At 43.1% G+C, this 1,153,433-nt stretch overlaps 4 protein-coding genes across 14 annotated transcripts; 2 read left to right on the forward strand and 2 right to left on the reverse strand.

Moving 5' to 3' along the window:
• Nucleotides 1–115,052: 115,052 nt before the first annotated feature.
• Nucleotides 115,053–162,176, forward strand: ctnnb1 (catenin (cadherin-associated protein), beta 1). 2 transcript variants are annotated; one of them, XM_068054421.1, is made up of 16 exons: nucleotides 115,053–115,333; nucleotides 149,464–149,518; nucleotides 151,554–151,781; nucleotides 152,087–152,340; nucleotides 152,600–152,838; nucleotides 153,204–153,405; nucleotides 153,482–153,626; nucleotides 153,708–153,811; nucleotides 155,525–155,863; nucleotides 157,076–157,234; nucleotides 157,325–157,444; nucleotides 158,217–158,367; nucleotides 159,028–159,149; nucleotides 159,377–159,437; nucleotides 161,051–161,277; nucleotides 161,437–162,176. In XM_068054421.1, the coding sequence occupies exons 2-15, from the start codon at nucleotides 149,506–149,508 to the stop codon at nucleotides 161,257–161,259; spliced, it is 2,346 nt and encodes a 781-aa protein (XP_067910522.1). In that variant the 5' UTR covers nucleotides 115,053–115,333; nucleotides 149,464–149,505; the 3' UTR covers nucleotides 161,260–161,277; nucleotides 161,437–162,176. The 2 variants fall into 2 exon arrangements, with proteins under 2 accessions (XP_067910522.1, XP_067910521.1); XM_068054420.1 differs by having other exon boundaries at nucleotides 115,053–115,296.
• A 19,672-nt stretch (nucleotides 162,177–181,848) lies between these two features.
• On the reverse strand, nucleotides 181,849–630,202 carry ulk4 (unc-51 like kinase 4). Of its 9 annotated transcripts, none has more exons than XM_068054423.1 (38): nucleotides 630,121–630,188; nucleotides 627,662–627,845; nucleotides 627,216–627,373; nucleotides 624,457–624,556; nucleotides 623,179–623,318; nucleotides 620,689–620,851; nucleotides 618,748–618,849; nucleotides 616,505–616,588; nucleotides 614,769–614,844; nucleotides 613,080–613,178; nucleotides 605,762–605,883; nucleotides 604,286–604,355; nucleotides 601,966–602,059; nucleotides 587,038–587,115; nucleotides 583,215–583,275; nucleotides 576,132–576,313; nucleotides 567,821–567,867; nucleotides 537,200–537,278; nucleotides 492,090–492,197; nucleotides 487,276–487,359; nucleotides 474,743–474,904; nucleotides 472,688–472,870; nucleotides 468,475–468,602; nucleotides 452,891–453,024; nucleotides 428,713–428,834; nucleotides 419,929–419,985; nucleotides 411,162–411,213; nucleotides 409,984–410,078; nucleotides 378,322–378,373; nucleotides 378,058–378,202; nucleotides 370,528–370,620; nucleotides 320,829–320,877; nucleotides 280,205–280,310; nucleotides 259,422–259,588; nucleotides 251,767–251,865; nucleotides 249,765–249,950; nucleotides 188,088–188,176; nucleotides 181,849–182,658 (listed from the first exon to the last, which is right to left on the reverse strand). In XM_068054423.1, exons 3-38 carry the CDS (start codon nucleotides 627,351–627,353, stop codon nucleotides 182,598–182,600), a joined length of 3,807 nt encoding a protein of 1,268 aa, XP_067910524.1. In that variant the 5' UTR covers nucleotides 627,354–627,373; nucleotides 627,662–627,845; nucleotides 630,121–630,188; the 3' UTR covers nucleotides 181,849–182,597. The 9 variants fall into 9 exon arrangements, with proteins under 9 accessions (XP_067910524.1, XP_067910523.1, XP_067910525.1 ...); XM_068054422.1 differs by having other exon boundaries at nucleotides 630,091–630,181; XM_068054424.1 differs by lacking the exon at nucleotides 630,121–630,188 and adding an exon at nucleotides 629,941–629,994.
• Nucleotides 630,203–636,378: 6,176 nt separating this feature from the next.
• Nucleotides 636,379–851,529, forward strand: trak1a (trafficking protein, kinesin binding 1a). Its single transcript, XM_068054432.1, has 18 exons — nucleotides 636,379–637,003; nucleotides 704,437–704,528; nucleotides 714,169–714,467; nucleotides 739,828–740,022; nucleotides 803,521–803,597; nucleotides 812,870–812,986; nucleotides 817,735–817,835; nucleotides 818,327–818,435; nucleotides 819,344–819,422; nucleotides 821,539–821,669; nucleotides 823,335–823,409; nucleotides 825,776–825,913; nucleotides 828,250–828,326; nucleotides 830,995–831,234; nucleotides 835,048–835,367; nucleotides 838,206–838,532; nucleotides 842,407–842,509; nucleotides 849,466–851,529. The coding sequence occupies exons 2-18, from the start codon at nucleotides 704,524–704,526 to the stop codon at nucleotides 850,271–850,273; spliced, it is 3,201 nt and encodes a 1,066-aa protein (XP_067910533.1). The 5' UTR covers nucleotides 636,379–637,003; nucleotides 704,437–704,523; the 3' UTR covers nucleotides 850,274–851,529.
• Nucleotides 851,530–872,696: 21,167 nt separating this feature from the next.
• LOC137379184 (cholecystokinin-like) lies at nucleotides 872,697–883,002 on the reverse strand. Of its 2 annotated transcripts, none has more exons than XM_068049902.1 (3): nucleotides 882,869–883,002; nucleotides 878,814–879,080; nucleotides 872,697–873,097 (listed from the first exon to the last, which is right to left on the reverse strand). In XM_068049902.1, the coding sequence occupies exons 2-3, from the start codon at nucleotides 879,076–879,078 to the stop codon at nucleotides 872,961–872,963; spliced, it is 402 nt and encodes a 133-aa protein (XP_067906003.1). In that variant the 5' UTR covers nucleotides 879,079–879,080; nucleotides 882,869–883,002; the 3' UTR covers nucleotides 872,697–872,960. The 2 variants fall into 2 exon arrangements, with proteins under 2 accessions (XP_067906003.1, XP_067906007.1); XM_068049906.1 differs by having other exon boundaries at nucleotides 878,835–879,080; nucleotides 882,869–882,996.
• Nucleotides 883,003–1,153,433: the final 270,431 nt, after the last annotated feature.

Below are 1,153,433 nucleotides of genomic sequence, written 5' to 3' on the forward strand. Positions count from 1 at the left end.
TAATGCAGCAAGATGTTTAATGACCTCACAAGGTTGGTCTAGGTAAGGAATAGCGAAAGAATGAACAAACTTGAATTTATAGCGTGCCTGTCACAACCTCAGGATTTTGCAAAACACTTTACAGCTAATGATGTTGAAGTACAGCGGCCAATTGGCACACAGCAAGCTCCCACAAACAGCAATGTGTTAATGACCTAATAATCATGGGACAGGATGTCAGAAATGCTCCATCCATCAATATCGGCGACCACGGTCTGGAAGTGGTTCAAGAGTTCACCTACCTAGGCTCAACTATCACCAGTAACCTGTCTCTCGATGCAGAAATCAACAAGCGCATGGGAAAGGCTTCCACTGCTATGTCCAGACTGGTCAAGAGAGTGTGGGAAAATGGCGCACTGACATGGAACACAAAAGTCCGAGTGTATCAAGCCTGTGTCCTCAGTACCTTGCTGTACGGCAGCGAGGCCTGGACAACGTATGTCAGCCAAGAGCGACGTCTCAATTCATTCCATCTTCGCTGTCTCCAGAGAATACTTGGCATCAGGTGGCAGGACCGTATCTCCAACACAGAAGTCCTCGAGGCGGCCAACATACCCAGCATATACACCCTACTGAGCCAGCGTCGCTTGAGATGGCTTGGCCATGTGAGCCGCATGGAAGATGGCAGGATCCCCAAGGACACATTGTACAGTGAGCCCGCCACTGGTATCAGACCCACCGGCCGTCCATGTCTCCGCTTTAAAGACGTCTGCAAACGCGACATGAAGTCCTGTGACATTGATCACAAGTCGTGGGAGTCAGTTGCCAGTAATCATCAGAGCTGGCGGGCAGCCATAAAGGCGGGGCTAAAGAGTGGCGAGTCGAAGAGACTTAGCAGTTGGCAGGAAAAAAGACAAGCGCAAGGGGAGAGCCAACTGCGTAACAGCCCTGTCAACCAATTTTATCTGCAGCACCTGTGGAAGAGTCTGTCACTCTAGAATTGGCCTTTATAGCCACTCCAGGCGCTGCTTCACAAACCACTGACCACCTCCAGGCACTTACCCATTGTCTCTCGAGACAAGGAGGCCAAAGAAGAAGAATCTGTTTTAGTGATGTTGATTGAGGGATAAACATCGGTCAGGGCACTGGGGATAACTCTCCTGCTCTTCTTCAACATAGTGCGATGGATCTTTTATGCACCCCTGAGAGGGCAGATGGGGCCTTGGTTTAACATCTCATCTGAAAGATGGCACCTCTGAAAGTTTGGCACTCCCTCTGCACTGCTCACTATATACATTCGGATAAAGGTATTCTTTACTTCCTTCCTTCATTAGCCAGTGGCACAGCTAGGCCTGTGTCCTGCACCAGAGGGCTATAAGAATTGGCAATGGATGTGCCTACTTCTTTAAGGCCCTCTCCTACGACAGCAACTGAGTGAGTTTCAGATGTTGAACAGACACGTCTTGACAATGCAAGTTAACGACAACCAGAATTGATGTGGGTGTCGTTGTCTTCATCAGGGACAACAGCTTGACTGATATGAGACTTACCTCCATTCTTGAAGGCCGCAGATGGAATCATCACAGCCAGCCACCTCGCAATGTCGCTTCACTCGATGAGCATCTTGGAGAGGTAGTAGATTGGGGCCTTGGTAGTAAGGTAGTCGGCACAAAGGATGTAAGAAATTCTTGACATTAGAACCTAGGAAACTATTGGAAGATTTTGGCGAACTTTACTGTAGAAATTAAAAATAGGCTTAAGACATCCAATCTGGACTGTTTAGTTGGCTTGGATGGTGGCATGTGAAAGGGTGGCTTCTGTATTATGGAAGCAAGGCATCAAAAATCCATTGAATTCAGGTCTTTGCGAGCCAGTGGATAGGAGGGGGAAATTTACTCAGTTTTTCAACTTCTTTGAAGTGGAAGGACCCATTTATAAGTTGCTGCCTTCTTCCTCTGTGTGCAAACAGATGCTTCTCTAGTTTCGTCTCCTCCCCTCCCTGTGCATTTTCCTCCCTCTTCATCATGATCATCATCTTCGACAGTTGCAGGAAGTACTGATCCTTTCAACATGCTTTTATGATGCAGAACGCAGCTGCCTAGCCCACCATTCTATAATTCCCTCTGCCTCTTCACCTCCCTCTCCTCCTTCAAGTCGCACCTTTGACTAAACTTTTGGCTACCCCCTCTTAACCTTTGCTTTCTGGCATGGCTTATGTTTTTCCTTACTCTTCAATGAGGTGCCTTGTGACATTGATCTGTGTTAAATGCGCGATATAAATGCAAGCTATTGTTACTTACAGCAGTGGGTCTATTAATAAAATAAAATGTTTGAACTCACATGGTAGCAATCACTGTTAGCAATGTTCTTGCTCTACAGGTGCCGCTAATGACTTTGGAAATTTTGCCTGCAAATTGGTTGAATCACAAATGCAGAACAGCAGCAGCAGCAGTGCTTATAAGGAATGAAGAGATGTCCCTTGTTAGCAGTTCATGAATACCTTGCCATGGGAGGATGCTTAATGGAATTGACCATCTGCTGTACACAATAACATTGTGCTGTAGAGCTTTGCACAGTCTTATAAAGAACAATATTTAGAAGCTTCTTGTAATGGGATAAAGCAACAAGGTGATTAATGGCATAGTAAAGGTGGGATGCTGATGTTTTTATAATCTTATGGTACTTGTCGCAGGGGTTCTCTGCTGGTTGGGAGTGTCAATTCGAGACTCACTAACACAACATAGAAGTGAAGTCAGTAGACAAATAATTCTTAGTGTGTGCGGAAGTTGATGAACAACACTCAAATACCACAGGACATTTTCTGTAATAGTGTGTGTTACAACCAGGTGAGAAAGGTGTCCAGGGGTCTTTTACTGTCTTCACCTGGTCTTGGAACAGGGTTTAATTTTTAAACACACTGTGTTTTGAGCTCCCCCTTGGTGTTTCCTTGTTCACCACTTTCCAATTATAAGGCAAAGAAATGAGCATAAATAGGCTTTATAAGATTTAAAGAAGAAAAATGAAATTTATTAAACCTTAAACTTAAACTCTAATTCGGTTAATGCCTACGCATGCCTGCTGCACCCTACGCTAGCATGCATACGTGAAAAGCACATGCAAATAGGCACAGAAAAGAGAAGATAAATCAAATGGAGAGGTTTGAGGCAATCTCTGAAGAAGGGTTTTTACTGTGCTTCAAACTCACTGTAGTCCTTGATTGTAGGTAGTCTTGATTTTCGTCGGGGCCCAGTATTCTTCTTAAACCTTGTTCACTGTAGGAGACTTTTCTCTCTTGGGATTTATGTGTCTTCAATGGGTCTTCAGTTCCATGAGAAAGAGATGGGAGCAGACAGTAGAGAGGTCTTTTAGTACAGGAGTAAAGAGCTTTCTGAGTTTCAAGCACTCTGTGGCAAGTTCAAATTCAAACAGCAAGTTAGTCATGTGACTAAACTGGTCTGACCAGCTCTTCTGTGTATTGGAGAAGCAGGGACTGGGTCCTTTGTTCCAACACTATCTGCTACTATTCAAAAAAAGTCTTTCCAGTGAGTGGCCTGGCAATTCCTTGTGATAGGCCCTCTTTTCTTCCCAGCACAAATTTTAAGTTTTAATGTTGATTGGTGAAATAATGTGTGCCTCATTCTTGGAGGTGGGGGCCTGCATGACAGTGTGAAATTGCCGTGGCTCAGTTGGTAGCTCTCTTGCCTACTGATTCAAAAGGATGTGAGCTGAAGTCCCAATCCAGGACTCAAGCACAAAGATCTAGGCTGACACTCCCAATGCAGGATTGTTGGAGGTGCTCACTTTTGGATGAGATGTTGTCACAAGAGTTTTATTTCTTTAAAAAAAACCTAAGAGGTCTGCCTGTGTGCCTTTAAGTGAGAAAAAAAAACTTTCTGTGAATGCTGAATGCTGACTTGATGTTTGAAGTACGGACTGGAAAACTTGTATCCAAGCAACAGGAAGATTTATGACTATCTTATGACTTGGTTGTTGAAAGTAAAGGTCTGCTCGGGCATGAAATTGAAACCTGACCCGGGCCAGATTCAACCGCATCCAACCCAAACCTGACCCGGGCCCAAGTCCTTTGATTTTTTCCCGCACTTGACCTGACCTGACCCGACTACCATAATAAAGTTAATTTTGAAGATTACTTGCCTCCCTGAGCAAGGCAGCACTGTGTCCACGTCCAGCCTGACCCGACCTGAGCCCAACTGCCAGACCCAGAAGAGAGACCTGACCCGACCTGAGCCCGACGCATGTCGTCAGGTCTGGTCGGGTTCATTAATTTCACCTGGAGATTTTGAGTGGCATTCGACTATCCGACTCTGGGACACCTCACCGTTCTGGGAATATCCTACCAGATTGTGACAACCAACTTTTTTAAATTAATTCCTAAGAAACCATTGCAACTTAAAACAACCTTTTAAAACTGGTTAACCGTTGGTTTTTGAATGTATATGTGTACATGAGGGTTAGGAAGAATAAGAAGTTATAAAATATTTGCATACATATAGATTCATCTCATTATCAGTTAAAACTTGGTTTATTAATAAATAGTTAATTTTGTTATTGTTTAAAGAAACCTGGTTTGGTGTGCTTTATTCTGGGGGATAAATAAAGTGTTTAATTTGGCTAATTTCCAGTAGATGGAAAACTTTACTAATATGCTGTGACCTGTGGAGTAGTGGGACTTAATTAACAGTACATTACTCTCGCCTTTGTCGTAACAATATTAATCCGAGGCCTGGTCAGCACTCTCAAGTGAATGTAAAAGATGGTGTGGCATTGTTTCTAAGAAGAACAGGGGAGATATCCTTGGTGCCCTGGACAATATTTATCTCCCAAGCAACATCATTAAAACAGGTTATCTGGTCATTATCACATTTCTGTTAGTGGGAGCTTGCTTTGTGCAATTGGCAGCTGCATTTCCTACATTACAACAGTGACTACACTTCAAAAGTACTTCATTGGCTGTAAAGAGACACCCTGAATGGTGCTATATAAATACAAGTCTTTATTACTTTGATTTTTTGCCCCCAGGCCTCAGTCTCCATGGTGCCAACTTCCTGACTCAGCCTTGTCACTGTGCAAAGGTACCTGTTCTCCATCCAGTACTTAGCGACAGGGGGGACGGCACATCTGAGCAGGAGTTGTAAATGGTTGTTCCTGTCCAAATGGAGATTTGTCGACTGACATTTTCAAAGGCCTGCGTCACAGGTCATCCCTCGACCCTTTAGGCTGTCGGTATGCTGGTCAGATCTGGGCGAGAGAAAGAAAAGAGAGGACCCAGTGATTTTTAAAATGTTTAAATTATTCCCATCAATGCTGGACCATTGTGAAACATAAAAGGGAACAGCTTTCAACCCACAGCTTTGAAGACAGCAAGAATTCACTAGTGACACCGTACATTCCTTTCACAGACAAAATTTCAAAACAAATTTATGTGATTTAATCTAGTAGAATTGGGAAAATGTTTGGAATGACGGTAACGATCAACAATATTAACTCAGATGGCTGACCATTTAAATATATGAAAGCTTTTTTTTAGGAGTAACATGGATGAGAAGAGGTTACTGATGTTGTTTGTATCCTGTCATTTTCTACATTACAACAGTGACTGCAATTTATAGTACTTCATTGGCTGTAAAGCACTTTGGGATCTCCTGTGGTTGTGAAAGGTGCTACAGAAATGCCAGTCTTTCTTTCTTCCTCCTCTCCTTCAGATTTTGACTCCAAGCTGGGGAATGGTTCCACAGATAGCATTCCCCTTTTGGCACCTTGTGAATCCCTGTCTGCTATTTGTGTGCAAAAGGTATCCCAGTATTCAGGAGTGGAAGTCCTGGCCCATTTCTCCTCTCCTGATGCGGATGTGGCACCAGTTTTAGCGATGCTAGTGGGGATTTTTTTTTAATTCATTCATGGGATGTGGGCATCGCTGACTAGGTCAGCATTTATTACCCATCCCTAATTGCCTTTGAGAAGGTGGTGGTGAGCTGCCTCATTGAACCTTGGGGTATAGGTACACCCACAGTGCTGTTTGGAAGGGAGTTCCAGGATTTGACCCAGCGACAGTGAAGGAACGGCAGTATAGTTCCAAGTCAGGATGGTGTGTGGCTTGGAGGAGAACTTGCAGTGGTGTTCCCATGCATCTGCTGCCCTTGTCCTTCTAGTTGGTAGAGGTCACGGGTTTGGGAAGTGCAGTCTAAGGAGCCTTGGTGCCTTGCTGCAGTGCATCTTGTATATGGTACACACTGCTGCCACTGTGCGTCGGTGGTGGAGGGAATGTATGTTTGTGGATGGGCTGCCAATCAAGCAGGCTGCTTTGTCCTGGATGGTGTCGAGCTTCTTGAATGTTGTTGGAGCTGCACCCATCCAAGCAAGTGGAGAGTATTCCAGCACACTCCTGACTTGTGCCTTGTAGATGATGGACAGGCTTTGGGGAGTCAGGAGGTGAGTTACTCACCACAGGATTCCTAGCCTCTGACCTGCTTTTGTAGCCATGGTATTTATATATCAGCTAGTTTTCAATGGAAATGAAATTCAGGCCGTTTCTATAACAGGCGACTAAACTGCAATGGCTGTTTCATGCCCAGTCATCAATTGAAAATCTACCCCAATGTGTTCACAGAATGGTTACAGCACAGAAGGAGGCCATTCAGCCCATTGTGTCTGTGCAGCTCTCTGCAAGAGCAACTCAGCTAGTCCCACTCCCCAGCCTTCTCCTCGTGGCCCTGCATTTTTCCTCTCTTTAGGAGAGAAAAGAGAGGGCAAAAAGTGTGTGATTAAGTCTTATTTGGCAAAGTTAATGAGACTGACGGTGTAAGGAGTTATAAATAATTCCCTGCAAATGCATTAAAGTGAATCATAATCAATCCCAGTAGTTTCACAAATCACAGCAATCCAGTATGCAGCAAACATTCACGGCAAATTTATGACCAGGCTTTTTTCAATAACAGAAAAGGTTTTAACTCAAAGCTTTAGCAGCTCTATGATTCCCACTGGTTCAGCTGGCACTGCAGCACTGAAACAAATGGTGATATTACAGTCATAAAACCACTGAAATACATATGTACAGCAGGAGGCCAATCAGCCCCTCGAGCCTGTTCCTCCATTCAATGAGTAGATGGCTGTCCTGTGACCTATATCCTTGGAGCAGCTTTATTAGTTTTAATTATAAAGACTAAAATTAACATTGCAAACAATTTTAAACAAGAAATATTATGTTTTAAACATTTTAATTCTACATGCCACTACTTCCACTTTTCCTCTTCTATTTTCATTAGTTCAACTTAACTTTTACTTCCTATGTATTCAATATTTTGTAAGTTGATAAATTCATCTTCCTCTTCGATGTCCTAGTCCCCATTAAAACCATTACTGACACTTAACCCGGCCATTCCACCTGGTATGGCCCTCATCTCTGCTCCTCAAGTCCAAGGGACACAGACTTGAAAGGATATGGAGAACAACTGGTTTAGCCATTCACTGCCAGATCTGTCTGGACCACATAAAGCACTATCGGTCCTGCTCTTGTTTGCTAAAACAGCTCACTATTCCAGGATCGTCCTGGAATGCAAAGATAACACCCCATTTCTTTTCTCTACTGCAAGCCATCTTCTTAAATTCCTCTCCCCTGTCCCCCACCCTCAGCCCCAGCAATAAGTGCAAGGAGCTCCTGGACATCACCAAGATTGAGACCAACCATTCAGACACCTCTGCCACTTCCCTCCCTTCCCCCCAGACCACCAGTCTGAACTTGTTCAAAGGTTCTCCCCGGCCCTAACCCTGAACTCGCATCTTTCTTTAGTTTCTCTTCTATCTCCGCTCATGCCCTCTCTGAGCTCATCTTGTCCATGAGACCCACCCCCTGCTCTCTCAACCCTAGTCTCACTAAACTGCTGACAACCCAACTCCATTTTCCGGCTCCCATGTTAGCTGATAGTTAACAGTTCTCTCTCCTCGGGTTCTGTCTCTCGCCTTCAAATCTGCCGTCACCACCCTTCTCCTCCACAAAACCAACCTTTGACCCCTCCATCCTTGTAAACTATTGTCTCATCTCCAACCTCCCTTTTCTGTGCAAAGTCCTTCAATGTGTTGTCACCTCCCAAATCCGTGCCCATCTTTCCCGGAACTCTATGTTTGAATCCCTCCAATCAGGTGTCTGCTCCTGCCATGTCATTTTTGTACTGGTACTAAGGTTTTCATGAGCTTATTTGCCAATTATTCATTTTTATTTGTTCCCAGTAACATTACTGTCATTGTTGGGTTTCCCAATGGGAATGCCCCATGTGAGATGTTTGGAAGAAGAGGGTGTACCAATGGATAGCAGGTATATTAGTGTGCTTGAAAAGGTGCCCTTTGTCTACAGATCAGGATCTTCACAGCCATATCTAAACAAAAATAGCCAAACCTGTTTTTTGTAGATAGTTAGTGTAGGTGGAGTTCCTCTCCCCAATGCTCCTTTCCCCAAAACAGTAAATCTTGAAAAATTGGGAACAAATCTCACATTTCTATTTGAGTCTGTCTAAAACTTACATCTAGCCAGTTGGGTCTAAATTGCACCCGTATTAGAAAACCTAGGCTAATAGATGTTAGGACAAGGACAATCCCACCCTATTGTCCCAATTTTGAGAAAGTAGCAAAAATGGGGTTGCTCCAGGCAGTGTAGAAAGTTCATTAGTGCTGGTAGCTCAGAGGATGGGCCCTGCTGAATTTTCAATGGGATTTCCTCTCCTAATTTGAAACGGCGACTGGCACACAGAAGGCAAGCCGAGCCCAGAGAACTTAGCCAGTAACGCATTTGTCTGGGAAGTAGTAGCAGATATTAAAAGGCTGCAGCTCACCATTAAAGAGGAAGTTGGGACGAAAACTGAACTAATTGTCCACAATGGCACAGCAGATACATGTGGACAACACAGTTCCCTATGACTGGAAAGAACTTGAGGTCCTGAGGCGCAGCAAAGGACAGTGGCCCCTCTTTGAGCTAAACACTGCCATCCAGTAAAAGTACAGGTGCAAGCTGCACAGAGGAAGTTCACTGACTAGCTCACTCAGGTCCCTCATACAACAGAAATAAGGAAGATGTGTACAGGTAATCAGGAGAAAGGTGAAGGTAAGTGTGTGTTCATCAAGGTGAGGGTAGGTATAAGGGGCCCATCAAGCATGGCACTCCTCAACAGCTAAAGATGAAAAATGGGCTCTAACCTCCTCAGACTGATTCCCCTAGTTTTCTCCTGTAAAGAAAGGGGTATTGTGACCTACCAAATAATAAAGACATAGGAGCTGTTTCCTGTGTGATGGCCTTTGATGTGAACAATGATGTTCAATCCATAGAATGGTTACAGCACAGAAGGAGGCCAATTAGCCCGTCAAGCCGTGCCAGGACCCTGCAGGAGTAATTTATCTAGTTCCACTCTCCTGCCCTTTCCCTGTATTCCTGCAAATTCATTTCCCTTTCAGATGCCTATCCAATTCCCTTTTGAAAGCCACAGTTGAATCTGCCTCCGCCACATTCTCAGGCAGTGCATTCCAGATCCTAACCACTTGCTGCCTAAAAAAAGTTTTTCCTCAGGCCGCCTTGGATTCTTTTGCCGATCACTTTAAATCTGTGTGCTCTGGTTCTCAAGCCTTCCGCCCATGAGAACAGTTTCTCTCCACCTACTCTGTCTAGACCCCTCACAGTTCTGAACACCTCTATCAAATCTCCTCTCAGTCTTCTCTTCCCTGAGAACAACCCCAGCTTCTCCAAGTTGTTTCTCCAACCCCAGTTTCTGTAGATCAAATCCCACCTGAACATTCATTGAGCACAAACCCTTTTTGGCCATGCAATCATGGGGTTGATATGAGGAGTCTTGACCCTCACATGGGTGTTAATCTTTGATATCTTTACTGGATAAAAACTCTGTGTCCTTTTCCAGCTGATGCCTTCTTTCCACAGAGAAAATGGGGTAAGTGATACCCCCACTACAAACACTGAGACTACGAATTTCCTCTTACCTCTCACCCTCAACCCCCACTCGCACAGTGCCAGTCAGATGGAGCACACCCAAAGTGAGTTCAAATTGACCTGACCCCTATCTGTAGTTCAGATTATTTCAATCAGCCAGTGTACACCAGGACAGACCCAATCCTTTGCAGGGTAGTATGCCTGGAAATGAAAGCAGGATTCCTGCTCTGGAAAGACTTGCATCGCCACTCATGGCTACTGGCAAGCTGAAAACAGTAGCCAGAATGCCTTCAGCCCTGAAGGCGGTGTTGCTTAACTTCTAGAGAAAGATTCTTATCTTTTCCCCAGCTCCTTCTTCCTAGCTGCCCCTTCTCAGATTCAAGCAGGGTGATGCACAGTGCAGGGTTAAAAGGCCTGTTCTCCTTGATACCACTCCATGATGGGCTTCCATGTCATGCTGCAATCAACATGTGCACAGCAAGGTTGCACAAACAGTGAAACCTGCACATTTTAACTTGAACAAGGCCTCTGTTGGGGGCGGAACTTCGCCTGCAGTTGCAGGATTTGGTGTAGGACAATGTTCCCTGTAAGCTGCACGAGTGCACGGCCTCGCAGCAATGCAGAATGAGCACACAGTGCAACATCTGGGCCGTGTACAGCCAATGCTCCCTTTGCCCACGTGTGCAGCGATCTTAAAGGGACAGTGCTGCACAACAAACAGGCTGCACACGACAAAGAATAATTAGAGGGAGTGTTGCTGTGGCACCTAATTTTGAAATAGACCTTTTATAAATGAGGCTTGTACATGTCTGCAATCAACGAGGCAAAATGCAGTGTGCAGCCAATTAAGTGTGCGGGCTTGTGCATCTGGTTTAATGTTGTGTGCATGGCCTTGTTTATTCTTATATTGTAATAGTACACAATTAGAAGCAGAATACAGTGCTGAGATTTTAGCAGCATAAACAAGTTATACCGTCTCTGAATGTGCTGGCCCACCTGCAATGCAATTTCATTGAATGCTGAACTGTGCTATTAAAGTAACCCATCATTTTACCATCATTACCCTATGAAGCAAAAATAAATCCTATACATGAAAACAACAGAAATAACTGGGAAATGAAATATTTATGATGCTGAAATATCTAGTTTTGAAAAACAAGCTGAATCGCATAATTGATTTCTCTGAATAAATTAAAATATTGCAATATTAAGAACAATCTAAATACAAAATAGAAAGTGTAGATGAGTGATACATGCAGTTGCTTCGTTTGTGCTGCTGTTAATCTACTGGTACTTGATCAGACCTAATGCAGATAAGTAGATTTATATTTATAAACGCTCAAGGCCAGGCAGGAAACATTACAATGCTGTTTTAATGAGATGTCATGACTCACAGATATCACTAACGACTGTCTGCAGGAGCTCTTCCAGTCCGTTGGCAATATTTAGCTGGAGAACGTGTTAGTTTTTACAGCTAGTAATGGTGGATAGGTGTAGGAGAAATTGTCAGCTTCCTTGAATGCAAGGAGAGGCTCTGAAGAATAAGAAGGGTGTATCAATGGTACCCCCTGTGATCAAAACTGAATTTTGTGTCTTTCACACAAGCCCCCATGCATACTTCTCCAGTCTTTCAGAAAGTAAACTGAAACACTGAGTCAGGCAAGGTCAGATATGAATTGTTAAGCTGCCTTATTTTACAGATAGCATGTGCAATTACTTCTCTCAATCTCACTACTCTGCTTGAAAAATGGGAACAAAATGATAAGCCACATATCCTGTCCCATTTGTGATCCGAATTGCTTGTGTTTGGCAATAATTTTCTTTCTGGACAGCATTCTGTTGCAAAATCTGATTTCCAACATTGTGGCTTCCAGCTCTAAGTATCTTCCCTTGCATTAAACTGGCCTATCAGTTTAATATCGCATCCAAAATATAGCACCTCCGATAGTGCAGCACTCCTTCAGTACTGCAGCAGAGTGTCAGCCTAGAATTTGTGCACAAGTCTCTAGAGCAGGACTTAAACCCAGAACCTTCTGATTCACAAATGAGTGCTTCCACTGAACCAAGACTGCCACCTGACCACTTGGCTAAGTATTTGTGAAACCTTACTGCAGCCTTCAGGAGAGGAAGGAGAGGAAGAAAATTGGTGAGGAAAAAACAGAAATAAACTTTGGGACATTAGTGCCTTTACAGACTAGGTTCAACCATCACCACTTGCTCGCTCACGCCCATCGGCTCCTAGTCCAACAACAACTGAATTTTTAAATTCTCATCCTTGTCTTCGATGGCCTCACCTCTCCCTATCTCCGCCAGCCCGAGAACCCTCTGAGATCTCTGCGCTGCTCCAGTTCTGGCCTCTCGCACATCCCTGACTTTTAATCACTCTGCTATTAAAGGCCATACCTTCAGATGCCTAGGCCCAAAATTCTGAAACTCCCTCACTAAATCTCTCCACCTCTCTACCTCTCTCTCCTCCTTTAAGACACTCTTTGAAAACTCAGCTCATTGATCAAGCTTTTAGTCATCTGCCCTAATATCTCCTTATGTGTATTTTGTTTGATAACGCTCCCATGAAGCACCTTGGGATGTTTTATCATGCTATGCTTCCCCTGCTCCCTCGGGTCTTTGACAGTAGCCTCCTACTGCCCAACATCCCAATCCCACCCACCATCCAGCCAGGTTTTGGCCATGAGTATGAATACAATCATGTAAATGAGTCCTGGGAATTAAAATCTCCTGGGCCTCATGCTCAGTAGTGGGCGAGCTGGACAGTTTGTCACACTCCTCAGTCCCCACATGCAGCCTGAGTTAAAATTGGGCCTCAGAACTCATTAATGCAAATGAAGAAGCATTGAATAACAAATTTTATCTTGTCAATCCTTTGGATACTTTTCCATTCTCTCTTGTGGTGCCTTTATACAATGTTGCATCTTTTCTTTTGTATTGTTCATTGCTTAAATATTAATGCTACATTTAATAACAATTAGAAACACTACCAAGCATATCACAGCAGTGTGAAGATTAAAATAGAATGCTTTTTAAAAGTTACAAGTTCCTTCCTCGAGCTGCACATTTGTTCTACGTGAGAAATCAGCTTGTTAAAAGCAGCGGAAACAGACAGATGGATAGAGAACATCATCCAAACGCTTAAATTGGCAATTAAAAAATATACTTAAACCATTACAGCAGAATAAATATCAAAATCACTCCTATACAGTAAAACCTTGCTTTGGGCAGGTGCAGCACGAATGTTGGGAAGGTAATGATCAATTCGAGCAAACTTATTCGTCTGAAACCCCCCAAAATGGAGATTTATATAATGTTCTAAGACATTTAATTGGTTGTCGTGACAGCCAGAAAATAAGGTTGTTAATTATGAGGGGCCAATCTGTGTTGTAACTGCAGTTAAAAGTGACAAAATGCAATGACTTAGAATTTAGAATTGCTGACTTCTTTATTCTCTTGCACCAGATTTAACAGTTGTTCTGGCCAGGTGAGGAGGGGGTCTCAGGCTCCCCTCTTACCCTTCCTCTTATTTGATCGCAACAGAGTTTATTCCTTTTAAACAGTGTTAGAATATAAGAACTAGGAGCAGGGGTAGGCACATCAGCCCCTTGAGCCTGCTCCGCCATTCAATACGATCATGGCTGATCTCATCTCGGCCTCAACTCCACTTTCCTGCCCGTTCTCCATAACCCTTCAACACATTACTAATTAAAAATCTGTCTATCTCCTCCCTAAATTTACCTAATGTCCTGGCATCCACCCCACTCTGGGGTAGTGAATTCGACTGATTCACAATCCTTTGAGAGAAGTAATTTCTCCTCATCTCTGTTTTAAATCTGCTACCCCTTATCCTAAAACAATGACCTTGCATTCTAGATTGCCCCACAAGAGGAAACATCCTCTCTATGTCTACTTTGTCAATCCCCTTAATCATCTTCTATACCTCAATTAGATCTCCTCTCATTCTTCTAACAAAGTGATTCCTGACAACACGGCCGGCCACTGATGTCATCAGGCTGTGCCAAGGTGCGCACATGTGCAGACGTGCTCCTGCTCTCTGTGCGTGCGCTGCATTCCAACTTGCCAGGACGGGTTAGCGCATGCACTGATGACATCATCGCGTGACGTGTGCATCTTCGGGCATCGCGCTGGCCGGCCTCTGCGCATGCGCTTTACGCGTACGGCAATGCAACGCTAACGGGTATTCACCCGTGTGTCAAGCTCCGCTCCCCGCCTCGCTGCTCCACTCTCTCCGGCTGCTCCGCTCCCACCCCTCCCCCCCCCGCCAGTCCCGTCCCGTCCCAGGCCCACTCCGCTCCCTCCCCCTTCACTGACCCGCTCCACTCCCCCCCCCCCCCTTCAACGGCCCGCTCCGCTCACCCCCCAACGGTCCCGACCCTTGCCCCGGCACGCTCCGCTCCACGCCCCCCCACCCCACCCCAGTCCCCGGCCCGCTCCCCCTCTCCGCTCCGCTCACCCCTGCCCCGCTCCCCCACGCACAGCTCCCCCCCGCCCCGCTCCACGCCCCCCTCACCCCACCCCAGTCCCCGGCCCGCTCCTCCTCTCCGCTCCGCTCACCCCTGCCCCGCTCCCCCACGCACCGCTCCCCCCCGCCCCGCTCCCCCCCGCCCCTCTCCCCCACGCACCGCTCTCCCCTGCCCCACTCCCACCCCGGCCCCGGCCCCGGCCCGCTCGCTCACTCGCTTTCTCCCTTTCTCCCTCCTGCCATTGTGTGCTGCCATGTGTTTAGGTCAGGTTGCCTTCGTGTGATTATTTGAGCAGCGCCATCTTTAGTCCTGGCATCTGCCTGAAGTCACTGACTGTGACGTTTTAGCAGCACATGCTGCATTTGCACATGTGCCACTGCAGTGCCACCTAGTGGTAGCGTTGTCAGCAAACGCATCCTTCTTCTAAATCCCAGAGGATAAACTGCTCAATCTCTCTTCATAAAACAAGCCCCCCATCTCTGGAATCAATCTAGTTAACCTCCTCTGAACTACCTCCAATGCAACTACATCCTTTCTCAAGTAAGGGGACCAAAACTGTACACAATACTCAAGGTGCCGTCTCACCAATGCCTTGCACAGTTGCAGCAACACTTCCCTACTTTTATACAATATTCGTTTAGCAATAAATGCCAAAATTCCATTTGCCTTCCTTATCACCTGCTGTACCTGCAAACTAGTTTTCTGCGATTCATGCACGAGGACACCCAGATCCCTCTGCACCGAAGCACTCTGAAGTTTCTCTCCATTTAGATAATAAGTTGCCTTTCTATTCTTCTGACCAAAATGGATAACCTCACACTTATCCACGTTAAAATCCATCTGCTAAATTTTGGCCCATTTATCTAATTTATCCATAGCCATTTGTAGATTTCTTATTTCTTTATTGCAACTTACTGTCCCACCTGTTTTAGTGTCATCTGCAAATTTGGCTATAGTACCTTCTATTTCTGCATCCAAGTCATTTATATAGATTGTAAATAGTTGGGGCCCGAGGACTCAACCCTGTGGCACCCCACTAGTTACACCTTGCCAGCCAGAAAAAGACCCATTTATCCCGACTCTCTGTTTTCTGTTGGTTAGCCAATCCTCTATCCAAGCTAATAAATTGCCCCTAACCCCATTTATTTTATTTTTTATTTAGAGATACAGCACTGAAACAGGCCCTTCGGCCCACCGAGTCTGTGCCGACCATCAACCACCCATTTATACTAATCCTACACTCCTACCACATCCCCTATATTCCCCTACCACCTAACTATACTAGGGGCAATTTATAATGGCCAATTTACCTATCAACCTGCAAGTCTTTGGCTGTGGGAGGAAACCGGAGCACCCGGCGAAAACCCACGCGATCACAGGGAGAACTTGCAAACTCCGCACAGGCAGTACCCAGAATCGAACCCGGGTCGCTGGAGCTGTGAGGCTGCGGTGCTAACCACTGAGCCGCCCCATGTGAACTTACCTTGTGCATTAACCTTTTGTGCGGCACCTTATCAAATGCCTTCTGGAAGTCCAGATAAACTACATCTACAGGATCCCCATTATCCACTTTGCGTTGTGCTGACCACCTCTGTGAGTGTTTTACCTTTTACCTTTACTGTGATAGAGAAAGAACCAATTGACCAGGTTTTCTTGAGTTTAAACAAGAGGTAGCCTCGATTTAAAAATAATAAAAAAAATACGCTACACATTCACACACACATTCACATGAGAATCACCACACACACAAATAGATTACAAAGGGAAAAATAGATCTGGTGGTTGGATTAAAGTCCAGAATAAATGAGTGCACAGTCTGTGAAGTGGGTGATCCGGTAGTCCTCAGCTGAAGCTGTATTCTTGAAGTCCTCGCTGGTCAAAGTGCACTTAGTGGTTGGCCTGCTTTACTCAGGGTTTTCTTAAAGGCAGAATTGTAGTTGGCTCTCTTCCCTTGGTCACTGGCTGTAGCAGTCTATAGCCTTGGAGGGTCCACATTCGCAGATGGTTTTCAAACTTGATGATTTCTGGGGTGAGAAAAAGAAAGAAAAAGGGAAGCTCGCAGCCTTTTCTGCTGTTGCACACTCAGTTACTGCTTGTCTTCTTGTCCACAGGAAACAAAACCAACTTCCCCCTGAGATGGACAGATAGTCACATGGCTGCTTCAGGTTTTCTGGAAACTTCTAATGAAATTCAAGGTTAGGAATTGGCATAACATGCCCCAGGATGCCAATTTACACTTGGAGGGGAATTGCTCTTTCAAAGTCAATATGTTAGGATTGCCTTGACTGTTGTGCTAATGAAACAATTTTACGTAATTAATCACTTAGTGCAAGCCATTGTTCTGAGTCCATACTGCTCAAACCTCTGGCTCCGGGTAGATCTTTTGAATATGAAAAAGTATTTCAGGTGCAAACTGCAGTGGCCATCTTGGCTGCTAGTTTTTTTAAAAGTTACTGTAGGACTTTTTCCCATTAAAAGTCTAATGTAGGTTTCCAACCAATTAAACTAATCTTTAAAATTCATTCATGGGATGTGGGCATTGCTGGCTAGGCCAGCATTTATCGCCCATCTCTAATTGCCCTTGAACTGAGTGGCTCACTAGGCCATTTCAGAGGGCATTTAAGCATCAACTACATTGCTGCGGGTCTGGAGTCACATGTAGGCCAGACCAGGTAAGGACAGCAGATTTCCTTCCCAAAAGAACATTCATGAACCAGATGGGTTTTTACGACAATTGACAATGGTTTCATGGTCGCCAATAGACTAGCTTTTTTTAAAATTGCAGATTGATTAACTGAATTCAAATTTTACCATCTGCTGTGGTAGGATTTGAACCCATGGCCCCAGAGAACTAGCCTGGACCTCTGGATTGCTAGCCCAGTGACATTACCACCACACCACCACCTCCCCATCTCCATTACCAGCTCCTGCTGTCCCTGAGAAAATGTGGCAGTTAAAATCAAAATTTGATAAACTTAATGCTAAGACTGGAGGGCTGTAAAGTGCTGAGTAGAGAAGCTGTTCCTTGGGCTCGCGTTGAACTTCACGGGAACAGTAGGCACTCTTCATGACCACCAGATGTCTCAAAACACTTTACAGCCAATGAAATACTTTTGAAGTGCAGTCACTGTTATGATGTAAGTAATGCAGGAGCCAATTTACACACAGCAAGCTCCCACAAACAGCAATGTGTTAATAACCAGATAATCTGTTTTTTGTGATGTTGATTGATAAATACTGGCCAGAAGGACACCCCAGCTCTTCTTTGAAATAGTGCCATGGGATCTTTTAAATCCACCCAAACAGGCAGCTGGGACCTCAGTTTAATATCTCATCTGAAAGACAGCACAGCATTCCCTCTACTGCACTGGAGTGCCAGGCTTGATTTTTGTGCTTAATCACTGGTGGGACTTAAACCCAGACAAGAGTGCTTCCAACTGAGCCACAGTTAAAATTAAGGACAGTGAGGTCAGAAGGGAATGGAGAATCAAAGTGGCAAGTGACCAAACTCGAGATCATGCTTGCAGACTAAATGGAAGTGTTCAGCAAAGCAATCACCCAATCTGCATTTGGTTTTCCCAATGTAGACGTTAGGTAAAACCAATGAGGTAGATGAGCCCATTCATCCAGTGGAGAATGTCACTGATTAGCTCTGAAGAGTGGAATTGCTGACTGTTGTTCCCCTTCCTTAGCCCAGTGATGTTGAGGCCATTTGTAATACCTTTACTGCAAAAGTTTGGAATTTATCCTGTTTTGAGTTTCCTCAGTGCTGCTACGTGCTGTATTGTGTCACAGTGGCCATCAGTTCCATGTAGTTGGTGTGTGCTGCCCCTCTCTCATAATGATATTACCCTCCCCACACAATTAGTAACTGACTACTGGAAAATGCCACAGTCAGCATACAGAGTAAGTACAATATTAACAGGATGTAGGATGGGTGAGGCGTACTGAGTTTTGGAATTGGCCAGATGGCCCACAGAGTCATTTCCACTACTGTATTTTCCTGAATTCCTAAACTTAACCTGAAAACAGCTCCATTGCATTGTCCTGCATTTGCCTTTATTGCAAGGGGTTGCTGTATAAGAGTAAGGAAGACTTGTTGCTATTATATAGGGCTTTGATGAGACCACACCTGGAGTGCTGTGTACGGTATTGGTCTCCCTATCCAAGGAAAGATATACCTGCCCTAGTGAGGGTGCAATGAAGGTTCACTGGATTGATTCCTGGGATGGGAGGGCTGTCTGATGAGGAGGAATTGAGTAGAATGGGCCTATATTCTCTAGCGTTTAGAAGAATGAGAGGTGATCTCATTGAAACGTACAAACTTCTTAGAGGTCTTCACAGGGTGGATGCTGAGAGGCTGTTTCCCCTAGCTGGAGAATCTAGAACTAGGGGTCATAGTCTCATGATAAAGGCCATTTAGAACTGAGATGATGAGAAATTTCTTGATCGAGGGTCTCTATCCCAGAGAATGATCGGTGCTCCATCATTGAGTATATTCAAAACTGAGATAGATAGAACTTATTTTGCCACTAAGGGAATCAAGGGATATGGGGCTAGGGTGGAAAGTGGTGTTGAGATAGATTAGCCATGATTGAATGGCAGAGCAGATTCCATGGGCTGTATGGTCTACACCTGCTCCTATTTCTTATGATCATTCCAACATGCAGTTCCACTAGGCTGTCTCACCATGCTGCCAACCATCCACTCCAACACACTGCCCCACCCAGTCCTTCACGCTACAGATCCAATCAAGCCATCAGTGGCCTGCTAGGCCATCCCGTGGCACTGCTCCACAGTTCTACCGCACCATGACATGCCACTCAGTCATCCCACCCCAGTGCGTTGTACATTGCCACCGCAACACACAGCCTCATGAGCTTCCCACCAGACTATTCCTAAATGCTGCCCCACTGGACCAACACACTACCCGACTGTTCAACGTGCTGTCTCACCAGCAATGTTCCACAACATTTGTTTTGTGTGAGGTAGAATCCTTCCCTGAACTTGTTGCCTGTAATTTGTTTTAATGATTGTCTAGCTGAGTGATTTCACTGCTGGATAAGAACTGAAGCTCCCTCTACTCTGCCCCAACCATGTGCCTCAGTCCAAAACTCACACGAGCACTAGTGTTCCATTTGCCACATCAAACCCTTCTTAGGCCTGTCCAGCTGACTTAGTCAGTTTGTGCTAATATTGAGGTTGTCTCTGTAGCATTTCCATGTCCACTAGGAACTGGGTCCTTAGAACCAACAGACAGAGGAAGCTCATCCCATTATTCCAGGCTGCATTTGAACCCATAATCCCAGAGGTTGAAGGCCAATATCTAACTCACTGCCATTCCAAGTATCTTGGGCTATCTTAAAGTTAATTTTTTGTGAGATGAAAGATTATCTTCTGCTTAGCATTTGTTAGATGAACCAGCACTATGAAATGGTAAGATAGGATAGCCCTGTCTTCATCCTTAAATTTATTATAGTGTTTACGGAGAATTGTTAAGCTTGTATTTTGCTTAAGTTTATCTATTCCTTTGGTGAGAAAGAATTGATGTAAAAAGGCTTGGCAATATTGTAGATTTAAACCATATACATTCACCATGTTCTGTGGGTGATTCTTGTTGTAGCTGCAATCCCAGAAAATCTGCTTCTGACATGGCGCTATTTAAATGGATACCGTGATTCATCCTGTATGATATACAGTACATCCAGTACATTGCAGCCAATGTTATTCCCGTGTAAGATAAGAGCTTCTCACAGAAAATAAACCATGCGTGAATTTCGTGATGGAACACACTGTGTAACATTCACTGTATTCAAAAACAGACAACCCCAATATAATACCCTAGCCTGGTATGAAAAAGAGGTTGTAGCCACATTTATACCAGAGATGCTTTTTTGTGGTAATATAAACCTTTATTAATTTTGTACAAGGAAGAAACATTTTACTTTCATACTTGGATTAACTAGTCGATGGAAAAGAAACAGGCCATTCGTCCCAACAGAACCAGAACATTTATGCTCCATACGAGCCTCCTCCCACCTTTCGTTATCTTACCCTGTCAGCATATCCTTCTTATTCCTTAAATGTAGCTATGCTTTTTTTATTTGTTTCATGGAATGTGGGCATTGCTGGCTAGGCCAGCATTTGTTGGCCATCCCTCATTGTCCTTGAGAAGGTTGTGTTGAGCCACCTTCTTGAACCTCTGCAGTCCATGTGGTGCGGGTACATCTACAGTGCTGTTTGGAAGGAGTTCCAGGATTTTGATCCAGTGACAGTAAAAGAACGACGATATATTTCTAAGTCAGGATGGTGTGCGGCTTGGAGGTGTTCCCATGCATCTGCTGCCCTTGTCCTTCTAGGTAGTAGAGGCCGCGGGTTTGGAATGTACTGTTGAAGGAGGTGTGATGAGTTGCTGCAGTGCATTGTGTGTCGGCGGTGGAGGGAGTAACTGTTTAAGGTGATGGTTGGGGTGCTGATCAAGCGGGCTGCTTTGTCCTGGATGGTGTTGAGCTTCCTGAGTGTTGTTGGAGCCACACTCATCCAGGCAAGTGGAGGGTATTCCATCACATTCCAGATTTGTGCCTTGTAGATAGTGGACAGGGGAGTCATGAGGTGGGTTACTCACTGAGAATTCCCAAGCTCAATTCTCAAAGGTTATTGCAGAAAATAAAAGCTGATGGTGTGGGGGGTAACATATTGGCCTGAATAGAAGATTAGCTAGATAACAGGAAATAGAGAGCAGGCATAAATGGGTCATTTTATGGTTGGCAAGATGTAGTAAGTGGTGTGCCACAGGGATCTGAGCTGGGGCCTCAACTTTATACAATTTATATAAATGACTTAGATGAAGGGTCCGAAGGTATGGTTGCTAAATTTGCTGATAACACAAAGATAGGTAGGAAAGTAACTTGTGAAGAGGACATAAGGGGGCTACAAAGGGATATAGATAGGTTAAATGAGTGAGCAAATACCTGGCAAATGGAATATAATGTGGGAAAGTGTGAAATTGTCCACTGTAGCAGGAAGAATAAAAAATAAGCATATTATCTAAATGGTGAGAGATTGCAGAGCTCTGAGATGCAGAGGGATCTGGGTGTCCTAGTGCATGAATCATAATAGGTTAGTATGCAGGTACAGCACGTAATTAGGAAAGCTAATAGAATGATATCGTTTATCGTAGAGGGGATTTGAATACAAAAGTAGGGGGGGTTATGCTTCAGCTATACAGGGCATTGGTGAGACCACATCTGGAGTACTGTGTACAGTATTGGTCTCCTTATTTAAGGAAGGATGTAAATGCGTTGGAGGCAGTTCAGAGAAGGTCTACTCGACTAATACCTGGAATGGGCGGGCTGTCTTACGAGGAAAGGTTGGACAGGCTAGGCTTGTATCCGCTGGAATTTAGAAGAGTAAGAGGCGACTTGATTGAAACATATATGATCATATATAGCATCTGAAAGAGCTTAACAGTCAATTAAATACTTTTGACATGTAACCAGTGTTATAATGTGGGAAACACAGCAATTTGTGCAAAGCAATGTGATAGTGACTAGATAATCTGCTCTTTTAATGATGTTGTTTGAGGGATAAACATTGGGCCACAATGCTGAGCAGAGATTTCCTGCTCTTTAAGTAATACCATAGGATCTTTTATGCCCACTTGAGAGGGTATATGGGGCCTCAGTTTAATATCTCATCTGAAAGGCAGCACATCAGACAATGCAGCACTCTCTCAGTCTGGAGTATCAGCCTAGATTTTGTGTTCAAATCATTGGAGTGGGACTTGAATCCACAACCATCTGACTCTCTAGTAAGAATGCTACCCACTGAGCCATTGCCAATAGTTCAAGCTACATCTCCTGTGTAACTACTTGTTTCCTTATTACAGAGCCGTTCACAAGTTGTCAGCTTTCGGGGTTCTGTTTTGAAGCTGTTGGGTAGCTTATGCTAGTTTTCTAGGTGGTATGTATGGGAGTTCAGAACACTTGGCAGAGTTTTATTTTTGAGTAAATTGCTATTATCTCCCATTTAACTGCATAACTTGTTCAACTGAGTGAGATTGTAACCACACAGCACTCCATTAGAGGGGCCCTACGGCACTTCCTGGGACAATGAAATGTTTCTCCAGCTCTTAAGGGAGCCATAAAACACGTAAAGAAAGGTAATTAATATCCTTTGGGATTGATTACCGTGCTAAGTTCTGGGCACTGTCCAAAGGTTTTAATGAAAGGTAAGGTAGCTGTCAGCTAGTGAGCGTTCCCTGGAGGCTTTGTGGGAGTAATACATGAAATTAATGGGGCAGCCTGGGAACTCACCCAGGCATTCCCCCCACTCACATAGTTGGGGGAGGGGTTTGGGTGCAGGCCTTGCTGTATCTCATCTCCCAACTGGAATTTATGGCATTACACAGGGAATAATGATTGTTCTATCCCATATTCCAGGTCCTGCAGCGTGCAATCTCCATCCTCTCTGGCTCCATGAATTTCAGACCTTTAGTGCCACTGGGTTATCCAACCATGTGTGCTGCAAGTTCCCCTCCAAGCCATACACCATCCTGACTTGGAACTATATCGCCGTTCCTTCACTGTCGCTGGATCAAAATCCTGGAACTCCCACCTTAACAGCACTGTGGGTGGACCTGCACCAGATGGGTTGCAGCGGTTCAAGAAGGCAGCTCACCACCACCTTCTCAAGGGCAATTAGGGATGGACAACAAATGCTGGCCTTGCCAGCGATGCCCACATCCCATGAAATGAATTTTAAAAAAGGAGTCACAGCCAATCAGGTCCTCAACCAAGGTTTACATATTAGCACTTTCCAGTCAGGGTCATGGGATAGCTTTCAGGAGAAAGTGCCCTAACTCATTTTTTATTTCCAACCCCCTGTGATTCTATGGCCCTATTGTTGCCCATGCTGAGGTCTCTCAGCTCAACAATGAGCAGGGATTGAACACCTGATCTTTCTGTTCTCCATTACTCAGTAGTGCTTTGGCTGGTTCAGTTAGCAGCTGTGCCATCAGAAGTCCCTATTTATGTACATATTTAATGGATTTTGCTTACATGGGAAGTAGTGACAAAATATTTGCGTGATTGCAATCTCACACAGTTGAACGTATTATTCAATTTATTTTACAGTGCCGTAGGCGGTAGAGTTCTTTATTCACAAATAAACTCCTAAAGTATTCTGATCTACCTATATGTCATGTTGAAAATTAGCAAAAACTGATCAACATGTTCAAAGATCCTGCCACAGGCTATCAAAAGCTAACATTTCCAAGCGGGGCAGGAGAGTTGGGGTAAACTGTGAAATCTGCCTAACTCCACCCCACACACCGCAAATGCACCCACCGCCATTTTGTACACTGGCAGATATCGTGGCGCCTGAAAGTCTTGCCATGGAGAGTCCAGGATGCTTATCAATGTATTTGAATGGGGATCTCACCGTGCAATTGGAAGCCTGATTTGAAATTCACTGCTGCTGCGTGATTGAATCTCCCCGGGGTTGGGAAACTCAGCAGGGAAAGGGAGGTGAGGGCAGAGATACAAGATGCTAATGAGGCCATACCATTATGATCGACAGGACATCCTCAGGCCTTGCCGGGTTTCTTGGCCCCACCCATACCCTCCCTGCCTCCTGGTAAGCATCAGGACCCTCAAGTACATGTCAAGTAGTTGCACAGGCTTTGTAGCTTAAATGGTAGGTGTACAGAACATTCCTTCAAATGTGTTGAGGGAAAGAAGTATAAGCGCATGAAAGCCTGATGGAGAAAGTCAAACATTGAAGGTGCACAGTGGGTGGGGTGTTTGTAGGGGGGCTTGAGATATACTTTGCTGGAAATAATTAGAAGTTTTATATAAACAATGATGCATTCTGATTAATTGTGAACTTCTACAGTTCACAATTAATAGATTTTAATATTAAAAAAATTAAAAATTGATTTTTTTTTCAGGACATCATTTACCCGAAAGTTACCTCAATAATCATTCTTCTGCACCTAACTGCTGATCACCCCCAGTTCACAAAGGCACTGCCCCGTCCAGATGCAGTTCTCATAGAGACTGTACCTCAACCAACTCCCAATCCTTCTTCAACTCTTCCAGTTCCTTCTAGTAATCTTCTCCATTTTCCTTTTCAATTCAACCTCACACTCTATTTCCCCTCCAACTCTGTTAAGCTGGTACCCTTCTTGCCCTCCCCAGTTCACATTGGTGCTCTTGCCCTATTCATCCCATTATTTAAGCTGGCACTCTTCCTCCCCATTTCTTTTCCATTAATGCTGGCACTCTTGTTCCTCCTTACCCTGAAGTATCACATTTTATTTCTCCCCTCTGCCCCCCTAAAACTGCACCTCATTCCTAAAGGCCTGCTCGGGTCTGCAAATGAGACCTGAGCCGAGCCCAACAGAACCTCATCCGACCCCCAGCCCAACCCGGCCTGAGTGCTTCCATTTTTTCCCGGGCTCGACCCGACCAGACCTGACCATCAGTTAACTTATCTTCCGTTTTTTACTGTGTTCCTTGTCTGCACAAGCTTAAAATAACTGTAGCAAAGCCACCTTTAAAGTCCAAAAAGTAAATTAACATTAAAGTTACTTACCTGAGGTGGTGATAGTGTGTGTCTGATCCAGCCCGACCCGAGCCCGAATGCCGGACCCGGAAGTGCGACCTGACCCAACCCGACACATGTCATCGGGTCCCATCAGGTTCGGGTCGGGTAGACGGCCTTTACTCATTCCCACTCCCTTTCAATACAATCCATGTCTCCTTCCCTCTTTGTTTCCCCCTTTCATTCATTGCTATCCATTTACCTCTCCATCATCCCCATTGCCATTTATTTCTCCCTTCTCTCTATTGCTGTTCATTTTGTCCCCCTGCATTCCCCCACACTCTCTCCTTCATTAGCATCCATTATCCCATTCATTGTGATTCATCCTCCCCCACTTAATTATTTCCACCCATTCCCCACTTTCATTTTGGATGCCATATGTTGACAATGTGGAGACTGATTGTCTGTGTTACACACAGATGGTTGGCTTGTATGAACACCTGTTACTGTATTGTATAGAAATCCAGCTTGTAACAACGCTAGATATTTTCCCCACTGGTAGAAGTGTCACTGCTTCTTCTTTATCCAGTGCATTTTAGGTCAGCGCTCCACTGTGACCAGCTTGCAGTGATGTGCAGTAACTGAGTTATACAGCTACAGTATAAGACGTTGCAATGAAACTTGAATCAGTAAAACACCAGGAAAAAAAATCAATTTTCTTATGTTTTACAGAAGAAGCTAGTGGGCTCTCCAATTGGAGCTTTGTATAACTGATTTTATCAGCCTGTGTACTGTTTGACAGCAATTACCAGGTCATTTGGGACTTAGGGTTAGCACTGGGCTGTGTCTTGTTAGTACAACTCACTAATGAATACAGTTAAGGCACTTTTAGATTTGAGTAGTGCTCCTGAGGGAGCAGTGCTCCAATGGAGAGGTCCATGTGCTGGCATCTCCAACATGCCTGTTTTTCCTTTTCAAATGAAGGCCAGTTGAGAATGGGAAACCCGTGTTTGATTTCTAAAAGCCAACGTGTAATCTGGCTCTGTGCATTTAGAGGTGAGCGTGAGCTGACGGCCAATAGGCAGCATGGAAGACCCAAAAGGAAGAAAGCCTTGCATTTATATAGCACCTTTCACAACCTCAGGACATCCCCAAAATGCTTTACAGCCAATGAGGTACTTTTGAAATGTAGTTACCATTGTGATGTAGCAAATACAGCAGCCAATTTGCACACAGCAAACTCCCACAAACAGCAATGTGATAATGACCAGATAATCTGTTTTTAGTGATGTTGATTGAGGAATAAACATTGACCGGGACACCAGGGTAACTCTTCTGCTCTTTTTTAACATAGTGTCACGAGATCTATTGCATCTATGTGAGAGGACAGTCAGGGCCTGAGTTTAATGCTTCATCCAAAAGACAGCACCTCTGACAGTGAAGCACTCCCTCAGTGCTGCATTGTAAGTGTTGATTTTTGTGTTTAAGCTTCAGGAGCAGAACTTGAATCAACAACCTTCTGACTCAGAAGTGAGAATGCTACCCACTGAGCCAAATCTGACATACAAGAGCTACATGCACAGAAAAGGGGAAAAATTGCCAGAATTGCCAGATCTTTCAGAAAAAGTTCATCATCAAACCAAGGATTCTGTGAGGCGTTTACTATTAAGGAATTGAATGGTGGGTTCCTTCAACTGCTGTAATTCAAAATCAAGCCAGACAGACCATGAGCGCACCAGGTCCGCATCCACTGATCAGCACTGAGTTATTTGCTCTCAGTTAGGGCCACAGTAGGGACACTGTACTCTTAGGTTAACAATGTGAAAAATCATCCTGAGTGCCCCCTCCTTGTTACTTGGAAGTGAAGCCACTTTTAGTACACACACACAAACACTGGCCATGTTGCACACAGCAAGATCCAACAAATCTCAGCCTCTCAGGACGAGTAGTGGGCTACATCACCAGGATTCCTCTTTCTGATTGCTGGACAGGGAGTCCTGATGTAAGTCTGCAACCGAGGCCAGAACTGGTCAGGGTTGTCATGCCAACCACATTTGTTAGCCTGCCAGTGCTCACTGGTAAGAATTGCATGTGTGTAATGGCAGCTTGGGCACGGCATCAGAAGGAAACATGCTAGGTGGAATCTTCCCGGCTCTGCGGAAGAGGGTTTGGAGGTGGGATCAGTAGCAAAATTTGAAAATTGTGCGTTGGGTCGGCTCCCCGAGCAATCTTGCCGGAGGCGGGTCAACATGACAGTGGCTACCTGCCGGGCAGCAGTGTATAATGATTCGGCCAATTAAGGGACAAATTGGAAGCAAGTTGATGATGATGCTGGGATCTTCCTGGCGTTGAACCCTGCTGAGTTGGGAAACCTGCAGCAGCTGAGAGGTGGCCTCCTGGTGGCAGGCCAGCGGGCCATTAGGGCCTCTGTGAATGCACTGCAAAAGTACAAAGACTGCACCCTCAAGCATAACCCTTCCTGTGGAGGGGTTTCCCCTCCATACTGATGGCCCGATGAGCTGTGGGTCTTCCGTTTCTTCAAATATTATTCATGCTTCTGAGGGCACCTCCATTTTGAGGCACCCTCGGGCTCCCCTTGCTGCCTCAGCAGCGTTCACCTTTACCAGTGGAGCTGCCGTCACTCTGTTGCTGAAGGCCCTCCTATTAAGCCTCCCGCCTTGGGAACCCACTCGCTGTCCGAAATTGAACTGCAAATGCTGAGGTAGCCTCTTAATTGGCTGCCTCCCAGAAGATTCCAAATGTCGGCACACCTCTGACCCGTACGGGTCGGGACACAAAATGGTCCTGACACCTGAAATGTTTCAAAGGGCAGAAGATTTCGCCCACAGTATCCCAGTAAGGGACTCAATGCCATCAAGGGAGGGAGAGAGAGAGAAAATGAGAGGAAATCATAGGAAATAGAACAACATTTTTTTAAGTAAGGGAAGGGCAATAACTCTCGCTCCTCCCGCCCCTCACTGGATGCTTAATGAGCAGCAGCTCCAGACTGGTGATATTTTTACACTGAAGGAATGGTGTACACGGTACTGTCTAATATAAGGAAAGGCACCTCTGCAGCCCACCCAAGTATCACTGATCAATATTTTCAAGTGTATACTTTTTAGATGTGTTTTCTCAGCTCTGGCTTCAATGGGCAACACTTTCACCATTGAGTTAGCCGATTGTGGGTTCAAGACCCACTCCAGAGCAGACTTATGCACAAAAATCTAGATTGACGCTCCAGTGCAGTACTGAGAGAGTGCTGCACTGTCTGAGGTGTTGTCTTTCAGATGAAACCTTAAACTGAGTCCCCTCTCAGGTGAATGTAAGAGATCTCATGATGTTACGTTGATTGAAGAGGAGTGGGGAAGATGTCTCTGGTATTCTGGCCAATGTTTACTCCTCACTCAACATAACTAAAAAAAAAGACGCTATAGAAATTCAAGTCTTTCTTGCTTTTTTCTCCCTTCTTGCATTTAATTGGAAAGTGTGAGAAAATTGAGGAGAAATGCAGAAGGGAACCAGTCTGAGTTTTCACTTTGGTTATCAACGTTACAAAGGGAACTGTGACTTTTGGGGTTTTCCATGAAGGATGTAACTTGAAAACAATCAAATATTCTTTAATTTCCCTTACGTTTGCCAATCGCACCTGTTTCTATCCCCTCTTCCCAGTTTGTGCACTTTCTACTCCCTCCTAAACTGATTAATTTAGACTCAAAATGCTACTTTTTATTCTAATTTGGATAAAACTGAGATTTAGTAAAATATTATCATTGAAGATAACATCAACAACTGCTAGGGTTGAAAATTACATTCATAGAATCATATAGAATTGTATAGAATCATTGAATGAAACAGCACAGAAGGAGGCCATTCAGCCCATCATGCCTGTACCAGCTCTTTGAAAGAACGATTCAATTAGTCCCACTGCCCTGCTTTTTCCCTGTAGCCATGCAAATTTTTCCCCTTAAAGTCTTTATCCGGTTCCCTTTTGAAAATTACTCTTGAATCTGCTTCCATTAGCCTTTCAGGCAGCACATTCCAGGTTACAACAGCTCGTTGTGAAATTTTCTTTTCCATGATGACTCTAATACATTTGCCAATTATCTGAAATCTGTGTTCTCTTGGTTACCCAACTCTTCTGCTGCCTGAAATTCTTTCTTCTTTTGGGCCTCCTTATCTCGAGAGACAATGGGTAAGCGCCTGGAGGTGGTCAGTGGTTTGTGAAGCAGCGCCTGGAGTGGCTATAAAGGCCAATTCTAGAGTGACAGGCTCTTCCACAGGTGCTGCAGAGAAATTTGTTTGTCGGGGCTGTTGCACAGTTGGCTCTCCCCTTGCACCTCTGTCTTTTTTCCTGCCAACTACTAAGTCTCTTCGACTCGCCACATTTTAGCCCCGTCTTTATGGCTGCCCGCCAGCTCTGGCGAACGCTGGCAACTGACTCCCACGACTTGTGATCAATGTCACAGGATTTTATGTCGCGTTTGCAGACGTCTTTAAAGCGGAGACGTGGACGGCCGGTGGGTCTGATACCAGTGGCGACCTCGCTGTACAATGTGTCTTTGGGGATCCTGCCATCTTCCATGCGGCTCACATGGCCAAGCCATCTCAAGCGCCGCTGACTCAGTAGGGTGTACAAGCTGGGGATGTTGGCCGCCTCGAGGACTTCTGTGTTGGAGATACGGTCCTGCCACCTGATGCCAAGGATTCTCCGGAGGCGGCGAAGATGGAATGAATTGAGACGTCGTTCTTGGCTGACATATGTTGTCCAGGCCTCGCTGCCGTAGAGCAAGGTACTGAGGACACAGGCCTGATATACTCGGACTTTTGTGTTCCGTGTCAGTGCACCATTTTCCCACACTCTCTTGGCCAGTCGGGACATAGCAGTATAAGCCTTTCCCATGCGCTTGTTGATTTCTGCATCTAGAGACAGGTTACTGGTGATAGTTGAGCCTAGGTAGGTGAACTCTTGAACCACTTCCAGAGCGTGGTCGCCAATATTGATGGATGGAGCATTTCTGACGTCCTGCCCCATGATGTACGTTTTCTTGAGGCTGATGGTTAGGCCAAATTCATTGCAGGCAGCCGCCAACCTGTCGATGAGACTCTGCAGGCACTCTTCAGTGTGAGATGTTAAAGCAGCATCGTCAGCAAAGAGGAGTTCCCTGATGAGGACTTTCCATACTTTGGACTTCGCTCTTAGATGGGCAAGGTTGAACAACCTGCCCCCTGATCTTGTGTGGAGGAAAATTCCTTCTTCAGAGGACTTGAACGCATGTGAGAGCAGCAGGGAGAAGATAATCCCAAAAAGTGTGGGTGCGAGAACACAACCCTGTTTCACGCCACTCAGGATAGGAAAGGGCTCTGATGAGGAGCCACCATGTTGAATTGTGCCTTTCATATGGTCATGGAATGAGGTGGTGATACTTAGTAGCTTTGGTGGGCATCCGATCTTTTCTAGTAGTCTGAAGAGACCACGTCTGCTGACGAGGTCAAAGGCTTTCATGAGATCAATGAAAGCAATGCAGAGGGACATCTGTTGTTCATGGCATTTCTCCTGTATCTGACGAAGGGAGAACAGAATGTCAACGGTCGATCTCTCTGCACGAAAGCCACACTGTGCCTCAGGGTAGACGCGCTCGGCCAGCTTCTAGAGCCTATTCAGAGCGACTCGAGCAAAGACTTTCCCCACTATGCTGAGCAGGGAGATTCCACGGTAGTTGTTGCAGTCACCGCGGTCACCTTTGTTTTTATAGAGGGTGATGATATTGGCATCGCGCATGTCCTGGGGTACTGCTCCCTCGTCCCAGCACAGGCATAGCAGTTCATGTAGTGCTGGGAGTATAGCAGGCTTGGCACTCTTGATTATTTCAGGGGTAATGCTGTCCTTCCCAGGGGCTTTTCCGCTGGCTAGAGAATCAGTGGCATCACTGAGTTCTGATTTGGTTGGCTGTATGTCCAGCTCCTCCATGACATGACTGGTAGAGGCTGGGCTGCATTGAGGGCAGTCTCAGTGACAGCAATAGTTCCTCTGTATTTACTATATCTTATGCTTCAGCAACAAAATAAAACTCCCCCATAGCTTCGGTGCACGGCTGCTTATTAAGTTTGAACTGCATCCAAGTTTTGTTCACTTTATCTGATGAGGTTATCATTATGAAGTTGTTTAATCAGTCAGTGTAAGTCTTTCTTTTGTTAGCAGCTCACTCTCATAACACGGCAAGACATGACCAGAGGTGATGTCGTGCTGTTCACTGTTCTGGGCAGAGGCACAATGTATGCAACAACCCACATAGTGATCTTTCTTAACTTCAAATCACTGGTGCCTAGCAAGAACACAGGGTCCATTAATGACCTCTTTAGATCCAGTCCCATGACCCAGCCAGTTTCATTGGTTGTCTGAAAACTTTCAACAAGGGGAACAGTTCCTGCAATTACAGAGCAGTCAATATGTCTGAGTTGTGAGATTTTCGAGTTGTGAGTTACACACACATACCTGAAGTGTTGCTCAGGCTAACAACATAAATATATTTATGAGCTCCCTTCATGGTCTAGTGGGTTAAAGTACTGCCTGGCCTGTTTTACAGACTAGACGGTCCCTGTTTTCACTCCTGGTCTGTGCTACGTTCGCTGATCTCAGACCGTGCATAATTGGGGCCTTGTTGGGAAGAGGAAAATTCAGCTGGAGATCCCTCTCCTGATTCCTATCCAGGGACTTCTACTGGAAAGTAAATGACCTCTTGCCTGGCAGAAGCTGGACAAGGTAGGAAGTTAAAATAAGGACAGTGATTTACCCTCGCTTGGATCTCACTGCTTTCCCATGGGACTGGATGTGTTGTTTTAAGTGGGTGAATAGGAAGGCAATGAGGCCTTGTCTCAAATATACAGTAGAGCTCAAATGAGGTTTTGAGAACCCAACTTTAAGCCTGAGTCCTGAAGGGACGAGCAGTATTGCCTTCCCCGCCAGGCACCAGCAGCTGCATTTAGAGCCAGAAGATAACCAGGAAAACAAATGGTTTTAGTTAATTTTCTGTTTCCCTGTGGGCCTGATGGAGCAGGAGTGCTCCTCCAGGTGTCACAAGGAAACCTTAGGCCTCCTTTAACCTGACTATCGTCACATCATTCAAAATCAATATTACCTATATAGTGCCTACACTGGAATAGATCGGAATGGAACCAGTAAAGTGCAATGGTACGAACGTGATGCGTCAAAGAGAGACAGTGGAATGGTTGACAATGTTGAAGCCAGTGAAGAGGTTGAGGAAGACATGAAAGTTTATTTGGCCCCAATACATTTGGTGACTTTGGCTAAGAGGTTTAGGTCCTTGGCAGGAAAAGGCAGCTTGGAAATTTGGCAGTGGGGGCGATCCCAATTACTGGAAGGCAGGTGGAAACAGTTCCAGAGATTGGGAGAGGTTGACGATATTGATGAGCATGTGGCTGAGAAGAGAGGTTTAGGTCATTAATGATTGTGTCGAAAGGGTGTTGAGGGAGCAGGCTTTGCTGAAGGACAGGCTTTGATTAGAGGCAGAGATGAAGATTGGGGAGAAACTGCAAATTAAAAGGGAACGGGGCTAGGTTGGGAGGAGAGCTGGGAGTGGGAGAGCCACAGGAGGAGAAGAGTCACCAGAGACAGATGAGTGAGACAAAGAAGTCCACAAGTTCCTTCTGTGCTACAGGTGGGAATGGAGGTTCTGCAGCAGAGGGACCTGAGAAAGACATTGGTAATAAAAAGGTATCTGGGACTCTTCTAGCCTTCTAAGATAATCCTGGAGTAACAGGCGGGTGAAATATATGTTTCAACAGCTACACCTTAAAGATTCAGCCTTGAAAATGTCTGTCAGTCATTCTTTTTGTGACTTTATAATTGAGTAGAGCTCCTCTGTTGGTAGCAGGGAACAAGATTATTGAACAGGCCATTGAAACCATCAATCAATCATTGCTAAGTGAAAAGAGAAATTACGTTCAACTATTCTAATCCCAGTAGCTATCCAGCAAGCCAACTCCGTGCATACAGCCCACATGATTTACCATTCCATGTAAACATTTGTGTGCCAATGGACTTTAAGAAGATCACAATCAAGAAACACAACATTCTGGTTTAAATAAACCAGCTTTGTCCAGAATATTTTGAGCTGCTCATTCAGCAAACCTGTCAGTTAAAAGCTAGGATTCTGTCCTGCTTTTAAAAAGACATCAGTTGTAAAAATAGGGAAGAGATGCACGAGAGCAGATTTGGAGGAAAAGTGTGTGCGGCTGAGGCTATAAGGCTGGAGGAGGTCACTGAGATATGGAGGGTTTGCAGTCATGAAGGGATTTAAACACATGGTTGAATTATAAAACAGGTTTTGGGAGACCGGGAGCCATTGTAGGCTGACAAGAACAGGAGCAATGGGTGTGACTGGGACAGGATGTAGGATGGGATATAAAGGACTTTATAAACCTGACGTTGTCTTTAAGTCCCTCATAGGCTCGCTTCACCTGACCTCTCCAACCTCCTCCAGACCTTTGTATCATTCACCCTTCCAATTATGGTCTCCTGAGTCTTTCCAGCTCCCTATGCCTTCCCATTGATAGCAAAACCTTCAGTCATTTCATCCCCGCTCTCTGGAATTTTCTCCCTAAGTCTCTCCACCTTGCTACATTCCTATACACCTTCAAAGATCTCCTTAAAACCTACCTTATGAACTGTGCCTCTAGCCACCTCCTGTTTATCCTCCTGCTCCTGTGTGGGTTTGACATCGACCGCTGAATATTTTGCTATTTTAAAGGTGCTATAGAAATGTAAGTTGTTGTTGGTTTGATTTCCTTTTCCTCCTTTTAGTATCTTCAGCTCCATAATGCGTAATATCTCCCAACAAGAAGGTAGGCAAAAGGACTTCACCCTGAATTTTATATCTAATAACCAGGTAGACAAGGGCAATGTGGAGTGACTCTCCAACTTTCCCTTTCCAGATTGGGCAAAGTACTAGTCAGTGCTCACCACCGCGGTGTGACTGCACAGTGGAGATCATTATCTCACAGTGTGAACAATCAGAGGCATAAATCCACAGTTTACCATTGCAAGGCACAGCACGAGCAGCTCCAACATGCTGTGTCACTGTGTCAGATCCAGACTTCTTTCTACTCATTCCAAATACACACCTTTTCATACGCAGCACTCTTTGCTTTAGCTTTTAAGTTTTTGCTCCAAGGTAAGATGCTTAAACTAATCACTTATTGATTAATACTGAAACTTATAAACCCTGTAATTAAAGGTAAAATCCAATATTCGCTTATTTTAGTGCTTTAAAGGGACACGTCTAGATTCTGATCTACAGTCTTATTTTGAAATCTCCTAGCTTCTTCAATGGTTAAGACAGTCAGAAGAAGAGTGATACAGACCAGAAAGATATGCACGTTTTAACACTGGTTTGATCCTAGCTGGGCTGATGGAAGGAGTGTTACAATTAGTTTCAATGCCCACGGAATAGCAAGGGAAGAATCAACCAGGGCTGCTCCCTACGCAGTCACTCCCGCTGAAACGTGTACATGTATTAATGTTGGATGAGGATGGAATCAGGCTCGCCGGTGATGCCTTCTTGAAGAGGGCGGCACAGTGGCACAGTGGTTAGCACCGCAGCCTCACAGCTCCAGCGACCCGGGTTCAGTTCTGGGTACTGCCTGTGCAGAGTTTGCAAGTTCTCCCTGTGACCGCGTGAGTTTTCGCCGGGTACTCCGGTTTCCTCCCACCGCCAAAGACATGCAGGTGATAGGTAAATTGGTCATCGTAAATTGCCCCTAGTGTAGGTAGGTGGTAGGGAATATGAGATTACTGACTGGGTTAGTATAAATGGGTGGTTCTTGGTCAGCACAGACTCAGTGGGCCGAAGGGCCTGTTTCAGTGTTGTATCTCTAAATAAATAAATAAAAATAAAGGTCAATGCAAAGGAAAACCATGGGGCTGGATTTTGTAGTCACGCCACCGGGAGCGATGGCGGGCACCAAATATGGCAGCTGGCCCACAGGTGACCCATGCAGCTGCGCCGCCGTGATTATGCAGCAGGGGCGACATTGGCGATGTCGTGAACAGCGTCACCTGATACTGGCGCAGGGGCTGGCGCCAGCTTTAAAAGTCTGCCAGCCCTGCAAACAGTGCATCCAAATGCAGAGTTGCCCCTTCCCCCCTTTATCTGTACACACAATGCAGATTTGACCTTTTCCCCATCTTGGTGGTGCCAGTTTCTCATGGACGGGAAAGTGAAGGTGCCCGAGTGCTGCACCTCGAGCTCAAGATTGGGAACAGATGGTAATGTCGCAGCAAATTACAAATGGATGCAAAGAGGTCCCAACCATATTTAAAGTACGGTGCCATTGCACAGCGGCGGAGATGCCTCCACACAGCTTCACCGGCCCCGGGAAGATCAGAACCGGCAATCCCGGCGTCAGGTTCCGTGGAGGCCGTTGCTGCTCCAATTCTCCAGCCCCTCCCACCATGAACCCTGACATCAGGAGCAGAACAAGATCCAGCCCCATGTGTGGGAGGGGTATCTGATCCAATATCCCCTATTTAAACCTACTGCCCAAGTTGAAAGTTCCACCCTGAATGTCCAGGTTCACTTAAGAAATGGGCACTTGAGTGAGATTTGTACCCCAGTAAGAGGCAGCACACGGGAGAAAATCGACAGAAACTCGAGAAATTGGCATTGTCCTCCATAAAGCCAAGACGGTTAAGGAGAGGTTTGATAGAGGTCTTCAAAATTTTGAAGGTTTTTGATAGAGTTGTGTCATGAAAACTCTATATGCCAAATGGGAAATATTAATTTCATCGGTTGGAACCTTGCATTAGACTTTTACTGGAATGTCATACAAGTAACTTGAAAAAAAAGTAAACTGGCAGCCAAGGTGGCCACTGTAATTTACATTTGAAACACCAAAAGATTAGACTGGAGACGACACGCTTGACTCAATCTAGCCTGAACAATGGGGTGCTCTGAGTGATTAAATTACCTGGAATGGCCTTATCAGCATGGTCGTCAGCGGGCCATCTACACCCATTGACTTTGAAAGAGCCAACCCCCTCCAAGTGTGACTGGACAGCTTGAGGTATAGTGCCTTGAAACCAGGGAAGATTCCAGAAAGAACTCATTAAAACAACTAAGGGGCTTGATGGTGTTATGTGACTGCCTGCGTAGATCTGGAGAGACTGTAAGCTTTGTCACACAGAAAGTAGATGAGTAACTGAAAAGCCATCAATGAAGTAGGTCTCTCTCTCTCTCTCTCACCTGGACGTAACTGTAGATAGAGAGAAACTGTTTCCAATGGCAGAATGATCGGTAACCAGAGGATGCAGATTTAATAATTGGCAAAAGAACAAGAGGTGAAATGAGGAAAAGAAATTTCACACAGCGAGTTGTTCTGATCTGGAATTCACTGCCTGAAAGGGCGGTGGAAGTAGATTCAATAATAACTTTCAAAGGGGAATTGGATAAATACTTGAAAAGGAAAGACTTGCAAGGCTATGAGGAAAGAGCAGGGCAGTAGGACTAATTGCATAGCTCTTTCAAAGAGCTGGCAGAGGCACAATGGCCGAATGGCCTCTTTCTGTGATGTATCATGCTATGATTCTATGAAAAGGGAGGGAAAAATAAAATCTCAGCAAAAATATTTTCATTCTGAACTGTTGCTACTTCATTTTATATATAGCCCTTGAATTAGTACGTTTTTAAGTGCAATGAATTTGTCAACTGGCAATTCCTAATTCCCTCTTTAAAATACCAGTGGGATGAAAGGGCAACATAATGATATCAGTAGTATAGCAGTTGAAGCTCTTGCTTTACAATATTAAATTAATGATATGTCACCAGTGCCAAGCTGCCAGTTACACAGCTTCAATACGAAGGAGGCAAATCCCTTGTGGATAGTGAAGGCAATTATTCCGATTGTCACTCTAATGACCCAATGGGTACTGATGGAATACTGGGTGGTGGTGACCTAATGAACTGGCATCATTTCAGCAGGATGGCAAATACATACACAGCAGGTAATGCAGATGCATGCTCAGTTGGCTTGATTGGCACTCCATCTACCACCTTTAACATTCATGTCCTCCAGCACTTAGCTTGCACTGTGTACCATCAACAGGATGCACTGCAGCAACTCGACAAGGGTTCTACAACAGCACCTCCCAAATTTGCGATCGCTACCACCTAGAAAGCACAAGGGCATCAGATGCATGGGAACACCACCGCCTCTAAATTCCCCTCCAAGCCGCGCATCATCCTGACTCGGAAATATATTACCATTCCTTCACTGTCGCTGGGTCAAAATCCTGGAACCCGCCCTCTAACAGTACCTACAAGGACTGCAGTGGTTCAAGAAGGCGGCTCACCACCACCTTCTAAAGGGTAATTAGGGATGGGTGGGCAATAAATACTGGCCTTGCCAGCGATGCTCACATCCCATGAATGAATAAATAATTAAAATAAAAGTACTCCTGATTTCTTAGCCAATAGCAAGGAGCCCTGCATGGATTTGTTCTCTTTACATGAACGTCGTGTGGTCAGTGGGGGAGACCCAGGAATCTGACACCAGCAGCACACTGACTCTGAAATTCCACAGTGGTTCTCCTGGTCTCCCAAAATAACTCTAGTAAAAGAAAGACTTGCATTTATATAGTGTCTTTCATGACCTCAGGACATCCCTAAGTGTTTTACAGCCAATGAAGTACTTTTTGAAGTGTAGTCACTGTTGTAATGTAGGAAACGCGGCAGTCAATTTGCACACAGTAAGCTCCCACAAACAGCAATGTGATAATAACCAGATATTTTGTTTTTAGTGATGTTATAATTACAGTGTAAATATTGGGCAGGACACTGGGGATAACTTCCTTGGTCTTCTTTGAAGAAGTGCCATGGGTTCTTTTACACCCTCCTGAGAGGGCTGACGGGGCCTTGTTTTAACGTCTGATCTGAAAGTTGTGATAGACTCGGGGAACCCCCCAGAGAAACATGGTAAACAACCATTTATGTTATTTCTCTGGGGTTTCTCCACTCTTCCACTGAAGTTATGATGTGAGACTGGGATAAGTGATTTGCAGAACAACTATTTATATAAAATCCTAATGACAGCTGTGCTGCTATAGGGGGTGATGTGCAGCAGGAATCCCAACTGTTGCTATTATCTGGTTACCTTTATAAGCATTACAAACACCACATAGAGCTTCCCTACTAGCTGAGTGGGTAGGTGCACCATGTGGAATGGTGCTAATCCACAAAGACCTGGAAGGTTCAAGGTTAAATTTCTGTTCTGGCCTCAACTAGCAGATCTCATGCTTTTAATGACAGGGTTTACAAGTTCAGTGTTGATAGGGTCGGGGGTCGTGGCGGGGCGGTAGGCAGGGGCTATAAAAATCCCTCCGGGAGAGGCCCACCACGGCCTCGACGTCGGGAAGGCTCGGCCCCATATTGCCAGTGGCAGCAAGGCCTTGTGGCCCCCATACCCCCAGCGCTCAGCGGCAGGATCAAAATTTAAATATGTGAATTTATTAAAAAATAATGAATTAAATACTTAGCCATTCCCGCCGTCGGTCCTGGTGCAATATTTGTGCCGGTGGCCGGCACTCCCGCGCCTTTGGATACCCGTTTGGAGATCCGATGCAAGACACTAGTGAGGAGGGGGGAGCAATTAAGTTTTCAGGGCAGGGGGGGGTTGGGGGACCGGGGTCAAACATTTCTGATTGGTCTAGGGGGTGGTGGGAAGGGATAAAGTTTACAGTTTATGAACTTTGTTGGGGGTAGGTCGGGAGCGCAAGGTAAGTTTTTTTGTGGGGGGGGGGCGAGGGCAAGTAATGAATTTGGTGGTCATTGGGGGGTTGGGAGAGGGTCGGAATAACGTAATTTAATTATTTAAAGTCTTTTTCTTTAAACCTTTAAATTAAATGGAAGGGCCGGAAGCCCTTTAAAAATGGCGTCTACGCCTGCGCAGTGACACCTGATGTCACTTCTGGGGATGGACCACCCACATCCTCCACATCATCAGGGGGAGCGGTCTGCCCCGGCCATTTAAATGAGCTGCTGTGTTTACTATCGCGGCGGCCCCATGACGAGCAGTGTGCGCGGGGCATACCACCATAGTTGACGTCCGCCATCGACATGTAAAATTCAGCCCCCTCGGGCGCTGGGGAAACAAAAAATGTAAGAGCTTCTGTGTTATTATAGCCAAGGGTTGAGCAGTAGCCAGTGCTTCTTCAAAAGGGAGAGGGGAAAATCAGAGGGGGGTTCAGTCTCTGTCACTTGCATGCTGCTTCTGGTGTCTGGCCAGAGGCCAAGGAACAGGGTGCTTTGTTGTGCTCTTGGCCAGATATAGAGTGATGCATGGAGTTGAAGATATTAAAGAGGGGAAGCAAGTGAAATTCCAATAAAATGTATTTATTTTTAGCCCCATTGAAGTGTTTCAAGTTTCAGTCCCAACAATATGTAACATTTTGAATGTGACTACAAAGTGATGAGAGTTGTCAGTTTTCCGATGGAGGGCTGTAATTTGACAAAAGTCTCCAAGGAACAACAGATTTATTGCAGCAGGTAATGTACATTCATAGCAATGATTTCTAACACTGGGCAGGGTTTCCCCTGGGCATTGGGCATAGTGAAACCATTCTTTATAAAAATGATTTGGCATCACTTACTACCCTGAGGAAACCTTCTCCTCCACTGTAAGTTAGTGATCTCAGCTATGTTGTTGTGGGGATGTGGTAGAGTGGTGAGTTGGTCATTTAGGTCCTAAATGTTGTTATCGTTTGGTTACTTATTCCTTAAAAACACAACCCAGAGCTCCTCTGCTCCACTGTGTAAATGCACCGACATGTCTGATCCTAAACTATACAGACAATGAAGCACCCTACTCTTGATTTACAATCTGCACTCATTTGACAGATCTCATTGGGATTAGTGTTGAGAGGTGGTGGGGGGGGGGGGTTGTGCGCGGGGTGGGGGGGTTGGTGGGGGTGGAAATATCAGCAAGGGTTCTCACTTTTGATGGCTGTCTAGTGACCTGTGCTGAAACATGTCACCAAGTGAGCACAGGATAAGGCTCAAAGTAATGATTCCCATCACCAAATAATTTGCTGCCACTCACTGTCTGAGTCAGATGTGAATGGTCACATGGTTGAGATATCAGAGGGTTGCCACTCCCTATGGAAGCATATACTGGAACCATCAAGAGGGGAGGGGAGAAAATGGGCTTGAGGGACCTTTGGATGACCACCGTCATGGTCAAGCTTTTGTAATTGTTATGAAAATGCTTCCCTTTTTTACTTTTTTTTTTGAGGACCTGTGTTAAAACTGAAAAGATTCAATGGATGTGTTTTTTTTTTACAAAGTTCAGTGAAAGGACACTCGAGGTGTTGTTTGAAAACAACCTGTGCTGGAAATCACATGCTTTAAGCTCATTAAACAACAGAAACCTTGGTGACCTGGGGAAGATGTTTACAGAGAAGCCACATGTCAAGATTTATGGAGGTCAGGAGGTTGACCTTTTGTTAGGGTTTGGATATTGTTTTCAGTTCAGTTGGGATGTGAACTGTTTTGAAGAAAGTTGGTGTTTTGCCTGCCAAGGAAAAAGAAACCACCCAGCTTCAATGTAGATCTGGAAATGTCATGATCAAAATGGTGTGCATTGTTCTAAGTGTACTTTACTTTTGGTACTACTGACCACCTCCAGGCACTTACCCATTGTCTCGCGAGACAAGGAGGCCAAAGTCGAAGAAGAAGAAGAACTTTACTTTTGTATTATACTATGTAATAGCATGAAATTTGACACCGTGAAATTCTGCAGGGATTCTATCATCTACTGTCATTAGAAGATCAATGGAAAAGCAAGGGAATTATATAGAATGATAGAATGCAGAGGAGGCCATTTGGCCCATCATATCCCTGCTGGCTCTTTGAAAGAGTTTACAATTAGACCCACTGCTCTGCTCTTTCCCCAATGCCTTGCGATTTTCTCCCCTTTAAATATATATCCAATTCTCTTTTGAAAGTTCTACTGAATCTGCTTCCATCACCCTTTCAGATAGTGTGTTGCTGATTATAATTACTCACCTATGTAACAAGCCTTAAATATGGCCCCTGTGGCTCTATGACACTGCAGAGTTGGCTGGCCACCCTGCGGTGCTGGAACTCCAAACACAGCCCTCCAACCTGGGGCGGCACAGTGACGCAGTGGTTAGCACCGCAGCCTCACAGTTCCAGCGACCTGGGTTCAGTTCTGGGTACTGCCTGTGCGGCGTTTGTAAGTTCTCCCTGTGTCTGCGTGGGTTTCCGCCGGGTGCTCCGGTTTCCTCCCACCTCCAAAGACTTGCAGGTTGATAGGTAAATTGACCATTGTAAATTGCCCCTAGTGCAGGTAGGTGGTAGGAGAATGGTGGGGTTAATGTAGGATTAGTATAAATGGGTAGTTGTTGGTTGGCACAGGCTCAGTGGGCCGAAGGGCCTGTTTCAGTGCTGTATCTCTAAATAAAAAAATAAAAAACCTCCTGATGCGAATGAGGCCCAGTCCTTTTTTTATTATTTCCAAAATATACTTTATTCATAAAAATCTGTAAAAATTACATTCCCAAACAGTTTAAAACAGCATCAAGTCAAAAAATACAAACAGTGCAAAGGTGATCAGTTTCCTTCTATATAATCATGAGTTGCCTCACAACCCTTCCATTTCATTGTCATGCCATATACCTTTTTACATTTACAGCACACATAATTTCTCCGATACAGTTCGAGGGGTTTCCCATGGATCCAGCCCCTCAGCTCAGCTTGGTGGGGAGACCTTACACAGTGGTCTTTCCCCATTGAGCCTTTGCTGCGACTGCCCCAAGCTTTAGTGCGTCCCTCAGCACGTAGTCCTGGACCTTGGAATGTGCCAGTCTGCAACATTCGGTGGTGGACAACTCTTTGCGCTGGAAGACCAGCAAGTTTCGGGCAGACCAAAGGGCGTCTTTCACCGAATTGATAGTCCTCCAGCAGCAGTTGATGTGTGTCTCGGTGTGCGTCCCTGGGAACAGCCCGTAGAGCACAGACTCCTGTGTGACAGAGTTGCTTGGGATGAACCTCGACAAAAACCACTGCATCTCTTTCCACACCTGCTTTGCAAAGACACATTCCAGGAGGAGGTGGGCGACCGTCTCTTCCCCACCACAGCCACCGCGGGGGCATTGCGTGGAGGGGGCGAGACTTCGGGCGTGCATGAAGGATCTGACGGGGAGGGCCCTTCTCACCACCAGACAAGCTACATCTTGGTGCTTGTTTGAAAGTTCTGGTGATGAGGCATTCCGCCAAATAACTTTGACGGTCTGCTCGGGGAACCATCCGACAGGATCCCCCGTCTCCTTTTCCCGTAGGGCCTTGAGGACATTCCGTGCAGACCACTGCCTGATGGATCGGTGGTCAAAGGTGTTTTCCCGCAGAAACTGCTCCACGAAGGATAGGTGGTACGGCACGGTCCAACTGCATGGAGCGTTCCGTGGCAATGTGACCAGGCCCATCCTTCGCAACACCGGGGACAGATAGAACCTCAGCACGTAGTGACACTTGGAGTTTGCGTACTGGAGATCTACACACAGCTTGAAGCAGCCGCACACGAAGGTGGTCATCAGGATGAGGGCCACATTGGGTACATGTTTCCCGCCCTTGTCCAGAGGTTTGAACATCGTGTCCCTCCGGACCCGGTCCATTTTAGATCCCCAGATGAAGCGGAAAATGGCTCGGGTGACTGCCACAGCGCAGGAGTGGGGTATGGGCCAGACCTGCGCCACGTACAGCAACAACGTGAGCGCCTCGCACCTGATGACCAGGTTCTTACCCATAATGGAGAGAGATCGCTGCCCCCACATGCTCAACTTTTGTTGTACCTTGGCTACTCGCTCCTCCCAGGTTTTGGTGCACGCCCTGGCCCTTCAGAACCATATCCCCAGCACCTTCAGGCCCAGTCCGCAGGCTAGGGCCACCAGGTGGCAGATTGTAACACCATCAGTTCAGATCACATATGAGCAGAGTCTGTGCACCAGATCCTCACATTAACGTGACTCCCTTACACTGATGGCAGAATCGCTGAGTAAGTTCTGATTGACTGAACAGTTTAACAGACTCTTCATAGTATTGCTTAGGACCACAAAAGTACAGGTCACAGTTCTGCCACTGGGACAGGGTTTATCAATGTGAACATGCTTTTCTGAGAACTCAACTGAGTAAGCTGCACTGAATGGACTGGTTAGATCTGCTTTGTTGACTGGGAAAGCAGGCTTTAAATCCTAATTTGAGCTCCTTTTATAATCAATTCAGTAAGTGCTCCTGGCACCTGAATGATGGGTCTTGCTCAGCTAGTGCCAAACCAGAAAGCAAACCAGCAAGAACTCTGCTTCCCTCTCCACAGATGCTGCCAGACCTGCTGAGTATTTCCAGCATTTCTTGTTTTTATTCCAGAAAGTAAACTTGCCAGATTCTCTAAGGCTGCCTGTTTCAAATGTCCTGTTTACGTTCCATGTCACAACATTTTTTTGCATCTGGCAAATTAACTTTGAGGTTGCTACACTGGCATAAGTCATTTGCAATGTGGAAAAAGGGCTAAGGAGACAGGGCCTTTCCTTGCCCTGCCCCTGTATGTACAGCAGGAGCATGCAGCAGACTGGTTGGCATCCTTCGATCTACAAAATATAATGGACACACAGCAAACAATCCATTTCAGTGGGGTGTCTTCTCTTGGTGCACTTTTGCTGATGGCTGTGAAGGACAATCCTTGAGAGGCAGGTTCTGCCACAAGTTCTGCACATGAAGCTGCCACGTGATGCTGTGAGTTGTTGTTTTCAGTGTTGGTGCCTGTTGCCAAGCTGCTGTAGCCACTGGTCATCATGTCATAGAGAGATACAGCACTGAAACAGGCCCTTCAGCCCACTGAGTCTGTGCTGACCAACAACCACCCATTTATACAAATCCTACATTAATCCCATATTCCCTACCATTCTCCTACCCACACGAGGGGCAATTTACAATGGCCAATTTATCTATCAACCTGCAAATCTTTGGCTGTGGGAGGAAACTGGAGCACCCAGCAGGAACCCACGCAGGCACAGGGAGAACTTGCAAACTCCGCACAGGCAGTACCCAGAACTGAACCCAGGTCACTGGAGCTGTGAGGCTGCGGTTCTAACCACTGCGCCACTGTGCCGCCCCTAGTGGTAGTGCACACCAGTCCACAGGATGTGTTGCCATTTCCCTCTTTCGCCAGCAAGTGACTCCCAGGTCAGTGGCAGCAGTGTGTACCATCTACAAGATGCACTGCAGCAACGCACCAAGGCTCCTTCCAAACCCGCGACCTCTACCACCTAGAAGGACAAGAGCAGCAGATGCATGGGAACATCACCACCTGCAAGTTCCCCTCCAAGTCACACACCACCCTGACTTAGAACTATATCGCCATTCCTTCACTGTCACTGGGTCAAAATCCTGGAACTTCCTTCCTAACAGCACTGTGGGTATACCGACCTCACATGGACTGCAGCAGTTCAAGAAGGCAGCTCACCACCACCTTCTCAAGGGCAATTAGGGATGGGCAATAAATGCTGGCATAGCCAGTGACACCCACTTCCCATGAATGAATTAAAAAAAAAGGTGCAATAGTCAACATTTAGGGCCTTGATGTCAGGCTTGCAAGCATCCTCAAAGTGGAGCTTTGAGCGCCCCACTGGCCATCTGGCCCCAGCTACCTCACTATACAGAAGGTCCTTGGGTATACAACCGTTTTCCATCCTGTGGACGTGTTTCATCCACTGAACCCACCTCGGTTTGATTAGTGCCAACACACTTGGGAGCAGGAGTGTGTGGCAGAAGGAACTGCGAAATAGGCTAGGGCATAGATGTTAGGTCCCAGACTACCCTGGCAGTTTCTCCCAAGCCGTTTCAGGGCAGAGTCTCCATTCACTCCAAACAAGGCCACTGGGATAAGAGTTGACAAGGCCAGGGGCATGAGTTCCAGGCTGGACATTTCCTTATCCCCAGCCTGGTGGAAGAGCGGTACATCAGTTTGGCCGGTCAGAGCGGGCACACTGACCCGCATGGCATCCGAAATGGCGCCCACCCTGGAGTCACCACCTACAGCCCCCAAAATATTGGTAACATTTTTGAAGATTTAAATGGGGGAAGTTGATTGCCAGAGCCTGGAAATGATCCTGCTCCAGCATCCAGCTGCAGATTGGGCTCATGATGCTTCCTCAACAGTAGGATTAAAATCAGGTGACTCTGCAGGGTCAATGCGAGAGATGGGCACATCCTGGGACATACACCAAGTCCACAGATTTTTGGGCCAGTAGAATTTAAAGGATGAGATCTGAACTCATCCAAAATCCATCAGCTTACACAGAGTTAAAGTTTTGAAAGAGCCTTTCCCACAAAAAAATTCAGCTGAGGAAGTTCTGCTGATGTGCTGAATGACTGAAAAGTTTAACAGCATTGACTGGAAACAAATTGGGGTTATAATTGCCTGTGATGTGAATGGAAGTGGTTGACCCTGAAAATATCTGAAAGGTTTAACAATACAGTTGAGGCATTCTTTACAGAACTACTGACGATCTCATTTTAAACTGCTTTCTTCATCAAATGCACCACGTGTACATAACCTAACCAAGTAAGAATAAAATCCTACTCTCCAAACTTAATTATTTTTCCTAGGAGTTCACAGAAGAGTACTTGAGAACCGTGTAAAAATAAATTGTGTCCAGCTGTATATTTTACAAGCTTATTTAGAAATATGTCTGAGAATCTTGCTGCATCAGCTTTGTATAAGAAATGAAAGATCAGCAAGTACAATTTTTTAAAAATACATTAATATTTATCACACTATCATGCTAGGCCCCCACCTGCCAAGAATGAGGCACATTAATTTTGTCATGAACATTGATTTTAAACTGTTACTGGCATGAAGAAAGGACTTGTTAAACAGATCAGCTATGGCTGGAAAAGACATTTGCATATTAATAGACAGTGTTTGGAAGGACAAAGCAGCCATTCCCTGACACATTCAACCCACAATGGACTTTTGATCACCAGATGTTGTAGGTGGGGGAGTTCGCATTCCAGGTTGACTGCTAAGATGGCCGAATACACAAACAGACATGGTCAAACCAGCTAGTCACATGACTAACTTGCTGGGCAACCTGAGTTTTTTGAATTTATACAAACAGTTTGGGCAGAAAGCTCTTTGCTCCTGGACTGAGAAGATCTCTCCTGTCTGCTCCCATCTTTGTCTCACAAGCCTCTGAATCCACTGAAGAGAGAAAAGTATCCTACAGCGAACAAGGTTTAAGAAGAATGCTGGGCCCCAATGAAAAGCAAGATCTACCTACAATCAAGGACTCTACACTGAGCTCGAAGAACCATAACAACAACTCTTCAGATATTGCCTCAAACATTTCCACTTTATTTTTCTTCCGCTCTTTTCTGTCTCTATTTGCATGTGTGTATCGCGTGTGCATGCTAGCGTGGGGAGCATCGTGTATCCGTAGGTGTTAACCAAATTAAAGTTTAAGTTTAAGTTTAATAAATTTCACCTTTTCTTCTTTAAACCTAAGAAAGCCTGTTTGTGTTGGTTTCTTTGCCTAATAATTAGAAAGCGGTGAACAAGGATTCACCAAGTGGGAGCTAAAAACACGGTGTGTTTAAAATTAAACCCTGTTACAGTAAGACCAGATGAAGGCTGAGAGGGAACCCTAGACCCCTTTCTCACCGTGTCGTAAGGACACATTTGCAATGAAAACCAGTGGAAATATAGCAGCCCTATTTCAAAAGGTACAACATCACACTAACAAAGTGACACCGAACAGCCGCAACTGATTTTCCTGGACAGCAACAAATAAAAAAATGCAAATAAGCCACAGGGGCATGACTTCTGCCAGAAGTGCAACAGGGCAGGACTTTTGAGTGCATGGGCATTGACCTCTATGTAGAGCAGGGAAGTTACTGGTGTCCCAGCCAATATGTATCCCTCTATAGACATCATTGAAAAACAAATTATCTGTTGACTATTCCAACGCACTCCTGGCAGGCCTCCCATGTTCTACCCTCCATAAACTTGAGGTCGTCCAAAATGTTAATCTGTTAATTATGTATCAATGGTTTGAGTACATGCAGATGAAGGGTATTAATTGGTGTCTTAGTTGAGCACTTATAAGCAGACACTCACTGAGACTGGTGAAGGGTTTGAGTGAGGAGCTACATGTTTGTAATCCTTTTACTCTGTACAATAAATTTTAAACTGAGTAAATATAGGCTCCAGCATTATCCTTCCATAACAAGCTTTCTAGTGATTAACACAAAACTCTGCAGCTTGCAGCCAAACTCACACCAAGTCCCATTCACCCATCAACTTGTTCTCGCTCACCTACCTTAGCTCTCAATTCTCATCCTTGTTTTCAAATCCATCCATGGCCTCATCCCTCTCTATCTCTATAATCACCTCCAGCCCTGAACCTGCCGAGGGATCTGCGCTCCTGCAGTTCTGGCCTCCTGAGCTATCCCGATTTTAATTGCTCCACCAATGGAGTACCTCTTGCAGGCAGTTGGGGGAATCCCTCAGTCTTGGCTAATGCCAACGTCCACCTAATCTCTCCAGACCCGGGTTAAATGAAAGACTGATTTATATTTATATGGCGCTTTAGCACATCTCTCCGAAATATCTCAAAGCACTTCAAATGCAATCAAATATAGTTGGTTATTGTTCTCTAGATCGATAGAGCAGCTAATATGCACACAGCAACATCCCACTATCAGCCAAAGGATACATTCATCCTTTTTCGGTGATCAGTTGAGGGAGAATTGTTTGCCAAGACACCAGGTAAGCTTCTGCTCATCAAATGGTGCCATGGGATCTTTAACATCCACCTGGGCCATTTTACCAGGTAGTTTAATATCTTATCTGAAGGACACGTCCACTGTGTTGCCTCAGTACTATATTAAAGTGACAATTTAGGATTGAGAGCCACAATATTCTGATTCAGTGATAAAACAAAGAAAGACTTGGGACTAAAAGGATAGAACAGGGTACTTTCTAAATGGTGAAAAATTACAAACAGTGGTGGTTCAAAGAGATATGGGGTCCAGGTACATATATCACTAAAATGTCATGAACGGGTACAGAAAATAATCAAAAAGACTAAAGGCATGCTGGCCTTTCTATCTAGGACACAAGGGGTTAGAAATCATGCTACAGCTATAGAAAGCCCTGGTTAGACCCCACCTGGAGTTACTGTGAGCAGCTTGGGGCATCACACTTTAGGAAGGATATATTGGCTTTGGAGGGAGTGCAGTGTAGATTTACTGGAATGATACCTGGACTCCAAGGGTTAAATGACGAGGAGCGATGACACAAACGAGGGTTGTATTCCCTGGAATTTAGGAGGTTGAGGGATGATTTGATTGAAATTTTCAAGATATTTCGGGGAACATATAAGGTAGATAGAGAGAAACTATTTCCACTGTTTGGGGAGTCTAAGATAAGGGGGCATTGTCTAAAAAAATTAGGGCCGGGCCTTTCAGGAGTGAAATTAGGAAACACTTCGACATGCAAAAGATGATAGAAGTTTGGAACTCTCTTCCACAAATGGCAATTGATACGAGATCAACTGTTAATTTTAAATCTGAGATTGATAGATTTATGTTAATCAGAGGTATTAAGGGATTATGGGGCAAAGGTGGGTATTTGGAGTTAGATCACAGATCAGCCATGATCTCATTGAATGGGGGGACAAGTGCAAAGGGCTGAAAGGCCTCCTCCTGTTCCTCCGACTTGTATTTTTATAGGGCCTTTAACAATCTCAGTACATCCCAAAGCAATTTACAGCCAATTAAATACTTTTGGAGTGTAATGTCAGAAACAGCAGGGTCCCACAAACAGTAATATTGTAATCAGATTTTTTATTGATGTTGAAGAGTAAATATTGGCAAAGACACCACAGGGAGCTCCCCTTCCAATAACACTACGGGATCTTTACATCCACTTGAGCGAGCAGACAGAGACTCAGTTTAACATCACGTCTGAAATATGGCACTTCTGAAAGTGCAGCACCCCCTCAGTTGTCCCTCGAAATGTCAATTTAGCTCTTGTGCTCCAGTCTCCTGAGGGGGACTTAAACCTAGACCCTACGTGACTCAGGGACAAGAGTGCTAACACTAAGCCACAGCTGACATGGTGCAAAATGCAATAAGCTTACACAGACAGTGGATTGCGTCCCTATGGGGGCAAGAGAGTGCACTTTCCAGAGCCTTTTCAAATTGGTCAATTGGATTGGAGATTTCTTCAGGTTTTTGCTGTTAAATCTGGTTTTCATTAACGGTTGACAGATTCATAGACCCCATTTTACCTGGGTTTACAAATCTGCTGCTGTTCTACAGACACAGATTGAGCAGGATAAACATAGGACAGGCTCCTAGAATCAGACTTAAAAGATCAAAAATATGAATAGGTCAATACGAAAGTCAGCTTATTTCATGCAGACAGAAACTCTTGTCCGTGTGGATTTCTGGTAACTTGGAGGTGAAAGCTAAAAATTCACCTTTCTTGTGGGGCCCACTCTGTTCTAATTAGTGTTATGATGTTTCTTTTTGCTTGGTGTTATGATGCTTGACTTTCTGCCAATCTTTTGTAATTGTTTAAATGTTTTCCCTCCTAAGAACTGACTGGCGTTAGGAACATGGTGAGCTCCCTCGCATGTGCTTATACAATCTGGCATTTGATAAGGTCAGCAAGTGTACTTGCTTTTGGCATTCGGTGCAGAAGCCAACACTATGTGTTGCAGCAGCTCTGTCCAGACGTAGAAATTTAATGTTGTGTTAATGCCATAGCATTTGACATGAGTCAGTTCTGAGCCATTGTCTGGCAGCCTAAAAAAACAGATAACCTGGAACTCGGCCACACAGACCACAGAGGTTCCAGGTTCAAGCTGTGGTATGTGCTGCTAGCTTGATTTCAGTTGGGATAATGGTTGGCTTGGTTTGTCCCTGGGCTAGGGAGGAGGGAGAGACAGAAAATCTATCAAGATTCCTGCTGGTCAGTAACCCCTGCTAGACAGTGGGCGGCACAGTGGCGCAGTGGTTAGCACCGCAGCCTCTCAGCTCCAGCGACCCGGGTTCAATTCTGGGTACTGCCTGTGTGGAGTTTGCAAGTTCTCCCTGTGACTGCGTGGGTTTCCTCCGGGTTCTCCGGTTTCCTCCCACATGCCAAAGACTTGCAAGTTGATAGGTAAATTGGCCATTATAAATTGCCCCTAGTATAGGTAGGTGGTAGGGAATTATAGGGACGGGTGGGGATGTGGTAGGAATATGGAATTAGTGTAGGATTAGTATAAATGGGTGGTTGATGGTCAGCACAGACGCGGTGGGCCGAAGGGCCTGTTTCAGTGCTGTATCTCTATAATAAAAAAAGTACATGCGTGCGAATGCCAGGCTCAAGCTCTGCTGTGATAACCCTGGGATGGAATAGCCTGTTGATAATAGGTTCACGTAGAGGAATGGCTACACTAGGAGAGATATCAGATTGCTGTCAGGCTCAGGTCTTATCCTCAGCTATCCACCTCCATGACAGATTGTTCCATTCTGGTCAAAGTGTCTACTGTATTATCATGCTCAATTATTAGTGTGTGGTTAGGTCAGTTCTAGCTTAAATAGTGGAGTCCCATTAGCTTGCTGAGTCCTGTATTGGATTATGCTCTGGCACCTACTTGTCTCTGGTGCTGTATCAGCTGTTTGTTGGCTTTAATAGAGTGCTGAAAATGCAAGCATTTGTTTTTGAATGCCAGCAATAGTCTCACAGACACTACAATCTTTTCAGGCTGTTATATACCAGCAGATTGACAGTTTCTCTTTGTTCGCAGTTTATGCCACTTTTGGCTACTCATTCAGCTGTGTTGGGATCTGGCCTTTTGGAGCTCCCTGCCCAGCTCTCTCTACCTTGCCATCGCTCTGCAATTTTCAAAAGCCTCCTCAAAATGCTCTTCTTTGTCTTTGCCTCTGGCTACCCCATTACAACAGTGACTACACTTCAGGAGCACATCATTGGCTGTGAAGCAGGCCCGTGGGTGATGGGGGAATGGGATCTGTTGCGAGTTCAGATACGGGCAGCAGAGTTTTGGATGAGTTCTAATTTATGGAGGGTGGACGATGGGAGGCTGGCCAGGAGAGCGTTGGAATAGTCAGGTCTGGAGGTAACAAAGGACTGGATAAGGGTTTGAGCAGCAGATGGGCTGAGGCAGGGGTGAAGACAAGTGATCTTATGGAGGTGGAAGTAGACTGTCTTGATGGTGGAGCGGATATGAATCAGAAGTTCATCTAGGGGTCAAATTCATTCATTTATATATTTGTTTGGGGCAGAAGTGACAATACAAATCATCTTCCCTCAGGTTTCCCTCTTCGCAAGAACAATTTCTCCAAAAAAGTTGAACAAATCAATGCTGTCATATCAACACATTCAGGTCCAGTGTTTCTGTCAGCGTGATCTATTCCATTTCTCCAGCAGTGTCATCTTTCCACATTGGAATATGTCCCAGTGAGCTCCCTTCCAAGGGATTGTATTGTGCACGACTGCTATGCAAATAGTTACTCTTTTATGATGGTTAGCACCCCCTTCCCAACAATCTTCATTTTGGGGGGTGGTGTTGGGTGGTGGCAGCGGTGGGTAGTGGGCGGAGGGGTGTCAACTTCAGAAAGCCTAACTTGTCCAATGAATTGAAGAATGCAGTTCTTCCAGGCGTGCGGGAATTTCTCCCTGAAAACATGCGTCCATGCCCTGGCATTATTTGCCACCTTTGCATACTACAACAATAACAACTTGCATTATTGGGTACAATAGCATAGTGGTTATGTTACTGGACTAGTAATCTGTTAGGTGCCAGTTTAAATCCCAGCTGGTGAATTTAAATTCAGTTAATTAAATAAATCTGACAAAAAAGAAGTTAGTCTCAGTAATGATAGCCATGAATCGACCAGATTCACGAACATCCTTTAGGGAAGGAAATCTGCCGTCTTTATCCGGTCTGGCCTGTATGTGACTCCAGACCCACAGCAATGTGGTTGACTCTTAACTGCCCTCTGAAGTGGCCTAGCAAGTCACTCAGTTCTCATCACCATCTTCTCAAGGAACAGGCAGTTCCATGGCAAGGTAATCTTTGTACCTGACACACACTGACACTGCATATGATTTGATACATGTCTGCTACTTTGCCTAATTTACAACCGACTTATCATAAGGTTCAGTTTTCCAGATTACAACCTGAAGAAGTCATACTGGCATTTAAGGGGTAGCTTTTTGACTTTCATGCTTTTCTCCCACAAGATTCAGCATTCCAGAAGATGTGTTAAACCAAGGCCACATCTGTTTGTTCAGGTGGGTGCTGAAGATCATGTGGCACTATTTGAAGAAGAGCAGAGGAATTTTTCCAGAGTCCTGGCCAACATTCTTCCCTCAATAGGTCATTTATCATAATTACTGTTCATGCCACCTCCATCTGTGTTCTTAAATATTAGCTTTCTGCTCTCCTTATTCCAGTAAATATTCTCTCTCCTAATATTAAAGCATTTGGGGATAATGAATTTTCAATGAACAGTGCTGCCAAACCAAAGACAGTGCTCTAGTTTTATTATGGTATCCAAGGAGCCACACTGAATCAACTTTGGGAGAAGATACTGTAGAAACGTAATGGAATCATTACCTTTGTGATGGCTTCTGGCAGACTCAGGACTCATAGTATTTCTCTCAAGCATCCTTTTCCCCAAGATCAGCAATTTTCCTAAGTGTGGATTCAGTCTTTCTGTCATAGTCTGCCTCCTTGATTGATCCTACTTTCCAATTTCCCAGCTCTGCTACCTGTTCCTGCTAAAACCCTCATCCATGCCTTTGTTACCTTGGTTATTGCAATGCCCTCCGGCTAGCCTTGTTGATGTTGTTGATCCACGTCTTTTGCATCTGAGTGCCAGTGGTTTCGACTGCACATAACAAAAAGTTTTGCATTTATATAGCACCTTTCACAACTTCAGCATGTCTCAAATCACCTTACAGTCAATGTAGTACTTTTGAAGTGTAGTCACTGTTGTAATGTCGGAATATTATCTCGTCCAACTTACAAAACGGCTTTCTTTCTTTTGTTGGATTGTTGTCTCTGTTAGATGCAAATGTTAAGAAATGGATGTGAAGACATCGTCGGTGGGCTTTCACTACTGCAAGCTTCATGTGTGGACTGCGGGTGAGTGCAGGAGCCACAGCTGCTACCTTGTACTCCATGGCTGATAAAATGCAAGATGCACAGTCTGCTATATTGCCTGTCCTCGGTCCTGCGGAATCAGTCATAGAGTCTTTGCCACAAGGGTTACCACGGGGCTCTCTGTAGAAGAGCTAGGAATGTTTATTAACACAGCTGGCTGTGCGCCTGCACAGTGGTTCAGTACATGCACGTGGTCATATGAGGGGTCTCCCTATATGGCCATTATCCATGTGAAATAACAAACTATCCTTTGAATAGATTCGCTCCTGCATGGAAACAGCAATGATTCAGGGTGCGCTTGTGTCTAAACGCTAGCCACGAGCTTGCTATGAAAGATGTGGTTGTTCTGTCAGTTTGAGTTAGGGGCCATCTGAATCATCGCTCCAAATAAAGCCCAGCAGCTTTACTTCAGCATGATTGCAGCCAGCAAGTATGAGAAGAAATGAAGGACGGTGGGCAGAGGCAGCACAGGGGAGCCTCCGTGTCACAACAGAGCACAATATGGGATCAGAGGATTGATGGATATTAAAGACAAGAAATCAGGAGTAATGGGACAGATACGTCAAGTGGTTTGCCACAAGGAGGAAAAGCACCAGGTGTATTCCCCCATGCCATTCCAGGGAAAATCCGAAACATTGTAAATTGTCCAGTGTACCCCATTTATGACTTCATTGGAGAGGAACTTCATGGTTTTACAGTAGGGGATGTGTACAAAAAAATCTACTCCAAGGCTTTGAGTAGTTTCATAAAATCAGACAGAGGAGGACTGTTAGATATTTAAGTACAGATTAAACTCTTCACTTTAGAACTTTGTTTTTAGAATATAGAGGCAATTCAAAACCATAACGGCCCAATCCGGATGTCACTCATTTTGAGTGGCAATTGCTTATTTTACTTTAGAAATGTAATGGATATGTCAGTTGGGGTTCAGTTGGTAGCATTCTCACTTCTTGGGCTGAATTTTACTGGCCCCTCAATGCCGTGGGTTGTGGCGGGGTGGGGGGAGCCGGTAAAATTTTGCGGGGACAGGCCCACCTCAACCCATGACATCGAGAAGGGCCCGCCGCATATTACCGACGGCAGGGGGACCTCAGTGCAGTCACCCCCCACCCCACCCTGCCTGGCGGCAGGCCCTTCATCTAAATATTCAAATATTTTGAGATGCTAATAAACTTAACTGCAGGTGACGGACGTCCCACGCCGATTCTACCGTCTCCGAATGCAGCTTGCGTGCCTTTGGAACTCCGTATGGAGTTCCGAGGCGAGAACCTGATGGGGTGGTGGTGGGAGGGGAAATAAAATTTTCAGGGCAGGAGGGGTGGAGGAGCGGGGAAAACATTTTCCATTGACTGTGGGGATGGTGGGAAGGCATTGAAGGGCAAAGAGAGCAAAGTTTGGAGTTTAATGGTCATGACTGTCAAGAATGGTTTCTGTGGTGAAGAGGGAAATAACTTCATTGTGTGATCATTGGAGGGGGGTGCAGGGTGGAAGTGGCGCTTTGATGTAAAATGAACTGTTTTTATTAAAAGTTAAAGTCCTGGTCCCTTTAAAAATTTAAATCTCTGCTAAGGGCTTAAAGCCCTTTAAAGATGGCGCCGCACCTGTGCAGTGGCGCCGGACACCATTGCCAGGGACGCGACAGCCGCTCCGCCCCCTCTATTTAAATCAGCCCCCGCGCGTAATGTCACGGGGGCTCCTCGGCAGCACTTCCGTGTTGGGAGGCCGCCGAGTTGAAAGCGCGCTGCCGAGGGGCCCCTTGAGTCACAAAGTTGTGGCTTCACAACTTTGTTGTGGTCGGCACAGACTCGGTGGGCCGAAGGGCCTGTTTCAGTGCTGTATCTCTAAAACTAACTCCAGAGACTTGAGCACTAAAACCTAGGCTGACACTACATTACAGTTTTGAGGGACTGCTGCACTGTCAAAGATGCTTTCTTTCAGGTGAGGTGATAAACCAAGTCCCCTCTCAGGTGGATGTAAATGCTGCTGTGGCACTGTATCAAAGAAGAACAGAAGACCTATCACCAGTGTCCTGGTCAATATTTATCCCTCAATCAACATCACAAAAAACGATCATTATTGTTATTGCTGTTTGTGGGACATTGCTGTATACAAATTGGCTGCTGTGTTTCCAACAGTGACTACATTTTAAGAAGTACTTCATTGGCTGTAAATATTTTGGGATGTCATAGAATCATTGCAAGTTTACGGCACAGAAAGAGGCCACTTGGCCCACCATGTCTGTGCCAGCCGAAAAACGATCCACCCAGTCTAATCCCACCTTCTAATTCCATATGCCTTCTTAACAAGTTTATTGACCTGTCCTGCTACTTTCAGGGGACATTCAATGTGGACATTCAATCCAAGGTCCCTCACTTCCTTTACACTTCTCAGTGTTTTCCCATTAATCTTGTATTCCTATGTCCTGAGATTGTGAAAGGTGCTAAACCTTTCTTTCTATTTTGAGGTATGACACCCTTTCAATAAACAATGCTCCTTGTTTTAAGTGGCTTTCTGTGCTATTCATGTGAACTGTATATGGCACCTCTCTCATTTCCTTGATACTGACAGCTCTGTCCTCCTTGAATGACAGCAATTGACTATTTGGTTTATCTACAGGTGTACTCCAGAGACAGCTGTCACTGCAAAACCTCAATGTTACAAGTTGGCACAGCAACCAAGATTGATTAGCTGTGTTACTCCTCATGAATGGGTGGAATCAGGGTGCATGGGAATTTTTTTTCATTTGTTTGTTGTGGGATGAGGGCATCACTGGCTAGGTCAGCATTTATTGCCCATCCCTAATTACCCTTGAACTAAGTGGCTTACGAGGCCATTTTAAGAGACAACCACATTGTGTGTCTGGAGTCACATGTAGGCCAGACCAGGTAAGGACAGCAAATTTCCTTCCCTAAAGGACATTAGTGAACCAGACGGATTTTTACAACAATCAGTAATGGTTTCAAGGTCACCATTAGACTCGCTTTTTAATTCCCACATTTGTTAATTCAAATTTCACCATCTGCCGTGGTGGAATTTGAACTAATGTCCCCAGAGCAGTAGCCAGGGTCTCTGGGTTACTAGTCCACTGACATTACCACTATGCCACCACCCCCGAACACGTATCAACATAGGAGATGTTACTGTGCTCATAATGCACATAATCCACCTTTCCAGTGAGTGCAGTCAACAGTGCAGAAACGTCCTAGCAGAAAGAGATAGCATCTTCATTACAATATTAAAATGGAAATTAGATGATAGATTCAGATTTCTTTGTTATTTCTTAGCTGCTGCACCAGATCTGGAGTCATTCATCAATATGCCCATGTACAATGGTCATCTAGGATTGTTAGGCAGCAGTTGAATTTGCAAGTGAATATTTATGGGCCCAGAAGAGGCTTTGTAAGGTGTGTTTTTTAACCATTCTTTTTGCCCACTAAGTTGCTGAGCAGGCTCCGTGACTTGGAATATGTCTATCAATTTTGGAAAGCAGAAGAGGAGAAGCAATGGAGGTCCGCCAGTCAGGAGAGGAGAACTATGCTCACACATTATTACCATACAAACTGCAAACACAGGCAGATGTATACTTACCTGAGGACTTGGGGCCTAGAGGGCTGAAGGCAAGGCTGCCAGTGGTGGGGTAAAATGGAGTGCGTACGCACAAGCGGCCAAAGTTGGAGGAATAGCGAATTGAGAGGTGGGCTTGTAGAGACGGAGGGATTACAGAAATAGGGAGAAGGAAGTCGAAGATGATATCTTTAAAAGAAGATTTGTACAATATGCCTTTCACAACTACAACCTCCCAAAGTGCTTTGCAGCCAATGAAGTACTTTCTGAAGTGTAGTCACTGTTGTAATGTAGGAAATGCAGCAGCCAATATGCGCACAGAAAGATCCCACAAACAACAATGTGTTAATGACCAGTTAATCTGTTTTAGTGATGCTGGTTGAGGTATAAATATTGGCCAGGGCACCAGTGAGAATACCCTTGCTCTTCTTTGAAATAGCGGACATGGTATCTTTTACATCCACCTGAGAGGGCAGATGGGACCTGGGTCTCTTCAGAAAGACGGCACCTCCATCCTCCCCCAGTACTGCACTGGAGTATCAGCCTCAATATTTGTGCTCAAGTCTGTAAAGTGGGACTTGAACCCAGGGCCTACTGAAATAAAAACAGAAAGTGCTGGAAATACTCAGCAGGTCAGGCAGCATCTGTGGAAAGAAAAGCAGAGTTAACGTTTCAGGTCTGTGACCTTTCATCAGAACTGGCAAAGGTTAGAAATGTAAAAGGTTTTAAGCAAGTGAAGCGGGGATGGGGGTGGGGGTGGGGGTGTTGGGGACGGAGGGCAGGGAAGAGAACGAAAGGGAAGGATGTGTGATAGGGCATCGGGCAAGAGAGATTAACTGACAAGGAGGTCATGGGGCAAAGGCAAAGGGAGTGTGTTAATGGTGTGGTGAAAAACAAAGCATTAGCATGGCCTTCTGAATTAGGTGGCAAGGCAATGGATTGCCTTGAAACAGGAGTCAGATGCTGCTCCAATTCATTATTACCTCTGGACTCCCCGGGAAGTCACAGAAGGCCAGTCAGCCTCGGAAAGAAAGATATAGGTTTCAGATGGAACTGTTCATCAGAGAAGCTGAGGAAAGGTTGTGAAGAAGAATTACGCCGAAAATGCTAGCTTATCCTTTTCCTTCTGCTGCTGCTGATCAACGTGTTTGGCCTATCCGACATTTATTTGATTCTATTTACAGTTATTGCCTGTCAGAAAGCCTACTAACTGTGCTGGAATGAAGCAGGGTTAGGGTGCAAAGGGTTAACCTCGCAGACTAATCACAGCTTACTATCTCTCACAAAGCAGAGTTTCACTTTGGGCATGCACATTACTTCCAAATAGATAATTAGTGTGTGCATTTTGTGGTTGTCATGGAAAAAGGCTTTGTGCTGTAAATTCATCTTTCTGGTGAAGAAGTTTAGTCTCAGACATGTCTGCAGCTGCACAGAAACTAACAATAGATACTCAATCACCGCCCCCCACCGCCACACCCCCACCCACACCCTGAATCATAGACTCTGCCCTTAGGCACCAGCAAATTCTTTCACAGAAGTTTCTGTAGACATCCATTAGCTCTTCAACTCTGTATGTGTGTGTGTTACCATCTGTGACTCACTATTGTACTTCATGTCTGAACATGCTTAAAATTGATAGTGTAGATTAAGGCATAATTAGTAGTACATGAAGAAATTTACATAGGGAATAATTAATACATATAAGTGATTACAAGGCAATGATCTAATTGAGGCAGTCAGATGGTTTATATATAGAATAATAAATAGCCAAAAGTAATTATAAGACAGTGACCTAATTGAGAGGTTCAGATAGTTTCTATGAATATAGAATAATATCCTGGTCAATATTCTTTCTTCTATAGACACCAGAAAAAAACAGAATTACTGGTCATTCATGTCATTGTTGTTTCTGGGATCTTGCTCTAGGTAAATTGGCTGCTGCATTTGCCAATGTAACAGTGCTCACACTTCAAAGTTACTCGTTATATATGAAACGCTTCAAGGTGCTCTGAAAGACTTGATAAGTCGTTGTACTAATGTAAGTCTTTCTTTGATGCAAACCTGGGAGTAATTAAAGGACATTAACCTCATCAAGGCTTCAGACGGTTTATGTATATATATATGGAATAATTGGAGGGAATTTATGACATTAATCTAATTGAGGACTTCAGATGATATTATAAACCACACGAGTAAAAGCCTATAATTTAAAAAGTTTTATAAAAATGATAGATTTCCCAGTTCTTGCCAACAATTTTATGATCAATATTCACAGTAAAACAGGCACCTCAAGTTCATAGGGATGACATTTGAGTCAATTATTGCCACCAGTGGGAAAATCATGTATACAATTATGAGGAGCCTAGATAGATTGGATAGGAAGGTCGTATTTCCCTTAGCAGAGAGGTCAATAACCAGGGAGCATAGATTTAAAGTAATTCACAGCAGGATTAGAGGGAAATTGAGATTTTCTTTCACCCCGAGGGTGGTGGGGATCTGGAACTCACTAACTGAAAGGGTAATTAAGGCAGAAACCCTCACCGCTTTCAAAAAAAATCTTGGATATGCACTTGAGGTACCATAACCTGCAGGGCTACGGACCTAGAGCTGGAACGTGGGATTAGACTGGCTTGCTCTTCTTTTTGGCCGGCACAGACATGATGGGCCAAATGGGCTCCTTTGTGCTGTAAATATTCTTATGTTTCTATGGCAGTAGCCTATAACCACGTTATTGAAGTGCAGTGAATCGGCACCAAAGAAGCAAGAATTGCGGTGCAAGCACTGCCGGGGCGGATGAACAGTTAATGAGCAGAATTTGTATGGCCAACTTTCTCCTGCCCCTTTTTACTGGTGGTGAGCCATGCTGAAATGTGGTGCCATCTATATTAGTAACTCTTTAGTACTTAGTGCAAGTGGTCATTCAAACTTAAGCCTAGATAGTAAAACAAATCTATTAGTTATTCAATCAGCTCTCGAATCATGGTAAGGAGACCACCCAATGGTCTTCTGCCCAAAGCATTACTAAATTACGACTATGTTACTCTTCAGCTGCTTGAGTGAGGAAAGGGTGAAAATAAATTAAGGAAAGAAAGACTTGCATGACCACCATACATCCCAAAGCACTTTATAGCCGATAAAGTACTTTTTTGAAGTGTGTTTACCGTTGTAATGTAGGAAATGAAGCAGTTAATTTGCACAAAGAAGCTCCCACAATGTAATAATGACCAGGTCATCTGTTTTTGTGATGTTGACTGATAGATAAGCATTGACCAGGGATAACTCCCCTGCTCTCCTTTGAAATAGCACCATGGCATCTTTGATGTCCACCTGAGAGGGAAGACAAGGACTCAGGTTAATGTCTCATCTGAAAGACTGCACCTCTGACAGTGCAGCATTCCCTCAGTACTGCATTGGAGTATCCACCTAGATTATTGTGCTCAAGTGCTGCAGTGGGACTTGAACACACAACCTTCTGGCTCTGAGGAAAGAGGGCTACCAACAGAGCAGCGGCTGCCTGGTGGCATCCCCATAGGGCTTGATCCTGTTCTCTCCCATTGTCCACACTTCCTACTTCTCCTGGGTAGCACAAAGGGGCAAGAAGCTTACCCCTTCCCTAGCCTTGGATACCAGGCTCATTGGTAGCTTCTCACTGAGGTCAGCCACCTTCCTGAGATTACCTGACTCAATACATACCAAGAATTCTAACTGGAACCTCTCTGGTCTAATAATGCATCCCATTGTGGATTTAACCACAGCCCCTTTGATGGAACCTTCCCAATTTGCTGGGCTTATCTTCTGGGGAGCACAAGATGGTAACATCACAGTCTCTTCCTTTTGTCTATTTTACTCAGTGTCATGACTGCTGTCAAGACAGCAAAGGCCTCACTCACGTGCATTTGTAACTTAATTAAAAAGCAGTAAGGGGGAACAATTTCATGCCAAGTGGTAGCTGCCTTTATCCTCAATCCTCAGCACCGAAGAACCTGTTTAAGGAGCAACGTAGTAGGTGCTTTTTCACTCCTTCATTGCGAGGCAGAGTAGAGGAAGTGATAGTGATCAGAGGAAGAGACAGGTCTGGAAAACACATGGGAATGCATCTGCCACGGCTGGCGGCGGTGGGGGATGGGATGTACAAAAAGAAGTAAAATATGTTAAATAATGAGGGTAGAGACAAAGAAGAAAGAAAGACGGCAAATGAAATTGTACATGAGAAAAGAGCCAGAGATGTAATAAAAGGTATTGAATCAGGTGCATAAGGGATGAAACAGGCTCGGATCTTTTTGAAGCCTGAAATTGAGAGGAATAAACTGAAGCTCAGGTTACTTTGGCTCAGGGCCAGCTCCAGCTTCAAAATGCCAGTGAGGCCACTGCGAGAAAGCTGCTGGATCTTCACAGCTGCCTCTGTTCATCGCTTGCCAATGGATTTTCCAGCCCAGTGGTTTGGCATGAGATCCCGGTGCTTTAACCATGACAGGAGCAGAATAGGTGCGATATGTTAGACTTGACAGCTCTGAAGACAATTCAGCCTTTCCACTCCCAGCGAGGAGGAGGAGAAATTCTTTACAGCTGATGTGTGACATTCCTGCCCCTCCCACATCATCAAATCTGGGTATGGGATGGTCCAATTAGTGTCAAATTATGGGCTACTGTTCTCCCAGTTAACTTACTTGGTTAAGACCCAGCTGAAATAAAAACAGAAAATGCTGGAAACGTTCAGCAGGTCAGGCAGCATCAGTGGAAACAGAAACAGAGTTAACGTTTCAGGTTAATGACCCTTCATCAGAACTGGCAAAAAGGTCATCGACCTAAAACGTTTCTCTCTCCACAGATGCTGCCTGACCTTCGACGTATTTCCAGCATTTTCTGTTTTTATTTCAGATTTCCAGTTTCCGAAGTTATTTGTCTTTGGGACCAAGCTGATTTCAGTCAAAAACCTTAACAGCCATCTGATTTAAAGTTATGTAAAGCAGCAAATTTCCATTTGGTATGAATATGCAACTGGTTTACAGTTCGATTCCCTATGTGAAGGTGCGGAACTAGTTACTCTGATCATAAATGACTTCCCACTTTGTATTGAACATTTCAAGCACTTTTACCATATAAGTTCGACTCTCTGCTGAAAAGGAGGCATATACCGCCCATGCACAAATCTTTCCTATTGATGTTTAAAAAGAACTTGGATTTATATAACGCCTTTTCAAAATCTCAGGGCATCCAAAAGCATTTCACAGGAAGTGAAGTGCTTTTTTCAAAAAATATTTTGTCTACGTTATGATGAGGAAATGAAACAGGTAGGTTTGAAAAATTTTATTTTAGTTTTCCCTGTGGGCCAAGAGGGAATGCCGTGCTCTTCTGGGCCTCACCATGAAGCCCCGATTCTCCCTTGTCTTGGGCTCCCCTTCACCCCCTCTCGCTCCACTCCCCACCTCCCCCAGAAAGCACCCCATCCATCACTCCACCATCGTAGCCAGAAAGCTCTCCCAAATTCCCTCCACAGCCCCTTGTCCCTGCAACCGAGGACTGTTCCCATAGGGTCCCCGACTGATGCCTCCTGTCGGCGATCTCCCACTCTCGCCTGCTGGACTGACAATGGGATCTGGCAGAACTCCTCGGAGATTTATTCAAATGGGGCCTGGCTGTTAAGATTGGCCGGGTCTCCCAGTTCCCGGACTCCCCGGGTTCACCGTCCATTTCGGAGATCAGGGGCACCGTTCCCGGCCCCACGTTAAAATCGGGGCTCATCTGTTAAGATTTAATTGAAGATTTGATGCCAGTTAAAGAGACTCATAAAAATATGCATCACTGATGCCACTTGCTAAAAGGTATAAAAGCAGGCAAAGGCGGCAAAACAACAACAACTTACATATTTATTTAGCCTTTAACGCAGTGAAACATCCCAAAGGCTCATGTTGATTTAAAAGAAAGGCTTGCATTTATATAGTGTCTTTCATGACCATGGGACCTCCCTAATTGCTTTACAGTCAACGAAACACTCCTTTGAAGGGTAATCACTATTGTAATGTAGGAAACTTGGCAGGCAATTTGAGCACAGCAAGCTCCCACAAGCAACAATGCAATAACAAGCAGATAATCTGTTTTTGTGATTTTGCTTGAGGGACAAATATTGATCAGGACACTGGGATTAACTCCCCCACTCGTCTTTTAAATAATTTAGGGACATTCTTAAAGCAGTCAAGAGAAGTGGAGCGGTTTAAGGAGGAAATTTCAGAGTTTAGGGCCTAGGAAGCTGAAGGCACATCTGCCAATGATGGAACAATGAAAATCAGGGATGTGCAACAGGCCGGAATTAGAGGAGCGCAGATATCTTGGAGTTTATAGGGTTGGAGGACGTTACTGAGATAGGGAGGAACAAGGCTGTTGAGGCATTGGAACACAAGGGTGAGAATTTTAAATCTGAGGCATTGCTGGACCAGGAGCCAATGCAGGCCAACGAGCATGGGGGGAGATGGGTGAATGGGGCTTGGTGTGGGTTAGGATCCAGGCAGCAGAGTTTTGGATGAGCTGAAATTTAGGAAGGATGCAAAGGGGTGGGGGTGGGGGTGGGGGGGGTGGGGGGGGGGGGGGGGTGTGGGGAAGCCGTCCAGGAGATCATGAGAATAATCCAGTCTAGAGGTAACAAAAACATGGATGAGGGCTTCAGCAGCCGATAGGCTGAGGCAGGGACGGAGTCAGGTGACGTTACAGAGGTGGAAATAGGCAGTCTGAGTAATGCTGTGGACATGTGGTCGGAAGCTTCTCTTGGGGGTCACCTATGATGTCAAGGTTGCAAAAAGTCCGATTCACCCTCAGACAGTTGCCAGGGAGCTGAATGGTGTTGGAGGCTAAGGGACGGAGTTTGTGGTGGGAACCGAAGGCAATGGCTTCGATCTTCCCAATATTTAATGGGAGGGAATTTCTGCTCATCCAAGTGGAAGCTGGAAAAGCACCAAGGGAAAAAGGAATAGAAGGATATGGTGATGGGGTGAGATGAAGAGGGATGGGAGGAGGTTTAAACCCCAGCATGGACCTGTTGGGATGAATGGCCTGTTTCTGTGCTGTACATTCTATGTAAACTATCCCTGTATTGAAAGATCAATCCTATTACTTCACGTGACACAACAATAAATTTGGGAAGTTGTCCCTGCAAAAGAGGTTGCCCATAGATTTCCTGCCAGCTGAAAGGTCTGGGCAGGGATGCATTCAAGGCATTCCATGCTGGACTTTGAACAGGCCCTAGTTCCATTAGATCTCCATTCCCTTTTCTTGTAATATTTGATGCCAGATGGAAATGAGGGACAGACACTTCTCATGTTGTGACACAGACATGCATTCCCAAGGAAGCAGGAATGTGACCTTGTCCCAGGCTGACAAATCTCACATACCAGCTGTAAAGTACCCCTCTACTATCACTTACTCCCTCCAGTCCCACTTCCTTTTTCTTCCATTCTTTCCTGGGACGTGGGTGTCACTGTCAAGGCCAGCATTTGTTGCTCAAACCTAATTCCCCTTGATAACTGAATGGCTTGCTAGGCCATTTCAGATGGCAGTTGAGGGTCAACCACATTGCTGTAGACCAGACCAGGTAAGGACAGCAGATTTCCTTCCCTAAAAGGCATGAGTGAACCCTATGGGTTTTTACGACATCATCACAGAGACAGATTTTTATTAATCAATTGAATTTACATTCCACCAGCAGCCATGGTAGAATTTGAACCCATGTCACCAGGGCATTAGCTTGGACCTCCGGATTACTAGTTTAGTGACATTACCACTCTGCCAACATTTCCCCCTTACTATGTCACCACCATATCCCCGTGTTGATCATTCTTTTGAGCTGGTGAGCAGGACACCCACAGGAAGGAAATGGGGTCCCCGTTGTAAATGTGCAGACCAGGTTGATGATGTCTTCGGGATCAGGTCAGCAAGATTAATGAGAGGCCTGAGCAGGAGATTGGGCAGTAGAGGGACAGTGTGAGCTCCCCTGTCAGGCAAAACCTGAAACCAGATCCTGGGCCCGAAGAGGTCCAGGAGGTAAATTTTAAATGTATTTTTCAGGTTATTTGTGGATCGGGCAGGGCAGGACTGCTCATCCAGGCCTCCCCACAAAGCCTTGGGCCTCCCTTGTTACCTCGGACTGCCCCGCCAGCCCTGCGATCGGGGCCAGATCTCCCCCTCAACCCCCATTAACTGTCCATAGTTCCTGCTCTCACCTGTCGGTCAGGCTGTCAATGCAGTTGGTTGTCGGGAGGGAGTCTGCAGAAGAATATTTAAGGGGATTATTTAGAGGTGTTAAAAATCATGAGGGGTCTGGAGAGAGTAGATAGGGAGAAACTGTTCCCATTGGCGGAAGGGTCAGCGATTTACAGTGATTGGCAAAGAACCACAGGCAACATGAGGAAACACTTTTTCCACAGCGAGTTGTTTTTTTCATTCATTCATCGGATGTGGGCGTTGCTGGCCAGGCCAGCATTTATTGCCCATCCCTAATTGCCCTTGAGAAGGTGGTGGTGAGCTGCCTTCTTGAACCGCTGCAGTCCATGTGGGGTAGGTACACCCACAGTGCTGTTAGGAAGGGAGTTCCAGGATTTTGACCCAGTGACAGTGAAGGAACAGCGATATAGTTCCAAGTCAGGATGGTGTGTGACTTGGACGGGAACTTGCAGGCGGTGGTGTTCCCATGCATTTGCTGCCCTTGTCCTTCTAGTTGGTAGAGGTCGCAGGTTTGGAAGGTGCTGTCTAAGGAGCCTTGGTGCGTTGCTGCAGTGCATCTTGTAGATGGTACATACTGCTGCCACTGTGCATCGGTGGTGGAGGGAATGAATGTTTGTAAATGGGGTGCCAATCAAGTGGGCTGCTTTGTCCTGAATGGTGTCAAGCTTCTTGAGTGTTGTTGGAGCTGCACCCATCCAAGCAAGTGGAGAGTATTCCATCACACTCCTGACTTGTGCCTTGTAGATGGGGGACAGGCTTTGGGGAGTCAGGAGGTGAGTTACTCGCCGCAGGATTGCTAGCCTGTGACCTGCTCTTGTAGCCACGGTATTTATATGGTGACTCCAGTTCAGTTTCAGGTCAATGGTAGCCCCTAGGATGTTGATAGTGGGGGTTTCAGTGATGGAAATGCCATTGAAAGTCAAGGGGAGATGGTTAGATTCTCTTGTTGGAGATGGTCATTGCCTGACACTTGTGTGATGCGAATGTTACTTGCCACTTTTCAGCCCAAGCCTGGATATTGTCCAAATCTTGCTGCATTTCTACACAGACTGCTTCAGTATCTGAGGAGTCACGAATTGTGCAATCATCAGCGAACATCCTCACTTTTGACCTTATGATTGAAGGAAGGTCATTAATGAAGCAGCTGAAGATGGTTGAGCCTAGGACACAACCCTGAGGAACTCCTGCAGTGATGTCCTGGAGCTCAGATGATTGACCTCCAACAACCACAAACATCTTCCTTTGCGCTAGGTATGACTCCAACAAGCGGAGGATTGTCCCCCTGATTCCCATTGACCTCAGTTTTGCTAGGACTCCTTGACGCCATACTCGGTCAAGTGCTGCCTTGATGTCAAGGGCAGTCACTCTCACCTCACCTCCTGAGTTCAGCTGTTTTGTCCATGTTTGAACCAAGGCTGTAATGAGGTCAGGAGCTGCGTGGCCCTGGCGGAACCCAAACTGAGCAGATTATTGCAATGCAAGTGCCGCTTGATGGCACTGTTGATGACACCTTCCATCACTTTACTGATGATTGAGAGTAGGCTGATGGGGCGGTAATTGGCCGGGTTGGATTTGTCCTGCTTTTTGTGTACAGGACATACCTGGGCAATTTTCCACATTGCAGAGTAGATGCCAGTGTTGTAGCTGTACTGGAACAGCGTGGCTAGGGGGGTGGCAAGTTCTGGAGCACAGGTCTTCAGTACTATTGCCGGAATATTGTCAGGGCCCATAGCCTTTGCAGTATCCAGTGCCTTCAGTCATTTCTTCATATCACGCGGAGTGAATCGAATTGGCTGAAGTCTGGCAGCAGTGATGCTGGGGACTTCAGGAGGAGGCCAAGATAGATCATCAACTTGGCACTCCTGGCCGAAGATTGTTGCAAATGCCTTATCTTTCGCACTGATGGGCTGGGCTCCCCCATCATTGAGGATGGGGATATTTGTGGAGCCACCTCCTCCAGTTAGTTGTTTAATTGACCACCACCATTCACGACTGGATGTGGCAGGACTGCAGAGCTTAGATCTGATTGTTGGTTATGGGATCACTTATCTCTGACTATCACATGCTGCTTACGCAGTTTGGCATGCAGATAGTCCTATGTTGTAGCTTCACCAGGTTGACACCTCAATTTGAGATATGCCTGGTGCTGCTCCTGGCAGGCTCTCCTGCACTCTTCATTGAATCAGGGTTGGTCTCCTGGTTTGATGGTAATGGTAGAGTGGGGAACATGATGGGCCATGAGGTTACAGATTGTGGTTAAGTACAATTTTGCTGCTGATGATGGCCACAGCGCCTCATGGATGCCCAGTTTTGCATTGCTAGATCTGTTTGAAATCTATCCTATTTAGCACAGTGGTAGTGCCACACAACACGAAGGAGGGTATCCTCAATGTGAAGGTGGGACTTCGTCTCCACAATGACTGTGCGGTGGTCACGCCTACCAATACTGTCATGGACAGATGCATCTGCGGCAGGCAGATTGGTGAGGACAAGGTCAAGTATGTTTTCCCCTATTGTTGGTTCCCTCACTACCTGCTGCATACCCAGTCTAGCAGATATGTCCTTTAGGACTCGGCCAGCTTGGTCAGTAGTGGTGCTACCGAGCCACTCTTGGTGATGGACATTGAAGTCCCCCACCCAGAGTACATTCTGTGCCCTTGCCACCCTCAGTGCTTCCTCCAAGTGCTGTTCAACATGGAGGAGTACTGACTCATCAGCTGAGGGAGGGTGGTAGGTGGTAATCAGCAGGAGGTTTCCTTGTCCATGTTTGACCTGATGCCATGAGACTTCATGGGGTCCGGAGTCGATGTTGAGGACTCCCAGGGCAACTCCCTCCCTACTGTATACCACTGTGCCACCACCTCTGCTGGGTCTGTCCTGCCAGTGGGACAGGACATACCCGGGGATGGTGATGGCAGAGTCTGGGACATTGTCTGTCATGTATGATTCCGTGAGTATGACTATGTCAGGCTGTTGCTTGACTAGACTGTGGGACAGCTCTCCCAACTTTGGCACAAGCCCCCAGATGTTAGTAAGGAGGACTTTGCAGGGTTGACAGGGTTGGGTTTTCCGTTGTCGTTTCCGGTGCCTAGGTTGATGCTGGGTGGTCCGTCCGGTTTCATTCCTTTTTATTGACTTCATAGTGGTTAGATACAACTGAGTGGCTTGCTAGGCCATTTCAGAGGGCATGTAAGAGTCAACCACATTGCTGTGGGTCTGGAGTCACATGTAGGCCAGACCAGGTAAGGACAGCAGATTTCCTTCCCTAAAGGACATTAGTGAACCAGATGGGTTTTTGTTTTACAACAATCGACAATGGTTTCATGGACATCATTAGACTAGCTTTTTAATTCCAGATTTATTAATTGAATCCAAATTCCACTTTCTGCTGTGGTGGGGATTTGAACCCATGTCCCCAGAGCAATACCCTGGGTCTCTGGATTACTAGTCCAGTGACAATACCACTACGCCACCGCCTATGCATTCTGGATCTGGAATGCACTGCCTGAGAGTGTGGTGGAGGCAGATTCAATCGTGGCTTTCAAAAGGGAATTGGATAATTATCTGAAGAGAAAAAATTCTGCAGGGCTGCGGGGAAAAAGTGGGGGAGTAGGACTAGCTGGGTTGCTCTTGCAAAGAGCTGGTACGAACATGACGGGCCGAATGGCCTCCTGTGCTGTAACTGTTCTATGATTCTATTCTATGAGGCCCTGCCATTACGATTGGCAGGTTCTCCGTGCCCTTGGCCTTGCTGTGGATTCTGCACTTTACTGCGCACTCTCCCCACCTCCCTGTTGACACTGGGTCCACAGTTTCTATCAGGAATCATTGGATAACAATCAGGACTGGATGTTCCAGTGGATTTTTCCACTTCTTAGTCCAAAGGCATCAGGGCATTTGTGCCCCCTCCCCCACCCACGCCCTTTGACAGTTTCAGTCCTTCAGCTCGGGTTGTGTAGCACAAATCTAGGGCTGAGGTTGGGACCTTTCCATTTTGGATGACTCAGTTCCGTAAACACCAGTCTACATACGAATCCAAGCCTCATTTCACCTTCTCACTTATTTCCATTCTTCCTTCAGCCTCCTCCCTTTCTCTCTGATTCCCTCAGGGGCACAATTTGTTTTTTGTTTCAAAAATATAACTTATTTCATAAAATCTGTTAAGGTATATTCAGTACACTCCAAATGTCACAATTCAGATAATATATTAAAGATCATACAGCGTGTTATATTTATATATAAGCAAAACACTATGCTAAAATATTTTCCACATACACTCAGCCCGAGAGATTTTACCCTGTTTCCAGCCCTTAGTGTACAACGGCAGGAGCATCCTGTTCTGTAACCTTTCTTCATTGAGCCTTTGTGGTGGTTGACCCCCATTCAGTGCATCCAGCATGTAATCCTGGACCTTGGAATGTACCAGTCCACAAAACTGACTTGATGGTCCTCCAGCAACAAATAATATTTGTCTCGCTGTGTACTCCTGGCAACAGCCCGTAGAGCACAGAGTCCCATGTTAGGGAGCTGCTCGGGATGAACTTCAACAAAAACCACTGCATCTCTCTCCAGGCCTTCTTTGTGTTTATGCATTCCGGACAAACAGAAGAAATAGGAGTTGGAGGAGGTCATTTGGCCCTTCGAGCCTGCTCTGCCATTCAACAAGATGGTGGCTGATCTTCTACCTCATCTCCACCTTCCTGCACCATATCGCTTAATTCCCTTGGTATCCAAAAATCTATTAATCTCTGTCTTGAATAACTCAACTAAGCATCCACAGCTCTCTGGGGTAGAGAATTCCAAAGATTCACAACCCTTCGACTGAGGACATTTCTCCTCATCTCAGTCCTAAATGGCCAACCCCTTATCCTGAGGCTTTGCCACCATGTTCTAGATTCCCCAGCCAGGGGAAACATTTTCTCAGCATCTACCCTGTCAAGCTCCTTACGAATTTTATATGTTTCAGTGAGATCACCTCTCATTCTTCTAAACACCAGGGTATATAGGCCTAGTCTACTCAATCTCCTATAGGACAATCTCCTCATTCCAGGAACCAGTCTAGTGAAACTTCATCGCATTCCCTCGAGGGTAAGTATATCCTTCCTTAGGTAAGGAAACCAAAACTGCACACAGTACTCCAGGTGCAGCCTCACCAATGCCTTGTATAATTGTAGTAAGACTTCTTTACTCATATACTCCAGAAGGAGATGGGCGACGGTCTCTTCCCCACCACAGCCACTCGAGGACAAGTGCGGCAGCACTGAGATGCGGGGTGTGCACAAAGAATCTGATGACGATGGCTCTTCACACCACCAGCCAAGCTACATCTTGGTTCTTGTTTGAAAGTTCTGGCTATGATTATTGACTACAATCCAGTACCGCACCCAACTGATAATTCTTCATGTGTGGGCCTAGATGTGTTTTTTGACACACCCTGTCAAACTTGCTGCTAATTCTGCCCTCTTGTGCATCCCTGATTTTAATTGCTCCATCATTGGTGGCCGTGCCTTCAGTTGCCAAGGACCCAAGCTCAGGAATACCCTCCCTATACTTCTCCACCTCTCTACCTCGCTTTCCTCCTTTTAAGATACTCCTTAAAACCTACCTATTTGACCAAGCTTTTGATCATCTGACCTAACATGGCTCGGTGCCATACTTTGTTTTATAATGCTCCTGTAAAGTGCTTCGGAACGTTTTATTGTTAAAGGTGCTACATAAATATAAGTTGTTATTGCTACTATGCCAGAATTCTTTTTTCAAATGAATGCAGTTCCGTGGGTCCTGCTGACCGCCGTGACAATATTCCTCGTGCGGGCTTCTACTGAAGACGTTTTGTGTCTGGGTGCATATTTGTGAAATTAGCCCTTTTATATTTGTCTACTCTAAGATAGAATTGTTTTTTTCATCAGTCCGGATACACAATATCACCCCTTATCTAGTGCTCTCAGTTCCAATTATAGTTCAGAGTTTCTTTGATGTGAAAGTTTTTAAAGTGCCTCCTGGAGTTGCAAGTAATAGCATGTGACACAGGATAAAGTGTATTACTGATTTTATGACTTCAGCCCTGAAGGTGTATTGGATCACATGACCGGAGCTACAGTGTTGCTTTATTGGCACTACTACTGTTTTCCCCACAATAGATTACAGGAAAATTCACTGCTATATATCAAACATCTCTTTCCTTTCATAAATTGAGCTTGGTTTGATAGCTCTGTGAACGCAAGAAGATGATTTTGTGAGCACAGTGGCTGCTTTGTACTCAGAAAATTATGAGAAAGCAGCTGGGATCTGCTTTTCCTTTCTTTTTAAAGAAATACAGGAGATTGCCTGTGTTTTCTCTCCCTCTCATTAACAATCCACTAATGAAACCACGGGATGTGCAGCGTTGAATTGCGTGAAGTCTGAGAACGTGATTTTGTTAACAGCTCATTAATTAGAGACAAAAACAAGCATTATCGTCTTTTTTTTTGCCCAAGAGGAAATTCAGGGGGCTCCAGATTTACACAATTTCCTGCTTCGACTTGACATGCACTTTTGTGCAAAGTTTAGAAGGGATCTTTTCTAAATTTAAAATTTGAGTGCTGCACCTTTGGAAGTGCCGTCTTTAGGATGAGACGCTAATTTATGGACTTGAAAGATCCCATCTTGAAGGAGAGCAGGGCAGTTCTCCCTGGTGTCCTGGCCAATATTTATCCCTCAATCAACATCACTAAAAACAAATTATCTGGTCGTTAACTCATTGCTGTTTGTGGGAGCTTGCTGTGCGCAAATTGGCTGCTGCTATATTTCAGAAATACTTCGTTGGCTGTGAAGTGCTTTGGGACGTCCTCAGATTGTGAGAGGCGTCATATAAATGCAAGTGTTTCTTTCTTTGGATGATCTGACAAGTGTTAAGAAGTGAGTGCGGCTGAGCTGTGCAAAAAAACAGCAACAGTAAATGTTTCACCAGCAGGGACTCTCCATTGTTTTCCCTTTGCTGGATGACTCTGGGAAAGATTAAATCACGGTGCCCAAATTAAGCCGTGCAGATATGCTTTAACGTTACAGCTCAACAAAGGTTTCTTTGATTTTCTCGCTAGGTAAATACACGACTGGTGTCGTGCTGAGGCCCCGGAGAAGGAAACGCTCAGGTTCAGTTCTTGATCAGAGTAAGCTGATCTTCACCCAGGGATGTTACAATAGTCTCGGTGTCTGCTGAGAAAAGTCAGGCTGGAGCACGATCCTGGTAAACGTGCATGCATGTCAGGTGAGGACAGAGTCGGGGTTTGCTATGATGTTGACAAAGCTCAAGCTTGTAGAAGGGGCAGTTGGGTGAGGCAGTAATCTGATGATGCAACAGCAGCCTGTAATCAGCACTCTGTGAGGTGCCACAAGGTTATCACCAGCTGCTGTTAACACTATTGAAAGACAATAGGGAGATAAAGAGAGTGAGGGAAAAGAAAGAATAAGGGCGGACTTTTTGCCCCATGTGGGAGCAAGAGCAAAAGCAGGTGGGCGAGTAATTTAGCACCGCCGACCGGCTTGCCGTTTTGTCTGCACCGTCCCACTCCCGAGCCATTTTTCTGGAGACTGGTTTGGGGCCGGAACAGCTACCCACACGCAAGTAGGCCGCTTGTTAATAATTTCAAGGCCAATTATCAAAGGCCGACTGGAATTTTTCATTCAGCCTTCAGGCTCCCCCGGCTCGGCAACAGGCCAGCTACCTGGAGGCAGCCTCTCGCTCCAGGATGCTTTCCCTCCCCCACACCCCCTCGGCATACCTGGCAACAGCCTCAAGGTGGAGGCTCCGTCTCTCTCCCTGACCTGCAATGGGAGGCTGCAGCTCCTTCCGTGCTGGAGGACCTCCTATTGGCCTTAATTGGACGGCAAGCTCGCCCTCTGGCCACTGATTGGCCAATCCTGCCAAAGCTGCTGCCAATGTAGGGTCAGGACCCCCATTTGACCCCAATGCCAGCGTCCCGACCCAAAGTGCAAAATCCTGCCCTAAATGTTTGTGCTTGTGCAAAGTTATCTCTAACCCATAAATTTCACTGAACTGCCGAGGGCAGGATTGGGAAGTAAATAGTTTGAAATACCACTTCAAGCCCCTTACTTCCTCCTCTAATCTACTCAGTCAGCAGAACAGAGTATCACAGCCTTGCAATTGCCGGAAACATGAAACAGAAACAGACTCCAATGATTGTTAAGGGCGATTTTTCTTTTGCTGTCAGACAGAATCACGACACAAAAATGTTTAGCATACATTTGCAACTTCATAAGCCACGACAATCAAATCGTAGAATTTCAAGTTAAAATGTTTTGTGAGTGCACTGGTTACCCAGAGAGCAGTTTCCAAGGCTTGTGGTTATGCTCGGTGATATACAACAATCAATCAGTCACAGGGAGCAAAAAATATAAATATATTAGAAGACGGCCAATTAGTTGTAAATCAGAATTTCTGAAAATATAAACTACTGTTAAGAATGACTCAATGGCAAAAAGAGGGCAAGACCAATCCCAGCATGTTAGAATGCTGAGAGGCTTAGAACATAAGAAATGGGAGCTGGAGGAGGCCATTCGGCCCCTCGAGCCTGCTCCACCATTCAACAAGATCATGGCTGATCTTCTACCTCAACTCCACCTTCCTGCACTATCCCCAGATCCCTTCATTCCCTTCATAGCCAAAAATCTGTCAACTTCTATCCTTGTTATGTTAAATGACCAAGCATCCACAGCTCTCTGGGTTAGAGAAGTCCAAAGAAATTTCTCCTTATCTCAGTTCTAAACGGCTCACCCCTTATTCTGAGACTGTGACCCCGTGTTCTAGATTCCCCAGTCAGGGGAAACATAGACCAGGATTTTGCGGGGGCAGCGGGGCTCCCAGAAATGGTCCAAAAAGGTAGGGAAACCCCGCCTTTGCCTTTTGCACCCCCGCCCCCAGTGTGATCCTCCATTGTTCCGGAGTCAAAGCTTCTGGCACCAGAATCTTGTCCCTTTAAAGACGGGGATCCCACCTCCAAGAGCTGCTGGCCAATCAGAGGGCTGGTTAGATCCCAGCAGCAGCAGGAAGAGGCCCTTAAGTTGCCGTTAATAGGCCATTTAAGGGCCTCAATTGGCCTCTGGGCAGGAAGGACGTTGGCGGCCTATCCCACCTCTGGCAAAATCACTTGGCGACAGACCCTCTGCCCCCTGCCACCCATCATGATTCTATGAGCCCCATCACCTCTGACCCCACCTCAGAGAGGCCCATAAAATCCACCCCATTTTATCAGCATTTACTCTATCAAGCCCCTGAAGTATTTTATATGTTTCAATGCGATCACCTCTCATTCTTCTAAACTCCAGTGAATATGGACATAGTCTACTCAATCTCTCCTCATAGGACAATCCCATCATCCCAGGAACTAGTCTCATGAACCGTCGTTGCACTCCCTCGATGGGAAGTATGTCTTTCCTTAGGTAAGGAGATTAAAACTGCACGGGGTGCTCTAGGTGTGGCCTCACCAATGTACTTAGAGGAAATGGATGTGAGTTGAAGGACACTGACTTAGTATTAAACACCTTTTGTGAAATTAGAGAGCAAATTCACAACTAAAATGGAAACGCAGTAGACAGAGTGAGCCATGCTGAATGAAGATTGCTTGTGTGCAGGTGTCAGGTGAGGATGGTAGCAGGTTTGGCTGTGATGCTCCCCACAGCCTACGGTCAAATAGACTGCAGGTTCAAGCATGAATACTAGACATTTAATCATGAAGTGTCAGCTTGGCTCAGTTGGCTGCACTTTAGCCTCTATGTCAGAAGGTTGAGGGTTTAAACCCCATTCCAAAGACTTGAATGTTAGTTTAGATTGAGACTTTATCCAGGACAGAGAAGTTGGTATATTGTCTTTTGTCAGCTGTCCACAAAAATCTAGGCTGATACTTCGGTGCACTGCTGAGGGAGTGTTGCACTGTTGGACATGCCATCTTTCAAATAAATTTTTAAACTGAGGCCCCAGGTGAACGTAAAAGATCCCATGGCACTATTTTGAAGAAGAGTGGGGGAGTTACCAAGGTGTCCTGGTCAATATATATCCCTTAATCAACATCATTAAACAAATAGATTATCTGGTCATTATCACATTGCTGTTTATGAGATCTTGCTGTGCACAAATTGGCTGCCGCGTTTCCTACATTACAACAGTGACTGCACTTCAAAAATATTTCGTTGGCGTAAAGCGCTTTGGGACATCATGAGGTCGTGTAAGGCGCTATATCAATGAAAGTCTTTTAAAATTTTATCTGTTCAGGTGGATATTGCTCCTCATGGTCAAATCAACATTCGTCTCTCAACCCTCAGCACCAGAACAGATTAACTGGTCATTCATTTCACTCCTGTTGTTGGACCGTATTGACTGCAAATTGACTCCTGTGTTTGCCTGAGTCACATCAGTGATTGTACTTCCCAATTTAAAGGCTGTGAAGAGCCTTGAGATGTCTTGAGAGCATAAAAGGTGCTGCATCAATTCTTGTCTTTTTCTTTCACTTGAATGAAGTGCAGAGGTTGATCACATTGAACCCTGAATTGCTTTTATTTTGGTTTCTGATATGCAACTCCCATGTGGTAACCTCAGTCTCTGGAAGTTAACTGGTGGAATTCAGTATTTTATTTTATCTGGTCTTCTTGCTTGCTGTCCTTATTGACTCCTGCGAGTTTGGTGCGGGTGTGAGAGACCTGTGCGCCAGAAATTGGCAAAACAAACACTGCAATGACCAATATAAATACAGCAATGCTACAGCGCAAAGAAAAGAAACTGGAGGTGAAAAGGATGAATTCAGAATACCTCGAGGAACTAATGAAAGACTCAAACAAAGATAAGAACTGACACTTACAGGGCACTTTAGCACATCACTGAGGATGTCCCAAATCACTTCACATTTAATGAATTATTTCTGGGGGTCCCTCACTGTTGTTTTGTCTGGGCAGACATTTTGCACACAGAGGGTGATGCGATGCATTACCAGTTAATCGGTTTCTGGTGGCGTCCCGAGGGATAAAACTAGGCCAAGATACCGATAGAATGTCTTACTGTTGTCTTTTTCTTGAATAGTGCCATGGGATCTTTAACATCCACTTGAACAGACAACCAGGATTTTCTGAGGGTTTGTGTTTATAACTGAGGTACAAGTTAACAAACATAGAATTCCTTTAAATAAACACAAATGAACTCCACAATGGTCAAATGTAATTTCTCACCTCAATAACAAATGAAAAACTCATATCTATTTACCGAATATCAAACACATCTCCTGAGTTTTACAGTTCATTGTGTACTTTGCAACACAATCACTATAATGTAAGCAGCACAGTGACCATTTCACACATTTTTACATCCCCTTACAGCAGTGGATGAAAAATCAATTCACCTCTTTTTGGTGGTATTGTAGAATCTTCAATGATCAGAAAGATCCCACTTTGATATCTCATCTGAAGATGACACCTCCAGCAGCACAGAGCTCTCTCAATTCTGCACCGAAGCGTCAGCCTAAGTTATGCAATTCTATGCAATTTGCTCTACTGAGAAAGATTTTTACACTCATACAGAGAGATGACCCAATAGAGGTCTTTAAAATTATGAAGGGGTTCGACAGCATAGGCCTTTGAGAAGATGGGGTGTATTTTGCAGTAAGCGTGCTGATCCCGGCATCGGGATGAATTCTGGCTCAGGAACCCGGAACAGCATAGCGCTATCTGCTCATTTAAAGAGCACTCTGCATAATCATTTCATGGCACTCCGACCTCCCGCTGTGCTCTCGCCTCCTGTGAGGAGATGAGCTGCAGACACAGCGGGGGCGCCGTGTGCCTCTGGCAAATTGTCAGGGCCCAAGGAAAATGCTGGTTAATTGGTGCTATAACAACAACAATCTAAATTTATATAGCGCCTTTAACGTAATAAAACATCCCAAGGCACTTTAATGGAGCGTTCTTCTTTGGCCTCCTTGTCTCGAGAGACAATGGGTAAGCGCCTGGAGGTGGTCAGTGGTTTGTGAAGCAGCGCCTCAAGTGGCTATAAAGGCCAATTCTAGAGTGACAGACTCTTCCACAGGTGCTACACATAAAATTGGTTGTCGGGGCTGTTACACAGTTGGCTCTCTCCTTTAGCTTCTGTCTTTTTTCCTGCCAACTGCTAAGTCCCTTCGACTCGCCACACTTTAGCCCCGCCTTTATGGCTGCCCGCCAGCTCTGGCGATCGCTGACAACTGACTCCCACGACTTGTGATCAATGTCACAGGACTTCATGTCGCATTTGCAGACATCTTTAAAGTGGAGACATGGACGGCTGGTGGGTCTGTTACCAATAGCTCGCTGAACAATGTGTCCTTGGGGATCCTGCCATCTTCCATGCGGCTCACATGGCCAAGCCATCTCAAGCGCCGCTGGCTCAGTAGGGTGTATATGCTGGGGATGTTGGCTGCTTGGAGGACTTCTGTGTTGGAAATACGGTCCTGCCACCTGATGCCAAGGATTCTCCGGAGGCAGCGAAGATGGAATGAATTGAGATGGCGCTCTTGGCTGACATACATTGTCCAGCCCTCGCTGCCGTAGAGCGAGGTACTGAGGACACAGGCTTGATACACTTGGACTTTTGTGTTCCGTGTCAGTGCGCCATTTTCCCACACTCTCTTGGCCAGTCTGGACATAGCAGTGGAAGCCTTTCCCATGCTGATTTCTGCATCGAGAGACAGGTTACTGATGATAGTAGGTGAACTCTTGAACCACTTCCAGAGCGTGGTCACTGATATTGATGGATGGAGCATTTCTGATGGCCTGTCCCATGATGTTCGTTTTCTTGAGGCTGATGGCTAGGCCAAATTCATTGCAGGCAGCCGCAATCCTGTCGATGAGTCTCTGCAGACACTCTTCAGTGTGAGATGTTAATGCAGCATCGTCAGCAAAGAGGAGTTCCCTGATGAGGACTTTCCATACTTTGGTCTTCGCTCTTAGACGGGCAAGGCTGAACAACCTGCCACCTGATCTTGTGTGGAGGAAAATTCCTTCTTCTGAAGACTTATAAACCAAAATACGACACAAGCCACGAAAGGAGATTTTAGGTCAGATGACCAAAAGTTTGGTCAAAGAGGTAGGTTTTGAGGAATGTCTTAAAGGAGGAAAGCGAGGTAGAGAGGCGGAGAGGTGTTGGGAGGGTATTTCAGAGCTAGGGGCCGAGGCAACTGAAGGTGTGGCCACCAATGGTGGAGCAATTAAAATCAGGAATGCTCAAAGGGCCGGAATTAGAGGAGTGCAGATATCTTGGAGGTTTGTAGGGCTGGAAGAGATTACAGAGATAGAGAAGGGTGAGGCCATGGAGGGATTTGAAAACAAGGATGAGAATCTTAAAATCAAGATTTTTCTTGACTGGGAGTCAATGTAGGCCAAGTTGTATTAGTCAAGTCTAGAGGGCATGAATGAGGGTTTCAGCAGTAGATGAGCTGAGACAGGGGGCAAAGTCAGGCAATGTTACGGAGGTGGAAATAGGCAGTCTTAGTGATGGAGTGAATATGAGGTCGGAAGCTCATCGCAGGGTCAAATGTGACACCAAGCTTGCTAACAGACTGGCTCAATCACAGACTGTTGTCCACAATACCGTCATAATTCAGAGTGCAAAAATTATTGCATGAAATATTCTGCTTATCTCAGCTTTTCCAACATGCCTGATCGATTCTACGTTTTTTCGTTTTCTTCACGTTCACAATTCTCATGAGAAATATAAATTGGTAGAAAGTTCCATGTTTAAATCTCAAGTGTGGTATTTGAATTGAAAGAAAACTTTCAGATATTCCCAGAAATGTTCCCACTTGATTCTCTCTGCACTCCCCCATCCCCCTCGCTCTCATTGGGTGATCTACACTGCTATTGCTGAAGTGGCAGTTTGCATTGCATGGTTTTGCTGGCATGTTTGTGAATGTGCAGTAAATGGACTGGAATCAATCACTGCTTTGCTCTTGGTGTTCATTAGGTTGGTTATAGAGGACAGGGAAGGAGGAGAACAGGACCGGTTGAGTCAGGAGTTGCTCTGTTGGGCTGCGTCCTGTAAAGCCACACTGAAGCGCACAAAATTCTCAGATGGTCGCATTCAGCCCAATGGGGTCGAGCACTGCTGGTTTACATATGAATAGAAGAAGGCCATTCGTCCCTTTGTGTCTGTTCTGCCATTCAATGACATCATGGCTGATCTGTATCCAAACTCCGTCCAACAACTTTGGCTCAAATCCCTTCATACCCTTGGCTGGCAAAAATCTATCAATCTCAGATTTACAATTTACTGCTTTTTGTCAAGAGAGTTGCACACTTCTACTACCTTTTGTGTGAAGAAGTGTTTTCTAACTTCTATGCTATGGGGGTAGATCCTGACTTTGCTCAGTTGCATAAAACAAGTGGCCTGTTTTACATCTTTCCTGAGTTTTATTTCCATTGAGGTCATATTAAAACATAAAAAATAGGAGCTGGAGGAAGCCATTCGGCCCTTCGTGCCCACTCTACCATTCAACAAGATCATGGCTGAACTTCTACCTTCCCACACTATCCTCTGATCCCTTAATTCCCTTAGTACCCAAAAACCTATCAACCTCTGTCTTAAATATACTCAACAATTGAGCATCCACAGCTCTCTGGGGTAGAGAATTCCAAAGCTCCACAACCCTTTAAGAGAAGAAATTTCTCTTCATCTCAGTACTAAATGGCCGACCCCTTATTCTGAGACTGTGACCCAGTGTTCTAGACTCCCCAACCAGGGGAAACATTTTCTCAGCATCTACCCTGTCAAGCCCCTTAAGACTATTATATGTTTCAATGAGACCACATCTTATTCTTCTAAACTCCGGGGGATATAGGCCTCGTCGACTCAATCTCTCCTCATTGGACAATGCCCTCGTCATTGGATGAGTTTTATCAGTTGCTTACCCTTTGAAATGCAGCAAACACTGAGGCTGACAGACCTCTGACAAGAGAGCACTCGCTAATGATTTGGAAATATGGTAACCGTCTGCTCATCTCTATGTAAAACAAGCTTTTAGATGTGAACATTTGACCTTTAAGAACCCCCACTACTTCTTGTAGAGATGATAAATAGCTTCTTTAACATCTGATTACAGAATAGTAATCAAATAGGCTTGCAGCCATCGCTGATTCCCAATTTAACTGTATTGAATGTGACAGTAAAGGCAACTTCCTCCCTCTGGTGTAGAGCTTAAGTTAATATGGATAGAGTAAAGGAGTCCATAAACTCCTTAAAGAGTGCTGTGATAATACATAAACCAAATTACTGATACATATCAACCAATCATTGATAAATTGGCTTAATTGCCTTGGAGGATTTATTTTCTGTTGCTCTTGATTAACTTTATTTACATTTATAAAATTAAAGCCAATCAAACTGCCTTTCAGTGGACCAGAACTTTAGTTAAATATTCTGAGTGGCAGCTTTAGAAGTTAATGTAATTTTTACTTACTTTTAAAAAAGAATCTACAAATTGATTTATACAGCAGTGCTGTTTCTTTGACACATTAATTTGAAAAGGGCTACCATGAACAATTTAGGTCTCATTGTTTTTCCCCATTTCTTTGATAGCTTTGAATGCCGCAAAGAGCAACTATAAGTCAACCTACAATGTTATTCCCGATGTCCACAGCACACTCCAGTCCTCGTGATGCAAATTAAGAGGTTCAAGACTCCTTCTAGGATTGAAGCACATAGAATTTAAGGACCGAAACAGGTCATTCGGCCCATCGGAACTATGCCAGTGTTTATGCTCCACATGAGCCTCCTCCCACCCTACTTTATCTATCTTTAGGAATATATCCTTTTATTCCACATGTACATATCTAGCTTACTCTTAAATACATTCGTGCGATTCACCTCAAGCACTCATCAAGTTCCACATTCTAACCACTCTCTGGGTAAAGAGGTTTCTCCTGAATTCACTATTGGATTTATTAGTGACTATCTTATATTTATGGCCCCGGGTTCTGCACTTCCCCACAAGTGGAAACATCAGAGGGAATTTTGACAGCTCCTTGGAGGTGGGGAGGCCGGGAAAATCTTTGAAAAAGTGCATATGGCTGCTTCCCAATGGTTTCCCATGTCTGGCAGCTTTTTCCACGGCCATGCTGCATCCCTGGACAACAACCCACCAAGCAGCAACAGGAACCCAATTAAAGCCATTTTTTCCAACGCACTCCTGGCGGGTCTCCCACATTCCACTCTCCGTAAATGTGAGGTCATCCAAAACACTGCTTCCCGTGTCTTAACTCACGCAATGTCCCACTCCCCCATCACCCCTGTGCTCACGGACCTATATTGGCCCCTGGTCAAGCAATGTCTTGTTTTTAAAATTCTCATCCTTGTTTTCAAATCCCTCCATGTCCTCGCCCCTCCCTATCTCTGTAATCTCCTCCAGTCCCACAACCCTTCGAGATATCTGCACTCCTCTAATTCTGGCCTCTTGAGCATCACAATTTTAATCACTCCACCATTGGTGGCTATGCCTTCAGTTGCCTAGGCCCTAAGCTCTGGAATACCCTCCCTATGCCTCTCTGCTCTCCACCTCTCCACCTCACTTTCCTCTTTTAAGACACTCCTTAAGACCTACTTCTTTGACTAAGCTTTTGGTCATCTGCTCTAACATCTCCTTTTGTGGCTCAATGTCATACTTTGTTTTGTAATGTTCCTGTGAAGTGCCTTGGGATGTTTTATTATGTTAAAAGCGCGATATAGATATAAATTGTTGTTGTTGTGTATTTCTGATCTATCTGCTGATTGCAGAGAGGTGGTGATCACGTCAGTTTACATGAAATGTCATTGTGAGCAAAGGAAAGATATGTCAGTGTGAGAAATGTTTCTCCGATAAACATGGAAATGTTCTTTTCTAAGAGTGTTGTTGGATGCAGTGTTTAATCCCAGTGTTAGCTAATCCAAATTTTAATCACTTGTGGCCCATTCACTAACTGCGTATAAGAATCCAACTCTCCACTCCCCAATCCCCACTCCCACAACTGCTCCAAAATGTTGAACATCTCTGCCGCTGGATTTTTGCCTCTTCCAGGAGATTACATGGCTTGTGGTGGGCTGGCGAGTTCATATAGTGTGATCCAGAAGGCACATGTGGGACACATTGGATGCACCAGGGCGTTGTTTCCTGCCTGACGTCGTTCATATGTTTGTAAACTATACAGACCAGAGATAATTCCCCCACTCCTGGATAAGCACCTGAAAAAAAATTGTAAGGCTACAGGAAAAGGGCCAGGGAGTGGGACTAGCTGTATTGCTCTTGTAGAGAGCCAGTACAGACATGGCAGGCCAATGGTCTCTTTCTGTGTCTATGATTCTATATGTTGCCAGCAGTATTGTCAATGCGATAAATAACTAGTCACCAGCACTGTATCCCAAATAAGGCTTGAATCCTCCAAGGCCTCATAACTCCCGATCTCTGTAACCTCTTCCAGCCCTACAACCCTTCCAGATCTCAGCATCTAATCTGTGCTGTTCAAATTACAAAAGGCCAAATTACATTTCTACCCACCCCCCCCATCTCTAGTTCAAAGCTGATCCAAGAACACTTGTAACCACTTTATTTTTTTGATGTCTCTCCACTGAGTTTGGTCCCCACAACACTGATCGTTAGACCAAAAACCCAGTGGAAAACATAGCCCAGGAAGCTTCCACGTTTGGTTTAGTCTAACTCTTTTATATAAATGTCAATTAGAATGACAACATCATCAACAAGTTAGCAAAGGTATTCCTCCTTTAAAGGGGCACAACTAGTAATCTGCTAATTATAGATAAATTAAAAACATATCTAATTCAAGTAAAATGTAGTTGTCCATGTCTGTTGTGCTCTCCAGTCCCTCCGCTGCCTGCTAGTCATGGAAGGCCTCAAGCGTCCGGGCAGACTCAGCGTGCTCCCTCTTCAGGGATACCCAGACATGAACATGGCTGTGGAAGAGAGACAGGCAGTCAGAATTAGCAACCTCCTTGAGCACGCACTGCCTGAACCTGTGGATGGTCACCTTGGCTGACTCTTAAACTATTCAGTGTTAAATTGGGAACAGGATTGCTGCAATTGGTTCAGTGACTGTGGATTAGAGAGGGAAAGAAATCAGCTGGTAAATACCCCTGCTGACAAATGCATTTGAGTGGGTGTCACGAAAGGGCAGGGTTGGGTTTGATTATGGTGTCTGCCAAGGTCCAAATGCCCTCTGACACCAACCTTCCAGACTATTAAATGCAGAATAAAGAGTTAGAGTGTCAGGGCGGCACAGTGGCGCAGTGGTTAGCACCGCAGCCTCACAGCTCCAGGGACCAGGGTTCGATTCCGGGTACTGCCTGTGTGGAGTTTGCAAGTTCTCCCTGTGTCTGCGTGGGTTTTCTCCGGGTGCTCCGGTTTCCTCCCACAGCCAAAAGACTTTCAGGTTGATAGGTAAATTGGCCATTATAAATTGTCACTAGTATAGGTAGGTGGTAAGGGAATATAGGGACAGGTGAGGATGTGGTAGGAATATGGGATTAGTGTAGGATTAGTATAAATGGGTGGTTAATGGTCGGTGGGCCGAAGCCTGTTTCAGTGCTGTATCTCTAAAAAAAAAATCTAAATCTATATCTCAGTGGGTAGCACTCTTATCTTGACGAGCGAAGGGTGTGGGTTCAAATCTAACTTCAGAACAAAAGAAATCCAGGTTGACACTCAAGTGAGGGAGTGCTTTGCTGTCTTTTCAATGAGATGTTAAACCAAGACCTTGTCTGCCCTCTCAGATAGACTTAACATTGTGTGGTCATTATTACACTGCTGTTTCTGGGAGCTTGCTGTGTATAAATTGGCTGCCATGTTTCCTACATTACAACAGTGACTACACTGCAAAAGCACTTCATTGGCAGTAAAGTTCTTTGGGATCTCTGGTGGTCATGAAAAGCCCGATATAAATACAAGTCTTTTTTTTGTTTTAAGAATGGTTGAAGTTCCAGAAGGCCACTAGCAGACAGCAAAGAACCTTCAAGGATGGAGGGAAAAATCTAAAGGTAATGATTTCCTCTAATTTTCTGCCCTTGCTGCCATACAATGACTTGGCAGCTCTGAAGTAAGAAAGGAAATAGGAGTCAGGTGAGGGGGGGCAGAGATAACTGGGAAATTAAAAGAAATATTCTTTCCTTTCTTTCTTTCTTTTGGGCCTCCTTATCTCGAGAGACAATGGATACGCGCCTGGAGGTGGTCAAAAGAAATATACACCAGCAATAAGAAGTGAGATATTCACTTTTGTTCGATTGATCTTTTCCAGACAGGCTGTGATATAACATGTCAGTTATTTTTCCCTTCTGGTGCTTTTGAACAGCAGTAATTTCTTTGAGTTGCACCATTACAGAATAGTGTTAGTGTCATAAATCAGCCAATCCCCATCATTATCCCGAGACATGATCAAAGGCAATTTAATTAGATGTTGCACTGCTTTGTGATGCCTGCCAAGCTCAAATAGCCAGAACTTGACCTTCTAGGTTCAAACATAAGGAATGACCACTAAGGTGAGCTACCCAGGGCGGGAGACAGAAAAATATTCCATGATGAGTCACCAGTTCCAGAAGTGGAAAATAAGCAATACACAATGAACACAAAAATAAGAAAAAAATTTACATTAAGGCAAAAGCAAAATATTTTGGATGCTGGAAATCTGAAATAAAATCTGAAAATTTCTGGAAATGCTCAGCAGGTCAGGCAGCATCTTTGGAGAGAGAAACAAAGTTAATGGCCGGAATTCTACGTTGGGCGGGAGGTCCCGTCCGCCAGCCAAAAGTTGGGGTGAGCCTGCCTCCACCAGGCCTGGGAGCCAGGCTATGATTTTACGTGGCCCAGGACCTTAATTGGCCTCAGGCAGGACTTCCACCCCTCTGAGGCAGGAGGTCCCACCTCCAGCCTACTGGCCAACCAGCGGGCCGGCAGCTCTTAGTCCCAGCAGTGACACCAGGAGCGGTGGTCACTGCTGGACTGCACCCGGCCGGAAGAGGGAAGCTGGCCCGGGCAAAAAGGATAGTGTACGGGAGGCGGGGTGGGGGAGATGGGGGGGAATGTAGTGCAGTGGGGTGGTTGGGCTGTGGGGGGGCACTCCGTGGGACACAGAGTTCCCAATCAGGTTTTACTAAGCGGCCTCCTGGGGGTCCTGACCCTGAGCCGCCCGCCCACTGCTGGTAATATATCAGTGGGAGGAGGCTCTTAAGGGCCTTAATTCGCTTGGGGCGGGCGGGCCGTTTCTCACGGCCGCCGCCCCTCATAAAAGTGCAGCAGGAGCAGGAAGGCGATGGGAATGCCACCCCCCACCCCACACACACCACCCCCCCCCCCCTCCCCACCGCCTCCCACTCAATTTTATGACTCCTCCCACCTCCATACTGCTCCTGCGGGGGAGTGTAAAATTCCAGCCAATGTTTCAGGTCAGTGACCTTTCATCAGAACTGCAAGAAGTTGGAGACGTAATAGGTTTTATACAGGTACAGAGGCAGGGAAAGCGGGGAGGGGGAAGAACAAAAGTGAAGGTGTGTGATGGGGTGGAAAGCAGGAGAGATTAAATGACAAAAGGGATGGTGGTGAAAGGCAACAACAGGGAGAACCTAAGCTCTGGAATTGCCTCCATAAACCTCTCTGGCTCTCTAACCCTCTCTCCTCCTTTAAGACACTTCTTAAAACCTACCTCTTTGACCAAGCTTTTGGCCATCAGCCCTAATATCTCCTTATGTGGCTCGGTGTCAAATTTTGTTTAATAACACTCCTCTGATGGTTTTACTTCTTTTAAGGTGCTATGCAAATGCAGTTGTTGTTGTTTTGATGGGACAAGTAAAGAAACAAAAGATGAGTCTAGAGGAGCTGTAAGTGACAATGGCAGAACCATTAACAGCATCTGCTGTCCGAGAAATGTTTTAAAATTGATCAGCAATACAATACAGACAGTGAAAGCAGTACAATTTCCCGTTCAGTGCTGTTAAGTATTTAGATAAATGGTGCTGGACAGGGAATGGGACTTTCTGAAATGTTTACAGCATTAAATTGCTCCGGGGTTAATTAAGGACATATTTATCAGAAACCACGATTGGGATGTGTCCCTCGTATATTACTCAGTCTCCTCTATCAGTGCAGCAAACACAGGAAATGATCCCCCAATTAGCCTTAGTATTTAACATCACTAAAACATTGGCCTATGTGTTTATATTCAGAATACGGAACAAAGATTAACTGCCTGTCTAAGGTGGTGAGTGATGAGGTCACGGCTGTTGATGAAGACAGAAACTCCTCGTGCTGTGTGATGCCAGGTGTAACCTGGTTGTAAACACTTTGTGTCAAACACATATTTGATAATTATTGATCTGTTAGATGCACTGAACCAGGCTGAGGTCCACATTCTGCCCTTTTGCAGAACAAAAATGTCCCTGTATTTCCACCCTCTTCCCCACAGTTGCTGCTTCACGTTAGGGTCTGGTTCCAAAGACACCAGTCACCTTCCAGGAATGCACTCAAATGGATGTACTTCATGTGTGACCCCAGACAGCGTGTGCTGACAGGTTATTCAACCATGGGGGTATCCTGTACTCCCCATCCTTGACTTTCACAGAAGCATATTTTCCAGCACAAGTAACTGGATAGTGATCAGAAATGGGAGCCCTGGCTAATTTTTCCCCTTTATAATCTGCAACAACAACAACTTGTATTTTTATAGCGCCTTTATCATAATAAGACATCCCGTCCCATGGTGCTTCACAGGAGAGGTTTAGGGAGGGAATTCCAGAGCTTAGGACCTAGGCAGCTGAAGGCACGGCCATCAATGGTGGAGCAATTAACAATGGGGTTGCTTAAGAGGCCAGAATTAGGGGAGCATAGATATGTCAGAGGGTTGTGGAGCTGGAGGAGATTACTGAGCTGGGGGGGACGAGGATATGTAGGCATTTGAAAACAAGGATGAGAATTTTTAAACTGAGGTATTGCTTAACCCAGAGCCAATGTAGGTCAGCGAGCACAGGTGTGATGGGTGAACTTGATTTGGTGCGAGTTAGACAGACAGCAGAGTTTTGGATAGAATGTGGGAGGTTGACCAGGAATATACTAGAATAGTCAGGTCTGGGTGAGGCATGGATGGCGTGGATAATCTAGAGATGGTCTACATGGTTCAGTCCCACACCATGCATTTAAACATTGAGCCATCAGGGAGTGCGTTTCCACTAGTTCTTCTTTTCTCTCTTCATCCTCACCTGAAGAGGCTGATTTTTGCTGGACTATGGCTCCATTGGTGCCAGGCAACCTTCAGTACCTTGTGCTTCATACTTGAGCCGAAACAGCAAGGGGCTGAAAATGAACCACCCTTCTGGAGCAATCCTACTGTTAGTCCGAAAGAAAAGGCCAGAAACAGGACCAAGATCTGGATGGTCCAGGTTCTGACCCATCCCTGGCAGCTTACAAGTGGCCTCTGCCATCCCCAAACTAAGTCTACCATGTCAGCAGTGGTGGGTGCAGTGGTGGGGGAAGGCACAGGTGGGGTGTGTATGGAGGAGGGGACCACCAGATTAGGGGTTTTCTTGGCCCCAGCCTCAGAATCCATCAGTCAGTCAATATACCCATGAGTAAGAGGAGTATTGACCTACTTGTCGATGAGACTGAAGCCCACTTGGAGGCTAGACATGGTTCATTGGGTGGCACCCCTCACCCATCCCGCATAGATTTAATTAATAGTTTTTTAAAAAATGTTGGCCCTTTATAAAGGGGCTGATGGTGCACGTGGTGCATGTTTCAGGAGTGAGAAATGTGGCTGATTTAGTGTCTTACTGGTCCAAGGACAAAAGGACCAATAACAGTTACACTGCCACTGTGGCTGAGGTCAGGTAACTTAGTGCAAACCAGCAGTTTTCTTGGTCTCTCTGAATGAAACAGACTATTCAGACCCAACTTGCAGAGACTTTCATGCACCTACTTGCAACTACATTGAGTTTGCCCAAACTGATATTACCAGAAATTCTCACAGTCTCAGGTTGGGCTGCATCTTAACCCAAGGATATAGGAAAGAAAGATTTGCATTTATATAGCACCTTTCACAATCTCATGACTTTGCAAAGTATTTTACAGCCAGTGAAGTACTTTTGAAGCATCAACACGTTGCAATGTAGAGATATGCAGCAGCCAATTTGTGTACAGCAAGCTCCCACAAACAACACCGAGATATTTGATGACATAATCTATTTTTTAGTGATATTGGTTGAGGGATACATATTGGCCAGACTACCCTGCTCTTCTACAAATAGTGTCATGGGATCTTTTACATACACTTAAGAAGGCAGACTGGGCCTCAGTTTACAATCACGTTTTCAAAAGGTGGCACCTCCGACAGTGCAGCACTCCTTCAGTACTGCATTGAAGTGTCAGCCTGGATCATGTGCTCATGACTCTGAAGTGGGCTGTGAACTCACTATCATTAAGCTCAGCTGCAAGAGCGCGACCATCTGATCCATGGCTGATACGTAGAAGCATTTGTGTTTTGCAAGCAAAGTGTGCAATATTTACACAAGTACAACAAATCACAAAAGGAGATATTAGCCTGCTCCAGGAACCATCGCTAAGGAGTCACCTCGGTGCCAGTTGTCAACTGCCAGTTGCCATCCGTTGCTTGTCAAATCAGATGCTTTCCTCTTCAGTTAGTGATGACTATGACACTACGTGTCAGCAAACGAATATCTTGCTTGCTGGGCACTTTGGACCATCTTACACTTCTGAGATTTCCTGTTCTGCCTTGGAAGTGCCCTGCTGACAAAGGGCAGGGTTTGCATCACAGGCACAGTTTCTAACATCACTCTTCATTTTCAACCTCTTTCCACACTTCACTGAAATACTTAACACATGAGGAGAAGCAGCACGGACCTCTGTTGTATCAGTAGGGATTCTACACTATGTAGCTAGATTACATTTTTTTGTGTGAAAGGAAATCAATTGTCAAGATAATCTGGGATTCAGCCACCCTTTATCATTGAATATCAATTGTACGGATGGAGGGTATTAATTGAGGTTTCACTTGAGCACATATAAAGACACACTTAGTGAAACTGTGGTGTGATTGCGTTAGGAGGTGTCTGCTTGTAATGTTTCACTCTGTAAATAAATGTTAGACTGAGTAATTATTGGCTCCAGTCCTGTCCTACACCAAAATAAAAGCAAAATACTGCGGATGCTGGAAATCTGAAATAAAAACAAGAAATGCTGGAACCACTCAGCAGGTCTGGCAGCATCTGTGGAAAGAGAAGCAGAGTTAACGTATCGGGTCAGTGACCCTTCTTCGGAACTCCGGGTTACTGACCCGAAACGTTAACTCTGCTTCTCTTTCCACAGATGCTGCCAGACCTGCTGAGTGGTTCCAGCATTTCTTGTTTTTATTCCTGTCCTACACCAACTGGCTTTCTGGAATATAACACTCTTCCCCATATTTAAATATATTTTTGAAGTTAGAACCTATATTTTTATTCTTGTGAGTTTTCTTCCCTCTCCTGAAGGTCTTGACTTAATCCTGGGGTATAGTTCTGTAGGTAGTTGTCACTCCTTGTTACCTAATCCAAGTGGCCATGCACGAGATTTCGCAGTAAATGTTAACAGTCTGCCCTACTGTTGGGAAGAGACATTCCAGCTGAGGCTGTTATTTTAATGACATGGTGTCAGCTAAGCCTCAGTGGTAGTATGTTCACCTCTGTGTCAGAATGTTGAGGTTCAAGTCCCACTGGTGCTGTCATGCAGTGCTGAGGGAGTGCTGTACTGGCAGAGATGCCATCTTTTGGACCTTGATGAAGAGTGGGGGAGTTCACCCCAGTACCCTGGCCACTCCTTATCCCTCAAACAACATCATTAAAACAGATTCTTCTTTTTTCTTTTTCTTTTGGGCCTCCGTATCTCGAGAGACAATGGATACGCGCCTGGAGGTGGTCAGTGGTTTGTGATGCAGCGCCTGGAGTGGCTATAAAGGCCAATTCTAGAGTGACAGGCTCTTCCACAGGTGCTGCAGAGAAATTTGTTTGTCGGGGCTGTTGCACAGTTGGCTCTCCCCTTGCACCTCTGTCTTTTTTCCTGCCAACTACTAAGTCTCTTCGACTCGCCACATTTTAGCCCCGTCTTTATGGCTGCCCGCCAGCTCTGGCGAACGCTGGCAACTGACTCCCACGACTTGTGATCAATGTCACAGGATTTCATGTCGCGTTTGCAGACGTCTTTAAAGCGGAGACATGGACGGCCGGTGGGTCTGATACCAGTGGCGAGCTCGCTGTACAATGTGTCTTTGGGGATCCTGCCATCTTCCATGCGGCTCACATGGCCAAGCCATCTCAAGCGCTGCTGACTCAGTAGTGTGTACAAGCTGGGGATGTTGGCCGCCTCGAGGACTTCTGTGTTGGAGATACGGTCCTGCCACCTGATGCCAAGTATTCTCCGGAGGCAGCGAAGATGGAATGAATTGAGATGTCGCTCTTGGCTGGCATACGTTGTCCAGGCCTCGCTGCCATAGAGCAAGGTACTGAGGACACAGGCCTGATACACTCGGACTTTTGTGTTCCGTGTCAGTGCGCCATTTTCACACACTCTCTTGGCAAGTCTGGACATAGCAGTGGAAGCCTTACCCCAGTACCCTGGCCACTCCTTATCCCTCAAACAACATCATTAAAACAGATTATCTGGTCATTATCACACTGTGGGAGCTTGCTCTGTGTGAATTGGCAACTGTGTTTCCTATATTACGACAGTGACTACACTTCAAAAAGTACTTTGTTAGGAAAACACAATATGCCAAATGAGAAATATTAATTCATTGGTTCGAAACTTACAATAAACGTTTAATGCTAAAATATCCTATAGTTAACTTTAAAAAAACTGACAACCAAGATGGGCACTACAATTTGCATCTGAAATACTTCACATTCCAGCATATTGAATTGGAGACACGAGTCTAACAAGAAGCCCAGCCAGGACAATGCTTTGGCTAACTGAGTAGATGATCCAGATCACCCTCGTTAGTGGGACATTCAAAGCCATAGAATCACAGAATGGTTACAGCACAGAAGGAGGCCATTCAGCCCATCGTGTCTGTGCCAGGTCTCTGCAAGTGCAACTCACCTAGTCCCACTTCCCCCCCTTTTCCCTGTAGCCCTGCAAATTTTTCTCTTCAGATAATTATCCATTTCTCTTTCATCTTGAGGCATTCATGAATGGACATGTCCCTCCAGAGGGTGAACACTGACAATACCACTTGAAAGAGGTTTTGCACTTTAGAGTTTGGACCTCATTAAAAACAAAGGGGATTGAGAGAACCATGTGACCGTCTCCCCAGGTTGTGTAAAACTTGGAGTTTTGTTACACACAAGAGAAAAGCAGCAACTAAGACTACAGCAGCAAAAAAGGCTGAATGTCTCCCTTGCACTTTCCCTCTATCTCTCTCCAGAAAACATCAAGTTTGAAAACTGTCTGCGACCGTGGACCCTCCAAGCCTACAGACTGCTGCAGCCAGAGACCAGAAGAAGAGAGCCACCTACAAGACTGCCTCCAAGAAAACCCTGAGCCAAGCGGGCCAACCACAAAGTGCACTTTGACCAGGCAAAGACTTCAAGAATATAACTCTAGCCAGAAGACAAATGAATCATCCAACCTCAGACTGTGTATTTAACTTTTATTTATTCTGGATTTTAGTCCAACCAAAAAACCTACTTACCACTCTGTAATCTATTCGTATGTGTGTGATCCTCCTGTGAATGTGTGCATGAATGCGTAGCATGTTTTGTATTATTTTTAAATCGGGTTTAGGTTGTTGAGTACAATAAACTTACCTCTTTACTTGTTTAAACGCAAGAAAACCTGTCCGATTGGTTCTTTCACGATCACGTTAAAGGTAAAAGGTAAAACACTCCCTGAGGTGGTAAGCACAACCACTGTTTAAAAATGGAATAAACTAAAGGCCATTAGGATCTCAATCAATGCAGTTTATAGATGGCCAGTAAGAGGACAATGACTAAAATTATATAATAGCAAGGATCTGGGTTTGAATAAAACTTCATGCACTTATTTTAAATAAGTCCCATTGATTTTTATTCATAACATATTGACGCTGACTGGACTAATGGGATGAATGTCTCATTCCGCTGTAGGTAGTAAAGTTTCTATGAGATACTTTCAAGCTCAGGTCAGTTCTTAGTAGATAAGAGTCTACGGGACAAATCTTCAAGATGGGCGACAGAGCTAAACATGGCAACTACAGACCCATTAGCCAGGCTCCAGGATCGGAAAACTAATGGAATCAATAATCAGAAGCACAATGGATAAGTGCCTGTTTGAAAATAATCTAATAAATGACAGCTTGCATGGCTCTGTCAATGGTAAATAATAGACATCCAAAAGGCTTTTGGATATCGAGGGACTACTCCAGTTGCTTGCATACATAATGGATCTGGAGTCACAGTCACAATACAAAGCAGTTAAATTCTCAGAAGGTACATCAACAACAGCTTGCGTTTGTATTAAAGCAAGGCTATCCGACCCGAACCCGACCAGACCCGACGACATGTGTCGGGTTCGGGTCGGGCTGGACGTGAACAGTGCTGCCTTGCTCTGGGAAGTAATCTTCAAATGAACATTCAGGATGTCAAGGTGGAAAACGTGCAGTCCGGACTCCACACTCTGCAGCAAAGCCTGCCTACCCGACCAAACCCAACTACACATGTCGGGTTGGGGTTGGGGCGGGCATTTAAAAAATTTAAAGGACTCAGGCCCGGGTCGGGTTTTAATTTCATACCCGAGCCAGGCTTTAGTTTTTGTCGTACCTTTAACTTAGGAAAGCACCCAGACACTTCACAGAGGCCAATGAAATCAATTTCATTTAAACCACAATAACTCATTCATTGATTAAAACTAATTGCCCCATCACACACCTTCCCTTTTATTCTCTTCCCCAGCAAACCCCCCCTCCCCCACTTGTTTCAAACCTAATTCTTTTCTAACCTTTGCAGTTCTATATTATATTTAGAGATACAGCACTGAAGCAGGCCCTTCAGCCACCAAGTCTATGCCAACCATCAACCACCCATTTATACTAATCCTACATTAATCCCATATTCCTACCACCTACCTACACTAGGGGCAATTTACAATGGCCAATTTACCTATCAACCTGCAAGTCTTTGGCTGTAGGAGGAAACCAGAGCACCCAGCAGAAACCCACATAGTCACAGGGAAAACTTGCAAACTCCACACGGGCAGTACCCCAGAACTGAATCCAGGTCACCGGAGCTGTGAGGCTGCAGTGCTAACCACTGCGCCACTGTGCCACCTGATGGAAGATCACAGACCTGAAACATTAACTCTGCTTCTTTCCCCACAGATGCTGCCTGACCTGATGAGTATTTGCAACACTTTCTGTTTTTATTATATAAGGACATAAGAAACTGGAGCTCGAGCCATATGGTCCCTTGAGCCTCTTCTGACATTCAATAAGATCGTGACTGATCTCAACTCTACTTTCCCCATATCCTTGGATTACCTTTGTGTCCAAAAATCGATCGATTTCAGTCTTGAATATCCAAATAATTGAGAATCCACAGCTCTCCGGGGGTGGAGAATTTCAAAGGTTCCCAAAGCTCTGAGTGAGGAAATTTCACCTCATCTCAGTCTTAAGTGGCCGCCCCTTATCCTGAGACTATGACCCCTAGTTCTAGACTCTCCAGTCAGGGAAACAGTCTCTTGGCATTTACCCTGTCAAGGTGTCTATAAACGTTTTGTACTTTTCAATGAGATCACCTCAATTCTTCTAAATTCCAGAGAACATAGGCCCATTCTAAATTACAACAGTAACTACACCTCAAAGTACTTCATTGGCTTTAAAAGCTCTTTGAGATATCTGGTGGCCATGAAAGGCGCTATATAAATGCCAGTCTTTCTTTTTTCTACTCAATTTCTCCTCATGGGACAGCCCTGTCATCCCAGGAACTATTCTAGTGTAACTTTGTTGCACCCCCTCTAAGGCAAGTATATTCTTCTTGAGGAAAGGAAACTTGGATTCAATATTTTGGCAGAGCCGTAACAGTGAACAGCAGCAATACCTTTGTCAGATGTTTGGTTCGGCCCTGTTCTTTATTTTCCCCCATGTGGGCCATTTTGTGATGTGTACGTGTATCCTTTCTTTTCATTTTTTGCTTTTTTACAATCTCAGTCAAGTATATGATCTGATGCTGTGGGTTACGATAAATAGATGTCGTTCCCTCTCGCTCCTGCAGAGCTACGGGCGAAGACGATCACTCCTGGTCCCACCTTCCCTTCTTTTGTCAAAACAACCGACTTGCAGGCAGCCTGCTTTCCCCAAACAGTAGCTTTTTTGCCTCTTTGTAGATCGACACCACTTTGTTATCACAACACATTTAACAGATTTGCTCAGCTAGCCATGTTATGATAGAGAAAAGGCCCCGATGTTTTGGCTGGGCACTTCTGGACTTCCTACATCACAAGTGCTTGCCGATTGTGTGCAGTGAAGGGCCGTCTTTATTACAATTTTGAGTGCTGACGTCAATGTCAACATTACGAATGCTTCACATCTTGAATTGCTTCAGTAAATAATAGGAAAACATTGAGAGCCTTGCTTTAATATAGCATTGATTGATCTGCAGTAGCAGATAAATGCTCCTTCAGTCAGAAAGTAAATTGAAAAACAGCCTCCACAGGAAGTTAACCCGTAAATAATGGCTCAGATTTTGCTCAAGGCATACCTCGTTTTTGACCTTTCCCCTCATCCTGAAGCTCAACTCACTTTTTGCTGTGCAAGTTGCTGGGCGTTTAAGCTGATAACATCCCAGTGAAGGCAACAGGGCATCTGGGACCTTGGTGAACAAGTGTCAACTGTGACTCAGTTGGTAGCACCCTCGCCTGTAAGTCAGGATTCAAATCCCATGTCAGAGATATGAGCATAAATATCTAGGCTAATACTACAGTGCAGTACTGTGGGAATGCTGCATTGTCAGAGGTGCTCTCTTGCAGATGAGACATTATAGAGTTATTATGGCACAGATGAAGGCCATTTTATTTTTTATTTAGCGATACAGCACTGAAACAGGCCCTTCGGCCCACTGAGTCTGTGCCGACCATCAACCACCCATTTATACTAATCCTACACTAATTCCATATTCCTACCACATCCCCACATTTCCCTACCACCTACCTATACTAGGGGCAATTTATAATGGCCAATTTACCTATCAACCTGCAAGTCTTTGGCATGTGGGAGGAAACCGGAGCACCCGGAGGAAACCCACGCAGACACAGGGAGAACTTGCCAACTCCACACAGGCAGTACCCAGAATTGAACCCGGGTCGCTGGAGCTGTGAGGCTGCGGTGCTAACCACTGCGCCGCCCCAATTCAGCCCATTGAGGCCATACCGGCTGTCTGTAGAGCAATCCAGTCGGTCCCATTCCCCTTGCTCTACCCCATAGCCCTGCAATTTGATTTCTCTTAAGCGCCCATCCAATTTTCTTTCGAAATCATTCATCCTCTCCGCGTCCACCAACATCTAGGCAGCGAGTTCCGGGTCATTAAAACAAGGCCCGCGTCTGTTCTTTCAGGTGAATGTAAAAAAATCCCATGGCGCTATTTCAAAGAAGATCAGGGAAGTTATCCCTGGTATCCAGGCCAATATTTATCCTAAAACCAACATCACTAAAAACAGATTATCTGATCATTATCACATTGCTGTTTATGAACAGTTTGCTGTGCAAATTGCCTCCTGTGCTTCCTACATTACAACAGTGTCGCCACTTCAAAAATACTTCATTGGCTTTTCTATTGTGGTAACAATGGCAATTAAAGTAATGTAGTAACCTTATAAAAAGGTTCATATTAATTTCTAAGGTTAAAAGATACCTTTAGATACCATAATTTTACATGAAAATTATTCTTGTACCACAGTATTTTTGTGGATCAATATGAAGTTGATAATGTATTCATTTGAACTAATATGAGGTGAGGTCATCAAGGCAGCATGTGACTGACTGTGCCATCAAGGAGCCCTAGCAAAATTGAAGTCAATTGGAATCAGGGGGAAAACTCTCAACTGGTTGGAGTCATACCTAGTACGAAGGAAGATGGTTGTGGTTGTTGGAGGCCCAGGATATTGCTGCAGGACTTCCTCAGAGTAGTGTCCTAGGCCCAACCATCTTCAACTGCTTCATCAATGACCTGCTCTCCAACATAAGTCAGAAGTGGGGATGTTCGCTGATGATTGCACAATGTTCAACATCATTCGCCTCTCCTCAGATAATGAAGCAGTCCATGTCCGCATGCAGCAACATTCAGGCTTGGACTGATAAGTAGCAAGTAACATTCATGCCACACATGTGCCAGGCAATGACCATCTCCAGTAAAAGAAAACATAACCATCTCCCCTTGTGGTCAACAGCATTGCCATCACTGAATGCCCCACCATCAACATCCTGGGGGTCACCATCGGCCAGAAACTTAACTGGACCAGCCACATGAATACTGTGGCAACAATTCTGTAATGAGTAACCCATCCCTTGACTCCCCAAAGCCTGTCCACTGTCTACAAATCATAAGTCAGGAGTGTGATGGAATACTCTTCACTTGCCTGGATGAGTGCAGCTCCAACAACGCTCAAGAAACTCGACACCATCCAGGACAAAGTAGCCCATTTGATTGGCACCCCATCTACCACCTTAAACCTTCACTCTCTCTACCAAGTGATGCACAATATGCACTGCAGCAACTCACCAAGGTTCCTTCGACAGCACCTTCCAAACCTGCGAACTCTACCACCTTGAAGGAAAAGGGCAGCAAATACATGGGACCGCCATCACCTGCAAGTTCCCCTTCAAGCCACACATCATCCTGACTTGGAACTATATTGCCGTTCCTTCACTGTTACTGGGTCAAAAAATCTGGAAATCCCTCCCTAACAGCACTATGGGTGTACCCACACCACATGGACTGCAGCGGTTCAAGTAAGCAGCTCACCACCACCTTCTTAATGGCAATTAGGGATGGGCAACAAATGCTGGCTTTGCCAGTGATGCTCACATCCCATGAACAGATTAACTAATGTCTCTTCCAAATCAAACTGCTTTAAAATAATAAGGACATACTTAAATTTGCTACAAATTTTCAGACATCACACTAAACAATCAATATCGAATCCAGAAATAAAGGAAGAATTTGTAATTATATTGCAACTTTCACAACATCAGGGCACCCCAAAACACATTACAGGCAATAAAGCACTTTTGAAGTGTAGTCACTGTTGTAATGTGGAAACGGGACAGCCAATTTCCACACAACAAGCTCCCACAAACAGCAATGTGATAATGATTAGATAATCTGTCGAGGGATAAATATGGGCCAGGAGTCCAGTGAGAACTCCCCTGTTTTTCTTCAAAATATTCAATATGATTTTTTACGTCCACCTGAGAGGTCAGATTGGACCTCAGTTTAACAACTCATCTGAAAGACAGCACCTCTGACAGTGCAGCACTCCTTTAGTACTGCACCGGAGTGACAGTGCAGATTTTTATGTTCAAGTACTGGACTTTCCATTTGGGGACGGGGCCCCTGATGCCAAGATCACGTCCAGGTTTCCAAGTCCAAATGGAATGGTTGTGACATGCCCGCAGAGAGAGAGGCACCCTGTGAAGACCAGGTTAAAAAGTTTGATTTAAAAACGGACAGCTGCCAGGTCGTGATTGTGGAGAGGCAACCCCTCCATTGGACGTCCAGTAACCGGACCTGTGGCCCAATGGCCATAGCGGGTCCTGACTGGGTGGGGGGGGGGGTTCCCTAACAGGATGAAGCCTCTTCTCACTGGCCGTGTTTCAGCTGCAGCGTGGAGTCTGCCTGCTGGCTGGAAAATTCCAGTCGACGTGGGAGAGGGGACGTAATAGGCCCCTTAATTACCTCAATTGACTACCCGCCAGTTGTGGGCATATATCCGCTCCACTCTGGCCTGGCCTTCTCAAATATGGCTCGGGGGCAGGATGGTGCTGGCAAATTGGCACGCTGGCGCGAAATTCCAGTCCTTCTCACCTCCGGTCCTGCCACCATTAACCTTTGAAAATCCTGCCCCTAGTCTCTGGAGTGGGATTTTGACCTTCTGACTCAGAGATGAAAGTACAACTAACTTGAGCTAAGGCTTTGTCAATTCCTTAATTCACTTCATTCCAAACGAGAACTCTCATCTTTCTACTATGAAGTTCTCCTGGGTTTGCAAAACAAGAGATCAATGGGGACGAGACATCATCACAGCATTGTGTTAGTAACTTAATGCCATCCAGCCAACTGTAAAATTAAATCTCAAGAGAAAAGCTCTCATGGCGCTGTTTGATGCTGCTACCTTCAACAACTGAGACGAGAAGGTCCCATGTTCAGTCCTTGGTTTGAGCTGTGTTGGCTAATCTCAGCTCGGGTGAAAGTTGAGCTGTTACAATTAGCTTTAGCTCCCCTTACCTTGAGTTCTTCATCGCTATTCAGTAACCCCTGGCTGTAGAGTTGGCAAAATTGGATGTTGGGTGAGGACACAGTTGAGTAGACTGTTGTCAATCACAATCTGGGCTCAGTGGTGCCTCTGATACATTATTCCAGCCGTCAATGGCATTATGAGTGAAGGGAAGAAAATTCGAGAGGGGCTGAGGACATTAAAATGTCCTAAGTGATCTCTTTTAGTTTGAATCATTCTGATGTGAACTTCATGTGATCTCTACAGGGCTGTAGTATAAGCATTGAGCTTATGGCAATGATCGCAAAAGAGGTGATTACACATTTGTTTGTAAGTTCACCTCTGATTCACTAAAACAGAAAGTCTCTTATAGAGCTGACAAGAGTAATTTCTATTGAGGTTATTGCTTATTTGAAAAGATGGACCACACCTAAACAACCTCCATTCTTGCTGTGTACAGAACATAAGCTCTGCCAAAAGCTCTATTTACATGCTTTCTTGGATAATTTATGTGACATGTTTGAACTTATGCACCTTAAAAGAACTTAGAAAGGAATGCCCTGATGTACCATCATGGTAAATTAACCACACACATTATGAAGATCCCAGATTCAGTCTCTGGGTCTGTGCTAGGTTAGGTTGAGTTGGACTACTGCATTTAGCTTCAGTGACATAGGGAGGGAAGAACCTCAGATAGATTTCTGTTTCTGATTACTTTCTGATCTGGAAAGTTTGCATGTGTCTAGGCACTAGTGTCTGTGTGCTTTATAGAGCCTCAATGTCCGTAATTTCCCCAGCCTCAGTCTTCCTCCCACCTAGCTGGGATGAATCAAGGGGTGGGCATCGTGTCCATTAGGGTCCTCAGGCCAGGGTCATGAGATGGAAGTTAATTGCCTGCCCGCCACTGAATGCGGCCGGGAGTCTGACAAATGTCCAAGGCAGGGTCCCCCACCACCCCCCACCCCCACCACAGTTTTCTAGTCTGTCTTCGTGACCCCCGCTGCCAGAATTAAATCCAGCCCCCCCTCCCCCACCCCACATTTCAGGTCAATGACCTTTCATCAGAACAGAGCTTTGCATGTTGGGAATGCTGAAATTGAAAATGTACCCCAAAATCAGCGACTGTTTTATTTTTTATTCGTTCATGGGATGTGGGTGTCACTGGCAAGGCCAGCATTTATTGCCTATCTCTAATCATTCTTGATAAGGTGGCGGTGAGCCATCTCCTTGAACTGCTGCGGGCACGGATACTTAGACAGTGCTGTTAGGGATAGAATTCCAGGATTTTGACCCAGCGACAGTGTAGGAACGGCGATATAGTTCCAAGTCAGGATGGTATGTGACTTGGAGGGGAACTTGCAGGTGGTGGTATACATATGCTCCTGCAGCCCTTGTCCTTCTAGGCGGTAGAGGTCACAGGTTTGAGAGGTATTGCTGAAGGAGCCTTAGCGAATTGCTACCGTGCATTTTGTTATTTTTGTTATTGTCACTGGGACTTTGACAATAGTAGGACTTGGCACATCCAGCAGAAAATGCAGAAACTTTGTTCACCAAAGAAGCATTTCCTAAAGAGTGCAGTACACAGAGTCCTTCCTTCTTATCACTCTGCTTCAACTTTCTAGGTCAGGCAGCAGGGAATCTAGCATGGTCCAATCAGAAAGTGCAACGGCCCTCGACATGCAATTATCAGCAAAGAGTTCAGGCATTTGATATGTCATTAGTTTACTCGCCAACTCACTGTGAGCTGTTTCCAGCACTCCTTCAACCAACACCCCTTTACATTCCAATTTACTTACCTCATGGTTTTAATCTTCACAGAAGATTTCACAAAAGGTTCATGACTAAACAGAAGCAATATTTATCGTCCCAGAAATGTTGTGCGACCTTAATCTTTATGCATGCATTTCTTGCCTGAAGCTCCCATATCTCCTCCCAAGGAGTGTAGCTCAACCCACGCGGCCTATTCTTACTTAGGGATTTTCCCTGCCGGTTTCTGCACCTTGCCGTCAGGGTCAAATGGGAGTCAGAAGACCGCACTATGTGAGAAATAGTCACCCTGCTGTGATTTTCCCCAAATTGACCAATTACTGGCCCGCTGTTCAATTGCCTGCAGCAGTAGTAGATTCGCCAACTTTAAGGGCATTTAAGTGGTCATTGGATAGACATATGGATGAAAATGGAATAATGTAGGTCAGATGGTTTCACAGGTCGGCGCAACATCGAGGGTCGAAGGGCCTGTACTGCGCTGTAATGTTCTAATTTTAATTCTAATTCTAATTCTAATTCAATTAAGGATGGCGGCAGGCTCTCAAAGCTGGAGGGTCAGTAGGAGGCCCTCCAGCACTGAAGAAACAACTGACTGCCTTGTCAGGTAGGAGAAAGAGAGGGTGTCCCAAAATGGAAACACTCTCTCTCATAACTTTTTTTGAAACTTTAAAATAAAAAAAAAAATGCCCTGAGCAGCCAGGCCACCATTGTGGAGGAGGAGCCCCTCACAGGGTGGCTTGCAGCTGCAGCTGAAGCCAGGCAGGCGGGCAGTGCCTCTAAGCCTGGCTGGATTGCTGGCCCTCCAGTTTGCCATTGGGAGGCCGCCTCCAGACAACTGCCTCGTTCCTGACATGTAGGGAGGCCTGGAGGCTGACTGGGAAATTCCAGACTGCCTCTGGCGATAGGCCTCAACATGAATGGTGAGAAAATCATGGCAAGGCCTGTAACTGCTCAGTTGGCTACCCACAGCTTGCGGGCGGGTAGCCCTGCTGCACCCCCTAACCTACCTCCAGAAAAATGGCCTAGGGATGGGACGGAGCCAGCAAACCAGTACGCCAGCCGGCAGTGTGTATTTACACGGCCGCCCACCTCCATGCTTGCTCAGAGTGTGCAGTGGTGTGGAGTGAAGATGAAAAGCTTCTATCAGAACAGGACTAAAAGTTTCCCCATATCTTACTCCAATGATTGGTAACTAGTGTGGCCACTGATTTCCATTGACATTTTTTTAATTACACAAGTTTCCAGGGTTTTAAATAGTGTTTTGGGAATCACAGCTTCCCTGTTGGCAGCACAGTCAGAAAATAACGAATACAATGTAAAGCCTTGCCATGATTTTCTCACCATTCATGAGGGAGGGTCAAATGGAGGCCAAGCACAGGACAGCCAAACTTCTCATCTGTCTCCCTGCTTACCTGGAGTCAGTTGGCAGGAATTTCCTTGTGGGTCGGGGAAGGGGTGGGGTCGTTCTCCCAATTGACAGCTGTGACTTCGACGGAGGATCAGCAGATGATCAGCAGAAACCCCGTTTGCCAAATTTCCCCTGGAGTTACGCCAGCCGATCGGGACAGCCCCTCCAAGAAGATGCTCGGTGAGCAAATCATTATTAACCTTAACCTTCCGTGATGTTATCATGCAAGCAATTGACCGCATTCAGGTTTGCTGTTGGGAATGCCATTTCAGTTACTGGAGTTCAAGGGTTAAATTATGAGGTGAGATCACACAAACTGCAGTCGTATTCTATAGAATTTACACGGTTCAAGGGTTGATTTGATCAAAGCTTTCCAGTTATTAAGGGGAACTGATAGGGTAGCCAGTGAGAAACTATTTATACAGGTTGGAGAGTCTAGGACTAGGGGACACAGGCTAAAAATTAGAGCCAGACCTTTCAGGAGTGAAATCAGGAAACACTTCTTCACACAAAGGGTGGTCGACTTTTGGAACTCTCTTCCGCAATTGGCAATTGATACTAGATCATTTGTTAATTTTAAATCTGAGAGTGATAGATTTTTGTGAGCTAAAAATATTAAGGGATTATGGAACAATGGTAGGTAAATGTAGTTAGGTCACAGTTCAACCATGATCTCATTGAATGATGGAACAGGCTCGAGGGGTTGAATGACCCGCTCCTTATCCTATGTTCTGATGTTGAAAGTATGCTTGTAACACATACAAGACAGCAAAATTCACCCTACATTAGCCAGATGCTAAAATGTTCACGCTTTAAGCTAAAAAATTCTGATGTTAGGGAGGCAGAAAGAAAGCATGATGGGATCGTCACCTATCAAACAGCACACATCCGTTTCCATCTGGACTTCCATCCTTGCTTCCCTTGCTTGTAATGTGAGGGGATTCTGGGGAATTTACACACACACTTTGGATTGATGCAGTAAGCCTCTAACAGTGGAGCTGAGGCAAAGGTACTGCCTGACACCCCAAAAGCACTGGAGATTCACAGCTGAAGATAAGCCAATGATTTAGCATTGGAGGTCCTTCTGCATGAGGCACATGCCCAAAGGTCTGTCTGTAACTGCAGAGCATCCTCACCAGAAGAATGTTGAGCCTAATACCTGGGAGAAGGTCACCAAAATCATTCATTCAGTGTCTAGTGTCTAGAACCTGGATACACACAAGGAAAATAGTGACAAATTTGAAGAGAACTGCAAAGGTAAAGCAACCCAAAAGTGCCCTATACTAAGTAGCTGGGCCACCAACAGTTTCCTTTGAACCCGTTACCCCTGTACTGTTGTGTCATGCAAGTCCATCTACCCGACCATGTGGAAGATTCCTCCAGTATGTCTCATATCATAAAACACAGGACAAATGCAGCCTGGCTAATTATGCTCCCCACCCCGTGGCCCCACCAGCAGCCTTCTCCTAGTCACCAGTAAAGTGATGGAAGGAGTCGCCAATAGCATCATGAAGTGACTCCTACTCATCAATAATCTCCTCACTGATGCTCAGTTCATATTAGTCCAGAACCACTCAGTTCTAAACCTCATTATAGTCTCAATCGAGACCTGGACACAATAGATGAATGCCAGGGAAGAGATGAGAGTAACACTTTATTTGACCTTTTCCCAGTGTGTTTCAGTCAGGAGTGAGGCCAGATGGGGAGACTATGTTTTGCACCACTTGATTGAGTGCACGTAGACAGGAGATTTCATCAAAGATACTCAGCCAAATGTGTTCTGGCTGGCACAAGGTTCTTCCTGGCCGCACTCCTGGTTCTGCAAAGTCTTCTTAATCTGTATCTGTGTCTTTTTATAACCTTGGCTGTAAATAATCCCACTCTTCCTTCATGGTCAAGCCTCTTTGCAGGGCAAATTTGTGTGACATGCATCAAATGAGAATGATCTTGGAGGCAGCCTTGCATTTCTGTAGCACTTTTCATGATGTCAGGACGTTCCAAAGTGCTTTCCAGCCAATGAAGTATTTTTGAAGTGTAGTCACTGTTATAATGCAGGCAATGCGTAGCCAATTAGCACACAGCAAGCTCCCACAAACAGCAATGTGATAATGACTGGATAATCCGTTTTTGGTGATGTTTATTGAGGGATAAATATTGACCAGGACACCGGGGAGAACTCCCCTGCTCTTCTTTGCAATAAGTGGCGTGGGATTTTTTTTTTACATCTACTTGAGAGGGCAGCTGGGTCCTCAGTTTAACATCTCATCCAAAATGTTAAGGAAAGCATTAGGTCAGGTTTTAATCAGCAGAATACATGGCAGCACAATATAATCTCATTGAGCATGCAAGCTATATTGCAACATACATATTGCAGCCAGGCATGGTATTCAATTTCAAACTGGGATCCCAGTGCAATCAGCTGGACAAAGAAAGCTGGCAAGGAACTCAAGCAACAGGAACAAAAATGCAAAGATAACAAAGCAAGGAAACAACCATATTTTACCCACCTTCCATCAGCAACAGAGACAAGATTAATGCTTAGCACAACTTTTCCAGGACGCAGTGCTGTTTTTGTTAACTCATGTTTGGTCAGCTTACTCTAAGACCACTGGAATAAAAATGAACAATGCACAGCAATTCCTTTAAAATATTCTTGCTTTCTGTTAAACTGAAATACAATTTAGTGAAACAACGAAGTCCCCTGTTTGCTTAGTTGGTAAGGCCAGAGTGTGACTGAGGTAGGTACAAATCACAGTCTAAGCTGAGTTAGCTCTCAGCCAAGGTGGCCATGGGGGGGGGGGGGGGGGCATGGGGGAAGGTGTTGTTTCAATTGGCCTCAGCGTCTTTTGGCTAGGGAGAAGGGAAATTAGCCGTGATTCCAGCTCCTTATTGCTATCCAGAGATCACTGCTGGAAAGTTTGTGCCTGAGTAGACATGAAGTAACTACAGGACAGGGTCTGTCAGCTCAGATCGGTTCCTCTGTGAGGGCTACCAGAGCTGAATAGACTCCCAATGCTGTTGGAAGTCGCACATGAGTAATGGCCCCTTGGAGAAGGTATGGGAGGGCAATCAACCCCTGTAAAAGAGAAGAACAAGAAGAGAAGCAGAAAGGAATGAGGCAGTAGTGTTAAAGAGAAAAGGGGGTAGAGTCAGGAGCACATATCGAAAACTTGCACAGCATTTTTCCATTCCTGCACAAAGAATGTTGAAGTGGAAAATCACCCCTTATATGCTCACGCACCACGATGGACCGTGATAGGGATTAACATCCAAAATTCAACCAGAATATTTATATATTTCCAATTTCCTCCCCGCTTGCTCTGAAGGTATGGCCTTGTACTGGACTGCAGTTCCACAAGCACTGGATCTCACCCAAACATCCAACATTCACACCTATAACTGATGTGCACAGCATCCCATATTGCAGGACCCAAGACTGTCAGCACATAAAGCCAGTGCACACAAGGATAGATTTTGACCTTGTGCATTTTCCGTTCAGGAGAGCGATAAGGTGGTGCACAGATTTGTTTTTACCCATTTGGGCAGTTTGAGCAAAGAAAAGGAATGAGGGCAGAGCATTTATTGGGACTGGTGGGCAGTAAAGCAAAAGAAGGGAAAGGGAGGAATAATAACTTCTTTGAAAAATAAAGTTGTCTTATTTTAATATAGTTTGAGATGTCAACCACAAATAAACTTGTCTCTTTAATAAATGCAGATAATGCAGCATTCCAAAGCAAGCAGCAATGTGCCACAAGTTCTCATTCCATTTAAGCTATGTTCCTGCAAGTTCGATTTTGATGCGGCACTGTATTTTTCTCTAAGTCGGTGGGGGGGGGGGGGGGAAGGGAAGGGAAAGGAAGAGAGCATGTCGCTAAAACTTAAGGAAGCCAAACTGCTGGGCTCCCTTTATATCAAGCAGGAGAGCAGCGGGGTCTCTCCCCAGTCCAGCTTTCTCCCGTCATGAGCTGAACCCTTTCATGTATTCTCACTCAGGGCAGACAAACCATGCCTAAATCTGTTCCTGCTGAGCCAAGTCCGCACGATTCCACAAGCTATTTCCCCCCCCTTACATCCAAGATCTTAATCTTCTGATAATAGCTTGAAAAAAAGAACGGTCCAGAGAAATACCATGAGTTACCTACTGGTAGAAAGTCTTTTTGAAGAACAGAATTGTATTACACTTTACACCACAAAATGCAAAGTGATAAGGAGATGCTTTAAAACAAATGTTCCAGCAACAATGCTGAAACAATCTCACCAGCTTGCTGATTGTTTTTTAATGATTTGATTTCATGGTCTTTATGTCTGCTAAGTACCATTCATCTTTCTCTAAATCTCTTGTGGGAGTTTTCTCACTTACTAGTTCCATTTTATATCAGAGCATCATATCACACCTAAAAGGATATCAGATCTGCTTTCAGCTGGCAACAGAGCAGGACACATCACAATTAGCTATGATTTTCCCATATATATCAGCAGAGGCAGCTTTTGCCTTCCAAAATTCATCTCAGCTATTGTACAGCTGTAACTACCGAAAAGAAACTCAAAATAAAACAGGACACTATGAATTTGGCTGCGGTATGTCATTAATAAAATTATAATGATATTTAGACACATTAAATATCGGGTTATAATGTTCAAAGGGCAAACTCCTGTCGCGAATTAATCTATTTTACCACTTTAATTAGCTTATTACTCCTATCTGGATTGCAGCTGCCAGTTCACCCACTCCAAAAAGCACTTATTAATCTGCATTGTCTGCAGCAGGTTATATTTTCTAGAGGGAAAAAAAACTTGTAGTGTTTTTTTTTGTTCCTTTTGTTTCATTTTATGTGAACATACACAAAAAAATGTTCACTCAAAGAGACCGACAGTGAAGTGGCCCAGCATTTAAATTCCCTTTATTCGATAAATGTGTTTTCTCTTGCTGATTTCAACAGTGAGGGTGAAAGAACATTCAAACAAAGATGGCGCAGGTTGCATTTGTACGAGCGAATGTTATTCTAATATGCGCAGAGGGAAGATGGCGAAGGTTTGGGGAGGGGAGACGAGTGGGGAAAGAGCAAAAGAATGGTTCAGTTTTCACAATATAATGGAAAAAGGCATACAAGGCTAGGTTTTCATTGTTGATAATACATATACACAGATGAATTCTGTCTTTCGTTTGTTCATGGTTTTCACTCTGCACAGCAGGGATGTTCTTAAGAACTTGCCCTCTGCGTAATTTCTCTAAATAGAAGCCACAGACCCAGTGAGATGTGATTATATTCAGATCAGCCGTCCTCTCCGTACGAAAGTGTTATAATTTGAATCGATGAATGAATCGTACATTTTCATTGCCGGGGATTTATAAATACGCATTTATTACTATTTCACTGGCTTGAGAAAATGCTGGGCACCTTCGTTGTTCAAAATACATTTTGTGATTGACAAGAACGTGTCTACTGCCTGCAGTCTCCGCAGTAGCTCACCATGTTGCCTGCTGACCAGAAGATCAAAAATTATCGATTTCATGCAACTGCGTGTTCTGGATACGTAAGTGAGCTTTAAATTTGGATCGACCTGGAAAACACAAACGATACATTTTGCAAAACCGATAAATTGTGTGATTGCTATTGCATTTTAGGTGATTTTCCTTTTCTCCCCCACATTTTGTGATTTGAAATATTGGTTCTGATTATTGAAGTATTTTGTCGCAGTCCACATCTGCAGTCCCAGAATCCTTTGTGGATCTAATCTTACTTGCAAGTAGAACGTCTTCAACCTTTTCAAGGATTAAGGACTCAAACCATTTCAAAATATCGGAGACGGACATTAACAACTTAAAATTACAGCATTTCGCTTCGTATTCGGTGACAACCCAAAAATTTTTTTAAAAGCAATGGAGCATGAAACTTGCCCGCTTTTCTTCTGTTACTTGTTCAAAGACGCATTACCCCCCTTATTATTTTGCTTTGTCAACTCACTTGATACGCTAATTTTTGGTTTTATTTCAAATATGTGGCGCATACAGTGTCGTAATCACTTGCACTGGTCTGTAAGTCATTTCTGAAATATTATATATGCTTACACTGCCTTTTCCAAGGCTGTTCTTGGTTATCTAAATAAAGGCGTTGGTCATCTGCTGCAGTCATCTTCTTTGTGTAAAGTTGATAGTATTTTGCCCAATGACGGCTTTGCAGCTTTCAGGACTTGCCAGTTACATTTTTCACAACTTTCAAAACACTGTTTCTTTGTAAATTTGCAATATTTACTATAATGATGTTGAATTCTAGAAACACCAAGTGTGTTTTAATTCACACAACACCTGATTGGGGTAAAATAAACACTGAATAGCATTTTTGCAGTGTTGCGATGTACTAATACTACCAGGTTCAAAGAGTTAAATAGAACGTTGTGGGGATTTTATTAATAATCTTGATGTGAAGGTCAAAACGCCAGCAATTCAAAGACTTTCTATAAACATTTATGCACATAGAGTTCTTACGGAAATCTGTGGCAAAAATATTGTTTGACAATGCTTAATGATATAAACTCCCTTTGCGCTTGAAATGAAGGAATGTTTATGCTTTTTAGGAATAAAAGGATTTTTGTACCATAAGAGAACCCCAGGGGTAGATTTTTAAATGACTTAAGAAATACTTAAAACTTTGCATTTGCCTGTGTCAGTGCAGCTTGTACAACTGTGGTTATTGTGTAATTTGTGAATGACGTTTGATCATTCATCTACTACTCGTGTTTAGTGGTAGTTGTGGTCATTTAATAGCAACTAATGGGTATGCGTATAATGTATGTGATTATATAGGTGTGAGCACGTATGCGTATTTATCAATACAATATGATATATGGTATGAAAATGGATAGTTTATTTATTTTGGCTTGTCGAACGTATTTATACAGATGTTTATGTAAAATCCATATGAATATGTTTATTCCATACGCCTATGAATCTATGCTACCATGCTGAGTATAAGTAGCCACTTCAAGGAATAAACAGAGGTGAAGAAAACCTTTTTTTAAATCCTAAATAACATTAAGCAGTTCAAAACTATTAATATCCAACCCAGTTTCATTATGCAACCTAGGCTGGCATTTTTTCTTGCCAACTTTCCTAATTTTGAATAAATATGTTAGTTCCTATTTTCTTATTTTGCCCTTGTCAGCACATTTTAATACTTTTCATTAATTGTAAGCTGCCTTTGTCTTTCTTGAAAATATTTTTTGAACACACCTTCTGTCTATGTATACGTTTAAGACTCTGTCATGCCCCTTCATACATAGCACCAAAATAATGTAAGCTTTATATTTTATTTTAAACGTTAGTCTAGCCAAAGGTATTTGTCACACGTATTTTTTTATCCGTGTTACAAAGGCACTCTTTCCAAATGTGAGAATTATTTAAGTTATAGAATATATATGAGAAGCCTGATATCACTTTGAACCTTTTGGCAAAAGACCGGAGCAGGAATGTAGTTTGAATAAAACAAAGACAGGATCAGAGAGCTTTTCTTTTGTGTGGATTGTGTATTCGATTCATAATGCAGTGGTCTAAGAAACACTTTAGATGTTTGAAAATAGACCTATTTAACTAAAGAATACTAGTGTCCTTGGAGATTTCTTTTACACTGCAATAGGGGTGGGGTTGCAATGTTAATGTGAGTTAATATAAAAAATACAGTTTTTGATATTAACTAAGACAGAAGCATGTGTTTTTTTGTAAAGTGCTTAATAGAGTATTAGCAACGCAAACAAAAGGGTCAAATCTATGCTAATTGTTTTCAACTTGAGAGTAAAATCTCCTCAGTGTGCTGTCTGTAGAGAAATCATAAAGGCACATTTACAATTTCACCACAAATATCAAAGAACAGAAATACTTCCCTTGGATGGTTTCAGATAGTATGCTCTTGAAAAAGCACACACTATGTATTTCTGTACAAGGTACAATCCCAATATTTGGAGAGTTAATATACTGTCATGGCAGTTATTAATAAGTACGGTGATTTAAAATAAATTAAACAGTTGAATGATTTAAATGTATACGTTATTATCTCAGTCGTCAGTACAAAGTCAAGTTAAAACCGAATTGATACATACCTAATTATCCTGGTTCAGAATTGCACTGTACTTGAACAGAATTTACCCAAACTGAATGTGAAATGGAGGAATTATCAGTTTTGTAATAATTATATTTCACCGTGTTTAATTTCTTTATTGAGAATTGAAGGCCAGAAATTCCAATACAAAACATTTCACAGCATTAACCTAAATTAATGACTGCAATAAGCAATTAATTTGACCCAATAATACAATATCTTAATGTAAAATTCAATCGTTCTTTGTGAGCCATGGAAGAAACAGTGTTGATAGGGGTATGTTATTTAGCTTGTCTTTTGTAGAGTTATAAACAATGTTATTACAGTTGAAGAGTTCTGATTACATGATTGATAATTGTGCATTTACTTTCACAACAAAGGACTGTAACATGAACTCTTTTGCATAACTCTAAAATGACATGATGCAACTTTGAAACTGATAAGTTACCAGGGAGCTTACACATTCCATCAATGAAAATTCTGTATATGGGCACAATACATATATGTATTTCCATTGGTTTATGTTTAAATCACATCCTAGTCAAGGCACAAACTATTGAAATTCCTTGTGTATCAATAATCCTATTTCCAGATAAACTATGTTACTCTGATTCACACAGTTCCAGTGTGAGAAAACAGAATGCTTGGAAAAACTATTTTAGAAATGTCAGTTTATTTCATAACTGATGCAACTCCCTCATAATAATGTAGAAACATCTTGGCAGGAAAATAAGTATCCTTTTACAGCTTCGGTTGTTCAGCATTCTGACTCATTATTGTGCTCACTTTGGATCAAATCTGTTTTGTTTGATGCAGTTTGATAATTATCAATAGTTTTACAAGAATAATCACTGGCACAATTCACATGATTAATGGATCCTCTCTTCCCATGCCCTCCCATTCTACAGGTGCTAGAGAAGCTCATAATAATAAAAACATTCTATTCTTAATTATGAGAAAACAATTCTCAGGTTCAAATAAGAAGAATTATATAGCACATTATCGCAGCCTCAGGATGTCTCAATGTGTTTCAAAATCAATTGACCATGTTTGTTAGAACATCCAAATTACTTGAGCGTTGATCTTGCAATTTGGACTAACATATGACCCCATGAGGTCTTCTACTAACCATGGTTGAACTAGGGTTGCTGTAGTATGGATTATGCTATGGGAAATCTGCAAATTGCCTTTTGGTGCCATTGTCCAATTTCTTCTCCAAGGCTGTTTGTGCACCTGCCGATCATGAGGATCAATTGCATGAGATTTCCAGCTACACTTGTTCTTGATCACAGTCTCTTACGTTGCTCAAAGTTTAAAGGTTTCTGTTCTGAAGAAATGTTTGCGCATTGTGAATTCTATGAAAGGAGGGTTCTATGGTTGGAAGTAATTTAATACATTGGACCTTCTAGGCATTGAATCGCATAGATCCTTCACCATTCAAAATGATTTAACAACAACAACTTGTATTTATATAGCACCTTTAACATAGTAAAACATCCCAAGGTGCTTCACAGGAACATTATGGAACACAATTTGACACCGAGCTACATAAGGAGATATTAGGTCAGATAACCAAAAGCTTGGTCAAAGAGGTAGGTTTTAAGGAGCATTTTAAAGGAAGAATGGGAGGAAGGGAGGCGGAGAGGTGTAGGGAAGGTATTCCAGAGCTGAAGGCACGACCACCAATGGTGCAATGATTAAAATTGGGAATGCTCAAGAGGCCAGAATTAGTATATCACATCATATTAAAAGAGGTAACTGCTATGAAAAAATTAAATCCATGTTTATGTATAGAAAAACATGAAGTACTAGGTGACAGTAGAATTGTACCATGAAGTGGCTGGATATGGATTTACTCCTGCAGTATCTCAGGTGTTGAGTTGCAGATCTTGACGATGCTTTCATCAGGCAGTGCCAAACATTTCCCTAAGAAAAGAAATATCAGAGGGCTAGTGACATTGTACTGCTATTACACATCTCCTAATACCTGGATTAAAGAATGGATTGGCAATGGCCTGGGAACAGATATCCAGCACACCCAGAGAAAGTGAGTAACATTGGAAAAACTGCAGGACAGTAAAAGGGGAAAATGGGTGAAAGAGAAGGAAATAAAATATAAACTGAAAAAAAAATACATTGTGTGTCAATGGATTTCAGGCTGTCATTCAACCTAATTGGAAACCAAACCATGGAGATTAATTTTCATGGCTTTTGAGTGGGAGCTGCGTTCAATGGGAGCATAGATCAGAGATTCAATGTTCCCGCCTTGTCTCTGTCCGACACACTCTTCAAGTGGGAAATGTTGCTGGGTACACAAAATCATGCAATTACTCCTGTGGGGCGGCACAGTGGCGCAGTGGTTAGCACCGCAGCCTCACAGCTCCAGCAACCCGGGTTCAATTCTGGGTACTGCCTGTGTGGAGTTTGCAAGTTCTCCCTGTGTCTGCGTGGGTTCCCTCTGGGTGCTCTGGTTTCCTCCCACATGCCAAAGACTTGCAGGTTATTAGGTAAATTGGCCATTAGAAATTGCCCCTAGTATAGGTAGGTGGTAGGAAAATATAGGGACAGGTGGGGATGTGGTAGGAATATGGACTTAGTGTAGGATTAGTATAAATGGGTGGTTGATGGTCGGCACAGACTCGGTGGGCCGAAGGGCCTGTTTCAGTGCTGTATCTCTAAAAAAAAATGTCACCTCTAAATTGAATTACTGCCTCATAAACTACTACCAGCCATTCAGCACCTTCCATGTTTGCAGTCTGCTGTACAATGATGATTACATGTGATGGAGAAGATTATAGGTTTCTGTTTATAAAATCAAGTTGTAGTTAATCAAGAGAACAATTGTTTATTCGATATGTAGTGAATTTGTGATATGAAGAAGCTGAGTACACAGTTCAATAACTTTGATTGCTTTATTATTGAAAATTATGTGGATTTTTTTTTTGTTCGCCAGCTGGCATATATTCAAAAGTATGCACTAGTGTACAAGTTAATTCTTCAACCCTTATAATTAACCTCTTGTTACTTTGACCTGCCAGACATTCTTCTTTCCTTCACTGAGTTAATATTTCTTAATTGCTTTTACAACATAGCATTTCAATTTAATCAGAAGTGAAATTTTCTTCGAGGGAGCTTGCTGTGGGCAAATTGGCTGCCATGTTTGCTAAAATGCAACAGTGACCACATCTCACAAGTATTTCATTGGCTGTGAAGTTTCGGATGTCCTGAAGATCTGAATGGCTTCTGAATATAATTGTATATAAGACTTTCCATTACTAATCCATAAGACGTTATTTTCATAAATGCTAAATGATTATAAATCTTGCATAGAAACATAGGAGCAGTAGGCCATTCAGCCCTTCGAGCCTGTTCCGCTATTCTAGATCATGGCTGATCGTCTACTTCAACACTATATTCCCGCACTATCCCCATATCCCTTGATGTCATTAACAACTAGAAATCTATCGATCTCTGTCTCGAATTTACTCAGTGACTGAGCTTCCACCACCCTCTGGGGCAGAGAATTCCAAAGATTCACCACCCTCTGAGTGAAGAAGTTCCTCCTCATCTCAGTCCTTTATTCTGAGATTGTGTCCCCTGGTTCTGGATCCCACAGCCAGGGGAAGCATACTTTCTGCATCTACTCTGGCTAACCCTTTAAGAATTTTGTAAGTTTCTATGAGATCACCTCTCAATCTTCTAAACTCCAGAGAATACAGGCCCAGTCTCCTCAATCTCTTCTCATCGGACAACCCATCCCAGGAATCAGTCTGGTTACATATTTCATCAGCTCATCTTCATCTTCGGCCTCCTTGTCTCGAGAGACAATGGGTGGTCAGTGGTTTGCGAAGCAGCGCCTGGAGTGGCTAGAAAGGCCAATTCTAGAGTAACAGACTCTTCCATAGGTGCTGCAGATAAAATTGCTTGTCAGGGCTGTTACACAGTTGGCTCTCTCCTTACACTTCTGTCTTTTTTCTTGCCAACAGCTAAGTCTCTTCGACTCGCCACTCTTTAGCCCTGCCTTTATGGCTGTCGTCCAGCTCTGGCGATCACTGGCAACTGACTCCCACGACTTGTGGTCAACGTCACAGGACTTTGTGTCGCGTTTGCAGACGTCTTTAAAGCGGAGACATGGATGGCTTGCATATTTAGAGCTCAAATATTACATATGGGGCCCCCATTTCAGGGTTAGTCTGGTAATTTTTAATTAACTAACTTTTATAAAACTGTACTGATGAACGGTAGACTACCTAAATGACCATTGCTGGAAGTTTGGTTTTAATCAGCCTGAGTCAGGAATTCCATGTGAGAAGTACATGAAAGTAGAAAATAAATTTGTAAATAAAGGATCACATTGTCCTATCCTTAAAAAAAAAATCAGTTTTGTTTTCATTGATCAAATCAGGCTGTGGCTTTAAGTCATTTTGCACACTGGAAATGTTTTGCCATGTATGCTGCAGTATTCTTCCTTTGTGTAAGATGCCTGAAAGTGAACTTAGTACACGACTATTTCTGTGCATTTAAGTGACTTCTGAGTGAGCTGGCAGGACAATAGGGCTTTATGTTTCCCATCGAAAATGCAACCATGAAACTATCAAGCTATCCCAAAATGGTGCGGGCTTCATTTTTTTTGCGTAACTCCACAATCCTTATCGTCCGTGATGTTTACAAGGCAGTGTAAACTCAAGTCTTTGAAGTTCAGTGTTTACTTTAGAACTAACTCAATTGCGGAGAATAAAACTTTATGGAAAGGGGAGGGGGGAGTTGGAAGAAACAAAAAGACTGAATGCAACATTCTTCTTGAAAAAAAATACAAGCAAAACAGGAGCAAAAAAAGATGCAAATAACCGAAAGGATTTTCCACCCTGTTGTGCACAGGCTGGAGTTGCAAAGTTGCGGAGCCCAGCGCGAGCACCACCGATCCCAGTCCACAAGGTGTTGTAGCCGCGGCACTCAGCCGGTATCACTCCGCGGAGCGCCGGGCCTTGGGAGGGGGGAAAGTGGGAGGAGAAAGGGGGGGGGGTGTTGCGGAGACAGGGAAAGCTAGACATTCTGGTCAGACAGACAACAAACTCAACGTAACTCCGAGCTGTGTATTTAAAAATCGATCTTGAATTGAGTTTTTAGCGCTGTGTTGTGTATAAAAATGGATGGGGAAGGTTTATTTACTTTCCTCTCTCCTTGCCACCCCTCCTCCCAGGTGTTGGTTGGAGAGCGGCGCACTATTTGCCGCTGGCGGAGGTGCACCCCCGCGCGGCCGCCTCTTTAAGGGCGGCGCTGCTGCTTGTCGCCATTTTGATTGGTGTCGCTGGCGGTGGTGGTGCTGGTGCTGGGAGAGAGGGAGAGATACGGAGCGGTAGCCGGGGAGAGAGACGGTGCTGCCACTGCCAGACCCGACGGCCAAAGGAGAGGGGGGGGAAAGGCATAAAAATTAAAAAGTAGACTGAGTTTTCTCCCCTTAATCCTCACCCCGGGCGAAGAAGATCCGGAGCGGTCGCTGCTCCCGACTTTGGAGCCCGTCCTTCACCGGCGGTGAGTGAGAGTGAGCCCGCCTTCTCGGCCGGTGGATGTGAGTTGGAGTCTCGCTCAGGGGTTTGGGGGAAAGGGGGAGGATCTCGCTCCGGGATCCCCCTCTCAGGATTGAACTTGATTCACTCGTGAGCAACGTGGCAGAGAGACTGGGGGGAGGGGCGGGTATTTACCCGTCTGTATTGGGGGGAGGGGCGGGTATTTACCCGTCTGTATTGGGGGGAGGGGCGGGTATTTACCCGTCTGTATTGGGGGGAGGGGCGGGTATTTACCCGTCTTTATTGGGGGGAGGGGCGGGTATTTACCCGTCTGTATTGGGGGGAGGGGCGGGTATTTACCCGTCTGTATTGGGGGGAGGGGCGGGTATTTACCCGTCTGTATTGTGGGAGTGGGAATTTACCCGGGCTGTGTTGGGGAGTGGGATTTTACCCGGGAAGTGGGAATTTACCTGGGCTGTGTTGGTTTTTTTTCAACCCGGGCTGTGTTGGGGAGTGGGAATTTACCCGGGCTGTGTTGGGGAGTGGGAATTTACCCGGGCTGTGTTGGGGAGTGGGAATTTACCCGGGCTGTGTTGGGGAGTGGGAATTTACCCGGGCTGTGTTGGGGAGTGGGAATTTACCCGGGCTGTGTTGGGGAGTGGGAATTTACCCGGGCTGTGTTGGGGAGTGGGAATTTACCCGGGCTGTGTTGGGGAGTGGGAATTTACCCGGGCTGTGTTGGGGAGTGGGAATTTACCCGGGCTGTGTTGGGGAGTGGGAATTTACCCGGGCTGTGTTGGGGAGTGGGAATTTACCCGGGCTGTGTTGGGGAGTGGGAATTTACCCGGGCTGTGTTGGGGAGTGGGAATTTACCCGGGCTGTGTTGGTTTTTTTTTAACCCGGGCTGTGTTGGTTTTTTTTTAACCCGGGCTGTGTTGGGGAGTGGGAATTTACCTGGGCTGTGTTGGTTTTTTTTTTAACCCGGGCTGTGTTGGGGAGTGGGAATTTACCCGGGCTGTGTTGGGGAGTGGGAATTTACCCGGGCTGTGTTGGGGAGTGGGAATTTACCCGGGCTGTGTTGGGGAGTGGGAATTTACCCGGGCTGTGTTGGGGAGTGGGAATTTACCCGGGCTGTGTTGTTTTTTTTTAACCCGGGCTGTGTTGGGGAGTGGTTTTTTTTTAACCCGGGCTGTGTTGGGTTTTTTTTAACCCGGGCTGTGTTGGGGAGTGGGAATTTACCCGGGCTGTGTTGGGGAGTGGGAATTTACCCGGGCTGTGTTGGGGAGTGGGGATTTACCCGGGCTGTGTTGGGGAGTGGGGATTTACCCGGGCTGTGTTGGGGAGTGGGGATTTACCCGGGCTGTGTTGGGGAGTGGGGATTTACCCGGGCTGTGTTGGGGAGTGGGGATTTACCCGGGCTGTGTTGGGGAGTGGGGATTTACCCGGGCTGTGTTGGGGAGTGGGGATTTACCCGGGCTGTGTTGGGGAGTGGGAATTTACCCGGGCTGTGTTGGGGAGTGGGAATTTACCCGGGCTGTGTTGGGGCGTGGGAATTTACCCGGGCGGTGTTGGGGCGTGGGAATTTACCCGGGCGGTGTTGGGGCGTGGGAATTTACCCGGGCGGTGTTGGGGCGTGGGAATTTACCCGGGCGGTGTTGGGGCGTGGGAATTTACCCGGGCGGTGTTGGGGCGTGGGAATTTACCCGGGCGGTGTTGGGGCGTGGGAATTTACCCGGGCGGTGTTGGGGCGTGGGAATTTACCCGGGCGGTGTTGGGGCGTGGGAATTTACCCGGGCGGTGTTGGGGCGTGGGAATTTACCCGGGCGGTGTTGGGGCGTGGGAATTTACCCGGGCTGTGTTGGTTTTTTTTTTAACCCGGGCGGTGTTGGGGAGTGGGAATTTACCCGGGCTGTGTTGTGGGTGGGTGTTTACCCGGGCTGTGGCAGGGTATAGGAGGTGGGTATTTACCTGGGCTGCGGCAGTGGGAGGTTTGGCTATTTATCCGCGTGTAGTGGGGTATTTGCCCAGTGGTTGGGTGGGCGGATTACGCCCAGGTTGCAAGCAGTAGTGCCGGGATATTGCTGGGTGATGGGGTTTAATACTAGAGTGGGTTTGTTTTTTGGCTTGTTGCGGGTGGAGCAGAGGTGGAAGCCGCCAGCTATCAGGGACACCACCATGGAGTTCAGCAGGGGAATGGGTATATATACCTGAGAGTACAGGAATTGATTTATTCCTAGGGTCTTAAGTGGGCTGGAGTTCAAAATGAAAATTGGTGCAATGAGACAAAACTTTGAGTCTGGCTCATAAAGAATCAAATGAGTAGAGTCATTGAGGTTTTTTTTGAGATTTTCACTAACGGAAGAAATGGTTTGAGTGGTAGACTAGTAGAGAGATTTATATTTTGATATATGGTTTAAGCGGAGGGTGAGTAAAGAGGTTACCTATCGTGAAAGAGAAAGGAGCAAATAAGCCAGTGTGAATTCAGCTTCAAATGCATAAATCAGTTTTGGCTGGGGTCCAAGCCACATTTCATGTACATAAGCAAGAATAAACTTTTAAAGTATCTATTTTGGTATTAGTTTTTTTCCAAGATTAATTCATTCTTGTGATATGGGGTTTCTTGTCGTCTCAGATTCTATATTCTGAGGGTGTCTTTTGCCGAGAGTAAATGGAAGTTTAATTTGGCTATGTTTGCAACAATTATGGATTGTTTTATGTCTAATTTTACTATCTAGCGTCTTCCTTAAATTGTCTACATTTGTAGAAGTTGGTTTAAATGTGATGGGGAAATCCAGTGTCTGTTGTATTTCAAGTTTGTTTAAATCATGGGTCTCAGAATCAATAGTTATGAATTTACAATACTCCGTACATGAGAAATTTGTTTCTGAATGTTTGTATGTTTTGCGAGTTTGTGTTTCTTTATTTTAAAAGGTATTGATTATGGTTGCAAATGGAAAGGAGGGGCATGTGGAGGCCTGAGTGAGCCCTGTGACTGTTCATGAACTTTAAATGGGACTTTGTTTTCGTGCTTTGCAGTTGAATGGAGGGAAAGCATGAGCGACAGTAACACAGTTTGGCTTAAATTTGGATCTGCATATAATTTAATAAAACATGGAACGATTTGAGCCAAATGTTTGTGTGGCAGTGACAAATTTTTTTTATTGCAGTACTGTTTATATATTGGCTGTATTATAGTTTGCAAGTCTTCTGGAAAATGGATGCAATCACAGAATTCAATCCCTGAGATTAAATTCCAGCATCCCATAATAAAAATGAAATTTGCCTTTAGTTGCAAAAGATCAGTGGTCGTGATTTGAGATTTTCTGATTATTTTAAGTATATGGTGTTGTATGGAGTTCACTTTAAACAATTAGTTAAACTTAAAAGCTGTTTATTCTGGTAGAGTTTCTATACTGGTACCTCTATTTTAATGTATTTTAGAGTCTTGTATGCTACTTCTGTAGAAAGTTATTGGTAGCTAATTTCATTTATGTTTACTACCAGACTATTAATTATAAATGTATTGCAGAATTTAATGAATTTTTAATGTATACTGTTATGTTTAGGGACACTGGCTGAGTTGTTTGTACTTATGCCTGATTAATTGAAAGAATATATTATGGATGGTGCTTATTAATGTGTATTAGCCTAATCAAGTTCTTTTGGCACAAATAGATCACCTGTAGTGATTGGGATCTGTGCACGATTGTGTAATGTTTGACACCATTGGATTTTCTGTTACACTTTTTTTTTTAAAAAGGCCAGTATGAGATGCAGAGGAATTGGATGGTAGAAACCTTTAACACAAGTACAGCCCTTTGGTCGCTACCCTGAGTTGCAGTTTGACGCATGTTGACTTCTATTGCTTGTAATTTACAACCGTGTTTTGGTTGTCCTGGATTTTCAACTGAATGAAGGAGAGCTTCCAGTCACAGTATATAATCTAAGTAGTTATGCTATCCAAAATCAGCTGTAGTGTTATCAAAGTTGTGAAGGTTGTTGAAACTGATTGTATATTATTGATAATTAGTGTTCTTTTCCAATTGTAGTTTGTCTGAAGATGTGCTGTACTGATTTTCTTTTGGTGTATTTTGTACAGTTTTGAAAATTGCATTTAATTGTGACATGCTTCGTCCATGCTAACAAATGAAGTTTGGACAGTATAAAGAAATTTTTAAGATGTTATGTTAGCATTTGTATTCTGATATCCCCTTATCTCTCCTTTCCTGAACACTGGCTGCCGTTGGACTACAGTTCGATGGCTGCTGTTCAATGCTGTAACATGGTGATTCTAAACAATGGGGGGAGCAGAGAAGGATCTGACAGTGCAGCTTGACCCTCCCTTTGCATATCTTTGTTGGATAGCAGGTGGGAGTCCTGAACTCTGTTTTTTTTGCTTCCTAGTGAATGGTGTTGAGAGTAGCATTCAAGTTTAACTATTTTTGAATGGAAAGTGGGACCTTTTTGATCTGTGTGGCTTTGTACCACATCATGTAGTGTATTTTCCACTAGCATGTGAGCATTTGACAAATCTACTGTAGATTCAAAATATTTCTAGTCTACATAAAAGCATTGTTCGATTATACAAAATGAATAACATTCTCAACTTTGTGTTCTTCACTCTGGCTTTACCAGTTGTTTTGTAGCAGAGTTTAATGTTTTTTGCCAGTTCTTGCTGAAATACAAAGGTTATAGGAGCTCTGTTAAATGCAGAGGAAATAGTTGGCATACTGGAGTTCAGTTAGTGATTAACCACACCCGTTGTTTTTCACAAAATCTCTAGCCATCTTTTGATAAGTCTCGGTCTAAAGTAGCAAATGGCTTTGGGGAAGGGCAAAGTTAGGGGTGGAAGGGAGTTGAGGAAAAAGTCTTGTGTGTATTAAGTATGTTTATGTCAATCACTTAATTCTTGCACCTAACCAGGCAGTCTGAGACTGCTAAAGCAAATAATTCATTTTTACTTTATTGGAAACTTAAGATTCTAGCCTGGTGTCAAATAGACCTGACTCTTTGCGGATTTATTTAGCCAGTATGAAATCTGTTCAGTCAGCAGGTTCCCTGTTATAAATGCTAGAAGGTAAAAGAGTTTAACTTGGTTTGAAGATGGGAATTATAATTTGGTCAGACAGACGATTTTGCTTATCTTACTAGTGGTTTTCAAAATGTAACACAAAAAATGTATAATCTAGACTGAGACTCCAGTGTTGTACTTGGGGTACTGCATTTTTCTGAACTATCTACCTTTGGCGGAAATGTTAAAACGATGCCCATTTGCCTGTTCCTATGGTTGAGGTGGATGGTAGATCCCAGAATATTTCCTCATCCAAACATTACTGGATGTAGATTAACTGACCATTCTGATAATTACTGTTGATGTAGTCTTGCTGCGTGCCAACTGACTGCTATATACATCTACATAAAGAACAAGCAAACTTGTGTGCTATAAGCAAAGAAAAACTGAAGATGCTGAAAATAGAAAACAAAATACTGGGAATGCTCAATTCAGTAAGCATTTGTGGAGAGAACAGACAAGATGTTTCAGGTTTGGATCCTTTATCCAAACTCTTGACCTCAAACTTAAACATGAGTCTGTCTTTTCTCTGCAGAGATGCTGAGTATTTATACCATTTACTGTTTGTTTTTCTATTTATACAGCTCCTTTCATTTCTTCGTAATGTCCCAAATACTTGCAGCCAATCATTCTTTTGAAATGTGAGGCCACATAGTTGTTGGAAAATAATTCACTGAATTATTTTGAGATATTTGGGAAATATAATGGGAGCTGTATAAATAAAAGTATTTGAATTTGATCTATGCTGTGCCAGCACAAATGACCAACATTTGTTAGATGGTTCTGTGATGGTTTTGAGCAGGATTCCATTTTGAGACAATAGACTGTAAATGGTTTGCAGGTTAATTGTGTGTTGCTTGTTTAATATAACCCATTCTAGTTTTCTTTCATAATGGGAAGGAAACTTGTTTACCTGTGCCAGCAATGTACAATATGGTACGTAGCTGCTAAAATATGGCAGTTATGTGGAATATTTTAATGTGAATCTGGATTATTGGGCTGAAAATTGGTGTTATAAATCAAATGGAAAGCAAAGTTACTTCAACTATACAGCCAGTCCAGCATCTAAAAAAGTTAGTGTGGCTTTGCCTTTGTTAGAATGATGGTCCTGTTCTAAGTGAACATACCTAAAACATTAGCCCATTTCCTTGTTGGAAGCTGATGAACCAGTATTCTGAGCATTTACAGTTTTCTTTATCTGCTATGTATTTGTGATGTGTATATATGTCAGAATTAATTACTTGAACAAATTGAACCATTGGCTTAGTTTTCAGGAGCCTTGTGTAGTGGTGTGTGAACAGGATGGCTGAATATTTTACTTGTACGTGGAGCAGCAATTCAGAGAAAATAGACTTTGGAATAAGCTGAACTTTGTGATCCTTTGCAGTGCTCCCCTTTGTCTCCCCTGATATGTTGGAGAAACTGTAAGAATGGGTCTTCACTTCAGGATTAATTTCAATCCTAGTAAACTTTACTTCTCGTTAAGCAACTGAAAAGAAGGCATTATAATGAAATGATAGATTGCAGGTAGTCCAATATTTACTAAATTGATTTTCCTGCGTAACTTTTTAAAAAAAATATAGAATTGGGCTCTGAGCTGCATTTTGTAGTCTGAGCTGCCTTGCAGTAGAGTTTTAATAGATTTCAAATTCATCTGTGACTGCTTTCAAAGTTCATTTTAATAATGGTTTCCTGCTTTGCAATGTATAAAAAGCTGCAAAGTTAGTCTCTGTACAATGTCTGCTTTATTTAAAAGAATTTTTAAACTCGTGCCAACACCAGCAAAAGATTGTCTTTAAAGTTGTAGTTCTAAAAATGCAATCAGTATGGCATATTGGAAGGAATGCAACTGTAGAGCGGTTAGGGTGAGGTGTGTAGAGACTGCTGGTCCTTTGAAGTTTGCCAAATGAATTCCATATGTGTAAAGGAGTAATGACAGCTAGCTTTGGACGGTGGTGCAAATAGTCGGATACCAAACCTTTTTATATTTGCAGTACATCGTAATTACTTTGTAGGGGCTGGGGAACCCAAAATGAATAGCTTGAAGGTGCTCTAAAGACTGTAGTGTTACAGTAGGATGTTGGTTCTTGTCTGCTGGCTCACGAGGTGTTGCTGAAGGAGACATGGTTGGTTGGACAGGTATTGGAAAGTTACAGGTTGTGCTCAACCACAAAAAAACACATGCCTGTTAACTCTAAATGCCCAGAAGCTCAAATATAATTAATGAAGGCACCTTTGGGATCTTTTGGGCCTCCTTATCTCGAGAGACAATGGATACGCGCCTGGAGGTGGTCAGTGGTTTGTGAAGCAGCGCCTGGAGTGGCTATAAAGGCCAATTCTGGAGTGACAGGCTCTTCCACAGGTGCTGCAGAGAAATTTGTTTGTTGGGGCTGTTGCACAGTTGGCTCTCCCCTTGCGCCTCTGTCTTTTTTCCTGCCAACTACTAAGTCTCTTCGACTCGCCACAATTTAGCCCTGTCTTTATGGCTGCCCGCCAGCTCTGGCGAATGCTGGCAACTGACTCCCACGACTTGTGATCAATGTCACACGATTTCATGTCGCGTTTGCAGACGTCTTTATAACGGAGACATGGACGGCCGGTGGGTCTGATACCAGTGGCGAGCTCGCTGTACAATGTGTCTTTGGGGATCCTGCCATCTTCCATGCGGCTCACATGGCCAAGCCATCTCAAGCGCCGCTGACTCAGTAGTGTGTATAAGCTGGGGATGTTGGCCGCTTCAAGGACTTCTGTGTTGGAGATATAGTCCTGCCACCTGATGCCAAGTATTCTCCGAAGGCAGCGAAGATGGAATGAATTGAGACGTCGCTCTTGGCTGGCATACGTTGTCCAGGCCTCGCTGCCGTAGAGCAAGGTACTGAGGACACAGGCCTGATACACTCGGACTTTTGTGTTCCGTGTCAGTGCGCCATTTTCCCACACTCTCTTGGCCAGTCTGAACATAGCAGTGGAAGCCTTACCCATGCGCTTGTTGATTTCTGCATCTAGAGACAGGTTACTGGTGATAGTTGAGCCTAGGTAGGTGAACTCTTGAACCACTTCCAGAGCGTGGTCGCCAATATTGATGGATGGAGCATTTCTGACATCCTGCCCCATGATGTTCGTTTTCTTGAGGCTGATGGTTAGGCCAAATTCATTGCAGGCAGACGCAAACCTGTCGATGAGACTCTGCAGGCATTCTTCAGTGTGAGATGTTAAAGCAGCATCGTCAGCAAAGAGGAGTTCTCTGATGAGGACTTTCCGTACTTTGGACTTCGCTCTTAGACGGGCAAGGTTGAACAACCTGCCCCCTGATCTTGTGTGGAGGAAAATTCCTTCTTCAGAGGATTTGAACGCATGTGAAAGCAGCAGGGAGAAGAAAATCCCAAAAAGTGTGGGTGCGAGAACACAGCCCTGTTTCACACCACTCAGGATAGGAAAGGGCTCTGATGAGGAGCCACCATGTTGAATTGTGCCTTTCATATTGTCATGGAATGAGGTGATGATACTTAGTAGCTTTGGTGGACATCCGATCTTTTCTAGTAGTCTGAAGAGACCACGTCTGCTGACGAGGTCAAAGGCTTTGGTGAGATCAATGAAAGCAATGTAGAGGGGCATCTGTTGTTCACGGCATTTCTCCTGTATCTGACGAAGGGAGAACAGCATGTCAATAGTCGATCTCTCTGCACGAAAGCCACACTGTGCCTCAGGGTAGACGCGCTCGGCCAGCTTCTGGAGCCTGTTCAGAGCGACTCGAGCAAAGACTTTCCCCACTATGCTGAGCAGGGAGATTCCACGGTAGTTGTTGCAGTCACCGCGGTCACCTTTGTTTTTATAGAGGGTGATGATGTTGGCATCGCGCATGTCCTGGGGTACTGCTCCCTCGTCCCAGCACAGGCATAGCAGTTCATGTAGTGCTGAGAGTATAGCAGGCTTGGCACTCTTGATTATTTCAGGGGTAATGCTGTCCTTCCCAGGGGCTTTTCCGCTGGCTAGGGAATCAATGGCATCACTGAGTTCCGATTTGGTTGGCTGTATGTCCAGCTCATCCATGACTGGTAGAGGCTGGGCTGCATTGAGGGCAGTCTCAGTGACAGCATTCTCCCTGGAGTACAGTTCTAGGTAGTGCTCAACCCAGCGGTCCATCTGTTTGCGTTGGTCAGTGATTATGTCCCCCGATTTAGATTTGAGGGGGGTGATCTTCTTGATGGTTGGTCCAAGAGCTCTCTTCATGCCATCATACATTCCTCTGATGTTTCCGGTGTCTGAGGCCAGCTGAATATGACTGCATAGGTGTTGCCAGTAGTCGTTTGCGCAACGCCTAGCTGTTCTTTGTGCAGTACTTCTGGCTGCTTTAAGTGCTGCGGATGTTAAATCGCTGGGGGCTTTCTTGTAGTTCAAAAGTGCAATGCGCTTAGCGGCTATGACAGGTTCCAGCTCTTCATTATGAGATTGAAACCAGTCTGCATTTCTCTTCGCACTTTTGCCGTAGGTGGTCAAAGCTGACTCATAGATGGCGTCTCTGATGTGGGCCCACTTGGTCTCAGCATCCCCTGTGGGAGTGTTTTGAAGGGCTGTTACAAGTGAATTTAGAAATTTTTGTAACAGCTGTGGGTGAGAAATTCTGCTCGTGTTGATGCGCGGGTGGCCCTTCTGCTTGGAATGATGCAACTTCTTTGGTCTGAGTCTAACCTTGCTGCACACCAGGGAGTGGTCGGTGTCGCAGTCCGCACTGTGGAAGCTGCGTGTGATTTGAACACTGTTTAAGGCGGCTCGCCTTGTGACAATGAGGTCTAGCTGGTGCCAACGACGTGATCTTGGGTGCCTCCATGAAACCTGGTGACAGGGTTTAGTGTGAAAGAACGAGTTGGTGATGCAGAGGTTATGATAGGTACACAACTCAAGCAGTCTCTGCCCGTTCTCATTCATCCTTCCAACGCCATAGCGCCCAAGGCAGGAGGGCCATGAGTCATGGTCGGCCCCAACCCTGGCATTAAAGTCCCCCAGCAGGAATAGGTGTTCGGTGTTGGGGATGCTGCTAATGATGTTATGGAGTTGTTCATAGAACTGGTCTTTAGCTTCAGGTGCGGAACAGAGTGTTGGAGCATAGATGCTGAGTAGGTGTACTGGACCAGAGGTGGTGAGCAGTCGGATGGACAGTATGCGTTCCGAGCCATTTGAGGGAGGCTCTATCATGCTGAGCAAGGAGTTTCTGATGGCGAAGCCCACTCCATGCTGTCTTGGTTCTTCAGGATCCCTGCCCTGCCAGAAGAAGGTGTAGTCTTGCTCTGCTAGAGAGCCACTCGCGGGGAGGCGAGTCTCCTGAAGTGCTGCAATGTCCACATTGAGTCTACTGAGCTCGTTGTTAATGATGGCGGTCTTCCGAGAATCGTTGATTTGTGTAAGGTCTTCCGACAGGCCAGGACACATAGTTCTGACGTTCCAGCTTGCAAAGCGAAGGGCTGGTACCTTCTTTCCTTTTTTCATGTTGTTTGGTGCGGTGTATCAGTCCACCTTTCGGGCAATGACCCTGAGCTCCAAGCACCCATTGAAGCAGGCAGACTGTGGCGGGACAGAACCTTATTGACCGGGGGCTGCCCGGTTTGAGGCGGGCGGTAGCTGTCCAGTGAGGTGCAATGACCTCTCCCACCGACAAAGGCAACCCGTGGCGCCCAGTTTCTACGCCAATTTATCTGGACTTATAACCCGTAACTGCTGCCTTCCGTGTTGTTTCAGTCGCTGTGAGGCATCTATGGAGTGACCTCTCCATGGCGCATGCCTGGGCAAATTTATGGAGGTTGAGAGTTGCCCAGTCGTCAAAACCCCCCTCTCGGCCTTTCTGGTGGGGTCCAAAGGAGTGCAGGACACGACGTTTGGCACCAGTATGGCTGCAGGAACTGCCGGAAACATGCCAAAGGTGACACATGACCGCCTACGGGGTTCCGCTCCGGATTTTCTGTTAGGGTTTACTCCCTTAGCCTTGGTCTCTCCCGAGACGCCCACAAGGCAGTGGGGTTGTTGGGGCCCCTACACAGGTGTAGGATGGTGCCGGTGGGAGGAGGGGATGCAAGGGGGAGGGGTAGAGGGAGGGGGTGGGGGGGGGTGCAGGGGAAGGGGGTGCGGGGTGAAGATGGTGCGAGGGGGGGGCGGGCTGGGACGGGGTTGTGAGGGGGTGAGCTGAGAGGGTGGAGCAGGGAAGGGGACGGGGGTGGGGGTGGGGTGGAAGGGGGGTAAAGGGGGGAGAGGGGGGGTGGAATCTGGTGCAGGTAATAAGCCATTTCCTCAGTGCCCACCATCGACGTCCGGAAAGCTCATCCACGTCCTTCGGGAGGTGAAGCATCATTTGGCAGACTTAGAGGTGATTACATTTGCTAAGGGTTTTTTTTTTGCAGTGGTTTAAATAAAGGCATGCAGCATTGCCGACAGTGCGCTGCAGATGCTCTCCGAGCCATCTCCCGCGGGCGCTTTGAAGTTGCGGCCGGGGGGGCCGTTCGTGGATGTTTTGGGTGTTCGGAGCACCTTTTCACAGGACTTCTCTCGGGTCCCGCAGCTCCTTCTTCACCTCAATGGACTTACCGCATGCCGTGGCTGCAGACACTCTGGACTGTGAAGACAGCAGGATCGGAGATTAAAGTATCGGCAGCTGTTCTCGTCAGTTTCATCCGGATCAATTTCATTGAGAAAACAAAGAGCCGGTGTGGCTGGGGGAGGGCAGTGGGCCCAGGTAACATACACTAAACTAACTGTTAACTTTTAGATAGGGCTAAAATGAACTGATTTAAAGAGCCAGGGGAATTTAAACAGTTTAAGAGGGCAGATTGGGGGAGAAAACGTTAGGGATGGGAGCAGATGGCCATGGATAGAGTTGAACAGCAAGGGAGCTTCCTAGGGAGCTTCCAGCCCAGGAGCCATCTTGGAACATTGGCCACCTTTGGGATACTCTTAACAGATGTGACTTATTAAATTGATCAATACACATAGAATGATGCAGTACAGGACAGATGCTATTTGGCCCATTTTGGTTGTGCTGGCCCTTTGTTAATCTTTTAGTCTTTTCCTTGACTATGCAGTGCCTCAGATCAATGTATTAAAAAGATTACCCTGATTGGCATTCAAGGGTGCCTGTACTTTTAAGAATTTCCTCCTGCGCCATTGGCAGGCAGGTGACTTGCTCTGGGTGTCCAAGCCTGTGTCTTAGTCCCTGCTGCATACTATGGAACCAGCTATCAAGGACTGTAAAGTTTAAATTCATGTTTCCAGTAATTTGCTGCCAGTGCTAATGGCTTTTGGTTATTCTGATTTTAGAATTTAACACCTGTGAGGAAACTGAAATGAAAATAGCCCTTTCCAAGTGTTTAGGACGTCAAAATTCAGTCAGGCAACCAGAAAGTAAATGTTTCAGTGCAAGTAGAACCAAGTTTTCTGGGATATGAGGGCCACATGTGGTTTTTGGGTAGTAGGTTGGACATTTTTGTTAGCACTTCTGTTACTCTGAAATTGGCTGTTGGATGGTATGCCATAATGTTACTTCCTGTGCAGAGCAGTGGCCTTTTGGCTTCTCCATGGTTTCAGGGAGTAGTGATGGGGGGAGAGAGAGGAGGTGCAAAGTGAACATCTATCTGGTTCTATAAAAACTTGTCTTATCAGTGTTACTCTTGACAGATAATTGAGATTTTTTTTCCAGTAAAGCTGAAAATCTCCCTACGGATGATTGCAGGCATGATAGGTACCCATGCCTCTGTTTAATTTGACTGCTTAAATATGATTGAAATGTTTTGGTTCCTTTTTTGTGGGAAGTGAGGACAATGTCAGCACTTCTGAAGGAGCTGGCTAAGGTCAAACTTACTTCATGGGAATGTGCCAAACTGTAGTGCACAGTTTCTCGGGAATCAATTTCTGGTTCAGTGGGTAGACTAATTTCTGGGTGGTGACTGGTTGCAGTGCTAATTTGTAATAAATATAACTACCATGTTAGAACATGTTTGACTTTCTGTGCTAAAGGTCAACTGGTGGGGGGGTGGGGGGTAAGCAGTAATTTTTTGTTCAGCTGCGTACTTGGAATCAGGATGTCACCACTACTGAGATTACGGCATGTTTGTTTTGGCAATCCAGTGAACACTTCCAGGTCATCTCTAACCTGGCAGATGCACTGCAAAGATAACAGAATAACATTCCCATTAGACACAACTTTTCTATTTCCTGCTAGCCATGTTGCACCCGAGTTGAATAAATGGCAAATTGAATGTTTTGTGCTTTGGGCCCCGTATTCACAAGTCTGGCTATTCTTCCTGCTCAAGAAGAACACCTAAAGTAGGGAGAAAGAGAAAGTATCATCCAGACTGATGATCAAGTCCAGGTCTCAATTAAAAGACAATTGAACCATCCAGTCATGCTAAAAAGGTTACCTACATAATTAAAATGCAACAGGTTGAGTGTAAAATATTTTCCATCCATCTCGAGTTTTTAGCAGTAGATTGTAGGTAATTACTGTATTTTGTAGTGCAACTACTTTCATTAATAGGCACTTACTGCATAGTAAAACATCCCAAGGTGCTTCACAGGAATGAGTCCGATGCAGAGAGACACTTGTATTTATATAGCGCCTTTAATTTAAGATGAGCATATCAGACAAAATTTGACACCAGACCACACAAGGAGACAGTGTAGATGACCAAAAACCTGGTCAAAGAGGTGGTTTTAAGGAGTATCTTAAAGGAAGAAAGTGGGGTAGAGAGGAGGAGAGATATAGGGAGGGAATTCCTGAGTTTAGGGCCTTGGCAGCTGAAAGGCTTGCTGATGGTGGAGTGATTAAAAGTGGGGATGCGCAAGAGGTCAGAATTGGAGGAGTGCAGATACCTGAAGGTGGTAGGGCTGGAGCTGTTTAGAGATGGTGAGGGGTGAGGCCCTGGAGTAACTTGAAAACAAGGGTGAGAATTTTCAAATTGAGACGTTGCTTAAGCAGGAGCCAACGTAGGTCGGTGGATACAGGGTGGATGGATGAACGGTATTTGGTGCGCATGAGGACAAGGGCAGCAAAGATTTGGATGATCTCAAGTTTACAAAGGGTAGAATGTGGGAGGCCGGCCAAGAGTGTTGGAATAGTCAAGTCTGGAGGTAATTGGCATGGCTGAAGCATATGGAATCAGGCGATGTTGCGGAGGTGAAAGTAGGTGGTCTTGTTGGTGGAGGTATGTGGTCGGAAACTCATCTCTGGATCGGATATGGCACCGAGGTTGTGAGCAAGGAGTTATTGGCACAGCTGACAAAAAACTTGGTCAAAGGCAGGTTTGAAACAATGTCTTAAGGGAGCAAAGGCTGTGTTGCGGAGAGGGGGCCTAGACAGCTGAAAGCATGGCTACCAATGGTGGAGCGATTAAAATTGGGGATGTGCAAGAGACCAGAATTGTCGGAGGGTTGTGGAGCTAGAGGAGGTTAGAGATAGAAGACTTGTAATGGTACTTGTGATCTTTTCTTTGTGTTTAACCTGACATTTGTTTACAATCCTTTGCACACAGTGGATCTGCTATGCTGATGGCTCAGTTGAGAAGTGAGACCAGTAAAGTCCAGCTTTTAATTATGGTCTATGCTGAGTTAGCGGGCATAGCCGGCAGTCCACCCCCAGGCCAAGTAACAGAAAAATCATCCAGACTTTCCTGCTCATATTGCTGCTAGAATTGTGTGTGTGGTTATTAAGTGAGGACATGATCACTCATATAAGTGATACAACCTGTAAGCTCTCTGGGTTGATGTGTAAAGAGTGGCCACTTGGGCCAGTTGCTGGGAGGCTAGAGTGTTCAAAGAATCATGCACAGGATGAACAAATGCCTTCAGGAGGCAAAGGAAATTGTTTGGAAGTAAGATGCTTTCAAATTATTGAAATCTTGTGATGGCTGATTTCTTGCATTGAAGAAAATGGCTTTTTAACCGAGAAAGCTGTATTTTAGTCTGGCGTAATGAGACCTGACTTGAAGAATCCTGGATGCATGAGCAACTAGAATTCTGGCCTCTCTACTCCTGAGTCTTAAAACTGAGTAGCTCTAACCATAATCAGTTTGGAGAAGGAAGAAAGGAAATGGATGAGAACTTGGAGGGAAGAGCTGTTCAGTTCACAAACCTGAACCATGACATCCAGATTCATTTATATGGCTTTGTAAATCCTTTCGCGGATTTTTTTTTTTTCTCCTTTAGTGTTTTGTTTTACCTTTGATGTCCTTTTTGCGGTTATTCTATACCGTCCCGTATCCCTAACTGAGGCAATATACAGCTTGTTAATGACTCCAATTTTATTGGGTGTTTGCTTTTGCGTTGTAGCAATAATAGTTAATTTTAGAAAATCAGATTGGAACTTGGGGTTTGTGGCAGTCTGCCTCACGTTGTTTAGCATAATTAAGTCTTGCACTTAAGGTACAAGTCTAAAACTAGTATTTGTTTAGACTAACATGGACTCAACCGTACCAACTTGTAGACAGCTCTACATTGTGCTGTGGCCTTGCAAGTTAAATGACTGTTGAGCCTGCACTGAAAATTTTATTTTTTTTAGAAACAAGTTTGTGTTCTGAAAGAAATTATGCCACTCTTTCAAAATTAAGCTACCAGTCAGGCAATGTTGCATTTGATTCAAGAGCAGAATTGGTTGGAAGCTCTCATTGTGATATTGGTGTGTTAGGGCATTTTTGCACCTGAAATAAGTGAGCCATTCTGGCACATTTGGAAACTGTAAAGATTTCTGCAGATTGCTATTATAGATAGGTGATGCAATTTAAAAAAAAAAACAATTCTCAGCTTCGGGTGACTTTCTTTTCCCCTCTAAATCAGAATGTAGTTGTATTCTAGGGTTATCAAACAATTAAAAATAATTGAATCTTGATTAAAAATTTTTAATCCATAGATCTTGTTTTAAATGGCATTTTTAATTGCATTTGTTGCATGCATGTCTTTATTACTGATTTTTATTGTATGGATTTCAAGAAAAACTCATAAATTATTTGTGCAGATTGCATCTATGATACTGGAACTCGGTTTGATTGTAGATGCAAGTAACCATCTTTGTATCCAATGAACTCAGTTTAAAAAAAGCTTTCCATTTAAAGTCCTTCACTTTTAGTGCTTCGCTCCATAAATATCAAGTTTGCCATTACCATGTTTCTTTTGGTTGATTTCTGTTGAAGATGGCTCTCTACCCTGCTTTGCCATATCCAACCTCTCTGCTCCACCCACCTCGCATCTTTGAATACCCAACCAGGAAGGACACCACCCTCTCAACTTGTACCCCATCTCTCCCGGTTACCCCTGGCTAACGGGGAGATAAAAATTGAGGCTATCGTCGGTTCCTGCACCATCTGCCACCGAGGGATTAGATGGCTGGGAAGCAGTAGTGAAGAGGGCTGGAAAGAAAGGATTAATTAACAGGTAAAATCAAACAATTTTATATTCATTTGGAAACAAAGATAGGTAGCGTTTTTAGGTTGGTAGTAGAAACCTGTCTCTCGATGCAGAAATCAACAAGCGCATGGGAAAGCTTCCACTGCTATGTCCAGACTGGCAAGAGAGTGTGGGAAAATGGCGCACTGACACGGAACACAAAAGTCCGAGTGTATCAAGCCTGTGTCCTCAGTACCTTGCTGTACGGCAGCGAGGCCTGGACAACAGATGTCAGCCAAGAGCGACGTCTCAATTCATTCCATCTTCGCTGCCTCCGGAGAATCCTTGGCATCAGGTGGCAGGACCGTATCTCCAACACAGAAGTCCTCGAGGCGGCCAACATCCTCAGCATATACACCCTACTGAACCAGCGACGCTTGAGATGGCTTGGCCATGTGAGCCACATGGAAGATGGCAGGATCCCCAAGGCATATTGTACAACAAGCTCGTCACTGGTATCAGACCCACCGGCCGTCCATGTCTCCGCTTTAAAGATGTCTGCAAATGCGACATGAAGTCCTGTGTACCCATTGTCTCTCGAGACAAGGAGGCCAAAGAAGAGTAGAAAACAAAGTTTTGAACAACAGAGCTTTTTGTAACCCATTATTTTGCAAGCCCTAATTTATTCCCTAAATGCAATAATCAGCCTTAGTTTTGCTTTCATAAAGCCATTCAGTAGCCATAGACCTAATGACACAATTTCTGTAAGTTTAAATCTAAAATGCACATTAATGGTAGATGTCAGCTGTATTTGCTATGATTAAGTCGACTTCTGCCAAGCCTATTTGTCAAAGACGCTTGTTTCTGTGGGTTTTGCATTGGCCAGTGTGTTCAGATGCAGTCTGTTTGAATTGAAAAGTTTTCCAAAATTCTTAAGTTAAATGACCTAAAATGAAACTTAGCTGGTACTGTTTTTTTTGTCAGAGTTCATCTTTGGGTCACTGGGGCCCTAGTTGGGCTTGCTTTGGCATGACTGAGCTGCTAGCATAGTAATGTGATTCAGATTAATTACAGTAGGATAATTGGTTTTCTGTAACTTGATTGGCTAAATTTGTGGACTGCACGGCACTTTTTGACATGGTTTTGAAATATTTGCTCAAGCAACAAAGAACCTTGGAAGAAGTACAGTCTGTGTTGGTCTGGATTTTCATTTATTGCTACGGTAGCTTTTTGACTATCGTAGCACGATTCTGGAGATGATGTAGGAAGTGAGCTGATAAGCAGGAAAAAAACTTTTGTCGTTGGGCGAGTTATACTCCTACTGTTGTAGAACAATGTTCATATCTGGTAATAGCCTGAATTTATATTTGTGGGTTTTCCCTTCGTAGCTGTGTTGTAATCTGAAGGGGATACTATAAATTGTAATAATGCTCAATTCTGACTGGTATTGTGTATAATTTTGCTGTCGCTACTGACTGTTTGATTCAGGAAAGTGAGTGGACGTGTAACTCGGGAGCTCCTGTGTTCTCCCTCCTTTCCTGAGGAAGTTGACTAATCTGGGCTTGGAACTATTCTGCATGCAGCTCTCTTGTCATTTCCTTTTGTGTGAGCCTACAGGGTGAATTTCCAACCTTTCCACTTGTGATTGTTCAGTACAGAAAGAGTAGGAGTATTTGCAGCAAATATTTGGCAAAGTTAACTCTGTACTGTGGTGATTTTCTTTGCTATTAGTGAAGCCCATGGTACTAGAACAGTGTTTAACATATTCAGTAAGGCATAATTTTATCTGGGAATTTAGTTTGGAAATTGTAAGCTTTTCATCTTTTATATAATTTAAATACGTAACTCCTACTCCTGTGTGCAGCTATGACTAAGGCCTACTAAACAGGCAGTGATTTTGAATGACTGACTAACTTGTCTCTGTTGAAATGAAATCTGTAAATTGGTCTTGGCATGAGTGACTCATATGGGTGTGGAGGGATTTTGTGCAGCAGAATTTGCATCTGTTCAAAATGAAACCAGACACCTCGTTTCAAAACTGGAGGATCCAAACCTGATCACCTTTTAAGAGCCAAGTGGAGAGAAATGTCCCAGGGCTACAATGAATGAGGCCTTTGACAAGGTCCTGCATGGTAGGCTGGTCCAGAAGGTTCGAACACATGGGATCCAGGGTGAGCTAGCAAATAGGATGCAAAATTGGTTTGGTGATAGGAAGCAGAGGTTGGTAGTGGAGGGTGGTTTTTCAGATTGGAGGCCGGTGACCAGTGGTGTGCTGCAGGGATCGGTACTGGGCCCTCTGTTTCATATATATTAATGACTTGGATGTGAATGTAGGGGGCATGATTAGTAAGTTTGCAGATGACACCAAAATTGGTGGTATAGTGGACAGTGAAGAAGGTTGTCTAAGGTTACAACAGGATATAGATCAACTGGGTGGGTGGGCAAGGGAGTGGCAAATGGAATTTAACGCAGACAAGTGTGAAGTGATGCATTTTGGGAAGTTAAACCAGGGCAGGACATATACAGTGAATGGCAGGGCCCTGGGAAGTGTTGTTGAGCAGAGACACCTTGGGATGCAAGTACATAGTTCCCTGAAAGTGGCAACACAGGTAGACAGTGTGGGGAAGAAGGCTTTTGGCATGCTTGCCTTCATCAGCCGAGGCATTAAGTACAAGGGGGACATAGATTTAAGGTGAGAGGGAGGAGGTTTAAAGGGGATCAAAGTGGTACATTTTACACACAAAGAATAGAGGGTATCTGGAATGAGCTGTCTGAGGAGGTGGTGGAGCCAGGACCAGTAGCGACATTTAAGAGGCATTTGGACAGGTACTTGAATGAGCAAGGTATAGTGGGATATGGAATTCTGCAGGCAGGTGGGATTAGTATAGATGGGCATTATGGTCGGCATGGACGCGGTGGGCTGAAGGGCCTGTTTCTATGCTGTATGACCCAATGACTGGCTGTATCAGCAGAGATGGTGGAATAATGGCAGTTGGTATAAACCGTGTTCTTGCATTGAAGTAATTGTGATTTCTCATCTACATCCGGTGACATCCTCAGAAAACGCAGATCAGTTTCCACATGTACGCTGATACCATCCATCTCTATCTCATCGCTACCTTTCTGGGCTCTTCCACTATCCTTAAATTGTCAGACTGCTTGTCTAACATCCAGTACCAGACAAACAGAAATTTCCTCCCAACTAAGTATAGAGTACACTGAAGCTGTTGACTTCAGTCCCCCCCACAAATTGTTTCCTAGCTACCAACACCACCACAGTGGCAACTGTAAGCAGCTGAACCAGATTGTTTGCAACCTTGGTGTCAAACTTAACCTCTATGATCTTCTGACCACATGTCCACGCCATCACTTAGCACCTATTTCCGCCTCCATAAGATTGCCCAACTCCAATCAGCCTCAGCTCATCTACGGAAATCCTTATCCATGCCTGTTACATTTGGACTCGATTCCACCAAACTCCTGGCTGTTCTTCCAAATTCTACGCTCCATAAAACCTGATACAAATGGCAACCCCAGTTGTAGGCAGGAATTCGCCCTACGATGACATGGTTTCAGAAGCTCTAAAGCAAATGCTAGCCTTGCAAACGAGGTGTCATCCTGCACCACTGGCAAAGGCAGACTTTGCCTTTCCAGAATCTGCTTGTTCATCAAAAGTGCAGCAGATGATCTCGTCTGACTTCACCAAAGTTGGAAGGCTGCATTCCCATGATCGCTTGTAGATGAATTATGCTAATCAATCTAAATCAGCTGCCAATCATAAAACTTGAAGTTATTCAAATCTCTGTTGCCTGTGTCCTAACTCAAAAGTTTCACTCGTTACCCCTGTGCTTGCTGACCTGCATTGGCTCCTGGTTAAGCAACTCGTTTGTTTTCAAATCCCGCCATGACCTCAACCCCCTCTCTATCTCTCTCATCTCCTCCAGCCCTTCAAATTCAATCCCTCTGCTCCTCCAATTTTCACCTTTTGAGTATCCCTCCACCATTATCAGCCATGCCTTCAGCTGCCAAGGCCTAAGCTCTGGAATTCTCTCCCTAAACCCCTCTCTCTCTTCCAAATCTGCTACTTGGACCAGGTTTTTGGTCATCTGCCCTAATATCTCTGACTCTGCCAAATTTTGTTTTATACCCTCCCATGTAGGGCCTAGGAACGTTTTATGAAGTTAAAGATGTTATATAAAAAGTTGTGATACTGAGGTCAACATGATTACTGATGTTGAAATTTAGTTCTGAGCCTGTGGTTATGAACGTGAGCACAGAAAAACAACACTCACCTCTGAGGAGCTTGCAGTATTTTTAAGTTACTTCAAATATTTGTGTATGGACGACCATCTTTAGGAAGCCAAATGCATGCTGGCAGTTTTGGTGGGGTGGGTTTGGGGAAGGGACACTAAATAGGGAGTGTAAGGAAATGTTATTGAGGTTTGTTGAGTTATAGTGGTCTGCTTTTTTGTGAATGATGGTTTAGTGTTTCATGTGCAATTAAATTACCAGTTGACTTGAGATGTTTGTAAAATGTCAAACGAGAAAGCATCCTTTTGAAGCTTTGCTTGATCTCCAAAAGGAAGGTCAAGAAACAAATCTTCTGGTCTAACTGTTTTAATTGCTTTAAAGCTGACTGGAACATTAAATTAATATGGTGCTGAACCAAGATAGATGTGCATAGTCATTGTCGTCTTGAAAGTATAGATTTGCCACAAGGAGCATGTAGTAAGCGGCAAGCAAAAGAAAAATTGTGCTCAAGTAGCATAGAAATTCAGGTTATTAGCTGCTGTTTTTCAAATTGCATCTTGATTTCACAAGTGGGGTTTCTTGGAAATAATGTACTGTCTTTTAGAGCTTGTAATACTGAGCAATGCTAAGCAGGAATTATTGGTATAATTACTGGTTTATACTGCGTTAGCTGCTCTTGGAGTGACACTTGGAGCACCGCAGTTGACTTCAGTATCTCCGGTATCAGGAGGACTGAAGTTGACCAGTAATGCTGCTGAAAGATGCAAATTATGTATGTTGGGAGAAGACGGGGTTGGTCTTGGCTGTGATTTTTCCGACAGTTGAAAAGCTGCCAGCACTTGCTGTCTGGACTTGTAAGAATGGTTGCTTTTGTAAGGTATCAGAGTTCCAAACACCTGTGGAACTGTACCTCAGCATGAATCAGAAGAAGAAAAATACAGATAGGTAGGATTATGTAATTGAATCTCTCTTCTGCAATAAAAACAAAATGCTGAAATATCTAGGTCTGGCAGCATCTGTGGTGAGAGAAAAACAGGTGACGTTTCAGGTTGACCTTTTATTCACTCCACAGATGCTGCCAGACCTGGATTTCCAGTATTTTCTGTTTGTTTCAGATTTCCAGCATCTGCAGTATTTTGTTTGTCTTCTGCAATCCTGGCAATTATCTTTTTGGTGGTACAGATTTTCTATGGACTCATGAGATGTAGAAGCTAGAATTCATGCTTTCACCTATTCTGTCTGAAGAAATCTGTTTTAGCTGCTTGACAGCATTTGTGAGTTTGAAGAATAATGGGCATTTTAAATGGTTTCTTCTGATTCAGTCACTACTACTTAATTTGAACTCTCACTTTTCTGTGGTTTTGACATGGCCAATAATTCATTTAATGCTGGTAAAATACATGCCCATGCTTTAGTCTGCCACTGTGCATCAATCTATTGGGCTCTTTACACCTCGGCTAATCTTTCTTCCTGTGGTCTGTGGTAGGAAGTCTCTTGTGTCTCTATTGCATCCTGTGTCGGTGAGCTAAATCAGTTGTGTGGTTGAAGTCGAGAGTTCAGTCAGTGCTTTGTAGGAACTGAAAGCAGAAATTGCTTTGTAATTTTTTTGCTTTGGAGGTGAGCTACTTGGCAGAGTTCCTGAATCTTGAATAACAGTGACAAATTTAAAGTTGATTCTGAGCTCAAACTGCTGTGGGGCAATGTGGTTTCAAGTCCCCCTTACTCCTTTTGCATGCATCATTTATTTCCATTCCTTTTGTCTTTGATTTAAAGACCTTGTTATTGCGATCATCCCAAGTCACACACGATGTTCTTTCTGTCTCTCAGCTTGTATACTGTGACTATCTCTGACTTCAGCCATGTTAATTTCCCTTTCTTATTTCAGTTTTGATATTCTCCCTTAACACCACCCTACAGCTCCCATTATCCTTGCCTTTTGCCACTGGGAAAATTTTCTCTTCGGCTTTCACCAACTCATACTCCTCCCAACTCATACTCCTCCCAACTCAGTTTTCTCTGCCCTGACCTGTCAGACTACAACTGTACATAATTGTCCCATTAAACAGGTCTTTACTCTGCTTTTCACATCAAGTTGTGGTCCAACCTAGTTCTTAACCATAGCACAGTTTTCCCACCTTTTGTATTCTTAAGCCAGAAGATCATGGACTTGGAGTGCATCTGGTATCCACTACCAAGAGTGAGGCCATGTACTTGGGGGTATCCTTTTTTTCATTTGTTCATGGGATGTGAACGGGATAGCATTTCTTGCCCATCCCTGAATTCAGAGGGCAGTTAAGAGTCAACCGCATTGTTGTAGGTCTGGAGTCACATGTAGGCCAGCCCAGGTAAGAAAGGCAGATTTCCTTCCTTAAAGGACATTAGTGAACCAGATGGGTTTTTTCTGACAATGGATGGTAGTTTCATGGTCACCATTACTGAGACTAGCTTTCAATTCCAGATTTTTAAATCAGTTAATTGAGTTTATTAATTAAATGAATTTAAATTCCATCAGCTACCATGGTGGAATTTGAACCTGTGTTGAACCCAGAGTATTAACTTGGGTTTCTGGATTACTAGACCAGTGACATTACCACTATGCCATTGTCTCTATCCTTCAATCTTGCCCCTCCTCCCACCTCACAGCCCCATACTTATCCGAAACGCAATATTGTTTGCAGCTTTTATCCATTCCCTAAGCTCAGATCCAACACCTTGGTCCCTTGATTCGTTTTCACCCAAATCCTGGTTGTGCAATTACAATTCCTGTGTTGTTGCTGCATTCCCTCTGATATTATCCCTCTTCCATTTAAAATGGTCATCAGCTTCTCAAAAGCCCAGCTGTCCCTCCAATTACACACCATCTCTAATCAACCCTTCTTGTCCATAGGTCCTTGGAGTATGAGTGAGTCACCTCTTAGCTGCAGGTTCATCTCTCCCACAAGTTCCTGTTCAAATCTCTCTTATCTGGTTTCTGCTGTGCCCTCAAGACACACTTGCCGACAATATCCTTTGACCCTGAGAAGGCTGAAGCTGTTGTTTCGATCCCTGCCAAAAAAACTGCACACTCATTTCTCACTTCATCCTGGCTGCTCTGAACCAGGCTGCAGGTAACTTTGGAGCCCTGTTCAACTTGGAACCGAATTCCTAATCATTACCACATTACCCAATGGTCAATGAATCACTACTTCATATCTTGACGTCCATGTTCTCCTTCCTGGTTTCCTGATTCCCACTCTCCTTGAACTCAGTTAGGAACATAGGAGCAGGAGTACGCCATTCAGCCCATTGAGCCTGCCCCGCCATTCAATATGATCATGGTTGATCATCCAGTTCAATGCCTTTTTCCCACACTATCCCCGTATCCCTTTTATGTCATTGGTATTTGGAAATCTGTCAATCTTAAAACATACTCAATGACTGAGCATCCACAGTGCTCTGGGGTAGAAAATTCCAAAGATTCACAACCCTCTGAGTGACGAAATGTCGCCTCATCTTGGTCCCAAGTAGCTACCCCTTACTTTGAAATTGTGTCCCCTGGTTCTAGACACTTCAGCCAGGGGAAACATTTTACTTGCATCTGTCCTGTCCATTCCTTTAAGTATTTTGTATGTTTCAATGAGATTACCCCTCATTCTTCGAAACTCTAGAGAATACACGCCTAGTTTACCCAATCTCTCTTCATAGGACAGTCCCGTCATCTTGGGAGCAAGTCTGGTGAGCCTTCGTTGCGTTCCCTCGATGGTGGTAATATCCTCCCTAAGGTAAGGGGGCCAAAACTGCACACACTACTCCAGGTGCGTTCCAACCAAAGTTCTATACAATTGAAGCAAGACTTCGCTACTCCTGTATTCAACTTCTCTTGCGATAAAGGCTAACATACCTAATGCCTTCAGAATTGCCTGCTGCACTTGCAGGTTAGCTTTCAGTGACTTGCTGACAAGGACACCCAGGTCCCTTTGTACATTTACACTTTCTAATCTCTTACCATCTAAGAAATACTCTGTACATCTGTTGCTCCTACCAAAATGAATAACCTCTCATTTTTCCGCATATTCTATCTGCCTTGTTCTTGCCCACACAAAGTCTGTCCAAATCCCCCCCTTGAAGCCGCTTTGCATCTTCAACACACACTCCCATGGCTTTCAGTTATCTAAAACTCTGCCTTGCCCCATCAATCGCAACAAATTATTTAGTGTCTTTAATGTCATAAAATGTCCCAAGGTGCACAGAGGCATTGAGACAAAATTTGACACTGAACCACATGAGATATTAGGTCAGATGATCATAAGCTTGGTCAGAGGGAGATTTTAAGGAGTGTCTTAAAGGAGGTAAGCAAGGTAGTGGGGCAGAGGTTTATGGAAGGAATTTCAGAGGTTAGGCGTGGCCACCAATGGTGAAGTGATTAAAATCAGGGATGCTCAAGAGGCCGGAATTAGAGGAGCAGAGGTATTTGAGGCTTATGGGGCTGGGGGAGATTAGGAGGGGCCGGGCTATGGAGGAATTTGGAAATAATTGAGAATTTTCAAACCGGTAGCCAGTATAAGTCAGTGAGTACAGGGGTGATTGTTGAATAGCATTTGGTGCGAGTTAGGACGCAGGCAGCAAGGTTTTGAATGGCAATTATACGGAGGGTTCAGTGTGGGAATCCGGCCAGGAGTGCGTTGGAATAGTGAAGTCTGGAGGTAACAAAGAAATGGATGAGGATTTCAGCGGCAGGGTGGAGACGGGCCATGTTATGGAGGTGGAAATATGCAGTCTTAGTGACAACGTGGATATGTCGTTGAAAGTTCATCTTGTCGTCAGATATGACACCAGGGTTGCGAACAGTCTCCCCCATTCTGCTGATGTACACTGCGCCCCTGAGCTGCTGCCAACCACCACCTCTCTTCCCTCGCCTCCCCCCAACCCCCCCCCCCCCCCCAGTCCTTGCATCAAAATTTCTCCAAAGCTTTTCATGTGCTATCTCTGCTATAGTATGTCATTCTCTACCCCACCTTTGGTAAGGTTTTCAGTTGCCTTGATCTTAGTCTTTGGAACACCTTTCCTGAAGTTTTCTGCCTTTGCCTCCCAGTCCATCATTAAAAGACTTCACAAAATGCATCTCTTGGACCAAGCGTTTAGTTTAGTTTAGAGATACAGCACTGAAACAGGCCCTTCGGCCCACCGAGTCTGTGCCGACCATCAACCACCCATTTATACTAATCCTACACTAATTCCATATTCCTACCACATCCCCACCTGTCCCTATATTTCCCTACCACCTACCTATACTAGGGGCAATTTATAATGGCCAATTAACCTATCAACCTGCAAGTCTTTGGCATGTGGGAGGAAACCGGAGCACCCGGAGGAAACCCACGCAGACACAGGGAGAACTTGCAAACTCCACACAGGCAGTACCCAGAATTGAACCCGGGTCGCTGGAGCTGAGAGGCTGCGGTGCTAAACACTGCGCCACTGTTGACTGCTCTTTATTTTCTCTCCACACACCTCTGGGTACTATCTACATTAAAGGTGCTATATAAATTCACATTTAGTTTAAAATGTGAAGAAACACTGTCCAGTTTTTAGGCAGTGTCAGAACCTGATGTTTATTGAGACAGAGCTCTAATTTCCTTCCCTTCTGAAGGATTTGGTCACTTTTGGGGTAATATGTAAACCTGCTTAAGACTTGGAAGTACCCAGGTTTATGCTGAGTGGTGTCCAAGAGTAGTTGTTCTGTAATATTTGGCCAAGAATGTTGGCATATTGACCTGATCCTGACAATTATAATGTCAGGCAAGACTTGCTGAATAGTAATTTGGGTGGAAACAGTGATGTTTTCAGTGTTAATACAACTCAGTATGGACATTGAAGTCAATTATAGCACACTATAATGCTACCCTATTCAGATCAGTTGACTACACAGACCGAGGACCTTTCTATTCTGTAGGTGATGTTGCATTTAGTGCTTCTGTAGCTTGGGTCATGGGAGAGCGAAGTCAGCGTCGACGTGGCTAAAATCAGTGCTCCTAGCTAGATTGTCAAAATGTAGAGCCATGAAAATGCACATTGGGAGTTGGCTGCATTTGCACAGGTGTAACGAAATATACAAGCAGTTTAAAAGGAGAAGTTTTGACATGAGACATTCTGGTCCCATGTCCTTTAAATCCAGAAAACTTATTCTCTGTCTAGTCCCTGAAGGATCTCATTGTTTCATAATTAAGTTTTAACAGTGCCAGGTTGATTTGTGAGGCTGGTGTCAGGCTGCTGGTCTATGTGTTAGTTAAAATGTGGTGTGAAATGATGGGCCTCCAGGACATCCTTGTTAATCACTATTTAATGTGTTCCTTTGTCCTACTCAGTCAGACATCAGCAAATGCCATGCTTAATGAATATTTGCATTCATTTCCTATTGAGCTTTTTTTGGAATTTTAACTCCTACCCTTCTGATATGTCTTGGCTTGTTAAGTATTCATCTGTTCTGCATAAAAAGCAGAGTTGCAGAAGTTGGTGTGTTTACCTTAACCTGCACTTGTTTCCTGAATGTGTACAGCTGATTGTAAGAGAATGGAAAGGATGCAATAAAAACAAACAAAAACAGAAACCAGGGCGGCACAGTGGCGCAGTGGTTAGCACTGCAGCCTCACAGCTCCAGCGACCCGAGTTCAATTCTGGGTACTACCTGTGTGGAGTTTGCAAGTTTTCCCTGTGTCTGCGTGGGTTTCCTCCGGGTGCTCCGGTTTCCTCCCACATACCAAAGACTTGCAGGTTGGTAGGTAAATTGGCCATTAGCAATTGCCCCAGTATAGGTAGGTGGTAGGGAAATATAGGGACAGGTGGGGATGTGGTAGGAATATGGAATTAGTGTAGGATTAGTATAAATGGTTGGTTGATGGTCGGCACAGACTCGGTGGGCCGAAGGGCCTGTTTCGGTGCTGTATCTCTAAACTAAACTAAGGACTGTGACCCTGACTCCCTTCTGCAGTCTTATCTGTACCCAGGTGGACATGGAGAGGATGTGGTGTCCACTTGAGGCCTTCAGTGACTGGTGGGCGCTGCAAGGAATGGAGTTCCTTGTAGATTCCAGTAACATGATTTTGTTGTAAGTTTCCTTTTGTTTTGTTTATTTTGTGGTTAAATTTCTTGATTTAGTTGCGACCCTTTATATAAAAATGGGGGGCCACATGTAAATAGGGTTTTCTGTTTGTTACTGGCAACCCAGTGCAATCTATTGGATTGTTTAGAAAAAGGTATCTGGAAGAGAAGATAAGTTAACTGCAGTTGTTTTTTTTTGGGAGACCAATGCTGTAAAATTTAAGCTGCTTTTACATTGCAATTTGGGTTTCAGTAGGGCAAGCTAATTGAGACACTCATACTTAGCTTTGTAACTAGTGGATCTTCTGTCATGTTGCCTTTACAGTAAGTTGAAATCTGGAACTCCCTTCCCCAAAAATACTGTTGAGGCTACGTCATTTGAAAATTTCAGAACTCATTGAGATTTTGTTCTACAAGGGTATTAGAAGTTATGGAACCAAGGTGGGTAGATAAAGTTGCGATACAGATCAGCCATGGTGAAATAGATTCATGGGGCTGACTGGCCACCTTTTGTTCCTATGTAAACTTCAGAATATACTGTTTCTGATGCTCTTGTTTTTCTGCTTTTGTCCCCTTCCTCCTCTTCAATCTCATGACCCCACCCTCATTGCCCTTACTCTAAAATGTTGTAGTGGCTTTAATCTCTGTCTTGACACCCCTTGGTCTTCTGCCTTCTCTTCATTGGTTTCCCAGTTCCGTGGTATGAAACCAGTGGTTTGGTATTGAAAGCCCATACTGTGTAAATGGTGTTTACACTGTATAATAGCTTTTTGACAGCTGACCTGGTTTCCAACTTAGTGATGGAACCTGAGGCAAAGGCAGTCGATCTGAAAAACGGGGCAAAAGGGAAAAACTAAGTAGGCACCTACCTTGGGAATCATATACCAGAAGATTAAAAACTTTAAACTTCTGGATGGAATTTCGAATCTAGGTGTAAGTAACAAGGGAGAAAACATCCACTGTCTATTAAGTATAATGAAATAGTGCCATAGCACTACCTAAAGGGTAATTCTGCTTGCTTTACAATTTAAAACCAACTCGTGTAAGTGAAATAGCATGACATGAGCTTAGAAAACTTAGAGAAGGTTACATTTTGATATGTAGCTGTTTCTCCTGTGAACAGCTCCACTGAAGATCATAATCTTTTGACCAGTGAGCTTGAGTACGATAATTTGACTGTCAGCATCACCGAAAGAAATAGGAAAGGTTTGAGTGACATGACAGTCATGTCATCAACTGAAATGTGCTGTTGCCATGGATTTACTCATTCCAATAAAATCGGTGTCAGCCAAAATAACCTAGTGGGAAAATGAGTCTTCCTCTCTGCTGTTGAAACATTCTAGCAGCTTCACCTTGATGTGGCTGCTTGCTGTGGGAGTTGGCATATGGACAGCAATATGGAAATGCCTCTGCTTTCTGTGGGCGGCGCAGTGGTTAGCACCGCAGCCTCACAGCTCCAGGGACCCGGGTGCAATTCTGGGTACTGCCTGTGCGGAGTTTGCAAGTTCTCCCTGTGACCGCGTGGGTTTTCGCCGGGTGCTCCGGTTTCCTCCCACCGCCAAAGACTTGCAGGTGATAGGTAAATTGGCCATTGTAAATTGCCCCTAGTGTAGGTAGGTGGTAGGGAATATGGGATTACTGTAGGGTTAGTATAAATGGGTGGTTCTTGGTCTGCACAGACTCGGTGGGCCGAAGGGCCTGTTTCAGTGCTGTATCTCTAAACTAAATAAAAATTAATACCTCATGGCTGGTCACTTTTCAATTTAGGGTGGTAGTGTTTCTGCCTATTGATATTAAAATACTGGAAGTATGGATTAAGGTTTAAGATGAGTTGATTTAATTGGAGTCCCATTCTCAACAGAAGAGTTTGGCTTGCTCTCTTAACACTCTCTCATTCTCTAGTCCCAAAACAACTTACATTTATACAGTACTTTAACTTAGGGAAACATATCAAGACACTACACGGCAACATTATTACATCAAATGTGACAATCCCATGAGATAATAGGGCAGGCGACCAAAAGCCTGGTCAAAGGACTACGTTTTACGAAGTGTCTTAAAGGAGGCAAGAGAGGTGAGGGGGAATTCCAGAGCTTTGGGCCTAGGCAGTTGAAGGCACAACCATCAGTGGTGGAGTGATTAAAATGCAGGATGTTCGAGGCCAAAGTTGGAGGAGTGCAGATATCTTGGAGGGTTGTAGGGCTGGACGAGATTAGAAATGGGGGCAGGTGAGGCCGTAGAGGGATTTGAATGCGAGGGTGAGAAATTTAATATCAAGTTATTGGCTAACTGGGGGCACAGGTCAGTAATAACAGGAGTGATGATGAACAGGACTTGGTGCAAGTTAGGACAAGGGCAGCAGACCTTTGAATGACCTAAGGTCTATGGAGGGTAGAACGTGGGAGGCTGATCAGGAGTACAATGGAATAGTTAAATCTAGGGGTGGTAAAAACATTGATGAGGCTTTCAGCAGCACGAGTTGAGGCAGAGCCAGGTGATGGAGAAGTGCAGGTAGATGGTCTTGGAGATGGTGTGGAATTGTGGTCAGAAGCTTATCTTGGGGTCAGATATGACACCAAGGTTGTAAACAGTCTGGATCAGCATCAGAAAGTAGCCGAGCAGAGGGATGGAGTCGGTGTCCAAAGAATGGAGTTTGTGACGAGGACCAAAGACAATGACTACTTCCAGTATTTAGTTGCAGGAAAATTCTGCTGGAAATGCACAGCAGACCTGGCATGTTGCAGTTACTGCATGTGACCACCTTCCTCAATGAATGAGTTAGAGTTAATGCCAATTGAATATAGATCAGAAAGCTTTCTCACTGGTTTGGTGGGCAAATATGTAATGTCTTACTGAGCAATTTTAGAACTAGGAGGTATCTATTGTTTCCTAGTTTCTACTTATCAGATTGAAACTGGCAGCATCCCTAGCCCTACTGTTGTCAGGACCAGATAAAAGGAAAATCAGTGAGGTTTCTATTTTGGATCACCACTCATTGAATCTTGCTGAAAAGAGTGCTCGAGGTGCCTCTCTCTCTCTATAGTCTGCTAACATTTGCTGTGAAGGCTCGTGAAAAGCAGTTGCTTAGACAAAATAGTGGTTGATGGGGAGATTGATATCTCCATAGGCACCAGCAGTTTCAAAAGAGATAAAGGAAACTTGGGGGTGGAGGGTGTGAAAGCAGCTCAGTATGTGACTCATGCCTATTGATAAATCTTAAAATCATGTTGCCTACTTATGTTTATGTTTAGAGATACAGCACTGAAACAGGCCCTTCGGCTCACCGAGTCTGTGCCGACCATCAACCACCCATTTATACTAATCCTACACTAATCCCATATTCCTACCACGTCCCCACCTGTCCCTATATTTCCCTACCACCTACCTATACTAGTGGCAATTTATAATGGCCAATTTACCTACCAACCTGCAAGTCTTTTGGCTTGTGGGAGGAAACCGGAGCACCCGGAGAAAACCCACGCAGACACAGGGAGAACTTGCAAACTCCACACAGGCAGTACCCAGAATTGAAGCCAGGTCGCTGGAGCTGTGGTTCTTTGATTTAAGTACAGTGCCCACCATTCACACGGTCCCTGGTAATAGGTCAGCCACCAATATTGGGCAAATGCTGCAGACCATTTGCCGTTGACCATAGGTGCATCTTAAACCCTGTTGAGTGCACCGGTTATTCTGGGCAGTGCAAGTAGCTATTTGCACCTTGTTAAAGTGCACTTGCCATCAGTGAGTCCCAACCCCTCCCCACCCCACTTCATGGCCTCTAGAGTTCCTGCCACCGCTGTGAGCCTGTTGTTCCGGCTTGCTGAGCTGGACACCTTCCAGCTCAGTTGTAAAATTTACGTGACAGTCTGGCTGCCTCTTAAATGGATCCAGGTCTTTCATCTTTTAAAAAAAAATATTAAGATATAGCGGACTTATCGTCCTGTGCATTGTTTCAAACTCTGGAGTGTAGCAGTTGTTATACTGGTAAATAATGACATCCTGGGAGGAGGTGCATCTATTGAAACAGCTGGTGCCAAGTTGCTTCAGCTGTTCTGTTAGTGGTCTGGTGTTTGTTGAAGGGGAAGCATGAATTTTGTTTTATTGAGAATTGACGTTGTGAAGAGGTATGTTTATGACTAAACTGCTTGATGTTTTCATCAGAATTTTGATTGTGCTTCAACGACTCATTAACAGATGGATGTCTTTCACAGGATTAAGTCATGAAGTAAAGCAGGGTGCTTCTCTAGAAAGGATGGCTGTGTCACTACAGTGATAACTTTTGCCAGTTATGGCAAAACTAATTATCATGTATATGGTAGGATCACAGCAACTGTCAACAGTCAAGTCATGGTGATGGAGTTTGACCACATTTCTAGCAGTGACCAGTCAAAAACTTGTGTGACTGCCTTCAGTTGTATCGTTCTTTGTTTTGCAAAAGAAACATCATAATGCAGTGCCTCTGAACTTGAAACCTGAGATTGGAATTATTTAAATGGTGGGTTTATATTCTGATGCTCATGCTGTATTTGTTTCACCATGGTACAGATTGGTAATGGAAGTAGGCAGGTAAAGCTACTATAAATTTCCCCAAAAGAAAAATTGAATTCTTGGGATGTTTATCATTAACCAGTTTGTACTGATGGTGCACTCTGGACTTGAATGGAGCTAATCTTTTGTTCAAATTTCCTTCCTACCCCAAAAAACTCCTTGATTGGATTTTATTTGCACTGGTGACATGAGCTAGCTTAATCTGCCCTTGGGTGTCCAAGGCAATTAGAGGCATGATAACTAGAAGTTAGTGCAAGTTCAGTAGCAACAATGTCATGATTTTTATTAAGTTTTGTTTTGAATAATGCAGGGCAAAATTTTAGTAAATCTGATTGATTTTATCTGAAATTTTAGTTTAACAATTTTCTCGACAATCTTTCGGGATAACTAACATCAGGCAACCTTCATACTTACTGTATTAGAACTAAGCTAAGTACTACCATTCCTGTTAATTAGCAGGTTTGCATAGAATGTCTGCTGGTGTGACTAGATAGAAGTTGCCAATGGAAAATGCACCCGAAACTGAATCCTAATGGTGTATTTATATAGAAAGACCGTTTCCATTGCTGGTCCCGAATCCAGTGGGTGTCGCAGTTATCCTGTTAATATATTGTGCTGGATTTTACGGCATTGGGATCTATTGAAGATATTTTTTGCCATTCAGCAGTGTGCTTGTACCTTGGCAGTTGGGGTAGGGTAGGGGGAGAATGAGAAAATGAAGATTTGTACACCCATTGGGAGTAAAAATAGCTTTTCTGCCTGTGTGAGATAGGCACGAGCCACTTAGTCCATTTGCAGCCATTTTTATGGCTATTCCTAGCTTTGATTTGATCTGTGACTTTTGTCAGAATGTTCAACTGCAATTATTTATTTTTCTCAATCTATTTATTGCTGTCATCTTATGTTGGAGGTACAGCTGGAATACATGTACTTTAGTTTTGTCACCCTCGTGATTGTATGTTACCTATACCCTGAATTTACAAATTTTAATATAAATGTAATTTTGATTAACATGGGTAGGAGAGGCGTTATCCATAAATTGTTTATGCATTAGAGCAAGACCAGGCAACACTGGTTTTCAGTTGTTTGAAGGCCAAATAGCAAATGATATAGTACATATCAGTAAATGTGGGATCCATCAGTGCTGGCTGACTAGTTTAGCACTTTGCTAGAAGTTCATCAATTGGTTCTTGGGTCTGTTGTATATTTCAGTTGCCATGTCGGACTCTAGGACTGTATTGTTTCAAAACTTTGCTTCAGTTTGAGACTGAGTTCCCCCCCACCCCCCCATCCCCCACCACCAAAGAACATACCATGTGTAACCTAGAGTTTTTTTAAATTCATGCTAGATTAATTAAGATGTACATTTAACAATGTACAATATATGCTGCAGTTTATGGTAGCTTTAAAGAACTTAACCTTCAAACTCACATTATTGTAGTTTAGTAGGGTCATATAAAGGGAATTTTTGAGTCTTATGAGGCTCCATTTTCAGAGCTGAAAATAAGATGGTGACATGCATCATGTCAGTAATCTTAAATTTGGTATTTTGCCCAAAGTAGACCGTGGAATTGGCAGGAGTTTTTATATACTTTATAATAGTTCAAAATTCAAATCTTCAAAATATAATTTGAGGCACACAGCATGTGCAATGCTAATGCAACTTTATATAAATGAGTATAATATATAAAAGTGAACAATATCTCTTTGAAATATTCCTCAGTTATACTTTAATAAGAGAAAAAGGTGGTGATATGGAATAGTAGCCTAAAGTGATTTAGCGTCTCCACTCATCATTGATCTGTTTGTATACTGCAAGAATCCTAGCTGTGCTGACAATTGAGATTTTAGTGTTTAATGCTATCTTTGTTGTCTTCTCTGGTTTAGGTATTGGAGATTAAACGACTGTTGAGGCTGAATTGAAAAGAAATGACTACCTCAGGTACAAAATTTCTTAAGTACCATTCCCTCAGCAATTCGTCTGACCCTAGATGTTTAGCATATTTCCCTAGGTCTTGACACATCCAGATGAAAGCAAATTGAGATTTATATATTTATATTACTATACATGAAGTGAACATTTCTATTTTTGCTTAATGTACCCTCTGGTGAGTACTTGATAATTAGGTTGAGCTGGAAACTAATTCAGCCTCGACTGTTAGTGTTATGTGCTTCCTAGGAAATTGGGTCAGATTGTAGGCAGAAATGCTGCTTCAGTCTGTGCACCCCACTCACATTTTAGATTTAGAGATACAGCACTGAAACAGGCCCTTCGGCCCACTTAGTCTGTGTCGACCATTAATCACCCATTTATACTAATCCTACACTAATCCCATATTCCTACCACATCCTCACCTGTCCCTATATTCCCCTACCACCTACCTATACTTGTGGCAATTTATAATGGCCAATTCACCTGTCAACCTGCAAGTCTTTTGGCTGTGGGAGGAAACCGGAGCCCCGGGAGGAAACCCACGCAGACACAGGGAGAACTTGCAAACTCCACACAGGCAGTACCCAGAATTGAAGCCGGGTCGCTGGAGCTGTGAGGCTGTGGTGCTAACCAATATCAGAATACTGATATTGTCAAAGTAACAGATGCTACACAATTAAAATTTTACTCAAACGTTAAAACATTTGTGTTCATTTCATTATTTTGAAGTATTGATCTGGGCACATACTTGCAATCTTTTCAAACCATTAGTCTGTGGAGAGGAATCTGGGCGAGTAGATTCATTGACTTTTTACAGTGCTTTACCTATTCATGGAATTACTAAGTGAATCCACTTGGGAAAACATCACAATGTAATGTAGTCAGTTTGCCTTCAATTAGATGCTTAGCTACTGGTGTCCCTTGTAGTGCCAGCTTTAGTGACACTATTTGAAGATTTGGAAGCGGTTTTTCCAGAGAAAGTGGTGTGGATGGGCTTAACATTATGAATACAGCAGTTTAATCTCGTTCCAATTTCACATTTAATGTGGGAAAATATCCCAAGGAAATTCAAAGAACCAATATTGGAGAAAATTTTTGCCAAAGGTGGGTGTTAAGGGAGGAGAGGGACCAAGACACTGAAGGCATGACTGCCAGTGGTGGGGCAGTGGAAGGGAGTGTGTGTACAAAAGGCCATGGACAGTTTGTAGATGGGGATTTAGAGCTCTGGAGAAGATTGTGCAAATAGCAAGGGTCAAGGTTATTGGGTTGAGAATTTTAAATTGGAGCTGCAGGGCAGTGGGAGCTTCCAGCCACCAAAGTGAGAGGGGTAATGGGTAAGCATTGCATACAGCAGTTTTGGGTGAGCTTAAAAGTTTACATTGGGTGGAAAACAGGCTGTCGAGAGCATTGGAATAGTCAAGCCTGAAAGTGATAAAAGCATGGATGATTGTTCAGCGGCTGATAGGCGAAGCAGCGTTGGTAAACGATGTGGATTTGGAAGTAGGCAATCTTTGCAATAGAACATATGGGTTTGGAAGTTCTGATCGGGGGTGAATAGGATGCAGAGCTTGCAAGCAGTATGGGGTTCAGCTCCATTGACGGGGGTTAATTTGCTAGCAAATGGTTGGGGCAAAAGATTGATGGCTTCAATTTTCCTAGTATTGAGCTGGAGGGAATTGTGCCTTACCTAAGACAAGCAGTGAAGCAGAACTACATGTCATCATTGTACATGTGGCAGCTCACTTTGTACTTATAGATAATGTTGCCAAGGGGCAGCATATAGGCAAGCAAGAGGATGTGGCCAAATGGTGGGGAGGGGGGGGGGGGGGTGTGGTTTGGTGGTGAGAAAGGTGGGTACTGGAGACAATAGTAGAGGAAGGTGTAAAAGGGACCATTGCTTGAGCTACTTTGATCAGACAGGCAAGAACCAGAGACTGCATGCTGTTGAAATTAATGCATCTTAAAAGCTTGATTTCTGTATTTGTTTTTCAACCCCCCTTCCTAAACCCCCCCCCCTCCCCCTGCCAAAACCCCGGGGCAACAGCTGATTTGATGGAACTGGACATGGCCATGGAGCCAGATCGTAAAGCCCAGGTCAGTCACTGGCAGCAGCAGTCATACTTGGATTCAGGTATTCACTCTGGAGCCACGACTACAGCCCCTTCACTGAGTGGGAAGGGCAACCCAGAAGAGGAAGAAGTGGATACCAGTCAAGTACTATACGAGTGGGAGCAAGGTTTCTCTCAGTCCTTCACACCAGAGCAAGTGACTGGTAAGTTTGATTTCTAAATGCTTTTAAAATTTTACTTCAACTGTTTATTAACTCTGTATTTGGGCTCCAGTAGTAATGTTAGTTATTTGTGCTGCAGAATCTCCATGATGCTGGTTGATTTTTTTTCCCTCTAGTTTTATGTATGTAGAGGAATGACTCCACCGTTGATGCTTTTCATTCACTACTAGTCTTAAAAATGGTCTTGAATACAGTAACATTCATGGATACATGATACATCATGGATTCTTATTTCTACATTTGGCTTGCATCATTTCTTTCCTGATTATTTTATCCTTTTTGATTAGATATTGATGGACAATATGCTATGACGAGAGCCCAGCGGGTTCGTGCTGCCATGTTTCCTGAAACACTGGATGAAGGCATGCAGATCCCGTCAACACAATTTGATGCTGCTCACCCAACCAATGTGCAGCGCTTGGCTGAACCTTCACAGATGCTGAAGCATGCTGTTGTTAACCTAATCAACTATCAGGATGATGCGGAGCTGGCTACCCGTGCTATCCCAGAATTAACAAAACTGTTGAATGATGAGGACCAGGTAGAGGAACTTTTATAACAAAATGGTTGCTGAGGCTCAAAACATGTCATAGTAACAAGGTTTATCAGTTTAAATAATTAGCAGGTCTTTGCACAACCATTGAAGCAATTTTACATCTGAGGTTAATGCTGCTACTATTTTGTCAACTTCCATAATGGACTATAATGAAAATGCAAAACTTAAACCTTAAGCTCTCCAGGCCTGATTTTACTGTGTGTATACTGACTTTTCTTTCCACCCCTGCCCACCTCTGTTTTAGGTTGTAGTAAACAAAGCTGCTGTGATGGTTCATCAACTGTCAAAAAAAGAAGCCTCTCGCCACGCCATTATGCGTTCTCCTCAGATGGTATCTGCTATTGTCCGTACCATGCAGAATACCAATGATGTGGAGACTGCACGTTGCACTGCTGGAACTCTACATAACCTGTCTCACCATCGTGAGGGCTTGCTGGCTATCTTCAAATCTGGAGGCATCCCTGCCCTGGTGAAAATGCTTGGGTGGGTATTAAGACTTGGGCACGTGTCTTTTTATATTGAATGTTTCTACTGTTTTAGTCCTTGGTTTATTAGTGTTCCTCATGGGTGATGGTTCTAAATGTGTTAACTACTACACTGTAATTCTGAGCTATGGGAATGGTGGGACGCTGGTTTGTGCCAGAGATTCTCCACACGATAATAGGCCAAGTGTTTACTGCTTTATGATGGGTTGAGCCTTCACTAGAAGACTTGAAAAGACAAATATATTTTTAAGATGTTTTCAAATGCTTTTATTAGTTGAATCCAGAAGATTTTCTTCACACTTATTTCCAGCATTTAATTAGTGTATGTTTAATAGACTGAAACATTTTCATATCATTTTGTAGCTCTCCAGTGGATTCTGTTCTGTTCTATGCCATAACAACCCTTCACAACCTGTTGCTGCACCAGGAAGGAGCCAAGATGGCAGTGCGTCTGGCTGGTGGGTTGCAGAAAATGGTTGCCTTGCTAAACAAGACCAATGTCAAATTTCTGGCCATCACAACAGATTGCCTTCAGATATTGGCATATGGCAACCAAGAGAGCAAAGTAAGTGATTTAATTAAATAAAACCTTGCAACCAGCTGTGACCTCAATTGTACTAAAAGCATTGTTTGTTCTGTAGTTGATCATTCTGGCGAGTGGAGGGCCCCAGGCACTCGTGAACATCATGAGGACCTATACTTATGAGAAATTGTTGTGGACCACCAGCCGTGTACTCAAAGTGCTGTCTGTTTGCTCCAGTAACAAACCTGCAATTGTGGAAGCTGGTGAGTGCTTGACCCTTTGTGGCATTGGGCCTTTTGACTTCAGGCAGGTGGACAACTTCTAAACATTCCACTCCTTTTCAGGTGGTATGCAGGCTCTTGGACTGCATCTTACAGACCCAAGTCAGCGACTTGTTCAGAACTGTCTCTGGACCCTGAGAAATCTGTCAGATGCTGCTACTAAGCAGGTAACTATTCGTTAACTTTAGTGTAGGGATGAGGGAAGGAAATAAATTAAACATGAGAATTCACTGTTACATGTCGATTATGTAGCCACATAGCATTTCTTTAAACTGAACAAGTCAGCGTGGTTTTACGAAAGGGAAAATCTTTCGTTTTGAGGATGTAACTAGTAGGGTAGATAAAGGGGAACCAATAGATGTATTATACTTGGATTTCCAAAAGGCATTTGATAAGGAGCCACACAAAGATTAATAGGTAAGATAAAAGCTCATGGAGTTGGGGGTAATATATTAGAATGGCTAGAAGATTGGTTAACAGACAGGAAGCAAAGTGGGAATAAACAGGGCATTTTCAAGTTGGCAGGCTGTGACTAATGGAGTGCTGCAAGGATCAACTATTGACAATCTATATTAATGACTTAGACGAGACTGAGAGTAATGTATCTTGAGTTTGCTGACGATACAAGGGTAGGTGGAAAGGTAAGCTGTGGGGAGGAGACAGGCTGCAAAGAGATATAGACAGGTTAAGTGAGTAGGCAACAAGATGGCAGATGGAGTATAATGTGGGGGAGTGTGAAGTTATTCAGTTCGGCCGTAAATAGAAAAGCAGAATATTTTTTGAAGGTGTGAAACTTTTAAATGTTGATTGTTCAGAGAGACTTGGGTGTGCTCTTACAAGGAACGCAGAAAGTTACATGAGCATGCGGGTTGCAGCAAGCAATTAGGAAGGCAAATAGCATGTTCGCCTTTATTGCAAGGGGACTGGAATACAGGAATAAAGAAGCCTTGGTACAATTATATAGGGCTTTGAGACCACAGCTGGAATACTGTATGCAGTTTTGGTCTCCATATTTAAGGAAGGATAGTCTTGCATTGGAAGTGGTACAATGAAAATTCACTAGATTGGTCCTTGGGACAACACTCTCATCCCATGAAGGGCTGAGTAAATTGGGTCTATATTCTCTGGAATTTAGAAGGATGAGAGGTGATCTCATTGAAACGTACAAGATTCTGAAGGCGCTGGTTAGGGTAGATCTGAGAGATTGTTTCTGTTGGTTAGGTAATATCCCAGTACACATTTTCTGTTCAGCTCAAGGTATTGAATGGTATGAAAAACTGATGGACTGTCATTCTAAAACATGGGCACAGTCTTAGCATAAGGGGCTGATCATTTAGGACTGAGATGAGGAGAAAATACTTCACTGAAAAGGGCTGTGAATCTTTGGAATTCTCTACCCCAGAGGTTTGTAGATGCTTTGTCGTTGAATACATTTAAGGCTGGGATAGACAGATTGTTGGTGCCTTGGAATCGAGGGATCTGGGGAGCAGATAGAAAAGTGGAGCTGAAACCCAAAGATCAGCCACGATCATCAATGGCAGAGCAGGCTCGATGGGCCACATGGTCTTCTCCCGCCCCTATTTCTTGTGAACAGTTAACTGCTTTTAAAAAAAGGCTGTGTGTAAATGCATTTTTTTGCACAAGCGATCACATTTCTAAACTGTTGTCCAGGGCAAATTTGGCAGTGGATTGGTTATGCTGTTCAGAGCATTAAAACCACATAATTGAACTGGTTGGTTGGATTGGGGATCGTATGTAAAGAAACTGGCTTTAGTATGTTGGCATCTGCTGTTTGGATCAGTTTTGTTTATTTTATATAATAAATGCAATGAGAATCCTGTTAAATTATTTTTGGCATTTTTTAATACTCTTTGTTTTAGGAGGGAATGGAAGGTCTCCTAGGAACTCTTGTCCAGCTCCTGGGATCAGATGATATTAATGTTGTGACATGTGCAGCAGGTATCCTTTCTAACCTGACATGTAATAACTACAAGAACAAGATGATGGTCTGCCAGGTTGGTGGTATTGAGGCCTTGGTGCGCACTGTCCTCAGGGCTGGTGACAGAGAAGATATCACTGAACCTGCCATTTGTGCTCTTCGTCATTTGACAAGCAGGCATCAAGATGCAGAGATGGCCCAAAACGCTGTACGTCTTCACTATGGGTTGCCTGTAGTGGTTAAACTGCTGCACCCTCCATCTCATTGGCCTCTGATTAAGGTAATATCCCAGTACACTTTTTCTGTTCAGCTCACGGTATTCAGTGATATGAAAAACTGATGGACTGTCATTCTTAATTGATGTTTGCTGCATCTTCAGCAATCCCCCAACCCCTTTCTGCCCCCTTCAAAAAAAAACTTAATTTTTGTAGTTTGGAACTTTTCCACCTCTAAAACCACAGTCAGTAGATATGCAAATTCTTTTGCCCCTTGTCCCTCCCACGGCAAGTATTGGGGTAACTGTTGCTGGGTTGTAGCAGACTTTGTCAAACTTTCCGATAATTGCTTTTCACTTGTAAGGACTCCTAAGTATCAGATTATCTGATCAGCAAAGGAGTTTGTAACAGGCTGATTATTTCCTTACAGCAGAGTAGTTCATTAGGAATCCTAATGGTAGTCCTAAGCCTTTAAGCATCTCCCTAGCCTGCCGATCCTGAAGCTAACTATAGGGCCCCTCCACCTCCCAGCAAAAAAAGAATTAGGTGACCATGGATTGAAAGCTGGGCTTTCCTGCCTGGTTCAGTACATTTACTGAAAGGGTTAGATAAACAGTTATATAGAAAATGTTTTTCATTACAGAAAGATTTCACATTTCTAGCCATCTTTAAAATCTGATTTTATTGCCAAAAATTGCATTGCAACTTCAAACGTATCTTTGGCTGAGATTCTTCAGAATGTAGTGCCCATGATATATGGGAGACTAGTTTCCATCATGTGTTCCATAATAAAAGTTAGAAGTTTCCGATTATTGCAATCCACAGCAATGTTCTCTGTAAACTGCACTGCCAGGCTGTCATGCAGCAACCTGAAACTCAGCGCAGGCTGCGCACAAGTTGGCCTCTTAAAATTACTGTGCGTGTGCGGCCACTCAAAAAAAAACTGAAGGAGCCACGCGCTCAATAAAAAAAAAAAAAATTTGAGGGAACGTTGATCCACAGCCATGAAATTTAGAAGAAAATTTCAGCTGTGCCAGGAAATAATACTGCTGTACCTAAGTGTCTTTGGAGACATTCTTAAAATGATAGTGTTCTTGTATTAATTTTTTAAATTCGTTCATCAGGCTTGTGTGTGTCATTGGCATAGTCAACATTTGTTGTCCATCCCTAATTGGCCGTGAGAATATTGAAGCATTTATAAGACTATCAATCTTGAGCGCACACTTAACCATGTTGGTGAATTTAATGGCTTCTGTGGCTTGGTTTTTATTTTTAAGGCTACTGTTGGTCTCATCCGTAATCTGGCCTTGTGTCCAGCTAACCATGCCCCACTTCGTGAACAAGGTGCCATTCCAAGATTGGTTCAACTATTGGTTAGAGCACACCAAGACACCCAGCGCCGCACATCAATGGGAGGTACACAGCAGCAGTTTGTGGTAAGCTTAGTCTGGAATATGTTTAACTGTATATACCACAAAATATAGTAGAATCTACATGTAAAATCTGCCCTGGCTTTTGTCTGGTAGGAGGGAGTGCGAATGGAGGAGATTGTGGAAGGCTGCACTGGGGCCCTTCATATTCTTGCACGTGATGTTCACAACAGGATTGTTATTAGAGGACTTAATACCATTCCATTGTTTGTCCAGGTAACTTTGTTTTGTATGTTTTCTTCCTTGTCCTACTCTCCATTGATCATGAGTCAACAGATGGTGATGCTGTCTGGCACTTTGCCTATGTGGCTATTATAGTATTCATATGTGAGCTTCTGAGGTGGGGTATGACATGAGCAGGTGGTAAAGAACAAGCTGAGCTCAACCAGTGAGGATTGTGCAACTCCTTCAGTGCCCTTTTTCCATTAAGTATTGCTGCAGAGCAATCAGGAGTTGAGTACTTTGGCCATTACATCCCCTTTCCTAACCCATGTTGCCTGACTTCAATTAATTCAACATAGACTCAAATTGAACCCATGACTTTTCTGGTCTGTATGGCTCAGCCATGTACAAACTTGCTGAATCTTTGGCCAGCTGACATGTCTGTCTCATGTTAAACAGATTTCGCTTCAATTTTGTGACAAATTGTAATTGTCTGACGGTACTCTGATACAGACAGGAAAAGACCGGTTGTCCAATCAAGCCTGTCCCAAATGTCCATGAGGCATCTATGTGTCATGAGACCCAATGTTCCTTCCCACCAGCAGTCATGTAATGTAAGGTGATCAAAGCAATTTTGTATCTGTGACCATGAGGAACTTAACCCAATCAGTGACCCACTTGGTAATTGGTGATATGTATTTGGAAAATGGCAACTAAAAATGCATGCAAATTAGAATCGAACTTTTATTACAGTGTTCGGTACAATGGAGCTTTCTCATAAAATGTAAAACCCCCTTGGGCTTAGTTTAAAGCTTTTGTCTTGTAGCTACTATACTCTCCGATTGAGAATATCCAACGAGTTGCTGCTGGTGTACTCTGTGAATTGGCTCAGGATAAAGAAGCAGCTGAAGCTATTGAGGCTGAAGGAGCCACAGCTCCTCTGACAGAACTGCTGCACTCTAGAAACGAAGGTGTCGGTGAGTATTGTGAAATGGCAAACTTGGTTTGTGGGGAAATGATTAATGAGACTGGAAACTTGGCATTTGATGTCTGTACAAAGCCTGTCTGAGAAGGAAAGAATGAAACCTGTTGAGTCCATCTAACATGACTACTTTGTACTTGGTGTGTTCAAAAGCACCAAGAATTCCACAAATTCAATATGAATTTATGAAGTGGTGGGGAGAAGCAGTGTTCCTAGATGAACTATATCAGCCTTCAGGCCATTTAATCTGACTAATGCCAATTTGAGCACAGTGCAGTGTGGCTATCAGTAGACTAAGCCTGTAACCGCACTGAATTAAAATTCTGGATGGTGGACTTCACAAATCTAAGACATACCAACATAAAAGCTGGAAATGCAAATCAGGTCTGACAGCATCTGTGGAGGGAGATAAACAGTTAATGTTTCGGGTCAAAGACCTTCCATCAGAACCTGTGTATTTGTTTTTATAGTCCAAATTGGCTGTCTGTTTACTTTTACTACACAAGATGTACATTATCCCTGATTTCTTTGTGTTGAAGATTGTTCCCAAGAGTGTGTGTGGGTCAAGAATTTGGAACTGATACTTGGGGCTTGTGTTGACTGTCAAATGGGAAAAAATATATATCATAATGAAGTCCAACTTGTGTTTATATAGCAACCTATGCTGCAGCAGTATTGTTCCGTATGTCTGAAGACAAACCACAGGATTATAAAAAACGCCTGTCCGTTGAGCTTACAAGCTCACTGTTTAGAACCGAGCCTATGACATGGAATGAGGTAAGCTTAGAGGGATGTGCTGCGTGTACACGAGATCTAGTGCTTATTTTCCTGAAGAATATTTAGCTTCATTGTATTAAAATATTTCAACTGAAAGTTATTATCTTGTGTATTAATTTTTAAGATTTTCCCATCGTGTGCTGTAGGAGAGTGTGCATAGAAATGCTTGGGGAGGGATGTCTGAAATGGCAAATATAACTGGCTTTTTCAAAACTTGCTCTGAACAGGCAGGAGATCTCGGAATTGACATCGGAGGCCAAGGTGAACCTCTTGGATACCGTACAGATGGTACGTCTACTTTATTCTAGCTTTTGGTTTCTTTGTATAGTTTGGCTCCAGAAAGAATATCTAGAGATGTTGGTATTTAAAAAGCTTAGAGAAATGGAATTGAGAAAATTGCTATAGGTCCAGTTGCTATGAGATGCCCGAATGTCTCAAATCTAGCTGAGCTAGAAATTCTTCTTTCCCTTCTCCTCCTGAAGTGATTCTGTATGTAATTCATGTGGCCTGTAGTTCAGCATGGAAGATGATCCTGGCACCACACTCAGTGTAAAAATTAAAAGTGTTGCTGTGCCTTGGAAACAGATGCAGATCAAGATCTGAGGATAACTTCTTGAGACTTCACCCCAATGCAGAGCCTTGCTAGTGTGCTAAGAGATTACAGATACAACATTGTAGTTTGGTGTTTCTACTTGGCACTTGCCACTAGCAAAGTTGTGTCCTGGGAGTGGAGCTATAGAAAATTGACAATTTTGCAGCACCTAGCACTTAAATGCAGGATGTTGTATAATTTGTGTTTTACAGTATTTAAATGGACAGCAAAATTATGCTGCTAGAATAATCACTATGCACGTGAAATTTAAAATAGTATTTTGGCTTTGCTTTAACAAGACAAGTTTTTTTTTTAAATAACCTTTTTAGATATTGTAGCCAGCTTTGGTCAGTATTGCCAGATCCCAGAAGATTTGTGATCCATTCCAGTAGGCTGTGGCATTACCTTTTAATGTACTAAATTGTGGGAGATGGGAGCCAAATTGGACAAATGCTCTGGAGTAGGAGATCAAAGGAAAACAGTTTTAAATCATTGACAGGGCAGAGACTGAACAGTGACTGCCCATTTGTCAGCTGAACTCAATCAAGGGGAGGCAGATGAAAAGAGAAACTAGAGAGCACTTGTGAAAGGAAAATCGGGGTACGGATAATCTCATCAGAATATAAATGGAGTAATTTAGGTTAACTGAAATTTGAAGTAATTTTTTTAATTAAAGGTGCAAGGGAAGTACTTAATTTTGGAAATGACATACTGTGTTCATGAGGGATAGATGGTTTTGTCTGTTGAAAAATACTGATTTTTTTCAAATGGTTTTAATCTTCATAAATATGGATTCCTAACCCCTTATTAAATCTGCAATGTCTGGAATTTGAATGGAAACTAATATGGTTTTGGGGTTTCGGAAGTGACTATAAACTGCATGAAGTTAGTGACTTGAACTAAGGAACTTGACTTTTTCAACAATTCTTGGGATTAGCATGAGTTTTCAAATTTATATTTGAGTAATTATCGGTCTTTGAATATATCACCATGCATGCCTACCCTGTGTATAACTCATGGTTTATTGAATCACTGGTATGTTGCTGACAACAATGTGCTTTGTGTCTGTGCAGCCACTTCAGAAAAGAAAAGGCCACTCTGTTTAAACAATGCAGTAATGAAAGTAGCCTTGGCCTTTCATGCTTTTTAACTTGGCAGAGCTGCTAGAAGCTGGAGGATATGAAATGTGTTCTCACTTTGATAGTCGCTGTTTTTTATTGGCTCTCATTTGTTCTCATACTTTTATTCTCCCTTCTACCCTCTTAACCCATTTCTCTTTTTGCTTGCCCTACCATTATTGTGAATATAGATCCCAGCTTTCGTTCTTACCATCCAGGCGGATATGGACAGGACACCATGGGTATTGACCCGATGATGGAGCATGATATGACTGGTCACCACCCTGGTGCTGAGTACCCGGTTGATGGGCTGCCAGACCTTGGACACGCCCAGGATTTGATGGATGGGCTTCCCCCAGGTGACAGTAATCAGCTGGCCTGGTTTGATACAGACTTGTAAATACAATCTGCGTAATAGGTATGGGCATCATTTAAAAGGTTGAAGAATTGTTAATTATATTAACTAACTTTGCACCATTGCTACACCATTACGATTTCAGCTTGCATCTTTAGACAGAATTTGACTAAATTGATAATTTAATAATCTTTTGACTTTTGTGTTTTTTTCTTTCTGCAGTTGTACTGTCTGAATGGACTTGCATTGTGATTGGCCTGTAGAATTGCTGAGAGGGCTCGAGGGGTGGGCTAGTATCTCAAAGTGCCTGACACTAACAAAAAGCTGAGTTTCCTATGGGAAATTCATGTTCTGGTCCTTTTGGTCAAGGAGTATCAGAGAATGGATTTGGAAATGGTTGCCTACTTTTGAATGCTCAAGATTGGATCACACGATGGAACTTACTAAAAACTCTAGCCTTGCCTGTCAACTTTTTTTATTTTTTTTAAATCTCTGTAATGGTACTGATGTAGCTTGCTTTGAAGTAGAATAGACCAGTAAATGATATTCCTTTTATCATAGTATTGTAGTGTTAAGTTATAGTGGTAATGTTATAGCCGTTCCTGATTTTTAATAAGTAATTGTGTAGAGCACTAATTCATAATAGATTTAATTGTATTCTGAAGTGTAACACTGTGTAGCTTTTGTATAAAAAAAAATGTGAAATTAGAAGAAAGTCCACTTGCAGTTACTTTTAATACGCTGAGAAATGCAAGCTGGTGAAATGAAACGTGTTTGATCAATATTGCTTCATCCTAGGGATTTCTTTTGGAGGGCTAAGTAGAACTGTCATTTCTGCAATGGTTGTAATAGTCTGAGAAGACACTCCTCCACCCCTCCCCCAAAAGCTATTGTATCCTGCAACGCAGATGCTTCATGGAAATATGCGGTTGTAGAAACAGAATTAAACTGGACTTATTTCATTTTTGTGTAAGTGACTTAATTACTAGAGCACCAATATTAAGTTTATATGTAGTTTGAGGAATTTTGTCTTCTCTTACATAATTTCAAGTATGTATAAGTTGATTGAATAAAAAATGGTTGGAAATCCCCATAATTGAAAGGATGCTTCATTCATGCACAGTCACCCTGTTTAAAAGGGTACTAAATACGTGGCATATGCTTTGGTAAACATTCTTTTAGGTATATTCATAATTGTTACATTAAAATTCATTTTTTACTTCAGAATTGTTAATGACAGCTTTTTTATACAAAATACATGCAACTCCTTTTTATCAAGTCAATTGTATTGTCAATAATGGCAGCATTAGTCACGTAGATAGTAGGTCTTGGCATTGAGTGTGCTGACCTCCATTTGGATGGGTCAGGTAATGAAAGCATAGTATTTCAGTTCTTGACTAGAAAGGCATGTGTGTTGATATCTGCTAAGGATCAGAACAATTGTGATGCCTTAATGCAGGAGTCTCCAAGCTTTGTTTTTATGGGTTGCGTAGGGGTGACTGAAGCCATGTGGGGCACATAGGGTTTAAATCCATGTTTCCAAAAGTTGACCTGTATCAAGTTGCTGATCCTAATTGATTTTGGTAATCAGTGAGAACAGCTAAGAACACCTTTTCAAATCGTCAGAACCATTAAATTTAAACAAACTGAGTAAGATGGGCAACTCAATCCTATTCCTGTACTCTGGCTGAAGAGTCTGCCAATGTGAAAAAGACTCTGGATATGCTATAGGATTGTGATATCCATAGAATTGTGTACCTTCCCAAAGAATCTGTGGCTTTTGCATAGGGAGGGAAAATGAGAAGCACTGATGCCTTGGTTTGTAATTGTCTGTCGGCAGCAGCACTAGAATTGGGCTTTCGCTGCAGTGCATGGGGGAGGTGAAGAAGGTTGTGTAGAGTTGCCATGTTCACAACTGTTTGGCTTCCTACCCTCCCTAGTGATTTGGGCTGAGCCATGAAGGATGGTTACATAGTCTGCACTTCAGGTATAACTAGTAGATTGGATACAGAAATATCTAAAATGTTACCTTCTGAATTTAATGAAAAGGTATAAATTTATGAATGGTGATGAGTAGATGGAGAACTTGGTGCACCACTGGACTTTACGTTGAGGGTGGATCCAGCAGGACATCCCTCCCAATTGCTACTGGTTTCTGTACCTGTACCTGACTGAATACAAAACTATTCCAAGTGAAAGGTGTTGCAGGAGTCGAATACAGGGCAAAATCTAGTTCTGTCCAGGAACAATGAAAGCTTCCGTCAAAAACACTCATCAGTCTGTGCCACACTCTTGCCTGTTATCCACATGGTATGAAACAAACCGGACTAGGTTATAAAACTTGCAGAAATGTTGTCTTGCAGTCAACGTGTTAGCAATTTTATAATAAGGAAATTATGTAAAGACTTAAAATCCTGTTAGTTTGAAGTTGACTCCATCTGCGTAACAGTTGCTTTTATTTAAGCACACGAGTTAATGGACAGTTTTTGAGCAGTGGTTTACAAGGAACAGTTCAGAATTACAATATTCTGATCCATGAACCTTTTGCACCCTCACCTTGAACCTCTACACTGAGGGCCAAACCCTAACAGTGATACCCCAAAAATTGCAGGAAATTCCATCCAATCATGGGCCCAGCATATGCATGTACAGTCCCAGAGATGGTCTTGTAACCCTTACCTTTGTTAGCTTTTTGGAAAGCTGTCCTTGTTTTTGCAGTTAATGAAGACCTTGATAATAGACCATTCTAGTGCGAAAGAAATCCTAACATAAATTGCATTCTCTTTACTAATTCTAATAAAGGAGAGATAAAACTGCAATTCAGCAAACTTAAGCTTTGCTAGATTGTAATTTGATGCTAATAACTGAAAAATAGTGATTATATTTGGTTCTATTACAACAAATAAGCTCTGTGCACGTTCCTAGAATCACAGAAGATAGATGAGATAATGCAGACAATTTCCATCCTGCACCTCCCAGAAGGCCCAGCCAGTCTGCACCAACTCTTTGAGTAACAATCCAGTTAGCCCCACTCTTTCCCCATATCCCTACAATTTTTTTTTCTCCCAAGTATTTATCCAACTCCTAAAGAGGTCTTCAATGCAACTGTAAAATTGAACGCAAGTTCAAAAGCAGACAGTAGTTTAGCAAAAAGCTTAGGGTTATTTAACTCCAATGTCTAATCCCTCTACTCTCGAGCCTATATTCTTACAATGTGATAGTAGCTGATATAGAATGGCCAATCTGCTTCAATAAAGATAGATAACCTAATAAATGCATGAAATTCCCCATCTTTTTACCCTTTCATCAGTTGCTTTGATGACCACTTGCATTTATACAGCACCTTTGGTAGTAAAATGTCCTGAGGTGCTTTACAGGATTGTTATCCAACAAAATTTGACAGAGCCTCATAAGGAGATACAAGAACAGGCAACCAAAAGCTTAGAGGTAGGTTTAATGGCAAGTCTTGATAGATGTGGGGGTAGGGGGTAAATAATTCATTGTTATGGAATTTATAACAAGTGACCTATGTTTGTGGTAGGAATGAGGGGCTCAGACAAGTTGCCCAAAATTGCAAGGAACAGTAAGATGCATAGTAATTGTGCTGCAGTGCCAGAGGAACACAAACATTGAAAATTTATGGCACAGAAGGCGGCCAATTGGGCTATTGTCTGTGCCAGCCATGAGAGTGATCATGCCTCACAAGTTCCCATGAAAAACCATCAACCTGAAAATATTAACTCTTTCTAGTGTTGCAAATGCTGCCTGACTTGGTATTTCCAGCATTTTCTCTGGGTGTTAAAAATGAATTAAGGCCTTGGAGAGTCTGTATCACAATTCAAGCATAAACGAACTGTCATAACCAAGATAAGGGTTAAATTAATATGGTTTAGGATGAGCTGAGAATATTGCTACCCTGATGCAGTTCAACAGTACACAATTGGAAAAACCAATATATATGTTGCAAAATCCAGAGTGTTGTTTGCTGCATCTGCCACCCAAACTCCAGTGTATGGCCATTGTTAACATGAGTATCTATTATATCTTGTGAAAGATAGTCATAGAACTGAATTTTCTGAAATGTCTTAAGTTCTGCTGCCAACAGCAAAAGTGGGAGCTGCCAGCCAGCGCGATTGGTATTTTGCAAGCAATAGACATTGAGGATGATGGCCTGCCTCCCAGAGCCACTGGCCCAATCAGAGAGCCTGCAGCTTCTGCAGGCAGTCACCACTCCTGAGGTTGCAAGGTGGAGAAGATACCTCTGTGGTGGGGCACTCTGAAAGATCAGATGAGTCTCTGAGCAAGCTGGCAACAGGCAGATAAATACCCTGAGGATTGTGGGTGGGCCTTAGCTGCAGGGGTGGCCATTGCCACCAGGGCTCAATAGGCCATGGATGGCAATTAAGGAGGGCCCTCCCCAGGAACCTGCTGGGGGTGCTGCTAGGGTTTACCTGGCAGTCTCCCCAAGCAGCAACGGGCCCTTCTAATGTGGTAAAACGCTGGTCTGGGCAGGAAGTGGCCACTTAAGCAGCTCAATTGGGCACCTGATGGACAGCAGTGCCATTGAGGTTCCTGCCATCGGGCTCACCTTTCCCTGCTATAATTATTCAGCCTATAAGAGTCATAACGGCACCATAGGCAGCTATTTGGCCCTTCAAGTCCATGCTGCTCTCTGCAGAGCAACTGTGTCAGTCCCATTCTCATAGCCCTGCAATTTATTTCTCTCGTGTCCATCCTGTTTCCTTTTGAAATCATCAATCGTCTACACTTCCATCACCCTCATCAGCAGCAAGTTCCAGGTCAGTACCACTTGCTGCATAAAAAAAAAATCTTGCACACATCCCCCTGCATTTCTTGCTCAAAACCTTAAATCTGTCACCCCCCCGACCTTGTATAATCAGCTAATGGGAACAGGTCATCCTTGTCTACATTATCTAAACCTGTCATAATATGCACCTCTATTAAATCTCCCCTCCAACTCCTTTGCTCCAAAGAGAACAACCCCAGCTTCTCCAATCTAACCTTGTAGCTAAAATCTCACAACTATGGAACCATTCTGGTAAATCTCCTCTGCATCCTCTTGAGGATACTCACAAAAAGATGTCATGTCACCATGATACTGTCCTTAAGATCTACGTGGAACAATGGATAGGATCAGTCCTCATGACCTCAGGATGTCTCCACTTTACAGCCAGTGAAATTGGACACCATCAGGGGAGATAGTGGTAATGAATTGAACTAGTAATCAAGAGGTGCAGGCTAATGCCCTGGGGACATGGGTTCAAATCCCACCACAGCAGCTGGTGGAATTTAAATTCAATTAATTATTCTGGAATTGAAAGCTAATCTTGGTTTAGTGGCACCATTACTATCATTGATTGTCATAAAAACCCATCTGGTTCACTAATGTCCGCTAGGGACGGAAATCTGCTGTGCTTACCTGGTCTGGCCTACATGTGACTCCCGATCCACAACAAAGTGGTTGACTCTTAACTGCCCTCTGAAATGGCCTGGTAAGCCACTCAAGGATGGACATATCAAGGGTAGAGCATAAAATGGTACATTGACCTTTTGTGCCCGTGTTAGCTCTTTAAAAAGGCTATCCAATTCATCTCACTGCCCTGCTCTTTCCTCTTCAAGTATTGAAAGTTATTATTGAGTCAATTCCACTACCCTTCAGTACATTTCAGATCATTAGAACCTGCTACATCAAAAAATTCCTCTCACCTCTGGTTCTTTTGTCAGTCATCTTAACTCTGTGTCTTCTGGTTACTGACACTTCTACTACAAACAATTTATTTACTCTTACTAAATACCTTCCTGATTTTGAACACTTAAGCAAATGTCCTAACCTCTGCTCTAGAAACAACCACCAGTCTCTCAAAGTAACAAGTCCCTCATTCCTGGTAGCATTCTAGTAAATCTGCACCCTCTTAAAATCCAAAGTGTGGTGCCCAGAATTGGACACAGTACTCCAGCTGGAGCCTAACCAATGATTTATAAAGGTTTTAGCATAATGTTCTGGCAATGTTACCCTGTGCCCGTCTATTAAACCAACGATCTGGTATGTTATTTTAAACTGCCTTCTTATCTTGGCTATAACTGTCTTCAGTTTCTAAATCAAGCTGCTGAGAAATACACACATCTAAACCTAAAGGTGTGTATATGTTTGAATTCTATGGCAGTGCCTTAGAGATTAGATGCAGGTTAGTGGAGTCCCCCAAGCAGATAGTGGTAGTGCTGAAGATGGCCGGCCAGCACCATCCTTGCCCGTTCAGCATTGGTTATCTGAACCAGAAGGGAGTCTATCCCTCCAAAGCTCTATGTGGAGCCAAGCTGGATGGGATCAAACATCAATAGTTCCCTGCAACTGATCTGGTCTATGTAGGCGATGTCTGAATCTCGCACAGCGGCTAGATTTTGTCACTCAACTTCTGTTTTCCATGGCTCCTGATCACTCAACTACCTCTCCTGGCCCCTTTGTTCAGGTGCCAGACTTTTAAAACCACTATGCACTATGATTACTTCCTTGCTTCAAAAAGCCCTCTCTCGACCCTTCCATCATTGAAATCTACCACTTGAACTTCAACCTTCCATTCTCTTGAATACACTTTCCTCTGTCTTCTTAAATTTAAAACTCCCTGTTTGAATCTGATGAGATTCTATCCTGCTCAGCACCATTATTGCCTTGGCCAAATGAATGACATCATGTGCTTGTGAGAATGGTGCATTGCTTTGACCTCTCACACAGTGCTTTATGCCATCCTCCATTGTTCATCCCTATTGGATTGCACTTCTTCCTGTCTGGAAACAGCCAATACATCTCAGCCCCAGCACAGTTAACTCTCCTCCATTTCCCTCCATCCTGCCAGGATCTATCCTGGTCACTTATTCAGGTTCAGCCAACTTCTCTGAAACATTGGTATAGTCATGATCTCGAAGTTGAGCTTAAAACCCAAATTCTATCTGCCATTAAGTCATCTTTACATCCGTCTCCACAACATTGCCTGCCTCCTTCCTTATTCCCCCACACTGCTGCCAAAACCCTTATCTTTATCTGTGTTTTTGTCACCTCTAGTCTTGATTTCTTTCTCTGTCCTCTTGGTCACCCTCCCAACCTCCACATCTGTAAAACCCATACCAGTACAAAACTTAGCTACCCAAATCCTTTCCTATTTCCCATCATCTTCACCCTTGTTGATCTAAACTAGCTCCCTATTCCTCAATGCATTTAATTTTAAATCCTTGTCCTTATATTTAACTAGCTCCACAGCCTTACCCTGCTGTAGCTCTGCAACCTTCTCGAGCCTTATATCTCTTCCTGTACCCTTCCAATCTCTAGCCTTTTGTAAGACTCCCAAAAGTGTCGAGTAGATGGATGAAGATTGCATGACAAAATGCTGGCTCAACCTGTCCCACGCTTAACATTTTCCTGCACCAAGCCCTTGTGCAACCATACAGCTCTTACGATGAACTTCATAATTAAGCAGGGCAGAATCGAGCGGCACCTCGACTGATGCTTTGCCACAGCCAAGTCTTCCAAAGCCTTCACAGATTGAACCTCTGTAATATAAAATACGATCATTTACCAAAATCCAGGACATATGGCAGCCATAAAGGACCATTTATACTCTAGCAAATACAGCAGTACAGCAACATTAGGCAGCTGTGTCATGTGATTCAAGGGGAGATGATGACCAATGATTCAATCACCTGTTTGATACATGTGTGAGCAGCACAAGAGTTGACAATGCCCTGCTTGCTGGGAATAACCTATTATGACAACAACTAAGGACAGTTCCAATGTTGCAACTTGGCTGTAAGTGGCAAAATTCTGCATTGGGCTCCCTGTGAATCATAACCAAGCTGAGACAGTTAACCTTGGCCATTGGCATGTAGGTATCCCTAGATCTTCATATATGATCTAATGCCTACTGATCTGCCCTCAACTTTCTATTCATAAGGGAACGCAAGACAAGACAATCTGCTCTGATAATTTCAGCCCTTGAAGCTCTGGTATCATTCTGTGCTGCACACCCTCCAAGGCCAATATATCCTTCGTGAGCTTTGGTGCCTATAACTGAAGTCCAGGCATATGATTTCCAGATTCCAATTGCTTCCCTTTCTTAAATAATGGGGTGCATGAGCCACTCTCCAATCCATGGGCCCAACCTAAACCGCATTGAATTACTGAATGTAAGAGCCAGAGGCTTACAGGACCTTCTCCCATTTCCTAAGCCCCCTGGGAAGAATGGCATTGGGTCCTGCAGCAGTATCAACATTAAATGCATTAATTTTAACAAGCCATTTCAGAGAACCACAGAATTATACAGCGCAGGAGGCCATTCAGCCTGTTGAGCCTGTGCTGGCTCTTTGGAAGAGTTATCCAATTAATTACACTCTGCTATTCCTTCCCCCATAGCCCTACAAAAATATTTCCCTTCAAGTAATTATCGAATTCCCTTTTGAAAGTTACTAATGAATCGGCTTCCACCACCTTTCAGGCAGTGCATTCCAAGTAAAAAAGAGTTTCTTCATGTTGCCTCTGGTTCTATTGCCATACAACCATAGAAAGGTGACAGCACAGAAAGAGGCCATTCAGCCCATCATGTCTGCACTGGCTGAAAAAACTAACTGCCCAATCTAATCCCACCTTCCAGCACCTGGTCCATAGCCTAGCAGGTTACAGCACTTCAGGTGCATGTCCAGGTACCTTTTAAATGAGCTGAGGATTTCTACCTCCACCACCCATCAATCACCTTAAATCTATGTCCTCTGGTTATCAACCCTTCTGCCATTGGAAGCAGTTTCTTCTTATTTACTCTATCAAAAGTGTTCATGATTTTGAACACCTCTATCGAATCTCTCTGGGCTGCAAGGAGAATAATGCCAGCTTCTTTTTAGATTAGATTAGAGATACAGCACTGAAACAGGCCCTTCGGCCCACCGAGTCTGTGCCGAACATCAACCACCCATTTATACTAATCCTACACTAATCCCATATTCCCAACAAACATCCCCACCTGTCCTTATATTTCCCTACCACCTACCTATACTGGTGACAATTTATAATGGCCAATTTACCTATCAACCTGCAAGTCTTTTGGCTTGTGGGAGGAAACCGGAGCACCCGGAGGAAACCCACGCAGACACAGGGAGAACTTGCAAACTCCACACAGGCAGTACCCGGAATCGAACCCGGGTCCCTGGAGCTGTGAGGCTGCGGTGCTAACCACTGCGCCACTGTGCCGCCCTTTAGTCTCTCCATTTAACACATTATCCCTGGTGCCATTTGAGTAAACCTCCTCTGCACCCTCTCCAAGGCCTTGGCATCCTTCCTAAAGTGTGATGCCCAGAATTGGGCACAATACTCCAACTGAGGCCTAAGCAGTGGTTTCTATGTTTCTGCTTATGAAGTAACTTATATTCTATAATATTGGGACTGTGGCATTGTCTTCAGAAATGAAAACTAATGCAAAGTATCTATTTGAATCACCTGCTTTTATCTTTATTTTTAATAACTAACTTCTGAGGAATCCCTCAAAGGACCAATGCGGTCCTTGATTGTTTTGATTTTTAACTGAAAGCCATCACACTGCAGTTGATCAGTATCCTGTTTTAATGCCATTTTAGCACTCCTATTACTGGTTTCAGTTATCTTCAGCTCTTTTTTTTTTAGTACTTATCCCTACTTTACTGACAATATTTTGTGCATAGTGAAATACTTTTGTTGAGGTTAAATTCTCTACAAACATCCCTACTTAGGCATCACTTTACCACGCACTTTTTTAAAAATTAAAACAAGGAATGTCTAAAGTTTCCACGTCCTTCAATGTTGATTTAAAACAAAGTCCATTTTTCTGTATCACCTTAGAACCCAAAAATATATTCCAATGTATTGTCCCCAAACTTTCTGAGGAAGAACAAATGTCTTGAAATTATGTACTAAAGTTAAACGACAAACACTATTAAGTGGCAATTAAAATATAATTATAAAATGATTACAATTGCCCAGGTGCTCCACCAGGTAAAAATAACCTATTAAGTTCTCTCTGATACTTTTCCTAACACACTGAAGAAGAACTCAATAACAAGGCCAAAAAAGAACACAGTATTCCCCCCTTTGCATCTGACTGCACCACATTGAACCACTTAATGAAAATTACCCCTTGATAACAATGTTATACAATATTGCTCTTCAAAATTGTTCATTAAGTTCCCTGTCCTACTCCATCTGTTATCCTTGAGGACAGGAACAGATGGCTAAACCTATATCAACAATAACCTGTATTTATATAGTGCCTTTAACATCATAAAACATCCCAAGATGCTTTATAGGAGTGTAATAAAACAAAATTTGAGACCAAGCCACATAAGGGCAGCTTGGTCAAAGAGGTAGGTTTTAAGGAACGTCTTAAAGGAAGAAACATAGGTAGAGAGGCAGGGAGGGAATTCCAGAGCTTAGGACCTTGGCAGCTGTACCTTCAGCTGCCAATGGTGGAGCAAATAAAATTGAGGATAGAAACATAGAAAATAGAAGCAGGAGTAGGCCATTTGGCCCTTCGAGCCTGCTCCGCCATTCATTATGATCATGGCTGATCATCCAACTCAGTAGCCTGTTCCAGCTTTCGCCCCATACCCTTTGATCCCTTTAGACTCAAGAGCTATATCTAACACCTTTTTGAAAACATTCAGTGTTTTGGTCTCAACTGCTTTCTGTGGTAGCAAATTCCACAGGCTCACCATTCTCTGGGTGAAGAAATTTCTCCTCATCTCATGAAAGGTTTAACCCATATCCTTAGGCTATGACTCCTGGTTCTAGACTCCCTCACCATCGGGAACATCCTTTCTGCATCTACCCTGTCAAATCCTGTTAGAATTTTATAGGTTTCTCTGAGATCCCCCCTCACACTTCTGAACTCCAGCGAATATAATCCTAACCGACTCAATCTCTCCTCATATATCAGTCCCGCCATCCCAGGAATCAGTCTGGTAAACCTTCGCTGCGCTCCCTCTATAGCAAGAACATCTTTCCTCAGATAAGGAGACCACAACTGCACACAATATTCCAGATGTGGCCTCACCAAGGCCCAGTATAACTGCAGCAAGACATCCCTGCTTCTGTACTCGAATCCTCTCGCTATGAAGGCCAACATACCATTTGCCTTTTTTACTACCTGTTGCACCTGCATGCTTACCTTTAGTGACTGGTGTACGAGAACACCCAGTTCTCGCTGCATATTCCTCTCTCAGTTTATAGCCGTTCAGATAATAATCTGCCTTCCTGTTTTTGCTACCAAAGTGGATAACCTCACATTTATCCACATTATACTGCATCTGCCATGCATTAGCCCACTCACTCAACTTGTCCAAATCACCTTGAAGCCTCTGCATCCTCTTCACAACTCACCCTCCCACCCAGTTTTGTGTTATCTGCAAATTTGGAGATACTACATTTAGTTCCCTCATCTAAATCATTAATGTATATTGTGAATAGCTGGGGTCCTAGCACCGATCCCTGCGGTACTCCACTAGTCACTGCCTGCCATTCGGAAAAAGACCCATTTATCCCTACTCTTTGTTTCCTGTCCGCCAACCAATTTTCTGTCCATCGCAATACACTACCCCCAATCCCATGCGCTTTAATTTTACATGCTAATCTCTTATGTGGGACTTTGTCAAAAGCCTTCTGAAAGTCCAAATAAACCACACCCACTGGCTGTCCCTCATCAACTCTACCAGTTGCATCCTCGAAGAATTCTAGTAGATTTGTCAAGCATGATTTCCCTTTCATAAATCCATGCTGACTCTGTCCAATTCTACCACTGTTCTCCAAGTGCTCTGCTATAAAATCTTTGATAATGGACTCTAGAATTTTCCCCACTACCAACATCAGGCTGACTGGTCTATAATTCCCTGCTTTCTCTCTACCTCCCTTTTTAAATAGTGGGGTTACATTAGCTACCCTCCAATCTGTAGGAACTGTTCCAGAGTCTATAGAATCTTGGAAGATGATCACCAATGCATCCACTATTTCTAGGGCCACTTCCTTAAATACTCTGGGATGCATACCATCAGGCCCTGGGGATTTATCGACCTTCAATCCCATCAATTTCCCCAACACCATTTCTCTACTAATACTAATTTCTTTCAATTCCTCTCTCTCACTAAGCCCTGTGTTCCCCAACATTTCTGGTATGATATTTGTGTCCTCCTTTGTGAAGACAGAACCAAAGTATGCATTTAGTTGGTCAGCCATTTCTTTATTCCCCTGTTACTGAATGTAAGGGACCTACATTTGTCTTCACCAATCTTTTTCTCTTCACATACCTATAGAAACTTTTACAGTCAGTTTTTAAGTTCCCCGCAAGCTTGATCTCATACTCTATTTTCCCCTTCTTAATCAATCCCTTGGTCCTCCTTTGCCGAATTCTAACCTGCTCCCAATCCTCAGGTCTGTTGTTTTTCTTGGCAAATTTATATGCCTTTTCCTTGGATCTAATGCTATCTCTAATTTCCCTTGTAAGCCATGGTTTGGCTACCTTTCCCGTTTTACTTTTGCGCCAGATAGGGATAAACCATTGTTGCAGTTCATCCATGCGCTCTTTAAATGTTTGCCATTGCCTATCCACTGTCATCCCTTTAAGTAACATTTCCCAATCTGTCATAGCCAACTCGCACCTCATACCTTCGTAGTTTCCTTTACTAAGATTCAGGACCCTTGTCTCAGAATCAACTACGTCACTCTCATTACACAATACCCAGTCTAGGGTGGCCTGTTCTCTAGTTGGTTCCTCAACGTATTGGTCCAGAAAACCATCCCATATACACTCCAAGAATTCCTCCTCTACTGTATTGTGACTAATTTGATTTGCCCAATCTATATGCAGATTAAAATCACCCATAATTACAGATGTTCCTTTATCGCATGCATCTCTAATTTCCTGCTCAAGAGGCCAGAATTAGAGGAGCGCAGATACCTCGGAGGGTTGTGGGGCTGGATGAGATGACAGAGATAGGAAAGGGCAAGGCCATGGAGGGATTTGAAAATAAGCATGAGAATTTTAAAATTAAGATGTCGTTTGACCAAGAGCAGACATAGGTCAGTGAGCACAGGGGTGATAGTTGAACGGGACATGGTGCGAGTTAGGACATGGACAGCAGAGTTTTGGATGATGATTATGATTATGGAGGATAGAATGTGGGAGGCCGGCTAGAAGTGCTTTGGAAAAGTCAAGTTGGGAGGTAACAAAGGCATGGATGAGGGATTCAGCAGCAGATGAGCTGAGGCAGGGGCAAAGTCAGGTGATGTTAGAGTTGGAAACACACGGTCTTAGTGATGATGTGGATATGTGGTCAGAAGCTCATCTCGAGATCAAATATGACACCAAGGTTGTGAACAGTTCAACCTCAGACAGTTGCCGGGAGCAAGTTGGAATTGGTAGCTCGGCAATGGAGTTTGTAGTGGGGACTGAAGACAAAACAATAAAACAGTAGTTTGGCTTTAGCTGGTGTAGTGTGTTCAATTCTGGGCACCACCCTTTCGGAAGGATGTGTAGGCTTTGTAGAGAGTACAGAAGAGGTTTACGAGGGTTTCAGGAATGGGGGATTACAATTATGTGGATGGACTGGAGAAATTGGGGTTGTTCTTAAAGCAGGGGAGGCTAAGAGGAGATTTGATAGAGCTGATAAAAATCACAAATCCAATTTAGATAGAATAAATACAGAGAAATTGTTTCCAATGACTGAAGGGTCAATAACCAGAGGTATAGATTTAAGGCAAATTTTTTAAAAGTGCTGGAAATACTCAGATCAGGCAGAATTCTTCTGATGAAAGGTTACAGACCTGAAACGTGAACTTTGCTTCTCTCTCTACAGTATTTCCAGCACTTTGTTTTTTTTCTGATTTCCAGCATCTGCAGTACTTTGCTTTTATTATAGATTTAAGGTGATTGGCAAAAGAAGCAGGGGCAACATGAAGAAAAGCGTTATAACAAAACGAGTGGTTAGGATTTGGAATGCACTGTCTGATAGGGCGGTGAAAACAGATTCAATATTCGCTTTCAAAAGGGAATGAGATAAATATTTGAAGAAAACAATTGCAGGGATATGGGGAAATGGTCAAGGAGGGGGAATAACTGGATGGCTCTTCGAAAGATCCAACACAGAGTCAATGGGACGAATCAGCTCCTTCTGTGCTGTACTGTTCTATGATTCTATGTCAAGGGGTCAAATTTGAGTTAAGGCAATGCTCTAGCTGCTCAAACTATTTCAGCTCCCTCCTCTTGCTCCTTGACAGACAAATGCACATCCAATTTTTGGTACCCAACTATTTTCACAGAATCTTGTGAAACCTTTCCAGTTCTGATTCATTGCCAGTATCCAAACGGGATTCAGAGTTAGCAATTATGTCTAAATTCTCAGTGGATGCACATGTATGTTATTCCTGCAATTTATCTGTAATACTTCTGTAGCGTTAGAATAAAAGCATTTTTAGGAATTTCTTGAATTAATTATTTGGATCCCCCTATGTAAACTAACTTGATCCCTGTAATTTAAGTAGTTACTAATACTATCTGCTATCCTACATTCCCCGGTCCCAGTGAACTACACATTATGATATTCCTGATTCTAATTAGTTTAAATACTTCATAAAGGCACTGTCTACATTCTGAGCCAGTCTGCTAGCCCCCAGTCTATCAGATGACTCTCACCCTCTGAAAAATTGACCCTCCTCAGCAAACAGCCTCTGGTTATTTACAAACACACACTTTCCTCTTGAGTTCATCTTGAGCCAATAATTGAAACCAATGATCATGCTATTCCTTTCCAGCAAATCTTCCAATTACTGTCAACAATCCAGAGACCACTAATTTATCTCCTTTCTCCTTAAATTTGATTATTCCCCTGCAATTGTACTATTAAGACAGATTTCTTATTCATTTGCACCAATGTGTCAAGCAATTATAATTCCCTTAATTTTTCCCCTTATCAAACTATCTAACATACATCCTTAATCCTAACTCTCAAAAATCACTTAATTGTCCTAATGAAATTTCTAACCTCTGAAAACAGATGCGAGGAAATTTGTGCTGCCTGCAGTTTCATATGATTGCTGTGTGCAGCCAGCTCTACCTGGGCTGCTCGGTGGCTTCACGCATCAGCAGGGGGCCTGATATCGGGAGTGGCTAGCGCTAATTAAAGGCAGCCTACATCTCTTAAAGGGGAGGTGTGTTGTGGCTGCAAGAAATTGGAGGGGGGAGGGAGGAATCATATAAAAGCTGCTTCAGTGCTCTGATACGTTCAGCAATGGCAGCTATTCAACTATGACAGTCATATCACCCAAACATATTGCATGACACTCACTAACACACTTCCCTCTTTCTTGCAGGTGAAGGTGGCATATAACAGCAGACAGCAGAAACGAACTGGAGGGGACAAGCTCACCTGTATGTTTCAACAACCATGGAGGAGACAGTACTGGCCATCATGGGAAGGGCATCACTGAGGTCGTGGCCACTGGTGAAGCTGAAATGATTGACGATGAGGTATCTGCTTACCTACTCCTCCTCCTCTCATCCCATTTCCCCCTCTCTCCTCAACAATGTTCACTCTAAGCTACGCAGCCCAAAAGTTCCCTGCAGGCTGTCTGCAAGTCGGCTCCTATAAGTTACTGTTACTGCGCAAAAACATTTAAAGGGGACATGCACTTAAGTAAACTGTCCGCGTACTCCAAAAAAAATTAGAGGGTACATTGCTTTTCAATCTCTTCTGACTTAGAAGCTGAAGATGGTGTCAGCACACATTTCTCCTCTTACCTCACAATTCAACCCTGGTCCCTTTTCATTTCAGATACACAAGAACTGGAACCTTCCCAGTCAGTAGAGGAAGAGGACTGAAGATTAAGAGACACTATCACTTGATCTTGCCCTCAAAGCCACTACCTCAGATACTTTTTAAAAATTCTTTCATGAGATGTGAGCATCACTGGCAAGGCCAGCATTTATTGCCCATCCCTAATTGCTCCTGAGAAGGTGGTGGTGACCTGTTTTCTTGAACCTCTGCAGTCCATGTAGGGTAGGTACACCCACAGTGCTGTTAGGGAGGGAGTTCCAGGATTTTGACCCAGCAACAATGAAGGAATGGCGATATAGTTCCAAGTCAGTATAGTGTGTGACTTGGAGGGGAACTTGCAGGTGGTGGTGTTCCCATGCCTCTGCTGCCCTTGTTCTACTAGTGTCCTTCTAGGTGGTAGAGGTCGCAAATTTGGAAAGTGGCTTGGTGAGTTGCTGCAGTGTATCTTGTATACGGTACACACTGCTGCCACTGTGCAGCGGTGGTGGACAGACTGAATGCTTAAGGTGATGAGTGGGGTGCTGATCAAACAGGCTGCTTTGTCCTGGATAGTATCAAGCTTCTTGAGTGTTGGAGCTGCACTCATCCAAGCAAGGGGAAAGTATTCCAGCACACTCCTGACTTGTGCCATGTGTGGACAGGGTCTGGGGAGTCAGGAGGTGAGTTACTCGCATTGATACTGCATGTATTTTAGAGACTAGGCTAGAGGAGGGACACCAAGCACAGGTGCACAGGAGCCAGGACAGAGGGCAAGGATAGCACAGGTGTCAGCTCATCGGAGGTGAGATTGCAGCCTAGTTTTGTTGCAGAAGACTCAAATGAGGACTTTGATGGGCCAGACTGCAGAAGGCGGCTGTTGAATGTACATAACCAAATGCTTGGCACACTGGAAAGCCTGCCAGAAAGCCTGTGCTCAATGCCAAGGAGCATGGTGGTCTCCAGTGCCAACCTGGCACAGGGCTTTGCGCAGAGCTTAGAGCTCATCCTTTCCAACATGGAAGAGGCAGCCCCCTCCATCAGCATATCTGTGGAAAACATCATGATGCAGTGTCTGGTGGCTGATGTCACAGCCTCTAGTGCAGCCCATCAGCTTCCATCAAAGGTCTGAGTGCTGCACTAGAAGCTCAGACAGCTGCCATCATGGCTTTGGATACCATTTTGCAAAGGGGCTTCCAGACTATCACAGACATCAATCTGTTTTTCAAGAGATCAGTGAAGCGAAGACTTCGCAAGCATTGTTTCTCACTGAAGTTGAGGTAAGGGAATTGCTCCCTAAAGACCCTTGTCAGATATGGCTCCCTGCTAAAAGCCGTTCTCCCCCTCCTCCTAACAGCTTGTCCTGCTCTTTGTGGCCTCTCATCATTTTCTCAGTGATGCTTAATTCCAAGAGGAAGGTCACCCATGTCAGGAAGCAACTTCTTTCAGCATAAGCTTATAAATCAACAAAAAAGTACTTCAGCACCAGTCATACCACTCCCTGTAGACGACTGAAACTTTAGGCAAGTACAGGAATGCATACAATTGCATCAGCAGTCAGAAGAAATAATCCAGCAACCAACCTGTAGGTAGCTGATTATCCTTTTAAATAGTGTTGGTGAGGGGGTCTACATACCGTTTAATGTCATGTTCAGCTGTGCGAGGTTAAGATAGGGCTTAGGCTGGAGCGTAGAGCTCGAAAATGGCAGCACTGGGGTCAAATTTGTGTTGCACATGGGTTGAAGACGTAATCTGCCTGCTCAGTATGCTGCAGGCAGTCACTAGGTATACACTTGCAAACCCCTTTATCATGATGGCGTCCAGCACACTTCCTGTTAGAAGCGCACGTGCTAAAGCCTGGCTACCTGACCTGAACCCGACCAAAACCAACTACATGTGTCGGGTTTGGGTGGGGTCAGGTCTATATTCTGTGTCCAGCATTCGGGCCTGGGTCAGGTTGAGCTGGACTACTGTTTTGTTTTGTATTGTTTTCTTTTTAATTTACGTTTTGATGTGATTTTTTTTCTGTTTCAATAAAATGTTTGAAATTTTTGGGTCGGGCATGAAAAAGAATTAAAGGTCGTGGGCTCCAGTCAGGTTCGGGCTGGCTGTGGTTGGGTCAGGCCCAGGTCAGGTTTTAATTTTATACCCAAGCAAGCCTTTAGTGCACACTATTATCAAGCATTAGGAGGCCATGTAGTGCCTAAAAAAAGGGGTGCTACAGAGCCCAATTTCTCCTCAATAATTTTCATGCTCATACAGTAAAGACAAACATTTACCCACTTATCTTTTAATACACCTTCTACAATAGTTCTTCCACGAACAGCAGACTGGAATATAAATAACAGGTAGTAGTGCCTCCAGGTTAGCAGAAACACATTTAATGAGATGCTCATCTAAAGTTTCTCTGGAGGCAACAGGGTTGGCAGAAGTGCAGCCCAAAACGTTTTTTGCTTCTGGGAAGATTAAAGTCTCAGATCGCCCTTACAATCCAACAATGTTGTTTTCACATTGCTGTCCTTTATTGACCTTCCCTAGAGATTAGTGAAGTTCCATGACCAGAAAAGGAAAGTTGCAATCATGAATTAAAATTTGCATGTTTAAACTGTTTCATTATTGCCATTGCTGCTGTGGAATCTATCCACACTGTACATGGGGAGGACTTCATACCATTGGTAACACACATTGGGCTGTCAAGAAGAGATTCTGTAACAAAAAGGACATAAAATATGTCTGTGCAGTTGGTATTGCTGTTTATATAAAGCATAATAAAGTCAACTGTAACTGCTGTATGTTCCGTGTACAGAAGTGTGACTAATATCAACAATTTGCATTTATATAGCATCTCTAACATAGTAAAACCTCCCAAAGTGCATCACAGGAGCGTTATAAAACAAATTTGACACCAAGCCACAGGAGGAGATATTAGGAGAGATGACCAAAAGCATGGACAAAGAAGTAGGTTTTAAGGGGCATCTCAGAGGAGGGGAGAGGTCTAGAGAGATGAAGAGGTTTAAGGAGGGAATTCCAGAGTTTAGGGCCTCGGCAGCTGAAAGTAGGCTGCCAATGGTGGAGTGATTAAAATCGGGAATGCGCGAGGTCAGAATTTGGAAAGCGCAAAGATCTCAGAGGATTCTAGAGCTGGAGGAGATAGGGAGGGTCGAGGCCATGGGGGAATTTGTAAACTAGAATGAAAATTTTTAAATTGAGGTGTTGGCAGACCAAGAGCCAATGTAGATCAGCTAACACAGGAGTGATGGTTGAATGGGACTTGGTGCATGTTAGGATACGGGCAGCAGAGTTTTGGATGAGCTCAAGCTTATGCAGGGTGGAAGATGGGAGACCGGCCAGGTGAGCATTGCAATAGCCAAGTCTGGAGGCAACAGAGGTGTGGATGAGGGTTTCAGCAGCAGATAAGCTGAGGCAGGGGCAGAGTCAGGCAATGTTACCACTAAAAAGTAAACACAATTTCAAAGCAAAAAAGATGATTCGCATTCGGTACTGAAGAGAGCTTTCAACAACTTCACCAACCTACCCTATCAATTTTCAGCAAAATAACCTTATGTGGTAAAGTATTGCACTGCCTGAGGAAACAGGATACATCACATATTCCGAAGAAGGGTCACTGACCCGAAACGTTAACTCTGCTTCTCTTTCCACAGATGCTGCCAGACCTGCTGAGTGAATCCAGCATTTCTTGTTTTTGTTTCAGATTTCCAGCATCCGCAGTATTTTGCTTTTACATCACATATTCACCAGTTCTGAAGAAGGGTCACTGACTTGAAACGTTAACTCTGCTTCTCTTTCCACAGATGCTGCCAGACCTGCTGAGTATTTCCAGCATTTCTTGTTTTTAATTTCAGATTTCCAGCATCTGCAGTATTTTGCTTTTATTATATCACATATTAATCAGCCACAATAGCCAGAGTTTCCACAAGTTATACTTCCAGCAATTGCAATTTAATGGTGTTAATTGAGTAATTATATCATTAACAGTTCACTCAATCTAAACTCCTTGACCACCATCAATAAGACACCTCATATCAATTGCACTCTGTTCCCTGCACCATCAACTCGTTATCTTGCTGGCTATTCAGTGCTGATTCAGGCTTTCAGTTTCTGGCTTCACTTTTGTTTCCTAGTTTGATTGGCTTACTAAGTCAAAGCACAATGTTCAATTGGCCTAAAAATAGGTCATGGAAGCTAGTTTATAAGCCAATCAGTGACTGATTCAAAACAGAATGGTGGAGCCGCAGCAAATTGATGCCAACCTTATAATGTCATAAAAGGTCAAAGAATAGTTTATTATATAGGAATTAAATAATGTAAGAATGAGGGCAGGCAAAGAAAGATAGGTAGGCAGGAGTATTTTTCTTGCCAATTTTCTTCCTTCTCCAGGGGGTACTGTGTCCTTGAGGAGGGCGGAGTTCTGTGGAACCAGCCGTCCTCCAGTATCTTTCCCCCATGGCTTGGCAGCATTTCTGGTGGGTGGCATCATAGCTGAGCTTGGTCCTGTTTTCCTGTTTTCATCTGGTGCCAGCACAAGCACAGCATGGGTCACTGGATAATGAGCAGGAGTGAGATCCCTCGCTGATGTTCCCCCTCTCCCTTACCCAGCCTGGGTACCCCGGGACCAGCTGTAGCATCCACCTGCCCCAGGGGGTTCAGACAGCTCCAGGACAAACCAGTTCAGTATGGCTCAACATATCACTGTGCCAGTGAGGGAAGCAAAAGTAAAGATTTTTAATAGATTTTATTTAAAACTGAGTATCAATAGCATAAGATACAATGGCAATGTCCCCAAAACACATATATCCTCCTGACTTATTATTACTGGATTTGTTTCGGTGATACAGCATGAGTAGAAAACTTGATAAAATCGCTGGCCTCGGGAGTGAGCAGAGGATTCCTTGGAGCTGCCAGGACTCAACAAGCAATAAAATGTCTGCTTGAGACGGTGTAATTCTACAGCAATTGTTAAATAGCGGAATCACAGTAAAGCAGTTTAAAAATGATAAAGCCACTGTGATTATCTTAAAATTATCATTTTATTCATTTTTACAGAGTTATTAACTCTAGACTGTTCACAGAAGTACAGTGAAGAGCAATATTTTTCTAAACATCCAGAGAGTGAGGATCCACCCCAAGTTGTGCAGAGAGAAATTCACAGGTCCAAAGTGTCATAAATAATAGGAAAAATACACTACCAGAGTAGAAATGTCTTCAAAGTACAGGCTTAGAGCATCAGAGACCTACTGAGGAATACATAGGAAACACTGAATTCTATCATCATCATACTAAAACTATGTCATTTTAAAGGTGGTGAAAAGATTCTTTTTACCTGTTGTAAAGCAATGACTTTTTAAAATTATTTTTGCTGCTGTTTCTTTCTTTCCAATTTTGCAGCAGTTTGCTTGAAGGATTTGCTCTTGAATCAAGCCTTTCTTGTGCTCAAAGAAAACCAGTCAACATAAAGGTCAATGGACAAAACCCATTCCTCTTCAGTCCTAAGTGACAGTGCATAGTTGCGAGTTGTGGTCACTTCGTGTTCACTACCCAATGAGTTTCAGGATTTCCGAGGCCAAGGATGCAATGGCAATATCAGCATGGGAGCTGGAAGATACAGACAAAATACTGTAAATAACCGGAATAAATTCTACAGCCCTCACGACAGAATCAATAGATGTTTGGATAACTGCAAAGAAAAATTAAATGATTGAGTTGTAAGCTGTGAGGAGAACGCAAAGAGGCTGCAAAGGGATAAAGACAGGATCAGTCAGAATATAATGTGGAGAGGTGTGAAGTTATCCACTTTGGAAGGAAAAATAGAAAAGCTAAACATTTTTGAATTGCTGACAGACTGGGAAATGTTGGTATTTAGAGTTGGTATTTAACAGAAAGTTAAGATGCAGGTAACAAGGTAACAGCAAGAAATTAGGAAAGCAAATCATATCTTAGCCTTTAATACAAAAGCATTGAAGTACAAAAGTGAAGAAGTCTTACTGCATTTGTATAGGGCCTTAGTGAGAACATATCTGGAGTCTTGTGTACAGTTTTTGTCTCCTGATCTAAGAAAGATATACTAACCTTGATGGGAACAAAGGTTCACTAGACTGATTCTTGGGATGAGGGGATTGTTCTATGAGGAAAGAATGAGTAGACTGGGCCTATATTCCCTGGAATTTAGAAGAATCAGAGGCGATTCACTGAAACATATAACATTCTAAAGGGGCTCAAAAGGATAGATGCTGGGAGGATGTTTCTCCTGGCTAGAACTAGGAGTCATCATCTCAGAATAAGGGGTCAGTCATTTAGGACTGAGATGAAGGGAAACTTCTTCACGCAAAGGGTTGTGGATCTTTGGAATTCTCTGCCCTGTGGATGCTCAGTTGCTCAATATATTCAAGGCAGAGACTGATAGATTTTTGGATACTAAGGGAATTAAGGGATATGGGCTAGTACAGGTAGGTGGAATTGAGGTAGCTGATCGGCTACAATTGTACTGAGTGGAGGAGCAGGCTCAAAGAGCCGAATGGCCTACTCCTGCTCCTATTTCTTATGAGTTTGTAAGATTGCGGCACTGCCATATCTAGTACCCTTTGCACTCAGCCCGCAACCTCAATCGGCTTAGTTCCTCTCTTCAAGTGACTGGCTCCAACCACGGTTCACATCCATGGATGCTAGAAGCCATCAGGTGCCCTGTCTATGTGACATTCTGCACTTGTGAGCCTAGAAGATGAATTGATAGGCTATTCAACTGTGAGAGAATCATAGCCAACATCAGTCCTGTCCTTGCCTGATCCTCACACTGGCACAGTTTCTGGAAAGGGTTGCTGTGTATCCATCGGGAGTCTGAACCTCATCTATGTTATCCTCTACCAAGCTCAAGGGCCTTTATGACCAGTTGCACTGCCACTGTTGCCACAGTAGTCGTGATCAGCTAACTGAGCCCTATGGATCTTCCACTGCACTGGGAGATGGATTTAGCCCCCACTAAAAATAGAGTGAAATAATGCTAATTTTTAAACAAAATCACTCTCACGCCTGATTTATTCCATTCACAAGCAAGACCATCATTCAAACCCACTCATAATTTATTAGGTCTTAGAAGTTAAATCAGCTGGGTAATTGCATTACTTCCCATTGTGCATTCTCCATCTTTATGAAGCTGCTTTGCTTTCAGGAACATTTGTTTTTCAACAGCAGTTCCCCTGTTTTTATCAAGAAGATCTTATACCATTCTGCATTTATGCAAGAGGGCAAAGCTGTACAACAATATCAAATTCATGGAAGATAAAGAAATCTTTCTGAGCTCTGTCAGACCTTTTAAAGCATTTAGGTTGCCATCTGAGACATTGCTATAGTGTTGCAGTAATGAAGCAGCATGGTCAGCTATGCAATTACGGTTGGCGAGCAGTCACTAGCTTCACATATACTGCATATCTCCAGCAGGCAGGTAGGGCATACACCCTCCTTATTTATTGTCACCACAGTGAAAATGAAGAATTGGCAAGTTATGGTCACAACTCATTAGTGTTCAGTACAGCAGAATAAGAGAATGATTCTTTTGTGGGTTTGGGCTAAGGAAGCAGAAGTGTGTTTGCCATTGGATAAGGTACAATAATGAATAATAATGAATCCAGACCTGAACTAAGTTGGACCACTGAGGGAAGGGAGAAAAACACCTGTCTAGGTTTTCATGTCTCATCAATATCCGTGCCTCCTGGTGCAAACTGCATGTTGGCTGGGGACAGGATTGGGTACAATTTGTGATCCCCTCTATCGTTAAATGACTGGCAACACTCCTGGCTACTTGGACAAGGTATCAGAGAGCTAACAATGCCTGTGGAACTGTATCCCAATACAGATCTAGATGGCTTAATTTGTCTATGGAAAACATCACTGTATTGGAATGATGTCAATCTCTGATACTACTTGGTCTCATGGCCCAACTCCAGTTTGCAGGTCTCAGTTTAATTCATGAGAATAACCCTCAAAATAAGAACCTTCACCTGTTCTATTCATTTCCTGTGAGACCAGGCAGTGGTCCTTTGCTGTGTCACTTTTGCACTGTATTTTCACCTATCTTGCATTTTTGAATGTAAGTTTTGAAATGTTTTCTCTCAAATGCAGCTATTATGCAGCTAATAACAACTGCAGTATAAACCTGACAGATTCTCTACAGAAGACCTGTTTATATCAGTTGATGTAAACACTCTACTGATACCCATATAAATGTAGCTTTAGTAAGCCAAATCTAAGCTAACTGTATTTTGATATACCAGGCAGTGAATAACAATGGCATCCTACCATTCTGAGAAAGAAAATACCACAATGTATACTCATGAGGAAAGGGCCAACCGACCTAAAAAAAACTGTACTATTGGCATTTCAAGCACCTACGATTCTATAAACTTGAGCTTTGCTGCCCGTATCCTAACTCGCACAAGTCCTGTTCACCCATTACCATTGTGTTCACTGGCTGGCTCCTGGTGCGGCAACACCTCAATTCAATTTTAAGATTCTTATCCTCCTTTTCAAATCCCTCCATGGCCTCACCCCCTCTCTATCTCTGTAATATCCTCCAACACTACAACCCTCCGAGATCTCTGCGCTCCTCCAATTCTGGCCTCTTGAGCATCTGCGATATAAATCGCTCCATTATTGGTGGCCGTGCTTACAGCTACAAAGATCCAAAGCTCCAGAGTTCTCTCCCTAAACCTCTCCATCTCTCTCTCCTTCTTTAAGATGCTCCTTAAAACCTACCTTTTTGACCAAGCTTTTAGTCATTTCTCCTAATATTTATGTGGCTCAGTGTCAGGGTTAGATAACTCTCCTGTGATGAACCTTGGGACATTACTGGCGCTATGTAAATACAAGTTGTTGCTGCTGAAACAAAGGAGCCAAAGCTGACCTGTAAAGGTGGCCAATTGATGCACAAACCCCAGTCTCCACATAGTCTGCACTGAATAAGCACCAAACATAAAAGTGCCTTTTGAGGCAAAAAGATGCCAACAGTGGAGGAAAACAAAAATGCCTCGAATTCAATCTCAGCCACGGAAGTGTGGATTTAGAGGCTAAGCATGCCTTGTTTTTATTAAAAATGGGCTTTGCTACCTCTCTTCCTAGTTATGTGCAATGTACTACTCTAGCACTGCATTACCCAATTGAAAGGCTTCTCCTAGTGCTGCCCTTGAAGGTCCTTTACCTTATATTGTTTGGACCCTTGGGGAGTGATGCTCAAATGGCCTCCATTTGTATTGTATTGCTTTCCTTGTGCTACTACTCTTACTGCTTTAAGGGTCTTTTGGAGGCTGATTCTTGGGACAGAGAGACGTCATGGTTAAATTGCATGTTCTGTCAAGACACATGCAGAGAAGGTGGGCCTGGAATTTAGGTGGAGCAAAATAAGACCATGGCACAAGCATGCAGACATAAAGAGCTAGATGCATGCGACTAGTGGCAGGGCAGGAAGCACCTAATTCAACAGAAGATTGCAAAGCCTACACAAACCTGCAAGCTGTTTTAACTCTAGAGATTGACTTCTTTATATTTACAATGGTCATCAACAGCAGGAGACCTGCACATTTGCCACTGATAGCACTGTTACGACCAGGTGAGAAAGGGGTCTAGGGTTCCCTGTCAGCCTTCACCTGGTCCTACCATAACAGCATTTACTTTTTAACACACCGTTTTTTAAGTTCCCCCTTGTTCACTAACTTCCAATTATAAGGCAAAGAAACTATCCAAACAGCTTTTCTTAGGTTTAAAGAAAAAAGGTTGAACTTTATTAAACTTAAACTCTAATTTGGTTAACGCCTACGGATATGCAATACGCCCACGCTCGCATGCATACGCGATACACACATGCAGATACAGAAAAGAGCAGAAGAAGTAAAGTGGAAAAGTTTCAGGCAATATTTGAAGATGGTTTTGGTTACTGCTCTTCGAGCTCGCTGTAAAGTCCTTGATTGTAGGGAAGTCTTACTTTTCACTGGGGCCCAGTATTCTTCTTAAACCTTGTTCGATGTAGGAGACTTTTCTCTCTTGAAGTTCATGTATCCTCAGTGGTTTGGAGTTCCATGAGAAAGAGATGGGACCAGACAGACAGGAGAGGTTGTCTCACTCCAGGAGCAAACAGTCTTTCTTCCATTCAAACTCTTTGTACAACTCAGAAAAACCCAGGTTGCCAAGTAGGTTAGTCATGTGACTAGCTGGTCTGACCACATCTGTTTGTGGATTCTCTTGTCTTAGCCGACCCTGGAATGTCTCTTCTTACACACAATACCTGGTACTTAAGGTCCATTGTGGGTTAAATTGGAGCAGGGAATAGCCCCTTTGAACCTCCAAGCACTGTCTGTTCGTATGGAACTGTTTTTTCTAGCCACATTAACAACATTTCCTCACTCCAGCAATAGTTTAAAATCAATGTTCATATGACAAAATTAATATGCCTCATTCTTGGCAGGTGGGGGGGTCTACATGACAGCACTCACTCAAGTTAAGAGTGCCTAGAAGTGTACATTAAATAGTGGATGAGAGGAAGTTAGGCTAATTCACTCCTCTCTTTTCTTGTCCTCCTTCTGCGAAGTCGTTCAACTTTTGAGGCGCAACTGAGAACTCATTATGCAATGAATTTCTGTTTGTTAAGCATATAAACATTATTATGCCAACAGCATCCTTTGTGGGTTAAAAGTTATTTTCATGCACTCCTGGTACTTCAAAAACTTACCATTGCTTTTGGGGATATAAAAGGTAAACTCAAAAGAAGCAGACAGTAAGCTAGTACCTGGCTGTAAATGAAAGCAACAACTTTCAGAATCTTTCATCATGCAGCCCAACCCTGGCTTACACCAACAATTGATCAAAGCCTGTCCCAGGAAAAAAGCTGGAGGCTTTCAGAGGCTGGTTCAAATGCAGTCTTAATCCAGTAGGGAAGCACAGTAACATGATAGGTCTGTGGGTATTTGGTATATATATTAAAAAAAAGTTAGATGCTCAATCAAAGGCTTGGAAATTCCTTTAGGCCCGAGGGTTCTCACCTGGCAGCTTGAGCCAGCCTTTGTAGGCTTTCAATGAGAATGTCTCCTTCATTCTTGAGGCTTCCTGCATGTTTCTCATTACAGTTTACCTGACAAAAAAAAGGAAAACAATATTTGTCAGTATGAATGGGGAGCTTGGACATTCTGATAATTGCTGATTTGAGATCCATTCAAATGCATTGTGCAAAGAACATTTAAGGCCTAAAATTGTTGGGATCCCACTCCAGTCCCTAGAATTACAACAAGGTGGGGACCTTCCCGAATTATTTTAATGCTTTGAATAGGTGGTCCACACTGGGCAAGCTCAACAGAGTTAGTGTGTAAAGGGTAACACATTTGTAAGTGCGCTAAATCCCTTCTCCTCCTGCGGGAAGCAAAGGGGCTACAGTCAGAAGTTAATCGATTCCTCAGTCTTTTTATATCTGGAAGCATGGAAACCCATGCTTCATAGAATAGTACAACATAGAGAGAGGCCACATTTGCTCTCAGCAGGCATATCTTTCACTGGGCCAGACCTCCAGGAGTAGCCCGGGAATGTTTCCAAACAGCTGGCTGCAGAATGTGCCCAGTTCTCTTAGCATGACAGAATGATAGACTTGTGACTATGCAGATCTGTGATAATGCTGCTGGAGTAAGGGAGCCAGTTTGCTTAACGTAATCTTGGTGAGTTGGTCCTATGTCATTTCATGCCAAGACAGCCCTCTGCAGAAGTGAAGCTTGGCATAACTGCAAAGACTCAAACTGAACCTAAAAAGGAAGGCAATGGCCTTGGACATTGGTTTCCTGAAGCTACATGCACTATAACTCTGAAGATACCAGCGCCCATGTTTACACAGGAAAACTTGATGTCACCTTTAAAATAACCCCCAAATGTACAGTTTTCTGCACTTCACTCCCAAGAGTCCGAAACAATGTAGACGAGACCAAGAAGTAATTTAATTTGGTCATGGAAAGACCCAAATGGGAAGAGAACAATTGCACACCTCTGACAAATCTGTACTGCGAACTGAAAGTAAAACACAGTTAAGTAAAAATAGCTCCCACCAGAGTTCACAATAGTCAATGTGTAACAGCATGGTAACATGAAAGCAGCCAAGTGTTTATAGTAGCAGCTGAGTCTTAATGACAAGCCTACATGCCTCTGATATAAGAGGAGAGTGCTCACGATGTCTATGTGAAAAAACTACCAGATCAAAACCTTTCCAATTTCAGAGCTTCAGTGTTGAAAGTGTTGAATGTGATCTTGTTTGCAAAGTCATGCTGCCTCTTTTTAAATTGCATCACTGGATGGACACATGGCCTCAACCTGAGGTCCCAGTTTATATTACATTAGTAGCAGAGTCTCATATCTCTTCAGACGCAGCCCATAATCTAGGTTTAATACAACCTGTGTCGATGGATTGAAGGTAGGCCCTACATTTATACTGTTGGGCAGCTCCAGAGAAGTATTAAAAGTAATTTTGCACTTGTGCACCCCAACATTTTGGGATGGGACAGTAGAGATAGGAGTCAAGGAGCTTTTAGGCAAACACTGGCCTGTTTGGAGGAATTTAAATTGCGAATCCACTGCCAGCTTGTATTGTTATATGGATTACTGTGCCAGATGACTCCTAATCGGGATCCATTGCACATGATATTGAACTCAAGCTCTGATTATTTATGGGACTTCAGGGGCTGATATGATGTAAGAACTGCTCAAGGCAGACAACAATGGGAATGCAGCAGTGCCCTGGCATAGTTCGTACCAGTCTCTCTCCCAACCTCAAAAACAAAATTAAAATCTTACAGGGACAGCAGAAAAAAGCAGAGGTCATATTAATGCCCAAGACTCCATCCAAAATATGAGCACTGGAGATGTATAAACTTATACTTGCTTAATAGTTGCAACGGGAAGAAACCAGGAACACCAGGTAAATCCCAGTTTCCTTTTGAAGCATTAGGCATTAAATACCCAACTTTCCCAGTGTGCTGACAAAAGGTCACCAACTTGAAATGTTAACTGTTTTTCTCTCCACAGATGCTGCCTGATCTGCTGAGTGTTTCCAGCATTCTCAGTTTTAAAACAATTGTCTTCGCAGTGTTGTCAGACTATTGAACAATGTCAAACACGTCTAGTTACCTATAAAAGGAGGTTAATTCTGGGCAAATGCATCCATCACAAATACTATTTAAGTACTACATAAATGGAATGTTCTAGCACATTCCATGTCTAATAATTATATTCAAATTAAAGTGGTAACGATCCAGAATGCAACATTACACAGAATCACTTAACATATTCCCCATTGTTACTTGCAGGGAGTTTAATCTGCAATGGACTGACATGCTTAATCCAGTGCCAAACACCTGGTTTAGAAATGGACGGATAGACTCTTGTTAGGGGGAGGTTTGTTTCTTCTCAGTTCTTATCTGTAATAAGGAAGCTGGATGACTTCTATCTCCTCTAAGTAGAAGTGAGCAGATTTTCATTTATAATCAACATTTAAAAAGGCATCAACTTCATGAAAAATGTTTGGCCAATCTTTTGTTGTTTATTCCCATGTACATGCTTAGTATTGAAGTAAATGTCACCTGTGCATAGCTACTGACGATGCTGCATTAACATCTCACACTGAAGAGTGTCTGTAGAGACTCGTCGATAGGATTGCGGCTGCCTGCAACAAATTTGGTCTAACCATCAGCCTCAAGAAAACGAACATCATGGGACAGGACGTCAGAAATGCTCCATCCATCAATATTGGTACCACGCTCTGGAAGTGGTTCAAGAGTTCACCTACCTTGGCTCAACTATCACCAGTAACCTGTCTCTAGATGCAGAAATCAACAAGCGCATGGGAAAGGCTTCCACTGCTATGTCCAGACTGGCCAAGAGAGTGTGGGGAAATGGCGCACTGACACGGAACACAAAAGTCCGAGTGTATCAAGCCTGTGTCCTCAGTACCTTGCTCTACGGCAGCGAGGCCTGGACAATGTATGTCAGCCAAGAGCGACGTCTCAATTCATTCCATCTTCGCTGCCTCCGGAGAATCCTTGGCATCAGGTGGCAGGACCGTATCTCCAACACAGAAGTCCTCAAGGTGGCCAACATCCCCAGCTTATACACACTACTGAGCCAGCGGCTCTTGAGATGGCTTGGCCATGTGAGCCGCATGGAAGATGGCAGGATCCCCAAGGACACATTGTACAGCGAGCTCGTCACTGGTATCAGACCCACCGGCCGTCCATGTCTCCGCTTTAAAGATGTCTGCAAACGCGACATGAAGTCCTCTGACATTGATCACAAGTCGTGGGAGTCAGTTGCCAGCGATCGCCAGAGCTGGCGGGCAGCCATAAAGGCGGGGCTAAAGTGTGGCGAGTCAAAGAGACTTAGCAGTTGGCAGGAAAAAAGACAGAAGCGCAAGGGGAGAGCCAACTGTGTAACAGCCCCGACAACCAATTTTATCTGCTGCACCTGTGGAAGAGTCTGTCACTCTAGAATTGGCCTTTATAGCCACTCCAGGCGCTGCTTCACAAACCACTGACCACCTCCAGGCGCTTACCCATTGTCTCTCGAGATAAGGAGGCCAAAGAAGAAGAAGAAGAAAATGTCACCTGTGCATAGTTACTGCAATAGAAATCTTTACCAGAACAAAAAGATTTGCTCAGGCATTTTTCGTGGGAGGACACTGCCCCTTTAACTCACAGTCTGCATGTAGATGTGCCAATCCCCTTTCTTCATTGTCAGTCTTCTCTTCTTCCCTCTCCTGAGGATTTACTTTCTCCCCATCTTGTGCAACTGTCAATTTCCTTGTGAACAACACAAAGAATTGTTGTTAAGCTAATTAACATGTGGTCTGGTGAGCTGGGGTGCATCAGTCCACCGTCATCCTCTCCTTATCAGAGGAGGTCCAAACGGCTGCCGGGTAGCGATCAGAAGCAGGAACCTTGACTAATTGTCTCCTTTCTTAACCTATAGGCAGAGTTCAATTGTGTCACTGTGTGGCTGAGATCAGCCACTGAACACAGAATGGGGATCAAGTCTGGATCTTTCTACTCAGTTTGGTTTCTGCTTCACTGAGTATCCTCAACCATAAGGAATCAGGGGCGCTAGTGCAAGATCTTTTATTTGCATTACATACGTGGTTTTGTTGTACAGTTGCTACGTGAGCTATGACGACAATAGTTTTTTTTTCATTGTTTTTATTCGTTTCGTGGGATGTGGGCGTCACTGGCAAGGCTAAAATTTATTGCCCATCCCTAACTCCCTTTGAGAAGGTGGTGGTGAGCCACCACTGCAGTCCATGTGGTGAAGGTACATCCACAGCGCTGTTAGAAAGGGAGTTCCAGGATTTTGACTCAGCCACAGTGAAGCAGCGACAATATAAATCCGAGTGAGGATGGTATGTGACTTAGAGAGGAATTTACAGGTGGTTGTTGCTGAGCTTTTGATCTAATTTCTGCTCATTCTTTGCTTCAGCCGTTACTTCCTTTCTCTATTTGAAACCTGCCGATGCTGTAGCAGGATGTTTTAAAGTTAGAATTACACTTCCTGGGGAGGATTAGTATTTGGGAATATTACCTTTTGATCTCCAAATCCAGGTTTACGTGAAATTCCAACTTGTCTTTACTCTGTTTTTGGCAGTGAAACTTATACGACACATGCTCAGCCATCTTAGTATTGTAATGTACAACATTGGCCAGAACACCAGAGGTAACTCCCCTGCTCTGCTTTGAAGTAATGTCATGGGATCTTTTACTCCACCTGAGGGGGCAGGTGGGGCCTCAGTTTTAACGTCTCATCCGAAAGATGGCACCTCTGACAGTGCAGCACTCCCTCAGTACTGCACTGGTGCCTCAGCCTGGATTTTGGTGCTCAAGTCTCTGGAGTGCCGCTTGAACCTACAACCTTCTGACTCAGATGCGACAGTGCTACCCACTGAGCCACGGTACTGAGGGAGTGCTGCAAAATTGGAAGTGCTGCCATTTGGAGAAGGTGTTAAATTGAGGCCTCATCTGCCCTCTCAGGAACATGTAAAAAAAATCCCAGGCCATTTTTCAAAAGAGAGTTCTCGGAGTGTCCTGGCTAACCCGTAACACTCAACCAAAATCACAAACAGATTATCTGGTCATTTGCTGTTTGTGGGACCTTGCTGTGTGTAAATTGGCTGTTGCGTTTCCCTACAGTACAACTGTAACTACACTTAAAAGTATCTCACTAGCCATGAAGTGCCTTGGGATGTCCTGAGGTCATGAAAATTCTTTGTTTCTTCTACAAGAGTTAGATTTTCAGAATAGATGAATGAGCACTTTTTTTCCCTCCAGATCTGGGTGAGCATGGGGGCAGATGACATTTTATACCTAAACTGGTTTCACTTAAGCATTTCAGCACCATGACTAGATCCCTTCGCCGGTCATTTAATTTAATTTATGATTGACAGGAACAGATTCTTGAGCGTCTTCATATGGTTTTTCTCTAATGGCTAGGAATCTGGCTCCAGACAGCTTTTGGCATGACAATGAAACCCTGGCAGCTGTCCGCAATGCAATGCCGTTTTATAGCTACAAGTGGCTCAAATAATCTTGTACTGCGGTAACCTGCAGTGTGATCGCACAAACAAAACCCCTTCTCGTGAACAGCAGTTGTTAACTGTTTCCCTGGTGACCCCATCATGCATTCTCAGCCAAGCACCTAATCTGGTGAATAAAAGGAAGTGATAACCCTGAAGTGTGAAAACCTTTGCTCTCACAACGGCTGTTTAATAAACTAGGCTACCAGTTCAACAGATGTTTAGCATAGTAGTAACAGCATCCATTTTTGAGTGATCTATCTTCGTCAGGTTTACAGAATATTAGTAAATAGTTAACTCAGGTTGATGTTATAATTCTAAATTGGAGTACTAATAAGATGCTTTTTGTGGAGGGCTTTTGTAATCAGCTTGCACACAAATAAGCAGCTAGAATTTTAGAAGCACTGATTCTTTGAATATCTGTTTTTGATTTCACTGAATCAGTTACACAGAGGAAATCTTCTTCCCTAATTGTAAAAACATTAACTGGTGGTTGGGTGTGCAGGGGAAGGCAGTCTACGATTTTGCAAGAGGCAAAACCAAATGCACTGTAGTCATTTCTATAACATTGTTGGAGATTCATTTCAGAGCTACAGCCTTCATACCTTGTTTTTTCAATGAGAATTGGATCCTTGGGATTTTGAAAGAAGAATTTGGAAGCTGACTTCTGGCTTGATCACCGAAAATTACTTTTCCTAGAAGCAGAATATTTTCATTTGGTTCCATTGCCAGCACTTCAGAGTGAACCTTCAAATTAAAGGGGTTCTATTGCTTCAACGGTGAATGATCTGACTCTTGGAATAGTGGGGCTCTGAAAACTCCAGTCTTGCATTCCCTATTTGTCGCTGAGTAACTATGTACTCCGGCACAGCAAATATTCCAGTGAATCTAGATTTCCTCACTTCTAACTGCCCCCAAGCATGATGCCTGCTGATCAAATGTGCCACTGAGAAATCGGCTGGGGGATAGGATGGGGCATGGTTGTAATGCTTTCCATGGCTGGACAAGCATGCTGAAATTTAACATTTAGGGCTGAAATTTATGAATGTGCTGCAGATTGCGGCGGCATGATCTGATCTCAGCGATCTTCCCACGTGGATGCGCCGTTGCTGAGCCCCTGCGATATTTCGCATGGGGGCTCATTTAAATGGAGGGGGCAGAGCGGCCACCGCCGATGACGTAGAGGAGGCAGCTGCTCCGTTCCCGGCAACAGCATCCGGCGCCACCACCCAGGCGCTGCCGCCATTTTTAAAGGACTTCAAGCCCTTCAGGTAAATTTAAATGTTTAAAGGTCCCGCCACACTAATAATAGAAATACATTTTTTTCAAACTTTGCATCTCCTCTCCCACCCCCTCAATGAGTTCTCAATAAAAAAAATTACCTATACCCTCAGAAAACCAATTTTTTAAATGACAAACTTTAACCTCCCACCTTCAGTATACTTGAGCCTCAACCCCTTCCCATCATCCCCCCAACCAACTGGAGTGGTTTTCCCCGCTCCCACACCCCTCACGACCTGAAGATATCACCAAATGGAGTTCCGAAGGCTCGGAAGTTCCGACCAGCGGCCAGAATGTTGGTGTGGGACATCCGCTGGAATAAAGTTGGCTCATTTGAATGTTTTATCATACCAGAAATGTTGGGGAACACAGGGCTTAGTGAGAGAGAGGAACTGAAAGAAAGTACTAGTAGAGAAATGGTGTTGGGGAAATTGATGAGATTGAAGGCCGATAAATCCCCAGGGCCTGATGGTATACATCCCAGAGTACTTAAGGAAGTGGCCATAGAAATAGTGGGTGCATTGCTGGTCATCTTCCAAGATTCTATAGACTCTGGAACAGTTCCTACAGATTGGAGGGTAGCTAAAGGGAGGTAGAGAGAAAGCAGGGAATTATAGACCTGTCAGCCTGACGTTGGTAGTGGGGAAAATTCTAGAGTCCAGTATCAAAGATTTTATAGCAGAGCACTTAGAGAACAGTGGTAGAATCGGGCAGAGTCAGCATGGATTTATGGAAGGGAAATCTTGCGTAACAAATCTACTAGAATTCTTCGAGGATGTAACTAGTAGAGTTGATGAGGGGGAGCCATTGGATGTGGTTTATTTGAACTTTCAGAAGGCTTTCGACAAAGTCCCACATAAGAGATCAGCATGTAAAATTAAAGCGCATGGGATTGGGGGTGGTGTATTGCGATGGATAGAAAATTGGTTGGTAGACAGGAAACAAAGAGTAGGGATAAATGGGTCTTTTTCCGAATGGCAGGCAGTGACTAGTGGGGTACCGCAGGGATCGGTGCTAGGACCCCAGCTATTCACAATATACATTAATGATTTAGATGAGGGAACTAAATGTAGTATCTCCAAATTTGCAGATGACACAAAACTGGGTGGGAGGGTGAGTTGTGAGGAGGATGCAGAGAGGTTTCAGGGTGATTTGGACAAGTTGAGTGAGTGGGCTAATGCATGGCAGATGCAGTATAATGTGGATAAATGTGAGGTTATCCACTTTGGCAGCAAAAACAGGAAGGCAGATTATTATCTGAACGGCTATAAACTGAGAGAGGGGAATATGCAGCGAGACCGAGGTGTTCTCGTACACCAGTCGCTGAAGGTAAGCATGCAGATGCAACAGGGGGTAAAAAAGACAAATGGTATGTTGGCCTTCATAGCGAGAGGATTGGAATACAGGAGCGGGAATGTCTTGCTGCAATTATACAGGGCCTTGGTGAGGCCACACCTGGAATATTGTGTGCAGTTTTGGTCTCCTTATCTGAGGAAGGATGTTCTTGTTATAGTGGGAGTGCAGCGAAGGTTTACCAGACTGATTCCTGGGATGGTGGGACTGACGTATGAGGAGAGATTGAATTGGTTGGGATTATATTCGCTGGAGTTCAGAAGAGTGAGGGGGAAATCTCATAGAAACCTATAAAATTCTAACAGGTCTTGACAGGGTAGATGTAGAAAGGATGTTCCCGATGGTGGAGGAGTCCAGAACCAGGGGTCATAGTCTAAGGATATGGGTTAAACCTTTCATGAGATGAGGAGAAATTACTTCACCCAGAGAGTGGTGAACCTGTGGAATTCGCTACCACAGAAAGCAGTTGAGGCCAAAACATTGTATGTTTTCAAAAAGGAGTTAGATATAACTCTTGGGTCTAAAGGGATCAAAGGGTATTGGGCGAAAGCCGGAACAGGCTACAGAGTTGGAGGATTAGCCATGATCATAATGAATGGCGCAGCAGGCTCGAAGGGCCGAACGGCCTACTCCTGCTTCTATTTTCTATGTTTCTATGTTTTTAAATATAATTTTAGTACTGAAATGAAGGCCTCGTTTCCAGCGGTAAATTGCGGTGGGGCCTTCTCAGGGTCGGGGATCACGGCAGCCGTCTCCCAGAAGAATTTTCCAGGCCCCCCCACCCGCAACGACCTCTGACGCCAGAGGCCTCGTAAAATTCAACCCTTAGACTCACACATGAAACCACTTGGGCACGCTACTCAAGAGCTGCAGTTGTCTGTGAAACTCTTTCGCAACATAAATCAACACCTTTAGGAGAGGAAAGGAGTGGGGGGTGGAAAGACTTCAGAGAAATTAAAATAAAAATGCTCATCTTCCTGCCGTTTATGTCGATTGATAACATGTCCAAACAGCATAATGCCCGGAGAAAGCACAGTCGCCTCAATACTGAGTGTTGCTGACTTGTGCCAAAAACACCTAAAGGTGGGAAATTGCCATTTACTTTTAACTTAAGCAACTGCATGACAGCAATTAAGTTATCCAGCTGAGGAACTATAATGGGGAGGAACTGTACTTAAAATCTTACTTATGGAGCAATTATTTTCTTTTTAAAGTACCTTGATGACAGAAATAGGCAGGACCTTTTCTTAAAAAATGTCATGATTAGTTCATTTTTTTACTATTTGAATATTACAGCAGTATTCTGAGGAACTTAATAAAACTCCACAGGGCTTTCAGTTCTCAAAAAGTAGCATTTTATTAATAACATCCCAACTTTAGTGTCCATTTGTCCTTCAGAATTGCATTTTAATATGGGGTGGAATTTCTTAGCAAAAATAACGAGGAGGCACAGTGGTGCAGTGGGAGGCACTGCAGCCTCACAGCTCCAGCGACCCGGATTCGGTTCTGGGTACTGCCTGTGCGGAATTTGCAAGTTCTCCCTGTGACTGTGTGGGTTTCCGCTGGGTGCTCTGGTTTCCTCCCACAGCCAAAGACTTGTAGGTTGATAGGTAAATTGGCCATTGTAAATTCCCCTAGTGTAGGTAGGTGGTAGGAGAATGGTGGGGATGTAGTAGGGAATATGGGATTAATGTAGGATTAGTATAAATGGGTGGTTGTTGGTTGGCACAGACTCGGTGGGCTGAAGGGCCTGTTTCAGTGCTGTATCTCTCTATGACTAACTTTAAATGATATTTTCACAGTTTGATTTAGATATCCAGGCACTGTTCTTGTACTTTAGCTTTTAATCAAAGATAAATAAAATCAAAGAAATCAGAAAGAATTAACATTCGACACCGCAACCGCTCCCCCTAAGCTCCACCCGCCTCCAACCACTGCCTTCCCAAGCCAGGCACAGAATAAAACAGCACTTTGAGCATCAAGGCCAACAGATGAAAAGTGACACACTGTACTAATACATCTTATTTATTATTTGGTTGTAAACTGGACTCACTTTTAAGCTAATACCATTGTGTCTGACACCTCTGAAAACTGTTGATTTATATCAGTTGAAGTTATCAGCTAATAACTGGCTGAGCCAATAGATCTCTACCAGGACCATGCTGAACAAGAGTGGCAAAATATATGGGGTTCCTGTTGTAGGCGACCACCATCCAACCTGTGCACTGTACGTAACCTGGTATGTGGGGAAAGTAGTGTGCGCGGCTAAAAGTGGTAAATAAGTCCACAGCAGGGACATAGGATATGTGATGCAGAGGCCTGCTCAGGTCGGGAAAAAGGAACCCGACCCGAACTCGACCAAACCACAGTGAGCCCGAGTCCCTTTGATTTAGCCCTGGGCCTGAACCAACCTGAGCCCACCCCAACTCGTGAATGTTATCGTTTATCGCGAGGGGAATTGAATACAAAAGCTATACAGGGCATTGGTGAGGCCACATCTGGAGTACTGTGTACAGTACTGGTCTCCTTATTTAAGGAAGGATGTAAATACGTTGGAGGCAGTACAGAGAAGGTTTACTGGACTAATACCTGGAATGAGCGGGCTGTCATATCAGGAAAGGATGGACAGGCTAGGCTTGTATCCGCTGGAATTTAGAAGAGTAAGAGGCGACCTGACTGAAACATACAAGATCCTGAGGGGTCTTGACAGGGTGGATGTGGAAAGGATGTTTCCCCTTGTGGGAGAATCTAGAACTAGGGGTCACTGTTTAAAAATAAGGGATTGCCCATTTAAGACAGAGATGAGGAGAAATTTCTCCTCTCAGAGGATCGTGAGTCTTTGGAATTCTCTTCCTCAAAAGGCAGTGGAAGCAGAGTCCTTGAATATTTTTAAGGCAGAGGTAGATAGATTCTGGATAAGCAAGGGGATGGAAGGTTATCGGAGTGGGGGTAGGTGAAAATGTGTTGTAATCAGTTCAGCCATGAACTTATTGAATGGCGGAGCAGGCTTGAAGGGCCAAGTGGCCTACTCCTGCTCTTAATTTGTATGTATGTATGACCCGGGCCCAACCTGACCATCCCTTTACTTACCTTCCCGACACCGAACCTGCAACGCATGCATGATGACGTCATAGTGACGTCACTCGCTCACTGTACAGGCTCAGTTTCGTCCTGGACTCCCAGTTCAGGTAAATTTTTTCATTTCAATACTTATTGGCAGAGCACTTACCGTGTGTGTCCGGCCCAACCCGACCTGACTCGACCTGGACTCGGCCCGACCAGACCCGACCCGAGCCCGAAAGCCAAACCCTGAAGATGGGCCCGATCCAACCCGAACCTGACACATGTCATCGGGTCCCGTTGGGTTCGGGTCGGGTAGCAGGCCTCTAATGTGATGAGACAGCAATGTGGTGTAACTGAACTGCTGAAGGGGAACTGCGAGGTCTGATGAATGTATGTCTAACTTACTGCTAAATTTGTAACAGATGCGGCATGTGGGCTGGTTGCTTGGAGACCGGGGATCAGCGGAGTGAAGTTATCAGACAAGGGCTGGAGAACAGAGAACTAGCTATGCAATGTGGTCAAAACTTGAGGGATGAGGCTACCAAAAATAAGCAGAGGTCAAAACCGGTGAAAGGTTGACTGACTGTGGCTGATGTAGTGCACCAGCGGCTTTAGCAACAGCTGACCGACCAATCACTGGACATCGGGTAGTCAGGTCCAGCCTATCCCAAGCTGATCACGCAGGTAGCATGCATGGAATAGGGTATAAGAAAGTGTGTTCCGAAGTGCTGGCTAGCTAGCTCAGGACTCAGTAGTCTGATCAACTACTTGGAGAATCGGAAGGGGAGGACTGATCATCTGCTCCGTTCCGACTCTCGGAAGTAAGTAAGCTAGCTTACGTGGACGCGTGAGTATAATCTCTGTTAAAGATAAGATTTTGAAACGCTGAATAAACGTGCTATGTGTGAACAATAATTTGGTAGTCTTGAGTCGTTGATACCCAGAGTAAATCTCCAGACCAGCAGTGGGATTAGACTATACTGTACTGAATGGGATGCCCGTGTTTTATGCTGCCCTGGCGGATCTGCTCCACAAAAGGCTGCCTGATGTGGAAACTGACAAGAACTTTCTGAATGATGATCACTAACAAATGAAATCAAATTTTTTAAATTCTTACTATGAAAAATTATGTGAGTGGGTTTTACAGCTATGGTGAATGGAGCAATGAAAATGAGAAAATTGTCTAGCTCAGTATATAGCTGGGCCAAAATACAGTAGCTTATCTTTCTTACAAATTTTTCACTGACACTTTGTACAAAAATGACTACATTCTATTAATAGAATGCTTTAATTACTGTTCTTTGCAGTAGCACTGATCATTTTTGATCCTATCTCAAGCAATATGCCAAATAAAATGAAACATTTTCAGGTTTCAAATTAATTGCTAGAGTCAGATCACTGAGACGTGGACAGCTGAGCCATTTTTGACATGAATATGAATAGTGGCTGCACATTTCCCATCATTCAAAGAATTATAGAAATTTATAGCACAGAGGAAAGCCATCACTTAAGATGGAGATGAGGAGGAATTTCTTCTCTCAGGGGGTAGTTAATATTTGGAATTCCCTTCCCCAGAGAGCAGTGGAGGCTGGGTCATTGAATATATTGAAGGCTGAGTTAGACAGATTTTTGATCTACAATGGAGTCAAGGGTTATGGCGGTGGGGGGCAGACAGGAAAGTGGAGTTAAGGCCGCAATCAAATCAGCCATGAAATTACTGAATGGTGGAGCAGGCTTGAGGGGCCGAATGGCCTACTCCTGCTCCTATTTCTTATGTTATGTTGATTCAGCCCATTGCACCCATGCTGGCTCTCTGAGGGAGCTATCCACCTAGGCACATTCCTCCAGGTCTTCAGCCCAATTCCATTTCACAAAACACAGCATCGATTATGATGCTTTATGTACCACTTCCCCCAACATAGAAACAGGGGGGAAAGATCTTGGACTAAAAGCTCACCAAGTTTATCTAGTGAGGACCTGAGTCATAAAAGACCAGGAAGATTGAAGCTGCATTCAACTGGGACAGGAAAACGAGTGCAAGAATTAGCTTTGGCATGCCTAGGATGAGGAAAGGAAGACTGGCCTGGGTTCTAGTTCCTGATTGATATTCTGTGTGGTATGGGCTATGTGTGGGTGTCAGGTGAGGACAAGACTGTGATGCCCTCATTCTGACACTGGTTCCCATATGAATGAAGCCAACTTTGGTAATGTACTATAGTATCTGTGGCACCACCCCAGGAAAGGAGAGGAAAATTGGCAGTTATTTTTTGTATATTGAAAGGAACTCGCTGTACTACGTACAGCCAGCTCGTCACTGCTATCAGACCCAGCGGCCGTCCATGTCTCCGCTTTAAAGACGTCTGCAAATATGACATGAAGTCCTGTGACATTGACCACAAGTCGTGGGAGTCAGTTGCCCGTGATCCTGGTGGACAGCCATTAAGAAGGGGCTAAAGAGTGGCGAGTCAAAGAGACTTAGCAGTCGGCAGGAAAAAAGACAGAAGTGCAAAGAGAGAGCCAACTGTGTAACAGCCCCGACAACCAATTTTATCTGCAGTGCCCGTGGAAGAGTCTGTCACTCTAGAATTGGTCTTTATAGCCACTCCAGGCGCTGCTTCACAAACCACTGACCACCTCCAGGTGCTTACCCATTGTCTCTTGAGACAAGGAGGCCAAAGAGAAGGGAATTAAAAGGAAGCAGAAGCAGATGAATTAGACCCAGTGAGCTAGACCCAGTGCAAGAATGGATTAAAGCAGTAGCCTTCGGGGAAACCAAACAACCTTATTATTATTCTATATTCTTTCACCAGAGGAATAGCGTTCCTTTAATATAAACTACAATTGCACTTGAGATGGGAAACATTTTCCTTTGCAAATTTAAACAGGAACTATCCATTCCCACGGTCACATAAATAAATCAATTTAAAAAGCAGCAGTCATTCCCAGCTCTTTCTACCCTGCCCATAACCAATACTATCCATTGTTTTGTGTTATCCCATGCAATACATTTCTTTGAAATGCTATCTCCCAAGAGCTCATTTATATCACATACCGCACTCTGAAACGTGTTCAAAGAGAGGCCATTCAAATAACTGGTATATACTTTTGACTATCTGTGTATAACAATATTTGTTAATTACTTTTGAAGATCTGTGCTGTTTAATTAATCTGCTAATGAAGATTTTTTTGTGCTTCTCACATGGTGATTGAAACCAGGATTAAAGTCTATTTTCTGCTGTACTCTCGCTTTGAACACCTCCAACTACAATTTAAATTAATAACAAAACAGTAAAGATGAAAGACTGAGGTCAGAAACCTTGAAGCAAAAAGGGATATGACCGTTTAAACTGTGGCGGCTTATCAGATGATGTCATGCTTTTCTCCATGCAAACACGTGCAGAAGATAAGATCTAGCAGACCTGGCACATTCCACAGAATGAACCAACACATGCTCCTGGCTGCAATTATATTCACTGAAAAGAAATTAGCGTTGATGCTAAATCAAGCTCTTTGTCAACCAGCACTTCCCTCCTCAATTTTTAATTAATTCCATACCCTTTCCACAGAAGAATTCTATGATGCTGACACCATGCATCAACCTTGAAATAAAAACAGCAAGTGCTGGAAATACTCAGCAGGTCAGGCAGCATCTGTGGAGAGAGAAACAGAGTTAACTTTTCAGGTCAGTGGCACATTCACACACACACACACAGGTTCTGATGAAAGGTCACAGACCTGAAATGACACACACACACACACACCCGAAATGTTAACTCTGTTTCTCTCTCCATAGATGCTGCCTGACCTGCTATTTCCAGCACTTGCTGTTTTTATTTCAGATTTCCAGAATCTGCAATATTTTGCTTTTATATGCATCAACCTTGGTTCAGTTGGTAGCATTCTTGCCTCTGAGTCAGAAGGTTTGTGGGTTCAAGTCCCACTCCAGGACTTGAGCACAAAAATCAAAATCTGACACACCAGAATGAACCAACAAGTGCTCCTGGCTGCAATTATATTCACTGAAAAGAAATTAGCGTTGATACTAAATCAAGCTTTTTGTAAACCAGCACTTCCCTCCTCAATTTTTAATTAATTTCATACCCTTTCCACAGAAGAATTCTATGATGTTGACACCATGCACTGAGGGAGTGCTGCACTGTTGCCGCTGTTCGGATGACACATTAAGCTGAGCCCTTGTCAGGTGGATATAAAAGATTCCATGTCACGATTTTGAAGAGGAGCAGGAGTTATACTCAATGTCCTGGCCAATACTTACCCCTCAAATAACATTACAAAACAGATTACCTGGTCATTATTGTGGGAGCTTGCTGTGTGCAAATTGGCCACTGCATTTCTTACATTACAAGTGACTACGCTTCAAAAGTACTTCATTGCTTGTAAAGTACTGTGGGACTTGAGGTCGTGAAAGGTGCTATATAAGGGCAAATCTTTAAAACATGAAAAATGTTCAAAGACATAAAAAGGAAGCACCACTAATGGCACAAGTTAATCCAGTGAGCATCTTCCTTAGACACTCCAGGAAGGTCCCAGGCCTGTGCTGAGTAAACTAACGTCACCCAAACAGGGGCACTGCAATTGGCAGTGCCATCCACTGAGTAGGGCTGGGAAAATCAGCCAGGGTCTCCGCTCCTGCTCAGTATCCTGCCGTCCTCCATCAAAGTGCACGTAAGCTGATGTGGCTGTTGGGGAAGAAGAAAACTTAGACCCAGCTGTAACGTCTCTCACAGCTAAATATTCTGCTGCCACTCGTTCTGGTGATTCACACCTGGCAATGTGCAGAGGGCCAACTGGTGCTTGTGGAACGAATGCCTTTGGGAGAGGCAGACACAGGAGAAAAATGACAAGGAGTAAAAAAGAGACAAAAATAAGTTTGAAAGTAAACGCGCCACAAAGTGTTGCCACGCTCACAAAGGGAACACTGATGGAATATGAAATGAACTGGAGGAATTATGAAATAAAAGTAAACTGTTGAACTGCACGACAAATGGACAAATTTATGCCACAGACAAAATGGAGTAGAAGTCAGGTGATCCCTCCTGTACTGTCAATAAACATGTCTGCTTGTTGAAGATGAAACCCATTATCCACATCTGAATTAGCTTTGGGGGAATCACATTGAAATGTAAAACAATCCATTCCATGCAAACCAGTCCTATCTTCAGGAATGCAGCTGACAAAGACTGTTGTAGACAGACTGACTCTGTAGCCAAGACTAAAATAATAGGTGTGAAGTAGCACCTATTCATCAGAATGGACTGCATTCATGGAACAATGGATCCTGGAACATTGTATGAATCACCCCAGGGGAGATAGCCCTTCGTTACCTGACTGACACTCCATCCTGACAAGTTTCTAACTTAAAAGGTATCTCTCTGGAGAGAGGGTGGGAGAACAGCAGATCAGCCAAAGAAGGTCTTTTCCAGCAGAACATCTGTGAGACTGTTCCAGCCAAGCAGGAGCGCTCTACTGACTACATCTTTTTAGTACTGCAGCAGAGAATTTGCAAGGTGACTTTGGGACTCCCCATCTGTGAAAGTGAACCAGGAATTTCCCCATTGACTTCGGATAGCAGCTTAACCACAAGGAGCCTGCAACACTTAATTCTTTTCAAGACAACAAACATTCAGGCCTGCACCGATGAAAGATTTCCTCCCAAAAAGCGTCTAAAGGTTTACATAAAACTACAAACTCTTTTACTACAATTGGACACTAACTGCATGCTACTCTCTAACTTTTCTTTGTGTGTGTGTGAATGCATGAACAGGAGAAGTTGTGAACATTTTTTGCTTATTGTGTAAAATAAAAATGTATCCATTTTTAAATGTGAGAAAACCTGTCTATTTATTTGACCCTTAAAAACACTTAGTGACTAAAACACTTTTTAAACAATACCTGTGATCAGTTGAGAGGTGAAAAGTGGAAGTCACCCACACCACTTCTCCCGTCTGTAACAGTGTGATACAGAGATATACAACAACAACTTGTATATATAAGGCGCCTTAACATAGTAACATGTTACAAGGCGCATACAGGAGCATTATAAAACAAAATTTGACACCAAGCTATAGAAAGAGATATTCAGGCAATGACCAAACATTTGGTCAAAAAGGTAGGTTTGATGCAATATTTTAAAGGAGGAGAGACTGGTAGAGAGGTTTAGGGTGGGAATTTCAGAGCTTAGGGCCTAGGCAGCGAATGGCGTGGCTACCTGGTAGAATGATTAAAATTGAGAGGTGCAAGAGGGCAGAATTGGAGGAGGGCAGAGATCTTGGAAGGTTGTAGGGATGGTGGAGGTTACAGAGATAGGGAGGGATAGGCATTGGAGGGAATTGAAAACAAGGATGAGAATTTTAAAATTGAGGTGTTGCTGGAATGGAACCCAATATAGATCAACGAACATAGGGGACAATGGGTGAACAGGACACAAATCAGGAAGGGCAGAGGTTTTGACTCCTGACTTGTCATGATGTAGCTGATCTCAGCTGGGAACTTGGCTTCTGCATCTCTTGAGTTAGCTGGGGGTAGAATCAGCGTTCCCGCTCCTGAGCGCTTTTGCTGACCTATTTTTTTGTTCCTGGATCCAGAAGTGGTGAAACCCATTGCAGTGTCCCTCCCAGCTCAGATTAGGTAACATAACACACCTGGTTTGCATGGGACAGCCACCCAAAGGATAAATGTGCCAACCAAAGAGAGCTGAGTAATGCAAACGTATAGCTCTGACTGGGTATTTATTTATGTTTTGCCAACCTTTGCAATTATTTGCTGTTTTTTGTACTATGTCATCGGAAAAGGGGTATCTGGACTGTAGCACTGTTGTCTGTGAGGGGAGCTTCCCTTTGGTACTGTTGTCAAATTCAAACTGCACTCTGTGACAATCTATGAATACAAGATACTTATAATAGCCGAGACACAGGCCTTTTCACATCCTCTACAATACTCTGCTGTGCAAGGCTTTACTGTGTCGGCTGGAAACGTATAAACATTCAAACATAAATAGACTGCAGGCTGATATATAGAACAGAACTCCTCTGTGAGTGCAACTATCATCTCTGTAACCTCTTGCATGCATGTCCCCCAATGACTGCTTAGATCATTAACACAACACAGGGCAGGGGGTCAAATCTGAGTGTTTCCGGTCCGTGGCACGGTGCACCAGATCAGATGGTGTATTAACCCACTACAATAACAACTTGCACTTATAAAGCACTTTTTGATGTAGTAAAATGACCCAAGGCTTTTAATTAATCTAATTTGACTAATTCTTAATCTAAGTACATTTTCATTAAATTCCGCTCATTCTCACTTAAGTTGTCTCCTTTGTACAGCATGCTTATATTTACAGAATTTTGATCTACTGTCTGGCACAAGCTCAAGTTATAAAGTCAAGACCGGTTTCAGCTTATTTGCCAGCACTTTTGTACTGATATCATGCCTTTTGCTGCAGAGCACGATATTTCCCACTTCAGACATCACTCTACTATACAAAGGAGGCAAACTTCACATCTTTGATCTTGGTTGGGACTTGCTTTGCTTGGGGCCCAGTAGCAGCTGTTGGAGGTGTGGAAAATGTGCAGCTGCTTCCTATAAGCACAAGGTGCACTGGTGGGAGGTTGGTGAATGAGGAAAAGGGAGGCCTTTGTCATGCATCCCAGCATCAGTGTAAAACAGCCTGCTGGAATTTGTAGTTCACAGGGGAATAAAAAGAGTGAATTCGTGTGAGCAGGAATTGTGAGCAATCAATACGCATGGAATTGCATGGAATTGGCACAGTTAAAGCTGAGAAGCATCAAGGACAAGAGAAAATTGCTTCACAAGAAAATTTTACTTGCATCAGGAAGAAAGGGTTACAAGCAGAAAGTGAGTGGAAAAAGCAACAGGAAGAGGGAACTATGAGAAAGAGAAAAAAATGACCAGCCTCATAGATACAGGTTAAAAGGTGTTGGGACTCCAAAATATAAAATCTGAACTCCAGTATATTTTTATTTTACAAACTTTACCCTATTTTCCCCATCTCTCCTGAATATGGTCGGAGAACAGGCAATGATGGAGAAATTCAATTTGCTGCTCTGCATCTGAGAAGTGGTGGCCAGGAGCTGAACATCGTGGTGGGGTGGGAGGGGTGGGCAGGGGGTTGATACCTCAGCTCCCTCATTGGTGTGCAAGGCCTACCCGATACTATATTCGGGCAGCCCTGCAAATGAGTGAGCAGCCAGCCCACCTGAGACGGACATAAAGCTGTGGCACAATGCAAATCAGGGTTCTTAGCTGCGTGCAGGACCCCAAAACAAAATTCAGGTGAAATTGGGTGGTGCTTGCAATGAGCAAGCTCTGATAAGTTGTACAAGGTCTTGGGCAGCCTAATCAGCGGTCCCTAAAGGGAATGCTGGAGGCCGCGCAAAAAACGGCCACAAAACTGTTCCAAAGTTATATTTTATGCACCCCCTGGCTCTACAAAAATGCCACATGTCACTGCTGGCACAGGCACGCCCTCCCTTGGCTTCAACCACCTCCCACCACCATGTCCCATCAGTGTCGAGGTAATGAGTGTTGGCATGGTATTCAATTGTGGAATGTATCACACTGAGCCTGATCCTGTTCTCACCTAAGATTTATACAAGTATCTTTCTAGCGGATCAGGATTGGGAATGCTGGCTGATCTATTTCCCTCCTTCCCAAGTCTTGGAGCAATGAGACCCCCAACCACTGCCTCAATTCAGATCAAGAAACTCAGCGAAGAGTGGGAAACAAATCAGGGGTCTTCAGATCTACTTGGCTTAGCAGTACAACAGGTAGCCCCCTATCCCATAGTTCTATCAGGAGAGCTACGAACCACAGTGTTGACTGGGATTTATATTTGGGCATCCCTAAAACATCATGGGCATTGAAGCAATGCCTGAAAAGATTGTGAAGAGTGGGTTGAGTACAGATTTGCAGCAGCTGATACTGGAGCAGAGCTACAAATGGGAAGAGTGTGTGCCTATTTGTACCTGAAAATTACAAAGAGGGCCCTACAACTGGGGTAGAATATGGAGTTTGCATATTTATGCAGCGTGCTGCCATGAACAGGCAGGCATGCTGCCAGCCCATTAACAGGTTTGCTGAAAAATTGGGCATTAGAGGTACCACTCCCCTCTGATCACCCCGCCCCCCCCCCCCCCACCCCACATCCATTTTCAACTGTCGTCTGCCTGTTTTTTCAGGTAACAAACATAGCACCTCATAGAAGAGAGCAAAATTGTCAGGGAGAAGGGGAGAAGAGGGATGTCCCTTACTACAATGTGCATTCACAGGTTCATCAAAGACTGACATGGAGAACATCAGACAAGCGATCTGTGACAGTGAGGATCAAGATGGGACTGTACTTTGTGAAGAAAGGCAGAAAAAAATGGGGAGAATACAAAAAAAATTAACAGTGAAGAAAATATTACAGATGTGTGATGTTGAGAAATTTTGTTGGTTTACAGTAAATGGACGAATAGGCCTGTTTTGAACTTTCTTGATCTCTACTGCTGTAAATGTCAAAACAATCTCTGGGCATATTTGTGAAGAGAGTGAAATATAGGTAGGGCTTTAGTACAAAAATGTCTGGAATGGCTCCCCAGAGAAAAGATACAGCATGCTGTAAATATTCTTTAAAAAATCAAAACCTCTAAAACCCTTTGATTGCAGATAACCTTTTAGTTGCTTGGTTACTTCACCATCATCTGAAGCCCCCTCTAATCAATCACGTAAGTGATCTACTATCAAATCAATGAATCACACGGCAAGAGGCAATGTGTTCCTTTGTAAAAATACCTTTCACAGTTAACACTACATCTAAGCAAGAGAGTCAACTCAACAACTCTTTTATTTTGGTAAACAGTTATATTTTTGGAAAGTGTTTTCCTGGTTTTTCACCCCCCTCATCCTCAGTGTCAGTTGATCTCTGCTGCTCACCTGCATGGCCACCTTTCATGTGTGAGCCCCAAGAGTGAGTGCTGGCAGCTTATTGGACCATGGAATACATCACAGATGAGCCCATCCTGCCATCTCACCCCACATTAGCTAGTGCCATACAGCTCAGAAATCAAACAAAACACCTTCTGATTCAGTTAAGTGCTGCCATTATCAACCGAGTCAATGGAAATCAAGGCCAAACTGTGGGAGATGGAAGTCAATGTCAGCATATGTCAGGTTTTAATTTAAATTTTGATAAAAGTGGTAATTATACTTTAAATGGGGAAAACATAAGAAATAGGAGCAGGAGTAAGCCAATAATGTCCCTCATGCCTGCTCCATCATTTAATAAGATCATGGCTGAACTCTTACGTCAACGCCACCTTCCCACCCTATTCCCATATCCCTTGATTCCCTTCTCTTTGGTTATCTCTTGTCCCAACTCACTTTACTTGCTTAAAAACTATTACATTTCTAATATTTGCCAGTTCTGATGAAGGATCACTAACCTGAAATGTTAAATTTGCTTCTCTCTCCACAGATGCCAGACCTGCTGAGTATTTCCAGCATTTCTTGTTTTTATTTCAGATTTCCAGCATCTGCAGTATTTTGCTTTTATTATCCCTTGATTCCCTTAGTGCCCAAAATCTATCGATTTGAATCTAATTTACTCAACCACTGAGCATCCACAGCCCTCAGGGTAAAGAATTCCAAAGATTCACAACCCTCTGAGACAAGAGGCTTCTCCAGAACTCAGTCCTAAATGGCCAACCCCTCATCCAGAGCTAATGACCCATAGTTCTAAAAGCTTTGGGCAGGGGAAACAGCCTCTCAGAATCTACCCTGTCAAGCCTTCTAAGAATATTCCACAATTCAATGAGATCAACTCTCATTCTCTAAAGTCCAGGCCCATTCTATTCAATCTCTCCTCATAGGACAGCCCTTTCAGTTGGGTTGGGCAATGTGGAAGAGCAGGGAGCATTGTTAGATTACAAGTTCACAAGACTTTAAAAGACCTCAAATGTGTAAAAAAGCTAGTGGAATACTACAGGTATAGGATATAAAAGCTGAGATGTAACTCTAAATCAATATAAAACCTTAGAATAAGACCATAGTTGGGGTATCATGCAGATTCATTATAATGCTGCCTGGTAAGAGAATGCACAAAGGCAAAGAAAGATTTTTGTTAGAACAGATGAGCTCCATAGTAATTGGATAGCAGTGCTTAAAATTATAGACACAAGATTAAATACAAGAAATTTAGGACAGAGAGCAGGAGGAACCTTTTTACACAGAGGGTTGTGAGGCTATGGAATACACCACCAAGATTAGTGATTGAAGCGGAGACCATGGGAGCATTCAAGAATAGGTTAGACAGGAGGTTGAAGGCAAGGTGAATAAAGGAATATGGGAACAGGGTGGGCAAATGGGATTAGGACTACGGCTCAGGTGGAGGATTAGCACTGACAGACTGGTTGGGCCAAACAGCCTGACCCCGACTTGGAATTTCTATGCAAAGTTAAAGCGAATGCACATGGTTTTTGATGCAGAATTAGAAATGCCTTATGGAAGTGCCATTAACTGGAGATGTGAGATTGCCTCACTGTTCTTATCACTCTCGAAATATAAAGGAGTGTTCTCATAGCATTGAAGATCCATGTCTCGTGTTGCTATTAGATTATCGGCCTCCTGTACTGTGCCATTAAAATGCCAGAGCTGGGTTTCTGTGTCTGCAAACTTTGAAAAGTGCCACTTTCTATTTTGGCCTCCAATGGAGTCACAAACGGTGGTGTCAGAAGATGGACATAAATTGAGGGCAGCATTCTGGTAGCATAAGGTAAAGGGGGTACTGGGGGACTGAGACTGATATTTGTATGGTATTAGTGTGTAAGAAACAATTCTGACAATAGCTGGAAGTTGCATTTATTTTGTAAACAATGCTAGTGCTCCTATCCATTTAATACTTAGTAATGGCAATAACACAGCTAACATCAGTTTGAATTTATATTCTGTCTACATTGTTATTAGAAAAGAAATTGTGAGTTTAAGGCAGTTGTGATTTGATGAGGAAAATAGCAAAAATACAAAACAAACATTCAAAGGAGAAGGAAAGGGGCAACATATGTAATGCAATGTAAAAAAAAACATGTAAAACATTCTCCCACTCCATATAGACCGTACTGTTAAATGGGAGAAACTTTGAAAAATAATAGCATCTAGTCACACAAAACTATCTTGGTCAGGTGCTTATTCTTATCACTGCAAGAAAAATCCCACCAACACACAAATGATCGAATGAAAGTGGGAACCTATGATCTAAATGTTAAGGTCAGATTACAGTCATGCTTGTTTTTAACTGTCAGATTGAGAAAAGAGTGGCTGGCAAAGCATGAAAGTGTTAAGTATTCATTATTCCCGGCATGCTTTTCTGCTGTCTGGGCTCTTATTGATTTGTCATAGGCATGTTTTTAAAGAGGAGCAATGGTGATCATCCTGCATGCAGTTCGAACCTGATTAAATGCCGGCCGAGCGTGTTTAGATCCACTGAGTCTGTACTTGCTATTATATCGAGTTTAGTGGGGAGATAGGGCAGCACGTCTGCTATGCGCCCAAATAAAACAATATAAAAGTAACTTATGTCCATTGTAGAAGTGTGTCCTATCCTGGAATAGATGTGTTGGTCAGCAGTGTAAGAGCTGTTTTAGTCAGAGAGATTGCCTGGTATTTGTCTCTTAAAACCATCAGCTTATGGTGCTCGCCATTTTTAACTGTTCTGAAAAAGCTGGGATAATGGGAAATATCTTGATCACCAATGAGTGTAAAGGTTTATTAAAAATGGTTTCATAAAGAACCTTGCATTGAGTAAATGTTGCCATCAGCCTTAGTATTTATGTTTAATAATGAACAGGAAATGTGCCAGTTATTCTGTGCATGGTGTTGAGAAAGTCTTGAGAGCCAACTTTGCTAAACCAGTAGATGATTCAATAATTTGGACCCTTGACCTCTTGCCCAACTCGCAGTTTAACTTAAACTAATTTTCTGGATTTATCTTTTCCACATGGTTTTAATCTGACGTACAATCATGTCTCAGACATTTCCCTTCAAAAACAACAGGAACCAGTAACATTTAGGTAGAGCCTTTTAACAAAGAAAAATCTCCCAAGGTGCTTCACAGAGATGTAAAGAAGGAAGTTAGAAAAAACCTTGTGTTTATACAGCATTTTCACAACCACCTCACATCCCAAAGTGCTTAAATAAAAACAGAAAATGGTGGCATCATGCTGGAGGTGGCCGAAATGGCAGAGGATAATCCATAGAATAGGGAGACTGGTGGGGTGGAAGGTGAGGACAAGGGGAACCCTATCATGGTTCTGGGAGGGAGCGAGGGAGGGGAAGGGGTGTGAGCAGAAGTGCGGGAAATGGGATGGACATGGTGAAGGGGGGAATCCTTGGTTGATGAAAAGGACATATCAGAAGCACTGGTATGGAAGGCTGCATCATCAGAACAGATGCAATGGAGACGGAGAAACTGGAAGAATGGAATGGAGTCCTTACAGGAAGCAGGGTGTGAGGAAGTGTAGTCGAGGTAGCCGAGACAGTCAGTGGGCTTATAGTGAATACTGGTTGATAGCCTATCCCCAGTAATGGAGACAGAGAAGTTGAGAGAGGGAAGGGAAGAGTTGGAGATAGACCACGAGAAGGTGAGAGAAGGGTGGAAATTGGAAGCAAAGTTAATGCAATTTTCCAGTTCAGAGCGAGAGCAGGAAATGACACCAATAGTGTCATCAATGTACCGGAAAAAGAGGCAAGGGAGGGGGCCCAAGTTGGACTGGAACAAGGAATGTTCCACATATCCCACAAAAAGACAGGCACTATTTTCTCTAACACTTAATTAGTTTAAATGATTCTCAGTTGTTGCCTCAATATTACTCTGTCCCTACTTAGTTTAGGTGCAGTCTGTCATTTCTGTATCTGTTTGTTTAGAAAACTATCCTCAGTTACAATGAACATTACATTGTTGTTTTTGCATAATGTTAACAGCCATTCATTTATATCCTCAATGAATTCTGCTTCTTTACTAAACACTGTAAGTATATTGGAGAACATTATCTTGCCTCGCTGACTTTTGATGTTTAAGACAATGCAATTGACTTTTAAGGCCCCTATATTATTATGCTCTACGTTACCTCTACCTGGATGACCACTATTGGATCTCTTTATGTCCCCTTCAATATCCCTTCTATCCTTCCCCAATATGCCCTATTTGAGCTCCAATTGGTATTGTCTTTGCAATACACATTAACAGGATATTACAAAAATAAGGTACTCTAGTCACAAAGTTTGAAATTAAGTAAAAATTAACTTGTGGCACAAACTTAAATGAAGAACAGCGAGGGAGACAAGGAAGCCTGAGATTACATCAATAAACAGATTGGCGCTCCAGTTGGTACTGTCTTTGTAACACTGTCCAATTTCCTGAGCAAGCAGTCCCCTATTACTGCAGTAAAAACAAAAAATGCTGGAAATACTCAGCAGGTCAGGCAGCATCTGTGGAGAAACAGTTCATGTTTCAGGTCTGTGCAGATCTCCATGTCTTGCACAGTGCATCTCTATTCAAGCTATCTTCACTTTTTTAAAACTTTGGTCTGTATCCTTCTGCATTATTGTACAATACCAGGAATTTGTTAGTTGATAGAACTTCTTTGGTAGATTTAGAGACCTCCTTGCCATTATTTGCTGCATCATTGGTCCTTCATTCCAGTTTATATGCCAGGAGTCAATTTTTACTTTGTTTCATACTGTGAACAGCTTTGAAACTGAAGTACCTTGTTTTAATAATATCCTACTCATTGTAATCATCTGTAGTCTGCCTAAGGCAGGTTCTGGTTCAATGCTCCCCCCTCCAAACCACTCTTGTCAGTTTTGCAGATGACAAAGCTTTGGTAGTAAGTACTATGAATAGATTAGTAGTTGGTAGTTTGCCTGAATACTGCACCAAATAGCCTGTAACCATAATAAAATAAAGAAAAAGTGCACAAGCTATCAAAATACACATTAGGTAAACTAATATCTTCTTAATAAACTCCCTAAAAAAGACTTCACTAGTGAAAGTTCTGGATGAAGTTAACATTCAAAACTTGTGAAATTTGCATCAGATTTCAAAGTAGCTAAACCTGTCCATAATTCAATTAAGTGCAGTCGAGTCCAGATAAATATAAACCTAATCCAATAAAAAAACAAAATACTGTCACAGTACTTGACTAACAATTCATGGGGGAGAAATCCAACCTTGTTTTCACCCATATTTTGGAAGGAGGGATAAGTTGGCTGGGATCTCTGCCTGTGCCTGTAAGATGGCCAAAAGCTCTGTTCCAGCCTTGATACTACTCATACACAACCCTCCCCCCACCACCTACACCTCCCCCCACCCCGCCCTTAACAACAATGTCCATGACATCCTTTTCCACTGGGGAACGTATGTAGATTGACCTGTGCCCTCCTCCTCTCCTCCAATGCTCCCTGGTTTTATGTGCCAATTTACCTGCAAGAAAAATGGCACTGTGTCCATCTGCTATTGGTAGTCCAGTGAGATGCTCTGAGGATGTGAATGTCAGGATAGAATAATATATGTGAAAAATAGCACAGGGTATGAAGAAGGGAGGGAAGTACTTGTGAGGACAGCAGCAGGTGCAGAATTTAACAGTAGCAACAACTTGCCAATAATATAGTACCTATATGGCACATATAGTGAAGTGTCCCAATGCACTTCACAGGAGCATTATCAAAAAGATTTGACACCGAGCCACATATTAGGACAGGTTGGTCAAAGAGGTAGGTTTTAAAGAAGCATCTTAAAGAAGTAAAGACAGGCAGAGAGGCTTAGGAAGGGAATTCCAGAGCTTAGGGTCTTAGCAGCTGAAGGCACAACTGCCAATGGTGCAGCGATTGCAATCATGGATGCTCAAGAGGCCAGAATTGGAGGAGCACGGATATCTAGGAGGGTTGGGGGCTGGAGGAGATTACAGAGATAGGGAATGGCAAGGCCATGTAAGGATTTGAAAACGAGGATGAGAATTTTAAAATCGAGATATTGGGCGGCACAGTGGCGCAGTGGTTAGCGCCACAGCCTCATAGCTCCAGCGACCCGGGTCCAATTCTGGGTACTGCCTGTGTGGAGTTTGCAAATTCTCCCTGTGACCGTGTGGGTTTTCGCCGGGTGCTCTGGTTTCCTCCCACAGCCAAAGACTTGCAGGTTGATAGGTAAATTGGCCGTTAGAAATTGCCCCTAGTATAGGTAGGGGAATTGAGGGAAGGTGGGGATGTGGTAGGAATATAGGATTAATGTAGGATTAGTATAAAATGGGTAGTTGATGGTTGGCACAGACTCAGTGGGCCGAAGGGCCTGTTTCAGTGCTGTATCTTGAAATAAATAAATATTGATGGACTGGGGGCCAATGTATGGGTGAATGGGGATTGATGGGAGTTAAGATGTGGGTAGCAGAGTTTTAAATGAGCTTAAGTTTATGGAATAAAAACAGGAAGTGCTGTAAATACTCAGCAGTTCAGAGCAGCATCTGTGGAGAGAGAAACAGAGGTAACATTTCAGGTCTGTGACCTTTCATCTGAACAAGTTTATGGAGGGTGGATGATTGGTGGTTGGCTAGGAGGGTACTGGAATAGTCAAGTCTAGAGATAACAAAAGCATGGATAAAGGTTTCAGCAGCAGAAGGTGGAGTGAAATGTGCTGCAGTAATTGGAGGAGATTAAGGGGAAGCAAGGAGGGAAGGGTTTTGAGTGCTGGGGCTAGAGGTGGTGCGGGGCTAATGCAGAAAGTAATGAGAGTTAGAAATCTTACCTTAGAACGCTTTGTCAGGTCATTAAATTTCTTTCTGCACTGCAGCCTGGTCGTGGGTGCAATGCTTCTTCCTTTGACCCATTCTGCCACCTCTGCCCACTAGTGTCAGGATGTTTGTCTGGACATCCTTCTGCTGCTGAATGGAAACAGGACCTCCCTCCTTCTGCTGACCTCCTCCACTAACACTCCCAGCAGAATGCTGGAAAGTTGGGAGGTACTTACTGTTTTATCTGTGACTGCCATGTTAACCGTTCCAACTGCAAATGAGTTGAATGCAGCCAAAATGCACCTCCCCTTTATGAGATGCTAGCAGCCTTTAAATGGCATTAATGACAGCAGATTTCCCTGCCCACATTAGGCAAGCTGCCAATGAACAGTGCAAGTAATGCTGGCAGCTTGGCAATTTTAATCAAATGAGGCATGAGACCAATTTGGCTTGTGCCTGTCACACATGTGATTGGGCACAGGAATAATCACTCTGCTAATTTCCAGACCAACGATGGGCCTTAACCAATTTCTCTCCCCTCTGTTCTTTGGCAAGACAGCATTGTCTTCATCAGTTTTGATCTATACCTGTTTTAATTATCCCGCAAGCACCATAACACACTTGGCTTTTGTCTCCCAGCTTATGCCCTATGTGGCTTTGCTAAGAAGCTTGTATTACACCTACCGTCTGAAAAATTAATTCCACATATTTTTACAGATGACAGATTCCACGATTATTTTAATTAATCTCTTCTCTTATATGATATTCAAGATGTCAAAGAAAGCATTCATTATTACTTCAGCTGAACTAGACTCCAAATCCAGCCCCCAGAGGTGACTGAACAGTCTTCTAACAGTTGGCAACCTGCAATCTATAATAAATGAATGTACTTTGTTATACTAGTAGGCTACCAGACCGTGCCTTTAGAACCTTGGTGTCTCTGATTAACAGCTATTGTTTAAAACATCAGAAGACAATTGCTGTGTGTTCTGTTACTCTCAGGCAGTTTTCAGGTAAAACCAAGGTCTGCCGAGTTGAATTAACTTCAACAACAGAAGCAGTCACTTTGCAGAATAACACAATTGCCCAATTTTCAGATAATGGAGAAAATGATAATGATTAGACAATGTGTAAGCTAGCCTGTGCCTGCAGTAAGACAACTGGTCTGGGCCGATCTTCTGATGAGAACCACCTCCCCACCACCACGCCTCCCCTCCCCCAATTCCTCTTATTCTGAGTAGCAGGAAAAGCTTAGCTGGAAACTTTGGTCGGGTCTCATGGCATCCAGTTGCACTTAAAGAGCAGCAGATAGCCAGTAGAGGGGAAATTATGGTGTGGACAGAAAAGACAGTGACCATATAATGGCCCACAGCAAACATGGGAACAACACTGCTTCCTCTGATGCCGAGTAGCTGGAGATCTTGTTACAGATGTGCATCAAAGGCAGTCGGCACTATTTGGGCCTATCTTCCAGTTAAAGCACAGGTGAAAACTGCAAGTAAGGAGATTGCTGTTTGAGTACAAGCAATTACCCATCTGCCTGAGTCATAGAGTTATACAGCACAGAAACAGGCCCTTCGGCTCATCATGTCTGAGCCGGCCATCAAGCACCTATCTATTCTAATCCCATTTTCCAGCACTTGGCATGTAACCTTGTATGCAATGGTATTTCAAGTGCTCATCTAAATACTTCTTAAATGTTGTGAAGATTTCAGCCTCTACCACCCCTTCAGGTAGTGTGTTCCAGATTCCCACCACCCTCTGGGTGAAAAAAAAATCCTCAAATCCCCTCTAAACCATCTGCCCCTTACCTTAAATCTATGTCCCCTAGTTATTGACACCTTCGCTAAGGGAAAAAGTTTCTTCCTATCTACTCTATCTGTGCCTCTCATAATTTTGTATACCTCAATTAGGTCCCCCCTCAGCCTTCTCTGCTCTAAGAAAAACAACCCTAACCTATCCAGTTTCTCTTCATAGCTGAAATGCTCCAGCCCAGGCAACATCCTGGTGAATCTCCTCTGCACCCTTTCCAGTGCAATCACATTCTTCCTATAGTGTGGCGACCAGAACTGTACACAGTACACCAGGTGTGGCCTAACTAGCATTTTATACTGCTCCATCATAACCTCCCTGCTCTTATATTCTATGCCTTGACTAATAAAGGCAAGTATCCCTATGCCTTCCTAACCACCTTACCTACCTGTGTTGCTGCCTTCAGTGATCTATGGACAAGTACACCAAGGTCCCTCTGACCCTCTGTGCTTCCTAGGGTCCTACCACCCATTGTATATTCCCTTGCCTTGTTAGTCCTCCCAAAATGCTTCACCTCACACTTCTCAGGATTAAATTCCATTTGCCACTGCTCTGCCCATCTTACCAGCCCGTCTATATTGTCCTGTAATCTAAGGCTTTCCTCCTCACTATTTACAACACCACCAATTTTCGTGTCATCTGAGAACTTACTGGTCATACCTCCGACATTCACGTCTAAATCATTAATGTACACTACAAACAGCAAGGGTCCCAGCACCGATCCCTGTGGTACACCACTGGTCACAGGCTTCCAATTGTAAAAACAACCCTCGACCATCACCCTCTTCCTCCTGCCACTAAGCCAATTTTGAATCCAATTTGCCAAATTGCCCTGGATCCCATGGGCTCTTACCTTCTTAACCAATCTCCCATGTGGGACCTTATCAAAAGCCTTACTGAAGTCCATGTAGGCTACATCAATTGCTTTACCCTCATCTACACATCTAATCACCTCCTTGAAAAAGTCAATGAAGTTTGTTAGGCATGATCTCCCCCTGACAAAGCCATGCTGACGATCCTTGATTAATCCCTCCAAATGAGGAAGTACGTTTGCTAATGTCAAGGCAGTGACAAGTTTGCTCCTCACCACTGCACATATTCTTTGTGGACCCAATCAAGAAAAGCAAAAGCACAAGATGGGGAGGTCCAGAATCAGAGAGATTTGGATGTCCTTGTACACAAAAGTTAACATGCAGGTACAGTATGCAATTAGGAAGGCAAATAGTATGTTATACTCCAACCCTCTTGCAATAGAGGCTAAGAGTAAGGAAGTCCTGCTGTAATTATGTAGGGTTTTGATGAAACCTTACCTGAAGTACTGCGTAATGTTTTGGTCTGCTAACTTAAGGAAGGATATATTTGCCTTAGTGGGGGTGCAATGAAGGTTCAATAAATTGATTTCTGGGATATGAGGGCTGTCCTGTGAGGAGAGATTGGGTAGAATGGGCCTGTATTTTCTCTGGAGTTTAGAAGAATGAGAGGCTATCTCATTGAAACGTATAAAATTCTTAAGGGGCTTGGCATGGTCAATGCTGAGAGGTTGTTTCCTCCTGGCTAGAGAGTCTAGAATGAGGGGTCATGATCTCAGGCTAAGGGGTCTGAAATGAGGAGAAATTTCTTTGCTCAGAGGGTTGTGAGTCTTTGGAATTCTCTACCTGAGAGGGATATGGCTGCTTTGACACTGAGTATATTCAAGATTGAGATCAATAGAATTTTGGGCACTAAAGGAATCAAAGAATAGGGAAGGAAAGTGAAGTTGAGGTAGAAGAGCAGTCATGATCTTACTGAATAGCGGGGCAGGCTCGAAGAGCCTTGTAGCCTACTCCTGCTCTTATTTTCTATGCTCATATGCCCACACTTTCCGAGATGTGTGATGTGGGTCAGTGAATAGATGCTCAGGCTTTCAGCTCAAACTCCTCCTTTGCTGTTAGGAGATTTCTCATTGAGGCAGCAGCCATGATTAGCCCTCATCTCCTAACACCCATTCCCCAGAGTTTCTTCTCCTTTCAAAAATGGCACCACTGTGGACTACTTCTTACATCATTTGCATTCAATTAAGTCTCTTACCCGACCGACCAGCTGCAGGTGAGTGATCATCTACTGGTGTTTGTCCAATTACAACGAGTGTCCTAAGGCCTTCTTAAAGGGAGCTACAGGGTTCGTCGGGAATTGATTTATGATTGCCTTCTGGAAAATAGTCACTGCCATCATAATATTTTTGTGGCCGGAAACAATCTGAATGTTAATCAGGTGCAAAACAGTCCTTTGCACATTGGCCATACAGTTGACATGAGAGATCCTGACAGCCCTATGGTTGTCGTCTGTGACAATTTACACTGGAGGGAAGGCTAATACTCAATGTGTAAGCTCTGTGTCATGTCCAGCTGATGCCTCCTTTCCACAGGGAATGTAATGAAGGAGTTGCCTCTTGTAAACACAGCATTTATCACCTCCTTGTTACATGTGTGTATTACTCCTGAGTGCCGTGTAAAGATGTGACAACATGACTGCTTCATATCATTGCGATATGCAGCAACATAAAATATTGAAAGATAACTGTTGAAGCAAAAAAATCCCCCCAAAAATCAAAAATAGCACTTAATGGCAAAACAAGCTAATGCACAGGTCAGAATACTATAACATTAACCAGAAAACACAAAAAAGTCAATTCCAGATGAACCCTGTAGCTACCTTTAAGAAGGCCTTAGGACACTCATTGTAATTGGACAAACACCATTGGATAATCCCTCACCTGCAGCTGGTTGGTTGGGCAAGGGACTAAATTGAATGCAAATAATGTCCATGCTTATCAGCAGCATCATCTCATTTGCATGCAGAAAATCATCCGTCGGAAAATTAGGTGCTTGCGGCTCTGATGCCCACATAATCTTGGAAAAGTTAGCTCAATAAGTCAAATAGGGAAGATAGCACAAGTGAACAGGAGTGCCACAAATCACTTACAAATAAACTCCAGCAGGCTTTGTAATGGTCATTTAACAATGATATGAAAATAAATCCAACAACCCTTCAGGGTATTTGGTTTAGTGAACAAACAACACATGTTGCCTTCTGTCTAGACGTTGTGTACTTTTTCCACCAGAGTTGGAACTGTGTGGCCAGTTGTTCTTGTTTATATTAATGGAGACACACTGCGCTAAGCACATCGACAAACTAACTCTTTCCATTTCAGTCCTCTTGTGCTTGATGCCAATCAATGTTGTAGTTTAAGGAACAGATTGACAGTAACAAGCTGGCCTGTGATTATCACCAAAACCTCAAGAATGCAATGTCTGACTCACTCTTGCCGGCTGTTGTTGGACTGTTCTACCAATCTCATTACGAGCTCATTGTTGCAGTCTCTGTGCTTGAAAAGGTAGCCTCGTGCTTCAAGTTCGCATACAATTCTGGAATTTTTTTAAAAACATATTTAAAATTGAGCAATTCCACTGCATATTATCACCCAATGAAGCACCGAAATCATCTTGAAGGGCAAGAATAACTCCTTTTCTGTTTTGTTCAACCTCCTTCCCCAACTTCTCCATCCTCACTTCTAATGCCAACAACAACTCGCACCTACATAGTGCCTTTAAAGTAATAAAACGTCCCAAGCCACTTCACAGGAGTGTACTCAGACTAACTGTGAAGGCTTCATGGATTTCTGTGTATTCAAGATTGAGACTAGTCTCAATTTATCCTAAAAATATCCTACCCCATCAAGTGTATTTCAAAGAGGAGCAAAGAATTATCCCCAGTGATCTGATTATCTGACCTTTGTCACATTGCTGATGTGGTTGTTTGCTGTGCGCAAATTGGCTGCCACGTTTCCTACATTACAACAGTGACTGCATTTCAAAAGTAATTCATTGGCTGTAACGTACTTTGGGATGTCCTGTGGTTGTGAATGGCGCTATATGAATTCAAGTCTTTGTTTCTATCTCTTCCACTCCCAATCCTCAATGGCATCTCCATGTCATGTGCCTACCCCTTTCCCCAAACAATAGTAGCAATTTTAGCAGACAATATACTATAGATTGTGCACAAGATTTATTTTGTAGGGTGGGGGAGGGGGAATCTGGGGGAAAGCCCAAATAAATCTTCATATTTCAGTTGTGGCATTTTCTAACATTTTTGAGTAGCGCTTTTGATACATACACAAATATTTTATGATAGATATACTGCTACACAAACACATCTTACATTTACAAAACACAAAACAGTGTTTCTTGCTGGATCAGTGAGTTTATCTGGTGAGTAGCTGAGCCAGGAAGGCCTGCCAACTGCAGTCAACCCATCAGCCTGTAGCCAGCATACCAATACCAGGAGACAGCCAACCACCACCAGCCAAAACCCATCAACCATCAGAAGCCAGTGAGCCATTTCTAGCAGACAACTACCGGAGACCACCATCTGTGATGAGGTCGAGAAGGATGAAGCTGGATACTGTCACAGTCACAGAGTGCCATGGGTGACTTTGATTACAGCTGTTTCAGAGTTATGGCTGTGTTTGAAACCTGACTTGGAGAGGTTCAAACATGGAGTTGTGGGAAAGATGGACATGGATTTGGGAGGTGACAATACGTTAAAGGACTTGCAAAAACAGAGGGGTCAAGGATGGGTTTTCTGAGGAGGGCACGTTGATGGCAGTTTGAACAAGGCGGAGATAGTACGAAGGAGAGGAGACCAATTACAATGTCTGATTACAACTTACACCTCCTGATAAATATTAATTTTCATTGTCCCAATTTGTAATGTCATTGGAGCAAAAGGAAATATTACTTGTTTGAGTTATCACATTGCTACCACACTGCCTGTACAAGTTCAACCAGTAACCATAAAACATTCAAAATCTCCTCACCGTCTTTATTGTATGCTTGATTACCATGACCTTAAAATATGTCAAATCTTCTCGCCATCTTTGAAAACGTTTCCTCACCTTCTAAATCACAGCACAAAAATACACCGAAACTTCTAAGGCCTCACATGAACAGGAATAACACTGCTAGAAATGAACCACAAATGCAAACATTTCCCAAACACAACTGAAGAACAAAGAGTGATAATGGCCACACTAACTATAAATTACGTCTGCTGGGAGCATGCTCCAAGGGCAAAATATCCTTGTTCACTCCCAATCCTTTGAACCTTTAAGTTCTAATCCTCTCCCTATCAGGTGGGCGGCGCAGTGGGCGGCACAGTGGCGCAGTGGTTAGCACCGCAGCCTCACAGCTCCAGCGACCCGGGTTCAATTCTGGGTACTGCCTGTGTGGAGTTTGCAAGTTCTCCCTGTGTCTGCGTGGGTTTTCTCCGGGTGCTCCGGTTTCCTCCCACATGCCAAAGACTTGCAGGTTGATAGGTTAACTGGCCATTATAAATTGCCCCTAGTATAGGTAGGTGGTAGGGAAATATAGGGACAGGTGGGGATGTGGTAGGAATATGGGATTAGTGTAGGATTAGTATAAATGGGTGGTTGATGGTCGGCACAGACTCGGTGGGCCGAAGGGCCTGTTTCAGTGCTGTATCTCTAAACTAAACAAAAACTAAGCTGTAAGGGTCCTAATTGGGGAAAGTACAGAAAATCCACAAATCTGTCTCTTCCAATGGGCAGCCACACTTACAGGGAGTGTGGGTCGGGGAATCAACAACATGGTGTTGTTACCCTAGCTCCAACATGTAGTCCTTTTATGTGCAACTTCTCATAGGACCTGAGGAATCAGTCAATTTACCCCAATAAGCTTGAACAGTTTTAGTGGATACAAGATGCCACCATAAGACTGCCTATAATTTGCTAACAGTTGGCAAAGTCACTTTGTTCCGAAGAAGAGTCACTGACCCGAAACGTTAACTCTGCTTCTCTTTCCACAGATGCTGCCAGACGTGCTGAGTGGTTCCAGCATTTCTTGTTTTTATTATTATTTGGGAGGTCACAACGTTGGCAGGTATAGGAAATACCACATAAACGCAGAATGGAATCCTGCTGTACGATTGAGGCAGCTTTCTGTGTTACACGTGACATAGGATTGCTTGGTGCTGAGTCTGAAAGTATTCCATTCCCTTGTGCTAACATCCTTCATGTTGTTAAGACCAGGTGAGAAAGGTGTCTAACGGTCTGTTACTATCTTCACCTGGTCTTATTGTAACACGGTTTAATTTTAAACACGCTGTGTTTTGAGTTCCCCCTTTGTGAATCCTTGTTCACAACTTTCAAATTATAAGGGAAAGAAATGAGCACAAACAGGTTTTCTTTGGTTTAAAGAAGAAAGATGAAATTTATTAAACCTTAAACTCTAATATGGTTCACGCCTGCGGATAGACGATGCGCCCACACGATACACACATGCAATTAGGGACAGAAAAGAGAAGGAGAACAGTTTGAGGCAATCTCTTGTTACTGTGCTTCGAGCTTGCTGTAGTCCTTGATTGAAGGTATGGTCTTGCGTTTCATGGGGGCCCAGTGTTCCTTCTAAACTTTGTTCACGTAGGAGGCTTTTTCTCTTTTTGAGTTTACGTGTCTTCAATGGTTTCCAAAGCTGGTGGGAGTGAGATAAGGGCAGACAGGAGAGAGGGCTTTTCAAACCAGAAGCCAAGATCTTTCCGAGTTCAAATTCTGTTTCTCCAGGTTAAAACTCACCTAGTTGGCCAGCAGGTAGTCATGTGACTGACTGGTTTGACCAGGTCTCCTCTGTGTATTTGGGCAGGGACTGGTTCGTTTGTTTCAATACTGTCTGGTACTGTGCAAATATCCTTCCAGACAGGGCTTGCAATTTTAAGTTTTAATGTTCATGCGGCAAAATCATGCATACCTCAGTCTTGGCAGGCGGGGGGTTTGCCTGGCAACGTGGAGAACCTCAAAAATGTAACCAACTAAGTTAGCAGTCTCTTTGCAACAGTGGTATCATCTAAGCTAATTTGCTGAGGCCCCTAGCAAGGATGAGTGTGGTACTAATGGGGCAGGCAGATGTGTTAATAATGCAACTGACTAGTAGCTCTTCTGTGAAAAGAAAATTCAAAACAAGACCAACTTTAAAAGCCTTAGTCCAAGATGGCATGGTGGCACTGCGTGTTAAGCTGTTTCAATATCATGTAGGACCCAGACTAGTGGCATTGACAAGGCCCAAATTGAATGATTCGTAAGGCCAGCTGTTGCGAAGATGTGGTAAAAGAACAAGGTCTCTGATGACTGGCAAATCTGGTAAGCTCACGTTGGGCTGCTGCGGACTGCACGCTGGAATTAGTGGCACTTACATAGCACTTAATGCAATAGAATAGCAGCTTTTGAAGGCTAACACCAAATACCGTGTGGCTGAGACAAAGGATGAATCCTCACTCTGTTCCACTTCATTCCCAAACTGAGCTGTAATGCGTGGCGAGGCATGAGGCAGCATGGGAACACCCCTCCAAGCTACACACCATCCTGACTTGGAAATATATTGCCGTTCCTTCACTGTTGCTGGATCAAAATCCTGGAATTCCCTCCCTAATAGCACCGTGGGTACCTGTATCAGATGGACTTGTTACGTTCATGGAGGGAACAGTGATTAAATATGGAATGAATTGGAGGAATTACAAAATAAAAGTACACTGTTGAACTAAGCTAGAAGAAAATAGGCACTTTGTTACCCGGCAACGTGGAAAGAGAGATCAGGTGATCCCCTCCCCTTCTGCCAATCAACGTTTGGTCTGTTGAAGACGGGACCATTAATAACATCTGGAATTGCCTTGAGGAGGTACATTGACATATAAAACAGCCCATTCCATGCTAACGACTCCTATCATCAAAAATTGGGCTAGCAAAGATTTTGCAGACAGACTGACTCTGAAGCCAAGGCCAAGATAAAAGGTGTGAAATAACATCTATTTATCAAAATGGACCACATTCAGATGTCATTATGTAACAATGCTCCTTACATCCTGGGACACTGTATGAACACCCCAGAGGAGAGCATATTGAGTCACCTGACTAAAATCAAAACCTGATAAGTTTTTACCCTAAAAGAAGTAACTTCTCTGAGAGAGGGTGCGAGGTAAAAAGTCATTCCAGCCAGAGAAGCTGTGAGATCGATCCAGCTAAGCAATAAGTCCTGCTAGCGCCATCTTTAAACTACCGAGGCAGAGAGATTGCAAGGTGACCTTGAAAATTCCCCATCTCAGAAATTGAACCAGACCTTCCACCACCAACTTTGGACTGAGTTTTAACCAAAGGAGTCTGTGATACTTCATCAATTCCAAGACAAGGAACATTCAGGCCTGCAAAGCTGTTAAAATTTCCTCCCGGGAAACCAAGAAGGTTTTAAAGTGAACTCTCTTTACAACAATCAGACTCTAATTGCATGCTACCCTCTACTTTCTATCTTTTCTTGTATGTGTGAATGCGTGAATAAGTGAGGTTGCAAAGATTTTTGGGTATTATTTAATAGTTAACTTTCTTTTTTTAAACCTACAAGAGAACCTGTCGTTTGCCTGTTTATTTGACCCTTAAACACTCAGGGACCGTCATGCAAGCCCCCATCTGCCAAGAAGGAAGCACGTTGATTTTGTCATATGAACATTGATTTTGAACTGTTGCTGGACCGAGAAAATGACTTGTTGAACAGATCAGCCGTGGCTGGAAAAAATATTTGCATATTAACAGATGGTGCTTGTGTAGACAAAGGACCATTCCCTGACACATTCAACCAACAATGGATGTTAATCACCGGACAGTGAGGGGGTGGGGAAACGCATTCCAGGGCCTTCTGGGGTGATGCAATCCACAGGGGCCAGGACTGGTTGGAACAGCTGGTCACATGACTAACTGGCTATTCCAGGGTTTTTTGAACTAGCCACAGAGAGTTTGACCTGGGAAAGACTGTTTGCTCCTGGACTGAGAAGATCTCTCCTGTCCGTTCCCATCTCTTTCTCTGAATCCACTGAAACCACATGAACCTCAAGAGAGAAAAATCTCCTACAACGAACAAGGTTTAAGAAGAATACTGGGCCCCAACGAAAAGCAAGATCTACCTACAATCAAGGACACTACAGTGAGCTCGAAGAACCGTAACAAAAACTCTTCAGATATTGCCTCAAACGTTTCTACTTTATTTTTTCTTCTGCTCTTTTCTGTCTCTATTTGCATGTGTGTATCACGTAAGCATGCTAGCATGGGCGTGTCGTGTATCTGTAGACGTCAACCGAATTAAAGTTTTAACTTTAATAAATTTAAACTTTTCTTCTTTAAAACTAAGAAAGCCTGTTTGTGCTGGTTTCTTTGCCTTATAATTGGAAAGTAGTGAACAAGGATTCACCAAGGGGGAGCTGAAAACACAGTGTGTTTAAAATAAAACCCTGTTACGGTAAGACCAGGTGAAGGCTGAGAGGAACCGCTAGACACCTTTCTCACCTGGTCGTAAACAGAGACTAAAACACAATTTTTAAGACACTGCTGTCAGTTGAGAGGTGAAAAGTGGAAGCCATCCACAACAGACTGTAAGTGGTTCAAGAAGGCAGCTCACCACCACCTTCTCAAGGGCAATTAGGGATGGGCAACAAATGCTGGCTTTGCCAGCGATGCTCACATCCCATGAAACAAATAAAAAAAGGAGTTGTGCTGTCATCCAACCAGGAACAGAAAAAATGGAAAGGAAAATTCACACGGGACGGCTCCAGCATTTTCTAGTGGATGGGTACAAGGGCATTTTTTGTTGCCACCTTCTCAGATGGAAGGTGTCAGGTTAACCAGAGAAAAGGGGGAGAAAAATTACAAAAAAAGGAGGAAAAAATATTGCATGGAGATACAAAGTTAAAAAATCCTTACTCTGTATAATACCATGGCCACCAGTACTGCATTAAATATTGTTCAGCACAGTGACACTGTTCAGCTGAATTATTCATGAAGGCAACATTTTCCCTTCTCTGTAAGATATTCTCTAGTTACTAGGAGTTCATGTAAGGTCACATGCTAAAATGAATGTGTCCCTTGGCCACTATATTTAGCATAAGAGATGGGAGGTGGAATGGAATAGTGTTTGTTAAATGTGCAGTAACACATTAGTACTCCACAGGGACTCAGGAGAGGAAGATTAGCTCCACTCACAAGGCTTCAGCATAGCAAAGCTGACCATGGGTCAGCTCTTATCACTAATCTGCTGTCTGTGTAAGTCGTTTTTGATAAGTATGAATACAACTTTCTCTTCCAATCGATACGAAGAGCCTGCAGAATGAGATTCTTTAAAAGCTGCTCCACTGCTAATTCCTTAGTGGGTTCACTTATTAACTGGAAATGCAATTGGATATTAAAAGAAAGCTCCTCAGTGACTACATAGTAAAAACCTAAGACTGCTGTGAAATAAATTAACACTAACAATATGACTGGAGGTGGACTAGAGCAAGCTGTCCATTCTTCCATAGAAATGCAACATTGCAAACCCGCAATTAGAAATATATACTGATCACAGGATGTAACCAACAACAGCATAGAATCTATGCAGAAAGTGTTCCCAGATAGGAAGAATGACAAGGAGTTTGAAGGACTCTGTGTTACAACTGAGGAAATCAGGCAATGTTGTGAACCAAGATGGCAGTGTAGAAATTTTTGAATCCTGGAGATTTGCAACTTGAACGTATATATCTTTTCTGAAAATACCAGATTTTTTGCTGTAATTTGTGTAAAAGGTTTTTTTTCATCCAGCTATTTGATTTGGAGCATCATTAGAAAGTTTATGCTCATTTGACATCCATACATATACTTTCAGGAGAGGTGAGAACACTGGAGGGGAAACAAATCCTGAAAGATATCTTTTAGGTTTTTGTGGGCTTGCCATATATTCTTAATTCAAAGTCAATTAATTCAAATTATCTGATAATTCCTTTAAAAAAATCCATAAATTACCACTTTGCTTACTACTGCTTAATTCAAATTATAGAATAATTGAAATTTCTCCCCGAAACTCCCCGACTTGAAAATATCAGGTGTAGACTGTGTGGCAGGGGTGCCCAGTCATTTGAAGCTGAGCCCAGGATACTCGTGTTAAAACCAGTGAGTGGGCTGCATGATCACACAGAAACGAAAGCTGTGACACACGTAAAATTCATATACAGTATCGCCCACACCCAAAAATTGAACCCTCGCTACAAACAAAAAGCCAGACATCCTGTACTCAAATAGTAAGATCTCAATGCACAAAACAAGGCAGACCCCTGTATGCAGCTAAGCCAGACCCTCTTCCTCCTCCATGCCAAAGAAACAAGATACAAAAGCACCATATGCACAAAATGAGTGACCTCATAACAAAAAAGTGACTCCTGCACACACAAGAATCCCAACCCCTCGCTCAAAAAACATTTAAGCATGTCCCTACTTTACCTGTCCTCAATCCCATCCTCCAGAGCATGAAAACTGGCAAGGTGCAATCTCAGCTCTTTAAATGTCCTGGGCTGGTAGTTTGATTGATGCAAAAATCTCTCGTTAGCACACGGAACTGAACTTGCAGGCCTACAGGAGTTCCAGGTTTGACACCCTCCACCCCCCCATCATTCCTTGTGCTTCTAGGCTGGAGTGCATTTCAGTGCCCATGGTCTAGGCAGAAGAAACAACTGACCAGGTTTCTGCTGCTGTTTGCTACCCAGTGGGCCTCTGCTGGAAAATGCATGGGTGGCCGAGGTGTGTGAAGCCTTCTATGGTCTAATATTCTGCCAACATTCTCTGTTTAGCGAATGGTCACTTGGGAGACATCCTGCCCATGGAGCTATACACCAGCAAAGGAGGGGGTGGGGAGAGGAAATTAGAAAAAGAGGAAAGTAATTCATTATTATAAATGGAACCTTAGTTATTTTGTTGATAAATACATCAAGGAGTTCATTTGTATTGCTGGTTCCATGACTTGTTTCAAAAACCACTAAATATTTTCAAATTTATCATAAGGAAAAGCACTGTAATGTGGCAGAAAAGGAGGACATGAATGAGAAGGGCTGAAAATTGGCAACATGAAAAACTCTACGATTATTATATTTAAGATAGTTAACATTTACAGCGTGCCACAGTCCTAAAAGATGCATTAGGGATGATCCTCAGGCTCAGCTTTAAGGGGCAAAGTTATTAATACAATGCAATTCTTCTTCAGCCTCTCCTCAACAACCAGGGTGCTAAAGTACCTATCCATGGTTGCAGTACATCTTACATGGCAACAACTCCATATAGATCTGTACCTGGATTATTATGCCAGCAGATCTCCATGCCCAAGGTCTGCAAACGATGGCATGTAGTAGATACTCAATACAGCCAAAGATCAGGGATCCAGAATCAACTAGAAGTCCAGCAGAACCATACATGTTTACAACACCGAAGGAGACTATTTGGCCCATTGCGTCTGTGTTGTTTCATTGCTAGAACAATCCAAAACGAATCCTGCTGCCAATTTCACTCCCCAGAGCCCTTTTCTTTCAACAACAACTTTCATTTATATCGTACCTTTAAAATACTAAAATGCCCAAGGCGTTTCACAGGAGCAATAGCAGACACAATCTGACACTGGGCCACATCGGGCGATATTAGGACAGGTGACCAAAAGTTTGGCCAAAGCTGCAGGCTTTAAAGAATTAAGGAAAGAGAGACAGGTAGAGAGATGGAAAGGTTTAGGGGAGAAAATGCACAGTTTAGGGCATTGGCAGTTGAAGGGACAGCCGCCAATGGTGGAGTGATTAAAATTGGGGATGCACAAGAGGCCAGAATTGGAGGAGCGCAGAGATCTCAGAGGATGGTAGAGCTGAATGAATTACAAAGACAGAGAGGAGCAAGGCCATGGAGGGATTTGAAAACATGGATGAAAATTTTAAAATTGAGGCACTGTGATTGGGAGCCAATGTAGGTAAGTAAGCACATGGGTGGTGGGTGAATGGGACCTGCTGTGAGTTGTGGATGAGCTCAAGTTCATGGATGGTAGAAGGCTGGTCAGGACAGCACTGGAATATTCAGGTCTCGAGATAACAAAAGGTATAGATGAGGGTTTCTGCAGCATATGAATAGAGGTATGGCCAGAGATTGGTGATGTAATGGAGGTGGAAGTAGATGGTCTTGATGATAGAGTGGATATGGGGTCAGAAGCTCAGCTCAAGACTATGGCTTCAGTCTTCCCAATATTTAACTGGAGGAAATTTCTGCGGATTCAATACTGGATGTCGAACAAGCAGTGTGACAAATCAGAGGCAATGGAGGAATCAAGAGAGATGGTGATGAGGTAGTTGTCAGCTTACAGTTTGTGTGTTTTCAGATGATGTCACTGATGGGCAGCATGCAGATGAGAAATAGGAAGGACCAAAGATAGATCCATGCAGGACTCCAGAGGTGCGGAGAGGAAAAGAAACCATTGCAAGTGGCAAATTTATGCAGCATTGAGCACAAAGCAGCATACGTGCTCAGGGTTATACTGCAAAACCCTTCCAAAACGGTCCGGGCAGCAGAAGTGCTGCTCAAGCTTGCTAATTGCTTGTTCAATGATGTTTCTTGTGGTGGCATGGCATTCATTGTAGGCCAGCTTCATAGCTTTGTCCAAGTTCCTGACAGCAGTCATGAGTCAAGTACAGAGAGGATATCCCTTGTCACTCAATAGCGAGCCTGTAACTTGACTACCTGGTTGGAATAAAGGCAGCACGGAAGACTGGCACAAAATGAAACAGTCATGACTGCTGCCAAAATACTGGGCACAGATCTGCATGATGTACTACCTATGGTTGCAAACTAGCTGCACGTTGAGGGAGTGGAATCCTTTATGATTGATAAAGATGCCGGGCTGGTGCTGGGGATCACACAAGGCAATGTGGATGCAGTCTATGGCACCTTGTACATGAAATCCTGAGGAAGCCTGGCATACAGATGAAGCCTAGTGCTCTCATGTTCTGCTTTGCGTTGTCCATGGGGAAAGGATTGCAGGTGTTCCCCTTGGCCTAGAGTCTCGGTGACCTCCATGATATAGCAGTGGACTGTGAACTTGGAGGTGCCACTCATGTCACCTGTTGCTGCCTAAAAGTGGCCCGTGGCATAAAAGATGTGGGCCATGGGAACCTTGACAGCCTCGAGTTGTTGAGCGAGTTCAGGACATGATGAATCAGGCGCCGGGACATAAGAAAATTGGAAAAGTCCTGCAAGAGGCACAGGGCCACAATTTAAATGACTTATTCATAGCTTTACATAGTGCTGGCATGTGGTCCTGACACCAACATAGAAGCCCAATCCAATATGGTGGGCAGTGCACTTCCAGTTGGAAATATGAGTGCACTTTTGCCTGCCATATTGGAGGTTTAGATGCTTGTTTAGAACATGAAAACAGATGTAGTGCCGTTCAATTTCCAGGCTTATTATGGCTTTAAGGTCCACTTGATTGACACCCCATCTATCACCTTAAACACTTACTCCCTCCATCGTGGCTGCAATGTGTATCATCTACTAAAGTATTGCAGCAGCTCGCCGAGACTTCTTTGACAGCACCTCACAAACCAGCGTCAAAATCATGGAACTCCCTACCTAACAACACGTTGGGAGCACTTTCACTACACAGATTGCAGAGGTTCAAGGCGGGAGCTCTCTACCGCCTTCTTTTGGCAACTGGGGATTGGCAATAAATGCTGGGGCCTTGCCAGTGATGCCCACATCCCGTGAATGAATACATTTTAAAAAAAAGTCCTTTCTACAATGGCATTCTGACTATGAATTTGTAGAAATTTATCATTACCTTTTAACTCTCATCTGCCACGCCCCTATTTATAAAATCCAAAATGAAAATGACCTTTTTTGATGGTTTCATTGACCTGTATTCTCACTTTCAAGGATTCATGTATTTGAATTCCTCCGTCTCTGTCCCTTCATAAGCTTCCAATATCTTTCCATTGAGTGTATCATGCCTTTTCTTATTTTTCCTCTTAAACTCCATCATCCCACGCTTCTATGCATTAAATGGCATCTACAACCTCTCTATACATTCTGCTAACCTGGCTATGTCCTCCTGATGACCTCGTCGTTGTTTGCGAAGGAACCCAATTTTGTGTCATCAGCAGATTTCAAGTTCAAACCATCGTTACATACTGCCTCCTTTAATGAAGGTGACAGTAATAGAGAAAAAAAGTACATTTTACTGAAAGTGAGCAATAAGAAGGGAAGACAAGAGTAACCTGAATTACGAGAAGCTAATTTCACAAACATACATTAGCAATTGATGAGACTAATGCATAAATAGCAATCTTATCCTTAATGCTTAAAATGCTGATGTAATTTTTTTTAACATCTTCATAGCTCTTCCATGTTCAACAATGGCTGGTTCAGAAGAGACAGCATTTGTTCTGTTAACCTACCTAAGATATATTTCAAGACAGCTACTCAAAAAAGAGGCATCACTCGATCAGCTTCGGATCAAACGGCTTCCACAGAAAATTCCAGGGAGTAAAAAAAAATGCGATAAGCGTATTACTAAAATTTACTTACAATTTTCTATTCTGCGATGCATAAAATAAAGTTCCATGACATTTTAAACACAAAAACAAAACTTTTTCCATTGCCTTGCAAAAGCTCCTGTTCCATGACAAACTCACATTTTGTGAATTAAAAGACCTGAATTTATATATTGCCTTATCATGTCTCTTAGTAATGTCCCAAAGTGCTTCACATACAATTAATTAAAGTCCAGCCATTGATGTAATGTAAAGAAATGTGGGAACAATTCTGCATACAGCAAGATCCCATGAACAGCAATAGGATGAATGGCCAGTTAATCTGTTTCAGGTGATGGTACTTGGGCTCATTCAAAACTCTGCTATTTATATCTTAACTTGGACCAAGCCCCGTCCAGCCACCTCCCCTGGACTCACTGTCCAATGTTGGCTCCAGTCCAGCAATGCCTTGATTTTAAAATTCTCATCCCTGTTTTCAAATCCCTCCACAGCCTCACCCCTCCCTAACTGCAACCTCCTCCATCCAGACAATTTTCCGAGATCTGTGTGCTCCTTCAATTCTGTCCTCTGGTGCATGCTGGATTTTAAATGCTCCACCATTGGTGGCCGTACCTTCAACTGGCTAGATGCCAAGCTCTGGAAATCCCTCCTTTAAACCTCTCCAACTCTCGCGCCTCTTTTATGACACTCTTTAAAACCTACAGCTTTGACCTGTCTTAATATCTCCTTATGTGGTTCAGTGTCAAATTTTGCTTGGAAATTGCTCCGGTGAAGTTTCACTATTTTAAAGGCACTATATAAATGCAAGCTGTTGATGTTGGATTTGGGGAAGAAATGCCAGGGCACGGGGAAAACATTCTGAATGAGCACCATAAAATCCACCTGAACAGTTGGAAAGGAGTTCAGTTTACTGTCTTGTGCATATTTTATTTAATTTCTCCAGGTCTAGGAGAAGACCTGCTTACTTACTTTCTTATTCAGGAAATGGTGTCTTGACCCAGAGATCCAAAAAGGAGGCAAGAAAAATAAAAACGTAAAAAGCGCATTTTTTCCCTGTTTTTAAAGATGACTTATGGTTTCCCATCTCCCCTATCTTAAGAACGTTACTTGGTATCATCAGTGTGCACACTGCTCTTCAAAATTTAAATTTAACATAGTTCAACGAATTCCACCTACTGTCATCTCTTTTCAGATAAAACCCTCTGTACATGCACACTTGGTCATTTACTTGTCACACTGCTCCAATCTCAGTGTTCTAGCTCCCTAGAATTCAAATGTAACCAAGAAGAACTTGGCAAAATTGCTGCAGCAGTCATTGGAAAAAAGTGAGTGACTTGCTTCATGGTGGCTTTATAGCAAAGTGAAGGATGACTACTATCATATTGCAGTTGAACCTGGGATTTGCATTTTTATTGACTTTTTTTATTCAATCATGGACGTCGGCATCACTGGCAGACCAACATTTATTGCCCATCCCTAATTGCCCTTGAGGTGGTTGTGAACCGCCTTCTTGAACTGCTGCAGTCCATGTGATGTTGGTACACCCACAGCGCTGTTAGGGAGGGAGTTCTAAGATTTTGACCCCACGACAGTGAAGGAATGGCAATATATTTCCAAGTCAGGATGGTGTGTGACTTGGAGGGGAACTTGCAGATGATGATGTTCCCATGCCCCTGTTGCCTTTGTCCTTCTGGGTGGTAGAGAATATGGGTTTGGGAGGTGCTGTTGAAAGAGCCTTGGCGAATTGCTGCAATGCATCTTGTAGATGGTACACACTGTTGCCACTGTGTGCTGGTGGTGGAGGCAGCGAATGTTTAAGGTGGTGGATAGGGTGTCAATAAAGCAGGCTGCATTGTGGATGTTGTGGAGCTTCTTGAGTGCTGTTGGAGCTGCACTCATCCAGGCAAGTGGAGAATATTCCATCACACTCCTGACTTGTGCCATGTAGCTGATAGAAAGACTTTGGCAAGTCAGGAGGTGAGTTACTCACTGCAGAACTCTCAGCCTCTAACCTGCTCTTGTACCCCACTACTTATGTAGCTCATCCAGTTAAGTTCCTAGTCAATGGTAGCCCCCAGAATGTTGATGGTGGGCAATTCATGATGGTAATCTCATTGATTAACAAGGAAAGATGGTTAGACTTTCTCTTGTTGGAGACGGTCATTGTCTGGCATTTGTGTGATGCAAATGTTACTTGCCACTTATCAACCTAAGCCCGAATGTTGTCCAGATCTTGCTGCAATCAGGCACAGACTGCTTCGTGATCTGAGGAGTTGTGAATGGAACTGAACACTGTGCAATCATCAGTGGACATCCACTTCTGACCTTATGATGGAGGGAAGGTCATTGATGAAGCAGCTGAAAACGGATTGGTCTAGGCCACTACCCTGATGAACTCCTGCAGCGATGTCCTGGGGCTGAGATGATTGGTCTCCAAAACACAACCACCTTCCTTTGTGCTGGTATGATTCCAGTCAATGGAGACTTTTCCCTGATTCCCATTGACTTCAAATTCACTAGGGCTCCTTGACACCAGACTTGGTCAAATGCTGCCTCGATGTGAAGGGCAGTCACTTGCACCTCACTTTCACTCACTCTGTACACTTATTTTTACTGCTTTCCTGTCTCTGCTTTTTCCCCTCCCTCAGCTGGCAAGCACCACATAGTCTTTCCCAGGTTGTGCCACTGCTTAAATCAAGAGCACTGTAATGAATTTTGCCAAATAGAGAAGCTTTGCAGAGCAGAAGGATTTCCATTAATTTGTTTTTGTTATCATCATCTTTCCCCAAAATAGGGGGCTCTGTGAGTGTGAGTTGTGCTATTTTATAGTCAATGTGGGAATCAGGAATGCTCAATTTGGCCTTGTTTCTGTCACATCAGCCTCAAAGCAACCCTAAAAGAGGCTTCAGTCCACCAGATCATTGGCCACTAATTCTGCTAGATATGAACATAATTCTCCTGACAGAATTTGTGGAAACATTTTGTCACTGGGTTTATCTCTAAACTTAAATCTTACAATCAACAGTGGGAACAGGCAAGTGTTGAAGCATATTTGTCACCAATTTCCAAACACAGTCTGTTTAGTCCTACAAGACGGATGATGCTCCTTTCATCGCCTCCTCTCCTAAAGAAGCATTACACAAAAGTGACAGCTTTTACACAGGAACGTGTAGCAAAGCTGGAGCTCAAGTCTTTAGCTTCTCTGACTACAGCAGCTGAGAATGTGTGTGAGAAAATTTCCTCCTTGGTAGAGGCATTGGGCTGACATTTCATCTTTAAAGTTTCCAGTGCAGAAATTGGTAAGAAGCTCTGTACTGGGCGTGTATGCTGGGAATTCTGGCATATGTCCCCATGATTTTGCACCCATTAATTTTAATGGAGAAAATATAACGGGGCAGCATGCCCAGTTTTCTGAGTTCGACTCCAAAGTGCATTTTAAAAAAAATATGTGTCAACACAGTGGCGCAGTGGTTAGCACCGCAGCCTCACAGCTCCAGCAACCCGGGTTCAATTCTGGGTACTGCCTGTGTGGAATTTGCAAGTTCTCCCTGTGTCTGCGTGGGTTTTCTCTGGGTGCTCCGGTTTCCTCCCACATGCCAAAGACTTGCAGGTTGATAGGTTAATTGGCCATTATAAATTGCCCCTAGTATAGGTAGGTGGTAGGGAAATTTAGGGACAGGTGGGGATGTGGTAGGAATATGGGATTAGTGTAGGATTAGTATAAATGGGTGGTTGATGGTCGGCACAGACTCGTTGGGCCGAAGGGCCTGTTTCAGTGCTGTATCTCTAAACTAAACTAAACTTAGGCTTGTTGGTCGCACTCTTGCCTAAGTCAGAAGGTTCAGGCCTCGTTCCAGAGATTTCAGCACACATTCTAGGGATGAGACTTCAGTGCAGTACAAAGGGAGTGCCGCACTGTCATTGGCGCTGTCTTTTATACGAGATAGTAAACCGGTAGCGAGGCCTGGACAACGTATGTCAGCCAACAGCGACGTCTCAATTCATTCCATCTTCGCTGCCTCCAGAGAATCCTTGGCATCAGGTGGCAGGACTGTAGCTCCAACACAGAAGTCCTCGAGGCGGCCAACATCCCCAGCTTATACACCCTACTGAGTCAGCGGCGCTTGACATGGCTTGGCCATGTGAGCCGCATGGAAGATGGCAGGATCCCCAAGGACACATTGTACAGCGAGCTAGTCACTGGTATCAGACCCACCGGCCGTCCATGTCTCCGCTTTAAAGACGTCTGCAAACGCGACATGAAGTCCTGTGACATTGATTACAAGTCGTGGGAGTCAGTTGCCAGCGATCGCCAGAGCTGGCGGGCAGCCATATAGGCGGGGCTAAAGTGTGGCGAATCGAAGAGACTTATCAGTTGGCAGGAAAAAAGACAAAAGCGCAAGGGGAGAGCCAACTGCGAAACAGCCCTGACAACCAATTTTATCTGCAGCACCTGTGGAAGAGTCTGTCACTCTAGTATTGGCCTTTATAGCCACTCCAGGCGCTGCTCCACAAACCACTGACCACCTCCAGGCGCTTACCCATTGTCTCTCGAGACAAGGAGGCCAAAGAAGAAGAAGTAGTAAACCAGTGTCTGCCTGTTCAGGTGGAAACAAAAAGTCCCAAGGCACTATTTGAAGTAGAGCTGCCGAGTTCTCCTGGTGTCCAGGCCAACATTCCTCCCTCAACCAGCAGATGAAAAACAGATTAACTGGTCATGCATCTCATTGCTGTTCATGGGACCTTGCTATGTGAAATTCGGCTGCTGTCTTTCCCTACATTACAATGGGGACTACACTTCAAAAGTACCGAAAAATCCTGAGCATATGAAAGGTGTTGGCATAACTTTTTAAAGTAAATACAGAGCATAAGATTAGAATTTAGATGTAAAGTTTGCTAATACTGGTAATCCTTTTCCAACTGTAATGCCTGAACTTGAGGGACAAGAGTCTACTGTTGTAGGCTTTAGTCAATGTTGGTGCAATTTCTTTTCTTCCCTGGTTCTCCTCTCTGACGTGGCTTCCCACCGAACACATTCTTCCACACTGGACAATGGGACTGTTCAGGTGACAGATCTCACACAAACCATCAGGAATGCTATCTCATCAGTCAGCAGAGGATATGATTAAAGTATTCAATTAAGGCAACCAAATTACAAGTTAGGTCAGGATGAGAATGGCCATTGACCTAATCTAACTCATCCATCCAAAAAGGAACCTACCTTGCCTCCTATTACAGTACCTGACTGTTACTTAAGTAATTTCAAGGTTCTTGCTTTCATTAATTGGCCCAAATTCCACATACTAATGGTTCTTTGTGTGAATACTCTTCAACTTGCTAATTTCAACCTCTGCTCTCTTGTTCTCCTGCCACAGTTTAATTTGATGTAGTATTCAGGATTTACATTTTATTATCTAGCATGAAGTCTACTTTAATCATCTCCTTTCAAGTTTACAATTTTCCAATCTTTCCTCATAACTCATTCCACTGGCAATAACAAACAGTCTTATTGCTCTTCTCTCCACTGGCTTCAGGGCTTGAATTATTGCTATTTAGGGAGCGGAGCTGTTTAGAAGTTCATGTCCTTCAGATATAACAGCAGATGTAGTGCTTAACCTGTCTAATCACCCCGCTATGTGTCACAGTGACTAGAACTGGGCACAGCACTTCAGGTGTGATCTAGAGAATGTACAGTTTAAGCAGGAGTTCCTCAGACTTCTACTGTACTACTTTGGTCATATAGTTCAGTATTCCTGTTGCTTGCTACTGTGCAGTGATTGTACATATTAAATGCCAAGTTTGCTCAACTTCCTAGAGGATGTAAAGAACACTTCCTCCCTAAATAGTGATAACCTAGGTAAAATTAACAAAGTCAGCATAAATGAAATTGCAGTACTAGATGGGATAAAATGAAATGAATACTAAGATAGTATTTAATTATTCCTGATTATAAAGAGAGGCATTGACTGTCAGTGCAAAGGTGTCAGAGAACACTGAGGAGGTCATAATAATATATATAAAAAAGCAAAATACTGCAGATGCTAGAAATCTGAAATAAAAACAAGAAATGCTGGAAATACTCAGCAGGTCTGGCAGCATCTGTGGAGACAGAAGAATAGTTAATGTTTCAGGTCAGTGACCCTTCATCGGAACTGAGGAGGTCATGGTGGATCTGACACAGGCTCACAATGCCCATAGTCAAAAAGGGTGACAAAACAAACTTATTGAACATATGCTAATACTGAATTAAATTATGGAATAAATTATTGGAAACGAATTGCAAAATCTCCACTTAATTAAGTAGCAACCAGCAGGGATGCAGAAGTGGAATATCCTGCTCAACAACCTCCTTGACCTTTTTTTAAGTAAACGACATCCCCGTAGTATTCCAAAAGCAGATAATGCTATCTCCAACAAATGAACAGCCCAACCTGAGCTTTAATTACACCATCATTGTGAAGTCAAGCAACAACAACATTGACCAGAAATTTAGTGGACAAGTCATCTTAACAATGTGACTACCAGAGCAGGACAGAGGCTGGATATTCTTCAATGAGTGGCTCAACACTTGTCTAGATGGATGCTGCTGCAAAGATATTCAGGAAGCTCATCTTCATCTAGAAAAAAATCAGTCTGTCCATCTGGCATGCCAGCCACTGCAAAGAATATCCACCCCCACTGCAGCAGCAGTACACTGTTAATGTATAAAGTACTATCTACAGGATTCACTACAACAACTCGCCATGCTTACTTCGAAAGCAACTCCCAACCACTGAAAAGAACAAAAATGGCAATAAGATGGGAACACCATCATCACCAAATTCCTTTTGAAGGCACATGCCATCCTAACTTGGACATCTGTCACCATTCCTACCTACATTGTTGTTAGGCCAAAAACCTGGAATTCAGTGCCTATTGGGAGCACAACCACTAGAACAACATGAAGTCATTGGAGAATAATTTTGGGAGGAGTGCAAAACCAACATTCCACCCGATTCTGTAAGTTTCCTGCCCACCGAGTTAGGTTAAAATTACCCCCGTGAATAAGAGGGAGGGAGGAGGAGACATTTTAGTCACTCAGAATGACAATGATATTTTTTTACTTATTTTGTCACCACCCTTGGTATAAATGCCTTTCACCAAAAACTGTCCAACAGCAGAAGAGCACAAACCCTGCAAATAATGAGGCTTTTTTTTCCAAAAGCAAATCTGTCCAATTAATCTGGTTCCCAGTAAATGTATAATTAGGTGTTGCAAATTAAACTTTATTTTAAGTGAAGCAAACAGCTTGAAATTTCTGCTTTCTGGTGTGGTAGAACTTCATGCACAAGTGCTGATTGCACTCTTCGTACCTGTGTATATTATATTTACACAGACATTAACCTGCTTAAAATATACAGGCTCACACATGAATAAAATCAATGCACACAGGAATTTGGTACAAGCACATGTTTGTACATGAACTTCACAATGAGTTTTAACCTGTGTTTTTCTTAAACAGGAAATATTTTCATTAGTTCTGATCAAAGGTCACAGACCTGAAACATTATCTCTGTTTCTCTCTCCACAGATGCTGCCAGACCTGCTGTGTATTTTCAGGACTTTTTGTTTTTATTTCAGATTTGCAGCATCTGCAGTAATTTGCTTTTATTTTAACGTTTTCATTAAAATGAAGCAATCAAAATGCATTATTATGCAGAATGGGTTTTTGATGACTTTACAATCCAACTATTATCCATCTGCTAAAGGTCATGGTAAGGTATATGACTGAGACTGTGTGCAGTTTGCTTCAATTAAGTGTAAATATTTCATGACATCCAGTTAAGGAGTATTATAACTTTAGTGTCGAGCATTTCTGAAAGCTGTTGCTTTACTGTAAATGTTTTAGTACTTATTAAAAATGTATTATAACTTTCATAATGTATTAACTGTACATTTCAGATGTCTCAAATTGCAAAGCATTACAGGATCTTCTGCAAGTGCACTGTTACAAGAAATTATTTTAATCTTTGACATTTGGATGCAAATTTTCCTCATTTGTAAATGCTATTCAAATTCTTGATTCTTATGCAGTGGTGCTGTGGCAAAGTGTATAAGGCATTATAAATTGGATTGTTAATAAGAAAAAGGAAACTTACATTAATCCTCTTAGTGCTCCAATAAACTACGCTAACCCTGAAACTCCTGCTTCGGCTGACGCTAGTTAATGCAGCTTGTGGGGGATCACCCTTAAGTTCTTCTTGGTCTGTTGATCTCAGCTACTCACTGGGCCATTGGAGGAAAAGCGTCCCTCATTTTTTTAAAATTATAGTGATTATCTAGCCAGCCAGTTGTCTGAGACAGGACATCCCATTTTGAAATATACACTAATGAATACTGCAAATAAAACCTACACTGCATTTCCTTTGGAGCCTCAGAAAGTGTTGGTTAGATAATGCTTTGTAATTATTTCTGAGCTTGATGGTGTGATGGCTTAGGGTTGCATAGCAACACAATAGGTAAAGAAATCTTAATATCAGGTACCATGTTCTACCCAAGCACTTAGCCACAAAGTCCAGAAAATGTCATATATTTATTTGACTCATTAAGTGAAAAGCAACTCTTGGCAGAAGGTGTATTGTAATGTATTCCCAGAATTGTGGCAATTTACTGCTTCCAAGCATTCTTTAATAATTTGATGTTCTATTGATTATATGTACAGAGCCTTTTATAAATACTTGTTCACCTATCTCCTTAACCCAAATCTTTGCCTGACTATAACCTGCTTGCACTCTCTCTCCACTGCTCTAAAAAATACCTTCCAACTCCTTCATAAGTGCCCTCTTTAACTTTCAAACCCCCATCAGCTGATCCTCCATCATTGCCTCCAGTACATTTACTCTGCAACTGTTTTGATTTGCTTTTCAAAGTCCTTGTCTCCACAAGATTGTCTCCTAGATTTACTATCCGCACTGTTACTCCGGTATAGTCCCCTTCATGCACTCAAATCTGTAGGATATAGCTCAGAGTACACTGCCAGATCTGGCTTAATCCCTTACTGCTCCATAACTGTTGCCAAATATTTCTATTAAGCCAGAATTATCTTGGACAACAACAGCAAACCTAAACTCCACTATAAGCCATCACCTACAAACTCTGTCCTCCACCCTGACTTTGGTACTAAAAGGATGAATTTCTTTAAATTCAAAAATTAAACACAAAATAAGCAAGGGAACACACAATGAACGGGAGGATATTGAGAGGGGTAGAAGAAATGAGAGACCTTGGAGTGCATGTCCACAGGTCCCGGAAGGTGACAGGACAGGTAGATAGAGTGGTGAAGAGGGCACTTGGAATGCTTTCCTTTATTGGCCGACGTATAGAATACAAAAGCAGGGATTCAATGCTGGAACTGCATAAAATGCTGGTTAGGCCACAGCTGGAGTACTGCATATAATTCTGGTCACCACATTGCAGGAAGGACATAATTACTTTGGAGAGAGTACAGAGGAGATTTAGAAGAATGTTACCAGTGCTTGAAAGTTGCAGCTATGAGGAAAGATTGAATAGGCTAGGGTTGTTTTCCTTAGAACAGAGGAGGCTGAGGGGTGACATAATTGAGGTGTACAAAATTATGAGGGGCCTAGATAGAGCAGACAGGAAGGACCTGTTTCCCATAGTGGAGAGGTCAGTTACCAGGGGGCACAGATTTAAGGTGACTGGTAGAAGGATTAGAGGGGACATGAGGGAAAACATTTTCACCCAGAAGGTGGTGGGTGTCTGGAATTCACTGCCAGGAATGGTGGTGAAGGCAGAAACCCTCAACTCTTTTAAAAGGTACCTGTACATCCACCTGAGGTGCTGTAACATGCAAGGCTACGGACCGGATGCTGGAAGGTGGGATTAGATTGGGCGGCTAGTTTTTTTGCCCGGCGCAGACTAAAGGCCTGCTCAGGTCGGGAAAAAGAATCAACTCGAACCCGACGAAACCACTGCGGACTCGAGCCCAACCCAGCCCAAGTCCCTCCGATTTTGCCCCGAGCCCGACCTCGAACCGACCATCTCTTTACTTACCTTTGGATTCGGAACCTCCAGGAATCTGCAGCGCATGCGTGATGACGTCACAGTGATGTCACTCGCTCACTGTGCAGACTCAGTTTCATCCCGGACTCCCAGCTCAGGTAAGTTTTAAAATTTTAATACTTACCAGCAGAGCACCTACCATATGTGTCAGACCTGACTCGACCCGGCCTGACCCGACCCGACCTCGAAAGCCGGATCTGGAAGATGGGCCTGACCCGGCCCGAACTCAACACATGTCGTTGGGTCCTGTCGGGTTTGGGTCGGGTAGCAGGCCTTTAGCACAGACACGATGGACTGAATGGCCTCCTTCTGTGCCATAATTTTTCTACAGTTCTATGGTTCTGTATCATTCGAGGTAAGATTTCTACTTTCCTTTGTGGCGCCAAGAGGAGCAGGGATGCTCCTGCAGGTCCCACAGAGAAAGCTTAGATGCCCTCTCCTCCATTTCTCTACTGTGGGACCTCCTGGAATCCCTGGCCACCTCACTTACCCGAGTGCCAGCAAGTGGACAAGAGCCACCCAAAATCCCACAGACCGGCAACCACTTTCGCACAGGAAGTCAGCTGATGCATGGACATTGCTGCAGGAGTTCCTAAGGGTAGTGTCCAAGGCCCAACCATCTTCAGCTGCTTCATCAAAGACCTTCCCTCCATCATAACGTCAGAAGTATGGATGTTCGCTGATGATTGCACGATGTTCAGTATTATTCGCAACTCTTCAGATACTGATGCAGTCCGGGTCCAGAAGCAGCAAGACCTGGACAACATTCAAGCTTGGGCTGATAAGTGGCGAGTAACAGTTGTGCCACACAAGTGCCAGGCAATGACCATCTCCAACAAGAGAGAATCCAACCATCTCCCCTTGACATTCAACGCCATTACCATTGCCAAGTCCCCCACTATCAACATTCTGGGGTTACCATTGATCAGAAACTGAACTGCAGCAACCACATAAATACTGTGACTACAAAAGCAAGTCAGAGATTGGGAATTCTGTGGCGAGTAACTCACCTCCTGACTTTCCAAAGCCTTTCCAGCAGCTGCATGGCAGAAGTTAAGAGCGTGATGGAATACTTTCCACTTGCCTGGATGAGTGCAGCTCCAACAACACTCAAGAAGCTCAACAATATCCAGGACAATGCAGCTTGCTTGATCGGCAGGCCATCTACCACCTTAAACATTCACTCCCTTCACCACCGACACACAGTGGCAGCTGTGTATACCATATACAAGGTGCACTGCAGCAACTCAGCAAGACTCCTTCAACAACACCTTCCAAATCCACGACCTCTACCACCTAGAAGGACAAGAGCAGCAGACGCATGGGAACTGTCAGCAGATTTCCAGCGGGAAATGGTTAGTTTCAGTTAGAATCCTGCCTGCCCACATCAAAATGAGGTAACGGTGAGTTTAACTGTTTGGCCACATTAACATTTTTTTTTTATTGGTTTCATGGGATGTGGGCGTCGCTGGCAAAGCCAGCATTTGTCGCCCATCCCTAATTGCCCCATCTGCAAGTTCCCCTCCAAGCCACACACCATCCTGACTTGGCAATATATCGCCATTCCTTCACTGTCGCTGGATCCTGGAACTCCCTTCCGAACAGCAGTGTGGGTATACCCACAGCAGATGGACGATAGTGGTTGAAGAAGGCAGCTCACTACCACCTTCTCAAGGGCAATTAGGGATGGGCAGCAAATGCTGGCTTTGCCAGCGAGGCCCACATCCCATGAAACCAATAAAAAAAAAATGTTAATGTGGCCAAACAGTTAAACTCACCGTTACCTCATTCTGATGCGGGCAGGCAGGAATCTAACTAAAACCAACCGTTTCCCGCTGGAAATCCGCTGACAGTTAAAGTCCCCCACCCCCCTTGTTTATCCTCTCAAAATGTATTACCTCTCATTTATCCAATTTAAATTGCATCTACCAATTGGCTGCCCATTTTGTTAAGTTGTCTACATTGTCCAAAAATCTTTTACAGTCCTTGCTGTTTACCAAACCTACATTTGCTTTGTTAGAAAACTTTAAAATTGTGTTTCCTATTACCCAAATCATCTATACATATTACATACTGAGGACAGAAGTACTGACCCATGAGGGTTGATTTTAACTGATTGCGCAACTGATTGACGGGGGTGGGGGGGGGGGGGGGGGGAAGGTGTGGTCCATTTTGAGGGCGGGGCCTTGTTATAGTGTCACCGGTGGGCTGGCACACTCCTGCTCCTCCTAACCTTACAAAAATATTTAACACTTAGCTTTTTGGGCCTCTTCTGTTGTATCGCCAGGCAATGCTCCCTCTAAGCTGTGCGGCAACCCAAAAGTTCCCGCGTTGGCCGCACACAAGTCGGCCCCTTTAAGTTGCCGGTGTGCGGCTGCACAAAAAAATTTAAAGGGCCCACTCACTAAAAAAAAAAATTAGAGGGTACGTTGCCACTAGGTTTCACTGAACAGACCATTCATATTGCTCAGTAGGTTATTAAAATTGCATCGGGTCCTGGGTACATTACTGGACCCCAATTTGCCGTGATTAAATGAAGCTCCTAATGTTGTGGAGCGTCACCAATTGCTCCTCCAGTACACTTCACTTTTGCTTGACCTTGATCTGAACTGTCTGTCCTGCAACCACTCAAGACTGCATTTTTCTATCACCAGCTTTCACCCAATTTATCCCTCAGAGATACTGAAACCTTAATCCATGCCTTCACCACCTTGAAGATTGGAAAGTCTGGTTGTCAGCCTCCCTGCTTCCAATAACTTCAACTAATCCAGAAATGTATGATCTATGCCCGTTCCCTCACAAAGTTACATATGCCCATCGACTTACTAACTTCCACTAGCTTCCCAGTGAATTGTCTTCAGATTCTTTCATGGCCTCACTCCATGCTTTTTGAGTGATCATCTCCAGTCTAAAGTCCCACCCACATCCTTCACTCCTCTTACTTTGTATAATTACTAGGTGCCCAGTCCCACACTCAACCAACAGAAGCTAATCCATCAGACACTGCCTTGGCTGGACTGTCTCCCAAAACTGCTGCACCTTGCCCCCTCCTTCCTGGTTTCTTAAAAGCCCCTAACTTTGACCATGCCTTTAATTCCCCCTCTAAATTCATTCCTTGTAATTTTTCCCTTACCTGCTTACTGTCCACTTTTACCCTCATTCTTAATGTTCTGAAATGTTTGTGCTATGTAAGAGTACTTTACAAGTGTGAGTAGTTATGCAAAGGTACTTATTGGGAGTACTGTAGTCCTAACTCTTTGAACCATGGTTTTACAACTTTAGGTCGCTTAGTGGTTCAACAGCTGTTCCCATGCTTGTAGACTTGTGTCCTCTACAGTTCAAAAGCTGTACTCATTTCTTATAGTCTGACCTTGCAGAGGTGCAACATGAGTGCTAACACTTCCATAATCTGCACACTGGATTTAAAGCTGTCTTATACAATGCTAGTCAACTCTCTACAAAGTAGTAGATATTATTACAAAGTCCAGAGATGTACAAACTTTGTTATTTACAAATAGATAGTAATATCAAGAACAACTAACAGCAAATGCTAAATCTATATTACAGGTATATGTTACCCTTAGGAAGAATGGACTTTTGATTTAAGTTAAAGTGGTTATTCAGATTGCACAGCAAATTTTACTCATATTGACTCCAGTTCAAGCCTTAAAACCCACTGAGAACTTCATCACCAACAGCTTGTGACAGAACCCCATTTACTGTCTCAAAGTTTCTGCTTTTAATCTCTTACGTATCATTGAAGTGGTTTGATCAGATGAGAGATTTCACAAAACAAATCAAATAATCCAATTAAACAGAGCGAGCAAAATAAAAAGCTTAATATCAACTGTGTGACATGAAGACTTTGGATATCTGCATCAAGCATACATGTTTTTAGAATGAAATAAATTAGTTCTTTAGATCTGTTAATTAAATCAACAGAACAATCAAATCTAAAAACAAAGACATTACATGAACATTAAAGTCAAAGAAGCATTCAAAACTCTCGTCATAAATGGTCTTTCTCACATAATTTGTGTCCACAGAATGTACAGAGCGTAAAGGGAAACGAATGGGTTGGATTATCAATTCTCCTTTAAGTTCTGAAACTGCATCTTTGTGACAGTTTCATTAGTTTTTTCATGTCTATAATGAGCACCATTTTACTTTTCCCTGAAATTTTCTCTCCTCTCCTGAAGGCCCATACTGGGAAATTGTAATCTGGGAGCCGGCAACCCTCTCTTATCCTCACTGGAGGAGCAATTTATCACCTAAGATGAGGCAGTAAGTGTTGCCAAACTATTCAATAATTGCGGGGTGGGGGGGTGCGGGAACATCATAGCCAATCCCAATCATTATGTTCACACAGACATACTTCCTAACTAAGAAAAAGTGAAGAAAGTGCAAATCTGTTGGTCAGAATTTTCCAAGGGCTCTCTAGATTCAGGAATTGTGCCTTTAAATTGGAAACTTGCAAATGCCACTGCATTATTTGAGAAGGGAGGGAAGGGGAAACTAGGGAACTGCAGGCCCATCAGTTTAACACCACCTGTGGGGAAGTAACTGGAATGTATCATTAGAGACAGAGGCTGGGATTTTACTGAGCTCCCGACATTGGGCTCCATGGTGGTGGCGGAAGGTCATTCCGGCAGAGGTCCACCATGGAGCCCGACACTGAGAGTGCTGGGCCCGATCTTTCCGGCGGCAGCGAGGCTCCGTAGCAGCCCCCCTACTGCTGCGTGACGGGACATGGATTAACATATTTAAATTAATGAAATGAATACATTTAAGTAAAGTCAACAGTGATCTTACAGTCAGGTCACGATCTTCCGAGTGGCGGCTGGCACTCATGCACCTTCATCATGGTGGGGAAGGGGGGGAATTATGATCTTTAGTGCAGTGATGGTGGGGGGAACCTGACTCTAATGCAAATTACTAGTGTAGGGGAGTCCTCTGCACTTTGAACGGTTTGGTGGGGGGAAAGGGCAAGTGTTGAATGGGGGGCGGGGGGGGAGGGCAAATGTTGAATTTAATTGTTATTGGGGAGGAGGGGCAATGGATTTATTGGCGGTACAATTGGGGGGGGGGGGGGCGGGAGTTAGCCCTTTAAAAATTTAAACGACCCGGCAGGGCTGGCTGCCCTTTAGAAATGGCGCCAATGCCTTTGCACAGGGCCCAGCTGGATCAACCTGGGCCACCACGAGGAAGATTGCAGCGCGCAGCCCGCATGCGCGGGCCACCATTTGTTTCAAGAAAATCCAACCCAGAGTGACTCAGCACGTTCACAAATATTTACTGAGCAAAGAGTGTCAACACAGATTTGTGAAGGGTAGGTCATGTCTGATTAATCTAGCTGAATTGCTTGAGATCACTAGCATGGTGGATAGGGAAGTGTCTATGGATGCTATCTATATGGACTTCCAGAAGGCATTTGATAAGGTTGCACTCAAAGAATTAGCAGCAAAAATGGGAGCATATGGAATTGGAGGCAACCTTGTGATGTGGGTTGGTAATTGATTGGTATGCAGGAAAGAGCGAGTAGGGAGAAAGGCAATGTTCCTTGACTTGTGAGATGTTTCCAGTGGTGTTTCCTAAGGATCTGAACTGGGGCCTCAACTATTAAACTTGCATGAAGGAAGAGAGAGCTGCATCTCCAAGTTTGGGGACACAGTAAGTTGTATAATGTTCAGTGTTCTTACCCATTTCACAAAATCATTCTGCCATTGCTGGCTGCCAGATTTCCCTGCTCCCCTCAATCAGCAAGAGTTAGTAGATTGTAGGTTGAGAAAAAAATCCCTCTCTTCCTCTTGTAAACACTATAGTCTAAAGCTTCTGTGAACTCTATCGAGGGATTGGAATAACAGCAGGTGGGGCTTCAGCTCACCATTTTCTGCCACCCTGTGATCCAGTCCCAAATCTCTTGGGGCCATTTAAAAATGAACAGTGATGCCCATATCTGTAAAGGCACCAACCCCCCCACTGCAGCTGGGAACTAAGGGAGCCTGTGGCTCAGATTAGGCTGAAGGGAGAAGTACCAATGCCTTTAATTGCTCCTGGAAGGTCTCTCTGACTTTACCTGTTAGGGCCTTCACTAGGCCCATAACAGGAGCTGCAGCTGCCCTCAGCAGACATTAGTCTCACTGGGCCTATCATGGGCAAGCAAAACAAACAGGAAGAGCCGGCTGGCTCTGTTCCTTTATATTTTCAGCATACATTTTAGCTGTTTGTTCAAGGTGTCATTCAGATTGGCTAAAGGTCAATAATATGTTTAAACAAACAAGAAACCGTAAATGTCAGTGTGCCAGCTTCTCTGTTAACTGCATTAATAGTTGTTTGAAACTTTTACTCACCAGCCTTTTGATGACTCTAAGTAGAAGTTTCTGATGTTTTGGATCCCTTCTACAGTTTAGTGCTTCTGCAAAACAGTCCATGTTTTCTTGGGATAGGCTATCTTGGTTTTCACCACCATACAGCTGAACCATGAGTGATAGAGAATGCAATGAACTCTCGTGCACATCTGGATCGTCACTGGAGAGCTAGAGATTAACAGGCACTGGTTATAAAAATAGGTAAGTTGCACCTACAACGTATCTTGAATCTGAGATAGTGCATTCTTCAGTTTCTTCCAGATCAAAGAATCCTGTTTCAAAATTCATTAACCCGCTCTTCTCAAAACATACATACAAATTAGGTCACTTGAAACTTTTTCCTCTAGTGCTCCTGCCAAAACTTCACATCTCTCTTTAACTCAATACCAAACAGTCCTGCTTCTGCACTGGATAACATTAGCAGATTGAATACCCTTAAAAGTTGTAGGCACATATCTGAAAACCTTAAACAAATGGAGGAAGGAGAATGTGCTTCACACAATATCAGACAGGGTTGCTAAAGCAGATTCCCTACACATCCTGTTAGCCACAGTTGTGTGACCTAGGCTGGCCAGGGATAAATTTAGAAGATATTCCCTCACTTTTATTTAGAAAAAAAATCATCCACAGTTTTACAGCAATGACTATTACATTCATAGCACCTGGTTAGAAGATTTGGACATCATCCTGTGTGCTACTGAACCCATAGACCAGAACGTTTGTCAAATTAATTGCTGGTCTATGCTGAAGTCAGGCACAGCACGGATCACGAATTATAATTGGCTTCAGCACCTCCAGAACTAGGAATAGGGAAAAAAAATCAGCCAAGTTTTCTACTTGACCACTATTAAATGCCCATGTGATTGATGTGGACAGGATTGGGCCTGCCTGTGTTGTTCCCCTCACCACCGCACCCCACCCCCCCCCCCCCCCCCCCCCACCCCACAATTGTCTTCTAACAGTCATTGGAGCAGAATTACTGTTTCTGTGCTTAGGCTTAAAGCATCACACAGGTGGAGTACAGATAGGAAAACCGGGCAGAGAGTGGCGTACACCACCGAGGCAGCCTGCACGATTTACCACCTATTACTTAAAATGGCATGTAAATGCTACACCCAATTATCCTATTTGTGTTCTACCATTATGTTACTCTATGCCCAAGCAGTGACGAAAAAAATTCCCCCTCCTTCCCCAACCCTGTCAAGATACTCAAATGAAAAATGACCATTTGGGTAAGGAACAGGGGCCTGCCACTATCTGTATAGCAATACCTGACTGCGAGTCACTGCATTCAGGAGACAAGGAGAGAAAAGAGAAGCTGGAAAGAAACTGTTGTGTATTGATATTTCTGTTAAAAACTTATCTATTAGTTTCAAGAGGTGCCATGTGGACAAATTGAACACCTCATTACTACCCTACGCAAGGCGAAGAGAATGATCTCATCTGAACCTGTTCCAACTGGAGTTGTAGCTCTGATAAATGATATGTATACATAAATATAAAAAAATTATTGTTGAGTTAGCGATGTAGAAGCCTAGAGGCCAGCAGGATGATGATAGGAATCGTAGACCTTTTCACATTGTTTTTTCTTGCTTGGATACAGTGAGGGCTGCTAGGAGTGATACCAAAGCTGTGCTGGAATACTTTTTCGGAGTATGTTGCAATGTCAACTCTGTACTGAACCAACATGCTCTTGTGGGTTTTTTTTGTACTGTCTATAGACTAGTGGAAACTTTTGGAAATTCAGAACTAATATTGGGCTTACCTTTAGTTTTAAACGTTATTTTAATTGAGCAATTTTGAGAAACAATCTTTTAATGTTATTTAAAACTGCTTTTTTAAAACTAATTTATCTGAAGTCTAATTTGAGAATACTCTACCAATAAATATTTCTGTTCGCTCTACCTGTGAAGTTCAACTCAGCATCACAGCAAACAAGCAAACCCCAACGTTCGCTCATTCCAGAAATGAAATGAATTCTTACCAGCTGAATAAGCAGGCTAATTAAGTCTGTCAGGGGTTTATTGATAAGCAGAAGTTCCTCAGCAGCCTGAGTGTCCCCTCCTGTGCCTGATTTCTGAGCCTTAATGAGAAAACAGAAATGAAAAGGAATCTTGCAGCGTGTGCTCTTTTGAGATACAAATGAGTCCCAGCAGGTGGTGAAAAATGTCAGTGGAAGATAGCGAAAAAAAACACTTCATACCATTTTCTGTATGGGTAAAATGTTTCCATCCATAATTATCTAACTGTTAATTTATGGTGTTTTACTGACATTTATATTGCAACATAATCATGCTTATGGCATTTCCCTTGACAATCAAATTTTACAAACAGTAATTGGTTAACTATTTGATAACTGGAGCAGGATTTGAGTCTGGTACACACAGGTTCACAAGCACTCATTTATAACTAAGGCAAGTAAACTAAAGATCCCATGTGTACTGACAGTTTTAGCGCAGAAAAAATTAAAATCAAATTAGAACCAAATACCACCAAACTGAAATGGCCTAGCAAGCCACTCAGTTCAAGGGCAATTAGGGATGGGGAACAAATGCTGGCCTTGCCCGTGATGCCCACATCCCATGAAATAATAAAAAGAAAAATTTTCAGGTACTTCAACACAATAGATTTCGTCACTTGTTTTTGAAGGTGATATGTCTGCAGGAATTTCTTGTGAGAGTCAGAAGTTCATTATTGTAAAAGAACCTGCTACAGCATTCCTGAGGGCCGCTGCTATGTACGATTGTCCTTTTCCTGTCTCCCATTCTCCTTCCCATTCTCCCTGTACTTAGTAGCAAAGGAACAGGAATAGGCTATTCAGCCCCTTGAGTCTGCTCTGCTATTCAATAAATCATGCTGATCTGCATCTTAACTTCATCAACCCACTTTTTTTTAAACATATCCCTTTAGATTCTTATCTATCAAAAACTGATCAATCACCATTTGATACTTTCAATCGACCCCCAGCCTGCACAACTTTTTGGGGAAGAGAGTTCCAGATTTCCACTACCCTTTGTTTAGCATTTTCCCTGAATGTGCTAGCTCTAATTTTAAGCTTACAGCCCCTTGCTCTGGACTCCCCCACACCAGAAGTAGTAAGGCTGCTCCCAGCAAGGCATTGGATGGATTGAATTTATTACAATGAGGCCTGAATGAGATAGGTTAGGAAGATCCAGGATGAGAAAGCCAGTTGATGAAGGATAGAACTGGAGTCAATCTTTACATACTTTTATATTTACTTACAGAGTTACACATTACAAGCATAGACCTTCAAATCCAACAACCACAATTTTAGTCTATGTCTATTTATAGGGGCTCAATGAATCCCAAGTTAATGCCCACTATGTGTGCGTACAACTAAACACAATTAATATATAATTAACACAGGAGACATGCATATCAGTCAGCAAAGGACTAGGTTAGATGTCAGGAGGTGTTTTCTTTTGCAAGGGGTCACTGACTTTTGGATCAAGTTATTGGCAGCTTGATCAGTGAGTGTGGATTTGTTGCAAGCATTCAAAAGGGAGCTGCACAAGTTCCTGGCTGAGATTGACATCACGGTGTATAAAAGGTAGGTGGGGTATTAGGTGATGTGTCTCATGGCCATTTTGGTGTCCTGGAACTTGTTTCAATCACCTTTTGGGTCAGATGGGAATTTCCCAACTTTTTTTTCCCCCGACATTGGCATGGGGGTTTTCTCTTTTTTTGACATTTCCCAGGTGAATATGCGGCTGCTGATTGGAGGGGAGCACTGGGGCTCATGATGCTCAGTTGCACCATGACTATGTGCGGCAGGCTCAATGGACCAGCTGATCTTTTCCCGTTCATTATGGGTATATGCTTGTCTGTTCGAGCTCTGGTCAGTTTTGGGTACCACATTATATAGACAAGGTAACAAAGCTGTAGACAGCATTCAGCCACTAGGATGATGCCAGGGATGGGAAACTATAGTCATGACAAGAGATTTGAGCGACTGGGACTACTTCCACTGGAACAGAGAAGGCTTAGAGGTGTTCAAAATTGCATGAAATGTTTTGATCGAGTGAAGATTATTTCCGCTGGTTGGGGAATCAATGATGGGTGGCTGGGGGAGTGGTTGTCAATTTAAAATGATTGAGAGAGTGAGCACAGAGGTTAGGAGAAATTTCTTGGAGCATGGAATGATTTGCCATACAGAGTAGCTGAAGCATGGAACAATGTACCTTTTAAGAAAAAATGGGATAAATATTTCAAACGGAAGATGATACAGGACTATGGAGAGAGAACAGGGCAATGGGATTTGTCTTGAACTTCTGTAGCGAAGAGTATGCATGCACACGATGGGTGACTGGCCTCCTTCGTCCTATAAACTTCAATGGTTTTAGGTCCCTAATTCTTCCCTAATGTGCAATGGTTTTCCATGTGCATCGCCATCTTGGATTGCACTCAACCCTCATGTCAACAATTTGGCTCTTCTGAGCAGTGACTATAGTTACGTCCCACTCACCATTTCCATGAAACAATACAGCTTTTAATGATTTTTGTGGGATCAGCTCATCAAATACATTTGTTACAAAGTATTTTTCTGAGCTGTTTTTGCTCATAAGCACACAGTGAAGCAACCATTCTCTTTTGTGTAAAAAGACGAGGGAAAGTGGATTTTCTTTCAGCAGTTGTAATGCACGCAAATGTTAAAGATTGTTTAAGGACAACGTAAGTTCTGTGGAGTCAACTTAAAAGTAGTAGGGTGGCATAAATACTCCCACTATGTCCATTGTAATATATGTATTTAGAGAGAGTCACTCACACAGACTGCCATAAAAATAGCCTTAGGCCCCCAGGCAGCGTTTGCATGTCTCATGTAAATATTCACTTGTTTCCGTCTGCACACCTGTGTGAGCCACAGGCTATGTAAGACAGCTGTAGTATTAAGAAAACAGCCAATGATGCATGACTTGTGGATTCCAACAACTTACTCCACAAAAGAAACTAGGCTCACATAATTTCTTGGATTTTAATTAAGTACTTCTTTGATACCTGCATTTTTAATATTGCAGAACCGATTGTAACATGGGTAAGAGTATTAAATGAGTCCTTGATTAATGATTCTTTTATAAAAAAGACATTAAAGTGAAGCCCATCATTTGGGCTGGAAGTGATGATTTTTTAAAATTAGTATTGAGTGCAGGAGGAAATACCCTTAGTTTAATCAGTGGTGAGGAAATCTAGGAGTACTGTGGGTATTAAAAAGGTCCCATAGCCTCTCTATCCCTTTTGTTATAGTTCCACAAGCCTTCTATTCCAGATCATTGTTTCTTTGTACAAGTATCTTTAAATATCTCCTTTAACTAAGATCCAGCCTTGATAGATGCCACTACTTGCCCAGCTATTACACAAAATCAGCAAACCAACAAGCACATATGTCCTCAGTTAAATCATTCATCGTTTGGTTGAGCCGTTGTCTGCCAGCTCGGGTGAGCATGAGAGATCCTATGACACCTTTTGAAGAGCAAGAAATTCTGTCAGTATCCTGGCCAACAATGCAACCTCAACCAGCTGTGCCAAAAAAACAGGTTATCGAGTGATTGATTCAGTTGTTAATTGAGGGAGTTTGCAGTGTGCAAATTTAGCTGTTGAGTTTGACTATTTAATGACAACTATGACTGCACTTCATAAAGTAATCCATTGGCTGGAAAGTGTTTTGGGACATCCTGAGGAATGTACTGTGATAGTGCGCCTTGTTGGTCATCTAAGGCAGTGTACTCAAGAGATATAAGACATGGGGTTGTGTTATGTGATTCTATCCACAGCAATTTCTTTACTTCACTGTGGCCACTTGAGGGGATTTGCTTTCCCATAGAGGAGGGAGAAGTAAATTAGAGAAACTAATATGCACCTCGCAGCAGTCAACTCAAGAGTGGCAAAGGCAGGGAGACCAGGAAACTGGCACAAGCCTTTGAGAAGAAGGAAACCTTAAGATGGACAAGGAGGTAACATACAAAGTACAAAAAAATGATGACCCTATCTGTAGAGCAGCTATTATATTAAAGTACATGTATAACAAGACTGTACTGGATTAACAAGCACAAACTATTCCTAAGGATGTGAAGGCCTTAGAAAGAGCGCAGAAAATATTTACTAGGTTGGTTCCAGGGATGAAGGACTTCAGTTACGTGGATAGATTGGAGAAGCTAGGTTTGTTCTCCTTATAGCAGAGAAGTTGAAAGGAGATTTGATAGAGGTGTTCAAAATCATAAGGGGTCTATACAGAGTAGAAAGAGAGAAAGTGATCCCATTGATGGAAGGGTCTAGAACCAGCGGACACAGATTTAAGGTGATTGATAAAAGAACCAAAGGCGATATGAGGAAGAACTTTTTTATGCATGAAAGGTGGTTGAGGTAGATTTAATCATGGCTTTCAAAAGGGAATTAGATAAGTACTTGAAAAGAAAACATTGCAGGACCATGGGTAATGGGCGGGGGATTGGGTCAAGCTGATTCCTCTTGCAGAGAACTGGCATGGACTCGATGTGTCGAATGGCCTCCTTCTGGGCTGTAACCATTCTAGATTCTTTGAGGCAATCCAATTTAGTTGGATCTGTGCTACCATTCTTGGTAATCCATCACTGCTCTGTACATTTAAAACATCCTTCTATAGTGTTTGAGGGGCAAATAATGTGCAAGTCGGAAATTTGTTACAAGCCAGAATTTTATTTGATAGGACAAGAATAGTGTGTTAATTAAGAAAAATTTGAATCACCGTAGGAAGAAAACCTGTGAAGATTTCAGTTCATCATGTCCCAGTTAAAACAAATGTGTTCAAGTGGCAGACTGCTGCAGCCTCAAGGACTGCAACAGTACACTGTTGATCTGATCTTTCAGCAGTTTAAATAGAGGCACACAGAAAGCTGCCTTTGCCATACTCCAAAATGCCATAAGTACCCTTTTATACCACTGCTAATCAAGTTCCAAACATTACAGTATAACTGGACAAGAAAATGAATCCAACCATTTCATCTGTTAGTTTTTTCTAAATGAAACATAAATATTGGCCTTAAATCTCCTTAGGGGTTGTGCTGATTGCCACCATAAACTCGGTGGGAGAACAGAAGAAATGGTGCAAATGGCCCTTTTCAATCATTTACGGCAGTTATGGTGGGAGATTAGAACAATGCCCGTGGAAATTCAGGAGCACAGCATTTACATTAGATACTTGCATTGGTAGAATTCACTTGCAGTTTGTACTTATATTAGTTTAATTTCTAATGAATGCAATTCTGAAGGGGGGAAAATAACAAGCATTATGAGTCCATCACACATCGTCTGCTCCTGGATGCAACTTTCTGCTCAAAGTCAGCAGATGCAATGGAATATGACAGTGCCACTTATCACAGCTGGAAAGTTACTGCCTGAGGAATGTGTGACAGTATAGCATTCTCAGATAATGACAACAATACACCATATGGTGCTGCATTATTACTGGGCTAGACATAAGGTGAACTGGATTGCAAGTATTTGGCTTAAGAGAATGAGAGATATTCCCGACATTTCTTCCTGCAACATTTCTGATTTTGTTTCTTTTGATGTAGCATTGGAGATTCTGAATTTACAGTTACAAGATATGGCATGATTATAGGGCAATATCCTGTACAGAGTTTTTAGCATTCACTTGATGTTAAAATGCAAGATACTCCAGCTTCTGGAGCATATCTACTTTTTAATTTTATTGTTTTGGTTTTTATTTCTATAAACAACAAACTTTTCATGATATAAATCTTCAGTTTGTTGGGCAGTCTTGGCCATCATTCTTAGCTAGCCTCAGGATACAATCATCTGATTCATCCATCCTATCGCTATCTCCATGGATAGCACAGGTTTTATGTTGACCATGAAATCTTCCTGTTACTTTGTCAACTTCAGCAAGGTCGATTGCCATGGTCTTTGCCGCCAATAATTCAGTTGCTGGCACAGAGTGTTCATGAAGCTTAAATAACAATGCAATCCCTAGTGCCATTCTTCATGCTGCTGCTTATTCAGCTGTTATACGAGGATATCTTTAAAATATTTTTTTCCCTGATTTTCTTCCTTTATCTCTTTGGGGCGGCACAGTGGCGCAGTGGTTAGCACTGCAGCCTCACAGCTCCAGGGACCCGGGTTCGATTCCGGGTACTGCCTGTGTGGAGTTTGCAAGTTCTCCCTGTGTCTGTGTGGGTTTTCTCCGGGTGCTCCAGTTTCCTCCCACAAGCCAAAAGACTTGCAGGTTGATAGGTAAATTGGCCATTATAAATTGTCACTAGTATAGGTAGGTGGTAGGGAAATATAGGAACAGGTGGGGATGTTTGGTAGGAATATGGGATTAGTGTAGGATTAGTATAAATGGGTGGTTGATGGTCGGCACAGACTCGGTGGGCCGAAGGGCCTGTTTCAGTGCTGTATCTCTAATCTAATCTAATCTAGTATGTTTCCATGGATGGTGGAGGCCCACTAGTATCTTTCCCAACTCGTTATTCTCCATGTTTAAGCCTAGGCTATAAGTGTTGGCAGGCTTTTTTACATTGAAATTCACCATAACTTGCCCTGTTGGACCCCACCAGGAGATTGAGGAATGGCATTAAACTATACCAATGCATATCTGCACTCAAGTACAGTGACAACGAGGGTTGTGATTCTTAATGCCTGATTTGACAGCATCAATGTACCTTGCATATACCCTGGCCTATATATAAGAACATTAGAAACAGGAGCAGGAGTAGGCCATACAGTCCCTTGTGCCTTCTCTAACATTCAATAAGAGCTGAGCTTCTATCTTAACTTTATTTTGCTGCCTTATTCCCTTTGTGCCCAAACATCTACTGATCTTACTGATCTCAGTTTTCAATATAATCAACAATGGAGCATCCACAATCCTTTGAGGTAAAGAATTCCAAAGATTCACACACCTCTGAGTGAAGACATTTCTCATCTCAGTCCTAAATAGCTGACCCCTTATCCTGAGACTATGAGCCCTAGTTCTAGACTCTCCAGTCAGGGGAAACAGCCTCTCAGTCTACCTCATCAAGCTCTAAGATTTTTAAAAAATGAAATCATCTTTCATTCTTCTAAATGCCAGAGAATATAGGCCCATTTTATTCAATCACTCCTCATAGGACAATCCTGTCATCCCAGGAATCAATCAATCAATACTCCCCCTCATTGACTGTCTTTGAACATGCAGACATAGTGGTACAGATGGACACTCACAAAGAAACTTAGACATAGAAAACGCCATCCATTTTGTGTTTAGATGCCAAAGATTTACTCAGAATGCAGTGAACCTGTGCTCTTTGCTGTTAAAACCAGACAATTCTGGTGGGTAATTTGGCCTATATTTGTGATTATAATCAAAGTTCTTCTCTCCTGGAAGTGTTGGCTCTTCCTGTTAGCCTTCAACTTTGATTCAAACCAGGAATTCTGGAGAAGATAGTGAATGGAATAATGTAAAAAAACAGAAGCTAAGTTAGACTAGGCATCTCTTTCCCATTTGCCAATGAGCAGGGAGCAGAGTGCCCACCCACTTTATTTGCCAAGAAGACCTAAGAAGCAGACAAAAAGTACTAAAGGAGAGAAAAATACAAACTAGAAATCCAGCTAAAAAATTGACCACTTCAGGCCTCACCTTACCTGTAAAGCAGAGCGGACAACAGTGGATGTATGCTTCAGCATATTGTGTAAAATATCAATTAGAGGAAACAGCAGATTGCTAGTGGTCTTCATGCTGCTTTTATCATCCATTTCGAAGTAGATGGCCGTGGTTTCAATAAATAAGTTACGGACAGAATCAACAAGGCCTGTGGGGGTGGAAAAAGAACAGAAATCAGCTGTGTTGACTCAACACAAACTATTCAGTACTAACTTTCATACACACTACAATAGAGCTGACTCGCTATGTACGTTAATTAGCGCATGTGTTAATTGTGTATTGTTTTGTAGTTCTGTGTCCCTGTTCCAGCCAAATCCATGCTAATAGCTGTGCTTGGGAGTAAATAGATACAAAAAATGTATGTTAATGTGTTACTGGTGGTTTTTGCTTATGAAGTATTTGTCACAGTGAAAAAAAGGATTTCTCTTTAAATTTCTAAATTTACATTTCTAAAACTTTATTTGCTTTGTCTTTTTTGAAATTGGGGTTTCCAAGTACATAACATCCATCTTTTATAAACTTATTGTACATCTTCCTCCTAAGGCAGTCCCTCGGGACCGAAGATGACTTGCTTCCACTCTGGTTCATTGCATTCTAACATGGCTAATGAGTCCGATATGCAAACCACAGGCTCTACCACATATGGGACAGATGTTGTTTGAAGAGTTGGATAGGCTAGCTACTTGGGGGCCTGGGGGAGCTGCTGTGTGCTCCTTCTGCTGCCAGGACTTGGCTTCCACATGCTCCTGTTGAAATCTCATGAGGTGCTCGGTACCTTCCCGAATGCATCTTCTCCACTTTGAGCAGTTGAGGGACAGGCACTCCCATGAGTCGATGGGTATGTTGGATTGCTTCACGATTACTTTTGAGAATGACCCTAAAGTGTTTCCTTTACTCTTTTGCAAGTCTTTTGCGACGAAACTCAGAGTACAGCAGTTGCTTCGGGAGTCTCATGTCAGCCTTGTGAGTGACATGGCCCGCCCAGCAAAGCTGGTTTTAGGTGATTAGCACCTCGATGCTGGGAATATTGGCATATAGGTGTACATTCAGACACACAGCTCGTACATATATCGGAACAGAAGACTCATGTGCAGTATAAAGACCAGCACAGAGTAGTTCTGTGCTGTATATTCCATGTAAAGAGATATACACATATTTCAGGTTTCTTACTATGACTATGCATGTGGGACTCGTTAGGTCTGTAATGGAGGTCCTCCAAATCAGTAGTCTTATTAGTTAGTCATTGTTCATTATGGCCAGTGGATGAATTGCTGTACTGGGGGATGGGTACTTTGTATTGAGTGATCCTCCAAGAATAACCTTGAGTGCCTGATATTTCACCAGTTCTAGGCGGAGGCTATACAATTGGCATGTGTCTCATCCATGTTTATTGCGTGAGTGGGGTGAGGGGATGGTGATTCATTTCACAATTCACCATAGGGAGTGTTGCAACCACTTGCAACTAGTAGCTACAGTTGTGCCAGCATGATCATTGTGTTTAGTAGGCAGGCCCAGCTGACACTAATCTGAGTCATCTAGAAACGCAAGACCGGTCAAGTTCTTAGTGGTGTCCTAGACAGCTTTCCAGAATAAGTGGAGGCGGGTGCCCTTCAAGTCTTGACTTCTAATGGAGTAAGTGTTGACATCTGCTCAAAGCTGGTGTCACAACAGTAGAAGAAATGGGAAAGTGCGGAGCATGATCCAAAACAATAAAATTACTCTGTGGGGCATTGGGGAAGTTCAGCTGGATGCATAGAGCAGCATGCAAAGCACAGTAAGGCCCTGATAAGAAAGTGCTCCGTGTGCCAAGGACATACTTGTGGCTGTATAAGATATGCATTACCACAGGTGTCAAGACCTTCAGTCATGTGGTACAGCACATGGGCATTTGATTCAGTTAAAATCTGATTTCTGCATTATGTACTAGGGATCAGCATGTTAATAACGGAAGCACTGACATTTACTAAACCTACTGATATTCAACCTGTCATTAGCGCATGCATGACTGAATTTCATTTTTCCATATCATACAGGGATGCGAATTGGAGACCTAAAAAGATGCCTGAGCCCGGCTCCAGAGATATGAACACATAATCCAGATTGGCACGTCACCGAGATGCCATCCTTCAGATGAGCCATTAACCAATACCACCAAAAAATAGATTATCTGGTCATTCATCTCAATGTTTCTTGTGGAACCCTTGGTATGTGCAAATTGGCTGCAGTGTTTACTTATAAAACAGCAGAGATTTCACTTCAAAAGCCATTTACTGGCTGTGAAGCACTTAGTGAAAGCATGAGGATGTGAAAGATGCCATATGAATGCATTTTTTCCCTAAATAGATGCTCTTGCAGTTTATGATGTGTCAAAATGACTTTGCTAACTGATAGCCATTGCTAGTTCAGGAGAATTAGCATACATCTCCTTTCCATTATCTACATTGAAAAATAACACATTTACAAATACAATATCCTGAAGACATGTAATTGGGTTTATAAGATATCCCCAATACAATAGGCATTAATTAACTGCATTGGAAATAAAGAATATGTTGGAAGTACATCAACATCTGCAAAGAGGAAAAGTAGGTTACTATATTGTGTAGAAAGCCTTCATCAGAACCAGTGATGGGTCTCTGCCCAAAAAAAACTATTTCTGCTTTGTATTTCAGCAATTTTCTACATTAAAAAAAAATTATTTCCAGCATTTACTGTATTTTTCTCCTTTTAAATGGTATTTTATTTCTTATTTTAAAGAAGCGGTTCAGTAGCATTATTGTTGTGTTCATTGGAATGCATTTGATCACACAGAAAAGGTACAAAAATGGTGCAGATTATGAAAAAAAGGGAAAATTAGCCCTCAATTAAAGGAGTCACAGGCTGCCAAATGGAATTTGCATCCCAACATATTTGAGAGCTTGATTCAAGGCAGCATTTTTATCCCAATAACAACTTGCATTTTAAATTGTACCTGTTATGATCAGGTGAGGAAGGGTCAAAAGGCTCCCCTCTTTTCCCTCTCCTTGTTTGACCACAACAGGCTTATTTCATCATAAGAAGTAGGAGGAGGAGTAGGCCGTCTGGCCCCTCGAGCCTGCTCCGCCATTCAATAAGATCATGGCTGATCTTTTCTTTTTTAAATGGATATACTTGCCAATTCAGTGAGTGTTTAACTGTTTACGCACCATGATCATAAAAAGAGCCAACTGGACAGGTTTTCTCGAGTTTAACAAAGAAAGAGGTTATTTTATTGTACTTAAACCAATCCAAATAAAATAATAAAAATATGCTCCAACTTTCACACACACTCACAAAACAGGTTACAGAGTGGAGAAGGATAGATTGGTCAAATAGTCCAGAGAAATAAAGAGGGTACATAGTCTGTGGAGGTTGGAGACGCAGCTGGCTTCAGGCTGAATTCGGTGGTCCTGAGGCTTCTGAACAAAGAACAAAGAACAGTACAGCACAGGAACAGGCCATTCGGCCCTCCAAGCCTGCGCCGATCTTGATGCCTGTCGAAACTAAAACCTTCTGTACTTCCGGGGACCGTTTCCCTCTATTCCCATCCTATTCGTGTATTTGTCAAGATGCCTCTTAAACGTCGCTATCGTACCTGCTTCCACCACCTCCCCCGGCAGCAAGTTCCATGCACTCACCACCCTCTGTGTAAACAACTTGCCTCGCACATCCCCACTAAACTTTGCCCCTCGCACCTTAAACCTATGTCCCCTAGTAACTGACTCTTTCACCCTGGGAAAAAGCTTCTGACTATCCACTCTGTCCATGCCACTCATAACTTTGTAAACCTGTATCATGTCATCCCTCCACCTCCGTCGTTCCAGTGATAACAATCCGAGTTTATCCAACCTCTCCTCATAGCTAATGCCCTCCAGACCAGGCAACATCCTGGTAAACCTCCTCTATACCCTCTCCAAAGCCTCTACGTCCTTCTGGTAGTGTGGTGACCAGAACTGCACGCAATATGGCCTAACTAAGGTTCTGTACAGCTGCAGCATGACTTGCCAATTTTTATACTCTATGCCCCGACCGATGAAGGCAAGCATGCCATATGCCTTCTTGACTACCTTATCCACCTGCGTTGCCACGTTCAGTGACCTGTAGACCTGTACACCCAGATCTCTCTGCCTATCAATACTCCTAAGGGTTCTGACATTTACTGTATACTTCCCACCTGCCTTAGATCTTCCAAAATGCATTACCTCACACTTGTCCGGATTAAACTCCATCTGCCACTTCTCCGCCCAAGTCTCCAACCAACCTATATCCTGCTGCATCCTCTGACAATCCTCATCACTATCCGCAACTCCACCAACCTTTGTGTCGTCCGCAAACTTACTAATCAGACCAGCTACATTTTCCTCCAAATCATTTATATATAATACAAACAGCAAAGGTCCCAGCACTGATCCCTGCAGAACACCGCTAGTCACAGCCCTCCATTCAGAAAAGCATCCTTCCACTGCTACCCTCTGTCTTCTATGATTGAGCCAGTTCTGTATCCATCTTGCCAGCTCACCTCTGATCCCGTGTGACTTCACTTTTTGTACCAGTCTGCCATGAGGGACCTTGTCAAAGGCTTTACTGAAGTCCATATAGACAACATCCACTGCCCTTCCTTCATCAATCATCATCGTCACTTCCTCAAAAAACTCAATCAAGTTAGTGAGACATGACCTCCCCTTCACTAAACCATGCTGCCTCTCGCTAATAAGTTCATTTGTTTCCAAATGGGAGTAAATCCTGTCCCGAAGAATCCTCTCTAATAATTTCCCTACCACTGACGTAATGCTCACCGGCCTATAATTTCCTGGATTATCCTTGCCACCCTTCTTAAACAAAGGAACAACATTGGCTATTCTCCAGTTCTCTGGGACCTCACCTGTAGCCAATGAGGATACAAAGATTTCTGTCAAGGCCCCAGCAATTTCTTCTCCTGCCTCCCTCAGTATTCTGGGTAGATCCCATCAGGCCCTGGGGACTTATCTACCTTAATGCTTTGCAAGACGCCCAACACCTCCTTTTTGATAACGACATAACCCAGACTATCTACACTCCCTTCCCTAGACTCATCATCCACCAAGTCCTTCTCTTTGGTGAATACTGATGCAAAGTACTCATTTAGTACCTCGCCCATTTCCTCTGGCTCCACACATAGATTCCCTCCTCTGTCCTTGAGTGGGCCAACCCTTTCCCTGGTTACCCTCTTGCTCTTTATATATGTATAAAAAGCCTTGGGATTCTCCTTAATCCTGTTTGCCAATGACTTTTCATGACCCCTTTTAGCCCTCCTGACTCCTTGCTTAAGTTCCTTCCTACTTTCTTTATATTCCTCAAGGGCTTCGTCTGTTCCCAGCCTTCTAGCCCTTACGAATGCTTCCTTTTTCTTTTTGACTAGGCTCACAATATCCCGCGTGATCCAAGGTTCCCGAAACTTGCCAAACTTATCCTTCTTCCTCACAGGAACATGCCGGTCCTGGATTCTAATCAACTGACGTTTGAAAGACTTCCACATGTCAGATGTTGATTTACCCTCAAACAGCCGCCCCCAATCTAAATTCTTCAGTTCCTGCCTAATATTGTTATAATTAGCCTTCCCCCAATTTAGCACCTTCACCCGAGGACTACTCTTATCCTTACCTACAAGTACCTTAAAACTTACGGAATTATGGTCACTGTTCCCGAAATGCTCACCTACTGAGACTTCAACCACTTGGCTGGGCTCATTCCCCAATACCAGGTCCAATACGGCCCCTTCCCCAGTTGGACTATCTACATATTGTTTCAAGAAGCCCTCCTGCATGCTCCTTACAAATTCTGCCCCATCCAAGTCCCTAGCACTAAGTGAGTCCCAATCAATATAGGGGAAGTTAAAATCACCCACCACTACAACCCTGTTACCTTTACATCTTTCCAAAATCTGTCTACATATCTGCTCCTCTACCTCCCGCTGGCTGTTGGGAGGCCTGTAGTAAACCCCCAACATCGTGACTGCACCCTTCCTATTCTGGTTTTGAGATATGAACGGCTGATTCAGTGGTTCTCCGGGAGGTAGCAATGCAGCCGATTTCCTTCAAGGGGGCCTCTGTTTGGTCTTTCCGGAACCTTCTCAAAACTCTGTAGCACCACCCTGAGGCATAAGTCATTAAGCACAGTGAACATCGATTGGTGAACAGACTAACACAATGAAACACGGATCAATTAAACCACTGAACGCTACATCTTCAGCAGGGGATATGCCTCGGTGGTTACAGTCAGCAGGCAGAGTTCAAAACTTGCAAGGTTTGAGTGGTTCATCTCCACCAGTTTAATATTCAGGTTTCCAGCTGGCGGATTAAAAAAATCATCATTTGACACAGTATGTTTTCATGACACACCTTTAATGTAGGAAAATGTCTCAAGACAGTTCACAGGAATGTTATCAAACAGAATTTGCCACCTAGTTACAATGGAATATTAGTGCTGATGGCCAAAAGCTTGGTTAAAGAGGTAGGTTTTAAGGTGCATTTTAAAGGAGGGAAGAGAGGAGAGGCAGCAAAGTTTAGGATGGGAATTCCAGAGCTTAGGGCCTTGGCAGCTGAAGGTACGGCCACCAACGGTGAAGCAATTGAAATCGGAGATGCGCAAGATGCAAGAATTGGAGGAGAGCAGATATCTTAGAGGGCTGTAGCACTAGAGGAGATTACAGAGATGGGAGGGTGAGGCCATAGAGGAATTTGAAAACAAGGATAAGAATTTTAAAATTGAGTTGTTACTGAACCGGCAGCCAATGTAAATCCCAAATAGATATATAACGGTAACAATTTGATTAAACTGTGCCCTTGCGGTTTTGGATTTCACCTGAAGTTCCTTAGCTATTGCTGCCTTGTCAAACAAAAATTCTAAGTATTACCAGTCATGTATGGAGAAGATTTGAGGGAAAGCTCTTATCTGTTCATTATTAGAAATATTCACTATTTCCCCATAATAACGATCAATTCACCATGCCCTTTATGTGTGCTAATGAATAGTAAGCCACCAACTAATTTAAAGAATTATAATGAAACAGTATATCAAAACAAACATCAGCAATGAATCCATAATTGTGAAACGATTAACCCAATCACATAGCAATTAAAATGACTAAAAATATTCATACTATAAAACTGCAGTTGATAGAGCACTTACAACTATAACAATCTACAACCCCTTGAAAAGAAAAATAATGTAATGATGTTATCACCCAAAGGAAAATTTCAGTGCACTTGTCGTCTGAACTTAAAATAACCTCATTATTACAGTAGGAATATTTTTCACTTTTACCATACATCCTATCGTGTATGCATTGAGAGACATCTTTGTGGATAGCTGGAATGCTGGGAACACCAGCCCATTAGAATTGTGCAGTGAAGGTCAACAGTGGAAGTGAGAATATTGGGAAAAACAACAAATAGCATTGCAGATATTACATTCTGTAGAACACAGACTGAACCAATGCCAGCTTCAAAGCTGTTTGATGGCAGGAAACAAAATAAGTTGATTGGTTATAAATACAAGGAGCTGTTCACCTAAAGCAGTGGTAAATTGGTTTCCCTATCAGGTTCCAAATCAACAAGTCCCTGTGTTCATTTACTCTTGACGACAACACTAGAACTTTGACAATAAAATAAAAACTATTAATTTTCATTTACTCAAAGAATATTAGGAGTAATTTTGTGAAATTGTTCTCCTCACAGGCAGCTTCGCTCACATTCTGGGAATCATTAAAATTAAGGGATAAAAATTGTGGGAGGTGTGCAATTTCATAAAATTACTGTATTATAGTTTGACATCAGTTTTTTTGCATGTTCTCTACATTCAAATTTGAAGTGATCAATAGTTTCTGTGGCTGCTGCTGTGGAATTACAGCAAGTGTATTTTGAAAGTTGCAAGCGGACTGCAGTGGTTCAAGACGGTAGCTCACCACCACCTTCTCCAGGGCAATTAGGGATGGGTAATAAATGCTGGCCTTGCCAGCGATGCCCACATCCCATGAGCAAATACAAAAAATTTTATGAATATCACAATTGTGAAAAGGTAAAAATCATAAAGGTTTGGAGTACAGATTGAAAATGCCAAGGTGATAGAGTCAATGCATAAAGAAAAAGAAATGGCTAAAGGATGATTCAACAGTAAAAAAAATGGAAGTAGAGCAAAAAGCACTTGTGTAGTCCAATAACATCAGAAACAATAAAGAAGTTAAGTAGAGTAGAGGCTGCAAATCATAGACGAGTACAGCACAGAAGGAGGCCATTCAGCTTATTGAGTCTTCACCAGTCCTTTTGAAATGCAATCCAGTTAGTCCCGCCCCCCGGCTCATTCCCCATATCCCTGTAATTTGTCCTCCTTCAATTATTTATCAAATTCCAAAAGAGGTGCAAAATAAGTGTTTGATAAAATTAAGAAGCTTTTTTATGCAACTGTAAAATCAAGTTTGTGATAAAAAGTAGAATGTTTGATGACTAACAATGTAGAGGTGTGAGAACTGGACTTCAAAAGATGAGTTATGATCCTACAGAAGTTGTAAAGTAGCTGAACAAGAATAATGATTAGCGAGAGGGTCATTGAACGAGCAAAAGAAACAAGAGAAGTGATGAAGTTGATTATGATTTAAAGGTGAGTATAGAAAAATTCTTTACACAGCTGTGCTCTGTTACAATCTACTGCTGAATCAGAGTCTATAAACTATTTTATGAGGGCTTTACATAGTTTTTTGAAAATGAAAAATATGAAAGGAGGGAGGAGAAAAGTGGGATTAGACCAAGTCGGTCATGTGAAGAAAAACCCCAGCACAGATTTGCACTGTACAGTAATATTCATATTGTGGACACATGTTATTTAGGGGTCACAAGAACTTATTAGCATTACAGTCTGGAAAGGTTAAATGGTCATAGATCAACAGGCAGGCAAAGAAGACCATGATTAGATGAAGTGAAAAAAGGAGCAAGGGTAAAATCAGGGGCTGATAAATTCATCTGTGCAAAGACCAGAAAATATGGCTTGCATTGATCACCAACCATCAGAATGGAGAAAGCATGTAGCAAAAGAGAAATATTTTACCACCTGTAGTTTCTTAAGGAGTCAGCCATCTCCTAATTGAACTCAAATGTTTTGCACAGTGTCTCAGGAAAACTGGGGTAATTGTAACCTCCCACACCCCCAACAAAATGGGTAGGTTGGGTGGGATTTAAAAAATTTTAAAATCTCCAGCCCAAACCCAACCTGCCTTTAACCTGCCACTTCCAGTTTTAACAGAGGACGGATGGGGTGAGCGACCAACCCACACCTAGGATGCAGGCTGCTCATTTAAATATTTTAATGAGGCAGCATGCCACTCTTCCAGCTTTAATGCTGGATGGCCAGGTTTCCTGGATATTGCCTCCCTGCAGTTGCCAGGTTTTCCAAAGACTGCCACATGGAAGAGTTAAGTGTGTTTACAACACTGCTTGTGGGCCAGGAGGAGGAGGTGTTCTTCACCCCTGCACCCCAAGCTAACCTGTTTTCTCCTCTCACAATCACCAACTGACCACCACCAACCCCCATCCTGATAACCCATCTCTACCCTCAGCCTCTCTCTAACACCAACCACCACCCACCCCCCCCACCCCACTGTACCGCTGATACCCTCCTGACCCTCCAAACCATAGTTTACCCAACACCATTGCCACCCCACCCCGATCTCCCGAGTCTCAAAATGGAGACTCTCTGAATGTCCTAAATCTTTGGCAGCCTTTCTTAAATGATTGGCATAGCCTCGCCACACAGGTTCCCAGACCTAGCTAACTTGTATGCGGTGAATAAATCCACAATATCCAGGATGGAGTCTCTGCTAATGTTAGGAATTCTCCAGGATACGATGTCTTAAATTGGAAGTCATACTGGAACCGTTGAGCGATATATGGCAATTCGGACTAACGTTAACAGTAACAACACAGGAACAACCCCATCCCCTCCCCATCCCAATGAATTTCTTCCTTGCCATTTTCTTCCTTGTTTTCCCTCCCTAAAAAGTTTTCCCATTAGTGCCTGATGCAAAAATTCAAATTCCAAATGGTACCCAGTTAATATGCAGCTCTTAAACCCTCAAATGTTTCACATCTTGCAAAGTTCACATGCGGCATTGGGCATCAGGATTGTTAAATGTATGGACATTATGAAAACCCATAATACTTTAAAAAATTCTTTCATGGGATGTGGATATCACTGGCTAGGCCAGCATTGGTTGCCCATCCACAAATGCCCTTCAGAAGGTGGTGATGAGCTGCCTTCTTGAATTGCTGCAGTCCACATGGGGTAGGTACACCCACAGTGCTGTTAGGAAGGGAGTTCCAGGTTTTTGACCCAGCAATAGTGAAGGAACGGCGATAATGTTTCAAGTCAGCCTGCACTGTCAAAAGTTAAAAACAGCCAACGGAAATGCAGAAGCAATGCAATTGTGCAAATGTTCAGCTAAATAAGAAAAACACGGTATACCTAAAAGTAGATGTGCTAATGAGATGCTTCTTCATCCAAAAATTCTGAAAATTTTAAAGACGTTTTCCCAGCTGTAGCTTCTGGATCAATTTGCCTCCAATGAATGTAAGCTGGGTTGGGTTTCGACAGTTATTTTGATGCTTAAAGCAACCTTATGTTAGACTGTATTATTCCGTGCTCTATAATTACAAACTCAATAACAGTTCTTCTTTACCAGTGCTTGTAGTGAGGCAGCACTCTGATAAAGTCAGACCTGTTTTAGCAAATAATATTACTAGGGACACTGAATTATCAGCACAGGGGTAGTCCTGGGACCTGTAACAACCAGGAAGGAGACGAAGGCCCAACAGTTCTAGGATGGGATCTCAGGGTCTTGTAGTATTTTGAAGTGGGGGTGTTGGGAAGGGGTGGAGAAGAGGGAGAATGGGAGGGTTCTTGGATCAGGGAGTATTTGGAATGGTTTAGCGGTCTGTCAGCACTGAGAAGGAATCCTGGGATCCAGGAGCAATAAGGAGATGGGTATCCAGCTGATCACGTGACTAGCCTGCTTGGCAATCTGGGTTTGTCTGAATTGTACAAACAGTTTGAACCCAGAGTGTTTGTTTGCTCCTGGTCAGAAAAGACTTCTCCTGGCTGGCTCGCCACAGCCTCTCCTGTCCATTCCCAACTCTTTCTCACTGTACTCCAAATCCACTGAAGACACATGAACCCCAAAAGAGAAAAGTCTCCTACAGCAAAAAAGATTTAAGAATAATACTTGGCCCCAACGAAAAGCAAGATCTACCTACAATCAAGGACTCTACAGTGAGCTTGAAGATCCGTAACAAAAACCCTCTTCAGAGATTGCCTCAAACTTTTCCACTTTATTTCTTCTGCTCTGTTCTGTCTCTATCTGCATGTGTGTATCACGTATGCATGCTAGCGTGGGCGCGTCGTGCATCCGTAGGCTTTGACCGAATTAGAATTTAATTTAAGTTTAATTTTCTTCTTTAAACCTAAGAAAGCCTGTTTGTGCTGGTTTCTTTTCCTTATAATCGGAAAACAGTGAACAAGGATTCACCAAGGGAGAGCTAAAAACACGGTGTGTTTAAAATAAAACCTTGTTACGTTAAGACCAGGTGAAGGCTAAGAGGGAACCCTAGACCCCTTTCTCACCAGGTCGTAACATGATTATACAAAGAACTTCAGTATTAAATATTAATCAAAGGGTAACATTATATTATGACAACTGCAAGTTAATCTGTGCTTACATACGACTTTCAAAATAAAATAGATACTTCAAACTCTAAGAACAGCAGCTACCTGTGCTGCTTTTAATCTTTGTTCCTTTATTTCACCTAAAAATAAGTAGTGTTGTTCTCCCTGATACAGGTGCTACATCTGAGTGTTTAGATATTTAATTCTTCCCACAATGCTCACTAAATAATTTAGCACCTGAATCCCAATCTCATGCATTTTTATATAACGATCTCCAAGCAATATAGTCATCAAAACCAGACAGCACAGCAGGACTGAAAATAAATCAATACTCTCATCTACAGCATATTGCACTAACCAGACAGGAAACAGTAGTGAGATATGACTGTTCCACTCGTTAAGTATGAAGAGGATATGCTAAGGCTATGGCTGCAGCACATTTGCAAAGTTCAGTCTTTATGCTGAAAGTAGACTCCAAGGATGGAGTTATATGCTAAGTATCACAATTGCTGGTTTCAGATGCTTGTATAAATTACTCTCATGGCTCACAAAGCGACTTGAAAATCTCTCTCCCTACCACCTTGCACCTTTTTACGAGATATCCATTATTCTGTATGCAATAAGCAGGGTGAATGAATCTGAATGACTCAAACTATTCAGTAGGAGTGTTCAGCACAATGAAAATCAAAGAGTACATGACTGATATCTCCTCCTCATCTTCTCCTGGACACCCTATAGATTTATTTTACAACATCTTAACCATTGATGTGGTGAACAGGGCCAAATTACAGATGTCAGGAACGGACGTGTAATCGATCCCCATCCATCAGTCAACTGCTGAATGGTTAGCAAACTGGTCAGTAAATTCAATACAAACGGAACCTCAAGAAAGCAGCTACGAGAAAAACAAATGAATTCATTCACTGCTGAAACTGGTGTTTGGCTTCATTCCAAAGGAAATTTTCTGATTCTCAGAAGACTCTAGATTGCAACTTCATTGCAGCTGTGCATATTGGATGTGGGATGAACAGTAGCAAGTGAGCTCATAATGCCATGTGCAGTTAATGAGTTAAATTACAATGAGTTTTTTGTTCTTGCAATATAATATATACTGGACAGTACATTGCTTATTTCTTTTCTTTCTTTCCATCCCCCATTTCTTCCCCTCCTCTCCTGAAGGCACTGTTTCATAATAAGGCACTGACACGGGCTCTATATGGTTCCAAAGGTGTTGGCAACCATCCAATACCTCGTTTAATTGGCAACTCTAAGGCTGCATTTACACTACATTAATGTCAGTGCTAAGTGGTTTCACTGGGACATAAACATAAGATAGCTACTAACAGATCAAATAAAGAAATTACGAGGACTTTCTTTACACAATCGAGCAGTGAAAACTCTGTGCCACTGGCAGTGGTTGAAGCAAATAGCAATGCTGCATTTAAGGGGAGGCTTGATGCATACATAAGGGAGTAGGAAACAGAGGGAGGGTTGGAAGAGGCAATTAAAGGGGAAAGGAAGCTCAAGTGGAATATCGGCATAGACCAGTTGGGCCGAATGACCTGTTTCTGTGCTGTAGTTTTTATGTAATGATTCACTTTGTTGTCTTCAGCATAGGACGAATAGGGATGGATGTATCCCTATCAATGCATAAAGGAAACACTTGCTCAAAAGAGGGAAATATCCGTTAAATATCTGCAAAATTACTTGGGATTTTCAAAGTGTTAAAATTGATCAATAAGCAACATAACACAGTTCATTGTCATACACAAACCTCTATTTGACAGAACTACTCTAGCTTCCCAATAAGAATTTTTAGCGCAATAGTATATTAATATTCGACACAAGTGTCCAACTTGCTGTTATACATTTTCAGAAATAGCCCACAAAGGGCCTATTGTCAGAGCTGCAGTACAGACAGAAGCAAGTAACAGCAAACTGCTATCTTCAAAGTGCCTACAGAGTTAGGAATATAAAGAAATAGCTTCTATTTGCTTCAGCTGTGAATTTCGTTTTTGCAGTGTCGCTCCACCACTTGAAAATCCAGCCTGGACATTGGTTTCAGGTTACAGTCAATGCAATTACACAAGAGAAATGTGTCTAACCAGTATGTGTAAGAAAGTTATCTGGTACTAAACAACAAAGGAATTCAACATCAAAACAATGCTGAAGAAAGAACTGTATTTTGTAGCTTGTTTCCAAATTGTGAATTAAAGCCTGTGCCATGATTTTGTGAAGTGACTAATCTTTCTAATGCATAAGAGCATTAGGACATATGAACTTACAAAATAACAGCAGTTGGAGGCCATTCAGCCCCTCAAGCCTGCTCTGCCATTGAATACGATCATGGCTGATCTTCTATTTGAACTCCACTTTCCCGCTCGATCCCCCACACAGTTGAATATTTCAAGTTAAGGTTTTTTTTTCCTGCAGACGATTTAGAGCAGATTTGTTTCTGTATTTTGTTTCATTCCACAATTTTCTCCCCACCAACATGTATCTTACATTCATACCATTCTGTTCAGTCAGAAGAGCTAAACTCAGTTTGCAGAATGAAAACAAATACTGCTCCACTGTCAGCCCACTACGACATCTGATTAAAAGAGGCACTTATATCTCCCTTCCGTTCCTAAGGGAGCATAATCAAGGCTGGAAAATCTGTCTTGTAGAGAAAGCCTTAGTGTGAGTGACACTTAGGGCTGGATTTTAAGGAGCACTTGACATTGGGATCCATGGCAGGGTGGGGGGGGGGGGGGGGGGAAGAGGGTGTGCCGGGGGGTGGGGAAGGGCCTGAAGATGGCCACAGTTGAGGCCTGCCACGGACCTCGATGCCAGCAGGGCCCGGCCTGATATTACCAGCTGCAGTGAGGCCTCGTGGCAGCACCCCGCCCCCGCCCCCAACTCGGCTTCAGGACCGCAATTTAAATAAATTAAAATGTGAATTAATTAATCTCAGATCACCTCCATAAGTCCCGCCGCGATCTTCAGCCCAGCAGTCGGCACTACTATGCCTTCGATCCCCATCCAGGTAAATGAAGCGCAACACTGGTAGGGGGTGGGGAGGTAGGTTTATCAGTGCGGAAGGGGGGTCAAATTAGCGTCATGGGTGTAGGGGATGGTGGGAAGGGTTGTAGTTGAAAGTTTGTGCAGTTTAGGGGGAGGAAGGTCAGACAGTAAAGGTAAGTGTTTTGGGGGGAAGGGCAAATAATTAATTTAAGTGTTATTGGGAGGGTGGGAGAGGGGCAAAAGTGATGTATTTATTTATTTTAATTCCATTTCCCTTTAAATATTTAAAGTTCCTGGTAGGGCTGACAACCCTTTAGAAAAGTGTCAGCAGCCATTGCTGGTGACACATTACTACTTACTTTTACTGACAGTCATGTATTTACATGTAACTTACAAATTAACAGCTAAATACAGCTCTCAGGTGATCTTACCCCACTCTTGCTCCGCTACCTGCCATCAAAAGGGGGCCCACAGTGCAAAGGTCCAGAAACCTAGAAGGGGAACTCGAAAGGGGTAGAAGCGCCATGAAGATTGGAAGGAAGGCCCCCAGTGCAGGCCTTAATAAATAGTGAGAAAGTCTCGGGCTGACTGGAGGGAGAGGAGGGGGCTACAAATCTCCGTCTCTCCCTCACTCTTTATCTATATTTGGGGAGCTCAAGGACTTTGTTGCTGCTTCCTGGGGCCTACTGTCACTTTCTGTATGGCAATCCGGGAAGCAGTGGTAACAGGGGTGGTAAGAAGGTAAATCCACTGGGGATCTCGGCCCTGCCTCCATTTGAACACGGAAGGCAGAGAAGGACTGGCTACTGGTGGTTCAGACGTGGGAAATTCTGGTCGGAGTTGCCAAGTGGTAGTAAACACCAGCACTTGAATTTTCCACAATTCCACTCATTTTAAGAGCCTTAGTGAAGGAGATATTCCTCACCATCAACATCCTGGGAGGTGGAGGGCATTGAGAAGTACGCAACTGGACCAGCCACATGAATGCTGTGGCTAATACAGCAGGTCAAAGGCTAGGCATTCTGCAGAGTGGCTCACATCCTGACTTCCCAAAGCCCTTCCACCAATGACAAGGCACAACTCAGGATTATGATGGAATAGGTGCAGCTGCAACAATACTCAAGAAGCTTATCACCATCCAGCACAAAGCTGTCTGTTTGATCAGGACCAGCTTAAACCTCCACTCCCTCCATTACTGGTATACTGTGGCTGAAGTGTGTCCTATCTACAGCATGCACTTCAGCAAGTCGCTAAGGCTTCTTCAGCAGCACCTCCCAAACCTGTAAACTCCACTGCATAGAAAGACAAGAGTAGCAAGGTGTATGGAAACAACATCACCTTCAAGATCCCCTCCAACTCACACACTCTATCCTGACTTGGGCCCATCTCGTCATTCCTTCATTGCTGCTGTATTCAAATCGTGGTATTCCCAAAAAAAAGAGGGTGTATGATGCATGTCAGGTGAATTCTTCAAGCAGGAACCAGGCCAAATACAATAAGTTGAGCAGAAATGAAGAGGAAAATGAGACTGGCAAAGAGAGAATATGAGAATAAAATGGCAGTAAACATAAAAGGGAATCCAAAAATCTTCTGCTAGCATGCAAATAGTAAGCAGGTAGCAAGAGGTGGGGTGGGACCTATTAGCGAAAGTGTGATATATGCTTAGAGGCACAGGACAAGGCTAGAATACTTAATGAGTACTTTGTATCAGTGTTTACTAAGGAAGAGGATGCTGATAAAATATTGGTAGAAGCGGAGATGGTAGAGGTAATGGATGGGGTGAAAATTGATATGAAGCATATAATGGAAAGGCTGGCTATGTTTAAAGTGGATAAGTCATTTGGTCCTGAGGGTTTGCATCCCAGGTTCCTAAAGGAAGTGGGAGTGGAGATAGTGGAAGGGCTTTCTATAATCTTCCAATCTTCCCTAGATTCCTGGGTAGGTGCCAGAGAATCGGAGAGTGGCAAATGTGAAACCATTATTCAAGAAAGAGGTAAGGATATTCCTAGTAACTACAGACTGGTCAGTTTAACATCTGTGATGGGAAAAGTTTTAGAAACAATTATCAGGAAAAAAATCAACAGGCACTTGGAGAGGTTTGAGTTAAATAAGGAGAGCCAGCATGGATTTGTAAAATAAAAGCAAAATACTGTGGATGCTGGAAATCTGAAATAAAAACAGAAACTGCTGGAAATACTCAGCAGGTCTGGCAGCATCTGTGGAGGAAGAAGCAGAGTTAATGTTTCAGGTCAGTGACCTTTCATCAGAACTGGCAAAGGTTAGAAATGTAATAGGTTTTAAGCAAATAAAGTGGGGATGGGAGAAAAAAAAGAGAATAAAAGGGAAGGTGTGTGATAGGACAGAGGGCTGGAGAGATTAAATGACAAGGAGGTCAAAGAACAAAGCCAAAGAAAGTGTGCTAATGGTGTGGTGAAAGTCAAAGCACTAGTGCAGAGGAAATGTTAATAACAGAATAATGAGCAGCCCTAGTCAAAAGCACAAACATGAAAAAAAAACAGTAGGCAGACACATGGTAAAGAAACAAAAAAAAAGGAACAAATAAAATAAAATAAAAATAAAAAAGGGCCAGTCATGCTCTGAAATTATTGAACTCAATGTTCAGTCTGGCAGGCTGTAGCGTGCCTAATCGGTAAATGAGATGCTGTTCCTCGAGCTTGCGTTGATGTTCACTGGAACACTGCAGCAATCCCAGGACAGAGATGTGGGCATGAGAGCAGGGGGTTGTGTTGAAATGGCAAGCCACCGGAAGCTCGGGGTCATGTTTTCGGACTGAGCAGAGGTGTTCCAGAAAGTGGTCACCCAATCTGTCTTTGGTCTCCCCAGTGTAGAGATTGCTTGCAAAAGGCAGAACATGTTTGACAAATTGATTTTTTTGATGAAGGAACAGACAAGACCGACGAAGGGAAAGCAATGGATGTTGTCTGTATGGATTTAAAGAAAACAAAAGTCTGATAACAAAATTGAGGCTCATGGAATAGGAGAGTCAGTGTAGGCTTGGATAAAAAATTGGGTTCAAGACAGAAAACAGTGAGTTGTAAGTGGCTATTTTTCAGACTGGAGAATGGTACACAGTGCTGTTCCCCAAGGGTCAGTACTAGGAACAATGTTTTTTTTGATATGTATAAATGACTTGTATACAGGAATACAGACTAAAATTTCAAAATTTGCCAATGATACCAAACATTGAGGTGTGGCAGACAGTGAGGATGATACAAACTGCCACAACAGGACATAGACACAGGCTAGCAGAATGGGCAGACAAGTGGCAGATGGAATTTAATACAGACAAGTGTGAAGTTATGCATTTTGGCAGAAGGGATAGGGAAAGGCAAAATAGACTTCATGGCACAGTTCTAAAGTGTGTACAGGGACAGAGGGACCTGGGGTTCGTGTGCACAGATCTTTGAAGGTGGCAGGACATATTGAGAGAGTGGTTGGAAAAGCATATGGGATCTGGGGCTTCATAAATAGAGGCATAGAGTACAAAAGCAGGGAAGTTATGCTAAACCTTCATAAAGCTCTGGTTAGGCCACAACTAGAGTATTGTGCCTCATTCTGGTCACCACATTTTAGGAAGGATGTGAGGGTTCTTGAGAGGGTGCAGAGGAGACTTACCAGAATGGTTCCATGGATGAGAGATTTTAGCTACAAAGTTAGATTGGAGAAGCTGGGGTTGTTCTCCTTGGAGCAAAGAAGATTGAGGGGAGATTTGATAGAGTTGTAGAAGATTAAGACAGATATAGATAAGGTAGACAAAGAAAAGCTGTTCTTAATAACTCATGGTACAAGGATTAGGAGACACGGATTTAAGGTTTTGGGCAAGAGATGCAGCGGGTATGTGAGGAAGTATTTTTTTTTACACAGTGAGTGGTGATGACCTGGAACTCGCTGCTTATGAGGGTGGTAGAAGCAGAGACAATGAATGATTTCAAAAGGAAATTGGATGAGCACTTGACAGAAATAAACTTGCAGGGCTGAAGTGAGACAACAGGGGAATGGGACTGATTGGATTGCTCTATAGTGAGCCGGCATGGACTGAACGTGCGACATAGTCTCCTTCTGCGCCGTTATGACTCTTAACAGTACAGTGAGAGTACCTTCACCACAAGGACTGCAGTGGTTTAAGGTGGCTCACCACCACCTTCTCAAGGGCAACTGGAGATGGGTAATAAATACTGACCATACCCAATCTTGAGAATCACTTTAAAAAGTGAGCTGAGCTAATTTAGTCAGTAATCTACACTGATTCGAGACGGAGGTTAGCATTTTACTTTGCTTGCTGTCTCTTAAACTTAGACAAAAGGGGATGCTGAGTTTCCTGTGATGGTAGGGGGAACCTGGGTAGGTGGGGATGAAAAATCGGCCAAGGAGCTGCTCTGCCACCTCCTCATGTTTCAACAGCACTTCTGGTATTGCTCACCAGAATTGAGGTTAGATGCATGTGTTTTACACTGTTTGTGCTGCATTGGGTGCAAGGCATGCTGGTACTTCCCTGGTATCCAGCACCGCTATTGGCCCCACAAAGCGACCAATTGCATCGGGGAAACCAGCACGGCAGTCAGCTGGCAAGATTAAAAATATTTTGCTCGTTTGCTCATGCATTGCAGCAAGGTGCAACAGGGATGTTCCCTGTCCCCACCCCACCTGAGGCACGTGCTGCCTTGGCACTGTAAATGGTGCCAGTGCCTGGCCGGAATATTTCAATACCCTTGATGCGGGGAAATGGGCCTGGGTTGAGGGTGCAGGAAAGGAGTAGGTGGAGGCCCTGGGGAGCTCTCTCCTCAGAAGGACCATCGAAAATTTCCAATGCAGGAACTCTGAACAATCACAGCAGTGATGGCTTGCACTTTAAACATTTCTCTGCCTAGGCCAAGCATAAATTGAAACATATAGACAAATTACAGACATATCCTGGGATCCATGATTTTAATATTCTGAGGCAAGCAAGTATACTGCACTCCTGGGAACCACCTGTACACTACAACGTAAGCACATGGAGGGCAACTGTATTGAGGCCGATGACACAAAACAAAGTGAACAGGCTACAGTTCCTTCAGCCATTGCATTGCCCAGGGTCTCATAATTTCTTAATCCCTTCCTCCCAATCCTCAATCTGCAATCGCGCACATCCCCTTTCCCTTCCACCTTTAACCTGAACCTGGCTGCCTCCTACTTTCAAGAATCAGCCTCCTGACTTACAGGCCCCCTTGAATCCATTCGCAATTCCTATGCAGGCTTCATTTCTGTCACTGTCCTTTCTGAAGAATTCCCCCTTACTCCACAAAAGATGTCTTCCCACCCTCAACTTGACCTTGCCTTAGTGTTCTTCCCTGCTCTAACCTCAGCTCCTACTCTACATTCCAACCCTGTACTTTGCTGCACATTCCTATCCCTCCTGTCATTTTATAAATATATAATAGACATAATCAAAAACATAACTTCAAAGAAAAATAGATGTAATCACAAGTTATGTTGTTGTGGGGTAAGTATATCATTTAAGTAGATATTTACAGGTTGCTAAACGTTAATATAAATGTAATTTTGTGCAAATTATATTTTGAAGTAATACACAGATTCATGGAATCAGTATACTTACCCTATATAGATGTATAGAAAAACAAATTCAAAAATAAACTACAAACAAATAATTAGGCATAACAGATTTTTAATATTGCATTTAAATGTTAAAATTAATTTATTAATGCACAGGATGTAGTGATGACAATACTAACGATAATTGCACTTGGCTCAAATGGGTTAAAATTTTAGTTGGATGACAGCTTAATTTTACATGAGGTCAGAAAAGTACAATAATTGTTTTTGACACAATCCATTTATCAATTATCCAAAATGTAATCAACCAGAACATTTGGACTTTTGTTTTTAGAAAGAACAAACCTGCTTATGAAAATCCAAGTTCTAAATATATTTTTTGAATAGAATAGTTAAATCTGAATTTGTGAAATTGAATAAGAGTTTTCAAGTTAAAGCTAAACAGGTTTTGTAATACAAAAAGATAAAAAATGCATACCTTGCTTGTAAAGCATTTTCATGTCGGCATCTTTATTGGCAACTAGGTTGGCTACAAGTAATACCACGCTTTGCATGGCAGTGCCTAATACATTGTCCTGCTGCTCCTGTGAATCAGATAAACAAGTTGATTGCTAAAAGCAAAAAAGTATATAAATGCAACCGACAGAGCATGACAACAAAAAGCTTACATTGATACTTAGAGAATAATGTTCTGGCAGTAATGGAATACAAACATGTTTGGTGTGTGTATGCAGCATGACATGCCAGGGTCATCAACAGCATGCACTGACCAAGCTGCCACCAACTTATCCACAGATGCCGATACATCTAACTGGCAATGACCAGTGGGAAGTATCTTCACAGGGTCTGTTTCAACACATAGCCAAATGCAGAGCTTCAAGGACAACCGCGTAAGGCTGGCATGTCTAGCTATACTAACTGTAAGCTGTGGCCCAAAACTTGGCTGCACTTCCTTGCCATAGTGTAATGCCGATCCCTATGTGGAGAATGCTGTAGAGCAGCAGAGAGGGTGGCCTGCCTTGCAACTGCCTCATGCAGCAGCAATTCCACTTCATCAATGATTAAACATGCTCGGTTTTTTTTAATTTCCAAAATATACTTTATTCATAAAAAATCTGTAAAAATTACATTCCCAAACAGTTTAAAACAGCATCAAGTCAAAAAATACAAACAGTGCAAAGATGATCAGTTTCCTTCAATACAATCATGAGTTGCCTCACAACCCTTCCATTTCATTGTCATGCCATATACATTTTTACATTTACAGCACACAAAATTTTCCCGATACAGTTCGAGGGGTTTCCCATGGATCCAGCCCCTCAGTTCAGCTTGGTGGGGGGACCTTACACTGTGGTCTTTCCCCATTGAGCCTTTGCTGCGGCTGCCTCAAGCTTTAGTGCGTCCCTCAGCACGTAGTCCTGGACCTTGGAATGTGCCAGTCTGCAACATTCGGTGGTGGACAACACTTTGCGCCGGAAGACCAGCAAGTTTCGGGCAGACCAAAGGGCGTCTTTCACCGAATTGATAGTCCTCCAGCAGCAGTTGATGTTTGTCTCGGTGTGCGTCCCTGGGAACAGCCCGTAGAGCACAGACTCCTGTGTTGCAGAGCTGCTTGGGATGAACCTCGACAAAAACCACTGCATCTCTTTCCACACCTGCTTTGCGAAGACACATTCCAGGAGGAGGTGGGCGACCGTCTCTTCCTCACCACAGCCACCGCGGGGGCATTGTGCGGAGGGGGCGAGACTTCGGGCGTGCATGAAGGATCTGACGGGGAGGGCCCTTCTCACCACCAGCCAAGCTACGTCTTGGTGCTTGTTTGAAAGTTCTGGTGATGAGGCATTCCGCCAAATGACTTTGACGGTCTGCTCGGGGAACCATCCGACAGGATCCACCGTCTCCTTTTCCCGTAGGGCCTTGAGGACATTCCGTGCAGACCACTGCCTGATGGGACGGTGGTCAAAGGTGTTTTCCCCCAGAAACTGCTCCACGAAGGATTGGTGGTACGGCACAGCCCAACTGCATGGAGCGATCCACGGCAATGTGACCAGGCCCATCCTTCGCAACACCGGGGACAGATAGAACCTCAGCACGTAGTGACACTTGGAGTTTGCGTACTGGAGGTCTACACACAGCTTGATGCAGCCGCACACGAAGGTGGTCATCAGGATGAGGGCCACATTGGGTACATTTTTCCCGCTCTTGTCCAGAGATTTGAACATCGTGTCCCTCCGGACCCGGTCCATTTTAGATCCCCAGATGAAGCGGAAAATGGCTCGGGTGACTGCCACGGCGCAGGAGTGGGGTATGGGCCAGACCTGCGCCACGTACAGCAACAACGTGAGCGCCTCGCACCTGATGACCAGGTTCTTACCCACAATGGAAAGAGATCGCTGTCCCCACATGCTCAACTTTTGTTGTACCTTGGCTACTCGCTCCTCCCAGGTTTTGGTGCACGCCCCGGCCGTTCCGAACCATATCCCCAGCACCTTCAGGTAATCTGACCTGACGGTGAAGGGGACAAAGGATCGGTCAGCCCAGTTCCCAAAGAACATGGCCTCGCTCTTGCTGTGGTTAACTTTGGCTCCCGAGGCCAGTTCGAACTGGTCGCAGATGCTCATCAGTCTGCACACGGACAGCGGATCCGAGCAGAAGACGGCGACGTCATCCATGTACAGGGAAGTTTTAACCTGAGTCCCTCCGCTGCCTGGGATTGTCACCCCTCTTATGCTCGCATCCTTCCTAATAGACTCAGCAAAGGGTTCAATACAGCAAACAAGACTGGGGAGAGAGGACAGCCCTGTCTGACTCTAGATTTGATCGGGAAACTTTCCGATTCCCACTCATTGATTGAGATTGCGCTACTGATGTTTGTGTAGAGCAGTTGGATCCAATTGCAGATTCCCTCCCCAAACCCCATTTTGGAAAGCACGTCCATCATGTAGGTGTGCAATATCCTGTCAAAAGTCTTCTCCTGGTCCAGGCTGATGAGGCAGGTGTCCACCCTCCTGTCCTGTACGTAGGCGATCGTATCCCTGAGTAGCGCGAGACTATCAGGGCTCTTTCTGCCGGGTACAGTACAAATCTGATCGGGGTGGATCACCAACTCCAGAGCAGATTTGACTCGACTGGCTATGACTTTGGACAGAATCTTGTACTCAACATTAAGCAGTGAGATGGGCCGCCAATTTCTGATTTCTGCCCTCTCCCCCTTCCGCTTGTAAATGAGGGTGATGATGCCTTTCCTCATGGATTCTGACATGCTGCCGTCCAGGAGCATACTCTCATATACTTCCAGCAGGTCCGGGCCGACCCAGTCCCACAGGGCCGAGTACAACTCGACCGGTAAGCCATCGCTTCCGGGAGTTTTACTCGTCTCGAAGGACTCGGCCTTTGTCAGCTCGTCCAGAGTTAGCGGCTTGTCCAGTCTCTCCCTCCTGCTGTCATCTAAGACCTCTGTGATAGATGACAGGAAAGACTGGGAGGCTCTGCTGTCTGTGGGCTTCGCGTCATACAGCCCAGCATAAAAGGATTTGCTGATCCTTAGTATGTCGGACTGCGAAGACGTTACCGAGCCATCTTCTTCCTTCAGGCTGCTGATAACAGAGCTCTCTCTGTGTACCTTTTGGAAGAAGTAACGCGAGCACGTCTCATCCTGCTCGATGGAGCGAACTCTGGACCGGAAGATGATCTTGGAGGTCTCCTTGGCAAAGAGCGAGGCCTGCTGGCTCTTCACCTCTTGGAGGTCCTCCTTGACCTCGACCCCCATTGACTGCAACCGGAGCAGATTTTGCATACTTTTCTGGAGTCGGGACATTTCCCTCTGTCTCTCTCTCGCCCTCTGAACACCTTTGTGGATGAAGAACCTCTTGATGTTCTCCTTAATCGCTTCCCACCAGTGAACTGGAGACTCAAAGAGGGGTTTCACGGTCCTCCAACCTTTGTAATCCCTTTTGAGTTCCTCAACGTTCTCTGGGGTCAGCAGTGTAGCATTGAGCTTCCACGTCCCTCTGCCAACCCGCTGGTCGTCCTGTAAGTGACAGTCGGCCAGTAAGAGGCAGTGGTCGGAGAAGAACACCGGCTTGACGCTCGGTTGCTCAGCTACTTGCTTGGGGGGTGGACAGGGAGATTATCCACGCCCCTTGAATTTCCTTGACATTTATTTTTTGCCCAACACTTCTTAGTCATCCTCTCTTCCTTCAACCTTGGTAAAGGCTGCTAATAGGCTTCTGAATCCTTCCAAAAGCTTTCAGAATTTGTATCCCTCTATTCGAACATTTCTCTTTAATTGCCTACTTCCTCTTAAATTTCACTTGCATGTAATTTTCCACTCCCACTATTAGTGTACTTTCTGGACTCATCGAAATCTGCATGAATCATTGCAAATGAACTAAGCGTGAATAAGTGGATGCAAACAGCATACTTCTATTTGAAAATGTCCAAAAACTCCACTGGTCACTTGTGTCTAAAGCATGCCAATACTGCAAAATCTAGGCCGATTATAATGTATTTAGGGAAGAGAGTAGTAACTAATTACTCAGGGTTGAAAGTCATTACTTTCAAAAAAATATACATTGTAATTTTAAACCTTTATATTTTTAAGATCTGTAATGATATGCCTCTATGCACACCTTATGCTAAAGTTAAAAAATCTGGAGCCTGACAGCCTACAGGCATGCTACACAACTTATTAATGTGCTAAGCCAGAGAATCAGAGGACGTGGATCTAGGCTTACAATTTCTCACTTGGAGAATTCTTGGTCCCAAGTGGGCCATTGGGGAAAATTGTTAAGTGGAGAGCCAGGTGTAGGGGTGCTTCTCCATCGAGAGGGAGGGACCAGAAAATTGCAGAATGGGTCAATCCTGCTTATTTTTACATCGCAATGACTCTTCTGATTACAGACAGCTGCACTGGTAAACCCTTGGGAAGCATCTATCTGTTCTTTCAGCCAGATAATGGCGAATGACAGAAAAACAATCACCCCAAAAAACAGGGCAACAAAAGTAACTTGCATTTATATAGTGCCTTTAACGTGGGAAAACATCCCAAGCGCTTCCCAGAAGCATTATCAGACAAAACTTGACAGAGTGCAATAAGGAGATATTAGGACAGGTGACTAAAAGCTTGGTCAAAGAGTTGGGTTGTAAGTAGAGTTTTAAAGGAGAGAGAGATGTAGAGAGGAAAAGAAGTTTAGAGAGGGAATTTCAGAGCTTAAGTGGCTGAAGTTATGGTGCCAATGGTGGAACAAAAGGTGTGGGGATTCACGAGAGGCCAAAATTAGGAGGAATATAAAGTTCTCAGAAGGTTGTTGGGCTGGAGAAGCTTACAGAGATAGGGAAAGGCAAGGCCATAGAGGGATTTGAATACAAAGATGAGAATTTAAAATTTGAGACATTGGTGGAAAGGGAGCCAATGCAAATTAGCGAGCACAAAGATGATGGGTGAACAGAAGTTAGTGTGGGTTAGGATATGGGCAGCAGTCTAGTGGATGAGACCAAGGGTATATGGAGGGTCCAATGGCTCCAGAAATGTCTCAGTGGGTATTTACACTGTCTAGTGAGGCACTGAGGTACACAGACCAGAAAGGGTCTGTCTTCTTTGGTCTGTGCTGACTTGGCAAATCTGAGGTGGCGCCGCAATGAGAGTAGTAAGATTAGTTGTGGAGTCCCTGTGCTGGGGTAAACACAGTCAGTCAGAATACTGTCGCCTGCATGATATGCAGCGATTCTTGCTGGAGTGTGCGCGTTACTAGTGATGGTCAAATAGCCGATCAACACTCACTGTTTAGATTCAGATATTAAGAATGGACACTATAGGGAGATACTGGGGGGAGTCCTTGGTGCTGTAGCAAAGCGTGATTGTGTCTCTTCAGGAGAGAAGGGGAATTTTTTTAAAATGGATTATCTATATAAATTAAAAATCTTACATCTATGTGCATTGACTGTCTCCAGAACCTGATTACTTATGCTTTTATCACATTTTTCAACCAGGTTTTGCAATGATAAATTCCTTAGTCTACATTTATATTGGGGTTTTCTGTGTCATGTTGTAATTGTCCTCTCCCAACAGTGGTGGTTCTGTGGCACCATAGTTTAGCATCTCCCAACTCCTCTATGGAGAGACCTTTATATTCAAATTAACTCTACTCCTCTGCTTCCCAAATTCTAAAAACACAGAAAAAAATCTAAGACTTCAAAATGGGGACTGAATTATGACTGCGTGGCCTGGTTCCATTATCTTATGCCTTTTAGTTGCAATTTATAAACACAGGCACAGACCAACTGCGCTGAATGTCCTGTTTCTGTACATTCTATGTAATTCTATGCAATACACTTGATTTTCGCTCCTCACGTACAACACCACAGGACAACTGGCAAAGTTTTTACAACATGCAACTTTAAATAGTTTCTCATAGTTTAACAGTGATCTTTTATTTGTGCTTGTTATATAAACAAGTATGTTCAGAATTCCTTACGAATACACATGATTTAACAGTAAACTTTCATTCTATGCCATCCAATAAGCTTACCAAAAATGCACACATGAGTTATTAAGCCAGGGACACCGATGTGTGAGTAGTGCAATGAGCAGTTTCGGTAAAACATTGCTTCTACTGTGAATGATAATTAAACTTGGAATTACCATCTTCCCCTTGTTTGTGTGTGGGTTTGGTTTGCTCATTAAAATGTATTGCCTCCAGCACTCAGACTCTCATTGTATACAAATGAATAACAAATACACTCAATGTTGAATAATTAGTTATTTGTGAACAACTAGTTGTTCTCCTGTGGCATTGCTCACAAAGGAAATGAAAAAGAAGCATTGGTATTACATAGCATTTAAAGCACAGAAACAGGCCATTTAGCCCAGCTGGTGCATGCCTGTGTTTATGCTCCACACAAGCCTCCTCCCACCCTTCTTCATCTAACCCTATCAACATATCCTTGTATTCCTTTCTCCCTCATGTGCTTATCTCGCTTCCTCTTAATTACAATTCTGCTATTCACCTCAAAACTCCTTTTGGTAGCAAGTTACAGCTTCTAACCACTCTCTGGGTAAAGAAGTTTTTCCTGAATTCTCTAATAAATCCAATAGCGACCATCTTATATTGTATTTTAGTTTGTTCAGTTTGTTTCTACTGTGCCCACCCACTGTGTTTTTGTTCATGTTTGTGCTTGTGGCTGTTCAGTTTTCAGTCCATTAACATCCTAACTGTACTAATGCTTTGTTTTTCAGCACAGCGCAGTGGTTAGCACCACAGCCTCACAGCTCCAGCAACCCGGGTTCGATTCCGGGTACTGCCTGTGCGGAGTTTACAAGTTCTCCCTGTGTCTACGTGGGTTTCCGCCGGGTGCTCCGGTTTCCTCCCACAGCCAAAGACTTGCTGGTTGTTCCATGATCTTCCAGTCAGCTATTCTGTGACTTTGTTCTAGCAGCACCTCTTTTGTTACCTCTTGCCCCACCCCCACTTTACTTGCTTAAAATCTTTTACATTTGTTATATCTGCCAGTTCTGAAGAAGGGTCACTGACCTGAAATATTAACTCTGCTTTTCTCTCCACAGATGCTGCCAGACCTGCTGAGTATTTCCAGCGTTTCTTGTTTTTATTTTATATTTATGGCCCCTACTTTTGGTCATCCCGACAAGCGGAAACATCTTTTCCACATCGACCCTATCAAACCCTTTCATAATCTTAAAGGCCTTTTGTTTTATCTGAATCATTTAGACAACTTCTCCCCAATCCATAGAAAATGATTTGAATCAAATATCTGAAGTCAAATTAGAACTAAGCTGAAAGGGTCAAAAAGGAATTTTTCCAAGGCCGCCCCCCCCCCCCGCCCCCCCAAATCTACAATGATTCAAACATCTGCAGCATCTTCGCCAGCTTCAAGAAGTGAGAGTGACTGCCCTTGACATCAAGGCAGCATTTGACCGAGTATGGCATCAAGGAGCCCTAGCAAAACTGAAGTCAATGGGAATCAGGACGAAAACTCTCCACTGGTTGGAATCATACCTCGCGCAAAGGAAGATGGTTGTGGTTGTTGGAGGTCAATTATCTGAGCTCCAGGACATCCCTGCAGAGGTTCCTCAGGGTAGTGTCCTAGGCCCAACCATCTTCAGCAGCTTCATCTATGACCCTCCTTCAATCATAAGGTCAGAAGTGGGGATGTTCGCTGATGATTGCACAATGTTCAGCACTATTCACGACTCCTCAGATACTGAAGCAGCCCACGCACATATACAGCAAGACCCGGACAACATCCAGGCTTGGGCTGATAAGTGGCAAGTAACATTTGTGCCACACAAGTGCTAGGCAATGACAATCTCCAACAAGAGAGAATCTAACCATCTCCCCTTCATATTCAATGGCATTACCATCGCTGAATCCCACACTATCAACATCCTAGAGGCTACCACTGACCAGAAACTGAACTGGAGTAGCCATATAAATACAGTGGCTACAAGAGCAGGTCAGAGGCTAGGAATCCTGCGGCGAGTAACTCACCTCCTGACTCCCCAAAGCCTGTCCCCCATCTACAAGGCAGAAGTCAGGAGTGTGATGGAATTCTCTCCACTTACCTGAATGGGTGCAGCTCCAACAACACTCAAGAAGCTCGACACCATTCAGGACAAAGCAGCCCGCTTGATTGGCAACCCATGCATAAACATTCACTCCCTGCACCACTAACGCACAGTAGCAGCAGTGTGTACCATCTACAAGATGCACTGCAACAAGGCACCAAGGCTCCTCAGACAGCACCTTCCAAACCCACGACCTCTACCAACTAGAAGGACAAGGGCAGCAGATACATGGGACCGCCACCACCTGCAAGTTCCCCTCCAAGTCACACATCATCCTGACTTGGAACTATATCGCCGTTCCTTCACTGTCACTGGTTCAAAATCCTGGAACTTCCTTCCTAACAGCACTGTGGGTATACCTACCTCACATGGACTGCAGCAGTTCAAGAAGGCAGCTCACCACCACCTTCTCAATGACAATTAGGGATGGGCAATAAATGCTGGCCTAGCCAGCGATGCCCACATCCCATGAATGAATTTTTAAAAAAAATTACTTTGCGTCACTGTTGGGGTGGGGGAAGATAGAAAAAACAGAGGCAAGAAGAAAACCTTCCCAAAATCCAAATTATTCTGAAGCTGCATCAATCCACAATATTTCTTTGCCCACTGGTGAACGTTTAAAATTTTTTTATTTGTTCACAGGATAAGGGTGTCACCAGCATGGCCAGCATTTATTCCCACGACTGATTGTCCTTGAGAAAGTGATGGTGAGATTTATTGTTCCAAAAATATACTTTATTCATAAAATTTGTAAAAGTACATTGCATAACAGTTCAAATTTAACATCACATAAAGTGCTATACAGATCAGTTTCTTTCAATACAGTACATGAGGTGCCTCACTACACTTGCCATTGCATGTTATATTTACAATGTACATTTACATTTCATGTCAAGCATTCTCTGGCGCATACAGCCTGAGGGGGTTTACACGGTTTCCAGTCCCTTGGTATTTTTTTTCCCCCAAAATATACTTTATTCATAAAAATCTGTAAAAAATACATTACAAAACTATTCCAAGTTGATATTCCAGCAAGTGCAAAAGAAATCAGTTTCCTTCGATACAGAACGTGAGTTGCCTCACAACCCTTCCATTCCATTTTACCTGCCATGTACATTTGCATTACACAGCAAAACCATATTTTGGTGCATACAGCCCGAGGGGTTTTACGCAGGTTCCAGCCCCTCGGTTCACTATGGCGGGAGGACCTTACGCAGTGACCTTTCCCCATTGAGCCTGTGCGGCGGCTGCCCCAAGCTTTAGTGTATCCCTCAGCACATAGGCCTCAACCCTGGAATGTGCCAGTCTGCAATACTCGGTCGTGGACAACTCTTTGCTCTGGAAGATCAGCAAGTTTCGGGCAGACCAAAGAGGACTTTCACCGAGTTGATGGTCCTCCAGCAGCATTCCCTCAGTATACTTTTTTTCCCCCAAAAATATACTTTATTCATAAAAATCTGTAAAAAAAAAATACATTACAAAACAGTTCAAAACAGCACCAAGTTGACATTCCAGAAAGTGCAAAGGAAATCAGTTTTCTTCAATACAGGAGTGAGTTGCCTCAACCCTGCCATTCCATTTTACATACAATGTACATTTTACAGCATAACCATATTTTGTGCATCCAGCCCGAGGAATTTTCCACGGGTCCAGTCCCTCGGTTCACTATGGCGGGATGACCTTACACAGTGGTCTTTCCCCACTGAGCCTTTGTGGCGGCTGCCTCAAGCTTTAGTGCGTCCCTCAGCACATAGTCCTGGACCTGGAATGTGCCAGTCTGCAATACTCGGTCGTGGACAACTCTTTGCGCTGCAAGACCGGCAAGTTTCGGGCAGACCAAAGAGCGTCTTTCACCGAATTGATGGTCCTCCAGCAGCAGTTGATGTTTATCTCTGTGTGCGTTCCTCGGAACAGCCCTGGGAACTGACTTCTGTGTTACAGAACTGCTTTAGATGAACTTCGACAAAGACCACTGCATCTCTTTCCACACCTGCTTTGCAAAGGCACATTCCAGAAGGAGGTGGGCAACAGTCTCTTCCCCACCACAGTCACCTCGAGGGCAGCGTGCGGAGGCGATGAGATTCCGGGCGTGCAAGAAGGAGCTGATGGGGAGGGCCCTTCACACCACCAGCCAAGCAACGTCTTGGTGCTTGTTTGAAAGTTCTGGTGATGAGGCATTCTGCCAAATGACTTTGGCAGTCTGCTCGGGGAACCATCCGACAGGATCCACCATCTTCTTTTCCCGTAGGGCCTTGAGGACATTCCTTGCAGACCACTGCCTGATGGATTGGTGGTCTGCACAATCTTTTCCATGAAGGATAGGTGATACGGCATGGTCCAACTGATGGAGCGTTCCATGGCAATGTGACCAGACCCATCCTTTGCAACACTGGGGACAGATAGAACCTCAGCATGTAGTGACACTTGGTGTTTGCGTACTGGGGCTCTATGCACAGCCACACACGGAGGTGGTCATCAGGATGAGGGTGACATTGGGTACATTTTTTACGCCTTTATCCAGATCGTGTCCCACTGGACCTGGTCCATTTTGCATCTCCAGATAAAGCAGAAAATGGCTCAGGTGATCGCCACGGCACAGGAGTGGGGTATGGGCCAGACCTGCGCCACATGCAGCAACAACGTGAGCGCCTTACACCTGATAACCATGTTCTTACCCATAATGGAGAGAGAACACTGCTCCCACATGCTCAGTTTATAGAGTACCCTGGCTACTCGCTCCTTCCAGGTTTCGGTGCTCGCCCCGGCCCTTCCGAACCATATCCCCAGCATCTTCAGGTAGTCTGATCTGATGGTGAAGGGGACAAGGGATCGGTCGGCCCAGGTCCCAAAGAACATGGCCTCGCTTTTGCTGTGATTTACTTTGGCTCCCGAGATCAGTTCAAACTGGTCACAGATGTTCATCAGTCTGCGAACGGACTGTAGATCCGAGCAGAAGACGGCGACATCGTCCATGTACAGGGAGGCTTTGACTTGAGTGCCTCCGCTGCCTGGGATTGTCATTCCTCTAATGCTTGCGCCTGCATTCTTCCTAATGGACTCAGCAAAGGGTTCAATACAGCAAACAAACAAGACAGGGGAGAGGACAGCCCTGTCTGACTCCAGATTTGATCAGGAAACTTTCTGATTCCCACCCATTGATTGAGACTACACTACTGATGTTTGTGTAGAGCAGTTTGATCCAATTGCGGATTCCTTCCCCAAACTCCATTTTGGAGAGCACGTCCATCATGTATGTGTGTGATATCCTGTCAAAAGCCTTCTCCTGGTCCAAGCTGATGAGGCAGGTGTCCACCACCCTGTCCTGTACATCGGCGATCGTATCCCTGAGTAGCGTGAGACTATCAGAAATCTTCTGGCCAGGTACAGTACAGGTCTGGTCGGCGTGAATCACCAACTCCAGAGCAGACTTGACCCGACTGGCGATGACTTTGGACAGAATCTTGTAGTCTACATTAAGCAGTGAAATGGGCTGCCAATTTCTGATTTCTGCACTCTCCCCCTTCCGCTTGTAGATGAGGGTGATGATGCCTTTCCTCTTGGATTCTGACATGCTGCCGGCCAGAAGCATACTCTCGTATACTTCCAGCAGCTCTGGGCCCATCCAGTCCCACAGAGTCGAATACAACTCAACCGGTAAGCCGTCGCTTCTGGGAGTTTTACTCGTCTCGAAGGACCTGACGGCCTTTGTCAGCTCGTCCAGAGTTAGCAGTTTGTCCAGACTCTCCCGCATGCTGTCATCTAAGACCTCCGTGATAGATGACAGGAAGGACTGGGAGGCCTGTGACAAATTATTATTAGTCATAAGAGCTTCTGGCTTTCTGGGAGACTTGAGGACTCTAATAAGTACATAATTGGAAGAAACGGTCAAGTGGCTACCAGTGACTATTCATGTTGTTGCTAAGGCCCAATTGTATCACCAGAAAGAACACTCATTTAACTCTTTTTTTAAAATATAGATAAGCAGACAAATCTCCTCAGCACAAACAAATTTTAATTGCTCACTTTATGAAATAAGGTTGAATAAAACAGCCTCAAAAGCTAGAGCCAAAACTTAAATTTAAATTCTTTGGTTATATGAAATTTCTCTTCAATCCTTTGTCACTTGTTCATTTTACACACAGTTCTTAACTGAAACTACTGTTATGTGCAAGTAATAGGTTACTTGGAAGTCTTCTTTGGCCTCCTTGTCTCGAGAGACAATGGGTAAGCGCCTGGAGGTGGTCAGTGGTTTGTGAAGCAGCGCCTGGAGTGGCTATAAAGGCCAATATTAGAGTGACAGACACTTACACAGGTGCTGCAGAAAAAACTGTTTGTCGGGGCTGTTACACAGTTGGCTCTCCCCTTGCGCTTCTGTCTTTTTTCCTGCCAACTGCTAAGTCTCTTCGACTCGCCACTCTTTAGCACCGCCTTTATGACTCTCACGACTTGTGATCAATGTCACAGGACTTCATGTCGCGTTTGCAGACGTCTTTAAAGCGGAGACATGGACAACCGGTGGGTCTGATACCAGTGGCGAGCTCGCTGTACAATGTGTCTTTGGGGATCCTGCCATCTTCCATGCGGCTCACATGGCCAAGCCATCTCAAGCGCCGCTGACTCAGTAGTGTGTATAAGCTGGGGATGTTGGCCGCCTCGAGGACTTCTGTGTTGGAGATACGGTCCTGCCACCTGATGCCAAGGATTGTCTGGAGGCAACGAAGATGGAATGAATTGAGATGTCGCTCTTGGCTGACATACGTTGTCCAGGCCTCGCTGCCATAGAGCAAGGTACTGAGGACATAGGCTTGATACACTCGGACCTTTGTGTTCTGTGTCAGTGCGCCATTTTCCCACACTCACTTGGCCAGTCTGGACATAGTAGTAGAAGCCTTTCCCATGCACTTGTTGATTTCTGCATCGAGAGACAGGTTACTGGTGATAGTTGAGCCTAGGTAGGTGAACTCTTGAACCACATCCAGAGCGTGGCCGCCGATATTGATGGATGGAGCATTTCTGACGTCCTGTCCCATGATGTTCGTTTTCTTGAGGCTGATGGTTCGGCCAAATTCGTTGCAGGCAGCCGCAAACTTGTCGATGAGACTCTGCAGAGACTCCTCAGTGTGAGATGTTAAAGCAGCATAGTCAGCAAAGAGGAGTTCCCTGATGAGGACTTTCTGTACTTTGGTCTTCGCTCTTAGACGGCCAAGGTTGAACAACCTGCCCCCTGATCTTGTGTGGATGAAAATTCCTTCTTCTGAAAACTTGAACGCATGTGAGGGCAGCAGGGAGAAGAAAATCCCAAACAGTGTGGGTGCGAGAACACAGCCCTGTTTCACGCCACTCAGGATAGGAAAGGGCTCTGAGGAGGTCCTGCTATGCTGAATTGTGCCTTTCATATTGTCATGGAATGAGGTGATGATACTTAGTAGCTTTGGTGGACATCCGATCTTTTCTAGTAGTCTGAAGAGACCACGTCTGCTGACAAGGTCAAAGGCTTTGGTGAGATCAATGAAAGCAACGTAGAGGGGCATCTGTTGTTCGCGGCATTTCTCTTGTATCTGACAAAGGGAGAGCAGCATGTCAATGGTCGATCTCTTTGCACGAAAGCCACACTGTGCCTCAGGGTAGACGCGCTCGGCCAGCTTCTGGAGCCTGTTTAAAGCGACTCAAGGAAAGACTTTCCCCACTATGCTGAGCAGGGAGATTCCGCAGTAGTTGTTGCAGTCACCGCGGTCACCTTTGATTTTATAGAGGTGATGATATTGGCATCACGCATGTCCTGAGGTACTGTTCCCTCGTCCTAGCACAGGCAAAGCAGTTCATGGAGTGCTGAGAGTATAGCAGGCTTGGCATTCTTGATTATTTCAGGGGTAATGCCGTCCTTCCATTGAAATTCATGCAAATGAAAAAGCTCACAAAAACATCTGCCCCCATTGTTGTGCAAGAACGAGGTGTGAACAGTGCTGTAATCAAACAGGTGACAATCTCTTTCTAATTCGCTTTTGTCTTCTCTTTCAAACAAAAAGGCACATAAAATATGCAGCCTTCAATTATTAAACAAATTAGCTTTGAGCACGACAGATGCGACAAAAGTGAACTGTTTATATTAACATAAAAATTGAGTGTTTGAAATCCTTTTATCACCTATCCAGTATATTAATAACTCTTTGTATGCATGGCCAAGGCTGCTTCTTTAAATTTTTGGTACCTACTAGATTTCATAGTCTGATATTTCCATTATTTTGAACTTTAGCGATAGGGATCTAATAAAAATATGAAGTTTGATCATTTTGGATTGTCCTTCATTTATAGACATATTGTAATCAAAACAAACAAAAGTTGCAGTGATCATGATTGAATACTTACGATGAAAAGATTAGATTAGATTAGAGATACAGCACTGAAACAGGCCCTTCGGCCCACCGAGTCTGTGCCGACCATCAACCACCCATTTATACTAATCCTACACTAATCCCATATTCCTACCAAACATCCCCACCTGTCCCTATATTGCCCTACCACCTACCTATACTAGTGACAATTTATAATGGCCAATTTACCTATCAACCTGCAAGTCTTTTGGCTTGTGGGAGGAAACCGGAGCACCCGGAGAAAACCCACGCAGACACAGGGAGAACTTGCAAACTCCACACAGGCAGTACCCGGAATGATTTCTTGTTTGCCTCTTGTTAAATTAGAGCTCCAGTGGATTTTGCTATTAGTTCAGCTATTTCAATCATATTGAGGTTCCAATTATATACTCAATTATTCATCTCAAACGACTGTTTGGACCAGGGTTTTACTAATTTAGTTTTTAAAAAAAAACTTTAATGTTTAATAGAGTGAAACCTGTAAATTACAGACACCTAAAGGGATTGGCATCAACATTTCTTTTCTTGCAGGTGTCCTTATTTTCATAATAGTCATTGTAGGCATGGTAATATTTTCCACGATGGTCTTGAAGGACCAACTAGGACTATGATCAGCACCTAATGCTAAACATCCCCCTCCTGCACAGCAGCATTCAGCCTTGTTTACATCACAGTTTTGCAGTCTAAATTCCTGTTCCATGTCAAAACACTGTCACTTGGAGCATAGGGTAACTTCAGTAATGAACTGTGTTTCTCAGGCCTACCAACTGTATTGGGGCAGTTACAGGACATGCAAAGGGGAAATGAAGTGACAGGTTGTGCCAGTATATTGCAGCTTCCAAAGGCAAGTCTTAGAACAACAAATTGCATTCATATAGTGCTTTTAACATAGTAAAACATCCCAAGGCAGTTCACAGGAGCGTTATCAAACAAAATGTGACACTGAGCCACACAAGGAAATATTAGGGCAGATGACCAAAAGCTTGGTCAAAGAGGTAGGTTTTAAGGAGTATCTTAAAGGAGGAGGCAGAGTTAGATAGATTTAGATTTAAAGCCTTGGCAACTGAAAGCTGCTAATGGTGCAATGATTAAAATAGAGGATGCCCAAGAGGCCAAAGTTGGAAGAGTGAAGATGTCTTAGAGGGTTCTAGAGTTGGAGGAGGTAACAGGGATTGGGAGGGGCAAGGCCATGGAGGGATTTGAAAACAAGGATGAGAATTTTAAAATGGCTGCATTTGCTGACAATGGAACCACTAGGTGGCACAGTACTTGGCACATGCACAAATGCAGCCTCATCAGCAGAAACGTCACTGTGTGCGACATCTCAGGCAACTGCCAGGAATAAAAATTGTGCTGCTCAATTTGATACAAAAAATGAATTAAACCTAAACCCACCTCACCCCTCAATGGCTGCGATCGCTGCCTCCACACCCCTCTCTCGCGATCATCACTTCTGTTCCCCCCTCCCTTCTGCGATCGCCGCCTCAATCGCGGCATTCAGTTTCCCAGTCCCTCCCTCGATCACCACTTCTCTTCCCTGCTCCCTCCCCCTGTTCCCTCCCGCGCCCGCCTTCTCACCGCTCTATCCCGCCATTCCCTCCCATGCCCGCTGTTGCCTCCTGCTGCTCGCTCCCCACCTCACCGCCTGGAGAGGTAGCGGGGTGTGGGGGCGAGGGGGGCGGTGTGGTGGTGTAGCAAGCAGGGTGCTAGGTGTTAGCGGCAAGACAGGAAGCGATAGGCAGGATGGAGCAGCGAAGAGTTGGGAGCAGACTGAAGCAGGCAGATGCGGGACAGAACGGCAGGAGGGAGTGGGGATGAGAAGCAGCAATTGAGGCGCCGATTGCGGGAGAGTGCAGGGTACTGTTGGAGGGGATGGAGGCAGCGCTCGCGGCCATTAAGGGGTGAAGCAACACTCGGACGTCATTGGGCCCGACATCACTGTGTGTTGATGTTGATGCACACACGTGCAGACCCATATTGGCAAGTAGGCAATTGTTCAGATGCACTGATGATGTCGGGTGACTGCTCTGCGCATGCTCTGCATTGTCAGGAAACACTCCGTTTTAAAATTGAGGTGATGCCAGACTGGAAGCCAATGTAGGTCAGCACAGGGTTATGGGTGAACGGGACTTGGCGCAAGTTAGGATACGGGCAGCAAAGTTTGGGATGAGCTCAAGTTTATGGAGGGTGGATGATGTGAGGCTGGCCAAGAGGATGTTGGAATAGTCAAGTCTAGAGGTAACAAAGGTATGGATGAGGATATCAGCAGAAAATGAGCTGAGAAATGGGCAGTGTCAGGTACAGTTATGGAGGTGAACGTAGCTGGTCTTTGTAATGGCATGGAGATGTGATTTGAAGCTCATCTCCTATCAAGTTTAACACAAACTTTAGAACACTGGATCACAGCAGTACTGAAGGTGGCCATTTGACCCACGGGGCTTGAGCTGGCACTATGAAACAGCAATCCAATTAGTCTAATTTGCACAGACCTGCAAATTTTGCCCCTTCAACTATTTATCCAATTCTCTTTTGAAAGTTACTACGGAGTCTGCCTCCATACTCTTTCAGGCAGTGCTTTCCAGATCGTAAGAATTCACTGTGTTCCATGAAATGCCAACCCATTTAAACATATGGGACTGTGTTTATTTTTTCAGATAGGCATACTTTAAAATAGGTGATATTTTTAAACTGAGATGACTTTACTCCTAATAAGTGGCACTTGGCAGCTTTATAATAGCTCTGTGGAGGTGGAGTTTCCTCCTTTTCCTGTTCAAGGTATAATGGCTGCATTAAACACTTAAAATACAGCCATAACTTTGATTTTAAAAAAACAGAAACTTTAATATTTTTATTCTGAGTGAAAACACATCTTTATGAAAGCATACTTCTGGTGTCTTTCAATGTTACCACATTCATTACACTGTGAAACTTAAGGCATATTACTAAATGTTTTCATGATGCTATGCCCCTTTTGCTGGCCTGTGCAGGTTGTTCGGCAAACTATTAACTCTTTAAAGACGATACCACATCTATTACTAGAACAACATACATAGTTGCTATAACAACAGACAATGCTATAAATATAGATGGTTTAATACTTTGTCCTCAATACAATCTGGCATTAGTTAAAGAAAATATACTAGCTCATCATTAGAGCACTTTCTGGGTAGAAGAAATGCATTGCTTATGGTTCCATCTCGAATGTAAAAATTCTCTGAAACAGCCTGGTCATCACATGGCTTTTCCTATCACACGCTTAGTATATAGATTCACATAAAGACTTTTATTTACGCAAAGCAAAACACTGCTATCTAAAAAAAAACTAAAGCCGAGATCACTAAAATAAAATCAAGTACATGGCCTAGAAATTGGATCGTGCCAAAAAGCAGGTCATCAGATAGTACCAATGCGAGCAGCACGCAATATCCACGTTGGACATGGGATGACAGTTTACATGTATAGAGGGACTGAGAAGTTTCTTTTCTAAAGCAAGAGGCAATAATGGCAGTTTTGAAAGGGGTAATGGTGGGACACTCTCAAGTGGAGGGAACGATTTACAAATGTCATCTCATGTAAGGTCACGGAAGGAAAGTTGGGTGGCTAGTAGTTTGGTGGAACGATGCCAAGGGAGTTGGAAATGGCTCTCAAGGGGAAAAAAATGAGCTCAGATAGGGGAAATAGGAGAGAAAGTAGTAAAGATGGAGGTTCAGGCCTGGGACTGGTAGTCTCATCGGACAAACCTTGGTGGGCAAGCAGCGGGGAAACAATCAACAGAGATAGCTGTCAAAATGGTTTCAATGTTAGTGACAAATGACAAAGAGATCCTCATGTAGAATTTTGGAGATGATTGGCAGGGGTGAAAAGGTTGTTAGTGGAGAAGAGAAGCCAGGAATTATCACTCAATGGGATGATCCTGAAGTTGAGTGATTTTAGTAGGTGAGATTGCGGCCCGGCTGATGTGGGCCCAGCCAAATCTGTACTGCTTGGACTGGTGGGACTGAATGAGGGCACAAAAGATTTTACTGGGGACAAGGGCACCAAAGATAGACATGAAGCAGTGGCTGAGCAGAGCAATGACTATTGTGGCAAATGTAGGGCCAAAGGCAAGGGAGTTGGAAGATAGAAAGTGCAGTTGTAAGCAATTTAGTGGAGAACTTTTTTCAGGGATCCACAGAATAAATATGGCAGGGGGTAGGAATATGTGGGTGGAGAGGGATACGAGGAAGTGGCCGAGATGAATTTGGGAGATGGCATGGTCTTGATCACATAAATATGGATAGGAGAACTTATATGGAAGGAGAGTTTGAGGAGGACAGGTGGTCAGTGAGTTCAAAGGACAGAGGCAATGGGAGCTGACATGAAGATTTAAATCATCAATGATGAGGAGTCGCTTAGTGCAGTGTCTGAGGGAGGAAAGGAAGGAGAAGAAAATGGTGAAAAACCAGGTATGTAGCTTAGAGTGGTGTGGCAAGCAATGTAAATTTTACATGAGAAGGGTGGAACAAGGTGAAGTGTTTGAAGATACCAAAGCTGATGTAAGTTGCACTTAATATAATAAAACTGGATGAGAGCCTGAACGAGCAAGAATACTTCAAAGTTGTTGCTCATGTTAGCACTTCAGCTAAAGCAAATGGTCTGGAAGCTGATAGCATTTCCAGATTGTTGTGGAACATCTTGAATGGTTGCATTATCTATAAGCAAAACTCAAGCCCACATTGACCCAAGGTAGAATTACCTCTGGAATCTATTTTATAACCCAAGTTGATGATTCAACAAAATCTGGAGATCTCGCTAATAGTATTACATAATATTTACAGAATAGAAACAGGCCATTCAGCACAGCTGGTCTGTACTATTTAAGCTCCACAGAAGCCTCCTCCCGCCCCACTTCACCTCACCCTATTAGCTCGGATGTCCACCAAAGCTACTAAGTATCATCACCTCATTCCATGACAATATGAAAGGCACAATTCAGCATAGCAGCGCCTCTTCAGACACCTTTCCTATCCTGAGTGGCGTGAAACAGGGCTGCGTTCTCGTACCTACACTGTTTGGGATCTTCTTCTCCCTGCTGCTCTCACATGCGTTCAGGTCTTCAGAAGAAGGAATTTTTCTCCACACAAGATCAGGAGGCAGGTTGTTCAACCTTGCCCGTCTTAGAGCGAAGACCAAAGTCTGGAAGGTCCTCATTAGGGAACTCCTCTTTGCTGACGATGCTGTATTAACATCCAACACAGAAGAGTGTCTGCAGAGTCTCATCGACAGGATTGCGGCTGCCTGCAACAAATTTGGCCTAACCATCAGCCTCAAGAAAATGAACATCATGGGACAGGACGTCAGAAATGCTCCATCCATCAATATTGGCGACCACGCTCTGGAAGCGGTTCAAGAGTTCACCTACCTAGGCTCAACTATCACCAGTAACCTGTCTCTAGATGCAGAAATCAACAAGCGCATGGGAAAGGTGTCCGCTGCTATGTCCAGACTGGCCAAGAGAGTGTGGGAAAATGGCGCACTGACACGAAAGTCTGAGTGTTTCAAGCCTGTGTCCTCAGTACCTTGCTCTACAGCAGTGAGGCCTGGACAACATATGCCAGCCAAGAGCGACATCTCAATTCATTCCATCTTCGCTGCCTCCAGAGAATCCTTGGCATCAGGTGGCAGGACCGTATCTCCAACGCAGAAGTACTCGAGGCGGCCAACATCCCCAGCTTATACACCCTACTGAGCCAGCGGCGCCTGAGATGGTTTGGCCATGTGAGCCACATGGAAGATGGCAGGATCCCCAAGGACACATTGTACAGCGAGCTCGTCACTGGTATCAGAACCACCGGCCGTCCATGTCTCTGCTTTAAAGACATCTGCAAACGCGACATGAAGTTCTGTGACATTGACCAGAAGTCGTGGGAGTCAGTTGCCCGTGATCGACAGAGCTGGCGGACAGCCATAAAGGCAGGGCTAAAGAGTGGCGAGTCGAAGAGATTTAGCTGTTGGCAGGAAAAAAGACAGAGGCGCAGGGAGAGGGCCAACTGTGTAACAGCCCCGACAACCAATTTTATCTGCAGCTCCTGTGGAAGAGTCTGTCACTCTAGAATTGGCCTTTATAGCCACTCCAGGCGCTGCTCTACAAACCACTGACCATCTCCAGGCGCTTACCCATTGTCTCTCGAGACAAGGAGGCCAAAGAGAGGAAGAGAGGAAGGGAGATTAATTAATTGGTAATTTATGGAATGGGATTATTAATTAGCAATCTATGGAAGTAGGATTAATTAATAGATAATCTGTGGAAATGCGATTAATTGATAATCAGTGGATGTGATTGATTAATTGGTAATCATGTCTGAAAACTCAACAGTGTCTGTGGAGACAGTAAGACCCTGATTTTAACTACCCTCCATTTAGTGGAAGCCGGGGCGGGGCGGGGGGGCAGTAAAACGAGGGGAGCGATTTACCCCCCCATACCACCCCCCCGCCCCCCCCCACCCAATCCTGCTGCCTTCCAAACTGATCTGAATATTAACCCACTCTTTTCAGCAGTGGAGTTGGAACCCTTGGCAAGATGGCAGGGTCTTAGTTAACTCACATCATTGGGGACTGATCAGCTATTTTTGTTCGAGGCCTGAGCGGATGAGCAGTGATGGTTTTTCCCCATCATGACAAGAATTGCCAAAAGGGGAATCGTGGGCTAGAGGCCCAGGCAGTTATGTTTTTCATTTTTTCTTTAAGGTTTCCTGTGGTCCAGGCTGCAGCCTCCCACCTGTGATCTTCTACTCCCACCTTCCATCCAGGTAGTGTTTGATTAGATTTGGGCGGGACTTCAATTAAGCTACTGTCGTTAAGATCAACGTACCTGAATGTGCTTCCCGCCCTGGACCTTGCATGCATCATACCCATCCTCCCCCCTCCCTTTAATATCAGCAACAAATATTCTCATGGAGGGTCAATATAACCTAGTGCACATCTGGTAAAAATGGCGAGTGCCAGCTAGTTCTGTGGATCATAAACCATCATTCATTATAGCCTCATGGAAGGCTTATGTATGATGTTGGAAGGTAAAGACAATATAAAGTCTTCAAAACATCAAACAAGCTCAGTCCTAGTGAGTTCCCAATTCTAAAGTTAGAATTAATCATCAGTATTTAGAGGATAACTGAAGTAGTATTGTCTCTACGAAAGAGCTATGAAAATGTTATTACTGTAACATGAAATGAAGATAAATTTACTTGTGCACTCCAAGACAGCAGGGGAAAAAAATCAAAGCACTTAACTGTGCATAAAAATTGCACTCGAGACACAAATCAAGTTTAAACAATATTTCTATAAAGAGGATTGTGATCAAATAGCTTATCCCTAGGCGAGGCTGACAGGTGAAGATAAATGGAAAAAGATTGCTTTTGCTTGAACCTATGTTTGCACTGTTTAACCTTTTGTGATGTTCTGGCAACAAATGCAGTGAATAAAGTGGCTTGAACAGACACTAACCGAGTATTGTGCCCTAAATTGTAGAAGATGATCTGTTATGTTACTGTTGAAAAGAGCATCAGTGTTTCCTGTGGGATTTTTTTTGCTAAATTAATTTACACTGTATATTTTTCCAGCGTAGTCTCAGCAACACTTAAAATAGGTATGGTCAAGTTCAGAAGGAAACAATTTGTGAAATACTGTCTATTATATATAGGGTGGCAGATGGCTAAGAGTATGTTGTTAGGTAGTATCACACTGAGGGAATTATATCATTAGTTTTCAATCTGGGGTCCAATGTGACCTGCAAAGTCATTACTGGCTTGTGCTTCTAGGCCTGGTATGCCATGTGTATCACAAACATGTGCCTCAAGAGTTCTATATTTTTCTGCATTTGCTGATTTATTAGTACACTATTTCTTTTGCCGTGTCCCAATAAAACAGATCGTTTTTGCAATAACAGCACTGCTTTCCTTTGGGTACTGGACACACTCTTTGAGGTTAGGACAGGGGATCCCTGGGAGTGCATTAATATTTGCAGAGGCTCCCTACAGAGAAACATGTGAAAACTACTGCTTCAGATAATAGCTGAAATAAAAAGAAGCAAAGCTCAAACAGTTTATTTGCCTCATCTGAGCTCTGAGCTGTGTTAATGCCTCAAAACACAGTTGTAAATGTTTGTTTGAGGACATATTAATAATAAGTTTCTCATAGGGAGAAGTTCAAGTGTAATGGAGTTGAAAGGTAATTACTAGTTTATGAACATAAGAAATAGGAGCAGGAGTAGACCAAATGGCTCCTCAAGCCTGCTCTGTCATTCAATACCATTATGGCTGATCTTCTGCCTCCACATCACTTTCCTGCCCATTCCCCATATTCCTTGATTCCCCGAGAATGAATAAATGATTTTACCAACGTACCACAGGACTTAAAGATATTGTACTATGGACTCAAGTTTGTGTTATAGCATCTTATTTTGCTGATTGATGTAAATTGAATTCTCTCTATTCCCCTCTTAAAAGCATTAACTCCTTTCTGGGTACAATTCCAAAAGGCCAGTCACTCACTTGTGTATTGTCAAATGAATATTGTTCATATGTGAGCCTTAATAGTAAGTGCAGACAGGTTATTTGATTGCATGTCCCTACATGTATGCACACTCCCTATTATATTATTACACTGATTACTATTAGGTCGTGATTACGTTGTTGAAGGCAAATTGTGTTTGACAACTTGATTGAGTTTCTTGATGAAGTTACAAAGAGTGTTGATGAGGGCCTTGTGGCTGATGTTTTGAAATATGGACTTTAGAAAGGCATTTGACAAAGTATTACAAAATAGATTTGTCAGAAAAATTCACATAAGACCGAAAACTCAAAAGTATAAGTAAACAATGAGGAGGATAGTAACAGACTTCAGGAGGACATAGACTGTGGAGTGGACAGACACATGGCAGATGAAGTTCAATCTAGAAAAATGTTAGGTAAAACATTTTGGTAGGAAGAATGAGGAGAGAAAATACAAAACAACAGCTTATATTGATATAGCATCTTTAATATAATAAAACATCCCAAGACGCTTCACAAGAGCATTATAAAACAAAATATGACTCCAAGCCACATAAGGAGATATTTGGTCAGATGACCAAAAAAGCTTGGTCAAAGAGGTAGGTTTAAGGAGTGTCTTCAAACAGAGTCAGTGTAGGGAGGGAATTTCAGAGCCTGGGGCTTAGGCAACTGAAGGCACAGACAAAAATGGTTGAGTGATTAAAATTGGGGATCCTGAAGAGACCACAATTAGATGAACGCAGTTATCTGAGGGTTGTGGAGCTGGAGGAGATTACAGAAGTAGGGAGGAAAGAGGCCATGGAGGGATTTGAAAACAAGGATAAGAATTTTAAAATCAAGATGTTGCTTGACCGGGAGCCCATATAAGTCAGCGAGCACAGGGGTGATAGGTGAACAGGACGTGGTGCGCGTTAAGACACAAGCAGCAGAGTTTCGGATGATCTCCTGTTTATGGAGGGCAGAATATGGGAGACTAGCCAGGAGTGCATTGGAATAGTCAAGTCTAGAGGTAACAAAGGCAGGAATGAGAGTTTCAGCAGCAGATGAGCTGAGACGGGGCGAAGTCAGGCAATGATACAAGCTAAATGGTAGGATTTTAAAGAGGGTGCAAGAAGTGAGACACCTGTGAGCGCTTATGCACAAATCTTTGAAGACAGCATGGCAGATTAACAAAGCAGTTAATAAAACATATGGAATTCTGGGCGTTATAAATAGAGACATAGGGCTGAATTTTACCAGCCCTCCAACGTCAGGCGTGATGGTTGGGGGGCCCCGTAAATTCTTCTGGTACAGGCCCGCCACGACCCCTGACGCCGGGAAGGCCCCGCTGCATTTTACTGGTGGTGGCGAGGCCCCGGTGCGGCTCACCCCCCAACCTCCGCCCGTCGCCTGGCAGCGGAGCCTTAATTTTCATACATAAATGTATTGTAATGTATTCAAATAAACTTACCTTGTCCCGACGGCTGCCCCACACTAATATTCTGGCTCATGGCTGGAAGTCCCGTGCCTTCGGATCTCTGTCTGGTGATCCGAGGCATGACACTGGTGTGGGGGGAGAGAGGGAAATTCTCAGGGTGGGGGGGGGGGTTGGAGTGGGGAAAACTATTGTAATTGGTTGTGGGGATGATGGGCAGGGGTTGAGGGTCAAAGCATCTGACATTAGGGGAGAAAGTTCAAGAATTCAAAAGGTGTTTTTTTGGGTGGATATGTCACTGTAATAAATGAGGACTCATGGGGGGGGGGGGGTGCGGTGGGAGAGGGGAATCTAAGTTGGAATAAAATTGTTCAGCAGGTTGCAGTGAAGCAGGTCCTTTAAAAATTGAAATGAGATGAAGGGCCTGAGGCCCTTTAAAAATGGCACCGACACCAGCGCGGTGATGCTGGATGTCGTTGCCCAGGACGAAGTGGCAGTGCCCTTTACATCATTGGGGACGGCCGCTACGCACCCTCCACTTAAATGAGCCCCCGTGCAAAATATTGTGCGGGCTCAGTGACGGGCGATCCGCACAGGCGGACCGCTGACTTCAAAGCATGCCGCAACGATTTGTGGCGCGCTCGCAAAATTCAGGCCATAGAGTACAGAAGCCAGGAAGTTACATTAAACATTTATAAAACACTAGTTCGGCACCAGTTGGAGTATTATGTTCAATTCTGGACACCCCACTTTCCAAAAGATGTGAAGACATTGGAGAGGGTACAGACCAAAGTTTTCAAGATATTAAGGGGAACAAATAGGGTAGTTAGAGAGAAACTATTTCTGCTTTTGGGGAGTCTAGGGCTGGGGGCATAGTCTAAAAATTAAAGCTAGACCTTTCAGGGGTGAAACTAGGAAACAATTCTACACAAAGCGTGGTAGAAGTTTGGAACTCTCTTCTGCAAACAATTAGTGCTAGATCAATTGATAATTTTAAAACTGTTAGATTTTTATTAACCAATGGTATTAAGGGATATGGGGCAAAAGCAGGTATTTTAAGTGAGATTGCAGGGCAGCCATGAACACAACGAGGGGCTAAATGATCTACTTCAGTTCCTATGTTCCTCAGAGATTTACTAGATTGGTTCCAAGAATGATGGATTAGTTACATGGACAGACTGGAGAAGTCGGGTTGTTGTTCTTACAACAGAGATGGCTAAGAGGAGATTTGATAGAGGTGCTTAAAATCATGAAGGGTTTAAATAGCATAAATAAAAACTGTTTCCAAAGGCTGAAAGGTTGATAACCAGAGATTTAAGGCAGCAAAAGAATTGGATGTGACATGAAGCGAGTGGTTAGGATTTGGAATGCGCTGCCTGATAAGTGGTGGATACAGATTCAATTGTGTCTTCAAATTGATTACTTGAAGGAGAAAACTTGCAGGGCTAGGGATAACCGCAAAGGAGTGGGACTAATTCAATAGCTCTACCAAAGAGACAACACAGGTACAATGGGCCAAACAGCCCCCATTGTGTGTCATATCATTCTAGAATTCCATGCTCACTCATGGGAGCCCTAGCAGACTTTATTAGCTTGATAATCCAGGGCTACTGAGATAAATACAGCATTCATACCAGTATACACAGTTGAGATCAGTTACCACAGCGCAATTTGTTGGTGGAACCCTTGACCTATCTGGTCTGCAAGGAACAGCAACTCATTGTATAAACTCACGAGAGCAGTGGGGAGGAGTGCCTCATTGCCCATATCTAATAGAGGGGAAAATTAACCAGGTTCCACACTCCTGATTAGCTATTCAGCAATCCCTGGTGGAACTATGCATATCATGTGAGATTAGAGCCTGGCTTGAATATCATGATTCTGCAGTCAAATCATCTTAAATACCTGTATAGAATCACACATGAAATGTGAAATCTTACTCCCGACAGTCAATACCTTCAACAGAACAGGAGTTCGGAGTTAAAATTGATAGCAAAATAATTTCTGTTTTATATTTTTTGTCACTGACAGCATGATGCTTTTGCTCAGCTATTATACTTGAATATAAGGAATGAGTGAACTGTCATCCAACCAGATATAAAATGTGCTATAAAAACTATTCTGTTGAAACTATTTCTGATGAAAGGTCACAGACCTGCAACGTTAACTCTGCTTCTCTCTCCACAGATGCTGCCTGACCTGCTGAGTATTTCCAGCACTTTATGTTTTTATTTCAGATTTCCAGCATCTGCGGTATTTTGCTTTTATAAAATGTGAAAAGTTGCCTAGAGGGGTCTAATTTCCAAGCACTAGGATTTTTGATGGGGGTAGCAAACCAAAAGTGGGATATCTAGAGTCAACTGATGCAAAATCATGGTATCTGGTGCTCAATGCCAATGTGGAACATGCATCTTCTATTTTACAGAAAAATATACGATAAGGATCATTAGACTTGAACTCTTCAGCCTTTTAGGCACCCCTTCTCAAGCTTGTCCTTTTTAATAATTTTAAATCAGCGTTCCATGTAAATGCCAATATGTAGTAAAAAGAAAAGTTCATTTCCATAGGCACACATTACTTGTAATGTGATTTTTGTTCGGCCTAAGCCAGTGTTGTCAAACGTGCAGCCAGTGGAACAGTTCCAGCTGGCTCACAGTGTGCAGCACTGAATCTTAGAATAGGACATGACTCTCCCAGGCTGTTAAAAGCAGCATTTTCTATTTCATGCTGCAGCATTGGGTGGGGAAGCAGGATATCAGGACTTGAGGGTGGGAGTTCAGAAAATGTTGACTTGGGGGGGGGTGATGAGGGTGACTGGGGACAGGGGTCTCAGGGAAAGGGTGATGGGGGGTCAGAGATGGGGGCTCAGGGGAAAGAATTGAGATTAGGGAATGGGGGTTAGGAGATTGGGGCTTGGGCATTGGGAGGGAAGGAGACTGCGGTATGGGTGCGTGGGGAGAGGGAGTCTGGGGTATAATAGGTGTGTGGGGAGGGGGAGTCTGGGGTATAGGTGTGCGGGAAGGGGGAAGAATGGGCCCAGCATTTTCTGCAGCGCCAGGAGCAGCAGCAGCATGGTGAGTGGGTGCAACGCTGAGAGAGGAGCAGCTACTAAAGGATGAGTGAAGCATGACGACTTCACTGTAGGTAAATAGTGAAAGATCATTTCTAGCGGGTGAATAGTGAACCACAGGGACGAAGACTGATAATTTTCACTCCGCATGGGGAGCTGCTTTGATTTCACATCTCAAGCTCCAATACATTGAGAAGTAAAATGTAGCAGGGCTGAGTACTGGTCGACAACTGCCCACAATGTTGCTGTATAGCTGGGAGAGCACACCTACTGCTCCACACTCCACAGAACGGTAAGTAAAAAAAAATTCCTTACCTTTTCCTTTTAAGGACTGCTACATGATTGGAAAATCTAGTTGGAGCATGCGTGGCACATGTTCCACCTCGTTTTTCACACTTTTACAGACAGGTCCTGAAATAGGACTTTTTTGTAAAATGCAGGTTTAAACTGATCCAACGTTGATTTCAGGCAGGTATGCCTAAAGTCAGCAAGGACCAGTTTTTGTAAAATGGGATTTAATCTGCCGCCGTGCAAATTAAGAGCAAGAAATTGATGGTGTGCCCTGTTTAGGCCCAAAAACAGGAAAACACAAACACATTTCTAGACCCAATGTATCCTAATAACATGCTGAATGTGGTCAGGTGCCAGGATGGGCATCAGGCCAACCATGCAAATTTGAGTTTGACACCCCTAATCGAGGCTGTTCTAACACTTTTTGAAGTGGTCCTCTAGTAGTCTTGGACAGAGTTCCTGTGCAATGTGCCCTGTTTTCTGCACATCTATCAATGTGCACTTGTACAACTGTTTAAAAGATGCAAGGTGCTAACTTCTAGCCTTTGTGACCTTGCCCGTCTGTGGTGGAAAGCCCAGATAAACCAGTGGGCAGAAAGTTACAGCAGTGGGCTGTATTGGTGACTGGGCATTTATTTCAGCTTGGCTCTGGGAAACATCTCAGAGGAGGTCTTGGAGCCTTTGAAGGCAGCAATGCTGCCTCAGTTAACTTACAGACCAGGGCTTCTGGTGTTACAGAAGATGATTGCACCATTATGGGTAGCATAGCCCTTTAAGTGTTAATTCAGACTCTAAGCAAGTCTGAGACATTACAGCACATCTGTGCAACCCCTCTTTCCTTTACTGTTTACCTAGTTGGTCAAACATTGCATATTTTGGATAATCTAAGCGTCAGATGTCATCTCTATGTACTCTGCGGAACTCTTAAAAATTGGTCAACAAGTTTACTAATAATATGCTACAATGTTATTAAAATAGTTCACCCTTGATATATTAGGGGTAATTTCACAAGTCCTCACTGCTGGGATGTATCAGAAATTCAAGTGCATACTGCCTGTGAGTTTCCACTCAGTAAGTAGAAAACCAAACTACTGGCTTGCACAGATGGTCGAGCACTTAGTCTAGAAATGGTGACTGGCATGGCAGGACAAGGCCATTTGCATTGTTGCTTTGGATTGAATGCAGTTTTCGGTGTAGCTCAGACTCGTACATGTCACTATTGTACATTCAGAATATTTATTCAATGATAAAAACAAACACAGAATATTTAACATGGGTTTAACTGAATGTTAGGTGAACACCCTGACATACACAGTTTTTGCAAATCTCCTAACCCCTATCAGTGGTTTTGGCACCCTATCAACAATTGCTATGATCAAGAACGGCGACCAAAGCTTCAAAGCATACAGATAAAGCTTTAGTGTTCAATCTCCTGGCTCATGCTCACAATTGTTTATTTATCCACCAAAGCATACCAGCAATCACCCATCATCACTTACGGTCTCAGCTGCTTCAGGCCAAGTGCACTGTCTAGCGTGGCATTGCGCCATACATAGACAAAGCTGCAGAGCCAATCGCTGGTTCATCCTGAGTCAGCTAACCTCAGCTATGGTAGTACATAGAAACACACGAACAACAGTAAGCCTTTCCAGCCCATCGAGCCTGTTGCTCCATTGGATTAGATTACATGCAATAACTGACCATTATAGCCCTGGGCTGGGGAAGGGATTAAATGCCAAGATCCCCACTCCTAATCACTATCCAGAGACCGCTCCTTAAAGGTGACATTGAATGAGGACAGGGTTATGTTTAATGCTACATTTCCCACCGCTGGCTATCCTGCTGACATTAACAGCCTTACTTCACGTATTAAGAATGGCTGCTTGGTCAATATATTTTATGTCTGTCAACGCCTTACAAGTACCTCAGCATGAAGTTAATTTTCTCACTGCAATATTTTAGCACACTGCTTGACAAGTACATGTTAAATCCCAGTTTCTCTATTTCAATGTTGTCCAATATTGTTGTTAGCCACATGCAGTTCTGTTGTGGCGAATTGTATTTTTGATCAGTAAATAGAAAAATGAGTAATAGGCACTGTTGTTGGGCATGTGGTCTCAATGTCACGGCGGATGCTTGTGTACTTTAAGTTTTTGTGCGTTTGTTGGCAAAGTGGTGAGCCAAAAAGCAAAGTATGCTTTTTGATTGGTGTGAGTGCTTCACTTCCTGACTGGTAGAATAAAGATTTGCATTTATATAGCACCTTTCATGTCTTCAGGATGTCCCAAAGTCAATGAAGTACTTTTGAAGCATGGTCACTGTTGTAACGTAGGAAATGCGGCAGCCAATTTGTGCACAGCAAGCTCCCACAAACAGCAATGAGAAAAATGACCAGATAATCTGTGTTATATAATGTTTATTGAGGGATAAGTATTGCCCAGAACACCAGGTAACTCCCCTGCTCTTCTTCAAAATAGTACCATGCTATCTTTTACGTCCACCTGAGAAAGCGGACAGGGCCTCGGTTTAAACATTTCAGCCAAAAGACAGCACCTCCAACAGTGCAGCACTTCCTCAGTACTGCACTGTTCTGTCAGCCTAGATTTTTGTGCTTAAATCCTGGAATGGGACTTGAACCCACAATCTTCTGACTCTCAATGGTGGCAGACATTTGTAAAGTAAATATATCTGTGAGCTATGTTTACCTGTTGTGTGTGAGTACGTGCAAGACATTTTCTATTAAAATTAGTGCATGTGACTAGAACTGTGCCACCACAGGCACACATATGGATAGTCAGCAATTTCTGTTGGCCAGCACTGCTCTACTTTAATCCAAATCACTAACTCATATAAAATAAATGGTGTTAAAGCAGCACACAGAGGAAATTAAACTCATGACACATTACCTTCAGGAAGGGAAAATTTAAAAAGGCACATACAATCTCAGCCATCATTTCTCTGACAAAGACCTGCCCATTTATTTAATTAAAAATGGAATAGCCCTTTTTGGAATACAAACTGCAAAACCGTCCCAGATATAGATCTATGGAAACTGAAAATAATCTGTATTACGTCCAGAAGCAAGTTGTTTTACACGCTCTCCACGCTATTTGTAATGTGGGCATTAAATTCATGAAAATCTGTTTGAAAAAATTTTTTCATGGGATGTGGGTGTTGCTGGCAAGGCCAGCATTTGTTGCCCATCCGTAATTGCCCTTGGCAACTAGGCCATTTCAGAGGGCAGTTAAGAGTCAACAACCACATGACTGTGGGTCTGGATTCACATGTAGGCAGTGAACCAGATTGGTTTTTATGACAATCGATGATAGTTTCATGGCACCATAACTGAGTCGAGCTTTCAATTCCAGATTTTTTAATTAATTAATTGAATTTAAATTCCACCAGCTGCCATGGTCGGATATGAACCTGTGTCCCCAGGGCATTAATCTGGACCTCTGGATTACTAGCTCAGTGACAATACCACTACGCCATGTTATCTAACCACACAGTAGCAATATATTGGATGGCTATGTAGTTTAATACCATTATACTACGTATATTAATATGCATTCTTACATTTCCTAATAGACTTTCTGTGCAGCACGTCATCCATAACATATATAAAATGGAAAACCTCCTAATCTGAATGCACAATGATAGGACTGAATAATTAATCTGAAAGGAGATTTGTATATACTGTACATACAGTTTAAATCAACAGCTTTCAGACTGCATGTTTCCTTGAAACTTAAACCATTACTGTATTATACTTTGCTTAAAAATTAGATTGTAAAAAGCTGACTTGACAAGCCTTTTACAATGGACATGAATTCCTATGGGGAACATCTTATTCCCAAACTAATTTACATTCACGCTCCATATAGACCAGCAGTATTCATTTTACAATGATGTACTTGCCAACTTAAGGTCAATATTATAAATTCAAAATTGACTACTGTACCTTGTTATATCTGGGAGTATGGGCTGAATTAAAAATCAGACGATTCAACCAAGAAATTATTTTAAAATTTAATATAATTAAAAAATATATGGTATTAAACAACCATAGTAATAAAAACATAGAAAAGACAGGTATTAGAACCATGTCCTCTTGTAAACGTCACAGGAAATATACTTTTCAAATCAGATTAGAAGTTTTTTTTAATGATTTATTTTCAAGCAGTTTTACATTCCTCCATTTTTTTCTGCCATCCTCCAGTCTTCCTAGCCTGCGGTTAAGAAAGCAGGCAACATTGGTCTGGAATCCAGCTAATGCTGCTTTGAACTGGCCACAAAGAGGCAGGCAAGAGTGCCCACACAGTATTCACGAAATTTCTTTCTGCCTGGTTTCTGCTTGGCAGTTAGTCACAGGAGCACTACTTCTTGGTATGGGAAAGTTAAATCTCTGTCCTTGACTACTGCTTCATCCAGTTGCAATGTGTTGGGTTCTGCACCACAGTACCTCTGAAGTGCTGGGGATAGATTTTCTGCTCCTGGCTAAGTGAAGCTGGCAATAGCTAGCTGCTGGTGCAAAAGAGCCAAGAGTCCTTTTCTAGGGTTATTTTATTTCCATAATTATCCTGAGTTCCCTGTAGAGCAGCTTTGGCCTGAGCAGGGAGCCAGCCTGACGCGGGTACTGCATTGCAGTTGAGATGAAAAGAAATGCAGCACCTTCATGAGAAGTAGCTGTGAGAGAGAATTATCTATTTTTTAAAATTGCCTTTAGAAATGTTCGCAACCCAAATGAACTAGTTGGTACCCTTTGTCAATAATGGGCAGAGGAGGCAAAAATAAAGTGAAATAAAGAACTAGCATTTATATGGCCCCTTTTAATACCTCAGGACATCCTCAAAGCACTTTATGCAAACGGATGACTTCTAAATGGAGCTGCTTTTTGCAAACAAGTGCAACAGCCAACTTGCACACAGGTCCCAGAAACAGAAATCATATGAATGGCAAGTTAATCAACGTTGGTGGTGTTGATTGAGGGATACATTCTGGCCAGGTCATAGGAAATACTCCCAGAGGACACCAATTTAAGGTGAATGGCAAAAGAGCCAATGGTGACATGAGAAAAAAACTTTTTTATGCAACAGTAGGATCTGGAATGCACTACCTGAGAGTGTGGTGGAGGCAAAAATAATCAGGGCTTTCTAAAGGGAATTGGATAAGCACCTGAAGAGAAAAGAATTTGCAGGGCTACAGGGAAAATGGTTCATGGGACAAGCCGAGTTGCTCTTGCAGAGAGCCAGCATGGACAGGACAGGCCGAATGGTGCCATTCTATAAAATCTTGGAAAAAGGCACTCTGGAAAGCCTGTCTAATCAAAGCAAAAAGTAGTAAGGAGAATGAAGCAGCAGACCTTCTCCAAGTTCTTGAAGTTATCATCCTTTTCTTGCATCATTCCCTCTGTCATGTAAACACTATATGCCGAAGGGGAAATATTAATTTCATCAGTTGGAACCTTACATTAGGCTTTTAATGAAAAAATCCTTCAAGTAACTTTAAAAAAAACTGGCAGCTAAAATGGCCACTGCAATTTACATTCGAAACACCAAAAGATTAAAGTGGAGAGGAAAGGTTTCACCCAGCTTAGCCAGAACAATGGTTGGCTCTCAGTGATTGAATTACGTAGAATGGCCTTATCAGCACAGCTGTCAGGGCCATCTACACCCATTGACTTTGAAAGAGCCAACCCCCAACAAATGTGACTGGACATCTTGAGGCATGTATTACCTTGAATCGCAGAGAAGATTCCAGAAAAAACCTCATTAAAAAACAAAGGGGCTTGAGTCATGTGACTGCCTGCACCGCTCTGGAGAAACTGTAAGCTTTGTCACACAGACAGCAGAGAACAGTAACTAAAAACCATCAACGAAGCAGGCGCTCTCTCTCTCTCTCTCCCCAGAAAGCATCAAGAGAAGATCCAGCTGTGACTGGGAACCCCCTCAAGCCTACAAACAGCAACCAGGGGATGAGAACCAACCCCCTCTTCTGCCTTCAGGAGCCCGAGCAAAGCAAGCCCACCACCATGCATGTGGCCAAGCGAGGACCTCAGGAATACAATTTCAGCTGAGGACTACTGGACTCACAAACTGTATTTAAATTCCACTTATTCAAGACTTTAATCCAACCACTATGTTTGTTTTACCGCTGTGATCTATTTGTGCATGCGTGACTCTCGTGTGAATGTGTGCATGAATGTGTAGCGTATTTACTTTTAGTACTTTTAACCCAGGTTAGAGTGTTAAGTGTAATAAACTTGCATCTTTCTTGTTTCAACTCAAGAAAACCTGTCGGATTGGTTCTTTTGCAATTACATTAGAGGAACAGGAGCAAGCGCTCACTGAGGTGGTAAGTTCAACCACTGTGTTAAAAAAGGATAAACCCTGTTGCGTCAACAAGTGAAGGGGCGAAAGAGGAGCCTGAGAACCTCCCCTCCTCACCTGGCTGTAACACCTCACTCACCCACTTCCACAGAAGCATCTGCACAACCTCTCCGAATCTCATACATGAGCGAGGTAAATTTTTGTTTTCACTGCCCCTGATGCAGAGCATTGTCTGAATTTAAAATTAATGGATGGAATATTGGCAACTGAAAAAATCCAGTGCCTTCTCCTGCTGCTACAATTTTCCAATAGAAAAGGTGTGAAATTGGTTGCCCTGTTAAACAAGGCTTCAGTGACCTGTGGTATGTAGTGCTGCATTTCAGATTGGCTAATTTGACACGTCTCACTTGTGACATCTTGAAATGAGCAATTACAAAACAGCTCAAAGGGTACAGATTTGTCTTTACATAGAATATACAGCTCAGAAATAGGTTATTCGGCTCAACCAGTCCTTGCCAGTGTTTATGTTCCACGTCTTCAGCTGTAGCGTAGTTATCCCTGAGCTGAGCTTCCCACCCAGTACCCTCTCCATCACAGATACTACCTACTGTCACCTCTTCAATATTGCTTGCCTCCACCCTACCTCCTGTGCTTCTGAACCCTCATACGCGCCTTTTTCATTTGGAATACTCCAAAGTGGACGTCCCATCCGCCACTCTGCACAAACTCCACCTTAACTAAAACAATTCCATACCAAGTTCTACTTGCCCTTCACCATGTCTTTGCTGGTCCACCCTGTCTTCCCATTCACCTTCCATGCTTCACTCCTCCTGTCCTGAATAACTCTCACCCAAAATTCACTGTTCACCTGGCTCTGGCATTCTGTATATCCGCACATGAGTGCCCCCATTCCCCACCCCCCCACGCCCCACCAACGTGGTCCCATCATTGGCAGTATGGCCTTCAGCTACTTCAGTTCCACTCTCTGGAATCCTTTCCTAAACTCCTTTGCTTCTTCAACCCGCTTTCCGACATAAAACTCACCCTTTTGACAAGCCTTTGCAGCCCTACTCATCTTTCCTTGGTAGGTTCAGTATCTGTTTCCATCATGCCTATCTGAAAAATACCCTGCGACATTTTCTATGTTAAAGGCACTACATATGTGCACGTTGTTGTCCAGCCAGTGAGACACATCAGAAAATCAACCCTATTACTCCTCCTATTAAACCCACCTTCCATCTGTAGGTAGTTAAATTACCTTGCAGTGGCTGTTTCTTCAGCTCCAACTCCACTGAAAATAAGGAAATGTGGACGATGCTGAGAATCAGGTCATAACAGCAAAACATATTTAAGCTTCAGAAGTGTTATAAATATTGAAAGAAAACTTTTTGTTTTTGTATCAAGTCTGAATTATAAATAACTAGACTGATGGGTGGTGGAAAAGGAGGAAGTGCTTCCCGATGAGCCTATAATCATAAAGTCAAAGCTTTGCAAGACCATTTTGTGAATTATCACAAAGTCATGGATATTCCATCAAGAAATATAACAGATTTTTAGTTTGAAATCTGTGCAAAGAATTATGCTAATCTGTTTCAAAATTCATTGAAGTGTAGTCACAGTTTGTTCTGCACAATCACTCTGATTAGTATAATGTGTAACACGTTCAAACAAGAAAGGGTGACGAAATAGTAGATAGCAGAAAAACACACAGGGCCCATTCAGTTTCTCATTCATTATCAACACCAGTGTGTGTTATGATCAAGGACTGAACTCTGCACATGTTATAAAGTAAATCTTCATTTCGTAGTGTGCATCTAATGCCACTCCCACTCCTAAGCAACATTGGTTTCATAAGGTGCTTTTCTCATTCAGTTATAGTATGATCAGCTTATAAAAACCTACTATGGAATGAGTGACAAAGAGTACAGTCAAGTTCATTTACTACTTCATATTTTATGAAAACTATGGAAGAACCTTATGATAACAAACTATTTTTATTACAAACCTTTCATTATAACAAGCTTTTTCCAAGGTCCCATCGGAAATGTAATATAGTGAAAGGACTATTTTGCCTCCTCTGAGCCTGTGATAATGCTTATTATATCCTTATATCCCTGTAATCTGCAAAGTCTCAGATAAGAGTTTCTTGTAATTTTGTATCTGACATCAAGATCCTCAGTAGCTGTGTCGCATGCACACTGATCAGTACAAACTGCTGCTTTAATCATCTTGGTGATGCTTGCAATTTTCCCACAAATAGCAAAAAATATAAACAGATTATCAGAGGACTCAATACAGATTATGCACAAAATCCCACTGATCTGAAGTCTGTGGTGCATGAGTGATGGAATCATTGAGGTATATACAAGCCCAAAACCAACCTGGGATCCCACATAACTTTGTAAATTCATCCCTTCACTATCTGACATTTTACACAGAAAACCACAAGCTGATGGCTCTGACTAATTATCACATTCCCTAAGTAACAGGTAAATACTTTAGTCTGTAGTGTTACAGCAAGAAAACATTCCATCCACGTTTTCCTCTTAACAACCTCAGTCAGACCTGGCAGCACTCAACTGTAGGTTCCTTCTCCTGGTGTTCTCCCATGATTTGGATCCTGTCAGTCAGTGCAGTTCATACATAATAGGGGCAATAACTTCAATGCATGATAAGAGCACAAGTCTTTTAAATGAGGGAGGGGAATGCATGCTTTTGTGACTAAAATAATATCGTCTCCATGCTCTGTACCCAATGCATTCTAAGTAGTTGCAGTAAGTATATGATGCTGAGTCGAGTTTTATTTGACCGTGATAATGATCAGTTCTACAGTACACTCATTACTACCACCATACAGATTTTTGGGTTTAATAGTTTACAGCAAGTTTATTTCCTGCAATCAGAAATGCTCATTCTCATTTCTATTAAAAAAAACCTTCCCCAGGGACTGAACTATACAACTGGCTGTCCAACAGCTACGAGACACAAGTATTAGTACAGATGAAGATTGCTTTTCATATTGTAGTCAAGTTCGTTAAGACATCATTAAAGTCCCATTCTGCAGTGACATGCACAAGTAAAAGCCTGTGAAACAGAAATGCCATTCACCCAGTCAAGATCTCCATTACACACACTAATGAGGCAGAGAACAGGCACAAACCCAGTCTCATTCTCCTGGGGCTTTGCACTAAATGCAGACAACACAGAGGATGGTATTAGAGCTATCCTTTTTTTAAAGAAAGAGAGTGGAATATAATCCAGGTCTCCTGTGTTTTCACAGACTTCATTGTTATCGATCAAAATGCTGTTGTTTGCTTTTAGCTGTGTGCTCCTAAAATGCCATATACATACAAATACTGTTGCTGGTGTGTGTTACGAATGCACAATAGCTCCGTGTCTGAATTCTTGGTGCTTACAGGAAAACAGTATCAAAATGGTCACGTTTTTAATTGCTTTAAATGCTATTAATCCTTGGACTGAATAATATCAAAGTATGAAAAGCAACTAAAAGCTATTTCCTAATTTACTCCAGCAATGTCACCACAATCCTTTATTCTCTAGTTCGAAGTTGTGCACACTGATAACTGGCCTTTTACATTAGCCCAGTATCAGTATAAAAATAGATATAAACTGAACGAAACTCCCCATAACTTGCATCTCTCTCTCCCTCTTTATATATAAATAAAAATATTTCAAATAAAAAGCAAAGATACTCTAGTGTGATTTGCAAAACAGCAATCTAAACTGGGGCTATGATTACACAGTTATAACATAACCTTTGCTCTTGTTCTCTATGAATCATCCTGTGATCACCGATTTACATTGACCCAATGCCTTGAATTTTAAAATTCTCATCCTCTTGGTTAAATCCCTTCATATCCTTGCCCCATCTCTCTCTGTAAGCTCCTACAGATCTATAATCCTCCAAGAACTCTGCATTCTTGTGCATCCCCATTCCCTTTATCCCACTATTGGGAGCCATGTCTTCAGCCATCAGAGATCTAGAATTCACTCTCTAAATCTCTCCGCCTCACCACCTCATGCTCCTCCTTTAAGACCCTTCTTAAAATCCCCTGCTTTGACCAAGCTTTCTGTCATCCCTACTTTGGCCCGGCATCCATTTTTATCTAATTATGCCTCATGGTACTCTTGCAGTACATTTTTCTGCACTGAAGGTGCTATGTAAGTGCAAGTTGTTCTTATGATTGATGTTCCCTCTCACATTAGAGTAATTGTATTGGTGCACAAAATCCATTTGCTGTCCTAATGCATCCAAGGGAACACTTGATCCAAAACAGCAGCAGGATTTTGGGAACCTGATGTCCACAATGTTTGACAAAAGTTGTAAATGAAAGTTTAGTTGTCTGCTACCCAAGATGCTGCAAAAGATTTTTGCAGATCAGGACTTATTTCCTGCCCGTTCTCTCTGTCTCTCTCCTGAATGTGTTGACTCCTTGTTTGGGTTGGATTCCACAGGTGCAGGCACCCTCCAATACCTTGCCCAAGCTAGCATTACTGTTGCGTGAGCCTTAACAGCAAGTGTTGCCATGTTCTTTGAACACAAGGTCCTCACAGCTAAGCTCAATCTTGTCTGCATGTGCACACTTCCACCAAGGACCATTTGATAGCACCACAAACTTTCCCTATCCATCGTTAATCAGGGAGCACTGTGGCCAAATTGTTGCACCATTGACACTGGGGAGATCTTGGCACAGGATGGAGAGAAAACCAGGGACCTTTTGATCTGCACTGTTTAGCTACCAAGTAGATAAGCTGGGTAAGCCCATCGAGTAAGCTGAATCCTTTTTAACACAATGAAACTTGTATTATAAGTATTCTTCGACGTCTGCCAGATGCCATTCATAAGAGTACACAGAATAATTTTTCACTCACATCCAGCTTTTCCTCCTGAAAATTCAGTCATCAATTGAATGAAAATAGACATTTATTTTTAAAATCATAACGTAGTTCCATTTGCCAATGTACATTATTAACCCCTTAAAGTGCTGTATACAGCTCTGTGACAATGGAGGAAATAGGAATGTTCACGTCACAAAATGGCCAACTTATTGCACACGTACTTGGCTTGTGTGCTAGAAGTCAAATGCCCTCATTACTAGTCATTAACTCACAGCTATGAGACATTCATTTTGCGACCTTTGCTTCTTCATTGTAACAATGCAGTAATTGTGCAGATTGGATTTCCATTTAGAAAATTTTTAAAGCACCATTCTGTTTGATGTAACAGAACATCTCCAACAATTCTGTGAATCCATGTAATGCACTGTACAGCATGAAGCTATGCAGGCCAGAAGGTACCAGTTTCAATCCTGGTTTATACTGAGCTAGCTGACTTTAGTGGTACAGTCAGCTCCAATGCCCCTAAACCGAGGGGAGGGGAATAATCAGCCAGGGTTCCTACTTCTTATTGTTTTTCAGTGACACCTATTGAAAAATGTGTGTGGACTGGATTATATTGGGTTGAGTTATGATATTCTGCAGTTAAGACTCACAGATGAAGAACTGCAACTTGGATGAGGTACCAAATGGCAAGTGAAACTGTGCTCCAGCAAGAGCTGCTGCTTCCAGATGTGGAGAACAGACAAGGTGGTTAAATTAGGTGAATCACTGTTATGTTCTTCGCTATCAACCAAAATTTGAAGTTTCAAGATTACTGTAACAACATACAACTTTGCATAAATTCAGCACAAAATGTAAAGAAAAAAATAAATTGTTACACTAATACTTTTTACCCAGTGACAGAGCATGAACTATTATCAAGGCATAAAAATTAAAAATTAATTTATTTCTTTGTAGACTTTATTTGCCAGCAAGAGCTCCTTCTGAGCAGACTGAATCCTGCTCTCTTACCAAATTGCACTTTGTTTAATGCTCACAATTTCCTTTCTGTCTCTTTTCTCTCTCTTTCTCAGAAAACAGTTTTTTGTTCCCTCCCTTTGATTCTCTTTCGATATATGATTTGACTCTAATTCATCCTGCTTCAATTCTTAAATAAATGAATAAGGAGATACACTGTTTGTCCTGCTGTTTACCAAGCTCCCAGTTGCCCCTTTTCCCTTGCCATGCCATTATCAATTCACACAAAGTTTTTTCGAGCTGAAGGGTGCAGGGAAAAAGTCCAGCTAATGGGGCATGTCATGAGACGCCTTGCTCCAGGAAGATCTGACCCATTATGTTATAGTTCCTGCATCACTCGTGGTAAAGCATTCCACAGTTCTTATAACACTGTGTGAAAAAGATTTTTCTAACTTTTGCCTTTGCTCTTCTAGTAATCTTTAGTCTATTCACGTTTGTTACTGATTAGAAAGACTGTTTCATCATGCATTCAGAATCTTCAATAATTTCAGAAACATCTGTTAAATATTGGATAATTCCACAAGCCAGGCCAAAAGTGGTTGAATGATGATAAAGTGGCTTCTGTGGGCTAACAAAAGAGGAATGGAATACATTTAAGGGTTTAAAGAGGGGGGGAACCCTTCATGCTTGGTACTCACCAAAATGATCTGGAAAAGAATGGGTACAACCTGGCTTTCTTCAATTAATCTGAAAATGCAAATTATTAGCATCACGTTAATTACAACACAGCCATATTTTCATTTTTCATTAAAAGCTGCAATATTATTGTTGATACTGATGCATAAATGAATAACTAAGTATGACTGACTGTGCTGCCAAGATCTATAGGTTACTGATCCACAACACTGACCCCTGACTAATGCAGTTTGTAATTGAGCCTCCATATACCTAATAAATGCGAGCAATGTCAGAGTTTATTGGAAATGACTCACTGCCTGTCTTACTGATCAAAGCTAGAAACTCAAAATATACTTGAATACTTTACAAGGGATGGGAATAAATAATAACAGAACGAATAAAAGGTCATGAATTGTAAATTAGGTAAAAACCTACATTTTGTACTTTGTAGCCATTTTCCAAAAAGTGTGCAGATGTTAATCCAACAAGAGATTTGCAACTTCATTTACCAACATCATCAAAACAAATCTGGTTATTTTAATCATTGCCGTTTGTGGGACCTTGCTGTGTGGACACTGCCCACAAAATAACACTGCCTATATTTCAAAAGTAATTTATTGGCTGTAAAATTCTTTGGAACGTCCAGAGTTTGTGAAAAATGCTACACGATTGCAAGTACTTTCGTTTTTCATAATGTAGAGTTCTGAAAGGTCCAAATTTTTAAACGCTCTTTGTAACCTGCAACTTATGGCATTCACATCAGGAGATGATAAAAACCCTCTATGCTAAAGAAGTGGTAAGCCATAATTGCATTCACTAAAGAATCAGACTCCAAACAACCTAGTTTTAGCTTTTTTTTAAAAATCGGTTGATTTTCGTCCTTTTCCAGAAGGTGCTGAATCACGCTCACTGATTTGAGTCACTGGCCACGATCCAGTTTCCACTTCATCTATTTTCCAAGTGCTAACACAGACAGTGAGTGCTGGCATGTAGCATTGCCAGCAAGGGTTACAGGATACTTAGCAGGAGAGGGAACCTCAGTGGAGTTTTACATTCTCTAGCCTAGGGACAATATGGCACTTTTCACAATCTCAGGAGGCCCTAAAGCACTTTACAGCCAATTAAGTACTTTTCTGAAGAGCAGCCACTGCTGTAATGTAGGAAACATGGCAGACAATTTGCACACAGCCAGCTCCCACAAATAACAATGCAATAATGGCTAGACAATACGTTTTAGTGATGTCAGTTGAGGGATAAATATTGGCCAGGGGACTGGGAAGAACTCCCCGCTCCTCTTCAAATAGTATCATGGAACTTTTTATGTGGTACAGTCCTTAAAAGGCTGTGACTGTGAACTCAGTACAGACCAGGCATCAAGTAACTGATCGGTTTCATTATACCCAGAGTATTAATTTATTTCAAATAAATACAAAATTATTTGCAAAGTTGCTTTAAGAAAACACAATCCCAGCAAAAGAAAGTAGTCATTTCGCAATAATAACCCATGGAGTAGATCTTAGATGGGGGATTCAGTTTCAAAACTGGGCTAGATACGACATCCTTTCAAACACCTAATCCAGAACATACAAAAGTAATTTGATACATAAACAGACACTCATTGTCTGTAGGGTCTAGAGTTCTCCAAGGCATATCTCTCAAGATAAGCTTCAGGTTACAAAGTATATTATCTTTAGAAACAGAATGGTTTAGAACAGGCCAGCTGTAACCTTATTTTATCACTTTTTCTCCATGGTCCACAGTGGTAGTCAGTAGCACTTTTTCAAAATGAAAAATTATTGAGCTTTGGGGTTCCCTGCTTACTTAATTCCAATATCTTATTTTGCTTTTGCGTTTACCACTTTGCTGACTTGAGTTCGACCAAGAAATGTATTTTTGGAATTAAGCTCTTATTTCAGCTTTTAGTATTGTCCAATTTAGAAAACTACAGACTATTACGCTTTTTAAAAAAAAACATAGCATAGAAAAATTGGTCACTACAGTGGGCTTTAAGATTCAACTGCATATTGTGGGACTGGAGTCACGTTTAGGGATGACATCTCTTCTCTGAAGGACATTCATGCACCCTACTGTGGTCAACTTTTCAACTGGCACTCCACAAATTTCCAGATTTATTTAATTGAATTTCACAATTTACCATAGTGCGATTTGCACTTCTAATCTCTGGGTTACAAATCTCATACCATAACCATTACACTATCGTATCAATCATGTAACCATGTTGAAAATACAAATACTATTATTGAATAAAAAAGAAAGACTTGGCATTTATATAGCGCCTTTTACGACTACCAGAGGTCTGAAAGTGCTTTACAGCCAATGAAGTACTTTTGAAGTGTCATCACTTTTGCAATGCAGGAACTGTGGCAGCCAGTATTCACACAGCAAACAGCAATGTGATAATGAGATTTTTTTTTTTGTACTGTTGATTGAGGGATAAATATTGGCCAGGATATCGTGAACAACACCCCTGCTCTTCTTCAAAATAGTGTCCTGGGATCTTTTACATCCACCTGAAAGGGCAGATGGGGTCTCCGTTTAATATTGCATCCAAAAGACGACACCTTTAACAGTGCAGTACTGAGGGAGTGTCTGCCTTGATTTTTGTGCTCAAGCTGAACCTGGACCCTTGTGACTCAGAGGTAAGAATTCTACTAACTGAGCCACAGCTGACACTTTGACTACGATTGACAATTACTGTCCAATCCTGACTTCATTATCTTTGGCTGGCCATAGGCAACCGTGCCTTCAACTACCAAGGGCCCATGCTCTGGAGCATTTCCCGCCAATACTCCTCTGTCTCCACATCCCTCCAATCTTTCAAGACAGTCCTTAAAGTCCATCTCTATGTCCTTCACCAAGTTTTCATTCAACCCTTATAACCTCTCTCTCAGTCTCAGGATCTATCTTTTCTCCGCATGCCTCTATGAAGTGCCTTGGGATGTAGTTTCTCATGTTAAAGAGAGCTAAATACATTTTGTTGATTGCGTCTTGAATTGAGATCTTGGGATAGTACAATGTCAACAATGCCTCGGTTTCTGTCTTGCAACAAGTGCAGCAAAATTGATGAAACTGTCCAAAAATAACAAGAAATACTGGAAATACTCAGCAGGTCTGGCAGCATCTGTGGAGAGCGAAGCAGAGTTAACGTTTCAGGTCAGTGACCCTTTATCAGAACTGGCAAATGTTAGAAATGTAATAGGTTTTAAGCAAATAAAATGGGGGTGGGGCAGGAGATAACAAAGGGCAAGGTGCTGATAGGACAGAGGCTCACAGAGAATAATTGACCAGAAGGTCATGGAGCAAAGGTAAACAGTGTGTTGAAAGACAAAACGTTAGTGCAGAGAGGGTGTTACTTGACAGAAAAATGAACAGCCTGGCCCAAAGCACGAACATGAAAAAAAACAGCGGGTAGGCATATGGTGAAAAAATGAATGATGAAACAAACTAAAATAAAACAAATAAAAACAATAAATAATAAAAAAGAAAAAATAACTAAAAATAAAAAAGGGGGGCCCGTCATGTTCTGAAATTATTGAACTCAATGTTCAGTCCGGCAGGCTGTAGTGTGCCTAATCCGTAAATGAGATGCTGTTCCTCGAGCTTGCATTGATATTCACTGGAACACTGCAGCAATCCCAGGACAGATAAGTGGGCATGAGAGCAGGGGGGTGTGTTGAAATGGCAAGCAACTGGAAGCTCGGAGTCAGTCTTTCAGATTGAGAGGAGATGTTCTGCGAAGCAGTCACCCAATCTGCATTTGGTCTCCCCAATGTAGAGGAGACCACGTTGTGTGCAGCGAGTACAGTATACTAAATTGAAAGAAGTACAAGTAAATCGCTGCTTCACCTGAACGGAGTGTTTGGGGCCTTGGATAATGAGGAGAGAGGAGGTAAAAAGGCAGGTGTTACACCTCCTGCGATTGCATGGGACGGCGCCGTAGGAAGGGGACGAGGTGTCAGGGGTAATGGAGGAGTGGACCAGGGTGTCGTGGAGGGAATGATCCCTTCGGAATGCTGACAGGAGAGGGGAGGGGAAGATGCATTTGGTAGTGGCATCACCCTGGACGTGGCGGAAATGGTGGAGGATGATCCTTTGGACGTGGTGGCTGGTGGGGTGGAAAGTGAGGACAAGGGGAACCCTGTCGCGGTTCTGGGAGGGAGAGGAAGGTGGTGAGGGTAGAAGTGTGGGAAATGGGCAGGACACGGTCAAGGGCCCTGTCAACCACAGTGGGGGGTGGTGGGGGGGGGGGGGGAATCCTCGATTGAGGAAAAAGGAAGACATATCAAAGGCGCTGTCGTGGAAGGTAGCATCATCAGAGCAGATGCGTCGGAGACGGAGAAACTGGGAGAATGGAATGGAGTCCTTACAGAAGGCAGGGTGTGAAGAAGTGTAGTCGAGGTAGCTATGGGAGTTGGTGGGCTTATAATGAATATTAGTAGACAGCCTTTCCTCAGAGATGGAGACACAGAAGTCGAGGAAGGGAAGGGAAGTGTCGGAGATGGACCGTGTAAAGGTGAGAGAAGCGTGGAAATTGGAAGCAAAATTCATCAAGTTTTCTAGTTCGGGGCGGGAGCAGGAAATGGCACTGATACAATCATCAATGTGCCGGAAAAAGAGTTAAGGGAGGGGGCCTGAGTAGGACTGGAAGAAGGAATGTTCGACATATCCCACAAAAAGACAGGCATAACTAGGACCCATGAGGGTACCCAGAGCAACCCCTTTTACTTGAAGGAAGTGTGTGGAGTTGAAGGAGAAGTTGTTCAATGTGAGAACAAGTTCAGCCAGGCGGAGGAGGGTGGTGGTGGATGGGTCTCTGTTCAAGGAAGAAGCGGAGAGCCCTCAAACCATCCTAGTGGGGGATGCAGGTGTATCGAGATTGGATGACCATAGTGGTGGAGGCAGCTGGGGCCAGGAAACTGGAAATTGTCAAAATGATGTAGGGCGTCGGAAAGATCACGGATGTAGGTGGGAAGAGACTGGGCCAGGGGAGAAAAGATAGAGTCAAGATAGGAAGAAATAAGTTCAGTGAGGCAGGAACAAGCTGAAACAATGGGTGTGCCAGGACAGTCCTGTTTGTGGATTTTAGGAAGGAGGTAGAAGCGGGCTGTCCGGGGTTGCGGGACTATGAGATTGGAAGCTGTAGAGGGAAGATCTCCAGATGAGATGAGGTCAGTGACAGTCCTGTGGACAGTAGCTGGATGTTTGGTGGTGGGGTCATGGTCCAGTGGGAAGTAGGAAGATGTGTCTGAGAGTTGGCGCTGAGCCTCTGCGCCAGACAACAACAGCACCACCATTGTACAAAGAACAAAGAAAATTACAGTACAGGAACAGGCCCTTCGGCCCTCCAAGCCTGCGCCGATCCAGATCCTCTATCTAAACATGTCGCCTATTTTCTAAGGGTCTGTATTTCTTTGCTTCCCGCCCATTCATGTATCGGTCTAGATACATCTTAAAAGACGTTATCGTGCCCGCGTCTACCACCTCCGCTGGCAACGCGTTCCAGGCATCCACCACCCTCTGCGTAAAGAACTTTCCACGCATATCCCCCCCTAAACTTTTCCCCTCTCACTTTGAACTCGTGACCCCTAGTAATTGAATCCCCCACGCTGGGAAAAAGCTTCTTGCTATCCACCCTGTCTATACCTCTCATGATTTTGTCCACCTCAATCAGGTCCCCCCTCAACCTCCGTCTTTCTAATGAAAATAATCCTAATCTACTCAACCTGTCTGCAGGTTTGATGACAATGTCGGGGTTAGACCTGAGAGAACGGAGTGCAGCAAGTTCAGAGGGGGACAGGTTAGAGTGAGTGAGGGGGGCAGAGAAATTGAGACGGCCGATGTCTCACCGACAGTTTTCAATGAAAAGATCAAGAGCGGGTAAGAGGCCAGAGGGAGGGGTCCAGGTGGAGGGAGAATGCTGGAGGTGGGTGAATGGGTCTGCTGGTTGGGGGGAGGACTCGTCGTCAAAGAAGTGAGCCTGGAGGCGAAAGAAGAAGAGCTCAAAGTCATGCCGAGCGCAAAGTTCATTGAGGTGGGAGCGTAAGGGGATAAAACTGAGTCCTTTGCTGAGTACAGAACATTCAGCATCAGAGTGGGGAAGGTCAGAGGGTATAGTGAATACACGGCAAGGGGTCAGATCAGAAGGGGTGGGGTCAGAGGGAGGTGAAGGGCAAGAAGGATCTGGAGGGACATTCGTCCCCATCAGCTGCTGGAGCTTGCGTTCCTTAACACCCGAAAGGAAGAAAAAAGTTTTTATTAATGTGTCGGATAAGACGAAGGATGAAATGAAACTGCAGAGTAGAACAGCTTTGAGAGAAGGTGAGGCGGTGCTTCTGGAGAGAGAGGTTCAGCATGTACACGTGGCAGCGCATAGCACTGAGTGTGAATCTCAGGATGTGGCGAGAACAGCAGTCAGAGGAACGTTGTATTTCTTGGCGATACCTGTAATCCTGGGTGGATTCAAAACATGAAGGATGAAACTTCAGTTGGAATCCACGTGGAATAAGTTGGAGCCGGAGAGAGTCACTGAGGAAGGAGATGTAGCTGTGAAAACGAGTTTTGGTTGACACTTTATCCAAAAATAACATTAGGCAACTTATGGCAGATGGTGAATAATGTAGGGAAGTGTGAAGTTATTCACTTTGGTCATAAGAATAGAAAAGCAGAATATTTTTTAAAAGGTGCGAAACTTGTAAGTGTTGCTGTTCCAGGATGTGCTCGTAAGAAGGGTCACTGACCCGAAACTTTAACTCTGCTTCTCTTTCCACCAGACCTGCTGAGTGGTTCCAGCATTTCTTGTTTTTATTTCAGATTTCCAGCATCCGCAGTATTTTGCTTTTATTTTACAAAAGAAAATTAGCCTTGCAGGTACAACAAGCAATTGGGAAGGCAAATGGCATGTTGGCCTTGACTAGAAAGGGATTGGAGTACTAAAACAAAGATGTTTTGCTACAAATGTACAGGATTTTGGTGAGATCACATCTGGGGTACAGTGTGCAGTTTTGGTCTCCACATTTAAGAAAGGATATACTTGCATTAGAGGTGGTAGAACAAAGATTCACTAAATGGGTCTCTGCGATGAGAGGCGATCTCATTGAAACGTACAAGATTCTGAAGGGGCTGGATAGGGTAGACGCAGAGAGATTGTTTCTGCAGGTAGGGGAATCTAAAACAAGGGGGTACAGTTTCAGGATAAGGGGCTGATCATTTAGGACTGAGATGAGGAGAATTACTTCACTCAAAGGGTTGTGAATCTTTGGAATTCTCTACCCCAGAGGGTTGTGGATGCTCCATCGTTGAATACATTTCAGGTTGGGATAGACAGATTTTTGGTCTCTCAGGGAATCAAGGGATATGGGAAGCGAGCCGGAAAGTGGAATTGAAGCCTAAGATCAACCATGATCATACTGAATGGTGGAGCAGGCTCAACGGACCATATGGTCTACTCCTGCTCCTATTTCTTGTATTCTTGTTCTTATTGGAATTGTGGAAGTGCCTTTATAAAATATCGTTACATTTGAAAGCTGCATGCCCACCAAAACATCAGGATTATCTGACAAAGGAAACCTCCTGTCAGCTCTCATTCACCACTTCATTATTTTACACCTCTAAGAAATCAGCAGCAGTGCTACAATCTGCAGTTTGACTCTGCCACACCCTCGTAGCCAGCAGAGATGTTGCTGATGGCAGGGCTGCAAGGAAAAAAAAGCTTGCAATTAATAGCACCCATCACATTCTCAAATATGGCAGATAATTTGTATTCAGTTACGTCCCACAATAGCAACAAAACAAATGACCAGGTTACGGCGGTATTGGTTGAAGGATGAATATTGGGTAAGAGACCAAGAGAAATCTCCTTGCTGCTGTATTTCAAATAGTGCCACATGATCTTTAACGTCCAGCTGAATGGGCAGACAGTGCTTCGGTTAATGTCTAACCTGAAAGAAAGGATTTCCAACATTATAAGCACTCCCTCAGACCTGGATTATGTCCCCAAGTTTCTTGAGTGCTATCATTAAAACAAAGTACTACATGCCAGGCAAATAATGCACCAGATCACCAGCAGAGACATATGATTAATGCAATCACCTCTATCATTGTGTCATTCTCCAGCAGCAATTGCTCCTCTCACCTCTACTGTATTTGACATAGTGTTTAAGAGCTTAAAGTTCTGTAGTCGGAGCACCATGTTGGGTCATTAGTATATGTCCTGGTAAAATTGTAGAATATGGGTTTGACCTCCATTTTTCTTTGAGTTATCACCTTCTGCTCCAAATTGGGTGGGCACAAGGCATTAACAAAATAATGTATACCTAAGTAAAAAAGCCTGTTCACCCATGCATATAAGCAAACTGGGACTCTGGGTGCATGCACACATCAGTTTGAAAAACATGCAACAACTAAAAACTGGACTTTTTCAGTTTTTCTTTCAATTCTCCAAAGGCACCACTTAATGAGACTATCCACAGATTTAAGGCAATTGGCAAAAGAACTAGAGGACATGAGGAATGCATTTTTTATGCAGCGAGTCATGATATGGAATGTACTGCCTGAAAGGGTGGTAGAAGCAGATTCAATAATAACTTTCAAAAAGGCCCTTCCGGGAGCGAAGAGCAGTCCAGGCACACCGGAGTTTGAAAAAAAATGTCAACAGTGACATTGCAGGAAGGCTGCAAGGTGATTGGTTGGTGAGTAATTGTTGTTAGTGCCTGGAAATAGCTTTAAAAAAATCAGGGGAAAGTTCTTTTTTTAAACCGACCTTATAAGAGATAAGGTTAGTAGTAGTAAAGTATGTTTTTTTAAATTAGTGTAATTTATTGAGGACTTTAGATTATAGTGGGTAGTGTTTGGAGTAGAACAAGGCCCCTAGCGTAATTAGTATTTTTTAATTAGAGGGAGTAACTAAGTAATCTAAAGGTAAGTCATGGCAGGAGAGCTCACACCCGTGATATGTTCCTCCTACGCTATGTGGGAAACCAGGGACGCTTCCAGTGTCCCTGCCGACCATGTGTGCAGAAAGTGTATCCATCTGCAGCTACTGGCTACCCACATTACGGAGCTGGAGCTGTGGGTGTATTCACTGTGGAGCATCCGCGATGCTGAGGACGTCGTGGATAGCACGTTTAGCGAGGTGGTCTCACTGCAGATAATGGCTGCACAGGCAAAAAAAGGGATGGGTGGCCACCAGGCTGAGTAGTAGGCGCAGGCAGGTAGTACAGGAGTCCCGTTTGGCCACCCCCTCTCTAGCAGATATACCGCTTTGGATACTGTTGGGGGGAGGGGGGGGGGGGAAAGAGGTGGATGGCCTCCCAGTGGAAAGCAGCAACAGCCAAGTTCGTGGCACCACGGATGGCTCTGCTGCACAGCAGGGGGGAAAAAGACTGGGAGAGCCACAGTGATAGGAGATTTAATTGTCAGGGGAACAGACAGACGTTTCTGTGGCCGCAAATAGGACAGTATGTTGCCTCCCTGGTGTTAGGGTCAACGTGGTATATGTCGGTACCAACGACATAGATAGAAAAAGGAATTAGGTCCTACAAGATGAATTTAAGGAGTTAGGAGCTAAATTAAAAAGCAAGACCTCAAAGGTAGTAATCTCAGGATTACTTCCTGTGCTACATGTTAGTGAGTATAGCAAGAGGAGAATAGACCAGATGAATGCGTGGCTGGAGAAATGATGCAGGAGGGAGGGATTTAGATTCCTGGGACATTGGGACCGGTTCTGGGGAAGGTGGGACCTGTACAAGCAGGACGGGTTAGACCCAGGCAGGACCGGAACCGATGTCCTCGTGGGGCGTTTGCTAGTGCTGTTGGAGAGGATTTAAACTAGAATTGCAGGGGGATGGGAACTTGAGCGGGGAGACTGAGGAGGAGGAAACAAGGATAGAAACGAAAGACAGGAAACAAAAAGGCAAAATAGAAATTAAAGGCAAGAAACAAATAGGACCATAGTGCAAAATAATGCTATGATGACTAAGAATGTTAAATAGACCAGCCTAAAGGGATTGTGTCTCAATGCGCGGAGTATTCGCAATGAGGTAGGTGAATTAACCGCGCAAATAGATCTAAATGGATACAATATAGTTGCAATTACAGAGACATGGCTGCAGGGTAACCAAGGATAAGAACTGAACATCCAAGGGTATTCAATATTTAGGAAGAATCATAGAATCATAGAGAGATACAGCACTGAAACAGGCCCTTCGGCCCACCGAGTCTCTGCCGACCATCCACCACCCATTTATACTAATCCTACATTAATCCCATATTCCCTACCACATCCCCACAATTCTCCTACCGCCTACCTACACTAGGGGCAATTTACAATGGCCAATTTACCTATCAACCTGCAAGTCTTTGACATGTGGGAGGAAACCGGAGCACCCGGCGGAACCCACGCGGTCACTGGGAGAACTTGCAAACTCCACACAGGCAGTACCCAGAACCGAACCCGGGTCGCTGGAACTGAGGCTGCGGTGCTAACCACTGCGCCACTCTTAATGAAGGACAGGCAAAAAGGGAAAGGAGGTGGAGTAGCATTGTTAGTAAAAAAGGAAATCAATACAATAGTGAGGAAGGATATTAGCTCAGAGAATCCTGATGTGGAATCTGTATGGGTGGAGCTAAGAAACACAAAGGGGCAGAAAATGTTGGTTGTGCGGGGGGGGGGTTGTATATAGACCGCCGAACAGCTGTGGTGATGTAGAGGATGGCATTAAACAGGAAATTAGAGATGCATGCAATAAGGGTGCAACTGTAATTATGGGTGACTTTAATCTATACATAGATTGGACAAACTAAGTTAGCAATAATACTATAGAGGAGGAATTCCTGGAGTGCGTATGTGATGGTTTTTTGGACCAATATGTTGAGGAACCAACTAGATAACAGGCCATCCTAGACTGGGTATTGTGTAATGAGAAAGGATTAGTTAACAATCTTGTTGTACGGGGTCCCTTGGGGAAGAGCGACCATAACATGATAGAATTCTTCATTAAGATTGAGAACGAGAGAGTTGATTCCAAGACTAGGGTCCTGAATCTAAGTAAAGGAAACTATGAAGGTATGAGGCATGAGTTGGCTATGATAGATTGGGGAATGTTACTTAAAGGGTTGACAGTGGATAGGCAATGGCTAGCATTTAAAGAGCACATGGATGAATTACAACAATTGTTCATTCCTGTCTGGCGCAAAAATAAAACAGGAAGGGTGGCTCAACTGTGGCTTAAAAAAGAAATTAGGGATAGTATTAGATTCAAGGAGGAGAAATATAAAATGGCTAGAACAAGCAGCAAACCTGAGGATTGGGAGCAGTTTTTAATTCAGCAAAGGAGGACAAAGGGATTGATTAAAAACGGGAAAATAGAGTATGAGAGTAAGCTTGCAGAGAACATAAAGACTGACTAAAAGCTTCTATGGATATGTGGAGAAAAAGATTAGTAAAGACAAATGTGGGTCCCTTACAGTCAGAAACGGGGGAATTTATAATGGGGAACAAAGAAATGGCTGACCAATTAAATACATACTTTGGTTCTGTCTTCACAAAGGAGGACACAAGTTACCTCCCAGAAATGTTGAGGAACATAGGGTCTAGTGAGAAGGAGGAACTGTATGAAATCAGTATTAGTAGGGAAATGGTGTTAGGGAAATTGATGGGATTGAAGGCTAATAAATCCCCAGGGCCTGATAATCTACATCCCAGACTACTTAAGGAAGTGGCCCTAGAAATAGTAGATGTATTGCTGGCCATTTTTCAAAATTCTATAGACTCTGGAACAGTTCCAATGGATTGGAGGGTAGCTAATGTAACCCCACTATTTAAAAAAAGGAGGTAGAGAGAAAACATCAGTAGTGGGGAAAATGCTAGAGTCCATTATAAAGATGTAATAGCAGAGCACTAGGAAAACAATGACAGGATTGGACAAAGTCAACATGGATTTACGAAAGGGAAATCATGCTTGACAAATCTACTGGAATTATTTGAGGATGTAACTAGTAGAAACAAATAAAGGAGAACCAGTGGATGTAGTGTATTTGGACTTTGAGAAGGCTTTCGATAAGGTCCCACATACGAGATTAGCGTGCAAAATTAAAGCACATGGGATTGGGGGTAAGGTACTGACATGGATAGAGAACTGGTTGGCAGACAGAAAACAAAGAGTAGGAATAAATGGGTTTTTTCCCCGAGCAACTAGTGGCGTACTGCAGGGATCTGTGCTAGGACCCCAGCTATTCACAGTATATATTAATGATATAGATGAGGGAATTAAATGTAATATATCCAAGTTTGCAGATGACACAAAGCTGGGTGGGAGTGTGAGCTGTGAGGAGGATGCAGAGAAGCTCCAATGTGATTTGGACATGTTGACTGAATGGGCAAATACATGGCAGATGCAGTATAATGTGGATAAATGTGAGGTTATCCACTTTGGTGGCAAGAACAGAAAGGCAGAGTATTATCTGAACAGTGATAAATTGGGAAAGGGGGAGGTGCAGCGAGACCTGGGTGCCCTTGTGTACCAGTCGCTGAAAGTAAGCATGCAGGTGCAGCAGGCAGTTAAGAAGGCAAATGATATGTTGGCTTTCATAGTGAGAGGATTCGAGTACAGGAGGAAGGATGTCTTGCTGCAATTATACAAGGCCTTGGTGAGACCATATCTGGAGTGTTGTGTGCAGTTTTGGTCTCCTTATCTGAGGAAGGATGTTCTTGCTATGGAGGGAGTGCAGCGAAGGTTCACCAGATTCATTCCTGGGATGGCAGGGCTAACGCATGAAGAGAGATTGGGTTGATTAGGCTTGTATTCGCTAGAGTTTAGAAGAATGAGGGGATCTCACAGAAACCTACAAAATTCTAACAGGACTGGACAGACTAGATGCAGGAAGGATGTTCCCGATGGTGGGGGTCACAGTCTAAGGATAAGGGGTAAGCCATTTAGGACTGAGATGAGATTTCTTCACCCAGAGAGTGGTGAATCTGTGGAATTCTCTACCATGGAAAGCAGTTGAGGCCAAATCATTAAATATATTCAAGAAAGAGTTAAATATAGTTCTTAGGGCTAATGGGATCAAGGGATACGGGGAGAAAGTGGTAACAGGTTACTGAGTTTGGATGATCAGCCATTATCGTATTGAATGGCAGAGCAGGCTCGAAGGGCCGAATGGCCTACTCCTGCTCCTATTTTTCTATGTTTCTATGGATAAATACTTGAAGGGGAAAAAAATACAGGGCTACGAGGAAAGCCCTGGGGAGTGGAACTAATTGGAAAGCCTGACTAAAGCACTGGCACAGGCATGATAGGCCAAATGCCTCATTCTGTGCTGCATCATTTTATGATTGGATTCAAAATTGGACACGTAGTCACCTTAATCTTATAATTCAGGTACCCCCTGGTGGCTGGTTCAACAGCTGCATCAGTGGAGTCCTGGGAGCAGCTCACCTGAATGCTTTTTACAACTAAGAGCACAAGAGTGACATCAGTAAAGGGAGAAAAACTATGGGGGAAATTAAATCAAAAATACATTTATATACATTGGAAATCATTGGGAATTGGTCAAATCAGAAGTTTATATTACTTAGAATATTAGGTTTCCAAGTTTATTCTTTAACATTGAAACTGTGGCAAACACTGTGATAAATAGAGCTACGCTAGATAAATAGAGTCATTATGACACAGAAGGAGACCATTCGGCCCACTGAGTCCATGCCAGCTCTCTGTAGAGGAATCCAGTCAGTCTCATTCCCCCGTTTCCCTGTAACCCTGCAAGTTTATTTTCCTCAAGGGCCCATCCAATTTTCTTTTGAAATCTTTGATCGTCTCTGCTTCCACCACCCTCGTAGGCAAGGAATTCCAGGTCATTGTCACTCGCAGCTTATGTACTTGGCGAGACTCAGACATCAGTGGCATTCAAAGCAGCTGGATGCAAACGTGAAAACATTATACTATTTGAATAGGAGATTCAGTGGACTGAATGGTCTTTTTTCATCCCTGACTTTTCTTGTATTCTTAGATTATTCTTGCATTTACAATAATAAAGCTGTAAACGGATCCAACTCCAAACCAAGTGAAAGGTTGATTTATCAAAGTTATACTAAACCACCGACTTTTGGAGGAGCATAGACTCTGGTCCAGCTTTCTCTTCCCCAGAAAGCAGTGAAGACTGGGTCACTGAATTTATTCAAGACTGAGTTAGATAGATTTTTGATAGACAAGGGAGTGAAGGGTAATGGGGGGGGTGGGGGGGGGCAGACAGGAAAGTGGAGTTGAGACCACAACTAGATTAGCCATGATCTTATCAAATGGTGGCGGCACTTCCACCCTGACGTGACGGCATTTTCATTTACATCTGTTAAATACTATCTAGCATGTATTGGAAGTGTGGCACTCACGTGCCTTCAGTTTCGTTTCTTTAAAAAGTTGGTGTCACTGAAGTGAGAGTCCTCAGTGCCTCGAGAGGGTAAGTAACTTTACTGGTGTTATCTAGCGGAAGTGGATGGGTGGTTTGTTTGTGAAGCAGGATGAGAGAACTTGGCAAGTGGATTGTTTATTGGGGGGGGTGGGGGGGTGCAGGGAGAACTCTGCAAGTAGCTTGTCTGTAAAGTGGGGGGTGGGGTGGAGGAACCCGGGGTACTGCTTACAGAGAACAAAAACATTTTTAAACAACATAGGAGTGAAGCTTCAGGAAGATATTGATAAAAGCACACTAGTGCAAATATAGAGCTGGCAGTCTTTTGACACTGTGACCAATGTCACCGTTGCCACCACATGAATGGGGGGGGGGCGCGTCATTATGTTAAATGGTTGCCCACTGCGTAATCACACCAGCGTGGCCACTGACGTCACAGGCAGGACTGCTGGCATTTTGCACACCCGCCACGTCACCTGGCAACGGGATAACAAAATTCAGCCCTGAAACTCATGAAAAATAAACAAAGATTTGATCATGACGTCCTTTGTAATTGGATTTACGACGGTTCACAGCTCAGTAGAAAATACAATACACAAATCAGACAGCTCTGAGTAAAGGACAGTGATTTACCTTATGGTAACAGACTCGCCTCAATTATGTAGAATTGACTTTAAACACTGGTAATAGACCAGTTTGTCTTTTTCACAAGATGCAACAAGATATCACAAATTGAAGGATACCAAGAGCTCTGGAATGTGCAACATACGTGATAAATGACTCACCAGCTCATTCCATTCATAGCACAAAGCATTTCAGTCATCTGCTGAATATAATAGTAACTCACTACAGTTCAGGACGCTCAGCTGAAAGAAACAGCTGTAAGTCCATTCTTTCAGTGAACTTCAGAAACTAGGGAGGGAGAAGAAAACACAGAATCCAAAATAAGTTTGGTTGAGTTTCTTACAAATACCCGACTGCAACTAGCTTACCAAGGGTTATGCACGGATCAGCATACCTGAATAATCAGGAAGTAAGGGAAACGGTTGGATGAGAATTTTATCCTTGGATCAGGCAAATGTTTATCTGGAGGTGACTGCACACTCGAGGGTAAATCCTGAGGATTTAAAGGGCCTCTCCCTGGAAACAGCATCTCTGATGGTTGCATATTTAAGCTGAAGAATTGTTTCTATTTTATCTATGTTCCACGGGAGATCGGTCATGCCTTATCTTGCTTGTGTTTTTAACTTCATGGTCATTGAAGCTGCTTCTCCATATATTTTGTAAATTAATTGTGCAGTACTCCGTAAGGGAACAATATTCAATAACTTATATTTATATAGCACCTTTAAGGTAATGAAACGTCCCAAGATATTTTACAGGAGCATTATAAAGTATGACACCGAACCACAAAAGGAGATATTAGGTCAGATGACCAAAAGCTTGGTCAAAGCAGTAGGTTTTAAGGAGTGTTTTAAAGGAGGAAAGCAAGGTGGAAAGGTGTAGGGAGGGTATTCCAGAACTTGGGGCCCTGGCAACTGAAGGTGCAGCCACCAATGGTGGGGTGATTAAAATCAGGGATGCACAAAAGGCCAGAATTAGAGGAGCACAGATATCTTGGAGGGTTGTGGTATGGGAGGAGATTACAGAGATAAGGAGGGGTGAAGCCATGGAGAAATTTAAAAACAAGGATGAGAATTTTAAATTTTAGGGGAATGGGACCTGCTGAGAGTTAAGACACAGGCAGCAGAGTTTTGGATGACCTCAAGTTCACAGAGAGTAGAGTGTGGAAGACCAGCCAGGAGTGCATTGGAATAGTCAAGTCGAGAGGGAACAAAGCATGAATGAGGGTTTCAGCAGCAGATGAGCTGAGACAGGGGTGAAGTCAGGCGATGTTACAAAGATGGAAATAGGGGGTCTTAGTGATGGTATGTATATGACGTTGGAAACTTATCTCAGGGTCATTCCTAAAATAATGTTATTGGTAACAGGATAATGTGATTGTACCAACAAGAATGGCTTTTACACTGACTGTTACTTTCGGGTAATCAAGTGCACAGTACCACTTGATAACATTTCAGTGACTAGATTAAAATCATGGCTCCTCTGTGATGTCAACATACAAGAAATTCACAGCCGTACATCAATATAGTCCAACACTGAGTGCCCATAAACATATTAGTGAAAGAAAGACTATTCCTGCCAAATCAATGCATACATTGTGGCCCAAAAATTGGGGGATTGCTCATCTTGGGCACTCAGTGGTGGGTCGGGACATGGAGGGCATATTTGGTGACGTCTGACGTGCCCCTGATATTGGGCCTCAGGCCACGTTGTTGCAGAGCTGGCGTGGTGCTACAACTAATTGGCAAAGAGTAGACAGGACTGGACAAAAATTGGGATGCTACTAGTGTTGCAGTGACACAGGTAAGTGGGTCTTGTCCAGAAAGTGGGGGGCGGGTGGCAGTGCGAGGCAACATGGGGCTGGAGATCAGGGTGGTCCGGGGGAGAGAGATTTGTAGGTCGCAGGGGCTGGGAGTGGTGGAGATCAGGAGATTCCCCCAGCTCCACATCAAAGTAAGTTAGTTACCTTCCTTGTTGCAGGTGCTCTGTAGGGCTGGCTTCCCCGAGTGCAGCCTGCAACTGTGCCGGCTGGCTTGGGGTAAGTCAATGTTGGAGAGAGGACCTCAAGCAGGTGTTAGGCTGCTTATTTGCATATGCAAAGGGGCTTACAGCTGATTCAGATGTGTTAGTGTTTGACAAATTTCATTAATTTCATTAGAGTTCTTTGAGGATATAACAAGCAGAGTGGATAAAGGGGAACCAGTAGATGTAGAGTATTTGGATTTTCAGAAGGCATTCGATAAGGTGCCACATAAAAGGTTATTGCACAAAATAAGAGCTCAGGGTATTGAGGGTAATGTGTTGGCATTGATTGAGGATTGGCTAACACACAGAAGGCAGAGATTAATGGGTCTTTTTCAGGTTGGAAAGCCATAACTAGTGGGGTGCCACAAGGATTGGTCCTAGGGCCTCAACTATTTACTATCTATTTTAATGACTTGGAGGAAGGGACAGAGTATAGTGTATCCAAATTTGCTGACGATACAAAAATAGGTGAGAAGGCATGTTGTGATGAGGACACAAAGAATCTGCAAAGGGATAGGTTAAGCGAGTGGGCAAAAACTTGGCAGATGGAGTCAATGTGGGAAAGTGTGAGGTCATCCACTTTGGTAGGAAGAACCAAAAGGCAGATTATCATTTAGATGGAGAAAGACTACAAAATACTGCAGTACAAAAGGATCTGGGTGTTCTTGTGCATGAAACACAAAAAGTTAGCATGTAGGTGCAGCAAGTAATTAGGAAGGCAAATGGAATTTTGGCCTTTATTGCCAGGGGGTTAAGAGTTTAAAAATAGGGAAGTCTTGTTACAACTGCACAGGGTAATGGTGAGGCCACACCTGGAGTACTGTGTACAGTTTTGGTCCCCGTATTTAACAAAGGATATACTAGCATTGGAGGCAGTTCAGAAAAGGTTCACCAGGCTGAGTCCTGGGATGAAGGGGTTTGTCTTATCAAGAACGGCTGAATGGGTTAGGCCTTTATTCATTGGAGTTTAAAAGAATGAGAGGTGATCTGATTGAAACATATAACATTCTAAGGGGGCTTGACAGGGTAATGTTGAGAATAGGTTTCCACTGGTGGGGGAATCTTGAACAAAGGAACATAGTTACAGAATAAGGGGTCACACAGTGAAAACTGAGATGTGAAGGAATTTCTTCTGTCAGAGGGTGGTGAATCTCTGGAATTCTCTGCCTCAGAGAGTTGTGGAAGCTAGGTCACTAAATGTATTTAAGGAGGAGGTAGATAGACTTTTGAAATCTCGGGGAGTCGAGGGTTATCTGGAGCAGGCCCAAAAGAGGAGTTGAGGCCTGGGACATATCAGCCATGATCTTATTGAATGGTGGGGCAGGCTTGAGCGGCTGAATGGCCTACTCCTGCTCCTATTTCTTATGTTCTTAAAGGTTGCCTATTGTCTTTATGGTGGGAAGTGCACTTCTAGTCAGAAGTGTGCACACATTTCCTGCCTGCGATTTTGGGACCTTAGTAGGCCATATAGTATGGAGGGTAGGCGGTGGCGTAGTGGTATTATCACTGGATTAGTAACCCAGAGAACCAGAGTATTTCTCTGGGGACAGGGGTTCGAATCCCACCACAGCAGAAGGTGGAATTTGAATTCAATTAATAAATCTGGAATTGACCATTGTCGATTGTTGTAAAAACCCACCAGGTTCACTAATGTCCTTTAGGGAAGGAAATCTGCTGTCCTTACCTGGTCTGGCCTACATGTGACTCCAGACCCACCTCAATGTGGTTAACTCTTACATGCCCTCTGAAATGGCGCAGCAAGCCACTCAGTTGTACCTAACCGCTACAAAGTCAATAAAAAGGAATGAAACCGGACAGACCACCCGACATCGACCTAGGCACCGGAAACGACAACGGCAAACCCAGCCCTGTCGACCCTGCAAACTTGTCCTTACTAACATCTGGGGGCTTGTGCGAAAGTTGGGAGAGCAACAGCCTGACATAGTCATACTCACGGAATCATACCTTACAGACAATGTCCCAGACACTGCCATCACCATCCCCGGGTATGTCCTGTCCCACTGGCAGGACAGACCCACCAGAGGTGGTGGCACAGTGGTATACAGCAGGGAGGGAGTTGCCCTGGGAGTCCTCAACATCGACTCTGGACCCCATGAAGTCTCATGGCATCAGGTCAAACATGGGCAAGGTAACCTCCTACTGATTACCACCTACCGTCCTCCCTCAGCTGATGACTCAGTACTCCTCCATGTTGAACACCACTTGGAGGAAGCACTGAGGGTGTCAAGGGCACAAAATGTACTCTGGGTGGGGGACTTGAAAGTCCATCACCAAGAGTGGCTCGGTAGCACCACTACTGACCGAGCTGGCCGAGTCCTAAAGGGCATAGCTGCAGACTGGGTCTGCGGTGGGGGAACCAACACGAGGGAAGAACATACTTGACCTCGTCCTCACCAATCTGCCTGCCGCAGATGCTTCTGTCCATGACAGTATTGGTAGGAGTGACCACCGCACAGTCCTTGTGGGGACGAAGTCCCGCCTTCACATTAAGGATACCGTCCATCGTGTTGTGCGGCATTATCACCGTGCTAAATGGGATAGATTTTGAACAGATCTAGCAATGCAAAACTGGGCATCCATGAGGTGCTGTGGGCCATCAGCAGCAGCAGAATTGTACTCAACCACAATCTGTAACCTCATGGCCCGGCATATCCCCCACTCTACCATTACCATCAAGCCAGGAGACCAACCCTGGTTCAATGAAGAGTGCAGGAGGGCATGCCAGGAACAGCACCAGGCATACCTCAAAATGAGGTGTCAACCTGGTGAAGCTACAACTCAGGACTACTTGCATGCCAAACTGCGTAAGCAGCATGCGATAGACAGAGCTAAGCGATCCCATAACCAACGGATCAGATCTAAGCTCTGCAGTCCTGCCACATCCAACCATGAATGGTGGTGGACAATTAAACAACTAACTGGAGGAGGTGGCTCCACAAATATCCCCATCCTCAATGATGGGGGAGCCCAGCACATCAGTGCAAAAGATAAGGCTGAAGCTTTTGCAACAATCTTCAGCCAGAAGTGCCAAGTTGATGATCCATCTCGGCCTCCTCCTGAAGTCCCCAGCATCACAGATGCCAGACTTCAGTCAATTTGATTCACTCCGCGTGATATCAAGAAACGACTGAAGACACTGGATACTGCAAAAGATATGGGCCCTGACAATATTCCGGCAATAGTACTGAAGACCTGTGCTCCAGAACTTGCCGCACCCCTAGCCAAGCTGTTCCAGTACAGCTACAACACTGGCATCTACCCTGCAATGTGGAAAATTGCCCAGGTATGTCCTGTACACAAAAAGCAGGACAAGTCCAACCCGGCCAACTACCGCCCCATCAGTCTACTCTCAATCATCAGTAAAGTGATGGAAGGTGTCATCAACAGTGCCATCAAGCGGCACTTGCTTAGCAATAACCTGCTCAGTGACGCTCAGTTTGGGTTCCGCCAGGGCCACTCAGCTCCTGACCTCATTACAGCCTTGGTTCAAACATGGCCAAAGAGCTGAACTCAAGAGGTGAGGTGAGAGTGACTGCCCTTGACATCAAGGCAGCATTTGACCGAGTGTGGCATCAAGGAGCCTTAGCAAAACTGAGGTCAATGGGAATCAGGGGGAAAACCCTCCGCTGGCTGGAGTCATACCTAGCACAAATGAAGAGGGTTGTGGTTGTTGGAGGTCAATCATCTGAGCTCCAGGACATCACTGCAGGATTTCTTCAGGGTAGTGTCCTAGGCCCAACCATCTTCAGCTGCTTCATCAATGACCTTCCTTCAATCATAAGGTCAGAAGTGGGGATGTTCGCTGATGATTGCACAATGTTCAGCACCATTCGCAACTCCTCAGATACTGAAGCAGTCCGTGTAGAAATGCAGCAAGACCAGGACATTATCCAGGCTTGGGCTGATAAGTGGCAAGTAACATTTGCGCCACACAAGTGCCAGGCAATGACCATCTCCAACAAGAGAGAATCTAACCATCTCCCCTTGACATTCAACGGCATTACCATCGCTGAATCCCCCACTATCAACATCCTAGGGGCTACCATTGACCAGAAACTGAACTGGAGTAGCCATATAAATACCGTGGCTACAACAGCAGGTCAGAGGCTAGGAATCCTGAGGCGAGTAACTCACCTCCTGACTCCCCAAAGCCTGTCCACCATCTACAAGGCACAAGTCAGGAGTGTGATGGAATACTCTCCACTTGCCTGGATGGGTGCAGCTCCAACAACACTCAAGAAGCTCGACACCATTCAGGACAAAGCAACCTGCTTGATTGGCACCCCATCGACAAACATTCACTCCCTCCACCACCGATACACAGTGGCAGCAGTGTGTACCATCTACAAGATGCACTGCAGCAATGCACCAAGGCTCCTTAGACAGCAGCTTCCAAACCCGTGACCTCTACCAACTGGAAGGACAAGGGCAGCAAATGCATGGGAACACCACCACCTGCAAGTTCCCCTCCAAGTCACACACCATCCTGACTTGGAACTATATCGCCGTTCGTTCACTGTCGCTGGGTCAAAACCTGGAACTCCCTTCCTAACAGCACTGTGGGTGTACCTAACCCACATGGACTGCAGTGGTTCAAGAAGGCAGCTCACCACCACCTTCTCAAAGGCAATTAGGGATGGGCAATAAATGCTGGACTGGCCAGCGACGCCTACATCCCATGAATGAATAAAAAAAAAATTGTAGTATGACTGTGTTTTAAAAACAGTGATTTTTAATGTGGTGTAAAGATGGAGTCAGAAGAACCATGTGACCTCACATCAACTCTACTTAAGGAAAAGAATCTTGGTTACCTGGCCAACAAAGAACCCAGATCAAAGACTCTTTTGAAAAGTAGAATGCAATGTTGTGAGATCTGAAGAACAATAGGTTTCACCCTCCCAGATCATAAACAAGGAGCCAATGGCTCTGAAAATGTATATGCAAGTTGCAATTGCTAATACCTGGAAATAAAGGAAAGGCCCAGGTGGTTCTGCTGTAGCCAGACTTCTGATCTCAGCATATTGGAAAAACAAATGACTATTGGACTATTTTGGATAAATTCCACAGGTTTGGAAAAGTCTACAGGCTGTAAGGAAAACCAGAAGACAAAGACCAGTGGTAACACCTCAGGACAGAGAGAGAGGGAGTACCTACTCTCTGAACACTGACACAGCGAAAGGCTACAAAGACTTGAACCTAATTTGAAAGTTGAGGTTTGAGGAGAAGAAAAAACCAACAAGATAACCAGAGATAATCTTATTCACGGATGTCCAGGTCGAAAGTACTCAGAAGAAGTGAGTGAAGAGTATGTTGACTTTGAGAAGGACTAGGAGATCCAATCCATTGCAACTGGGAGTTTGAGACTTTTAGTTACAAGGATACCACTTCAATGAGGACTGTGTGACATAGAAATGTGGGGGTTTTCAAGTCTTTTTAATAAGTGAAGGAAAATACCTTGCTCTGTAATTTGGAGTATTAATTACTTACAAAGTACTGTTTATTTGGTGATGATTTTTAGTTTAGCTTTTTTATAATGAAAGTCTTAAAATGTGAAATCTTGTTGTGTAACTCTTTAAATTGGTCTGGGGAGTTCATATCTTGTGCTTTAAAGTTAATGGTCTCACTGAGGTTGTAACAGGACCTGAAATATGTGCATTAAGTGGCCAAATTGCCTGGCCTATAATATTTTAAAAATACTATAGGGCTGTATTGCAAAAGACAGCTGAATTCAATCAATTTATTCTTTCAGTTCTCTCCTCCCATCTCCTGCCCTCACCAGTGGCTGATCCAGTGTTCACCCAACAACCAGACGTGCCTTTTTCCCCCATTAGCAGTCAACATGTAGCTCTCTCCCTCCTCAGCTTAGGGCACTGAAGTCAACTGCAATAAATCCTGTACTGTCCCAGTTGAGAGCAGCTAACTAGGTCCAGACTCTGGAATGTGCATGGGACCCTCTTGCTTTGCATAGCTCAATACCAAAGCAGTCAGTGCATTCACAGCCTGCGCTACTAGAGCAGTCTGATTGAATTTGATGTTTAAGTTGGAGTATATTGATGGTGACTATTTTTTCCCCTGTAAAAGTAAACAAAGAAGTCACTTCATAGCTGTTTCTGCTTCATGTTATTGATAACAAGTAAACCACTGATAACACTGTTAATTAAGAGCATGAGTGACACTTATTTTTAAAGAGAGATTAACCTCAGTATTTTTCTGCTCCTGATTATGTTTTCTGTACCACTACTGCAATATTTCAATTTTTTGATGCTGACAGTACAAAGAAAACAAATAAATGTTTAAATTACAAATGATCACTTCAGAAACAGTGATCCAGGAATTCATAATCCAGAAGCATGCCAGGAAGAAATTTACATTACACACAGTAACTGCTATTCCTTTGTCACATGCAACGAAAATAAAACTCATTATTGATGCAAAAAAAATTCCATTTATTTAGTACCTTTTCTCAAAACAGTTCACAACGATTTTTTGAAGTACAACAACAACTTGCATTTAGATAGCACCTTTAATGTAGTAAAACATCTCAACGCACTTCACAAGAGTGTTATCCAACAAAATTTGACACCCAGCCACATAAAGAGGAATTATGACAGGTGACTAGGTCAGTTTTAAGGAACTTCTTAAAGGCGTAAGAGGTGGACAGGTTTAGGGAGGGAGGTGCCGTTACTGTTACGTAAGCAAATCATATAAACCTGGCTTTCTGTCACAATAAAAACTCACAATGGTCTGTCTACCTGTTCATGCAACAAGTTCACGTGTACATGTTACAGTTTTAAAACTTTTTCTTCCCATCAATGTTCTCTTCTGTCCAAAGGTGTTTTTCTTATCATCTCAGAGGCAAGATTAGATAGACATTAATGTTGACTGGTTAAACAAGAATATTGCCATTTTTTGGGTTTTGGTCCGAACAACAGACTAGTATATAAACAAATATTTCTTTTGAGCAAGAAATTCCTAATATAACAGGCCCTTGAATTGCTGTGCTATCAGGCTCTTTGGTATTAACAGTAAATCTTCTGTGCCATCTAATTAAACAAACAGCTTTGGAGCATCGAATTTTGGTGATTAAATCTCTTTTGAGTAATCATTATTATTGACTGGCTATTCCATTTACTTTACGTCTAATCTAGCATTCCAACTGGATGTCAGATTACCAATTTTTCCATAAAATTACTGCCATGCCACTGATGGGTGAAGGTGTCTGACACTACTTGACTTCAAAGGATCTGTCAGCCATTTAATCTCTGGAACTCTGACAGAATGCTTTATCCTGCTTAAGTCTCACCAACATAAATATTGCAAAGGTTAGATCCCACATATTATCTAGCCTAAACATTTTATCATTGCTTCTCTTACAAGCAACCTTTCAGAACATGTTATTGAAAATCACCCACACAGGAAAAGTATCAGAGAAAATGGATACTTCCATGATTTTGCCCAGCTTGAGTTGGAGGGTATGATGTTTTAGAACTTGGGCCCGCCAATAACAACTACTCATCCACTCACAGAAGAGTTAGAGATGGCTGTCCGCAACAGAATTTCCCTCTCTCTTGCTGCTGTCTCATACCCCTAACCCCTATTCAACAAGGTGCTTTTCCCTCTCTTGTCCCTGCCTCAACAAAGTCTCTCTCACCCTCTCCCCTTCCACATTTCAATAAGGTTTCCAAATAATAGGGTCTCTTTTTCTGCTTAAAGGTGCATCTGTCCATTACCTCCAATTAGCACTGCTCAAAAAGGACTTTCTCCTAACCCTGAATACTCTCCTCCAACAGTACAAGAATAAAATGCTGTTATGTTTCCTGGGTTACTGAAGTTTTTAAAAAATTAATTCATGGGATGTGGGCATTGATGGTAATTTATTGCCCATCCCTAACTGCCCTCGAGAAGGCGGTGACGAGCTGCTTTCTTGAACCACTGCAGTGTGAAGATACTCCCACAGTGTAGTTGGGGAGAGAGTTCCAGGATTCTGATCCAGCGACGATGAAAGAATGTCAATAAATTTCCAAGTCAGGATGGAATGCGACTTGGAGGGGAACTTGCAGATGGTGGCGTTCCCATGTGCCTGCTGGCTTTGTCCTTCCAGGTAGTAGAGGTCATGGTTTTGGGAGGTGCTGTCGAAGAGCCTTGGTGAGTTACTGCAGTGCATCTTGTGGCTAATACACATAGACCATGTTGTTCTGGTGATGGAGACAGTGATTGCATAAGGTGGTAAATGGAGTGTTGATCAAGTAAATGAATTCATCATTGCAGATGAACTTCTGGATGTGGATACCTGTCCTTGCTCTTGGTCCCCAAATATTTCAGATTTAAAATGCTCATCCTCATGTTTAAATCCCTTTATAGCCTTGCCCCTCCCTATTTGTGTAATCTCCTCAAGCCCAATAAAATCCTCCCACTCCCACCAGAACTCACCGCTCACCAGACTCTGGCCATAGTGCATCACCTCCTCCTTTCACCCCAACAGTGGTAGCCGTGCCTTTACCTGCATGTGACCCACTCTCTGGTATTCCTTTCCCAAACATCTCTAATTCTTCAACTCCTTGCAGATCTTCCTTAAAACCCAACTCTTCAACCAAGTTTTTGTTCACCTTCTCCAATATCTCCTTCTTTTGATCATCATGCATTTATTTCTGATTTCTTTCTACATTAAAGGCACTATATACATGCAAGTTGGTGTTCTCAAGGTTCTTCTCAAATGGGTCAACCAGTAATCAGCTTGCTTATTTCCCGCAGTCTGCGGACATGTATTTCAGGGAGAAATGCCCAACCACATCCCACCCTAATTAGTTTCTGCTTACAGGCAAAAGCACCAAAGGCCTGTTATTGAATCGTGGATGGATCTTCCATATACTGGCTTTTCTTTCCCCATCACAGATAAAGAGAGGCTCTTTTTCAGCTACAGTGAACTGAAATCAATTTTTAAGACAAATTCATTGCAGCTATTTGGATACCTTCCTTTTTGATGCAGGTCAGAAGTGGGGATGTTCACTGATGATTGCAAAATGATCAGCACCATTCGCGACTCCTCAGATACTGAAGCAGTTTGTGTAGAAATGCAACAAGACCTGGGCAATATTCAGGCTTGAGCTGATAAGTGACAAGTAACATTCGTGCCACACAAGTGCCAGGCAATGACCATCTCCAACAAGAGAGAATCTAAGCATCTCCCCTTGACGTTCAATGGCATTACCATCGCTGAATCCCCACTATCAACATCTTGGGGATTACCATTGACCAGAAACTGAACTGGAGTAGCCATATAAATACCGTGGCTACAACAGCAGGTCAGAGGCTAGGAATCCTACAGCAACGAACTCACCTCCTGGCTCCCCAATGACTGTCCACCATCTACAAGGCACAAGTCAGGAGTGTGATGGAATACTCTCCCCTTGCCTGGATGGGTGCAGCTCCAACAACGCTCAAGAAGCTTGACACAATCCAGGACAAAGCAGCCCGCTTGATTGGCACCCCATCCACAAACATTCACTCCCTCCACAACCAACGCACAGTGGCAGCAGTGTATATCATATACCAGATGCATTGCAGCACCTTCCAAACCCGCGACCTCTAACATCTAGAAGGACAAGAGCAGCAGATGCATGGGAACACCACCACCTGCAAGTTCCCCTCCAAGCCACACACCGTCCTGACTTGGAACTATATCGCCGTCTCTTCACTGTCGCTGGGTCAAAATCCTGGAACTCCATTCCTAACAGCACTGTGGGTATACCTACCCCACATGGACTGCAGCGGTTCAAGAAGGCAGCTCACCACCACCTTCTCGGGCAATTAGGGATGGGCAATAAATGCTGGCCTCACCAGCGACACCCACATCCCATGAATGAATAAATTTTTTAAAAAGCGACTCATCAGAATGATTCCTGAAAGGAAGGAACTGATGAGAATCTGAGTAAATATCAGTTACATTCCTTGGAGATGAGAAGGATCTGATTGAGGTGTTTAAAATAAGGAGGAATTGATGTGATAATTTGAGAACTCACAACAAGAAATTACAATCTTAGAATTTGAGCTAAGCTGGTTGAAAGTGAGTCCAGATAAAAAATTCTTAATTCAAAGGTTTGCAAAAATGTGAATTTCACTGGTCCAGTAGGCCACAGATACAAAGTCAATGATGTGTTTAAAGGCAGATTGATTAGAATGATTTAGCTTTGGAAACCATTCGGTCCATTGTGCCTATGCCAGCTCCATGAAAGAGCTTTCCAATTAGTCTCATTTCCCTTCCCTTTCATTATAGCCTTGCAAATTTTCCACATTCAATTATTCATCCAATTCCCTTTTGAAAGTTGTTATTGAATTTGCTTCCATCACAACTCGCTGCATAAATTAAGATTCTCATCTCTGTTAAATGGGGCTAATAATCCATACAGATACAGAATTTCATAAAGAATGTTACACAGAAGCTGGAAGGATTACATATCCACAAGGCTCATGGGAATACAGGAAACACAGGAATACGAGTAGGCTATACAGCCCCTTGAGCCTGTTCCACCATTCCATTCGATCATGGTTGATTGTAGCTCAACTCTATATTCTCGAGGCTGCGTTTGTTGACAACGCAACCACTATGTGGCGCTGTAGTAGCACATAGACAAATGCAGCCTGTTCCACTGAAACGTCACTATCTGCGACGTTCAGGCAGCTGCCAGGATTAAAGATGGCACTGCTCACTTTATCACAGAAAAACAACTTCAACCCATGACAGCACACAATGAACATGTGTGATACTTGGATAACGTTACGTTGTTTAGAGTCTCATCAGAAAGACAGCGCCTCTGACACTGCTGCACACCCTCCATAATTCTGTGAGGTTTCAGTGCCATGCCGCTCTCCGGCTGCTCACTCCCCACTTCCCCCACACCACCCCCATCCTGCTCTCTGTCTGCTAACTCCATGCTTCCCCCCTCCCCATCCCGCTCTCCAGCTGCTAGCTCCCTTCCCCCCTGCCCCATCCCATTCTCAGACTGCTTGCTTCCCGCTTCCCCCACCCCCATCCCTCCAGATACTATCTCTGGGCCGCGGGCTGCGCCGCTTCCCTCCTGTTGGCCACTCGCTCCTACATCGCCCCATTACCCCTCGCGGCCCGCCTTGCTTCTCTGAGTGGTGCGGTGGGGACCCATCGAAGTTTGGAGCAAGTGGCTGAGAGGAGGGAAGTGGTGCGGCCCATGGTCTAGAGCTAGTGTTTAGAGGGATGGGGGTGGGTAAGCGGGAAGCGAGCAGCCGGAGAGCGCAGTGGCGGGGTGGGGTGAAGGAAAGCGAGAGGTGAGCGGCCGGGGGCGGGGGAGAAGCGGGCAGAGAGCGGCCTGAAGTGAGAGGCTGGGTTGGGGGGTGCGGGGAGAGAGCGTTTTCCTGTGCATGCGCCAGTTAGTCCTGGCAAGACGTAGGCTGCGCATGTGCAGCATCTCAGAGCGCAGGAGACCGTTTGCGCATGTGCGCTGCTTGGAGCGCACTGATGACGTCAGTGGGCCGCTGCATTGTCAGGAGTTACTTTGTATTCTCTATAGCCTTTGCTCCATATCTCTTGATACCCTGACCATACAAAAATCCATCGAACCTGATCTTAAAAATATTAGAAAAAAGGGGTGGATTTCTTTGCTGTTTTTGGTCATACTTAGTGAACAGAAATGGAACAGGAAAATTTTATAACACGGGAATATGATGGAATCCATTTCTGGCCTTTTTCCACCTTTAAACCACTTCCTCCAAATTTTCTGGTTGAGCCTTCTGCTCGCCAAATCGGAGCTGGTCTTACTTGCACATGTCAAAGTGAGAGCCAGTAGCATAGCAGCTCCGAGGTTCCTGGGTTTACACTGACTGCACTCTGGGTAACTTGGACTGGGTTATATGAAACATAGCAGCCACTGAGATCAGCAGATACAGACAAAACTGCAGAGCTTGTGACACAGAAGAGTCAGGAGATTTCCAAATACAGATTTCTGCAGCTGGGAAGTGCTTCTTAAAGTGGTGTTTTACTTTTCTGCTTGGACATCTGCACTTGCTTCTGACTGCTTCGGACCACTGGCAGATTTGTGGACCCTCACCCCTTTATCCAGTCAAGGTTTCTCAAGTAAAATAAAAGCAAAATACTGCGGATGCTGAAAATCTGAAATAAAAACAGGAAGTGCTGGAAATACTCAGCTGATCTGACAGCATCTGTGCAGAGAGAAACAGAGTTGACATTTCGAGTCAGATATAACTCTTCATCAGAAGTCATGGCACTTGCCATGAGTATACTCTTGCATGCCATTATCATGGAGGAGGAACAGGACCACAGGAATAGTGCAAAGCAGTATTTACTGCAAGAAGCATCATGACATGTCATCACTGAAGCCTTCGCTTCTGTGACACAAGGTCTACCTTTGACTCCACAGCCTTACCTCCTCCTCAAATAAAGGGACAGTCCTTCAAACCACATGACCCAACCACATGACAACTCATCAGTCCTCAGAAGATTACAGGCAGTTCAAGCTGCTTGCACCCGTCTTACAAGTTCTTTACATCAATGTGCAGAACCAGGAAATCTGCAAGTAAATCTCTGTGGGTTATTGGTGGCCACACTTTTTTTTCCATTTCAAGGAAATTCTAGATGAAGTATCTTCTAGGATATGGAGAAAGGTCAGGAAACTGTATTAAGAAAAATTCTGGACGTCGTTTTCACTTTCATCAGTTAGGCAGTAAACTGGCAGAGTGCATTCCCCACCCATTATGAACTCATCTAATTTGAATCTTACTGAAATCAATGGAATGAAACTCAAGAGGAGTTCTGTAACAGATAAATGATCCATCCTGCCAATTCAGTACCCCGCCGAAGGTGAAAATTACCCCCTCTGAGCTGCACTGTTAATAAAAATAGTCAAGTAGATTTAATAGGCCGAATAGCCTCCTTCCTATGTTATAGCTTTGAGGATGGAGAAACGTCTGTCTTTAGTAACATTTGGCATTGCACTGTATGATTTTTCTAAAATTCTTCAGTAACTGAAAGAATAAGTGCAAAGTATTAGTAAAAACTTAAAATCAAATATTTGAACATGCTATTCTTAGCATTAAGTATGCAAGCCCCATACTAAAGCTGATTCTCATTGGTGTTACAAATTCCCTCATTCTTCCCCAAACTTCTTCAATCTCATTTAAACACACAAAAATTCTTGGCAACAGGGCACTCAGTCTGTCAAGGCTATTTTCTGTACCAGGGATAGACCATATCTCATCCAATGACTTGGGTAGACCACTATTATCACTAGAACAGTCTGAATAGCCTGTGTTTTTTTTTAGTAACAAGTGTTTCTTTGACATCACCCATTACTTTCATATTATGAATCAAAGATACACAGAAGTAGAAACAGAGCAGTACTGGCACCACACTGTCTACTCATTATTTGATTAGCTGCATTTGTTCATACAGAAGACTCATTGTAATTTTCTGCACTAAAATCATTTCTTTAAAGCTCCTATTAATCTGGATGCCAGACATGGCAGTTTCAGTTTGCTTTCTCAAAAGACTGTTTTATATTGCTGCTGAGGCTCCAAGAGAGTAGCCTTTGAGCTTTGAGTACTCCTGACCATTTCTATTGCACTTGTTACTAGACTTGTTGAGGAACAACAGAAAGATCACAAAGCAAAACACAGATAATGGAGGCCATTCAGCCTATCTAACTCCTTCCTTAGACTAATCAATATCTCACCACACCAGGTAACTCTCAAATTATTCCAGAGATTTGTCCTTCCTTCGTCCCCTTATCTTAGGAAGGGGATTCTTGCCATAGAGGGAGTGCAACGGAGGTTCCCCAGACTTGTGCTCTGGATGGCGCGACTATCCTATGAAGGGAGATTGGGGAAACTAGGCTTGTATTCTCTAGCGTTTCGAAGAATGAGAGGTGATCTCATTGAAACCTACAAAATACTTAAAGGGGTTGACAGCGTAGATGCAGCTAAGATGTTTCCCCTGGTTGGGGAGTCTAGAACCAGGGGACACAATTTCAAAATAAGGGGGAAGCCACTTTGGACCAAGATGAGAAGAAATTTCTTTACTCAGAGGGTTATGAAACTTTGGAATTCTCTACCCCAGAGGGCTGTGGATGCTCAGTCATTGAGTATGTTTAAAGCAGAGATTGACAGATTTCTAAATACAAATGACGTAAGGGGATATGAGGATAGTGTAGGGAAAAGGCATTGAAGTGGATGATCAGCCATGATCGTATTGAATGGTGGGGCAGGCTCGATGGGCTGAATTGCCTTCTCCTGCTCCTATGTACCTATGTTCCACATAATGAACATGATTCTTGGCATCAAGTCTTCTTTCTATTTTGCTCCTATAATCCCGTGCACTCAGTTTAACTTGCAATCGTCTCCATATTTACCAATTCTATTCCATTTAGCATCTTATTTACCTCTAAAATCTGCTCTCATTTCAAGGAAAGAGTCATTCATGAGACCAATGAAAAGTTGCCATTGGAGGTGTGACATTTACCTCCTTTATGCTGCACTGCCATTAGCATGAATATTGTGTGTCTGCCACCTATGGCATGCAACAAATATAATAGTTCCCTGAAAAGACGTGGCATGACAGGGTTGCCCTTGGAAGCAAGATTGCATGGTAGTTTGTGATCTTATTTGATGAAAACGTCAGCCACCGTGATATATTAAATGCCTCTAATTGATGTTATTTTCTAACGCCCAACCTCATGCTCTCCTTAGACCAGGACTGACTGCAGCTGTGAGGGCAGTGAAACTGCCCTAGGTCTCCAGAAATGTAACTGTGATTTAGCCATGAGACAAAGTGCTACAGTGGCCCAATAATAACTCTCTTCCACTTGGCATGCAGAGCAATATGCCCAACGTAACAGGACAAGCTATTATGGACATCAACCCATCTCCCACCACTTGTGTTCGTGCTCCAACATCCTGTATCACCTTACCACATCCACAAATTGTATTTAAATAGATACAAATCATATTTTCTTACCTTTAAGGTATTTATTTTCCTGGTGTTTTCCTTTGACAAGGTAATGGACTTCACATGACCTGATAGTGTTGGAACTTGCACTTCTGCTTTGAAATTCCCTTCCAAAATGTTATTGCTACTTCTTAGGAAAATGTATTTAAGATACGTCACATTACTATACACAGTGTTGTTGACTGTAGAGGTACCATCATGGATAGTCAGAACAGTTATGTTCATGTTTGTTAGATATTGTAAAATTTTATTGAAACATGTTGGCACCGAGTACACTGAGTGTAACAATTTTGGATCCATCTGACAAAAATTATCTAGAGTAAGGGCAGGGTGGCAGGCTGGGGCAGGACATGTCTCTTCTAAATTCTGCCATGCAATGCAATTAAATTCCCTCTGTGCCCATTCACGTGCACATTTAGGCTGCCACTTCAACCTAAACCCATTACTTCTGCCTCTTTATTTTTTTCTCTTGGCCTCTCTTGGGTACTTCTCTCTGGTCATCTTCCCTTGCTGAGCACCCTAATCTCTGCCTTAACCTATCATTACCCCTCTTATGCCTTCCAAACCTCCTGACGTCATTGCAAACTTGAATCCCCTTGGATACGCTATCAACTTCTCTCTAGGCCTCAATGGCATTCTCTGATGAGTCTATCAATGCCCCTCACAGCCTTGTTACCAAGTTTGTCATCCACCTCTTTTGATAAACTTCTTGCCAAGCGTACCCATTAGGGGGTTCATCCTATTAATCTCTTTCCCATCCTGCTCAACTCATCCAGTGCTACTCCTTTGCATTCTGCTGGTGGATTAATCACCGCTTCTCTTCCCAATTTCCTCCTAAATGTTCATTCACTTGTGAATAAAGCTCTTGAAATCCATGACTGAATGGATTGCGGGTGATTGCATTGGCATCTTGAGCTTTAACCAAGACTTGGCTCATAAGTGACACTTCCCCTCCCTGCATTCCACCACCAGCCTTGCTCAAACTGCTGCAGTAGTGATGTTGCCTTATCACATCACAACTTGGGTTTCTTCCCCCATACTTCTGTCACATTACCTTGTTCCACCTCTTTCACCACTCTATTGTTGTCAACCACCCCTCAAGCCCCATCCCATGTTTCTCACTGAGATATCTTCCCCCTCTCAATCTCTGCAACCAGCGACTCCTTATTCTCAATGATTTCAATCTTCATCTTGGCTCCTACTGCTCTTTCTCTTTTGAATTTACTGACCTCCTGTCCTCCCTAAACCTCTTGCACCATATAAACTCTCCTACTTTATCAGTCCCAGCCCATTAACCTCATCTCTCTTCCTCTCTCTAGTATCATGCTCTCTATCCCATGCAAGGCCATCTCACACCACTTCTTCTTTGTAGCCTTCACCATCCATGCGCTCCTACCTCCTTCACACCCGACTTCCTTCTGCACAGTCCATGGAAAAAACTCTCCACCACTTTATTTACAATTGCACTTTCAAACTCTCAACTGTTGAACCTTTGGCGTTCCATTCACCACAATACTTCTGCGTTTTTTTAGTTTTCTCAACCACTCCTTCCTTTCGAGCTTTAATGCCACTACACCCAGTAAAATAAGTTCTCTCTTCAGTCCCATTGGTTCCCCCAGAATAGCTCCTATTTTTGCTTCAAGTCTTTAGGGCGCAGATTTGAGAGTACCTGGGGCACAACTGGTTTAGCCATCCAGTGTCTGGACCATGTCAAGTACTATTGAGATTCACTCTAATCTGCTAAAATCACACACTACTTATTTATTTTTATTTAGAGATACAGCACTGAAACAGGTCCTTCGGCCCACCGAGACAGTGCTGACCATCAACCACCCATTTATACTAATCCTACATTAATCCCATATTCCTATCACATCCCCACCTTCCCTCAATTCTCCTACCACCTACCTACACTAGGGGCAATTTACAATGGCCAATTTACCTATCAACCTGCAAGTCTTTGGCTGTGGGAGGAAACCGGAGCATCCGGTGAAAACCCATGCGGTCACAGGGAGAACTTGCAAACTTCGCACAGGCAGTACCCAGAATCGAACCCGGGTCGCTGGAGCTGTGAGGCTGCGGTGCTAACCACTGCGCCGCCCCTAATTTATAGAATCATTCTCTCAAATCATTCTGGAGAGCAGCAGTAAAACCATGTTTTTCTCCACTACCTTAAACGCCTCTCCCCTTCACTCTCACCTCCAACAACCGTGATGAGCTCATAGGCTTCTTTGTCACTCAGGTTGAGACTATTCATTCAGATACCTCTCCCCACCCCCAAACCCCACCAAACCAAACCTCCCCTGGGCACTCCAAACCTTCATCTTGAACTGCGTCTCCCTCTAGTTTTTCTCCCATCTCCTCTCATTCCCTCTCAGTTCATCGCATCCATGAGACCATCTCCTGCTCCCATGATCCAATTGCCATTAAACTGCTGACCACCCTTCTAGCCTCCCATGCCAGCTGATATAGTACATGGTTCCCTCTCCGGTACTGGACTCCCCCCATTTGAAAACCAACATCACCACTCCCTTCTTAAAATCAATCCCAATTGTCTTTAGAAACCATCACCCCATCTCCATTCTCCCTTTAGTCATCGACATCCTTGAATGTACTGTCATCCTCATATATCTGCCCCCACCTTTCCTGCAATTGTTTGAATCTGTCTAAACAGGTTTCCCTATGACATCCTCTGTGATGTGCTATATTATTCTTCTTCAATGACTGTGTAGCCTTAACAGGGTCAAGTGCATCACCCCCCATCCGTGTCTCTCCACCACTGTATAAGCTGTGGGACTGCCGAACTTGGTTCAACTCTTGCCCATCTGACTGTAGCCAAAGCATATGGAACAATGGCTTCTCTTCCTGGTCCTGCATCAATATATCTGGAGTCCCCAAAAGATCTTGCTACACACCAACCACACCCAAAGCCTTCCTCATCTACATGCTGTTCCTTTGTGCCAGGTTTTGCAAGTATGGTGCTTGGCCATCTCTAGTTTTGGATGAGCTGCATATTTCCTTCAGTTAAACAATGGGAGGATCAAAGCGATTGTCTTTTCCCCCTCCCCTTTGCCATCATTTCCACTTTCCTCCCTGCCCATTGCCTCAGGTTAACCAGGTACCCCAACCCATCAGCCCTGTGCTTGCTGACCTACATTGGCTTCTGAATTTACTGACCTCTTTTCCTTCCCTATATATCTCTGCACCTCTTCACCTCTTTCCCCTCCTTTAAGACCCCCCTCTTTGACAAAGCTTTTACTCATCCTTCCTAATATCCCCTTCTTTGGTTTGGTGTTAATTTTTGTCTAATTATGCTTCCATGAAGCACCATGGGATAATTTTCTACATTAAAGGCACTATATAAATGCACATTGTCATTGTATTGTGGTTGTCAAAAATATTACATATAATTAGAGCTAAACAACATTCTGTTTGTATTCGAGAATCAACTGCAAACTGGATAAATTACTGTTTAATCTTGTGTCTTTGCAGCATCTTCATACTTGCATTTCAATTTTTGGATGTAATGAAGCGGCCTGCAAACTGATACAACAAATAAGAGTTTATAGACTGATATCAGATTGGGGGGCGGGGGAGGGGGAAGAATTTATATACTCGCTGTGATCTGTATTCTAGTTAAAATGCTTTGGCTACAGTCAGATGGGCAAGAGTTGAACGAAGTTAAGGCAGTCCCACAGCTCATAGTGGTGGAGAGACACTGATGGAGGGTGATGCAGTCGACTATGTTAAGGCTACACAGTCATTGAAGAAGAAGAATATAGCACATCACAAAGAATGGCATAGGGAAACCTGAATAGACAGATTCAAACAATTGCAGGAAAGGTGGGCATAGATATATGAGGATGACAGTACATTCAGTAAATTTACTGGAAGTCAGCTCCAAGGAAATTCAAATAATATAAGCAAAAATGCCAAATGGCAAATTCAGACACTGATTGGAAGCACAGCTGTCTTCTCAACATTATAAAGTAATGTAAGAGTTGGCAATACACAACACATTGCACACATAACTGAATGCAAACACAATACAGTGTTCCTGAACTAATTTCTCATGTTTTAACAGTCAAGAAGGGAAGTTCATCAAGTTCAAAAGTGCTTCTGTAAATTAGCCTTTACATTTTTGGTATACCTGATGCCAAATGTCAGAGGACTGAGTTTTGAAGAAAGGTTAAACAGACTGGGCCTAAAAATCTGGCCATGCAACGTCTGTCATTGGGTGCTAAATGCCCTACTAAGTCACCAATATGGCAGGCAGGAAGCGCACACATATTTCTGGCCAGTGGTGCGCTGACAGCAGCCATAATGGGAAAAGAAAAATGTATCATACAATGCCCACACCTAACACAGGTGTTAGCACCTTTGCATATGCATATAAGGGATCTCACACCTATTTGAGGTTCTCACTGCAAAAGTGATTTGCGCTGAGGCAGCCAATGCCATCTGCACTCAATAAACCTTGGGTCTCTGAATGGACAGGGGGCATTCTGAAGGGGGAGGATGAACAGCCAGAGGTTGTGGTACACATCGGTATCAATGACATAGGCAGGAAGAGTGATGAGGTCCTGCAGGAGGAGTTTAGGGAGTTAGGTAGTAAGTTAAAAAACAGGACCTCGAGGGTTGTAATCTCTGGATTACTCCCTGTGCCACGTGCCAGTGAGGCTAGAAATAGGAAGATAGTGCAGCTAAACACGTGGCTGAACAGCTGGTGTAGAAGGGAGGGTTTCAGATATCTGGACCATTGGGCTCTCTTCAGGGACAGATGGGACCTGTACAAGAAGGACGGGTTGCATCTAAACTGGAAGGGCACTAATATCCTGGCTGCAAGGTTTGCTAGCGTCACTCGGGAGGGTTTAAACTAGTGTGGCAGGGAGGTGGGAACCAGAGCAGTAGGACAGCCAGTGAAATAAATGAGGAGGACATAGTTAATAAGGCCAGTAGGACTAAGAGGAAGAGCAGGCAAGGAGATGTTGCTGAGCACAGCGGGACTGGTGGTCTGAAGTGCATTTGTTTCAATGCGAGAAGTATAACAGGTAAGGCAGATGAACTTAAGAGCTTGGATTAGTACTTGGAAATATGATGTTGTTGCTATTACAGAGACTTGGTTGACTTGGAAGGGCAGGATTGGCAGCTAAATGTTCCAGGATTTAGAAGCTTCAGGCGGGATAGAGGGGGATGTAAAAGGGGTGGGGGAGTTGCATTACTGGTTAAGGAGAATATCACAGCTGTACTGCGGGAGGACACCTCAGAGGGGTCATGCAGCGAGGCAATATGGGTGGAGCTCAGGAATAGGAAGGGTGCAGTCACGATGTTGGGGGTTTACTACAGGCCTCCCAACAGCCAGCGGGAGGTAGAGGAGCAGATATGTAGACAGATTTTGGAAAGATGTAAAGGTAACAGGGTTGTGGTGGTGGGTGATTTTAACTTCCTCAATATTGACGGGGACTCACTTAGTGCTAGAGGCTTGGATGGGGCAGAATTTGTGAGGAGCATCCAGGAGGGCTTCTTGAAACAGTATGTAGATAGTCCAACTAGGGATGGGGCCATTCTGGACCTGGTATTGGGGAATGGGCCTGGCCAGGTGGTCGAAGTTTCAGTGGGGGAGCATTTCGGGAGCAGTGACCATAATTCCATAAGTTTTAAGGTACTTGTGGATAAGGATAAGAGTAGTCCTCGGGTGAAGGTGCTAAATTGGGGGAAGGCTAATTATAACAATATTAGGCAGGAACTGAAGAGTTTAGATTGGGGGCGGCTGTTTGAGGGTAAATCAACATCTGACATGTGGGAGTCTTTCAAACGTCAGCTGATTAGAATCCAGGACCAGCATGTTCCTGTGAGGAAGAAAGACAAGTTTGGCAAGTTTCGGGAACCTTGGATAACACGGGATATTGTGAGCCTAGTCAAAAAGAAAAAGGAAGCATTTGTAAGGGCTGGAAGGCTAGCAACAGATGAAGCACTTGAGGAATACAAAGATAGTAGGAAGGAACTTAAGCAAGGAGTTAGGAGGGCTAAAAGGGGTCATGAAAAATCATTGGCAAACAGGATTAAGGAAAATCCCAAGGCTTTTTATACATATATAAAGAGCAAAAGGGTAACCAGAGAAAGGGTTGGCCCACTCAAGGACAGAGATGGGAATCTATGTGTGGAGCCAGAGGAAATGGGCGAGGTGCTAAATGAGTACTTTGCATCAGTATTCACCAAAGAGAAGGACTTGGTGGATGATAAGCCTAGGGAAGGGAGTGCAGATAGTCTCAGTCCTCTCATTATCAAAAAGGAGGTGGTGTTGGGTGTCTTGCAAAGCATTAAGGTAGATAAGTCCCCAGGGCCTGATGGGATCTACCCTAGAATACTGAGGGAGGCAAGGGAAGAAATTGCTGGGGCCTTGACAGAAATCTTTGCATCCTCATTGGCTACAGGTGAGGTCCCAGAGGACTGGAGAATAGCCACTGTTGTTCCTTTGTTTAAGAAGGGTGGCAAGGATAATCCAGGAAATTATAGGCCGGTGAGCCTTACGTCAGTGGCAGGGAAATTATTAGAGAGGATTCTTCGGGACAGGATTTACTCCCATTTGGAAACAAACAAACTTATTAGCGAGAGACAGCATGGTTTTGTGAAGGAGTTGAGGTCAAAAAGCAAACGTGATCTTATTGAATGGCAGAATAAGCTCGAGGGGCCGCATGGCCTGTTTCTATTTAATATGTTCTTAAATATGACTCTGCAAGTTAAATTAAGGGAATCCTTTAGATGTAGTATGTATGAATGTATGGAAGGCTTGTTCAAAAATTAAGACATGTAGTATAGACGGAGGTATAGCAACATGGATGGAAAATTGACTGGGAGTTTTATATATAGTTGTAGATATTTTTAAAAAACTTCTGGTATGTGTATGGTTGTTCTTCTGTTTAAGAAGGGTAGCAAGGATAATCCAGAAAATTATAGGCCGGTGAGCCTTATGTCAGTGGTAGGGAAATTATTAGAGAGGATTCTTCGGGACAGGATTTACTCCCATTTGGAAACAAACAAAATTATTAGCGAGAGACAGCATGGTTTTGTGAAAGGGAGGTCGTGTCTCACTAATTTGATCGTGTTTTTTGAGGAAGTGACAAAAATGATTGATGAAGGAAGGGCAGTGGATGTTATCTATATGGACTTCAGTAAAGCCTTTGACAAGGTCCCTCATGGCAGACTGGTACAAAAGGTGAAGTCACAAGGGATCAGAGGTGAGCTGGCAAGATGGATACAGAACTGGCTCTGTCATAGAAGACAGAGGGTAGCAGTGGAAGGGTGCTTTTCTGAATGGAGGGATGTGACTAGTGATGCTCCGCAGGGATCAGTGCTGGGACCGTTGCTCTGTGTAGTATATATAAATGATTTGGAGGAAAATGTAGCTGGTCTGATTAGTAAGTTTGTGGACGACACAAAGGTTGGTGGAGTTGCGGACAGTGATGAGGATTGTCAGAGGATACAGCAGGATATAGATCGGCTGGAGACTTGGGCGGAGAAATGGCAGATGGAGTTTAATCTGGACAAATGTGAGGTAATGCATTTTGGAAGGTCTAATGCAGGTGGGAAGTATACAGTAAATGGCAGAACCCTTAGGAGTATTGACAGGCAGAGAGATCTGGGCGTACAGGTCCACAGGTCACTGAAAGTGGCAACGCAGGTGGATAAGGTAGTCAAGAAGGCATACGGCATGCTTGCCTTCATCGGTCGGGGCATAGAGTATAAAAATTGGCAAGTCCTGTTGCAGCTGTACAGAACCTTAGTTAGGCCACACTTAGAATATTGCATGCAATTCTAGTCACCACACTACCAGAAGGACGTGGAGGCTTTGGAGAGGGTACAGAAGAGGTTTACCAGGATGTTGCCTGGTCTGGAGGGCATTAGCTATGAGGAGAGGTTGGAAAAACTCGGATTGTTTTCACTTGAACGACGGAGGTGGAGGGGCGACATGATAGAGGTTTACAAAGTTATGAGCGGCATGGACAGAGTGGATAGTCAGAAGCTTTTTCCCAGGGTGGAAGAGTCAGTTTCTCGGGGACATAGGTTTAAGTTGCGAGGGGCAACGTTTAGAGGGGATGTGCGAGGCAAATTTTTTACACAGAGGGTGGTGAGTGCGTGGAACTTGCTGCCAGGTGAGGTGGTGGAAGCAGATACGATAGCGACGTTTAAGAGACATCTTGACAAATATATGAATAGGAAGGGAATAGAGGGATATGGGCCCCGGAAGTGCAGAAGGTGTTAGTTTAGGCAGGCATCAAGATCAGCGCAGGCTTGGAGGGCCGAATGGCCTGTTCCTGTGCTGTACTGTTCTTTGTTTGTTCTTTGGGGCCGCCTATTATCAAAAAGGTCAGTTTTACCTGAATGTGTAGTCTCCTGATGCCACATTTAAAGAACACAGGCTGCTGTTCCCATCTCCCCAGCCTCTGATCTCCTGATCCTCATCTCTCACTTACCCAATGGCTGCAGCAACATTGGCAGCAGTTTGAACTTCATTACACTCGCTGGCTTTTGGCGCTGTACCAGCTTGATGTTAATGAGGCTTCAAAGTCAAATATTGGGGGCACCTCAGGACTCAATATTTAGGCACAGGGATCTGACCTTGCCTCCCCACCATGTGCCTGAATTTCTACCCCATGTATTCTGCAACCTTCTAAGGAATCAGATGAGAGGGGAACATTTCAAGGTACACAAGTTACTAAAAAGAACAGTAAAGGTCAACATGGAGAACAATTTTCAATTAAGCCATGACAAGATGTCAGAAGTACAAATTAGTAAAAGGCAAGTTCTGGACTGAAGTCAGGAAGTGACTTGCAAACAGTGATTAGTATTGGGATGGTCCTCCAAGTAGGAAGACAGTTGAGGTGAAAACTCTTGAATCATTTCGAAGAAAGTTGGATACTATAATAGGAGTACTTTGCATTTTTATGGAAGGTTGAATTAGATGGACCCAGTGACCTCCCCCAACCCTTCATCTGGTCATGCATTCCCCCACCTGCCAAGAATTAGGAATATTAATTTCGCTACATAGACATTAAATTTCAAACTGTTGCTGGGAAGAAGAGAAGGTCTGTTACAAGGGTTGCCAGGCCCCTGGCTGGAAAGACATTTTTGCATATTAACAGACAGTGCTTGTAGACAAAGGAGCTATTGCTTGCGCCAATTCAATCCACAAACAGACGTGGTCAGATCAGTTAGTCACATGACTAATTTGCTGTTGTAGAGTTTTGAACTGAGAGCCTACAGAAAGCAGAATGCTCCTGGATTGAAAGACATCTCCTGGCTGGCTCGCCACAGCCTGTCCTGTCTGCTCCCATCTCTTTCTCACTGAACTCCAAAACCCACTGAAGACAGATGAACCCCAAGAGAGAAAAGTCTCCGACAGTGAACAAGGTTTAAGAAGAATACTAGGCCCCAACAAAAAGCATGATCTACCTACAATCAAGGACTCGACAGTGAACTCGAAGAACCATAACAACTCCTCTTCAGATATTGCCTCAAACCTTTCCACTTTATTTTTCTTCTGCTCTTTTCTGTCTCTATTTGCATGTGTGTATCGCATATGCATATTAGCGTGGGCACATCATGTATCCGTAGGTGTCAACCGAATTAGAGTTTAAGTTTAAGTTTATTAAAATTTCACCTTTCTTCTTTAAATCTCAGAAAGCCTGTTTGTGCTCGTTTCTTTGCCTTATAACTGGAAAGCAGTGAACAAGGATTCACCAAGGGGGAGCTAAAAACACAGTGTGTTTTCAAATAAAACCCTGTTACAGTAAGACCAGGTGAAGGCTGAAAGGGAACCCTAAAGCTCTTTCTCACCTGGTCGTAACAATCTATACTTTACTTGGCGATAGTTCCACTGATGGCAACCTTGGCAACACCAGTGTTTAGCTGAATGCAAAGACCAGGCAGTGACAGGTTTCATTCCGGCCTATGATTAGCCTGGGTGGCAAAAATGATACAATTGACATTTGGGCTCCAAGGCTAGGAATGGGAAAATTCTATCCATTTTTCATCCTGGGAACGATGCAAGTATGTACATTGGGTGAGTTCAGGAGTGGGCTTGATCAAGATGCCTCCCACAATGAATGGCCGGACAACACTTAGTCCACATGGATCCACAGGGGTCAATATACATATTTGATCTATGCCTTATTAATTTGCACTATATAGAATTTTTAATTCAAGTAAAATATGTTATAGAAAATTCACATCATACCCAGCATGACTCCCAAAAACCTGGTTTTAAATGTTCGATTTGATACCGAAAGCAACATATTTTCGAAGTCCATCTACATTTGTCTAAAAATACAGCCAATTCTTTATAAATAGCAGTAATTGCCATTGTTCACATGCCTCACATACCTTGGGTAGGCTTTCCAAACCAAATAGGAGAAATTATCCAGAGTACGTGTCCCTTTTAGAGACTTCGGCCTAGATTTCCTGCTGCATTCCACCAGTTCCCTGCCCACGTTTGCACAGGTCCAATTTCCAGCAGCTGGTGAATTATCTCACCTATCTGTACTCAGTCAAAAACATGCCAAAGAACAAAGAAAATTACAGCACAGGAACAGGCCCTTCGGCCCTCCAAGCCTGCGCCGATCCAGATCCTCTATCTAAACATGTCGCCTATTGTCTAAGAGTCTGTATCTCTTTGCTTCCTGCCCATTCATGTATCTGTCTAGATACATCTTAAAAGACGCTATCGTGCCCGCGTCTACCAACTCCGCTGGCAACGCGTTCCAGGCACCCACCACCCTCTGCGTAAAGAACTTTCCACGCATATCCCCCCTAAACTTTTCCTCTCTCACTTTGAACTCGTGACCCCTAGTAATTGAATCCCCCACTCTGGGAAAAAGCTTCTTGCTATCCACCCTGTCTATACCTCTCATGATTTTGTACACCTCAATCAGGTCCCCCCTCAACCTCCGTCTTTCTAATGAAAATAATCCTAATCTACTCAACCTCTCTTCATAGCTAGCGCCCTCCAGACCAGGCAACATCCTGGTGAACCTCCTCTGCACCCTCTCCAAAGCATCTACATCCTTTTGGTAATGTGGCGACCAGAATTGCACGCAGTATTCCAAATGTGGCCGAACCAAAGTCTTATACAACTGTAACATGACCTGCCAACCCTTGTACTCAATACCCCGTCCGATGAAGGAAAGCATGCCGTATGCCTTCTTGACCACTCTATTGACCTGCGTTGCCATCTTCAGGGAACAATGGACCTGAACACCCAAATCTCTCTGTACATAAATTTTCCCCAGGACTTTTCCATTTACTGTATAGTTCACTCTTGAATTGGATCTTCCAAAATGCATCACCTCGCATTTGCCCTGATTGAACTCCATCTGCCATTTCTCTGCCCAACTCTCCAATCTATCCATATTCTGCTGTATTCTCTGACAGTCCCCTTCACTATCTGCTACTCCACCAATCTTAGTGTCGTCTGCAAACTTGCTAATCAGACCACCTATACGTTCCTCCAAAACATTTATGTATATCACAAACAACAGTGGTCCCAGCACGGATCCCTGTGGAACACCACTGGTCAAACGTCTCCATTTTGAGAAACTCCCTTCCACTGCTACTCTCTGTCTCCTGTTGCCAGGCCAGTTCTTTATCCATCTAGCTAGTACACCCTGGACCCCATGCGACTTCACTTTCTCCATCAGCCTACCATGGGGAACCTTATCAAACGCCTTACTGAAGTCCATGTATATGACATCTACAGCCCTTCCCTCATCAATCAACTTTGTCACTTCCTCAAAGAATTCTATTAAGTTGGTAAGACATGACCTTCCCTGCACAAAACCATATTGCCGATCACTGATAAGCCCATTTTCTTCCAAATGGGAATAGATCCTATCCCTCAGTATCTTCTCCAGCAGCTTCCCTACCACTGACGTCAGGCTCACCGGCCTATAATTACCTGGATTATCCATGCAACCCTTCTTAAACAAGGGGACAACATTACCAATTCTCCAGTCCTCCGGGACCTCACCCGTGTTTAAGGATGCTGCAAAGATATCTGTTAAGGCCCCAGCTATTTCCTCTCTTGCTTCCCTCAGTAACCTGGGATAGATCCCATCCGGACCTGGGGACTTGTCCACCTTAATGCCTTTTAGAATACCCAACACTTACTCTCTCCTTATGCCGACTTGACCTAGAGTAATCAAACATCTGTCCCTAACCTCAACATCCGTCATGTCCCTCTCCTCGGTGAATACCGATGCAAAGTACTCGTTTAGAATCTCACCCATTTTCTCAGACTCCACGCATAACTTTCCTCCTTTGTCCTTGAGTGGGCCAATCCTTTCTCTAGTTACCCTCTTGCTCCTTGTATATGAATAAAAGGCTTTGGGATTTTCCTTAACCCTGTTGGCTAAAAATATTTCATGACCCCTTTTAGCCCTCTTAATTCCTCGTTTCAGATTGGTCCTACATTCCCGATATTCTTTCAAAGCTTCGTCTTTCTTCAGCCTCCTAGACCTTATGTATGCTTCCTTTTTCCTCTTAGCTAGTCTCACAATTTCACCTGTCATCCATGGTACCCTAATCTTGCCATTTCTATCCCTCATTTTCACAGGAACATGTCTCTCCTGCACGCTAATCAACCTCTCTTTAAAAGCCTCCCACATATCAAATATGGATTTACCTTCAAACAGCTGCTCCCAATCTACATTCCCCAGCTCCTGCTGAATTTTGGTATAGTTGGCCTTCCCCCAATTTAGCACTCTTCCTTTAGGACCACTCTCGTCTTTGTCCATGAGAGTAAAGAGAGCCACTATGATCTTTTCTTAGGCATTCCCTCGAGATTGAGGATGACTTGCTTCCATCGTTTCAATGGATTCTGAGATGGCTGATAAGCCCAATGTGTGATCTGCAGATACTGCCACATGAGGGAAAGGTGGTGCTTCAAGGGTCAGGTATATGTATAGTTTGGAGGTTTTGTGCTCCCCCCCACCCCGAAACCTCGACTTCGCTTCTGCATGTTCCCAAAGTCTCTCAAGGTGTACAATTTCTCCATCTCGGGCAAACCCCCACGAGTCGACAGGGCTGTTTGATTTCTTCAGGGATGCCTTGAGGACATCTCTAAAGCATTTCCGCTCTCCTCCTGTCTTCCTTAAACCCCCTCTGATCCTTGAAAATAATCCCAAGTATTTCAAATCACTCCTCATAACTATGGTTTCCGATTCCTGACACCATTCTGCTGAGCCTATGTTGAACATTCTCTATGACTTTCATATCCTTCCAATAACACAGTACCCAAAATTGCACACTGTAACTCTAAGTATGGCCTAACTAATTGTCTTATACAAGTTCCACATTACTTCTTTACTCTCGTACCCTGTGTCCTATTAAATAAAATCACAAAAACCATTAGACATTTTTTTTTAAATGCTTTTATCTACCTGTACTTTCACTTTCAAGCAATTGTATTTGAATTCCTAGGTCTCTGTTCAACCAGACTCTTAGTGTCTTTCCATGAAGTGTATACTTCCATTCTGTGTTTTCATCTTTCAAAATGTATTGCCTCATCCTTATCATTATTAAATTACATCCACCTGTCCTTTCTGTTAACCTGTCTTTATCGTTATGAAGTCTTAGTTAGTCCTTCTCACTCTTAGCTAAACTATATCATATACAAAGAACAAAGAACAGTGCAGCACAGGAACAGGCCATTCGGCCCTCCAAGCCTGCGCCGAACATGATGCCTGCCTAAACTAAAACCTTCTGCACTTCCGGGGTCCATATCCCTCTATACCCATCCTATTCATGTATTTGTCAAGATGCCTCTTAAATGTTGCTATCGTACCTGCTTCCACCACCTCCGCCGGCAGCAAGTTCCACGCACTCACCACCCTCTGTGTAAAGAACTTGCCTCGCACATCCCCTCTAAACTTTGCCCCTCGCACCTTAAACCTATGTCCCCTAGTAACTGACTCTTCCACCCTGGAAAAAAGCTTCTGACTATCCACTCTGTCCATGCCACTCATAACTTTGTAAACCTGTATCATGTCGCCCCTCCACCTCCGTCGTTCCAGTGAAAACAATCCGAGTTTATCCAACCTCTCCTCATAGCTAATGCCCTACAGACCAGGCAACATCCTGGTAAACCTCTTCTGTACCCTCTCCAAAGCCTCCAGGTCCTTCTGGTAGTGTGGCGACCAGAATTGCACGCAATATTCTAAGTGTGATCTAACTAAAGTTCTGTACAGCTGCAGCATGACTTGCCAATTTTTATACTCTATGCCCCGACCGATGAAGGCAAGCATGCCGTATGCCTTCTTGACTACCTTATCCACCTGCGTTGCTACTTTCAGTGACCTGTGGACCTGTACGCCCAGATCTCTCTGCCTGTCAATACTCCTAAGGGTTCTGCCATTTACTGTATACTTCCCACCTGCATTAGACCTTCCAAAATGCATTACCTCACATTTGTCCAGATTAAACTCCATCTGCCATTTCTCCGCCCAAGTCTCCAGCCGATCTATATCCTGCTGTATCCTCTGACAATCCTCATCACTGTCCGCAACTCCACCAACCTTTGTGTCGTCCACAAACTTACTAATCAGACCAGCTACATTTTCCTCCAAATCATTTATATATACTACACAGAGCAAAGGTCCCAGCACTGATCCCTGCGGAACATCACTAGTCACATCCCTCCATTCAGAAAAGCACCCTTCCACTGCTACCCTCTGTCTTCTATGACAGAGCCAGTTCTGTATCCATCTTGCCAGCTCACCTCTGATCCCTTGTGACTTCACCTTTTGTACCAGTCTGCCATGAGGGACCTTGTCAAAGGCTTTACTGAAGTCCATATAGATAACATCCACTGCCCTTCCTTCATCAATCATTTTTGTCACTTCCTCAAAAAACTCGATCAAATTAGTGAGACACGACCTCCCTTTCACAAAACCATGCTGTCTCTCGCTAATAATTTTGTTTGTTTCCAAATGGGAGTAAATCCTGTCCCGAAGAATCCTCTCTAATAATTTCCCTACCACTGACATAAGGCTCACCGGCCTATAATTTTCTGGATTATCCTTGCTACCCTTCTTAAACAGAAGAACAACCATACACATACCAGAAGTTTTTTAAAAATATCTACAACTATATATAAAACTCCCAGTCAATTTTCCATCCATGTTGCTATACCTCCGTCTATACTACATGTCTTAATTTTTGAACAAGCCTTCCATACATTCATACATACTACATCTAAAGGATTCCCTTAATTTAACTTGCAGAGTCATATTTAAGAACATATTAAATAGAAACAGGCCATGCGGCCCCTCGAGCTTATTCTGCCATTCAATAAGATCACGTTTGCTCTTTGACCTCAACTCCACTTGAAGTAATTGTGTTATTTAGTTCTTTAATATAAATTATTCTCCAATATAAAGCATAATGCCATGGTTTGGTCTTAGAATACTCAATCCAGTTTTGGTCACCTCAAATGGTGGGTAGCATGGAGGCCCTGGAAAAGGTTCAGAAGAGGGACACTAGTTTGGATCTAGTTTAAATGCCCCAGTTATCACAAGCGGCTTGGTGATCTATATCTTTTTACTTCAGAAAAGTGTAAAGTTTAAGGAGATTTGATTGAGGCATTTAAAATAATAAAAGGGCTATTCCTTGCCTGTGTGGATAGAGTTTTGCACAAAATTAGGTTAGATATCAGGAGGTTTTCCTTATCTTCAGCATCATTGACCTCTGGAACGTGTTGCTGGAAATCCAGCACCTGTACACTGACATGCCTGCACGTACACACACTTGTCTTGTGTCTGGGATACCTTCTGTCCATCACACTTCAGGCATTACGTCAGTATACATGCAAATTTGTACATTACACAAGTGGCTAAAATAAATAAAATCTCACTCCTACACTGCCAACTCAGTTTGTACTGCTCTTAAGTCTTGCCTCCTTTGTTATGACAAGCATATAACTTTTTGACATTGTACTTCTAAGGTAAGAGAAGCAGGTGGAGCTCTAAGCTCTCAACAATCCACCATCTGAGGCTGATCTTTTAGGCATGTGCTATTTGACTTTGCTACCACCCTCTTTCCCTTTAAAACCTATAACACTTTTCTCATACCTTCAGTCTCTTCTTAGTCTTTGTGCACACTCCTCTTTGCCTTGCAAAGTGCTCTAAAATTTTCTTCTATGTGAGGGGTACTATCTACTACAATATGTAATGAATTCTTGTGACTAATTGCTCAACTTTTAAAAAAAAATTTTACACTGCTTTTTGCACAGATTTTACCTTTATATTTCAAAACTAAAAGCATCTAAAAAAGACCTTGTACCATACTTTAGTCGTTATATAATTTTTACCAGAACTCGGAATTCAACTTCTGGCAGTGGTTTACAGCTGCTCAATACATACTCGGAGGTTCCCAGATGATCACTAGCTAATAGAAATTAATCTCACTATGGAATCACAACCAAGCCTGATTTGTGCAGTGGCACTCCCTTCCCCTACTTGACCTCCTAGCGAGAGATGACTTTCATGTAGCAAAGGGAACAGAGATAGAAGAAAAATAATCAACCTGCAAAAATCCTTTTCATAATTCTAGTGCAGCCTATAATTTTTTAAACTGTTGCCGAAACTCCATCACAATGAAGCTTTGCACTTGGTCAACAGTGCACTTGACCCTATGGTACACTGATAAATCACTGGATTAGTATTTACCACTGTTGCATAGAAACATGTGACCTAATTCAAAGGAGACTCTCAAACTATTCTGGGTCAGACATAAAACTGCACTAAGTTTTGATTTACAGGAACTCAACCAAACACGTAGAATTTGTGATTGTGACATTGTTCACTTTCAATTTTAAACATAAATGTTTGATTCTTACTCTTTAATTTCAGATCATAATAGAGTATTTTCATGATCTTAAGAAAAATGTAAGCTGATAAGGTCATTTACATTTTCTGGTCTCATAAAAATCCTTTCCTGCAACAAAAAATCTGCCAATATTGAACACTTAGTGTCATGAGAGAGAAGCATAACAAACATGGAATACACAATTGGTTAAAACAGAGTTCCGGACAAGAGCTACCAGCTCCTAATGAGACTTTTACTAAAATTTTCCTGTTTTTGTACAGCTTTAAACATTTTCCTGTGTACTATGATGTGCTAAAGAGTAAATGATCCCTATAGAGTTGTGTTCCTTTTTGACAAAAGTTGTTACGTGCCAGTCAGTGTTTAGATAAGAATTTGTCTGGTTGCAAAGTTCAGAAATGTTGTAAATGTATTAATGTAGATTTCCTCTATTCAATACTTCTAGTGAAACAGCAAACAGGAAATATTCACAAAAGCAAAATACTGCGGATGCTGGAAGTCTGAAAAAACAACAGAAAATGCTGGAAATACTCAGCAGTTCAGGCAGCATCTGTGGAGAGAGAAACAGTTTATATTTTAGGTCAACGACCTATCAGATGAAAGGTTAGCTGAAATATTAACTCCGTTTCTCTTCTGTTTCTCTCTCTGCAGATGCTGTCGCACCCGCTGAGGAAATATTCACAAATACGTTTATGATGGGTTACATATAGTGACCAGAAGAATTGTTTACCCCATTATTATTTTTAATAAGAGTATACCTGATGAAAACTGGACTATGATCAGTCAGGGTGATGAGCAACTTCAAAGCATAGAGTGGCACTGGATCAGGCTCCATCAAGATCTGGTCATAACTGAAATTAAAAAAAAAATCTTAAGCAGCTTGGAAATCAGCATTTTCTTCCTCTCCAGGTAGCCACTAGTCACTTAACGCTAAGAGGGTGCACTGGGCATCTGCTTGCAATCTCCCTGTGAAGCTTCAATGTGCTGTAGTGAAGATAGTGGTGGCTCAGCAGGCTTGAAGTATGATTTACTTCACAATTTTCTTTCTCGAAGTTGGATCTGTCCAAAAGCAAAGCGATTCCAATTATTCTCTGATAACCAACGAGGCTTTGCTCTCCTATACCAGTGAGGCATTTCACAAATGATGGCCCCTCAACATTTCCAGGAAGGTCAATGATCACCCATGCTAGCTCCTGATGTCCAGTGTTACAGGTAGGACCTTTGAGTGCGCTGTTCAATGACCACATCTGGAACAGAGCACTCAGGAGGCCCGTGAGTAATATCAGACTGGCACAAATAGCCCATTATCTGCCTAGACAGTTCATGTGGAGAAGTACTGGATTTATCTGGGATCAAGAAACCAGTTTTAGACACTGTCCATTTCCCAGTCAGCACAGAAGCCCAATAGCATGATTGGGATTGCTTTATACTTTATAACACTACTATTAAATTATTTGTAGTAATATATTAGGCTGCAGATGTACTACTGATGAGAATTGTTATCTGTGGGAAATACAGCAATCAATGATTTGCACTTTGCCTGCTAGGACAGACTTCACTCCATTCAATTTTAAGAAGGGCAGCTATACTTCAGCCAGGTGGACCTAATGCGACAGGAAGACATGACAAATGTGTATTAATTATGAACAACATTTTCACATTTAGTGATATATGTTTCATTACATCTGGTGATTTGTGTGGTGGATCCCAGGCTGGCTTGCAGCCCTGTACTTCCTCCTGATGGGTGCAGCCTTTGATAACCCTATCTGTGTTGTCACCAATGTCACTTTTTCCTAACTACCAGGAGACAAATACCAACAAGTGGAGAATCCTTGATCTCATTTTCTCTTACTCTGTGGAGAACTGTTAACATTAGCTCAGTGCCTTTCCAAGCAGTACAGGAGAACTCGGGTACCCATCATAGTTGGAGGTTGAGTCTATGGCTCTGATATTACTTTTCCTAGTACTTGAAGAATGCTAATTTTCCAGGTGCTACAGACAGGAAAGATGAGAGGGGGGACTTATTCATCGAGGCAGTACTGGGTTTGTCAATACAACAGGCAGAGGGCTGCCATGATAATAAAGTAGCAGGGGTGATTGCTGACTGTCCTACTACATTTTCATTGTGGTCTTGTCTGAGGGGTGCCCATTTCCAATAGAGTGCCCGGAAGCTGGCTGTGTGCCTTGTACCTGGACCCCCTCAGATTCCAGGGTTAGAGGGGGCCATGCAGCAAGACAAAGGAAAACACAAAGCTAATTGCTACCGTTTCTTTTTCAGGCCCCTGCCTGACGTTATGGCCTGCAGGTCTTCTGGCTACATCGCTTCTGTTTCCGCCCTCTCTCCTGATGCAAGGCTCTGTCTCGGTATACAACCAGGTCATGCTAAATATGGATGCTCTGAGGCCTGGATAGGCAGATCACACTTAGGGTGCACTTTGCCTGGCCAAAACCCAGGTATGGAGTGATGGAAGAGCTGGAGTAACAGGGCCAATATCTCTGCACTCCATGGCACCACACTTCAGCGTTGCAAACCACAATGCCACTGTGCAACACCCACCAATATTTCTTGATTTCCAGTTGGAAAACGTACATAGACGTTAAATTCATTAGTCTGTTCAACTAAGTCTCTTCTTTTTATCATTAGAAAAACGAAAAAGTTAGGAACAGTTTCATACTTGATTGTGACGACGTCAAACACTCACAACATGGTTTTCTTGTAATTCAAGAGTGATATGCATTACTGGTCAATGTGCCATGATCCTGAACAGCAGGTATTTTTTTTTTTTGCTGCATCCTTTACACTTTTGCTTCTGGAAATGAAATTAAACATAACTGACATTAATTTGACAAATTCCTGCTGATGGTGGTACTGTGGGAATCGAGCTGAGACAGCTCAAAGGTATTTACTATTGACCCTTTAACAGTTGTCAAGAAAAACAGACCCTTAATTTCAACAATAAAAACAGAAAATGCCAGAAATACTCAGCAGGTCTGGCAGCATCAGTGGAGAAAGAAACAGAGTTAACAGTTCAGGTCCATGACCTTTCACTGGAACTGGGAAAAATTAGAAATGTAATGGGTTTTAAGTAGGTGAAAGGAGGGAAGGTGGGAAAAGACCAAAATGAAAGCTCTGAGATAGGGTGGAGGGCAAGAAAGATTAAATGAAAAATGGTTTCCTGGTGCAAGGCCAAAAGGAGTGGTAATGGGACAAGTAAAGAAACAAAAGATATGTCTAGAGGAAGTATGAATGGCACGATCCTTAATAGTTGCCATCCAAAAGCAAAGAAAAGGAAATAAGTGAAACAAGAGAAAAAAATAAAACCAACAAAGATAAATGAAACAAAATAGGGGCAGAGCAAGCTCAAGGAACAGCACCTCATCTTTCGACTGGGCACTTTACAGCCTTCTGGACTCAACATTGAGAAGAAAAGCACCACATTTCCTTAATTTCAGTAGCTGCACTAGGTCCAAGCCAAGTTCCCAAGGAGTCCATCCTACTCCTCTGAACCACAATGGCTCAGGGCTATGAGTGCAGGAGCTACTCCATTGAGAGTGTGGCCAACCTCATGGAAAGTCATATGAGGCAGCATTTGGAGTGCATGCAGTAACTGTGCACTGACGTACACAGGTTGCATGACACACTGTGTAGTCTCAACTGGTCAGTGGCGCTGATGGCTTACAGATGTTTGGAAGGGATGCCAGCTGTGCCCCAGCTCGTGCCCCCCTCCAGCCATTTGTAGCGCCCACCAAGGACTGAGGATGTCACAGAGGAGAATGAGGATGTCTTTATCATCCTTGGCTCCTCTGGCGTTGGGAGCCTCTGTGCTGCAGGGCCAAGTGAGGGAGGCTGCACCAGCAATGATGCAGGTGCAGCAGCCTCTGGAGATGCTCCCACGAGCACTTCCATGACAAGGAAGACCGCCACATGAACCTCAGCCAAATGCTGAGGCAAGTGAGCAGACTGCCTCCAAAACTACAGGGGGACCATCGAGTAAAAGTGTCTGGGGTGTCTTCTTGCTGTATCTGTGCACTGTTTCCCTTTCTGAGCACTATATAAATAATGACACCTGAAGCCACACTCCTTTTATAGATGGCGGGACAAGAAAAGAGGTACGGAGTGGTGAAGGAGATCAGGGGTACCTTAGTGTTTGAGACTATGCCTTCAATGGACATGCTAGCACAGGTACCTCAGAGTAACTGCTATATAATGAACGGGAGGGCACAGATTTAAGGGAATTGGCAAAAGAAGCAAAAGCAACACGAGGAAAAGCGTTTTCATGCAGCGAGTGGTTAAGGTCTGGAATGCACTACCAGAGAGTGGGATGGCAGCAGGTTCAACTGAGGCATTCAAAAGGGAATTAGATAGTTACCAGAAAAGGAAGAATGTACAAAGTTATGGGGAGAAGGTGGGGGAGGGGGGGGGGTTGGTGGTGGAATGGCAGTTAAGTGAATTGCCCACTCAGAGAGCCGGTGCAGGCACGATGGATCGAATGTCCTCCTTCTGTGCTGTAACAATTCTGTGATTCATTCTGGGTCAAAGGGGCTCAGTTGAAATGTTCCTGAATCAAATGATCCCTGACATTCATGCCATCCTGACGAGACGGTTGCACCCTGTGCCATGCCCAGCCACCTCCCTGTCCAGCCGCAGCACCTCGGTGTTTTGCATTCTCCCCCTCCTTGTTCTCCACCTCTCCCACCACCTCCTTCGATGAGCTAGTCGAGGCACTGAAAACAATTCTTGAGAAGCGCGATGGCCTGCTCAATGGTTGCCCTGGTGAGCAGATGGCATTGGTTGTGTTGCCTCTGTGCCTCTGTCTGGGGCTCTCGAAGAGGCGCGCGTAGCCATCTCTTCAAGGGATATCCCTTGTCCTCGAAGATTCATCCACAGACCGTCGGGGGTGGAATGAAAAGCTGCAGCAGCCTGGACTGGCGGAGGATGAAGGAGTCATGGCAACTGCCAGGAAAGTAACTGCACACATAGAGGAAGCTCTTGTTGTGGTCACAGACCAGCTGAATGTTGAGGGAGTGGAAGCCATTCCTGTTGATGAATCTCACTGGCCGGTCACTGGGTACCTTGATGGCCACATGGGTGAAATCAATGATACCCTGCCCCTGGGGGAATCCAGCGATGGCAGTGAAACCCACTGCCCTCTGTGCCTGCGAGATCTCATCTGTCGTGAAATGAGTGTACTGTCCAGTCCTGGCAAACAAAGCATCAGTGGTCTGCAAGATGCAGCAGTGTGCAGTCATTTGCGAGATGCTACCAAGGTCCGCAGCTGATCCTTGGAAGAAGTCAGAAGCAAAGATGCCCAAGGCCACAATGACTCTGATGGCTACTGGCAGGGCATGTGACCAGTGCTGCAAGGTGTGAGGTCTTTGGCAATGAGGGCACAGATGTCTGAGACCATCTGCCCTGGAGAGTCACAATCTTCTGTGGCACTGGTTCTTGGTCATCTCCAGGTAGTTCCAGGTTCATTGGTAGATCCTATGCTGAGTGTACGGCATCCATGTCCTTCCTGCCCCATGTCTCTCTCCCCAGCCCTCTGAGGCCCGGGGCTCCACCCTTCCTGCAGAGAGTGTTTCCCCTCATTGCCACTAGGCCCAAAATCTAGGAGTCATACACCCAATGCCAGTTAACACCTTCCTTGTGGTCAGCCGGCCACCCAGTGGTCCTTGGCAGCCTTGCCCCCTGCTGTTCTGCCCCTGCAGTGCCAGGACGGTGACAACATCCTGCACTGCCCGAGCACTTACTGCCCACTTTCCCTGCCACCTGTGCTACACCAAGAGCACCTGTTTGTCAATGGGAGAGTCCTCCTCTGCGCTCTTCACCCTTTTATGAGTCCGAGGTAATTACCAAGAGCAGTTCTGACCAGCTCCCCACTCTGTACATGCCTCCCTTCACCTGGTCTGCCCTGAGCTCTTCAATCTTAATTGGCCTTAATTGGGGATTGGGCAGATTGCGATGCCACCCTCCCCTCGCCCTGGTGAACATGGCCAGCATTGAGAACGAAGTCAGGAAACCGGCGCACCAGCTGGCGCAGATATTTCCAGGCTCTGTTTGCCTCCGTTCCCACTCCTGGCGGGACCTGAAAATTCAGCTCTTGGTCTAGCACAAGTCAATGCTTGTAGGAGGGGAAAAAGAGATAATACTGTCAGCCATGGCTCAGTTGGTCCCATGACACTATTCGAAGAAGAGCAAGGGAGTTCTCATCAGTGATCTGCAAGATGCAGTAGTGTGCAGTCATTTGCAAGATGCTACCAAGGTTCGCAGCTGATCCTTGGAAGGAGCCAGAAGCAATGATGCTCAAGGCCACAGTGACTTTGACGGTTACTGGCAGTACAGTAGCTACGCTTTCTTCAGAATCTTCTCTGTAAACAAAAGTAATGATCAGTTTTAGCTGCTGAGTTTGTATACCATCTTGTATACCAATAATAACTCTGTTTAGTTCCTCCTACCTCTTTCATTACAATTTTGCATATTTGCTCCAAGTAATTGGATAAAGTAAACTGGCCAATATTTAACCTTCAACCAACATCACTACAACAGATTATCTGGTCATTATCACATTGCTGTTTGTGGGACCTTGCTGTGCGCAAATTAGCTTCTGCATTTCCTACATTACACTTTAAGAAGTACTTCATTGGCTGTAAAGCACTTTGGGACATTCTTAAGTCATGAAAGACATTATATAAATGTTCCTCCTTTCCTTTTAATCCTCACAAAGAAAAGCAGACGATTTGTAAAAAAAGTAGTGAATTTCAGAAATAATTGGGCTACCGGGCTTGTCAGCAGCATTTTAGCTGGTGCTCAAAACTTTATGTAAGGAAATGCCGAATACAATAGGTCTGTATATGTGTGGTATAAAACAGGCCATTAAGTTTCTTTCTGGTAACAAAATACATATTTAATATGTTAGAAAATTAATCAAATTTATCAATTTAATCGAAACATGCTTGCAATATATTTCTGATCCAGATTGAAAAATATTAACTGATAAGTAGAACTGTAAAGTAAATACTTAGGTCAGTGCAAAGAATACAGTGTGTCGATTGTAGCTGCAAAGGCTCCAAGTGCTTTAAAATATTTTTCCCTCCATTTCCTCTTCCTATTTGAAATTGCCAACTCATGGTGGGAGAAAGCTATATCCAAATTCCAAAGCACATCACTGCATAACAAACAAGAGTGGGCATGCGGCCTGGTTTTCGCTCTGTTTAGCTAGGGTTACTGAAACTAACTGTAGTATCTGTCTCCACGTGGGTTAGCCATTGCAACGCAGGCTGCGGATTGAATCTCTATCACACAAGGCACGGCATTCACTCACTAAGTCTTGGAGGAAAAGTCTGTTATTTTTCTGAAGGAGCTTTTGCTTAAATAAAGAACTTATGCAGGTAGATGCTTTATCAATTTTTTCAATATGTCCTGAAGTGCTTTACAGTAAATGGATTACTTTTGAAGTGTCAACACTATGATGTAGGCAAATGAGACCATCAATATGCATATAGCAACATCACACAAACAGCAAATGAATGAATGTCTGGACAATCTGTTTGGTCAAGGACACCAGAAACACTCCCTACTCGTCATATAGCGCTGGCAGATGGGGCCATAGGTTAATGACACATCTGAAGCTATGTAGCATTCCCTCAGTACTGCACTGCATTACCAGCCTAGATTATGTGCCTAATTGTGAAATGGGTCTTAAATACTCAATCTTCTGACTCAGAGGAAAGAATGGCATGAACACAGCCAAGCTTATTAAGACTCCATCAGATGTTTGGTTTGAGGGCTATAGTTCTGATCTATGCAGTGATCGAGTCAAGTTAGGAACACAATGTTTCCTTTTGCAGCGATTTCCCAACCTATGCTGGAATTTAAAGGTTTCTCACAACCAGCCAAGGTACTACTTAAAAACTGCACCTCCTACTGTTTTCAATCCACCATTCTGAGACGCAAAGAATTTCTCCATAATTCATGCCAGCAGACCAGCATGGTGGGGAGGAAGATTCCTGTTTATACCTATATATTGACAAGAATATAGTTCAAGTGAGTTGATAATATTCTTCTATTAAAAATAAAGGAACATTTGTTATAAAAAGCTTTGCCCTTAAACTGTTCTTCTCCCAACTTTAAAGAAAAGTCACAGGAACCTGAAGCTTCTATTTCATAGCTTGAATCTTTGATGATTCTAAAATACAACATTCGAAGTAAGAGTCTTTTTATAATTTCAATACATGGAGCACTTAGTATGATTAGATAAGCTAAATTCCAAAATGGAGCATTCACTTACTGAGGGAGCAGTGATTCCCGGATGAGGGTCAGTAATTTGCTGTTTGTAGCAAGATTTTCCCCTTTCTCTCCCAACACAACCTCATGGTTTGCCACGAGAGATGTGGTTTCTGACAGTAACCGCAAACTGAAGATCCGCCATTCCACTTAAAAGACATATACAAACATGAAAGAGTTAACATTTTTCTACAAAACAAAAACTGAAAGGCAGAGTTGATGGAAATTTTAATCACTGTTGAGTTTCTTCTTTTCTGGCAATCCTTACCATTCTGACTAAGCACCAGGGAAACCAAGGGTGGGAGAATGCAGTCAACAATCTGAAAATCAGAAATAAGCAGAGATTAAAGGAAAATGTGTGGCCATTTTGACCATTATTAATTCAAAAGCAGCATTTACTAAAATGCAGTATATTACACACATTTGTATTTACTTTGATGTGTCTTTTTTGGACAATTCTCATCACCATTTGTTCCTCTTCTCCTTGAAGGTGCTGCCTTTTGCTGGGATGCGATTTCACAGACAGGTGGCACCCTCTCCCAGGTGGTCATTCTTAATGTGTGACCTTGCACAGTGAGTGTCAGAAGTTACTGTGTGTGGGGGTACCTCACAACTGAGCATGCTCCTGACCTCTTAGACAGATGTACACACAAACACCTTCCAACTGGACAGCCATTAGGAATGACTGACATATCCCCTCCTCACTCCATAGCTGAGGGAGTCAAGACCACTTCCAGCATCCTACTGGCACCCAGCCGAGATAGAAAAAACAGAAATAAGAGGAGTAGGCCATTCGGCCCTTCGAGCCTGCTCCGCCATTCAAGACGATCATGGCTGATCATCCAAACTCAGTAACCTGTTCCCGCTTTCTCCCCGTATCCCTCAATCGCATTAGCCCTAAGAACTATATCTAACTCTTTCTTGGATATATTTAATAATTTGGCTTCAACTGCTTTCCGTGGTAGAAATCTGGTAGCTGTTATGAAAGTGCTTCTATTTAAACATTTTTTTTTTTTTAAAGAGTACTCATAGTTGAAGATTGTGGAGATGGATTCATCTGGGACTGAAGCGATTCCATAGATGCTGGACTTTGTCTTTTGTTAAAAACAGGTCACTGGAAGGACATGAACTTTCTGTTTAAAAATATTTATTGCATGTCACATGTCTTAAGCTACATAAACAACAGAAGCCTTGGTGATTAGGGGGGAGTTGTTTATAGAGAAATGACAGGTCAAGATTTATGGTGGTCAAGAGTTGGTTTCGTTTTGGAATATTGTTTTCAGTCAGTTGGGTTTGTAGCCTGCTGGAATGCCAAGCTCATCTTTTCTTCACCTCTCTGCAAAATCCAGTGTGTGATAGCTGAAACGCCTGATGCCGCAATTCTCCTGGAAAGGCTGCGAGACTAATCCTCGATGTCACGTGAAAAGAACTGCTCCAAAAATATTCGAGAGACAGCTGTCGACGCGTATTTGGGATGCCAGAAACAAGGGACAACTGATATCATTACATATCTTCTCCTTTTCCTTCAAGAATTAACAAGTATTTGGCCAAAGTATTTTTTTTTGTAAAAAATCTCTGAAAACATCTTTATTTTGTCTTTCAGTGGGGTGGAGAGAGAGTGTGTGTGTGTGTGTGTCTAAGAGTGTGGGGCTAATTTTAAAAGGGAACTTTCATATTTCAATCTGTATGTTAATGCTTTGCTGGATAGGTTTTATAAATAAAATTAATAATTTTATTGTTCATTTAAGATACCTGTTTGGTGGATTTTATTCTGAAATATAAATAGAGTATATAACTGGACATATTGGTAACTGGATAAACATTTAAATATATGTTGTGACCTGTGAAGAAGTGGAACTAGAGAAAGACAGTGCACTCCTCCCGTCTCGGTCATAACATAGCATGTTGATTTGCAACATGCCGCCCAGATGTAAAACTGGGCACTGTAGCTCCCCTACTTGTGCTATTTTTATTTCCACCGAGTTCGATGCAATGCCATTTTCAAACCTGGGCGGCAGGATGAAAAGCTACCCCTCTGTTCTTTCAGTGGGAGCATTGCATTCATTTCAAACAGAAGAAAGAGCTATGCCATCAACTTACTTGATTGCAAAGTCTTATCATGCTATCTTATACGCATTTTCTTTGATACTGTGTCAATTTTCCTTCAGCAAAATCAACATCAGACTAAAATACTGGAATGGCTTATGTTCACAGGAAAAGGGGAGGTAGGAAGACAAAGCCTTATCAACCCTAAGAGCAGTTCCTACAAATTACTGGAAAACATTTGTGTCACTGGTCATTGTTAGGCTTTAAATAGTGGTTCAATTTGTAAAACATGTTGCAAATAAAATAATTAGCATAAACAATGTTGGTGGCTCGGTGAAGAAAAATTTAGCGTTTTTGCTTGTATACAGTGCTGCAGAGAAATAACATTTTAATATATTCTAGAAAAAAATTATCAGATGGGCCACCCAGTGTAAACATGACACAGCAGAGAGGATAACCTTCAACCTTTTTCCTCCTAGACTTCTTCCCAGTAATTGTGGCTCTCTCTTTTACCTCTCTTTCTCACTTCGCTCCCATCTATACAATGCTGTACTACTTTTTTTGTGTTTCATCCCATCAGTTTACATTTTGCTGACTGACAGATTCAGTGTTAACAAGACTCTTTGATCAGCAGTAATACTTTGAAGTTGGTGCCATTTATCAGAGAGGCCCAATCCATTCTGCAACTCTCATTAAAGAGTACACCAATGGGGAGAGACTTTCGTCTAACCAAATCACCGTGGGGAACTGAGAGAAGCCAACAAAGGAGGATGGATTTTGATTATACGGCAAAGGAAAGATTGAGCTGGATCAAAAGTAAATACAATTGGATAGATTTGGTTAGTTTAGGTACACAAGGGAACAGTTTAAGAACTTTGTTTAAATAAAGCCCATGGAAGCTGTCTGAAGCCACAAGCACAGTGTACCTTACAATGCAGGTAAAAAAGCTACCCATTTCAAAGCACTTTGAATAATGAAACACAATCCCCCAGGTCATTTAATATAGTATGTAACCTTTGCATAATCGCCTGCCTCAGTTACTAAGAATCCAGCAGGCTGATTGGGACTTTTCTCATCAACAACTTGTATTTATATAGCGCCTTTAATGTATTAAAACACCCCAGTTGCTTCATAAGAGTGTAATCAGACCAATAGTTACACTGAGTCAAAGAATATCCATTAGGATAGATTACCAAACATTTGGCCAAAAAGGTAGATTCTAAGGGAGATAGAGAGGTGTGAGGCCATCAAAGGACTTGAACCAGGAAGAGAATTTTAAATTAGTAGCATTGGTGGAACAGGAGCCAATGCAGATCAACAGTGGGTGAACGGGACCTGATGCGTGTTAGGATACGGACAGCAGAGATTTGGATGAGCACAAGTTTACAGAGGGTGAAAGATGGGTGTCCAGCCAGGGGAACATTGGAATAGTTGAGTCTTAACTAAGCCAAATCAAATTACATTTGTGATTTGCCCAAAGCATTTTGAGCTATCTTGAAATTATCAGCTATCTTAAAATTGTTTGCATCTTAAAGATAGTCAGATTTAGCTGTGTGGCTGTTAATCATCAGGCAGCCTGTTTTAGCATTGGGAGTTCGAGCTGAGAGTTTTCACATGATTATCCATCATTAACAATAAAACTCCATAATTTGTCAACACGGTATATGCCACCTTCCCCTGTTGTGCAGCTAGTAATATTAACGAGCTGTGGAGCCATACAATCCAAGAAGGTTCCAAGTTTGATGTTTGGCTTTAATATCATTTGGGCTCAATAGTTTGTTTCAGCAACCCAGAAGGAAAATAACCCAGGGTTCCTGTTCTTAGTTGCCATCCAGTGACCCCTGGAGAACATGCTGTGTGGACATTGGTTGAGAATGGGATTAGGCTTGAGTATCAATTCCTCCTATCTGTCCGTCCTCCACCAAAATTGAATGGTCTGGCAACACACATTACTCTTCCTGTGGGAACAAAGGCAGTCAGATGAGGAAACAGTGGAACCATACCGCATCAGGAGTCAATGTGGCCGACAAAGCAGGGGAGAAAACTGGCACAAATGATGCATGTTGCAATCAAATTCTTCAACCTGTTGTCAGACACGTTTTACCGATTTATTTTATAATTGTTCTGAGTTTTAAAATTCCTCAATTTTGTTTGAATTCAGAGCCTAGTCCTCTCATTTTCAGTTTAATATCTTTAAAAGGTGTATAAAATTCAACAACGGCAGAAATAGCACAATAAATAAACTGGCTACAGCAATTCACTGTTCAACATCTGAACATTTCTTAGTTAATGACAAGAAAGTATTGGGATTGGCCTGCTTTGTTGAATAACTTCAATGAAAATAAGTTTTTTAAAATTTATTCATTCATGGGATGTGGGCGTCGCTGGCCAGGCCAGCATTTATTGCCCACCCCTAATTGCCCTAACTGAGTGGCTTGCTAGGCCATTTCAGAGGGCATGTAAGAGTCAACCACATTACTGTGGGTCTGGAGTCACATGTAGGCCAGACCAGGTAAGGACAGCAGATTTCCTTCCCTAAAGGACATTAGTGAACCAGATGGGTTTTTACAACCAATCGACAATGGTTTCATGGCCATTAGACTAGCCTTTTAATTCCAGATTTATTAACTGAATTCAAATTCCACCTTCTGCTGTGGTGGGATTTGAACCCATGTCCCCAGAGCAATACCCTGGGTCTCTGGGTTACTAGTCCAGTGACAATACCACTACGCCACCACCTCCCCAGGAACTTGGAAACTCTATCCTCCTCCAAGGTGAGATACTACAATACCATCATACACTCCAAAAAGCAACAATCCATAGAACAAAACAAAGTTGTTACAGCCAAGGCTGAGATATGAATGGCTGTGATCTAAATCTGTGATTTTTGGGCTGTGAAACTTGCACACTTATTGCTACAATAATATATTTCTGCAAATTGCAACAGATTTTTTAAAGTATATTTGGAAGAATCCAATACTACACACAGCAACCATTAATTTCACATGAGCAAGCATTTTGCAAGCCCAGTAGAGGTGACAGCATTTACTAATGGACATCAGTGTCACTCATACGCACGTTATGCTGTTTATGGAAGTGTCAGGAAAAACCCAATGTGCCAAATGAGAAATATTTAATGTCATTGGTCGGAAACTTACATTAGACTTTTAATGGGGAAAAAACCCTACAGTAACTTTTTAACAAACTAGCAGCCAAGATGGCCTCTGCAATTTACATTTGAAAAACCAGGAGATTGAACTGGAGACAAGAAGTCTAACAAGAAGCTCAGCCAGAACAATGCTTTGGCTAACTGAGTAGATTAGCAAGATCACTCTCGTTAGCGAGACATTCCAAACCATCTCAAGGCATTTATAAATGGAAACGCCCTTCCAGGAGATAAACAGTGCCAACCCCACCTAAGAGAAGTGTTGGGTTTTAAACTTTGGACCTCATTAAAACAAAGGGGAGTGAGAGAACCATGTGACCATCTGCTCATCTCTGAAGAAACTGGAAGTTTTGTTATACAGACAAGTAGACAGAAAGTAACTGAGTAGACAGTAGCTGAGAAGACTGCTGCTCCCATCTCTCTCTCCCCCTAGAAAACATCAAGTGAAAACAGTCTGCGACTGGGGGACCCTCCAAGTCTACAAACTGCTACAGCCAGCGACAAGGGGAAGAGAGCCAACTGCAATTCTGCCTTCAAGAACCTTCAGCAAAGCAGACCAACCAAAGTGCATTTTGATCAGCAAGGACTTCAAGAATACAGCTTCAGCTGAGGACTACTTGATTTACAGACTGTATTTAAGTTGCACTTATTCTGGACTTTAATCCAACCACCAAATCTATTTTCCCTCCTGTAATCTATTTGTGTGTGTGAGATTCTCGTGAGCATGCATGAGTGTGTAGCGTATTTTTAAATCGGGTTAGAGTGTTAAGAATAATAAATTTACCTCTTTCTTGTTTAAACTCAAGAAAAGCTGTCTGATTGGTTCTTTTGCAATCACAGTAAAGGAAAAAGAAAAAGATAAATCACTCATGGAGGCGGTCAGCACAATCACTGTTTAAAAGGAATAAACCCTGTTGCTGTCAAATAAGAGGGGGGCCTGAAACCCTGGCCGTAACAAAAGTGATTCTGACTGTGACCATACTCGATGGGAATTCTTGTGGAACAGGAGTTCACACAGTAGCTGGAATCACTTCCATTAACAGTAGCACTCCAGTAGGAGAAGTAAATGGATAGCAATCAATGGCAGAGGAAAGCAAAAATGAATGGCAATGACAGAAAATGGGAAGGTAAAATAGGTGGCAATGAAGGGCAAAGGGAAAGGGGAAAATTAATGACAAATATAGGAAAAGGAAATGAGTAGAATTAGAACATTAAAAGGGGCAGGGAAGGGTGGAAATGGATAACAATAAAATGGAGCAGGAAGGGGAAAATGAACAGAAATGAAAGGGAAAAGGGAGGGAGAAATAAAAAATGGATAGCAGAAGGGAAACTTTGGGTGGAGAAAGAATGAGTGCCAGCATTCACTGAATGGGAGAAAAATTTGGTTTGAAGGCAAGAGTAGAAAGAGTGCCAATTTCAATTGGAGGAAGAGAAGAATAATGGCAACTTTAAATGGAGAGTGGAAGATGAGTACCAGTTTGCACTGGGTTGAATGAGGTGGGGGAGGGGGAAGGGGTGGAGGAAGAATAACAGGTTGAACTGAAGGAGGAACAGACTGCCAGTATGAAGGGATTGAGTTGGAGGAGAAGAGTATTCCTGTGAAAGGATGGGGAGTGGATGAAGGACAGTGTGAACTAGGCTTGAAGGGTACAATGCCTGGTGAGCTGGCGTGGGGATTGGATGTGAGGAGAATAACTATTGAAGTAACTTTTGGGGAAGTGGCTGTGTGGTTGAAAATTCAAATGTGGCTTTGTTTTATTTAAGATTAAAAACTGTTATGTTATCAATTGTTAAGTCTAAAATTAATGTGTGTGCAATATTATTACAAAAATTCAATATTTTCCAAGGCAGCATGACCATTGATATAGAAATACAGCAGCCAATGCTAATTCATTGTGACCTTTATCTTCTTAGGTGGCCCTGGTGGTCGCCTGAAATAAGCACAGGTCTCATTTCAATATTGAAATGATGGTCCAGTGTCTCTTTCAGGCACCATTTGTTAAATTCCTTAAGATTCGTTGAAATCCACCAAGCTCTGCCTGACTCCCTCAACACCAGACATGTTGGTTGCTGCCAGCACCAGCAGCTCACTGTTATTAAAATAAAGTCTGAGGCCAATTTACTATTGAGCCTCAGTCCTGCCAGTTTGGGCGCTTAATACATGCCATCAGTTACAAACCCAAAGGCATGCCACAACGAATTTTGACCCCAACAAATGAATTATGAGTAAAGGAAGGCCTTTTATACTGATGAAGATAGCAGTGATTATAGACACAGACTAATGGGCAGATTTTAACTATTGGGCCACTGACTGGCAAAGTGCACCAACCTGCTGCCTGATAGTGCCAATGGGACTAGGCATCATTGCCATATGGCTTATGGGCCCTGCTGACCTGGAGGCTGATGCTGCTGGCATCAAGGTAGGTCAATGAGGCTGGGGGCAGGTTTGGCGGGGGCGGGGTCGCTAGTGGTCAGTGAATTGTTCACTAAAGAGGCAGAAATAGATGTGGCAATGGCCCACATTATTTTTGTAGAGCCCAGGGAAGGACCTCTGCCCCTCTTGGCCCCAGAAAAAATAATTTAAAACACATCTTTTTGATTTTCCTTCAGGCGCACTCTGTCCAGTTATATCCCAAAATGGCAATTGGGATGTCATATGTGTCATAGGACCACGATTTGCAAAGTAAAAGGGCTCAAGGGTTCAATCAGGTGAGTCCTCTGACTGTTCAGCAGTCGACCCTTCCGAGGATGATGTAGGCTAGATTGGGAGTGCGACAGTGGCTTCTCATTGCCACTGCCCCATTCCCCCCCGCAACGCCTAAGCGAGTGAACAGTATTTGTTCCCTTGAGTGGAAATCTCCTTTCACAAATGTATTTTCACTTGATGAATACCTAACCACTGTTGTTGACTCAAATGTTTCAAATTTCTCCTCTGCCTTGTGCTTTGCTTCTAATTTTAAAGGAGGTGTGTAAGTGTAAGCAGAGACAGAGATCATGCAGGAACATTGTTTTAACACCAGTGTTATGCCAGCACTGATGACTCTTAACACATAAAACGTACCTCAAACAACGCAACATGAAGAGATAACTGGTGGAAGTACTGGAGTCAGAAGGGCATCCTCCTACATACATTACGGTCAGGCCTCCACATTCAGCCAGCATTTCTGATTAAAGGTCACAGACCTGAAACGTTAACTCTGCCTCTCTCTCCACAGATGCTGCCAGACCTGCTGAGTGTTTCCAGCAATTTTTGTTTTTATTTCAACCATTATGGATAGTAGTTGAGGAGATCGCATGGATCATGTCCAAGCTTGTAATCCCAGAGGAATGCTCTCCTCAGACAGGAGAGCCACTGGCCCTGCAAATACCAGGTTAGTGCAGCTACCAATACAACCCACAATAAGGTGCTTTCGCCCATTGTAGTAAAGTGCAGTTTTCCCCACCATAAACATGTGACTGAAACACTTGTGAGACACTACCTAACCAGAGCTGTATGTGGTACAAACTACCAACTGATCCACTACAAATTCAAATTTCAAATACAATAAATGGATTAAGCTCTCGGGGTAAAATAATTATTGGAAAATCTAAGTTATTGAAATATAAGCAAACAGAGTAAAATTAAAAAGACTTTTTAAAATGGATTTTTAAAAAGGGAGAAAAAACATTGTCACAGCACATTATTTAGCATTAAATTTCCTTAGAGGGCTTAAACATGTTCAATATTCTGGAGTTTCAGTACTAATTAGAAGATAACCCAGTTATTCCCAAGTGTCACTGCATCCTTTGTAAACACAGCTTTAGCTAAAAGCCAGAGGTACTTTGGCGAGAGAAAAGTTGAGAGAGCACAAACTTCATTATCGTGTAAATTACCATCAATAATTTCACTTGTCTCCTGATTCTTATGCAAAACCAGTATTTTTTGATTATGTTCCAGTAGCTGTCTTTGCTCCAACAGTAAATGAGCGGAATTCTCAGGAGGTCAAAGGGTTGCTTTGAGAGATGATTATTTTGGCAGCAAGCCAAAAGCCATGCATCATGAAACCTACAGGGAGATGACCTAAATGAATACGGTTGGGCTGACTGTTTTAATTGAGTACATATCATGTATAAATTTTAATTTACTCGAGTACAACCTTAGAAACTGTTTTTATTCCATATTTAAAATGCGCTTGACTACATAACATTTAAATGAACACACTGGGCACAGTTTTGTGCACATTAATAAGAAACTGGAATCCAGATTGCAAAATACTTCAAAAATGGATCAACTAAAACTTGCCTACAGTGAACTGATATTGGTTATCTTTAACTATAGCCTTGGATCTAATTTCAATGCCAAATCCTGCTTCTCCTTTAGCCTTTGTGTGTAATGAAATACAATAGTTTTTTTTTGTTATTCCTTCAGTACCAAGTTCTACAGTTTCCTCATTTTAAGAGAAAGCAAAATTCTTAACTATGCACAAAGAATAAATAAGTAGTATTATTTGCACTTTTGACATCATCAGACAAGGACTTCAGTTCTGATGAAAGGTCATCAACCTGAAACGTTAACTTTGTTTTTCTCTTCATAGATGCTGCCAGACCTGCTGACTATTTCCAGCATTTTCTGTTTTTATGTCAGATTTCCAGTATCCAAATTTGCATAAGCACTTCAGAATGACTGCTTTACATCAAATATTAGGGGATGTGATTCATCTTGGATTTTGACAACACAATAATAATTATTATTATAGATGCATGTGCTCAAAGGTGTGTCATGGAGTGGTAGTTTGATGGTCTGTCTCTCTGATTCCTGTTCATAGCCTCAGTCGTGTGAGCAGAGAGGGGTACTGGGTAAGGACCACCTCACCTGTTATCAGAATAACTACACTTAGTGGCAGCCATTAGTGGATAGAGATCAAGGTGGAAAATCATTGATGAGTTCCTAACGTTTCTCCTCCAAAACCTGGGATGCTAGCATAAATGACCAGAAACTTAACTGAACCAGCTAAATAAATCGAGACTACAAGACGAGCAGGCCCAGAGACTGGGAATTCTGCAGTGAGTGACTCACCTCCTGACTCCCCAAAGCCTTTCCAACACCTACAAGACACAAGGCAGGAGTCTGATGGATTACTCTCCGACAGCACTTAAGAAGCTCAACACCATCCAGGACAAAGTAGACGGCTTGCCTGGCACCCCCATTCACCACCTTAAACAATCATTCCCTCCACCACCAGCACACTATATGCTATCTACAGGATGCACAGCAACAACTCAACATGGCTTCTTCACAGCACCTCCCAAACTCTCAATCTCTACTGCCTAGAAGGACCAGGACAGCAGATGTATGGGGACATCACCACCTCCAAGACACACACCATCCTGACTTGGAACTATATCGCCATTCCTTCATCGTCATTAGGTCAAAATCCTGCAACTCCTTACCTAACAGCACTGTCGGTGTACTTTCACCACAGCGGTTGAAAGTGGAGGCTCACCACCACCGTCTCAAGGGTAAAAAGGCATGGGCAATAAATTTTGGCTTTACCCCCAACGCTCGCATCCTGTGACTGAATAAAGAAAAACCACCCTCACCACTGCCCTGAATTCAGCTAACTCAGTGCAGGCCTCCTCCTGAAGTCCCCAGCATCACAGGTGCCTGTCTTCAGCCAATTCGATTCAGTCCACGTGATATCAAGAAACGACTGAAGGCACTGGTTACTGCAAAGGCTATAGGCCCTGACAACATTCCAGCTATAGTACTGAAGACGTGCTCCAGAACTTGCTGCACCCCGAGCCAAGCAATTCCAGTACAGCTACAACACTGGCATCTACCCCGCAATGTGGAAAATTGCTCAGGTATGTCCTGTACACAAAAAGCAGGACAAGTCCAACCTGGCCAATTACCGTCCCATCAGTCTACTCTCGATCATCAGTAAAGTGATGGAAGATGTCGTCAACAGTGCTATCAAGTGGCACTTGCTGAGCAATAACTTGCTCAGTGACACTCAGTTTGGGTTCAGCCAGGGCCACTCAGCTCCTGACCTCAGAAGAGAAGCAGCGGGAGAGGAGAGCATTTAAAAAGCGCACCAGAACCTCAGAGATTCGGAGAGGAGCGGGAGGTCCCGAGGCAAATCAAAAAGTGACATCACAATCCACAGAGAGCGCGGGGAAACAGAAAACAGGCTGGGATGAATATACCGGTAAGCTTTTAATTTAATCTAAGTTAATCAAATATAAAATAAGACTTGATCGATTCATTAGCATAAAAACTTTGGCGGATTTTATAATTTACCATATAGAGAGAGGGACCAGCAGGGAGGGTATTGGTTCAACTTAGGAGCTGGGTGATTAAATTTTTTCAATTATGGTAGTGTAACAGTAAGTGTTACAATAAGTGTATAAACACAGAGCAGGACTAGAAGTATTAATTACACGTGATTGTTTAAACAGGTACTTTTAATTTAATTTAAATCAAACATAGCATCAAACATGCAAATATTTAACATCCAAATTAATTAATTAATTAGAATAGAGATGGCTGGGCAGGTGATGTGTTGCAGCTGTAGTATGTGGGAGCTGGTGGACGCCAATGCGATCCACGGTGACCACATCTGCAGCAAGTATTGGCTGCTCGAGGACCTTCGGCTCAGAGTTGATGAGCTGGAGTCCGAGCTGTGGACACTGTGGCACATCAGGGAGGGGGGGAGTTACCTGGACACTGTGTTTCAGGAGACAGTCACACCCCTTAGATTAATTACATCAAATTTGGACCGTGGTCAGGGACGGGAGGGTGTGACTGGGAATAAGGCAGGTATCGGGATCCAGAATTTAGCTTTGGAGGAGCCTCAGCCAGTGCTCTTATCCAACAGGTACGAGGTTCTTGCTCCCAGTGCGGACGAGGGCACAGACGGCAGGGAGGATGAGCGAACTAACCACAGCACCGTGGTTCAGAGTGCCATTCAAGTGGGGGGAAGAAAAGAGAAATGTCGTAGTAATAGGGGATATCATAGTTAGGGGAATAGATACTGTTTTCTGCAGCAAAGACAGGGAGTCCCGAAGGCTGTGTTGCCTACCTGATGCCAAGGTTAAGGACATCATTCTGGGCTGGAGAGGAACTTGGAGTGGGAGGGGAAGGATCCAGTTGTCGTGGCCCACATAGGTACCAATGACATAGGTAGGACTGGGAAAGAGGTTCTGCTGAGGGACTATGTGCAGTTCGGGGCCAAATTAAAAAGCAGAACCTCAAAGGCAATAATCTCCAAATTACTACCTGAGCCACATGCAAATTGGAGTAGGGTAAATAAGGTAAATGCGTGGGTCAAAGATTGGTGTGGGAGAAATGGGTTCCAATTCATGGGGCACTGGCACCAGTAATAGGGAAGGAGAGAGCTGTTCCATTGGGACGGGCTTCATTTGAACCACGCTGGGACCAGTGTCTTGGCGAATCATATAACTAGGGTTGTAGTTAGGACTTTAAACTAATTAGTGGGGGGGGAGGGTTCAATTGAAGGGAAGCTTAAAAAAACCAAGAAGAAACGAGAGAGCAGATGTGCAGGGTAGTGAAGAGGTGAACGGTAATCAAAGTGTGACAGGAAGGGGCAGAAAATATAAGTGCAGCAGAAATTAGAACCAGAATGAGTAATAACGGTAAAAAGTTAAAGCTTAAGGCTCTTTATCTGAATGCACGCAGCACTTGTAACAAGATAGATGAGTTGACGGCACAAATAGAAATAAATGAATATGACTTGATAGCTATTACAGAGACATGGTTGCAGGGTGACCAGGACTGGGAACTCAATATTCAAGGGTATTCAATGTTCCGGAAAAATAGGCAAAATGGAAAAGGAGGTGGAGTAGCCTTGTAAATAAAAGGAAGGTATCAGTGCGGTGGTGAGTAGTGATATAGGTGCAATAGATCATGATGTGGAATCAGTTTGGGTGGAAATAAGGAATAACAAGGGGAAGAAGTCATGGGTGGGAGTCGTCTATAGACCCCCGAAGAGTTGCCTCACTGTAGGACAAAGTATAAATCGAGAAATAATGGAGGTGTGTAAGAAGGGCGTTACAATTGTCATCAGTGATTTTAATCTGCATATTGACTGGACAAATCAGATTGGCAGAGGTAACATGGAAGACGAATTTGTAGAGTGTATCAGGGATTGTTACTTAGAGATTGTTAATTACCTTGCAGAACCTACCCGGGAACAGGCTAGTTTAGATCTAGCAATGTGTAATGAGGTAGGATTAAAGAGATATCGTACTTAAGGATCCTCTAGCGGGTAGCGATCACAATATGGTAGAATTTCAAATTCAGTTTGAGGGCAAGCAAGTTGGGTCTCAAACCAGTGTCCTCAACCTAAACAAGGGCAATTACCGAGGTATGAAGAGTTGTCTAAAGCGGGCTGGGAAAATAGACTAAAGGGAAGGTCAGTGGATGAGCAGTGGCAGACATTTAAGCAGATACTTCATAACGCTCAGCAAAAATATATCCCGGTCAAAAAGAAGGACTCAATGAGAAGGATGAACCACCCGTGGTTAACAAATGCAGACAAGGACAGTATCGAACCAAAAACTAAGGCATACAAAGCAGTGAAAACTAGTGGTAGGCCAGAGGATTGGGAATTTTTTTTAGGAACCAGCATTGGATGACTAAGAAGCTAATAAAGAGGGAGAAAATTGATTACGAAAGTAAATTTGCAAGAAATATAAAAACAAACAGCAAGAGCTTCTACGGGTATATAAAAAGGAGAGTAACTAAAGTGAGCATGGGACCACTGGAAGATGCGAGTGGAGAATTGATAATGGGGAATAGGGAAATGGCAGATAATTTAAACCAATATTTTGCATGGTCTTCACGGTGAAGGACACTATAAACATCCCACATATATCAGATAAGCAAGCAGCTAATGGGAGGAAAAATCTTGTAGCAGTCTCTATCACAAGGGACAAAATATTTGACAAACTAATGGAACTAAAGGCAGACAAGTCGCCAGGACCTGATGGACTGCATCCAAGGGTTTTGAAGGAAGTGGCTGCAGAGATAGTGGAGGCATTGGTTGAAATATTCCAGAACTCACTGGATTCCGGGAGGGTCCCAGCGGATTGGAAAACTGCTAATGATCGCCCCTGTTCAAGAAAAGAGGGAGACAAAAAGCAGGAAACTATAGGCCAGTCAGCCTAACATCAGTCGTTGGGAAAATGCTAGAGTCCATTATTAAGGAAGAAATAGCAGGACATTTAGAAAAGTTTAATGCAATCAAACAGACTCAACATGATTTTGTGAAAGGGAAATCATGTTTGACAAATTTGCTAGAGTTCTTTGAGGATATAACAAGCAGAGTTGATAAAAGGGAACCGATAGATGTAGTGCATTTGGATTTCCAGAATGCATTCAATAAGGTGCCACGTAAAAGATTATTGCACAAGATGGGAGCCCACAGTATTGGGGGAAATGTATTAGCATGGATTGAGGATTGGTTAACTCACAGAAGACAGAGAGTCAGGATTAATGGGTCTTTTTCAGGTTGGAAAGATGTAACTAGTGGAGTGCCACAAGGATCAGTCCTAGGGTTGCAATTATTTAATATCTATATTAATGACTTGGAGGAGGGGGCAGAGTGTAATATATCCAAATTTGCTGACGATACAAAAATAGGTGGAAGGACATGTTGTGATGAGGACGTAATGAATCTGCAAGGGGATAGAGACAGGTTGAGTGAGTGGTCAACAACTTTGCAGATGGAGTTTAATGTAGGAAAGTGTGAGGTCATGCACTTTGTTAGGAAGAATCAAAAGGCAGACTATTATTTAAACGGAGAGAGACTCCAAAAAAGTGCAGCACAGAGGGATATGGGTGCTCTTGTGCATGAAACACAAAAAGTTAGCATGCAGGTGCAGCAAGTAATTAAGAAAGCAAATGGAATTTTGGCCTTTATTGCTAGGGGGTTGGAGTTTAAAAATAGGGAAGTCTTGTTACAACTGTACAGGGTGTTCGTGATGCTGCACCTGGAGCACTGTGTACAGTTTTGGTCCCCGTATTTAAGAAAGGATATATTGGCATTGGAAGCAGTTCAAAAGAGATTCACGAGGTTGATTCCTGGGATGAAGGGGTTGACTTATCAAGAACGGCTAAACAGGTGAGGCCTTTATTCATTGGAGTTTAAAGGAGGGGTGATTTTATTGAAACATACAAGATTCTGAGGGGACTTGACAGGGTAGATGTTGAGAAGATGTTTCCACCAGTGGGGGAATCTTGAACTAGAGGACATAGTTACAGAATAAGGGGACATTCATTTAAAACTGAGATGCAAAGGAATTTCTTCTCTCAGAGGGTAGTGAATGTCTGAAGTTCTCTACCCCAGAGAGTTGTGAAGGCTAGATCACTGAAAGTATTTTAAGAGGAGGTAGATAGATTTTTGAAATATCGTGAGTTGAGGGTTATGAGGAGCTGGCACGAAAGAGGAGTTGACGTCTGGGGCAGACCAGCCATGATCTTACTGAATGGCGGGGCAGGCTTGAGGGGCCAAATGGCCTACTCCTGTTCCTATTTCTTATGTTCTCATTACAGCCTTGGTTAAAACATGGACAAAAGAGCTGAACTCAAGAGCTGAGGTGAGAGTAACTGTCCTTGACATCAAGACAGCATTTGACCGAGTATGGCATCGAGGAGCCCTAGCAAAACTGGAGTCAGGGGGAAAATTCTCCGCTGGTTGGAGTCATATCTAGCACAAAGGAAGATGGTTGCAGTTGTTGGAGGTCCATCATCTGAGTTCCAGGACATCAATGCAGGAGTTCCTCAGGGCAGTGTCCTATGCCCAACCATCTTCAGTTGCTTCAACTTTGACCTTCCTTCAATCATAAGGTGAGAAGGGGGAATGTTCGTTGATGATTGCACAATGTTCAGCATCATTCGCGACTCCTCAGATACTGAAGCAGTCCTTGTAGAAATGCATCAAGACCTGGACATTTCGCAGGCTTAGAGCTGATAAGTGGTAAGTAACATTCGAACCACACAAGTGCCAGGCAACAACCATCTCAAACAAGAGAGAATCTAACCATCTCCCATTGATATTCAATGGCTTTGCAATCGCTGAATCCCACACTATCAACATCCGGGGGATTACCATTGACCTGAAAGTGGAGTAGCCATATAAATACCATGGCTACAAGAGCAGGTCAGCGGCTAGGAATTCTGCGGTGAGTAACTCACCTCTGACTCCCCAATGCCTGTCCACCATCTGCAAGACACTAGTCAGGAGTGTGATGGAATACTCTCCATTTGCCTGGAAGGGTGTAGCTCCAACAACACTCAAGAAGCTCGACGAGATCCAGGACAAAGCAGCCCATTTGATTGGTATCCCATCCACGAACATTCACTCCCTCCAGCACCGACCAACAGTGGCAGCAGTGTGTACCATCTACAAGATGCACTGCAGCAATGCAGCAAAGCCCCTTCGACAGCACCTTCCAAACCCGCAACCTCTACCACCTAGAAGGACAAGAGCAGCAGACGCATGGGAACATCACCGCCAGCAAGTTCCCCTCCAAGCCACACACCATCCTGACTTGGAACTATATCGCTGTTCCTTCACTGTCGCTGGGTCAAAATCCTGGAACAAACTTCCTAACAGCGCTATGGGATTGCCTACCCCACATGGACTGCAGCGGTTCAAGAAGGTGGCTCACCACCACTTCTCAAGGGCAATTAGGGATGGGCAATATATGCTGGCCTAGCCAGTAACACCCACATCCCATGAATGAATATATATTTTTAAAAAATCAGACAGTAGCTTTTGGCCATTCTGATGTGCATGGCTCAGTACTACAAGGAATCAGACCTGGAACCTCCTTTGTGTGTGTGGCTCATCATCACCAAGATCCCTATGTGGGGTCTTCCTGGTGTATATCACTTAGTACTACATCAAGTGGTGCAATATTCATCTGAAGAGTTTATGATTAACTTCGGATTTTAGCCAGGCTATCAGGACCCCAAGTAAGGGTAAGCCAATTTGGCTTACTCTCATGCACCACCTAGCAGCTGGTAACAGAACAGCATTAGAGGGCAGCCAGCAGCAGATTCCTTACCCTGCCTTCTCAATCGGAAATGGTACATGTTACCTAAAAGAGGAGAAGCAAATAAATACTTTTTTATAAAATGACTTCAGCATTGAATGTTTCCCACAACAGTGGTTTATGCAACGAGTGCACATTAATGATCCGAAATCCCTCCTCACTTCCCATTGGTGAGAAAGAGGTCAGTGTGCATCTGAATGTAGTTATGTTGAAATTATACTCAAAGAAAAAATTATGATACTCTGAAATTTTACATCCAGTTTTTACATTTTTCCCCCCAAATATCTTCCCTTCCTGCTCTTCTCCTCCTGAAGAAGGTGCTTAATCTTTGGGTTTGGATTCATTATTAAAGTGGGACTTATGCAACTAGTGTCAGTGACCACAAGCTAGGAAAATAAACAGTAAGTAAGGGTATCCTGCTCCTGACTGTTATAAAATGCATATGTATTAGCACAGCAGAGAGTAGGATCATGTTCGATTGTGATCATTCCTACAGTTGAATCACCTAGTGATCTGGCTGGCATATAATTTTTTAAAAAGGCAATAGAGACAGACTCATTTATGGCACGGAAGCAAGCCATTTGGCCCATCGAGTCCATGCCGGCTCTCCGCGGAGATTTTCAGTCAGTCCCACTCTCGCTCGATCTCATAGCCCTGCTTGTCTATTTCCTTCAGGTGGCCATCCAATTTCCTTTTGGGGCTGTTATGACCAGGTGGGAGGAGTGCACTGTCTTTCTCTAGTTCCACTTCTCCACAGGTCACAATATATATTTAAATGCGTACCCAGTTACCGATGTGACCAATTATATACTCTATTTTAGTTTCAGAATAAAATCCACCAACCAGGTTTCTTCGATAAACAACAAAATAATTAACTTATTATAAAACAAGACATAGTCCATAAAGATGCAAAGCTTTAACACAGTTTGAAATATGACAGTAAATATATACATTCCCTTCTAAATACCCAACACACACACACACATGGCGGTTAAAGGAAAAGTAAAGATGCTTTGGCCAAAGTACTTATTAATTCTTGAAGAAAAAGGATGAGATAGGATACAATCCAGGTGGCATACAATCTAGTGTCCGAGTACACGTAGACGGATCGCTGGGATCTTTTCAGAAGCAGTTTGTTCAGGAGATGCCGAGAGGAAGTCTTCCAAAAGCTTCTTGGAGAAATACGGCATCAGGCGTTACCAGCCATCACACACTGGATTTTTTTTTCAGGGTTTCTCAGAGAGGTGGAGAAAGATGGGCTGGGTGTTTCCTTCAGCAGGCTACAAACCCAACTGACTCAAAACAGTATTCACAATTGAAACCCACTCGAGCACCATAAATCTTGGCATGTCACTTCTCTTGTAAACAATGCCCATAGTCAGAAGGCACCTGTTGTTTACTTAGCTGAAGACGTGACACCCAGTAAATGTTGTTTTTAAACAGAGTCCTTCCAGTCACCCTTTTAAAAAAAGGTTCAGCATCTATGGAATCACTTCAGTCCTCCAATGAATCCAACCCCACAATTCTAAAACACAAGTCCTCAAAAAATATTAAAAATTGGAAGCATTTTCATAACAAGGCTGTATCACTACCAATGCCAAGCAAGGGGGAAATGACAAAACTGGGAGAGAAAATATTACCATGAATATTGTGCTGCTTTCTTCTTGATAAGAGCAAACTTAATGAGAAAAGCGGTTCAGAAACTCCACTGAATCAGCAGTTATATAAATCTAATGAAACCTGTTTAAAAAACAAACAGATCTGTAGGAAATCTCCTTTTCAGGATTTTCTCCCATATTTCTTACTGAATATTATTCAGAATACTACACCAAATTGGCTGCTCTGATTTAAGCCTTGTATGCTTTAATTTCAAATTTATTGCAGAGCTGTTTGTGTTCATGGAATAAGAGGTTGTCAGACGTGCATTTTTGAAGGGAAGTTAAATTTGAAATTTACACACAACTCTTTCCCCCCCACCCCACCCACGCAAAGTATTAAACCTGGAAGCAATGAGGTTAATCTGGACATGAATATTCCAGGCCTAAAGATAGAAGTAAGGCATTGCAGATGTGAAGATTCACTTGGAAAGGAAAACATCTGTTACTGAGGCAGTAGGGAAGCCATATGGGAGTCATTGCCAGCCTGGAGGTTATAACAGTAAATTGGGAGATCAAGTTCATGTACTGTGATGGTTAATCTGAGGAGTAGAGCTCCTGGCTCAGTGATGGTTTCGGGGTGAGGGGTGGGGGGAGTGGTAGTGGTGGTGAAACAGTGACTGTATGTTGGGAAATTTGCAATAGTAGCTACAGGGATTGCAGGGAAACTCTCTAGGGTGGATGCTCGTTTACCACCAAGGAGATGGAGCAGCAGATGTGGTTATGAGAAGATCACAAAAAAGCACAACAGTTTCTCTTCTGGTTGGGCAAACAGCCAATATATTTCAGCCAAGAAGGATGTTAAGTGGGGGGTGATGGCTGGCCTTGAAATAAGAGCATCTCTCCCAGAGATGGAAGGAAAGCAATGTGGAGGTGATAGCAAGCCCAGCAGAGAACATCTGTCTTGCGACAGAGGGGAAGTGGTGTGGGGGTAAGCAGGAAACAATTTAGTAATCACATCTTTATGCTGACAGGAACTAAAGACTTTGTGAATAAGTAGTTCTAATTAGAATGTGATTATGCTGAGTAACATCAAATAAGAATATGACTGTTTATTACATTGCAAACATGGAAAATGTTGGCAAAAACATTACAGACCTGTCAGTATATATATATATAGAAAGACGACAAGTTAACATTTTGGATGTCACTCCGCATGTCTATATTTATAGAAACTAACTGTCTTTTCAGCATTTTCCATTTTAACTTCAGGTTTCCTGCATTTGTAGATTTTTTTCTTTGCATTTGTACTGTGTATTGCCTGTTTGTTTATAGAATCATAGAATGATACAGCATAGGAGGAGGCCATTTGGCCAAACATGTCTGTGCTGGCTCTTTGAAAGAACTGTACAATTAGTTTCTCTCCTGCTCTTCCCTACAGCCCAGCAAATATTTCCTTTCCAAGTTTTTATCCAATTCCCTTTTGAAGGTTAATATTGAATATGCTTCTACCACTCTTTCAGGTAGTGCATTCTCGATCTCAATAACACACTGCATTAAAAAAATCTAATCTCACCTCTGGTTCTTTTGCTGCTTATCATATCCTGTGGTTACTGACCCTCTTACTAGCAGAAGCAATTTTCCTTATTGACTCTATTCAAAGCCCTTCAGAATTTGAACACCTCTATTAAAACTTTCCATAACCTTCTCTGGTCTAAGTAGAATGATCCCAGCTTCTTCAATCTCTCCATATAACTTAAGTCCCTCATCCCTGGTATCATTCTGGTAAATCTCCTTTGCACCTTCTCCAGAACCTTGACGTCCGTCCCTCCTGAAGTGCAGTGCCCAGAATTGGACACAATACTTCGCTGAAGCCCAACACGTGATTTATAAAAAGTTTGCCATAACTTTTATACTCTGCTTCTATTTATAAAGTGCTTGTTTTACAGCCTTACCAACGTGTTCTGCTACCTTCAAAGATTTGTATGCGTCAACTCCCAGATCTCTCTGTTCCCGCACCCCCTTTTAAGTTGTACCATTTAGTTCATACTGCTTCTTCTCATTCTTCCTTTTTTAGCTGTCCAAAGATTTTGTACCAGAATAGTCTAGAATATATACTTTCCTTGAGGAATACGAATGCAAATGCAGAATGAAATGTAAACAAATTTCAATCCACTGACAGTACGGAATATTCAGGGGCAGATGTCACAAGTCCATTTTAATGCTCAGGGTATTTATGCCATCACCACACGGAGTGGGTATATCAGCACCCTTTATTCCACAAAAATAATACTGCCTTCCCATTTTGTAGCATCTTAAAATGATGAGGTGAATTCTGTGCCAAAATTCCAATAACTTGATTGTTATTGCACTCATGGTAATGGGAAATAGATTTGCTAGATCTACTATTATAAATTATATTAAACAATATTAAATTGGCTGCCAAGGCCGTAAGTGCTGGAACTCCCTCCTTAAACCTCTTGACCTCTCTTTCCTCCTTTAAGACACGCCTTAAAACCTATCTCTTCGGCCAAGCTTCTGGTCATCTGACCTAATTGGCAGGATTTTCATTCCGATGTTGGAACCCCAATGGCATGGTCACTTCCATGTCCCAACCCCACAATGCGTCAGCAACGCAATGCATTGCAATTTCAATATAGAAAGTAGGTAATTGGCCTACAGTCTGAGTTCACGTGTTCACTTCCCAATTAGCGGCGGTGGACGCGGGAAGGAACTGGGACATAGGCAGCAGCGGGCCCAATTTAAAGGGCAAACGGCAACCATTGCTGAGGTTGGCATTTGTCCAAAGGATGGAAGAAGGAGCAGACCAGAGATAAGTGGGGAGGGAGCCTCCCAATGCCAGGACAGCCCCCTGTTTTGCTGCCACCTCGCTGGAGGCAGTGACTGAGCACAGATACATCCTGTTCCCTGCCAGTGGCAACTGAAAACCTGCAAAGCTTACCAAGAGGGCATGGCTGGAGATGGCTCACAAAGTTAGTAGCAGAGCAGTAGTGAGGAGCAACTGGGTGCAGTGCCAGAATCCCATTAATGGCCTTCTCAGGTCTGGAAAGGCGAGTCCAAAGATAGATCTAGATGCCATGCCTCCTGGTCACCAGTCACCAGTGTTCAAAAAAAGAGGGCATCCTGAGGGTGCATCGAGTTCTCCTGACCATGGGAGAGATCTGTGCTCAGCAGCCTTGAAGACACATAAGCGAAGGTCAGAACCCTAACAATGTTGGACAGGAGGCTGGACTGCAGACTGCAACATATTATGCGACTGAAAGGCATTGTCCTAAATGCATCTTTCTTCACCTTGCAGGCCAAGCGGGAGTTGAATGCTAGGGAGAATGTGAGGGCGCGTCTGGACAGTGGGGTGCCCCAGCTCGCGTCATTGTGACATTTTGAGGAGCTGGCCCTTGGTGTGGCCAGAGTGTCAAGCCACAGGGACGCTGGGAACGGAGAAACAAGGGACTGCCATAGAGAGGGTGAAAACGTCTCAACACCTTCAAATTCAGGGGATGCATGGCAATGCTCCCCATGCAACGAGCTATCAAAGCACAAGCTGCCATCTCATTTTAAGCAGCATGAGGAACTGTGGACTGTCCCAATCTCTCATCACCATCTTTGCTTATGCATCCCATAGGGCCAGCTGTAGAGGGGCTGTAACCCACATGACGCCAACAAGATCCTGAGGAGTCAGTGGAGGAAGACATCGCGGAGCCTGCACCATCACAGGTACTTGCACCTCTGTGGGTCCTCGCGCATTACTAGAGAGGGTGACACAGAGTGAAGTGCACATCACATCAGCACAGGAGGATATGGGGAAGACAGAGTTGGCTGTGGCCAGTCATTGGAGGAGGATGGAGGAAAGCTCAGCAGAGCGGAGACACAAAACAGGCGGCTCTACCTCGAGTGCCAGCATGAGATGCGTGCCCACATGTCGGAGTTACCTGAGTCACTGCACAGTCATGGAATGAGAATGGAGGAGACACTGCTCCTCATTGCCAGTTGACCTTATCTCAGAGTAGCTTAATCCCATTTCATGTTATTTCCTTCCTTTCTATCAACTGGAATGTGCAGTCTTCCTGAGCACACCTCTCATGAACCCATGAGGCCCGTAATCACAGGGGCCCGTCCAACCATCCCCCCCTCTCCAAAATGCCTTTGTCAAGAGGGACAGATAATTCTCCTGACTCTTTGGGACTGGCTTCCTGTGATTGAGGGCCTTCCCTCTTTGATGGAGCCTCTTGCTGCTCTCCACATCAGGTGGCTTCCCACTTCGTTTGCATCTTCTCCTCCTCCTCATAATTTGGACCCTGTGTGGATCCCGTGCCTCCAAATGAAATTTCAAAACTGGCCCTTAACAAGCTAACAGCTCGTTAAGTGGTTTAACTGGCCGTTTAGCAATATCAACTAGGTTGGCTCTTCTGGCTCTTGGCAGAACCTTTTAAATTTGGAGCATTCCTGTTTTGTGCCAGAAAACTGGCACACCCAACCTAATGGATGGGTTTAAGGGACCCCTTGCCCCCAATCCTGCCCTCTCAATCAAATAAAGATCCCATCCAATATCTCTACATGTAGCTCAGCATCAAATTTTGTTTAATAATGTTTGTAAAGCGCCCTGGGATGTTTTATTACATTAAAGGCACTATTATAAATCTAAGTTGTTATTGTAGTGGAAGCTTTATTGTCCTCACATAATTCTTACAATGCTTTCAGTGATACTAAATAAAATGGAATTTCTTTCATGCCAGAATAAAAATGGTTTAAAAACACATAGCTCTTAATAGTTGCATTAACTCTTAACAACCTGAATATAGTTCTGGCATCATTGTAGATTTCTTGGCTGGTGAGCCCTTTCATTGCTCTGGTGTAAGCAATAACTCACTTAACCAAGTGTGGATTCAGAGCCTGGCATAAGATCCATTCATGTACTTATAACAACTGACTGAAAAATTCCAGCCCAAACTATTCAGTTACCTCCAAGTCAAGCATTATCTTCAAGGCCCAAGAATATTCTGCAAACATTACAGCCAAGTGATCCCTTAGAGCTCTCTCGTCACAAGCTTACAGCCACATCTTTCTAATAAAAGCTGTGTTCATCCACATGGTAGCAGACCGCACAGAAAGCCTGGGAACAAGATGCTAGCTGCCAGATAACAGAGGAGGAATGGTGAAAGGAACAAAGACAGATGGTCATCATTTCAACATGCAGTAAAAGGCAAGACCACCAGTTCAAAGACATCCACCAAATGTATCACACCTCACAAAACTGCAACCCTCATTTGAAGGGGTTAAAATGATGATGACTAAGATCATACATCTTCCCACCACCTCCCCGCTCCAGGTCAGAGCCACGAGTATACTCCAAACAATGTCAAAATAAAATGCTAACCAAGCACATATACCCTTGGCAACACATCCAGAACACCAATGTATGATATCAATGTGATTTTTCTTCCAGAAAAATAAATTGTCTGTCTGGTAAATTAACTTAGATTAAATAAATTAAATTAACAATTGATGCTCCCATTGAACATCTTCTAACTGAAGAGAGGTGGGAGGGGCTTGTATGGAGCATAAACACTGGTATCGACTAACTGGGCCAAATAGTCTGTTTCTGTGGTGTCGACTCGCTATATTGTTGCTGCTAGTTTGATTCAGTACGTTCAGTGACTATTTATCTCCTAGAGCAAAGAACAATAGCAGTTTGACAGACACTCACTAGTGCAATCATTAAGCTACTCACAACGTCTCAAGTATTTAGTCGCTGTCCCAATGGGATCGTATAACAGAGTCTGCCAACTTTATGAATGATTACTTTTGACAGTTCTTATTAGGTAGAGCATGCAAGGTGTGGGAGATGATACTTAATCAATTTTACCTCATAGGAAACGTATCTAACTGTCTGCTGAGCAAAGAACAGGTGTGCATGAGGAGGGTTCAGAATTTATAGAGCAATCACTGTGGAGGCAAGTGATAGTGCTGCAGTCAGAAAAGATTAAAAACATGGGCACAACGTAAAGAATATCGCGGCGGTGTGAGTGAGTACAGGACATAATGTCAATAAGAAATTCAGAGAAATTCATACTCGAAAGAAATTTGAACAGTTTGCAGTGGTACAGGTTGATAGCCAGTTTACTCCACATTAAAGTTTGATGGTATAAACATGAAAAGAAAAAAGGAATTATGCCCCAGAGTGTCCTGAAGTGCTCCACAATCAATGAATTATTTTTGAAGTGCAGTCACTCTTGCTACATAAGAAGATATAGCAGGCAATTTGTACACAGCCACGTGAGGGAATGTTTCTGATGTAATCACTGCAATTCTGTTGAATATTAACAAACAGCTGATTTCCAGGTAACAATATGGCTAGTAAATCTTGGTAATAACATTTCTTCTATCTGTCGTGTGTATATCAAGGCTGTTGAGCCAGTTTTCTTCTGCCTCACTGCTTTTTTTTTAAGTTCATGAGGGCGAAGGATTTTAAGCTGTGGAACTCTTCCCATTTCAGGAATCCCATGTCAGCTTCAAGAAATCCCTTTGCTTCGACAATCTTAGTTTTTCATATACAAGTAGTGGTATAACCAGCACTCAGGACAAGTGGCATTTTACTGAATGGCATTTTTTGTTTTTTGATGTTCTATTTACCTTTCTGTTTGCTTTGTAACCATTTTAAATGTACATGTTAAAGAAAAGATTGATGGAGAATATGCTGATATTTCCACAAGAGGCAGTGCTAATATATTAGTTTGACTCCAGTTGATCGCCCGAGTGCTGCTTTCTTGTCACAATCCCTTCACATGTTGAATGAAGGAATATTCCAGTGTAATCCATGCATATTATTTGAAACTATGCTGGCACCTGCGTTGACCAAATAGTTGGTGTTCACACTTTCAGGTATTGCCTGAACACGTGCAAGTTGCCACGTAGGAAGGGAATTGTGTGGCGCGTATTTTACCAGGCAAAGGAACAGGGCTGTGGCCAACAGACCAGATCATGAATTATTTGGTTGAGGCACCTTTGGCTGCTGACAACATGACAGTTGTCAATGTAATGGACTTCTCAGTGGCAGAGCAGCTGGATAGTAATACTAAGAAGTCCATCCCCAACACCATCGTCTATATATGCTCCAACAGCACCCAAATGGATGGCAAGGGGCTGATTCTGCAAAAGAAGCAACAACTAGTTGAATAGCTAGCCAAGAAATTGTGGCTGTGAGTAAACAAACAAGACTGAAGCTGCTCACATATTTTAGACTCTTTGCCAAAACCAGCAACATGTGCAATTCGTGCAGCATGTGGGGCAGATGATGGATAAATCCCCAGGGCCTGACTAGGTGTATCCTAGGATGCTATGGGAAGCAAGGGAGGAGATTGCTGGGGCCCTGGCAGAGATTTTTGTATCATCGTTAGCCACGGGTGAAGTACTGAAGTAATGTGGTGTCTTTATTTAGAAAGGCAGCAGGGATAAGCCAGGGAACTACAGGCCGGTGAGCCTTAAATCAGTGGTGGGAAAATTATTGGAAGAGATTCTGAGAGACAGGATTTATATGCATTTGGAAAGGCATGGTCTGATCAGGGATAGTCAACATGACTTTCTGTGTGGGAAATCATGTTCACGAATTTGATTGAGTTTTTCAAGGAGGTGACCAAGAGGACTGACGAGGGCAGGGCAATGGACGCTGTCTACATGGACTTTAGCAAGGCCTTTGACAAGGTCCCGCATGGTAGGCTGGTCCAGAAGGTTTGAACACATGGGATCCAGGGTGAGCTAGCAAATTGGATACAAAATTGGCTTGGTGATAGGAGACAGAGGGTGGTAGTGGAGGGTTGTTTTTCAGATTGGAGGCCAGTGACCAGTGGTGTGCCACAGGGATCGGTGCTGGGCCCTCTGTTGTTTGTCATGTATATTAATGACTTGGATGTGAATGTCAGGGGCATGATTAGTAAGTTTGCAGATGACACCAAAATTGGTGGTATAGTGGACAGTGAAGAAGGTTGTCTAAGGTTACAACAGGATATAGATCAACTGGGAAAGTGGGCAAGGGATTGGCAAATGGAATTTAATACAGACAAGTGTGAAATGATGCATTTTGGGAAGTTAAACCAGGGCAGGACATATACAGTGAATGGCAGGGCCCTGGGGAGTGTTGTTGAGCAGAGAGACCTTGGGGTGCAAGCACATAGTTCCCTGAATGTGGCAACACAGGTAGACAGGGTGGTGAAGAAGGCATATGGCATGCTTGCCTTCATTGGCCGAGGCATTGAGTACAAGAGTTGGGACGGCATGTTACAGTTGTACATAATGTTGGTTAGGCCGCATTTGGAGTACTGTGTGCAGTTCTGGTCGCCGCACTACAGGAAAGATGTGATTAAGCGAGAGAGGGTTCAGAAAAGATTCACAAGGATGTTGCCTGGTTTGGAGGGCTTGAGTTATAAAGAGAGATTGGATAAGCTGGGTCTGTTTTCCCTGGAGAGAAGGAGGCTGAGAGGGGACATGATAGAGGTATATAAAATTATAAGAGGCATAGATAAGGTAGATAGCCAGAGTCTGTTTCCCATGGTAGGGGTGACTAAAACTAGAGGGCATAGATTTAAGGTGAAAGGGAGGAGGTTTAAAGGGGATCAAAGGGGTAATTTTTTCACACAAAGAATAGTGGGTATCTGGAATGAGCTGCCTGAGGAGGTGGTGGAGGCAGGAACAGTAGCGACATTTAAGAGGCATCTGGACAGGTACTTGAATGAGCAAGGCATAGAGGGATATGGAATTAATGCAGGCAGGTGGGATTAGTATAGATAGGGATTAGTATAGATAGGCATTATGGTTGGCATGGATGCGGTGGGCCGAAGGGCCTGTTTCTATGCTGTACGACTCTATGAAGCACAGAAATGCACTGCTCATTTTGTTCAATTCAGGGTGGATGGAGAAAAGCAAACTATTGATGGAAGAGGAAGGTAAGGTAGATGGGAGAAGGAACTTCTTAAAATGCTGGAATATACTTGCTGAAATCAATGGATATGAAAATTATGAAAAGCGCATGGTTTTTATAATGGGAAGCTGCTCTGCATAGATAAACTTCCAGACAGCCTTTGATAAAGGTCCGCATGAAAGACTGCTACACAAACTTAAAGCATTAGATAAGGAATTGAATGAAACAGAGAAACAAACTGAAACGGAGGCATTGAGCACAATGAAGTCTGATGAAGCAGCCAAGCTATTATACAAGGACTGCGAAAAACATTTTATGTGGGCAGAACTATGGCAATATGAAAGTAAATAAAGTTAAGTGAGGTCTTACACATGAGAAGTAGAAATGAGGGACATATTTACCTAATGAATGGCATCAAACTAACTGGTGCAGAGATTGTTAGAGATCTGGACGTAGACTTACCACTGACCATGCAAAACAGAAAGCAAAGCAAATGGAGTGGTGAGCTACATTGTGAAAACAGTAGAACCTATGCATGACTGTACTGTAGAAGCTTTATGGTGCTCTGGTCAGGCCGCACTTTGAATACTCCATTCAGTTTTGATTATTGAGATACAACAGAAATATCCAACCACTGGAAAAAGTGTAGAGAAGAGCCAAGAAGCTGAACCCTAATGTGCTATGAGAAAATATTAGAAAAATCTGAAAAGGATCAAATGTGCAAAGAATATCTGGGAGATATACAAAATATTTGGGTCGAATATAACCGGTTGCCGCATCAGCAGCTGGTGTTTGGGGTAATTTGGTCGTTCATTTGAATGCAAGAGTATCCCAAACTATTTTGACGGTTGGACTTCATTACCCTATTATATGTGACCTTCCCATCAATTTTTCAGTGTTTACGGACAACTCATCAATGAAATGTGGACGCAATTTCAGGCCGGCCCAGCATCTATATAAAGAGTCTGTATCTTTTCATGCAATTTGCAACCTGTTGGAGTGAGGATGTTCTTTTTCGTTCTGTACATTGGGAGGCGACTCTGAAGGATTGCTATGGTATGTTGCTAGCAAACTGTTGGCACCTCATTGAACTCTTTTTGTATTTACCAGCAAATGCCATCCTCCTGCTGCTTTCCTGGACTATGTCATGTCCCCATCCTGCATACTGCCATTTCATTTCTCCATTCCACTCTGACCCCTCTGTCCTTGTCCCCTTACATTGCTCCAATTAAGCTGAACATAAGCTTGAGGAAAAGCACTTTATCATTTGATTAGGAACTTTACAGTTAGACTTCAAAAATTTCAGATCTGAACCACAGCTTCCATTTTCTCTTGGACAGCAGGTACTGATAATGCAGGATGGGTGCATCAGCGCTTCTGGGAATCAGAGAGGTTGTGGGCTAGTGCTTGATATGGGGACCCACAACCAGCAGGGTGGTTCTGTACCCCCATCACCTAGCCTTTTCTTCTACCATACTCCTGAACCACTGGTGTTTTCTCCATCTTGGCAGATTTTCCAAGCTTCCCGTCCCATCTGCTATTCTGCTATAATTGTTTACACATAATCTGGGTCTCTGAAATGCCTTTTCTTGCTTGAATTTAAAATTCTCATCCTTGTTTTCAAATTCCTCCATGATCTTCACCCTCCCATTGCTGTAATCTCCTCCAGCTCCACAACCCTCCAAGATATCTGCGCTCATCTGATTCTAGCCTCTTTTATCATGCTCAATTTTGATTGCTTCACTGTTGGTGGCCGTGCCTTCAGCTGCCTAAGCCCTAAGGTCTGAAATTTCCTCCCTGCACCTCGCTGCCTCTCTACCTCACTTTCCTCCTTTAAAACCTATCTCTTTGACCTAATATGTGGCTCAGTGTTATATTTTGTTTTATAATGCTCCTATGAAGCACCTTGGGATGTTTTATAATGTTAAAAGTGCTATATAAATATAAATTGTTATTGTTGTTGAATTTCACTCAATTGCCTCCTTTTACCTTACTGCATTCTAATTTTTGTCATTTAATTATCTCATGCCCTCAACCTTATCACAGACCCATTTTTTATTATCTCTCCCCACCCACTTTCCCTGGCTCTGTTCCACCTATGTGCCATTCATCTGTAACATTTTCCAATTCTGACAAAAGATCATCGACATGAAATGTTAACCGTGCCTCCTTCTCTCCACAAATGCTGCCTGACCTGCTGAGCACTTCTAGTGTTTTCAGTATCAATTTTAGATTTGCAGCATCTGCAGTATTTGCTTTTTGTTTCACAAACAAGCTGTTTCTCTCCCTCATTCAATCTTAATTTCAGCAAACAGACAGGACCCAGCGAAACCCAGACCTGATGAGGAAACAATTTGCCTGTACTCAGAAAACTGAGTTACTGAAATTATTGCTGTTAATGCTGAAGAGGTACTGCTGCTGAAACTCCCTCTTAGAAACATAGAAAATAGGATCAGGAGTAGGCCATTCGGCCCTTTGAGCCTGCTCCGCCATTCGTTATGATCATGGCTGATCATCCAACTCAGTAACCTGTTCCCGCTTCCCCCCCGTATCCTTTGATCCCTTTCGCCCCAAGAGCTATATGTAACTACTTCTTGAAAACATACAATGTTTTGCCCTCAACTGCTTTCTGTGGTAGTGAATTCCATAGGCTCACCACTCTCTGGGTGAAGAAATTTTTCCTCATCTCGGTCCTGAAAGGTTTACCCCGTAACCTTAGACTATGACCCCTGGTTCTGGACTCCCCCATCATCGGGAACATTCTTCCTGCATCTATCCTGTCAAGTCCTGTTAGAATTTTATAGGTTGCTATGAAATCCCCCCCTCACTCTTCTGAACTCCAGCCAATATAATCCTAACCGACTCAATCTCTCCTCATTAGTCAGTCCCGCCATCCTAGGAATCAGTCTGGTAAACCTTCGCTGCACTCCCTCTATAGCAAGAACACCCTTCCTCAGATAAGGAGACCAAAACTGCACACAATATTCCAGGTGTGGCCTCACCAAGGCCCTGTATAATTGCAGCAAGACATCCCTGCTCCTGTACTCGAATCCTCTCGCTATGAAGGCCAACATACCATTTGCCTTTTTCACCGCCTGTTGCACCTGCATGCTTACCTTCAATGACTTGTGTACGTGAACACCCACGTCTCATTGCATATTCCCCTCTCTCAGTTTATAGCCGTTGAGATAATAATCTACCTTCCTGCTTTTGCTACCAAAGTGGATAACCTCACATTTATCCACATTACACTGCATCTGCCATGCATTTGCTATTCCAACACACACCCCTAGTTGGTCTCCCATATTCTACCTCTGTAAACTTGAGGTCATTGTGTTGAGGCGCTACAGGTCTTTTTCTACACGACTTGAGCTCAGTAAATTATCCCACCAATTAAACCATCGTTATATAAAAACATTTCCCTAAATTGAAAGTGAGGCATAAATAGCCAAAAAGCATTTATAACTTTTTATCTAATGGCAATTTTTGGAAGGCTGCCCAAGCTCTCTCAAGCTTTTGCTCCAATGATGACACCACCAACACAATATTCTAAAATTTATCTAAAAGTCCAAGTAATTGTAACAAGAGACACTTGCGACATTTGTGTGAAAGTGATTCCAAATGCCTTTCAGTTTTGTTACAGAAAACTAGTAGCTGGGCAACAAGCAGTAAAGCAGTGCAGCCATTTAATTGACCAATTTGTTGTGAAGAACTGTTGGCTCATCCCAGGATGCAGCTGATTAGGGTAGTGACAGCGGTTGAGTCATACAGACCAACAAAGTTCCAGGTTTAATCCCTGTGTTGTGCTGAGGTAGTTGATCTCAGCCAGGGTGGGAGAAAGGGTCCTACAATTGGCGAGTAGGATGAAAATTAGCTAGAGTTCCTGTTCCTAACTGCAATCCAGTATGTTCCTGTAATCCATCAGAGTGCTTCTGCTGAGCTTCCACAGACGTGACATTGAGTAATGCTCTGTATGGGGTAACTGTGCCTTTTGGAAATAGGCTGAGGCATCTCACTGATCTTTGTACCACACAGCTGCTTTACTAAATTAGCAATCTGTACTTTTAGGATCAAAACTCACAGATATTGCACACACACATACATACATGCATGCTGATACTCCTTACTTACAGTAGAATGATAGCTCATCAGTAGTACTGGATGCTGAGTAATGGCCTCCCATGATGAGAAGACTATTCTGATAAGTTCTTCTGAACCAGTTTGACCTAAAGTTGAATTTTAAAGAAAAACAGTATCTAAAAAAAGTGCACTTTCTGACAAGTCCGAAATATAATTCTTGCACATTTGATTAGTGAAAGTCTATAATTCTGTCAAATTTTATCCTCCACGTACAGACAGGATATAGTATCCTGATGTATCACTTATTAAATTCAGCATGCAGCTACCAGAAGGTTCCAGGTTGATGCATGGTCTGAGCTGATTTATGTTATTTCAGCTAGGTTATTCAACAGGGTCTATTTCTTCTGAAGCAATATTGGCTCCTGTTTTCGAGGTTATCATAAAGGTGAATAGGCATTTGGTAAGGTAATAAATGTTGATACACACAAAACTATCGCTGAACCCATGACAATTTTTCTAACCTTTGACTTTGGGGAATATCCATTTCCTGGCCACAAACAACAACTCATCTCTGCATAGCGCCTTTAACCTAATAAAACATCCCAAGGTGCATTATAAAACAAAATATGAAACTAAGCCACATAAGGAGATATTAGGTCAGGTGACCAAAGCTTGGTCAAAGAGGTAGGTTTTAAAGGAGGAGTGTATGGTAGAGGTGGAGAGATGTAAGGAGGGAATTCCAGATCTGTTTTAGATTGTTAAGTATAATAAACTCACCTCTTTCTTGTTTAAACTCAAGAAAACCTGTCCGATTGGTTCTTTCACAATCACATTAGAGGTAAAATGTAAAACAGTCACTGAGGTGGTAAGCACAACTACTGTTTAAAAAAGGAATAAATCCTGTTGCGGTCAAATAAGTGGAAGGGCAAGAGAGGAGCCGGGACCCCCTCCTCACCTGGCCATAATATCACCAATAAACAAAGACAGTAGCTTCTTGTGATGTGTGCCAAAGCATTATGGGTGCAATCTAGCACCAAGTATTTCAGATAGTAGGGTAGAGGAAAGTTACTACAATGTTCAAGACATAATTAGCTTAATTTAAGAATGTTTCCAGGTTTCTACCCCTTGCCACCATGGTATGACTTCAACATCCTGTTTACAGGAGGAAATTGCATAAATTAGGAAAAATAGGGTTCACATTTCTTCTTAAATCAAAATGATGTACTTACCTACAGCACTTTCTAAATTTGTTTCTCCAGAATCTACCGATTTAATGTGGCTCTGAAAACAAACCAACACACAAAGGTTAGCTAAAGATATTTTGAAATGTCTAGTCCTCATTATTTTTGCAGTAAACACTGAAGCATTTGTAATTTAATAGCATAAGATTTATTGAAACTAAAGATTATTTATTTCTCAAACTTTTGACCTTAAATATTCCATAGACTGTCCTGTCATTGCCTTCAGGAGATAAGACACTTGATGCAGAAGATAGCTGCCTCCTTGATGTCTAGTGGCAGTCCGTGTTAACAGTGACAAGTGCTGGAGCTCCAATGTCAGTGTTAACTGGCAAAAATCAGTAAACTTAAGAAATCCTCTTGCCACAAACTGGAATATATAGCTGCTGCAAAATCAGCTATGAATGCCACATCAGAATCTATAAGCAGCACAGTTATCCAAAATTTAAAAAAATAAATCAGTGAGGTAGATGATTTTTCTAACATGCATAGACAAACTCAAGGCGGAAAATATAAAATCAGGAGAATTAATAGAATTTGAAAAGTTTGGGTAGATAAAGAAACTCTAAGAAAGAAAATAACACAGATACCTAGTTTTGTCATTTTTCTCTTTGATGCTGTTGCTAGAAGAGCTGTGGAAGAATTTCCAGGTTGTCACTGTGCATTTGGTGACAAAAAAATGTAACAGTTGTGTGAGGCAAAGCAAGTCTTTGCCTGGCAACCACCAAATTGAAGCTAATGCTTTAGAAATATGGTAGTTAGGGGTTTCAAGGTATGTGGGATGGGGCCACTGCCTTCTATGTTACATTGCTGATCACGGGCAAAATGGGTTCAAAATTGCAGAGTCTGTGTGCACTCCTGTACTGCTACAGTGGGGAGTAGACCTTGCTGGATTCTTCAACACTGGCAGGAAACACTAAGGCAGCAGGTGGACAGGTGATGCAGAGTACTGCAGCTCTTAAAGGGCTTCTGTTAACTACTACTCATCAGACTATTACGACCAACTGGATTCAGAAGTGATGGCTATTCATCCATGACCACCTGCCAGAACTGCCCCTTTGATTATGCAACAGAGGAAGGTGGCATTTCTTGGGACCAAGGAGAATCCTCTAAATGTAACTATCATGCAGCAAGCATGGCATTGCTGGCCAATGAGTAAATGCAGTATCCCATGCCCATGGGTTATGGGAAAAAATGAGGAAGAGGTTCTCTGGAGTAAGGAAGAGTTCCAAGGCTTGGATGACTAAAGGCCACATACTGAAAGAAAAGGAATGCCTATAATATTGTTACAAGAATTTTTATTTTTGTACTAAAATCTTACAATTCTGTGTGTTTTAAAAAACTGAAAAAAGGATTTTCAGTGGACATGGACACCTGCAAACAGCTGAAATTTTTAGATGTTGATGTTGTATATAAGAATAGGAAAGAAAACAGTTTCAAGGAAGTCAGCCAGGGGTTTTGACCTCCTCAGAGCAAAACTTTGAATGATAGAGGAGACAGTGTGTCTGGTCATGTGATCTGCTGAGGACGGTTTACTTTCACTTTGGACCCTTTTAAAAACCAGTCAGTTGGACAAAGAGCAGGCATCTGAAATTTGGTTTCTGACCTGCCTGGAGATCAAAGTGGAAGACCCAGAAAAAGACCTCTTTCTGTGAAGGAAACTTGCATCTCTTGAAAAGAAATCCTGCATTTGAAAGGTGGCAGATTCCTGTAGCCTCCTGATTCTGAAGAATTCCTGCATCTAGTGTGGTTCCTGCTGCATCCAGTGTGGTTCTTGTTGCCTCTTGTGTTTTGGGAAATCCTGGAACCTGCAGAAAGCTTCTACTGCTAGACTGCTGCTGTGAGTCCTAAGCAGACCGTTGCTACACCCCTGCTGAAAGACCTATGTGACACCTGCAATAGGCGAATTGCCTTGAACCCATCACAGACTGTTCACCAGCCTCACATGGAGAGACTTCAAGTGGCATCTGACTATTTGACTCTGGGACACTTCATTCAACCGAAGAATTTCCTACCAGAACGTGACAAACTGAATTATTTTATTATTCCTTTCATTCATATGAAACAGCTGTAAACCAGAATCCTTCCCCCACCCCCGGTTAACCAGTTTTTCTGAATGTATGTGTGTGCATGAGGGCTAGGGAAATAAGGAGCTTTTCACATATATAGATTTATCTCAATAGTGATTAAGACATTTTTTTCTAATAAACAGCTAATGTTGTTGTTTAAAGAAATCTGGTTGATGTGCTTTTTTCTGGGGGACAAATAGTGTCTAATTGGCTATTCTTTGGTAGATGGGAAAAATTTATTGATATGCTGAGACTTGTGGAGAAGTGGGACTGAATTAACATTACATTTCTCCCACCTTGGTCGTAACACTGTGCGGCACAGTGGTGCAGTGGTTAGCACCGCAACCTCACAGCTCCAGCGACCCGGGTTCAATTCTGGGTGCTGCCTGTGTGGAGTTTGCAAGTTCTCCCTGTGTCTGCGTGGGTTTCCTCCGGGTGCTCCAGTTTCCTCCCACATGCCAAAGACTTGCTGGTTGATAGGTTAATTGGCCATTATAAATTGCCCCTAGTATAGGTAGGTGGTAGGGAAATATAGGGACAGGTGGGGATGTGGTAGGAATATGGAATTAGTGTAGGATTAGTATAAATGGGTGGTTGATGGTCGGCACAGACTCGGTGGGCCGAAGGGCCTGTTTCAGTGCTGTATCACTAAACTAAACTAAACTATACACCAAGCACTGATTCCACAACAGGGTGCCACTTCAGCAAGACTTCCTTTGCTTCACACAACTGTTACCAAATCCCTATGGGCACCATAGACTACTTGCATGTTTAGTGATCATTTCTTCACACAAGATAGAATGTAGTTTTGTCAGTCAGTGCATCGCATGACAAATGCAAATGCTGAAAACATCTGTTTTTACAGGAGAAGACTCTACAAAAACGTGAAAAGAAATTCTGCACTGGTGGCAACTCAGCTCAATTGTGCCACCTCAAACTACTATGAAGTTGTGGTGATATAGAACTTGATGGCTTAATGCCATCCTAGTGTATAAGTCCTTAGTACCTTGCTCTACGGCAGCAAGGCCTGGACAATGTATGTCAGCCAAGAGCGACATCTCAATTCATTCCATCTTCGCTGCCTCCGGAGAATACTTGGCATCAGGTGGCAGGACCGTATCTCCAACACAGAAGTCCTCGAGGCGGCCAACATCCCCAGCATATACATCCTACTGAGCCAGCGGTGCTTGAGATGGCTTGGCCATGTGAGCCGCATGGAAGATGGCAGGATCCTCAAGGACACATTGTACAGCGAGCTCGTCACTGGTATCAGACCCACCGGCCATCCATGTCTCCGCTTTAAAGACGTCTGCAAACGCGACATGAAGTCCTGTGACATCGATCACAAGTCGTGGGAGTCAGTAGCCAGTGATCACCAGAGCTGACGGGCAACCATAAAGGCGGGGCTAAAGTGTGGCGAGTCGAAGAGACTTAGTAGTTGGCAGGAAAAAAGACAGAAGCGCAAGGGGAGAGCCAACTGTGTAACAGCCCCAACAACCAATTTTATCTGCAGCACCTGTGGAAGAGCCTGTCACTCTAGAATTGGCCTTTATAGCCACTCCAGCCGCTGCTTCACAAACCACTGACCACCTCCAGGCGCTTACCCATTGTCTCTCGAGACAAGGAGGCCAAAGAAGAAGAAGAAGCGTATAAGTAACTCTTCAACTTCTTTTTGCTTGTTCTTTAAAGCAATATCCTGCACCTCTGCCCAGCAAAAACATTGTATTACTGGCTTTGCTATTGTGTGCAAAGTTTTGTCCCACATTATTCCCTTCTAATGGAGAGAAGCTAGGGAGGTGGCACTGTACGCAAACATCTGTCAAATGCTTCAGGCCCTGCTCGCATCCAGCTCACATACATGGACTTTGGGTACTCTAATTTGGGGTGAGTAGGCAGCAACTGGTGAGGGATCGAGCACCAGGAGGCAGTGGTAGCACAGTTCCAGACACAGTGGAACAGCACAAAATGAAGACATCATGGCTGTTGTTTGGGTATCAAGCAATCACCCGCATTATTCTGCATGTTGATATAATGAAAGCCTTTCATATCCATATATGCAATAGGGCTGTTGTTAGGGGCCTTGATGGCTGTAGGTGTTCCATCAATGAGGCCCTATATTTTAGAGAGGCTTTTCAACTGGTAAAAGAGTAACGCTTTTATCTCCACTTCATGGGGAAAGAAAGAGACAAAAGTATTCTTCCTTTGCAAACAAGCCTTCTATGATCTGCTTGATGCATCGGTGTATCGACGTCTGACTAAGGTGGCCAATGTCACGTCTGGTTTTGTAAAAAAAAATCAATGTTATGGTGATTTTAACAGCAAAAGGTGGGCTGCCCAAGTCAGGCTCCAAACTTCCTTCCATTAATATGGCCTGGATGCCCTTCTGAGGCATACTCTTGCATGGGTATGGGGCTTGGAAACTGGGCTGCAGTTGAAGGCCTGCAACTGTGTTCCTGGCTGCTAGCGTCGAGACACTATGGTTGTGTTGGAGGCTGGGGGATTCACTCATTGGTAGCCACCACAGATCTATGGGGTGCTCTCAAGACCCCTGCAGATTCCTTAGATTGTGCAGGCCCCACTGCCAGCTTTCTGGGGTGGTCCCTCCACTTTAGTGTCATACAGGTAGATAAGAGAAAGCAGAAGTGAGAGGCCCAGGAATACCCTCTCCAATCTCATATGTAGAACTATACTGGGTCTGTGCCTACTTACTGCTAGCCTAGTTGTGGGCTCCTCTCTCCCTCACTTAAAGCCCCTATTCCTCATATCAGAGATCCCAACTCATGCAGAGTCTATCTAGAAGTTGCCGAAAAGAAATCTTGGGGCTCTTCAGCTCCTTTATCCTGCCTCCTCCACATTCTGGCTCTGCACCAGGTGTCCTGCAGCTGCACACACAACCTTTGTTCCCTCCCAGTAACAAACTCCCTCTGTGCTGTGGATCCCACTCACCAGGAGCATACCCAGCATGTGTAATGATCCCCAGCCCAAGAGAATGGGTCAGGGTTCTCATGGGGTTAGCCGAGCAGCCAGAAGTTCCATCACTGCCCTTCTTCCTTGAAAAAGGTCACTCTGAAGGAAAAGTCGGACGGCTGACTTTTAATAAAGGTACAATCTCTATTTTGAGTGTGGTGTATAAAACTGATATTTATAACTAAATAACTAACAGTTAAAGACAAGAAAATATGTGGACAAAAATTCCAGTTTAGCCACAGAGAGAGGTCATAGAATCATAGAAAGTTTAAGGCACAGAAAGAAGTCACTTGGTCCATCATGTATGTACCGGCTGAAAAACAATCCACGTATTCCATGTATAGAATAATGCTAAAAAGTGTTAAAAACTCGAGTCAGGAAAATGAACTGAAATGAAAAATTAAACAGAGGAAAAATCTCAACAAAAGGTAAAAGAAAGGAACTTTAAATCTGAAAGGGCATTTTGGAAACAAGACCTCTTTTGCATAAAATTCAAATGCATGTGTCAGTCAAGGTAAAAAGCAGCTGTATAAGCAGTAAAATTTGACCACTCAAACCTTGTTATATCCACCTGGCGGGGGACTGTTTTCAAGCAAAACTGTCCCCTATTATTTTAAGATCTCTCATCTTTTATGAAAAATCCAAGTTTTAAAATTCCGACATGAAGATCTGCCATTCTGAATATCAAATTCACCAGATGATATTCGCCACAAACTCACTCGGTGAGTCGCTCGAAACAGTTTAGCGTTGATCGACACTTTTTTGGTTTCTGGATGACAAGAGGCATCAGACCATGGAACCTTCAGTACCAAACTGGTAGTGAATTTTCCAGTCTATGAAGTAACAAAAAAGGAAACATGGCAATGTCCATTTAAATCAAGGGTAATGCCACCTTGGGGGCATTTAAAAGACAGCGTACACTGAAGAAAGTTGAGGTGCCAATGAAAGGATTTTGAACTAAGTATTTATGCAGAACTGAGGATTTGTAAAACAGTAACTGCAAAAGTACAAAACATTCCAAGTATTTAAAAGTTCCATAGTTAGATATGGGCCTTCAGAATTCAGGTTTATTCAAAAATCCAACACTGTGTCATGGAAATTTAGCAAATAAGCTGTGAAAACTGCAGTGATGCACTGTGCCAGCCAATGACTTGCACTGTGTCAGTGAATTGGAAGGTTATGGCAGGACTAAGAGCAAATAGTATATTTTACAGCTGACAAACTATTTACTCAGCAAACAGAATCTATTTAAACAGTACATTACAAAAGACTACAGAGTCTATAATGTGCTTTGTTGAATGATAGTTTTCTTTAATCCACTGATTGGAGATCTGAAATTTTATTTTTTAAAGAAATTTTAAAAGGAACAGATAAAATATGACTTTGCTAGCAGTTTAAGATGGCCACCTAATTTGCAACACTACACTGCAAGGCCTGTGAGGTGGAGACAAATGTCTGCTCATCCCAGCAAGAACCAAGATCCAGGAAGTTTAAGGGAACTGCCTGTTCTTTTTAGCAAGACAAGATACACTGCTAACTACCATGCTTGGATCACTGGGTGATTGTCATGTGACAAGCCCCCCGCCCACCTGTGGTTTTAAGCTGGTGTTTTTCTGCAGCAGCAAGGAGAAGCTTCTGGACTCTGACACGTGCATCTCAAGTGGGGATCCCTCCTCTCTCTCCCATTCCAGCATGCCAGCTTCGAATTTTGCATTTGACTGACCACCTCTGCATATTCCAACTACAATCAGAAACCCCTTTGGAAGAAATCATCCCATCACTGTCTCCAAGAGACCCTCTGAATCAGTCATCTACCTCGTCAAACTAAAAGCCTCAGAACCACCAAATTAAGCTAGAAGCCAGCCGAATCATCAATCTCCACAGGGCTGAATTTTACAGACCCCCAATGCGGGGGTCGTGGTGGGGGGGTGGGGGGAGTGTGAAAAATGCCTCTGGGAGAAGCCTGCCACGGGCCTCGATGGCGGGAAGGCCCGGTCCCATATTGCCGGCAGTGGCAAAACCTTGTGGCGGCCCCCCCTTCCGCACCACCGCCGCTCAGCAGCAGGCTCAAAATTTGAATATGTTAATTTATTTAAACTACTGAATTAAATACCTACCCACTCCTGCCGGTCCTGGCGCAATATTCGTGCCGACGGTCGGCACTCCTGCGCCTTTGGATCTCCATCCGGAGATCCGATGTGGGACACTGGTGGTGAGGGGGTAGCAAGTAAGTATTTCAGTGCGGGGCGGGGCAGGGATGGGGGAGAAGCGGGATCAAAGCATTTCCGATTGGTCTAGGGGATGGTGGGAAAGGGTTGAAGTCAAAAGTTCATAAACTTTGGGGGGGGGGGAAAGGTCAGGTACGGAAGGTAAATATTTGTGGGGGAGGGCAGGGGAAAGAGGGCAAGGAATGAACTGTCTGGTCATGGGGGGGGGGTAGGAAAGGGGCAAGAAACATAACGTTAATTTTTAAAATAAAATTTAAAACGCCTTTCGCTTTAAAAACGAAAGTGAAATTGAAGCCTTTAAAAATGGCGTCGGCGCCTGCACAATAGCACCTGACATCATTGCCAGAACGAACCGCCCACCCCTCCATGTCATTGGGGCGGGGGGGGTGGTGGGGGTGTGCGTCCCAGCCATGTAAATGAGCCATCGCCTCTAATATCATACCGGCTCTACGGGGTAAAGCCCGTGCATGCCGGCCACCATCTTTGATGCGGCAAGCTTGTAAAATGCAGCCCACAGCCTGGACTCTAACTTAATCAATCTACCCTTCCCCAATCTGTAACCTATTTTGTGTACGTGCACCTCTAGTGTGTGCTTGTGTGTGAATGTTAGCACGTAGTTTATTAATTTAATTAGTTCCGTATAAGTACAATAAAGTTAACCTCTTTCTTTGTTCAACTCAAGTAAACCTGTCCGATTATCTACGAGTTATGATCATAACAAGAACCAATTAAACAGCTACTGAATTGGCCAGTACATCCACTTTAAAAAAGAATTAAACCTGTTGTGGTCAAACAAGGAGAAGGAAAAGAGTGAAGCCGTTCGACCCCTCCTCACCTGCCTGCAAGTCTGTACTAACTAAAGAATGCAGAACTTATAACCAAAACTACAACAACTTTGTTCCATAAAAGCTGGGCGATTTCTCCAGCAAAATTCTTAGCTACATACAAATTATGTGCATAAAATCAATCCCAGTCACTTACAGCAGTCACTCTAGGCTTGACTGAATGGGGAAATTACACAATCATCTCCATTCTTGCCAGGAATACTAGTGTCACTCTATGCAACCATGGAGATTGTGCAGATCCCTCAAAAATTCAGTGAGCACTCTGTAAAATTATGTGGCAGAAGCACTTAATGTGAACAGCAATTAATATGGCTAGACTGTGTTAATTCATAAAGTTGTATAATAAATAGGTAAACCTTTCACTCATTCATTATGAAAGGGGAGATAAGTTTACCTTATTTATTTAATAATACAGAATACAGTAGTTCCTTCTAATCTGCAAAACAGATTAATTGATCGTTTATTTCATTTGGTATTTGTGGGTCCTTGCTGTGTATAAGTTTGCTGTTGCATTTGACTGGACTTCAAAAGTAAATCATTGGTTGTGAATGGTTCATGATAACTTTAGAATATTATAAGGAATAATAATAAATCCAAGTTCATCTTTCTTTGAAAAATCAGCTACAACAATTAGTAATCCTTTACTTACAAGCAATGCTCCACAGTTGACAAGAAATTCCTCTGTCATAATCTGGGGTCTAAATATCTGAAAAATAGATTGTTTATGATTCATAATCTTAGCAACACTTTTTTTTAAAAATAGCATTACCATCAAATTTTAGATATCTCGAACACTCTATTGTGCTCAGCAGCAGACAGCACATTACTGTATGATGTACATTTCCCTATGCAATAGTGATTGCTCTCCAATTGTATGCCAAGTGGTTTAAGATGTGTCAGAGATGTAATAAAGGTGCTATATAGATGCAAGTTTGACTTGCTTCTTTTTAATACATTACTCTTAACCATCCAGATATGGGCAAACACTCCATTGAATCACAGAATGGTTACAGCACCAAGGGAGGCCATTCAGCCTATCATGTCCATGCCACTTCTCTGCAAGAGCAACTCAGCTAGTCCCATTCCCCTGTTCTTTCCCCGTAGCCCTGCTATTTTTTTCTCCTTCAGGTGCTTAACCAATTCCTTTTTGAAAGCCATGATTGAATTTGCCTCTACCACACTCTCAGGCAGTGTATTCCAGATCCAAACCACTCGCTGCATAAAAAAGTTTTTCTCCTGTTGCCATTGGTTCTTTTACCTTAAATTGGTATCCTCTGGTTGTCACCCCTCTGCCAATGGGAACAGTTTCTCTCTATCTAATCTGTCCAGACACCTCAATCAAATCTCCTCTCAACCTTGTCTTCTCTAAAGAGAACAGCCCCAGCCTCTCCAATCTATCCAAGTAACTGAAGTCCGTCATCCCTGGAACCATTCTTGTAATTCTTTTCTGCACCCTCTCTAAAGCCTTCCTAAAGTATGCTGGCCAGAACTGGACACAATACTCCAGTTCAGGCCGAACCAATGTTTTGTAAAGGTTCATCATAATTTCCTTGCGTTTGTACTGTAGTCTATTTATAAAACCCAGGGTCCCTTATGCCTTTTTAACTGCTTTCTCAACCTTGCCCTGCTACTTTCAATGACTTGTGCATATATAACCCCAGGTATTCCTGCACCCCCTTTGGAATAGAAGCTTATATTTTGTATTGCTTCTCCTCATTCTTCCTATCAAAATGTATCATTTCACAGTTCTCTGCATTAAATTTCATCTGCCACATGTCTGCTCATTCAACCTGTCTGTGTCCTCTTGAAGTCTATCACTATCCTCCTCACAGTTCACAATACTTCCAAGTTTTGTGTCACCTGCAAATTTTGAAATTGTGCTCTGCACACCCAACCCATTAATGTAGATGAAAAAAACTAGTGGTCCTAATACCGACCCCTGGGGAACCCTACTGTATACTGTCCTCCAGTCTGAAGAACAACCGTTCACTGCTACTCTCTGTTTCCTGTCCCTCAGCCAACTTTGTATCCATGTTACCACTATTGCTTTTATTCCATGAACTTCAATTTGCTGGAAAGCCTATTATGTGACACTTTATCAAACGCCTTTTGAAAGTCCATGTACACCACATCAGCTGCACGACCCTCATCGACCCTCTCTGTTACTTCATCAAAAAACTCAATGAAGTTAGTTTAACATGATTTGCTTTCAACAAATCTATGCTGGCTTTCCTTAACTAATCCACACTTGTTCAAGTGACTGTCAATTTTGTCCCAGATTACTGTTTCTATAGGTTCCCACCACCAAGGTTAAATTGACTGGCCCTGTTGTTGCTGGGTTTATCCTTACACCCTTTTTGAACAAATGGTCTCTTTCTCAGTTTTCAAGAACAAGCTGGTGTCATAACTGTATTCCACAAAGAAGGCATTTTTCTCAAACTATTTAGCACAGAAGGATTAGGTAATGGGATTAGTAAACACATCGGGGGACAAAATTTGACTTCGGTGTCGTGCAAATTAGGTGATAGTGAATCGGCAGCCTGTTTTATATCCGGCCTGGTTTTCATTTTCACTGACTTCAACAGAAACAAAAATTGTGCGGCGTGTAAAACAAGCTGCCGATTTCACTATCACATCTCTTCCAGAAGGCAAATTTCAAACATCCTCCACCCTCTTTCCAGCTGGGTTTGAAACCAGCTGAAACTGCTGGGATCAAAGCCAGATGCAAGTCATAAATGAAACAAGGTTAGACCAGTTCTTTTTTGTGTAACAGTCTATAAACCATTGCAGCTCACAACTGGCAACACATTTTCAGTCATACGGGGCCTTAAGGTTGCCTGATGTGGGAACCACAAATATCACACTGTGGGTTCAGTAGTAATTTTCAGAGTTTGGGCTAAAATACACCGTTAGGCAGAACAAAGGGGTTTTATTCTGCAGGTGGCCTGTGCAGTACTTGGCTTGAGATGCTTAAATGCTGCACTGCTGCAGAAAAGTAAAATTAAAAATAAAAATGTTCAATGTCTAGTAGCTCAGAATCTTTCTTACCCTAAACAAAAGAGACATACACAAAAATCAATTATGAAGTTAGAAAATTTGGAATTGGATACTGCTCTTTTACCTCTGTGACCTGGGTTCAAATCCAGCGCAGGCTGACGAGATGAAAGCCTCCTCTGTAGGCTGACTCTAAGGGTTTTATGTGAATTGAGTTTGGACAGTCTCAATGCAACTAATGGGCCAACAGTACAAAACAGTGCCTAAATTCTGCTATAATTGGCAATCTCAGTCACAGAAGCCCCAGGATAGCTGGTGGCAAACATGGAAAATAAATGTCACATTGATGCAGTAAGGGGGACTCTTGTGAGGTTGAGGCCGAAGCACATGTTGGGGCAGAGTAGAGGGGGTTTCTTTGCTCTGTATTTAGTTGTGGTATATCTGACAGTGCTTGATACTGATGCTGGGCACCTGAAATAAGAGGATTCCATATACCTACAATAACATCCTTTCCTTTGACAAACACAAGAAAAAAAATATGCTGTTATAGTACTCATGTTCAAATCAAAGCTTTTTGAAACTGGCACCCTACCTCATTGAGCAGCTTTGTGACAACTGAAACTACCTCGCCCCAAAGAACATGTGCCCAATATCACCCACCCCTCCACTGAGCAGATTGTTGACAATTGCCCCTTTCATGAACTGCTTTTCAAAAACTGCAACCCTCTCCCCACACCACTATGCAGTTTTCCCCATCAACTCCCTGTTCCTCCCTTCCTCTCCTTCTTCCTCACCCCCTCCCTCTTTCCCCACTTTCATCTCCTCCCCCTACTCTTTTCCACCTGTCCACCTGCCTTCTTTTCCCTTCCCCATTCTTTGTCCAATGCAATTATTCCACCACCCTCTAAAACTGCTTAACTGGAATATTGCCCTTAATTTTGACACTCTATCTGCAATGTCACAGGAGATCAACAATAACAACCTATATTTATTGTTTCGAACGTGCTTCCATTTTTTGAGTACTTGTGTTTTAAAACGAAAAAGATTCCATGGATGTGTTTTTTTTTACAAAGTTCACTGAAAGGACACTTAAGATGTTGTTTGAAAACGACCTTTGCTGGAAATCATGTGCTTTATGCTCAATAAACAACAGAACCTCGGTGACCTAGGGAAGATGTTTACAGAGAAGTGACATGTCAAGATTTATGAGTGGCCAGGAGGTTCTGAACTGCTGTTTGGGGATTGGATTGTTCTCAGTTCAGTTGGGGTGTGAACTGTTTTGAAGACAGTTCGAGATCAACTTGCCAAGGAAAAAAAACACCCAGCTCACCTCTTTCTCTACCTCTTTGAAAAAACCCTGCGTATTCAGTGTGACAGCCAAATTCCCTGGTGCTGCATCTCTCCTGAGAAGCTGGAAAAACCTGCCAGATTAATTCTCAACGCCGCTTGAAAAGAACTGCTTTAGCAAAGATCCCAGTGACTCGTCTCTGTATACTCGGACGCCAGGCCAAAGGGACAACTGACTTCTTTTCATATCTTCTCTTTTTGCTTCAAGAATTAGCAAGTATTTAGCCAAAGTTGTTTTTGTCTTTTTTTTAATAACAGACCTCTGCAGAGAGAATTTCTGTATTTTTTTCAGTGTGTAAGTCTTGTTTTATAATAAACTGATAATTTTGTTGTTTGTTAAAGAAACCTGGTTGGTGTATTTTATTGTGGAATAAAGTGTATATGATTGACTGAATCGGTAACTGGGTAAACATTTTAAAAATATATGTTGTGACCTGCGGAGAAATGGGACCAGAAAAAACTGCACTTCTCCCACCTCAGTCATAACATTATATAGCACCTATATTGCAGGCAAACGTTCCAAGGCGCTTTACAGGAGCGTTAACAAAATTTGACATTGACCCACACAAGGCCGAGTGGTTAACAGTGAGGTGGAGTGTCTTAGGTTACAGGAAGATATAGACAGGATGGTCAAATGGGCAGAAAAGTGGCAGATGGAATTTAATGCTGAAAAGTGTGAGGTGATACACTTTGGAATGTGACATGCAAGTACTCAATGAATGGCCTGAAGTTCCGAGGAACAAAGGGACCTTGGCGTGTTTGTCCATAGATCTCTGAAGGCAGAAGGGCAGGTTAATAGGGTGGTGAAAAAGGCATATGGGACATTTGCCTTTATCAATCGAGGCATTAATTACAAAAGCAGGGAGGTCATGTTGGAGTTGTACAGAACTTTGGTAAGGCCACAGCAGGAGTACTGTGTGCAATTCTGGTCGCCACATTATAGGAAGGATGTGATTGCATTGGAGGGGGTGCAGAGACAATTCACCAGGATGTTGCCTGGGATGAAACATTTAAGCTATGAAGAGAGGTTGGATAGGCTTGGGTTGTTTTCGCTGGAGCAGAGAAGACTGATGGGTGACCTGATCGAGGTGTACAAGATTATGAGGGGCATTGATAGGGTGGATAGGGAGCAGCTGTTCCCCTTAGTAGAAGGGTCAGTTACGAGGGGTCACAAGTTTAAGGTGAGGCGCGGGAGGTTTAAGGGGGATTTGAGGAAGAACTTTTTCACCCAGAGGCTGGTGACGGTCTGAATTGCCTTGCCTGGGGGGGTGGTAGAGGCGGGTTGCCTCACATCCTTTAAAAAGTACCTGGATGAGCACTTGGCACGTCATAATATTCAAGGCTATGTGCCAAGTGCTGGCAAATAATGGGATTAGGTAGACAGGTCAGGAGTCTTTAATGCATCGGGGCAGACTCGATGGGCCGAAGGGCCTCTTCTGCACTGTATTATTCTGTGATTCGGAGAGATATTAGGCCAGATGACCAAAAGCTTTGTCAAAGTGGTTGGTTTTAAGGAGTGTCTTACAGTAGCAATGAAACCATTAAGTACATAATTTGATGAAACTTTAGCACTTTCCATAAGAATGTTGCATTACTTGTAATCCGAGGAACGAGAATATTTGGCTTTACTACATATAACTATTTCAAATATTAGTTTTGGCATTGTCTGAAATAAACTGTTTACTCCACATAATTTTAAATTGCTCAGTCAGACAGTTCAAAGAAAATCAGTGAAATTAGCTTTGAATTTTTTTCTTTCTGTAAGCGCCTGCTTCAATTGCCTCCTACCTTCCATGAATATTTTCCAATACATATCATTTCCTGATGTTAGTTTTGGTACTTTTTCAATAAAGCAGAAACAACTTAGACTTGACATTGTGGTTAGAAAATATGGGTTCAAGGTGCTTTGAGAAACCACTACATTGAAACCATATCCAGTTATTTTTTTGCCTTGAAGACTTTTTTTAAAGACAGCTTTAGTGTACAGTTGCTCACTATACTTGGATAACACACTCTTCACTACGACAACACTTATGATGCAATGAAGCCCATATATACTGTGACAAGTGTTGCTTGAGATGACGTACAGCTACCACGATAATTTTTTTCAAAGGCAATATTTGCTTTCAATCACAGAAGTCAAATTTTTGTTACTTTTTAAATTTTGTTTACCTTTCATACCTCCTTGGCTGAAGACACTGACTCATGCATGGTTGCCAACAGCCTTCTGTACACTCACTCAAGTTATATGTGTACCTAAGAAGGTCAGTGTGAGCAAGAGATTTGACCATAGAAGGCAGTAAAGGTGAGCCCAATATGCAGCAGGGTTTCAGATTTGTACTGAGCTAATTGGTCTCAGCCAGTGCAGCAAGTGGGTGGAAGTTTGAAGGAGTCATGACTTATCAGTCTGGGCTAAGGAGGGGGCCAAAAGTCAAGAGCTCCCACGTCTGCCCAAAAGCCAATGCTTGGAAGTTTGGTGTGTGGACTTCTGGTGAGAAATGGTGTTCAGACCCCCATCACAGATCACTCACCCCCACTACGGAAACATTGCCTGCCTCCTCCCCAATCTCAGCCCATCTGCTGCAGAAATCCTAAGGGTGGTGGAAGCAGGGACAATGAATGATTTCAAAAGGAAAGTGAATGGGCACGAAGGAAATATACATGTGGGGCTGCAGGGATAGAGCGGGTGAATGGGACTGACTCGATTGCTCTAAGGAGAGCCGGCACAGACTCAATGGGCCGAATGGCCTGATCCTCTGCTGTAAATGACTCTGACTCTCTGTGACATGCTCGTCACCTCGACTTGATAACACCAATGCTTTCCTTGTTGGTCTTCCATTCTCAAACCTCGATAAATTATAACATTTGCTGTCTGTATCCTACCCCGTGCTAAGTTCCAGTAGGCCATGACCTCTATCCTCGCTACCTACGTTTTAGATTTTCATCCTTGTGCTTAAATCAGCCTCTATGGCCGATACCTCCTTATCTCAATAACATTCTCCAACTTTCCAGCATCCCTAGTTTCTCTGACCTTGACGCATTGTTCACCATTGGTGCTCATCAACTCTCTGGAATTCTTCTCTAAACCCCTCTGCCACTCCATCTCTTTGTGCCCCTTTATGGTCCTCCTTAAAATTCACCTCTTTGCCAGCTTTTGCTTTCTCTTCCATCTTGGATTGCCTGTTTCTCCTCATGCTAATGTATGAAGCGCCTTGAGATCATATGTTAAAGGTGCTAAATAATTCAAGTTGCTGTTCAGAAAAGGATTGGGCTCAGCTGTGTTGCCCTCGCCTGCAAACACATAGCAGTCTAAGCTTGTGTAAGAAGAGGAGGCACTTAGGCAAAGTACTGGAGAGCTTTTGTCACTGTGTAATTACACAAAGCAAGATTTAATTCCTTTAACAGATATAGAGAGAAATTTCTGGCCGGTGTTGGGGAGGGGCGGGGAGTGGTGGGGGGGGGGGGGGGTGGTCACAGGGGAGGGGGAGTTCCATATTCTGCATTATTTGGGGAAAAAACACTCTCTACTGCACCAATGTGACAATTTCCATTTCACACACCAGCTAGGCTTGTGCGTCTGTAAGTGAGATTGTCAATTCAGTGTCAGTTCTTGCCAAAATAGGGTCTGCTTTGTGGGCCAACAAGGAACTGTGTTGATAAAGGCCAAAATCAGTTCACGTAGCACCCTTATAACCGGCAAAGAAAGAAACCATAATCCCATCAGCCTGGGCTGGATTAATATCTACGTTTCAGAAGTGAAAAGACTGAGTGGTAATACACTATATTTTATACTTCACACCATATTTACTGTTTCAATAAATTTTACAAAATAAACTCAATTTGAATTGAGGATGGCAATTTGCCAGCCTTTGAGTTATCAACTAACAGCCATTTTGAGCAAGACATTTTCTGTGATTACACTCAATATATCCACCAAAGACATGATGTACAAACTTTATGCTTTGGACGCTAGTGTTTTAAGAGGGAAAAGAGAATGCTAAGTACTTGAAAATATGAGAAATGAAAATAAATCCTGTTTAGCTAAAATATCAGGAATCAATTTGGGTACTTCATTAAAACAGTGCAAAAAATACATACATTAATTAGAAAAAGCACATGGTCATTTGTATAACTTGACTGATTCAAGAACCTTGAAACAAAAAATAATGGAGATGAATTTCCATAGTGGTTCTCCAGATCACCGCCATAACTTATCCAGTGAAAGAGCAGTTGAAACCCTGAAAATATGGTATAACCAGTTAAACAGAAATTTGTCTCCCTTGCTTGACCACTGTTCTCAAGTGGGGACATTACCTTGTTATTTAGTCCCAATTTCCTCACAAAAACATTCGGGTGAAATCATTTGCAGATTTGCATGAATGCCTTCCATTTAGTACAACTACAAGGGGCACAGTAGCATAGTCATAGTCTTATAGTAATCTAGAGGCCGAGACTAATGCTCCGAACACTCGAGTTCAAATCCTGCCACAGCAGCTGGGGCATTTAAATTCAATTAATTAATAAATCTGGAATAAAATGCTTATCTCATTAACAATGATCATGAAACTACAGGATTATTGTGAAAACTCATCTGGTTCACTCGTGTCCTTCAGGGGAGGAAATCTGCCACCCTTAACCAGTCTGGCCTACATCTGACTCCAGATCCACAGCAATGTCGCTGATTCTTAATTGTCCTCTGAAGTGGCATAGCAAGCCACTCACTTGTATCAAACCACTACAGAAAATAGTACTGTCAGTGAATTTACACTGCATGGATTACAGCGGTTCAAGGCAGTGGCTCACCAGCACTTTCTCAAGGGCAATTCGGGATGGACAAAAAATACTGGTCTTGTCTGCAATGCTCACATCCCAAGAACGAATAAAAAAGGTAAGGCAATGCTTCAAATACAAGGTAACAAACATTCACTTTTTGCTTACTTCTTAGATTAATCTATTGGCTACAAGAGTGAGTGCACGCGCGCACCCGCATGTATACACAAAGTTAAGTGGCACGGTTTTAGGCCTTGGAAGCTTTTAATAATCAAACCTTTTCCCCTCTCAGTCTCCCGATAAGTGCCTAAAATTAGATTACCTGAGCTGTCACAAGATGGAGCATTACAGGCATCATGGGAAGACAGGTCTTCAAGTGTTTTGCTTGAATTGTTGATGGATGCTTGCGGCCAGAAACATTACACAGTGCAGAAAGAACACCACCTATTAGGTAAGTAAGTTTTGTAAGTTAGCTCTATGAACAAAATGATTGACAATAAATTGAAGTTGTCAAAACAATTGGTGGTGACAGTGAGCTATTGGGATGTAATAAAAGGTCAATATTGATCTGAAATAGTGAAGCAAGCCTGCCACTTTATAAATCACTCGTGTCACACTGAGAATACAATGTACAGTTCTGGTCATCACTGTACAAAAGCTTATTTTAGCTTATTTAAAGATGCAGAAAAGAGCAACCAGAATGACATGGCGGATGGAGGGATTGGATTATATGAAGCAATTATGTAAATTGGGCATGCTTTCACTGGTAAAGAAAAGGTTGAGAGAAGTGATACGTTTGCTGTTTTTTGGAGTCTAAAGGGACTAAGTTATGTAGAATATGACAAGATGTTTCACCATGTAGAATCATAGTAAGTTTACAGCACAGAAAGAAGCCACTTCGCCCATCGTGTCTGCGCCAGCTGAAAAATGAACCATCCATTCTAATCCCACCTTCCAGCATTTGGTCTATCGCCCTGCAGATTACAGCACTTAAGGTGCATATCCAGACTCCTTTTGAATGAGTTGAGGGTTTCTGCCTCAATACCCTTTCAGACTGAGAGTTCCAGACCCCCACCACCCTCTGGGTGAAAAAATGTTTGTTCATCTCACCACTAATCTTTCTACCAATCATTTTAAATCTATGCTCCCTCGTCACTGATCTCTCTGCTAAGGTGAAAAGGCCCTTCACCTCCATTCTATCCAGGCCCCTCCAAATATTGTACAGTTCAATCAGATCTCCCCTCAGCCTTCTCTGTTCCAAGGTGAACAACCCCAGCCTATCCAATCTTTCCTCATAGCTGCATTTTTCCAGTCTCGGCAACATCCTTGTAAATCCCCTCTGTACCCTCTCTAGTGCAATTACATTCTTTCTGTAATGAGGTAACCAGAAATGCACACAGTACTCAAGTTGTGGCCTAACAAATGATTTATACAGTTCTAGAATAACCTCACTGCTCTTATATTCTATACCTCGGCTAATAAAAGAAAGGATTCCATATGCCTTCTTAACCACCTTATTGACCTGTCCTGCTACCTTCAGGGATCTGTGGACATTCACTCCAAGGTTCCTCACTTCCTCTACACTTCTCAGTTTTTTCCCCATCAATCCTGTATTCCTTTGCCTTGTTTGACCGCTGCAAATGCATCACCTCACACTTCTCCGGGTTGAATTCCATTTGCCACTTTTCTGCCCATCTGACCAGACCATCAATATCTTCCTGCAGCCTACAGCCATCCTCCTCACTATCTACCACACAGTCAATTTTTGTGTCGTCTGCAAACTTCTTGATCATGCCCCCTACATTTACGTCCAAATCGTTAATATATATCACAAAAAGCAGGGACCCAGTATTGAGCCCTGTGGAATGCTGCTGGAAACAGCCCTCCAGTCGCTAAAACAGCCATCAACAATTACCCTTTGTTTCCTGCCACTGAGCCAATTTTGTACCCACCTTGCTAAATTTCCCATGGGATTTTATTTCTTTAACCAGTCTGCCATGTGGGACCTTGTCAAAAGCCTTGCTAAAATCCATGTAGACCACATCAGCTGAACTACCCTCATCTATCTTCCTTGTTACTTCTTCAAAAAATTCAATCAAGTTGGTCAGACAAGATCTTCCCTTAACAAATCTATGCCGACTATCCTTGATTAATCTGTGCCTTTCTAAGTGACAGTTTGTCCTGTCTCTCAGAATTGATGTCCAGACCAGTAGAACCAGAGAACATGTCCTGCAATGTTTTCCTTTTTATATACATCCTGGGATGTGAGCACTTCTGGCAAGGCCAGATTTGTTGTCCATCCTTTATTGCCCTTTACAAGATTATGGTGAGCTGCCTTCTTGAACCCTGCAATTCATGTGGTATTGGTACACCTACTGTTAGGGAGGGAGTTCTAGGATTTTGGTCCAGCGACAGTGAAGGAAGGGTGATACAGTTCCAAGTCAGGATGGTGTGGAAATTGCAGGTGGTGGTGTTCCCACGCGTATGCTGCCCTTGTCCTTCTAGGTGGTAGAGGTTGTGGATTCGGAAGGTGCTGTCGAAGGAACCTCAGCGAGTAGTTGCAGTGCATTTTGTGCATGGTACACACTGCTGCCACTGTATGCCGATGGTGGAGGCAGTGGATGTTTAAGGTGGTGGATGGGGTGCCAATCAAGTGGGCTGCTTTGTCTTGGATGGTGTCGAGCTTCTTGAGAGTTGTTACAGCTGCGCTCATCCAGACAAGTAGAGAGTATTGCATCACACTCCTGACTTGTGCCTTGTAGATGGTGGACAGGCTATGGGGAGTCAGGAGGTGAGTTACTTGCCACAGAATTTCCAGCATCTGACATGCTTCTGCAGCCACAGTATTTATATGGCTGGTCTGCTTAAGTTTCTGGGCAAAGGTAACCTCCAGGATGTTGATGGTGGGGGAATCAGAGATGGTAATGCCATTGACTATCAAAGGGGAGACAGTTAGATATTCTCTTGTTGGAGATGGTAATTGCTTGGTGTTACGGTCAAGTGAGGAGGGGTCGAAGGGCTTCCCTCTTTTCCCTCTCCTTGTTAGACCACAACAGGTTTAATTCTTTCTTAAAGTGGATGTACTGGCCATTTCAGTAAGTATTTGATTAGTTACTTGCTATGATTATAACATGAAGCAATCGGACTGGTATTCTTGAGTTTAACTTTGTTGTTTAGTTTTAGTTTTAGTTATACAGCACTGAAACAGGCCCTTCGGCCCACCGAGTCTGTGCCGACCATCAACCACCCATTTATACTAATCCTACACTAATTTCATATTCCTACCACATCCCCACCTGTCCCTATATTTCCCTACCACCGACCTATACTAGGGGCAATTTATAATGGCCAATTTACCTATCAACCTGCAAGTCTTTGGCATGTGGGAGGAAACCGGAGCACCCGGAGGAAACCCACGCAGACACAGGGAGAACTTGCAAACTCCACACAGGCAGTACCCAGAATTGAACCCGGGTTGCTGGAGCTGTGAGGCTGCGGTGCTAACCACTGCGCCACTAAACCAAACTAATGAAAATAATAAACTCCGTACCAACTTTCACTCACATACACAAATTGGTGGAGTGGGGAAAGGGAGATTGGTTGAGTTAGAGTCTATAGAAAAAAGGGGTTTACGTCTGAATTCGGTGGTCCTGAGGCTTTTAGTTTGAAGAGGTAGATGACTGATTCAGTGGGTCTCTTGGAGACAGTGATGTGGATGATTTCCTCCAACGGGGTTTCTGATTGTAGCTGGAGTGTGCAAAGGTGGTCAGTCAACAATTAGGATTTGAAGCTTTCAAACTGGAATGGAGACAGAGAGACAGACAGAGACTGAAAAAGAGAGAGAGAGAGAGAGACAGACAGAAAGAGAGAGAGAGAGACAGACAGAAAGAGAGAGAAAAAGAGAGACACCCCCACTTGGGTCTGCTTGTGTCAGAGTCCAGAAGCTTATCCTTGCTGCTGTAGAGAAAAGACAAGCGTAAAACCACAGATGGGGAGAGGCTTGTCACATGACAGTCATCCAGTGATTCAAACATAGTAGCAGTGTTTCTCTTCTTTCTAAAAAGAACAGGTAGTTCCCTTAAACTTCCTGGGTCTTGGTTCTTGCTGGGATGAGCAGCCATTTCATCTCCCTCCTCAGTCCTTGCAATATAGGATACAGTGTTGCAAATTAGGTGGTCATCCTAAGCTGCCAGCAAAGTCATCCTTCTCTTGAATTTCTTCAAAAAATATAAATTCAGATGTCCAGTCAGTGGATTAAAGGAAATTATCATTCAACAAAGTTGGCATGACACTGGCATTTGTGTGGCATGAATGTGACTTGCCACTTAGCAGCACAAGCCTGAATGTTGCCCAGATCTTGCTGCATGCGGGCACAGACTGCTTCAGGATCTGAGGAGTTGCAAATGGAACTGAACATTGTTCACTGATGATTGCAAATCGCCATTTCTGACCTTATGATGGAGGGAAGGTCAATGATGAAGCAGCTGAAAATGGTGGGATTTAGAACACTGCCCTGAGGATCTCACAAGAGCACAAGAAATAGGAACAGGAATAGACCATATGACCCATTGTGCCTGCTCCACCATTCAATATGATCATGGCTTGGGCTTCAACTGCACTTTCCCACCTACTTCCCATATCCTTTCTCTGAGATCAAAAATCTGTCTACTCCAGCCTTAAATATATTCATTCCAAAGATTCACAAACATTTGACTGAAGTAATTTCTCCTCCTCCTCAGTCCTTAATAATCAGCGACTCATCCTGAAACTGTTCCTCCGTCTCTTAGATTCTCCGACCAGCAAAAACAATCTCTTAGCATTTACCCTACCAAGCCCCTTCAGAACCTTGTATGTTTCAATGAGATCGCCGTGGTGATACTTCTGCAGCGACATTCTGGGGCTGAGATGATTGGCCTCTAACAACCACAAGCATCTTCCTTTGTGCTATGTATGGCTCCAACCAGTGGAGAATTTTCCCTTGGATTCCCACTGACTTCAATTTTGCTAGGGCTCTCTGATGCCACACTCGGTCCAATGCTGCCTTGATGTTAAGGATAGTCACTGTCACCTCACCCTGAATTCATCTCTTTTGTCCATGTTTAGACCAAGGTTGCAATGAGGTCTGGAGCCGAGAGGCCCTGCAGAACCCAAACTAAACATCGGTGAGTAGGTTGTTGCTGAGTTGGTTCTGTTTGATAGTACTGTCAATTACACCTTCCATCATTTGCTGATGATTGAGAGTAGACTGATGGGGCTGAAATTGGCCAAATTGTATTCGTCCTACTTTTTGTGGACAGGCAATATCTGGGCAATTTTCCACATTGTTGGATAGATGCCGGTGGTTACAGTTGTACTGTAGAGGAGGAATTCATGGAGTGTATACGGGATGATTTTCTGGACCAATACATTGAGGAACCAACTAGAGAACTAGGTCATCCTAGACTGGGTATTGTGTAATGAGAGAGGAATAACTGACAATCTAGTTGTGCGAGACCCCTTGGGGATGAGCGACCATAATATGATAAAATTCTTCATCAAGATGGAGAGTGACGTAGTTGATTCTGAGACTAGGGTCCTGAATCTTAATAAAGGAAACTACGAAGGTATGAGGCACGAGTTGGCTGTGATGTATTGGGAAATATTACTTAAAGGGATGACGGTGGATAGGCAATGGCAAACATTCAAAGAGCGCATGGATGAACTGCAACAATTGTTTATTCCTGTCTGGCGTAAAAGTAAAACGGGAAAGGTAGCCAAACCATGGCTTACAAACGAAATTAGAGATAGCATTAGATCCAAGGAAGAGGCATACAAATTTGCCAAAAAACAACAGACCTGAGGATTGGGAGCAGTTTAGAATTCAGCAAAGGAGGACCAAGGGATTGATTAAGGAGGGGAAAATAGCGTACGAGAGTAAGCTTGCGGGGAACATAAAAACTGACTGTAAAAGTTTCTATAGGTATCTGAAGAGAAAAAGATTGGTGAAGACAAATGTAGGTCCCTTACATTCAGTAACAGGGGAATAAAGAAATGGCTGACCAACTAAATGCATACTTTGGTTCTGTCTTCACAAAGGAGGACACAAATATCATACTAGAAATGTTGGGGAACACAGGGTTTAGTGAGAGGGAGTAACTGAAGGAAATCAGTATTAGTAGAGAAATGGTGTTGGGGAAATTGATGGGATTGAAGGCCGATAAATCCCCAGGGCCTGATAATCTACATCCCAGAGTACTTAAGGAAGAGGCCCTAGAAGTAGTGGATGCATTGGTGGTCATCTTCCAAGATTCTATACACTCTGGAATAGTTCCTACAGATTGGAGGGTAGCTAATGTAACTCCACTATTTAAAAAGGATGGCAGAGAGAAAGCAGAGAATTATAGACCAGTCAGCCTGACGTCAGTAGTGGGGAAAATTCTAGAGTCCATTATCAATGATTTTAAAGCAGAGCACTTGGAGAACAGTGGTAGAATCGGGCAGAGTCAGCATGGATTTACGAAAGGGAAATCATGCTTGACAAATCTACCAGAATTCTTCGAGGATGCAACTAGTAGAGTTGATGAGGGACAGCCAGTGGTTGTGGTTTATTTGGACTTTCAGAAGGCTTTTGACAAAGTCCCACATAAGAAATTAGCGTGTAAAATTAAAGCACATGGGATTGGGGGTGGTGTATTGCGATGGACAGAAAATTGGTTGGCAGACAAGAAACAAAGAGTAGGAATAAACGGGTCTTTTTCCAAATGGCAGGCAGTGACTAGTGGGGTACCGCAGGGATCGGTGCTAGGACCCCAGCTATTCACAATATATATTCATGATTTAGATGAGGGAACTAAATGTAATATCTCCAAATTTGCAGATGACACAAAACTGAATGGGAGGGTGAGTTGTGAGGAGGATGCAGAGAGGCTTCAGGGTGATTTGGACAAGTTGAGTGAGTGGGAAAATGCATGGCAGATGCAGTATAATGTGGATAAATGTGAGGTTATCTACTTTGGTAGCAAAGACAGGAAGGCAGATTATTATCTGAACTTTTGTAAACTGAGAGACAGGAATATGCAACAAGACCTGGGTGTTCTTCTACACAAGTTGCTGAAGGTAAGCATGCAGGTGCAACAGGCGGTAAAAAAGGCAAATTGTATGTTGGCCTTCATAGCGAGAGGATTAGAGTACAGGAGCAGGGATGTCTTGCTGCAATTATACAGGGCCTTGGTGAGGCCACGCCTGGAATATTGTGTGCAGTTTTGGTCTCCGTATCTGAGGAAGGACGTTCTTGTTATAGAGGAAGTGCAGCGAAGGTTTACCAGACTGATTCCTGGGATGGCGGGACTGACGTATGAGAAGAGATTGAGTCGGTTAGGATTATATTCGCTGGAGTTCAGAAGAGTGAGGGGGGATCTCATAGAAACCTATAAAATTCTAACAGGACTTGACAGGGTAGATGTAGGAAGAATGTTCCCAATGGTGGGGGAGTCCAGAACCAGGGGTCATAGTCTAAGGATACGGGGTAAACCTTACAGGACTGAGATGAGGAGAAGTTTCTTCACCCAGAGAGTGGTGAGGTTGTGGAATTCACTACCACAGAAAGCAGTTGAGGCCAAAACATTGTATGTTTTCAAGAAGGAGTTAGATATAGCTCTTGGGACGAAAGGGATCAAAGGATATGGGGGGGAAAGCAGGAACAGGTTACCTGAATTGGATGATCAGCCATGATCATAATGAATGGCGGAGTAGGCTCGAAGGGCCGAATGGCCTACTCCTGCTCCTATTTTGTATGTTTGTATGGAACAGCTTGGCTAAAGGCAAAGCTAGTTCTGAAGCAAAAGCCTTCAGTTGTACAACCGGGGTGTTGCCAGGGTCCTTAGCCTTTGCTGTCTCCAGTGCCTTCACCTGTTTCTAGATATCACGCGGAGTGAATTGAATTGTCTGAAGTCTGGCATCTGCGATGTTGTGGTCTTCAGGAGGAGGCCAAGATGGATCATCCACTCAGCACTTCTGGCTGAAGATGGTTGCAAATGCTTTAGCCTTGTCTTTTTCACTGACATGCTGGGCTCCCCCATCATTGACGATGGATGGGGATATTTTTGGAGCCTCCTCCTCCTCCGATTAGTTGTTTAATTGTCCACCACCATTCACAACTGGATAAGGCAGGACTGCAGACCTTTATCTGCTTTGTTAGTAGTTGGATCGTTTAACCATGTTTATAGCATGTTGCTTCCACTGTTTAGCAAGTATGTAGTCTTGCGTTGTAAATTAACCAGGTTGGCACCTCATTGTTAGGTATGCCTGCTGCTGTTCTTGGCATGTTCTGCTACACTGCTCATTGAACCAAGGTTAGTCCCCTGGCTTGATGGTAATGGTAGAGTGATGGACATGCCAGGCCCTGATGTTACAGATTGTGGTTGAATACAATTCTGCTACTGCTGATGGTCCACAGCAACCTCATGGATGCCCAGTTTTGAGCTGTTAAATCTGTTCTACGTTCCATCCCTTCAGCACAGTGGTAGTGCCACACAACACGATGGAGGATGCCTTCAGTGTGAAGATGGGACTTGTCTCCACAAGGACTGTGCAGTGGTCACTCGTACCAATATTGTCATGGACAGATGTATCTGCAACAGGTAGATTGGTGAGGACAAGGTCAAGTAGGTTTTTCCTCTTGTTGGTCTCTCACTAGCTGCCGCAGGCCCAGTCTGCCAGATATGCCCTTCAGGACTTGAAGAGGGGTAAATTCAAAACTAATCTGTAGAAATATTATTTCAGTGAGCAAATGGTCAATTTATGGTACAGGCTCTTTAGAGAGACAGAGAATCAATACTATTTGCTTCCATTCAATTACATTTATTTCAGAAAAAAAACAAATCACTTGCATTTATAAAGTGCCTTTATAACCTCAGGACAGCCCAAAGTGATTTACAGCTAATGAGATATATTTGAAGTCACGGTTCTAATGTAGGAAATGCGGCAACCAACTTGCACACGACAAATTCCCACAAACAGCAATGTGGTAATGACCAGACAATCTGTTTTTGTGATGTTGATTGACGGAAAAATGTTGGCCAGGACACCGGGGATAACTTCGCTGCATCACTGGCAACATCATGCCCATGCCAGGGCTACAGATCCTCCTGCAGCATGTTTCACAACACTGTCACACCCTCCCTGATGAATCAGGGCCTCCAAAGGTATTGTTGCCCTGTGAAGTCTAGATACTTTCTTTTTTGATGATACATTCCATTAGCAGGGTAACAATGAATAGGACAATGGTACACTTACCCGACATCCCTAAGCTGCTACTGTGATAACACTACACTTCACTGGCATGCAAAAGTCCTTCCTGTTCCTCCTCCTCTTCCTCTAAGCAGCACATATACAATTCAACTCCTGAATGGGGCACTGATTGTGCTAAAGGAGATGATGGGAGCATAAATTATGTGCAATTTATCAGCTCTAGTTAAAAGTTGCTGGATGCCATGCAGTGCCACTACAGAGAGAAACTGACATTTCGGCCTCCCAACTTCCCAACAGTGGATCGGCTAGTCAGAGTCCAATTTACTGCCAGTCTCTTTAAACAACTTTAAATTTCGGACACAGGCAAAACTGAAAATGCCCAGTTGATATTAGGAACATTATACTCTTGACCTGTGACCAACCTAACCTAAGGGAGGAAGTAGATACAAGGGCAGTTGACGCAGCTTCTGTGTCTTAGAAATATCATTTAAATTGGAGTATTTCATGTTTGGTCTTGCTGCCCCCGACATATCTTTAACCAGAAATGCATATAAAGTGCAAATTGGGTCAAACAGTCTCCATCCCTTCCTGTTCTACCTCACATACCTGGTGCACCTGGAATGTTAAGACAGGAACGTTATCCCAATAAGAAGTTTATATAACAATTTATCAGGGGCTAACAAATTATTAATTTAAATTAGCAGCATAGTATATTACAACTATTTCGAGGCGGAATGAATAAAAACCTCAGTGACTGATTTGCTCTTTTTTATGTGTCAACAAACTGCCTAATCCCTCTGGTGTGAAAACTGCTAAAGCAGCAATAGATGCTAAGTCAATGGACACATTCATGCTAGCAGAGGTGTGAAATTGATCATGCAAGAATTTGCCAGTTGGAATTTGGGTCATAATTTTTCAGATCAACTGTAAAAAGCCCAAGCCCATCAGAGCTGAGGAGCACAACAACTGTGTGAGCCAACTCTGTTTGGGCACTGTTAGAACAGCTGAGTGTCATATCTGATTGAAATGCTGGGATATTGCAGAGTCAGGGAACAAGACAGTCAACTGTGACATTCAACTCTGTTTTGCTTCTGACTCTTGTCATCTCCCAGCATTTCAGTCTCTTGGTATTTCAGTCAGTTGTGAGACTCAACTGTTCTAATGACAAGCAAACAGACTTTGTCCCACAACTAGCTGTTCTGTTATTGACTGTGATGTCCTGGGTATTTCAATCAGCAGCAAGATTCAACAGTTTTGTCAGATTACCTGCTAATGCTATAGCATATTGCTAGTGAGTCTGAAGCCATTCTCTTCAGCTCCTACCAATAACGTTATACCTTAACTATCAGGTTCCATCCACCTTCCCAGCTGCCCACTCAGGCTGAAACCAACGGTGTGCTATCTTGGTGCCCTGCTCAACTTTGGACTGAGCTTTAAAGTCAAATTTACTATTTTGGCTACCACAATATTTCCTATCATAGTCTGCTGCTGCTGACAACCTCATTCATAACGATGTTACTGCCAGGTTAGAGGGTAGAAATTGGTATGCATTGCAGCTGTATTTCAGGCATAAAATATATGCAACAGCGACAAATTTAGCCACAAGATAGTTAGAGCCCAATCTACATGTGTGTTTGGGCCTGTTGGTTAGACGTCCATAACTGGCGTTAAGCTCCTTGCATATGCCAATTAGCATCCCAATGCCTGTTGAAGCAACGTTCTGAAGAATTTGTTTTGGATGAGGGGAGCAGGTGGAGGGCCTGTTCCACTCCGAGTTCTTCAGTGTCCCCTGTGACTGTCAATATCAATAAAACTCAATTTGTTAAAAAAACCTTCTTCTGGAGCCAACAGCAGCAGTGGTGCTCCCCTGACTCTATAGCTGCCAAGATCACATCCTCACCTTGTTGCCCACTCCGAGCCTCCACTCCGCCCCCCGGCCCTCGGACTTAACTTGGGTGAGGCAAGTGGCCCAACAATCAGCACCTTCAATGTGCGAGCTGCCTCAGAAGGCACAATAGGCACCTACAGCGCATGTAAATTTTTTTTATTAATGCCCAAGGAATTTCTACCCCTAGATTTTTCCATTGTTCTTAACATTCTCCCCAGAATGCATGTCCCATACTAAGTCCCAAACACCTATCAACCTCACCCATGGAAACCATCGTGGCTCCTTAGTGCGTTGATTTTAAAACCCTCATACTCATTTACAAATCTCACCATGTTCTCTCTGCAATACCCTTCAGTCCTACATTCTACATTGCACCCTCTGCTCCTTTAACTTCTTTGGTTATGTAATCCCCCTTCAGTTATCATGCCTCTGCCCTCTGGGATTCACCTTCTAAACCACTCCACCTGGCTTCACTGCTCCCCCACCTTCAAAAGCCTCCTCAACCACAAAATCTATCAGTTCTCTTCTTCTTACTCTGGCTCAGTACCTAACCCCTGTGTAGCACGTTGACATATTTTACTGAAGTGCTATATAAGCAAATAATTATTGTTGTGGCCCCTTGGAGAAAAAAAAACTGTAAGCCATATGCCTGGTAATGCCAAATCATCAAAATGCCACTGATTACCAATCTAAAGCTAAAATTTTAACAACAGAATTTGCAACTGTTCAGACGGGCTGAATAAACCCTAGATTATTTGTTTGTGGTGTAGTATTCCATATGCTTTGAATAGCATTCAAATTCCACATACAAATTAATAGGCCATTACCCAAAGGGGCATAAAGCATTTGCACAGAGTTTTTTAAAAAGATTTCGGCATCACACAAGCCCTTAGCTCACCAACAGCCCCTACTGCGTCAAAGACTTCAAGCTGGTATTTAAAGGATGTGGCAGCATAAATATCAAGTTAGTGCACTGGGGAATGAAACAGACAAAAATAGGAAGTTCCAGATGCTCCAAGTGAAAGAAAGAGTCAAGAGGCGGACTGGGAGGAAGTGTTGTACAAAGAGGTTGAACTGCTGGTTTTAAAGATTGATGAAGAGCATGTCAACAATTGATAATTTGTCCATCCTTCATATAAATGCAAATTATGCTAAAATAGCACAGAACACAATTGGAAAATTCAAGGATTTTACTTTGAAGGCAGCTTGGAATCCCAGTGCCCAAGCACTTGCTGGCTTGAGCCGTCAGATCATTAGAATATTTCACATTGCTGCCTGGCAGCTAGCGTCACTATGGGGAAGTACTGAATAAAAGCCAAGTTCTTGGTGTGGCAATCACATGTTGGTTGGGAAATGCACAAGATGAATTCACCATTCCTAATAGGGAGCAGCACTCAAAGGGAGGAGGGTTGTAACTCTGTAGTGCTGATTCTTTCATCCATGCTCCTTTTGAGCCTGGTTCCCACCTGGAAATGATGAATCCACTCATATGAGGGTAAACAAACTCTAGAAACAATAGTTGCTGCTGATGCCACTCAGTTATTTTCAACATTTCTTCAAAATTCCTTTCAAACTCTTATATTTCCATAAAAACAATACTTTTTTCAGCACCCAGCAGGCATCTAACTGATCATGCTAAGTAGCAGCCAAGAGTTACGGTTCACCAGCTGCTTTAAGAAAATGGAGGCCATGTACAAGCCGGCACTGGGAAAATCTTGCATCAAATTTGTAACACTGATAGGAAAGAAACTTTTTGCCCAGGTTGAATTTTTTCAACTTGCATTTTTGCATTGCTGGAATTAGCACTCCAGAGGTTAGCTGTCAAGATCACACAAGGCAATATCAATTGCTGAAAGCTAACCAGTTCCAGTGCACCTGGTCATATGAGGTAAGGAGGGGGTTTACTGAAGGTGTCACGGAGCCCTACAGCCATTCGCGAGTGGGGGCTAACATGGTGCATGGTCACGAGGATCCTGTTCACACCCTCTCTCTGATGCATTGTAAGCAGTGTCGATGGAAGCGTAAAATTACAAAGTTATACATAGGTTAGGAGAATGAACAAAAGGATTTCAATGTAGGTTATGTGAGTTCATCCACTTTGGACTTAGAAAGTATGCTGTTCTATACTTTTTAAGTGGTGAATAGCTGGAAACAGTGGAGGTCCAAAGAGATTTGGAGGTCCAGGTACAGAGATCATTAAAATGTCATGGACAAGTACAGAAAACAATCAAAGTCAGGGAAAATATCAACGGGAACTTAGAGAGGTTCAAATTAATTAAGGATAGCTAGCATGGATTTGTAAAAGGCAGATCATGTTTGACTAATGTAAAGGAATTTTTTGATGATGTAAGAGAAGGTTGATGAAGGGAATGCAGTGGATGTTGTTTACATGGATTTTAAGAAAGCATTTGATAAAGTACCATATAAAAGGCTGGTTAACAAAACTGAGGCCCATGGAATAGGAGGGTCAGTGTCCAATTGGATAAAAAATTGGCTTAAGGACAGCGAGTCATAGTAAATGGTTGCTTTTCAGACTGGAGGATGGTAGACAGTGGTGTTCCCCAAGGGTCAGTGCTGGGACCACTGTTTTTTTTGCTATATATAAATGACTTGGTTCTTGGAATACAGAGCAGAATCTCAAAATTTGCTGATGACACCAAACTTGGAAGTGCAGCAAACAAGGAGGATATCACCCGCCTGCAACAGGACATCGATCGGCTAGCAGAATGGGCACACTAGGTGGCAGATGGAATTTAATACTGACAAGTGTGAGGTGATGCATTTTGGCAGAAGGAATAGGGAGAGGTAATATATACTTAATGGCACAATTCTGAAGAATGTGCAGAAATAGAGGGACCTGAGAATGCATGTGCATAGATCTTTGAAGGTGGCAGGACATAATGAGAGAGGGGTTAGTATGGACCTTGGGCTTCATAAATAAAGGTACAGAGTACAAAAGCAGGGACGTTATGCTGAACCTTTACAAAGCACTCGTTCAGCCCCAACTGGAGTATTGCATCCATTCTGGTTACCACCCTTCAGGAAGGATGTGAGGGTCCCTTGAGAGGGTGCAGCGGAGATTTACCACAATGGTTCTCGGGATGGAGGATATTAGTCGCAATGTTAGGTTGGAAAAGCTGTGTTTGTTCTCCTTCAAACAAAGGAGACTGAGGGGAACTTTCATAGGACTGTACTTTGATGAAGGGACCGAAGGTATGGTTGCTAAATTTGCTGATGACATAAAGATAGGTAGGAAAGTAAGTTGTGAAGAGGACATAAGGAAGCTACAAAGGGATATAGATGGGTTAAGTGAGTGGGCAAAGATCAGGCAAATGGAGTAGAATGTGGGAAAGTGGGAAATTGTCCATTTTGGCAAGAAGAATAAAAAAGAAACATATTATCTAAATGATGAGAGAGTGCGGAGCTCCGAGATGCAGAGGGATCTGGGTGCCCTAGTGCATGAATCATAAAAGGTTAGCATGCAGGTTCAGCAAGTAATTAGGAAAGCGAGTAGAATGTTATCATTTATTGCAAGGGGAATTGAACATAAAAGTAGGGAGGTTATGCTTCAGTTATACAGGGCATTGGTGAGACCATATCTGGAGTACTACGTACAGTATTGGTCTCCTTATTTAAGGAAGGACATAAATGGTTGGAAGCAGTTCAGAGAAGGGTTACTAGACTAATACCTGGAATGGGCAGGCTGTCTTATGAGGAAAGGCTGGACATGCTAGGCTTGTATCCATCTGCTGGTGTTTAGAAGAGTAAGAGGCGACTTGATTGAAACATATGAGAGGTCTTGAAAGGGTCGATGTGGAAAGGATGTTTGCTCTTGTGGGAGAATCTAGAACTAGGGGTCACTATCTAATAATAAGGGGTTGCCCATTTAAGACAGAGAAGAGGAGAATTTTTTTCTCTGAGAGGGTCAAGAGTCTTTGGAACTCTGTTCCTCAAAAGGCGGTGGGAGCAGAGTCTTTGAATATTTTGAAGGCAGAGGTAGATAGATTCTTGATAAGCAAGGGGGCGAAAGGTTATTCAAGGTAAGTGGGAATGTGGAATTGAGGTTACAATCAGATCAGCCATGATCTTGTTGAATGGCAGAGTAGTCTGGAGGGGCCGAGTGGCCCTCATATGAATATACAATTCATATATTGTATGTTGGTACAAGATTATGACAGCCTTAGATAAGATAGACAAGGAAAAACTGTTCCCATTAATTAATGGTACAAGGATTAAGGGACACAGGTTGAAAGTTTTGGGCAAAAGATGCAGGGGGAAATGAGGAAGCACTTTTTTACCCAGTGAGTGGTAATGACCTGGAACTCGCTGCCCACAATGGTGGTGGAAGCAGAAACAATTAATGAATTCAAGAGGAGGTTGGATGGCCACCTGAGAGAAGTAGACTTGGAGAGCTACAGGGAGCAAGTCAGGGATTGGGACTGACTGCAGAACTCCGTGGAGAGTCAGCATGGTCTCGATGGACCAAAAGGCCTCCCTTCTGTGCTGTAAATGACTATGACTCTATAACAGGCAGTTATTTGGGAAAGACTCTTAAGTTTGTTTTGTCCCATATAATGATGGTCTCAAGAATTAATTGGTTAGTCATCCAGGGGTGTGGGTTGGGGGAACACACACACTATTTGCCATCCCAAACTTCAATGTTCCACCTTAACATCCATCAAGCAAACCGAGTAGCACAGAAGTAAACCACATCAAACACCCCACTATTTAGACGTCACGCGTGACCACAGCTTATCATATATCAGCAACTCCAGAACCTCAAGAAAAAACTAAAGAATAGGGTCAATCTGATCTAGAAACTTGTCAGATCCACATAGGGGGCAGACGCTCAAACCCTTCATATGTTAGCATCCGCTCTGGTGTACTCTACAGCTGAATACTGCTCTCCAGCATGGGTATCAAGACCGCATGTCAAATCCGTTCATGTCCAGCTGAACTCCAGTATGAGAATAATCACAGAATGCTTTTATCGACACCAACACCCCGGTTACCTGTGTTTGTAAACATTGCACCATAACACGTACCCGGCGAATATACAGTCTACAGAGAATACAATCGCTACATCAACGGAAATGTGCAGATCCAGACCAACCTACCACCAAACTGTCTCAAATCTAGAAGACCATTTTGATAGCCCATTAATGATACAGAGCTGATCGTTGTGAGTCAGTTCACCGATATGGAAGTGTGCTCTTTAATGATGGTCTCATTGATAAGGAAAAATGAGGACACATCAAGAATGCAAGCTCATCATTTGGGCATCTACAGGAAAGCGTACAAAAACAATGTGGCATCACCACCGAAGAATTGTAATACAGTGGCCTCATTGCTATGAGGCTGCACATCATCAAGTAGCAAGACAAGGGTTGAGAAATTGCAGATGCAATGTTTCATTGGGAGGGGCCTGCAGGCTGATTTGGCCAAAGTCCTTAAGGGGTCCAAAGCTGTTTGCTGTCTCCTCCAGATTTTTCTGCTGTTCACTTAACAGCAAATTATATTTCCTAGATTGAATGCCATTGGGATGTGGCATTGTGGAGCCCATTTAAGACTTCATGCAGCAGGCTTGATAGACTGCACAGCTGGTGAACCAGGGAGAAATTTTCAGGATCCCTACACTATATCCTGCCAGTCCCACTTCCAAGTGCGACATAATGATGTGGGGGGAGTTGGGTGGCGGACAGAAGAAGCACCCTCCCCCCAATTGGGATTTACTCATTTATTATGGCAGACGTAAGTCTGCCCCAAACTCCTGCCCCCAATCAGATTACACCAATTCTGTGGCAAAAACCACTTGGAATTTCTAGGCCAAGATCACCAAAAATGAAAGCTCAGTCATGAACCAGTACAACTAGCATTCAAGTATTGCTGAAGTATAACAAGCATTCCTACAGTGGTTAGAAGGAACAGTACAAACACATCTTGAAGAAACCATTTAACTGCTGCAATATATATGTGACTCTAGAAAAACAATGGGCCAGATTTTGGTGTAGCAGGGCATCTAACAGCATTTGACTTCAGTTAGACTTAACCCAGCACCCTTCAGCTCAAAAAAATTCTTCCCACTAAGTTGTTGGAAGTGTGAGCTAATAACAGCATAATGATAGAAACTGGACATCCGGGACATGAGTGAATAGGGTATCCAAAAGGATACCTCGTTAACCAATGAGATTTAAGGTTTGGAAAATAAACACCAGAAGAACTGAGAGAAGAGTGAATTGAAAGGGTGAATTCAATATCAGATCAGGTAAAAGAAAGTTAAATAAAGTGGGAAACTTTATAAGATTCTGAGAGGGCTTGGCAGGGTAGATGCTTAGAGGCTGTTTCCCTTGGCGGGAGAGTCTAAAACTGGGGGTCTTAATCTCAGGATAAAGGATTAGGACTGAAGAGAGGAGAAATTTGATAATTCAGAGAGTTGTGAATCTTTGGAATTCTCTCCGATGAGTATAATCATGGCTGAGATCAATGGATTTTTGGAATTTAAGGGAATCAAGAGATATGGGGGTCAGGTAGGAAGTGGAGTTGAGGCCGAAGATGAGTCATGATCTTACTAAATGGCGAAGCAGGCTTGAGGGGCTATATGGCCTAATCCTGCACCTTTTTTTTATGTTCTTATGGAAAGATAGATTGGATTAAGAGAGTGAGAGAGAAAAAAAGGGGAAAAAAGAAAAGAAAAAATCATTTACAATTTAAAATTTTGAATAATTCAAAACAATTCACAACTTGAAGGAATGAGACTCCACACGTATAGTTGGTGCAAGAGATGACGACTGGCAGTCATTAACACTAATCATGTTGCTAAAAAGGTACTTTCACTTGTAATTACTAGCCTTAGGTATCTGTGGCTAGTTTAGTTTGCATCTACCATGCAAATACAGCAACTTCACAACATTCAATGCATGTCAATGGTGAAGCAAACAGCATAATGGTGTTTTTGTGAAGCTAATAGCAGTGGAGCATATCTCAAATAGCAACTTTTGGATATTGCCATTTAGCCGCACATCTGTTCCTTGCCTGACGTTGCTGTATTATTTGCGCATAAATAAAGATGAGCACCATTAGCTTTACTGTTATTTTCGCCCAGTATGCCGTTATGAGTCATAGAGTTATACAGCACAGAAACAGGCCCTTCGGCCCATCATGACTTTTGGTTTCCAGATCAGTCACAGGCAGGTATACTTGAGGGTCTGAGAAGCTAATGATCCTGTTACCCTTGATACGAGGGACAACCATATTTCAATTTATCCAGGTAATACGTGGGGGATACATATCAAGCGGTTAGTAACTTTCTCAAACACATTACAATCTGACATCAGTAATAGCTTGAGGGTAATGTGTCTGTTCTCACTTCCATTGCAGGTCACCCTGAAAGAACTCTGGGTAAGGGGAGGATAAATTGGGGTTGGGAAGAGGAAAAAAGAACAGGTAGAACAATATTGGTGACTGTCAAAATAAATCAGAATGTGTGGTCTATAATGCAGCCTCAATGGATGGGCAGCAAAAAATTAGAAACTCCCTTATACCACCGAGTATCAATAAATGAGAGCCTCCCCTATATTACGCAGTGTAAGTGAATGGTAGTCTTGTCTACAAGACTGTCAGTAAATGGCAGCGTCTTCTATTTTGCCCTGTCTTATTAAATGGAAACCTCCCCCAGATCACTTAGTTACATCAATAAGTAAATGGGAATGGGAGGTGTCCTTACAGCACTCAATATCAGTAAACAGGAGCCTCTGTTCATCAATCTATAATTAAAGTGAGAAAATCTCCTGCATTATCCAGTGTGTGAGTAGCAGCCTCCACTCAGTATTATACAAGGGAAACTTCCCTGTTATTCAGTGAAATAATTGTGAGCCTGCCCTCAGTAGATCAGTGGCAGTATATGGAACAACTCTTAATCAGTGTCAGTGAATGAGAACCATCTCAATGTTATTCATATGGAGACACAGAAAACACTGATATATACACAGCAGCAATAAGCACAGGGATACAGACAGAGACAGAAGACAGAGACACATAGACATACAGGAAATAGGGTAGACAAAGGGGTGCAACAAAAAAGTAAACCTGAAGCTGAGGAGTCTAAAAGAGAGCAATTAATTATAGAGAATACCAAGGAGAAAGACTGGGAGAGACAGACAGCTCCAGAACACCATGGGAAGAATGCTGAGTCTAGGAACCACATTACTGTATTATTTGTTAAAAAAAATATTGGGACAGAACAAAATAGACCTCTGTACAAAATCTAATACCCAAACAAAGTAAGATACGATTTTTTCGAGGTTGCCCTATTTTCTTTTCAGTGGCATTTTCCTAGTTATTATATTTTCTCAGTGCAGTGTGACATTTTTAGTGTTGTTCTGTGCATCTGTTCTTGAAATTGTTTTGGTTTAGGGTCCCCCCCCCCATTCCTAACCTAAATAAAATAGTTAGCATTTATTTTTATAAAAAGGAGAGTAGAGACACTAAATTTCAAATAAGAAAGTTTTTTTTTAAAGAAGACAACGGTACAGATTTGCTAAAAAGGATGAGTTGCAAGCAGCCAGCAGAGTGATCAGGCAGCTGTGAGTAGACCTGAATTGGATTTTGGTACTGGAGTTAAGTCAGCTTGAAGGTAGTTTCAGTTAGTACAGATTCCAAGTCCATTCAATATGGCAGAATCTGCATGATATTGGAGTTTCTGAAAACTAAATGTATCCAGGAGAAGCACAGATGGATTTGCTGAAGCTCAAAGTTATTGAGCCTGAGAAACAGCTAGATATGCTCCACATTAAAGAAAAGGTTCCTGGAAGTAACATTGCAGGATGTAGTCACCCCACAGATAAAGAAAAAGGGAAAGGATGGTGGCATATACTGATGGAAAGGAGAATTTAAGTACAGGCAGCGTGGGAAGCTGGTGGAGTTTGAAGTAATCCAATGGGTTTACAGTGCTGAATACTTAAGGTGTAGACAAGGAAGGAACCACAGGCAAGTGAAATTATAAGCAACAGCCATGGCACTCTAATGCTCATGGATACTTATGGGCAGAGTGATAATGTTGATTAAAGGTGTTAGTGATAGGAAATTGTATGGGTAATGTCAACAGATTTTCACTCTTTTGATGGAGCCCAGTCCATGGGGAACAAAAACCCAGAAAATGGGTGCATGCCCCCAGTAATAAAACATTAAAACTAATGGATTCAAATCATCATAATTCAAATTAAGCAACATAAATAACATAGCCAGTTGACAATTAGACTTATCAGATTAAGCAATTTCAATTTGTAGATTGAATGCATAAATGGTCTTGAGTTAGGAATTAAACGAAAGTTCTTGAAATGTGCTTATGAAACCAAATGGCAGGGAGTGGTATGGGAAATTATGATACGAACTATGAAATAATTCAGAAGAACATAGATGGCTGGCAGGATGGGCAGGTAGGTGTAGTTCAGTGTAGTGAAATGCTGAACTTGTACAAGACCTTAATTAGGCTCTGCAATAGTGTGTACAGCTTTGGCATATAAAGGATATAAAAACAATGGAAAAGATACACGTCGATTCACTAGATCTATACCAGTGATGGTGGGTCGCCATTATGAAAGACTCGAGAAGTTATCTTTTTGCTCTAGAATTGAGAAGGATGAAGAGCCGCCTGATAGAAGTCTTCAAGATGATGAAGGGTTATGTAAATAATGAATGATTTTTTTCATTCATCAGTGAGAGCAGCTACAAATTTCAGATAGTCGTAAAATTAAAGGAGATTAGAAAAAAAAATGGTCACTCAGAGGGTGGTCAGAATGTACAAATCTCTGCCTGTCATTCAAGAATTCCTCACCATTCTCTCTTTATATTAACAGTGCGCTCACTCAGTGTACATTAGGAAACATGCCATTTAAAAAAACATAAATTAATGGGGTGAGAAGTTGAAATTTGCAGCCTGGGACATTTCCATGCCAGGAACTATGAAGTAATTGGCTTAATCTCAATTCATCTGGATAAAATATCAGAAGCCAGTGAACCGACCACACTGCGCAATACATGCTCCTGTAGAAACCTGGCCCTCAGGGGAAGGGAGGGAAGGAACCTCCAGCTTCTGTTCCTTGCTGCAGAATAAAAGGAAGACATGGGGAATGTCAGGGAATCAGAAGGACCTATTCTGATCTGTTAAAATCTGAGACAGGGCATTTTAGATTCAAAATGTAACTGCAGAGACTCCTGGAAATAATATCAAGTTATTTATATGACTGCTAATAAATGCAATCTCGACAGGACAGTTCCCTCAAAGAGAAGCCAATAATTTAATCAAAATAGATTATTGCCAATACATCTATTCCAGCAGTTCTGAAGAACACTTGTAATAATAAAAACGAACTAAAGGAACAGTTCTGTTTTATTATTTTCTAACTTACAAGCATGCTTAGCAAGTAAATGACACTACTTTTATTACGTGGGAGGGAAGGGCAAAAATAGAAGCCAAAAAAATGTTGTTTTATAAAGTATCATTGTAACAAGTGTGGGGGAAGACTCTTAACTGACCTGCTTCAAGGACATACATGATGGCAGGCTAAGTACTTCAAAACCAGTAACAGCATGAAGCGATGAACTTCTTGAATAGTGTATTCAAAACATTTGTGAAATTTAATTTTATGGTTTTAATGACAATAAACTACACTGTTTAGTTTCACAAATATTCCTTCAGATTGCTTTCCTGGAGTAAACTTCCATTTATATTGCCTATGTTCTGAGGTAATTCAGCAACTTCCATCAGCATGAAAACTGTTCTGTCAACAAACAGTGTGAATGGAACATTTGTTCCTAAACTCAGCAAAAATTCAGACTGCAGCATTATCAAATAAATGTTACCTCAGTAATCTAATCTTACTGTGAACTCTTAATGTCAGGAAATGGCAAATCAGCTTTTACAGTATTGTGCATGCTGTAGTTTAGGCATGCTTCCCCTCCCACCTCGGCTGATCGCTCCCAGCCTCACTGCTCCCCTACTTGGCCAATTGCTCCCCGCTGCGCTGCCTGAAGCAGTGGGGATGGGGGTTTGGGAACAAGCCAGCAAAACGCAATGGGGGAGGGAGGGGGGGGAAGTGAGCAGCCGAAAAGTGACAAGGCAATGCGGCACCAAATAGCCAAGAGGAGGGAAGCGGTGAGGCCTGAAGCGAGCAGCCGGTGGGGTTGGAAGCGGAGAGTGAGCAGCCGAGGGGAGGAAGCGGCGAGATCGGGAGTGAGTGACTGAGGGAAGGTAGCAGTGAGGCCTGGAGTGATCAGTGGGGGTTGTGGGGTGGGGAAGGGGGGGGGGGGGGGGGGGAATGATAGCGGGGAACGAGCAGCCAAAGGAGCAAGGTGGGGTGCGGCCAGGGGTTTGGGGGAGGGGCGGAAGCAGTGAGGGCAGGAGCGAGTGGCTGAGGGGAAGCAGTGGCGTGGCAGTGAGCAAGTGGCAAGCAGACGGGTGTGGGAGGGAGCATCGAGGAAAAGCGTGATGACAGGAGAGAGCGGGGTACTGTTGGGGGTGGAATGGAGGTGGCAACCGCAGCCATTGAGGGGGCTTGGGTTCAATTTGTTTTTTTGTGACAAATTGAACAGCGCCACCTTTATTACTGGCAGCTGCCTGAGACGTTGCAAACGGTGACATTTCAGTCCATGAGGCTGCATTTGTGCATGTGCCAGTACTGTGCCACCTAGTGGTTGCATTGTCAGCAAATGCAGCCTTTCCACTATTACAGCACATGAGATTTTAACTAAACAATACAGTTGTACAGTGATCAGATGCTGCTAAGATCATCCAAGATAAATGGCATTTTTTTCCAACAGTTACTATGTGACTGACATATTCAAACATCTACAGGTGAAATAGTGTAGTATTAGAGAGTTAAACAGACCAGTTGCTCTCACCATCTTTCAAAAATGCAAAGGTACAGTAAAGCCTTCTGGAATTAGCACAGGGTCATGAAAACTTCTGTACAGTCTAAAATTCTACGTGTTATTGCAATGATGTGATTTATTACCTGCATGATTGGACCTATATTTTGTTCTCATGTTCCAGAAATTTATAGACCATGTAAATGAGAAAACTTTTGAATGAAAAGGTATTCCTGGAAGCCCACATGGTGCAGGCACTTCCAAACAAAACCATATGGCCCTAGGAGATTCAAAGTGAAACCACAAATTAACAACCCTTTCTTTACCACTCGATGAGGGACAATACCCCAACCCACAAGACCCAACACTATGCGTGTAAGTACATTGATATCCCACAACTAAGCCAAACCAGAGACCACCAAATAATACCAATTCCCAACTGTATATTCCCAATGTGTTCACAACATACCATTGTATTCCTCTGTAAGTACTATTTTACAAATTGCACAGTGATTTCATAAGAAATATAGGCTTTGAAATTGGTTCACACTGGTTTGCCAAACTGGGTGTAGGGAATGATCCCTACACTGGAAAGATAGGCCCAAGACACACTCAATATTGTGCCGTAGACACAAGACTGGGCAGCTGGCTAGCGAGCAGGATTTCAAGTTCAGGCTATTGCGTTGCCAGCACCAACCATCAGGTAGGTCCTGGGAGGGGGGAGAAGCAATGGGGCGGGGGGGGGTGGGTGCAGGTGAGCAGTGGGGGAGACAGCGGAAGCTATCAGGAGGGAGTCGAGCAATGGAGCCAGAGGAGCACTCCACTGCATCCGCATTCAGGTTATTTTTTTTTTGGCAGAAAACTCCAACAGTCCCTTTAAGGACCATATTTTCCTGAACCCAGCTGGAACATTAATATTGGAAAGAGTCTTTCTCGTCCCAGTGACAGAAATCATTTCATGAAGAAAGTTCTAAGCTCAGCTAATGCAACACTATGGCTAGTATGGACTCGATGGGCCGAATGACCTCATTCTGTGCCATACTGACTCTTTATGAAATCTACAAGAGAGTGCCAAAGCAGTATGCAATCAATTTCTCACTCTTCTTTTGAGAAAGCATCTTACGAGGCAGCTCAAGCCAGTGCACTTCCAATCATAGCCGAGTGAAAGACATTGTTATGATGGGCTGAATCATGTACTTTACAAAATGATTGAGGAGATTTTATAAAGTGATTGATCTGTTTAAAACTGTAGACAAATTCAGACCATTTTTTTTCAGAACCTTAATAAGTTTTAATCAGGTCTGATACAAACTTTTAACCGCCTCATACTCCTTTAAACAACGGGGTTTCAGTTGATGCCAAGAGTGCCAGTCACATTGTAAACAACCTGACACTTTTGCCACTGGAGGCAGCCACTCCACTACAACAGCAACTTTGCACAAACTGCATTTAAGTAGGGTCAGAATATGGTAAACTAAATTACTATTCCCACATTTCATACATTATTTGTTCAATTTACCTATAATTCCTGGCAGCTCCTGAACAATATGACAGATTAGCAGATCCAAACATTTGGTCAGGTATTCATTGCTGTTTTGCTGTTCCTTCCCCTGTGTGGCTTTTCTGCTGTCTCTTTCAATATACATCACTAACCTGAGTTAACAAAACAGAGTTGATTAGTACCAATGGCAAGCACTGAAACATGTTAGCTTTGAAGGGCTTCTCATGGCAATCACAATTTTTTAAAGATTACACTATTGAATCGTCTCCTATAGTCATCTGAGTGAGAAACAGAAGTATTGGTTTACAACATGCATGTTACACAATTTTCCAGCAATCAATTGCACATAACATACAATAACTACTCCTTCACCCTGAATGCCATCACACATTAATACTTGGAGTGCATATATACAACCTGTACAAAACAATCTATGTGTTAGTAGGTGTGACTTTAAACCAAGATCAAAATTCAAATTACAATTTTAATTCACAAAGCCACAAAAGATGATCGAATTTTGCATTTACATGACAGAATTGCTTGAAGAAAATATTCAGAAATATGGTTAATACTGTAGTAATGCAACAGATGTTTATTTTCTACTCCTGTCCCCAGTATGATCTGCCACATTCCGATTTATAACTATATTCCATCACAGTGATATTGATTTGGAAGCATTTTTTTTTATTCATTCATGGGATGTGGGCTGACGCTGATTGCCCATCCCTAATTGCCCTCGAGAAGGTGGTGGTGAGCTGCCTTCTTGAACCGCTGCAGTCCATTTGGGGTAGGTATACCCACAGTGCTGTTAGGAAGGGAGCTCCAGGATTTTGACCCAGAAATCAGAGTTGACTTACATAGAGTTGATTTTTTTTCTTGCATGCTTATGAGTGCCTTGCAGCATCCTTGTCTTTAATGTGTCAACTGAAGTGTTCTTAATCTTGACAAAGCAATACTGGAACAGGCTGGGCAACACCATCAATAAAACGTCCAGCTTGTCAAAACACAGTTAGTCAGGTGGCAAAGAATAGAAAACTGGAGCCTGGTCTTTATTCACTTCCAAGCTTTTATTTATAGAGACACACATTGCATACCATGCACCTCCAATCAAAATCCCTCTTTCAGCCTGCTCCGATATATCCACAAGTGAGTCACCAATTAATAATGACTACCTGAATACAATTAACACCCAACTGATATATGTTTAACACAGTGAACTTATTCATTGCACAGCAAGGTTCACTCTTGACTCAAGTTGTTCACATTTGCAAATGGCACCCTCTGGTCTTTACTGTTGAGTGTGAAAACATGTCAAAATGATCAATAATGGGTTTACAATTTTTCAAACACACATCATCTGGTACATGTACAATTAAGGAGGATTAGAATTTTGACTCAGATGTTTGTCTTCCATGGGCTTTAAAATGTTAGCTGGGAAAGCTGTGGTTCAGGGATAGTTGTGTCAAAAATTATTAGTCACTATATACAGATCTGATGACAAATTTTGATAAGAATTGCATTTATATAGAATAATAGCGGCAGGTAGCAGTGGCCTCGGGAAGGGTATCAGGTTGTTGCAGAGACAGGCAGGATGTAAGACAAGAAGAGATATGACAGGGAATGCACTGGAAAATACTACAGTCTAGCTGAATTACGATTGGCTGTTTGTCCAGGTTTTATTTAAACGATCAGCTGGGAGAGGAAGAAAAAATTTGGAAGAAGCGGTTCCCCAGTAACATTACTCAGCCCTTCAAACAGCTTCGTCAGATTTATACTGCATGGATCACACTGAAAAATAAAATTCTGAAACAAGACTATGTAAGAATATTATACACCAGGAAACCAGTCCTTGTGGTGGAACTGCCAGGTGTTAATGTATTTCAACAGAGGGCTCATTAAGCTAAATTTTAGTACTTCTAACAAAGTTATGTTAATCGAAGCATACTTTAAATGCACACAGAAGGCCTATAATCCATAATCAGATTCGATTCAATCTGATCTCGCTGTCTTTCTAGTTACTTTGACAAGAGCAATGAAAACATTATCATTCCTCACAAATACGTATAACAGCTTTTAACTAATAATATGGTTAAGGTTTCCCCCATTTTAGGATTTTTATTAACTTCCACGTGGAACAGGTAAATCAAAAACTGGTGAAACAAAAAGTCCACCACAGGTCACAAGTCGGAACATTACATTCAATCCATCTTCTTATGAGAATGCTGACGTTACCAATGTCAGAAGGACATTTTCACAAACAAAATATATGAAGCAGTTGTTCACAATCTTATCTCTCAGCATCATCCTGGGTGGGGTAGCAATAGCTTCCACAAGGTCTCTAATACCATCAATAGTTACAACAAGCCTCAGGATGACTGTGTCATTGCTTAGGAACCAGAAGAATACAATTGCAATTCAGAACTTGCCTATACAAGAAGTCAGTTCCTCGCTTCCTGCTTTTGTCAGAGGGACTGTCACTCAGTCTTGGGTAGCACCAATCAACAAGGGTATTGCTCATTAAACTACCATCCAAGGTCTGAGTCCAATGCCTCCTCCAGGATGGCCTCAGCTATCTTTAATGAAACCTTCTACCATTTTCCTTCAGTAATGCAAACCTAATCCAAGAGACTGTGATCACCACGAGCAATGCTTTTGCTACTGTCTCTAGCACAGTGACACTACAAACTGGCTAAAAACCACTGAGATGCTGCTGCATTCCCTTCACAGAGACAGAAAACCTATATGAATTCAGTTTAAATGAATATGGTAAGCTATTTGCTGAATGAAACAGACACTGCAACGTGAAAAGTGCTCGAGATATTTTGCTGCCAAATGTGGTGTGGTAACTTACCTCCATTTTTAAATGTGGAATGCAGCCAATGCAGTAGTCCACCTTCTCAGAATTCCCTATTCAATTGAAACTGTATTCTCAAAACTTGCTCTCACGTGTGAGATCTGGAGGTGACAGTCGAGAACGGTCTACCACAGGATGAAGATCAGCTATTGCAATTTGCTACTGGGGTATCCCAAAGTAATAACATACATGCACAGCAGATCTCCAGTAGTATTGCTTATAGCAAGTCAAAACCTATTCTGAAATGTACTTTATCCCATTTAGTATAAAGATCTAGAAAATCCCCAGGGAAATAAAAACAAGAAATGCTGGAATCACTCAGCAGGTCTGGCAGCATCTGTGGAAGGAGAAGCAGAGTTAACGTTTCGGGTCAGTGACCCTTCTTCGGAACTGACAAATATTAGAAAAGTCACAGATTATAAGCAAGTGAGGTGGGGGTGGGGCAAGAGATAACAAAGGAGAAGGTGCAGATTGGACCAGGCCACATAGCTGACCAAAAGGTCACGGAGTAAAGGCAAACAATATGTTAATGGTGTGTTGAAAGACAAAGCATTAGTACAGATTAGGTGTGAATACACTGAATATTGAACAGCAGCAAGTGCAAACCTGAAAAAAAAACCTGAAAAAAACAGTGGGTAAGCAAACTGAACAAACTAAGATGAAATGAAATAAATGCAAAAAAAGATTGTAAAAAATGTAAAAAAGAATGTAAAAAAAAGGAAGAAAAAATAACTAAAAATGAAAGTAAAATGGGGGGCTGTCATGCTCTGAAATTATTGAACTCAATGTTCAGTCTGGCAGGCTGTAGTGTGCCGAATCGGTAGATGAGATGCTGTTCCTCGAGCTTGCGTCAATGTTCACTGGAACACTGCAGCAATCCCAGGACAGAGATGTGAGCATGAGAGCAGGGGGGAGTGTTGAAATGGCAAGCAACCAGAAGCTCAGGGTCCTGCTTGTGGACTGAGCGGAGATGTTCCGCAAAGCGGTCACCCAGTCTGCGCTTGGTCTCCCCAATGGAGAGGAGACCACACTGTGAGCAGCGAATACAGTATACTACATTGAAAGAAGTACAAGTAAATCGCTGCTTCACCTGAAAGGAGTGTTTGGGGCCTGGGATAGTGAGGAGAGAGGAGGTAAATGGGCAGGTATTACACCTCCTGCGATTGCAGGGGAAGGTGCCCTGGGACGGGGACGAGGTGGTGGGGGTAATGGAGGAGTGGACCAGGGTGTCGCAGAGGGAACGATCCCTTCGGAATGCTGACAGGGGAAGGGAGGGGAAGATGCGACTGGTAGTGGCATCACGCTGGAGGTGGCGAAAATGGCGGAGGATGAAAAGTGAGGACAAGGGGAACCCTGTCACGGTTCTGGGAGGGAGGGGAAGGGGTGAGGGTAGAGGTGCAGGAAATGGGTCGGACACGGTTGAGGGCCCTGTCAACCACAGCGGGGGGAAATCCTCGGTTGGGGAAAAAGGTCATATCAGAAGCACCGTCATGGAAGGTAGCATCATCAGAGCAGATGCGTCGGAGACGGAGAAACTGGGAGAATGGAATGGAGTCCTTACAGGAGGTAGGGTGTGAAGAAGTGTAGTCGAGGTAGCTGTGGGAGTCGGTGGGCTTATAATGGATATTGGTAGACAACCTATCCCCAGAGATGGAGACAGAGAAGTCGAGGAAGGGAAGGGAAGTGTCAGAGATGGACCATGTAAAGGTGAGAGAAGGGTGGAAATTGGAAGCAAAGTTGATAAAGTTTTCTAGTTCGGGGCGGGAGCAGGAAACGGCACCGATACAGTCATCAATGTACCGGAAAAAGAGTTGGGGGAGGGGGCCTGAGTAGGACTGGAACAAAGAATGCTCGACATATCCCACAAAAAGACAGGCATAACAAGGACCCATGCGGGTACCCATAGCGACACCTTTTACTTGAAGGAAGTGCGTGGAATTGAAGGAGAAGTTGTTCAATGTGAGAACAAGTGCAGCCAGGCGGAGGAGGGTGGTGGTGGATGGGGACTGGTTGGGCCTCTGTTCCAGGAAGAAGCGGAGAGCCCTCAAACCATCCTGGTGGGGGATGGAGGTGTAGAGCGATTGGACGTCCATAGTGAAGAGGAGGCGGTTGGGATCAGGAAACTGGAAATTGTCAAAATGACGTAGGGCGTCAGAAGAGTCACGGATGTAGGTGGGAAGAGACTGGACCAGCGGAGAAAAGATAGAGTCTAGATAGGAAGAAATAAGTTCAGTGGGGCAGGAGCAGGCTGACACAATGGGTCTGCCGGGACAGTCCCGTTTGTGGATTTTGGGAAGGAGGTAGAAGCGGGCTGTCCGGGGTTGTGGGACTATGAGGTTGGAAGCCGTAGAGGGAAGATCTCCAGAGGAGATGAGGTCAGTGACAGTCCTTTGGACGGTGGCTTGATGTTCGGTGATGGGGTCATGGTCCAGAGGGAGGTAGGAAGAAGTGTCCATGAGTTGGCGTTGAGCTTCTGCAAGGTAGAGATCGGTACGCCATACAACAACAGCACCACCCTTGTCTTCAGGTTTGATGACCATGTCGGGGTTAGACCTGAGAGAACGGAGTGCCTCAAGTTCAGAGGGGGACAGGTTAGAGTGAGTGAGGGGGGCAGAGAAATTGAGACGACCAATGTCTCGCCGACAGTTTTCAATGAAGAGATCAAGAGCGGGTAAGAGGCCAGGGGGAGGGGAAGATATTTCCCCAGGGAAATATCTTTTTTGAGCCTGAAAACCCTATCTCATCAGTTGATACTCATCATCTGTCTTTGTAAAACATCCTCTCCCCTTCTCCACAATAGACTTTGGGTGCAGACATAACAGACATAATCCAAACCCAACTGTTTCTTTACTAAAGATAAAGCACACATGACTATTGAGCTTTTCTACTTCGTCTGAGTAATGAAACAACAAAATTAACAGCAACTCCTACTGAGTGACTGATGGTTTCAGCACATCAACAGACAATTAGAAAGTACATTTGCATGTTTCTAACTAATCACTTTTATACACAGCATCTGAGAGAGTAATTAGCTCTCTTGGAAAATGTAATCATACTTTGTAGAAAAACATTTTTCTCCTTTAAACTCATGTTCTTCCTGCAATGAACTGTAATTATTCCTTTACTCTGAAATCTAGTTTTCATTGGCTTAGTGTGCTACGACTGAGGAGAAAGTTAGCTGCTAAAATTGCTTGCCTGGAGATAAGCCTTTCTTTTTTTTCCATGGGTTCTCCTGGTATCACGAGAGGAAGCAGGACATAGATGGAGTTTGCAGGGTTCAGGACCAGATGAAAGTGAGCATAGGCAACATTGCAAGAGGAACTCAAGAGAGACATCAAAAAGCAGGGGACGGGGTCGAAGGGAATCAATTAAGCGATAGATAAAAGGAGCCAGAGGGAGTGGGACATTGACAGCAGACACATCGAATTTTAACTCATGAAGAGTGAAAATGGACAAAGAAATGGGGCCCGTGGAAGCAACACTTGAAGCATACTCATTATCATAGCAATGTCATCTTGGCTCAGTGGTAGTATTCTTGTCTCTTGTGTCTGAAGGTTGTGGCTTCAAGCCCCACTCCAGGACTTAAGCACATAACCTAGGCTTACACCTCAGTGCAGTATTGACAGTTAAATTGTTGCAGACACCATCCTGAGGATTGGACTTAAACGGAGATTCTGTCTGCCTGTTGACATGGCACCATTCAAAGGAAAGAGCAGGGAGTTCTCCCAATAGTCTGGTCAACATGTAAACAGATTCACTGGTCATTTATCTATCTGCTGCGTGTGGAAGCTTGCTGTATACTAAATGGCTGGCACACTTGCCCACGCAACAATAGCAACTACACTTCAAAAGCAAATAATTTGCTGTAAAGTACTTTGGGTTATCCGGAGGAAGTGAAAGATGTTATACAAATGCAAGTTCATCCTGTCTTCTTTCAGAATTGAAGTGATGGTTTACCAGAGAAGATAAAAGAGAAGGACTGGCGGTGAGTGGAGAACTCTGAAATGAGCACAACGGTTAACAGACAAGCCGGGAAAGGATCAGCAGAGGTTGCCTTAGGGGGTCCGAGACCAAGTATGGAAAGCCAACACTGCCAAATAGAAGCAGCAGGACTTGCTCGATAGTAGGAGGTAACTTGGGAAGAAGGGGTATGCTGGAGGCGGGGAAGCAGGATGCTCGACACAAAACTGAAATGGAAGGCCGGAAAATAGCCCAAAATGCAAGAATCTAAGGACACTGAGGGAAAATTTCTGTTGGCTCGCAATCTCCAGCCATACCTTTCAAAAAAACTATTTAAAGCGGGAGACCGTCACGAGCGTGGCTGCTGAGGCCACCATTTTACATCGAATTACAGCAGCCACCCAAGACAGAGGGGGAGGGGAGAACGGGGGCGGGGAGGAGAAGGGGAGAGGGAAGGAGAGGGGGGAAGGAGAGGGGAGAAGGGGGAGGGGGAGTAGAGGGGGAGGGGAGAGAGGGCGAGAGAAGAGGGAGGGGAGTGGGGGGAAGGGGGAGGAGAGGGGGAGTGGAGTGAACGGTGTGGGGGAGGGGGAGGTAGTGTGGGGGGAGAAAGAAGGGAGGGGAGGAGGGAGAAGAGGAGGGGGAGGAGGGAAGGGGGAGAGGGGAAGGAGGGAGGGGAAGCAGAGGGAGGGGGAGAGGTGAGGGGATGGGGGGTGGGAGAAGGGGGAAGAGGGAGAAGGAGGGGAGGAGAGGGGGCAGAAGGGGGGGGGGAAGAGGAGGGGGAGGGGAGGAGGAGAATGGAGGGGGAGGGGTGGACAGGTGGATGGAGAGGAAGAGTGGAGGAAAGGGGGTTGGGGGAGGAGGAGGGGGAAAGGGGGCAGGGAGAGGGAGGAGTGGTATGTTTTCAAGAAGGTTACATATAGCTCTTGGGCGAAAGGGATCAAAAGGATATGGGGAGAAAGCGGGTTACTGAATTGGATGATCAGCCATGATCATAATGAATGGTGGAGCAGGCTCGAAGGGCCAAATGGCCTACTCCTGCTCCTATTTTCTATGTTTCTATGTAAATGACTGCTTTAAGCTGTTTCTCTATGGGTTTCACCAATCTTCAGAGATCGGCAGCACCCTCACAGAAATTCCAGGTGCGATCAAAAATTTTGAAATTTATTTTAAAAACTTACCTGCTGCTAATGCAGAAAATTGAAAAAAAGACAGCGAGATACGTTTCCAGGAATCAATCACAATACAACTTAGATATTAGCAGAGAAACATAGGTGATAATTAGTGGCGGTTCCTTTGCTTTCAAAACGTAACTTATCTAGCTTTCAAAAAAAACTCCTATTAGGATGCAGTGTGTGAATCACACTCTCTCAGCTTAATATGTTTTCTGAAGTTTATGGAGTACGAGTCTATCTCTTGTGATGTTACACAAGGAGAATCAAGATCAAGTACAGCATTCAGGTCAAGCAGAATTAGGTAGCATGGGAAGAAGTGGACTAAAGTGGAGGAGTGGGGAAGGCGAAGAGGGCCGGACAACGGTTAAACATCTCAGCCCCAAGACATCACTGCAGGAGTTCCTCAGGGTAGTGTCCGAGGCCCAATCATCTTTAGCTGCTTCATTAATGACCTTCCCTCCAAAATAAGGTCAGAAGTGGGGGTGCTTACTGATGATTGCACATTGTTCAGTACCATTTGCAACTTAGAATCACAGAACCGTTACAGTGCAGGAGGAGGCCATTCAGCCCATCATGCCCCCACCTGCTCTCCAAAAGAGTAATTCACTCAGTTCCATTCCCCGACCTTCTCCCCATAACCCTGCACGTTCTTCCTTTTCATATAACAGTCTAATTCCCTTTTGAATGTTTTAATTGAACCTGCCTCTACCACACTCTCAGGCAGTGCATTCCAGACCATAACCACTCTCTGCGTGAAAAAGTTGTTCCTCGTGTCAATTTTGTTTCTCTAACCAAATACTTTAAATCTGTGTCCTCTCGTTCTTGATCGTTTCACGAGTGGGAACAGTTTCTCTCTGTCTACTCTGTCCAGACCCCTCATGATTTTGAATACCTCTATCAAATCACCTCTCAGCCTTCTCCAAGGAAAACAGTCCTAACTTTTCCAATCTATCTTCACAACTGAAGTTCTTCATCCCTGGAACCTTTCTTGTGAATCTTTTCTGTAATCTCTCCAATGCCTTCGCGTCTTTCCTAAAGTGCAACATCCAGAACTGGACGCAATACTCCAGCTGAGGCCGAATTAGTGTCTTATAAAAGTTCAACATAACTTCCTTGCTCTTGTACTCTATGCCCCTAATAATAAACTCCTCTGATACTGAAGCATTCTGCTCCCACATGCAGCAAGACCTGGATAACATTCAGGCTAGGACTGATAATTGGCAAAGTAACTTTCGCGCTACACAAGTGGCAGGCAATGACCATCTCCAACAAGAGAGAATCTGATTCCACCCACCCCCCCCTTGACGTTCAATGGCATTACCATCGCTGAATCCCTCAACATCAACATTAGAGACGAGAAACTTAACTGGACCAGCCATATAAATACTGCGGCGACGCAGTGGTTAGCACCGCAGCCTCACAGCTCCAGGGACCCGGGTTCAATTCTGGGTACTGCCTGTGCGGAGTTTTCAAGTTCTCCCTGTGACCGTGTGGGTTTTCGCCGGGTGCTCCGGTTTCCTCCCACAGCCAAAGACTTGCAGGTGATAGGTAAATTAGCAATTGTAAATTGCCCCTAGTGTAGGTAGGTGGTAGGGAATATGGGATTATTGTAGGGTTAGTATAAATGGGTGGTTGTTGGTCGGCACAGACTCGGTGGGCCGAAAGGGCCTGTTTCAGTGCTGTCTCTCTAAATGAATAAAAGGAGGTTGGAAGCTGGGAATTCTGCAGCAAGTAACTCACCTCCTGGCTCTCTAAACCCTGTCTACCATCTACAAGGCACAAGTCAGGAGTGTGAGGAAATACTCTTCACTTGCCTGGATGAGTGCAGCTCCAACAAAATTCAAGAAGTTCAACGCCATCCGGGACAAAACAGCCTGCTTGATCAGCACCCCATCCACAACTTTAAACATGCACTCCCTCCAGCAGCAGCAGTGTATACTATCTGCAAGATGCGCTGTAGCAACTCGCCAAAGCTCCTTTGACAGCATCTTCCAAACTCACAACCTCTACCATCTAGAAGAACAAACGCAGCAGATGCATGGGAATGCTACCACCTGCAAGTCACACACCATTCTGACTTGGAACTATATCGCCATTTCTTCACTGTCGCTGGGTCAAATACTGGAACTCCTTCCCTGTCAGCACTGGTGTACCTACACCACATGGACTGCAGCAGTTCAAGAAGGTGGCTCACCACCACCTTTTCAAGGGCAATTAGGGATGGGCAAAAAATGCTAGCTTTGCCAGCAATGCTCACATCCCATGAACAAATTTTAAAAAAGGAAGAACTGCTGCGCAACCCCACTCACAAATACACCTGCACTCTTCCATGAAAATAATTAAAACAAAACATCAACTAAAAGTATAACAAGCCAAATCAACATTGTTAAACAATACTGCATTAAAATACTCAAGAAATAGAGGCAACATCATGTTTACCGCAGTCTGCGTAAAAGAGGCAAAGATTACAGATACGATAAACAAGCTATTGACCCATTTCTGTCAAATATCCTCTTTTTCATGAAAGACTAAAAATTGTCATTACTTACAAATGGCAATTTTCCTCCGATCTCATCGAGTTAAAACCCAATATCCAATGGAACTGTCAAGTCATGTGCAACAGTAAGACTGCAGGGGCCGCAATATTTTGAGAAACGACTAAACTGAGAAACTACCCTGGGGAAATATTTCAGGTAAACACTCTAGGCACTTGACCAAAATCTAATTTGGCATATAGCTGAGTTCAAGAACTCAGTGCCTGGGGAATCATGGAAGAAAATTTCCCAATGTTCTGCGGCACAGGAGAGGACTTTATAACTCAAAGTGAGCGCAGCAATATTGCCATTTGTAAGTCATGGCAACTTTTAGTCTTTCATGAAATAGAGGATATTTGACAGGTAAGGATCCAGAGCTTGTTTATTGCATTTGTCAGATTGGCCTCTGTTATGCAGACTGCAGTAAACATGATGTCGCTTCTATTTCTTGGTACAGAACATTAGCATTCCTACATGCTGGCCCACAATAAGATGATAAATATACTTTGTAAACAGCTAAAACTCTGTGCTTCTGAACATAAACACCTGATATCTGAAAGTCTCAAAGGAACAGTGGCCTTGCAACTTCTCCCGCTGGATTTGTGTGCATATTATAAGATAGAAGGATGCTAATGAATAAAAATTAAGATATACTGCAAGACCTTCCATGACTTGGCTCACTGGCAGTCTGCAATCTGGAGCCTGAACCACAGTTTTAGTTTTAGTCTGGCCCGATCTGACATTCTGAACCTACTATTTCCACTATAAAGCAGCACCCCAATGAGCCCCAGACAAGATCAAAGCTCCCAAGTTATTTCTGCAGTCATACTTAATGATAAATGCGAGAATTGATATGTTCAAAGAAGAAAATTAAAGACCCTGGTCACAGACTGGAGCTACATTCCACCTGATGTTAAACCCAATAAGAAACAGGTTGTGAAACAGATTCTCTCAAAGCCTGGCTTTACTGCATTCTGGAGTCAGATCAGGACCTAATTCCACACTTATACTCACACTTTTGCATGATGCATGCTTGAAACTGGTTTACTTGGAAGCGAACGTGTCAATATAAGTGCACTTTTATAATCATCTTTCCAGTATGCTGCTCACTGCTCTGACTATTATTTAATGTTTTCATTTTCCACTTCCATGTTTGTTGGTTGCACATTCTGACTTTATTTGCCCCATTATTACTTTCACATGTAATCCTTTTCGAATCTTCAACTTTATCTAAATTCGGTGGCATTGGCTTTATGTTTCCTTTCCCTTTTTTTCTTTTCTTTGGCTCTTCAGTGCCACTGGCACCATTGTGCTTTTCGCATATCTTTTTCTCCCTGCGCCTCCTAGCACATCACCAAAAATGCTGATTGCCATTGAGGAAGCAACACCAACACTGAGGAGCTTGGAGCAGTCTGCTACAGTTATGAGATGGAAATGAGAGGAAACTGAAGACTATGAAGGCAGCCAATAGCTTTGTTAAATTTTTTTTTTGTAGGACATACTTGGTTCCTTTTTTGTGGAATGAGAGTATTTTATGAGAAACAATGTAAAGCACTCTTGTGTATTTGAGTTCTTACAATGTTTTTGATTAGCTGCTTCATAATGAAGGTGGCATTTTAGCTAATCAACATACTTAGTGCTGTATGGAAATGTTGGCCATTATTTTATGTTCTACTAACATCATGGGCATGAATCAGACATATTTTTTATACACAGATAGATTTTAAAAATGCACCCGTGGATTCTTCTCAGTTATAATGCTTCTGTCCTGTTAAAACAATTTACAACACTTATTTTAAAGCTACTGCAGAAAATCAAAAATACATTATTTCCTCATTATTAGAAACCAGGGGAAGGGATTTGATAGAACAGAAATATAAGTAGTACATTAGGCAATGTTCCAAAGTTCGGATTTATCATTCTCTTGACTTTGGCATTCCCTCAGACTCAATTTTTAAAAAAATGATGAATGCAGTGATGAGATCACAGAGAAATAGAATTTATCACTCTTCCATTAAGAAGACATGCATAGAGCCATACTATCCTTAACATTTCCACTGAGATAGATTTGGAAAAAGCCACTTTCACCCCGCCAACATCACTGCAATATAAGATTGGATTTTGTACTACCAGGGTCGCTGCTATTCTGTTATTATCAGCCAATTTTCCGTGCAGCTTTAATCGTTTCAATCTGAAGACAGATATTAAACTGGCATCATCCCAGCATATACTTATGTACAAAGCTATGTCCTGAAATTTGGGATTAACAGCTGACTTTAAACAGCAAGAAGCAAAACAGGTTAGGTTTTAGCAAATGTATCTTCTCCATTTTCTTTCACCCACTCACAGAAGCCAAGCTTTGTTGGTTTATAACAATTGTACCTCATTTTTAATGGCCAACATTCTTTACATTCTGAAATTTAAAAACAAAATCAAAGCCGCACAACAGAATTTTGCATAGTATACCAATATTGACCTGAAAAAGATCAATATGTTTAATTTAAAGAAGGTATTTTAAATTCAATGAAGTCTTAATAAGCATGCACCCAACCCAAACAGAATTGAAATTGAACTACAAAATTATTTTGCATATTAATTATGAAACATTTAATTGTTTTAAGGTATGGTTTCCCTGGATTGTTGAATAGCAGTAGTGCGAAATGATTTTTGTGGCATTTCTAGTCAGATGATGAACAGCCAGGTCACAGTTCTCTGCCAATTCTACTCTGAATTGGTCACGAGAAAATGTATGGCAGCGGCCAGCAATGAATCTCCCTGCAATGTTTCTTCCCTTGTGGGTAAACCTGGAACTGGTCAACATCTTCCCAGAAACTAAGAACCCAACATGCCAGTACTCTGTGGTGCCAATTCATTGATGCCCAGCACACTGCCCTGTCATGGCAATTTAGTCACCTTATCAAATTCATGAGTACTTTTGCTAATAGTAAAACAAAGCAGAGACATTTAACAAGACAATAATGATGCATCACATTTGATTGTGAATGCTTTTAAACCCAATTTACTTGCAGCAATCAATGTTAAAAGATTATGAATTCTTTGCAGACCTTTCAAAAACTATAATTAGTGGAATAGTTCATTGCCATACACTTTCAAATTCAAATTTTGGGCAATTCAATAGACCACTGATGTTGTTTAACTGTTTGTTTGGTTTCGATACAAAAGTTCTAACGTGGGGTTTATTTTATTCGTTCATGGGATGTGGGCGTCGCTGGCTCGGCCAGCATTTATTGCCCATCCATAATTGCCCTCGAGAAGGTGGTGGTGAGCTGCAAGTGAGTTCTAGATTTCTTTGGCTCTGAAATACCCTGGTGCTCAATGGCACAGAAAAATGCCCTATATAATCTGGGTAGATGGGAGTGGAATTGAGGGTAGTGCCCACTTATACTGGGCTCCATCCATTTTTCCACAAAGCAAAAGTTTCACCAGAAGTGGGCCAATTGTGTAATATGCCCACCCAAATACAGCCCTTCGCCACTGACCACAAAATCCAGCCATAGTTTAGGACCGCCAACTTTACAGATTTTACTTCAAAGAAAGTGCCAGGGAAAACCACTGACAATTTTTTGTAAATGAAAGACACATTTGGTTTCTCAGTTGTAACACTGTCATAATGGATTATCCACAAAATACAATTGACATAGGCCAGTCTGATTATGGATATCAGCATGAGACATTCGCAAACGGGGCAAGTAAAAAAAAGTTGCAAGTCAAGTTGCAACTGTGCATCCTTTTCTCTTGGGCGAGGTCTAATTACAATGATAGGGATCAACTTTCGTATCATTGTCTCCCCACTTTTCAGCACAAACTGGGAATTAGCAAGACAAAAGCTGTAAAGAAGAATTACCGGTGAGGTAATTCAGCATCCTCATGTATATATTTGAATCTGGGTCCAATGACATATGTAGGACCCTGCTGCAATGTTGGGTTTCCACAAGGTACACTTGTGCAACTTCACTGCGCAAGCCCTGCTGATTGGTACAAAGTACAGAATAGGTAAATCAGCAATCCTTAAAAGGAACCCTTAGAGACTACTTGGAAAATAAGATGCTGAGTTTATTTAAATGAGTTTTTGTTGCGCCAAGATGAGCATGAGTGTTCCTCCGAATCCCACAAAAATCATCCGGCCAGCTGTCAGTCCCTCCATGATCCCTCAACCCCTTCTAGGCACCACTGGATTTCCAGACCCACCACTCCAGATTGGCGTTCTAACCAGTGGTACTCATTTAGAAATGGCAGCTCACCAAATTTATTTAAATGAGGGCAGATCACCAAAATCAATTGGACAGCCCACTGATATCTATGTTTCTATTAAAGGGATCAAAGGGTATGGGGCGAAAGCGGGAACAGTGCTGAGTTGGATGATCATCCATGATCGTAATGAATGGCAGAGCAGGCTCGAAGGGCTGAATGGCCTACTCCTGCTCCTATTTTCTATGTTTTCTATATCGGGCAGACAATGCGATTGCTCCTTCCACAATCTCCCAGGAATGCACAAATTGAGAATTCCCCCCAAAGTCCTTAACAGCTTAATTTCTGACAGTTCAAATGCACCCTTAAAAAAGTTCCAAGCTAATAGTTATAAACAATGCACCAAGACTACCCGTTTTACCAACACATCAGCTCAGGCAAAGAAAAGCTCATTCATACTGTCTACCATTAAATTACCATTACTCTACTGAAACCAGTCGAACTACGATTATTTCCTTCAAGTTCTCTGTGATCTCCTCTACTGATCCCTTCACCTTGCTTTCCCAAATTAAAAAAAACTTCTGTTATATAAAATTTAAAAGAATCTTTCCTCATGTGATCTGAAATACTGAATAAAATTTCATGTATATCAAGCATTGTCTAAATTAATTTGAAATAATCCAGATGCAGCTCAACAGGTACTGAACAGAATTCTATAGTATACTGAAAGTATTCAGAACAACCACAACTGTGCATTGTGTGGAAAAGCTTCTCTAACACAATTTCTCCTCTAGCACAATTATCTGTTGATAGAATTAAGTGGGACTGACACCATAATTTTGCAGTTCAGATTCTGATTATTGTTCCCCTTACCTTGTCTGGCAACAAAGCAGCAGCATCTCCTTGTTATTCCGTAAAACTTCCAATAAGACAAGAAAAGCTTTTGCTCGAATTACTGTCGAAGGACTTTCCAATAAACGGACAACTTTTGTAACAAAGTCCTGCAGAAAAGGAACAATCCAACTAAGAGAAAGTGAGATCAGCCTCAAGATGTACAAAAGAGACAATTTACGTAAACACAATATTGTTTATTCACAATGAATATATATTTACAATTAAAATAGTGCACTTCAGACAGATAAGGGGTACAGTCGCATAGTGGTTATGCTACTGGACTAGTAACCCAGAGGACTGAACTAAAGGTCTGGAGATATGAATTCAAATCCCACCACAGCAGCTGAGAGTTTAAAATCAGTTAGTTCAATAAATCTGGAACTAAATAACTAGTATCAGTATTGATGACCATATAGCTATCAAAAAGTCATAAAAACCCATCTGGTTCACTATGTCCTTCAGGGGTGGAAATCTGCTATCCTTACTCAGCTTGGCCTATGTCTGACTCCAGACACACAGCAATGTGGTTGACTCGCCAAGGAACTCAACAAGCCTCCTTTGACAGCACCTTCCAAACCCATGATCTCTACCATCTAGAGGCACATGGGCAGCAGATGCATAGGAACACCACCATCTGCAAGTTTCTCTCCAAATCACACACCATCCTGACTTTGAACAGCGATACAGTTCCATCACTGTTGCTGAGTCAAAACCCTGGAACTCCCTTCCTAACAGCACTGTAGGTATACCTACACAAGATGGACTGCAGCAGTTCAAGGCAGCTCACCACCTCTCAAGGGCAATCAGGATGGGCAACAAATGCTGGCCTTGCCAGTGATACTCACAACCCATGAAAAAATAAAAAAACTCTTAACTGACCTCTGAAATGTATTAAAAAAGGTGACTCACCATCACCTTCTCAAGGGCAATTTGGGATAGACAATAAATGCTGGCCTTGCCAGCAATGCCCACACCCCATGAATTAAGGAAAAAAAGACAATACCCTTGAACATTCTTTAAAGGAAACTTCAAGTGCCTTCAATATTCTATCACACTCCAGTTCAAGTTCACTTCTAAAATGTTGGGTCCTATTTGCACTCTATTTTTCTTTTTGTATAAGGCAACAAGTCTGCAACAACTTTTACACCAAGCTGCATTGATATAGAGTCCTTAACATAGCACAATGGCCCAAGGTGCAACCGAGTTGGTCCTTAAAATCAAGCAGAAGTTGCAGAGTGCTGTGGGTTTCATAGAGGTGACTGGACACACTGAGTGGTGTGTTTTAAGGATGCTTTTGAAGATGGGAAGACAAATAGCTAAACAAAAAGATTTAGCGTGGAGGCAACAAGATGGCTGAAGGCTTTGCCATTGACAGCAAAGTGGAGGGAGGAGAGAATCTGCAGTTGATCAGAGTTGGGAAGAGCAGAAGGTACAGACAGGGGCACAGGACTTGAGGAGGTTGCCAAGATAGTAAAAGGTGACAGTAGGATTGAAGTTCAGTAAAGATAAAGTGATTAGTAAGCCCGATTATGAGGAACAGGTTGCAGGCAGAAGTTCTGAATGGGTCGAAGGTAAATAAGGTAGACTTTTGGGTAGCAGCAAGCAAAATACTAGAGAAGTCGAGTCTAGATAGAACAGCTGGGTGAGGATTTTAAAGCCAATTGGGGCTAAAGTAAAGATGGGGACTGGCAATGTTTGCTAAGTGAAGTAGGCAGTCTTGCTAATGAACTGGACGCAGGGCTGGAAACTCAGTTCAAAGTTGAGCAGGTCATGAAGAAACACTGGTGCGTATAACACACCAACACCATCTCTCCCTCATCTGTGCCTGATATTGCACACAATACTCTAACTGAGGTCATTTATACAGACTCATTATTACCACTTGACATTAAACTAAGACAATATTGTTGATGTCACCTCATTAGCACCAGAGACAAAACAAGATCAAGGGATGGAACAGAAAATCTTCTCAGCAGAAGCCCTGGAGAAACAATGTTAATGTCTAAAAGTGGCTAAGTACACCATTCCTCTAGAGTTTCCACCGATTTTCAACCACAGTTACAATGGGAGATTGGGAGAACCCTGTAGAAATGCTCCAGCATTTCAGATGAGCTCATGAGCATTTCTCCCCTCATACTGCATGGTGTAATTCCAAGGCCGATGAGTATCAAGTTACTTTTACTTTTTTATTATTCTGGGATTCTGCTTTGGGACTGTTGTCTCTCTGCACCACTCTCCTGAATTTACTCTGTGGTTTGGGAGCTGGTCACTTTAGGTGCTGGGCAACCCAAGTGCAAACATGTAGGGCCAGGTTTTCTATATTCAGATTACTGAATCCAACAGCCTGATTACATTCATAGACCTACATTTTCACTCAATTACACAGAACTGCAGTTAACATAAGGGAAATTGTGTATTTGCACGTGCCCACACTCCTGTAGTGTAACAGCAAATTCTGTTTAAGATACTGCAAATTATTATGATCAGGCATTGGTGCCAACATGAATGAAATATTGTGGAATGCGCCTTTTTAATTTCCTCCTGAATTTGAGTGTTTGTGCTGCAGACGAACCCTAGTAATTTGGTGAATTCAACAGGACAATGTCAGAGACAGAAGCAAAGACAATTATCAGCAGCACAATGTATGTGCATTCAAGCCATCAGAATCAAATTTTGAAATCTCCAAGGAGTAGCAGTGACAGATGGGCAGACTCCCTGGAGTAACACGCAAGTCAAATAATCTAATTTTAACGTGTGTGGTCGCTGTGTGTGACAGCCTGAAGAGGCCTGCTCTCCTCAATGTTACCTCTGCCTGTGAAAAAGCGGGCCTCCTACCAGCAACAACCTCTCCAATTTGGGCGTGCTGCATCCACAATATTAACCCTGAAATAGCAGTTGTTCCCAAGACAAGGGATACAATTCCAAGCAGCAGCTTTCTCAAAGGCCACTCTGAGGAATGCTCCGGCATGCTTCATCACAAGGCAATGGAATGTGGACCAGCTCCCACGATTTCTCACATAAGTTCCTAATTGCAGCTGTTCCACAGTGGAACTGCTGAGTGATGTTTTCACATGTGCTGCTCCTCGGATTGCCCAGTCTCTGAACAGCATTTCCTGCAGCCTCTCCCTGAAGAGCATGAGAAAGAACAGTGCTGAATCTCAGCTCTGGCAATTTATCATAGTCACATGGGTTGTGACTTACCTCTGAATCAGACCTCCAACTATGGACTCCCCGCTACAGGACCAAGCACATAATCTAAGTGCGCACTTCGGTGCAGTATTGAATGCGACATTGTCCGAGTTGTTATCTTTCAGGTGAGATGTTAAACCAAGGTCCCTCTGCCCTTTCACATGAATGTAAATGATTCCATGACACTAAGTGAAGAGAAGCATGGAGATCTCCTGGTTTCCTGGCCAACAGCCTTCCTCCTTTCATCAACACCATGCATTTATTCACATGCTACAATAACCTGGGGACATAGATTTAAGTTAAGGCGCAGGAGGTTTAGAGGGGATTTGAGGAAATCTTTTTCACCCAGAGTGTGGGTGGAATCTGGAACACACTGCCTGAAGAGGTGGTAGAGACAGGAACCCTCACAACATTTAAGAAGTATTTAGATGAGCACGCAGGACAGCTTGGTACAGAAATTGCTGTACTTTCTTCTACAGCTCAAACATTTGTGGGGGTGGAGGGGGGGGGAAGCACAGTTAGGGATGGGAGAGTTTCACATAGCTGCTGCCATCTGATGTGTGGTTCAACTGGAAATACAGCACATGTGCAGTTTTAAAAAAACCTTTGGGATCCATCTCATTGTGGTGAAGCAAAGTCACTACCTTAAGGAAAGAATAGATAAGGGGATAAAATATGCAAAGGGTAACTTGAAGTGAGTTCAAGGCAATGTTCTAATCTTTGGTGTTTGTGTCTGTGAACGATGTATCTAAACTTTTTAAGCACTGCCCTTGCTTAGAGCTGTTGTCCGCTAAATAGTCATACATGCTATGAAATCTATTGCTACCCACACCTCTGCCATTACTGATAGCAAACAAAATAAAGAAATATGGAAAGAATAAAATAACCTTCACTCCCTCATCTTGAAAGAGTGCGACCAATTTTCAGGTCTGAAGATGTTCCACAAGCAAAAACAAATACATGGAGTAAACATTAACTAAATGAAATTTATTTTGTGTCATACCTTATCCTGCACCAGCCTTTGTAAGTGGACACCAGATGACAGCATGGCAATAAACATGGTCAACATGTACTGCTGAATACGGCTTATTCCAGCCACCAGGGAGTTCAGCACTGCTGTTAGACCGACCTTGTCAATGACACTTTGAAAAGCACTAGCAGAATGGCGAGTAATCCTACATAAAGCCTGTAGGGGCCAGAGAAATATTTTATAGATACACTGTAATTAAACACCAAATATAAATAATCGTAAAATTTAGGACTGAAAAGTTTTCAGCATTTTATTTTAACTCCCATATGGCTCACTTCAATTTTGCACCATCTGATCGATACGGAATAGTCCTTTCAAAAACAAGCACTACATTATAAAAATAAATTAATTCAACAAGCAGAGCAGGAGATCAGCTGGGATTTCAATATGTTTACTGCAGCTTTATTTAAATCCATTTTCTTGAGAGCTAGTTTTTATTTTGTTGGAATGCTTTCCTTTTATCTTTCCCTTAAAACTCGTGCCAACATCAGTCAGAAAAGTAAAGCCCACGGACACAATCAATGCTATTTATTAGATGAACTGCTTGAAAGAGGTGGGAAAAGACATGAACACTCTCCAACAGTTTAGGCGAGAATGACAAAATTTACCTTCTGGGAACTGGGTTGTGCAGTGGGACAGCTCACTGTCTTTACAAGTCTGGGTTCAAATCAAGCTCACATTGATTGAGCAAAGGATCTATCTCTGTTTGAATGACAAGGGTCCTACCTCGAATTAGTGTGAATTGTGTCAGCCTAGTTCCCATTGGACACGAGCTTGCTATACATGTTGACAATGAACAGTCAGAAAATATAGTTCAAAAATTGTCTCTAATTTGGCAATCTCACTCAGAACTGGAGATTGATCTATAAATGGGAATATTACAGTGGTTCTGAGGTTGGGGTTAAGATACATTGTTGGGCCACAGTAGGGATGGGGCTCCCTGTTACACTTAACTTGGGAAAGGTTAATGCAGACACCGGCTAATCAAGAAGTTTGGAGTGGGGTGGGGGATGAGGGAGGGTTATGCAGAATGATTTCTTCCCTCAACACAGCATCTTTCAGTTTAATGACCTCAATCAAGACTCCTGAAGTACCAACATAAAAACAGAGAAAACATTTGTTTGGTGAAAGTATGAGCATCTGGGGATATTTCATGAGGCTCAGTTGTTGGCACGTAGACTCGTTAAGAGCAAACACTGGCTGGAATTAAGGCTACAACATCAGAGCCCAAATTTTCTGATCCATGCTAGCTGCTAGTAAGGCTCTGCGCCTGTAGCAAAGCTTCACAAAACTATTTTAAGTATACCAACTGAGACTGGGATTTGAAACTCCCGTTTTCCAATTAAGACAAAGAAACTTGAATTGTTGCTGGCAGAAGCTCATGTACTTACTTTTAAACCAAAAACCAAAGGTACGTGATGGTACATTTTGATACTAAGTAGTTAAGCTCAAAACAGTATTAAAGTGGATTTTGATTTGAGAGAGTGACATGACCATACTGTGCATTGGAGCGCTGGGGGTTGGTGGGATCCTTCACTCTACTGAGATATCACTGATAAATCTGCTGGTGCCAGGAATCACCAAGCCAGAGCCAGTGATCTTCCCGCAACATTGGCAGGGGGGAAAAAAAATAGGACGAGGAAACTCGAGCTGGCGACTCCTGTCAGATGGCCAAGTGGTATTGTAGGAGTGAGGTACCTGCTCCACTCTCTCAGGATGTCTGAAATAAACTTGAGCTGAAACATTAACTCTGTTTCTCTATCCACAGATGCTGCCAGACCTGCTGAGTATTTCCAGAATTTTCTGTTTTTATTTCAGATTTCTAGCATTTGCAGTATTTTGCTTTTGTACAAGGGATGTCTGGACCCGTGAGGAAGAAACAGGATAGTAGGAAATTAACATTACTGGAGGATGCCTGCCTTCAAAAAAAGTGAATTTTGATTTGAAACAGCTTAAGTTTATTAAAAAGAAATCTATATTTACAGCTGGGTCATAATAGATTATTTAAGTTGCATATTCATAGCTTACCGAAATGGTTGTCACCCGCAATGAGTCCACGGTTGAATGTGTAAACAGGCACCAAAGCAACAGACCAATCTCTCCAGTAATGAATCCTTGAGCAGGAGATGAATTAGTGGTACAGACATTCTCCACAATCTTTGCAGCTAAATGATTAGTAACAGGATCTCCCTACAAAGAGAAACCACATCAGATGAGAATACAGTGACCCTTTTGGAGCCATTTAAAATTTGTACTAAAGAGAGTGGAAGTGGTGATATACAGAAGACGTGCCTAATACTTATTTCAATTGTGACTGTTCAGTTACAGCGTGTTACCACCAATTACCTTCACACTAACAGCAAAGCATGCTGTTCAAAGTGGCTTGGGGTAGTGGGCTCCCATATTGGTATGACACTCCCATATGTACCGAGGTATGTTGCTGAACTTTTTTTTGATTAATAATCAGAAATTTAAACAACTTGTTGTATCAGAGACTATGTCATGCTTTATTAGTGTGGTAGTTCAGTGAGGCAGCCCCTTAATACAATTAACGGCAAGGTGTTCAGCGTTCACTGGATTTCAGCTTATCAAGGAAACTTGAACATAAAGCTGGTGGATTGGGAGTACATTTAAATAAGTACCTACGGTGCCACCAATTCTAAAAGGATCAAAGTGCATTTTTTTCAGAAAATGTACCCTAATTTTTGTTTCGTGCTATTTAAAGATGCATTTGCAGCTCCTTATATATCACAATGATGTAAAATTCAATCTGAAAATATAGGGAAGAATTTTTGTTGAAGTAGTGATTTGTTTTGCATTTTTCTACAAAATGCTTGCTATTTCTGATCATTGCTCATTGACTAAATGCCCCTCAGGGCTGTGAGCCTTAAAGCATTGCAATATAGCCCCAAGCACCGGTCCTGATTTTAGAAGCTCTGTATTGGGTTTTATAATGAGCTGCATCGGATGAGGAGCTGGGCATATGCAACACAATACTGAATATTAAACTGTTTTAAACATATATATTACTTAATTAAAAAATTTGTATGTGAAATAAAAAAAACTTCTATTGGGAACTGGCACCTTTATTTATATGAGATTTGGGATGCTGAAGCATACTCATATGTTGAGAACTTAATACTGGCAAAAGCAAAGCTATTCTGTTTGGCATCAACCAAATTTCTGCTCGTGAATCCATGACCTCACTTCCAACCACAGCAGTTTGTTTAGACTGTACCAGACAGTGCGGAACCTCAGTGCTGTATCTGATCTTAAACAGTGCTTCAAGTCCCACATCCTAGCTACATCAACAATTTTATGTGTCTTTGCCCATACCTCATTGACAATGCCACTGAAATGCTAATCAATACCTTTGTCACTTCCAGGCCCAACGTCTTTAATGTCATTGGAACAGTAGCAGGCCATGTGGCTCATCGAAACTGCTCTATCATTTAAACGCAATTTAAAAAAAAAATTTGTTCATGGGATGTGGGCGTCATTGGCTAGGATAGTATTTATTGCCCATCCCTAATTGCCATTGAGAAGTGGTGGTAAGCTGCCTTCTTGAACCGCTGCAGTCCAGGAGGGGTAGGTACACCCATAATACTGTTAGGAAGGGAGTTCCAGGATTTTGACCCAGCAACAGTGAAGGAACGGCAATATAGTTCCAGGTCAGGATGGTATGTGGCTAGGAGGAGAACTTGCAGGTGGTGGTGTTCCCATGCATCTGCTGCCCTGTCCTTCTAGGTGGTAGAGGTCACGGGTTTGGAAAGTGCTGTCGAAGGAGCCTCGGTGCGTTGCTGCAGTGCATCTTGTAGATGGTACACACTGCTGTCACTGTGCGTTAGTGGTGGAAGAAGTGAATGTTTGCGGATGGGGTGCCAATCAAGCAGGCTGCTTTCTCCTGGATCGTGTCGAGCTTATTGAGTGTTGTTAGGGCTGCACCCATGCAGGCAATTGGAGAGCATTCCATCACACTCCTGACTTGGGCCTTGTAGATGGTGGACTGGTTTGGGGGAGTCAGGAGGTGAGTTACTTGCCTAGAATTCCTAGCCACTGACCTGCTCCTGTAGCCACCGTATTTATATATATATATTTTTTATTTAGAGATACAGCACTGAAACAGGCCCTTCGGCCCACCGAGTCTGTGCCAACCATCAACCACCCATTTATACTATCCCTACACTAATTCCATATTCCTACCACGTCCCCACCTTCCCCTACCTATACTAGGGGCAATTTATAATGGCCAATTTACCTATCAACCTGCAAGTCTTTGGCTGCGGGAAGAAACCGGAGCACCCGGCGAAAACCCACGCGGTCACAGGGAGAACTTGCAAACTCCGCACAGGCAGTACCCAGAATCGAACCCGGGTCCCTGGAGCTGTGAGGCTGCGGTGCTAACCACTGAGCCACTGTGCCGCCATATGGCTACTCCATTTCAGTTTCTGCTCAATGGTAACCCCCAGGATGTTGACAGTGGGGGATTTAGCAATCGTAATACCATTGAATATCAAGGGGAGATGGTTAGATTCTCTCTTGTTGGGGATGGTCATTGCCTGGCACTTGTGTGGCACGAATATTACTTGCCACTTATCAGCCCAAACCTGTACATTGTCCAGGTCTTTCTGCATTGCTACATGGACTACTTCAGTACCTGAGGAGTTGCGAATGGTGCTGAACTGTGCAATCATCAATTCTAAACCATTCCTCCATCACCCTTACTTCCCAAGTAAGTATCGGGTTCACTTGCGACACCAATTAGTTTTGCATCGTTGGCCTTTTGGGGCAAAGTGTTGCACATTCATGCAACCTCTGGCTTGAACAAGTTTATCCTATATTCATTTTCAACCAAACAAGCATGAATTCTAAGATTATATCCAATTATTCTGAGTTCACTACGAAAGGCAAGAGTCATTTCCATCCATCTGTAAAGTCCCTTCATTATTTCAAACATTTCAGTTAGATCATCCCTTTATCTCTTCATTTTCAGGGAATATAACCAAGTTTACCCAGTTTCTCTTCATATAACTTATCCCTTTTATCTCAGATATCATCCTGGTGAATCATCACTGACTTTCTCCAAACCCAGTACATACTACCAAATGAGGTCTCACCAGTGCTCTGTATAATTTCAGTAATATGCCCTTGCTTTTACATTCTGTACCTTTTGCGATGAAGTTCAGAATTCCATTTGCCATTTTTCTTTAACTGCTATTTTCACCGGCGAGTTAGCTTGTAATGACTTGTGTACCTAAACCCTTAAATCACTTTGCTCATCTACTGCAGATGCAGTATAATGTGGATAAATGTGAGGATATCCACTTTGGTAGCAAAAACAGGAAGGCAGATTATTATCCAAACGGCTATAAGTTGAGAGAGAGGAATATGCAGCAAGACCTGGGTGTTCTCGTACACCAGTCGCTGAAGGTAAGCATGCAGGTGCAACAGGCAGCAAAAAAGGCAAATGGTATGTTGGCCTTCATAGCGAGAGGATTCGAGTACAGGAGCAGGGATGTCTTGCTGCAATTATACAGGGCCTTGGTGAGGCCACACCTGGAATATTGCGTGCAGTTTTGATCTCCTTATCTGAGGAAGGATGTTCTTGTTATAGAGGGAGTGCAGTGAAGGTTTACCAGACTGATTCCTGGGATGGCGGGACTGATGTATGAGGAGAGATTGAGTCTGTTAAGATTATATTCGCTGGAGTTCAGAAGAGTGAGGGGGGATCTCATAGAAACCTATAAAATTCTAATAGGACTTGACAGGGTAAATGCAGGAAGGGTGTTCCCGATGGTGGGGGAGTCCAGAACCAGGGGTCATAGTCTAAGGATATGGGGTAAACCTTTCAGGACTGAGATGAGGAGAAATTTCGTCACCCAGCGAGTGGTGAGGCTGTGGAATTCGCTACCACAAAAAGCAGTTGAGGCCCAAAATATTGTATGTTTTCAAGAAGGAATTAGATATAACTCTTGGGTCTAAAGGAATCAAAGGGTATGGGGCAAAAGCAGGAACAGGCTACTGAGTTGGATCATCAGCCATGATCATAATGAATGGCGGAGCAGGCTCAAAGGGCCGAATGGCCTACTCCTGCTCCTATTTTCTATGTTTCTATCCTCCACCCTAGAGTTCTTTCCTTTTTAGATTGGAAGTTTGTAAGATACCAAAGGTTACAACCCTTTTGAAAAAAAACGAGACAGCTATAGACCAAGTAACAACAGTTCCTCACATTTCACCATAAATCCCAGCTGAGTACATCTGAAAAGTTGAGCTCCCTCTATTCACAAATCCAAAAGTAAATATCATGATGCATGGTGGTGAGCAGATGTCATGTTACATTGAATTTTACAGCATGGAATCAGTCTGTTCGGCTCAACAGGTCTATGCCATTGTTTATGCTCTACATAAGCCTCCTCCCACCTTACTTTATGTCACCCTAGCAACATATCCTATTCCTTCCTTCCTTGTCTACTTATCTAGCTTCCCCTTAAAGGCATCTACACTATTCACCTCAACCACACCATGTGGTTGCACATCCCACATTTCCAACACTCTGGAGTGAAGAAATTTCTTGTAAATTTCTTGTAAATTTCTTTTTGGATTTATTAGTAACTATCTTATAGTTATGCTGCCTAGTTTTGGGCTCCCCCGCAAGTGGAAACAGCTTCTCTACATGTCCTTCAGATCCATCAACAATTTCAAATTTGGTGTGAAACCCATTCCCTTTGACAATAAAACGATGCCATGACATCAGCAGTTGCCGTTCCAAATTCACACTGCTGCTGGTAGTGTTTTCAGTGGCCAAAGTTAGATCAGCAGCAAGTCCTAAGAAAAAGTGAAAAACAAGTTTCTCAGATCTACATAAATCTGGAAGTTTTATCTTCACCTGACCTTTAGCTGAATGAGATCCAGACTATGGAGCCAGTGGCTGAAAATCAATATAAAAGTAGCTTTGGTCCTCTCTGGAAGATGTCTCAATTGACATTTTAGAAAGAAGCAAGAAAATGCTGCCCAGAATTTGGTCAGGCAGGAATGATGACACTCAGATTCATAAAGTTGTTAGAAATTAGTTATAAATTATAAACAGTTCGTGAATTTTGAAAATGATAGCTTATTTTCAATACTGTACCTTTTTAAAAAGCAGACCCAACCCTTAGAAGGTGTATATATAAATGTTAAATATAATAGTTAGGACATTGAAAATCTCACACATAGATATATGCATGGTAGATATTGTTGGTTTTTCTCCCACACACTGAAGATGAAATGGAAACTTGCCAATTTCATCATTCCAATTCTAAAGCTCTTCAGCACATGCAATATTGAACCAGGACAATATCAAGCAAAGTGGGGCACATGAAATAATATTGGGTAGATAGTGGTAAATTAGACTTGGTTATGAAACTTTAGACATTTGAGATATAACTGTAATTATATACACATAAAGTGGTAAGGTTCAAAGTCATACAGACTGAAATGCACCAAGCTGCCTGGGCCCTAAGCTCTGGAATTCCCTCCCAAAACGTCTCTGCCTCTCTTTCCTACCTTAGGACGCTCCTTAAAAACTCGCCCTTTGACCAAGCTTTTGGCCATCGCCTTATGTGACTTGGTGTCAAATTTTGCTTTATAGCACGCTTGTGAAATGCCTTGGGACATTTTATTACATTTAAGGTGCTATACAAGTTGTTGTTGCTGTTGAGGTTTGATCACTGGCCTGTGGGGAAATAGCTGATCTCACCCAGGGTGCCAGTTGAATGCTGCACTTGATCTTAGCACCCCTAGGCTCAGCTGTGATGCTTATAATGGTTAAATATGATATTCATTATCTAGGATGAAATAATGATATTCATTATCTAGGATGACAATTGGATGAAATACTGGAAGGCTCCCTGCACCTGTAGAAAAGAACTGAGTAAGATACAATGCCTTCAGGGGGCTAGGGGAAATTCAGTGCAGAACACTGGATTTAAAAAAAAAGAGAAGCGTGAACTAATATTATCATCTTTGCATGTGGTCATCTTGAATTGACAGCCTGCCAATTAGGACACACAACTTCATAAATGTTTAAAATTTGAATACACAGTGGGTTTCGATCACTTTTTTTGCTCTAGTTAGAGACCCCCATGATTTTATAAGCACTGTTGGTTTTTAGTGGAATGTAGCGTCAGAAAACATATTTATCATTAACAATGATTGATATGAAGAGCTACAATATTAACATTAATATTTTCAAAATAAATTTCACTCAAACAAACATTCAGCAGGTCAGGCAGTTGCGTCATGAGGAAGGTTCTAAACCTGAAATAACTTCTCTGTTCTCTCCACAGATCCTCCTGATCTGCTAAATGTTTCCAGTGCTTTTTTTGTTTCAGATTTCCAGCATTATACTTTTTGTTCACTCCAGTGAAATTGATAATATAGTAGAGGAAAGGGAGGATAAAGGGGCTCCATTCATATGCAACAGTGACAGTCTACTCATATGCATGCATTTTTAATCTGCCATCTGTAATGTCTGTTCATTGTGCCTATTGGGGAAAATGGGATGATTAACCATTAAGCAGAAGAATGAAAGACCCAACCTTTAACACTACTAACAGATGCTGTCAGTTTAGTTAATTGTGAACTGAAATGTGACTGGATAAAACTTGTACATAGACAGCACAGCAGAGCTTTAAAGAATAATCTCATCACCTTAAAGCCGCTGCAGAAATGTAATATGATACTGCCATAATTAGGACACAGGGGAACACTACCAATGTGGTATTAATAAAGAACAGTTTGCTTCATTATACTGCCTACTCCACTTAAGTGAATACCTGTTCAGGGTACATTAAGTGTGCACGTATTTTAAAATCCAATTTATTTTCTTATTTGTTTCTGTGGAATCCTGTTCCATTAAATGCATGAGGGAGAGGCATTCTGACTTAAATACTCAGCATATCTTAATGTATTTTAATTATTGGTTGATTTACATGTCTTTCATAGGCTGACTAACGTTATCTACATCTATTGTATTTAGACCAAATTAGTCTTCAAGAATTCATTTTTTTAAATTATTAATTGCAAATCTGAACCAGACCCATCACATGATGGAGACGGTTGTGGTCTCTCTTTACTGCCCCATTTTCCAACAGGATTGCAGCACAACCAAAATTTAAAAAAAACTTCCACTAATGGTCTGCTGCCATTTTTGAATAGATCTGCATTTTAGTGGCCTGCACTCTGGGTCCTCATTAGGCAAAGCAAATTGGGGCACCATGACATTTGCAGGACTCCAATGCCATTTTCCTCCAGGGCAGTACAGCATCTGCACAGCTCAGTACACACTCACTGCCCTGAGAGAAAAGCAGGCACAAGCAGTGCACCTTAAAAGATTCACTGGATCCCATGCTGATGAAGTGAACATAATGGTTGATGAGCATTTTTTTAGCAGCAGGATTAGCATAATTGCTCTTTAGGTGTTTTGCTTAAAATCCTCTCGTTCTCCCAAGGGTCAGCCTAGCTCTTTCCATCAATGGAATTCTGCCAGCTTCGTTTTACATTTGAGACAAGATTTTACTGCCCCTCAGAGTGCTAGTTGCCTGTCAGTGCTTAGTTTGTGCTGGCAGCTCACCACTTCCATGCTAATAAGGCCCCACCATCAAAAAATGTTCCGGCCTCTCACTACCTACATCAGGTGGACATTGAAATTGCTACACCCACCAAATTACCTGATAAATCTCCATAGGTGTGGATGGGTCAATCTCATATTAGCCCGCCTAATTTATGTTAGCTTTTTTCTCATTATATAGTATACTTGAGTACCCGTAATACGGAGGCAGTTTTTGATGCAGTTTTAGTCCACAGTTAGATTCATCGCCTATCCTCTTTATATATTCCAATTTTAGGACATGATTGAAGGTTGCATACAGTGATCATTAAACATCTTTCAGAAAACAGCCACTAAGCTGATCTTAGTGGTGGGACCATCAAACAGCAGCTCTCAATGAGTCAGCACTAATTGACACACTTTTCGGTTACGGAGAGATCAGAGACTTACAAATTCAGAACTGACCCAGTAAATAGCACAGCTAAAATGTTATGTTTCAATGCTGTTCCAAAAAAGGAATTAAAAAGTACATTACCACCCAGCAAGTAGGACAGACGAGTTTAGAAATTGGGGATATTTTCCTATTCATGAAGGGTTTGGATAAAGTAAATAAGAAGAAACTGTTTCCAGTGGAGGAAATGTCACTAATCAGAGGCCACAGATTTAAGGTAATTTTTTTTATTCTTTCATGGGATGTGGCCGCACTGGCAAGGCCAGCATTTGTGCCCACCCTAATTGCCCTTGAACTGAGTGGCTTCCTAGGCCATTTCAGAGTGCAGTTAAGAGTCAACCACATTGTTAAGGGTCTGGAGTCACACGTAGGTCAGACCAGGTAAGGACGATAGATTTCCTTCCCTAAAGGACATTAGAGATTGGCAAAAGAACCAAAGGTGATCGGAGGGCGAAAAAAAATTACTGAGCGAGTTTTTGTGGTCTAGGATGCACCACCCAAAAGGGTGGTGGAAGCAGATTCAATAGCAACTTTCAAAAGGAAATGGGATAAATACTTCAAGGGGAGAAATTTGCAGAGCAGGGAAGTGCAACTAACTGGATAGCTCTTTCAAAGACCTGGCATAGGCACAATGAGTTGAATCGGCAGCAGCATTCCATGATTCTAAGAAAGGAATCAATTCCTTCATTTTTGCTGATACTTAATGTGCACCAATCAAAACACTAGGTGCTCCAAAATTTACTTCACTGGTTTCATTGAACATAAATTTGAAAATGGGAACAAAAGAAAACTGGCCAATCACTCCAAAAAAACATTCTGTGAAACCTGCTTCTTAGTCCTGGGCACAGCAATCCTGTTATTTTGACTGAATTGCACAGTACCCCAACTCAACCTCTGCCAGAAGCCCTGCCTATTCATGCTCCAATTGCTACTGATATCCAAGACTGACCTCCAATTGGCACTCTTGACTCAACCCAACTTCTTCTGGGAGCCCTGATGTGACTCTGGTTGTCAGTTAACACATTCAGATGCATGAACTTACAGCTGACAATTAAGAACTATTACATGAAGCAAATATATTTAGAATGAGGTATAAGTGTTAGTCTTTTTAAACATACTGGCAGATCTCCTGGGGCATTGCTTATGATGAGTTGGACAATAGCTGTTTTATAACAGGGTTGTCACACCATCTAAACCACAATATTTTACAATGATTAACAATGACTGAGTAAGCCAAATTGTAGTCTTTTTAATGATATTTTCAAATTTTTACAATTTCTGTAGGGAAGAAATTTCACAATTTTATGTAATTTTGTATGAACCAGGAGAAATTCTGCAAATGCTGAAAGTTGATTGAAAGATTTGGTAGAGTAGATAAAGATTCACTATTTTGTCTGGTAAGGGAGTCCAGAACAAGGGCGCAAACCTTAAAATTGGAGCCAGATCATTCGGGGTGATGTCAGGAATCAATTATTCACACAACGGGTAGTGGACGTCTGGATTTCTGTTCAGCAAGGGTGTTATGGGATATGGAATCAAGGGAGGAAAACGTAGTCAAGATACAGATAAACCATGAACTAACAATGGTGGAACAGGCTCAAAGGCCTGACTGGCCTACTCAGTTTCGATAAATATTTGTCCATTTTTAGATGTATATTTGTTGGTAGATTTTACTGTGCACAATTTAGCTGCTGTATTTGACTACAGCACTGTATGGAATTCAGTAATATTGCAATCAATGTGAATGTATAATGAGTGTTACTGCACAGAAATTTTCATATTTTGTTAAGCAAGTTAAGAACGGCACAGTGGCGCAGTGGTTAGCACTGCAGCCTCACAGCTCCAGCGACCCGGGTTCAATTCTGGGTACTGCCTGTGCGGAGCTTGCAAGTTCTCCCTGTGACCGCGTGGGTTTCTGCCGGGTGCTCCAGTTTCCTCCCACAGCCAAAGACTTGCAGGTTGATGGATAAATTGGTCATTGTAAATTGCCGCTAGTGTAGGTAGGTGAATTGTGGGGATGTGGTAGGGAATATGGGATAAATGTAGGATTAGAACAAATGGGTGGTTGATGGTCAGCACCGACTCGGTGGGCCGAAGGGCCTGTTTCAGTGCTGTATCTCTCTAAATGAAAAAAAAATAAAGTTCTGCAGCACCTTCAAATTTCCTATAAAAAGGTAGAAATCCAAAGTGAAATCTTGCTCTCTTTTTAATTCTGTGTTCCCATCACAATAAGTTTCTTACATTATCCACTTTGGTGCAGCATTGATCCATTTCCACCAACACAGTAATACTGCTGCCTCAAGTCAACTTGTTAAGGAGGTCACTTGAACAGGAAGAGAAGAAACCTGCTCTGTTGACTGCCAAGTCTGTCTAAATCTGACCAACATCCCTTTGATAGTGCTATTTTTGGGTATGTCAGATTAGTATTCTGATCACTAAATAAAAACAACGATCCCACCTTCATAAACTAAAGGAGCATTTGGGCATAACTAAATGTAATTGAAATTAGACTAAACTGAGAAAAGAACCTATAATTGGAGAGAGCAAATTATTCCCTACTTTCAAACAAAACTACCCACCATAAATCAGCTGCCAGGATGCAAATAGTCAATGATTAATTATACAGTAATATTTGATTAAAATTAGGATACTCATAGAACATTATTCATTAATATTCAAATATATTCATATATGATGTCTGGCTATAATTACAATTCCCCTGCACATTGTTTTCCTTCCACCTGAGGGTGTGCTGCACCTCTTGTTATCAGAAGACCCCATGATGAGATATCTGAATGCCTGATAATGACGGATACTTATCACTGCTGGAGGAAAAAGGTCAAAGTTTGTTCCACTACTCTACAAGCTCAATAAGACTGTCACACTAATTCAATTTGCAGCCACCAGAGATTTGTTATCACAGTCCCTTTGGGATCAATGTTTTCTCAGCCTGTAGCAGCATCAGGACCCAGACCATTTTCTGCTTAATTAAGTTGGGAAAAGAAGCTTCAAATGAAACTTACTGAGAATGATTCTTTTTCCATCTGCCAACATCCAGCTCACCGGACAAGAGCCGGACTCCGACGTAAATGTCGGCGACGAACCCGCTTCCACCCAGCCTGGGGACTCGTCCCATATTTTATGGATCCCCAGGCTTTAATTGGCCCGAGGCGGGACTTCCACTCACTTGAGGGAGGAGAGGAGGTCCCGCCTCAGTAAGCTGCTGGCCAATCAGCGGGCCGGCAGTTCAGTCTAAGCAGCGTCACCAGGAGCGGTGGCCACTGCTGGGACTGCAGTCCAGCCGACGCCATGGACCCGAGAGAGTGGGTAAGTTTGGGTTGCCTCACCAGGGGGATCGGCCGTGCCCTGGTGAGGCTAGGGTGGTCGTTTGGGGTGAGGGAGATGTCTTGGATCCCAGGGGTGGGTTGGGAGGTGGGGACGGCCCTCAATCGGGCACCCTGTGCCTGACTGCCATGCCCCCCCCGGGGCGCGGAAAGGCCGGCAGCTATTGCTGGGCGGTCTTTCACATCCCCAGCACACCCGCTTGCCACGGGTAAAATACCCGTGGATGTGGGCGAGGGCCCTTAAGTGGCCGTTAAGTGGCCACTTAAGGGTCTTGATTGGCCTTGGGTGGGCAGGCCGTTTCCTTCCCCCCGACTGACCTCCGTAAACTTGTCCGGAGGCGGAAACAGGGCGGGTAGGCTTCCCGTAGCCTGCCGGTCAATTTTACGCTGCCCCCACACCGCCACCCAACCCGCTGGGATGCGTAAAATTCCGGTCCCCAGCTCTAACCCCCAGAAAAATGCAGTTTATAAAGTCAATTGGCAAAGATTACATATGGCAAAGTAGGCTAGTTAAACTAAAATACCACAACTGAGTAGCTTTACTAAGATTGAACCATGAATACATATTTTGTTTTTTTAAAATGCAATAAAAATGGGCTGAACCAATTCTCATCAATTTATATTTGGTATGCAGATGCCAATTCAGTCAGACACAGAATAGCTGGTAGGTGAGCAATTGACAGCTTGTTGCAAGATAGGAAACAAAAGTTTGCATTTAAATAAGAGTTGACAATTTTTACTGCAATCAAGTGGTGATTAGGTGCACAACCAATTTAACGCATAAAACACAACTGTTCTAAATATTTATATCCATTATGAGTAAGTTAATTTAGCAAACATACCAGATAAGTGCTTATGCTTTCAGGATAACTTCCCATTATTTTGATAAATTCACAACCACTGTGAGAATCACTGTACTCATAATGAGGGATTTTCAAAACAACATTTGTGTATTTATTTTGTCAAAGCTTGACGTTTCCAGACAAAAATCATGAAAACAAAGAGGAAAAACACTGTTGGGGCATGGCAACTGAGAAGTTCCCTGGGCAATTTTAATTTAGGAAATGATATACACAAACTGCACGTGTGTAAATATAAAAACTAGAACATGCATGCAATATCTGCAGCATGATGAAGAATGCTGCTACATTTCTCAGGAGGCTAGAAACAGTCTTACCCCTTCTCGAATACATCTCATTAGCACAGTGTAGGCAGTGGAGGGGATGGCCCAGTGGTCTCTTGAGTGTGGTCTTTTCTCCTCCTGTATAAAGTGAATGAAGCAACCATGCAAATATCAGTGTAAATGAAATTAGCTTGCAGATGATTATAAAAGCTGCATTGAAAGAAAATGATTTTCTTTGTCTCAAACACAAATAGACAGTACAACTTAGGGCGGCACAGTGGCGCAGTGGTTAGCACCGCAGCCTCACAGCTCCAGCGACCCGTTCAATTCTGGGTACTGCCTGTGCGGAGTTTGCAAGTTATCCCTATGTCTGCGTGGGTTTCCTCCGGGTGCTCCGGTTTCCTCCCACATGCCAAAGACTTGCAGGTTGATAGGTAAATTGGCCATTATAAATTGCCCCTAGTATAGGTAGGTGGTAGGGAAATATAGGGACAGGTGGGGATGTGGTAGGAATATGGAATTAGCGTAGGATTAGTATAAATGGGTGGTTGATGGTCGGCACAGACTCGGTGGGCCGAAGGGCCTGTTTCAGTGCTGTATCTCTAAACTAAACTAAAAAGATGGAGCATAGTGTTCCAGCAAATTACAAACAGCGTTTTCTGAAATATTGACTGATTGACTGCAAGGGAATTTACATGATGGGAAATGACTGGAGAAAGTAAAAGAAAGATGGCTAGCTTTCTGGGCAGGTTCATACCCTATGGTTTAGACAAAGGGTGCAGATATTAATTGTGTATTATGCTTCTAAAAGAAGCTTCATAGGGTAGTGTGACCTGTCAATATAGTACAAGCTCATTCCCTGAAAAGTGGTATAAGAGCTTGAACACATCGGAGATCTTTACGGCAGCCGCGAAAGACCAGAACTGCAGTTGAGAGAAGCAGAAATACGACCAAGTGTCGGAAGCCTGACCAAGCGTTGGATGCAGAGCCTGCACTCAATGAGAGATGGCCCTTTCAGGTGATTGTATGACTAGTTGGTATCATATTTGAGCATTTGTATGTTCGATATTTTTAAAGGGTTTACTTGCTGGGAGTAAAGTAACAAAGCACTTTTTTTTAATTCTTTTCTTTTCTCTTTTTTCTCAACCTGTTAAATCTGTAATCATTTTCTGTAACCATTTTAATTTTTCTGTAATCATTTTAATTCTGTTCCCTTATTAAATCTGTAATCGTGGGTACAAATAAACTTAACCCCATTAAGCATAACAACCTTTTGAGTGAGTCATTAATTTGCTCTCCTGTAATTTGTGGGTCAAAATGAATTATAAGCCTGAGTGAGTCTTTAAAACAAGAAAGGTTTACAACTTGAGGATCAATGGCAGCGCTATCTGGATTGTGCATGTTTTTTGGGAGGATTTTGTGATGGAAATGGTATAGTTGGTTACACAGTCCAGTGAGACCGTGGCCTTTTAGTAAGTCTCTGTTAGCAGTACATGCACTAGATAGTGCAATGTTGGGTATAAATAGAATGCCCTTGGTGCCATTCTCCATATCTGGCAACATATTCCTACTCTTTCTCATTTTCTTTAGCCAACCTGAGTGTCAGGCAGCACTGAATGCAACTCCCATCATGCTGTGTACCAAGAACAAAAGTGTCATTTACTGAGAACCTAAACCACAAAAGATTTTGATTCCATTCCAACTCCCAAATTATATATGGAAGCTCATAAATATGGTTCAGTTCATTCCCTATATTAACTGGCAATTATGCTGGTATTAATAGCCTTAATTGCAGTTACACATGCATTATGCACAGCAGGTCATAGAACACTCATTGCATTGCTGGCAATATAGGATGTAGCATAACTGACCAGGATAGGTGCGTCAAGCTACACTCCCAGTTTTATGGACTTGCCTCCCTGAATTACTGCCAGTTTTGCCTTTATGATGATAGCACAGCCTAAAAATTACTGTTTTGTACTGTCCCTTGATCAAGAATGGAATTCTGCTTTAGGTCTTATACTAGGTATCCAGTTCAGAGAATCAGGTTAACAGCATCTCAAAATCTGCCAGAGGAATTCAGGTATTTTCAAGAACAAACTGTTGATTAATCAGTGATGACTGAAAAATATATTTAGAAATTTTGCTGCCAGAAACCAGAAGATTCTACCAAGCTTTAGCAATAAATCCGCATAGAGACAAACCCATTTTTGAGTTTGAGCATTTTTAAATGAATGGAAGAAAAATATATTTGGAAGCTATTTTAAACCCATGTTATATGATCTGAGGTGTAGAGAGGATTAAGTTACTCCCATTTTAACTTCAGGTAATGGGTGTAGATTACAAACGAGAAATGATTTTCCTCATTAATTCAATGTAGTTCAACCTCTGTGTACAAATGACTATACTCCCATCGAACCCAGGAAAGCCACTTGGAACATTGCTTCTTGAAGACATCAAGCAGGATTTTTCCTTTTGGGTCAGGACTCCGATGTAAGGGTCAAATACAGGTCTCAACTCTGCACTGCATTAGAAACAGAAACCCAACAGTGAATTTGGCTGAATTAGCCAACTATTGGCGAGAGGGTGCACTCGCCGTCCAATTAAGGATCGCAGGCAGGCTCTTGAAGCTGGAGGGCCAAGAGGAGGCCCTCCAGCATGGAAGGCGCTGCAGATTCTATTGCAGGTATGGGAGAAAGAGGGCACCTCCATCTCAGTAAATTTTAATCCTTTTGAGTTAAAAAAAAATGGTCACAGTTGCCAAGCCACTATTGTGGAGCGGGACCCTCTGCAGGGCAGCCTATGGCTGCAGCTATAGCCAGGTAGGTGGGAGGAGGATACCTCAAAGGCTGCCTGGTGTGCTGGCCCTCCCCACATGGTTTGCTGCTTGGAGGCCGCCTCCAGGCAGCTGCTGTGCTCCTGACACTGCGGAGGGCCCGGAGGCTGACTGGAAAATTCCAGTTGGCATCTGAAAATTGGCCTTTCCCTCACCTCAATTGGCTACCTGCCGCTTGCAGATGGGTAGCCGATCTGCCCCCAATCCTGCCTCTGTAAAAATGGCTGGGATGGTGCCAGCAACCTGGCAGTGCAAAATTACGCAACCGACCGACACCAATCCCGCCCCTTCGGCCCGCGAAAATCCTGCCCACTGTAAGAGTTTGGCACAATCCATTTTTTGTCATGTTTCTTACCCATTCTCACTGTATATAAAGTTCTTGTTCTAAACCACACATTTATTATGGAGCACAAGAGATAACAGAAAATTTGAGTTTGATCACACCAAAAAATAAGCTTTAAGATGCATGGGAGGTCAGAAAGAAAACTGAGTCAGGCTGTGAAGGAGCTTCCATATTTTGGAGCAAGGACCAGAACTGTGGCAAGAAATCTAACATTCTTCACGCATTCACATAACCTCCAGCTGCAAATACATTCTTATCAGTCTTACAAAATATTGGAAATGGGGAACTCTATGATAAAGCCACCTGGATCTAGGCAATATCAATGAGCACATCTATTATGAAGTTTTGCACCTATATGAGGTACCAAGGACAAAGAATTGAGAGATTTTACCAACTGTGCTTGGTGTCACAACATAACTTGCAACTTGTTTGTTTATAGACCTCATTACAGTAGTGACTGGTCAGATTTTTACTGAGTTCTGTTCCTTTTAGAATAGACCTGAACAAAATTTAGGGCGGCACAGTGGTTAGCACTACAGCCTCACAGTTCCAGCAACCCGGGTTCGGTTCTGGGTACTGCCTGTGCGGAGTTTGCAAGTTCTCCCTGTGAGCGCGTGGGTTTCCGCCAGGTGCTCCGGTTTCCTCTTGCAGGTTGATCGGTAAATTGGCCATTGTAAATTGTCCATAATGTAGGTAGGTGATAGGAGAATGGTGGGGATGTGGTAGGGAATATGGGATTAATGTAGGATTAGTATAAATGGGTGGTTGTTGGTTGGCACAGACTCGGTGGGCCGAAGGGCCTGTTTCAGTGCTGTATCACTCTATGACTAAACATGGGAAATACCAAGGTGTTTGTGGCTCAATCAGTATGCCTTTGGTCCATGCAATACTCCCTGAAGAGATGCATCCCATCAGTTGTAGTGCAAATCTGGAACAGTCTACCCAAAAAGAGGCTGAACATTTCAAAATGGAGACTGATAGACTTTAGTACGTTAAGGGTATGAAGGGAAATGGAACAAAGATGGGTAAGTGAAATGAAGAGGCAGATCAGCCTAGATCTAAGTGGATGGCAAAACAGGCTCAAGGGGCTGAATGTCACAGCAAGGGTTGGGAGATTTCCCTGTCGTCACAGTTCACAATATGTTTGTTCTTTGACTACCATCTTAAGGCATCAGCAACTTCCCGACTGATGGGCATCTTAAAGTACCTTGAGGACTTCTGTTCAAGAACATTTAGTTATAACCATTTTAGAGAGTCTTAGATTTACTATCGTTGAAATAGTTGCTGCCAACATCACTTGACCTTCATTTAACGTGAGTTTGAATTTTGTTTCCTGCTTGAAGGTAGAAGCATTCAAATCCCATGATGCCGCACAGTCTAAAATTTGTAGTCCTGCTCTTGATCTCTGCCAGTGGAAGATCCAGGGTCTCTGATAGTACTAGAATACAAAGTTAATTTCTGATGCCAGTCCAGGTAAATGCAGACCCTTTGCATGGAGTCATTATATTTCACCCTTAAGGAAGAATTATCTCTTAAAATTATGTATTTATGGTTCCATTCACAACAGCTAACCTCCTTTTCCCCAAATCAATTATCACCTACATCAGCTACACCTTTACAGGATTCTGTTGCAGTATTAAGAATGTACCATGCATCACTAAAAATTTTCATATCCTCAGTGTCTCCTACCTGGTTGGCCACAAGGTACAGGAGTTCTCCAAGTGCAGGTATCAGGCAATGTTTCAATTTTGTGTTTCTGAAGTTCTCTCGTGTCAGCTCAGTTAACACTGTGACAGCCTGAGGTGTGAAGATTGGACCATTAGGCAGCATAGGTTACATTACGCGGCAATATATAAGAAAGAATACTTGCAACAGTACATTTTGTATGGTTATGCGTCTTTGTTCTACTTTCTAGAAATTTGTTTTTTTTAGGGGATAAATTGCTGTGTTCTTTACAATAAGGAATGTTAAGTTTGAGGAATTTAGAGAAGTCTTGAATTTGAAAAAGTTGAATTCACTTTTTCCATCAATTCATTTTCCTTTTAAAAAAGGACTTTCATTTAACAGAATTAGACTTTAACACTTCAGCGACCGGTTCTCAAAATTTAGCATTTTGAGTCCTGGGATTATTCTCGTGAATCTGCACTGTACGCCCTTGAAGGCCAATATATCCTTCCTGAGGTGTGGTGCCCAATACAGAAATCAGGGGGATAAAACTCCAGAAAACTGAAGTGAGCTCATAGCAAATCAGTAGCTCCTTTCACACACTGCCCAATTATCTTTGCCACTGATGTCTATTTTTTCTTTTTCATTGACTATTGCATGGACTAATTTCATCCCAACTACTCCAGATGGAGTCTGGAAAGGCTCTTGATAATGGAAGTATTACTTCCTCACTTGTGCACACCAACCCCCTTAAGATATAGACCAACAGTCCATTAACCTTTTTGATTATTTTTTTGTACCTGTGCAGGAGCTTCTAATGGTCTGGGTACATGAACACCCAAATCCCTTTGCTCCTCCACAGCCGCATGTGTCTGGCCATTAAGAAAATATTATTTGTCCTTCTCGGATCTGAAGTAGATGACCTTACACTTCCATACAATGAACTTCATCTGCCATAGTTACTTAGTCTGTCTATATCCCTTTGTAAATTCCTGCTCCCCATCTACACAACTTGCTGTGCCTCTTAGAATCACAGAATCTTGCAGCACAGAAGGTGGCAGTTTGCTCCACCATGCCTGTGCCAGCTCATTTCAGAGCTGTCTAATTGTTCCACTCCCCTACCCTTTCCCCAAAACGGTCCAAATTTTCCTTTTGAAGTATAAATCCAATTCCCTTTTGAAAGTTACTATTAAGTCTTCTTCCACCACCTTTTCAGGCAGTGCATTCCAGACCATAATAACTCACTACACAAAAAAATTATCCTCACCTTCCCTAACTCTGTCACCGATAGTCTTAAATCTGTGTCCTCTGGTTACCAACCCACCTGCCAACAGTTATTTATCTTATCAAAACCATTCATAATTTTGAACACCTCTATTAAATCACCCCTTAACCTTCTCTGCTCTAAAAACAGTTCCAGCTTTTCTCATCCCCGTTCCCCAACCCTGTTTGTGCTTGGATTGTTTATTTCCTGATTTGTCCTGTTTCCATAGGTCAGGCGGCTTGTAAAAGTCTTAGAAGATAAATCTAAAATCAGAATGTCAAAGTATGTTAATGTAAAATGGATTTAAACTTAATATATGTTGCTCCAAAAGGTTCATGAATACACCCATGTAGCTCACGAAAACAAAAAGCTTGGATACCTCCGCATTAATATATCATTGCACTGCATGAGGTATTGATCCATTTCCAGAAACAGGCAACTCTCACTGACTTATATTCAAGGAGAAACACCTTGCTGACTTTAGTGCTTTTGCTTAGCTGGGTCTGGTAAAGACAGTAGCCTCTGAAATTTCCATAATGTCCAAGTAACTTAAATTGTTCCTCCTTTCCAACTTTCACTGTTGAAATATATCCTTGAAAGTTTGCACACTGTAAGCCTAACATTGCCTTTCGGTTTTAAAGAATCATAGAAATTACAGCACAGGAAATATTTTACTGTCACAGAGGAATATGAGATAGCAGTTAACACTAATTTAGCTACAAGAGAACATAAAGTTTAAAAATGTAACAATTTTATAATTTTTATGTCATCTGCAAACCTGGATCTACAACACTCTTCCTTCATCCAAGTGATTAACACATCTGGTGAAAAGTTGAGGCCCCAGTACAGATCCTTCGTCACATCTAGCCAATCAGAGAACATTTCCTTTATCCCTCCTCCGTCTCTTACCTCCCAATGAATTACCAAGCCATGTCACAAGGTTAACTCAGATTCTGTGCACTTTCATTTTTGCAAATGATCTCTAATGTGTCAGCTTATCAAATGGTCTAAGGAAGTCCCTACAGACAGCATCCATAGCACCCAACAAGCCACCTATGACCTCCTCAAAATGTTCAACTCTTAGCCAAACATGACCTAACCATCACAAATTCATGTCCAAGTGCTTAGTCACTGGGCTGAATTTTCAGGGTGCCCCCAAAGTCGGGCACAGAGGTAGGGGGGCCCCGAAAATACCATTGCCAGACAGCATGTCAGTTACAGGATGTCATTCCTTTGAAACCTTAGAGAATACAAGCCCAGTTTCTGCAATCTCTCCTCATCAGACAATCCTGCCATCCCAGGGATTAGTCTGGTGAACCTCCGTTGTACTCCCTCAATGGCAAGTCTTCTTCTTCTTTGGCCTCCTTGTCTCAGGAGACAATAGGTAAGCGCCTGGAGGTGGTCAGTGGTTTGTGGAGCAGCACCTGGAGTGGCAAGTATAACCTTAATTAGATAAGGAGACCAAAACTGTACGCAATACCCAAGCTGCGATTGCACCAAGGCTTTATACAACTGAAGTGATACATCTTTACTCCTGTACTCAAATTCCCTTGCAATGAAGGCCAATATCCCATTTGCCTTCTTAATTGCTTGCTGCACCTGCATACTAGCTTTTAGTGACTCATGAACAAGGACACCCAGGTTTCTTTGGACATCAACACTTCCCAACCTCTCACCATTTCCGAAATACTCTGCCTTTCTGGTTTTTCTACCAAAGTGGATCACTTCACATTTATTCACATTAGATTCCATCTGCCACATTCTTGCCCATTCACTTAGCGTGTCCAAATCCCCTTGAAGCCTCCTTGCATCCTCCTCACAACTTACATTCCCCCCTTGTTTCGTGTCAGTCCCAAATTTGGAAATATTACAATTGGTCCCCATATCCAAATCATTTATATAGATTATAAACAGCTGTGGCCCAAGCACTGATCTTTGTGGTACCCCACGAGTAACAGCCTGCCATCCTGAGAATGACCCATTTATTCCTACTGTCTGCATTCTGTTTGTTAACCAATTCTCAGTCCATTGCAGTATCCCATGTGCTTTAATTTTGTTTACTAACCTCCTGTGGGACCTTATCAAAAGTCTTCTGAAAATCCACCACATCGACTGATTCTCCTTTATCTATGCTACAAGTAACATCCTCAAAAAACTCCAGGTTTGTCAAACATAATTTCCCTTTCACAAATCCATGTTGACTCTGCCCAATCATATCATTATTTTCCAAGTGTCCAGTTATCTCGTCCTATATAAGAGATTCTAACATTTTCCCTACTAATGACGTCAAACGACTAGTTCTATAGTTCTCAGTTTTCTCTCTTGCTCCCTTTTTAAATAGTGGGGAGTCAGTCATGACTCCATATAGGGTTAACAGGGGAAAAGGGGAGGTGCCCATGGCACTGCGCAGGTGGTAGGGAGAGTGGGCATTCAGCGCTCAGGCTTTGAATGGGGTCGTCACCCCCTGGCATCACAGGAGCAGAGGAGCAGGGGGCAAGGTTGCCAAGGACTGCTGGGCGAGAACCTGACCAAAAGGAAGGCTGCAGCTGGCCATGGGCATCACTGTCAGATTTTGGGCCCAGTGGCAATGAGGGGCAACACCCTCCATAGGAAGAGCAGAACCTTGGACATTAGGAGGACATGCGAGAGGAAAGAGGGGCAGGAAAGCAATAGAAGCCAAACCATCAACCCACTGCCGAAGACGGAGTTAGCTGGAGATGACTGAGACGAAGTGCCACAGGAGACTGCGACTCACAGGCAGATGGTCACAGATATCTGTGCCCTCGTCGCCAAAGACCTTGCATCTCACAGCACTGGTCACCATGCCCTGCCAGTGAACATCAAAGTCACTGTGGGATTGAATTTATTCACTTCTGGCTCCTTGCAAGGATCAGCTGTGGCCCTTAGTAGCATCTTGCTGGTCAATGATGCTAGCTTTGCTAGTTCTGGATAGCACATTCATTTCACAACAGAAACGGCCTGGCAAGGACAGAGGCCATTGGGTTTCATCTCCATTGCTGCATTTCCCCAGGTGCAGAGCATCCGCAATCGCACACATGAGCGGCCACACAGATTCATCAACAGAAAGGGCTTCCACTCACTCAACGTCCAAGGTCTGCGAGCACAACAAGAGCTTCCTCCACGTGTGCGCTCACTTTCCTGTCAGCTGCCGTGTTCCGTCATTCTCTGCCAGTCCAGGCTGCCTTAGATCTTCACTCCAACCTCCAAAGTGCGTAGATGGATCCTAGGGGACAAGGAATATCCTTTGAAGAGATGGCTACTGACCACTCTATGGGAGCCCAGGCAGAGGCTATCAACCAATGCCACCTGCTCAGTATTATGACCATTGAGCAGGCCATCGGGCTTCTGAAGATGCAATTCTGTTGCCTGAATCAGTTGGATGGTGCCCTCCATAACCCTCCTGCAAGGGTCTCAGTTAATGAAGTGCTGCGCTCTCCAGAGAGTTGTGGACCTTGAAGGCAATGAGCCATTAGAAGCTCATCAGGGGAGGAAGAGAAGGTGAGAGAAGAGGAGAAAGAGGCAGAGGGACATGATGCTAAACAGAGAGGTTCCCCTGCTGCACGAAGAAGTGGCCTTCTCCTGCCACCCTTCAAGAAGAGGACCCCCCATCTCTCCCTCACAGCCATCATCATTAGATCCAGGTCGGTACTGATGAAGAAAGGGCAGCCCTGCCCCGGGTGCCAGGCCTCTGGCTCCCCTGTGACATCTCGCTTCCCTCTGATGAAGTGGAAGGCTTTGACACAAACTGTATATATTTCCTCAGGACAACCAGCAGCCTCAGTGATGGGTGCCAGGGGAGTCTAAATGAGTCCCACACTTCAAGCTGAATTTTACGCCGCCCCAGCAGGTCAGTTGGTGGGGGCGGCGTAAAATTGAGCAGGAGGCTCCGGGAGGCCTACCCGCCCCACTCCCGCATGCGGTCGACTTTATGGCGGTCGGGCAGTGGGGTGAAACAGCCTGCCCACCCGAGCCCAATCAAGGCCCTTAAGTTGCCACTTAAGAGCCTGCGCCTGCCTCCACGGGTGGGTGTGCTGGGGATGGGAAAGGCCGCCCAGCGATAGCTGCTGGCGTTTCCGCACCCCAGGGGAGGGGGCCATGGCAATTGGGCACAGGGTGCCTGATTGAGGTTGCCCCCGCCTCCCAACCCACCCCCGGTACCCAGGACACCCCCCTCTCCCCCTAAACGACCACTCCAGCCTCACCAGGGAAGGACTGATCCCCCTGGTGAGGCAAGCCCAACTTACCTCATCTCTAGAATAAAAGCAAAATACTGCATATGCTGTAAATCTGAAATAAAAACAAGAAATGCTGGAAATACTCAGCAGGTCTGGCAGCATCTGTGGAGAGATGATGAAGGGTCACTGACCCAAAATATTAACTTTGCTTCTCTCTCCAGAGATGCTGCCAGACCTGCTGAGTATTTCCAGCATTTCTTGTTTTAATTACCTCATCTCTCTGTTCATGGTGTTGGCTGTGCTGCAGTCCCAGCAGTGGCCACCGCTCCAGGTGGCGCTGCTGGGACTAAGAGCTGCCGTCCCGCTGATTGGCCGGCAGCTCACTGAGGCGGGACTTCCTCCCTCAAGTGGGTGGAAGTCCCGCCTCAGGACAATTAAAGCCTGGGGACCCATAAAATGCAGGACAGATCCCCAGACTAGGTGAAAGCGGGTTCCCCACCGACTTTTACATCTCCATACTGCTTAAGAGCTTCCCCACACAAAAATCTTAACTTTAATCAGTTTTCCACCAGAGGCGGGGTTCTGATCCAAAAACAAACCCGGATTTTGTTTCCTGCATCTGGGCAAAAATTTAGCCCACTATCAATCCTCCTGTTGAAAGAGCTGCTGCTGAAGGAGGGGCGATGTTCAGGCAGTGGTGTTGAATGACCGTGGGAGAGGAATTAATGTTACTAGCAAAGAGCGGATATTTGTGTTTTTAATATTAATTTGTTTAAGAAAACATAGGAAGAGGAAGAGACCACGTAGCTCCTCGAGCCTGTTCCGCCATTCAATGAGATCATGACTGATCTGCGACTTAACTCCACATATCCGCATTTGCCCCATATCCCTTAGCACCTCTGGCTAACAAAAATCTCAATCTCAGATTTAAAATTAACAGCTGATGTAGCATCAATTCTCATTTGCAGCAGAGTTAAAACTTTTACCACCTTTTGTCTGTAGAAGTGTTTCCCCATTTCATTCCCGAAAGGTCTGACTTTAATTTTTAGACAATGCCCCCAACTCAGAAACTCTCCAACCAGCAGAAACAGTTTCTCTCTACCTGTTCCTCTTAATATCTGGATAAACTTCGATCAAATCATCACTTAAACTTCTAAATTCAAGGGTATACAATCCTCGTTTGTGTGATCGCTCCGTATAGTTTAACCCTTGGAGTCCAGGTATCATTTTGGTAAATTTACGCTGCACTCCCTCCAAGGCCAATAGATTTCTAAGGTGTGGTGCCCAGCACTGCTCACAGTGCTCCATATGTAGTCTAACCAGGGCTTTCTACAGCTGAAGCATGACTTCTATCCCCTTCTATTTTAGTCCTCTAGATCTAAAGGCCAGCATTCCATTAGCCTTTTTGATTATTTTCTGTACCTGTTCATGATATTTTAATTATTTATGTACCTGGACCCCCTGATTTGAACCTCCACTGTTTCTAGATTTTCTCTATTTAGAAAGTACCCTGTTCTATCCTTTTTAGATCCAAAGTCAATAATCTCACATTTGCCTACACAGAAATCCAATTGCCACAATTTTTGCCCATTCACTTTATCTACCAAGGGCAGCATGGCACATTGTTTCACAATGTTGTGTGTTGTATAATGCAAGTCCACGTTTGTAATTTCTTATATGGAGAAATCTGATCTGATCTTAAAACAATTAACAAAACTCGGGGTGGAAATGGTGGAAAGGGCTTAGGAGGAATAAATGAGCATGCTTCCCATACGTGGCTGTTGCGGATACAATAAAGTAGTTTCGAGAGAGGTCTAGTTGACCTTACAATCTTTTTGCTTGAGCGAGAGAAGAGGAAAATAAAAAGTGGGAGATAAATAAAAACAAGTCGTGGTTTACTTGCGAGTCGTTAGGATCTGGAATGCACTGCCCGAAAGTGTGGTGCAGATACATCAATCATTGCTTTTAAAAAAGAATTGGTTATCTGAAAAGAAAACAATTGCAGGGCTAGGGGGAAAAGGCGGGGAATGGGACTAGCTGAATTGCTCCCACAGAGAGCTGGCACAGACACGATGGTCCAAATGGCATCCTTCTGTTTTGTAACCATTCTATGATTCTATCTCTGATTCTACCTCTGATAAGATTCCAGTAATTTCCCCACAACTGATGGGTCTGCAGTTACCTGGTTTCTCCCTCCCTCCTTTCTTAATTAATGGAGTGACATGTGCAAGTTCCCAATCCAAAGACACAATTCCTGAATTTAGAGAGCTTGAAAAAATTATGACTAACGCAGCTGCGATTTCCACACCTATTGCTTTCAATAGTCTGAGTTGGAAACCTTCAGATTCTGTAAATCTGTCTGTTTTAAGGCCCATTATTTTCTTCCTTACCATTTCCTTTCGTAAATTAAATCCACTATATTTTTCTGCTTGATTGATTTTTAAGTTCCCTTGCAGCACTGGTATTTTGTCCTCTTCCTCTACTGTGAAAATGGATACAAAGTACTAATTTAACAAGCCTGCAGTTTTGTTATTGTCCATTATTGTTTCACCTACATCTCGCTTTAATGTGCCCACATTCTCATTTACGAACATACAAATTAGCCACTCAGCCCCTCGAGCCTGCTCCTTAATTAAATCAGATCATGGCTGATCTGATTATATCTTCAACTCCACATTCCCGCCTACCTCCACTAACCTTTCACCCCCTTGCTTATCAAAAATCTATCTACCTCTGCCTTAAAAATATTCAAAGACTCTGCTTCCACCATCTTTTGAGGACGAGAATTCCAAAGACTCCTGGCCCTCTGAAAGAAAAAAATCCTCCTCATCTCAGTCCGAAATGGGCGACCCCTTATTTTTAAAGTGACCCCCTAGTTCTAGATTCTCCCACAAGAGGAACCATCCTTTCCACATCCACCCTGTCAAGACCCTTCAGAATCCTATATGTTTCAATCAAGTCGCCACTTACTCTTCTAAATTCCAGCAGATACATGCCTAGCCTGTCCAAACTTTCCTCATAAGACAAGCCGCCTATTCCTAGTAGTCTAGTAAACCTTCTCTGAACTGCTTCCAATGCATTTACGTCCTTCCTTAAAGAAGACCAACACTATACATAGTACTCCAGATGTGGTCTCACCAATGCCCTGTATAGCTGAAGCATAACCTCCCTACTTTTGTATTCAATTCCCCTCTCAATAAATTCTTATTAGCTTTCCTAATTATGTGCTGTACCTGCATATTAATCTTTTGCAATTCATGGAATAGGACACCGAGATCCCTCTGCATCTCGGAGCTCTGCAATCTCTCATTTAGATAATATGCTTTTTTATTCTTCCTGCCAAAGTGGACAATTTCACATTTCCCACATTATACTCCATTTGCCAGATTTTTGCCCACTCACTTAACCTATCTATATCCCTTTGTAGCCTCCTTATGTCTTCTTCATAACTTACCTTCCTACCTATCATTGTGTCATCAGCAAATTTAGCAACCATAACTTCGGTCCCTTCATCCAAGTCATTTATATAAATTTAAAAATGTTGAGGCCCCAGCACTAATCCCTGTGGCACATCACTCATTGCATCTTACCAACCAGAAAATGACCCATTTATACCAACTCTCTGTTTCCCATTAGCTCATCAATCTTCTATCCATACCAAAATGTTAGCCCCTACACCATAAGCTTTTATTTTCTACAATAACATTTGATGTGGCACCTTATCAAATGCATTCTGGAAATCTAAATACAGTACATTCACCGGTTCCCCTTTATCCATAGCACATGTTACTTGTTCAAAGTACTCCAATAAATTGGTTAAACATGATTTCCCTTTCACAAAACCATGTTGACTTTACCTGATTACCTTGAATTTTTCTAAAGCCCAGCTATGTCTTTAATAATAGCTTCCAATATTTCCCTATGACAGATGTTAAGCTAACTGGCCTGTAGTTTTCTGCTTTCTGTCTCCCTCCCTTTTTAAATAAAAGAGTTACATTCGCTATTTTCCAATCTAATGAAACCTTCCCTGAATCTAGGGAATTTTGGAAAATCAAAACCAACACATCAACTATCTCACTAGCCCACTTCTTTTAAGACCCTAGGATGAAGTCCATCAGGACCTGGGGGCTTGTCAGTCCGCAGCTCCAACAATTTGTTCAGTACCACTTCCCTGATGACTGTAATTTTCTTGAGTTCCTCCCTCCCTTCCATTTCCTGATTTATAGTTATTTCTGGGATGTTACTTCTATCCTCTATGGTGAAGACCGATGCAAAATATCCCCGGACTTACTTTCTAAAGGACCAACGTTCACTTTAACTCTTTTCTTCTTAAAATAGCTATAGAAACTCTTACTATCTGTCTTCATATTTCTTGCTAGGTTTCTCTCATACTCTAATTTTTCCCTCCTCATTAATCTTTTAGTTGTTCTTTGCTGCTTTTTATATTCTGTCCAATCTTCTGACCTGCCACCCATTTTTGCACAATTATATGCTTTTTCTTTAAGTTTGATACTATCTCTAACTTTTTTAGTTAACCACGGATAGTGGGTCCTCCCCTTGGAATTTTTCTTTCTCTTTACCACTTTCTTTCTCTTAATATATGTATAAAAAATTTGCTGTTAGCTTTGCAACATTTTTAATATTCCTTGCTGCACTTCTTACTTTCTTTGTATCTGTTTTTATTTAAAGAAAAGGCTCTCTCAGTCCACTGCATTTTCACATCTATTTGCATTCATGTATGCCTTTTCTTCTAGCTTGATTCTGGCTCATTTCTTGGCCATGATTGTTTAACGACACAAGTGGAGCCATTGCCTATTAGGGGTGTGTACTGATTTTGTATCGTAACAAAATACTTCTTTGAGTACTTCCCACTGTTAATAACAGTAAATTAAATGACCAAACAATATAAAATAAAAGGTTTCAGTCGAAAAAAACAGACAACTTCAAATAACCTGAAAATTCCTGACCTAACGAACACTCAGCTTCTGTTGCTTTGTGCTTTTGTGTATCACTCACTTTTAGCTGCTTTTTAGATTGGATGAATGGTGCTGTCTCCTGACATGGCGATCTCGTGCAACTTGGTGCAACCAGAAAATAATGGCTGGGATTCACTAGGCTGGAGGCTAGGTAGACCTGAATATGTATTAAGTATACAATTTATTTAAAATTTACAATTATAGGGTCTGTGTGGGTGCCAACATTTTTTTTTTTGTTTACCATCCCTCAAGGAATTTAAAAAAAAACTATTAACACAAGACATCTGAGCCTTTCAGCTGGTCCTGAACATCTGGTATCGTAACTATATTCAGTTGGAGGCCTACCCCAAATGAGTTGTGGGGAAAAGCATGCACGGTCTCTCTCTCCAAGCTGGTTCACGGTTAATTAATCAACATCAGCAGAACCACTGGAAGTTCCACAAACAGACAGGCTGCTCATTCACTTTTTTGAAGTGGTTTTAGTGACATCTTTCATTTATGCTTACATGCCTACCAGTCGTAAGTCTGAATTCAAAATATCTGATTAGACACAGTTAATGGCAGAATAGACTAAGCTCTATATAAAGTAACCATTGCTGTATGAAACTTTGGTCACAGTATCTAATTAATTCTAAACAGAATATTCTCTCATGGGTATGAACCTCAACTTCAAAAGCATCCACTACTACTTAACTGTGAACTGAAATCTCTAAGTTACATTGTCAACTTAGTGACAGTGTATGCTGTAAGGTTATCGCTAATATGAACTGGATTAAGACAGACCAAGCTAATTTGACATAGGATCCTTACAGTCAGCAGAGGTGAAAGGTTTGCATACCACTATGCTATTATTTTCACTTACTTAACTTAACTAACACTTGAATATCTCAAGATCACATGATATATAAAAGATCATTTGGTTCATCCATTCAGAAAGACCCTACAGTGCCTCATCACAGCATCCAACATTTTCCTAAAAGATTTCAGGTCTTTGCTTCATTACCATACCTGGAAGTTTATTTCATGTGACTGTTAGCCTTTGAGTTAAAAAAATCTTCTTGGTATCAGTCCTAATTTTGGCTTTCATGAGTTTGAACCTGTGCTCCTTTTTTCCTGTTGTTCTGATTTAATTTCAAGTAGTGTTCCCAATTTACTTGCTCAATTATTCGGCATATTTATTTATTTACTAAGAGATACAGCACTGAAACAGGCCCTTCGGCCCACCGAGTCTGTGCCGACCAACAACCACCCATTTATACTAACCCTACAGTAATCCCTTATTCCCTATCACCTACCTACACTAGGGGCAATTTACAATGGCCAATTTACCTATCACCTGCAAGTCTTTGGCTGTGGGAGGAAACCGGAGCACCCGGGGAAAACCCACGCAGACAAAGGGAGAACTTGCAAACTCCACACAGGCAGTACCCAGAATCATAGACTTCGATGAGGCTCCATCCTTAAAGTCCAGCTTTCTCGTTTTTCCTCATGACTCAGAGCTTTGTTGTTAGATAGCGGTCTTATTAATCTTCTCTGAATAGTACTCCAGATAGGTGTGATCTTGCCAGAGTACTGCGTAGTTTAAGCATGACTGCTTCCAACTTCTGCTCCACTATTTTGACTATAGAATGCACAATTCTATTTGCTTTGTTAATTGCTGCTCCATGGTGATTGAATTTGTTGAGCAGAGTGTATTAAAGCCACTAGATCTTTCTCAACTTCTCTTTGAGCAAGTTCAACAGCAGCATCAGAACAGGAGTAGACCATTCAGCTCCGTGGGCCTGCTCTGCTATTCAACTAGATCATGGCTGACCTGTATCTCAACTTTATTTACCTGCCTTTACTCCATATCATTTGATATTCTTGCCTAACAAACACCTACTTATCTCAGTTTTTATAAGTTCCAGTTGTCCATTTGGAGTTCTGGAATACACGTGATGCCAACCTACCTGCAATACTTAAGCTTCATTTACCACTGTTCCGTCCAATTGCTTATTTTATCCAACATGTATAGAACCTTGTCTATCTCTTCAAATTGAACTCCCTTTCCTGTACCTGCACCAGTTCAATATCATCTAGCAATTTTGAGCAGTTTATATTGAGCTTATGAATTCAAACTGTTAGAAATTAGACCAGGTCCCAACAGTCCCTCAGGCATCCCACTTCACAAGTTCTTCCCACCGTGGCTTCGCTCTACTAAAAATTACAATTCATTTCCCACCCCACCCACCAACCCCCCCCACCCCCCACCGCCCGCCCTGCATTAATATAATCTAACTGTTGTCACATATCCTACCAATTCCTTCAATCTTGTTGTGACCTACTGGTCTATGACATACTATTATATTTAGCTTTGTTTTTTTTTTATGTTCATGAATTGCTCTGGTTGGACATTTTTGTGTAATTTTCCCTCCTCCCATTGGATCACTTCTATATCCTAGCAGGTATCCCTGACATAGTGAGGTACGCCACTTCTGCTCTTACCTAACTTTTCTGAATACGTTATGTCCCTTTATGTCATATCTATTACCATCTTTAGGGATTAACAATTTTTCTGATATCCCTACAGCCTCAATTCAGACATCTTGGTTTGATTCTGCTGTCAAAATAACAGGGAGGCTAATGAATCTTGCTGTTATTTAAGTGTGTATGGTATGGAACCTTCAGGCAGCAGACAGGGTGGTTTGAGGGGGCAGATGCGTGGTTAAATATCAATATCCAAAAGTTGCCGTCCAAGTTAGCTTCACAAAAAGGGCATCTTGCAGTCTGCCTCACCATTGAAATGCACTGAATGGTATGAAGTTGCTAAAACTTTCACAGTAAATGAAAACTAAACTTGCCACAGAAAGTTAATCTTTGGCATCACAAGCACAAATACCCTTTTAACAAATTGCGATGTTAGTTACAACCAATCAACCTCACGGGCACTGACAATTAACTATTAAAAGTGTGGAGTCTTATTACTTCAAGTATTAATTGTTGGAAATTTTGAAAATGTCAAATTTGAAGTTTTTTTAAAACTTTTCCTTTCACTTCTTCTCTCCCTCTTAATCCAATCTTTCCTTCCGCTCTTTATTTCTTTCTGTACCTGTTTTGACATTGAATTCACCCACTCTAATTTACACTTCCTTCTCTGTCATTCTTCTGTTTATTTACAATCCTTCAATCTGATTGTTTGAGGAGATGCACAGTTGCTTGCCCTGTTCATTCAAGTTCCCGATGTCCAGTTTCCATCCCTGCAATGCTATCAGATTGCACTATCAACAACTTGCTACGTAAAGCCCTCAGTGTTTCTCTACTGCTGGTAGCTGGTTCAAGTACACGGCATCACTCTATGTTCGTGCTTGTCCACTGGTTAACATCCACTCTGTTAACAATTTTGTTTGGGATCCAATTTGCTCCTCTTCCCTCCCCCATCTAATTTAAATGACTCTCAATAGCTCTTCAATCTTCCTGGCAAATCTTGTCGTTCCTGCTCTGTCTCTCCTAAGCTTCTGCATCAAAAATGATTTAAAAATGGGTCGATTAGATGGCTCTTCCACAAAAGACATTCTGTGCCTTTAGCCATGAACACCACTTTCTGCTGTGGACTACTGCTTAAAGTTTTGGGAAATCATTAAAATAATTTGAATTTTCAAAGCTTTATGTTCTATTATTGCAGTTAGCCAATTAAATGTAAGAGATTCCCTAACAACACTGCACAATCAATGTGACAAGATTCAGTCCATTCGCCACTTAGTTGACAAGTCTATTTTGTTTGAACTCTAACTTGAAATTATGTTTTGAAATCATGATAGTTCCTCCTGAGATTTACCTTTCCCAACTGTAAAGTCCAAAAAGGAAAAGCATATTCTTCCTAAATTGAACACAATAATAGAACATATGGTCGGAATTTTACGATGGGCGGATGGGAGCCGGCCTCAGACGTAAAAGTCGGTGGCGAGCCCGCTTCTGCCTCGCCTGGGGATCCGTTCCGTATTTTACGGGCCCCCAGGCTTTAATTGTTGCGAGGCGGGACTTCCACATGCTTAAGGGAGGAAATCCCGCCTCATTGAACTGCCAACCAATCATTGGTGCTTCACTGATAGAAATCAATATTCAAAGTGAAAATTCTACAAACACAGTAGATCTCACCTGCCCCCAAATCTATTTAGCCATAATTCTTTGTAATCGATTAAAAAAAAAAATTAAGAAGTTACTGAAGAGATTGCTTCCACTTTTGAGTTAAAATGTTGAGTGTACTAACCATAAAAGTTACTCTCTCTGCCTCTGGGGGGAATATTGGTGGCATTTCTTAGTAAAGACACACAGGTCGGGAGTTTCCTTGGAGCTGCTCCTGCTTGCTGGCGTAACTTTACCAAAGGTGTGGCTGAAACCCTTTTACATGCATAAACAGTGTTTCTGCCGAACTGCCAGCAAAGCTATGGCAGCAGAGCAGGAGTAGCTCTGAAGAAGTTCCAGATAAAACATATCAGAGAATATGAGAGATGAAAAGAAAACAAAATATAGAGAGATAAAAATTGGTAGGGGGGTGGGGGGAAGAAAAAACACACAGAAACAATAGGGCTGATTTTCCTCACCTTTATGCCTGGAACATACTTATTCCTTAGACATCAAATTAAAGGAAAAGGAGGCGAGGTGCTGCTGCGTTACATTACCAAGGATTTCTGGGCCATTTCCAAATGGGCAGAGAAGAGCCAGCATACATGTAGAAAAGGTTTTGATTGGTAGGGCTCCTTGGTGCCATAGTCTAAGACAGACCAATGGCAGTCAAAAGAAAAATTCTGCAGTGGCTGGAGTCATTCATGAAGCCAAGAAGGATGGTCATGCTTGCCGGAGTTCAACTATCACAGCTGCAGGATATTGCTGCAGGTGTAATTCAGGGAATCATCCACAGTCAAAATGATCTTCAGCTGCTTCCCTCCATCATAAGGTCAATAAGAGCAGAGCTGTTTGCAGACAATTCCTCAGTGCTCAGCCTCATTCACAGCTCTTCCAACAGTGATGCAGTGCCCAACAGCCCACAGCTGGACTTTGTTAATATCCTGGCTTGGGCCTCCCCTTACATTCAGCAGCACAATATTTGCTGTGTCCCATACCATCAATACCTTGGTGATCACCACTGTACAGAAGCTTAACTGGAGTAGCCATATCAACATGATAACTGCAAAAGCAAGGCAGGGACTGAGTGCTCAGTAGTAAATGGCTCCCTTTCCTTACCTATCACAGCCTCTCCATCTATAAGGCTCATGTCAGGTGTATGATCCACCATCCACAAGGCTCACAACATCAGGATTATATGCATACTCACAGCCTATTAGGATTTATTTACTTAAGATATATACTTAAGAACTTCAACATCTTGAGCAGAGCAGCTTGCTTGAGAAGCACCCTCAAACTGGACTCAATGTCCACTCCCTTCATCCCTGATGCACTACAGCGGCATTATGTAGTATCTACAGGACACACTGCAGCAACGCACTGAGGTTACATCAAAAGCATCTCCCTCTCCTACAATTTTCATCAGAGACAAAAGCAGATATGCCATGGAAAAACTTTCCGCTCCAAGTTGCCCTCCAAATCATTAATCATCTTGACTTGGACATATATCACCAATGCTTCACATTGCTGGGCGAATAGCTTGAAATTCTCAGGAACACAATGACCACCAAGACCACTGCGGTTCAAGGTTTGAACCACCTTCTCAGGACAACTAGGGATAGGCAATAAATGGTCTTTGCAATGTTGCCCATATCTTGAGAACGTTAAAAGGAATGAGACAGGAGAGGGGGTTTCCAGCTTCCTGTCTTAATTTCCTGCAATAGATTCCAGGGCAAGCCCAGACATTAGGGACCCGTCACAGATCAGAGGGCCCAGCATAAGATGAAAAGGAGCCTCAAGGTAAGGGAAATTGTTAATTTCTCAGCTCGCATCAGATCTTTGGGACTTGGAGCCTTCTGGTTACTGCTCTCCTAGCCCTGAGGCTGACAGGGAGCTACAGCTGCAGGCTCGCTGGCCCGTGTCTGCACTCCTGCTTTTGTCTCATGCCTACAGAAAATTTTCTTATTACTCTTTAGGTTTTTTGCTAATTTGCTCTTATACACCCTCTTAGCCTTTCTAACATCCCTTTTTTGTTTCCTATATTGCTTATGTATCCTGGCCTTTTTTTTTTATCATCTATACTGCAGACACGGTTTATTTTTTGTTCAGATTTAATCTATTCTACCTACTCATCCAGGGAACTCCAGCTTTCCACGTATTGCCTTGCATCTTTTCATCTCCTGCTTCAGCATTTCCAATTGCTAATCTATAGTTTTTGTTTGTCAATCTGGGCAAATTTGACTCAATATAATGTACTTCCACCCCCCCAGCCATCATGAAGTACCCTTTCCCTCAATTTTCCTCTTCCTTTTCTATTCTTCTACTAATTATGTTATGGCCACTGTTTCCCAAATGTTCCCTTACTTTTCAGTCACATATTTGCTCCAGCTCATGACCCACAATCAGGTCAAGTGGTGCTTCCTTTCTTGTTGGAGTAACAATATATTGACTGAGAAAACAGTCCTGAACACATTTTTGAGGTCCTACTAGGTTCTTAATCTACCTAATTCCCAGAGCTTTATTTGCAGGAAGAAAAGGAAATTCCTATGGGTCTGATAGTATCTTTATGCTATAGAGTTGGATACTTACTGCACAGATGAAAAGAATCCATCCTATTCTTTCCTATCTATTTAGTTTCACCATGAATTACAAAAGTTGTGCTGATCCTCCAGCCTTTCAAGGAATTCTGTACCCACTTAGTTGTGTCCCTGACACTTGGGAGGCAACAGACCATCCAGCACTCGCATCTACTTTTAAGGAAGTTACTGTTTAGGCTTCTCAACAAATCTCCCATTACCATTGCATTCCTGTGGCTAACATTCTTCCCTTGGGCAACCACTTGCTCCATGGTGCTACAACAGTGATCGAGATTTCCTTCTACTGAATCGCTGGCCTCATCTGTATCATAGGTATTTGACAAGATATCAGACATCTTCAGATCCACAGGAATTTGCTGCATTTCTTCTGTATTCTCCTCCGCCACCCCCACTACACCCCATCCAAATCTCTCCTCAATGGTGATCTGCTTGAGGGGCTTTAAACATGGGAAGTAATAGGCAGGGTGGATAGGGAATAAGTTCTTCCCTCTAGCATGGGGATCCAGATCAAAGAGAGATAATCTTAGAATTCCAGCCACATTGGTTAAAAACAAATCTTGGAAAAAACTTTTTCATGCAAGGGGTTGTGAGAATGTGGAACACATTACTCTAAAAGGTCCAAAGAAGCAAAAAAAAAAGTTGACATTTAGAACAGTGATTGGTACTTACTTGGATAATAAAGGATATTGAGGAAAGGCAGGAACGTGGGATAAGAAAGATAGAGTTGCCTTGGCTAACAAGTGAAACAGCAGGCTCAATGGACCAAATGACCTACTCCTGCTCCTATGACTAAAAGACATCATGTTACTTAAAAATAATAAACTCTTGGTGTCGTTAAAATACTTGTATATCTCCTGTTATTATTGCCCCAAATTTGTCAATACACTTGTTATTGCCTCACATCTGTTTTAGTTCAAAATTTCAATTTTAAAATCAGAAAGCAATATAAAATGATGTTTTTATTCATTTGACTACACATTTACTCAAAATGAATATAAATGGATGCTGTGGGTTAATGAGTAATTGCATAACCACATCATTTCTCAGAACTATGTCTTCTAAATGTTCTGAAAATAAGATAGTCTTTTTTAAAGCATCTTCAGCAATCACTTGGAAACTTTTCTTTGAATCTGCAAGGCTGGTGTACAAGCTGTATATAGTTTGGCTGCCAGGATGTGTTAATCCTACTTGGCTTACATTTATTTCTATTTTGCTTTCACTCAATTTCACAATCACAAATATACAATTAAATCATGCTAACAAAAGCTGTCGTGGGGAACAGAGCAAAATCAGGGTGGCATGATTTCCTTGCACAAAGTATGTAAAGCAGGCCACGTATACAGGAAATGTATTCACAGTAAACAGTAGACCATAATGGGTCACACCCTCAGGGCAGGAATCTCTCACTGAAACATTCCCTTTCCATCACATCTTCAGTCTGTGCACTGCATATGGTATTTATTTGTTTGTCCTGTAAAAGGCTATAGGCAGTCAACAAACTGAGACCCATTTCTCTATCCTTAATCAAGGACAGGTTTTAAGAGCTTCTCTCCTGATGATGACTCAGTGAGTTTCTCATATTTGGCCAAGTCATTTAAACCATGAAGGTCATTTTGAATTCCTAGTCTATGCTGAGTTAACTGAAATCAGGCTGGGCAGCTGTAAGGGCATGACATTTCGGCTTGCAACTTGGGAACTGGTAAAAATCAAGCAAGGTTCATCTTCCTGAGCAACATCCAGGGACTCTGGCAGAAAAAGCATTAAAAGACGACTGACTCGTTTGAGATGTTCCTGACGTCAAATAGCCTGTGAACATTATCAGTCAAGGCTCACACAAGAAAAATGGTTACTTGGGCAAATGGAGTGATGGGTGAGCGGGACTTGGTTCAAGTTAGGATGCGAGCAGCAGAATTTTGGATAAGCTCAAGTTTACCAAGGGTGGTAGGTAGGAGGCTAGCCTGGAGAGCATTACACATTATTATAGTTAAGATGTTCAAAAGGAATGTAGTCACTGATAACCTTGACCTGAGAAAAACACTGAAGTGGCTGTGGATCTTTTCATTTTATGAGGTGCCTGTGGGCTGCCACAAGAAGTTAGTCTATCCTCCTTGTTGATAACCAATCTAGCTATAAAGTTTCTCGAAGGCACATTGGAGGACCCCTAATAGAACACCCTTACATAGTTGGACCTGCACAAGTATAGATTTCTAAAATTCTGACATCTGAAAGCAATCCAACTGCATGTATAAAGCTTCTAAAGAACCACACCTACAGCACTTAGTCTGATGGTTTGGGAACTATTTATGTAAGGTTTGCATGATGAACTGGTACTAGTATAGAATTTTAAACTGCAATTCCCCATCTCTGTTGAAGCATCAGCTGTGAACTGCTATCAAAGTTAAGCTATCTGGATAATGTTAAGATGGTTAGTTGGGGAACAATCTCTGACAGATACATACATATGGATGACAGCAGCAATAATTTGTACAGATTTCAGACAGATGAATATGACTCATCAAACCCAAAGATGTGAACCTCATTTGAAGAGTATTTTGTGCAAGCAGCCATTTACCCAATTGAACGCCAAAGGTCTAAGACCATTTTTAAGGTCACATCTGCCAAAATGTTACTCACCAATGCATTTTTCATCTATGGATAGAAAATACTACTTTTCATCAGGGTCTCAACTTTTGTGGGATCTAAAACCAAAGATCAGAGATGCAGAAAACAAATACCTTTTTGCCCACTGACATTCCAACATGACCCACAACTGTTGGTGCTCCAGTTCAAGAGTAAAAAGGAGAAAATAGCACAGAGGTCATGGATCTCCACACTGTCGCCCTCTCCTGCAGCACCAACGTCAAAGTGCCTCATGTAAGATGGGTTAATAATTCCTGTCTCAAGACTTTGTTGATAAAAAACCAGAGCAAGCGAAAAATTATTCTTCTCACTCTCCGTGTATAAAAATATACTTTGTTTGTTACAGTCGGAAGAACAAAATACATTTTTTTTAGTCATCTAACACTTGCGGAAATCAATTTCGATGCTTAAAAGTTTCAAATCAGGTTGCTGAGAAATCCACACAGGTAAAGTTCGGTTTGCCTTATAAGAAATATATTATATTGCATGTACCTAAATCCAGAGAGCTTAAGCAAAAATTGACAATGCTAAAATACAGGCACCATGAATTAGCACAAGAATATTTCAGCCAGTTAAAACTGCACAGTTTAGCACACATCACCTCTGCATGTCCATCTAGGACCACCTTACCCATGAATCCCGCAAGCCAACTTCCCATCTGGAGCCAAGTGGGAAAAAAATCCCAGCCCTCATATTAATAGTCAGGCTGACTGGTCAATCACCAGTGCCCTGGAGTATGCAAGTATCATATGCGTCATCTTAGAGCCAATTTGACCACAAAAAGCCCTGCTTATCCCCGCCTATCCGAGGGCATTAGTCACCAATTGGTCTTGCATCTTTGGTAGGCAGTTAGCAGATACCAAGAACTTCTTAAAAGATGTTGGGCAATACAACTCAGTATAAAATGCGTGAATGGACTGTTACCAACCTCTGGACCACAGTAGATACAAACTATACCCCACTGAATGCTATCTCTATCAACTGGAGGTACAAAGATTTTGCAATTTTGATAGGAATCAAACCCTGAATCAGTGATTATACATCATATCTATCCTCCAAACAATTCCTTCCAGCAGCTGTTGTCCTATGCCTCAGGGTTTTCTACTTGTCTATATGGTATGTTTCTTAAAGAAGCCTCCCAGCCTGACTATACCTTCCACCAATTGTCCTTGCCAGACCACAGCAAAGGCAGTGCAGCCCTGATCATTAAGTCACATATTGGACTGTCCCCAACCCCCCAAATCCTCTGGCACCTTCTCCTCCTTCCAGCATCTCATCTTGTTTCACCCCTCTTGACCGCTCATTTAAAATTTGCATTCTCAACCTCCCAGCCAAGTACCATGCTAAGTTTTTCACTGAGATATGTTCACTTCTTTCCTGTCTCAGCCTCTAGACAGAACAATTACTCAACCTTGGTAATTTCAACCTCCATCTCAACTCATGATGCCCTCTCTCCTCTAAGTTCACTGCCCTCCTACACTTAATCTCTCCCTCCATGTAAGCTCATCTACCAATATTCGCAGCCCTCTCCCCTGCCTCCTTCATCTCCAATGAATGCAGGAGGTCATGCACTACTTTGTCACTAAGACTGAGGCCTTGCCCTGAATTCACATCTTTATCTAGTTTCTCTCCTATCTCCTCTTACGCCCTCTCCCGAGCTCATCTTGTCCATCAGACCCACCTCCTGCTTCCTCAACCCAATTCCTACCAAACTACCGACCACCCAATTTCTCTTCCTGGCCCCAATGTTAGTAAATGTTAATGATTCCCTCTCCTTCAAATCTACAATCAGCTACCTCCTCAAAAATCCAACCCTTGACCCCTCTCCGTCTTAGCAAATTATCACCTCATTTTCAACCTCTTTTTCCTCTCCAAAGTCACTGAACATGTCGTTGCTTCCCAAATCCATGCCCGTCTTTACCGCAATTCTATATTTGAACCCTCCAATCAGGTTTCCACCCTGCCAGTGTACTGAGACGGCTCTTATCAAAGTTACAGATGACATCCTATGGGACTGTGGCGAAGGTAAACTATCCCTCCTCATCCTTCTTGGCCTATCTGCAGGCTATGACATGGTTGCCCACACCGTCCTCCTCCAACACCTCTCCATTGTCATCCAGCTGGGTGGGACTGTTCTCACTTGGTTTCATTCTTATCTATCCACTCATAGCCAGAGAATCATCTACAATGGGTTCTCTTCCCACATCATTACCTCTGGAGTCGCTCAAGAATTTATCCTTGGCTCCCTCTTTTTCCCACCTCCATGACACCCTGCAGTGACATTATCCAAAAACACATCAGTTTTCATATGGACGTTGACAGCTCCCAGCTCTCCCTAAACACTGTCTCTTGATTTGTCATGCTGCTTGCGCGATGTCCAGTATTGGATGAGCAGAGATTTTCTGCAGTTAGATACTGGGAAGACCAAAGTCATTGCCTTTTGTCCCTGACACAAACTCCATCCCTCTTCCTAGCTACTATTTGAGACTGAACCAGACGCTTTGCAACTTGGCATCTGCAGATGCTGGGGTGAATGTGTTGAAGTAGCCTCAGGCAATAATTTTCTTAAGTGAAAGTCTTGATTTCTGCAGAGTACAGAATCGACCTGGCATATACAGACGTACACAGAGGCAAAGCGACTGCAGAATCAATCACCTATTTTTATAATAATAAAATCTGAAAATGCTGGAAATACTCGGCAGATCTGACAATTCTATTTCTCGCTCTACAGAGGCTAACATTTCAGGTCTTTGACCCTTCATCAGAACTCCAGTTCTGGAGTGGGGGGCGGTGGGGGGAAGGAGGGAGAAATGATTACAGAAATAGGGGTGGAGTAAGGTTATGGAGGGATTTAAAAATGAAATCAGGATTTTAAATATGATGCAATGAGGGACAGGAGCCAATGCAGTCAATGAGGATAGAGTCAATGAGTGATTCAGCCTTATAACAGACTGCTGTCAATTGAAGATTAACTTACATTTGTTTGTAAACATGATGGGGGGAGTTTTATCCTGGTGGCGGGGGTCTCAACATTCGGAGAAACCGATTCTGAGATCCCCGCATTGCCTCTTCTACAGAAGGCCTGCCGAATTTAGTGTCAATCAGGCACTTAAGTGGACACCGGCGGGCATTCCACGGGATCAAGGACTCCATCGCTGGAAGTCTCACCCTTGCAGAGCTGCCGGCCAATCAGAGGCCGGTAGCTGCAATGCCATTTCAGAGACGGTGGCTGCTGCTGCTGCAGGTGCAGCTACCAGAGACCGTTGCTGGAACCAGGCAGGTCAGGGCGGGAGGGGTCTCGCGGGGAGGTGGGGTGGGGGTGGGGGTGGCGGGGGTTAGTTGGCAGCAAGGGCAAGGGGGTGGCCTGCAGAGGGCCTCCCCCTTCCCAATGCCGGGTCCCTCATTCAGGCACTAAGTGCCTTTTACGTTTTTCGTGTTTTACGGTTTTCCGTGCCGTGCTTCCCATGCGGCGACAGGGCCATCCATTGCACGGCTATTTGCAGCTGTGGCAGGAAGGGGCCTTTAATTGGGGGTTAACTGCCCAGTTAAGGGCCTCAATTGGCGGTGGGATGGGAAGGCCATGCATAGGCCTTCCCGTTCCGGACTAAATTTTGGCTAAGGCGGGATGCTGGCGGCAACCCACTCCACCACCATCTCACCCGATTTTTATGCTTTCCCCACCTCCAAACCCACCGCAACACATGCTCCAATTGTGTAGTCACTTTGTCCAAAATGATAAATGCCCATAACTGATGTTAAACTGATAGGTTCTTCCTCCCTCCTCCCTCCCTTCCTTCCTTAATAATGGAGTGACATTCAGGGTTTTCTAATCCATAGGCACACTTACTGAGAATTCAGAAAACTATGATTAAAGCACTTGCAATTTCCTCACCCATTTCTTTTAATGCTTTGGGTGGAAACCAGGTCCTGGAGGTTTATCTATTTCAAATACCATTACTTACTCCATTGCAATTTTCATACTTTGATTAAATGCCCAAAGTATTTCCAATTTACTTATTTTTAGGTTCCCTTGTACCATTGGTATATTTTCCACTTTCTCCATTGTCAAAACAGATATATTTAACAGGTCTGCCTTTTTAAAAAAATTGTTCATCCTAGTCTCATCTGCATCTACCTTTAATGGCCCCTAATTTTCCTTTACCATTCTCTCTCAAAATACTTACGAAAGCTAACAGCACAAGTTTTTAAAAATCTCTTGCAGGGTTTTTTTTTGCACCTTACAACTTGCTTTGTATTACTTTCCTGCACTTTACAGCTCTCCCAGTACCTATACTGTCCAGTAACACAGCCGAAAACTGACAAAAGTCTCCCAATGAGGACTTCATGATAGTGGAGAGAACTCAAACTTACAACTTCTGACTGACAGTGCATTACCGCTACTGGACTTAAGGTAGTAACTGGTTGTTTCACTGGGCATAATTATGTAGTTATTTTTCCATTAGAATACATTATGTCTTAATTTTTGTCAGATGCCATGCAGCACTGATGAGACATTATCTGCCACATCACGTCTGCAAAAACACACAAAGACATGACTTTTAGCTGCAGATCTAATAAGCGGGTTAAACACTTCATTTTCAAGACAAACTGAAGTCTCGAGCACTTCACTGTTTCATCGTGAAACAGTGCAGAGCAAATACAATTTGATACAATGGGTTGGATTTTAAAGGATGGCCGGGGGGGCAATGAAGGAGGCCACTCCTCCATTTACCTCTGTCAGGTACAGAGGTAAAAGTATATTTCTGGAGGTCATAGAAAAATATAGACAGCCTGTATGAGAGCTGAGCAAGCCCACAATGGGTTCCTCTCGGCAATCTCTTCAGGCTCCTCCTCGTGGTCCCTAAATGTACTTGGGGAAATTCTTTTTCCATGACTTCCATTATCAGGCTAGTGGATGGCAGTAATTTATTATGCCTGCACCCAGGTGCTCTGAGATACCTCACACAAGCCATGGCTCCAAAAGGTAACCTCAACAGTCCGGGAACCTCTTGAATTAAATTTTGTGCGTCAAATATTTGTGGCTCCACCATAAAACAGAGAAATCCTGACAGCTGTATGGGAAGGGAGCATTGATGTGCTAAGTCCAGTACTCATGGTTACAAATGAGATGAACTTCGAGAAAGCTGAATCCTTTCCTTTATTGAACATATTAGTATTGTGCCTGGGAGCATTGTAGCGCCACAATTTCCTGGAATCTCATGAATCCAGCTATTCTATAAAGTTGCACAGACCCTCATGCAGCAGTTGGTTGTCATTTGGGAAGGAGATGAACTTGCTTGGTTGAAGGATTTTAGACAATACTAAATACTGGCTGTAATGATACAGGTTAACAGTTTTGATTTCAAGATCCCATTGTGGAATTTCAGAAATTTCAAAAGAAATCCTGAAGTAAATAAAAACCAGGTCCGAATAAGGAAAGCTAAGTCAGTCAATGCCAAAGAGCTGAACTTCTGACTTATATGCAAATAAACAAACTAGCAGGTGCCAATGAATTACAATAAATGGTACAAATTGTTGTATGTGTCAAGGTAAGAAAGACATTTTGTTTCTTTTTTAAAAACTGATTTCCACCATAAAATCCCATTTTCTTCAAATGATGGATTAGTTAAAAAATAAAATTCCTCCCAAATTGGTCTCACCAAACTTCATACTTTAATAGACAATTGATTTGGCTTATATTACTTATGTTCCTAATGACAGCCTTAACTGATCCCAAAGCATAAAAGGGCAATAATGACCTTAATAGACACTGGCAGTGCCATGTTTGTGGAGGAGTTTAGTTGTCGGTGCACTTGAAGCATTTCATGGTGTGTTTTCTAAATTGAAGCGTGTGAAAGCACTAGGGCTCTGGGAAATGGACGTATATATACTTCTGCCTGTAGATTTTGGTGTGGGTATACCTGCTGGGGGATGCAACCTGACTTTGCTGGAATCTCTCTGTCGGTTTTCCTTTAACTCATCTAAAAGGCAAAGCCATAGTAGGGGCAGGGGGAAAGATTGCCACAGGAAACCCACTGACGTGATTACAGCTCCAAAACAGCTGCAGCAAAAGGCTTTTGAAAAACAGTCAGAGCAGCAAAAAGCATCCCCACCCAAAAAAGTGTAGAAATGATGTGAAAGTTGTTCAAAGAATGTTCTTTCAGAGCTCTTTAAAAAATTTTGAAATCAGTAACTCAAGATCATAATGAAACATATAATGCTTTACCACACGTCACTGTTGAGACTGTTTCAATCTTTTAAATGGAAATTGGCTATGGTAATGACAATGAATATACAAGGAACGAGCAAAGAAATGGGATTAGAGATAGCAAGAATAACTTGTATTTATGTAGCATCTTTAAAGTAGTAAAGAGTCACAGGAGCATTATCAAACAAAACATGACACTAAGCCACAGAAGGAGCTATTTGAGTCGATGACTAAAAGCCTAGTCAAAGTAGTAGATTTTAAAGTGTATCTTGAAGGAGGAAAGTGAGGGAGAGGGGCGTAGAAGTTTAAGGAAGGAATTCCAGAGCTTAGGGAACTGAAGACATGACTACCAATGGTGAAGTGATTAAAATCAGGGATGCTCAAAATGCCAGAATTGGAGAAGTGCAGATATCTTAGAGGGTTATGGGACTGAAGGAGATTACAGAGATAGAGGGGGATGAGGCTATGGAAGTACTTGAAAACAAGGATGAGAATTTTAAAATTGAGGCTTTGCTTAACCGTAGCCAATGTAAGTTAGTGAGCAGAGTGGTGATGGGTCAACAGAATTTGGTACAAGTTTAGACATGACCAGCAGACTTTTGGATGACCTCAAGTTTATACCAACATACAAACACACAAATTAGAAGTAGGAATAGGCCACTCGGCCCTTCGAGCCTGCTCCGCCATTCAATAGGTTCATGGCTGAACTGATGACTCAACATTTCCACCTACCCCCGATAACCTTCCATCCCCTTGCTTATCAAGAATCTATCTACTTCTGCCTTAAAAACATTCAAAGACTCTGCTTCGCCTTCTGAGGAAGAGAGTTCCAAAGACTCACGACCCTCTGAGAGAAACAATTTCTCCTCATCTCTGTCTGAAATGGGCTACCCCTTATTTTTAAACAGTGACCTCTCGTTCTAGATTCTCCCACAAGAGGAAACATCCTTTCCACATCCACCCTGTCAAGACCCCTCAGGATCTTATATGTTTCAATCAAGTCACTCTTATAAATTCCAGCGGATACAAGCCTAGTCTGTCCAAACCTCCCTCGTATGACAGCCCACCCATTCCAGATATTAGTCTAGTAAACCTTCTCTGTACTATTTCCAACGCATTTACATCCTTCCTTAAATAAGGAGACCAATACTGTACACAGTACTCCAGATGTAGTCTCACCAATGCCCTGCATTGCTGAAGCATAACCTCCCTACTTTTGTATTCAATTCCCCTCACGATAAACGATAACATTCTATTAGCTTACCTAATTATGTGCTGTACCTGCATACTAACCTTTTGCAATTCATGAAATAGGACACCATTATCCTTCTGCATCTCAGAGCTCTACAATCTCTCACCATTTAGATAATATGTTTCTTTTTTATTCTTCCTGCCAAAGTGGACAATTTCACACTTTTCCACATTATACTCCATTTGCCAGGTCTTTGCCTTTAACCTATCTATATTCCTTTGTAGCCTCCTTATGTCCTCTTCACAAGTTACTTTCCTATCTATCTTTGTGTCATCATGTATGTATGGGACATAGATTTAAGATAAGGGGCAGGAGGTTTAGAGGGGAGTTGAGGAAACGTTTTTTCACCCAGAGGGTGGTTGGAATCTGGAACACACTGTCTGAAGGGGTGGTAGAAGCAGGAACCCTCACAACATTTAAGACGTATTTAGATGAGCACTTGAAACACAATAGCATACAAGGCTACGGGCCAAGTGCTGGAAAATGGGATTAGAATAGATAGGCTTGATGGCCGACATGGACACAGTGGGCCGAAAGGCCTGTTTCTGTGCTGTATAACTCTATGACTCTATCAGCAAATTTAGCAACCATACCATCGGTCCCTTCATCTATGTCATTTATATAAATTGTAAAAAGTTGAGGCCCCAGCACAGATCCCTGTGGCACACCACTTGTTACATCTTGCCAACCAGAAAATGACCCATTTACGCCTACTCTCTGTTTCCTGTTAGCTAGCCAATCTTCTATCCATCCAATATGTTACCCCCTACACCATAAGCTTTTATTTTCTGCAGTAACCTTTGATCTGGCACATTATCAGATGCCTTCTGGAAATCTAATTACAATACATCCACTGGTTCTCTTTATCCATAGCACATGTAACTCCCTCAAAGAACTCCAATAAATTGGTTAAACAGGATTTCCCTTTCACAAAACCATGTTGACTCTGCCTGATTTCCTTGAATTTTTCTAAATGCCCTGCTATAATGTCTTTAATAATAGCTTCTAACATTTTCCCTATGATAGACGTTAAGCTAACTAGCCTGTAGTTTCCTGCTTTCTGTCTCCCTCCTTTTTTGAATAAAGGAGCTACATTCGCTATTTTCCAACCAACGGAACCTTCCCTGAATCTAGGGAATTTTGGAAAATTAAAACTAATGCATCAACTATCTCACTAGCCACTTCTTTTAAGACCCTAGGATGAATTCCATCAGGATCTGGTGACTTGTCTGCCTGCAGCTCCAACTATTATAAATAGTTTACAAGACAGGTGAAGAACTAGAACTGGCTTAGGCATACTGTAGCCAGTGGCCTCCATCCCTGCTGTAATTTCTATCATCTTTACTTATGGGCCACATCCTAACACACACCAAGTCTGGCACATACATCAACCTAGACCTTGCTGACCCACAATGGCTCCTGATCCATCAGTGCCATCAATTTAAAAATTTTAAATCCCATGTGAGCCGCATGGAAGATGGCAGGATCCCCAAAGACACATTGTACAGCGAGCTCGCCACTGGTATCAGACCCACCGGCCGTCCATGTCTCCGTTATAAAGACGTCTGCAAACGCGACATGAAATCGTGTGACATTGATCACAAGTCGTGGGAGTCAGTTGCCAGCATTCGCCAGAGCTGGCGGGCAGCCATAAAGACAGGGCTAAATTGTGGCGAGTCGAAGAGACTTAGTAGTTGGCAGGAAAAAAGACAGAGGCGCAAGGGGAGAGCCAACTGTGCAACAGCCCCAACAAACAAATTTCTCTGCAGCACCTGTGGAAGAGCCTGTCACTCCAGAATTGGCCTTTATAGCCACTCCAGGCGCTGCTTCACAAACCACTGACCACCTCCAGGCGCGTATCCATTGTCTCTCGAGATAAGGAGGCCCAAAAGAAAGAAATCCCTTCATGGCCTCGCACCTCCCTGCTGCTGTAATCTTCTCCAGCCTTACAACCCTATTAAAACGCTGCATTCCTTAGAGTGTATTTTTGCTATCACTGGCCACTGTGCTTTTAGCCATCTAGGTCCTATGGTGTGAAACGCCATACCCAAGCTTCTCCACCTCTCTGTCCTTCTTTAAGACCCTCCTAAGAACCCACCTCTTTGACTAAGCTTTTGGCCACCCCTCCCAATAGGTCCTTCTTTGGCTCAGGAATATTCCTGGCTGAATATGCTTCTGAGAAGTGCTTAAGAGAGTTTTTCTATGGTGAAGGCACTAATTGTTGTGTCTTTAGATGGGGACACGTTAGTCAAATAATCTACCAACATTTAACATTTAGGTTTTTTAATGAAGTATAGCCATGTGATCAAGGAGGTTTATGATGATTGCCAATGGCTGTGGAACTGGACCTGAATTGCCACCTTTAGGACAAAGCAGAAGGAAATATATTTTTAAAAAGCCAAGTAAGTTAAGCACCATTCCTTGTCCTGCTTTGTTCCAGACTGAAAACTGTAATATTACTTAATGTAAAAAAAAAATTCAAAATCATATATTTATAAAAAATAAGCCCTTCTAGGATACACAGATATGCATAATTTAACAAATATAAATAAAAGATGACTATTAGAAAAATGCAATAAAGATTTTCCAGCTGCCTTCCCAAACTGTCAATCAAAATAAAATTGGTTTATCCATTTAAGATTAGCTGCATATTGTTCAATATGTGGACTTAGCCTCTCAATAATGTTTCATCTATTGGTAGAATATAGCAAATTCATCAACAATGGGAAGATTTGACTCCTTTTTTACCTCCTATGTCATCTATGAAAAAGTGTTAATTAAATGCAGAAATAAACCTACTTCTCCCACATTTCTTGTAACTGACTAGAAGGTAAACTCCGGCCAATGTATCTTTTAAAAATATAACGTCCTATTGTTCCAGAACCTGTTCTAAGTATTGCTGAAATTCAGTGCAGTCTGCTAACTCATTTCCTGCTCCCAACCTTTTAGCCTTTGCTGCACAATCATTTTTTTCACATATTTTAGTAGTTGGTGCAGTGTCATGTCAATCATTTCAGTGCCACCCTTCACTTACTGCATTTTATTTGCAGATTCTACAGCACTCCAAAACATGCTTCAAAGTATTTTCTGTATACCAGAAAAATCTGGACCAATAATTTTCTTGGAGCAGCTCTGAGTAAATTCCCATCCCTGGTTTTGCAAATAACACAAATTCAGAGAAATCAGTATTTTGAAAATTGAATTGGGATACAAGATTGCTGCAATATGTGGTAACACTGGGACTGCAACGATTTCTCCCTATTACCTTACTGCTGTGCATCACCTGTATTCAGCTACTTTGCCACTTTGTCCAGGAAGGACTAACAATGAAATTACCGGACAAATGCTCAATTCTCCTACTATATTAAAATTAACAATAGTCTGTTTATTTTGAAATGGGTAAATATCTATGACAAAATAGTGGACAAAAGAATGTAGTACAATGTGTCAAATATTTCTCTGCTAATATTCCCAACAGTAATTTCTAGGTTTGCGTTGTTTTTAAAGTTGAGTTCTGGAGCTAATTCTTCACAGTAAGTACATGACACATGAAAGGAGAAATAAGTTGGCTAAAATGGCTCATATATCCAATGCCTCATCCTTTGAAGATTTACAAGATGGTGCCCAGTCAAAATCAAAGAGGCAGCTTACATGGAGCCTTTAACAGCCCCAATTCAAGCTAAAAAAAAGAAAAGCTTAAATTAATTTATTTAAAATTAAATGATGCTCTCCAGCTGTGCAATAGAATATGCAAGGGAACAATGAAATAGAAGATTTCTTCCTGAAATTAAAAACCTTCATAATTTGTGATGTCGAACTGTGAGTTGCCCCTTCCTTCCTTTTGAAGTAAATTGCTTCATTATGATTACTCTTTTTAAAATGAGAAACATTTGAGAATTTTAAATATTGAGAGATCTCCCATACATTGCTTTAACTCTGAGTTAAAAGTCTCTGTTATGTGGTAAGAAATAATATACAACTTATTACATAATATTAGATAATCTTCAGCAATGTTGCAGACTGATAGTCTAGGATCTCGTGTATGGCTGTATAGCTGCAAAGATGAAGCCAATTTTAACTGCTTTTATCTCTTTTGGGCCACTGCTCAGGTACTCCCATTGGAAGTAGTCTGAACAGCCACATCCTGAAATCAAACCAAAGATCATTGCTCAATGAAGCAAATAGCAGCGACTGGTTACTGTCCTACTCCTATCCTTGGTGACAGGCTGGGTTATTAAAGTCAGAAGCGACAGCAGGAAATATTGGTTTTCTTTCTCCTTTTTAAAACATAGTTTTGACCACTTTACTTAAAATATGATGTACAAATGCTGAAGAATGTAACTGATCTTCCTTAGCATAACTGAAGAACCATAAAAAGGTATCCCTCTTTCTTGAGCACATAAGTTAACTGACACTCTGCTGCAGTACCGAGCAAATGCTGAATTGTCAGACAGAGACTCCATTAAACCAAGGTCCAAAATATCTCTTCTGGTGGTTAAGGTAGACATTGGAGTAGAGGACCAGGGTGCCCTCCTGTAATGCTGGTCAACCAGTAGCAACAGAAAAAACAGGTTTAGCCATTATTAATTTCACTGTGTAACTTTGTTGGCACATAGTAGCTAACATAACAACAGTTACCAGACTTCAACAATAATTAATTGTGCATGAAGCTTTTTAAGGTGTTTTGACATGATGACGCACTATATAAATGCAATTCTTCATCACTGTTTCTCTACTCTTCCATGCAATTTGTGTGTCCTTCTCTGTCGTTCTGTTACATTATTTCTCTCTCCCCTCACATTTTATATCATACAATATAATGGTTAAAAAAAGTGTATGTATTTCTTTGGGCTCAGTCGGTACTATGGAGTGGGAGGGATCCTGCAGCATTCATGACTCAGTTGGAGCTAGAACATGTGTCCCCTCCCTCCGCTGCCTATGCCAAGCTGCAGCTCCATTGAAATAAGTAAATAAAGATATGATTTCACAGCCTGGCCTTTTTTGTTAGTGTAATTTCTATTGGTTGTGCAAACTTCTAACTTTATCTACCTAATTATTTATTTTAGCAATTGGTGGTGGGGGGGTGGGGGGGGGGGGGAATGCACAAACAGGACAGCCAAGCAGAACAATGGAAGCACTGGATTTGTGGTGGAACACCAGACTAAAGATGCAGGACAGGCCTGTACTGAACCAAGTTATTTGAAGGATTTTTCAACATAAATTGGCTGAGAGTTCGACTAAAGTTTGTGATTTCTTTGAAAATAAATGTTTATATTATGAGTTTAATTTTTAGGTTCCATAATTAATGACTTAAAAGCCAAACGAAGTTCTAGTATTTTTTGCACAACTTGATTGGCTTTGGGGTAATTACAGGTTTTTAATTTGTACCCGGTATCTTTTTGTTGTATGTTGATTATTGATTTCGTAATTTCCCTGTCTCTGAAATGACATTTGAGGTTGTTGGAATGGTTCAGTTAAAAGCAGCCTATTGGGAATTTTTGGCATTTTAAAAAATCAATATTGCAATCAGCATCTTTGTCTCAAAGACATATGCTAAACACAAGACTACTAATCAGTTAGTTGTCTATACTTTGAATATGAGGAATATAATATTTTACGAAAAAAGCTCACATTAGGGATATTTACATGGGGCTTTTATTAAAACATGTAGAATAGAGAGCTTGTGGCACTGTTAAACATAATCATCAGAATTCATTTATCTATCCCATGAAAAAGCTGAAATATTTCCCTCAAGTGGTCTAGCCTCCAGAGTGAAAAATCCCAGACCTTTTTGACCTCTCATCATAACTTGCGTGCCTTAAGTTAGACCTCAATTTGATTGCCCTTTTCGCATTGTCCCCGATGCCTGGGCACCTTTTTGTAGAATGGCAACAGAATGGTACACTGTCCTCCAGGTATGGCAATACCAGTATCGTCGAAAGACTCGCTATCATCTCAGAGACCTGTGCTTTATCTTTACAGCTATACGTCCCAAGATCCAGTTAGCTTTCCTTTTTGGCACTGCACAGAGTTGTTTCAATGAGTTTCCCACCAATACCCGAGATACCTCTCCTATGTAGCCCAGAGCCATTTAGTTTGTATTCCCACTGTTTATTACTCTTCCCTAATCTGTTTATCATGCATTTGCCAATATTATGTGCCATCTGCTCTTAATCAGCCCTATCCAGATCCCATGGTGTTTGGTTTGCTTTTTCCTCATCTCTCCCACTTTGATAGCATCTGCAAACTATAACAGTTTTGTTTTGTCACCAGATCCAAGTCAATTATGTACACTGTAGAAAACAATGGTCCTAGAACTGATCCCGGTAGAACCCTGTTATTAATTCCTTGTTTTAATCAATGCACCCCAGTTTACTAACACCATTAACTTTCTCTGGATTAGCTGATATTTAATCTACCTTAGTTGCTTGCCCCTATTCCCTGCTTTCCTACCTTATGGCCTAATTGTTTGCATGGTACAGATTCAAAAATATTGCTGAAATCTAAATATAACACATTCGTAGAATTCACGTTGTCAGCAAGGCTTGTCATTGATTCAAAGAACTCCAGTAATTTGTTAGGCAAGATCTTCCATAAATCCATGCTGACCTGCACTTACCATACCATACTATCCAGTTGTCAGTCTTGGCTCAATGGCAACACTCACGTCTCATTTATCTCTGCCATTTGTGGGGCATTGCTAGGTTTCCTACATTATGACAGTGACTACACTTCAAAAGTATTCAGACTGTGAAGTGCTTTGGGAAGTCCTGGGGTAGTTAAAGGCGCTACATAAATTCAAGTTCTTCCACCTTTCTTCCGTTATCTCCTCTTTTAGGATGCTTTGAACACAGAAGAAGCCTCACTACCAACGTCATAGGGCAACTGGAAATTGGCAATAAAAGTCAGCCTTACCAGCAGACATCCACATTTCAACAACCAATAAATTTAAAAAACGTTATCCATAACAGATGTTAAGCTCATTGGCCTGCAATTCTCTGGATTGTCCCTATGGCCCTTTTTAAAGACTGGTATTATGACAGCTGTTTCCTAATCCCTGGGTATTACTTCTGTTTCTAATGATACCCATAAGTGGCAAGGATGTGGCCATTAAATAAATCTTGCCAGCCATTTCTTAAAGCACCCATGCAAGAAGGCCATCAAACTAGGTGACTTGTCTATCTTTGCCTTCTTCAGTTCAGCAGTGACTGCCTTATGTGAAATCCCTGTTTCTTTCGCATTTCCTCCATTTTCTCTCCCCAAAGAAATTCAACTTTTGTGCTGCAAAGACCGCCTACAATCTGCTTCACGAACAGAGAAAATAAAAATTCACTTAGTATCTTTATCAATCCTCAGGTCACTCGATATCATGTCACCTTGGGATCTTTTGAACGCCCCACCATTTCTTTTCTCGTCCAGTTATTACAAATATATTTTTGGAACACTTGACATATATTCCCTGTTATCATAACCTCTTTTTCTATAATAGCTCTCCTAACCAGTATCTAACTTCCTTTAGCTTGCTTTTATAGTTGTTGCAGTCCAATGCTAACTGAGCTTTATACTTTATGAACAATCTCTTTTTTAACCTTACCCTCTACATGACTTCCATAAGATTCATTTGAACTTTTTTACTCAATGCTTCAATGCTATTTGCAAGGCAAATGATTGGCTTTGGATTTGATCCTACAATGCTAAGCTCCAAATGCCTGATCCATTAAAACACATGACATCAACTGAAGTTTATAACTCTTTTGCCTATATGGTAAGTGAAGAAAAATTTTAGAAAAAAATCAGGCTAAAACAGGGAGAACAAGCCATTGACTAAACAAAAAATCTTCTTCTGAGGACAATAACTTAATGAACATAAAACTCATGTTCTACGAACATCATATGCTCGAATTGGAACAGAATTTATTTAATACTGCACTTTTTAAACAGTTCTTTGGATTCTGTACAAAACAAAATAAATAACGTCTGAAAATACAAATTGACAGTGATATAAAGAGGTGTCAATCAAGCCAACAGTCATGTCTGGCATTTCTTTGAGATCTTTTTATATTTGCTTTAAGGCAAATATTAACACTTTATACACAAGGTTCCATGTCAGGTCTTGATTTTTGACGTTGTGTATTTTTAAAAATTCTTTCATGGGATGTGCGTGTCGCAGGCCAGGCCAGCATTTATTGCCCATCCCTAATTGCCCTTGAACTGAGTGGCTTGCTAGGCCATTTCAAGGGCATGTAAGAGTCAACCACATTGCTGTGGATCTGGAGTCACATGTAGGCCAGACCAGGTAAGAACAGCAGATTTCCTTCCCCAAAGGACATTAGTGAACCAGATGGGTTTTTACAACAATCGACAATGGTTTCATGGCCATCATTAGACTAGCTTTAAATTCCAGATTTATTAATTGAATTCAAATTCCACCTTCTGCTGTGGTGGGATTCGAACCCATGTCCCCAGATCAAAACCCTGGGTCTCTGGGTTACTAGTCCAGTGATAATACCACTAGGCCACCGCCTCCCCTCTTTCTTTAGGATCAACATTTTTCACCTTCTCGTATGTGAATATGAGTACCTCAACTACAATATTAATTATGGCAATGTTCATATGTTTAGTTAAAAATTTCACAGCTTTCTGTTCAAGTATTTTGGAACACCTCTTAAGGTAAAAAGGTTGCTGCCCTGCAGCTAGCTGCAATGAGTGCAAGGGGAAGGATATCCCCTTCAATATTTCTTCCTAGTACTTAGGACTTTGTCCCTCACGTCATAGTTAAGAAGTGGAACCCAGTATATCTGAAATCATGCCACATCAGTCACAGCCACTTGACTTCACCTCCTCCAATCTAGATTCTCACAGCTATTGCCCAGTAAGGAGTAGATTACTCGCTTGTTAAGCACAACACAATTCTATGATCATCTGTTAGAATATACGTACCCATTGGTTGGTTTCTTCAGTAATCCTTCCTGGCACTATACATCATTAACTCTATTTCTACCTCCTAAAATAAAGTCCCTTGTTGCTGTGAAGAGTTCTCTCTATTCAACAGCCTGATCTGGAATTGCTGACTCATAGAATGGTTACAGCACAGAAGGTGGCAATTCGACACATTGTGTCCGTGCTGGCTCTATGCAAGAGCAACTCAACTAGTCCCATTCCCTTGCCCTTTCCACATAGCCCTGCAATTTTTTTCTCTTTAGGTACTCATCCACTTCCCTCATCCCTGGAATCATTCTCGTAAATCCTTTCTGCATCCCCTCTAAAGTCTTCACATCCTTGCTGAAGTGTGGTGCCCAGAATTGGACACCAATTGAGGCTGAACTAGAGTTTTATAAAGGCTTATCATACCTTCCTTGCTTTTGTACTCTGTTCCTCTATTTATGAAGCCCAGCATCCTGTATGCCTTTTTAACCACTCTCTCAACCTGCCTGTCACCTTCAATGATTTGTGCACATATACCCCTCAGTCTCTCTGTTCCTGCACCCTCTTTAGAATCATGCCATTCATCTTATATTGCCTCTTCTCATTATTCCTGCCAAAATGTATCACTGCATTAAATTTCATCTGTCACGTGTCTGCCCATTCCACCAGTCTGTCTATGCACAGGCCTGAAATGTTAACTCTGTTTTTCTCTCCACAGATGCTGCTTGACCTGCTGAGTATTTCTAACATTTTCAGTTTTTCTTTCAGATTTCCAGCATCTGCCGTACTTTGCATTTGTACCAATCAAGACCTACCAGTGCAAAAGGCAACACATACAACATTCCTAACTGACAATCTTTTTCAGGGCCAATATCGAACAACAGACATAAGGGGCTGGATTTTGCATCAGGCAGACAAGTCGGTGGCGCACCCTCTTCCGCCTAGTCTGGGGATCCGTCCCGCATTTTACAGGTCCCCAGGCTTTAATTGTTCCTAGGCGGGACTTCCACCTGCTTGAGGGAGGAAGTCCCAACTCATTCAGCAGCCGGCCAATCATTGGGCCGGCAGCTCTTAGTCCCAGCAGCGCCACTGTGGGGAGCCCAGCAGAGGACATGGAGTCAGGACTGCAAGTAAGTTTGGTTTGCCTCGCCGGGGGTAATCAGTCAGGCCCCGGCGAGGCAAGGGTGGTCGTTTGGGGGCGGCCCTCAATTGGGCACCCTGTGCCCGTTGGTAAGGGCTCACCCCTGGGGTGCTGAGAGGCCGCCAGCTTTCACTGGGTGTCCTTTCCTGGCTCTAGGATGCCCGCTTTGGTAAAATCTCCGTGAAGTTGGGCAAAGGCCCTTAAGTGGCCGTTAAATGGCCACTTAAGGGCCTTGATTGGCCAGTTTTTCGTGCCCCCCCTGCCCCCGGCCCTACATAAAGTGGGGCGGAGGTGGGAGCAGGTTGAGAAGGCCTCCCAGAGGCTCTGCTCCATTTTACACCCCCCCCACCCCCCGGCTCACTGGGGTGACATAAAATTCCAGCCATGTTCACATCTATAGGCCTCTCATCTGCAAAATACACCTACCTATTAAGTTTGTATATAAACAAAGGATTGATGTTCCAGTGCGACAAGAGACTCGTGTTGAATAATAAGACAGCATCAAAATATCACATTATTTTATTTATTTAGAGATACAGCACTAAAACAGGCCCTTCGGCCCACTGAGTCTGTGCTGACCAAGAACCACCCATTTATACTAACCCTGCAGTAATCCCATATTCCCTACCACCTACCTACACTAGGGGCAATTTACAATGGCCAATTTACCTATCACCTGCAAGTGTCTGGTGGTGGGAGGAAACCAGAGCACCCGGCGAAAACCCACGCAGTCACAGGGACAACTTGCAAACTCCGCACAGGCAGTACCCAGAATTGAACCCGGGTCCCTGGTGCTGTGAGGCTGCGGTGCTAACCACTGCGCCGCCCATTCTTGGATATAATTTAGTAGTGAGCCAACATCACCCATGGGTTGGCAATGTTTGAGACACAATAACTCTGGAACAATTGTTCCTTGGATTGGAACTCATCATACCCCATCACGAGAGTCGACGACCTTGCGATTACTGTTGTTTATCAACCGCAAAATGTTGCCTAGCCTAAATTAGTTTTATTGTATTATAGTTCCCTTTCCAATGGGTTGGGGACTTCAATAACCTTGACACAATCTGGGAATAAGACAAAAATTATGCGACAGGTGAACAACTCCTTGAATGTGCCTTCAAGCAAGAAAAATACCTACTCTTTGACCTTTAGCAGCCAGAAACATTCTGTTCCATGAGATGGACAAAAGACTAGTCTGCAGACTTGTAGTTTGTGTCCTGTGACTGAAATGTATGTGCCTATATTCTCTCGAGTTTAGAAGAACGAGAGGTGATCTTATTGAAGCATACAAAATTCTTACAGGTCTCGACAAGGTTGATAGAAGAAGGATGTTTCAACTGGCTCAGGGGTCTAGAACCAGGGGACACAGTCGCAGAATAAGAGACAGGCCATTTGGGACAGAGATGAGGAATTTCTTCACTCAGAAGGTGGTGAATCTGTGGAATTCTCTAACCCAGAGGGCTGTGGAGGCTCAGTCATTGAGTAAGTTCAAGATAGAGATTGATAGATTTCTAGATATTAAAGATATCAAGGGTTTTGGAAGTAGTGCGAGAAAATGGCATTGAGGTAAAAGATCAGCCATGATCTAGTTGAATGGCGGAGCAGGCTCGAGGGACCAAATGGCCTACTCCTGCTCCTATTTCCTATTGTTCCTATCCTCTAAAGGTCGAATGAACTCTCCTTGATATCTTTCCAAAAATGCCAGCAACTCCCAACTATACATAATAATAAAAGCAAAATACTGCAGATGCTGGAAATCTGAAACAAAAACAAAGTGCTGGAAATAGCAGGTCTGGCAGCATCTGTGAAGAGAAAAGCAAAGTTAATGTTTCAGGTCAGTGACCTTTCAGACCTGCTGAGTATTTCCAGCACTTTTTGTTTTTGTTCCAGCTATGCATGTTGGTCTTCCCCTCACCACATCAGCACCAAAGCACGTGTGAACGTTACAGAGACTCATTAATAGCTGCATGGAAACAGTAGAAAAAGTGGTTCAAGGAATTACTGCAAACACAGCGAAACATAACAGGTTTATCAGCCTCCTTACGTTGACTGTGAGAAAGAGCATCCTGTCATGGATACAGGAAAGCCTGCACTCATTGCTAGTCAGTCAACAGTGAAGCCAACTCCATAGAAATGCAGGACAAGTAACCCTGTTGCTGCAGCCGCACTCTTGGAATCACAAAAAGTTGAGAGCAATGGGCATAAGCCCTGCAGAACCTAAATTCTACCCACTTGAAGGAAAGCCTGGAGACTTCTCCATAAGCTCGAAGGTGCTAACACACCCCAAATTAGAGCCCGGCATGTCACACTGTCACTATTGCCACTCAAGTTCTCCTGAATTTCAAGATCCTCACCATCAAAAAAGAGTTGTCCCGCTCCCCTTCTGACCACACATCAGGATTTCATTTATCAAGGTCATTCACCAGAGAAGCACTGACCAAAGCCTGGGTAAACTGCAGGCTCAGATAGCATCTTCCCAGAATTCCTGAGGAACTGAGGTCAATATGCTTGCAAGCTGTTGGTGCACTTCTTTACTAAGATGCATATTTTTTTTCTGATGGCCAAATTGTGGAAACGTGCAACAGTCATCACCATCTCAAAACCAGAGAAAGCAGCCGCATGATCTGAAAACCAACCAGCCGATATCATTGCTTCATGTTACGTACAGGCTCCTAGAAATGATGTTACTCCAAAGGCTCATGCTACTCACTAAAATTACATCCCAAGAAGCAATGTGGGTTTACACCTGGACAGAACATCAGTGGCCAGGTAATTGTACTCACAACCTACATCAAAACTGGTCATCAATGTGGGCTCATAGCAGCAGTGGTTTTTGTGGACTTGTCTGCAGAACATAATATGGTCGGGAAGGACAATTTACTCCAGCCAGAAGTAACCCCATAGTACAAAACATGGTGTTACGACCAGGTGAGAAAGAGGTCTAGGGTTCCCTTTCAGCCTTCACCTGGTCTTACTGTAACAGGTTTTTATTTTTTATACACACTATGTTTTTAGCTCCCCCTTGGTGAATCCTTGTTCACTGCTTTCCAATTATAAGGCAAAGAAACCAACACAAACAGGCTTTCTTAAGTTTAAAGAAGAAAAGTTGAAATTTATTAAACTTAAACTCTAATTCGATTAACGCCTATGGATAGACGACGCACCCAGGCTAGCATGCATATGCGATACACAAATGCAAAAAGAGACAGAAAAGAGCAGAAGAAAAATAAAGTGAAAAAATTTAAGGCAATATCTGAAGAGTTTTTCTTATGGTTCTTCGAGCTCACTGTAGAGTCCCTGACTGTAGGTAGATCATGCTTTTCATTGCGGCCCAGTATTCTTCTTAAACCTTGTTTGCTATAGGAGACTTTTCTCTCTTGGGGTTCACGTGTGCTCAGTGGAATCTGAGGCTTGTGAGAAAGAGATGGGAGCAGACAGGAGAGATCTTCTCAGTCCAGGAGCAAACAGACACTGTTCAAACTGTTTGTACAATTCAGAAAAAACCCAGGTTGCCAAGTAGGTTAGTCATGTGATTAACTGGTCTGACCACGTCTTGGATTGTATCACCTTAGCAGTCTCTGGAATGTTCCTCTTACACACAGTACCTGATGATCAAGGTCCATTGTGGGTTGAATGTGTCAGGGAATGGTCCTTTGTCCTTCCAATCACCGTCTGTTAATATGCAAATATCTTTTCCAGCCACGGCTGATCTGTTTAACAAGTCCTTTCTTCATTCCAGTAACAGTTTAAAATCAATGTTCATGACAAAATTAATGTGCCTCATTCTTGGCAGGTAGGGGCCTAGCATGACAATGGCATAATACAGCCCCATTAAAATAAGAAAGTTTTTTTATTTCAGGCAAAATGATAGCCACATAATTATGTAAAAATAATTTACAATAAGGAATATTTAAGTATCCAGTTTGTTAGAATAATTTTTTTTAGAGTATATACAAGGGCAGAAATGATAAGGATTGTACACTTCATCGGGAAATGGATTTACTCCAATGTTAATACCACTTGAATTGAGAAAGTGCAAAAATGTTGCGAAGAGCCCTATTTGATAAACATGTCAACATTTTAGTAAGGTTAACGGTAGAGGAATCTCACTAGTTGGGTGTTGCCAAGGTAAGCCTGAACATACAAAAGGTGTGATAAGAACCAAAATTAGCAATCAACTGCTACAAACTGTAAACCTGTACACCATCAGCCTAAAGACCAAGATAACTACAACAACAACTTGCATTTATTTAGCACCTTTAATGTAGAAGACTCCAAAATGGATATCAAAGTTGACTACAACTGGTACAGAACATAGATCACCGTTCCAATCCATACTTCCACCTGCGATACAGGAACAATACACTAAACAACTATTCATTTAATTTTCTCCAAGATAGATTGTGATCCTCAATCTGGTTGACAAGTCTCGCTGCATTGTTAATCTGCTCACAGAATTTTATTTATTCATTCATGGGATATGGGCATCGCTGGCTAGGACAGCATTTATTGTCCATCCCTAATTGCCCTCGAGAAGGTGGTGGGGAGCTGCCTTCTTGAACTGCTGCAGACCTTGGAGTGCAGGTCCATCCACAGTGCTGTTAGGAAGGGAGCTGCAAGATTTTGACCTAGTAACAGTGAAGGAATGGCGATATAGTTCCAAGTCAGGATGGCGTGTGGCTTGGAGGGGAACTTGAGATGCCACAGATCCCCTGTAGAGAGCACCAGTCTGAATCAGACACCCAATTAGAGGAAGTCCTCCACTCTTAATTCACAAAAATTTGTTAACCCCCAAATCCGGGCCAATAAGTTGTTTAAACTCAGCATTGCACATTTGTTAATCAAAGAAAATAAGTATATAATATTACAATTATAACGGAGACATGGACGGCCGGTGGGTCTGATACCAGTGGCGAACTCGCTGTACAATGTGTCTTTGGGGATCCTGCCGGGCAGCCATAAAGACAGGGCTAAATTGTGGCGAGTCGAAGAGACTTAGTAGTTGGCAGGAAAAAAGACAGAGGCGCAAGGGGAGAGCCAACTGTGCAACAGCCCCAACAAACAAATTTCTCTGCAGCACCTGTGGAAGAGCCTGTCACTCCAGAATTGGCCTTTATAGCCACTCCAGGCGCTGCTTCACAAACCACTGACCACCTCCAGGCGCGTATCCATTGTCTCTCGAGATAAGGAGGCCCAAAAGAATATTACAATTAAACTTCTCATTTCATTTCACCTGTATGTCATCTACAAATGCAGAGAATAACAAAAGTATGTTACAGGTAGAAAGATAAAAAAGCTGAGCGATGTAGGAATGTGGGAATATGGCAGTTCTGATGAAAGGTCACAGACCTGAAACATTAACTCTGTTATTCTCTCCACAGACACTGCCTGACTTGCTGAGTGTTTTCAGCATTTTGTGTATTTATATTAGGAAAATGGGAGCCAGTTTAAAGTAGAATACACGATATAAATGATAAAACAATGAAGAATTTCACCACCAAATTAATAGTGGCTGCTGTAGTTCTGCTGATGTTGTACAAAATGGACAAAACTCAATTTAACAACTCATTTGTAATATTTGCATGACATAGCCTGGTGTAAATATAGATCAGGTGTTAATTACATGGCCGTTAAATTTCTAAGATCAAAGTGCAAATTCTTTATCATTGGTGTTTCATTTTCAGAATGTTAACAACAGGAAGGAATCGCCGGGTGCAGTGTTAAATTACAGAGTTTTACAACTGTACATGCTGGTCTGAAATTTCCAGGGTCACACCTGCACAGAAATTACAGTTAGTTTACACTGGTTAGTGTGCTGATATTGCTGATGGGAAGTAATGACCAAATTTCCAGCAGAGCCATTTACCTACGCAGGATCACAGAATCAGCAGAAAACAAGCACAACTTCAGCAGTATTAGCTTGCATTCTGATTTCCATATTCTAAAAAGCTGGACAGAGGTTTAGATTTATGGTTGTTTTCGTCTTGTCTTAATAAAGTTGATCAAACTATACAACAGCATGCTAGGATTTTTACTTCAGTGTATGTTTCTCTAAATAATCGAACTTGCCAATAAATTAGATGTTCTTCATTAATTGTCAATTCTTGCTAAGTGCAATTAATTCAGGAAGCCCAAATGTGAAGTTTTTGAAAACCAGATTTGAATAGCAGCTACAACTGGATCATATGGTTTCATACAAGCACCTTTTTAATTGTATTATTGAACAGGACCAATATTTGATTCTGTTGATATATACTTTCAATGCATCAATCTCTTCAGTAGATCACATTGAACAAAGAAGTAAGCGATTTGAAGGACTCTGTAGTTGTTCTTTAGTTATTTATAAAATATAAATGAGAGAATGAAACTTTGTAGCCACAGTTCTTTAAAAATTACACATTTACACTACTACTGTTCTATGGAGAATGCTTGAGATTTTACAATTTTTGTACTCAGGTTGAATGTTCATTTAAGTAATTTTATGGTGCACTGGAAGGGAACTTGAAAAAGTATTTGAATCTCTAGGGCAACATGCAGTTTTGGTTTAACGGTTTACATTATTTTTATAGCAAGGAAAAAGTGATATAATTACAAAAATGTCTCTTTCCCAAGATAAAAAATTAAAGCTCAAGACCTGAGAAACACAGTTACTCCTCCAGTTATACTAATATCAAATGACTTTGGCTCTTGCTGCACTTATATTTTGGGGTATAAAGGTACATCAGGGCATTAATAATGTAAAAGCAGGAAACTTGCCTGCAGTGGCCTTTTGTATGTCGGCAGAACTATGTAAATAAGCAGCAGAGGATTTCGGCAGATGTATCTGTGACACGGGGCAATCGAGAAAATTTGTGCATAGCAATGCTTTGGCATTAAACTGCGTTAATCAGTTAAGCGCAAATTTCTTCAGGAGAAAAATGGTGCTAATTTACTCTTGCGCCATAATTACACCAAAAGGTTCCAAGAAATTACAGGCTGCTATGTTAACAACTGAGGATGTAACAGATATGCATACATTACTGTCATGCATACTTCAGTGAAAGAGTAATTTCATCTGACAGCCTGTGGAATTGCAAAATATTAAATTACCAGTTGAGAAACATTAGCTTTTAGGTTAAATAAATGAAAGCTTCTTAAAAGAATTGGGCTCTTGGCAAACTGAAATGTCAATGCTGTGAATAATCACATAACATACTTTTGATAAATGAAGCATAAATGTCACCAGAAACATTATTTATTTTAGGGTATTACTTGCAATGTATTTGGCCTTTTACAGCAAGAAATCACCATCCATCATCTCAGCTAGCACATTCATGCATCTCATTGCATCAATATTCTCTAAAAAAAAAGTTCCAGATAATAAATATAACTCTCAATAGCTCAGAGTGCTATGCTTCTGTTTTACAAATGATTTTATCCAAATTGTTTAACTTCAAATATTTTTCTGCTTTGGACAAGCTGGCTGATTATTTGTGTATTAATTATTCTAAACTGGCGCAAGAAATATGCTGTCATAGCTGGATGCATAGCTGCTTATTGTTGATTATATAGCTGCAAAATTTTTCTGCCAAACTATATTTCTGGGTCTAGTCAGCATGTGAAGAACAATGCAGACCAAGGCTAGGATTAGGAATGTATAAAGCCCCAAGTCTGAATGTGATAACTAGATCTTGCCATAAAGCTGGTATACTTCCATGTTGAATCAGTCCAATCAACTGATCTAAACCAAGAAATATATTTTGATAAGGTCTGAGATATTAAAACTGAGCTATACTAATTAGGAGTTGTTGTACACTTGTACCATCTAGGATTGAAAACTAAACCATCTTACTTCAGTGATTGGTACATCATCCTTCAATTCAGTTGTATGGCAGGCCAGCAAGCCGATCAGACGGATCATCTTGGCACGACTGAAAGCAAGAGGATAAATGTTAGTTTATAGAATTCTGAACAGAATCAATCCACCAATGTTGCCACTGCCTTTATACATCTACTTATATCATTGTTTTCTTATTTTTAACGATACAAAAAAGTACCTCATGTCTGAACTAATTTTGATCTCTTTTTTTAATTCACTTGCATCATTCTTGCTTTTAGTTTAAAAATACATTAAATCAGCCATAGCTAAATAGCTAGACACACTGAAATGGCATGACATAAACTAATAGTTAATTTTCTGAATACCATATAATTATATAAACTAATTCATAACCTGCAACCTTTAGCCATGCTGGAAACTCGAAAGGAGGGACTCAAATTAATTTATGCTATTCATTTTATTGTTGCCATTTTGATTTTAATATATTTTTCTAGGTTCTTTTTGCACTTAAGTGCAGCTTTCAGCACATCAATCTAAAATTATTTTTACAGCTTGCTTGTATTTATGCAAACTTTCCTTATTTGTCAAATTGTGAGTGCCAGTATGGAATACAAGCAAGTTCAGAAAACATTCCTGGAGTTACAGACTAATGACAGCACAGCCACAAAACATACTGCTGCAAGTGCAGTCTCAAAAAGTTCTTTATGCTAAGACTGCCCCGAGTTAGACTTTGTACTGACTGTCAAAAGCACACACAATGCAAAAAATTAAGTAGCCATAGAGCTTTCAACAGCAAGTTATTACTGCCATCTTGTGGCCGACTAATTTCAAACATTTTCAAATTGAACCGAATGTTGGGTTACTCCAGTCTCATCACTGAATTGTGTAGGCAGTCATTATTCTGTTTGTGAAATTTCCAAGGTTTGTCCAGAAACTGTTCAGGATAACGAATCCTTTTGGTCACTTCCACCTAGATGCAATCCTTTTCAAAGATGAAGGTTTTTTTGTATTTTAATTAACTCCTTTCTTTCCTCAGCACATCCACCTTGTCAACTCCCTCAATGGTTTCAAAAAGACGATTTTGAGTGACCACAATGGCTTGGTTTAGCACATGACATCCAGTAATCAACATCAAGACCTAACTCATCAATAATTCCCATCTGCAAAGAAAAATGATGCATTTACAGAAAAGTTGACTGACAACTTATTTTGGCCCCTCAAACCTCTAATTCCCCATGCACTGGAAGATGCACAAGGTCAGGAGTTGAAGAAGGCATATGGAATGCTTTCCTTTATTGGCTGAGGTATAGAATACAAAAGCAGGGATGTGATGCTGGAACTGCATAAAACGCTGGTTAAGCCACAGCTGGAGTATTGTGTAAAGTTCTGGTCACCACATTACAGGAAAGACATAATTGCCCTGGAGAGAGTACAGAGGAGATTTACAAGAATGTTGCCAGGGCTTGAAAGTTGCAGCTATGAGGAAAGATTGGATCGGTTAGGGTTGTTTTCCTTAGAACAAAGGAGAATGAGGGGTGAATTAATTGAGGTGTACTAAATTATGAGGGGCCTAGATAGAGTAGACAGGAAGGACCAGTTTCCCCTAGTGGAGAGGTCAGTTACCAGGGGCACAGATTTAAGGTGACTGGTAGAAGGAGCAGAGGACATGAGGAAAAATGTTTTCACCCAGAGGGTGGTGGGTGTCTGCAATTCACTTCCAGGAATGGTGGTGGAGGTAGAAACCCTCAACTCATTTAAAAGGTACCTGGACATGCACCTGAAGTGCTGTAACCTGCAAGGTTATGGACCAGGTGCTGGAAGGTGGGATTAGATTGGGTGGCGCAGACACAATGGGCTGCATGGCCTCCTTCTGTGCTGTAATTTTTCTATGGTTCTATGGTCAGGTCTCCCTTCCTGTGATAATGTCATTGACAGGATGGATCCTCACACATTCTGGCTCCAGTAGAATCTACTGAGGTCGCAATTTCAGATAATCTAGTCCCTCAGAAAACCACATAATTTGGCTTTCATTTAAGAACATTTTTGTCTGATTACGATCCTGTGAAGTGCCTTGGGATATTTTACTGTTGGGGATCTGTATAATTGCTAGTTGTCTCTGAATGCAATCTTCCTATAGACATGATTTTTAGCTGCTCTAGTGCTTCACTGTTAAGGCCAACATTCCACAAATGTGATGACCTAATAAGTTAGGAGCGCCAAAGTTACAAGTGATTTAAGATCAGCACACCAAGATATAAATCGTATCCCATGGTTCCTTATTGTGTATTATGGTTAAATCACATAGTTAGGCATATAACATCTTCTTCACAAATTAATTGGAGGAATCTTGCACAAATCCCAGGAGTAAGCTCAGGTTGACAATGGGAAATATCACTATGGATGTATCTACAAAGATATGGAAAGGATAAAAATACCATTAGCTCCTGAATGCTCACATTCCATTAGATAGCAAAATCTTGTGTGCCAACCTCAGCAATTGCTAGCAAGTCTAGCGCCTCAACAAAACAAAAAAAAAGACAAAATAATCTAGAGCTAACTTCAGAAAAACTCTGGGAGATTCCTCCCCAACTGCTTAACATAATTCAACTTAGCTCTAGGATGCCATCACCAACGATGAATCATAGATAAACATAACTAAAGGTCCCAACTTCCTCAAAAAATGTGAGGGATAGGACAAGACCATTTTCATCCATCCAGCTAGTCCTGAAGGCCAGATATCCTCACACCCTTTTTCATTCATACCCTTCAATGGCCTTGCCTGCTCTTGAAATGTATACTATTTTCCCTTGGTACGCTATTCCATACAAATGTGTTTCTTCACTGTGAATTGGCTTTCTCAAAGTCCGAGAGCTTATGTTAATTTAGAGCAAGCATGGACTCAATAGTAGCATAAAAGCAAAACAGATACTGGAAATCTGAAATAAAACAGAAAGTGCTGGAAATACTCAGCAGGTCAGGCACCATTTATGGAGAGAGAAGCAGAGTTAACGTTTCAGGTCTGTGACCTTTCATCAGAACTGGCAAAGTTTAGAAAACAATTAGGTTTTAAGCAAGTGAATGGGTGGGGGTGGTTTGGTGGGGAAGAGAACAAAAGGGAAGTCGTGTGATAGGGCAGAGGGCAGGAGAGATTAAATAGAAAAATATATTTTTAAAAAAGGCCAGTCATGCTCTAAAATGGCTGAACTCAATGTTGAGTCCACAAGGCTGTAGTGTGCCTCATCAAAAGATGAGGTGCTGCTCCTGGAGCTTGCGCTGATATTCACTGGAACACTGCAGCAGGCCAAGGACAGAAATGTAGGCATGAGAGCAGGGGGTGTGTTGAAATGGCAAGCAACTGGAAGCTCAAGGTCATGCTTTCAGACTGAGCAGAGGTGATCCGCAAAGCAGTCATCAATCTACGTTTGGTCTCCCCTATGTTTCAGTGTGAAAGGAATTGAGGGAGCAGAATTCTCTGAGGTGCATTCAGGAGAACATTTTTGGCCAGTATGGAGCAAGTCCAACAAGAGAGGGCGCAGTTTTAGACTTAGTTTTAGGAAATTAAGATGGGCAGGTGGAAGGCCGGGCAGGTGGAAGGCCTGGCAGTGGGAGAGTATTTTGGTGGAAGTGATCATTATTAAGTCAGTTTTAAAATAATTATGGAAAAGAACAAAGATAGGTCAGGAGTCAGAGTTCTCAACTGGGACAAGGCTAATTTTACTAAACTGTGGAATGATTTAGCGAAAGTGGACTGGAAACAGCTACTTGAAGGTAAATCAGTGTTACAGCAGTGGGAGGCATTCAAAGGAGAGATTCAAGGGGTTCAGAACAAACATGTTCCCACAAAGAAAAAGGGCGAGACGACCAAATCTAGAACCCCATGGATATCAAGGAGCCTAGAGGGTAAGATAAGGCAGAAAAGGAAAGCTTATGTCCGACACTGAGAACACAATACTATCGAAAGCCGAGAGGAGTATAGAAAGCAGAGAGGTGAAATCAAAAAGGAAATTAGGGAAGCAAAGACAGGGCATGAAAAAATGCTGGCAAGCAAAATCAAGGTGAACCCAAAGATCTTTATCAATACATCAAGAGTAAGAGGATAACTAAGGAGAGAGCAGGGCCCATAAAAGACCAAAAAGTTAACCTATGTGTAGGGGCAGAAGATGTTGGTATGGTTCTTAATGAATACTTTGTGTCTGTCTTCACAAAAGAAGGGGACGATGCAGATATTGTCGTTAAGGAGGAGTGTGAAGTATTGGATGTGATAAACATAGGGAGAGAGGATGTATTATGGGATTAGCATCCTTGAAAGTTGATAAATCACCAGGGCCGGAATAAATGTACCCTTGGCTGTTAAAAGAAGCAAGAGAGGAAATAGCAGAAAGTCTGACCATCATTTTCTAGTCCTCAATAAAAGCAAAATACTGCAGATGCTGGAAATCTGAAATAAAAACAAGAAATGCTGGAAATACTCAGCAGGTCTGGTAGCATCTGTGGAGAGAGAAGCAGAGTTAACGTTTCAGGCCAGTGACCAGTTCTGAAGAAGGGTCACTGACCTGAAACGTCAACTCTGCTTCTCGCTCCACAGATGCTGCCAGACCTGCTGAGTATTTCCAGCATTTCTTGTTTTTATTTTCCAGTCCTCACTGGATACAGGTGTGGTGCAGGAGGTTTGGAGAACTGTTAACTTTGTACCTCTGTTTAAAAAGGGAGCAATGGATAGACTGAATAATTACAGGCAAGTCAGTCTAACCTCAGTAGTGGAAATTATTGGAATCTATTCTGAGAGTCAGGATAAACTGTCACTTAGAAAGGCACAGGTTAATCAAGGATAGTCAGCATGGATTTGTTAAGGATAGATCTTGTTTGACGAACTTGATCGATTTTTTGAAGAAGTCACAAGGAAGATTGATGAGGGTAGTGCAGTTGGTGTGGTCTATCATGGATTTTAGCAAGGCTTTTGACAAGGTCCCACATGGCAGACTGGTTAAAAGAATAAAATACCATGGGATCCATGGAAATGCAGCAAGATGGATACAAAATTGGCTCAGTGGCAGGAAACAAAGGGTAATTATTGACGGCTGTTTTTGCGACTGGAGGACTGTTTCCAGTGGCATTCCACAGGGTTCAGTATTGGGTCCCCTGCTTTTTGTGGTATACATTAACTATTTGGATGTAAATGTAGGGGGCATGATCAAGAGGTTTGCAGACGACACAAAGATTGGCCGTGCTGTAGATAGCAAGGATAGCTGTAGGCTGCAGGAAGATATTGATGGTCTGGTCAGATGGTTAGAAAAGTGGCAAATGGAATTCAACTTGGAGAAGTGTGAGGTGATGTATTTGCAGACGTCAAACAAGGCAAAGGAATACATGATTAATGGGAAAAAACTGAGAAGTTTAGAGGAAGTGAGAGACCTTGGAGTGAATGTCCACAGATCCCTGAAGGTAGCAGGACAGGTCGATAAGGTGGTTAAGAAGGCATATGGAATCCTTTCCTTTATTAGTCGAGGTAGAAAATATAAGAGCAGGCAAGTTATGCTGGAACTGTATAACTCATTGGTTAGACCACAACATGAGTACTGTGCAGTTGTAGTCACCTCATTACAGAAAGCATGTAATCGCACTGGGGGGGGAGGTACAGAGGAGATTTACGAGGATGTTGCCAGGATTGGAAAAATGCAGCTATGAGGAAAGATTGGATCGGCTGAGGTTGTTCTCCTTGGAACAGAGAAGGCAGAGGGGAGATCTGATTGAAATGTACAAAATGTTGAGGGGCCTGGACAGAGTGGAGGTGAAGGGTCTATTCACCTCAGCAGAAAGATCAGTGACGAGGGGGCATAGATTTAAAGTGATTGGTAGAAAAATTAGAGAGGAGCTGAGGAAAACGTTTTCACCCAGAGGGTGGTGGGGGTCTGGAACTCATTGCCTGAAAGGGTAGTTGAGGCAGAAACCCTCAACTCATTCAAAAAGTATCTGGATATGCTATGAGTGCCATAATCTGCAGGGCTACGGACCAAATGCTGGAAGTTGGGATTAGAATAGGTGGATCGTTTTGCACAGACATGATGGGCCAAGTGGCCTCTTTCTGTGCCTTAAACTTTCTATGATTCTATGTAGAGGTGACCGCATTGTCAGCAGCGAATACAGTATACTAAACTGAAGGAAGTACAAGTTAATTGCTGCTTCACCTGGAAGGACTGTTTGGGGCTTTGGATGGTGAGCAGAGAGGAGGTGAAAAGGCAGGTATTACATACCTGTGATTGCATGGGAAGGTGTCATGGGCAGGGGATGAGGTGTCTGGGGTGATGGAGAAGTGGACCAGGGTGTCGCAGAAGGAATGATCCCTTTGGAATGCTGACAAGGAAGGGGAAGGGAAGATGTGTTTGGTGGTGGCATCACACTGGACGTGGCAGAAATGGCAGAGGATGATTCTTTGGATGTGGAAGCTGGTGGGATGGAAAGTGAGGACAAGGGGAACCCTGTCACGGTTCTGGGAGGCAGGGGAAGGGGTGAGGGTAGAAGTGCGGGAAATAGGTCAGACATGGTTGAAGGCCCTGTCAACCACAGTGGGGGGGGGGAATCCTCAGTGAGGAAAAAGGAGACATATCAGAAGTGCTGTTGTGGAAGGCTGCATCATCAGAACAGATGTGTCAGAGCCGGAAAAACTTGGAGAATGGGATGGAGTTCTTACAGGAAACAGGGTGTGAGCAAGGTAGCATTGGGAGTCAGTGGGCTTATAATGAATATTAGTGGACAGCCTATCCCCAGAGATGGAGACAGAGAAGTGGAGGAAGGGAAGGGAAGTGTCGAAGATAGACCATGAGAGAAGGGTGGAAATTGGATGCAAAGTTGATGAAGTTTTCCAGTTCGGGGCAAATGCAGGAAGCGTCACAGATACAGTCAACAGTGTACTAGAAAAAGAGGTGAGGGAAGGGGTTTGAGTAGAACTGGAACAAGGAATGTTCGACATATCCCACAAAAAGACAGGCATAACTAGGACTCATGCGGGTATCCATAGCAACACCTTTTATTTGGAGGAAGTGAGTGGAGTTGAAGGAGAAGTTGCTCAATGTAAGAAAAAGTTCAGCCAGGCAGAGTAGGGTGGTGGTGGATGGAGACCGGTTGGGCCTATGTTCAAGGAAGAAGCGGAGAGCCCTCAGACCATCCTGGTGGGGGATGGAAGTGTAGAGAGATTGGATGTCCATAGTAGCACGCCTTCTTCTGAGTCAGAAGCTCGTGAGTTAATGCCCACTCCAGGGCATGTACATATCAGTCATAGAGTCATTTATCGCACAAAAATAGGCCATTTGGCCCATCGAGTCTGTGCAGGCTCTCTGTGGAGCCATCCAGTCAGTCCCACTACCTAGCTCAATCCCCTTAGCCCTGCAAGTTTATTTCCTTCAAATGTTCTTTTGAAATCATTGACTGTCTCCACTTCCACCACACTCATGAGCAGCAAGTTCCAGATCATTATAACTCACTAAGTAAAAAGTTCTTCCTCAAATTCTCCCTCCATGTTTTGCCCAAAACCTTCAACCTGTGTGCCCTAGTCCTTGTACCATCAGTTAATGGTAAGTGTTTTTCCTTATCTAACTTATCTAAGCCTGTCATAATCTTGTACACCTCTACAAAATCTCCCCTCAATCTCCTTTGCTCCAAGGAGAACAACCCCTGCTTTTCCAACCTAACCTGTAACTCAAATCCCCCATCCCTGGAACCATTCTGGTAAATCTCCTCTGCACCCTCTCAAGGACCCTCACATCCTTCCTAAGTGTGGTGACCGGAATGGGACTCAATACTCTAGTTGGGGCCTAACCAGAGTTTTAAAAAGGTTCAACATAATTCGCCACCCTGCTTTCACATTCATATTTCTGTCCTCTGCCTGCTGCAGTATTCAAGTGAAGCTCAATGCAATCTCGAGGAACAACACCTTATCTTCCGATTAGACACTTTACAGCCTTCTTGGCTCAATATTAAGTTCAACAACTTCAGACCATTACTGCCATTTTGATCGGCATATGGTAAAAAAAAGTCTTAAAACTTGTTTTTCATGTTTTTGCTTTCAGACGGAGCTGTTCATTATTCTGCCATTAACAGTCTCTCTGGACAAATTCTTTGTCTTTTACTACGGCTATTACTACCCCACCTCTCACTTGCTCAAAGCCTATTACATTTCTAATCTTTGCCAGTTCTGATGAAAGGTCACAGACCTGAAACAACTCTGTTTCTCTCTCCAGATACTGCCAGACCTGCTGTGTATTTCCAACACTTGTTTTTTTTTCCAATTTCCAGCATCCAGTGTTTTGCTTTTATTTCAGCATAACTTCCCTGCTTTTGTGCCTATGCCTCTATTTATGAAACCCAAGATCCCATAGGCTTTACTAACCAACTCTCTCATTATGTACCGCCATCTTCAAAGTTTGATGCAAATGTACTCAGGTCCCTCTGTTCCTGCACAGGCTTTAGAACTGTGCCATTAATTATATATTGCCTCTCCCTATTCCTCCTGCCAAAATGCATCACCTCACACTTGTCAGTAATAAATTCTATCTGCTGCCTGTCTGCCCACTGCTAGCCTATCTGTATCCTGTTGCAGGCAGTTCATGTCATCCTCACTGTCTACCACACCTCCAAGTTTGGTTTCATTGGCAATTATTGAAATTCTACTCTGTACTCCAAGATCCAAATAATTTATATATATCAAAAAAGCAGTGGTCCTATCACTGATCCCCGGGGAACACCACTGTCTACCATCCTCCAGTCTGAAAAACCATTCACCATGATTCACTATTTTCTGTCCTTAAGCCAATATTTATCCAATTAGACACTGGCCCTCCTGTTCCATGATCCTCAGTTTTACTAACCAGCCTTTTATGCGGTACTTTATCAAATGCTTTCTCAACATCCATATCAACAACATCCACCACGTTCCCTTCATCAAACTTCTCCGTTACTTCATCAAAAAGTTCAATTTGATTAGTCAAGCCTGAGCTGTCTTCCACAAATATGTGCTGGCTTTCCTTAATTAACTCAAACTTCTCACAAGTGCCTGTTGATTTTTTCCCTGATCGTTATTTCTGAAACCTTACCGACCACTGATGTTAAATTAACTGGCCTGTAGTTACTAAGACTGTCCTTTAGAGCATGGCTACCCGACCCGAACCCGACGGGACCCGACAACATGTATCGGGTTCGGGTCGAGTCGCTCTTCCGGGTCCGACATTCGAGCTCGGGTCGGGTCGGACTGGGTCAGACACACTCTATCACCATGGCTCCAATCTTAATGTACTTTTTAAGCAAACTTTCAAGTCCAGTTACAGTTTTGGATGCTTATCTGCACAAGCTTAAAAAGTGAAAAACGGAAGCTAGGTTAACTGAACATTCCGGTGGTCGGGTCGGGCGTGGGAAAAAAATGAAAGGACTCGGGCCAGTCAGGCTCGGATCGGGTTTCATTTGCAGACCCGAGCAGGCCTTTATTGTCCTTATACTCTTTCTTGAATAAGGGGGTCACATTTATAACTAGTCAGTACTCTGGCACCTCCCCCATATCGAGGGAAAATTGAAAGATTATGGCAAGCCTTTTCACTATCTCCACCTCAACCTGGGATACAAGCCATCCAGATCAGGTGACTTATCTACTCTCAGCATAGTCAGCCTTTCCAGTACCTCCTACAAAGTAGGAGGTGGTGTAGGCCATTTGGTCCCTCGAGCCTGCTCCACAATTTGATAAGATCATGGCTGCTGTGAATGAGGCCCCAACTCCACTTTCCTGTCTGCGCACCATAACACTATTGTCTATTGTAAAATATGTTTTTAAGGACTTATAGCTGAATTATGGACATTGATTCATCTGGAAGCTTGAAGAGATGCTGAAATTTGTGTTTTTTTTTTAAAAAGGTCACCAGAAGGTTCCTAGACTTGGCTTGTAAACAAGCCCTTACTGGAAGGCACCTGTTTGCAGATAAAATACCAGTAGGCAGCTTGTTATTTTGACTTGGAGAAGATGTTTACATAAAAGTGACAGGTCAAGATTTATAGGGGTCAGGAGGTTTCATTCCTGTTGCATTGTTTTGGTTTCGCTTTGGACAGTGCATTAGAGTGTAAACTGTTTGGAAGACAGTTGGTGTTTGCCTGCCAAGGTAACCAAGCTCATCTCTTTCTCTCTCTTGGAAAGAAACATATCCAGTGTGTCAGTCTCCTCTTTCCTCCTGTATTTGAAGAAACCCTGAGTATCCAATGTGTGGGAACTGAAACCCCTGTTGCCGCATTTCTTTTGTAAGGCCTAACTGAAACCTCTGTTGCTGCATTTCTTGGAAAGCCTATCCAAACTACTCTTCAACAATTCCTAGAAAGAATTGTACTAGAAAGATCCCAGTGATAGCCATCTATACACATTTGGGATACCAAACCAAAACAAAGGACATCTTTCCATATAAAAACAAAGAAACAAAGAAAATTACAGCACAGGAACAGGCCCTTCGCCCTCCAAGCCTGCGCTGATCCAGATCCTCTATCTAAACATGACGCCTATTTTCTAAGGGTCTGTATCTCTTTACTTCCTGCCCATTCATGTATCTGTCTAGATACATCTTAAAAGACGCTATCGTGCCTGCGTCTACCACCTCCGCTGGCAACGCGTTCCAGGCACCCACCACCCTCTGCGTAAAGAACTTTCCATGCATATCCCCCCTAAACTTTTCCCCTTTCACTCGTGACCCCTTGTAATTGAATCCCCCACTCTGGGAAAAAGCTTCTTGCTATCCAACCTGTCTATACCTCTCATGATTTTGTACACCTCAATCAGGTCCCCCCTCAACCTCTGTCTTTCTAATGAAAATAATCCTAATCTACTCAACCTCTCTTCATAGCTAGTGCCCTCCATACCAGGCAACATCCTGGTGAACCTCCTCTGCACCCTCTCCAAAGCATCCACATCCTTTAGGTAATGTGGCGACCAGAACTGCACGCAGTATTCCAAATGTGGCCGAACCAAAGTCTTATACAACTGTAACATGACCTGCCAACTCTTGTACTCAATACCCCGTCCGATGAAGGAAAGCATGCTGTATGCCTTCTTGACCACTCTATTGACCTGCGTTGCCACCTTCAGGGAACAATGGACCTGAACACCCAAATCTCTCTGTACATCAATTTTCCCCAGGACTTTTCCATTTACTGTATAGTTCACTCTTGAATTGGATCTTCCAAAATGCATCACCTCGCATTTACCCTGATTGAACTCCATCTGCCATTTCTCTGCCCAACTCTCCAGTCTATCTATATTCTGCTGTATTCTCTGACAGTCCCCTTCACTATCTGCTACTCCACCAATCTTAGTGTCGTCTGCAAACTTGCTAATCAGACCACCTATACTTTCCTCCAAATCATATCTTTTCTTTTTTCTTCAAGAATTAGCAAGTATTTCACCCAAGTATTTTTTTTTGGTCTGTTTTTTTTTGAAAGAGCTCTAAAACAAAAATCCCATTTTTTTTCCGGTTAACCTGCGTGTGTGTGTGGGCACGCATGTGAGGGGCTAAGGTAAAAAAGGAGCTTTAATATTTCAGTGTGTGTGTTTATACTTTACTTCATTACTGGTTAGGACTTGTTTAATAAATAACAAAATTATCAGTCTATTATAAAAGAAACCTGGTTGGTATTTTATTCTGGGATAAAAATAGAGTCTATGATTGTATCAGTAAATGGGGAAAAATTAAATATATGTTGTCACCCGTGGAGAAGTAGAACTAGTAAAAACAGTGCACTCCTCCCACCTTGGTCGTAATACTATCAAGAATCTATCTAACTCAGCCTTGAATATATACAATGAACCAGCCTCTACTGCTCTCTGAGGAAGCTGATTCCACAGACTTATGACCCTCAGAGAGAAAAAAATTTCTTATCTCCGTCTTAAATGGGAGATCCCTTATTTTTAAACTGTTTCCTCTGGTTCTCGTCTTGCCCATAAGTGGAAACATCTTTCCAGCATCCATCCTGTCAAGTCCTCTCAGGATCTTATATGTTTCAATAGGATCACCTCATTCTTCTAAATTCCAATGTGTATAGGCCCAACCTGCTCAACCTTTCCTCATAAGATAACCATTTCATCCCAGGAATCAGTTGAATGAACCTTCTCTGAACTGCTTCTAATGAAATTTTATCCGTTTTAAGTCTTCTTTGGCTTCCTTGTCTCGAGAGACAATGGGTAAGCGCCTGGAGGTGGTCAGTGGTTTGTGAAGCAGCGCCTGGAGTGGCTATAAAGGCCAATTCTAGAGTGACAGACTCTTCCACAGGTGCTGCAGATAAAATTGGTTGTCGGGGCTGTTACAGTTGGCTCTCCCCTTGCGCTTCTGTATTTTTTCCTGCCAACTGCTAAGTCTCTTCGACTCGCCACTCTTTAGCCCCGCCTTTATGGCTGTCCGTCAGCTCTGGCGATCACTGGCTACTGACTCCCATGACTTGTGATCAATGTCACAGGACTTCATGTCGCATTTGCAGACGGCCGGTGGGTCTGATACCAGTGACGAGACCAAAACTGTACACGGTACTCCAGATGTGGTCTCACTAAGGCTCTGTACAGCTGTAGCAAAACTTCCCTAGTTTTATATTCTATTCCCTTGCAATAAACGACAGTATACCATTTGCCTTCCCAATCACTTGCTGTACCTGCAAACCAACTTTTTGTGATTAAAGCACCAGGACACCCAGATCTCTCTGTATTGCAGAGTTCTGCAGTCTATCCCCACTTAAATAATATTCTGCTTTTCCATTTTCCTGCAAAAGTAGACAAATTCGAATTTTCCCACGTTATACTTCATCTGTCAAATTTTTGCCCACCCACTTAATCTATCTATATCCCTTTGTAGACTCTTTCTGTCCTTGTGGCAACTTACTGTCCTACCTATCTTTGTGTCATCTGCAAATCTAGCTACCATACATTCAGTCCTTTCATCCAAGTCACTGATGTAGATTGTAAATAGTTGAGGCTTCAGCACTGATCCCTGTGGCACACCACTAGTCACATCCTGCCAACTCGAAAATGGCCCAGTTATCCCAACTCTCTGTTAGTTAATCAATCCTCTATCCATGCTAATGTTACCCCCTACACCATGAACTCTTATTTTGTGTCGTAACCATTGATATGACACCTTCTCCCACTGCCTTTTGGAAAATCAAATAAACCACAACTACAGGTTCCCCTTTATCCATGTTGATTGTTACTTCCTCAAATAACGCTAATAAATTAGTCAAACATGATTTCCTCCCTCTCAATTTTTACCCTATTCATTGCCTCAACTCTCTCCGCTTCTACTGATATTTTGTCAGATTCTTCTTCCTTAATAAACACTGATACAAAGTACTCATTAGGTATTCTGGCTTTGCCCTGTGCCTCTAATCATATATTACCCTCTTTGTCCCCAATAGGCCCTACTCTACATCTTAATACCTGCTTACTATTTACATGCGGTTGGAAGATTTTTGGGTTCCCTTTTATGTTAATTTCCATTCTCCTTTCATATTCTCTCTGCCATTCTTATTTTCCTCTTGACCTCCCCTCTCAACTCCTGGCCTCATTCTCAGTTGAAGAATTCACCTGACATGCATCACCCTCTCTTTATTGTTCATCATAATCTCTATCTCCCTCAACATCCAAGTAGCCCTGGTTTTGGTTCCCCTACCTTTCACCCTTGTTGGAATGTACCTCACTTGTTCCTGCAGCATCTCTTCCTTAAAGGTAAACTATTGTTCTGTTACAGTTTTTCCTGTCAGTCTTTGGTTCCATTTTACCCTGACTACATTCCTTCTCATCTCAATGAAATTAGCCCTCTTCCAATCTAGATGTTCCACCTTATAGCGTTCCTTGCTTTTCTGCATTACTAGTCTAAACCTTATGATACGATGATCACTCTTAATCAAGTGCGAAGTGCTCCCCCATAGACACTTGGTTCACGTGGCCCACCTCATTTCCCAGCACCAGATCCTGCAATGCCTTTCTAGTTGGATCGAAAACGTACTGATCAAGGAAGTTCTCCTGAACACATTTCAGAAATTCCTCCCCTTCCTTTCACTTTACTCCAAAATTATCCCACTCAATATTTGGGTAATTAAAGTCCCCCAATATCACCACTCTGTAGTTCTTTCAATCTCTGTGATTTCCCTATCTCTCCTCTATCTCTCTCTCACTATTTGGAGACCTATTTAATACCTCTGGTAGTGTAATCATACCCTTTTTGCTTCTCAACTCTAACCAAATGGATTCTGTCCTTGCCCCCTCAATGACATCCCCTCTTTCCAACACTACAATGTCTGCCCTAATCAGCACTGCCAACCCACTCCCTTTTTCCTCACTTTAATGTGAAAGATCCTATGGCAATACTCAAAGAAAAGCACAGAGGGAGGAGCAGCTGAACCCCAGGCTTTTAAGGTAAGTATATAGGTTAAGTGTCTATATTTCGCTTTTTGCGTGTTCACTATTTTTAGTATCTGCTCAGAGATTAAGGAGCGTAAGAGTAAAGGAGAAAAGTTAAAAACACCTAAAGTGGTGTCAGCACAAGGGAAGGAGCTGATTGGTCAGTAGTTGAAAACGGTTTTCATTTTAGTCTTGTTTATTTCTGTTAATTTAATTAATAGTCTAATCAAGATATGACACAGCACCTCAGTTCCAAAGTATGCACATCCTGTGGCATTTGGGAAATGCAGACATATCCCGTGTCCTGGACAACCACACGTGCAGGAAGTGGTATCAGCTGTAGGAGCTCGAGCTCCAGGATTCAGAGCTTGTGCAGCAGTTGGCGACACTGCAGTGCATCCTGTGGGCCGCACATTTCAAGAGGTAGTCATCCCACAACTTAAGAGCAAGCAGGCAATCAAGCAGGACCAGGCAGTTAATACACAAGTCCTTTGAGTGCATCTCGCTCTCCAACCAGTATTCAATTCTGAATACCGGTAAGAGTGATGGTTCCTCTGACAAGTGCAGCCACAGCCAAGTTTACAGCACCACAGGTGACTCGGCTGTACAATGGGGGGCAAGCAGGAAGATTGGGAAAGCAATAGAGATAGGAGATTTAATAGTTAGGGAAACAGACAGGCATTTCTGCTGCCACAGATGTGATTCCACGCTGGTATGTTGCCTCCCTGGTGCCAGGGTCAAGATGTCAGAACGGCTACAGAGCACTCTGAGGGGGGAGGGTGAATGGTCCATATCTGCACCAACAACATGGGTAGAAAGAGTGATGAGGTTCAGCAGGCATATTTCAGGGAGCTAGGAAGGAAGCTAACAAGCAAGACTTCAAAGGTAATAATCTCTGGATTACTCCTGGTACCACACGCCAGTGAGTGCAGAAATAGAAGAATAGAGAAAATGAATGCATGGCTGGAGTGATGGTGAAGGAGCGAGGGTTTTAGATTCCTGGGACATTGGGACTACTTCTAGGGGAGCAAGAGCGTCTAGAGACCGGACTGGTTATACCTCAACAGAGCTGGGACCAATGTCCTCATGGGGGGTGATTTGTTATGCTGTTGGGAAGCGTTTAAACTAACTTGGCAGGGGGATGGGAACCAGTACGTAATGTGAGAAATTACATTTATTGTGCATGTATATGAATACACAAAGGGTGCAGGCGCCGATAACTACACGGAAATATGATGTCATGGTGACAACAGAGATCTGGCTCAAAAAAAGGACAGGACTGGGTACGAAATATTCCTGGATACAAGGTGTTCAACAAAGAAAGGGAAGGAAAGAAAGGTGGAGGAATGGCAATATTCATTTTGGCAAATATTACAATGCTGGAGAGAGAGGATGTCCTGGACTGGTCAAGGACAGAATCTATTTGGTTAAGAAACAAAAAGAGAGGTACCATTACACTACTGGGTGTATTCTATAGGCCACAAACTTGTGGGAAGATATAGAGGAGCAAATCTGCACAGAAATTACAGAGATACAAAAATATAAAGCAGTGATAATGGGGGACTTAAATTATCCCAATATAGACTAGGATAGTAATAGTGTAAATCTTCTTCTCCCCACTGCTCTCACATGCGTTCAAGTCTTCATAAGAAGGAATTTTCCTCCACACAAGATCAGGTGGCAGGTTGTTCAGCCTTGCCCATCTAAGAGCGAAGACCAAAGTACGGAAAGTCCTCATCAGGGAACTCCTCTTTGCTGACGATGCTGCATTAACATCTCACACTGAAGAGTGTCTGCAGAGACTCATCGACAGGATTGCGGCTGCCTGCACCGAATTTGGCCTAACCATCAGCCTCAAGAAAACGAACATCATGGGACAGGACGTCAGAAATGCCCCATCCATAAATATCGGCGCCCACACTCTGGAAGTGGTTCAAGAGTTCACCTACCTAGGCTCAACTATCACCAGTAACCAGTCTCTCGATGCAGAATTCAACAAGCGCATGGGAAAGGCTTCCTCTGCTATGTCCAGACTGGCCAAGAGAGTGTGGGAAAATGGCACACTGACACAGAACACAAAAGTCCAAGTGTATCAAGCCTGTGTCCTCAGTACCTTGCTCTACGGCAGCGAGGCCTGGACAACGTACGTCAGCCAAGAACGACGTCTGAATTCATTCCAGCTTCAGAGAATCCTTGGCATCAGGTGGCAGGACCGTATCTCCAACACAGAAGTCCTCGAAGCGGCCAACATCCCCAGCATATACACCCTACTAAGCCTGAGATGGCTTGGCCATGTGAGCCGCATGGAAGATGGCAGGATTCCCAAAGACACATAGTACAGCGAGCTCGTCACTGGTATCAGACCCACCGGCCGTCCTTGTCTCCGCTTTAAAGACGTCTGCAAACGCGACATGAAGTCCTGTGACATTGATCACAAGTCGTGGGAGACAGTTGCCAGCGATCGCCAGAGCTGGCGGGCAACCATAAAGGCGGGGCTAAAGTGTGGCGAGTCGAAGAGACTTAGCAGTTGGCAGGAAAAAAGACAGAAGCGCAACTGTCTAACAGCCCCGACAACCAATTTTATCTACAGCACCTGTGGAAGAGCCTGTCACTCTAGAATTGGCCTTTATAGCCACTCCAGGCGCTGCTTCACAAACCACTGACCACCTCCAGGGGCTTACCCATTGTCTCTCGAGACAAGGAGGCCAAAGAGAGAAAGTGCAGAGAGGGAAGAGTTTCTGAATGTGTTCAGGAGAATTTTCCAGATCAGTATGTTTCTGGTCCAATGAGGAAGGAGACATTGCTAGATCTGGTTCTGGGGAATGAGATGGGTCAAGTGGATCAAGTGTTAGTAGCGAAACTTTTAAGAAACAGTGATTATAGTATCATAAGGATTAGATTAGCTGTGGAAAAAGATGAGTAGCAATCCAGAGTAAAAATACTTAATTGGAAGAGGGCCAATTTCAGTGGGTTGAGAACGGACCTGTCCCGGGTAAACTGGAATGAAAGATTGGCAGGTAAAACTGTAACAGAACACTGGTTGCCTTTAAAGAGGAGATGGTTTGGGTACAGTCAAGGTACTTTTGCACGAGGGGGAAAGGTAGGGCAACCAAAGCCAGAGTTCTCTGGATGACAAAAGAGATAAAGAGTAAGATGAAGCAGAAAGAGGGTATGCATGACAGATGTCATGTTGATAATACAAGTGAGAACCAGGCTGAATATAGAAAGTTCAGAGGGGAAGTGAAAAAGGAAATAAGAGAAGCAAAGGGAGGGTATAAAAAATGACTGACAGCAGACATAAGAAAGAATCCAGATGTCCTCTATTGGCGCATATATATCTATATATATATATATATATATATATATATATATATATAGGCATATAGACTACAGATTCAAGATGGCTCCTGGGCAGTCAGCTCTCTGGGAACTCCTCACTGTGCATGTCTATCCATGGCCATCTGCTGCCATCCATTGCCCTTTTCCCACCACCCACAACACCCCCTCCACCCCCCCCCCACCACAAATCCTCTCTTCTGCTGTTTAAGTTCCCCTGATTCTAACAGAGAGTGCATTTTAGTCCAAAGTTCAAGTTATCTGTTAGCAAAAATGGCCTCAGTCTGATGGTTCAAATCCCATCCCTTGACCTTAACTTGTAGTTCTGGTAAAGATCGGGATAGATTAGATTAGATTAGATTAGAGATACAGCACTGAAACAGGCCCTTCGGCCCACCGAGTCTGTGCCGAACATCAACCACCCATCTATACTAATCCTACACTAATCCCATATTCCTACCAAACATCCCCACCTGTCCCTATATTTCCCTACCACCTACCTATACTAGTGACAATTTATAATGGCCAATTTACCTATCAACCTGCAAGTCTTTTGGCTTGTGGGAGGAAACCGGAGCACCCGGAGAAAACCCACGCAGACACAGGGAGAACTTGCAAACTCCACACAGGCAGTACCCAGAATTGAACCCGGGTCGCTGGAGCTGTGAGGCTGCAGTGCTAACCACTGCGCCACTGTGCCGCCCAGATAAGATCTGGCTGTGGATTTTCTCTCAAATCTAGTTTCAAATTCCTGGCTTCACTGCACATCAAGACCACATTACTGCACTGGACTACATTAGAAAAAACACAAGACTCTGCTTTTGTCTATAATCTGCCGCTAGTTTTTGATCTGTGAGCTGTGGAAAAGATCTGGAAAAAACTGGATCTTCTTTCAAACTGGCTTCAAATTCCAGGACTTCTCTTGATATCAAGACGACGTTTCGGCTCTGGACTATACTGGTTATACCGAAAGACCCAAATTCTGTCTCTGATTTCCTGCTCTTTTCCAACATTTAAAGTAACTTTGATCCGTTTACTGCCTCTTCCCCACCACTGCTTTGATTGAGAAACCTCAGTCTGTGACTGGCCACTGGCTATACTGGTTTTTCAGCTTCAGTCTGAATATCACCCACCTGGGCTGAAGAAACTGCTGCTTCTGTATTTTATGGAGTCCTCCAACTTAGCCATCAACTTTTTATCCTGCAACTGACTCTATACACCTCCTCTATCTTCATTCCTATGAAAATACTTCCATCATGAAAATACGTCCTCCAATACTCTACCCTCAAAGAGTTTCACCTGTCGCCAAACCCAGCCAACAGCTTGTTGATGCTCCATGCTGATTCCACCCTACCTATCAGTATTCCATCATGGGACCTCCGACTTTAACTCTAGACTCCTTCCTATTATCTCCATCTATTGCCTATTTCGCATTTATCATCATGTTTTTGTGTACCCTAATCTTTATTTAACTAGACCTAAGTAACTTGAGCTCTCCGAGTCTACTTGCATGCACATTTTAACTACCGCTCTAGACCCAAGCCCCTCAATCTATTTCCACTTTTGCTCTTCCTCGTAAACTTCTTTTCTCTTTACCCCTCTTCTTTTGTCATGCCTCCTTTTCCTTCTCCCCTCTCAGGTACTCTGCACTCCCAATTCACTACCCCAACCCTCCTCAACCTTCCTGCTCTCTTGCTGCTGTCCCAGGCTTGACTCCCTATTAGATAAACCTACAGCTTCCCTCTGTGCCTCTCTTGGCATCCTCCAATGGACTCATCAAGGCAGTCCGGCGCTAGCTCATTATGAGCAGCCACCCCAATTGCCCCATCCCACTCTCCTGCCTTCCTGCCCAGTGCACCCACTGGGGGTTAATCTTGCCAAGCCACCCCACTCTACGCATCACCCTCTAGAACTCCATTTCTCTGACTTTGGCAGAATCTTCTTCCTGCTAAAGACAAATGCAAAAATCCATTTGGTACTTAGCCATGCCCTCTGCCCGCACGTGTAGAACCCTTTTTGGTCCTTCATCAGCCCCACCCTTCTTCTTACTATCCTTTTATTATTTATAACAACAACTTATATAGCGCCTTTAACGTAATAAAACGTCCCAAGGTACTTCACAGGAGCATTTCAAATAAAATATGACTCCGAGCCACAAAAAGAGATTTTAGTTCAAAAACTTGGTCAAACAGGTAGGTTTTAAGGAGTGTTTTAAAGGAAGAAAGGCAAGAGAGCAAGGTAGCAATAAGGGCAATGATAATGGGAACGTGGCAGGAAGGGACAGAGCATACAAACTTAAGAGTACGCCAGCAGATAAGGCCAGAGTTCGCAAAAATAGTAAAAAGACAGAACCAAAGGCCCTGTATCTGAATGCCTGTAGCATTTGTAACAAAATGGATGAATTGTCAGTTCAAATAGAAATAAATATGCATGACCTGATAGCCATTACAAAGATGTGGCTACAAGGTGACCAAGGCTGGGACCTGAATATTCAAGGGTACTTGACATTTCGGAAGGACAGGAAACTAGGAAAAGGTGGTGGGGTAGCTCTGTTAATTAAGGATATTAGGACATATTAGCATGGATAGAGGATTGGCTAGCTAACAGGAAGCAGAGAATAGGGATAAATGGGTCATTTTCTGGTTGGCAAGATGTGACTAGTGGAGTGCCACAGGGATCAGTGCTGGGGCTCTCAACTATTTACAATCTATGTAAATGTCTTGGATGAAGGGACCGAATGTATGGTTGCTAAATTTGCTGATGACACCAAGATAGGTGGGAGAGTAAGTTGTGAGGAGGATATAAAGAGTCTACAAAGTGATTTAGATAGGTTAAGTGAGTGGGCAAAATTCTGGCAGATGGAGTATAATGTGGGAAAGTGTGAACTTGTCCATTTTGGTAGGAAGAATAGAAAAGTTGTATATTATTTAAATGAAGAGAGATTGCAGAACTCTGTGGTACAGATGGATCTGGGTGTCCTGGTACATTGTTATATAGCACAGAAACAGGCGCTTCAGCCCACCGTGTCTGTGCCGGCCATCAAGCACCTAACTATTCTAATCCCATTTTCCAGCACTCGGCCCGTAGCCTTGTATGCTATGGCATTTCAAGTGCTCATCTAAATACTTCTTAAATGAATCACAAAGTTAGTTTGCAGGTGCAGCAAGTGATTAGGAAGGCAAATGGAATATTGTAATTTATTGCAAGGGGAATGGAATATAAAAGTAAGGATGTCTTGCTACAGTTGTCCAGGATGTTGGTGAGATCACATCTGGAGTACTGTGTATAGTTTTGGTCCCATTACTTCAGAAAGGTATAACTGCATTAGAAGCAGTTCACAGAAGGTTCAATCAACTGATTCCTGGGATGAAGGAGTTCACTTATGAGGAAAGGTTGGACAAGTTGGGCCTGTACCCATTGGAGTTTAGAAAATTGAGAGGTGATCTTATTGAAACATATAAGATTTTGAGGGGATTTGACAGGGTGGATGCTGAGAGGATGTTACCCCTTATGAGAGAGACTCGAACCGGGGACGCAGTTTAAAAATAAGGGAACTCCCATTTAAGTCAGTGATGATGAGAAATTCTCTCTCAGAGAGTCTTTAGTCTGTGGAATTCGCTTGCTCAGAGAGTAGTGAAGGCAGGGTCATTGAATATTTTTAAGGCCGAGTTAAATAGATTCTTGATTGATAAGGGAGTCCTAGGGTGTAGCGGGTAGACAGAAAAGTAAAGTTGAGGCCACAATCAAATCAGTCATGATCTTATCAAATGGCGGAGCAGGCTCGAGGGGTCTAATAGCCTACTCCTGCTTCTAATTCATCCGTTCGCATATATATTCATATGGAGAGTCAGAGACGTATAGGTAGGGTATTCCAGAGCTTTGGGTCTAGGCAACTGAAGGCGCAGCCACCAATGGTGGAGCGATTAAAATCAGGGGTGCCTAACAGGCCAGAAATAGAGGCGTGCAGATATCTTGGAGGGTTGTGGGACTGCAGGAGATTAGAGATAGGGTGAGATGCGCAAGGCGAGGCCATGGAAGGATTTGAAAACAAGGATGAGAATAGTAAAATCAAGATGTGCTTGACCGAGAGCCAATGTAGGTCAGCGAGCACACGAGTGACAGGGGAATGGGACGAGTTAAGACACGGGCAGCAGAGTTTTGGATGACCTCAAGTTTACAGAGAGTAGAATGTGAGAGATCAGCCAAGAGTGCATTGGAATAATCAAGTCTAGAGGTAACGAAGGCATGAATGAGGGTTTCAGCAGCATATGAGCCGAGACAGGGGCGATGTGACACAATGTTACAGAAGTGGAAACAGGCGGTCTTAGCAATGGCATGAATATTAGGTCAGAAATTCATCTAGTGGTCAAATGTGACACCAAGGTTGCGAACAGACTGGCTTAATCTCAGGCTGTTGCCAGGGAGAGGGATGGAGTCGAGAGCTGGGGAATGGAGTTTTGAGCAGGGACCGACAACAATGGCTTCAGTCTGACAATTTGAAGAGACTTGCATTTATAAAGCATCTTTCACGTCCACCAGATGTCTGAAAGCACTTTACAGCCAATGAAGTACTTTTGAAGTGTAGCCACTGTTGTAATGTAGGAAACATGGCAGCAAATTTATGCACAGCAAGCTTCCACAAACAACAATGTGATAATGACCAAATAATCTGCTTTTGGGATGTTGATTGAGGGATAAATATTTGCCAACACACTTCGAAATAGTGCCATGACATCTTTTATGTCCACCTGCGAGGACAGACGGGGTCTCAGTTTAACATCTCATCCAAAAGAGAGCACCTCCAACAGTGTAGCAATCCCTCAGTATTGCATGGGAGCATCAGCCTTGATTTTCTTTTGTGCTCAGGTCCTGGAGTGGGACTTGAATCTAGAACTATCGGACTCAGAGGCTAGATTGCTAGCAACTGAGTCACTGCTGACGATGCAAAGTCAGATGTTAAATACTGAAAATTCAGTTTTTTTAAGCACCAATTCCAATTTTTCTATGCAATAACATTGCTTGATCTAAATTACTAGATAAGAGAGCAAATCATGTTTAATTAACTTGCTTGAGTTTTTTTGATGAGATAACAGAGAGAGTTGATGAGGGTAATGAGAGTTGATGATGGGCAGCACAGTGGCGCAGTGGTTAGCACCACAGCCTCACAGCTCCAGCGACCTGGGTTCAGTTCTGGGTACTGCCTGTGTGGAGTTTGCAAGTTCTCCCTGTGTCTGCGTGGGTTTCCGCTGGGTGCTCCGGTTTCCTCCCACAGCCAAAGACTTGCAGGTTGACAGGTAAATTGGCCATTGTAAATTGCCCCTAGTGTAGGTAGGTGGAAGGAGAATGGTGGGGATGTGGTAGAGAATATGGGGTTAATGTAGGATTAGTATAAATGAGTGGTTGTTGGTCGGCACAGACTCGGTGGGCCGAAGGGCCTGGTTTAGTGCTGTATCTCTAAATTTAAAAAAATTTAAAAGTAATAATGCAGTTGATATGCTGTACATGGACTTCTGAAAGGCATTTGATAAAGTGCCACATAACAGGCTTGTCAGCAAGGTTAGAGCCCATGGAATAAATGGAACAGTAGCAGCATGGATACAAAATTTGCTGAATGACAGGAAACAGAGAGTAGTGGTGAATGGTTGTTTGTCAGATTGGAGGAAGGTACATAGTGGGTTTCCCCATGGGTCGGTGTTAGGACCCCTGCTTTTCTTGATACATATTTATGACCTAGACTTGGGTGTACAGGGCACAATTCCAAAATTTGCAGATGACAGAACTTGGAAGTATTGTGAACTGTGAGAAGGATAGTGATAAAGTTCAAGAGGACATAGACAGGCTGGTGGAATAGGCGGACAAGTGGCAGATGAAAATTTAATGAGAAGTGTGAATCAATTCATTTTGGTAGGAAGAACAAGGAGAGGCAATATAAATTAAGGGGAACAATTCAAAAGGGGGTGCAGGAGCAGAGGGACCTGGGGATATATGTGTACAGATCATTGAAGGTTGCAGAACAGGTTGGGAAAGCAGTTAATAAAGCATATGGAATCCTGGACTTTATGTATAGTGGCATAGAGTAGAAGAACAAGGAAGCTATGATAAAGCTGTATAAAACACTGGTTCGGCCTCAACTGGATTACTGTGTGCAATTCTGAGCACCACACTTTGGGAGAGATGTGAAGGCATTAGAGAGGGTGCAAAAAAGATTCACGACAATGAAGCTTCTCCTCCCTGGAACCAGATACGAGTTTAGGTTGGAGATGCAGGGGCTGTACTCCTTGGAGAAGAGAAGATTAAGAGGAGATTTGATAGAGGTGTTCAAAATCATGAGGGGTTTGGACAGAGCAGATAGGGATAAACTGTTCCCATTGGCAGATGGATCCAGAATCAGAGGACGCCGATTTAAGGTGATTGGCAAAAGAAGCAACAGCGTCAGGAGGAAAAATATTTTTACGCAACCAGTGGTTAGGATCTGAAATGCACTGCCTGAGTGCGTGGTGGAGGCAGATTCAATCAAGGCCTTCAAAAGAGAATTGGATAAATATCTGAAGAGAAAAAATTTGCAGGGCTACAGGAAAAAGGTGGGGGAGTTGAACGAATTCTCTTGCAGAGAGCTAGCACAGACCCGATGAGCCGAATTGCCTCCTTCTTGGCTGTAACCATTCTATGACTTTTTAAGTGGAAAAAATAACTTGGCATTTAGAACCAAAATGTTGTATTCATGAACAACATATAATGTTGCCAACTTGGGGCCAATGGAATGCAGGAAAATAACTTGTGTATAACCCATTCATTCAGGTTTCAAGTCTTCGAAACAACTTTAATTTGAAACAATTCACATAGGCCACCAAGAGATTTCAAATACAGTCTGCATGTGTATATCGCGTGTGCATGCTAGTGTGGGCATGTCGTATATCCGTAGACGTGAACCGTATTAGAGTTTAAGTAAGTTTAATAAATTTCACTTTTCTTCTTTAAACCAAAGAAAGCCTGTTTGTGCTCATTTATTTGCCTTATAATTGGAAAGCTGTGAACAATAATTCACAAAGGGGGAACTCAAAACACAATTTTAAAATTAAACCCTGTTACAATAAGACCAGGTAAAGACAGCAAAAGACCCCTAGACACATTTCTCACCTGGTCATAACATAGTGCTTAATTGGCTGTGAAGCATTTTGAAACATCTTGAGGTTGTGGCTGGAGGGATTTGAACAGGGAGTTTTGAGAAAGATGGGCATGGATCCTGGGAGACTATGATATAATAATCAACCTTAAAATGTGGAAAGAAGTTAGAGATAGGGCAGCAGTTGGGGTAAGGGCAACAATCTCGAAAGGGAGAAGTTGTTACTAGTTAACACTGTCTCTGGGCAAATGCTTTGTCTTTTACTACGGCTATTACTACTCCCTTTGCCTATTATTCCATGACATCTTTGTCACTTAACCTCTCATGCTCTCCGCCCTATCACAGACTTTCTCTTTTATTCCATCTTCCCCCCTCCCCCTTTCACTTGCTCAAAGCCTATTACATTTCTAACCTTTGCCAGTTCTGATGAAAGGTCACAGACCTGAAACATTAACTCTGTATCTCTCTCCACAGATACTGCCAGATCTGCTGTTTAATTCCAGCACTTTCAGTTTTTATTTCAGATTTCAGCATCCAGCATTTCGCTTTTATTATATAAGTTGTTACTAGTGTTGAAATACAAGGAGCCTAGAGAGGAACTTCAGTGGGGAGTGAATTGAGAGGGGAGGAATTGATCTCATGGATAAGATAAGATGGTAAGAATGTGGTGGGAAAGAAATTGCAGAAAGAGTGGTAATTAGAATTAGAGAGGGGAAGATCAGAAGTAAGAAGAGGAAGGAAAGGTCGTGACAGAAATTATAACCAATGGGTTCAATCTTTGAAACAAAGAAATCAATCAACTCTTCATACTTCATCCTGGAGATGAGGGTGGATGGGACAGCAGAAACGGTTGGAGGAACTGGTTATCGGAGGAAGATGGTGACGCCATCTTAATATTGCATATTTCTCTGAGTGTTTCATTATTTCCACCTTGAGCGTCCCCTCTAATATGTTATTGCCTGAGATGATCCTGGACTAGTAAGATTTGGATGAGGAGAGCAAGGCTTGATAAAACTTGACATGCTGAGCCAAATCTAGCAATGAATAACTCGACCTGTTATGTGCTGTCTGACATAAGTGAGCAAGAACTGAGGACTGTCTAAGGGGAAATGGCAGAGGTGGGAGACAAGTAATCTGGTGGGAACAAGGGTGCCAAAAGCAGAGATGAGGGAGCATTTGAGCAAGTTAACAGTGGCAGAGGTATTGTGATGGTGGAGGCCCACAGGAAAGGGAGTTGAAAGATGGAGAGTGAATTAGTGTAGAATCTGGGGAGAGTTTTCTCCAGGGTTAGATAAGAAGATATTCTTGTCAGTATATACCAGAATTTAACTTATATTTCCACTGCTTGTTCGGTTTCCCTGTTGTAATCACTTTTTTCACATTTTTTTTATTCCTTCATGGGATGTGGGTGTCGCTGGCTAGGACAGCATTTATTGCCCATCCCTAATTGCCCTGGAAAAGGTGGTGGTGAGTCGCCTTCTTGAACTGTTGCAGTCCATGCGGGGTAGGTACACCCACAGTGCTGTTAGTAAGGCAGTTCCAAGATTTTGACCCAGTAACAGTGAAGGAACAGCAATATAGTTCCAAGTCAGGTTGGTGTGTGGCTTGAAGGAGAACTTGCAGCTGGTGGTGTTCCAAGCAACTGCTGCTCTTGTCCTTCTAGGTGGTAGAGGTCGCGGGTTTGGAAAGTGCTGTCGAAGGAGCCTCGGTGCATTGCTGCAGTTCATCTTGTAGATGGTACACACTGCTGCCAATGTGTGTTGGTGGAGGGTTTTGCCACTCTAAGCCAACTCCTAAATCTATTCAAATCTATCCACATTTTGTCTGGTTGTTTCCAATCCACTTTGGTATCAGAGAGCTCTGTTTCTAGCTCCATTCCCAAATCATGTACACAATAAAAAAACTTCTCTTTTCTATAGTGCTTAATCAGGTCTCAGAATGCCAAGGTCTCAGGTGCTTTACAATGAATTACTTTGAAGTTCAGGAATTGCTATGTTGGCAAACATGAAAATTGATTTGCACATAGTAAGGTTCCACAAGCAGCAATTAAATGATTGGCCTGTTAATCTGTTTTTCATCATATTGTTTCAGGAATGCTGGCCAAAGCACCAAAATAAATCCTTGCTCTTCATATATCATGGGATTGTTAGTGTCCTTCTGGACAGCAGAAACAGACAGATGGAGTCCTCGTTTAACCACTCATCCCAGGACTTCACCTCCAACAATGCAGCATTTCATCCATGTTGCACTGGAGTTACATTATATTGGTGCTCAAATTGCTGAGTGAGGCTGAATCAATGAGGGTCTGACTCTGACAGGTGTGCTACCAGTACCCACTTAACCCAGCTGACATTGAAACAGCAATGGACTTGAGGCACTCGCTAGTCCCCTTCTTCTATATTGATGTAACTTCATGCACAATTACTTTATGTTTCCTCTAACTTAGCCAACTTCCAAACCACTTCACAAGCTTCCCTACTTAGTTCATCCAAGCACATCTGTCAGTCTCCAGGAAAAATTCACTAAAATCAAACTATTAGAGCAACCACTGAGTTCTTGATGCCCTATTTTTTCACAGAACTGCAATAAGTTCATCAAGCAAAATCTCCCCTTCATAAAGCCATGGTGACACCATCTCATTATGCCATATATCTCTGGATGCTTTACTATTTCTACCTTGAGGATGACCTCAAACATGTTACTTGTACAGATATTAGTCTCATTAGCCTTCAGCCCACTCCCAGTTTTTTTATGTCCCTTTTTATGGTTTGGTCTTACGGTTGCTCTTGTAAAGTTTTCAGGCACCACTTTAGTTGTCACTGATTCAATAAAGATATTTAAAAGGCCATCGTCAGCTTCACTTGCTACAGTCGCTGTGGGTTAGATACCTTATTGGCCAGATTTTCAAAGCCTGCTAAGTGTGGTACAAAGGTGAGTGCAATTTAAAGATCGTGTTCTCGGAGGTTGGCACTGGGACCTGCCGCCTCTGGAACACAATGCCATTTTTAAAAGGACGCCAATAGTGAGGGAACGGATTGGGTGCACACTTATATTCAGTTGCTTGTTGAGTTCATTAAAGAACTCAATAACAGGCTTGTCAGTAGCAAAGAGCAATTTTTAAAGGCTGGGAATGGGGAAAACACCATGGGAGAATAAGATAGGATTGTGAAGACGTGAGCAGTGTGCAGGGCGATTGGGGCTTCGAGAAGGGTTAATTAAATTAATTCAGAGGCAGCAAATAAAGCTTAGTTGCTTCAGATGTGTTTCAGTGTGGATAATGCTGCAGCTGGAAGAGTTTAATTGCACAGTGGAGAGTGGCAGGAAACCGGTGAGGGATGTGAGCCCACTGGCATCACAGGGGCAGGTGGGGTTGGCAGGGGAAGGCCCGTTGAAAGTACAAAACCCAGCTAAGGGAGTTTGGACAGGAACAGGCAACTTTGACATTGGACAGAGCAGCCAGGATGAGCTGCGGCAGATGCAACCTCCTGGACAGCAGGAAACCAGTAGAGCACAACTAGGGGCTGCAAGAGGACAAGGGAAATCCCTTGAAGAGGCAGAGGCACACAGACGAAACAACCAATGCCACCTGCTCAGCAGACCAACGGGCTTCTGAAGATGAGATTCCGGTACCTTGGTGGCACCCACCAATACCCTCCTGCAAGGGTCTCTGTCACTGTGGTGGTCTGCTATGCTCTCCATAACATGGCCCTCCAGAGAGGTGTGACCCTTGAGGACAGTGAGGCCCTAGAAGGAGACAGCCTATCGCGGGGAGGAGCAGGAAGAGAGATGAGGAGGAAAGGGGGATAACATTAAACAGAGAGGTACTTCTGCTGCACGGTGAGGAGGCCTCCTCCTGCCACCCTCTGGGAAGAGGACCTCCCTTCTCTCCTTCACAGTTTCCAACATTAGATCCGGGTGGGCATCGACAAAGCAAGGGTCTGCCTGTCCCTACTGACAGGCCTCCAGCTCCCCTGTGACATCTCACTTTCCTCGGGTGCTGTGGAAGGCAGATCTCTCCCTCAAGACAACCAGCAGCGTCAGAGATGGCTGCCGTGGAAGTTTACATAAGCCTCACATGATCTGACCCACTACCATTTTCAATCCCACTGGCTATAAGAGGACAGAAAACCTGTCTCCATAACAATTAAGGCTTTCCCACTTGAAAATTGCTATCTGAATCAGCGTCCCAGATGAGACAGGTTTCAGACCCAAAACCAGAGCAGGCACTTGATTCCCACCTCCATATTGAAAATACAGCCTTTTAGCGATCTCTTTAATTGCAACCATGCTTGATATTTCCTCATCATACCATGGATTGCTGTGTCTGTATTGGGAAGGGAGTGCTTGATTGTTAACATGAAAACTGACACAGGATAATTTTGGATAATTGTTATACTTTTGCTCACTCAATGTTGTTCCCCTGCTGGGATCCTTCAATGGTCCTATTATTTCCTTGACTACTAGTTGCTACAAGTATGTAACAACTGCCTTCTGCCTAACCAACAATTTACAAACAGCTACAATTTTCTACATTTCCCTATTCCTACAGGTTGTACTTGAGCAATCATGCTACAGACTAGCCTTAGCAATGCTATAGGAGATTTTATTTATTTATTTATTTAGAGATACAGCACTGAAACAGGCCCTTCAGCCCACTGAGTCTGTGCCAACCATCAACCACCCATTTATACTAATCCTACACTAATCCCATATTCCCGATCACCTACCTACACTAGGGCAATTTACAATGGCCAATTTACCTATCAACCTACAAGTCTTTGGCTGTGGGAGGAAACCGGAGCACCCGGCAAAAACCCACGCGGTCACAGGGATCCACTACAATTTATGAAAAGTCATTCACACTGCATTTTCTATTCCTGCAATAGTAATTCCATTTTCTACTTCATTGCTTCTGACCAGTTTCCTATAGCACATACACACAAATTTAGCGTGAAGCAGATGCTAAACGTGTCAACTGAAGATTGACCAAGGACTGAACAGTCTCTGAAACAAAGCATAGTGAGACGCCCACCTCCGGTGCCTCATGCTTCACCTTGGTGTCAAGTCATGCCCTGAGTCCAAGGTCAGGAGGCATTTAAACTGTAACTGTAGCATCAGAAGTAAAATTATTTTACACTAATACTACAGTAATGTCACAGCATGCCCTTTACTTTCCTATATTTGTCACTGTTCTCCTCATATATTTGCCCTATAGTTCCCTCCTTTCTCTGCTACCTTTCCTATCAAGTGTATAGTTAGTCTAAACAGCCTGTAATACATTATTGAAAGTATTCATTACTCCTTCTCCATTCTACCAATGTGATCCAGTCCAGCCTCTTGATTTTTCACTCATCACTCCAACATTCCTCTTTCTAAAGTTGAGACTCTTGCTGTACTCTGCCCATTGCATGTTTTACTTTAAGCTCAACGATATGTGATTGCTGTTTCGGCCACATTATCCCACCACCATGTAGACATCTCAACCATTTGAGTCACGTAACAGTTGAGAGTCATGCCCAGGAGCACAGCATCATTATTTTTATTACTTTTACTCCCATCATAATATATAGTGATACAGTTTACTTTTTGAATTAAACATCCTGCAGAGATTTACTTAGTATCACCAGCAGGGGGCATTCAAATTGCAAGTAAATTAAATCTGAATGGTTTCAGTAGGATCTGCCATTTAAAGAATCCCTTCCAAGAACTGATAATCATGAAGCATGAAACAGATGCTTTCTATTCTTGAATTGAAGCATGCCATACTTACATATCCCAATTTGGAGCTGCACGCAGCTGCTGGGTTAACAGTGGGAACTGGAAAGAAAGATACAACAGGTTTTTTAATATATTCATATGGGGATCTACCTCCTCAACAGTGTTTAAACTGTTGAAATATACACGAATATAGATTGCTTGCAACAATATTTGCCCATTGGTATTTACGATGGTCAGAAGCCAAACATGAGGCTACAATGTAGCTTTTAATGTGACCTAAAATGTGTATAATTCCACATTGATTTAAATATTACTTTTATTTATTAGAACCTACATATAACATTTTCAGCAGTTGCACACACAATTACTCTCCACTTCCAACTCGGCAACACTTTCAGAAAATGAATTAATATGCTACAACTAACCAACAGCCATCCAAAACATAAAAGTTGAATTCAGGCCATAGAAATAAATATGAACATTTCTTAGTTCTAAAAAAAAAGGACACACCAGCTAAGTAGCAATGCTTTTATGAAAAATAATTCACAAAGAAACATTGACCAAATAAATTTTACTTTATTTAGAGAGGTAAAAGAACTCTGCATAAATTTTGTCACAATGGTTTAAAATGAAGGTGACAAAATTATGTATTTTGATGCAAGTGATATCATTGCATTGTATATTTATAAATACAAAAACCTTTGCAGGACAAGTTTCCTGAGGTGATCCAGTGACTCTAATATTCAAATGAATATCTCCATTCTGGATATGGCAATAAATACTTAGGGACAAATATGACATCAAGGTTGCATGCAGTCTGGCTTTGGTTATAATCTTCCAAAACTCCTTACATCCTGGAAGGGTCCCAGCAGATTGGAAAATAACAAATGTAACAACTTCATTCAAGAAAAGAGGGAAACAGAAAGCAGGAAATGATAGGCCAGTTAGCCTAACATCTGTCAGAGGGAAATTACTAGAATCCATTCTTAAGCAGGTTATAGCAGGATACTTAGAAAATCATAACAGGGTCAGACAGAGTCAATATGGTTTTGTGAAAGGGAAATCATGTTTAACTAATTTATTAGAGTTCTTCGAGGAAGTAAACAAGCAAGGTAGATGAAGGGTAACTTGTAGATGTGTACTTGGATTTCCAAAAGGCATTTGATAAGGTGCAACATCAAAGGTACTACACAAGATAAGAGCACAGTGGGCGCAGTGGTTAGCACCGCAGCCTCACAGCTCCAGCGACCCGGGTTCAATTCTGGGTACTGCCTGTGTGGAGTTTGCACGTTCTCCCGGTGTCTGCGTGGGTTTCCTCCGGGTGCTCCGGTTTCCTCCCACATGCCAAAGACTTGCAGGTTGATAGGTTAATTGGCCATTATAAGTTGCCCCTAGTATAGGTAGGTGGTAGGGAAATATAGGGACAGGTAGGGATGTGGTAGGAATATGGGATTAGTGTAGGATTAGTATAAATGGGTGGTTGATGGTCGGCACAGACTCGGTGGGCCGAAGGGCCTGTTTCAGTGCTGTATCTCTAAAACTAAAAAACTAAAACTAAGCACGTGTTGTAGGGGATAACAAATAAGCATAGATCAAGAATAAAAGCAAAATACTGCGGATGCTGGAAATCTGAAATAAAAACAAGAAATGCTGGAACTCAGCAGGTCTGGCAGCATCTGTGAAAAGAGAAGCAGAGCTAACGTTTCGGGTCAGTGACCCTTCTTCAGAAGCATAGATCAAGGACTGGTTAGCTAACAGGAAGCAGAGAGTAGGAATAAATGGGTCTTTTCCGGGTTGGCAAGCTGTAACTAGTGGAGTGCCACTAGTGCTGGGGTCTCAACAACTATTTACAATTTATATCAATGACTTGGATGAAGGGACCAAATGTATGGTAGCTAAATTTGCCGATGACACCACAATAGGACGGAAAGTAAGCTGTCAAGAGAAGGTTAAGAGTCTACAAAAGGATATAGATAGGTTAAGTGAGTGGGCAAAATAATTGGTAGATTGAATATAGAGTGGGAAAATGTGAACTTGTCCGCTTTGGTTGGAAGAATAGAAAAGCTCTATACTATTAAAATGGAGAGAAATTGCAGAACTTGATGGTACAGAGGGATCTGAGTGTCCTGGTACATGAATCACAAAGTCAGTATGCAGGTACAGCAAGTGATTAGCAAGGCAAATGGAATGTTGGTGTTTATGGCAAGGTGAATTGAGTATAAAAGTAGTGAAGTTTTACTGCAGTTGTACAGGACTCTGGTGAAACCACATCTGGAGTACTGTGTACAGTTTTGGACTCCTTATTTGCAAAAGGATATAATTATGTTAGAAGCAGTCCAGAGAAGGTTCACTCGACTAATATAGGGGATGAAGGGCTTATCTTATGAAGTACGGTTGAACAGGTTGGGCCTATACCTGTTGAAGTTTAGAAGAATGAGAGGTGATCTTATTGAAACATACGATTATCAGGTCCTAAGAGGACCTGATAAAGTGGATACCAGGAGGATGTTTCCTCTTGTTGGGGAGACTCGAACTAGGGGACACAGTTTAAGAATAAGAGGTCTCGTTTTTAAGATGGAGGCGAGAAGAATTTTTTTTTCTCAAAGGGTCATTAATGGGCGGCACAGTGGCGCAGTGGTTAGCACTGCAGCCTCATAGCTCCAGGTACCCGAGTTCGATTCTGGGTACTGCCTGTGTGGAGTTTGCAAGTTCTCCCTGTGTCTGCGTGGGTTTTCTCCGGGTGCTCCGGTTTCCTCCCACAAGCCAAAAGACTTGCAGGTTGGTAGGTAAATTGGCCATTATAAATTGTCACTAGTATAGGTAGGTGGTAGGGAAATATAGGGAGAGGTGGGGATGTTTGGTAGGAATATGGGATTAGTGTAGGATTAGTATAAATGGGTGGTTGATGGTCGGCACAGACTCGGTGGGCCGAAGGGCCTGTTTCAGTGCTGTATCTCTAATCTAAAAAAAAAAATGTGTGGAATTCTGTTCTCCAGAAAGCAGTGGAGGTTGGGTCATTGAATTTATTCAAGGCTGAGTTAGATAGATTTTTGATAAACAAGGGAGTCAAGGGCGATGAGGGGCAGACAGGAAAGTGGAGTTGACACCACAACTAAATCAGCCATGACCTTATCAAATGGCGGAGCAGGCTCGAAGAGCAGAATGGCCTACTCCTGCACCTAAGTCCTATGTTCCTATTGAACAAGAGTCTGTGACAGGGACCAAAGATTTAGTCTTCGCAATATCTGGTTGGAGAAAATTTATGCTCATCCAGTATTGGAAGCTGGACAAGCAGTGTGACAATTTAGAGTTAGTCGAGAGAGGTGGTGGTGAGGTAGAACTGGGTGGGGAGGATATATTGCTGAAACTGATGATGTGCTTTCAGACAATGTCGCTGAAGGCCAGAATGTAGATGAGAAATAGGAGGGGGGGGGGGGGCATGAACATATCCAGTAATATGATGCTCAGTCTTGTCAAAACTTCACAAAAACAGTAACTTAATTCATTATCTTCAAATGATAACCAGTTGAACATTGACTCCTTAATCAACTTTGGCCCTCTAACCACAATTTATATTCCGACTAGGTGTTACAATTTCAGGTTGCCATTAAAACTACCTTGTCCTTCAACAGTGAAACAGCAATTCCAGTAAGCAGACCACAATTCCAATCAGTAGGAAGGTGTAACTATCTTCATTAAACAATTACCCAAGTGACCAGTAACTATCCCACTTGCAATAATCCATTTACCAAATTACAAAAGGCAGGCTTTACTGTAACCTGACTGTGGTGTTAGCACAGGCAGTTTCGAAGCTGCAGGTTCTGTGCAGCCAGCAGCAAACCCAGACTAAAGAAGGCTGGAAATTTAGCTTAAAGGTCATCATACTATGGTTTCCAACTTGCTTCAAAGAGCAAATATAATCGTAAGGATGACATGATAAATGTCACGCTCACGCAAGGAACAGTGATGAACTAAAGTGAACTGGAGCAATACTGAGATACAGACTACTAGGCTAGATGGGATTGAGGTTCACAAGGAGGAGGTGTTAGCAATTTTGGAAAGTGTGAAAATAGATAAGTCCCCTGGGCCAGATGGGATTTATCCTAGGATTCTCTGGGAAGCCAGGGAGGAGACTGCAGAGCCTTTGTCCTTGATCTTTATGTCGTCATTGTCGACAGGAATAGTGCCGGAAGACTGGAGGATAGCAAATGTTGTCCCCTTGTTCAAGGGGAGTAGAGACAGCCCTGGTAATTATATACCTGTGAGCCTTACTGCGGTTGTGGGTAAAATGTTGGAAAAGGTTATAAGAGATAGGATTTATAATCATCTTGATAAGAATAAGTTCATTAGAGATAGTCAGCACGGTTTTGTGAAGGGTAGGTCGTGCCTCACAAACCTTATTGAGTTTTCTGAGAAGGTGACCAAACAGGTGGATGAGGGTAAAGCCGTGGATGTGGTGTATATGGATTTCAGTAAGGCGTTTGATAAGATTCCCCACGGTAGGCTATTGCAGAAAATACGGAAGTATGGGATTGAAGGTGATTTAGTGCTTTGGATCAGAAATTGGCTAGCTGAAAGAAGACAGAGGGTGGTGGTTGAGGCAAATGTTCATCCTGGAGTTTAGTTACTAGTGGTGTACCGCAAGGATCTGTTTTGGGGCCACTGCTGTTTGTCATTTTTATAAATGACCTGGATGAGGGTGTAGAAGGGTGGGTTAGTAAATTTGCGGATGACACGAAGGTCGGTGGAGTTGTGGATAGTGCTGAAGGATGTTGTAGGTTACAGAGGGACATAGATAGGCTGCAGAGCTGGGCTGAGAGATGGCAAATGGAGTTTAATGCGGAAAAGTGTGAGGTGATTCACTTTGGAAGGAGTAACAGGAATGCAGAGTACTGGGCTAATGGGAAGATTCTTGGTAGTGTAGATGAGCAGAGAGATCTTGGTGTCCAGGTACATAAATCCCTGAAAGTTGCCACCCAGGTTAATAGGGCTGTTAAGAAGGCATATGGTGTGTTAGCTTCTATTAGTAGGGGGATCGAGTTTCGGAGCCACGAGGTCATGCGGCAGCTGTACAAAACTCTGGTGCGGCCGCACCTGGAGTATTGCGTGCAGTTCTGGTCACCACATTATAGGAAGGATGTGGAAGCTTTGGAAAGGGTGCAGAGGAGATTTACTAGGATGTTGCCTGGTATGGAGGGAAGGTCTTAAGAGGAAAGGCTGAGGGACTTGAGGTTGTTTTCGTTAGAGAGGAGGAGGAGGAGAGGTAACTTAATAGAGACATATAAGATAATCAGAGGGTTAGATAGGGTGGATAGTGAGAGTCTTTTTCCTCAGATGGTGATGGCAAACACGAGGGGACATAGCTTTAAGTTGAGGGGTGATAGATATAGGACAGATGTCAGAGGTAGTTTCTTTACTCAGAGAGTAGTAGGGGCGTGGAACGCCCTGCCTGCAACAGTAGTAGACTCGCCAACTTTAAGGGCATTTAAGTGGTCATTGGATAGACATATGGATGAAAATGGAATAGTGTAGGTCAGATGGTTTCACAGGTCGGCGCAACATCGAGGGCCGAAGGGCCTGTACTGCGCTGTAATGTTCTATGTTCTAATTATGAACTGTAAAAATGAACTGATGAACTAAACTCAAAAAATGGACACACTTTTACTGCAGACATGATGCAATATTTCAGTGAACCAAGAAAAGGGAACCAGGCCTGTACCGCAGTTAAAAAATTCCTCCTGGAAAACCAAGAAGGTTTCGAAGTGAACTCTTTTTTTCACAACAATCGGACTTAAATGAATCTTATCCTATTATCTCTATCACTTCTTGTGTGTGTGCACGTGTGAGTGGTGAGGTTGCGAATATTTTTCAATTGTTTGACAAATAATTTATCTTTCTCTTAATCCTATGAGAAAACCTATTGTTTGTCTGTTTATTTGACCACTAAAACACTCAGGGACTAAAACAATATTTTTAAAAACACTGTCTACAGTCAGTTCAGAGGTGAAAAGCAGAAGTCACCCACACCATCTCCCTTCTGTCCATAACAACATAATTCATATCTTTATTTACAATTAAACAGTAATATGAAGCACTAAAAAGCAAACAAAAGCATATTAGACATAAACATTCATATAATGAGAAAGTGTGCAACAACTTGTATTTATATAGTGCCTTTAATGTAGTACTGAAAACACTAGGTACTTTACAAAATTTGACACTGAGTCATGTATGGAGATATTAGGATTTAGGTAACCAAAAATTTGGTCAGAGATAGCTTTTAAGGAGCATCTTCAAGTAAGAGAGAGAGAGGTAGAGCAGTAAAAAGATTTAACAAAGGCATGGATGAGGGGTTCAGTAGCAGATGAGCTGAGGCCAGGGCAGAGTTGGGAGATGTTACGGAGGTGGAAGTAGATGGTCTTGCTGATGGAGCAGATATATGGTCAAAAGCTCACCCGGGGGTCAAACATGATACTAAGGTTGTCAACAGTCTGGTTCAATTGCCGGGGAGAGGGATGGAGTCAGTGGCTAGGAACAGAGTTGGTAACTGGGACCAAAGACAATGTCTTCAGTCTTCCTAATATTTAGTTGCAGGAAATTTCTGCTCATCAAGTACTGAATGCCAGACAGTGTGACAAATCAGACAGTGGAGGAGTCAAGCGAGGTAGTGGTGAGGTAGAGCTTGGTGTTGTCACATGCAGAACCTGACATTGTGTTTTCGGATGACGTTAACAAGGGGCAGCACCTAGATGAGAAATAGCAGGGAGCCAAGGATTGATCCTTGGGGGACACCAAAGGAAGGCAACAGTACATATATAAGGTCAATGTGAAAATGTCTCTCATTCAACATCTCCTGGAACTTGCATAATTGCCTTCATGGGTTGGACAGGAATTTGCCAGTTTTCCCCCGTTACAACCAGGTGAGAAAGGTGTCCAGCAGTCCCTTTCAGCCTTCACCTGGTCTTACTGTAACAGGGTTTAATTTTAAACACACAGTGTTTTGAGCTCCCCCTTGGTGAATCCTTGTTCACCGCTTTCCAATTATAAGGCATAGAAATGAGCACAAACAGGCTTTTTTAGGTTTAAAGAAGAAAAGTGAAATTTATTAAAACTTAACGCCTACGGATACACAACGTGCCCACACTAGCATGCATACGTGATACACACATGCAGATAGGGACAGAAAAGAGCAGAAGAAAAAATAAGTGGAAAGGTTTGAGGCAATATCTGAAGAGTTTGTTACGGTTCTTCGAGCTCACTGTAGAGTCCTTTTGTAGGTTGATCTTGCTTTTCATTGGAGCCCAGTATTCTTCTTAAACCTTGTTCACTGTAGGAGACTTTTCTCTCTTGGGGTTCATGTGTCTTCAGTGGGGTTCAATTCGTGAGAAAGAGATGGGAGCAGACAGGAGGAGAGGAGTCTTTTCAATCCAGAAGCCAAGAGCTTTCTGTCTTCAAACACTGTTTCTCCAACTTAAAACTCTCTGTTCAAAACTCTGCAACAGCCAGTTAGTCATGTGACTAAATTGGTCTGACCACATTCGTTCTGTGTATTGGGAGCAGGGACTGGTTCCTTTGTTCCAACACTGTTTTCTAGTTTGCAAAAATGACTTTCAGGCTAGGCGCCTGGCAATTCCTCTTTTCTTCCCAGCAACAATTTGAAGTTTAATGTCCATGTGGCAAAATGAATGTGCCTCATTCTTGGCAGATGGGGGGCCTGCATGACACCTGTAAATTGGCCTAAGGTTTATTTTAAATGGGTTTATTTTGACCTCTCCCAGAAATTGCATGGCTGGCAGGTGGGGAGACAGATGGGGGGGGGGGGGGGTGATGGTGCACATAATTTGCATATGGAACAGGCTCAATGGGCCAAGAGGCTTTTAACTGTCCTTCATTTTCATATGTTCATACAAGTGCCTCTGTGGACTTGATAAACAAAGATCTGCTCTGTGGTATGGCTAATTGGGTAAGTTTCATTTCATTATCAGGTTATTGATGTCTTCAAGTGTGGAGCAAATAAAACCTTTCAATCTGACCACTGTACTAGATATTAGAAGAACTACTATCCTGCTTTCAAACACTTCCACAGCAAAAGAACCAGCTTCCATGCAAGAAGCATACTGGAGATCAGCAGTGTACTTTAAATACCAAAATGCCAGCAATACAGGGAAGCTGTTTTGATGTCCCACTCCCAGAACCCAAACCACATCAAGTTATAGCACAAATGGGCCTTAAGTATGCAATGGGCATTTGCAAATTATCATAAATAGAAAATAAAGTCACAATTCTAAGAATGCATCTGACATGCTAATGGAATGCCTGGTATCTGCAGCCAATCATTAAACGCTGAAGAGTTTATCACTTACCAGTTGTGAGTCAATTAGTCTTGTGGCAACTTCCTTGTGACTGGTCACTGTGCAGAGATAGCACATCAAGTTCAACTTGGCCCTCGGTGCTCCTGCAGTCTTCTCTCCAGCATCAATCAGTGAGCACAGCTGCTGTATGAAAAGGATCCAGTCCTGTCCCTTTAGGGCTGCCAGTTTCTCAGCTGCAATTTACAAAGGATATCATTAGTTTTACCTTCACAAAGTAATGGCCTGCTTAAGCAGCCCTAATGCATGCTTCAGCTACGAAAACCATCATCCAAAAGCAAATTAGAACTTTGTCACCAAGGAAAAACACAAATAACTGTTAAGTTGACATGACCAAACACCATGTTGTAGAATACTCTGCTTCCAAAAAGCATTCTACCTGGTAGCCTGACACCAGCAAGTTAAAGTGATTGGTTGCGCTGAGAATCGTTTGAACAATTAAGTGCTTGGCAGTTTTACAACTATTCATTTTCCTTCCGAGCAGTTGCTGGTTGTCATTTTGAGAAGCACCCACTAATGGCTTCCAAATGCTCTTCTGAAACATCAGTATCCAAATATGGTGGATGTTCACCTGATTCATAAAAAATTGTCATTGAACAGTAATAGGAGGGCAAATTGATTTTAGTCATTTTACCCCTATGAAGAAATTGTGAACACACTTTTAGATGGTGCCAAAATGGAATAAAAACCAATGCATCTTCTGCGAAGCAAGCGAGGTAGTGGTGAGGTAGAGCTGGGTGTTGTCACATGCAGAACCTGACATTGTGTTTTCGGATGACGTTAACAAGGGGCAGCACCTAGATGAGAAATAGCAGGGAGCCAAGGATTGATCCTTGGGGGACACCAAAGGCAACAGTACATATATAAGGTCAATGTGAAAATGTGGGAAGAGCAAGATGAGTATGTCTAATTTAACTGGAGCAAATTAACATGCAGATTTTAAAAAAAAGTGAACTTCACTCAGTTTGCTTAAGCAACATGTCCTTCCCTAATAAGAAGCATCACGAAAAAATATTTAATTTACTTTTTTGGGCCAAATCCCCACCAAAACACTCATGCAACTCTAGCCAAGGTAGACGATAAGCCTCTTAAAAAAAAAAGTCACACTCTTTTGCCAGTTTTTCCCTTACCTCCTTTCATTTCTGTTCTCTTCCCTTCACTTCTTTTCCACTTGTTGCTCAATTACCCTGCTCCTTCAATTCCTGCTTCCTCTCATTCTTTCACTTGTCACTCACTTCCTTTCTTCTCGTTCACTTCTCACAACGCAGTGAATCGGGAAATACTTTGGACAGTATAGTAGTAAGCAGACAGGCCAGAAAGTACTCAGGCTGAACAGGCAGGCAAGCAAGTAGGTTGACAGCTCTCACTGTAGCAGGTTGGGAGGCAGGGAAGAGGTCGCAGGCTAGTAAGCATTCAAAACAGATCACCAAGCAAGTCAGCCAGGAAGTACTTGGAGATGGGTTTGAAAGCACTCAACATAGGCATGAGTGACAAATCAAAAGGCACTCATTGTGCAGCATTAAATAAAGTACCTGGGCAGGCCGAGTGAGGTGCTGTGATGCCAAGCACACAGAGTGAATGAACCAAGAAGCACTTGGGCTGAATAAAAGAACAGGCAAACTGGCAAAGCTTCAGTCTAGGAAAGCAAGCAAGTGGGGCAGGTTGGACATGAGTCACAGTGAACAACTAAGCAGATGAGTCAGGAACCACTTGTGATGAGCAGGCGAGTGAGCAAGCAGGGTAAGTAAATGAGAGGCCTCACGTCTGGCTTACCTGGAGATGTTCTAGGACTGCCCAGACTTGTTGCCAGCATAACTTGAGCAAAATTATTCCCATTTCACCTTCCCCCACAATAATAGGTTTCTCCTCAGCTATGTTGTGTTCAACTCTCAACTTACAGTTACTAACGGCTCATGTTTAAGTAAAAGAACTGAGCAGAGCTAAGGAAAAAAACAATGGCACAGGTCTCAAATAGGAACAGCTCAGGCAGGGAAGGGAGAGGCAGCGGATGGGGGTGGTCTGAGAGAGACTCTGGGAAAGTCACAACAGGCAAGGAATGACCAAAAGCAGGTCAGAAACTGCTTGCAGGGAAGGCCACACTGTGAAGGACTCTTGATGGGTTGGAGCAGCAGAGGAATGAGTCCAGGCATGTCATACTGGACTAATGCAGACAGCAGGGACTTGAGCAGAGGTAGTGAAAGGAGCTAAAATGACAAGGCAATGGATTGAATTGCCATGAACTGTACTCAACTAGGAGGAACCAAGGCCAATACAAGAAAAAGAGTGTCATCAGAGGCCAACCCAATAATTGAGCCACAGGCTCAAGATACTGGGAAAGGTCTCTCCAAGAAAACATTTTGCCAAGAACTTACAAGACTGCATAGGTAACTCTTAGGAGTAATAACCATTTTATTCAATAGCTTGAGTTTTATGGGGTTCTGATGTTATAAATGTTACCTAAGTTAGTAAACTTTCAGCTATTTGAAAAAAATTGAAGATAGCCACTCAAACTAATTTCAAAAAATTATTTTAGTGATTGAACTGATCATTCCCTGTTGTGTACCAGTTTGGGATTTGGTGCTGCAAAAATAACCTTAAAACAATTTGATTTCTTAGTTTTCTATTTGTTGCTCATTGGTAGTTGCTGCCATAAATGCTTTTAATTTATTCATGTTGTCAGTTGGATATTTGATTGGTGCCCTATATCCTCACTTCAGCTAATCGCTAATTTTTGCTTTAGCGAGGGATGACCTCTAAGGTGAAACACCAAAGTGTGATTCTTCCTGGTGTGATGACTTCAAAATGCAAGATATTACATGGCATGCTTTCAAAAGTTACTGGAAACCATTTCAACCTTTTGATATTACAGAAATCAGCACATTGACACACCAGTGAAAAAGATCTTCTCTCTTCAAGATTGTGTAACATGAATGGCTGCGGGAAGCAGAATTTTTTTTTAATAAGAGGTTAATAATTATTTCAAGTTACCAGATGGAAATGATGGGAGAAGTGGGAAGGGCAAACAATATTTAAGGACAGACATAAGTCACTGAAGGTGGCAAGACAGGTTGAGAGTGTGGTTAATAAAACATACAGTATCCTGGGAGTTATTAATAGGGACATAGAGTTGTAGAGCAAGGAAGTTATGTTAAACTTGTATAAGACACTAGCTTGGCCTCAGCTGGAGTATTGCGTCCAGTCTGGGCGCTGCACTTTAGGAAATATGTGAGGACATTGGAGAGAGTACAGAAAAGATTCACGAGAATGGTTCCAGGGATGAAGAATTTCAGTTATGAAGATAGATTGGAGAAGTTAGGACTGTTTACCTTGGAGTGGAGAAGGCCGAGAGGTGATTTGATAGAGTTATTCAAAATCACGAGCGGTCTGGACAGAGTAGACAGAGAGAAATTGTTCCCACTCGTGAAAGGATTGAGAACGAGAGGACACAGATGTAAAGTATTTGTTAAGAGAAGCAAAAGTGACATGAGGAAAAACTTTTTCACGCAGAGACTGGTTAAGGTCTGGAATGCACTGCCTGAGAATGTGGTGGAGGCAGGTTTAATTGAAGCATTCAAAAGGGAATTAAACGGTTATATGAAAAGGAACAATGTGCAGGGTTACAGGGAGAAAGCGGGGGAATGGATCTGAGTGAATTGCTCTTTCGAAGAGCCGGTGCAGACACGATGGGCCAAATGGTCTCCTTCTGCACTGTAACGATTCTGTGATTATTGTATAATGATTTGGACAGTCGTAAAGCAAATTTCCCAGACTGGAACACTATTTGACCTAAATAACTGGTTAAGTAAGCAAAGGAACAAAAGATACAATGTGCATGTAGTGCAGCTGTTTAATACATTTCCTACAGAGCACTAAGTAAACTCTTGAGTAAGTTAGTGGAATATTCAATTAATTAATAACACTAAGTACTTAATCACTGAAGTTACCAATATCTTCAAATTATGCCAATGGGAGAAGCTGTTTAGCACATGGTTGACAAACTGTTCTGACAATTTCTATGAATTGTCTCTGAATGCAATTAATTGAAGGCAGCACTGAGCCTTGTAAATCCTGTATAAGATTGTTAAGCTCATTGGTTGATTAGGTTTGTAGCTCTGTGGTACGGAGAGAAGCAAAGCAGTTATTAGTATTCCACTGTAGAAGACCATGTGGTGCGGTGCGAGGTTTGTGAATAATTTTAACCCTTTCACTGCCACAGAGCACACTTAGGTCTGAACAAATAATATTTAAGATGCCCTGAAATTACTACTCATCTTTAAAACAATATAACACCAGTTATATGTTAGACAGATCCAAGCCAAATAGTGAACAATGAAGCTAGACACAGATCTTTTCCTTGATAGTGAGTTTATTTACAGATTGCAGCATTACATATCTCTGCCTCCTGTGTAAAACATCCATTTCCCAGTAGGCTCTCTTTATATCCTCTCGAAGTCCTTAATTAAACAATGTCCTTCACCGGTGTATCTTTAACTGTATAATTAACCTACCATTAACATTATAGCACAGCACTTTGTGAATAGCATGGATGTAATCAACATCATTTTAGCCAACTTAAAAAGAATCTCCAATTAGAGGATGACGAGATGATTTAAGTTCAGAAATAACTTCCCAATAATTGTACTTGAGTATCATTCAAAGAGTTTGTGTGAATTGAGAATTATTAAAATAAAAGTATTGTTTAGGACTGTTCAGTTTGATTTCCTGTTCCATTTTTCAGATGTAGGTGAAGAATGAAGTTTACAAGTCACAGGATTGAAACAAATATATCAGAGAGCACATCAGATAAAGGCAGAGACTGTATCAGTGAACATTAATGAACAGTAGTAATCAGCAACATATTTCTCAACACAGTCCACGAAAAAGACTACTAGTATTATAACACCCATTTATAGTTATGCTCCATTATGACGCACAGATTTAAACAATGTTTAGACGAGAACATAAAACATTCTCAAGTTTTGTGGACATTTCTTGTGCCTCATGGGAACATATTGCAAGCCTTCAGCAACTAAGTTACACCATAAATCAAAGACACATTCAGAACTGGCTTTTAAAATATGGACATATTTGCGTTACTGTTGAAGTACAATGTTTAATATTGATTTTCATGAATGATAGAAAATTTCCAGTAGGCATGATTACACCACATTCAACAGTTTGTAATTAAGTACAATTCTCATTTCACTGATTAATTTAAATGAATACATAGAAAAACAAATCCACGTGTTTTATTTATCCTGTTCAACTTTGTGTCAACAAAGATGACACTTCAAAATGCTGGAATATGCACCAAATAAAGTGTCACAACCCTAAAGTTTTTTGAGAGGTACAGCTTCAGATCCTGCCTTCAATGCTCACATTGCCTTTTGGTAATTTCTAAATTCACCATTGCTGCAAAGCATACTTCTTGTTTCTTCCCTACAACACAAGTGATGCAACATTGAAAATACCTACAGCTTAAGTTGTGACAAGCCCACGTTTCACTGCACTTTCAGTGCCACTGTTTGTTTCCACCAGCCATGGACCTACATTCAGGAATGCTTTGGAGTAGTCAGCTTTTTGGAGGCAAGGTGAGTTTTTAAACAAATCTAGCAAGTTTTCCTGGTTGCCAGTATGGCTCAACTAAATACCAGTGTGAAAAGTAGAAATTTGCATTTGAAATATCACTTTGCTTGTTTATTTTGTTCTGAATGGTTGGAGGCAGCTGAATCTCTTATTTATGTGTATCTGCATGCATCTGAGAATGAACATGACAAGAAATAAAGGAATACCTTAAACAACGGAAAGTTAGTCCAGTGAAGGGGGAGAGGATGCCTCTAAATAATAGATCATGAATTTGCACATTGTTTATAAGTAGGAACTTTTAAGTAAAACACTATTGTAGAAATGTGTGAAGAAAAATGGCTTCTTTACTATTTTCTAGAGTTTTTAAGCTTTTAGCTCTCACTCTAACAATAGGAAAATCTAATTTTGATAATTGTAAGTTAGGCCTGCTTTACTGCTTCCCTTTTTTGTTTGCATTAATTGTATTCTAAGGGTTGTATACTACATGCCTAACTGTGCAGGAAGCATGGGAGGAGCTGAGATAGATTATATAGTAACTGGCTTTAGGTTTGCTGAGAAAATGCACATTTTCTAAAAGTCTGCTTATTCAATAATTGTGGTTTGGCTGACAAATTAAAGTCACTTTGGTGGCAAATGAGTTTTGTTTTCTCTTCCATTAGCTATCTCTTGTGCCTAATTGAAATAGGTAGGGACCACAAAGGAAGAAAAAGTAACAAATATAGATAGGCAGGTATCAATTAGAAATGGCCAGATTTGTTGTGCAAAGTCAAAGTGCTTAATTTCCATCAATGACATTAGCTTGATCCAGGGGTTAGCACTCTTAGCTCTCAAACAGAAGGTTATGGGTTCAAGCCTTTCTGTGTTGTTAAAGGTGCAGTCCTTCGGATCCAATTTTAAATCTAAGCTCTTTCAAATTGGTTAGGTGGATGCTAAAAAATCCCATGACACGATTCAAAGTAGACAAGGATGGCTGTCCTGGCCAACACTTTTTCCCCCAACCATTACTATTAAAATCAAATCAACTGTATCCAACTCTACATCTCCCCCACTTCCCTTGATCCCACAACCACTTCCATGCAGCCAGACTCTCTGTCCAACATCAAGTCAAGGGTTGAGTCAAAAGTTCCCAAATGGGAAAGTTAAACCGATAGTTTTAACAAGTCATGAGTTCCATTACTTTGTCATTGATATCGCTTCCCCTCCCCCAGCCATTCAGGTTGAACCGCATAATCCAAAAACTCCTGTTCAACCGAGAACTCAGTTTCAAACCCTACTTCCTATCCATTACCAATACTGCATTTCCCCCTCTGCCCCAACCCCAGTAACTCCTTTATCCATATTTCTGTTATCTCCAAACTTGATTTCTCCAATATTGTCGTCAGCACTGCGGAAAGACTGGACTACAACAGAGAAGATACTGCAGGTGGAAACATTTGGGATACAGTACAAACTCAGGTGTAATCTATGTAGGAAATTTCTATTGACACTTACCTGAATAGACTGGAACACTTAATGTTTTAGCATCAAACTTCATGGGCACTGGTTTCAATATCTGTAATACAAAATGATCAGTGAAATTTGTTTTACACGGGCAACTTACTGTTAACGATTGCCACATTTAACAGCACAGAGAAATAAAGTAATTCTGGGAGAAAGGAAACCAAATAATGTTCAACAGAAATTCAAGTTTCTTAAGTTTGAGACATCACACTGAACTCAGCATATTATGGATTTATATTACACCAAGATAATCTACCCTTCTCACCCATAAGTATCATGCAATCTATTTTTACACACACAAAGCCTCCCCCAACCACCCCACAGAAAATGATTCTATGTAAATGTATTCTTCTCATGATATCTGATATTTTCATCCAGAGGCAATATATGTTGCAGTTCTTTGAGGAGGAAAGATGGGTGATTGGTTCAGAATGTGGTTGATGATACCTTGGATCAACTACCAGCAGAGAATAGTTACAATGCATGGGTGACCGGGATCTTCAATAAACATTTGGCTGTTAAAACGATGTTTTAGATGCACGTAATGTGCTTACATGTGTCCCAAAATATTATGCACCAAGAACAACTTGTATTTTTATAGCACCTTTCATGTGGTAAAATGTCCCAAGGTGCTTCACGTGAGTGTAATCAAATGAAATTTGACTCAGCACCACATAAGGAAATATTAGGACAGATAACCAAAAGCTTGGTCAAAGAGTTAAGTTTTAAGTAGTGTCTTAAAGGAGTAAAGAGGAGAACAGCAGAGAGGTTTAGGCAGGGAATTCCTGAGCTTAGGGTCTCAGGAACGTAGGGCACATCTGCTGATGTTAAAGCAATAAAAACAGGGGATGCTCAAGAGGTCAGAATTAGAGCAGCACAGATATCTAAGGGTTGTAGGGCTGGAGGAGATTACAGAGATAGGGAGAGGTGAGGTCATGGAGGGATTTGAAAACAAGGATGAGAATTATATTTTTAAAAAATCGAGGCGTTGCTTAACCAGGAGCCAATGTAGGTCAGCAAACACAGGGGTGATGGATGTACGGAACTTGGTGCAAGTTAGGACATGGGCAGCAGGGTTTTGGATGTCCTCAAGTTTGTTGGAATTCTCAAGCCTTGAGGTAACAAAGGCATAGAGATGAGGGTTTCAGCAATAGATGAATGGTAGACAGAAGCAGAGTAGGGCAATGTTACCGAGGTGCAAATAGGCGATTCTTTTCATGACGCAGCTCTGTGGTCGGAAGTTCATTTTGGGGTCAAACATGATACCAAGGCTGCAAACAGTCTGGTTCAGCTTCAGTCAGTTGCCTGGGAGAGGGATGCAGTCAGTGACCGGGGACTGAATTTGTAGCCGGGAACAAAGACAATGGCTTTGCTCTTCCCAATACTTATTTACAGGAAATTTCTGTTCCTCTAGTACTGGATGTTGGGCAAGCAGTCTGATAATTTAGTGACAATAGAAGGGTTGAGCGAGGCTGTGGTGAGGTAGAGCTTGGTGTTGCCAATGTACATGCAGAAACTAGCTCTGTGTTTTTGGATGAGATTGCTGAGGACCAGCATGTAAATGAGAAATAGGAGGCAGCCAAGGATAGATCCTTGGGGGACACCAGATGTAATGATGCAGGAGCAGGAAGAGAAGCCATTGCAGGTAATTGTTGGGTTATAAATGGATACATAAGAAGGGAACCAGGCAAGTGCAGTCCCACCCAGCTGAACGAAGGTGGAGAGGTGTTTGAGGAAGATTGTGTGGTCACAGTCACATAGAATGTCATTTAAGATTTTGATAAGAGCTGTTTAGATTCTTTGGCAGGGACAGAAACCTGATTGAAAGGAAACATGGAGTTCCAGGAAAATGGGCATGGATTGAGAAGGCGACAGCACATTCAAGGACTTTGGAGAGGAAAGGGAAGTTGGAGATGGAGCAGTAGGTTCAAGAATGGAGGAATCAAGGGTTGGCTTTTTGAGGAGAGGGATGATGACAGCAGATTGGAAGGTTGGGGGGGACAGGACTTGAGGAAAGAGAACCATTAACAATGTCGGCTAACATGGGGACCAGGAGGTGAAGTTTGCTAGTCAGCAATTTAGTGGAAATAGGGTCGAGGGAGCAGTAGGTGGGTCTCATGGACAAGCTGAGCTTGGAAAGGGCATGAGGGGAAAAACGAGAAAAACTGGAGAAGAATGTGAGTTCAGGGTTAGGGCAGGGGAGATCCTTAGAGGAAGTTTAGCCTAATGGGCTAGGGGAAGGCAGAGGCAGCTGGTCAGATGGTCTCAATTTCAATGACAAAGGAGTCCAAAAGCTCCTTGCAATTGTTATCAGAGGTGAGAAAAGAGGCAGATATAGCTGGAATAATTAGCAGTTTGGGCAGATGAGCAGAACCTAATAGTTCTTTATGTGTTCCAGCCAGATTTGGCAGTGAAAGGTTAAACCAGTTGTCCACCACATCCATTCAAGTCTGCATCTCTTAGACTTAAAGGAGGGGTGATGAGGGCCATACCAGGGGAATGGCCAGACTGACAGAGAGTAATGGTTTGAATGGAAACTAGGGCATCAAAGGTAGAGGCGAGGGTGTGGTTGTGTAGATTGGCAACTGCTGAAATGCTGTGATGAATGTAGAACCAAAGGTTAACAATTGGGATTTTGAAAGTGCAGTTGTAAAGTTAATTGGGAGAGTGTTTTTCCAGGGACAAATATAGATGGAAGAAGGGTTGGGAGGGGATGTGGGTGGACAGCAGCACAAGGAAGTGATCAGAGATGGCTTATATGTGGTTCATGATGGGAGTAGCGAGGCCATGTAAGATGGCGAGGTCAAGGTGGTGACCATGAATATGGGGTGGGAGATTTATATGGAAGGAGACATTAAGGGAGGATAGGAGAGTAGTGAAGTCAGAGGAAAGGGCATGATGAATTTAGATGGAGTTGAATTGAGATGCTGCACAATATTACCATGGACAGAGGCTTCAAGGTGAATTTGAACAAGGAGCAGTGTAAAGACATAAAAGGGCCAACATAATCATAGTTTGTAGCAGCCACCAGCAACAGACCAACCACAGCAGCCAGAAGGATAGGTGCACTTAGGGGCTTACTGTACAGTTCTAGTGAGTTCAAAAACTGTTACTTTGCATTATAACCAGCGAACTGCTGGTTGCTTTTTTCCTGTTCAGTTCTTCCTAAGAATTACATAAGTCCAGTTTGCTTTACTTGTGGACAAATAAAATGATGAGACAAGACAATATATATCCAGAGAAATAACTATAGTTAGTGTTTGACTGGATGTGGTGCACTTGTTCCATGTGTTTTTATCTTCCCATGTAACTTGTGCATAAGCCCTGTTCCCAAGAGCTAATCTAACTGAAGGAGCATCAGCGTTGGGTACCTGGCAAGCTCCACAGGATCTGAAAAATACACTAGCTGCGAGTCTAAAAGAATACCCTTCTGTACCTGACATAGAAAGAGCCTCCTCTGCACAAATTACTAGGTACTCACTGTGATAACAAAGAGCTACTTCATAACTACAAACAGCCCATCCAACTTCCTCCTTATCCTGTACCTTGTACAAGAATCTCAACTGCAAATTCTTTGGTTTTGTATCAATTTATCCTTATGCATCTGTAGCATTATTAATAGTGGGAGAGCAGTTCCTAACATAAGTGCACAAATTTCTTAGTAAATTGGCTCTATGAAAAAAAGAACTGGATTTATTTAATCATTTTCAATCGTATTTCTTAATCCGAACGGAAGGAAATAGAAAATTGCTAAGAAAACTGAAGTTAGTTTAGCTAAAAAGCAGCATATAAAAGTAAATTTTGTTCTGGTTACCTTAGGGTTGTCCATAATGGGTGTCACTGTAATATCAGCCTCAGTGTAAATAAGCCCTTTTATTTTGGAGTCCATATCCTGTTGATTAGCAGAAAATATATCAAGATACAAGAGAATAATACTGCACACTACAAGAAAAAGAGGGATTATGTACCAGCCAAATAATTGATCTACAAACCAATAATGATATCTATTAAAACATTAAAATGCTACTTCTGCATATACCGTCTGTCAAATTTTCCATTATAAATTCCTGCATCTACATTTATAATGTAAGCTCCAGGTGCAAATATATCATGCTGCATATACAGCCTCCCCTAGTGGGTGTAATTAAGCATGCAAGGTTTCATAAGCAGTTTGCGTTATAAACATGGACAAAGGATTTTAATATATAAAAATAAGTACAGAATTTATTTCATTCTAATGGGGACTGATTCATGTCTGCTTTTCCCTGGCCCATTATCCCTTAGCTTTTCATGCTGCTTTCTCCAAAAACTACACTTGGTTTGACTGCCCGTGGGCAAAGCCACAGTAGACAGACCAGTATTATTTATAAATGTACGATAACAACATCACGAACAAACATTTCCCACATTCAGAGCATGGTACTAACACTGTGGCACCTCAAAAAAATAGGCACTATAACAATTAATTTTAACGTCTAATACACAGCGTATATACATATTCTCAACATGTGCTTACAAGGTATATGGGCTTCATTAAAATATTGAGACTCTCATCACGGGCAATAAAAAGCTTCATCAAAATTATCAATGGCTGTAATAAACGAATAGAGCAGAATGAAAATAAATTCATATTTCAAAATTTTATTACAGTCAATGTGTACTGGAGTTTTGCAGATAAATTTATGATCTCTTAGATCTTGAATCCCAGGTTAATAGAAACTCCGACACTGGCATAGCAAATCCACTGGTGTAACAATTATCAGAAAGCGACACTGATTTATCTTCTGGAAATGTGGGAGCATTATAGAGCTATAAGTGAATGCAACTAAGGTATTTCCAAAGTCACAAATTGGAAATCTACTAATATTGTGTGTATGTTGCTTCCTAAAGCCTCAGCCTTCTCTTCTTCAGGAAAAACAATCCCAACTTCTCCAATCTATCTTTGTAAATGAAGTTCCTCATTCCTGGAACCATTCCCACGAAGCTTTTCTGCACTCGCTCCAAAGCCTTCACATCTTTCCTCAAATGCGGCACCCAGAACTGGACACAATACTCCTAATACCTCTCTCAACTCCTCCACAGCTTCTGTGTTGTCAGACATCCAATGTTGGATGAGCAGCAACTTCTCCTCGCTAAATGTCAGGAAGACCAATGCCATCATCTTCAGCCCCATCCACAAATTCCGTCCCCTTGCAACTCATTTCACCTCAATCCATGACGACTGTCGCAGGCTGAATCAGACTGCTTGCAATTTCAGCATCTTATTTGACCCCCAAGCTATGCTTTTGGCCCTACATAAATTTCTACCATAAAGAACAATTTTCACCTCTGCAACATTGCCCAGTTACCCCCTACCTCCACCCATCTGCCACCAAAATGCTCATCCATGCCTTTGTCACTTCAAGATTTAACTACACTAAAGTTCTCCATCCGCCACCATAATTTCAGCTCATTCTAAACTCTGCTACCTGTATCCCATTCTGCACGGAGTCTCACTTGTCCATCAACTATGACCTTGCTGTCTGACTGGCTCCTGCTCCCCGTCACCTCTAATTTAAAATTTGCATCCTCATGTTTACACCCATTCATGGCCTTGCACCTCCCCATCTCTACAACACTGTCTCCCCTTCCCTCACTCATCCACCCCCTCAACACAGCAAATCTCTGCCCCCCTGAATCAAGCCTTTTTCCCACACATGTCACTCCACCATTGGTGCTGTGCCTGGAACTCCCTATTTAAACCCTTCTGCCTTTCTTTCTCGTTAAAACCCACCTTAAAACTTACCTCTCCGAGAAAGCTCTAAGTCAACCCTCCTAAAAGCTCTCTCTTAGGCCTGATGTCCAGTTTTTAATTACATCTCTGTGAAGCTCGTCAAGACATTTTTCTACATTAAAGGTGTGAAATGATGTTGCGATTATAATAAGGGGATATCAGTGCATTTATGAACCAGAATTCACTGATTGCAAAAGAATATCTCGACTTAAAGTCATGAGCCCAGACATAAAGACAGAGGCATATTCCTTAGAAATATAGAATTGGAGTTTTTACTGCACTTATTTATTCCCTTCTTTCCCCTTCCTCATAAAAAATATCTGTTCATATACAGACTGCCCCGTCAGTGAGCAGAACATAAGCTCCAACCCAAAATGCAATCACAATCCCTTCAGTCAGAAGTTGCTTTTGACTGGGTATGCGAAAGAGCTCAAATTTCTCCATTTACCTAAATAACCTAGACAAAAGAGGCAAATATCAGCCCAAGAAAAACACCAAGTGCAAATCTCAATTCATACTCCATATATAATTAAGGTGTTGGCTGTGGCTCAGTTGGTAGCACTCTCGTCTCTCCGTCAGAAGGTTGTAGATGCAAGCCCCAATCCAGAGTCTTGAGCACAAGATCTAGGCTGACACTCCAATGCAGCACTGAGGGAGTGTTACATTGTTGGCTAAACGGAAGCTCTGTGTGTCCTTGCAGGTGGATGTAACAGATCGCATGGAACAGCTGGGATGCTTTCCCTGATGTCCTGACAATCCTGGAACTCCCTCCCTGATAGCACCATGGGTGTACCTACAGCACACAGACTGCAGCGGTTCAGGAAGGTGGCTCATCACCACCTTCTCAAAGGCAGTTAGGGATGGGCAATAAATGCTGGCCTTGCCAGCGATCCCCACATCCCATGAACAAAAAAACCAACATCACTAAAAAAAAAATTTATTTATCTTTATCTTCTTGCTGTTTGTGCGACCTTGCTATGCTCAAATTGGCTGCTGTGTTTTCTACATTACAACAGTGACTCACTTCAAAAAGTAATTAATTCGCTGTAAAGCACTTTGGGATGTCCTGAGGTCATGAAAGGAGCTATAGAAACATACTTACTACCTTTCGTATAATGTGCATCCTGTTTTGGGATCCTATTGCTCGCACGGAACTTGGTTAATTTTTTTGCTATTTAACAGATCTTCTTCTTTGGCCTCCTTGTCTCGAGAGACAATGGGTAAGCGCTGAGAGGTGGTCAGTGGTTTGTGGAACAGCGCCTGGAGTGGCTAAAAAGGTCAATTCCAGAGTGACAGACACTTCCACAGGTGCTGCAGATAAAATTGGTTGTCGGGGCTGTAACACAGTTGGCTCTCCCCTTGCACTTCTGTCTTTTTTCCTGCCAACTGCTAAGTCTCTTCGACTCGCCACTCTTTAGCCCCGCCTTTATGGCTGCCCGCCAGCTCTGGCGATCACTGGCAACTGACTCCCACGACTTGTGGTCAATGTCACAGGACTTCATGCCGCGTTTACAGATGTCTTTAAAACAGAGACATGGACGGCCAGCGGGTCTGATACCAGTGATGCGCTCGCTGTACAATGTGTCCTTGGGGATCCTGCCATCTTCCAAGCGGCTCACATGGCCAAGACATCTCAAGCGCCGCTGGCTCAGTAGGGTGTATATTCTGAGGATGTTGGCTGCCTCAAGGACTTCTGCGTTGGAGATACAGTCCTGCCACCTGGTGTCAAGGATTCTCCGGAGGCAGCGAAGATGGAATGAGTTGAGACGTCGCTCTTGGCTGACATACGCTGTCCAGGCCTCGCTGCCGTAGAGCAAGGTACTGAGCACATAGGCTTGAAACACTGGGACTTTTGTGTTCCATGTCAGTGCGCCATTTTCCCACACCCTCTTGGCCAGTCTGGATATAGCAGCTGACGCCTTTCCCATCCGCTTGTTGATTTCTGCATCGAGAGACAGGTTACTGGTGATAGTTGAGCCTAGGTAGGTGAACTCTTGAACCACTTCCGGAGTGTGATCGCTGATATTGATGGATGGAGCATTTCTGACGTCCTGTCCCATGATGTTTGTTTTCTTGAGGCTGATGGTTAGGCCAAATTTGTTGCAGGCAGCCGCAATCCTGTCGATGAGTCTCTGCAGACACTCTTCTGTGTGGGATGTCAATGCAGCATCGTCAGCAAAGAGCAGTTCCCTGATGACGACTTTCCGTACTTTGGTCTTTGCTCCAAGACGGGCAAGATTGAACAACCTGCCATCTGATCTTGTGTGGAGGAGAATTCCTTCTTCTGAAGACTTGAATGCATGTGAGAGCAGCAGGGAGAAGAAAATCCCAAACAGTGTAGGTGCAAGAACACAACCCTGTTTCACGCCACTCAGGATAGGAAAGGGGTCTGATGAGGCACCGCTATGCTGAATTGTGCCTTTCATATTGTCATGGAATGAGATGATGATACTTAGCAGCTTTGGTGGACATCCGATCTTTGCTAGTAGTCTGAAGAGACCACGTCTGCTGACGAGGTCAAAGGCTTTGGTGAGATCTAGGAAAGCAATGTAGAGGGGCATCTGTTGTTCACGGCATTTCTCCTGTAGCTGGCGAAGTGAGAACAGCATGTCAATGGTGGATCTCTCTGCTCGAAAGCCACACTGTGCCTCAGGGTAGACACATTCAGCCAGCTTCTGGAGTCTGTTTAAAATGACTCGAGCAAAGACTTTCTCCACTATGCTGAGCAGGGTGATTCCACGGTAGTTGTTGCAGTCACCGCGGTCACTCTTGTTCTTATAGAGGATGATGATATTGGCATCGCGCATGTCCTGTGGTACTGCTCCCTCATCCCAGCATAGGCAAAGCAGTTCATGTAGTGCTGAGGGTATAGCAGACTTGGCACTCTTGATTATTTCAGGGGTAATGCTATCCTTTCCAAGGGCTTTTCCATTGGCTGGAGAATCAATGGCATCACCGAGTTCCGATTTTGTTGGCTGTTCGTCCAGCTCATCCATGACTGGCAGAGACTGGGCTGCAGTGAGGGTGGTATCAGTAACTGCAGTACAGTTCTAGGTAGTGCTCCACCCAGCGGTCCATTTGCTTGCATTGGTCAGTGATCGTTTCCCCTGATTTAGATTTGAAGGGGGGGCGATCTTCTCGATGGTTGGTCCAAAACCTCTCTTAATGCCATCATACATTCCTCTGATGTTTCCGGTGTCAGAGGCCAGCTGAACATAACTACATAGGTGGTGCCAGTAGTCATTTGCACATTTAACAGATACCATTAATGAATATTGCAAATATATCAAAGATTTCTGTAATAGAAGCAATTAAAACAATTTCTACCTTATGATCATGGAAAAAAAAAGATAAGACGTTCCACTCTGAATCTGCATATAACTTTTATTCTTCAAGCTTATGGGCTTTGGCCCTTCAAGTTCTTTCAATAAAAATAAACTAGTTTGTATCTAAATACACAGCAGGTTGCTACGCAAATTAGCAGCTGTTATATTTAGAGAAAATAATTTTTCCCTATTTCCTTGCAATTTTGACGTCAGGTCTGATTTCTGCCCTTCAACACAAAGTCAAATTCCCTGGCTGGCAGCTTCACTCTTATTTTAATCTCTGTCTGACAGACTGAATAAATCACATTACTCAATATAGTTCAATTGCAAAGTGCTTCAGGTCACCTGATTTCTTCTCTTCCTTCTCATGTGAGAAAAATCTGATCAATAGTCCTTTTTTTTCTCCTTTTGAAAGTTAGGTTTTCTGTCATTTTTAAATTTGGTGCTTAAGTCCAATCATTCACCCTAACCTTTTCCTCCTGGGATAACATTTTTGTTCAAAAACATTATAGACCAACTTATCTCCTGCTGTATCTTTTCAATCTTGGTGTCCTGCACCATGGGAAGTGTCCCTTCATCTTAGTTTCTGAATTAAAATAAGCACTTGCCTTCATCTAAATAGCCATTTTTGTGACTACAGGACATTTATCAAGAAAATAGTACTATCTTCATTCAGCCTGAATCTCTACCATCTGCCTAAACCCAAAAATGTCATATATTCTATTATTTCCTTATATGGTATAAACAATGATATTCTTATAACTGTTTTGCCTTGTTATAACCATGCAGGAATTGTGGGGAAACGAGTGCAGTTTAGGTGCAAAACCTTGAGATTTGTACTTCCAATTAACCACAAGGTGAGGTGGCCAGGTCTAGGCCAGGTGCTTTGAGGGAAAGAGTCCCGAAAAGCCAACTCACAGCAGCTGGCTATCGAGTGGTAATTGCAGGGGATTGACAGCAGATCCTTCATGGTTCAAAATGGCATGAAAAGGCCTCAAAGAGGGAAAAGTAAAATACAAGTTTTGCACATTGTGTGGTAACTTTGAAAGGTCAAAATTGCTATAATTGAATAGGTCAGATTGGCCCTTTGAGACACAACAGAATTCTTGCATACAGACCACTGAATGCAATATCCTGCAGCTCCACAATACAGTAAAGATAACAGCATAATCAACAACTTAAAATCTCTGGAGCAACTCAGGATTATAAAAGGCAACAGTATGAGCTTTTCAGCACAGCCCTACATTGGCTATGTACTGTTATAGCCTGTTTACATTAGCAATCAGTGGCAAGAGCAGTACTGGCATGTGTACAAATCTACTTTATAAAACACAATGTAAATTCTGTGAATCATAGAAAGTTTAAGACACAGAAAGAGGCCACTTGGCCCATCGCGTCTGTGCCGAACAAAATATGATCCACCTATTCTAATCCCACCTTCCAGCATCTGGTCCATTGTCCTGTAGCTTACGGCACTTGAGGTGCATATCCAGACTCCTTTTGAATGAGTTGAGGGTCTCTGCCTCAACTACCCTTTCAGGCAGTGAGTTCCAGACCATCACCACTCTCTGAGTGAAAAAGTTTTTCCTCATCTCCCCTCTAATTTTTCTGCCAATCACTTTAAATCTATGCCCCCTCGTCACTGACCTCTATGCCAAGGTGAATAGACCCTTCACCTCCACTCTATCCAGGCCCCTCAAAACTTTGTACATTTCAATCTTCCAAGATTCTATAGACTCTGGAACAGTTCCTACAGATTGGAAGGTAGCTAATGTAACCCCACTATTTAAAAAGGGAGGTAGAGAGAAAGCAGGGAATTGTAGACCAGTCAGCCTGACGTCGTTAGTGGGGAAAATTCCAGAGTCCATTATCAAAGATTTTATAGCAGAGCACTTGGAGAACAGTGGTAGAATCGGGCAGAGTCAGCATGGATTTACGAAAGGGAAATCATGCTGCACAAATCTACTAGAATGCTTCGAGGATGCAACTAGTAGAGTTGATGAGGGGGAGCCAGTGGATGTGGTTTATTTGGACTTCCAGAAGGCTTTCAACAAAGTCCCACATAAGAGATTAGCGTGTAAAATTAAAGCGCATGGGATTGGGGGTAGTGTATTGCGATGGATAGAAAATTGGTTGGCAGACAGGAAACAAAGAGTAGGGATAAATGGGTCTTTTTCCGAATGGCAGCCAGTGACTAGTGGGGTACTGCAGGGATCGGTGTTAGGACCCCAGCTATTCACAATATACATTAATGATTTAGATGAGGGAACTAAATGTAATATCTCCAAATTTGTAGACGACACAAAACTCTGTGGGAGGGTGAGTTGTGAGAAGGATGCAGAGAGGCTTCAGGGTGATTTGGACAAGTTGAGTGAGTGGGCTAATGCATGGCTGATGCAGTATAATGTAGATAAATGTGAGGTTATCCACTTTGGTAGCAAAAACAGGAAGGCAGATTATTATCTGAATGGCTATAAACTGAGAGAGGGGAATATGCAGCGAGACCTGGGTGTTCTCGTACACCAATCGCTGAAGGTAAAGCATGCAGGTGCAACAGGCAGTAAAAAAGATAAATGGTACGTTGGCCTTTATAGCGAGAGGATTTGAGTACAGGAGCAGGGATGTCTTGCTGCAATTATACAGGGCCTTGGTGAGGCCACACCTGGAATATTGTGTGCAGTTTTGGTCTCCTTATCTGTTCTTGCTATAGAGGGAATGCAGTGAAGGTTTACCAGACTGATTCCTGGGATGGCGGGACTGACGTATGAGGAGAGATTGAGTCCGTTAGGATTATATTCGCTGGAGTTCAGAAGAGTGAGGGGGGATCTCATAGAAACCTATAAAATTCTAACAGGACTTGACAGGGTAGATGCAGGAAGGATGTTCCCGATGGTGGGGGAGTCTAGAACCAGGGGTCATAGTCTGAGGATACGGGGTAAACCTTTCAGGACTGAGATGAGGAGAAATTTCTTCACCAAGAGAGTGGTGAGTCTGTGGAATTCGCTACCACAGAAAGCAGTTGAAGCCAAAATATTGTATGTTTTCAAGAAGGAGTTAGATATAGCTCTTGGGTCTAAAGGGAGCAAAGGGTATGGGGCGAAAGCGGGAACAGGCTACTGAGTTGGATGATCAGCCATGATCATAATGAATGGCGGAGCAGGCTCGAAGGGCCGAATGGCCTACTCCTGCTCCGAAATTCTATGTTTCTGATTCTATGTTTCAATCAGATCTCCCCTCAGCCTTCTCTGTTCCAAGGAGAACAACCCCAGCCTATCCAATCTTTCCTTATAGTTGCATTTTTCCAGTCCTGGCATCATCCTTGTAAATCTCGTCTGTACCCTCTCTACTGCAATTACATCCTTTCTGTAATGAGGTGGCCAGAACAGCACACAGTACTCAAGTTGTGGTCTAACTAATGAGTTATACAGTTCCAGCATAACCTCCCTGCTCCTGTATTCTATACCTCGGCTAATAAAAGAAAGGATTCCATATGCCTTCTTAACCACCTTATCGACCTGCCCTGCTACCTTCAGGAATCTGTGGACATTCACTCCAAGGTCCCTCACTTCCTCTACACTTCTCACTTTTTTCCCCATTAGTCGTGTATTCCTTTGCCTTTTTTGACCTCTCCAAATGCATCACCTCACACTTCTCCAAGGTGAATTCCATTTGCCACTTTTCTGCCCATCTGACCCGACCATCAATATTTTCCTGCAGCCTACAGCTATCCTCCTCGCTATCTACCACATGGCCAATCTTTGTGTCGTCTGAAAATTTCTTGATCATGCCCCCTACATTTACGTCCAAATCGCTAACATACACCACAAAAAGCAGGGGAGCCAGTACTGAACCCTGTGAAATGCCACTGGAAACAACCCTCCAGTCGCAAAAACAGACATCAACAATTACCCTTTGTTTCCTGCCACTGAGCCAATTTTGTATCCATCTTGCTGCATTTCCCTCGATCCCATGGTATTTTATTTTTTAACCAGTTTGCCATGTGGACCTTGTCGAAAGCCTTGCTAAAATCCATGTAGACCACATCAACTGCACTAACCTCATCGATCTTCCTTGTTACTTCTTCAAAAAATTCGATCAAGTTGGTCAAACAAGATCTTCCCTTAACAAATCCATGCAGACTATCCTTGATTAACCAGTGCCTTTATAAGTGACAGTTTATCCTGTCACTCAGAATAAATTCCAATAATTTGCCCTCTACTGAGGTGAGACTGACTTGCCTGTAATTATTCAGTCTATCCGTCGCTCCCTTTTTAAACAGAGGTACAAAGTTAGCAATTCTCCAATCATCCAGCACCAGACCTGTATCCAGTGAGGACTGGAAAATGATGGTTAGACTCCGTTATTTCCTCTCTTGCTTATTTTAACAGCCTAGGATACATTTCATCTGGCCCTGGTGATTTATTAACTTTCAAGGATGCTAATCCCATTAATACTTCCTCTCTCCCTATGTTTATCACATCCAATACTTCACACTCTTCCTCCTTAACGACAATATCTGCATCGTCCCCCTCTTTTGTGAAGACAGACACAAAGTATTCATTAAGAACCATACCAATATCTTCCGCCCCTACACAGAGGTTACCTTTTTGGTCTTTTATGGGCCCTACTCTCTCCTTAGTTACCCTCTTACTCTTGATGTATTGATAAAGATCTTTGGGTTCACCTTGATTTTGCTTGCCAATATTTTTTCATGCCCTCTCTTTGCTTTCCTAATTTCCTTTTTGATTTCACCCCTCCACTTTCTATACTCCTCTCGGCTTTCTGTAGTATTGAGCTCTCTGTGTTGGACATAAGCTTTCCTTTTCCGCCTTATCTTACCCTGTAGCTTCTTTGACATCCATGGGACTCTAGATTTGGCCGCTTCCCCCATATTCTTTGTGGGAACATGTTTATTCTGAACTCCTTGAATCTCCCCTTTGAATGTCTCCCACTGTTCTGACACTGATTTACCTTCAAGTAGCTGTTTCCAATCCACTTTCACTAAATCACTCCTCAGTTTAGTAAAATTGGTCTTGCCCCAGTTGAGAACTGAGAATTCCGAACTCTGCATTGAACCTCTCACAATGAAGTTTCACTTTGGGTTAAGTTTCATGGCAGCAGTGATTCAGAAGTAACAGTGTAAAAGCTTTGCAGAGGGATTTAACCATTCCAATAGATTCTATGTTTCCATGTACATGGGACAAAGCTTCTTTTGCGAAAATTCACATTGTGGTTATCTGAATCTCAAATGGACTGAGAAACTGTACTTTTGAAACTCTTGGAAATTGTTTGTTCTACATCCTTACATAACACAAATCAGAAATTACTGGCAGAAAATGGCTATGTAAACATCCAATACAAGCACCACACAAAAGTTAGTTCAATCCATGCAGTGTAAATGCTAACCAAGGGTTTAGTCTCGTAAGTTGCTTCTTGGTCACCAATAGCACTCACATAAACATTCCTAGCCTTTGTTTTGCGCCTTTCCAAAGGCAATCAGAGTTAGAAACTTGCCATGTGGGGAATCAGTGGGGTCAAACTTGCATCTTAAAGCACAACGACACATCTTCCCATTTAAATATCAATAACTTTCTTTTTCACAACCAACAGTGACAACTAAAACCCAATTTATGAAGGATAGGCTCCAGGTGTGCCTCATGTGAAGTAAAAATAAAATACAAATGGTCAGAATACTCCCTTCCCCAAAACACCTCCTATTGCTGCTGCAAGATGAGGGGAGGAAAAAATAAATTACTTTTCACTTTTCATCCCACCAGCCTCCATATCCAAAGGATCATCCTCCGCCATTTTCGCCACCTCCAGCGTGATGCCACTACCAGTCGCATCTTCCCCTCCCTTCCCCTGTCAGCATTCCGAAGGGATCGTTCCCTCCGCGACACCCTGGTCCACTCCTCCATTACCCCCACCACCTCGTCCCCGTCCCAGGGCACCTTCCCTTGCAATCGCAGGAGGTGTAATACCTGCCCATTTACCTCCTCTCTCCTCACTATCCCAGGCCCCAAACACTCCTTTCAGGTGAAGCAGCGATTTACTTGTACTTCTTTCAATGTAGTATACTGTATTCGCTGCTCACAGTGTGGTCTCCTCTACATTGGGGAGACCAAGCGCAGACTGGGTGACCGCTTTGCGGAACATCTCCGCTCAGTCCGCAAGCAGGACCCTGAGCTTCCGGTTGCTTGCCATTTCAACACTCCCCCCTGCTCTCATGCTCACATCTCTGTCCTGGGATTGCTGCAGTGTTCCAGTGAACATCAACGCAAGCTCGAGGAACAGCATCTCATCTACCGATTAGGCACACTACAGCCTGCCGGACTGAACATTGAGTTCAATAATTTCAGAGCATGACAGCTCCCCACTTTACTTTCATTTTTAGTCATTTTTAGTTATTTTTTCTTCCTTTTTTTTTTTTGCATTCCTTTTTACATTTTTTGCATTTATTTCATTTCATCTTAGTTTGTTCAGTTTGCTTACCCACTGTTTTTTTCAGGTTTGCACTTGCTGCTGTTCAATATTCAGTGTATTTACACCTAATCTGTACTAATGCTTTGTCTTTCAAAACACCATTAACATATTGTTTGCCTTTGCTCTGTGACCTTTTGGTCAGCTATGTGGCCTGGTCCAATCTGCACCTTCTCCTTTGTTATCTCTTGCCCAACCCCCACCTCACTTGTTTATAATCTGTGACTTTTCTAATATTTGTCAGTTCCGAAGAAGGGTCACTGACCCGAAACGTTAACTCTGCTTCTCTTTCCACAGATGCTGCCAGACCTGCTGAGTGAATCCAGCATTTCTTGTTTTTGTTTCAGATTTCCAGCATCCGCAGTATTTTGCTTTTATAAAAAATAAATTAACATGAGTTTTGCTTTCTTACTATCTCCCCCATATGAATCATCATGAAAACACCTCTCCTGGTTTCGGCCAAGAGGAATAGCCAGCCCAAATGAGTTTGCAGAGATTTTGGACTGGAATTCATTATTGGACAACTTATTCATTTTGCCCTGAACAATAACGGTACCTTTTCTTTAAGCCACAAGAGGGCAGAAGGGAGCTGTCAGACATTCAACCGTTCTGAAACAAGTTGAACCTGGCTCGGGTATAAAATTAAAACCCAACCCGGGCCCGACCCGACCACAGCCAACCCGAACCCGAGCCCTTTAATTCTTTCTCGCGCCCGACCTGCCCAAATCTCCTTCATCCGTTCCGGCAGCAGGCTATTCCTACAGCTGGAATTGTGGAGAATCATGGGCAAGCCTGACCCTGTGACTTCCCGGAAGCAGTGTCCAGCCCGACCCGACCCAAGCCCGAATGCTGGACTCAGAATTTCGACCTGACCCAAACCCGACACATAGTCGGGTCAGGTCGGGTTCGGGCAGATGAGCCAGGCTTTAGTTGAAGGGATAGGCATATTCATGAGAACATTTCTTGTTCCTTGCAGTACAAGCAATAGCAAAAATACAGAGAAAATTCTAGATAACATGACATTCATTCTATAAGGTAAGACAACGATTAATGCATTTACAACTGGACTTTACAGAATTAGATTGGGTCCTAATGTCATTGTGATAAATTCTTATTTTAAACAAACATGTTGCATACAATGGCACAAAAAACAGTAGCTCTAATTTTTGCAAGAAAGATATTTGTGAAGAGTCTTAAGATGAACTTCGAGGACAAATTCCTAAATTAATATTTAGTACAAATCATGCTGTTCCATTCATTATTAGTGAGCATTGCCGTGTCTGCTGTGTTTTATAGCAGAAGAAGTAACTATGTGATCAAAGCCTCCAATGGGGCTAACTAATCAAGTTGCATCAGTAAGTGAACAATGAGAGTACAGCCATAACGGACAACTGATCTCATCCCGCTTTTGCTCTTAAATTAGCTAAAATTACCTGCACAAAATGAAATTTTGAAAAGTTCTAAACTTTGTAGCCAAATCTTTTGTAGTTTTTTGATAACTTTAAAAGCTTAATTGACCTTTGAATGACTAGGAGCAGTGTTCTGCACATGCATGGCATCACATCGCTCAAACCTATATCAGAGTTAAACCTGCAACATAACAGGGCCATTGATTTAAATAAGCATGTTTATCACCCTGTAAACAGCCCATTATGAAGCTGTTGAAAACCTGTTTTCTAGGAATTTAACCTATTTAGTTGAATGAAAGCAGTCGGATGTCTTTCGGTGATTAGATGCATACAGGAATTATGGTGAACCAGAACTAGGGGCCATAAATATAAGACAGTCACTAATAAATCCATTAGGGAATTCAGGAGAAACTTCTTTGCCCAGAGAGCAGTTAGAATGTGGAACTCACTATGACAGGGAGTAGTTGAGGTGAATAATAGATGCAATTGAGGGCAAGCTAGATAAGCACATGAGGGAGAAAGGAATACAAGGGATTAGAAGGAGGAGGATGGGAAGAGATTCATGTGGAGCGTAAAAACCAGCATGGACCTGATAGGCTGAATGGCCTGTCTTTGTGATGTAAACACTTGTAATATTTGCAATACGTGGTAAAGAACGCTGTATTCCAAACAGCACAGGTTATTAACAGTCTGCACGGATCAGATTCAAACTCTCTGATCTTCAGAAGAATTAAGAATATCCAATGATGAAGTATGAGGGCTCTGAACTGAACTTGAGTTCCAAATATGAAAATAAAGTACCTATAAAATGACATCCCTAGAGGCTCATCTAAGTAAGTTAGCGTGTAGCTACGTTACGTCAACGTATAAGGTCCATGTTCTGATCCCTAAGTAACTGGCAGTGGCAAATGTGGGATTACAACTGGGTTAGAAAAGGGAAAAATCAACCACTCTTGCTTGGTGTCTAGTGACCAGCTCCTGCCCACCCCCACCCCACCTCACCTCACCTCACCCCTGGCCAGCTAGAAGTGTGCATTTCTGGATGTCAGGTAAGGACTCAATCAGGCTCGGTTACAAATGCCCCTAGCTGTTGAATGGGCTGTCATCACACACAATCACATCAACAATGACCTTTCAGGGATGTATCAGATGCCAACTGGCATCGATGGAGCCAATAAGGAGTTGCTGCTGTCCATGGGTTTGAGGTGGGGGGGGGGGGGGGGGCGGGGTGGCGTGGGGGTAGAAGAAGGGGTGGGAATTAAAGAAATGGAAAAAAGCTAAATGAAAGTAAACAAGTCTATGGACATGAAGTAACAATGTTCTTTATCAATGGAAAGGTTTTACAGCATAAAGATCAGCCACATTTACTATTGCTACAATTCAAGCAGAGGCAAGATTCCTTGCCCAACTTCAAAAAAAGAATTTTGTGAAAAGGGTTCAATTAGTTAGAGGACTGCAACCTCATTTCCTCAAATCCACAAAATGACCACTATTCACTCCTAGCCTCTTTCCCCTCCCTCCCTAAAGCATATTTCTTCACTGAAATATACATTGGTCAGTGCAGCTGATGAACTTGAAAAATATTTTTACGAACGGCTTTTGAAAGAGCTCTCTCTGATAACAATCCCAAACACACCAATCTCCTCCCTCCGCTAAGAACAAAATTTATTATGAGAATGCAAAATAGAACAAAAAGTATAGGTTAGCTAGAAAGTATAAATTTAAACATAAGGGGGTGCCACACTTTAACATACCTCTGGTGAAATGGAGGAGCCTTTTGGTGGAGCACTCTGGTTTATACTGCTGTTCTGGCTTACATTCGAGCTAGTTCTTGGTGTTGGATGAGAGCTGTTTCAAGTAAGAGAAAGCATGAGCTGAAACTGTTTTTTTCCCCCCCTTTTACACACTCTTAAAATAAACTCAATGGTAGCAAGAATGATTAAAAAAAAAGTAAACTGAACAGTAACAAATCTGCTGGTAAGTGCATTGCTGCAGCATAGGTTTCTATTCAGCTCACCACGCAAGGGCTCTGATCTCAGCCAAACAAAGAAAATCAAAGAGGTATATTGTCAGAGGGCAACAATCCAAGTAAAATTAATTCAGACCCTTCTATTACCTCCTTAGGCAAAGGGTGAGAAATTGTGTGCCCCCTCCATTGTGAAATGGTGCATGATTTTGGGGGCATGGGGTGGTACAAAAAAATTACATAATGTGGGTAATGCATAAAAAAAAATTAAATATTAATTTTAAAAAGGCATAGCACAAAATTCTCCTCCAAATCTGAAGGCACATAGCATTCGAAACAAAACAGATGAACTGATAGCGCAAATAGAAATAAGTAAGTACGATCTGATAGCCATTACAGAGCCATGGCTGCAAGGTGACATGGATTGGGACCTGAATATAGAAGGGTACATGACATTTAGGAAGGACAAAAAGCTAGGAAAAGGTGGGGAGGGGTGTGGCTCTGTTAATTAATCATGGTATTAGCACAATAGAGAGGGATGACCTAAGTTCAGGAAACTAGGATGTAGAAGTGGTTTGGTTAGAGATGAGAAATGATAGAAGCAAGAAGTCACTCGTGGGAGTGGTGTACAGGCCCCCCCACAGTAACCACACGGTAGGACGGGGTATAAAGGAAGAAATAATGGCAGCTTGTTAGAAAGGTACGGCGGTAATCATGGGGGATTTTAATCTACATATAGACTGCGAAAATCAGATGAGAAAAGGTAGCCTAGATGAGTTCATAGAATGTTTTTGGGATAGTTTCTTAGAACAGCACATTCTGCAGCCAGAGAGCAGGCTCTACTAGACCTGGTATTGTGCAACAAGATAGGATTAATTGATGACCTCATAGTGAAGGCACCCATAGGTAGCAGCGAGCACAGTATGACTGAATTTTACATTCAGTTTGAGGGAGAAGAATGGGTCCAGGACTAGTACTTGAAACTTAAATAAGGACAATTATGAGGGCATGAAAGCAGAGCTAACTAAAGTGAACTGGAAAGTTAGGTTAAAGAATAGGTCAATAGAGACGCAGTGGCAGACATTTAAGGGGCTACTTCAGAATACACAGAATAGATATATTCCAATGAGGAATAAAAATTCCAAGGGAGGACCCACTAACTGTGGTTACCTGAAAAAGTTAAAGATAGCATCAAACTTAAAGTTTGTACAATTGCACAAAGATGGGTGGCAGGTCAGAAGATTGGACAGAATATAAAGAACTGCAAAGAATGACTAAAAGATTGATAAGGAGGGAAAAATTAGAGTATGAGAAAAAACTAGCTAGAAATATAAAAACATATAGTAAGAGTTTCTATAGATATTTTTAAAAAAGAGTTAAGAAAGTGAGAGTTGGTCCTAATTAAAGTGAGGGCTGAATTTTACCCCCCCCCCCCCCACAAAGAGCGGGTGGTGGTGGGGGGGGTAGCTTAAAATGGAGTGGAGGCTCCAGCAGCCCTTCCTGAACTGCTCCCACCTCCGCCGCCACTTTACGCAGGGTGGCGGCGGCAAAAAATGGCCCACCTGCCCCAGGCCAATCAAGGCCCTTAAGTGGTGTTGCAGGTGGTGGTGTTCTCATGCATTTCCTGCCCTTGTCCTTCTAGTTGGTAGAGGTCACAGGTTTGGAAGGTGCTGTCTGAGGAGCCTAAATTACAGTAATCCATGACTGGATGATACTTTCAATATGCCCTGTGCACACAATTATTTCATCATGTCACTGTAGAATTAATAGTGTTTAGCACAATGCAACAATGTCATTTTTATGTGGTCAGTTTTCCAAATGATTAATTTAACTGAACTAAGGGTTCTCCCAAATTTTTCCTCATTCATTGATAGACGTTCAAACTGGTGAAAAACAAAGTTGCCTTGCTTACATGTCAAGCAGGTCACTGTCCTGCCCCCTTTGAATATGCAAAAATTGTTACTAGCCTCAGGTTCTGAAAAATCCTTCACCTGATAAGCCCTACTTGTCGAAAGGCTCTGCCAACAGAGATCCTTCAATACAACTGAACCCCATCCAAATTTTAGTGAGAGAAATGGTCCAATAGTACAAGTGACACATGTATATACCTGAGTAAGAAGATAGACTCCTTGGAGTTACTGTCCAGGGCACTCTTCGGCTGTAAATCAGCAGGATTTTCTGCAAAATAATGAGCAAACGTCAATTTATACCTCTCTTTCCTCCCATGACACTCTTTAAAACCTACCTCTCTGACCAAGCTTTTGGTCACCTCATATCTCCTGTGGCTGTCAAATTTTGTTTAATAACACTTCTGTGAAGTGCTTTGGGACATCTTCTGAAGCTAAAGGTGCTACATAAATACAAGGTTGTTGTAAGGAGCAAAGTGTCATCAACCATGAGCCAAGTTTTAATCAAACCTTTTTGTCAATATACATACACAAAATAAATTAACAGTATAGGTTACATACTGACATATTTTCTCTACACGCCTTCATACGTAAAAAAATATACAACCTTCTTATTCTCTAAATGTATTGTGTAAGCTCACTTTTAGTTACCATAACCTCAGACTAGCCTGGTTTCACTGGTCAGGCTGTCACAAAACTCAGCATTACAGCTGTTAACTGCATGTTACAAACATGCTATCAACCTTCATACCTGTGTGTTTTTCTCTCTCTAAGACTCGCCACCTTATGTTTGTGAGATGAGGCTGCTGCCCACAAGCTGTCAATCAAAGAGGACTGAAACCAATCAAGAGCCTGCACTTTTCTTTTAAGCTTCAAAAATTGCTGTCAAAGACAATATCCCTATATTGAGGGAGAGCCTTTGTCATGTGGCTTAAGCAGCCTATACCTAGCATCACCAAACAACATGATGTGTGAATTGAAGACCTTAAACAATCTGACATCACAATGATGCCCCTGTGAAAAACCACTCACAATATCGCGAGATGTTTGGGGTTCTAAATAATATCCACCTTGGGTTAATTAATTAAACATTTCAAAACAATTGTGCATGCCCAAAATAAACCAGCATACTGAGGGAAAATCAAACCAACAAATAAATTGATAAAATTATATATGTTGCAGGTTACAGAAACTCAACACAGGCAAAAACCCATTTTGCCACTGCGACCGTAACTAAAAACGTGCTTTCCACACAGGAACTCGACAAGTTCCCTTTTAAAATGTCTGTAGCAAATCCGTATCCGCCACATGCTCATATCATCTGTTCCAAAGGGTGATGACACTCTTCAAAAAGAAATACTTGCTGCCCTCTAACCAAATTCTTTTCCTGCGTATAAATGCAAAATACTGCGGATACTGCCTGCCCTATTCTGTTTTTATTTCTTTTCCTACATATTCTATTTGCATCCCTCCCCAACTCAAAATACCTATATAAACTGATCAGTAAAATCTCATTGTTTAAAAAACTTTAAATCATGTTTGCTCTCACCCTATTTCTTAAGTTATTCATAGGATGTGGGCATCACTGTCAAGTCCAGCAATAATTGCCCATCCCTGGTTTCTCTAAAGTAAATGTAATCAAAGGAATTCTGCCAATGATGAGAAATTTTATTTTACCTAATTTGTAGGACTTTTGTTGCGGGTTGCTGTCCATTTGAAGTCTTGATGCTTCCAGGCTTTCACTGCCTCCTGTATGTTGCAGATCATTAGCAACGACTGACGAACAAGTTTCATTGTCACTAACGGAAAAAATACCAGATTCAAGATGTGAGACTGTCACTTCCAAAGTTAGAATTCAGCATATATTTTTACACTTCTATTACATATTGTACACATGCATATTTGTGAGCTCTAATTTTCCAACACGATCCTTGATGTTCGGAATCAGAGATAAAGAACACAGGTCAGTGCCATTAGGGAATTTTAATTCTTGGTCTCCACCACTAGAAGCAAAGAGCTAAAATCTAAATCACATTGGCAACTGTTGGGCTTTTTTGGCAAATAAGCTACCAAGTTCCAAGTGGGCAGGAAGAATAGAAAAAGCAAAACTATTGAGATAGCTTTTAAATAGTAAATTTTAAAAATGCTGTGCTTAATTTACCTGCAATACAGGTATCGAGAATAAATTTAACAATTGCATTTAACCTCTTCAAATTTTGTTTTAATTCCAGTTCAAAATATTTGACAGGTGTACATTCGCTGACAAGTTACATGGATTAACTGATAGTTGATGCACCTAAATGTGGCAAAGAAATAAGAATATAAAGAACTCAGTTATCAACATTTCCCTAGTAAAGGCAGTGGTTAGCACCGTAGCCTCACAGCTCCAGTGACCCGGGTTCAGTTCTGGGTACTGCCTGTGTGGAGTTTGCAAGTTCTCCCTGTGACTGCGTGGGTTTCCGCTGGGTGCTCCGGTTTCCTCCCACAGCCAAAGACTTGCAGGTTGATAGGTAAATTGGCCATTATAAATTGCCCCTACTGTAGGTAGGTGGTAGGAGAATGGTAGGGAATATGGGATTAATGTAGGATGAGTATAAATGGGTGATTGTTGGCCGGCACAGACTCGGTGGGCCAAAGGGCCTGTTTCAGTGCTGTATCTCTAAATAAATAAACTTGACACATGGTATTACGTAAAGTTCAGCTATAGCTCCTAAACAGTTGATGATAAATGGAAACATTATTCCCCTCTCTGCTAAAAGGTCTACAGTAGACTGCTGAAGGACTTAACCAATTCATGGAAAATAGTCAATAATTTAGATCAAGATTCTGAAAGTTGGAACAGCTTAGAACATACATCTGCTGTTCAACTTTTTTTCCCCTTTTTGTTCAACTTAGAAGGATCAATTTACTTTATCCTTAACTACAGAACTTCCATGCATTTTAACTGAAAAATTACTGTGCTTATGATTTGTTTTTAAATTCATTCTCAGCATCACTGGTAAGGCCAACATTTATTGCCCAGCCCTAGTTGCCCCAAAGTGGTGGGGAGTCACCTTCTTGAACTACAGCAGTTCATTTGAAGACGCTCCCACAATGTTGTTAGATATAGAGTTCCAAGATTTATACCCAGCAACAATGAATGGTGGCACATGTCCAAGTCAGAATCTATCTCCACCACATTCTCACGCAGTGTATTCCAGATCCTAACCACTCGCTGCGTAAAAAAGGTTTTGCCTCACGTCGCCTCTGGTTCTTTTGACAATCACTTTAAATTGGTGTCCTCTGGTTCTCAACCCTTCTGCCAATGGGAACAGTTTCTATCTACTCTGTCCAGACTCCTCATGATTTTGAATGCCTGTATCAAATTTCTCAAACTTCTCTTCTCTAAGGACAGTAGCCCCAGCTTCTCCAATTCATCCACATAACTGAAGTCTCTTATCCCTGGAACCATTCTCATACATCTTTTCTGCACCCTCTCCAATGCCTTCAGATCTTTCCTAAAGTGTGGTGCCCTGAAATGGACACAATACTCCAGTTGAGGCCAAACCAGTGTTTTATAACAGCTCACCATAACTTCCTTGCTTTTGTATTCTATGCCCCTATTTATAAAGGCCAGGATCCCATTTGCCTTATCCAGATCTTGATGTATGTGGGCATGGACTGCTTCATTATCTGAGGAATTATGTATGGAACTGAAATCTGCGTGATCAGCAGTGAACAGCCTCACTTCTGATCTTATGATGAAGGGAAGGTCATTTACCAAGCAGCCAAGATAGCTGGACTGAGGATGCTGCCCAGAGGAGGTCCTGCAGCATCATCCACAGGCTGAAATGATTGGCCTCCAACAATCACAAACATATCCCTTTGTGCCATGTATGATGACAGCCACTGGAGTGTTTTCCTCCTAATACCCATTGACTTAAGATTTACTAGGGTTCCTTGGAGCCACACATGCTGCCCTGATGTCAAGGGCAGTCACGCTCCATGTCTATGTTTGGACTGAGGTTGTACTAAGATCTGGAGCAGAGTGGTCCTGGCAGAGGTTATATTGAACATCGGTGAGCAGGCTATTAGTAAATGCCACTTGATAGCGTAATTGGCAATTCCTTCCATCACTTTGCTGATGATTGGCAAAGGCTGATAGGGCAGCATTTAGTCGTGTTGAATTTGTCCAGCTTTTTGTGGACAGGACAGGCCTGGACAATTTTCCATAATATTGAATGGATGCCAGTGTTGTAGCTATGCTGGAATAGCTTAGCCAGGGGTGTGCTTCATTCTGGTGTATGCATCTTCAGCACTACAGCTGGGATGTTCTCAGGGTCAACACCCCTTTGCTGTGTAAAGTACACTCAGCAATTTCTTGATGTCAAGGGGAAAATCAATAAAATTGACTATTATCTGTGAAGGTGAGGAACCCAGGAGGAGGCCGAGAAGGATTATCTACATGGCAACCATCTTCAGCCAGCAATGCCATCACTTCAGCCTTGTCTTTTGCACTCATATGCTGACCTCTGCCATCACTGAGAATGGAGGAGTTCATGAGCCTCCTCACACAGTTGCTTAACTGTCCACTGCCATTTAAGAGATGTGGAAGGGTTGTAGAGCTTTGATCTGATCCATTGGTTTGGGGATTGCTTAGTTCTGTCTATAGCATGCTGCTTTTGCTGTATAACATGCATATAATCTGGTGTTGTGGCTTCTCAAGGTCGATACCTCATTTTCAGGTATGCCTACTACTGCTTTTGGCATGCTCTTCTACACTCATTGAACCAGGGTTGGTTATCTGGCTTGATGGTGATGGAGCGAGGAATGTTATCAGTTTATTATCGAACAAGACTTATCCAGTAACACACTGATTGAAATATGAAAGTTCCCTTTTTTAATTCCACACACACACACACACACACAAACTCTGAAAAAAGTACAGAAATTCTCTCTGCAGAGGTCTGTTACAAAAAAAGACAAAAAATACTTTGGCCAAATACTTGCTAATTCTTGAAAAATAAAAAGAGAAGATATGGAAGAAAGTCAGTTGCCCCTTTGGTCTGGCGTCTGGGTATATGGAGTCGAACCACTGGAATCTTTTCCAAAGCAGTTCTTTTCAGGCGGCGTTGAGAATTAATCTGGCAGGTTTTTCAAGCTTCTCAGGAGAGATGCAGCACCAGGTATCTTAGCTCTTCCACACTGGATTTTTGCAGGGTTTCTTCAAAGAGGTAGAGAAAAGGGTGAGCTGGGTGGTTTTTCCTTGGCAAGTTGATCTCCAACAGTCTTCAAAACAGTTCAACCCCAACAGAAAGTCAACCTCCTGTCCTCCATAAACCTTGACATGTGGCTTCTCTGTAAACATCTTCTCCAGGTCTCCATGGTTTCAGTTGTTTATTGACCTTAAAGCGTATGATTTCCAGCACATGTTGCTGTCAAACAACTTCTCAAATGTCCTTTCAGTGAACTTGGTTATAAAAAACACATCCATGGCATCTTTTCAGTTTCTTAACACAAAAAAAAATTTTTTTAAATGGAAGGACTTTCCTAACACATGGAGAAGGTAAAGTTACAATGAATTCAAAGCATTTCTCAATTTTTTCAGCACCAATACTATCCATGAAACTACAACTTACTTCTGTGCTTTCAGCTAGTGGCAGCTGGCCCCCATTCTCATGCTTTGTGAAGTGTCTCTGTGAAAAGGCTCACCATACTGACAAGACTCAAGATTAAGATACAAAAGCTGATCTCCTTGATTATTGAGAACCCCAACACTGTGTCTAGCCATAACATAAGCATTCACACTTTATTCAAGGAACCTAGACAGTGGGAGGATATACCGGGCCTGATCCTATTCACACCTGCTGTTCACATTTATGGACTTTCAGAAGGGAACAGTGGATTGTGATTTGGAGCAGGAACCCATCAATTTTTTTCTCCCCCCCCCCCCCCCTTTATTATTTCTCTGACATAATATTATGGCAATACAAAATAAACCAGCAGAAAATTTTCAGATCATAAACTAAAAGGCTCAGATTATTGTGGCTTATTAAATGTCAAGAATGCATTAATACTTTATCAGATTGTGAATATAAAAGGGTTGCTTTTAAAGTGACTGGTTCTGTGGCATGATTATTGACAACTACTAATCAGAGAATAAGGTGATTATTCAGGAACTGCTGTCAATAATACAAAAAATTTTATGGTCCAGACATAATTCCAGGAGTCATAAGCCTGTCATGGGCAGAATGGTAATTAATTTATAAAGCTTCAGAAAGAAAGCCATTCACACACACTTCCTTGAATCCATTGTTCTCTGCTATATACCAGTTGGCTCAGCAACAAATTTGTCTAGCCTTGAAATGTATGAACTCAAGCATACAAAGGATGAATTAAACCACTCTGACTGAGCAGCCCAATTTATTTGAGCAAGCAGTTTTTGCACACAGAATTAACAGTGGCCCAGAATTTGCTGGCGTAGGGCACCTAGCGGTCAGAGTCATGAGTTGCATTCATTTCCTTAGCTTTCACCTCCCAATTGCTTTTGTATTGTAAATTGTTGGAACTGCAAATTGATAATGGCCCAGTGAGGTCAACAGGGTATCTGGGATCTTGGTGAATTACAGCATCAATAGTCTAACTCCTTAACTCATGAAATTTAAGAGTAGAGAAAGGAAAAGGGTGAACAATGAAGGAAATAGTGTGAATTGGAGTCAAACTAGACACCAAGAGGGAAGGAAAGATTAAATTGAGAGAAAAAAAAGTAAGGAAAAATAATGATTTTTTTTTAAAGCCTCTGGGAACAATTTACTAGCTGCAGGAGCGAGACTCCACGGTTTCAATTGTTTCCTTTCTAGGCCTTCAAGGTTGAATGGTATGTCAAGACAATAAATTACCCCATTACCAGGTTCCTTCTGCAACAAATTTACGATGCATATTCAGTAAATCCATTTCTTGACACTCATGGGGAGGTCAAAGGTGAGATTGCATTTTTGCAAAGCTACTGACGAAGCGGCGGAAATCGTCCAGCATTTTGTGTCGATTCACAACTCAAGCCGCATCTCTTCCTCACCAAATTGCTGGGTATTTTATGTACTAATAAACAGCTTTACCGAGTTTTTGTTGCTTTTGATACTGCCAGATATCTTCACTTTTGAGGCCAATAAAATGCAGAAGAACTTAAAGAAAATCAATTTGAAAAATCGTACCAAAGATTTTTATTTGTTAAATTTCATATGCAAAGTTCCAAACACAGATTTATAATCACACCTTTTACAAAAAGGTCTAAGTACTTTACAGTGCCTGGTATACTGAGCACAAAGGTTAGTAAAATCAAGGTTACGATAAATATCATCAATTTATTCAAATCAAAATATAGTCCCATTTTTTAAATTAGATCAGGTAGAACTGGAAAAAAACTTCAAATTAAATTTAGAACTCAAAAATGCAGAATTGAAGGTAAACATTAAATTTAAGTTAATGTCTTAATTTGATGCACAAATCTGCTTTTTTGTGAGTGTGTGTGTGCACATTCATTTTGAATTTCAAAGTCTAAATGCAGAAAAAAAGAAATGTTTCAGACCTGTCTTCCTAGACCAATAACTTTGCAACAGTTTTACAAAAACGAGGAAGCCTTTATAGTAGCTGGGACCAGGGAAAGCCCAACTGTAAAGTTTTCTTGGCAGAACAGTCTATGATGACATAATCCTAGCAACTATAAAATACATGGCAACAGCAATTTAGTAAGCACACAGAGTTCAGTGGAATGCAGCAACTTATTCACAACCCTTCCTCCACTCTTCAACTGGCTGAGTTAGCTAACTACAAATTCTACATGCTTTTCAACCTAATGGCATAATGTGGTGAGCTATAAAAGCAGTAGGTTTGCCAACCCTCCTGGATTGTCCAGGAGTCGCTCAGGCTGGAGGATCAATCCTTCCAGGCACTGCTGCGTGCAATATGGATGAAAATAAGCAGTGCCAATACAACAGTGCAACAGTGACAGTAGTCGGAGCTTTGGTAGGAAGGCGTGAAAGCCGATAGGCACAGGCAAGGGTGGTTAACAAGTTAGGTTGCACTGGATCCTGTGAGAGCACCATAGGCAATATCTTGACTGCAGCAGTAACCATTTTAGGCAAGTACCTGTCATAATTTAGTTATTTCAATCAATTCCTTTTTTCATTTGTCTCCCCACTTCTGTATTTTCAGTGCATTTTTCCTACATCTAGTCCACTTGTGAGGAAATTATTAGATTATCTTGGGACTGAAGTGGTTGGAAATCACTGCTGGACTTTCTCCCCTCACTCCCGCTCTTTTGAATATTTTTATGACACTGTCATTTTTAACTGAAGGATGAAATGGCATTTAAATCCCCACCCTTCAGCTCCTGATATGTGTGTGTGTGTGTGAGACAAGGTTGCTGACCCTCTCGGATTTTATGAGTATTTCCAGCATTTTTAGCTTTTGTTTGAGATTATATCGGATTGATCACCTTCGCTTTCTCAGAGGTGGTGGGGTTCAGACAGCATATTGCCTGGGGGTGATGGAGAACCTTTCATGGGGGGATACTCAAAAAATGTTCTGATACCCAGTCTGCCCCTGCCAGTGAATTTAAACATTGTTATTAATATACAAGTTCACGGAAAGCAAAGACGCTCAATTGTAGGGTATGCAATCTTTATAGGGTAAATACAACATTTACAAAATGACTGACCTCCAATTAATTTAAATCCATAATTATAATGTTGGGCCATGAATTCAAAATTCAACAAGAACATTCTTTGGAAAATATGATAAAAACATTGCCAGACAGAAAATAACTAAATAAGCTTGCAATGATGTTCTGATGAAAGGTCACTGACCTGAAACATTAACTCTGCTTCTCACTCCACATATGCTGCCAGACCTGCTGAGTATTTCCAGCACTTTTTGGTTTTATTATATAAGCTTACAATGATGGTGTTTTGGGAGACACAACTAAAAGTTAAGTCATCAACTTCCTTTTGCTACTGACCTCAAGCTAATACTGTTCTCTTCTTCACTGCAGGCTTTTTCACATCCAGCAAAGGCTCCTTGCCAGAAAGGATGCTGCAGTAGGCCTCCCCAGTTTAGCCTATGAAAAGTGAAACCTTTAATAATTACCAAATACAAGTTGTAAGTTTAAATAAGCAATGCAAAATTCTAAAATGTTTCCCATAAACCCAAACTACACCATTCCTTTTTTGAATCATTCAGATCTAAGAAGTTATGTTTTAAAACCTATTCATTAGAATAAATCACATAAATCAAAAGTGCAAACGTACACGATTCCCAAATTGATTTTTACTTTGTTCAAGGTAATTAATGTTCCAACTTTCTCTGACTCACCTGCATCTAAGTTGTATTACAATAATTCTACTGATTGATAGATATGGGCTGAGTTTGTTCCAGGTCTCATGGACACCGTTAGTTGTCTGGGTGCTGTCACAAACTGGGAAATACCAATTATTGCATATTGTCACCAGAACTGATCTTTGCTTAATGTGTGGGCCATGTTCGTTAGATAAACTTACTGACCTCCTCAATGAGGTCTGCAGCTGGTCCTGTCCTCGCATCCAGCCACTGCAGTTTGACAAAAGCTTCAGGACCAGCATTCAGGTCAGTTCAAAACACCAGCTTTCTATTCAAAGTCTACATCTATCCCCTTCCCTTTTCCTCTTCCTCCCTAACCTGGTCTCCCTCATCACCAAACAGTTCTGAGCTCCTGGACACACTGGTTGCAGCAGTGTGGCCATTTTCTAACTCTCTTTTTATTCCTTGCTCTACTTTACCATCCTAGCATCCTCTCCTTTGGCATCTAACCTTGGTCTATCTTCCCCCCTATCCTCCACCCACTACCTCTCACACTGCTCTATCTTCTTCCTTCGCACATCACCTCTAACATCGACCTACCACTCCCCTCTTACCCAACTCAATCTACTTTGCTCCACTGGCCTGCAGCATTAGTCCTTCCTCAGCCCTCGAACCACACTTTACCTGAAACTACAATTATTCTTGACTCCAAGTGCACAATGTTACTAAACAATTTTTAAAAATACATTAAATAGCCTTCAACAAAAATCTAAACAATTTTTTTGAAATTCTACCTGTCCAGTCCTTCATTTTGAGATGAAATTAAGCTACAAGTTAAAATGTCATGGTCAATTAAAATGAAATGAAATATACTTGTAAATCTATCACAATAGCATTCTAAAATTTAAACGATCTATATCCTTCTTTATTTCAAGCTCAACTGCAACTTTTAAATCATCACATGGAGAAAAATACCCAACGAACACTTTAAGAACGTTGCACCACACTGATTATCTTGCCCACTTCACAGCATACACAACCTTGTTTGGGGCATCACCCTAGTCCCTTGAGTAAAGGAGGAAGCTTTCAGCTCCAGGCATCAGCAGAAGCATGAGGCGTGTGATATATCCCAAAATAATTTAAATCAGTATAGAAATGGAGGAGAGCAAATAACCTTAAAAGTATGGAAAAAAGGTTTTCTAACAAAATTATAATCTAATAGTATAATATTCAAGAAATACATAAAGCAAGCTGTAATCATGCTATAATCATTTGTTGCATTAATGTCCAAGTATTATTTCACAGGGAACAATTTTTATCACCCATTATAAATGAAGATTAAAGCCCTCAGTCGAGGTCCCAACTCAATTACCTTTTTGAAGGGTCTTTCTGAAGTAGGTCTTCAATCAAGCCAAGAAATTCAGCGCAAGGTTTTTGCCCAGTAGATCCTGACAGAGTAAAGATGTTTTGAACTTGATAGCAATTTGTCTAGATATTAACGAGTTAGAACCACAAAATATAATTTTTGCACTGGGCTATCTTCCATTTAATACTGTAGGCAAATCATACAACTTAAGTGGAAGAATCTGCCTGTCACACCAATCAGGTCATACTGAATTCTGCAAACAAAAGCCAGACTCCTAATTTACCTGGGCTCTCTGTACATGGAAACTGTATGCAGGGAATCAGGACTGAAAGTTGACTGCAGCACTTAACTGGACGATATTCACCCTTAAATGCAGAGGCATTTTCTTTTCTGCTCTGAAAGGCAAATCTGTCCTGCAGAATAACAGCTAGAAAAGGGCGGCACAGTGGCTAGCACCGCAGCCTCACAGCTCCAGCGACCCGGGTTCAATTCTGGGTACTGCCTGTGTGGAGTTTGCAAGTTCTCCCTGTGTCTGCGTGGGTTTCCTCCCACATGCCAAAAGACTTGCAGGTTGATAGGTAAATTGGCCATTATAAAATTGCCCCTAGTATAGGTAGGTGGTAGGGGAATATAGGGACAGGTGAGGATGTGGTAGGAATATGGGATTAGTGTAGGATTAGTATAAATGGGTGGTTAATGGTCGGCACAGACTCGGTGGGCTGAAGGGCCTGTTTCAATGCTGTATCTCTAAATCAAAAAATCAAAGGAGAAACATGGGCAAAATGGCCCCTTGCAATTACCAAAGTCCTGTTGTGGGGGGAGCAACAAAAGAGTTTACACTTTCTCAGGCACGTCTGGGAGCTAATGCATTAAAAAGTTTTCAGGCATTCACACAAGCACCAAGTGGACTCCCTTTTTCTTTGTGGAAGGTATGGCTCAAAGGATTTGATGCTTAGAGATATAAGGTGATAACAGATGTTTTTCTTTTCACTGCACTCTTGCATTGCAATACAGGTGCAGAGCGGATTTGCAGTGTGCCACTTTGATGCCTTTTACTGAATATTTGTACACTATGCAGTGAATCAGGCTATGACTTATACCTGCTGGAAAGAAAAAGAGGAGGAACAATAGCATGCAATTACATAGTGCTTTTAATGGAATAAACAACACAAGGCACTTTATAAATGGAAACCAGGAGGACAAACAGCCAAGCTATGGAGGTAGAGATTAGGAGGGGTGACTAAATGTTTGATCAAAATGTTGAGTTTTTGAAAGTTTCAAGGTAGGAGGTCCAAGGAATAGGACCGAGGTCGGCAAAGGCTCTTCCACCAATGGGAAGATTATACATAAACAGCCAGAGTCAGAGGACTAAAAGGGTGTGTGGAGATGTAAAGTAGATAGAAATGGTAAGACCATGAAGGGATTTGAAAAAGATGACTAGCATTTTAAATTTAATATCTTGAAAGGCAGGAAGTAAATGCAAATCAGCAAAACTGGGGTTGATGGGGATGGAACTTTGACCGAGACAAAATTGGGGCATCTGAGTTTTGGATACGTTGTAATTTAAGGAGTTTGGAGGATGGAAGGCAATGCTCTCTATATCAGAAGCATTGAATATGTCAAATCCAGAGGTGCAAAAGTATAGACAAACTCTCTGCTGGCAATGGGATTGAGGCAGGGTAACAACAATCATCAAGTATTGGCTTGAATGCTTTACAAAATATCTTGAAAAATTACTGAACCTTGAGGCTTGGGTGGCAGTGGATCTTCGTACAAAACCATCTCAACCAACTCAGAAAAATTTTCTGAAAAAAATGGTGGTTTTCCTGTCAAATAAGCAGAGCAGTCGTGAGTAACAAACATTGTTACCAACAATATTACAGGATTCTGCTTGAACACCACACTCCTAGCACCAATACAAAAGCACCTTTGAGACACCATCTTAAGAATTTATTGCCTTTTTGATCTCTCCAAGTTTTAACTTGTTCAACTGCTGCATTATATAACAATTTAGTTTAAGAATCTTCATTGTCACTTGTCAGAACTTTCTTTAGTAACCCACAACTGTTTTGTTTTCCCTTTTTTAATTTTTGTGCTCAACAAGGCAAAAGATATTAGTGGCAAGAGAATTAAATTCTTCCCATTTCAAGTACCCAGTGACAGGATCAAATACTTCTAGGTCAGTATTGCTAGATGCAGGGTAAAGCTCCATTAACTCTGCCCAACGTGCCTCAGCCCCAATCGTATAAGAGCATTGCCTATTGTACCAGTAGGACATTTCTCCATTTCCCCTACCGGGCTTCTTGTGGCATTCCTCAGCAAAATTGTTAAGTTGTCAACAATTGTTGATTTAGAGAAAGCTTTGTGCTCAAGGCGATGCCCAAATTCTCTTCACATAGGATCTGCATTGTCGGCAGAGAGAAAAGATATTCACCCCATCAGTCTGGATTGGATTTAAACCTAGGTCCCGGAGATGAAAGACCAGTTCTCTTAACTGGATCCTATTTGATAGGGAGCTAAGAAGGTAATTTTGGTAGAATGTGCTCGAGCTCCAAAAAGCCTAATGCTCCAAGGATGCTGATAAAACTGATTTCCACATAGAAGGAAATATAATCAAACAGAGGTAATGTAATGCCCTGATAGTTCTTCAAAGAAGTGACAAAGTGAGCTGCGTACATCAGAAAGGTTATAGAGTCAAACATTCAGGGCTGAAATTTATGAGCGCGCCGCAAATTGATATTTCACACGGGGGTTCATTTAAATGGAGGGGGCAGAGCAGCCACCCCCGAAGACGTAGAGGGGGCAGCCACTCCATCCCGGCAACGCGTCTGGCACCACCACGTGGGTACCGGTGCCATTTCTAAAGGGCTTCAAGCCCTTCATGTAAATTTAAATGTTTAAAGGTCCTGCCGCACTAATATTAGAAATAAAATTATATTCAAACTTTGCATCCCCTCTCCCACCCGCCCAATGAGTTCTCAATAACATTACCTATACCCCTGGCAAACCAATATTTTACATGAAGAACTTTAACCCCTCACCTTCAGAACATTCCACCCTCAACCCTTCCCCACCATCCCCACAACCAATCTAAGCAGTTTTCCCCATTCCCACACACCTCCCGACTTGAAGATTTCACTCCTCCCCCCTCCCCACCAGTGTCACGCCTCGGAACTCATGAGTTCCGAAGGTGTGGCAGTTGCAGCCGACGGCCGTAATATCAGCGAGGCGTGGCCGCTGGGACAAGATAGATTAATTTGAATGACTTTAACTTAATTATAATATTAAAATGAAAGTCCTGCGGGGCCGCACCAAGGCCTCGCACCACCAGTAAAATCTAGCCGGGCCTTCTCGGCGTCACAGGGTCATGGCGGGCTTTCTGGGCCCCCCACCACGACCCCCAACACCAGAGGCCTCATAAAATTCAGCCCTGTGTGTGTGTCAAGTTAACTGATATCAACAGTGTCAGGGATGGCAAAAAAAACACGCAGGGATGCCAACCCTGATTCAATCCAGTGACCCACTGATAAATGCAAAAGTCATTGCATGTTAAATGTCTTTATTGGTGGATTATAGATTTTTGTTAGTGCAAGGTCTGACGTTATTGTTGGGGACTGTTACAAATGTAGACATTATATATCACAGAAAATGTAACAGAGGAATAACGTATATATTACTTTTTTTTACAACAGCACATTAAAGACTCCAATTAAGTGCAACAGCAGAATGGTGCTTAAATCAGCTTTTTCCTGAAGTAGCAGCACCTAAACTTTCACATTTTTCAAAGTGACATAGTCGTGCTTTACTAGCATTCACCTGTTTCAGAGTTTTGAATAAGCAAAAATGTGAAGTGAAGTCACAGATAAGGAAGGTTGGATAAAGTGGCACTCGCAAACACCACACAGCACAAAACTTGTAACTTTTCAATACTGATGGCAGAGGGAGTAAAAGAAAAGGTTTTAAGTGAACATGTTCAAAAACTAACCTGCAAACATCTCATACAGTACACAACCCAGAGACCATAAATCACTGACTGGAGAACAATCTTCACCCGCCAGAATTTCTGGAGCCATATAAATCGATGACCCTAAAAAGTAAATTTGCATCAAATTAAACTATCAAAATAACTTGGAACAGCACTCAATTGCATGCCTTTCTTGTGGGGAGGGGGAAGCATTTCTAAGAAAAGAAAATGAGAGACAACTTGGATGGTGATCAATTAATCAAGTCTTTGGGTTCTAATGCAGATGCTCATTATCATGCCTTTTGGTCATTTACATTCCCCAGAGGCAACCTGGGATCAGATCTAGTACAACAGTTCAAATCACCTATATTAACTTCATAATTGCCCAACCTCTTGTTTACGATATGTCAGCCTCCAATTCGTCCCTTCCCAACCCGTGGTTCTACTTTGAATTCTATGCAGCCTCCTGGGTGTTCCCCTTACACCACATTCTAACGGATTTGGCTCTGAATCTTATCCCTTCTGTCCAATGAGTCTGTTTCTATTATTATCTATCCTCCTTTGCTTTATGCATGTCCTTTGCCAGGTGAGCCTAGCTGTCTGTCCTAGTGCTATTAATTCAACATTGCAGCCTCTCAACAACAAAAAAAATAACATTATTTATGTCTCCAGAATGCAAGCAAAGTGGATTCTCTGTTCCATATAGTGAAGAGAAAGCTTTTGTCCCCCCACTGGGAAGTGTTCCAAAAACTTCACACAACAATAAACTCTGGATGTCAGGGATACATGGGCAACCATCATCAAGCCCAATTTAAAAGCACAATTCGTAGTACTTTAAATAAATGTTTAACTTTCACAAAATATATTTAGACAACACTCAGCATTGTCTGAGATAAATCATGAAAAAATTAGGTACTGTGAAAGATGATGATGCTCAGACCTTTTAAAAAGTGAATCTAGTACTTTAAAAAAATCTCTACTCATATTTGGGCAGGCAAACTTAACACAATTATTCTTTATATGTATTTTTTTTTAAATCAAGTATTAATACACTACTGAATAAAATATTGCCTTTATATAGTGCCTTTAATGTGGAAAAGTGTCACAAAGCTCTAGAGATTAGAAGAAAAAAATTAGATTAGCATTTGCATCATCCACATGTAACAATGCTTCTTGAAAGTCTACGAAGAGAGAAACCGACAGTTTCATACAAAAAAAAAGTATTCATGCACTTCAGACTCTATAAGAAACACATTCTACAATGGGTATGGAGTGATTATAGTTTCCTTTTTCTGCTATTTCACTATCTTGTGTCTCACTGCTTCTGTCCATCATTCAGTTTAATCTGACCAACTAGGCTGAGCCTGAACTCAATGATTTGGCTGAGTTATTTTCCACCTTCCAGAATGGACAAGAGAAAGCGATGGACATTCCATGTATTTTCCTGTAGCAAATATACTGCAATAAGGAGATAATTGTTAAATCTAAGCATATTAACACATACAAGGCAGGTTTTAGTTCTCAAGAAACTTGGCCTGCTTATGTAAAGTTCCTTTAGTTGTGAACGCAAGGCAATGGTTTTGAAGAACAGGTGGAATGGTTATCGAGGTACGAGAATTGGTTTCAGCATCCCATTGTTAAGAGGCAAATTAAAAAAAAATGGCCACGGTTCAAGATCGTGATCACTGTTCAGTGAGTATAGCAACAAGTGCACATTTGGATTTTAGATGAAGCCAGGGTCATACTCAGCTCGGACGATGGATCGTCAACCTGAAACATTATCTCTGTTCTTCTCTCCACAGACGCTGCCTGATCTGCTATGTCTAGCATTTTCTATTTAGATTCCATGCTCAGCTATGAATAGATATCCCATGGAAGTTCCATTATCTAGGTTTAAAGATGATTTCAAATTTCACATCATCCATGAACCTTATTTAGGTGTACTTCGAGAGAGATTGTTACCTCGGGCCCGAAGTTTAGACTTTCTTCTTTGTGTGCCTTCGTTGCTTTCCCCTACATCATCTTCTGCACCAACCAATGAAAAGAATTCATCCAGATTCTCTCCTTCTGCTTTGGCTAGACTGAAGTTACCGTATTTCAGAGTGCCTGGTCCATCCAGCAATATCTCCAAAGAAGGAAAGAAGAATGAGAAAATAGCAATGCTGCAGGTAGGAAATGTCTTTTGAAAACCACATACAATCTCCAGAAAAATATTTTAAAAACCTGTTCACATTTTTTGTGCCACTGTGGGATTTAAATTTGCAGCTTTAAATTCCAAAAGATAGATAACCATTTACCACAACTTAAATTTATCTAGCACCTTTAACATAGTAAAACTTCTCATAGCAAGGGGGAAAAAAATGTCAAACCAAATGAGATATTGGAAGCTTGCTCAAAGAGGCGGTTTTAAGGAGAACCTTTAAAGGAGGTGGAGAGGCAGAGGAAGTGAGGAAGGGAATTCCAGTGGGTGCAGCCCAGGCAACTAAAAGCCATGACTGCAGTATAAATAAGGCAACAGGCTCCTTTCACCATGAAATATATCAAATGTTTGCATAAGCGTCAGCATGATGCATAGTAACCAAATGAACTGTTCCCCATTATGTGTTACCTATTTTTTTTAAGGTTAAATCCATTCACACTAACTTTTCATAAGATATTGGGTATATATCAAAGAGATAGAAGATAATAGTTGCTAAATAAGTGACATTCTACTCTAAGGAAACTATTTTAGCAGATTTATTATAGTCTAAAGAAGTATTAAAGGTGTAGTATTCAATATCTAGCAGAAAATATTTTGAAGCTACAAAAAATTGGATGTGTTAATATCAATTCAAAAGTTTTTTTTTTTAAATGTCCCAGTGAAATGTTAATATTAACCTTTGATACAAAGGTAGAATTCTGAGTGGCGCAGTGGTTAATACTGCAGCGTCATAGCTCCAGGGATCCGGGTTCGATTCTGGGTACTGCCTGTGTGGAGTTTGCAAGTTCTCCCTCTGACCGTGTGGGCTCTCGCCAGGTGCTCTGGTTTCCTCCCACAGCCAAAGACTTGCAGGTGATAGGTAAATTGGCCATTGTAAATTACCCCTAGTGTAGGTAGGGAATATGGGATTACTGTAGGGTTAGTATAAATGGGTGGTTGTTGGTCCGTACAGACTTGGTGGGCCGAAGGGCCTGTTTCAGTGCTGTATCTCTAAATAATAATAATAAATAAAATAAATAATAACAAAAATTATAGTTTGGGAAAAGCAAGGATCAGAAGCAATGGTACAGTGTGGGATCTGTCATCTTTGTCCAGCAATCTGTTCAGTGTTCTAAAGCTCATAAAACAACAAATGTACTTGAAACCAGCAGGAATTAGGCAATGAAATAAAATAGCATAAAAAGGAGAGGCAATGATTCACTCAGTAGGAACTTTTTGACTACCTTCAAGACCAAGTCGCATGAACAGGCCTGGATATGCAACATTATGCACCTGCCTGCTACAAGTTTCTGACACTTAGCTTTTAGATGCAAGGCTAAATGTGTACCATTCTGTATGAATTTTTAGGTTGAAAGTTTTGGAACAGTAATAAATTAAATTAATTGTCATATAAATTATTACCTCTAGCTTTAAGAATCTGCTATAAGGATAAGGAAGGAATTATCCAACAGATTGCAGAGACAGGGAGGGGTGAGGTCATGGAGAGATTTAAACATAAAAATGAGAAGCTTAAATTTGAGATATTAGGTTAACCGTGACCCAATGTGGGGAAGTGAGGGATGAATGCAATGAGGAGCAATGAATAAGTGGGACTTGGTGCGGGATAGGATATGGATAGCAGATTGGTGAATCAATTGATGCTTACCAGAGAGTACAGGATGAGAGGCCTGCAACAGAACATTGGAATAGTCACGTCCGGAGGTGATAAAAGGATGGATCAGAACTTCAGCAGTAGATAAGCTCAGGTATGGGCAGAGATGGGCGAACATTATGGATCAAGGAATAGGCAGACTTTGTGACAGAGAGGACATCCATTGCAAGCTCATCACACAGTCCGATAGGATGCCAAGGCAGTTAACTTCTGAATTAGCCCGCAACAGTGGCTGGGGAGAGGAATGGAGTAGGTGCCAAGTGTACACAGTTTGTGACAGGGGCAAAGGCCTATGGCTTTGATTGTCCCTAGGTTAAGCTGGAAAAAAAATTGAGGCCAATCCAAGACTTTCAGTCAGTCTGGCAGCAGGGGCATTGGAGTATTCAAGGGAGGTGATGTCATCAACATACATTTGGAAGTTGACCCCATGTTTGCAAATGGCGTCGCCAAAGGGCAGCATGGAAAAGGAGGAAGAGAAGGTGGCCAATAATGGATCCTTGAGGGACTCCTGAGGTGACAGTATAGGATAGGAACAAAAGTCATTGGTAGTGATGCTTTGGCTAAGATCAGATACTTGAGCAGAATCAAACAATTCATTTACCTTGGCGGGGTTAAGATCACAAAAAATGATGCCCAGCTCATGAATATGGCGCAACCCTGTCACCAAGTCAATACCGAACTGTCTAACTACATCTTCATGTAAATATTCATCTTGGGCAATAACCATTGCCAATGAGCCTCCTGCAACAGACACCATAGGATTAACAGTGTGGATAGTCGTAAAAAACACAAGAGAACACAACCTACATCTCCTTAATTTGGATTAAATACTGCTAACAACATTGAGAATTGAATTAAAAGTGTTTTCTCATATCAGCTTTTACACTCAGTGACTGTCATACCTGAGGGCAAAGGAGCAAGGAAAAGAAACATTTTTATAACTACAGTATTCAAATGTTTTCCTTCACAGTTCCAGCCTTAATTTGCTGAATGGCTTTTTGTTTGTTTTACGGGACAGACTGGATGACAGAGCAGGTCTTTTCCTGTCAGTTTTCATATGTTTTTATGTTTCACCACATCCCAAGTCTCTCAAATGCCCCCTTCGTGCACGACCTTTTACTAACAATGTGCTAAAATTAAGACTAACCTTCCATGCTAATTTCCATATTTCATAGTTTGTTTAAAAATCTACCAAACATCAAAAAAACATGAAGTTTTCATTTTTGAGGCTTGTGCTCTGTAACGGAGAGTGATGCAGAGAGTGTCTTGAGCAAAGAAGATCTTATCCAGGAAGAACATTTCAAATATCCCAAAGTACCTCACAAACAATTAATTACTCTGAACTGCAGCATAATTTCACAAACCAAGATCTCAGATTGGATGAATGAACTACAGAAATAAGCAGGCCTGGCCACAGATTCATATTTCATCTAAATTATGAGAATTATAATGTAGCAGTCACTCAGTGCTGCATTGGGCAGTTAACCTGAATCATGAGAAGTCCCAAAGTGGGACTGGAACTCACATTCTTCTTGCTTAGAAGGTGAGAGTTCTACCAACTGAGATACACTGACACACAAGTAAAAGCTTCTTTTACAAATAAAATCAATATTTTTCTCCATACCAAAATCATAAAAGACACTGGCTGTAAACAAGTGTACAACTTCTTAAACACTTACACACAGGGAAAAATATTGTGGTAAAGCCATTCAAAACATGCCACTCCTTAAGTGTTTCACTGAAAAATTTCAGACTTATATAAACATTAGAACATAATGTCCAACTACTCAATGCAACAGTTTAAAATTGTAACCCTTTTACATTTATGCACATAGTCAAAGCCTCTAGGAAATACTTTAAACACCATTGGAATTCTTACCTGTGCACAATTCCACTACAAGCCAGAGGTGATTGCTAGTCTCATACCACTCATGAAATAATACGATATTCTGGTGCTCAATGCCATGAGTAAGTCGCACCTACATAAAATACATATTTCCAAGACAAACATTTACCTTCTTGTTAATCAGCAAGATAGAAAGTATGTTTCTTTTTCTGTAAATTGAGAAACCAAGGTGATGGGTTAACACCCAGAATGCAGGAACAGCAAGTTTGAAATGTTTAAGACGGAGGATGCGGTAAATCAAGAAAGATTGATTAGGACTGTAGGAGAAGGGAAAAATTAAGGAAACACAGTTTGCAGACAATGAGAAAGAACAAGTTAAATAAGTCAAAACAGCAAAGATATAAGGAGGGGAGAATGTAGATTGACATAGTTGAAACGTTGGGAAAAGCAGCCTAAAAAAATGCTTTCCAAAACAAAGTCAATAAAAAAAGAAAGGCTCAAGAAAGGTATAGGGAGAGGCATCAAGAGACATTGGTTGGAGGTCAGGCAGAGTTTTCTTCGCATATTCTGTTCAGGAGTGCAAGAGAGTTGCTACCAGTATACCAGATTCGACAGCAATATTCTTGTCCTGGGGACAATTTCTTGGAGGCAGTTTTACAACGACTACCATTTACATCGTGCCTTTAACATAGTAAAATGTCCCAAGGCACTTCCTAGGTATGAAAACAGACAAAATTTGACATTGAGCCAAATAAGGAGATATTAGTGCAAGTGACCAAAACATTGGTCAGAAATAGAATTTTAAAGCGTCTTAAAGGTGGAAAGAATGGTAGAGAGGCGGAAACATTTAGGAAGTGAGGTCCAAAGTACAGGGCCGAGACAACTAAGGGCACAACCACCATCGAAAGGGCAAAGTAAATCAGGATGCACAAGAGACTATAATTGAAGGGATAGTGTTCTCAAGAGTTGTGGAGCTAAAGGAGGTTATAGAGATAGGGAGGGCTTTGAATACAAGGATGAAAATTTTAAATTTGAAGAGCTGCTGGTCTGCGAGCAAATATAATTATAGGTGAATGGGATTGGTGCGAGTCAGGATAAGGGCAACAGAACTTTGGGCAAGCTCAAACTTAGAGGATGGAAGATAGATGGGGGGCCAGCCAGGAAAGCCTTGGAAAACTCTAGTTTGGAGGTGACAAAAACATGGAAGATTTACTAACAAATATGTGGGTGTTCCATCTCAGGTTACAAAATTCAGTGATTTTTTAAAATATAAGTATTCCGGGAACTCTATGTAACATTAAGCACAGAGTAGAAGGTCCCAAGGTATTTCTGGTCCATGTTGGGTTAGTGGATCTCATTCAGGACAGTAGTTGGCACGTTAAAATTGGCCTCAGCACTCATGGGGAAGGGAGAAAAACGTCAGCCACTGTTCTTTTTCCTAATCACTGGGAAATATTAGCTGAGGACAGGATAGAACTCAGCTCTGTTACCCTCCACAGCTAAACGACAGCCATAGCTCAGTTGGTTGCACTCTTGCTTCTGAGTCCGAGGTCCCACTCCAGAGACTTGAGTGCATTAGCTAGGCTGACACGTCAGTGCAGTACTGAGTGCAGCACTGTCGGAGGTGACAACTCTTGGATGAGACCTCAAACTGAACTCCCATGTGCCCTATTGCCCCATGGCACTATTTCAAAGAGCAGAGGAATTCTCCCCACTGTCCTGGTCAATATTTATCTCTTAACCAACACCTCAAAATAGATTATTTGATCATTATTTCAATGCTGTTTATGGGACCTTACTGTGCACAAATTGGCTGCTGTGTTTCCTACATTACAGCAGTGACTACACTTTAAATGTACTTTACTGGCTGTGAAGCCCTTGGGATATCCTAACGTTGTAAAAGGCACAGTATGAATGCAAGTCTTTGACTGGCTTTCACCTGCCAGTGCCTACTGCTTCAGCTCATACACATGTTAAGGCCCACTCCATTAGCACCTGTGCAATAATAACCCAAGAAGTATGAAAGTGACAGAAGATTGAGGGGGAAAAAGGCAAGTTACTTTGCATTTGATATCACTAGTTTATGTTAAAGCAATAGATGAACAATGAGAAAACCAGTCAAAGGGTTACAGTACTCATTTTCCATCAATGTACAATATTCTCACTCCCCTCCTTTCAACACCTCTCCCCAGTTATTTCAATTAATTACTGTGTTTAATAACTATTAGTGAGGAGCATGCCCCATCATCTCCCAATGTTCTTGTTACCTGAAGACAGTGATTCCTGCTCAGCACAATTTCACAACACCAGCAGCCATTCAGTAGCTCATCCAAGTATCCACTCCTCTTGTGAATCTTGCCAATGAGTGCAGGCTGGCCCTTTGCTTGTGGTGTCACAGCTCAGCCTGGTCCAGACCTCATCTGATATTCACATACTTGCACATTCAGCAGCCATCACTGGGCAGGAATCAGAGCCCGAGGCAGATTATTTTCCCCTTTGCTAGTCCGGGGACATCCAGGCCAATTACAGCACCCAACATTTGCCCCAGTGGAGATCAGCTAACTTAGCACTCAATCTTACAAGTCTCTACGGCACTATACTACAGTATATAAGCACACTTATCTGCGCCAGCCTGCAGTTCAGATTGGCAACAAAAACCCAAAGATGGCCAAGTTGCAAACATACCACTGACTACAGGATAAACCCATTTGGTGGGTCTACAGTGCTCTGCGCCATTACGCTACCTGAATTTTCTGATAATTCAAGTTCTACTGCTCTCAAGTGATACTCACCCTATTAGTGATCTCTGGTCTTTTTGACTTGTCAATACATAAAATAGCTACAAAATTGATAGTTCCCTTTCTTCTGCCTTTGTAAACGGTAGACTTATTTCCTTTTCCAATTTCCTCATAAAGGACAAAGTTTTCCATTTTTGTTGTTGTAAATATATCTAAAATAGGAACAGACAAACAATTATATACACACCCACACAATAGCACTTGCAATCAATATTCTGCTGTTTTTAAATTTCAAAAACAGTTATCTCAGCACAGAACCAAAGATACCAGGGAACAGTAGCATTGTGGTTATGTTACTAGACTTGTAATACAGAGGCCTCGACTAGCAATTCAGAGACATAAATTCAAATCCCATCACAGCAGCTGGAGAATTTACTTTCAGTTAATAAAGAAATCTGGAATTAAAAATTTAATACCAATAAAGGTGATCATGTAATTACCAGAATGTCCTAAAAACCCATCTTGTCCTTTATGGAAGGAAATCTGCTGTCCTTACACGACCTGGCCTATACACGACTCCAGACCCACAGCAATATGGTTGACTCTTAACTGCCCTCTGAAAGGGCCTAACAAGCCACTCAGTGAAGGGCAATTAATGAAGGCTTTCCCAGCAAAGCCCACATCCTGTGAATGAGTAAAAACAATTTCTCAAAACACTTTGCAGGTGCAAACAGAAAAATGCAACATCAAGTCCAAGGAAATTAGGGTAGGTGACAAAAAGGTGCGTTTTACAGAGTGTTTGGAAAGGAAGGAGACCAGAATCATGGAAACAAGAGGTGGAACATGCAGGAAGCAGTTACAGAGATTAGGAAGGGCTATGCCCCAAACCAAATTAAACACAAGACTGAGAATTTTAAATTTACAGCATTGAAGAATAAAAAGCCAATGTAGTTCAGTGAGGACAGAGGTGAGATACAAGAAGGACTTAATGCAACAGTTGAGCTGACATTTATGTAGGATGACAGTCCAGTTCAGACTGAAGGAGTGCTGCACTGTCGGCGATGCCGTCTTTCCGATCAGACATTAATTTGAGCCCCATCTGCCCTCTCAGCTGGAGACAAATGATACCATGACACTTTTCAAAGAGCAGGCGAGTTCTCCCCAGTGTCCTGGCCGATATTTATCCCTCAATTAATTGATTATCTGGTCATTATCACATGGCTGTTTGTGGGACCTTGCTGTGCACAGGCTGGCTGTCACATTTCCCACATTGCAAGTAAAGCACTTTGGGACATCCTGAAGTTATGAAAGATGTTATATAAATGCAAGTCTCTCTTTCTATAAGGGAGACCTGCCAAAGATACAATAGATCACTTAAGTCTTGAAGTGACAGAGTTGGAAGTATCAGCAGCAGATGATCTGAGGTTGGGATGGAGACAGACTATGTTGAGGAGGAAGGAGGCAATCTTTCTCATGGAGTGGATATGAGTTTGGAAACTGAGCTCAGGTTTGCGCAGGATGCTGCAGTTGTGAATATTCTCGTTGAACCTGAGACAGTGGTGACAATACAGAGCCTGTCCCAGAGGGTGAAGTTGATGGCTTTGGTTTTCCCACTGTTTAATTGTAGGAAATTTTGGCTCATCCAGGACTCTATCAGACAAGTAGTCTGACAACACGGAGACAGTGGAGGGGTCGCAAGAGGTGATGGTGATGTAGAGATGGATATTAGCATATATGTGGAAACTAATGGTGTGCCCTTAGATGATGTCACTGAACAGCAGAGGGGATGGAGTATAAAAGTAGGGAAGTCTTGCTGCAACTGTACAGGGCATTGGTGAGACTGCACTTAGAGTATTGCATACAGTTTTGGTCACCTTACTTAAGGAGGGATATACTTGCATTGGAAGCAGTTCAGAGAAGGCTCACAAGGCTGAATCCTGCGATGAAGGGGTTATTTTGAGGAAAGGCTGGACAGGTTGGGCCTGTATCGATTGGATTTTAGAAGAATGAGAGGTGATCTTATTGAAACATAAGATTCTGAGGGGGCTTGACAGGGTAGATGCTGAGAGGATGTTTCCCCTCATGGGGGAATCTAGAACTAGGGGGCATAGTTTCAAAATAAGGGAAGGTCTCCCATTTAAAACAGTGATGAGGAGGAATTTCTTCTCTGAGAGGATATTTAATATTTGGAATTCTCTTCCACAGAGAGCAGTGGAGGCTGGATCATTGAATATATTCAAGGCTGAGTTAAGACAGATTTTTGATCTCCAAGAGAGTCAAGAGTTATGAGGGGCAGACAGGAAAGTGGAGTTAAGACTAAAATCAGATCAGACATGATCTTATCGAATGGTGGAACAGGCACCAGAGACCGAATTGCCTATTATTTCTTATGATCTTATTAGATGAGAAAGAAGGGGTTAAGGATAGATCCTTGGGAATCTCCATGTTAACAGTGCTAGGTTGTGAAGTGAAACCATTATGAAGTTTCTCTGGCAACGACTGGATAGGCAAGAATGGAACCCTAATATAGACACACACTAGTTAGCAATGTGCTCAAAGACACCAACACAAACGATCGGCACTAAAAATTGCCCCCACAGTGATCGACACCAACAGACATCCTGCCTAAGGAAATGTTACAGAACATTGGAGACTCGCTGACCACAACCTCCTGTCCGGACCTCCCCTGACCACTGTCTCCTGTCCAGATCTCCCATGACCACAATCTCCTGTCCAGACCCCCGCTGACTACAGTCTCCGGTTCAGACCCTCCACTGACCACAGTCTCCGGTTCAGACCCTCCACTGACCACAGTCTCCGGTTCAGACCCTCCACTGACCACAGTCTCCGGTTCAGACCCTCCACTGACCACAGTCTCCGGTTCAGACCCTCCACTGACCACAGTCTCCGGTTCAGACCCTCCACTGACCACAGTCTCCGGTTCAGACCCTCCACTGACCACAGTCTCCGGTCCTGATCCCCGCTGACCACAGTCACAGGTCCGAGTGCTGTTGGAAAGCGGCGGTTGGTCCCGGACAGACTCCGCCCTTCGACCACCGGAAGCGCGGCCAGACTGAACCACTCTATCAAAATAGGGGGATCAATCCCTCCCCTCCCGACTTGTGCCGGAATAAACTGGCGATCGTCAACAGTGATGCTGACAAGAATTTCAATATAACTCTATTATATTGAAACGTCTGTTTCAGCAGTGCTCGAGTCGAAATTGGTTGAATTGTCTTTCCCGGACAAGCTGCGCCCCCCCCCCAGTATTGAACTGTGGCGCCGTTCCTTGGTTACCGCGGAGGCCGTTGCTCCTGGTAACCGAGTCCAGATTGACAGGGGCTGCCTGTCAATCAAAGCCCAGGGAGCAGAGAAAAGGGGCAGGGGCAGTATAAGAACTGGGAGCATTGCAGAGAAAAGGCACAATATTATCATTTGCAAAGTCTTTTTTAATTAAAATCTGGAATGCATTGTTTCTGCCCTTTGCAAAAAGAGGTCAATTATGATTAGAGAGTTTAAATGCTTCCATTTAAGGATTAATTATCCTAGTAGATTTAGAGTTGTAAACGATATTACGATTTGATTAAGATTTGGGTTCATTGTTTTGTTCTTTGTTAATTGTTTGTTGATTTCTCTTTAAATGCCACTTAGGATCAAAAATCTTTGCCTCTTGTAATTGAACCCTTAAGGAGCTACTGAGTTGCCCAAACAAAAAGATTTAACAAAAGCGCCCTTTTTTATATATAAAAAAGAGGGGCACATCTAATGAACACCCAAATCATACAAAAGAAAAAGGAGACTGATCAAATCAAATAATATTAGTTCCACTTTCAACTATGCACTCCAGTCCCGAAAGATACCTTTGCTTTTAGTATTTGTTTATTACATAATACACAATGGTTATTATAATGTGCTCAACATTGCAGCAAATGTGTTAATGTATTTACAAACATTTGCTATTGAACAGAGAAACTCCTGGTCTCAAAAACAGGTAATCCTTTGTGGAGCTCCAAATTCTGTGAAACTGCATAAGGTTTACATTTTACAGCAGCTATATCTCACTGCATTGTTAGTGGTAGAAATGTAATATTGTTCCATCACAAACACCATAAAAAACTATATAATTAATCTCAGCCTGGAATTTATTCATACATAGATAATATGACTTGTACTTTTGTCATTACTTTATAAATAACCAAATAAACCCCTTTAAAATCAAACATTGTAAATAAAACTGCTAAGTACACATGAACATTTCAGATGCCCCATATAAATAACCGGCAAAAAAAAAGGTCAGTTGTGAACATTAGTGGCCATTGATGACTGTGAGTGTGAGAGACTCAGAAGTGTAAAATTTACGAGACTCACAAACATTCCATGTAAGTCTGCCTTGATGCTAAACATCCAGGTTGACTATCAGTTTCATTGTCCTCTACTCATTTCCCTTTTATGCAATAGAAAACCAACATTACTCCGTCTACTTAGGTCCATAATCTGACTCTTATTATGGCTACTTATAGGTTTTAATCTCAAGCAAACCTTTTTCTACACCTATCGCTATTTTTGAAACAAATCATGAGATTAGCATATACCATACCATCTTTAACCTGGATATTTTATCCTTGCAACATGTTCAAAACATGCCTGCCATTCTCAAGGCTACATTATCAGCCAGTTAACTCAAGTTTATATTATTTCATTGAATAAGAATATCTTCAACAAAGGTACACCAATCAGATACATATATCCCACTATATTTCCAAACTATAACCAATTTCAACATCATCCAATAGGTCAGGCAGCATTTGTGGAGAGAAAAACAGAGTTAACAGTTCAGGTCTGTGAAAGGTGTTAGACCTGAAACACTAACTCTGCTTCTCTCTCCACAGATGCTGCCTGACCTGCTGAGTATTTCCAGCATTTTCTGTTTAATTTCAGATTTCCAGAATCTGCAGTATTTTGCTTTTGTCCAACATTATCCAAATTCTGATAGCTCAGACATTTAACATTTTTTTTTGTTCAAATTATTTTACCATATAACATTGTGGCATTCTTTTGTCAATATTATTGTTGAATATGGCAAGATTTTTGTTGCACCGAGTACAGCTATAAAGCCTTGTAATAAGTTCAAGGCAAATGCTGTTGTAATCTTTGGAGAAAAAAAGGCAAAGTAGTGCTCTAACAATAGTTAACTAAGTGTTCCTCTACTCCACTCCCGTGACAGTTTTATTTTCCACACCACCACACAAATGAAATGAAAGTATCCTTTGTGCTCCATGATGCCTACAAGTATAAATAAATATAGGGCAATCTCAATTTCATTGCTTGTGGCATGGATCTACTGGAAAGAAATGTGCATTGATTGGTATTAAGTTGCAATAAATTGAGGTCATTCTGAGAAATGCTAAATGATGGTGACAGAGCAAAAATGGAAAAGTCACAATGGCTCAGTAGAGGGAGCACTCTTTGATTTTTGAGCACTGGCAACATCGTGAGCATGAGATTTCACCACCAAAAATAAACAATATACTTACCTTTAAAGTTTGTGTTAGATTCACAATAATATACAGTGCTTCCTTAAAATGTAAACATTAACACTAAATGATGCACAGGACAGCCATGATAATAAATTATTTTGTTAGCCATCATCTATGTCAAAATAAAAGACACCAGAACACATCTTAAACATTGTTCCTCATTTATTTTGTATCTAAAACTGGTTGGCAATGTCACATAGAATCATGCAGCACAGAAGATGTCTCTGCCCGCTCCATGAAAAAGCTATCCAATTAGTACCACACCCTTGCAAATTTCTCATTTTCAAGTATATATCTAATTCCCTTTTTAAGTCCTCATTGAATCTGCTTCCACCACCTTTTCAGACAGTGTATTTCAGATTATCACAACTCACTGCGTTTAAAAAAAAGTCCTTCTCATTTCTCCCTTTTTGCCAATTATCTCAAATTGTGTCCTCTGGTTACCAATCCTACTGTCAGCTGAAAGTTTCTCCCAATCTATTCCATCAAAACCCCCCAAAATTTTGAACATCTCTATCAAATCTTCCCTACTCTAAGGGGAACAATTGTTAGTTTCCACCCAACATGCCCAACTACCAAAGGTGCAGGGCATTGTGTAAGCAGCTTGTAACAAAGTTGTTGTTGACCCGAGTCAACAAGTAAATTTTGGAGTTCACTTTATTTTTCATTATTTGATGACTGTTTGGTGGTGGTGCTAATCCACCCACCTGGCTGTGTATTGATGCACTGGAGTAAGTTACCAGCTAAACAGTGATTAGCTGAACAACATTAACTGCACACTCTGCTTGCTGACAGTGTAAACAAGCTTTAAAATGGGTGGCCATGGCATATAAATGTATCTCAGAACAGCCAAAACTCATTTTGTTGAGTTTGAAAGTAATCTTGAGTCGCATCTGCTAACTGTTAATAGGTGAGATTTATCAATTTTATTTTGAAGTTTTTTTTATAAGATGAGCATATAATCCAAAACACCTCATGGCATGATTTGATGAAGGTATGCAGAGTTCTTCTGGTGTCCTGGTTAATATTTATCCCTCAACCAACACCACTAAAAAAAAAGATCGCTTGTTCAATAGTCATCTTTTAGCCTACTTACCACAGAAAGAACAAAGAACAAAGAACAAAGAAAATTACAGCACAGGAACAGGCCCTTCGGCCCTCCAAGCCTGCGCCGATCCAAATCCTCTATCTAAACCTGTCACCTATTTTCTAAGGGTCTGTATCTCTTTACTTCCTGCCCATTCATGTATCTGTCTAGATACATCTTAAAAGACGCTATCGTGCCCGCGTCTACCACCTCCGCTGGCAACGCGTTCCAGGCACCCACCACCCTCTGCGTAAAGAACTTTCCACGCATATCCCCCCTAAACTTTTCCCCTTTCACTTTGAACTCGTGTCCCCTTGTAATTGAATCCCCCACTCTGGGAAAAAGCTTCTTGCTATCCACCCTGTCTATACCTCTCATGATTTTGTACACCTCAATCAGGTCCCCCCTCAACCTCCGTCTTTCTAATGAAAATAATCCTAATCTACTCAACCTCTCTTCATAGCTAGCGCCCTCCATACCAGGCAACATCCTGGTGAACCTCCTCTGCACCCTCTCCAAAGCATCCACATCCTTTTGGTAATGTGGCGACCAGAACTGCACGCAGTATTCCAAATGTGGCCGAACCAAAGTCTTATACAACTGTAACATGACCTGCCAACTCTTGTACTCAATACCCCGTCCGATGAAGGAAAGCATGCCGTATGCCTTCTTGACCACTCTATTGACCTGCGTTGCCACCTTCAGGGAACAATGGACCTGAACACCCAAATCTCTCTGTACATCAATTTTCCCCAGGACTTTTCCATTTACTGTATAGTTCACTCTTGAATTGGATCTTCCAAAATGCATCACCTCGCATTTACCCTGATTGAACTCCATCTGCCATTTCTCTGCCCAACTCCCCAGTCTATCTATATTCTGCTGTATTCTCTGACAGTCCCCTTCACTATCTGCTACTCCACCAATCTTAGTGTCGTCTGCAAACTTGCTAATCAGACCACCTATACTTTCCTCCAAATCATTTATGTATATCACAAACAACAGTGGTCCCAGCACGGATCCCTGTGGAACACCACTGGTCACACGTCTCTATTTTGAGAAACTCCCTTCCACTGCTACTCTCTGTCTCCTGTTGCCCAGCCAGTTCTTTATCCATCTAGCTAGTACACCTTGGACCCCATGCGCCTTCACTTTCTCCATCAGCCTACCATGGGGAACCTTATCAAACGCCTTACTGAAGTCCATGTATACGACATCTAAAGTAAATATAAATCTGTTGAGGACTAGATAATTTTTTCCTTGTCTATTTTCTTTGCCAATTTTCGTCCCTCCTTTCCTCTTCTGAAGAGTTAGACTCTTTGCTGGTTGTGTGTTCACATGTGTCAAATGCAGCCAGTACCTGTTTAAATGATCATTGACAATGAGTGCCAGCCAATTATTCCTTTGTGTAAAGGATCACAGCTCAGTCCTCTAGATATCCACACATTCGCACTTTTAGAAGGGGTCGCAATTAGAATTGGAAACTCTAACCAAATATTCTTCTCCTAAATTTAGTTTTTTTTCCAAAAATGAAACTTTATTCATAAAATTTGTAAAAGTGCACTACATAACAGTTCAAATTTGACATTACATAAAGTGCAATACAGTTCAATTTCTTTCAATACATTACGTGGCACTCGGAGGTGCCTCAGTGCACTTACAATTAATGGTTATATTTACAATGTACATTTCAAGTCAAACATAAAGCCTGAGGGGATTTTACATGGGTTCCAGTCCCTCAGTTTACTATGGCAGCAGGGTTTTAGACAGTGGCCTTTCCCCCATTGAGCCCATGTGGTGGTTGCCCCAAGCGTTAGTGTATGTCCCTCAGTGCATAGACCTGCACCTTGGAATGTGCCAACCTGCAACACTTGGTCATTGGCAGCTCGTAGTGCTGGAGGACCAGCAGGTTTTGGGATGACCAAAGAGTGAAATTCAGGGTTGTAGAAATTGATTGTCCTGCTCCTACCACTGCTCTACCAAAGATTTGATAACAGCACAGATTGGCTACCTGGACCAAAGAGCTTCTTGCTCTGTATGGTGCATTTACATCAATAAATAACAGATCCAATAAGCCATTATCTAATTAGTTCATTTTGAATTTCTTGTCTTGGTCTCAAACTTTGTTCCTTTCTCACTCTCCATCTTTGAGTAATGCACTCCTGCCTTTAAGATTCATGACACAACTGACATTACCATCACCATGTTGTCTTCATGGATCAGCTGTGTGTATTTTAGGGAGAATAATCCATCAAGCTGAAGTTCCCATTATAGTCTACGGAAAGCATGAACCATTCATTAAACATAAACTTAGAAGGCACAGCTTTTCAATGAATATATATAAGAACTACTTTCATTATAATAAATTTGATCTTCACTTGGTGCACAATTTCCAAAGCAAAGATGCATTTTTGACTTTCAACAGATCTCTCCTTTCCATTAACCTGAACTTTGTTCAGCAGTTTGAATCTGAAAGCAATCAGTATCGCTGTAACATGGCAGGAAATAGATCAACAAAAAAAAGGCATTTACAGGGGGAGGGGATATACAACGGTTTCCATACGCTGAGCCTTTGGTTAATATGACACACACGTTTCTCCATCTCCTCCACCGAACAGTATTGGCTGACGTAACCTGGAGTGTAGTCCCCGCCTTTGATAGCGAGAGGGGATGAGATCCTGGTGACTGCAGCATGGAGGAGGAAAGCGGAAACTTATCTGTAGTTGCATTGTAGAAATTAACGCATTGCAATTGCGGAAGCCTAGTGAATTATTTCCAGCGTGCTGATTAGGCGGAGAGCCGGCTTGGTTAGTCGCTGAGTGGAGCAGAGAGGAAGTGCGGCGCTCCCTTTAGACTGGAGCCAAGTGAATGGATGTCCCCGAGCCGGCTTGTTCCATACATTCACCCCCTGGACTGATGCTGTGATACCCTGCAAAGAAAAAGACGGAAGGAAGGAAGCAAAAAAAAAAGGGAGCGAATAAATTAAGACTGGGGAATGGAAAGTGGAAAAGGGCGATAGTTACACTGGAGGAAGACAAGTGAGTGAAATAGAGGTGGCATTATACAAGAGGAATTGTTTTTCAAAAGAAGCACAAAGCCATCTGCAGTCTCTGAGAAACTGAGGGCTAAAGGACAAACAGTGGGGAGGTCAAAGAGGACGGCGAGGACTGGAGAGCACCAACTTAATTTAGTTCAAGAATTCTCTTCCTCCACGCTCAGTAAGTGTTAACAAATACTGAATGTGTTGTACATTGCGAAGGCTGAAAGCCATTTTGAGGCTGGAGGCTCTTCATTCGTTTCATGACCGGAGGGATTTCCTTCCTTTTTTTTCTCTGAGTGCAGATGCCAGTAGTGAACAATGTGATTATAACGAGCCCAGCTCAGTGATCATCAGAATTGCAGGCTGGCTAACAGGATATCAGTAGCAGCGAATGCCAGTGTAATAAGAGAGCTTTTTGTGTTGGGTGCAATTTTTAAAACACCGGTAACCCGTCAAATCTCTCTCTACTCCGTGGAGAATTTTATTTAGTTGCAGTTTGTGAAATGCGACATTGTTGGCAGGCTGTTATTTGCTGTCTTGCGACAAGAGGAGATGCGAGTGATTGTTGCACAATGGGGTTTCCATGAAGGAAAATATTCTTCCTTTGACGGGGAAATGATACATGGATTGCTCACTCTCTTTCGTTGGGGGTTGGGGAGAGGCTTGTAAAAGATTGCACTCTTCTATTCTTACAGGTACCGGATTTATAGTGTTGGCAGGCAGCTGAATACACAGACATCTGCAATATTACACACTTCATATTCTGCTATGTGTGTGTATGTGTATAAGTCATTGAAACTGGCAGGGCAGGTTGAGAAGGTGGTTAATAAGGCATATGTGGGATCCTGGGCTTTATAAATAGAGGTATAATGTACAAAAGCAAGGAAGTTATGATAAACCTGTATAAAACACTGAAATAAAAACAAGAAATGCTGGAACCACTCAGCAGGTCTGGCAGCATCTGTGAAAATAGAAGCAAAGTTAATGTTTCGGGTCAGTGACCCTTCTTCGGAACTGACAATGGCAGCATCTGTGAAAATAGAAGCAAAGTTAATGTTTCGGGTCAGTGACCCTTCTTCGGAACTGACAAATATTAGAAAAGGCACAGGTTATAAGCAAGTGAGGTGGGGGTGGGGCAAGAGATAACAAAGGAGAAGGTGTAGATTGGACCAGGCCACATAGCTGACCAAAAGGTCATGGAGCAAAGGCAAACAATATGTTAATGGTGTGTTGAAAGACAAAGCATTAGTACAGAATAGGTGTTAACGGACTTAATATTGAACAGCAGCAAGTGCAAACCTGAAAAAAAAGTGGGTAAGCAAACTGAACAAACGAAGATGAAATGAAATAAATGCAAAAAAAAGGATTGTAAAAAATGAAAAAAGAAAAAATAACTAAAAATGCAAGTAAAATGGGGGGCCTGTCATGCTCTGAAATTATTGAACTCAATGTTCAGTCCGGCAGGCTGTAGTGTGCCTAATCGGTAGATGAGATGCTGTTCCTCGAGCTTGCGTTGATGTTCACTGGAACACTGCAGCAATCCCAGGACAAAGATGTGAGCATGAAAGCAGGGGGGAGTGTTGAAATGGCAAGCAACCGGAAGCTCAGGGTCCCGCTTACAGACTGAGCGGAGATGTTCCGCAAAGCAGTCACCCAGTCTGCGCTTGGTCTCTCCAATGTAGAGGAGACCACATTGTGAGCAGCGAATACAGTATACTACATTGAAAGAAGTACAAGTAAATCACTGCTTCACCTGAAAGGAGTGTTTGGGGCCTGGGATAGTGAGGAGAGAGGAGGTAAATGGGCAGGTATTACACCTCCTGCGATTGCAGGGGAAGGTGCCATGGGACGGGGACGAGGTGGTGGGGGTAATGGAGGAGTGGACTAGCGTGTCAGAATGCTGACGGGAAGGGAGGGGAAGATGTGTTTGGTAGTGGCATCACGCTAGAGGTGGCGGAAATGGCGGAGGATGATCCTTTGGATATGGAGGCTGATAGGGTTCCCCTTGTCCTCACTTTCCACCCCGTCATGGTTCTGGGAGGGAGGGGAAGGGGTGAGGGTAGAGGTGCGGGAAATGGGCCAGACACGGTTGAGGGCCCTGTCAATAACAGTGGGGGGGAATCCTCTGTTGAGGAAAAAGGTCATATCAGAAGCACCGTCATGGAAGGTTGCATCATCAGAGCAGATGCGTATCTGTATAAAACACTGGTTTGGTCTCAACTGTAGTATTGTGTCTGATTCCGCGCACCACACTTTAGGAAGGATCTGAAGGCATTTGGGAGGGTGTAGAAAAGATTTACAAGATTCTGGGGATGTGGGACTTCAGTTATGTGGATAGATTGGAGGAACTGGAGTTGTGTTCCTTAGAGAGGGTTGAGAGGAGATTTGATGGAGGTGCTCAAAATCATGAGGGGTCTGGACAGCGTAGATAGGGAGAAACTGTTCCCATTGGTAGAAGGGTCGAGAACCAGAGGACACCGATTTTAAGGTGATTGGCAAAAGAAACAATAGCAACATGAGGCAAAACTTCTTTACACAGCAAGTGGTTAGGATCTGGGATGTTTTTTTCCAGGTTTGCACTTGCTGCTGTTCAATATTCAGTCCGTTAACACCTAATCTGTACTAATGCTTTGTCTTTCAACACACCATTAATATATTGTTTGCCTTTGCTCCATGACCTTTTGGTCAGCTATGTGGCCTTGTCCAATCTACACCTTCTCCTTTGTTATCTCTTGCCCCACCCCCACCTCACTTGCTTATAACTTGTGACTATTCTAATATTTGTCAGTTCCGAAGAAGGGTCACTGACCTGAAACGTTAACTCTGCTTCTCTTTTCACAGATGCTGCCAGATCTGCTTGAATGGTTCCAGCATTTCTTGTTTTAATTTCTGGAATGTACTGCCTGGGAGCGTGCTGGAGGCAGACTCGATCATGGCTTTCCAAAGGGAATGGGATAATTAACTGAAGATAAATTTGCAGGGCTATGGGCAAAGGGTGGCGGAGTGGGACTAGCTGAGTTGGTTTTGCAGAGGGGCAGCATGGATACAATGGGCTGAAGGGCCTCCTTTTTGTGCTGTAAGCATTCTGATTCTGTGTGTGTGAAAAACAGATTGGTTTTGGAGCAACAGAGCATTAAACAAATTAAATCACCCTTTTAGCGAGTCCTGGCTAATCCTAATGGAAACAGGCTCATTTTTTTAAAATCACTTAGACCTGTGAGCAGTTGGCTGCTTGAAATTTGAGCTTGTATTTCCATCCAATCATGTTTTGTTTTGCCTTGTGATGTTTGTACAGCACATTTGACACTGAAAAGCAGGAACTGCCTTTTTGCCATCTACCACAACTGACCTTCACCATTTGATGGGGGCAGCAAAGAATGGGGAAGTGACCCAGTTGAGCCCAGGTTCCTCTACTGTCCCAACGAGTAAACAACAGAATTGTTTAGGCTTGGAACATTCTGTTTCAATGCTCAGTCATTACTTAGATAGCTGCTTTCAGCTGGGATGGTGTCAAGGAAGAAAGCTTCCTTTTACACAGGGGTGATACAGTTGACCTGAGTGGGGGAAGGGAAATCATTCAGGGTTCCATTTTTGATTGCAGTCCTGCTCCCTTGCTGAAAATGTCCACAAGTGGATGTAGGGTGAGAGCCAGATAAGCTGTCAGGCCCCTGCAGTCAAATAGGCTGCTGATCAGTCATGGTTTAGACCTATACAGAAATAACAGCTGTTTGGTGCATGTGAAACCCTACAGAGATGCCGACTTTTTAATTTTAATAAAAATGCTTAGTATTTATAAAACCCAGTACCAGAGCTCAATTTGGAAAATAAATTGGCTAGTTTGCACTTCATCTAAAAGCCTACAAATGAAGGCTATCCTTTCTACCTGCTTCCTCTTCTGAAAATGTATGGGACCATCAATGCCAGCCACCCTCTGATCTCTGACTTGTGAGCTGAGACAGTGAATGTCGGCAGGCTGTTTGGCTGTAGGGGACTAATTGAGCTTATTTTGAGCGTACCTGATAACTACATATGCACTTTGCAGATGGGTTTTCTGGATGGCAGTGAAGAGAAGGATTCAGCTAATTGAATGCAGATTGAACCTAGTACCTTTTTGTGAGCTGAATGCCTCGTTTTGGATTGGGTGATATCTTTATAAATGGCATCTTCTAATTCTTCAAATTCAATGTCGACTATATAATGCGCCGGGAAAGAGATTCTGCAGACGGGTGGGATACCCAGCCATCTAAATATTCTGCATTATTTTAAAGAGAAAATGCATGTGGTTAAAATTCTATGGCTTTTTTTGAGGAGAGGTGATGAGCTGCGTGTGTGGGGAGGGGAGGTCGCGGTGCAAAGGATGACTGGCTGAAGCTTTTTTGAGTTGGTCATAACATGAAGTTCTTGAAGTAGATGCTTCTCGATCCACTGTGTTGGTCAAAAATGGTGCTTCATAGAAAATGGACCAAAAGATGACCATGTGCATTGTAAGAGATAACTTATCAGCTGTGTGTTTGACCCAAATTGATATGCTTTCTAATCAATTTAAGTTTCAATAAAACTCCCAAGGTACATTGACAAAATCATTCTACTTTTGATTTCTTATCTCCATGTTGAATTTTGTATTTGGTCGTCTTTTCAAATATCATCTTGTGTGTGTCTCGGTGTCAAATTTTGTTTGATCCTCCGATGAAGTGGCTTGGGATATTTTACTACATTAAAGGTTCAATGTAAATACCAGCTGTTGTTGGTGTTGGGCAAAGGTACACCTTGGACTTCTTTGGCCTCCTTATCTCGAGAGACAATGGGTAAGTGCCTGGAGGTGGTCAGTGGTTTGTGGAGCAGCGCCTGGAATGGCTATAAAGGCCAATTCTAGAGTGACAGGCTCTTCCACAGGTGCTGCAGAAAAATCTGTTTGTCGGGGCTGTTTCACAGTTGGCTCTCCCCTTGCACCTCTGTCTTTTTTCCTGCCAACTGCTAAGTCTCTTCGACTCGCCACACTTTAGCCCCACCTTTATGGCTGCCCGCCAGCTCTGGCGAACGCTGGCAACTGACTCCCACGACTTGTGATCAATGTCACAGGATTTCATGTCGCGTTTGCAGACGTCTTTAAAGCGGAGACATGGACGGCCGGTGGGTCTGATACCAGTGGCGAGCTCGCTGTACAATGTGTCTTTGGGGATCCTGCCATCTTCCATGCGGCTCACATGGCCAAGCCATCTCAAGCGCTGCTGACTCAGTAGTGTGTATAAGCTGGGGATGTTGGCCGCCTCGAGGACTTCTGTGTTGGAGATACGGTCCTGCCACCTGATGCCAAGTATTCTCCGAAGGCAACGAAGATGGAATGAATTGAGACGTCGCTCTTGGCTGACATACATTGTCCAGGCCTCGCTGCCATAGAGCAAGGTACTGAGGACACAGGCTTGATACACTCTGACTTTTGTGTTCCGTGTTAGTGCGCCATTTTCCCATGCTCTCTTGGCCAGTCTGGACATAGCAGTGGAAGCCTTTCCCATGCGCTTGTTGATTTCTGCATCTAGAGACAGGTTACTGGTGATAGTTGAGCCTAGGTAGGTGAACTCTTGAACCACTTCCAGAGCGTGGTCGATAATATTGATGGATGCCCCATGATGTTCGTTTTCTTGAGGCTGATGGTTAGGCCAAATTCATTGCAGGCAGCCGCAAACCTGTCGATGAGACTCTGCAGGCACTCTTCAGTGTGAGATGTTAAAGCAGCATCGTCAGCAAGGAGGAGTTCCCTGATGAGGACTTTCCGTACTTTGGACTTCGCTCTTAGACGGGCAAGGTTGAACAACCTGCCCCCTGATCTTGTGTGGAGGAAAATTCCTTCTTCAGAGGACTTGAACGCCTGTGAAAGCAGCAGGGAGAAGAAAATCCCAAAAAGGTACACCTTGGACTATCTATGTAAAAATCACACCATTGGCCTTGCATGCATTTTGAGAGCTCACCCTGGCCATGGATGGAAGAATGTTGATTCCAGCATCCATAGCATCACTTAGCCTGTGGAGATAGAGACCAAAATGACCTCGAGATGATCATCTGTGTTTCTGGAATTATGTATGCTGCTTAATTTATATTCTGAAGTGCCTCTGATAGCGAGGTTGCCTTGGAGCCACTTCTAAACCCATATGGAATATAAGGAACTTAGGAACAGGAGTGGGCCATTCAGCCCATTGAGCCTGCTCCACCATTCAGTTCAATCATGGCTGATCATCTACCTCAATGCCACTTTCTTGTGCTATCCCCCTATCCCTTGATGATATTTGTCTTCAGAAGTCTATCAATTTCTGTCTTGAACATGCTCAATGATTGAGCTTCCACAGCCCTCTTGGGTAGAGAATTCCAAAGATTCACAACGCTCTGAGTGAAGAAATTCCTCTTCATCTCAGTTTTAAACGGCCTACCCCTTATTCTGAGATTATGTCCCCTAGTTCTAGACTCAGCCAGGGGAAGCATCCTATTTGCATCTACCCTGTCATGCCCTGTAAGGATTTTGTAAGTTTCAATGAGATTACCCCTCATTCTTCGAAACTCTAGAGAATACCGGCCCAGTTTCCTCAATCTCTCCTCATAAAACAATCCTGCCGCTCCAGGGATTAGTCTGGTGAACCTCTGTTGCATTCCCTCTATGGCAAGTATATCCTTCCTTAGATAAGGAGATCAAAACTGTACACAATACTCCAGGTGCAGTCTCACCAAGGCTCTATACAATTGCAGCAAGACATCTTTACTTCTGTAATAAAAACAGAAAGTGCTGGAAATACTCAGCAAGTCAGGCAGCATCTGTGGAGAGAGAAGCAGAGTTAACGTTTCAGGTCTGTAACCTTTCATCAGAACTGCTGTGGGATTATAATGAATATTAGTAGACAGTCTATCCCCAGAGATGGAGATGGAAGGGAAGTGTTGGAGATGGACCAAGTAAAGGTGAGAAGGGTGGAAATTGATCATCGAAGTTGATGAAGTTTTTCCAGTTCGGGGTGGGGGGTGGGAGCAGGAAGCGGCACTGATAGTCATCAATGTACTGGAAAAAGAGGTGAGGAAGGGGGCCTGAGTAGGACTAGAATAAGGAATGTTTGACATATCTCACAAAAAGACGGGCATAACTAGGACCCATAGGGGTACCCATAACAACACCTTTTATTTGAAGGAAGTGAGTGGAGTTGAAGGAGAAGTTGTTCAATGTAAGAACAAGTTCAGCCAGGCAGACGAGGGTGGTGGTGAATGGGGACTAGTTGAGCCTCTGTTCAAGGAAGAAGCCGAGAACCCTCAGACCATCCTGGTGGGGGTTGGAGGTGTAGAGAGATTGGATGTCCATAGTGAAGAGGAGGCGGTTAGGGCCAGGAAACTGGAAATTGTCAAAATGACGTAGGGTGCCCAAAGAGTCACAGATGTAGGTGTGAAGAGACTGGACCAGGGGAGAAAAGATAGTCAAGATGGAAAGAAATAAGTTCAGCCTGTTCCTGCCCCACTGAAACGATGGTTCTTTACTTCTGTACTCCAATCCCTTTGCGATGAAGGCCAACGTACCATTTTCCTTCCTAATTGCCTGCTGCACCTGCATGCTAGCTTTTAGTGGCTCATGAACAAGGCCACCCAGGGCCCTCTGGACACCAACACTTCCCAACCTCTCACCATTTGAGATATTCTGTCTTTGTTTTTTTTACCAAAATGGATCACTTCACACTTATTCACATTATATTTCATCTGCCATGTTCTTGCCCATTCACTTAGCCTGTCCAAATCTGCTTGAAGCCTCCTTGCATCTTCCTCGCAACTTGCATTCCCTCCTAGTTTTGTGTCATCAGCTAATTTGGAAATATTACAATTGATCCCCACATCCAAATCATTAATATAGATTGTGAACAGCTGTGGCCTAAGCACTGATCCTCACGGTACCCCACTAGTAACAGCCTGCCATCCTGAGAATGACCTGTTTATTCCTACTCTCTGCTTTCTGTCTGTTGACCAATTCTCAATCTAGACAAGTATATCGCCCCCAATCCCATGTGTTCTAATTTTGTTTACTAACCTCCTGTGTGAGACCTTGTCACAAGCCTTCTGAAAATCCAAATGCACCACATCCACTGATTCTCCCTTATCTATGCTGCAAGTAACGTCCTCAAAAAAAACTCCAGGTTTGTCAAACATGATTCCCTTTCGTAAATCCATGTTGACAGTGCCCAATTTTACCATCATTTTCTAAGTGTGAGCATCACGTGCAAATTATAATGCAGAATGTAAGTTATGCTGGTGCTTATTTTTTCCTATATTTCCTAGAAAATATGCATACCAACAACATTTGCATTGATGGCTAGAAGCATTTTAGCTTCTAAATATAAGGTAGTTGATCAAAATATTTTTTTGATTACTCTATACTTCTCACTCTTAACCCCATCTGCCACCAGCAATACAAAATCAATGTTTTTAAATCTGGGTACTTTGTTAGTGGATGCTTTTGAAGTTGCAAGCAAATCTATTTTTGAACAGTGCAGTATTTTTCAACAATCCACATAATTCAACTTCTGTGACGAAGCCACAATTAGAAGGTTTGTTGGAGTACTGAGAGCAAAGCCCTTGGTGTTTTGGTTTTGCTTTGTCTTTGTTGGGTGGTAAGATACAGTAGTACTGTGGAGTATTGTGGTCATGGTGTGCGTTGGTGTTGGATTCCAGATACACTGGTGACTAAACTGTACAGAATTAGGTAGAATAAACTAGCACTTGCTTTGATGAATAATTTTAATTTGTCACAAGACAAATAACATGGAAATGAAGCTATTAAATTGGGTTTGGTACTTTTTAAAAATTTACATTTAAGCTGCTATATTTAGGCTCAATCATACCAATTTGGCAGATTTTAAAAACAGACAAAAGGGAAGTTCCAATAGGTTATTGCCAGCCATGGTATTATTGGAATAGTGAACTATATCTTCCTATCATTGTGTCTACAACATTACTATTACAGGAAGAAATCTTTTAATATCTGCGGCCAATCCAATTCTCCAACATACAAAGACATTTTGGAGTTTGCCATTCAGTTTATCTGGCTTTTCACTTCCATAACTTTGGTGATCGTATAAATATTCCTCTGCAGTCCCAAAGCCAAATGAAAAATATTCATTGCTGTTAAACTTTAGCTGCTTCTCCCTGAAAATATAATGCTTTTTCACATAAGCTTTTATATTTTGGACGAGCTGTGCGTAAACAAATCCAGGATGTCCCACTACGGTACTCCTGATGTATAGTCAGTAAGATACTTGGAGAAATTATAATCCCATGTGAAGAATTCTTAACCTGGAATCCCACCAGATGCTGGAAAAAAAACGTGGAGCTTCATCAAACTGTATATAATGCAGTAACATTCAACAGCTGAGAGCTTTGCTGTTTAATTCCAAAGAGGCCCTTTTTTCCTGCTTTTGTTACTGTTTGATATTCTGATTTAAAGCCAGAAAGGAAATTTTCTGACTGTTTGAAATACTGTATTATGTTGTAATACTGGTGACAGCGGTTCCATGTTTGGGAGTGGCACAGTGATAGCACTGGAATGGTGTTAGTGTCTCCAGCAGCATGGAATCGCAGACTGAGATCTCTTCCCTTGTGTTGATGGAGGCACAATGTGAGCAGTAGCAAATGTAAAAGACTGCTGCAGGCGGCCATTTTTTTCCCTGGGTGGACTCATCTGAGCTCTGTTTGCCTACGTAAATCAGCAATGCTGCATTTGCATTGCTGGCCTGTATGAATCTTCCACCTCGTGAGCCATAAGGTCAACAGCCAGATTATTAGTCACAACAATGACTTTTGAATAACTGAGTGCACAACTGTTTCTTGTATTGTTGCTGTTGGTCAGAAAACTGGCCCACAATGGGGAAAGGGCAGATTCCAGAGAGCATTAGCAGCCTCGCCATACTGTAGAAGTGGGTCTGCAATATTAGTTGTTGCAAGATTTTTTTTGGAAAATGTAGTGGGTATTAAGCACCTGCTTAAATGAACACTTACCACATTTACAAAAAAATTTCATAACTGCATTAATCTCTTAAAAATGATCATCGATTGTATAATGCCATGTCTTGTATGGAGAATGTTGGTTATTTTCTGTATAAGGCTTGAAGTAGTCCATACAAATGCTTGACAATTTTTAACCCTGTTTACTATGTCTTGTTTGTTGCTAATTAACTGCAAAGTCATGTGGTTTATGCTAAATAATGGTTTGTTTACATAATTTTATTTAAATGACACTATCCTTTTGCCGAATGCAGCAGTTCCTTTAATTTCCAGTTCATTGCTTCTTAGTGCAGTAGTTTTCAAAATATTCTATATAGGGACTTATGGAAAAAAAAATATCTTTGCCGAGCTAAACGACAGTCGGCTTCCCAAATGAAAACAGTCCTACCGTTGCTTTAAAAAACTTGTGCGTAGTATCAAATATCAGTAGATCAACAAGTGCAGAAAATGTAGGCATTTTGTGCTTGACATGCCATAATGTGCCAACCTTCACCCCACCAAAGGAACAGGAGGAGGCCATTTAGTCCCCTGAGCATGTTCTGCTTTTCAATGAGATCAAGGCTGATATGCAATCCAGATCCATATATCCACTTTTTTCCCATATCCCTCAATTAACCTTTAGTTAATAGTTTTTTTTAATCTCGGATTTAAAATTAACAATTGATCTGGTATCAAATGCTGTTTGCAGGAGAGTTCCAAACTTCTATCATCCTTTGTGTACAGAAGTGTTTCCTAATTTCGCTCCTGAAAGGTCTGACTCTAATGTTTAGACTTTGCCCCCTAGTCCTAGATGTCCCCGTCCCACCAGGATACTTTACTGATCCCTGAGATCTGGGAGCCTAACTTTGGAAACCCTGCTTTAGTGTAGTGTTGTGTCTGAAATAATCAAGTAGGTTCCGGCCTGCTAGTTGGTTTGGCATGCTACTGTATGGTCCTGTTACTTGGAATCAGTTGGAGGGAAAAACAATAGTTCATGCTAATTGGTGAATGCAATGTTCAGTTCATCCTTTTTTCCAGAAAAAAGGAACTGGATCTAGTCTGTATAAGAACTATTTCTGTTCAAAAGTGAAATTGATGCATCTGCATGTTGCAATGGACCCAACTGTAATTGAAATTGAATTGAGTAATGATGTTCATAGAATTTTATTTTTAGGAAAGTTTATTCAGAACAGCAGCTTGTACAATAACTAGCAGTTTTGATAGCAGCAAAGAAGCAATTTCAGAATAGTTAAACATGAAATGAAAGATTCAAGACTAATTGGAAAATAAATTTTCATTTGGCTTTTTCTTTAATGCTTTTTGTGGTCTAAAGTCTGTAGAAGGATTTGCATATTATCTGCACCATCAAAGTTTCCTTCTCAGTTGCTAACTTTTAAAACAATAGAAGAAAATGTTCTCTTCGACACTTCATTCATGGCTTTAGACTCAATTAATCTTGTTCAATGCCAATGGATAGTTGTCATGACAACCATGAAAGATAAAGATGGTTCATTTATCTTTCTCCCTTATGCTTTCTTGAGTCCTTTTTTATACTACATGGAAACCATGTTATAATCTCAAGGTTGTATTGACATAGGTTTTCAATTGTAACCTTTGGGTTTGATCATCACTGGCCAGCACTTCTTTACAAAGGATAAAGATTCAAGCTAGATTTTCAAAATCCACCAGAAAAACATATTTTAATTTATTTACCGAAGTTGCCTGAAAGATTTCAGTAAAATAAACCAGCTACTAAAAGGAGAGTTAGTCTGTTGCTTTTGTGTTCATATGATCTGGCTCTAGGTGTGAACTGATGCCTATTTCCTCCACTAAAGCAGAGATGTGTGACAGTAACTCCAGGAGCTAAACTCTCCTCACTTGAAGTCTGATTCCAAGTTTATAAAGATGGTGGTTAATTGAATTGTCTGGGTACACTTGGATGTTCTCATTTATGCAATAGTCACAGTGTTATTCTATCGACTCCATGGTGGCAATTCTTGTCCATTAAGGGACTCGAGTTCAAATTTCAGTCTGCATTGCATGTCTGCACTGGCTCTCTGAGCAATTTACTTAGTGCCATTCCCCTGCCTTCTCTCTGTAACCCTGCACATTCTTCTTTTTCAGATAACTATCTAATTCCCTTTTGAATGCCTCAGTTGAACGTGCCTCCACCACACTGTAGCAGTGCATTCCAGGTCCTAACCACTTGCTGCGTGAAGAAGTTTTTTCCTCATGTTGCCATTGCTTCTTTTGCCAATCACCTTAAATCTCTGTCCTCTCATTCTTGGTCCTTTAATGAGTTGGAACAGGATATTTCCCTATCTACTCTGTCCAGACCCCTCTTGATTTTGAATACCTCTATCAAATCTCCTCTCCGCCTTCTTTTCGTCAAGGAAAATAGTCCCAAATTCTCGAATTCTAAATGCCAAAATGTAGTTAAACTTTTCAGAAATTGATTTTTGTAAACTCTTTCCCTTTTTAATGTCTTGTATAAAGGAGAACTTATATTAAAAAGGATCCCATAGGTATGTACTCATTTGGAATGTTCTGTTAATTTTAGCTCAGACATCCATTGCAGAATTAGACTGTTGTAGTTTTGTTGCAGGATTAAAATCATGGACATTCAAATCCAAACACTATTCTTCACCTGAAAGTTTCAAAAAAAAACCCACACGAGTTAATACAATATTGGTAACAAATTCTGCTTATTATTTGGCACTCAGCAACTTGCACTTTCCCAGCATCTTTAATGTAGTATAATATCCCAGGCACTTCGTAATGCATAATCAGACAAATATTACCAAGTCAAAAGAAGATGATATTTGAACAGCTTGGCTAAAGTGGTAGGTTTGGAAGAGAGAAAGGTGGAGAGGGAGAGGTTGATGGAGGGAATTCCAGAGCTTCGGGCCTAGATGGTTGAAGGCACAACTGTAGGGTGACTGAACCGCACAAGGCCAGAGTTGGTGGAATGCAAATTCACACTGGCTGGAGGATGTTACAGGGATAGCGAGGGGCAGGGCCATGGAGGAATTTAAGTACAAGGCTGAGAATTTTAAAGTATGAGGCATTGCTGGATTAGGAGCCAATGTAGGTCAGTGAGTTAAGATACAAGCAGCACAGTTTTGGATGAGCTCAAATTTATGGTGGATGAAAGATGGGAGAGCCAGGAGAGCTTTGGAATAGTTGTGTCTGGAGGTGACAAATGCATGGCTGAGGATTTCAGCAGCAGATGGGCTGAAGCAGGGGTAGGATTGGGTGATTTTATGATGGTGGTAGCGGGCGGTCTTTGTGGTTTAGCGGATATGGGTCAGAAACTCATGCAAGGGTCAAGAAAGGTGGCAAGGAAGGTGGTTGGATTCTGTGGCCAGGGTTGAGTTTGTGGCAGGGGCCGAAGACCATGCCTTCAGTCTTCCCAATGTTTAATTGTAGAAAATTTTGGCTCACCAAGGACTGGATATCGGACAAGCAGTCGGACAACATTGAGGCAGCAGAAGGGTCGAGAAAGGTGGTGGTGAGGTAGGGCTGGGTGTCATCAACATATAAGTGGAACCTAAGGTCCTGTCTTTGGATGATGTCGCCAAAGGGCAGCATTTATGTGAGAGTAGTCATTGCTGGAGATACCGTGGCTACAACAACAGCAACAACAACTGCTTGCATTTATTCACCTGCAACAGAATATATATGTTCCATGACGCTTCACAGGAGCGTGATTGGACATAAATTTGCCACCAAGCCATATAGAGATATTAAGACTGATGACCAAAAGCTTGGTCGATGAGGTAGGTTTTAAGACACGACTTAAAGGAGGGAAGAGCTGTCGTGCTGGTGGTGGTTACGGAGATAGGAATGGGTGATAGAACTGCATAGGTAAGAGTGAAAGCAGCTGAGTATCGTCCCACTCAGCTGGAGAATAAAGGAGAGACGTTGGATGGTGTAGTCATCAGTCTTAAAGGCTTCAGACAGATTGGAGAGGGATAAAATATCATGGTCACAGTCAGAGGATGTAATTTGTGAATTAGTTAAGGCTGTTTCAGTGCTATGGCAGGGGTGGAAACCTGATTGATTGGAGGTGAATAACACTTTCAAAAGGTTAAACTTTATTTTTAAACAAGAATTTAGTTGTCCACTTTTGAAAGTTGTAGCTATAGGTCAACCGTGAAGCTTAATGTCAAACCATTTTGGCATTTAGCTGTTGACTGTTCAAAGGATTAATGTCAGATTTATCCTCATGGTCAAAAGCAGTTGTGTAACACAATTTTTCTTAAACATGAAATGCTTTTCCCCCTCCAACAGCATTATTTCTCTAGACACAGTAGCAATTCTCAACTTTATCTCATTCCTCTCAAGCATTGTTAATTTCAAGCCACTTTTTCCAAGATTTCTCTCAAACTTTTTTTTTCCCCCACAAAGTTGCATGAAAATATCTGGTTTTACTAAAGCGTTTTATTAGTAGCTGAATTTGTTTATTACAGTTTTGCATTAAGCTATATGAAATTTTAAAGATTAATCAGCTATCTTTCCTAATTTGGAGGGGTAGGAAAAGTAACCTCCTTATGAGGCTAATTTATAGAGCACCGCTTGTCTAAGGGGAGAAAGCACTGCCATCTTACAACTGAGCAAGGCTGTCCTGAGGCAGCTGAAAGGAAGAAACATGACTGTTATCATCTTGGCAGTAAAATGATCGTTCCTCTACCTAATATCTGCAGCAGGCAGATGTCTGTTCTACTAATTGGCCTGAGCAGACATTTGTTGATGTGCTGAGGTCACTTGGTATCCAACAGCAGCTGTGCCACTGGGAGGAAGAAGAAAGTGGTAATGGAGTGTACTGAATTGTCTTTGGGCTTCTGTCCAGGATTTTAATAGCATTTTATATTGAAATGGAAAAAATCATATACTTAAAAATGGGCGTGAACAGTTGGCTACTGAATCATCAATGGAACTGTTATGTGATTTGGTATAGGCACGTGGTTGGTGCACAATAGAACAAGGCTTTAGTGGAAAGTGCTGTGTATTCCTGCAGCAAATGATGAAAAACTAATCCATGTCCTGGGGCCTGATGATTTCCCATATGTATAGATTGTACAGGTGTACAGTTTTCTCAACAAAAATTAGAATTGTACTATATTGTCTATAAGCTTACTGCTCCCACTGTGTTTCCAATGACTGTGTTTTTTGGAAATGGGAATCCCTTTTGCCAACTTACATACACATTCCTTAACCTGTTGTGCTTTTGTGTGGGAAAACTGTAAGAGCAAATGGTATTTAAATATTGGCAACAGCACAGTATGCTCTCTCTGCAAATTAAAAAGTATTCGGGAGAAAGCTGTCTTCTGTGCTGTTCCTCTTTTTTGTTACTTGGGATCTGTGCTGAAAATCTGAAGAGAAGTACTTTGTGTACTTCTGTCCCATATAAATCTACTCGTATGTGTTTTAAATAGGTGATATCTAATGCAAAAAAACTTGCACTTGTGTAATAATGCACACCCTGGGAAGTAAAATATTCCATTATGTATGCTGCCTAAGCAGCAAATCAACTCTTATGTCGAACAATCTTGGCAGTTTGACTTACAACAAGAACATCTACATGTGATTTGGAGTGTATTATTTGGAGTTTTAAAATTATTTTTGAATTAGGGAATGACCCCTTTATCTTTGCCCCCCCCCCCCCCCCCCCCCACCCCACCCCTCTCAAGGAAGTCTCCCCAAAATTGTTGAACAGGAGATGTCCTGGCAGTGACACTGGTCAGCTGACCAACGTTGAGATGTAAAACAACTATCGTTCCACTTGATGCTCCACTACGTTGAGGATGAAATTTGAAATGGAGCTGTATGACCTCTATCTCACCTTTTTGGCTCCATGTGCTGCATTGCCATCACCATTTCAAATCAGTTAGCATTTCTACTAAACGACCTTTTTTTTCAAGACTGCGTGTTGTACAATTTATCCAAGCGTTTTTGTATTACCAGTAATAGCCAAGGTTCAATTTGAGACCCTGACCTTGTTACAACTGACACTGGTTGTACTTATCACCCTGAACATTACAAATAAAAGGCAAAACACTGCAGATAACGGAAATCAGAAACCAAAACAGAATGCTGAAAATGCTTAGCAGGTTATGCAGCATCAGTAGGGCAAACTGACTAGATGGTTTGACTAAGAACCCTTCCTCAGAAGTCAATGCAGAGAACAAGAATATGCTGGGTTTTAATTACAGGATGTAGTATCTCCTTAGGAAACTCAGTACAATGTCAAGTGTCAACTTGTCTCTTATAAATTTTTGACCTTGCCACAATTTTGTTCCCTCTACTTTCATGAAGGTGTTGTTTCATGCAGGTATGTCATCGTTTCCAAGAAACCTCCGGCATCTTGCCATTTCTCATGACTACAGGCTATTGAACAGTGGTAATCATACTTGAGCTGAATCCTTGCCAGCAGTGTGTGTGGTATATATGATATACTTTGCAGTGTTCAGCGTCAATCAGGAGTCATAGCTGGCTGATTGCTTTCACTTGGTTGAGCATGAGGTAGCTGTACCAACTCCATTACTGCTCCAGCTGTACCAACTTGCCAAGTGACACCGATTTCTTCTAACGTCCGAAGCTTGACAGTTTAGTTTTACCCACAATTCATTCTTCTCTACATAACCTGATAAATGGTGTGGACCACCTAATGGATTTATGTTGCATGGAATCCAATCAAGAAAGTTTGAGGTATTTACCAAATCTTTTGGTCACTTGTCCTAAATATATTTTTAACAAAAATTCTTGTCTTTTTTTTAATATCTCCGCCTTTGGTGTTAATTTTAGTTTGACTACGCTCCTGAAAAGCATGTTGGGATGTTTTATCACATTGATGATGCTATATAAATGCAAGTTGTTGCAAGTGAATGATCATCAGGATCCACTTGGCTGTGATGTCGCCATTGGTTATGTAATCTCGTTGAAGTGCAAAAGAAAAAGATTTTAAAAGCCCAGAGGGGAAGAATCTAGAAAATTGCTCTTTGACCCCTTTAGTGATCAAAACTGGTCCAAGAGACCATTCCAGTCCTGATAAATGGCCAGCTGATAGCAAATGTTCAGATCACATATGTGAAGAAATGGTCACCGAATTGCCAGTATCTTTGGAATAGTATCCAGTATGAGTTAGGATCTGTAAATATGGGAAGGGGAGAATGGGACAAATATTCTTGCTGTAATAATAGAACATCTGTTTTATAATTTTGAATTAAATATAGGAGGTCTGTTAAATTATTAACTCTACATTTTTTCTTTTTTTGTGTGACACTGTTTGGATCTCCTGTGATCTTGTCGCTGAATGCTTATCTCTGGAAATCAAACGCACCGTACCGGAGAAATCATTGTGATCGCAATGAATATTAAGTTTTTGGGGGATCATCTGTAAGTTTGAAATGTCTCAAAAACCTGAAACAATTGCAGCAATTTAAAGATAGATTTTGGCTTTTTAATTTAAAAAAAAAATTGCACCTGTTTTCTGAAGTTTTAGCTCAGTTTCTAATATTGAGGTTTTAATTACAAGTTTAATTTTGTAATTAATATCCAGCCTTGATACTGAAGCTAGATGGACTAAATATTAGTTGTAGATTTAGCAAACCTTCTGTAGCATGTGTATTTTAAATTTTATTTAATTGGTTTAAATTATTTTCTCTCTTCCTTTTTCCCTAATGTGTACACGCTCTGAGGAGGAGGGTGGGGTGGGGGGAACCTACCCCTATCCCAGGCATCTTTCAATGATGTTCAATAACTGTTTAGGGGAGGCGGTGGCGTAGTGGTATTGTCACTGGACTAGTAACCCAGAGACCCAGGGTATTGCTCTGGGGACATGGGTTCAAATCCCACCACAGCAGAAGGTGGAAATTGAATTCAAATAATAAATCTGGAATTAAAAAGCTAGTCTAATGATGGCCATGGAACCATTGTCGATTGTTGTAAAAACCCATCTGGTTCACTAATGTCCTTTAGGGAAGGAAATCTGCCGTCCTTACCTGGTCTGGCCTACATGTGACTCCAGACCCATAGCAATGTGATTGACTTTTACATGCCCTCTGAAATGGTCTAGCAAGCCAGTCAATTTGGGCAATTAGGGATGGGCAATAAATGCTGGCCTGGCCAGTGATGCCCACATGAATGAATAAAAAAAAATTGACAGAGTGGTCATGTAGCTTGGACTGGCTCTCCATTTTTTATTGTAATATTTTTCCTTCCTTCTTGAGATGGTTTAGATCTCAAATACCTGGTGTCTTTTCATTTGCCCACCTGAGGTATTGAACTTGCAATGTGTGGAGTGATGGTGCAGTGCTATACTAGTTTTACTTCTCCCAGGTAGGCAGCACTTCATTTTTCAAACCGATCCATTACAGTAAGATCACTTTATTCTGAATGGATGCCATTGTTTGTCAGAGAACTAAAACTAATTCAGTTGTTTACCTATCAGTTCATGATTAATGCAGTGGAGAGATTATTACTTCTGTTCTCCCAGTTCACATGATGGAGTTGGAAGGAATGCACTTGGAAAGCTTTTAGTGCAAGTGGTAGTCTTGAAATGAACACAAACGTTTCTGATTGATGTTGTACCTTAGTTTTATTCAAACTGAAATTGATAAAACGTTCTAAATATATTGGTGGTGTAAAAAGCTATATCAAAATGCTAGCAAGTTGCAACATAGAAACACGCCGTTCGGCCCGATGAGTCTGTGATGGCATTTACTCTCCATGCAAGAAAAATAATCCTATCACGTTTGTCCAACCTGTCCCCATGTCTCTTCATCCCCTTTTTCTATTGTTTACTGATCTATTCGATTAAATGTTGACCTAGTTTCTGCCTCAGCCACCAATAATGGAAGTGAATTCCACATTCTTACAACCCTTTTGTGAAGAAATTTCTCTTGCTCTCTGTTCTAAACCTCTTACATTTCATCTTGTATCTGTGGCCCTTCATTCTAGAAATAGTATGTTTCTATCGACCCTGTCCAACCTTTTAATAATTTTAAACACTTTTATCATTTCTGTATTCCAATGAAGAAAGCCCCAGTATTTCAGTCTTCATATTTTTGTATTTCCTCATACCAGGAAGCATCTGAGTGAATTTATGTTGTACCCTCTCTGAAGCCTAAATTTCTGCCTTCTGGTGGGGAATGCGATAATGCACGCTATATTCTCACTGAGGTTCATAGAGGCTTATTACATCTTGGTTTTTATATTCTATACCACTTGTGATTTAAAAACCTAGAATTTCATTAACTTTTTTTTAATAGTCTTATTGACCTGAGGTGCTGTCCACATAGGAACAGGAATTCAGCCCCTCAGGTCTCTTCTGCCGTTCAATTAGATCATGGGTGATCTGTAATTCCATCTACCCATCTTGGTTCCATAACCTTCAATACCTTTTACCTTATATAGTCTAACAATCCCTGTTTTTACATTTTCAATTGACTTCTGTTGCCCGCACTCAGGGAAGTCTCCATACATGACAGGGTCAACTACGCTGGTGGCAACGTCTCAAAATAGCCCCTAATTAAGGCCTTAGCCACCCTAATTGGCTGCCTGACCTAGGACCTCCTATTATTTTCCTGGCATCACCAAACCCCCTCCCCCCCCCTCACTTCCCGCCCAACTCCAGCCCCATCTCCACAGGGCAGGAACATTTGGCCCATGGTAATATCATGCTTATTTGGAGATTGTAAACCTTTTGCTTACCACAGATGCTAAATTAACTGAGTTGTCTTTTCCTAGATTAGCGCTCTCCTTTCTTTTAAATAAAGGGTGTTAGATAGGCCACTGTCCAGACCTTTGCCACACTTCCCCACTCAACTGGAGAAAGAATAGTCACTGAAGAGTGAATTAAGAGGTAGGGTGGCACAAGACAAAGCAGTGAATTGAAGGCAGAAATTAGGATTTTGGAACCAATATTCTGTGGTGAGGAGTCAGTTGTGGATTGGAAGAACAAGGTTGAGTCACATTCAATTATCAATGTTAATGGATGTGGTTGATGGGGAGTTGTATGAGCTGAAATGTTTGTCTGGTGGAGCTGGGAAGGCCAACGAGGACAGCATCGGAGAAGCTAAACATGGATGTAACAAATGCCTGGAGAAATGTTTGGGCTGATGGGGTGAAGTAGAGGTGGAGATGGTTAATATTTGAGTTGGATGTCTACCATCTAAGTGATGGACTGGATATGGAGTTTGAAGCTCAAGTCAAATTAAATATCAAAGTTGCATTCTGTTCAGCTTGAGCAAGCAGCTAGGAATGGGGAAAACAATTAGAACTAATGTATGGAGTTTGTTGCATGTGGCAAGTGGTTGGTGAAACTTCCTTGCAAGTTCTTTGCAGTAATGCATTCCACCAGCCATGTTTATTCTGGAGGGGAGAGGAAAAGATGTAGCTGTATCTGAATTTTAAAAAAATTCCCCACAAAATCTGAGAGATTTATTTCACTGATTTCCTTGAGTTTATTACCAAATATTCTGCAGTTGGAATTGTTAGTTCCTCATGCTTACACTTAAAAAGGTGTGATGACTTTTATCCAAGCGTTGATCACATAGCTAAATCGTCTATTATCCCTGCGGTATATCTTGTTAGCCTCTTCTGTTTAATGAAGTTCATCTATCTGCTATTCCTCAGTCGATCAGAGGTAATTGCCTTCTCTAAATGACCAAGATGAATATTAATTACTTTTTTACTGATTTACTTTTTCAAAAATAGGATTACTTTCTTCGTTTTTATGGTGAACATTTCCCATTTTAATTCCTGCTTTATAAAATCAATTTATTCAAGAGATAGTGTCTCTTGTGTCAATTGTACTTTGTATAGTTTAAGATTTTCAAGCCTCAAAAACAAAAGAAACACATTTTCCATAATTGATCGCACTACTCAATGCTCATTAAAATTAGATGGGTTTTAGTTCATTTAAACATTTATTCTGGACTTTGACGTAATATTTTTTTGTACTCGAGCACAGTGGTGAAACTACCCAGTGCTAGGATCTTTCGGTGTACTTGAAAGATGCACCTCAGCTTTTCACTCCGAAAGTTAAAATATGGCAATTTTATGTTTCAGGCCACCGTTAATTCAAGAAATGATTAGCCAGCCTTTTTAGCCTTAATTATGTTGATGTAAAATTTCTCTCTTTTGTATAAAAAAAAGTTTCTAATTTATGTGAGAAATTAGATATCGGAGGCGATCTGTTTGTAAAGGCATTATATTTTATGTAACTGCATGACTAGTTAGTTAGTTATAGATACAGCACTGAAACAGGCCCGTCGGCCCACCGAGTCTGTGCCGACCAAGAACCACCCATTTATACTAACCCTACAGTAATCCCATATTCCCTACCACCTACCTACACTAGGGGCAATTTACAATGACCAATTTACCTATCAACCTGCAAGTCTTTGGCAGTGGGAGGAAACCGGAGCCCCCGGCGAAAACCCACGCAGTCACAGGGAGAACTTGCAAACTCCACACAGACAGTACCCAGAATTGAACCCGGGTCGCTGGAGCTGAGGCTGCGGTGCTAACCACTGTGCCGCCCATATTTGACCTTTTCATTATTCAGGCATCTATTAGCATATCTTGTCTTCACACGCACCTCCTGTCAATTTTTTCCATTAGATATTAATATGCCCATGTTTTTTCAATGACATACAATAATTACAAAACCTCCATGCCTCAGTGGAGTCACTTCACCACCATTTGTGGAAATATGTTGTTACAATGTGATAAGTTTACCGACACAGTTCCCATTATAATTATGAACATAGGAATTTATAATGAAAACATAAGGATAAAATGTATGACTGTCAAATAGGCACTAATCTGTTTGAGTTCACCCCCCCCCCCCCCCCCCCCCCCCACAGTTCAATTACTATTCCTCCAGCCTCTAACCCTGCTTCACACGAAGATTACATATGGTTTTGACTTCCCATGTATAACACTATGGAAGATCAGCTGCTGTTTTTGTCTAACAACATTTTTTCTTTGAACGTGGCACCTTGTCTTCGTGTACGATTCTATGGTAACTGTTAACATTTTTGGTCCTTTGCCCAAGTGGCCATTCTGAGAGTGTTGACAGACTAGTCGACAACAATTTTGCATTTATATAGTACCTTTAATGTCCTGAGGCGCTTCAGAGGAGTGTTACAAACAAAAATTGACACCAAGGTATGCAAGGAGATATGGGACAGTTGACCAAAGCTTGGTCAAAGAGTTAGTGAAATTTCTAATGCTGAATGAATATTGAAACTTAAAACCAGTGCAGTGGACTCATCAGTTAAAAATTCTAGTTTGGTTTATCCTGATTTTGCAATCATTGTGAAGCTGAAGTGCCGTAATCCTACCTCTTGCAGAGTTCTCCCACCCAAAAACAAAGTGATGCAAATGCACTGGCCATTGCTACAACAAGTAATTAGCTTCACAGTGGCACATGCTCTGCTTTCTAACTGTACAATAACATATATGTACATGCTCTTCCTAGCTTCCAGGATAAAACAGAACTTTTCTAAACAGATTTGTTCTGTTCAACTTTCTTGTGTTGTCATTCGGTTTTTCTCTTGCCCTCTTTCTTATCCTCGCATAAAATATCTATTTTTTTGCTAAATCAGTGTCTATTTTTTGGGAGCCAGGTACAAGTGTATAAACAACCGGTCCAGTGGACAAAAGTGTTATCTTGTTGATTCAATTGTACAATGTTAGTTGAATACTAACTTTAATAGTGCAAACATGTTGATGGGTTCTGTTTCTATAGTATGAACTTGCAGGATAACGTTTATGATGAGGTAACTCATCCAGCAGCAGCAGCCAATGATGGCACTTTAGTCAGAACAATTTATTGGCAAAACTCTTACAAATAAGTAATTAGGGGCCAGTCAGAATTTTGGAATGAGACTGAGAATGAGAAATCTGGTTGAATTGCCTTGCTTGCCCCTTTTTTTTTTGCTTATTTTTAATCCATTCTGCTCCTTGACATACCAGTTTCTTATTTTTTGTATACATAAGCTGAAATCTCAGTTCAATACAAGAATTTTTTACATGTGAAGGTGATTTGATGAGCACTTTTTTTTTTTTGTGTTTAACTTCCTTGGTTACAAGTTTCAGGTCCTGCCCGTGATATTCTCTGGTGTACAGGGTTGCTAGTCTGTAAGCAATCTGCGTGTCTTGCATGTAAGGGTGTGCCCACAATACGCAATATCTAACCATATGATAGAGGTACTCTAGGTGTATAATATGATCTGAACTGATTATTTGTGTCTTTCACACATGTTCTTCAATATTTTGCAAGGAGAAAACGCGTGATAAAATGAGGTCAGATATAAGTTAATAAAAGCGAAATACTGCAGATGCTGGAAATCTGAAATAGAAACAAGAAATGCTGGAAATACTCAGCAGGTCTGGTAGCATCTGTGGACCAAGAAGCAGAGTTAACGTTTCAGGTCAGTGACCCTTCATCAGATACAAGTTAAGTTGCTTTACTTTACAGCAAATCATAGAATCATGCAGAACAGCACGAGGTTATACGTCCCATTGTACGTCTGCCAGCTCTTTGAACGAGCTATCCAATTAGTCCCACTCCCCTCTTTCCCAATAGTCCTGCAAAAAATGTTCCTTTTCAAATATACATCCAATTCCCCTTTTGTATTGAATCTGCTTCCACCACCCTTTCAAGCAGTGCATTCCAGATCATCATAACCCGCTGCATTAAAATTAATTCTTCTCATCTCTCCTGTCCTTTTTCTTTTGCCAATTATGTTAAATCCATGCCCTCTGGTTACTGACACTCCTGCCAGCGGAAACAGAGCAACTAAGGAGAAACTGTCTACATAGAGAGTAGCGCAAGGCTCGATTTGCTTGATCGTTACGACTTGTCTTGAGGTATGTAATGCTCTCTTATCTTGCTTGATTTTAAAGAGATTAAAAAATCCTAAAAAAATACACTGCTCTCTTCTAACAGTCTCAAGACTTTACTGGGCCTGACTGTGCTTGCAGCATTCTGTTTTAAAAACCCGATTGCCTCTACCTGTTTTTTTTAAAATTCCCCTTTGTTCATAGCCTAAAGGAATCACAAACCTTCCAAAACCATGGGTGTGAGATGTTTATCAGTTGCTGATAGGGGCTGGCTAACCTATTTTTATTTACAGTTTATGGGGAAACTGCGTTCAAGCTTAACTCATTCAGTGTCTCATTTTAAATTTGGTTGAACACGCTATGTTTTAAAAGTCTAAAATTTAAAAGCATCTATCTTTCCAAATCCTTTCAGTAGAATCATGGTCAAAAAATCCCAATAATGAACATTCTTTCTGAGGGTGCTGGATCATCATGGCAACTTTGTCCAAATTTACAAGAAGAAATAACTCCAACAATATTTAGTGTTGAATGTGTTTTTTTTTACCTCAATGTCTAGCTTCATGTCTGACATGTTCTGGGAACTCTGAGTCAGATAGTGTCATGAGGCTGGGAGCATGCCACACCCTTTAACATAAGGCAATGTTCATATATTTCCCTGGTGGTTTTTCAGCTGAATACTTATGGAAGCTGTCAGATTTTTAATTTTAGCATTCAGTGTGTGAATCATTATTGTGCAGTCATTGTATGTTTCAATATTTAAAAGCCACATATTCACAAGATTTGTTACAATCGTTGAAACTTGGAAAAAATGATCTTCCTAGGTCTCTCTGTTTATGAACAAATTTAAGATTTTGCAGAATTTCTTGTAGACGAGCAGTTTTTGCGTTCCTGCTCCTGTTTATGTTCAAGCTGAAAGGTGCTGGAAAAAGTCTAAATACTGGGGTGCAATGGGAGATGCCCTGCTCTGGCAATATCTGTCCTTATATGATTCCATGTACAAACGTTTGTATCCACTTCATATAATCTGTGTGCATGGTTGCATTCTCCAACACTATTTTCTATTGCTAATGTACAGAATTTAGTGGCTTGATTTGCTTTGCTTACAAATTCGTTATTGTAGAGACGAGTACTCGCAGGGAAGAAGGATGGAGCAGGAAGAGAAGGGACAACTCTTCGAGTCAAAGCTTTCAGTAGTAATGGTCATACCGAGAGAGATTTATAAAATGTTTCACAGACCATGAAGTTGTCAGCAAGCCAGTGTACTTTTTAATTATGTTCCCATTTATCTCGTACAACTGCCAAGAAAACTGACGAAAGATTGGAAGTAAAATCTCAGTAGACTTTATATGGTCATCGTATGGTATTTGAAAGAACAAAAATCTAAATGCAGGTCGTGGGATTTCCACACTGCTGCTGCTTGCTTTGTTTCATTGGATAACCACCATTTCTTAAAGATACAGAGTTGGAGTAGCATAACCCAATAAATTCATTCGAAGTTGCTCTTGGTGATTCTGCAGACAAGAGGGCTTCTGCAAGACTGCAACAAGTTCTTCAGGATGACTTAATTAGCAATGCTAAAGGGAATGAATGTTGCTGAAAACTTCAACCCTGAGATCACAGTCAGGCCCAGGAAAATTACTTTCCCTCTTATAGGTTTCCAATTTGATACCAGCATGCTAAAATAGGGGCTCATTTTACAGCAATGAAGCTACTTCAGTGTTAAAAATAGATTCATGGCAGTGACATCTCTGATTTATCCATGATCCAATTGGCAGCCTTCCTGGTGAGCCAAAGTTTTCAGGGGAAAAATTGAAGACTTGCATTTCTATAGTGCCTTACCTGATGTGTCAATGAGCCTTAAGGCCAATGAAGTACTTTTTGAAATGTCGACACTGTTGTAATGTCATGCAACAATGCCTTTCCCAAGATGTTACCTCCATTGAACATGGTAACACCGGTCACCGCTTGTCTGGCCGCAAATTTACAGCCTGAGAAAGATTACATTTGTTGTCAGTATATCCACTGCTCTTCGCTGCTCTGCCCTGCCATTTGTATGTGGCCATGTGTGTAAGATGTTAACATTCTGGATTATCTACTAATTCCTTTTATCCTCTGTATTCCTCCATTATGTCGGGTAATAGTAGTCCCACTGTCTCATAAATAAACACGTGAAACACATTTAGAATTACATCTAAATACTTGCGTGCCCTAATTTTTTCCATTTTTCTCGTTTCCCACTCTCTATCCTATATTGTCATTTGAACTTTCAATATAGGCTACCTTATCTGTTCTAACCCTTTTTCTATTTTATTTCAAATTAAAGCCCCCTGCACTTTTCCTTTCCCAGCCCCTCTCATTATTTGTTAATATTTAGTTTAAAACAACTCTTTAAACTTATCCCCTTTTTTTTATTTTATGGTCATACAGAAGCATTTTACCATGTTGGTTATTGCTTCTTTTGCTGCCGTTAGCAACAACTGAACTTTTTGTTGCTGTGCTGGCTGTTAAATTTCCGTTTTCACTCAGAGGTCAATTTCTGTGAAATCATCAATATCATCAACCTTTTATTGTCATAGCATTTATTTTGAATCGTCAGTTCCCTCCTTGCCCTCAAACTTTCTCAAAACCTTCTCTTTGACTATAGCTTCAGCCCTTTCTAGCCCCCTTGGTTTTTTTCTTCTTCCTGCTTTTTCTTCCCCCTCAATATTTCAATGTTCCCCTCACCACTTTGAGGTTCTTTTTTGAATGAGAAACTCGACGAGAAACTCAATAGAAATGCAAGTCATGTGTTGGGCAATTGACGAGGGGAACATACCTCAGCAGAAGTCAGCATATTCAAGAGGGGAGAGATGGATGGAAAATCGGGAAGCGTGTTGTTAGGGAATGGCTTCAATAGTTACCTTTGTTTCTAAAACTACTTCATTGCTCTTCCATTTGATCCGTTTACCATTTTTATGGTGCTGAATCAGACGGCAACAAAGCAGTCCATTAATGTAAAGTTGAAAAAAATAAATTACTCACCACACGACATACATGGGTATGTTGCACATGCCTTGATGGAGAGGGCTGACCGGCTGTTTTGCTGATGGGGACTGCATTGAGAGTGGCTCCCATAGTGTTTTGGGAGCAATTGGGTGAATTGCTGTCATGTTTATGTAGAAATGAATAAGGCAATTCTTAAGAATAGCTTAGATTCTTAGAACTAACAACAGGAATATACAGCGTGATTAGACCATACTTTTTTTTTAAAGTAACACTGTATCTGAAAATTCTTGAATCGTGCTGCTGCATTTCACAGTTCATAATGATCAGATACAAGGTGTACTGCTTGCCAGCCAGAAATTCCTTTTTAAATTAACAAGTTTTGTATCATTTGGCCAGCATTTACTTTTCAAAGAATGATTACATCTTGTAGTCAAAGTGAGGGACTTTCGTGCCGGAAAATGGAGCTGTTAATATTTCCCGTGCCCATTATCAGCAATGGCTCCCTTAGGTTATGTATAACAGACAGATGGACAATAAATTTCCCTCTATGTTGCCTCAGTGCAAACTTTGGAAGAGCATTGCACTATAGCAGCATTTTCATCCATTTCCCACATCAACCATCCTGTGGTCTGCTGTGAGCGAGATTGCCAATTCATGCTAAATTTTTGGACAGATGCATGTTGTAGGTCCATGCTCATCAGGAGCTAGATTGAGGAGAGATTTCCAAAGGCAGTTCCCAAAGAACCTTTTTGCAACTGGCAAACAGAGCAATCAGTCTGTACTGGATTTCAACCCAAATCCTAGAGTTGAACTCATTGTGCCACCTTTGTCAAAAGCAAAAGTCATTTTGTAAACCTCTAGAAACATTTCTTTGACTTGCAATTTAAATTTAAAATTAATCTGGTGCATGAAATTCATGTAGTATACAATTAGTAAAGTTGCACAGTGGGTGAATCACTGGAAAAACTGAAAGGTGGTAAAATGCCAAATATTGCCACTGACCAGGATCAATTGACTTAACTGATACCTTGGATAAAAATGACTGGATACTGACTAGCATGTGGATTAAAAGCTGGGTGTTACAGTGGCACTGGACCATGTAACGTTGGATTGTTGCTATCTACCCACTGTCGGCTAATTGCTGAGTTGCCACTCTCTCTGTAGATGGGCCAACATAAAGTTGCCAAAGCCAGTGCTGTCCCACAAAGGAGGAATGAGAGCACAAAAACACAAGAAACAGAAACTGGAGTCTGCCATATGGCCCCTTCGGGCCTAGTCTGCCATTGAACACGATCATGGCTGAACTTGTACATCAGCTCCAATTTCCCACCCAATCCCCATATCCTTAGATTTTTGGACACTAAAGGAATCAATCAATCTCATTTGTGAATATACTCAATAACTGAGTATCGATAGCTCTCTGGAGGTAGCGAGTTCTGAAGATTCACAACCCTCTGAAGACATTTCTCCTCATCTCAGTCCTAAATAGCTGACCCCTTATCCTGAGGCTAAGAATTTTATATCTTCCAATGAGATCACCTCTCAGTCTTCTAAACTCCAGAGACTATAAGCCCATTGTACTCAGTCTGTCCTTGTAAGGCAGCCCTCTGGTCCCAGGAATCAATCTAGTAGATAAAAGGAAGAGGGTGTTCTTTTGCAACTTATCAACTGTTCAGAGCAATAGAGAAAGAAGCCGGTGAGCATGACTTTGGGAGACTAGGCAAGTGGAAAGGTACCTGAAGAGATTAGCTCTTGCCTTACAACAAGAAGACAACCCTGTGATGACTGACTGACTTAACGATTGGGTTTCTCCACTCCTGTGCACAACTACTTTTCCCAGCAATTAATGCACAGTCCATCCATCATTACTGAAATAATCCAGATGTTTTTTTTTAAAAGAAGTCATCAAATTAGAGAATTGCAGGTAGTTGTGAATTTACTTACAATTTCTTGATCTCATCAAGAATTTAAAAGAAATTCAGTTTTAAGCATGGAAACCAATTATTTTTAAGAAAATGTGTAAATTATTGTCTATCAATAGTGTTCAACATTGCTGCTTCTAACTCTAACTTTCTACAACCCCCCACCCCGAGATCTCAGTGCTCATCCAATTCTGGCCTCTGGCACATAACTGATTTTTTATTTTATTTTAATCACTCCACCATTGACGTCTGTGCCTTCAGATGCCTTGGCCCTAAGCTTTGAAATTTCTTCCCAAAGCGCCTCAGCCTTTCTACCTCTCTCTCCTCCTTTTAAGATGCTCCTTAAAGCTCCTCATCAGCAGAACTTTTAGTCACCTCTCCTAATATCTCCTTGTGTGGTTCAGTGTCAAATTTTCCAATTACTCCTGTGAATCACCTTGCGAGATTTTAATATGGTAAAGACACTAAATACAATTTTTTTTTTGTTTTTACGGATACTGACCGCCAATGCACTGTGTTGCACTTTGACGATGCTCACATTGAAGGGTCAGCTGTTCACAGGTGATCCAGCTTGTTGAAAAAATAATGATTAACTACAGATAATACAGTCTATATAAAATCAGGGAGGCACTGCAAACTGCCTGATGTCATGCAGCTCCTCGCTTTGGGAAGCTGTTACATGCAGATTTTGGAAAATGTGTGCCTGTACACAGAGCCAGGCAACAGTGGTTGATTCCGTGTGACGTAAAAGGAAAATAAGTGTTAAACTTGATGGGGGAGGGGGCTAGGAAAGAAAATTGGACTGTAGTGTTATGACTCTTGATCGTAAGAAAATCAAGAAAGCAAGCACCACATTATCCAGCCAGCACTGTTGTGTTCCATTATATGTTGTGTTCGTACTTAGAAACCATTTGCATTAAAGGATTCAACTAAAACGGTTGAAGTGTGGCTTTGTTTTTTGTTTTTTGCTGTACTTTTTGGAATTTTAAAACTTTCAAGACCTTGGAGATCTTGCCAATTAAAATGGTGACATTGAATCATTAGAATTGGGGAAAGATAATATATATTGAAGGGGGATCCTAGCAAAATTCACTAGCAGTGCAGTTTAGGTGCTGAAGCTGTTAATAGAACAGGGCTCTTGAGTGCAACTCCTCACGTATATAATGGTTACATACTTATTCCTTAGTCTATTAACATTCACGGATGACACGGGAATGAGTACCATCTCCAATATCACTTTTTAGGATAGTGTCACCAAGTTGTTTATGATGTGACTCCAATGACCTGGATTGCTGGTTCTGCTTTATAAGGCATACAGCTCTTTTTAACTGTTCATTCCAAAGCACAATTTGCCTTTTTTTTTAAACTTGCAGGAGAAATGCATTCCAGAATTCTCAGGTTGGTGAATTGTATTGGAATGAATAATGGTCACAGTTGGAAAGGTGAGAAAGGCTCCCATGATGGCATTTTTAAAATTTATATTTTTCTGTATATTCAATGAGTGATTTGGATTAACTGTGAAATTGAGGGGCAGTGATAGACTCACACTTTCACTGGTCAGAATTTCTGGTAATGTTTACGTTCCCTTTTCCTCTTCTCTCCCACTGCATTACAAAGTGTCAACTTGAGACCTAAACAAAACAAAGTTGTAAAAGTTCAAAGAATGTGAATGTTGTGTGTGTACAAATGTAAGCTTGCTTTGTTGTATTACAGATCCCGCCCATTTTCTTTATTACTATTGTAGTATTGACTATATGCTTAACATGTGGCAGTAGTTAGCATGAGTTAAAATGGCTTCACCAGTAAATGATTGAACAGAATGAGTTTACGTACTGTTAAAGCAGTGAGCACACAGTCTCGAGTTAATACAGATCCAAGAGCACATGAACTTCAGAACATACAGTCTGATGTTTCTCCCAAGTAAATTGACATGGAGGATTGTTGATATGGGGACTGTGCTTTTTTTGTTTCACGCTGTGGAAGATTTGTGTTAATTCAGCAAATGACAATTCCACACTGAAAACAGAAAAAGCTTAAAATGCGTAGCTGGCCAACTAGAAGGATGGTAATCTGTCTGCCGCCTTCAAGATGAGCAGCTGTACGTTTTCTGCTTCATTTCAGATTTTCAACATTTTCTGTATTTTTGACTTTTTAATGTGGCAGTAGATATTTTGCTGAAGGAACCAAACACTAGGCCGATGTTATCTTCCAGTACACTGGCACGGATGCTGGCACAGTGCCGCCACTATGGTTGTCTGTTTGCCAGCTTTTCACTAAGTATGCATTCTGAATTCAGGACTAAACTTGTCAATGTGACGTTCTTGAAAGATGAAATTCAAAGAAAGAGCTAAACTTGATCAAAGGTCAAGTTTGGAAAGGTCAGAACTGTGGTTTGCCAAGTTGACGTGGTGCATTCACCTAGTTTCCCTATTTTTGTTTACAAGGAGCACTTCACCTTCTCCGTTATACTGATGAGCGACAGCAATGTAGAATGCATAGTCACATGCAAATGGGTGAATTATGTTCCAAGGAGATGAAGATGCGTGGGATGCAACTAATTATGCACTTCAACTCTTTTGAATATCGAACTTTGCAGATGATAAGCTACTGCTGTTTTATGTTTTAGTTCTTGCTAAAGTTGTGCTGCTTATTCTACCCATGCCAGCGTTTTTAAAAATTCTTTCATGGGATGCGGGCATTGCTGGCAAAGCCAGCATTTATTGCCCATCCCAAATTGCCCTTGAACTGAGTGGCTTGCTAGGCCATTTCAGATGACAGTTACGAGTCAATCACATGTTGTTCAATTGTCTCTGAGTCAGTAGGTTGTGGGTTCAAGTCCCATTCCAGAACTTGAGCACAAAAATCAAGGCTGACTCTCCAGTGCAGTACTGAGGGAGTGCTGCACTGTTGGAGATGCCATGAGTCGTTAAACTGAGGCTGTGTCTGCCCCTCAGGAGGATGTAAACAATCCCTTGGCATTATTTCAAAAAAGAGCAGGTGAGTTATCCCCGGTGTCCTGGCCAATATTTATCCCTCAGTCAACATCACCAAAACAGACTATCTGGTCATCATCACATTGCTGTTTGTGGGAGACTGCTGCATTTCCTAAATTAAAATAGTGACTACACTTCACAAGTACTTCATTTGGCTGTAAAGCACTTTGAAGGGTCCAAGTAAATTTAAGTCTGTCTTTCTTATAAAGTTCTCTTATTATGACTCTTTTGCTTTTTGACCCCAAAAAGGAGTAGATTCGATTATGGGTAATTTTCATCTATTTTTATAAACAAAAAATCAAGAAAAAAATAAAACCTAAATGTTGGAAAGCTTATTTTTCTAATACTTGTGTTACAGTTTAATCTTCAATCATTTGGTCTTCCTCAGGACTTCCCTCCAACAGTTCTCTGGATTGTTTTTTTTGGGGCAAGTAAGATAATCTGGATGACAACCATGGTTCCCCCCCCCCCCCCCCCCCATCACATTCTTTAGATCTTAACAGTATTTACAGTTTTGGCTAGAGTGTGTTTTTTTCTGAATTTGCTGAAGTATACAATGCCAAATTGAAGCTGTCATGAATGGCCAGTGGCATTAGAGTTTAAGATCTGTAATGCAAGTCATTTTGTAGTTACAATGTAGGAAGGCCTTTTATAACCAGTATACTTCAACTGACTGAAACTTATACAAATGGGCACAGTATGAAAATTCATAGATGTACCCTTATAATTGTCTGGAAGCTGGTCAAAAATACCAGAGTGGCCATTTTTAATGTAGTGGTACAGAAATAGCGCTCTCCTCCTTTGACCCTGATCCCTACTGAAAGGGTAAAGTAATCTGTGAAAAATGAGTTGTGTGTTTGAAATTACGTATGAAAAATTAGTTTCATCAAGGCTTTTACTTTATATTGTAATGTCCAAGGAGATTTAATCCACTATTAGTGTCTGTATGGCTGAAGGCATGACTGCAAATGTGCAACTCCCACTTAATTCACTCCACAATAGTCCAGATTGGAGGAATGGAGATTACTGGGGTGAGTCTAACAGAGCTTGGTGGGGGGGGGGGGGGTGGTGGTGGTGCAAAGCCATGGAGGGCTTTGAACATGTGACTGAGAATTTTAAATCTAGGTGTTGCATTGGGAGCCAGTGTAAGTCAGTGAGGACAGGGGTGATGAGTGGGACTTGGTGCAAGTTAGAATAATGGTAGCAGAGTTTTGGATGAACTCCAGTTTATGGAGGGTGCAAGATGGAAGGCTGGCCGGCCGGCCGGCCAGGAGAGGATTGGAATAGTTGAATTTGGAGGTAAAAACAGCAAGGGTGATGGTTTCAACTATTGGGCTGAGGTGAGGGGAGAGATGGGTGACATTATGGAGGTGGAACTGTGATTTTAGTGATCAGGATGTGGGTCAGTAATTTGGGTTCAGTTAGGATACTGAGGTGGCAAATGGTATGGTTCAACCTCAGAAAGTGGCCAGGGATGGTTACGAAATCTGTTGAGGGAATGGAGTTTGTGGAGGGGACTCAGCACGATGGTTTCAGTCTTCCCAGTGTTTAATTGAAGCACATCCTAGACTGGATGTCGGACAAGCAGTATAACAACACAGAGGCAGTGGAGGGGTCACAAGGGAGGTGGTGAGGCAGAGCTGGGTGTCAGCGTACATGTTCAACATGTTGTATAATTGTCGTCAGCAACAACTCTTCTGATCTTTAACACAATGTAATTTTGCTCTGCACAATGATGTTGATGCTTCAATGCAGGACTATGAAATACACCATCCAAAGTGTGTATGAATACTAATTCTCTGATTTAAAAAAAAAATGTACCAGTCCTGACTGTATGAAGCTGGCATACATTCGCTAAAATTGTCAATTAACTTTATTCCTTCATGGGATATGGGTGTCGCAGGCTAGGCCAGTATTTATTGCCCATCCCTAATTGCCCTTGAGAAGGTGGTGGTGAGCTGCCTTCTTGCATTGCTGCAGTCCATTTGGGGTAGGTACACCCACAGTGCTGTTAGGAAGGGAGTTCCAGGATTTTGACCCAGCGACAGTGAAGGAACCGTGATATAGTTCCAAGTCAGGATGGTGTGTGGCTTGGAGGGGAACTTGCAGGTGGTGGTGTTCCCATGCATTTGCTGCCCTTGTCCTTCTAGTTGGTAGAGATCGCGGGTTTGGAAGGTTCTGTTGAAGGAGCCTTGGTGCGTTGCTGCAGTGCATCCTGTAGATGGTACACACTGTTGCCACGTGCGTCGGTGGTGGAGGGAGTGAATGGCACCCCATCCACTAACAATCAAGCGGGCTACTTTGTCCTGGATGGTGTCGAGCTTCTTGAGTGTTGTTGGAGCTGCACCCATCCAAGCAAGTGGAGAGTATTCCATCACACTCCTGACTTGTGCCTTGTAGATGGGGGACAGACTTTGGGGAGTCATACTGTTGGCATACTTCCCAGTGTCACCAAACTACTGTGTTTTTAGATGTAGTTAGCATAAATTTACATTTTAAAAGTTTAAATTTTAATGAGAAATGATAAATTTACTATGATTCCCGAAGCCCAATTTATTTGTACACTCTTTCAAATTTTTAAGCTTTTGTTTAGTTAGTTGCTAAGTAGCTCCCAGGTTGGTGATTTACAAGTGATTAGAGCTTGTTCAATGTAAACTTGATGCAAGTCTCTGCTGGTAGCATCCATCCGTCCCAATGGTGTTGGAGTACAATAGGTCCAGTACTGCTGTTTGACCTACTTAAGTTATGGAGAAGTTTACTCCTAATGGTTCTTACATTGATTTAAATACAAAAATAGGATCAAACTTCAATTCTCATGCGCAAAAAATATTCACAAAGTTGTGATTTATCTAAAAACAAATCCAGCAAACCATTTTGACATTGTACCAAACTCGACTGCAACACATCAATTCATTCTCATCAGGGTTAGCTAAAAGAAACTAAGGGTCTTCTGTATAGGTTGAATCATTTGGGTAATGAGTAATACTGAATCACAGCATATCCTTCCTTTTAGACACAGGCAATAGCCTGAAGCAGATAACTTTGTTTCTGTTCACAGTAACCATAACAAAGTAACTTCTGGCTGCTGTTTTAAATGCTGAAATTAATGGGAGATTAGCGTGAAGGACTGCACAAACTGCCTGGCTTCAATATACTGTTCAGATCACAGATGCAGATTTCCCTCTTGTGTGCTTATATATTGGTCCTTTAATTTCTGGAACAGATTCAGGTTCAGCAGTGCAATGCTTTATGACTTTAATTAATGGTTGCTCTTGTTCTTCATGTTGGCAGCTTCGTAGCTGAAAGTGCTGGGAAACAGTTAAGTACTGCTTTGCAATTTTAGATGTTAGTGTGTATAATTGTGGAAGCCAGAAGAATTGGACATAATGTTTGACCAGGCAGAGCTTGTACATGTACACAGCCTACAAACAGAATGTTGACGAATTGTATCTTTGGGGAACTTGTACACACGTACTTTTCCAAAGCACAGGCTGCAGGAATATTTTTAGTGTTCACCTGAAGATCGAAGTTGTAATGAGACCAACAAATGAGCATCACTTTGTTCTATTTTTGTTTTAAGCTGTGCTGTAATGCATTTTCCATGAGTGAGCACTATTTCTGTCCACTGTGGCTGCTTGCAACAGTGAATGACACTGACTTTTTTTTTAAATTACCCGTTCCTTACAAACCATTTGAATTTATTCAGAAGTAATGTTTCTGCTTCCATAAAGGAAATTAGTAAGCCCAAAACTTGCCAGTTTTAAAGTCCGATGGAAAACAGAAGTAGCGGGAGCAAAAATGTAACGTTGGGGCACTAAAAGCAGAGTTTTGGCGGGGGGGTTGTGGGGATGGTGGTGGAGTGGAACAAAATCCTAGTTTGATGCAGCACAAAGGAGGCCATTTGGCCCATCGTGCCTGTGCATGTTACATCGAGCACGCACGATGCAAAAGACGTTGGGGGAGATTTAAATGTAAGCGACGGTGGTCTCTGCCTCCAGCTGAAGAGTTGGTGAGAGTCCTGCATCGCCTCCTCTGGGGAAGGCCCGCTACATAATGTGCCAAATTAGGCACTTAAGTGGACAGTAGCAGGCCTTCCCTCGGATTTAAAAACCCCGCGACTGAAGCCCCACCCGCTGAGTTGTTGGCCAATTGGAGGCCGGCAGCTCCTTTTTACAGAACAGTGCCACTGCAGAGGCTGTGGCTGCTGCCAGTACTACACCCACCGGAGGCCCAGAAGCTTCGAGTGACCCAGGCCGCAGGTGAATCATGGAAGGAGGGGTTTCATGGGGAGGGTGGTGTTGGGGGTTTGGTAGCAAGGGCAGGGGTGTAGCTCTCAGCCTGAGTGCCTTTGAACGAGGGCCCCCCTCCCCCGCCGGAGCCAGCAAGAAACCTGCAGGGGTTTGCTTGGTGTGCTCCCCAAGTGGCAACAGGCCCGCCTGCTACTGGGTTAATACTGGCGGAGGTGGGATGAGGCCCTTAATTGGACACTAATTGCCCACCTAAAGGCCTCTTGCCGGCAGAGTGTGAAGGCTGTTCACAGGCCTTCCCGCCACGGACTTAATTGGGGTGGAGGCGGAAAGGTGCCACCATCCTGCACAATTAAATACTCTCCCTGCCTCCAAACTAGATGTGGGAAAGAGTAAAGTTGTTCTGTCCACTTTTGGATTTAAAAACAGGAAAATGATCAATGGCCACAAGTACAATGGGTAGCTGCATGGTATACAGGGATCTGGGAGTGGTCATTCTATCACAGTTTTCCTCCCTTTGTGTAACAATGATGAACCTGTTCCAATAATAAATGGGAATATTTCCAAGCTAATTTTAGCATTTAGTGTCGACTGTGGCTCAGCTGGTCGCACTCTCGCATCTGAATTGGAAGGTTATGGCTTCAAGTCCCATTCCAGCACTGAGCACAAAAATCTCGGCTGACACTACAGTGCAGTACCGCGGGAGTGCTGCACTGTCGTAGGTGCTGTCTTTCTGATGAGACATTAAACTGAGACCCTATCTGCTTGCTCGGGTGGATGTAAAATATCCTATGGCACTATTTCAAAGAAGAGCAGAAGAGTTATCCTGGGTGTCCTGGCCAATATTTATTCAATCAACGCCAATAAAAACAGATTATCTGGTCATTATCACATTGCTGTTTGTGGGAGTTGGATGTGCACAAATTGGCGGCTATGTTTCCTACATAACGCAATGAAGTACTTTGGCTGGAAAGTACTTTGAGATGTCTGGTAATCGTGAAAAGCGCTGTATTCATACATTTCATACATTTTTATTTTCTGTCAAAATAATGAGTTCAATTTAAACAACATAAGTTTTCCTTCATCTTGCATCTGTGCTTTCTCAGCTGAACTACATCAATGGTAGGTCACTTGTTGCCCGGGTATGAATCCGGTAGAGATTGGCTGTTCATGCAATGATAAATTTAATGGAGGTAGTGCAGTAGACCAGAATTTCCATGTTGAAGGTGACTGCCAGATGTTGCTACCCACTACTGTAAATATAAAAATATTTCCGACAAATCCCATCAATTTGTAATGGCCCAGATTTTGCACACAATGGTGAAGGAACATCACTTGTCACTCACCTCGCAATCAGCTGCCCACAAACATTTTGCCAGCTTGTCAGCCAGGACCACCTCTAATCCAATTTTTTTCGGCACAGCTCCCTTTGCAGGGCACCTGTGCCGTGTCTGAGCAGGGAAAGCAATAGCACGGCTCTTGAACAATCAGGTTGAAGAATTCTCAATGAGACGCGCAGAGTATAAAGCTGGGATTTTTTTATTCATTTATGGGATGTGGGCGTCGCTGGCTAAGCCAGCATTTATTGCCCATCCCTAATTGGCCTTGAGTAGATGGTGGTGAGCTGCTGTCCATGTTTGGGTAGGTACACCCACAGTGCTGTTAGGAAGGGAGTTCCAGGATTTTGACCTAGTGACAGTGAAGGAACGGTGATAGAGTCCCAGGTCAGGATGATGTGTGGCTTGGAGGGGAACTTGCAGGTGGTGGTGTTCCCATGTATCTGCTGCCCTTGTCCTTCTCGATAGCAGAGGTCGCGGCTTTGGAAGGTGCTGTCAAAGGAGCCATGGTGCGTTGCTGCAGTGCATCTTGTAGATGGTACACATTGTTGCCACTGTGCGTGGTGGTGGAGGGAGTGAATGTTTGTGGATGGAGTGACAATCAAGCGGGTTGCTTTTTCCTGGATGGTGTCGAGCTGCTTGAGTGTTAGAGCTGCACCCATCCAGGCAAGTGGAGAGTATTCCATCACACTCCTGACTTGTGCCCTGTTGATGGTGGACAGGCTTTGGGGTGTCAGGAGGTGAGTTACCGCAGGATTCCTAGCCTCTGGCCTGCTCTTGTAGCCATGGTATTTATATGGTTACTCCAGTTCAGTTTCTGGTCAATAATAACCCCCAGGATCTTGATAGTGGGGGAGTCAGCGATGGTGATGCTTTTGAATGTCAAGGAGAGATGGTCATTGCCTGGCGTGGATGTTACTTGCCATTTATCAGCCTAAGCTTGGATATTGTCCAGGTCTTGCTGCATTTCTACAGTATCTGAGGAGTCGCGAATAGTGCTGAACATTGTGCAATCATCAGCGAGCATCCCCACTTCTGACCTTATGATTGAAGGAAGGTCATTGATGAATTAGCTGAAGATGGTTGGGCCTAGGACACTACCCTGAGGAACTCCTGCAGTGATATCCTGGAGATGAGATGATTGACCTCCAACGAGCACAACCATCGTCCTTTGCGCTAGGTATGACCCCATCCAGTGGAGAGTTTTCCCCCTGATTCCCATTGACTCCAGTTTTCCTAGGGCTCCTTGATGCCATACTCGGTCAAATGCTGCGTTGGTGTCAAGGGCAGTCACTCTCTCCTCCCTTCTTGAATTCAGCTCTTTTGTCCATATTTGAACCAAGGCTGTAATGAGCTCAGGAGCTGAGTGGCCCTGGTGGAACCCAAACTGAGCATCAGTGAGCAGGTTATTGCTAAGCAGGCGTCACTTGATAACACTATCGATGACACCTTCCATCACTTTACTGATTGAGAATAGACTGATGGGATGGTAATTGGCTGGGTTGGACTTGTCCTGCTTTTGGTGTACAGGACATACCAGGGCAATTTTCCACATTGCCAGTGTTGTTGCTCTACTGGAACAGCTTGGCTGGGGGCACGGCAAGTTCTGGAGCACAGGTCTTCAGTACTATTGCCGGAATGCTGTCAGGACCCATAGCTTTTGCAGTATCCAATACCTTCAATCGTTTCTTGATATCACGTGGAGTGACTCGAATTGGCTGAAATCTGGCATCTGTGATGCTGGAGACTTCAGGAGGAGGCCGAGATGGATCATCTACACGGCACTTCTGGCTGAAGATTGTTGCAACTGTTTCAGTCTTCTCTTTTGCACTGATGTGCTGGGCTCCCCCATCATTGAGGATGGGGATGTTAGTAGATCCACCTCTTCCAGTAAGTTGTTTAATTGCCCACCACCATTCACAACTGGATGTGGCATGACTGCAGAGCTTTGATCTGATCCGTTGATTATGGGATCGCTTAGCTCTGTCTATCGCATGCTGCTTATGCGGTTTGCACACAAGTAGTCCTGGGTTGTAGCTTCACCAGGTTGACTCCTCATTTTGAGGTATGCCTGGTGCTGTTCCTGGCATGCTCTCCTGCACTGTACATTTGAAGCAGAGGTGGTCTCCTTGTTGGTACAGAGTTGGTCTCAGGTTGTTGCTTGACTAGTCTGTGGGACAGCTCTCCCAACTTTGGCACAAGCCCCCAGATGTTAGTAATGAGGGCTTTGCAAGGTCGACAGGGCTGGGTTTGTTGTTGTCTTTCTGGTGCCTAGGTCGATGCTGGGTGTTCCATCCAGTTTCATTACTCAACTTCGTAGCAGTTAGATACAACTGAGTGACTTGCTAGGGCATTTAAGAGTCAACCACATTGCTTTAGGTCTTGAGTCACACGTAGGCCAGACCAGGTAAGGACGGTAGACTTTCCTCCCTAAAGGACATTAGTGAACCAGCTGGGTTTTTACAACAATCAACAATCTTTCATGGTCATCATTAGACTAGCCTTTAATTCCAGATTTATTAATTGAATTCAAATTCCACATTCTGCCATGGTGGGATTGGAACCCATGTCCCCAGAACAATACCCTGGATCTCTGGGTTTCTAGTCCAGTGAAAATACCACTACACCACTGCCTCACAATTGTTGAACAGAAAGCAAAATAAAGATTGTGAAATACATAAAGTTTAGGGAGAGAGTAAAAAGACAGAAAAAGTAAATTTCTTTTAATTTTTTATTAAAGTATCTCAAACGCTGATTTTCTTGGGGAATGAGACTCCACACTTGTAAAATTAAATTTTTAGGGCCAGAGAGGTTGCTCAGCAATTATTGCTTATCAGGCTGCGTTTTTTTAAAAAAAACACTGCTGAGTGAACCAACCATACCTTGTTCAGCCATTTTTCAGTGTGAAACTAATGGTCAAGTACTACAAGGTCATGCTGTTGCAGTCATTTCAATGCCGAGTTTATCAGTGACAATTGTAAAAGCATACCCAATGAAGGAGCAGTGTATCTTTGACAGCAAACTTTGGATTTCCAGGTTTAACTGCGCATGTGTATAGTCCAAAGGTTGTGGTCAGATTTACTCCATTATGGTGAGTGCTGATAGTCTCATGGTTATTAACATCACACATGCCAGCCTTTTATGCTTTGTTTTGAAAAGTTAAGAATATCTCCCATTTTCTTTTAGTTAGTGTTACCATGGTTTTTCACAAATCCATTTTTAGTTAAACTGCAATTTGAAGTAAAAAACCTGATCCATTTAAGCAGTTTCAAAGTTGTTATAGATGCCTTTATTTTACTTTCAGACCATGTTGCAAAATTTGAGTCAAAAATAAAGCTGTGATGTTTGTTCTTAACAAATTCAACAAATATAATTTGTTGAATGTATTCAGCTACACACTAGTGTTAAGATTTTTTACTTTTTTCGTTCTTCGTACAGAGTAATCAAGAATAATGTGCATTTGTGACATATTTGGTGCTGGTGATCTGGATTTCCATTTGTAAGCTTTCCTTCTCTAATTTGCAGTTTTTAATCTTCATATGCTGTTTAAAATGGAGCAAACAAGGTGCTGTTAATTATAATCCAGAGAAACCCTAACATTTATTTATAGGATAATTTTCTGTAATAAGTAACATTTTTGTAGCCTAATAAGTTAGTTCAGTGAAGATTATCAGACTGCTGTATGGCTTGTGAAAAGTGTTTACTTGTGCTGGTAGTAATGGCCCAAAGTGTGTTGTGGCAGGTAAAGGAACGGAGCCTTCTGTCAGTTAGACTTGCCCTTACCTGTCAATATTAAACAATATTTTTGTTCCGTAAATTGCTGTAAATGGGAGGTGGAAATGGCACGGTGCCCTCTCCAGGGAATCTGGGACCTAAGTGAACAGGGCAAGTCATTGGGAATCTCATTAACCAATCACATTGAAGGATTGAGATGAACAATGCAAGGTCTGAATAAGCAGGTGTAAGTTAGAGTGGGTGATTTCAATGTCAAACCAGGCAGCGAAAGAGAGGGAAAACAAAATTGGATTGAGAGAAAAAGAGACAAAAATATTTTTATTCAAATTTGACTTTTTAAAAAAAAAATTACAACAATTAAAAGGTGAAGGAATGAGATTCTTTACTCATATAATAGTTAATTTTACCAGACTGATTCCTGGGATGGTGGGATTGTCCTATGAAGAAAGACTCCCTTTGGTCTGCCCGAAACTTGCTGGCCTTCCAGCGCAAAGAGTTGTCCACGACCGAATGTTGCAGACTGGCACATTCCAAGGTCCAGGACTACGTGCTGAGGGACGCACTAAAGCTTGGGGCAGCCGCAGCAAAGGCTCAATGGGGAAAGACCACTGTGTAAGGTCCCCCCACCAAGTTGAACTGAGGGGCTGGATCCATGGAAAACTCCTCGAACTGTATCGGGAATATTTTCGTTTGCTGTAAAATGTAAAAATGTATATGGCATGACAAATGAAATGGAAGGGTTGTGAGGCAACTCATGATTGTATTGAAGGAAACTGATCGCCTTTGCACTGTTTGTATTTTTGACTTGGTGCTGTTTGAAACTGTTTGGTAATTCTTTTTTACAGATTTTTAATAATAAAGTATATTTTGGAAATAAAAAAAGAGAGGTTGAAGAGACAGGGCCTATGTTCTCGAGTTTAGAAGAATGAGAGGTGATCTCATTGAAGCATACAAAATTTTTACAGGGCATAACAAGGTTGATGCAGGAAGGATGTTTGCCCTGGCTGGGGTTCTTTGATTCCTTCTCTGTCTTACTCACCAATATAATGTCTTTGGTGTTTCCCTTTTTCTCTGTTATTTTGTCTATATATTTTAATATCTGAATAGCTCTATTCAACTTGCATATTGCAGTTGTTAGTTTGGCAAAAACTGTGACTTTTACCACACCCAGACTGGGGAAATCCCAATTAGAGTATTGCAGACCTTTCAATGAAAAAAATCATGCCCTGAAGCAGAATGCAGAACATAAACTAAGTTGTCACACATTTATCACTCTCACTGGCTTTCATTTTTCCTCTTTTCTTTATCTTTATCTCCTTTTTCTCCCTCCCTCTCTTCCACAACCGTGCCAGTTTCCTATTTCTTTCCTTCTGGTTTGAAGTCGCCAATTTATTTTTATGTACAGTGACGACAGTATATAGGATAGGACGCGCAAGAGGGAGCAGGATTTTCCTACCGTTTGGTATGATTTCCATTATTTATTTTCCCCATACTTTGCTATAATTATTCCTGCCTCCCGACCACCACCATTTCTAAGTGTTAGTTTGAGTGGTTCTTCTTTGGCCTCCTTGTCTCGAGACAATGGGTAAGCGCCTAAAGGTGGTCAGTGGTTTGTGAAGCAGCGCTTGGAGTGGCTATAAAGGCCAATTCTAGAGTGACAGACTCTTCCACAGGTGCTACAGATAAAATTGTTAGGGCTGTTACACAGTTGTAACTTAATTTTCACAAATTATTTTTCACTAAGTGTAGTTGACTTCCATCAAAATAAATCATCTTCAATGTTGGATTGGAAGAATACAGTATTGCATGATTTTTAATGGACATTCAGAGTATATTAAACTCTCAAGAGAAACACATTTTCCTTGCTTGGATCAGATGCCTGCATGCAAGGTCTTTCAAAGAGTAGGGAAGATTGCACTGAAGCTCGGTGACATTTTGAGCAGCAGAAAGTGGTTTTGTAGATGTAATGCGTGATGAGAGGGAACGTTATCCACTGATCTTGACTTCTTGGCTTCGGTCAGTATATGCTTTACAGTCTCAGTCGCATCTTCTAGCCAATGGAATGAAAGCTGGTGGGTCATCTGGCACCACTAGTCTGCTGATCCATTGAAGAAAGTGGGAAGGGCCTGCATTCTGAAGTATCTAATGGTCAGAATCAAGGACATTGTGACTTGGGAATGGACTTGAGGAATACAAAATAATATGTGTGGAGGGAAGGACACATTTAATATTGAACTGTTCAATTTCAAACATATGCTGCTGAGCTAATCCGCTTGGGTAATTCCTTGGATGACATGGCGAATCACCAGGTCACACTCTTCAATAATATATTATAATGACTTTTTAATGTGTTGCGTAATTGTGACCTTTAACCCTTTCCAAGAGTCATGTATGTTTGTGGGCTTAAGGTTTTAACTTGTACCAAGCAACTGGAATAAGAAATGTGTGCCAGAGTAACTGATCAACTTACTATTGGTGCCATCCTTTCCACTAGTACAATTGCATCAGGAAGTAGGTCTTTCTGCTTAGATGCATGCACATTTCTAAAGTGGCATAAAGAGGGTGAAGCCAGTGATAATGTAACCAGGAGAAGATAGCTCATGTAATTATCTTTGGATGCTGGGAGCACTCAAAATCTTGTAGAAAATGCACTCGAGTGTGTGAGTAAGTGACTGATTTCCCACAGCTCGCTGCACACTCTACAACTCCTGTTCACCAAATGGTAGTTAATCCGTTCATTAAAATGATATACCTAAAGGTCAGAATTCCAAGCGAAATGGGCAGCCTGGGAGAGAGGTATGTAGGAAAGGAAAAATATGTGAAGCTTTGCCAGTGCTCTGCACAGACATTCAGGTTTGAGGGCAGATGCTGAAGTTCAGCTGTACTGGCCCTCCTGCCCTTGACGTAACCAACAATATTCTGGCTTGAGTTCTATATTAATGCAAGTTTGTTCTTTCTAAATTGGAGCAATAAAGGTCATTTTGAAGTGCTTTTAACTGGGCTTGTGTAGGTTACAAAATGGATAGTAATTCAGCGCATTAGGAAAGTGTGCATTTATGAAGACTAGCTGAGGACTTGCCATATAGCAAATGACCCAAAATGGGGTTTCTGCCAGGATGTACACTAAATATTGGCCAGATGCTTCAAATGTAAAAGCAAACTTTTCCAGCTATTTGTGAAGTTCTACGTGACCTCCCTAATCTTGGAGGAAAGACTGTTTAATGTAGCATAAAGTGTGATGTGAGGAAATCTGACAGCAAGGCCTTAGTAGCTTTTACATCGCAGTTCAGTAATGTAAATGAGAAGATTGAATTAACAAGCTTGTAATTGGGCTAAATACATGGACACTGTTGGGAAACAGATTTAGTTCAGGCATCTCTAGGCTGATGATGCACAATTTGTCATTTTTGCCGCCCATGTCAAATATCCAGCAAAATTCAGTTTGAGTTGAAATTTCATGCAAATTGGTGTACTCAGCATACTTAGAAAATCTAGGACTGCTTCTACATTGGGGAGAGCAAACGTAGATTGGGTGACTGCTTTGCGGAACACTTCCGCTCAGTCTGAAAGCATGACCCCGAGCTTCCGGTCGCTTGCCATTTCAACAGTCCCCCCTGCTCTCATGCCCACATTTCTGTCCTTGGCCTGCTGTCGTGTTCTGGTGAATATCAACGCAAGCTTAAGGAGCAGCACCTCATCTTTTGATCAGGCACACTACAGCCTTGTGGACTCAACTTTGAGTTCAACAATTTCAGAGCAGGACTGGCCTTTTTATATATTTTTTTAAACCATGTGCCTGTTTTTCATGTTTGTGCTTTTGGACAGAGTTGCTTATTACTTTGCCATTAACACTGTGGACTAATGCTTTATCTTTCACCACAAGCATTAACGCTCTCTTTGCCTTGGTCCCATGACACCTATCACACACTTCCTCTTTTGTTCTCCTGCGCACCACCACACCTCCTCTCTTTCCACCCAATCACCCCCAACCTTCGCTTGCTTAAAACCTAATTCTTTTCTAACATTTGCCAGTTCTGATGAAAGGTCACGGACCTGAAACGTTAACTCTGTTTCTCTCTCCACAGATGCTGCCAGACCTGCTGAGTATTTCCAGCATCTTCTGTTTTTATTTCAGATTTCCAGCATCTCCTCCATTATTTTGCTTTTTAGAGACCACTAGGTACCCTAACTAACAGTGATCCCACACCATTAAAATAGTTCGTATGATTTTTCACATTGCTGTTTGTGAGACCTTTCTGTATATACATTGGCTGCTTAGTTTCCTTTCTTTCTAAGAGTCATGTGGAATGCCCTAAGGATGTGAAAGATGCTATAAAAATGCATGTTCTTCTTGCATAGGAGCGTTATTTGGTTACAAAACTAATGCAGATTATTGGTCGTATGCAAGAAATCTTGTTTAAAAGCACACATAGCTGTTCAGTTGTATTTTGCAGTTGTTGAAAATCAGGCATAGCTATACTGGTTGCAGTTCTATATTGGATGTGTTTTTTGTTTCATATAAAAGTTTACATGTAAACACCTTAGTCATGAATTGTTCAACCCGCCTATTCTACAGCATTGGATGAGGGGTGATTTAAATTGTACTCCTAAATGACCGAACTGTATACTGTACTTTTTGAATCATAACTGCAACAAAATAAGAATCCTTGATGTTCCCTTCCTCCCCCTGACCTATTAGCTCTTTAGTGAAGCTTGTTTTTCTCTTGTTTAGACAGTGGCTGATAGTGTGAATAGCTACCATGATAATTGAATATAGGTCTCGAAGCAACAGCTGAAATAAATCTCTCATCTATATTTGCAGCCAGTTTCATTTGATTTCATTGTAATCATGTCATGTTCTTTAACTGCCTTTTAGGGAATGATGCAAATTGCCATTGTATGCTTGGGATCCTGCAAATTGCCAAGTAATCCTCTGTTCAAGAATAAACCATTTGGAAGGGATGTTATTTTTAAAATTAATCTGTACTGTATTAAACTGCCATTACCCATAGGGATGTTACTGCTGAGGGGGATGGGGAGGACAAGAATTTTTGGATTGTACATAATGTCCTGTCTTTAAGATTTGTGCTGGTTTACTGATCGAAAATTTTTGGCAGTGTTTTCCAGTGGAACAAGACCTCTTAACCTTTAAAACACTTCCAAGTTGTCATCGAAACAACCAATTTTAAAAACCATTTTCTGACTTTCTGACTTCATGAAATTATCTTGTTGAAAATGAAGATAAAATAATGGCAATGGTTAGACCAGGCCGCAAACATTTTGCTGTCAAGTTATTGGCCTGAATTCTAATATACATTTGGAAGTAGAATTTGGACGGTAACTGAAATTTGTGGGCCCTTAGCAAGAATGCAGACACACTGAAATCATAGCTTTCTATAATTAAAAACTGCTATGTCAATAGTTAAATTTTCCTTTACATGTAAAAACATTAAGAGTAGGAACAACTGTGTTCTGAACACCATTCCGTGATTCAGTCAAAAGGTTAAAAGCCTGTTTAACAGATGGCCTATGAAGCTCTACATACCACCGTTCAGAATGATAGGAACCCTTCAGCACCACTATATGATTATATTTGGGATGCACGACTGTAGCTTGCAGTCTTATGACCTGCAGAATGTGAAAAGGTTTATTAATAGACACTTATAAAAATGCTGCAAAGGAAAAATGCCAAAGGGGGCACTGTGAAGGAATGCCTTGCTAGTCTGCACACATGACTGTGAAGGTCATGGAAATGTTGTGTCCTTATGTTCTTGTCCCTGCCAGTTAGGACAGCACTTGGCAGAGGCCAGGGGCATGATCATTTTGAGTGTTGTGAGGCAGGGGACAAGGTTTGCTATTGCAGTTTGATGTGGAGCATATTTTCTAAGTATACTGAACGCTGTGTTGATTTCTTCTGTTACTGATCGCTCTGACTGTTGGGTTTGTTGCTATGCCACTCAAGAGGAAGGAGAGGCAATGCAATACCCAATTGGAAATTTAACATGATATATATTGTATGAAATAAGTAAGAAAGAACAATATATGATCTCTGGATGGTTATAGTGTAGCTTTGTGCATGGCACGCAAAAGGATAATTTAAAATCAGGTTTTACAGATTTCTTGTAATAAATTTCTAACATTTTCTTTGGGTGGGGAACCAATACAAATAGATCCACTCTTGAATTTGCGAAGGCCTCTCCTCTTAAGTGTTACATTGAGCCACTTCTTATTGGAGCAATGATAGCATTTTAATGACGCAAGCTGTTTAGGTGCAAACGGAACAGCAAGTTGAGGGGATTAAAAGATATGGCATGAGTTGTGACTCTTCAGAACTTGCTGGTCAATTTATGCTGCTCTGCTGTTTGCTTCACACAAATGACATCTCACTCATAGCCTTCCTGTTATTTACAAATTGATCATTGTGAATGCAATGCCAGTCAACCTCTGCGGAGACTCAGTCCCTTGGGTGGTAAATTATTGTTTGAGATCATTCCTGGGATGTGGGCGTCGCTGGCTAGGATAGCATTTATTGCCCATCCCTAATTGCTCTCGAGAAAGTGGTGGTGAGCTGCCTTTTTGAACTGCTGCAGTCCATGTGGTGTAGGTACACCAACAGTGCTGTTTGGAGTTTCAAGATTTTGACCCAGTGACAGTGAAGCAACGGCGATATAGTTCCAAGTCAGGATGGTGTGTGACTTGGAGGGGAACTTGGAGATGGTGGCATTCCCATGCATCTGCTGCCCTTGTCTTTCTAGGTAGTAGAGGTTGTGGGTTTGGAAGGTGCTGTCTAAGGAGTCTTGGTACATTGCTGCATTGCATCTTGTAGATGATGCACACTGCTACCACTGTGCATCAGTGGTGGAGGGAGTGAATGTTTGTAGATGGGGTGCCAATCAAGCGGGCTGTTTTGTCCTGGATGGTGTCAAGCTTCTTGAGTGTTGTTGGAGCTGCACCCATCCAGGCATGTGGAGAGTATTTCATCACACTCCTGACTTGTGCCTTGTAGATGGACAGGCTTTGGGGAGTCAGGAAGCTAGTTACTCGCCGCAAGATTCCTAGCCTCTGACCTGCTCTTGGAGCCATAGTATTTATATGGCTACTCCGTTTCAGGTCAATGGTAACCCGCAGCATGTTGATAGTGGGGGATTAGGGATCATAATGCCATTGAGTGTTAAGGGGAGATGGTTAGATTCTCGTTGGAAATGGTCATTGACACTTGTATGGCACGAATGTTACTTGCCACTTATCAGTCCAAGCTTGGATATTGTCCAGATCTTGCTGCATTTCTACACAGACTGCTTCAGTATCTGAGGAGTCGCAAATAGTGCTGAACATTGTGTAATCATCAGCGAACATCCCCAATTCTAACCTTCTGATTGAAGGAGGGTCATAGATGAAGCTGCTGAAGATGTTTGGGCCTAGGACTCAACCCTGAGGAACTCCTGCAGTGATGTCCTGGAGCTGAGATGATTGACCTCCAACAACCACAACCATCTTCCTCTGCGCTAGGTATGACTCCAACCAGCAGTGTGTTTTCCCCTGATTCCCATTGACTGCAGTTTTGCTAAGGCTCCTTGATGCCATACTTGGTCAAATGCTGCCTTGATGCCAAGGGCAGTCACACTCGCCTCATCTCTGGAATTCAACTCTTTTGTCCAGGCTGTAATGAGGTCAGGAGCTGAGTGGCCCTGGCAGAACCCAAACTGAACGTCACTGAGCATGTTATTGCTGAGCAAGTGCTGCCTGATAGCACTGTTGACGACCCCTTCCATCACTTTACTGATGATTGAGTGTAGACTGATGGGGTGTTAATTAGCCGGATTGGACTTATCCTTTTTGTGCACAGGACATACCAGGGCAATTTTCCACATTGCCAGGTAGATGCCAGTGTGGTAGCTGCACTGGAACAGCTTGGCTAGGGGTGTGGCTAGTTCTGGAGCACATATCTTCAGTACTATTGCCGGAATGTCACCCGGGCCTATAGCCTTTGCAGTATCCAGTGCCTTCAGTTGTTTCTTGATATCACGCGGTGTGAATCGAATTGGCTGAAGACTGGCATCTGTGATGCTGGGGACTTCAGGAGGAGGCCGCGATGGATCATCAACTCGGCACTTCTGGCTGAAGATTGTTGCAAATGCTTCAGTCTTATTTTTTGCACTGATGTGCTGGGATCCCCCATCATTGAGGGCGAGGATATTTGTGGAGCCACCTCCTCCGGTTAGTTGTTTACGTGTCCACCACCATGCACGACCGGATGTGGCAGGACTGCAGAGCTTAGATCTGATCCGTTGGTTGTGGGATCACTTCGCTCTGTCTGTCGCATTCTGCTTACGCAGTTTGGCAAGCAAGTAGTCCTGGGCTGTAGCTTCACCAGGTTGTCACCTCATTTTGAGGTATGCCTGGTGCTGCCGCTAGCATGTCCTCTGCACTCTTCATTGAACCAGGGTTGATTCCCCTGGTTTGATGGTAATGGTAGAGTGTGGGTTAGCCAAGCCATGAGGTTACAGATTGTGGTTGAATACAATTCTGCTGCTGGCCCAATTTTGCACTGTTAGATCTGTTCGAAATCTATCCCATTTAACACGGTGGTAGTGCCACACATGATGGAGGGTATCCTCAATGTGAAGACGGGACTTTGTTTAGTTTAGTTTAGAGATACAGCACTGAAACAGGCCCTTCGGCCCACCGGGTCTGTGCCGACCATCAACCACCCATTTATACTAATCCTACACTAATCCCATATTCCTACCACATCCCCACCTGTCCCTATATTTCCCTACCACCTACCTATACTAGGGGCAATTTATAATGGCCAATTAACCTATCAACCTGCAAGTCTTTGGCATGTGGGAGGAAACCGGAGCACCCGGAGGAAACCCACGCAGACACAGGGAGAACTTGCAAACTCCACACAGGCAGTACCCAGAATTGAACCCGGGTCGCTGGAGCTGTGAGGCTGCGGTGCTAACCACTGTGCCGCCCACAAGGACTGTGCGGTGGTCACTCCTACTGTACTGTCATGGACAGATGCATCTGCGGCAGGTAGATTGGTGAGGATGAGGTCAGATATACTTTTCCTCTTGGTTCCTTCACCCCTGCTGCAGACCCAGTCTAGCAGCTATGTCCTTTAGGACTTGGCCAGCTCGTTCAGTAGTGGTGCTACTGAGCCACTCTTAGTGATGGACATTGAAGTCCCCCACCCAGAGTACATTCTGCACCCTTGCCACCCTCGGTGCTTCCTCAAGTGGTGTTCAACGCGGAGGAGTACTGATCCATCAGCTGAGCGAGGGTGGTAGGTGGTAGTCAGCAGGAGGTTTCCTTGCCCACGTTTGACCTGATGCCATGAGACTTCATAGGGTCTGGAGTCAATGTTGAGGACTCCTAGGGCAACTCCTTCCCTCCCAATTGTGTACTACTGTGCCACCACCTCGGCTGGGTCTGTCCTGCTGGTGGGACAGGACATACCTGGGTATGGTGATAGCGGTGTCTGGGACATTGGAAGGTATGATTCCGTGATGTAGGCTGTTGCTTGACTAGTCTGTGGGACAGCTGTCTGTACCTGATTTGACTCTAATTCACCCTCCTTCTCCATCATTTGTTTCACAGACCTTAAATGATGAGTACCTCAGTGAACCTCCCTAACCAGACGCTTGTTGCCTTCACCACGTCATTATCAGCTCTCATTTCGAACAAATTTGGTGCAAAACAATTTTGAACTGATGGGTACTTGAAAAATGCCCAATCTGGAATGCACTGCCTCAAAGGGTGGTGGAACCAGATTCAATTGTGGCTTTGAAAAGGGGATTTGATTTTTTTAAAAAAACTGAAGGGGAAAAAAATTAGAGCTACAGGGAGTGGGACCCAATAAATTGCTGTTGCAGAGAGCCAGCATGGACTCAACAGACCGAATGGTCTCCTTCTGATATAGAATCATAGAATGGTTACAACGAACTGGGCGCAACTTGGGATGCCACACTCGAGGAAAATTTGGGCCTCTTGTTTCCTTCACAAAAAATAAACCAGGCAACAGAGATGTTCACATTATACCCATGATGGCATCACATCCTTGTGGCAGCAGAACAAAGGGTTTGCTAGTTGGAATTTTTTAAATATAAAATTGCATAAATCATGTTGAGATTTTCCTGTGAGCACTATTATTTATGCTGCAAACATCAATCTTTCATTCCGATCAGGGTATGGATCAAACGCAGCTGTGCGCTGACCCGACTAACACCACTAAAAGTCCCTGAAATTTGACGAGGATCATCAGTCCAAGGGCAACATGTGCCATGCAACCAAAGCATTGTTTGCTAAAAGCATGATCACAGCTGTTCCCTTGTGCATAATCGCCAATGATTTGTAATATCCCATCATATTAGTGTTGCGTACGTAGCTGAAACCTCAACAATAAATACTGGGTTACTCAATTCTGCTTTTAAAAAAAGGCCATCAGGCGATGAACTGTCAATGATCCGGTCTTAACTGCCTGCTCATCTGAGTCGCATACTCCAAGTGAGACAAAAATGGGCTTCTGTCAAGCAACAAAGTGGGGCAAAAAAAATTGCTTTGGATGAGGTATTGAGGGCTGTATAATATTGTCAGCTCTGTTTTTTCTTTGTGTATTTAACTGCTTTGAGGTGCACCTCTGGAGCATCACTCTAATCTTGCCTTCCCCCCCCCCACCACCCCTCACCCCTCACTACCACCTTCTTGAGGGCAATTAGAGATGGGTAGTAAATGCTGGTCTTGCCAGCGATGCTCACATCCCATATAAAAACAAGTTTGAGATAGGCTGAAATTTCCTTCAGCTCAACATTGGTACCAGGGAGGATATCCTGTTTGGCTTCGACCAAAAATGTCATGCTTCAGCTGCTAATTCCATTCCCTTTCCCAGCTGTTGGCTTGGGTTGAACCTGATGCATGAAATATTGTTCAACCTGAGTTGAACTACTTCAATTTGCAAATCTAGCCCATCGCCATGGCAACTTCGAGGCCCAGTTGCATTTGTACCACATTGCACACTGAAACCCACTGGCACAAACAGGATGGGCTGAATAGCCTGCTTCTGTGCTATATCATTCTATGATCACCTCGTGGCATGAGCATTCTACACGTTGATATCATGAGCTCCAGCCATGTCACCTCCAGCATCCTGTCATTTCAATCCAATCCAGCATATATTCAAAACAGTGAATGGTTTCAGAATTCCAAGTGTCCACCTCCTGCAGTTGATATGATGTACCATTACGTAAGAAATTGAGCAAAATGGGGCACACCACTCAATGTAACTTGACAACTCAAACAGTATCATGTGTGAATGCCCAAACTGACAGACGGGGGCAATACAGAAAATGTCAAAGGGATTCATTTTTATTGAAACCAAATTTAATATTGACAATGGAGAACCAAGCAGCAAATGTTACATGGAGAGACAAAGGGAGATTTAAGGTGAGCCACAGGTTTTGATGTAGTCTCAGTCTTTATTGGCCTACGTCTCACATTCTTTTGTCGTCCCCACCCCACCCCACCCCATACCTTCCCCACCCCATACCTTCCCCAGTTGAGCTTTCCAGTTATTAACACCTCACCTACCCCTTGCAATGAGATGCGTTTCTGTACAACATTGCAATCCAATGAAAAGAACTTTTTTTTTCCTCCACTCCTTTTCTCCTCCTCTCTTCCTCATACACTATACACATTCTATATCTCCTTCACACTTTTCCCTTCCCCTTCCTCTCCTGTAGCTTCTACCTGATTCCAACCCATTTCCCCCTCACCCACATTGGTTCCATTTTCCAAGCCACTGCCCCATGAATCATGTGATTTAACTATACATTCTGGCTCCATTCACCTCCTGTGAGATCTGTGGGGCTTTTGTTAAATGGAAGGTACTATATCAATGTAAGTTGCCATTCAGCCCATCTTGCAGTAAATGGTACAACAATGGAAAATGGATAAATTCACTGAGCTTTATAGAGAATGACTGGAGTAAATACAAGTCAATAATTAACTAAGTTTAGATGCCATAAACTGCAAAAGGAAAGCATGACTGATTGATTGTATCTGATCATCTGGAGAACATTCAAGGTGAATTGTTCTTTTGTTCCCCCAAAAGTACATGCGGTAACCTCTATGGGATAGGGTTGTCATACACCTCTTGTAAACTTCTGGTTCAGGGGCTGGGTCTTGTAAACACCATTTTATTTTGAAATGAGATTAGGTCTGTAACTTTTTTAAACAATAAAGTACATTAATTGCACACTGCATGTTTGTCTCCTTGAAAGTATATGGCAAATAATTAGTAAAATGAAGAGAGTAGCCAATGTAATGCAACTGTTGATCTGTGAACACATGCTGTGCTATGAGTTGATAAAATGTGAGCTTTTTTTGTCCTTGAGCTCAGTCTGGCTATTGGAGGTGAGCTGCAAAATGTTGCTTTTCTGGAGAACAGGAAAAACTCCAAAGCAGGAGAACTTGATCCAATCCTAATAATTGGCATAAAGGTGGAATCAGTTGAGACTACAGCGTTTATCACCAGAACAGTGAGTGGGATGGGCTAACAGTAAAAATACATTTTTTTTTAATAAACTGGTTAGGGGGATAGAAGAGTGGCAGGAGATTGCAGGTGAGCGTGACTGCCATGAATCTGAGAGGTTTATAGCTTTTTAAAATGTATCAGATTTATCTTAGCTCCTGCCGCTAAAAGTTTTTTAAATGCAATTGAAATATTGGAGCTTTACAGTCTTTCTAAGCATCAAATATGTCCACTAATAATGATTTGAAATTATTTAATTCAAATTATGGGATAATTCAAATTTTTCGACTCAAACGCAACGTTACATCAACAGAGATAGGTGACAGCAGCTCTATCCTTCCACCTGTATTGATGTTTGGAATGGTTTTGTTGAGGATGATATTGTTGGAAGGTTATTGAGTCTGAAACTGAGGGAGCAGAATTAACACCAACTGAGAGTGATGACATCAACAATATACATTCCTGATGACAGGAGACCATGTACCACGTCAGCAAGCATAGGGACCAGGAAAGGAAGTTGAGCGGTCAGCTTTTTAATTGGAATGGGGTTGAGAGAGCTGAATCTCATGGAAAAGTTGATCTTGGAGAGGTTGTATGATGAGAGAAGCCAAGGTTTAGGACTAGTGTGGGGCAGATGGATTTTCAACAACGTTTGGCTTAGTGGGCAATGGAAATAGACTGAATGGACGGACTCCATCTTAGTGACAAAGCAGTTTGTGAGCTCTTGTAACTGTTGAGAGTGGAGGGGGGTGGCAGGGGAGAATTGTTTAACGAGATTTATAATGGAGAAACAAAGCAAGTGGCTATCTTTGCATTCTAGAATGATCCTGGTGCAGTTAGCAGTTTTGGCAGAGGAGAGTGCATTAGTGCTTATTGTGGTCTAGACAGATCTAGCGTGAATGGTTAAACCAATTGTGGGCTAGACTTGAGGGAGTGAAAATGTGGCTCTGCCAAACTGAACTGCTATGGTCAGAGATGAGACAAAAGCGTCAAAAGTAAAGTGAGGAAGTGATTTAAGCAGGTTGACAGCTGCAGAATTAGTGTGCCAAATGGAAAGGCATAGACTAAATGATTATGAATTCAAAAGTGCAGTGGTAAGTGACATGGAGTTTTTTTCCAGGGGCAGATACTATAGAAAGTTGGGTTGGAGGTGGGTATGTGAATGATCAGGAACGGACTGGTCTGTAATCAAAACAATAGGTGTTAGGAGGCCATGTGAGATTGTAGAATCAAGGGTGTAGCTGTGAATATGGGGAGGAGGGAGAGGTTAAGGAAGGACAGGAGGGCAGTGAAATTGGAAAGAAGGCAAGGTGAATTAAGATGGAGATTGATATCATTGAGGATGAGGTGGAGCTCAGTGCGTAGGCAGAAATTAACTTTCTGACAGAAGTCACAGTATTTACTGTGCCCGAGCTGTCGCAAATCGTTTAGGATTTGCATATCTAACAAGATGAGGGAAAAGAAACTAAACGTGTAAACATTAGATTCCATATGAACTTTAAAGTTTTTGTTGCCTTACAAAGCTGTAAGAAGTGAAGAGAGTGATGCACTGTTGTAAGTTGCCCCATTGTACCCATTTAACGATTAAGAACATCATTGAGTTATTTTCCCACTCTTCCATCCAGAAGACCAAAAAGTTTCAACTTGCTTAATAATAGCTCATTTACAGTATGTTTCCTGTTACTGCCACCAACAGGAGTTGCAGTGTTGACACCAGCGTGTTGAAAGAAATGAAGTGAAACCTGCTGCCTTTGAAAGACACAGTTTGTAGGAGTACCTCAAAGGTTGTCTTGCCCCAACTGGAAATAGGTTTGCATTTGGAGCTAAAGACAGCCATACTTTTGGAGCTTCTCTTGCTATTGTTTGACCCCCTTTGGAAACTACTTTTCTCACTGGTGTATAACACAATCAAAGCGACATTTGCTGAACTGATTGTGCTGTCTTGATTGAAACTGGTTAAAGAAGGAAGCTGGGAAAATGCAAATTGGTGGAACCATGGTTGGGATGTGAATTTTTTTGATGACCTGATTAGGCTGACTTTTGCTTTCATTTGTACTAATTTTATTTGCATAGCTGACAGAGCCTTCTGTTAGCTGTTTCTTGTGACTATAGCGTTTAAAATGTGGCTATAATCAGATGAAAGAACAATAATGGCTGTCTACTGTGCATTGACTTTCCTGCAATTGTACTAAACTTAGAACTGTTGATGACACCATCAACATAGATCATTTTCTTTTGCATATGGCTAGGTTCCAAAATATAGCTTAAAGTTTTAAAACTGGTATGGGATCTCATTGCAGTTTGTGGGTTCTTGCTGTGTGCAAAATGATTACAACGTTTTCTACTTAAAAAGAAAGACTTGCATTTATATAGCACCTCTCACAACCTCAATAGCCTATGAAGTACTTTTTGAAGTGTAGTCACTGCTGTAAGGTAGGAAATGTGGCAGCTAATTTATGTATAGCGAACACTCACAAACAACCATATGATAACCAGATAATCTGTTTTACTGATAATTGAGGGATAAATATTGGCCAGGACATTGGGGGTAACCGTCTGCTTTTCAAAATAGTGCCTGAGAAAGCAGACGGGGCCTTGGTTTAAGATCTCATCCAAAAGTCAGCACCTCATGGTGTCACATTCTTTCTTTGTGTTGCACTGGAGAGGGTGCATAGGAGATTCACCAGGATGTTGCCTGGGCTGGAGCATTTCAGCTCTGAAGAGAGACTGGATAGGCTAGGGTTGTTTTTCCTTAGAGCAGAGAAGGCTGAGGGGGGACCTGATTGAGGTATACAAAATTGAGGGGCATCGATAGGAGAGCTAGGAAGAAACTTTTTCCCTTAGCGGAGGTGTCAGTAACCAGGGGGCATAGATTTAAGGTAAGGGGCAGGAGGTTTAGAGGGGATTTAAGGATTTTTTTTTCAACCCAGAGGGAGGTTGGAATCTGAAACACACTGCCTGAAGGGGTGGTAGAGGCAGGAACCCTCAACATTTTAATAAGTATTTAGATGAGCACTTGAAACACCATAACATACGAGGCTGTGAGCCAAATTCTGGAAAATGGGATTAGAATAGATAGGCTTGATGGCCAGTGTGGACACGGTGGGCTGAAGGGCCTGTTTCTGTGCTGTATATCTCTATGACTCTAAGAAGCCCAGATATTTGTGCTCCAGTCTCGAGTGGGACTTGAACCCACAACCTTCTAACTCTTAACAGTCGCTGCACTTCAATCCTACCAATGCTAAGTTGTTTCTTGAAACAAGAAATAACTTTTTGCATATGGGAATATTAAGCAATTTTATTAAAATGACACAAGGCTTTGTGATTACATGATTACATTTTGAATGAATAGATTAAACAGCTTTGTGGAGTGAACTGTAATTCATTGTACTGGAAGTGTTTTGAGACACTTTTGCGAGATCAATGCTGAAGCAGCTGAAGATAGTTGGGCCTAGGATACGACCCTAAGGCACACCTTCAGCTATGTTCTGCGGCTGTGATGATTGGCCTCCAAGAACCACAACCATCTTCCTTCAAAAATACTTCATTGGCTGTAAAACCCTTTTGAGACATCTGTTTATGGAAAGTCCTTTTCTTTTTCAAACTATTTTAAGACACAATTTCACAGTTGGCATTCTTGAAATTACTTAATTCCATTTTTAGACATTGTTCTTTTAGGACTGAAATATTGATTGGAAGTATCTCAGTTAATACATTTATAAACATAATAGGCCTCTCGATGAAATGGGTAGGTCTGGTGCACAGAATAATGGATGCTTTGTTCTGGTCTTTCACAACAGTAAAAGGAGATGGACATGAGCTGGAGTCCTGCAAGTTTCTACCTGTATCCTAAATTATCCACCTTTTACTAGTCTGGATGAGAAATAACTGAATGCATCACACATTTGATAGACTGCAGTATTAACCTTTCCCAGCCTAGGAAAGCAGCATATTCTCCTTCCTGATTTTCCAGTATAGCTGTGTCTAGTTAAGGGCTATCCAGAAGGTGAATGTTTGAAGCAAAAGTCGAGCAGATTTTGTTTCCAGTGCTGGGACTATGCAAGTAAAGGATCAGAAACCAGCTGGAAAAACCTGACGAGGACTGATCGATTAATGTAACTGAGTCGCAACGGCAGCAGGTATGAAGCAATTCTGTTTGTTGCTGCAGACTTGTGGCCCTTACCTTTATCTGCATCATATCTTTAGTCTGCTGCGATGTGGCATCTCATCCGAATTGTGCAACTTAGAGACATAACTTTTCATGTTCTGAGATTGTGGATGAGCAGAGTTTGGTAGACAGCATCCTGAGTTGAAGGAGAAATCTTAAAATAGTGGAAGTCCTAAAGGTTTCCCTTTGTAATTTTTTTTTTAAATGATGCATTTTCCATATCAAGGAAAGTGACTGAACTGTGGCGAGATATAACTAGATTCCACAAAAATTACACCTTAATTTAGTCCTTTTGCTAAGAGCAGCTTTACTGCCAGGCTGAGTAACGCTCCTTTCGGTATAGTGAGGATGATGCTGAAAGCATTGGACTTGGTGGTGAGATTAAACCTCATCATTACGTCGTCCTGGGAAACTGTGCAGTAATGATGCTTGAGTCAGCATGTCAATTATATATCAGGGCCTTCTGTTACAGCCAGGTGGTAAGGGCTGTGGGTGGTTCTCACAGTTCACCTCCCATCTGACTGCAGCAAATGTTTTTGTTACAAAGGGTTTAACCCCTTTGTGTTTTATTTTTCAAATAAACTGACCGCAGCGGGTTTTCTTGAAGGTTTAAAACAAAAGATTAACTATTTATTGAACAATATTCATTCCCAAAATTGTCGCAACTACACATACTAACGCATTTGCACACACGAGAAAAGATGGGTAGAGAGGAAAAGTGTTAAGTGGTTTGAAGTGAGGTAGGTGTTCAGGGTTCACGATAAACTTATATAATCTTCTCCGGAGGTCAATTTCTCTTTCAAAGTTGCAGGCCTGGGTTGTTTGCAGATTTTTCTGCTGGTTGAGATTTCAGTCTGGAGATGGTGATCACCTGCAGTTCTTGGCACGAGTTGAAGTGTAGAATTTAGAGCAGGGCTCCTTCTTTTGGCTTTTTCTGGATCTCTCCGCTCTTGGCTGGGCAGACTTTTGACCTAATTCTGTCCGCCCCCCCCCCCCACCGAAGAGATCTACTTGTTAATGTCAAAAATCTCTCGCATCCCTCCTCTGTTGAGAGGCATGGAACCCCCTCCCTGTGGTGACTAACCATGGACCATGAGGTGGCTACTTCACACCTTTTTTGTTTCAGAAGAGCCCATTCAATTCAGAAATGTCTCTTGATGGGTTCAGGATGGGTGTACTTGACTCCTCTGAGTTTGGAATGTATCCTTTAGTCCTTAACAGACAGTTGACTATACAGGGTCAGGTTGCTTGACGTTCGGCCATTTTGCAGCACATTGTCCACTTTTTAAAAGGAAAAGTCAGTTTTTTTAACTCTTCAGTTTGGATTCTGTATTTTCAATTGCTGCATTTCACGTGAGCGTGACACTTCTGTAGCGTTTATTATTTCCGCTAAGAAGTACAATGGTTATTTAATTTTTATTTTATAAAGGAGCTTCTATCTTAATGGAGTATTCCTTCCAATTCATATTTTTTCTTTTCCAGCTTCAGTATTTTGCATACTTGTTTTATTTTCTTAAATTGAAAATCATGCCTTTTTAATTAAGTGTGCATTTTTTTTGTTGCAACTAATTTTGAAACACTTGCAGTGTAGGAAGTCAAGAGTCCAATTAATCTTTATTCTGAGCTGCCATGTAATTGTTGGTTGCTTTTGTGGCTGTTTACCATGTCCTTTTCAAGTGCATTCTGAGTTGTCATGCTGAGTGCATTTTTAGTAGTTTTTTTTCCCCCTCCTGGCTAACAGTCTAGGCAAATTAAGCTGCTTCACTTTTAAGTTACAGCTGGCTAAATGAGATTTATGCATTGGGAGCTGGTACTTTTTATATAGCATGGATATAGATATAGCTATCACATAACTCCCCTCCCCCCAAGCACTGCTTTGTGTGGTGTTAATGCTGTTGAGCATGGCGGCACAGTGGCGCAGTGGTTAGCACCGCAGCCTCACAGCTCCAGGGACCCGGGTTCGATTCCGGGTACTGCCTGTGTGGAGTTCGCAAGTTCTCCCTGTGTCTGCGTGGGTTTTCTCCGGGTGCTCCGGTTTCCTCCCACAAGCCAAAAGACTTGAAGGTTGATAGGTAAATTGGCCATTTTAAATTGTCACTAGTATAGGTAGGTGGTAGGGAAATATAGGGATAGGTGGGGATGTTTGTTGGGAATATGGGATTAGTGTAGGATTAGTATAAAATGGGTGGTTGATGTTCGGCACAGACTCGGTGGGCCGAAGGGCCTGTTTCAGTGCTGTATCTCTAATCTAAAAACAATAGATTGCGAATTGCCCTTGGGTCCTCCTGTAATAATAATTGAAAACTTAAACAAATATTGCTAAAAGTACTCCAGTAGGAGATCACAATTATCGAAGTTTCTGCTCATGAGCAAGACATTTGTCTATTATGTCAGTGCTGGCCCCACATCAGACCAATTTGCTCTCTTTGCATAATAATTTATAAGCACATTAATGATCATTCCCCAACATGTCTGTGGAATTCGCTACCACAGAAAGCAGTAGAGGCCAAAACATTGTATGTTTTCAAGAAGGAGTTAGATATAGCTCTTGGGTCTAAAGGGATCAAAGGGTATGGGGCAAAAGCCGGGACAGGCTACTGAGTTGGATGATCATAATGAATGACGGAGCAGGCTCGAAGAGCCGAATGGCCTGCTCCTCCTATTTTCTATGTTTCTATGTTATGTCCTTGACTAAAAAATTCAGAAGTGATTTTGTGTCCAATGCTTGGCACCTAACTTCAGGAAGGATGTCATGATCTTGGAGAAGTTGCAGAGGAGAATTACCAGAATGGCACCAGAAATGAGGAAATTCAGATATGTGGAGAGACTAGAGAAGCTGGGACTGTTCTTCTTAAGGTAAAGAAGGTTCAAAAGAGATTTAATCGAGGCGTTCCAAATTGTGAAGGGTTTTGATAGAGTAGATAGGGAGAAACTATTTCCACTGGCAGAAGGATCATTAACCAGAGGATACAAAATTTAAGACAATTGGCAAAAAAGCTTGGGGAAAGATGAGAATTTTTTCTTTACTGAGTCAGGAGTCATGATCTGAACACACTGCCTGAAAAGGGCAGTGGAAGCAGATTGATAACTTTCAAAATGGAAGTGGATATGTACTTTAAAAAGAAAAAAGAATTGCCATGCTATGTGCAAAAGCTAGGATAGTGGGGCTAATTGGATGGCTTTTTCATGATTGGCTGAATGGCCTCCTTCTGTGATGTATCATTCTATATTTATACTGGGGAGCTAAGATACCGACTGCTAGTTGCTGCTATTGGGCCAGCCATGTTCACATTGTGGAGCTATTTTTCAGAGCAGACCACTTGAAAACAGCAGTGCTTATGTAAACTTGAGTAGATGCATTTGTTTTGAAATTCCACACGCTGAGAATTTTGTGAGGGTCTGTACTTTCCTCAGTCTCTGGGAAAGCTGATAATGGGACAGGACAGACAGGATCCCTTCAGATCAGTTCAGTCAGTGGCTATCCTTTTTTGGCTGCCTCTGTCTCAGGGTCAGAATTTATGTTGGCGCTTAAGGCAGTGCTGCTGTCAGTCTATGGATGATTGTTTCAAACTCTAATGTCTGAAATATTGCCTAGTACTTGCAGCACAGAAACAGAGCATTTAGCCCCAACAGGCTCATGCTGGTGTTTACATTACATTGTTTTACTGAGCTTGGCTGTCAACTTTGCAGTTGCTGATACAAACCCATTTGCTTTATAGTCGATTTGGTGTCAATACATGATTCACTTTACCATCCGAGCTGCTGAGGAAATTTCAGAGCAGAGCTTTCTGTTTGTCTGTCGGGCAATGCACACTCCTTTTTCCTTGGTTCGGTGAATCAGAAGGCTGTGAGACCAAGCTGCATTCTTGAGGTTTGAGCATATAATCCAGGTTGACAGTTCAGTGTAGTAGTGAGGGAATGCTGCACTGTTGGATGATTTGTGAAGCGGAGACCTTGCATGCTCTCAGGTGATCCCACGCCATTATTGGAAGAGCAGTGGCGTTCTCCCAGTGTCCTGGCCAATATTTATCCCTCCACCAATATCACTTTAAAAGTAAAACAGGCTCTGTGGCCATTAGCACATTGAAGTTTGTAGAACCTTTCTGTGTGGAATTTAGCTGCCATTTGCAATGGTGACTACACTTCATAAAGTACCTCTTGGCTATAAAGTGGTTTGGGACGTCCTGAGGTCGTGAAAGGCTCCATAGAAATGTAAGTTCTTTTTCTTTTCCTGTCCCATGAGGACTGCTGCCCCCCCATGGAAGCCTCGATAATCTAGGTACAGATTGGGTAGGGCTGAAGATAGTGATGCCCAAGTGTGAGTGGTGCTAATACAGGAGTTTAAGCAACTAAAATCTTGCACCCTAGCGGCACAGGTAAAAGCTTTCTCCTGTTCACCTAATTAGAACCATGCTGTCTGTAATAGCATTGACCTTCATGGTTAACTGGAACAAGTTGGAAGAATTCCAGGCCTCTCTAAGAGGTCTCCACCTGATCAGTGTACTCCAAACCTGTCTGCCTTGGGTAGCGGAGTACCAAATCTGCCAAAAGTGGTCAACTGGACTTTGATGCCCCAGTACCTGACCAGTCATCTTGCAGCTAGCCTAACCATGAAGATATTGCTAACCTTCCTCTCTAGAAGGAATAGTCAAAAACCAGGCTACAAAGATTTGGTGCTGGATGAAGCACTCACCATGAACATGTAACAAAATTGCTCTTTGATCTGCCCGAAACCTGCTGGTCTTCCAGTGCAGAGTTGTCCATGACTGAGTATTGCAGACTGGCATATTCCAAGGTCCAGGACTACTTGCTGAGGGATGCACTAAAGCTTGGGGCAGCCGCCACAAAGGCTCAATGGGGAAAGGTCACTGTGTCAGGTCCTCCCCGCCATAGTGAACCGAGGAGCTGGAACCTGTGTAAAAACCCCTTGGGCTGTATACACCAAAAATGTTTTTGTGATGTAATGCAAATGTACATTGCATGTAAAATGGAATGAAGAGTTGTGAAGCACCTCATGTCCTGTATAGAAGGAATCTGATCTCTATTGCATTTGACGAAATGTCTGATTTGAACTGTTTTGTTTTTTTTTTACAAATTTTAATGAATAAAGTATATTTTTGTGAAAAAAGTAGCAAATTGAGAACTGTTTGATAAAGATGGGATAGTCAGATTTTGCTGTGTTTATAGCAACTATTCTGAGTATGAAAGTTGGTGTTTGTAGTTAGTGACTAATGAAGTTTTTCTTTAAGTCTTTTACAAGTGTCTTGTCACTCCAGCAGGTTAATGAGGCATGCCGTGATTTACATATAACCTCCATCTCCTGAAAGACAGTGAATAAATAAAAATTCTGCTCGCACATTTGCGTTGTGGTTTAAGATTCTAACCAGAAAGTGGTAGATGAGAGATCAGGAACAAAGTACATCTGAAATATATCATTAGTAAGAGTCTGCCACCACTACCTAAATTTCGTCAATTCACGCAAAACAGGATTGCTTTTAATTAAATAATTTGGAAGTGGGGAACGAGAAATAGTTTGCTCCGCTTATAGGTGGTTGCAAAACTGCATTTATATATAGGGCATGCATAATGTGGCCTATTTAAATTTAGCAGTTCTATTTTTAAATTGAGCTTGACAAAATGCAGATTCTTATTTGCCTGTATTTGTTTAATATGTGCATGCTGATTTTAATATGATTTTCAGAGTACTTAAAACACCAAGCAGTGCGTACTGTAACATATGCATGTTTTTGACCTGTGCTATGAGATGACTGAACCATCCTACGACTTCAGATTCATGTACATCTGGATGTTGGTCATGATTAACAATAGTCTCTGGTCTATGTTAAGGGAATAATATAGTTCCTTTCTGAAACAATCCTGGTCTTTTAAGGGCAGGCAGATAGGCTACCTGCTACATGGCAATGCAGAGTGCAACTGCAGCAATAGATTCTTGATTTTTTTTTCTTGATTGGATCTTTGGGGAATTACCTGGCTGATGCAGAGTGACAGGGTTGATCCCGCCACCTTCCCGCCTCTCAAAATTAAGCCTGGGACGGGAAGGCCTGTGAATGGCCTTCATGCCTGCTGCCAATTGAGGCCCTTAACTGGGCAATTAATGCCCAATTAAGGGCCTCATTCTGCCACAATTAGCCATGCAGTGGATGGCAGTGCCACCACACGGGACGGACGGCATGCAAAACTGTGGGCTGCGTGCCAGCTCCAGCTAGGGTGCTGTGGGGAGTCCTTAGTTAAAAGGCACTTAGTGCCTGCATGAGGGACCTGGCATCCAGAATGGGGGGGGGACCTGCTGAGAGCCATCCCTCCTGCCCTTGCAACCGCCCCCCCCCCCACCCCCCCCCCCCCCCTTTCCTGTGATCTCCACCCTACGAGACCCCTCCCGACCTGATCTACCTGTGGCCTGGGTCCAGTGCTGTTACTGGGCCTCGGGTAGGTGCTCCACCGGTGGCAGCCACTGCCTCCGCAGTGGTGCTGCTCAGTTGAAGCTGCTGCTCTCCAGCTGGCAGCTCTGAGGGTGGGACATCTGTCCTCCTTCCCGTGGAAGGCCTGCCATTGTCCACCTAAGTGCCTAATTGGCGCTAGATTCAGTTGGACTCCCACAGAAGAGGCAACACGGGGTTCTCGGTGTTGCTTTTTACAGACATCGCGGCCCCCGTCACGCGGATAAAATCCCGGCGATTAGTTTTGGCCGAGGAGTCATTGACTTGCAATTGTCTGTGCAAATCCTGGAAATGCACGTAGGAATTGGCTCAATGGTTATATAATCTGCCAAGGCTCGCTGTCTAGGTTTGTGCATGGCCTTAGATCCTTGGGGTGTCCATGGAACCTCACGCCAGCAAAGGCTCCAAAGGTTCAGGAGTGGAAGGAAGAAAATAAATTATAGCAGCATACCCAATCACCAATCAGCACCCAGCAATGTGGCTCTGGATCCTTCATAGAAGATATTCTCTGCCTGTCAATAGTAAATATCTGTGTTCGTCAAATACTGATTATATGGAGGAGGATTACTGTTGAAGGGTGGAATTTGTTGGGAGATATTATAGATTTTGCTATGTTGAAAATTGTCCTTTTTTGCTTTCTCACTCTCTTGCTGCCCCCACAGTTACAGTTACAGAATCACACCCCAAGTAACTTATTAACGCTGAGTAAAGCCTCTACTTTGCTTGGCTGACTGAAACTTTGCATGAATTTGCCGATTTGTAGGGGACAAAACAACTCCTGACTTGATCAACTTGCATGATGAGCACAGAATATGTGTTTTTCACACTTTTAAAGAAATGTTGCTCTCTATCCCTAATGGTATATTTTTTAATGGACACTGATTTTTCGGAGCATTGTCATGGACATGTTTTAATTCATCAATGGATCACTTAAAGGGGCTATTTCATTTATTATTGGCTATTACCATTTAACAAGCTTCCACAGGATATGCTGCTTAAAGGCAGTTTAGTTCAGGGGGATTAACATTTTATGAGATCTGATGGGAAATAATTCTATTTTGTATGCACTTCATTCAAATTAGTACCAGTTATGTTAACAAATAGATTCAGTTTCGTCCAGCTGAAACCTATGTCTGATGATCTCTGTGTGCCATTATTTTTTCTTGAAGGACTGTTCTAGGGTCCAATAAGTTGTCAGTCATCAGTGGCCTGATGATGACGACCTTGAGTAAGCTGCTGCTGATTTAAAAAAAAATACATCAGAAATGGTTCACCTTTGACTGCTTTAAGTGGCCGTTTCTCCTAGTAGTGTGCAGGCGGACATTAATGCATATAAAAGTCCCCTTCTGTTTTAATCGTTTACCAGCAACCAACTTTTAGCTGGTGTTAGCTCTGGCTCAGTGGGCAGCATACTTGCTTCCAGGACTTGAGCACAAAATTTTCGGCTGGCACTGCAGTGCAGTACTGAGGGCGTCCTGCATTCAGAGGTGCTGTCTTTTTGATGAGATGTTAAACCCCATCTGCCATCTCAGGTGGATGTAAAAGATCCCATGGCACTATTTCGAAGAAGAGCCATGGGGGTTATCCCCACTGTCCAGTCCAATATTTATCCCTCAATCAACATCACAAAAACAGATTATTTGGTCATTATCATATTGTTGTTTGTGGGAGCTTGCTGAGCGCAAGTTGGCTGCTGCGTTTGCTACGTTGCATCAGTGACTCCACTTCATAAGTACTTCATTGGCTGTAAAGCACTTTGGTACATCTGGTGGTTGTGGAAGGTGCTATATAAATGCAAGTTTGTTTTTAGCTTAGTCTTTATAATTTCCATGCATTTCACCCAGCAACATCAGATTAACCAACATCTGGAAGATTTCTGTTAAGTGGATGATCACTGCCATCAGATGAATGGAAGCATCTGCTCTGAAACATTTTTTTTAATATGTGGATGAGGTGATCAATAGTTGACTGTAAGGATGCTCCAGTAGTACTCATTAGATATTGCAGGGTAATAATCTGCAGAAATATTGAATGAAATCTGCAGTAGAGGTCTTCCACACCTAATCCTGTTTGTCTCGACTTTCAGCAAGAATAAGCATTGGAAACACTAATGTATTAACCTAGTTTGCCATCATGTTCAGAATATTCAGAATTGATTCAGTGTGGAAGTTATATGCATCTTGAAATTGGACATCTGCTCACCCTGCACTTTAATGTACCTTTTATAAGGTGCCAATCATTCAGTGATCCGAGTGTTTCAGCCTACCAGTTTGTAAGTTAAGTTGGGCATTTTGTGAAATGATTTCATGTAGGATTTGCAAGTTGTTACCAAAGTAATTTTGAGGTTGAAAAAAATCAGTGTTATACAGTTGCTCAATAATTTGATACAAACTGATCCCTGGACCCTAGTAATACCAAGAAACTTGCCATACAAATAAATTGCCCTGGACATGATGCTTGATTTACAGTCTTCCTTGTTGGTCAGATGTTCCCATTTTCCAAGTTGTGCAATCATTGTAAGGAAAAAGGTTAAATTTGTTGCTAGCAATCTTTTGGGAGCATGTTAACAAATCGGCATGGAAGCAAACCCACATAGCATTTCATTTCTGAAGTGAGACAAGGTACGGCTATAAGGCGCACAGCCCAGTATTATTAAAACAAATTATTTAAATGTATATGAGTGTTTGGTAAAGTTGTTTGACCTATTTAACTTTTATTTGCATATTGGAAGCCAATGCAAAATATATTGTTGAAATGTTTGACAGTTTTGTAGTCCACACTACTTGACCATGATTTGATAACTGACATGTGCTCGCAAAAAAAACGATGACATTGTTTTTGCTCGTCGTTCAACTGCCAGACATTTTCAAATACCACATCTGGTGATTTGCCACTGAATTTGAAAGTGAATTCATTTGCCACACTGTTATCGAGCAGTTGTGCTGTGGTCAACAAGCAGTTTGTATTTGGTACGCCGTTAATAACCTTGAAATTTAAAATAGCAAAGTAACTTTTAAATCAGTTTTAACACTCCTATCATATAAGAATTATAAATAAATGTGTTATAGTGCATGTATGACAATTATTTATATTTCAGTAATGAGGAATGGTTACACAAATTCCTCCGCCTCTTTTCTCCCACCCACCCCTCACTGGCAAAACATTATTTGGCTTGGCCGTTGTATATCCTCTGTATAAATTGTCAACTTAACATGTGGGTATTGTATGTTAAATCTTAATTCTTGTTTAGGTAGTTGTTTAATAGTAAGAATATTTGTGTCAATTTCATACCCTTTCTGTCAGTAATGAGTGAAGCCCTACTGGATGCTTCATTCATTACTAACCACATGGAAACTGAAACACTCTTTCTTTCAACAGGGGCTATATGCAGACAACAAGCGGCAGAAGGTCATGTAGCTCGGCCGGTGACTTTTGACCCATGCAGGATACAAGGTTTTACACGTAATGCTGTGAGTTGACTACTTATTTGGCATGCAAGTCCTGCATGGGTTATGGAACAGGAAGCAGGTAGCTGATTAAACCAGCGAGTTGCCATGCTTGTTGGTGTGGGTGGAGCATTGTGCTTTAGTTGTTTGAAGAATCCTAATTCAATGCTGTTACTGGGATTTGACAGTGTAATTACAAGCATGTGGCATTTTCATGCAGCTGCACTGCGGGTTTTGCACAGGGATTTGAACAAAGTGTGATGGTAGATGTGCACTTAACATGATTCACTCGGCAGTTTGTTATTTGACCTTCCTAACTGGTGCATGTGTTTGCAGAGTCTGAGCTACATAACACTTGAGAAAAGTATTTGAACACAGGTCTGTCACTGGTGGTAGGAACAGTTTAACGCAATGGTGGAAGGATGGCACATGAATTTACTCAGTAAAGAGAGCGTTTTTTTTTTCCACCTATAGTTTTTTTGTCAATTTGTGAAACAAGCTTTGTGACAAGACTGTTCAAAATATTTTGACCAATTAATGTTTTGGAAGACTTTTAATGGAGTGACATTTTTTCCCCTTCATTTGCTTAGTGTTTTTTTTGTAAACATGGTTTTGGGGTAGAATTTATGCCCTAACATGCATGTAATTAGGAGCTGGACTAGGCATTTAGCCCCTAGCCTATTCTGCCATTCAGTGAGGTCATAGCTGATCTATGACCTAATTCTCTGTACTCTCCTTTTCCCCATATTCCTTTAATATCTTTGATTTACAAGAATCTATCAATCTCGGATTTAAAATGAACAGCTGATCCAGCGTCAATTGCCATTTGCAGAAGGAAATTCTGAACTTCCACCACCCTTTAATTGTAAAAGTGTTTCTTAACTTGACTCCTGAAAGGCCTGGGTCTAATTTTTAAACTGTTCCATAAAAATGTAATGCAGAGAATACAATATTTGTCTAAGCAAGGTTAATTTTACATCCATTTTGAACCAGTGCACTTGTAGGAAATTAGCACTTAGCACAGGGGTGAAGCCATTATAATGAGCCAAGATGCATCCGGGCATGAGGATCAACAGTCTGGTATAAAGGATTTAGAAACTTCAGCCGTAGCGTGACAGACTTGCATCCGAGTTTGCTTAATCTGTTAGATGATGTGATCGAGATATTAAGGGGAACCGATAGGATAGATGGAAAGAACCTATTTCTGCCAATTGGGGAATCGAGGACTAAAGGAAATAGTTACTGATTACATGTTCTTAAACACCCTGTGTCTAATGTCATGAATGATGGTTAGAGGGTTTGAAACTTTAATTTTCATACTTAAGTGTTAGTTCTACGTTTCTTCTTACTCCTTGATTGCTAAGCCGATTTCCAATCGTTTGCACTGAGTTTTATGTTTGACATATGCTAACGAAATTGGCAGGAAAGTTTGATGTAAAACGGGTATGATTTCAGCTAGGGCCGCAAAAGAGGTTCCACTCCTTTGTCATTTTATTCTATTGCCTATCTTTCTCCCCACTCCCACCCCGTGCCAATTTTTTCTCCCCTCTAATTGGTAAGTTGCTACTTTAAGAAATAATCTTGACCACACTGTGTGCTCTGGAAGTGGAATTGTTTGTGAACTCTGTTTGGAAACTGGTAAGACTCTTTAACTGATGAGTCACTGCCTGCCTGAGTCTTCCTTTTATATGTCGTGTTAGAAGTGAAATCTGTACAAATACTCCCAGTAAACTCTTTGTTCACAAAAATGTGAAGAAAAATAAGAGTACCTGAACATACAAGATAAAGGAATTTTCAGAAAAGTTCGCATGAAGCAGACTTGTGAACATATCATACAAGACTTATGATCAGGAAAGAGGAAATATTGGTTGGCAATTGTAGCATTATGTAGGAAAGTAGCATCTTCAAGATCTGCATAACTTATTGATGCTGTCATTGGATTAGATTAACCAAGAATATTTGTGCACGCTCAAGCAAGTAGCTATAGTGATTGAGAAGTTTTGAAAGAGTCAAACATTGAGAACCAAAATAAATACACCATATTTGGTGGGTGATGAAGCTTTGGCTCAATTGATCAGGATAAAAAGAAGGAACATTCAAGACACATTTCAATAATTTTGTGAAACATGGTTATGAACAAACTGGTTGAGTTTATGCTTCCCTGCATATCTTGTGGAACATTTTCAGTCTTTGAGGTGCAGAACCTTCTGAGATGCTCCAAATGGACTCTGGTATGTTTGAGAAAGATGTTAATCAGGTCAAATAGTCACAGTCTGTTTCCCACCCCCGCCCACCCCTCAGCAGAATCTGTGCATCAGATGTTGATGCTGTGCAAAAGTTGGGGATGGGGACAAGAAAAGGGATCTCAGACAGTGAAGCCAAGAACAGAATCATCAGCTCTTAAACAAAGTGGCCCAAAGGCATACATGCAATGTGGTAAAGGATTCAAAATAGAAATGCTTAGTTCGAAAGGCAATATGCTGTAAATATTTAATGGGAGGCATCTTAGAAAATATTTGTCAATCAAACTCTGTGGGAGAAAAATCTGAAGAATGCCAAGCTTTCCCTGGAGACTGTAAATACATTCAAAGATTTGTTATCCGGCACATTAGCAACCGGCATGCTCTATTATCCGGAATCTCTGCGGGAATTCAGGTTGTCATCTGCGGGTGGAAATGCTACCTTGCCTCGGTGACTGGTTCCCCATTCACTAGAATGGGATTCCTAGTACCTGCAGTCTGACGTATTTTGCTCCAGAGTTCTGCGTCCGATCTCCACTGGGAATGGCTCGTTGGAAAGGGTGGACTCTCCCAGTGCTCTGACACCGAAGGATTAAGGAAAAATTAAGAAATGGCTTTCCCAGTGCCGGGCCCTGGGTACCCTGTGCTGTCCTGGCAATAACTTCAGAGTAGAAGGTTGGATCTCCACCTGCCTTGGTAAGTGCAATTCTTGATGAACTGGAATTTTTTGCTGGTCTGGCACATGCCGGATAACAAAGCTTTTACTGTACTTGGTAAAGAAAAACTGTGGCTAGTGAACCTGTTGCATACTAATCCCATTAGAATTTAAAATTGACATTGGCAGGAATTGTTAATGTGGCTTCTGATTCTGTTTAAATGTGCATAAGCTTTTATTCACTCTTTGCATAATCAAGGTGTGACTATGGTCAGTTCAAGGCACAACTAGTGATTGAAGGCCTCAGTTTTGTTCACAAAGTGGACCAGAATTTAGATGAACAATTTTAGACATTTCAAGGTTTGGATGAAATACAATGCGGTACACTTTTTAAAGGATACCTAACTCTGCATTCTCTTGACTGTACAATATATACTTGTACTGCTGCCCATGTCTTAACTCTCACCAAGTCCCATTCCCCAATCACCCCTGTGCTAGCTGACCGATGTTGGCTCCTGGTCAAGCCATGTCTTCATTTTAAGATTCTTATTCTTGGTTTCAAATCCCTCCATGGCCTTACCCTTCCCGATCTCTGTAATCTCCTCCAGCCCCACAACCCTCCAAGATATCTGCACTCCTGCAATTCTGGCCTTTGTGCATCCCTGATTTTAATCGCTCCACCATTGGTGGCCATGTCTGCAGTTGTCTAAGCCCCAAGTTTTGGAATACCCTCCTTACACCTCTCCACTTCACTTTCCCCCTTTAAGCTAGTCCTTAAAACCTACCTATTTGACCAAGCTTTTGGTCATCTGACCTATATATCTCCTTTTGTGGCTTGGTATCATACTTTTTCAAGAAAACTAACTCTTCAGGGATTGCTCCTAATCGTCAAGAGGTTGACCATTCTATATTCCTTGAGATGAGGGACCTTGGGTGAATTGCATACAAACCATCCAAGAATGTATTTATCGAGAGATCAAATGAACACGTGTCTGTCATGCCAGGGTCAAGACTGAGCAAGCCACCTAGGTGATGTCATGCGGACCTGTGATTCCTGCTATAAAATTTGTAAAAGCCACACAAGTCCTATAATTACCTCAGTGATACATGTCAGAAAATTACAATTGATCTGTTTGACTAGAGAAGGTGTAATTACATCCTTGTGATGTAATACTTTTCAAAGTATGCGGAAATTGCAATGTTGTCATCAGCAACTATGCGTGAACTAAACTTTGGAAATTCACCTTTGCTTTATTCTGCATTCTGAACATGCAAGATTGGATAATGGATTACAACAATTAAGTTGTGGAAGCTCTAATGTAATGGGGAGACAGAGCATATAATGTGAACAAAGTAAGTCTTGTGGTTTACGGAGCTACACGGTTAAAAATTGGCGGTGCCTCAATAGAACTTACGGGCAGAAGTTCAGAACATGACTAGTGAACCCACGTTAAAATTTACCTCAAGTGGCTAAATTTGATGATACAAAAGACAGAAGCAATAATGGCTATCACGTTTGGCACTGTTCATAAAAACATTTAAGCCAGGTGACCCCATCTGGATCAAAATATGCAGTCCAAAGATGCAACAGCTGCAGAGTTAAAACTCCAAGTGGGACTACTTACTAAAACAGAAGGCACCTCTTGCATATTTTAAAATGAGACTATGTTTGAGGATGAATCACCAGTGTTCAAGTAGAGGAATGGGATAGACAGTAATAAAGGCTTATGATTCACTCACAGGGTGCAGTAACATGCCAGCATGGTTTGGATTTGATAACCCAGTCTGTACAAATTCTGGATCACTCAAAATTCACCGTCTACTAATGGGCTTATAGGAAGAATGTATTTCTTGTTTCAAGCAAGTCTATACAGCATCACAAGCTGCCAATTAAAGAAACTCATGGCAATCTTGTGAACTTGGGCAATGGAACGCTTTGTGTAATGGGGTTTAAATGTATTGGGTGAAATCACATTACATAATTGTGCTATCAATATCTAAACAGGTTAACAGGAATTTCATCTCCATGCATTGACACTGTAATATGCTGATATCACACAGTGCAGGTACACTTCATCACTATCTGGAGATACTAGTGTATTATAATTCAGAATCAACCTGTTTAAGTCAAGAACAGCCATCTGACTGAGTATTCATAGAATCTCATCTCTCGAAGCCGGGGACTCCTTGCTTGGGTAGAGTTCGGCAAGTGCCCTTGGGTACCTTGCCCAAGTACCCAATTTTAAGGTGTGAGACTGGCCAATGAGCATCAGCAGACTATTGTCACATCACAGCTACATTTCCAAAATGGATCACTGGATGGTGATTAGAGGAGTGAAATTGTCGCAATTGGTCCGCAATAGACCAAAATGGGCAATAGAAAATTGACCATCTGTTTTGCACCCTACCCAACTTTCTTTTACCATTGAAGATAATTGCGGTGTAAAACAGTGCTGCTGATTTATCGTAGCCTGTTTTACACTATTGCTGAAGACCAACTTCACCATCACCAAGGAGTGGGAACCCTGGTGAACTTTCTTCTCCTGGCTGAGGTCAGCCAATATTGTAGATTGAATCAGGAACTTTCTTGGCCTTGACGCTCGGATCTTCACATGAACTTGCTGACCGACACTGGTCTGTAACATTCAGCAAGGAGTAGAATGCTTCAACATGGTGTTATGCATGCTGTCATATTGTGAGGAGTGTGTTGATGAGGAATCACCTTTGGCAGAGTGAAGTTTGCAAGCTAGAATTGTATGGAGGAAATTTCGAGAAGCAAGATTTACTATCGAAAATTTTTTTCCAAGGTACACTTCCTGAATTTTCAAGATATTCAGTTTACTTGACTGGACTTTTTAATGGCTACTGCAAATCTGTTTTAAGGCAAGGAATATCTGATGTAACAGCGGAACAGCGCAATTAATTTTGGAAGTGTTATTGTCGTTAAAATAAGGTGGGGAACAAAGTCTGTTATTGCTTTCCAAAGATGCCTTTCAAAGATTTTGTAAGTATAGCACAGAAGTAGACCATTCAGTGTCCATTGTGTTTATGTTGGTTCTTTGCTAGAGAGTTCTAAAACTAATCCCACTGCCCTGCTGTCTCTCCCCACTGCCCTGCTGTCTCTCCCCACTGCCCTTCTCTTTCCCCATAGTCCAATATCTTCCTCTACTTCAAATGTTTTTATGCTCTTCTCTTAAAAGATGTCGTGGCCTTTGCTGCTATTACACTTTTAGGGGTTTGGGCTGTACTGGCAGTGGCTATCTTGGCTGAAGGTTTAAATTTGTATTTAGATTTAGACTGGGAGATGATTAGGAAAAATGTTTGCTAGGGCGGCGCAGTGGTTAGCACCGCAGCCTCACAGCTCCAGCGACCCGGGTTCGGTTCTGGGTACTGCCTGTGTGGAGTTTGCAAGTTCTCCCTGTGATTGTGTGGGTTTCCTCCGGGTGCTCTGGTTTCCTCCCACATGCCAAAGACTTGCGGGTTGATAGATAAATTGGCCATTGTAAAAATTGCCCCTAGTGTAGGTAGGTGGTAGAAGAATTGAGGGAAGGTGGGGATGTGAGGAAAAATGGGATTAATAGAGGATAAGTATAAAATGGGTGGTTGATGGTTGGCGCGGACTTGTTGGGCCGAAGCACCTGTTTCGGTGCTGTGTCTCTCTATGTTCCCCCTCTAAATGTTTGCCATTCATCTCTAGTCTGCATTGCTATTCTCAGCCAGCAAAGTTGCAAGTAGCAGTGTCCATAGACTAATTAGATTTTTCTTTAAAATCAGGGTTTTAACTCTCCAATCAGTGATCTCTACTTGCAAGTATGTTTATGTTGTTGGGTGAAGATCGGCTATGAGGTATCACACAATTGAAATAGTCTTGCACATACATGGTGTTCACTTGGCTGAAGTACCAGAGAACTGCTGGCGCCTGACCAGGTACACAGAGGTGTAAAAAGCTGCTAACAATCAGGTACAGCATTAAAAGCTATCAAAGGTTGATACTGCTGGATACACAATCGATTGTTACTTATAAGATGGTAAATTTCTTTGTTTTACAATTCACTCATCACCTTTCTCATAAGCTGGTAGATAAGAACAATTTTGCATTTCCATCTTCACCGATTCCTTTCCTATATTGACTTGTGGCTTGACCATACCATTATGTATGCTATTAACGTTTCTTGCATATGACTGAAATAACCAATTGTGCCACCATGCAGCACTCTGTTGTTGACCCTTCATGTGAGTGATAGCCGCACCAGATGTTACTGTGACAACAATGTGTCGAGACATTTTTTAGTTACACATTTGGCTAATGACACCTTCCATTATAATTACACAAAGTTATCTGTTGAATCTGTGAACAATGATGTTAGGACGTAATTACCACTTAGGGTAATCATCTCGTTATTTGTGGCTCTAACAATTGCTCATGCAGTAAGAGGTGAAACTATTTTAAGGCAGGTTGAAGCACAGACTCTAGTAACAACCTTTTAAGGCTGTTGTCAAGGAAATTCTGCGTTGTTTGGAATACTACACTTTAGATTGGATAACCCAAATCTCTATCTGTCACTTGTGCCTCAAGTCGACATTAAAGTTTCTGTGGCAACATTCATGGAGTTCTACTGGTGCTCTGAGCTGTATGGGCTTCCGGTTGAGTAAGGCCTCAATTTAAAATTCTCATCCTTGTTTCCAAATCACTGCATGGCCTCAGCCCTTCCTATCTCTGGAACCTCTTCCAGCCCTACAACCCTCAGAGGTATGTGCTGTCCTCCAATTTTGGCCTCTTCCACATCCGTGGTTTTAATTGCTCTGCCATTGGCAACCGTGTCTTCAGCTGCCAAGGTCTTAAGCTCGAGTTCCCTCCCTAAAACTCTCTGCCTCTCTATCTATCTTTCCTCCTTTTTAAGATGCTCCTCAAACTCTACCTCTTTGACCAAACTTTTGGTCACCTGCCCTGTAGGCCCAAATTCGCCATAATCATAACAGCAAGGTTATCAGCACTTGCCATTAAGATGGGGTAAATCTGACAGCAACCTTTTGAAGTCCGCACATGCGTAGTTAAACGTGGCAATCCAGAAGTTGCTGTCAGAGATACCCTGCTCCTCCAGAGGGTGTGCTGTTACAGTCCTCACCAATAGACAAGGCACTGAAATCACTAAACGTGTGAACTTGCTGTATTTGCCCATTAAAAGTGGCTGAGAAAGTTAGGGCTGGTGCATTTAGGAGTAAGTCATTTTTATTTACAAGTGTGGAGCCTCATTTCCTCAAGTTTTTTTTTACTTTATATATCTCTTTCTTTATATTTCTCTTTCCCTTAACATTTGTATTTCGCAATCTTTATTTTGCTTTATGTACATCATTTAAAACTAATTTATGTTTCCTGCTTTATACTCTGTGGGTCTGTGAGGATACTTCAATCTGATTGACAAGGTCTCGGTATTTCTTTTCCCTGTTCTCTCTCACCACAGATCCTCTGTAGAGGGGGAACTGCCCTGGAAAGGAGGAAGTCCCTGCTGACAGGCTGTAAAAAGTCTGTGGGCAGTTGTCAGTGAGGTGAACAGTGAGCTCTATTCATTTGCCACTCAGATCAAAATCTGGGCCATTATCTCCTTCTGGGGCTCGGCGCCAAATTTTGTTTGATAAAGCTGCTTTGAAGTGCCTTGAGGTGTTTTATTACGTTAAAGGTGTAATTATAAATGCAGGTTATTGTTCTGGACAATATTTCTACCTTAAACAGTGACATGAAAAATAGATTAATTGTGTGTCTTGTTGACGGAGCTTGCTGTATGGAAAATGACTTGTCATGTTTGCCTATATGGTAGTCATTGGGCTGGAGTTTTTTGGCACAATTCCCCTGATATCGGTGTAACCTGCGCCAATCGTGAAATTTTAAGTGCAAATTGTGTTCAGTGCAACACTACTTTCTGCAATTTTTTTTGCTCTAGTTTGGAAAGCATTGCACTGGAAGCAGTCCTCAACCACAAAACTGGCCATGGGCCCCAGGGTGAATTAATCACCATTGGGAGTTTCTGCGAACTGCGGGCCTTCAAGGAGGCTCCCAAACTGAAACTGGATCATTTGGCCACAAGGACACTAATAGTACATATTAAAAGGTTTTGAATTAATTTTTAAAAAATTACTAAGGAACTGACTTGCTGTACCCTAACCTAACTGAAAAATAGTTTGTTTTTTAAGGCATTTGCAGTAATTTGAAAGCTGGTAACTCATTGGTGGTGGATTGACGCTGACTTGAAAATGCTTTTTTTTTTCCTGATAAACCCATTTTCAGCTGCATTAGTCAAACTGCAGCGAGTTACCACTCTTAAATATATCAAGGGTTTTTTTTAAAACAAATTTTATTTTGAAAAGTTCTAATGCTGCCTGATTGCACTGGCTTTTGTCCGATTTTGTGTTCGGCAATATGCAAATGGTTTGAGTGGAAAGTTGGGGACTAATACTTTTCAAAAACAAATGCAATTTTGGGCATAATTTGCCTCAATCACTGACTGCACCCAGAGCAGAAATTCTGCCCTGTTGTGTTTCAAAGTGAATTCACTGTAAAGGTCTTTTGAGGTGGTCCTAAGAGACTTGATGAGCATTCTATAAAAACAAGTTTTTCATTTCTGTTTTAAGTTTCAGTCAAATATTGAGGTAACCACTGTCATACAGTTGATCTTAATTAGTAGTTTTATATTAAAAGAAATTCTGTTTAATTCATGGCTCAAGTCCTGAAGACAAGAGTTCAGAGCATAACCGTGTATCATCTGTCTTTTAGGTGCGTTGAGGGTACCAGGAGGGTCACAGAGCCAGGGCTGGTTTTCGGTCTGCCTGATCAAGTTGCCAGCACTCATCCCACCAATGGCAATTTACTTGACCCTTTGAAACCTGCCAAGCTGGACGCCACAGCTTTCAGTGAAAACGCCTCGGCTGACACCCTGTCCGCCTCGGAGACACTTGATTGCCCTTCTCTAGCCTGCGGCACAGGCACCGATGAGGTGCTCTATGTGAGTGAGGCATCTTTCCCAGAGGATGCTTCAAGCAGTGATGTGCACAGAGATGCCTGCACCATTACTGGTAAGTCGTGTACATTGTGAATAAACAGCAGCAGTAAATTAAATATTAGGAAGACTGAGGCCACTGTTTTTGTCCCCACTCTAAACTTTGTTCATTAGCTACTGACTGTATCCCTCTCCTTGGCAACAGTCTGAGACTAAACCTGTCTGTTCGCAATCTAGGTGTCATATTTGACCCCGAGATGAGGGTCTGACCCCATGTTTGTGCCATCACTAAGACTGTCTATATCCACCTCCGTAACATTGTCCGACTTCACTCCTGTCTCAGCTCATCTGTTGCTGAAACATTCACTCATGCCTTTGTTACCTCTGTCCTTGACTATTCCAGTTCACTCCTGGTTGTCTCCCATGTTCTTTCCTTTGTAAACTTGAGATCATTCCAAAACTCTGCTGCCCGTGTCCTAACTTGCATCATGTCCCATTCACCGATCACCCCTGACCTACGTTGGCTCCCGGTCAAGCAATGCCTTGATTTTAAAATTGTCATCCTTGCTTGCAAAGCCCTCCACGGCCTCACGGCTCTTTACCTCTAATCTCCTCCAGCCCCGCAACCCTCTGAGATATCTGCGCTCATCTAATTCTGGCCTCTTGTGCATCCCCGATTTGAATTGCTCGACCATTTGTGGTTGTCCTTCAGTTGCCTCGGCCCCAAGATCTGGAATTCCCTGCCTACGCCTCTCCACCTCTTTCCTCCTTTAAGACGCTCCTTAAAACCTACTTCTTTGACCAAGCTTTTGGTCATCGGACTTAATGGCTCCTTATGTGGCTTGGTGTTGTGTATTGTTTTTTAATGCTCCTTTGAAATGCCTTGGGACATTTTATTATGCTAAAGGTACTATATAAATATAAGTTGTTAATAGCTAAATTTTTGCTTTGAGTGACGAAAGTGAACGATTAATAAATCTGACAAGGCCACAGCATCCCTTAGATTAGCGGCCTTCAGAATGATATATTTTCATGTGTCTTGATCGGATTGGTGTGGTCCAACTGGCACCATCAGTTCAGAAACAGAGGATGCGCTTGAGTGCCAGTACTGCTCAATTGATTTTCTCTTCACTTGCCTTTCCAGCTCCTTCTTAATATTACTGATGTTGTCATCCTTAATCCCCTCTGAATTGTTCATTCCAAATATTCGCTCCACTCTGCGTGAAATTGTTCCTTTTAATCTTTCCTTTCACCTTTTTCTCTTGAGAGGTTCATCCCATCCCCATTTGTCGTCATTTTGGGGACCAGTGTCTGATTAAGTAGGAATCTTGAATACCTAAATAAAATCCCCTGTTTCTCTTGCATCTCTACATGTAGACTGTATCCATGCTAATTTGCAGTGAGCACTTATCTTATTCAGGATTAAAAGAGTAAGATGTTTGTTTTTGAAATCTTTGTTACACTTTTCTACTCTGCAGCAATGACTTAAAATTTGTTCTCTGGTGTATAAATGCTTTTTAAGTACAAATTGCAATAAGCTTGAAAAACAAATAAACTTGTGAAAACTCCCGACATCTTCCACTCCAGTGAAATGATTATTCTGTCAGTCAGGTTGAGTAAAATATTGTCATACTGATAATCTGGAACCAATAACTTGAACATTAAAGTTTGATAGGACCTCGATCGCCTAAACGGACAAGGGCTGTAGGCTCATGGGAAACCTGCTAGTTCCCCTCCAAGCCACACATCACCTCGACTTGGTGACATATCGCCGTTCCTTCAGCCTCGCTGGGTCAGATCCTGGAAATCTCTACCTAGCAACACTGTGGTTGTGCCTACATCACATGGTCAGCAGCAGTTCAAGAAGACAGTTCACTACCACCATTTCTAGGGTAATTAGGGATGGGCAATAAATGCCAGCCTTGACAGCAATGTCCGTGCTCTGCCACTGACACTTTGCAATGGTGGAACTCAGCAAAACCTCTACATGAGGAAGGTTTTGATGCCTCCAAGAGCACTGGCAGTGGGTTTTTTATGTTGTAAGTTTCTCTCTGACAAATTTAGACAAGGAACTTGCTTGAGGATCAGCGCATACAAAGCTCTGTAACGCAGGGTGCTGGTACAGCGATATTTTGGCTATCTTTAGGTTTATTGTCTCGCCTCACTATTCTCCATAATGTAGTGGCCCACCATTAGGTTCACTGGTGTTTTTGACCCTCTGGTGCCTTACTCCATTGACCAATCTTCATACGCCAGTCCGCACAGCGAGTGCTTGACTGTTTTACCACAAAAGCCATGAAAGCCAAGCCAGGCACTGTCCATCCCAGTGTCCATGTGTCTCACTTCACCTGGGTTCACTTGATCTTGGTACCGAAGCCAAAACCTGTGCCCTTCCACCGATACCATCATCTAAAAGCCTGGACGCTGAGACTCGGAGTAAGCAAGATCATTACCATTATATGTAATTACCAGTGAGCCATTGGAGAGCAAGTTTTATCTTTATTATTAAATAAAATGAATATTCATTTAACTATGACAGAACATAGCTGGTACTGATACAGATTTAAATAAGTTAGAGGAATGTGCAATTTTCTAAAAATTGTTTCAAATCTCCGGCCCGTTACACAATTTTTGGATCTAAAGTAAACGGAGGATAGAAAGAAAAATAACGTGCATTTCTGTAGTGCCTTTCCCAACCTCAGGATGTTCCAAAGCACTTTACACCTAATTTTGAAGTGCAGTCGCTGTTATGATGTAGGAAATACAGCAGCCAATTTGCACACAGCAAAGTCCTACAAACAGCAGTGATGAAGGTCAGATAATCTATTTTAGTCCTGTTAGTGAGGGGATAAGTTTTTTGGCCATGACACCAGAGAGTACTCGCTCGTTCTTCTCGAGGGACTGCTGTGGGATTTTTGTACATCCATCTGAGGGGGAAGATGGGGCCTTGGTTTCATCTCTTATCCACCTCCGACAGGGCAGCACTCCCTCAGTGTTGCATTAGAACGTCAGCCTGGATTGTGTGCTCAGGACTCTGGAGTGAGATTTGAACCCATGACTTCTGACTCGGAAGCGTGTGTTAATATTGAGAAAAGCTTTATTCTGACTAATATACGGTGCAGGTTAGTTGTGTGAAACTCTTGTCTTGCGTATAAAAAAAAAAATTCAGAAAAGTTACATGAACTCTCTGTGTAGACATAGTGTCATCTACGACGTAGAAGGAGGCCATTTGGCCCATCGAGTCCGTGCTGGCTCTCCGCAGAGCAATCCAGTCAGTCCTACTCCCCTGCTCGATGCCTGGAGCCCTGCAAGTTTATTTCCTTCAAGTGCCCATCCAATTTCCTTTTGAAATCATTGATTGCCTCTACTTCCACCACCCTCATGGGCAGCGAGTTCCAGGTCATTACCACCCTCTGCGTTAAAAAAAAAAAGTTCTTCCTCACATTCCCCCTGCATCTCTTGCCCAAAACCTTCAATCTGTGTCCCCTAGCCCTTGTACTATTCGTTAATGCAATTAGCTTTTCCTTTTCTAACTTAGCTAAGCCAGTTTTAATCTTGCACGCTGTTATCAAATCTCCCCTCAATCATCTTTGCTCCGGGGAGAACGACCTCAGTCTTTCCAACCTAACTTTGTAACCAAAATCCTCCATCCCTGAAACCATTTTGGTAAATCTTCTATGTACCCTCTCAAGGACCCTCACCTCCTTCCTGAAGTGTGATGACCAGAACTGGATGCAATACTCCAGTTGGGGCCTAACCAGAGCTTTATAAAGGTTCAGCATAACTTCCCTGATTTTCTACTCAATGCCTCTATTTATGAAGCCCAAGATCCCATATGCTTTGCTAACCACTCTCTCAATATGTCCTGTCACCTTCAAAGGTCGATACAACCTTAGTACCTTTCACTGTTCTTTTTATCCTCTTTATTCCAGGTTTAACCCCGTTTTCGTTGCTTCTGCTTTTCAGCTGCTGCTTTTTATCCACTTCTGCGTGTGCGTGTGTCTGAGTCCCAGTACATGATGGATATGCAATTTCTTTTTATGTAACTGACCAAGTCTTGCTTTGAAAGCCAGCAAAAGTGAGAAGGGGAAACCAAGGGAGATAACAATTTATATTTATATAGTGCCATTAACATGATAGAACATCCCAAGGTGCTTCACAGGAGTATTGTAAAGCCAAGTTTGACACTGAGCCACATGAGAAGGCAGTAGGTCAAATGACCAAAAGCTTGGTCAAAAAGGTAGGTTTTAAGGACTGTCTTAAAGGAGGAAAGAGAGGTGGAGAGACTTAAGGAGGGGATTCCAGAGCTTAGGGCCTTGGTAGTTGAAGCCACAGTCACCAATGGCAGAGCAATTAAAATTGGGAATGCTGAAAAGACCAGAATTGGAGGAGTGCAGATATCTGAGGATTGTGGGGCTGGAGGAGATCACAGAGATGGGGAGTATTGTGTGTTGCTTGAACCTCTGTGTTTGTATAGACAGTTCACAAAGACTGATCAACTCAGGATGGGATCAGTAACACAATATTGTGGGTTCTTTGTCCATTACTGAGAGAGCAGCAATTACATTGAGATGGTTATTGTACAGGTGTATCTTCAAGACTGCCGAACACTCAGAATCATGTGTTAGTTACATCATAGCTCTTACATGTTGAACATGATCTTGTAGCCACACCTCTTAAAGGTGTACACACACAACAGGGAGGGGCGACGCCATGGAGGGATTTGAAAATGAGGATGAGAATTTTAAAATCGAGCGTTGCTTAACTGGGGACCAGAGTAGGTCAGTGAGCACAGGGATGAGGGGTGAATGGGACTTGATGCAATTTAGGACATGGGCAGCTGATTTTGGATGACCCTAAGTTTATGGAGGGAAAAATGTGGGAGGCCAGGCAGGAGTGGGTTGAAATCCTCAAGACTAGTGGTATGGATGAGAGATAGAGGAGAAGCAGAAAGAAAGCAAGAAAAGAAGAAAGCAGAGTTAATTAGTGCAATTGATGGAAAGTGTCAACAACTCCAGTTAGTTCTTTACATTTTGACAGTTGAAAATAGCACCATTTTTAGTTTAACTCTCCCTGAAGGCAAGGATCAGTTAGTTATATTATGAGAGGCAGCATGTAAATTTTATTTAGAGGAAAGGTTTGGGAGTGCCTCTTTATTAAATGCTGTACCTTTGGCAATAGAATGAGAGTGTCTGTGACCACACCCAAGATTATTGCAAGTACTCACTCATACTGTCGATCGAGCACCATCTAAAGTGAAGAAGCTGTTACTACACTACAGAACATCACTGTCCTGTGTTAATTCACTACTACCATCTTGCAGCACCATCCAGTGGTGAAAAGCTGTGGAAGTGCTTCTGAGTGTTAAAAACATTGAATGAAAAGTCTGCATGCATGTACAAAGAACAAAGAAAATTACAGCACAGGAACAGGCCCTTCGGCCCTCCAAGCCTGCGCCGATCCAGATCCTCTATCTAAACATGTCGCCTATTTTCTAAGGGTCTGTATCTCTTTGCTTCCTGCCCATTCATGTATCTGTCTAGATACATCTTAAAAGACGCTATCGTGCCCGCATCTACCACCTCCGCTGGCAACGCGTTCCAGGCATCCACCACCCTCTGCGTAAAGAACTTTCCACGCATATCCCCCCTAAACTTTTCCCCTCTCACTTTGAACTCGTGGCCCCTAGTAATTGAATCCCCCACTCTGGGGGAAAAAGCTTCTTGCTATCCAACCTGTCTATACCTCTCATGATTTTGTCCACCTCAATCAGGTCCCCCCTCAACCTCCGTCTTTCTAATGAAAATAATCCTAATCTACTCAACCTCTCTTCATAGCTAGCGCCCTCCATACCAGGCAACATCCTGGTGAACCTCCTCTGCACCCTCTCCAAAGCATCCACATCCTTTTGGTAATGTGGCTACCAGAACTGCACGCAGTATTCCAAATGTGGCCGAACCAAAGTCTTATACAACTGTAACATGACCTGCCAACTCTTGTACTCAATACCCCGTCCGATGAAGGAAAGCATGCCGTATGCCTTCTTGACCACTCTATTGACCTGCGTTGCCACCTTCAGGGAACAATGGACCTGAACACCCAAATCTCTCTGTACATCAATTTTCCCCAGGACTTTTCCATTTATTTTATAGTTCACTCTTGAATTGGATCTTCCAAAATGCATCACCTCGCATTTGCCCGGATTGAACTCCATCAACTCTGTGTCCTTCCTGCCCCTTGTTCCTCTCCTCTGCCCCCCTGATGTCTGGGCTGTGCCCTTCCTGCGGAGACTGTTATCCTCATTGCCACTGGGCCCAAAATCTGAGCGTCGTGCCCCCATTGCCAGCTGCTGCCTTCCTTGTGCTCAGCTGGTTGTCCTGTTGTCCTTGGCTGCCTTGCCCCCTGCTCTTCTGTCCCCACAATGCCAAGAGGGCACCAACTCCCTGCACTGTCCAAGCGTTGACTGCCCACTCTCCCCACCACCTGCAAAACCAAGGGAACCTGTCTCAGTGGCCGAGTCCCTTTCTGTGCCATTAAAACTTTTATGGCTCCAAGCTAATTCCCTGAGGCAACCATGACTGGCTCCCCACTCTGTACCAGTCTGCCTTCACCTGGTCTGTCCCAGACAGCACATGTAGCCCGTGTGCCCACGTGAAACTCTCAACTTCCCTCCCCACCCCCAATAAAAAGCTCTTAATGAGCTCTTCAACCACCTTAATTGCCTTTAATTGGGGCTCAGGCAAGATCACTGTCTGGCTCTCCATCACACTGGTGAACATGGCTGGTGCCAGGAATGGCATTGGAAAACCAGCACACCAACCTGTACGATATTTTTGGGCCCCGTCCACCTCCGTTCCTGCCCCCAATGGGGCCTGAAAATTCAGCTCTTTGTGTCCTCCTCACACTCTATATTAATGATTTGGTTGAAGAGACAGAGTAATGTATCTAAGTTTGCTGATGATACAAAGCTTGGTGGAAAGGTAAGCTGCGGGGAGGACATAGAGAGGCTGCAAAGAGGTACAGACAGGTTAAGTGAGTGGGCAACAAGATGGCAAATGGAGTATAATGTATGCAAGTTATGCAATATATGTAAGTTTAACATGCAGGTGCAGCAGGCTATTTGGAAGGCAAATGGCATGTTGGCCTTTATTGCAAGCGGATTGGAGTACAGGAATAAAGAAGTCTTACTAAAATTATATAGGGCTTTGGTGAAACTGCACCCGAAATACTGTGTGCAGTTTTGGTCTCCACATTTAAAAGGATATACTTGCACTGGAGGCAGTGCAACGAAGATTTACTAAATTGGTCCCTGGGATGAGGGGGTTGTCCCATGATGAGAGGCTGAATAAATTGGGCCTATATTCTCTGGAGTTTAGAAGAATGAGAGGCGATCTAATTGAGACAGACAAGATACAGCCTGTGATAATACAAAGCACCATGAGTGAATTTCTAGGGGTAAAAATACAGTTAAAACTTTTTCTGGTGTTTGCTCAGAGACATACTGGTTGTGTATCAGTTGTGGCTCAGTTAGTAGCTCTCTTGCCACTGAGTTAGAAGGTTGTGGGTTCACATCCTGGGACCTGAGCACAATAATCTGGGCTGACACTCCAGTGCAGTAGTGAAGGACAGGTCGAACACCAACTCTCCGACACTACTTCCTACCTCCCCTGGACCATGGCCCCACCACTGAACAACAAGCAATTGTTTCCAGGGCTTTCACTGACCACCTCTCCTCCTGGACATCTTCCCTCCAAGGTCTCCAAGCTCATAGTTCCCTAACCCCGAACAGCCTGCATCTACCACCTTCCCAAGATCCACAAACTGTCCTGGTAGACCCATCGTATCAGCCTGTTCCTGTTCCACTGAACTGATTTCTTCCTATCTTGACTCTACTTTTTCTCCTAGTCCAGTCTCTTCCCACCTCCATCCGTGATTCTTCCGATGCCCTCTGTCATTTGAACAGTTTCCTAGTCCTAACCATCTCATCTTCACTATGGACGTCCAATCTCTCTACACTGCCATCTCCCACCAAGACGGTCTGAGAGAGCTCCGCTTCTTCCCAGAACAGAGGTCCAACCAGTCCCCATCCACCACCACCCTCCTCCGCCTGGCTAAACTACTTCTCACTTTGAACAATTTCTCCTTCAACTTCACTCAGTTCCTTCAAATAAAAGGTGTTGCCATGGGGACTCACATAGGCCCGAACTATGCCTGCCTTTTTGTGGGATATGTGGTTCATTCTTTGTTCCAGTCCTACTCCGGCCTCTTCCCTCAACTCTTTGTCCGGTACATTGATGACTGCGTCAGTGTCGTTTCCTGCTCTTACCCTGAACTGGAAAATTTAATCGATTTTGCTTCCAATTTCTAACCTCTTCTCACCTCTGCACATGGTCCATCTCTATCCCTTCCCTTTCCTTCCTTGACAACTTTGAAACCATTTCTGGGGATAGACTCTGAACCAATATTCACTATAACCCCACTGACACTCTTAACTACCTTGACTACACTTCCACACACCCTACTTCCGACAAGGACTCTATTCCGTTCTCCCAGTTTCTCTGCCTTCGTCACATCTCTTCTGATGATGCAACCTTCCATGCTAGCAGTTCCGATATGTCTTTTTCTTCAACTGAGGATCCTCCCTCCACCCACCGCCCCCTTCCACCCCCCCCCCCCACCCCACCAAGCGCACCCCTACTGTGGTTAACGAGGCCTTCAACCGTTCCCCTTCCAAAGCATGCACTTCTGCTCTCTCTCCCACCCCTTCCCCTTGCCTGCAGAACCACAATGGGGTTCCTTTTGTGCTCACTTTCCACCCTATCAGCCTCCGTATTCAGTGGATCATCCTCTGCCATCTCCATTGTGATGTCACCACCAAACACATCTTCCCCTTCTCTCTTGGCATTCCGAAAGGTCCATTCCCTCCACGACACCCTGGTCCTCTCCTCCATCATCCCCAACACCTCCCCTCTTTCCTGTGCCACTTTTTTATGCAAGCACAGGAGATGCAATACCTGTCCTTTTTACCTCCTCCCTTTTCACCGTCCAAGGTCTTAAACACTCCTTTTAGGTGAAACAGCAATTTACCTGTACTACTTTCAATGTAGTATACTGTATTTGCTGCTCATGACATCCTCTCCTCTACATTGGAGAGATCAAATGCAGACTAGGTGACTGCTTTGCATAACATCTCTTGGCCTGTAATCGGAGCCCCAAGCTTCCAGTCACCTGTCATTTCAATTCTCCACCTTGCTCCCACTCTGACCTTTCTGTCCTTGGCCTGTTACTGTGTTCCAATGAAGTTCAACACAAGCTCGAGGAACAGCACCCCATCTTTGGACCGGGCACTTCACAGTCTTCTGGACTCAACATTGAGTTCAACAATCTTAGATCACAACCTCTGCCCTCATTTTGCTTTGTTTCTTTGCTGGTTTCTTTTCTCACTCGTTTCCTTCACATTGCGTTCAGGCACCAGCTATCCAGCTATTCACACTTCCTCTAGACACATCTTTTGTTTCTTCACTTGTCCCATTACCACTCCCATTGGCCTTGCACCATGAAACTGTTTGTCATTTTAATCTCTCTTAACCTCCACCTTATCACAGAATGTTCCCCTCCCTCCCTCCTCCCCCCCCCCCCAATTTACTTGCACTCTAGAATTGGCCTTTATGGCCACTCCAGGCGCTGCTTCACAAACTACTGACCACCTCCATGCGCGTATCCATTGTCTCTCGAGATAAGGAGGCCAAAGAAGAACCTCCACCTTATCACAGACTGTTCCCCTCCCTCCCTCCACCCCACCCCCCCCCCCATTTACTTGCTTAAAACTTAGAAATATCATAGCTTTTCCCAGTTCTAATGAAAGGTCACAGACTGGAGATGTTAACTGTCTCCCTCTCCACACATGCTACCTGACCTGCTCAGTATTTCCAGCAATTTCTGCTTTATAAATGCCAGTCTTTTTAATGGTGTTCATGATGTGGCAGAAACTCAATTTCACATATGATGCACTGCAGAATTCTCTGTGTTCCAGTCCTCAAATCACTGTACTTGCAGCTCGGGAGAGAAATTAAGAGAATTCTGTTGAGAGATAGGGGGATCGTGACATCCATACCTTAACTGAAAGGGCTGCTCAATAAGTCCTTACAAAGGGGTGATTGGAATCAACAGTCCATTGGCTGAGAATCATGATGGGGGATTCACGCTTCACTACTCCGCGATATAGTAAGTTGTAGTATTCCTGGGAGCAGTCCTCCAGCAAACCACTGCTGGGAAATGTGGCCCTTGATAAAATGTTGCAACAGTATTACTCTAGGAAGCAAAAAAAAAAAGACTTGCATTTATATAGCGGCTTTCGCAACCTTAGGGTGTCGCAAAGCGTTTTACAATTATGTGCATTTTTTTGTATTCGCTATGGTAATGTAGGAAACGTGGCAGCAATTGCACATGGCAAGATCCCACGGACCTGATCAGCTATGTTAGTGATGTTGGTTCAGGGATAACTATTGGCCTGTACACTGAGGAGAACTCCCCTGCTCCTCTTCGAATGGTGTCATGGGATCTTTTACTGAGAGGGCAGATGGCGCCTGGATTTAACATCTTTTCCAAAATGTTGACAGAGAATTACGCCTTCAGTACTGGCACTGAAGTGTCTGTCTAGATTTTAAGAACGTAGAAATAGGAGCAGGAGTACGCCATATTGCTCCTCAGCCCTGCTTTGCCATTCAATATGATGATAGCTGATCTTCAACCTCAACTCTACTTTCCTGCCCTGTCCCTTGATTCCTTTCGTGTCCAAAATTCTACTGATCTCAGCCTTGTATATACTCAAATGACTGAGCATCTCCAATCCTCTGGGGCAGAGAATTCCAAAGATTCACAACCCTCTGAGTGAAGAAATTTCTCCTCGTCTCGGTCCGAAATAGCCATCCCCTTATCCTCCAACTATGTCAACCCCCCCCCCCCCAGTTCTCGACTCTCCAGCCAGGTGAAAAGGCCTATCAGCATCTACCCTGTCGAGCCCTCTCTGAATCCTGTATGTTTCAAAGAATGCACAAGTCTCAATAATGGGACTTAAGTTCACAACCATCTGATTCTGAAGGATATATGATTGATCTTAGCATTGCATGAAAAGGTAAATCGCCGAGAGATGTTGAGATGAAATTGTGAATGGATTGCAGTTTGTACTAGTATATTGTTAGCCAAAAGTGATCCCCTTTTCTAAAAAATCAATTCAGTAAATCTCTGGAAATTGAGTTATGTATTTCAGGTGAAAAGATTTTACTCGAGTGGGTTTGCTTTCATGGAAGGCTGGCTGTGTGATGCAGTCATCTGATGTGTTGACTTGTGTACTTCCTACAGGAGCAGAATGATGGTATAGAAAGAATCAAGGAGGTAGGAAGTGAGAGCTGTAGGAATAGTCTACATAAGAGTGATCAACAATAATTGGAGAGATTGCACAGGGACAGTAATCGGCGTCCATAAGCACAGAGACCAAAAAAAAGATGATTGCGATTGAAGAACAAAGTGCTTGCAGAGAGATGGAGAATGAAGCAAATGGGGGCAATAACATAATCTGCACTCTTTAATGTAACTGAATGTATGTACCTTTCCCCCTCTCTCTCTCTCACAAACTGGTTAAACTGCTAATCACCCAACTTCCCCTTCTGGTCCCCATGTTTGTTGATATTGTGAACAGTTCTTTCTCTTCAGGTGTTGTCCCTCTCTCCTTTTTAAATCTGCTGTCATCATCCCTCTCCTCAAAAAAAACAAACCTTTGACCCCACTGCAAACTACCCTCCCATCTGCAACCTCCCTTTCCTCTCCAGAAATCTTTGAACATGTTGTTGTCTTCCAAATAGTTGTATAAAACGCTGGTTAGGCCACAGCTGGAGTATGTGTACAGTTCTGGGCACCACACTATAGGAAGGATGTGATTACCCTAGAGAGGGTGCAGAGGAGATTCACCAGGATGTTGCCTGGGCTGGAGCATTTCAGCTATGAAGAGAGACTGGAAAGGCTAGGGTTGTTTTCCTTCGAGCAGAGAAGGCTGAGGGGAGACATGATTGAGGTAGACAAAATTATGAGGGGCATTGATAGGTTAGATAAGAAGAAACTTTTTCCCTTAGCGGAGGGGTCAATAACCAGGGGGCATAGATTTAAGCTAAGAGGCAGGAGGTTTAGAAGGGATTTGAGGAAATTTTTTTTTGCTGAGGGTGGTTGGAATCTGGAACACACTGCCTGAAGGGGTGGTAGAGGCAGGAACCCTCACAACATTTAAGAAGTATTTAGATGAGCACTTGAAATGCCATAGCATACAAGGCTAGGGGCCAAGTGCTGGAAATTGGGATTAGAATAATTAGGTGCTTGATGGCTGGCACAGACACGATGGGCCAAAGGACCTGTTTCTGTGCTGTATAACTCTGACTGTATGAAATCTGTTCCCATCTTTCTCGGATCTCCATGTTTGAATCCAATTGGGTTTCCACCCCTGCAACAGGACCGAAACAGCTCTTATCAAATTTACAAATGACATTCTATATGACTGTGACAATGGTAAACTTACCCTCCTCGTCTTTCTTGACCAGTCTGTAGCATTTGACATGGTTGATTACACCATTCTCCTCCAACGTCTCTCCACTGTCATCTGGCTCCATTCTTCTCTATCCTGGAGAATCACTTGCAATGGCTTCTGATTCTGTTCCGGCTCCTGCACTGCTACCTCTGGTGTCCCCCAAGGATCTATCCTTGGCCCCTTCCTATTTTCTCATCTCACATGTACACTGATGTCACTCTGCTCTACCTCACCACCACTTCTCTCGACTCCTCCACTGTTGCTAAGTTATCAGTCTGCTTGTCCAACAACCAGGACTGAATGAGCAGAAATTTTCTCCAATTAAATATTGAGAAGGTAGAAGCCAGTGTTTTCGGTCCCCGCTCCAAACTCTGTTCTCTAGCTATCAACTCCATCCCACTCCCTGGCAACAGTCTGAGATTGAGCAAGTCTGTTTGCAACTCTAGTGTCACATTTGACCTCAAGATGAGTGTCTGACCTCATGTTCGTAACATCACCCGACTTTGCCCTGTCTCAGTTCATCTGCTGCTGAAACCCTCATTCATGCTGTTTTTACCTCTAGACTTGACTATTCCAGCGCACTCCTGGCTGGTCTCCAACATCTTACTCTTTATTAACTTAAGGTTATCCAAAACTGTGCTGCCTGTGTCTTAACTCACACCAAGTTCCGTTCTCCTATCACCCCTGTGCATGCTGACCTACAATGGCTCCCAGTCAAGCAACGTCTTGATTTTAAAATAGTCATCCCTGTTTCAAATCCTTCTATGGCCTCTCCCCTCCCCATCTCTGTAATCTCCTGCAGTCCTGCAATCTTCTAAGTTATCTCCACTCCTCTAATTCTGGCCTCTTGTGCATCAGTGATTTTAATCACTCCACTATTGGTAGCCATGCCTTTAGTTGCCAAGGCACAAACCTCTGGAATACCTTTACGACAGCTCTCCGCCTTTCCATGTAGCTTTCCTCCTTTAAGACACTCCTTAAAACCTACCACTTTGACCAAGCTTTTGGTCATCTGACCTAATCTCCTTTTGTGGCCTGGTGTAATACATTGATAATGCTGCTGTGAAGTGCCTTAGGATGTTATATAACTATGTTACTGTTAAAGCAGAGCAGCTTTCAATTATAGCTGGGAGAAAACTGGAAGTCTGGCAATAATTGGCTTCGTTCATAAAAATTGAAATATTGTAGACAAATAAAATTATTGCCAAGTCATGAATTTACGTCCACAATTGTGGTTTAAAAATAGAGATGGTCACTTTTTCAACCATCTGGAGATGTCCATCTCTCAGCTCCATTTAACTCTCTCCTGATTGACCAATTGAAAGGACTATGAACCAGTGTGGTCTCCCTAACAACACTGTGAACTTTGATTTTCCCCTCCCCCCACCCCATTCCCATCCACACAAATACACAATCAAAAATGAACACAGTTGGAATTACTAATCCAACTAGATGAAAGCTGCAATATTTGTAGAAACCCCGCCCCCCCACCCCAAAAGTCATTGTTGCATGTTCTTTTAAAAAAAAATACAAATACATTGTTCAGTTCAGCAATGCAATCCCCTTCACATTGTGCTATTGATGAGCTGCAGGTCAGGCTAGTTAAGTATTCTTGTTAATAAAATTGTGCAATGCTGCATATTAACAGAAAGAAGTTGGAAGTGGTCAGTTTGAGTTTGGAAGTTCTCTGCATTGCAATTGCAAGGATATTCAGCATCTTTTAGCTTCTGATTGTTTGAGTTTGGTTCATCAAGACTTGCATTTGCTCCCACCTTTGCACTTATGTCAATCAACCCTCATGTGCTATCAGGTAAATATTTTTGATATGCTTTTTAAGTGCATCGATTTTGTCTAATGTTGAAACATGCTGGTGGTCAGTCTTTGCTGAGAAGACAAGAGACACATTATGTTCCTACACTTGGAATTTGGGCCAGGCAGTAGTTTTACTGGATTTGGTATCTTTTGTTTAAATGCATCATTGCAACTTAATTTGTAAAACACTCGTGGAGGTACAAATAGCCTACCCTCCGCACTGTTCATGTTCTCGTGCTGTTCCCCACCTCTCATGGAGCAATGATTTTGTTTGTGCCACCCCAATCCCACCAGGCACCTCCCTCATGAATGTTTTAAAAATCCCCCTCCCCCCTTTCGGCTTCTTCTCTCACCCCACAGACCAACTAGCAGCAATTCAATCCATCCAGAATTTCACCTTTCCAGCTGCCTCCCCTCACCGTACACTGTCCTCCCCCACCCCACCCCCTCAATAACATCTTGACCGTGTACCCACTTGCATGCAGCAGGAAGCCCATAAAGCCTGATAACCCGTTGCTTTTGGCACTCTCCCATAATCACCCCTCTCGCCCCTCCACTGAGAGCATATCTATTCTCCATCAACTCTCTGCCTTTCACACCATTGCCCCCATCTCCTTTTTCCCTTCCTCCTCCCTTTCCCCATTCTTTTTTCTTTCTCCCTCTGTCTCTTTTTCTCTCTCTCTCTTTCATTCTTGTGTGCACTCATGCACACTCTCCTTGTCCTGTGTCCCGCTCCTGTCGTGCATTGTCTCCTCCTCCGCTCTATTCTCTTTCCCCATTTCCCTCCCTTTATTCATTCTTGCTCTCTTCCATCCCACCCCACCCCCGCAACTCCCTGCCTGTTTCCCCTCTGCCCCACCTCCTTGCTTTTAGAACTTTGCCTTGTATTGATAACTGTGATGTAATGTGGGTCATGGGTATTGGCATTTGTATCTTATCTAAGTGGCTATTCTTTGTGTGATCATACACAGTGAGTGTCAGCAGGCTGTTGGATCACTGTGAGCTGAGTTTGATTCGTTCTCTTATGTACAAAAATGGATTTTCCTTTGTGGACAAATGGATGGCGATTAAGAGTGCAAATCTTTGGTACTGTGTGTACTTTTGGTTGTTACTGAGTTTGTGTCGGTTTAAAAGGATCTCATGATTTCTTAAGATTTGGAGCTCTTTTTTTTTTATTTGAAGCAGACATCAAGCTTATCTGAGTTGGAGATTCAAGTGAGGGGCTTGTGGTGTGCCATTGGGGAGTGGGAGCAATAGCTGAGCTGGGATGGTGAGTCTTGTCTGCAAGTTTTCCAGTTTACACAAGTAATATTACAGTTCTTCCGGTGGATGGATGTGCATTTGGAATAGGTTGGTGCTGGTTCAGAATCAGTAGCCCCAATTTTAACTCGTGACTGGAGTTGTGCTAGTGGATCCTGGAGGAGCACTCCTGCTCCTTTTCAGCCTGAAAGGAATCAAAAATAAATGTGTTATCTCTGCAGTCCCACAATGTTTGCCTTTCAAAGAAGTCATTGCAGCTGCCCCACGCAGGCCTTAATTCAAAATTGCGGTCAGGCCCCAGTGACATTATCTGCCTATTGAAAGCAAGACCTTGCTGCCCTTTTGGCACATTCCATTCGCCCAACAAAAGCAGGTTAAAATTCCAGCCCACAGGAAGGTAGTGGGATGGCAGCGAGCAAGTTAGTGAAGCTGTTTTAACTGACAACCTTCCCGGGTTCTGTCGGGCAGGCAGGGTAAAATTAGCCCCAAGAATGAGGCCATTTTATCCTACTAAACTTGCATTTACTGGTGCAAAAAGTGGGCAAATGATGCTTCCTTAATGAGGATACCTTCTGAGGGGAGGCAGTGGCATAGTGGTATCGTCACTGAACTGGTATTGCTCTGGGGGCATGGGTTCGAATCCTACCACGGCAGAAGGTGGAATTTGAATTCAATTAATAAATCTGGAATTAAAAGCTAGTCTAATGATGGCCCTGAAACCATTGTCAATTGTCATACAATCCCATCTGGTTCACTAATGTCCTTTTAGGGAAGAAAATCTGTTGTCTTTACCTGGTCTGGACTATAGGTGACTCCAGACCCACAGCAATGTGGTTGATTCTTCAATGCCCTCTGTAATGGCCTAGTAAACCACTCAGTTGTATCTAACTGCTACGAAGTCGATTGCAGCGGTTCAAGAAGGCAGCTCGCCACCACCTTCTCAAGGGAAATTAGGGATGGGCAATAAATGCTGGCCTGGTCAGCGATACCCACATCCCATGAATGAATTTTTAAAAAAAGTACTCATGTAATGACACAAAATAATTCCCCTTTTAATAATGCTGTAAAATTAGCCATGCTGCTCCACAACCAGTTTCAGTGATTGCCTTTGGGACACGTTCATGTGGATGCACAGACCAATGCCGCAATGGTTAGCACCGCAGCCTCACAGCTCCAGCGACCCGGGTTCAATTCTGGGTACTGCCTGTGTGGAGTTTGCAAGTTCTCCCTGTGTCTGCGTGGGTTTTCTCCGGGTGCTCCGGTTTCCTCCCACAAGCCAAAAGACTTGCAGGTTGATAGGTAAATTGGCCATTATAAAATTGCCCCTAGTATAGGTAGGTGGTAGGGGAATATAGGGACAGGTGAGGATGTAGTCGGAATATGGGATTAGTGTAGGATTAGTACAAATGGGTGGTTAATGGTCGGCACAGACTCGGTGGGCCGAAGGGCCTGTTTCAGTGCTGTATCTCTATATTAAAAAAAACCAACAACATCTTGTCTATTATTACAATCTCAGTGAGATTGTTGATGTGAAAAATGAGATATGAAACCCCAGACCAACTTAAAGAATTACATGACAAGATTTCTCATTTTCAGACTTCAATTACAATAACTAAACTAATAGAAATCCCCAGTTAACTGAATGGTACCTTGTAAGTAGCTGATACTCCAAATTACAAAGAAAGGTATTTTCTTATAAAAAATACTTCACAGCACATTTATATATTACACAGTCCTTTTTGATGGCAAAATTCGTTGAGGTTAAAAGTCCCAAATTCCTCCCAGTTGCAATGGGTTGGATCTCCCAGACTATTTCAAAAATCAATGTTGGCTTCGCTCACGTCTCTGAGTACTTCTGACCTGGATGTCAGTGAATAATATGTTTTCTGGTGATCCTGCTGGTCTTTTATTTTTCGCACGCTTTGACTTTCAAAACAAGTTCAAGTTTTCATAGCCTTTTACTGTATCAGGCGCTCTCTCTTTTTCTCTCGCTCTCTCGCTCACATCGTCTGAATTATTGACTCCTTGTTTTATGACCTGAGCGTCTGGGAGGGCGAAACCCATTGTTCTTCAAGTGTTAGCCTGCAGTTTATTTTTCAAACAACAGTCTTTTATCTGTGTCCTCTGTGGTCCTGGTAACCAAGACTTATGCCTTGTCCTTTTGCAGAGTGGAGGTGCAGTCACCTGACTTCCAGACTCCATCTTGAACAGAAAAATTACAATGTTTAAAACATATTCCTATTATAACGTCCAGCGTTCATAATACCTTTTAAGGTAATAACCGTTCCAAGGTGCTTCAAAGGAGCATTTTAAAGCAAAATTTAACACCAAGCCATATAAGGAGATATTCGGGTAAACTTGGTCAGAGGTAGGCTTTAAGGAATGCCTTAAAGGAGGGAATAGAGATGGAGAGGTTTGGGGTGTTGGAATTCCAGAGCTTAGGGCATAAGCAGCTGTGGTGGAGTGATTAAAATCGGGATTCACAAGAGGCTAGAATTAGATGAGCACAGATGTCTCGGTGGGTTCTGGGACTGGAGGAGATTACGGGAAGGGCGAGGCTGTGGAGGGATTTGGAAACAAGGATGACCAATTTAAAATCAAGGTGTTGCTTAATCGGGAGCCAGTATAGCTCAGTGAGCACGGGTGATGGGGGAGCGGAACTTGGTACACGTTAGGACATGTGCAGCAGTGTTTCGGATAACCTGAAGCTTGCAGAGGGTAGAATATGGGAGGTTGGCCAGGGGTGCATTGGAATAGTCAACTCTACAGGGAACAAAGACCTGAATGAGGGTTTTAGCAGCAGAGGAACTGATGTAGGGTGGAGGTGGGTGGAAATAGGTCGTCTTGGTGATGGTGTGGATATATGATTGGAAGATCAGCTTGGGGCCAATTATGACGCTGAGGCTGTGAACAGTCTGCTTCAGCCTCGGACAGTTGCCAGGCAGAGGGATGAAGTCAGTGCCTTGTGCACAAATGTTGTGTCAAGTGATTGTGTAAGATTGCGGGCTTCTAATGGAGGAAGAGCTGGGCCTCGGTGCGATCAGTGGAGGCTGTCGGGGTTCGGCTAAGAACATCGCAGTCTTTGCAGTATTATTGGGGGCTCAGGAGTGATGTGAAAGGAGGCTGTGGGAGAGCGGGAGGACTTTAAGGTTGGTGCCTGGAGTGTGAGGTTGGAGATCTCGATACTGGGACTGGTGGTGATTAAGACAAGTACTGATCTTTTTTTTCCATTCAGTGTTGCTTAGCCTTGCTTTTCCTGGAGGCAATCGTCGCTGGTGCTGGCTGCCTCAGGCATAAGCCAATGTTACAAGAGGGAGCAGAAGCAAGCATTAGACCCCTTATCCATTTATGTTAATAGCTGAACGCCTACTTGTGACTTAGATAAGGGACGGCTCTTGTTTGGCCTTTACCGGGATGGTGTCAAATGTGGCCCACACCAGAATTGTCCGAGCGCGATGCAGAGACAGTGTTGGATACAAAATGGCAAAAAACTGAGGCTCTATGGAGCTGAATTTCTAGCTCAATGCCTTTCAGTTTTCCCAATATTTAGTTGGAAGAAATCTCTGCTCATAACAGACAAGCAGTCTGATCTGACAGGCACACACTTGGAGGGGAAAGGCAAACAATAAATCCACCATTATTCATAAAATGTGAGTTCTAAGAGGGCTCATATATCTATGCGGTCTTTCACTAGCAGTTGTGATTCATTTGTTCAAAGGAGTCACATTAAAGTGGTACATGCAAGTTGCAAAGGGGTGGAAGGGAGAAAAAAGCATCAGCAGATTTGTCTGGTCATTGTCATTATTCACTCGATGCTTAGTCAGGGAATTATAGCCCACACGACAAGCAAACGCTAGTTGGAGTTTATTACATGCTCTGCTTTTTTCTGTAGTTCTCTCGTTTTCCCCCCCCCCCCTCCCCCCGCCCATGAGAATATTTTTGAAGTGACATCTCTTCTAAAATGTAATTCTTAGTGATGAGAACAAAAAAAGAAAAACGATGGGTGAGTAACCTTTACTGTACAGTACGACTGTTAGAAAAGTTTCTGTTATTACTGTCTGAGCCGTATGTTGGTTATAATTCGATGTGTTTGCATTTATTTGTGTCCTAAGCAACAGAAATCGTGAACTTTATTAACTATGTTGTGGAAAATCTGCACTCGAAGCATAATTGGCATCAGAAGGGAATGATTTTTGTTCCATGTTCTTGGTCCAATTTTCTTTTTCTTCATTGGAGTCTTTGTTTTACACAATTAGTTGTTTGAGAGCAGTGTTGACCAGTTAGTCTTAGTTTAGATTCTCTGGTTTGTAGTTACAGGAGGAATTTGAAGACTGAAGGATTTTATTTTATTTTTTAAAACTTCAAGGTATTAAAAATAAATTCCCCCATTCCTTTTCGATTAACTTATTTTTCCTTTTCCGGCGCTGGTTACTGTGCCTGGGCTTCTGCCAGTGTTGTTATGTAGCCAGTCGTTGGGTTGTGTGCAAAAGCAGCTTTGACAATGATGTTCCTTTCATTATTCCTCCCATTCATAGCACCCATTCTGCGGCTGGACACAGTGGCACAGCTAAGATTCAGAACTTGCCATATGAGATACTACAAGGGCAGAACTGCGTGCGACCAGTCGCACAGTCGGAAAACAATTTGGCGTCTGATATTTGAGTGGATTTAGAATCCGTGAAAGAGATTTTATTCCATGCTTATTGCTATGGTATTGTGGGAGGGGGAGGGGTGCTGGGGGGTGTGGTGTGGGGGATCTTGAGATCTCCAACCTCAAAGCCCTTCTGATCTCCCCCTGGCCCCGACTTCCTAGCCCCCTTCGACACCACTCCTGAGCCCCCAATAATACTGCAGAGACTGTAATGTTCTTAGCTGACCCCCGACAGCCTCCACTGATCGCACTGAGGCCTGGCTGTTGCTCCTTTGATGTATTCTGCCTGATACATTGTTATATCCTCCCATGTTTGTATTATCTTGAGCTACTGGTTCAGGATGGAGGGAGACAGAGTTAACAATGAAAAATTAAAAGGAGGGTTATCTGCAAGTCCTTTCAGACATGTTGCGATCGCTACAATTATAGAGCAGGATTAAGAGTTGCTTGCTGTCTGCAGTCAGACAATGGTGGTGGGTAGGAAACGCTGAGCCAATTAATTTTACAGGAGCGGGGCATTACCTCCAATAACATTGCAGAGTAAACACAGTGATGCTGTGTGCCACTAGCAGTAAGTATATTCAGCGACTGCCAGCAAAATGAAGGCCAGGTCTGCAGTTTTACGTCTTGCCACAAGGTGGGATTTTGTTAATGCTGATCTGACTGGGAAAGTCGCAAATGAACCTCACCCAGTATAATTTAAAAGAAAAAGAAATGTTGTGCTGTTGTACAGTTTTAAATATAATTTGAGTCCAATGTTTCTAAACCAACAAGTAAAATTGTGCAACGTTTTTGTGCTACTTTTAAATAAACTAATCTGACTTGGAAAAGTTTTCCGCATGTTTGGCAGTAACTCAATTTTGAAACAACCCATTGAATTTCTAAAAGGGGTCAACGAACTCAGTGGGTTGACTCATCAATATTTAGTTGCCAAACCGTCCATGCCCATAACTGGGTTAAATTACAAGGAGAGATTACAGAAACTAGCATTGTATTCCCTGGAATTTAGAAGGTTAAAGGGTGATTTCGTCAAAGTTTCCAAGATAAGGAGGGTTGATAGGCCGAAACTATTTCGACTGATCGGGGAGTCTATGACTTGGGAGCATAGATTAGAAATTAAAGGCAGACCTTTCACGGGTAAAATTTAAGAAATGCTTCTCCATGCAATGGTTGCTAAAAGTTTGGAACACTCTTCTGCAAATGACAATTGATGCTAGATCAGTTAATTTTAAATCTGAGATTGATAGGTTTTTGTTGACCAAACGTATTGAGAGATATCGGGCAAAAGCGGGGTTATGGAGTTGGGTCACAACTTAGCCATGATCTTATTGAATGGTGGGACAGGCTGAAAGGGCTAAATGGCCTCCTCCTGTTCCTGTGTTTCAAAAGCAAAGATGTGCTAGTATACATTTGAACTGAATGCATGGCACAATAGTCAGCTTTTGCATCATGAACATTAAACAGATTAAAAGTGTTCATTCCTTCAGTAAATGTTTTGATAGTTGTTTTTTGCATTGTCTCTGATCTCATTTGAATTTGACTATTAAAGTACACGAGTGACATTTTTTTGTATCAAGAGATTTTGCCACAGATTCTTTTGAAAGGATGTGTGGAAAAAGAATTACCTTATCTGTTTAAGAAGCATTTCTGGTGGTATAATTTTAAAGGGTCTGAGATGTTCGTGAAGATGCTAAGGACCTAGCTTTGATGTTGGTTCCTCAGATCACAAGTAATTAGCAATTACCTCAGTAATGGATAAACCCCTCGCACCTATTTTATTGGACGCTATTTGATTTCTTTATGATCGAAAATGGTCAGGAATTTGTGAATTGCAGTTACCGGTACAATATCCCACTGGCATGCATAGTTGAAATGGATTGTGTTTGTGTTGGACACACCCATGAGAATGGATGAGGTTTAGAGATACAGCACTAAAACACGCCCTTCGGCCCACCGAGTCTGTGCCAACCATCGACCACCCATTTATACTAATCCTACACTAATCCCATATCCCTACCACATCCCACCTATCCCTATATTTCCCTACCACCTACCTATACTAGGGGCAATTTATAATGGCCAATTAACCTATCAACCTGCAAGTCTTTGGCATGTGGGAGGAAACCGGAGCACCCGGAGGAAACCCACGCAGACACAGGGAGAACTTGCAAACTCCACACAGGCAGTACCCAGAATTGAACCCGGGTCGCTGGAGCTGTGAGGCTGCAGTGCTAACCACTGCGCCACTGTGCCGTTCTCTAAGCTGTCTCCGGAATAAAGCAGCTTTTGGCCAAGATTGTCCACTATCGCTTCCAACAAGGCAACCTCTTATTTTTGCTTGCTCTATTCCTGAAAGTATAGAGTGAAGTTAGTAATATTGGTTCCGACTCCAATACTTGAAGAGGTTTTGAAGTCTTATTCTGAAAAAGACCAAATAATTCTGACTTTGCTGATTCAACTTAAGGTACTCCAAAATTTTTATAGTAACTGTTCAAGATTATCTAAGTAATCTGACTTCAAAACCAGATTTACTCTGATCAGACATGCTTTTTTGGGGGAGGCAATCTTAGGACTGCTCAACATCTAAAGTTCTGTGACTGCTTGAAATCACCTTGGTGTTTTCTTCCAATGCTGGGAAGGGCTTTGATGTGGGGTGGAGTGGGAGGTACTAAACTCCATGAGATTAAAAAAAAAATCTGATGGATCTTATTTCATGCATCGTGGGTTATAACTGTTCCTTAAAGAATTCCATGGTTTTTCCCTCCACTATTCTGCCCAGCTCTGCCAATATTGGGTGTGACTAGTCCAGTTATGGTTCTCCATGACTTGGTCTCGGTCACGACCCTCTCGCCACAGTACCTTGATTTTTCAATGGTTTTTCAACCTTACTGTTTGGCTTAACCTTGCTTCAGGTGTTTGGCTGTTAGGAACTTGTGCTGTATCACTGTTTGACTGTATATTGTGTCATGTTGCATCCTATTTGTTTTTTTTTGTTTCTGTTCTTGATTTTCTCCTCCCTTGCATACTCAAGTTGTTATGTAATCAAAATTCCAAAAATAAAATGCCAGTACAAGAACAGGTTATAAATTTAAAAAAAAGGAATATCTAAATGCACAACTGCAGGAGCAGCATCAGTGTACGTCAGGGAATGGATTGCTCACACGTAGTGGGAATAGGACAGCTAGATGTTAAGAGTTGTAAAATAAGAGGGTCTATTAAGTAGAAATGATGTACAGAGCGTTTTTTAAAAAAAAATGTCTATTTCCTCATTGCTCATGAGTAGTCTGATGTCTGAATTATGTTTGTGATGGTCTGTTTTTAAACAGGTCTTTGGAACTCTCTTCCTCAAAAGGCAGCGGAAGCCGAGTCTTTAAATATTTTTAAGGCAGAGGTAGATAAATTCTTGATAAGGGGGTGAAAGGTTATTGGGGATAGGTGGGAATGTTGAGTCGAGGTTACAATCAGATCAGCCATGATCTTATTGAATAGTGGAGCAGGCTTGAGGGGCCGAGTGCCCTACTGCTCCTAATTCATATGTTCATAGGTTGTAGTTTAATGATTTACAGCATACAGAAGGGCCAAAAAAATTTACAACATAGATGGAGGCCATTTAGCCCATCATGTCTGTGCCAAACTATCGTCACTGCCTTGTTGTCTTGGCATATCCCTGTATCATCTACTTGAGAAGTTTATTCTCCTCTTAAAAGATACAGTGGTCTTTGGTTCATTTACTTCCCGTGACGAAGCATATCATGCTGTAACAACTCTATGCATAAAGAAATTTCTCCTAACTTCTCTTCCTCATTTATTTTTTAGCAACCATTTTAAACCAATGACCCCCCTTTTTATCTAGTACCCAAGCAGAGGAACCTTGGTCACTCTCTCAACTTTGCACACTTTCCCCATCCTGCTGGCTCAGGAAGCCTTGCCGAAGGTACAGTAGACAGGTTTGGATGCACACTGAGCTAGTCGCAAGAAGTCTTGGATTTCTGTCATCACTTGAACCATAGTTGAGATGGTTTTTGCGACATGGCTTTGAACCGGACTCGAGTTCAGCCACTTACCGAGCCCATGAAACTGCTTTTGAATTATTCATGTTCAACATATCAGCTTTTTCTTTTACTGAAATGAAATGATCTGTTTAGTTAACAATTAGTAATATTTCCCCCCTGCTGCCCTAAATAATCAGTTGTGAAATATTTGAAAGGTGTGACAACAACAGATACTAGATGCAAGATTTCCAAGTAATGGGAAGACGTACACATGTTTTTTTTTGTAGATTATATACCACATACAAAATCGATGGGTAGGTCAAGACCTATTATGCCCATTTAGGGTACACCACACAACTGTGACACTTTGATCATCCCAATTAGCACCCATACCCACCTACCCACCATCAGTAATGCAATCTTTTGGGAGAGGCAAAACCAGGGGAAATAAAAACCTGGGAAATTCCTCACCGATTCCCTTGGGCGTTCGAAACTAGTCCAGCTTGTAAACCTGTTCCATAAACCTATCCTCTGGGAAGGGAAAGAAGAACCCTGTAGCATCTATCCCAGTCCTACCCTTATGTAACTAATATGCATGACCTGTGGTCTTTTTACCAGCATGTTGCTTATCACTGTAGAAAATAAAAATGAGATAATCTGGTGCTCTGATTACAATTGTACAATTTTACATCAGGTACATTGCTCAAATCATTGTCATTTGGTCCATGTTTGTCTATGAGGAATTGGCTGCCCCACTTAGTCTTCAACATTGCGAGCATCCTTCAGTTAGTAAACTTCAGCCATTGCAATTTTATCTCTGTAACCTCCTCCAGCCCTACAACCCTTTGAGACCTCTGCGCTCCTCCAATTCTGGCCTCTTGTGCATCCCCAATTTTGAATTGCTCCATCATGATGGCCGTTCTCTCAGCTGCCTGGATCCTAAGCTCTGGAATTCCCTTCCTAAGCCCCTTTGCCTCACTACCTCTCTTTCCTCCTTTGTTTTGATAATGCTCCTGTGAAGCTTCTTAGGACATTTTACTACATTAAAGGTGTTATATGAATGCAAGTTGTTGCACTTGTTTTGGAATAGCACAGTGATGATTTAATCTCCAGTTCTAATACTATCGCCTTGATTTTTCCCCACCAGATGTGTGCAACAGTACTGACCTTCCAGAAGTTGAAATCATCAGTCTACTGGAAGAGCAGTTGCCTCATTACAAGCTAAGAGCTGATACAATTTATGGTTATGATCACGACGACTGGCTTCACACCCCTCTTATTTCTCCAGATGTTAATATTGATCTCACCCATGAACAAATAGAAGAGACACTAAAATATATGCGTAAGTACTATATCAACAAGATATATTGACCTTCTGCCTGGAAGAGATGCCTGTAGCCATGGTGGCCTAGTGCGCAATTGTGTTGTTTCCACGTGTTATTGGGAGTTAGTCTTTTCAGTTTGGGTGGAAATGTTGATTAAGCAGTTAAACGTTAATAGTTTTTCTTTATTCATTGGGTATTTTGGCATTGAAGTTAGTGTAAACTATAAAGGATGTTATCACCACACTTTAATAAATTACATGGTTATGCATACCAGACACCAGTAGGAAATTTACTATTTAACCCATTCATATATTTTTTTGAAAAGCATTGTTAGTACTTAATTATTCAATTTAAGAAGAAAATGACCAGAAATTGTTTCTAATGGAAATAAATGTCTTTGCTTCTTTTTGGCTTCAGAAATAACATCTTCACATCTAGCTTAGTTTCACTGCACTTTTACCTCAAGTAATTGGCTGTGTAATGAAAATTCCAAGGTGGCTTTCCAATTAAAAATGGACTTGATAAACTACAACAATTGTGCTCGGCTCCCCCCTACTGTATAACTAGTGAAAAATTTACATTTTTTGTCCTTTGAAAATACTGAAAATGTTTCAAATTGTAGAAATTAGATGTTAATATTGAATATACCATCAACATTTACAACAGCTCCTTGATAAATTAATTCCTTAAACCTTTGCAATAATTTTCAGAGCTGCAGATTTTCGCTGTGCCCTTGGGTCAGTTGTAAAAGTGTTCCATGATGGTCTCAAAATGCACTTGGTTTTGTGGGGTTTTTTTGAAATCGTGATTGACCATGTCTTCAATGAGATGAAGACCACATTTACAGGGCTCCGCTGATTTTACAGCAACCTCTTTGTGATAATTGCACTCTATTTCCATGTTTGCAGACTGTTTATGAAGTCTGTCGACAGGAGATGGCAGCATTGCTGGAGTTTGGATTCCTGACACATTATTCTTGATCTGCCTACACTGTATAAAAACTGGTCATTTCAATCCTCTTGTTCTTGTTTGGTTTTCTCTTTTTATTAAACTGTCTTCGTGAAAATAAAAAAATTACACGACAAACTTCTTTTACTTAGGAGAAGACATCAGGTCCAAGTAGCAGTAATACTCTTCCATGTCATTTGTGTTGAGGTATCATGCTTTGCAATCCTTCCTTTATTGATTGCTTATCAGCATTTTATATGAAGATAGCATCCTTAAATTAATTGTCATAAATTTGTAGTTTAGTTTTCTTCTTTGCCAGTTTGTATTAACATGACAGTGCAACAGCTAATACTTCAAAGTCCTGTGTAGTGTTATTCTAGCTTCCCAAGATGAGAGCCATGTGATAAAAGACGAAAAAGACTTCTGGTTTTAAGATGTATCTAGACAGATACATGAATGGGCAGGAAGCAAAGAGATACAGACCCTTAGAAAGTAGGCGACATGTTTAGATTGAGGATCTGGATCGGCACAGGCTTGGAGGGCCGAAGGGCCTGTTCCTGTGCTGTAATTTTCTTCTTTGTTCTTTAAGTGAAATATACTGAAGCGGGATCTCATCGTTCACCAGGCAAGTTCTGAGTTTACCTCGATATCTGACAAGTGTGAAGATTCTGCAATGTAATGAGTTAGGGATCATTTACAAGATTGTTAGTCTAGAACATGGAAGTAAAAATCTTTATAACAATTACTAGTGTGATAGTTGTAACAGCCCTTCAAAACACTCCCACGGGATGCTGAGACCAAGTGGGCCCACATCAGAGACGCCATCTATGAGTCAGCTTTGACCACCTACGGCAAACGTGCAAAGAAGAATGCAGACTGGTTTCAATCTCATAATGAAGAGCTGGAACCTGTCAGAGCCGCTAAGCGCATTGCACTGTTGAACTACAAGAAAGCCCCCAGCGAGTTAACATCCGTAGCGCTTAAAGCAGCCAGAAGCGCTGCACAAAGAACAGCCAGGCGCTGTGCAAATGACTACTGGCAACACCTATGCAGTCATATTTAGCTGGCCTCAGACACCGGAAACATCAGAGGAATGTACGATGACATGAAGAGAGCTCTTGGGCCAACCATCAAGAAGATCGCCCCCCTCAAATCTAAATCAGGGGACATAATCACTGACCAACGCAAGCAAATGGACCGCTGGGTTGAGCACTACCTAGAACTGTACTCCAGGGAGAATGTTGTCACTGAGACTGCCCTCAATGCAGCCCAGTCTCTGCCAGTCATGGATGAGCTGGACGTACAGCCAACAAAATCGGAACTCAGTGATGCCATTGATTCTCTAGCCAGTGGAAAAGCCCCTGGGAAGGACAGCATTACCCCTGAAATAATCAAGAGTGCCAAGCCTGCTATACTCTCAGCACTACATGAACTGCTTAGTCTGTGCTGGGACGAGGGAGCAGTACCACAGGACATGCGCAATGCCAATATCATCACCCTCTATAAAAACAAAGGTGACCGCGGTGACTGCAACAACTACCGTGGAATCTCCCTGCTCAGCATAGTGGGGAAAGTCTTTGCTCGAGTCGCTTTAAACAGGCTCCAGAAGCTGGCCGAGCGTGTCTATCCTGAGGCACAGTGTGGCTTTCGTGCAGAGAGATCGACCATTGACATGCTGTTCTCCCTTCGTCAGATACAGGAGAAATGCCGTGAACAACAGATGCCCCTCTACATTGCTTTCATTGATCTCACCAGCTACTAAGTATCATCACCTCATTCCATGACAATATGAAAGACCCCTTTCCTATCCTGAGTGGCGTGAAACAGGGCTGTGATCTCGCACCCACACTTTTTGGGATTTTTTTTCTCCCTGCTGCTCTCACATGCGTTCAAGTCTTCAGAAGAAGGAACTTTCCTCCACACAAATCAGGGGGCAGGTTGTTCAACCTTGCCCATCTAAGAGCGAAGACCAAAGTACGGAAAGTCCTAATCAGGGAACTCCTCTTTGCTGGCGATGCTGCTGAAGAGTGTCTGCAGAGTCTCATCGACAGGTTTGCGGCTGCCTGCAACGTATTTGGCCTAACCATCAGCCTCAAGAAAACGAACATCATGGGACAGGACGTCAGAAATGCTCCATCCATCAATATTGGCGACCACGCTCTGGAAGTGGTTCACGAGTTCACCTACCTAGGCTCAACTATCACCAGTAACCTGTCTCTAGATGCAGAAATCAACAAGCGCATGGGAAAGGCTTCCACTGCTATGTCCAGACTGGCCAAGAGAGTGTGGGAAAATGGCGCACTGACACGGAACACAAAAGTCCGAGTGTATCAGGCCTCTGTCCTCTGTACCTTGCTCTATGGCAGCGAGGCCTGGACAACGTATGCCAGCCAAGAGCGACGTCTCAATTCATTCCATCTTTGCTGCCTCCGGAAAATACTTGGCATCAGGTGGCAGGACCGTATCTCCAACACAGAAGTCCTCGAAGCAGCCAACATTCCCAGCTTATGCACACTATTGGGTCAGTGGCGCTTGAGATGGCTTGGCCATGTGAGCCGCATGGAAGATGGCAGGATCCCCAAAGACACATCGTACAGCGAGCTCGCCACCGGTATCAGACCCACCGGCCGACCACGTCTCCGCTTTAAAGATGTTTGCAAACGTGACATGAAATCCTGTGACATTGATCACAAGTCGTGGGAGTCAGTTGCCAGCGTTTGCCAGAGCTGGCGGGCAGCCATAAAGGCGGGGCTAAAGTGTGGCGAATCGAAGAGACTTAGCAGTTTGCAGGAAAAAAGACAGAAGCGCAAGGGGAGAGCCAACTGTGTAACAGCCCCGACAAACAAATTTTTCTGCAGCACCTGTGGAAGAGCCTGTCACTCTAGAATTGGCCTTTATAACCACTCCAGGCACTGCTTCACAAACCACTGACCACCTCCAGGCGCTTACCCATTGTCTCTCGAGATAAGGAGGCCAAAGAAGAAGAAAAAAAAAAGATAATTGCTGTAGAATTTTGGTCTTCCTCTTTATGATTAGAGCATCCCTGGTGTATTTAAAATCATAGAGAAATACAGCACTGAAACGGGCCCTTCGGCCCACCGAGTTTGTGCCGACCATCAACCACCCATTTATACTAATCCTACATTAATCCCATATTCCCTACCCACATCGGTTAGCACAGGCGGTGCTAACCACTTTGTGCTGGCTCTTTGAAACTGCTATACAACTAATCCCAATCCTCTGCTCTTGCCACATAGCCCTGTAAATTTTCTCTAAGTATTTATTCAATGCCTTTTGAAATTCGTGAACCTAGCAGGAAATTTGATTTTGATCCCGGCTTGCAGCTGAATTAGGTCATCTCGGCAAGGACAGTAATAGTATTCCATGCAATAGTGCCTCATTACCCCTGGGTTGGAAAAGGGAAAATCAGGCAGGTTTCCCAATCCTCACCGTTATCTAACAATCGCAATTCAGAGTGTGTATCGACCAGGACAGATTGAACTCAGCTGTGACACAGTTGACGATCTAGCAAACATTCACTGTCCTGTTAAGCCAAGTACTGTGACCATTGCATGTGAAATTGTATCTCAGCAAGGAGTTAATAATTTGAGCAAGGGAGAAATTTGGCAACAAAAGTGCAAATGTCTGTACTTGCCTACAACTCCAAACAATGCAAAACATAGGCTAGTGACAATGTTCAGTGTACGGCTGTGTTGATGACCATCAATTAATAAAGGAACAGGAATATGCAGTAAGAATCTAAAATTTCCAAGTGTACAATCCATTCAAGTACTCAGCAACTGAAGGGAAAACATAAGCCAGTTGACGTTTGGGCCAGTTGCCCTGGAAGATGATGAAAAATGTACCTGGTTCTGGCAAGTAAGAATCAGCTAACTCAATATGTAGATGGCATCAGCTCTGGGAATTCCTTTTGTGTGCAGTTTAGCTGCTCACTAGTTATGTTTGCTGAGGCATTGGGAGAATGCAGCCAAGTGTAATTATGTATTTTCATGAATTAGTTCTTCAAATAAGACAAAAAAAGTTGAGTATCAAAACAGGAAAGTCTCCAGGTCATAAGTTGTTACATTTGTTAAGAGGTGGCAGATGTTTTTATTTTAACAGCTATGGGGCACTTTTTTGAGGACATGAAAAATAAATCATGATTTAAAACTTTGCCACCAACTTAATGCAACAGATGTAACTCTTTATCTGTCCCAGAATGATCCTGTTCGATTCTGTTAGAGGAAGTCCTACCAGAATTCTGACCAGATTGCTGCCGATCTATAAAAATCATCCATGTATGAAATCTGGTAATGGGGTTTATTGTCTGTTTAAATGTGCATCTTTAACCTGCTGAGTGAGTTCTACTATGGTTTTCATTTTAGTAGTTGTTTTTTGGAAAAAAAAAATGCTTGATTCCCCCCCCCCCCCCCCCCCAACTTTTTGCTATGTTGTAGAGAAATCTGAATTGTAACATTGGATGGTTTCTTTCTTGGAGAAAAAGGATGGAAAGGAACCATCAGACATTATTGTCTCTGGTTCAGGGTGTCGATTCCAGGAAGTTTAATATTGGAACCAGCTTGTGTTATAAATCTTCCCAAGGTATTGCGACACATGAACTAAGTAATGTTTCTCACATCGCAAGTGTTGGAAAGTCTGAACAATGCAGCTATAAAAAACAAACCGATAAGAGTTGTTTTGTTTAGAATTCTCTCTATGGTTAGTTGATTGATGGAAAACCCCATTCCCACAGAGCAAAAAACATATGGACGTGACTCATCAGAAGAGATTTATATGCCGTCTGTATGAGATCGTGTGCTGACACACTGTCCTTAGAGTCATAGAGAGATACAGCACTGAAACAGGCTCTTCGACCCACCGAGTCTGTGCCGACCATCAACCACCCATTTATACTAATCCTACATTAATCCCATATTCCCTACTACATCCCCACAATTCTCCTACCAACTACCTACACTAGGGGCAATTTACAATTTGGGCAATTTACAATTTGGCCAATTTACAATTTGGCCAATTTACAATTTGGCCAATTTACAATTTGGCCAATTTACAATTTGGCCAATTTACCTATCAACCTGCAAGTCTTTGGCTGTGGGAGGAAACCGGAGCCCCCAGCGGAAACCCATGCGGTCACAGGGAGAACTTGCAAACTCCGCACAGGCAGTACCTAGAGTCGAACCCTGGAGCTGGAGCTGCGAGGCTGCGGTGCTAACCACAGCGCCACTGTGCCGCCCCTTTGACCTCTTGAATTTGGGTATGAATCCATTCCATACTAATCCAATCTAAGCTTTTTATTCTTAAAAACTTTGAAGGTCCCAAGTGAAATGATTTTGTATTCATTCAGCTCCTAGTTGACATTGGTTATAATTTAGTACAAAATAGCAGTCTTATCCCAAGGTCATTAGATCGTGTGATTGAAGTATGTTGTTGATCCAAAGTGGAAAGAGCATTCCTATGCATCTGGCTATGCTGTTCTCAATATGAAATGATGCTAACACTGGATAACTACAGGACAAACTGTTCCCATTCATCACAGCTTTGTCCTGATGAATTCCTCCACCCCACCCCACCCAAAAACCAACTTCATGTTTGTCTGTTGATCTTAGATGGACAAATAACCACTGATGGAAGAGAGTAAATATTATAGGGATAAGAACTGATGCATCAAACATTTTATCAAGTACAATGCTTTCAAGAATGCTGGGCCGACAGGAATTTCAAGTGCAGGTTGCAACTGAAGTTAGGGTTCCGTCGTCTAGATATGTAACTTTCAATTCATGCCTTGGAGAATTTAATTGCTGGAGTTCATGTACCACAAAGATGATCAAAGGAACTTGAGGGGTCAAGTGATTGGGCTCTGGCTGAATTCCTAGGGTTGAGCCATGGGAACACTCATGGGGGCTGGGGTTGGAGAACCCAAGGCAGCATCTGAGATGGACTTACGGAGGTGAAGTCTGTGGGTAGTTAATGAAAGGTCTGAGGCATTGGAGGGCAAGCGAAATGTGGGATCTGTGGAGTTAGCTTGGGCGTGTCGGGATTTGGCTAGGCTGTGATGATGATAATTGTGCTGGTTGGGGAGTGGGATGTGAGAGTACCAAAGGGAGGAGGCAGGGACTGGAACTCTTAATTGCAGGATAAAGGGGCTTGACTTGGTCAAAGAGTCGATGAGGGCGAGAAGCATCAAGAATATGTGATTGGGCCCTGATCATCGGCCCAGTTTCAGAATAGACAAAGCCATCGATGGAGAACAAGTGCCACTGGGAATGCAGTGAAGGTTCCATGACACAGGTGACGTCAGTGGTGAAAAGCAGAAACCTTGTTGGGAGCAAGAGGCACAACTGGAGAGTTATGGGAGATAGATAAGGCTGGTCAAAGTGAGATTCTGAGGAGACTGAGACAAATATAGCGAAGGAAAGGATAGAGAGACAGCTGAAGTATGGGGAGTTTTTGAATTTGATTTTGAGTGGATGTTTTGAGGGATCGAAACATAGTGCAGAACAAGCAGGTGATGAGTGTGAGCAGGTGACCATAGGAAGTGGGTAAGTCTCAGACTGTTGGAGATTGCGTCAGCGTTGAAGATCACGAAACTGGTGAGGAAGTTGAACATGGAGCTAAGAACAGCACAAAGGCGTCAGAAGTAAAGGTGAGGAGGGGCAGTGTTGCACAAAAATGCAAGTAACTGGTCTTGATGATCAGTTGGATTATTTTTGGAGCCCATTTCCAAATCAAACAAGACACCAAGGCTGTGCAGCCTCTTGGATGGTATTGACAGCATTCAAGTTGGAAAAGTCACCTGGCCAAGATGGGATGTATTCTTGGTTACTAAAGGAAGAATGGGCAGCAATAGCACAGTCTTCTAGTCCTCCTTAGATATGAGAGGGGACTGGAATGTTATACCTCTGTTCAAAAAAGGAGAGGGATAAACCCAGCAACTACAGGCCAGTCAGCCTAATAGAGGTGATGGGTAAACTTTGAGGCATAACCCAAGACAAAATTAACACTCCCTTGGAAAAATATGGTGCTAATAAATGACAGGCAGCATGGATTTGTTGAAGCCAAATTATGTTTGACTAACTTGATTGAATTCTTGTGAAATAATGGAGAGGGGTGATAAAGGTAGTGCAGTTGATATTGCGTATATGGACTTTCGAAAGGAATTTGATAAAGTGCAGACTTGTTAGCAAAATTAATGCCCATGTGATTAAAGAGACAGAGGCAGTGTGGATATGGAATTGGCTGAGAAGCAGACAGTACTGCTAAATGGTTGTTCTTCTGACTGGAGGGATGTACAGAGTAGTGTACCCCATTTCCCTGCACCCCCAACCCCCAAGGTCAGTATTAGGACCACTGCTCTTTTTGATATTTTTTAATGACCTGAGCTTGGGTATACAGGCCACAGTTTCAAGGTTTGGCGATGACCCAAAATTCAGAAGTGTAGTAAGCTATGAGGAGTGTAGTGACAGACTTCAGGAGGATATAGACAGACTGGTGAAATGGGCAGACCCATGTAACATGGAGAAGTGTAAAGTGATGCACTTTGGTAGGAACAATGACGAAAGGCAATATAAACTCAATGGTACAATTTTAAGGAGCGTGCAGGAACAAAGATCCCCTGGCGTGTCTGTACACAAATTTCTGAATGTGACTGGATAATTTGAGAAGCTGTTTTTTTTTTAAGAAACATATGGATTTTTAAGTTTATAAACAGGCATAGAGTACAAAATTAGGAAGTTGTGAAAAACCTTTATAAATCACTGGATCCCAGCTGGAATCTTGTCCAATTCTGGTTGCTACACTTTGGAAGGATGTTAAGGACTTGAAGAGGGTGCAGAGGAGATTTACGAGATTGGTACTAGGGATGCAAGACTTCAGTTGTGTGGGGAGACTAGAGAGGTTGGAGCTTTTCTGCTTCGAGCAGAGAAGATTAAAAGGAGATTTGGTAGATGTGTTCAAAAGCATGAAGGGTTTGACAGAGTAAACAAGACGAAACTATTTCCAGTGGTAGAAGGGCCTGTAACCAGAGGACACAGATTCATAGGAAATAGGAGCAGGAGTAGGCCATTTGGCCCGTTTAGCCTGCTCTGCCATTCAAATAAATCATGGCTAATCATCTACCTCTATGCCATTTTCCCCTATTATCCCCATATTCCTCAATGTCGTTAGTATCCATATTTAAGGTGGTTGGCAAAAGAACCAGAGGGGACATGAGAATTTGTTTTCTGCAGCAATTTATGATATGACATGCACTGCCTGAAAGGGTGGTGGCAGCAGATTCAAGAATAACTTTCAAAAGGGGATTGGATAGATATTTGACAGGCACGATGAGCTGAATGACCTCTTTGCGTGATATATCATTTTATTTTTCCATGATTTCAGCCTGAGTGAATTGAGGAGGGGAATGGAACTGGGAGCAAGAGTATTGATTTTATTTTTTTTTGCTTTTTGGATGGGGATAATTAATGTAGTTTCAGTCTTCATGTTCAGCTGGACCAAGGGTTTAGAAATCTATGACTTGATGTCTGATGGCGCACACAGTCATAGATTTGAGGATGGCAGCAAATCTGGGAAGAGACCTTCTGTTTAGAGATACAAAATGTAGGAACAATATGACATGATGAGACTTCTGTCAGAAGATTTCCAACTGCATGGTTAGATATGTGACTCCAGTCATCAAAATGCAAACTGTTGGAATGTGATTGCATTTCTGAAAATTAAACCACGGCTATAGATACTGTTAGGGTCATGTGGTGAGGGGTTTGGGTGGTTCCCACTGTTCAACTCTCACCTGATCGCATCAAATGTCTTTTGCTATTAGGGTTTTAATCCCTCTGTGTTTTATTTGTCAAATAAATAGACAGCGGCAGGTTTTCTTGCTAGGTTTAAAATAGAAGATTAATTGTTTCTTGAGCAATGTGCCTTATTCTGAAATTGTTGCAACCACACCCACTCATGCATTCACTCGTGTGCTCACACACACAAGAAGAGATCGAGGAAAAGGGGTAAATGGTTTGAAGTGAGGTAGGGTTTCGGGGTTACATAGGAACATAGGAAGATAGGAACAGGAGTAGGCCATTCAGCCCCCCGAGCCTGTCCCACCATTCAGTGAGATCATGGCTGATCCGCGGCCTAACTCCATATACCTGCCTTTGGCCCACATCCCTTAATATCTTTGCTTAACAAAAATCTATCTCAGATTTAAAATTAACGACTGTTCTAGCTTCAACTGCTGTTTGTGGGAGAGAGTTCCAAACCTCTACCACCCTTTGCGTGGAGAAGTGCTTCCTAACATCTCTCCTGAACGGTCTGGTCCTAATTTTTAGTCTGTGCCCCCGAGTTGTAGAATCTCCAACCAGTGGAAATAGTTTATCTTTATCTAGCCTGTCTTTTTCTGTTAATATCTTGAAGACTTCGATCAGATCACCCTTTAAACTTCTAAATTCGAGCGAAAACCGGCCTAATTTGTGTAATTTCTCCTCGTAACTTAACCCCTGTAGTCCAGGTATCATTCTTATAAACCTACGTTGCACTCCCTCCAAGGCCAATCTATCCTTCCTAAGGTGTGGTGCCCAGAACTGCTCACAGTACTCCAAGTGGGGTCGAACCAGGGTTTTGTACAGCTGCAGCATAACCTCTGTCTTTATACTCCAATCCTGTAGGTAGAAAGGCTAGCATCCCTTTAGCCTTTTTGATTATTTTCTGCACATGTTCGTGGCATTTTAAAGATCTATGCACCTGAACCCCCAAATCTCTTTGGACATCCACTGTACTTAATCTCTTCCCATTTAGAAAGTAACCTTTCTTGGTCCAAAATGGATAATCTCACCCTTGCCCGCATTGAAATCCATCTGCCACAGTTTTGCCCACTCACCTAGTCTGTCAATATCTCTGCAATTTTATGCTATCATCTCGACTGCCTACAATGCCGCCGAACTTTGAATCATCAACAAATTTGGATATGTGACTTACTATGCCTTCATCCAAGTCGTTAATGAATAATGTGAATAATTGAGGCCCCAACACAGATCCCTGTGGGACACCACTAGTCACATTGTGTCAATCGGAGTACTTACCCATTATCCCCACTCTCTGTCGCCTACCACTCAACCAACTTCCTAACCATGTCAATAATTTGCCCTCAACTCCATGGGCTTCTACCTTAGTTAACAGTCTCTTATGTGGAACTTTATCAAATGCCTTCTGGAAGTCCATATAAATAACATCCATAGACATTCCCCTATCCACTACCTTAGTCACCTCTTCAAAAAATTCAATGAGAATTCTCAGGCATGACCTTCCCGTCATGAATCCATGCTGGCTGTCCCTGATTAACTGAAATTTTTCTAGGTGTTCAGTCACCCTATCCTTGATTATAGACTCCAGCAACTTGCCCACCACAGATGTCTGGTTAACTGGTCTGTGATTTCCTTGGTTCCCCCTTTCACCCTTCTTAATAAGTGGAGTGACATGTGCAATGTTCCAATCCAGAGGGACCACTCCTGAATCTAGGGAACTCTGAAAGACTATAGTTAGGGCATCTACAACGTGCTCCCCTACTTCCTTTAACACCCTTGGATGGAAACTGTCAGGTCCTGGGGATTTCTCACTCTTTAGTTCCATTAATTTCCTTGTTACTGATGTTTTACTTACGTTAATTGTATTAAGTTGCTGTCCCCTATCGGCTATAAATTTTTTTGGGACTTCCGGCAAGATATCCTCCTTTTCAACTGTAAATACTGAGGTAAAGTAATTGTTCAACATAGTCATAGAGTCGTACAGCATAGAAACAGGCCCTTTGGCCCACCGTGTCCATGCCAACCATAATGCCTATCTATACTAATCCCACCTGCCTGCATTAATTCTATATCCCTCTATGCCTTGCTCATTCAAGTACCTGTCCAGATGCCTCTCAAATGTTGCTACTGTTACTGCCTCCACCACCTCCTCAGGCAGCTCACTCCAGATACCCACTATTCTTTTTGAAAAATTTACCCCTTTGATCCCCTTTAAACCTCCTCCCTCTCACCTTAAATCTATGCCCTCTAGCTTGTCACCCCAACCATGGGAAACCAACTCTGGCTATCTATGCCTCTCATAATTTTATATACCTCTATCATGTCCCCTCTCGGCTTCCTTTGCTCCAGGGAAAACAGACCCAGCCTATCCAATCTCTCTTTATGACTCAAGCCCTCCAAACCAGCAACATCCTTGTGAATCTTTTCTGCACCCTCTCTAGCTTAATCACATCTTTCCTGTAGTGCGGTGATCAGAACTGCACATAGTACTCCAAATGCGGCCTAACCAACGTTATGTACAACTGTAACATGACGTCCCAACTCTTGTACTCAGTGCCTCGGCCGATGAAGACAAGCATGCCATACGCCGCCTTCACCACCCTGTCTACCTGTGTTGCCACTTTGAGGGAACTATGTACTTGCACCTCACGGTCTCTCTGCTCAACAACACTCTCCAGGGCCCTGCCATTCACTGTATATGTTCTGCCCTAGTTTAACTTCCCAAAATGCATCACTTCGCACTTGTCTGCATTAAATTCCATTTGCCAATCCCTTGCCCACTTTCCCAGTTGATCTATATCCTGTTGTAACCTCAGATAACCTTCTTCACTTTCCACTAAACCACCAATTTTGGTGTCACCTGCAAGCTTACTAATCATGCCCCTTACATTTACATCCAAGTCATTAATATATATGACAATCAACAGAGGGCCCAGCACCGATCCCTGCGGCACACCACTGGTCACCGGCCTCCAATTTGAAAAACGACCCTCCACTACCACCCTCTGCCTCCTATCACCAAACCAATTTTGGCTAGCTCACCCTGGATCCCATGTGTTCGAACTTTCTGGACCAGCCTACAATGCGGGACCTTGTCAAAGGCGTTGCTAAAGTCCATGTCCTCGTCAATCCTCTTGGTCACCTCCTCAAAAAACTCAATCAAATTCGTGATTTCCCACGCTTCCATGACCTACTCCATGGTAAATACAGATGAGAAGTATTCATTTATGACCTCGCCCATTTCCCGTGGCTCCACACATAGATTACCACACTGATCCTTAAGGGGACCTACTCTCTCCCTTACTACCCTTTTACTCTTAATATACATATCACCTTAGTGATCACCCCTTTCTTATTTCTAAGTTCTACTCATATGACCTTGCTGGACATTCCCCCTGGGATCTCCTCTCTAAGAACTGCCCTGATGTCTTCCCTTGTCAATAGTGCAACTCCCCCTCCTCTCTTACCTCCACCTCTGTCACGCTGGAAGCATCGGTACCCCAGAACATTGAGCTGCCAGTTCAGTCCATCCCTCAACCATGTTTCTGTAATAGCTATAATATCACAATCCCATGTACTGATCCATGCTCTGAGTTCATCTGCCATTTCCCCATTATCAATGAAAATATCTCCATTTTCAGCTTTTAGTGGGCCTACATTGTTCTTGACCACCCACTTTCCCTTTATGTAAATATAAAATTTCTTATTGATTTTGATGTCCCTTGCAAGTTTCCTTTCATAATCTCTTTTAGTAGCTCTTATAAGCTTCTTTGTGACCCTTTGCTGGTCTTTGTATCGATCCCATTCGTCCAGATCTGTGCTGCGTTTTGCATTTTTGTATGCCTTTTCTTTTTGTTTTATGCTATCCCTAATCTCTTTAGTTGTCCATGGCTGTTTTTTCTGTGAAGTGGAGCTTTTTCCTCTCGTATATACTCGCTCTGTATTTTGTTCAATCTTTCTTTAAATATTCTCCACTGTTGTTCAGTCGTTTGACCCATTAACAGATCTACCCAGTTTACCGTGGACAGTCTATCTCATCCCGGTAAAGTCAGCCTTACCCAAGTCTAAAATTCTAGTAGCTGATTCGTGCTTTTCACTTTCAAATGCTACCATGAATTCGATCATGTTGTGATCACTGTTTGATAAATGTTCACGCACAGTTAGGCTACTAATTAAGTTTGGCTTATTACTCACGGTAAACTTGTTGAATCTTCTCAGAGGGAAGGTTTCTCTTTAATGTTGCAAGCTTGGTGTGTTTGTAGATTTCTCTGTTTTATATTTCTGTCTGTAGACAGGGGATCGCTTCTGGTTCTCTGCTGCACAAGTTGAAGTGTGGAACTTACAGCAGGGTGCCTTCCTTTTGGCTTGCTGGATTTTCTCTCAGCCCTCATCTGGGCAGGCTTTGGTGATGTTTTGTCCTCTGTGTGTGTGTGTGTGTGTGTGTGTCTCTCTCTGTCTCTCTGTCTCTCTCTCTCCCTCCCTCCCCACAGAGAGCTCCTTTTAAGCAAAAAGTCTGTCACATCTCACCTCTGTTGCAGACATCAATATTTCTCCTTGTGTTCACCGACAATGGCTCAAGATGTAGCTACTTCACACCTTCTTTGTTTCAGAAGAACCCATTCATTTAAAAATGTTTCTTGATGGGTTCAGGATGTGTGTAATTGACACCTCTTGCCTTTGGAATGTATCCTTTGTCCTAGCCAGACAGTAAGACAGTTTGAATCTATAAGGGCAGGTCTTTTGACCTTAGGCGGCCATTTTGAAGCACATTGTCCACTTTTTAAAAATAACTCTTTCAGGTTCAGTACTGATATTTTCAATTGCCGCACTTAGCGTGATCATAACAATACCAAAGCTTCTTTTTAAGTATACATTTAAGTAAACTGTTCTAGTGAAGGATTTGACTTTTGACCCTCTTGCATTAAAGTTTATATTGCACATGTGTGTATTATATAATGTACATATAATTCAATTGACTTTTGGTTACAAGGTAAATGTGCGCACTTGGGGTTGGGTACTTTTGAATGCAGTACATGTTTAATAATAGCTTTGTGTTTGTTAACTATTGATTAAACTCTTTTCTGTGAAACAAATCAAAGTGACATTATGTGGTGGTTATGGCTAAATTAGTTGGTACATTTTTTTAATTTATTCACATGGTGTGGACATCGCTTGCAAGGCCAGCATTTTATTACACATCCCTAGTTGCCCTTGTGAAGGTGGTGAGCCACCTGAATACATTTTCAAGGGCATTTTGGAGTCAACCACATTGTTGTGGGCCTGGATTCACGTATAGGCCAGATTGGGTAAGGTGGGCAGATTTCCTCCTCTAAAGGACTTGAGTGAACCAGATGGGTTTTTATGACAATCCAGTAGTTTTTGGTCACCATTATTGAGACTAGCTTTTTATTCCAGATTTTATTGAACTGAATTTAATTTCCCAGCTGCCATTGTGGGATTTGAACTCTTGTTTCCAGATCATTGGTCCAGGCCTTTGGATTACTAGACTAGTTACATAACCACTTCGACCGTACCCTTAAACTGTTGCATGTTTTGCCACACTTGTTGGAGATGAAGGCAGTGGGCTGAGAAGGTACTGGATTCACTGGCCTCTGTTTTCTCTGGACCCTCTTCTCAGCCAACTGAGCTTTCCTTTTCTCCTTGTCTCTCCTGATGCCTCTCTGAACAATCAACCTCCAGAGATCCCAGCCATCGGCAGCGTCTCCCAGTTATCTGTGGCCAGGTCATCCATCTTCATATCTCATTTGCAGGTGTCCTTGTAGCGGAGATATGGACTTCCAGCAGGTCGTGACTCAGTGGCCAGTTTGCCGTACAGAAGGTGTTTGTGTATACGTCTGTCATCCATCCAATAAACGTGGGTGAGCCATTGCCAACGTTGTTGGCTTAGTAATGAGTGCATGCTGACAGAGTTAGCACACTTCGGGAGCTCTGGGTTGGTGACCTTCTCCTGCCAAGACATGCCGAAGATAAGTCTGAGACAGCAAAAGTGGAAACTGTTCAGCCTTTTCTCTTGCCTATTCCATGTTGTCCAGGTCTTACTACTGTAGCGAATTGCACTGAGGACACAGGCTTGGTAGTCTTGCAGTTTGGTGTTCTCCCATCAGGTTTATGTTGTTCTACACACTCCGACTCAGTTTGGACATAACTGCAGCTTTTACAATCCGCATGTTGATTTCAAGTGATCGACTGCTGGTGATTGTGGAACCTAGATATGTGAAGCTATCAATAATCACCAGCGTCACTGTTATGATCCTGTTTTTTTTCCCGGGAAGTATGTGGTGTGCCTTTTAAGGCTGTAAAAGGATCAGTACTGCTTTAAGGCAACAGGCTCCAGGTGCTGTGAGCCAAAGAATGCATCCTGGTTTCCCGGCAACAGCCACTCAGAGACCCAGGACACGCGATACAATTTTGCCAATTGACATTTGAAACTAGCTGAAAAACTGGCTTTTGGGCCACAGTTAACAGACAGACACACAGACAGCTGGACCAGCATGAATAGAACAGAGATCTCTGATAATTTAAACTGAAGCAAGGTGAATTTTAGATTGATCACTTTTTCACCCCTCAAAGTTCTGAAGCCAAATTGATTGATTTGAAGTGTTTGCAAGTTGTTGATCGGCTGACGTCATCACTAGATTACAGGAGTTGAAGTTTTGGATGTTGGACTTTTTTTTTTCCTCCCAGTGGACGGATGTGAGGACTTCAAGCAACCTTGGACAGTTCCACATTGGAAGATTCCACTTCAGGAGCATCAATCTGCAAGGACACTAATTTTTCCTATTTAAAATGTTAATCTTAGTATTGTTTAAGAATTTAGTTTTTCTAATTAAACAGTTAATTTGTTGATCTAAAGACACCTGGTTTGGTTAGCCCATTCGGGGGTTATTAAATGGTACAAATTGGCTGTGGATTTCTTTAATTTGGAAAATTTAAAGTGATATGTTCAGCAATCTGTGGAGGGACAGGATTGAATTATCAGTGCGTTTCTCCCACCGAAGTCAGAATCATATGTTTTGGTTGGGGGCTTTATCTTGAGCGGTCAGTCATAAGTCACATTATCAGTGCTGATTGGAGGAATGGCAACGTCCTGGACATTTCTCTTTCTGATGCTGAGGGTCGAACCAAACTCTTCACAGGTGTGAGACAATCTGTCCACTTGCTGCTGGAGGTGTTCCCCAGTATGGAATGCTAATGCAGCATCATCAGCATAGAGCAACTCTTTGATGACTTGGCACACTTTTTCGTTTTGGTCTTCGGGCTAGCAAGGCTGAACAGCTTTCCATCGGTTCTAGTGTGTAAGTAGACACCTTCTGGAGATGAACTGAAGGCACATGACAGCAGCAAAGAGAAGAATGTGCCAAAGTGTGTCAGCGCCAGAATGCAACCCTGTTGGACCCCACTGCAGATCTTGAAGGGTTCCTATGTTGCCCTGTCATAGCTGCCTTTGCCTCTCATGTTGTTGCCGATGGAGCCATTAAGTGCTCAGGTCTCTTTATTATTGAATGATGTTGCAGAGCACTGTTTGGGGAACATCAAATAATATAAAGGGGTTCTTCAACTTGGTTCAAGGTCTCTTTTTAAAAAAAAACTAAATGGAGAAGTAAAAGTTCAAGATGATCATTGAATATCTGGAATGAAAGTGTTTTGAGATTACAGAAGTTAAGCACAGATGATTCTATTAAAAGCTTAAGAGTCAGGAATCAGGAAACACCAATTTAGCCTGAGAGAGATTTGGGTTTTGAATAGCATTTTATTTGACTCAAACCAAATAAAAATAATCATAGACAGAAACACTGCTATCAGCTCATGCTGCTGTCCCCACCTCTGTGTCCCTCTCTAGGCAGTTAAAAATGAGTGCTTGTTGTGAATACGGACTTAATCTTTGAGAATATTGTGTTCAGCGCAATTAGTTAGGAGGAGATTTGGTTTGTTTGATTTCTTTGCGTGCATGATCTTTGTTCGTTAAATAGCTCAATAAAAGTTATCACTGGCTCAAAACAAACTAGATAAGACTATTGGTGCACTCCCTCTTGAGTGCTTACCAGCAGATCAATGAATACAGAATTTCACAAGAGTCCTACATCTGCAGATGCTTTTAAATAACATCAACAACTTGTATTTATGTCAAACCTTTATCGTGGTAAAGCATCCCAAGACAGTGAGGTGATTAGCCTGAATCAGTGTTTTTAAATTGCTCTGTTTTTCTTACTCTCTCTCCTGTTGTTCATTGCTATCCACATTTCGCGTTCAAAGTCATGTGCTGGTTGTTCTCCACTTTGCTGTGCGAATGGAGAAATTAGTGAAAATGTTGCAGGGGGAGGGAGAAGGAGGCTCCCCAGATTTGCTCCAGTGAAAACGGGCTTCTTTTAATTCGTTAGCATATTTCGATTCCCCCATGTTTCTGTGGGTCTGCAATGCTTAGACTTTGAGCATGGGCATCGCTTGTATGGCTGAGGGAAGGAAACGCACGAGTCTGTTATGGAGAAACGCAGCCATAAAAATATATTCACCATTGTTGAGAAGAAAGATGAAATCAAATTGACTAATATGGATTTCAAGTACCTGATGCACCTATTCAATCTTCTGCAGTGTTCAGATATAATTTACCTGCTGGCCTTATCAGTCCAACTACTGATAGAAGGAGGAACAACTTCTTTTGCCCTACTTAACTGAAACCTTGATGTCACACAATGAAAACCAATGTTGGTTCTGAGAGTCCAGCAACATTTTTTTTTTGAAGAGCAATTTATTTTAGGTCGAATGTTTTACTATAAAGTCATCTCTTTGACCTGCTGAAATCTGCCTGACGTGTATGGCTACAGCTCTGCAGTGCAGCAAATATTCTGCTTTCAAGTTGTAAAAAAACTTGTCCAAATGTTATGCAGACCAGCTTTTACAACAGATATCACTTGTGCTTTTATTGTGGGTTTTTTCTGATGAGGGACTTTCAATATTGCACCGAATTGTTAGCCTAGTTTCTCTGCTCAGACTCCTAGAATGATGCTTGAACCCCCAATCTTCTGACTCACAGGTGTGACTGCTACCACTGAGCCAAGGCTGATCTCCTAATCACAAATTAGCAAATGAATGGTTCTTGAATAAGCCAATGTAATTAAAATGCTGGCACGTGTAGCTTTAGACTAATATGTAATTTTTAATGTATTGTGTTTAAACAGTCTGGTTGAAATGCTGGTAAGGAAATACTGGCCATTATCCCATTGTCTACCAAGATATGATATTGTTCCTCAAAGAAATCTCTTTACTTACAAACCGGCCTGAGGGATAATTTCAGCTTGTTTTTTTAAAAACCTGGTATCAAGACTCTTCACTCTATGGCATTTGAGACTCGCATACTCCATCCTGAAAGATTCACTTTGAGGCTGCGTGTTTAAAAAGCAGGACCTCCTCCATTTTGAGAAAAGCTGAAATTTGCACTCTGAAACTAATTATAACGGCCCCTTATAGACCATTTCCAATTCACTTTGTACAAGGTTCAGGCTAATTACAAATTTATTCTACATTCTGTAAACTTTTTGAATGGTAAATGAGTAGTTTGGCGTGTACCAATTTGTTTACTGTTGATATTTGCTACCTGACGTAGATGCATTTAGTGGGCAGCTTGAATGTTCTCCACTGAATAACCTCAAGATTCACGTTCATGTTAATCCTGAAACTTGGTCTATGTTTAATGCAGTAGAGATTTTTTAAAAAAGCACATCTCAGTTCATGGGGGAAGAAATCTGCATGGGAGGAAAGTGTTCCCAAGCTGTTTACCTGATAACCAGGTGTTAGCAAAAACCTGACTTGTAACAGGTCGGTGTGATGAAAGTAAATGTGGAACTTTTCCGACACCGCACGTTAGCAAGCAAGGGCATTTTATAAAACAGATTTTTGTTGAGACAGTATGTGCACCTTAAAGGGACTTTTCGTGGCTCTGGGGTGGTGAGATAGTCATTTCTGCATTTGTTTGCCAGTTGCCCCACGATAAATATTTTTACACAAACAAGCTACAATACTTTGAAAGTCATTATATGTTGCAGTACAGAAACAAGCCATATGGCCCAATAGATTAAAAGGATCATTTTATTGGGTAATCAAAGGTTAATTGCTTTCCTACACCAGGCCGAATGCCAAAAGAAATTCTCTCTTTCCCCAAATGTTATTTAAAGTTGTACATTGTTTGTTTATGGCTGTGACCTTGTGTTTATAGGACATGCCAGAGTTTTATTCTACTTGCACAGGTTGAGGAACATTGAGCAATTAAAAATTTACTTGTAAAGGTTCAAAAGCTTTCCATAGCATAACCTCTGTTTTTTTTGCTGTCCGTGTGGAACCCCGAGGACTTAATAGAACGCATGCTCACAAATATAACTAGGTTATAGAAACTTCTGTGTGATTGGATATGGAGGTGTGTTGTAAAATTGTTGTGCACTTTTACTGGTGCATTGTTCAGTAAATCATTAATTGTACTTCAGATTTTTTAAATTTACAAGGAATTATTTTGGCAGATGTTTGAGACTGTTGTACTTGGGAAATTCTAGCTTTCTCCTTCAAAGTATTTGTGTTTGCTACTTTAATCCTTTGTTTTGAGAACAGTGAAAGCTGACTTTGCAGAATCTGCTTAAGAATATTTTTAGTTAAATGCAAAAACCACTGCATTACAGAATGGGCTGGGGGCTTTATTGTCTCAGATGTTTAGAGGTTGTACATGGAAAGCATTTGACGCATTTTGCTTTCTAACCCATTAAAAAAATAAATAAATCTGTACCACTTACTGAGTTAAATCAGATTTATTTTTATGAATACAAAAATGTATTTTACAATGGTATGATCATTGACTTCTAGCTAAATTGGAAAAGTAACATGGTATTTCAGCAAATATAATATTATATCTCTCTTGGCATTTCTTCAGACGAAGATTTTGGGAAGGTTGTACTCATCGGTTGCAGGCCTGCTGGGGGCTAGTCAGGCCTATCTGTGAGAGGCAGATTCTCCCACAGCGGGTACGAGCGAAGGTGTAGTCGCTGCTGGGGGCAATTGGATCTATCCTCCTCCTCCTTATCTCTTTCATGCTGGTTCTTCGCTCAGTTTCAAAGGTGTTTGTAGCCCTTCTGATGTAGCATCTCCAGGCATCACGATCTATGGCCTGCGCTTCCCACTGTCGATGGTCAATGTGGCACACAGAGAGGGACTTCTTCAGGGAGTCCTTGAAATGTTTGCATGGGGCCCCTCTGTTCCTTTTACCCGTGGTCAGCTCTCCATACAACACTATCTTGGGCAGGCGACTGTCGTCCATCTGGGCAACGTGACCCGCCCAACTCAGTTGGCTTTGCAGGAGGATGGCCTCGATGCTGTTGATGTTGGCTGTTTCCAGGACTTCAATGTTTGAGATGCGGTCCTGCCAGCGGATCTTGAGGATGCTGCAGAGGCAGCACTGATGGAAGCGCTCTGGAAGGCGTACATGATGGCGGTATAGGACACATGACATGGCGCCATACAGAAGGGTGGTGAGGATTATGGCTTTGTACACATTGAATTTGGTCTGTGCTCTGAGGCTGTGGTTGCTCCACACACGTTTGTAGAGTTTGTCGAATGCTTTTGAGAGCCTGTTGTCCACTTCCTTGTATATGGTGGCATCAAACGAGATGACTCTCCCCAAGTAAGTAAATTGCTTGACGGCATTCAGCTCTGTTTCCTCGATGACCATGCTTGGTGGTCTATATTCTTTTTGGGGTGCAGGCTGATGCAGGACTTCAGTTTTCTTTAAACTGATATTTAGTCCAAAGAATTGTGCTGCCTCGGAAAAATGTGTTATATATTGCAGGTCTGACTGACTGTGGGCCAGGAGAGCATAGTCATCGGCGAAAAGAAGTTCAGGGATGAGTTTTTTCTTGCCTTTGTGTGAGCCCAAAGACACCTGAGGTTGAAAAAGCCTCCCTCAGTCCGGAAGCGTACATAAAATCCCTCCTTAAGGTTTTCCGTTGCCTCCTGCAGCATCATGCTGAAAAAGATGGTGAATAAGGTCAGATCCAGCACACATCCCTGCTTCACACCATTGGAGATACGGAAGGGACTCAAGACGTCGCTGTTTTGTTTGACTTGTCCATTCTGATTTTCATGAAACCATGGCCGGGAACCTGGGTGGGCATCCAAGTTTTTCACTGATTTTCCAAAGTCCATCTCTGCTCACAGTGTCGAATGCCTTGGTGAGGTCTACAAAAGTGACGTACAGGCCTTTGTTTTGCTGACGACACTTTTTTCTTGTAATTGTCAGAATGCAAATACCATGACAATGGTGCCTCTGTTTGCTCTGAAACCACACTTGCTCTCTGGAAGGTTTTCTTCCACAATGGTTGGCACAAATCTGTTTAGAAGTATTCTAGCCAGGATCTTGGCAGCAATAGAAAGGAGGGTGATCCCACGGTAGTTGGAGCAGTCTGATTTTTCTCCCTTGTTTTTGTACAAGGTGATAACAGTATCACAAAGATCCCCGTGGGAATCCTGTCCTGTTCCCAGCAGGCCGTGAAAAACTCATGGAGCTTGGTGTATAGGGCACGGCCACCATGCTTCTAGGCTTCGGGTGGAATTCCATTGGCTCCGGGGGCTTTGTTGTTGTTCATCTGGTTGATGGCGGTCACAGTTCCCTCCAGATTTGGGCGCTCATCCAGTTCTTTTTTGACAGGCTGTTGTTGGATACGATTGATGGCAGTATCATGCGCTGTGCACCTGGCACTGAAGAGAGTTTCAAAGTCCTCCGACCAGCGATCCAGGACTGACTCCTTGTTGGTGTGCAGGGTCTTGCCATCGGCGCTGCTCAAGGGGTTTGGGTTTGATATGCTGGTTCGTAGACAGATTTTAGTGCTTCATAGAAACTTCTTATGCCGCCAGTATCAGCGTACAGTTGAGTTTTTTTCCGCAAGTACAATCCACCAGTCATTTCGGTTGTTCCTCAGCTTATGTTGAAGGGTGCTGCACACTTGCCGGTAGGCTGTCTTTCTCTCTTGGCTGGCCGGCTGAGTCAGGTGACCCAGATGAGCTGACCTTTTTATTTTTAGCAGATCTTGAATTTCCTTGTCATTTTCATTAAATCAGTCCCTATTCTTCTTGGTGCTGGGTCCAGTGACCTCGTTGGAAGTATCCAGTACTGCAGCTTTGATGTGTTGCCAGAATTCTTCTGGAGTGGAAGCAGCAGTGCGATCAGGATGTTCCAGTCTAGTCTGTAAGGTTGCTTGATAACTCTCTCTGCAAGATGAGGTTTGTCACTTGCTGACTCGAAATTTCTTTGATGGGTTGTCTCTAGGCCTGTTCTTGGGCTTAGGCTTGAAGTGGAAGTTCAGCTTTGAATGAACGAGCCAGTGGTCTGTATGACAGTCAGCACTGGGCATGACTAGTATGCAGGACGTCCTTTAGGTCACACTGGCGCACCAAGATGTAATCTATCAGGTGCTGGTGTATAGAGTGGGGATGCATCCATGTGGTCTTGAAGCGACCTTTTTATTGAAAGGAGGTGTTGGTTATGGACAGCTGCTTTTATGCATAGAGTTCCAAGAGAAAACATCTGTTTTCATTACAGTTTCCAACTCCATGGTTTCCGAGCACTCCCTTCCATGCCAGGCTGTCACGGCCCACTTTGGCATTGAAATCGCCAAGGACGGCAATTTCCTCTTTGAGAGGGGCATTCTGGATGAGTTCATGGAGATCTATGTAGAACTTATCTTCGTCAGCTGGGTTAGCCTTCAGGTTTGGAGCATAAACTCTGAGTTGCATGCTGCTGGTCTTGGAGGGGCAGGGGCATGATGCGTTTGGAGTCGCCGATTGGCAGGCTTGAAAGTTTAGTGGCGATAGTCTTCATGAAGCTGACACCAAAAAGGCATTGTTTACCTTGAGGTCTACCTGACCAATAGAGGGTGTGGCCAGTGTTGTGTTCTGTTAGGCTGCCTTGCTCTGAGAAGTGGACCTCACTCTGGGCCGCTATATCAATGTCTAGTCTGGCTAGGTCATGGCCCACCAGGGCTGAGCGTCATTGGGGGCGGCTGTTGTCACCAGAGTCGAGCATTGTTCTCGCGTTCCAGCAGGTGAGTTTCAGAATTTTTCTTCTTTTCCCCCCTTTTGAAGCAAGGTTAGGAGTTTGCGTTTCCTTCTCTGTTGAAGGTTGACCACATTAAGAGATGCCTGTTGACTACGGCAAGCCAACTGGGTGGTAGGGAGACCAGCATTTGTTCAGGCCACCTTTTCTAGGCCCTTCTCCAATTTCAGAGCAAGCAAAAAGGCTGCTTGGTCGCTCAGGGTGTTACCGGGTGATGATGTCGTCTCTAGGTCATCATCAAAACAAACAATATCCTGAGCCGCCTGCATGCAGGATTGAAACTGTAGCTGCCATCTTACAGCTGCCGTTTTTGCCCCTTTCCCGTCCCAGGACTTGTTGTGTTATAGTTGGGGTGGATGGATTACCTGCCTGCCTGCGCAGTGGTGCTTTAAGGTGGAGAACAGTTTGCGCTGACTGACCCCAGCCTTTAAGACTGGAGCTCATCTGTCATGGCCCAGTGAACAGGAACGGCAGCAGCGAGGTCTCCAAGCTGTAGGTTTGGATTCAGAGTTTCTCTCTTCTCAGTGGGTTGCCGACCTAAGGCTTGAAGTGACCCTCCTTCCCTTGCTATTTTATCCATAGCTGGTATACCAACAATCGTAGTCCATGCAATATGGCGTAGTACACTTTTGGTCCAGAACATGGTGGTCACTTGAGCCGCTTGGAATCCTTCCACCCTGGCAGTTACCTTTATCAAGAAAGACATCCGTCCAGGTGGTGTCATGTTCATCATTTCTCCCCTCACTACTTTTCAGCTCAGACGGTGTACTGGGGTGTGACGCTTGGAGCCAGCAGTGAGAGCTGGGTGTCGTTGACCAGTGATTCCAGACCATCCTACAAATTGGATGCAGCTGACTGAAAATACCAGGTACTACCTCTATCCGAACACCCCATATGCCCCGTATTACACCCCAATCTAAGGAGGCGTTGAGTCAATTTGACAAACTGTGTTTTGCCGTGCGCCAAAAGTTTGAGACCATGGGTTGGATTTTCCCTCCGGGGGTAGGAAACAAGTCAGAATGTTTCCAGGTCCCGAATCTGCCCCCGGGGGGCAACAGTCACTGATTTTCTTGTGGGGTGGCTCCCAATTAATGACCAAAAAACTCCAACCTCTGATGCAGTGTAATCTCACACTGATGGCTTTGGTCCCTGTTTATCAGCTCTTTGCAGTTGTCACTGAATTTTGTGTCATGGAACTAGTATTTCCACTCGGTTGATTAAAATAGGTAATTGTCCTCTACCTGATTGAAAGAACAGGAATTCAGCATGGCTATTGCAGCCAATGTTATTATATTGAGAGTTAAAAATGAGCAGCACAATGCGAAGATCAGCATGGGTGTAGTAAAACCTGAGAGAATAAGTTAATAGTGTTTTTGTTCTATTTCATTTCACTGGTCAGATCTCCTGATTGATAAGAACTTTCAGCTGATTTTAGTTCATCTGAAAGCTTTGTGATCCAGGCGAATTGCGTCTTTAAAAATTGGGGAGGAAGAATTTTTCGCGTACAGCCCAATGTTTAAATGGATGTGTCACTTATCAGATAGGTGCCCTAATTGCTGTCTTGCTATCAATCTGCAGAAATCAAATTTTTAAAGAGAAGTACTCACGAAAACAATATCCAAATTAGCTAGTGTGTGGAGCACATTAAATTGGATCCTCAGGCTGTACATTCCCAAGACAAAATTTTGTTAATTAGGGTGAGCCATTGTAGTGCTGCCCAGTACACGGTAGCGGTGTCTTGCGTGCTCAATCTCTCTCGCTGTTTCATTTATGCAAAGGTGAACATAAAATAGGAGTAGGCCATATGGCCCCTTGAGTCTGCTTTGCTATTTAGTAAGATCATGGCTGATCCACCTCAACTACACTGTCCTACTCTATCCCCACATCTGTTGATTCCTTTAGTGCCCAAAAATCTATTGATTGATCGAGCATCCACAGCCCTCTGGGGCAGAGAATTCCAAAGATTCGCAACCTTTTGACTGAAGAAATTTCTCCTCATCACAGTCCTAAGAGGCCGATGTCTTATCTTGAGATTGAGATCCCCAAGTTCCAGACACTCCAGCGGGGAAGCAGCAGCTCAGCATATAGCCTGTCAATCCTCTAAGCATTCTATACATTTCAATGAGATCACCTCTCATTCTTTTAAACTCTGGAGAATATAGATCAATTCTACAAGCAGGTGTGAGGCCCCACGCAAAGTGTATGCATTGTTGTGGTTTTACCAGTTATGTCAAGAATCTCTAATTGGTTTAATATAAATAGCAGGAAGTTCAAAGTACAGTGGAACCTAGCAGAGTCTATGCTACAATTCATAGTTTTCAAAGAAAGAATCAATAGATCACTTTTTTTTTCATGACCTCAGAATGGCCCAAAACACTTTACAACCATGGGAGAACTTTTGAAGTGTAGTCTCTAGTAATGTAGCAAAGTAAATTCTTGGCTGTTTCTAAAGTTCTAAAGCCCTCACATGAAATAGTTTTTCACGATTCTCTTATTCAAAAAAAATCAACAGTATTAAGTACATAATTTGGCCCTGGCAGTTTGTTCTCTGAATTGACTAATAGGTGTAAGTATGAATACTATCAAACTTGAAAAGCAGAAGTTCGTGCTCATGTCACTCTTACGAATTCTTCAATATTTGAGCAACAGTGTAGAAAATGTTCAATCTGTCCTGTCAAAGCAAGTCTTCTGGCAGCTTAACAGGGCTAATAATAATGGCCCTGACCATTCAGGTCTCCTGTCATGAAGGAACATAAAGGGAGGTGGGAGGGAGTAAGAGGAGGTAGATGTTGACCAAGAGACTGAGAACACTCTACTTTGAATAGGGTCATGTGGTATTGTACTGACCTTGAGTCTGTATCCCATTATTCCAAACAGGGGAGACAGTGACGTAGTGGTAATGTCACTGACCTAGTAATCCTGACGCTTAGGCTAATGTTCTGGGGACACTGGTTCAAATGCCACCATGGCAGCTGATGGAATTTAAATTCAATTAATAAATTTAAAAAAAAATATGGAATTGAATGGTGTCGTGAAACTATCGTAGATTATCATAAAAAGCCATGTCCTTTTAGGGAAGGAAATCTGCCATCCTTACCTGCTCTGGCCTGCATGTGACTTCAAACCCACAGCACTCGGAAATGGCCTAGCAAGCCACTCAGTTGTCAAGGGCAGTTCGGGTTGGGCACAAAATGTTGGCCTAACCAGTAATGCCCATGCAAGAATATTAAAAAAAAAACTCTCATCGAGTGGTTTAGTTAGGTCAGAACTAATGTCTAAAGTTTGCTTTTCTGCAGATTCATTAGTCTCTCCTTGTAATTCTGGCCCATTATTTGTGTTAGGTGCTCCTGGTTGCATTCCTTTGTACTTCTCTAAAGTCAGTTCTTAACCACCATGCACACAAGTGGACAAATATTTAAGTTTTGAAAATGTATTAATTTAAAAGAATTCGAAATTCAATAGGTGCTACAATTACAACAGATACCTGAGAACTTTTGCTTGAGATGGGCACAATTTTTTTTCAGAATCAACCAGTTACAGAAAGGAACAGTTGATCGTATAAAAGGTAGATTGGCGTACACGCTTGTTTCTCAAAGCATAGTACAAATGGATTTAGTAAATTCCAATGAAAACATTGCCCTTCCAAAGAAAGCAGTTAACAGGAAGAGTGGGGCAGCCGCTATTCTGAACAATCCCAATACCCACATCACCAATGTCCCCTGATCGCTGTAGGCTTTGACGTTGATCCCTGCCAAATACACTGGAAGAGCCCCTAATTGGTTTCCTCCCATTCTGTATGCAGATGTCTGAAATAGTTGGCGTATGGCAGATGGGGAGATGGGACTTGTGATCTTGTGGCAGGAAGATCACACTCAATAACCCCAGCTGCTATGTGCCAACTAGTCTTGACATCTGTAAGGTAATTGAAGACTCCTCTAGTTATAATGTTGAATGAAATTTCAGTTGATCCTTCATTATAAAAATAATGTGCAACACAAGGGCAAGTAAAAATCCAGCTGAAATGGTGATCTTAATATTTCACCATTGCCCACAAAAGGTTATTGTCGACATCCACTTAGTCATCAAAAGTTCATTATAAAAATGGTGGGGCTATAATAAAAGTATGAGGAACAACACATCATGAAGATGCCATTACTGGTCCTGGCAATGCCTCCTGGGCCAATTTGTTTATCTAGCATTTTTTGCGCAAGGTAACCGAGTATTACGTCAATGCTCGATCAACGAATTGAGGTGCGGCATTCAGTTAAACAGAAATCATCCCTCATTCATGCTATTTCAAGCACTAAGCCATTATTTTAATCTCATTGTGTACCAATGATCCAGCGGGAATTGAAGATTTTACTGATATAAACTATTTTTCAACATTGTATTAATTTTCCCTCCCTATTATTTTATATGAGATGCAAAATGGAGAATGTTTGCTTGTTGATCTAGCTACAGGAGGAGGTCACTCAGCCCTTTGAGCCTGTTCTACCATTCAATGAGATCATGGCTGATCTGTGACCTTAATCCATATACTCATCTTTGCCCCATATTCTTTAATACCTTTGATTTTAAAAAAAAACAATCAATCTTTTTAAAAATTGTCAATTGATCTAGCATCAATTGCCATTTGTGGAAGAGTGTTCCAAACTTCTACCAACGTTTGCATGTAGAAGTGTTTCCTAATTTCACTCCTGAAAGGTCTGGCTATAATTACTAAACTATTCCCTCTGGTGCTAGCCTCCCCAACTCGCGGTAATAGTTTGTCCCAATCTACCCTGTCTTCACCCCTTAATATCTTAAAAACTTAGATTAAATCTTCCCTTAAGCAGTCTAAATTCCAGCAAATACAACCCGAGTTTATATATATATATAATAAATTATATACACACAAATATTGCAGCAATAAATAAAACATATTGAGCATTACCACTAATAGCTCCAATCATGCACCATTCATTTTACTACCTTACTTTAGAGGCATGTTTTATCTTGCAGTTAATGAACAATAGTATTCTTTTGGGCCTCCTTATCTCGAGAGACAATGGATACGCGCCTGGAGGTGGTCAGTGGTTTGTGAAGCAGCGCCTGGAGTGGCTATAAAGGCCAATTCTGGAGTAACAGGCTCTTCCACAGGTGCTGCAGAGAAATTTGTTTGTTGGGGCTGTTGCACAGTTGGCTCTCCCCTTGCGCCTCTGTCTTTTTTCCTGCCAACTACTAAGTCTCTTCGACTCGCCACAATTTAGCCCTGTCTTTATGGCTGCCCGCCAGCTCTGGCGAATGCTGGCAACTGACTCCCACGACTTGTGATCAATGTCACACGATTTCATGTCGCGTTTGCAGACGTCTTTATAACGGAGACATGGACGGCCGGTGGGTCTGATACCAGTGGCGAGCTCGCTGTACAATGTGTCTTTGGGGATCCTGCCATCTTCCATGCGGCTCACATGGCCAAGCCATCTCAAGCGCCGCTGACTCAGTAGTGTGTATAAGCTGGGGATGTTGGCCGCTTCAAGGACTTCTGTGTTGGAGATATAGTCCTGCCACCTGATGCCAAGTATTCTCCGAAGGCAGCGAAGATGGAATGAATTGAGACGTCGCTCTTGGCTGGCATACGTTGTCCAGGCCTCGCTGCCGTAGAGCAAGGTGCTGAGGACACAGGCCTGATACACTCGGACTTTTGTGTTCCGTGTCAGTGCGCAATAGTATAGAGAGCATTAATAGAGGGAACAGCAGTGGCACATAGGTTACAGGTACTGATTATATTTTGGCTAATTCTGACGTGGGGATGGTGGATTTTTTTTTGGCAGCTGTTTAGATCAGTTTGACTCAGCTGGTCGTGCTCTTGAATAGAGTGTTTGTAAGCTCAAGTTCCACTTGAGGCTTGAGCGCATAATCAAGAGGCCAGTGATGTGTAACCTACAGCCAAATCCAACCTGCTATCAGATTTAATTGGGCTTCTAGTACTCCAGGTTTTTGGTCCCTCCCACAGGTATAAATAACTGGGTCGATGGGAGAAGTGGCCAGGAGCACAATGGATTGTCACGCATTTTCCACTCCCAACAGCACTCAAAGCTGCTGCTTCTGTTGGGACCTGTAAGTTGATGAGGCAGGTCCCAACTGAAGTAGAATGCAGCACATCAGTCCCATGCTCTCCTGCTGCCAAGACCAGTTAGTGCTGCCCAAGGTTATTTTTTTACATTCTCAGGAACCAACAAGGCGATCAGTTGTTTCTACTACTGGGTTTTTCCAGATCTGAGTATGAATCCCGAAAAGAAAGATCTATACGACCCAAGTCGTCTTGCCTTCAGTGTTGCTCCCCTCTCTTTTGCCTCCTTCCTACCCCAGTCTGCTGATATCCATGTCCGGCTGCTAATAGACTGGGCCAAGGCTTTTCTCCCCATTGCCTATTTTAAGTTGAGCTCTTCTGCCCCCGGTACCAGCATGAACTGGAGGGGGAAGGAGACAAAATGCATTGGCGGGGTGGGGGAGTGGGTGAAGATGGATGGGAGAGAGCGAGGAAGGGAAGGAAAGCATCATCATGAGCTAGGGAATAATGAGCAGCTTGAAGTGAAGGTGGTGAGGGGAGAGGAAGAGTGCTTGTTTGAAGGGCTGGAAGACTGGTACCAGTTTAAATAGGGGTCAATATTGAATTGAAAAGAACAAAGAACAGTACAGCACAGGAACAGGCCATTCGGCCCTCCAAGCCTGCGCCGATCTTGATGCCTGCCTAAACGAAAACCTTCTGCACTTCCGGGTACCGTATCCCTCTATTCCCATCCTATTCAAAAGGGGACGATAGGTAAGTGTCAATGTGAACTAAAGTGTAAAGGAGGATGAAATACCTTTGCAATGGTGAGGAGTTTGATGGGCTACCATGTCTCTGTGAACTTAGGCCTAGAGGGGGTTGAATTCCTCTGAACTTAGACAGGTTTGGATTTTGGAGAGTGACTGTTAAGGTACATCAGATGTAAATGACAGGGATCATATGCCAGTATGTTCCTGGCATTCATCATTCCTTCTGGTAGTGTGGGGGTATTCAAAATTTAAAGAGTCACCTTCACCTGTACTATCAGTCATTGGGTAGAGTTGCTGTGGGATTTTGCAAATGCAGAAAATTAAGGATGGTGTGGACGCCTGCATCTGAAATTACGAAGCCTGCATAGCTACTGTTTTCACATGTCATTCTGGGTTATTCATGAAGCACTATAGTTTTTTTTTTTGAAGCTTAAGGTTATTTTGTGCTCTTGAATTGCTATGTTGCCAATTAGATCATCTAATTATACCATTTCACATCAATATCCTGCTTCTAAAAAGAATGTGTTCACAGATGTTTCTTTCAGCAGAGCTATCAACTGATTAAAGTTCCTTGAAATATATGCATCAGTATGCATTTGAAGGTCTTTTAAGTTAGGTTTACTGAATGGATTAAAACTGACCATTGCTTGAGGTCAGTCTTAATTAAACAGTTTCGTGCTCACTGCATCTTATATTGACATACTTCCTTAACATGCAAACGCTAATACGGTTAGTAAAATATAAAGAGAGTTCGATAGCTGTATAACTTCATAACAGCCTGATTTAACCCCTTTGTCACACCACCTATTTGTAAACACAGTTTGCATTGCCATTTCCACCCAGGTTTTGGTGTAAGCAAGTAAATGATTGCACACGTGAATTCATTTTTCATGGAGATTCTTGAAGGATTAGTTCAAGGAGACAGCTAGCTCGATTTGTTTTTCCCACTATCAGAGGAAACGCCCATTCTTTGTAGTGTGAAGATTATGCTAAAAGTTGCGGTAAATGCCGCTTGTAGTTTTCAAAATATTGTGCGTTCAAGATTTCTAAAGTGTAAGCTCAGAGGGTTTTTTAATATACTGAGTGAGATCATTGCTAGAATGTTATTGTTATGGGGTACTCTCGTAAACAGTTTCAGAAAGACCCCTAAATAAGTGGGATAATTGATTCCATGTTAATTCCCATATCTTACTGCATCAAGCAATATCATTTCAGCACAGAAACTATGGCTTTGTTATACATGCAAGGCATGTCAGGAATCTGGATATATTTGAGTAACTATCTGAATTAATGGTGATTGAGTAAATATAAGGTAGATGCGGAAGATTAAATAAAACACAAAATGGTTAACTTTTACTCAAAATGTAGGGTTGGATTTATCTTGCACTTCATTTTGTCTTAAAATCCTCCCAGTAGTTGGTAAATGTCCAGTGTGCCACTGAATTGTACAAACAGGAAGGTCCCAGGTCCAGTGCTTGGTTTTGCCAACTGGGTTACCTATGTACAGTGTTGCTGGGTGAAATATGGAAACATAGAAAATAGGAGCAGGAGTAGGCCATTCAGCCCCTCAAGCCTGCTCTGCCATTCATTATAATCATAGCTGATCATCCAACTCAGTAGCCTGTTCAGGCTTTCGCCCCATACCCTTTGATCCCTTTAGACCCAAGAACTATATCTAACTCCTTTTTGAAAACATACAATGTTTTGGCCTCAACTGCTTTCTGTGGTAGCAAATTCCACAGGCTCACCACTCTCTGGGTGAAGAAATTTCTCCTCATCTCAGTCCTGAAAGGTTTACCCCGTAACCTTAGACTATGACCCCTGGTTCTGGACTCCCCCACCATCGGGAACATTCTTCCTGCATCTACCATGAGGCAGGGGTTAAAGAACCACCCAGGATTCCCACTTTTAATTGCTGTCTGGTGACTTCTGCTGTCAAGTGCAGGTAGAGTCATAGAGAGATACGGCACTGAAACAGGCCCTTCGGCCCACCGAGTCTGCGCCAACCAGCAACCACCCATTTATACTAATCCTACATTAATCCCATATTCCCTACCACATCCCCACCTTCCCTCAATTCTCCTACCACCTACCTACACTCGGGGCAATTTATAATGGCCAATTTACCTATCAACCTGCAAGTCTTCGGCTGTGGGAGGAAACTGGAGCACCCGGCGGAAACCCATGCGGTCACAGGGAGAACTTGCAAACTCTACACAGGCTGTACCCAGAACCGAAACCGGGTCGCTGGAGCAGTGCTAACCACTGTGCCACTGTGCCGCCCTGCTTTCTGTGGTAGCTCAGATGTGTGTGGACATTGTGTCAAGATCGAGTTGGCCAGTGATTCTCTTCACGATCGAACAGGCTGCGATACAGTCAATCTGGGTTTGTGTGCAGAATCATAGCAATTTCAGTGAATGGGACATTCAGTCCATTTTGTGTTTGTTGTTGCTCCCTCCCCATTCAAGTTGTCCACTCTGATGCCATTTCCTTTATTTTCCTCATACACGTTAATGTTATTCCTTCTTAATTGTTACAATTGTCTTGGTTTTAGTGGCTATCTGTGGTTATGTCTTTCATTTTTGAATAACCTTTTGCATGGAAGGAAGTCTCCTTTTATGCTTCCAATTTTGATCCTAAATCTAGACCTCATCCTTGTAGATACTGACAAATGGAAATAATCTTTCGCTATTTAATCTCTCAAACACTTGCATTATTTTGAATGCTTCTGTCGGATTCCATCTTAACTGTCTCTGCTCTGGTGAATGCAACCTTAATTGTTCAAATTTCTCATAACTATATCCTCTTATCGCTATTGAATCAATATTGCATCTTTGTCACGACTCCAGTACCCTATGAATAATGCAGCATTTTCAAAATTGCAAACAGTATTTCGACTGCTGCCTAATCTATAATTTGTATATATTCAAGATCATCATCTCTTCTTTGCTTTGCGAGTCAGTTCTCATGTACATGAAAGTCAAAATCTAATTTTGTTTTTTAATTTGTTGCTTCTTACAATCTTTTTTTAACCATTTGGTTACCAGAATCCCTGGAGTTTTAACAATATTTCTGTGGAGAACTTTACCGTGTGGGTTATATTTTGATGCTTTTACATGTTTCTCACAAGGTACGACTTCATATTTACCGACAGTGAAATATATTTGCTGCATACTTACCCACTTTTCTCACTTGCTGCACTATACCTGATGGTTTGCTCCTGCCCCAAATATTTTCTCTGTGTTAAGAATGGTCTCCTGATGGCCATAGAATTACATTCTTCAGCATGAGTCACCATAGTCTTCCTCATCCCCCCTCCCCGTGCCAAGCTTTCTAAGTTCCAGTCTTTTCCTGGAGTGGTGAAAGGTATTCAACAGCTTCAGGAATGTAGTCAATTCTGGTGATGTCTTCCTTTTTCCAGAACCGAGGATTCCTCCCCACTGTGGTAGATAGGGCCCTCAACCGTGTCTGGCCCATTTCCCGCGTCTCTACCCTCACCCCTTCCCCTCCCTCCCAGAACTGTGTCAGGGTTCCCCTTGTCCTCACTTTCCACCCCACCAGCCTCCGCATCCATAGGCATCTTTTAAATACTTCATGAATGCTCATAGATGCAAATGAGAGAAAATCTCCATGTCATCTGTGAGCACTTAAAACTGCACATGAGGCAGAGGAAAACAGAATTGTCTCCGTGTGTGTGTGTGTGTGTCCCCTCGTGTGTGTGTGTCTCCCCCCTCTCTGTGTGTGTGTGTGTGTGTGTGTGTGTGTGTGTGTGTCTCCCCCCCCTCTGTGTGTGTGTGTGTGTGTGTGTGTGTGTGTGTGTGTGTGTGTGTGTGTGTGTCTCCCCCCTCTGTGTGTGTGTGTGTGTGTGTGTGTGTGTGTGTCTCCCCCCTCTGTGTGTGTGTGTGTCTCCCCCCTCTGTGTGTGTGTGTGTGTCTCCCCCCTCTGTGTGTGTGTGTGTGTGTGTGTGTGTGTGTGTGTCTCCCCCCTCTGTGTGTGTGTGTCTCCCCCCTCTGTGTGTGTGTGTCTCCCCCCTCTGTGTGTGTGTGTCTCCCCCCTCTGTGTGTGTGTGTCTCCCCCCTCTGTGTGTGTGTGTGTCTCCCCCCTCTGTGTGTGTGTGTGTCTCCCCCCTCTGTGTGTGTGTGTGTGTGTGTGTGTGTGTGTGTGTGTGTGTGTGTGTGTCTCCCCCCTCTGTGTGTGTGTGTGTCTCCCCCCTCTGTGTGTGTGTGTGTCTCCCCCCTCTGTGTGTGTGTGTGTCTCCCCCCTCTGTGTGTGTGTGTGTCTCCCCCCTCTGTGTGTGTGTGTGTCTCCCCCCTCTGTGTGTGTGTGTGTGTCCCCCCTCTGTGTGTGTGTGTGTGTCCCCCCTCTGTGTGTGTGTGTGTGTCCCCCCTCTGTGTGTGTGTATGTCCCCCCCCTCTGTGTGTGTGTGTGTCCCCCCCCTCTGTGTGTGTGTGTCCCCCAGCCACATGCTGCTTCTCATTTGTATTCAAGACAGGTTTCTCAAATCTATATGTTTTAACACATCTTGCGAATTTTCTAGCACTTGGCTCGCCCCAAGATGTAAAAACCTAGGAGCATGTATAGTCTTGCCTGCATCATCTCTGAGCATGTCACTGTGGCAACCGGCTACAAATGAGATGGATTGTTCTTCAGCGAAGCAATTACTGCTTAGCAGTGGTGTGTGTCTCTGACGTAAGCAGGATGCAGCAGACTGAGGCTACATGATAGGGTGTCTTTCAGACTCCTACCCAGGCCTCTCTATTAAAAGCATTTGCTGCACAGTATGTGATTGGGAGTTTCTGGCAGACGGATGCATTTTTTTCCCCTTTCTCCCTCCCTAAATTTCCGTCTGAGTATCTCTCTCTTTCTGCTTGTGTACTGTATCTTTGACTATGTGTCCTTCACTTTGCGTCTTCTGTCCCCACCTAATTCACTTACAGTGTGGGACTGGCAGACTGGTCTGGCTGTGCTTTTCTTGACCTCAGCATGTGATACAGCTGAACCTTCTTTTGAAGGGCATTGAGTATGCAGAGGTTTGTGAAAGAGGACTATTATGAGCTTGACTGGTACTATGAAGAGTGTGCTGATGGTAATTATGCTTTTCTTGTCTGTTCTATGTAATTTGGTTAGATGCTAAAATCTGTCACATTTGGATGTGAAACGAGTCTCACACAGCTGCATTCAATAGACCAAAAGGTGAGGATCTTGTATCTGCGAAACTGAACACTACCAGGCCGTAACCAGAAGCAGGGGAAAATCATTTCTTTCCTTGTAAAGCGTCAGGCAGCAGCAGATGCTTCATTATCATTGGCCTCTATGTGGTGGCAAGAATTTGTGGTATTTGTGCCAAAGCTCATAATTATGTGTTTATCTGCATTCTGTGTGAAATATAGTGACATCTTGCATTCTCAGCATCGCTTCAAACACTTTTTGTCGTATGCTGGCCAATATCCTGTGAAGGAAATTGCAGCCACAAGGACTTGGGAGTCAGAAATGGATTAAAAGGGGAATGTGAAATAATGTTAAATATAAGGACTCGTGTCTTAAAGTGGATGGTCTTCGACAACATCATTTTCCCTGAAAAATAGTCTCTTGTATATATGCCTTGAAGATTAATTCAAATACAACAGCACTTATGTAAGTGACTGACTAAACTGGTATGACTCCATTGTCTGACAAAAGCCAGAAGCAGTTCAGCTCAATCATTTCAGAACTTTGGAAAGATTTTTTTACTGCAGCATGATATTGTCGATGTACTTAACTACAAATTACTTGCCGTAAGCAAATAGTTTATTGAGTAGAGCATGTTACCTAGGGCGTAATAAGGTTTGAGTGTTGCAAAGTTTTTTTTTTAAAAGGTGCTTTTAAGTAGCTTTTAATATAAATGAGAGGTAACGCAAAACTAGATGTCTAATTTAAGCAGCTGGTTGAATTTAATTAATTAGTAAACTCAATTAATTATTTAAAAAATATCTGGAATTGTAAACTAGGAATGGTGCCATAAAACTACCATCAATTGTCATTAAAAACCCATCTGGTTCACTCATGTCCATTAGGGAAGGAAATCTGCCGTCCATACCTAGTCTGGTCTACATGTCACTCCAGACCCACAATAATGTGGTTGACTCTTAACTGCCCTCTGAAATGGCCTGGTGAGCCACTCAGTTGTCCAAGGCAATTAGGGATGGGCAATAAATGCTGGCCTTGCCAACGATGCCCAAATTCATGGAAGAATTTTTTTAAAAAAGCTAAATGCTGGACCATTGCTACAAGACAGTGAAATTGTATTGATGGAACAGTTTGCAATCTGCTGTTTGTTGCATCATCACTGTAATATATTTGTCTGCTGCGGAGGGAGAAATATATATTATGGAACCGCACCGTATTCATTCTCTCTGCTTCTGATGCAACACTTTATCGTGCTGTTATCCAGGATATTCAAGCATAAGGCAGCAGATGTCCTATTTCTATGAATTATACAATGGGAAGCATAGGGGGCTAGACTGGTGTTCTTTTCTTTGGAACAGAGGAAGCTGAGGGGAGATTTAATTGAGGTGTATAAATTGAGTGCTCTAGATAGAGTGCATAGGAAGGACCTATTTACATACAAACATCTGAATTAAGAACAGAAGTAGGCCGTTCGGCCCCTCGAGCCTACTCCACCATTCAATAAGATCATGGCTGATCTGTTTGTGTCTCAAATTTCGCACTCCCATCTACCCCGATGACCTTAGATTCTTGTTAGGCAAGGGAATCAATCTACCTCAGCCTTAAAAATATTTAATGACCCCGCCTCCCCCACCTTCTGAGGCAGAGAGTTCCAAAGTCGCACAACCCTCAGAGAAAAAATTTCTCCTCATCTCTGTCCTAAAAGGGCGACCCCTAATTTTCAAACAGTGACCCCTAGTTCTGGACTCAATCACAAGAGGAAACATCCTTTCCACATCCACCTTGTCAAGACCGTTCTAGATCTTATATACTTCAATCACGTCTCCCCTCACTCTTCTAAACTCCAGTGAAAATAAGCCCAGTCTGTCCAACCTTTACTTATGAGACAACCTGCTCATTCCAGGCATCAATCTACTAAACCTCTCTGAACTGTCTCCAATGCATTCACATCCTTCCTTAAATAAGGAAACCAAAACTGCACACAGTATTCGAGTTGTGGTCTCACCAATGCCCTGCACCTTGGAATTCTGCAGTCATTCTCCATTTAAGAAATACTCTGCTTTTTTAATCTTCCTGCCAAAGTGAATAATTTCACATTTTCCCACATTATACTCCATCTGCCAGATTTTTACCCACTCACTCAACCTATCTAAAATTTGTCTGCAACCTCCTTATGTCCTCTTCACAACATACTTTCCTACCTATCTTTGTGTCATCTGCAAATTTAGCTACCATGCCATCGCTCCCCTCATCTCAGACATTGATATGAATTGTAAAAAGTTGAGGCCCCAACACAGACCTATTTCCCTTAGCACAGAGGACAATAACCAGGGGCTATAGATTTCAAGTAATTGGCAGAAGGATTAGAGAGAGGGTAGTGAGGATCTGGAACTCGCTGCCTGAAAGGGTGACCGAGGCAGAAACTTTCAGTGCATTTAAAAAAAAAACTTGGATGTGCACTACAGGGCTACGACCAAGAGCTGGAAAGTGGGATTAGGATTTTTCAGTTGACACACATAATGGGCCGAATAGCCTCCTGTTCTGTAACTCTCTATGATTCTGTGTTGGACAGAATTAATACTCATAATGTTGTCTTTCATTGTTTAAAAATGATTGGAAAGTACAGTTGATTGCTAGTGTTTTTGCACTATAATACTTAATTGCAAAAAAAAATTGTGGTCCTTAAATGTGCATTCTGACATGACCTGTCCCAGCTACATACCTGGATGTAGCTATAATTTTATATCCAACTATAACACTCCAATATAGAATCATAGTCATAGAGTCATACAGCACTGAAACAGGCTCTTCGGCCCACCGAGTCTGTTTTGACCAGCAACCACCCATTTATACTAATCCTACATTAATCCCATATTCCCTACCACATCCCCACAATTCTCCTACCACCTACCTACACAAGGGGCAATTTACAATGGCCAATTTACCTATCAACCTGCAAGTCTTTGGCTGTGGGAAGACTTGCGAACTCCACACAGGCAGTACCCAGAACTGAACCTGGGTCACTGGAGCTGTGAGGCTGTGGTGCTAACCATTGCTCCACTGTGCCTCCCCTACTTCAGTTTATGAAGAGGTTACAGTGTAGATGGATGGGAGTTGGCATTGCTCTGGATAATTGAGTTCTTTTGTTGTTGCATGTGTAACGAGACTTGCATTACTACCCTGTGGTGTCTTAAGCAACTGATAAGATGGGATGAATTTAACTGGTTTCACCTTTCAATGGTGAATATCCAGTGCAAACATTGGAGCTGAAAAGATGTGAAATTCACCTTGTGCATACCCCATTGACAGCGAAACCTATTAGAATGTAATGAGCAGTTTGGTTAGTGACTGAGACTGGCCTTGCAATATTTTTGGGGGATCTATTTTATCCCGTGTCAATGTTGGCATTTATGGTCTGTAAGTGCTGGACTGGTGCTGAATGCCTTTATCTTTGTGTTTTCTGCTCGCACGGATGATTTAAGTTTACTTTGTGTAATGCTTTTGTTTCTTGAGGTTACATTTCAGAAGAGCTCAATGGCGAGCTTGTTCTTCCATTGTACTGACCGCATAGCTCTGTGGAGAGCTAGCCTGGACTCGATGGGACGAATTGCCGCCTTCTGTGCCATAAATGACTAATTGAAAATCGCTTTATGAAATTAATGCAACCTGTTTAGGTGGCTTCTAAAATAAAATGATATGTACAAAGCATTTGAAGTGATTGACCTATCAGTTAATCAGTTAAATCAAATCTCAAGATGAGTACGTGCTTGGTGCTTGGGTGAGTTTAAAAAGTAATTATTGATCTGTGACTTCCAAATGGTTAGCTTTGCATTATTCATAGTTCCTTCTCAAGTTGCCAATATCCTGCCATTATCAAGTGCTTCAAGCATTGAATGGCAGGTTGCTCCAGACAAAGTTATTCAACGACAGGTTTAACTGAATCATTTGTTTACTTATGGGTTTGGCCGTGATCTTCAGGACCGGTGGTGCAAAGAATGCTATGCAATCAAAACTTGGCTGTCTATCAATTATATATATATTATGATCAGAAAAATATAGCAGATAGGTGATCACACCCCACTGGAATGTGTTAGAGGAATGGGTCACTCTCGCCACTGAGCTCCTGATCACAATGTGTTGCTGGGGGAAAGTGTCCAACAGTGTCCATGTACACCTCCAAAGAGAGGAAAGGGAAATTGACAGAGGGAGCCTTCACTGTGCTATTCACCTGCTAGAATCATAGAATATATCAATCACATCAACCATGATCTTTGAGTCGCAGAGCAGGCTTGATGGGCCAAATGGCCTGCCCTGCTCCGATTATTTCTTCTTAATAGAATCACTGGTTACAACACAGAAGGAGGCCGTTTGACCCATTGAGTCCATGGCAGCTCTCTGCAAAAGCAATTTAGCCATTCCCACTCCCCAGATCCTATCACTTGATCATTTAAATCACTCCTGCTTTTCACCTTATCACAGACCTTCCCTTTTGTCCTTTCCTCCTAACCTTTCCCTGCCTCTGTACTTGCTTAAAACTGGTTCCATTTTCCAGTTCTGATGAAAGATCACACCTGAAATGTTAACTCGATTAGAAGCTCCCAGACCTGCAGTGTGTTTCTGGCATTTTCTGTTTTTATTTCCGATTTCCAGTATCCATAGTATTTTGTCTTTGTATTAGATACTTAAGAGATACTTATGATGTTGGCAATCAACTGTAAATAGATGGAGTCTTGTACGGGCTTATTTTTTTTTAAAACCATGCAATTGCTTCTATTCCTTGATTGATGAATCACAAGGTTATAGCTCAGTCATGCTTTTATGTCTCTAACTATATATGGTTCAAATCAAATTAGGACGTTACTCTCAAATGTATTCCTGGGTGGGGCTGTTTTGACCAAATCTTGTGTCTTTTGCTTTGGTCACTGAGTCACCCGTGTGCTATATTTTTACACAAAGTTGCCAAGATGTTTTTTCCTTTAAATTGTAATATAACATTTTGTACCCTGAACTCTAGGATTTGAGGCAGCGTTTCTGTCGCAGAGTATGTTGCTAGTTTAAATATTTTGGATTTTGTTCTGGGCTTGTGGGTTCTAGTTCGATCAGAAATTCTCGGAAGTTCACTTTGACAAATATTAGATGACGGAAGCATGCTTATCATTTTGATCTCTCATTGTTCAGTGGGATGAATATATTGCCAAAGTAAATTACCCCTTTGTCCAGTTCCCTGTTACGCTGAAGTTATAGGTATAATGGCTAGAATGGAACTATTTTCAAAATCGGGCTGAATTTTGGGAGTCTTTTTGCATCAGGACCTCTCTTAAAATGAAACTGTCACATATTCCCATTGCAGCCAGGTTTAATTTCTCTCTCGCTGTTACCTAACAAATAATATATTTTGCGCCTGTGGCGCCCATTATGACAGAGCTTTCTGATTTGGTTCAATGCAGGCTGATGCCCCCATTTACTGATTGGTTGTTTTACATTCCAGAGATACTGAACCAGTTGGTTCACTGTTTCTGTAAATAAATGTTTTCCCTTTTCAGGCTGCCATTTGTAATCTGTTTAAATCAGTGCAAGTGCCCAGTAAATCTGCAAAGTTGTAATTTGCTTCTAACATCTGAGAGCATATTGCAGTCCTACCCAGCAGTATCTAGCTGTGCATCCCACACCTTCCCTCAGTCATTAGTTGCTACTTGCTCCTCACTGTACCTCCACCCCACCCTCCCACACCTTCCATTACCTTTCAGGACCAGGCCCTTGGCTATCAGTCATTCCAAACCCTAGCACATCCCAACCCCAGACTCTCAGGCCTCTGCTTCTTAGCCTGCAAGTAACAATCTTAAAATCTGAAGTGCTGGCTTGAAAGGAGTCATTGAATTTGACCGTGTGCGCGAACATACTTGGCTAATGCTGAAGCACACTTTTGTTGATGGTTATAATCCGTCTTTCCTGATTGCTTTCTCACTAAGCTGGGAAATGTGTGTGCTATCGGGGGCTGAAATGGGGGTTGGGGGAGCAGTGAGGATTGAAGAGAATCTAATATGCAGGAAAAATTTGCATCAACAGTGGAATGCTATTTTAACTAAACTTAATTTGAAAATGACTTCAGTATTTGATCAAACAAATTTATGTTTACGTTACTAATGCAAAAAGATAAATGTTTATGACCGATTGAAAAATTAATTTCTGCAGCATTAAACTGTGTTTTCAATGTATTTATGTTACCTTTACCGAAACCAATTGGAAATGCATATTTAAGTGCTTTTTAAAAAACAAAGCTATTGTACCTGATTTATATTAGTTACTTTCACTGAAAACCATTAGTCACAAACTTAACTGGACCAGCGACATTAAAAACTCTAGCTGCAAGAGTAGGTCAGAGGCTGATTCACCTTCTTCCTGCTCCCACCCCCTCCCCAAAAAAAACCTATCCACCAACAAGGCACAAGTCAAGAGTGTGATGGAATACCCCCACTTAGGGGCGGCGCAGTGGTTAGCACTGCAGCCTCACAGCTCCAGCGACCTGGGTTCAGTTCTGGCTATTGCCTGTGCGGAGTTTGCAAGTTCTCCCTGTGACAGCGTGGGTTTCCGCCGGGTGCTCCGGTTTCCTCCCACAGCCAAAGGCTTGCAGGTAAATTGGCCATTGTAAATTGCCCCTAGTGTAGGTAGGTGGTAGGAGAATTGAGGGAAGGTGAGAATGTGGTAGGGAATATGGGAATAATGTAGGATTAGTATAAACGGGTGGTTGATGGTCGGCACAGACTCTGTGGGCCAAAGGGCCTGTTTCAGTGCTCTATCTCTCTATGACTCTATGACTTGCCTGGCTGAGTGCATCACCAACAACAGCAAAGAAGCTTGATGCTATCCAGGACCAAGCTGTCCATTTGATTGGCACCCCAGCCACCACCTAAAACATCCACTCCAACCACCACTGGCGCACTGTGGCTGCAGTGTATGCCATCAACAAGATGCAGTACAGCAACTCGTCAAAGCTACTCCGACAGCACCACCCAAACCTGCAACCTCTACACCTAGAAGGAGAAGGGCAGCAGTGCATGGGAGCGCCACTACCACCAATATATTGGAAATATATTGTCGTTCCTTCATCGTCACTGGGTCAAAATCCTGTTGCTCTCTACTTAATAACACTGTGGGCGTTTCCTCACCACACAGACTGCAGTAGAAGAAGGCAGCTCACCACCATCTTCTCCAGAGCAATTAGGGTGGGCAATAAATTCTGGCCTTACCATCCACGCCCACCTTCCATGAATGAATAACTAAAAGAACAAGTTGTAATTTAATCTGATTTCCTTGTAGCTGAATCTGTCAAGCTTGCACTTGGAGGATTTAGCAACAATGGCTGACATGTACAAGATTTGTGGTTGTGCAGTTAGAACATTGAGTTTGTACATTTGGCAGCCTGGCCAGTTGGGGAAAATCTGTACAGATCAGTAGTTCATTGGCTTTTGTAGATGGTGTGAGTTCAGATGGCCTGAGAGCTCAGCCCATCCAAAGCAGGACCCAAAGTGGTGGACATAACCCACGAGCTAATGTTGACAAAAATAAACAGTTGGAGGACCCCCAAGACCCCCAGAGAGTCATCAAGCTCTCAAAAGCACTGTTATTGTGCTTCCTTTGAAGGGCCACCTCTGACAAAAAATAAATAGGTGTAAAGTTACTGAGTGGGACGTGCATGTGGCATTCTCATTGTGCAAATGCTTCCCCACAGAGAGTGGAATAGTGGAACAGTGAGCCAGGGCTGCACTTGTACATGCACTTCCAAAAAGCTGTAGTGGTGTTGACTGAAAGCAGTAATTTCTCTGCTTACACAGTTTATTGCAGCAAATGGTACCAGTGCTGGACTCGTTATTAAAGGCAATTGAATCGTCCGATGAAACTATTTAAGGAAATAATAGTTCCCCATTTGATTTATTGTAATTATTGCAGTTAGTTGCAAAAGTCCTCAAAGCAAAATTCCTTTTGTCACCAATCTAGGCAGATGATTATTTAAAATAAAAATGAACACTATTGTCTTTGCAGGGTGGGTCCTGTTTGCAGCACCTAATACATGCTTCCTCAGAACGTTGCTATGGCATGTGGATGGTTCCATTTTACCTTAGATCATAGGGGTGATGCTTTATGCATTTCAACTCATTGACTGTGTTCAACAGGATCAAATGGCATTTAGAGAAAGTAATTTAACATGTAGCAAAATTCTTGTTTTTCAAGATTGCATTCATCTAAATTTGGTTCCTAAATAGTATGCTACACCTGTAATGCTAGATTGGTAGCTACCCCTCTGTCTGTTTTTAAACAGTGAACTAACCACACCTATCCTGTAACCAACCTGGGCACCCAGCAGTTCAGACGTTTCGGTTGCTGAAGATGATATTCATGTTGCATGAAGAAAATGTAACACTCCACTGGGCACTAATTTCTGAAGAGTGCAGGGATGGCACCAGTTTCTGGGCAGTGCACTCTGCCCTGTTAGCTTGCGTTAGTGTCTGATCATGTCTGCAGTACAGGAAATCTCTCCTGAGAAAATCTTAGAGAATGACAGCTGTCCTGCGAATGAACTGAACGTTAGCAGCAGCTCCTTTAATTTTGAGAATGAACAATGGCTTCTATTGGAGGAAGGTATCAATTTTTGTATTTTCTTAATATGGTAACGTGCTTGTTTTTTTTTTAACTCAAATTTCAAACGATAGTATTTTCAGGGTTTTTTTCTGCAGCGGGTTGTACAAACTTTATTTTGGGGATTTTTTTTTTCAGTAGTAATGAATGCAATTTTCTAATGCTTCTAGTCATGTCTTCCTTCAATCCCCCACCACCCCCACCCAAAAAAAAATCTTCATTTCTAATACAATTCATAAGCTATAATGTCCTATTAATAGCTGATTTATTCAGAGGTTTAGAACTGGCAAATGTGCTGCACAGTTCCTTAACAGTTCTACCTGTTGGGGTGGTTTGATAAAATAATGCTATTTGGATTCAGAACTGCCTTTACCTAACCAGTTGAAAATGTCTATGTGTAAGTGATGCATGTCTGAATACACACTGCTGCAACGCTTACTAGCGAAAGCTCTGTGTGGTGTCAGGCAAACCCCCCACCTGCCAAGACTGAGAGAGACATGATTTCGCCACGTGAACATTAAAACTTAAAATTGCAAGACCCTGACTGGAAGGACATTTGCATAGTGCTATCTGTGTTGGAACAATGGGGACACAGTCGTTGCTCCCCCAATAGACAGAAGTGGTCAGACCAGTTTTAGTGACATGACTAGCTGGCTGTTGAGATTCGAACTCTGAAAGCTCCTGATTCCTTGGGTTTGATGAGACCGCTTTTCTGTCTGCCCTCACCTCGCTTTCACCAGCTTCGGAAACCATTGAAGACACATAAACTCAGAGAAAAAGTCTCCTACGTGAACAAGGTTTAAAAGGAACATTGGGCCCCAACGAAACGCAAGACCATATAGTCAATCAAGGACTACAGTGAGCTCGAAGCACAGTAACGAGATTGCCTCAAACTGTTCTACTTATCTTTTCTGTCCCTATTTGCATGTGTGTGGGCGTGTTGTATGTCCGTAGGCGTTAACTGTATTAGAGTTTAAGGTTTAGTAAATTTCATCTTTCTTCTTTGAAGCAAAGAAAGCCTGTTTGTGCTCATTTCTTTCCCTTATAATTGGAAAGTTGTGAACAAGGATTCACAAAGGGGGAACTCAAAACACAGCATGTTTAAAATTAAACCCTGTTACAATAAGACCAGGTGAAGATAGTAAGAGACCCCGAGACACATTGCTCACCTGGTCGTAACAGTGGCTTTACTGAGTTAAGTGTTTCAGGAATGATATTGAAGTGGTGGTTTTTGGTCCATTAACCAACAAAAGAAGTAATAAATAATGTGGTGGGTTGTGCTGGCCACCACTTATTACCCGACTTTCAATGAGATTTTCTTTTTAATGGAGTGGTGTTCATCCAAGTGAATCCAGCATCAATTTTGGGTTGTGAACCTTCATCAGTGACACATTGTGGAATAGTTTTTGGAGTAGGTTATGCAAAATTCTGTGGTTAGAACTCTTGTAACAAAGGAACAGATAAGTAATTATCGTTTTGATAAAAATTATAATAGGTGAGCTTTATGACCTGATTAGATTTAATGGATTTTGGTTTTAAAAATCATATTTTTAAACATTAATCAGCCAATAATTTTGCATCCATTAAGTTTTTTTAATACTGCAATTTGAGGTGTGCTGATGAAAAATTAGTAATTCTGGTATAGGGGATAAAAACCTTTCTTTAATTCATGGGATGTGCAAGTCGCTGGCAAGGCCAGCATTTATTGCCCATCCTTTAGTTGGCCTTGAGAAGGTGTGGTGAGCCGCCTTATTGAACCCCTGCAGTCTGTATGATGTAGGTACTCCTACAGTGCTGTTGGGAAGGGAGTTCCAGGATTTTGACCCAGCAGCCATGAAATGGCAACGATATAGTTCCAAGTCAGGATGGTGCGCAATTTGGAGAGGAAATTGCCTGCAGTGGCGTTCCCTTGTGTTTGCTCATCTTGCTCTTCTATGTGGTAGAGGTCGCGGGTTTGGGTCCTTTCAAAGAAGTCTCGGTGAGTTGCTGCAGTTCATCTTGCAACTGGTACATGCTGCCACATTATGTGCCGTGGTGGAGGGAGTGAATGTTTAAGATGGTTCATAGGGTGCCAATCAAGCATTGGATGGTGTCGAGCTTCTTGAGTGCTGTTGGAACCCGTCTTTAGTTTACTTGAGAAAAGATGATTAATCTTGATGTATTCTGGTTAGGGAGTGGGAGCACATCTGTTTTGCATCCTTTAACCATATTGTATACTCCCCAGTAAGCATGGATTTCCCTGAACTCTTTAGGTTCATTACATGTATTAACCTCAAAATGTTTAGAAAGACATACCTTAAAGGAGCAGGTAACTAAAAGGTTCAGCATCGTGGATGATGAGCTATAACACAGAGACATGGCTAAGGGAGGGGCAGGGCTGGCAACTCAATATTCCAGGGTATAGAATCTTCAGGCGTGATAGGAGAGGGGATAAAGGAGGAGGTAACATTGCACTGTTGATCAAGGAGTCAATTACTGCAATAAGGAGGGATGATATCTCAGAAGGTTCCTCAAATGAGGCCATATGGGTAGAGCTTAAGAACAAAATGGGGGCAATCACTTGGCTGGGCGTGTACTACAGACCTCCAAACAGTCGGAGAGATAGAAGAACAGATATGTAGTCAAATCTCAGAGAGGAGTAAAAATAATAGGGTATTAGGGGATTTCAACTTAACGAATATCAACTGGGATAGTCTTAATGCAAAAAGCTTAAAAGGGGAGGAATTCTTCAAACGCATACAGGAGAGCTTTTTGAGCCAGTATGTAGAAAGACCTACAAGAGAAGGGAAAGTACTGGATCTAATCCTAGGGAATGAAGCTGGACAAGTGGTAGAAATATCAGTGGGGGAGCATTTCGGGGATAGTGACCATAACTCCGAGATTTAGGGTAGTTACGGAAAAGGACGAAGATGGGCCAAAAGTAAAGGTACTGAATTGGGGGAAGGCCGATTTCAATTTTATAAAACAGGATCTGGCTAAAGCGGACTAGGTGCAGTTACTTGTAGGAAAGTCTACATCAGTCCAGTGGGAGTCATTCAAAGAGGAAATAGTGACGGTTCAGAGCTAACATGTGCCCATTAAGGTGAAGGGTAGGACCATCAAGTCCAGGGAACCCTGGATGTCAAGGGATATAGAGTATTGGATCAGGAAAAAAAGGAGGCTTATTGCAGATTCAGAGCGCTGAAAACAGCGGAGGCATTAGAGCAGTGTAGGGGGGTACTTAGTCATTAGGAGAGCGAAGAGGGGGACATGAAACAACATTGGCGGGCAAGATAAAGGTGTTTTGTAAGTATATTAAGGACGAGAGTAGGGCCCATTAGGGACCAAAGTGGCAATGTGTGTATGGAGCCGGAGGACATAGGTGAGGTTTTAAATGATTACTTTTCATCAGTTCTCCATGTGGAGAAGGATGATGTAGGTGTAGAGATCAGGGAGGGGGATTGCAATATACTTGAACACATTAGCATTGAAAGGGAGGAAGTATTAGATGTTTTAGCGGGCTTAAAAGTGAATAAATCCCCAGGCCCAGGTGAGATGTATCCCAGGCTGTTATGTGAGGCAAGGTAGGTGATAACAGGGGCTCTAACACAAATTTTCAGATCCTCGCTGGCCACGGGAGAGGTGCTAGAGGACTGGAGGACAGCGAATGTGGTACCATTATTCAAGAAGGGTAGGAGGGATAGACAAGGTAATTACAGGCTGGTGAGTCTAACATCAGTGGTCGGGAAACTATTGGAAAAAATTCTGAGGGACAGGATTAATCTCCACTTGGAGAAGCAGGGAATAATCTGGGATAGCCAGCATGGCATTGTCAGGGGGAGATTGTGTCTAACTAACTTGATTGAATTTTTGGAGGAGGTGACTAGATGTGTAGATGAGGGTAAATCAGTTGATGTAGTCTACATGGACTTCAGTAAGGCTTTTGATAAGGTACCGCATGGGAGATTGATTAAGAAGGTAAGAGCCCATGGGATCCAGAGCAATTTGGCAAATTGGATCCAAAATTGGCTTAGTGGCAGGAAACAGAGGGTGATGGTCGAGGGTTGTTTTTGCGAGTGGAAGCCTGTGACCAGTGGCGTACCATAGGGATCGGTGCTGGGACCCTTGCTGTTTTGTAGTGTACATTAATGATTTAGACGTCGAGGTATGATCATTCAGTTCGCAGATGACATGAAAATTGGTGATGTCATAAGTAGTGAGGAGGAAAGCCTTAGATTACAGGACGATATAGATGGGCTGGTAAGATGGGCGGAGCAGTGGCAAACGGAATTTAATCTTGAGAAGTGTGAGGTGATGCATTTTGGGAGGTCTAACAAGGCAAGGGAATATACAATGGATGATAGGACCCTAGGAAGTACAGAAGTTCAGAGGGACCTTGGTGTACTTGTCCATAGATCACTGAAGGCAGCAGCACAGGTAGATAAGCTGGTTAGGAAGGCATATGGGATACTTGCCTTTATTAGCTGAGACATAGAATATAAGAGCAGGGAGGTTATGATGGAGCTGTATAAAATGCTAGTTAGGCCACAGCTGGAGTACTGTGTACAGTTCTGGTCATCACACCATAGGAAGGATGTGATTGCACTGGAGAGGGTGCAGAGGAGATTCACCAAGATGTTGCCTGGGCTGGAGCATTTCAGCTATGAAGAGAGACTGAAAAGGCTATGTTTGTTTTCCTTAGAACAGCGAAGGCTGAGGGGAGACATGATTGAGGTATACAAAATTATGAAGGGCATTGATAGGAAGAAACTTTTTCCCTTAGTGGAGGGGTCAATAACCAGGGGGCATAGATTTAAGGTAAGGGGCAGGAGGTTTAGAGGGGATTTGAGGAAACATTTTTCACCCAGAGGGTGGTTGGAATCTGGAATACACTGCTTGAAGGGATGGTAGAGGCAGGAACCCTCACAACATTTAAGAAGTGTTTAGGTGAGCACTTGAAACGCCATATCATACAAGGCTACAGGCCAAGTGCTGGAAAATGGGGCTAGAATAGTTAGGTGCTTGATGGCCGGCACGGACGCAATGGCCTGAAGGGCCTGTTTCTGTGCTGTATGATTCTATGACTCTAACAATGAAATGAATGTGCTAGGATGTGCTGTGTCTTCTCAGAAGCATATTTGGTTCCTACCAATTGTTTTGTTATTCGGTCAAGGGATGTGGGTGTCGCTGGCAAGGCCAGCATTTATTGCCCATCCCTAATTGCCCTTGAGAAACTGAGTGGCTTGTTGGGCCATTTCAGAGGGCATTTAAGAGTCAACATGTAGGCCAGACCAGGTAAGGATGGCAGATTTCCTTCCCTAAAGGACATTAGTGAACCAGATGGGTTTTTTCAACAATGGTTTTATGATCACCATTAGACCAGCTTTTTAATTCCGGGAATGAGGGGGGAGAAATTCCAGATTTGTTTTTAATTAGTTGAATTCAAATTTCGCCATCTGCTGTTAATCGATTTGAACCCATGTCCAAGGCTTAGCCTGGGCCTCTGGATTGTAGGTCCAGTGATGACATCACTACGCCACTGCCTCCCCGATGTTGGTCTGTTTTTTAGGTGGTGAGCTGGTTTGTTCTGTGTGCTTTTTGATCTGTCTGAGGATTTGCTACAGGTTGGCAAATACTCATTTAAAAAAAAATGGGGTGGGGCTGATGGAAGTTAAGAGGAGAAATTCGCCCATGATTGATCACACTGACTTTAATGCTTGGAAGTGGATATCTTTTGGGAAGATATGGTTCCAAAATCTGCTTGTATCATACAACTCCTGGAATTTAGTTTGGAGAGTGATATTTGCTGCTTCTAGTGACTTTTAGAGTAACTCTTCATCAAATGGGCACTATGTAGATTGGTCAAGAGGGAGAAGTGGAATAAATGCTCCTCATTTTCATCCTAATTGCTATAAGTCACAGTATTGGACTGAGTATTTATTGGAACTTGGAGCATATCGTGCCATTGCTAGCTCTTTTGAAAGAGGTAGCCACTCAATGCCAGTTCCCTGCTCGTCATTTTTTCCCCCCTTTTCAGCCATGTATTCAATTCTCTTTTGAAAATTACTATTGAATCTGCTTCCACCACCCTTTAAGGAGTGCATTCCACGTGATAGCATTTTGCTGCGCATGTTTTTCTCCCCTCTCATTCCCCTGCTTCCTTTGCCAGTTATCTTAAATCCGCATTCTCTGGTTACTGACCCTTCTGCCACCGGAAACAGAGTAGATGGGGAGAAACTATCAAAACCTCTTAATTTTGAACACCTCTATGAAACCTTCTTCCTTAAAGTTTTCTGTTCCAAGCAGAACAATCCCAGCATCTCTAATCTCTGTAAAACTGAAGTCTCTCATCCCTGCTACCATTCTAGAAAGTATTCGATGAGCAAAATGAAGGGAGGCACTTGAGAATGCTCATGTATATATGTGGGTATTGGTGGGTCATATGACATCAAAACACTGCTGATATTTTTATATTAATTCTTTGTCAACTCAGAAGGTCAATTCTCAGCTATAGTTTGAGTATTGATGCAGAAAGTATTTTTTAATGATTTGTCACAACAATGTGATTTTATTTTTTTATTCCACCACCGTAAGCATGTCTGGTCCTCATTCTCTCTTGCACCATAATTCCACCTTATTCATAAAGTGCCTTTTGACCATTTTACCGTCTACAGTTAAAGATGAATGTACAACTTGAAATATAGATGCAGAAAAAAATCCCTATGAATGTGATTTAATATGAATAAAACATGGCTTTTATCTGCTTTGACCATTGTTAACAAAATAACTGAAGTTTTTACAGTAGCAGTATTACAGATGATAATTATTGGAGACTAAGTAGTGCCAGACACTTGAATTTCTGTGTTATTCTGACTTTGCATACAGCAGAAGTGTTTAATAACAGAAGAGATTGAGTGCACAGAATAACATAGTCATTTTCAAAAGGGAATTGGACATATACTTGAAAAGGAAAAAATTGCAGGGCTGTGGGGAAAGAGTGGGGGAGTGGGGCTAATGGATAACTCTTTCAAAGTGCAGACACAATGGGCCAAATAACCACCGTCTGTGTTGTAACAATCTATGATTTTATGAATTATTCAATCTTAGAATTTTCAGGGCTGCTGTAACTGCTTAGCTAGGTTGCAGATTCGAAGTGGTATGGTCAGAATTCATGATATAACTTAGTGGTAGATGACACAGAACTAAAGTGAGTCCAATCTATATAACTGGAGACTTTCAGAAAGGTTTCTAGTTTGGCTAGCTTCAGAAATTGTCATATTGGTTGCACTGCCATTTAGCTGTCGGCACACACGGTGGCTAGCTTGTTACGTATAGAGGGTTTTATTATGGAGCAGTGAATGTGCCTTTTGGCACACCCAGCAATTTGCACTTTGGACTAAGTCCTGAGTCAACGCTGTCAGAGATAATTTATGACTGATTATAATTTGTCTTTGTGCGCGTGCGATATGTTTTGCATTTGCACGTTTCTGCTTGTGTTCTGACATGCTGATGAAAAGAGAGGGTAATTATGATCAGCGAAAATAATCGTGATTGATTTATTCCCCACCGATCTGCAAGTGGGCTTTGTCCGTTTAAGTTTTGTTGGCTTGCACTGTTAGGTTTCTGGCACAAGGGTATAAATCTGTGCTTATCGGATTGTTATTGTACATAAGGATGGAAAATTAACATCTACAATTGGTGTCCTATGGCAGTGCTCATTACCACGTAAACGATGTAGTAAACTACAGTGCAGCGTGTTTGAGATCCTTTATTGCGATAGATATCTTGGGTGGTGAACGCCATGTAATGGATGGTACGGCATGGAATTACTAAGAACTTGAAACAAGCTGCTCGGTAGATTACAACAATAAAGCATTAATTTCCAGTTGAATGGCACTTTTTTTGGGGACAAACGATGCCTTCCATTTTCTGCATTCTAGTTAATCATTTACCATTGAACTAGAGCTCACACAGAAATGACCAGTAATCTTACCAAGCTGCAGAATCAGTTCTGTTAATAAAAATATAAAGGCAGGTACTGCAATGAGGGAAGAAAAAACCTGTATAAAAATTCCAGTCAGAAAGAGGTGAAGTTCATTTGCGTTTCAGTGCACGGTGTTGTGGAATGTTGGCCTGATTTCGGTTATCTTGCAATAGGAAAACTCCCAGTTGAAACAAATCTCTTCAGCAAAATTACAGCAGCACAGCAGGAGCATGCACTAAAGAAATTCCAGGTTAATGACTTTTTTTGCTCCACTGATGTATTGGCAGTTTGAGACACTAGACACAAATTATCTAGGTAGATGTTTTAATCAGTAACCTTAAAAGTAAAAGGGTTAAGGTATCAAGTCATAGAATAAAACATCAAATGGTTGATAATTGTGGTATGCAGTGTTTTTGATTCTGGTTTCATAGATCTGTGGAATGCAATCTGTTAATCTAAAGAAATTCTTTACTTTTAGATTAGTAACATCATTTGGACTGCTGAGTTCCTGACTCTTGAAAGTTATGTATCTAAATCTGTTAGGCTAAATTGCAAGGCAAGGAAAGCAATAGTGAAAAAGAAATTAATGCCCATACATTTAAGCAATTAATTGGACTGTAAGCAGTGATTCTCAAACTTCACTTTGCTGAGTCTCCTTCAAGTCCCATGCATTCACCCCCTCTTTCTAAGTAATTTTTTTTGTTGCGTAATTAATACTACGTAGCTGGTATCCTAGGATACTTCAGTAGCTTGATCACTTCAGTTATTTTAATTCGGCTCCTTTGTGCTTTTTTTTGGATTTTAATGTGAAGTCACTATAAGCAATCCCAATCACTGTAATGAAAATGCTCCTCAGGTTTCAGGTGCAAGCTGGGTTCAGGATGAAAGGACAGGAATAGAATGAGTTTTTTTATTCGTTCTTGCGATGTAGACATCACTGGCTAGGCCAGCATTTATTGCCCATCCCTAATTGCTCTTGAGAAGGTGGTGGTGAGCTGCCGTCTTGAACCGCTGCAGTCCATGTGGGTTAGATACACCCACAGTGCGGTTAGAGGAAGGGAGTTCCAGGATTTTGACCCAGCGACAATGAAGGAATAGCAATTATAGTTCCAAGTCAGGATGGTGTGAGATTTGGAGGGGACTTGCAATTGGTGGTGTTCCCATGCGTCTGCTGCCATTGTCCTTCTAAGTGGTAGAGGTCGTGGGTTTGGAAGGTGCTGTCGAAGGAGCCTTGGCAAGTTACTGCAGTGCATCTTGTAGATGGTGCACGCTGCTGCTACTGAGCATCGGTGATGGAGGGAGTGAATGTTTAAGGTGGTGGATGGAGTGCTGATCAAGTGGGCTGCTTTCTCTTGGTTGGTATTGAGCTTCCTGAGTGTTGGAGCTGCACTCGTACAGGCAAGTGGAGAGAGAGTATTCAATCACACATGATGGACAGGCTTTGGGGAGTCTGGAAGTGAGATACATGCCGCAGAATTCCCAGCCTCTGACCTGTTCTTGTGCGCACAGTATTTATATGGTTGGTCCACTAAGTTTCTGATCAATGGTTCCCCCTAGGATATTGATAGTGGGGGATTCAGCGATGGTAATGCCGTTGAATGACGAGGGGAGATGGTTAGATTCTCTCTTGTTGGAGATGGTCATTGCCTGACAATTGTATGCTGCAAATGTTACTTGCCACTTATCAGCCCAACCTGAATGTGTTCATGTCGTGGTATATCCGGACATGGACTGCTTCAGTATATGAGGAGTCGCAAATGGTACTGAACATCGTACAATCATCATCGAACAGCCCCACTTCTGACCTTGTGATGGAGGGAAGGTCATTGATAAAGTAGCTGAAGATGGTTGGGCCTAGGACACTACCCTGAGGAACTCCTGCAGTGATATCCTGGGACTGAGATGATTGACCTCCAACAACCACAGCCATCTTCCTTTGTGCTTGATTTGCGGCCAGGTTGTGTGGGGATGGAACAACAACAACTTGTATTGTTGTAATAAAATAATGTAATAAAATAAAACTGACAACGAGCCACATAAGGAGAAATTAGCGCAGATAACCAAAAGCTTGGCCAAAGATGTAGGTTTTAAGGAGTCCCTTAAGGGAGGACGGTGAGGTAGAGAGATGGAGAGGTTGAGGGAAGGAAATCCAGAGCTTAAGGCCTAGGCACTTGAAGGCACGGCTATCAATGGTGGAGAAAGTAAAATTCGGAATGCTCAAGAAACCAGAGTTAGGTGAGTGTAGATATCTCTGAGGGTTATGGAGCTGGAGGAGATTATAAAGATAGGGAGGGGGCGAGGCTATGGAGGGATTTGAAAACAAGGATGAGAATTTTAAAAATAAGGTGTTTAACTGGAGCCAATGTATGTCAGTGAGCACAGGGGGGATGGGTAAACAGGACTTTGAGAATTGAAGGAATGTCTTAAAAGAGGAAAGAAAGGCGGAAAGGTTTAGGGTGGGAATTCCGGAACTTGGGGACTTAGCAGCTGAAGTCATGGCTACCAATGGAGGAACGATTAAAATCAGGGATGCTCAAGAAGACCAGAATTGGAAGAGTGCAGATAGGAACAGGAAGAAAGAATCCTTATGTTACTTTGGAGGTGGTAAAGTGCAAGTTTAATTTTTTTTTGGCTGAAGACATCAAGGATCCACAAGTGCGTTTGGCATTATTAATTTCTCAAATCAAGATGATGCCAAACAAGCAGCAACACAAAATCCAAGCAGGTCAAAAATAAACTTTCAAGATATGTGTTGAGGCTGCAGAAAGTTTTTAATGAAGGGCTATTTATCTATTCCATCAAAACATTGTGGGGATAGAAGCCCTCATGGATGCAGAGACAAAAATGAAGATGCTCTACAGAGCTGTGACACTTAGGGCAAAGCCTTTTTTTATATATTTTTGAAATAGTGATGTGGTGGGGGCTAAGCAGAGTGAACTGGCTTCCTTTTATATATTGCTCTATGGCAGCCAGGATTTCAAGGCTCATGAGCAGTTCCAAAACGTAATTTATGTTGCACGTAGTTGCGCACCAGAAAGCAAGCGACTTTTCTCTGAAACTGAAAGAAATGCATTTAAACTGAAGCGTATTGAAAAATGTTTCAATTTTAAAGAGGGTGCAGGAACAGAGAGACCTGGGATTTCTCTCTCATAAATCCTTGAAGGGTGCAGGACAAGTTGATGAGGCTTTTTTTAATAAAGCATATGGGATCCTCGGCTTTATTAATAAAACAGAGGACAAAAGCTGAGGAGTTATGCTAAATATAAATCATTTGGTTATGTCTCAGCCGGAGAGTGTCCAATTCTTTCTGCAGGTCAACTTTATGAACGTTTGGAGGCCTTAGAGAGGTTGCAGAAGAGAGTGGTACCAGGGATGAGGGGTTTCTGTTATATGGAGAGACTTGGGAAGTTGGGCTTGTTTTCAGAGCAGAGAAGGTTCAGGAGAAATTTATTAGAGGTATTCACTATTTTGAATTGTTTTGATAGCGTAATTAAGGAGAAACTGTTTCCACTGGCAGGATAATTGGTAACCCAAGGTCACAGATTTGAAGTAATGGGCAAAAGAACCAAAGGAGAAATAAGCAATTTATTTATGCAGCGAGTCATTATGATCTAGAAAGTACTTCCTGAAAGGGTGGCAGAAGGAGATTCAACAACTTTCAAAAAGGAATAAGACCATAGGAAGTTAAGAAATAGGAGCAAGAGCAGGAGTCGGTCGTGTGGCCCCTCGAGCCTGCTTCGCCATTTATCGAGAGCATGGCTGATCTCGCATCTCAACTCTACTTTCCTGCCCTATCCCCATCTCCCTTTTTCCTCAGTGTCCAAAAATCTATTGATTTTAGGTATATACATGAATAGAAAAGATTTGTAGGGCGATGGGGAAAGAGCAAAGGAGTGGGACTAATTGGATAGCTCTTTCAAAGAGCCAGCACAGACACAATGGGCCGAATGGCGGCCTCCTGTGCTGAATGGTTCTATGATTCCACCTATAAGATGGAACTCTTTTCAAGGGATGCCTGAGTTTTGAAGTTTCTGCTACAGTGCCACCAATGGAGAAAATAGATAATGAAGGTATTCTTTGTTGAGTTACAGCTAGCATATTTCTTCTTTTCTCCACCGCCCCCCCCCCCCCCCCCCTGCCCAGGTAATAATCTTGTGCCCCATGGTTTGGGAACTGAGAATGATAGTTGTTGATGGTGTTTTTTATAATTATGCAACAAACTGTCACAAAACGTGAAAAATCTAACAAATCATGGAATCTCCTCCAGCTAGATACAATCCCCTCCCAAGCACATGCTCTGTTCCCTCAATGTTCTGCAACTTCTTACTCTTTTCACTCCACCCGGGTGGCTGAGTTTAGGTCACCTCAATCTTATTTTTCAGAACATCCTCGCTGAACCTCTTCTTAAAAGCCTTGTTGTGCCTATTTTTTCTTTCAACCAAACTTTCAGTCACCCCTCCTAATCTCTCCCTCATTTCTTGTTTTGGCATCAAGTTCCCTCAAACCTGTTTGTGATGGGCATGGGATGTTTTGCGTAAAAGATGTTGTGTAAATGCAAGTTTTTGTTGAATAGAAGGCGTGTATACCTTGAAGTAGACAAAATCACAGCAACCAGGAAGTTAATTTTTCAGATAATGAGGGAATGAAAGCACCACCCTGTTTTTCAGAGTCCAATACAGAAGCTATGCCACTTTGATGTCAGCAATTAAGCTAAAAGAACATGGTATTTAATTTCCAGATCAGGGCTCTGCAACCTGTAGGTCTGGAGCTACTTGTGGCTCTAATATCTCATTTGCAGCTCCCATCGCATCAACATGGAAAAAAGCCCTAAAAGAAAGTCAAGAGAAGTGAGAACCTTGTTTTTATTATGGGGATAAAAAGTTAATCACTATGCTGTAGTTTACTGTTTAAAATGATTATTTTAATAATAAACATTCTCTAAATAAACCTGTTTGAGCAGTATAGCTGCACCATGGTTATCAATAAGGCTATAAGTTGGAGAAACAGGTTTTATGGTTGGACATTATTGTTTCTAATATAGCTGAGATGATAAATTATTCTGAATGTGCTATTAGAAGCTCATTTATCATGAGAATCAATAGCCAAAAAAAAAATTACCTTAATTGTACGCAACTTAAGTTATAGTTTGTTTCAAAGATGACTGTACTGACAAAATTTATAGTTTTAAAAAGTCAAAAAAACATGATAATTCAGAGTTAGATCTATTTTAATTTGGGTTTTTTTCTATGATACATAAGTTCAATTAATGTATTTTATTCATAATATATGCAAATGATGCTTTCTGCCAGCGACTCTTGGCAATTTGCCAAGTGTTTGCATTGGAAATGCTGCAATTTTGTGTAATGGCTCCCAGTCGTTTTTATTTTGGGCAAATTTCTTCTCTTCACTGTCGCTGGGTCAAAATCCTGGAACTCCCTTCCTAATAACTTTGTGGGTGTACCTATCCCACATGGACTGCAACAGTTGAATAAGGCAGCTCACCACCATCTTCTCAAACGTAATTAGGGATGGGCAATAAATGCTGGCCTAGCCAGCGATGCTCAGATCCCAAGAACGAACAGAATAAAGCTCCAGTGAAGCACCTTGGGGTGTTTTACTATTTTTAAAGATGCTATATAAATGCAGGCTGCTGTTGCTGTGCTACCTTCAGGGAAGTAGAGATCCACTTGAACGTACTACTTTCTTGGGTGCCAAGTAGCAAGTGAGTGGCAGGGCCACAGACAGAATCTGCAGTTAAAATGCAGGTGAGGTGAACCTCACAGAGAACCTCTGTGAGGCCATCACGCAGCAAGCGTTAAACCTCTTGTGAAGAGGAAGGGAGAAAATCGAAAAGAAGGGAAACGAAAAAGTCTTGAGCTTTGTTTTAAAAGCTTTACTGAAGCACCTTTTCCACTGTTAGTCCTCCCCTCCCTGCCCTAAAGCGCTCAGTGAAAGATTGCAGATTAACAAACAGAGGAAGTTTTTCATTATTATCTGATTCAGGTGCATAAACATTTTGTTTGTACTATTGTGCTTAAATTTGAATATCATAGATCTTTTACATATGCTATTCAAGTTCTGTGCTATGTGGCATAGTGAAGCTAGTCAATCAGACCGAATCTAACAAACAAGGCTGGAGGCATAAGCTTGGCTGGATAAGCTTGTGTTAAAGCCACAGTATCGTGTAACTTTTGTTTCACATGAGATACTCTGCCAATTTATGAAGGCATTTTCTTTTAAAATGCAATCCATTCCTGAGAGATTTCATTATCTGAATTCCCCCTTTGCTTAGCCTGGATAGATATCAGTGAAGCATCACTTGTTATACAGGGACTGTTGACCATTTGTTCTTTGTCTCCTGATTTGCAAGAAAAAGCAAAAGTTTGCACAGTCTGAACTAAAATCGGGTGATATTTTATCCCAGTCCATTTTTTTAACCTCTTAAATGCATTTGGATGCTTTTTCTCAACAGTTAGACTTTAGAGCTGGTACAATACACAGCATTTTTATAGCATGTTAAGCCAACCTTCTGTATTGTTTCTCTTTATTGGTTGCCCATCAATATTCATCCTTTTTCAGCCTGGAACACAGAACAATCTGTGGTGCAGAGTTCCATGTGAACAGTATTGCTTTGTGAATGTTATTGAAGCACTTATGAATAAATCCATCCTCTTCCTCCTTTATTTGTTCATGGGATTTTATTTGTTCCCTAAAGGACATTAGTGAACCAGATCGTTTTTTACAACAATCAACAATGGTTTCATGGTCACCATTAGACTAGCATTTTTTAAAATCCAGATTTTTTAACTGAATTCAAATTTCACAATCTGCTGTGAAGGGATTTGAACCCATGTCCCTAGAGCACCAGCCTGGGCCTCCAGTGACATTACCACTAAGTCACCACCTCCCCTTTCCTAATGTGGCTCTTCACTTTGGCATACCATTGTATTGAGTAATGCAGCCAAGAGGTACAGCAAGCTCTTCTGCTGGCATCCACACCCCTACATCTGCATAGAGAAGGTAGTCCTCAATGCTTGGGAAGGTGTTGGTGGCCGTTCCTCTTCCCAATGAGGCCTATGCTCTAGCAGATTCTAGATGTCAAAATAATGAGTTGTCAACGCATTTCAGACTGTTATGCTGGAAGATTCTTCAGAAACACCCCAATAATAGCAAGCCAAGCTTTGCATGAAAGAAGGCACACCGAGAGCCAGCATGCCTGTTTAATGGCATCTGCCATGTTGCCACCCACCATAGCTGAGGGTCATGGAAAACTTCATGTGGGAAGCATTGTGGTAACCTATCTTTTCAGGGTATGTATCAGCAGAGTCAGATGTGAAGCTATGCCATTTGCCTCAAGGATATCTGTGGTTACCATGCAACATAGAAGACATGAGCACAGTGAAGGGCAGCTGTAACCTCCATCTGTTCTTGCAAGCACACTGCAGTGCTGACTTGTGGGATGGTGCTGGCAAGTGGAAAAGAGGAATACCCTCCTCACAAAACCTCCTGAAGCATCAGCAATCAAGGTGGAAGTCGGGTGTTGGGCTGCATTGTCACTGTGCCGATTCACCTAGGAATCCCATTCCCTTCTTCATTACCTGCCTCTTAATCCCTTGTCCCATAAACCTTGGTGAAGACTGCTGATGACTTGAGATATGTGTTAATGCTCTTGTGAAACTTTCTAATTTGTTTCTCTTCCTCCTTGTGAACTCCCCTTTAAATAAGCCCCACTCACCATTTTCCTTTTCTACCAGTGGTCTGATCCCTCCAACCCCTGAGTTTACATCTGTTTTTGGTTACGTTCTGGAATGAATGGCCTGAAAGTGTGGTGGAAACAGATTCAATCTTGGCTTTCGAAAAGGAATTGGATGAGCAGCTAAAGGGGAATATTTTCAGGGCTAGGGGAAAAGGGCAGGGAGGTGGGACCAACTAAATTGCTCTTTCAGAGAGCTGGCACAGGTTTGACAGCCAAATGGCAGCCTCCTGTCCGGTAACCATTCCATGATTCTATTTGCCAATGATTAGGTAAAGTGGATTGGAAAATTAAGTGCTAGTAACATTTGAGATTCAGGCAAGTTTGAAAACGGTGCAAACCAAATGAGAGCTGATTTACATTTGAAGATGAGTATTGGTTTTGAAATTGACCCATTGTGGACTTCAGACACGAGAACAGATTTTCTGTGTCTAAAAAATGAAATTTTGTGAAATTAAAAAAAAATTTTTAAAACTAATTTATATCTAGTTAAATGTGAAACCTTGTGTTTTTCCACTTGCAACTTTTTGGGAGATTTTTATATTTTAAATTGACACAAGTGCATCTTCTTAATTCAGATTGAAAGACCGAATTGTTCACAATGTGTAACTTAGTTAATACAGGAAGAAGAATTCCTATCATCTTGACCTTGTACGTAATTAAGAATAACATTAGAAGACTGCGTTTCCTGTAATTCTCTTGTTAGTAGAGCTACAAGCACCTATGTTGAAGCTGAACGAGGAGTGCTTATTTGATCTTGTATCTCCTTTAAACCTATCAGAAGATAAAAGGAAAGTTTTTGTCTTAATATTCTTTTACACCCCTCTCGAGCTGAACATAATTCTAAACGTTGTATGCAGAAACTGTCTGCGCCAGTGACCTCGCCAGGAATCTGTTCACAGTCTGGTGATGCAAATGTTGGCAATGCAATAAAGGTTGGACAGCATTCAAGTCTGGTTCACTTGATCAGATGTTCTATTTCTGCATGATATTTCTATAGTTTTAATAACTTTTGTGCAAATGATTAATATCCTGAGTCAGGATAATCAAGTACTGACTCAACTGAAGTATTCAAGGGGAAATAGAATGCTGATTCTCACTGTAAATAAAAGATAATTGGTTAGGGTAAAATAGAGCGTATCTGGGAATGATATTTTTTTCAATTCATATAGTTGAATCTAAATTGTCGGTGAAAGTGGTAATTTATGTTCCCTTTTTAATAAAATTGCATTGTGGAATTGATCTTACTGCATACGTGTTGATATTCTCGTATTAAGGTTTTGTAATACAGTATATCCATTAAGCAACTAAGAGCTTTTAAAATTTCTTAATGCTTTTCATGAACGCTTGATTTACAGCTACTTGTTACATTTGTAGCACATTGGATAAATGGCAAACATTAATTTCAATATATTTTATAGTTCTGTGTGAATGCTGCAGTTTTATTTTTTAATGAGTCATGATCTTTTTGACCCCTTGAATGGAAGGGAGTCTCTTGCTATCCTGCCCAGTTTGTGCCTTGCACTGCCTGGCCCACTGATAAGCCTCTATTATCTCTTCATTCAGGATTGCTCCACCTCCCCTACCCTACCCTCCACCTGGACCTTTAACCAGGTCCTACCGGACACATAGTCCATAAGTAATGAATAAAGAAATACATCTTATAAATATTAAAATCAGTACTTTGCACTCAACCAAGGAGTCAATACCAAGTCTCCTGTTTCAACAATGATGTCAAAAGACACTAATTGCATTCTTTACCGCATGCTTTCCTGTATGTAACTGAATATTACTGCTTCTCTTTTCATTGAGAAGATTCAGGTTTTGAGATTGCAAACATTTTGTACTCTAGTTTTTGTGAAATTTTCAGTGACTCCATTTTTAATGAGGTGCAATTCACAATTAATTCATAATACTGAATTGTCCTAGAGCACAATCAACTGTGAAGGTGACTTTTTGCTATAACTGTTTTTAAAAGATATCCAATTAAATAGTTAATTGAATTGGAAGTCAAATTTTTTGTTGATTCTCAGACCAATTGCAAAGATATTCCTCAACAGCTGGATTAGTGAGGCTTGGCTAATCACTGAAGATATTTTATTAGCGTGGATGTTTTAGCCAAAGGGGTTTCTGTATTCTCTAGTTGATGTTCAATGTGGTTCTTTATATGTGCACAAAGAGGCTCCTAATATAGACATATAGTGACCTAGTTTTATATGATGTTTGGAGAATAATTGCATATAGGTCATTGAAGATGTAGAATTGTCACATCAAAACTTGCTCATCCAAGTGTAGCAGTATAGCTTTATTTGACAGACAAACTGATATTTATTGTGGAAAACATGATAGTCATGCCATCAAAAGGTCTGTTTTAATTGCTTATAGCAGCAGTCATTGTCAGAATATGAAATATTTGGTTGTCATATTTCAGGTCTTTTTATTTTCCATCTATAAATATTTGATGCTTCGAGGAATCTGATAACAATTAGACTACCTTTTGTAGACCTTGGCAAACAATAACATTTTGCAGTCAATGATTCATTTGTTTTTGCCAATATTTTGTTTTACATGCGTGTGCACTGTTAGGATTTCATAGGAAAGTAGGCGAGGCCTTTCAAGGTACCACAATATCCTGTGCTACCTTATAAAGACTTCTGGCAGCAGCCATCTTTTTCTTTTATCATTCCAAGTTGAAATAATCCCATCTCACAATCAAATTCCCAGTCAATTATGGCATTATTGAAATTGAGTTCTAACTTGGTGTGCTATTTCCCAGAAAAGATTTTGACAATTGCATTATTGATGCACGTCATCATAATTGACCATGTTGCAGCTGTTATTGGCGAGTTTCACTTACATAATCTGTTATCATTGTGGGTTGTATATTGCTGTCTTGCTGAGAACATCCGCAAGAGCTTAATGTTGCATCATTTAGAAATCCAAATAAAGCGATTAATGGACTTGAACCTCATTTAGTTTTTTAGTTCTGCTTTTCCCATACCATACCTATGTTAGTGTAAAATATTTCAGTGTATCATGACCGCATGTACCCAAAGATTCCCTGTGCCAGTGTTATTTACTTCATTTTCATTTTAAGCAAATTGCTCACTTGGTTTTGAATTTACTAAATATGAATGTTTATTTTTAAACCAATCAAATGAATGATTAATTTTGTTCTGCTTGTTTCATCAGAGCGTTATTTGTGCTTTTAAGCAACTCAATAAATTGGAAACCGTTAAGTCGCTGTTCATCAAACTTGTATTTGTACATTGGCTAAATTCTACACTATCATGCCAGTGGCTAAATTTGCTAATGTTTTGCCTTTTACAGTTTTATGTGCTGAAAGAGTGGGCCAGATGACTAAAACGTACAATGATATAGATGCCGTCACACGTCTGCTAGAAGAGGCAAGTCTTTATTTTTACTTCTAAGCTTGGATAAATGAAGTGACACCAAGATCAGTTCCTGCAATGTGGCCTGCTTCAAAGCTGTGAATTAATTTGTTGGCAATTGCACCTCATCAAAAACTGAGTTGACAAAAATTTCACAAATAAAACTAGAGCACAAAAAGTTTGCAATCTAAAAAACCTAAATCTTCTCAATGAAGAGAGAAGCAGGAATATCGAGTTACATCCACGAAAGTTTGTGGTAAAGAGTGCAATTAGTGTCTTTTGACATCATTGTTGAAACAGGACTTGGTGTGTGTACATACATACTTCATTACTTATGGACTATGTGTCCAGTAGGACCTGATTAAAGGTCCAGATGGTGGGTAGGCTAGGGGAGAGGGAGAAATCCTGAATGAAGAGATGATAGAGGCTTAAGAGTGGGCCAGGCAGTGCAGGGCACAAGCTGGGCAGGATACTCTTGTGTTGGGGCTCCAATGAGAACTGTTGGGGTGTCTTTACTGATGTGAGTGGCTGGGTGTGAGGTAGCACTTGGAGAGGCGTGAGAGCAGGGAACTGCAGACATGTTTGTCTGAGGGTTTAGTTTAGTTTTAGTTTAGTTTAGTTTAGAGATACAGCACTGAAACAGGCCCTTCGGCCCACCAAGTCTGTGCCGACCATCAACCACCCATTTATACTAATCCGACACTAATCCCATGTTCCCACCACATCCCCACCTGTCCCTATATTTCCCTACCACCTACCTATACTAGGGGCAATTTATAATGGCCAATTTACCTATCAAATTGCAAGTCTTTGGCATGTGGGAGGAAACCGGAGCACCCGGAGGAAACCCACGCAGACACAGGGAGAACTTGCAAACTCCACACAGGCAGTACCCAGAATTGAACCCGGGTCGCTGGAGCTGTGAGGCTGCGGTGCTAACCACTGCGCCACTGTGTTGTGGGGGGATGGTTAACTATCATAGTGGTTAAAAATATTTAACAAAATGTGGGTCGCATGGGCCAGTGTTGGAATTTGACTAGTGCATGGTTAGTGTGGGGAACCACAATCACAATGACCTACAATACAGACACCAGGCTTTAAATAGATATGTTTGTGGGTATTTTGTACAGCAAACCAACCAAAATAAGGCAGCCTGTATCATATGGGCTAATTAGACTTATAATTGAATGAGCATGTTCATTACTGCCTGAAAGAATACTCGCGAGAAGTGGGTGAAGTTACAAGTGCACTTGACTTCCAGGATACGGTCCGTTTATATTATCATTTCAGTCAGTGCTCAAGTCAGGAGTTTTGCATTCTGTCCTATAGTTTGGGTACTAATGTTTCAAAAGTCATTGTGGGAATTGGCTGCAGTTGCCTGGGTATGTGGGGCAATTTATGGGCAACTCTAAGTAAAGTGAACTAATGAAGTTGAGTTTTCTGTGAACAAAAGCACCAGTGTTTGAGGATATTCCCAGGGCTATCTTATTCACTAGTTGCCTTCTAGTTGGCAAAGAAAGAGAACCAGTTAATTGTGTTATGAACTTCTGCTTCCACCTGTTAACCTGCTATGTGAGTTGTTTATCTTGCGTTGCAAATTTATTAAACTTCTATATAACTTTGCATATTTAATTGTGAAGTTTGAGCATTGACTATAGTATTGGCAAATGCAACTTGTTTCAGTTGATAAGATTTTTGATACAGTCGAAATGAAATATATTTGTGTGTGCAAACCTGTATTGGAATGTTTTTACTAGACTTCACAAGCAGCTTTTAATGGAGAAGATAATTTTTCAGTTTTATTTGTGAATTACAAAAATTAGCAAGATTGTTCAGAATAACACAGCTCTCAAAACAGTAACCTGTCAAAGCAGATAATTATTTGAAATAAAAACCAGAGATGTTGGAAATACTCAGCAGGTCTGGCAGCATCCGTGGAGAGAGAAGCAGAGTTAACGTTTCGGGTCAGTGACCCTTCTGAACTGGCAAATGTTAGAAATGTCAAAGGTTATAAGCAAGTAAAGTGGGGGTGGGGCAAGAGATAACAAAGGAGAAGGTGTAGATTGGACAAGGCCACAGAATAGCTGACCAGAAGGTCACGGAGCAAACAATATGTTAATGGTGTGTTGAAAGACAAAGCATTAGTACAGGTAGGGTGTTAACGGACTGCAAATTGAACAGCAGCAAGTACAAACATGGAAAAAAAAAACTGTGGGTCAGCAAACTGAACAAACTAAGATGAAATAAAATAAACATACAAAAAAAATGTGAAAAAGAAAAAATAACTAAAAATGAAAGTAAAATGGGGGACCTGTCATACTCTGAAATTATTGAACTCAATGTTCAGTCCGGCAGGCTGTAGTGTGCCTAATCGGTAGATGAGATGCTGTTCCTCGAGCTTGCGTTGATGTTCACTTGAACACTGCAGCAATCCCAGGACAGAGATGTGAGCATGAGAGCAGGGGGGAGTGTTGAAATGGCCAGCAACCGGAAGCTCAGGGTCCTTGTTGCGGACTGAGAGGAGGTGTTCCACAAAGCGGTCACCCAGTCTGCGTTTGGTCTCCCCAATGGAGAGGAGACCACATTGTGAGCAGCGAATACAGTATACTACATTGAAAGAAGTGCATGTAAATCGCTGCTTCACCTGAAAGGAGTGTTTGGGGCCTGGGATAGTGAGGAGGTAAATGGGCAGGTATTACACCACCTGCGATTGAATGGGAAGGTGCCATGGGAAAGGGGTGAGGTGGTGGGGGTAATGGAGGAGTGGACCAGGGTGTCGCGGAGGGAACGATCCCTTCGGAATGCTGACGGGGAAGGGAGGGGCAGATGGCTTTGGTAGTGGCATCACGCTGGAGGTGGCGGATTCGGCGGAGGACGATCCTTTGGATATGGAGGCTGATTGGGTGGAAAGTGAGGACAAGGGGAACCCTGTTGCGGTTCTGGGAGGGAGGGGAAGTGGTGAGGGTAGAGGTGCAGGAAATGGGCCGGACACGGTCAAGGGCCCTGTCAACCACAGTGGGGGGGTATCCTCGGTTGAGGAAAAAGGAAGACATATCAGAAGCGCTGTCATGGAAGGTAGTATCATCAGAGCAGATGCGTCGGAGACGGAGAAACTGGGAAAATGGAATGGAGTCCTTACAGGAGGTAGAGTGTGAAGAAGTGTAGTCGAGGTAGCTGTGGGAGTCGGTGGGCTTATAATGGATATTAGTAGACAACCTATCCCCAGAGATGGAGACAGAGAAGTCGAGGAAGGGAAGGGAAGTGTCAGAGATGGACCATGTAAAGCTGAGAGAAGGATGGAAATTGGAAGCAAAGTTGATAAAGTTTGGGGCGGGAGCAGGAAACGGCACCGATACAGTCATCAATGTACCAGAAAAAGAGTTGGGGGAGGGGGCCTGAGTAGGACTGGAACAAAGAATGCTCGACATATCCCACAAAAAGACAGGCATAACTAGGACCCATGCGGGTACGCATAGCAGCACCGATCTGTTTCACTGTAACTTGTGGCATCAATTGGACAATTAACGTTCTGTTTTTCAAGCAAGTGGGTGGATCTATTTTGAACCTTAACCATGTACCATACACAGTTACATCAGCTGCATTCACATTTTTTCAGATAAAGGCTCACTTCTCAGCCAGCAGCCCCACTTTTTACCTTTATAATCACAAAGTCGTCAATGAAACAGCTGAAGACACTGCCCTGAGAAACTCCTGCACTGATGTCCTGGGGCTGTTAATTTGACCTCCAATAACCACGACCATCTTTGTGTCAAATATAACTCCACACAATGGTCATGAATCCATTATGGATCAAGGCTCAATTTAGGTCTACAGCCTAGTGATTATGGTGGAATCTGAACTGAACAGCAGACTTGGTTTATTGGTGAGTAGGTATCTTTTAATGGCTCTCACCAGTTTGATAATTCAGAGGAGGCAAAAAGGATGGGAATTGACCAGGGAGAGTTTGACTTTTCTTATGATAGGACATAACTGGGTATCTTTCCTCATTGATAGTTGGCAGTGTCATAGTTACATTGGAACCAAATGGCTCAGTGGTAGCTAGTTCTGATGCTTTAATGTTACAGAGCTCTTAGCTTTTGCTGTTTCCAATGCAGTCAGCTGCTTGATGTCATGTGGAATGAGGTGAATTGGCTCGAGGCTAGCATCTGATGGTGGGAACCTCAGGAAGAAACCAAATTAGATCATCCATACGATATTTCTGGCTGAAGCTGTTTGCCTGTAGCATTCACCTAGGGTCTGCCATGATCGGAACAGGAGAAGGTCAGTCGGCCCTTTGAGCCTGCTCTTTCTTTCAATAAGATCATGGCTGATCTACCTCAGTTACACCTTCCTGCACTATCCTCTGTCTCCCTTGATTCCCCTTGAGGATGAGGGTGTTCATGAGGCTGCCTCCTAATTTAGCTGAGCACGTATATAATGGAGTCTGTCCAGTAGTTATTGGGATAGCCTTCAGGGTTGTTATAGGTGTGCTACAATGGCCTCAGTGCCCCTGGATTAGAGAAGAGGAAAACAGCCAAGGTTCCTATTCCTGATCACTTTTCAGTGTGTTTCAGATACAGGTAGGAATGGATATGTCTGCGATGCTCTCCATTCTTGAATACCTGCCAACTCTTGCTGTCTGAGCTCACATGAACATTGACCAGAAGGAAAAAGACCACTTGGACAAGGAATGGGCTGTCACCCACAGACCATACTCAGCAGTGGGTGACACCTCCAGAATAGATAGAGAGAAAATTGGCAGCAAAGAGGGCGGCACAGTGGCGCAGTGGTTAGCACCGCAGCCTCACAGCTCCAGCGACCCGGGTTCAATTCTGGGTACTGCCTGTGTGGAGTTTGCAAGTTCTCCCTGTGTCTGCGTGGGTTTCCTCCCACATGCCACAGACCTGCAGGTTGATAGGTAAATTGGCCATTAGCAATTGCCCCTAGTATAGGTAGGTGGTAGGGAAATATAGGGACAGGTGGGGATGTGGTAGGAATATGGAATTAGTGTAGGATTAGTATAAATGGGTGGTTGATGGTCGGCACAGACTCAGTGGGCCGAAGGGCCCATTTCAGTGCTGTATCTCTAAACTAAACTAAACTAAATGTTAATAAAAGCAATTGCTTGGCAATAGAGAGATGGCTGTTACATATGTGCTTTATCTAACTTTACCTATTTGGAGAGAAGCTATTGCACACTTTCATGTGATTAATATTGAAGGAGAGATAGCAGAATAATCACTATTTAGTAACTTGATTGCTTGGCTAGCCAGGAATAATAGACATATTGCCTAAAACACGGGCTGACATCTCTGCTGTAGTGTCTCTGGTCTAATACTAAATTCAGAGGTGTATTGTTTTCATGTTCACCTTGCTCAATTAGTTTGAGACAGACAAACACCATTAATCTGTGACTGTCACTGTTTTACACACCATTCTGTGTGTAAATAGTAACAACAACTTATATTTATATAGTGCCTTTCGCGTACTAAAATTAGAACACAATGGGCAGGTGACCAAAATGCTGTAAAGCAACAAGAGGGGAGATTTGTATGTCAGATACAGGGAGTGGGGGGAAAGAGTGGAAAATCAGGGGAAATTTGTTGCTCCAGAAGTGCGCTGTTCAGTATTTTTGACCCCGCATTGCTCGGGAAGCAGGAGCCTCATACCAATGGAGATCACAAGCTGCATTTTAAAGCTTTGGAAAAGAATAATAATAAAGGAAGGCCTTCTTTGTCTTGCATTTTGAGGTGCTTTTTTTTTTCTTCTCTCAATATCAACATACACTCTAATGCTTTTGTAAAACTGAGAGAAGGTAACAGGCTAAATACAAATAGCTAGTGAAATTAGCTAGTCAGCTATACCTCATACCTTCGTCTTTCAGCACACCATTAACATAAGGTTTGCCTTTGTTCCATGACCTTCTGGCCAGTTACTCTCTGTGACCTTGTCCTTTCAACACCTGCTGTTTTGTTATCTCTTTCCCCACCCCCGCTTTACTTGCTTAAAACCTTTTACATTTCTAATATTTGTCAGTTCTGATGAAGGGTCACTGACCTGAAACGTTAACTGTGCTTCTCTCTCCACAGATCCTGCCAGACCTTTTGAGTATTTCCAGCATTTCTTGTTTTTGTTTAAACCTCATATGTTGTTGTAGATAGACAGCCAAAATATGGAGACCTGCTAATGCAAACTGTTTGTTCCCCCAACATATACAGATTTTAATGGCTGTGTTTTGCTGCACCCTGAGAGCTCAGCTGCTTAGGGCAAGGAATATTTTTGGATTTTTTTTTTTCCCTCCACAATCTTGTTTTTCTCTTTCGCTTGTTTTTGAGATGTGGGTCACACTGGCAAGGCCTCACTTATTGCCCATCCCTACTTAACCGAAGATGATGGGCCATCGTCCTTGCAAGACAGAGGGGGAGGTGCGAATGAAGTAACCTTGGTGACTTGCTGTAGTGGATCCATAAAACCATAGAAAAAGTACGCACATTAAGAGGCCATTCAGCAATCAGGTCTGCGCCAGCTGAATAAACTAGCCGCCCAAACTAATCCCACCTTCCAGCACCTGGTCTATAGCCCTGCAGGTTACAGCACCTCAGGTATATGTCCAGGCACCTTTTAAAAGAATTGAGGGTCTCTGCCTCCACCACCATTCCTGGCAGTGAATTCCAGACACCCACCACCCTCTGGGAAAAAGTTTCCCTTCATGTCCCCTCTAATCCTTCTACCAATCACCTTAAATCTGTGCCCCCAGGTAATTGACCTCCCTGCCAGGGGACACGCCCTTCCTGTCGACTCTAACTAGGCCCCTCATAATGTTGTACATCTCAATCAAGTCACCCCTCAGTCTCCTATGTTCTAAAGAAAATAACCCTAGCCTATCCAATCTTTCCTCATAGCTGCAACCTTCAAGCCCTGGTAACATTCTTGTAAATCTCCTCTGTACTCTCTCCAGAGCAATTATGTCCTTTCTGTCATGTGGTGACCAGAACTGCTTGCAATACTCCAGCTGTGGCCTAACCAATGCTCTACACAGTTCCAGCATCACATCCCTGCTTTTGTACTCTATACCTCTGCCAATAAAGGAAAGCATTCCATATGCCTTCTTCATCACTCAACCTACCTGTCCTGCCACCTTCAGGGACCTGTGGACATGCACTCCAAGGTCTCTCACTTTTTCTACCCCTCTCAATATCCTCCCGTTTATTCCCTCACTTTATTTGCCCTTCCCAAATGCAATACTTCTCCGGATTGAATTCCATTTGCCACTTTTCTGCCCACTCAACCAAACCATTGATATCATTCTGGAGTCCATGGCTTTCCTCCTCACTATTAACTACACGGCCAATTTTTGTGTCATCGGCAAATTTCCCAATCATGCCACCCGCATTTAAGTCCAAATCATTAATATATATCGCAAATAGCAAAGGACCCAACACTGAGCCCTGTGGAACAGCACCGAAAACCATTTTCCATTCACAAAAACGTCTGTTGACTACTACTGTTTGTTTCCTGTCACTGAGCCAATTCTGGATCTAACCTGCCACCTTCCCCTGTATCCCGTGGGCTTTCATTTTACTGATCAGTCTGCACGTGGGACCTTGTCAAATGCCTTACTAAAATCCATGTAAACCACATCCAGTGCACTACCCTCAGCACTCCTCCTTGTCACTTCCTCAAAAAATTCAATCAAGTTAGAAAAACATGACCTTCCCCTTAAAAAAAAAAACAAATCCATGCTGACTATCCCTGATTAATCCATGCCTTTCTAAGTGTCAGAATCGTTTGAGGTACAGGATAAACTAACAATTTACCCACCACCGAGGTCAGACTGACTGGCCTATAATTACCTGGCTTAGCCCTCTCACCCTTTTTAAACAATGGTACAACGTTTGCAGACCTCCAATCATCTGGTACCTCACCTGTATCTAGTGAGGATTTGAAGATGATCCTCAGTGCATCTGCTATTTCCTCCCTGCCTTCCTTTTAACAATCTGGGATGCAATCCATCCGGTCATGGCGATTTATCCACTTTCAGGGATGTCAGACCCTCGAGCATTGCCTCTTTCATTATGATCGATGATATTTTCCTTTTTCTTCAAAACATCATATGGTCATACGATAAACTTTGTTCTCTTTTCATTTTAACACAGGTGGTATTTGAATTTGTGGGATCTAATAACCAAACATTAAAACCTGAGTATATAAATTAATAGCATGTAAATAAATACAAATGAGCACAGTCATAGTACAAATTGCAAATATAAGGTTATTTGAAGATTAATGGTGCCACAGCTAGTATTAATTTTGGCCATTTATTCCTAATTTTTGGAGTCAGTGGGCAGAAATTTTGATTTGTATCAGAGGCAAGAGGGCTGGAAAATTCCCCTCAGAGAGTTGCGTATCTGTTTGTTGGGGTGTTCCCACCTTGGGCCATTTTAAAAGTGGATGGTTGGTGGGGGTGGGGATATTGACGGCTACCTACTTGCAAGCAGCCGGTAGGCAATTAAGACCCTCCTTCCCCCCCTCTCCCTTCCCTCCCCACACCCACACCCAGTGGGTCTGTCTATGTGTCATTGCTGGAGAGTCTCCTATTGGCCCTCCAATTAAGGAGGGCAGGTTGGGCTCCTGAGGCTGAACAGTGAGCATTTTCTCCTTGGCCACTAACTGGTCATCCCTACGAGAATCACATTGGGCATCTGATGTTGTGTGATGCAGGAATGGGACCCCAAAGAACAGTACAGCACAGGAACAGGCCATTCAGCCTTCCAGTCCTGCGCCGATCTTGATGCCTGTCTAATCTAAAACCTACTGCACTTCCGGGGACCGTATCCCTCTATTCCCATCCTATTCATGTATTTGTCAAGATTCCTCTTAAACGTCGCTATCGTACCTGCTTCCACCACCTCCAGGCACATCCCCTCTAAACTTTGCCCCTTGCACCTTAAACCTATGTCCCCTAGTAACTCACTCTGCCACCCTGGGAAAAAGCTTCTGACTATCCACTCTGTCCATGCCACTCATAACTTTGTAAACCTCTATCATGTCGCCCCTCTACCTCCGTCGTTCCATTGAAGACAATCCGAGCTTATCCAAAAAAAAATGTTTGATGGATCCAAAAACAAACTCTGGCCCTATGTCTCTGATTTTCAACTTAACAGCTTTAGAGGTTTGTGAAGGCTATTGTTTTTTTTAATTGAACTGTCTGCCTTGACAGCCTTTTTGAACCTTGATATTCTGTTATGATCAAGTAAGACCTTGTTTATTTTTGATGCCTTGCACAGAAAGAGCGCGATCTAGAGTTAGCTGCACGGATTGGTCAGTCTTTGCTAAAGAAGAATAGGACACTAACTGAGAGAAACGAACACCTTGAAGAGCAAGTGGAACATGCCAGGGAAGAGGTGAGTGCACGTACGGCATTGTGGCCACACGCCTTTTTAGAAAAAAAAAAGCTTGTTCAATGGTGGATTTAGTGTATCTTCATTTTCAATTCTCTCATTGATCGTTCCTGTTGAAGTCTGAGCTCACAAAGCAATCCCGTGATCTTCATATCATTTTCATCAAACAGTCTTGGTTTTTTAGCCCTAATGACATAAGCCATCTCTGAACTTTTTCCAGTCCATTTTGATATTGACAGTGCCGAGATGATCTTCCAGAGTTTGACAGAGCTGATCACCCATTTCTGCAGCTTTAAGTTTAGAAATGTTTAATCTGATAGGGATTTTCACTTTGTGCACTTTGAAATGGAGCTATTTGGAAATCAAGTTTTGCTTGGATGAGTCTGGTCCATCTGGCACTTGGCTCCTCTTGTGACTCGTTTGATCTTAACAGCTTTAACATTCCTGTGACCTGTCAGCTGTGTCTTAGTTAGTAGCACTCTCGTCTGATTTATAAAGTTGTGGGTTCAAGTCCCACTCCTGAGACCTGAGCATAAAATCTACGCTGATCTTCTAGTGAGGGAGTGCTGAGCTGTCAGCGGTGCCGCCTTTCTGATGAGACATTAAACAAAGGCCCCATCTGCCCTCTCAGGTGGATGTAAAAGATCTCATGGCACTACTTCAAAGAAGAGCAGGGGAGTTATCCCTATTGTCCTGGCCAATATTTAACCATCAATCAAGACAAAAACAGATTATCTGGCCGTTATCACATTGTTTTTGTGCTTGTTTGCTGTGTGCAAATTGGCTGCTGTGTTTCCTACATTACAACAGTGACTCTGCTTCAAAAAGTACTTCATTGGCTGTAATGTGTTCTGGGATGTTCTGAGGTTGCGAAAAGTGTTGTATAAATGCAAGTCTTTCTTTCGTTCTGTTGGTATGTAGTCAATCGGGCACAATGTTTGGAATGAGGGTGATCCCTGAAATCTTGTATTTGCTTGGAAGCTTGAAGAGTGTGTTTGTGATGACTGCATATTTTGTATATATCCTAAGGAGCATTAACATTAGACTTTCTTGCGCTATATCTACTATTGACATCTCAGGTCTTACGTGAGCATTGAAGCCACCCATGCTAAAGAGCTTTCTTGGAATCTGTGAGATAACAGGTACCAGATCATCTTAGAATTCAGTTTTAGTTTCAACGGATGTTTGCCACAGTTGGGTGCATCGGTGCTAATATTGGTGGCATCTGCTATAAGACAACAAAACTCTCATAGTCATCAGGCCACTGCTGACTCCTTCAGGAAGACTTTCGAGTTTAGATATTATGTTGGATTTCACAGCAAGCCAACCCTAGCTTGTCTACATTCCTCTTTTGGTGTGTGTTATTAGATGGGGTACCCTGTACCCAATGTTCCCTCTAATTTTTCTTTTTTATTTATTTATTTTTTTAGAGATACAGCACTGAAACAGGCCCTTCGGCCCACCGAGTCTGTGCCGACCATCAACCACCCATTTATACTAATCCTACACTAATTCCATATTCCTACCACATCCCCACCTGTCCATATATTCCCCTACCACCTACCTATACTAGGGGCAATTTATAATGGCCAATTTACCTATCAACCTGCAAGTCTTTGGCATGTGGGAGGAAACCGGAGCACCCAGAGGAAACCCACGCAGACACAGGGAGAACTTGCAAACTCCACACAGGCAGTCCCCAGAATTGAACCCGGGTCGCTGGAGCTGTGAGGCTGCGGTGCTAACCACTGCACCACTGTGCCGCCTTTTGTTTGCAGCTTGCTTGTTGCACTTTGTGGGTATGTTGCAGATTGCTGTGCAGCCGTGCAGCTTAGAGGGAACATTGCCTGCACCAGTCTCTTTCAACTGACCTCCTTTGGCTAAACAGGTTTTGCTGAGAGTAGCAATGCAAATATTACACCATTTTGGTTCCTTACTGATCAATGCACTTTTCCTATCAGATCTGCTTGTTGATTCTCTGTCCTGGAGGGTTCTCCACATTCCAAGTGTTCGATTTAAATGCTTGGTTATCTTGTTTTCTCGACTGCTTATGTGGGATTCCAGTCAGCTGTGATAAGCTACTGGGGCTAGTGAGGCAGCCAATGTTCTAACCCCTTACTCATACTACAGAGATGAGCAGCGCAATCCTAAATCGGTCAGCTCAGTCACCCGACTGCCGAGCTGCTCGCAATGTGGTCCCCTTTACATTGTGGAGACCAAACGGAGACTGGGTGACCGCTTTGCAGAACACCTCCACTCAGTCTGAAAGCATGACCCCGAGCTTCCGGTTGCTGGCCATTTCAACACAACCCCCTGCTCTCATGCTCACACATCTCTGTCCTGGGATTGCTGCAGTGTTCCAGTGAACATCAATGCAAGCTCGAGGAACAGCATCTCATTTACTGATTAGGCACACTACAGCCTGCCAGACTGAACATTGAGTTCAATAATTTCAGAGCATGATGGGGCCCCTCATGTTACTTCAGGTATTTTTTTCTTTTATTTTGTTTGTTTTATTTTAGTTTGTTCAGTTTGTTTCTACTGTGCCTACCCACTGTTTTTTTTTCATGTTTGTACTTGTGGCTGTTCAGTTTTCAGTCCATTAACACCCTATCTGTACTAATTCTTTGTCTTTCAACACACCATTAACATATTGTTTGCCTTTGCTCCATGACCTTTTGGTCAGCTATGTGACCTTGTCCTACCTAAACCTTCTGTTTTGTTATCTGTTGCCCCACCACCACTTTACTCGCTTAAAATCTTTTACATTTCTTATATCTGCCAGTTCTGAAGAAGGGTCACTGACCTGAAACGTTAACTCTGTTTCTCTCTCCACAGATGCTGCCAGACTTGCTGAGTTTTTCCAGCACTTTCTGTTTTTATTGCTGAGCTCCACTGTTGCTCCAGACTGTTCAGGAGCAACTATATACTTGGAGCTGCCTATGTGCTACAATCCACACCTGCTGCTTCGTCATAAGCCCATCGTCAACAGACTTTTGGAAGTTGTGTTGTGGAGATAATGGCACTAGATTGTGAATTAGATTATAGTGAGGAAGGTTTGCATCGAGTTTGCCTCGCTCTCTCGGCTTCCTACATTTAGACCTGGTGGCCAGGCAGAGTTGAGATAACTGGAGATGAAGTTAGCTGCAATGGACAGGCCATGGTATCAGTTCACATGTCCCAATGACCTCCACTATCCACATAGCTTTGCTACTGTGCTCCCTCAGTCAGAAGAGTTTAGCGCATCTGCGTGGTCTGCCACAGTAGATTTTGCGCACTGGAGAGGATGTCTCTTCATCTCTCAAGGACATCTACACAAGTCCTACACTTGACCTAGTTTAGCCTGTGAGCCAACGCAGTGTCTCTATCACTGTGCACAAGTGACTATTGGTAGCCATAGATGAGAGTTGTGTGCAGCATTGGAGAGCAGAGATGGGAATGTATCTGCTGGGGATGTAGCTGGTGCTACACATTACTGCTTCATCTTGAAGATGTTGCTTCATGCTACGGTTCGTTTTACTAATAACATGGTACTTTGTCCGAGTGACAATTCTTCACATGTAAGCCTTATTGGCCAACGTTGGCAGACATGTCTGTCAAGGCTGATCTTTTCCTCTCCCAATGTTTCCACACACACTTTACAACTGAGGTCACTGGATAGTGATCAGGAGCAGGGGATCCAGAGTGATTTCCTATCCCTCGTCATTGGGCCAGGGAAAGTTGAGGACTTCACTGCCATCCAGTTGAGATCCACACACTCCGTATAAATGAGGGATTGAATCTGGGATCTTCCTGGTCTGTATAATGTAGTACTGCATGCTAAACTCCAGAAAGCTTGTTATGGAAGGATAATGCTGGAGCCTATCTATACTCAGTTTCACTTTTATTATACAGAGTAAAAGGATTACAAACATGTAGCTCCTCACTCAAACCCTCCACCAGTCTCAGTGAGTGTCTGCTTATAAGTGCTCAAGTTAGACACCAATTAACACCCTCCACCTGCGTATATTCAAACAATTGATACACAATTAACAGATTAACAATGAATGTATTCACCCATCTGTTTAACCTCTCATTAAAGCACGTGGTTTATCATCTCTTAACTTCTATGTAGAACATTTTAACTTATTTAGAGCATGCAGAACTTTAGCATGCGTTCGTTCTGCCCCGAAGATGTAAACACTAGATTTTCTAGCTTTACTCTTCCACTGACAAGAATATGTTTCATGAATTAATGATGGTCGTGTTGTTTCCAGCTAAGTAGTATCCTGCTTGCACTGCTTGCAACAGATTGTAGCTCTCCTATCCAGCAGATTCTCTACAGAGTTTTGTACATACACAGTGTCTCCCAGCTTAATACAAATGTGGCTGAGTTTAAAGCGCAGTTGTAAGAACAGGTTCCACACTGTGCTGGAATTGGACTCCATGCTGTGTCAAATCTAAGTGAAATGAAGCTATCTCCTGAGGTCATGACTAGCGTTTTTGGGTCTTCTATCTAAATACTACTCAAAAGTTGGGAACTGTTAGTAATGCTGAAGTTGGAGTTACAAATATATTCTTCGACTGCCAGAAGTAAAAACAGAAAATGCTGGAAATGCAAATTAGATCGGGCTGCATCTGTGAAGAGAATAGACAGGTTATGGCATTTTTGGGCTTGCACTGATGGCTGTAGTGTCAGTTTTGCTCGTGGTTCTTTGTTCTCAACAGTTTTTTTTTTCCTCCTTCCTGCTGTTATCCCCACCACCAACTAGGTTTCCCAGCTACGTCATGAGCTATCTATGAAAGATGAGTTACTACAATTCTATACCAATGCGGCAGAGGAAACTGAGAGTGATTCAACTTCCTCCACACCGTAAGTATTCGACTCAGTCTTGTCAAATAATGCAATTCTGAAGCATCTATGCATCAGTGCAGAAAATGTAAAAAAAAAATGGGACCATGAAACGTATCGATGAATAAGTTGGATGCTGTACTGTTGACGGAAGCGTTTAATATACCATGGTGTGTCCAAAATTTCAACAAACCTATCTAAATTCTTCAATTTAAATATTCCTCATTGGACAAAGAGCCATTTCATGGTATGAAAACAAAGCCATTTTAACGTTCATAGTTGAATGTCAGTGAAAACTATTAAATGTGACTTTTATTTCATTGAGAATTAAAAGTATGTAATTAAAATTTTTAGTTTGTCACAGGCTATTTTTCTAAATACTTAAACAAAAACTTAAATATGGTTTCTTTTTGGTGGAGCTAATTTATTTTACTAGTAAAACCTTTTATGATGAACAAATGAGCACAAAGACAGAATTAGTTATCAAGGTTTATGAATTGATGTGCCCTCAGGTTGAGAAGGATTGAGTCTACCTCATCTGTGCAGAATTATTTTCATTTGGACTCTCTTCAAAGGAAATTGAAGGATCTGGAAGAGGAAAATGTTGTTTTAAGAACAGAGGTGAAAAAAAAAATCAGTTTTGTGTTTTCTGTTACTATTAAAATCAAAACCAGATGAAAATGTTATTGACAGTGAAGGTTTCATCTGCACATTTCTTTCTTATTTAACCCTCATCCAGTTGAGATTAAAGCCAAGAAGGTCTACAGTTAGAGATGCACTAGCCATGTTTGCCAGATGCTTAATTAATCTGTGTGTCTGCATACACCACCGTATTTGAAATCATAAATTACGATAAGTTTCTTTCAACACTAGCCACATGTAAGGTTCCTTTGGTTCAGTGTAAGCCCAAAGATTCTCCTAGCTTGGCCAGTCAGAATTGGGCGCTTTCTATACGCGGTTCATAACCCATTGCACCTTAGAACAATGGCTTGGTCCATCAACCCTTCATGTGTTGATACCTGAAGTCTCAACAGTTTTGATACTCATTTGAATTACTGAAACACTTCAATGTGGAACAATGGACGAATGCCAGAAATTCTGAAATGAAAACCGGTCATCATGGCAGGCAGATATAAGCAGTTTTGTGATCGACTAGAGACCTTGCTTGTGTGGAATCCACTCTGTTCACCTTGCAGGCCAGATTCTGTAGCTTTAGGCAGGTAATATCGTGCAATTACAGGTTATCTAAAAGGGATTTTAATTTCTAGGTATGTACACATGCAGGCTAATGTTCAGAAACCTGCATGTTGGCCTATATTGGTAGGCTTTTACTGGCTAGAAAAAATGACAGTTGGCGATGCCACTTGCGGTATTTATAGTATTCCTCCACCCTCGCGTCATGGTAATGTAGAGGAGTTGATTCATTGTTCTTGTATGGTGCATTCTAAAACAAAAAATGTTAGTGATAACTGGATTTTATGGAACTGTTACCAGTATTATAATGTAACGCATTTTATCTCGTCACCCAGACATGTCATCTGCAGACTGAGACCATTTCATATGAAGAGAAGGAGCAGCAACTTGTGAATGACTGTGTGAAGGAGCTAAGTAGGTTGCAATTGGCAGGAGGTTGTTGTAAAATTAATGTTTTGAAATGGCTGTAATCACTCCTTCCTGTGCAATGCTCAATCACTTTTTAAAAATGCAACATATTTCATAGCTACTTGCCCATGGATGATTTTGAGGTCACCTGTATAAAAACGAATACAGACTTCAGTTCTTGCAAGCTATAACACGCAATTCACCTTTTCTTTTGCTGTCACCATTTTCAATCCGTTTCAGCATCTGAAATTAAATTTTTTTTAACAACCATAGTATTAGCAGCATTAACATTAAAAGAATTATGAATTTAGCTTTCATATGCCACCATTAGTTTGCTTTTATCGTGTGTGCATCCAGTGTTGTTAAAAGTTTAAAGTTGCACAAGGACTTTGTAAATGCCCTGTATTTCACTCCCATCTCCAGTCTTTACCAGTCCTCTCGCAAAGTGAGCAGCTTATACTGAGATAGGGATTCACAGTCGCTACATGTATACAACACTTCATCCAAGGGGTCATTATTCACTTATAATTGTAGGTGGATTGTTTGACTTGAGCCTATCATGGTCAAACTCTTCACTCTTGTATTTGTCAGCAGTGATCATTGAACAGTAATCAAGAGCTGGCTGACACTTCCCCTCACTTCACTTCTGGATATCAGTTGAATTATTTAAAATTTCATTCATGCCATTACAAAAAAATCCTTCAATAATGGTGACATTATTAGTGTTTAAACTCTGTCCTTCCATACTTAAAACAAAAAGCATCGTTGTGAAAAACATAAAATGAATATTAAGAAAGCAGATATCTGTGATTTTGATTAACATTACAGTCCTTTTGCAGAGGAGTTATTATTTGGAAGCTTTTTTTTCCTGTTTCTCCTTGTTAAATTTTCCTTTTGCTGGATGTTTTAATCCATGTTTCAATCCTTTTTTTATTTTTGTATTTTGCACTCTATTGGACTGCACTGCTATTCAGGAATGTTTTGCATGGATTTTAAGGCAAAACTCCAATAATTGTACAAAAGCTTTGGGTTTTCAACTAAAAAGTGGTTTCTTTAAAAAAAAAAGTTCTGTACTCAGCAAATTTGTTGTGAATATAGGACAAGTACAGCCAGTAACTGCTCACTTTTATTTCATATCTGTAGCTTTTGTGATACATTAATGACTTAGACTTGGCACAGGACACAATTTTGAAATTTACGGATGTCAAAACTTGGTAGCAAACAGTAAAGAAGATTCTTAATAGACTTAAGGAGGACATAGACAGGCTGGTGGATGAAATTTGATGTATAAAAGTGAGAGGTGATGCATTTTGGTAGGACGAATGAGGAGAAACAATACAAGCTAAATGTACCATTTCAGAGGGGGTACAAAAGGAGAGAGACCTGGGGGTGTTTGTACACAAATCTTTGACGCTGGTGGGGCAGGTTATCAAAACAGTTAGTAAGGGATCCTGGGCTTTATAAGTAGAGGCGGAGAGTACAAAAGCCAGGAAGTTGTGCTAAACCCATATAAAAGATTAATTCAGTCCCAGCTGGAATATTGTGTCAGTTTTGGGCACTACACTTTAGGAAGAACATATGAAAGCTTTGGAGAGGGTACAAAGATTTCACGTAAGGGATTGCAGTTATGTGGATAGGCTGGAGAAGCTGGGGTTGTTCTCCTTAAAACAGAGAAAGCTAAGAGGAAATTTGATAGAGTAATAATAAATGAGAGATATGTTTAAAATCATGAAGGGTTTAGAAAGAGTAACTAAAGAGAAACTATTTCCACTGGCCAAAGGGTTGACAACCAGCGGGCACAGATTTAAGGTGATTGACCAAAGAGGTGACATAAGGAAAAGCTTTGTTATGCAACGAGTGGTTAGGATTTGGAATGCACAGCCTGATAGGGTGGTGGATAGAGATTCAATAGTAGTTTTCAAAAGGGAAATGGATAAATACTTGAATGAGGAAAACAATGCAGGGATATGAAGAAAGAGCAGGGAGTGGGACTAACTGGATTGCTCTTTGAAAGAGCTGGCAGAGACTCGATGAGCTGAATGACCTCCGTCTGTGCTGTGCTATTCTATGATACCTGTTGTAGATCTAAAATTGACTCTGCTTTTCTTGCAAAATTGTCTAGGGGATGCAAATATTCAACTAGTTAACCTGGCAGAGGAATTGGCAAAGAAAACTGAAGACACAGCACGACAGCAAGAGGAAATTACTCATCTTCTCTCTCAAATAGTCGACCAGCAGAAAAAGACCAAAGCCGTAAGCTCACAGTACATCTAAAAAAAAAAGTTTACCAGCACTACTTAAAGACAATTGAGGCTAGTTTTATCATGTAGGTCTTATTCGTGGCAAACTGCAGTAATATTGTTCAAATGTATTTAATTTCTGAATTGTGAATTATTAGGCTGGAGTGGAGGCTATCGCTGTTATGAGGTGGTCTGAGTCTAAATCCCCGAGGGAAAAGCAACGAATATGTTAACTCATGGTTGTAACCCGTCAATTGGTATTTAATGATATAACACTGAGTAATGCTGATTATTGTCAAGACAACTGAAGCAGTAAGACGTACTCCCTTGCCCCAATTAATCAATGCTATCTTTGACAGAGCAGAGTGGGTGTATGAAAAACATTGTGTGAGTCATAGGAGAATGTCAAAGTAATTGTTTTTAAATTCTGTTCTTCCCTGTGGCGTGTAGGGGAGTCATGGAGATAACTGACTTGGGTTTGGTGACTTTATTTACCAAAAGAAGTTTGCAATATTTGTTCCAGTATGGGGATGAGTTTGCTTTACCACTGAAGACACCTGACCAAAGGTGATAGGTTACATACTGTGAATATATTACCAAATAACACATTGTTACTGTTTAAAAACTTAACTCGCATACCTTTCAAAATTACTTTGGAGAAGCTGGATTAATAGCTCATTGTAACCTGTTTGAGCACTGGCTTATTATTAGGGCGGCGCAGTGGTTAGCACCGCAGCCTAACAGCTCCAGCAACCCGGGTTCAATTCTGGATACTGCCTGTGTGGAGTTTGCAAGTTCTCCCTGTGTCTGTGTGGGTTTTCTCCGAGTGCTCCGGTTTCCTCCCACAAGCCAAAAGACTTGCAGATTGATAGGTAAATTGGCCATTGTAAATTGCCCCTAGTATAGGTAGGTGGTAGGGGAATATAGGAACAGGTGGGGATGTGGTAGGAATATGGGATTAGTGTAGGATTAGTATAAATGGGTGGTTGATGGTCAGCACAGACTCGGTGGGCCAAAGGGCCTGTTTCAGTGCTGTATCTCTAAACTAAACTAAAACATAATCGATGTTGTCCAATGGAAGGGGCACAAATAGAATAAATCTTTTTAACCCTTAGAGTTTTATTGGTGCATTGATATTCAATATTGAAGTAGAACTTTTTAAAAATTCTTCTTGTGGGATGTGGGCGTCACTGGTTAAGGCAAGCATTTGTTGCCCATTGCTAATTGCCCTGGACAGTTGAGTGGCTTGTTAGGCCACTTCACTTAAGACTGACTTAGCGTATGAGAAATATTGTATGAGTCATAGGAGAATGTCAAAAATAACAACTGTTTTTCAAATCTATTTTTCCCTGTGGCCAAATTTAGCATGACATGTCCCCGTTCAATAGTGTTTAGTATTTACAACTGTGAATGGCAAAGAAAAGCAACACTTGCGTGAGAGGAAATGTTCATCATTTGTATTGAAAATGCAGCCTCATGGAGGCCCACCCAGAATGGATGTACAACAGGTCCATTTCTAACCGTTTTCCATACATCTGAAGCTCGCTTGCAGTATATACTCAATGAATAATGTATAGGAATTTAAAAAGAAACAATTGGGCGCGAAGCTGGGCTGTACAGTTATCTGAAGTAAGTTGTATTTGTGATCTTATTACCGAATGGTTTGTCTTTCCTGCAGTATGCGGTAGAAAATGAGGAACTTACTCAACATTTGAGTGCAGCTAAAGATGCCCAGCGGCAGCTCACAGCTGAGGTAAGTCTGTCATTTGCATGAACTCCATAAAGTAATTTAATATTTGTGTTGTGTGTGATTTTATATATGGTGAAAGAGTCGGGAATAGTCAGAGCAACAATACATGTCCAATTTAACTTAGGCAGCAGAGTTATTGAGTGTGCCAATCAACAATACATAAAGTCTTGCAACACAGGAGGAGGCCATTTTGAATCACCGTGCCCATGACTGCTCTCAAAGAGCCATTCACTCCCCCTTCTTTACTTGTTTCCCCATACTCTTCTGAGTTTTTTTCCAAATATTTGCCCACTTTGGATTTTTAAGCTATTTTGGATTTTGGTCATGCCATGTCCCAACAGTTCTTGACATTTAAAAAAAAAAAAATCAAAGTTATCCTTGCCCCTCTCTTCGCTGCATTGAACAAAGCGGGTGTAACCCAGGCCAAGCCTCCCAGCCGAGCCAAGCTTGGGACCAATCCTAGGGAATCAGCAGAACTGTAACCTTGGCTGCAAACCTGTAATCCTTGGATAGCCGTTTGAGGGAGCAAAACCACAGCAACATAGTTGACGGTGGGGAATATCAAAATGCAGATTCATCTGAACCCTTCCACCCATAGGTTCAGGGTGCATAAAACTCCAGAGGTCAAAAGCAAATCATGGTGCACTCACTTCTGTGAGCTGCTTATTTGTTATGAATGAAAGTGATCAGTGTTTTGGGGTCCCTTTTTGATTTTTGCCTGGACACTTTATTCACTTTGTGCACATAGTGACCACAGACCAACTGTGGCCGTGATGTGTCTTTTGTTTCACATCCGCCGTTACTTTACTGAGCAGTCCTGGTGGCTTCGTTGCTTAAGGCAGTAAGTAACTGAGCTTGACAGATGTGGGATATCCCAAACTTGAGTTGTATGATATGTGCCAGGCAATGGCCGACATGATGTAATTAGCCTCAGTACACATGGGTTAAGCAGGGGAAAAAAATCGCTCTGTGCTCATGCAACTGATGGCTATTCAGTGACCCTGGATGGGTGATACTAGCCATAGTGAAATGAGACTGCACTGTCCTCTGTTTGCAAATGAAGGTTGCTTAGATAAGGAATGATTGGTGCCATAAGAACTGTACCCAAACAAAGGATCAGTGCTTTTGGGAGAGTTGAAGGCATGGAAGACAATTAAAGAAAGAACTTGCATCTATATACTTCCTTTTGCATTCTCAGTAAATTCCAAAGCACTTCAGGCAGGAGGCAGACCCATTTATTGTGCAGATAATTAGTAGAATATTCAAAATTATTTCAGGAACTGCTGCAGTCCAGCAGAGTTGGGTTTTGTAATTTGATATTCCAATCAGTAATGCAGTATAATCTGTAGCTTTTTCCACATTGGACCTCGTGACTTCTTGTTGAACAGCTCTTATCTATTTGGAATCAATGAACCCCATTAGCAGGCAAGATAGTAATAAAGGTATCAGTCACAGGGTTTGTCTGTGATTTACTTGGGTAAATAGATAGATATTAGATAAAATTTATATTAGATAAAAAGAAATGTGTTTCAAAATTGTTCATACATCTTCCTGTATTGGAGTATGTTTAACTGGCTCTATTTTTGACAAGTGTGTTTCTTATGTTCAAGGGCAATAATGCTCTTGTGATATGCTGCACAGAGCATGTCCATCACAGCATGCAGAACCACAGAGCAGTGGGAATATAAACAGAAAATGCTGGAAATACTCAGCAGGTTAGGCAACATCTGTGGCGAGAGAAATCGAGTTAACGTTTCAGTTCAATTGCCTTTCATTCTGACAAAAAGATCACTGACCTGAAACATTAATGCTGTTTCTCTCTCCACCGAGACGTGCTGAGCACTTCCAGCATTTTCAGTTGTTCTTCCAGATTTACAGCATCCGCAGTATTTTGCTTTCGTAATCTAATAATGGGATATGATTATCTCCAGTGCTGAGTTCCTGCTCTCACCAATGCTGCTGTTCGAGCCTGAGCCAGACACTTTCTCCGAGAGGCTTCTGTGCAAATGCAACTCATGCCAGCTAGTTTAAAAAAAAAAAATTGACTGAAGTTCGGGTGCAGATTGCCTCCTCTCTCAACTGCTATTGACACATGGTTCAGGAGGAAAAATATAACTATTTGGAGGAGAATGCAGTTTGTTCAAAACAATAGAATGTAAATAGTTTTGGGTATGTGCTGTAACACTGCCATTTCCACATAATTTTAACCCCATTGGTGGCTGTTCAGTATCTGTGCAATGTAATACAAAAGTTAATCAAAAGTAATTTCCCAAACATTTATTTTTAATAACTGATGCTGCATCATTTTAAAACCTTCAAGTTGTAGTGATGGCAGTACATCTTTAGGATGAGTATATTTTTGTCCGCAGTTGCGGGAGCTGGAGGACAAATATGCAGAGTGTATGGAGATGCTGCATGAAGCACAGGAGGAAATCAAGAACCTGCGTAACAAAACCATGCCAAACAGCACACCCCGGCGTTACCATTCACTGGGCCTCTTTCCTTTGGTAAATACAGACGAGCAGAAAGAATGCGTTTGTGTTCATCCATTTACAAACCTCTGTTTAATATTGATGTGTTTGAATGCTAGTTTTTTTTTTGTTTGCATTTGTCCGAAACATTTGGTACTAGTGTCCGGTAGAAGCCTGAGAGTCCAGTTGAACACCCTGTAACCGTGTAATAATCAAAAGCATCCAGATGGAAATGTTAACGTGCTTCTAGGTTTCATATGCCTTTTTAAATAAATATCATAATTCAAAAATAAATGTACCATACACCGAAGTATGCTCAAGATATCTAGAGACTAAAGCACTTGCTGGGCTGGATTTAATGGGCCCTTGGTGATGGTGTAGGAGGTGGGCCCATATAATTGAGGTGGAGTGAGGGGCAGGAATAGCCAAAGGCAGCCCTCCCGCTCAGAGACCAGTTGAACCCCTTAAATGGCCAATTATTACCCTCCCTGCGGGCTTCAGTGGAGGGGTGTGTCCTCCTCCATGGGCACAGAGTGCCCCCGGAGGCAAAGGCCGCACCTCCGGTAACGCCTCCCCCCTCCCAACTACAGAAAAACCCAGATTTCCGCCTTTTCCATCCCAAATGCACCAAGTGCAGAGATTCCCCCCCCCCCCCCCCCCCGCTTTCCCAGCTCTGTGGTGCCAGCTTTCCCTGGACAGGAAATTAAAGGCACGGGAGTGCCGCACGTCACTCGGAAGATCAGGAACTGCTGGTAAAATCGCTCTAGCTTCCATTTAAATGTATTTAAATAAGTGATTTGAATATTGAAATGTACCCCGCCACAAAGCAGTGGATGTGCTGCCGCAGAGCTTCCCGCCACCGGGATGATCGCAGACCCGGCATTCCTGGCGTCGGGCTTTGTGCCGGGCCGCTGCAATCCTCCGGCCCCGTGCCACAGAGCCTGACGTCAGGAGTTTCACAAAATCCAGCCCCATCTGTGTAAATGTTCAATCTCTTTCACACCTTCAGCTTTAATGAAACGAACAAAATCCACGATAAACTTGCCACGTTCACAATTGGGAATGTGGTCGACAAGTTTAGTTTGGACTCTCTTGTCAGGTCCATCTCTTATTATACATGTACAGTGCCAGCTACATGCATGGTTTGTGCTGCTGTAAAGCTTAATACACATATACATAGTCCAGAATATAAGTTTGGGATTTGGTGCCAATTGTGTTAGTGCCTTGAGGACATCTTGTGTTCAGTTTCCTGCAGGAAAAAACTGTAACTGGTGCATTTGAACTGTTTTGCTTTACAATTAAAATTTAACACTAATTCTGATGTTGGAGAACTGACTGTCTTGTTGACTGTTTTCTAACTTTAAACATTTCCCCAGTCACTGCATCATGTTCTGCCTTCCCCTGATGAGACAGCCGTGTTAACGGGCAGCTACTCTCTGCAGCTGCATTGCTGTAAGGTCAGATGCTGGGACTTCAACTATAACTGGAGCAGTAGAAGGAAAACTGCGTGAATTCCCATTAATAGAGCCACAAGGAAAGAAATTCTGATTGCACAATTGAGAACTTACGCTCACAGCTTTGGCTTTCTCATAAATCTCTGTGCCAGCTTCCAGGGATGGGATCCATGAGCATTCTACTACTGAGCTTTCAAAGGCCCCTAATTGCAGTGACCAAATTGGATTGCCATTTAATGCTGGCAGGGCTCACTTATGGTCCAGGATTACATTTCTGCCTGCTTCCTGCAAACCTGGGTACTGTGGGGCCTTTGGAGGTAACACAGGTGGGATTTCTGTGGAGGCAAAAATAACCCACTGCCCCTCTGCCTAATCAGACTGGGCTGTAGCCCGAACCATGGTTTTTGGTAACAACTGTGAATCTGCCAGAGTACTTGACCCTTTGTTCAAATCCTCTGCCCTGTGAGCACCTTTGCTCAGAGATTTTGTTGTGGTCAATGCTTTAAGAATGAGGGGGGGGGATATTAATTAAGCAATCTTGTCTTGCCTAAGGTATTAAGAAATGTTGCTTTGAGGGTCAGAAAATGGCTTGAGATAAGCAGTTAAGAAAACATTGGTCTAAAGTCCAACAGAGGAGGATTATAAAGTTGAATGTCCTGACCACTTCTCTTACATGGCATGAGTTAAGTATCGCAAGAGTATAGTGTTATGTATGTTTTCTCTAATACCGCAAATATATATGTACTTTTTAAACCTTTCTCACATTGGAGAGCAAACTATTGGCATCGCTTGTTTGTCCGTCTTGAAGTCGCGAAATATGGCAGAACGTGTTTTTCAGTGCCAGCTTAGAGTCATCGAGACCATTGCTCATTTCCAAGTGATGAATGCTCTCACATTTTATTTTATTTTATTTTATAGGATTCTTTAGCAGCTGAAATTGAAGGGTCAATGCGCAAAGAACTCCAGATGGACAACTCACCTGCCCAGGAACAAAAGTATGTCCCGACAATACAATCTTTAACCTATTTGTCCATCAAAAAAATATCCTCCTCAAATTCTACCTGGTCAACCTTTATTATAAGCCACTTTCTTTTGTAATTATTACCCTTTCATTTTATTTGCTATTATTGTAATTGTGTACAGTTTAAACGCTGTAGTAGCTTTGCCTAAAGCAGCTTCAGTATTTTTGAAGTAATCCTTAAAAAGAGAAAATTGACTTAAAATGTTGTGCGTTTAAATTATTCATCGTATAGTTATTTAATTTCAACATATGTCGGCAGAACATTCCACTGTTTCATGGAGTTAATGTCGAGCTCACTATCAACCAAATGTTAAAGCAAAACTGATTTTTCTTAACATCTCAATTTAGGATGGGTTTCTGAATCTGTTGGCTAGGGTACATTCCTGTTCTCTCTCAGTGGTGGTCTTGCATTTAAAAAAAAACAAAAGCAATGGGCATTGCGGTTAGCCTCAGTATGACCTCGAGTGATCAACCAGTGTACCCTACAGACAGGTCTATATGTGTGCACTTCAGGTGAAGATAAATTGTCTTTCGCTGCCATTGCCTTTCTCTCCCACTGTGTTTTTCCAACCCAGCCACACCCACAGCACTGACCATCAACCAATATGTTGACGATTGTTGTATAAAGCCACCTGTGAAAAATGCTAGCCTGGGCAAAGGCTGTTGCCACCTTTGGAATCAGTCTCCCATCACAAATCTGTGCCTTCAGAGTAGGAGTAGTAACAGTAGAAAGCTGCGAGTTTCAAGAAAATCCGAGATATCAAAGTATATGTTGCGCTCATTTTCAATCTTAGATGTTTTAGACTCTTGTCATTCTAGGCACAATGAATTTTCGTGGCTTCTTTAATTCCAAACAGTATAACTGTGCTCATTTTGGAAATAAAATGCACTTACACATTGGTTTCAGGACTGTGGCAAAGTTCAACCAGACATACACAGATTCTGAGCACCACTCCCCGTGTTCGCACACATTGGTGGGCACTTCCGCTCAATGAACTGTTGGAGGGCGAATAGAAACCTTGTGTTTTTTGTGCCTCCAACTTCTGTTCTGAGGAACAGTGTCCCGGCCACTGTTGGAAATGCATTGGGTGCACTTTTTATATGTCGTGTTCTGTCAGTTGAGTGAGTTCCTTGTTCATGCTGCAAACAGCACAGAGCAAAAGTGCCTGAAGATCCAAGCTGGCAGTTGTTCAACTTCAGAGAATTAGTGAAATCTTTTGACAGTGAAGGACCTGTCCATCTTTGCACAGCAGCCAGACAAAATCCATTATTTTGCAGATAGCTGGGAGAAGAAATATGTTGAAAACAGTGTCTAGGACAGTGTATAATTTCATTTTCAAATGCAAGTATAGTGAACTAGTGTGTGTATATGAATCTCCTGACCCATGCAGTGCATTATTTGAGAGCAGCATCCTCAACTGGCATGTTTTAGTGAAGTAGAATTGGCTCAATTAGGACACTGCCCTTTAATACCTGGTGAGATCTGATATGAATATGAGTCACAGTTTCTGTACTCCCTTGTGTTTGCAATGAATACAGCTGCTGTGTAAACAAATGAGTAATTAAAATTTGTTTAGCTTTAAATACAGTGGAAGCTCAGCTATGTTAAAGTAGTTCTGCTGTGGAATAAATAGTTCAGCCTTATGATTGTACCCTGTACAGGGCATGAAGTGATGTTTTAATTCATGCAAAAATCTTTGTGGCAAAGATGCATTTATCTGCTGATCAAAAGTATGCTCTGTTCTGTCTATTCCCAACTTCCTATTAACAGTAGTACCTTTCTCTCCATCTTAAAACAAAAATCTGCCCCTTTGAAACATTCACATTATATCACCTGAGTTACACATTCTCATAATTTATATTCATTTTAAAAAGAAACTTGCTGACTTTTTTCAGATAAGGTGTTACACCAAAAGCCCTGTCTTCCCTCTCAGGTGGACATAAAAGATCCCATGGTACTATTTTTGAAGAAGAGCAGGGGAGTTATTTCAGGCCAATATTTATCCCTCACTCAACATCACTAAAAGAACAGATTATTTGGTCATTTTCACATTGCTGTTTGTGGGAGCTTGCTGTGTGCAAATTGGCTGCTGCGTTCCCTACATTACAGCAGGGACCATACTTCAAAAAGCAATTCATTGGCTGTAAAATGCTTTGTGGGGGGACCTGCAGTCTTGAAAGGAGCTATGTAAATGCAAGTCTGTCTTTCTTGACCTTTTGTGGTCTAAAGTAGCTTCTTCAACATTTCCCTCACTACCCTCAAAATAAAATCGAGTGATGTACTTTGATTTGTGTGATGAAATTATAGAAACACAGGAATAAAACAAAAAATTCAGCTTAAAAAATTGTCTGGAAAAAAGCGAAGCATATCAATAATGCATTTTTTGTTGGAAAAGATTTACCAATGAAAATTTTAGAATGTCATACCTACCTTGATACAAATCTTGCCATCATGTCCATGTACTGTCAAAATGTGGAACTATACAGTTCTGCTTCATTATTAGAAATTCATTTGCAGGTTGGTTGACTGCTAAGGGGAGATGTGTAGAGAATTTGCCCTACATTGTGGGCTCAGCACTTTCTGTACCTGCATGCCAAGCACAGCAGCAACTGGATTGTTAACGACTCTCTTGTTCCTGCAGACATCAGCAGAAGCGAGTGTTTGAAACTGTGCGCACAGTGAATCAAGTTGTGAGACAAAGATCCCAGGCACCATCACCAATGAATATCCCAGGATCTAACCAGTCCTCCGCAATGAACTCGAGCTTTTCAAGCTGTGTTAGCACTCCCCGCTCTAGTTTCTATGGTAGTGACATCACCAACATAGTCATAGACAACAAGACCAACAGCATCATTTTAGAAACTGAATCGTCTGAAATAGGGTAAGAGAATTAGACTGTGACCTGGATAATATCGGTTTTTTTCCCAGGTCATTTCAAAGAGAAAGGAATTGGGTCACATCTTCATTGTTTCAGAGATATGGGAGGGCACAGGCTTGTGTAAATGAGACATATCCATCACGGTACTTCATAACAATGTGTTTTATATTCAGTTAAATAGGAGTCTTCCAGAAAGTGCGCCTGGCAATGCCATTGCAGTTGAAGCTTGCTGTGCCTCGGGAAGAAAATCAAATCCAATTTAACAGAGATCATCCATTTATGATTTGTTCATAGTATTATATAATACCTGCAGCAGTGATTTCCCCCCCCCCTCCCTCAGCACACTCCAGAATGTTACATCAAACCTGTGTCCCATTGCACCATAGTGAACCTTGTATTCAGTATAAGTACCTAGTTTTGAGTCTGGTGCCTCCATTATCTCAAATTATCTGGGAGTTAAAAAGAACTTGCATTTGCATTGCATTTTATTCCATCTTCAGCGCCCTTGTGTCTCAATCATAGCCACTGCTTTCTGGAAGAGGAGGTTGGGGTCTGACATATTCGGATTAGTACAACTGGGAGACAGGAGTGCACTTAATGCACGGTTCATGTTGCCTGTTGGTAAAATGGAGGTTTCAAAAGTACATACACTTGAAATTCAATGCAGTAATGTGCGAGGCAATACATTTTGGTAGGAGGAAGAATGAGGAGAGACAATACAAGCTAAATGGGGTGCAAGGAGACCGAGAGCTGATGTTTGTGTGCAAATCTTTAAACATGGCAGGATAAGTTAACAAAGGGGTTAATAAAGCTAAAATAAAAGCAAAATACTGCGGATGCTGGAAATCTGAAATAAAAACTGAAAGTGCTGGAAAAGCTCAGCAGGTCTGGCAGCATCTGTGGAGAGAGAAAACAGTTAATGTTTCAGGTCAGTGACCCTTCTTCAGAACTGGCAGATATAAGAAAGGTAAAAGATTTTAAGCAAGTAAAGTGAGGGTGGGGCAAGAGATAAAAAAAGAGAAGGTATTGATAAGACAAGGTCACGGAAAAGTAAAATGGGGGGGCCCTTCATGCTCTGAAATTATTGAACTCGATGTTCAGTCCGGCAGGCTGTAGAGTGCCTAATCGGTAAATGAGATGCTGTTCCTCGAGCTTGCGTTGATGTTCACTGGAACACTGCAGCAATCCCAGGACAGAGATGTGAGCATGAGAGCAGGGGGGAGTGTTGAAATGGCAAGCAACCGGAAGCTCGGGGTCATGCTTTCGGACTGAGCAAAGGTGTTCCGCAAAGCAGTCACCAAGTTTCTGTTTGGTCTCCCCAATGTAGAGGAGACCACATTGTGAGCAGCGAATACAGTATACTATATTGAAAGAAGTACAAGTAAATCACTGCTTCACCTGAAAGGAGTGTTTGGGGCCTGGGATAGTGAGGAGAGAGGAGGTAAATGGGCAGGTATTACACCTCCTGCGATTGCAGGGGAAGGTGCCGTGGGAAGGGGACGAGGTGGTGGGGGTAATGGAGGAGTGGACCAGGGTGTCGTGGAGGGAACAATCCCTTCGGAATGCTGACAAGGGAAGGGAGGGGAAGATGCCTTTGGTAGTGGCATCATGCTGGAGGTGGTTGAAATGGCTGAGGATGATCCTTTAGATGTGGAAGCTGATGGGGAACCCTGTCACGGTTCTGGGAGGGAGGGGAAGGGGTGAGGGTAGAGGTGTGGGAAGTGGGCCGGACACGGTTGAGGGCCTTGTCAACCACAGTGAGGGGAATCCTCGGTTGAGGAAAAAGGAAGACATATCAGAAGCGCCTTCATGGAAGGTAGCATTATCTGAGCAGATGCATCAGAGACAGAGAAACTGGGAGAATGGAATGGAGTCCTTACAGGAGGCAGGGTGTGAAGAAGTGTAGTCGAGGCAGCTATGGGAGTCGGTGGGCTTATAATGAATATTAGTAGACAGCCTATCCCCAGAGATGAAGACAGAAGTAGGGGAAGGGAAGTGTCGGAGTTGGACCATGTAAAGGTGAAAGAAGGGTGGAAATTAGAAGCAAAGTTGATAAAGTTTTCCAGTTCGGGGCGGGAGCAGGAAACGGCACCGATATAGTCATCAATGGAAAAGAGTTGGTGGAGGAGGCCTGAGTAGGACTGGAACAAGGAATGTTCGTCATAGCCCACAAAAAGACAGGCATAACTAGGGCCCATACGGGTACCCGTAGCAACACCTTTTACTTGAAGGAAGTGTGTGGAGTTGAAGGAGAAGTTGTTCAATGTGAGAACAAGTTCAGCCAGGCGGAGGAGGGTGGTGGTGGATGGGGACTGGTTGAGGGTGGTGGTGGATGGGGACTGGTTGGGCCTCTGCTCAAGGAAGAAGTGGAGAGCCCTCAGGATTAATAAAGCTTATGGGATCCTGGGCTTTATACATGGAGGCAGAGAGTACAAAAACAGCAAGTTATGCTAAATCTATAATAAAAACTACTTTAGCCCAGCTCGGGTATTGTGTCCAATTCTGGGCACAACACCTTAGGAAGCACGTGAAGGCTTTTTAGAGGGTTCAGAGGAAATTTACTAGAATGTTTCCAGGGATGAGGAATGACCGTTACATGGATAGACTGGAGACATGGGTGGTTCCCCTCGCTGAGAAGGCCAAGAGGAGATTTGATAGAGGTGTTTAAAATCATGAAAGGTTGAGATGGAATAAGTAAAGAGAAACCGATTCCAATGGCTGACGGGTCGGTAATGAGACAACACAGATTTAGGGTGATTTGCAAAAGAACCAGAGGTGACATGAGGAAAACCTTTATGAAACGAGTGGTTAGGATTTGGAATGCTCTGGATGATCGGGTGATGGATTCAGATCCAGTAGGAGCCTTCAAAGGGGAATTGGATAAATATTTGAAAGAGAAAATTTTGGGGGGGGATATGGGGAAAGACCAAGGGAGTGGGACTAACTGATGTTCTTTGAAAGAGCCAGCACAGACTCAATGGGCTGAATGGCCCCCTTCTGTGCTGTACCAGTCTGATTCTAAGAATGTCTTTGGTTTTGACACACTGGCACTGATCTGCGATGGTATAAAATGTTGAGTGTATAAAGTTATGCAAAAATTAATGTTGAATCTGTCAATTTAGTGCTGTTTTATGATGATTTGTGGCACGTTTTAAATAGAGAAGTAAATAGCTTTTTACCTTCCCCTTTTCTCTGAAAACAACTCGCCTCACCTCCCTGAGCAGTATTTCATTCATTCATGTTCTGTTCCTGTAAAATTTTAGGATTGATCCTCAGTGAAAACAGCTCAGTCATTTGATCATCAGCATATGGCTGTCACAGCATCGACTGATGACTAAGCTTACTTTCAGGCCAGTAATAGTGGTTTGTCTAAAACAATGGTTGCTCTTCAATGATAGATGAGGAACGAAGGAAGCTGCATCAGTGTTCCTTCAACATAACTGTTCAATGATTCTTGTTAATTTTGTGATTTACCAGCGTTGACAGGCAAGTTGCATTAGTTGCTCACGTGGATTGAGAGCAAGACATCTCTCGCAATCTGGGACAGATGAGGCCTCATGTTTGAGTGAGCATATCACTGGCAGGCACTGCAATGGTGTACAGGCATGCTGAGTTATGTTGTTCAGAGTTAATCGCCTTGTGTGCTGGATTGAACCTCAAGTCCCTGAAGCATTGAAAGGAGATTGTACCAACCAGTCCATTTGACCCGTTAATTATTTTGCTAACATTGGTCTAGGGCTTCTAAGTAAGTGCTTGACTTATGTTGACTACAGAAATAGTGACTATCATGGCTTTATTTTACCTTTTCCATTCCAGAAATGAGGACAAAGATAAGAAGCTAGGGCAGCCAGGAACCCCTGGCTCCAGGGATTTACAGGCAGCCCTTCGGCGCCTGTCCCTTAGGAGAGAGAACTACCTCTGTGAAAGGAGATTTTTCGAGGATGAACGGGAGAGGAAGTTGCAAGAGTTGGCAGAGAAGGGGGAAATCTCGAGTGGCTCCGCGACACCGACTGAGAGTATCATGTCTTTAGGAACCAACCTTTCTGGGATATCTGATCTCACGAGGTTTTCAGGAATGTCTTTCAGCAGCCGTTCATACCTACCAGAGAAACTGCAGATTGTGAAGCCCTTGGAAGGTGATGCGAGACAACGCTCTCTTTATGTCCTCATCTTCAACACTCTTTGGTCTGTAATGCACCACAATAAATCAGGAGCCCTTTGTACCAAGTATTCTTTCTATTTCAGAGATAGCCAGCCACGGTGTTGGTTTGAGGTCCTCTGAGATAAACATGCTTTGACCCTTTTGAGAACTGTTACAGTGCTCACCATTGTTGGAAAACAAACCAAATTTTACACATTAAAGAACTGCCACCAGCTACATTGGTTAAAATACTGTTTGTGTTTGTTCTGAATCTTTCACTGGCCTTGATTAACAAACCAACAGCATCATGTTCATAAACTGCAAAGGAAATTTAGTGCTCAATGGGTTAAGTTTCTGGACCTTGGTGTCTCATGTAATTTTTTTAATATTTCAGTTCTTTGAAAAACATCTTAATTTGGTTATGTATTTATTTAAAAAGATACCTTTAATAATATTTGAGATGCAAACAACCTTGTTTAATTTGTTTCAACTTTTTCAACTATCTTTCAGTTAGTGTTGTCAATATATAGCATCACTAATTCATTCATTCTGATTTCAAATAAAAGTTTAATTTAATTTCTGCCTTCTGCTTTGGTTTCTGTCTCCGATTTCTATTCTTCTTTTCCATCTTGTTTTTGACGTTTCTAATTGTAGGCTGTAGGCGGCATTTTTAATCTTTAGATTTATAACAGACACTGAAACATTCAACTGTGAATGAGTGCAAGTTTTTGTGATTGTGGAGTTAAGCTGTTAACAAATTCAGGTGTTGAATTAATATGGACAAATAGAAGTATCTACTTTTTATTAAATGTAGTTAGGATTTTGTGAGGGAAGGCGTTCTGTTTCCACACATGTTTAGTTCATGTCCCACATCCTTTCTATATTTAATCGTAGTTGGTGTCATTTGACTTGTCAGAATAACACACAACCCTATCATATGGAACAGATAAGTATGGTTGAAACCTTAAGTAAAATCAGACACACTAAGAGCAGGACCAGTTCTATGAATTGATGATGTGAGCAACAAAAATGGGGCTTGGCAACATTTATACATCAGGACGTAGCAAGGAATTTGTGTATATCCGAGAGGTTTATAGTTTTTATTAACTGTTTACTGCATAGCAAAGGTATTTATTCAGTCAAATGATCAGAAATGTGGTTATGAAATATTTTGATGAAATTGTAATGAGATCTGTATTTTTGACATGTACCCTGATTGTGGTTTTTGTGCATTGATGAAAGGTAGGAGCAGTATAAACTGCCTCCAGCTTTTTCACTACCACAAACCTGTTGTGTCCAGGCGTTTGAATGAAAAACAGTTGGGTGTTTATAAAAGAGAGCACACCCTGTATAGTCTTTTGTGGACTGAGTTTCCTTTGCAATGCAACATATGAACATGATTTCTGATAACCCTTTCTTGGAACTAATTTGTAAATGGCAACCGTTGGGGAAATTAGTCTTTCATATATACATGTCTGAAACTACTTCTGGATTCCTATGTTTATAGAATGTTCTTGCTTTCAGTAGTTAGAATATATCTTGAAATGCAAATACCGCATCATTCTCATGTTAACGGACAGATTTATCCACAATTAACATGCAAAAAATTTTCACCGTGTAGCAGCAACAAAGTATAAGTTTGTGATGCAGCCTCTTGACAAGCTCTCGTTGACTCGAGGCTAGATCCACAGCTTGATAATGTAGCAAGACATGGATGGTTTCTATATCTCCTTTGTGCTGACTTAGCTTATCTCAGCCAAGGCTGAAATTGGAGTGCTGTAATTAGTCTCTGTAGCCATCCTGCAGCTGTTTGCTATCCAGCAGTCGTCACTGGAAATGTTTAGGCTCACCTATGAGGAGTGGTTGCTGGTGACATACTGGAAGGCTGTCAGCACCCATGGGGAAAATCTCCCAATAATAATGACTGTCTTGCAAAAAAGAAAAATCTGGACAGTGGGAGACTGGGTGGAGGGCAGAAATGTAAGCTTTCTAGTCTCTGTTCAGATGAAGGTCAAATTCAATCAATTGAAAGCTTGGTAAAGAAACCAACAAATTTCTTTTAAGAGGCTCGTATTGCAAGTGGAGACGGATTAATTTTCTCTTTGACCCTAAGTGTGGGATATTGTGCAATGCTGACTTCTACAACTGGAAATGGACACATCTGTTTGCAGTGATATCTAATATCAGAATTGACATGCTGAAGACTTTTGTCAACTTAAGGAAACATTTTCATTTGCTAACTTAAGCATCACTTTATTTGTTTTAAGTATTCATTCAAAGTTCATTTGCAATTAACCTTGGTGCAATATTAACTGCTTCATACTAATTTTGCTCCTTACAGACTAACACTAAAATGTCACATAAAGGAGTTTTGCCGGAAGTGTCCGAAAGGAAAGAAATTGCAATAATTTTAATTAAACTGAAATTATACCTTGTAATTTCCAACATGTAGCAATAATAGCATGCTTGCCTCTTAAAAGATTAAAACATCTTATGGGATAATATATTTTGGGTTATAGATCTTCATTGGGGAGGAGGCAAACTTCCAGTATTTCTTGTTTTCTGAAAAAATGTTAAATTGCTTTTATTATTTAAAAATCTTCATTTACTGAAACCAAATGAGTAAATGTGGTACAGAGAGCATGCAATATTTGAGAAACTATTTTTCAGTGAGGTGCTTAAAGTAACATGTTAACACACAAAGAATGCAAGCAAGAATTGGCAGCGTGACCATTTAATTCCACCCTCTGCTTAAATCACTGCTATTAACTAACTTTATTTTAACGGTCACCCTGTTTGATTATATATATTTGTGATGCATTTGTGTTAACAGGTTCAGCAACTTTGCACCACTGGCAGCAGCTGGCTCAGCCAAACCTGGGAGGAATCCTTGATCCACGGCCTGGCGTTGTCACCAAGGGCTTCAGGCCTCTGGAGCTGGACACTGAGCAAGTGTACCACTTAACAGACTATGAAGAAGACGAACCGGGTGACCCTTCTTTCCGGGGTCTAGCTACCTCAACCCCGGTGCAGCACAGGGAGACCTCAGGTGAGAGGTCGAGTGCACAAGTGCCTGTATCACACAGCCAGACGTTGGTGATGCAGTGTCAGCCAAACACAGTGGAGACACAGGAGTCAGCGGACGGTGATGAGGCTTCTGGTGAGGGAGCATCGCCTGTCACGTAAAATTACCATTTGACAGGAAGCTAAATGTTAGAGGATTCGGTTCACATCAGAATGATATCTCTATACTGTTGTGCCTTATTAAGTGATGTGCATCTGTCCTCTGACTAGTTTCACATTTAACTAGTAATATAGCATAGGAACGGGTATTCAAGTGAAAACCTCATCTTTGTCATTCTGTTCAAAGCTCTGATTTAGAACTCTTTATTGCTAGTTTTTGAAAAGTGAATTTAGTTTTTGCACCTTATTTTCTATTTTTATTCCTTAGACAGCTTTTTTTTTACTCTTGGGTGTGTTGGGATATTGTATGTTTGTTGATTTTTGCTCACGTGTAGCGCCCAATAGGGAATAGTATTTATCAAGTGGGATTCCTAGGGCTGATAGTGTGCTAAACTGTCTAGGAGGTTGTAATATCCTCTTGGGGATCATCTGATCCCCATCAACTGCTTGAAACTTTGCTGTCATGATTTGACATCACCTGAGTTCAAGGGGATCTGTATTCTCAATCGTATAACGCACATAACAAGTCCCTTATGTAACACTCCCTTTGGACATTATCATTATGGTGGCCAAAGGTACGTACGTAAGTTAAACAGCGTGGGTTATTGAAGTGCCAAAGATGAACTAGTTTCTTTCTTGACATAAAGCTTGTGGAAACATGTAGCTGCTTCACTCGATACAACTTCAAAAATATATTTTTTAGTTAAGTCACATGCAACTTACTTTTAAACATTGTACTTTCATTTGTGTGTTTGTCCCAAAGCTGAAAATTTCTGCTGTCTTGGTGACCAATGGATACTTAACCTTTACTGTAAATTTATACATTCGGCATTTTCAGCATGGTGGTTCTAGATCTTCTCTTAGGGAATGGAGGGAGTGAGGAAGGGATGGGGAGGATAAACGATCCTTTTATATAATAATTATACTCATAGTTTTAAAGGGGCTTCCCATTGCCTTTTATTGTCACTTTTGTCCTCTGCTATCTTCAATGCATTGCTGGTTAAATGGGGCCATGGTTATTGGTCACCTCCTAGTATCTCATGCCATGGTCCATTGTTTGTGTATGAGCTATGATGGTCAGTGTTGGCAAACTATTTTTGCATCATATTACAGCTGAGCCAATCTTGTCCTTCCCTGACATTCATATATGCTCTCTTCCTGTTGTACCATTTAACCTAACACTGCTCTGGCTGAGATCAGCTAATTCAGGATAGACCATTCTATCCTAGCACATTCCTGGTCTGCGTGGCTGAGCCACATTCTGATTCAAATTGTTGAGCAGTTCCCACTATGGATATGCTATTGGACAGTGGACAGCGGCTGTGTAATCCTGTCCCAACATTAGATCTTACTTCCAGAAAGGAGGAGAGAAAATTGAGGGATAAGGGTGGGGGGGGGCTAATGTTTTAACCATGTCTTCCATTTGATGTCTAATTTGTATAGGTAATTATTGTAATAAAAGCAGATTCATTCGGGTGGGTCTTTCAAAGAAATTTAATATGAATATGTCGGGTTCCTTTTAAGAACAGCTGCTAGTTTTCTGACATATGTAACAAGTTTCTGAGAGTAATGCAGTTTGGGGGACTGTTGGGATTCTATCCTCCCAACTGATAAGATGCCTAGTACTGACCATCTTTGCCTGTTTAAGAATTATGAATTACTCTATTTTCTGCTGCTAACTTTCTCAAGCTTCTCTGGAGCTTTTTAAAATTCTCTCAAGGAATTTGTGATTTTCATAAATGTCTTTCAGTAGATTTTTTTCTTTAATACAGGGTTCATTTTTTAAATGATTTAATTCATATTGCACCTGGAATTTTACTGGATGTATTTTCATTAAAATATTCCTTGGTGTTTTGAAGATTTTGTGAAGTCACGATTGCAAAGCTGATGTGCCAAATGATAGAATATTCCCTGTAAAAATACGTTTTTAAAAACTCATACAGATGGCACAGTGGTTAGCACCGCAGCCTCACAGCTCCAGCGACCTAGGTTCGGTTCTGGGTACTGCCTGTGCGGAGTTTGCAAGTTCTCCCTGTGACTGTGTGGGTTTTCACCGGGTGCTCCGACTTCCTCCCACAGCCAAAGACTTGCAGATTGATAGGTAAAATTGGCCATTGTAAATTGCCCCTAGTGTAGGTAGGTAGGCGGTAGGAGAATGGTGGGGACGTGGTAGGGAATATGGGATTAATGTAGGATTAGTATAAATGGGTGGTTGTTGGTCGGCACAGACTCGGTGCTGTATCACTATGACTATGAATGTCCCTGTGCCCATCTCCAACAAAAGGGAATCTAACCATCTCCCTTCGCTGAATCGTCCACTATCAACATCCCAGGGGTTACCATTGACCAGAAACTGAACTGGAGCAGTCATATAAATACTGTGGCTACAAGAGCAGGTCAGAGGCTAGGATTCCTGCGGCGAATAACTCACCACCTGACTCCCCAAAGCCTGTCCACCATCTACAAGGCACAAGTCAGGAGTGTGATGGAATACTCTCCACTTGCCTGGATGGGTGCAGCTCCAACAACACTCAAGAAGCTCGACATCATCCAGGACAAAGCAGCCCACTTGATTGGCACCCCATCCATAAACATTCACTTCCTCCACCACCGACGCACAGTGGCAGCAGTGTGTGCCATCTGCAAGTTGCATTGCAGCAATGCACCAAGGCTCCTTAGACAGGACCTTCCAAACCCGCGACCTCTACCAACTAGAAGGACAAGGGCAGCAAATGCATGGGACCGCCACCACCTGCAAGTTCCCCTCCAAGTCACACACCATCCTGACTTGGAAATATATCACTGTCCCTTCACTGTCGCTGGGTCAAAATCCTGGAACTCCCTTCCTAACAGCACTGTGGGTGTCCCTACCTCCCATGGACTGCAACGGTTCAAGAGGACGGCTCACTACTCCTTCTCGAGGGCAATTAGGGATGGGCAATAAATGCTGGCCTAGCCAGCAACGCCCACATCCCATGAATACATTTTTAAAAAAGCCTTAAACATTACTTTCTTAAAAGGAAAGCTGGATCTAAACCATGTACATAATTCAGAAAAGCAAGTCTACTGCATTTACACAAACGTTAGAAAATTAAATGGAAGTGGTTTTTAAAAATGTAATTTCCTGGCTGTGCCAGTCTTGTTCCCATTGCTGCTCAAAATCATTGTCTTTTAAGAAAGTGAATTTTTCTTTGCCATCCAAAATGCAGATGGATTTGATCTCAAAGATTTGCAGAAAACCAAAGCTACTGCTATAACCTGTTAAGCCTCATTTAAGCAAAAGAAAACCATGTCACAGTGTTGATCTAGCAATACTTAGATGTGCATTTTTGGAAGAGCACCGTCCTTATTGTTCAGGAACACTTGAGTTCTTGCTAATGTGCCTATTCGTTAGTGTAGTTCTGAAGTAACCTGAACGTGAGGTTCATCTCCATAAATTCCTGAGTGAGCTTATGCAATCGTGGCACAGTTTATTTAATCAGCGGCAGCATGTTTTGAGCAGAATAATCAAGACTTTTCCAGCATTAATGCAGTGTTGGTTTGGGATGTTACAGTAATGCGATAATGAAATTAAAATTGAATGCCTTCTACCCTTTCCAACCCAGGCACCCAGAAACTTGTTGGAAAAGAAAGGAAACTTTAAAAGGGCCGACAAGTACAAGAATAATAACAAAATTATAAGAATTTACAGCCATTTAAATTTGGAGCAAAATGGATGACTGGATTGGAAAGGGTTAAATAATCTGGTGTAGGACTTTGTCAGGAATTGATTGTTATCTTTTTAATTGCTGCAATAGCTGCTGATGTGTGTGTTTTCTGCTGTTTCCCTTTTTTCCCCACTCTTACTTCAGTTCACTATCCTGGTAAATGTATGTCACACACCAGTTCCACCTTTACCTTCACAACCTGCCGCATTCTTCACCCCTCTGATGAACTTGCACAAGTCACTTCAAGGTAAGTGCAGGGCCTTTCGCGCATTGGTGTGCTAATGAGCTAATCTCAATTTATTTCTTTTTGTGGAAAAGCAAGTGCATTTGGAATTCAAAGATTTGTTGCTGTTTTTATAGGTAACATTCAGAGAGATGCCTCTGCATTATAAAATCTTGCCTCCTTCACGTAAAGTTGCTATCTTTTGTCAAGTTTAAAACTGGACAGGGACTGTAATAGGGTGGACTGGGGATGGGAAAGATAGCTTGAGTTCTGATTGCTTTGCTGCAGATGATTCATTTAAGCCTTAAACTACCTTAATTACTGCTGACTTCAATTCTGTCAATATTGAAACAAGTGAGGAGAACTTTAGTTTTAAAACTTTTGAGAAAGTTCATGCTTTTTTAAAAACAAAATTGGCTTTTTAGATTGAACTGACTGGTCCAAAATCCAAAAGAAGTTTATTTATTGTGCCATCCATCAGTTATTACTAAATGCAAAGCCTATATTTATGTACAGAATCTCTGTCACAAACCAGTTTAATTTAAAGGGACAGGTAGATATAATTCCTGGAATAAATTGATAGAGTTTGCACTATTTAAACCAGGCATAGATTTATAACACGCATCAATCGTTTTCCTTGTTAATTTAGGAGATTGAGAACATTTTATTTTTCATCTTAGACCTTTACTCTTCTCATAGAAACAAGACTACAAACATGGATCTCCCCTTCCCACCCCACCCAAAATTTGTCAGTATATCTCAGTTAACTCAGAGTTTTAAAAACCAGGAAGCACATGTTGGTGTGCCCCAGAGGCACCCAGATATTTGTTTGCTTGTAGACCTAATCAGTGTGATGATTTAAGAGTCTAAAGATGTCTATCAACCTGAACTAAGGTACCAAGATTGCTGTGCCAAGCGACTGAAAGGGAATAGATCTCCATTAGTTATGTGATTCTGCCAATGGAATGAGTTGGAAAACAATGAGTGAACCACTAAACAAACTAACCATGTTGGCAGATAGATGCAATGATCCACTCTTTAACAGCAAATGATTTTCCACAGGTCTGATGAGGACGATGGAATTGCAGTGTGTCATCGCATTTGAGGGAAATATAGGGCAAAGACTGACCCACTGGGGTGAGATACTCTGTCAGCGATATCAAAGCTGGCTCAATAGAGCTAGCAGTGAGGCATGCCGGAGTGTGAAAAGTTTAGCGAATCTAACCAAATAGTTCTCTGCTACACTATCTCTAACCTCATTCCATTTAGCTGTAGGATGTCCAGTTAGCAGTTGTTTGTCGTTTGACATAGTTTAGTTTTATTCATGGTGCATGGAGGCAATGTTTGAAAAGTGCAAGTTGCAAGAAAATGGGAGGGAAAAATTAGGCTACAAGTGAATCTTCCTTCAATACGCAAAATGACCTGGAGTCTTGCTCTTTGCTGTATTTGAGCCTTCCCCAAATACCTGGTAATCAGTGTACCTCCTATTGACGATTGTTGTCTGTTTTTGATGATTTGCAATTACTGGTAGTATGACATTATTTGTGTGCTGTTTTCCACTAATTAAAATAAAAGCATAAGAAAGCATGACACAGGAAACAGATATTCACCTCATCAGGCCTGTTTCCTGCACAGATCAGGTACTTTGTACTCACTTGTGGATCCATTTAATCTCCTGAGGTAAAGCTCCATATAAATATACTCTAATCCGCAAAGGTAATGATGATGATGCAGAACTCCAGGATAGTCATCTATCCCAAATCCTCTTCAAATTTTATTAATCTGCTGCCCTTCAGATAACAACCCCTCTAAGCTCCAGCAGCACAGGAAACATTGTGCCACGTGGAATACTTGATCATCTGAACCTGAACTGATTCTTATAAACTTTTTTGTTTTATTCCTTCATGGGTTTGTGGGCATCACTGGCAAGGCTAGCATTTGTGGCCCATCCCTAATTGCCCTTGACAGCTGATTGGCTTGCTAGGCCATTTCAGAGGGCAGTTAAGAATCAACCTCATTGTTGTGGATCCGGAGTCACATGTAGGTCAGACCAGGTAAGGGCAGCAGATTTCCTTCCCTAAAGGACATTAGTGAATCAGATGGGTTTTTGCAGCAATCGGTGATAGTTTCATGGCACCATTACTGAGACTAGCTTTCAATTCAAGATTTCTATATTAATTTTTTTTTATTAATTAACTCTCACCCAGGTGTCCATCTAGCTCTTATTTGCTGTTAATGCATTGACTTTGTTTTGCTGAGAGTATTTTCTGTTTATAGTAGCAGAGATCCATGTAGGTGATGGGCTGTTTTGATGTCTAGAAGTAACACTTGAGCAAATTATCTTTTCACAAGGAAGCTATGCAAATTAGTTTGTACACTGGCCAGGCTACACAGATTGTCGCAATGTTTGGAATACAGCAGTCTTTGTGTATGAATGTTCCGACTAGCTTGTTTAATTTGCCAGTACATTTGCAAAAACATTGTCTCAAATTGGTTTAACTGCTGCAGTATTGCATGAGCACATCAAAATAATTACATAAACTAGTGTGATGTGTACAGCGGGTACATGATGAACAAGACAAAACAAAATCCTCGGGCCGTGTGGTGATCACTGTGCTCGTCAGTGATGCAAGGGGACCTGATTTCTTGGTTGGCTGCCCCTCATCAGATGGTCTGTTTATACCGTGTGCTAGGAAGAGGGACAAATTAAATACACATTTTGGGTGGCAATAACTTGTTTCTGACGGAAACATTGTGAAACTTTTATTTTCCTTGATTCCAGTGACATCTGTTCTTGATTGTGATGCCCTTACCTAAAATATTCCATGGAAGATGATCTAATTTCTTGTGGTATTGTGGTTGCAACATCACGTCGGACTGTGGGCTTTGTGTCTATATTTCCACACGTGGCAGCTAGACTGAGGGGAATGCTATATGGAGACTAGGCAATTTCCAAAAGTAAGGAGCACAGATAGTTTGCCAGGAAATGTCAAGAACATACTTTGGGGAAGAGTTGTTGACTAAATATTAAAAGGTCGATGGGCTGGATTTTAAGGAGCCCTCGACGTCGGGATCCGTGGTGGCAGGGGACCTGAAGATGGCCCCAGATGAGGCCCGCCATGGACCTCGACGCCGGCATGGCCCAGCCCGATTCTCCCGGCAGCAGCATGGCACCATGGCTGACTCTCCAGCCGCTGGGCAACAGGACCAGAGTTAACATATGCAAATGAATGAAATTAATAAATTAACATGCACTTATCTGGGATCTTGCGGGCCTGTCGCGATCTTCAGAGTGGCGGCCGGCACTCCACCTTCGGATACCCGTCTGGGGAAATGAGGCGCAACACTGGTGGGGAAGGGGAAGGAGGTAAGTTTATCCGCACGGGGTGGGGGTGGGGGGGGATGGGCTCAAATTAACGTCATGGGTGTAGAGGATGGTGGGAAGGGTTGTGGTTTAAAGTTTGTGCAGTTTTGGGGGTGAAGATCAGATGGTAAAGATTAGTATTTTGGGGAAGGGGCAGATAATTGTTAGTGGGGGGGGGGGAAAGAGGGGCAAAATTAATGTATTCATTTAATTTTATGCCATTATTGTTAAATGTTTTAAAAAGCCGGTAGGACTGACAGGCCTTTAAAAATGGCGTGGCGTCTGCACACAAGCAGCTGACACCATTGACAGGTGTCCCTTCCACTAGATCGGGGAGGTGGCCCACCCTGGCTATTTAAATGAGCCGCTGTGCTTGAGATCACGCCGGCCCTTTGACGTGAGGCCTACAAGGATGGGCTGCCATTTTCTGAGCTCGTCGGTGAGCTTATAAAATCCAGCCTGATGTGTGCGGGATGTAGGTGGTGTAGGAGTATGTGCAGTGCAGAGTCACCAGAATGCTATACCAGCACTTGAAAGGTTAAATTATGATGAAAAGTTACATAAACTGTGCCCAAAGGTTTGGAAGGTTAAGGGGTGATCTGAATGAGGTTTTTTAGGATTTTGAGAGGAATTGATGGCGTGGATAGAGAGAATTTTTCCATTGGTGGATGAATCTAGGATAAGGCGACATAACCTTAAAATCAAAGCCAGGATCATTCAGGATAGAAGTTAGGTCGTATTTCTTCGTGCAACGGGTGGCAGATGTGTAAATCTCTTTGGGGCTACCTTAATTATTAATTTTCATTCTGAAATCAATAGATTCTGTTAGCCAAGTGTATTGAGGGACATGGAGCTAAAGTGTTTAAATGCAGTTAGGATACATTCCAGACATAATCTCAATGAAAGACGAAACAGGCTAAAGACGCTGATTGGCCTATTCCTGTATTTGTTCCTGTGATGTTGGCCTTTCAACTCTGGAACTGGAGTTCGAAGGCTGCTGTGTGGAAGTAATTTGGGAAGTCCCAATCCAACTCCTGGTAGGCAAAAGCTCCCAGAACAAAACTACCAGCCATTTGAAACTAAATTGGCAATCTTATCAAAGTGATGTGGGGAAAATAACTTGCACAATAGGCGATGCTATTAAGTTTGGAAGTGGAGGCACATTGTTTGAGTGGAGGCAGCTTTATTCTTCACTTAACTATCTAATACCTAGCCTGGGAATGCTTGATGCTAGCAAAAAACGTGTTTAGTTCCTCAATACAAACATCCCTCTCGCCTTCATGTACCGAAAATTCACACGTTTTAAAAAAAAAAATAGTCCCATGATTTATGATTTATTTTTAAAAACAAGTTTTCTCATCTTTACCCAAACATCATACAATATTGGAAATCATGTCAAAAATGTTTTGTTCCTTCTTGAAATTGTCATTAATTCAGTTTTATTTAGTTTACTGAGTTTTGGGTTGATACCTGAAGTTTTAATCATTCTTTCTGCTTATGGTTTGCAGTAGCACATTGAGAAAGTGGAAATAATTACTGTTGGAATGTTCATAATACTTAGTGTTGACAATGAACTCAAGGTATTTATTTTTCTGTTTTGATTTTATTTTGTTGCGCAGTGCTAAATCCTGATTATTTTTATAATATTTCTTAACTCCTCAATACTGCCCCAACAATTGAAATTTAGATGTCGAAATACTAACTTGCAGATACTGATGTTCGAGATTTATATGCACTACATATATGTAATGTTCCTCCACTCGCTCCCTCCCCTTTTTCAGTTAGAATTTGTGAAATAACAACAAACATGTGTCGAGTTTAGAAATTGAGACTTGCTAAATTATAATCTGTTATAGAGCGCTCACTTTTTTTAAATTGATAACTGAGCATATGCATGTCAGAAAGTAAGAATACTTTTTTCCTTTGCGGTACATGGTTTTAATCCTTAGAATTTTGGACTAATGTGCAATAATACACTAATTAAGCCAACCAGCCATCTACAATCGTAAATCCTGCAGCTGCTAACAGATTTGTGAAATTTAAATGTTCTTTATTTGAGCTACTATTAACTTCTAAAACACATCTCGGTGCTTTTCCATCCCTTTGCTCCCACCGCTCAAAACCCTGAAGTTCTCTTGCAGTGACAACTGCTATGAACATTCCTACAATCTGTGAGTGATCTGTTCGCTGAATTTTTCTTCTGGTTGAAGGTTTTTAAAGCCGTGTGAAACATATCATAAAATCAAAATGATAAATGAAGTACTGTAAATATTTGTCAAAAAAAATTCCTTGGATATTTTGTTACCACATTTCTGCACAAAGTTTGCTTCAGCAATGATCTAAGAATCAAAGCTGACAGCATGAAGCAATAACGCAAATTTTACGAAGTCATTAAGCCGTTGGCCAATCAATCAAGCTTCATCGCTTGTCAGTATAAGAAAGCTTTTAACAAGAAAAGGCCATTTCAGCCCATCAAGTCTAAAGACCACATTGGATCCATTCTATCATGGATTCTATTCTTTAATCTCCAGGCAACTCACAAAACACTATAATTTCTATACAATTATACATCCTACATTATTCATTCTCATAGCAGTCACAGGAAAAAGTATTATAGTGAGTCCTCTCGGCATCATTTTTATTTTACTGCTGTGATAGGTTGTATGTGTAGCGTTGAATAATAGCATTATCTATTTGAATAATGCCAATGTAAAGTATTGCGGAATCAGACTACTGTGGCAATAAAGTCTTAGCTTTTCTGTGTAAAAAGCAGCACATTCCTCAGGTTTTGAGAAAGTCCATTGATTAATGTGGAAACTTCCTGTACTTGTTTTTGCAAGCCAGTTGTGCCAGGAGGGCAGCCCATTGTTGCCAGGTGGTCATCTCTCAGTTGCTTGCATAAGACTGACTGAATTAACAATTAATTGCCAAAAACTAATGATGAAATCAAAATTTCTATTGTGTGTCCCAGTGAACATTTGTACCGATTTCCTTTTGCCCGTTTTCATTTTATCCGCCCTTTTGTTCCCTCCTCTCAGGAAGGTTCTTGCATCATCACTTTACTAAGAGGATAAGCAGTTGAGACTCCTCAGCTACAGTTAATTCTGATCTCGAGCAGGAGTGGCGTTGTGAATTGTCCTCTTTGATTTTTTCCTTTTCTGTCTTTCCTTCTCTGCAGCAACTCACCTTGCCTCCACTTGGTGCTTCCTAAAATTATGAATTCGTCACGTTGGCTATTTTGTGTTCAAATCTGTGTCTTGCTTTCTTATGTCAAATACAGACTGTGGTGTGTTTAAGTCCGTAACAAGTGCACAAGCTTGTGCTTATTCTTAATTGAAGCATGCGTATGTAACAGATATTGTTCGGCTGGAATTTTGCTGTGTGTTTTCAGTGCATCTTCTGAGATGTGCTTATCTTTCGGAGTTATTTCTACATTAATTCTATGATGTTTTTAATCCTTTCAGTTGTTAATATGCTCAATGTAAAAGGTTTGTGTAGAACTACTTTTGTTGTTTGTCATGTAGGAAAAGATTATTTCAGTGACCTAATTTATGTATGCAAAAAATTGGTGCAGTGACTTTCTGCTAAGTTTTCTGTTTTGTCTCCCCACTCTTAGTGTTAGCTCTGCACCTACTCCAGCTTGTGGGAACTTGAGTAATGTAAAATCGACTCCAGTTGGTACTCCGTGCACACCTCGACGCTTGAGCTTGGCTGAATCCTTTACTAACTTGCGGGAAGCTACTACCACAATGAGCATCTCTTTGGGCTTGGTTAAGTTATTGAAGGAGCGAGGAATCTCGGCTGCTGTGTACAATCCATACAGCTGGGACAGGATGGGCCTCAGCAGCAATGCTAACCTTTACACTCCCAAACCAACCATTATACCATCCACCCCTCCCAATTCGCCGCTGTATTCACTGTGCCCGTCTCCGTCTCCATTTGAATTTAAGGGTGCTTGCAGTCATTATGATAATTTTCTGGCCTCCAAGCCAGCCAGTTCCATGTTAAAGGAGATGAGAGGGGACAAACTAATGAGGCACAGTGAAAGCCAGACAGATGTGAGCATCTCCAAAATCAACTTGGTTGACAAAGTGAAGAGGCTTGGCATCACCAAGGTAGTCCAGCCAGGCATAACGCCCATGCATGAGTCTTCAATGATGGATGAGAAAGGACCCCTTCATAATAGGGCTCAAGGATCAATGAGCGCTTTTGCCCAGGGCACTCTGGTGGGTGAGAGCCTTGCTCTAGGCTGCTCCCAGGTGGTCACGGGTGCTATTGGAGGGATTCAGCTGAACACTGGCATCCGACGCAATCGCAGTTTCCCCACTATGGTGGGTGCCAGCATGCAGATGAAAGGACCTGCTCCAATGAGTTCAGGAATTCTTATGGGAGCCAAAATACCCAAACAGACTACTCTACAATGAAGGTTATAGGCAGTGTTGATCAACTACCAATGAACTGATGTTCAGTGTTTGATACATTGACTTAGTGCCTGATAGGAATAGATCAAACTTTGTATAATTATGTACATAGGTTTATGGTCCGAAATTCATTGTAAGCAACTAATTTAATTTAAGGTCCTAACGATACATATATGTATATATATTAAGGAAGTACTCTTCTGTGATTTAAAACATGCACTCACATTGAAGTGGATGTTCTAAGAATAACTTTTTAATTAAGGCAGGTAGATTGAATTTTGCACTGTATAATAATTTGACTACACAGTACAATCAGAGACTTGGAACTGCTTTGTACTAACAATGCTGTCCATAGCAATGTAATTGCTGTGTACCTGTTACGGACATGCAGAGTTACAGAGGAATTGTTTTAACTAAATGCACTGTATTTTAAAGAAAATTAACTTGTTTCATTGTACGAAGCATCATTTTTTTTTAAAGTGTATGTTTTTGCTATTAACTTGAAATGTTGTTTTGACAGCCACATTTATCTATATACTGAGCTCCTTGTTGAAGGATGATAACTATAGTCTGTAGATGTGTGCAATGGAGTAAGATTAGCACTAGTAGTTACTACAGAATCCAGTGTTTGTGTGATATTTATATTTACTTGAATTGATGCACGGTGTGAGGAGAAGGGTACCTTAAATGCAAAATTTTCATCAGCACTGTTAGTTGTAAATACACATTTCTGTCAAACTGTTCACAAGCAACAGTCTTCAGGCTCCTTTGAATATAATTTCAAGTTTTGTCTGACTGAAGTGACCTACTGTGGTATAATGTACATTTATTATATATATTTTGGAAACAAATAGCCCTATTAATGCATGTGTTTTAAATGCCTCCTTATGATTTCATACTGTGCAAGTTTTTTTTTAAGTGAATACTGACATTTTGTTTTCAGTTTTAGACCATGTGTGCGCACATTGGTTGCCAGTGAGTTGAATTTCTATTAATTTGGAGGGAAAAGCATTTTTGAATGTATTGAATGACAGAGCTGGCCTGATATGGTTCTGTATATTGTAGGTCACGATTGGTCGATCAGTCTACTGAAGGGAAATGCCATCAGCAAACACACAATCAAGGAGAGTTTCTCCACAAATCAGGGCTCACATACACATAGGCACATTAACACTTAAGATTGGGATTTAATGTATGCAAAAGTAACAACAGTATCTGTCTACTGATGAGTTGGAATAAATCGATGTAAACTGCCAAAACAGTGTGTTCTTTTTAATTCTTTACTGTATTGCATACAAGAATGATCCTTAATTTGGTCGTCACCCTATTGTCAGGTCAACTTTTAAAATGAATTTTTATGGAAGTATGTTTACAGACTTTAAACTGAAGAATTAGGTGAAACTGTTTTAAGATGTCCCTGTCATTGATGTCACTGATGCAACCTGGAAATATTTCATCCATGTATTTGCACGTCATTTAGCAGATTACTATAATAAAAATGTGGTGGATTGCTGTTAAATTGTGCAGGCTTACCTAATTAAAATTCTTGGGTTTGAAGTGTCTGTAGGGCACTTGGTGCTCATAAGGTGTGGGAAAGTGTCATTTTTTTTTTTTTTAAAAAAAGGCTAAATCAATTTATTAAAAGAACCCCCATTCATTGAAAAGCAACCAGTAAACAACCAGCAATTACTACAAAAGTAACCAAACCACTGAATGTTTGTTTTTGATGACCCTTATTCGATGATATATCCTTAAACCCAACTCATTATAATCTCTCAATTCAAATTTATATCAACATAAACAATTACAAGAAATCTATAGTTCAACACAATTCTGAAACAAATCACAGGACTTTACCCAAACCCTTCTCTGACTTGGGTTCCTTTTATTTTCTACCTTAATTTACTCTCAGAGCAGTAATCCTTTTCCTTGCCCTTAACTCCAGCTTATGCTCCAGTCCTCTCTCCATTTATGTGATATCAGTGGTAGTCATGCAAGCTCATGTGCCAAAAATTTTCTTGTCTCCTCTCCACCCTTTTACTGATGCCTCCCAACAAGAAATGAGAGGGTCCAGGCCCAGATCTTGGGCAATGCTCCTGCACGCATGCTGTCATTCCTGACCCCTTTGTATGCTTTTGGGGCTGTCATTCTCTTTTCCCCCCCCCACCCCATCCCCAAAGTGGGTGAAGACTCAATTATATAACCATTTGAGAATCTTCGGGAGGAAAATTCAATTGTTCTGTTGATTGTCTTATGAGTGAGTGAGTGTTTTTTGAATGAAGGAAACATTTGCATAACGACTTTTAGTATTTCAGGCACCAGCTACCCTGCCCCTTCCCCCGAAGCTGCGTACTAGCAGTCCCCACACAACCTTCACCATCTCCATCCATGCAGCAATTCCAGGCCGCAGCTCTGCCACTCCTTACCTCTCTCTGCCCAACCACACCATTCTGTTTCACTCATATATGTTGTACCAGCTGCTGGATAGCTTGTTCACATCTCATCGCACACCCACCTCTGACCCATATGTTTGGCAGCCATCTTTTTGCCTTGCCTGTCTTGTGAAGAAGGTAGGAACGTAGAAATACATTAGTAAAGAGTCAAGTTTCGAACCATCCAGCGACACTGGGACACATGCAGTAAAAAGTAAAAAAAAAACTTGCATACACAGTGAGACAAAACATTTATATAGTGCCATTAATGTAATAAAATGTCCCAGTATGCTTCACAGGAGCACTGTGGATCAAAATTTGACACTAAGCCACATAACGAGCTATTAGGGCAGATGACCAAAAGCCTGGTCAAAGAGGTAGGTTATAAGGAGCATCATAAAGGAGGGTAGAGAGGGAGAGACGTTGAGGGAATTCCAAAGCTTTGGGTGTTGACAGCTGAAGGCATGGCTGCCAGTGCTGGAATGATTAAAATACGGGGTGCTTGAGAGGCCAGAATTGGCAAAACACAGATATCATGAAGGGTTGTGGGGCTGGAGGAGATTACAGAGATAGGGGGTTGGACTTTGTTCTCCCCCAGGTGCTAGGTTCCATGGCAGTGGGGCCTGAAGATGGCTCCAGGTGAGGCCTGCCAATGACCTCGACACAATGAGGGCCCGGCCCAATCCCCCTGGCAGCAGTGAGGCTCCGAGGTGGCCCCCGGCCGCTGGGCGACGGGACCACAATGTCAATCTTCAAATTAATAAATTGAAATATACGTACTGAAATCTTGAGGGCCTGCCATGATCTTCGGCCCAGTGGCTGGCGCTCCTGCACCTTCAGATCCCCGTCTGGGGAAACAAGGCGTCACACTGGTGGGGAGGGGGGATGGGGAGGAGTTAAGTTTGTCAGTATAGTGGAAGGAGACTGGTCAAATGCATGTAATGGGCATAGGGATGGTGGGAAGGGTTGAACCTTGAACTTTGTGCAGTTTGGGGAAGAAAGGTCAGATGTAAAAGGTAAGTATTTTGTGAGGGGAGGGCAGTTGGCTACTGTAATTGTTATTGGGGCGGGGGTGGGAAAGGGGTGTTAGAAATGTATTTCATTTCGGTGGGTAGGACTTAAAAAAAAAAATTTAATTTGGGCGCATAGACAGCTGACGTCACTGCCAGGGACGGACAGCCAATCCCCTCCACATGATTGGGGGTGGGTGTTGGGCTGCCCCGGCTATTTAAATGAGCCGCCACGCTTAAGATTGCGGCAGATCTTTGGCGCGCGGGCGGGATGTCATTTTATAAGCTTGCCGCCAAGATCGGCGGTGGGCTCTTAAAATCTAGTCCATGGAGGGCTGATGTCTGTGGAGGGATTTGAAAACCAGGATGAAAATTTTAAAATCAAGGCAATGCGAATGTGAGACTGGGAAACAATGTACGGGAGCGAGCACAGGACTGAGGGGTGAACAGGGACCACTCCCGACACTAACATTTGAGGGAAGGTGAGGATGTGAGAGGGAAATGGGGTTAATATAGGATTAGTATAAATGGGTGGTTGATGGTCAGCGTGGACTCGTTGGGCTGAAGGGCCTGTTTTGGTGCTGTATATCTCTCTCTCTCTCTTCTCTCTCTCCTCTCTTTTCTCTCTCTCTTCTCTCTGTAAAATAGGAACAGAATGTGACAACCATACAAAATTATAAGTGAGAATAAACTAATAGAAACAAAAACGGAGAAAGGGACAGGAAGGATTAATGTAAGAAGTGGAAAAGCAAGAACACAACAATCATTGATTTTCTCTCTAAGCAATGCTGCAGGAGTTTGTACATATTTTATTTGTGAATTTATTTTTATGGTGCATAAATACAATAGGGATTGATATATACTAGGGGATTTCTTTGTTTCAGTCAGTCAAAAAATACATTGTACATTATGTAGCATAAAACAGTAGATTATTATGGCCTCTGATTTAGTACTTAAATAAGTCAAATGGTATTTCAATTACTCCATATAAACTTTCCTACCCATACTCAGCCACTTCCTCGATCTTGCCATCTCGCCTGCCTTCTGTTGCAGGCCAGCTCTGAATCTTTGTAGCCCTCACCATCCACATCCGACACTTCCGCTGCTTCTCAGTCTGCCCCTCAACCCCCCCCTCTTCTCCTGCCCCCACCCCACCCCATCCCCCAACCACCAAACCACAGAAGTAGTTTAGTCATCAATGACCAGATTGGGTTGGACCATGACGAGCACCATCAGGCTGCAATCTCCTCTACCAAAAATGCACAATACTCCCGGATCATCCTGGAGAGCAGAGATAACCCCCAATGACTTTTCTGCATTATGTGCCATCTCCTGAAACTCTTCTCCTCAACTCATTTACCCTCGCCTTCAACAAGTTTGAGGATTGCACGACTTCTTTGTGACTATGATTAAGATCCAGTCATCTGCCTCGGCTGCTTTCAACACCCACCCCCGACCCCTCTCTCATCCCCATGTCATAAGTGTGAAACCCTGGCTTCTAGTTTCTCTTCTATGTCCCCTCTGAAGTTATATTGTTTGTGAGACCTATCTCCTCCTCACTTGATTCCATTCCTATTAAATTGCTGACCACCCAACTTCCCTTCCTGGCCTCCATGCTGTAATGGTTCCATCTCATAGAAAAATAGGAGCAGCAGTAGGCCATTCGGCCTTTTGAACCTGCTCCGCCATTCAAAACGATCATGGCTGATCATCCAAGCTCAGTAACCTGTTCCAGCTTTCTCCCCGTATCCCTGATCCCATTAGCCCTAAGAACTATATCTAACTCCTTGGGTACCGTCCCTCTCATTTTCAAAACGGCCGTCATCATCCCTCTTTAAAAAAAAAATTAATCCTCGACCCTGTCTCCTGGCAAACTACTACTCCAGTATCCCTTTTCTCTTCTAAGTTACTGAATGTGTTGTCACCTCACAAATCTTTGGCAATCTTTCCTGCAATTCCATATTTGAATCTCTCCAATTGTGTTTTGATTTTGCCACAGTACTGAGCCAGACCTAGCTAAAGTCACAAATGACATCCTGTATGATGGTAAGAAAGCGTACTATCCCTTCTTTTTCTTTCTTGACCTCTCTGAAATCTTTGAGAGGGTTGACCACACCACTCTCCTCCAATGCTTTTCCTTCAGTGTCCAAGTCAGTAGAAATGCCCAGACTGGGTTACACTTTTGTTATTCAATTGTAGCCAGAGAATCTCCAGAAATTGCTTCTTTTTCTACCTCTGCACTCTTCGTTCCAAAGACCCCTAAGGGCCCATCCTCTTCCCCAGTCTACATCTACCCCTTGACAACATCATCGGTAGACCTGAGGTCATCTTCCACATATATGCTGACAGTGCCCAAATGTTTTTCTCTGCCATCTGCCAACCCTCCTTCTATATTGCCTGGCGACTTGTCCAATAATCCAGTCTTCGATGAGTCTTAATTTCCTCCAGTTAAATATGGGGAAGAATGCAGCCATTTTTGGCCCCTGCTCCCCACTCTGCATTCTTGCCACCAATTCCATCCCTCCCCCATCCCCTTCCCAGCCATGCCTCTGGCTGAACCAGCTATTATACACACAGGCACATTCACATATCTTATGAAGCCATTATGCAATTAATGTTCAAGTACATTTTTATGAAGTTTTTGAATATTTTGGTGTATAATTACATACATTTAATGTGCTTTCCTATACATGGTTTTTGAAGTGTGTATGCATCCCAATTGTGTGATGTTACAGAAGGAATGTATCGATATATCAGGCTACTTATATACTTCATTTATAAGTAGCCAGGTTCTGCATCCTAGGAGCACCCCTGGTGTCATATTGGAGAGAGGACTAGTGGATCCAGTGGAATTGCTAGGGAGGCGTAAAACTAAGCACAGGCAGAGAGGTTGTTGTGACAATGGTCCTAGCTTCTATTGCCAGCCATGAGTTATATTAGGGGCTAGGGACTCAAACACTTCAGGTCTAGTTGGTTATTAATAGTGCTAGGGATTTGGGAGACTGAGTGTTTGTTCCTCTTGTGGGAGCTGGAAGTGTTTGACATGTACTTTTGACCACCCAGAGGAACTTGGAGATTCACCTGTCCAAGTTGTAAATTAGTCGGCCAAGACTGGATGACGGGACTGTGACTGGATTTTCCCACCCTCAATGTTAAGTTTTAATGCGGCCCACCCAGCTGGGGGCCTAGCTGACGGGTAATGTGATTGTTGTATCTCCCACACCAAGGGGGGGAGAGGGTTGAGTAGCCGTGTTGGACCCTACAAGGTGAATGGTTATTAAAGTGTGTCTTTTACAATCCCTTCCAGGGCAGTAAATGGTAAACGTTAGAGGTTATGAACGTCTTCAGCCACCAAACCAGGCTGTCGCAAGTGTTTTGCTGATATTCTTGTTGCTGTCCGAATGGCTGAACTTGTTCTTTTTCTTGTCCATTTTCTTATATTTTCATAATTTCTTTTGTCATGTTTTAAACTCAATTGGGCAATCTTCCCTGTATCATTTTGTTGATAGAGTCTCCTAGGGGCCATGATGGGATTTTAAGTTATAACGTGTTTAGTGCAAGACGCTAACTTGGTAAAGGAGTTGAAGCGCACACTAGGAGTGTCTGGAGGATTGTTAAGGGGCGTTTTGCCAGTTATATTGTCTGCTAGTGCTCATTAAGAAGGCTGCATGCTATTTTGGTGGTTAGCACTTGAAATAACGCCCTCTCCTAACAGCTGATTGGGAGTAAAGTTATCATTGCAGAGGATTTTGAGCAGTACTTAAAGATATATCACCTTTAACTGTTCACTGTGCTTGAGGTTTGAAGAGGACTTTGGAAACACATTGGGAGACTTTCTAGGACATTTTGTCAATACTTCAACACTATTTACTCTGGAAATTCTTTGAGATCTTCTAAAAGAATAGGCTATTCTACCTAATTGGACAACTTTTAGGAGTCACCAGGAGAGAGGGACTGCTTGGTCATTAGAATCTTGCTGGGGTTCCACTTGGTCTTCAGGAAGAATGGGAAAGCCTGAGGCCAGGCAAAAGAGTATCAGCTGCTGCAGGAAAGGGGGACAGGAGGGTGAGATGTACTCCTTCCCTCCTGCGGGTATAGGACATCCCTCCTCCTCCTGACCGCCTCCACCAGGACCTCCAGTGCTGCATGCAAGAACCTGTGTGCCTGCCCCCTTGGTCCCTGAGCTATCCTGAAACCTGCAGCTGTGTGTCTGTCAGCCCACTGCGCACCATTCAGTGGAAATGGGTGAGTAAAGGCTACATATACAGAATCAAATTGCATCTAACCAGTGCTCAAGCACTGAACCTGCAGTTGTCAGTTTCAGTGTTTGCAGGCACCATGATAACCATTCATTAGCTGGAAAATTGTGTACTAAATCCACATTTTAAAACAGGCATTTCTTATTAGCACTGCACCATATCACTTGTTTTCACCTTTTGGCCGAAATAACCCCATTCTTTTGAATTCTCCACAAGGGGAATATTTCATTTCAAGATCGACTACTGTTGTGGTAATAATTATGGCCATGGGGTGTTATTGTAACACCTTTCCATGGAGAAATACATTGCAGTAGTTTCAAGCTGCTGAATGCTCCCTTGTGCCACCTAGTAGCAAGAATTAAATGCTACAGCTATAAATAGTCATAGAATCATAGAGTTATACAGCAGAGAAACAGGCCCTTCAGCCCATTGTGTCTGTGCTGGCCATCAAGCACCTAACTATTCTAATCCCATTTTTCAGCACTTGACTGTAGTCTTGAATGCTACGGCGTTTCAAGTGCTCATCTAAATGTTCTTGTTCTTTGGCCTCCTTAACTCGATAGACAATGGGTAAGCGCCTGGAGGTGGTCAGTGGTGTGTGGAGCAGCGCCTGGAGTGGCTATAAAGGCCAATTCTAGAGTGACAGGCTCTTCCACAGGTGCTGCAGAAAAATTTGTTTGTCGGGGCTGTTACACAGTTGGCTCTCCCCTTGCGCTTTTGTCTTTTTTCCTGCCAACTGCTAAGTCTCTTTGACTCACCACACTTTAGCCCCGCCTTTATGGCTGCCCGCCAGCTCTGGCGATGGCTGGCAACTGACTCCCACGACTTGTGATCAATGTCACAGGACTTCATGTCGCGTTTGCAGACGTCTTTAAAGCGGAGACATGGACGGCCGGTGGGTCTGATACCAGTGGTGAGCTGGCTGTACAATGTGTCCTTGGGGATCCTGCCATCTTCCATGTGGCTCACATGGCCAAGCCATCTCAAGCGCCGCTGACTCAGTAGTGTGTATAAGCTGGAGATGTTGGCCGCCTCGAGGACTTCTGTGTTGGAGATACGGTCCTGCCACCTGATGCCAAGGATTCTCCGGAGGCAGCGAAGATGGAATGAGTTGAGATGTCCAGGCCGCGCTGCCATAGAGCAAGGTACTGAGGACGCAGGCTTGAAACACTCTAACTTTTTTGTTCCGTGTCAGTGTGCCATTTTCCCACACTCTCTTGGCCAGTTTGGACATAGCAGTGGAAGTCTTTCCCATGCGCTTGTTGATTTCTGCATCTAGAGACAGATTACTGGTGATAGTTGAGCCTAGGTAGGTGAACTCTTGAACCACTTCCAGAGCGTGGTCGCCAATATTGATGGATGGAGCATTTCTGACGTCCTGCCCCATGATGTTTATTTTCTTGAGGCTGATGGTTAGGCCAAATTCATTGCAGGCAGCCGCAAACCTGTCGATGAGACTCTGCAGACACTCTTCAGTGTGAGATGTTAAAGCAGCATCGTCAGCAAAGAGGAGTTCCCTGATGAGGACTTTCCATACTTTGGACTTCACTCTTAGATGGGCAGTGTTGAACAACCTGCCACCTGATCTTGTGTGGAGGAAAATTCCTTCTTCTGAAGACTTGAATGCATGTGAAAGCAGCAGGGAGAAGAAAATCCCAAAAAGTGTGGGTGCGACAACACAGCCCTGTTTCACGCCACTCAGGATAGGAAAGGGGTCTGATGAGGTGCCGCCATGTTGAATTGTGCCTTTCATATTGTCATGGAATGAGGTGATGATACCTAATAGCTTTGGTGGGCATCCAATCTTTTCTAGTAGTCTGAAGAGACCACGTCTGCTGACGAGGTCAAAGGCTTTGGTGAGATCAATGAAAGCAATGTAGAGGGGCATCTGTTGTTCGCAGCATTTCTCCTGTATCTGACGAAGGGAGAACAGCATGTAAACGGTCGATCTCTCTGCACGAAAGCCACACTGTGCCTCAGGGTAGACGCGCCCGGCCAGCTTCTGGAGCCTGTTTAGAGCGACTCGAGCAAAGACTTTCCCCACTATGCTGAGCATGGAGATTCCACGGTAGTTGTTGCAGTCACCGCGGTCACCTTTATTTTTATAGAGGGTGATGATATCGGCATCGCGCATGTCCTGAGGTACTGCTCCCTCGTCCCAGCACAGGCATAGCAGTTCATGTAGTGCTGAGAGTATAGCAGGCTTGGCACTCTTGATTATTTCAGGGATAATGCTGTCCTTTCCAGGGGCTTTTCCGCTGGCTAGAGAATCAATGGCATCACTGAGTTCCGATTTTGTTGGCTGTATGTCCAGCTCATCCATGACTGGTAGAGACTGGGCTGCATTGAGGGCGGTCTCAGTGACAGCATTCTCCCTGGAGTACAGTTCTAGGTAGTACTCAACCCAGCGGTCCATTTGTTTGTGTTGGTCAGTGATTATATCCCCTGATTTAGATTTGAGGGGGGCGATCTTCTTGATGGTTGGCCCAAAAACTCTCTTAATGCCATCATACATTCCTCTGATGTTTCCGGTGTCTGAGGCCAGCTGAATATGACTGCATAGTCATATTCATTCAACTCATCTAAATACTTCTTAAATATTGAGGGTTCCTGCCTTGACCACCCCTTCAGGCAGTGTGTTCTAGATTCCAATCACCCTCTGGGTGAAAAAATGTTTCCTCAAATCCCCTCTAAACCTCCTGCCCCTTACCTTAAATCTATGCCCCCCTGGTTATTGACCCCTCTGCTAAGGGAAAATGTTTCTTCCTATCTAACCTATCAGTGCCCCTCATAATCTTGTACACCTCAATCAGGTCCCCCCTCAGCCTTCTCTGCTCTAAGGAAAACAACCCTAGCCTTTCCAGTCTCTCTTCATTGCTGAAATGCTCCAGCCCAGGCAACATCCTGGTGAATCTCCTCTGCACCCTCTCCAGTGCAATCACATCCTTACTGATCCAGAGGTTTTTTAAAAAGAGAACCCTGAACTTTTGAGCAATAGATTTTTCATAACTTGTATTGGAAAGCTTTCCAGCTCCTTTTCCCCCCATTCTGAATATTTTAAGAAATATAATAAATTTCTATAGGAATTCAGAGCTTCTCATTCTATTTTGCCATTCTTTCTCTTTCTCTTACCCCTCCCTCCCTCCCACACTGTGTAGTGCTCCACATCAAAGCATTCTGGTTGGAACAAGTAATATATTTTATAAATATTCTGATAGTGGGAGTGTTGGGCTAGTGATACCTTTTTAGAAAATTGCCAAACTGGTGCAAACTCCTGTTTGACATCATCCCGACATGAAATGTTTTTCTCGAATAAATTCAGTGCTGATTTTTAAAATAAGTCTTGACATCGTTGCACATTTAATTCCAAATATCCAAGTTACTGCATTAGTGATTTTCTTTAAGAAGACTGAAACGTCATTGAAATGTACTGCCAGTTAGATGGCCAGCAGAGTGCACTCTATCACCTGATATTTAGACATTCCAAGAATTTGTACAATCTAGGTAGAAGGATTGTTATTTTCACAGACAAAATCGGCAAATGAAGATGGCAGTTCTCCTTTCGGGGGCATTTACTGTTTTGATTGTCCATAAGGATGCTCACATCCCAGGTCCAGAAATTCATGCATTTTTTTGCTTGTGTGTTTTTTTGACCGCAGGGATGGGTGGTCCCACTGGGTGCGGTACCCCAGTCAGAACAGTTTGCGACAGCTTCTGTTTGAGGCACCTTTTCTAGCCCCTTCCTCAAGTGAAGTGAGCAGAGGGGACCCTAAAAGGGACTGCACAGTCATGAATGCTGCTTCCGAGAGCTACTCCCGTCCCATATCCGAGAGCTCATCCGCTGGCTACATGCAGATTTGTGATTAGAGACTTCCAGGTTCACAGCCCTGTCCCCGACACCTCTCATCCATTACCTTAGGGCTTTGAGTTGTCCCTGGCAGAGGACTATGCGTGTCATCTGTTACGACCAGGTGAGAAAGGGGTCTAGGGTTCCCTCTCCACCTTCACCTGGTCTTACGGCACAGAAGGATGCCATTCAGCCCATCGACTCCATGCCGGCTCTCTGTAGAGCAATCCAGTCAGTCCCATTTTCCCACTCTATCCCCATAGACCTACAAGCTTATTTCCCTCAAGTGCCCATCCAATTTCCTTTTGAAATCATTGATCGTCTCCACTTCCACCACCCTCACAGGCAGCGAGTTGCAGGTCATTATTCACTGTGCAAAAAAAGTTGTTCTTCACATCCCCTCTGTATCTCTTGCCCAAAAACTTATATCAGTGTCCTGTGGTCTTTGTACCATCAGCTAATGGGAGCAGCTTTTCTTTGCCTACCTTGTCTAAACCTGCCATAATTGTGTACACCTCTATCAAGTCTCCCCTCAATCCCTTTACTCCAAGGAGAACAACCCCAGCTTCTGCAATCTAACCTTGTAGTGAAAATCCCTCATCCCTGGAACCATCCTGGTAAATTGGAGGTGAAATTCAGTTTTGACAAGGGCGCTGAATGGGCTGTAATGAATGAACTATATTGTCAGGTATGTTATCCCCACTCCTTTTCTAATCTGCTGTCATTGCCTTGCCCTGCAAAAAAAAACCTCTCTAATTTCTAACCTTTCTTTCCTTTTTGGATGTGGGGGGGGGTTATAATTTGTATCCTGCCCGTACCCAATGCCATGGAGTTAGGAAGCGTGCACATTTTGTGACACCGCCTCATTTAAATGATTGGAACTTGCATCAAGCATGACCTGGGCTTCTGGCTGACTGCATGTTCAACAGGGGGGTTCAGGAGTATGTGAGGCTAGCATGTGTTCCAGCGAGCCTCCAGCTCTTAAAGGCAGACTGTCCCTCTTAAAGGGAAGCTGTAATGAATAACAGAAGGCTGTTACAGATTGATATTGGTGCAAATCTGAACAAGGAATATGGTACACCAGGCCAGGGAGAGGGCTCGCTGAGTCTTCTAAGCAGCGTAACCGTTGTTTCAACTGGTTGATTGCCTACTCGACGATGTTCCATGTGGTTCCCTGCCTTTCATTGTACGCACACTCTCCTTGTGTGTTGAAATGGTGGAGGGCGTCATCAGCCATGTGTAGAGGCCTTGTCCCCAAGCAGCCAGTCTCTGATTCCTCTAGGAGACTAGAAGATCGTGGCTAGGGCTGACTGGCGCCAGATGAATGCATTGTGGCTGCTGCCAGGATAGGAGACAATGCCATTCCTGACATGGTCGCATACCAACTGTACATTTATGGAATAGAACTTCTTGTGGTTCCTGCACCTCTCCCCATTGTCAAGGGGGAGAACCACATGCCTGCAGTCGATGCCACCCTGCACCATTGGAAATCCTGGTAACCTGGCAAAGCCATGTGCCCTTTCATCCTGATGAAAGGTCACTGACCTGAAACATTAACTCTGCTCCTCTCTCCATAGATGCTGCCAGACCTGCAGAGTTCTTCCAGCACTTTTTGTTTTTATTATGTCCTTTCACCACATGATCAGTAAGTTTGTAGATGACACGAAAAATTGGTGGTGTGGTAAATAGTGAGGAGGAAAGCCTTGGATTACAGGACGATATAGATGGGTTGGCCAGATGGGCAGAACAGTGGCAAATGGAATTTAATCCTGAGAAGTGTGAGGTGATGCATTTTGGGAGGACTAACAAGGCAAGGGAATATACAATGGGTGGTAGGTCCCTAGGAAGTACGAAGGGTCAGAGGGACCTTGGTGTACTTGTCCATAGATCACTAAAGGCAGCAGCACAGGTAGATAAGGTGGTTAGGAAGGCATATGGGATACTTGGCTTTATTAGCTGAGGCATAGAATATAAGAGCAGGGAGATTATGATGGAGCTGTATAAAACGCTAGTTAGGCCACAGCTGGAGTACTGTGTACAGTTCTGGTCGCCACACTATAGGAAGGATGTGATTGCACTGGAGAGGGTACAGAGAAGATTCACCAGGATGTTGCCTGGGCTGGAGCATTTCAGCTATGAAGAGAGACTGGATAGGCTAGGGTTGTTTTCCTTAGAGCAGAGAAGGCTGAGGGGAGACATGACTGAGGTATACAAATTTATGAAGGGCATAGATAGGGTAGATAGGAAGAATCTTTTTCCCTTAGCGGAGGTGTCAATAACCAGGGGGGCATAGATTTAAGGTAAGGGGCAGGAGATTTAGAGGGGATTTGAGAAAACCTTTTTTTCACCCGGTGGGTGGTTGGAATCTGGAACACACTGCCTGAAGGTGTGGTAGAGGCAGGAAGCCTCACAACATTTAAGAAGTATTTAGATGAGCACTTGAAACAGGCTACGGGCCAAGTGCTGGAAAATGGGATTGTAATAGGTGCTTGATGGCCAGCATGGACACGATGGGCCAAAGGGCCTGTTTCTGTGCTGTCTAACTCTATGACTGTGACTCTATGACTCTCATCCTGTTTGTCCTTCCTGAGCAAGAAGATGACATACTGTCCTTGTCTGGACTAGAGGCCTCTGTGACCTCCCGGACGCTCCAATGGGCAATGTACTGGAAATCTTGGAGATGTCTCCCGCTGAAGCCTGGAAGAACCCGAACACGTAAAAAGTTAAGGTGACAGTGACCTACACAGTCACTGCAGGGCCAACCCACCTTGGTGTACAAATCCAGGTCGCGTTGTAAGAGATGGCAGTTTAGTGAGCACCTCTTTGTTATCTCCAGGGTGTTATGGATCCGAATTTTGCACTCACACAGTCTGGGGTGAAGATCAATGGATTTAATCTCAATGTGCACCTAATGTGTTCTGACAGGCAGGTTTATAATGCAGATTGGGTTATTGATCGTATATATGGAGAATGACTAATGAAGTCCTACCTTTAGCATACCCTGAGCCACATATGCCAGCCTGGAAACCTCAGGTTAATTAAAGGTATCTACGTTAATGAATAATGGAGGAGAGACTGTGAGATTCATTTCACTGTTTGCCAAAATGAAAGGGTTTATAAGGTTATTTATGATCTAAACCAGGACTTGCAAGCTGTGTGCATCTACCCTGTCCTTCTGCATTTCATCTGTCTCCTGAAAGTGTGAGCTTCTGTGTCAGGAAAGGGGAGCTAACAGTCTAGGTATGGGATTTGTGAGGAGCAGTAGAATGAGATGGATGTGAAACAGTAATCTCACAGCAACAACACCAAAGATAGATTAATTGCATTGCTGTTAGTGGCACCCTGATGTGTGCAAATCAGTTGAGGCATTTGTCTGCATTACAATAGTGTCAATATTATATTCCCTAGATTTTAGAAGAATGAAAGGTGATCTCACTGAAACATACAAAATTATTAAGGGGCTTGACAGGGTAGATGCTGAGAGGCTGTTTCCCCAGGCTGAAGAGTCTAAAACGAGGGGTGATAGTCTCCGGATGGGCCATTTAGGAATGAGATGAGGAGAAATTTATTCACTCAGAGGGATGTGAATCTTTGGAATTCTCTACCCCAGAGAACTGTGGATGCTCCGTCGTTGAGTATATTCAAGACAGAGAAGACAATGGGGAAAGAGCAGGGGAGCGGGATTAATTGGATAGTTTGAGCAAAGTGCTGGCACAGGTATGATGGGCTGAATGGCCTCCTTCTCTGTTATATGATTCTATATCTGGAGCCTGTACAGAAAATTCAGACTTCCCAATATTCACATATTTGTGAAGTCTACCCTTACAAGTCTTTGAATATTTTTAAGGCAGAGGTAGATAGATTCTTGATAAGCAAGGGGTTGGAAGGTTATGGGGGGGTAGGTGGAAATGTGGAGTAATCAGTTCAGCCATGAACTTATTGAATGGCGGAGGAGGCTCGAAGGGCTGAGTGGCCTACTCCTGCTCCTAATTTGACTTATACCCATTTTATGCTTCCTTGCTCAATGGCTTTAATGTCACATTTGCTCCCTGTTAAATATTACATTTTTATCCCTTTTGTGTTGTGTTCTGTCATGGCATGAATTCTGGAGTCCTGGCTGGGAGGACTAATTTCATGACTACAGACATCTCCATTACCTTCAAAACTGCTGTTTCTAACTTCAGTGGGTACAAATTTCTGCAGGGCAACCCAAGGTGGAACCCCTGACAATCCTTTCCCCGCATTGTGGGTAGCCCCATTGCCTCGCCTTTGGGATTGGCAACTCGCCAAGTGTAGATCATGCAAAAGCAAGCTGAGACTGTCCATTAAACTGGATCTTTGGCACAATGCATTCAAGCATCTTACTTTAGATTCAGTAAAATGTATTTTCGTACTCAACAGTACATCACACAATTATAAATGCTTCACATATTGGTTTGATAACTTGCTCAAAACACCAGTTCACAAAGCATATTACAAAATTGGTGCCTGTTTAAATTTATCCCACAGGGAAAAGATGCTGTTTAAATAGCGCATTGATTAGATTAAGGCAGCTAATCTAGATTGAATATAGTTTGTCAAAGTTGTTTGGAGTATAAATTAGAATGCACATTGACATGGGATATTTTATGAAAGGATAGCCCTCTTTTGACTTATGATCATTATCATGTGCTCTTTCAAGTTGGATATTCTGGCTCAGCTACACACAGTAGATTCAGTCATTTTGCACTGATCAATAAACCGTTTGAAAACCTTCTTTTGTACCTTGAAGCTTCTCTCAGGAGCTCTATTGTAATGATTGTACAACTGTCTCTCAAGTTAATTTGATAATTTTTTCTTACTTTCTCATACTTCCTCTCTTTCTCGCTCTGGATTTGACTTGTCTGCAATGGCCTCATTATGCCATTCAGTTTCTTGCTTATTGCCAAGATATAACCTCGCTGCATCACAGATTTATATCTTTTTGAAATTTGTCTCTCACTTGTCAATTAGTTGCTTGGTGCAATAAAACTAAATAATTTGGTTGTTCCTCAATTTCCCTAGCAATTGAATAGAGAGAGACTATTCAATAGTTAAACTATTTCCGCAGGTTGTGGAGTTTATGTATAGAGGGTATAGTCTAAAGATTAGAGCCATGACTTTCAAGAATGAAGTTAGGAAACACACTTCTACACAGAAAAGATGATAGAAGTTTGGAATTTGCTTTAGCTGGCAGTTGATGCTACGCAAATTGTTAATCTGAGTTTGATAGATTTTTGTAAACCAAACATATTAAGGGACCTCTCGTGTCCCCCAAGGATTTCTCCTTGGCACCCCTCTTGTTTCTCATCTACATACTGCCTCTTGGTGAGTTCATCAGAAAGCACAGTATTAGTTTTCACAATTATGCCGGCGACACCCAGCTCTATCTCGCCATCACCTCTCTCTATTCCTCCACTGTTGCTAAGCTATCAGACTGCTTATCCAACATCCAGTACTGGAAGAGCAGAAATTTCCTTCAATTAAATATTGGGAAGGTTGATTCCGATGTCTGCTCCAAACTCCATTCCCTAGCTAGAGACTCTGTCCCTCTGCCTGACTACATCTGAAATTCAGCCAGTCTGATTGCAACCTTGGTGTCGCATTTGACCCAGAAATGAGCTTCTGACCTCATATTTGTGCTATCACTAAGACTGACTATTTCCATCTCTATAATGTTGCCTGACTTCACCCCTGACTCAGCTCATCTACTGCTAAACCTCTTCATGCCTCTGTTACCTCTAGACTTGACTATTCCAATACCCTCCATAAACATGAGGTCATCCAAAACTCTGCTGCCCGTGTCTTAACTTGCACCAAGTCCCGTTCACCTTCATCCCTGTTCTCACCAACCTACATTGGCTCCTGGTCAAGCAACATCCTGATTTTAAAATTCTCATCCTTGTTTTCAAATCCCTCCATGGCTTCCCTTCCTCCCTACCACTGTAATCTCCTCCAGCCCCACAACCCTCCAAGATATCTGCGCTCATCTAATTCTGGCCTCTTGAGTATCCCTGATTTTAATCGCTCTACCATTGGTGGCCACTCCTTCAGTTGTCTAGGTCCTAAGCTCTGGAATTCCCTCCCCAAAGCTCTCTGCTTCTGTCCCTCACTTGCCTCCTTTAAGACACTCCTTAAAACCTCCCTCTTTGACCAAGCTTTTGGTCATCTGCCCTAATATCGCCTTATGTGGCTCCATGTCATACTTTGTTTTATAATGCTCCTTTGAAGCACCTTGGGACATTTTATTATGTTAACAGGTGTTATATAAATATAAGTTGTTGTTGTAGTGCCAGATGAGTAACTGGAAAGAGGTTGGTAACTAGAAATAGGCAGGTGGGCATCAGAAAAATGGTGAGGAGGGATCTAGTGTCAGATGAGTACCAGCCAGAAGAATAATCATTTATTGTGAGATGAACACGATAAAAAAGTGGGTAGATTATGCATACAGGAGAGTAAGTACTTATGGCCAATGAGGTACTTTGTAAGTACAGGTAATTACCAGGTAGGCACTTGGCCAATGCAGTCACAGCTGGGAATGGAGTGAAAGAGGTCTAGCAAAATTGTCACAATGGGAAAGGATTCAAATGTCACAGGATACAAACTAATAAGCAGTAAGAAGGGAAATAAGCTGGATGTTTTTTTCTTGGAAGGGTCCTAATTGTATTTTGTTGAGAAGACCTGGTGGTGTTGGAGGGAATGAGAGAGTAGTGCTGATGCATGGAAGAGATGTGTTTGGAGAATTTGGTCAGCAATTTTAATTGAATTTTTGCAGGTTCTAAGCAACTATTGAATATGTGAACAGAGAACAAGGCATGCACACCCCATAGTTAGTCACTTGTCTTTCAACTCTGGGACATGGGCTTGAATGTAACCCAGAGTCATGAGGTGAAAGCTTCTTTCTGTTAGTTCCCTTGGTCCTATATAATCGAATTTGTGCAGTCTCCACAATCTTGCTTTAACTCAATATTCACACACAATTTGTAATCTCACTTAGAAGCTACAGGGGAAATGGAAAAATGTCACACTGGTGAAACAAGGGATGTTTTTCTGAATGGCCTTCGTGTCTGTACTTAACTACATGAACCTAACGTCTTCAGATTCATCATTATACAGGTATAGTGTACCACAAAATATTAACCTGTAACCCATGCAGACTCTGCAACCCTATCACTGTCATCACAGAAGGTATGCTGTGTCAAGAATCACCAGATAGCAAGAAATTACAGCAGAAAGATTTAGTCTTATATATGTTCATAATAATGAGGTGGAAGAACAATACTAGTATAGAATCATATAGCACAGGTGGAGGCCATTGGCTTTGTATGTATCACTCTTGCCTCTGAGTTGGAAAGCTGTAGCTTCAAGTCCCACTGCAGGGATTTGAGTACAAAAATCTAGGCTGACAACTTCAGCGTACCACTGAGGGAATGCTGCACTGTCGGAACTCCTATCTTTCAGATAAGATATTAAACTGAGGCCCCACTTGCTCTCTGAGGTGGACGTAAAAGATTCAGTAACACCATCTTGAAGAAGAGCAGGGGAGTTATTCCCGGTGTTCTGGCCAATATTTATCCCTCAATCGACATCACAAAACAGATTATCTGGTCATTATTACATTGCTGTTCATGGGAGTTTGCTGTGTGCAAATTGGCTGCTACGTTTCCTACAATGACAACAGTGATTACACTTCAAAAGCACTTTGTTGACTGTAATGCACGTCTGGATGTTCCAAAGTTGTGAAAGTCACTATACAAATGCAAGTCTTTTATCATGCCTTTGCTGACCCTTTATAAAAGAGAAATCCAATTAGTCTAACTCATCCGCTCTTCCATCATAACCATGCATATTTTTCTTTTCAGATATTTATCCAATTCCCCTTTGAAAGGTATGACTGAACCTTCTTCCACCACCCTTTCAGGCAGCACATTCCTGAATATCATAACTCACTGTGTAAGAACAATGTCTCCTCATCCCGCCTCTGGTTCGTTTGCCAATTATTTATTTTTATTCTTTCATGGAATGTGGGCGTCGCTGGCAAGGCCAGCATTTGTTGCCTATCCCTAATTGCTCTTGAGGGTGGTGGTGAGATGCCTTCTTGAACTGCTACAGTCCATCTGGTCCGGTACACCCACAATACTGTTAGGGAAGGAGTGCCAGGATTTTGATCCTGTGACAGTAAAGGAATGGTAATATATTTCCAAGTCAGGATGGTATATGCATGTGGCGATGTTCCCATGTGTCTACTGCTCTTGTCCTCCTAGGTGGAAGAGGTCACAGGTTTGGAATGTGCTGTCGAAGGAGGTGCGGTGAGTTGCTGCAGTGTGTCTTGTAGATGGTACACACTGCTGCCACTGCGCATAAGTGGTGGAGGGAATGAATGTTTAAGGTGATGGATGGGGTGCCGATCAAGTGGGCTGCTTTGTCATGGATGGTGACGAGCTTCCTGAGTGTTGTTGGAACCTCAGTGATCCAGATAAATGGAGAGCATTCTATCACACTCCTGACTTGTGCCTTGCAGACAGTGGACAGGCTTTGGGCAGTCAGGAGGTGAGTTACTCACTGCAGAATTCCGAGTCTGTGACCTGCTCTTGCAGATACAGTATTTATATGGTGGCTCCAGTTCAGTTTCTGGTTAATGGTAACTCCCAGGATGTTGATAGTGGGGGATTCAGCGATGATAATGCTGTTGAATGTCAAGGGGAGATGGTTGGATTTTCTCTTGTTGGAGATGGTCATTGCCTGGCACCTGTGTGGTGCAAATTTTACTTTCACTTATCAGCTCAAGCCTGGATATTGACCAGGTTTTTCTGCATTTCTACATACACTGCTTCAATATCTGAGGAGTTGCGAATGGTACTGAACATTGTACAATCATCAACGAACATCTCCACTTCTGACCTTATGATGGAGGGAAAGTCATTGATGAAGCATCTGAAAATGGTTGGGCCTAGGACACAACCCTGAGGAACTCCTACAGCAATATATTAATTCTTTGTCATCTGATTACCAACCCTCCTGCCAGTGAAAACAGTTTTTCCATATTTACTTTATTTAAACGCTTCATAAATTCGAAAGGCTCTTTTAAATCTCCCCTTAACCTTCTCTACTCTAAGGAGAACAATCCAACCTTCTGTAGAGTCTCCACATACCTGAAGTCCCTCAGCTCTGGTACCATTCTAGTAATTGCCCTCTGCACCCACTCTAAGGTCTTGACATCCTTTCTAATGTGTGATGCCCAGACCTGGATACAATACTCCAGCTGAGGCTCAAGCGGTGATTAATAAAGGTATGTAACTTCCTTGCTTTTATACTCTATGCCTCTAAAGCCAGAATCTGGTATGCATTTTTTATTAGCGCTATCAACTTGTCCCACCACCTTCAAAGATTTGTATATGTGACCCTCCAGGTCTCTCTCTTCCTGCACTGCCTGTAAAATTATAAACTATAACCCCTACCATAGTGAATGCCAAAGTTCCATCAATTTGGTTTACTCCATATGACATTAAAAGGTAGTGGGATGCACTGAACACAGAACAAATTATGGGCTTTGACAACATCCTGGCTGTAACACTTAAGACCTGCATGCCAGAACTCATCACCCTAATAACCAAACCATTCCAGTGCAGCTATGGCACTGGTGTGAAATTGCCTAGTACATCCTAACCCAGACAATTACCACCTTATCCACCTCCTCCATATCATCTGCAAAGTGATGGAATAAGTTATCAACAGTGCTATGAAGTGACACCTACTCACCAATACTGATTCTGCTCAAACCATTTGGCTCCAAATCTCATCATTGCCATGATTGTTACACAGACACAAGAAGAGGACCAAGTGGCTCACTTCACCATCAAGGCAGAATTCAATCAAATATAGCACTAAGGTGCTCTAACAAATGTCTATGGAATATCATTGTGGTTGCTGAAGAGTAATCATTGCAGCAGTCCCACGACATCATCGTAGTTGTTACTCAGGACAGCGTACGTGGTCCAGCCGTCTTAGAATCATACAATGATTAAAGCGTGGAGGAAGCCATTTGGCCCATCCTTTCCCTGTAGCCCTGCATTTGTTTCCCAGGCGCTTATCCAATTCCCTTTTGAAAGCCATGATTGAATCTGCCTCCAACGCACTCTCAGGCTGTACATTCCAGATCTTAATCGCTCGCTGTGTAAAAAAGTTTTTCTTCTTCTTGCCTTTGATTCTGTTGCCAATCATTTTAAATCTGTGTCCTCTTATTCTTGACTCTTCCACCAATTATAATAGTTTCTCTATCTATTCTGCCAAGATTCCTCATGATTTTGAACACCTCTTTCAAATATCCTCTCAACCTTTTCTTTAAGGATAACAACCTCAGCTTCTCCAATCTGTCCACATATCTGAAGTCCCTCAACCCAGGAACCATTCTCGTAACTCTTTTCTGCATCCTCTCTAAACACTCTCTTAGCTGCTTCATCAATGAGCTTCCCCCTCCGCCACCACCCTGCCCCCCAATCATAAGGTCAGGAGTTAATCTGTGCTGTAATGGTTCTGTCGAGTTCAGCTTCATTCATGACACCTTCTCCTCCCACTCAGAACTGTCCTTAAACTGACAATCTTTGGCACTACAGCAAAAGGGAACATGTCACACTGAATGTAGGTGGGAATGTTCTGCGGCTGAGAGAGAGAGAATAGAGGACCTTTAGTCTGAATCTGTACTATACCTGACCCAAAAGTGCTTGATGCTGTCGCTGGGTGCCTGAAATGGAAATATTTTCATTCCCCAGTACCAATAGCCTTCAGCTTTGAGCAAAAAAAAAATCCTTTGTATCTATCTTTATTATAGATTATTAAAACATTAAGCAAAGTTTCTGTTTTGCTTTTATTGTGATGTACTGAACGTTGACAGATGAGATGTTGAATTATTTCAATATTGTATCATTAGTATTAATATTAATAAGAAACTGGACTGAACCAGACAATTCTGCAAAATCCTGCATATGTATATATACATACAATCTTACAACCGAATACACATTAAGTACCATAGTAAATAGAATTTAAAACACTAATTTTTGAAGACACCAAATTAAAGTTTTTCTTTTGTACAGAATTTGGAGCGTGTTTATGTTTTTATTTTTTTTATGCTGAATATTCATATTCTTCAGCACTGCGCCGGCCAAAATCCATCCATCCCACATAATCCCGATCACTTATCCTGTGGGAGGGATCCAGGTTCTGCAATTTGTTTCCGACGAGGGTGCCTCTACCCAAAGATCCTGAGGAAAACAAAGATGAAATTAGATCTGCATTATGTTGTATTTAATCTGAATTTTGTTAATTTATGAGAACATAAGTAGGAGCTGGAGGAGGCCATTCGGCCCTTCATTCCTGCTCTGCCATTCAACAAGATCATGGCGGATCTTCTACCTCAACTCCACCTTCCTGCACTATCCCCATATCCCTTAATATCCAAAAATCTATCTACCTCTGTTGTGAATATACTCTGTGATTGAACATCTGCAGCTCTCTGGGGTAGAGAATTCCAAAGAGTCACAGCCCTTTGAGTGAAGAAATTTCTCTGCATTTCATTCCTAAATTACAGAGGCAACTAAACATTGAAGGAGGTAGGGAAGTGTGATGGGACAATGTGCTAGCATACTTTCACATTGGGGCTTAGATTTAAACCCAGTTCAACTAAAGGGATAGAAGTATCTATAGGTTGGCAGGAAGGTTATTGCCTGAAATAATTTGGGAGTCTCGACCCAGTCCCTAGTTAGCATTGAATTTACTGCATAAAACTGCTCACAATTTGTCTCAAATCAATAGACTCACTCAGAAGTCATAAGGGAAGCAGGCTGGGAAATGGAAATTTCAAACTCATGCTCTAGAAGAATGGTGTGATATATTTTTTAAACTCGGCACCTAAACTGTGCCGTATCTCACCTCAGGGTGTCTGTTGAAGATGAGGCAAGATCTTAACTCATTTAAAACCCATTCACTTACACAGAGTTAAAATCGGGCCAAAGGTGTCAGTAATTAAATATTTCTTGTCACAACACTGACATCTCTCGTCTTGAGTACAGGGAATATATATTTAAGATGTAAAATATCTTTCTTAAAATAATCTGATGTACAAAATACATACTGGTAACACAGTAAGTTAGAAACTCAAGACACCGTGTAAGCATGATAAGATTCAGCTCACATCCGAGCATTCTTGTACAGTGAGTTTACACCATAGTCAAAGTAAAGGAGAAGGGATGATTTCCTGATGTGAAGATGTTTTATTGAAATGAGAGAATCCATAAGTGCATATAAAAACACTCCCAGTGATCAGTTACAGCAGCAAAAGTATTTTTTTTCTATTGGGAAACCTAGGTAAAAGATCAAATATCATAGTTCAGGACTCCAAAGCTGAAAAGAGTAGGAGAGAAGAGGAGGTAAATCCAGAACCAAGTGGTTAGATAAAGTAGATCACTCCTCAACCTTGCAGTTAGAGATGGTGTAGTAACTGGAGAATCTTGTAGGTGGGAAGGCATACTGGAAGAATTGGGCAAATATTTTATAAAATCTGCTATATTTTGAAAGAATTGGTGCTAACTCATAAGAACTTACACCATACTACCAATCTTTATACTCCTTTCAGCAGGAAAAGGTAAACATCGGAGACATTGATCAATGTGGAGACCCAATACAGGATGGGTTTGTTGATTTCCATAGCAATTGTCATCGAGATTCACAGATTGTTTTATTGTTACCTTTAGAAATATTAGACTCGTGTTTTTAGACAATAGAGATGTCAATTTTCCTAAAGGCTTACGTTGGTAGACAGAGTTGCCATGTTACAATGTACATGGTGGATTATGGCCAAGGGGAGAAAAGACCCTTTGTAAATCCTTGTTAATCATGTACATACACTCGGTAGTAATTTTTTTTTTGAGAAAGGATTATCTCAAATTGCATACATGCAGATTAAGCAGTTAAAACTTCTCATTTGTACTCTACAATAAGTTAATGGGAAGCAATAAGTTTCAGTATTGGAAGACCATGAATTAGAATTTCTTCCGTTCTCAAGTGCATCAATAATTAATCCATATTTTATGTATATACATCCACGTTAGGTCTGTCCTAACACGTGTATTTAGCATTTACCCTATACCTGTAAAACGGAATTTTTTTGAGATTTAACTATTTCTTTTAACTTAATTTGCCATTGACTTATGGCTAGTCTAATTTTTTAATATAATTTAATTTGGATCGACTACATTTCAAAGCCTTGTAAAATCAACAGATTCACCTAAACAGGCTGTCAGATGTTAAAGTATAAAAAAATGTCCATTTTCTCCTAAATGGACATTTTGTCGATTTTTAACATAAACTAGAATTGAAGGAACATATGTTCCCAGTACTTTCACAAGGAGAAAAATCCAATTATTTTATTACATTTGCAGCTAATATGCCACCATAAAACTCAAGCAAATTACTCATGCGATTACATTCCAGATAATTGCATTCACAATTTGCTAAAAATATAAAACAAAAATGACTTTGTTCTAACCAGATGGTGTAATTGTAATTTAACATATTTAGTGTTTATCAGAAACAAGCTACTTGTTAATCATTCAGATGTGAAAGCTTTTTGATAGCCAATATACTTTAAAAATGACAGTAGAATTTCATATCAAACATGGTTGTTGTTGTACTTTAATTACTTCACAATACGGTATGTTTGTTTTCATGCTGATTCTGTGGCAGAGATGGAAAGGAAAGCCCAGGTAATTTCTTGAGAAGAAGCAGGGAGAACCAAGAGGCAGGCAATTGTTCACCATGGCGATACCTCCTCTCTATATGTAGACATTAGGAGATACATGTGAGTGACATAGACCATGCCTCTCACTGAGTTTCTCTCCATCCCACATTGTTGAGGAAGTACCTGGTGGATATTCAGGACCTCTTTCTTCATTCTGTATCCTCCACCATAGAAACATGTTCTGGAATGATAGGTTCATTAGACTCTTATGACCGAAAAATAGGTGTAAGGCTGGAAACTGGCACAAAAGCAACGTCGTGAAGGGGACGCATGCTTTAAGGCATCGGCCTAAGGCTAGTTGAAAATTGGTGGGCCCCATCTGCATAAAACCGACAAACTACAAACAGTTATCTTAGTGCCGTTTGCTATTCTTTCATGGGATATGGACATCGCTGGCAAGGGCAGCATTTGTTGCCCATCCCTAATTGCCCTTGACAGCTGAGTGGCTTAATAGACCATTTCAAAGGGCAGTTCAGAATAAATCACATTGCTGTGGGTCGGGAGTCACATGTAGGTCTGACCAGGTAAGTACGGCAGACTTTCTTCCCTAAGGGACATTAGTGAACCAAATGGGGTTTTATGACAATCGGAGATCATTTCATGGTACCATTACTGAGACTAGTTTTCAATTCCAGATTTTTAAAAATTAATTAATTGAATTTAAATTCTACCACCTGCCCTGGTGGGATTTGAACCCATGTACACAGGGCATTAGCCTGGGCCTCTGGATTACTAGTCCAGTGACATTACCACTATGCCATCATCCCGCCCATTAACATGATTAAAAAGTTAAAATTTGCCTTTTCATCACTGGCATCCGACTGTCTCTTTAAGGACCACTGGTTATGCAGTTGTAGACCCTGAAAACTGAGTAGAGCATATGTGGCCCATGTTCTGCCTAGGTTATGGAAAATTTGGAAGGGTGATGCTATACTAACATATTCAAAAAAAAAACATGTTGGGTTCGGGCAAACGCTCTGTACACTTGGATGTTGTGGCTTTGAATTAGGCATTCAACGCATATTCAGGGGGAGAACGGGCACAATGGGTACTTTAAAATGTCATGAAGACATTGAAAATAAGGAAAATGAATGTGATCCCCAATTCCTACAGGAGCAGTACTATTAGAGTCATACAGCATAGAAACAGGCCCTTCGGCCCACCGTGTCCATGCCGACCATAATGCCCATCTATAATAATTCCACTTGCCTGCATTAATTCCATATCCCTCTATGCCTTGCTCATTCAGTTACCTGTCCAGACGCCTCTTAAAAATATTGCTACTGTTCCTGCCTCCACCACCTCCTCAGGCAGCTCATTCCAGATACCCACTATTCTTTGTGTGAAAAATTTACCCCTTTGATCCCCTTTAAACCTCCTCCCTCTCACCTTAAATCTATACCCTCTAGTTTTGGTCACCCCTTGTGTGAACTATTGTTAGCTTGTTGTGTTGGAAGTTTTGTTACCAAAGTTTGAAAGAAATCTCCAAGTGCTTGACAGGAACAGATGAAATTAGTCAGGTACGTGAAACAATTTGTTTTGTTTATTGTTTCTTTTTGAGGTGCCCCAGTGTGTGGCATTGGTGGGTTTTGGTTTCAAGATGTTGAAATTTCCAGGAAATATTGTTCAGCTGTCCTTTTCAGGACAAGCATACAAAAAAAAGAATGTTATAATTTTTATGTGGTGTGATGATACCAGTTCTATGCTTCCCTAAAAGCCATGTAGAGAGCAAATAAAACTGGCAAAAACAAACGAGGGAAACCATCAGCTTACAAGGGGGCAAAGGAAAACATTGGAACTATACAATCAGTGTAAAGACTCTGAACTGGGCAATGATCATATGGTACAACCCTTGGCCCCTCCCCATGCGGTGTAGAAAACAAACCAAGTGCCTCCATCACTGAGTCAACATGTCTGCACCAACGACTAAAATGCAGTAGTCTATTATTCTGATGCTTATGCTCACTGCACAAAATATATGCCACGCAAAATGTTGGCACTGCATTTAATATTTTGACAATCATAGACAAGTGCATTAAGCCTAAGAAGTCCAGCCATGTGAGGTTGAGCATTGCTGGATGCATATCAACAGATGGATCATGGCTCAATAAGTTTGGTAAATACCCAGACTATACTCTGGTGATTAAAACAAATGTCCCTCCCCCCTTGAGCAACATTTGAGGCCTCCCAAACCATAACCTGAGAAGCCTGGCTTTGAAATTCCCGACCTTTTGCTGTGGGGATGGTAAACCCACCATTACTTGCACATAGACCCTATTCACAATTTTCACTGGCAGCTGCTCCTTCTGAGATGCCTACAGTTTCTGTCTGGGGGGGGGGGGGGGGGGAATTTTTGGGGGTAAAAGAATATTGCGGCCTTCTCCAGAGAATACACCGGGGGAGCACAAAACGCAGTGACTCTGCAAACAAGATTGTTCATGCAACAAGTTAATAAAAGCTATAAATTGCCAGACTGAAACCCCACAACCAATGGAGTCCCAATGGTTGCTTTGAATATCTGCATCTACTTGCAAGTGATTGGGCACAGTGTTCCCTGAAGAGGAAAAGATGCAGAACTGCCCAAGGACATTGCAGAATCAAAGCTGCAAATACATAGCCATGTAACATTAAGAATTGCCCAAGTGTTTCAATGTGTTTATTCCAGGGATCACCAGCTTCAGAGTGAGAGCTTTCTTCCTGATGTCATGTAGACCACAGCAACCAGTTACAGAAGTGCTCATGGCATCCTTATGGACTCTGGTCACAGGTGTATAGACCAATACATAAATAATCAAAGCAAAACCTTAGAGACTGAGCATACAGGGCCCAGCAGGACTAAGCAGAATCCTTGCACAGTACAGTTACAGTCTTGATGTCTGTACTTCTGGTCCACTCCTGACATAGAAACTTAACATAGGTGAGAATGACTGAACTCCCCAACAAAGTCCAAGCAAATGGATAGATACGTGAGGATAATTTATAGCAGAATGCTATAATTGGCAATGGAGAAATTGAGTTCTGTTAAGACATCCACATACCTTCCTCATCCAAATCTAACTAGTGATCTACATGGTGAAATACATTTTAAAAAATCATTTATTAAACTATACGAACAACATGCATTCAGTAACCAATTACAGAAAATGTTGAATTATTAAGCCTATCATAATTGGCTGTTTTACCTTGCAGTTGATGTAGCTCACCTTTCCTGACTTGTTGAAGGTATTGTGTAAGTAGGGCTCCCAAGTTGGCTCTTTGCTTGCTGTTCTGGAATGCTTTCACCTTGTCAGTGGACTGGGCTTCCCGAATTTGCCTCTGGTGCATGGCAACGCTTTGCTTCAGCTCACTGCCAATTGGACTATCATTATCAGACCCATTGATGAGTCCGCCAATGCAGCCCGAGGACAGGACAGCGAGAAACACGCACACACAGATTCCACTGTTCATAGCTGGAATAAAAGGAAATGATAACAAGGTATAGTGAAACCTGGTCATCTCGATTAGGCAGTCATCACTCTTAAGTAGTCAATATATCTCAAAACTCTTATTCCATTACTAACAAGAGGCATTCACAATCAATGAGAAAATGAGGCTAAGGATATACATGCAGTAATTGCTAACAGGCAACATTTGTTGAGTAATTGATTTAACTTGCTCACAATAACTATTTGCTACAAACAACTTTATCATCAAAGACTATCTCCCTGGCTACAGAAGGGAAGACTTCTACCTTGTATACATGCTGTACCTGGAATATGGAACCATTCTTACAATCTGAATCTCTGTTAGAAGTTACAGTTGAGGTTAGAACTTATTCTATTATCTCGGCTGAGTTAGACAAGCACTAGCCTGTATCTATCAGTTTGACTCAATCCCTGTCAGTGACCTTACAATATAGAGCTGGCTATGTTTATTAACTTTTTTCTATATTTTTAAGCTGTTTGTCCTCAGCAAGGTACGAAACAGTAATGCTAGGGATTGGAGCACTTTCAGCAAAGGTATGAACACTGATCCGTGCCAGGTGTAGAATGGTTAAATGCAGAATAAATTACACTGCTCCAACTGTGCTCCCAGTGCACATCCTCAACTGCCAGGTGCGAATATTTAGAAATTGTGGCAGGGTTCCATAAAATTTTCCGTCCTTTAAAATTGAATAACTAGGGGAGCACAGTGAGATTTCCCAATGTGTCCCCAGTGAGCAAGGTTCCACAAAGGATTAATAGAATGCATCATGTATTTAAATTGTTCAATCAAATGACCAAATTTTCACATACTGTTGCACAGTAACACCATTCGAACACAAACATATGCAGAAAACCTGATGCTCAAGGCTACATGCAAGTCAGCTCCTGTTGAAGGGCTGTTGCTTGCTCAGTGCAGGAAATGTATAGCAATGCAAGTATTTTCCTAGAATGTATGAACTGGATCTCGATAGGCATTTTAGATGGTCATGCTGCAGAGTTAGTTGAAAGTATATCATGCGCAAGGGACCAGTGAGCAATGACCTGGACATACAGTGAGGACTCACAGGTACAAAGCCCTGATATCCTCCATTTCATGACTGTGAGCAAAGGGTATAACTGAAAGGGTGGATGTTACATCAGTAGGTACAGTGTGTAGGTAGCACAAGCTTTCAATGAATCCTGACCTGTCTTAATATTGAAAAATGTAGGACAGCATTGCATGCAAAACGTTTTATATTACACATGAGGTGACTAAATGTGGATACTTCTGACACAAAAAGTAAAATACTGCCGATGCTGGAAATCTGAAATACAAGCAGAAAACTGGGGAAATACTCAGAAGGTCAGGCAGCAGCTGTGGAGAGAGAAATAGAGTTAACATTTCAGGTCAATGGCCTTGCATCAGAACTGGGGGGATAAAAAAAGAGATGTAAACAGGTAATAAGCAAACCCAGGAGGTAGGGGAAGGGGGAAGGGCAGGAAAGAACAAAAGCAAAAGGCAGATGTGACTAAATGACAAAAGCAATGATGGTGCAAGGCAAAAGGAGATGGTAATGGGACAAGTAAAGTAACAAAAGATGGGTCTGAAGGAGGTGTAAATGGGAATAGCAGAATCATTATCAACAGCTGCTGACAAAAGAATAGGGGCAGTGGTTACCACCTGAAATTGTGGAAGTCAATTTTGAGTCCGGAGGACTGTAAAGTGCCTAGTTGAAAGGTGAGGTGCTGTTCCCAGAGCTTACACTGAGCTTCATTAGAATAGTGTGGGAGGTTGAGGGGAGAAAGGCAGGGGGCAATTGGGACTGAAAATTAAAATGGCGGATGACCAGAAGCTTGGGGATCACTTGGACTGAATGGAGTTTTTCCACAAAGCAATCACCCAATCTGCATTTGGTGTCCCCACTGTAGAGGAGAATGCATCATGAGCAGCAAGTACAGCAAACTAAGTTGAACTAAGTGGAGGTAAGTCATTGTTTCACCTGAAGGAATGTTTGGGGCCCTGGATGATGGGAAGGTGCCATGGGAAGTTTAGAAGTTAAAGAAAAAGTAAATTATAGAAAGGATATGCCTAGTGTGCGGTGTGACTGCAGGACTGGCATTTCATGTTTAGATATAGTTTGACCGCTTAGTTTACGTCGCTTCTGACTGTCTGCCTGTGTTCCTTCTCTATTTGGAAAGCTGTTTTGAAAATGTAACACTTGACAGGGTTTATAGCAAAAATCCCCTGATGGTTACATTAGCTCACCATAAAATAAAGAAACTTTCTAATGTTCTATGTCAAATGAAATCTTTTTGGGATGAAAACGGGATTCCATCTGGTGCTATCATCAAAGTAGATTTAACGTTCCGAAGAAGGGTCACTGACCCGAAACGTTAACTCTGCTTCTCTTTCCACAGATGCTGCCAGACCTGCTGAGTGAATCCAGCATTTCTTGTTTTTGTTTCGGATTTCCAGCATCCGCAGTATTTTGCTTTTATTTAACGTTGATTCTTGGTTTCGGGTTTTACTCATTTTACTGGAAACTGCTCATTTCAGAAAGTATTTACATATTTGGTACATTTGACACAGATTTAACTGGGGCGGAGCAGAAAAAGCTCACACGATTCTGATCATCCGCAACCCCACTACATCAGCTGGAATCAGCTCAGACCGGGGGTTCCAGATGTTCTCTGGGCGCGTTACCAGTAACAGCAGTAGTTAAGAATGTAAACGTGGACGAATACATCTCAACTTCCAGACTAACTTAGCAAATGAGTTTAATAAGTGAGTTCACAATACCTGGTTAACCTAATTTCTGTGCTGTCCTTTCAACTCACCTCCTGAAATTAAAAAAAAAAATCCCTAGGCTTGTTGGACAGATTGGGGAGAATTGGAACAGTGTTCTGGTTAGATGGACCGAATGGCTTCTGTCATGCGCACTGATCTTTTTGAAAAGTAGACTTGGAGTAGTTATTCAGAAAGTATATTGTCCCTGAGCAAAAGCCAAGAACAGAAGACAGTGCAGGTGGAAATGTGTTTTACAGATACTGGATAAAACAGTCTTGACCAAATGCAAAAGTCACTGACACTGGCCACCAGCTTCCCAATGGCAAATGAAAGGGTACAAATAGCCAAAACATATTGGAAAAGGCGAATAGACCGGATTGGGCCGGGGGTGGGGATTCTTTGATCATAGCCATCTCAATTCACGTTATCGTTTTTGATCTGAGTCCGTTAGAACTGTAGAATTTTTTAAATAATGTGCATTTGTTATTGATTGATGACAGGACCAGTAAAATCACCCATGAATATTTGAATTCACCGACTGTATTACATAAAGGGCGCAATTTTCCCTCGTTTGTTTCCCACAATAATTTGTACTTTGATAGAGCCTTTAATGAATAGTCCAAGGCACCAGGAGAAAGTTGCGAGCTTCGAAATTCCACTTAATAAATGAACACTTTTTAATCAGGCTGTACAAGTTCTGAAATAGTCTAACTCAAGCTATTATAGAATTTAGTGTTTGTGAAATGCAGTAGGACGAATAAAGACAAATAAAAAACATCCCTTTCCCCCAGCAGGTTAGATATTTTGACGGATAAAAAATAAGGCAAGAGTAATTTCCTTGGCGAACATTCTCTGTTAGATTGATGTTGCAGGCAGTTCAAAATTCAAGTCCACATCCAGCTCACTAAATCTATGCAAAACATCAGAAGAACTTTACAGATCTACAGACCGCAGTGACTAAATGAAGCAAAATCCCAGAAAAATAGAAGCAAAGAAGAAATCTTACCCGTTAGTGTCTGGGTCCCAGATATTGCACTCGGAGTAGACTCTGCTTCTTTTGGGAGACTGCAGACTCGGAGCTGTTATACAGCAGCTCTATTTATAAGGCGGGGGGTGCAATCTTTGCGGGGATTGACGTGATGGAGTTTTAAAAAAAAACTCGAAAGCGAAGTTATTGAGCGGTGACGCGAGCAAAGTCCAGTCTGAATATGAGAGGTAGAGTGAAAAAGGCTCAGAGTGACTGAGATTCCTTTCTTTCCACGGGGGTTAGGTCGGGTTTTATTTTTAACCAGATCTCGTCATCTGGTCAGATTTCCAATCCTTTTCATTAACATCTCCATTGGAATGGAATCAATAACCCTCGCCCCCAAGACTTGTGATTCGATTGATTTATAACTTGCATGTCCATTCCTAACTTTTTGACATTATCCATAGTTTGCACACTTGCACAATGTGACTGAGAGATTTCCACTCATGCACCGTCTATGTATCTACTCATACATTGATAATTATTAATAATCCTATAACAAACTGTCCCTTCAAATGAATCTATGGAAACATTGCAACACACGCTTTGCTTACCGAGTGTTTCTCCTCTGCAAATTTTTAATCCCTTTCTCAACTGAACGTCCGATGTCTCAACTATTCCGGGGTACCAGCTCCGAAAAGTTCACCATCAGCAGCGAATATTTGAACCCAAGGACCAGAATTAGGTTCAAAGTATCGGGGCCCTTCCACTCAAAGGTCGGATATAATCGGAACCACACATTCAAGTGATTAAACAGGCTGGGGTTTCATGTCACTGCAATTTAAATCTAGTCAATGTTTCTGCTGCCATTTCTGTAGTTGCAACACATTGATGTCTAAACTCTGGTTATTCCCAAATAGAATTTAAAGTTGATCAACGCACGTTGCCTGTTTAAACCTAGCTAAATATCACTGAGCAAATATCTCACTCACATTGGAGTATGTTACTGGAACAGCAAGACTGAGAAATTGGGGCGTCAGTAACAGAACAGTCAAATGTCAACTAACATGTTGTTGTATTTTGTTTGTTTTTTTTTTGCAAGTATCAAGTTGAATAAGTAAATCTGACCGCTGCCAATCCCGACCCTCACCAGGCATCGAATTCTTTACATGGAATCACATTTAATTGAGCCAAGTTTCCTCCAGTTGTGAAGTTTTGAGTGTTGGGTTGTGCAGGAGCTGAGAGAGACCGACAGGAGGCGGCAGGGACATGGAGAGAAGGTGCCGGTACCAGTCGGGAGAATAGACCAGTCGATTCATCCTTATCCAGAAATGCCGGGAGACATAAGAGCAAAAGCAGAAGCGACAATGTGAGTGCGAAGGTGGTGAAATCTCCAGCACCAGAGAGATCAGAAAGACTAAGAGGACTGCAGGGTTAGCGAGTATGGTCCGCGGTTTAGTTTCCCACTAATTGAAATGAATGATTAAACTGGCAATATTAAAACATTATATACAGCCATGTGTGGCAGGAACTGAAGCACGCAACTTTACCCCATTTTTTGGGGGGCGGGGAGGAAAAACATAAAAGGGGCTTGTTGTTTTGACATATTTGTACTTTTTAATTACTGGTCCAGGTTTTGTAGTCTAAATAATGGCCTTGCTATTATTTATGCCCAGATGGTACTGAAGGCGAGGGCAGATGCGTGGTTAAAGTTAAATATCCGAATTGAGCCTCTCCGCTATGAGCTTCACAAAAATAGTATTGTGCTACTGTCCGCTTTAACATTGAAATGCAGTGAATGTCATGAAGTTTCTGCATTTGCAATCTAAACTCATCACAAAGTTAGATCGTCATTTCAAGTCTAAGTACCCTTTTAACAACGTGATAACTGTTAATTACTTCCAAACAACCTCATTGGCATTGAAAATTAAACACTACAAATGTGGTTTCTTTAAAGTTCCTTTCCTTAAGGTTTTAATTGTTGCAGATCTTTAAAATGTTAAATTTTAAATGTTTTTGTTCTACTTTTCCTTCCTGTCTTTTTTCCATCTCTTAATCCAAACCTTCCTCTCTTTCTGTATTTGATTTGACAGTGAATTCAACCACTCTGCACTTCCTGCTCAGTTTTTGCACTGCTAATTTCACAATCCTTCAATCTGGTTGGTTAAGGAGATATGCAGTTGTTTGCCTTGTTCACTCAGGTCCTAGATCCCCTGTTTCTCTCATCATGCCATTACTAGCTTGCACTTTCAGTAATTTGCCACGCAAAAATTTTAAAAATACAAAATGTGCAAGCACAAGTCTGCCATTAGATGCTCTGCCACAGAAAAATCTGGCGCACGATGTATTCAATTATTATTCTGCTGCCTCCGAACAGTGTGGCTCTCAAATTTCCTGCAGTGGGCCCAAGACACCCAGGGGTTCCCGACAGTGAGAGTGTGGCACTGTGGACTTGAACCCGGTTTGGCTTCCCATAAAAATCAGGATGTCTGTGACTGAATGAGTACAAGGCAGCTCCCAGCCACTTAGTTTGCCGTGCCTCTTCTTTATCCCTCCCTGTCTCCCGTTCCCTTGGTGCTGATGTTAGGTGAGTTAAGGAGACGATCATGAAAATGAAAAGCCACCTGAATAATATTCTAAGCAAGCTGGGACATGGGTCATGGACTCGATGGCCTCTTGCTGTGCTGTTATGACTATGCAAATCTGCAGGGAGGGGCCTCATGGTCGAAAACAATTCTCCTAAAGGAGAGAGGGAAGACTTCTGGCAAAGGAGTAAAGATGCTTCAAATGGCAATATCTTCAGAACAGCTGTGTGGTACATCATTTATTTATTTAGAGATACAGCACTGAAACAGGCCCTTCGGCCCACAAAGTCTGTGCCAACCAGCAACCACCCATTTATACTAACCCTGCAGTAATCCCATATTCCCTACCACCTACCTACACTAGGGGCAATTTACAATGACCAATTTACCTATCAACCTGCAAGTTTTTGGCTGTGGGAGGAAACTGGAGCACTCGGCGAAAACCCACACGGTCACAGGGAGAACTTGCAAACTCCACACAGGCAGTACCCAGAATCGAACCTGGGTCGCTGGAGCTATGAGGCTGCAGTGCTAACCACTGCACCACTGTGCCTACTGACTTTATTTCCCCCCCCCCATTTTCAAGCCTCCACATCCACAAGATTACATTGTAAGTATTTTTAGGAGCATTTTTGAGGGCTCATTATTGTCCCTAAAATGTGGTTTGTGTAAACACATAGTATAATTATGTAATACTCTGGGATGAGAAATATAATTAGTTTACAATGGGATTACAATCATTGGCCCTTGCAGCATCACAGAGGGGAGATATTCATCAACATATATGAGGAAAACCTATTCAGTAATAAAATGTTTGGAATAATGTATCATGTAAGAGAAAAGAGTTTTAAATATTCGGGTCGTTTAAAATATAACTATGCTATAATGGATGAGTTAATGTACTAGGATGAACTTTAGTGGCTGTTTCTTATTATCATCCCATCTGTGTAGTTGGGCTTGAACACAGATCCCTGAAATCAAAGAAGATTGAGTGCTAAATCTAAACTGCCATTAATGTCTCATAGGGATCAAAATCTAGGAATTTATATTTGAATACTTATTGAGTATGTGGATGCTTTCTCTTCACATTTGTATTGATTGGTATTATGGCCTCAACTCTGAAATGCTTGAATGGTTACTAAAGAAAAGAAAATATTGAGGGGTTCCATCATTCAATGTAAAGATGAAAAGCTTGCCCAGTTGTTGAAAGACAATACTAATTGTCCATTAAGAAAAACATAGTTCCTGCTTGTGGACTTGGAAAGCAGCCAGCTTTGATTAAATGGTCTTTACCACAGTTGAACAAATTTTGGACCAAAGTTTAGGTCACTGTAAAAGATAGCATCTGCCTATTTTAGTAAAAGCTGACATGGAGGAGTAATTATTATCCAGTTACCGTCTATCTGGCTGACAGGATTTTGTAATGCATTTTGGGAACAGTTCCTCACAATTAATCTTCAGTGGTGCTAATAAATGAAATAATTTCTAAACAGTTCCTGAAGGGTGTGATTTACAACATTTCTGTTGATCCTTGAAAAAAAGTTGAGTCTCAGTATCCTGATGAATATATGCAGAGGAACTAGACAAATCCTTAATTTCCTCCTTTAACTCCCTACTAAGGAACCATCTGGGGTTTTATGTACCAGCGAAGACATGGAGATGAATGATGCCTGTCTCAACACACTTCAGATCAAAATGAATTTAATTTACTAACCCATTAGTAGGTTACCCTTTTGCTCCATAGTTATTGTATTAACTCTTACTTGCCAAATCATCAAGGAAGAAGCCAAAACATAGTCAAGTGCTAAACACTTTTTGCAACTCACAACTTAAGGTTGCATTTGGGTACATGAACACTTAATAGACATGCATAAATTAATCAGTTACCTTGTAGCTGAGTAGCAAATCACTAATAGACAGATTTACTTAGAGTCATAGAGTCATTTATGGCACAGAAAAAAGCCATTCAGCTCATTGAATCCATGCTGGCTCTCTGCAGAGCTATTCAGTCAGTCCCACTCCCCTGCTCAATCCTTGTAGCTCTGAAGTCTATTTCCTTCAAGTGCCATGTAATTTTCTTTTGAAGCCATTGATTGTCTCTGCTTCCACCACCCTTGTGGGTGGTGGATTCCAGGTCATTACCACCTGCTATGTAAAAAAAAAAGTTCTTCCTCATATTCCCCCTGCATCTCTTGCCCAAAACCTTCAATTGATGTCCCCAGTCCTTGTACCATTTGTTAATGGGAACAGTTTTTCCTTTCTAACCTATCTAAGCCTGTCATAATCCTGTATACTTCTATTAAATCTCCCCTTAATCTCCTTTGTTCTAAGGAGAATACTTATTAAAATGAGTGGCAAAGGTTGCATAGGCAATTCAGCGTATCACTGTAAATCAGGTCTAATGGATGCTGAATATTAACTATAGCAGTGACCAGAGTCTGAGGTTAAAAATTAGTGAGATTACTTTAAGATTCTTAGATAGCTGACAAATTAATAGCTTTGAATAGCAAATGTCAATTAGCTCAAGTCTACATGCATGATTAACAATGCTCAGAGCTTGCACAACCTCATCTTCATGAGCAAAATGGTTGGGTCAATCTCTTTCCTTTCTTAGATGAAGTCACTAGCTTCTAAAGTGTTGAGTTGACAAACCCCTTTGGGGCAGATTTATATTTTTCAGTTGGATCTTCAGTTTTGACTGAACCCACCTCACACACAAGTTACAATATCTGACCTGACGTCCTGCTCCCCTTTCTTGATCTCAGACGACTTGCAATTAAGTGACATTCTTTGCTTGAACAGCTGATGTAGCCATTATTTAGCTTCTAACCTCTGACACTCTGCCCTTGAGTATAACCTTGCATTTGTAAGGATACCACTTACACCTGCTAGGTAAAGATTCTTACAGAGCAGAAATAGAGGAAATAACAGTTTTCTCATTAACACACAGACTAAGAAAGATTGATACTTCTATTAAAGACGGATAAAAACTTTGCTTCTGAGTAACCCATATGTCAAAAGGGCTCGCTCTTTTCTATGTCAATCATCCCTAACAAGCCAGTGCTGAAGCATGGAACTCCAGACTGATTGGCTCCACTTTTACCAACCCACCCTCTTATTTTAGAGCATTATGTTTAACAAAGAGATCCACACAAATATGAGGATTTGTGACTTGATTAAGACTCACTAGGTGCTTCTGAGCTAGGGATAATGACTTGGCATCTTAATTGCTTAAAAGCCTGTATTCAATGCTTACCCTCAGTACTCATTTCAGCTGCTGAATTCTATATTGTGTGGGCATTAGGCAGTTTACAGTGTGTTTCCCTTATCATTCTCAAGCAATTTTATGGAGTACAGTTCAATTTATGATACACCGACTGGAAAAAAAGGGCACTTACATCTCCCCCCCCTCCTCCACAGGTTGTGATTATATGTATCTTTTTTTTGTGTGTATCTTAGTTCATCTAACAAGCAACTACAATATTTTTATGTATTTCTGACTGAGACTAAAAATGGGAATATCATTTTTGTAAGTCAAAGATTGTTGCACACAATTTAAACAAAGTTGGTTAATGGATTAAGGAAAATAAAGTTGAAGCATTAATTCTCTTACTGGGGAGGGGCTGGCAATATGACCTCATGGTTTTGATGGATCAGGTGATTGTCCCTTGTCTAGGACCTGGCTTTGTGTCCAATGCACAATGTTGGATCACAGTTCTTATTATCTGTCCTTTGGTGAATGTTGTGTTTATCAAGGTGAGCCATCTTATTTTTGGGGAACACTTTTCTCCTTTTAGTACTGGAGTAGTAAAGATCAGGTACAGAATAAAGCTTCTTCCATACATATCCATCAATGTAATTCTTAAAATCAGCCATGCCATTTTAATTTCACACACCACTTCTCCCTGTGGGTCTTGTGAGTGAATTTAATGATCTAATGCCAGTTAATACCGTTGGCTAGGCTTTGCATTCATATTGCCTTGGAAACAGTACAAACTAGATCACAAAGCATCCTAAGATGTGAGGTTGACTTCCTTTCATCCCAATTCTATCTGGCATGATTCTCGGTCAGAAAAAGTAGAGCAAGTTATAGCCAAGTGTTCTATTAGTTACCATTATGAAAGTGAAAGGCTAACTTTGATGTTGGGCATGCAAAAGAACAAATAAATCAGACAAATCTGCTGTGCAAGTTGCTGAACAAAATCTTAATGGGCTGTATTTTACCAGCCCCTCAATGCCGTGGGGGGGGGGGGTGCTGTAAAACACTGCAGGGAGAGGTCCGCCTCGACCCCCGACGTCGAGAAGAGCCCGTCGGATATTACCGGCGGCGGGCCTTCATCTAAATATTTAAATCAACAAAGATTAGATGTAAATGAAGTGATCTGCTGGCGATGGCCGTCGCACGCTAATTTTACGGCTGCTGATCGCACCTCGCCTGCTTTTGGAACTCCGTATGGAGTTCCGTCGTGAGAACCTGGTGAAGAGGAGGGAGGGAGGGAGGGGGGAGTAATAAAATTTTCAGGGCCGGAGGGGTGGGGGAGCGGGGAAAACAATATTTATTGGCTGTGGGGATGGCGGGAAGGGATTGAGGGTCGAAGGGAACAAATTTCGGGGGGGAATGTTCAGGATATCAATAAAAGTTGATTATGGGGGGAGAGGGCAATTTATATATAAATTACCCATTGCGGGGTGGGAGACAGGATTTAGAGTTGAAATAAAATTTTATTTTTATTTCCCGGAGACCGGGACCTTTAAATATTAAAATATCCACTAAGGGCTTGAAGTCCTTTAAAAATGGCACTGGTGCCTGCGTAGTGGTGCTGGACGCCATTGCCAGGGACGTGGCAGCCGCCCCCTCTATGTCATTGGGGGTGGCCGCTCTGCCCCCTCCATTTAAATGAGCCCCCGCGCTTAATATCACTGGGGCTCGGCGGCGGCACTTCCATGTCGGAAGGCCACCAAGTTCAAAGTGCACCGCCGCGGAGCGTGGCACGCTAATAAAATTCAGCCCAATGTGTGTAGGTCCTGGAGCTTGTTCTGGCTTTTAGATCAAAAAACCACCTTCTGCCTAAAATGATCTTATATTTTGCTTTAATATGTTAATATGTAAGAGATTTTGTTTTGTGTTGATCCAGTCTTCTTCTTTGGCCTCCTTGTCTCGGGAGACAATGGGTAAGCGCCTGGAGGTGGTCAGTGCTTTGTGGAGCTGCGCCTGGAGTGGCTATAAAGGCCAATTCTAGAGCGACAGACTCTTCCACAGGTGCTGCAGATAAAATTGGTTGTCGGGGCTGTTGCACAGTTGGCTCTCCCCTTGCGCTTCTGTCTTTTTTCCTGCCAACTGCTCTTCGACTCGCCACTCTTTAGCCCCGCCTTTATGGCTGCCCTTACTTCTGAATCCAGTATCTTCTGAATATCATTTGCTGCATGCTTCCAAATATCAATTGGCTAATAATTATGCATGGAAAGAGTGTGCAGTCAATAATTACTTTTAGTGTACCTTTTATTTAGACCCATGACAATAAACATTTCAGAAATCTTTTAGAGTACAGAGACCAGGTGATGAATGTGAAGCATTTAAGAGCTAATAAAGTATATATGAATCAATTGTTATCTAAATTAAATAAGATAAAGGATGCTAAAGAATGAAGTAATTTATAATTATTGGTAATGTACAAAAAATTTTAAAACTATTTGACTGCCAAAATAAATTTGAATACATTGCCCTGTTTTATTTATATGGAATAGGTTCAACCTATTCATTTAGCAAGTTGAAATAAACAAATAACAAACCAGCAAAACATATTCATATGTCTGAGTTAGTGTATCTAATGCACTGAAGTTTATTGATGTGTTTAACGTTGTATAAACCACGTCTGCAAAATGATCTTGGACACTGACAGGATTATCTTTTATGATTGTTGTTCCTGCTTCTCCCCTTGCACTGTTGATTGAGCTGTAGTTCTTAGTATTTCAAACAACTGGAGTTGCTGCTCAGAAGTCACAATGTAAGTGACGGATAAGTCCTGCATCAGATTTAGATCAGTTACTCATCAATTTTCTCCTTGCTCCCTTTCTTCTGAAGGCATGGACTCCATGATGGGCTGCACCAATCTCCCTCTGGTAACTTTGGTATCTCCTGACTCACTATTATTCGTGGGTGAGCCTTTTAGTTTTAAGGTCAAATCAGATTATATCCAAAATATTCCCCTAAAAAAAGAATTAGCGTTGAAACCTGGAAATGTCATACTGAGTAAACTGCATGTCTGGTGTAATACACACAGCCACTTTCCCCGTGTGGCATTTTATCTTCTCTCCCTACTGAAAGGCAACATCCATGTAGAGTCTGTGCTCAGTTGGCTGTGTAATGTATAGACAGCTGAACAAAGTTCCATGGAGAAGAGGCACTGAGAATGCCTATCAACTCTTGTTAGCAATATACTTTGAAGATGCCTTTATTATTCTTTATTGACTTCAATGCATCTTCCTTGTTCCTTCTGAAATTGATTTGCTTGTTAAACCCAAAGTTTTATGATGACTAATGTTCTCATTTTCTTTTTTACTCTCAAGAGCCTGTATCTGTTGTAATTGAATTTACCCTAACCACAGATGACTCCACTATGAGCCCTGAGCCTTGGGTTGGCAGGTTTATCAATTGTGCCGGAAATTTCAACCGAGCCCTAACAAAAGCATATATGTAAACTTTCACCATTGCAGACTGGCACATTCCAAGGTCCAGGACTACATGCTGTGGGACGCACTAAAGCTTGGGGCAGCCGCTGCAAAGGCTCAATAGGGAAAGGCCAATGTGTAAGGTCATCCCGCCACAGTATAACGAGGGTCTGGAACCTGTGTTAAACCCCTCGGGCTGTATACACCAAAATATGGTTTTGCTGTGCAACGCAGATGTACATTGCATGTAAAATGGAATGGAAGGGTTGTGAGGCAGCTCGTGTTCTCTATCGAAGGAAACTGATTTCTTTTGCACTTTCTGGAATATGAGGTAAACTTTCACCTCTAACTAGCAGTCAGGAGTGGAAAACCAACTGAGTTTTACCACCGTAACCCAGAAGCACAGGGTCCAATTGCAGATTGTTCTTACTGCTGCTCTGATTGATATCAGTTTACTTAGAAAAGTCTAGGGATCAAATGTAGAACTTTCCTGATCTCCATGGCCCAACTACTCACTGGATAAGTTAGCTGAGCTTTTTAAGATCAAAATCAGTTTGAGAAGAATGTGAACCAAAGACTACAGTTGGTGAATATCATAGAGTCATTATGGCACAGAAGGAGGCCATTGAGTCCATGCCCGCGATCTTTTTCTTAATTTTCGTCAGCCTGTTATCTAACATGAATTGAAATCCATCATATGTTTCTACATACCAAGCTACTGAAAAATCTACCTCTGTAGCGTCTCTATTTGCCTGATTCACAATCTAAATTATTCCCCTATTAGAGATATTTACTTAAATTCTGAGAGTTTAAGCACAGATTGACAGCACCCAGTTTTGAGGATGGCCAAGTGTGCAGAGAGGGGTCTAGTCAGCTAAAACTGAACTGCTTAGAGGTGGGGAAGAGGTCGGAGGCCTTGGGGCAAAAGTCATAAAGGGAGGCCCGATTGGGGAAACTCCTCAGGCAGGCACCTGGATCCAGGAGGTAGGTGTGTAGGTACTTACATATGAACATACCATTAAGAGCAGGAGTAGGCCACTTGACCCTCGAGCCTGCTCTGTCATTCAACAAGATCATGGCTGATCTGATTGTAACCTCAACTCCACATTCCGCCTGCCTCCATTAACCTTTCACCCCCTTGCTTATCAAGAATCTATCTACCTGTGCCTTAAAAATATTCACAGACTCTGCTTCCACTGCCTTTTGAAGAAGAGAATTCCAAAGACTCACGACCCTCTGAGAGAAAAAATTCTCCTCATCTCTGTCTTAAATGGGCAACCACTTATTTTTAAACAGTGACCCCCGGTTCTAGATTCTCCCACCTCCTGAATCCACCTGGGAAGCTGCCAGGTTCGCTGATGCTTGAGAAACCTGGCCGACAGCAGTTAAATTTGAAAAGCTGCATGATAATGAGACTTGCAGCCTTATTATTACAGTTATATTTCCAACCCACCTCATTGGGTTGGTTGGTTGCCTGTCCACCTTCCTTCCTCAGCTAAAGCCAGAAATGTGTGAGTTGGAGGCGGGTTTGGTTTGGGAAACAGATTTCTGACACTTTAACCTGACACAAACCTGCCCGTTCCTTCAAATAAAATTCAACTCGTCATCTCAGAACTATTTCAAGCCCAAAGAAACCATTTCCCTGCTCTCAAGGAAGACAGCCAATTGCTGTCTGTTAGAGAACTGACGAGCATGGGGTTGACCCCTTGCTCAGTGGACAGCAGGTACCAGAGGCTTCTTGTACTACAGAGGAGAAAGAGAAATATTGCACTTTTAAACATGGAACCAAATTGCATACAGCAAGGTCCCAGAATGACCCATTGCATAAAGGTTCGGGCTGGTAATGATGTTTACAGCCCCAGGCTGCATGGTGCCTGTGATGGAGGTGGGTCTCTGGGTCTGGTGGCAACATTTGCCATAACTGATGAGTGGGTTCCTGGTGAAGGGCACTCTCCAAAAGCCCTGTGTCTGGATCAGCTGGAGGCAGGAGCACCTGTATTCTAGTCTGGGGGTACCAGCAGGTGACTGGTGTGAGTCTCCTGTGCCACCTGAGCAGCCTGGCCCTAGCTTTTTTTATTCGTTCATAGGATGTGGGCGCAGTGGCAAGGCCAGCATTTGTTGCCCATCCCTAATTGCCCTTCAGGTATTGAGCCACCTTCTTGGCCAATCAAGTGTAGATACATCAACAGTGCTGTTAGGGGGTGAGTTCCAGGAATTTGACTGAGGGAAGGAAGGAAGGATGATATATATTTTTTTTATTCGTTCATGGGATGTGGGCGACGCTGGCCAGGCCAGCATTTATCGCCCATCCCTAATTGCCCTTGAGAACGTGGTGGTGAGCTGCCTTCTTGAACCGCTGCAGTCCATTTGGGGTAGGTATACCCACAGTGCTGTTAGGAAGGGAGTTCCAGGATTTTGACCCAGCGACAGTGAAGGAACGGCGATATAGTTCCAAGTCAAGATGGTGTGTGACTTGGAGGGGAACTTGCAGGTGGTGGTGTTCCCATGTATTTGCTGCCCTTGTCCTTCTAGTTGCTAGAGGTCGTGGGTTTGGAAGGTGCTGTCTAAGGAGCCTTGGTGCATTGCTGCAGTGCATCTTGTAGATGGTACACACTGCTGCCACTATGCGTCAGTGGTGGAGGGAGTGAATGTTTGTAGATGGGGTGCCAATCAAGCGGGCTGCTTTGTCCTGGATGGTGTCGAGCTTCTTGAGTGTTGTTGGAGCTGCACCCGTCCAGGCAAGTGGAGAGTATTCCATCACACTCCTGACTTGTGCCTTGTAGATGGTGGACAGGCTTTGGGGAGTCAGGAGGTGAGTTACTCGCCTCAGGATTCCTAACCTCTGACCTGCTCTTGTAGCCACGGTATTTATATGGCTACTCCAGTTCAGTTTCTGGTCAATGGTAGCCCCTAGTATGTTGATTGTGGGGGATTCAGCGATGGTAATGCTGTTGAATGTCAAGGGGAGATGGTTAGATTCTCTCTTGTTGGAGATGGTCATTGCCTGGCACTTGTGTAACGCAAATGTTACTTGCCACTTATCAGCCCAAGCCTGGATATTGTCCAGGTCTTGCTGCATTTCTACACGGACAGCTTCAGTATCTGAGGAGTCACGAATCGTGCTGGACATTGTGCAATCATCAGCGAACATCCCCACTTCTGACCTTATGATTGAAGGAAGGTCATTGATAAAGCAGCTGAAGATGGTTGGGCTTAGGACACTACCCTGAGGAACTCCTGCAGTGATGTCCTGGAGCTGAGATGATTGACCTCCAACAACCACAACCATCGTCCTTTGCGCTAGGTATGACTCCAGCCAGCGGAGGGTTTTCCCCCGATTCCCATTGACCTCAGTTTTGCTAGGGCTCCTTGCTGCCATACTCGGTCAAATGCTGCCTTGATGTCAAGAGCAGTCACTGTCACCTCACCTCTTGAGTTCAGCTCTTCTGTCCATGTTTGAACCAAGGCTGTAATGAGGTCAGGAGCTGAGTGGCCCTGGCGGAACCCAAACTGAGCGTAATGGAGCAGGTTATTGCTAAGCAAGTGCCGCTTGATGGCACTGTTGATGACACCTTCCATCACTTTACTGATGATTGAGAGTAGGCTGATGGGGCGGTAATTGGCCGGGTTGGACTTGTCCTGCTTTTTGTGTACAGGACATACCTGGGCAATTTTCCACATTGCAGGGTAGATGCCAATGTTGCAGCTGTACTGGAACAGCTTGGCTAGGGGCGCGGCAAGTTCTGGAGCACAGGTCTTCAGTACTATTGCCAGAATGTTGTCAGGGCCCGTAGCCTTTGCAATATCCAGTGCCTTCAGTCCTTTTTTGATATCACGCGGAGTGAATTGAATTGGCTGAAGTATGGCATCTGTGAAGGTGGGGACTTCAGGAGGAGGCCGAGATGGATCATCAACTCGGCACTTCTGGCTGAAGATTGTTGCAAATGCTTCAGCCTTATCTTTCACACTGATGTGCTGGGCTCCCCCATCATTGAGGATGGGGATATTTGTGGAGCCACCTCCTCCAGTTAGTTGTTTAATTGTCCACCACCATTCACGGCTGGATGTGGCAGGACTGCAGAGCTTCGATCTGATCGTTGGCTATGGGATCGCTTAGCTCTGTCTATCGCATGTTGCTTACGCAGTTTGGCACGCAGATAGTCCTGTGTTGTAGCTTCACCAGGTTGACACCTCATTTTTGAGGTATGCCTGGTGCTGCTCCTGGCATGCCCTCCTGCACTCTTCATTGAACCAGGGTTGGTCTCTTGGCTTGATGGTAATGGTAGAGTGGGGGATATGCCGGGCCATGAGGTTACAGATTGTGGTTGAGTACAATTCTGCTACTGCTGATGGCCCACAGCGCCTCATGGATGCCCAGTTTTGCATTGCTAGATCTGTTCGAAATCTATCCCATTTAGCACGGTGATAGTGCCACACAACACGATGGACGGTATGCTCAATGTGAAGGCGGGACTTCGTCTCCACAAGGACTGTGCGGTGGTCATTCCTACCAATACAGTCATGGACAGAAGCATCTGCAGCAGGCAGATTGGTGAGGACGAGGTCAAGTATGTTTTTCACTCGTGTTGGTTCCCCCACCACCTGCCGCAGACCCAGTCTAGCAGCTATGTCCTTTAGGACTCGGCCAGCTCGGTCAGTAGTGGTGCTACCGAGCCACTCTTGGTGATGGACATTGAAGTCCCCCACCCAGAGTACATTTTGTGCCCTTGCCACCCTCAGTGCTTCCTCCAAGTGATGTTCAACATGGTGGAGTACTGACTCATCAGCTGATGGAGGGCGGTAGGTGGTAATCAGTAGGAGGTTACCTTGCCCATGTTTGACCTGATGCCATGAGACTTCATGGGGTCCAGAGTCGATGTTGAGGACTCCCAGGGCAACTCCCTCCCTACTGTATACCACTGTGCCGCCACCTCTGCTCGGTCTGTCCTGCCGGTGGGACAGGACATACCAAGGGATGGTGATGGCAGTGTCTGGGACATTGTCTATAAGGTATGATTCCGTGAGTATGACTGTGTCGGGCTGTTGCTTGACTAGTCTGTGGGACAGCTCTCCCAACTTTGGCACAAGCTCCCAGATGTTAGTAAGGAGGACTTTGCAGGGTCGACAGGGCTGGGTTTGTCGTTGTCATTTCTGGTGCCTGGTCGATGCCGGGTGGTCCGTCCGGTTTCATTCCTTTTTATTGACTTCGTAGCGGTTAGGTACAACTGAGTGGTTTGCTAGGCCATTTCAGAGGGCATGTAAGAGTTAACCACATTGCTGTGGGTCTGGAGTCACATGTAGGCCAGACCAGGTAAGGACAGCAGATTTCCTTCCCTAAAGAACATTAGTGAACCAGATGGGTTTTTACAACAATCGACAATGGTTTCATGGCCATCATTAGACTAGCTTTTAATTCCAGATTTATTAATTGAATTCAAATTCCACCTTCTGCTGTGGTGGGGTTCGAACCCATGTCCCCAGAGAAATACCCTGGGTTACTAGTCTAGTGATAATACCACTATGCCACCGCCTACCCATCCAAGTCAGGATGATGTGTGACCTGGAGGGGAACTGCAGGTGGTTATGTTCCCATACCTCCTCTTCTCCTTGTTCTTCTGGATGGTAAAGGCCGAGGGTTTGGAGGATGCTGGCGCAGGAGTCCTGGTGAGTGCTGCATTGCATCTTGTAGATGGTACACACTGCTGCCACTGTGCATCAGTGGTGGAGGGAGTGAATGTTTAATGTTTTGGATGAGTTGCTGATCAAGTAGGTTGCTTTGCCCCGTTAGTCTGAAGCTTTTGAGTATTGTTGAAGCTGCACTCATCCAGGCAAGTGGAGAGTATTCCATCACAGTCCTGACTTGTGCCTTGTAGAGATGGACAGGCTTTGGGGAATTAGGAGGTGAGTTACTGCAGAATTCCCAGTCTCTGACCTGCTTTTGTAGTATTTATATGGCTGGTCCAGTTCAGTTTTTGGTCAATGGTAACCCCCAGGTTGTTGATGGGGGATTCAGTGATGGTAACGTCATTGAATGTCAAGGGGAGATGGTTAGATTCTCTCTTGTTGGAGATGGTCATTGCCTGGCACTTGTGTGGCGCGAATGTTACTTGCCACTCATCAGACCATGCCTGAATATCGTTCAGGTCTTGTTGCATGTGGGCATGGACTGCTTCGTTATCTGAGGAGCTGTGAAATGTACTGGCCCTATCTGCTTCCCTGAATGCCACTGGAAAAGTCAAACAGTCTGCTTCTCTTTAATGTTTACCTGTTCACAAATTTTCTGCATCCAACATTCGTGTGCTCTCTATGCTCTTCTCCAAGGCATGCATAATTATAATAATAAAGTGACCAGAGAAAATTAAATGCAAATAGCATACTTCACTTCGAGTTGGTGTGACTCCTGTTTGGAGTCAGTTGAGCATAAACTGCAGCCAGGAAATTCCCGAGAACTTACTCGGAGCTACATTTGTTCTGCTGCTGTAACTTGGCCATAAATGTGATGAGAGGCCCAGAGAAGTTATGATAGCAGATGCTCTGAGGAACTTCCTGGCTTGTGTTACATTGCTTTGTGATTTTAACATGGTTAATACTTCTGTGCCTGCAACTAAAAAAATGTCGATTGTCCACTTCGCAATAGCCTGGAAATGCACTATTGGATTTAGCACTAAATTGAAGAATTACATGGCTGTAAAGTGGAGAAACTAAACAAACCATACGAACTTAGAAACAAATCTGAGACATGTAAATTTGTTGGTTGCCACAAGATTTTGCATTGCTTCGGACAGTTTGTTCCCTGGAAAGGGAATTAAGTAATTAGGTTAATTAGGGCCTAATCACTGCAAACATTAGCAAACCTGAACAAAGCAGCTGGTATATTTTTATACTTTCAGTGTGAAAATTGATGTGCAGCATTGCAAATGTTTTTAGTGAGGTAGGCAGAACCCTCAATGATTGCATATATAACCTTTCTGACTATTGTCTTACACTTGAGGATTCTTTTGTTCTTTTGGGCCTCCTTATCTCGAGAGACAATGGATACGCGCCTGGAGGTGGTCAGTGGTTTGTGAAGCAGCGCCTGGAGTGGCTATAAAGGCCAATTCTGGAGTGACAGGCTCTTCCACAGGTGCTGCAGAGAAATTTGTTTGTTGGGGCTGTTGCACAGTTGGCTCTCCCCTTGCGCCTCTGTCTTTTTTCCTGCCAACTACTAAGTCTCTTCGACTCGCCACAATTTAGCCCTGTCTTTATGGCTGCCCGCCAGCTCTGGCGAATGCTGGCAACTGACTCCCACGACTTGTGATCAATGTCACACGATTTCATGTCGCGTTTGCAGACGTCTTTATAACGGAGACATGGACGGCCGGTGGGTCTGATACCAGTGGCGAGCTCGCTGTACAATGTGTCTTTGGGGATCCTGCCATCTTCCATGCGGCTCACATGGCCAAGCCATCTCAAGCGCCGCTGACTCAGTAGTGTGTATAAGCTGGGGATGTTGGCCGCTTCAAGGACTTCTGTGTTGGAGATATAGTCCTGCCACCTGATGCCAAGTATTCTCCGAAGGCAGCGAAGATGGAATGAATTGAGACGTCGCTCTTGGCTGGCATACGTTGTCCAGGCCTCGCTGCCGTAGAGCAAGGTACTGAGGACACAGGCCTGATACACTCGGACTTTTGTGTTCCGTGTCAGTGCGCCATTTTCCCACACTCTCTTGGCCAGTCTGAACATAGCAGTGGAAGCCTTACCCATGCGCTTGTTGATTTCTGCATCTAGAGACAGGTTACTGGTGATAGTTGAGCCTAGGTAGGTGAACTCTTGAACCACTTCCAGAGCGTGGTCGCCAATATTGATGGATGGAGCATTTCTGACATCCTGCCCCATGATGTTCGTTTTCTTGAGGCTGATGGTTAGGCCAAATTCATTGCAGGCAGACGCAAACCTGTCGATGAGAGATGAGGATTGCTGTGCTTTTTTGGTGCCTTGCAGTAATAGATAAAAGCTTGGGAGGGATTTCCATTTTGCTAAATTTGAAGGGAATTAAGTAGGGTTTATATAAACATGCTCTTTGTCAGCTAAATACAATTATGCGTCAGATTTGCCCTTTACCACTGATACTGATTAAGGTTTCTGCGTGTGCCTTTATCCTTTCCCTGCCTGAATTGCTGATTTTTAAAATTCTTTCATGGGATGTGATTATTGCTGGCAAGGCCAACATTTGTTGCCCATCCCTTGAGAAGGTGGTGGTGAGCTGCCTTCTCGAACCACTGCAGTCCATCTGGCGTAGGTACACCCACAGTGCTGCTAGAGAGGGAGTTCCCAGGTTTTTGACCGAGTGACGGTGAAGGAATGGCGATATATGTCTATGTCAGGATGGTGTGTGACTTGGAGGTGAACCTGAAAGTGGTGGTGTTCCCATGCATCTGCTGCCCTTGTCCTTCCAGGTGGTAGAGGTCCTGGTGCAGGTTGCCAGGACTTATATAATCATAGAGTGATACAGCACAGAAGGAGGCCATTCAGCCCATTGTGCCTGTGCCAGCTCTTCGGTAGAACTATCCAATTAATCCCACTGCATTGCTCCTTCACCATAACCCTGTAAAAATGTTCCATTCAAGTACTTATCCAAATCTCTTTTGAAAGTTACTGTTGAATCTGCTTCCACATCCCTTTCAGGCAGTGCAGTACACATCACACCAATTCACTGTGTAAAAAAAAAGTTTCCTCATGTCGCCTCTTGTTCTTTTGCCAATCACCTTAAATCTGTGTTCTCTGGTTACCAACGCTTCTGTCTCTAAACAGTTTCTCTTTATTTACTCTATCAAAACCATCCATGATTTTGAGCACCTCTATCAAACCTCCTCTGAAACTGTCTCTGCTCTAAGGAGAACAATCCAGCTTGTTTTTTTATATATCTTTTTCGTTTCAGTGAAGATGTTTTATGAATTGCACAAAAATGTTCTTTGACACGAATGGCTTTCATAATACAGACTTTCTTGCTGTGTGGAAAGCTGTTAACGTGGTGATTTAAAGCAGGTTATGTTTACTTATTTATTTATTTTTATTTAGAGATACAGCACTGAAACAGGCCCTTCGGCCCACCGAGTCTTGCCGACCAACAACCACCCATTTATACTAACCACCTACCTACACTAGGGGCAATTTACAATGGCCAATTTACCTATCAACCTGTAAGTCTTTGGCTGTGGGAGGAAACCCGGAGCACCCGGCGAAAACCCACACGGTCACAGGGAGAGCTTGCAAACTCCGCACAGGCAGTACCCAGAATCGAACCCAGGTCCCTGGAGCTGCGGTGCTAACCACTGCACCACTGTGCTGCCCCCTCTTCCTTTTCAGGGGCAGTAGGGAAAGGAACTTTGTTCTCGTTAAAGTATGGGATCAACAGCAGGTAGTGGTGAGGCAAGCTGATTGATAACATGGTTACAGATGTGGGTTCTGGATGGAGCAGGTTGATCGGCTTTTTTTTTGCCTTCTTCTAGAGGTTCTTGCGTTCCAAAATCCAATGTGTCTATAAATATTGTGGCCCAGTATTTCTCTGTGATTTCCACCCAGATATCTGCGTAATCTGCACAGAATCGAATGAAATTGCACTGAAGATCAAGGAATGTTAAACATGTAAGTTACACCAATGATTACACTGGAGTATCCGCAATCTTTTAAGCTGGTTCAAAAGTTCCTTTGGCCGAAGCAGTCTCTGCCCACAAAACTGGCCATGCCCCCAGGTTGGAATGGTGAGTTTCCACCTATTGTGTCCGTTCGGGGTCTTCATCACATTGCACCCAGTTTCTCGGGTGCACAGGCACCTGTGGTTCCATGAATTTAGCGTTAATAACCTGGACCTGCAGTAACCAGCAGTCAATTGAAGTCTGACCCTGTTGTGTTTCTCCTGCTGCTGCTCAATTACTTTAAATTCAGTTTAAACTAGTCTCAATTCTAATTACACTAGAGCAGGACATAGCTGTGGGGCCTCAGTTGACTACTGGTCACAGGTTGTTTACTGAGGGCAGATCCGAGCAGTCAATTGAAGCCAATTAAAAAGAAAGACCAAGAACATTAAATCAGTCAGTTGAAGCGTAATCCGTTTATTGACAATCCTACTCCTGTTTGTGATGCTGCAGAATGCCCCTGTTCCAGTCACTAATCGATTACGATTGATTACACTCCTTGATTGCGCTGATTTGTGGAGAATTTTAAGTTTGAGCTTATGCTAATGAGTTTGCGGGGAATCTTGAGCATAACTTCACCTCAGCAAAAACCGAAGCAGTGCCCATGGCAGTACAGGTGCTTTTTGCTGATTGCACCTCAGTGGCAACTCCATGCCTTGTATTCCCTTTCCTTAGAACTTAATTTTGGAATAAAACTTTTTATTGAGGGTAACTCGCTCAATTATCTCCATTTTGTTGTATCACACACCATCAGTTGTTAAGTGAGAGATGAAAGACCTGCCCAGAGACCTCTGCCAGCACTGCTTTCTCTGGGAGATAAGTGGTAGAAGAACACGGTTAACTTTTCTTCTGGCTTCTCCCCTTCCTCCCTGTGGGAAAAAGCTTGATCTCCTGACAATACATAATTGAGGTTGAATTATGGACCTGCACTTGTAACCCCACAACTCTGATTATAGGGAACAAGATCCACTCACAGAAATCTCTGATTGAGAGCAAAAATGGTTAAAAAAAAACAAATTGTAAACAGGCTCTGTACTACTCTTTGTGTCACAACAATCATTCAACTGACTGAACATTTTTAAGAAGTGTAACGGATGCTCAGGTCTACATAGTAAGTACAGAAGAATCCTTGAAGACTATCGAGTGCATAAAATAATGATGAACTGCAATAATTGTCAAATAGTACTATCAATATTCAAATTAACCTGATAGGTTATCACATATGCATATTTATTCTCCAAATTCTAGGAGCTGCAAATGTTTTCAGATGTAGGAGGGAATCTGGTAAAGGCTGTAATTGTGCATTTTTCATTGGAAAATAGGCACTCCGCTGATGTGGATAATGGCTCCACGCAGGCATGAATCCAGTTTTGACGTGTTAAAATTGTCTGCTTAATCTGGATGTTGATCCCTGTAGTCCACAGTGGGTGAAAAATCAGCATCAGCAAAGATTGCATAGACATTCAGTTAAGGTGCTGATCAACATCAGCAGGGTACTGGGTCTGTTAAGTTTCTTAAGTTTACGATTGAAGGAAATAGTTTTATTTCATAACCATTTCCCCCTTTCTCTCTCCAGTTACATTTTTCTGTTTCACTGATGCTAGCTGGTTTCTAGTGCCTCACAAATGGCTATTCTTTGTGATTAATCATTGATAATGAGTATCAGTAGACTATTCAGTAATAGGGACATCATAACCAAGGCTCCCCCTGTCTGCTGCCAATATTCACACATGTGCTGTAACCAGGGGTCACTGGCTAGTGATCAAAATTTTTCCCTTCCTCTAAGGACACTGAGGCTAATTACAGAGCCCCTATTGCCAAGTACATTACAGTGCTTCCTACATTGCTACAGTGACTACACTCTAATAGTACTTCATTGGCTGTACAGAACTTTGGACATCCTGAGGTCATGCAAGACATTTTCTTTCATCTTGGTTACCATCTCACAGACTAGGATTGACCGTGGGTCTGTGTGCTTTAGCTACTATTTGCTGAACTACTGAGAGAGTTGAGTTCTTGAGCTTTATTAATAAAGTAAGTGGCTGAGTACTTTCCATTCAAACCATTTCCCTCCAAAAGTAACATTCCCCTTTAAGCAGACAAGAATAAAAGCGGACCAAATAATATAGCATTAGGATGGCTGGATGAAGTCAGCTAGTTTGTGATATCAATGATACTGCTGTGTGGAGCCTCTAAAGGGTGAGTGGGCATTCCCCAAAGTACAAAGGGAAAGTAGAGTTATTTCAGGGCTGCAGTCGTTTGTTTCTTGTTGCTTGGCATTGGCAGTGTCTTATGAGTGGGTCATCCAAATATCCACTTGTCTCCATGCTGCAGTTCCGACATGGCTTGTGGAGAGAAAGTGACAGCTGGAGTCATTGAATCATGGAATGGTCACAGCACAGAAGGAAGCCATTCGGACTGTTGTCTCTGTGCCGGATCTCTACAAGAGCAACTCACCTAGACCCACTCCCCCTGCCCCCTTTTCCCTATAGCCCTGCAAATTTGTTTTCTTCAGATAATTATCCAATTCTCTTTTGAAGGCCTTGATTGAATCTGCCTCCACCACACTCTCAGGCAGTGCATTAGAAAAGGTTTTTCCTCATGTCGCCGTTGCTTCTTTTGCCAGTCACCTTAAGTACGTGTCCTCCTGGTTCTGGATCTTTCTGCCAATGGGAACAGTTTCTCCCTATCTACTCTGTCCAGACCCCTCATCATTTGGAATACCTCCAACAAATTTCCTCCTAATCTTTTCTTCTCCAAGGAGAACAGACCAGCTTCTCCAACCTATCCACGTAACTGAAGTTCCTCATCCCTGGAACCATTCTCATGAATCTTTTCTGCACCCTCTCTAATACCTTAATATCCTTCCTAAAGTGTGGTGCCCAGAACTGGCTACAATACTCCAGCTGAGGCTGAACCAGTGTTTTATAAAGTTTTGTCATAACTTCCTAGTTTGTGTACTCTGTGCCCCTATTTATAAAGCATAGGATCCTGTGTGCTTTATTAACTGCTTTCTCAACCTGCCCTGCAACGGTCAATGATTTGTGCATATATAGCCCCAGGTCCCTCTGCTCCTGCACCCCCTTTAGAATTGTACCCTTTAATTTATATTGCCTCTCCTCATTCTTCCTATCAAAGTGAATCACTTCACACTTTTCTGCATAAAACGTCATCCGCCACTTGTCCGCCCATTCTACCAGCCAGTCTATGTCCTCTTGAAGTTTATCACTATCCTCCTCATGGTTAACAATGCTTCCAAGTTTTGTGTCATCTGCAAATTTTGAAATTGTGCCCTGTACACCCAAATCTAGGTCATTAATTTATATGAAGAAACACAGTGACTCCTGACAATACAGAGCATGTGCAGAGTGAGCGTGGATGTCATCAGCGCGTGCAAACATTTGCCAGCTTGCCAGTATGAACGTGCACATGTGCGTGCTGACGTCACCATGCAATGATGTCGTCATCCCTCAATTGATGCAATCGCCGCCTCCATTCCCCCTAACAGTACCCCGCTCCCTCCCATTATGTCTGCTTCATTAAGAAAAGCAGGGGTCCTAACACTTAGATGGAGTAAAATGGGGAAAAAAGATTCCTTACAATAGAATTATTTTTTAAATAATAGAAATTGGTTTCTTAGTAAACTTCTTGAGTGACCTTCATCATCATAAATGTGACCTACAAAGTGATAAATGAGCCAAAGTTTTGCAGATGCTGGAAATTTGAAATAAAAACAGAAAATGCTGGAAATACTCAGCAGGTCTGACAGCATCTGTGGAGTTAACGTTTCTGGTCAGTAATCTTTTTGTCAGAACTGGAGTTCTGCAGTTTTGTTGAAGGGCCATTGACCTGAAATGTTAACTCTCTTTCTCTCTCCTCCGATGTTGCCAGGCCTACAAAGTCATAAAGTGCACTGGCTGCTGATGTAAGTGTTCAATTTCCACTGTATAAATAAATTTAAAACTAAAAACCTCTGGAGTTGAATGAAATTATATGCATCATGTATGTTATATGTACAGAGTCAGGAGAATGGAGCTTTGAGCTTATTCATTGTTGTTTGTAACCGTTCATGAGAGCTATAAGTTGCTCCCACTTTGCTTCTGTATTTTATGACATTATGCTGACCACTCACTGAGGTTAATGGCATGCAATTATTCCTGTGTGCTATTATTTTGTTAGTGGGATGATTTTATGATCTGAGATTGAAATGAATTGATGACAGATCGGGGGCTGATCATCCACAATTATCCGTTTCATCTGCCAGTGATCATTTAACATACTGTTATGATCTTGTAGTTTTTTTTTCTGGGAAGAATGCGGTGTGCCTTTAAGGTTAGAAAAGGAGCAGTACTGCTTTAAGGCAACAAGCTCCAGAGACTGAGTGAAAGAATGCATTCTCGTTGCCGGGATACAGCCACTCGGGGACTGTGATTCAAAGAGTGCATTCTGGTTGCCATAGGATACAGCCACTCAGGATCAAAGACATGAGATGCATTGTTGCCAATTGATGTTTGAAACTAGTTGAAAAACTGGCTTTTGAGACACAGTTAACAGATAACAGACTGACAGCTGGATCAGCATATACTGAAGTAAATGAGAGCTCTCTCTCAATTTATTTAAACCTTATTTATTACACTCTCAGAATTCTGATGCCAAGCCAGACTAATTTCTTAAAAGAAAATAACCAAATTCCTTTAACTGCTGAACTGTAATTGTTGAAATTTATTGCTGGAAAAGAAGCATCAATTCAACTGCTGGATTAGACTACAGACTGTTCTACTGTTGAAGAACCTTTTTTTTTCTCATCGGACGGCTGTGAGGACTTCAAGCAATCTTGGACTATTCCACACTGGAAGATTTCACTTCAGCAGGAGCGTGAAAATGCAAGGACACTAATTTTTTCTATTTTAAATGTTATTTATATCTTAGTGTTTAAGAATTTAGTTTTTCTAATTAAACAGTTAATTTGTTGATCTAAAGTCACCTGGTTTGGTTAGCCTCATTCGGGGGTTAATAGATGGTACAATTTGGCTGGGTCTTTCTTTAATTTAGAAAGTTTAAAAATGATATGTTAGGTGATCTGTGGAGGGATCGGACTGAATCAACAGTGCGCTTCTCCCATCACAATCAGGATCATATATTTGATAGGGGGCTTTGCCTTGAGTGGTTAGTCATAACAATACGTATTGGCCTAAAGGAAAAGTGAAAATGCAGTGGCCAGGGAGAGATATAAAAACAATGCAGGAACACAAAGGAAGTGATAGGAGGAGCAGAAAGAGACTATGAACAGAAGCTTGCAAGAGATATTGAAGCACAAAGTAAAATATTTTAAAAGCAAGAGACCCAGAGATTTGTCACGCCCATAATTGGGTATGTGGGGCCCACAGGCTTCATTACCTGTGCCAGAGTGGTTTGGCCTGAGACTCCCTGCAATATTATACCTCAGGCCTCATCATAATGAAACCGACACAGCTTATCCCTCATCTGTTGCAGCTCTCTTATGTTAGAGACCAGTTACATTTTTTAAAAAGAAATTCAAACTCCCAGTTTTACTGTAAGAATTAAGCCACAAAATTTCACATTTTAAACAAAAAACTTGACTGTATAAGAGTTAAGCAAAGCAAAACACTACTAATGTAACACTACAATTTGAAATCACTTATATTTTCAATTTAAAATCTTAACATAACATGAAGCCATATACTTTAAACTCTAAATCTCCACAGAACACTCCTTTTTGACTTTTACTTCTACCCTAAGAGTTCCTCTATACTTTACAGGATCTTGGCTGTTCGTTCACATCTCCTGGGACCAATCCAAATACCACAGCTTTTAGGAATTCACTTCAGTTTTCTTAATTTCTCAGCTATCTTCTGAGGTATGAGATCGCCTGATGATTCTCCCTCTAGCATTTGGCTAGGCAACCCTCCAGTTCTCATTCACTACCTCACAAATCTGGATTTCCCAGCTTGAGTACGGGCCTTACTCAAAACAGAAACACCCCTGGTTCCTGATGGCCTTCCAGTTCCTGAGTCCAGCTGGTTTCAAAGCCAACAACTTTCTGAACCAACTGCCTATCTGTGAGCCAGCACAGAGTAAAAAAAACACCTGACCAACAGATACTCCCCTGCATTATCTATCTCCATAGCAATGTGTTATACGTGGGATGTCCCAGATAACAATTTAAGCTAATTACCTCCAACTCCAAAATATCTCTTTGATTTCTGATACCCACAGGAATAATTGATATTGCTAACAATGACAAAACAATTCCTTCCAGACTTTCTGGCTTTAATTCCCCAACTAAATGAAACCACCTGCTGTTTTATGGCTCTTCTCTCTCTAACTCAGTCCTTGTAAGCACACATGGCAAGATCTTTGACATAAAATCTCTTGGGTGGTCCTGCAAGCTTTTGAAATTCTGGAATTTCAATTATGTTACAGCTACAAATCTAATTTCCCCAAAACTAAAAGTGAATTCCATCTCATTCATAACAAAACTATTGATTGTATGTTAGTTAACTTTGTTTTGGGAGAGCATGTTGTTCATATGGTGAATGCCTGGAGGAAGTAAGCATTCAGAATATTGGCCCTTGTATTCAACCTTTGTTTCAATCCCATTTGCATCTTCTATGGTTTTGACCTCCTCTGGCCTCTTGTTGTTATTGTTGTTAGATTGAAAGAATTGCATAATGTAATATTGCATCTTCCATCTATGCTTCGTCCTAGCTCTCTCTTTTCCCCTACGATTAACCTTTAACCCTTTTCTGTATTCTTTTATATTCATCCCAGTAAACCCCTTTCACATTTTCTCTGCAGAACTTTTAGAAGCAACTATTCCAATTTATATCACTTTTAATTTAGTTGATAATCTATTTTGGGTCACGTTTGTTTCATCTGAGCTCATTGACATTCAGTAAGTATTTAGCCTGCATGCTCAGCATTACACCTTTAAAGGTATTGCTTGCTCATAGAATCTGTTCTTGCGCCTCTACACTGGGTTTACTCTCATTTTATTTTTGCCTGCCTGGCACTTCCCCTCCCTTTCCCTATCCTCCGGAAAGGCTTACAGATATCTGAAACTAATTTTATAAAAGCTGAAACAATATTTGTCCCCATATGCAGCCACTTCCTTTTTAATTCTGCACATCCCTTTAAATCAGAATCACTGGACAGACTCCCCCATTGGATTTGCTCCCTACACTAGGTCAAAGGTGCATGGACAACTTTTATCAAGTATTCAAATGATCCAGCCATGGGAAAATTGAGGCCAGTGAGTTTCCTGCATTGCTGCATTTGCCCCAGTAATATAAAAATTAAATCATGCTAATGTTCTTATGCTGATAGCACTCATAATCCCATGCATAAATAGATTGTGATTGGGGATTTAGGTCCAGAACTTCTGTCCAAGTTCTGTGTATATTCTCTGCCATAACTCCCAAGAAAATGATACATTGTCAAAGAAATTTCAAGGCCTTAGTAATTATATATATTTTAAAATAGAGAATATGTGCACTGGAATTTAATATATTAGGAGTTATGAGAAAGATAAGTTTTCTTCTGAAGTAAGTTAAAACAAATTCTGGAACTTCCTTTAATCTACAGGGCATACAGAATCTAGAAACAAATGTAATTACAGTTGTCAGGGTAGATGCAAAGTAGATGTGGTATAACAGAGAAGACGAAAGGCAGTGACATTTCTTCCTCATATTGATTCTACAACTTTCAGCACACATTGAAAACAATTGTAAAACTCCAGCCTTCACAGCAGTTACATGACAGGGTCAGTCCATGAAAAATTGTCAAACATTGCCACAAATTAGATAGGAAAGTTCCTGTTCCACAACAAAATTATATTTTTTCCATAACTAGCGACACATTGTGAAGGCCTGGAAGATGTAATTTATATCTTCCACATAGCTGCAACGACTGCACTTCAAACTAATTAATTGTGTGGGAAGTACCTTGGGATGTCCTGAGGTATATCGGGTACAAGACAACCTTCCTTCCTCCCTTTCTTCCTTCCTTTCTTTTCTTTCCTTTCCTTTCTTCCTTTCCTTCCTTCCTTTCTTTCCTTCCTTCCTTTTCTTTCCTTCCTTCATTTCTTTCCCTTTCTTTCCTTTCATTCTTTCCTTCCTTTCTTTCTTTCCTTCCTCCCTTTCCTTCCTTTCTTTTCTTTCCTTCCTTCCTTTCCTTCCATCCTGTGTTTCCTGCCTTTCTTTCCTTCCTTCCACCCTTTCTTTTCCTTCCTTCCTTTCTTTCTTTCCTTTGTTCCTTTCTTTACTTCCTTTCTTTCTTTCATATCTTCCTTTCCATCCTTTCTTTTCTTTTCTTCCTTCCTTTCCTACCTTTCTTTCATTCCTTTTCTTTCTTTCCTTCCTTTCCCTCCTTTCTTTTCTTTCTTTCCTTTCTTTCCTTCCTTTCTTTCATTCCTTCCTTTTCTTTCCTTCCTTCAATTCTTTCCCCTTCCTTCCTTCCTTCCTTTCCTTTCTTCTCTTCCTTTCCATCCTTTCTTTTCTTTCCTTTCTTTCCTTCATTTCTCTTCTTTCCCTCCTTCCTTTCTCTTCTTTCCCTCCTTCCTTTCTCTTCTTTCCTTCCTTCCTTCCTTCCTTCCTTCCTTCCTTCCTTCCTTCCTTCCTTCCCTCCTTCCTTTCTTTCCTTCTTTCTTTCTTTCCTCCTTTCTTTCCTTCCTTCCTTCCTTCCTTCCTTCCTTCCTTCCTTCCTTCCTTCCTTCCCTCCTTCCCTCCTTCCTTCCTTTCTTTCCTTCTTTCTTTCTTTCCTCCTTTCTTTCCTTCTTTCCTTCTTTCTTTCCTTCCTTCCTTCTTTCCTTCCTCCTTTCCTTTCCTTTCCTTTCCCTTCCTTTTCCTTCCTTCCTTCCTATCTTTTCTTTCCTTCCTTCCTTCCTTTCTTTCCTTTCTTTCCTTCCTCCTTTCCTTTCCTTTCTTTTCCTTTTCCTTTTCCTTTTCCCTTTCTTTCCTTCCTTCCTCCCTCCCCTCCCCTCCCCTCCCTTTCTGCCCTCCCTTTCCATCCTTTTTGCCCTTCCTTTCCATCCTTTCTTTTCATTCTTTCAGTCAGTGCAGACTCGGAGGGTGGAGTTCCAGAGCGGTAAGTATAAAAAACTTACCTCGGGGATTCTCGGAGCAGACTCGGAGGGCGGAGTTCCAGCGCGGTAAGTATAAAAAACTTACCTCGGGGATTCTCGGAGCAGACTCGGAGGGCGGAGTTCCAGAGCAGTAAGTATATTCTTCTCATCTCAGTCCGAAATGGCAGCCATGGGAAAAACCCTCTCAGAATCTTGTATGTTTTAATGAGATCACCTGCCCTTCTTCTAAACTCTCGGGAGTATAGGCCCATTCTACTCAATCTCTCCTCATAGAGTCATAGAGAGATACAGCACTTAAACAGGCCCTTCGGCCCACCAATCTGTGCCGACCATCAACCACCCATTGATACTAATCCTACATTAATCCCATATTCCCTACCACATCCCCACCTTCCCTCAATTCTCCTACCATCTACCTACACTAGGGGCAATTTACAATGGCCAATTTACCTATCAACCTGCAAGTCTTTGGCTTGTTTTTGATGTTTTTAATATTAGAGCTGTTTCTTAGGAATAATAAAACAAGTGGGTTGTAAGTCTTGGAGGGTTACATTCCCGATTCGGTGAGGTATCCCAGAGTCAAATAGTCAGATGCCACTCGAACTCTCCAGGCGAGTTTGATCAACAGTCTATATTGGACAGGCATTCACGGTACTTCGGCTGCAGTAGGTGTCACACAGATCTTTCAACAAGAAGTATAATAACAGGTCTCTTTAGATTTTGAATTAGCAGCCTATCAGTAGAAACTTTACTGAGTTTCCAGAACTCTCAGAAATACAAAAGGCAACAGAAAGATAGGAATTGATGTAATGAACACATTTCCCCCATTTTCTCCTCATTTCAATATGCCCAGCATAAGTGAGCATACCAAATAACATTCGACCCAGGGAAGGGGAAAAGGGTTGAGGGGTAGGTGTAGCAGGTAGTGAGGGCATACACTGCCCTGAGCAACATTTTCCTCTTGTCCAGCCCAGATCTGTGAAAAAGTCAACAGAGAGTAGGCAAAAAACCCTAGACCACTATCCCCAATGGTGTATGCTGTCAGTTAAAACTTCTGCTGTTTGATTGGCACACAAGCTATGCAAAATTAGTTATACCTATCAGGAATGGATGAACAGATTGGGTCTCTTTTCTCTTGAAAAGAGAAGGCTGAGGGGTGACCGAATAGAGATATTTAAAATTATGAAAGATTTTGATAGGGTCAACGCAGAGAATGCTTCCACTTGTGGGGAGGATCAAGACCAGAGGCCATCGATATAAGACAGTCACCAAGGAATCAAATAGAGGATTCAGAAGAAACTTTTTTATCCAGAGTGTGGTGCAAATGTGGAACTCGCTACCGTAGGGAGCTGTTGAGGTGAATAGTAAAGATGCATTTGAGGGGAGGGTAGATAAGCATACGAGGGAGAAGGGAATAGAGGTTTTTAGAGTTAGATCGGGAAAAATGGTAGGGGGCTTGAGCGGAGTATAAATGCCAACATGGACTGGTTAGGCCGAATGGCCTGTTTCTGTGCTGGATATCTTATGCAATTCTATGTAAAAATTAGCTATTATTTGGACATTTTGAAAGATTCTTGAACTAACATAACTACAGGCCATGTCTTCAAATCAATACATTGTTCGTGAGACTGGAATTCCCTGCAGAAAGGTCATGAGATTTGCATGTGCATTTTTTAAAGATCTTAGGCGCCTATCAAGCTCTAGTAGGAAAATGATAAGGTCCCCAGAGGCTTAATGGAGATGACATCCTCACTGATATAAAGTTAAAAATCAATAATATGATAACTGTGCTGCTCTGAATCACTTCAGTTAACCATATTGTATCACTCTGACCGTGACATTTTCAGACACACTCCCACTTATGCAGTTTAAATGCACCCAACCCATTATTTCTGTCAGTGCCAGTGTTGTATACTTGCTTTAGCATAATTGGCTTTCTAAACCTCTTTTAATGGGTTTCACATTTCACCTCACTTGTAAAGTATGGCTTTGCAATGTGATTGTCAGGGCATTAACAGAGATGTGAATCTGTGAAATGGTTTGAATTATTTAAGCGTATTGGACAGATTACAGTCTGTGAAATTATGTGGTGCTTTCAAGAGCCTGGTATTATTTATCTTGCTTATTCTTCATTTTACAATATTTAAACTGCAAATAATTACAGTGAAAAATATAATAAAAACCCATTAAAAGAAAGACTTGCATTTCTATAGTACCTTTCACGACCACAGGATGTCCCAAGGCACTTTAACAGTCAGTTAACTACTATTTGAAATGTAGTCAGTGTTGTAATGTAGGAAACACAGCAGCCAATCAGAGCACAGCAAGCTCCCACAAACAGCAATGTGATAATGACCAGATCATCTGTCTTTTGTGATATTGAATGAGGGATAAATATTGGCCAGGACACCGGGGAAAACTCCCCTGCTCTTCTTTGAAATAGTGCTGTGGGATCTTTTATGTCCACCTGAGAGGGCAGATGGGGAATGCTGAAAAATAGCGTTGAAAACACAAATAACAGAAGAGTTGTGGGTTGAAAAGTTGGAAGCTTACATTGCTCCAAATTCCATTGCTCAGGAGCCCCCAATCTTCCCATCCTGTGAAGCAGCAACTTATGTGAACTTCTCACATTGTAGTATCCGTTGCATATGGGACGCCTTCCTTTACATCAAGTGTTCAAATGTAGATTAGGTGACCACTTTGCCAAACTCCTCCATTCTGTCCATGGCACTCCACCCCTCTCTCCCACTTTGACCTCTAAAATATTGAACTCCAATGCTATTCCACCCAAGCTTTTTTTGTGTTATTTTTAATTTTAAAAATCCTCCATTTTGTTACCTCTTTCCTTGGGTGGGTCTGTCACTCAGTTGGCTATTTACACATTCACTCATTTGCTTAAATGTGTTACAGGTGGAAAGGGGTGTGGGTGGTTCGCTCTGCTCACCTCCTAACTGACCGCAATTGTGTTTCGTTAAAATGTTGTGTTAGCCCCTGAATGTCTTTTGGGTCAAATAAACAGACAAATGACAGGTTTTCTCATAGGCTAAAAAAGAATAACTATTTTTACACAATTCATAAAATGGCCACAACTTCACCCACACACATATTCACGTTCACACACATACACAAGAATAGATAAATAGAGAAAAAAGGGTAAGTAGCTTAAAGTTCAAAGTGAGTTAAGTGCTCATGGTTTATATTAAACCTGTTGGATGTTCTCAGGAGGGCAGTCTCTTTTAAAGGTGCAGGCCTGGGTGTTTGTAGTCTTGAACTTTTAGAGGTGTTATAGAGTTCTAGTGGTTACAATGCAACACAAAGCTGGTGGTGTGAATTTTATTACCTTCATAGAGTCTTAAAGTCACTTTGTGATGTCTCTGCTGTGGTGGTTGTTCAATTATGGTTCAGCAGGTTTCTTCTTGCTTGGCTGGAACTCTTGCACAGCCTTTGGCTGGACTGTTTTCTGAAGGTGTTGGCTTGATCTTCCTTCTCTCTCCAGAGGACTATCTTTTTAAGGTAAAATTCCATCACATTAGAGTTTCTGTTAGAAGACACATGGCCCTCTCCCCTGGTGTGACCACACAATGGACCAGGATGTGGAAACCATGGCTATCGATTGATTTCTGAATGGGGACCATTCTGTTAACATGGCACTATTTCACATTTATGCATCTTGGTTTGGGCTGTGAGTCAGTCTGTCTCCAGAATCCTTTGTTAGTTCATTCATGTTGATAAGAGTCATTAATACGTAATAGTGTTCTTTTCAATTTCAAAGCAGTTCTCCCCAGATCTATTTCAGACGAGGTTAACGAGTTCCATCTTTTCAGACAGGTTTGTTCATTTCCAGTGCAGGAAGGATCACGTGACAGCTACTCCATTTTGACTGTGGTGCAAGCGTCCATGTTCTTATGGTTTTGTTTAACAGTTGATTTTTAAAATAATTCTTCCACTTCATTGTTTATTTCATCATGGCTCCTTCCGTGCACGACGCATGTCTTTCAGCCTGTCACTGAGGCCATCCATTATGTTAGCTAACAATTTCCTATTTGCCTTGTGAGCAAGTTTCAGGTCATTTAATCCATAAACTTCTTCTCAATGATTGGAATATCTGTTGTTTTGCCTTTTCCCTTCCACTTTTTTTGTTTCCTCTTCCACTTGACAGTCCTTGAATGTTGAGGGAGAGTTTTACATGAAGTATTGAACCATTTTTTCCCTCTACAGACATTGACTGACTTGCTTTGGATTTCCAGCACTTATCTGTTTCTGTTGGAGTTCTGACCCTTGCGATTTTTTTTGTTGCTTTCTGATATCTATAATGATGCATAATCACACTAACAAAGTAATGTTTTGCTTATCTGGTAATATGGTGGGGAACCTGTTGGATAATCAACAATCTACGTATATGAGAGTTCTCAATAGATGTTTCAAGAAAGCTCATGAGCTTCTTTGTTTCATTCCAAAATTTAAAAAGTATAAGGGAGAAAAGCATGAGGCCCGAAGACGGGCAGGCAGATTGTGACACAAGATTAACCTGCGCCCGTTCATTGCAAACTTTGTGCTGTCTGTTAATTTAAATGGTCATAGCATGCAGCCCTGTGCTAAAAGTGCTGCTGAGTGGTTAAATGCCTCAACAAGGACCCCAAGTTTGTGTGAGGCTGGCACCACTTAACGCGAACCTGCAGTACTTAAAGCCAACCTGCACCTCTTAAAGGGGCTGTGTATTCTGGCTGCAATAGGAAGTGGAAGTGGCTGAGGTAGACTGTCTAATCCGCAAGAACAGTGAAAATGGCAAATAGAGGCTGGATTTTGTTCCCAGTCGGGTTCCATGGCAGTTGCTACCTTCCGATTCTCCGGCTCCACCCTCCACCATGGAACCTGACGCCGGGATTGTCGGATACGATCTTCCCGGGGGCGGGATAGGCTTATGTCGGCCTTCCCATCCAGAGGCCAATTGAGGCCCTTAAGTGACCTGTTGACTGCCAATTAAGGGCCTCTTCTCGCCTCTGCTCGGATCAGTGGCAGGGGTGTGGGGGTGCCTCTGTTGTGCGGGAGGGACGCCTTGGAAAATGAGGTGCCCTCCTGTGGGCTTGGCGGGGGGTTGGGGGGGGTGGGGTGGGGTGGGATGGTGGTTGGTCCCGTCCTTCGTGGGCAATTTGAGGCCTCACGGACGACCCGTCTTCGGGAACCACTGCACCCCCCCCACCCACCCCTGGAACTCTTCCCCCCCACCCCCACACCCCGACTGAATGTCACCTCCCCCTCGCCTGGGCCTTGCGGACCGTCCCCAGTGACCCCAAACCCACTTAGCTGTGTCCGGGGACTCCGCCATCTTTGTCACAGCAGGCTCCCATTGGCACTGCTGATATTGTTGAGCTGCCAGGCCTGTGATTAGTTGGCAGCTCTTGGGGTGGGATCCCATCCCTATTAATTGTTTAAAGGGACAGGGATCCCGCTTCCTTCAACTTTGACCCCAAAAGTCCAGAGGATCGCTCCAGGGGTCAGAAAAAATGCAAAGGCGGTGTTTCCTCCGCCTTTCCTGCCTGGCACCTGGAGCCCTGCCTCCTGCATAAAATCCAGCCTAGGTGTGTGCTCGTCATGGTTCTCTGACTCAGCACTGGTGGCCTTGGTGCAGGAGGTGTACAGAAGGAGAGAGGTCCTCTTTCCACAGGGAGCCAGGAATCCCTCCTATCAGACACTGCAAAGGGGTGGGAGCAGAAAGCCATCGTTGTCAATGCAGTGTATCCTGAAGGACCTGGGTGCAGTGCTAGAAGAAGTTTAATGACCTCACATATGTGGTAAAGGTCAGTGAATGTATCTTCAAATGCCACATCCTTACACATGAACAAGTAGCATCAGGCACTGCTCAATTCACCAACTTCCTTCACTCACCCACCAACATTCTGTATCAAGCATGACTCACATCTTACAGTAATAGTTTCACCTCACCCTCACACATGTAGCACTGCTGCAAGCCTCACACACACACAACTCTCAGCTTACACACCCTGCCAGCTATTAAGCCATGACAGGCACATCAGCCAAACACATTTCACCACACTCACTGACACATTTCCCTCTCTTTGACAGGAGGTGACCTATAGCTGCAGACGACAGCGCCTAACTGGTGAGGGACAGGCATGGTTGCATCTCCTCACCCCGATGGAGGAGACAGAGCTGGACATCATTGGAGTGGTCACAACTGAGACCATGGCTAGCAGTGTGGCTGAAATAATTGAAGATCATGGTATGATCCTACCTAATCCAGCTTCTCACATCCCACTTCCCCTTCATCGCACAATTACTCCTGATTTACAAGCTGCAGATGATGTAAGCTTGCACCTCTTGCTTTCCCCTCCCCCCCTACCCTTCTGGTAACCCTACCCTTGTGCCTCTTTCCCCTTTCAGATACCCAAGAACTGCTATCTGGTCAAACATTGGTGCAAGAGCACAAGGTCGAAGAGGAACAAGAGACTGATGATGATGAAACACTGTCATTCCATCTCACATCAAGCCACATATTAGGAGAGATGATCAAAAGTGAGGGAATTCCAGAGCTTATAGCCTAGGCAGCTGAAGGTACGGTCACCAATGGTGAAGCAAGTAAAATTGAGATTCACAACAGGGCAAAATTGGAAGGGTGCAGAGATCTTGGGGGGTTGTAGGGCTGGAAAAGTTTACAGAGATAAGGAGGGGGTGAGGCCATAGAGAGATTTGAAAATAAGAAGGAGAATTTTAAAACTGAGGTGTTACCAGGATCCAGACGAGGTCAGAAAGCACAGGGGTGATGGGTGAACAGGACTTGGTGCAAGTTAGGATTCAAGCAACAGAGTTTTGCATGACCTCAAGTTTACATAGGGTGGAAGATGGGAGGCCGGCCACAAAAGTGTTGGAATAATCAAGTCCAGAGGTAACAAAGACATGGATGAGAATTTCAGCAGTGGATGAGGTGAAGCAGGGCTGGAGTTGGGCAATGTTATAGAGGTGGAAGTAAACGGTCTTGCTAATGGAGCAGATATGTTGTCGGAAGCTCATCTTGGGTCAAATATGACATCAAAGTTGTGAACAGTCTTGTTTGGCCTCAGACAGTGGCCACATGGAGGGATGGAGTCGGTGACTTTGTAACTGTTTTTTTTGGCGAGGCCCGAAGACAATGGCTTCAGTCTTCCTAATATCAGAAATATATTAAACCTTAGGCCAGAGGATTGTCTGATTGATTGAACTCTTTCTTGTTTCACTCATTACAAACTCTGGAGTTTTGATCTGCAGCCATTGAATCCACAGTGATTTAATTAGAACTGTATTGGGCTTGGATGCAAGGACACAGAAGACTAGAATGCAAATTTGAATGACTTAAAATTTTTGATCTGAGGTGGGATGTGATCTCAGATATTTGATTATAACCATATGTTTTTTGTTGGAATGAGATTAACTGATTATGCACATGGAGCATTTAATTAACTTTAAGTGGGGTTTTATCGCGTTATCTTTTAAACAATAATTCTAGTTATTGTATAATGCAATGAACAGATACAATGAATTATTTTGAAATAGCTGTAACCATTTCAATTAGGGTCTATGGTAATAAAAATGAAAGTCTGCATATATTATGAATTTTGCTACAGCAGTCTCTCTTTTGTCATCAAGTGAAGTCAGATTGTAATGTGAGGACTAATCTGTTAAACTTACATTTAGGTCCCTTATCCATGATTCGTGGACTTGAGTGCATTGTACAAGTGTGTTATCACACTGGGCCTTGTGTGGTGACCTGTTTTGTGGCAGAATCTCACGACTGAGCTCCATGTGTATTGATTTTATGGTGAGGTCAGGCACAGAATAATCAACAGTTCAGTTATTTACCCAAATAATGCACTGTGGGCTTCAGCTCATGTCATATTTAACAAGTCTACTGAGCAATCAGTTACTGGGGAGGAAAGGCAAATGGCCATTTTCTCATCAAAGCATTGTTTGTCAATCTGAATTCAGTTTAATAGACAAGTGGCTTTACTTATGTCAAGTTGCCTCAGGTAAGGTTAGTTAGTCACTTTGCCTCTTGTATAAATATTAAGCAGCGAAATGGAATGTCACTCTCTTGATCCTAAATAGGATATTAATTTTATTGATTTACTTGCAAAGACATCTCAGAATTGGTTGGTTGTTCCTAGAGGTCCATGAATCATAACCCATAAATAGAGCAATTACTGCTACTTCTCCAAATTTGAATGTTCTCTTTGCTGCTCGTAAAAAACATTGATGGACTGTGATGTCTGCTTAGTGGACCATTATCTTCTGGTTCTGCCAGGAGAATGTCAAGGAACAGGAGCAGCGATTGATCCATGCAATCCTTGAGGTTTCTTCTTCCCTCACTATTTTTTTAGTCCTCTAATTTTCTCTCTCCTCCTGCCCAAAGTATGAGCCTCGAGAGACTTTCTGTATCGACATCAGGATTGGGGACCTTCATTGATCTTCACTTCCCTGCTGTACCACCTGAGATCAGCTAACTGAGCAAAGATCAGGGATTAAAGCTCAGAATTCCTGATCTGTGTGACTGAGCTGACTTTTATAACAGTAAAAAATGATAATTTTGAGCCTGTATTTTTCAATCAATCAGAACTCTCCATTTGGCTTCACGTAACCTATCTGATCTTACGTTGGGCGGCATTTAACGGCACCCACCCCCCCCCCCCCCCACCCCCCGGAGCAGGCTAGGAGGCGATAAGAACATAATAACATAAGAAATAGGAGCAGGAGTAGGCCATTCAGCCCCGCAAGCCTGCCCCACCATTCAATAAGATCATGGCTGATCTGTCCCTGGCCTCAACTTCTCTTTCGGGCCTGCTCTGCCTAACCCTCGACTCCCCGAGATTTCAAAAATCTATCTACCTCCTCCTTAAATACATTTAGTGACCTAGCCTCCACAACTGAGGTAGAGAATTCCAGAGATTCACCACCCTCAGAGAGAAGAAATTCCTTCGCATCTCAGTTTTAAATGTGTGACCCTTATTCTGTAATTATGTCCCCTAGTTCGAGATTCCCCCACTAGTGGAAACATCTTCTCAACATCTACTCTGTCAAGCCCCCTTAGATTCTTATATGTTTCTATAAGATCACCTAGAATTCTTCTAAACTCCAATGAATAAAGGCCTAACCTGTTTAGCCGTTCTTGATAAGACAACCCCTTCATCCCAGGAATCAGCCTATTGAACCTTTTCTGAACTGCCTCCAATGCTGGTATATCCTTCTTTAAATACAGGGACCAAAACTGCACGCAGTACTCCAGGTGTGGCCTCACCAACACCCTGTACAGTTGTAACAGGACTTCCCTATTTTTAAACTCTAACCCCCTAGCAATAAAGGCCAAAATTCCATTTGCCTTCCTAATTAGTTGCTGCACCTGCGTGCTAACCTTTTGTGTTTCATGTACAAGAACACCCAGATCCCTCTGTACTATAGTATTTTGTAATCTTTCTCCATTTAAATAATCTGCCTTTTTATTCTTCCTACCAAAATGGATGACCTCACACTTTCCCACATTGAACACCATCTGCCAAGTCTTTGCCCACGCACTTAACCTATCTATATCCCTTTGCAGATTCTCTGTGTCCTCATTTCAACATGCCTTCCCACCTATTTTTGTATCATCAGCAAATTTGGATACACTACAATCTGTCCCTTCCTCTAAGTCATTAATGTAGATAGTAAATAGTTGAGACCCTAGGACCGATCCTTGTGGCACCCCACTAGTTACGGCTTTCCAACCTGAAAAAGACCCATTGATCCCGACTCTCTGCCTTCTGTGTGTTAACCAATCCTCAAACCATGCCAACACATTACCCCCAATACCCTGAGCTCCTATTTTGTGCAATAACCTTTTATGTGGCACCTTATCAAACGCCTTCTGAAAATCCAAATACACAACATCTACCTGTTCACCTTTATCCATTCTGCTTGTCATATGATGGGGGATAAAATCGTGTGGGAGGCAGGGTGTGCTGTGCCCGTCCTGTATCCACCCCTGCTGCTATTTTACCAGGTGGCAAATGCCCCCCGGCCAATTAATTGCCACTTAAGGGCCTCTTCATGCCACCGCTGGTATTTTATGAGCTGCAGACGGGCACTTGAACACCTGAGGAGGCTGCCCAGTTCCATGGGCTACCCCTGCTAAAACTACCCCCTTGGTCTTGTTCTCCACACCACCCCAATGCTCCCCCCGCCACCGTCGCAAGGCCTAGCCGATTGTCCCCAGCAAGGCCCGACCCCCCGCTTACCTCTTTGAAGGGCGATGCCCGTCATCCTCTTCTCCCAGGGGTGCTGCTGGGACTGAAGAACTTCCAGCTCTCTGATTGGCCAGCAGCACTTGGAGGTGGGGCATCTTGCCTCAGAGAGGCAGAAGCCCCGATTGAGGCCAATTATGGGCCTGGGCCACGCAAAAAAGCAGCATGGCTTCCAGGCACAACAGGGGGCGGGCTCTCTCCAGGGGTCACTGCCTTGACGTTAAATTCTGCCCATTGTTATTTTGTTGCTGCTGTTGTTCTTATGCCACAAATATCAAGAGATAAACAACATTGTTCAACTCTTTTAATGTAAAGCTAAAATTGCTGTAAGTGATTTGTCAAAGAGATGCAGATGGCTCCTCTGCTCGAGTTTTTGCAGTTGGGTGAATAAGCAAATCATTTCCTGGCCCGTTTAAGCGAACAGCAGGTGCTAAAGAGAGGAGTTTTATCCAAATGTGAAGTTGGAATCAATCCAAAAATGAGTTGCATGTTGATTTATTCTGTGTGATATGGTTCAAATCGTCTTTTCATTTATTTCCTTGGGCAATTTTATCTGCTCTTCTGAAGGCACAAAATAGATCAGCCATGTTCTTATTGAATGGTGGGAGCAGTTTCGAGGGGCTATATTGCCTACTCCTGTTTCTATTTCTTGTGTTCTTATGGTATACCTTTCCATACCATATCCAAATTACCATTATTCATGAGAGCATAGATCGTGCAGGCTAAATTCCATTCTGCCATAATGCCCATTTTTTTGGCATTTGGTGCTGTTCCTCAAGCTTGTGTTGAGCTTCACTGGATCACTGCAGCAGGCCGAGAACAGAAATGCAGGCGTGAGAGCCATTTCGTGTGCCTCAGTAACACGTAACAAAAGGTCGAGGGCAAGATGAGGCCCACTAACCTGTTGAGCGTGTCCCTATACTGTTTCAGCTAACCCAGCCCAGCATCCAGCTCCGAGCATCTATAATTCCACAATCTTACTGGTGGATCATTCTAAGCATTTATCACTCTTTTGCGCAAAGACATAGAAATTTGGAAAAGTTACAGCACTGAAGGAAGCAATTTGGCCCATCATGTCTGTGCTAGTTGAGAAAGAGTGATCCAATCTTATTCCCACATTCCAGCTCTTGGTCCATAGCTGTGTATGTTACAGCATATCCAAGTATTTTTTTTTAATCCGGTAAGGTTTTCTGCTTCTACCACCCTTTCAGACAGTGAGTTCCAGACTCTACCAGCCTCTGGATGAAAATATATTCTCCTCAACTCACCTTTAATCCTTCTTACAATTATTTTAAATCTAGGCCCCCTGGATAATGACCTCTGTGCTAAGGGAAATACGTCCTTCTTAGTCACTTTATCTAGGCCCCTCTTAATTGTAAACACCTCAATTAAATCTTCCTTCAGCCTCCTTTGTCCCAAAGGAAATAACCCCAGTCTATCCAATCTTTCCTCATAGCTAAAATTCTCCATGCCTGGCAACACCTTGTAAATCTCCTTTGTACCCACTCTAGTGTGTTTTTTCTTGGATCCGTTTCAAATTTATTATTCATTTATTAGTATTTATGTTGCGCTGTTCTACTGACCTGACTGATTTTATAGTAATAATGTGTCTTGATTCTGAAAATGTACTGTCACTCATATTCTCCCTGTGCTAATTGTGGTCCCTTCATTATTTACGTGGAACAAATCTGCTTTGTTCATACTGTACCAGTGCACTATTGTGAATGGACAAATTGGCAATACATGACGTGCAGCAAGTCAGTGAATGAATGATTTATTTGCTGAATATATTAAGTAGAGTAGGATGAAAGACATAGCATTCCCAATTGTAACAGTAGCACCCAGGAGGGTAGACAGGCAAAAATCTGTGTAAGAAATAGGACTGAAAATCTGGCATAGGGATGAAAAAAGAACAGAGAATCTCTGTGCTAAGAATTGGAAAAATATTACCAGCAAATTAAATTTCCACCTACTTTTAAAAATAATGGACATATCAGCATGGCAGTCTTAACGGGCACCTCAGTGATTTTGCAAATCAGTTATGTTTTTATAGATTTATTGCAATGTTTCAATGCCAAGGTGATTCCATTCATTATGACAATACTTGCATTTATATAGCACCTTTAATATAGTTACCATCCTAAGGCACTTCACAGGAACGTTATTAAACAAAATTTGACATTAAGCCACAAAAGGAGGTATTGGGGCAGGTGACCAAAAGCTTGATCAAAAAGGTAGGTTTTAAGGAGCATCTTAAAGGATGATAGTGAATTAGAGAGGTGGAGAGGTTTACGTTATTTTTTCTTTTTTTCTTTTTTCTTTGGTTGTTTTATTTTAGTTATTTTTTAGTTTGGTTAGTTTGTTTATACTGTGCCTACCCACTGTTTCTGTTTTTAAATTTTTTTTTCATGTTTGTGCTTGGAGTGCTTTGTGTTTACAGTCAATTCACACTCTCTCTGTACTTTGTCTTTCACCACACCATTAACATACCGTTTGCCTTTGTTCCATAACCTTCTGGTCAGTTATTCTCTGTGACCATGTCCTATCAACACCTTCTCTCTTGTAATCTCTTGCCCCACCCCCCACTTTACTTGCTTGAAACCTTTTACATTTCTAATATTTGTCACTTCTGAAGAAGGGTCACTGCCCTGAAACGTTAACTCTGCTTCTCTCTCCACAGATGTTGCAGACCTGTTGAGTATTTCCAGCATTTCTTGTTTTATTTGGAGAGGTTTAGGATGGGACTTCCACAGGTTAAGATCCAGGCGGCTGAAGATACAGCCTGCAATGGTGAAGCGAATAAAACTAGGGCTGTGCAAGAGGCCAGAATTGGAGGAGTGCAGATATCTCGGAGGGTTGTAGGGTTGGGGAGATTATAGAGATAAGGAGGCCATGGAGGGAATTAGAAACGAGGATTAATTGTGGCATTGCCGGACCAGAAACCAATATAGATCAGTAAGAATAAAGGTGATTGGGACTTGGTGCGAGTTAAGATAAGGGCAGTGACTACTGCGACAACCCTTCAATGTAAACTGAGTCCAACACTATAAATAAACTATTACTTTCACATCGACATGGTGCAGTTTCAGATCTTGATATTGAGCCCACTAATGCCAAAGGGTGTGAGATCCCTCCAGGATAACTCCAGGCTGGTGCTGGCTACATTTAAGAACTGCCTTCACAGCCAGTTGGCCCTCTGGGAATTATTAAAAATTTGCACTAAATCTTTTTACTATTTGTAGAGGGTCAATGCACCTGCCTGCTCTCAGCTAAGATGAAAGGATTAGCCATCCTAGAGTTGAGCCCTGCACATCCATTCAAGTAGACATGTAAAGGTCCTTTGTGGTTGACATAATGCAACCTGCCGCAAAGTACAGTTGAAGGTATAACTCCAGTCTGTCAAGTGCACATTTCACTCTGAGGTACTAGTCTGAGATTGGTAACTGCCGCCTAAAAAACAGCAATGCTGTTTTTATCAGGGTATGTTATATTAGCTCATTCCTGATTCTAATTGTAATGCTATCCTAAACCACATCACCAACTTATTCAAAAGTACTAAATTGGCCGTGAAGCAATTTGGGACATCCTGAGGTTGTAAAGGATGTTTATTTAATGCAAGTTCTTTCTTGCATTCTAATTCCAGATTTACAGACTGCCAAACTTTGGGAGAACACATTACTCGCATTCTATAGGCTGGTGCTTTGAATCTTGGATGATCACAGCCTCAGATAGATTGAATGAGGGCTCCAAATGATCCTTCCTTCCTCTGGAGGCAGGTTGCTTTCGTCTTCTGATCCAGTCGAGAGCTACTGTATGCAGATAACTGTGCTAGGGTGATTGCATAATATATATAAGGTGATTATCCATCCAGGATTTCAAAGAAAGAGACCCATAAAGATATGGCAATCTCTGTGGTGGGGATTTCCCCTTTCCTGATGTTAGTTTGGTGCCAAGTTAAGGGGTATCCAGGCATCCAGCAACAGTGATTTCATCAAGCAGGGTAAGCAGCAATTCACATTTAAGTATTCTCACAGACAGGAGCAAAATACATTAATTATCCTTCACTTTTAATTACATTTTACAGAGAGTGAAATAAATGATTGAGATATACACATGGGATTAAGGTAGAAGCTAAAATATCATAGACAAACTTAAAAAAAATTAAAAAATACATGGAATTTAACATTCCCCAAACTTAAAATTCCACAAATTTAAAATTAGTTTTTCAGGGCCAGTGAGGCTGTTCAGCAGTAATTATGAAGTTAGTACACTGTTAAAAACCCAATTACATCTCTTTTGACAAGGTGTAAATTTTCAAGGGTTGGAAGTTTTTGTCAGTTCAGTGATTTCCAATTGATTTCAGGCTAGGGAGACTTCAACAGCACACTTTCTTGAAAAACATAGGATCACTGACAGCAACTTCTGGATTTCCATGTTTAACTGCGCATACGAGAAGCTTAGAAGTTGCGGTCAGTTTCAGAGTGGTAATAACAGCAAATAATAGTCTTGCTGTCGTTACTATTGCAAAATCTGGGTCATGGAGTGCACACATGATATTTCTAGCTTACAAATTAGGATGGATATTTCAGTGGCCTGATGAAGGAGGCACATACCAGGAAGGGATGATTTGTCCCCTAACGGGATGTTATGGATAAATAGATACAGAAAATTACCCTTGTTAAGTTTTCTTTCTACTAATCATAGAATGACTGTGGTTCATTAGATTCCTTGCTTTCAATTCAAAAGTTCTGCTAACAGCATGACTTTGATAAATGTACAGTAAGTGTATTATTTATGATACCTAGTAGTTACCAGGATGTAACTGCACTCCTTGTTGAGTGCTTCTTTGCAATATAAAATATGATTAAACGTAGCATCATTTTTGCTGATGCTATGGGGTAAAAAGTATATTTCAACAGATGGGGAAAAAGCAAACCACTCCCACAGGATATAAATTAGAATTGAGTTAATGGACTGGGGGTAAATTCCTGATCTAAGGTGAAAATGGTTTAGCTTTCAGCGGAAGAGGGACAGAGACAAATGCTTTTTTTATTGGAAGATTTTAATTTAATTCCTGTCATGTTTGTCTGTAATTCATCTGTCACTATTGGTAAATTGGAATAGTAAGGGATGATAGTTAACCTTGGTAAAATGCAATTGGTACCTTTACAGTCATGCAAATTGTAAATGTTTACTGTTTTACACTTTTATCGGATCTATACACCATGTAATTATATAGAAAAGTCTGTAAAGCAATCTGTTTGTGGTATGCCTGTAGTGTCTCTGCTGCCATTGCCGCCTGTCACTCTCCATGGTGTTGAACTGTACTGTTGCAATCTGTGGCTTCTGGCTCTTCCCGCAGGTCCTTTGCCTTGGTTAATGGCACTCCTGGCTCCCAGCTCCAACTTTTCTTTGCTCTCACAGAAGCAAGTGAGGTAGCTGAGGCAGTGACGTGTGACTCCCTCCATATGAATATAGATTGAAACCGGTGCAAAACTTATACCAGTATAACTGTCTACGTTTAGCATGGGCAGTCACTTATATTGGACAAATGGCGTGGACCATTGACCACTGCCATAGATTCACTTACAAAGGGGTCACTTCAAAGGTACTAAGTGTGCTGGCTATTTCGGGCAGTTCTATCTGCACTGTACTTACCGATTTACACACTGCTTCACAACACCCATCTGTGCGATGTTCATTTTTTATGCATTGGGGATCTCTTTCACAAACTGTTCTGGGTTAAATAGTTGTAGAAATGAAGATATCTCGAGTTATAATATTTGAACGAAACATTAGAACCTTGTGTGTTACAAAAGTTGGACCTGGAGATGGAGATGTTCTGAAGTTACTTGAATTGAACATAATACAACAACGTTAAATTTTTTTGGTTTAAACTGTTGTTCTCAAATATGACTCACTGGCAATCAGTTTTATACAGTGAGCCGGAGATTGGTTTTACAGTAATCGTTAATATAGCATTAATACCGACGCTACATGTGATGGGGACTGTAACTAGTCCTAAAATTCAGCAGGGATTCTCTTGCTCTGTCTCCGGTGAGAGGCCAGTGGAATTCTCTATTATTGCCATTTTCCTTGGCTTCTGTGAAACCCCTGTGAAATTTCAGAGCCATCTACTTTATAATGCATTTCAGGACCTGGGGATGATGGCTGTACTGAAAACAAAGTTTCATTCTGCAACCTTTGAGCTGATAAATTGGGTGAGATTTTAACTCATTCAAAATCCATCCAATTACATTGTATTACAATCGGGCCCTATTTGTATTAGGACTCCACTTATATTCCGATTGGGAGACTGTACAGTAAGTGACTTTGTGCCATTGCTGCTGAGGTCTGCCCTCACATCCTCCTCAATTCCCACGGGATCACCACCCAAATTGTTGCTTTCCACCCCAAATCCACCCGGCTCCTGTGCTTGCTCCCTTTTGTTCAGTTCCTCTTGCCCCAACCAACTTACTTGCCTGCTTCTGTCTGTTTGTCCCTTCCCTTTCTCCTTTATGCCTCTCCAGCCCTCCTGAATGCTTCCTGCTAACCTCCCCACTCATTTCCTCCCAGGCCAAGTCTCTACATTTAGTTTTTTCCTCGTCCCATGCAGGCCATGAAAGATTATAAAATAATGTACAGTGCTCGACTGAATTTCCTACACCAGGCCAATAATACGGACCCATAAATGATCCCAGTTATTTCAGCAGTTTAATGTCACTGTTAAAATAGAAGGCAGCAGAATTTCATATAAACGTGGTATTGTATTCATATGCTTACATCCAACAGTGTGATTTCACAACAATACAGGAGCTAAAAGAAACTGCATAGGGAAAACAATGAGGAAAAGTATAAGAAATGCATACAGAGTAAGCGAGGAAAAAACAGAATGTGGAAGATGAGCAAAGAGAGAGGGAGGCAGAAAGAATTAGCGAGTTCTGAACAAGCACACAGACAGTTGTGGGAAGAAAAAGACACATACACAACATTATAAAAAAGAAGTCCTTAAGCAACAACACAGATCAGTTCTTCCTGTTTGTGGCACACTTACTTTCTGTTTTATGAAAGTCTGTCACTCCATTTTTATCATGTTTGCTGTTTTAATTTGTAGCTTAAAACTCTTCCATGGCCTCATCAGTGCCTATGTCTGTAACTCTCCAGCACCACAATTCTCCTCCCAAATTCTCTGTTCATCTGTTTATCTCCCTTCACCCTGCAATCAGCTGCCAGATCTCACTACCTGGAATTTCCTCCCCAAACCCTTCTGCCTTTCCAAAGATTGTCCTTAAAACTCACCTCTTTGACCAAACTTTCCATCACCACTCCTTGACTTAGTGTCCATCACCCTCTCAGCTCTGTGAAGCAACTTGGGATGTGTAACTAAAGTTCCCATACAAGTGTGAATTGTTAGATTTGTATATTTGCCTTTCATTCCTTCTGTAGATAGGTGTTGCTATACCCCACAATGATACTTACTGTCCTTTCCTCCTCTGAATGGCTATCCCTCCTTGGCAAATGCCCAGATGCGGTGAGTTCTCTAACAGCCTAGTGTTAGGGAAGAATTAAATTACATTTTCTGGTAGTTTAGGGAGGCTCAAACTAAATTTGCAACACCTCACTCAAGCTTTGCTAAATCACACAAGAGGGTATTTATTTATTTATAAACTACATCATTAAAAGAGTAAGAGGAACTTGACTGATTGGTCGGGTCTGTAAGAATATAAACAAGGTTAGATTTATTTTGGGACCGAGGAAACTGATTTTTGTAAAGAATTGTACAGAAAGAAGTGATTTCAAACCACTAAGTTGTGTGAAATGTTTCTCAATCGATGGATAAGAAGACACAGAGGCTTCAGAAAATAAAAGGTCCCTAAAAGCTTTGCAGATGAGCCAAGCTTGTTCTTTTCTATGTGAGGGAATGGTGCTGTTTTACTGACAAAATGCTATTATCTTTGCACTGTTTCCTTTAGGTGCTAGACTTGACAGCTCTTGTCAGTCCGAGTTTGCTTTCCAATTCACTTTCTGTCACAGGCGTAACAGAGGTAGCTAATTTTAGACCCATCACAGCTTCCCCACAGAGCAACTCAGATGAGTCCTTCCAGCCTTCTGTTGTCTTTGCCCTCTTTTACATTTGCAATACCAACCATGACATGGGAAACTGGGCAATAAATCTATGGTACCAAATGCCTTGCTGGTATTTACTTAGTATATGCTCTTCTTTCAATGCCTCAAACCATCAAGACCCTTAGTCACAGAGTAAAATGTAGTGTCACTTTACTATCCAGGCAATAATATCCTCACACATCAATATTTCCAAACACTTAGAGCTGTTACCACCTAAAGAAAAAAAAAACATTTTTTTTTATTGGCTATCCATGAAAAAAGAACTCTTAGGGTTATCATAGAATGGCTACAGTACAGATGGAGGCCATTTGGCCCATTATATCCATACTGGTTCTCTGCAAGAGCAACTCAGCTAGTCCTGCTCTTTCCCCATAGCCCTTCAAATATTTTCTTTTCAAGTGCTTATCCAATTCCCTTTTGAAAGCCCTGATTGTACTGCCACCACCACACACTCGGTAGTGCATTCCAGATCCTAAGCACTTGCTGCATAAAAAAGTGCTGCCATTGGTTCTTTTACCAACCACCTTAAATCAGTGTCCACTGGCTCTCAACACTTCTGCTAATGGGAACAGTTTTTCTCTAACTACTCTGTTTAGACCCTTCACGGTTTTGAACATTTCTATCAAATGCCCTCTCAACCTTTTCTTCCCTAAGCAGAATGACCCCAACTTCCCCAATCTATCCTTTTAACTTAAATCTCTCAGCCCTGGAACGATTCTCTTAAATCTTTTCTGCACCCTCTGTACAGCCGCCTTCTTATTCTTTGGCCTCCTTGTCTCGAGAGACAATGGGTAAGCGCCTAGAGGTGGTCAGTGGTTTGCAGAGCAGCGCCTGGAGTGGCTATAAAGGCCAATTCTAGAGTGACAGACACTTCCACAGGCGCTGCAGATAAAATTGGTTGTTGGGGCTGTTACACAGTTGTCTCTTTCTTGTACTTCTGTCTTTTTTCCTGCCAACTGCTAAGTCTCTTTGACTCACCACTCTTTAGCCCCGCCTTTATGGCTGTCCGCCAGCTCTGGCGATCACTGGCAACTGACTCCCACGACTTTTGGTCAATGTCACAGGACTTCATGTCACGTTTGCAGACGTCTTTAAAGCGGAGACATGGACGGCCAGTGTATCTGATACCAATGGCGAGCTCGCTGTACAATGTGTCCTTGGAATCCTGCCATCTTCCATGCGACTCACATGGTCAAGCCATCTCAAGCGCTGTTGGCTCAGTAGAGTGTATATGCTGGGGATGTTGGCCGCCTCGAGGACTTCTGTGTTGGAGATACAGTCCTGCCACCTGATGCCAAGGATTCCCTGGAGGCAGCAAAGATGGAAAGAGTTAAGATGTTGCTCTTGGCTGACATACATTGTCCAGGCCTCGCTGCCGTAGAGCAAGGTACTGAGGACACGGGCTTGAAACACTCGGTCTTTTGTGTTCCATGTCAGTGCGCCATTTTCTCACACCCTCTTGGCCAGTCTTGACATAGCGGATGCCTTTCCCATGCGCTTGTTGATTTCTGCATCGAGAGACAGGTTACTGGTGATAGTTGAGCCTAGGTAGGTGAACTCTTGAACCACTTCCAGAGTGTGGTCGCTGATATTGATGGATGGAGCCTTTCTGACGTCCTGTCCCATGATCATTTTCTTGAGGCTGATGGTTAGGCCAAATTCATTGCAGGCAGCCGCAATCCTGTCGATGAGTCTCTGCAGACACTCTTCTGTGTGGGATGTTACTGCAGCATCGTCTGCAAAGAGGAGTTCCCTGATGAGGACTTTCCATACTTTGGTCTTTGCTCTAAGACGGGCAAAGTTGAACAACCTGCCATCTGATCTTGTGTGGAGGAGAATTCCTTCTTCTGAAAACTTGAACGCATGTGAGAGCAGCAGGGAGAAGAAGATCCCAAACAGTGTAGGTGCGAGAACACAGCCCTGTTTCACGCCACTCAGGATAGGAAAGGGGTCTGATGAGGTGCCGCTATGCTGAATTGTGCCTTTCATATTGTCATGGAATGACGTGATGATATTTAGTAGCTTTGGTGGACATCCGATCTTTGCTAGTAGTCTGAAGAGACCATGTCTGCTGATGAGCTCAAAGGCTTTGGTGAGATCTATGAAAGCAATGTAGAGGGGCATCTGTTGTTCGCGGCATTTCTCCTATAGCTGGCAAAGGGAGAACAGCATGTCAATGGTGGATCTCTTTGCTCAAAAGCCACACTGTGCCTCAGGGTAGACACGCTCAGCCAGCTTCTGGAGTCTGTTTAAAATTACTCGAGCGAAGACTTTCCCCACTATGCTGAGCAGGGAGATTCCACGGTAGTTGTTGCAGTCACCGCGGTGACCCTTGTTCTTATAGAGGATGATGATATCGCGCATGTCCTGTGGTACTGCTCCCTCATCCCAGCACAGGCAAAACAGTTCATGGAGTGCTGAGAGTATAGCAGGCTTGGCACTCTTGATTATTTCAGGGGTAATGCCGTCCTTTCCAGGTGCTTTTCCACTGGCTAGAGAATCAATGGCATAACTGAGTTCCGATTTTGTTGGCTGTCCGTCCAGCTCATCCATGACTGGCAGAGACTGGGCTGCAGTGAGGGAGGTCTCAGTGACAACATTTTCCCTGGAGTACAGTTCTAGGTAGTGCTCCACCCAGCGGTCCATTTGCTTGCATAGGTCAGTGATTGTGTCCCCTAATTTAGACTTGAGGGGGGCGATCTTCTTGATGGTTGGTCCAAAAGCTCTCTTAATGCCATCATACAATCCTCTGATGTTTCCAGTGTCGGAGGCCAGTTGAATACAACTGCATAGGTGTTGTCAGTAGTCATTTGCACAGCGCCTGGCTGTTCTTTGTGCAGCACTTCTGGCTACTTTAAGTGCTATGGATATTAACTCGCTGGGGGCTTTCTTGTCGTTCAACAGTGCAGTGCACTTAGCCTTCACATCCTTCCTAAAGTGCAGTGCCCAGAATTAGACACTAGACTCCAGTTGAGGCCAAACCAGAGTTTTATAAAGGTTCATCATAACTTTCTTGCTTTTGTACTCTGTTTATTAAGCTCAGGATCCCATATGCCTTTATAACTGCTTTCTCAATCTGCCCTGGTACCTTCAACGATTTCCGTACATATACTCCCAGGTCTCTCTGTTCCTGCACCCACTTTACAATTGTATTCTTTATTTAGTATTGCCTTTCCTAATTTTTCCTACTAAAAGTACCTCTTCACACTGCTCTGCATTAAATTTCATCTGTCAAGTGTCCACCCATTCCACTGGCCTGTCTATGTCCTCTTGAAGTCTATCACTATCGTCCTCATGGTTTACAATATTTCCAAGTTTTGTGTCATCTACAAATGTTGAAATTGTGTCCTGCGCACCCAGATCTAGGTCACTAATATGTATCAAGAAAAGCAGTGTTCCTAGTACTGACCCCTGTAGAACCCCACTGTATACCTTCCTCCAGACTAAACTTGCACATTATGATAAGACGAGAAGAAATATTTTATCTGGTCAAGTTTATTATTGACCCAGCCATCTGCATACAATTAAACACAATTAATATACAATTAACAGTAATGGTGGACATTGAAGGAATGAATGAAGAATATGCTATGTCTTATCACTAACTGCATTGGTCAATGTCCTAAACAAGCACCCAGGATTTTGACCAGTTGGAACAGCCACAGTGTGCCAACCCACTGAGTTGGCAGAAACTGAGAAGCCAGTTTGAAACTTGCAAGGGAGCAAATGACTGGGGACTGCTGTGTGAACAGTAGTGTTTATAGAAGAAAGGGCCGATTATATTGTTTGTATTTCAGCAGATATGCAAGGGTTATGAACTAACACATGAAGATAAGAATTAGGAGCAGGAGTAGGCCATGCAGCCCCTTCGAGCCTGCTCTGCCATTTAATAAAATCATGGCTGATCTGACTGTGGCCTCGACTCCACTTTCTCCCCTACCCCCGATACCCTTTGAGTCATTCCTCACAACTGGGAAAGATCACAGATCTGAAACGTTAACTCTTGTTTTTTTCTTCACAGATGCAGCCTGGCCTGCTGAGTATTTCCAGTATTTTTTGTTTGTATTTCAGATTGCTGGCATCTGCAGTATTTTTTGCATTTGTCTTAGGAAAGATGTATTGGCCTTCAGAGGGGTATAACACAGTTACTGGAATGATACCAGTGGGCCAAGGGTTAAATTATGGACAGGTTGCATAAGCTCTGCTTGTATTCCCTTGAGATTAGAAAGTTGAAGTGTGATCTAATTGAGGTATTTAAAATGATTAAGGGATTTAATAGAGTTAATACAAAGAATTTATTTGCTTTGCTGGGGGAATCCAACACAAGAGGGCATTATCAAATTAGAGCAAGGCCATTTAGGAGTGAGATCACAAAGTACCTTTTCACACAAAGGGCAGTGGAAATATGCAACACATTACCTCAAAGGGCTTTGGACATTACAGCAATAAAGCTACACATATTTCAACACAAACATTCCTAATGCAATATGGTGCTACAAAAATATATCAATTAAAACATTTTAAAAGGTTTATATGTGCTCACTTGCAACTATTTGTTTCTACTTTAGTCTACATTACTCATTCATTATTTACTTGTGGAGGATTGTGTGGGCTTGAGGTCCCTCAGCAAATTGCTTTACAGTGTTCCACTGTGATTCCCTCGGTGTATTTGTCCCCATTTATCTCATTTGAATGCTCTACCTGTTACTCTTTCTCTCCATTTTTCCTTCTTTGCTGTTTCTGTTATTTTTCTTGCTTGTAATGTTAACCCTACCCCTAATGTTCTAGTTTTCGTGCTCAGCTTGCACATCTGCTTATTAGGACTGCCTTTTATGTGTAGCTCATTAATCTTTATAAATTGGGTATCTTCATTCCTGCTGAACATAGAACATTACAACGCAGTACAGGCCCTTCGGCCCGCGATGTTGCGCCGACCTGTGAAACCATCTGACCTACACTATTCCATTTTCATCCATATGTCTATCCAATGACCACTTAAATGCCCTTAAAGTTGGCGAGTCTACTACTGTTGCAGGCAGGGCGTTCCACGCCCCTACTACTCTCTGAGTAAAGAAACTACCTCTGACATCTGTCCTATATCTATCACCCCTCAACTTAAAGCTATGTCCCCTCGTGTTTACCATCACCATCCGAGGAAAAAGACTCTCACTATCCACCCTATCTAACCCTCTGATTATCTTATATGTCTCTATTAAGTCACCTCTCCTCCTCCTTCTCTCCAACGAAAACAACCTCAAGTCCCTCAGCCTTTCCTCGTAAGACCTTCCCTCCATACCAGGCAACATCCTAGTAAATCTCCTCTGCACCCTTTCCAAAGCTTCCACATCCTTCCTATAATGCGGTGACCAGAACTGCACGCAATACTCCAGGTGCGGCCGCACCAGAGTTTTGTACAGCTGCAGCATGACCTCGTGGCTCCGAAACTCGATCCCCCTACTAATAAAAGCTAACACACCATATGCCTTCTTAACAGCCCTATTAACCTGGGTGGCAACTTTCAGGGATTTATGTACCTGGACACCAAGATCTCTCTGCTCATCTACACTACCAAGAATCTTCCCATTAGCCCAGTACTCTGCATTCCTGTTACTCCTTCCAAAGTGAATCACCTCACACTTTTCCGCATTAAACTCCATTTGCCATCTCTCAGCCCAGCTCTGCAGCCTATCTATGTCCCTCTGTACCCTACAACATCCTTCGGCGCTATCCACAACTCCACCGACCTTCGTGTCATCTGCAAATTTACTAATCCACCCTTCTACACCCTCATCCAGGTCATTTATAAAAATGACAAACAGCAGTGGCCCCAAAACAGATCCTTGCGGTACACCACTAGTAACTAAACTCCAGGATGAACATTTGCCATCAACCACCACCCTCTGTCTTCTTTCAGCTAGCCAATTTCTGATCCAAAGCACTAAATCACCTTCAATCCCATACTTCCGTATTTTCTGCAATAGCCTACCGTGGGATTTAGTCCCAGGGCGGCCCAGTGGCGCAGTGGTTAGCACCACAGCCTCACAGCTCCAGTGACCCGGGTTCAATTCTGGGTACTGCCTGTGTGGAGTTTGCAAGTTCTCCCTGTGTCTGCGTGGGTTTCCTCCGGGTGCTCCGGTTTCCTCCCACATGCCAAAGACTTGCAGGTTGATAGGTAAATTGGCCATTATAAAATTGACCCTAGTATTGGTAGGGAAATATAGGGACAGGTGGGGATGTGGTAGGAATATGGGATTAGTGTAGGATTAGTATAAATGGGTGGTTGATGGTCGGCACAGACTCGGTGGGCCGAAGGGCCTGTTTCAGTGCTGTATCTCTAAACTAAGTCCAGTCTCCCATTAGTTATGGGAAGCTCCTTCACGATGTAAATTAATAAATGCTACTCTCTGTGGATTTCAGAATATCCCTATCCCTTCGCTGTTGTATGTATGCCCATTTTACCTGAAGTCAGAAGCTGACACACTTCCAGTTTCAACAAGTACTATACAGGATAGGTAGGACTCATGGGTTAGGGGGGAGAGCTAACATTTTCCTACTGTAATAGAGCTTTTTTAATATTAAGAGAAGAATACGGTCTGTCAAGTGTCAATGACCACACTAATGGTGAATATAGAGGTGCGTGAAGGTTGGGCCCTAGGCACATTGTTTTGGTAAACACAGAGAGCTTTCCTGTACATGCAATGGAATGGTGCCTGGTGACTGAGTATTTAACACTGTTGCAGGGTGCCACGAAGCAGTTGAGTATTCCATTTCCCTGCAGTGCAATCCTTTTACTTTGCTGAGTATGAAAATTACTATTTTGCGATGAGTTTGCAACATGCTCATGGAAATTAAAGCACCTCAAAACAAATACTCAAACAAAATAGACACACTGGGCCAGAACTTACTCGGGTAAGAGATCTTGACCCTTTGTTTAGTTTTCTTTCTCCACCCTTCAGCTCCAAACATTTTTGCGCTGTAAATTGCTTAAAGTGTGAGTTAATAATGCAAGGCTAACAGGGCATCTGGGACCTTGGTGAAGAACGGGAGCAACAGAAGGCTGGATTTTCCCTCGGGGTGAGGGTTGGGCGCGGGAAAAAGAGGTTGGGACCGTGTCTGGTTTCTGAACCCATCCCTGGTCGAGCATGGCTACCCGACCCGAACCTGATGTGACTTGATGACATGTGTCGGGTTCAGGTTGGGTCAGGTCGCTCTTCCGGGTCCGGCATTCGAGCTCGGGTCGGGTCGGGCCAGGTTGGACACACTCTATCACCACCTCCGGTACGTGGCTCCAATGTTAATGTACTTTTTAAACAACCTTTCAAGTCCCGTTACAGTTTTTTTAAGCTTTTGCAGATAAGAAACAAAGTGAAAAACGGAAGCTAGATTAACTGATGGTCAGGTCGGATCGGGTCGGGCGTGGGAAAAATGAAAGGACTCAGGCTGGGTTGGGCAAGGGTCGGATGTGGTTCTGTCGGGCTCAGGTCAGCCTTTACTCCCTGGGGGTAGGATCATTATGGGGGTGCCTCATATTGGCATGGTGACAGGTTCTCCATTCAATTAAGGGCAGTGGGCGGGCTCTCGAAGCTGGAGTGCCAATCAGAGGCCTTGCAGCTTGTGAGGAGCAGCAGACTGTAATGGTAGGTAAGTAACTGAGAGGGTGCTTCAACGTGGAGGTGCCCTTTCTCCAACTTTTTATATCATTAATTAAAAAACAAATTCAGCAGCCAGGCCACCACTGGGTCGGCGGGGGAGGGGTGTGCATGTGGAGGTCTGGGGGGAAATCCCTCTACTGTGGCTGCTCTCACATTCAGGCAGGCAGGGAGGGCCTCTAGGCCTGCCTGGAGTGCTGGCCCCCTCACCTGCTACAGGTGCCCACCCCCAGGCACCTAAACTGGCCCACACCAGTTCGGGAACCAGGAAGCTGACTGGAAAGTTCCAAGTTGCCTCCTTTAACTGGACTCAATAAGGATCTTAACAAGCTTGATTAGTTACCTGCCACATGCAGGCGGGTAACCCTGCCAGCCCCAATCCTGCCTCCGCAAAAATGGCTTGGAACCATGGATGGAGCCAGGGAACTGAAACGCTAATATTCGGCCCTGCCCGCTTCCGATCCCTGCCCTGCCAGGGGCTGAAAATCCAGCCCAAAGTATCTCCTGAAGCAATGACATTTAAGGATGAAGGGAGAAACAGAGGAATGTTGGAGAAGGAAATGGGATGAATTAGAATCAAATTTGGTACAGAAAGAGAAAGAACAAATGGATTAAAAGGAAGAAAGGAAACAGAACGGAAATTAAGAAAAAAATAGTTCAAGTTTTAAAAACCTGTAGGAACCATTAACTACCGGCAGGAAGGACACACTAGAGCATGGCTACCCGACCGGAACCCGACCAGACCCGACGACATGTGTTGGGCTCGGGTTGGGTCTCTCTTCCGGGTCCGGCATTTGGGCTAGGGTCCGGTTGGGCTGGGTAGGACACAGTGTTTCTTTTGCTCAGGGAGGGAAAGGGAAGTAATCTGATCAACCAGAAGTCTTCAATCAAACAGTACTGCAGATCTGTAGAGTCCTGATCACTATCCAATGAACTTGGCCACAAACTAAAGTGCTCGTGTGTGAACGTTGTGGGGGAGGGGAGGAGGGGGGGGAGCGGTGCCGTTGGTGATGAGAACAAGCTCCGATTCCCAACTCCATCTGCACGATTCTGTAGGAATAGCCTGCTGCCGGAACGGAGGATCTAAGGTAGAGTACAACCTCTTTGATATAATTAACTTCATTCCGGTAGTCTGGTCTGGTCAGGTTGGGTCGGGCACGGGAAAAATATCAAAGGGGTCGGGTTCGGGTTGGGTGTGGTCGGGTTGGGCCCGGGTCAGATTTCAATTGTATACCCGAACAGGCCTGTAGGACACACCACAGTTTCAGTTGTTCTCTTTCTGGGTTGGAGAGGTTGAGTGGCATTACAGGGACATCAATCTCATCATTAAGAGGATCCTTACGTCACTAAGTACCAGCACTAACTTTCTGCAGTGTGTTTTATTTGTTGTAACAGCGCAAATACAGCAATTTCTTGAAAGTCATGGGGAAGACGAGGGTGAGCTGTAGTTTTTGTAAGGCTCATGGTGGGATGCCACAAATATTCTGGCAGATTTGCGGTGATTCACAACTCACACCGTATCTCTTCCTCACCAAAAATGGCTGGGTTATTTACACATTAATAATAGCCGTGAACTCGCCATTATTTTCCCAGCAAATTCTGGGCTAGTGGGATAGGGCTCCTTCACTTTTCATTTGCAGATGCCATCTCTGTTTCTCCTCTAAACACCCGGCACCTTTAAAGCTATTAAAATTCTGCTGGAGGTCTTGGATTCCTCCTTAATCTTTCCCTACCCCAGGTTTTTTGGGCTTCCCTGGGTAACTGACCAATACCTTGTGGGGCTTATGTCCTGTCCCACCAACAACGTTCAACTGACCCGACCCCCAGATATTGGACAAAGCCATCTCTGTCAGTGGCTGGATGTCCCCTCCTGCTACACTTCTGCCGGAGGAGCGGAACCTCTAGAATTTCGGTGCCTGGATTACTTCAAACGAGCTTGGCTGGGCCTAATTTATATAGATTTTTTTTTTTAGAATTAGAATTAGAACATTACAACGCAGTACAGGCCCTTCGGCCCTCGATGTTGCGCCGACCTGTGAAACCATCTGACCTACTCTATTCCATTTTCATTCATATGTCTATCCAATGACCACTTAAATGCCCTTAAAGTTGGTGAGTCTACTACTGCTGCAGGCAGGGCGTTCCACGCCCCTACTACTCTCTGAGTAAGGAAACTACCTCTGACATCTGTCCTATATCTATCACCCCTCAACTTAAAGCTATGTCCCCTCGTGTTTACCATCACCATCCGAGGAAAAAGACTCTCACTATCCACCCTATCTAACCCTCTGATTATCTTACATGTCTCTATTAAGTCACCTCTCCTCCTCCTTCTCTCCAACGAAAACAACCTCAAGTCCCTCAGCCTTTCCTTGTAAGACCTTCCCTCCATACCAGGCAACATCCTAGTAAATCTCCTCTGCACCCTTTCCATAGCTTCCACATCCTTCCTATAATGCGGTGACCAGAACTGCACGCAATACTCCAGGTGCGGTCTCACCAGAGTTTTGTACAGAGTTTTGTATTTATGAGCTACTCAAAAAAAAAAAAGCTCTGTATTGATCTTTTCTTCTACTTTGGTGTAGGAAATTCAACTGAAGTCATCAATTGGTTACTTCAGAAACAGCAGTTGCATCTCCAGGGACAAGAAGTCTAATTGTAAAGGAGGTTCAAACAGCAATGAGATGAGCAGCAGGGACAAGATCTGTCCACTGGAATCAGGCTAGATTCTGAATTACAAGTCCCACAATACGAGTACAGTATTTGGCCTCCAGCGCCCAGCTAGTCATCGTTATGAGGTGATTACTTTGCATGCATATAAGTGCTTACATCTACAGATCAAATAGTTTCTCATAATTTAAAAATGAACCCAGCATTTTAAAAGGCTGATAATTACATTTCTGGCGAGAATACGGTAAGAGGAAGAAGAAAACGAAGCAAAGGAAAATTAAGCTTTTAACGATTTACAATACGTCATTGAATATATGAGAACTGGAGAACAAACTGCCGTGCAAAGCTTTGAAAAGATTGTTTTCAATGCCGTTCTAAAATAACCAATTACAACATTCGAGGATCCTCTGATGTCACTCTTCGGCTCGTAATCATTCCAAACTCGACTTTTGCTTGTGGCTGGAAGGCTAGAAATTCTTGCTAATAATGAACAATTTCCTTGTGTTCTGTTTTTGCAGATAAACGTGGATAGTTTAATATTGAGAGTGGAGGGCCAAGTACACATGGAGCTTCTCTACACTGGCAAATTTGTACATTAGGTCCACTTTGACCTTCTGTCTGGGTAGTCCCACTGGACAATCACTTGCAGAGCCTTTTGAGTCACAGTGCCTGCTAAGTGCTTTTCAAACGTCAATAGTGAAAGTAAGATTTAGTACACACAGCTATCATGGGCTAAGCTTTGCTGACAGTAAAGTGAGATGACAGTGTCTGTCATTCTGTGTGAGTGCCACAAGCAATGGAACAAGTTCAATACAAAATGTCTTATAGTTTTGATGCAACTACTATAAAGTAAAATTAATGTAGTTCATTTGAAGCTTTGATTGAGACTGTTCTGCGTTGGAATAATTAGTAATGATATCGACACAATAACATTTCATAAAAACTAAGGCTTTCCTTCAGCTCAGCACTGTCCCTATTACAGCACAAAATCATCTTTTGAACAAGAGGTGTTCGGCAGAGCTAAAGAGTTACTGTAAGATACATTGGGGGAAGAAATTCAATGCTGCACCTGTTTGGTGGGTGTTAAATTAATGGTGGGAGTGTGAGTTTCGGATCTCGGTCTCCTCTGACCAAAGTCCATCAGAAATGCAAAGGCTGCCAAATTGGAAGCTGGCAACTTCTGAAGGGGGGAATCTTACCGCTTTAGTTTTTAAACACAGGCTGGGACCATTTCCTGGTCCCGACCCTGATGGTTTCTGAGGTCCACTCATGTGCGTGATCTTCCTGAAGGTAGCCAATTAACAGGCCACCTCCGGGAGGCTCATGTAATTAAGGACGAGGGGCAGGCTGCGCAGGTATGAGGACCGAATGGTGTGCCCGAGGCTGTGGGTGGCCGAGCGCCCCACTGGGCGAGGTAGGCGCTGCCGATGTAGGAAGGAGACCACGAGGGTGCCTCAAGATGGAGGTGCCCTCTGAGGTGTGGCCACAGCTGCCAGGCCGTCATTGTGGAGGGGAAACCGTTCAATGGAATGGCATACGGCCACAGCTGTGGCCCTCTGGCACCCGCAGCTCCAGGTGGGGGTGTGGGGGAGTTAAAGGAAGCCTCGCCGTTCCCCCACCCCGGTCCTGCCGCAGGGAGGCCCCCTCCCGCTGGGCTTCAGCCTCAGCGACCCACCTGTCCACGTCGGGAAGGTCCTTGGGGCGTCACCATTCTCCCCCTAAGTGGGCACTCAATTGCTGATAATTAGCTACCCGCTGCTGGTGACATTCAGACTCCATCTCTGGCAAGAACGCTTGGTGGTAGGAATGCGTCGGAGAGCTGCCCCAACGCGAGAGTTTCGAAATTCGCCACCCTCCCGCTTCCAAAGCAGCCTCTGTGCGGCTGATAAGATTCCGACCCTAAGTGTGCAGAGCTGTAAGATGAAAATCCACGCCAGTGTCTTGGTAGACACAATGGCCTGGATTTTGTGGTCAGCAGCAAAGCAGCAGTATTTGCTGCTGACTGCACAGAGAAATATGGGCTCTGGGTTTTTATCCGGGTGACGTCTAGAAAAAGCGATGCCGAGAACCCTGTGTTGCCTCTTCTCTGGAAGTCCTGCTGAATCTAGTGCCAATTAGGCACTTAAGTGGACTGCGGCAGACCTTCCACGGGTTCAAGGACCGTGGCGATGGAAGTCCCGCCCTCTGCGAGCTGCTGGCAAATCAGAGGCCAGCAGCTCTTTCGCCGAGCAGCGCCACCGTGGAGGCGGTCACTGCTGCCGTTGGAGCACCCACCCGAGACCCAGCAGCGGTGCTGGACCCAAGCCACAGATAGGTCAGGGCAGGAGGGGTCTCATAGGGTGGGGGTTGCGGGGGAGGGTTTGTAGGGGGGTCGGTAGCAAGGGCAGATGGGGTGACTCTCTGTGGGGCCCCCACCCCAGATGCCGGGTCCCTTGTTCAGGCACTAAGTGCCTTTTAATGAGGGACTCACCACCCCCATCCCCCAACTCCGGAGCTGGCAAGCAGCCCGCACAGCTTTCCCTACTGTGCTTCCCGTGCGGCAACAGGGCCACCAGTTGCACTGCTAATTGCAGCGGAGTGGGAAGAAGCCCTTAATTGGGCATTAATTGCCCAGTTAATGGCCTCAATTGGTGGTGGGACGGGAAGGCCGTTCACAGGTATTCCCACCTCAGGCTTCATCTTGGCAGAGGTGGGATGGAGGCAGAGTCCCCCCACCCCCCCCACCACCCCCACACCCCACCACCATCCCACCTAATTATATGCTCTCCCTGTTTCCAAACCCATCATGGGGGAGAGCATAAAATTCCCCCCGTGAATTTACCTGGTTCGTTAGCTGCAGCGAGAACTTCCACTTTTTTCTGCAGCGTGGTCCACTGTTGAGAGGGCCTGCCAGGCCTAGCGGCATGCCCATAGTTGGTGAAGACATACCCCCTAGTGACATCAGGAGCTGAAGACACACCCCTTTGAGGTCAGATCAAATGCAGGTGAGTGTTTTATTTTGATTTTAAATACTTTTGAATAGTTCAAACACTTTTTAAAGTCTTTATTATCTTTTAAATACTTTTAAACACAATAACCTGGAGATGGGTGATGTTTGTACTAGTACAATTTAATTCATGACAGAAAATACTCTTCTAACCTACTGCAGAATCTTGCATTGTGATTATGAAGGGCTTTTTTTAAAGAAGTTTAAAATGTTGATTTATAGATACATAAAGAAAGGTGGATAAATTGATTATGGTATGGCACTAGCTGTTGCGGTGAGAGATTTATTGATGGTTCTAAAAAGCACTTTATATTAAAAAGAAACGCTGCCGCAATTACAGCTGGCAGACTCTAACACCTCATTAAGTATTTATACACCAGGCCCTGGTGATGTGGTTGGCATTTTCCCCTTCTTCAGCAGAACATTAATTGCATCCTTAAGGCTGCAATGAAATCTCTTCTGTTGATGTTTAAGGCAAAAATGTGAAGAAATGCAGAAACAGAATCCAATAATATCATTACTCTTGCATGTTTGGTTGGTATGCTGCCACCTTAATAAACTTATTTAATCTAGTTTACAAAGATTCCTTAGTCTTGAGTACTTAGAACATTGACCTTTGTTACATTATAACTATGTACAGCTCCATACCAGTCATGATGGGAGGTATTCTTTACACTGTCTCAACATGATCCCCTTCAGACCCTTATACTACAATTAGCTGTGAAAACAGGGAATGCACCAGCCCGCAGAGTGAGAGACGGGTTCGACCAAAGTTTACCAAGTGAAATAGAATCGCTTCATAATTCTGATTATGGATTCGGGTTTGCTAATTTATAAAATGATACTACTTGGGTTTTCTTCCCTCCCCCTCTATCACATCTGTTGTTTCCCCATCGAGGCCCTGAAATATCGTCACATCATCCATTTGGAGTTTACTGTTGTGATAAGCACAATCAGTTCACAGTTGCCCTAAAAACAAACATCGAACGTGACATTAGGGCACTCAGGGACCGTTAATGCATCACTGTTTTCTGACTATCTATGATCCGATGTTGTCATTTCAAACATGAAATGCTGGTAGGGTTAACATGAAAATAGATGAGATGAATGGCACTGTATTGGATTTGAACAGATATATTATTAATAATAGCGCTTTAATGCAAGAATCTTAACAAATTACAGCAATCAGACTAGAGCAGATTCAATCAAAATGAACAGCTTCTTCAAAAATGGTCAAATAACACTGAACTGTTACCACTAAAATTCTCTCCCTAGGACAGGGGCATCAAACAAAGACGCCAAGTAAAAGTTAAACAGACACAGAGTATTCCTTTTAATGGTGTTTACGGATGTAGATGTGCTCCTGAGCAGGCTGTGTACCTGCCGATACCAGCTCTAAGTATATCTGCCTGAAAATCAGTATAACCTACGGCCACTCAGCCCAAATTGATGAATTACAGGGCCCTGTCACTTTACAAAGCGGCCTGGTGTGGCCATCATGGTACGCTCCTCCCGAGGCCATTGAGGCTCACCGCAAGTTCAGGTTTTCAGCGCAAGTGCGATCGCCAGAAGTTTTGGTGCCGGCGGACTTCTCAGCATTGGCACAAAATCTGGGCCAATGTTCAGGAACTTAGTCCCTTCTGGATAGTGTCAGCTGGTGGAATTTAATTTATTTAAAATTGAAAGCCAGTTTCAGTAGTGGTGCCATGAAACTATCATCGATTGTCATAAAAACTTATCTGGTTTACTAATGTCCTTTAGGGAAGGAAATCTGCTGTCCTTACTTGGTCTGGCCTACATGTGATTCCATGCCCACAGCAATATGGTTGACTCTTAACTGCCCTCTGAAATGGCCTGGCGAGCCACTCAGTTGTCAAGGGCAATTAAGGATGGGCAACAAATGCTGGCCTTGCTAGCGTTGCCCACATCCCATAAAAGAATAAAAAAACAGTTAAGCCTGTTTTTGGCACCATGTAATAGACGAAATTATGTTGTGACACAGCCATTGTCAAGAGGAATTCATAATGAGTAGCAATATGGAGGAGGTAACTGACAGGTGACCTTATAGAGGCGTATCAGATTGTTTGTGGAAAGGGTTATCTAGAATATTACTTTAAACTGTGAAAGTAGGACCATGAGACACAGTCTCAAACTAGCAATAGGTAAATTTATGACTGATATCAGAAAGTTCTTCAAACAAACATTGATTAATGTATGGAATGAACTTTCAATGGGAATAGTGGAGGTAGAAATCTTGGAATTATTTCAGAAACAATTGGATGCTGTGATGGCAGGTGTAGGGGGAGGGGTTCTTTCTGGATGGATGAATTAAAATGGGCTGAATGGTCTTCTTTGCCTTTATTATAATCTGTGCTTATAAAATTCATACAATTGGGATAGAAAGGGAGAAAATAATTGATAAACTAGCAAAACTCAAAGAGGATAAGACCACAGGTCCAGATGGTATGCACCTACTGATATTCAAAGAAACTAAGGAGGAGGTAGCAGAGGCACTAGTCTTATATATAAGTGCCATAGAAGAGGGGATAGTACCAGAGGACTGGGAGACAGCTAATGCTGTTCCTATATACAAAAAAAGAGGTGGAACAAAACTTGGGAACTATTGATCTTAGTGTCAGTGATAGGAATGATACTGGCATCGATACTAAAACAAGTGATCGAAGAGCATCTAGAGACAGAAAATATAATAAAAAAATAGTCAGCATGAATTCTGAAAGGCTAAGTAATACATAACTAACCTGATAACGTTTTTTGAAGAGGTAATAGAAAGAGTAGACAAGGGTAATGCAGTAGATTCCATATACTTGGATTTTCAACAGGTCTTCGATAAGGTACCACACAGTAGGCTCATGACAAAGGTTAGGACATGTGGAATGATGGAATAAATAGCTGAATGGTTAGCAAATGTACTAAAAAAAATGGAAAGCAGAGTGGTAAAGGGTAGTTATTCAGATTGAAGGAAGCAGAAAGCAATGTTCCATAAGGATTAGTGCTGGGACCACTGTTACTTATAACGCACATTAATGCTTTGGACTTCAGAACAAGTAACTCATTATCAACATTTGCAGATTGTACCAAACTGGGGGTTAAAGCTAACACTGAGGAACAATGCAACATAATACAAGAAGACATTAGAAAACTTGCAGACTGGGCAGTTATATGGCAAATGAATTTTAACATAGATAAATAAGGATGATACACTTTGGTAGGAAGAGTAGAAATAACACCTACACCTTAGAAAATAAGAAACTGAATACGGGAGAAAAGCAGAGGGATCTAGGGATACAGGTGAACAAACCATTAAAAGCATGTCAACAAAGCAGTTACATTGATAACAAAGCACTGGGATTTATATCTAGGGGTGTGGAATTCAAAGGTTATGTCAACTTGTATAGGACCCTGGTCAGGCCACTATAAAAAGAGCAGAGAAGCACTGGAGAAAATGCAAAAAAGATTTGCAAGGATGGTACCAGAGCTGAGCGATTACAACAATTGGGAAAGATTGAGCAGGTTGGGCCTTTTTCTTTCGAAAAGAGAAGTTTTAGACGTGAGCTGATGGAGGTCTTTAAAATTGTGAATGGGTTGGACAAGGTAGATGTGGAGAGAATATTTCCACTTGTGGGTGAATCCAAAATTAGGGACGATAAATACAAGATAGTAATAAATCAAATAAGGAACTAAGGAGAAATGTCTTTACTCAGAGAATGGTTAGAATGTGGAACTCACAACCACAGGAAGTGGTTGAGACAAATAGCTTAAATGCTTTCAAAAGGAAACTTGACAAGTCCATGAGAGAAAAGGGAAAAAGATATGCTGAAAGGCTGAGATGAGGTAGATGGAATGGGAGGAGACTTGCATAGAATATAAAAACCAACACTGACCTGTTAGGCCGAATGACCTGTTACTATGCTGTATATTACACGTAATACAATGACTACGATGCCAGATGTTTTTGTGATTGCGTGCAATTGACCACCTAAAGATTTACTTGGCCACAGATACTCAAACCATGCAATGACAAAACTGTCTGAAGCCATTTTTAACATTTAACATTTGGATTTCCCATTTAAACGAACATAAAATAGCAACAGAGATTTGCCTTTCCATTGCACATGAAGGATGTGAATGTCCTTGAGAGGGGGCCGAGGAGATTTACCAGAATGGTTCCAGGGATGAGGGATTTTAGCTACAAGGTTAGGTTGGAGAAGCTGGGGTTGTTCTCCTTGGAGCAAAGGTGATTCAGGGGAGATTTGATAGAGGTGTACAAGATTATGACAGGTTTGAATAAGGTAGACAAAGAAAAGCTGTTCCCATTAGCTGATGGTACAAGGACTAAGGGACACAGATTTAAGATTTTGGGCAAGGGATGCAGAGGGGATATGAGGAAGAACTTTTTAATGTAGCGAGTGGTAGTGACCTGGAACTCGCTGCTTATGAGGTTGGTGGAAGCGGAGACTATCAATGATTACAAAAGGAAATTGGATGGGCACTTGAGGGAAATAAACTTGCAGGGCTACCGAGATACAGTAGGGGATTGGGACTGACTAAATTGCTCTATAGACAGCCAGCATGGACTCGATGGGCCGAATGGCAGCCTCTGTACAGTAATGACTCTAAGACCCTATGTAACTTCTTACAAACCCTTTCAAGATCACTTCTGAAATAATGGCATCTTGAAATAACCAGGATTCCATTTAAATCAAGATCGAGTGAAACAAAGCAAGATTCTTTGGAAGAAAATAAATAATGAAGCATCTTTGTATCAGGCTTATCGTCTAGGAAAAGAATTTGCTTTGCAGCGAAGGCAGATAGAAAAAATCAGTTTAATCGGAGGTGGTTCAATTCGTCTTTATGATTTGAATAGGGCAGATTTTTGCAGAATTGTCTTTGCAGCACTTACCCTGTTTAATAGATTAAAGCTGTTGAATGGTTTATTGTTACAGCTTTTAATGCTGAACATTAATATCAGGGCCAATGATGGTTCCGAAGAAGGGTCACTGACCCGAAACGTTAACTCTGCTTCTCTTTCCACAGATGCTGCCAGACCTGCTGAGTGATTCCAGCATTTCTTGTTTTTGTTTCAGATTTCCAGCATCCGCAGTATTTTGCTTTTATTAATATCAGGGGCTCTGTGCTTTGTTACTCTATGATTACAGCTGTTTGATTGCATCAAGCTGTGTTAAGTTGATCACAGCTAGACCGGTGATATTAAATGTTGGAATCTTCTGCTTTCATTATGACCATTCTGCTTATGATTGCATTGTCATAATATGCTGTGGGCTCAGGTAAGTAAAGTAGTACAAAATAAAGTAGTACACAAATTGTTGTGGAATATTCTAAATGTGCCTGAGCTATGGCTGAAGTTACATTTCGTGTCCTTTTGCCGCAGGAACCGATGGTTGTGAATTTTTTTGATAGAATTTTTTTTACAGTTGTGTTTCTGCTGAGACAGGGCTTGCGTCCAAAATGATAACTTCACCAAAAGCAACTCCATTTCCAATTTCCAAACCAGCTTTTTTATGAAAGCAATGAGGAAAATATCTAAGTAAATAAGGCCTCAAAAATCAGCAGGACACAATCCCAGGCTGTTTTCTGACTCTGTGTGTATCTTGAAGGATTGGCTAGAGGTGGGATCTGCATTGGTGAGACACGGGTATGAATGCACTGCAGCCAGTCAGGGGCAAAGGTAATGTAACTAGCAGCTCGCTGGAGTTTGGGGTCGCACAAGGGTTCCGCTGCAGAGGACTCAGATGAGGACTTTGATATGTTGACCTATAGAAAAAAGCTGATAGGCATGCACACAAAAATACTTGGTGCATTGGCAGACCTGCCAGAAAGTCTGCATTCAATATTAAAGAGCACGGAGGAGTCCAGCACCAACCTAGCACACAGCTTTGTGCAGACCTAGGGCGGCACAGTGGCGCAGTGGTTAGCACCGCAGCCTCACAGCTCCAGGGACCCGGGTTCGCTTCCGGGTACTGCCTGTGTGGAGTTTGCAAGTTCTCCCTGTGTCTACGTGGGTTTTCTCCGGGTGCTCCGGTTTCCTCCCACAAGCCAAAAGACTTGCAGGTTGATAGGTAAATTGGCCATTATAAATTGTCACCAGTATAGGTAGGTGGTAGGGAAATATAGGGACAGGTGGGGATGTTTCTTAGGAATATAGGATTAGTATAAATGGGTGGTTGATGTTCGGCACAGACTCGGTGGGCCGAAGGGCCTGTTTCAGTGCTGTATATCTAATCTAATCTAATCTCTTGAAGCCCACTCTTTCCAGCATGGAAGTGGTGGCCAACTCCATGAGCACAATTGTGGACCCAACCATGGTGCAGTGTCTGATGGCTGATGTTGCAGCTTCCATTGCAGCATAGAGAGCAGCCACCCGACATCTGAGTGCTACAGTGGAGGCACAGACTGCTATTATGCAAGCTCAGGCTGCCACCATCATGGTTGTGGATTACGGAGTTCAAAAGAGTCCTCCAACAGATTACTGGGTTTGCTGAGGCGCCACCCTGGCGAGGTGACAGTGGCTTCATAGAGTATAAACCATCCCCCCCCCCCCCTCAGGATGACCGCATTTGTTGTCCCACCCCTGCCATTCCACCAGTGCCATTGTTATCGCCTGTCAGTCAGCAGTCCAGACTGCAGCTGCTCATGCTAAGATGGTGCGATTTGCAGCTGTGCCTTCTAGGGCTGTAGCTGCTTGAGGTTGTTCTCCAAGGCCATCTGCAGTCTCCTCCACTGAAAGTCAGCAGCCTTCCACAAGCCATGTTGCAGCCACTGGGGTAGCATTGCATAGGAGCACTAGGACAGGCAAGATCACATGGAAAGCAGGCACTAAGGGAATGTACGAGGGTGATTAGTTGACTCTTGAATGCAATATGGCGTGATTTCATTTATAAACTTGGTTTGGAATGTTTATTTTGTTGTGGTTTTTGTATGTGTATTGTGGCCAAGTGGACACTGTGCTGGTCAGTGACGGAGGGAAGGTAAGGTGTGGGACTGTGGGTGAATAAGAAATTGGGGTTGCAGTTACTGGTATTACACTCAAATCAGTTCTTCACGGGCAGAAAGGGACTGTCTAGGTTGTCTCCTCCTTCCTCCTCGTCTTCTCCCTCCTTGCCATGCCCCTGCTCCACAGCGGCTCACTGTACAGCTGGTGACAAGGGCTGTCCCCTCCTGATGGCAAAGTTGTGCAACATGCAGCAGACCACCACAAATCTTGATATGTGCTCTGCCGAGTACTGCAGGGCTCCTCCAAAGCAGTCCAGGCAGCAGACTCATTGTTTCAGTCAATGGTGTGCTGTATCACATTTCATGAAGTGGCATGGCCATCGTTGTATGTATGCTGTGCCCGTGTGCCTGGGTTGTGCACCAGATTCATCAGTCATGTCGTCAGCAGACAGCCCTTGTCGTCCAGTAACCACCTATTGGTTTGCTCAAATGCAAGTGGCACAGTGACTGCCACCAAATGAAGGCATCATGACTGCTACCAGGATAGCAGGCATTGATCTGCATGATTCTCTACCCATGGTCACACACACCAGCTGGACGTTGAGACAGTGGAATCTCGTTGAGTTCCAGTAAAAGGCAGGATTGATGTGTGGCGCCTGCAATGCGATGTGTCTGCAGTCAATGGCACCCTGCACTATGGGGAAACCTGCAATCTTAGCGAGGCTGTGTTCTCGCTCCAGCCGTCGTTAGCTCTCATTGAATAGAGAACCTCAGTCACCTCCTGTACGTAAAGGTGGATGGCAAACTGCGAAATGTTGCAAATATCCCCAGCTCCAGCCTGGACGGAGCCAGATACATAAAAGATCATTACCAAGGTCAACTTCACAGTCACTGACATTGCCATCCTTGCCCAACTCTGTGGTTGCAGTTGTGGCTGAAGTCGGTGGCAGATTTCAGTGAGGATATCCTTATTCATGTGCAGATGTCTCACACATTGTTCTTGGCAGAGGTTCAGGCAGGAGAATTGCTCCCTGAACACTCTGGACAGACATGGCCTCCTGTTTAAGAGCCCTTCTAGCCTCTTGTCCTTCTCTTCCTGGCCTGTTCTTTCTCCCAGTCATGCTGTATTCCAAGATGAATGCTTACTAGTGCACCCATGAATGAGAGCAACTGGTTTGTGCTGGAGCCTTGAATCTGCAAAAAGTCCTTCAGCACCTGCCACACCACTCCCTGTGGACTTCTTAAAACTTAAACAAACTATACAAAGCACCAAATACTGATAGGATCATAGCAACAGTCTGAAGAGATCAATCAGCAACAAACCTGTAAGTAGTTGATGGTCCCTTTGGTGGGGATGGGGTGGTCCTTTCTGCTGCTTTCACCTGTGTGAGGTTAAGACAGGGCGTTAGCTGGAGCGTTGAGCTCCAAAATGGCACTGCTGGCACCACATCAATGTTGCTTGATGATTGACGTCATGAACCGCCTGCTCTGCATACTTCTGATGGATGTTAGCTGGGCATGGGCTCATGCCCTCACCAAAACGGGATCTGATGTGATTCGCAGCAGAAGTGTGCGTGAGTACATCGGACAGCCTTTTGGTCCCCGAACAGCACATGTGGTGCCCATATAACGGGCGCTACCATGCCCAATTTTGTGCCCTAGGTGTACTTACTTTCTCCTCAGCTGATCATGGAGTATGTTAGGAATTTTAGGGTCTGGTACGGATAGATAGGTGTGATGTGATGTGAGATTCCAAGATGTGTTTCACTTTGGAAGATTTGGGCTGGAGGTGGGAATAAATGGAACAGTAGCGACAAAGGGAGAGACTTATACAGAGGAGAAAACCTTAAGAAGAAGAAAGACTTGCATTTATATAGTGCCTTTCATAACCACAGGACATCCCAAAGCACTTTACAGCCAATTAAGTACTTTCAAAGTGTAGTCACTGTTGTAATGTAGGGAACACAGCAGCCAATTTTCACACAGCAGGCTCCCACAAACAACAACATGATAATGACCAGATAATTTGTTTTTTGATGTTGGTTGAGGGATAAATATTGGCCAGGACACTGGCGATAACTCTCCTACTCTTCTTCGAAATAGTGCCATAGAACATACGAATTAGGAGCAGGAGTAGGCCATTAGGCCCCTTTGAGTCCGCTCTGCCATTTAATAAGATCATGGTAGATCTGATTGTGGCCTCAACTCCACTTTCCTGCCTACCCCCAATACGTTTTGACTCCCTTGTTAGTCAAGAATTTATCTACCTCTGCCTTAAAAATATTCAGTGACCCTGCCTCCACCAGTCGCAGGTGAAGAGAGATCCAAAGACTCACAACCCTCTGAGAGAAAAAATGTCTCCTCATCTCCGTCTAAAATGGACGACCCCTATTTTTAAACTGTGTCCCCTAGTTCTAGTCTCTCCCACAAGGGGAAACATCCTTTCAGCATCCACATTGTCAAGTCCCCTCAGGATCTTATATATTTCAATAAGATCACCTCTTATTCTTCAAAATCCAATGGGTACAGACCCAACCTGTCCAACCTTTCCTCATAAGATAACCCCCCCGCACCCCCCATCCCAGGTATCAGTCAAGTGAACCTTCTCTGCACTGCCTCTAATGCATTTATATCCTTAAATAAGGAGACCAAAACTGTACACCGTACTCCAGATGTGGTCGCACCAATACCCTATATTTGGGTACAATACACTCGGTTTTTACACCCGAATCATTAATATAGATTGTAAATAGTTGAGGCCCTAGCACTGATCCCTGTGGTACTCCACTAGTTACATTTTGCCAAACAGAAAATGACCCATTTATGCATACTCTCTGTTTTTTGTTAGCTAACCAATCCTCTATCCATGCTAATATGTTACTCCCCACACCATGAGCTCTTAATTTGTTTAGTAACCTTTAATGTGGCACCTTGTCAAATGCCTTCTGGAAATACAAGTACACCACATCCACAGGTTCCGTTTATCCACATTGCTTGTTACTTACTCAAAGAACTCTAATAAATTGGTCAAACATGATTTCACTTTCATAATACCATGTTGACTCTGCCTGATTGCATTGAGATTTTCTAAATGACCTGCTATAACCTCCTTAATAATAGATTTCAGCATTTTCCCTATGACAGATGTTAAACTAACTGGCCTGTAGTTTCTTGCTTTCTGTCTTCCTCCTTTCTTGAATAGCGGAGTTACATTCGCTATTTTTCAATCTGATGGGACCTTTCCAGAATCTAGGGAATTTTGGAAAATTAAAACCAATGCATCCACTATCTCAGCAGACACTTCTTTTAAGACCATAGGATGAAGTCTATCAGACCTGGGGGCTTGTCAGCTTTTAGTTCTAATAATTTTTTCAGCATCCTGTCCCTGGTGATGGTAATTGTTTCAAGTTCCTCCCCCCCTTTCACCTCCTGATTCACAATTATTTCTGGATGTTATTTGTATCCTCTACAGTGAAGACAAATGCAAAATGTCTGTTCAATCCATCCACCATCTCCTTATTTTCCATGACTAATTCCCCAGATTCACTCTCTAGAGGACCAACGCTCACTTTACTTATTCTTTTCCTTTTTAAATAAAAATTCTTACTACCTGTTTTTATATCTCTAGCTAGCTTTCTCTCATGCTCTAATTCCTCCCCCCTTATTTATCCTTTAGTTATTCTTTGGACTTCAAGGATCTTTTTTGCCCACCTGAGAGGTTAGACAGTTTAATGTCTCATCTGAAAGGTGACTGTACAGCACCCCCTCTGTACTACACTGGAGTGTCAGCTTAGATAATGTGTTTAAGTCTGTGGGACTGAGACTTGAACCCATGGGCTCTTGAATCAGAAGTGATAGTACTACCAACTGAGCCAATACTGAAAGAGTATTGATGCCCCTTTGCAGCTGTTACTGAAGAATCTTCTAAATGCCAGTCCTTTTGATGATGCCTGCCATACTCTTCCACCTCTAAAGCAATCAACCACTTTCCCAGGATTCCCGAGGTCCAGGCCATTTTGGACTGCAAGGTTGTGCCTGATGAGGAAAGTGACAGCCTCCCCTGCCCAGAACTACCCAATCCCACCCCCACGCCCACCCCTTCTTCCTTCGAGAGCAGCCCGAAACCTCCTCCAAACCACTTACCTTGGAACTGATGGTTGACCAAGGGCTGCCTGAATTTTCTTTGCTGTCAGCCAATCTTCCAAGCAAGTGGGATGTGAACCGGCAGCATTAATGTGAAGCTTGTCTGTTAAAATCACCATGGCCTCCTGCTGCCTCTGACAGGTAATATATTAACTCGTCTTTCACGGCTGAACCCCACTCAGAGTTAAAATCTGTCCCTATGCTTGATATACTGAAACAAGGCTTTTTGGCAACATGAGGCTGGTATAAGTGTTTCCTAGCAGCTATTGCCATTGTTACATGAAGCATGTGGATGTATCTAAGACAGAGAAGGTGATCATGTGATCTTCTCCCAAGCATATCTCAATGTCACTCTTAAGCCAGAAAGTAGGAAATGCATGCGAGAAGCCCAAGGATGATGACTTGACTTTTGTTTTGTTTTGCCATTTGAATGTGCATCCCAGAAACTTAGGAATTTGCCATGTTGTGAATTGCAGGCACCAATCTGCATCGTACTGTGTTGAGGTGGTTTATTGGAACAGACGGCACCACACGGGCTCCCAAACCATTCCTCACTAGAACTTCTGGAGTTGACTAAAAATGAAGAATAACATGAACTTCATTCATATTAGACGTCATGAAGAAGAAGAAAAGAAATCAGACATAACTGTGAAGTTCAGGTGGTTTTTCTGCTTTGACAGTTCTGGTGCTGCTGCTCTTGTCACTTCTGATAACTGCCGTACATTTAAATGTTTGAAAGCCTCTCTGCAGGGTGATGTGTTTATTTATGCCATTTTGAAGGATATTTTTGGAGGGAAACACTTTCGCACAGCCAAGAATTCCTGAGTGATTTGGAAAATGGATGGCTCAAATATTTAAACTTCTAACTTGCAGCACTGGACTGAAGTTTTCCTGTACATTTTTCGATAGGCTTCAATGCTCAACTGACATGTCGACAAAACCATGGGGAATCTTTTCACTTTTAAGTGCTTCAGTTGAGCTAAAGATCTGATATATGATGTGGATCTGCCAGTCATTACCAATGTTATCTTTCCAGTGAAGCTCTTAGGCCCAACAACACCAATTAAAGTTGTACTGGATGGTTTTTTCAAACAGTTTGAAATGTCTGGCGTGCAATCGCAATTTTGATTTGTTGACTTATAGTTTTAAAAAAATACTAATAGCAGGAGAAACTGAAGTAAAGGATACAATTGGAACAACAGTCAGAATAAAGTTAGTACTCAGGCGGCAGAGTATAGCATTTACAGGACCAAAACAGGCCATTTGGTGCAAGTGATCTGGGCTGGTATTTGTGCTCAACACAAGCCTCCTCCCACCCCACTTCATCTTGAATTTGGCTCACACAGCTGGTGGAGAACTATCACATTTGGTTCGGAAATATTTTCAATACCACTAACTATGACAATTGTTTTCCTTGGGGAAATTCCAGTCCGTTATGTGTGGAACTTAGCCTTGTTTCTACTTAAAACATTTTTGTATGAAGTATTAGGCAGATATGTAATGGAGCTCCTTGTAATCACAGCCCTTTGAAGGAGTATAATTGAAGGTTAGCCTGATGCTAGCTAGTTGGATCGCAGTGACATCAGACACTTCCAGAGTTTGTGAAAAATACTACTGAGTGCTGCAAGTGGGTTAGTCACAGGCCTTGTAGCTCTGGAAGTTGAGTTCAAACCCATCCTGATGATAAGTGCTTGCTGGTTTTAAGGATGAATTGAATTCGGGTGATCACTGTCCAGCTGCAAGTGCCCCTGGACTTACACCATTAAATTAGCCCTAATTCAGTATTAATTAATGATAAATTGAAACTCGTTTTGAAAGTTGAAATCATGCTTCCCATACTGGTGGGCTCATGAAATATTTGCAAACTGCCTCTGGAGGTGTTTTGTGCCAGCAAAAAGCAGCCCTAAAATGTTCTGTGGAGAAAATGTCATTATAACTGGGCAATTTGCCCAAATTCTCGCCATACCCCTTTCTTCCATTTTAATCTGATGTCGGCAAGCTCAAGAACGAGCACTCTGGAGGCGTGTAGACTGGCCCACAGAAACATGGGATTCCCGCGCTACAGTGCACAGCTCTCGAAGTTCTGGGCCTCTCACTGGTGCAATGACAGTGAACACTGACAGCTTTGCCATCACTAACAAAACCTGGGCCATTGTATTGGTAGAGCACTGGCAGCGGTACATTGCAACCAGTCATGTTGGCACCAACCTGGAAGTGTTCATTAGCGGTTAGAGGCCTGAGTGTGTATCGATTCCTCAGTTGTTGTATTTTTTTTACAATGTAACATAACAATTGAAGCTGACCCAGTATTAAAAAAAAAAGAAACATGCAGTCACTCTGGATATGATGGGGTGTCTCACACAACCCTCTGATACATGCGAATTTCTGAAGAACTTTTTGATTGATGATGCACCACAGTTGTGTTTATATTCACTAATTTTTTTGAGGCATGATCAAATTACAAAATCCTCTATAAAATGTAGAAACCATTAGGGCAGAGAACTGCGTTATTGCTCCTTAAGTTTGATATTTAAGTTAACAGTTGATAGTAAGCTTAGAATTCTCTTTGTCGTGTCGTTACTGTTATGTGGTGCGTTTCACTTTGAGCAGGCTGTGTACCTTTTGTTTCCCTGTGAGGAACTGGCCTTGTAGGTGTTGAAAATAATGCACAACAGTTCAGTTAATTCAAAGCGTGTCACAACTAGTCAATGTCCTTCCAGGGAGGAAGAGGGTTTTCAGTTTGCATCTGCTTTGAGGCCAATTGTTTACATGAGATGAAGGAGAGGTGACTGCACTGCCATTTTGCAGTCTATAAATCTCTCTTAGCTTATGATCAGATCAGACTGACGTGCCAGTTCTTGGTAAGTTCTGTTATCTGCGATCAATAACATTTGATTTCTTGCAATTCTTTGATGGCTGTAGTAGCGGTTGGTAAAGTATCTTAAAATCATATAATCTTCCAGCACAGAAGGAGGCCATCTGTCCCGTTATGCCTGTGACTCTTTATCCAATTAGTTCTGCTCCCGTGCCCTCTCCCTACAGCCCTGCAATTTTCTCCATTTCAGGAATCCACTCAATTCTCTTTTGAAAGCTACTATTGAATCTGCTACCATCTTCTTTCAGGCAGTGCATTCCACATCGTAACAACTCACTGCATTAAAAAAAGCTCCTAATCTCTCCTCTGGTTCTTTTGCAAATTATCTTAAAGGGGATCGGCTACTCTAGATGAGGCTTGAACTCAAACACTTGGCGTTTCCAGGGCTGCACTGTCATATCAGGGGCTATTGCACCACTAGAGCTTTTGTACATATCTGTACATATAATACTGCATCAGATTACATTTACCATTTTTTTCTGAGTACATTATAAATGTAGTGGTTGCAACTCATACTTAATATTCATTGTGCTTCAATTTGTTCAATTTGTACCAGACTTATGCCATGGATCCAGTTTGTTATTCTTCAAAGAATTGTGATTTCCCCATGGATATCCCGTTTTGTAATATGGATTATTACTCTTGTTCCTTTCTGTTTCAAAAGTCAATTTTCACTTCCATTTTAACTAATTTCATTGAAATATCAAGATCTCTGAAATGTAGGTTATACCCTGACTCTCCTTCAGTTACCACAGCACAAGTAAATCATTCACGAAGTGTCTCAGAATTTTATTGGCCTTGTTTGCACCAATTTTCTCTCCTCTCCTCTTCCTCTTTGGAAGCTATTTGTCCCATGGATGAAGTATTGGAGGATTCCCAACACCTATGGACTCACCTTCCAATGAGGAGGCAATGGTGTAGATTTTCTGCACTTAGTGTAAAGGAACCTCTGAGTTACAGCCTGGCTCGGGTATAAAATTAATACCTGACCCTGGCCCGATCCGACAACAGCCAACCCCAACCCGAGCCGAGCCTGAGTCCTTTAATTTTTTTAAATGCCCGATCCGATCCGAAAATAACAAACATATTATTGAAACAGAAAAAAATTGTAGATTAAAACGAAAACAATACGAAACAAAACAGTACAGTTCAGCTCGACCCGACCTGGACCTGACACGTTTGGTTGGGTTCGGGTCGGGTAGCTAGGCTTTACTCTGCGTGCTGCACCAGAAAGAAAATCAGGCAGGTTCTGCTCCAGGCATGCAGTCCTCCTTCTTCTTATTTTCCTCTGTGATCTGTGCCCAGAGATTGTCGGGATGGATTTTCCTGTTAATTGTGCTGGAGTCCAGAGGAATCCTTGGCAAGAACGCATAGAGGAACATGAAGTACAGGGACGTGTCAGTAGGCAGGTACTGGTGCAGCCTAGCATCTGACCACCTGTTATTTGGCTGCTGAAGTGGAGGTGGCAGGTGCATGAATTGGTTGCAAGGAGTGCCCCTCAATGATGCTCCATGGCAATATCTTCATAGTTAAACATTGCAACGCACTCACAAGGAGATGGAGCCAAGCTTCGGGTCACAGCTGACTGTTGTTCTCAATGGATGTGCCACCCTCTGCTTCATAGAAGCCTACAGATGTCCTTGCAACATAGGGCACAGTATTACATCTGGTCTTCTGTAGTCCCAGACCCCAAGAGGACATTCCCCATGGTCATTGCCAGGTAGATGTGTCAGGGCCTGCAGAAGTGGTTAGTGGGTCTGTCAAATCTGGGTATGCTGGTGATTGATCACCCTGGCATTTCCTTTTTCATGTAATGGCAATTAAAGCATATGATTGGGCTGCTTTTGGAAAAGCACTCAACACAAGTAAGTCAGACATTCACATATTTTTGTTGTGCCACTGGGTCTGCAGTCCCACCCTCTGCGTGCACTAGTCATCGAGTCATAAAGTCATTTACGGCACAGAAGGAGGCCACTCAGCCCATGCTAGCTCTCCACAGAGCTATCCAGCCAGTCCTACTCCCCCGCTCTATCCCCAATAGCCCTGCAAGTCTGTTTCCTTCAAGTGGCCATCCAATTTCCTTTTGAAGTCATTGTCTCTGCTTCCACCACCCTTGTGGGCAGCGAGTTCCAGGTCATTATCACCTGCTGCGCAAAAAAGTTCTTCCTCATATTCCCCTGCATCTCTTGCCCAAAACCTTCAATCTGTGTCCCCTAGTCCTTGTATCATTAGTTAATCTTAACTTATCTGAGCCTGTCATAATTGTATACATTTCTATTCAATCTCCCCTCAATCTTCTTTGTTCCAGGGAGAACAACCCCAGCTTTTCCAAACTAACCTTGTAACTAAAATCCCCCATCCCTGGAATCATTCTGGTAAATCTCCTCTGCACCCTCTCAAGAACTCTCACATCCTTCCTGAAGTGTGGAGACCAGAACTGGATACAATACTCCAGTTGGGGCCTATCTAGTAAGTTCACCTCTGTCTGCATTATGGACACACAGGTATCAGCAGTTGGGCGCAGGACATGACTAAGGCAGCCTAACGTGCCTGGCATCTCTCCATTTATCCTCTTCTCTCAAACACAGAAGACAGGGGAATTCCCATTGGAAAACCTATCAATACCACTAAATGTGCTGAAAAAAAATGAAAATGAATAAAAAGCTAAGAAATTAGTAAAATACATTTAACTTAGCATCATGCGTCCTGAACATGTTCTTCGATTTACTTACTGTTGTCTAGCACCCTGGATGCCCATGTCACAAGGGCATTATTTGCATCTGATGTTATGTATAACAGTAGGAATTGGTATGCAGTTTGAATAACTCCCCAAATTATGAATGATGTATTGAAACGGTCCATGGCCAATGCAGGGAAATAGTTTTTTTTAACAATGAAGGTGTCTGGATCATTCGAAAGGTTTGGTATTCACTGCAAATCTTACACAGGAATGCTGTGGCTTTAAAATCGTCGAAATATAGATTTAGCGTGAAACTCTTGATAAACACAATTTATGAAGACCTGGGAGATATGATTCATGTCCTGATCTCACATCTCTGGAAGGAAAAGGACACACATGCCAAATATCAACTTTTTAGCCAATTGTCAGCATTTTAACCCGAGTGTCAGCTTGTCATTGTTTCACAAGAAATGGGATTGGAGGTTGTCAGAATCAGCCAGTTAGGTGGTTGAGTGGTGGGAGAAGAATATGAGTGGTGATCAATCAGACATTACTTCCTCACTTGGGGATAAATGTCACTTTCATCAGGTACAAGCGAGCTCACCTAAATTTCTCTTAAGGAGAGGTGAGCAGGGGCTTCAGATTCTTTATCACCTGTTTATTTCTCCTGTGACAAAAGGTAAAACTGTCCTTACTGTTAGTTGCATGCAAACTTGAGGCAGAAATGTTTACAGATGAGATGATGATTTATAAGCATTGCAATGATAACTGTGTTCATTTAGTGTTTTGTCCCTGAGGAAGTTCATGTGATACAAATGTTACGAACAGCTGGGAAGTAGTGTGGGTGGCTTCCATTTTTCACCTCTCAACTGACTTTAATCATGTTTTGTTAAAAATGGTGTGTTAGTCCCTGAGTGTTTTAGGTCAAATAAACAGACAAATGACAGGTTTTCTTGTAGGTTTAGAAAAAAGGAAGATAGCAATTTATATTTTTAAAATTCCCAAAATGGTTGCAACCTTCACCCACTCACTCATTCATACACACATGCATACACAAGAATAGATTGATAGAAAGTTAAAGATAGGTTGCAATTAAAGTCCAAGGTGATGTAAGATTTCATAGTTTACAGAATACTGTTGAATCCTCTCGGGGGGGAAAAGTCTTTTTTTTAAAGGTGCAAGCCTGGATGTTTGCATTGTTGAACTTGTTGAGGTGTTATAGAGTTCTAGTGGTTGAATCTCAGCACAAGGCTGGTGGTGTGAATTTTACACCTTAACAGATGGAGAGTTTCAATGTCACTTTGTAATTTTGCTGCTGTAGTTGTTATTCAGTTCTTGTTCAGCAGGGTTCTTCTGTTTAGCTGGATCTGCCTCTCAGCCTCTGGCTGGAAATGAGCTTTCTGTGATCCTGGTGTGATCTCCCCCCCCTCTCTCTCTAGACAGCTACATTTTAAGATAAAAATCCATTACATTTGAGTTTCTGTTAGGTGACACATGGCCCTCTCCCCTGGCGTAACCACACAATGGACCAGGATATGGAAACCATAGTTACCTATTTATGTCTGAATGGAGATCATTCTGTTATAATGGTGCTACTTTACACCTATTAATTTTGATTTGGGCTGTGAGTCAGTTTGTCTCCAGAACCTTCTGTTAGTTCATTCATATAGGTAGGAGTCATCAATATACAATGGTGCTCCTTGCAATTTCAATGGGTTAACGAGTTTCATCCTCAACAGACATAGGTATGTATTGTCAATATAGGAGGGGTCACCTGATCACTACTCCATTTTGTCTGTGTAACAAGTGTCTTGTGGTTCAGTTTAACAGTTGACCTTTTACTTTCATAATTCATCTAATTCAATGTTTATTTAATTACAGCTCCTTCTAAGCATGACACAAGAAAACTACTTCCCTGCAACATTAAAAATTATCATCTTCCGCACACAGACTTCCTGCAGCATGCCCAACGTCTTCTGTTCTTACGTGAAGATATATTCTGCCCCAGATGAATTGCAGAGAGGGAGATTAATGGGGTTGTGGGGAGGATGTGGGTGAGGCTGAAATTAACTGTAGAACTTGGCAAGGCCAAGGATTTGGAGGTTCTGCGATCTTAATGGTGGGATCTCATTAGCATATTTTAGCTCTGCTTTTTGCCCAGCTGTCGGCCAAATGGGTAGCCTGGGCAGAAGGAACACAAACGGTTAGATGCTGAACCTGGGCACCCTTGGGATCAGGGTCCAGCACCGAGATGGGAGGTGGCAGGAGCAACCACCTCCCCCCCCTTCGTCTCTTCTTCCGGTACATTGATGACTGTCTCAGTGTCGCTTCCTGCTCTCGCCCTGAACTGGAAAAGTTCAGTCATAATCCCTTTAGTTTGTGTTCCGACGGCTGCTATACAGCCATCTACAACTCATCCAGACACCATTTTTTGTTTCTTTACTGGGCTTTGTACCATGAAACCTTTTGTCATTTAATGTCCCCTGCCCTTCGCTGTTTCACAGACTTTTCTTTTGTTCTCCCCCCTCCCCCATTTCACTTGCTCAAAACCTATTACATTTCTAACCTTTGCCAGTTCTGAAGAAAGGCCACAGACCTGAAAAGTTAACTCGGCTTTTCTCTTCACAGATGCTGCTTGACCTGCTGAGCATTTCCAGCATTTTCTGTTTGTGTGACTGAGAAGGGAGCATTGGTTCACGATTGGGAGGGCTGAGGGGAGGTTTGCAATCAGGAGGGATGGGGGTGTGTGTGAAGCTGGAGATCAGGATTGGGGGAAGCTGAAGGCTTCCTTAAGGGTCCTGGGAGGAGCACTTCTGCTCTTCCTGACCCACAAGAAATGCTAAAAGAGTCGTTTCCCTTGGGGAGCTGGCAACTCCTGCCTTGGCTGAGCTGTCAGGAATTCCAAAGGTTGGGTCTCCCTCTCACAATTCTATTAAATTTAAGTCTTGGTGCTGAGAATGTCATCAAACCTGGACTTTGGAATGTTAATTATGCCCCTGTCTGCCTTTTGTGGGAGCCTTGTCCATGGCCTGATACCTGAACATTAAAATTTAAAGGTGTTGGAATGGGGCTGCATTGGATTCAGGTTGCCTGATCCTTATATTTTAAGCTCCTCCCTGACCCTATCTTGCCCGTTGGGGGTTAAAATTGTGTCTATTGTATCTATTATGAATCCATCAAACTGCTTTATTTCAACATTCATGTCTCTGAATTTGCCGAATTGACTGGGTTTTGAGAATAAAAGGAGGGATGAAATTGGAATAGTGGTGCACTTTACTTGATTTAAACAATTACACAGAGATCCGCTAGTTACTACACTGTACTGTGATGATGCATGTTTGTGAGTGAGATGTCCTGCTTTATTATGTTCTGCAACTTTGAAAATGAATGTCAATTTGTTTATATGCTCATGGTAAAGGTAAATTTAATACCTTATGGAAATCGAGGAGGGAATCTGCGCCATCTGTATTAGATTGATCAACATTCACTGAAAAATGGATAGATCAATCATAGTAAAACAGACTGCCCTGCAGTCTGGAGCTTGCAGTCAGGTCCACCTGATAGCACAAATCCAGCTCCCAGGCCTACCAATCACACTTTAGTATATTTTCCTAAGTGGTTGCAGTGTGCAGTACAGAGGCAAAAGAGCAGTAAATGCCGAAATTGGATTTGGCGATAACAGCAGACCAATCCTTAACACACTTAACTGGCTTTTCTCTATTATTTTAAGGGAGGGAACTGGTTTAATTATTTTAAAAAGACTAACCCTTCTATTACAATAGAGGACAGAGGAATTTAAAAAAAAAAGTGTGTTATGCATTCATCCACCATTATCACCAGCAGTAATTATTAACCTTGTACCAGCAAATATTTGAAACACATAGCATCTAAAAGGAGAAATATAGGTTAATATCTGGGTTTGACCCTTCTTCGGAGCTTGGCTCTTTTAATGATATCGATTACCCCTAGTTTCTCCTGAAGCTGCTTAAGAATAAAAGTTATTTATTTAAAACAGTTAATTCAGCATGCTCTCAATTCAGGGAATTCCACACTTGCTTCCTTTCAACCTGCCTGGGTTACCATGGGGTCAGGGACAGGTACCACTGCGATACTCAAGCAACGTGTTCTGTGTATGTAGAACGAATGGCTGCTTGGGATTATTGTAGGTGTGTGTTGTAAAGATTTCAGTTCACAAGTTAACATGATACTTCTGAGGTCGGATTGAAAGACAGAATTACAATAGGCTCCAAAACAATAGAAAATGCAACAAATAAATCACAAAATCAAAGTTTCCTGGGATGCCCTCTGACCCTAATGAAAGTAAATATACATGTAGTAAATTCTAAGTCGATCATTTTTGCAAACTACACTCTTGCAAACTTTTTAATCTCTTGCAATAAAACTGATGCAATGTTGGGCATACTGTGCTTATGTTATGGCAAGCCCGTTTTGCATGTCCTTTCAGTCTAACTTCTCTTTGTCAGGTGTCACAAAGCATGTTGTAGGGCTGTTTGCGTTGTCAGCTTTTTTTTGGGGGTGGGGGGGTGGTGGGGGGCTGGGACACTTTTCTCGAAGCTGCCGGTCAGCTTTTGTCAGCTCGCTCGGTTGGCACATATTCAAGGGAATTACTGTCAGTAGCACAAGAGACAGTGCGGATGCTCTATGTAAGGTGCTGCACGACATGAGCCTGCTAAAATATCCCAGACCTTCAAAAGAAAAGCCGGGGTTTCTGTCACAGTCAGCAATTCTGCAGCAGACAAGCTACATCTCTTCATGTCTTTTCCTTTAAATTATTTTAGCACAGAAAAAGGGAAAGTTTATTTGTTGAACTCCTCCACAACCTTCATTCTTTATTGTGACCTAATGGCTAAGTGGCAACGTGGGAATGTCTTTGAAGGGGCTTGCTGTAAAGGTATGTGACGCTAAGTTGAATTGGCAAGACCAACCATTTCCCCCAACCATTGATATCACAATTGCTAAATCTCTATGATCAACATCTTGTAGGTCATCGTTGATTAAAAGTTAAACTGGACCAACAATACCAACACCTACAAGAGTGGCTATACTGGGTAATCTGAAATGAGTGTCTCACCTTCTGACCCCTAAAAGCTTCTTCACTGTTAGGAATTGTAGAATGATAATCTTGAAGCTATGTCAGGGATGAGAGTTCTAGACTCGTTGGGCAAGAATATTAACTGCCGGGGTGGGGGTGGGCGAGGGGTGAGGTTAAACCCCTGAAAATTGCTGGTGGATAAGGAACCTGACATCATCCCACCCACTTCCGGGTTTAACTGGGGCAAATTTGGAGGCAGGCGGAAAACTTGTGGAATTGTTGGGTAACATATATTCTAATAGTCAATTAATTGTGGTTTCCCCAGCTGTGCGAAACTCGCCAGGGCCAACAAGGCGAGAACACAGTGGAGAGCCATTATTCAATGAAACTGACAGGCTTGAAAGCCTTTAAACAGTGAGACTGCATAGCTGCTGGGCTGCCTATGTGACGGGCTTGCAGTCACAGCGCTTGTTCGGAGAGACATATTTCACTGCTTCACAGGTAATTTGCAACTTTTTGCACGTCACTTTGCTATGTTGGACTTTACTCACCTTCATCTGATCTTCCCTGCTGTCAGCTTCACTACAACATGGGAGCAGCTTATGCAGCTTTAACTTGCACCTCTGATGAGGAACAAGAGGAGCAGCAACACCACTGGCAACAGCTCCAGGAGCAGCAAGAGCAACATCAGCAGCAGCACTGGCTACCTTCTCTACAGCCACATGCCACTCCACAGGACAGAGGGGATGGACACAGAGCTCCAGCTCAAAGGAGGCAAGACCCCCAACACAGGCAGGGGATCACCTTCACTGTGGACTCATTGGGCATAAATTGCCAGTGGCCATCAAGGTGGCTTTCACTGGAGGGCTACCCTTGGTTTTCTGTCTCTCCCTGGAGCTGTGGCCCTCTGTAAAAAGAATAGCCTCCAAATATCTAACTTAGTTCTATGCTTACATAACCTATACACATTGGTCTTTTCTAACCCACCTAACCCAAATTGCAACTTTTAACATCCACCTGAACAGACAGACAAAGCCTAGTTACAACTTTGCAGTGCACCAGTGGATTGTCAGACTAAATTACAAACTTAAATCATGGAATGGGCCTTGAACTCCAATCAATTTTGACTCCAAGTGGAAAAGTCTCCTAATTGAACCAACCTACACTCTGATCAGAAGTCTTCATTTGTTGAATTGGGATTAACAGTTACAAAAAAGTATAACAATATTTAGGAGCAGTCTGAATGCAAAATGGTTTCACAAAAGACTCTACTGTTTCTCTTATCAATAGCTCTTAGTTTTCACAAATACCTATTGTAACTAGCTATCTCAGCTGTTCTCTTAAGAAAATAAAGCCAGATTTGTCAGAGCATCATTGAACACCCTGATCTGTCAGCAATGAACATGGATCCTTTATTTTCACACCTCTGCCTCCTTGTGATCTAACAACATCTGTCAGAAGCAATTAAAATCACCGTCTTTACAGTCAAAGCAGCCTCACACCAACCAAGTCAAGTCAGCCAGTCAAAGCATCCATGCAGTCAAAAACCAGTCTACCAATTATCACACCAAGAAAGTGAAATGATAAATAAAACACTTCTGCAGTCAATTGGTTTTACAATCAAACCTCTCACAGTGGATTTAAAGTTCTGTCTGATAACTTGTAATGGTGAACACTTTTTCCTTGTCTAGTTTTCCCTCATTTTGATATTTCCTTTAGTTTCTAACAATGACAAAATGACACCTGCTATAAGATATTTAATGCAATGTAGATGTAGACGGTGATGCCAGCATATCATCTTAAACAAGCCAGAGACAGAACAAGTTAGCAAGACTTTTACATAGACAGGCAGAGGGCCCCTTCATCAGTGCTGGACCCAACAAGCCATTGCAATTCATGAGCAATGTTTATATTGACCATGCACTCTTCGGTAGTTGGGTGTCTACTTGATCATGGAACATTTTCTTGGCATTTCACGCCAGTATTTCATATAAAAAAGAGCAATGTTGTAAGAACTGAAATCTACTGAGTGTCTGATTTAGTGTTTCACACATTAACAACTGAAACAAACTTTTAATTTCCTGCAGTATAACAAATTAGAAGCCAGTAAAGAATTAATAAAAAGTTGAAGAATTTATAATTTGTGGGATAGATATCCATTGTATTTTCTCCTTTAAATAAAAAAAGCTGTGACTTTCCATACGGGCTTGTCCCGATCTCCTCACATAATTTTGATGGGAGATCGGCAAAAGGTTTAGAGAAAGGGCAGGGAATTCAGGGATGATATTTCTACACTCGCCTGGAGGTTTCACAACAGTTCTCCAGAGAAACAGCGTAAATGGTTGTTTTTCTCAGAGATTAATGTTAATTGTTATGACCAGGTGAGCAATGTGTCTAGGGGTCTCTTACTATCTTCACCTGGTCTTATTGTAACACGGTTTAATTTTAAACACACTGTGTTTTGAGCTCCCCCTTTGTGAATCCTTGTTCACAACTTTCCAATTATAAGGTAAAGAAATGAGCACAAACAGGCTTTCTTTGGTTTAAAGAAGAAAGATGACATTTATTAAACCTTAAACTCAAACTCTAATATGGTTCATGCCTACGGATAAACAGTGCGCCCACGCTAACATGCACATGCGATATAAACATGCAGATAGGGACAGAAAAGAGCAGAAGAAAATATAAGTAGAACAGTTTGAGGCAGTATCTTGTTACTGTTTCTCGAGCTCGCTGTAGTCCTTGATTGAAGATATGGTCTTGCGTTTCATTGGGGCCCAGTAGTCTTCTTAAAACCTTGTTCACGTGGGAAACCTTTCTCTCTTTGATTTTCACATGTTTTCACAAGATTCAGCTCCATGGGAAGAGATTAAGGCAGGCAGACAGGAGAGGAGATGTTCTCAGTCCATGAGTATACGGAGTTCTGAGTTCAAAATCTGTTTTTCCAGTTTAAAACTCCCCTAGTTGGCCAGCAGGTGGTCATGTGACCGACTGGTTTGTCTGGGTCTCTTTATGTATTGATGGGCAGGGACTGGCTCCCTTTGTTTCAACACTGTCTGGTACTATGCAAATGTCCTTCCAGTCAGGAACTTGTAATTTTTAAGTTTTAATGTTCATGTGGCAAAATAATGCGTGCCTCAGACTTGGCAGGTGGGGGGTTTGCCTGACATAATCCTCTGCTAAACAGAGAGTGGGAAACCAGGAAAAACCTTGCAGAATTTCTGGGCCCCTCTCTCATAAGTTTCTCTGCACCATTTATTCACTCCTGACAGCAGCCAGACTTTTGCCAGTATCACTACAAGCTATGTAAGAATAGCGAAGGTGACTTGTCCTCCAGTATGCCTTTACGCTGCTGGAAAGCATGTTTCCCCAGCTGCCTACACTCTCTGATGGCTAGTCCAAGATTAGGAACATTCTGTGTGAGGAATGAAGGCTGAAAACTATGCTTAATAATGTACTACATTCCAACGGCGACCTGAGGAAAATCTTTTTTATGCAGTCAGTGGTTAGGATCTGGAATGCGCTGCCTGAGAGTATGGTGGAGGCCGATACAATATAGGCTTTCAAAGGAAATTGGATAAACACCTGAAGAAGAAGGATTTGCTGGGCAATAGGGAAATGGGATTAGCTGAGTTGCTCTTACAGAGAGCTGGCATGGACTCGAGGGGCTGAATGGCCTCCGTCTGTGCTGTAACCATTCTATGATTCAATAGCTCTCCATTAATAATGATTTTCTTGAAAGATTTTGCAAGAGGATTGCCACAGCCACAGCTCAGCACTGTTCTTGTGAGTAACCCAATTTGATCAATCATACAAATGGTATTCAGGAAAATTACAGAAAGTGAAAAGCTGATTGTAAAATAGAATTTCAAGGAATGTCCTCACATTCTGACTTAAAATGTTGATATGACTGAAAAAAATAGTGTTTTCTCTGTACAAACTACAAAGTAAAGGAGCTGACATTGCCTCTGATATTTCAGGTCCTTTTTGTTTTACATACATCTGCCAATAAATGTGAAATTTACAGTGTGAAATATTCCTTACCTCCCATAATATGCATGACAATATCATTTTAACACCATGGAAATTGAATTCAGTAGGTTTGATATTTCTTCTCTTGACTCCCTGTTTTTAGGTGGCATTAGGGCATTAAAACAAATAAAATGTGGTGGTATGGCCTGAGCTCGACAATACTGCCCAAAAAAGCTTACAGCAAAATTTCCCCTCCTTAAAACCTGCCAGTCTGCAGTACTGCTTCCATGTCAATGCCTATAAATGGAGGGAGATGGGCATAGCTTAGGTACTGCCTGTGTGGAGTTTGCAAGTTCTCCCTGTGTCTGCGTGGGTTTTTTCCGGGTGCTCCGGTTTCCTCCCACAAGCCAAAAGACTTGCAGGTTGATAGGTAAATTGGCCATTATAAATTGTCACTAGTATAGGTAGGTGGTAGGGAAATATAGGGACAGGTGGGGATGTTTGGTAGGAATATGGGATTAGTGTAGGATTAGTATAAATGGGTGGTTGATGTTCGGCACAGACTCGGTGGGCCGAAGGGTCTGTTTCAGTGCTGTATCTCTAATCTAATCTAATCTTTGCACAATTGTTTAGGAACAGGGGTGGCTCATTAACCCTCTCAGGCCTGCTCCGCCATTCAATTAGATCATGGCTGATTGACACCTCAACTCCATGTACCCACCCTTGCTCCATATCCCTTGATACTCTTACTGAACACAAGTCTGTTGATCTCAGTCTTGAAAGTGTCAATTGACTATATTTATGCAACCTGTTCCCACAGTGTAACTCTCTAAGCCCCAGTATCAGTCTGATGAATCTGCACTGCATTCCCTCCCAGGCCAATATATCCTTCCTGAAGTGAGGTGACCAAAACTGAACACAATACTCCCGATGGGATCTGACCAAAACTACATACAACTGAAGCAAAACTTCCTCCCTTTATATTCTAGCCCTCTTCTGGTTATTGCATTGGGACTTCTCTGAAGCCTTCCTCTGACAGTTTTGGTGAGTGCTTGAGAAAGCAAGGCCCAGCTATTGACTGGGACGGGGGTTCTATTAGTGGGGTGAGGAACTGTGAAGTTTTAATTCCATGGCGTGTATTCGTTTTCTGAGCAGGGTCCCTGCCTGGAAGCCAACCTAATTGATAGACTTAGCCTCCCTGTCGGGAAGAAATGCCCTAGAACAGGTTGCAGTCCAAGAGTGGGTGGGGAGGTTGCAGCTGTGCTAGAGGGATCGTTGGGAAGGAATGGGGAGGAGAGTGGGGTGGTCCAGATCTTGAGGGGAAGTTGTTCCTGATTCCTTGGGGGTAGGCGTTGGATCTGGGGGCGTCTGATCCACAACCCCAGGATGGGATCTGATCCCTGATCTTTGTGGAGGGTCCGATATCAGGGTCTTTGAATGGGTCTGATGGCAGTGGGAGTGTGGGGTGTGTACTGTCCGATGGTAGGCAGGGGAGAAGGTAAGCTTGGTGATCTGGGAGAAAGGCTCATCTTGGCCAACATGCAGTGCTGTAAAGATACTTACCTTTTCGATTAAGCATTTCTCCCCTTCCTTCAACTTCTGGGTGTCTCATGCCTCAGATTTTTGTTAGCCAACTGTATTAGGGATATGGGACAAAGGTGGGCAAATGGTGTTAGGTCACAGATCAACCATGATCCCATTGAATGGTGAAACAGCCTCGTTGGGCTAAATGGCCTCCTCCTGTTAGTGTTTTCACAGACCCTCACAAAGTTCCTCACTGTCAAGGACTTTTGCTGTGTTCTTTCATAAGGCAGAAGTCTACACATTTCCTTTGCCATCATACAAACCCCTTAAAGCTGATAGTATTTGCATAAAAGAATTCAGAGGTCTACAATCTCGAGCTGTATTCACCATAAACAACATTCACTAAAAAGTTCCAAAAATTTCAATCACCCGAATCACACAACTGCTTCTTAATACTGCGTCTACCTAATTCACCTAAATTAACTAACTTTGTATCTAAAAGTGAATTTCACTGGCTGAACCAAACACTAAAGCATTCCACAAAGCATGGCGCACAAATAGAAGTGAAAGACTGGATGTGAATTTTCATTTTATTTTTTTGCCTCTGGCAGCAAAGCACAGACGCCTTCTCTTTCAGAAGTATCAGATTAAGCATGCGAACTAAAACATTGATTTTATTTTGGAAAGCAAACTTCCTTGCACCATAAAATTAAGATGACCAAAATTTCCAGTCAGCTACCCGTCAGAAGAATTCACTTCAAAGAGAATATTGGGGCAAAAGAGAATTATCATGGGGAAAATACTTTCCATCTGTAATTTACTGCTTCAAACACCTTCTTTGGCCTCCTTATCGCGAGAGACAATGGATACGCGCCTGGAGGTGGTCAGTGGTTTGTGGAGCAGCGCCTGGAGTGGCTATAAAGGCCAATTCTAGAGTGATAGGCTCTTCCACAGGTGTTGCAGAGAAATTTGTTTGTCGGGGCTGTTGCACAGTTGGCTCTCCCCTTGCGCCTCTGTCTTTTTTCCTGCCAACTACTAAGTCTCTTCGACTCGCCACATTTTAGCCCCGTCTTTATGGCTGCCCGCCAGCTCTGGCGAACGCTGGCAACTGACTCCCACGACTTGTGATCAATTAGATTAGATTAGATTAGATTAGAGATACAGCACTGAAACAGGCCCTTCGGCCCACCGAGTCTGTGCCGAACATCAACCACCCATTTATACTAATCCTACACTAATCTCATATTCCTACCAAACATCCCCACCTGTCCCTATATTTCCCTACCACCTACCTATACTAGTGACAATTTATAATGGCCAATTTACCTATCAACCTGCAAGTCTTTTGGCTTGTGGGAGGAAACCGGAGCACCCGGAGAAAACCCACGCAGACACAGGGAGAACTTGCAAACTCCACACAGGCAGTACCCGGAATCGAACCCGGGTCCCTGGAGCTGTGAGGCTGCGGTGCTAACCACTGCGCCACTGTGCCGCCCTATGTCACAGGATTTCATGTCGCGTTTGCAGACGTCTTTAAAGCGGAGACATGGACGGCCGGTGGGTCTGATACCAGTGGCGAGCTCTCTGTACAATGTGTCTTTGGGGATCCTGCCATCTTCCATGTGGCGCACATGACCAAGCCATCTCAAGCGCCGCTGACTCAGTAGTGTGTACAAGCTGGGGATGTTGGCCGCCTCGAGGACTTCTGTGTTGGAGGTACGGTCCTGCCACCTGATGCAAAGTATTCTCCGGAGGCAGCGAAGATGGAATGAATTGAGACGTCGCTCTTGGCTGACATACGTTGGCCAGGCCTCGCTGCCATAGAGCAAGCACCAACACCTGATTAAAGTCTTGCTCTGCATTCCTGGGAGTCCAAAATGCTGGATAGTTCGTGGTTTTGTGGCTGCAGCAATTAATTTCGGATCTTTCAGGTAATATACAGAAATCCTTAAGAGAAGGCGGCTGTCAAAAGCCAGCAGAGAATAAAATTGTCATGTCTAAAACAATTGCATATAAGGGAAATCATAGGAAAATATCAAAGGAATCTTTACCTATCTTGTCTGCTTTGTTCTAATTCTTATTCAGGAGAAGATTTTGTTTGGTTACTATGCATTTGTGACACCATAAACATAGCAGATGATTTCGTTCAAGTGCTATTTCTAGTAAGATTCCAAGTGTCTCTTTTAAGAACATTTTTGCAAATTCATTAGGAATAGCAAATACAGGAAAACTTCCTGCACCCATTGTCACTAACACACATAAACCCGAGTTCCCTGCCATATTCATTAAAGAGTCATTAATAACATACTTTATTGGACATTGGAAGTGGCTGCTGTTCTGTAATATTTTGCCCTGGATTTTGAGGTCAGTAACAAAGCAATAGTTAGTGCTTGCCGCTGACCTCAAAGAAAGCTGCCCACAAAGAGGATAAGGGGCCAATCATTTAGGACTGAGATGAGGAGAAATTACTTCACTCAAAGGGTTATGAATCTTTGGAATCCTCTACCCCAGAGGGTTGTGGCTGCTCCATTGTTGAAAACATTTGAGGCTGGGATAGATAGATTTTTGGTCTCTCAGGGAATCGAGGGGTATGGCGAGTGGGCAGCAAAGTGGTGTTGAATCCTAAGATCAGCCACGAACATATTGAATGGCGGAGCAGGCTCGGTGGGCCTACTCCTGCTCCTATTTCTTGTGTTCTTGTGTATCTAGTGATCTCTTTGGCATTGATTTCCCCTTTCCCGAAATCAGTTTGAATCTGGTGCCAAATCAAAGGTGTCTAGGTGTCTCCAGGTGTCTAGCAGCAGTGATGTCATCAAGCAAGGTAAGCAGCTAATCACAGTGAAGTATTCTCACAGAAAGCAAGCCAGAAAGTAAAAACCCTTTTTAATTTCACTTTTAATTTAAATTTTACAGAGATTGAAATAAATGATTGAAAATGCATTCGGGATTAGGGTAAAATATAAAGAAAAAGTTAAAAAATGATTTAAAAAAATATGTGGAACTTCTGATCATAATGGAAAAATTTGATATTTAACAAATATAAATTTATTTCTTCAGGGCCAGAGAGGCTTTTCATCAGTAATTATGAACTTAGTATGCTGTTAAAAATCCAGGCCGGGATTTTATGCTGGGGATGGGGATCACGACGTCCGGAAGAAACGACTCCAGAAGGCCCAGGCACTTAAGTAGACAGCGGCCTGTCATCGGAAGTCCCGCCCTCGGAGAGCTGCCAGCCAATCAGAGGTAGCAAGGGCAGAGGGGTGGCTCTCAGCCAGTCCCCCGCCCCACTTCCCAATGCTGGATCCCTCATTAAGACACAACGCTTTTTAACGAGGAATCCACCCCACCCCCCCACACAACCCCCACCCAGAGCCGGGAAGCATCCTGCATGGTTTTTCATGTTGTGTGGTGACATGGCTGCACGCCGCATGGCTAGTTGCGGCAGCAGCAGGATGAGGCCCTTAATTGGGGATTAATTTCCCAGTTAAAGGCCTCAATTGGCAGCGGAATGGGAAGGCTGTTCACAGGCCTTCCTGCCCCGAACTAAATTTTGGTGGAGGCGGCAAGATGGCAGGAGCCCACCCCGCCACCATCCCCCCCTGATTTTATGCTGTTCCTGCCTCCAAAACTGCCGCAGCGGAGCGCATACAATTCTCCCCACCCCCCTTCCCAGTTACACCTCCTTCAGTAAGGTATAACCTTTTCAAGGGTATTTACAATGAAACTAATCATGTAAAAGGGCAAATTTTCATCAGTTCAGTGATTTCTATTTGATTGCAGTCTAGGAAGACCTCAAAAGCGCATGCTGTGGAGAAGCGTAGAATCACTGCCAGCAACTTCTGGATTTCCATGTCTAACTGCGCATCTGCCATCTCCAGAAGTGGCTGTTAGTTTCAGAAAAGTAATGATGGCAAACGCTGACAGTTTTGCCATCATTATTACTGTAAAATCTGGGCCAATGATTGAAAAAAATTCTATTTAAGGATTCGATTACAACTGCATTTCAACAAAAGTGACAGAGTTAACCCAGGTAATTATGGGCCAGTTAGTTTAACATCTGTGCTGGGGAAATTTTGTAAGTTTTTAATTAAAGATGAAGTTACTAAATATCTGGATGAAAAGAAAATAGTTATAAACATCCAATGTGTTTTTCAGATAGGACGATCGTGCTTGACAAACCCGCTAGAGTTCTTTCTGAAGGTGATGGATATAATACCACAGAGGGGATGATTGGAGATGATTAAAGGGTGTACAATTGATGAAGGGTGGCAAATTGGATTAAAAACTGATTATAAGGAAAATAAATTAGACGAGGAATTAGGATAGTTTCTCAGAATGGTTAGAAGTAGGTGGCAGTGCCCCACAACGTTTTGTTCTGGGAGTACATCCGTTCATGACACCCATCAATGATTTGGATATTGGGCTAGAGGAAGTGGTATCTAAATCTGAAGGTAATTCTGAAATAGAAAACTGGTTAAATAATTCTGAGGACAAAGGAAGCTGCAATAGGATATTCATAAGATGAATGTCCAAGAAAGCAGTGGCTAACAATTTTCTAAATGAGGTCTCTCTTGAGCTTACATGCAGTGGTAGCTTGCTGATGAAAGTCTGAATATGGAGGGCTTTCTTGATATGATTGTTTGAATTTCAGAACAAAAGAAATAGGAGCAGGAGTTGGCCACAAGTCCCTTCAAGTCTACTCCACCATGCAATGGCTGATCTTAGAACTCAGTTCCATTTTCCCGCTCGATCCCCACATCCCTTGATTCCAAAAAGCTATCTTTCTCAGCCTTAGTATTACATCTGCTCCAGCCATATTTCAGAAATTGCCCTTGAGAAGGTGGTGATGAGTTACTTTCTTGACAACTGAGTAGCTTGCTAGGCCATTTCAAGAGTCAACCACATTGCTGCAGGTCTTTAGTCACACATAGGCCAGACCGAGTATGGATGGCAGATTTCCTTTAATGGATAGCATTAGTGAAGCAGATAGGATTTTATTGCTAATTCAGTAGTTACATGGTCGCCATTGCTAATAACAGATTTTATTCCAGATTTATTTAATTTCCTGAATTTCCTAACTGCCATGGTGTGATTTGAACTCATATCTCTGGATCATGAGCCCCATAACATAACCACTATGGTGCCAATCCCTGCTCCAATGAATGTGGAAGAGTTGCCGTTATTTCTAGGTCCAGTCAATAATGACTGGAAAACTTTGTTCCAACAATGTCTAGGGTCACATGCATGATGAGTAGACCCCTTCGTAAAAACATAAAGTGGAATGGCCAAAGAACTGCCAGAATAGTTTGGAATGACTGAAGACTTTGATAGCAAGTACAACATTATTAAAACATTATAACTAGATGAGTGCAATGATTTATATTTTTATCACTACATTATGTCACGTAATTGCTGACTTCCTTTACTTGCTGTTCATTTGCCTGTTAACTAGGCTCATTCTTTGAGATTGTTATTGTTGCCTTGAAATTCTGAGGGAGGAAAATGTTATGTATTGTACTTTGAATATTGATAATTGTAGACTAGAGAAGCCCCCTGATGGGATTAAACATATTGCAGCAATTAGACTCCACAATCTCCTCATATTGAAAGTTATATCCAGAGAGATTGTTCCAGAGAGTTTGACATTACATTACCACACAAGCTTGACTGTTTATCAAACATAACACAAATGAGCCTCTGGATCTCTCTAATACAAAACTCATCATAACCCAGATGTACTGATTGGAAAGCCATGAATTGCAGCTGTAAAAACAAAGTCCATTTAGGGATGTGGATGTGTCTTTCATTGTTCATGGTGTTGGTGATTTTCACCTTGGGATCGGAACCTCTCCTCCTGTCTTATCCCACACCCTGTCCCCCTTTACCCCCTCCTCACTTCCCATAATCCGTGCAGCAGAAAGCGTGTCAGGGATGTATAACAAGCAGGTTGAACACAGTTTCCTTAGCCAATGAAACTGGCAGGAGTCTGACTGTGCTGGAGCTGAACATGACCGCATTATTGGTTCCCAGTTAATTAGACCCTTGAATCCTTTGCCCTTGCACAAATACTCCTTGATCCCTCTGTCTCTACAAAGTTAATTGGAGCAGAAAACTATATGGCAAGGACACACAAATCAAGTCTGCAGTTGATTTTCGCTGTGCTGTCTGTAGATTTGTAACTTGTGCCTGAGCATGCTGCTTCCCTGAGATGGCTTTGAGTTCAGAAGCTTGCACAATTTAGACTAATTTTAAAACAGGCAGGTTTGTGCATTGAACAGGTTTTTTCAGCATCACAAGCTGAATGCAAACAGGGTTTTACGTGCCTTCGGAAGCTTTTAGCTGAAAATTCAGGAGAAGCAGATCTATAAGGCATGTGAACTAAAATACCATGGGAATCAGGCAAAAATAGCTGATGCCAACAGCTTTCTGTTCATGTACATGTTCTTCTGAACTAACTGAAGCACCTTCCCATCTCAACTTGTCACTTAACCTGCTGACAAGGATGGGAGTGTTATTTGGTGAAACTACCTCTATCTTGTGGAGGCTGAACCCCAACTCTCTGACACCTCCACTTCCCTCTACTGGAACATAACCTACCACCAAATATCATTTCCCATACAGTCACTGACCTTATCTCTTCTGAAGATCTTCCCTCCATGCCCTCCAACCTCATAGATCCTCAATCCCATTCAGCCCACTTCTACCTCCTACCCAAGATTCACAAACAGGACTGCCCTGGTAGACCCATTATTTCAGCCTGTTCTTCCCCAATGGAAGTGAATTTTTATTATCTCGGCTCTATTTTTTCTCCCCTTAACCAGTCTCTTCCCACCTTCATCCACGACTCTTCCGATGCCCTCCACCACTTTAACAAGCTCCAATTTCTTGGCACTAACAGTCTCCTTTTCCACTTGGGGATGTCCAATCCCTTTACACCTCCATCCCCCACCAGGATGGCCTTAAGGCCCTCCACTTCTGCCTTGAACAGAGGCTCAACCAATTCCCATCTGCCATCACCCTCCTCCGCCTGGCTGAAATTGTTCTCACATTGAAGAACTTCTCCTTTGACTCCACTCACTTCCTGCAAATAAAAGGTGTTGCTATGGGAACAGGTATGGGTCCAGTTATGCCTGCCTTTTTGGGGGCTATGTGGAACACTCTTTGTTCCAGTCCTACTCAGGCCCCCTCTCTCACTTCTTTATCCGGTACATTGATGATTGTATTGGTGCCGTTTTCTGCTCTCGCCCTGAACTGGAAAAATTCATCGACTTTTCTTCTAATTTCTACCCTTCCGTCAGCTTCACATGATCCATCTCTGACTCTTCCCTGCCCTTCCTCAACTTCTCGATCTGCATTTCTGGGGATAGGCTGCCAACCAATATTCACTGTAAGGCCACTAACTCAGAGAGCTATCTTGACTACATTTCCTCCCGCCCTGTTTCCTGTAAGGACGCTATTCTCCCAGTTTCACAAACTCCGTTGTGTCTGTTCTGATTATGCAGCTTCCCATTCCAAAACATTTCTGATAGGTCTCTTCCCTTCTCCTCAACCAAGGATTACCACCCACCATGGTTGACAGGGCCCTTGATCATGTCGGTTCTATTTTACACGTTTCTGCTCTCACCTCTTCCCCTCCCTCCCAAAACCAGAAAAGGGTTCCCCTTGTCCTCACCTTTCACCCCTCCAGCCTCCGTATTCAACGAATCATCCATCACCATTTCCATGTGATATCACCCCTGAACACATCTTCCTCTTCCCTTTCAGCATTCTGAAGGAACTGTTCCCTCTGTGATACCCTGGTCCATTCCTCAATCACCCCCAACAACCCCTCCCTTTCCCACAGCACCTGCCTGTGCAAGCCCAGGAGATGCAACACCTTTATCTCCTTCCTTCCCACCATCCAGGACCCCAAAGACTCCTTCTAGGTTAAACAATGATTTACTTGCACTACTTTCAATTTGGTATACTGTACTGCTCACAATCCTCTAGAGTGGGGAGACCAAACAAAGTTTGGGTGACTGTTTTGCACAACAGCTCCATTCAGTTTGCAAGCTTGACCCCAAGCTTCCAATCACCTGCCATTTTAATTCTCTGCCCCACTCCCACTCTGATCTCTCTGTCCTTGGCCTCCTACACTGTTCCAATGAAGCTCAACGTAAGCTCAAGGAACAGCAGCTCATCTTTCAATTGGACGTCTAACAGCCTTTCGGACTCAACGTTGAGTTCTACAATTCCAGATGATAACCACTTACCCCAATTTTTCAGACAGAAGCTGTGGGTGATGATTCTGCTTTTCCAGTTTACACCTCCTCCAGACCCATCTTTTGTTTTTGTTTACCTTTTCCCCCTATCCTTTATCCCTTCTGTCATTTAATCACTCCTGCCTGCCCACCCTTCCACAGATCTTCCCTTTTGTTTCTTCCTCCCACCTTTCCCTCCCTTTGTACTTGCTTGAAACCTGTTACTTCTCTAACTTTTTCCAGTTCTGATGAAAGATCATCAACCTGAAACGTTGGGGGTGATTTTCCCAAGGCCCGGGGAGGAGGGTTTAGAGGCCAGGGGGCGAGGAAGGTAAGCAAAGTTGCCGTTGGACAGGTATGCCGACGTGTTCCCATCTCCCGGAGGCAGATTGTGTGTGTTGTTGGCAACTCTTCCAGTAGCAGTGAGAAGCCAATTGAGCTTGTTAATGATTCAATTATCAGCCATTCTGCCAGGACAATGGAATTTTCCCAGCGTCGTACGGGACCCCCGCAGTGTCTGCAGCTCATCAACTCACAGGAGGCGAGTGCACAGCGGGAGGCCTGAGCAACATGAATGTGACATGCAATCTGACGGGTTAAATGGGGAAAACGGCAAACCTGAGGTTATCCGCAGACAGAGGCACGAGGAGCTCCAGGAGATTGCCGTTACCAATAGTGATGGGGGTGCAGGAACGGCTGCCCATTACTTCAGTCTTATCTCGCCGCAGTCTCGTTTGTGATATTCACCTCAGCAGCGCCTGGCCGCCCTCTCAATCGTGTGCGTTGAATTGCCCTCCCACTTCCCCAATGTGCCCACCATTCCTAATTGGGTGGCGAAACCCGGAGGCGGGTTCTTAATTGAATATTGTCTGGAAGATTGAATGAGCAGGCACATCACTCTCGGCTTCAGGTTACAGACCTGGAAATAAAGCCACCTCCTGCTTAAAAACTAAGGTGGGAATATTCAGCCCATTAACTCTGTTTCTCTCTCCACAGATGCTACCTGACCTGTTGAGTATTTCCAGTATTTTCTATTTTTATTTCCCATCTCAACTTGCTACGTGTGCATTTATTTCCAGATCCTGTTTACTCATTTAACAATATATTCGGTCCACTTTGAAATTTAAATGAAAAGAAACTTGCATTTATATAGTGCCTTTCATGACCTTAGGACATTCCAAAGCGCTTTACAACCAATGTAGTACTTTCGGGTGTAGTCAGTGTTGTAATGTAGGAGAAGCAATGTTAGAAAATTTGTTCCTGGGCAAGAGATGGTTACATAGCCCAAACTAATTGGCATATAAATTAGACAAGGTGCTAAAGCAGGTTGCTTCCCAGCTTCACTGAGGAGTTAAATCTGTCTTCTGTTTAAAGGGTGGCTCCCATCAATAGTTTGCTGAATGCTAATCAGTGAGCAATATGGTTCGTAATCATTTCTATCTTTACATGGTTTTTTGTGCCTTGCAGGAGTGTTGTTCTCTCTCACAGCTCTATTTCAGTCTTGGCATTGACAGGAGGCTCTCGGGCTGCAACTGTCTTTAAATCTCTTTCTTCCTGTGCAATCAAGTCTTTAGCTCGAGGGAAATTTTAATCGAACTCTCCAGTTGGGAAATCTACGGGCACCTGCTCAATATTACTCATTGACTTCAATGGAGAGTGAAATCAGGTGGGTGTGAAACCAACAATTCACTCAAGCCCATCAGTTTCCTGACAGGGGGGATCGGTTAAAATTGCCTCCATTGGACAGGGTGTAAAATCAGTGTTCCACCTGATCCTGCGACTTTCCGACCTGACCAGTCAGGTTAAAATTGCCTCCAGTGTGTTATTCTTTGTACAGTCTTTGCTGTTGTTCAATTACTGAATTTTCTGTACTTGTCTATTGATTTTAAATAAAAGACTTTTCTCATAGAACCACACAGCACAGAAGGAGACCATTCGGCCCAGCTTACCTGTGCTGGCTCTTTGATAAGACTATCCATTTAGTCCCATGCACTCTTCCCGTAGCCTGGCAGCATCCTTTGCAGAATAGTGCACCATATTCTAAATTGTAAATGTGAATGTGTGCTCCAACCAATACTTTGGCTTTGATTTGAAGCCTTGTGGAGATTTCATCTTTGGCAGGGCTGTAAAACTGATGATATTGGATCGGACACCCTTTCTGCACCTTGCCCAATTTCCCATTCTTTTGAGGTCAACAGAAAAAGAAAATCGGACAGTTGTGGCGAGGTTTGGGTGTGGGGGAGGGTGGGGGGGGGGTGGTGGTTGTGCTGATGTTTAGCACGTGGCTGAACTGACATCGCTCATCTCACCCTGTCGCCAAAGTTGAAAGCTCCACTCATTGTCTTAGTTTTCTGGTGCTGCTTGTCATGAACCGATTAACCACGTAGAACTGTTATTTAATATCCTGCCAATTTTTGACTGTTTAAATCTGGCTTATTTAGTCAAATACGTGGGGCTGAATTTTATTCTGGTGACAGGGTCCTGGCGGTGGGCCGGAAAGTGGGGGCACGCCCTGCAGAACTGAAGAGAGGAGAAGACCCTGGAAGAGGTAAGTGGGGTGGGGGTTGCCAGGGCGATTCAGGCAGGCCCTGGCGATGGGGTGGGGGGGGGATGGGGTTGGTGAGGGGGGGGGGGTCTTCCTGTGGAGTGGCAATCGCCACCGGCAGGACCCTCTGGGGCTCCTGGATTCCCCCAAAAGGAGGGACTACCCTGACCTCACTAGGAGGCCACCAGATTTTGCCTGGCAGTGTCTCAACATGGCAGTGGACCCCTGTGCCTTCCAGTAAATTGAGGTGAAGGTAGGAAGAGGCTCTTAAGTGGCCATTAATTGGCTACACAAGGGCCTCAATTGGCCTGGAAGGCGAAGGCTGTCCTCATCATTCCCCACCCCAGACTAAATTGGAAAGCGTCGGGAAGGTGACGGGCACTCCATCCCTGCCTTCCCACACGATGTTATGTGCCCCTCCACATCAGTTCTCGTCCGTAAGATTCAACCCGTGAGCTTTGCAGCTAACAACAAAACTCCTTTAAAATAACCTAAAATAAAACTATAAATGTTTTCAAATTGGCATTGCTGTACAAATGTTAGATTCGTCAGAGCTAAAATATAATAAGAGTTTGAAGCTGAAATAAATTCAGGACTTCCATAATGTTGCCTGGGTTGGAAATTTTCCTTCACCATTAGGGACAATACTAGGAACTATCAATAGCTGGTGCTTGATATCGAGTCATACAATGATACAGCTCAGAAGGAGGCCATTCAGCCCATCATGTCCATGCCAACTCTTTGAAAGAGCTACCCAATTGATTTCACTGCCCTGCTCTTTCCCCGTAGACCAGCAACTTCTTCGTGTTCTAGTATTTACCTTATTCCTTTTTGAAAGTTATCGTTGAATCTGCTCCCACAACCATTTCAGGTAGTGCATTCCAGACCTTAACAACGCACTGCATAAAATTTTATTTCCCCATGTCACCTCTGGTTGATTTGCCAAATACCTTAAATCTGTGCCGTCTAGTTGTCGACCCTTTTGCCACTGAAAACAGCTTTTCCTTATTTACTCTATCAAACCCCTTCAAGATTTTGAACACCTCTTTCAAATCTCCCCTAAATCATCTCTGCTGTAAGGAGAAAAAAAACCCACTTTCTACAGTCCAGTTTCTACTGAACACTTAGGAGCAGGACTTTTGCAATTCAGTAGCAGCTCATTCCAGACAACCCTTTGGGCAGGAAAATGAAATCACTGTATCATTTGGGTACATGTTAGGCAATCTTAATGTGTTCTGAGTGTCAAGTACTCAGAGAACCGTGGTTGACAGAATAATTTGTAGCTTGATCCTGACTCACACACAATATAAGTCAGCTTAAATGTCTATTGTCAGGAGTCATCAATCATATAATATTGCTTATAACTACAAAGAGCAAACAGAATTGTACAGCAGGAAAGTCATTTATCTTGTTTAATGCCAAATGAATGATATGGTCTATAGGTGGAAAACAGCAGAGTAAATGAAAGGAAACAAGAAAATATTGCTCAGTGATGGAATGAAAGGTTTTTTAACTTTTACTGGTCGTAACAAAAAATTATTTAGCAAAAAAATGAATATGTCAGTAGCAACAAGAATGCAAATTTATTAACCTTCTTTACCCAACCTTGGCATCTTTTGCCTCAATATCTTCATGTTTCTATGAATCTCCCATTTATACATTACAGTCGCAACTCACCTTGAGTTTCCAAGTGTCAGCAATTTTTATGCCAAACTGTCACTATGTAGAATAAGGCAGTCTAAGACTTACGGTGACTTCTGACAACATTAGCATCAGTTTGCAAAATTTTAATGCAGGTTTAATTTAGTGAAGATCTAATTAACTTAAATGGTTGTTCTTCCAAACGATAGCTTGGCATACTCTACCATTGTTAGAAACCACAGTTGGACCAGGGTTTAATCTACATCATTACACTAAAATCAATACAACTGAGGTTGTTTTATCAATGTACAACAGGATGTGTCAGATAAGAATGTTTTATCATACTGCTGTTTGTGTACAGAGAAGCATCAGGCACTCTGATGAGTCTTTTTTTTTTCAATCTTCTCCCTCTTTCTCCTTTCCTTCTTCCACAGGTAATAACCTTTCTCAAATCAGAATTTCAGACATCCACTACACAGGGTTTTATTGCCATATTGCACTCACATTTCTGATATGAGCTACCGTGAGGCCAGTAGCATGAAGTCAGAAAACAACGCCTCATATGTTAAACTATAAGGTATGTGTTCATAGGCTGTTCAAATATGTGGGCATTAAAACCAAGGCTGATTCTGTCCTAATGTGACATTTACACATGGAACAGGGTCACTAAATAGCAAACTGGAGCAGAAACTCTGGCTGAATTTTATCAGCCCTCTAGGGAGGGGCAGGGTGGAGGGAGAGCCCATACAATTATGAGGGAAAGCAACAGGTAGAGTGTCCGTTGCCTTCCCAACACCATTCAATTTAGTCAGGGGCAGATAAGGCCGAGTTCATGCCCAGAGGCCAATTGATTGGCCACTTAAGGGCCTCATTCCACTGCCACTGGCATTTTACCAGTGGCGGGGTGGGGGGTCTGCCGCCACATGGGGAGGTCGCCCAGTAATGCCAGGTGGCCTCCAAGGGACTGGGCGATTTGGCAATCTGTGGCCCACAGATGTATAGCTGTATAAAATGCTGGTTAGGCCACAGCTGGAGTACTGTGTACAGTTCTGGTCACCACACTATAGGAAGAATGTGATTGCACTGGAGAGGGTGCAGAGGAGATTCACCAGAATGTTGCCTGGGCTGGAGCATTTCAGCTATGAAGAAAGACTGGATAGGCTAGGTTGTTTTTTTCCTTAGAGCAGAGAAGGCTGAGGGGGGACCTGATTGAGGTATACAAAATAATGAGGGGCATAGATAGGGTAGATAGGAAGAAACTTTATCCCCCGTAGCAGAGGTGTCAATAACCAGGGGACCTAGATTTAAGGTAAGGGGCAGGAGGTTTAAAGGAGATTTGAAGAAAAATGTTTTTACCCAGAGGATGATTGGAATCTGGAACACACTGCCTGAAGGGGTGGTAGAGGTAGGAACCCTCACAACATTTAAGAAGTATTTAGATGAGCACTTGAAATGCCATGGCATACAAGGCTAGGGGCCAAATGCTGGAAATTGGGATTAGAATAGTTAGGTGCTTGATGGCTGGTACGGACATGATGGGCCGAAGGGCCTGTTTCTGTGCTGTATAACTCTATGACTCTATGACAAAGGCCGCCCTGAGCCAACATCACCCGCCCTCGCCCTGAACCATCCCGCCACCCCTCACCGGGGCTTGCCTGACTGGCTACGGTGAGCCTGCCTCCAATTACATCCTCTCCAAGACTCTAGTGCTGCTCCTGGTCCTGGGCCTACTGCAGTTTTAGCAGTGGCCACCGCTCCAAGTGGCGCTGCTGGGACTACTGAGCTGCCAACATTTCTTGGAGGCAGGATCCCATCCTTAAAGGGACAGGGACCCTGACGCCAGGCAGTTAATTGCCCGAGCGACGTTAAATGCAATTGGGGGTCCCCAGAATGGCTGAAGTGAGTTTCCCTTTGCTTTTCTGGCCCGGCGTTTGGACTCCTGCTGGCTGCATGAAATTCAGCTCCCTGAGTGAGAATTACCCTCCCTTGTCCAAGGACATCAAAGTCAATTGTAGCATCTTCAATGTTTCCCCAATCAGACAAGCACAGAGACAATGCAGGACAGAGTTCCAACCTGGGAATTCCCTGGGTCCTTGTGGCTCAGTAGCACCTCAGTGATTGCAATCACTCAGTGGGTCAGTTGGGGGGAAACAGATAAGGTTTACCCACATCACTGCACACACTCAATGCAAAAGGACTGGAAATAATTTCTCGCACAGTTCAAAACATATTCTCGGTGAATATATTAAGAATAACACGTGCATGGGAAAAAGGAGCACAACATGTGACTGAGCATTCCGTGAACCATTTGTTCCACATGAGTAGGTGAACAGGAAACCTGCTGGATTGCAAAGACTTGTACAGTAGCTCAGACTCCGTGGCAGCACCAGGAAAGGATTAGCAATAGGAAGAGGCTGGCAGCATCCTGGATTTATTTTATAGATACCCAAGATGGACTTACAGAGACACATATCTATTCTTACATAGGGTAGATCTCAGCCACCTTGTACTAGAGACAGTTGGATGGTGTTGCCTTTTCCTCTATGTTGGGAAAAATTAGGGTTATAAACGTCTGCTTAGGATTCTGCAGAAAGCAATAATATATGGGTTCATCTCCTTGAAAGTAACAATTGTAGAAGTATGTTCATGTTATGCACTCTAACTAACCAGCAATGACACTCGCAATGCAATGCATCTTCTCCATTGGCATTACTGAAGACCCATAATTCTTTGTTTTGACTTTTGTGTACCTGAAGAAAAGTTCTGTTCCACCAATTTTTAAATTCTTTCATATAATCATAGAATAATACAGCACAGAAGAGCTAAAACATACAAACGCATGAATTAGGAGCAGGAGTAGGTTATTTGGCCCTATGAGTCCGCTCCACCATTTAATAAGATCATGGCTGATCTAATTGTGGCCTCAACTACACTTTCCCGCCTACCCCCTATACCCTTTGACTCTCTTGTTAGTCAAGAATTTATCTATTGCTGCCTTAAAAATATTCAATGAGGCCATTCAGCCCATTGAGTCTGCCCTGGCTTTTTCACAGATCAATCCAATTAGTCCACTCCCCCACTCTTTCCCATATCACTGCAATTTTATCTCCATCTAGTATTTATCCCATTTCCACCACACTATCAAGCAGTGCATTCCAAATCCTAACCACTCATATAAAAAAAGTTTTCCCTCATGTCCTTCCAACAGGTCAATGCCCGTGTTTCACATGAGCCTCCTGCCATGTTACTTCATGTCACCCTATCAACATATCATTCTATTCCTTTCTCCCTTGTGTACTTATTTAACTTTCCCTAAAAGGCATCTATACTCTTCATCTAAATTTACCTTCAAAGCCTGTGTAAACAATCATTCACTCAAATAAATCATGTCAAATTTTATTAATTTAATGCTCTGTAGTAAATATTTATATCTTACTACTGCACTTGCCCGTTCAATCAAACATCTATAATTTGAGCAACCTCTAGGGCCAACAGCTCATCTCACGAGGCAGTTCTCCACCCTACTGTGGACACTCTGTCCCTTTTGTAGCTGGAAGGTTCTACTTTGTCTGTTAGCAGTAATCAAATCTCCTTTGACATTCACACTGTCTGCTTCTGGCCTGTGAAAACATGTTGATTGTGTCCATATCTGGCTTTCTGATAGGATGGGGGATTTACTGTGGCGGCAGGCATTTTTTTTCCTTTTCCTCCCCTTTCCATTAGCTGCCATCTGAGGGTGGCTTCTGGCTCCGCTGTTATTTAACACCTTGCCCAAGTGAGTCGAGACTGTGAGCATTGGCTGGGTATTTAGCTTTTAGCATTATAGCCAAACCCAATACAGTGTTTTCCCAAAACCCACCTGCAAACACCTTCCAGCAGGAGTTGTTTGAGCAGCAGTCAGCAGCAGAAACCTTGGCTGAAGTTTCCCCACCCTAACACAAGGATGCAGAAGTCATCCCTAGGACCATCCCATCTGAGATTAGCTACCTCAACCTCGATTGAGGACTGAACATGGGATCTTCCTAAACTTTGTGGCTCAGGTCTACATTCAGCACTGTGCTTGTCACCTCAGCAGTTGGTGGAGGGGGATGGGGGGGAGGCTCCTTATTTTGTCTCTTTATCTCCTTCTCAATCAGGAAGTCACCTTCTGTGTCACAGAATTGGGTTTGCTGTGTTTATCAGCAGCTGTTTTTGCATCCTCCGCCAATTTAGAATGTTGCTAAGGGAATCAAGCAAATTGCAGAGTGAAGATGATGAAGAACAATTTATAGCTGTTTGCCATCCACTTTGCTGCTATTAAGACTGTGGAAATCATTGGCTCTTGTAAGTTTGCATCATAGAAGTTTTCATCAGGTTACAAAGGAAAATTGTATCTTGCTGACACGGAGCAAGTACAAAGCAGCTTGATTTCTGTGAGCACCAGTAAAGGTGAGGGCGTACAATGTATTTTAACTCCAAGCAACCAAAGTGAAGAATTTCAAAAGGGGTTTACAGTAAAGAAGAAAAAATAATCATCAAAAAATGATGGGTCATGAGAAAAAGATTCTTGACTTATCTTTGCCGGAGCTTGAAATAACAATACTGCTAATTCAATAGCGACCAGTAGACAAAAATGAAGCTCATATGTATATGTATCGAGGATTAAGAATATATGAACAGTGTTGAACACCTAGAGTGTTCCACACAATTAGGATACCTTGTGCAACACAATATGTACACTGTCCACCCCAGCAAAAACCCCTGGGAGGGGTGAATAAAACTCCAGGCCAATTTGAAGGAAATAAGCTGGAAAATGCCTCTCCCTTATCAAAATGAATCCAGGAGATCACTCTGGCCCAATGCAGTTCTTACCTTCTGTCCAAGGTGATCTCCTCCACAGCCAGAAACAGGTCCAACTGGCATTAGAAGGATTTACAAAGGGTAATCTTGTTCAATGTTAATAAGTGAACTTGTTAAGTAAGCAGTCACAGAATTCTCTATTACCATACAACCATACGAATTGGGAGCAGCAGTGGGCCATTCAGCCTGTCGAGCCTGCTCCACCATTCAATAAGATCATGGATGATCTGTTTCTGTCTCGAATTCCACACTCCCATCTACCCCCGATAATCTTTGATTCCCTTGCCTAACAAGAATCTATCTACCTCCGCCTTAAAAAAGTCGCACAACCCTCTGAGAGAAAAAATTTCTCCTCGTCTCTGTTCTAAAAGGGTGACCCCTAATTTTAAAATATTGTCCCCTAATTCTGGACTCACCCACAAGAGTGAGTACTATTAAAGTGTTTTTTTTGTGAGTACTACTAACGTGTTTTTTTTTAAGGACTTTAGATTGAAGCGGGTAGAACAAGGCCCCGAGCATAATTAGTATTTTTTAATTAAGGGAGTAACTAATTAACATAAGGGTAAGTCATGGCAGGAGAGCTCAGCCCCGTGATATGCACTTCCTGCGCTATGTGGGAAATCAGGGATGCTTCCAGTGTCCCTGACGACCATGTGTGCAGGAAGTGTATCCATCTGCAGCTACTGGCTACCCGCATTATGGAGCTGGAGCTGTGGGTGGATTCACTGTGGAGCATCCGCGATGCTGAGGACGTCGTGGATAGCACGTTTAGTGAGGTGGTCTCACTGCAGGTAATGGCTGCACAGGCAGAAAAGAGATGGGTGACCACCAGACGGAGTAGTAGGCGCAGGCAGGTAGTGCAGGAGTCCCCTGTGGCAATCCCCCTCTCAAACAGATATACCGCTTTGGATACTGTGGGGGGGATGACCTCTCAGCGGAAAGCAGCAACAGCCAAGTTCGTGGCACCATGGAGGGCTCTGCTGCACAGCAGGGGAAGAAAAGGGGTGGAAGAGCTATAGTGATAGGGGATTCTATCGTAAGGGGTGCAGATTGGCGTTTCTGTGGCCACAAATGAGACTCCAAGATGGTATGTTATCTCCCTGGTGCGAGGGTCAAGGATGTCTTGGAGCGGCTGCAGGACATTCTGAAAGGGGAGGGTGAGCAGCCAGAGGTCGTGGTCCATATTGGTACTAACGACATAAGCAGGAAGAGAGATGAGGTCCTGCAAAGTGAATATAGGGAGTTAGGCAGAAGGCTAAAAAGCAGGACCTCTAGGGTTGTAATCTCAGGATTACTCCCTGTGCCACGTGCCAGTGAGGGTAGAATAGGAGGATTAGGCAAATAAATGTGTGGCTGAAGAGTTAGTGTAGGCGGGAGGACTTCAGCTACTTGGATCATTGGGATCACTTCTGGTGCAGAGGTGACCTGTACAAGAAGGACGGGTTGCATCTAAACTGGAGGGGGACCAATATCCTTGCGGGGAGGTTTGCTAGTACTACTCGGGAGGGTTTAAACTAGTCTTGCAGGGGGGTGAGACCCAAGTAGTCTCTCAGATGAGATAGTTGAGGCAAATGTAGAGGTTAAAGCAAGCAAGTCCAGTAGGCAGGCCGGGCAGGGGCAGGACAAGGAGCGTGGAAGGTCTGGTAGGCTAAACTGCATTTACTTTAATGCAAGAAGCCTTACAGGTAAGACAGATGAACTCATGAACTCAGAGGATGGATCGGTACATGGGATTGTGATATCATAGCTATTACGGAAACGTGGTTGAGGGATGGGCAGGACTGGCAGCCCAATGTTCCGGGGTACCGATCCTCCCGGCGTGACAGAGGTGGAGGTAAGAGAGGAGGGGGAGTTGCACTATTGATTAGGGAGGACATCATGGCAGTACTTAGAGAGGATATCCCGGGGGGAATGTCCAGCGAGGCCATATGGGTAGAACTTAGAAATAAGAAAGGGATGATCACTTTGATGGGATTATACTATAGGCCCCCCAGTAGTCAGAGGGAAGTGGAGGAGCATATATGTAGGGAAATCACAGATAGGTGTAGGAATTATAGGTCATGTGAGCTGCATGGAAGATGGCAGGATCCCCAAAGACACATTGTACAGCGAGCTCGCCACTGGTATCAGACCGACCGGCCATCCATGTCTCCGCTTTAAAGACGTCTGCAAACGCGACATGAAGTCCTGTGACATTGATCACAAGTTGTGGGAGTCAGTTGCCAGCGATCGCCAGAGCTGGCGGGCAGCCATAAAGGCGGGGCTAAAGTGTGGCAAGTCGAAGAGACTTAGCAGTTGGCAGGAAAAAAGACAGAAGCACAAGGGGAGAGCCAACTGTGTAACAGCCCCGACAAGCAATTTCTTCTGCAGCACCTGTGGAAGAGCCTGTCACTCTAATTTTGGCCTTTATAGCCACTCCAGGCGCTGCTCCACAAACCACTGACCACCTCCAGGCACTTACCCATTGTCTCTCGAGACAAGGAGGCCAAAGCAGAATAGTAGGTGATTTTAACTTTCCTAATATTGACTGGGACTGCCTTAGTGCTAAGGGATCAGATGGGGAAGAATTTGTTAAGTGGGTCCAGGATAATTTTCTGAAGCAGTATGTGGATGGCCCTATTAGAGAAGGGGCTACACTCGACCTCTTCTTAGGAAATGAGGATGGGCAGGTGGTTGATGTGTCAGTGGGGGAGCACTTTGGGACCAGTGAACATAACTCTATTAACTTCAAGATAGTTATGGAAAAGGATAGGACTGTTCCTCAGGTTGAAGTCCTAAATTGGGCGGCTAATTTCGATGGCATCAGACAGGAACTCTCAAATATTGAATGGGAGAGGCTGTTTACAGGTAAAGGGACGTCTGGCAAGTGGGAGGCTTTTAAAAGTGAGATAGGAAGATTTCAGGGCCGGCATGTTCCTGTTAGATGGAAGGGCAAGGCTGGCAAGTTTAGGGAACCTTGGTTGATGAGGGATATTGAGGGTCTGGTCAGGACATAGAAGGAGGCATATGTCAGGTATAGGCAGCTGGGATCAAGCGAGTCCCTCGACGAGTATAGGGGATGTAGGACTACACTTAAGAAGGAAATTAGGAGGGTGAAAAGGGGCCATGATTTTTCCCTGGCAGATAAGATAAAGGAGAATCCTGAAAGATTCTATTAAGAGTAAAAGGGTAGTTAGGGAGAGAGTAGGTCCCCTTAAGGATCAGTGTGGCAATCTATTTGTGGAACCATGGGAAATGGGCGAGGTCTTAAATGAATATTTCTCATGGAAGCTAGTGAGTTCAAGGGAGGGAACGCCGATATCCTGGAGCATATCAACATTACAAAGGAGGAGGTGTTGGAGGTTTTGAAGCGCATTAAGGTGGGTAAATCCCCAGGACCTGACCAGGTGCATCCTCGGATGCTATGGGAAGCAAGGGAGGAGATTGCTGGGGTTCTGGCAGAGATTTTTGTATCATCATTAGCCATGGGTGGGTTACAAGAAGACTGGAGGATAACTAATGTTGTGCCTTTATTTAAGAAGGGCAGCAGGGATAAGCCAGGGAACTACAGGCCGGTGAACCTTACATCAGTGGTAGGAAAGTTATTGGAAGAGATTCTGAGAGACAGGATTTATATGCATCTGGAAAGGCATGGTCTGATTAGGGATAGTCAGCATGGCTTTGTGTGTGGGAAATCATGTCTCACGAATTTGACTGAGTTTTTCGAGGAGGTGACCAAGAGGACTGACGAGGGCAGGGCGATGGACATTGTCTACATGGACTTTAGCAAGGCCTTTGACAAGGTCCTGCATGGTAGGCTGGTCCAGAAGGTTCGAACACATGGGATCCAGGGTGAGCTAGCCAATTGGATACAAAATTGGCTTGGTGATAGGAGGCAGGGGTGGTAGTGGAGGGTTGTTTTTCAGATTGGAGGCCGGTGACCAGTGGTGTGCCGCAGGGATCGGTGCTGGGCCCTCTGTTGTTTGTCATATATATTAATGACTTGGATGTGAATGTAAGGGGCATGATTAGTAAGTTTGCAGTTGACACCAAAATTGGTGGTATAGTGGACAGTGAAGAAGGTTGTCTAAGGTTACAACAGGATATAGATCAACTGGGACAGTGGGCAAGGGATTGGCAAATGGAATTTAATGCAGATAAGTGTGAAGTGATGCATTTTGGGAAGTTAAACCAGGGCAGGACATATACAGTGAATGGCAGGGCTCTGAGGAGTGTTCTTGAGCAGAGAGACCTTGGGGTGCAAGTACATAGTTCCCTGAAAGTGGCAACACAGGTAGAGAGTGTGGTGAAGGCGGCGTATGGCATGCTTGCCTTCATCGACCGAGACATTGAGTACAAGAGTTGGACGTCATGTTACAGTTGTACATAACATTGGTTAGGCTGCATTTGGAGTACTGTGTGCAGTTCCTCTCGTATAAAGGATAGCATTCCATTAGCCTTCTTTATTACTTGCCGTACCTGTATACTAACCTTTTGTGACTCATGCACTAGAACAGCGAGATCCCCCTGCACCTCAGAATTCTGTAGTCGTTCCCCATTTCGGTAATACTCTGCTTCTTTATTCTTCCTGCCAAAGTGAACAACTTCACATTTTCCCACATTATACTCCTTCTGCCAGATTTTTGCCCACTCACTCAACCTATCTATATCGGTCTGCAACCTGCTTATGTCCTCTTCACAACATACTTTCCTACCTATCTTTGTGTCATCTGCAGATTTAGCTACCATGCCATTGCTCCCCTCATCTAATTCATTGATATAAATTGGAAAAAGTTGAGGCCCCAAAACAGACACCACTCAGGACAGGACAGGACAGCCCCAGCAGGACACCACTCGTCACATCCTGCCAATCAGAAAAGGACCCATTAATGCATACTCTCTGTTTTTTGCCAGCCAACCAATCTTCTATCCATGCTAATATGTTATCCCCTACACCATGAGCTCCTACTTTGCACAATAACCTTTTATGTGGCACCTTGTCAAATGCCTTCTGGAAATCCAAGTACAGTATGGCAACGGGCTCCACTTTATCCACAGCGCATGTTACTCCTTCAAAGAACTCCAATAAATTGGTTAAACATGATTTCCCTTTCACAAAACCATGTTGACTATTCCCAATTACCTTGAGTTTTTCTACGTGCCCAGCTATAGCCTCCTCAATGATCGATTTTAACACCTTCCCCATGACAGACGTCAAACTAGCTGGCCTATAGTTACCTGTTTTCTGCCTCCCCCCTTCTTGAATAGAGGGATTATATTTGCTACTTTCCAGTCTGATGGAACCTTTCCAGAATCTAGAGAATTTTGTGAAATTAACACCAATGCATCTGCTACCTCATTAGCCACCTCATTAGCCCATCAGGACCTGGGGACTTGTCAGTCCGCAGCTCCATCAGTTTGTTCAGTACCGCTTCCCTGGTGACTGTAATTTTACCAAGTTCCTCTCTTTCTCCCACCTCCTGATTTACGGTTATTACTAGAATGTTTTTTGTATCCTCTATATTCTACAGTTCTCCTTTGGTTGTTGTGCTCCCAGCGGCTCAAACTATCTGAGAAGAGAAGAATAATGCTTCCTTTCTGACCAGAGAACAAATCACATTCAGCAGCTTCTGTTTGTGCAGTTTAATTTTAGAGAATATATAATCGGGCAAGCAAGCTGCTTTTAAACAGCATTATATTTAGCATGCTTATTTAGGTAGAGAAGGATATAGAGCCAAAGCAGTGGATGGAGTTAAGCACAGCCATGATCTTAAAGGGAAGGCGGTGGTGTAGTGGTAATAGCACTCAACTAGTAATCCAAAGCCCCAGGCTAATGCCTTGGGGATATGGGTTCAAATCCCACCATGGCAGCTGGTGGAATTTAAATTCAATTAATTAATAAAAATATGGAATTGAAAGTTAGTCGCAGTAATGGTGCCATAAAACTACTCCATTAATTGCTGCAAAAACCTATCTGGTTCACTAATGCCCTTTAGGGAAGGAAATCTGCTGTCCTTACCTGATCTGGCCTACGTATGACTCCAGACCCACAGCAATGCCCTCTGAAATGGGCGAGCAAGCCACTCAGGGCAATTTGGGATGGGCAACAAATGCTGGCCCCTTCCCAGTGATGCCCATGTCTCATTAAACAATAACAAAAAATTTCATTGAATGGTGGAACAGGCTTGAGGAGCTGAATGACCTACTCCTGTTCCTATCTTCCTCAGAGTGGTACTACCCTAGGGATTCATTGATGCACCCCCTTCACTGTATCCAGGTCCTGGGGGTGGGGGGGGGGGGGGGGGGTGGGGAGTGCGGGGTGGTGGTTACAATCCTTAACCTCTGCAATTTTCTCTCTTTGCTTGATGAAGAACGTTTTTGGCCCCCCTAGCACTACTGGGGAACAAGAGTTCCCTCCTTACCCTCACCTCTTCCACTAGCATCTCCAGGGCTGCTGCCTCCAAATCATTTCTCAGAAAATTCTGCTTCCACCACTGTGGAAACCAAACAAGCCTCGAGGGAATGCAGCCTCACTTTAAGGGTCAGCTGTGGCTCAGATGGGTAGCTCTCTTGCTTCTAAGTCACAAGGTCTGAACACAAGAATTTAGGCTGACATTCCAGTGCAGTACTGAGGGAGTGTTGCACTGTTGGAGGTGCTGTCTTTTGGATGGGACGTTAAACCAAAGCCCCATCTGGCTGCATGGGGGTGTGGGGTGGGGGGGGGGGGGGCGGTGGTTGGTGGTGTAAAATATCCCATGATACTACTTTGAAGAACATAAGGGCCGTTATCCCCAGTGTCCTGGCCTATATTTATCCCTCAATCAACATCACATTGCTGTTTGTGGGAGCTTGCTGTGTGTAAATTGGCTGCTACATATCCTACATTATAATAGTGACTGCACTTCAAAAGTACTTCATTGGTCGTAAAGTGTTTTCAGACATCCGGTGGTCATGAAAAGCGCCATATAAATGCAAGTCTTTCTTTCTTTCCTGAAGAGGAGCATTTCTGCTTCAAATAGCTCTTTGGTTAGTCAGCTGAAAATCACAGCCTGGAAGTTATACGTTCCTAGTCAACTCAGCGCATTAACATTATAGTGAACGCCTGGGAATATACTCGAGCCTGTATTCAACAGTAGCAGGTAAGGTTTTACTTCACCTTGCTGCTGACCTAAGATTGTGGCCAGGCTCTTAATTTCCAAAATTATTTGAATAAAAAGCTATTGTATGGCCCTATCTGAAGGGAATTGGTTCTGGTAACGCCCTTAGTTAGGTTCTGATAGGCCCTCTGTAATCTGTCAATTTAAATCCTTATCACTTAAGATTTTTTCTTTTAAGTTTCAAGTCCCCACTGCCATTGTTCAGCTTAGTGATGGGAGCAATGCCTAAAACATTAGACTTTGATCTGCAGCAAACCAATTCAAAAACTGTTTTCCAGCTGCTCTGAGCTCCAAACTGTAAATGTTGATAGGGTCGCAACTTTGATATGATTTTCTCACCCTAAAACTGACCTTTCAGCAGCAAGATCACTGGTCTCGGAGAAAACCCATCAGTCCTGCAGCAAAGGATAGAACTGAAAATTTACATTTAGCTTATTGTACTTTAATTTTACTTAATCTTCCATAATATACAAATAGTATACAGACTGAAATTGTGTGGGATATCATTCATATTCCAAGTGGCAATAACCATAACTCACTTAGGCCTCATTACTTTCTCAGATCAGCTCACTCCCTACATTGTGATGTCCCATGACTGACATCATGGAGGAAATCTTCATCCACAATCATGCCCAAAAATTCCACTTGTGATGGAGTTCAAAACTAGAGATAATAAATATAGGATAGTCAATAATAAATCCAAATAAGGAATTCAGGAGAAACATCTTTTCCTAGAGAGCAGTGAGAATGTGGAACTTGTGACAGCATGCAGGGGTTGGGGCGATTAATAGAAGGATATGTTGGCAGGGTGAGATGAAGTAAGATGGGAGAAGGTTCATGAGGAGCATAAACACCACTATGGACCTGTTCAGCCGAATGGCCTGTTTCTGTGCTGTAAGTTTTGTTGAATGAAATTGCGTGGGATTGTGGTGCAAATGATGGGAAAAATGAAGCAGTCAGTCCTGGCCTACCGCTAACTCACCACCCTGAATGTGTTTAGTTTTAGTTTAGAGATACAGCACTGAAACAGGCCCTTCAGCCCACCATCAACCACCCATTTATACTAATCCTACACTAATTCCATATTCCTACCACATCCCCACCTGTCCCTATATTTCCCTACCACCTACCTATACTAGGGGCAATTTACAATGGCCAATTTACCTATCAACCTGCAAGTCTTTGGCATGTGGGAGGAAACCGGAGCACCCGGAGGAAACCCACGCAGACACAGGGAGAACTTGCAAACTCCACACAGGCAGTACCCAGAATTGAACCTGGGTCGCTGGAGCTGTGAGGCTGCGGTGCTAACCACTGCACCACTGTGCCGCGGTTTCTCATTCCCCACGAACATCCCCACTCTTTCTGTCATGGAAATGATGGCAGGATGTGGCTGTAGCAGAATTTCCTCCTTTCCTCATGTTACCACCTAGGGGCCACCATGGGAAAGGTGGCAGTGCTTCTGGGACATGATAGTATTGTCCCTGCGGTGTCCAATGGAAAGAGCAGGTCTAGTTGGAGACTTCTGTCCATCCATTTTGTCTCCAGTGTTGAGAGTCCCGTCTCCTGTCTGCTCCTCAGAGTGCTTCTGCTCCTTTAAGGTCCTCAATGGATCGTCTGGTGCTGGAGGAGTATCTTTGTTGCAGAATTGCCAAAGTTTCTTCCATTACACTCTGTGCTCCCTTTTGATGGCCGGAATCTTGCTGCGCATAATTCCTGAAGCCTGACCCAGGAAAATGGATACAGGGAGCAAGTGGAAGTCCAGGGCCTTGGGAACATTCCCCAAAGTGAAGATTTCACCCCACTTCCCCACCATTTGTCTTCTGAATATCTGTCATATTAGTTAACAGAAAACATTCATTTTATGTTGAGATTTGGTTTGTTGCCGAATGAAGCATAATTTGACGTGAAGCTAGAAGTTATATCTAATTATTTTTTGACATCAGATGCCCCTCAGATAACAGGTGTCACTGTTATAAGTCATTTCCTTTCATTCAGTGTTAAGATTCTGATGGTGGCATAACTCATGTGCACCCAACACATTATGTTGTATTAATTATATACTAGTTATAAAAGCTGAAAAGACAGTTAATCATCCAACTTTACTGCCATAGAGACAATGCTTTGTGGAGAATACTGGCAACAGTTGGAAGGTGAGTGGTAATAGATTATTGTCACAGAAGGGCACAACAGGCATTCAAAGTCTAATTGCTAATTGCTAATTCACAGCTTCTTTTCTTCACAGTTGTATTCCAAGTTATTGTGTAGATGGTATAATTAAATGTCGGTGGGATCTATTAAACTGGTAGAAATTCTGTGAGGGACTATTGGAGGTCCATAGTCACTCCACATCACAATAGCACCATAGAATCACAGAACGGTTATAACACAGGAGACCAATCAGCCTGGTGAGCCCCTGCCAGCTCTCTGCAAGAACAATCCAGTTAGTTCTACGACCCTGCTTCTTCCCCGTAGCCCTGCAATTTTTTTCTTTTCAAATACGTATCTAATTCCCTTTTGAAAGCTGCAATTGAATGTGCCTCCACGACACTCTCAGGCAGTGCATTCCTGATCCTAACCAGTCGCTGCACAAAAAAGTTTTCCTCATGTCTCCTTTTGGTTCTTTTGTCAACCACCTTAAATTGGTGTCCTCTGGTTCTCAACCCTTCCACCAATGGGAACAGTTTCTCTCTATCTGCTTAATCTGGACCCCTCATGTCTTGAACACCTCTACCAAATCTCCTCTCAGACTTCTCTGCTCTAAGGAGAATAAACCCAGCTTCTTTGATCTATTCACATAACTGAAGTCCCTCATCCTTGGAACCATTCTTGTAAATCTTTTCTGTAACCTCTCTAAAGCCTTCACATCCTTCCTAAAGTGTGGTGCCCAGAATTGGACATGATACTCCAGCTGTGATGACCTGAGGAAATCCTGAAATGCATCACAATTTTCCCTCTTGTTATAGAAATGTGTTTTAGGATATGTTTGTGACATATCTGAATGCAAAGGGCTATAGAACGACAGAACCATAGAAGTTTACAGCAAAGAAGGAGGCCATTCGGCCCATTGTGTCTGTGCCAGCTCCTTGGTGGAGCAATCTGAAATTAATCTCACAACCCCAACCTCTCTTATTGTAGTCCTTTATCATCCTTTACTTCAAATATTTATCCAATCTTTCCTTTAAAGGTGCACTGGTCTCTGTCTCAACCATTCTTTGGGCAAAGCATTCCATGCTCCAACAACCTTTCTTAGTGCCAGTTTAAAATTGATGATCCTTTGTCACTGACTCCCAAAGCAAACAGTCTTTCCTCATTCACTCTGTCAAAACCCTTCAGAACTTTTAAAACCTCTAGTAAATCTCCTCTCAGTCTTCTCTGCTCCAGTGGAAATGGTCCCAGTATTTGAAGTCTTATCTCAACCCAACAGTTTCCCTTCCCTGATATCACCTTGGGAAACAACACTGTAAGATCTCCATGGCTTTAATGTCCTTTGTATATATCTGTCACACTTCAGGGTTTTTTGACAGAAACTATTTGGGAAAAATGATTTTTAATAAAGCAAAATGTATTCTCATGAGTTTAAAACATGGGCACCCAGACAGAGGGTGGCTAATATGATTACCAGAGGTTGTTTCTCCCAGAAACTAAACAATAAATGATTTTTAGCTCATCTGGGTAATCAGAAAAACACTACTTAAAAGAGAAAATGCTCTAAATAGTAGATGAAGCAGCATCTACGGAGAGAGATACAGAGTTAATGTTTCAGGTTGATGACCTTTCGTCAGAGCTTATGCATAACTCTTGCTCACTCATCCATTGTGTTGGAAAACCTTTTGATCTCAGTCAATCGGTGAAATAAATAAATATATATTAAAAAGCGAGCATCAGTAATGGTGACCATGAAGCTATTGGATTACCACAAAACTCAACTGGTTCACCAGATCCTTTAGAAAAGGAAATCTGCCATCCTTACCTGGTCTGGCCTACATGTGACTCCAGACCCAGAGCAATGTGGTTGTCTCTTAACTGACTTCTGCAAGGCATTCAGTTGTATCAAACTGCTACAAAAAAATGATGATCACCACAAGGACTGAAGTTCACCATCACCTTCTCAAAGGAAATCAGGGATGGGCAATAAATGCTAGCCTTGTTAGGAACATCCACATTTTGTGAATGACAAAAATAACATGCACCAAAACACATTCTTGCTTTTGCAACCAAGTTCTGAATCACTCCCGTTTTAGCTCTAGACCGTTTTTCCACAGGTGGGTTTTGGTCTCAGTTTAAAACTCACTTCCTGCAGCCGAGAACAGACACAAGGTATTTAAACTCCAGACCGCAGGTATTTTAAAGTCCCAGACCCTATCATCTCATCGACTTTGATTGTAAGTCAGGTGTCCACGTATCAGGAAACGCGAATGACTATTTTTATCTATTGACATCTTTGCAAGCTTGAAAAAGAAAGACGCTCTCCGTTCTGACTTGAAAGTAGATCTGCTTGTTGTGTTGCTCTGGTATCTATTGCATTGTGGTTTCTGTCTATGAGGAGATGTGCTGGAATTCAATTTTACTATATCTAAAGGTCCAACAATTGAAACTAAAATATGCTTTTACTGTATGGTACCAGATGAAGGATGTTGTAGGGTACAGAGGGACATAGATAGGCTGCAGAGCTGGGCTGAGAGATGGCAAATGGAGTTTAATACGGAAAAGTGTGAGGTGATTCACTTTGGAAGGAGTAACAGGAATGCAGAGTACTGGGCTAATGGGAAGATTCTTGGTAGTGGAGATGAGCAGAGAGATCTTGGTGTCCAGGTACATAAATCCCTGAAAGTTGCTACCCAGGTTAATAGGATTGTTAAGAAGGCATATGGTGTGTTAGCTTTTATTAGTAGGGGGATCGAGTTTCGGAGCCACGAGGTCATGCTGCAGCTGTACAAAACTCTGGTGAGGCCGCACCTGGAGTATTGCATGCAGTTCTGGTCACCGCATTATAGGAAGGATGTGGAAGCTTTGGAAAGGGTGCAGAGGAGATTTACTAGGATGTTGCCTGGTATGGAGGGAAGGTCTTACGAGGAAAGGCTGAGGGACTTGAGGTTGTTTTCGTTGGAGAGAAGGAGGAGGAGAAGTGACTTAATAGAGACATATAAGATAATCAGAGGGTTAGATAGGGTGGATAGTGAGAGTCTTTTTCCTCGGATGGTGATGGTAAACACGAGGGGACATAGCTTTAAGTTGAGGGGTGATAGATATAGGACAGATGTCAGAGGTAGTTTCTTTACTCAGAGAGTAGTAGGGGCGTGGAACGCCCTGCCTGCAACAGTAGTAGACTCGCCAACTTTAAGGGCATTTAAGTGGTCATTGGATAGACATATGGATGAAAATGGAATAGTGTAGGTCAGATGGTTTCACAGGTCGGCGCAACATCGAGGGCCGAAGGGCCTGTACTGCGCTGTAATGTTCTATGTTCTATGTTCTATGTATGAGGAGGAGACTTGTGTGGAACATAAACACCGGCATGGACCTGTTGGGCTGAATGGCCTGTTTCTGTGTTGTAAATACTACGTAATATGTAAAAAAAAATTTAAATCAATATAGGGATAGTAAAATAAATAATATTTATGTTTTACTTCTTACAAAGAGTTAAAAGATTTGTCTGATTATGAAAGGTTGTCCAAGTGTGCCCTTGAACACTTGGACTGGCCTTGGGCATTCTGGGCAGTTGATTGACAGTGATTTTTTTATGATTTGTCAGAGCAGCAAGAATTTATCTCTTATTCAAAAATTTGCAAGTGTGAACAAAAAATCTTGCTGATCATTCGAAATGCCACCAAAGCTGTCAGTGTGAACCTTTGTTCATACTGAGTCTAAATAGAGAATGTCTCCCATCAGTTCATCAAGTTGCACAGCATGACAAATCTATCCAAAAGGAGCTAAATAATAGCAAGTGTTGGCAAGTTTATAAATGGATATTGTACAACAAGTATTGATGACTTGTTTAAGATACATCACAGAGATATGTTTTAACTCAAAACAGTTTGTGACTGAAAAGCAAAAATGCTATAAACACTCAGCTGGTCAGCTAGCATCTGTGGAGAGAAAAACAGAGTTAAAGTTTTACATCAATGACTTTTTTTTTCCAGTTCCGATGAAAGGTTATCAACCTGCAACATAAACACTGTTTCCCTCTCCTCACATACTGCCTGACATGCTGAGTATTTCCAGCATTTTCTATTACTTATTTCAGATGTTTAAAAATTCATTCTTGGGTTGTGTGTAAGAGAAAGAGAAAGAGGGAATGGCAATGGTGGCTGAAAGAGAAAGAGAAAGATAACAATGACGATTTGACCTCTCAGAAGCTAATGTTTAAGTGCTGCTGACACTAATTAGAGAAGAGAGGGAAGCAATTGTTGGAAAAAGCTGGGAAGAAACCATTAAATTCAGAAGCAAGACTCATGGAAGGAGGTGGTTGTGGCTGTGAATGATATATCTATAATTCCAAGGGCCCCTTTACAGTGTTGTAATAAGTTTAATGACCTCGCAAGTTCAGTAAAGTTAAGAACGCTCTTAGCTGAATAACAGGTCAGGTTACCGAAATGCAGAGAAGCAAATTATTATTCCCTGGTGCAGTATTTAACAAATCCCACGGCATCGTGTTCCTTGCTCCCAAAGCGAAATAACTTGTCAGTACTCATTTCAATTGTCTCACATTCTGTAATGTATGCTATCACTTTGTAGTCTCACTAACTAGGTCCCTATTCCTTTTCACCTTTGTCATTCCATGAATGCTGACAAAATGTAACTGCAGCATCTGGAGATTTATGCAGCCAATTAACACTATGCATTCCTTGTGCTGCAGAAGATGGCATACAATGCCAGGGCAACCAGGCACAAACCCATCCTATTCCCTACCTAACAGCCACTGTTGGTGTACCTACACCACATGGACTGCAGCGGTTCAAGACAGAAGCTCATCACCACCTTCTCAAGGGCAATTAGGGATGGGCAATAAATGCTGACCTTGCCAGCAATGCCCACATCCCACGAACGAATGAAGAAAAAAAATCACTTTGAGTGTGAAGAGTGTTTGCAATCATAAAATTAAATCTTTGGCCTAACAGTTAGAAATGGAGATGTGGGATTCAATATGCCTTCAGCAGGATTTTAAGCACATAAACCTATGATATAATGTTTTCGTATATTCTTCAGTCTTTCTGTCAGCTGCACATTTCCTCATAAAATAGCATACTTCTCAAGCAGGCCCAAGTTAATAGGCCTGTAATTTCTTCCAGAAACTACAAGCCGCAAAACAGCCAAGAAGGATGATGAGCAAGTAAAGTGACTGCAGTTGACTTTACCTTGGGCAATATTGGCAACTACTCACCCACCATCTCTCTTGTGCTGAGCACCGCAGAGACACCCACTAGAGGTGCTGAGAGTGTAAATGAGGAATTGACACATTGTGAGGCGCAGAGCACGTGAGCACCAGAAGATACAGACATGAATGTGGAGCCTGATAAGGCTGAGGGAAAGTGATGTCATAAAAGTGATGGGATAACAAGTTTCCTGTCAGCCAATGGCCAATCCTACCCATTGACTGCTGTTTCATACTGAACAACAGAGCTGGATAGATGGAGTTGAGGTAGAGATCAGCCATAACCTAAATGAACGTCAGCACAGCTCGTGGGGCTGAATGTCCCACTCCTGTTCCTTTGGTCATATAAAAGCATCATAACAGTTCCCAGTATGACATGTAATCGTGTGCCAAAAACTGTGCCCAGCAAATGACCTGTACATTTAGAGAATGGAAACTTTTCTGGTTCATAAAATATAAAGGTTTACACCTGGGACATGCAATGCCCATGGATGCAATGAAGAAAACCCTATGAAATGCAGCAGTTCCGAAAGATTTGATTGTCCTCTCAATCAATTGTCTGGGAGCAGTGTTGAATTATACGAAGTGAGCCGGCCTAGCCTGTGTAATAGAGGAGTGCAAAGCGAATTGACTGATCTGGCAAAGATCCCTTATGCCTCCCTGGAATGATTTTGTGGCTGATAATACCCTTTGGTGCTAGATAAATGCAAGTTAGAGTCATAGAGTTATACAGCACAGAAGCAGGCCCTTTGGCCCATCGTGTCTGTGCTGGCCATCAAGCACCTATCTATTCTAATCCCATTTTCCAGCCCTTGGCCCGTAGCCTTGTATGCTATGGCATTTCAAGTGCTCATCTAAATACTTCTTAAATGTTGTGAGGCTTCCTGCCTCTACCACCCCTTCAGGCAGTGTGTTCCAGATTCCCCTCTGGGTGAAATTTTTTTCCCTCAAATCCCCTCTAAACCTTCTGCCCCTTACCTTAAATCTATGCCCCCTGGTTAGTGACACCTCCGCGAAGGGAAAAAGTTTCTTCCTATCTATCCTGTCAATGCCCCTCATAATTTTGTACACCTCAATCAGGTCCCCCCTCAGCCTTCTCTGCTCTAAGGAAAGCAACCTTAGCCTATCCAGTCTCTCTTCATAGCTGAAATGCTCCAGCCCAGGCAACATCCTGGTGAATCTCCTCTGCACCCTCTCCAGTGCAATCACATCCTTCCTATAATGTGGTGACCAGAACTGTACACAATACTCCAGCTATGACCTAACTAGCGTTTCATACAGCTCCATCATAACCTCCCTGCTCTTATATTTAAGTTGTTGTAGCACTGAAAGGTTACTTGAGCTGCTAATTATACAATGGCATTAAAGAAGTTTCTTAGCAGCATGTGGTAATGTAAAAAAAAATCAATTTTCATTGCTTATTTTGAAGGTAATTTAATCTTTGATAAACATAATTTGCAGTAAAGATAGCATGTAAGGACTTAAATGATGATGAATTGGCTGATTTAATGGACTGGAAATAGACTGGTCATTTCCTATACATACGTTGCTCTGGGTCAAATGATTGATTGTTTCATATTTTAAACATTGGGGCAGACTACACATCTTAGAAATTCAATATTAATGTTTAAATCTCAGTCATAGCAACCGTGGGAACAGAGTTTGTTTGCTTGGAAGATTTTTCCAGCTTTGAGATGGGGAGTGCATGAATCAAAAGCAAGGAAAGTAACTCAAAAACTAACTTGGAACTACCAAGGACTTAATGACCAGACAGGAAAACCAACCATTAAAAGAAACGATAAGGCCAAAAAAGATCAAATCATTTAAAAAATCTTATGAAAGTTTTCTCATCCACCATTTTTTTCTCTTGACCACAGGCTCAAAAGAATGTTTCTAAGATAATTTTAAAAATGAATTATTTCACAATGATATGATTAAGCCTACATAAAACATTGTCTTTGGGTCTTTGAACACCTTCATGAATATTTTTACTTGGCAAGGGAAATCAGGCGGGGTGAATAAGAAACAGTGGCGGATCCAGAATTGGCAGTTTTCCGATCACGCCCAAAGTGAAATTTAACCACTGACATAAATGACTATTTTGAGTCTCTTCTCCAAGGTTTCTTCTAAAGTTACATTGGGAGAAGCCTACAAAAATTCCAGCTCCTTTTTGCATCAAGTCTGTTGTGTCAGTCTTTGTTTTCCAATGTTTGTATACATATTCTTTGGAGTTGATTGACTCAAACTTCATATCCAAAGAGCGACTACAAATTAGAACTAAAGAGCTGCTTTTGCCCTGGGCTTACCACTCCTCTGTGATTGAAACCCCAACTCCCACACTACCCTTGGACCTATCTTTATATATTAATAAGACTCAGCCCTTGAAATGGACCAGTCTTCCCATTGGTACTATTGTCCCACCATTCGGCTGTCCTCGAGTTAAAATCTACCCTCAGAGTGCTGGAAAAAATGTGCTAATTTTCCATTGATAAATGACCACATGTTAACATACACTAAGCAGATGTATTTGTTCCATCATATAGAATAATTTCACCACCTAAATGTTAAACTACAGATTTATATTTATGCTTCTTTCAGACTTGCTTTAGTTTGTAAGGAATCCAGAGCTGGTGAGGTAATGTTATTGGATAATGTTTGTTTTAAATAGTTACAGAAAAATAGGTGCCATTAACAGAAAACATTAGTGTATTTTTGGAAAGTGCAGGCAACATTCAGTCTTCGGCATCTTAACATAGGGTCTGTAGCTTGACCCTGGATAAGCCCATACTTTTAGTGATTTGGGGTCCTGCTTACTCAGATTGATGCTGACAGTTTGCATCATCAATGTAGCTCTGAACTGAGTTTGAAATCCCACATCCAGTCCAACAGCAAGACTAGTTCTGAAATATCACCAATCTCTATTCCTAGCTCAATCCTAGTGTGATTGAAACCCTCATTCATGGTTTCATCACATCCAGCATTGATTTCCAAAATGTTCTTCCCATTGGACCTCCAAACTCCACAACTGCACCACTGCTCATCTGCCACTTGTATCCCCACTGACTTCCACATGGATTTACAAACCAGTGCCTTCATTTACAAATCTCTCTATGGCCTCTCTTTAATTTACCCCTGCAACTACCTCAAGCCTTAAGTCCCCATTCGCACCCTCCCTCCACTCCACGATCAATGGCAAAGCTTCAGCCATCCTACCCCTGCACTGTGGACTCTGCTCCCAAATCCCTCCACCTTGTTATATCTTTGCTTACCCTCAAAAACCTCATCTGATCATGCCTGTTGTCACCTCCCTTAACTCACGTCTGTACTCCTTGGGATGTTTTGCTATATTAAAGATTCTACTGAGTGCAAGTTATTCTGGTTGTAGTGTTGTATTTAGAGTTCAGCCATACCACAGCCTGAGATAGAATAACACTCCCTCAAATCAGTTGTAACAACATACCTAAACCCTAAACTTTTAATGTACAGAGCAGGTAGATATACAAATTAATTTCGACAATCAATCTTTGTAAAATTCCAGTGCATCTGGAATGCTGGTGGAAGCAGATTCAATATTAACTTTCAAAAGAGAAATGGATACATACTCGAAAAGGTAACATTTACAGGGCTATGGGGAAAGAGCAGGGCAGTGGGACTAATTGGTTAGCTCTTTCAAAGAGCTGGCACAGGCACAATGGGCCGAATGGCCTCCTTCTGTGCTCTATGATGCTACGATTCTATGAAAACTGGAAATTTGTAGTTGTTTCAATCAGAAGTTGGCAAATTCTGAAGCAGCTGCAATCATGTCAATTTAACACCACTCAATTGGCCGATAAGATACAGAACTGCTGTAATTACTCGCAGACTGGCATCTGTGCACTCTAGAAATTCACAGTCGTCAGGAAACTGTGGAGTGCTTTTACAAACATGGTCAAAGAACAACTCATGCTGGGATTGAGGGAGCATTTACTTAGCTCTGCAGGAAGCACTATCACAATGGGCAACATACCCTCTAATTTCCTTTGGAGTCTGTGGGCGATTTGTTTAAGTGCGCGGCTGCACACGCCTGGTAACTTAAAAGGGCCGACTTGTGCTCGGCCTGTGCGGGGAATTTTCGGTTGCCATGCAGCTGCACGGCCACGGGAACATTGACTGTGGGCCATTGCTAATAATCCTGATCGCCAGCTAGCAGGTGGGATCAGCCCACAACGGAGTCAAGGGAAAGCAACCAAAGTATGTCAATATGAATGTGAATGCACCAATGCGACATACAGTGACAGAATTGTTCTACCACAATATAGAAAGGTAGAAAGTTTAGCCCAGGAAAGGACCCTTCTTGCTTGTGCTGAATTTGAGAACATAAGAAATAGGAGGTGTATTAGGCCATATAGCCCCTTGAGCCTGCTCCGCCATTCAATAAGATCAGGCTGCACTTCAACATCAACTCCACATTCCCTTCTTTAGGCTCCTCTTGGCATTTTTTCCGTTAACACAGGACCTAAATGAAGCGTGTCGGTCCAAATGCAACTACCATTGACTTTAAAGGACTGCTGGTATCCAAATATGGACAGCCATTAATTAAAACAGTAGTGCTGCAGACAGCAATAAGAAAAGCAGAACAAGCAGTTTTGTCTGAATAGCTTGGTATCCATTTAAGTAGCATATAAATAAACAGGCACATGAGAGGCACAAAACTTGGTTTCATCAAGTGCAAGAAACATCTATGACATAAATAAAATGTCGATGATTGCGCCCGGCTGCACAACCACTATTTATTAATGTGGCAAACTGTGAGAATGTACTTGATCTGGGTTGATTATACGATCTCTGCTGGTGATTTTCAGTGGATAATGAACATAAGAAATAGGAGCAGGAGTAGATCATATGGTCCCTCGAGCTTGCTCCGTCATTCAATACGATCATGGCTGATCTGCCTCAACTCCACTTCCCCACCCTCGCCCACTCCCCGCATCCCTTGATATTTTGGGAGACCAAAAATCTATCTATCTCTGCCTTGAATCTACTCAAGGATGGAGAATTCACAGCTCTCTAGGGTAGAGAATTCCCTCTGAGTAAATAATTTCTCCTCATCTCAGTCCTAAATAATCGACACCTGATCCTGAGGCTTTGCCACCATGTTCTAGATTCCCCGGCCAGGGGAACAGCCTCTCAGTGTCTACCCTGTCGAGCCCCTTCAGCATCTTGTATATTTCAATGAAGTTGGATAAATGCGATGACATAAATGTCGGGGGATAAAACCCGAACTCAAATAGTCCCACCTGCCTTCTTTGCAGATAATGGGAGAAACAAGTAAAAGAGAAAGAGAAAAAAAACTTGCATTTATATAATGCTTTTCACAACATTCTAAAATGCGTTAACAGCCAAAGAAAACCTTCTGAAGTGTAGTGATTGTTGTAATGTAGGAAACCAGCAGCCAATTTGCACACAGTAGGCTGAATTTACTGGGCCCCACGGAGACGGGTTTGGAGGTGGGGTGGGGTGTGGGGGGATGAGAGGGCCATAGAATTGTGCTGGGATGCAGGGGGCAGATGGGCCATCGCCTTCCTGTTGCACTGGAATTTAGTCTGGGCCGGGATAGGCCAAGGACAGCCTTCCCGCCCAGAGGCAATTGTGGCCTTTAAGAAGCCTATTATCAGCCATTTAAGGGCCTCTTCCACTGCCACTAGAATTAATCTAGTGGCGGGGGTGGGGAGGGGGCACCTCCACCATGCAAGGAGGTCGCCCAGTAAAACAAGGCAACCTCCCTGTGGGCTTGGGGGGTGTGGGGGCTCCGCTCCATGGGCAATCTGTGGCCTATGGTGGGACCCCGCAGAAAACCAGCCACCTCCCTGAGCCCCCCTGCCCTTGCACTCAACGCCTAACCTCCCTCCCCCAATCGCCAGGGCCTGCCGGACTTACCTGGGATCTGGGTTTCCAGCTGGGCCTGGTTCCAAGGCCTCCTGTAGTACCGGCAGTGGCCACCACTCCCAGTGGCACTGCTGATACTACTGAGTTGCGAGCTCTCTGATTGGCTGGCAGCTCTTGGAGCTGGGATGCCCATCTTTACAGTGACCCAGATCCCAGTGCTGTGCTGTTAATTTGCCTGGCGCTATTGAATAGAGTTGGTGGGGGGGGGGCTCCAAAAGGCCAAGTCAGGGTTCCCACCACCTTTTCAGAATGGATCCACTAAATCCTGGCCAGCAAGGTCCCTCAATCAGCAATGTGAGAATGATCAGATAATCTGTTTAAGTGACGTTGGTTCAGAGATAAACATTGCCCAGGACGCCAGGGAGCATTCCGCTGCTTTTCTTCCAATGGTGTCATGGGATCTTTTACATCCACCTGAGAAGGCAAATAGATTAACATTTCATCTGGAAAAACAGCACCTCCAACAGTGCAGCTGAGGCCTCAAGCTTAGATGATGTGCTCGAGACTCTGGAGTGGGATGTGAACCCACAACCTCTTGACTCAGAGAATTACCACTGAGCCCAGGATGGCAACAGGTGAGCTGGCAGGTCCAAAGCAACCTACTGCATATTAGCAGCCACTGCCGCCTTTCAAATTCCAGCTCCACAGTCTAGTATCATGCCACATACTGTTAATGAGTTATAGTTGGTCTGATGCTGGTGGTGAAGAGATGACAGACCCGAAGGTGCCAGAAGGTCTCACAGCTCTGCAGTGGAGACTGAACAAGAACGATAATAACCGCTTGTATTTATATAGTGCCTTTAACATTATAAAATGTACCAAGATGCTTCACAGCTGCATTATCACACAAAATTTGACACTGAGTCACATAAGGAGATATTAGGACAGGTGAACAAAAGTTTTTTTTAAATTTGATTTTGGGATGTGAGCATCGCTGGCTAGGCTAGCAGTTGTTGCCCATACATAATTGCCCTTGAGAAGGTGGTTGTGGGCCACCTTCTTGAACTGTGGCAGTCCATCTGGTGTAGGTACACCCACAGTACTGTAAGGGAGTTCCAGATTTTTATCCAGCGACCGTGAAGGAATGGCAATATAGTTCCAAGTCAGGATGGTGTGTGGCTTGGAGGGGAACTTGCAGGTGGTGGTGCTCCCATGCATCTGCTGCCCTTGTCCTTCTAGTTGGTAGAGGTCGCAGGTTTGGAAGGTGCTGTCTAAGGAGCCTTGGTGCGTTGCTGCAGTGCATCTTGTAGATGGTACACACTGCTGCCACTGTCCATCGGTGGTGGAGGGAGTGAATGTTTTAGGTGGTGAATGGGGTACTGATCAAGCGGGCTGCTTTGTCTTGGATGGCGTTGAGCTTCCTGAGTGTTGTTGGAGCTGCACTCATCCAGGCAAGTGGAGAGTATTCCATCACACTCCTGATGTGTGCCTTGTAGATGGTGGAAAGGCTTTGGGGAGTCAGGAGGTGAATTACTCATCACAGAATTCCCAGCCTCTGACCTGCCCTTTTTTTTTTCTTTTTCTTTTTTTTCCTCTTTTTTTTACTCTGAATCTAACACCGTTTTTTTTTGTAGAGGGAGCTTTACTCTGTATCTAACCCCACCTTTTCTTTGAAGGTGGCCTTTATACCCCAGGCCAATTTATATATTTCATGTCGAGGGGGTCTTTATTCCTCAGGCCCCCTTTATATACATATTTTTAAAATAACTTTATTAAAAACAGATAAATAAACAAAAAACTCAAATTAAAATGCCATTCTCGGCGTCGATGATGCACTCCAGTCCCTGCGGTGCCCACCGGTCGCGGAAGGCCTCAAGCATACCGGCAGACACCGCATGCTCCCTCTCCCGGGGCACCCGGGCGCGAACGTAACCGCGGAAGAGTGGCAGGCAATTGGGGAGGACGGACCCCCCGACGGCCCACAGCCTGGACCTGTGAATTGCTACCTTGGCCATCTGACCCGCCCTTGTAGTCTCAGTATTTGTATGGCTGGCCAGTTAGGTTTCTGGCCGATGGTAACTTCCAGGATGTTGATGGTGTAAGAGGTTGGTTATAAAGAGTGTCTTAAGGGGGAGGTGAGAGGCGGAGAGGTTCAGGGAGAGAATTCCAGAGCTGAAGGCTTAGGCAGCTGAAGGTATGACTGCCAATGGTGGAGTGTTGACAATCGGGGATGCACAAGAGGCCAGGATTTGGAGTGCAGAGATCTCGGAGAGTTGTAGGGCTGGACGAGGTCACAGAGAGGGGTGACGCCATGGAGGAATTTGAAAGCATGGATGAGAATTTTAAAATTGAGCTGTTGCTGGACCAAGAGTGAAAGAAGCTTTAAAAGAACAAAAGAATGTGAGAACATTTAAAATGGTGAAATGTGTACAAGAGGACAAAGCCGGAAAATGGGAGGGATAGAAATAAGACAGACTCAGACTGCAGGCGTAGGCCTAAAATTAAGATAGAAAATGCTAGAAACGCATAGTTGATGTGCAACCCTTGAAGAAAGAAAACATAGACCAACACCAAGGGTATAGACCCTTCCAACAGCTCTGTGTTCTGACCAATATTCTCCAATCAAAAATTCAACCTACTACCCTGGTTTGTACTCTATATCACTATATTGTTACAATCCACGGCATGCTAATGTTATCGAATATGCAAAACAACAAGGCTTCATTATATATTAGCTTTACAATGGGACCTCTTAAGTTGATTTCTGGGAAATAATTTGCCTGCTGCTCGATTTTCACTCTTGTCTGCCCTCTCCATAATAGTCCCCAATGGATAGTGACAGAGAATACTAGGATATAGAAGTGGCATCATTTATTGATGCCTGTTTCTATCATCAAATATTAATCATTTTCATGTGTTGCTGAATGAGCCTCAGGCAAAATAAACTGACTTCATAAGAAGAACGACTTGCATTTATATAGCGCCCTTCATGACCACAGGACATCCCAAGTGCTTTACAGTAAATGAAGTTCTTTCTGCAGTGCAGTCACTGTTGTCATGTAGGGAATGTGATAGCTAATTTGTGCATAGCAAGCTCCCACAAGCAACAATGAGATAATGACCAGATAATTTGCTTTTGCGATGTTGGTTGTGGGATAAATATCTATCAGGACACCAGGGATAATACCCTGCTGTTCTTCAAAATAGTGCCAGGGGATCTTTTGCATCCACCTGAAAGGGCAGACAGGGCCTTGGTTTAAGGTTTCATCTGAAAGATGGCATCTCTGGCACTCCCTCAGTACTGCACTGGGGTGTCAGCCTAGAGTTTCTGTGCTCTGGAGTGGGACTTGAATCCACAAGTGGAAGGCAAGTAGTGTTACCCACTGATTCATGTTTAATACATCGCTAAGCACAGTTGGTACAAGATACATAGTGAAGCGCATGAACAGATTTGTACATAAACAGCTTAACAACCAGCTGCAGAGGCTAGAAATTCCTTTGAGTGCGTGTTCGGGTGCAGAATGGATGTTATCCTTGTAGCACATGTGCCCGGTCACATAGCTGCAAGAAAGCCCTGAATTAGTGTCTTCTCTGGACTGGGGTGGAGCTGCTAGGTCTAGGATTACCATTGCTGTAACATTGGCATCAACTTCTGGGATTTGGTACAGGGCATGTCCACCGTATAGATGTTGTAGGAGGCCGGTGGTTGGAGCAGACCATTGTTGAGCCTCCACGTTTGGCTGGTCTTGACATCAAGAGAGAAGCAGAACTTACAATTACTCGTTGGGGTGTTGATAAGCCTATGACATATGTAGGATTGCAAGTGTTCGGAAAACAATGCATCCTTGCACTGCTGGGTTATAGACTGGGAATAGTGCATATTCTCCAACAGACAGAAAGAACCCTGCTGACAGACCAACATGGATCAGTTAAATTTATTGCAAGACATTTTTACAGAAGCAAGATTAAATCATAAAAGGCAGTTCAGTCCTTCGGACTGGTACGTTTGCTTACTTAGCCCAACCTAATGAATCTTCGTGTTGTTTGAACATTTTGTGTGGATGTTAACTTGGCTTGTGTTGAGCTTCACCTCGTCAGGGTGCCTCAGAAAAGCCAATTGATCTGGTGAACCAGGTAAAATAAGGCAATCACAAAATCTTTGTCATGTTTATTCTGAGTTGTTTCTGGGCATGGAACTATTAATCAAATTAGATGTTAAACACACTTAATGGCTTGCCTATTTCTAATGGACAGAAAATATCAGTGTGAGATTGCAGGTATGTCTCTATTTACCATTTCAGAGATTAAAAGCAACAGCAGATTCAGTGCATGGTAAATATAGGCAGCTGACAGACTGGGTGATCAGTATTAATTATTCCTTTCACTTGGATGTGTTTTGCATCTTCTGCCATTTTTGGGACTACAAATAATCCAAGTGACGATATGTGTCTGTGGAATGAAGATACAGATGCAATGCACCACAATCTATGTGGCAACAACATAATTTTTATAGCTGTCATAGGAAGATGATTAGTAACAGAATGAATATTTATTTTTTTGTTGATCTAAAGGATGGCATGTTGGCAGTTTAAAGCTCCCTGAATATCTTCATCTTCCAGACGTTTGATCACGCACAACAACACATACCCTAGTGGGAGCATCCAAAATCGCAAGCACTCTAACACTGTTCTATCGACACAGGGATAAACTTGTTGGGTTCATATCTTACCAAGAATGACACAGGACACAGGTTGTAGGTGGCTTCCAAGACAGTTTACTGTGAGAGCCATAAAAATAAAACATAACTAGCTCCAACCAGACACACGTACAAAGATCTCTCAAAGCAAGAACAATGCTCCACTAAATACATACACTGTTGCAATGTAGGGAATTGTTAACCACATGACATAGGCTCTTAAAGTGATATCTACATAGGCAACAATCCCCCCCCCCCACCCCCCCGACCAAATCTAAAGTTATCTTCACAACAAGTCTGCTATATAATGCATGTTTACTTTAAAACATTTAACTTTGTATTGTCTAAAGTACAGGATGTATAGTTTTCAAATAACACCATATGATGTTTTGTATACCACTATAGTTCACTAGAGTGTCTTTTTGCTTTGTTATATAGGTGGCCTTAAAACCAATAATACCCAAAACTTAAAAATAAGATGGAAATAAATCTACCAATCTCCATTAATGGAGTTGAAATGGTACAAATAATTATGTAACAAAACTGTTCATGCATCTCACACTGAGTTTACAAAGAAAGTCTGTCAGGGGGTTTTCTTTCCTGTTAGATCTTCTCAACCTCCTAGGAGACCAGTGATGGGTGATCCCTGTCACATCTCTGACCTATCCTTGCCCTCTGGATTCCTAACAACTCTACCTCGACTGGCTCTTGAATGGAATCGCTAGTATCAGCATCTAGACTCTTACGAGGAATGGAAGTGTGTGTAGGAATAAGCAGGGTGTCTCTTAGGCTATCAAACCCCTCAGTATTGGTGGGTGTTTCGTTAGTCTGAGAAAGTGGTTGGTCTGGTTGGTCTGAGCTCTGACTTTTCTGACGTTTCCAATATCCTCAGTAAGAGTTCCTCTACATGCTGTTCCAGATCCCTGTTTGTACTTGAACCTTATAATTGCGTGGCCCTTCCATCCCTACTGTAGTTCCTGTGATCCACTTCTGCTTGCCAATGTAATTTCTAACAAGAACCAACACTCCTTCTGAGAGCACTCTCAGTTTGCCAACCCTGCTATGCTTATCGCAACTGCATGCCTGTTTGTACAATTGCTCTGTATATTGAACATCAGTGTTTGGGCCGATGTTGTCCAGGTGAATGCGTACGGATCTGCCCATGAGCAAGGTGGATGGAGATTCCCCTGTGACAGAATGAGTAGTGTTTCTGTATGCTAACAAGAACCTGTCTAGCCTAGTCTGGATTGGACCTCTGTCCTGACTAGCTGCTCGCATCGTCTGTTTCAGTGTTTGAACATAATGCTCAGCTTGTCCATTTGTGCTTGGATGGGATGGCGCGCTGAACTTGTGCTTTATACCATTCATGTGTGTGAACTGTTTAAATTCTTCTGCCATGAATTGACTACCATTGTCAGACACTAAACTCTGAGGTAATCCATATCTACTGATCAGGCTATGCAATGTTCTGATGTCAAACTGCATGATCAACACTTCTGGCCACTTTGAAAAAGCATCCACTAGTACCACGTATGTGACACCTACAAATGGACCCACAAAATCAACATGGAGACATTCCTAAGGTTGGAAGCAGGGATCCAAAGATGTAAGAATTCCTGTGTATGATTTTTCTGTATGACGTGACATGATCCACACAGTTTAAACTGGTCATCAGTCTGGGGCCGCCATACATAACTTCATGTGATGGATTTCATCTTCACGACTCCCAGTGACCTTCTTGCAGCTCAGTTAGAACAGCATTGCTCACCTTGGGTAGAATGATAATTCTCATTCCCCAAATGAGAATTCCGTGCTCAATTGTGATCTCTTGCTTACAATTGTCAAAGGGTTTCATTTCCCTTCTTCTTTCAAGAGCTTGTTCAGCTATCCATCTAAGGTATACCTTATGACTTTAGAAAAGATGGTGTCCTTGCATGTTTGATTGAGAATTTCTTCCCTAGTGCATGGCAAAATATCAGCGTGGCATGGCGGCGACACATCTGGTTCACATGTCACCTGATCTGCTCTAGTATCAGGCAACCTGGACAAGCAGTCTGCATTGGCATTTTCCTTTTAGCTGCGGTATTTAATGTAATAATCAAATCCTGCTTGGTACATTGTCCATCCTTGCATTCTCTCTGCTGCAAGTACTGGTAACCCTTTGTGTGGGCCGAGCAAAGCAGTTATGGTTTATTATCCATAATGAGTGTTAACCTGTGTCCGTATACATGCATGTAAAATGTTTTTCAGTGAAAACAGGATGGCTAAAGCTTAGCATTCTATCTGAGGGTATTTCTGCTCAGTCTTGGTGATAATAAGCTCTTGACACAAACTGTATCGGCCTTTCATCTCCATTGGGAAAGACATGTGATAGAATTGCTCCTACCCCAATAAGACTTGCATCAATAGCAATCGTTATCGGCAGTTCTCAGTTAAAATATGTCCAAAACCCTGACTCTCTAAATAACTGCTTCGATTGCACAGATGCATTCTCTGCTTACAGGATTGATGCACAAGAGGTAAAAGTCAGAAGAGAAGGAACAGCAAATTAAAAACATGCCTAGACCTTTTGATGTGTTGCAGTTGAGGCTCTACATGGGCATGCCGAATTATTATCAGAAATATATGCCGAGTCTACCACATAAAATTGTGCCATTAACTGCACTGCTAGAAAAGACTCAGAAATATGAATGTCATAAGATGTCCTAAGAACTCTACTGAGTAGTGCATAAATTTGCACTTTTCTTTCTTGAGCTTCCAGCCCGCTCCTGTAAGCGCGTTAGTGCTCTGTCTAGGTTTGTCATATGCTTCTCTTGCAACCAACCTGTGATCAAAATATCATCCAGGTAAACTTGTACCCAGGTAGTCCTTGAAGAACCTGTTTTATTGCATTCCGCCAAATAGCTGGTGCAGTAGTATTGCCAAATACCAATCTACTTTGTTGGAACAGACCTTTATGGGTAGAAAGGACCAAGTACTTCTTTGACCTTTGAGTCTTCATCCAGCTCTAACTGATTGCAGGCATGTGCTAGATCTAACTTGGAAAATGTTACTCCTCCACTCAAACCTGACAGAATGCCTTCAACATTTATGTTTGGGGCTACCACTGGGCTCAATACTGGGTTAATGCTATTCTTGTAATTGCTGCACAGTGAAACCGTACCATCCTTTTTGGGAACAATTGACTCCTCATCGATGTCAAGACTTTTTAAAAATTAAAATGCTTACATTATGTCAATATTGTGGCCATGTTATTGTTATTTTCCCAACATGTAAAACACAAGACCATCCTGGTAGTTCATCCACTGTAATGCAGGTCATCTTATTCTAATGAATATTAATGTTATTCTTGGCCCAGTGGTAATTCTCTTGTCTTTGAAAGCACATTTGAGTTAGTAGGCCAAAGATTCTAAACCTCATTCTAGGGATTTGAGCACACAATCCATATTGATACTCCGGTGTAATACTGAGGGAGTGCTGCACTGTCGGAGGTGCTAGCTTTTGGATGAGGCATTAAACTGCCCTTTCAGATAAAAGATCCCAAAGCGCTATTCAAAGAGCAGGGGAGTTCTCCTGATATCTTGACCAATATTTATTCTTCAATCCAAAATCATGAAAGAAACAAATTATCCAGCCATTTATTTCATTGCTGTTTGTGGGACCTTGCTGGGTGCACATAGGCTAGCGTTATCTTACATTATATGTGTAACCACTTCATTGGCTGTGCAGTGTTGTGGGACATCCTGAGGTCCAGAAAGTGCTATATAAATTCAATCTTTAATGATCATAAAATGAACACCATTGTCTGTAGTATTTGATTAATCTCACTACTTCAATCATTTTCTATTTTGTTGAACTGTTTGGGAATTGCCTGATATTTTCAAGTCTCATTGCTAAATGTTTCAAAATGGTCAGAGATCAAGTTGTCAGCAGCAGTATCATAAAATGATATAAAAAGGCCTTTTGTTTGTATTCATTGCTGTATCCCATTGCAACATTCTAATAATATACAATCCATATTGCAGCATTTACGATAATACAAAACTCGTAATATTTCTCTGAGATACTTGAGCAAAATGGGATTTTTCCAATGGTACAATGATAGAGTCATCGAGTTATACAGCACAGAAACAGGCCCTTTGGCCCATCGTGTCCGTGTCAGCTATCAAGCACCTATTTATTCTAATCCCATTTTCCAGCACTTGGCCCGTACCCTTGTATGCTGTGGCGTTTCAGGTGCTCATCTAAATACTTCTTAAATGTTGTGAGGGTGCCTGCCTCTACCACCCCTTCAGGCAATGTGTTCCAGATTCCAACCACCCTCTGGGTGAAAAATCTTTTCCTCAAATCCCCTCTAAATCTCCTGCCCCTTACCTTAAATCTATGCCCCCTGGTTATTGACACCTCTGCTAAGGGAAAAAGTTTCTTCCCATCTACCCTATCTATGCCCCTCATAATTTTGTTTACCTCAATCATGTCCCCCCTCAGCCTTATCTGCTCTAAGGAAAACAACCATAGCCTATCCAGTCTCTCTTCATAACTGAAATGCTCCAGCCCAGGCAACATCCTGGTGAATCTCCACTGCACCCTCTCCAGTGCAATAACATCCTTCCTATAGTGTGGCAACCAGAACTGTACACAATACTCCAGCTGTGGCCGAACTAGCATTTTATACAGCTCCATCGTAACCTCCCTGCTCTTATATTCTGTGCCTCAGCTAATAAAGGCAAGTATCCCATATGCCTTCCTAACCACCTTATCTACCTCTGCTGCTGCCTTCAGTGATCTATGGACAAATACACCAAGGTCCCCCTGTAATTCCTAGGGTCCTACCATCCATTGTATATTCCCTTGCCTTGTTAGTCCTCCCAAAATGCATCACCTCACACTTCTCAGGATTAAATTCCATTTGCCACTGTTCTGCCCATCTTACCAGCCCATCTATATCGTCCTGTAATCTAAGGCTTTCCTCCTCACTCTTTACGACACCACCAATTTTCGTGTCATCTGTGAACTTAATGATCATACCTCCTATATTCACATCTAAATCATTAATGTACACTACAAACAGCAAGGGTCCCAGCACCGATCCCTGTGGTACACCACTGGTCACAGGCTTCCAATCGCAACAACAACCCTCGACCATCACCCTCTGCCTCCTGCCACTAAGCCAATTTTGGATCCAATTTGCCAAATTGCCCTGGATCCCATGGGCTCTTACCTTCTTGACCAATCTCCCATGTGGGACCTTATCAAAAGCCTTACTGAAGTCCATGTAGACTACATCGACTGCTTTACCCACATCTACACATCTAGTCACCTCCTCGAAAAATTCTATCAAATTTGTTAGGCATGATCTCCCCCTGACAAAGCCATGCTGATGATCCTTGATTAATCCCTATCTCTCCAAGTGGAGATTAATCCTGTCGCTCAGAATTTTTTCCAATAGTTTCCCTATTGGGAATGTTCTATTAGGCACATTATTGCTGTATTACTTTAATCACGCTGGAAGACTGCCATCAAAGCCATTCCTCTTGTCACATAAAATTTAAGTGAAACTCATGAAGTAAAGAATGAGCCAGATTGTGTTCTTTGTTGTGACAAATGTTCCTTGAATTCTATGTTTAATATTTTATGTGTTTGTTTGCTCAGAATTTCAGCTTGAAATGAAACCTTACTCAATATTTAATTGATCCATTCTCATTATAGCTGCTCAATATTTAATTTATTTATGCTAACGTTAATGTGAAAATATTGATCCTATTTTCACAGCTGTTTGAAACAAAATTTGTGCTCTCCTTTGACAATCGACAGTTTTGACTTTCTACTATGTTCACCAAGCTCACACATTTTTAAGAGTCAGATCCAGAGTTAATGGGAACAATCCTTTCATGGACGTACCCTGGTCTTGACACAGAAAGAATGCCAGGCTTTCAACAGAACATCTGGCTATATCATTGCATCTGCTACTCAGCTGAACCTCGGGGGATATGTGCTTAAATCATCCCACTAAAGTAAGTGACAGTCAAAAGTCATGGGTCATTAAAGACAGAAAGAAGGATAGAATTTGCATTTATGTTGCGCGTTCAGGACGTCCCAAATCCTTCACAGTCAATGGAAGTACCTTTTTCAGTGTACATTATGTTTGTAATGTAGGAAACATGGCTACTGATTTGCACACAAGATCCCACAAAGGGGATTAAGGACTATATTTGGCTCATTTGGCTCATTTGGTCCCCAAAGGTTAATTGTCTTTTTTTTCATCGACAGCTATGATCCAAACAGCAGATGAAAGTGATTTTTTTGTGCAACTTTGCACAATACTATTTCATAATGTGCATGCCGCAATGATCCTTCAACACTTCCCAAGAGGCTAAGGAGCCACCCACCATTATAAAAGAAGAAGAATTTGTGAACCGTTATGGAGTACACACTGCTCCATAATGATTCAGCAGCAAAGTTGTGCAGCTCTTTGTGGCACAGTTGAGAGTATTCTTGCCTCTAAGTCAAAGGTTGTGGGTTCGAGTCCGACTACAGGACTTGAGCCAGAATCAAGGTTGATACACTAGTGCAGTAGTGAGGGAGTGCTGCACTGTTGGAGGTGCTGTCCTTTGAATGTGATGTTAAAATAAGGCCTTGCCTGCCCTTTTAGATGGAAGCAAAAGATCCCACAGTGCTATTTTGAAGAAGAGCAGTTATCTCCAATATCCTAACCAACATTCATCCCTCAATCAGCATCACAAAAACAGATTATCTGATCATTGTCACAATGCTGTTTTTGGGAGCTTGCTGTGTGCAAATTGGCTACTGTGTTTCCATTGCATTACAACAGTGATTACACTTCAAAAAGTACTTAATTAGCTGTAAAGTGTTTTGGGCATCCTGTTGTGAAAGGTGCTATATAAATGCATGTCTTTCCTTTCTTTTTTTCACTGAATGACCACTGTGGGACCCAGTTGATTGCATAATGCAGAAATAAGATAACCTCTTTGGAGCAAAGAATATCCTCACACTCCAGAGTCAATGGGCACGGTGAAACATCATGGTTTGGGTTTGCATGTAATCCTGTATCCCGGGGTCTCAGCCATTATACCAACCTGATTCCTGGGATTTATGGACTGTAACAGCAACACAACAGTAAGAACAAAGTTCATTCAATCACTGTGAACAGAGCTGCACTGTTTTGTGAACATCCATCTTAGGGATTATTTCATTCAGATTGTAACAATGAAGGGCTTTACTAATGATTCTAAGCCTATATTGAGTGGTTGACAGTGAAATGATTTTTAAACATTTATTCCTCGGGCGAGGGCCCACTGTTAAGGATGGGGGAGGGTTTCTCCATGTACTGCTCCTGTCCTTTTGCAATGATGATTGTAAGCTAGGGAATTCCAGAATGTTGACCCAGGAACAAAACTGGGCGGCACAGTGGCGCAGTGGTTAGTACCGCAGCCGCACAGCTCCAGTGACCCGGGTTCGATTCTGGGTACTGCCTGTGCGGAGTTTGCAAGTTCTCCCTGTGACCGTATGGGTTTCCGCCGGGTGCTCCAGTTTCCTCCCACAGCCAAAGACTTGCAGGTTGATAGCTAACTTGGCCATTGTAAATTGCCCCTATATGTAGGCAGGTGGTAGGAGAATGGTAGGGAATATGGGATTAATGTAGGATTAGTATAAGTTGTTGGTTGGCACAGACTCGGTGGGCCAAAGGGCCTGTTTCAGTGCTGTATGACTCTAACAAGGGAAGGAATGGTATCATATGCCCGAGTCAGTTGGAAATGGTGTTGCCGTTGACATTGTTTCTCTTCTCTTTCTAAGTGGTAAGGGTCATTGGACAAGCACGTGTTGACAAAGTAATCAATGTAACCTTGGTTGAGTTGCTGTAGTGACTGTACACCGCAGCCACAGTGCACTGGTGATGGAGAAGGTGGATATTGAGTCCAATAGCAGGGACACAGATCAAATGAACAGTTCTGGTTTCAATAGCATTGAGCTTCTTTATTGCTATTGTGCAACTTTCAAGATAGAATTGCAGATCTTCTTGAAAAGAATATTGTCTTGAAAAGGATGAAAAACGGATGGACTTCATTATAGGGTCTTAAAAGAAGTGGCTGGTGAGATAGTTGATGTGTTGGTCTTAATTTTCCAAAATTCCTTAGATTCAGGGAAGGTTCCATTAGATTGGAAAATAGCAAATGTAACTCCTTTATTCAAAAAGGGAGGGAGACAGAATGCAGGAAACTACAGGACAGTTAGCTTAATATCCGTCTTAGGGAAAAAGTTAGAAGCTATTATTAAAGATGTTGTAGCAGGACACTTAGAAAAGTTTAAGACAATTAGGCAGAGTCAACATGGTTTTGTGAAAGGGAAATCATGTTTAACCAATTGATTGGAGTTATTTGAGGAAGCAACATGTGCTGTGGTTAAAGAGATCATCTGAAAGCAGTGTTAGTTTTCACAAATAAAAACAAGAAATGCTGGAATCACTCAGCAGGTCTGGCAGCATCTGTGGAAAGAGAAGCAGAGTTAACGTTTCGGATCAGTGACCCTTCATCGGAACTCAGGTAAACAAGGTAAAAGAGACAAACGAAAATCCCGTCGGAGAGAAGAACAGAACTTCTTCAAGGTAGGCATTCCTGGAAGAGAAGTGGCAGTGAATTAAACACTAAAATAAAAGCAAAATACTGCGGATGCTGGAAATCTGAAATAAAAACAAGAAATGCTGGAATCACTCAGCAGGTCTGGCAGCATCTGTGGAAAGAGAAGCAGAGTTAACGTTTCGGATTAGTGACCCTTCATCGGAACACATTTTCACATGTGTGCTGATAACAGCCAGCTCTACCTCACCACCACCTCTCTCGACTCCTCCATTGTCTCTGAATTATCAGACTGTGCATCTGACATCTAGTACTGGATGAGCAGAAATTTCCTCCATTAATGACCTCCTTCTGTGCTATAAATGACTTATGACTGTATCAGAGTGGGACTGACAACATAGCTCCGTAGAGCGCAGGCATGGACTCAATGGGCTGAATGGCCTCCTTCTGTGCCATAAATAACTCTAAATATTGTTTTCAGACCCTGTTCCAAACACCATTCCCCAGCTACCCACTCCATTCCTCTCCCTGGCACCAGTCTGAGATTAAGCCAGTCAGTTCACTATCATATTTGAACTCAGATGAGCTTCCGACCTAATATTCACACCATGACCAAGACTACATCGTCCAACTTCGCCCCTGTCTCAGCTCATCTGCTGCTGAAACTCTTGTTCATGCCTTTGTTACCTCTAGACTTGACTATTCCAATGCATTCCTGGCTGGTCTCCCAAATTCTACCCTCCATAAACTTGAGGTCATCCAAGATTCTGCTGCCATGTCTTAATTCACACTGAGTCCTGTTCACCTATCACCCCTGGTGTCGCTGACCTACATCAGCTTCTGGTCAAGCAAGATCTTGATTTTAAAATTCTCATCCTTGTTTTCAAATCTCTCCATGGCCTCGTCCCTCACTATCTCTGTAATCTCCTCCACTATCACAACTCTCCGACATACCTGTACTCTTGTGCATCCCTGATATTAATCGCTCCACCATTGATGTTCATGACTTCCCTTTGCCTAGGCCCTAAGTTCTGGAATATCCTCCCTCCACCTCTTGGCATCTCCACCTCGCTTTCCTCCGTGAAAACAGTCCTTAAAATCTACCTCTTTGGCCAAGCTTTTGGTCATCTGACCTCATATCATCTGATGTGGCTCAGTGTTATAGTTTGTTTTATATTTGTCCTGTGAAGAGCCTTGGGACATTTAATTACATTAAAGGTGCTATACAAATATAAGTTGTTCTTGTTCTAGTTTGGAATTAGCATCAATGAATCGAGTAGAATATAGGAACATAAGAAATAGGAGCTGGAATAGGCCATTTGTCCCTTCGAGCCTATTCTGTCATACAATAAAATCATGGCTGATCTTCTCCCTCACCTCCACCTTCCTCCACTATCCCTCTGTCCCTTGATTCTGGTAGCATTCAAAAATCTATTGAGCTCTGACCTGATTATACTCAACCACTGAACATCCACAGCCCTCTGTGGTGGAGTAAAGGGCAATATTGGGAAGTACCATCACAGTACTCCGCCTAAAGTCCTTCATCCACCTACATACATACAGTTCGGCAGCAGAAGAGGCACTTAAAGTTTTTCCAAAATAGTGACTCCTCCACATTCGAGGGCATTATTGACTCTGTGGCCCTGATTTTAACTGCCTGTACCTGCCAGAAAGCAAGCCAGGGAGCAATTAATATAAGGAGAGGCACTTACCCCCTCTTCCCCCCCTCTGATTCTGTTGCCTTCCTCTTAACAGGAAGCCCATAGGAAGGAAATGAGGTTCTACTTTAGATATTCAGATCAGGTCCAAAGATGTCATCAGGACCCAATCTGCAATTTTAACCTGAAGCCTGAGCTGGGGGTTGGAAGGGAAACTATCAGCTTCCCCTTCATAGGCACCCCTTCGCACCCCCCCCCCCCCTCCCACCCCACCGACACACACACTACCACACCCCTTGCTGATTGCCATTAAGATTAGCAGTGCCTTCATGTCCCTTGTCGTGTTTGTCAGCCACTACTGGCTCGTTTATACCCCTCCCGCCTCCCACAACCCCACCCCATGAAAATCAAGGCCAATGCATGTAGGCATTTGTTTCCCGACCAATAGTCATGTGATGGACCTAAATTGTAAGGGCAATTGTTCCATTAATATGCAATGATATGTAACCCGAGAACAAGGCAGAGCTGACAGTCCTGAATTCCACTTCTTCTCAGCATCACTGTCTGTTCATTGTGTAACTCTGCACATTTATGCTTACTCTCAGGCATAAAGCCAAGAGCTGATTAAAATTTTTAATTTTCAAGAGGAACAGATGGGACAATTAGGACTTTTTGTTATCAATAAAGAAGTTTATGACTAAAATTTAAATAGTTGGACTGCCTGGAAATCTTTTATAGTTCATACTTGCACTGGTTGCATTTGTACTGCAGATGGTCGAAGGCCAGAATGCTGCGAGGTTGCTTTCTCTTGATGGTGTCACACTACTTGTCAGAACTCCATCATGCCAACTTCACACTTGAATTGTAACAACAGCTTGCATTTATACAATACATTTAACATAAAGAATCATCCCAAAGTCCTTCCCAAACAGGTATAAGGAAAATGGATGCGAAGCCAGGAAAGGAAATATTAGGAGAGGCAGAAGTGGAGGAGATGGGCAGTGGGGAGGGGATTAAGTAGAGAGGTGATGAGGCTAAAAGATTTAGAGTAGGAGTTCCAAAGAATTTTTAAAAAGATTATTATTCATTTATGGCATGTGGGCATCACTGGAAAGGCTGGCATTTATTGCCCATTCACAATTGCCCTTCTTGAACCGCTGCAGTCCACGTAGGGTAAGTACACCCACAGTGCTGTTAGGGAAAGAGCTCCAGGATTTTGACCCAGCGACAGTGAAGGAACAGCAATATAGTTCCAAGTCAGGATGTTGTGTGGCCTGGAGGGAAATTTGCAGGTTGTGGCGTTCCCATGCTTTTGCTGTCCATGTTCTAGGTGGTAGAGGTCACGGGTTTGGAAGGTGCTGTCAAAGGCGCCTTGATGCATTGCTGCAGTGCATCTTGTAGATGGTACACACTGCTGCCACTGTGCTAGTGGTGGAGGGAGTGAATATTTAAGGTGGTGGATGGGGTGCTGATCAATTGGGCTGCTTTATCTTGGATGGTGTTGAGCTCCTTGAGTGTTGTTGGAGGTGCACCCATCCAGGCAAGTGGAGAGTATTCCATCACACTCCTGACTTGTGCCTTGTAGATGGTGGACAGTTTTGGGGAGTCAGAATTCCCAGCCTCTGACCTGCACAGTATTTCTATGGCTGGTCCAGTGGTAACACCCCGGATGTTGATGGTTGAAGAGGTAGATTATGAAGAGTGTCTTAATGGAGATGAGAGTGGTAGAGAGGCGCAAAGGTTTAGGGAGGGAATTCCAGAGCTAAGGGCTTAGGCAGCTGAAGGCATGGCCACCAATGGTGGAGTGTTGACAATTGGGGATGCACAAGAGGCCAGGATTTGGAGTGCAGAGATCTTGGAGGGTTGTAGGGCTGGACGAAGTCCCAGAGTTAGAGAGGGGTGAGGCCATGGAGGGATTTGAAAACAAAGATGAGAATTTTAGAATCAAGCTGTTGCTGGACCAGGAGTGAAAAGTATTAAAAGAACAAAAGAATGTGAGAACATTTAAAATGGTGAAATGTGTACAAGAGTACAAAGGCGAAAAATGGGAGGGATAGAAATAAGAAGGACTCCGAAAGCTTGCAGGTGCAGGTCTAAAATTAAAATAGAAAATGCTAGAAACACATAGTTGATGTGCAATTCTCGAGGCAAGAAAACATAGACCAACACCAAGGCTATAGACCCTCCCAATAACTCTGTGTTCTGACCAATATTCTCCAACTCAAAAGTCAACCTACTACCCTGGTTTGTACTCTATATCACTACATTGTTACAATCCACGGCATGCTAATATTATCTAATATGCAGAACAACAAGGCTTCATTATATATTAGCTTTAACATGGGGTGATTTCTGGAAAATAATTTCCATGCTGCTCGATTTTCACTCTTGCCTGCCCTCTCCAAATAGTCCCCAATGGATGGTAACCGAGAATACTAGGATATAGAAGTATTAATTAGTGGCATCATTTATTGATGCCTGTCTCTATCATCAAATGTTAATCACTTTCATGACTGTGTTGCTGAATGAGCCTCAGACAAAATAAGCTGACTTCATAAGAAGAAAGAAAGACTTGCATTTATATAGCGCCTTTCACAACCTCAGGACCTCCCAAAGCACTTTACAGCCAATGAAGTATTTTTGAAGTGTAGTCACTGTTGTCATGTAGGAAACATCACAGCCAATTTGCGCACAGCAAGCTCCCACAAGCAGCAATGAGATAATGACCAGATAATCTGTTAATTATTAATGTTGGTTGAGAGATAAATATTGATCAGAATACCAGGGATAATGCCCCTGCTCTTCTTTCAAAATAGTGCCGGGGGATCTTTTGCATCCACATGAGAGGGCAGGCAAAGCCTTGGTTTAACATTTCACATGAAAGATAGCACCTCTGACAGTGCAGTACTCCGTCAGTACTGGGGCATCAGTGTAGAATTTCTTGTGCCCAAGTGGGTGGTGTGGGACTTGAACCCACAACCTTATGCGTGCAAGGCATGTAGTGTTACCCAATGATTCAAGTTTTATACATTGCTAAGCATGGTAGATGCAAGATACATAATGAAAAGTATGGTTACAGATTTTTTGAACAAAGCTGTAACATTTGCAATTCTCTAGTCCTTAGGCACCATCCCTATAAATAAGGAGGATTGTAAGATTATAGCCAGTGCCTCCTCAGTTTCTACCCTTACTTCCCTCAGTATCCTTGGATGCATCTGGGCCTCATGATTTATCAACTTTATGCACAGCCAACCTATCCAATACCTCCTCTTTATCACTTTTTAGCACATCCAGTGTCTCAACTACCTCCTCTTTCACTATGCCTTGGGCAGCACCTACTTCCTTGGTAAAGACAGATGCCAAGTACTCATTTAGTATCTCAGTCATGTCTCTCTACCTTCATGCATAAATTGCCTTTTTGGTCCCTAATTGGCCCCACTCCTCCTTTTACAACCCTTTTACTATATATGACTACAGGGTAGTGTCCTGGGCCCAACCATCTTCAGTTGCTTCATCAATAACCTTCCTTCAATCATAAGGTCACAAGTAGGGATGTTCGCTGATGATTGCACAATGTTCAGCACCATTCACAACTCCTCAGATTCTGAAGCAGTCCGTGTAGAAATGCTGCAAGACCTGGACAATATCCAGGCTTGGGCTGATAAGTGGCAAGTAACATTCGCACCACATAAGTGCCAGTCAATGACCATCTCCAACAAGAGAAAACCATCCCCCCTTGACATTCAATGGCATTACAATCACTGAATCCCCCATAATCAACATCCTGGAAGTTACCATTGACCAGAAACTGAACTGGAGTAGCCATATAAATAAAAACAAGAAATGCTAGGGATACTCAGCAGGTCTGGCAGCATCTGTGGAGAAAGAAGCAGAGTTAACATTTCAGGTCAGTGTTACTTCATCAGAACTCCATATAAATACTATGGCTACAAGTGCAGGTCAGAGGCTGGGAATCCTGCAATGAGTAACTCACCTCCTCACTCCCCAAAGCCTGTCCACCATCTGCAAGGGCACAAGTCAGGAGTGTGATGGAAGACAAGAAGCTTGACACCATCCGGGACAAAGCAGCCCACTTGATTGGCACCCCATCCACAAACATTCACTCCCTCCACCACAGACGAACAGTGGCAGCAGTGTGTACTATCTACAAGATGCACTACAGCAATGCACCAAGACTCCTTAGACAGCACCTTCCAAACCCAGAACCTCTACCACCGAGAAGGACAAGGGCAGCAGTTGCATAGGAACACCACAACCTGCAAGTTCCCCTCCAAAGTACACACCATTCTGACTTGAACTATATCACCGTTCCTTCACTGTCGTTGGGTCAAAATCCTGGAACTCCTTTCCTAACAGCACTGTGGGTGTACCTACCTCACATGGACTGCAGCGGTTCAAGAAGGCGGCTCGCCACCACCTTCTAAAGGGCAATTAGAGATGGGTAATAAATGCTGGCATAGCCAGCGATGCCCACATCCCACGAATAAATAAAAATAAACTTTCCTGAACATCTTGTATCCAGGAATATTTAGTACTCAGTCCTGTTCTTTTTTGAGCCAGGTCTCCATAGTCGCCACAACATCATATTCTCATGTTGCTATCTGTGCCTGCAACTCACCAATCTTATTTACCACACTCCGCATATTCACATACATGCACTGTAAACTTAATTTAGACCTTATTTCATTTTGATACTGACCCCACCTAATGCTTTACTATTTCCTATTTTAGTGCTATCTATCTCCCCCAATTCTCTGTGCACCTTACTTTTCCTCGCTAATATTACCTCCTGGTTCCCACATCCCTGCCAAGTTAGTTTACACCCTCCCCAATAGCACTAGCAAATGGCCCCCAAGGATATTGGTCCAGGTTCTGTTCAAGTGCAGCCCATCCACCTTGTCCCATCTCCCGCAGAACTGGTCCCAATGTCCCAGGAATCTAAAGCCCTCCCCACTGCACCATCTCTTCAGCCACACGTTCATCTGCTCTATCCTCCTATTTCTATACTCACTTGCACATGGTACTGGGAGTAATCTGGAGATTGCTACCTTTGAAGTCCTGCTTGCTAGTTTCTTTCCTAACTCCCTAAATTCTGCCTGTAGGACCTCATCCTTCTTTCTACCTATGTCGTTGGTACCGATTTGGACCATGACTGCTGGATGTTCACCCTTCCCCTCAGGATGCTCTGCAGCAGTTCAGTGACATCCTTGACCCTGGCACCAGGGAAACAACATACCATCCCGGATTCACATCTGTGACTGCAGAAATGGCTGTCTGTTCCTGAAACAATCGAATCCCCTATCACTATTGATTTCCCAATCTTCCTCCTGCTCAACTGTACAGCTGAGCCAGCTGTGGTGCTGTGGACTTGGCTCTGGCTGCACTCCCCAGAGCAACGGTCACTCTCACCAGTATTCAGAATTGAAAACTGGTTGGAGAGTGAGATGCCTTCAGGGGACTCCTGCACGACCTGCCTGGTTCTCTTTAACTGCCTGGCGTTCACCCATTCCCTCTCTGCCTGCATACACTTAAGCTGTGTGGTAACCACATCTATAAATGTGCTATCCATGAAACTCCGAACCGCACGGATGCACCACAGTGACACCAGCTGCTTCTCAAGCTTCGAAACCCGGAGTTCAAGTTGCTGCAGCTGACGACACTTCCAGCGCATGTGATTGTCCAGAACACGAGAAGTGTCCGAGAGTTCCCACATAGAACAGGCTGCGCACTCCATGTGTCTGAGCTGCTCTGCCATGCCTCTATTAATTAGACTATTAAACTTATGAACTTAAATAAAGGCTCACCAGCTCATCATCAATCAGTTACTTCTCTTGTGCTGAGGTCATTTTATTTTATAGAGATGTTAACTGAAATGTTTTTACTTAACTCTTACTATATAAAAACCATAGATTATAATTTCCTGAAAAATTCTGAACTCTTTAGTGTTACTATGTCTTGTTATGTAGTTTTAGTGTTATCTCCTAGATCTGATTAACTGAGCACTGATTGAATTTATCATTTAAATAATCAAATTGGCTTCCGTTTTTAGAATTTGTACTAATTAATCAGTCTAGCCTTACTTCCTAGTTGAGTAATTGAAATTAAATTAAAAGCTTACCAGAAAATTCACCCTAGGTGACTCCTTGTCCTGTGATATCACTTTGTTCAAGGGATAGCCCGATCCCACCCATTCTGGCTCTCACTCTTTTTAAATTTCTGCCACTCACCTTAAAGAGCAGATAGGACGTTGCTTTAAATTTTCATCTGAAAGACAGCACCTTTGACAACCCTCCCTCAGTACTGCACTGAAGTCTCAGCCTGGAGTATGTGCTCAAGTCTCTGGATGGAGGCTTGAACCTACAACCTTTTAACACAGCCTTAAGAGTGTGATCCATTGAGCCACGGTTGATGCCCAGGTAAAAGGCAGATACTTGCTGAGTGTGGCAACATGCCTCCAAAACCTCCATTCCCTACTCCTTCCACAGACTTCAGGCTAAAAACATGAATGCCAACCCCTCATCTCTTGACAGCTGCTTAAAATTGTCCAGTCCCCTGCCAGTCCACACGCACTCTTGTGGGTGTAAGCACGCACTCGAAACCCAAATGTTAAGAAAAGGGTAAAACACCCAGATAGCCACCCTATCACCCTCCTCATATGACTGATGGTATTCATGGTATTTATTATATGATAGCACTGCTGATTTACAGCACACCTTTCAATACTCATGTGTCACAATGGAAAATACTAGTATGCCTCACAAAGAGAATGCCCTCAGTTTTCTCTGTAGGAAATGAGTATGGACAAAAGGGGGAAGGATTGTTTGCATGTTGCAGCACACAATAATAAAAGAAATGTAAAGGTAGGTAATCTTTATTTTAGCACTCCTCCTGATACTTCATTTGTCCCCAGCTCTACAGACCGGGGAGACTCCATTCACACTCTCAGCAACCTTCATCCAAGATTCATTGCCTTGATAGGAAGGTGATTTCTCCTTTCAAATGGAAACACCCTCCCTTGTTGCACTTCCTGACAATGCTCTCCAAGTCATCAACCTCAAAATGGAGAGTTCTCCCAACATTTCTCTTCATCTTCATTGAAGTTCCACCAAAGTAATTATGCAGCCAAACAAAAAAACAAACCACTCGCAATCAGTGCTGGGCAGAAGCAGTTAAGAGCTGCTGCCTCACTGCATTTCCTGCTCCCCAGCTAAGCACATTGCTGGCTAAGCTCCCTAAGCCCATTTTCCCAGCACAGGATGGAGACGGAAGTGTCCTTGCAAAATTTGGCAGAACGAGCTCTCCCCAATGCCAGCCACAAGACCACCTGCCCCACGGGGGGCTATTTATCTCAATTTGGCCGTAACTGCAAAATCGGAGCTATACTATAAACTTTATACCAATGTGAGGCTGAAGCTGCTTTGCATTAACACAGATATGTAAGAGTATGCCTCTTTTGGGCAATCTGGGAGGCCGAATAATGAAAACAATCCCCTTCTATTAACTAGAGCTGCTGTGGACTATGCTGGAGGAAGCCTCCTTTAAGTTAGTGTGGGCAATCTCAGAACAGATTGTTTACTGACTGTACGAACATGGCCAAGTAAAATTAGTACAGTCAGACTACCCTTTAACAAAGTCCACTCTCTTTGGGCTGAGTAAGTCCTGTCAGCAAGTGAGTTCGATAAACAATAGGGAACCAAGACATTAAAACAGAAATGCACCATACCTCTGCCCATGGGTGGTTAACAGATTGAAGTTCCTGCAATTTAATGCTGTATAATGTTTACTGAATGCCCTGCCTAATATATTTGTTGTGTTGATGGCTCCATTTGAAGGCGTAGAAATGTCAATATACATGCACTAATCACACCTCACTTGAGGATGCTCTCTGGCAACATTGTGCAAATAGTCAATGACTGTGAGGAATAGAAGCAAATAAAATTGATTGAAGTAAACCTGTTTTTTTTATTATTCATTTCATGGGATGTGGACGTTGCTGGCAAGGCCAGCATTTATTGCCCTTTAGAAGGTGGCAGTGAGCTGCCTTCTTGAACCACTGCAGTCCAAGTGATGTAGGTACACCCACAGTGCTGTTAGGAAGGGAGATCCAGGATTTTGATCCGGCTATAGTGATGGAACAACGATATATATATATATATATATATATATATATATAGTCAGGATGATGTGTGACTTGGAGGGGAACTTGCAGATAGTGGTGTTCCCATGCATCTGCTGCCCTTGTCCATTTAAGTGGTAGATGTCGGGGGTTTGGAAGGTGATGTCAAAGGAGGCATGGTGAGTTGCTGCAGTACATCTTGTAGATGGTACACATTGCTGCCACTGTATGTCAGTGGTGGAAAGAGTGAATGTTTAAGTTGGTGGATGGGCTGCTTTGTCCTGGATGGTGTGAGTGTTGTTGGAGCTGCATTCATCTAGGCAAGTGGAGAGTATTCTATCACACTCCTGACTTGTGCCTTGTAGATGGTGGACAGGCCTGGGCAGTCAGGAGGTGGGTTATTCACCGCAGAATTCCCAGCCTCTGACCTGCTCTTGTAGCTACCATATTTATGTGGCTGCTCCAGTTCAGTTTCTGGTCAACTGTAACCCCCAGGATATTGATAATGGGGGAATTCAACAATGGCAATGCATTGAAGGTCAAGGGGAGATGGTTAGATTCTCCCTTGTTTGAGATCATCATTGCCTGGCACTTGCGTAGCACGAATGTTACTTGTCACTTATCAGCCCAAGCCTGAATGTTGTCCAGGTCTTGCTGCATATGGACATGGACTGCTTCAGTATCTGAGGTACTGAATGGTGCTGAACATTGTACAATAATCAGCAAACATCCCCACTTCCGATCTCATGATGGATACAACCCCTGTCACCTCTTTTTACATGTCGGGTTTCCCAAGGCCACAAGACACAGGCCAACAGGGGTTAAAATGAATGGATGCATGAAACCTCCTTAAAGGGTTTTACAACTGACCCATCTCCCAAAAGGGGATTGGCTACCTGCCCTTCATCCTGTCTCCGTTAAAACTGGACGAGTCGTGGTACAAAGTGGTTAGTTTCCTGTTTCAGATTTTTAACATTTGTACTTCTCATCTGACTCGACCCAAACTCACCTGTTTTTGTACAATAAAAATACCCCACATGTTGCAACAGTTTGTAGTCATTTACTTGCCTGATAGTGTTCTTGTGTTACCAGTACAGAATTAAAGTGCTGAATTTTGTGCCCATAGCGGAAATCCCACGCCAGTACGGAAAGCCAGGGGTAACCTCATCTCAGCCGTTCAGGGGACCCCTGGCTGCATTTTTTGGTGCTCAGGCGATTAACTGCCTGGCGCCGGGACTCCCGTCCTTTAAAAGACCAGAAGCCCACCTGCAAGAGCTGCCAGCCAATCAGATGGCTGGCAATTTGCCCAATTGCTTATGGTTTTGTTTTTAATGTTTTCCATGAACAATGTTGATGATGAACATTATGGGGTAAATTTCTGTCTTCATCGTCTAAGTGCCCATCTGATTTTAAATGCTGGCATAGACCAGTTGGGCCAAATGGCCAGTTTCAGAACTTTCTTTTGCTTCATCCTGTGCTGTAGATTCTTTATGTAATTCATTCTATTTGATTCAGTATGTCAAGGAACCAACTAGGGAACAGGCTATTTTGGATCTAATATTTTGCAATAAGAAAGGGTTAATTAATAAATTTGTAGTAAAGGAACTTCTAGGGAAGAGTGATCATAACATGATAGATATTTATATTGATGTTGAGAGTGATTTGGTTAAATCAAAAGCTAGGGTCTTAAGTCTGAACAAAGCAAGCTGTGCAGGGATGAGGGGTGAGTTGCCTCAGGTAGATTGGGAAACTAGATTAAGAGATATGATGGTAGATAAGCAAATGTTTAAAAAAAAATCATAATTCACAATGTATATACATTCCCTTAAGAATAAAAATCCCACAGGATAAATGGACCAACCATAGTGAACAGGAAAAGTTAAAGGTAGTATTAGATTAAAGGAAGAGGTTTATAATGTTGCCAAAAAAGGGTCACAAGTCTGAGGATAGGGAGAGTTTCAGAATTCAGCAAAGGATGACGAAGAAATTGGCAAACTGAAAATAGAGTGAGAGAAAACTAGCAAGAGACATAAAAACAGATTGTAACAGGTTCTATCTATTGACCACATTGAGAAAGATGATGATCATTTCTTTTTTAATGAGGCAACATATATACATAGCACTTGGCGCCCAGCAGGACGAACAGAATGGTTATCTATTAAATCACTAATATTTATAAATTACATCTTACCGATGATTTTCATCTTTAATGATTATTGCAGCTTCAGTGCACCATGGTACCATGCTGCCAACTTTTGTTCCCTCTCATCAGCTTCTTAATAAAAGTAACACTATATATATATACTGGATGAACAGAAATTTCCTCCAATTAAGTATTGGGAAGACTGAAGCTATTGTTTTCAGTCCCCGCTCCAAACTCCATTTCCTAGCTACCGACTCTATCCCTCTCTCTGGCAGCAGTCTGAGATTAAACCAATCTGTTCGTAACATTGGTGCCACATTTGACCTCGAGATGAGCTTCTGACCTGATAGTCGTGGCATCATTAATATCGCCTATTTTCACCTCTGTAACATTGCCTGACTGTGCCACTCTCTCAGCTGACCTTCTGCTGAAACCCTAATTCATGCCTTCATTACCTGCTGTATGTCCATCAGCCTTCTTCAGTAGAATGCGTGCCTGGCTGATATTGCAGAGATAACCCATGGCTGCCTGAAATAGCCTTGAACCATGAAGATTGAGTGTCGTAATTAGCTTCATAGCCAATGTAGGGAGATGAACATGTCCATAGGCTATGAACTTGTCCACAGGTATCTGAAGGTGGCAGGACAGGTAGATAGAGTGGTGAAGAAAGCATATGGAATGCTTTCCTTTATTGGCCAAGGTATAGAATACAAAAGCAAGGATGTAATGCTGGAACTGTATAAAATGCTGGTTAGGCCACATCTGGAGTATTGCATACAGTTCTGGTCACCACATTACAGGAAAGACATAATTGCTCTGGAGAGAGTACAGAGGAGATTTACAAGAATATTGTCAGGGCTTGAAAGTTGCAGCTATGAGGAAAGATTGGATCGGCTAGAGTTGTTTTCCTTTGAACAGAGGAGGCTGAGGGGTGACTTAATTGAGGTGTACAAAATCATGAGGGGCCTAATAGAGTAGACAGAAAGGACTTGTTTCCCCTAGTGAAGAGGTCAATTACCGGGGGCACAGGTTTAAAGTGATTGGTAGAAGGATTAGAGGGGACATGAGGAAAGTCTTTTTCACCCAGAGGGTGGTGGGTGTCTGGAATTCACTGCCAGGAATGGCGGTGGAGGTAGAAACCCTCAACTCTTTTGAAAGGTACCTGGACATGCACCTGAAGTGCTGTAACCTGCAAGGCTATGGACCAGGTGCTGAAAGGTGTAATTAGATTGGGTGGCCATTTTTTTCAGCTGGCATGGACATGATGGGCTGAATGGCCTCCTTCTCTGCTGTAATTTTTCTATGGTTCTAGGCCCTCTTGCAATAGGTAATAGAGCAGCCCTGTTGCCTCTTTGGTGAAGCTCATTCTTCTTATGCAGAACTTCTACGTACGGTCTTCATATGGCCTGTATATTCTATAGGGTGGGATTAGGGGTTGCGGGGTGTAATATATGGTGGGCTGCACCCTCCTTAAATGCTGCCAGACTTTCTTTTGCTTCATCCTGTGCTTCTCCTCCTCCCCCTCCTCAATTGATACAAGAGTATCAAGAATGATATTATCCTGAAAAGCCCTCACTGCAGGTAGTGGGTTGAGGGGGGTGAAAATCGGTTTGAGCCTGTCAGAAGCAGGTACCTGTAGGCAGAATGGCAAAGTAAACCACTGGAAAAATGTTTCCCACCTGCAGAAATGATTAATGAAACTCCTCAGGCGCCACAGACTCTTCACTTCCATCTGTATCAGCCAGTCTCAGCAGGACTTGCTTCTTGGAGGGGGAGGTGTAAAGGCACCAAATGGACCTGTTGAGATGAATGACCTGTTTCTGTGCTGGAAATAGTATCTAAATGGGCATTTCCCGGCGGAGAAGCAGGAGAAGGTAGCGACTCTTCGGTGGGTAAGTGAAGGCAACAGGAGCTGTGTTTTAAAAGTTGTTTTAAAAGTTGTACTTACTGTTTTCCTTGTGTTCAAGTTACTTTTGGCGCGGGAGGAACCGGAAGCTGGACGGCAGCAAGGACTCCTGGGTAGGTATTTTCTTTAAAGGTGCGGAGCAGAGTTAACCCGAGAAACTACACATGTAGTGTCTCCCAGCCATCCTCCTCCTCTAACCTAATAATAAGACCCTTTTTACCCTCCTCCTCTAGCCAAAAAGGACTGAACAGGTAAGCTATTTCACTGTTTTTGTTAATATCTATATTTGTACTTAATTAAGGGGTAATTGAGTAAAAGAAATGGCAGCCAGGGGAGTGCAGTGCTCCTCCTGCAGTATGTTCGAGGTGAGGGGAACCTCCGGTGACCCTGCCGACTTCACCTGCTGGAAGTGCATCCGTCTCCAGCTCCTATCAGACCGTGTTAGGGAACTGGAGCTGGAGCTGGATGAACTGAGGATCATTCGGGAAGCTGAGGGGGTGATAGATAGAAGCTACAGGGATGTCGTTACTCCACAAAACAAAGGCAGCTGGGTAACAGTTAGAGGTGGGAAGAGGTCAGTGCAGGGATCTCCTGTGGTCGTTCCCCTCAGCAACAAGTATACAGTTTTAGATACTGTTGGGGGGGACGGCCTATCGGGGGCAGGCTGCAGTGAACGGGCCTCTGGCACGGGGTCCTGCACTGTGGCTCAGAAGGGAAGGAGGGAGAATGGGAGAGCACTAGTCATCGGGGACTCGATGGTGAGGAGTACCGACAGGCGGTTCTGTGGGCGCAAGCGAGACGCACGGATGGTTTGTTGCCTACCTGGTGCCAGGGTCCGTGATGTTTGTGATCGCGTCTTCAGGATCCTTAAAGGGGAGGGGGAGCAGCCAGAGGTCGTGGTGCACATTGGCACCAACGACGTAGGAAGGAAGGGTGGCACAGATGTTAGAAGTGAGTTTAGGGAGTTAGGCTGGAAGCTGAAAGCTCGGACGGACAGAGTTGTTATCTCTGGTTTGTTGCCGGCGCCACGTGATAGTGAGGCTAGGAATAGGGAGAGAGCACAGCTGAACACGTGGCTGCAGGAATGGTGTAGAAGAGAGGGCTTCCAGTTCTTGGATAATTGGACTGCATTCTGGGGAAGATGGGACCTGTTCAAACAGGACGGGCTGCATCTGAACCAGAGGGGCACCAATATCCTGGGAGGGAGGTTTGCTAGTACTGTTCGGGAGGGTTTAAACTAGTTTGGGAGGGGGATGGGAACCGGACTTGTAGTCCAGGGACCAGTGGGTCCACTCAGAAAGACAAAGAGTGTAGTGAGGTATTGGGGAAGGTAGCACTGTCGCAGAGGACAGATGGGCACGGAGAAGGGTTAAAGTGCGTATACTTCAACGCAAGAAGCATCAGGAATAAGGTGAGTGAATTGAAGGCGTGGATGGGCACTTGGGACTACGATGTTGTGGCCATCACTGAAACGTGGATAGGTGAGGGGGAGGAATGGTTCTTGGAGGTACCTGGTTATAGATGTTTTCATAAGATTAGGAATGGTGGTAAAAGAGGTGGGGGGGTGGCATTGTTAGTTAGAAATAGTGTAACAACTGCTGAAAGAATTTTCGAGGAGGATCTGCCGACTGAGGCACTGTGGGTTGAGGTCAGGAACAGGAAAGGAGCAGTCACCTTGATGGGAGTTTTCTATCGGCCCCCCAATAGCAGCAGGGAGGTGGAAGAGCAGATTGGGAAACAGATTTTGGAAAGGAGCAGAAGTCACAGGGTAGTAATTATGGGGGATTTCAACTTCCCAAATATTGATTGGCAACTCTTTAGATCGAATAGTTTGGATGGGGTAGTGTTTGTGCAGTATGTCCAGGAAGCTTTTCTGACTCAGTATGTAGACTGCCCGACCAGAGGGGAGGCAATATTGGATTTGGTACTAGGTAATGAACCAAGGCAAGTGATAGAGCTGTTGGTGGGCGAGCACTTTGGAGATAGTGATCACAATTCTGTAGCATTCACTGTGGTAATGGAGAGGGATAGGTATGTGCAACAGGGCAAGGTTTACAATTGGGGGAAGGGTAGATATGATGCTGTCAGGCAGGAACTGAGGAGCATAAGTTGGGAGCATATGCTGGCAGGGAAGGGCACGGTCGAAATGTGGAACTTTTTCAAGGAGCAGATAGTAGGGGCCATTGATAAGCATGTCCCTGTCAGACAGGGAAGGGATGGTCATGTGAGGGAACCGTGGTTGACAAGAGAGGTTGAGAGTCTTGTTAGGAAGAAGAAGGATGCGTATATAAGGTTCAGGAAAAAGGGCACAGGCATAGCTCTGGAGGGATACAAGATGGCCAGGAAGGATCTGAAGAAAGGGATTAGGAGAGCTAAGAGAGGGCATGAAAAATGCTTGGCGGGTAGGATAAAAGAAAACCCCAAGGCCTTTTACGCGTATGTCAGAAATATGAGGATGACTAGGGGGACCGTAGGTCCGGTCAAGGACAATAGCGGGAGACTGTGTGTTGAGCCGGAAGAGATAAGTGAGGTTTTGAATGAGTACTTCTCTTCGGTATTTACGAATGAGAAGGGGTGTATTACTGAAGAGGACGGTGTGAAACAGACTGGTAAGCTCGAGGAAGTGCTCGTTAGGAGGGAAGATGTGTTGGGGTTTTTGAATAACTTGAAGATAGACAAGTCTCCCGGGCCTGACGGGGTATATCCAAGGATGTTATGGGAAGCAAGGGATGAAATTGCAGAGCCGCTGGCAATGATCTTTTCATCTTCTCTGTTGACGGGGGTGGTACCAGGTGATTGGAGGGTGGCAAATGTTGTGCCCCTGTTCAAGAAAGGGAATAGGAACAACCCTGGGAATTACAGGCCAGTTAGTCTTACTTCGGTGGTAGGCAAGTTGATGGAAAAGGTGCTGAGGGATAGGATTTCTGAGCATCTGGAAAGACACTGCTTGATTCGGGACAGTCAGCACGGTTTTGTGAGGGGTAGGTCTTGCCTCACAAGCCTGATTGAATTCTTTGAGCAGGTGACCAAGCAAGTGGATGAGGGTAAACCAGTGGATGTGGTGTACATGGATTTTAGTAAGGCATTTGATAAGGTCCCCCATGGTAGACTTATGGAGAAAGTCAGGAGGCATGGGATAGTGGGGAATGTGGCCAGTTGGATTAAGAATTGGCTAACTGATAGAAGGCAGAGAGTGGTCTTAGATGGTAAATACTCAGCCTGGAGCCCAGTTACCAGTGGCGTGCCACAGGGATCAGTTCTGGGTCCTCTCCTGTTTGTGATTTTTATTAACGACTTGGATGAGGAAGTCGAAGGGTGGGTCAGTAAATTTGCAGATGATACAAAGGTTGGTGGAGTTGTGGATACCGAGGAGGGCTATTGTCGTCTGCAAAGGGACTTGGATAGGTTGCAGTGCTGGGCTGAAAAGTGGCAGATGGAGTTTAACCCTGAAAAGTGTGAGGTCGTCCATTTTGGAAGGACAAACACGAATGCAAAATACTGGGTTAACGGTAGGGTTCTTGGGCATGTGGAGGAGCAGAGAGACCTTGGGGTCTATGTGCATAGATCGTTGAAAGTTGCAACTCAAGTGGATAGGGCTGTGAAGAAGGCATATGGGGTGTTAGCGTTCATTAGCAGAGGGATTGAATTTAAGAGCCGTGAGGTGATGATGCAGCTGTACAGGACCTTGGTAAGGCCTCATTTGGAGTACTGTGTGCAGTTCTGGTCGCCTCATTTTAGGAAGGATGTGGAAGCCTTGGAGAGGGTGCAGAGGAGATTTACCAGGATGTTGCCTGGAATGGAGAATAAGTCTTACGAGGAAAGGCTGAACATTCTAGGCCTCTTCTCATTAGAACGGAGAAGGATGAGGGGTGACATGATAGAGGTTTATAAGATGATCAGGGGAATAGATAGGGTAGACAGTCAGAAACTTTTTCCCCGGGTGGAGCAAAGCTTTACAAGGGGTCATAAATTTAAAGTGAAGGGTGGGAGATATAAGGGGGATGTCAGGGGAAGGTTCTTTACCCAGAGAGTGGTCGGGGCATGGAATGCCTTGCCTGGGGAAGTTGTTGAGTCAGAAACTTTAGGGACTTTCAAACGGCTTTTAGATAGGTATATGGATAAAGGAGAATGATGGGGTATAGATTAAATTGTCCTTGACAGAGGACAAAGGATCGGCACAACATCGTGGGCCGAAGGGCCTGTTCTGTGCTGTATTTTTCTATGTTCTATGTTCTATGTTCTAAATGCCTTCTGCTGGAGAAGTTTTCATGCAGTATTTCTACACCAATAACATGGCAAAAATGCCATGAACATTCACCCCACTTCATATAGAAAGGACATCCCATTGATAATATGTCCTATATTACCTAAGAATATCCCAATGTCCTTCTCAGTCAATTAAGTAATTTTGAAGTGTAGTCACTGTTGTAATGTAGGAAATGCAGCAGCCAATTTGCACACAGCAAGCTCCCACAAGCAGCAATGTGATAAATGACCAGATAATCAGTTGCATTATGCCAGTTGAGGAATAAATATTGGCTGGGACACTGGAGATAATACCCCCACTCTTCTTCAAAATACTGACCATGGAATCATTTACATCCACGGGAGAGGGCTGATGGGGATTTGGTTTAATATCTCATCCGAAAGATGGAACCTCCACCAGTGCAGCACTCCCTCAGCCTGAACCTACAACCTTCTGACTTTGAGGTGAGAGTGCTACCCACTGAGCCATGATTAACACCTAGACACATATAATTGTGCTGCATAGAATTCATAGCACAGAAACAGGTCATTCAGTCAAATTGATCTTTGTTGAGGTTTGTGCTCTGCCTTTTATCACTCTCCTTCCACTAGGACCCTTTCCTCATCATTCGTTTATTGTGAGGAGAATTGAAAACTAAAGTAGGGAGGTTATGCTTCAGTTATACAGGGCATTGGTGAGACCACATCTGGAGTACTGTGTACAGTATTGGTCTCCTTATTTAAGAATGTATGTAAATACAATAGAAGCAGTTCAGAGAAGGTTTACTAGTCTAATACCTGGAATGGGCAGTTGTCTTATGAGGGACAGGCTAGGCTTGTATCCACTAGAGTTTAGAAGAATAAAAGGCAATTTAATTGAAACATATAAGATTCTGAGGGGTCTTGACAGGGTGGATGTGGAAAGGATGTTTCCTCTTGTGGGAGAATTTGGAACTAGGGGTCACTGTTTAAAAATAAGGGGTCGTCCATTTAAAACAGAGATGAGGAGAAATTTTTTTCTCACAGAGGGTCGTGAGTCTTTGAAACTCTCTTCCTCAAAAGGTGTTGGAAGCAGAATCTTCGAATATTTTCGAGGCAGAGGTAGATAGATTCTTGATAAGCAAGGGGGTGAAAGGTTATTGGGGGTAGGCAGGAATGTGGAGTTGAGGTTACAATCAGCTCAGCCATGATCTTGTTGAATGGCGGAGCAGGTTCGAGGGGCCAAGTGGCCTACTCCTGCTCCTAATATGTTCGTATGTATCCATACCCCAGAAAACCCAGCACTATGTGTCAAGCAGAGGCACAGTCTTCTCTCAGTTGATCCTGTCAGCAGGATCAAGCTGAGTCAGTGAGTGCCTGATCTAAAAGAATGGAGATTAGCATCATTTTAATCCCTGGAGGGTATTCAGGAGCAGACACTCCTCAATCTAAGTACTGCTGTGTAAGTACTTTGCTCTTAGTCAGGAATAGATTGGGACTCAGTAAAGCAAATTGGTGGATTTGATGATATTCATAAATTTAATGATATAACTTTAATAAAAATAACAAGCAAAGAAGTAAAAGCACAGTGGCGCAGTAGTTAGAGGGCAGCACAGTGGCGCAGTAGTTAGAGGGCAGCACAGTGGCGCAGTGGTTAGAGGGCGGCACAGTGGCGCAGTGGTTAGCACCGCAGCCTCACAGCTCCAGCAACCCGGGTTCAATTCTGGGTACTGCCTGTGTGGAGTTTGCAAGTTCTCCCTGTGTCTGCGTGGGTTTTCTCCGGGTGCTCCGGTTTCCTCCCACAAGCCAAAAGACTTGCAGGTTGGTAGGTAAATTGGCCGTTATAAATTGCCCCTAGTAGGTAGGTGGTAGGGAAATATAGGGACAGGTGGGGATGTGGTAGGAATATGGGATTAGTGTAGGATTAGTATATATGGGTGGTTGATGGTCGGCACAGACTTGGTGGGCCGAAGGGCCTGTTTCAGTGCTGTATCTCTAAACTAAACTAAAAATCAGCGGTGGGATACAGCAACAATAAATTTTCCATTATGGCATAAGGGACTGGAGGCATCAGCTTCTTTAAATAAGGAATTGTATGACAAATAGCCTCGATCGTCGCCAATTCTTCAGACAATTCAGGCTGCCATTAACAGCCATTTTGCAAGAGTTGCTGTTTCCCTTTCACCTCTTAATCTTGGAATATATAAGCGTGGAACCCTCTGCTGTCCTCCCCATTACCCACAATACATTTTTGTGGTCCTGGCATGGCACCTTCGGGACTTCTGCACTTTTGGCACGCGTGTCTGCACTTCATCCATGACGCAAGGTCAGTAGGATGGCAGTGCTGAGGTCACAGGGACAAATTGTCTGCCACCAAATGATGTTAAATGGTTGCTTTGCTTTTAAAGGTACACTATAAAGCAGCTACCTCATCCCGAGCGAGGTGTAATGTAGAACTATTTTTTTGGCAACATCAGGCACCCTATATGGTTGAGAACATGCTTCATGGACAAAGTGCCCTTTTGAATTTGGACAGTGCAGTGGGGTACGAGTTCTCCCTCTGGTCTTTCCCCAAACTACTGGGTTGGGGTCAGCTAAGTGTATTTCTTGGTTCCAATTGGCTTGCATGATCCTAAATTAATGTGGCACATATTTTGCCATCAATCTGCATGCTTCTGCTGAGCTCAGAGTTGACCAGCCTGAAATAGCACTGGACCCTGTCTCTATTCAGGTGGGAGAAGCACCTGACTTGGTTCCAAGCTGACTGTACTGGGCTATCAAAGTCTGCACTCCCATGTCCAGCACTGGCCTTCTCTTGGCTAAGCTATCTGTCCATAGCTCCTTCAGTATTACATCATTCTCAATCATAACCTGTGCGATAAATGTCCTCTTGGTCTTGACAATCATCCCATATTGGTTTCCTTCTACCTGCTGCAATTATCTACCTCTCCTGGAAAATCAGCCTTGTAATCTCTCCACCCTTCTGTGTTTTGCTTGGCTGCACTGGAATAAATATTCATAGTGTACAGACTGGGCAGCTGCCGTAACAGGCAGAGCTCACCAGTAGGAAGAAATTCGGCATTGGATTACGCAAATGTGTGACAGTTTATTGACACACATGAGCCATTAAATGATAGACATGCGTGTGTATCAATTTGAGTGTCTTAGATTCCTGATCAGCCCAATTATTGCCTTAGACAAAAATAAAAATAGAAAATGATGGAAATAGTCAGCAGGTCAGGCAACATCTGTGGGGACAGAAACAGAGTTAATATTTCAGGTTGACCACCTTTCATCAGAACTGGGAAAAGTTAGAAATGTAATAAGTTTTAAGCAAGTGAAAGGGAGAAGAGAGGGAAAAGAACAAAAGGGAAGATCTGTGATAGGGTGGAAGGCAGGAGAGGTTAAGGGCTGCATTTTACCAGCCCTCTGGAGATGGGCTGGGAGATGGGAGGGCTTGTAAAATCGCACCGGAAAGTGTAGGGACGGCAGCCCGATGTTTTCCTGCTGCCACAAGATATTGCCAACAACAGGCAGGCAATTAATACAATGAATTGGCTAATTAATGGCCACTTCCTGCGATCACAGGCATTTTACTGTTGTTCTGTTGTTGGGATGGGCCCCCGCTGCATAGGGAGACTGCAAGGAACATGGAGGCGGTCTCCCACTGGGTTCCTTGGGGGCCACTTTGCCGCCGCTCCTGCAATGTTCACCCTGTCAATCACCAGGACCAGACTTCACCACGTTAAAAAAAAAATCTTACCTGTCCTTTGAGGGCGCCTCAACGTGGAGGGACACGCTTCTCCTCCCAGCACTCTCAGCAGCAGCCATCTCTATCGGTGGCGCTGTCGAGCTGCCGGCCCTCTGATTGGGTTGGCAGTTCTGAGAGGCGGACCACCATCCAATTACCTGGCGGTTGCCTCTTAATTGACTGCCACTGGTAAAATCCTTCCCAGGGTCCCACAATCTGCCCGTGGTTGGACAACTATCCTGTGGGATTTTTATTCCTTGAGAGAATGTGAATTATGAATGATTTCTTTTAATGTTTGCCATTGCTTATCTACCATCATATCTTTTAATCTAGTTTCCCAACCTACCTTAGGCAACTCACCCCTTATACCTAAACAGTTAGCTTTGTTCAGACTTAAGACCCCAGTTTTAGACTTAACTAAATCACTCTCAACCTCAGTCTAAACTTCTATCATGTTATGATCACTCTTTCTCAGAGTTCCTTTATAAGAAGTTTATCAATTAACTCTGCCTCATTGCACAATACTAGATCTAAAAAGAACCTGTTCCCTAGTTGGTTCTTCAACATACTGACTCTAACAGAATAAATTACATATAGAATGGACAGAAATTTAGCCCAACTGGTCTATGCCAGCATTTAAAATCAGGTGGATTCCAAAAAGCTTAGGCCATGAAGACAAAAATTTACCCCTAATATTTAAATAGACACAATCAATGTTGTTCATGGAAAACATTAAAGGCCAAACCACAAGTCATAGCAATTGTACAAATTGCTTGTCATATAGTATTCTAGGTTGCCCATATTATGGGTAGGTATTGTCAGATAATTGAAATATCATGGAGAACCATGGCAGATTGATTGCCCCTTATATCTGTGATCCACAAGCGATGTCATCTTTAGGAAAAATGGGAACAACTGCATGACTACAACATAATACTAATTTATTTGACCTTGATGCATTTTCTAGCTCCAAGGACTCTTTTACTGTTCTTGTTTGCAAGAAACAGACACACTCATTGTACTGTAAAACAACTGATCGATTCACCACTTTAAAGATAGATATTGATTCAGTTTATCTATGATAAAGTCTATGAAACTAGACATCATAGAACATAGCAAAACAAAATCAATAGTCGTGAGTTCATAAAATGGTGGACCAGGAATTTTATTTACAAGATATATTGCGAACAACCAGCACTTAGAAAAACGTTATATAAAAATACTGGAAATTGTGGAATCAAACCAGAAAACACCGAACATATAAATCAGGTTCACCATCAATAAAGAGAAAAGTTAGATTAGTGTTTTGTGTGCAGATTATTTGAGGGTTTTTCCTTTCATGTCAAAATTGCAATGTTCGGCCAAATAAAACTAAAAATATGTTATAAGACAAGGAAGTATCCAACACAGCCATTTAAATGTCTGTTGATCTTTCCATCATTCTAACTGTCTTAATCCCAGACATAAAGTATAAAGACTATATTATCGGATGAAGCACATCAATTGAGCATGAAAAAGATTTGGATTCAGATTATGCCTATTTTCAAATAGCCAGGATCAATTTACTGTCTCATCATTATGTTACATATATCACTAATGACCATTTATAACAACAGCTTATATTTATATAGCAACTTTAATGTAATATAAAATGTCCCAAGGTGCTTTACAGGAGCATTACAAAACAAAATGTGACACCGAGCCACAAAAGGAGATATTAGGTCAGATGACCAAAAGTTTGATCAAAGAGGTAGGTTTTAAGGAGTGTGTTACAGGAGGAAAGTGAGGTGGAGAGGCAGAGAGGTGTAGGGAGTGTATTCCAGAGCTTGGGGCCTAGGTAATGGAAGGCGCGGCCACCAATGGTGGAGCAATTAAAATCAGGGATGCACAAGAGACCAGAATTAGCGGAGCGCAGATATCTTGGAGGGATGTGGGGCTGGAGGATATTTCAGAGATAGGAAGGCATGAGGCCGTGGAGGGATTTGAAAACAAGGATGAGAATTTTAAAATCAAGATGTTGCTTGACCAGAAGCCAATGTAGATTAGTGAGCATGGGGTGATAGGGGAACAGGACTTGGTAGAAGTTAAGACAGGGGCAGCAGAGTTTTGGATGGCTTCAAGTTTATAGAGAGTAGAATGTGGAGACCAGCCAGAAGTGCACTGGAATAGTTAAATCTAGAAATTACAAAGACATGAATCAGGGTTACAGCAGCAGACGGGGCAAAGTTGGGCGATGTTGCAGAGGTGGAAATAGGTGATCTTAGTGATGGCATGAATATCAGGTCAGAAGCTCATCTTGAGGTCAAATGTGACAACAATATTATGAACAGATTGGCTTAATCTCAGACTGTTGCCAGAGAGACGGATAGAGCGGGTAACTAGGGAATGGAGTTTGGAGCGGGCCTGAAAACAATAGCTTCAGTCTTCTCAATATTTAATTGGAGGAAATTTCTGCTCATCCAATATAAATATATAAAATATATATATATATATATACTGTTATTTTTATTGAGAAGCTGATGAGAGGGAACAAATGTTGGCAGCATGGTACCATGGTGCACTGAAGCTGCAATAATCATTAAAGATGAAAATCATCATTAAGATGTAATTTATAAATATTACTGATTTAATAGATAACCATTCTGTTTGTTCTGCCGGGCACCATGTGCTATGGACACTCTCTTTATCAATTTCCTCGTCATCCTTTACTGAATTCTAAAAGTCACCCTATCCCTGGGCTTACGACCTTTTTTGGCAACATTATAAAGCTCTTCTTCCTTTAGTCTAATACTACCTTTAACAGCTCCTGCTCACTACTGTTAGTCCACTTATCCTGTGGGGTTTTTATTCCTTAAGGGAATGTATATATATTGTGGATTATTAATTTTTTTTAATGTTTGCCATTGCTTATCCACCATTCATAATTTTAAATCTAGTTTCCCAATCTATTTTAAGCAACTCACCCCTCATACCTACATAGTTTGATTTATTCAGCCTTAAGTCCTTAAACTTCTTTCATGTTATGAACACTCTTCCCCAGAAGTTCCTTTACTACAAGTTTGTTAATTAACCCTTTCCCATTGCACAATATTATATCTAAAATAGCCTGTTCCCTAGCTGGCTCCTTGACATACTGAATCCAATAGAATGAATTACATATAGAATCTACAGCACAGAAACAGGCCATTTGGCCCAACTGGTCTATGCCAGCATTTAAAATCAGATGGGCACTTAGGTGATGAAGACAAAAATTTACCCTGTAATGTTTAAATAGACATAATCAACATTGTTCATGGAAAAGATTAAAGACCAACCCATAAACAATTGGACAAGTTGCTTGTCATATTATTCTAGGTTGCCCACATTATGGGCAGGTATTGTCAGATTATTGAAATATCTTGGAAATCTATAACACATTGATTGCCCCCTTACATTTGTGATCCGCAAGGAATGCCATCTTTAGGAAAAATGGGAACAACTGTGCGACTACAAAATAATACTGACTTATTTGAATCTTCTAGCTCCATGGACTCCTTTGTTTTTCAAATTTGGAAGAAACAGACACACTCGTACTTTAAAACAGTTGGTTGATTCATCATTTTAAAGATAGATATTGACTTGACTGTAGCCTTCACTATAACTATGATAAAGTCTACAAAATTAGACATCATAGAACACAGCAAATCCAAATCAATAATCGTTAGTTCATAATGTGGTGGGCTAGGATTTTTGTTTTTACAATACATTTAAAACAACCAATACTTAGAAAAATGTTATATAAAAATACTGAAAATTGTGGAATAAAACCAGAAAACACTGAAAATATACATCAGTTTCATCGTCGATAAAGAGAAAAGATAAAAGCAAAATACTGCGGATGCTGGAAATCTGAAATAAAAACAAGAAATGCTGGAAGCACTCAGCAGGTCTGGCAGCATCTGTGGAAAGATTCTCTTTCCAAAGAGAAAAGATAGATTGGTGTTGTGTGTGTAGACCATTGCAGGTTTTTCCTTTCATATCAAAATCACAGGGCTCGACCAAATAAAATTACAAATATGTTAATAAGACAAGGAAGTATCCAGCACAACAATTTACATGTCTGCTGATGTTTCCATCATTCTAACTGTGCTGCTGACTTAATCCCAGCTATAAAGTGTAATGACTCTATTATCATCGATTTGGATTCAGATTATGCATATTTTCAAATAGCCAGGATCAATTTACAGTCTTGTCATTATGTTGGATATGTCACTAATGATATCGATAGATAAATGGATAGATAGATAGTTATTTTTATTAAGAGACAGATTAGAGAGAACAAAGTTGACAACATATAGCGGCAACATTGACAACATTGACAACATTAGGGTGGCACAGTGGTGCAGTGGTTAGCACTACAGCCTCACAGCTCCAGCGACCTGGGTTCAATTCTGGGTACTGCCTGTGCAGAGTTTGCAAGTTCTCTCTGTGACTGTGTGGGTTTTCACTGGGTGCTCCAGTTTCCTCCCATAGCCAAAGACTAGCAGGTTGATAGGTAAATTGGCCATTGTAAATTGCCCCTAGTGTAGGTAGGTGGTAGGGAATATGGGATTACTGTAGGGTTAGTATAAAATGGGTGGTTGCTGGTCAGCACAGACTTGGTGGGCCGAAGGGCCTGTTTCAGTGCTGTATCTCTAAATAAAAATAAATATACCATGGTGACTTGGAGTGGAAATAATCGTGAAAGGTGAAAATAATTCCATAAGACTAACTTTACAAATATTACTGATTTAATATTTAACTATTATATTTGCCCTGTTGGGCTCAAAGTACTACATACACATGTTGCTCCATTAAAAAGGAATGATCATCATCCTTTTCAAAGGGGTCAACAGATAGATGCCCAACAGCTGGATCTTCATTCACATATTTTCATGGCGATTTATCTCCAATTTAGATTATATATTTTTACTTTTTGCCCAGGCTTTGGAGGACCTACTGTTGGAGGTTGTACTAAGAGGCATGTTCCTGTGCAGAGCTGGCTGAAACAGTGAATATTAGCTCCCATGTTCCTTGATCTTGGGAGCAGGTGGGGAACACATTTATAGGTTTCTAGAAACTTGTAAGTGTACTCACATGTTGCTTAGTTGCACCATGTTTACGATGTGTCTAAACTACACTGTAAGCTTGGTGGAGCATTCCAGAGGGAAGATGAACAGCACTAAAGGAACTCTTTTTATACGTTCCAAAAACAACACTAAATTTTCACCTGCCCAAAACCCACTGGGCGTTAAATCATGGCCATCATGCCATTTGTATAATTTTCATTGCTTTTAAGAGACCAGCACATGCGCAGGCCCTCAGTGACATGAATGTTTCCCCAGTGGATTATGACGCTGATAATACAGGGGGATGAAAAATTGGTCTGCACTTTTGGGTGCGGGGATCATGATCCCCAACCTGCTCATGGCCCTTGCTGTTGAGGCAGGCTGCAAACAAATTTGGTCCTGCCTTGGTCAAATACCTGATAGTAGCATTGGTCTGACAGGAGCCAGGCTGCCTGAGTGCTCAGCAGAAGGCCAAGCAGTGTGTGCTCACCTCACGTGTTGCAGTCATTCTGTTCTTCTTAAAGGCAGTTGTCCCTTTTAAAGGGGAGTTACTCTCAGTGGAAGGGAGCTGCTACTGGCTGCCTGTACTGAAACTGGTTGAATGTAGGAGCTGCACAAATGGAGCACCAAGGAAGAGAGAAAGCTCCCAAGTTCACGGATGCGAAGCTGGAGGCCTTAGTTGTGGAGATGGACAGGAGGACAGAGGTGGGGTGTCAGGTGGTCCTCAAGGTTAACCCTCAGAAAGGATTGGGGGCAGGTGTCCAGAGATATCAACTCCCAGTCTGACCGCAAGGACCTGGCAGCAGTGACACAAAAAGTGTAATGACCTCATGTGGGTAGTCAAGGTGGGTGAACACTTTGTATCCACCACACCACCAACTTCTGACCCTGCCGAATGCACCACACCCCCAGCACTCATCCACCAGCAGTCCCTGGCACTCAACGCCCAGGCATAACATCCAGATATTGCACCTCACCCTCACAGTGATGCCAGTTCCCGCTCCTTCCATATACCTCCAGTTAATCAGCTGTGGCAGGGAGATCATCCAACCACAATGCAAGACAATCATTGACACTCTTTCCGCTCTCTTGCAGGACAATGTGGAACGCAATAGAATGGAGCAGAGCAGAACCGGTGGGGACAAGAATACCTACATCTCCTGAGCCATGCAGAGGAAATGATTCGCCGCATCATGGGGCCAGCTGTAACAGAGCCACTGGCATCCAGCTTCGACGAGAGCATTGAGGATAATGGTTTGTACCAAATCCAATGCATCTTAGTATGCGTTCTCATCCATTAAAGTCCTCATCTGCATCTTCTGCAGCAAAACTACTCTGAAACCTCTCTGTAGGGGAGACTGGCATAGGGGACCATGGGATACTTGGCATAACTTAGATCCCTGTAACTTGAGAAAGCTTGCCTGCTAGACACACAAATTATATGAATACCTAATCAGAAGGTAACGAGCTCAGAGGGAGACACCCAAATCCTATAAATAGCCTAATCAGAAGGTAATGAGCTCAGGAGGGAGACACCCGAATCCTATGAATAGCCTAGGAATCCTATGACTAGGATAAACAAGAGGTTGACGAGGTGAATAATATAACCAAGGCAGGATGAGATCAGGGAAGGCAATAGATGGGAGATGATAAAATTAAGAAACAGTCTACCAAGTAAACCTCCTGTAAAACTGTATAAAATGACAACTGGAACAATGTACTAGCAGAACCCCTACAATCATTTGTGAGAGTAGGACTTCTCCTTGCATGTTTGTAATAATGATCTCTCGTTTGTACAAGACATCCGACTCTCAAGGTGTTTTTCGGTACCGGGGCAAGCCCTCACCCTTACATTTGCTTTGTCAAGTTACAGGGTCCTAAGTTACACCAAGTATCCCATGGTTCCCTATGCCAGTCTCCCCTACACTCACGCCATGGGGTGTTGGCATACAAACTATCCTTTCCCCCTGGCATGGTTGCAGTCTACCCGTGCCTGGTGACCCAACACGTTTTGATCCCGACTCTTTAAAATACACACAGTGCCAGTATCTGAGCTGGTGGCTGCAAGTGTCAGATCAAGTGATGGTGCTTCTTCATCACATATGTACTGTTGTTCTTGCCCTTCATTGTCAGGCTGCACTGGCTAACCAGGCAGTAGGTCTTGGGTGTCTGAATTTCAGAAGAGGAGGGTTGGGGTTGGGGAATGTGCTGTTGGGGGGGGCGGGGGGTGTGTGTGGATGGAAAGCAAGAGGGTCATTGTCACATCATCTGCAGCTTGCACTTCAAACTAGATTGTGGGATGAGGGTGAAGTGGGATTTGCGTTAGGCAGGAACATACTGTCATCCTGGATGGTTTCAGTGTCGCCGGTTGCAATGGCCTCAGTGACTACCACACCAATAATTCACAGAGCAGACTCCTCCAAGGGGCTCAAGCGATGGAGCCATGCCTGAACCCTCTGGTTCTTGGCTGCTCCCTCCTGTTATGTACCACCTTGTCCTGCAAAAGAGAGGGAAGAGTGCCAGTGAGTGTGGTGCAGTGTGCTTGGGTGATATGCCTGTCATAGTTGAATAGCTGGAGGTATGCGCTAGTTGCCAGATGTGGGTGTGAGGCTTGCAGCAGTGGTGAGTGTGTGAAGGTGGGATGGAGCATATGAAGGTTAGGTATGAGGTCTGATTGCTAGAGATTGTTGATGAGTGGGTGATTGGGGTGTGGTGCATTGTGTGAGGTTGGTGGTGTAGTTGGTAGGATATGGCACTTGAAAATGCATTCACTTGATCTTGAATACCGGTATAAACGTTTTTCCGGCACTGTAGCCAGTCCATCGGGGCCCAATTCCGTGCATTGACCTCCATGGCTATCTGCCCCTGTGCCTTTGGTAAGTGTATGTTTGGAAGGCCTTCTGACCCCCTGCAGATAGATCATCTCTCTTCTTTTCCACCTTCATCGCTAAGACCTCCAATGCTGCATTGGAGCACCTAGGAGCCCTTTCTCTGGCCTGCTGCTCCATTGCTCAACTTTCTTCCTACTCACAGCGTCTCTTCTGGAAACTTCCAGCCCCAGTAGCAGCCAGAATGCACCTCCCCTTTAACGTGACAATCCTCCGAAAAAAGAAGTACTTGCTCGAATATAGCCTGGCTCAAAATCTGCAGTGCTAACATTTCAATTCATTTCAAATATCTTATCTAAATCAACTACCTTAAATCCTCTTATGATTACAGAAACCTCAACCCTGGACCCAGTGTTTCTCCAAAACAAATAACTCTAATTCCCAAAGGCCATACACATAACTAGGAGATCTAAGTTTATTAATTGTCCTTTTTGCTCTCCTCTGCACCCTCTCCAGAGCCTTGATATCCAATCCCAGATGGGGCAACCAAGAGTGTACACAAATAAGAAAATATAGCACTTGAACGGAGCACAGTTGGAGAGTCACCATTATAGAGTTTCAGATACTGAAGCAGTCCATTGTCCACATGCAGCAAGACCTGGACAACATTCAGGCTTGGGCTGATAAGTGGCAAATAGCATTCACACCACACAAGTGCCAGGCAATGACCATCTCCAACAAGACAGAATCTAACCATCTCCCCTTGACATTCAATGGCATTACCATCACTGCATCCCCCACTATCAACATCTTGGGGGTTACCATTGACCAGAAACTTAACTGGACAAGCCATATAAATACTATGGCTACAAGAGCAGATCAGAGGCTGGAAAGTCTGCAGTGAGTAACTCACCTCCTGACTCCCCAAAGCCTGTTCACCATCTATGAGGCACAAGTTAGGAGTGTGATGGAATACTCTCTACTTGCCTGCATGAGTGCAGCTCCAAAAACACTGAAGATGCTCGACACCATTCATGACAAAGCAGCACAATTCATCGGCACCCCATCCACCACCTTAAACATTCATTCTGTCCGCCAACGGTGCATAGTGGCAGCAGTGTGTACCCTATACAAGGTGCACTGCAGCAACTTGCCAAGGTTCCTTTGATAGCACCTTCCGAACCTGCGACCTCTGCCATCCAGAAGGACAAGGGCAGCAGACACATGGGAACAGCACCACTTGCATGTTCCCTCAACGCTACGCACCGTCCTGACTTGGAACTATATCACTGTTCCTTCACAGTCTCTGGGTCAAAATCCTGGATCTCCTTCCCTAACAGCACTTTGGGTATATCTACCCCACATGGACTACAGAGGTTCAAGAAGGCAGCTCACCACCACCTTCTCGAGGGCAATTACAGATGGGTAATAAATGCTGGCCTGGCCAGCAATGCTCACATCCCATGAACATTGTAGCCATGGTTTCTATGGTGGGCGTGGTTCTATCAATGATTCTCCCACAGAAATTTGCCAAACTAACCTTTCTGACCAATCAAGACTCAATGAAAGGCCACAGACCTGAAACATTGGCTTGTATTTTATCCGGGTGACGGGGGGGGGGGGTCTTGATGTCCAGCAAAAGCGCCACCGAGAACCCGTGTCACCCCTTCTTTAGGAGGCACGCAGAATCAGGTGCCTATTAGGCACTTAAGTAAACAGCGGCGGGCCTTCCATGGGATCAAGGACCCGGGCGATGAAGCACCTGCCCTCTGAGAGCTGCTGGCCAATCAGAGGTTGGCAGCTCGTTAACTGAGCAACGCCATCATGGAGGCGGTGGCTGCTGTTGGAGCACCTGCCCGAGGCCCAGGAGCAGCGCTGGATCCAGGCCACATGTAGGTCGGGTGGGGGAGGGGTCTCGCAGGGTGAGGGTCACGGGGAGGGGTTGTAGGGGGGTCAGCAGCAAGGGCAGGGGGCTGTCTCTCAGCGGGAACCCCTTTCCTGATGCCGCTTCCCTCATGCAGGCACTGTGCCTTTTAACGAGGGGCCCCCAACCCCCCAGCCCCCAAAGCCGGCAACCAGCACAGTTCTTCTTGCTGTACTCTCCATGCGGTGACAGGCCCGCCACTGCTGGGATAATTGTGGTGGCAGCAGCCGGATGAGGCCTTATTGCCTACTTAAGAGCCTCAATTGGTGGCGGGGGCAGGAAGGCCGTTCAAAGAGCTTCCCACCCCAGACTTAATTTCAGCGAAGGTAGGAAGGTGGTGGGGCTCCCCCCAACCATTATCCCAGCTGATTATATGCCCTCCCCACCACCAAACCCCCTGCGGGGAAGAGCATAAAATTCCCCCCAATTCTGGGCTGGATTTTACAGCTCCCCTGATGTCGGGGGTCGTGGCGGGGGGAGGGTGGGGGCGGAGGGGGCCAGAGAATGCTTCCAGCAGAGGCCCACCACAGGCTTCAGTGCCAGGAAGGCCCAGCCCACTATTGCTGGTGGTGCCCCCCTGATGCTCAGTGATGGGGCGGGGATGTGGGGGGGGAGGGGGGTGAGAAAGGGGCTAGAAACATTTATTTATTTCTTTTAATTAAATTTACAATGCCTACATCTTTAAACATTTAAATCAAATGGAAGGGCTGGAAGCCCTTTAAAAAATGTCGTCACGCCTGCGCAGTGGCACCTGACACAGTTGCCGGGGCAGACCGCCCGGCCCCTCTATGTCATCGGTGGGGGTGGGGGTGGGGGTGGCGGGGGGGGCGCAGACCACCCTGGCCATTTAAATGAGACGCTGCGTTTAATGTCGCGGCGGATCCGTGACGACGTCATGTAAAATTCAGCCCTCTGTTTCTCTCCACACATGCTGCCTGACCTGCTGAGTGCTTCCAGCCTTTTCTGTTTTTATTTCAGATTTCCAGCATCCACAGTAACTTGCTTTTGGCGAAATAAATCATGCCATTTATCAAGCAATTTAACAATAAGGGCATAAATTGTTCCATGTGAGAGTGTTGAAATTGTTTGAACAGGTACAACAGAGCATTCACCTGCAATTCCTGGACAGTGCTAAGTGTGTTTCACCACTTACTTGTGTCTCCTTGGATGACACAGGGAGGTGATTTTATGATTCTGCGCCACTTGTGGGAGAGCCTTGTCCACCACCATTGCAAATCAGAAAATTCAGGAGCAGCCTGTCTATGATTTTCCAACTATTCACTTTAACAGACGCCATTGGAATATCTGATTTTCATTGCTAGCGGTCTGGACTCTCTGTCAGTAAAGTTACTTCATAACCTTCTGAAATATTCATGAGCCACCTTTTGAGGTCAGTATTGATATTGCAGCCACATATCAAACCGTGCCTGATGCTTTTAAAGAGGCCAAAATTATTGCAAGACAGAGATGAATCAGACAATGAAAAGAAAGTGGGATGCTATTCAACATCCATGAGACAAAACCTAAGCAGCAGAAGAGAAAGTACAAATTCCCCATGTAGGATCCTTAGCAGAGACATTTTGCAAAATGATAGATTTGTCTTTAACTGTGTGTGCTAAAAATGAGGGGACACATTAGCCACAGGGCTCAAGAACTGGCCCTCCCCCATTCTCCTCTCCTCACCCTGCCAACCACAACCCACAACAGCCCATATTATGCTCAAATTGAGAATCCATATTTGATGCTGTGCAGAATCCACATGATTGACAGGCCTGACATTTGGTATTCTCCCTCAACTATCACACAACAGCGCATACATTATTATTGAAGTAGTGCTGGATGTGTTCTGAGAAGAGCTTCAGTTCACTTCAAAACAGCTGCAGAGGAACATCAAGTTCTCCTAATGCCTTCAATCCTCTGATTACCATCCCAGCAGGAATGTTGCAGTCTCATGGTGGATGGTAAGCTTCTCCTTTCCGAGAATGACACTGTGCAGAATTCTAACACTGACGTTCATTCTGCAAGTTTTATTTCAACTGGTTTCCCACAAAGATAATCTGTGGCAAAATTAATGGCGATGCTTTTGCTCTTATCGAATTTACTTACCTTTTTATTGAATTAAGTCATTTTCAGCACCTATTTGACCGGGTCCTAATTTCTCAATGCAAAAACATTGTTATTATTTACTTAATTCATCTTCAGTGGTGAGTCTGTGCTGCCAAGTGATAGGTAAATTGGCCATTGTAAATTGCCCCTAGTTGGTGGTAGGAGAATTGAGGGGATGTGGTAGGAATATGGGATTAATGTAGGATTAGTGTAAATGGGTGGTTGATAGTCAGCACAGACTCGGTGGGCTGACGGGCCTGTTTCAGTGCTGTATCTCTAAATTTAAAAAAAATAAATAAAAGTGACTGCATCTTCACTTTCTGGAAGATTCTGGCAATGAGCTGAACTTTTGTTCTCTGGGTTCTCATTTGCTAAGTTTATGTATTTAAAATGTCATTTGTCTCACATAAAATGTACAGCACAGAAGAGGAACAGCCATTTGGCCCAGCTGATCCATGCCTTGTTTATGTTCCTCTTACACTACTTCTCCTAACCCTATTAGTATAGTCTTCTATTCCTTTCGGCATCAAGTATTTATCTCGCTTCCCCTTAAATTCATTCTCCTGAATTCATATTAGCGGTAATTCTATATTTATCGCCCCTAATTCTGGTCTCCCCTGCAAGTGAAAACATCTTCTTTACCTCTACCCTCTCAAACCCCTTCATAATCTGAAAGACCTCTTTCAGGTCACGTCTCAGCCTTCACTTTTCTAGGGAAAAGAGCCCCAGACTGTTCAATCCTTTCTTCAACCAACTAATTAATATAAAAAAAGTTCTAGGTTACTAATAATCATTATATAGGTACATAAAAAGGAAACGTTTGGCTAAGACAAATGTGGGTCCATTACAGGCAGTCAGGAGAATTTATAATGACGCATAGAGAAATGGCAGAGAAGCTAAATGATTACTTTGTTTCAGTCCTCACTGAGGAAGAATCAAGAAATCCCCCAGAATTAGAGATCCAAGGGATTAGGGGGAATGAGGAATTGAAGGACGTTAGTATTAGCAAGAAGGTTGTATTGGAGAAATTAATGGGGCTGAAGGTTGATAAGTCCCCAGGACCTGATATTCTACATTCCAGAGTGTTGAAAGAGGTGGCTTTGGAGATAATGGATGCATTGGTGATCATCTTCCAAAATTCTATAGATTCTGGAGCAGTTCCTGCTGACTGGAAGGTCACAAATGTCAACCCCACTATTTAAGAAGGGAGGGAGAGAGAAAACAGGGAATTATAGACCTGTTAGCCTTACATCAGTCATTGGGAAAATGCTAGAATTTATTCTAAAGGATGTGATAAATGCACACTAGGATAATAATGATCTGATTGGGCATAGTCAACATGGATTTATGAAAGGAAAATCATGTTTGATGGACCTGTTGGGAGTTTTTTTTAGGATGTTGCTAACAGAATTGATAACGGGGAGTCAGTGGACGTGGTATACTTGGATTTTCAAAAGGCCTTTGTTAAAGTCCCCCACAGGAGGTTGGTTAGCAAAATTAAAGCACATGGTATTGGAGGTAATATACTGGCCTGGATTAAGGATTGGTTAACAGGCAGAAAACAGACAGTAGAAATAAACAGGTCATTCTCACGTTGGCAGGCTGTGACTGGGGGGTACCACAGGGATCAGTGCTTAGGCCCCAGCTGTTCACAATATATATCAATGATTTGGATGTGGGGACCAAATGTAGTATTTCCAAGTTTGCGGATGACACAAAACTAGGTGGGAATATGTGTTGTGTGGAAGATGCAAAGCGGCTTCAAGGGGATTTGGAAAGACTCAGTGAGTGGGCAAGAATGTGGCAGATAGAATATAATGTGGAAAAATGTGAGGTTATCCACTTTAGTAGGAGGAATAGATATGCAGAGTATTTCTTAAATGGTAAGAGATTAGAAAGTGTAGATGTACAAAGAGACCTGGGTGTCCTTGTCAATAAGTCATTGAAAGCTAATATGCAGGTGCAGCAAGCAATTAGGAAGGCTAATGGTATGTTAGCCTTTATCGCAAGAGGATTTGAGTACAGGAGTAACGAAGTCTTGCTTCAATTGTACAGAACCTTGGTTAGACTGCATCTTGAGTACTGTGTGCAGTTTTGGTCCCCTTACCTTAGGAAGGATATTATTGCCATAGAGGGAGTGCAACGAAGGTTCACCAGACTTGTTCCCGGGATGGCGGGACTGTCCGATGAAGAGAGATTGAGGAAACTGGGCCTGTATTCTCTAGAGTTTCGAAGAATGAGGGGTGATCTCATTGAAACCTACAAAATACTTAAAAGTGTAGACAGGGTAGATGTAGGCAAGATGTTTCCCCTGGTTGGGGACACAATTTCATAATAAGGGGGAAGCCACTTAGGACAGAGATGAGGAGAAATTTCTTTACTCAGAGGGTTGTGAATCTTTGGAATTCTCTACTCCAGGGGACTTTTCTAATGGGAAATTACCTTAAACCTATCTCCCACATCACAAATTTTGATATTGTGAGGAATGGTAGCCATGCATATTAATTTGTTGTGGCAAAACTATAAATACATTTATTAAGACAAAATGATAATTTAATGAAAGGTGCTAACTATATTGTTCAGTGAATTTCTTCTCAGGACATCCAGCAACATTTAAGCAATAACATATGTGCTGTTGTTCCAAATTCAGAACATACTGGATGATTGAGAGGTGATATCAAAGGTCAGGTCTGCCAGTCATGTAAATTCTCTTCATTCTGAGAAGGCAGTGCACACATATTCCATCATGGCCATTCAATCAATCACATCTGAAAGATTATTTTTATATTTCTTATGCAGAATTGTCTCTGGGTTGCAAAAGAATGGGGTCATTAGACACTTGAGATGACTTGCGGTTTGCCTGTTTTGTCAATCAATTTGTAATAAATCATTGTTGAGGCATTGGCTAATCAGAATAAATAGGGGTCTAGAGTGAGGAAGTTTGCACTTTTCAATGACTTATCCAGGTCGTCAATATGATTGATTGTTATTTAGTGTTTCTACCACTGAAACCACTGCAAGATTATAGAACAATCTGGATGGTGTCAACACTAGTATCCAGAGCATGACCTAAGAAACCATTTGACATACTCCACTTGCCCCCTGCTTTCAACTAGTTGTGAAAACCGTGGCTCTCTAATTAAAATAGAATATTCTTAATTTAACTATGTGATCAATATTGGATTTATCATTCTATGGCTCGTTCAATTAGTTTCAAGAATGCTCCAAATTTCCTATGGATTCCAGATTGTATTGTCAGTTATGAGGCTCCTGAATTCTAGAAAGTGACTTGATTCCTTCAGTACACAGTCACCAGAAGTTCTGTGAAAAAAACTGTTGTGATGAAACAGCTGGCCAATTACTGCCATACAGGGTTTTGCCTGCCACATTGTGGGGCTGGATTTTCTTCTGCTATCTTGCCTGAAATGAGATGTGTTAGTGCAAGAAAAGCAGGTGGAATTAGATAGTGGGACCTTTCAGTACCTCACTGTGTAGATCTGAAATTCCTCTCCCTGACCCTGCCGGAACTGCTGCTGGCCATTCCTTCCATGCCTATCCCATGCTAATACCTCGGGGGAGGTGAGGTCCTAGTACGCACTCATCTGCCTTTCTCCCCATGCTTGCTGGGACTGCCAAGCGATCCAGGACCGTAGGCCCAGAGTCGTGGCAGGACGGCCCAACCTGCGACAAATGGAAGGGGAGGGCCCGGTAAATGCTTCCTAGACCTCCTATTGCAAACCAGCTAGAGGCCTTAATCTTAGCCAAGGCTTTCAGTTGTCATCCTGGTCCAGTCTCTGGGGCTCTGTAGCCACTTTAATACTGCTGTCTGGCCGGTTTGGTGTTAACCAGAGGTGCCAGATAATTGGGCTGGGCTCATGGCAGGGTTAGAGTGGCGGGCAGAAACCTAACCCAAATCTGTACGGGCAAGACTCGGAAAATTCAGCCCAGCCTTTTTCTTGGATTTTGCATTATTAATCATAGTCAGTACAGCAGGTTTAACCTCATTGATTTTTAAACATTTTGGGGATTTTTTCTTTTCAAGGATGTGCCCACACTTGATTTCATTATGTTTGCTGCATTCTGGTGATTGACACAAGCTGACTGACTCCGACAAAGTGCTGGTACCTGATATAAGTACACCGATAGTGGCTGAAATGTCCACACACTGATGTGACTTATACATGCTCACTGCTGTCGGCTGATACATTCATGTGCACGATCCTGGGGACCGTACACTGTCTGTGGCTTTTTCCTCTGAGGCAGATTCACTGCTGCAGCAGGATGAATAAGAACACAATAACAGATGAAATAGGAGCTGGAGTAGGCCATAGAGCCCCTCGCTCGGGCTCTGCTGATCAGATTAGATTAGAGATACAGCACTGAAACAGGCCCTTCGGCCCACCGAGTCTGTGCCGGCCATCAACCACCCATTTATACTAATCCTACACTAATCCCATATTCCTACCAAACATCCCCACCTGTCCCTATATTTCCCTACCACCTACCTATACTAGTGACAATTTATAATGGCCAATTTACCTACCAACCTGCAAGTCTTTTGGCTTGTGGGAGGAAACCGGAGCACCCGGAGAAAACCCACGCAGACACAGGGAGAACTTGCAAACTCCACACAGGCAGTACCCAGAATCGATCTGCTACCTCAACTCCATTTTCCTGTTCAATCCCCATATTCCTTGATTCCCTTAGGAATCCAAAAAGATTGGCATGTCCCTGACCTCATTGTGACCCCGACCCATTTTCCTGGATCAGGGTAAATTAATTATGTAGAGTGGGCTACCAGCGCACCATATGGAGGGAACCTGCCTGGGAAAATGTAGCTGCATGAAGAGATGGTGAACCCTCAAAAGAGGCAGAAGGTCTCAGACTAGACTAAGCCCTTGAAGAAAAGAGTCTTTTTAGCCATTACAGAGGAAGAGGGGGCCACGAATGGGCCCTCTCTGCCCCGGGGTCTTCTGCCAAGCCTTTCCTGGTGGTCCCTGGAGGTGGTGGCTATGGAGACGGGGACGTAGGGAAATCAGATGGAATCCTGGGCCCCACCTCCCTCATCATTTTAGTTCAGTTCAGGTGGCTGAGATCCCTGCTTGGCAGGAGTGAATAAACTGTATTGTGGTGCGAGTAAGGTCAGGGATCCAGTGAGACCGCCACACCCCATTTCTGCTGCAATAGTACCTGAGCCAGAATGTGCTTTCTATAATGGGGCCCCTAAATCTACAGAGTAGTATAACTGTGGCCTAATCACTGCCTCGAATGAATTTATCGCTACCTCTTTATTCTTGAACTGTATGTTCCTGTATATAAGATCCAATATGCTACTGGTCTTCCTTGTGGTTCTATCAATCTGCACTCACACATTCAATGAATTATCTTGCTTAACAGAAGGATGCTACAGACAAAGACCCTCTGGTGTTTCTCCATTGAGTGTGTACTTTTGTTCCCTTTCTCTTCCTCTCGAAATGCATTACCCCACACTTCTCTGCATCAATATGCATCTGTTACCTGTCTGTCCATTTGCTCACCTATATCTTCAGGATACTGTTGATGTAATAAGACTCCAATTCCCATAGATTCATGAGGCTCCCACCTGCTCTAGGTGGGCACCTCATCTGCCTGCAGTTAGGGTCAAAACTACCCCTTGGTTTAAACTGCCCACTCACTTGGGTGGGTCGGGCTAAAATCCACCCCTTTGTCTCCTGACCGTCAATCAGTTTTCAATCTATACTGCTACATCCGCTCTTACAGCATATGTCTGACATCCCACAGTGCTTCCTATACATTATTTTGAAGTGAAGGAACTGTTCTGACATAGACAAGTAGTTAGTAGTGGAAAGGAGGAGCATGAATAGTCCCTCTAGGATAGATCCAGGAGCAGTAAGAGAATTTTTCCACAGTGCGAGAGAGATGATATTGATTGAGATGTCAAACTGGATCTGGCAATGGACAATGAGGCTAATCAAAGTTCATTTGTGCTTGAGCCTGGGGCCCTCAGATTTAAGGGTACAAAAGCTGGGTGCTGTTTCGGGGACCTCAGCTTCATGGGGGACAATGAATGATCTGGTGGTGGTGAAGATTTCACAGTCAGAAGCAAGTGAGTAGGCAGATGGAAGCACCAGGTCATGGCCAGTGGAGGAATAGTGGGGAGAGAGAGTGGGAAAATAGAGATGGTGATGTTGAGACTGTTCTTCAATCAGAGCCTGGTGAACTCAAGCTGCTTTCTGCTCTGCCTTTGCCAGCTTCTCTTCATCCTTCTCCTGTGTCATGGCGTACTGCTGGCCCTCATTCACATCAGGTGTATGACTTTCTGTGTGACAGTGTTGAGCATCTCACAGCATACCATTACCATGTTCCCAACTCCCTGGGGCATAGTGAGCAGCAGCCTTTGTGCAATCAACACAAACTGATATCAATGAAAATAAATATGAAAGCAGATCAGCCCTAATCACAACAATCATCTTGTTACTGCAGAGGAATAAGTGCTGCGTTTTAGCATTCTTGGATACAGGTTTTTGTCTGGTTATGCCTTGGTGAATTGCCTTGAGATGCTTTTCCACATTACAGATGCAATATAAATGCAAGTTGTTGTTCTTTCAATATGCCAAAACCTAATGAAGGGTTTATAATTACTTTCCCTTTTTTAATTGCTGACAGACCCACTGTGTATTTCCAGCATTTTTGATGTTTGAATGATGACTGAGCTTCTGAGGAGCAACACTTGAACGCAGAGGAAATAGCTGAAAAGGGATTTGAACACAAGAAGACATAAGACATACAGTAAGACGACTGGAGCAATTACCTGAACTGCCTGCCAGTCTAATGGGAGCAATATGCCCTCTCCTTCGTGCCGTGATTTGACAGAGAGCATTATCTTAGTTAACTCCCTGCTGGAGAGCATACCATTCTTCCTGTTACTGACTACCGGAAAGTAGGCTAAACTGATTCTAAATCTTAATTGGAAGCAGGAGGGTTTATTCATTGAAGCTGTCAGGAAGTGAAAGGCTCAAATCAAGTCTGCAACTATAATAAAAGGCACAGTGGGAAAGAAAGAAATTAAGGAAGTGTGAGTGAATATGAATGAACCTGGCCACCAAGCAGCTGGGAGAGATTGTCAACATTAACCAGGATAAATTCTCCAGAGTATTTCTTTGCTTATTGGCCCTGGGTTTTCCTGTGTTTTTTCCCAGTAGATTACATGGCTGTGGGGGTGAGTGGGAAGTCGGGGGTGATGGGAATATATCTTTAGTCGTGATGTTCTTGCCATCCTGATGTGGGGCAGCCTCAATGAACCAGTTGGTGTTTTCTGTCCATTGGTTTTGTATGGTTCTAACTGCTGGAAATCTAAAACAAAAGCAGAAAATGTTGGAAATACACAACAGGTCAGGTAGTACCTTCAGAGACTGGGGTTGGGGGCCAAATCCAGAAGGCTAACATGACTTTACTTCCAGGTGCTGACTGACAATGCTACTTATTTGCAGCATTTTCTGCTACCTTGAAAACCTTAACAGGTCTGGGCAAATGAATACCAGTTGCAGCCCTCCCGCTACTGCCCTAGCTGGGATCAGCTGACCCAGGATCCAACCATTCCAGACCTTCCTGATCTGCCTAGCCCAGTGTCACGCCAAGCTGAGCAATTATCCACACCTTCTAAAAAAAAAACTTTCTCAGTAGCATTTTTCTGTTAAACAAGATTTAAAGAAAAGAATGGTTTACCTCATGGCTGTGCTTCGCAAGAGCAATAAACGCTGATTTAAACTCTGGGCAGTGGTGGAAACCGGCAGTAATGGATCAGCCACCCATCATTGAACTTCCCAATGTTCCTTTCCATTGCTCAGTGTATAATGCGCAGCTGATCCACCATCACCACCCAGTTACTGCCACTGCTGCAAGTTTAAATGAGTCCTACGTAGTTCTATAGGAGTAGGAGTAATAAACAAGCTTTATTGCTCCTTGGTGTCCAATACAGGTATAATCAAGACCAATATGGGGCTGGGTTGACACAAGAGGCAGCTGTGGAGCAGATGGAAACAACAACACTGAAGCCGAGATATCAGAGCACCAGACAGGGGAAGGAAAGACCAGACCTAAGGACTGAACTCTCTCTTCATGGCCTATAAAAAGTAGGCAGCCCAAGTTCAGGTATGTGGTGCTGACCTAGATTGGCTCCCAATTAAGCATTACTTCGATTTAAAAATTCTCATTTCTGTTTTCAAGTCCCTCCATGGCCACGCCCCTTTCCCATCCCTGCCTTCTCCTCCAACCTCACAACCCTCTGAGATCTCTGCATTCCTCTAATTCTGGCCTCTTGAGCATCCCCGATTTTAATTGTTTCACCATTGGTTGGCATGCCTTCGGTTACCAAGGTCCCAAGCACTGGAATTCTCTCCCTAAACCTCTCCGCCTCTCTACTTCGCTTTCTTCTTTTAAGTTGCTCCTTAAAACACACTTCTTTGACCCAACTTTTGGGTCACCAGCCCTAATATCTCTTTATGTGGCTTGGAGTCAAATTTTGTTTGATAATGTTCCTGTGAAGCATCTTGGAACATTTTATTATGTTAAAGGTGCTGTTTAATTACAAGTAGTTGTTGCTATCACACTCCAAATGGTGCCGTAGAATCCAGTGGACGGTGTCCAACGTAAACCTGTGGACAATAGCCACTACCTGTTACTACAATCAAGATTACAAGAAAAGGAACCTTTTCTGGGGCAATTTTATTAAATGCACAGAGAATAAAATTCTCACCACTTATGGAAGGGAGCCTGTGGAAAGAAACCAATTGTAGTACTCAATGGTTTCCCAAATCTTTTATTACTGGTTCAAATCTGAGAAGAGAAAAACTGTCTTTATATTTTTCCATTTCTTGTGGATCTCCTGTGGCATTGCACACAGGGGATTGGACTTTGTCAGGGCAGTGGTGACCCCAACAAAGGGCCGGAAAACCAGGAGTGACCTGCCTCAGCCGTTCTTGGGAGCCTCGTCTATATTTTCTGTCCATCAGGCATTTAATGAGCTGCCATTGGGCCTCCCATCCCTTTAATGGATGGGGGTCTGCCTCCAAGAGCTGCCAGCCAATTGGAGGGCCAGGAGCTCTACAGTCCCAGCAACACTACCGGGAGCAGCGGCCACTGCTGGGGCTGCACCCAGCTGAGAGGACCCATCAATGGACACTGGCCTCGCAGCAAGGTGAGTGAGGTTGGGGGTTTGCTGGGGCCAATCCAATCAGGCAGTCCCCGGCAAGGGAGGTGTAAGGGCGATTGGGAGGGCCCCTCACTGAGCCTGCAGGGAGGCCGCCAGGGTTCACCAGGCAGAATTCCTGCATGGTGGAGGGCCCAGCTGCCACTGTTAAAATGCCAGCACCGGCAGGAAGAGGCCCTTAATTAGCCACTTGAGTGGTTCAATTGGTCTTTGGGCAAGAAGACTGTCCTCCGCCTTTACTACCACTGGAAAAATACTATGGCGGCAGAAGGCGACGGGAACTCCACACCCAGCCCTCCCTCCTGACTTTTTGGCTCACCCCTCCCCACCTCCCAGTCTGCTCCTGCAGGCCTCATAATATTCAGCCCAGCAAGTGCAGCCTTCAGGTAAAATAGGGCTAGAGGTCAGGGGTTAATTGTACTAGGCCTCACAGATGCAATTCAATTCCCATTTTGAGTCATAGGGGTGAATTTTACAGACCAGCCACCACTCCCCCCCCCACCCCCCACCCCCCCCCCCCACGTTAGGGTTGTGGCAGTGTTTGTGGGGGGGGGACAGAAAATGCCCCCGAGAGAGGCCTGCCACAGGGCTCGATGCTGGGAAGGCCTGGCCCCATATTGCGGGTAATGGCGAGACCTCATGGCAGTGCGGGGGGGCGGAGTCAGATGAATCTGATTGGTGTAGGGGACGGTAGGAAGGGGTGAAGTTAAAAGTTTATGAATTTTGGGGAGGGGTAAAATCAGGTTCACAAGTTAAGTATTTTGAGCGGGGGGAGAGGGCAAAGAATGAATTCAGTGGTTATTGGTGGGGGAGGTGGGAGAGGGGCTAGAAACATATATTTAATTTTTCAGAACAATTTTAATTCACTATATCTTTAGATATTAAAATTAAATGGAAAGGCTTGAAGCCCTTTAGAAATAGTGTCAGCGCCTGCGGAAAGGCTGCTGAGGCCATTGCTGGGGATGGCCGTCCAACCTCTCCATGTCATCGGTGGGGGTGGTCCACCCTGACCATTTAAATGAGCTGCTGCGTTTAATATCGCTGCGGCTCCGTGACGAGCAGTCCGCGAGGGCAGATCACCATAGTTTACGGACGTGTAAAATGCATCCCATACACTTTGCCCTTATTTTTCAATTCTCTGTTCGATTCCTATGCACGCGTTAATAATGGAAACTGCCTATATAAGCCTGTCACGTGGTAATTAATCCCAGTGCTGGTGCTGTAGATGTAAGATATTTCATATAATTTTGAAAACGAGTGCGCTCTGGTAAGATGGAATTTTATTTGGTGTTTAGCAAGCTGGAGATTTTGGTTGAGATTTCTGCTTTGGCCGAATCCCAGCAGTATGGGAATTCCAACACCATGGGAATGTGTCCCTGACCTCAGCTAATTTTCCAGAGTTCACTGCTTTTGTACAGTTAAAGCAGCCGGCCTGTCCTCAACTGGATATTCCACCAGGGAATGTAGAGAACAGCTGTGTGGCCCTTGAAGGCCTGCCTCTGGGTGTAGCATAACCAGTGATCTCTGAGGCGGTAAAAGCGGGGAGAATTCCCTTTTTAAAAAAAAAAGCAGGAGTGGGGAGCTGTCTTTGAGCGGTGTAAAATGTAAATCTTCCCTCCACTTTCCATGGAATTGCTGGGCATCAGAACACACTGACATTCCTCGGGCCTCGCGTTACTAAGGTGAAAATTTTGGGAAATGCATCTTCTGATGTATTCCTGCCACTTACACCTACTAATGCCCACATTTGAGCACATGTATCACATGCCCGATGCCACTCCTGGTGGACATTGCTAGAAGTAGCAGAAGCAAGCGGGACTTCCCACTGGATAACTCATTCCACAAGAACAACCTGAGCAGAAAAATCTGTCCTTTCTTTTTACATCTACACTTGCAGCAGTTACTTTCTTCACTGAAGGATATTTGCCTTTGTGCAATTTACAAAGAGCATAACATAAATTTTGGGTATTAACAATTATCCAAACTCTATGAACAACAACCGAGCGGTTGGCTTTATTGTCTGGTTACCATACATAAATGTAATGGCCAGTTTCAGGATGTGATTCCAAATGTAACATTGGAATTGCTCATAAGTAACTTGTCGATGGGGCCATCAAAACTGGGCACTGTGGATATATTTCTACATCTCCCTGCAGGACATAGCTTATTATAAAGCTCGCTGTGGAGGCTCTGGCTGAGGTAATGTTTATAACAGCAGTCGTCGATCCAGATTAAACCGCAACTGCATATTAAGAGTTTCGAAGTGAAATGAAGATGGGCAGAAAGAAAACAAGGTGCAAATGTTCTGCGAATTTGGAGTCTAATTCATTGCACTGTTTCAAAAGACTTTGCATGTCAAGCAGATCTTTGGCAACAGGACAGGGACATCTCTAATTATCCTCCTTGTTGCACCAATTGCAGATCTAATTTCATCCATGTCAGACTGTTTATATTGCTGTCACCCACTTGTCAGAGGAGGATTAGAAATTGAACCTTGGAATGAGTTGGACGTAGTGCCAGCATTTCAATCAGCAAGAACATAGAGCCACATGTTAAGAAGTCTATTAAAGAGTCCTGAACTTCCAATAGCTGGTGTGTCATAATTTGCTTGGGGCTTTTAATCTGCTTGATGGCCTGTACCAATCACTTAGCAGTCTGTCCTGCTATTTGGACAGTCTATAAAAGCATATAGAATTTACAAACCATTCAAAGATCTGTCGTTCTCTGTTGGAGAAACGGGAGATCTTGCCGGTGTACCTTTCTATTTTGACCTCCGTCCGCACTTAAGAACATAAAAAATAAATAGGAGCTGAAGCGGGCCGTTTGGCCCTTCAAGCCTGCTCCACCACTCAACAAGATCATGGCTGATCTTCTACCTCAACCCCACCTCCCGGACTATCCCCATATCCCTTAATTCCCTTAGTACCCAAAATTCTATCAACCTCTGTCTTAAATATACTCAACAACTGAGCATGCACAGCTCTCTCTGGTAAAGAATTCCAAAGATTCCACTTCTTCCAGTGGTACAGACGTATTTTATGTTTTCCAGAGAGGTTTATTTCTGGAATTTATTTGCATTGACATTGTTTGGCTACCACAGGCATTACTGAAAATTAATTCTAGATGCGAGAGAAAATGTATCTCTACCAGCACCAGTTCAATGCTAAATAGATTGTTCTTGATTAAAATGGAAAGTCTGGGTTGTTGAGCAGTGAACCTTCTAATTCAGGTAAGTGTCCCTCATTTTCATAGTCAGCATTGCTAATGGCCATGAGTGAAATCTTTATTTTAAATGGGTAACTTCAAAGTGATTTGTTGTGCCTTTTTTTAGTGTTGGATGGGGAATGGCAGACTCAGAAATGCCTCCAATTTGAAAGGATTAACCCCATTGTAGTGCTGAGACCTCCGACATCAACCTGGGCTTTGCAAATACTGGCAACATATGGTGCAAGAATCACGTAGCAAGGCTTGAATAATATTATAAACTGCATTTTCTATCTGTCAGATTTATATAGGCTCCTGGTTTTTCAAGAGCTCCTCAAATTACTCATTATTCAGCCTTAGAAATGAAATATTGTATTTAAGACACATAAAATGAACTAATTGTTTCTGAGCACATGCATTGCAGAAAGATTAAAAATAAAAGAATGCCTGGCTTCATGTAAAGGCTTCATTAACACACAAGTAATCTATAATCTATGGCAGATATACGTGCTGCACAAAACAAGTGGTCCAGCTATTCTGGATATGTTGCTGTTGAAATTTGGGTATAGTAAATTCACAAGATTTTGACTTGGAAAGATGTTCATTCGCTGCTTAAAGACTATTGCAATGTAATTTTGGTTTAAAAAGAGCAGTTTTTATCAATGGAAAGAGTAGTATCGAGGCAGAGAGGTTTAGGGATGGAGTTCTTGAGAGTAGCACAAGGGCTGAAAGCTCTGGCACCAATAGTGGGGCAAAGCGAGATAAGAATCATATGATCATAGAGCACAGAAGGAGCCTATGCTGGCTCTTTCAAGGAGTGATCCATTGCGAGTATATATCCAATTCCCTTTTGAATGTTACTATTGAATCTGCTTCCATCACACTTTCAGGCAGCGCATTCCTGATCATAACAACTTGTGTAAAAAAAAAATTCTGCTTATCTTTCCCTCTGATTCTTTTCTCAGGAGACTTCATGAGAGAATCAGTAGAGGGCACAAATCTGGAAGAGGTTGCACAGGTAGATTATGGTGAAGTCTGGAAGGCATTTGAAAATAAGGCCTAAGATTTTATATTCAATACTTTGGGGTCAGGGAGCCAGTGTAAGTCAGTGAGGACAGAGGTGATGGGTGAACCAGACTTGATGGGGAAACAAGATGTAGTGCTTTGAATAAGTTGGTGTTTAAAGAGGGTAGTGGATGAGAGATTGAAGGATAACATTAGAGAAATCAGGGGAAATTCTCTTCCATGATCCCATGCAAAATCGGGTGTTGGAGAATGTTGAAGAATTCAGATATTGAAGCCTACCACCATCTCACCAGACGACCATGATTCCCCTCCCTCCTCCCCACTGAAACTGTCCTCGCCCACTCCTACCCACCTGCCATATGTAAATGACGTAATGCCCGGAGCCTGCCATGGGTCAGGGCTGGGCAGACATTGAAGAATAGGTGGAAGGACCATCTGCCAAAATCCCATCCCTTAGAGGAAAATCCAGGCCATTGAGTCCAGAAAGCACGAATCAACGTTTCAGTGGCAGTGGGGTGGGTGCAGTAGAGGCAGTGCGGTGCAGCTGGAAGTAAGTCACCTTGGTGAAAGTGTGGGGTTTGAAGCTCAGCTGTTGTCCGACAGGATGCTAACTTTCTGGATGGCCTGCTTCTGCCTGCACTGGTGGCCAGGAAGGTGGATTGAAAGCAGAGGCAGGAATCAATATTGCTGGAAATTTTATGAAATTAACAAAAGGAAGAACCCAGAAAACAAACTAAAATAGCCTTCTAGGCAATCACTTGTGCCTTTCCACAATCCTCTCTATTTCCTTTTAAGCCTTAAAAATCTACCCAATTCTAAATGGTTGATTTCCTAACAAGTCTCTCAGGAAATTGCAGTTGCTGTGTTCATAAATTAAATCTGTTCTACTTGAGAGAGTATAAAGGCATATTGAATGAATCTACCAACATCCTCTTCAGCTCCAAAGCTATCAGGCGCATTCCAATGAGCGTGAAGGAGTGTGCAACAAAAGAATGAATGTAACTTTAGTCTTGTGCAGAGCTACTAGATATTAGGGTGGCCCAGTTACTGAAATATTAGAATATGTGACTCTTGACCAGGAGACCAGAGTTTGAGATGCAGTCCCTTTGACCAGGGTGACCATTCCATTGACCATTTGTACTGAGGGTTCTACGAGAAGGTGACTTGTACCAGTGTCTGTTCCAGCCATTTGAAGGGAGGACAGAGGAAATATTTGCTAGAACGGAATGCCCCCTCCATCTTACTTAACCACACGTTCTGGTAGTTTGACCACGGAGTTTCCATGAGCTTCAGTGACTCTTTTTCTAGGCCAAGGACAATTTGTTGCAATATTGAAAGACTTCACCTGGAGGCGATGAGAAACTATTGAAGTTGTCTAAATAAACCATAAACGTATTTATGATCCCCCTTGATTATTTAAATTTTTACAGCCTCCGACATATCTTAATTTCCCCCTAGACTACTTTTAAATTTCTAAGAGATTTGTCTTAAAATGATCATCTTAATTATTTCCCATTGTGAAATTGGTCACAAGGTCTTGCTTAATCCACATGATGAATGGGGGTAATGTTAATCCACAAATTATTTCCAATGGTGCAGATAGTTATCCATATTTCAGAGAGATTAACGGACACTAACAAAATGGGCAAATTCCCAAAACCAAAGCAAAATGCTGCAGATGCTGAAAATCTGAAATAAAAACAGAAAATGCTGGAAAATACTTAACAAGTCAGGCAGCGCCTCTGGAGACAGAAACAGAGTTAACGTTTCAGGTTGATGACCTTTCATAAGAAGTGAAAGAACAGATTTAACAAATTTTAAGCAAGTGCACAGCCAGGGAAAAGATAGGGGCGGGGTGGGTGGTGGTGGGGGTAGGGGTGGGGGGGGGGGGGGAGCGGGTGGTGCGGAGGGGGAAGGAGGGCAGGAAGGTATAAAGGGGAGGGTCTATAAAAGGGTGGAGGGCAAGAGTGATTAAATAACAAAAGGGATGATGGTGCAAGGCAAAAAGTAAAGAAACAAATGATGGGCCTAGACGAGATGTAATTGGTCATAGCAAAATAGCAAAAAAGAAAAAAGACTTGCATTTATATAGTGCCTTTCACAACCACAAAACATCCTAAAGTGCTTTACAGCCAATTAAATACTTTTGAACTGTTGTCACAGTTGTAATGCAGCAGAGGGGCAGGGAAGCATGGAAAATCTGGCAAGGAGGAGAAGATGCTCTTGGTCTGGGATGTGGTGGAGAAAGGTGGGTAGACCCCAAGGATGTGGACCACTCGACCGGCTGTGTTTCCATAGGGGATCCTTAACCCAAGCACTGACTCCTGGCATGGCATGGTAATGGTATTACCTGCAATAGTAATATATTCCCACTTCCAGAAACAGAAATTGCCTTGTCCAATCTTTCTTTTTGACTTTCTCTCTTTCCCTCTCTATCTGCTTTCTCTCTTGCTTTCTCTTTCTCCTTCCATGTGTGTCTCTCCATGTAGCACAATCAATCTGTCTCACCAATGTTCCTTCTCTTCCCCAGACCATGAAAAACAAGTTACCGTTCATTAATTCATTTGCCATTTCTGTGGCTTTGCTTTGTGTAATTTGATTGAAATATTTGCCAACATCACAATGACTGATCTTCAGCAGTAATCCATTTTTTAAAAAATGCTTCAGAACTTCCTGAGGACATGAAAGGTGCCATAGAGATGCAAGTTCATTCTTTTGTTAAATAAACAAGTCCTAGCCACAACTCGGTCTCGGATGAATATTTAACAATCAAAATTAATCAGTTTGTGAAAGCTGCGCAATCAGACTGACAGTCAAACACGGAAAGTGGATCTAATTCTGTTAATCACAGGCAAAATATAAAGGGGCTAATTTTCTTGAGGCCTCTCCTTGCCCAGGATTTGTACAGGGACAGCACAGCAGAAGCGAACTCTGCCCATACAGGTCTCAGTCCACACAGTTTGGCATGCAAGGGCAACATCCACATAGACTAGCATATATCGGTGATGACAATGCATGTTGAAACTCTTATAAACACTCATATTCAAAGAACAAAGAACAGTACAGCACAGGAATGGGCCATTCGGCCCTCCAAGCCTGCGCCAATCATGATGCCTGTCTAAAATAAAACCTTCTGCACTTCTGGGGACCATATCCCTCTATTCTCATCCTATTCATGTTTTTGTCAAGATGCCTGTTCAACGTCGCTATCATACCTGCTTCCACCATCTCCCCCGGCAGCAAATTCCAGGCACTCACCACCCTCTGTGTAAAGAACTTGCCTCGCACATCCCCTCTAAACTTTGCCCCTTGCACCTTAAACCTATGTCCCCTAGTAACTGACTCTTCCACCCTGGGAAAAAGCTTCTGACTATCCACTCTGTCCATGCTGCTCATAACATTGTAAACCTCTATCAGGTCGCCCCTCCACCTTCATCGTTCCAGTGAAAACAATCCGAGTTTATCCAACCTCTCCTCATAGCTAATGCCCTCCAGACCAGGCAACATGCTGGTAAACCTCTTCTGTACCCTCTCCAAAGCCTCCACATCCTTCTGGTAGTGTGGCGACCAGAATTGTATGCAATATTCCAAATGTGGCCTAACTAAGGTTCTGTACAGCTGCAGCATGACTTATTCATAAGTTAACAATTAGCCATTTTATTTCCAGACCTTCTAGAATCTTCTGTCAAAGAATAGAAAAGCAATACAAGGGAAGACATTCAAGTACAATCACTTCAATGTGTTTACTCCATCAGGGAGGCATTTGTGTTCGGTTAACAATCTGGACAGAGTAGATAGAAACTGTTCCCACTGGTTAAAGGATCAAGAATGAGAGGGAACAGGTTTAAAGTATTTGGTAAGAGAAGCAAAAGTGACATGAGAAAAAACTTTTTCACGCAGTGAGTGGTTAAGGTCTGGAATGCGCTGCCTGAGAACATGGTGGAGGCAGGTTCAATTGAAGCATTTAAAAGGGAATTAGACAGTTACATGAAAAGGAAGAATGTGCAGAGCTATGGGGAGAAGGCGGGGAATGGAACTGAGGGATTTGCTCTTTTGGAGAGCCAGTGCTGAGACGATGGGCTGAATGGCCTCCTTCTGCACGGTAACAATTCTGTGATTCTGTGATAAGCCAGTATCACGCATGTCAGGCACTGTCTCAACCACCCAGAGGATGTGACTGCAAGTGAGGAAAATATTCACCAAAGCAGCAAAGATAAAATTACCCACAATTAACTTTATGCTACAGATTATCCATGGGGAAAGTAATGAAGTTGTTAATCCTGGTGAACAGATTGCATCAGTCACCTGCTTAGTACATTGGCAATTTGTGTGATATTGCTGATGTCTCCTATAGCAGCAAGGAACAAGCCAGCATTATGGTGACCCGGACAGTCACTGGCACTGATGGCCCTCTGGTAGAGGTTGGTTGGAGGTTAGTTTCCAGGAGACAGCATAACCCTAGAATGAAATGCAGCCTATGGAGACAGATTCAGCAAAACAATCTAATAGGGTTAGAGGAGGGTGGGAGGAGGCTCATGTGACCATGCACACTGGCCAGTTTCTGAGCTGTAAATACTATGTAATGATGTAAAACGTCTGCTTCTGCCAGTAGATACATGTCTGTGTGTAATGCTGAGTCTGTCTCATGTGTAGTCTCACTTGCCAAGCAGTCCTCCTTTTGTCCTCTGCTTTCTCCAGATAACGCAAATAATGGGCTCCCCATTGGAATGCCGATATTGTAACTTATAATTGTAGTAACTGAAAATGGCAGCCTAAAATCTTGGCCCAAAGCCTTTCAAAATGACTGCAAAAACAATAGAGTTGCCAAAATAACCTGTACCATAAGGTTACATTACATTTAAATTGAGAGCAATTTACTCTACCCACATTCTCGACTGTGTCGCACATCGTTGCCACTAATGGAAAATATAAGGGCCGAAAAGCCTGCAGCCCTTCTCCCTGTAATTTCAGCAGAAATCTGCAAAGACTGGAAGCAAAGCTGGAACCTGTTTACACTGGGTCCTGGATTTTCATTGAACTCTTCAGGGTGGCCTGATGAGAACAGAGCCCCCAACTTGCCCGAAACATGGCTATCAGTGTTGTAGTTGGGGGAATCACGTTGAGGCAAGGGCTAGGGGTTTGCACTTCTGACATTAGAAGATTCAATTTCTTGGGCTTCCATTGGGATCTGGTGCAGCATTGGTGGAAATTCACCTGCTGATCAGATCAGGTATAACTCCCTAGCTTCCATCAGTTCTGTGGACCATCTGAAGGTCAGGCTGCGATCGTGGTATGTTCCCCCAAAGACAAAAGGTGATATTTTTTTTAAATTAAAAGGAACCCTATATGGTTGGGGTCAAAGGTGCAACAAATTATCTTCATACTGAAATAGCAATTTTAAAGTTGTGGCATTCAAATTCACTAGTTTCTGTTTAAAATCCAGCTCTCATCATAGAACAGCTTTCCCTGAAACTCCCACTTTATACTGGTGACCCTAACATCGAAGACATTCTTGGTAAAAATCACAGAAAAATTGCCTCAGTCAGACTTTCTGGCCTCTCCAGAAGGTGGGTACCCTTGATGCATCCCAAATAGCCCAGGTACCCACCATTAGCAATCAATTTATGGAACCTACCCCAACTCCAGAAAATCCACTGATGTCAGTATCAGAGGGTCCCAGGAAATGCATCCTGCCACATATATCAAGATGTCCCCCATTGTGGAGTCTTGTCACCCAAGGCGTTAGCCATCTAGAGATGATATACAGAAGGCAAACAACTGTATGAGTTTGAACAAACAAAAAGGCAAATCAAATACTAAAAAATCATAATGAAAGAGCCACAAGAATTAATGCAATTTCAAGTTGAACTGGTGGACAAGCCCTCTGCAGAAATATGATCTTTAGTCTGCTCTACTGAACGACCACTGGCAGCAAGTTTGAGCCAAAGTATTATCGTAAACTTTCAGACGCTGTCAAGCAGTTCTGGCTTTGCATTTCTCATATTTGGTAATTTGACAGCTGAACTGCACTGTACAGCTCCAAAGCTGTCAAGAGAAGATGGAGGTGTTGCCATATAAATCCAATCCATCAGTCTCAATAAGCTGCATGACCAAGAAGATTAGAGCTTCTGAACGTGAAGTCTGCTGTGAATGACTGTTATTATCGTTAATGGAAATATCTTCTTGTCGGCTTACCTGACATATAATATAAAAGTTTAAAATAAAAATCCAAACAACACAACATACTTCTGAGTGCCGCTTTTTAAAGGGACATCACCTTCGTAGAAAAGAGTTTGGAAACTTTTCATCATTTGTTTACAAACACGCATGCGTGATGACTGTTTAAGCCCATTTTAACATAACATATTGGCAAGAAAAAAAAGACTCACATTTATCAGCACCTTTCACCCTCTCAGAACATCCTAAAGTACTTGCAATCAATGAAGTATTTTTGTAGTCACTGTTGTAATGTAGGAAATGTGGCAGCCAGTTTACGCATAGTAAGCACCCACAAACAGCAATGTGATAATGACCGGATATAAACTTTTTTTTAGAGATGTTGGCTGAGAGGCAAACATTAGCCAGAACACTAGGGAAAACACCCCATCTCTTCAAAATAGTGATACAGGATCTCTTACAGCCACCGGAAAGGGCAGAAGGAGCCTCGTTTCAACATCTTATCTGAAAGACAGCACCTCCAACAGTGCAGCAGCTCCTCAGTACTGCACTTAAATGTCAGCCCAGATCGCATGCTCAAGTCTCTGGATTGGGACATGAACGCACAACCTTCTGACTCAGAGGTGAGAGCACAACGATGATGACAGCTGATCCTTCGCCTTCCTCAGAAAGTTTAACTAAACAATCTATTCATACACATCCAACCAGTGTTATTTAGGGTGTTTCACAAAAATGTGAACATGTGACTTGGTGCTTCTTCACATATAGGTTTACCGGGATCTGAAATTGCACAGGGGCTGTCCTGGTTTTTCCGCACAACTACAGCAGGAGTTTGGTGGAACCCCTGGGGAAACTACGTAAGTGGTTGCTTTAAGCCATTCACGTGGTTTCGCTGTGGGAATCACCAAATCCCCTAACTATGTCAGAAAACTGGGCAAACCCCAATGGAATTCAGGGTCCTGGTGTGGTAAGTTCAGCCTTTAAATTAATACACATTCTTAGGAATTGAAAGGTCTAATAAAGATACATGCTTTTAGCCTTTAAGCGATCTTTGACAATATGTCATTTAATAATGACTGACAGCTATTTGATTTTGAACAAAGAAGGTGCAGTAGCAATATCTGTGCAATGATGTTTTCCCACTTCACAGCCCACTCTGAATCAGGTGGCATCTCTAGGGTCACCTGCAGAAGAAACTCCCTTTCACAGCAAGCCAAACAAACCATTCACAACTCCTCAGATACAGAAGAAGACCGCGTCCATATGTGGCATAACCTGGACAACATTCAGGCTTAGGCTGATAAGTGGAAAGTAACATTGGTGCCACGCAAGTGCTGGGCAATGATGATCTCCAACAAGACCATCACCCCTTGACGTTCAACAGCATTGCCATCGCTGAATCCCCACTATCAACATCCTGGGGATTACCATTGACCAGAAACTGAACTTGACCGGCCACAGAAATACAAGAGCAGGCAAGAGGCTCAGAATTCTGCAGTGATTAATTCACCTCCTGACTCCCCAAAGCCTGTCCACTATCTACAAGGCACAAGTCAGGAGTAATAGAATAGTCCGCTTGCCTGGATGAATGTGGCTCTAACAACACTCAAGAAGCTCGACACCAACCAGGACAAAGCAGCCCGCTTGATCGGTGCCCCATCCACCACCTTAAACATTCACTCCCTCCACCACCGACGCACAGTGACAGCAGTGTGTACCGTATAAAAGATGCACTACAGCAACTCACCAAGCCTCCATCGATAGCGCCTTCCAAACCCATGACCTCTACCACCTAGAAGGACAAGGGCAGCAGACGTGTGGGGACACCACCACCTGCAAGTTCCCCTCCAAGTCACACACCATCCTGACAAAGAGATCCAAAGGGATCAAGGAATATGGGGAGAAAGCGGGAACAAGGTACTGAATTAGACGATCGGCTATGATCTTTTTTGAATGGTGGAGCAGGCCTGAAGGGCCGAATGGCCTACTCCTGCTCCTATTTTCTATGTTTCTATGATTTGGAAATATATCGCCGTTCCTTCACTGTCGCTGGATCAAAATCCTGGAACTCCCTCCCTAATAGCACTGTGGGTGTACATGCACCAGATGGACTGCAGCGGTTCAAGAAGACAGCTCACCATTACCTTCTCAAGGTCAAGTTGGGATGGGCAACAAATGCTGGCCTTGCCAGCAATGCCCACATCCCATGAAACAAATAAAAAAAAGATGGTAAATTTCTTTAAAAGCCAAAGCAGATTGCAACTTCCCACCCCCACTTTGGAGCAAGTAGCAATTACCAGGTGGTAATCCCTCCCAATTCTTATCCCAAAAAATGGCTTTGTTCTGCTGAGGTCAAGATAATTGCTTAGGGAATATGCACTATACGACCTATTCTTGGGCAATGGGATGAGGGAAATGAGGGCCTATTTTTATTCTGTTCTAACAAAGATTTTAAATTGTTTATTTTAACACATTGGTGCATTCATTGCACACAATGTCTGCCCATGGATGTTGATTGTGCCTATCATAATCTTGCAGTATGGGGTATCTTTAAGAATTGCCATCTGGTTGTTTTGCATATCATGCCCTTCAAATTCTGTTTTGGATTTTGGATTCAGTTTGAGAGAAGTCAGTTTACAGACCGTCTAATGCTGTATTTGTAGCCAAGTTCTGCGATAACCAATACATTCCTCTCAGTGTTCAGCAGTCCGAACAAGTTATTGCAGCTACAACAAAAACAAGAAATGCTGGATTCACTCAGCAGGTCTGGCAGCATCTGTGGAAAGAGAAGCAGAGTTAACGTTTCGGGTCAGTGACCCTTCTTCGGAACTGAAGTTATTGCAGCTCACTGACTGCGGTCAAAGTAACACCAGCTTGGCTACAAAATGTGCAATTGCACTGGTTTTAGTCAGTTAAAGTCAAGATATCTGCAGGATGTGGGCAGAGATGCAAGTCAAGTCTTGAGGAGAACTTAGTACCAGAGCTTAGAATAGTAATAGCTGAATATATTTTGGCATGTGCTTTGTGTATGGAATTAATAAAGTCCCTTGTTGGCTACAACACTGTGATCAGGGCTGTTCTCTTTGCTGTCATTAGCCAAGTACAAAATGAATTGAAGCTCTCAACCATTGCAGATTCTGAGTTGCGCTCAGAAACTTTTTGATGGTAGCAGTCTGCTGCACTAACTTTGACCATGCTAATAACACTGCCTATGTTAATTATGCCATCCATCCAATTATTCGAATGAAGTTGCTCAACAAGAACTCATTAAAAAATAGCAACAGTATCAACCCTTAATAGTTTGTCAAGTTTAAATCATAGAATGTCAATAGCAATCTTTAACTCATTCACATTACCTCATTTGAATTATGGTCGTGTAGAATGGCCTCATATTGGCCTGACCAATTCTCATTAATTTGTAGTTGTGTGCAACTGTGGTGCTACTGTTTAAACGAGCCTTCAAAGATCAGCTTTCTAACTGATGCCAACAGGTATATTTAAGCAGGGATGCCAGAGAATGGTAGGACATGGATTTGTGCTCACAATGTCAAATGTGTCACCATGGGAAATGCTGATCAAAGCCCAACAGATAAGCTTTCATCTGTAACGCTCCTGGTATAAAGCTTCATGCTTCTGGAGCCCAAATTGAGAACTGATTTTAATGGTCAAAATTTCCACATCCCCGATTTCAAAATATGCAAAGGTAACGATTTACCTGATGGATCGGACAATGAGAGAGTAAAAATTCTGCTAAATCACTGCTGTCAGTATACAGCAGCGTCAACAGAACTGTGGGAACAGATTTCCAATCAATCTTCATGGATATAGAACATGCATATTAAAGGGTAGATAATAATAAGGGAGAGAAGATCAAGAAAAGTAAACAAACTGCAAAGACAATGATTGAACTGTCAGGGAAATATAACCTTCAACTCACAACTTCTATATTGACTTTTATTTCGAGCCACATTACCCTTTGAATAAAATCTATTTATAAACGCCCAAATCCAGGTGGACCTGCCTGGACTCGTGTACATACCATGGAGGATGAGTACATTTGTATGAAGTGTAGAAAGCTTGCAATCCTTGAGCAGAAACTTTCACAGCTTGGAATTCAACTGGACAGAATCTGAACATTTGGGAGGAAGACCGTTCTCTGGAGCAAATGGTCCACAGAGTGGTCACCCCGAAGGTTGCTAGGTGTGGAGAAGCTGATAAAGCGGGCTGGGTAACCATTGGCCGACAGGGCAGACAGCAACAGGTGAGGGTAAGATGGGGATCATCTGTGGAGCTGAATTTGTCTGATAGGTTTAACTGTTTAGGTGCCAGTGATATGGGCAAAATAAGAGATTCAAAAAAGGATTATGGAAAATCATACAAGGGATGTCAAAGCTGTAATGGACCAATAAAGAAATGGTAGACTTGTTAAATGAGTACTTTATATCCATTTTCATTGTTGAGGAAGAGGACCAAATGCCAGTGGTACAAGGAAACCTAAAAATAAATCAAGGGGAGAATGTGAGTGGATTTAATATAATTAAAAGTGGTAATGGGCTTAAGATAGACAATTCTCCAGGACCAGATAGTTTTTAACTGAGAATATTTTTAAAGAAATAGGTGAGGCAAATGCAGATGCATTGGTCATAATTTTCCAAAGCGCTCTAGATTCAGAAATTTAGATTGGAAACTTGCAAACGCTACCCCATTATTTAAAAAAAGAGAGAGGAAGAAACCCAATAACTGTAGACCCATTAGTTTAACATCTTTACAGCACTGCTTGTGGGTCAGGTGGAGCAGAAACGTTTCCTCCAGGTCCAACAAGATAACCATGCCAACACCCCCCCCCCCACTCCACAATCTGTCCAACCCCCATTGCCATGATCCTCTCGACCCCCTGTAAACATCGGCCCTCCCCCAATCTCCTCCCCCCGACTCCACCATCATCATCGACTCCATCATCTCTCACCCTGTGATCTCCCCATCACCCCAACCCCGGGAACTATCATCTCCCCTGACTCTCTATGATTACCAACTTCCCACAACCACATTCTACCTACTCCCCGCAATCACTGACCCCATCCAACCATGCTCTTCCCACCACCCTGTGATCACCAACACACCCAATCACTTTCTACTGACCCCACCTACGTAGTCTATCCCCCTTTACGCCCTCCGCTATCACTAAACCTACCGGGCCACAGTCTTTCCCATCCGACAGGTAGCCAAACCTGTCAATCAGGCTGGCTGTCATGTGGGGAACCTTGGAAAAACATTTCATACACTCCCTGGAGTTGGAACCGCACGGCATTTGGGGAAACCACGCTTCCGGGTTTCCTGACCACAACACCGCCCACTGCTCTGAAATCCCCACCCCAGTAAATAAGAGGACCAACGTGACTGAGCACTTGGACAAGTATGAAATGATCAAAGAGAGCCTGCTTTGATTTATGAATGGTAGGTCATAGGGTCATAGATTCATAATGGCACAGAAAGAGGCCATTCTGCCTATCAAGTCCATGCCAGCTCTCCGTAGCACAATCCAGTCAGTCTCACTCCCCCTGCTCTATCTCCGTAGCCCTGCAGTTTATTTCCTTCAAGTGCCTATCCAATTTCCTTTTGAAATCATTGATCGTCTCCACTTCCACCAGCCTCATAGGCAGCGAGTTCCAGGTCATTACCACTCGCTGTGTAAAAATTTCTTCCTCACATCCCCCCTGCATCGCTTGCCCAAAATCTTAAATCTGTGTCCCCTAGTCCTTGTACCATCAGCTAATGGGAACAGCGTTTCTTTGTCTACCTTACCTAAACCTGTCTTAATCTTGCACTCCTCTATCAATGCCCCCCTCAGTCTTCTTTGCTCCAAGAACAACCCCAGCTTCTCCAACCTAACTTTGTAGCTAAAATCCCCCATCCCTGGAACCATTCTGGTAAGTCTCCTCTGCAGCTCTCAAGGACCCTCACATCCTCCCTAAAGTGTGGTGACCAGAACTGGACACAATACTCTAGTTGTGGCTGAACCAGAGCTTTATTAAGGTTCAGCATAACTTCCCTGCTTTTGTACACAAATCATGTCAGACTTGTCTAGTTGAATTTTTGGAGGAAGTCATTAGCATAGTGGATAGGGAACTGTCTCTAGATGTTATCTATATGGACTTCCAGAAGGCATTTGATAAGGAGATTATTAGCAAAAGTGAGAGCGCATGGAATTGGGGATAACTTTGTCACATGGATTGGTAATTGACTGGGGGGTTAGGGGAGAGACAGTAGAAGTAAACAGAGTCTTCTTTTATTGGTGGGATGTGACAAGTGGTATTCCTCAGGGGTCTGTACTGAATGTCTAAACTCATTGCCATATATGGCAATAATTTGGATAAAGGAATTTTGAAATTCAATGACGATTTATAGATCCCCATCTGGAATACAGCATTTTCCAGCATTTCAAAAACCTCATATCTCTTTATCTCCCTACATCTTTCCTTCATCCTACATTCTGCAGCCTTTTAAAACTCAAGTTTGGTGATAAATTTCGTGAGGCTCCGCTAAGGAAAATCGAGAGGGTGGCAAATAAAGCACACTGACTTTTCATCCGATTCTCATAACTGCTCTCCTCTCAAGCAAATTCCAAACCAAGGCCAGAGCCTTGAAAAATCATTTACCTTCCTACTACCTGCTTTACCTTGTTTTATTGTTTTCGTCCTTGGTTTTAAGTTTCTCTGTCTTGGTCTTTCCCTTGGTTTCTCAATAAACTTCTTAATGCACCTGTTCATATTCACAAAACTCAATCTAGATCTAATCAATTATCTTTGACTCAAAGGGCTGGATTTTCCCGTGGGTTTCAGGACCCCAACGTTAGGACCAAATGGGGGTCCTGAGCCCACACTTACTGGCAGTGAGAATGGCAGTGCAATCTTCCGGGAGGTAGCCTCCTAATTGGCTGCCTCCATACTCACTGGGATAATGCGCGGGCCCCCGATGCTGCCGGCCCAACCAGAGAGGCCTTTTTGATGAAAGGTCCCAGACCTGAAACGTTAATTCTGTTCTTCTCTCCAAAGATGCTGCCTGACCTGCTGAGTACTTCCAGCATTTTGTGTTCTTGTTTCTGATTTCCAGCATCTGTTGTATTTTGCTTTTGTAACTGTCCTCAGTTCTGTTTTTGCTTTCTCTACATTATTTAATCCTAGTCAGCTCCATTTAGGATGGATATTGGTAACATTGGCCTCAAATTCTTTACAGCCTACAGGACCATGTTAATTATAGTATAAGGGTTTGAAAGGGTTAATGTCTGGGCCAGTGCAGGTAACACCTCCCACAATGATGATGTAGGTGATCACATGAGAGAGATACTTGAAGAAGAAGCAGCAGCATGGCTTCAATGGAGTTAGACATACTTCTGTAACGCTTTATATAGTTCTTTAATATGTAATAAACTTGTTGTTGTTAAAACTTACCAAAGACTCAGTAATCTTTCCTAGCTAAACTAACCAAACATACAGAAATGAAGCTGGATCTTCCGCTCATTAATCAGGAATTTGCAGGCATAGCTCATTCACACTCTGGTGCGTAAACTAGGAGTGCAATTCCTCCTTGGAACCTGGAGATTTTGCAGTGGCCGAGATGGGGGGATATTTATAGTACAAATTAACATTGAGAATAAATGTGGTGGGACAAAGAAAACTGCATATAATTGTTTAATGTTTCTGGTAAGGGTGATTTAACAGTAACATATACAAACCATGTCTTCTCTGGATTCCTTTTTATATTTTTCAATTGCCATTTCACTTTTTCCCCTCCACGATTCAATCACCCACTTAAAATTCTGAATTTCACAACATTCTGTATATTTGTGAGAACTGTTCAGCCACACCCACATCATCTTGAAATCAGAGGACGATGCTGTAAGGTACCTTGATTTTTCCTTAAATACAGAAAACCATCTGAGCCAGTTTCCCATCTTCCACCTTCCTTAAATTTGAGCCCATCTGAAACTCTGCAACCTGTGTCCTAAAGCACACAAAGTCCTGTTCACTCATCACACCTGTTCTTGCTGTCCCAGTCCACCAATACCTCAGATTTAAAATTTTCATCCTTATGTTCAAATCCCTCCATGGCCTCACCCTTCCCTTCTCTCTGCAACCTCCTCCAGTCCTACAACCCTCCCCAGAATTCTGAGTTCCTTCGGTTCTGTCCTCTTATGTATCCCACACTCTTTTGCCCCACCATGGTGTCAGCTGTGACTCAGTTTTAGCACTCTTGTCTGTCAGTTAGAATGTTGTCGGTTCAAGGCCCTCTCGGCTGGATGTAAAAGATCCCATGGCACTATTTCGAAGAAGAACAGGGGAATTATCCCCAGTGTTCTGTCCAATCTTTATCCCTCAATCAACATCACTTAAAAAAACAAATTATCTGGTTGTTATCATGTTGCTGATATTTATGGGAGTTTGCTGTGCACAACTTTGCTACCACGTTTCTTACATTAGAACAGTGATTATACTTCAAAAGGTACTTCATTGGCTGTGAACTGCTTTGGGATTTTGTGAATAGTGCTATATAAATGCAATTCTTTCATTCTTTTCACCTTTGACAGTCCTGTCCTTAACCATCCGGGTCCTAATTTCTGGAATTTCCTCCCTAAGCCTCTCCATCTCTCTCTCCTTCTTTAAGACACTCCTTAAACCCGACCTCTTTAAACCAAGCTTTTAGTCACCATTCTCTAGGTTTGCCTTTTTGTCTGATAATGCTTCTGTGAAGCACTTTGGAATGTTTTCCTATGCTGAAGGTGCTACTTAATTGCAAGTTGTTGTAATGTTTATGAAACAATGCAGAGCAATTGGATGAAAATAATTGAGGGGAAGAAATATACAAGAGAAACTATATCAAAAAGACGAGCAATTCTCACAGCAGCTGATAATGAGTCAGTATCCAGTTTTACTTCTCTCCTGATTTTTATTTCCAAAATAAACCTTGATCAAATCACTCCTAAGTCTACACTTCTCTGAAGTATCGAGACCCAGCTCTTTGCGCCCATCTGGGTAAAAAATGCTGTTAAAGCTGGAAATGAATCTGGTGACCTCTACGCTTTTTTCACACACTCAATATCACCCACTGTGTACATTATAGATTCTTCTTTTTCTTCTTTGGCCTCCTTGTCTCAGGAGACAATGGGTAAGTGCCTGGAGGTGGTCAGTGCTGTGTGGAGCACCGCCTGGAGTGGCTATAAAGGCCAATTCTGGAGTGACAGGCTCTTCCACAGGTGCTGCAGAAAAATTTGATTGTCGGGGCTGTTACACAGTTGGCTCTTCCCTTGCGCTTTTGTCTTTTTTCCTGCCAACTGCTAAGTCTCTTTGACTCGCCACACTTTAGCCCCGCCTTAATGACTGCCCGCCAGCTCTGGCGAACGCTGGCAACTGACTCCGAGTCAGCGAGGCCTGGACAACGTATGTCAGCCAAGGGCGACGTCTCAATTCATTCCATCTTCGCTGCCTCCGGAGAATACTTGGCATCAGGTGGCAGGACCGTATCTCCAACACAGAAGTCCTCGAGGCGGCCAACATCCCCAGCTGATACACACTACTGAGTCAGCGGCGCTTGAGATGGCTTGGCCATGTGAGCCGCATGGAAGATGGCAGGATCCCCAAAAATACATTGTACAGCGAGCTCGCCACTGGTATCAGACCCACCGGCCGTCCATGTCTCCGCTTTAAAGACATTATAGATACTGAATATAATAAATACCATGTACACCAATACTGAAAACAGTATTCTAACTAAGGCCCAAACAAGGTTTTGTACAAGGAAAAAGTGGTATGCTTTGTTTTAGAATGAATTGTTCTGCAAATGCCCCCAGCACTCTATTTGTTTCAGCGACAGCTTCACAGCATTGGTCATGAAGCTTTAGCAACTGATGCAATAAACCATCTATTCTTTCACCGCTGATTTTAGCTCTTTACCATGATGGGAGTATGTAGTTCAGCACTTGTGCTAGGCACATGCATAACGCTGAATTTTCTAATGTGGTAAATGTCATTTGTCAATCACAGGCCCAAGCCTACAGTGATAATCGAACAATCTCGACAGTGCTAACTCTCGTGCATACTGTGGTATAATTTGCAAATTTGCAGATTATTCCCCCAACACCTACATCTAGATCATTAATAAAAGTAATCAATAGCAATGGTCCCAACTCTGACCCCTGCAAGATACCACTAGTGACTTGTGTCCAAATGGATCCAAATGCATCAGCAACCACTTTCTGCCGACAGGCTTTCAACCAATTCACAATCCACTGCAGCAGATTACTACAAACTGCATGAGATTCTATGTTATAGAGAGGCCACGTATGCAGTCCCTTATGAAAAGCTTTCTGATAGATCAGGGATTAGCAGAAAGGTCAGTGACTAGGGGGCATAGATTTAAAATGATTGATAAAAAGATTAAAGGGGAGATGAGGAAAAGAATTTTCAACCCAGAGGGTGGTAGGGGTCTGGAACTCACTGCCTGAAAAGGTAGTGGAGGCAGAAACCCTCAACTCATTTAAAAGGTATCTGGATATGCACCTCAAGTGTCATAACCTGCAGGGCTACAGACCAAATGCAGGAAGGTGGGATTAGGCTGGGTGGCTCGTTTTTCGGCCGGTGCAGACACGATGGGCCAAGTGGCCTCTTTCTGTGCCGTAAACCTTCTATGATTCTATTCTATGAAACAACATTTGCCAAGTTTCCCTCATCCACTGTCCTGGTGACATCTTCAAAAAAAACAATCAAATTGTATTATTTTTCAGAAACCGTGTTGGATGTCTCTGAAACAGCCATCTCTTGTCTAACTAGTCGTATAATACATCCCGAATGATTCCCTCAAGCACCTTACCCATTTCTGACATCAGCTAATGGGTTTATAGTTACCCAGTTCTGCCTTAACGCCCTTTTTAAAGATTGGTGCGATGGCAGCCTCCTTCTAATGTAAAGGAACAGTCCCAGACTCCAGTCAACTGTTAAAGATACAGGCAATGGGTTCTCATAGAACCTGTCCCAGCTCCTTGAGGCCCCTTGGATGATATCATTCAGACTGGCAGCCCTATATATTTTAAAGCTCCTTCTTCTTTCTATAACAGCATATTGATCTATTTTAATATTAACAATTTATTGCTAACCACGCCATTTAATTGTAAAGACTGATGTAAAGCATTAATTTAGTATCTCTGCCATGGCCTGACCTTTCAGAGTGCTAGCTGTGGCTCAGTAGCATTGTAACCTCTGAGTCGGAAGATTGTGAGTTTAAGTCCCACTCTCGAGGCATCAGTACAAAACTCTAGGCTGATACTCCAATGCAGTACGGAGGGTGTGCTGCACTGTTGGAGGTGCTGTCTTTTGGATGAGATGTTAAACTGTCTGCTCTCAGGTGGATGTAAAAGATCCTATGATACTATCTCAAAGAAGAACAGCGGAGATCCCCCTGTGTCCTTGCCAATGTTTATCCCTCAATCAACATCATTAAAACAGATTATTTGCTCATTATCACAGTGCTGTTTGTGGGAGCTTGCTGTGTGCAAATTGGCTACGCATTTCTTACATTACAACAGTGACTACACTTTAAAAGTACTTCTTTAGTTATAAAACATTTTGGGATGTCCTGAGGTCATGATAGGCTCTATATAAATTCAAGTCTTTACTTTTTTCTAAACTGTACTTGAGCATCTTTCAATGGCCTAACAAAGTCTTTGATAGCCTGCCAAATCTTCACTTAGTTGACAGAAGCCTTTCCCATTGTTACCACAGTCAACCATTAACCCTTTAGCTGATCTAGTAGCCAGCTTATTTTTTTTTAACAATTGTCAAGGTACTTAACTGATTTTTTTTGCCATGTATAACGTGCTTTTCATTTCCAGAAATATTTTGTCTCCATCTTGCTTGTCTTTGTGCGTGACCAGTCAGTCACTTTGTCTCCTTTCTATCACACTCCCTTCTTTAGAATCTAGGCACGTTTGTCTTCCTTGTGTTTTATATTGTTCTTAAAACCTGCCATTCATATTCCAGATCAGTCTCTAGTATAGAATGCTTGTCACAAGCATTGTTAATTATTCACGCAAACTGGATAGACTACATGAACCAGCAATTTCCTCTTTATCTACATTTCTCTCATATTATGTACTTTCACTTTAATTATAATTAACTCATAAGTCTTTTCTGTAGTGAAGAGTATAACAAGCAGCTCAATTCACACTAGGGATTTGTAACTGTTTGGATCTGGCAATTCTTTCAAATCTCCAATTATTCGAGGGTATATCATGGACTGACCACTAAGGAGTTTTCTCAAAGTGCTGTAGCTGCTAACTGTAGCAACAGCACCCTCTGGTGCACAGTTTCTCTCCTGTAAGATGGTTGGGCTAAGTTTAAATAAAGCATAGTTTCACTTGTCTCTCCCTACCCAAATGCTCTAAGTGATGCTATGGGAGTCTGACACTGTTATGTCCTTTATATGGCATTTTCACTGATGTAATTCTGTCAGATCCAAACAATAGCTGAAAAGTGTTTGCTGAGAGTTTACATCCATACTTGATGATGTTGTTTGGCTTGTTTTTTTTTTACCAAACATCCATGGAACTTAGTTATATTAACTAGTACTTAACCTATTGAGTTTGACATGTTGTCATTAAACCAGTAATTTTCTGGGCTTTTTTTTTTTTTTAATTGTCCTTTATTTCAAGAACTTACTTTCCACTATTTGACAGAATTGCGCCAATGCTCTACCAGGCCTCGTTGCCGAGCACAGCTGAAGTGAGGCATGTCAGAAATGCACTTTGTCGGGTCAGAACTGAACCTGGCCATATTTCCAGGTTCACTAGCATCAAGTGGTCTGCAGCTGCTTAAAGGTGGAGTGGCTTTTGGAACCTCCTGGCGGGCTGAGAATTCTTCCCAGTGATCATCCGGCAAGTCATTTAAGCTATTCTTTTCAGTGAACATCGTTCAAACCCGTTTTGTGGCCTTCTGTATCTGCTGCCCATTTATGGACGTACAAGGGACTTGTCCTGCAGAATTACAGGAAGATTCATGACCCCCTTCCTTGATGATGAATGTATCCAGATGCAGCTAAAGGAAGTTGAGCTGAGGGAGGAAGTGCTATTGCTATTTTCCCCCCCACCCCATATGTGGCATAGTTTTCAGGTCTGTGGGCAGCAGAACATAGAAGGAGCAGCTCAAGGATTAATGCCTGTAGCAATGTGTAGAGAACATGACTTAACAGCAAATGCAAGGTAGACTAAAAAGGAAAGAAATTGCATTTATATAGTTCCATTCATGACCTCAGGACATCCCAAAATTCTTTGAAGACAATGAAGTACTTCTGAAGTATAGTCACTGTTGTGATGTAGGGAAAGCAGCCAATTTTGCACCAAGTTCCCACAAACAACAATGAAATAAATAAATTAGTAATGTTGGTCGAGTGTTAAGTGTTGGCCAGGAGAAATATCTTGCTCTCCTTTGAACAATGCCATGGGATCTTTTACATCCACCAGATGGGATTGTAGTTTAACTTCTCATTTGAAAGAGAACGCCTCTGAGAGTGCAGCACTCCCTCACTGGAGTATTACCCTGAATTATGGGCTCAAGTCCCTGGAATGGGGCTTGAACTTACAATCCACTGACTCAAGTAAAGTCACCAGTGATAACAGGAGCTCTAGTCCAACCCAGTATTTCTTTCACTTTCTCTCCAATTTGCCATACATGCCCATCATACTCCACTGTGAACTTCCCACCAACTCTATTACCTAGCAGCTTCTCCTACAACATAAGCATATAAAGAGAACCCACTATCAAAACCTTCCAAGGCCAATACCTGCAGGTGTACGTGACTGCCTTCATAATCCCTAATCTAAAGTTACAGTGTGGGTTATAGATTGGAAGGTGGGTTAGTAAAGATGACTGCTCCCATTACGACATGATAGTACGATTCGAAAATTTGCAGAAAGTAAATTGGAAGAAATAAATGGAAGTAGAGAAGACTGAGAATAGAGATAAGCAATCAACTGGCCCAAATTGTTTTTTGAATTAATTTGGAGAAATCCAAACATAATCCTCTTCACCCCAAATTAAATTCGAAGATGCCTTACATTCTAAGCACTGTGGAACGTAATGCTCTTTCACATTGTTGGTGCTGAAGAATTTTCCCTCCATTTCATTAAATTCTTCATTGCCTAGTGAGGATGTGGTATCTCATGCTTGGTCTCATGCGGCACAGTGGTGCAGTGGTTAGCACCGCAGCCTCACAGCTCCAGGGACCCGGGTTCGATTCCGGGTACTGCCTGTGTGGAATTTGCAAGTTCTCCCTGTGTCTGCGTGGGTTTTCTCCGGGTGCTCCGGTTTCCTCCCACAAGCCAAAAGACTTGCAGGTTGATAGGTAAATTGGCCATTATAAATTGTCACTAGTATAGGTAGGTGGTAGGGAATGTAGGGACAGGTGGGGATGTTTGGTAGGAATATGGGATTAGTGTAGGATTAGTATAAATGGGTGGTTGATGTTCGGCACAGACTCGGTGGGCCGAAGGGCCTGTTTCAGTGCTGTATCTCTAATCTAATCTAATCTAATCTAAAATCTATAACCCCACTCTTTTAAAATGGATGAAAGTGTGTTGAGGGGTGGGATATCGGTTAAATCCAAAATGGTGAATTTTCTTACCTGTGCTCTTTTGTCTTGACTTAGGCTCTTTGTAACAACAACAACAGCTTGAATTTATATAGTATTTTTATCATCATAAAATGTCCCAACGTGTTTCACAGAGGCATTACACAACAAAATATGACACTGAGCCACATAAGGAGATATCAAGGCAGCTGGCCAAACGCCTGGCCAATGAGGTAGTCTTATGGAGCGTCTTAAGGGAGAGGTGGAGAGGTTTCGGGAGGTATTCCGGTGCTTAGGGCATTGGCAGCTGAAGGCATGGCCACCAATGGTAGAGCAATTAGAGTGGTTTTACCATTTGATTGACTATGGGAAGAAATATGACTATTCTGCATACATCATTTGGAATATGTGTTGTTTCCTAGGAAAGCCTGTTCAATCATTATAATCAGGGTGTGAAATATTAATGCTATCATGTAGATTCACCTGAGGAGGTTCTTACCTTATTGATCGAAGCACTGAAGTATGTCATTATGGGAATGATGGCAGCAGGAGTCAATTTGCCAAGTACTAATATGTGAAAATTGTATGCTGCTATCAAATACAGTGTAAGTGTGTTCTGTGTATAGGAAATTAAGAAAAATAGATTTGATATCAGTAACCCATTGAGGTACCATGCATTCCTTTCACTCCAAAGCCCCTGGTTTCAAATCTAGTTTACAGTCTGCTAGCTATAGTGACTTTAAGGTGAAATAAGTTTAACAACTTCAACAAGTTGAACAAAAAAGGGTATAACAAACTGAATTCTTAAAAGATAAAAAGTATAAAGCATAGTTAAAGAGAAGTAGCAGATGCAAAATAAATTATTGATAAACTGGAATTGGAAATATATTTGTCCCTTCATAAATCATTGAATAGGAAGCAACCAATGACAAAAGAATGGAAAGGAGGTGAAAAGCTGTAACTGGAGCTGTAATTTACTGTGTGTGGGGCTCCCAGCATATATTGACACACTTCCAGAGACCTCCCCATCCGAATATCCTAAGTGGGACCCCGTCTACATACTGACACACTCCCAGAGATCTCTCTATTCTGATATCTTGTATGGTATACCTCAAAAGAACATAGGAAATAGGAGCAGGAGTAGGTCATACAGTCCCTTATAACTGCTCCACCATTCAATAAGATTATGTCCAATGGACTACCTCAACTCCACTTTTCTGTCCCATCCCCATATGCCTCTATTCCTTTAGTGTCCAAAATCTAGCGATTTCAATCTTGAATATACTTAACGACGGAGCATCCACAACTCTCTGGAGTAGAGAATGCCAAAGGTTGACAATCTCCGAGTGAAGAAAATTCTCCTCATCTCAGTCCTAAATAGCCAACCCCATATCCTGAGTCTATTACCCCTGGTTCTAGATTCTCCAGCTTGGGGAACAGCCTCTCAACATTCACCCTGTCAAACCATTTAAGAATTTTATATGTTTCAATGAGATAACTTCTCGTTCTTCTAAATGCCAGAGAATACAGGCCCGTTCTACCCAATCTCCCCTCATAGGATAGCCCTTCCATCCCAGGAATCAATCTAGTGAACCTATGTTGCACTCCCTTTAAGGCAAATATATCCTTCCTTAGATATGGACACCGAAACTGTACTCAGTTCTCCAGGTGTGGTCTGACTAAAGCCCTATATAATTGCAGCAAGATTTCCTTACTCTTATACTTCAATCCTTTTGTAACAAAGGCTAACATACCATTTTCTAATTGCTTGCTGTACCTGCATGTTAACTTCATTGATTCATAGAAAATTTACAACACAGAAGGATTCCATTCCGCCCATTAGTTGATGAAGAGCTACCCAGCCTAATCCCACCTTCCTGCACTAGGTCCACAGCCCTACAGGTCACAGCTGTTCAGAAGACATCCAAGTACTTTTTAAATGTGGTGAGAGTTTCTGCCTCTGCCACCCTTTCAGGCAGTGAGTTCCAGACCCCTACCACACTCTGGGTGAAAAAATGTTTCCTCATCTCCCCACTAATTATTCCGCCAATTACTTTAAATTATGCCCCCTGGTTCTTGACATCTCTGCTAAGGTAAATGATTCATCCCTATATACTCTATCTAGGCCCTTCATAATTTTATACACCTCAATTAAGTCATCTCTCAGCCTCCTCTGTTCCAAGAAAAGCAACCCCAGCCTGTGCAATCTTTCCTCATAGCTAAAATTTCCCGGTCCCTGCAAGACCCTCATAAATCTCCTCTGCACCCTTGCAATCATAACTTTCCTGTAATGTGGTGATCAAAACTGTACACAGTACTCAAGCTGTAGCCAAGCAGTTGTATACAGTTCTAGCATAACCTCCCTGCTTTTATATTCAATGCCTTGGCTAATAAAGGAAAGCATTCTTAACCACCTTATTGACCTGTCTTGCTACGTTTAAGATAGGTGGACATACAACCCAAGGTCCTTCTGTTCCTCCACATTACTCAGTATCCTCCCATTTATTGTGCATTCCCTTGCCTTGTTGTACCTCCCAAAATACACTACCTCACACTTCTCCAGATTGAATTCAATCTTCCACTTCTCGGTCCAACTGACCAGATCATTATCTTCCTGCCGTCTAAAGCTTTCCTCCTCATTGTCAATCACACAGCCAATTTTTGTATCATCTGCAAATCTTTTAAACATGCTCCCTATATTTGAGTCTAAATCATTAACATAAACTACAAAAAGCAAGGGACCAAGTACTGGGCCCTGCGGAAACCCACCGGTAACAGCCTTCCAGTTGCAAAAACACACATCAACCATTGCTCCATGCTTTCTGCCACAAAGGCAATTTTGGATCCAGTTTGCCACTCTCCGTTGGATCACAAGGGCTTTAACTTTTTTAACCAGACTGCCATGTGGGACCTTGTCATTAGCCTTGCTAAAATCCATGTAGAGCACATCCACCACACTGCCTCATCAACCTTACTTGTCACCTCCCTAAAAAATGTAATCATGTTAGTCAGACATGGCATTCCCTTAACAAATCCATGCTGGCTTTCCTTGATTAATCTATGCCTTTCTAAATGAAGGTCCATACTGTACCTCAGAATTGATTCCAATAATTTGCCCATAACTGAAGTTAAACTAACTGGCCTATAATTATTTGGATTATTCCTTCCTCCTTTTTTTAAACAACAGTACAATGTTGGCAGTTCTGCAATCCTCTGGCACCACTCCTGTAACCAGGGAGGATTGAAATATGATGGTCAGAGCCTTTGCAATTTCCTCCCTTGCTTTTTTTTTAACAAACTGGGATATATTTCATTCAGGCCTGATGATTATCCTACTTTCAAAGACATCACCCCCTTTAATATTTCCTCTCTTACAATGTTTATCTCATCCAATATTTCACACTCTTCCTCCTTAACTACGTCATCATCATCGACCCCTCTTTAGTGAAGACAGCCGCAAAGTATTCATGAAGAATCTTACCCATATCCTCCGCCTCTACACATTGGTTACCTTTTTGGTCCTTAATAGGCCCGACTCTTTCCTTAGTTATCCTCTTGCTCTTTATGTACTTATAAAACATCTTCAGATTTTCCTTGGTTTTACTTGCCCATATTTTTTCACGCCCTCTTTACTTTCCTAATTTCCCTTTTAATTTCACCCCTATGTTTTCTGTACTCTTCTAGGCTTTCTGCAGTGTTACGCTCTCGGTGTCTTTTTGCCTTATCATACCTTCAATGCAGCCTGTCATCCAGGGGGCCCCAGATTTGGCTGATCCACCTTTTTTCTTTGTGGGAACTTGTTTACCCTGAACCCCCTGAATCTCCTTCTTGAATGCCTCCCATTGCTGTGACGCGGATTTACCTCCAATTAACTGTTTCCAGTCCACTTTTGCTAAATCGCTTCTCAGCCTAGTAAAATTGGCCTTCCCCCAATTTCGGATCTTTACTCCTATTTTATCTTTCTCCTTTTCCATGGCTGGAATTTTGCTATTGTCAGCGGCTCAGAGCTCGGGGAGGCGGAAGCGGGTGAAGAACTCGCTCCCGCTCCGCGCCTCACTATCGTGTGCAAGGCAGCCAATTTGCGGCCCTGCAGCATATTTCTGAATGGAAGGGGTACGTGCGGGCAGGAGTGTCAGCGGGGGCCATTTAAAAGGGCTTTCAGCCACCTCTGTGGCTCTGAGAGGCTTACCTGCAGCATGGAGGATGTTGGGAGGAGCAACTGCTGCAAAGGAAAAACAAGAGACTGAGGGTGAAAGGACTGGAGGAGGACTTAAAGTGCCCTCCAATCCAACAATTGAAAATATAACAGAACCCCACCAGAACCTGCTTGCAGCTATGGAAGGGGGATGTAGCTGCATTACCCCCACTTCTCAGAGGACTTCTTACAGGTCCTCCTCCAGGCGGCTGAGGCAAGGCAGGAGGTCCTCTTCCCATCCAATGGAAGGAGGAGACCTCCCCAGGTCACCAAGAAGGCGTGATTGGAGGTAGCGGAGGAGGTCAGCTGCCACGGAGTAGTTAGGAGGGCAAGGCTCCAGTGCCGCAAGTGGGTGAATGACCCTCTGCCCTCTGCCAGGGTAAGGGGCATTCCGCAGTCATCTCATCTTTTATGTGACATGGGAGGGCCAATGGGTGCTGATGCCGCAGGTCTGAAGCCATCAATGTTCAGTGATTGACTGCAGCCATGCCTTGGGCCGTTCTTCTTTCTTCTTTGGCCTCCTTATCTCGAGAGACAATGGGTAAGTGTCTGGAGGTGGTCAGTGGTTTGTGGAGCAGCGCCTGGAGTGGCTATAAAGGCCAATTCTAGAGTGACAGGCTCTTCCACAGGTGTTGCAGAAAAATTTGTTTGTCGGGGCTGTTACACAGTTGGCTCTCCCCTTGCGCCTCTGTCTTTTTTCCTGCCAACTGCTAAGTCTCTTCGACTTGCCACACTTTAGCCCCGCCTTTATGGCTGCGGGCTGTATAATGGGCATATCTGTGACGCACAGTGGTCCAGATGTATTCCATCTGTGCACTTCACTGGCATTGGTTTGAGATGTAGCACTCAGCCCAAGGGGTGAGTGGGTGATCTTCCAAGTGAAGGATCTTAACTAATTGCTTTGTGTGTACACAGGAGAAGAGGGCACATAATCCCCATGAGAGGTCTCAGACCGGTGGTGGTGTGGCCAATCTGGCCTTTTTGAGCAGACTGGAGGAAGATGCATTAATGTTAGCAGGGGAGAATGGACAGCACACTGCAGCTGATGGTAAGGCTGGTGCACCTTGCCAGGAGAGTCAGTTCCTAGAGTATAGTTGGTGGGGTGGGGGGTGTTGGTCAGTGGGGTGTGGTGCGGCAATTGTTTCAGGCATTGAAGGGTGCCCTCAAACTTAAAATCACACAGTTGTGCCCACAATTGCCAGACCAGCTGTCAGAGGCAGTACCGGCCGATCCCTCTGACAATCGGAGGACTATGGGAGGCCAGGCCTGTGCAGAGCCACAAGCTCATGACGAGCCTCTGCTGACATCCATTTGGCAGGAGATGCAGCAAGTGCAGTGTGCGGTGCGTGGAGATCTGGCGGAGTTACCAGAGACTTTGCATGCTATGAGACTTTGACTCAGACTTTGGAGATGTCCATCCAGGGCTTGAGTACTGCACATACCGTACCATACAGGGGAGGCGGTGGCCTAGTGGTATTGTCACTGGACTAGTAACCCAGAGACCCAGGGTATTGCTCTGGGGACATGGGTTCAAATCCCACCACAGCAGAAGGTAGAATTTGAATTCAGTTAATAAATCTGGAATTAAAAGCTAGTCTAATGATGGCCATGAAACCATTGTCAATTGTTGTAAAAATCCATCTGGTTCACTAATGTCCTTTAGGGAAGGAAATCTGCCGTCCTTACCTGGTCTGGCCGACATGTGACTCCAGACCCACAGCAATGTGGTTGACTCTTACATGACCTCTGAAATGGCCTAGCAAGCCACTCAGTTGTACCTAACCGCTACAAAGTCAATAAAAAGGAATGAAACCGGACGGACCACCCGGCATCGACCTAGGCACCGGAAACGACAACAGCAAACCCGGCCCTGTCGACCCTGCAAAGTCCTCCTTACTAACATCTGGGGGCTTGTGCCAAAGTTGGGAGAGCTGTCCCACAGTCTAGTCAAGCAACAGCCCGACATAGTCATACTCACGGAATCATACCTTACAGACAATGTGCCAGACACTGCCATCATCCTCCCCGGGTATGTCCTGTCCCACCGGCAGGACAGACTCACCAGAGGTGGTGGCACAGTGGTATACAGTAGGGAGGGAGTTGCCCTGGGAGTCCTCAACATCGACTCTGGACCCCATGAAGTCTCATGGCATCAGATCAAACATGGACAAGGAAACCTCCTTCTGATTACCACCTACCGTCCTCCCTCAGCTGGTGAGTCAGTACTCCTCCATGTTGAACATCACTTGGAGGAAGCACAGAGGGTGGCGAGGTCACAAAATGTACTCTGGGTGGGGGACTTCAATGTCCATCACCAAGAGTGGCTCGGTAGCACCACTACTGACAGAGCTGGCCGAGTCCTAAAGGACATATCTGCTAGACTGGGTCTGCGGCAGGTGGTGAGGGAACCAACAAGAGGGGAAAACATACTTGTTCTCATCCTCACCAATCTGCCTGCCGCAGATGCATCTGTCCATGATAATATTGGTAGGAGCGACCACCGCACAGTCCTTGTGGAGACGAAGTCCCGCCTTCACATTGAGGATACCCTCCATTGTGTTGTGTGGCACTACCACCGTGCTAAATGGGATAGATTTTGAACAGATCTAGCAATGCAAAACTGGGCATCCATGAGGCACTGTGGGCCATCAGCAGCAGCAGAATTGTGCTCAACCACAATCTGTAACCTCATGGCCCGGCATATCCCCCACTCTACCATTACCATCAAGCCAGGAGAGCAACCCTGGTTCAATGAAGAGTGCAGGAGGGCATGCCAGGAGCAGCACCAGGCATACCTCAAAATAAGGTGTCAACCTGGTGAAGCTACAACACAGGACTATCTGCATGCCAAACTGTGTAAGCAGCATGCAATAGACAGAGCTAAGCGATCCCATAACCAATGGATCAGATCTAAGCTCTGCAGTCCTGCCAGACCAGCTGTGAATGGTGGTGGACAATTAAACAACTAACTGGAGGAGGTGGCTCCACAAATATCCCCATCCTCAATGATGGGAGAGCCCAGCACATCAGTGCGAAAGATAAGGCTGAAGCATTTGCAAAAATCTTCAGCCAGAAGTGCCGAGTTGATGATTTATCTCGGCCTCCACCTGATGTCCCCAGCATCACAGATACCATACTTCAGCCAATTCGATTCACTCCGCGTGATATCAAAAAACGACTGAAGGCACTGGATACTGCAAAGGCTATGGGCCCTGACAATATTCCGGCAATAGTACTGAAGACCTGTTCTCCAGAACTTGCCACGCCCCTAGCCAAGCTGTTCCAGTACAGCTACAACATTGGCATTTACCCTGCGATGTGGAAAATTGCCCAGTTATGTCCTGTACACAAAAAGCAGGGCAAGTCCAACCCGGCCAATTACCGCCCCATCAGTCTACTCTCAATCATCAGTAAAGTGATGGAAGGTATCATCAACAGTGTCATCAAGCGGCACTTGCTTCGCAATAACCTGCTCAGTGATGCTCAGTTTGGGTTCCGCCAGGGCCACTCAGCTCCTGACCTCATTACAGCCTTGGTTCAAACATGGACAAAACAGCTGAACTCAAGAGGTGAGGTGAGAGTGACTGCCCTTGACATCAAGGCAGCATTTGACCGAGTATGACATCAAGGAGCCCTAGCAAAACTGAGGTCAATGGAAATCAAGGGGAAAACCCTCCGCTGGCTGGAGTCATACCTAGCACAAAGGAAGATGGTTGTGGTTGTTGGAGGTCAATCATCTGAGCACCAGGACATCATTGCAGGAGTTCCTCAGGGTAGTGTCCTAGGCCCAACCATCCTCAGCTGCTTCATCAATGACCTTCCTTCAATCATAAGGTCAGAAGTGGGGATGTTTGCAGATTATTGCACAATGTTCAGCACCATTCGTGACTCCTCAGATACTGAAGCAGTCCGTGTAGAAATGCAGCAAGACCTGGATAATATCCAGGCTTGGGCTGATAAGTGGCAAGTAACATTCGCACCACACAAGTGCCAGGCAATGACCATCTCCAACAGGAGAGAATCTAACCATCTCCCCTTGACATTCAATGGCATTACCATTGCTGAATCCCCCACTATCATCATCCTAGGGGTTACCATTGACCAGAAACTGAACTGGAGTAGCCATATAAATACCATGGCTACAAGAGCAGGTCAGAGGCTAGGAATCCTGAGGCGGGTAACTCACCTCCTGACTCCCCAAAGCCTGTGCACCATCTACAAGGCACAAGTCAGGAGTGTGATGGAATACTCTCCACTTGCCTGGATGGGTGCAGCTCCAACAACACTCAAGAAGCTCGACACCATCCAGGACAAAGCAGCCCGCTTGATTGGCACCCCATCTACAAACATTCACTCCCTCCACCACCGACGCACAGTGGCAGCAGTGTGTACCATCTACAAGATGCACTGCAGCAATGCACCAAGGCTCCTTAGACAGCACCTTCCAAACCCGCGACCTCTACCAACTAGAAGGACAAGGGCAGCAAATGCATGGGAACACCACCACCTGCAAGTTCCCCTCCAAGTCACACACTATCCTGACTTGGAACTATATCGCCGTTCCTTCACTGTCGCTGGGTCAAAATCCTGGAACTCCCTTCCGAACAGCAGACAGGTATACCGACCCCAAATGGATTGCAGTGGTTCAAGAAGGCAGCTCACCACCACCTTCTCAAGGGCAGTTAGGGATGGACAATAAATGCTGGCCTGGCCAGCGTCGCCCACATCCCATGAAAGAATTAAAAAAAAAATTCTCTGTCATTTGTCCATCTGGCCTCCTTCATTAACAGATTGGCGGCTGCAGTGGAGGGCCCGATCCTGGAGGCCATGCATAACCTCACAGAGAGAGTGGGCTGCATGGGCCAGAGCATTAGAGATGTGTCTCTGATGCTCAGGCAACATTTGGAAGCTGCTCATCCCTCTGAGGTTAGCAGAGAGGACCAATTGCACCTCAAGAGGGCACAGGGGCAGCAGCAGATCTCATATGAGAGGTCCTCTTAGGGCGCTCCTGATGCATTCTGCAGCTCCTTGTCCCCTCTGCCAGTGATATCAGCACCGCATACTCCCAGGGTATCATAGGGTTATCCTGAGACTTCTCAGGGTCACCTTGACATGCCATGGCCCGCATGGCCTCAGGCAGGCAGAAGACGCCCGCCAACGTCATCCTTTGACACGTAGCCTGATCAGCCACCTGCCGCTGGTGTGGCGGGTGTGAAGGGTCATCCACACGTGTGAGCACTCGCAAACGTTTCAAAAAAATCACACTAACAGCACTCCGGGTGCAATTTGTAAATATTTATTTGATGTATAAACCTACTAAAACGTATTAAATTTCTCACTTGCCAATTTCACATGTCACAAGTCATTGCTGATGTTGTGGGCGAGCTGGTTAATCTGCGTGAGAAGGATTATTTGCGAGGTGACCCATTTGGGCTGTGTGGTGTTTGCTGGAAAGGTGGCCTGTATCAGCTGAGATTTCCCCCTGAGGGTTAGTGCCTCTGCGCTTCCAGCTCCTGTTAATGCCTCATCTCAGCCGGCCTGTCTGGTTGCTGAGTCTCTGTTCAGGAGAAATGCCTGAGTATTACAGCCTCCCAGGTCTCCCTTGCACTCAACTACCCCAGACCTCAAGCTCCCTCTCCCCGCCGTTCAAGTGGCTGCAGTCCCTCTTCCTCATCCGTGTCATCATCCTCGTCTGAGGTAGCCTTGCGCTGACCTTGATCATACTCCAGGGAATCTCCCCTCTTCATCGCCAGGTTATGTAAGGCGCAGCAGACTACAATAATTCTAGAAACCCTTGCTGGTGAGTACTGGAGGGCTCCACCAGAGCGATCGAGACACCTAAATCTCTTTTTGAGAAGACCAATAGTCTGTTCGATGGTCACTCTGGTGGTGGCATGGCTCTCGTTGTAACGTTCCTCTGCCTCATTCATTGGGTAATTTGTTAAACAGTCATCCATCACCAAAAATAGCTTCAAGGCTTTTCTTTCCACTGGCAGTTTTGGCAAGCTGACTTGTTTTGAAAGAGATCTTCAAATAGTATAACATCACAGGAGTCTTGTTCCCATTGCTACCTTCAGGGCAAGTGTGTTAATGGCTGAGGGAAGCAATTCCTGCATTCACTTATTCATAACTCACATGCAGTTTTGAGCTAACTTTCTACAACCCAAAAACAATTTCCTTTATGTTCCCCTGATGTTATTACCATTAATGTTAAGATGGTGTGTGCACAAATACCGGGTTGCTATGCACAATACATACTTATCTAAAAATTATGCACAATGTAAAAGTGCGAGCTGAGAGTTCTTGAGCTTTATGAAGTGTTCTGCAGATGCGTTGTCAAACTGCTTACTTGGCATTTTCTCACCCTTCATTCCGTCTCCCCAAAGCTTTACCTGATCAAGCAGCAGTAAATCAGCGGTCTATAAGGGCATTTCAGGGCCTGGAAACTGCATCCTGTTTTAGAGTGGATTTAGTTTGACAAAACAAGATTATTAAAGCCTTTGTTCAAACTGAAGTAATAACCAGCAACTGGCTGCGGAGCTGGAAAGCATCAGGGAATAGCTTCTTTGCCTGGCTGTTCATTGAGGTAATGGTGTAGATTTCAGTCTCACTAACACCCTATTTTTCAGTATGAATGGGGCGTTGGTGAGTTGTAAATTATTTTTTTTAACAACCGCACCCTTGCCACCAGAAATCTGGAATTTTGGAGCAGACCCCAATTTAGGCAGCCAACCAGAAAGTAGTGGGAGCCTCGTTAAAATATTTAAATTGTGGTTGTAAACACAAAAGTCCGAGTGTATCAAGCCTGTGTCCTCAGTACCTTGCTCTACGGCAGCGAGGCCTGGACAAAGTATGTCAGCCAAGAGCGACGTCTCAACTCATTCCATCTTCGCTGCCTCCGGAGAATCCTTGGCATCGGGTGGCAGGACCATATCTCCAATGCAGAAGTCCTCGAGGCGGCCAACATCCCCAGCATATACACCCTACTGAGCCAGCGGCGCTTGAGATGGCTTGGCCATGTGAGCCGCATGGAAGATGGCAGGATCCCCAAGGACACATTGTACAGCGAGCTCGTCACTGGTGTCAGACCCACCGGCCGTCCATGTCTCCGCTTTAAAGACGTCTGCAAACGCGACATGAAGTCCTGTGCCATTGATCACAAGTCGTGGGAGTCAGTTGCCAGTGACCGCCAGAGCTGGCGGACAGCCATAAAGGCGGTGCTAAAGTGTGACGAGTCGAAGAGACTTAGCAGTTGGCAGGAAAAAAGACAGAAGCGCAAGGGGAGAGCCAACTGTGTAACAGCCCCAACAACCAATTTTATCTGCAGCACCTGTGGAAGAGTCTGTCACTCATAGAATTGGCCTTTATAGCCACTCCAGGCGCTGCTTCACAAACCACTGACCACCTCCAGGCGTTTACCCATTGTCTCTTGAGGCAAGGGGGCCAAAGAAAGAAAGAAGAAGAAAGTTGTAAGATGCCTTTACAACCCTGATGCAATTTTTGGTCTCCCACTGGGTAAGCAGCCTTTAAAGGGACCCACTGGAACAACACTGATAAGTTTCTTTTCACATGAATGCTCCTTAGCTGGCTCACAAGATGTAGAGTCACTTTCCTGAAAAACACTGCATCTAAGTAATATCTGTCACTGATCTACTCAGCCTCCTGGACTGGTAACCATGCTCGGCCACTGACTGTCAAAGTCACCACTGCCCTTAACTTTTGTTGATGCAGGCTCCTTTCAGGCTGTTACAGGAGACATCATCCTTATCTCCCAGTTTCCAGGGTGGAGCTGCATTCAGCAGATTACCAATGCTGTATTTTGCCAGGAGCAACCAAGGTATCATCTTTCCCATGGATGCCAACATTCAGAGTAAGAGAGCTCAGAGATTTGCAACAGTAGTTGGCGTCTCCTCATGTTCAGATGGTTATAGACTGCACCCATGTAGCCATCAAGGCACCAGCTACTGTCAATAGGAAGGTCTATCATTCAATTATTGTTTAGCTGCTGTGCGAAAATTACAGAAGGAACTGTGCCAGTTTCACAGGCAACTGTTTTGACACCTTCATCCTGCAATACTCATCCCTTCCCCCCCATTATTGCACACTTCCAAGAACATATCACAATGATTTGGGGACATGGGCTAACCCCTGCTCATGTGGTTAACCCCTCCGTAACCCCACCAAGCCTGAACGGCTCAGTTCCACTCACAGCAATGGCACCACCAGGAAAACCATGAGCACACTATTGAGCTATTCAAACTAATGGCTGAATTTTCCTGGCCCATTGGTGACAGGCTGGGAGGCGGGTGGACTGGAAAAATGGCAGAGAAGGCATCGGGAGCGGAGCCTGACGCCTTCCCGCCGCCATGCCATATCGCCAGCGGCAGGAAAGTTGGCAGCTCGGCCACCAACCGGGTGGCCAATTGGGCCACTTAACGGGCCAGTTAAGGGTCACGTCCCACCCCTGCGGGCACTTTGCCTGCATCGGAAGGGCCCATGGCCACGTGGGGAGACTGCCCAGTGAAATGTGACGGCCTCCCAGCAGACTCCAGGTGGGGGACCTCCTTGATGGGCATTCGATGGACCACAGAGGGGCCACTGGTGGCAATGGCTGCCCTCGTAGCAGCCGTGGTGGTCCACGACCTCCCCCCACCCCCCCCCCCCCCCCCACCAGCCGATTACTGGGGCCTGGCAGCCAGGATTCCCCCAAATTACCTCAACTATCTTTACCCTACCATGAGGCACCCTCTCCCAGGAGCAGTGGCTTTGCTGAGCTGCCGGCTCTCTGATTGGGGTGGCAGCTCTTGAGGGCGAGCTGCTGTCCAAAATAAGGACAGTAGCCCTGGCGGCAGCCACCTAATTGGCCACTTCAGGCAATATGCCGCCCCCAGGGTCACCTCCCCTTTTGGCCCCGGCTGCACAACTTGCAGGCATGCGGCAAAATTCAGCTCTAAGGTTCAGGTGCCAGGGTAGGTCAGGGAGCTCCCGACAGTATGCACCACACAAATCTGTCACATCACTGAATTTAGAAAAACATGACAATTTGGGGCAAATTGTTTCTCTCTCCACAGATGCTGCCTGATCTGCCAAGTACTTCAAGCGTTGTCTGTTTTTATTTGGCATTACACGTGTTGGTAGAAAAGATGGAGGCTGATTGCTTTGGTGATGGTGTCATCTTTTCAATGAAATTCAGGTAATGCCTCGCGAACAATATTCCCAGACTGAGGTGTGTTAACCAACTGGTCAATCAACCTAACTAATTGGAACCAATAAAACAAATATTACCCACCTGTTTAGTTGTCTAAACATTGGTCCTTAATGTTGCAATCCACTACAAAAAGCAATCTAACTCCCTACTTACAAATACTAACATTGGTCATTTTGCCTACACAAAATCTACTTGAATATGAAACTTTACATTAACGACCCAAAGATATAATTTTACTTCAGCATGTGAGTACAATTATGATTCAACAATTCTGCTACATTTGTTGCTAAAGCTATCCGTTAAGCCTTTGTTTTTGTTAAAATACAATTAATTGAATAAGATGCTTGGGGGCAAGGTAAGGTGTCAAATGTGATAATTTTCTAATCAAAGCAGATGGAGAAATTCATTTTGAAATATCAGTAACTGGATGAAGGCTGAACATAATTCTGATTAATCCCATTTCTGGAGTCATTAGCATGACTCAAATCAGAATGTTGAACGTCCACTTCACATCTGCAACTGCAATGTTATTATTGTCTGAAGAGTTGCGAAGGTAACTTCGAATTACAATCAGATTAAAACACGTTTTTGAAAATCATGGTCTGGAACCTGCAGCCTCAGAAATAACAATCAGAATCCAATAACCTTGTCTGATAGGTTTGCTAAATGGTTTAACTCAGCAGGATTAACGAGATCTTCAATATTGGAAATGCTAATTGATCAAATTGTGACTGTGACACTCACATCTCAAACTATAACCATGCCCAAAACTGCCAATCTGACCAGAAATCACTAAGGGTCCCATTCCTGTCGCTTGTAAATGGTCGACATTGAATTAATTATCCAATATTTTGAATAAAGCGATGTAAATGAAACAGCAAAGTGGAGATTTAGCACTAAAGTTTTGAATTATCAGATCATTCGAATTCAGGATGTTGGAGTTAAAAGATTTTTAGCGTGAAAATCATCTCCGTAGTGAAGCTAGTTCCCCCTCTGGGGGGATGTATGCTGTGCCAGCAATGCTTCTGGCACAACCCGTCACTTTTTATTCTTTCAAGGGATGTGGGCGTCGCTGGCAGGTCAGCATTTGTTACCCATCCCCAATTCTCCTTGACAACTGAGTGGCTTGTTAGGCCATTTCAGAGGGCAGTTAACAGTAAACCACATTGCTGTGGGCCTGGAGTCACACGTAGGCCAGACCAGATTTCCTTCCCGAAAGGACATTAGTGAACGAGATGAGTTTTTACGACAATCGATGATTGTTTCATGGTTCTACTCTGCTCTCTTCTATCGTTGCCACCTTGTCCTGCAAGACAGAGAGAGAGAGCAGAATGTCAGCGATTGTGTTCGGGTGATGTGCCTGCCACAGCTGACTAGCTGGAGGTATGTGGAGGCAGTGAGAGGTGGGTGTGAGGTTGGCAGCATTGGTAGGTGTGTGAGGGTGAGGCAGAGTATCTAGATGTTAGGCATGAGTTCTGGGGGCGGGGGGTGCTGCTGGGTGAGGGAAGGGGGTCTGGTGCATTGAGCAACATGAGAGGTTGGTGGTGTGGTGGATAGAGATGACATGTGAAGATGCATTCACTGTCCTTGACCACCCGGATAAGCTCATTAAACTTCTTGTGTCACTGCTGCTGGTCCTCGGGGTCAGATGCTGGAAATTAACCTCCCTGGACACCTTCTGAGGGTGATCCTTAAGGACCTCCTGCCCCTCCCCCCCCATCCCCAGCAGAACCATGGCGTCTCTTCTACTGTCCACTCCTGCACCAAGGCCTCCAGCATCGCATCTGTGACCCTGGAGCCCTCTCTTTGCCCTTGTGTTGCATATTCCTTGTTCAGAATTGTAGCATTGGTATTCAGCAGCAGCCTCCTGTAATTCAGAGCAGCTTCCCCTTTTAGAGGGACAGACTGTCTTTAAGAACAGAAGGCTGACTGCACCACGTGGTGCCAGCACAAAGCTGCTCGGCCCCCTATTGAGCAGACAGCACAGGAGCTGCTCTGCCCAATGCCACTATCAGTCAAATGAGACGCTGCCAGCCTCCACCGCAACTGGCATCGGCTAGTCAGAAAATGGGGAAAACCAACTTTTAACCTTCTGAATTAAGAGTAGACTGTATTGCTTCTACGGGGAGGGGGATTTCCTCTGTGCAATAACTGGATTGTTCTACAATTCAGCACTGCAGCTATGGCAGTTTGAGAAAGCAAATTCAATTTAGAAAATCTGGAAATAAAAAACTGGTCTCGGTAAGTGGAGCCGTGAAGCTGCAGGATTGTAGCCAAAACCCAATTGTTTCCCTCTGGGCAGATGGTAAACCCTATGGTCTGGGTAAGACATCCTTCGAGCAGCTCCCTTCACCTGTTGCCTCCTAAGAGGCCTAAGGTTCTCTTTGAGTGATAGAGAAGCATAATGTTGCTGCTGCTGCTATTCTTGTTGATCATCTTCCACCAAATTAAAATAGTAACCATGAGCTGTTTACTTAATGAGGGTGTGTAAACCAAATGAAAAGAGCATACTCCCAGGCAAACTTTCCTATGGAATTCCGAAAGAAAACACAATAGCTCAGAGATATGTGTGATCTGAGTGCTTGCAGGTGATTGTCCCTTTAAATGCCTCCCATCTGGCATCAAGGTCAGTATAAGGAGGGAAATTTTTCAACAAAGCCACACCCAGGCATTGCCCAAACATAATGTGGAAAAGAGATTCCTGAGCAGTCAGAAGGAAAGGGCCACAGAGTTTGAGGAGACGGTCAGTGAAGGGAGTCAGAAACATCAGGAAGGGAGTGATAAAGAAAACTGCAAGTTGAAGGGAAAATTGCCCTGCTCAATGACAGAATCGTGCTAACCTAGTCAATTTTTAAAAAGCGCAGTTTAAAATAAATGTGTTCTATTCATTCACAAATGTTGGCATCACTGGCAAAACTGATATTTGTTGCCCATCCCCAGTTGCTCTTGAGGAGATGGTGGTGAGCTGCCTTCTTGAACCGCTGCAATCCATGTGGTGTAGGTGTACCCCACAATGTTTTAGGAAGGGAGTTCCAGGATTTTGACCAAGCAACGATGAAAGAATGGCGATATAGTTCCAAGTCAGGATGGTATGTGGTTTGGAGGGGAACTTGCATGTGATGGTGTTCCCAGGCATCTGCTTCCCTTGTCCTTCTAGGTGGTAGAGGTCGCAGGTTTGGAAGGTATTGTCAAAGGAGCCTTGGTGAGTTGCTGCAGTGTATCTTGTAGATGGTACATAGTGCTGACATGGTGTGGGAGTGAATGTTTATGGTGGTGGATGAGACGCCAATCAAGTGGGCTGCTTTCCCCTGGATGGCGTTGAGCTTCTTGAACATTGTTGGAGCTGCACTCATTGCAGGTCAAGTCTGACAGCTGGGCAGCCTCTGACATCTTGGTCATATTGGTTGGGAAGCCAACCAGCAGCACCTTAATGAAATCTGCTCATTCCCATCAGCCAACGCTGCCTGCCACCATTCCCAAATCGGCACATTGCTGCATTCCTGCCCAGAAGTTAAAGTTGAGCCCACAGAACCAGATCCCAAGATGTTGCACGTGAAGATGTCAGCCTGAGGTGATATTGGGCCTCGGACTTCACTTCCAATTGGGTAGTTTGTCAGTCGGGGGCCTGGCGAATTCCGGTCAGCTCTGATGCTGAACTGGCTTGCAGGTCAGTCCTAGATAACTGCCTATATATATACCGGCAGAGGGAAACTTAATAATAACATTCACTACAACTTTGAGATAGAAAGAAAAGGAAAAAAAAAGGAGCATTGTTCAGGATCTCTCAAAAATATGTGGCTGTCACTAGTATCATTGGCATAACACAGAACCACTAAAAACAGAATCTCTCTCTTGGTTTTGTCTCCAGTGCTTGGGGTTGCGTTTTGCAGACAACTGGACATCTAGGCCCACCTGTGACCAGAAACAATGGATGGTCTGTGAAAGCAGCTGCCATTTGTATTGCCTCTGACAAGCTTAATAACTCTGATGAAATGGATGGTGCACCATGCTATCAAAGACCACCTTTATTTATGGTACAGTGTTGCTACTGATGTCAGACCTGCAGTTAGCAGCACGGCTGGAATGTGAACGCAACATAAGTCAAACACAGTGGCCGTGATTTTCTCTAGGTGATGGGACCCTGGTGGCAGGCCAAAGGGTCGGGGGGAAGACCCCGCCACGGCCCTCTGTCAGACTCCTGGTGAACTTTCACACCAGGCAGCCAATTCGCTTCCCGCTGTCGGGGCGCTGTCCCCTTAAGGGACAAGCTCCCGCCTCCAGAGCTGCCAGCCAGTTGGAGGGCCAACAGCTCCACCAGGACCAATGGCCACTGCCAGTACTGTGGAGGTCCTGCAGTACCGAATATTAGAGGAGACGCCCGGAGAGGTGAGTGGGGATGGGGGTCACCGGGGCCAGTCAGCCAGGCCCTGGTGGAGCGGGGAGGAGTTGGTGAGGGGGATTCTTGTTGTGGGGGTGGCCATCACTGCTGGGGGGGGGGGACTCTGTGGGGGGGTCTCCTCTGAGCCTGCTAGGAGGCCACCAGGAGGCCTGGACATAAAAGCATGGAGTTAGGACCACGCCCCGCATGCCGTGTGACGCCATCCCTTGCCGTTTTGTGTGCCCTTCACTTCCATTCCAGTAGCGTCAAGGGCAGGATAAAACCACTGCCCAATCACTCTGAAACAGTATTACTGAAACAATGAAAACGAATGATTGCTGCAGAGTGTATACTGAACAAAGGAGAATTCCACAAGGTTATTTGGGACCATTCAAACTGTAATTGAAGTTTCAGAGCAGAGGGTAAATGGCCAAAGATAAACAACATAAACACCATAACAACACCAGTAAACCGCAGCAATCACAAATTTTCAAGGATTCAGCTAAACATTTATATTTTTCAGAAGCATGCTTTTCCCCTAGTTGATATAAATGTTTTCAAATACTTCCTGTGCAACGTGACTGAAATTCATGATCAGCCTGGAACTTAAGATTGCACTCCAGAAGTTTGGAAATGAAATTACTTTTATAAGAGTTAAGCACCATGAGTGTCGAACTGCAATAACATAGAAAGAGCAAGTGTGACTCAGAACTCTGTGACAATCGCAGTGGATCATTTTAACAAAACTAACCTGTGAGCTCTGCCTTCATCAATATTTTGCATGTGAGCTTTTCTTGTAAATTGCTTCCCACAGTCAGTCAAGACTGTGCTGAGCTTTTTAAGGCTATAGGTTTTTTATATCACTGGGGATATTTATTGGTGAGACGAGTCAATCTATGGAATGTCCATTTAGTGAATAAGCAAATGTATTATTTACCAATAAGAGAAAGTTCCATGCATTCTCGATCTAAGCTGATTCATATTGTAGACAATTTGTTCAGCAATGTTTAATTATTTTTAATAAAAACAAGAAATGCTGGAAACACTCAGCAGGTCTGGCAGCATCTGTGGAGAGAGAAGCAGAGTTAACGTTTCAGGTCAGTGACCCTTCAGAATTATTTTTAATTCTGTGAGCATCCACAATATTCTTCATTTAAATGTGATAATTCCCCAATCCTGCACTTTCAGTAGGAAGATGTGATCCCAGGGACCGTGGGTAAGAGAGTAGGAGCTCCAGTGTTGTAGTATTATCTCTGAACCCTGCTCCTGGTGGGTGCCATTCCATGATGGCAATGTGAGATCATGGGATTTCCTGAAAATACAAAGCTGTGCAATAGAAAGAAAGAACTTGCATTTATATAGTGCCTCTCATGACCCCAAGACATTGCGGAGAACATCAGCCAATGGGGTAGATTTGGCCTTGGTCAATAGCATAAAGCTGGTGATAGTGGCTTGGCAGCCTGTTTTACACCTCCCCCATTCTTATTTCCATTTACTTCACTGGAAATGGAGCCCTTAGCCCTGATATTTATGGGGAGGGAGTAGAGGGCAGGTGTCGATGGCCAGGAGTGCAGGTCATCCCAGGAAAGCAGAGGTCCTGCTGGTCATTAGCAATTCTTTACTGCCTGGCAGCCAGCCGGATGGAATGCTAGCTATCGGGAAAGCTTGCACTAGATCCTTGGGAATGGGATCTAATCCGAGATCAGTGTGGTGGCACAAGGACAAGGATTGCGGCAGCGAGGAGGGAGGGAGGGATTGTTGGGGAGAGATCATGGGGGAGGGAGAAATCGTGGGGAGGAGGTCCCCGGGGAGGGAGAGATCATGCAGAGAGAAAAATTTCAGGGAAGGACAAATTGTGGGAGGAAGTGATTGTGGGGAAGGAAGAAAAGGATAGACAATAGGTTTGCCATTTCTTACACTCTTCAAATAAGATCTAACATAGCTCACTGGCACCTTTTTAGAAACTGCATCAATCAATCCCATTGATTTGTTAACAAATGCTACATTGAAACAACCCATACACTGAATCCTCTGTTTACAGTTACACAATATTCTTCCATAATTTATACAAGAAACAGTGTCGTCCTGACACACAGTGGTGCAAGTTCAACATTACAGAATAAATATCTTTTTTTTAAAGGATGTCTGGCAAGTGGAAGCAGAATTTTGGGCAACCTCAGGCTTCACTGAAGGAAGGCTTACAGGTAAGTATGTTGGAACTGTATAAATCATTAGTGAGGCCACAACCTGAGTACTGTGTGCAGTTCTGCTCACCTCATTACAGAAAGGATGTAATTGCACTAGAGAGGGTGCAGAGGAGATTTACGAGGATGTTGCCAGGACTGGAAAAATGCAGCTATGAGGAAAGATTGGATAGGCTGGGGTTGTTCTCTGAACGGAGGAGGCTGAGGGGAGATTTGATTGAGATGTACAAAATTGTGAGGGGCCTGGATAGAATGGATGGGAAGGGCCTTTACCTTAGCAGAGAGGTCAGTGACTAGGGCACATAGATTTAAAGTGATTGGTAGAAAGATTAGAAAGGAGATGAGGAAAAGTTTTTTCACCCAGAGTGTGATAAGGGTCTGGAACTCACTACCTGAAAGGGTAGTGGAGGCAGAAACCCTCAACTCATTTAAAATGTGTCTGGATATGCACCTCAAGAGTCGTAACCTGCAGGGCTACTGACCAAATTCTGTAAAGTGGGATTAGGCTGGGTGGCTCATTTTTCAGTCGGCACAGACACGATGGGTCAAGTGGCCTCTTTCTGTGCCGTAAACTTTCTATGATTCTATGCAGTAGGTAATCGAGGGAGGGGTTTCATGAGGGTCTCATGGGAGGGAAAGCGGGGATGGGGAAGGGGAAACTGGGAAATGTCTGGCTGCGACTCTCCTTAAGAATATAAGAACACACGAAATAGAAGCTGCAGTGGGCCATTCAGCCCCTCGAGCCTGCTCCACCATTCAACAACAACATGGCTGATCTTCTACCTCAACTCCACCTTCTTGCACTATCCCAATATCCCTTAATTTCCTTAGTACCTAAAAATCTATTGACGTCTGTCCTGAATATACTCATCGACTGAGCATCCACAGCTCTCTGGGGTAGAGAATTCCAAAGATTCACATCCCTCTGAGTGAAGAAAATTCACCTCAGCTCAGTCCTAAATGGCCGACCTCTTATTCTGAAACCATGGCCCCAAGTTCTAGTCTCTTCAGTTGGGGGAAACAGCCTCTCAGCATTTACATCATCAAGCCACTTAAGAATTCTATACATTTCAATGAGGTCATCTCTCATTCTTCTAAACACCAGAGAATATAGACCCATGGTATTGAATCTCTCCCCACATGACAGTCCTCTCATCGCAGGAATCAATCTAATGAATGTTTGTTGCACCCCCTCAAGGTTAAGTATATATTTCCCTTGGTAAGTAGACAAAACTGTACACAGTCCTCCAGGTGTAAATTTACCAACACCATTTACAGTTGCAGCAAGACTTAGAATAGAATCATAGAATTATAGAAAGTTTAAGGCACTTATAGAATTATATAATTATAGAAAGAGGCCACTTGGCCCATCGTGTCTGTGCCAGCCGAGAAATTCTAATCCCACCTTCCAGCATTTGGTCCATAGCCCAGCAAATTACAGCACTTGAGATGCATATCCAGACTCCTTTTGAATGAGTTGTGGGTCTCTGCCTCAGCTACCCTTTCAGGCAGTGAGTTCCAGATCTCCACTACCCTCTGGTTGAAAAAGTTTTTCCTCATCTCCTCTCTAATTTTTCTACTAATCACTTTAAATCTATGCCCCCTCGTCACTGATCTCTCTGTTAAGGTAAATAGACCCTTCGCCTCCACTCTATCCAGGCCCCTCAAAATTTTGTACATTTCAATCAGATCTCCCTTCAGCCTTCTCTGTTCCAAAGAGAACAACCCCAGCCTATCCAATCTTTCCTCATAGCTGCATTGATTGCGTTCATCATTCATTATTGTTTGACTTCCTTACTCTTGTACTTCAAGTGCCTTGCAATAAAAGCCAACATGCCATTTGCCTTCTTAGTTGCTTGCTGTACCTGCATGCAAACGTTCTGTGATTTGTGTATGAAGACCCCAAGATCCCTCTACATACCAACATTTACTCGTCTTTCATCTTTTAAAAAAAAATTCTACTTTTCCATTCTTCCTACCAAACTGGATAATTTTACATTTCCCCACATTATACTTCATTTGGCACCTTCTCGCCCACTCCTTAACCTGTCTTTATCCCTTTGTAGCCTCTTTGCATCCACCTCATAGCTGACTTTCTTTCCTAGCTTAGTATCATCAGCAAATTTAGATACATGACACTCAGTTATCTCATCTAAGTCATTAATATAGATTGTAGATAACTGAGGCCCAAGCATAGATCCTTGCAGCACTTCACCAGTTACAGGCTGCCAATCCAAAAATGGCCCATTCATGTTTTCTGCTTTTAGTGCAGAAGAAAAAGTTGCTCTCAAATAACCAACAAACCTGTAATGCCCCTTTAAGAAAAACAGGATCTCCCACCTTCCAGTTACATTATTAGGAGGTCTCTATTTTTAAACAAGATTCTACATTATAAGGAGCTTCGTGCACATTCAATGCAGAGGCTCCAAGTGTTCCTCCCTTACATTATGAAGCACTAGATACGTTGGTCACTGAGGTGAATTCAGGCCTCTTGCGTATCAGGCCCTAAAAAAGAAAGGCTTACAATTATATAGCACCTTTCACAACCTCAGGAAGTCCCAAAGCACTGTGCAGCCAATGAAGTACTTTGAAAATGCAGTCACTGTTGTAATGTAGGAAATGCAGCAGCCAATTTGTGAACAGCAAGCTCCCACAAACAGCAATGTGATAATGGTCAGGTAATCTGTTTTTGTGATGTTGACTCGGGGATAAATATTGGCCAGGATACTGGGGATAACTCTCCTGCTTTTCTTCGGAATAGTGCCATGGGATCTTTTACATCCACCTGAGAGGGCAGATGGGGCCTCAGTTTAACATCTCATCCAAAAACCTTAAAACTACATAGAATATACAGCACAGAAACAGGCTATTTAGCCCAACCAGTCTATGCTGGTGTTTATGCTGCAATCGAGCCTCCTCCCATTCTTCCTCATCTAACTCTAGCAGCATAACCCTCTATTCTCTTCTCCCTCATATGCTTATTTAGCTTCCCTTAACTGCATCTATAATATTTGATTTGTGGTAGCAAGTTCCACACTCTCACCACTCTCTGGGTAAAGAGGTTTCTTCTGAATTCCCTCTTTGATTTCTTGGTGACCATCTTATATCGATGGTCTCTAGTTTTGCTCTTCCCCACAAGTGGAAACACAGTGTCTACATCTGCTGTATCAAAACCTTTCATAATTATAACCTCACATTTCTAGTATCAACCTTGTAAATGTTTTTTTGTACCCTCTCCAGTGTCTCTATATCCTTTATATAATATGGCGACCAGAACTGTACACAGTACTCCTCTCCTCGCGTGGTCTAACTAAGGTTCGATACAAGTTTAGCATTACCACTCTACTTTTCAATTCCTTGTGAGGAAGTTGTTCCTGGCTTCAGTCCTAAATTTGCCTTGAATCTGTTTTCCCTTGGCCTACTATTGTGGTGTCCCAACTTTTCCTTTTAATATATACTATCTTATATATCCCTTTAAGGCCTCCTGTGAGTATCCTCTTTTTAAGGGTTAAAATCCTGTGGGCCAGATCATCCTCTCATCCTGACGGCGGGTACTGTGGCGAGTGGGGGGGGGGAGGGGGAGGGAAGTGTGGGGGGGTGGGGGGTTGCTGGAGATCTGCAGCAGCCGCCACAGAACCCGACGCTGGGATTACCAGTTCCGATTCTCCTGGGGGCAGGATAGGACGACGATGGCCTTCCTGACCAGAGGTCAATTGAGACCCTTACATGGCCTGTTAGCAGCCACTTAAGGGCCTCTTCCTGCCACTGCTGGAATCTTACTGGATCCCATGCTGGGAGGACGCCTTAGAAAATGAGGTACCTTCCCTGCGGGCTTGGGGGGGGGGGCCTTCTCCATGGGCAATTTATGGCCCATGGAGAACCCCCACCAGGAACCAATTCACCCTCCCAGGATCCCCCCCCCTCCCCCTGAATCAAACACTCATGCCCCAATCCCCCCTCGCTGGGGCCTTCCGGACTGGCCCCAGTGACTCCCGCCTCACCTATCTGTTGTCCAGGGTTCCAGTGCTGGGCCTGGATCTGAGGCCTCTGCAGAACCGGCAGTGGCCACCACTCTCTTTCTCTCTTGTCCCCCTCTTTCTCTCTGCCCCAGCTTTCTGTGTGTCCCCCTCTCTCCCTGTCCCCCCTCTCTCTGTTCCCCCCTCTCTCTCTGTTCCCTGTCCCTCCCCCGCTCTTCACCCCCCCTCCCCCGCTCTCTCTCTCTCTTCTATCCCCCCTCTCTTTCTCTCCGTCCCTCTTTCTCTCTCTCTCTCTGTCCCTCTCCCTCTCCTCCGCTCCTGGCAGCAGGCAAAAAAATGGTGGCCTGCACCCTCATTTAAATACCCAGGATGGCCCGCCCCTGCCTAATCTTGTCGAGGGAGTGGGCTGTCCACGCTGACAATGGTGTCAGCTGCCTGTGCGCAATTGCTGCTACCATTTATAAAGGGCAGGCAGCCAGCCCTGCCAGTAGATTTAAATTTTGAAAAGGCACCCCCTCCCCACCACTGTTGCAATCAAAATTCTAATGCCCCCTTCCCACCCCCATGAATAAAAATAAAGATAAGTATCTGCCCTTCCCCCAAAACACCTACCTTACATACATTACATTACATACCTACCCTACATTACCTTTGTGATATACATAAATGATTTGGAGGAATGTATAGGTGGTCTGATTAGCAAGTTTGCAGACGACACTAAGATTGGTGGAGTAGCAGATAGTGAAGGGGACTGTCAGAGAATACAGCAGAATATAAATAGATTGGAGAGTTGGGCAGAGAAATGGCAGATGGAGTTCAATCAGGGCAAATGCGAGGTGATGCATTTTGGAAGATCCAATTCAAGAGTGAATTATACAGTAAATGGAAAAGTCCTGGGGAAAATTGATGTACAGAGAGATTTGGGTGTTCAGGTCCATTGTTCCCTGAAGGTGGCAACGCAGGTCAATAGAGTGGTCAAGAAGGCATATGGCATGCTTTCCTTCATCGGACGAGGTATTGAGTACAAGGGTTGGCAGGTCATGTTACAGTTGTATAAGACTTTGGTTTGGCCACATTTGGAATACTGCAGTTCTGGTCGCCACATTACCAAAAGGATGTAGATGCTTTGGAGAGGGTGCAGAGGAGGTTCACCAGGATGTTGCCTGGTATGGAGGGTGCTAGCTATGAAGAGAGGTTGAGCAGATTAGGATTATTTTCATTAGAAAGACAGAGGTTGAGGGGGGACCTGATTGAGGTGTACAAAATCATGAGAGGTATAGACAGAGCGGATAGCAAGAAGCTTTTTCCCAGAGTGGGGGATTCAATTACTAGGGGTCACGAGTTCAAAGTGAGAGGGGAAAAGTTTAGGGGGGATATGCGTGGAAAGTTCTTTACGCAGAGGGTGGTGGGTGCCTGGAACGCGTTGCCAGCGGAGGTGGTAGACACGGGCACGATAGCGTCTTTTAAGATGTATCTAGACAGATACATGAATGGGCAGGAAGCAAAGAGATACAGACCCTTAGAAAATAGGCGACATGTTTAGATAGAGGATTTGGATCGGCGCGGGCTTGGAGGGCCGAAGGGCCTGTTCCTGTGCTGTAATTTTCTTTGTTCTTTGTTCTTTATCACCTTCCCCCCGCCCCCAGCTGTACAAGGTTCACAGTTCACCCCTTCCCACCATCCCCTACACTAATGACGATAATTTGACCCCATTCCCTCCCCCACACTAAAAATCTTATGTTCCCATCTTCGCCACCAGTGTTGCGCCTGTGTTTCCCAGATGGGGAAGTGAAGGCGCAGGAGTGCCAGCTGCCACACTGAAGATTGCAGCAGGCCCGTAAGATGGCAGGTAAGTATATTTTTAACATATTCATTGTATTCATTAACATAGTTAAACGGAGGTGTCGTCGTCCAGCGGTGGGGGGACCGCCACGGAGCCTCGCCGCAATTGGGCGGATTGGGCCCGGCCCTCCCATCATTGGGCTCCGTGGCGGGCCTCTGTCGGAACGATCTTCTGGCACCCCCACCACGGAGCCTGATATCGGGGGCCTGTAAAATGCAGCCCTCTCTCTCTCTCCCCTCCCCCCACCACCCCCTCTCTGACCGTTGTAGAGAGTGGGAATGCTCAGCAGAGCCGCTTTGTAGTTGGTCGTTTTAAAAAAAATATCACATGTCAGGCTTTTAAAAATAAAGTTGGGATCCACCGGATAACCCAGGATCTGTTTGAAGTTGGGATGATGAGCCTAGGGAAGGAAGTGCAGATAGTCTCAGTCATCTCATTATCAAAAAGGAGGAGGTGTTGGGTGTCTTGCAAAGCATTAAGGTAGATAAGTCCCCAGGGCCTGATGGGATCTACCCCAGAATACTGAGGGAGGCAAGGGAGGAAACTGCTGGGGCCTTGACAGAAATCTTTGCATCCTCATTGGCTACAGGTGAGGTCCCAGAGGACTGGAGAATAGTCAATGTTGTTCCTTGGTTTAAGAAGGGTGGCAAGGATAATCCAGGAAATTATAGGCCGGTGAGCCTTACGTCAGTGGTAGGGAAACTATTAGAGAGGATTATTCGGGACAGGATTTACTCCCATTTGGAAACAAACAAACTTATTCGCGAGAGACAGCATGGTTTTGTGAAGGGGAGGTCGTGTCTTACTAATTTGATTGAGTTTTTTGAGGAAGTGACGAAGATGATTGATGAAGGAAAGGCAGTGGATGTTATTTATATGGACTTTAGTAAAGCCTTTGACAAGGTCCCGCATGGCAGACTGGTACAAAAGGTGAAGTCACACGGGATCAGAGGTGAGCTGGCAAGATGGATACAGAACTGGCTCTGTCATAGAAGACAGAGGGTATCAATGGATGGGTGTTTTTCTGAATGGAGGGATGTGACTAGTGGTGTTCCGCAGGAATCAGTGCTGGGACCTTTGCTGTTTGTAGTATATATAAATGATTTGGAGGAAAATGTAGCTGGTCTGATTAGTAAGTTTGCGGATGACAGAAAGGATGGTGGAGTTGCGGATAATGATGAGGATTGTCAGAGGATACAGCAGGATATAGATCGGTTGGAGACTTGGGCGGAGAAATGGCAGATGGAGTTTAATCCAGACAAATGTGAGGTAATGCATTTTGGAAGGTCTAATGCAGGTGGGAGGTATACAGTAAATGGCAGAACCCTTAGGAGTATTGACAGGCAGAGAGATCTGGGCGTACAGGTCCACAGGTCACTGAAAGTGGCAACGCAGGTGAATAAGGTAGTCAAGAAGGCATACGGCATGCTTGCCTTTATCGGTCGGGGCATAGAGTATAAAAATTGGCAAGTCATGTTGCAGCTGTACAGAACCTTAGTTAGGCCACAGTTAGAATATTGCGTGCAATTCTGGTCGCCACACTACCAGAAGGACGTGGAGGCTTTGGAGAGGGTACAGAGGAGGTTTACCAGGATGTTACCTGGTCTGGAGGGCATTAGCTATGAGGAGAGGTTGGAAAAACTCGGATTGTTTTCACTGGAACGACGGAGGTGGAGGGGCGACATGATAGAGGTTTACAAAGTTATGAGCGGCATGGACAGAGTGGATGGTCAGAAGCTTTTTCCGAGGGTGGAAGAGTCAGTTACTAGGGGACATAGGTTTAAGGTGCGAGGGGCAAAGTTTAGAGGGGATGTGCGAGGCAAGTTTTTTGCACAGAGGGTGGGTCAGTGCCTGGAACTTGCTGCCAGGGGAGGTGGTGGAAGCAGATACGATAGCGACGTTTAAGAGACATCTTGACAAATACATGAATAGGAAGGGAATAGAGGGATATGGGCCCCGGAAGTGCAGAAGGTGTTTGTTTAGGCAGGCATCAAGATCGGTGCAGGCTTGGAGGGCCGAATGGCCTGTTCCTGTGCTGTACTGTTCTTTGTTTGGCAACCCTGGTTTCAAGGGGCCGGGATCCCACCTCCTTAAACTTTGACCACAGAAGACTGGAGGATCACTCCGGAGGGGGGGGGGGGGGGGGGGGGGTGTGGGTGCTGAAAAAAATGCAGAGGCGGGGATCCCCCCACCTTTTCGGCCTGGTGTGAGGAACTCCGCCTCCTGTAAAAAAATCCAGCAGTACGTTTCCTCAGTTTTTCCCTACAATTCAGATCTCTAGCCAACAAATCAAGCCCGGTGGCTCTCTCTGTCTGTGAAATAAGTAGCACTTTATTTCGGCTGCCTAGTTTACTGAGATTTTCAGAGGGATCCTGAAAGACTGGAACTGAAATGTAATGTTTTAGTCTGTTTATTCAAAGGGTATAACATAAATTTAAAAAAAATCTTTGCGGAGAAAAAAAAGCCAACATTGACATCACAGGAAAGCTGCAAGGTGATTGGTTGGTGAGTCACTGCCGTTAGGGAATAGCTCTAAATAGCTGGGTAAGTATCTATCTAAGAAAAGAAAGGTTTACAGTTTATTTCATACATAGTAAGTAGTGTTTTTTTTTAGGGAGTTCTATAGTAATGAGGACCAGGGAAGAAGGGCCCTAGAGTAATTGATATTATTTGACATTAAGAATTTCCAAAAGGTTAATTTAAAGGGTTAAGTCATGGCAGGAGAGTTCAAAGCCATGGTGTGCTCCTTGTGCTGCATGTCGGAAACCTGGAACATTTCCAGTGCCCGGTACCGGCATGTGTGCAGGAAGTGTCTCCAGCTGCAGCTCCTGGAAGCCCGGGTTTCAGAGCTGGAGCGGCAGCTGGGGACACTGTGGAGCATCCACGAGGCGGAGAGTATCGTGGATAGCACGTATAGAGAGGTGGTCACACTGCAGGCTCAGACTCCACAGGCAGGAAGGGAATGGGTAACCACCAGGCAGAGCAAGAGGACTAGGCAGGCAGTTCAGGATTCTCCTGTGGCTATTCCCCTGCAAAACAGATGTACTGCTTTAGATACTGTTGGGGGGGAATGGCCTCTCAGGGGAAAGCAGCAACAGCCCAATTCATTGCACCACGGTTGGCTCTGCTGCACAGGGGAGGAGTAAAGAGTGTGGGAATGCAATAGTTATAGGGAATTCAATTGTAAGGGGAATAGATAGGCATTTCTGTGGCCGCAAAAGAGACTGCAGGATGGTATGTTGCCTCCCTGGTGCTAGGGTCAAGGATGTCTCAGAGCGGTTACAGGACATTCTGAAGGGGGAGGGTGAACAGCCAGTGGTCGTGGTACACAATGGTACAAACGACATAGGTGAAAAAAAAGGATGAGGTCCTAAAAGCAGAATCTAGGGAGCTAGGATGTAAGTTGAAAAGTACGACCTCAAAGGTAGTGATCTCAGGATTACTACCAGTGCCAGTCAGAGTAGAAATAGCAGGATATATTGAATGAATATGAACATGTGGTTGAAGAGATGGTGTGAGGGGGAGGGTTTTAGATTCCTGGAAGATTGGGACCGGTTCTGGGGAGGTGGGACCAGTACAAACTGGACAGGTTACACCTGGGCAGGACCAGGACTGATGTCCTAGGGGGAGTATTTGCTCGAGTGGTTGGGGAGGGTTTAAACTAAAATGGCAGGGGGATGGGAACCTTTGCAAGGATCAGAGGAGGGGGGAATCAAAGGCAAGAACAAAAGACAGTAAGGGGAATAAGAAAAGTGATAGGCAGAGAAATCAAGGGCCAGGATCAAACAGGGCCACAGTGAAAAATAGTGGGAAGGGGACAAGTAATGTTAAAAAGACAAGCCTTAAGGCTTTGTGCCTTAACACATGGAGCATTTGCAATAAAATGGATGAATTAATCACACAAATGGATGTAAATGGGTATGATATAGTCGGGACTAGAGAGACATGGCTGCAAGGTGACCAGGGATGGGAAATGAACATCCAGGGGTATTCAGTGTTTAGGAAGGACAGACAAAAAGCAAAAGGCGGTGGAGTTGCATTGCTGGTTAAAGAGGAAATTAATGCAATAGTGAGGAAAGATATTAGCTCTGACGAAGTGTAATCTGTATGGGTAGAGCTGAGAAACACTAAGGGGCAAAAAACATTAGTGGAGGTTGTATATAGACCCCCAAACTGTAGTGGTGATGTTGGGAATGGCATTGAACAGGAAATTAGAGACACATGCAATAAAGGGACATCTGTAATTATGGGTGACTTTAATCTGTCTATAGATTGGGCAAATCAAATTAGTCACAATACCGTAGAGGAGGAATTCTTGGAGTGTATACTGGATGGTTTTCTGGACCAATACGTTGAGGAACCAACCAGATAACAGGCCATCCTAGACTGGGTATTTTGTAATGAGAGAGGAATAATTGACAATCTAGTGGTGCAAGACCCCTTGGGGATGAGCGACCATAATGTGATAAAATTCTTCATCAAGATGGAGTGACATAGTTGATTCTAAGACTAAAGTCCTGAATCTTAGTAAAGGAAACTACGAAGGTATGAGGCACGAGTTGGCTGTGATGTATTGGGAAACGTTACTTGAAGGGATGACGGTGGATAGGCAATGGCAAACATTTAAAGAACACATGGATGAACTGCAACAATTGTTTATCCCTGTCTGGCACAAAAGTAAAACGGGAAAGGTAGCCAAACCATGGCTTACAAGGGAAATTAGAGATAGCATTAGATCCAAGGAACAAGCATATAAATTTGCCAGAAAATACAACAGACCTGAGGATTGGGAGCAGTTTAGAATTCAGCAAAGGAGGACCAAGGGATTGATTAAGAAGGGGAAAATAGAGTTCAAGAGCAAGCTTGCGAGGAACATAAAAACTGACTGTAAAAGTTTCAATTGGTATGTGAAGAGAAAAAGATTGGTGAAGAAAAATGTAGGTCCCTTACAGTCAGAAACAGGGGAATTTATTATGGGGAACAAAGAAACGGCTGACCAACTAAATGCATACTTTGGTTCTGTCTTCACAAAGGAGGACACAAATATCATACCAGAAATGTTGGGGAACACAGGGCTTAGTGAGAGAGAGGAACTGAAGGAAATCAGTATGAGTAGAGAAATGGTGTTGGGAAAATTGATGGGATTGAAGCCGATAAATCCCCAGGGACTGATGGTATGCATCTCAGAGTATTTAAGGAAGTGGCCCTAGAAATAGTGGATGCATTGGTGGTCATCTTCCAAGATTCTATAGACTCTGGAACAGTTCCTACAGATTGGAGGGTAGCTAATGTAACCCCACTATTTAAAAAGGGAGATAGAGAGAAAGCAGGGAATTATAGACCAGTCAGCCTGACGTCGGTAGTGGGGAAAGTTCTAGAGTCCATTATCAAAGATTTTCTAGCAGAGCACTTGGAGAACAGTGGTAGAATCGGACAGAGTCAGCATGGATTTACAAAAGGGAAATCATGCTTGATAAATCTACTAGAATTCTTTGAGGATGTAACGAGTAGAGTTGATGAGGGGGAGCCAGTGGATGTGGTTTCTTTGGACTTTCAGAAGGCTTTCGACAAAGTCCCACACAAGAGATTAGCATGTAAAATTAAAGCGCATGGGATTGGGGATAGTGTATTGCGATGGACAGAAAATTGGTTGGCGGACAGGAAACAAAGAGTAGGGATAAATGGGTCTTTTTCAGAATGGCAGGCAGTGACTAGTGGGGTACCACAGGGATCGATGCTAGGACCTCAGCTATTCACAATATACATTAATGATTTAGATGAGGGAACTAAATGTAATATCCAAATTTGCAGATGACACAAAACTGGGTGGGAGGGTGAGTTGTGAAGAGGATGCAGAGAGGTTTCAGGGTGATTTGGACAAGTTGAGTGAGTGGGCTAATGCATGGCAGATGCAGTATAATGTGGATAAATGTGAGGTTATCCACTTTGGTAGCAAAAACAGGAAGGCAGATTATTATCTGAACGGCTATAAACTGAGAGAGGGGAATATGCAGCGAGACCTGGGTGTTCTCGTACACCAGTTGCTGAAGGTAAGCATGCAGGTGCAACAGGTGGTAAAAAAGGCAAATGGTATGTTGGCCTTCATAGCGAGAGGATTCGAGTACAGGAGTAGGGATGTCTTGCTGCAATTATACAGGGCCTTGGTGAGGCCACACCTGGAATATTGTGTGCAGTTTTGGTCTCCTTATCTGAGGAAGGATATTCTTGCTATAGAGGGAGTGCAGCGAAGGTTTACCAGACTGATTCCTGGGATGGCGGGTCTGGTATAAGGAGCGAATGACTTGGTTAGGATTTTATTCACTGGAGTTCAGAAGAGTGAGGGGGGATCTCATAGAAACCTATAAAACTCTAACAGGTCTTGACAGGGTAGATGCAGGAAGGATGTTCCCAATGGTGGGGGGAGTCTAGAACCAGGGGTCATAGTCTAAGAATACGGGGTAAACCTTTCAGGACTGAGTTGAGGAGAAATTTCTTCATCCAGAGAGTGGTGAACCTGTGGAATTCATTACCACAGAAAGCAGTTGAGGCCAAAACATTGTATGTTTTCAAGAAGGAGTTAGATATAGCTCTTGGGTCTAAAGGGATCAAAGGGTATGGGGCGAAAGTGGGAACAGGCTACTGAGTTGGATGATCAGCCATGATCATAATGAATGGTGGAGCAGGCTCGAAGGGCTGAATGGCCTACTCCTGCTCCTATTTTCTATGTTTCTATGTTTCTTCTGCATTTCCTTTTTATGCAGGGAATAGGTGGAGGCCCAATTTTAACTCACTCAAAACCCATTCACATACACAGATTTAAAATAGAGCCAACCCGGAATTTGTCATGTTCAGGTTGGTCTCCGCTAGATGGAGCGACAATAAAATGACCACTAAAGGCACCATTCATTTGCTCCAGCAGGTGGACCCAAAGGACTAGGAAAAATCAATTGCTATCCAGTGTCAGATTATTTGAATGTCCAGAGTTGCTCACTAATTCAGATGTTCTATATTCTTACCATTTGAACTATTGGAGGTTTTTAAGTATTCTGTAAAACTGAGCTAAACAGACCAGGAATGTTTCGATCCTCAGCTTGCACTGACTTAATTGACCTCAGCCAGATAAGCCCATACACCCTTTCTCAAAGTAGTCAGTTGATCTGGTTAGGCAAGTCACAAGTTATTGTAGCAGCTCAGCTGAAAGACTATTTTGTCTCTGAAACTTGGCATCAATCTCAGGTCTTGGCAACATAAGGTTCCCTGGCTTCCAGCACAGATTAAAATTCTTTGCTGTTTTGGATGCTGATCAGGAGGAATTTGAGACTGGAAAATCCAATACCATAGGATGTGTCCTTGACTTCACTCTACCCTGATTGAGAAAGCTACTCTGTAAAGCTAGTGTCAACAGTGTGGATTAATTTCCCAGTCTGTTCTATAATGGAAGCTCAGTGGATAATGGAGATTATCTGTATCACAAGTATAGCTGACATCACAGTGCAGTCACTACCAGCTGTGCAAGAGAAAAGAATCAAAGTACAGCATTCTCTTTTGACAGGAGGGTACAAGGGCTTTTCATGGGAACTATTCCGCCATAAAGCTTGTCAGAAAAAATTGTAAATATGTCTTAATGTCTGAGGGAAGGGTTTTGGGTTGGGATCTGACATTGGGGTCAAATTGGGGTGCTGACCCCCCCCCCCCCCCCGCCCCCACATTGCGTGGGAAACGGTCACCAGGCAGTGATTTTCCCTGAATTGGCCAATTAGTGGCCAGAGGGTGGGCTCGTGCTAATGGGAAGACCTGGGATTAGCACCTTTGCCCCCCCGCCCGCATGCCAATCAAGGTGCCCAGTCGTGATCTTCCGTGAGTTGCTTTTTGACCGACAGAATTTCTGCTTTTGCAAATACTTTCTCTGAGTGATATTCCTCTTTAATATGTCTAATATCTCAGATTCTAAATGAAGAAACTGGAAATTCAGCAATTAGGCTGTTAACCCATCCCTCATTCTCCTCCCCTTGGCATCCCTCATTCTCCTCCCTAGCATTCCTTATTCTCCTCCCAGTAGCATCCCTCATTCTCCTCCCTAGCATTCCTTATTCTCCTCCCAGTAGCATCCCTCATTCTCCTCCCTGTAGCATCCCTCATTCTCCCCTTGGCATCCCTCATTCTCCTCCCTAGCATTCCTTATTCTCCTCCCAGTAGCATCCCTCATTCTCCTCCCAGTAGCATCCCTCATTCTCCTCCCTGTAGCATCCCTCATTCTCCCCTTGGCATCCCTCATTCTCCTCCCTAGCATTCCTTATTCTCCTCCCAGTAGCATCACTCATTCTCCTCCCAGTAGCATCCCTCATTCTCCTCCCTGTAGCATCCCTCATTCTCCCCTTGGCATCCCTCATTCTCCTCCCTAGCATTCCTTATTCTCCTCCCAGTAGCATCCCTCATTCTCCTCCCAGTAGCATCCCTCATTCTCCTCCCTGTAGCATCCCTCATTCTCCTCCCCATAGCATCCCTCATTCTCCTCCTCATAGCATCCCTCATTCTCCTCCCCATAGCATCCCTCATTCTCCTCCCAGTAGCATCCCTCATTCTCCTCCCTAGCATTCCTTATTCTCCTCCCAGTAGCATCCCTCATTCTCCTCCCCATAGCATCCCTCATTCTCCTCCCCATAGCATCCCTCATTCTCCTCCCCATAGCATCCCTCATTCTCCTCCTCATAGCATCCCTCATTCTCCTCCTCATAGCATCCCTCATTCTCCCCTTGGCATCCCTCATTCTCCTCCCTAGCATTCCTTATTCTCCTCCCAGTAGCATCCCTCATTCTCCTCCCCATAGCATCCCTCATTCTCCTCCCCATAGCATCCCTCATTCTCCTCCCTGTAGCATCCCTCATTCTCCTCCCCATAGCATCCCTCATTCTCCTCCCTGTAGCATCCCTCATTCTCCTCCCCATAGCATCCCTCATTCTCCTCCCAGTAGCATCCCTCATTCTCCTCCCAGTAGCATCCCTCATTCTCCTCCTCATAGCATCCCTCATTCTCCTCCCCATAGCATCCCTCATTCTCCTCCCCATAGCATCCCTCATTCTCCTCCCCATAGCATCCCTCATTCTCCTCCCCATAGCATCCCTCATTCTCCTCCCCATAGCATCCCTCATTCTCCTCCCCATAGCATCCCTCATTCTCCTCCCAGTAGCATCCCTCATTCTCCTCCCTGTAGCATCCCTCATTCTCCTCCCCATAGCATCCCTCATTCTCCTCCCAGCAGCATCCCTCATTCTCCTCCCTGTAGCATCCCTCATTCTCCTCCCCATAGCATCCCTCATTCTCCTCCCAGTAGCATCCCTCATTCTCCTCCCTGTAGCATCCCTCATTCTCCTCCCCATAGCATCCCTCATTCTCCTCCCTGTAGCATCCCTCATTCTCCTCCCCATAGCATCCCTCATTCTCCTCCCCATAGCATCCCTCATTCTCCTCCTCATAGCATCCCTCATTCTCCTCCTCATAGCATCCCTCATTCTCCTCCCCATAGCATCCCTCATTCTCCTCCCCATAGCATCCCTCATTCTCCTCCCTGTAGCATCCCTCATTCTCCTCCCCATAGCATCCCTCATTCTCCTCCTCATAGCATCCCTCATTCTCCTCCCCATAGCATCCCTCATTCTCCTCCCTGTAGCATCCCTCATTCTCCTCCCAGTAGCATCCCTCATTCTCCTCCCTGTAGCATCCCTCATTCTCCTCCCCATAGCATCCCTCATTCTCCTCCCAGTAGCATCCCTCATTGTCCTCCCTGTAGCATCCCTCATTCTCCTCCCAGTAGCATCCCTCATTCTCCTCCCCATAGCATCCCTCATTCTCCTCCCCATAGCATCCCTCACTCTCCTCCCTGTAGCAGCCCTCATTCTCCTCCCCATAGCATCCCTCATTCTCCTGCCAGTAGCATCCCTCATTCTCCTCCCCATAGCATCCCTCATTCTCCTCCCCATAGCATCCCTCATTCTCCTCCCAGTAGCATCCCTCATTCTCCTCCCAGTAGCATCCCTCATTCTCCTCCCAGTAGCATCCCTCATTCTCCTCCCAGTAGCATCCCTCATTCTCCTCCCCATAGCATCCCTCATTCTCCTCCCCATAGCATCCCTCATTCTCCTCCCCATAGCATCCCTCATTCTCCTCCTCATAGCATCCCTCATTCTCCTCCCCATAGCATCCCTCATTCTCCTCCCCATAGCATCCCTCATTCTCCTCCTCATAGCATCCCTCATTCTCCTCCCCATAGCATCCCTCATTCTCCTCCCCATAGCATCCCTCATTCTCCGCCCTGTAGCATCCCTCATTCTCCTCCCCATAGCATCCCTCATTCTCCTCCCCATAGCATCCCTCATTCTCCTCCCCATAGCATCCCTCATTCTCCTCCCAGTAGCATCCCTCATTCTCCTCCCTGTAGCATCCCTCATTCTCCTCCCCATAGCATCCCTCATTCTCCTCCCCATAGCATCCCTCATTCTCCTCCCCATAGCATCCCTCATTCTCCTCCCAGTAGCATTCCTCATTCTCCTCCCAGTAGCATTCCTCATTCTCCTCCCCATAGCATCCCTCATTCTCCTCCCCATAGCATCCCTCATTCTCCTCCCCATAGCATCCCTCATTCTCCTCCCTGTAGCATCCCTCATTCTCCTCCCAGTAGCATTCCTCATTCTCCTCCCTGTAGCATCCCTCATTCTCCTCCCCATAGCATCCCTCATTCTCATCCCCATAGCATCCCTCATTCTCCTCCCCGTAGCATCCCTCATTCTCCTCCCCGTAGCATCCCTCATTCTCCTCCCAGTAGCATTCCTCATTCTCCTCCCAGTAGCATCCCTCATTCTCCTCCCAGTAGCATCCCTCATTCTCCTCCCTGTAGCATCCCTCATTCTCCTCCCCATAGCATCCCTCATTCTCCTCCCCATAGCATCCCTCATTCTCCTCCCAGTAGCATTCCTCATTCTCCACCCAGTAGCATTCCTCATTCTCCTCCCAGTAGCATTCCTCATTCTCCTCCCAGTAGCATCCCTCATTCTCCTCCCAGTAGCATCCCTCATTCTCCTCCCCATAGCATCCCTCATTCTCCTCCCCATAGCATCCCTCATTCTCCTCCCCATAGCATCCCTCATTCTCCTCCCCATAGCATCCCTCATTCTCCTCCCAGTAGCATTCCTCATTCTCCTCCTCATAGCATCCCTCATTCTCCTCCCCATAGCATCCCTCATTCTCCTCCCTGTAGCATCCCTCATTCTCCTCCCCATAGCATCCCTCATTCTCCTCCCCATAGCATCCCTCATTCTCCTCCCCGTAGCATCCCTCATTCTCCTCCTCATAGCATCCCTCATTCTCCTCCCTGTAGCATCCCTCATTCTCCTCCCAGTAGCATTCCTCATTCTCCTCCCAGTAGCATCCCTCATTCTCCTCCCTGTAGCATCCCTCATTCTCCTCCCTGTAGCATCCCTCATTCTCCTCCCCATAGCATCCCTCATTCTCCTCCCTGTAGCATCCCTCATTCTCCTCCCCATAGCATCCCTCATTCTCCTCCCTGTAGCATCCCTCATTCTCCTCCCAGTAGCATCCCTCATTCTCCTCCCCATAGCATCCCTCATTCTCCTCCCCATAGCATCCCTCATTCTCCTCCTCAGAGCATCCCTCATTCTCCTCCCCATAGCATCCCTCATTCTCCTCCCCATAGCATCCCTCATTCTCCTCCCTGTAGCATCCCTCATTCTCCTCCCAGTAGCATCCCTCATTCTCCTCCCCATAGCATCCCTCATTCTCCTCCCCATAGCCTCCCTCATTCTCCTCCCCATAGCATCCCTCATTCTCCTCCCCATAGCATCCCTCATTCTCCTCCTCATAGCATCCCTCATTCTCCTCCCCATAGCATCCCTCATTCTCCTCCCTGTAGCATCCCTCATTCTCCTCCCAGTAGCATCCTCATTCTCCTCCTCATAGCATCCCTCATTCTCCTCCCCATAGCATCCCTCATTCTCCTCCCCATAGCATCCCTCATTCTACTCCCCATAGCATCCCTCATTCTCCTCCCCATAGCATCCCTCATTCTCCTCCCAGTAGCATCCCTCATTCTCCTCCCAGTAGCATCCCTCATTCTCCTCCCCATAGCATCCCTCATTCTCCTCCCCATAGCATCCCTCATTCTCCTCCTCATAGCATCCCTCATTCTCCTCCCCATAGCATCCCTCATTCTCCTCCTCATAGCATCCCTCATTCTCCTCCCCATAGCATCCCTCATTCTCCTCCTCATAGCATCCCTCATTCTCCTCCTCATAGCATCCCTCATTCTCCTCCCCATAGCATCCCTCATTCTCCTCCTCATAGCATCCCTCATTCTCCTCCTCATAGCATCCCTCATTCTCCTCCCCATAGCATCCCTCATTCTCCTCCCTGTAGCATCCCTCATTCTCCTCCCAGTAGCATCCTCATTCTCCTCCTCATAGCATCCCTCATTCTCCTCCACATAGCATCCCTCATTCTCCTCCCCATAGCATCCCTCATTCTACTCCCCATAGCATCCCTCATTCTCCTCCCCATAGCATCCCTCATTCTCCTCCCAGTAGCATCCCTCATTCTCCTCCCAGTAGCATCCCTCATTCTCCTCCCCATAGCATCCCTCATTCTCCTCCCCATAGCATCCCTCATTCTCCTCCTCATAGCATCCCTCATTCTCCTCCCCATAGCATCCCTCATTCTCCTCCCCATAGCATCCCTCATTCTCCTCCTCATAGCATCCCTCATTCTCCTCCCCATAGCATCCCTCATTCTCCTCCTCATAGCATCCCTCATTCTCCTCCTCATAGCATCCCTCATTCTCCTCCCCATAGCATCCCTCATTCTCCTCCCCATAGCATCCCTCATTCTCCTCCTCATAGCATCCCTCATTCTCCTCCCCATAGCATCCCTCATTCTCCTCCCCATAGCATCCCTCATTCTCCTCCCAGTAGCATTCCTCATTCTCCTCCCAGTAGCATTCCTCATTCTCCTCCCAGTAGCATTCCTCATTCTCCTCCCAGTAGCATCCCTCATTCTCCTCCCAGTAGCATCCCTCATTCTCCTCCCCATAGCATCCCTCATTCTCCTCCCCATAGCATCCCTCATTCTCCTCCCCATAGCATCCCTCATTCTCCTCCCCATAGCATCCCTCATTCTCCTCCCAGTAGCATTCCTCATTCTCCTCCTCATAGCATCCCTCATTCTCCTCCCCATAGCATCCCTCATTCTCCTCCCCATAGCATCCCTCATTCTACTCCCCATAGCATCCCTCATTCTCCTCCCCATAGCATCCCTCATTCTCCTCCCAGTAGCATCCCTCATTCTCCTCCCAGTAGCATCCCTCATTCTCCTCCCCATAGCATCCCTCATTCTCCTCCCCATAGCATCCCTCATTCTCCTCCTCATAGCATCCCTCATTCTCCTCCCCATAGCATCCCTCATTCTCCTCCCCATAGCATCCCTCATTCTCCTCCTCATAGCATCCCTCATTCTCCTCCCCATAGCATCCCTCATTCTCCTCCTCATAGCATCCCTCATTCTCCTCCTCATAGCATCCCTCATTCTCCTCCCCATAGCATCCCTCATTCTCCTCCCCATAGCATCCCTCATTCTCCTCCCAGTAGCATTCCTCATTCTCCTCCCAGTAGCATTCCTCATTCTCCTCCCAGTAGCATTCCTCATTCTCCTCCCAGTAGCATCCCTCATTCTCCTCCCAGTAGCATCCCTCATTCTCCTCCCCATAGCATCCCTCATTCTCCTCCCCATAGCATCCCTCATTCTCCTCCCCATAGCATCCCTCATTCTCCTCCCCATAGCATCCCTCATTCTCCTCCTCATAGCATCCCTCATTCTCCTCCCCATAGCATCCCTCATTCTCCTCCTCATAGCATCCCTCATTCTCCTCATAGCATCCCTTATTCTCCTCCCCATAGCATCCCTCATTCTCCTCCCCATAGCATCCCTCATTCTCCTCCCAGTAGCATTCCTCATTCTCCTCCCAGTAGCATTCCTCATTCCCCTCCCAGTAGCATTCCTCATTCTCCTCCCAGTAGCATCCCTCATTCTCCTCCCAGTAGCATCCCTCATTCTCCTCCCCATAGCATCCCTCATTCTCCTCCCCATAGCATCCCTCATTCTCCTCCCCATAGCATCCCTCATTCTCCTCCCCATAGCATCCCTCATTCTCCTCCCAGTAGCATTCCTCATTCTCCTCCTCATAGCATCCCTCATTCTCCTCCCCATAGCATCCCTCATTCTCCTCCCTGTAGCATCCCTCATTCTCCTCCCCATAGCATCCCTCATTCTCCTCCCCATAGCATCCCTCATTCTCCTCCCCGTAGCATCCCTCATTCTCCTCCTCATAGCATCCCTCATTCTCCTCCCTGTAGCATCCCTCATTCTCCTCCCAGTAGCATTCCTCATTCTCCTCCCCATAGCATCCCTCATTCTCCTCCCTGTAGCATCCCTCATTCTCCTCCCTGTAGCATCCCTCATTCTCCTCCCTGTAGCATCCCTCATTCTCCTCCCCATAGCATCCCTCATTCTCCTCCCTGTAGCATCCCTCATTCTCCTCCCCATAGCATCCCTCATTCTCCTCCCTGTAGCATCCCTCATTCTCCTCCCAGTAGCATCCCTCATTCTCCTCCCCATAGCATCCCTCATTCTCCTCCTCATAGCATCCCTCATTCTCCTTCCCATAGCATCCCTCATTCTCCTCCCCATAGCATCCCTCATTCTCCTCCCTGTAGCATCCCTCATTCTCCTCCCCATAGCATCCCTCATTCTCCTCCTCATAGTATCCCTCATTCTCCTCCCCATAGCATCCCTCATTCTCCTCCCCATAGCATCCCTCATTCTCCTCCCCATAGCATCCCTCATTCTCCTCCCCATAGCATCCCTCATTCTCCTCCCAGTAGCATCCCTCATTCTCCTCCCAGTAGCATCCCTCATTCTCCTCCCCATAGCATCCCTCATTCTCCTCCCCATAGCATCCCTCATTCTCCTCCTCATAGCATCCCTCATTCTCCTCCCCATAGCATCCCTCATTCTCCTCCCCATAGCATCCCTCATTCTCCTCCCCATAGCATCCCTCATTCTCCTCCTCATAGCATCCCTCATTCTCCTCCCCATAGCATCCCTCATTCTCCTCCCCATAGCATCCCTCATTCTCCTCCCCATAGCATCCCTCATTCTCCTCCCAGTAGCATCCCTCATTCTCCTCCCAGTAGCATCCCTCATTCTCCTCCCCATAGCATCCCTCATTCTCCTCCCCATAGCATCCCTCATTCTCCTCCCCATAGCATCCCTCATTCTCCTCCTCATAGCATCCCTCATTATCCTCCCCATAGCATCCCTCATTCTCCTCCCCATAGCATCCCTCATTCTCCTCCCCATAGCATCCCTCATTCTCCTCCCAGTAGCATCCCTCATTCTCCTCCCTGTAGCATCCCTCATTCTCCTCCCCATAGCATCCCTCATTCTCCTCCCAGTAGCATCCCTCATTCTCCTCCCTGTAGCATCCCTCATTCTCCTCCCAGTAGCATCCCTCATTCTCCTCCCTGTAGCATCCCTCATTCTCCTCCCCATAGCATCCCTCATTCTCCTCCCTGTAGCATCCCTCATTCTCCTCCCTGTAGCATCCCTCATTCTCCTCCCCATAGCATCCCTCATTCTCCTCCCAGTAGCATCCCTCATTCTCCTCCCAGTAGCATCCCTCATTCTCCTCCCCATAGTATCCCTCATTCTCCTCCCCATAGCATCCCTCATTCTCCTCCCCATAGCATCCCTCATTCTCCTCCCCATAGCATCCCTCATTCTCCTCCCAGTAGCATCCCTCATTCTCCTCCCAGTAGCATCCCTCATTCTCCTCCCAGTAGCATCCCTCATTCTCCTCCCCATAGCATCCCTCATTCTCCTCCCTGTAGCATCCCTCATTCTCCTCCCCATAGCATCCCTCATTCTCCTCCCAGTAGCATCCCTCATTCTCCTCCCTGTAGCATCCCTCATTCTCCTCCCAGTAGCATCCCTCATTCTCCTCCCTGTAGCATCCCTCATTCTCCTCCCAGTAGCATCCCTCATTCTCCTCCCTGTAGCATCCCTCATTCTCCTCCCAGTAGCATCCCTCATTCTCCTCCCCATAGCATCCCTCATTCTCCTCCCCATAGCATCCCTCATTCTCCTCTTCATAGCATCCCTCATTCTCCTCCTCATAGCATCCCTCATTCTCCTCCCCATAGCATCCCTCATTCTCCTCCCCATAGCATCCCTCATTCTCCTCCTCATAGCATCCCTCATTCTCCTCCCCATAGCATCCCTCATTCTCCTCCCCATAGCATCCCTCATTCTCCTCCCAGTAGCATCCGTCATTCTCCTCCCAGTAGCATCCCTCATTCTCCTCCCAGTAGCATCCCTCATTCTCCTCCCAGTAGCATCCCTCATTCTCCTCCCCATAGCATCCCTCATTCTCCTCCCCATAGCATCCCTCATTCTCCTCCCCATAGCATCCCTCATTCTCCTCCTCATAGCATCCCTCATTCTCCTCCCCATAGCATCCCTCATTCTCCTCCCCATAGCATCCCTCATTCTCCTCCCCATAGCATCCCTCATTCTCCTCCCCATAGCATCCCTCATTCTCCTCCCTGTAGCATCCCTCATTCTCCTCCCCATAGCATCCCTCATTCTCCTCCCCATAGCATCCCTCATTCTCCTCCCCATAGCATCCCTCATTCTCCTCCCAGTAGCATCCCTCATTCTCCTCCCTGTAGCATCCCTCATTCTCCTCCCCATAGCATCCCTCATTCTCCTCCCCATAGCATCCCTCATTCTCCTCCCCATAGCATCCCTCATTCTCCTCCCAGTAGCATTCCTCATTCTCCTCCCAGTAGCATTCCTCATTCTCCTCCCCATAGCATCCCTCATTCTCCTCCCCATAGCATCCCTCATTCTCCTCCCCATAGCATCCCTCATTCTCCTCCCTGTAGCATCCCTCATTCTCCTCCCAGTAGCATTCCTCATTCTCCTCCCTGTAGCATCCCTCATTCTCCTCCCCATAGCATCCCTCATTCTCCTCCCCATAGCATCCCTCATTCTCCTCCCCGTAGCATCCCTCATTCTCCTCCCCGTAGCATCCCTCATTCTCCTCCCAGTAGCATTCCTCATTCTCCTCCCAGTAGCATCCCTCATTCTCCTCCCAGTAGCATCCCTCATTCTCCTCCCTGTAGCATCCCTCATTCTCCTCCCCATAGCATCCCTCATTCTCCTCCCCATAGCATCCCTCATTCTCCTCCCAGTAGCATTCCTCATTCTCCTCCCAGTAGCATTCCTCATTCTCCTCCCAGTAGCATTCCTCATTCTCCTCCCAGTAGCATCCCTCATTCTCCTCCCAGTAGCATCCCTCATTCTCCTCCCCATAGCATCCCTCATTCTCCTCCCCATAGCATCCCTCATTCTCCTCCCCATAGCATCCCTCATTCTCCTCCCAGTAGCATTCCTCATTCTCCTCCTCATAGCATCCCTCATTCTCCTCCCCATAGCATCCCTCATTCTCCTCCCTGTAGCATCCCTCATTCTCCTCCCCATAGCATCCCTCATTCTCCTCCCCATAGCATCCCTCATTCTCCTCCCCGTAGCATCCCTCATTCTCCTCCTCATAGCATCCCTCATTCTCCTCCCTGTAGCATCCCTCATTCTCCTCCCAGTAGCATTCCTCATTATCCTCCCAGTAGCATCCCTCATTCTCCTCCCTGTAGCATCCCTCATTCTCCTCCCTGTAGCATCCCTCATTCTCCTCCCTGTAGCATCCCTCATTCTCCTCCCCATAGCATCCCTCATTCTCCTCCCTGTAGCATCCCTCATTCTCCTCCCCATAGCATCCCTCATTCTCCTCCCTGTAGCATCCCTCATTCTCCTCCCAGTAGCATCCCTCATTCTCCTCCCCATAGCATCCCTCATTCTCCTCCCCATAGCATCCCTCATTCTCCTCCTCATAGCATCCCTCATTCTCCTCCCCATAGCATCCCTCATTCTCCTCCCCATAGCATCCCTCATTCTCCTCCCTGTAGCATCCCTCATTCTCCTCCCAGTAGCATCCCTCATTCTCCTCCCCATAGCATCCCTCATTCTCCTCCCCATAGCATCCCTCATTCTCCTCCCCATAGCATCCCTCATTCTCCTCCCCATAGCATCCCTCATTCTCCTCCTCATAGCATCCCTCATTCTCCTCCCCATAGCATCCCTCATTCTCCTCCCTGTAGCATCCCTCATTCTCCTCCCAGTAGCATCCTCATTCTCCTCCTCATAGCATCCCTCATTCTCCTCCCCATAGCATCCCTCATTCTCCTCCCTGTAGCATCCCTCATTCTCCTCCCCATAGCATCCCTCATTCTCCTCCCCATAGCATCCCTCATTCTCCTCCCCGTAGCATCCCTCATTCTCCTCCTCATAGCATCCCTCATTCTCCTCCCTGTAGCATCCCTCATTCTCCTCCCAGTAGCATTCCTCATTCTCCTCCCAGTAGCATCCCTCATTCTCCTCCCCATAGCATCCCTCATTCTCCTCCCCATAGCATCCCTCATTCTCCTCCCTGTAGCATCCCTCATTCTCCTCCCTGTAGCATCCCTCATTCTCCTCCCCATAGCATCCCTCATTCTCCTCCCCATAGCATCCCTCATTCTCCTCCTCATAGCATCCCTCATTCTCCTCCCTGTAGCATCCCTCATTCTCCTCCTCATAGCATCCCTCATTCTCCTCCCTGTAGCATCCCTCATTCTCCTCCCCATAGCATCCCTCATTCTCCTCCCTGTAGCATTCCTCATTCTCCTCCCTGTAGCATCCCTCATTCTCCTCCCAGTAGCATCCCTCATTCTCCTCCCTGTAGCATCCCTCATTCTCCTCCCTGTAGCATCCCTCATTCTCCTCCCCGTAGCATCCCTCATTCTCCTCCTCATAGCATCCCTCATTCTCCTCCCTGTAGCATCCCTCATTCTCCTCCCTGTAGCGTCCCTCATTCTCCTCCCTGTAGCATCCCTCATTCTCCTCCCAGTAGCATCCCTCATTCTCCTCCCAGTAGCATTCCTCATTCTCCTCCCAGTAGCATCCCTCATTCTCCTCCCTGTAGCATCCCTCATTCTCCTCCCAGTAGCATCCCTCATTCTCCTCCCCATAGCATCCCTCATTCTCCTCCCCGTAGCATTCCTCATTCTCCTCCCAGTAGCATCCCTCATTCTCCTCCCCATAGCATCCCTCATTCTCCTCCCCATAGCATCCCTCATTCTCCTCCCCATAGCATCCCTCATTCTCCTCCTCATAGCATCCCTCATTCTCCTCCCCATAGCATCCCTCATTCTCCTCCCCATAGCATCCCTCATTCTCCTCCCCATAGCATCCCTCATTCTCCTCCCCGTAGCATCCCTCATTCTCCTCCCTGTAGCATCCCTCATTCTCCTCCCTGTAGCATCCCTCATTCTCCTCCCTGTAGCATCCCTCATTCTCCTCCTCATAGCATCCCTCATTCTCCTCCCTGTAGCATCCCTCATTCTCCTCCCTGTAGCATCCCTCATTCTCCTCCCCATAGCATCCCTCATTCTCCTCCCTGTAGCATCCCTCATTCTCCTCCCAGTAGCATCCCTCATTCTCCTCCCCATAGCATCCCTCATTCTCCTCCCCATAGCATCCCTCATTCTCCTCCCCATAGCATCCCTCATTCTCCTCCCCATAGCATCCCTCATTCTCCTCCTCATAGCATCCCTCATTCTCCTCCCCATAGCATCCCTCATTCTCCTCCCTGTAGCATCCCTCATTCTCCTCCCCATAGCATCCCTCATTCTCCTCCCTGTAGCATCCCTCATTCTCCTCCCAGTAGCATCCCTCATTCTCCTCCCCATAGCATCCCTCATTCTCCTCCCCATAGCATCCCTCATTCTCCTCCTCATAGCATCCCTCATTCTCCTCCCCATAGCATCCCTCATTCTCCTCCCCATAGCATCCCTCATTCTCCTCCCTGTAGCATCCCTCATTCTCCTCCCAGTAGCATCCCTCATTCTCCTCCCCATAGCATCCCTCATTCTCCTCCCCATCGCATCCCTCATTCTCCTCCCCATAGCATCCCTCATTCTCCTCCTCATAGCATCCCTCATTCTCCTCCCCATAGCATCCCTCATTCTCCACCCCATAGCATCCCTCATTCTCCTCCCTGTAGCATCCCTCATTCTCCTCCCAGTAGCATTCCTCATTCTCCTCCTCATAGCATCCCTCATTCTCCTCCCCATAGCATCCCTCATTCTCCTCCCTGTAGCATCCCTCATTCTCCTCCCCATAGCATCCCTCATTCTCCTCCCCGTAGCATCCCTCATTCTCCTCCTCATAGCATCCCTCATTCTCCTCCCTGTAGCATCCCTCATTCTCCTCCCAGTAGCATTCCTCATTCTCCTCCCAGTAGCATCCCTCATTCTCCTTCCTGTAGCATCCCTCATTCTCCTCCCTGTAGCATCCCTCATTCTCCTCCCTGTAGCATCCCTCATTCTCCTCCCCATAGCATCCCTCATTCTCCTCCCTGTAGCATCCCTCATTCTCCTCCCCATAGCATCCCTCATTCTCCTCCCTGTAGCATCCCTCATTCTCCTCCCAGTAGCATCCCTCATTCTCCTCCCCATAGCATCCCTCATTCTCCTCCCCATAGCATCCCTCATTCTCCTCCTCATAGCATCCCTCATTCTCCTCCCCATAGCATCCCTCATTCTCCTCCCCATAGCATCCCTCATTCTCCTCCCTGTAGCATCCCTCATTCTCCTCCCAGTAGCATCCCTCATTCTCCTCCCCATAGCATCCCTCATTCTCCTCCCCATAGCATCCCTCATTCTCCTCCCCATAGCATCCCTCATTCTCCTCCTCATAGCATCCCTCATTCTCCTCCCCATAGCATCCCTCATTCTCCTCCCTGTAGCATCCCTCATTCTCCTCCCAGTAGCATTCCTCATTCTCCTCCTCATAGCATCCCTCATTTTCCTCCCCATAGCATCCCTCATTCTCCTCCCTGTAGCATCCCTCATTCTCCTCCCCATAGCATCCCTCATTCTCCTCCCCATAGCATCCCTCATTCTCCTCCCCGTAGCATCCCTCATTCTCCTCCTCATAGCATCCCTCATTCTCCTCCCTGTAGCATCCCTCATTCTCCTCCCAGTAGCATTCCTCATTCTCCTCCCAGTAGCATCCCTCATTCTCCTCCCCATAGCATCCCTCATTCTCCTCCCCATAGCATCCCTCATTCTCCTCCCTGTAGCATCCCTCATTCTCCTCCCTGTAGCATCCCTCATTCTCCTCCCCATAGCATCCCTCATTCTCCTCCCCATAGCATCCCTCATTCTCCTCCTCATAGCATCCCTCATTCTCCTCCCTGTAGCATCCCTCATTCTCCTCCTCATAGCATCCCTCATTCTCCTCCCTGTAGCATCCCTCATTCTCCTCCCCGTAGCATCCCTCATTCTCCTCCCTGTAGCATTCCTCATTCTCCTCCCTGTAGCATCCCTCATTCTCCTCCCAGTAGCATCCCTCATTCTCCTCCCTGTAGCATCCCTCATTCTCCTCCCTGTAGCATCCCTCATTCTCCTCCCCGTAGCATCCCTCATTCTCCTCCTCATAGCATCCCTCATTCCCCTCCCTGTAGCATCCCTCATTCTCCTCCCTGTAGCGTCCCTCATTCTCCTCCCTGTAGCATCCCTCATTCTCCTCCCAGTAGCATCCCTCATTCTCCTCCCAGTAGCATTCCTCATTCTCCTCCCAGTAGCATCCCTCATTCTCCTCCCTGTAGCATCCCTCATTCTCCTCCCAGTAGCATCCCTCATTCTCCTCCCCATAGCATCCCTCATTCTCCTCCCCGTAGCATTCCTCATTCTCCTCCCAGTAGCATCCCTCATTCTCCTCCCCATAGCATCCCTCATTCTCCTCCCCATAGCATCCCTCATTCTCCTCCCAGTAGCATCCCTCATTCTCCTCCCCATAGCATCCCTCATTCTCCTCCCCATAGCATCCCTCATTCTCCTCCCCGTAGCATTCCTCATTCTCCTCCCAGTAGCATCCCTCATTCTCCTCCCCATAGCATCCCTCATTCTCCTCCCTGTAGCATCCCTCATTCTCCTCCCAGTAGCATCCCTCATTCTCCTCCCCATAGCATCCCTCATTCTCCTCCCCGTAGCATTCCTCATTCTCCTCCCAGTAGCATCCCTCATTCTCCTCCCCATAGCATCCCTCATTCTCCTCCCCATAGCATCCCTCATTCTCCTCCCAGTAGCATCCTCATTCTCCTCCCAGTAGCATCCCTCATTCTCCTCCCTGTAGCATCCTTCATTCTCCTCCTCATAGCATCCCTCATTCTCCTCCCCATAGCATCCCTCATTCTCCTCCCAGTAGCATCCCTCATTCTCCTCCCTGTAGCATCCCTCATTCTCCTCCCCATAGCATCCCTCATTCTCCTCCCTGTAGCATCCCTCATTCTCCTCCCTGTAGCATCCCTCATTCTCCTCCCTGTAGCATCCCTCATTCTCCTCCCCATAGCATCCCTCATTCTCCTCCCTGTAGCATCCCTCATTCTCCTCCCCATAGCATCCCTCATTCTCCTCCCAGTAGCATCCCTCATTCTCCTCCCTGTAGCATCCCTCATTCTCCTCACCATAGCATCCCTCATTCTCCTCCCCATAGCATCCCTCATTCTCCTCCCCATAGCATCCCTCATTCTCCTCCCTGTAGCATCCCTCATTCTCCTCCCCATAGCATCCCTCATTCTCCTCCCTGTAGCATCCTTCATTCTCCTCCCTGTAGCATCCCTCATTCTCCTCCCAGTAGCATCCCTCATTCTCCTCCCTGTAGCATCCTTCATTCTCCTCCTCATAGCATCCCTCATTCTCCTCCCAGTTGCATTCCTCATTCTCCTCCCAGTAGCATCCCTCATTCTCCTCCCTGTAGCGTTCCTCATTCTCCTCCCTGTAGCATCCCTCATTCTCCTCCCTGTAGCATTCCTCATTCTCCTCCCTGTAGCATCCCTCATTCTCCTCCCAGTAGCATCCCTCATTCTCCTCCCTGTAGCATCCCTCATTCTCCTCCCTGTAGCATCCCTCATTCTCCTCCCCATAGTATCCCTCATTCTCCTTCCAGTCGCATCCCTCATTCTCCTCCCCATAGCATCCCTCATTCTCCTCCCCATAGCATCCCTCATTCTCCTCCCCATAGCATCCCTCATTCTCCTCCCTGTAGCATCCCTCATTCTCCTCCCTGTAGCATCCTTCATTCTCCTCCCTGTAGCATCCCTCATTCTCCTCCCTGTAGCATCCTTCATTCTCCTCCTCATAGCATCCCTCATTCTCCTCCCAGTAGCATTCCTCATTCTCCTCCCAGTAGCATCCCTCATTCTCCTCCCTGTAGCATTCCTCATTCTCCTCCCTGTAGCATCCCTCATTCTCCTCCCTGTAGCATTCCTCATTCTCCTCCCTGTAGCATCCCTCATTCTCCTCCCAGTAGCATCCCTCATTCTCCTCCCTGTAGCATCCATGATGCTCCATCATTTTAGTTTCTTCTTATCTCTTTATTCTTGCTCTCCTGGCTGGCCTCCCATCTCCCACCCTACATAAAGTTGTGCTCATCCAAGACTGCTGCCTATATCTTAACTCGCTACTAATCTCACTCACCCATCACCCCTTTGTTTACTGAGATTCATTGGCTCCCCGTCCAACAACAACTCAATTTTAAAATCCTTGTCCCTGGTTTCAAATCCCTCTCTGGCCTCGCTCCTCCCTATATGGGTAGCTTCCTCCAATCCTACAAGTCTTTGCAATCTCTGCACTCCTGGAATTCTGGCCCTTTGCACATCCCTGATTTGGATCACTCCACCATTACTTGTCGTGCTGTCAGCTGCCTTTGCCCTAAGCTGTGGAATTCCCTTCCTAAACCTCTCTACCTCTCAGCCTCTCTCTCCTCTTAAACCTACCTCTTTCGTCAAGATTTTCGTCACCTGTCCTGATTCTCCTTTTGGGGCTCGGTGGCAAAAAATGTCAAAAATATTTTTATTGCAGTTGTTCTCATTAGACTCCTTGGAATGTCTTCTTTGGCCTCCTTATCTTGAGAGACAATGGATAAGCGCCTGGAGGTGGTCAGTGGTTTGTGAAGCAGCGCCTGGAGTGGCTATAAAGGCCAATTCTAAAGTGACAGGCTCTTCCACAGGTGCTGCAGAGAAATTTGTTTGTCGGGGCTGTTTACACAGTTGGCTCTCCCCTTGCACCTCTGTCTTTTTTCCTGCCAACTACTAAGTCTCTTCGACTCCTTGGAATGTATTAGTACACTAAATGGGCTATGTAAATGTAACTTATTATTACTTCAGAGCCTATGAAACTTCTGCCTTAGATGCTCATCAACTCTAGCAAATTTGGAAACCTTTGGCTGGAAAGTGTACTATTTTGAAATTGCAATTGCATTGTGTTCTCTAGAGGCTGCTGTAGAACTCATGCTAGCAAAGAGAAACTAAAACAGACAGAATAAAACGAGATGCCTTGATGTTCAGCTGCAGCAGTCTTTGTCTCTCTGTCTTTTGCCTCACATCTTATTACCAAACTCAGCTAAACCTCACTCAAGCCCCGAGGACAGCACAATGACAATGAGGTAATAAGCAAAGGATGAAAAAAACCAGAAACATTGCTTTCAGGTATGAAAATTTTGGGAGGGCTTTGTCTACTTTCAGAGGCAGCATTTTAACTTGGAGACTGTTAGAGTGACACACAGAAAGCTTGTACGGTGTATACTCACACACTCATCTCCACAATAACCATCCAATTCAAAAAACATATAATCTTGGATCACTGCAGAGAAGTTTACACTGAAAGGAGTGCGATCCCGGATTACTTATCACCGTGTTGCTGATCATTGCATTGTCTATGCCCAACCTACCACCGTTTGATGTGTTTTAAGAGCCATCGTCCATATCCCCACATTGGCAAAAGTGGCTGTGACATTTCAAAGGCAGGATGGCGGGTTTCACAATCACAGATGCCACAAGGAAAAAGGCCTTACTTCTACATTTTGGAGGTGAAGAATTAGGAGATAGCTTTGTGACCCTTAAACCTGAGCAAAATGACTACAAGTCAGCAAAAAATGCATTAATGACCTACTTCATGCCCAAGAAAAACATCATATATGAAACCATTGTCTTCCAATGCACCAAGCAAGAAGCAAATGAGAAAACTGACCAATATTGCACATGTTTGAGGCAACTAACAACCAAATATGGCTTCAGTGATGCTGAACATGTTGGATGGGAAATCAAAACACAAATAATCAAAGGCTGTCTCTCCAGTCAATTACGCTGAAATGCACTCAAGAAAGACAGAAAGCTGTCAGAGCTGGTGGAGTTAGCAAGATCACTATCGCTCTCAGAGTCCAGAGCTGCTGAAGTTGAGGCTGCTAACAGTAACGACCAAACTCCAAGTTCAAATCCTGTGAATACTATTCATCACTCATTTACCAGGAACCCACTTGCAAAGCAACAACAACCGTCTCACAAACAGAGCTGCGACTTATCCAAAGAATGCTCCCACTGTAGCGGCACTTACCCAAACTAGGCAGAGTGTCCTGCTATTGGTAAACAGTGTAAAGCTTGTGGAAAATCCAACCACTTTGCTCATGTCACTCATCAGCAAAATCAACTACTAAGACCAATACCAACAGAAGGGTGCTACACACGCATATCACGCAAAAGGGCAAGAGAATGTAACTAAAGTAGAAACAGGTGACCCTGAACGTACTCTGTCCTCTCTCAGACACAGCAAACAGCCATGTGTGACTGGCTGCTGGGACATCGATGCTCTCATAGACACAGGAGCGTCTGTCATTGTCATGGGAGACAAAACATTCAGCAAACTTCAGGATTGCCCCATTCTCTGCAAACCAGGAAAGACAAAAATTTTCCCTTACAACAGTGATAAACAGCTGAAGATCCTCGGAATCTTTGAAACACCAGTCTCAATTCAAAGACACTAGAACGAATGCTCTATTCTATGTTTCTCATTAACTGAGAAGGGGAGGGATTAGTGTAGCATTTTGAAATTGCAATTGCATTATGCATTGTGTACTCTAGAGGCTCCTGTAGAACACACATGCTAGCAAAGTGAAACTAAAACAGACAGAATGAAAGGAGAAACCTTTAAGTTCAGCAGTCTTTGTCTCTCTATCTTTTCCTCTCATCCTACAGCAAACTCAGCATAACCTCACTGAAGTTCCAAGGACATCACAGAGAGGGAGTTGGAAGAAATATTTGTAGTGCAATGTAGCAGCCTTTTCTCAACTGCTCCTTTCACTCAAATGAAAAGAAAGATTGATATTGAAATTTCATTACACCACCAGAACTGTGGTCTGGGAGGGAAGTCGAAATGAACTATTTCCTCCTGAGTCAGTTTCTTTGGGCTGGTGCTGAGCTTAAAAAAAAACAAAAGACTTCCTTTTTTCCATAAAGCACCTTTAAAGACATCCAGTGGTCCCAAAGCACTTTACAGCCAATTAAGTATTTTTGAAGCGTTGTTGTAATGTAGGAAACACAGCAGCCAATTTGCACACAGCAAGTTCCCACAAACAGCAGAGCAGGTAATCTGTTTTTAGGTGTTGGTTGAGAGAAAATAGTTTCCAGAACTCCCCTTTCCTTCGAAATACTGCAATGGAATCTTTTACGCCCACCTGAGAGGACAGACAAGGCCTTGGTTTAACATTTGAAAGACAGTCCCTCTGACAGTGCGGCACTTCCTCAGTACTGCATTGGAGTGTCAGCCTAGATTCTGTGTTAGATTATGAACCCTTAACCTTCTGATTCACAGGTGAGAGGGCTATCCAGCGAGCCATGGCAGGCACATTAATAAGCTGCCATGTCAGAGTTGATGAGAATGTCGCAGGGGTTGTAGATCTGGAACTAGCAGTAGCTGTGCATCTGAAACTGCTCCAGTGCCTAGTGGCTGACCTCTTCCTCCACAAGCCCAATTATATGAAACATGGTAGAGCTGGTTTATCTGCGCACACAACAACATTTGTCCTTGAAGAAATATCAGATCTAGGTATGGGCATTGCATTAGTTTCTGATAGCACATCAAACTGACACTACCTACGATAAACCTTTCCCACCATTTAACTTGCCTCCAAGCATGCCATTTCCCATTGCCTCTCCTGTGGTGTTTCTCCCTTGGTTATGCATGACCTTTTCTATACAGGGAGAGAACACAATGTTAATGGACAGTGAGAGGTATGCACACATCTTTTCACCCAAATCAGCACCTGCATCCAATGATGAGATCGGACACTTAAAATCAGCTGTCGTTCTAGCCTAGTATAACCTCTAGTGGCAGGCAATGTAAGTTCAAAGAGTGTTTGTGCGTTAACATGGTTCTTCACTATTTTCAGACATTCCCCTTTGCAGAATTCAATTTCCCTAACACCCAGGAGATGGCACAGAAAGGGCATGAGAGGTTAGGAATGAGTGAGTGAGGTCTCTGACATTTATACTGGATGTGTATTGAGAATAATACCTTGACTTACCTTGGCCACCCTTGTGAGGTCATTAAATCTCTCACTACACTGTGTGGCAGCTCTTGGAATGGTATAGTTTCACTGCAGCACCAACAACCACCCTCCGTAGTGCCTGAAGCACCCTCTTCTGGGGCTGTCTGTCCTTTACTGCAATATTGCAAACATTTATGATTTTTTACCTTTTCTAAACTTGGGAGACTTTAAGAACGCAACAAAAAACTCAATACTGTCATGCACACTAGACGTGCGATGATATAAATTATGGACTAACTCTAAAGATAACTGACATTGTCTTTTAAAAATGAGTCTTTATTTTTAAAAGTGAACAATGGTTCAAAATGGCCACAAAAGAAAAAGGGAGTGTATTTAAACTGTCTGACAGGGACAAAGGAAAAACCTTCAAAGCTAAGAGGTGTCAAGTGCATCCAACCTACGCCCATCTTAAAACATTCCAGAATTGAATGTCTTCTGAAGCAAAGAACATGTGAAGTAAAAGCAAAATACTGCAGATGCTGGAAATCTGAAATAAAAACAAAAAGTGCTGGAAATACTCAGCAGGTCTGGCAGCATCTGTGGAGAGAGAAGCAGAGTTAATGTTTCAGGTCTGTAACCTTTCATCAGAAGTTTTGATGAAAGGTCACAGACCTGAAACATTAACATGTGAATTAGCCACATCCTGGGCCATTGTGTGATCACTGTGGGGTAGAGACCAGAGCATCTCCTACCAAGAGGTGAGAAGTAACATAGCTTTATCTTAAAAAAAAGACAGCCTAGAGAGACCCTAGAGAGAGAGAGAGAGAGAAGACAGAGCAACATCCAACAGCTTGTTTTCCTACAAGCCAAAAGGCACATGCCCTGCTGTAGAATTCTACAACTACATTAGACAGCAGTGACCCACTGTCTTCTACTGAACTTTCAATCAAGAGAGAAATCTACAATCATCTCAGGCCTGCACCCATCGAGAACTTGAATTCAAGAGAATTCACCAAGTCTATCGTGACCTTCCTCCCCACTAAAAACAAACTCCTTTTTTCCCGTCTCTTTTGTGTGTGTGTGTGCACGCGCGAGCGAATGTGTGAGTGGATGCAGTCGTGACAATTACGGGATAAGGCATACTGATTAATAAACAATTGATTTTCTGTTTTTTGACCTTACAAGAAAACCTATTGCTGTCTGTTTATTTGAAAAATAAACCACCAAGGGGTTAAACCCTAATAACAAGACACTTGCTCTGGTCAGGTGGGGATTTGAACAGTGGGAACCATTCACTTCGCACCACTTGGCTATAACAATACATTATTAACAACAACTTTATTTATTTAACACTACAGTTATCAGCAATATAAAATGCAGTATATGATCAGACTAAAAGTAACTGATACTTAGTCCAAGGAACAGGAGAACTCCGTTCAGCCCCTTGAGCCCATTCCGTCATATCATTTGATCATGGTAGATTCATATCTCAACTTCATCTACTCACATTTAATCTGTATTTCGTGATGCCCTTACTTAATAAAAATTTGTTGATCTCAACTTCAAATTGACCAAAGCATGGTATGGAAGAGAATTCCACATTTCCAGTAATGTTTGTGTGAAAAAAGTGCTTTCTGATTTCATTCCTGAATGGACTAGTTCTAATTTTAAGATTCTGTCCTCCCCCTGCCCCCCCCCCCCACCTTTCTGGATACCCCAATCAGAGGAAAGAGCTTCCCTGTATCTACTCTATCAAATCCTTTATCATTTTAAACACTTCAATTAGATCATGCCTCAATCCTCTAAACTCAAGGGAATACAAGAAATGTTTATGCAACCTGGCCTCATAATTTAACTCTTTAAGCCCTGGCATCATTTTGGTAAATCTGTGCCATGCTCACTCTGGTGCTAATAAATCCTTCCCAAGGTGCAGTTCCCAGAACTGAAGGCAATACTCCAGATGGGGTCTGACCAAGACTCTGCACAACTGAAGCATATCTCCCCCCCCCCACCCCTTTTATCCCAACACACTTGAGTTAAAGAACAACATTGCATTCGTCCTTTTGATAAATCTTTGCTCCTGTGCAGTAGCTTTGAGATTTACGTACTCAAACACCTAAATCCCTCTCCTTTCCACTCCCTTGCCATTTAGCAAATATTCCAATTTGTCTTTTTTGCATCCAAAGTCAATAATCTCACACTTCCTTGCATTGAACTCCATTTGTGGGTTTTGTCCACTTACTTAACCTACTTATATCTCTTTATAACCCTGCTCCTACACAACTTATTGTTCCTCCTAATTTAGTGACATCCTCAAACTTGGATATGCAACTCTCTATTCCATCATCCAAGTCAATGATATGTACAGTGAGAAGCTGAGGTCCTCGGGAACACCATTTGTCACATTCCACCAATCAGATTGTATTCCCTTTATCCCACCCAATTTTAAACCTACATCACAAGGTTACTACCAACTCCATCTGCTCTCATTTTTACCAATAGTTTTTTTTTGCGCAGAACCTTATCAAATGCCTTGTGGTAGTCCACAGACAAGATACATAGGCATTCCCCTGTCCACCTTGTTCATGACCTCATCAAAAAATTCAACTAGTCAGACATGGCCTACACTTCACTAATCCATGCTGACCTCTCTTTGATCAGCTCAATCACACTGTCTCTGATAGAATCCAGTGCCTTCCTCCAATGACATTAAATGGATAATTTCTTGGTTTGTCTGTCCTCCTGTCTTAATTAATGGAGTGATACTTGCAATTCAACATTCCAAGTACACAATTCCCAAATCTAGAATTTTGGAAAAATATTATAAATGTATCTGCAATTTCCCCACCCGTTTCTTTTAATATCCTAGGGGACAAAACATTGGGTCATGGAGATTTGTCTACCTTAAGTCCCATTATTTTCACTGTTACCATTTTTCTTAAACTATGTTAAATCCACTGAGCTCCTCTCTTTGACTTATTGACTTATTTTTAGATTCATTCATGCCACTAGTATTTTGTCCTCTTCCACTATTATGAAAACAGATACTACGTATTCATTTAACAAGTTTGCCATCTTCTTATGAACAATTATATTCTCACCTACATCCATCTTCAATTAACCCAAACTCCCCCTTAATATTAGAGCCATAGAGAAATACAGCACTGAAACAGGCCCTTCGGCCCACCGAGTCTGTGCCGACCAACAACCACCCATTTATACTAATCCTACATTAATCCCATATTCCCTATCACATCCCCACCATTCTCCTTCCACCTACCTACACGAGGGCCAATTTGCCTAACAACCTGCAAGTCTTTGGCTGTGGGAGGAAACCGGAGCACCCGGTGGAAACCCACGCGGTTCACAGGGAAAACTTGCAAACTCCACACAGGCAGTACCCAGAATCGAACCCAGGTCGCTGGAGCTGTGAGGCTGCAGTGCTTCTATTCTCTTTCTATTAACACATTTATAAACACTTACTGTTAGTTTTGATCTTTCTGGTATGTTTTCTCATATTTCCTTCTAGCATCTTTTATTACTTTCTTTTTACTTTGGGGTGTGTAGGGGACATAGCCTAAATATTAAGAGCCAGACCTTTCAGAAATGAAATTAGGAAACACTTCTATACAAAAAGGATGGTCGGCAATTGATCAATTGTAAATTTTAAATTTGAGTGATAAGATTTTTGTTCGCCAAAGGTATTAAGGGATATGAAGCAAAGGTGCGTATATGGAGTTAGATCGCAGATCAGCTGTGGTCTCATTGAATGGCGGAACAAGCTCGAGGAATTTAATGGCCTACTCCTGTTACTACATTTCTTTGTATCTGTTTTTTAAATAGTTATCACACTTTGCACTTTATTTTGCATTTGTGTAAGGCTTTTCTTTTATCTTACTATTGTTTCTTGTTTGTTGACCACATTGCTTAAATCAGTTGGATTTTTACCTTTTAAGGATATGTACTAAATCCTGATTTGAGTATTCCCCATTGTTTCTTTAAGTTTACCTATTAACAGCTGTTGCAACGGAGCTGGGAGGAGTGCACTGTTTATTCTAGTTCCACTTCTCCCAAGGTCACAACATATATTTAAATGTTTACCCAGGTATCGATATGGTCAATCATATACTCTACTCTTTATCCCTGAATAAAATACACCAACCAGGTTTCTTTAATAAACAACAAAATTATCCAGACTTATCCAGTAATGAAGCAAAGCATTAACACACAGATTGAAATCTGAAAGTTCCCATTTTACCTTAGCCCTTCTCTTACACACATACACGCACACCAGTTAACTGAAAAATAAAGAGATTTTCTCTGCTGAGCTCTTCTACAAATAAAAACAAATAAATACTTTGGCCAAATACTTGCTAATTCTTGAAGAAAAAAGAGAAGATATGGAAGGATGTTAGTTGTCCCTGTTGGTCTGGCATCTGGGTATATGGAGACGGATCACCGGTATCTTTTCTGGAGTGGTTCATTCTAGAAATGTCGAGTAGTAGTCTGGCAGGCTTTCCAGGAGAAATGTGGCATTAGGGGTTTTAGTTATCCTGCTCTGGATTCGCGGGTTTTTCAAAGAGGTAGAGAAAGATGAGCTGGTGTCTTATCTCTCAGCAGGTAGAGCTCCAACTGCCTTCAAACACTGCCCACACCCCAACTGAACCAAGACAATATCTCAGAAGTGAAACCCCAAACAGAAGTCAGAACCTCCAGACCGTTATAAATGTTGATATGTCACTTCTCTGTAAACATCTACTCCAAGTCACCAAGGTTTCTGTTTATTGAGCTTAAGGCATGTGATTTCCAGTAAAGGCTGTTTTCAAATAAGACCTCTCGATGACCCTTGGAAAAAACATCCATGGAGTCTTTTTAGTTTTCTCAAATAAACCAACGTCCACAACTCTAAACTATGAATCCTCAAAAAGAAAAAGCAAATAAAAGCACTTTCATAACACAGCTCAGCCCAGTTTACTGTGGTCAATGTGTTTCTTATCCCTTCAACATTTGCTTTACTTAAATTTCAAATCTTGGTTGTCATCTGCTTCTTGAAATTTGAAACATTGAATATCACAGAATTAGTTAGGTTTAATCCAACTGTTACAAGCAGGTGAGAAAGTTGTCTAGGGGTCTTTTACTGTCTTCACCTGGTCTTATTGTAACATGGTTTCATTTTTAACACACTGTGTTTTCAGCTCCCCCTTTGGTGAATCCTTGCTCGCCATTTTCCAATTATAAGGCAAAGAAATGAGCATAAACAGGCTTTCTTAGGTTTAAAGAAGAAAATTGAAATTTATGAAACCTTAAACTTAAACTCTAATATGGTTAACGCCTACAGATATATGACGCGCCCACGCTAGCATGCAGGCGCGATACACACATGCAAATAGGGACAGAAAAGAAAAATAAAATGGAGAGGTTTGAGGCAATATCAGAAGAGTTTCTTGTTTATTGTGCTTCAAGATCACTGTAGTCATTTTGTAAGTAGTCTTGCTTTTTGATGGGGCCCAGAGTTCTTCTTAAACCTTGTTCACTGTAGGAAACCTTTCTCTCTTGAGGTTCATGTGTCTTCAATGGTTTCCGACGCTGGTGAGAGTGAGATGAACAGACAGGAGAGGCTGTGGCAAGCCAGCCAAGAGAGGTGTTTTCCAATCCAGGAGCAAACAGCTTTCTGCTTTCAAATTCTTTGTTGGAAGTTCAAATTCAAAAAACTCCAACAGTCAGTTAGTCATGTGACCACTTCTGTTTGTGTATTTGACCTCTTAGCAGTTAACCAGAAATGCTAGCCTTTCCAACTTCAATGTCTGGTAATCAAAAGTCCATTGTGGATTAAATTGGAGCAGGGAATAGCTCTTTTGTCCTTTGAAGTACTGTCTGTTGATATGCTAATGTCTCTCTCCAGCCAAAGTCTCCAGTTGTTTTATAAAGCAAGTTTTTTCTTCAACAACAACAGTTTAAAATCAATGTTCATGTGGCGAAATTAATTTTCCTTATTCTTGGCAGGTGGGGGGCTTGCCTTACACAACACTAAAGTTAGGGTTTCATTTACAAGATTACAGGTTATACTTGGCAGAGTTCAAACTAACAGTGGTATGTTTTCAAGTTAAATTTAAAATGTTAAAAAAAACTATAAAAGATTAAAGCTCTTTAATGTAATAACCTATTAATTGGAGTGTCAAATAATTGTGTTGGCTTTGCTGATATCTTTCCTTGTCTTTCTGTTTGGCAAATTTCTTCTTCTTCTACACCTCCAAGATCTTCTTCCAAAAGTTAATCTCCAATTTAGGTGAAAGTAGGACCTTAAGTATCTTAAACTACGACTGTTGGACAAATGGGACCGAACATAGCAAAGAAATCCATTTTTTTCAATCATCTTAAGAGAACATTCAGCTTGAAGACATTTGCAAAACTGTCAATACCAAACTAAATAATTAGCACATATTTTGTATGCATTCATTTGTTTCAACTTTTTTATGTTAATGGCCACCAGACTAGAGAAAAAAAACTTTTTTGTCTTCTATTAACTTCAACAGATGTACCAGAAGTATAACCATTACATTAATTTTTATCCATATAAACTTCAATGTTGCTGACTGTAAAGACTAGAGAACAAAAATCCTCTTTTGTTTGTTCCTTTTTGACTTGGACAAATGTAACAGAAATGTTGCATAGCAAATTAACTTGTATCTGTATAAGTTAAAGTTATAGTTACGCAGCCAAAGAAATCCCTTTGTCTTCTGTTGGGGTTGTTAGATAAATCCTGAACAATCAGCCATACAGTGCTAAGCTGTCAATCACATGACTATTAAAACAAAACTCTTTTGTCTTAGTTATTTTGATTGCTCATCAATGTTGATGGCACTGCAGTCGCAATTTTTAACTGAATTGGTTGCAAGAATTAACTCTTTAATTCAAGCTTTTCCTATAGAGTCATCCCAGCTAAAGCTGGTTCCTCGCCTCAATTGACAGTACTGCCATTTCTGGGATAGCAATCAGGAACGATAACCAGTTTCCTCTCCCAACCCTGAGAAACAGAAGCCAATTGTAGTCCTTCAACTGCTGCCCTGGCCAAGGTCCACTATCTCAGCATCGACTGGGATCAAATCTAGGACCTTCCAGGTCTCTACATTTCTGCAACTTACTAAAAAAACTCATTGACCCATTGAGTTATATATTTTTCTTAATTGTCACAGTATTTTAGAAGAAGGTAGGCATTCAAATTTCAGTGCTCCTGGGCAAGAATGGTGGACAGTGGGCCATGAGTAGCTCTTCCTGCCTGATTTTTCAATTTGGTTTCTAATTGAATGTACAAGGTGTAGTCCTGCAATGCAGTGAGCTGTCTGAGAGAAACTTGCACTCACAAGAGCAGAATTTCTCCATCTGTCTAAATCATGCCACACTGCATGAATGTTATCATGGAATAGACAGGACAAGGTAAATTACATTTGAGAAACCACACAGTTAAGGTGAAGACTCCAAAACAAGCAATTTCACTTATATTTAAACATTGCACATGGTTGTGAACTAACTGAATGCCCCATGTCCAGCAGCTTTCAATTGCTTGAAATCACTTGTTTTGCACTGAGCAGCAGAATCATTTTTTGCTCTGAAGTTTGTAAAATGGTGAGATTTCATTGAAAGCAACTTCAGTAGGTTACAAATGCAGAAGTGAGCAAGACATATTTAACATTTTCCCTTATGACCTATAAAAACAGATACATTAATTAAAAGTATGAAATTGAACACAGAATTGAACTCCCAATTTAAAGTCTTGTATTTATATAGCACCTTTCATGACCTCAGGATGCCCCAAAGTGCTTTACAGCCTATTGTCATGCAGCCTCCCACCTGCCAAGACTGAGCCACACATTATTTTGCCACATGAACATTAAAACTTAAAATCATGGCTGGGAAGAAAAGAGGGCCAATGAATTGCCAAGACCCTAACTGGAAAGACATTTGAATATAGCAGACAGTGTTGGAACAAAGGACCCAGTCCCTGGCACAGTGGCGCAGTGGTTAGCACCGCAACCTCACAGCTCCAGGTACCCGGGTTCGATTCTGGGTACTGCCTGTGCTGAGTTTGCAAGTTCTCCCTGTGACCGCATGGGTTTTCACCGGGTGCTCCGGTTTCCTCCCACAGCCAAAGATTTGCAGGTTGATAGGTAAATTGGCCATTGTAAATTGCCCCTAGTGTAGTGATTACTGTAGGGTTAGTATAAATGGGTGGTTGTTGGTTGGCATAAACTCGGTGGGCCGAAGGGCCTGTTTCAGTGCTGTATCTCTAAATAAATAAAAAGCTTTAGGAGTTTGCAAGTTCTCCCTGTGGCCGTGTGGGTTTCCGCCAGGTGCTCTGGTTTCCTCCCATAGCCAAAGATTTGCAGGTTGATAGGTAAATTGGCCATTGTAAATTGCCCCAGTGTAGGTAGGTGGTAGGGATTATGGGATTACTGCAGGGTTAGTATAAATGGGTGGTTGTTGGTCGGCACAGACTCGGTGGGCCGAAGGGCCTGTTTGAGTGCTGTATCTCAAAATAAAATAAATACACAGAAGACCTGGTCAGGCCAGTTTAGACACATGACTAACTGGCTGTTTTTCTTTTAACTTGCCACAGAGTGTTTGAAAGGCAGAAAGCCGTTCGCTCCTGGACTGGAAAAGACCTCTCTCCTGTCTGCTCTCATCTCATTCTCACCAGCTTCAGAAACCATTGAAGACACATGAACCTCAAGAGAGAAAAGTCTCCTACAGTGAACAAGGTTTAAGAAGAATACTGGGCCCCAACGAAAAGCAAGACTACCTACAATCAAAGACTCTACGGCTAGCTGGAAACACAGAAATAGTGACAAGAAACCCCCTTCAGAGACTGCCTCAAACCTATTTTTTTCTGCTCCTTTCTGTCCCTATTTGCATTTGTGTATCGCATGTGCATGCTAGCATGGACACGTCGTATATCCGTCGGCGACAACCAAATTAAAGCTCAAGTTTAATAAATTTCACTTTTCTTCTTTAAACCTAAGAAAACCTGGTGTGCTCATTTCTTTGCTTATAATTGGAAAGTTGTGAACAAGGATTCACCAAAGGGGAACTCAAAACACTGCGTTTAAAATTAAACCCTGTTACAATAAGACCAGGTGAAGACAGTAAAAGACCCCAAGACACCTTTCTCACCTGGTCGTTACAGAAATTTGGGGGCTAGCATCTGGGATTTTACCCAGACACAAACGAGAGAAATTGGAAGTGGGAAGCCAAGTTGTTCCCAATCAAAACAAAATCAAAAGAGCAAGATTAATACAGGTTTTCTTGTAGTTGTGTGCAATTGAATACTAACATGTCTGTAAATGAAGTTAGTAGCTCTCCAAGCCAGGGCGAAGTAACTAGGAATAAGTTAAAAGCACTGTCTATGGAGGAGTTGAGGAAAATGGCTGAGCAGTGTGGGATCACTGTACATGGCAAGGCCAGGAAGTCTGAACCCCTAAGGCTAGTGGCCAACCATTTTACCCTTGAATCTGAAGAAGCAGAAGCAGTGTTAGAAGCAGACCCAGACAGGGTATTGTTAGCAAAGTTACAATTGGAACAGAGGAAACTTGAACTAAAGGAAAAAGAGAGAGGCAAGCGATAGAGGAAGAAAGGGCCTTCCAGAAGGAACGTGAAGGAGAAAGGAGAAAGAGAGAGGCAGGAGAGAGAGAGAGAGAGAGAGAAATTCTTTTGGGCCTCCTTATCTCGAGACACAATGGATACACGCCTGGAGGTGGTCAGTGGTTTGTGAAGCAGCACCTGGAGTGGCTATAAAGCCCAATTCTAGAGTGATAGGCTCTTCCACAGGTGCTGCAGAGAAATTTGTTTGTCGGGGCTGTTGCACAGTTGGCTTTCCCCTTGTGCCTCTGTCTTTTTTCCTGCCAACTACAAAGTCTCTTCGACTCGCCACATTTTAGCCCTGTCTTTATGGCTACCCGCCAGCTCTGGTGAACGCTGGCAATTAACTCCCACGACTTGTGATCAATGTCACAGGATTTCATGTCGCGTTTGCAGACGTCTTTAAAGCGGAGACGTGGACGGCTGGTGGGTCTGATACCAGTGGCGAGCTCGCTGTACAATGTGTCTTTGGGGATCCTGCCATCTTCCATGCGGCTCACATGGCCAAACCATCTCAAGTGCCGCTGACTCAGTAGTGTGTACAAGCTGGAAATGTTGGCCGCCTCGAGGACTTCTGTGTTGGAGATACGGTCCTGTCACCTGATGCCAAGTATTCTCCGGAGGTAGCGAAGATGGAATGAATTGAGACGTCGCTGTTGGCTGGCATACGTTGTCCAGGCCTCGCTGCCATAGAGCAAGGTACTGAGGACACAGGCCTGATACACTCGGACTTTTGTGTTCCGTGTCAGTGCGCCATTTTCCCACACTCTCTTGGCCAGTCTGGACATAGCAGTGGAAGCCTTTCCCATGCGCTTGTTGATTTCTGCATCTCGAGACAGGTTACTGGTGATAGTTGAGCCTAGGTAGGTGAACTCTTGAACCACTTCCAGAGCGTGGTCACCAATATTGATGGATGGAGCATTTCTGACATCCTGCCCCATGATGTTCGTTTTCTTGAGGCTGATGGTTAGGCCAAATTCATTGCAGGCAGCCGCAAACCTGTCGATGAGACTCTGCAGGCACTCTTCAGTGTGAGATGTTAAAGCAGCATCGTCAGCAAAGAGGAGTTCCCTGATGAGGACTTTCCGTACTTTGGACTTCGCTCTTCGACGGGCAAGGTTGAACAACCTGCCCCCTGATCTTGTGTGGAGGAGAGAGAGAGAGAGAGAGAGAGAGAGAGAGAGAGAGAAATAATAGTCCAGAAAGAATCCGGAGAGAGAGAGCTGAAGCAGCTTGAGTTAACTAGGGAGCGACAGAGTAATCCTGGGAAAGCACGGCTAATAGGGAGGAGCAGAATTCAGGGCTGGGTACAAAATTGCTAAAACTCGCTCAATTAATTCCAAAATTCAATGAGGAAGATGTAGAAACGTTTTTTGTGTCTTTTGAGAAACTGGCAAGGCAACTAAAATGGGCAGCTGAGATCTGGTCTCTTTTACTGCAAAGTAAGCTAATTGGAAAAGCCCAAGAGGTTTATGCCTTGTTGCCAGATGAGAGTTCATCACATTATGAACTGACCAAAAATACTATCCTCGGGGCATATGAGTTAGTACCCGAAGCCTACCGCCAAAATTTTAGAACCCTCAAAAAGTAAGCTAATCAAACTTATCTGGATTTTGAAAGTAGTAAGCAGCTGGCATTTGACCAGTGGCCGAGGGCTTTAAAAAGACCACTCAGTTATGAGACTCTGAGAAGTAATTCTGTTAGAGGAACTTAAACACACTCTCCCATTCTCAATAAAGACCCATCTAGA

Source organism: Heterodontus francisci, chromosome 2, assembly GCF_036365525.1.
Source record: "Heterodontus francisci isolate sHetFra1 chromosome 2, sHetFra1.hap1, whole genome shotgun sequence".
In the NCBI taxonomy this organism is placed as follows: domain Eukaryota; kingdom Metazoa; phylum Chordata; class Chondrichthyes; order Heterodontiformes; family Heterodontidae; genus Heterodontus; species Heterodontus francisci.

What these genes read in the sequence shown, in the direction of transcription:
- ctnnb1 (XM_068054421.1), top strand. An exon ending in ACCTGCAATTGTGGAAGCTG is followed by an intron (nt 153,627 to 153,707) that starts GTGAGTGCTTGA and finishes ACTCCTTTTCAG; the next exon opens with GTGGTATGCAGGCTCTTGGA. An exon ending in GTACACAGCAGCAGTTTGTG is followed by an intron (nt 157,235 to 157,324) that starts GTAAGCTTAGTC and finishes TTTGTCTGGTAG; the next exon opens with GAGGGAGTGCGAATGGAGGA.
- ulk4 (XM_068054427.1), bottom strand. Translation starts at nt 627,353, where the DNA reads ATGGAAAACTTTGTCCTTTATGAGGAAATTGGAAAAGGAAATAAGTCT. An exon ending in TGTAGTGGAATTGTGCACAG is followed by an intron (nt 623,319 to 624,456) that starts GTAAGAATTCCA and finishes TGTCTGTTGCAG; the next exon opens with GAGGCTCATTGGCAATGGTT. An exon ending in TTCTTTTCCAGATCATTTTG is followed by an intron (nt 280,311 to 320,828) that starts GTGAGTACCAAG and finishes TCTGATTCACAG; the next exon opens with GAGCAGCAGGACAATGTATT.
- trak1a (XM_068054432.1), top strand. An exon ending in TCACACGTCTGCTAGAAGAG is followed by an intron (nt 803,598 to 812,869) that starts GCAAGTCTTTAT and finishes TGCCTTGCACAG; the next exon opens with AAAGAGCGCGATCTAGAGTT. An exon ending in TGACTGTGTGAAGGAGCTAA is followed by an intron (nt 819,423 to 821,538) that starts GTAGGTTGCAAT and finishes AAAATTGTCTAG; the next exon opens with GGGATGCAAATATTCAACTA.
- LOC137379184 (XM_068049902.1), bottom strand. Translation starts at nt 879,078, where the DNA reads ATGAACAGTGGAATCTGTGTGTGCGTGTTTCTCGCTGTCCTGTCCTCG. An exon ending in TGAGCTACATCAACTGCAAG is followed by an intron (nt 873,098 to 878,813) that starts GTAAAACAGCCA and finishes TGTTTTCCTCAG; the next exon opens with GATCTTTGGGTAGAGGCACC.